This window comes from Mauremys reevesii, linkage group 5, assembly GCF_016161935.1.
Source record: "Mauremys reevesii isolate NIE-2019 linkage group 5, ASM1616193v1, whole genome shotgun sequence".
NCBI lineage: Eukaryota > Metazoa > Chordata > Testudines > Geoemydidae > Mauremys > Mauremys reevesii.
Window position 1 is genome coordinate 125,520,844 of NC_052627.1, and position 1,153,433 is coordinate 126,674,276.

Consider the following 1,153,433-nt stretch of genomic DNA (forward strand, 5'->3'; position numbering starts at 1 on the left):
AGTAGCTAGGCTGATGGACGAATTCTTCCACAGACTTCTACAGTGGGGGTTAGGTCCACCTAACTACGTGCAATTGTAGTGCCCTCGTGGCCTTTCCATCATCCATGGATCAGTTTGCTGGGTGTGCTCCACATCTTGAACCTTCAGTCTGGGAAACTGAGAGTCCTGAACTCTAGTAAAACTTGAATAGACTGTGGGTATGGCTTCCGATGGTGCCCCTAGCCCAGTGATACTGAATTAGATGTATCCATGGGCCGATTTGAGAATTTTATAACAAGAGGCGGCCATTTGCACAGAAGGCTGATTCCTCCCCTTTCCCCCCAGAAAACTTCAGTTGCCAGTAAATAAAGATCTTGATTGCACCATAAGTATTAGTGTTTCTATCTTTTAACAAGGTTTATAAATCAACATTATCACCTGTGTTTGTGACTAATGGAAGAGGAGATATTGACGATCTCTGGCAAGCTTGTGAAGAGGGGTTTGTAGGAGGTCAGGGCAAGATGCATGCATGTCAGGTGATTGCACTGTTGTTTTTTTATAATGTTCATGGTAGAAAACCCAGATTCGCAGAAGTATGTTGATCTGAATATCATTAAAAGATAGATGGCTAGATTCTGGCTATTCTGAAGCTGGTCAGCATATTGAGTCTAAGAAATCACAAAGTCCCATTTCTCAGACTTTTGCCTCCAAGACATCTGAGCTCTGGAGCCTTACAATTTCTAATTGAAAGGCACCTTCACCAATTAAATCAAGAATGTTCTTTGCTTCAGAAGGGAAAGGTCCATTGGCACAGCCAGCAAATGGATCATTAACAAATAAAAGCAAATCCTTTGGAATTTTAAAATTCTCAAATCGCATTTTAAAATTTTCAATCAGATTGTTTAGGAATTCTTGCATCATTTTCATGGATGTTTCACCTGTAGCAACAACATTCAATATGGGAAAGTGCAAGATCTTTCCTCTGAAGTCTGTCTGAAAGATTTAAAGATTCCTCTGAAAGGTGCACACTTTTTCAAACAGATCCCCAATGCTGCTTGCACGGCCTTGGAGCTGCAAGTTGAGGGCATTCAACGGGACCAGTCATATCACACAAAAAAGCTACCTGTGACATAGAGGGGCCATCATTCATAAATTCCAGGAATGCACAAGCCTTGTTGGTCTTGTGGTTTGAAAGAAATTCTATTTCTTTTTGCAGTGCATGAAAACTCACTGACACAGGCCCCCTACTTAACCAGTGAACATCGTTATGCTGCAACAAGTCACTGTATTGTAAAAGAACCGTCTCGTAAAAGAGCTTTAAAAAGATGATATTGCAAGTTAGAAGTTGAGCATATGTAGTTCACTGATCGCATCACAATCTCCATTGGTTTTTTTTCAAGTCCCCAGATAACTAACCCGCAGGACAGATGGATGAGTGATGCAGTGAAGTGATGAAGGCTGCCAAATGTGAAGCAAAGCCCTTCTCTTTCCCTATACCGGGGGGGTGGGGGAGGAACGGGGGGGACGACAAACAAGTTTACTTTCTGCAAATCTAAACCATTTTTTTCAAAAAAGCCTTTTACATTTTCAAAAATGATCTCTCCCGTGATGTAGGTTTCTAGTGGTATTAAGCATGAAAATTCTTCCTTGAAAATTTCACCGCCATAATATCCAACAAACGGCCATAGCTGGGCAGTATCACTTAAATCGCTTGAGTCATCCACTGCAAGAGACATGTATTTGGCATTTTTTAAATCAGAAAGCAGTGCTGACCAACAAATAATCCTCAGAAATTACCTCCAATCTTCACACTGTCATGGAATCAGACAGGGGAACTTGCTTCGCATAGTTCCCAATGGGGGCGCTGGAACATAGGCGCTGACTTCCTCTCAATTCAGGGGTCCCCGCATTCATCTGATAAATCCTCAGTGTGAGGTCTATGAGACAAGGGATCTGCATCCATGTTTGTTCTCCTGGGCCAGTACGTCAGAGTGAAATCATAGGCACGTACCAACGGTCCCCCCACTATGGATAATTTCGCTATTGTCTTGATGTATGTTATTATCAATCTTTATGACGAACCTGGCCCCACAGATAGTCATGGAAATTCTCTGCCACAGCCCACTTTAATGCCAGGAACTCCACTTGATGAGCAGGGTAGTTTCTCTCAGGGGGCGTGAGGCCTTGACTCTCAAAAGCTACTGGCCGGAGTTCGCCCTTGCCCTCTTGATAAAGGATGGCTCCTAACCCGGTGTAGCTTGCATCGAGGTAGAGCTCATATGGCTGGGTAGGATTGGCATACGCCTCCACCTCGGGTGACCATATCTCCCTATGCTGAATATGGGACACCTAGTAAAATTGCTCAAATTCAAGCAAGTTAAATGGCAATCAATCAGAACTATGAAGTAGCCCCCACCCCCTCCCCACCCCACCATGCTATAAAAACTCCAGGGCCCAACAGGGGAAGGGGACTTTGGGGGTCCAGTCTGGGGGGAGGGGCTCAGGCATAGGCGTAGTATGACTTCTATTTTTGGGGCAGGGGCCAGCAGGGCTCAAGCCAGCTCCATATGGCAGGTCCAGGGAGGGAACGCCACCTCCACCCCTGAGTCACCTCGGCAGGCCACTCAGCCTGTCTTGGTTGTGGCGGCGGGGAGGGGCAACCAAAAATTATAACTCAGAGGTGGGGGGTTAAGCTCAAAGCATTTGGAAACAGCTCAGGATGCAGGGAGGGGGTAGCTGGGGCTGTGTGCCGGCAGGGGGTAGCTCAGGGTGCAGGGAGGGGGTAGCTAGGGGCTGGGTGCAGGCAGGGAGAAGCTCAGGGTGCAGGGAGGGGGTAGCTAGGGGCAGATCAGGGTGCAGGAAGGGGGTGGCTAGGGGCTGGGTGCAGGGAGGTGGTAGCTCATGGTGCAGGGAGGGGGTAGCTAGCGGCTGGGTGCAGGCAGGGGGTAGCTCAGGGTGCAGGGACGGGGTAGCTGGGGCTGGGTGCAGGCAGGGGGTAGCTCAGGGTGCAGGGAGGGGGCAGCTAGGGGCTGGGTGCAGGCAGGAGGTAGCTCAGGGTGCAGGAGGGTAGCTAGGGGCTGTGTGTGGTCAGGGGGTAGCTCAGGGTGCAGGGAGGGGGTAGCTAGGGGCTGGGTGCAGGCAGGGGGTAGCTCAGAGTGCAGGGAGGGGGCAGCTAGGGGCTGTGTGCAGGCAAGGGGTAGCTCAGGGTGCAGGGCGGGGGCAGCTAGGGGCTGGGTGCAGGCAGGGGGTAGCTCAGGGTGCAGGGAGGGGGCAGCTAGGGGCTGGGTGCAGGCAGGAGGTAGCTCAGGGTGCAGGGAGGGGGTAGCTAGGGGCTGGGTGCAGGCAGGGGGTAGCTCAGGGTGCAGGGAGGGGGTAGCTAAAGTCTGTGTGGCAGGAGGGCTCCCCTGCTGTCGCTGTTCCCTGAGGGCTCTGCCCGCCATGGAGCCGGTCCCTCACCCCTGTGGCTCTTACCGACTGCGACTGTGTGAGAAAAGGGGTCTGGGAGCTGAGGAGCAGCTTCAATCCCCCTGCCCCAGCGGGAGAGGAGGGAACACCACAGCTGCCTGCTCTGTGGCACCAGCTCCTCACTGTTCGGCTCCAGCTTCCCGCCTCCGAACTGGCCAGGGGGCGGGGAGAGAAGGAGGTGTGGGGGGGGGTGTGGAGCTGCCCCCTGGACTGCCCTGCCCTTCCACTGCAGTTTAGGGGGACAACATCTCTGATGTTCCCCAACTCTGCCCATTGGCTCAGGAGGCTTCTGCCCCATGGGGAGCACTGGGGATGATCTGGGGTCGATTTTGAGCCCCGTGGGGGGCACTGGGGCTGAAGCTCTGGGTTTCAGCACTAGCACCCAGTGGCCCCCTGAAAGGGCTTGCAGACCCCCCTTGAAAACCCTGCTTTAGGTTTCACATGGGGAGGGGTGACACACACCCCTCCCTTCGCCCTCCCCCAACAGGGCTGCCTCTCCCCCCACCTCTCCACCCTGCCTGAGGCCACCATGTGCTCCCACTGACCGGCCACCACCTGCCCGCACTCACCCACCAGAGGCAAACAAGACGCAGCTGGCACTGCCCTGACCAACCAGCGGGGGAGCGGAAAATACGGGACAATTTGCCCGTTTTTTTAAAAAAGGCGGGACACCTGGAAAAGGACTTAAATACGGGACTGTCCTGTTAAAAATGGGACGGATGGTCACCCTACTTCCACCTGCAACAACCAGCCCTTCCTGTGCCTCAGAACAAGGTTTGAAAGGGGCCGCGCTCTCTAAGCCCCAAGGCTGTTACATACACACATCGTACAGGGCATGACCTGCGTCACAACTCTGAGCTAGCTTGACCTAAGTTCTAGGTGTAGAGCAGGTCTAATTTTGCTTGTGGGGTCGGGGTTGGCTGGTACAAACTGAGTCTCCACTATGAGGGTTTGCTGTTATAGCCATATTGGTACAGTTATGCCAGCCAACTCTTTCTAGTATAGACAAGGCCTTACATCTATATAGGGTAGATTTTTAAAGTGCTCAGTTTTGGCTTTATTCTGCTCCCATGGAAGTCAATGGTAAATTCTTATTGACATCAGTGGGAGGAGTATAAGCGCCAACTTCCTCTCTACCCGGGGGATGCTAGACCCCCCCCCCTGCCCCAGGCCCGCCCCCACTCCATGTCTTCCTCCAAGTCCCCACCCCAGCCCTGGAGCACCCACGGAGTCAGCGCCTATGGGGTGGAAAGTCATGCCTACACAGAAAATCTTTTCAAAATGCCTTGCAAATCACACCCACAATAGACCAAATAGCACCCACCTTTAGCTCGAGGCACTGCACCAACATTAAAAATACAATCAAATGAAGAGTAAAACCAGCAGCTGCTCTGCACCTATGTGCCAAGAACAAGCAATTACAACAGATCCAGGACACTCCCCTTCTGAGAATAAGCTACATTGGCAAGATGACTTTTCTGCCGGTAAACGTGTCTCTATGGTAAGGCTTTGCCAGCATAGCTGTGTTGGTTCAGAGGGCGACTTTTTCACTCTCCTAGCTGACGTAGCTATGCCAGCAAAATTTTACACATAGACCAAGCCTAAGGGCTTGACTACATTTGAAGCCACTGTAGCACATCAGTGTAAATGCTACCTCTGCCGATGGGGTGGGGTTCTCCCATCGCTGTAGTTAATCCACCTCCCCAAGAGGTGGTAGCTAGGTTGACGGAAGAATCCTTCTATACCGGGGGTTAGGTTGATTTAACTATGGCATTATGGGGTGTGGATTTTTTTGAGTGACATAACTGAGTTGACCTAACTTTTTAGTGTAGACCAGGCCTGGGGCTTGGTGTACACTCAGATTTTTGTACTGGTGTAACTGGTTTGTTAGGGGCATGATTTTTTGACTGAAATACCCAGTACAACCCCTAATAGGGATGCAATTATATCAGTATAAAGGTGCTTACTATAGCATAGTTATAGAATAGCATAGAATAGCATAGCTATTCCTGTATGGGAAAGGGAATAAGCTATGCCAGCATAAGGCTTGGTCTATGCATAAGGGTATGTCTACACTTGCAGAGTTTTTGCGCTGTAAGTTTCCCCAGTGATATGGAACCGGTGAAAGAAAAGCACTGGTTTGTGTACTCACTTAATTCCTCAGGTGTCAGAGACTGCTTACACTAGCAGCACTTCCATCGCGGATGAGAGCAGCGCTGTAGGGCAGCTATCCCACAGTGCACCTCTCTCGATAGGTCTTGAAGGAAGGGGGGGGATAAGTGGAAGGCATTCTGAGTCCCCGCTCAGTGCCCCGTGATGCACTGCTTCATGTCCCAGCAGCCCCATTACTTCCTTGTTTCTTTCATGACATTTTTAAAAAACCCCTGCTGTCTAGCTGCTTTCCCCGCCACATCTATAAGCAAAGGGAAAGGGAGTTTGAAACTTCCTGGGGCTTACAGGGGGAGGGGCGGATGTCCGTTTACCTGGCATTAGAGCAGCGGAGATGCTGGCCAGAGTGGTCACTTTTGGAACTATGGGATATCCTTCGGAGGCCAAAAGGTGTTTACACAAGTAGAACGTGTCTTCACTTTCACAACAGCGCAAAAAGAACAGCAGAAAGAACTGTACACCTCTCCTGAAGGTGGTTTTCTTTTTGTGGTGAAATTTCTGAGTTTTACCACAAAAAGTCATTAACAAGTTTTAGCGCAAAAAAAATGACATTTTGCGCTTTAAATGGCAAGTCTAGACATAGCTTAAAAGTTAGGTCAGCATAGCTGTGGCACTGCAGTCAGGGCATGAAACAACCACCCCCTGACCACAGTATGCCGACAAAACCCCTGAGTATAGAGTGCTTCTGTCCATGTAGCTCACGTTGTTCGGGGAGAAGGTGTTCCTACACTGACAGAAAAACTTCTTCAGTAAGCATACGTTGTGTCTACATTAGGGGGCTATGTCAGCATAGTTATGCCAGTGTAGGCTCTGTAGTGTAGACATACCCTTAAGTTACAGCTTATTCCCCTTCCCATATGGAAATAGCTATGCTGATACAAAGCCTGGTCTACACTTAACACTTAGGTATGTCTTCACTACTGGCTGGATCAGCGGGCAGCGATTGATCCAGCAGGAGTTGATTTATCGAGTCTAGAATAAATTGACCCCCAAGCGCTCTCCCATTGACTCCTGTACTCCAGCTTGGCGAGAGGCGCAGGCAGAGTCGACGGGGGAGCGGCAGCAGTCAACTTAATGCGGAAAAGACACCATGGTAAGTTGATTTAACTATGTCGACTTCAGCTTCGTTATTCACATAGCTGAAGTTGCGTAACTTAGCTCGATCCCCCCGCATAGTGTAGACGAGGCCTTAGATTGACAGAGATACGGCATTCAAGGGTGTGAAAAATCCATCACTGAGCCCAAGAGGTTCCTCTACACCTCACTGGATCAAACCCACTATTAGTCCAGACAGGAATAATAGAAACGACTACATAATGCACGTGTACAGCTAGCATAGTACTGCACCAAGTGCCTTTGCTTTCATGGTAGTTGTCAACTATTTAGTGACTAAAAGTGACTTTGGGGGAAAACCTTGGGACAGTGCCCTTTTTTGCTTCTTTATGATGGATAAAGAAAGTCTGAAAAGTTTGCTGATTTTTTTAAAACGTTTTTCGGTTTGTTTTTTTGCATTAGCCAATTGGGTCTCATATAACTTCAGAGACTATCTGAGGCTAGTGAAATGATGACATCGTAAAAGCCCTGGGAGTGAAAGCTGAGACAATGGGAGAGGGTGAGGGTTTATAAGACTGCTTATAAGGCCCTTTTTTTTGTTTTGGTTCGCGCTTATTTAGCTTTAATGACTAATTAACTTTGTGAAGAAAAGAAGCCTTTGATAAAGATTCAGCAACCCTTCTTCTTCGATTTAGGTGTGAGAGCTAGCAATGTCCATCCTCCACCTAATCAAGCACTCCTTCAAAATCAGGAGAGACCAAACTTCATTTTCCTGGCATTTTTAAAGCCAAAAAACCAAGCAAAAAATAATTTAAAACCCCCCAAACCCTTTTTCTGGGGACAAACTCAACAAAAAATACTCTTCCAGCACTGTTATGCATCAGAAATAAGACAAAGAGGACACAATCCCAATTTCAAATCCCTTTATGGGTGACCGCTCATATGTTAGCAACTGGGTAATTCCCTGGAGTCCTAGCTCTTCTGTTACTTTCGTAAGCCAATTCTGTTCCCTACCCTAAAGGAATAGCTCAAAAGTCTTCATCCTCTGCCACACCCGGTGGCGATGAGCACCTCACTGTTGGAGCCTCTAAGCTCTCCAGTAGAGCCAGGGCCTGTCATTGGTTTGAGCATTGGCCTGCTAACCCCAGGGTTGTGAGCTCAATCCTTGAGGGGGCTGTTTGGGACCAAAATCTGTCCTGGGATTGGTCCTGTTTTGAGCAGGGGGTTGGACTAGATGACCCCCTGAGGTCCCTTCCAACCCTGAGATTCTATGATTTGTTTAGCACTAACACATTCAGCACATTGCCTGTGTCACATACGCTATGGATGTGCATGCAGGGCATGAATCAGATTGCTTATATGGAGGTGTGGAGGGTATTACTGATCCACTAACTCAGCCCTGTTCCCATCCTTTGCTAGACTCCGGTCTCATTTACACTGGTGAGAATCTTCACTGACATGAATGGAATGACTCTGGATTGGCTTTGGTGCAAAGGAGATCAGATTCTGACCCCAGCTTTCTGACAATGCTGGGATTTAGCCAGTAGATGGCACTGTTTCTTTCTGTGTTAAATAAAGCTGTTCCCTAAGGTTTCTATAACAAGCCCTGTCAAGTTAGGGCCGCCTATACTGCTGGTTGTGTGCAGGCTCCTAGCAGTTGATCGGTTGCCTGTCCGGGTTCTTATGCTGAGCCGATTACCATAGTAGACAGGAGAAGACGAGAGAGAAAATGAACCACACGTCGCAGATGTTAGTCATGTAGCTTAACATCCTACTGGAAGATGCTCAGGGCTAGATCCACAATGGGAATTAGGCACCTGAATGCTACTTTAGGCACCACAGACCAACACTTAGACACCACTGAGATCCTCAAAATCCCAGCTCAGCTGCCGGCTAACCCTGTAGGTACCTAAATTCCCTCAGTATCTAAGTTTCTGCATGCACAAAACTGCCTAAATCCCAACACTGCCACGCTGCTCGGTGTCCTAGCTCACACCTAAGCTCTGGCAGGAGTCACAAACTGAGCATCCCCCTGCCTATCTCACCCTAGTCTGGTCCTACCCTGTCCAAACTATAGCTGGGAGCTCTCTGGAGGCTGGGTGGTGTCCCAGTAGACCAGCAGCTAGGCCATTCACTCAATCTGCCTGATTTAGAGCAGGGACTAGAGACTACATCCTCCACCGCAATGCCCTGACCACCCAGTTGCAGGGCATTCTAGGATGAGTCTCTCTCGGTCTCACCTGTAGATACTGTTCCACTTTGATTTATATTTAATTTAATACTTAATGTCTGTTGGGCTGGAGAGAGAATGACTCTATAGCCCAGGAGTTAGGGGACTCTCCCAGGAGATGTGGTTTGAAATCCCTGCTATGACTCAGGTGGAACAGAGATTTGAAGGCAGGTCTCCCACCTCCCCCGGTGACTGCCCTGACCAATTGGCTAAAATTTCCAAGAAAGGGCTGACCTGGCTTAGGCCCTGAACTCCAGGAGAGGATTCTCAGCTGTGAAGTCAGAGTGGAGATCGCACCTAACTCCTTAGGAGGGGCAGGGCTCAGGCTTCCTCATGGGCATTTCCTACTCACTTGCTTAGGTGGCTCCCGATTCAGCATGCTGGCTTCTGTGAATTCCTTTTTTAGGCGCCTAACTCTCCCCATATCAATGGCCGCCTAATTTGGGGCTGTGAATACCACTGGCCAGAAGGGCCCTTAAAAATAAAGACCCTGAGTCCTTCTCTGGATCTAGCCCTCGCATACCACTGATGAGGCATTATAAGAACAGATTGAAAACGTCTCCAGAGTCTACCTGACTCCCAGACTAAAGAGCTGTTCCTTTGGATTCGTAGCTGTTTCCGATTATTCACCCAAACAGCCAGGGCTAGAAAGGCGGTTTGACAATTAAAATCAACCTAAGGCAAAACTGCTAAACCACCACATAGATCTTATTTTTGTTCTTTTTTTAAAATTCAAGATCTTTTGCCCTCAGCTAACCCCAGTTGCAGATTAGCCCCTGGGCCAACGGGGCCCGTGCCCAGGGGCCCCGGCCACTTGGGGGCCCCCCAGAAAAATGGGCGCCGTCACACTCCAACCCAATCTGCCAACCTAGCGCTCCCCCGGGGAATGCCGGGGGGAGGGGCGGGAGGACTGCAGGTGGCGGGGGTGGGGAGGGCCCCCACTTCCTCTGCCCCAGGGCCCCACAAACCCCTCTCTCCCGGTCTCACTGGAACTCCTTCCACCCTGGAACCACTTCCCTGACCTGGCCACTGAGCCCATGCCTAGGCCTTTAAGCTCCCCCTTATAAAGCATCTTTTCTAAAACTCCTATAAATCCAGTGCCCCTAGAAAGGAAGGCTGTCCCTGTGGTTTAGGCACAGACTACCCATGTGACCTTGGGCAAATCACTTAATCTTTCTGCGCCTCTGCTCCCAATCTCTAAAATGGGGCTAATGCGTCCTTCCTGCTTAGACTGGCTCTTACTTGTGTTTGTGCAGCATCTAGCACAAAGGGGCCCTGAGCTCAGCCGCCCCTCAAGGTGCTATGACAATACAAGGAATAACACAGCCATGTTAACTAGCAGGTGAGGGGAAATTATCGTCAGGAAACTCAGGGTAAAAAATTCCAAACCAAAGGTTGGCTGTAATTAGGCCTTGTCTACGCTGGGTTGTTCTGCACCAATGCAACCCCATAGTATAGATGCACCACCCCAGTGTTGAAAATAACTGAACCAGTGCAGCGTGCCCTGCTTGTTAGGCTGTTGTCTTGTCTCTATTTAACCCACTGGTGAGTGTGGGTTACAGGTCCCCCCTCCATTACAACCCCCTAGATACTCGCATCAGTGGAGCTATACCAGTGCACCCCCCTCCCATAGAGACAAGTCGTGAATTGAGCTTTATCACCACCCATTACTATGCTTTGCGTCACTGTCCAACACCCTTCCTTTTGTCGGTATCCCAGGAGCTCCACAGGGCAGGCACCTTGGGCCTGATTCCCTTCTAAATGTCTCCTCTGGGGTCCTGATCCTGCAAGGCGTTGAGATCATCTGAGAGTTGCTGACTGCCTTCAGCTCACATTGATGTCCATGGGAATGGAGGGTGCTCAGCATCCCTCAGAAGTGCTCAGCACCTTGCAGGATTGAGTCACAAACCGGAGTAACTCAACGGAAGTCAATAGAGTTACATAGGGATAAATCTAGTGTAAGTGAGATCAGGATCAGGCCCTTTCATGCCAGTTAAACAGCACACACCCTACAAATAAATAAATAAATATTAATAATAACAATAATAATAAACTATGGAGAGGCCTGTTCACGAAAGATCTGATCTTAAATCCCTTGATGCCAATGCTCATCGTCTTCCATTGACTTCAGTGGGTTTTGGACCAATCCCTAATAATAAGATCAGAATCTCACAAATTAGAATCACACCCTTTAAAAAAAGAATGTGAAGAGGTGTATGGGGGTGGGAAATTGCCAGTGAAATCACATATGGCCTTGTTTTCAGCGGTATTGATCTCCTGGAGATACAAATGCAATGCGTGAGTCAAATCACTCTCTTACAATTCCATTATCTGCGGATCACTTTGTGTTAACGAGATGCATGTACACCGCAGGTATGTGCGTGTGAGAGAATCAGCACTGACTTCAAGCCAAGAGAGAAAAATCATTAGTTACAGTCTCTGCAGGACTGAACTCGATGGAGACGTGAGGGCAGTGCAGGCGCTGACACATGATCCTGTTGGTGGGTGTGTTGGTTTGCAGATCTAATCGCTCTTACAACACACACACAGAAAATTCATTGTAATAAGCGCCTCGTTGATGGAGAAAATTAGAGCTAAAGAAGGAAGGTTGGTCGCGTGGTTACTGCCATGGCTCGCGACTCAGAAAAACTGGGTTCCAATTCCCCGCTCTGATCTTGCATAAGTCATTCAAGCTCTGATTCAGCAAAGCATTTAAAGAAGTGCCTGACACCCATTGAAGTTAGCGGTACTTAAGCATGTGCTAAACAGAGGGAGATGTAAGTATGTGCTTTGCTGCAAATGTGCCGGCTTCTAATTTTCCCTTAGGTGCTCAACTCCTGCTCCATCCCGGCAGCTTTCATTGGCCGGGAATGGCGAACCGCGGCCACTGGGAGCTGCGGGCGGCCGTGCCTGTGGACGGTCAATGTAAACAAACTGTCTCGCGACCCGCTAGTGGATTACCTTGACGGGCCGCTGGTTGCCCAACACTGCCCTACAGGCTGAGCTAAAGAGCCAGGCTCTGTAGCTGGGGGTGGTGATGACTTAAGGCAATGGGACCTGAGCTTGGAGGGTTTCTCCCAGCTGCAGTGTAGACATACCCTAATAGCCTCCTGTCCTCTGTTGATGTGTCACGGAGAGGGACATGTAACAACACACCGACCAGTGTGTTACACAGGCTCATCGGGTCTCCTTAGGGTGACCAGACAGCAAGTGTGAAAAATCGGGACGGTGGTGGAGGTTAATAGGAGCCTATATAAGAAAAAGACCCCCAAATCAGGACTGTCCCTATAAAATTGGGACATCTGGTCGCCCTAGGTCTCCTGCTAGGGACTGTGCAGTGTCTAACCCATTAGGGTTCTCAGTTCAGCTGTGATCTTTGTCATAACAACTTTTGATAGTAATACAAACTGTATACTGTGTTCATTTTGTTTCCTTTGATTTGAGAAATAAACTGCACCCAGGCATAGCTCAGGCTGATTTCACGACACTTAATCCAATGCTGAATCTAGTCATTCATCAAAATAACACAGTACAACACAATATAATGGAAAAGAAAAATAACAACAGAAAACACAGACTGTTCAGGTTGTCCCTATAGATCATAAAAAGGCAAAAAAAAAAAAAAAAAGGAGGGTGGGGCATGCCCAATGGTGTGGTCTCCTTTAAGGTACATTATCAGAACAGTGGGGTAAACAACGTGTGGGCTGCTGCTGTTTGGACTCTACAGAGGACTTCAGTCTTCATGGCTACCAACCTGGGCCCAGAGATCCTCAAAGGTATGTAAGTGCCTAACTCCCATGGGAAAAAATGGGCCTTTCCCATGAGAATCTGAGCCCTGGTCCATTTTACAAGCCCTAAATTCACTTCTATTTTTAAAAGAGTGTTCCTGGATTCTGCCAATGGCAGGCTACAAATGGCTCCTTGGTGTATAAGTATTTAAGTTTAGTGGCATTTTCCACAGCAGTTTTTTACCTTTGGGTCAGATATTAGCTTTGCAGGAGTTCGCAGGGTGCTGCCTTCCAGGACAATCTCTTGTAACTCGACTAAACTTGGTGAAAGGGGCTTGTTTGACACTGCGCTTTCTGATATGTGAAGCTCATGCTTGGACCAACTTTCTATTAGCCTCAAATTCAGAACGAGCCGTCCTGCATCACAACCGCTATCCTGCTTCCTCCCCACCCACCTGCATCTGGCAAATGCTCGGCAGATCACACAGTCTCAGGGAGAAGACATTGGCAGACCACATGTCTTAATATTGTCTACGTCTGTGTTAAGCCTTTTTAGACTCTTGCATAGTCTGTTCATGATATGGGATCAAGTTCCAGGGTACCCACCTCTGCTTCCTTCCATGCTGCACGAGGCTGGGAGACTTGGAGCCTGGCTATCAGATATTAAACAAATACTACGCTTGATATGCCCTCTGTCGGAGCCTACCTGCTACTTCTTTCAGGAAAATGGACGTCATGATCCACGAGGTCTTTCCCATTTTCAGCTGCTAAGGATCTATAAATGCTTCTGAACACAACCCTGGGGGACTGAACAGCCGACTAAAGACCATGAAAACTAAATGCCCTTGTTCTTCTACATAGATTTTGCTAAGGCAACATCCCATCAGGCTTAGTGGGCTTGATCTGATCCTGGCCTCATTCTCCACAGCTTTACACGCCTTTATACTTGGCCAAAGTGAATGAATCATTCTGACCTAGATGTAACCCACTGGGGTATTACAGGAGAACCCCCTTTATGTGATGGCTGGCTTAGCAGACACCCTAGGGCCTGCACTGGGGACTTTCAGAGCTAAAAGCCTGAGCTGCCGCCACTGTAGCTCCAATTAAAGTTCTCTGGGGGCTTGTTTACACTTAAAACGCTACAGTGGCACATTGGCCCTGCTGCAGATATGCTGCTGTAGCACTTCAGTGTAGACACCACCTACGCGGACAGGAGGGGTTCTCCCGTCAGTGCAGATACTCCACCTCCATGAGAATAGCGGCGGCTCCAGGCACCAGCGCTCCAAGCGAGTGCCTGGGGCGGTAAGCCATGGGGGGCGCCCTGCCAGTAAGCCTTCGGCGACTTGCCTGCGGGAGGTCTGCCGGTCCCGCGGATTTGGCAGCAATTCGGCGGCAGGTACGCCGAAGCCGCAGGACCGGTGAGCCTCCTGCAGGCAAGCCGCTGAAGGCAGCCTGCCTGCCGTGCTTGGGGCGGCAAAAAAGCTAGAGCCGCCCCTGCATGAGAAGTGGTAGCTAGAACACTGTCTACATAGGGATTTAGGTCAGTTTAACAACACTGCTCGGGGGGTGGATTTTTCAAACCCCAGACTGACGTAGTTAAACCAACCTAATTTTCTAGTGTAGACCAGGTGTTATATCCGCTGCAGATGGGCACAGAGAGGGACCTGTAACACACGCACCAGCGGATAACAATAGCAATTTATACCATCTTTGTCCAGGTGTCAATGACTTCACCCAGCACGAGGCAGTGGAGAATCAGGACCTGTGTTTTACCTTTTATTGACACAGTCGATTTCCGTAGTTACTTGTAATTTTCCCCAGTGCCCTTTAGAACAGAATCAGACCCAGTGAGGGAAACTCATCGTTTAATCAATCCCCTGGAGCGAAGAGCTGTGTGGTGCCCCACCTTTTTCTGAAGGTGGCTGCAGTTTGAGTCAGCTGATAATGGAGGCGTGGTACCTGCATTAAGTGCACTGGGCTGTATTGAATTACCTGACCAGCACTCTCTCCTTTTGATCCTGGACCTTTGAATGTCTCTTTTAGCCAGTGCTGTCTCCACGTTAGGATGCGCTGAATGGCTCTCCTTTAAACGGGATTTAAGTGGACATTAGGGACTGATTAGGCTTAATCAACATTAATGGCTGCTTTAGACTGAGTGCCTCCAGTTGACATCAAAGGGATGATGGGATATGCTGGGGGGGTGAGCAGGCGTTATCAGGAGCAGGAAGGATTTAAACAGTGCAAGGTCTCACCCATTCTTTAATGGCAGGGTGCATTGTGTCTCTAATCCTTGTTGGTCCAGCTGGCTGTTAGACTAAATGGTACTTTCCCACTGGAGATAAACTGATGGGATAACCCTGCAGTTAAGTACGGGCAGCAGCAGAATTTTCTAATATGTGTCAAACAGGTGCACAGTGCTTTTGTTTTCCAACACCTTAAATATTCAGCAGCTTGCAGAGGGTGGCCAACATCTGTTGACCGGCAAGCAGAACGGTGGGTTCCTGTGGCAGCAGGGCTGGCTGGAAAGGGTGCTCCTGGCATTGCAGATGGTGCCAGGAATCAGCAGGGCAAGGGGGGGAGTATGTCTGGTATTAATGAAAGTGATAAGATCGGTAATATCTTTTATTGTATCAACTGCTGTTGGTGGAACATGCAAGCTTCAAAGCTTAACTTCTTCCGGTCCAGGGAAGGAAATCCGAGTGTCTGAGATAAATACAAGTTGGGACAGGCAGTTAAACACATGTTGTGGGAGACCACTTAAAATAAAGTGGATATTTAAGGATTAGCAGGCAGCGGTGGGGGTGTGTGTGTGTTGCAAATTGTTGTAATGAGCCATAAAACCAGTCTCCCTGTTGAGTCCATATTTTTCAGTGTCTAGCTGAGTCATGAATTTAGGTTCCCAAACTGGCCTTTTGAAGGTGTTGTGCAGGTTTCCTTTGAGGAGGAGGACGGAGAGGTCAGATATGGAATGATCACTTTGTGAAAAGTATTCACCCATTGGTAAAAGGGTGTTCTTGTCTTTTATCATTTTCCTGTGTGAAATGAAATGAAACTGGCAGCTTTGTCTTGGGCTTAGCTACTTCCTATGACTTAACAGCAAAAACAGTTTGCCTATAGCCTCTTACACCATTTGGCCCTATTTCTTCTGTTATAAATAGGTGTAGCTCCACCAGTTTGCACCAAATAAGGATCTGGCCCATGGCATTTACGTAGCATCAAAGGATCCCAAAGCGCTTTAGAAGCTAAGGTTCAAATCTTGAGGTCCTTAGTTCAATGGCAGTTTACCAGACTGAATAAAAATGGAACAAGGGCCGGGAGACTGATTTGTCCATCTATAGTGATCACCACTAAAGGGAAATGCACCATTTAAAAAACATGGCAGTGCAGTCTGGGACAGGAAGTAAAGAAAAATACACCAGGCATCAATGGTCAGTGCTTAAAGTTGGTAGGGTCACAGACCTGGGCAATAAATAAACAAATTAAATAAACAAGCCAGGTTGCTGAGGAGCGTACTTTAAGCACTGTCTTACCAAAGAGTGGTGCGGCACATGCATGTGCTTAAACGTTTAGCTCAGCGTTTCTCAAAGTGGGGTCTGCGAACCCCTGGGGGTCCCCAAGGGTGCCCCAGTGGGTCCACGGGCCCTGCTGATCAACTCCTCACCCTCCTTCCCTCAACTCCTCTGGCTCCCTCCCAGTGCCTCCTGCATGGTAAAAGTCCAGCGGCACAGCAGGGCTACTTCAGGCTTCCTACCTTCCCTCACTCTTCACCATATCCTTGCAGCCCCAGGGGAGGGGGGCGGCAGGCGGTCTCCCGACTCTGCAGCTCCCATTGGCCGGGAACTGTGGCTAATGGGAGCTGCAGAGGCAGTGCCTGTGGGCAGGGGCAGTGTTCAGAGATCCCCAGAGGGATGTGCCAGTTGCTTTCAAAAGCTGCCCAAGGTAAGCACCGCCAGGCCAGAGCCCACACCCTGGTTTCAGAAACTGTATGGAAAAATTAAGACTATTTAAAGCATTATAGACATAGATGTCCCAGAATGACACAATCCATTTTAAGAAGTTCAGCTGCTAATTAAGTGTAACCACAGCATTTAAAGATATCATGTTTATTTCAAGGAAGAAATGTAATTAACAATGAGTATACTTAGCAGATAATGAACAAAGGTACCTACATTATATGAAAGGATGGGTGGAACTAATGCTGAAGCCAATATATGGTGAAAGTCTTGGAGGCAAAGTCAAACAATGGACTTGCTTAGATTGGAAGAGATTTTTTTTTAAAGTTTTAGCTAATATATCATTTAAAACTTGAATAGAGACAGGGCTAGTTGTATTGTAAGAGGTATTAGCGAGTTAGAACAACCAGGTTCCATTCCTGGCTCTATCACTGAGCTGCAGTGTGACTTTGTCATTTCACCTCTGTTTCCTGTTTATCTCCTCCCATCCCTAGGCTGTCCTGTCCGTTGAGTCTGTAAGCTCTTTGAGGAAGGGGCTGTCTTCCACTGTGCATTTGTACAGTGCCTGGTGCAACAGGGCCCTGATTTTGGTTGGGGCATCTAAGTGCTACCATAAAATAAATAATTCATAGATGCATAGAGATTAAGGTCAGAAGAGACCATGAGACCATGCCGACTGACCTCCTGTATATCACAAGCCATTAAATTTCACCCAGCTACGCCAGTATTTGTGTCTGGCTGTAGCACATCTTGCAGACAGGCATCCAGTCTTGATCTGAAGACTCCAAGAGACAGAGAATCTACCACCCTTGTAGTTTGCTCCAATGGTTCTCCCCCCTCCCTGTTAAAATGTTTTGCCTTATTTCTAACTGGAATTTTCTCTTTTCTACACCATAACCAAGTTACCTTTCAATCTCCTCTTTGATAAGCTAAACAGCTGGAGCTTTCTAAGACATTATCTCCAGCCTTTGAATCATTTTTGTGGTTCTTTTCTGCATCCTCTCTAATTTTTCAATATCCTTTTAAAACTGTGGACATGGGAACTGGATGCAGTATTCCAGTCTGGGTCTCACCAGTGCTGTATACAGAGGTAAAATCCCCTCCCTACGCCTCCTCACTACTCCCCTATTTATACATCCAAGGGTCGCATTAGCCCTTTTGCCCACAGCATCATACTTGGAGCTCAGGTTGAGTTGCTTGTCCACTGTGACCCCTGAATTCTTTTCAGAGTCACTACCTTCCAGGACACAGTCCCCCATTCTATAGGTAGGGCCTACGTCCTGGTTCCTAGATGTATAGCTTTGCACTTGGTTGGCTTAAAACATATTTTGTTTGATTGAATGGGCCCAGTTTATCAAGAGATCCTGATAACTCTGTGTGACCACTCTGCCAATCCTGTTTTATCAGTAATGGTTTTATATCTATTTCCAGATCATCAATTCAACTGTTAAAGAGCATTCAGCCTTGTACCAATCCCTGAAGAACTGGAAACAACCCCATCTGATGATGAGTCCCCATTGACAACTACTTTTTGAGATCTATCAGTTAGCCAGTTCTTATTCCAGATAATGTGTACACTATTGGCATTAGGCAGTGGCAGCTTTTTAATCAGAATGTCATGAGATATGAAGTCTAATGAATTAGAAAAAAATCTAAGTATAATATATCTGCGCAGTTTCCTTTATCTGCCAAACTTGTAATCTCAAAAAATGAAATCAGCGTTGTTTGTCAAGTTCTATTTTCTATAAAACCATGTTGACAGACGTTAATTATATTCTTATCCTTTTTTTAAAAAAATAATTAGTTGAATCCTGTATCAGCTTTTCCATTATTTAGCCTGTAGCTGATCTTAGGCTAACTATCCTATGTTGCCCATGCCATCCCACTTGCTTTTTTTGAATATTAGCCTAACGTTAGCACTCTGCCAATGTTCTGCCTTTTCCCTGGTATTCTAAGATTTATTAAAAATTAACATCAGTGGGCCAGGGATCGCCTTGGTCAACTCTTCTACGATTCTTGGTTATTTGGCCCTGTTGAGTTTTAAATGTTTATCCCTAGTACATAACAATAACAGGAGTAACTCCACTGAGGTCAATGGAGTTAACAGTGGTGTAAAACAAATGTAAGCAAGAGGAAAATGGGGCCTTTTGAATCTTCCTGTCCTCTGTGGCTCCACAAATATGTATGGCTAAGATTAAGGTTAAATCAGCTTCTTGCAGCAGTCTGTGCAGCTCTAGTAAGTGGAATGCCATATTTTAGCCTGTCTTTTATTAAGGAGTCACATGGTTCCCCAGTTTCATATGTCTGCACTTTAAGCCCATCTCAGATGCACTCACTGAGGCTGGGCCTACAAATGTCTGTCATTGCTGACATTTTTGCTGGGGTTCTGGTACCTCTCAAGTGAATCCCAAATCTATATTAAATCTTCTTCACCATCCTTTCCCCTTTATGTAAGAACATCAGCTACCTGCCATCCTGCTGAGTTTTTTACACCTGGTAAATTGTGCTTGGCGGGTGATTGCCTGAAATGTGAGAAAAATGTCAAACTGTTGCTTTAACTGATTTCATTTTCCAGTGAGATTTACTCGAAATACAGTAGACTTGGCGGAGGCAAGTTCTCTGCCTTTGGTTCTATCCAGGGCTGCCTTCACTAGCTGGCGCCCTCTCAGAGCACTGCAAGGTGTTGCAGTGGACCTGACTCAGTTTCCCCAATCCTACCAGTAATCATTTAGCTCTGTGTCAGGTGGTTTGCTGTATTGACTCCAGCCTGGCCATTAGTTGTCTTTCCCCGACCAGGACAGTCAAGAGTCTAATAGACAAGGAGTCCAGTGACCCTAGCCAAGGGTCACTAGTTCCAGGATCCAGTAGGCTACTGACCCCTTTGCTCCAAACCCTTACTATCCTCTCTGCTGGGGATTGTAGGGGAGCCTGGGCCCACCCACTCCTCTGGGTTCCAGCCCAGGGACCCTGTGTGAAGCAGCTGGAACTGCTTCCTCCCAGTCCCTTACTGCTTCCTACCTCTCCTCTCCTGCAGGCTTTTCCCAGGATCACATTCTGATTCTCCCACTCTGGAAGTCTGACTTCTGAGGGCTTGTCCACACTTAAAACACTGCAGCTGCACCATTGTAGCACTTCAGTGCGGACACTACCTGAGGTTCTCCCATTGACCTGGTGCTGTCTACGCTGTGGGGTCAGGTTGGTTTAACTGCATCACTCGGGGTGTGGATTTTTCACACCCCTGAGAGACGTGGTTATAGAGAGATGTAGTTATATCAGCCTAATTTCCTAGCGTAGTCCAGGCCTTAGTAGTCCCTTAGTCTCCTTGGCAGCCACTCCTGTCCTTCCATCTGAGCCTTTGTATCCTTCCAGCTGTACAAGTCCAGCAATTAGCCTCAGCTGGGAGCTAGCTAGTCTCCTTGTTAACCCCTTAGTGGCTGGAGTAGCATGGGTGTCTATACACCTCATGACAAATTTGCTACACATCTCACACCATCGTATGTTTCACAAAGACTCGAGAGAATCAGATTTGGCCAGAGAGAAAGCACAGCACTTTAACTGCACAAGCATTCAGCTCACACTGAATTTGCTCAGGCTGCTGGAAACATCTAGTCACCATTCTTGAAAGGTGACCATATATATATTATTTGTTTAAAAAAATACGTGGCTTCCTATTTTAATACATAGGCAGGAGTCACAAAATGATCACAGCATGCATTCATAGGGTATGTCTTCACTGCAGCGTTAACCCAGGTGATCAGTATCCGGTCAGAGTGCCCAGGTTAGCCTCCCTCAGGTGTGAACAGCCACACCGAAAAGCCAGACTCAAGTTACTGTGTCCTCAGTGGAGCAGCACTCATGTCACCTGGGTGTGGCACTAGGACTTCAGGGGTCATAGCCCCTGGTCTTTGTGCTGCAGTAAGCTGAACTGCTCAATGCACCTTTCCCAGTGACTTGTGGGAAAACTTGTCAGGTCCATCTTGGCACATATGGGGCAGGGTGAATTTTAGGAAGGTCTTCCAAGGACTAGCAGCACTACAGGAAGAAGAGCTGAAGTAGAGCTACAGCTCTGTGTAAGCTTGAAATCTTGTCTTTCTCCTCAACAGAGGTTGGCCGTATAAAAGACATTACATTACCCACCTTGTCTCTGTAATATTCTGGGACCAATGTGGCTACAACAACACTGCATATGTCAGCACCCATGTGATTTAGCTTGTGTCCTCATTGCAAAATCCTGATTTAAAGTCCTACCAAACTCAGGTAAGGTGGTTTTGTGTGTGGATGGGAGAGAAGTTAATTCTGCAGTAAGGACATATCCATAGAATAACTGTAGATTGCAAACTCTCTGGGGTAGGCAAATGTCTTCTGTGAAGTGTCCAATGCCTTTTAAATAAATAATAAAAATTATAATACTGATAATAATAAATAAATATCTATTCTAAGAAGCCCAGACATGCCACAAACACTGTATAAATTCAACGAAAACAAATACAGTTGCCTGTTAATTTCCTGTGCCTAAGTCACTATGTTTTTAAAGAACTATTACGAAAATATTATTTCACCTAATGCAATTTCCTCTTTCAATATCCCATGCTCATAAGTCTGCACAGCAGATATGACCTGCTGCATTATGCTCTGCTCCATATATGTTGGGAGTGTGGAATATTGGATGGGAGTTCAGAGTTCCATGCTTAGTGGGAGAACAGTGTCAGTCTAGAGCAGCTGGGCGGATCTGAGGGCAGAATTTTGTCCTATGTATTTGGCATTAAAACCCATTCTTGTCTAGCATTCTCAAAGGGGGTGGGTCATCATTTCATTTCCCTGCCTTATCTAGTACTCTGACCGCTGCATGGGAAGATAAATCCTGCAAGGAAAGCATTGATCCCATTGAATTTCCCATGGAAGTGCTTCAGTGTGGGCTTAAGGGAGGGTGTGTCTCCTGATTAGATCAGAGCCCTAGTAATCAGGAGCTTGGGTTCTGGGCCTAAGGGTGGCACTGCTTTGCTGTGTGACCTGGAGTAATCGCTGAGTCTCCTTTTCCCTCATTGTAAAATAGGGATAATACTCACCTACCTCTGAGAGATAAAGTGCTTCCAGCTTCTCCAGGGGAAGGTGCTAGAAAGAGCAAGGTAATGTTACGGTCTCCGTGTATCACTGCCCTAAACACAGAGGAGGATACTCTGGAGATTAACGGTGACCTGCCTAGAACAAAACTGGGTGTTTTGCCCTTGTTTCCTTGCGCATGAGGAAGAGGGTAAGAAAATCTGGTACGTCAAGTCCGGCGTTCCCTAGTTTTGCTGGAGACCATGCTGAAGGTCTCAGATGTGCACTCTGGGTATGTCTAGACTGCAAATAAAAACCTGTGGCTGGCCCATGCCACCTGGCTCCGCCTCCCAGGGCTCAGACTGTTAATTGCAGTGCAGATTTCCAGGCTTGGCCTGCAGCCTGAGCTCTGGGTCCCTTTTACTTCACAGAGTCCTAGAGCCCAGGCAATGACACTGCAATTAAACAGCCTCTTCGCCAGAGCCCTGCAAGCTCCAGTCAGCTGGCGCAGGTGTTTAATTGCCACGTAGACATACCCTGTGTGTTCTCAGCGCTTCACTGAAGAGGCAAAGCGTTGACTCTTTAACAAAGATCTCTTTTCTTCCACGTGGTTTTCAAGCACTTGTGTTAAATAGGTTGAGACAAAACACAAAAACAAAAGAGCATCGGGAATATTTGTAAAGACCCATTTGTCACGGACGTAGTATCTGTAAAGAGAATTGAGATCCTAGATGAAAGGTGCTGTAGAAGTGCATAGTTATTGGTAACCCTTTAAACATTCATCATTGGAGCCATTCAGCCGCTGCTGGTGAAAGGGTGCACTGCAGTCTGGTAGACTGGACATTGGGCTGGGGGGCCGGAGACTGGGGTTTTATTCCTGGCTCTGCTGGGGGGCCCGTTGTTTCACCTCAATTTCCCCTCGTACATGTTAGCCTGTCTGTTTACACTGTATTCTGGTGAGGACTCGCTCTTATGATGCGTCTGTACTGGGCCTAGCACAATGAAGCCTGATCTCAGTTGGGTCCTAGGTGCTACTCTAATACAAACAGTAATAGTAGGAATTGAATTAGAGTTTTGCCATTGATTTCAGTGGGAGCAGGCCCTGAAACGCCATAAACACCAAGCACTGGCTATTTGAAGGGTAACAAACAAAAGCCAGCACATGACATTACATTTTCCAAAGCAGCAGCTTTGCCTAAGAAGCGTTTTCTTGTGCTGGAAACTCCATGAATAAGAATGTTAGGAATTGGCTCAGTCACCAGTGACATAATTAGAAGGCTTTTGATATGGCAATTTGGCTGATCTCAGTTACTTCCCCCTGGTGCTGGGGAGTGTCAGCAAAGGGATTAGCCTGCAGTCACTTCCTGACACTATGTTAAATCTTCTCCCTCTTTGTTCTCCATCCAAGAGAGAAAGAAAGTTAAAATGGGAAGGCGTCTAAGAAGATATTGAAGCAAGGTTGCATCCCCCAAGTCTCTGACCTGCTTTCAGTTTACAATGCAGGCTCCTCTTACTGCTGTAATGCAATTACTACCATAACCGTGTACTATACATTTTAATCCCATTAGAAACAGCTCTTTAATAGCTCACAACCTGCTGCAATGTGTAATCCCATTAGGAACACCCCATTTATAGCACAGGCACATGATAACATCCCAGCAGAAAAGAAAAGGGGGTTGTTGTAAGAGCAACTCACTTTTTCTTTTGCTACAAAGCTTTTTGCCTATTGGTGCCCATGGAAGGGAGAGCTCGGAGTGCCGGGCAATACAGCCAGGAAGATATTGTGCAAGCAGTCTAGACACTGCCACACCCTATCATTCCCGTCCTCGGTCTTCGTGTATATCTCTGCCAAAGTGCCTCAGTCCATGCCTGCAGTTCTGGGAACCCATGCACAGCTCTGCCGTTGCACTTCAAAGGAAACCTGCAACCCTCTCTGTTATACTAGAGCGGCACAGCTTTGCCAGTGTAGCACTCTGACCTACAGTACCTTTTGCTATTCTAATGATGGAAGGCTACACTGGTCTGCCAATTCACCTATATTCTGACCTACACCACCCCTTAGTAACTCAGTCCTGGGCTTTCATGAGCAGTTTTGTCAATGGAGACCTGCAAAACCCTAGGCTGGGTTTATTCTCTGGAAAGGAAAGTTCAGTTTCTGGTGTTATCCATCTAGCACGTCTCCCAAACTCTGCGATCACTATTAAAAACAACAATGGTCCTTTACTCTGCCCAGGGCTGGTTACTTTGCAGTCCAGCAGTGCTGGGGTGATCCTGCTTCACAGAATATTGTTGTTGCTCACAGCTGGCATCTTTGTTTCACTTCTGACATGGAGCAAGGTCTCCTTGCCACTTTCAAGTGTGGAAAGTCTTCCTTGCGAGTGGACTGGCTTGACTGCATGCAAATTAGAACCAAAGAACCTGCATCCTTTGTCATTTCCACCTTATGTTTTTTTTGGTGCAAGTGTGTCTATGGACACTCTCATTGCTGATGAAACATGTCCTATTTTGAACTGAATCAGGTTGGTAGGAAATCAGTTTGAATTGCATTGAAATAGGACACTCTTAATCCAAATGGGGGGTTCAAAGGAGGTGACAGAGTGCTAAGGGGAAATGCACACACATTGCTGTCAGTAACATAGAATATCAGAGTTGGAAGGAACCTCAGGAGGTCATCTAATCCAACCCCCTGCTCAAAGCAGGACCAATCCCCAGACAGATTTTTACCTCAGTTCCCTAAATGGCCCCCTTAAGGATTGAACTCACAACCCTGGAGTTAGCAGGCCCATGCTCAAACCACTGAGCTATCCCTCCTGGGGGAAAATGCATGCTACTGTACAGAGACCTGGGAGGAAAAAGGACCAGCAAAACCCGTCACACCAGGACAGCACGGAAGTCCCAACCCCACCACAAAAACCAGAGAGCTGAGCTATGAAAACAACCATGTACCAGCCTGCATCTCTGTCAGGGCAAAATACAGTTAGTTTCCATAGTCGAGCTTTAGCCTTGTAGTTGAGAGACACAACCCACATTGAGAGCCAACCGTGCTGCTAGCTGGCTACAAACCCAATCAAGGGAAGGAATTCTGGGGTCACTGTTCTGCGGGGGAGACTTGTCTTTCAAATGGAACTTAACAAATTAGATCCTGATCACTTGTGGCCTTTACTGGCCCAATGGCATTTTTTACAACAGGAGGGAGGTTAATCCCAGAAGATTTAGAAGCGAGATAAAGCCCTTTGTTGAATGTTCCACAGTAATTGCAACTTCTGAGAGCCTGATAAAATAAAATTTAGTTCTCAAAAGCATCCACCCCAGTCGTTGTGAGGGTGAAATCAGGGTTCATATTGAAATGCTCCTAATGAGCACCTACAGCAAATGGAAAAGACATGCAAATCAGATGTCTAACTGAACAGGTCTTTGAAGGGAGTTCCCAGGCCACTGTGTAATTGATGGGTAATCTTCCCAGTATCTTCCCTTGATTGCATCTTCCACATTTATTCTTTCCTGGGAGTCCGGTTTTACAGGAAAACATGTGCACTGGGATTAAGAGGATCTTCTTCACAGGCTCAAAGAGTACATTGGCTGCCCTGCAGTAAGGCCCTTTTGCGAGGCAGTCATTATTAAAATCTTTCTAGACAGATGTTTCTTCCAGGCAGGGAAGTATCTTCCTGTTTTATTTGTTGAGCACATTGTACCTTAATGTTTCGTTTACTGACTGAAATGCCTTATAACCTGTTTTGCAAAGTTAAATCATGACAGATTAGCTAGTTTTTGTATCAAGTTTCTTAAAGATCTAGGGCCAGATCCTCAGCAGATGTAATGCTTCATTGACGTCAATGAAGCGAGTTTCAGCAGTAGAGAATCTGGCCCATACTATGTATTTATGGTTGCCTTGCCAGCCCTGTGGGGACTTCTTAAATGCATTGGATAGTTTATATGATGTTCTGCCTAAATCAAATAGTTTTATATACTACCACCTAGAGAGCCAGTGAGTAGCATCATTCATTTATTGTTATCACAGAGAACATCCCCTGTTCAAGAATGGATGATAACATTTGCCATTTGATAAGGGCCAGGAAACCAAGAAGATTCACCATTCAATGCCAATAGCTATTCACAATTAAAGGTGGAGCAGACGTGCAAAATTTGGTTCAGAATCCAGAGCTGGATTTTTAAAGTTTGGAGATGGTTGTGTAATATACTGACTTAGTGCATGTGAGCCAACCTCTAGCACAGTGGTCCCCAAACTTTGCAGGGTTGCACCCCCCATACCCTGTCTGTACCCCTCCCCCCAGCTGGAGTTGGGAGCGGGTTCACAGCTCAGGGGGGGGGGTACGTAGACAAAGGTAAGGGGCCCGAGGCTGGGGCCGTGAGCTGGGCCAGGAATGAAGCTCCGGCTAGGGGCCGAGGCTTGGGGTGGAGCTGCAGCCGGGCCGTGGTCAGGGACTGGGGCTGGGGGCAAGGCTGGAGCAGAGCTGGGAGTGGAGCAGAGCTGGGTGGCACTCCCTCCCTGCCCCCTATGGGGCTGTGCCCCCCCCACCCCCACAAAGTCTCCTCTGTGCCCCGCTAAGGGGGAGCATCCCACAGTTTGGGGACCCTACTCTAGCTAGTGGCTGACCTCGAATGACTCTGATGACCTGCTTCTTACCCATGGTTAAAGGAGCTCTCTTTTAGCACAGTTAGTAGTGGTCTTTGGTTTTGGGGCTGAAACACTGTGGTTCAATGCCTGGGGAGGGTAGTGGTGTCTGTATGTTTTTAGCCATCTGCCATTACATATGCTTCCAGATTTTTGATTCAGCCCAGGGTCTGTGACATTCAGATCTGGATCTGGATCTGGATCTGGATTCGGACCCACCCAAGCTTGGGGATGGGAATGTTTTGGTTGGAGGAATCTGTTTCAGGTCACTTTCTTATTGTTATATTAGTAGAATACCAGTGCCATAGCAATTTAAGGGCCACAGTCTCTCAGATTTGAAGTAGTCAGTGCTGGATAATTCAGAAATTAACAGAGGTCTAAAAAAAACTGCTTTGGGAAAGCAAAGTTTGCAGGACCATGGTGAGGGACACAATATAAGGGGAGAGGCTCTCAAAACCATCACAGAGAGAGAGAGAGAGAGAGAGAGGGAGAAAATTCAATTTGTTCTTTCATTGTCAAGATTCAACGTCCTGGCTTAATCCGTCTTCTGCGAGACGGGGCCAGATACTGCAGTGCCAGCCATGTCTAGTGTATGAGCAACAGAACCAGGGAGGAGGCTTCTCCCAAGACTTTGATTGTCTTGGGCTCATCCTGAGGCTGCGGTGCAGACGATCCCCAGACTCCATCAAACTTACTTTAAACATTTGTTTTTCAAAAAGCTAAATGAAGGAACCTGATTTTCAGACTCTTAAGCCAGCAGGAAGCTGGTGCTGCTCACCCCATCCCTCACTGGGAATGCCCTGCCCTGTCTATCTGCTTCTTTGTTAAGATCCCTGTTCTGACGCCACAGAATCTAGTTATATCTCTGTCTACTCTGAGTACTTCCATGGCCACCAGCAGTGTATTATCTGAACATTGAGCTCTTTCCATTCACTCCAATGGGAGCTGAATTTGTACAAGACAGGTTACACTGAGGCAGTTCCCAGCCCCAATGGGGCATCACAGTAGGCGGGTGCCAGGTGTCCGCATGCCCTTACATCTACTCCTGCACCTTGTTTTTTCCATTTGCAAAGCGCTAGCAGCTCCTTGCTTGAGCAGCTCTATAGCAGTGAAGTGTCACGATTCCACCCTACCACCTCCTTTGCTGCTCACCCTCCACATCTAATCTCTTTTCAGTTACAGTCAGAAGCTGAAACAGGCTGCTTTGTCGGATGCCAGGCAAGACTCCTGCAAACTTGCCCTCTTCCTGTGTACTATTTCCTGTTCCTCCTCTTGGCTAGTGCACTCAGCTCTGTGGGGTAGACTCAGCCATTGGTTCCCTGCTCTGGGATGTGAGAGAGCTTCTTTCTTGCCGTTTCCCCTTGTCAGCTCATGATGCATGGCAACTAGCCTGGATTGTGACATGAGGCCTGACGTTCTGAGATGTGGAAGGTCCCTATGTGGCCAAATACATGGCTCCTTACTCATTTCATCTTCAGTCCTTACTCCGACACAACTCCCCAGGAAGTACAACTGAGTAAGGAACTCAGGATGTGGCCCATGGCTTTCAAAGGGAGTTGAGTACACTCCCCATCTCCAAGGATCAGGCCCGGTTTGACTTTGTATTCCTTACTCTGATGCTCAGTCGCCAAGACTCTGCTTTCCTCTGCAGCTAGCTGCCTTTGTCATTTGTGAGAGAGACGTGGTAAAGCAGGTAATATCTTTTATTGGGCCAACTTCTGTTAGTGGAAGAGACAAACTCTTGTTTGTGTCAATTCTAAATCAGTCAGTTCCTGGCTACGTTCCTTTCTAATGCATGTCTAAATGCCACGCTTTGCTCTTTGCCTTTAATTTTCCAGGCCAAAACAACATATTAATACTGTTCATAATCTAGATTTCCATGATCCCAAACTTGCATTAGCAATTCCATCCTTTTGTGCTGTTTCCCACCAGCTCTTGTCAAAGACTTTTTTTTAATTACTAGACTCATTTCCCATCTGCTTCAGTGGGCTGCCACCCAGTTCCCTTTTGGGGTTAACGCAAAACGAGAGGCCTGCCACATGCCCCTGAACACTTATGCCCCTAACTGAAAATTGGCGTAATGTGTGAGGAGGTGTCTGGTGTGGGGTGTGACTGAAACAAAGGCACGGAACATGCCCCGCTCGTGCCATGTTGACTAAGCTGGAATCTGCTCAGACCTCAGGGGACTGCTGCTCTCGGTTATATTTCTGCTCTGGTTGAGGCTATACGAAGAGATGGTTTTGGAGCCCCATCCTGAATTGAGCAGCGACAACAGGGCATACAATGAACTAAGGGCATGTAAATAATTTTCACAAGACTGCAGGAGAGGCAGGGCAGAAGACTATAACCAATCAAAGCTGCCAGGGGAAGGGGAAGGGGAAGTGGGCAGCACGTAATAAGCCAAGGTGGAGTTTGGCCTCTATCCTGAACTTAAAATCCTTTCAAACCTTGCCTATGACCCAGTATTCATGAGAGAAGCATGATGGCTGGACCTGGGATTAGATCTGAATTAACTCTAAACTGGGGGTGTTTTGGAGTTGGCTTTCCAGTTTGGGCTGGAAAGTTGGGAGCTTGCCCCAGGTTCAGAAATGGGATTCTAGTCTGGACTCATTTCTGCATCTATCCACAAAAATCATAATCTAGGTATTTGACTTTTCTCTGCCCCAACCCCTGCCTCCCCCAGGAGGCAAAAGACCAGTCCCTGTGGCAGGAACCACCTTGTACCATTTCTGCCCCTTTGCTGTTTGTTATTGTCACTAGTGTCACGTAACTCATCTGTATAGTTCTTCACCATCCCTCTCACCCGACTGGCTGCTCTGCCACAAGTGTTAACTCTTCACAGTCATAGAATCATAGAACTTAAGATCAGAAGGGACCATTATGATCATCTAGTCTGACCTCCCGCAAGATGCAGGCCACAAAAGCTGACCCACCCACTCCTGAAATAATTCTCTCCCTTGACTCAGCTGTTGAAGTCCACAAATCCTGATTTAAAGACTTCAAGTAGCAGATAATGCTCCAGCAAGCGACCCCTGCCCCATGCTGCGGAGGAAGGCGAAAAACCTCCAGGGCCACTGCCAATCTACCCTGGAGGAAAATTCCTTCCCGACCCCAAATATGGCGATCAGCTGAACCCCGAGCATGCGGGCAAGACTCTCCAGCCAGACACTCAGGAAAAAGACTTTCAATATCCCAACATTGACCCTCGGTACTAATTACCAGTGGTCGCACGTTATTGACCTATTGACTAAATCACGTTATCCTATCAAACCATTCCCTCCATAAACTTATCAAGCTTAAATAAACTTATCAAGCTTAAACTTATCAGTCTTGAACTTAGTTGCAGCCATTGGTCCAGTTTTGCTTTGGTCAGCTCACTGAGCTGTGTCTACCCACATGGTTATCAAGTCAGCTGTTTTCCCTTTCCTGATCCTAACTTCCACCCCACCCCCACCTCCCCATTCTGCCCTCACTGCATGCCCTGACAACCCCACCCTTTTCTTCACTTCCCTGCTCTCCTGCTTCCTCTCTTCCCAGTTTGATACCCACTCTGCTCCTCCATCTTTAGGGTTCATGTCAAAACACCCCTGCCGCCTTTGACCCCTAGACCATTCTATTAAGGTGTGAGCAGTACCACTGGGCTGATCCATGGCCTCACCTTTGTTAAACCTTGGTTTCGCTTTGCTGGTCTGATCATGTCTCTTCTTAGGTCCTGATCTTGCTCGGAGCTCCAGACAGGCCTGGATGCAGCTCAGCACTGGACTGGGGCCTTCGACTGTAAGCCCTATGGGGCAGGGACCATGTCTAGTTTGTTAATAAATAATTATTTCAAATCGTATTGCAGTAGCCCAAGATGCTGGGTGCTGTACAGACATACAGGAAGACACAGTACCAGCTCTGTATAGCTTACAAAGGCCCTCGTCCAGGGATGCTGGAATTTGTATTGTGGGGGTGCTAAGAGCCATTGAACCAAACTGTAAACCCTGGAAAGCATGTTAAGCCAGGGGGTGTGGTAGCACCCCTAGCATCCCTAGTTCCAGCACCTATGCCCTGATCCTGCAAACACACATGTGAGTGATTGTAATCATGTGGGTAGTTCCACTGAACTCCAGGGACTCCTGACGTGCACCAAGTCACTCCTGTGGGTAAGCCTGTGCATGGTTGGAGCCTAAATTAATCTTGGCAGAAAATGGCGTGTGCATCCCTTGTCTTTGGCAGACTGGCTGAGTGAACCCTCCAGCACAGCCTTTCAGGAAGATATGCATAACCCAACCAAGTTATTGGGCTCAGTACAGGGCCTGTGAGATACAGGAGATCATACTCAATGGTCAAATAGGCCCTCCTGGCCTTAAACTCTATGACTCTAGGAATCACAGCTCTAATGGAAAAGCTGGCCTTAGCAGGCAGGAAAAATTGGTGACAACATGACACTTGTGAAGGACTCAGTTCAAACGGGGTTGCCTGAAGCCAGGTTTCTAAACCCAACTTTGAAAATGTTGGCTTCGTTAGGGGCCGGATCCTACACCTTTTGAAGTTAGCGGGAACAGGTCAATTGAGTTATATTATTCTATCAGCATCATTATTATTATTCTGGCAGTGCCTGACAGCGCCAAGTTGGGTTGAGGCCCCATTGCGCTAGGCACTGTACAAACAATCCCTACCTTGGAGAGCTTATAACCTGGAAGGCAGACAAACAGCTTGTCAGGGCTACCTCTAGTACTTACGTGGGCCTTCTTACCACAGTATTTGAGGGCCTCACAATACCGCTGTGTGGGGAAGCAATAGCATGTAGGGTGACCATGTTTTCAAAAGGCAAAAGCGGGACACTCTGCCCCCTCTGTGGCCCAACCCCTGCTCCTCCTCATCCCCCTCAGGTCCCACCCCAACCCCCCCTCTTCTCCCAAGCCCCCTTCTCACTCCTCCTCTTCCCCTAGTCAGGCCGGAAGCCAGAGCTGGGCCGGGTTATGAGCCACCCAGGGAGCCCGTGCCACTATGAGGAGCCTTGGATCCCCACCTGCCCTGGGCAGGGTGCAGGGTGTCCCAAATAATCCCCCAGTCCATGTCCGCACCCCTTGGGGTGCAATTAGGGTGGCCAGTTGTCCGGTTTTCAACCAGAAAAAGTAAAAAGGGATGGTGTCTGGGTCTGGTGAGATCTACTGACTACTGGACACTGGAGGGTGGGAGGAGGTGGGGGGTGGGGAGGGAGAGGAGACAGCCCAGCCCAGCCCAGCCTGTACCAGCCAGGTCCACCCACCTGCCTGCCTGCAGCTGCCAGGCCTCAGCTCTGGCCCCAAGCCTGAAGTCAAGAGGGAGGAGGGAGGGAGGAGACTTGTAGGGAGTCAATGGGGGGAAAGAGGGGTGGGGGGGTGGGCCTCAGGGAGAAGAGGCAGGACAGTAGCAGGACCTTGGGGAAAGGGGGGTGGGGGGAGGGGGGGGGGGGGGGGGGGGGGGGGTGGGGGGGGGGGGGCCCCGCCACAGCAGGTCTGGATTCCCTGGGGGCACTACTACACTACCCCCTGGCTCTGGCCTGCCCAGGGGGTGTGGCCTGGGGGGAGGAGAGGAGGAGCAAGGGGGAAGGTCTCTTGGCCCCAGGCCCCCCGGGGAAGTGGCTGGTGCCATCCTTGAACCTCAGGCAGGCACAGAGCAGCACCGCAGGGGAATCCCGGACAAATGCTATTCTGGGGTCATTCAGCCCAGGACCGGGACTTGAACTCTGCATCTTGGGACAGTCCCGCCCATTTCAGGATGGGTGATCACCCTAATAGCATCCCCATTTTACAGGTGGAGAACTGAGACTCAGAGAGACTTTCCCACTTTCCCACAGGTAGCTGGGGGAAATACGGGGAGTTGAGGCCTAACCAGGGAACCATTCTTCCCCTGTATGTCAGAAGAGCCTCCATGCACTGAGGTTACAGCCACGTGATCCAGCTTGACCTCCAGAGTCCATATGCTGTGCTGACAGGGATTTTGATGGGAACAGGAACAAGCTACAAATTGCAAATGCACGTAGCCAGTTTCATCCCTGTGTGATTCCCTTGATGCTAATATGGTTACACCAGGGATGAGTCTAGCCTGCAACATTCTGTTGGTTTGCTGTCTCTGGAACCTTTCTAGGCCTCAGGTAAAGAGGTTGCACATAACCCTGCATTTGTTTATTTTCGATAATACTTGTCTTTGTACAATTTATGCTGAAAGCCATAGAAATTCTGGGCACACAAGGCATGAAGGATCAGGCCTTTATTGTGACAAATCTATCTTATACCTCCCCATGACTTCCTACAGTAACTGGATACTTACTACACCTATTCTACTTTTGTTTGAAGACAAAATGAAGCAATGTTTTACCAATAAATGTGCCGACTGTAAATGCGTGTGTTACTTGGAATAACTCAAAGGAGATCAAAAGATAAGAATAGTAGCTTCTATTAAGCTTACAGATTTATTATAAAGCAGCCTATGGGACCACACAGATCTCCTGTTCCAGCTAAAAATATCCCAAATTAACTCCCCCCACACCTCCCTCTCGGAAAAAAAACGTGTGTGGTCTTGAACAGTCAAAAGCAGCAAGACTGTGTTTGTAAGGCTAATATAAGCATAATCATCATTCTTTTTAGAATCTAAGTTAAGAGCCAGACTTTGCCACCCTTACGGACATCGAGTAGTACCTCACTCCACCAGTAGATTCACTGGTTTCAGTGGGGTGACTCTGTGTAAGGTAGCAGGCTCTGGTACGAGTAGCATACGGAATTATCAGAGTCGATCACCCAACCGGTCCATCAGTTTCATTGTTCTCTGGCAGTTACCAATGCCTGATGCTTTAGAGGAGGGTTAAAAATCCAGTTGTGCAATGGTTGAAAGAAATCTTTCCTGACTCCTGCAGATAGTCAGTTTATGCCCTGAGCGTGAATTTTCTTTTCAAAATGGCTCAACTGATGGCAGCTCAAAGGACAAAATTGTGCCCCTTACTTATATTCATGCAATCCCACTGAAATCAAAATTTAGTCCTGAATATGCCTTTTGGGAGTTAAAAACAAACTTATTCTAGAAGGAAATTGATTTCAGTGAGAGGACCCTAAATAGAAATTAGGAGACTAACTCCTTTTGAGCAGGCCACCCCGAGTCATCTGCCTCTTTCCCTTCCTCCACCATTAAAGAATCTATGCAGTAGAAACTATTGCAAATATGTCAGTGGCATTCCTGGATGAGATCAGTGAGCTGCATTGGAATGGAGAGATGGGTTTGTAGGCACTAGATGGTGACCTAGTAGCTCTGAGGTCAGTTTCTCATTCTGCCGCAGATTTCCTATGTATCCCTGGGCAGGTCCCTCAGCACCTCTGTGCCCATCTCTAAAATGGGGACAATGGTATTTAGATGCCTCCCTGGGGTAGCTACATTTAGTAATATTTGTGGGGTGCTTAGTTTAGGTCCTGTGGTGATTGGACCTTAGAATTAGATAGATAGTGTGATGTTGTTTCAAATAGTTATAACAGTGAACTTACATGTATGTAGTGCTGGCATTCATATGTGACCCAACATGCCTTGCAAACTTCACTGAGCCTGCACACACTTAGGCCATGTCGGCATACAGCCACCACGGTTATTAAGTCACTTTGTGAGTGTGTGTGCACTTGCCTCCTTGTGCCCTGAGGTGGATTAGGCGTTTGTGGGGACCTAAAGCAGATGGGAACCCCTTCCCACCCCGTCTGTCTGCAGGCTCCCCCGACCCCATAGCTCACTGGCGCTGCTGCCAGGTTGCTGAGTTGGGGCGTGAGGGATTCCCCCGCCTGCCCAGCGCTTCTGCCGGGGAGTGGGGTCAGGATGCAGGGGCTTATCCCGCTCTGCCCACCAGGTGCTCTTGCCGGGAAGTGGTATCGGGGCGCAGGAGCTTCTCCCACTCCCTGGGAGGAGTGCTAGGTGGGGGGAGTGGGGCAAGACCCTGTGCCCCAACCCCGCTCCCCAGCAGGAGCGCTGAGCAGGCGGAGCGGGTCAGGGCCCCCATTTTTCCAGGGGTCTCCTGGGCACCTGGGCACGCGCCCTGTTGGCCCAGTGACTAATCTGCCACTGCTTGTGTCGGGGGTACGTGTCCTCACCAGGAGCGCTACATCAATCGTTTTGTCAGTGTGGGGCATTGTGGGACAGCTCCTGGTGGCCAGTACCAGTCAACGTAAGCAGTGCAGTGTCTACACTGACACTGCGACAACCTAATTACATCGACCATGACTCTACGCCGCTCAGACAGGCGGTCTTACTAAATCGGCAGAGAGGGACACTTACCTCAGTGGGAGACAAATTTAAGTGAAGGCATTTCCACCGATAGGTCATCCCAAGGCAGCATCCATGGTCCTAACCCTGTAGTGTTGACCAGTCCTTACTACTGAGCAAAGTCCGTACCACCCGGAGTAGTTCTATTTAAATCAATGGGTCTGTTCACTGCAGTAAGCACTATGCTAAATTATAGTTACCAAAATAGCAGCGGTAGAAACTAATTAAGTGGTATGACAAGAGAAAAATGTCTGTTTTAAGATGAGATTTTAAAGTAATGGGAAGTCAGGAAGGTGGAATGATGCAGGAAGGCAAAAGGTATCAAAAACTGTCGTTGACAGCACAGATGGACCCGAACCAAAACCTCAGATCCTAACACTCCTGTATTGGGGTGTTCAGAATTCAGATCTGAGTGCTCTCTACCCACCTTCTAGCCAACTTTTCTCTTGATGACCCTGCACTCATACTGCTGTATCCAGTCAGTTTAGCCTAGTTAGTACATTTAACTGGAAGGAATCAATGACTGCAAAGCAACCCGCTTTTATTATTTGGGCTCTGGGATAGATTTCCTTGCTTTTAAAGTCTTTATTATCACTGACAATTCTATTAAAACAAAGCCAAACAGTCGACCGAGGCCTGCCAGGCAATTTACTTACTCTCAAGTGCTGCCAGGTGAGAGGTGGGAGTTCAATGCTAAGCTCTCTGTCTGTGCAGGTACGAGCTCAGGTAGGAGGTGCGCAGTTACTATGGGGACTGGCTTGGCAACAAAATAAGAAACTAGATAGAACACTCTAGCGGCAATCGACTTAGCCCTGTTGATGAGATACTGAAAATACCTAGAAAGATTAGATGGATACACAATGCTTTCAGCATCTCAGGTACCCCCATTTTGCCAGTCCAGAAGAGCCATTATCCAACTCTAGAGGGTGCCCCATAGAGTCCATCGTAGTCTGGGGAACAGACTCAAAGGTCGGAGGCTAGATCTGAAGGATGCTTGTCCCAAAGGGAAATATTAAGGGGAAATATCAGAGGGAATCCCGGAGAAAATGGCCTTTGGCTTAGCCTCCTGTTTTAATAGCCCTAATGCTTTTTCCACATAAGCAGGTGTAGATGTTTTCTGGCTTGTGCATGCCATGGGGCATCGGGTTTTAGCAGCAGTGTTATCGCTCTCATCAGATGATCCAAGTTCTCAGGCTCATCTCTTTCCAAGAATGCAACTGACTTAAAATGAGTTCAAAAGAAGCTTAGGTTTCAAGGTAACTGGAAGCTATTCAGTCAAAGCCAAGCAGTGTAAACTGAGGGGATCCTCATTCTACCTCCATGGAGGTGAAAGGCAAGTGGGAACATGAGAGGAGAGCTGAGAAAATGTGTGTCTTCTTCACAGACACAAACAAGGCTGCAAACTGGAAACCACTGCCACAAATTTAGCAAAAGACGCTTCAGAAATCATTGCTTGCCAATGTTCTGCACAGAGCCAAGCTTCCCTTTTTGCCATCCAATATCTTTCCAAGGCTAACAGAAATAAATAGGCTCTAATTGCTCACCTTCAGGCCCCTCTTCGGATTGAACGGGAGTAGGAGAGGAGGTCTCCTAATGACCTTAGACATTTGGATGTGGCTGAAGGGCAAGGAGTTAGGTCACATCAGATGAGGGGGGAGTCACTGAAGAGAAAATCTCCTAGGGAAATAAACTGCAAGGTCAGTGAATATTATTGTTTCTTGCCTTCCCCCATCTGTTTGTTGTATCTCAGCTTAGACTGTACGCTCTCTGGGGAAGGGCCTATCATTCCGTTGTGTGCATATGTACAGCGCCTAGCGCAAAGGGGCTCTGATCCTAGTTTGAGGCCTCTAGGCTCCACTGCAATGTTGCTACAACTACTGCTAAGTATTTTATTGTTCAGAGGTCAATTCGAGTTAGGTATGGGGAGCCAGGACTCCTGGGTTCTGTGCCCAGCTCCACCATTTACTCATTATGTGACCTTGCGGCAAGTCAGTTAACCTCTCTGTGCCTCTTTATTCCTATTATACATTCTGCACCCAGCTGCCTAAGTCAGGATTGGGGCTCATTATGCTAGGGGTTCTACACAGAGTAAGAGACAGGCTCTGCCCCGGGGAACTTACAATCAAACAAGACACAAACAGCTTTTCCAAACTAATTGCTCCTATTGGTTGGCGATGCTGATAGGGGCAGGAAAGGGGTGAGGCAAACTGGGTTCAATATGGCCCACGGGTGTAGACCAGCTGTTTCTGAACCCTGTGTAAAATGAGGATCCGAACACTGGATGCACCATCCTCATGAGGGTGCTTGTGAGGCTTACCCAGTGACGGTACAGAACACTGAGACCATGGGCTGAATGCTGCTGTGCTAGGACAAAGTATTATGAGCCACAATACAGTGGGTAAAACCTCAATCATCTGAGCCTGAGTCCTCTGAAAACTTGTTATTCAAAGTGAGGTCACCTCAACATGCATCATTCGCAGTAACTGGGCCTGATTTATCTGAATTCATTTAATGTCCCCCGTGCCACCAAGAGAAACCGAGGTTTCACTGCAAATTCTATTCAGACAAAATGCCTTTAGAGGAGGGATAATAAGGGTTCTACCAGCTAGAGGTGTCTCTTTATTTACAGTATAAACAGTTTCTCTACTGGAGCTCTGAAAAGGAACCACATATTTGTATGGTGAAATCCCTTCGCGCTGTATGTGGTTTTCTCCCATGATCTGCACTGTTGCCATATGAGAGATTTACTCATTATCCCTCTGTCTCCATAGGCACAGTACAGCCAGGACCTAGCTCAGGCTTTCCACCAAGGTGGTTAAGAGTTAGGAAAATGCAGCGGCTCTGCTCAGTTTAACCAACAGGGATGTCTTTCTCCTTTGACACTCTGTTTCTCTCCTACGTTAAGTGTTTAGCTAACTTTTTTTTTTCTTCTTCATTTTTACTTGCACATAGGGGAACCGGTAAGATTTTTTTTCTTAATTTGGAGGAATGTATTTATCCATTTTTGTTGCTTTCCCCTGAGACTTCTCATTAACCAGGAGTCACATACGGGGAAAAAAGTAGCGTTCACTTCCTGCTCCACTCACAACCCAGGCTCAGTTACAACACCCGATAGAAATACCACTTGCAATGGATTCTGCAGATCTTTGTAACATATGGCTGTCTCTCGTCGTGTACATGTTCTTTGATCAGCAGTGAAACATTAACAATATTGATACAGTATTTAAAATCAGCAAAGAGTCTTGTGGCACCTTATAGACTAACAGACGTTTTAGAGCATGAGCTTTCGTGGGTGAATACCCACTTCGTCGGATGCAACGTTATCATTAGGCACCAGGGTCAACACTGAGTGGCAATGAATGGGAAATGTTTACACACCTCTCTGGACTACAGCTTCAAGCTGACTGAAGACTCAGGCTATCATCACAACATTAATTATAATAACCAAAAGATAACGAACCTGATTCTCCACTGCCTTGCACCCTATGGAGTTATTCACGCCTGTACAAAGTGTGTGTAACTCATTAGCCCAGGTGTAATTGACTGCCCAAGGGGCAAGGGAATGGACAATCCGGCCCAATATTCAATGAATCTTTCAATTGTGGAGTATGAGGTAGCAGCCACCAAGGAAAAGGATTGTCTCACTGAGCTGCTGTGAAACAGGCCACCCCACTGATACCTAACAGACACTAGGGACAACAGTGATTATCATCTCAAAATGGTATCTGGGGACTGATGTACAGGTGGGAATAACTCCCCAGGGTGAAAAACTGAAGAAAATCAGGTTTCTTGTCTTTTGGTTATTATAACTAATGTTATGATGACAGCCTGAGTCTTCAGTCAACTTAGAGCTGTAGCCCACAGAGATGTGTAAACATTTTCCAAAGGCATGGACAACACATCGACATTACAGCGATTTCATTAAATCAGTTTCACTTGTTTGCACATGTAAATTGTTTTGGATTAAGGAAAGGCGCGAATTTAAAGCACAATAGCTATTCCAGAATAACTCCATGTGTGGACACTCTTGTTCTGGTGTAAGAGTGCCTGGTTCCTGCCTAAATTACCCCTCTTTGAAAGTGGATTAAGCTAAACAGGATCAAGACTCTCTTATCCCAGGACAAGAGTGTCCACACATGGAGTTTTTCTGGAATAGCTATCCCCAGATAATGCCATCTGTAGACAAGTAAATCAGTTTAGTTAAATCAGTGCAACCACTTTGTGTGGAAACTGATTTAACCTGCACAGTTTAACTAACAGAGGCCATGTCTATACCATGAGGACAATAGTGACATAGCTACCAGGCATACATAGCAAGACCCCATAACATAGATGCAGCCTATAATGAGAGAGGGATGTTTCTGTCACTGTAGGAACTCCATCTCCCTGAGCAATGGTAACTAGGTTGACTGAAACATTCCTCAGTCAACCTGGTTGTGTCTAACCAGGGGGTTAGGTCAGCATAGCAACGTTACTCAAAGATGTGGATTTTTTACACCCTGAGCAATGTAACTATGTCGACCTAAATTTTAAGTGTAGACCAGGCTCAGTTTAGAAACCAATTTACGTCTGATCTATATACAGCTTTTGTACCAATGTAACTATATTAGTTGGGGGTGTGATGCTTTACTGATATAGTTATACTGGTATAATCCTTAGCGTGCATGTGATTATATTGGTCTTATACCCCTATAGCTTCCTCTTACCATACAGGAATAAGATAGATCAAGATAAGCACTTTTATACTGGTATAGCTGTCTACCCGGGGCGGGTAATTACACTGGTATAGTTAAAGCACTATAACTTGTGTTTAGACAGGGCCTTAAGGTGCCTACAGTGGAGACTGAGGTTCTGGGTTTTTTTTGGTTGCCTTTAGATTTAGGATATCTTAAAAAGAGGCAAAATAAGATTAAAAGATGTTGCTCCTACAGCTATTAAACGCACACACACAGAGAACCATGTGAAGAGGAAAACGTCTTCCAGCAGGTTACAAAGATACCAGACTAGCTTTGAACTTGGGGAAACTCCACAGCATAATTGAGTATGCTGCCAACAAACCACAGGTGTACATACCACAGGAGCAGGTGAAAGAAAGGGAAGGCTGGATTCTGCAGCCCCTCTGCACCCCAAACTCTCGCTGGAGCCAGTAGGTGCTCGGACTGAATAAAGAGTGCAGGGTCAGGCCTGGAATATGGTGACAAAATGGATGAATTCCAAGAGGCCTCATATGCTACCCCATATTGTACACTCCCTGTAGTCATCTTACTTTAAAGGTAATAGGGCCAGATTCTGCCCTGCTCTACCGCACATGTAGACACACTGACAGGGAAAAATTTAACCCAATCAAGCAAAAGATTGTTTGTTTATTCTCTCACAGTGACGTGCAGATCTAACTGCTGCCACTGCAGACTCAGCCAGGGATCTGAAGATCAAGCTGTGCTCTTCCTGCCTCTTACATCCTCAGCGGTGGTACCAAGTCTGGGAATGGGACTTACATGGCAATTTTGTTTGGGATGTGTCAGGTAGAATAGGATTCAGCTCGCTCTTCCACAGATGTGTGGGCTCCAACATTCAGCTATTAAACCTGGTGTGTATATAATGATATAATTAATAACTAATTATGAAATTATAGAGTCACAGAAATGTGGGGTAGGAAGGGACCTCGACAGGTAATTTAGTCCAACACCCAGCACTGAGGCAGGACCAATCAAACCTAAACCATCCATGACAGGTGTTCATCCAACCTGTTCTTTGAAACCTCCAGTGATGGGGATTCCACAGCCTCCCTTGGAAGCCTGTTCCCAGAGTGTAGCTACCCTTACAGTTAAAAAGTTTTTCCTAATGTCTAACCTAAATCTCTCTTCTGCAGAGTAAGCCAAACGTTACTTCTTGTCCTACCTTCAGTGGACATGGAGAACAATGGATCACTATCCTCTTCATAACTACTCTTATTATATTTGAAGACTGATCTGGTCCCCTCTCGGTCTTCTTTTCTCAAGACTACACATACCCAGTTGTTTTAACCTTTCCTTATAGCTCATTTTTTGTTGCTCTCCTCTGGACTTTCTCCAACTTGTCCACATCTTTCTTAAAGTGTGGTGCTCAGAATGGGACACAGAATTCCAGCTGAGGCCTCCCCAGTGCCATGGAGAGAGAGGCAATTACCTCCTGTGTCTGACATCTGACATTCTTGTTAATACACCCCACAATGGTATTAACCTTTTTTTGTGACTGCATCACATCGTTGACTCGTTTTATATTTGTGACCTCTAGACTCCCTAGGTCCTTTTCAGCAGTAATACTGGCTAGCCAGTTATTCCCCATTTTGTAGCTGTGCATTTGATTTTTCCTTCCTAAAATGCAGTACTTTGCACTACATGCATTCCTTTGTACTCTGCATTAATATATTATGTGTTATTATTTGCATTATGATAGCACCTATCACAGACTGGGCTAGGCATTGCAAGCACACACATTTTTTTAAATGATTTGTTTGCTTGTAAAAGGTACCAGACTGATAGTGGGGCAGACTCGGGCCTTGGTTACCTGGAAACTGGAGCTGAAAAAATTAGGAGCTTCTGTGCACACAGAAATTACACTGGGTTTACTTACATTGGTTTAGCTAAACTGGTGCAGTTTTTGTGTGAACTCTGATATTGGTTTAAAACTAGTTCTATCATTTTAACTTGAGCCTATAAACTGACAGATGCAAGTTAAACAACATAAGCCAGGTTTAAACCAGTATATGTGCCCCCACAAAGCTGTCCTGGTTTAAGTTGATATATAAGGTACACCTTTAGTTAAACCAGTACTACTTTTTGTGCAGAAGAGGCTTAAAACATTTATAATTCACATCTTTAGTTATCTCAGTGTAGTGTGGACAATAAGGTCCAAAGCCCTAAAGATATTTCAAATTTAAATTCCTGCGCACGCCCCTGTTTTCTCACCAAAGTCACATCATAAAATATGTGACACATGGGAGACAAGCAGCAAAGGCAGCCACTGTGAACCAGTGTTTCCTTAGCAGTATGATCCATCTCCAAATGGCTCCTTCAGACTTCACATGCCTTTCAGGTTAGCAGTTTCCAATGAGTGCTGTAAAAGGAAGGCTAGTCCAATGGTTAAAGTACTAGCCAGTGACCTGGGTTCAATTCCTGGCTCTGCTGCAAGCTTCCTGAGTGACCTAGGGCAAGTCACTTAAAACCCAATCCCATTGATCTCAATGGGAGTTAAGCACCTACCTACCACTGAGCTCTGGAGCACAGGTCTGATCTACATTACAGACCTATATCAGTATAACTAGGTTGCTCAGGGGTGTGAAATATCCACACCCTCTGAGCAAAAGAGTTATATCGATCTTACTCCTCATGCAGACAGTGCTATGTCAGCGGGAGAGCATCTCCTGCCAAAGTAGCTACCACCTCTCAGGGAGGTGGATTAACTATGCCGATGGGAAAATCTCTCCAGTCGGCTTAGAGAGTCTTCATTAAAGGCGATGCAGCATTTTACATGTAGACCTGCCCTTAGCCTTTTCATGCCTCAGTTCCCCAGCTGTAAAAGGAGGCTAATAGCTTTCGCCTTGTGTGGCAGGGGTGTTGTGAGGATAAAGACGGTGGCATGCTCAGATGCTATGGGCCAGATATGGAGAAGATCTAGATACCCATATTCTTCCTTTGAATTTTGCACAGAAATGTGTCAAGGGAAGGCTGTGACCCCAGCAGTCTGGTTTAAACTGTGCTTGTTAATAAGTAAATACTGTGATAAAGCTCTGTAGGCCTAGCTCAGACATTCACACCTGTGCAAAGTGGCTGCAAAATCCCACTAGTCTCATTGCATAGCATTGTACGTACTCTTTGCACCCACTCTGCACTCATTTTGCCCTGGTATAAACAACTGAACAGTGACAATGATTTGGGCCCATATTGGGCCCAATTCTGATCTCATTTCTCATTCAGGTAAGCTCAATGACTTCAGTAGGGTTGCTCACGTGAGTTGCTACATGAGTAAGGAGAGCAGGTCAATTACAGTGGAACCCTGAGGCAGCGCGGGCGCTTTTTGGTTTTAGCGCCGTCAGCGCGGGCGCGGCGCGGCGCGCGCAGCGCGCCTCCCCTCGGCATGACTGCATGGGTCCGGAGGTGCGCGGCGCGGGCGTGGCTCGCGCTGCCGCCTCCGCGCGCGCGGGCGGTTCGCGGCGCGCGGCGGCGCCCGCGCGCGCCGCGGTCATGCAGCCGAGTCCCGGCAGCCGCGGCCGGCAGCGCCCCTCGCGATCATGCCTGCGCGCAGTCCGGTCATCCGGGGCTCCTGGACTCCTCCGCGGGCCGCTGAGCGGGGGTCCGCCGCCGCCCAGCCTGCCCCCCTCGCGGCAGGGCGCTCCTAGATTTGGCGCCCCGCCCACCAGCTTTTTTTTTTGGTGCCCCGAGCCGCCCCTGCCCTGAGGCAAGCTCCACCTGTCTTATAAAGGACCGCCCCAAAGTACCCTCGTGTCTGTTGAATATGATTCTGCTCCATCTTTATTAAGAGATAATCTTTGTCTTCTGAATGGCTGTTTAGAAGAGACTTCACGGTATTTGCAAATGAAACAATATCCCAAATTAGCTGTTTTCTGAATTACCTGACAACTGTTGTATTATGTTATAATTTACTGCAATCTGCTTCCAGAACACCTTTACCTTTCAGAAAACTTTGTCTAGCCCAGAGAGGATGTTGAAAAATAAATCTCAGGGTCACAGACATTTCTTTACTCTCTAATCCCAAAATAAACATCCTGCCACTTTAATCTACCGTGTATTACACTTTCTTTGTTAAAGCTGTCAACCGCAAAGATAGCCTAGGAAAGGCTGCCTACACTAGCTCTGCAGGTTACAGGCAAATCCCAATAGGTTTGTGCCACTCAACTCTGTCTGGAGATTAGTTATGTCAAATGCCATTTGGCTAATGGCGTCACAGTCAGGGCTGGCCGGAAAAGAAGAATTCCCTTTTGCAAAATATGGTGTGGTTTTGGAATTTGGTTTCACTCTGCACTGGGAGGAAACTTTTGTGAACTGAAATTTTTTCATAAAAAATTAGAGTGAGACTCACCCTAGAACAGTCAGGGGCCCAGTGGTTAAGATGGGATGGCAGTGAGCCAGGTGGAAGCTCCGTTTCAGGTGAGTGGAATTTTGTCTGTTCTGAGTGGGTCTCTCTCTCTCTCTCTCTCTCTCTCTCTCTCTCTCTCTCTCTCTCTCTCTCTCTCTCTCTCTCTCTCTCTCTCTCTCTCTCTCTCTCAGAAAGTCCATCCTGCACCTGAGAAATAGTTGGGATGAACTGGCATTTTCCAATGAAAAATCAGCAAAAAATTCATGACCAGCTGTAGTCACAGCCCAAAGGTGCTGAGAGCTGCCGTCTTTCAAAGACAAACATGGGCCTAGCGAGGCTCATGCCTAGTGCACTGTGTTTATTTGGTTTTGATTTAGAGCGGCAGCCGGAAAGCAGCTGGGTTGCAGGGGAGCATCAGGAAGGAGTGGAGCCCGGGTCACGGGGACCCCAAGCTGGTTGTCACACATTTAGCAGTTGCAGCTGTGGTGGCCGGTCTAGGGGAAGAGCTGATGCACTGGTTGTGTTCAGTGGAGGAGCAGTGGGCTGGCTGGATGTTGTGGGGGTGGGGAGTGAAGAGACAGGTCTGGGACGCTGAAGATGAGCAGGGTCATGGGAGAAGTCCAGAGTCCATGGGCAAGGAGAACCAGCTCTGTGAAAAGAGAGGGCTGCAGAGGGGTGGGAGCAGTGGGACCTTTTGATCTTCATGCCATTGCTGATGGACCACTAAAGGCATGTTTTCACTGCAGTTAACTCAGGTGACCAGTACTGGGTTAGCCTACCCCGGGTGCGAGCACCTACACTTCAAAGGCATAGCCTGTGGTTCTTTGTGTTGCAAGAAACGGAGCTGCTCTATGATTCTTCCCCAGTGACTTACAAAAGGACTTGTCTGTCCCTCTGGGCACATGGGAAGAACTGAGGGGAAGGCACTGGAGGATTATCAGCACATGCGAGGTTTAGCCTGTGTCTAGATTTCCCAAAGTGGGTGGGTTCTAGACAGAATGAAAGCAACACTCGGGTTTGAGCCTACATCCCCAGACAGGCCAGCTAACTTGCGTTGAAAGCACCACTAAGCTCAGCCAGAGGGTTTGGTGTGTGGATGAGAGCTGGGTTGTGGACAACACCTGAGTGAAGGCACGAGTTAATTCTGCAGTGAATTCATATCCTGGCAGATGGTACATGAAATTTTAGGGCCTATTGATCCAGCCTGACAAATAGTAAGTTTTATTTTCTGGCCTTACATTAAATAAGGGCAAGCCAGCAAATTGCCACCTCGGTGACAGTGAAGGAACAGCAAACTCAAGTGGGTTAAAAGCTTCCCCCATCCCGAGAATATTCTTCCAAATCTTACTCCAGTGCTGAATTTGACAAATGGCTCCTTTCTCCCAGAGCCCGAACATCCCTGAACGTTGGCCTTTGGATTTGAAAGCTAGACCCAAATATTGCTGCTTTGAATTTTCCAGCTATTACTTTGGCCATTAACCTGTTGCTAATGGAACTCCTTAGCTTCCGCCGCTGGATTTTGCAAGAGCAGCTGAGGCAGCCGGCAGCCCCCGCCTTAGTGGGGAACACACGCAAAGCAGAGGAGCGAGATCTTTGGGTGGCAAAGAGCTCACAGCTTTTTTAGTCTAACTGATAGTGAAATAATGTCATAATTTGAACACAGCAGCATTAATTAGTTTAAAAAAATGAAGAGAAAATCCCCTTTTTCTTTGCAGCGAGAAGGAAGTCGTCTGAGTGGCGTGTGGACCAAACACCTGTTGCCCCGAGGGGGAGTGAGTTGCCTGAAGATGCAAGAAAAGCATTTCCCAGAATGGAACATGTTGAAAAGCTAAAAGAAAAAAAATGGCTGCCGAGATACATGAATATTAAGATGATTATAGTGCTTAATAAAGCGCTGCACGGGGAGAACAATAACCGGTATTGTTGGCAAGCCTGAATTCTGCTTCCCCTTGATTTTTATGGCTCGATAACAATCGCAGTATCTGTTTAATGATCATTGGCTCTGCATCTCTCGCAGCCAGGTAGAGCCACACGCATTCCAGACAGGACTTTGATCTCTGTCTTAAAGCACAAACCTGCCAGCTCCACGCAGGCTTCACAGAAATGAGACTCCTTTCGTGTGGAGGTTTGCAGGTGGGGGGTGGGGAGAGCCAGGCACCCTCCTGCAGCTTTGCTCTCTCTGCATGGCTAAGCTTCAATCCTTACCAAGCAAAGAGAAGGTACTTGTTGCCAGCAGGCTGGGATTACCTGGGTTTGCACCTGGAGGTGCAACCAGAAGGGCCCCATCCTGCAAGTAGCTGAGCGCTTCCTGTGAGAGGCCAAGTGCCCTTCAACCACTGTAGATGCCTCAGAGGATCAGGCCCACTCTTGCAGCAGCTCTCAGACACCAGAGTCCTCATCATCCTCATTGTGGCAAATCCCGAAGGGGTTGCAAATCGAGCATCACCCGGATCAATTGCTGGCAAGGTGCTTCAGGTGGCCTGCCAGACACCACAGTGGTAGGTGTTAGATTAAAAAAAGAGCCTCTTCGCTAGGTAAAATAGCTCTGAGAGAGAACAGAGAGGCAGAGAGAGCTGGCGAGATAGCTGGTAAGTAGCCGCTTCCCCAGCCAAACAATTCATACAAATGAATCCAGTGGATAACCAGAGTGAATGAAAACAAGGCTAATAAAATGGGGGAACATGTCGTGAGGAGGAGCTAGCTGGAGCAAACCCGTATGGATTATTTTAAAAAACAGTCTATTTAGCTTTCTACGCTTCTCGAAAAAATGGAGCAGAAGGGCCAGAGTGTGAGCTGGTGTTTTAAAAACGTGTGCTAAAATCAAACCCATCAAACTGCACCGCTACCAACCGAGCAGGAAACATTGTGCTTCCTCGGGCCCTAAACACAAGTGGCCGAACGGCAAGCGCCGTGGAAAGTCCAGCAGGTTTGGTCGGTGCTGGGGCTTGGCCTGCACTGCTCAGATCGGCTCTGGAACTGAACTGACACTGCTTCAGGGCTAGGCCTTCAATCCAACATGAATTGTGTCTGCTACTTGTTGGAGAAACTAACCTTCTTCACCTCCAACAACCCCTCCTCTTGCCCCCCCAGTTATTGGAGTGAGCTACACTTAGCAGGTTAGCTTTGAGTAGCAATTCCACCCCCTTTGCAGTACTAGTTGAGATTCAGGGCCACCCTTCCAGGAGGCGTGGCACAGACAGGCCCTTCTCAGGAGCAACGGGACAAAGCCTGTTTTAAACCTCCTTTGTTCCCTCCTTATTCTGGGCTGCTCAGGAGCTGGTACAACCCTTGGCATAAAGTACAGCAGCCAGGAGTTGCTCTAATTGATGCCCCCCCCTTTATTGTTGCCTATGGGCTGTTCTCAACCTGCAGCAGTGGAGAATCTGTGTATGCTACAGGGGCTTCCCTCCCACCTCTGATGTGACCTCCATACTAGGACGTGAGAGGGCGCCGGTGTAGAGCAGAGGCCGATTGTTTTACACAGGGCCTGCAATGGCAGAGCTCTTACCTGGTTTGATAAGGGGATGTAACAGCCCCCGTAAGCTGCTGTTGCAGTGTATAGGGCCTGCAGCATGAGGGAGAAACCCTCCCGAAGTTTTGTAACAGCCCTTTGCATCTAGCTGGAGCACTACATATTGGGGTCTCTGGCCTCTGCAGCACACACATCTCTACAAAGATGAGAGTGGATACGGACCACACTGGAAAACGCCATGAACTCCAACTGGCCCTAGAGACACACTCTGATTCAACCCCACCACTTGACACCTGGGTCATCTTTATAGATAGCACACTGTAAGACCCACAGGCCTTTCGGCCTGGAAGAGTCTCCATTTTCAGTAAGGACTTTGTTTGCTTATCATAACTACTTGTGTTTCGTGCAAGATTCACCTCGCATAGAAGTTTTCACCAAACCGCCGCACAGCTTTTTGTCACCAACAATGGGGCTAATGAGTAACTATGGCTTCCTTTTTGTCATTTAAGGAAGCCAGAGATGAGAGGACGTTTGAATTGAGCTAGGCACTCTACGTGTGAAGACTTGAGACTGGTACGGCACGTAATGTGCACCATTCAGATCTATCACTTTTCAGCCTGTGCATGTCCAGGCGTCATGGAACCATGCCAGTATCATTAAGCCATAGACACAAAGTGCTAATGATTTTAAATGATCTTTTATTGAAAACCAAAGGGGTGGAGGGGAGTGCTGCTGTAACCCAAATGTGAACTCTAGAGGGCCCTGTGTAACCAGTAACACTCTGGGTCAATACACTGGTGGACTCTTGTTCTTTGACTCTTTTTCCGCAGCCACACTGGTAATCCATGTATAACAAATCTACAGGCTTCCACTGAGCAATGTTTGCATTGTTGCTTTCGAACCAAACTCCTGCCAATAGCTTACAGCACACATTTAATTTTCTTTAATATTTTTCCCTTACAAATTAATAATTTAATAGAAACATTACCATAATTTTTGTATTGAAAGGAAAACAATTTGTATGGGTGGCAGCATCTCCTCACTCCCCCTCCCTGAAATCCCCCCACCCTCATTGTCATGGGATGCAGCTACTACTCTCTCTCTCATTGAGCTTGGTTTGACTCTACTGGGACAGAGCTGAGGTTCTTGTCCTGATGTGAGCTGCAAATATTGTGTTATCTGAGAATAGCAGCTTTAGCTCTGAATTCCCTGGGTTTCTAATATTTGTTTCTCTGTTAGCACTTGCAAAGTATTTTATGCTTATCTTACTAGTACACATTGGCAATGTTAATGCTAATGTAATAAAATGTATTGTTTGGGGATATTAAAAGCAACATTTCAAAGAGGAAGGATGGCTTACCAGGAAGGCAGAGCATTAGGAACTGGGAATTGTGGGTTCAAGTACTGGCTCTGGAAAACTCTTCCCATGTGAGTTTGGGCAAGTCACTAAGGCCTGGTCTATGTCACAAAGTTTGGTCAACATAGGTTGCCTTATGTTGACCTATTTGTGCATGTGTCTATACTCAGAGTTGTCTCTGGCCAACATGAGCACCACAATACTGTAAAACCATCACTCTGAATGGTGTAGAGCCATTGCTGACATAGTGAGAGTGTACACCCTGGATGAACTGTGTTGTCCAGCAGCTGTCCCACAATGCCCAGTGACTGCTCTGAATACAATTTTAAACTCTATTGCTCAGGAGTCAGAGAAACTGAAAGCCCACCCTCATCCCCTTTAAAACTCCTTGCACATTTTTGAAATGCCTTTTCCTGATTGCCCCCTTAGCAGCTCTCCGTTCTTGTGTGCAAATGCCCAGAGGACCACTTCAGCACCATGCACACAGACTGATACTAAATGTGCTCTGGCCTGGAGATATTGGAGCTCCTGGGCCTGTGAGGAGTAGAGGCTGTGCTGGCAGGCACAGCTACAGGCCTGCTGTAGAAATGTGGACATCTACAAGCAGATTGCATGGAGGATGCAGGAGAAGGAATACGACAGGGATTAGCAGCAGTGCTGTGTGAAAGCAAAGGAACTGCGTCAGGCATACCAGAAGGCCAGGGAGGCCAACAGTCAATCCGGTGCCAAGCTGCAGACATGCTGCTTTTACAAACAGATGCATGCCATACTTGGCGGAGATCCCACCACCACCCTACATACCACTGTGGACCTCTGAGGAGCCCAAGGCACAGACCCCTGGAGTGAACGCCAAGGATGAGGAGGAGGAGGAAGAGGAGAAGGATGGGGGACTTGCGAGTGTGGGGGGGAGGAGAAGTCCAGCTATGAAACAAGCTAGGACCTGTTTGAGACCCCACCACAGTCCAGTCATTCCCGGCAGTTGAGCATGGGTGAGCCCGATGCAGGGGAAGGAGCCTCAGGTAAGCGTGTAAATGTACTCCTCATTATAGTGATAACATCCCCAACTTAACAGGACACACCTATTGACTTATCATTAATTTATTTGTATTCCAAGAGATGGAGGCACAAGAAACAAAGGTATAGCTGGCATCTGCTTGTCATTCCTCTGTAAAGTAAGGCAGGGGTAGCCAGGCAGAGCAGTTTGTTTATGTGCACAGGGATGTCCCTTGAATTCTCCTGAGAGATCTAAATGAAACGTTCATGGGGGTACCCTGCAATCCTCTCCCACATGTTTCTAGGGTGGGCAGCCTTATTTCTTCTTCTGCAGTCGGACATTTCCCCACATCAGTCATTAATAACTTTGGTAGGCACTATTGCAGTAAACAAGTTAGTGTCATACAGACCCGGGCAGCTGCGGGTCACCAGTAGCAGCTGTGCTCTCTGTGCCTTTGTTACTCTCAGGAGTGAGATATTAGCTAAAATCACTACCGCCTATGGAATAAAGTGCCTCTATTCCAGGCCATTGCCCTAAACTCATGGTTTCATGCTCCCCAGCAATTCCTTCCTCATTTCTCTCACCTCTGGCAGGCCATACTCACCATGGCTGGTGCTGTGTGTGGTTCCGTGCACAAGCCCTCTGAAGTAGAAGTGACAATAAGTGTGTCTGGTTTAAACTTTAGGAGAGCCAGGGACTGGAGTTCTGAATCTTAATTTCCCTTTCCATTGTGACTATACTGCCAATGGTACCTCTGTGTGTTTTATCTGCAGCTGCTTCCGCTGCAGTCTGGAGGGGTTCCCCCTCCACACCCCTGGAATGTCTGAGTCAGATAAGGAGGAGAAAGAAAAGGACTTGGGATGACATGTTCAGGGAGATCCTGCAAGCCAGTGCCGCATCAGACCATGAGCACAGGACCTGGAGGGTGAATATTGAAGACAGCCCGGAGAAGGAAAATGCTGTCAAGAGAAAGGACCAAGAATCCCAGCAGGAAAAGGAGAGAAAGGAAGATGCACCAGGACATAATGGGGTTTCTCTGGCAGCAAACACAGATGCTGCAGGTCTCAGGGACATGTAGGTTCAACAATCCCAGACTCACCTCCCTTTGTGGTCCATGGAGAGCTCCATTACAGCACTTCCCTACACCCACCCCCCTTAACATTCCATGTAGCAGCAAGGGCCTCATCTCTACCCCTACCACTCCACCCCAAGGGATATTGAGGACAACCCAGATTCACATACCCCAATCTGTGAAAGCCACAGTTGCTGTATCGGTAGCCAAAATGAACATGAATGTTCTTTCCCCTTGTTAAGCTCTGTTCCATAATTCCATTATTATTTGCTTATAACTTGCACATAATTTTTTCTTTTTTTTCCTTTTACTTAATAAAACTACTGTTTGGAAAATAATTCATCTTTACTAGTTCCCAAAATATGCTGCAGAGTGCCTAGTGGTACTGAAAGCACCCACTTACTTGTTACTGTGCAGTGTGACACATCTCATAGGATTGGTGACAAATGCAGCATAATAATCATAAATGTACAGCAAGCACCACCAAATTAATAAGTGCTTTGACAGTGTTGTGCATCAACTACCACACAATGCCTAACAGGCCCCCAAACAGCTGGGCCAGGTAGAGCACAACACATTCCTGTGGCTCACTGTTGAAGTGCTCTTTCAAAGCCTCCCTGAGCTGTATAGCTCTGTGCTGAGCTCTTCTCATAACCCTAATGGCTGTTCAAACTCAGCAAACAAACGCTCTTCCTCCACCCCAGCAGCAAATTTTCCCCCTTTGCTTCACAGATAAGATGCAGGACACAGCAGGCAGCTATAACCATCAGGATATTTTTCTCACTCAGATCCCATCTTGTGAATAAACAATGCCAGCGTCCCTTCAATCTACCAAAAGCACATTCAGCTGCCATTCTGCACCTGCTGAGCCAGTAGTTGAATCTTTCCATGACACTGTCAAGGTGGCCAGTGTACAGCTTCATAAGCCAGGGGAGCTAGGGGTAGGCTGGGTTCCCCGGGATCACTATTGTCATTTCAACACTGCCAGTGGTAATCTGCCACTTGGGAATGAAAGTCCCTGCTTGCAGTTTTCTGATCAATCCTGTATTTTTAAAGATATAAGTGTCATGCACCTTCCCATATCAACTAACACGGATGTCGGTTAAGCATCCTTGGTGATCCACCAATGCTTGCATAAGAATGGAAAAGTAGCCCTTGCTATCGATGTACTCTGTGGCAAGGTGATCTGGTGCCAAAATAGGGATATGCATATTGTCTATTGCTCCACAGCAGTTTGGGAATCCCATTGCTGCATATCCATCCATTATGTTCTGTACATTGCAGGGAGTCACATTTCTGCACAGAGGACGATTAATAGCCCTACCCATTTGCATGACAACAACTCCCACAGTGGATTTTCCAACTCCAAAATGATTTCTCACTGACCGGTAGCAATGTGGCATTGCAAGTTTCCATAGTGCAATCACCACTTGTTTCTCCACTGTCAGTACAGCTTTCATTTTGGTGTCCCTGCACTAGAGGGCTGGGGCAAATTTAGCACACAGGAATGTGGCCTTGTGCAGCCGAAAGTTCTGCAGCCAATGCTCATCATCCCAAATCTGAATTATGGTGCAGTCCCACAAACAGTCAGTGCTTGTTTTTCTGGCCCACACACAGCACTCCACTGTTTGCAGTTGCTCCATGAATGCTACTGATAACCTTGAATTGGCTCTCACTATGGCCCACAGCAATCTGTCTTCCACAAAATCACCACAAGGCTCTTGCAACTCTGCAAACACCAGAAGATCATGCATCCCGTCCTTGCAATGCTCATGACAATAGTGCAGAGCTGTGTGTCTGTAGGAATTGGCAGACAGCAACAAGTACCTCTTGGGTTATTGGGATTTTAGAAATAGGCACAAAAATTATAGGATAGGGATGACATTATGGGATGGAGAAAGTTGCATGATGGGAAATTGACCCTGTAGACCCAGTCACCCCTGTGTGACTCGTTTCTGCCTCACCATGCATTGCCAAAGCTTCCCAAAAGATGGACAGTGGAGAATTGCACACTGGATCCTGCCTATAGTGCACTGCACTGTACATTCACACAAGCACTCCTGGTGAGTATGCGCAGCACTGAAGCAGCAAGGAGCCAAGTATGCATATACACAAGTGATGTACTAACTGCGGTGGCTTTATGCTGACATTAATTTCATTGGCAAAAGTTTTGTAGTGTAGACATGGCCATAGAAAAGTGGACATCTATGAGCAGATTTCATGGGGGATACTGGGAAAGGGGTGCAGTAGGGATCAGCAGCAGTGCTGTGTGAAAATGAAGAAACTGTGCAGGCGTAGCACAAGGTCAGGGAGCACAACAATAGACCTGGTGCTGCGCCATAGACCTGCCACATCTACACCTAACTGCATGTCATACTTGGTGGAGACCCCACCAGCATCCTGCAGACCACTGTGGATATCTCAGAGGAGTCCAAGACAGGAGACCCCTGCCATGAACAGCAAGGAAGAGGAGGAAAAGGAAGAGGGTGGGAGGGAGATGGGGGAGGAGAGGGGCTCCAGCCATGCCACAAGCCAGGACTTGTTTGAGACTTCACCACAGTCTAGCCAGTCCCACCAGGCAAGTGTGGATGAGCCCGATGAAAGGGAAGGGAGCTTGGGTAAGTGTGCACACGCACTGTACCTTACAATGTTTACATTTAAAGATGGTGCCCAGACCATCCCCAAGTTAACAAGACAAAGGTGGCACCTTTGCATTGTTTCACTTGTATGGGAAGAGAGAGAGACAACAGAGACAGGAGACAAACAGAGCTAGCATGTGCTTTTCATTCCCTTGTTGGGTGAGGCAGGGGCGGGGCTTGCAGGGGCCGCTGCCTTATTTCTTCCCCCACACTAGGTAGCGTGACCAGATGTCCTGATAAAATCAGGACTGTCCCGATATTTAGGCGTTTGTCCCGCATCCGACCGATGTTTGGTCAGGACGCAGTTTGTCCTGACATTTTGCACTGCGGTTTTATTTTTTATTTTTTTGCTCCATTGGCGGTACTCTGCTTTTTTTTTCCTCCTCTGCCGGAGACCTCCCCCGTCCTCCAATGTGACCCTATATTTTCTTCCTCTCATCTGGTCACCCTAACACTAGGACATTTTTCCATTCCACTCTGCAGTGAGTCCGGTTGACACCACTGCAGAGAACAGGCTAGCAGCATATGGACCTAAGCTGCTGTGGGATACCAGCAGCGGTTGTGATCTCTGTACCATTGTTACCCTCAGGAATGAGATATCAGCTACATTCACCACTGCCTGTGGAAAATAGTGCCAATATTCAGTGCCATTGCCCTGTACTTGTACCCATGGAAACAGGAACTGAACTTTTATAGCTGCATGCAACAGAAAACCCCTTCCCCACGTCCTGGGCAGGCCATACCCACCAGGGCTGGGGGTGGAGAGGTACAAAGGTGCTTCAAAACTGAAGAGTCAGTAAGCATTTTTTATTAGTATTTATGGGAATAAGGGAAGGGAATTTTAAAACTTCTCTTTCCCTTTCCATTGTGGCTGTAAATCCCAGGGTACTTGTCTGTTTTTATCAGCAGCTACTGGCGTGGCAGCCTGAAGGGGTGTCCCCCCCAGGCCCACAGAATACCTGACTTCGATGAGGAGAAGAGGATGAGAGAGGACATGTTCTGCGAGATCCCACAAGCCAGTGCTACAAAGCCAGTGAACAAAGGCCAGGGCCGGCTCCAGGGGTTTTGCTGGCCCAAGCAGCCAAAAAAAAAAAAAAAAAAAAAAGCCACGATCACGATCTGCGGCAATTCAGCGGGAGGTCCTTCGCTCCGAGCGGGAGTGAGGGGCCCTCCGCCGAATTGCCGCCAAATACCTGAAAGCAGGGCCAGCTCTACTGTTTTCACCGTCCCAAGCAGCGCGCCGAATTGCCACTGCTGACGGTGGGGACAGTCCGTGGGCCATTAGGACAGCATGCGCGTTTCTGCGGCAGCGGCAATTCGGCAGCAGCTTCTGTCTTCAGCCGGAAGACAGACGCTGCGCCGCTGCGGACAGCTGAACATAGAAGCTGCCGCCAAATTGCCGCCGCCGCGGAAGCGCGCGTGCAGCCCTAACGGCACGCGGACTACCCCCGCCGTCCGCGGCGGCAATTTGGCGCGCTGCTTGGGGCCAAAAACACACGGACTGCCGCCCCTTGCAGATTGCCGCCCCAAGCACCTGCTTGGAATGCTGGTGCCTGGAGCCGGCCCTGCCTGAAAGTGCCGCCCCGCTCCGGAGTTGCCGCCCCAAGCACCTGCTTGATAAGCTGGTGCCTGGAGCGGGCCCTGACAAAGGCCCAGGAGCCCCAGCAGGACAGAGAGAGGGAAATGAACCAGGCATAGTGAGTCTTCTCAGGCAGCAAGCCCAAATGCTGCAGACTTTGATTGACCTACAGGTCCAAAAATCCCAGACTCTCCACTCTTTGCAGTCCTTGGAGAATGAGAACTCCATGGTCACTGCTCCCTACGCCCCCAACATACCATGTGACATCACAGGGTGCATCCTTACCACTCCACACTAGGGACAGCAAGGAAAACCACAGCTTCATGTACACTGACCTCTGAGAACCACGACTGGTGCATATGTAGCCACAACAAGACATATTTGTGCACTCAGATGGACACACGTTTATTTCCTTTCTCTTTTTAAATTTTCACCACATTATATTATGTAAAAATATGTATAATGTTTTTTGGTAGAAATGTATCAGTTTTCAGTTGAGGAAAACTAAAACCTTCTGGGGTTTTGGTTTTTCAACAAAAACCTGAAAAATTTAGTCAAAAAACAGATGATAAATCCATTTTTTTTGCCCAAAACCCCCCCCAAACAAACAAACAAATAAAAAAAACCCCAAACCAACCCAAACCAAAAATATAAGCAACACATTAATAAAAGATTTCAAGCAGCTCTGTTGCAGGGTTTTAATGCTATAGCCATAGCTTAGAGCTATGGACTAAAATCTCTGGAGCAGGGAATATGCCTTACTCTGTGGTCCTAATTCTCAATGACAATGAGGACTTTTTTATGCTTCTTTACAATCAGTAATAAAGAAAATGCAGTCCTTTGAATTACAGTGAAATAGGAGAATTCTGAAAAGATCATGGATAGATCGCATAACCCCCACAAAAGTACTGAAGCTGACTGGAACTCAACGAACGCTAGTCAAAGAGCTTATGAAAAGCAAGATTCGATTTGTAGGGCACATTTTAAGAGGTGCAGCAAGCAATGTCTGTTTATGGGCACTGGCAGGGAAGAACATAAAGCAGAGAAAGAAGATGTGGTATCCTGGGTGGATCAAAGGATTATTCATGCACAAAAAGATTAGCCGAGGATTGTGCAGAATGGGCTACCATGGTTGCAAACCTCCAGTAATGGAGATACCACATAGGAAGAAGAAGAAAGGGGTCTGAAAGTGGGTAGAAAAAGCTCTACGAAGAAATCCCCATGCAGGGCACTTCTGCAGCCTGTTTAGAATTGAGGTACAAGTTCCATCCTGGCATAGGGTGTGTATCAGAGGGGCGGTGTGTCGGGGTGTGGCCAGAGTTCACTGTGGCTATCCTCTCCTTCCCAGTGGGAGCAATAGGAAGCAGAACATAAATTGCAGCAGCTCCGGGGCACAGACAGAGCCTTGCTCAGCCCCAGATTATGGGGAATGTAAAGGTGGCATAGGGCCACCCTTGCCCCCAGATTCCCTGCTCCAAGCTCACAGGCGAAATAACTGACAGCTAGGCCCTCTGTTTGTAGAGTGCCATATATATTTATGGTGCTATATACACTACTCTTAATAAATATCTAATAAAATCAATAATGCAAGACTAACAATGAACGCCGAGTCCATTTTTCTGCCTGGCGCAGCAGCCAGTGCCCGATGCTGCAGATGAAGAGGGAAAAACTCAGAATATGCTAAGCAGATTGTGCAATACTGAGCAGGAGGGTGTGGGAATTTCCTGCCTGACCTCTGCAGCAACCAGCTTATGCCTTGAAGCAGAAGATTTCATTGCCCTTTGTTGTTATCTCCGCTTGCATCGGTACACAATGTTACAGTCAGAAAATTATCCAGCCCTTGACAATAAAATGTTTAAAAAGCAAAGTGGTTCCAGTATTTAGAAGCTCAGTATGATCCACATGCACACAATGTGCAGGGATATTGTGGCAGACAGCAATTTCAGTTCATACCGTGGTGACCTGCAAAAGGGAAGCAGGGGGAGGGGGAAGAAACAACAAAAAAAGACTGACCCGATATCACCCACGCTAGAGAGACTTAATTAGTCCATTTAAATGTTCTAAAAAGTGCCACAGCAGGGAATCTGTCTGTTTTGGTTCAGGATCTCCCTGCCAGCTAGGCCTTGGAAGCGCCAACAGTAATCTGTGGGCTGTTCTAAACTCTACAATACTGTTTAGCTGGGAACTTTTTTTTTTTCTAAACATCAGACCCCTGTGGACTGGAATGCCCTTCCCTGGGTCAGGTTAACCTCTGCCTTTACTGAGCTGAAATCCTGGCTTGCAGATTTGGTCAGTCACGACTCATTCTAGCTGGAGTACGGTAAAGTTCCAGGACATCTAAAGAATTAGAGCCTGCTCTGCTTCCATTCCAGCAGATGGAAGCTTTGCCACTGACATTAATGGAGATCAGAGCCAGGCTGTGAAAAACTTTTATGCGCTCTAACCTAGGCATAATCTGTGAGTGTCCTCCAGTCAGTGTTTGTCACACATCTTGCTCAGTGTCCCATCCACCGAGGAAGCTCTCAGCTTTGAAGTCTGAGGCTTTAGCCCTGTTGTTGGTTAAAAAAAGAGAGTTGTCACATGGTCTCTTAGACTAACAAACAGCACTGTGCTGCTAAGACTGTGGGGAGCAATATTTCAGGGTCAGCGAAAAGGGCATGTCTCGTAGGAGGGCCTACTGTGAAAACAATGGATAAAAAAAATCTAATTAGTATAATGGAGGGAGAAGAAGCTGAAAAGCTGGATGTGGTTTCATTCTGATCAGGTAGACTATCCAGTGCAGAAATTCACATATAGTGAACCTGATTCCTCCAGGAGGATCTTAAAATCCCACTCCTCTAGGTGATGACAACTAGAAGTCCAATATGTGCCTGAATAGGCAGGTCTGAAAAGGCCTCTTTGATAACTCACAGTGTGCAGAGCCTTGTAGACGATAAATGGGTCCCCATTACAGATCTTGATACTAAAGACATCCTGGAAACTTGAAGCTGCATAGAGAACTCAGGGCCTATCTACCTAGGCATTTATATTGTACCCGTCAGTGTCATATCTGAGCACCTAGCCCAACAGTGAGATCTGAACCAAGCTAAAGGGTCAGCCTTCCTTGGCGTAGGAGAAATAGTTGATATACCCCTAATATTGCTGGTCCTTGAAAAGGACGTAGCAGTGCTAGATATTCCACCACCCTGTGCTTTCCCCCACACCCAGACTGCTCAGAACAGCACTCCAAGATTAGGAGGATATGTACAGCATAGGGAGTTAGAGAAGGCCTCAAATCAGAAAGAGAGGAGAAACTCGGTCCCCCGTGAGGTAGCATCTTCCTCCCGCACCCTTACCTCAGACTCCATGGAACATCCTCCAGGAAGCAGGGATTCCATGTGCTGGGGAGGGTTTGGGTTGGAGGAGAGCCCTCTAATTGCCTTTCAGGGGTTTTACCATAAAGTCTGACCCAGTGATTTCAGTGGAGTTACTCTGGGTTTACACAAGTGTAACTGAGAGCAGGGTTTGGCCTTAATTGTTACTGTCGAAGTGATAAACATCCATTCTTGGCAAGTGCCTCTGTAATAAAAACATTGTCCTAGCCAAGAACTTTACCAACAAGTTTGGATGAACATGAATTCCATTCGGCAGAAGTTGTAAGTACAGCCACTGCCTTAATTACATTTATCGAGGCATGAAATATAACTCTGAGATGCCAGAAAAAAAAGAACACTCTTAGAACATTAAAAAAAAAAAAGTCAGACAGAGGGGGGAAAAAACAACTTTCCTATAAAGAGTCATTACCAAAAAAAAAAATACTCGTGTCTCATTATCCTAAAGTCGTAAAAAAAAAAAATCAAACAATTCCTATGCACAAAATTACCTGCTAACACACAGACATGCCTATGAATATGACTGTAGCGTGTGCCTCTGCTTGCAGTCAACATGACCTTTGCCTTCCATTGCTGACATGATACTGGCATGTCACTGCTGATTTATAAACACAACTGGGTTTTTAATCTTCAGGCCTAAATTCAGTGCCACAGATCCCAGCAGGCAATGTAGCTATGTTTATCTGTAAATACTGGTTGCTGTACTTTCCTAGATGGAGGCAAGTATAGTAGACTATTATTTATTTTTGCTACCTTGAAGTAAGAGGAAATGGCGTTTAACATCAGTCATCATCATACACTAGGTGGCTGGAGGGCTGTTTCAAACGATATCAAAATGCAAGCTGTTTTCAGCAGTGAAAGGTTCTTGGTTATAATAAAGGACTCTGCTTGGGACTGAGGACACAAAAGCAGTTGTGAAATGGGAAATCCTGCAAAAAGATAGGAAAGAGCTGGATCTGGGTTCAGATTTCACACATCCCAAAAGTTTGGGCAGGGGGGATTTGCATCAGTGTTGTTTTGTCCCAGATTCCTGGGAGGGCCTTATAAATCAAGGTCCTGAAACTCAGTAATGAGGTACATTGCCGTGACCTTGATTGATCATATGTGCACTGTCAGAGAATTTGCATGGAACGGACTAAATTCCCCAAACCCTATGGAGTATGTATGGGCAATTCGCCATGTAAACCCTGGGATGGATTATCTGGGGATTCAAATCAGTTAGGATTTGGGATAGCTCAGTGGTTTGAGCATTGGCCTACTAGACCCAGGATTGTGAGTTCAATCCTTGAGGGGGCCATTTAGGGATCTGGGGCAAAAATCTGACTGGGGAGTTGGTCCTGCTTGGAGCAAGGGGTTAGACTAGATGAGGTATCCTCAGGACATTGCAAGGCCCCTTTACTTTTTTTTCTCCTATTGTTTTCCCATGTTTTATACCTCTGTTTGACTAGATTCTGGCCAGGAATGGAAGCAGAAATGCTGAAACATCACAAGAGAGGCAGTTTCTATATGATTTTCAGAGTGGCTAGAAGCAGGAAGAATCATCTATCATGCGAGAGCTAAGACGCATTTTTAAATGATGACATCAGCCTTCCGTTTAAGGACCATCACACGGTCACCTGTCAGCACAGAGAGAAGCTATGGTTTATCTGGCAGTTCTCCTGTAGGTGATATACTAATAATCAGCATGGATGAAGAAAGCAGCAAAGACAGGGTTTCTATGAGCTGGTTTAAAAAAAAAACAACTAAGCATGGGGAGAAATATTAATAGGTAGCAGGTTTAAAACAAACAAAAGGAAGTATTTTTTTCATACAATGCATAGTCAACCTGTGGGACTCTTTGCCAGAGGATATGACCGCCAAGACTATAACAGGGTTCAAAAAGAACTAGATAAGTTCATGGAGGATAGGTCCATCAGTGGCTATTAGCCAGGATGGGCAGGGATGGTGTCCCTAGCCTCTGTTTGTCAGAAGCTGGGAATGGGCGACAGGGGATAGATCACTTGATGATTGCCTGTTCTGTTCATTCCCTCTGGGGCACCTGGCATTGGCCACGGTCGGAAGACAGGATACTGGGCTAGATGGACCTTTGGTCTGATTCAGTATGGCCACTCTTATGTTCTTATATAACTAGGAAATATTCCTTGATCATCACTGAGCTGTGTAAAAGGGGTTTAAAGGGATTTAGATTAAGTAAATGACTGTACATTATAAAAAAATAAAGACGCTTATATATTGCAAATTTTTGTGTGTGCAGATGAGTAAGAAGCTCAAAGGTGGACACTGGCCAGTATGGTTTTATTTTGGCTGGGGACGAAGGAGATGGCATTGGGGAAACAGAAAGCAAGAATGTGGGAGAAAATGTTATATAGCTTGGTTAGTAGCTTGAGCATGTTGCATATGAAGGGGGTTGATCCTGCTTCAGGGTTTTCCACTGACTCCAAGGTGAACAGCATCAAGCCTCACTATGTACTGCCTCAACTTACATTCCTTCCATGCTGTGGGCTTCCCTGGGAATTTTTACTGCAGAAGGAATATAGGACAGGATGGGCCCCAGAAAGACCAATATGGAACTTTTCCCTTTCTTCATTTTCTTTATGGGTCTTTAAGATACACAGTAAAACCTGGGCATCCTAACACAAGAGAATCAAACCTGCAATAAGTCAGCAATACAAGTTTTTTTCATTTTTACAAATGAAGCTATCTTTTAAATGCCCATAAGACCCCAGTTAAGGGGTGAGTAGAAAATCATTTGCGACATCAAAATACATTGCTAGGCAGTGATAACAAACACGTGCTAGTGGAATTAATTCCTTGTCATGCTGAGCACTGCAAGGTCACATGAGTCATTCCCACACTAAAATAAAAAAACAATGACATAAAAAGTAGTGCCGAAAACAGTGGGACAGATTCTGCCCTCCTGCAGGAGCAAATCAGGAGACGTGTCCCTGGAATCAATGACATGCCACCAGTATAAGGGAGAGGGGAATCAGGCCCACTGTTTAGATGAGGAAACCTCCTTATCAGAGAGAATGGAATTCTTAAGAAGATTGCCATCCAGTGATTCCATATTAACAAGAGTTTCCCATAAAGAATTAAGTTTCGTATCTAAATGATTTCTAACATTGTAACATTCCCAGAAAATATATTTGGCACTAGCAAGCAGGCGCTTAAGCTTAGCCAGCTGGATAATAACAGCAGTAACTGCATCAGTCTGAGAAAAGCCTTAAAGCATCATTGTCTCATTTGTCTGGCTTGTGCCAAATCCACAACATATATATAATGTGAATGTGAGTCAACAATGAGATGCCGTTGTGAGAAAGGCTAATATCATTCTGCACTGTATTAGCAGGAGTGTTGAATGTAAGACATGGGAGGTAATTGTCGAGTACTGGGTGTCATACATCAGGACAGATGTGGACGAATTGGAGAGGCCAGAAGACAGCAATAAAAATGATAAAAGGTTTAGAAAATTCCACCTATGAGGAAAGGTTAAAAAACTGGGCATGTTTAGTCTCGAGAAAAGAAGACTGAGGGGGCACCTGATCAGAGTCTTCAAATATATTAAGGCTGTTATGAAGAGGACGGTGATCAATTGTTCTCCATGCCTACAAATGGCAGGACAAGAATTAACAGGCTTAATTGCAGCAAGGGAGATTTAGGTTACGTATTAGGAAAAACTTTCTAACTATAAGGGTAGTTAAGCTCTGGAACAGGCTTCCGAGGGAGATGGTGGAATCCCCATCCTTGGAAGTTTTTAAGAACAGGTTGGACAAAAAATAACACTTGTCAGGGATGGTCCATGTTTACTAGGTCTTGCCTCAGCACAGGGGGCTGGATTTGAAGACCTCTCAAGGTTCCTTCCAGACATACTTTTCTATGAGTCTATATAAGTAACCAGTAAAACACAGCTATCTATCTTCTCATTACAAGGATCCTTTCTCTAGTCCAGCGCCTTTGCACTCACAATTTGGCCTGTGGTGGCAAGATGATTACTGTAAGGAAATCTGGGTCCTATTTTTGGCTATTTCCCTGATTTGTTGCATGATCATAGGCAAACTATTTCATGACTCTGTGCCTGACACACCCCATTAGCACAATGGGGATAACAAATCTTCCAGATTTAGGATACTTATCTAGTGTGTCAAAATCCCTTGACAGAAGGATATTTTATACTAGAAATGCAGCGGATCCCAAATCCAGTCCTGATTTAAGTGTCTCCTGAGATGTATTTACGATCAATAGGTTTTCCTGGATGGTTTCCACTGTGAGCTAAACTCTACTTAGAAAATGTCCATAAGTATTCATCTGGGTCTCCAACTGGGCAATGAGTGCATTCATTTGCTGATAGCATGGGGCGCAATCCTGCTGTCATAAAATCACCAGATGTTTTGCCTTTATCTTCAGTGGTTTCAAGTTCAAGCTTATTGTCAACAAAAAAGCTGCACCATTTTTGCTTCCACAACAGGAAAGCTTTCTAGCAGTAGCAACGGGACAGAAGGAGAAACAAGAAACTGCTGCAGTCTGCATACCCTTAGCTGCTACTTTGCTCTTCGCCCAGGTCAGACCTGAAAAATGGTTCAAGTGAATTTGAATGCTGGCTGGGCTGCTCAGAAGATTTAGGGTTGTGCGGAGGGATGCATATGAGATCCCCAAATCCCTCAGGGGTGAATGCATGATGGAATAGCCAACAAAAGTCATCAGGCTTGCAAGCAAACTCAGTGATATCCATGAGGCAGGCAACCCCGAGATGGGAATGAAGCAGAGAAAAGCTCAGCAGGCAAGCTGAGCACAAACAAAACAAACAAACAAACAAAGCAAATGCAGTCCAAAAAAGCAAGATATCAGTGTTCTGTGCAAAAAGCACAGTGGCCACTCCGCTGACTTCTTGTAATCACTGCTCTGCAATCCAGAGAACATGGCTCACTGAGAGCTTCCATCCTTTCTTCTCCCTGCTCCCACCTCCTTTAAGGAGTACAGTCAATGGTGACATCCTTGCCAGACATCCTCCATGTAGCAGTGAAACAGGAATGGTACGTTTGGCAGCAGTGCAGGCTTCCCCACAATGCACCTCAGCCCAGTTCTGGAGGAACCGCTTAAAGGGCAGTTCATTCTCTAAGCCTGATCCGGCTTTGGCCTACCTCCTGAGTGCAAGTTTGTGCCACAGGTAGAAGGTGTTTTTGGGATGTGGCTGTCTGTCCCCTAGGAACAGCTCTGCTCTTGTCTACATGGGAAAGTTGCACCAGCTGAACTTGGCTTTTAAACTAACATAGTTAAACTGGTAAAAATCCTCATGTAGAGGCTCTTCCTTCAGTTTAAGAGTGAATTTTTTTCAGGTTAACTTAAAAGTGTTCCCAGTTGACTTAATCTGAACCAAAAAAAGGCTACCATTAAACCAAAATAAGAATGTCCAAACAGGAGTTTGCACCAGTTTAATTCTATCCATTTACATTTACATCTTTGGTTATATCAGTGCAACTTTCCCATGTAGCGTAGACCTGGTCTTAGGCCAGGTCTACACTATGGCTGGGTCTACACTATGGCCTGGTCTACACTGCAGGGTTAGGTCAGTATAAGCTGCCTTGCATCAACCTAGCTGTAGAAGTGTCTTTGGTTAAATTTGGCTCCCGCTGATGTAAATGTTTCTCTACGCTGATTTAGTAACACCACCTCCCCAAGCAGCATAGGATCCTAGTTGATGTAATTATGTCAATGCAGTGTCAGTGTAGACATTGCATTGCTTACATTGACTGTTACTGGCTGTCAGGTGCCATCCTGCAATGTCCCCACACCGACAGTAGAACTGATACAAGCACTCCTGGAGAGGACACACGCTGCCAGCACAAAGAATCAAGTGTGCGCACACACAAGCAATTTAATGACAGAGGTTGCTGTATGCCACAAGGCCCCACCTCCTGGCCAAGCCAGAAGCCAGAGCCAAGCCATGGTAAGAGCTACCCAGAGAGCCCAGGATGCTGTGGGGAGCCCCAAATTCTTCACCTGCCCTGGTCGGCATGCCCAGGAGGCAGGCACATGGACCAGGGGCTGCTCTCAAGCACCTTGACCTTCCACCCAGGGCAGATGGAGGATCTGGGGCTCCGCAGAGCAGTTCAGGCTCCCTGGGAGGTTCTTACCATGGCCCAGCTCTGGCTTCTGGCCTGGTCAGGGGGTGGGGTCTTGGGGGGAAGAGGAGGAGCAGGGAGTGGGGCCACAGAGAGGGGTGGGGCCTCATGCCTCCCCATTTCCACCAAGGCTCTGGTGCTCTTGACAGGGGCCCCCAAAGTGGCTGGGGCCCCTGGGCCTGAGCCCTATGGGTCAGTGCATTAATCCACCACTGCTTACAGAAATGGAAGAGCCCTTCCCGTTGCTGTAGTAAGTGTCTACACTGAAGCACTACTGCTGCAGCAGTGCCGTTGTAGCAGTTTAAATGTAGTCATAGCCAACTTACAAGCAGTGATGTGCCCTTTAACAGGATGTCAAATTCTGAGCTCCAACAAAGTGATGCAGAGTTATTTCTGATGATTCTCCAGACCAGGGAGCCCTATTATCTCCTACCCAGAGGTTCAAAAAAGACTTGAGCCTCTTTCTGAGGTAGAGAAATCAGAGATAGGGACAGAGAATCCCTGCAGAGAAAACGCTGGGAAGAAACCAAATTCAGCAGGAAAACTTGGGCTGGGCTTTTATGTGCTTTATTGATTTAAGATGACAAGACAAAACCCATGAAGAAGATGAGTTTGGACACTAACCCAGTGTGTCTGTGTGTGTAAGGCCTGATCTACACTGGGGGTGGTGGTGGTGGTGGGGGAAATCAATCTAAGTTACGCAACTTCTGCTATGTGAATAACGTAGCTGAAGTCGACGTACTTAAATATACTTATTGCGGTGTCTTCACAGTGGTAAGTTGACTGCTGATGCTCCCCCGTTGACTCCGCCTGCACCTCTCGCTCTGGTGAAGTATCGGAGTCGACGGGAGAGCACTCGGCGGTCGATTTGTCACATCTTCACTAGACGCAATAAATTGACCCCTGCTGGATTGATCATTCCGGAGGTAAGTGTAGACATGCCCTAAGAGTGGGGTGGGCATTCTGCCCATTCAAAGGTCTGAATTGCAACATTTACATCTCTATTTAGAGGCAAACTTCCTGAAAGGTTGAGAGTATTTTTGTTTTGGGCCTATGTTTTAAAAAGTGACTAGTGATTTTGGGTGTTGCAGTTTTTGGGGTGCCTAATTCAAGACATCTTGAAGGGTTCTGATCGTCAGAGAGTGGGTGCTCAGCACTTTCTGGAAATCAGGCCTTTTTAAAGTCCCGAGGGTGGAACAAAAATTGGAGGCACCCAAAATCACTAGGAACTTTTGAAAATTTGGCCTTAGTCCATACTAGAGACCGTGTGGAATTTTCAAAAGCACCTAAAGTGATTTATGATCACAAGTTCCTCGGAATTTGGCGCATTTGAAAATCCCAGAGCTGTGCAGTTTGGGTTTAGGTCTGGATCCCAAGGGCGTTTCAGTCTGGGCTTCGGTTCAGGCCCATGTCTTTGCGTGAGTGCCTGAAGGCAGACAGGAGTTCTGTAATAGAGTGCTGGACAACATGGAGCCAGCTAGCAGCAATTCTTGTCTTAGAATTTGGAGGAGAAAACAGGGAATTTCCACATGTAGAAAAACGTTCCTTTAAACTATGATTATGTAAAAATAGAAACCCACAAGCGATATGATCTCTCCTGCTGGAGAATGATACAGGGTGTTTGTTTCTTTAATTGCATTTAGTACTTATGAAAGTTACCAGCCCGACAATCATTGGAAACTAAAGTCATTTGCTGCTTTACAGGACACACAGTGGCAGCTTCCTTCATCTGTTGCCCCAGCAATGTACCTCAGCCCTGCTGTTAAAGGACAACTTCTAGAGCTGCAAAGGTTGTTCATTCTCCTTGGGCATTTGATTTCTGGCTGCTCAGCTATGATTGCCAACAAAGATACGAACTAGCATCAGTTGTGGTGGTGTGTTTTGTGCTGTGGACGCTTGCCCATTTAAAACTGGACCAAGATTATCCAGCTGATGCAATGAACCCACCATCGGTCAATGGGGTTAGAACCTATAAACTGTAGCTCAAAACACAGGCCTCTGCTACTTGCTTTAAAAGAGTAACCCACTCCGTAGGTAGCAGTAGTACACTGTTACCCTCTGTGTGGGCCAGCCACTAGATGGGGCCATGACACACTTAGGGCATGTCTACAGTTACCTCCGCAGCGATTGATCCAGCAAGGGTTGATTTATTGCGTCTAGTGTAGACGCGATGAATCGATCACTGAGCACTCTCCCGTTGACTCCAGTACTCCACCAGAGTGAGAAGCATAGGTGGAGTCGATGGGGGAGTGATAACAGTTGACCTACTGCAGTGAAGACACCAAAGTAAGTAGATCTAAGTGCATCGACTTCAGCTACGTTATTCACGTAGCTGAAGTTGCATAACTTAGATTGAGCCCCCACACAGTGTAGACCAGGCCTAAGGCATCATCTTGTATTCATTTCAGACCTGGGCCATGGTGAAGAAATGACCTTAAGATGCAGTGCAGTTTAAATGTGATACAATGAGGATCACAAACAGACAAAGGGGTGACCAACGAAGAAACAAGGGTGATAGTAATGAGATAACATAGTAACTCAGTAAGTCACCTTTCTGGGTTTGGGGATCTTGCTGCCACCCCATCTCATCTGCACACATACTTCCCATAGACTTCCTGGCAGGTCTGAGTTTTCAAGAGGGATTTGATTGGGGAGAGAGAGGTGGTTTGATGAACAGATCTGGGGTGAGGGTTTCCAGGGTAAGAAGCAGCATGTCTTCCATGAAAGACAGAAATGTTTGTAGGAGAAGGAGACATAAGGGAACACAAGAATTGTTAGGCAGGATCAGACCCAAGGCCCATTTGATTCAGTATACCATCTCCCACAGTAGCCAACCCCAGATGCTTCAGATGAAAACCCCACAGTAGGCAGATGTGGGGTAATCTGCCTGCTCACCTCATTGGTCTCATTTTAACCTCTGCTAATTAGAGATTGGCTTAAATCCCAATGCATGAAGTTTAATAACGCTTCCAGATTTTTTTTTGTTAGCAACAACAATTCCAACTCTGGATGTTCTTGATGTTCATACCAATGTCCAGTGCCTTCAGGAATCTTAATTTCTTGGCCTCTATGAACTTCTTGTGCCAGTGAGTTCCACAGTCTAATTATACGCTGGGTGAAAATGTATTTCTTTCTACTGGTTTTGAATTTGCCATTTTTCAATTTCATTGAATGTCCTTTTGTTCGTGTGTTATGAAACATGCAGAACAAAAGCTCCTGATCTCCTTCTCTAGCCTTCTTTGTTATTTTATATGCCTTTATCATACCCCCACTTATTCAACTCTCTTCTATGATAAACATTCCCAGCCTCATATACAAAGGGCTCTCAAGGAAAATTCACAACATTAATGAGAGACTGTGAAAATTTGCAAAGAATATTGTTTTCTTGTTTAATTCATCAGCATTTCAGCATATAAAACCAGGAGAGTAATAGGGGCTGCAGTGCATGAATCACCCTTTGGAAGGAAACGTATCTCGGCATGCTCCAACAAGCCCCCTGTTAAAATTTCCATTGACAAACCTGGCCTGTTAATAGCATGGATTTAAAAAGCTCTTATTGCAAAGGTAAATTATATACTGATTCTTGCCTTGAGTTTGGTGTTATGCCAAAAAGGAGCCGAAACCTCCCAGTGAGTCACATAAATCATAGACCAAAACCCTCAGGGGCCTGGATGAATACTGGATCAATGCGAATGTGCCATGAAGCTATTTGATCGCTACAATGCTGGTATTGACTGTTATACACCTGTTATATCACTACGGATTACATCTGTTGTAAACAAGCTGTTTGATGTTGCAGGCTGCACTAACCACATGCACCTTAATCATGGCTTGTAGCTGCTGGGGTGGCCCCAACATGCCCAAATGATGCTTATTTTTCTTATTGGGCGGGGCGGCCCAACAATAGAGGTCTGTTCGGCATTAGTCCAGGCAGAAGAGAGAGGGGGAAAACTGTTAAAGATTATGATGCAGATGATCGCAATCTGAGAAATACAAATAATAATCAACCTTGCCAGACACCGACTGTAGGAGGAGATTTCCAGGTTCTGCCAGAAAGAAGAGCTTGGCCTTAAAAGAACACCACAGTGGCAGTCCTGAAAGGTGACAATCTATATGACAAAGGGCAAACACAAGGCAAAACATGGGTGAGGTCTGTGTTGGAACTGCAAGCTGTCACATTAAGAAAAAGATAAAGTGAGAATATGTATGTGGGTGGGTGGGTGGTGGAAGGCAGGGGTTGATTCCTGGTCCTGCTTGCAGGCTAGGGAGCTCTGTAGGGAACCATACAATCAGAGTCAGTCTGAAATAGCCTGAAACAAGGTGGGATGCCTCTCTCTTGTAGGGCGTGGCCTGCTTTGTCTCTCTCTCTAATTGTGGTGGTCTGAGTTCTAAGAAATAAAGTTGTGCTCCGTTGCAATGCTCCACCAAGAGTATTCAATCTTTGTATCTGACTTCCTTGTGTGGATACCCTGAAACACAACAATAGGATAGCAGTCAGGCAAGAGAAGGTGTGGGGGTTAGTAATAATGAGATGGTAGGAGGGATTCTTGGGTAATGGGAATTTTCTATTTAACAACATGTACACTTTAAGGGTGAGGCTTTCCAAGGTGCTCAGCAATGGTCTGACTCTGCTCTAGGATGACCAGATAGCAAGTGTGAAAAATCGGAACCCTATTTTGTGTGGGGTTCTGGGTATAGTTTGGGGGGGAGGGTATAGTTGTCTATATAAGACAAAGCCCCTAATATTGGGACATCTGGTCACCCTACTCTGCTCCCAGTAAAGTTAAGGGGACTTTTGAAAAATCTCTCCTTAAATACTTTGGGCCTGATTCTGGTCTCGTAAAAGTTTTACTGAATTAATGGAAGCAGCAAAGAATCCTGTGGCACCTTATAGACTAACAGACGTTTTGCAGCATGAGCTTTCGTGGGTGAATACCCACTTCGTCGGATGCAAAACGTCTGTTAGTCTATAAGGTGCCACAGGATTCTTTGCTGCTTTTACAGATCCAGACTAACACGGCTACCCCTCTGATACGTGAATTAATGGAGTTATTCCTGATTTACACCACTGGCAGTGTGAAAAAAGGCCCTTTGCTCCTTCAAGTACTTTTCTAATCGTTGGTTGGGCAGCCTGATGCTGTCTTGAGCAGCAAGTCGCCCAGTGCCAGCATGATTCTATGCACCAGACTGTCCCACTGGGATGCCCACACTGAGAACGGGAACCAGCATGCTGACTTACAGCAGCTTCCTGCAAGTGGCATCAGCAAGCAGCTTGCAGGCTCTGTTCCCGGCAACCCACAACTTCCACACAGGCAGCTATGGGAGGCACCAATTCTCCACTCACGTGGGTTTCATGCCAGAGTAATTCCACCTACTTCACTGGAGCTATTTCTGATTTACAAAGGTATAAGTAAGAAGCAAACCAGGCCCCTGGAGTCGCTTTATGCCTAACAAACCATTACACTTTTAAAAGGAAAACAGGTTTAAATTAGAGCTGGTCAAAAACAAAATATTGTGGAAAAATCCCCGTTATAAAAAAAATTCTGTGAAAAAGTTTGAGTCCTTTTTAAAATTTTCTGTTTGTTTGATGAAACCTGAAAACAAAGATTATTTGGTTTTTCATAGATTTAGCCTTTTGTCCCACTTTCCCCCTTTCCTCTCCTTTATCCAGAGACAAGATGGAGAAAGGAAAATGGGAGAGAAGAAAGGTGGAACCAAACATTTACTATAAAAACTTTTCATCAAACGTTTCAACAAAATAAAAAATGTTCCTTTTTCAAACCAACAGAATGAAAAATGATTTCAAAAATTTTGAAATTTTTCACAAAATACCTTTCCCATTTTTCAACCAGCGCTAGCTTGAATTGAGCAGAGAGCTGGACAAATGATGGATATTTTTGGTTCACTGACAATTAAAAAAAATGTTTTGGGTGGAAGGAAGTGTTTGGTTCAACCCATTTTGTTTTGATTTTGACCATTTTTAGATGGCTTTTTTATTTAAAAAAAAAATTAGAGGACATTTTCAAATGAAGTCATTTCAAACCAAAAAATCAAAATGTTTCATTTAGAAAATGTCAATCGGAAACATTGAGTTTTTAGGAAAAAAATAGTTGTTTTAAACAAAATAATTCAGCAAATTCAACACAAATTCGTAAAATGTTTTAGTATTGCTGAATCCACATTAAGCTGAAGAATTCGAAGCACTGAGCCAATGGCTCAAATGTCGGATAGTAATACATTGGGGTCGCAGTCAGATGGTACGTGACCAAGATTTGTTGCTGAATTTGGTCTGCTGGTTGAATTATTAGTTTCCCTGGCCTGGCCCGGGTACTGATGGGGAGCATGACATGAACGCTGATCCATTGCCCCAATGTGTACAGTAATGACTTGCAGGGGCTGCTCTAGCGATTTTGCCACCCCAAGCACGGCGGCACGCCGCAGGGGGCGCTCTGCCGGTCGCCGGTCCCGCGGCTCCGGTGGACCTCCCGGAGACTTGCCTGCAGAGGGTCCGCTGGTCCCGCAGCTCTGGTGGACCTCCCGCAGGCATACCTGTGGATGCTCCACCGAAGCCGCGAGACCAGCGGACCCTCCGCAGGCATGCCTGCGGGAGGTCCACCAGAGCCGCCTGCCGCTCTCCCGGCGACCGGCAGAGTGCCCCCCGTGGCATGCCGCCCCAAGCACGCGCTTGGCGTGCTGGGGCCTGGAGCCGCCCCTGATGACTTGCCAGCAACACTCTGGCCGATGACATCTGCTGCAGCTATCAAGCTCAGTTCTTCTCAGAAATTGAGACGGTCCTGAATGATGATATGATGCTCACGGCAGACTGCTGTAGTCGATGAAGCCTGCAACTGAGCTTTTCCAAGATGGTTTCTAATGTATTTCATCTGCATAATGCAACTGCAAGCCATGAGTTAAATATTTTCTTAAACGGCCAATGTCTGCAGCATGACCCAAACCCGGTTTACCTCAGTATGACATTGGATAGGTCATTGACGTAGCACAACTACTTGAAGAAGGCAGCAGCCAAAGGTGGCACTCGGAACAACTTGCTGAGAAAACTGGACACCTTAACCTGGCCTGCGAGTGCCTGGATGCTTAGAACATCAGTAGAGTACTGTGCTCCTGTCTGGTGTCGCTCATCTCACAAGAGACTGGACAATGTAGAGTTTAACAAAGCTATGCATATTGTTACCAGGACTTTACATGCAACTCCGTTGCCATGGCTGCGAGTACTTAGTAACATCGCACTGCCCCATATTTGCTGTGAGAGGGCCTCCATCCTCTCCAAGATCCTCTCCAAGGGCCTCCATCCTGGCCAAGATCCGTGAGAACAGCAATTTGTCTTTGTACTCAGACATCTTCAACCACCCGCAGTTTGCTTGTCTTCTACATGCCTGTTATGGTCACTTATGCCACCACAGGACAGGACGGTAGAGTCTGCTTGGTGTAACAAATGACCAGTGACCACAGTCGTTAATCACTCTCTCTTCACCAACCCAACCGTCTACCCACCAGGTTTTGACCTGCTCAGGCACCTGTGGTCATCCCTGAACTGGCTTCGAAGAGGACAGGGCAATGTGTGGACAATTCTTCAAATGGGGTTTCTCTAGTGACCCGCAATGTAGATGCAGTCAACTTCAGACTATGTCGCATATCCTTGATGAGGGATGTTGACTTACTTCGATGGTGGGCGACCAGCCCTTCACCTGGCTGACGGTGCTATCAAATGGGTGGGCACACTACAAATATGCTGAGAGAATCAGGCTGGTTCTCGAAAAATGCCTCTTCCCTTCTTGCTCTGGCAGTGGTCCCTGCTACAGACGTAGCTCATGTACACAGGGCTGTGGGGTTAGGCAGTAGTTTACTGGTTCAAGCTTCCTTCTCGGTTTCTGTGGTGCTCAGCACAGCCATGAGACTACCACGTGCAGACCAGTGCCAGGGTTCCCCTGCCAGGCACCAAGCAATGTGTCACCCTCTGGCAAGTGAGTGGGGGAAATGAGGAGAGAGAGAGAGAGAGAGAGAGAGGAAAGAACAAGAGAGAGATTTTATAATCAAAAGGAAAAAGAGGGAAAAATCAAGGGGAGGGGAGAAAAGAACAGATGGGAAAGGATGGAGAGAGACAGGTGATGGTAGAAGAAATGACACAGGATGACAATTGTGTTGAGGCACAGAACAGAGGTGGTTAGAACATTTTAACTATTAATTAGATCATCCCATCCCTCTCTGTGTCAATGCAGGACTGTTCCCTCATAGCTTTTTGCTTGGTCCAGTTCTATACGTTTCAGTACATGTGGCTTCCAGCATTGTCATTGGGAGACCAGTCCACAGTCCAATGTGTCTCATTGTTTGGGATTTTTCCTAATAGTCAGCCTAAATTTTCCTGTTCCTAATGCATCCCATTGCTCTTAGTCATAACGCCTAGGTAGAGCCCTATATGCTTCTTGTCCATCCATGGTGCTGACACTTTTCTTTTCTTTTTTTTTTCTTCTACCTAATGTCTCATCACGTCTCCCTCTTAAAGTTCAGAAAACACAGAAAACCTTCCCATAAATGTGGTCTGAGTTATGAGTTTGAAAGGAAGCGAGAGACCGCATGAGTTGTTTTGGGGTTTGACTGAGACCTTTTCACACAGCTCTGGTCCTAGCCCATGGTGGGAGTTGGTGGAGATGCAGAGTGAAAGTCCCCGCTGTGCAGAGGGCTCACACAAAAGCTAGTATAACACTGACAAACCCTGGTTGTCGACAGGTGGGATCCAACCTGGGACTTCTGGAACTAAATGCATGAGCCTCTACTGGGACTTCTGGAACTAAATGCATGAGACTCATCAAGCCCTCGGATTGCTACCCCTTCCTGCTTCTCCACGTGGGCACCAATGATACTGCCAAGAATGACCTTGAGCGTATCACTGCAGACTACGTGGCTCTGGGAAGAAGGATAAAGGAGTTTGAGGCGCAAGTGGTGTTCTCGTCTATCCTCCCTGTGGCAGGAAAAGGCCAGGGTAGAGACCGTCGAATCGTGGAAATCAACGAATGGCTACGCAGATGGTGTCAGAGAGAAGGGTTTGGATTCTTTGACAATGGGATGGTCTTCCAAGAAGAAGGATTGCTAGGTAGAGACGGGCTCCACCTCACGAAGAGAGGGAAGAGCATCTTTGCAAGCAGGCTGGCTAACCTAGTGAGGAGGGCTTTAAACTAGGTTCACCGGGGGAAGGAGACCAAAGCCCCGAGGTAAGTGGGGAAGTGGGATACCGGGAGGAAGCACAAGCAGGAGACTGCAAGAGGGGAGGACTCCTGTCTCAGACCAAGAAAGCGGGACAATCAGCGAGTTATCTTAAGTGCCTATACACAAATGCAAGAAGCCTGGGGAACAAGCAGGGAGAACTAGAAGTCCTGGCACAGTCAGGGAATTATGATGTAATTGGAATAACAGAGACTTGGTGGGATAACTCACATGATTGGAGTACTGTCATGGATGGAAATAAACTGTTCAGGAAGGACAGGCAGGGCAGAAAAGGTGGCGGAGTTGTATTGTATGTAAGAGAGCAGTATGACTGCTCAGAGCTCCGGTATGAAACTGCAGAAAAACCTGAGAGTCTCTGGATTAAATTTAGAAGTATGAACAACAAGGGTAATGTCGTGGTGGGAGTCTGCTACAGACCACCAGACCAGGGGGATGAGGTGGACGAGGCTTTCTTCCAGCAACTAACAGAAGTTGCTAGATCACAGGCCCTGGTTCTCATGGGTGACTTTAATCACCCCGATATCTGCTGGGAGAGCAATACAGCGGTGCACAGACAATCCAGGAAGTTTCTGGAAAGTGTAGGGGACAATTTCCTGGTGCAAGTGCTGGAGGAACCAACTAGGGGAAAAGCTCTTCTTGACCTGCTGCTCACAAACAGGGAAGAAATAGTAGAGGAAGCAATAGTGGATGGGAACCTGGGAGGCAGTGACCATGAGATGGTTGAGTTCAGGATCCTGACACAAGGAAAAAAGGAAAGCAGTAGAACAGAGACCCTGGCCTTCAGAAAAGCAGACTTTGACTCCCTCAGGGAACTGATGGGCAAGGTCCCCTGGGAGAATAACATGACGGGGAAAGGAGTCGAGGAAAGCTGGCTGTATTTTAAAGAAACCTTATTGAGGTTGCAAACAAACCATCCCGATGTGTAGGAAGAAAAGTAAATATGGCAGGCGACCAGCTTGGCTTAACAGTGAAATCCTTGCTCGTCTTAAACACAAAAAAACAGCTTACAAGAAGTGGAAGATTGGACAAATAACCAGGGAGGAGTATAAAAGTATTGCTCAGGCATGCAGGTGTGAAATTAGGAAGGCCAAATCACACTTGGAGTTGCAGCTAGCCGGAGATGTTAGGAATAACAAGAAGGGTTTCTTTAGGTATGTTAGCAACAGGAAGAAAGTCAAGGAAAGTGTGGGCCCCTTGCTGAATGAGGGAGGGAACCTAGTGACGGAGGATGTGGAGAAAGCTAGCGTACTCAATGCTTTTTTTGCCTCTGTCTTCACAGACAAGGTCAGCTCCCAGACAGCTGCACTCTGCAGCACGGTATGGGGAGGAGGTGACCAGCTCTCTGTGGAGAAAGGAGTAGTTCGGGACTATTTAGGAAAGCTGGACGAGCACAAGTCCATGGGGCCGGATGCGCTGCATCCGAGGGTGCTAAAGGAGTTGGCCGATGAGATTGCAGAGCCATTGGCCATTATCTTTGAAAAATCATGGCGATCGGGGGAGGTCCCGGACGACTGGAAAAAAGCTAATGTAGTGCCCATCTTTAAAAAAGGGAAGAAGGAAGATCCAGGGAACTACAGGCCAGTCAGTCTCACCTCAGTCCCTGGAAAAATCATGGAACAGGTCCTCAAGGAATCAATCCTGAACCACTTAAAGGAGGGGAAAGTGATCAGGAACAGTCAGCATGGATTCACCAAGGGCAAGTCATGCCTGACTAACCTAATTGCCTTCTATGACGAGATAACCGGCTCTGTGGATGAGGGGAAAGCAGTGGATGTGCTATTTCTGGACTTTAGCAAAGCTTTTGATACAGTCTCCCACAGTATTCTTGCCAGCAAGTTAAAGAAGTATGGGCTGGATGAATGGACGGTAAGGTGGATAGAAAACTGGCTAGATGGTCGGGCTCAACGGGTAGTGATCAATGGTTCCATGTCTAGCTGGCAGCCGGTATCAAGTGGAGTGCCCCAAGGGTCGGTGCTGGGGCCGGTTTTATTCAATATCTTCATTAACGATCTGGAGGATGGTGTGGACTGCACCCTTAGCAAGTTTGCAGATGAGACTAAACTGGGAGGAGTGGTTGATACGCTGGAGGGTAGGGATAGGATACAGAGGGACCTAGACAAATTAGAGGATTGGGCCAAAAGAAATATGATGAGGTTCAACAAGGACAAGTGCAGAGTCCTGCACTTAGGACGGAAGAATCCCATGCACTGTTACAGACTAGGGACCGACTGGCTGGGCAGCAGTTCTGCAGAAAAGGACCTAGGGGTTACGGTGGACGAAAAGCTGAATATGAGTCAACAGTGTGCCCTTGTTGCCAAGAAGGCTAATGGCATTTTGGGTTGTATAAGTAGGGGCATTTCCAGCAGATCAAGGGATGTGATCATTCCCCTCTACTCAGCACTGGTGAGGCCTCATTTGGAGTACTGTGTCCAGTTTTGGGCCCCACACTACAAGAAGGATGTGGATAAATTGGAGAGAGTCCAGCAGAGGGCAACAAAAATGATTAGGGGGCTGGAGCACATGACTTATGAGGAGAGGCTGAGGGAACTGGGATTGTTTAGTCTGCAGAAGAGAAGAATGAGGGGGGATTTGATAGCTGCTTTCAACTACCTGAAAGGGGGTTCCAAAGAGGATGGATCTAGACTGTTCTCAGTGGTAGAAGATGACAGAACAATGAGTAATGGTCTCAAGTTGCAGAGGGGGAGGTTTAGGTTGGACATTAGGAAAAACTTTTTCACTAGTAGGGTGGTGAAGCACTGGAATGGGTTACCTAGGGAGGTGGTGGAATCTCCTTCCTTAGAGGTTTTTAAGGTCAGGCTTGACAAAGCCCTGGCTGGGATGATTTAGTTGGGTTTGGTTCTGCTTTGAGCAGGGGGTTGGACTAGATGACCTCCTGAGGTCCCTTCTAACCCTGAGATTCTATGATTCTATGATGAGATAAAAGCCACCTGACCCTTAGCTAATGCGTTAATCTCTCTCTAAACAGATGCGTTAATCTGACCCTAAACAGATGCGTTAATCTGACCCTAAGCAGATGCATTAATATCTCTCTAAGTGGTCTCAGTGCCACTACATGGGACAGAAGACCACACCCAGGCGGTGTGTGGGTTACATACAGACCACCCAAACTGGTGAAAACGAAAAGCGGTGTGTTTTCACCATAGACTATCATATCCCCAAACTGTACACCCCAGGGTGAGATTATGCCCCTGAGCTAACTCAAAAGCAATATTCCCCTTTATTTTACTGGCGCAGTTCTACATTGGTGGCGTTACCTCACTGTCATGACAATATAGACTCCTAATTATGCTAGGACAAGAAGTAATGGTCTTAAATTGCAGTACGTGTAGTTTAGGTTGGACATTAGGAAAAACTTCCTAACTGTCAGGGTGGTTAAGCACTGGAATAAATTGGAGATTTTTAAGAGCAGGTTAGACAAACACCTGTCAGAGATGGTCTAGATAATACTTAGTCCTGCCTTGAGTGCAGGGGAGTGGACTAGATGACCTCTTGAGGTCCTTTCCAGTCCTATGATTCTATGTAGCTACATCAGTGCACAGAGTAATCCCACACTGCACAGCTCCATGGAGAATAGACAACTTTTCTCAACTCCACTGCCCAGGTCCATGCCAGGATAACTACCAACCCTGCACTGTGCTTACATTGATCCCATGTGCTGCTGTGTGGACACAAGTGTTGCAACATGAATTGCTGCAAGCACACCAGTGGAATAGCCCTCCCCCAACATAGCAGTATAGATGTATATATTCCAGTGCAATTACTGTGTTTAGACTGGGGCCCTGACAGCCATTGAGTGCACACTGCTACAGCAGATTCAGCTTGTGTTATCCCCTTACAGCTCTGGCATGACTCCGCCCTGCTCCTGCAATTTGTGAAGGCTAGTAAATGAAATCTGGAGATGCTCTCATAGAGTCCCCTACCCACACAGTGGATCCTCTTCCCACCCACTGCCATGCCGCCCCACACAGCCCTATGCATACACACAGCATCTTCCATATAATGGTTAGTACTAGCATATCAGAGAGGAAGGAGATAGCTCACTGGTTTGAGCACTGGCCTACTAAAGCCAGGTTTATGAGTTCAATCCTTGAGGGAGCCATTTAAGGATCTGGGTCAAAAATTTGTCTGGGGATTGGTCCTACTTTGAGCAGGGGGTTGGATTAGATGATCTCCTAAGGTCCCTTGCATTCTATGATCAAATCTCACATCTACAGCACCTGGCCTTTCATGTATTTGAAACACAGCAGGGTTCACCTACCTCACTGAATTTCCTTTGCAGCTTATCCTGTTCTAGAGGAAGATGACTGACCTCTGCCTCAGTTTCCCCCATCTGAAAAGTGCTTTGAGTTCTTGACATGAAAGTCTTGCTAGCCACAATATATCATCTTTCCTGTTTGTTATGAGGTTTTAATGAGTGTGGGAGGATAGAATGTTTGCAACAGTGTAACAATAAAATACATATCTGATGCCTTCCTTGCCAAAAGTACTTACGAATAATCCAAGTGAGGCTAGCTGAATGCATAAATCTCCTTTCACAAGCCCCCACCCACTGAGCAATAATTAGTACAAAGTGCAGTGCTAATAGATCATCTTACTTGTGTGGGAAACTTGACATTATGCTTTGTTTATATTATCCCTTTGGCAAGAATCTGCATGGCAAATACTGGCAGCTAACAAATAAGACACGCACAAAGAAGGGTTTCCAAACTGTCATGATGAAAAGTGAGCCAGGGATTTGTATGCTGAAGTACCAGATCCAGCTCTTTTAATGACATCCTCAGAAGTGTCTGACTACTTAAGAGCTGTAGCCCTGCAACTGCTTTATAAATGGAGCTCCACATTCAAATATCAAACCAATGGGGAGTTGGCTTAAAATTGGGGCCCTTAGTTAATCACATTTATAGGGCTGAATTCTGGAGTGACTCACCTCTGGTGCAACTGTATGGAAGTTAATGGGGTTGCATAGAATGTGAGCTGGTGCAGAATTTGGCCATTAGCACCTTTAATTATATGCCAAGCGAATTTCAGGAAGCATCCAAACCCTTGAATGTTTTCCTCCATACAGACTCCACTAACAGGGACAATCCAATTTTCCTACTTCATCATCTGTTAGATCAGCCACTTCCCACCTTTGGGCCCCAATCCTGCAGTCAAGGGAGCTTTCCTGAGCAAGGACTACAGGGGGGAAGGATAGCTCAGTGGTTTGCACATTGGCCTCCTAAACACAGCATTGTGAGTTCTATCCTTAAGGGGGCCATTTCAGGATTTGGGGCAAAAATCTGTCAGGAGGTTGGACTAGATGATCTCCTGAGGCCTCTTTCAACCCTGATAGTCTGTGAATTGGGGACAAAGTGATCAAATTAACACTTTGGTGCCTGAAACAAGCAGTTAGGTACCCATATTAGTGTCTCATTTACCATCCTCTACTGCTCATGCTAAATCCCTTCACTCTTTGGTCCATCCTGTTGTACCCATTTTAATTCCTTGGCCAGAGCAGAGGAATGAGACTCTGAGACCTGAATTCTATTGCCAGCTGTGCCACTGGCCTACTGGCTGACCTTGGACAACTCATTTCAGCTCCCTGTGCCTCAGTTTCTCCATCTGTAAAATGGAGATGTTGATGACACTGACCTGCCTTGTAAAGCACATTGAGCTCTACCAATCAGGAGAGTTATGTTAGGCTCTATATTAGTGCCAGTATTGCTCATCTCAGGTCAGATGTTCCTAGAATAGTCACAGCATAGTACTTGGAACTAGAGAGGCAGTCCTACAAAGCAAATCATAATCTATTAGCATTTACAGGTACCTATTAGCATTCACATGGGGGGACATTTAAAAAAAACCCTCTCCACAGTTTGAAGGGGAACAGAGAAGGAACTTTCCTTTACTGTTTTGATGCAGGACATTTATTATTGTTCTTTACCCCGTATAATGTGGCAGCAACTAGACACTCAGCTCAACTGTGCTAGGTGTCGTCCAAACATATAGAAAATAACAGTCCCTGACATCGTCAAAGATCTTGCAATCTGCCAAGCAAATAACTTACCTCTACCAACTATTCCCCCCATTTTTCTTACAGCACCTTTTCTCCACTATCTTCCTCCCTAGTAATTTTGTGCCCCAGCCCTCTGATCTAGGAATAAAAACCCTGGCAGCATGTTATGTGGGTTTTTTCCTCTGTGTTCTTTTTCCACTCGGTCTTTTGCTGAATCTAGTCTTGGTGAATCAAAGCTAATTCATAATTGTTTGCAGTGTTGTTGTAGCCATGTAGATCCCAGGATTTGAGCAAGACAAGGTGGGGAGGTAATATTTTTTATTGGACCAACTTCTGCTGGTGAGAGAGACGAGCTTTCGAGCAGATCACCTGCAGAAGAGCTCTGTGTGAGCACAAAAGCTTGTCTCTCTGACTGACAGAAGTTGGTCCAATAAAAGATATCACCTTGTCTCTATAGTTCCTATCGTTCCAGACATACCCTGCTGGAGATGTTTCTGAGTGATGTGTACCTGCATGAGAACAGAAGTGTACAACACAAAGTTACCAGCAGACAGTCTCATTTTTCCCAATGCCCTGCTAAAAGTCTGCATGATACATTCTCTTAACCCACATAGGGCCTGGAGCACAGCCCCTTGTAGTCAGTGGGAGACTTTTCGCGTGTCGCAGTGGGCTTTGAATCAGGCCCAACGTGCTGATTGATGAGCCACAGAAATGAGCTCTTCAGGTAACACAGAGGCAGCCAACATACTTCAATAGCCCTGGATAGTCTTAGCAGCAGAAGTGTGTGCTTTGTGTTCCATTTGGAATACACATTAATGATAACTGAGGTCATGTGAGTATTCTCTCCTGCCAGAGCAAACTTTTTGCTCGAGCTTACTGGCCACATTTGGAAATTTGTCCTCTGTATTTTTCTAAATCATTTCGTACCTTCTCCCACGGGTTCCCACTGGCATATCTTATCAATGGAAATAAATCAATAGGAAATATTGGTGACTTCTGATGAAACTTTCTCAACTTTAAAAATGATACGTTGCAACCATGCTTTTAATACATGAATGGATTTGTTTTCTCCTTGTTTCCTGCACTCAGACACTAAAAACTCTGGAACGTAGCTTGAAAGCCACCCATGGATCAGCCATGTGTTAAGAGCCCTGTACAGAATATTTTGATACTGTTACATTTCAGATTTTGTTCAGGTGATTTTTACATTTTTAGCCGTCAGAGGACTGAGAGACTCTCAGTAAATCACAAACAAAATTCAAACTATAAAAGCAAACATTTTGCATGCAAATGAAATCCATTCTTTCAGAACATAGCTCAGATTTCTACAACTGCCTAGTTTAGTTGCAGCGACAAATCATTTTGATCACAACTTACATTAGATACCAGAAACCAATGTGGGTAGCTTCCTCTACTACTAGCCATGTTGACCCCATCAGGTCAGGAAGACGGCAAATGGCCTGAAAACATTGACAATTTCTCCATATGCTATTCCTGAAGTTTCTAAAATTAACCTTTTTATTCCCCCCGCTGCATAAATATAAAGGTTTTCTTTCCCTCAACCTCACATTCCCACCCACCAGGCAAAGATTTATCAAATATACAGTGAAAGTAATATATTAAAGGTTTCCAATGGTGCAAGTCAAACTTCGCTTTTCCTAATGATTCCAGATGCCTTTTTTGTCTTCAGACATTTCAAGGTAAACCTCTATGAAACTGACCTTTTGGCTTGTCATTCTTTCTCAAAACCACAGAGATGAAACAATTCTTTCAGTCTGCCACTACTGTCCATACCCTCCCCCCCCACCTCTATTTTATCAGAAGGAACCCATAATTGAGCCCTTGGACAATAGAAGGACTGTGCATTTTTTTGTCAACAACAATGAGACGTCCAAGTTCATTACTGCAGATTGTTTAAAAATTGATTCATGGGCCAGTAGTAGTAGCTTATTATACAGCATAAGTGACAGTGGGAGCTGGATGGAGGCCGAAGTCATTCTTGACCAGTCATGTCCAATTAGAAAGAACATTACACACATTCCGGTTGGAGCCACATTAATGAATTAGTCCTACCACAAACTGAGAGAAGCTCGTAGGACCCTAATACCTTTTGTTCCTAAGGATAATTCAGTAATTTAGAGAAAGAACTGTGTGGAGCACATTAGCAAAAGAATAGCAATCACGGGATTGTAATAGTTATTACATTTGCCCTACATCTCCCTGGTAGGAGTGAAACTTATTCGTATTTTTTGCGTACTAACTTCAGTACTGGTTGAATTTTTCACTCTACCATGTGCTCTCTTTATAAGGCAGAGCACTGTAAGAGCAAATACACTTAGTATTTTTGGTTTGTAACGTCAGTAGCTACCAGGACGCTCTGGTTTTTAATGTATGGTATAATGCCAAATTACCCATAGTTTTGGAGGCCAGAAGGGACCTTTATCATCATCGAGTCTGACCTCCCTCATAATAACACAGACCATAGAATTTCTCCCAGCAGTTTGTGCGTCTAGCCCAGCAAAATGGGTACAGGCCCTGGCACTAAGGGTAGCACAATGGTGACATCATCACAAAAATAGAAATCAATTGCAGCTTATTCTATGCTCCCTTGCAGCAATTATACACTGGTGTAACTTCACTCGTCTCAGTGGAGTTACTTCTGATTTCCAGTTGTGTACGTGAGAAGAGAATCAGGACAATTAATACCACAATTTTCAAATGTAGGTGTCTAAACCCTTATGTAGATGGCCTGGTTTTCAGAGGTGTTGGGAACCCTCAGCTCCCATTGAAATCACTTGGATCCACAATTGCTCAGTTCTTTGGATAATCAGGACATGTATTAGGTGGATTTGGGTGTCTAACTTCAGACACCTAAGGTTGAAAGTGATTAGGTATGTGGAGAGATTGTCTTATGAGGAAATATTGGAAGAGCTAAATATGTCCAGACGGGCAGTGCTGACCAAATGGAGGAGTGGGAGGCAAGATAACGGTCTAGGATGGAGAGAATGATTTGGGGTGCTGCTGCAAATGGGTGTAATTAGGCATAATGGAATTCTTATATGGAAAATGTTAGCACTTATTTACTAAAGTGATAACTACATTGAAATACAGGAGAGGGAGCGAGCATGGGATTAGCGCTAAAAGTGAGAGATCTATTATACTACAGAATAGTCTCCCAAGGGAAATCCTCATCTGTGGGGATGTTTAAAATAAGACTGGAAAAAGCACTTAATAAAATAGGGAAAGAATTCTGCACTGCTTGGTGGATTGACTAGATGACCTAATGGGAATTTCCATCTCTGGTTTCTATGATAATAGTTATTGGCACTGAGTGAATCATTCACAATTAACAAAATGTAGTTGTAGAGCAGGTACTGTCTATTACATAATGCCTAGCACAATGGGGCCCCATTCTCGGTTGACTCTTAGGCAATACCATAGGGGCAGGGGATTGGACTAGATGACCTCCTGAGGTCTCTTCCAACCCTGATATTCTATGATTCTATTATTATTACTTCACATATCCATTGCCGGGCAATTTGGGAACACAAAAAATGTCCTCATTGTAATCATCATTTATTCACTGAAGAGATTCACAAATCATTTTGAACACAAATTCTAGAATTTCACAAAGCTTTTCATGGGCAATTTATGAACACAAAAATTTCATCCTCATCATTGTTATTGTTAATTTTCAACATGACAAACAATTGTCTTGAAACAACGATGTAAAACGAAAATGTTCAAATTGATTTCAGTTTTAAAACCTCTTTAGGGAGATTGTTTGAATCCTGCAAATCTTTATTGACGTATCAGAATAGCAGCGCTAGCAGCAACAGTAGCTGCTGTACACTATGTAACTGTAAATAAGTGAATTTTTAATTTTAATTAATGTGTAATGTCATAATGTTGATTTGTTTATATATGATTTTATATATATCGATAAACAGATAGCCCCATGAATGATGTATGAAACACAACACACAACAACACAAAAATTAAAAATAATAAAAAACAAAACAATTCAGAATAAACTTTGTGTGTATATTAAAAAACAACAAAACACAACAGGACAAAAAAACCAACTGGGGCATGTATTCACTGAGACTGAGAAAGAACATGAGAGACTGAAGATAGAACAAAGGTTAAAACTATCTTCAAAAAATATGAGTGAAAATCATAAATTCAAATATATCCAAATTACTTATCAGCTTTTATTTGTCAAAACCAAAAAAAAAAAAAAAAAATAAACAATGACAACTAATTATAATTAATTAATTCAAACCCTGTTTTTGTTCCTTTTGCACCTACCCTTACCATGCCTGCTACCTGCCCTTAGCAGTTATTAGAGAGAGTAGAAAGAGTGTATCATGCATTACTCATACACTGTTTCAGGGCAGTGCAGGATGTTTTATAACCTCACCCTGGTGCACCCTCCCCCCCGCCTCACCACCACACCCGGCCCCCCCCGTCCGCAGCGGGTGCCCCCTTGGCAGCTCCCCATCCCCACCCTGAGGCACCCCCCGCCACAGCTCACCCCTGCTCTGCCTCCACCACGAGCACACCGTCGCTGCTTCACTTCTCCCGCCTCCCAGGCTTGTGGCACCTAAGCTGATTGGCACCGCAAGCCTGGGAGGTGGGAGAAGTGAAGCAGCCACGGCGTGCTCGGGGAGGAGGCGGGGCAGGGGTGAGCTGGGGTGGGGAGTTCCCCTGTGTGCTGACCCCTCCCTTACTGCAGGCGGCCCTCCCCACTCTCCCTTGCCACAGCTCCCTCCGCCTAAATGCCGGTGGCGACCGGGGCGGCCGAAGATCCGTCCGCCACGGTTGCTGCCGAAGAAATGCCACCCCCCAAATCCTAGTGCCCTAGGCGACCGCCTAGGTCGCCTAAATGGTTGCACTGGCCCTGACTGTTTCAGTGATATTTGCCATAAGAGAACATACAAACATACACATACATGTACACACACACATGCATGTTCTCTCTCACACACACACTTGCACACACTTTCTTGATTTTGCAACTTGCCCGAGTTTTCCTTTCTTTGGCAGTTAGATCCAGCTCACACTGAAGTCAACGGGAATCTTTCTGTTGATGTCAGCAGAAGCTGGACTGGGTCTCTGTTCTCTCCCATTGGTACATGTGATGCATTTCCTTACTTTGTTCTTAAGTGGGCTATTGCTATGCTATGGGCATTTCAGTCCCTGAGGATGAATTTCAGGACTAAGATCTTTTGGCTTGTTTGCATACGAGACTAACATTCTCCTTTGTGTTTTCTAGTCTATTATAGCAAATCAACTTTTCGTTAAAACTCTCAGCACAGAACAGCTCCCCTGGCCTCTTTCTAGATAGCTGGCTCGTGGGTCCTGCTCACCTGATTTGGGGCTCAGAAAGAATTTCCCCACAGATCAGATCAGCAGGGATCTTGGGGCTTTTTTGCCTTCCCCTCCATCATGGGGCATTTTCACCTGCTGGGATCATCTAGGCATGTCTCACCCTAATCAATTCTCTGCCTTTGCAGTGGCTTCAGGGATTGGCAGCACCTCAGTATCTCCTGTTCTCTGCCTGTGGCATGCAACAGTTCAGTTGCCTGAGGACTGAAATGCTTTAGTCTAACTAAAGTCTTGGTGCTTAACACAGAGGTATCTGGGAGAAATGCAATGGCCTGTGATTTACAGGAGGTTCAGACTAGAGGATCTGATGGTCACCTTCCAGCCTCTATGAAGCTATGATGCTCTGACCCTTGCCAATTACTCTTCTCCTGTCTTTGGGTTTCCTTAACTTGGAAGTTGAAGCGGCATATTTACCTAGGACTCATGGGAACCTTTACAGCAGAGCCATCTGCTAGGGGCAAAGATTTCCTAGAACTCCCCAGCACGCAGAAATGGTGCACCTGCTCCTGCAGCCCTTCAGGGGGCATTTCACACATACTCCCATGCAGCTGGGCACCTCTGCTATCCAGTGTGTCAGGGAGGGGCTATGGTCCTGCATCTTCTCTGCACCTCCAAGGTGTCCTGTGGCCCCTCCCTTTGTGCTCCCACAGCACAGCAGAGCACAATCTGGCACCTAAGCAGCAAGGGCTGTTGCACTGATACAGTCTAAGTCCCACATACGTGAATCTTAGCATGAGTCCAGCTTTCCCCTACAGACAAGATCCCTGCACCCTCGTCTCCCTGGGAGTCTGCAGCACTGTCTGTTACTCATTCCCAGCTCGTGGTACCATTTTTTCCCCTCAACATTCGGAAACCTCCTGAATGTCACAGGTCTCTGTACTACTTTTAGGACCCTTAAGGGCCCGTTCATGCACCCACTGTTGTAAATGGCAAAGCTCCCATTGGTTTCAATGGTGCAGATCAGCCCACGTTTTGGAAAGGGTCGCAGACCTTCATGCTGTAGGGTTGAAGACAATCTCTAACTATTAGGGATTAAGATGAAACCTTGGGCAGGAATGGTATCCCTAGCCTCTGTTTGCCAGAAGCTGGGAATGAGTGAAAGGGGATGGATCGTTTGATGATTACCTGCTCTGTTCATTCCCTCTGGGGCACCTGGCATTGGCCACTGTCAAAAGACAGGATACTGGGCTAGATGAACCTTTGGGCTGATCCAGTAGGGCCATTCTTATGTTCTTCATGGGAGGACGTATTATCCCACATCTGCCTACCACAGGGTTCTGACAGCTGGCTGCTGCCGGCCGCTGTGAGACAGGACACTGGACTAGGTGGATGATTAATATGGCAATTCCTATGTCCCATGGTTTCCTGAACGATTGGTTCATTGGCGGGAGCACCTTCCAAGTGGATAGTGGATAATAACAAGAAGAATATCTGGGCTCAAATTCTGCTGTCAGATATACCCAGAAGTCCAATGGGCCTTACACACATGTATTCTGAGACCAGAAGTGGCTTTTTATTGTTAATCTGAGATCTTGAGATTATTGAAGGAGGTTTTTTATGTTGATTCCTTTTCACTATTGATGATAAAGAGCTCTTTGAGAGTCACCAGGCTTGCATAGTGCAACTAGCCCAGACATCTGGTACCTTTCACTTTCTGATTCTTCTCCACTAGGATAATGCTGATGGGTTTGGGTTTCCAAACCTGCAAGAAGATACCCTCCCTCAAACCCTTTTTGCCCCCCGACATTCAGAAAAGAAACTGAAGGAGGTGTTTCTTATTCACATCCATTTTTAAAAAAACTCAAACCAAGATGTTCAAAAGGAGGGGCCTACACTTAGGCACCTAAATCCATATTTAGGTACCAACCTGATTTTCAGTAACACTGTGCATGACTCAGCACTGTGGACAATCAGGACATTTATTTAGGTATCTAAATATGGATTCAGGAGCCTAGTTTTAAAATCCCATCCTCCGGGGTCTGCTCTGGCAAACCCTTAGGGAACGTCTACACAGCAAAAAAAGACCCGTGGCAGTGAGTCTCAGAGTCCAGGTTAACGGGCTCGGGCTTGCATGGAGGGGCTAAAAATAGCAATGTAGAAGTTGGAGCTTGGACTGGAGCCCTGGCTCCGAAACCAGCGAGGGGGAGGGTCTCAGAGCCCAGGCTCCGAGTCCAGCCCAAGCCCAAACATCTACACTGTGCTACTTTCAGCCCCCCAGCGTGAACCCCATGAGCCGGAGTCTGAGACTCACTGCCACCATGGGCTTATGGAGGCTCTTTTCTTTTTTCCCTTTTTCTTTTTGCTGTGTAGTTGTATCCTTACTGCACAAGTAATAATACTACTCTGCACTTTGCACCTCTCCATCTCAAAGCGCGCCACGAAGGAGGGTAAATTTCCACTACGCCCATTTTAAAATGGTAGAAACTGAGGCTCAGAGAGATTAGAAGCCAAAATTCTCAACTGCTAATTTTGGATGTGCCAAGGTGGGTTGAGGTAACATCTTTTACTGGACCAACTTCTGTTGGTGAGAGAGAGACAAGCTTCGAGCTACACAGAGCTAAGCCTTATAAGCTTCTTGGAGCAGGTGTATATAGGCAGATATATATAAGCAAGCAAGCAGATGCAAGCAAGCAAAAGGGAGGATAGCAAGCAAGGAGTCAGCAGGAGCAGCAGAGCAAGGAGGTGTGAGGAGAAACTGGTTCTGTTCAGCTGCTGAGGGTTGAAAGCCAAGGGAGGAGAAACTGGTTCTGGTTGGAGCTTCATTTGTTGTTGCAGTTGAACTGGAGCCTTTGGTTTTCTGGTTTTTCTAATTTTTTTTTTTGAGCAGTTTCTTTTAAATTCTTTAAAATAAGTTTTTAGTTCAGGGATAGAGGGAAGTGTTCTCCTACAGGTTTTGTTGAGGCTGTCTCCTTGTGTATTTTTTTTGTTTATTTTTTTTTTTCCTTAGAGACTGTTTTTTTTGGCCGATGTACAGCAGGCAGCATTTGCCATATGGCATATATATATTAGGTGGGGTGCATGGGGAATGAATATGTGATGTGTGGGTGTGTCTGGATAGGGAACTGGGTGGTGTGATGGTGTGGCTGGTTAGGGTCTGTTGTGGTGTTGGGTGTGTGGTTGTGTGTTTGGGATGATGAGTGTTTGCAGAGGGTGGTGGTGCAGTTGCTGGGTGCATGGTGTTGTGTGTTGGTTGGTTGCTTCAGGTTGCTCTGGCGGGCCAGCCACTGCCTGGGAGCCTGTGTGTGTGGGATGTGACTGTCCAAGATGGGTTCTAGATGAGATGATGGGTTGGAGATTGCTTGGGGTGTTTGAGCTGGGGACTGTATGTGATGTTGAGTGGAGGTTTGTTGGTTTCTTTTTCTTTGCTTGTCTGGGCTTCTGGGTACACATCTCTGGCTCTTCTCCCTGTCTGTTTTTTTTATTTGTGTGGGTTGTGTGTGGGTAGAATGTGAGGTGGAGATTTCTAGGTGTTGGTCTCTGTCTGTGGGTTAGAGAGCAGAGGTTGTACCTCGGTGCAGTGTTGGCTACAGACAATGGATGTGTGTGTGTGTGTGGGGTGCCTGGAGGCAAGAAGGTAGGCATAGCGGCGGTAGGGGGTTCGGGGGGGGGGGGGTGTGTGTGTGACCCACTTACATGCACCGTGGTAGTAACTGGAAGTGGACCTCCCGTGGTAGATAGGTCCAGGCTGAGGTTGATGGAGGGGTGGAAGCTGTTGAAATCATGGTGGAATTTTTCCAGAGTCTCCTTCCCATGGGTCCAGATGATGAAGATGTCATCAATGTAGCGTAGGTAGAGAAGGGGCGTGAGTGGACGGGAGCTGAGGAAGCGTTGTTACAGAGTTTTTCTTCAGCTCGGTGTAGCTCAAGAGCTTGTCTCTCTTATCAGTAAAAGTTGGGCCAATAAAAGATACCTCACCCACCCTGTCTCTCTAATATCCTGGGACCAGCCTGGCTACAACGACGCTGCATACAGCTGTGGAATTCAGTAAGAATCTATCCTTGGCGCCCAGCACGCCACTAGAAGTCATCAGGTGCTCCCCTCTGAAAATCAGGCCCAACTTGAAACAACCAAACATCCGAGGTCACTTTTGGAAAAACTGGCTGTGAAATACCCAGCAGCACACAGGGAGCTGGGATTAGACTGCACGTCTCCTAGTCTTGAACCCTATCCACTAGGTCAGGCTGCTTCTAAACCAATCTGTTCTTATTCTCCTGACTAACCCCACTGAAGTCAATGGCACTGTTTGCACAACAGAGTTGAGCCCCTACTGACTTGTTCTTCCATTTGATCTAAACCAGTGGTTCTCAGCCAGGGGTACATGTACCCCTGGGCATGGTCTTCCGGGGGTAAGTCAACTCATCTAGCTATTTGCCTCATTTTACAACAGGCTACATAAAAAGCACTAGCGAAGTCACTACAAACTAAAATTTCCTACAGACAAGATGAGAAAGTCAGCAACTTGTCAGGACTACTGTGCTGTGACACTTCTGTATTTTTATGTTTGATTTTGTAAGCAAGTGATTTTTAAGTGAGGTGAAACCTGGGATATGCAAGACAAATCAGACTCCTGAAAGATTGAGAACCACTGATCTAAACCGCTTGATCGTGTCATTTAATAGCACCCAAGCACATTTATTTAGCATTTAGAACCTGCAAGAAGCTCTGAATTTTTTCACACAGATCGCTTAGCACTGAGAAGCGGTAGCTGATTTCAGAAATGCATCCACTCATCCATAACATCCAAACTCAGATTTGTAATTAAAACTTCCCCTGGCAGATGAAAAAGACAGGAACGAGACCATGGTGATTCCCTTCAGATGTTACCTCTTAGCCTTGAGATTTTGCTATTTTTGTTATTTGTCAAAGCTGCAAAAAGCAACAGAGTATGTCACGCAGGATCAGTTGCAGGGGAAATAAGCAGTTATAAATTGACTGCGTTCTCTGCAAGTCAGACTTCCATAATAATGGCTATTTATCCACAGTTAATTGTTATCTGCATCAGGACTTCTCTCCACGTTCACTGCTGACTTTCATTGTAGCATGCATGTATGTTTTTTACTGAATCATGAAGCAAAATTGTGGCGAACCGGATGGGCAGAGTTACTCTTTCAACATGTGCCAGGCTGCATATGAAATAATATCTATGGGGTTACTTAAATGATAGCCAGAACCATCTCTCTGTCTCGATGTTTATTTGTTTGCTTTTAAAGGTAAGGTGTCAATGGTCTTCTTATGTGTTGCAATTTAGGCAAAATCCTGTCTTGAATAGAAAAAATACAGCACTCCTAGCATAGTGGGCTTTCTGCTCTTGAAGCTTGATTGTTGTTTGTGATTAGACTTGTTAGAAAGTGCCCAGCACTTACAAAGATGTTCCCCTTAACAATTAAACTAAAAAGTATAGTTCCAGTGCTTGCCACCAGAACTCTGCTCCACTAGAAACATTCACTGTATAGAAAGTAACCTTTCAATCACAAGTCCAGCATTTTCAAAACACTTGTGTATTGGAAACAAGTAATTGCATCATAATATCATAGAAATATACTGCTGGAAGGGACCTTGAGAGGTTTATCTAGTCCAGCCCCCTGCACTGAGGCAGGACCAAGTAAACCTAGACCATCCTCGACAGGTGTTTGATCAACCTGTTCTGAAAAACCTCCAGTGATGGTGTGATTCCACAATGTGGGAATGGGGGATTCCACAACCTCCCTCTGTAACCTATCCCAATACTTAACTCTCTTTATGGTTAGAAAGTTTTTCCTAATAGCTAACCTACATTTCCCTTGCTTCAGATTAAGCCCATTAGTTCTTGGCCAATCATCAGTGGCCCTGAAGAACAATTGGTAATAAAAGTAAAGGTAATAAGTGGAGATATACCAATCTCCTAGAACTGGAAGGGACCTTGACAGGTCAAGTCCAGCCCCCTGCCTTCACTAGCAGGACCAATTTTTGCTTGAGATCCCTAGGTGGCTCCCTCAAGGATTGAACTCACAATTGTGGGTTTAGCAGGTCAATGCTCAAACTACTGAGCTATCCCTCCCCCCTAGCCACGTCATAACAGCCCTTAACATATTTGCTATCAGGTCCCCACTCTGTTGTTACTCAAGACTAAAGATAACCATTTTTTCTAAGCCTTTCCTCACAAGTCAGGTTTTCGAAGCCTTTTATCATTTTTATCACTTTCCTCTGGGCTCTCTTCAATTCGTCCACATCTTTCTTAAATTGAGGTGCCCAAAACTGGACACAATACTCCAGCTGGGGCCTCACCAGTGCTGAGTAAAGTGGGACAATTCCTTACATATGACACTCCTCTTAATACACCCCAAAATAATTTTCGTCTTTTTGAAACTGCACCACATTGTTGGCTCATGTTCAATTTGTGATCCGTTAAAATGCCCATATCCTTTTCTGCAGTATTACTGCCAAGTCGGTTATTCCCCATTTTGTAGTTATGCATATGATTTTGCCTTCCAAAATGTAGTACTTTGCATTGGTCTTTACTGAATTTCATCTTGTTGATTTGAGACCATTCTCCAATTTACCAAAGTCATTTTGAATTCTACTCCTGTCCTCCAAAGTGCTTGCAACCCCTCCCAGCTTGGTGTCATCCACAAATTTTATAACCATGCTCTCCACTCCCTTATCCAAGTGGTTAACAAAAATTATTTACTAGTACCAGACCCCGGACAGACCTCTGCAGGACCCCACTAGAAATGCTTTCCCAGTTTGGCAGCAAACCATTGATAACTACTCATTGAGTGTGGTTTTTCAATCAGTTGTGCACCCATTTTAAAGTAATTTCATCTAGACTCTATTTTCCTAATTTGCTTATGAGAATATCATCGGGGACTGTGTCACAAGCCTTACTAAAAATCAAGATATATCAAGTCTACTGTTCCCCTCTTTTATCTAGGCCAGAAGAAGGAAATTAGGTTGGTTTGGCATGATTTGTTCTTGACAAATCCATGTTGGCTCTTACTTATCACCCTATTAATCTCTAGGTGTTTACAAACTGATTGTTTAATAATTAGTTTCAGTATCTTTCCAGTTATCGACATTAGGCTGACTGGTCTATAATTCCCCAGGTCTTCTTTTGAAAGATAGGTAGGTATGTTTGCCCTTCTCCAGTCCTCTGGGACCTCCCTGTCCTCCATGAGTTCTTGAAGATAATTGCTGACACTTCCGAGATTGTTTCAGCTAGTTCCTTAAGTACCCTAGGATGAATTTCACCATGCTTTGCTGATTTGAATACACCTTACTTATCTAAATAATCTTTAACCTGTTCCTTCCCTATTTAAGCACCCAGTTACTACTGTCCAGCAGATAGGTCAGATCCCAGCCTGGACACTGACAACAGGCATGGAAGTGGAATCAAATATGGGTATCATTATTATTCTAGAAGTGCCTACAGGCCCCAATCAAAACCAGGCCCTACTGTTCTAGGTGCTGTACATACATTGTAAGAGACAATCCCTGCCTAAAAGACCTTACAGTCTGAATACACAAGCCAGACAAAGGCTGGGATTAAGGAAGTATTATTATACTCATTTTACGGGGGAGCTGAAGCACAGATATGTGAAGTTGTTAACCCAGGGTCACACAGGAACTCTGTGGTAGAGCCGTTAACTGAACCCAAATCCTGAGTCCCAGCTCAGTGCTTTAACCACAAGACCATCCTGTCACTCTGAGTGGGAGAGCTCTCAAGATGGTGAAGGGACAGAGAAATGGAGTCAGACATGTGTAATGTAATGTGTCATATAAATGCGTAGCTAGCTAATAGACGGACTTATTCCCCTGGGAGGGCTCTGGTGGGAGATTCAGACACAGGGGTTCATGTTGGGGGTGACAGGAAATGGACAACTTAAAACTTTCCAGTAGTTTCCTGCATTGTGTCCATTCTCCATACAGCAGCTGATCCTGAAGTTCTCACAAATGAGTTTCCAGGGCAGTTTTGCCTTTGTGAGGGTGTGACAGGGTGGATTGCCCCTTAAGGGCTGGAGGACCTGGAACTAGCCTGCCCTGGTTACTGAAAAGGCTCACCTGGATTGGATCAGCTGATAAAGGACAGCAGGTGGCTGCAGTGAAGAGGGAAGTTCTGGAAATGGCAGGAAGGCTTCCGCAAGAGAGACCCTGGTACCGAGGACTTTGGAAGCCAGACCCAGAAAATTGAGGCTCCTGGTCTGGGAGTGGCCTGCCAAATCAGAGCAGGGACTACAGCTCTCCAGGCAGGGAGGCCTGGGTGAGACTCTGTCCAAGCAGCGGAGAGACTGCAAAGGCCCCAGGAAGGAAGGCCTGGAAGGAGGAAGAGAAACCTTGTTTTGTGGGGGCTTGATGAATGGATTTTGTTTTGGGATTGGGTTTTATTTGCAGTTTATTTCACATTAATAAATGCAGTCCCAAGGATGGGTATTTTTGACCAAGAAAAAGCCTGAAGTTTTATCTGAATAACCCAAGAGGGGAAACTGAGGCAAGCTGCCTGTAGTTTGACCCTAGGCCACAAAGGAGGCACATGGGATGTGGCCAGCCCACCGCAACTGGCATAATTGGTAGGATTTTCATGAAGCCCTCCCATCATGGAGGGAAGGGGCGATGGAGGATGTGGTCCAGCTACTGGCCGAGCAGCAGCAATGGATGAGGCATTTCTTCGGCAGTTCCTGCAGAGTCAGCAGGCAGCTCGAGGCACAGCCATGACCTCAGGGAGATCACCATGACCAGCCAGCAAGGAAGATCCTGCTACGCTTTAAACGTGGGAAGCCTGGGCACAAAAGAGTAGCTTGGCCCAGCTGGCAATGGCACTCAGAGCGGGCTGCGGGCATAGACACCCCAAGGGCCATCTGGAGGGGGAGAGCGGAGCCCCAATTTAAATGTTGAGAGGTGAGGCATATCAAGGGGGTCTGGGGACAGGGGAAAGGAGCAACAGACCAAACTGAGTGTTCTCTAAGAGTGGCACCCAAGAGGTGTCCATCTATGACAAGGCTGGAAGAAGAAAACCCCTCCCATCCAAGAGGTGTCTTGGGTGTGGGAAGGAAGGACAGGTGCTAAAGACTTGTTCTAACGAGGTCCTTGCTAAACAGAAAGTCTGTAAGAAGGGAAAGATCCAGCAGACTGAGAATTAGAGGGAACAGTTGCCTGTATGCTCTCGGAAGTACATCAGCCCCCTGCCTCAGGGTATGTCTACCCTTCAATGTAAGCCCAGGATCTGTGGGGCTCTGTGTTTGCAAGCCCAGGTTTGAACAGCCACACTGAATATTGACTCTGTGTTTAGAATTTCCGGACCCGGGTTTCACACCCTGGCTCAGGTGTCTACACTGCACTACACAGACCTGCATCAAATCAGCCAGGATTCCTAGAGCCCCCCTCAGCTGTGGTGCTCTAGCCGTTTATTTGTGGTGCACTGTGGGAAAACCTGACTGCCCCTCCTGCAGCACTTTCCACCTCTTGCTGAGCCATTTTTTTGGGTCTGCACGCTCCCAGCAACATGGAGGAGTCACTGTTTGAAGAATTTGTCCTGCTTGGGCTTTCACTCCTGTTTCAGGAAACAGGCAAAGCCTTCATGAGATGCTGGTGGCCATTTCAGCAACGTTTTCTGGCATACCAAAGGCACTTGTCAGAGGAGGAGAAGGACGATACAGACACGGCAGACTCGGACTGACTGATGCTGCTCACCGTAGAGTGGCACTTCTGAAGCAGGCCCCAAGCACAGACTGGTGGGATCCCATCGTCATGGGATGACCAGCAGAGGCGCCAGAACTTTCACGTGAAGAAAGATCCATTGCTGAGCTTAGTGATCAGCTTAACCCGATCCTCCACTGTCCTGGCACACATGAAGGAGGACATGCCAGTCCAAAAGCAGGTTGCTATCATCACCTACCCCAGACTGCTACAGGTCTGCTGCTAACCAGTTTGGAGCTAAAAAGTCAACTGCAGGTAAAATGGTGGCAGACGTTTCAGAGGCAATCAGGCGTGTGATTTACCCAAAGTTGACAGGCATTAACAATATCTCTGAAGTAATTGTTGGTTTTGAGAGAACAGGTTTCCAAACTGCACTGGGTGGGACTCATGTGCCCATAGTTTTCCCTCCTCAGGAAGCACCTGAGTACTTTAACCGCAAAGGACTACTCCATTGTTACGCAGGCCCTTGTGGGCCACAGAGGCCGATTCATGGATGCCAACGTGGGCTGCACTAGAAAAGTTCATGAGGCCTGGAGTTTACCATGATCTTACCTCTTCCTTCCTGGACAGGCTGGGACACAATTCCCACCAAATGACATTGTTATAAATGGAGTAACCATCCCCACTGTTTTTCTAGGGTACCCCTCGTACTCCTTTTGCCTTGGCTTATGAAACCGTATCCTGATCTCAGAGGCTTTGGCAAAAGACAGTTAGTGATATTCTCAGCAGGTGTAGAATGGTGGCTGAAAGTCTGCTAGCCAGATTGAAATCCCGCTGACGCTGCTTCCAGGACCATTTGGATTCCAGTGTCATCAATGCCGGCTGCACTATTATGGCGTGCTGTGCTCTTCACAATCATGGTGACTCCAAAGGTCAGAGCCACTTGCCCCTGAATGGATCCATGACAGTGTTGGACTCTTGAACCAATACACTCAGCCAGGAAGTGCACCTCACACAGCTGGAGCAGGATGCATAGTGGCAACAGAAATCAGAGCTGCTTTGTGCACTTACATCATGGACTTGCATGGGCCAATGGAAGAGGGAGAATATGGATGTATATACTCTGCACTTTTTAGAATGAATGAAGTACTCTGACTGTATGCTATGAATGGGGGTAGTGATCATCATGAATTGTTATGTGGATGAGATGAGGGCTTATACAGTGTGTGTATGTCGGGGTAGTGGACGGGGGGAATAGTGGTAGGTGTGATGTGAATTGTGGATTTTCATTATGGCTCGATCTGAAGACCTGTATTGATCAATAGTGTTTGGATACCACTTCCCAGCTGTGCCTTATCATGTCTCTAGCTTTATTCTTTGCAATAAGCATTTTCGCATGGGCTGCAGTGATGGTAATACACTTTTAAAATAAGATAAAAGCCTTTATTTGTGAACCGAGCTGTATTACAAATACATATCAAAGCATTGTCAGGCAGGCAAGCTGCCGTTACACCACCAAAATACCAGTAATAAACCACCAGAGCCAGTAATAAAATACAGTGCATAACACGAACTCTGAACAGTGCGAAACAGTGAAACCAGTGCAAACAAATATCTCCCCTGGCTCATTTAGCAAACACTTGGCACCACTGCACGAGAGTAGAGGACAGCAGCATGGTGAAGGGCTGCAGAGTTACATGTGCCCTGTCCAACTAGCATTCAGTCCCATTTGCATGGGCAACACAGTGTCCCATGCATTTCTAGTCTGCAGGACATGGTAGCTGGACTCAGAACATGGTGTGGGTGGAGCAGAACCTGAGGTTCTAGTGACCATTTAGCACAAGCAGCTTCTCCAATAGGTCTTTCTGCTGCCCTCTGTCCCTCAGCCAATGTTTCTGCTCCAGAAACTGCACTGCAAGTCTCTCCTTGCGCTTGGCTGCCTGTCTGTGTCTTCCCACCTGCCATGAATCCCTTTCCCTGGGTTTGCCCTGGGCTCCTTGGCCAATATGTCCCTCTCCTCTCATTCTCGTTCAGTATCTTCTACAGCAGATAATTTAGAGGGGGGAGGGATAACTCAGTGGTTTGAGCATTGGTCTACTAAATGCAGGGTTGTGAGTTCAATCTTTGAAGGGACTATGTAGGGCTCTGGGGCGAAAATCAGTACCTGGTCCTGCTAGTGAAGGCAGGGGGCTGGATTTAATGACCTTTCAGGGTCCTTTCCAGCTCTATGAGGTAGATATCTCTCTCTCTATATTTAATAGTCACCTTCCACATGAGAGGGGGGTTGCTGCTGAGGGGAAGGATGGTACAGTGGTTCAATTCCTTCCTCTGCCAGACTTACAGCATGATCAGTTAGTCTCTTTGTGCCTCAGTTCCCCATCTGTACAATGGGGATAATAGAACTGGTCTTGCTCTCAGGTGTCTTGTGGGAATAAATCCATTAAAGACTTTGAGGCACTCAGACACTATGGGTAGGTCTATACTCACCGTCCAGGTCGGCGCAGTGAGTTCAACTTTTGAACTGAATCATATAATCAAGACGCCGCGACGCGGAAGAACTCCCGCGTCGACCGGTCGACTCGGAACTCCACCACGCGCGCGGTGGTGGGATTTTGTTGGAGCGGAGAGTTCGACTCCGCCCGCCTGGGCGGTAAGTCAACAGTTGAACTAGGTAATTTCAGTTCAGCTACACTATTCGCGTAGCTGAACTTGCGTACCCTAGTTCGATCCCCCCCTCCAGTGTAGACCAGGCCTAAGGTAATGGGGACCATATACTACCTTAGATGGGCTGCATTTCAGTGGCAGTGTGTGTGAACACACATCTATACCCGTCCCCACTGAAGTCAATAGCAAAACTCCCAGAGATTTCAATGGGGGCCAGGATTTCACCCAAGCTGTGTACTGCATGTGTATATAGACATTTTATATAGCACCTTTCTTCCCACAGTACTTTACAAACCACATGTATAGGAGCCTTTGGGAGGAAAGGTGTTATATCAAGTGGAAAATAGCATTATGACTTCATTAATAATAATACAGTGGAGCATTAAAAACTTGAGGTTAAAGTTTCCAAGTATGATTCTGGACAGCATGTTAGCGGCACTAGATCATTGCTTTGATAGCTCTGACTGTGAATTGCTCAAGTCCGCTCAAGCATGCAATCCTGGCCTGAGCCAATTTCTGTCAGCAACAGCCCTGCAAAGCACCACTTTCAGTTTTCAGCTCAAAACGTCTCAGACCAGCCCGCTTAGAAGCCAGAATGTCACATGCAAATTCATTTCCTAGGGACAAGATCCAAATGCTTCTGTGCACGGAGGCCTTTCCAGGCTTGTTTCACTCCAGTTCTACGAGGCGCTCAGCAGCGCTGTGAAGCGTCGGGTCCTAGTTCACTAGACCCTGCCCCAGATTCTTGCTAATCCTTTTCTGGACTAGATTACGTTTGTGAGCTGGCTCATCTGAGCTGTGCCAGCTGAGGAACTGGCCCTGTGACTTCATTCATCCATGACTGAGGCCAGGGTATTTTCCCCTCCACTAGGACTTAGAATTCCCCCCCACATGTGGAATTGTATTTAAGAGCCACCTGTTTGATTTCCATTTTTCTAGTGGTAAACGGCAGCACATAAAAAAAAAACAACAAAAAAACAGGGTCCTTGCTTGAAAAAGCTGACAACATAACAGACAGGCACTGGGCCTAAGTCACCTCTACCTTTTATCTGTGCAACATGAGGGGTAAAATGCTACCATCTGTATTTGGCAGCAATTTCACACACACACACACACACACACACACACACACACACACACACACACACACACACACACACACACGTCATTGACCGAACAAGGTACAAAGCAGAGGAGAGGCTGGCCCTAGATATGAGAGACAAGAACCAGAGACATCGCTGGTGGGAAATCAGTGTTGGAAGGCCTTGCAGAAGACAGAGGAAGTGGGAGGGATTCGATGCAGGACAGGGATGGCACACGGTGAAGTGGAAGTGGAAGGCTGGTCTAGGTGAAAGGAAGGTCTTGAAAGAAGGTGTGAAGCTGAGGATGGGAGAAGGAACCAAAGGGAGCCATGAGGAGAGGCCCTCATGGGACCTCTGAGACAGTGTAGGGTTTTTGACTGGAATTTTTATTGCAGTCTATTAGAACTGTATCCTATAACCGTGCTTCTTTCCCTACTATGTCGCAACATCTATGAATGCCCCTTTGACAGGACACACACACACACACACACACAGCATCCTAGCCTGCCTTCATTCTCTGCAGAACAGCCACCAAAGTCAAACAGAACTAACTGAGCCAGGGAATAAAAGTCCTGGGTCAGACTCTGGCCCTAGTTACACCTCTCCAAATTGGTTTATTTCAGCAGAGTTGCTTGGGCAAAATTGGGCCCTAAGAGTCTAGATTAACTGAAAGACTTTGGATAATCCCAACTCTAGGCAAAAGAAACTCCTATGAAATAACATCTTTTCAAAAGGACCTACCATGGAGCTATTTAGCTGTGATACTATTAGATCTTTTCTGTTCAGAGAAGAGGAGCATCCTGGCAATAGTAATCAAAGGCAAGATCAGACTAATATATCAAAAGTCCATGGTGTGGAGATCCTGGAATCTTAAAATGAAATAGATTCCTAATGACAGATGGCTTCAGATGGGATCTTTGGGTGCATCTAAGCGACCCACGAACACAAATCTTATGGCAATTCCCACTCCCTTTGGCACTTATTGTAAGATGATGAGTTTGCCCCGGTATCTTTAATGAAAGGTTCCCCTCTCCCCACTAATACCTTGTGGGGCAGTTGGTTGCTGCTTCCTTCCACCCAACAGGTAGCTGCATCTCACCTTTGTGACACATTTTCAGAGAGCTGATGAAATAGGATATATGAATACAATTTTAATTAATACCTAACCATTTATCTATTATCACCGCATACTGAGAAATGAGCAAAGCCTTCACTAGCAGAAAAGAGCAACATTTTATTATTAATAATATGACCACAATTAGATGCTTTCTTATCAACTTTAACTTAGCCTCACAACACCCTTTTGAGGGATAGAGGTAAGCATATTATCCTCACTTTATAGTTTGGGAAACTGAGGCAAAAAAGACTTGCCCAAGGTCACAGTGAGCCAGTGGCAGAGATAGGAATAGTGTCCAGGTCACCTGACTCCTAGGCTACATCTATGCTGCACATTTCTTTCCCTGGGTGGTTGTGCTGCCTCGCCCATGACAGAGCCTTTCCTTACCACAGTGAAAAGCTCTGGCAGCAGATTGCTGCTAAAGCCTTTCCCCACTGCCTCCCTATTGCCAGAGCCTTTCACCAACATATGTTGCTACACACTGCAGTGTGGATGCAGTTTGCTTTCTGCTGCGGTGTGTAGCTACACGGCCTCTGCATCCCTCCAAAAGTGGTGTGTAGTGTAGATGTAGCCCTAGTCTTGTGCTCTAATCAAAAGCCTCCCAGAAGAGGCCAAGTCCAACTTGGATCCTACAACAGAGACACTGAGACAAGCCTGGAAATGAGATGTGCTTGGAGCATATGGTAATGAGGCTCTTGAAGTGGGGGAACAAGAAAAGGGACACACAGGCAGAAATATGAGATCTGAAAAGGCAGGCACTGCCCTGAGCTCTAGCCCTGGGAGATCTGTTCTGCCAGTGTGACCATAAACCGTCGATTTTGTCTTATTTTGCAACTTGCCACGCATTGTAAACAAATCCATTTGTTTGCCTGTTATTCCTTTTAGCACAATAGCTCATTTGTATATTTCCGTGTGTACTTAAGAATCAATCACTTTGAGATGAGAGAGACACGTTAAATGACTCGTCTTGCATTTCCTGTGAACGAGCACCACATCTGCCACACCGGAGCTTGAAACCCGGCTGCCGGAAAAGAGGAATACAAATAAGGTGGAAAAGAAGGTACTTTGGATGCCTGAAGATCTAAGCTCATAAATATTTGTGATTAATAAGTCCTACATCCAGTTCCCAGTGGTTTGATGCCTGCATCACAGAACCACCCCCACACCTGGCACTAATTAGAGTCTCTGGTGGTAGGGGGTCGCAGGGAGACCAAGGATGAAGAGGCCAGGCAGCATTCCTTGGATGATCCATGGCAGGCACATGGGCATGGCAGTGAAGGGAAATTGCTTTGGCCACTACCTACTCTGCGCCTGTCCTGTAGCTAACTACATGACTTCATTCTAGGGCTGTCAATCTTCCACCGCCGCTCCCTTCACTTAAAATGCCGTGCTTTGTTGTTAAAAAGTGAATGAATCTGACACAGCTTTAAATAGATTTGGACTAGAGTTAAAAATTATTTAGAGGCTCCAACCAAGACTAAGGCTCCATTGGGCTAGATGCTGTATTTACACATAGTAAGAGACCGTCCCTGCCCCCAAGAGTTTACAATCTCTATAGCCAAGACAAACAAAAGAAGGACTCTTATAATCTCCATTTCACAGGTGGAAAACTGGCCCATTGAGAGTAAATGACTTGCCTAAGGTCATATTGGAAGTATGTAGCAGAGTTAGGCCAGGTCGACTCTACAGACCTCTATTGGGATGACTCCTTAACCCCTCATATAGACAGCGCTGCGTCTGAGAACTTCTCCTGTCGACATAGCTACCACCACTTGGGGAGGTGGATTAACTATAACAGCGGGAGACGCTCTCCTGTCGGTGTAGTAGCGGTGCTGCTGGAGCGCTGTACATGAAGACAAACCCTTAGTGATTTAACCCAGCTCCCCTGAGCCAATGCACATTAGCCACAAGACCATTCTTCCTCTCTTTGAAAGTATATTTTCCTTTGCTTTCTTCTCTTCCTACTTTAACTACGTCTCCTTGACCTATTTTCTGTTTACACGATTAGCCTTTTTCATTATTCTGCACTGCTCACTGCACAGGATGTGTCAGGGCTACAGGACACACAAAGTCCATGCACCGTAATCCTAAAATATATATATATATATATATATATATATATGCTATGAATGGCCCAACTTACAAGAATTTACCTAGATCAAACATTTACTTAAGTCTGATTTTTCAGAGGTACCAAGCACCTGCTGCGCTTGTTGATGTCACTGGGATTCGGTCACACCTGTGAACATCAGGCCACCTGTTTTTAATCACTGCTGGGCCAAATTCTCACTTGAGTGCTATGCCGAAAGGGGAAAAGCTTAAGAAGATGCAGGACACAGTGCAAACATCCCAGACATCTCCTATTATGGAAGGCAGTCAACCCCTTGGAACATGACATGGGTTTTGCATCCGTCTCAGTGGATATTAGCAGAAAGTGGCATAGCCAAGGCAGTTATGGGTGTGCTCAACCCACAGCCATGCTACACTCATGCAGGTGCCCCCAGCTGCAGAAATACTTTGCCAAATGCTGGGGTAGCTCATGTAAAGAGCAATGGAGACTGGAATGGAAATAGTGAGAGATAACTAAGGTCCCACTGGCCTGGCTGGCAAAGTTGGAATAGTTCTTAGAATAGCCTATGCAATTTGAGCACAGTCTGGCAGCCTTTGATCAGGCAAAACTCCTGCTGAAGTCCAGCTTGCCAGGAGGGCAGAAGGATGCCTTTTGGCTAGATTGTGACCTGCCCATGAATTGAGTTTATAAGGGTCATGACGTGCTATTACACATTCAGGAGAGGGAGCACTCTGGAATTCCTTTGATGGAAACATTTTCCAGACAAAATATGGGGTTGTGTCATAATTGAACATAGGCAAATGTCAATGAAATTTTCTGCTTTTTCTACAGGAAAACTCATAACAAAACATTGTTAATCAACATTTAAATTGTCCAAAATTACAAGACGTTGAAATGAAACACATTGTGTCAATCCAAACTGTTGCTACTTTTCTTTTTTATGTTTTCAAATCAAAATTTTTCTAAACTTTTCATTCTGTGAACATTTACAATATTTTGACGTTGTCAAATTTTAGGATGCAAACCACAGTCAAAATATCAACATTTCTTGCGGGATGGAAATGCCGTTGTCCAAACAGCTCTATTTAGGACTGTGAACTAGCTACTGTTGTATGGCAGAAAGCCATAGTCTAATTCTTGGTAATGACACTTGCAAGCATTACTGAGAGACCTACCATATTTATTTCCAATGATCATCAGGAGATTACCGGTCATCCACCATTCAAACAGTATTTCAAGAGATTTCATCCCATTTCCAATATTAAAGATTTCTCTCTCTCCCTTAATAACTTTATCCATTTGAATGGATTTTAAACTTTTGAGACCGTGACTTAAACTAGCTGCCAAAAATGGTGAGAATGATTTTTTAAAAGAAAAAACAAAATTAATTATTCTCAACCCCCAACTCAAGAATGACTTCTCAGAGTGACTTCACATTTTTCAAACCACCCTGCTCATGTCTGATGTGAACTAAAAAGAGTATCAGATTAAACAAAAGCTTTTGTTTAAAGAAAGTTAAGGAAGAGTGCAAAAAAAAATCTGGTTTATAATGGAAAATGACAGTCACAATCTTAACTATGGCATCCCTACAGTGTCTCTATAGTATCTCTTACTTGATGATTATTCATTTCCAATCAATACTGCCTAATGATTAGACTACAAGCTGATCAAAGCAATTTGCCAATGACAGATTACACAGCTCTCAATGCCTTTTGTTGCCTTTTCACTTAAGAAATTCTAAAACCCAACCAAACCTAAGAACATTTAAAGAGTCGTTTATCGTGATTAATAGTTACACTTGCTCAATATGTCATTTTCATTTTTTAAAAAATATCATTCTGAAGATGGCTGGTGCTTGGAAACGTAACCCTTTTTGCCAGGATGGTATCAAATGGTTCAGCATAATCTTCATCTTTAAGAAAAATCACCGATTTTCCTTAATCCTCTGGTTACTTTATATTACATTTTTGCAGAACATTTCAGGATCTCTGTCCAGTAGTACAAATTTCATAGCAAACTCTGTTGGCTTGATCCTGCAGTCCTTCCTACTCAGGCAAAACTCTCATAAGGACTGCAGGACTGGGCCTTTGGTCTTCCAATACAAACATATTTGGCGGAAACAAGCCAGAAAAGGGTTGAGCAGAGAAAATCAGTGTCACTCTGTCAGAGCACAAAAAGCGTGATCAGAAGCTTTCAATTCTACATAGTCCTTATCTATAGATGGGCCAGATTCTCATCGGGTGTAAACTGGCATAGGTCCATTGAGTCCAACAGTGCAATACTGACTTTCACCAGCTGAGAAACTTGCCCTATGGCTGTATTTAGATTAGAGTTACCTTCTCCTCTGAAAAGCACCATGGGTTCCTTAATGTCTGCTCTGAGTGAACAGGAGTTGGGTTGTTTTAAGGTCTCATGCAAAAGACCCCAACAAAGGAGAATTCATGGAATTCCATCTCAGGTGAGCAAAAGGGCTGAATCTGCCCAGCTGACAGTGGAACCTGTGGCTCCAGGAAGTCTTACTATTTTGATCCAATCATTGAGATCACTGAATTCCCCTCTCCAGCCTACATTTGGTGATTATTACTTTGACTGGAAACTGTATTGTGAGGATATTGGCTTGTAAACAGACAAATCGCAGTAGCTATTGAACAATGTGTTGTTTATTAAAAAACACCTGCCTGATGCAGCACCCTTGTCTCTGGGCTCATGCCAGTGGACATTGGTGTGGAGAGGCAACTGGTGTTTCTACCTCCATGTTGTTTGACCCTGCTCAGAGCACTTTTAGATGACACAATGGTTAAAACATGGGAGACCAGTTTATTCGAGCGCTCCCACTGCAGCTAGCGCAAGTGGAGCTGTATCAGGGTGAGAGAATGTGAGAAAAACCCAAGTGCAGGCAATGTCACAGTGCAGAGAAGGCCGCTCAGGGCTAAAAAACCCACATCACTGTCACCTCCTTTAAAAATATTAGGGGGTAATATTGCCTGGGCCAATCTTTTGTTGGGTTTTTAAATAATAAAATTGTCAGAGGGTGAAGACCACAATCCATGTCAGGGGGAAGTAGGGGTGTCGTGGCCCAACACCAAGTCCTGGAGGAATGATCCTTGGGACAGAGGTTAGGATCAGATTTTCAGAGGTGCTGAGCACCCACAACTCCCCACAATGCTAGGGAAGTGCACCCAGCAGCTGTTATTACTCTGCCTTTTCACGGGTTTTCACAGGGAGTCGGGTAAACCCCCTCTTCTCCTTGCATCACCATCCATGCTTGAGACTCCTGCTTTGTTCTCTCTAGGAGTACAAGTACTGAGACTAGGCCTGACCCCTGGCTAGGGGCATAAAGGGGAAAATGGCCCCTTCTGCCCTCTCCCACACCTTATATAGCCATATAGTTCCAGACAAGAGCTCGTCCTGTGACGTGTGTGAGGTACCAGCCTTTTGGAGCACACCAAGATAGCTGCATTCACCAGCCCAGAAGCTGTACCACAAGTCACAGGGCTGAGATAAAGTGAGTTGCTGCCCCATTAATATTGGGGCAACTTAATAGCATCTCTCATACACACTACATCTCAAACAACTTTGTAAGGACAATGACCCTGATCATGCTATGAACTCTGTGTGAGCACACCACGAGGGTACAGGAGCCTGCCTGTGCAGAGCTCATTACAGGATTGGGGCCTAAACACCTATCACTTTGCTGCCCTTGCAGAAGTATTCAACACAATCTTTGGGGGCTTCTCTTGAGAAATCCATGAAGAAATGTAGGAAATAATTTTGGACCAACTTTCAGTGAAACCCATACATAAAAAAATAGAATGGGAAGTCTCTTCATTGGGGGAGCAAGTCTTTGGGAAACCAGCTGAGAAGAGTGTGTGTGTGTGTGTGTGTGAACCCCCTTTAATCTCACTGTAGCACTGACAAGAGCGCTAGTCACCAAAAGGGTTAATGGCAGCTCTCTCTTCCCCCAGTAGCTTCATGGCCCAAACAGCTTTCATTGTGAAATGGGTGCAGGTGTGGGCCATGCTTTGTTGATCACAATCCCTTTTGCAGAGGAAGCTTTGAATATGTTTGACATAATCAGCTCACAGCCTTTGCCCGCACTCTTTCATAAACAGGCCGTTTTCACATCCTTTTCATGGGATCCGACAAGCGGAAAAATAATTAATGTTACCTCAGCCTAACAGTGACCCAGCTTTGATTAAAAAAGACGGCATGTTGCATAAACTAACCATTTAATTGAGTGACAGAAAAAACCCAGATGTATCAATTCTGCCGCTGCATATTATGATTACCAGGGCTTTGCAAGGATTGTGCTCCTCTGGTCATAACACAACATATAAATTCAGACCCATGAAGCTCTTTCAGCAGAGGGTGAGCAGGGGATTATCAAAGTTTGTCGGGGTGTGTGCGCGAATGGGTACCCTAGAGACAAGGCACAAGTGCCCACTCTGAATTGGGGGTGGCCAAACTTTGTCCAACCAAGGGCCACTGTGGAAACTGAGGTCAACCCATTGGCAACTTGCCAACAGCCTGTGGGCCAACCCTAGTTTGTGAAAAATGGAGCAAGTCATAGCCACCCTTGTGATAGAGGGTGCAGCCTGTGGAGATGATAGTGCCAGCATGTGAGGCTCCGTCCCGACTGGAGTGGCCTCAGAATGGAGCATTATGAGTTGGAGTCTTAACAAAAACCAGTCTCCAGCACCACCCATCAGTGGCCTAGATCTCCCTCAGAAATGCATCAGGCCATGGGTCTGGTGAGGAGATGCGCTGGCTGAGCTGGTAACCGCCTTCTGTCTATATGTGATGGCTACTTCTGGGCTGACACACCAGCCATTGACCTAGGGACTTATAGAGCTAAAATGTGTGAACTGCTACAGGTTGAGTTAACAACATGAACTCTTAGCTGGAGGATGGAGCAGAATTATATCCTTTGCATATTGTCACAGAGAATGACCATTACACCAGAGAGTTACACTTTAGACAAAGGCAATTAGTTCTCCTCCAACTGGACCTCTCTGCAGCTTTGGACACCAGTTACCATCAGATACTCCTGCCCCACCTCTAAGAAGCCATAGAAGACTGAATGGAAACCCTTTGAAATGGCTCAGACCCTTCCTTTCAGGCCAAGCCCAGGAAGTAGTTATAAGCAACTGTCCTTCCACCTCCAATAAGAAAGGATATGATAAAGGCATCAGTAATGAATGGGACTGGGAAGGTAGGCCATGCACTGCTATTCATCTTCTTATAATATAAGAATAAAGGCATGTTCGAAGAAATTAAAAAGGTGTCCATGTAAAACTCATAGAAGGAAATACGTTCCCACATAACATACAGTTAATCTGTGAGTCTCATTATCTCAAGTTTCAGAGTGGTAGCCATGTTAGACTGTATCAGCAAAAAGAACGAGGAACCCTTGTGGCACCTTAGAGACTAACAAATTTATTTGGGCATAAGCTTTCATGGGCTAGAACCCACTTCATCGGATGCATGCAGTGGAAAATACAGTAGGAAGATATAGATATATATACACACACACACACACACACACACAGAACATGAAAAAATGGGTGTTGCCATACCAACTTTAACGAGATTAATCAATTAAGGTGAGCTATTATCAGCAGGAGAGAAAAAACTTTTGTAGTGATAATCAGGATGGCCCATTTCCAACAGTTGGCAAGAAGGTGTGAGTAACAGTAGGGGAAAAATTAGCGTGGGGAAATAGTTTTTACATTAATTTTTACATTAATTCCAATTCCAATTCTGCAGTTTCTCGTTGGAGTCTATTTTTTAAGTTTTTTTGTTGGAGAATTGTGACTTTTAGGTCTGTAATTGAGTGACCAGGGAGGCTGAAGGGTTCTCTGACTGGTTTTTGAATGTTATAATTCTTGACGTCTGATTTGTGTCCATTTATTCTTTTGCATAGAGACCATCTGGTTTGGCCAATGTACGTGGCAGAGGGGCATTGCTGGCACATGATGGCATATATCACATTGGTAGATGTGTAGATGAACGAGCCTCTGATGATGTGGCTGATGTGACACATCACATCTGCAGAATTGGAATTAATTTGCAAACTGGACACCATTAAATTAGGCTTGAATAAAGACTGAGAGTGGATGGGTCATTACACAATGTAAAAACTATTTCCCCATGCTAATTTTTCCCCCTACTGCTACTCCCACCTTCTTGCCAACTGTTGGAAATGGGCCATCCTGATTATCACTACAAAAGTTTTTTCTCTCCTGCTGATAATAGCTCACCTTAAATGATTAGTCTCATTAGATTTGGTATGGCAACACCCATTTTTTCATGTTCTCTGTGTAGATATATATCTTCCTACTGTATTTCCACTGCATGCATCTGATGAATTGGGTTTTAGCCCACAGAAGCTTATGCCCAAATAAATTTGTTAGTCTCTAAGGTGCCACAAGGACTCCTCATTCATTATCACAAGATATCATTGGGGCCTGAAGCTTAGCAGGATACAAAGAACGGGTTGGACATTTCCATGGATAACAAGAATAACCAGTTTAAGTAGAGATTTTTTTAAAATTGCTTTAAAAACCACGCTCATGTTTCAGGGCAGAAGCCACGCTCTCTAACTGTTGGAGGTAGGAGGGAACTTTTCTTGGGGCCAGTTATTCCCTAGCTCAGAGGCATTGCAAGCCCATTGGGGGCCCTAAGCAGGAATATTGCCCCCCTCCCCAAAACCAGGGGCGGCTCTAGCTTTTTTGCTGCCCCAAGCACGGCAGTCAGGCTGCCTTCGGAGGTGCACCTGCAGGAGGTCCGCCGTCCTGCAGCTTCAGCATACCCACCGCCGAATTGCCGCCGAATCCGCGGGACCGGCGGACCTCCTGCAGGCAAGCCACCGAAGGCAGCCTGACTGCCGCCCTCTCAGGGACTGGCAGGGCGCCCCCCTCCCCGGCTTGCTATCCCAGGCACGCGCTTGGTGCGCTGGTGCCTGGAGCCGCTGCTGCCCCCAGCACATAATAGAAAGTGAATAGGGTCCTCTTGAGCTGCTTGGGGGCCTGAGCAATTGCTTAGTCTGCTTATGCCTAGCATCAGCTCTGCCCTAGTCATCAGGGCCGGCTTTAAGCTGATTCACCCGATTCTCCGGAATCGGGCCCCGTGCCAAAGAGGGCCCCGCCCCCGCGCCTAAGGGGGCCCCGCTCTGGGGGTCTTCGGTGGCATTTCAGTGGTGGGGGGTCCTTCAGTGCCGCGGAAAACCCGGAGCGGACCCCCTTACCCCTGAGTATTCCAATCGGGCCCCGCAAGTCATAAAGCCAGCCCTGCTAGCCATTCCCTGTGGGGTTTCTTGCACCTACCTCTGAAGCAGCTGATGCTAGTCACTATGGGAGACAGGGCATCAAACTAAGCTGTTCTATGTCTGTATGGGGTTCTGGTCCATGACTGACTAGGGCAGTGTCTGATCCAGCATGGCAGGTTCTATGTTTTTAAAGCTCTCTCCCACAAGGCTCACGCCTCTCCTTTGCCTCGCTCAACACGGCTCTGAAACCCTTGAGATTGAAGTGACAGTGGCACAGGTAGGACACCGAGCTCAGAGTCTCCTTTACACCCAAACCTCCCAGCTCTGACACCAGCTTTCTCAAGGCTGGCTGAAATCAGCACGTGGCTAAAACCAGGCTGGTGTGAAATGCATCAGTGAGAGCTTTAGAAACATGTTTGCGACACATTAGGGGTCTCAGAGCAGCGCTGATATTGAAATTAATCATAGCAGATAGAGATTGGGTTATTTTCCTTCCCTAGTATTAGGTCACCCATTCAATCCCCCTGCCAGAAGAACGTTGCTCACGCCAGTCTATTCTCCAGTGCATTGTCTTGTCTAGTTTTAAACATCTCAAACAATGAGGCTTCTGCCACTTCCCTTGGGAGACTATTCCACAGGTCAACAGCTGTCAGATTTGGCAGATTCCCTCCCCCCTCAGCCTCCTGATATTCAGCCTACTCTGAATTCTTCTTCATTTTATCTCATTGTTCCTGGATTTTTTTATACCACTGGTGTCCCCCTGCACAATTCCTCTCCCTGTTCCTACCCTTCACATACTTGTAGTGGGTGATCATGTTTCCTGCTATTCTTGCTCAGCCACACGATTCCTATTTAGCTCTTTTAATTTTTTTCTAAGTTAGTCCCTCCACCCTCCTAAGCATTTTTGCTGCTCATCTCTGAATTTGCTGCGTCTTGTGTTTCTTGGCTCTAGAGCTGAACTCGGTACTCTATGGGCCAAGCCGTGAGCCTGCTTATCCAGATATGTTCCAGCCAAAAGCCATGGAAACGTAAGGCCTGATTTTCAGAGGGGTGCTCAGAACTGTTGAAAAATCATGCCAATAGTGTTTTGATAGCCTTGGTGGCCACTGGAACAGAGATCCTCATTGAGAGAGTTTGGACCCACATAAACACCTTGGATAAAACCTCCACTGTGTGTTTTTGCAAGGAAACAGCATGTTAGTGTCAGGGCCATAAGAACAAGCCCATACCCAGCTGTAGCCAGACACAATCCAACTGCATATGTGCCTTGGCTCTTTTTTTCATTGGTAGGGGCTGAGCATTCTGTCTCCCAGCCCATGGAAAGATAACCCCTTAGCTCACTGTTTCCTGGCTGGAGCTGTACAGAGAGGGACTATCCCTTTTCTTCTCTGTGACCAGATGTGTGTCCACACATTAATTAATACCAGCCTTCAACATATTCAGTGTCCTGCAGTTTTCCTTGCTAATATTAAAGTATCCCCACCATGCTCTGTCCTAATCTGTAGAGGTTCTTATACCATTCTCCTCAGCACAGAATCTGAAAAACTTTCATGCATTCAGCAACGTGACTAACGTCCATCTCGTGAGGTTTGTTCTTTCTCTTATCCTCTCGCTGGGGTTATGCACAGTGGACTGGTTTGTTTTGGTAGGGTTTTCTTTTCCTTTTCAATGCCCATGCTGCTCTATGTTTATACTGGGGAAGGTAGGTCAGAGAAGGGTATCTGGCGCTTGGAGCAGAGGATGAGGAAGTTAGCGATGGTCCTCAGTTCTGAAGGAGTTTGTTCTGCAGGTTTGCACTGGTCCCTGAGAAAGTTCTTTCTCCTCCACAGACAAGCTTTATCCTTGTGCTAAAGTTCCATTGTGTCAACCACAGTCCCCATGCTGGAGCTTTTTTTTAAAAAAAAAAAAAATATATGGAGCTATACCTATCTCATAGAGCTGGAAGGGACCTTGAAAGGTCATTGAGTCCAGTCTAGTCCCCTGCCTTCACAGCAAAACCAAATACTGTCCCTGACAGATTTTTGCCCCAGATCCCTAAACAGCCCCCTCAAGGAGGGAACTCACAACTCTGGATTTAGCAGGCCAATGCTCAAACCACAGAGCTATCCCTCCCCCTCAGTGACTGTTTTTGGTATTCTCAGCCCAGGCCCTTGAGTACCTTGAAAATAAGGACTCAGACATTGAACTTGACCAGCCATTCTTTGGGAAGCCAACAGAGATCAGAGGACAGGTGTGATGTGCTCACGTGTTGCTGAGGAGACACACTGCACCATGTATCACATTTTATATTTTTTGGTATTGAGAAAAATGTGGGGAAAAGCTATTATGTGGTCATAAAATAGAATCAATAAGTAAGAGAAAGAAAGAGACCTGTTTAGAAACTATGCTGAGTGGTGCTTTAGACAAACCACAGCGAGAGGGATCAACCAACTCATCTCTCTATCAATGCAGTACAGAATTGATCCTATTCCTATTCCTTCTCATGTCCATATAAATCTCTATGATCCGAATCATGGTCTATATGATATTAATCCAAGGTGAATGCACACATTGTATAGTATTTTGTATTTCCTGTACAAAACACACGGGAGGGGAGGAGGCGGGAAGAATTTGCAAAGGTGCACAGCAATGGCCTAATTCTGCTCTCATGGTAACTGATTTCAGTATGAGCACATAGAATTTCTGAAAATGTTACTCATAGAGATGCCGTCTTCACCCCCTCCCTGCTTCTATTGGGTCCCTCCCCAAATCCCTGCCCTGGCCCCACCTCTTCCCCAAGCACGCGGCGTTCCTCCTCCTCCCAGAGCTTGCCATGTGAAACAGCTGTTTCACGGCGTGAGTGCTGGGAGGGAGGGGGAAGAAGCAGGACTCAGCGGTGTGCTCAGGGGAGGAGGCAGAGCAGAGGTGAGCTGGGGCATTGGGCGGGGAGCTGCCGGTTGGTGCAGAGCACCCACCAATTTTTCCCCTGGAGCACCCACAGAGTCAGCGCCTATGGAGACAAAGAATAAAATCCTGGGTCCCGTGGAGTTTTGCCTTTGATTGGGGCTAGGATTTCACCCAACGTCTGCTCTGAGGGCTTTAATGGAAGGAATATCAACAAAGCGACTGACACATCCAGCCTCTGAAAGCAACTTCTTGAGGTCCAGCTTTATCTTTGAGGTGGCCCCATGCTTTATGGGGACCAGAGGAAGCCAATATCTTGTATCACACAAAACGATTGGGTCTGGATTCTGCCATCCCAATTTATAATGAGTAGCACTTTACTCCTCTAGTGGTCCTGTTGCATCCCTTACTGCGTAAGCGATCCCATTCATTCTAATGGGACCGCGACTGGAGTAAGTATCTAGCCAAGATAAGTGTGTGTGTCAGAATTTATCCCTTGTTGAGCAGAGTCTCAACGTGCAATAAGATCGAACACCAGTGCCTCCACTTCCCGTAGCAATTCCAACCTACCCGGTAAAAGGAACAATCAAAATTTCAACACTCATATAACTGTTGGGAGCATTTAACTCATGGGCTGCGAGGAGGGAACCGCACACAATCATTTGCCAGCCCCAAAATCAAATAAATAAATAAACCAAGCACTTCCCAGCACTTATACTGGTGTCTGGAACTAAAAACGGAAAGTTGGCTCCACTTTAACACCCACGAACCTAATTGGATTTACTGCCTGAGTGCAGGAAAACTTGAAAAGATTATGGACACAGAAAATAATTTGAGATTAACACAGACGGTATTCAATACAGGTGGCGGAACAATTAGAAATGTAGTTAAGCTCTGGAAAATCTTTGTAAACCTGGAGGGGATTTAAGTCTAAAAGAGATTCGGTGTGAGCCATCATCGCTGGTGCATTGCGCCCAACCTTGATCTTTCTAGCCGATCCAGGTGCTGGAAATGTGGAGTACAAGGCAAGGTTAAAGGACTGATTTGGGGCCAAATCATCCCATTCTTGGGGAAACCCTGAGGGAGTTGGGAAAATGCAGAGGCCATTCCATCTGTTGTCTCCTTCAAGGGTGTGGAGTACACAGCCACATGGAAAGGGTGAGGGGAGCCCTTCAAATTGCTTGGAGAATAGGGATCCATATGAAATCCTGCTACTGGTCCTGTGGATCTTGGGACATCACAGACCAGGCTTGTTCCACATGATGAACCCCAGCCTTCTTTCCACCCTCTACAGTAACAAAGGTTGTACCAGCATTGGTTCCCTTGCTGCCCCTGCCCAGAAGTTAGTAGCATTAACAGTGTCATTCGAGCATAAAGCAGAAGTGACCAGAACAACTCTGCTCCATTGGTCCTGTGGCTAGGTGTTAGCACAGGACTTGGGAGATATGACTTCTAGTCCCTGCTTTGCCACAGTAGTGTAGATTAGCCTTAGGAACAAGCTACTTAAATATGTCCACAAGTGCTGCTGCTCCAGTTAACACTCAGACCCTTTGAACTATATTTCCTCATCAGTCTGATAACTTGGGAGCACCGTATGAAATCAGGACAACGCACAGCAGCGCCCTCCCTGTTTTTAAACAGATGAACCGCCACATACACATAAATGCCAGATGGAGCCAGGGCAACCGACAGAGCTGAAGGATCTGGCACCAGCTCTTCTCAGCTTGAACAATTAGCCAGTGAAACACAGTCAGTTTTCCAGGCTGCTCAAGTTTCAACAAACACCCTTATTGAAAAGCCAAGGAACAGCAATGGAACTTCTCCTGGGATAACCCAGGGTTCGAGAGTGAATTCACCGCTGACGTGCTCCCTCAGGGTGCGGCATGGCATAGTAGCTCTTTCCACTCTAGCGCCCTCTGTCGGCAGCAACTGCTCCAGCCCTGCCTCCTCTCAGAAGTCACGCCTCCAGGCAGGTCACATTTTATTCCCGCCCCTTCTGGGGTATCTCTATGGAGTCTCTCAACCAAACTTGAAAGCATAACAACACCCCACAAAAGTAACTTCTGCCTCTCCCCCAGGCTTGAGCTCTTAATCCACCCTGGGTCCTCCACAGCTCTCCATTCTTCTGCAAAATGCTGACTGTTGGCACCTCACTGGAATCCTCCCCTGGTCTTGAGCGAATCATCCTTCTGCCCTTATGTTGGTCTACACTGGTTCCAGTCCGGCACCAAGACAGTGACTGAAGAGTTCTTCCATGTCTCCCTTCTGCTCCAGGACTCTCTCTCTTTATAACACCACCCAGCTCCTCCCCAGTTGTCTCCATCTTTAATTAGGCCTGGCCCACCCTCCAGGTGCAACCTGATGCCTGAACTGAGCTATTCCGCTACAGGTCACTCTTTCATTAACATTACCTGTGTGGGGTACAAAACCCACCAGACCAAGCTAAGCATTCCTAGTAGGGTGACCAGACAGCAAATGTGAAAAATCGGGACAGGGAAGGGGGGTTATAGAAGCCTATATAAGAAAAAGACCCAAAAATCAGGACTGTCCCTATAAAATCAGGACATCTGGTCACCCTAATTCCTAGGGGGTTTGCTCCCTAGGGATCCGAACCTGCAAGGTGGTGAACACGCCATTGCACTGTTTACACTACAACAGTCCAAGAAGGGGCTCATTCTGCTCCCAGTCTCTGTAAACCACTCTGTCAGTGCGAACAAGCCAGTAGTAAGCTGCATGGAGCTAGAGGAGAATTCCCTCAGCTCAGGAGACGTGTTCAGGCAGCCTACATGGCCCTACGCTGTCCCCCTCATAAGCCATGGGGGAGGGGGTATGCTGAGGGAAGGAAGAGGTGTTGTGGGGTGGCACTGGGACTAGTCATAACCCTCAGTGCTATGGAGGGCTCTGGGCCACAGTGACAGGGTGAGAGAGGGAGCAGCTATCACCCTCAGAGCTGTGGGGGACTCTTGGCTGCCATGCTGCCCCGGGGCCACCCTGGAGAGCCTGCCGTAGATTAGAGCCCGTTCCTCAGGTTGTTCTAACTTACGCCCTGGGCAGTTTCAGGCCCCACAGCAGCCTGGGATTTGGTCAGTACAAGTGAGATATAAACCCACCTTTGCCACCTGGGCCGGACTCTGTGTGTGTCTCAGGAGATTCAGCACAAAATCTGGCACTGAGTTTGTCACTGGTTAGCGTTATGCCGCTAAATGTGGGTTGTGTCCACACACGCAACAGGGTTAACCACTAGAGCTGAACGGATAATTGATTTTACACTTTTGTGGTTTGTTTAGAACAAAAACTGAATTGTCTTCATTTTTTTCTTGCCAAAAGAAACCAATACGAAAAAGTTTCAAAAATGCCCAAAGAGCCATTTCCACTTTTTTGAAACTTTGTCTTCATTTTTTTCCTTTGGCCGAAACTTTTTGTAACATGTGACCCAAATTCACAAATACTTTCTGTCACCTGAAACTGCATATTTCAGTGAATTGACTATTCTCTGAAAAAACGTCAACCAGCCCTAGTAACAACTCATCTAATTACCATGGGAGCGAATTATGATTGCTTTTTCAAGGGGCCTAGGCTGGAATACATTTGTCTTCCTGTACAGATTGGCCATACTCTTTAATAATGTGGACGGGACCCCCTGTGACCATTGGCCATTCTTCCCTCATCCCAACTCACGGTGTGGTAGGACGTACCACAGTGCATTGCTGCTGGCACAGCTCTGAGCGCATCCTCTCCTGAGGCATCATCACCTTGTCTACACTAGGAGATGGAACCGTTGCAGACAGGGCCTGAGTTAAGCTGGCACATAACGGTGTGGCGTACCAGCACCTCTTTTATGCTGCTGCTTGTTCTGTTGAATCCAAGCTTCCATTTTAAAATAAAAAGGAAGTCTCTCATTTTCGGGGTTGCTGAACAAGCCTCAGAAAAGTGACCCAGCTGTAACTGATACAATGGTATCTGCATGAATTTGCAGCACCTGAGACAATTAGCTCTGAGAAGTGCACCTCCGTGGGGGCTAACTCAGATCCTCAAATTCAACATTGGTCACAACTCCACTGCTCATCAAAGCATGTGGGAAAGGGGATGGAGGGTCACAGGATGAAGATCTCCACAGTCCTCTGAGTGACCACTCACTTTAGCGCCATGGGAGCACTGGAGTTACCACCTCCTCTTTTCAGCCACAGTCAAGATGCAACCAAGCCCAAGTCGCTCAGAAAAGGCACCTGAGCCCCTCTGCCAAGTGGCAGCTGAGCTCTAGAAGCCTAGTGGTGCATACAGACCTCACAGAAGGGAAGCCAAGTAAGAGGGGCCCAGCAGAGACAATGGGTGCATTTGAACCCCGCGGTGGAGGTTGGGGAACTACGCTGAAGGAGCCCAGAGAGCGCACATGAGCCTACTTGGAAAATCTGCACAATCTATTCTAATCAGCATTTCAAGTAGGGGGAGTTTATTTTGTGGGTGGAGCTTGGAAGAGCACCACCAAATTTTTCCCCTACATTTGACCCTGGTAGGACCAGTATGGAAAATGGTTTAAAGTAGTAGGGCCAGATCCTCAGCGGGTGTAAATGGGGATAGCTCCATCGATTTCAGTGGAATTGCGCTGTGGCTTCTGGGAGCTATTCTGAGTTACACTGGTGGAGGATCTCGCCCTAGTAGTGTACAAACATACCATTTTCAAAGCCGTTTCAGAATGTGTCTTTGATGCTCGCAGCAAACTTGCTGAACCAGTGTTGAAATGTGCTTTGCTTGGGCCATACTCACATAATGCTGTGCCACTGCATGGGCTGTTACTAGCAGGGATCAAATTTGAGACCCCTGGATCTAAACGCATGACCCACCTCTGCTAGCCAAGTCTGTAGCAGCTTCATCAGTCTTGATCTGCAACCCAGCTACCATCAGAAGGGGAGAGAGTGCCGTCTTCACTATTAGATCACGGAGAACCAAGCTGCACACATGTTTTCAGTAAGGGTTTGGTTTTCTATTGTACACCGGACTTGGGGAAATAGTGCCCAGATTTTCCCAGAATGCACCGATACAAACAAGGTTTGGCAGCAGGCTAGCTGCAGATGCACAAACGGGATTGGCACATAGTGTGTTGAGGAAAAAAGCTGCTGCTCAGTGAGAACTCAAACTGCGTTTGTTATAATTGAGTCAGATCACAGTAACGTGACCTGGACACAAATACAAGGTTGCACTTATAGTATAGCTGAGACCTTAGCTGCCTTAATTAGCTTTTTGGAGCAGGAACCCATTTTTAAACCACCTCGTTACACTCTTGGGTGCAATCGAAATAATAAATAATCAATCAAAACCTGAACTGATTCTAACAAATGGAGGCTGGTCACATGGCTCAGTTCATCAGCAGGCTCTGTAATTTCTGGCAAGTTTAACACAGTTCTAGTTGTCCTGCAGTTAATCCCCTCTAAAGAACAAGATTTGCACATTATAAACATTCCTTGGTGTGGAACCAGCTTCTGCCTGTCCAGTTCACTGGAAGCCAAATGCAGCTGCACTGGGGTTCCTAGTCCTTTGTCTCTGGTGCAGTCGTTCTCCATGGGAATGTCTACACTGCAGCTCAGGTAGACAGACTTGCACTAGCTGGTGTCAAAAATAGCAGTGTGGCTGCTGCGGCTCAGGCTGGAGTTTGGGCTTTCAGGCCGCCCTGGGCTTGAAGGCCTGAACTGCGATGTCGCCACTGGTATTTTGAGCGTGCTAGCTCAAGCCCTGCTATGCAAACCTGTCTACTCGGGCTGGGAGGCTTGCTCCCAGCTGCAGTGTGGATACACCCACTGAGACCAAGGAGCTGTAAAACAAGGAGCCTCATCTAGTGTACACTTTTCAAATATGGTTTAGTCTGGCTAGCTGGCTGGCCAGACCCATGGGAGAAACCATTTTAAGGGGCATGGTGAGGAAGGACAGCCTTGTGGACTTCCTGGGTGTCCTTTGGCAGGCCACTTAGGGTATGTCCACACTGCACCTGAGAGGTGTGAGTACAAACCCCGGAGTTTGGAAAGCTACCCCAGGGCTCTGTGGCAAACGTGCTGTTTTCTAGTAAGCTTGCGGGGGTATATGCCTACATGTGCTGCAAATGCACCTCCCGATGGCCAGGTCAATATACCCTTGATCTCTCTGTGCTTCAACTCCACATCTGTAAAACTGGGGTTATAATACTTCCTTTGGCATTCTTCTCTATTTAGACTGGAAACTCTTCAGGGCAGGGAATGGCACGCAGTGTTGTGAAAAAAGCTACTATTGGGAGAGAGAAATCACAGCTCGGGTTCTTACAAATTATGAATTATTTTAACATCATTTACCATCTAGTTGTCATTTTACTATTCCTGTTCTTGACTTTTTAATATTTTCCTTAGCTGGGTTAATGAAAATACACCAGCTAGTTCATTTTGGCTTCTAGTCGGTTTGACTTCCCGTGCACTAGCTAGCACCAAGCAGCAAAGCTTATATTGCAAAGGCTGCAGGAGAATGTTTGTTTGTTTTCTATGCAAGATTCACAATGTCACGGGAATACTTCTGTTGGACTTAGGTTTTGTCAAAGCTTGTTTGGATAGAAAACGTTCAGTTTGGGAAAGGGGGCAACTTCGACCTGACAGTGTTCTTTTAAATGTATAACAATCTATGTAGGGTCTAGAATGCCGAAAATATCCATGGCCTCCCAGGCTAACAAGCTCTAGAAAACAGTTGTCGTGTCCATATTGGATCAACTTAACTCACTCCAGCCTGCTGCAGAAAGCCAGCCCGCCTCTGTTTACATGAGAAATGGTGGTGGAAGCAACCGGAGCTATCACCTGCACATGTGAGACTCTGACCCCTGCCCTCCTCAGGTGGGAAAAGCAAACAGGTAACACCACCTGGGAACCCTGCTAACAGGTGCTGTCAACACGTCCTTTGAAGAGGGGAATCTAGCGCTTACCCTAAAATGTGCAGCACTCTGACCAGTATTAAAGAAACCATCGCTCAGCTCTAACTGCCCAACGCCTAACCTGCTTTTGAGAATGCTAACAAAGCTAAACAAGCTAAAGAGCCAGCAGGACACAGAAAACACCCAGCTCTGTATCTCCTGTGAATGCAACATAAACCGCACCATCTCTCGCAAGCAAGGCTGCTGCACTAGGGGTGCTGGCGGGCGGAGCAGCAGCACCCCCTGGCTTGACATGGTTTAATTTACATCATATACAGGGTTTGCCATTTTGTTCAATGGCGCTCAGCTTCCCCCTGATACAAATTGTTCCAACGCCACTGCTCTCAAGGGCTAGCCAAAATGAAGAGCAGCTGGATAAAGAGGCACCCAGGCAAGACTGGGGGGATGCTGGTAGGAAGCATTGGAGAACTTGTCTGCTCTGTGACATCTCCCATTGTCCAGAGTGTCTGCTTACAGATTAAGTTAGTCTGTAGCATTCCAGTTTTCTGGACTCCTCAATGCTAGTGGATGCCCAACAGGTAAAAATGCCCAGTTCCATCTATGACTGGCTAGAAGACTGAGCCCCATCCTACGAGATACAGCCTTTGCTACAGTGAGCTACACATTCCCAACCTCCTGCTTTGGTTACTGCAACTCCATTTGTTTAGGAATAACAGCACACATGCAGAAAGAGCTACCGCTGGTACAAACACAGCAGTCTGTCTGCTGAACAACACAGGTCATCATGAACTCAACAACCCAGTGCTCCACTCTCTCTGCTGGTCCAAATCTAAGTCTCTGTGCTGGTATTCAAAGCTCTCCATGGAGTTGACTGTAGTTACTGGGAAGATCATCTCCCCCTCCATGACCATGACCTCTGGTGACAGCTACATTCCACCAGAACAATGAAACTATTGACTAATGTGGGGGAAGCTTATGGCAGAAAGAGCCAGAGGAGATAAGGATGACCACGACTGCATTCAGAAAGAGTACAAACCTTATCTCTTCAACTTAACTTTCCCTCAAGTACACACAAAACTAACCAAGCCACGTCTCCCAAAGGCTAAAAAGGAAGAGAGACAGGTGGATGATATATTGAGATATTGGGATGTGCTTAGATATTACGCTGAATGGGCCAGTTAAAGAGGTAAGAAGATTCAAACCCTTCAATTTTATGATGAGAAATCAAGATGCTTCCCAGGCAGGGGGAGGTTCAGGTATATACTAAAATTATCATAATAATATATAGCATGTATGCAATCCTTTTGTCAAACACTAATCTGATTCCTGCATTTCTTGCGCATTCAAAAGTCCTTCCAGAGTCAATGGGAGATGGTGGAAGATAAGGGATGCAGATTTGAGTCCCTTAATTACTCCGCACAATACCCCACCCTTAGAGGAATAAGTATCCCCATTTTACAGACAGGGATGTGCACCTATTATAGGCATTTCCCGCACATTCCTTGTGGCCCCCAGGCTCCCATGTCTGCAATAATAGGGCCAGATCCTACAAGGTGATGAACATCCTCAATGCCCATTTAAGTCAATGGGACTGAAGGATGCTCAGCATTTTGCAGGCCCAGGATCAAAATGAGCCAAAATTCTGTTTTCAATTACACTAGTATAAATTCAGAGCAACTACACTGAAGTGAGTGGAGTTATTCCAGATTTACAGAGATGCCAGTGAGAGTAGTATTTGACCCAGTTTGAATAATGGGTGTTAATCAGGAGTGACTCCACTGCAGGCAGTGCAAACATACCTAAGGCTGCAAGTCTGTCATGGAGATCACGAAAGTCACAGATTTAGAAAATATGGATTGGTTGAATGGACTATAAGGTGGATAGAAAGCTGGCTAGATCATTGGGCTCAACAGCTAGTGATCAATGGCTCCATGTCTAGTTGGCAGCCAGTATGAAGTGGAGTGCCCCGGGGGTCGGTTTTGTTCAACATCTTCATTAATGATCTGGATGATGGGATGGACCGCACCCTCAGCAAGTTTGCAGATCACACTAACCTGGGGGGAAAGGTAGATACACCAAAGCATAGGGATAGGGTCCAGAGTGACCTAGACAGATTGGAGGTTTGGGCTAAAAGAAATCTGATGAGGTTCAACAAGCACAAGTGCAGAGTCCTGCACTGAGGATGAAATAATCCAATGCACAGCTACAGGCTGGGACTGACTGGCTAAGCAGCAGTTCTATAGAAAAGGACCTGGGGATTACAGTGGACGAGAATCTGGATATGAGTCAGCAGTGTGCCCTTGTTGCCAAGAAGGCTAATGGCATATTGGGCTGCATTAGTAGGAGCATTGACAGCAGATTGAGGGAAGTGATTATTCCCCTCTATTGAGCACTTGTGAAGCCACATCTGGAGTATTGCGTCCAGTTTTGGGCCCCCCATTACAGAAAGGTTGTGGACAAATTGGAGAGTGTCCAACGGAGGGCAATGAAAATGATTAGGGGACTGGGGCACATGATTTACAAGGAGAGGCTGAGGGAACTGGGATAATTTAGTGAGCAGAAGAGAAGAGTGAGGGGGGATTTGATAGCATCCTCCAACTATCTGAAGGGGGGTTCCAAAGAGGATGGAGCTCGGCTGTTCTCAGTGGTGGCAGATGACAGAACAAGGAGCAAGGGTCTCAAGTTGCAGTGGGGCAGGTCTAGGTTGGATATTAAGAAAAACTATTTCACTAGGAGGGTGGTGAAGCAGTGGAATGGGTCACCTAGGGAGGTGGTGGAATCTCCATTCTTAGAGGTTTTCAAGGCCCGGCTTGACAAAGCCCTGGCTGGGATGATTTAGTTGGGGATTGGTCCTGCTTTGAGCAGGGGGTTGGACTAGATGACCTCCTGAGGTCTCTTCCTCAGGCAGAGAATGGGATGATTCTATGACTTCTGTAGCGGCTGGTGTGGCTGGCTCTAGGGCTGCCGGAGCAGCTCCAGCAGCCCCTGGGCCAGCTGCCACCCTCTCCTCCCCCCCACCCCCCAGAAGCAGGGGTCCTGGCCACTGCCGTCCCCCAAGCACCGGCGGAGGGCCCAGGCCATGAGCTGTCACCTGGCCCCCCTCTCCCAGGTACCGGCAGGGGTCCCGGGGCATGAGCTGCCACCCACCCACCCCGAGCACCTACAGTGCCCCTGAGCTGTGTGCTGCCTCCCCCAAACACCCATGGCACTCCCCAGGCCACCCCAGAGAACCCACCCCAGGCCTCCTTCCCCTCCCCAGCACCCAAGATTTAGTCAGGGGTATATAGTACAAGTTATGGGTAGGTCTCGGGCAGTGAATTTTTGTTTACTGCTTGTGACCTGTCCATGACTTTTACTAAAAATACCCATGACTAAAATGTAGCCTTAATCATACCCCACTGCAAAGCAGGGGTAAGTGAGGTCAGAATCAGGCTCCATTGGGTGGGTAACAATTATGAGTCAGCTGCACTAATTTATACTAGCTGAGGATCTAACCTTATATGTTTTAAAGAGCCTTTTGGTGGTACTGCTTGTTTTGGTTTACTGCTTGTAAATGCGGCAGGCAGGTCAGTATAAAGTGCAGTAGTGCCAAAGTAACAGGGCAAAGCTTGGCCTCTGCCACCATCCAACAGGATTTGGAGGAAGACAGCACATTTCCACTATTTACTTTAATTAGACATAAAATCAGTGTTGCCCAAGGAGGTTAAAGGCAGGTTAACCCTCAATCGGGAGCTGATCTGTCATTGTTCATTGCTACCATAGATTGGCTACATGGTGAGATATTTGCTTTGTCAATAAACTCTGACACAATGGACTGCAGGAAAGAGAAAAATGATCACATGGGGCCTGCTTCTCCTTATACACAGCAGCCAGTGGGAGTTTTTCCAGGATTGGGCCCATGAGGTGCAGCTCACAAATGTGTCATTTTTTTACTTCTTTCTACTCTCCCTGGGGCACTAGATTAGACCATCCAAAATATGCTAGAGACAGGCTGACTACCGGCCTGATAAACCCACGGAGCCAATGGGAGTCTTTCCATTAACTCCATTGTGCTCAGATCAGGCCCTAGATGAAGATCCTTTAGGATAGATGTTCTAATACTCTATTCAGCAGTATATGAAGATCACATGCACGTTTATCACACCTTGTATTGTGTGATGAAGGGGTAAGATTATTTGATACGATTCAGAGATAGTGCATGTATAATATGAAAGAATACCTTTAATGTTTTACATTACAATCCTGTTATTCCTGCAGAGGCAAATCATACTTCGTTTACCCATGGGAGCATCAATCTCTTATATTTCATCAAAAAAACAAAAACAAAAATCCAATCATCCCCCCCTCCCCCCCCACACACAAAAAATGGTTTTTCAACTAAATGAAATTTTTGGAAGAAAAAAAACACAACCTGAAAACCAAGTTATTTTTGTTTTGATCGGCTGAAAACTGAAAAAAAGAGGGTTGCCAAAAGCTGAAAAACATTCAGTTTGAAGGGATTTTGGTTTTGTGATGAAAACTTAGGGGGCTTTTTGGATAAAACCAAAATTCATTTTTGTCAAAACTTTTCAGGCAGGAAAAAAATCATTTCCCAACCAGCCCCACTCTATCGATTAGGCTAGGTACTGTATTTTTAGTTGGCTCATCCCTGTAAGTCACCAGTTATAGTGAATGGACCTGAATCCAGTGGTGAGCTGGAGTCAGTTCGCACCAGTTCACAAGAACCAGCTGTTAAATTTAGAAGCCGGTGTAGAACCGGTTATTAAAGGGGCCGGCAGGTGGGCAAACTCCGGTTCACGGGCCACAACCGGCCCACGGGACCGTCCTGTCTGGCCCACCTGAGCTCCCAGCTAGGGAGGTTCCCCCGGCCCCTCCCCACTCGCAAAGCCTCAGCGCGCCACACCGCCGACGCCAGTGCAGCTCTGCAGCTCCTGCCACTTTGAGCAGCTGGGGTGGGGCTGGGAGGAGGGGTTAACTAGGGGGCAGGGAGCAGTTGGAGGGGGCAGAGGTTCTGGGGGGGGCGGTCAGGGGATAGAGAACAGTGGGGGTTGGGGAGATGACGGAGTTCCAGGGATCTTTCGGGGTGGTGGTGGATGGGGTCGGGGCAGTCAGGGGACAGGGAGTGGGGCGAGTTGGGTAGGGGGTAGGGTCCTGGGGGGCAGTTAGGGTGGAGGGTCTCGGGAGGGGGTGGTCAGGGGACAAGGAGTGGGGGGGTTGATAGGTTGCAAGTTCTGAGGGGGGGCAGTTGGGGGCAGGACGAGGGTTGGGGTCAGATGGGGCAGGGAGACAGGCAAGTGGGGCTTGTACTCACTGCGCGGTTCCCTACCGGGTCTTCGGTGGCACTTCGGTGGCGGGAAGTTGTGTGTCTTCACTCACTCCGGGTGAAGGATCCGCCGCCGAAATGCTGCTGAAAACCCGGAGTGAGTGAAGACACGCCCCCCTCCCCGCCACCGAGGACCCGATAGGGAACTGGTTCTTAGGATTTTGGGAGCTCATCACTGCCTGAATCTGACCTTGCAGATTGGTGTAACTCCACTGAATGGAATTACACCACTTTTAAACTACTGTAACATCAGAATCAGGCCCAATGGGGCTACTCATGTGAATAAATCATGTGCATTCATGTGCCCCTGGTGCATAATAAATCCCCGTGATTTAAGGCAGTGTGAGATAACATATGATAGATTTCAGAGTAGCAGCCGTGTTAGTCTGTATCCGCAAAAAGAACAGGAGTACTTGTGGCACCTTAGAGACTAACAAATTTATTTGATCATAAGCTTTCATGGGCTACAGCCCACTTCATCCGAATGCATCCGCAGAAGTGGGCTGTAGCCCACGAAAGCTTATGCTGAAATAAATTTGTTAGTCTCTAAGGTGCCACAAGTCCTCCAGTTCTATATATGATAGATGTTTAGGCCTTATTCCCACTAGGGACATTTTCTAAAGATTTGCTAATGTTGGTTTCCCTTCATCCATGCTAGCAACACTGGGAGGGAGGCCCAGTACAGACCTGCAGATGGGAGCTGCCAGTATTTTTATTATTATATTAATAAGGCCTGCTCAGAGCAGGATTCAATGACAGTGTTGGAAAAATGCTGGTGGCAGTCAGTGGCCATCTACACTACCTTTCCCAGCATTGCCTCTCGCCATGTGTTTAGACTAAAAGCTCCTTAGAGCAGGAAGTATGTTTATTTATTATATATGCATATAGTGCCAGGCAAAACGGAGCCCTGGTCCATGATGGGGGCTACCATAAAAGAAACAACAAAACAGTAGCACACACATCAGGTGTCCTATTTAGCTGAGTCTGCAAATGCCAGAGTTCTTGTGGCTTCCCCTTCACCCCAACTCCCAGAAAGTTCAGAAATAAAAAGAAATCACGAGCTAGCTCAGTGCAGGAACACCCAACTTCAGGGGCTTTGCCTGGCTTTGGTGGAGAGGAATGGAGTCCAGGGGCTTGATTCTGCTCCAGCAGAAGTCAGTTTGAGCGTAGTAGTAGCTGTGTTGATGGCTTTCTTTCATTTCCTCACCCATCCCACAAAAATAATAAAATAAAGTTCTGGAAACTTGCTCCTTCTCAGAGTCTCAAACTACTCAAGAAAAGGGGATTTTTCCCGTTGACTTCACTAGGCTCAGGATCTGGCCTCAGAATGCTCATTGAAACTCTAGTGTAGACATACCCAGACTAGGAGCATGACTACTGTTGGCGCTGCACTGCTGGTCCCATTGTTGGTATTATTATTTGTATTATCATAGTGCCAAAGCCCGTCATGGACCAAGACCCCACTGTGCTAGGTACTGTACAAACACAGACCAAAAAGACAGGCCTTGCTGGCTTCTTGGGGCTTGAGGGGAGGGAGAGGCAGAGGGATTCAGGGGTGGGACTCATAGTCTTTTGTCCCTGTTGTCCTTTTCCCCCCTGCTCTTGGGGCGCTCATTTTAAATGAAGACGGCCCATGACAATAGCACTGTTGTTTTTTTGAGTGTCTTTCATTAAGCCCAATCCTGCTGCCCTCATTCTCCCATGACTTGGGCGGTTGCTAAATGGTTTTAAATGAGGAGTCATTTTTAATAACAAAAGGAAAAGCTAAAGGCTGCCATTAAGCCTCATTCACTCAACTCCTCTCAGCACAGACGAGGTGTCTATTAGTCGGAATGCTAGTATCAAGGGCCCCTTTGGCAGGTTGCTTTATCATGAACACCCAAACATTTATATTCACATACTCAGGCTCGGGGCAAAGCCTGTGCTTACCTACCTCAGGCAAGGGCTTCCATCCACGCCACAGGAGGGGAGCAGGATTTAACCCTGACACCAAGAGGAGAAAAAATGCAAATGTGGTTAGAATATTTGAGCCTATTAACAGCCCAACCCCGAAACCCATGCTCATGAGAATTGTCCCATTGACTTGTAAGGGTTGCAGAGATGAGCAGTGTAACTATATGCCCTGATCCAGCCGAGTTTGGGTCGCAGTCATCCTTCATTAACTTCACCGGGGCTACTGGCACATTGCAAGGTCAGGCCCCTACTAATGGGGTGCATTCATGTTTCAAAGGTACCCCCAGGAGTTTCACTGAGTAAAGACTGCAGGATCAGGACCTTAATCAAGCTCTACATTGTGGACCCAATCCTATGGCCCTGACTCACAGGAGGGAGCCTTATTTACATTTAACTCCACAAGCTGATTAAACAAAGGAATTTCAGTGATGTTCCTGGTCCTGATGATGCAACCACTACTAGAGTAATTTGATGGCTTTCTTTCATTCCCTCACCCATCCCCCAATAATACTAAAATAAAGTTCTGGAAGCTTGCTCCTTCTCAGAGTCTCAAACTACTCAAGAAAAGGGGATTTTTCCCAAACACAGAGGAATCTTTCTTTCATTGTGGCCCTCTACCAAATGAAAACAAAGATTCCCTACACAAAAATGCCTGATTACGCTCCAAGTGACAGCAGTGTAAATTACAAATAACTAGACTGCAGTCAGTGGAGTTAAACTGGTGTGAAATCAGAATCAAGCCTATGGGATCAGCTTATTCTTGTACAAAAAGAGTCTGATTCATTCCCTCTGGTAAATCAGGCCCATGGCCTCTTCTCTGGGGGATAGCTGATGAGAATTAATCAGAACTGTGAGCACAGGATGTTATGGAGACAAGGTGGGAGAGGTAATATCTTTTATTGGATCAATTTCTGTTGATGAGAGAGACAAGCTTTTGAGCTACACAGAGCGACCTTGCATGTAGCTGTAATGCTGGGAGTACCTTTCCCAGACCTTAAAAGCTGTTTGGCTCCAAAGCTTGTCTCTCTCACCAACTGAAGTTGATCTAATAAAAGAGATCACCTCACTCACCTTGTCTCCCTAATTTCCTGGGATCAACACAGCTACTACTACGCTGCAGGTAACAAAATGATGAGTGAGCCTTTCTGAAGGCCCATATGTTTGCCAAAGAAAGGTGCTTGCACTTTTTGATCAAGTTTTCTTCTCTTCATGCATTATAAAAAAAAAAAAAATTACAGGCTCCACATTCACTCAGGATATTTAGAAACAAACGCTGAAAGGAATTGATTTCAAGATACCGCTTGTGAAACTCACATGCCTCCATTGGGTAGCTGAGATTGTTGAGGGTGAATTCAGATGTCTCTCTTTCTTGGGGAGGAAGAAGCATTAAGCAGGGAAACACCAAAGCCAGCACCACCCCCCTCTATGCCCTCCTGATAGCAGTCCCCAAATTCTCACCATCTCCCACAGATTCTGTCCCTTGGAAGCCACTGAGACCTCAATGACAGATGAGAGTGTTCAGCATTTCACAAACTAGGACCAAGCCAGGCCCCCATGAGCCTGCACCTTCAGGGGACGGATTGCATTTTAAGCACCATCTTGTGTGGGTCTTCTCTGAGCATGGAGGGTTAAAATGTTGACAGCCACATGGAGCTATCTACACCAGCGCTTCACCCCGAGCTTCAACCAATGGAGCTGAACCGGTGTTAGCAGACTTTAGAGGAAAAAGGCTTGTGCAGATGCAGTATTCCTGAGCTATGCCTATGGGCCTGATCCAATGCCTATTGAAGTCAGTAGTTTTTCCATGGCTTCAATGCATTTTGGATCAGGCCCTAAGTGAGGGAAGTAGTATCAGGCTCTAGATTGCTCTTGCATTGGTACAGTGCATGGTTATATCAGTGCTAGGTTGTCTCTATTGGTGCTGGATTGCATTGGATGAAATATTGTTTTGAGTTTTAGAGACAAAAATGTTACCTGCTTGCATGGCATTCTAATAAGTTGGATGCCCATGATTCATTGTTAAATACAGTACTGCAATTGTACTGCCATTTCAGTGTCATGCTTTCTTTTGTTTTCACTGTATATGTTACATGCCTTTAAAAAGCATTTATACAAGCTGGCTGATTACATCAAATCCCTGCCAACAACTGATGTAAACCTCAGAAATGTGAGGAATTTTTACATCATGGATATTATGTACTATGGGACTGATTCTTTCACAACTGTAAATCAGAAGAAACTTCACTGAAGTTAAGGGAGTTTCTCCAGATTTGAACTAATGTATAAGAGCACATTTTGGCCCACTGACCTCCACTGGATTACTCTGCTGAGGAACCTTAAATGGGTGTAATTCCTTTGACTCCAGGGTCTGAATTTGGCTGCATGAGCTTGATCCTACATGAGTCAGTCCTGCTCCAATTAACTTTGCAAGCAATTACTATACATTAACCAACCTAAGCTGAAAATAGGCAATTTACTGTTTAAAACCAGCAAAAGCTTCAGTCCAGCTTTCACAATTACCCATCAGGAGATTGTAAATCAAACCACACACTTCTCCTTTGAGCTGAAAGCAACATTTTTTCCTTGGCACAGAGGAAAGTGTTGAGTCCCTGTATCTGTTGTCCCAACCCTTGTCCCTAACCATCTAAAAAAGTAAAATAAAATCTGTTGATGAACAAACAAGCAAAAATCTAACTGTAAATATTTTATTCCCCAAAAAGTTGTTCAGTTTGAAAAGTTTCATTCATACACTACAATAAAAAAAAGGAGGAGGGGAATGGGGGTTAGGGAAAGGAAAGGCAAAATAAACTTTCCCAAATGTCAAACACATTATAAATAAGTACAAACTCCAGAGCATAATTTACAAATATAAAATCCCATAGAAATGTATGTACAGAGTAGTACATTACGTACAAATATGTATAAAAATATTCACTGTGTTTATTCTCTTGCTAAAAGCTGTATGGCTAGATTGTGTGTCTTTGGTACTAAGCTTAAGTAAAACGATTCTTTTACAAAATTAAGGCTCTGATTCTTCAATATACAAAGCACAGGCAGCCTGGCGAACCCGCATGGAGCCACTCTGTATCTAAAGGGGTTCTGTGTGGGCAAAGAATCTACCCAGGCATTGTACACTGCAGGATCGAGGCCTAAAGCAATTACCTAAACAGGCAATCACGGACATAGGGATTTTTAGAAGGCACTTCATTAGAAATCTCTTCATTTTTTTTTCTCTTCCAAGACCAAAGCACTTGTAAACAGAGGTTCACAAATAAATGACCAACAGGCAATATTCCCCTGCTATGTGTCTATATTTGGTCCTTGCTGCTTTCTCTTTGTAGTTATTTTTTTAACTCTACATTCAAGATTAAAAACCTCTGAAGTCACTAATCCAGTTCTGGTTCTCATTTGCAGAATTTCGTGGCAAACAGGCATCCTGTGTGGATCAGTGATTTTGCAGGGACGAGTAGGGAAATACTCCACATTGTGTGTGTGTACATATATATTTAATAGATTGTAAGTTTTTCTTCCTGGGAAAACATACTGCAAGTGTCCTGCTTCAAACGCAGTTTGCAAAAGCCTGGGGTCTTCCTCATTGCTGAATGAACCAGCCTTTCTCGTTCCGTCGAGTTGCAATCCATGCCCTACACCTCGGTGCCATCCCGGGCGTAGATGAGGCTGTTTACTGTGAAGTTGTAGTAATGGTTGTACTGGGCACCCTGGCTGCTGCTGGGGTGGAAGGAGTTGTAATAGGCAGCAGTGGGCCCCGGAACTCGCTGCAGCTGGTCTGGTGGGTGCCCCTCCTGGGAGGAGCTGCTGGAGGAGGCAGTGAAGGTGCCACCACTCATCTGCCCAGTGGGGAAGTTCCGATGGTGCAGCTCCCTGCTGAAGCCTCCTGCCAGGCGGCTCCCTCCGCTGCTCAGTGAGCTCATGCTACTGAAGAAGGTGCTCAGGCAGCCTGGGGTGGCTGAGATGATGCCCGGAGAAGAGGAGCTTTTGGGATGGTCCCTGGCAGGTGATAGTTCCAGCTCTGGGGAGGGGCTGTTTCCACAGGGCTTGCCTGCAGCAGCCGGGATGGGACGCCCTTCCTCAGCCTTCAGGGCCCCCCCAGAGGACACCACAGTGGGGGTGTTAGGCTCAGAGCGCCGTTTGCGCTTGCGCCGGAAATTCCCATTGTCAAACATCTTCTCACAGTTTGGGTCTAAGGTCCAGTAGTTCCCCTTCCCTGAAGGAGACAGAGAAGGAGTCAGACAGGGAGCTCCTCCAAGAGATGCCCTGCACCCCCTGAGCAGGATCTGCACCCTCCTTCACCCCCCACCCCAGCATTTGCACAACCTGCACCTGCCAAACACCCACTCCAGACTTGCTGACCAGAGCCTGATTCTCCTCTCGCACTGTTGCAATTTCACTGACTTACGTTCAGGAATTCAGAATCTGCCCCACCGACCACGCACCGGGAATGAATCTTGCAGCCACTTAGCAGGATCAGAACTGCGCCTCCGAGCCTACAGCCCCACCCCAAACAGAGTAAAAGGGCCCTGCAGACAGAACTCCTAATGCTTCCCCAATTACACCCTTGTCATTTAAGTGTGTGTTTCGGCCGCCATCTTAGCCAACGCACCAGGGATTGAACAGGGGACCTCAAGCGCTAAAAGCACAACATGCTCCATCTTAAGCTAGCTGGGGCTGTAACAGCCCCATCTCCTCCGTGGATCAGGCACAGAGGGACCTGTAACCCACACTCACCCGTTGGCACCCCAATCCCAGGGAGACCTGCACTGCAGTGTAGGCCCGCACTCACTCGCTCATCCTGATACAGCTCTGCTGGGGTAGGGTGAAATAGAGGGGTACATTAGCAGTGCTGGGCATGTGTGGGGCCATCTCACCCACGTTGTGGTTCAGGGCAGATTATGGGGGAGGGAGCATCTACTGGTGGGGTCTCTCTCAGTGCTGCACACGTGCCAATGGGCCAGGGGGATTGGTGTGCATATAAATAAATACAGCACACCCACAGGGGCCCCCTTGCCGCCTGGACACAGTCACGCACACACCATGCCTCAGATCTCTGTGCAGGGAAAGCCCTGAATCCCTTTGCACCCAGGGGGCCCTCATGCACTTGCATTAAAAAGCCCTTTTCCCACCAGGGCCACCCAGAGGATTCAGGGGGCCTGGAGTCCTCGGTGGCAGGGGGCCCCTGCTTTGGCAGTAATTCGGTGGCGGGGGGTCCTTCCGCTCCGGGACCCACCGCCGAAGTCCCCTGAAGACCCGCGGCGGGGACTCCCGCTGCCGAATTACCACCAAAGACCCAGAGCGGAAGAAGCTCCGGGGGCCCCAGGCCCCGCAAGAGTTTTCCAGGCCCCCCAGAGCGAGTGAAGGACCCTGCTCCAGGGGCCCCAAAAACTCTCATGGGGGCCCCTGCGGGCCCGGGGCAAATTGCCCCACTCGCCCGCCCCTGTTCCCTACTGAGCAGGACATGTACCCCCCACTCCACCTGGCTACAGCCCTAATCCCCCCTCCCCCACGGGCCTCTGCACCCAATGTGCATGTCTGAGCCACACCATCCTTCAGGGTAGGTGGGACCCTGCATCTCTACAGTACCCCCCACAGCCAGAGAGCAGATTGGATTTACACCCTGGGGCTGGGACAGATCGGTGCTAAGGGCCCCTCCCCTTGCCCTAGAGGGCAGGAACCTCATAATGGGCATCCAACCCCAGAAGGGCCCTGCCCCGCTGGGAAGTGAACCTGGGGCCCTGGATCCAGCTACTCCCATGGGGACAATATCCCACCCCACCCGCCATCACAGGATCTGCCCCTCGGTGTCCCCAGCTGGGCGGAGCAGCCGGGGTGGGGGCGGTCCGACACCCCGGGTTACACTGTCATCGCACCCCCCCCCCCCCTGCAGCCCCCAGCCTGCACGGAGCTCTGCCCGCCCGCCCCGCACCAGGCCGGCTCATGGGGAGCGACCGGGATCCACATCCCGGGATCCCGTCCCCCTGCCCGAGCTCCCCTGGTGCGAGCCCCGCGCCGGATACCCAGCTCCGAGCCGGCCGGGGGCCGCCAGTGGGGGTTACAGCGCAGGGGCTCCCCGCCCTACGCCTCGGGTGTCCCGGCACAGAGCCGTGCAAGGGGCAGATGCTGCTCAGCCCCCTCCCTGGTCGGCCAGATCCTGTCCGGTACAGCGCTCCCCTCGGGTCCCCCTGGGTCCCTCTCCCCACCCTAGCCCCTCGGTCCGCTTAACCGCCCCCTCCAGGATCGTGGGCATCCCCAATCCCTCTTCCGCCGGCCTCCTGCCCCCCACATCCAACACCCCTCTCTTCCGCCGGCCTCCTGGGGACACCCCTCTGCCACCAGTCTCCGAGGCATCCTCCATCCAACACCCCCCAGCCTCCTGGGCACCCCCATCCAACACCCCCTCTGCCATCTCCCCAGCCTCCTGGGCACCCCCATCCAACACCCCCTCTGCCACCAGCCCCTGGGCACCCCATCCAACACCCCCTCTGCCACCAGCCCCCTGGGCACCCCTCCATCCAACACCCCCCAGCCGCCTGAGCACCCCCCCCCGCCCCCGGGCACCCTCCCAGTCGCACTCATTTCCCGATCCGCTCAGCGGCCCTCTTCCCCTCCAGCGCCCGGCCTGGGCATCCCCAATCCCCCTGCTCCCGGGCACCACCCGTGGGGCCCCAGCCACTGAGCACCCCCTCCCCTGTTCCACTCGCGCCCCCCCCCTCCCTGGGGATCCCCCTCCCCTGTCCCACTCGCGCCCCCCCAGCCCCTGGGGATCCCCTCCCGGTCCCACTCGCGCCCCCACTCCCGGGGGATCCCCCTCCCCGGTCCCACTCGCGCCCCCAGCCCCTGGGGATCCCCGCCCCTGTCCCACTCGCGCCCCCCAGCCCCTGGGGAGCCCCGCCCCCCCCGTCCCACTCGCGCCCCCCCCCCTCCCCGGCCACCCGCCGGCGCTCACCCGGGTCGTCCTCGTCGCGGGGCACCTTGCGGAAGCAGTCGTTGAGGCTGAGGTTGTGGCGGATGCTGTTCTGCCAGCCGGCCTTGCTGCGCTTGTAGAAGGGGAAGTTCTCGGCCACGTACTGGTAGATGTGGCTCAGCGTGAGCTTGCGGCCGGGCGCGCTCTGGATGGCCATGGCGATCAGCGCCGAGTAGGAGTAGGGCGGCCGCACCAGGCGCAGCAGCTCCTCCTGCCCGGCCAGGCTCAGCCAGCTCAGCTCGGCCGCCGCGGGCGAGGGCGAGCCCGGCGCGGAGGGGGCGCCCCGCGAGCAGCCGTAGGAGGCGGGCGGCAGGAAGGGGGCGGCCGGCCCGGGCCGCCCTGCAGGTACGGGGCCGGGCCGCTCACGCCCCACAGGTAGCCGGCGTTGGCCGGCGCCCCGTAGTCGGCCAGGGCGTAGGCGGCCGGCCGCGGCGTGGAGGAGGCGGCCGCGGCGGCGGGCTGCGGGTAGGCGCCGAAGTGCTCGGCGCAGTACACGGCCATGTCGGGCGCCCGGCGGGGCTGCGGGCTGGCGGGGGAGCTGGGCTGCAAGTCACCGGCGCTCATGGTCCCGGGCCACGCGGGGCGGCCGGCTGCGCTGCCCCCTCCCCCCGTGCCGGCGAGCTCCTTATAGCGCCTTCATCTCTGCCCAGCCTCCCCGCCCGGGGCCAGGGCTGGGCGGGCAGGGGCCGCAGCCAGTGCGAGGGCTCCCTTCGAGGGGCGGGCGGGAGGCCGGCAACGCGGGGCTGGGTAGATCCCAAAAAGAAAGAAAAGGAGGCAGCTCCTCCCCTCCGGGAGGCGACCTGCCTGTCTGATTGTCTGTCTCCTGCTCTCCCTCCCCTCCGGGAGGCGACCTGTCTATCTGTCTCCTGCCCCCTCTCCCCACGGGGAGGCGAGCTGTCTGTCTGTCTCCTGGCCCCCTCCCCACCGGGAGGCGATCTGTCTGTCTGTCGCCTGCCCCCCCCCCCCCAGCTCCGAGCTGTCTGCCCCTGCAGGCGAGACAGGAGTTTGGGGGTGGGGGGAGCCTGGAGGAGGAAGAGAGGCTCGTCTGGGGATACTGGAGTTCTCCTGATCGGCCCTCCACTTTGGGGACCATTGCTCAGCCCGCCCTGCTGGGAGGATGCGAGCGATCCGGGACTGAAGTGGTGTTGAGTCTATCGGCCATCACATCCCCACCCCACACGCCCAATGCAATGGAATTGGGACGGGAGAGACTACACGGCAACCCACTGCGCCTCCGAGAGGCACATCATTGCGAGCCTGATCCGAAGTCCCCGGTACAAGTCGACGCGAGTTTCTCCGTTGGCTTCACTGGGATTGGATCAGGCCTGTGATTAATATGTGTGGGCTTCAGACTTCCGCAGCTCCCGTATTGAGGGAATCGGGAGCTGCTCCCATGCGTGCAAACGAAAAAACTTCATCGAAATCGATTTTTAACCCAGTTCTATTTAGGTGCCCGCCGGAGAAATCCATTTTTTGTGTGTGCAAAGTTAAGGATACTTGAAAAAGATCCTAGTTATTTATCAACTCTGAAACAGGTTTAGGTTTTGGTTTTCTCCCTCGCTTTGGGAATCGCAAAGGAAAGGATCGTTTCAGATATTTGCATCTGCCAAAAATAAAAATAAAAATCCTACTTCTTTAAACTAACTTTTAAAACTTTAAAATGAACGTTGCGTTTATTTGAAAGCCATCCCAGTTTAGGGAATTTCCCAGCTCATACCAACTGTATTTTATACTATGAGACAGGTACTCAGATCTTTAAAAAATCATAATTATAATAATTGTAAAAAATCCCCATGTGAAGGTCAAATTTGTTATATTTTAACTCCTTTTCCATGCAATAAAGTGCCCTCTTGTTTGCTCACTCGTACAATACTGTGTGCATATTTTTTTCACTAGTATCTATGCATCATTTCTAAAAACAAAACAAAACATAAAATAATAAAAATACTGTAAAAGCTGTTCAAATTAGGCCCCTAATCTTAGTACATAAACAAAGCAGGTTTGTTAACATCAAATAATGGACATCATTTAAAAATGTTTTAAACGATTAACAACGTGGAATAATAGGCGTTCCAAATTCTGCGTTAAATTATGTGCAAACCTATTAAAATCCAGGGGATCCCACGGACTGGAATTTGAAAGCAGCATGTGGTTAACTTGCATATTTTGTGTAATTTAAAGTGTCTTTTACGGGCCCGGTAATATACAGGGATAGATCACACTTAAATAACGCTGGATAAGAAATTACCTGAAATGAAAGAAACGCAAATGCGGTGCTTTAATTTATATTTAAATAGGAAACACCTTGCGAGTTTTCCTTAGACATACATAAGTGATTTCCAAATACAAGTTTAATTGTGGCTAACATGTAGGCCAAATATTTGTCTTTGCAACATTTTGTTTTCGATTAAACAAATCAAAGCGTCTCTGAATTTATGGACACTCCTGGATATAAAGATTTGTAAACAGGAATGTAGCCGGGAAATGAACACAGAGAAATCAGACTCTTTAGGATAAAATGCTTTCATGATGATAAAGATTAATACAATCATATCAGGTTTGTTGGACGAATGTAGATAATCTCTGTTCATCGCTTTGAAGATGTTAATCTTTTTTCTAAAGCCTAATTATTATTTAATTTAATTACGTTTGCTGTTGATAAAATGTGTAAAACCATTGACATAAATCGAAAGCGCGCGTTACAAAGTTATTAGGGATGTGCAGTTAGAGTTTAAACTGACATCTAGGAGGGGGAAAAATCAGAAAATAAATCTGTCATAAAACGCCTTCACTTCTTTTGCTGTCGATACGATATTTCTATAAAACATCAAGGCAAAGTTTCAGACACGCTTTGCAGTTCTAGCGCAGATCCCCAAATTGTTCTTCAGGGTGTATCGAGCAGGGAATGTAACAACTCCAAAACAGTTATCGATTTATTTAAAAACATAAACAACCCTTTGAACACAATATTCTCCCGGGTAGGTGTCGGGAAATACGAGCCTGCGTTTCCTTTTTTTATTATGCCTCGTGGTTGTGCATTTTTCCTTGTAGAAAAGAATTTGCTACGTGTGTTTATTTTTTTAGTCCAAGCATCAGCCGAAACACGATGACTTTTTTAATGTTTTGCATTGTCTTGTTTTGATTCTTACTCTTAAACGTTCGTTATTTATAACAGTCCCACAACTAGTTTGCTGGAAAATGACCAATTAAAAGTTTAAGTAGGCGATAGGCAAATTATTTAAAGAGAATTCAGACAAGTTTCTTGCTCAGTCATGGCATAATGGGGACGTCTGAAGAACAAGAAGAGGCCTGATTTTAAAAGCAAAGTTACTTCTGTGTTTGAAGATCTCTGTTGATATATGTATTCTGTAAAATGACAGTGAATCTGTGTTTACCCGTTAGTTCAAAAAGTCTGTGATCATCCCGCTAGGAAGAAAATCTATAAGTGGAATCATTACATCGCTTTACAAATTTTGCTTCGGGGTCTTGTTTTATTTGGACAATTGCAGAGCCACCTACAGGCATATCCCGGCTATTACAATGTAGGACTGAGAAAGGATATTCTCCTGAAAGGAATGTATTTCTCTTTTAAGTTTTCCTTAGTTAATTTCTGAATCAAAGGACCTGAGCTAAAAATTAATGCTGATTTAGATCTAGCAAAGAATATGAGTTTTTAAAATCATCCTTGTTTAACTAAACAATATGAAATGGAAAACAAATAAAAAACAACTTTATAACATTATGAAATTGCTTGTATGTCACCTAAATTAAACACCTATTTTCCATACAAATAGTGGAGGTGATTGAAACCTTTTTAGTGTGTGGACTTGAAAATACTTTTATTTTATCTGTTGTTGTTATAGCTTTAAGATAGAATGTACTAAATTAGTATATTGTATAGGTAGATTGTCACTACATGATAAAGATCTTACTACTTTTAATTTTTGCCAGAACGAATTCCTATTTACAATAAAAAAAATTAAAAGATCCAGAATTTTCATCCCCGTTTATTAGCATCCTTATTCTTTCTATTTTTAAGACTGGCCGGAGAGAAGTTCATGCCATAGAAATACATGAAGGAATGAGATAAGTGAGGTATTGAAATACAAAAGTAAAAACATCTTCAACATAATAGTCTGAATAAAATTCACCTATGTGAGGAGATACAGAGTTAAGGTTTGAAAAGTACCCACAAGCCACTGTGTTGCACCAAAGCATTTGTATGACATTTATCCCACGAGGAGTCTCATTAAATATTAGTAATTGTGTTATGGAGGCCATGATAAATTGTGGTTAGAGCACTGAACTGAGACTCAGGAGACCTGGGTTTCACCTTCGGATCTGCTACTGGCCCACTGGGTGACCTTGCACAAGTCACTTCACTGTTCTGTGCAGTGTTTTTCCCTCTGTAAAATGGGGATAATGCTATCGACCTTTGTAAAGCGCTTTGAGCTCTGCAGCTGAAAAGTGCTATATAAGAGCTAGGTATTATTGTATTGTATTAATGGTATTCATTTTTTGGCACTGTATTTTTTTAATTCTTGTTTGTAGTTCACAGATTTAAATGTTTTTACACTGCTTGCTAGGTGCTGTATTGACCAGTAGGAAGACAATGTCTCTGCTTCAAAGGGCTTATGATCTAAGGCCCTGCCCCTCCACACATTTGGATGCATGCTTAATTCTACATATGTGAACAGTGTAGTGAGCTCACTGGGGGTATGTCTACACAGCAATTACAAATCTGTGGTTGGGTTGTGCCAGCTGACTCGAGCTCAGGCGAAGGGACTGTTTAAGTACAATGTAGACGTTTGATTCAGGCTGCACCCTGAGCTCTGGGACCCTCCCACTTTGCAGGGTCCTGGAGCCTGGGCTACTGCCCAAGCCTGAACGTCTAGATGGCAATTAAACAGCCCCTTAGCCTGAGCTGAGTCCGCTGGCATGCACCAGCCAAGAGTTTTTAATTGCAGTGTAGACATACCCTTACACAACTAAAGTTAAGCATGTGAGTAAGTGTTTGCAGGATTGGGATCAGACATCTCAGTCCTGTATGTGGTGCACTGGGGTGGACTACCGCACAGGGAGGCTTATTGGCTTCATGGATCACACTGCAGTGTCAGAGCCTCGGGGTCTGATTCAGACACCATTGACTTCAGTGGGAGTTGGATCTGGCTCTATACTGACAAAAAAAGTGGGTGCTCTCAAGCAACTGGCTAAGCAAATCCCATCACCCATGACCGTGCGTGTCACTTTATTACTTCACAATCGCGTTTTGGTTCCTTTTGGCTGTGGTTGGTGGATATAAGCCTCCTTTCTTCCCCAGTGGCTACAGAGGCAAGCCAATAATGGCCTGATGGGGCCTCTCATGATCCACATATGGGGGGTGGGGGATCTTGTGCACACAGCTCTCACCCTTCTGCTATTCCCTGGACAGAACAATTGGGAACAGATCCCAGCATGCAAGAATAAGCTAGCACAGATTTGTTTCCTCTCCCTTCTTGCTGCAGGAAAATCAGCATTTGGAGGGGGGGGGGCAATAGGGCCAAACCTTTGGGTCTCAAGTTAAACTTTAAACACGTGAGTATGGGACTACTCCCATGCTTTAAGTTGAGCATATGCTTATGTGCTGTTCTGGATCAGGGCCCAAGTTCCCATTAATCTGCTCTAGGGAGTTGTTTTTCACTCCCCCTGTGGTATGTTCTGTATATAGGTACTAGAATATCTGATAGTGTGGTCTCAAAGGTTTATTGGCATGAATATGGGAAGTGTGTGTGTGTGTGTAAAAAGCTTTTACTCCTTACCTAAGGAGAATTTGTGCATTTCCCCTCCTCTCAGTATCTACTAGTCCTGTGTGATCACCTAACTTTGCCTCCCTATGGTATGTTACAGTACTTAGATTGTAAGGTCTTCCAGGCAGGGACCATCATTTTGTTCTGTGTTTGCACAGCATTTAGCACAAAGGGGTACTCTTCCATGACTGGAGATCCTAAATGCTTTCTGCAATACAAATAATAATAATAATATATCTCAGGCTCGTATAAACTTCTTCAGTGTCCCCAAATACCCACACACACACACAGAAGAGAACCACTAGCCTTCTCTCTCTGACTTACTTCCTGCCCTTTTAAGTCAATGGGACTGCTCACATGCTGCAAGTTGGGCACGTGCTTAAGTACCTTCCTGAATTGGAGCCTAACAACCGGCTATTTATAGATGTTTTAATAAATGGTGAACCATTTATCAGTCCTTTATAAACTACCAATAAATGTGCCCTGTACATAAAGCGTGACTAAATATAAACCAGGTGATGGCAGCAATAGATTACATGGGTTAGCAGTTGCAAGTGTCAGAGAAGAATTGGGTTTTTCAGGATAGATCTGAATGGCTTTAGTTTGGAATAGATTTGAGCAAGCTGGAAGAGAAGACTGGTCTGTCAGGGGAGTTAGCAAGTGGGGTGTGGGGGCGGGGGAGATTCTGCTCTAAGGAAACAGAAGGAAGTCAGCTGTTTGAGGTTGGATTAAGCACACACTCCAAATGTTTGGAAACACGTTTCCAGAAGCACTCAGATCTCTGCATTCCTTCCTGCAGCTCTCAAAAAACAGTGTCACTTCTGGCTCAAGCAGATTCATATAAAGAATCCCCACTGCTGAGCCCATAAACATAATCCCACTTGGTTTTGTTTGGTAACAATAATAAAGTCCATCTGCTGAAGGTGTGTGGCTAGCGCTGTACCTGAAAGCTCCTTTCCTGCGAGTGATGTTAAGCAGGGGGCTCTCTCTCTCCCAGTCAAGTCTGGAAACGTGTGAGCAAGATCAAACCAAGCTACTGTTAGCGTTGTGACGATTCCTCTCTTTTGGAAGCACCATGTGGAATTTTAAATGGAGCGGGTAGCTCAGGGCTGGGAAGGATTTTGTTCTGTCCTTTCTAGCAAAGCTTTTATAACCGCCTTTGTGATTTAAGTTAAAAGGGCTCAGTCCTGCGGTCTTCGTTCCTGGGAGCAGGCCAACAGGGGCAATTGCTGCCCTGGGGTGTACACTTGGGATACCCTTGGACCTGATTCTTTGGGGGTTCCTGGATTTGACTCCAAGTTAATACATTTATTTTACTGATAAAAATCTATTTACCGAAAAGGCCATTTTAAAGCTTTCACAAATCCTGGACCATGTAGAGTAGGGGTCAACCCAGCATTGGCAGGGAACTGTCCTGCTGTCCCCAGCACTCCACCGGGCTCCTCCTGCATGGAGCACTTGTGCAGGGTCTGAGTAAGAGACAGTGCTGCGGAAATGGTACTGCCCCCATCCATATGCAAAGGGAGAAGCCAGTGCATGCTACCCTCTCCCATAAGCAGGGTGGGACAATATAGACTCTGGTGTTTTAAATACCTGCATGCATTTGGGGCTGGTAGCCCTGACATATAAGATGCTGAACTTTACATCCCGCTTGGGAGAAGCACCCCATAAATATCTGCAAAATGAACACATTGTCCTCTTGCAAAACCCTGCTTAATACTCCCCTTTGCTGGGGTGGCTACAAACATCTTGACACTGGCTAGGCTGCTGGTGTGCTGAGGCCACAGCCCATCATGCTGACCAATATTGCCTCATTGTGTCCTTGGACTCCCCTGTCTGTCTGGATTCATCTGTTGTCTCTTGTCTTATACTTAGATTGTAAGCTCTTTGGGGCAGGGATGGTTTGTTTTGTGTTTGTACAGCACCAGGTCCACGACCATGGCAATAGAAATGAATAATAAGAATAACCAAGGGACAGATTTTCAAGTGCTCAACATACACAACTGGCACCAGATTGTCAAAAGAGCTCCGCTCCCTGCAGCTCCCTTTGCAACACGTCTTGACAAGTTTTCAGTCTCCAATGTGTGGAGCATTTTGAAATTCTGGGCACCTATTTGGGAACTGAGCTCTTCTGAAACTCTGGCTCCAGTTCTGGGTGCTGAAAGCTCCAGGATGTCTCAGAAAAGCCCCATCTTTTTAATACCCAAAGATCCTTGGCTAGTGGGCTATATGCTTAAAAAACTGGAGCCCTAAGTGAGGTACTCAAAAATCCATATAGAAATAAATGGCCAGATTTTCAAACGCACTGAGCACCCAATAGCATCCATTGAGGTTTGTGCCTTAATTTCATAATTAAGACACCTCCCAAAATTCTGACACACATAATCCAAAGGAATGCACTGGAACCTGAACTAAGGATCTCACCTCAGAAATGCTCAGATTCATTGGGTCTAAGGTCTACCATTTCTCAGTATAAGTAGTTAGGTATGGTAGACAGATAGACTAAAGGCAATCCTCAAGATAGGCAACCACTTTTAATGCATACTGAAAACCAAAGAGATAAGACAAAAGGACTGACTTTTAGTCCTCTGTTTGTACAGCACCTAACACAATGGGCTCCTGGTCCATGACTGGGGCTCCCAGGCACTACAATAATACAAATAAGGTTTGATAATGGGAGTCTTGCCTGAGTGAGGGCTGGAGGATCAAGGCCTGAAAGATCAAACCACTCTGGATTCAGCAGCATAGGAGCTGACATACTGAATCTGACTCGTGGTCCGTTTAGTCCAATACACTGTCTCTGACACTGGCCAAGACCAGATGCTTCAGAGGAAATTGCAAAATACTCGGCATTAGGCAGATGTGGGATAATTTCCCCCCCGTGGAAGTCAACAGGTTTTGGTGGAGTCAAGAATTCACATTGCCTGTTCTGAAATGCTTGGCCTGAAGCTCTAAAAATCAAAGGTGGGAAGGGAAGGGAAACAAGGTGATTTATGCTGTGCTCTGAGAGGGTGAGGGAGATGGAGATGATTAAACAGCATCAAAGGGGGACAACCCATGTGAATGTCCCAAGAAGTGATGTTGATGTCTCAGATGCTTCTCTCTGGGTTTTCTGTTTCATTCAAAGCTGTGATGTTCCATTAGCAACTGGAATAGCACACTGTTCGGGGAGGGGGGTGGACCTAAACTTGAATCCCTTTATCTGTTAAAATAGATGATTTCTAGTAGATTAAACAATGGCCTTTCAGTTTACTGGACCATAGTTCATAGCATAATTAAAGTATTCTCCGGAGTTTCACCTCCATCCCTTGCAGCCAGTAGTCCATAGCACCTCATCATCAGAGATAATCTGAATCCTGTCTGAAGTGAGCATAGCTGCAGATGAGGAGATTAGCAGGAGATAAAGCATATTGTCTGACACATAATAAGTGCATATGATCCAGGACTGTCTCTTCAATTTCAGTCAGTGCTGGTTAACCCTTATACATCAGGCTCCTTGCAGGGTTTTCAGAAGGCCTTGCTGTTCTAGGAGTGTGTGAGGATTTCCTGCATCTGGGAGGCAAATGCGGCAGGACTTTTATTTTGTATCTGTCTTCCTTGTGAAGTGCTCAGTCAGGGATCTAAGGATGCTCAGGACCACATAGCAGGCACTGGGTTGCTCTTCAGGGCACCTGGCAAAGCCTATCTGTTTTCTCGGGCTTGAACCTGAATCTGTTGCCGTCTGGGAAGGTGTTTTTCCAGTTGACTTTGCCTCAAATTGGTTAGAGCCAGATGCCGCTGACTTCAGCTGAGTTACTCCAAATTCCCTTCAGCATCACGGAGAGTGGAATCAACTGCCCAATTGTCCTTAAAACTTTCCTGCAAAGAACTAAAAAAGGAGGGTGTGTTTTTTCTTGTTTGTTTCTTTATCATTTATAAAGGGAGCATAGCAAGTCAGGGGTTTTTCTTCTTATTTTTCACCTGGATGTATTAGGAATGTCTAGTCTGCTCTTTCCTGGTTTTGCAGGGGGATGTGTGAGAGAATGAGGTGGTGGAATGAATTCAGCCACAGGGGGCTCAGATATGGATAGGGTTCTTTCTCAAACCCTATGGTAGGACACAAGGGTGTTGCGTCTTTAAAAGAGACCTCTTTTCTCTCAAATGATTCTCAGGTGTCTGAATGAAATAGATAGTTGCAAAAGTCAGGGCGTTTTAAACCTTTGAATACAAAAATAAAATCACTTCTCATCTCAACTAATCAGATTTTACTTGCATTATGGTATACTCAATGTCATAATTCTATCAGTTGTCTAATTGCCCATAGAGTCTTCCAGCAAAAAATAGGGCAGAAAATACCTGAATTTCTAATGTAAAAAAAAACCAAGCAGAAAAAAATGTGTGTTTGGGGCTAGGAAAAAGTCCTTTCTTGCATCTTACCTAAAAAAGAAGCAAATAGTAATAATAATACCTACCTCTTATATAGAGTTTTCATCCATAGATCTCAAAGTGCTTTACAAAGGAGGTCAGTATCATTCTCCCTATTTTACAGATGGGGAAACCGAGGCACAAAGACATGAAATGACTTGCCCAAGGTTACTTGACAGGCTAGGACAGAGCCAACTCTCCTGAGTCCCAGCCCAGTCCTGAAGCCACTAGGCCACAAATCCAGTATTCCCCCTTGGCCCCCTCCAACGAAAGTCAGCTTTAAATTGTGATGTTGTAGAACAGACACACATGTGTGCACCCAGAGGCTACCATGGGGAACTCTTTTATAACTTCAAAAAATAGCAGAATCTTAAAGTAAGTGTCAGATTTCATAGGTGGGCATTTAACAGGCTAGGTCTAAACAGGTTGGGAGAACGTGGAACATTTATTTCAATTATTTACTTTTGTGTCCTGTTGGAAGAAGGGTTGCAGCCAGATAGCAGAGGCAGTGGATAAACCAATAGAGTAGCAATCAAGAGATCTGACTGTCCTGTCCTGCCTCTGCCATTGACTTTCTATCTGACTTTGAGCAAGTCATGTCACTGCTCCATGCCTCCGTTTTTCCAGCTGTAAAGTGGGAATAATTATAGTTACTTCCTCTGTAAATTGCCTGGAGATCTACAGGTGGAAACTGCTCCATAAGAGCTAAGTATTATCAATATAGGAGCTTTAAAGGAGCTGCAGGGAGTAGAAAGGTAATATACTTTTACTTCATGCAGGTTGGGGCTGATTCCGCTATTAAAAGTACAAAGTGTTGCACTTGTAAAGATTATGGGTGAAGTCCTGTCCCTATTGAAATAAATGGGCGTTTCTCCACTGTCTGACTTTTTTAGGACCACCCTACATTTCATTCATAAAAGGCTCCAGAGTCAGTGTACCTTCCTAGCTTTTATGTCAGTTCGACATCCTCAGTCTGTCATCAGGATGATCTGACTCAGGAGTGACTGGCTCATCCTTCTTCCTCTAAATGCTTCATCAGCTGTCCCCTGCTAACTGTAAATAAAGGCCACTAGGGATAGATTTTCTGCCTGACCCCTTCACCCGAAATAAAAATAAAGCTGGCCGAATTTAATCCTGACACAGAACTCCTTCACGGGCCTGCTCCTTCCCTTAGATGTTGACAGTTACCTGCCAAGCCCCATGGTTACCTTTGATTTAGCTGTAATGGCATCCCTGTACTTAGGAGGGCTCTGGGCCTGTAATCCTTTCTGAAGCCTTCATCAATTTATAGGGTAACCTGAGATACGGGTCTCACTTCCCCATGACATTACCTCTTGTTAATACTTGCTGAAGGTATCAACAAACTGGAGCTCAATGTAACAGCGTGGAAGCACCTTTCTAAATTCAAAGAAATGAAAAGAGTTGGTTTTATTGAAATGGCCAGAGAGGTTTGGCAATTTTTCTGCACACATCTGCTTTAAAATCTGACAGGGGATGAGGACTCTGCTTTTAAAGGACACACATTCCCCATGTTGAACCAACATGATATTTTGCTTCTCCGGTACTTATTCTTATGCCAAATTTTTCATTGGTGTAAACAGGCACTGCTCCAGGAAGGACAGAGTTGTGGCTCAGGCACAGAGCTGGGATTCAGGAAAGCTGGTCTCAAACCTGATTTTTCCACAGACTTTCTGTGTGACCTGGGGCAAGTCACTTGCTCTCTCTGTGCCTCAGACTATAGAAATAGCAGTACTTCCATTTTCACCAAATTATCATGAAACTAGCATTCTGGGTCATAAACTGGCCTGCAATGAAATACTGAACATTTTTATCAAATTCTCATTTTATCTGTTTTGTCACTCTTGTACAGCATTATGTTAGAATTGAAAAGTTCCTTAGAAGGTGACCTGATGAAAAAGATATCTCACCTATGCATATTCTGACTGAGTGCTGTCCATCATAGTACTTACATATCTAAGCATATGAGTAATCCTATTGACTTCATGCTTAAAGATACCAACATGCTTAAGTCATGCTTAACACATCTACCATTGTGAGACAGGGACGTATCACTACTGTATCTCTATTTTTTAGAAAAGGAAAATGAGGCTAAGAGATCTGTCTCAGAGCAGGAAAAGAAACCAGATTCCTTGACTTCTACTCTTGTACCTTAGCCAAAAGACAAGCCTGCTCTTGGGTTAAATACAAACCACACACAGAAAACAGCATGATGATATTTCATATTGTTTAAGACAAAACATGAGAAAGAGACATTTGCTGTTGTTTGTTTTGATGTGTAAAGCAAAAGCTAAATGGAACAGAGTCCAGTTCTTTTGTTAAAATATTTTAAATTTCCTTTACCTATCTTGTCTATTCAGAGTATAAGTTCTTCAGGGCAGGAGCTGGCTTTTAGTATGTGTTTGTACCACACCAAATGCAATGAGGCTCTGAAGTAGGAGCTTCAATGCTCTACTGAAATACAAATAGTAAAAAAGCAGCCTGAACTTTCTTGCAATAAATTGTTCCAAACTCAGAGAAAACTACTGCTCAGAAATGCAAATAGTGCCTATTCTGCAATATGTAGGGACTGATTCTGCTAAAGGAATCCAGAGGGCAGGTTTACACTGAAAAGGAAGTAGGAGGAGACTTTTAGGGAAAGGCAAACACTTCAGACTTCAAGGTGGAATAAATTCAGTGGCACACTTCTCTAATGACCATATGATCCGTGATGTTCCCAGTTCTTAAGCGCAGATCAAAGAGAAAGGGCGACTGCTGAAATGACATGCAACCACCTCTTGCATTGTTTAAATTCTCTCCTCCTGCAAGAGCTGGATCTCACTTTACTTTTCCTGTCACTGTAAACAGGTGGTTGTTTTAAGCTTACTTGAGTCTCCTTGACAAGTTTACATCGGCCAAACAGCAAACGGGCTAAAACGAGGAAATCTCCTTGCTGTAGGCCTGATCCAAAGCCCATTAAAATCAAGGGAAAGACTCACACTGACTTGACTGGGTTTTGGATCCTGCCTGAGTCAATTCTGAATGATGATTGCTCAGCCTAGGTTGCTTTTAAGAACTAGATGCCACAAAGGAATTGTCCCAGGAAAGTCCAGCAAGTTTGGGCCCATCACCCCGTGCAGAGATGTTAGCCAAATGGTTGGGATTTTATGTTGTATTTAGTGAGAGTAAAATCCTGGTATATTTATTGCTAGTCATGCTGAGCACTTGGTGGGCCAGACACTCAGCTGGTGTATACTGGCTCCACTCAACATGAGTTAGGATGGCAGAACCTGGACCCCTTTGAATTCGGGTGTTGGGCTGAAGTCCATGTTACTGAGTCAGCCTTATGCCTCATTGCCACTAGAGACAAACCCGAGTCACAACTTTTGTCTCTGGAATGATCAGAACAGGAGCTTCCCCAAGGTTCAGGGTGTTTGGATTTGGAGTTCTGGTTTGCCTTGCTATACAGACAGGCCTGCGTGACACCAGGCTCAGATCTAGCGTGGGCCCATCTCTAATTATAACCTTCATCTTCCAAAGAAGAAGAATGGTACAATTTATCAAACCCTCAGGCTCTTAACAAAGCCTTGGATATTTGATACAAGAGGTAATGGTCCCAGAGGCATGTTTACCTTGCACTGAGTGAGTGAAATCCATTTTAGAAGGGCTTTTTCACCTCAAGCAATTTAGCCTAATGAGGAGAAAAGTGATGTGGTTAACGGACCATTTAAACAACAGTTTCATGGAATCTAAGCGTTTAAATATACATACGCATTTGCTTCCCAAATTCCCACATGATATGTTGGCATAGCAAAGCCACCTACTTTTAATATGATATATTCAATACTAATATATTAAAATGCCAACTCTACAGTCTGGTAAGAGGTACAACTAGTAAGAAGGAAAGCTGTGAAAAATGCATTTCTGTACCTAAAGTTTGTCATTCTAGGTTTCCATCTCCCCCTGTCTCCCAGGCATATTGTATCTGGGAACATCACAAACGTGAATGAACTTTATCCTCACAGCCCTCCTGTGTGGAGAGAAGTATTACGATCTCCATTTTCCAGATGGGGAACAGACACACATGTACAATCTGTTCCCACTCCACCCTGGCAGGACATAGGTAGCAGAGACTGGCTTTGCTTTCCCAGCTGGGAATTCCTCCAGCCAGCATAGGACTGGCTCGGGCGTAGCATTGCTGCAGTAGGGCAGTTATCGGCTGGCAGATAGTCTCTTGGTAACCGTTAGCAGTTGGCAGTTTAGAAAAGACTCCTGGCGGGGGGCAGAATGACCATAGAATCAGGGAGTCATACTCATTTCAACAGCCCATGTCTCTACTATGCAGAGCAGAGCTTTGGTGCAGAAGAGACTCTGACCCTAAAGTGATTTGTCCAAGGTCATACCCCAAGTTTGTGGCAGAGTCAAGAATCAAACCAAGATCTCCTGAGCCCAGTCCAGTGCCTTAACTGCAATGCCATCCTTCCCTAGGCTAGTTATAGTTTATTTGCCTTTAATTTTAATAACAATAATAATATACTGCAATGATTTAGTGCCTTCAGTTATTAATTAATTAGGCTACCTTTTAACATCCCTATGAGGTAGATGAGCCATGTATCTGCCTGTCCCACACTGTTCTGGTATTTGAGAGCCTTGCAAAAAAAAATACGCAAGTGGCTCTTTGGATATTGGTATAGCCACTTTACAATTAGGGAAGGCGAGTCACAGAGAAGTTAAATAACCCCTCCAAGTTTGCACAGCGAGTCAGCAGCAGAGATTGTAACAGAAGTCAAGTGTCTTTCTCCCAGGCCCAGATCCTCAAAGATAGTTAGGTGCCTAAAGGCAACTAAATACCTTTGAGGATCGGAGGGGCCTCAGTCACTTACACTAGGTCAATAATTGTTCTCTGGAGCAGAGAGGATTATGGGTCTTGGAACACTGATAATGGAATGCTGTGTTCTGTTTTGAAGAAATAAAACATTTTTTTTGTTTTTCTTTTTTTCTTTTAAATGTAACAGTAAAAGTGAGAGCTGGTCCATTTAATTTATTTGTGCCTTGTATGGAAAATGGCCTTTTTTCAAAATGAAGATGTTCATTTCTTTCCAAATTTTCTGGGGGTTTAGAATGACCCTCACCCCCCCGAACTCCCCCCAAAAGTGTTTTTCAAAAACTGAAAACCACCGTGAACGAAAATGTAGTGACAAATTTACAAATAACTGAGCATTTTTCACTGAAAATACTCTCCATTTTCTGACTGGCTCTAGTTAAAATACGTCCCTGGTGTAACTCCACTGTGGTCTCTCGGGCCAGATCCATGACAGTTCCCAACCCATGTTCAGGGGTGCATGTAGGAAGGAAGGCTGCTTGTGGCCTTCCCCCTATTTGCATATCTGTACAGCACAGGCACAATCAAAAGCAGGGGTAGCTGGCCAAAATTTCCCTTTCTCACCTGCTCCTTTGTGCAGTGTTCTGTCTCCCAGGATGCTGGCTCCTACCCAGAAGGGCGTGCACTGCAGTGGTGTATAAAGAATCTGAATTCTGCATGCATCACAACTCCTGTTGACTTCCATTGGTGTTTGGACGATGCAAGAAAGGCAGGGACTGGCCCAGTATCAAGTGCTTTGGGATCCTGAGGGTTGAAAGATGGATATAAATGTAAAAGAGAATTGTTATTGACTAAGTAGTAAAAAAGATTCCTGGCATCCAATTGCTCATAAATGTGGTTTGGAGCAGTTTGCTGAACATCTGCTAAAAATGATGTTAAGGGATACAGATGTTCATTAGCTTGATGAAGTTGCCTGCGATGTTCAGATTAAGGGCCAGGGTTTTGAACGAGCTCAGAACCCAGTATCAACTATTTAGTCACCAAGGTAAGTGGTCAGATTTTTCCAAAGCGAGGACAATGGAAGCTGCAGAGTGCTGACCATTTCTGACAATCTGCCTCCATAAGTGCCCCCTCCCAAAGAAAAAGACAGAAACATGAAATACGCTCCATCAAAAGTGTTTATCCAGAAGCCACCCCGCTGCAGCACCTCCCTTGAAAGTGTCTGTTGTTAGATCCTAATAGGTGGCTGACCCTGCACTGACTAAATAACCTGTCAGCACTTATTCCTGGAAGAAGATTCCCCCCTTTGCTCTTTATTTTTTTGGTGATAACATGAATGCAGATCCTCTCACAGATTACGCTCCATCGCTCAGACACAGAATAGGAGTGTTACTTATTGATCACTATTCTCTTTCATCATTCAAATAGGCCAGCAGGGCAACGACCCCTGTTGCCATCCCAAAGGGCACTTGTAAAGAGTTAGGTCACCAGGGAGGTATTATAAACACTGCCGATGTTTTACTGTAATAAATTGTCATCAGTTTGGTAATAAATGAAACTTCCATAGTGCTCTATGAATTTCAAACCCTGCAAGGAGAATATGGTCTCCAATTTACAAGTAGGGGAAATTGAGGCAGGGATGTAAAGCCAGATTTAGGCACCTAAGGGTGGAATTCATGCCCATGCAGAGGGTCAGCAAAAGGCTGACGTACCATATAAATCCCACTTAATCTCTGAGTGATGCATAGACTTGTTCTGGCTCCCTTGCAGCCATATTAAATGGCCTGATTTTCACAGCTCCTTCTTTGATGCCAGTGGGAGTTGGGGGATGATCAGCACATTAGAGAACTCTGGAGTGCTTTTATTTAGGTGTCTAACTTTAGGCTCCCAAGTGTGAAAATTTCAGCCTGAGCCCCTCTGCTGGGTTTAAATGGGGATGCTAACAGTTGCCTGCCAAGATGTCATGAAGATTGATTAGCTGATAATGTTGGTGAAAACCTTGCAGGTGAAAAGTACGAAGCGATATTAGCATTGCCAATAAAATGTGCACTTCTCCCAGAGCTCTAAACCGACAATATTCACAAGGAATTCCCTTCCGGGGACTTATTTAAATAAAAGACCAGGGAAACGTTAGGCCAGGATACAGATGTTTCAGTGTAAAGAAAGCTGGGGAAGGGGAAGGAGAAGGTGGAGCATAGGAAAAGCTACTGGGGTGAACATAGGGACCAAGCTCAGTGTGTTGAGGGAATTGTTCAGTTGTGTATTCTGATCAGATCCAACAGAAGCTGGGGAAACAAACCACAGCAGGATCATTCACAAGCCACACCCGAGGGGACTGTTGCACAAGTTGCTCTGCACAGTGTGATATTTTAGACCAATAACTCAAGTATGAATTGCCTCACAGTGTATGATGCACAGGGGACAAGATGGTATCTGGGAGCTGAGCTGAATTTGTTGGGAGTCTTTCCATTGACTTAAGTTTGAATCAGGCCCTAACTGAGTTGCTGTGGTCCTGCTGACCGGTACTATGTGGGAATAGTAGAAGGTGATAGGTTGTTGCAGCTGATGTGGAAACCTTCAGCTGTGCTCCATTAACAATGGTTGTCTAGAGGAAAAGGTGCACAGAAGAGCAGTTTGAGAGCTGCTCTGAGCAGCAGTTGTCAGAACTCTTGCTCTGTTGTTGCCTTTTCTTGTGCGTAATTAGGGTCAAGCTCCAGTGCACAGCCGTGTCTCCTGTGGAGCCTTCCATGACAGACAGGTTTGTGAGTCGCAATGAATGAAAACTAATAGCACTGGAGAGGATCAGAGGTGCTCGAATGCTGTGGTGATAGTGGCTAAGGAAATGCTTAAAACGCACCAATACATGATGTTTTGTTCTCTTTTCTGTATTTGAATCCGAAATGGGTCTGGAGGCAAAGGCTCCCAGAGTTAGGGGCTGATCTAAATTGGCACTGGGGCTGTGGCCCTTGTCTAATTTGAGTAATATTAATTGCCTCCCCCATTATTTATTCTTTAGGGAGATGTTTTTCTAGAGAGAGGAAGAGCACTAGGGGCCTGGTCCTGTGTTGGCAACACACAGAAACTCATGTTGCCGTTAATGTGGGTTTGGCCTGTGAAAAGACTGAAGTATTCCATAATGAAGGAAGACCTGGATTTGGGTCCAAATTTTTGCACATAGCTCTTATCTTTATAATGGAGTAAAGACTCAGGTGGAATCCTAACCTCATTAAAGTCAATGAGAGTTTTGCTATTAACAGAGCAAGGATTTTATCCCCAGGTACAAACATACCAAACTTGGGTGTGCTTGACATTCAGATTTGGAGGCTAATTTTATGGTTTAAGGCTCTCTCTAATGCTTATTAGACCCCACTCCTCTTGCCATTGGTGGGAGTCTTGCTGTTGATTTCAATGCAGCAGGATTGTTCCCTTAATGACACAGTGCTTCAAGGTGCTGTGTTTTAGAAATGGAATGACTTTAATTTATATTATTCCAGGTAATTTTAGAGAGCAGCCTGTGTTTTATTTGCACTGGGAATGCACTCAATATTCCCAGCCTTGGAAGGACGAGACCTTTGTAATGTTTACCTGATGCTTCTGTGTATGACTTTAAGGCAGGGGTTTGGTCCTAATTAATTGAATAAGTACTTTAATCCCTGGCCTGAGGGTTTCCCATAGAGTATTAGCTGTATTAAGAAGGAAATGGATTGTAATCCCTTTAATCTAAGCACAGGAGAACATGATAGTTTCACATTTCTGGGAAGAATTTTCTTCCTGGGTGCAACATCTACTCTAATGGTAACTTGCATAAAGTATTAATGGAGACCAGGCAGTCCTAATTGTACCTAATTGGAGTGCTGGTGTATTAGCAGTGCATGACTCCATTTATGATGGAGTATTAGCAGTGTATTACAAAAGTGCACATATTAAACTGCAGTGATATTATTATTATTATTATTTATATTTCTGTGGTGCTGAGGAATCCCAGTCATAGACCAGGACCCTATTGTGCTAGGTGCTGCACATAGAACAAAGAGACAGTCCCTGCCATCAGGTTATAGCCAGAAAATTTCCTCCCTACAAATGGCCTGGCAGGATCCTATACTGATTCCCACTCAGCAACAGGCAGTGGTGCAGTGACCAAGACAAACAGATGTTTTGTTTTTTTTCTCCTTGTTGGTTCTGTAAACTCAGCCCAGGATCAGAAAGTCAAGCTGGCTTCTTTCCAGCTCTTGTGCCATAATAAAGGTCCTGGAACTCAGAGGATACTTTTTTTGAGGAGAGGTAGAGCTGGTTGAGGTTTTTGTTTGTTTGTTTTGTTTGTTTGTTTTTAATAAATGTTGACTTTTTGGTGATCTTTTAGAAAATTTTAATGTCAATGAAGCTGCTTTACTTCCTAATCCCACCTGCAAAATTATTAATTTTTAAATACTCTTAGAAAAAAATGTTGAAATTTCAAAAAATCAGTTTAAAAAAAACTTTGCAAAACATTTATTTTTTACCATCTCTATTTGGAATGAGAGAATGTCTTCCAACTCGCTCTCCCCTCTGTATTGACTCAGTAACATCAACAGGAATAAAATAATGTTTTTGGAGAACTCTAATGGTACATAGTCTGTGTGGACCCTTTGCACTCAGAGAATTTTAAAAAAACAGTCCCTGCCCAAAGAAGCTTATGTTCTAAGTGCCCCATATAGCCATGTCCTTGGTGGTCATACCTGTGGAAGTGGCAGGGGTTGCCCCATCCTCCCATGGACAGATGTTGGGCATTCCATTAACAACACGGGGTTTCTGCACTAAAGCTGTAACTTCTGAACCCCCTAGGTAGTCACAAAAACTAGCCACCTAACATAATACTTGAAACTCTCTGTAATGAGCAGCCACTTCCTGTCTTTTTCATACACTCGATACAGAGTGCACTTGTGTCTTTGTTCTTCAGACAGATTACTAAATTTGAGCAGTTCAGTGAAGGGTCATAGAAAACCCCACCACAAAACCTGTCTCTTTTAGGAGCATTTAAACATGAGCTGGTCTCATAAGGAATATATACACTGAATACTGTGGCCATCAAACCAACTTCCTAGAGCTGCTCAGAACCACCACTGGAGCTAATATGGTGGGAGAAGTGGTTTTAAAACAAGTGATATATACTGGCTCGAAGTGTGACATCATGACCTGTGATGAGACATTTGGATCCTCTCTCTTCTACTGCTCTACTCATTCTAGTCTGCCACAGTCCTGCCTAATACCTCACACCTGCTTCCTCCACTTCTATTTCTGCCCTGCCCTGTTGGAATATCTGGAGAAAATCCAGAGAACATGCAACTCTACTACAAATAGGTCGCTGTCATCTTTAGTTCTGCCATCTTTCTCGTCAAACAGCTCTCTTGCCCTTCTCTCATATGGTCCCATGCTAATAGTCCATCACCACGCCATCTGTTGCATCAACTTGGATGCATGGGCCCAAAGAGTTAAAGCTGTTTATACGACCCTGTAACTGTCCAACATTTAACAGCTTTAAACAAGGTGTAGGATTTGGTATACAGAGATCTCAGCCTACTTAGTACCATGGCAAACACACTATTAAACATCCTTTTAACTTTTTATTACAGATACAGAAAAAGAAGGAAACCCAGTAAAAGCATTTGAAAGGCAGGGGGTTAAATAAGGCTTTTATTTTAACAACATCCTTTGTTCCCTTTCCCTTTAGCGGGAGAGAGGGTTTTTTAGAGGAAAAGTCCCCTTGTTTGACAGTCTTTCAGATGGTAATAATTGTTTTGGGGTTTTTTGAGGGGTGGAGGGATGGGAGAAAAAGGTTAGATGAGATGCGCTGAAGCTGTCATTATTGCTGTCAAAATTGCATCCCATTTTATTTTATTAAGACAAATACACAAAAGGGGAAAGAAGAGAACAGCAAAGATAGAAAATGCAGCTTCGGTCTTTGGTGTTGACTTTCAATTGCAACCTCGCTGCTGGAGCAACACAGGCGTGGCCCATGGTTTTATTAGCTGCTCTGAGACTTGGCAAACTTATACCAGCAATGGACTGTTTAGGACATTGACTTTAGCTGCCTCTTTAGTCACAGGCTCACAGCATTATTGCAAAATATATTTTCTTGGCTGGCCAAGACTCTTATTAAACAGCAGGGTAAGGGGGAGAGCTAGGAAAGAGAGAAATAAGGTGTGTGTGTGGGGGGGGAAATAAGGTGGGAGACAGTCTTCCATCCCAGGTGGTTTTGGGGATTAGTCAGAACCAGAGGGAGGTGTGATGTCATCTGTGTCTCTTTCTTGGCCTGGTCTGATTACAGAATCTCTCAGGATCAGGATGACCAAGGCCCAGTGATGTCATGGTGGATCCCAGGAGGAAATGAAGCTCCTTTTCCTTTTTTCAGTCAGCGGTTGTTGCACTCACACTTGAGTAATTTTCTCCCCAAAATCTTTTCTTTTAAGGACTCCAAAAGGGAGAGATGGATACAGTAGTCCATGAATTAGGCCTAATTTCCAACACACCAATTTTGGATCATCAATTTCTGGTCCCACACTTGTTTTGTTCACCAGATAGGCCTTAAACACAGTCCTTGGGTTATATAAGGAGGCTGATATACACATCTTTGTTTGAACCAATTCAATCTTTTTGTCTCCCTTTTGCACCTTTTCCCATCAGCGTTTTATTGTTCTACGTAATTGGAACATTTCAGAAACTTTCATTGGCTTTCCCACACTTGAGCTCACACTTGGAGTAAATCTGTAGGCCCAATTATTATAACCCATCCTGGACTCCTCCACCAGCCCTTTCTCCCTGGTGCAAGCCTATGTCATGTGCTCTCGGCCTGGCATAATGCATGAGACTCACTGTTGCCCACTCCCACTCTGCCCTGGGCCTCACTGACTTCTTCCAGGAGCTGATGGACAACATCTAGTATGAGATTCCTCCAGTCTATGCCCTTTCTCTCCCATACCCTGTCCTCCTCTACTCTAGATTCTGACTGTGAGGTATCTCTCATACTCTCACTCCAACCCTTGCACCTGTCCACATCACCCTGCATCTTCCTGAAGATTGTTCCCCTCACTTTGATCCTGTTTTCATCCCCTCCTCTCCCTCTGCCTCCCTCTCCTCACTGCTCAAGTACATTTCCTCTCTTCAAAACCCAGCCCACAGCTCCAGCCACCACCACCCCATCTCCCTTCTCTCTGTCACTGCTGAGATCCTTGAAGGGGCTGTTTACAAACGCTGCCTTGACCTGCCTCATGGATCCCCTCCATCTTGGCTTCTGTCTCCTGTGCTCCACTGAGTGAGGAGACAATGGGAGGTATTCAGGGTGACAGGCAATGACAAGGTGTGGGCTGAAGGGCAGTGGAGGGTACTAGGGTGGGGGCAGTGAGGGGATATGGTGAGGGGTCAGTGTTGGTATTGAGGGTGGGGGTAATGAGGTGAGTATGGGGAAGGGGTAGTGGGGGTATTGAGGGGCTATGGGGAGGGGTATTGGGGTGGAGGTAATGAGGGGGGCATGGGGCGGGGGCACTGAGGGGAGTATGGGGATAGGGGCAGTAGGGGTATTGGGGGTAGGGGACACTGGGGGGGTATGGGGTGAAGGGCAGTAGGGGTATTGGGCATGGTGATATTGGGGAGTGAAGAACAGTTGTTGGCATGTTGGGCAGACTTGGCACCTCTCTCTGCCATGTATATCGCTTGGCAGGGTTGGAGGGGATCAGGACTGCAGGCTTCCCAGCAGCAGCCGTGCCTGTTGCATGGTGGGTTGTCCAAGGGAGCACATGGGTCTGGACCCCACCCCCATCTCCCTGCAGAAGAAGGCCCCCTCTGCCCCCAGGTTCTGGAGCCAGGCGCCTCACAAAGGGCGGAATGTTCTGCTGCCTGCCCTGGAAACTGCTCCAGCCCCACACCTACCGCCCAGCTCAGTCAGGCAGCACCTCGGGGCCAGAACCACATAGCAGCTTCTCTTACCTGCAGACCTAGCTGCACAGGTACCAGGGTGAGGGGATAATAGCAGGATGCCAAGGCATACACACACCACACCTGCCTGCACCCGCATGCCCCAGTCCCACCTCCTGTGGCCACCTTTGACACACAATGGCCCATCTGGGTCACCACAGAGCATTGGGCTGCTCTTGGTACCCAGACATCCCACATGAATGAGCCTCTCTGCTGTGCCACAGGGCACCTGCTGCCATCCCATGGGGTGCAGAGCACTACATTTGCTTGGGTCATTCAGCGGATGCAGGCTGGTGCAGCTGAGGGCTTAATCTGGTATATTAGAACAGTTGCCCTCAAAAGACTGGGAATTCTCCTCCACCTGATGGAACTAATGGGCAAATGACCCAATATGCTCAGTGCCAAGCACTCCCTAGGATCAGGCCCGCAATCCTGCCCCACTTACTCACCAGGAGCAACAGCCCCACTGAAGACCATGAGAGCCCTTGATCCAGAGTAGGGTAAGCAGGAGTGGAGGAAGCAAAGGGCTGTGGTTTGTTTGTTGTTTTACTGATCCATCACTCTCTTCCCTCGTTCCAGGTTCTTGGTGCACCATGGTGGATGTGATTCGGAAAATATCCATTTCCAAGGTGAAGCGCATACTGGGATTTTTATCTTATTGGCATTTGCCCACTGCATGATGGTGAAAGTGAATCATGAGCTCCTGTTGGTCATCAAACTGAGAAAAAAACCGTGCATCTAAGGACAACAAGATTCCTAGTTTTCTTTCATGTCTAAACCAATCCTCTGTAAGGCAGTCAGGGAAATAGGTGAAATCTTGGAACAAGCGAATGAGACGTATTAAATATATTCTTGCCCACAACAAAAACTATATTGTCACAAAACATTGCTTGTGGTACAAGGATAGTTACTGGCTTCTTTTAATGGAATCATTAAGGAAAAACAAAATGGTTTGAACTAGTTAAGCTCTACCTTTTTCTTCTTAAAATGCAGTTGAATAATTAAAAGCACTTAAGCATGTGCTTAACTCCCACTGACTTCAGAGACTTAAGCACATGCTTACATTTAAGTATATTTTAAGTACATTGAATCAGGATACACACATGCTTAATTTTAAGCACATGTTAAATCTCATTGAAGTGTGGGACTGGCCATGCTTAAAGTTAAGTATGTGTTTAAATGCTTTGCTGAGTCGGGATGGATTTCAGCGTGTGCCTAAGTGCATTGCATAGTCTTGGCTCCCACAGGAAGCTTGCATGAGTGTCTGCAGGAGTTGGTCACATTGTCACTTTCCCATTGCTTTGTCATTGAACCAATCTATCTGATCTGAGATCCAAATTGCTTGACAATGGTAATTTTAAATGGAAGGTCACCTTTTATTTTGCTAATGGAAAAACTGTCATTAAAAAATAGGACGTAGGCCTGGAAGGTAACTCCTGGGTCATCAAGTCCAGTTCCTGGTTCTTGCAGGCCACCCCGTCACATAATCCTGAAAAACGGCCATACAAAATCTAGCATCTTGTCAAGAACAGGTCTGGTCTGGGGCCAACAGCTGTTTTCTTCTGCAGCAGAATGTGTCACTCTCACCGGCTTCGGTGTCTAGGAGCAGCCATGTTTCCAACTGGATACTGATCTCCTGTTTAGATCCATCTTAATCAGTCACCCCACACTAGCCAAACCCACATGAATACTGTTCTAAGTACCTCCCAGATCCTCAGCTGGTGTAAATTGGCATAGCTCTGTTGAAATCAGTAGAACTGCCAGCTGAAGATCTGCCCGTAGGGTGAAATTCAGAGAGCCAAGGCTGATGAACCACTTGCATTATACTTTGAAAGCTTAAGTGGGACCTTGTGGTGCATGGACCTGGTACTGGCCCTCTGCACCGGGGCGAATTTCATCCCTACTCAGAACAGGTTTGATGTGATAATGAGGAAGCTGTTTAAAAGAGACCCCCAGAATTAGAATGGAAGAGGCTCCATTGCCAACGGCCTGATGTACACTGCTCCACACCCAGGCTGGCAAGCACTGTCCAGTTATCTCAGGAATATTCCCAGCATCAAAAGCCGCTGCCTTTTGCGGGCTGAACACACAGCAACCCAGGGAGACTGAGACGGGGCCCAGAAGAGGAGCTGTGCTCTTATGTGGTTTCCTGAAATTGGGTTTGATAAAGCGTTTAGCAACTTTTGTGTAATGGCAGCTGATCCTTTCCAAAGCTCTTCCCTCCACATAATTCAGCCATGTGACTGGGTGACATGATACTATTCTCTTGGAGTGAGTAACAGATTGTGTGTTCTTCTCTCTGTTCAGCCACCTGCCTCTTTGGACATGTACAAGAGCTCGTACATGATGGACTACAGACCGTACAATGACTATAATCCACCCATTGAGAATCCTACACAGGTACACCAGGTTTTTCCCTGTTTAGTTCATCAATCCTCCATGACCTACAGAGGCCACTTGGCAGCACGGTATGGCTTATTATCCAGGCATCGCATCGTCAGCTACAATCCATGAGCACATAGCGTAACTCACACTCACACAGTGTGGCTCTGTTCCCCTCTAGTGGCTGGACCTGTGTAGAGAAGTTTGTGAGTTGGCTACTGACTTTGAGCTAACCGGTGGGCCTTCTAGTAAAGGTAAATAGAGTGAGATTAATGCTTTTAGATACAGAGATCTTGCATCCTGATCTATCAAGGGGTGTCCTGTTACAATAGGAATTGTCCCCTCATGACTGGCCATACGGGGGAATTCAGATGTGCCAAAGGGATCATGTAAGAGCACTGATCCCATGTTCGTTCACTGTGCTTCTAAATCCCCACTATATGGTCAGTCACCCGGGGGTGGTCATACATAAACCCCCTAATCAGGACACTCCAGTTTCTTACTGAGTTACGGCAGGTGACTAACCCAATTGGTGTAACTGGGTGAGTCAGGACATCAGACCTGCTCATGTCACGAGGTCGTAATCATCCCGAAACCTCGCTCCATCACGGGAGGAAGGAGTCCGGAGTGGCGCCTCACAGCAGATTTCTGAAGGGAAGTAATTTGTGTTTCTTTTAAAGTTGCCTTGCGGTAGGAGTGAACCCCTGAACTATTTAATCTGATTTGCCTCCTTTTGACTGGCCTGGTCTAATTGACTGTGACCGTCTGGTCGGGACAGCAGCTTATTTGCAGTGGGAGAGGAGCCTGCCCCATGGGGGCTGTTCTTTCAGTTGCTAAAGTGGCACGACCAGCCCTGTGCCCAAAATAGAAAGAGCACAGGCTTGGGGGGAAAAGATGGAGGAATTGCTTGTGTTGCTGTTGCTCGGTGGCTCTGAGAGGTGTCACCGCCTGGCAAGGGGATACTGGCATGCAGTGTTAACCTGGCATGACAGCCTTTCAGAGCAAAGGCTCATGCCACAGCCACCAATGCTTTCTCTCTAAAGCAGCCTGAAAACAAAGGCTCACATTAGGTTCCACACTCTGCTTCTCTTCCCTCCTGCCTTTTCCCCCTCATTGCCAACTTATATCCTCCTGCCCTCTGGGAAGCAGGTACAGTATTCACTGCCAGTTCGGCTCATTAACATTCCCTGCACTAAACTCCCGCTGTTCTCTTAGGCTGGCTACTGGTTTCGCAGGAAGCCCAAGCCTCAGGTGGCCGTTCCCCCTCCAAGATTCCAGCTTTAACCCTCTGCTCATCCACCCCACAGCTCAGACTGAGAGAGAAGTGTTGTTTTCTGTGTCACCAACCAACACTGCGGGTTTTATTCTCTAAGGAGCCTTAAAAGGCAACGAGCTCTGTGTGAATGTCCTGACATGTGATGGGCTTCTCGGGGTGATTAGAATGGAGGAAATGTCTGAGAACTGGGGAACTTCACTGGGCTCCAGGGTTCCCTCAAATTTTTTTACGTCCATGTGCAGGATGCATTTTGTTATGTGCACCAACAGGGAGATGTGTGGCATGGGGTGGGACTGTTTCTTTTTAACCTTTCCTCATATGTCAGGTTTTTTAAAGCTTTTTTTGTTGCTCTCCTCTGGACTGTCTCCAATTTGTCCACATCTTTCTTAAAGAGTGGTGCCCAGGATGGGACACAGTACGCCAGCTGAGGCTTCACCAGTGCCGAGTAGAGCAGGACAACTAGCTCCCGTGTCTTGCACACAACATTTTCATTAATATACCCCAGAATGTTGTTAGCTTTTTTCACAACTGCATCATCTTGTTGACTTTTCTATTCAGTTTGGGATCCACTGTAACCCCTAGATCCTTTTCATTAGTAGTCCTTGATTTTTTCCTTCCTAAGTGTAGTCCTTTGCAATTGTCTTTATTGAATTTCATCTTGTTGATTTTTGGTCTTAGCTTCAGGAAAATCACCTGGGTGTGATTCAACTTACTCCTTCCCCCTCCACTGTCCACCCTTAGGCTTTTTATCAAATTAGTAGCATATACATTATTTTTGCTGCACTTCATTGGTTACGTTACCGTTTTGGAGTGGAAACCAGGCTACTGCAGCATTATGTAGCATTGTTCTGAAGTGGGACTGCTTCAGATTCCAATATGTTCTATCAGCCTGTTCCTGTATTATGGAAAGATTAGTCAATAAAAGGCACATTGGCTTTTTAGGCTGCTATTCTTGCTGTCCATGAGCCGTGGTGCCTGGAATCATGGCTGTGTTTCAGCTTTCCTTGAAGGTATTATCCATGCTGTCAGTAAGCAGCAAGCTGGGTCTCCCCCTTTGTTGCCTTGGCTAAAGCTTTTGATGCTGTGAAACATTCTATTTTATTTGCCAGGTATAAGTAGGTTGCTGTTTGCTCAGAGTCTGATGAACTGGGTTCCAGGACACTCTGTAGCGATGTTAGGAAGGTGGGCTGGTTTTATTTCTCAGCAACATGCTGTTCTCGATGGAGTCCTATTAGGCCTGTTGTGGGTCCAGTCATCCCCAATGTCCATGTGGAAGCCTATTAGAGTCACACAAAATAACCCCCCACAACCGTAACAAAAATAGCAATGAAAATGGCAGGAGGAGGCTGAGCTGTGACTTTCTGTCCATTTTTAATATCGTATGTTTCATAGATCCATGTAGTAGTCTGATCTCCTGCACTGCAAACAAGCCATGGAATTTCACTCCCTTTGAGCCCAATATGTTTGACTAAAGCATATTTTCTAATGCTACAGTTCCCCCAGTGGCTCTGGTTTAACAAAGTATCTTATTACAGGTAATCTTATGGCCGCTTTTAATATATTTGGAGACACTGACCCCAAAGGGCTCTATACTTTGCAGTAGGCAGGTAACCTCACATTTGGAAGTCACTGAGCCACGTTTCCAATGTGCCCACCTCACCTCCATTCACTTGTGACTTGTTTCTGCAGAAGATTACGTTAGCAGAAGCCCAGCTGAAGGCCAAAGAGTTTGCGCAGCCTTCCAAGTCCCAGCCTCCAGTGATGTATATGGAAGATCCTGTCAGCCAGAGAAAAGAAACTGCCGAAAGACCATGCAGTCAAGCAGCTGTTAGCTCTGATGACAGATTGGAGATGGATCACAAAGTCTGCTCATTTGGTCCTGAATCATTCCAAGAGGTCCAGGAAGAGCAGAGGAAGTATTTTAATACAGTCCTTCCAAATGCTGAATCCTACCTCTCTAAATGTTATCCCCACCCTGAGCAAACTGCAGCCCAGGAGGACAAAACGGAGAGAATGCAAATGCCCGCCATGCCAGAAAGAGGGGCTTCTTCTCTTTCACCATTTTATCCCCAGCCTTCTGCAACCACTGAGCTGCGTCCAGGAAAAGACGGTAATTCTCACTGTACTTCAGCTGAGGGTTGTTTGCGAATGCAGGGCTGAATAGCTGGATCTATCAAAGGTACTTGGGTGGCCCCCATTACCGTAGTGTTTGAGCACCTCACAGTCTTTAACATATTTCTCCTCACCACACCTCTGTGAGCTTGGGCAGTGCTATTAGGCCCATTTTACAGATGGGGAACTGAGGCACAGAGAGACGAAGCCCAGATCCACAAAGGTATTTAGACTCCTAACGTCTATGGCAATCAATGGAAGTTAGGAGCCTAAATACCTTTGTGGCTCTGAGCCAAAGTGACTTGCCCAAGGTCACACAGGAAGTCTGTGGTGGAGTAGGAAATTGAGCCCATTGTTTTGATCCCCAGGCTGGCACCGTTAACATCGGAGCCATCCCTTCTTTCAGCAGCCTGACCTGCTGTGGTGCCTCACAAATAGTAGACCGCATCATTTCACGAAGATGTTAATATCTGCTTGCTTAACATTGTCATTCCTCTTTCTCCTTCACTCCACTCAGGAAATACCCTGGGATCCAGATCCCAGCTGGTGTAACTCAGCAAAGCTCTACTGAAGTCAGTGGGGTTATGCCAATTGATACTAGCTGAGGATCTGCCCAGGGCCAGCTCCAGGCACCAGCGCAGCAAGCAGGTGCTTGGGGTGGCCAACGGAAAGAGGCAGCATGGCCGGCCCTTCAGCGGCAATTCGGTGGCGTGTCCCCCAGTCCCTCTCGGAGGGAAGGACCTGTCACCGAAGAATGAAGCGGTGCGGTAAAGCTGCTGCCAAAGTGCTGCCGATCACGGCTTTCCCTTCCTCCCCCCGCTGCTTAGGGCGGCAAAAACGCTGGAGCCAGCCCTGGATCTGCCCCATCATCTTTATCAGGATGGAACCCAAGAGAATAATTTAAAAATGACGGTGACTTTCCTTCTATCACAATGTGTCTTCTCCTCCTCCTAGATCAGGAAGGGCCAGTGTTTTACAAGCGAAGACCAAGTCAGACCTGGGACAGCTATCAGCAATTTATCCTGGAGACGTGCAGAGCGAGGCAAACAAAAGCTCAGCAGAACAGGAGCATGGTCTTGGGGTCTTCTGTGTTTGGGAAAGGTTGGTTGATTAAGCTGTATGGCAACAGTCTAACCATGAGGTGTGTCCTTGGAGAGGAGCTGCTGGCCCAGCTTTGGGTTTTGGCGTTCAAGCCAATGAAAAGATACCAGGGAGAAGAATGGGAATTGAATAAAGAGAGTGAGAACATTAGATACACTTCAGGGCTGAGTGGAAGGGGGCTCCCATTTGGCACCCACAGTTCAGGTGCATGTCAGAAGGGCAAGTTCTCAATTTGCACCCACAATTAATTTTTGTGGGTGCAACATTTTGCAGGTGCAAAATTCACTCATGTAAAAGGAGGCTGGGGCCCAGTCCCTTGAAAATTTGCATTTGCCAGTTTTCTACAGAACTCTGTGATTGGCCACATCCATATAGATCCCATGGTCCATCTGCTTAACAACAACGTGTGGAATCTTGCACAAGACCTTTGGCTGAAAATATACCAGTCTCTACTTACCTCAGACAACGGGGAATGTCTATTAACGGTCAATAGCATTAAAGTTTATGGGCCTAATTCAGAGCTCAATTAAGTCAATTTTTCATTGACTTTGCTGGGGTTTGGATTGGGCTCCATGTTCTCTTTTGGAGCCAGCCCCTGGAGTGCCACATAATCACAGACGCTTGAGCAACCCTGATTCTGTCCAGCAGGGGGCAGTAAGACACAAACATAGACTCGTAGACTATCAGGGTTGGAAGGGACCTCAGGAGGTCTAGTCCAACCCCCTGCTCAAAGCAGGATCCTTAGACAGATTTTTGCCCCGGATCCCTAAATGGCCCCCTCAAGGATTGAACTCACAACCCTGGGTTTATTAACTAGCACATTGCATTCTGACCAGCATTGTTCTGCATTTAAAAAAAAAAAATTGAACATTGTAAATGTTGTTTTTATGCTAGTTACAATATGGTTCTGTACCACCCTGAATCATGTTACAGCACAAAAATAATTGCTAAAGCTCTTTACCATTAGTGTTAACTTAGCATTAACCCAGTCATGGTTATTTTAGGGCCGTGTTTCTCAACCTGGTTGTGCTGGCGATCCCCTTTGGACTTAAAGTCTTAAAAATCATGATTCCCTTATTAAAAGGTAGGGGGCTGAAGCCACCCAAGCCCCACAACCTGGGCAGGCGCTGAAGCCGTCCAAGCCCTGCCACGGGGGCTTACAGCCCAAGCCCGTGACCCACTCCTAAACCCATCCTGTGACCTCCTGGTTGGAAAAACACTGATTTAAGGAATCCCTGCAGGATTGAGCAAGGGATGACTGCCTAGAAAGCAGCAATTCCCCTAAACCAGCTCCTTCCAGCCTGTAGATCTGGTCTCCTACAGAGCGAGAACAGAAGCACTTCTATTGGGGTGGGGGTGGTCGGGAGAAGAACCAATGCAGCAGAGCTGGCAATCCTCACTATGCCCTCCCCTAGCCTGGATCTGCCAGGTATTTGTCCTCTCCGCCTGTTGAGAGATCACCCTACAGTTCTAATACTGGGACTGAATCGCTGCTTTTCTTTGTCAGCCTTTGGGCCTCTTATCTGCGTCCGCTTACTAACTATCTGTCCTACATCCCCATGCACATTAATGTGTCACTTCTTAGATGCTCAGAGATTAGGACTGACTATACGGGGTCAGAAGTAATCTTGCATGGGCCTGGAGTGGGACTGGGTGACCAAAGAGATCGTTTCTATGTCTGCTTTCTTTGACTTTCTAACTCCAATCTCCCGAAGTCCATATAAGATCCGGAGTGAATAACTTTAGTCTAAAAGGCCTTGCTGACCCTATGGAGATGTTGCTAAAACTGTTCCCACTGTTACTATCTCTGGTTCAGCTCCACTGGTGGTTGCAGCAGTGGAAGCCCTAGTGTAGACAAGGTGCTAGTGGCTGCTGATGTTTTAAGCCTTGTGTCTAAGCAGGACTCCACCACAATGTGCTCAAGAAGCCTTGTCTACACTAGGGCTGCCATTGCTGGCAATAGCAGCGGGATATTTTTGGCATAAAAGCCTAATGCAGAGACCCTAAAGAGCTAAAGGACATGTCTATGGAGCAGCTGGGAGGTGTGGCAAGCATACACATGCTAGCTCTGCTCAAGCTAGTGCACTAAAAATATCAGTGGCTGCAGCTAGAGGTGGGATGGGCTTGCTGACTATATACCCAGGGTCTCAGATGGGGTTGCACTTCGGCAGCTAGCCAGAGCCGCTGCCTATGCCACCATGGCCACCCTGCTATTCAAGCTGACGCTTATACATCTGCTTGAGCTGGGAAATAGGCTTTCCAGCTGCTGTGTACATGTACCCGAAAAAAGGCTGGTGAGACTCCTAATGGTAACAGGAGAAGCGGTGTAGACAGACCTTTTAGTTATTTGATCTCTCTGATCTTTTAACAGATTGCAGCAATTCAGATGGGGCAAGCACTTACAGCACAGATTACAAATTCTGGTCCGGAGTCCACAATGGACGTTGCAAAGCGCGGAGGAATTTCTCTAAAATTGTCTTGGAAGATGGCCACTTTAACCAGTGAGTGATATTTGGGCATTGGGGGAAGCGGGAGGGGGGGGAGAGAGAGAGAATGGGGATAGTTTTCTGACATTTTAGAACTGTAGAGTAAGATTACATGATATTTCTCAGGTGTCTCTTTTCTTGCACATATTATGCAATGTGTAATAAATAACTGAAAACAATAAAAATGAAGCATCCCTTCAGGATAAAATAATTTCACAAGGCCTAGTTCACCCCTCCCTTTTAAAATCTTATGCAAGGGGTGAAGGGGATGTTAAACTCCAGTGGGAACAGGCGCCGGCTTCCTCCTTTCCCCAGGGGTGCTCAACCCCCACTCGGTCCCAGACCTCGTCCCTGCTCTGCCTCTTAATGCCCAGCTCCGCCCCCTCCCCTGAGCCCGCCCCATCCTCACTCCTTCTCACACACCCCCCCTTGCCTCCTGCATGCCACTGAACAGCTGATTGTGGGAGGCACTGGGGGGAGGAGGAAGAGCTGGCTGCAGGTAGGTGCTGAGCACCCACTAATTTTTTTTCTGTGGGTGCTCCAGTCACAGAGCACCTATGGAGCCTATGCCAGTGGGTTCCCCCCATTGCAGCCTCCTAGCAAACATCCCCTCAAGAGAGGAGTTTGGGGCCCTGGAGCTGGCTGCATGTATGACTCCTCTGTACGAGCCAAACAGCCAGGCACAATGACTCCTGCGCTCTTAGGAATGGCAGATCATGTCATATCTCCCTGGAAGGGTGATTTCCTGCCCTCCCTCCCCCGCCCCCCCACAATTGGCACTGAAGTTTTGATTTGGATCTATGACCTCAGAGTCATGTGACAGCCAGGGACCCTTACTACTGGCATTAGAAAGTCTCATAATGCCTTATCTAAAGCAGGGGATTTTCACTGATTGCAGCCTTTGGTGTAGCGGTAAAGCTGCAACGCCTGGGCGAGACAGGCAAAGCCACTATTTGCACCAGTGGGATGTATCCCAATTTCAAGCAGGCACCAATTGCGTTTTTCCTCCTCTGCACCTGGGGTTTGCACCAATGCACAGGTGGCTGGCCAGCCGCTGCTGAAATTAGGGCAAATCCCAGGTCTAGACAGGGCGTAGTGCGTGTGGTCTAATATGGTAGAGCTCGGCTTTGATGTTCCCTTCTCATCCATTATTCTTGTGCTCCACAGGAGCCCCTGGGTTTCAGAATACAAGGACAGCTACAGTATTTTCTTGCAGAAGCTGAACTGGCCGTCTCACAGCGCCATGTCAGCTCTATGCTCTGCCGTAAAGCCCATCACACATCTGTCCCATGGGCTGGCTTCTCACAAGCCCATTCCAGTGAATACAGTCTTCTGAGCCTTGCCATAAAGACCCTGGTAGGTGCCACTAGAGCCAGGTCACATTTTGACATTGTCATGAGAAATGGACTTAATAGGGTTTCCTCTCTTCCCCTGCCAACTAATTGGGACTGATAATGAAATAGTCCATGCAGAGCCACGACCTGGTCTCTGACCTCATGCAACTTGTCCCTAGAGTTTGGGTTAGGGCTCCTCTTTGATGCACAAAAGGGGAGCGATTCGAGGTGTCTGGCTGTTTTACAAGCATTCGGAATCATAGAAATCCACAGAGATGGCAAAGACCTGCCAGTGGGGTCAAATGTCATCAGGACTAGCTATTACTGTGGCTCCTGAGCTGTTCTTAGTTTCTCAGGTACTCTGTTCCAGATCTGTAACTTTTGACCCTGCCTCTTTGTTGTGAATGAATGGGGCTTGTGCCTTGAGTGAGGTCCGTACAGTAACTCCTCACTTAAAGTCGTCCCAGTTAACGTTGTTTCGCTGTTATGTTGCTGATCAATTAGGGAACATGCTCATTTAAAGTTGTGTAATGCTCCCTTCTAATGTCATTTGGCAGCCGCCTGCTTTGTCTACTGCTTGAAGGAAGAGCAGCCCCTTGCAGCTAGCTGGTGGGGGCCTGGAACCAGGGTGGCCGGGCAGCCCCCTATCAGCTCCCCACTCCCCTAAGTTCCCTGTGCAGCAGCTGCCTGTAGTTCAGCTGTGTCCCTCCCTCCACTGCCATGTGCTGCTCCTGCCGTCTGCCTTGGAGTTGCTCCCCAAGACTCCTGCTTGCTGTGCCGGGCGGGGGGAGGGGGACTAATGTCAGGGCGTCCCCCTCCCCCTGCTCCTGCACCCTGCTTACCCCATCTTCCATAGAGTAGGGCTCAGGACAGAGGGAGCTTGCAGCAGCTGCGGTCTCTGCAAGCTGATTTAATTAACAAGGCAGTGTACTTAAGGGAAATGCACATATCTCCCTCCATTCCTGCTGCCTTGCAGAGTGAGAGAGTTAACCCTTGAGGGCTCAGCCAATTGCCAGTTCATCATTTAGCCGTAAGGGAAATATCCCACCCTCTGACTCCTCCACCTCAACCAAGCTTCTCAATCATCATCACTGTGTACCAGTATTAAATTGTTTGTTTGTTTAAAGTGTGTGTGTGTGTCTTCTGTCTGGTGAAAAATTTCCCTGGAACCTAACCCCCTCACTTACATTAATTCTTATGGGGAAATTGGATTCGCGTAACATCATTTCCCTTAAAGTCACATCTTTCAGGAACATAACTACAACATTAACTGAGGAGTTACTGTATTCAGAAAAGTTCTTAAGCATGTGCTGTAAACCCATCTTCAGTCAGGACAGTATATAAGCATTGGGTCCAAAGTATGTGCTTAAAGCTGAGCATGCACTTAAACAGCCAACCCCAAGCATTCAAAAATCCCAAATCAGGCCCCATAAAATCATGAGATTAAAAAAACAAAAAACTTTTGGTTCTTTTTATTTGTCTTTGGGTTTTTGAGCTTTTCAGATTCACATTTTCAAGCTTTTATCCACAAACGTGGACTAAAATCTTCATATTTTACTTTTAAAGCTGGGATTCCCATGTAATCACTTGACTCCAGGAGCTGGGGCTTTAGGAAAGACCCCAAATAGCATGTGATTTATGATAAAACTGCAGGAGCTGGGACCACTGTTTAAATGCTGTCCCAAATGGGGATGCTTTTCTGAAATAGGACCTTAACAAGTAACTTGTCTATAATTTTCTACACTAAGAGCTTTCATCCTAGTGTCTAAGGTTCTCGATTTCTTTAGCATGTGTCACCCATGCTTCTTTTTTTGTGATTGCAGCTCTGGGATCTCTCCAAGATGCCAGCCATGATAACATCTGAGCAAGACCATAGGGACCTGGAAGACCCTTTGTTGTCTATATTTTCAGTTGTGTTTATAGAATATTTTTGAAGTAATTGACATAGATTTTTTTTTACATATTTTTATTAAAAGAAAACTAGAACACTGGTTTCATTGTATATGAAGAATGCCCTTTAGTATAGTGCAGTATGTTAGCTAAAGAAATATTCAGGATGCTTCAATTAGTTGTGTTTATACAAATAAAATTTGTCAATTAAAATTATTTTCCAACAAGCAGTGGATGGTGTTAAATTGTGTTGATTTTAACCTACTGTCTCTTAAATGGCTTGTATTCTCATTCAGTGAAATTTACACCTGTATTCACTGATTAAAAAGCTTTGTTTATTGTTGCTGGGTGGTACTTGGTGTCCTTCCTGAACATTAAGATCAGCTACACTCAAGCTTCTGAAAACTAGGAAATACATTGTTGAAATACACGCTACCCTTACCACACAACCTTAACTCTGCCCCCTGCAGCTAGCACTAACGACTGTAATGATCCAGTAAGGGTGGTGCCAAAGTAAGCAGACATGAACAACAACAAAGAGAATGTTTGCACTGTATGTGACAGATTTGAATTGCAGAATTGATCTGCATGATCAGCGGAAGGTCTGCTGCTAAGTGTGCAAAATTAGTGATGGATTGTGAAGGCTTCCAAAAATTCTGCTATGATGTCACCGATGTTCAGACATGAATAAATGGATTTACTTACTTATCTGCCTGCACTCCAGCTTTACACTGAGGGTGTGTCTACACTACAGTGACACAGCTACAGTGCTACAGTTGTGCTGCTTTTCTATAGCACCATGGCGTAGACATTTCCTATAACAATGAAAGGGTTTTTTCCATCAGTGTAGCTAATCCACCTTTATGAGAAGCAACAGCTACATTGACAGAAGAATTCTTCTGTTGCCTTAGCTACGGCTATGGGGGCACATTAGGTGGAGGGATTAGTTGGAAGATCTAGCACAGATTCATGTTTACTCAGAACCACCAAGTGTGTCTCTTTCAGTGCTGAGTTCTGAAGGCTGAATCATGAGTGGTGCACAGGGGTCATCTTCTCATAGGGTTTGGCAGCAGCCTGGTGAAAGAGTGAGAGCATGTAGGAATTCTGGGGTGGCTTATGTGATGTAGGCTCAGTGTTTGAGCATAGGCAGCACCCTCTCACTATGCCTGACCTAAACACAAATCTTGCCTTGGCAAAGAGAACGACTTCATCCTGCAGTGCTCATGTGCTCTGTTCTCCAAGTGTTAGTGTGTGCATGATGGATGTGTTGAGGCATTGCGAGGGCACAGGTAAGGTGACATTGTGAGGGGGGCATGCACCTTGACTGTGTTTCTCCTGGTCTGAGTGTAGCTGAACTCAACATCCTGGAAGAGCACAAGGTATTACTGTGTCAATGAAGTTTTTAGTCAGAGCATTTCCTAGGGTTTTGCAGTTTATTTATAAACCAAAAAAGAGCTGCTGTTTGTAGAAGAGAGTGTTAAGTTAGGGAGGTGCAATTATCACCTGGGTTTGCAGATTGGCACTAGGACAGGTACAGGAGGATACAGGGTTTGTAAATGGTCCTCCCTCGACCTGTACATTTTGTTATAGGCAAATGATGAGAGTGGTCATGCTATGGAAGTTTGTGTGGCGGTACTGACAGGGTAGGGAGAGAGAACAGCCATGGGATATTTCACAACATTTTGAAAGTTTTTTGTTCCATGTAGGTTACAGTAACCTTAAGTATATGAGAGGAGACTGCTGTGAGTCTCTCCTTCTCAACCTGCCCCCACTGTCCCCTGCAGTATATAACATCCCCCATAACATGTAGTTCCCGCTGTAGCATCTCTCTCCCACAGCCACCTGCATTTCCAGGTTCCCTCTTCTCTTTCTGTCCCTGTGCCCATAGCTAAAGCTGACCCTAAGCAACCTGGGAGGCTCAGAGAGGTGTGAAGCAGCCCATTCATCTCAGTGTGATGTTCTCAGCTGAATGAAAACACCCCATAGAGAAGAGCCTGAGATGATAATTCTGTCAACCTAGCTATTGCCTTTTGGAGAGGTGAATTAACTACCTTGATGGAATAACTCCTTCCAGGAAGTGTCTACACTGTGGTGCTACAGCAGCACAACTGTAGTTCCATCACTGTGTGCCTGTAGTATGGGCACACTCTGTGAGCAGTTGGAGTGCATGCGGATAAGTAAGTAAATCCATGGAGATGAACACAACCTGAGACAATAGCAATGGTGTGTGTGTGTGTGTGTGTGTGAGAGAGAGAGAGAGAGAGCGAGAACTGCTCCATTCAGCTCAGGTAGGTATCTTATCCCCTCTCTAGATTTCAGCTCTTGTGTCATGCATGGAATATACGTGTTCTCAGCAATTCACCCTACTCTCAGCACTGTGTGCTTGGTGCATGCTCTAACCATGCCTGCTATCAACTCCCAGCTAGGATCTCAGGGCCATGAACTGTGCTCTGCACCAAACATACCCATTTTCCTCCCCTCCCCTGGCTCTGCATTGTTTGCTTCTTCCATGCAGCAAGTATGTCTGTTCTTAACTCCCCACAGAACATGCTTAGTCCCCATCCTGGGCATATTTTGAAGGGAAACAGAAATGGGAGATATGGAAGCAGGAAGGTTTTTGGGGGCAGAGCTAAAGTCCCCTAAATCCCCCATTGCCCTGCTCCTTTCCCCCTAAAAGGGGAGCCTGGATCCCCTTCCCCACCACTAGAGGCAGCATGGGGAAGGCTAAAAGTTCTGTGGCTCTTCCCTTCATTGGGGAGCAATGGAGGGAAGGGGAGGCCCCTGAATTTCTTCCCTCAGTCTGGTGGAGGAGCCATGAGGTCTGTGGATTAATGATGCAAGGATGGGGGGAGGGCACATATGGCTCCACTTCTCTCCCTCCCTCCGAATACATCACTTCAGGGGAAGGTGCCCGGCTTCCTCCCACATTCTTATGGTTCTGCTCTGTCAGTGCCCAAAAAGCAAAGATCCCTTTGAGGCCAATTCCTGATTCATCAACGGATCATAGAAAAATGACGTTTTTTGAAAGCTCTAGTCATCAGATGGGGTTTTCATAAGCGGTGGTTGGCTGATCCCTTACACTAGTAAGGGTCATTGGCTAAGGGGACGCTGGCCCTTGGTAGCTCTGCCAGATCACAGCCCTAAGGGGCTAAAGACCATAGTCCCCATTCTGTACTGACCCCCCCCCCCGCCAACACACACTCTCCAGTTCCAATTCCCTAGAATATGAAAGTGTTACAAGCACTCATGTTAGGGCTCCCCTTGACCAAAGGATCCAGAGATTTGTTTTCTTTGATCACGCTCAGTTCCATTATGCAAAAAAAATAACAATTGAATCATGAAAACATTACCGTAAAAGTTTGTGTATCAACTTCCCTATAATCTATGCCAATTTCCTTGACAATACTTTTAAGGTAAAAATCGGACTCTGCATATGGATTTTAGAGCCCTTTACACTATTGCTCTTAAAACAGAAATGTTGGCCTCAAGCCACAACTTCCAAAAATGCGCCTCAATGGAAGGCAAGGAACATGCAAAGGACAGTGTCTGTAAAATGCCAAAGGTAGGGCTCAAACTGATAGTGCTGTTTTCCTGGTGGGGGTGGGCTGTATCTCTGGAACCCTTTGCTCAAATGACTCCAGATATGGGCCACTGATACTACCCAACATGCCCATGAGACACAGGAAATTTCAGAATAATCAGACAAAGCATGCAGATTTTAGAGAACTTCTGATGGTTGACCTTTAAACAGAAAGTGATGCCAGGATTATAGAATCATAGAATGGCAGGGTTGGAAGGGACCTCAGGAGGTCATCTAGTCCAACCCCTTGTTCAAAGCAGGGCCAACATCAACTAATTCATCCATTAATTAATTTGTCAAGCCGGGCCTTAAAAACCTCTAAGGATGGAGATCCCACCACCTCCCTAGGTAACCCATTCCAGTGCTTCACCATCCTCATAGTGAAATAGTGTTTCCTAATATCCAACCTAGACCTCCCTCAGTGCAACTTGAGACCATTACTCCTTGTTCTGTCATCTGCCACCACTGAGAACAGCTGCGCTCCTTCCTCTTTGGAACCCCCCTTCAGGTAGTTAAAGGCTGCTATCAAAGCTCCCCCTCCCCTTCTCTTCTGCAGACTAAATTATCCCAGTTCCCTCAGCCTCTCCTCGTAAGTCATGTGTCCCAACCCCCTAATCAGTTTTGTTGCCCTCTGCTGGACTCTCTACAATCTGGCCACATCCTTTCTGTAGTTGGGGGGGTTCCAAAACTGGATGTAATATTCCAGATGTGGCCTCAACCAGTGCTGACTAGAGGGGAACAATCACTTCCCTAGTTCTGCTGGCAATGCTCCTACTTGCAGCCCACTATGCCATTAGCCTTCTTGGTAACAAGGGCACATTGCTGACTCATATCCAGCTTCTCTTTCACTGTAATCCTCAGGTCCTTTTCTACAGCACTGCTGCTTAGCCAGTTGGTCCCCAGCCTGTAATGGTGCATGGAATTTTTCAGTCCTAAGTGCAGGGCTCTGCACTTGTCCTTGTTGAACCTCATCACATTTCTTTTGGTCCAATCCTCCAATTTGTCTAGGTCACCCTGGACCCTATCCCTACCCTCCAGCATATCTACCTCATCACCTTCTACTAGTATATGTTATTTATTATGAACAGAGTGGTTCCTGGGAGTTATATAGCTTTGTAGCACGTGTAACAAAGGACCGAGTAGCCATAAGAAGAATCTTAACATACTGTTTCTCTGCAGTTGGCTCTATCTAGGTATTTAGACTGAATTCTTCACCGTGGTAATCAAGCACTGGCCTTGTGCCTCTGGCTAATGCTTTGTATTTGATCATAAGGGTCCAGCTAAGAGCTGTTAAGCCAGTATCTATTTCAGGATGCAGTTATTTTTAGAGGGATTTCTTGGGACTCAGACAGCAATGCTTCTGCCTGCCTCCAGATGGCACTGCATAGCTGTTGATTCCTTCCAACTATGGAGATTGAGTTCAGAGAAACTGCTCAGTGAGACTATAAAAGACGTCACATAAATGGTACCTCCAAAGCAGATGGTGTCAAAGGCCACGGGGAAAGGATGTGTGTGACAGATTACTCATAAAGGTCCCACTGAAACACCTCTGGTGTCATCAGGTGTAAACAAAGGCTTTTTAATGGGCACTAACAAGTGTACAGAAGGCTATTGATTCGTATTGCAGTAGTGCCCAGAAGCCCGTGTTGTGGACCAAGACTCCATTGTGGTAGGTGCTATACCAACTCAGCACAATCACATTGGCCCTACCCAAAGAGCTGCCAAGCTAAGTATGGCAGTTACTTTTCCTGTTTCCTTCCAGCTTGAAAACATAGGACGACCTTCTTACTTTGTCTTTTCTACCTGTTCATCACTAAAGTGCAAAGGATTTATAAAGCACTTCTCCTGAAATGGATACAGCCGCTCATTATTCAGCCCTATTGTGTCACTGCCCAGTCCTACCTTGGGAAGTGGTGGGGCCTAGTGGTTAGAGCTCAAAAGCTGGAATGTGGAAGTCTGGCAGCTAGACACAGATTTGATATTAACTTATGTGACCTTGGGTGAGTCATAAATTCCAGTTCCTTCAGCTGCAGAACTGGGCTAATTCTCAGCATGCACGCTGCACAGTGGCTGTGGGGAATGGACATCTGTAACGACCTGATGGCAGGGCCCATGGAAAGGCACTAGAGCTTGGAACAGCTATTAGCAGAAAGGAGTCAGACACGGAAATAAAAGGATCTTGACTCAAGCCACTGCAAGCATTTCAGGACACCCCCCTTGCTTCCCCCTGGGGCATTACTAAGGGTAATCGGTGCAGGGGTCAAGTACCTAACTCTAGCTACCAACTATTTTTTGGGTTTCGATATGATATTTTCACCACGGCTGAAAACAGCGGGCTTGCACCGGAGTCACTGTGAGCATATGGGGAAGACAGGGGGGGCACAGAGATATCAAATGAGGACATAATCTGAAGGCAATCGGGTGGCAAACCTGGTAGAAATTAGAGGACAGATACAGTGAATCTGTGCCTCAGATCCCCATCATTAAAATGGAAAAAAATACTTCCCCAGTTTGCTGGGTCCTGTAAGGATACATCCGTTAATGAACATGAGGCATTTATATTTCACAGGCAATGGGACCATGTAAGTAGCTAGCTTGGTAATGGGACACGGATCTTTGCTCCTCATTGTCACGAGTTCAAATCCATCCTGGCTCATCACTTTTTTTAATGATATTTAGTTTTCCTTGTGTTATTACTGTGTGTGTTGGAATCTCAGTCTAATTCCAGCAAACAGATGGACATATTACCCAAAACGACCACAACTGACCCAGGCAGCTCACATGACAGCCTCAGCCGCAAGAGCAATGAGCCATGAAGCCAGAACTGCCTTCTCATTATGAAAAGTGCTAATTAGGTTCAAGCAACCCTGGTGGGTCCCAGTCATAGTGCTGGCCCTGTTTGCTAACTAAATGAAGAATAGCTGGTTCCAAGCATCTCAACCTACACTTTTCCTAAGCATTTACGCAGTCACTTAATAGCAAATAAAAATGAAATGTCAAAGGATCTATAAAAGCTAAGGTGCAACATCTATAAAAACTAAGGTGCAATGAGAACAGGAGTACCTGTGGCACCTTAGAGACGAACACATTTATTTGAGCATAAGCTTTCATGGGCTGGTATCCTAAGTACCATTGTGATGAATAGAGTTGATTAAAAAAGGGAATTTCCACCCCATGGGAAATGCTGATATTTCGACAACAGGAAACATGCTGTTAGATACTTGTAAAAGTTATACAAACAAAAAGAGAAGCCCCGAGTTGTCAGACGTGATGTCAGCTGCAATCAGATATACTAATGCTACATTTATTAGTGCAATACAGAACAGTGCCTTTGGAAAGGACAAAGGTTAGCAATATTGAGGCTAGTCATCCCTGGTGGATATTTTTCGGCCACAATTATTCAGCTTCTTTTCAGCTTTGGCAGCTAGGCCGAGTTTTTGATGTGTGCTTACAGGGCAGGAGTGAAGTTGCTGTGTGTCACCTTTTTAGCCTTTGGACGCCCCCAAATTCTGCAGAAAACTGGGGATCAAGCAGGTCTCCTGTGTAAGTTGCAGCATCCTGAAAGCTATGGGACTTTTCTGGCAGCCAGGAATAGCATAAGTGCAAAGCATCCCAGCTACACCCCCTTTTCAATGGCCAGGAGCCTGGAGGAGGAGGAAGGTATGGTTATGCACTCCTTGGGGTTTCCCTGGGGAATTTCCAGGTAGCTAGTTACCAGAGCAGGTGAAAAGAATCTGGCCCTTTGCATTTTCAGATTCTGCCTTTGATCTTCAGAGAACTTAGTGTTTTTCTATTACTCCCTTTTCATGCCTGGCATGTTTATAGAAACTCGTGTTGCTCTCTCTAATATCAGCTTTTTCTGATATTGCCTGTGATGTCTGTAATGCTTGTTTCTATTCACCCCCTGCTATGGCAGAGATGACTAATAGCCACTTTAGACACATGTATGGCTTGACAAAGGTCCTCCCAGTGCAAAGTGTGACTCATACAAGGTTTCCAAGCACTTTGTTGAAGTAATCATTATTGAAAATACAATCGTGACATCCCTGTTGACACTCAGTCTGTCTGAACATAAGGGAAGGAAAGACATATCTGAATACAACATTTAGCCAAAAGAGTCAAAGAGCTCTTGGTGCCCCACACAGGGCATAAGAACGGTCATACTGGGTCAGACCAATGGTCCATCTAGCCCAGTATCCCATCTTCTGACAGTGGCCAGGGTCAGGTGTTTCAGAGGGAATGAACAGAACAGGACAATTTCGAGATGCATCCCCTGTCATCCAGTCCCAGCTTCTGCAGTTGTAGATTTAGAGACATTTGGAGCATGGGGTTGCATCCCTGACAATCTTGGCCAATAGCCATTGATGGACCTATGCTCCATGAACCAATTGTTTTCTGAACGCCATTATAGTTTTGGCCTTCACAACATCCAATAGCAATGAGTTCCACGGGTTGACTGGGTGGTGCATGAAGAACTATTTCCATTTGTTTGTTTTAAACCTGCTGCCTATTAATTTCATCAGGTAACACATAGCTGTTGTGTTGTATGGAGGAGTAAATAATACTTTCCTATTCACTTTCTCCACACCATTCATGATTTTATAGACCTCTATCATATTCACCCCCTTACTCATCTCTTTCCTAAGCTGAACAGTCCCAGTCTTTTTAATCTTTCTGCATATGGAAGCTGTTCCATACCCCTCATCAGTTGTGTTGCCCTTCTCTGTACTTTTTCCAGTTCTAATATATCCTTTTTGACATGAGGCAACCAAAACTGCACACAGTATTTAAGGCATGGGCATATGATGGATTTACATAGTGGTACTATGTCATTTTCTTTCTTATTATCTAATCCATTCCTAGCAGTTTCTAATGTTCTGTTAGCTTTTTGACTGCCACTGCACATTGAGCAAATGTTTTCAGAGAACTATCCATATGTCCCAGATTTCTTTCTTGAGTGGTAACAGCTTATGTAGACTCCATCATTCTGTATTTATAGTTGGATTTATTTTTTCCAGTGTGCGTTACTTTGCACTTATCAACATTGAAATTCCTCTGCCATTTTGTTGCCCTGTCACCCAGTTTAGAAAGGACCCCCCCCAAGGGGACTCTCTGTACAAATACCCAGGTCTAAAAATCAAACTAAGTGGGGACAAAGAACTTGGAGACTACAAGTTGCCTCGCCACAAGGTCTCAATACTTTTCCTTCCACACATAATTCGCTGGTGGAACTCATTGCCACAAGATAACATTAAGGCTACATCAAGGCCATGATATTAATCAAATTAAATAAGGCATTAGACATTTATATGGAGAACTTCCAGAGTTATATTAAAACACCCACACACACATTTTAGGAAAGTGTTAGTCCCTCATTTTTCAGGGCATAAACAGAGGTCAGGAAGAAGCATTCCCTGAGGGCAGGTTATCCTGTAACTGTTACTACATGTGCCTTGCGCCTTCCTTCCTCTAAAGCAGTGATGCTCCAAACTTTTTCACTCACGCCCCCGCTTACCAGTAACGGAAGCCATCCATGCCCCCGTCCATTACCGCACAGCCAAGGCTTCTTCAGCAATGGAGCTTGAGCTGAAGGTGGCGCTGGGGGCAGAACTGGGGCTGGAGGAGGAACTGGAGCTAGAGGCAGATCTGGTCTGGGGGCAGAGAGAGAATGAGGACAGAGTTGGGCTGAGGCTGGAGAGGAAGTGAGGGTGGAGCTGGGCCTGGAGGTGAATCAGGACTGGGAGCTGAACCTGAATGGGGTTGGAGGCAGAGCTGGTTTGGGGGTGGTATGGAGGTGGGAGCATGGTACTCCCCACCCCCGGGGGCTGGCCCTGACTCTGCTGCATGCCACCTTGAACGTTCCTCCATGCTCCCCTACACTTTGAGAACCAGCCATTGCTGTAAAGCATCCAGTACCAGCCACTGTCAGAGACAGGATAGTGTACTTAGGTGGCCTGCTGGTCTGATCCAGTGGGGCAAGTCTCACGATCAGTAATCTTCCCCAGAAAGGACAGGGCAATAACTGGAGAGAAGATCAGTGGCAAGAAGTGATTTGCTGAGCCAGGCTCTTTAGGAGAAATTGAGTTCCTGGTCTTCTGCAAGAGCCAGTTGACATTCTACTCGGATTGGTTTCAGAGTGGTAGCCCTGTTAGTCTGTATCAGCAAAAACAATTAGGAGTCCTTGTGGCACTTTAGAGATTAACAAATTTATTTGGACGTAAGCTTTTGTGGACTAAAACCCACTTAATCAAATGCATGGGGTGGAAAATACAGTAGGAAGATATATATACAAAGTACATGAAAAGGTGGGAGTTGCTTTACCAATTCTAACGAGACAATTCAATTAAAGTGGGCTATTATCAGAAGGAGGAAAAATCACTTTTGTAGTGATAATCAGGGTGGCCCATTTCAAACAGTTGACAAGAAAATGTGAGTAACAGTACAGGGAAAATTAGCATGGGGAAATAGTTTTTAGTTTGTGTAATGACTCATCCACTCCCAGTCTTTATTCAGGCCTAATTTGATGGTGTCCAGTTTGCAAATTAATTCCAGTTCTGAAGTTTCTTGTTGGAGTCTGTTTTTGAAGTGTTTTTGTTGAAGAATTGCCACTTTTAAGTCTGTAATCGGCGTGTCCAGGGAGGTTGAAGTGTTCTCCAACCGGTTTTTGAATGTTATAATTCTTGACGTCTGATTCTTTTGCGTAGAGTCTGTCCAGTTTGGCCAATGTACATGGCAGAGGGGCATTGCTGGCACATGATGGCATATATCACATTGGTAGATGTGCAGGTGGACAAGCCCCTGATGGTGTGGCTGATGTGATTAGGTCCTATGATGGTGTCCCTTGAATAGATATGTGGACATAGTAGGCAACGGGGTTTGTTGCAAGGATAGGTTCCTGGGTTAGTGTTTTTGTTGTGTGGTGTGTAGTTGCTGGTGAGTATTTGCTTCAGGCTGGGGGGGCTGTCTGTAAGCAAGGACTGGCCTATCTCCCAAGGTCTGTGCGAGTGAGGGATCGTCCTTCAGGATAGATTGTAGATCCTTGATGATGCACTGGAGAGGTTTTAGTTGGGGGCAGAAGGTGATGGCTAGTGACGTTCTGTTACTTTCTTTGTTGGGCCTGTCCTCGAGTAGGTGACTTCTCGGTACTCTTCTGGCTCTGTCATTCTGTTTTTTCACTTCAGCAGGTGGGTACTGTAGTTTTAAGAATGCTTGATAGAGATCCTGTAGGTGTTTGCCTCTGTCTGAAGGATTGGAGCAAATGTGGTTGTATCTTAGAGCTTGACTGTAGACAATGTGATCTGGTCTGGATGAAAGCTGGAGGCATTTAGGTAAGTACAGCAGTGAGTAGGTTTCTGGTATAGGGTGATGGTTATGTGACCATTGCTTATTTGCACTGTAGTGTCCAGGAAGTGGATCTCTTGTGTGGACTGGTCCAGGCTGAGGTTGATGGTGGGATGGAAATTGTTGAAATCCTGGTGGAATTCCTCAAGGGCTTCTTTTCCATAGGTCCAGATGATGATGTCATCAATGTAGCGCAAGTAGAGTAGGGGCATTAGGGGATGAGAGCTAAGGAAGCGTTGTTCTAAGTCAGCCATAAAGATGTTGGCATATTGTGGGGCCATGCGGGTACCCATAGCAGTGCCGCTAACTTGAAGGTATACATTGTCCTCAAATGTGAAATAGTTGTAGGTGAGGACAAAGTCAAAAGTTCAGCCACCAGGTTTGCCATGACATTATCAGGGATACTGTTCTCCCACTATAGCAGAGCAGGCAGGAGAATATGAGTATCCATCTCACTACTTTTCCCATGCTCTTCCATTTGAGCTAAGTTCCCCAACCTGGCTTCATCCTCCCAAGCACCGCAATGGGGAGAAGGGCTGGGGACTGTGATGATGCTGCCCATGGGAGCCAGCTGAGGTCACTCAATTAGCGTGAACTGCAAAAGGAATGGGGCAGACAAATCCCAAAAGCTGGTGGATATTTCAATATTTAGATTTACCAAGCCAGCACAAAACATCTTCTATATTACCTCACTGGTTACTTAGAAGTTCAAATAATGCAGTTCCCTTGAAGTGCCCAGCCTCAGGCCTCCACCCAGACACACACGTCAGATATGATGATTACTGAAAAGCTTATTTCATCATATAAAATAAAAGGTTCTTCCAATCCCAAAGGATCAGCCACACACCCAGGTCAAATGACAATTTAGATTGTACAAAAAATACACGCTTATAGCCAATTCTTATTAACTAAACTAAAATTTATTTAAAAAAAAGAGACTTGAGTTCAATTTCTTGGGGTCCAGATACATAGCAGAGATGAGTTTGTAGTTACCAAAAGTCCTTTTAGAAATATCAGAGGGGTAGCCATGTTAGTCTGGATCTGTAAAAGCAGCAAAGAGTCCTGTGGCACCTTATAGACTAACAGACGTTTTGGAGCATGAGCTTTCGTGGGTGAATGCATCCAACAAAGTGGGTATTCACCCACGAAAGCTCATGCTCCAAAACGTCTGTTAGTCTATAAGGTGCCACAGGACTCTTTGCCACTTTTAGAAATAGTCCATAGGTTATAGTCCAATGTCCACATTCAGGGTGACTCCAGTCAGTGACTGGGGTTTCCCCTCCTTGAAACCCAAAGCAAATATGAGATGAAGGAGGATCGTGTCCCAGGGTTTTTAATACATTTCCAGCAGCCTTTTGGCCTGAGAAAACAATAGGCTTAACTTTCCTTCTCCGAAACATCATGGCAATTAGCACAGGGTAATTTATCCATTAAACAGTTCAGATACAGGTTACCACAACCTTCAAAGAGGCATATAGACAATAATACTATTTCACTCAAGTGTCTTCCTAAATATTAATACTCCTCTTTTTCATCTTTAAATCAAAGCCATAGTAATAGACAAGACTTCTTTGCTTACATCACAAGACCTCTAACAATGCAGGCTTGCATTTCAAAGCTCTATTCATTTACATATCTTCCTAACAAATCTTTAAAGTTTGGCCATGGGTCAGGTCAGTCTGTGTGTTAATTAACTCTTTCTGGCCCTGTGTCACCTTTCAGTGAAATATTATATTACATTCCTAACATCAGAGAGATTAACAGCTTTCTGCTCTGCAAGGGCTGGCTTTTTGGGAGGCCAAGTGGGGAGAGGGATGGAGGCCACTGAAGGAGCTCAGCCTGCTAACTGTCAATAGCTTCTAAAAGAAAGGCAAGCAAAAATACTGTCACTACCATGCGACTGGAGAATGCAGGCATTGATCCTGGCCCCTCCTGAACACTAAGCAAGCACGTACCACTTGAGCTAATTCCCCTGCCTTACCTACCAAGTTCTTGATCCACACATCATACTGGAGGCCTCCCTGTCTCCACGCCAGCCGGTGGCTCCTTCCAAAAGGGTCAGGCAAGCACTCAATTCCTCCATGCAGGAAGCTCTGAAAACTCTCCCCCCGCCTCCACACTTCCTGCACCCATTGCTCCTCAGCTGCAGGGGGAGGGATCCCTGTACAGGGAGCTGCTCCCCCATCCACCCACCCCACTGCATCCAGACCTCCTCATACCCCAACCTGAACTTTACCCCCCTGCACTCAGAACCCCCCTGATGAGCCCCACTCCCCCTGCACCTGGACCACCCCAACGAGCCACCTGCAGCCAGCTCCTCAACCCACCAAGCCCAAACCAGCTGCACCTGGATCCCACCCCACTGAGCCCCACTCCCCCAGCATCTGAACCCCCACTGAGCCCCCCACACCCAGACCCTCCCCTGCTTATCTCCATTCCCCCCCACAGCCAGACCCTCCCCTGGCTGAGCCCCAAGCACGTTCACCTGGTTCCCCCTGCAGAGTCCCATTACTGTTGCATCCAGAATGTCCTAGCAAGCCCCTGTGCATCTAGATCCCTCCCTGCACCCGTATTCCCCACTGAGCCGCCCGCACAGAACCCTCTCAACCCACACCTGGATTCCTCCACGCTTGGATCCTGCCTTGCTGAGCCTGTCTCCCCACATCTGGTGCACGTGGCATGGAGAGGCAGGTCTGGTCCTTGCGCTGTGTCAGGGTTGGGTGCAGCCTCACTGCTGAGTCAGTGGCCTGGGGGGAGGGGAGAGCTGCAGAGTGATCACCCACCTCTGGGAAGCCAGTGGCCTGTGCTCCCCAGTGCCATGCTGGAGCCTCCACGTTTATTTGACAAATAAAATTTGCAGGATCTTAAAATATTGTGCGCAGAATTTTGAAAATTTTTGGCACAGAAGGCAATCAGGAATAGTATTACAGCCTTCTCCCCTATTGAAACAGGGCAACTCAGTTACATCTCAAGGGCCCAATACATTTAACACCTCAAGGATATTCTCTTCTAATCATGTGATGGGGGCCTTTGTTTTTGGGAAAAGAGAATTTTGGCTCTCGGCTATTTGCAAATTCACTGCAACAAGCAAAGGTGTGTAGCTTAACGACAACTGTGAAGTGCTTAGATTGCCACGCATTTGTTACAATAGATGTAGCAACTGAGACTTTTAAAAACTGTTATTTTACTGCTCTTCACAAGAAAGGGCACAAACTGGAGGTGTTTAATTCACCTGCTCTAGCTGATAACCAATTCAATGTTTCTCCCCACCTCAGAATCACCTTTTCATTGGAATTCTAGAAACCTTCCAGCAATCTTAGTCTTAGTGATACTCAGACTAAGGAAAGTCAGAAGTTTTCTTCCTTGGTCATTGCTCTTTCCGTTGTAGTGCTGCAAATGGAGTAGCTATAATTAGTGAGATCTTACCCAGATGGACTTGAAAACACTAAAGCAGAGAATCAGATACAACGTTGAAATCACCAAGGCAGCTGCTAACTCCTATTTTCTTTGTGACACTGATCATAACCACTCCTTCTAGGTGCATTTCAATTCCAACTTTTTTTATTTACAGAAAACATGCTAGTTCTGGCAGGAGGAAAACATTAATTCCAGGCACATTATGTGATATCAAGTTGAGAGAAGGACAAGCTGAGTCCTTTCTATTCAATAAAGCCACTTTCTTTCAAACAACTTCAAAATCGTCCTTTCTATTCAATTACCCACTTTCTTTCCAACAACTTTAAATGGTACAGCCTCTCTCTATTGCCTTGGCAACAAATGACACATGCCAGCTCAGTAAAACTACCTCTTAAGGTTGAACAATCGCTACTGTTTCCAAGTGCAAGACAACTAGGAGTGAAGATAATGGAGTGTTACTAGCACAATGCCTTCCCCCATATCAGTTTTCCCTTACACTATGTTTCAACGCAACAGTTCCCATGCACACATTCAAGAGCCACAGCTCTCCTGCACACATTCAAGAGCTGAAATTTGAAGTATGGCTACAGACAGACTATCTGTTTAGATGTTATCTCACCTGCTTGTAAAGTATATGTCATGTCGCCCAGTAGTGGCTGGTTTACACGAGAAGGTAACAGCCAGCTACTGCTGCTAGCTAGTGGAATTACTCCTTTAGTCCAAATGGTAAAGATCTGTGCTTTTATGCTGAAGGCTCAGTGTGACGGGTTGGGTCACAGAAACCCCCTTGGGACTGTCACCTGATGTGCTGAGACTACTTCTGAGCCCATTTTCCCTAGCAGCATGGGACTTCAGTACCTTGCCTGGTTGTGCCAGAGATGCTAACCTGCTACAAACACAGACCCAGGTCTGAACCACATCCCCCAAAAGCTGCTGGCTTAACTGAAAACAGCTTAAGAAGTGCTCCTGTCTCCAACACCCAGTTACCAGTGCAATCCAAACCCTAAATAAATCTGTTTTATTCTGTATAAAGTTTATACAGGGTAAACTCATAAACTGTTCACCCTCTATAACACTGATAGAGAGAGATGCACAGCTGTTTGCTCCCCCAGGAATTAATTACTTGCTCTGGGTTAATTAATAAATAAAAAGTGATTTTATTAAATATCTAAAGTAGGATTGAAGTGGTTCCAAGTAATAACAGACAGAACAAAGTAAATTACCAAGCAAAATAAAACAAAAACATGCAAGTCTAAGCCTAATACAGTAGGAAACTAAATGCAGGTAAATATCACCCTCAGAGATGTTCCAATAAGCTTCTTTGACAGACTAGACTCCTTCCTAGTCTGGGTCCAGCAAACACTCACACCCCCATAGTTACTGTTCTTTGTTTCACTTTCTTTCAGGCATATCTTTGGGGTGGAGAGGTTATCTCTTGATCCAGCTGAAGACAAAATGGAGGGGTTTCCTAGGGCCTTATATAGGCTCTCTCTTGTGGGCAGAAACCCCTTGTGTTCTCCTGTGCAGAATCACAACTACAAGATGGAGTTTTGGAGTCACATGGGCAAGTCACATGTTCTTTAAAGGCCGACACCATTGTTTACATGTTAGTTTGAACATTCCCAGGAAAGCTCAGATGTGGATTGGCATCTCTCAAGGTCCACTGTTAGCTAAATACGCCCAATGACTTGAATAACCCCTTCACACTATGTTGACCAAATCTGCCTTTTGTGCTTCCTACAGCAAACACTTTAAATACAAGCATAGAGCCTATGCTCATAACTTCAGATATAAAAACGATACATGCATACAAATATGATGAATACATTCAGTAGAATATAACCTTTGCAAAGATATGTTACACGGCATATCTAGCATAAAACATATTCCAGTTATATTATATTTACACTCATAAGCCTCTTTCTATAAAGCATTATGGGGGACAACATCACACTCAGAGTTCAAACTCTGCTGATGGTCTATGCCAGGTGGTCATCACATCATTGTGACATGCTGAGGTCAGGGTGTAATCCAGACCTGTGAGGCTCTGTGTCACCACTACCCTGCAGTGCTTAACCACCCTGAAAGGAAGATTTTCTTCATGTCCAACCTATACTTCCCTTGCTGCAAGCAAAGCCTGTTGTTTCTTGTCCTATCCCCTAAGGTTAGCGAAAACAATTTTTCTCCCTCCTCCTTGTAACAGCCTTTTATATACTTGAAAACTGTTATCATGTCCTCCCTCAGTCTTCTCTTCTACAGGCTAAACAAACTCAGTTCTTTCAGTCTTTCCTTATAGACCATGTTTTCTAGACCTTTAATCATTTTTGTTACTCTCCTCTGAACTTTCTCCAGTTTGTCCAAACCTTTCCTGAAATGTGGCGCTCAGAACTGGACACAATACTCCACTTGAGACCTAATTAGCGCAGAGTAGAGCGGAAGAACTACTTCTTGTGTCTTGCTTACATCACACCAGTAATACATCCCAGAATTACTATTATTTTTTGTGTGTGTTACACTGTTGACTCATATTTATCTTGTGATCCACTATGACCCCCAAATTCCCTTCTGCAGTACTTCTTTCTAAGTAGTCATTTTCCATTTTGTATGTATCCAACTGATTGTTCCTTCCTAAGTGGAGTATTTTGCATTTATCCCTCTTGAATTTCGTCTTATTTACTTTGGACCATTTCTTCAATTTGTCCAGATCATTTTGAATTTTAATGCTATCCTCTAAAGCACTTGCTACCCTTCATAGCTTGGCATCATCCTCAAACTTTATAAGTGCATTCTCTCAGGGGGAGGGATACCTCAGTGGTTTGAGCATTGGCCTGCTAAACCCAGGGTTGTAAGCTCAATCCTTGAGGGGGCCATTTAGGGATTGGGGGCAAAAAAAAAATAGTTAGGGATTGGTCCTGCCCTGAGCAGGGGGTTGGATTAGGTGACCTCCTGAGGTCCCTTCCAACCATGATATTCTATGAACCTTAAGTGCCTTGCAATACTTTGCAGCAGTAGCTCCCACCTGGGATGCTCACAAGCAGCATGCCAGTCACAGCCTGAGTGTCTCTGGGTAACTGCAGCCTGCCAGTTACACTGTGGCTTTGACCAACTTTGGTTACTTCTTCTGGGTGATCCCAACACACTCCCAGTCCCAGATGTTCCCCCAAACAGTATGTCTTATACTGTCCAGACTTCTCCTGGACAGTTCAAAAGTATTATGTTCATTATTCCTTTAAAAGGAATAATATATACTAGCTTACCACCTTAAATGGAGTTACCCAAACAATTTAATTTAAACACACTGGATTAGATAAAACAATAAAGCAAGTTGATTTCATTATAAATAGATTTTAAGCGAGTACAAGCAATGAGTCATCAGAGCCAGACACGGTTACAAGAAAAACAAAGATGCGATGCTTTCTAGTGGCTAACTTAATTATACTGGATTTCAAGCAAAATTGCTCACCACATACTTGCAACAGCATTACTGACCCAACACCTCAGATCAGCCTCCCACCCCCAAAGTACAACAGCTGTTTTCTTTGTCTGCTCAGGTACAGAGAGTGTGATGGGCAGGGGGAGACAGAGGGGTGTCTTTGTGTGTTTGTCTCTCCTTTTTATAGTTTCAGTCCCTCTTCGAAAAGCAAACCCATCCGATAACCAAGAGACAGGGTGCTGGTGGAGGAAGGAGACCTCATGCTCTTTCTCTGCTAACAAGCAGATCGTTGTCTCCGCCGACCTTTCTTGCCAAAGACTGGCCACTTTATGGGCGATGGCCCATTAGCTTTGTTGACACTTGGCCTGCATCAGCTTCCCCTTTGTCTCTGAGAAACTAGTTTAAACACTCCCCAGACTTATCTGGGAAACACACTTCAGTCACACTTTAGGGGGAGGGATAGCTCAGTGGTATGAGCATTGGCCTGCTAAACCTTTGGGTTGTGGGGGGAATTTGGGAAACAGAAATTGGGAAAAAAAGCAAATTTGAGCAGGGAATTGAACCTGGGTGACTCTGGGGGTCCTCCTACCCTAATCCTTCCAACCCTTCACATTCATAACCCTATAATTCATTTATTTCTTTTCATTTTTGGCTGTATGTTTACTGATGAGCAAGTTATGAGTTTTTTCAGATGGTACCTCCAAACCATGTAAGTACATAGATTATTACAATATATTACAACAACAACATACACAGGTCATTCCAATCAATCCATTCTCTCATAATCACATCAATAAAAAATAAACCTTGCTTTCCTTATGCCTTCTCTGAGTCCTCCATCAGTCAGCAAACCCAAATCCATAACGCAGTTTTTTGCATTTTTTTTTGGTTCTTTTTCTGGTGGTTCATTAAAAAAGCAAAAAATGAGTGGGTGTGTTGGTCACCACCACTACCTTGCAACCTTTGGGCAATGGCCAACAAAAAAAAAACAAATTCCCAAATTGCAAAGAAAACAAAAGTGGGAAGTGGGAGGAGGGCAGGGGGACAAGGTGATCAAACTAAGGAACAAAAGTCAGAGCCAAGCAGTAGTCAAAAAGTAAGTGAGCCTTGTAGTACCTCTATGGGCAGTTGGAGAGATGGAATACCATTGTCTTCTACAGTATATCCTGAATTGAATGGTCAAGTCTATTTCTGAATGACTAAACGAACTGGGCTAATGTAGTTAAAGTCAGGAGTTCACCTGTGCCACAGTTATTTGGGCTTTTCCAAGGTTTGCTGAAACATAATAGAACAGCTATTGCAAATACATCCAGATAGACCCAATATTAACTACAAAAATCTACCTGCCATGAAAACTAAGTCCTCCCCTCTATCCCTTCTGAGTGCTGGCTGGTGAGTCTTGCCCACATGCTCAGGGTTTAACTGATCACCATATTTGGGGTCGGGAAGGAATTTTCCTCCAGGGAAGATTGGCAGAGGCCCAGGAGGTTTTTCGCCTTCCTCTGCAGCACGGGGCACGGGTCACTTGCTGGAGGAGTCTCTGCACCTTGAGGTCTTTAAACCACGATTTAAGGACTTCAATAACTCAGACATAGGTTAGGGGCTTGTTATAGGAGTGGGTGGGTGAGATTCGGTAGCCTGCATTGTGCAGGAGGTCAGACTAGATGACCATAATGGTCCCTTCTGACCTTAAGTCTATGAATCTATGAATCTTCTTCATCAGTATCCTGTGTAAAATAGGATAGGCTTTCCTATTCTATTTCCAAGTGACCTGAAGGTCAATAAATTCAACTTCTATTGGACCAAAAGGGGGGAAGGGGCGTGAATTCCAGAGTCAGAGGTCCCCTCACTGAAAATGTTAGCCGTCCAGTCCCAATTCATGATTCTATGGAACAGTAGGAGGGAAAACAGAAGAATAAAGACAATGAACTTGAAGAATGCAGAATTTAGCAAAAATCAGATAATTGGAAGGTAAGATTCTGTGGGAAGCAAATCTAATGCGGGGAGGGGGGGAAGAGACCAGTGAGTTGTTAGTTTTTAAAAAAGACATTATTAAGGACACAAGAGCAAACTATCCCAATGCGTGGTAAAGATAGGAAGTATGGTCAGAGATCATTGTGGCTTAAGGGACTGTGATGGGGTATACCTGCTGGAGGCCCTGCAGTCCAACTACACCCCTCCCCAGGAAGAAGCCGAGAAGGTGGGTCCTCCGGGTCTGCCTCATGGAAACAGCTAATCAGAGCCCAGCAAGCAGAGCTACAAGGAGCTTCAGGGGTTTAGCAGGTCAATTCCTGGCTGGGGCAGGGAAGGGTGCTCTGGCCAAAGGCACTTGATGGGCTGCATTTGCTAAATCTGGGAGCAAGGGACTCTGAAAACTCTAACCCTAAGGTAACAGGTAAAGGAACTAGGTGGGAAGAAACCCAGGGAATGCAGCAGCAGCAACTAATTAAAGGAAGCAGTCTATATATATATGGCTTCTGTTTATAGAGTCCCTGGATTGGAACCTGGGTTCCTCCTCACCCCCCAGCCATTGACAAAGTGGCCTTAGCCCCAACAAGGAGACAAGGTTCCTTTAGAAGCCTGAGTGAAGTGTTAGATTTATAGGGCCCAGAAACGGAGCTGAAAAACCTGGTAAGGGCAAACAGTTTGGTGAACTCTTTGCTACCCTGGAAGGGATCCATTTTGACTGTGTGACTTGGCTGGGCGAGTGAGTCATTGAAGACCTGTTTAGCAAGGTCTGCAACCTGCAGCAGGTGCCAAAAGTGGGGAAAAGATTGCAATACCACACTCAGCCACTAGGAGGCGATTAGGAGGTGAGTGCCTGCCAGGGACATAAATGGTAACAAGAAAACATTTTACAAGAACATGAGAAGTAAGAGGAAGACCAAGGACAGGGTAGGACCATTATTCAATGAGAAGAGGATGTATTAGCAGGAGTGTTGTAAGCAAGACATGAGAAATAATAATTCTACTCTTCTCAGCACTGGTAAGGCCTCAAGTGGAGTATTGTGTCCATTTCTGGGCACCATACTTCAGGAAAGATGTGAAAAAATTTGAAAAAGTCCAGAGGAGAGCAACAAAAATGATTAAATGTCTAGAAAACATGACTTATGAGGAAAGATTAATAAAAGGGGGTTATTTAGTCTGGAGAAGAGAAGACCGAGGGGGGACATAACAGTCTTCAAGTATGTAAAAGTTTGTTATAAAGAGGAAGGTGATAAATTGTTCTCCTTAATCACTGAGGACAGGACAAAGAGTAATGGGCTTAAGCAGAAGCATGAGAGATTTAGATTAGACATTAGGAAACACTTCTTGTCAGGGTAGTTAAGCACTGGAACAAATTACATAGAGATCTCTGTCATGAGAGGTTGTTACATAAGAACGGCCGTACTGGGTCAGAGCAAAGGTCCATCTAGCCCAGTATCGTGTCTACTGACAGTGGCCAATGCCAGGTGCCTCAGAGGAAGTGAACCTAACAGGCAATGATCAAGTGATCTCTCTCCCGCCATCCATCTCCACCCTCTGACAAACAGAGGCTAGGGACACCATTCCTTACCCATCCTGGCTAATAGCCATTAATGGGACTTAACCTCGATGAATTTATCCAGTTCTCTTTTAAACACTGTTATAGTCCTAGCCTTCACAACCTCCTCAGGTAGGGAGTTCCACAAGTTGACTGTGCGCTGCGTGAAGAACTTCCTTTTATTTGTTTTAAACCTGCTGCCTATTAATTTCATTTGGTGACCCCTAGTTCTTGTATTATGGGAATAAGGTAAATAACTTTTCCTTATCCACTTTCTCCACATCACTCATGATTTTATATACCTCTATCATAACCCCCCTTAGTCTCCTCTTCTCCAAGCTGAAGAGTCCTAGCCTCTTTAATCTTTCCTCATATGAGACTCTCTTCAAACCCCTAATCATTTTAGTTGCCCTTTTCTGAACCTTTTCTAGTGCCAATATATCTTTTTTGAGATGAGGAGACCACATCTGTACACAGTATTCGAGATGTGGGCGTACCATGGATTTATATAAGGGCAATAATATATTCTCAGTCTTATTCTCTATCCTCTTTTAAGAACAAGTTAGCCAAACACCTGTCAGGGATGGTCCAGACAATACTTAGTCCTCTCTCAACACAGGGTACTGGACTAGATGACCTCTTGAGGTCCCTTACAGTCCTACATTTGTATGATTCTATAAAACTCTGAAAGTGCAAGCTTTGGACAGTTTAAGGCAGACTCTCACATTGTTTTAAGTTGCAGTGTTATAGCTGTCGGTCCCTTGGAGAGACAACATGGGTGAGGTAATATCTTTTGTTTTATTTTTCATTATTTTAATGCACTCTTTATCAGCGAATTTTCAAAAGTTCATTAAAATGGTTATTTATTTAAGGGCTTTCTAAATCCCACCACAAATTATTCTTGTGGACTCTAAGAAGTTTTGGATCTCTCTCGTTCTTATCTGTACAACCCCATTGGGAATTGGTGGAAGTCCCATCACTGCAGTCTTTTAAAAGGAGACTGAACAAAAGCTTGAGGATATTTTACAGATGACAATTCTGATTGCAAGGGCATGGATAAAGATGAACCAATAGTTCTTACTTAGCTATCATTTCTGTGGATTCAGAACCACAGTGGAGTTGCACAAATATAAGTAAGATGAATTTGGCTGAAAATACAGCAGTCAAAATATTGGTGTTTTGAACATCTAACGTTTTCTTTTAGAATCCAGCTGGTACGCTCTGCAATTTACATAAAAGGACCTTCAGCAGCATCGTATTAACACCTACACAATTTCCTTACAAATTAGGTTTCTAAATATTTAATATAACTGAGGTCTTTTGAAACCCTCTGTTTATAAAAATCAACTTAAGTCCTGCTGTGATGATAACCTGATTCAAAAGTAAGTCTCTTGTGAAAGACTGAATAGAGAAATTCAGAATTCTTAGAACCCACCAATTAAAATGAAATATCACAACTGTTATTCTCCATATCCTATAATATAGATCCTCCTCTTTCTTAACACTAGGAGAATCAGAGCAGGACTCTGAACCTCATGTCTATCCGTTGTTTTAACTCTATAAACAGTATTGATTGGTGTAAAAATGACTGTGTCCTACAAAGTTTTACTGCCTGCCTGCAAAGCGTGTCAGATCTTCTGATGTGCCAGCATCATTTCTGGACAACTTGTTTTTCCTCTCCTTTTCTAAAGGAAGTTCTGTGCCATGACTGTGGCTCCCATCTGACAAAGCACTTAACTTAATTAGTTAAGCACATGCTTAAATTTAGGCACATGACTACTCTCATTGACCTCCTGTGTTTAACAAGCAAGATCTGATGGACTATTGGAAGGAGGGAGTGTAGTAGGCAGACACCACCCACCAACACAGCCTGCCACATAGATTTTTTCCTAGTCTATTAACTTCAAGGGGCCTATTCCCACGCTTAAAGTTAAGCATAAGTTTAAGTGCTTTGTTGAATCGGGGACTGCAGGCACAAATAAATTTTAGATTGGAATTAAGGTGTAACTTTTTAACAGTGAGGGTAATTAACCATTGGAACAACTTAGGGGTATTTGTTGATTCACCATCACAAGCAATTTGTAAATCACGATTGGATTTTTTCCTGCTCTAATTCAAAAAAGAATTATTTTGGGGAAACTCTGTGGCCTGTGTTATACAGCAGGTTAGACAAGTTGATTATAGTGGAACCTTCTGACCTGGGAATAGCTGAATCATAACACTGTGGTCCCAAAGAGGATTCTTCCCCAAACTAGTTAATCAATCTGATCAGCAGATGAGGGAAATCAATATGGGCAGGCTGTGTTTGGGGCAGGGTTCATGACTATGAAATGCCCTCCTTGCAAAGATCCGTCTGAGATAATGTTTGGTGGTCTTCAGACTATGTCACACAAGTCTCATCTTTTTAGCCAAGCCTTTGATTCCTTGCAGCCACTTTTCTCTTCATCACACTTCTGTTTTATTTTGTTATTAATGCCTATTACCCATAATTAAGGCTTCGTGTCCGTCACAGAGGTCATGGATTCTGTGACCTCCAGGACTTCTCCAGTGGCCGATGCGGCTCACTCAGGGGGCTTGGGTGTGGGGTGGTACTTACCTTGGGGGGGGCTTCCTGGAAATGGCTGGCATGTCCCTGTCAGCCTCCCCTGGCATTAGTGGTTAGGGGGTGCTAGGACACTGCAGCCAACAGAGCAAAGTGCAGTGCGGAGTTGCAGGGGGCAGCTGCCCACTGCCCAGGGCGCAGGCAGGGACAGTCGGGGGAGGCACGTGGGTGTGGCATACGGGACCAGGGGAGACACCCAGCCCCAAACATTGGTGGAGCCAGGCCCCCAGGGCCTGAATATTGCTGGAGCAAGGGCACCATGGACCCATATAACTTGCCACCCCTGCCTGTAGGCACGGCCCCCGCAGCTCCCATTGGCTGCGATTCCTGGCCAATGGGAGCTGTGGAGCTGGCACTCATGGCGGAGGCAGTGCGCGGAGCCCCCATAGTCTTCTCTCCCACAAGGAGCTGCATGGACATGCTGGTTGCTTCCGGGGATTTGCATGGAGCCGGGCAGGGAGTCTGCTAGCCCTACCAATCATCCTCTCACAGCACCATTGGGGTCCTGAGACATGCACTGCCACCTGCCTCCCCCCCAGCACTGGCTGAGGTCCTGAGCCACCCCATCCAGAGCACCCGCAGCCCCCCCAGCCCAAGTTTTAGTTAGGGGTATATAGTACAAGCCGCGGACAGGTCACAGACCATTAATTTTTGTTTACTGCCCGTGACCTGTCCACAATTTTTACTAAAAATACCCATGACTAAAACGTAGCCATATCGATAATTGTCAGAACAGTGAAAATGCTACTCATGACTGACTGAAGGAATGGGCAGCTGGTCTCTTTTCAGAATATTTTTGTGTGTGACATCTCAGCTTTTGTTAGTATTCAGTAACAATATCTGCCATGCTTGTATGTGGGATACTGAATTTGTAGAAGACCAAGTGTCTTCATTTTCTTGATTTGAATTTCTGAAATGAATGGATGGCTTGGATCAAAATATGCATGAGTCATCCATCGGAAAATGAAACATTTTTCTTTTAAGAAAATGTATTATTGTCTTATATTGTGTGACTGTCTTAGCATCAATTACAGGATAACAACTGACAGATCTAAATTGTCAACTCAAACTGCTCTGCTGAAGATCAGATCCCAAATACTTTGCATTTGTCCATTCTTTGGAAGAGAGTATTTGTATGCTGATGGGTTTGGAGATGACATCTGCTAATTTGCACCAATTTTGTAAATTCCTTGCCTTGTTCCTTAATTACATTTTCATCAGTTATGACCTTCACCTATACTACTGGTCAGGGATTTGCCATTCAAAGTTAGTTTGTTTGGTTGTGGTTTTTTTGTTTGTTTTTTTTACAGAAAATGCAGTTTTGGCAAAATCTCAGTTTTGCCAGTTTTTTTTTCCTATTTGACCCAAATTTAAACATTTTGGTTTGAACAGAATCAAAACATTTCATTTTGGATCAGTTCAACATTATTTTTTTTCTGCCTGAGCTGCCATGGTGCATCATGGTAATTGTAGCCAGTGTGGCTCATGGCCCACTTCTGCTCATCCTGCCAGGGTCCTGGCTGGACTACATTGCCCATGATGAATTATAACTGTTTAACTAGAGGGGAGACTAGTGCATCATGGGAGATGTAGTCCAGCCTCATAGCCTGGCCCATAGAGGAGAAAAGGAACATAAGGCACCTGAATTAAATTCCCATGAGGCACCATGGCTGCTCATGGGGACAGATTAGTGTTGAACAAAGCCAACATGGAACATTTTGGATTGATTCAACATTCCAAAATCAAAACATATTAACATTTACTAATTAAATTCTAATCCTACCATACTGTGTCCTAGACAAGCACCTTCACGCAATACTTGATGCTAAAAATTGCAACATCTAACTTCTAGGGGAAAAACAATCACAGGAACAACACTGCAAGTCAGAGAGCCCGAGTTAGGTGTCTATGCATCTTATGGAATGAATGGATAGAAACGACATGCCTTAGAATGTGATCCACAAAAGCCAGCCTACTAGCCAATGGGATGCACTGAAAACAGGCCTCACCCGTCTCATGGAGAGAAGTGCTTCCCAGCAGCCTGGACTATCAGTCTGAGAGTGACTCTATAGCCCAGTGATTTGGGCACACACCGGGGATTGGTGAAGCCCTGTTCAAATCCCTTTTCCTCATCAGCTAAAGGTTGGATTTGAACCTGTGGTCTCCCACATCCTGCGTGAGTGCTCCAGCCACTGGGCTAGAGGTTACAAAAGAAGTGGACTGCTTCCAGCAGCTGTCTTGTGTGGAGATAGGCATCCTCTGAGCATGCCTACCAGATCAGTCTCCACATACAAAATGAAGTGTACGAATGCCCATCTTCCTTTGGTTCCTGGATCACTGGGGCTTAGGCAGCGAAAGATGTCCTGGAGCCTAGACTGAGGCAGCAGTGTGCAGAAGCATAGGTGTAGGTAGGGAGTATAGGTGCCTACAGGACTAATTAGGCAGCAGCCAAGTGGAGTTTTTGTGGAACACAGTGGCACCTAAATCTGGGAATTGGGTGCCTGAATACCTGCATCTGACCAAGGTCATTTGAGAAAAGCAGCCTGGTTGAGAACAGCCGCCCACCCAAAAAAAGTTCCCAGCCCTTCCTCCCCTTCCTATGCCCTTTGTGTGAAACTGTACCCCAATCCGCACCACTCTCATACCAACTCTGTCCCCAACAGCAAACAGAACTCCATCCTCCCTTCCCTCCATACAGAACTCTGCCCGCTCCCTGCCTCCAATAAACTCAGCCCCCCTACACCACCAATCCCATCTGCCCAGCTCCCATAGCTCAGTGACCTGTACGCCCCCATCCAGAAAACCCCATCCTGGCCCCTGCTCCTCCCCACATACCCTCCCTCAGCAAGAGCCCCCTCTGTTTCCATGAAAATAGCAAGTGTTATAAATATTATTGCCTTTTGTTCCTGCTCTCACCTACCTTTTTAATTTGTTAATTTAATACTCCTCTAAGAGGCAAGTCGCCAAAGACAGCATGTAATGAACAGTGCTTAATTAGTATTCCCATGCTTGCTCATTAGAGAGTAATTGCTTTTCATGGCAGATAGACCTGTACAGCCCACCACGCCACAGGTGGTCAGTTATTTGCTGTGATGGTTTGGATTTTAGAGGACTCCTTTCCCACCCCATCCCCAACCCTGGGCACACTACTGCACTTGTGGGGAAAAAGTAAAAGCAGTGTCACAGCTATCCAAGGAAGGCATCCAATGGGCTCCCTGTCTGTGGCTCACAGAGGTAGAGGAGGGAATAAAGGAAAGATCTGAAGGGGAGGAAGTAAGAGAGACCATGGGGGGAGGAGAATATTGTCTCCCCTTTCTCCCTATTGGGCAAACAGTTGAAAAGAGGAAGAATGTGTTTGGGAAGCTGTTGGGACTGAAATGCTCCATGGCAGTTGGGAGATTTATGATGGCGGAATGGGGAGATGTGAAGGTGACATGGCAGTTAAGTGTCAGGCTCAGGGTTCTAGGTGCTCAGGCCTGGTGGTTGGAGCTGTGGTCACAGGCGGAGTTGGGACCAGGCCAAGGGCAGCACTGAAACCGGGGCCTGGGGACAGGCCTGGGGTCAGAACCAGGGTCAGAGTCAAATCAGGATCTGAGTCTTGACACAGGCCAAAGCCGGGTTGGAGTCAGTCCAAGAGTCTGGAGGACAGGTAGGTGCTGGGCTAGAGTGGGTCACAAGTAGGGTTGCCAGCTGTCCAGTTTTTGACCAGAACACCTGGTCGAAAAGGGACCCTGACAGCTCCGGTCAGCATCAGGGACTTGGCTATTAAAAGTCCAGTTGGCTGCCCACAGCGGGACAGGCAGGGTGCCTGCCTGGTTCTGCGCAGCTCCTGGGAAGCTGCTAGCATCTCTGTCCAGCTCCTAGGCAGCTCTGTGCGCTGCCCTCTCCCTGAAAACTGGCGGCTCCGCGGCTCCCATTGTTCAAGAACTGCAGCCAATGAGAGTTGCGGCAGCGGCGGCTGCAGGCAGGGGCAGCGCACAAAGTCGCCTGGCCATGCCTCTGCTTAGGAGCCAGAGGGAGATGCCAGCAGCTTCCCGGGAGTTGCCTGAGGTGAGCACTGTCCAGAGCACTCCTGTGCCCCAACCCCCTGCCCTAACCCTAAGCCCCCTCCCAAAGCCTGCACCCCACACCTCTCACACCCCAACCCCCTGCCCCAGCCCTGAGCCCCCTCCTGCACTCTGAACCCCCTCATCCCCAGTCCAGAGCCCTCCTGCCCCTGAACCCCTCATCTCCAGCCCCCCCCGAGCCCACCCCTCCAGCCCAGAGCCCATACCCCCTCCCACACCCAAACCTCCTGCCCCAGCCCAGTGAAAATGAGTGAGTGAGGGTGAGTGAGTGAGAGCGAGCAACGGGGGTGGGGTTGGAGTGAGTGGGAGCAGAGCCTCAGGAAAGGGGTGGGGCAAGAGTGTTTGGTTTTCTGTAACTAGAAAGTTGGCAACGCTAGTCAGAAGTAGGACTGGAGTAGGGTTGGGGTCTCTGTCCCTGAATAGGGTACAGACAAGGCTGAAAAGGGCAGAAACAATGCTTGGGTAAGTCTGGGCAGAAACAGGATCGAGGGCATGATGGAAGCCTAGGGAGTCTGTGACACCACAAGACAACAAGAGTTCCTAACCAAGTGGTGCTGTTGCACAGACCAACTTGCAGCTTTGGCAGTGAGGGTAAAATACTGGTGCCTTGTGGTCAGCTGACCTGAGCTCTACCCAGGGATAGGCCACTGCAGCCAGCATGAGGGCTGAGTCATAGCAAAATGAGCAACCCTGGTCCTGCCTCAGTTAAGGGCATTTGTTGTTCCCTGGCAGTAGGGAGACTTATGATGAGGGTGGAGCGCGCAGGTTCCATGGCAACTGGGGTATTCAGGGAAGAGAGGTGAAGGGAATTTATAAAAGAGGGACTATTTCCTTTAAAGGGTACAGCAGGAGATGTGTGTGGGGAAGGGTGTCCATTCTGGAGATCAGGCTTTCCAGTTTCATTGACAGTTCTAGCCTTTTAGGAAACTGGGTGAGAAAAAGCAGAGAAATATGACAAAAGAGACTGCTGGGGACAGCAGGGGGGAAATGTTTCTTCATTATCTTTTGGCAGCAGAAGTGGGAAGAGGCCAGAATCCTGGTCTACAGCTCCTTGATGAAGAGGCACTGTCTGAATTCCCCAAGGGTAGTGATCACTATAGAGATACCTAATAAAATTGTATGTTAGAAATGAAGACTTACTAGGTCATTTAAATCAGTCACTCTGTAATGTAGGTTTACTGCCTGCACTACACTCGGCATTATTTTGGCCCCATTAGTACGAAAACTGGGCTACCACCAGTTCCCTTGCAGGGCCGCCCAGAGGGGGGGGCAAGAGGGGCAATTTTCCCCAGGCCCCGTGTCCCGCAGGGGCCCCCGCGGCTCCGGTTGAGCTCCCGCTGGCATGCCGGCGGCAGGTCTACCGGAGCCCGGCATGACTGCGGAGGGCGCGCTCGTCCCGCGGCTCGGATGGATCTCCCGCAGGCATGACTGCGGCAGGTCAACCGGAGCCGCGGGACCACGGCACCCGCCGCAGTCATGCCTGCGGCAGGTCCGCTCGTCCCGGGCTCCGGTCGACCTGCCGCGGGAGCTCAACCGGAGCCAAATGCCGCCCCCCAGGGAAAGGGCCGCCCCTGAGCGGGGCCCCCCCGCCGCCGAAGACCCCGGGCCCCCGGAATTCTCTGGGTGGCCCTGTTCCCTTGGGAAGCTATTCCTATCTTAATATACATTTTAAATGCATAGTTAATAATGATCATACTGATTTTTAAAAAAGATCAGGGCCCCAATCCTATGTATGTGTACTCAGAACTCCCAGTGATGTAAACAGAATGTGGAGGTACTGAAGGTTCCATGGAATTTGAGGTAGAGGACATCTTTGGTGAGCTGAACATTTAGCACCTGAAGGTTTGGAGAAGTTGGGGGGAGTGAGTGGGTAGGGGAGATGTCAGATGGAATGATTGAGCCGAAAAGTTTTATAGCAGGTGGTGCTGGGGAGCTGTCAGCTGGAATGTTGAGGACCCAGAGTTCCCCTGGGAGTTGGTGTGTGTTTCAGGAGACACGTAGCACCTGAAGTTTCAAGGTAGTTAGTTACAAGATATTGGTGGATCTGCTGGAAAAAAAGTGGTAGGTTGTGAGGTTTCATAACAGCTGGGGCATCAGTGGGAGTTTTGGGTGTACAAGGAATCCAAGATCAGATCCTTAGTAAAGAGGGAAACAGGTTCAATGGTAGTTCATAGATATCTACCTATTTTAAATAAGTTCAGTAAATACTGCAGAGACTGAGATGCCCTCCATTTACTAAAAGGAATACCTAGAATACTGCAAACATGAATGTTGTCTCAATGCAAATGGCAAGTTTTTAAAGGCCACAGCTATACTTAAAACAAACCTGTGACAATTCTTCACTCAGGCCATGGCTCCACTAGAGAGCTTACAACGGCCCAGCTGCACCACTGAAAGCTCTCTAGTGGAGCTGCTCCAAGCCGATGAGAGAGAGAGAGAAAGCGCGCTCTCCTGCCGACTTAGCTACTGCTGCTTGCAGGGGCTGAGTAATTATGTCAGCAGGAGAAGCTCTCCCCCTGACAGCACCATCCTCACAGAAGCTTAAATTGGCATAAATTGTCACTGGGGCGGGGTGGGGGGGAGGGGGAGAGCTGGCTAATTCACACCCCTGAGCAACGTAAGTTATGTTGACTTAAGTCATAGTGTAGCCATAGCCAAATGACCAATTGTTCCTTGGAAAGGTTTAGTTATTCAAATGCAATGGAATGGAAGCAACTGATTGACCTTTTATCAAATTCAGACAAGGAAAACATGCAGTTCCATTCTTTACAAACTCTTTATACAGTGAAGACACATACATATTTGCTAGACTTCAATATCTTCTCTGACCTGCATCTAATATCATAGTTTGGTTCCCCTGGCAGCGAAACACAATCCTCTCGAAGAGAGTATTGAACATCTGACACCGCATTTGAAGGATAAATATTTAACTGCCAGATCCCATAATGAGACAAGGTGGGTGAGGTAATATCTTTTATTGGACCAACTCCTGTTGGTGAGAGAGACAACACCACTACACAGATCACACGTCAGGTTTTAGTACTTATTAATGCCTTAAGTGTGATTGCAAGTCACCCACCCACGCTAATGCTAACAATATTGTCATGCCAGAACACACTGTAAAACACAGTGACAATTAAAATAGTTTTTTAAATGGTGCAGTGATTTTAACCAGCCAAATATAACTCTCCACTTGCAACTCATTAAACATTTTTTTTAATTTATTTTTTTGCCTCTCTGTGATCTGAAGCATGTAGGCTGCCAAAACCAAGCAGAGCTATTATATGGCCATTTTGCAATTTCCAGGCAGGGTAGGTATTTATTGCGCCAGGGGAAAGATGAAGCAGCAGCTTTTCTTGTTGCAAATAAAATACTAAGATAATTGGGGGTTTAACGAGGGTGTGATGTGCATTGTAAAGAATCAGTCACTTTCTTCTGAGTCTGAACGAGGAACTTAATCTAAGAAAATTATCCTTATTCTGGCTCTCTTGGTTTCACTGTAGAGCCTCTGCCTAGAACCTTCTGCAGCCCAGCTTCCTTTTTTCAAGTTGATAGTGTCCCTTTAAGATTGTCCTCCAAGAATGGGGGGAACCCCAAGCAATTTACTTGATAAAGAGACCAAAGGTTGTCAGAATTTAGGCAGGAAGGAGCCACCCAAAGAAGCTCCACATAAAAGCAAAAGGTAACTACAGTTCAAAGATGTGGTGCTCTGGCGTTGTCAGTAGCACTACCAAGTGATACCCAAAGTAGGATATGCACGCAGGCTGACAAGATCACAGACTATCAGGGTTTGAAGAGACCTCAGGAGGTCATCTAGTCCAACCCCCTGCTCAAAGCAGGACCAATCCCCAACTAAATCATCCCAGCCAGGACTTTGTCAAGCCTGACCTTAAAAACTTCTAAGGAAGGAGATTCCACCACCTCCCTAGGTAACCCATTCCAGTGATTCACCACCCTCCTAGTGAAATTTTTTTCCCTAATATCCAACCTAAACCTCCCCCATTGCAACTTGAGACCATTACTCCTTGTTCTGTCATCTTCTACCACTGAGAACAGTCTAGATCCATCCTCTTTGGAACCCCCTTTCAGATAGCTGAAAGCAGCTATCAAATCCCCCCTCATTCTTCTCTTCTGCCAACTAAATAAACCCAGTTCCCTCAGCCTCTCCTCATAAGTCATGTGCTCCAGCCCCCTAATCATTTTTGTTACCCTCCGCTGGACTCTTTCCAATTTTTCCACATCCTTCTTGTAGTGGGAGCCCAAAACTGGACACAGTACTCCAAATGATGCCTCACCAATGCCGAATAGAGGGGAATAACCACATCCCTAGATCTGCTGGCAGTGCTCCTACTTATACAGCCCAATATGCCATTAGCCTTCAATGGGTGACTTCAATCAAAAATGATAGAAATGGACTTGATTAAATCAGACTGATGCCATACTAGCATTTTTCAACCCACTCACTTATTTACAATTGAATCAACATGGCTGCTGCCTCTCTACACAGGGTTTGGGGTCACAGACTACCTAAGTAGCTCAACTGGTCTGGCCCAACTGCTCCCATTCCCAGACGTCTCAGGGGGTAGTGTGGTGGGAGGGACCACTTGATTATGCAGAGGCCCAGGGGCCACTCTAGCTATAGGCAAACTAGACAGCTTGCTTAGGGTGGCAGATTTCTGGCCAGTTGTGTAGGGCAGCAGATTGTGATGGAGGGGCTGCCAGGCCACACCTGAGTAGCATTGTGACCTCATGCACCATGTCACAACATAGTCTACTCAGGGGTGGCCTGGCAGGTCCTCTGCTATGATGGAGGAGTGACCAGACCAAGTATGAATCACATTGCAACCCCACGTGCCAGAGCACAACTCTGCTCACTCAAATTTGCTCAGCTGCCCCTCCAACATGATCCCTAGATCAAATCCTTTTTCCACCTCAGGCAGAATGGGGAGTTGAATCTGGGTCTCCCAAATCACAGGTGAGTAACTCTTATCCCCGTGGTTAGAACAAAGGTAGGTAGTACTACCCCCTCTTCCCCTCCAGCCTTTTTGTGTGGAGTGAGAAAGGCACCTAAGTCAGTGTTTTTCAAAGTTCATATCGTGACCCAGTACTGGTTCATGGCATGAAAGGCACTGGGTCGCTTTGCTCAGCACCCAGGGACCTTAGTGGCTTTGGTCAGCACCGCCAACTGGGACATTAAAAGTTGCGTTGGCGGTGCTGCCTAGCTAAGGCAGGCTAGTGCCTACCTGTCCCAACACTGCGCCGTGCCCTGGAATCAGCCAGCAGTGGGTCTGGCTCCTAGGCAGGGGGGCCATGGGGCTCCACATGCTGCCCCCGCCCTGAACTGGGGGCAGTGCTGCGGGCAAGAGCCACGCAGAGCCGCTTGTGTGCCTCTGCCTAGGAGACGGACCTGCTGCTGGCTGCTTCCAGGGTGCAGCGTGGTCTGTGGTGCCAGGACAGGCAGGAAGTCTGCCTCTGCACCCCAGCTGCGCCGCTGACCCCCAGAAGCCATCAGAGGTAAGACCATGCTCCAACCCCACACCCCAATCCCCTGCCCCAGCCCTGAGCTTCCCCCAAACCCAGAACCCCTTCCCGAACCCCAAACCCCTCATCCCTGGCCCCACCCCAGAGCCTGCAACCTCTGCCCAGAGCCCTGCCCCCTCCTGTACCCCAACCTCCTGCCCCAGCCCAGAGCCTCCTCCCACCCCCAAACCCCTCATTCCTGGCCCCACCCCGCAGCCCTCACCCCCAAACCGCAACCCTCTGCCTCAGCCCTGAGCCCTTCCCAAACCCCTCATCCCCAGCTCCGTTGGGTTGTGGGGGGATCAACAATTTTCTTCAACTGGGTCCACGGAAAAAAAGTTTGAAAACCACTAACCTAAATCATTCTCACAAGAAATGATTTAAGTTCCTAAGCTGCTTGACTCCGGGCAGTGGGTTCCAGTTTGTGGATTGCTAGCAGAGCTAGGCACTTGTGTCCTGGCTGCAGGAAGGTGCCCATCTCCCCAAGAAGGGGTGGGGGTTTGGACACACTCTCTGATGCAGCTCTCCACTCAGTGCTGGGTTTTGTGATCATATTCTTAAGTGCCTCTCTCCCCCACACCCCCGTACACTGTATAGAGAGTCTAGGTGCCTAACTCTGGCTGTGTGAATCTCAGTGTTGTTCTTGTGATATTCTAGCAGCCTAGAAGTTAAGCATTGCAATGCTCAGTGTTGCACTGTTTGTCCCTTTGTGGATCTGGGCCTCAATGTTTTTCAGTAGTTAGTTTTCTTTTGGGGGTTGATTGAGAATTTCTAGCAAGATGTGGAGCTCGGCATCTTCCAAAGATAACGGCATCTTCCAATGGAGTGGCTGGGGGGAAGAGGGGGAAGGAATTAATAGGGCAAGAAGCTAGCTGGGAAAACATCCTTCCATTATTGTTCAGGTTTGTAATTGACAAAGAATTGAGTGTGCACAGTGATAAGTGGATACCCACAATGTCCTTCCAGCTCTCAGTCTATTCCAGGCAGTGCTGGGATCTGAGCAGTCAGAACAAGCTGAAAAGGTTGGACGAGTTGATTGTGTCTATCCTTTCCATGCCAAAGTTGTTCAAGGTGATTATGAAGTTAAGTCCTACACTACAGTCAGAATCAGAGTTGTTAGGATTCAAGAGGCCAAAGAATGCAGGGGCGGTCTGGTCAGACCGCCTGTTTCCTTTATGTACCTCCAAGTTAGCCACTCGCCATCCCACCCCCTTGCCTTTAAGACTGAGCACAGCATTTGGTACCATACGACAGGAAGAGTGAGTCACAGGAAGATACTAGGTGCCTTTGCAGACCTCAACAGCAGATGCTTCATTGAAAAAAGGATTTCAGGAAGAGCAGTGGATGAGGCGTTTTCCATGATACCCTGCAAACCACACACCTTTAAACTTGGATCATCTTCTTGTGGGTTGATTGGAGTCTATTACATTTAAGTTTTACTCAATATTTCACCATCTTCTCCCTGAGTACCTTGAAAATAACTTTTGGATAAATGAGATGTAGTGCTGGCTTTCAGGCTAATCCCTGGCTGTGCACCTTTAATTGCCTGTATAGCATTACATTTTGATAATATTGTTTTGTAGTGAGATCTAAGAGGTAAGGTGTTTATATCTGAGATTTCACCATAAAATGAGATTTTGCACAAAATGAGATTTCTCCCCGCCCACCATGATTTCAGTGCAAATCCATTCTTGTAGAAAAGTAATTTAACTCAAAACTGCACTGCATATAAAATGTGGTTCATTTTTAAAGCCAATATGATTTTTCACTGAATGGCTCATTTTCAAATTAAGAATTCAGTGATTTTCCCCCCACCACCACCATTTTTTGGAAGCTTTCCATTTTATAACATATGAAAACACTTTAGATTCTGACCAAATTTTTGTTGTGAAAGTGTCATTGTATTTTTGAACCTTCAATCTAAATTTATCCTTTCCTTTGTCTGTGTGAAGCATTTTGTTATACAAGACAATGGTCCTGGTTCTCCTCTGGCTTTTACTAATTTTACAGTGGACTGACCCCACTGACTTCAATAGAGATTTCTGATTTGCACCTGTGCAAGAGTAAGTCCATTGTATATAAATACATTATTTTGGATAAACCAGAGAGATTGTTTTGTACTTGCCCAAAACAAAGATACAAGCCAATTGAAGAAGATTGCAGGATGGTTATTAGATACCCTCCAACTTAATTGTAAGTTACAATCTTGACAGAAGCCTATGTTTAAGGAGATTTAGATAGTAATTATTCATCTTACATAAGCTTATATTCTATAGTAAGTGTAAGCTAAGAATATCTTTCACTTGTACCACTTTAGATTCTTTTTCCAAGTATTTGCTACTTTTCAAAAAACAGTTTGGTAAAAAGTGTTCAATATTGCACAGACTATACAAATCCTCTGAATGGAGCAATCAATCAGCATGCTGCTTCATTTACAACATAACTGCAGAATTTCCTGTTCTCATTCATATATTGGCTTTGCAATCTACAAACACATGGTGCCCATAAATGTAATGCTGTTCATTTTTAAGAGAAAGCCTTGCTATCAAAGGGATCTGGGGAATATGATCAATTCATAAAGCAATACACTGGGAGGAAGAGAATGGGTTACAAGTCTCTACTCAAAGAGAACTCAAGTTTTGTTTGAGAGCCATGCAACCCACAAGCTAACACTTCTCATGTTCAGGCTTTGCTTTACTTTTAAGCTTTTTACTCTTCTAAGCCTTTTTCAGCAAGTGGTTTGGCCAGCTGTCCCGTTGCAAAGAAAAACAACTACACCAAATGTTCACAAATGATAGCGTTGGGAGAGGGTAGTTTGGTAAAGCAGGGTATGCTGATGGGCAGGTTGAGGAGACAGAGTTCAGGCTGGGATGCATTGCCTGGATTGGAGTGCGGGACTGGTGATGGACGAATATGTGCCTGCGTGTAGCAGAGTAGAGGGTGTGTGTCAGATGTGTTGTCTGCAGTGACCCTAGTTTAACAATTTTTTTAGAGCAAGTGATCAGAAAAAATTAGAAACAAAATAAAAATGCTGAGCCCAGTGCTGTTTGCTCACTGGAGATGATATTACACTGGTATGAGTGTAATATCATTTGCACATCAAGGAACTGAATATGCAACTGTGGCTATTGTCCACTTACAACTTGTTTCAGTAGAGTTGTGGGGGGAGATTTAAAGGCAGAATTTGGCCCTATGTTTGTTTATTGTGCATATGAACAGCAAGATAAACCTCCTCTTTTCTTGTAATCTTGAAATACCAAACCCTAATCAATGGCTTCCTCAAATCCAATAGTTTGAGCCTTAGTATGGAAGAAATCTCTGTTGTGATCCCTCCGCACAGTGAGTTCAAGCTATTTCCTAAGGGTATTTACCTCTCTCTCTGGAGGGAAAATTGGAGGGGAAATGTGACACTTCCAAACTCCACCCACAAACCAATTCCCAGACACTTGAGATGCCAAAATGAGACATTGCTCATAGAGGATTGTGCAAATCTTCATAATCGAACTTCCCCTCTATTTTCTTAGATGCTTTGATCAGCAGTGACATGATTAACAATGCTGGTGTTTAAATTTTAATCATTGCACACAGGGCATCTCAGACTCATCATCCAAGAGGTAGCCCCTCACAGCAAGATCCAGCATTGCAGCCACTGCACCTCATCTCCTCCTTCATGCCAGGTACGATGACATGGCCCCCCAGCCACATCACACTCAATTCCATCCCCACTTGCAGGATAATTTGTACAAAAGAAGTAGTGTCCCCCAAATCAAAAGCAATAAACAGAAGATCCTTCTCCCCACCTGAGTTCATCTTCAGTTCCACGCTCCAAACTGGAAAGTAAACAGCATAAATTGTACCACCCTTCTTGGGCTCAACTTTCTACAGACTCATCTTCTCCCACTCAGAATCTGTAGAGCTCTTCCCCCCCCATTCTTATTACAGAGCACGGGAGTGGAAGATGGCAGCATTCACAAAGAATGCCATCAACTCAGCAACTGAACATCAGTGATCTCCAGGCCATCAGAGCAGCTACTCAGCGTAACGGGGTGGGACTCACCCCTGCGGCGCCTCCTGTTGGTCATCCTGGGAATTAGCTCTTTGACCCAGGAGCACCCTCTGCAGGCTGGTGTCCTGCTTCCCACTGGGTCCCAAGTCCCTCTTGGACCCCGGTGCCCCTTTCAGACCGGGATGCTGCCCCCTGCAGCACTCCGCAGTCTCACTGGGTCTCCCCTCCCTGGGGAGCTCCCATCCCCTATCCCCACCTCGCCTCAGTCGTAGGCTACTGCCAGTCACCAACTAGTCCCCGCTCCCTGGGGCAGACTGCAATATAAGCCACTCATCACAGGCAAGGAGGGGTTTGGACCTGCTGCCTCAGCCTAGCCTTGGGCTGTCCCCTGCAACTCCCAGTACCTATTTGGCCTTTTACTAGGCCGCAGCCTGGGGGGTTTCCAGGCTGGAGCTCCCCAGCTCCCTTGGCCTTCCCCCAGCCCTGCTCCACCCCAGGTATCTTCTCTAGATCCCCAGCAGCCAGGCCCATCTCCCTCCACAGCTAGAGAGGGACTGTGCCAGCTCCTGGCTTCACTGGCCTTTATAGGGCCAGCTGGACCCTGATTGGGGCATGGCCCCCAGCTGAGGCTGCTTCCTCCAATCAGCCCAGCTTTTCCCCTGCCATAGCCCTCTCCCAGGGCTGTTTTTAACCCTTTCAGGCCAGGAGCGGGTGACCACCCCGCTACACACAGCAAATCCTGAAGTTCCTCCTCGGCCATACAATGTGCCAAATAGGCCCTGGAATAAGAATCCTGCAACTTAATGTTGCAGGATTCTCATGGGCAAAATGCAAGTACCTTGGAAACGTGCTGAATACTTACAGCATCAATCTCCTCATGTTGCAAGAGACCCATGTTGGCAATGACCAACAGGCCAGGCGCTACCATATCTATGGATACAGCCTAACGACTATCCCTTATCCTGAATATAGCTCGGCAATATACATCAAGGACACCATCACAGATTTTAATGTTATTCCACCAACCGAAGAGGAGACCACATTTACCACAACTATCAAAGTAGGGGAGCTCTGCATTACGAACGCCTATAAAGCCCCAGCACAAGATGGCCAAAACCCAGCACTCCTATTCTATGAATCTATGCAGGTGATTTTAATAGTCACTACACTATGTGGGGCTATAAAACAAATGAAATTGATGGCGAAGATCTCATGGACTGGATATCTGCACAAGACTTACAACTAATCTATGAACTAAAACAATGATCAGCATTCCATTCAAGCTGCTGGCAACATGGGTACAATCCAGACCTAACATTCATGTCTAAAGACCAAAGTGGTAACACCTTGATCATAACACATGAAGTACTATCGGCATTTCCGAACAGCCAACATAGGCCTATAATGATCTATGTAGGCATAGACATTCCTGTGTTCTTTCCAAAACAGGTACCAAGATGGAATTTTGCTAAAGCTGATTGGGATGACTACAAACAGACTGAGAAAACTGTTGCAAGGATTCTAGTGAGACCAGAATGCTATCAACGGTTCGCAGGGCTCTGGAAAATAGCAGGAAAGAAGAACATTCCCTGAAGCTTCTGCAAAAAGCGCACTCCCTGCTGGATGAGAGAGATGCAGGAGTTGCTCCGGCAATACAATCAGACCAGGAGCTCTCAGACTGCAGAAGCCCTGCTACACTCCCTTGACACAGCAAGACACCAGCACTGGCTTAACTACATGCAAAACCTTGATTTTACACATTCAAGTCCTCAAGCCTGGACACTACTGTGACATCTTGGGGCCATTAATCCCACAGAGTACCAGACATCAAAAATCCAGCCAAACTCAATAGCCTCCAAACTGCTGGCAAATACAAAAGGACCACTTGATAAACACATAAGAAGAGAAGTGTATCAACAACTCTACTGAACACTTGCATCAATACCCAAGGAGAACCTTCTACTGTCAGCATTGAGGAAGTAAAAGAAGGACTTGCCGTGATGGGAAAAAAAGGGCCCTGACGGTATTCCACCAGAATTCCTCCACTATCTCAGTCCCAAAGGACTCCAGTGGCTAGCAACATTGTACTCCGCTACCTTAAGGACAGTACGGATCCCTGAAATATGGCGTGAGACAATGGTAATTGCCTTTCCAAAGCCTGAAAAGCCTCCTGATGAAGCGGGAAGCTAGAGGCCAATTTCTCTACTATGTACGACCTATAAACTTCTTGAACGTATCATCCTCAAAATACGTTCTTTTACTGAGCCAATTATCCCTGTCTGACAGGCTTCCGGCCAAAACATAGTTGGTGTGACCAAGTTCTGGCACTCACAACTCAAATTGAAGCTGGCTATCAAAAAAACCTAAAGACTGGCACAGTATTTGTTGACCGGTCATCTGCGTATGATACTGTATGGGTTAAGGGCCGGATGCTGAAACTTGCTAAAATTATACCTTGCTACCAAACACGTCACTTACTGTGGACCGTGCTGAATAACAGATACCTACGGGTGTACCTGGGTAATACGACCAGCTCACCCTGTATCCTAAACAGACTACCACAGGGCTCTGTACTTGTGCCAATATTTAGCTAAGTGATATGCCTCCAACTAAATCACGAAAATGTGGATATGCAGATGATCTTGACATGACAATCCAAGCATCAAACCTCCATGACAATGAAAAAGCATTAACTGAGGAATATGGAACAATATTTCTGGAAATGGAGGCTCAAACCAAAGGCTGGAAAAACAATAGTAAGCGCATTTCATCTTGAAAATAGGAGTGCCAAAACCACACTGAAAATAGCTGTGGTAAAAATGTGCAACAAGATTACACTCCAATATACCTTGGTGTGAAATTCAACCTCTCCTTCCATGATCATCTTGAGAAGGTAGCTGTAAAGATAAAAACGAGAGCCAACATAATCCAGAAAGTATCAGAGGGGTAGCCGTGTTAGTCTGGTTGTCAGCAATGCCCCTCTGCTATGTACATCGGCCAAACTGGACAGTCTCTAAGGAAAAGGATAAATGGACACAAATCAGACATTAGGAATGGCAATATACAAAAACCTGTAGGAGAACACTTCAACCTCCCTGGCCACACAATAGCAGATCTTAAGGTGGCCATCCTACAGCAAAATAACTTTAGGACCAGACCTCAAAGAGAAAGTGCTGAGCTCCAGTTCATCTGCAAATTTGACACCATCAGCTCAGGACTAACCAAAGACTGTGAATGGCTTGCCAATTACAGAACCAGTTTCTCCTCCCTTGGTTTTCACACCTCAACTGCTAGAACAGGGCCTCATCCTCCCTGATTGATCTAACCTCGTTATCTCTAGCTTGCTTCTTGCTTGCTTATATATACCTGCCCCAGGAAATTTCCACCACTTGCATCCGAAGAAGTGGGTATTCACCCACGAAAGCTCATGCTGCAAAACGTCTGTTAGTCTATAAGGTGCCACAGGATTCTTTGCTGCTGATAATCCAGAAACTAGCAGGTATAACATGGGATGCACCAGCATCAGTGCTGTGAACATCTGCAATAGCACTTGTATATTCAGTAGCTGAATATTGTGCACTGGTATGGAGCAGATGCAGCCACACATGACTTGTGGATGCCCAACTGAATACAGTGATGTAGTGCATCATGGGAACTCTTAAATCGACTCCAACACCATGGCTGCCTGTCCTAACATTGCTCCCCCTGCCCCGATACACCTAACTGCTGCAACATTTCATGAAGCGCAGTGAATCCAGGAAAATGGATGCCTTCCTATTCACCAAGACCTTGACAATGCACCCCACCCCCTCCCAGCAATGTCTTTAGTCCCACAAGCCTTTCTGGGAACATTCATTTAGCCTCATGCAATCAGGCTATGATCAGAAGGAGGCTTGGAAAGCAGATTGGGTTAAACAAGACAAAAAATAAGCACCTTGTGCCAGATCCTATGAAGAAGGCTCCTGGGTTTGCCCTTCCATGATCATCTTGGTCAATGCTGAACCAAATTCAAACCAACCATGGTAAATGCAGATATCTAATGCAGAAATGGAAAATCAAGGACTCCCCAGTGTGCAAGTGTGGTCCCCCACAACAGGCCATCGAACATATCACTACTGCCCAATTTATAAGTATGAAAGAGGCATTGCTGCAATAAATTCTGCTACTCCTGATGTAGCCATTTGGCTCAATCAACTTCATGTGAAATTGTAGTTACTGCTCTACACCAACCATATGAAAGAAGAAGATTACAGAGCAGTGCTCTGTAATCACTGCCTCCCTGGGATTTTCTCCTACAAGGACCAGCTCCTCTCAAGCTGTTGACCTGCTCTGCTTCATCCCTGGAGTCCTACTTTTCTGTCTCTTCCCAGACTAGATCCTCACCCCCTTCTATATGACTGGGGGTCAGCCTTCATCAGCATCCACCTCAGGGCCGCCTCCTCCTCTTCAGCTGCCCTCTCCCTTCAGGGCTAGCCACAGGAGACACCTTCCTTCTGGTACCTCCCCTGTCAACTGAGCCCTCAGCTGAGCTCTCTTCAACCTTTTAGGGAAATCACCCAGCTTCTTCCCAGCTGAGCCTACTAATTGCCTCAAGCAACTTAATCCCCAGCTGACCAGGACCAGCTGGAAAGAGCTTGCTGACCATCACAGGTGTGGCTGTGCCCGACTAGCCTTAAAGGGCTAGCCAGCCTTGGACAGGCAGTTCATACCTCTCAGGTATGGTTGCAGACATCACTGCACCGGTTACATCTTGAAGGTATTCTTTGCAGCCATAGATGTGGGACTTGTTTTTAAATGGAAGCTGAGATTCTAGTGCACAAGATGGCAACATAAAGGAGGTGGGAGCACACTGTACGCCTATGTATTTTCTTATTTCAAGCCCTGCTTATACTGACCAGTGGGGACTCCTGGACTTGCTCCTACTCCCATTAAAGTCTGAGTTTTGCTGTTGAGTTCAGTGGAAGCAGGAATTGGCCCTAGACTGGCAACAATTCTTGGGTGTTTTCAAAGAAAGGCAAGAATTGCACATCTCTTATGCTACTCAGCTGCAGGTAAAGAATTACAGATTGGGGTAGAGTCAATCGGAGTTATATATAGCCTGACTGTTCACAAAAATTCCTAGCTGAACACTCTGTTCTTGATTTTCCTTCTGTGAATGTGCCTGGCTTGGGAAATGCAATGATTTAGGGATGAGGATGACTTGATCAGTAGGAGCAAATGACCAAAACAAAGACACGATAACAGGGCTCGGAGATCAAAAGGTGGCTTTCCGCAAATGTAAGTGTGACATACCAGGATAGAGTCCAGACTATGGGGGTCTGTGTCACCCCTGCCCTGCACCCTTGGGTGCCTTACAATGCCTTGCTGAAGTAGCTTCTACCTGGGCTGCTCACAAACAGCCTTCCGGCGTGCAAGTCACCCTGAGTGTCTGTGTGTAACCACAGCCTGCCAGCCACACTTGGGTTACACTCTGGCTCTCAGCAGCCTTGGTTATACTGCAGGGGGGCCCCAACATACCCCCCAGATTTCCCCCAGAAATGTATGTCCTGTACTGCCCAGCCCTCTCCTAGACGATACAGACATTTTAAGTCCATTATTCCTGTAAGGGAATAATATGCCAATTTATTATCGCAGTTATTCAGACACTTCAATTTAAACACATTGTATTAGATAACAGTAAAATGAGTCGAACTATGAAGAGAGATTGAGTACAAGTAATGAGGCATAAGTCAGGAATGGTTACAAGACAATGCTTACTAAATGTCTAACAAACTATATCCGATTCAAGCAAAGTTCCTCACCACATGCTCCATCAGATGACTGACCAGACCCTGTAGTTCTGGACCCCTCCTCCAGAGTCCATCACCTGCTTCTTTTGTCTCTTCAGATGCAGTGAATGGGATAGGCAGGGAGAAACGGGGTTGCCTTGGTGTTTGTCCTTCCTTTTTATAGTTTCAGTACCCCTCTTGAAAGACATTTCCAGCTGGGCGCTAGGAGATAAAGACTGTAGAAGGGAGTTCCCAGCTGGTTTTTTCACCTGTTTGAACGTCCTTTGTCTTCTCTTCCTGCTTGATGACTGTTTACTGCTAAATGCAAATTAAGGAGTGCACATATTCCTTTGTTTAGGACAAACCCATTTGCCAACTTCTGTTTGGGCAGGGCTGTGGGGTTTGGAACATGTGTTAACACCACCATACAGGGAAATCTTAACGTCACATACAATGTTGTCAGGCCTATTTTACCCGGATAATACTGACCAGCAAATTATGAGTTTTCAAAGACCACCTTACAGGGCATACTTTGTACAAAGAGTACTACCATTCTGTGTAGACTGTGAATACAGGGGTGTATTTGGCCACAGTAATATTTTACATTTATATAGCACCTATCATTCCAAATGACCCTGAAGTATTTAACAAAGACCTTGTCGAAATTCATAGTTTCACAAGTTTAATCTTAAATTGGTTTATCAAATCAAGTTAGTTAACAGGTACAAACAATAGATAATCTTAATTCTATTTAAACCAGTCTTAAATTGATGTAAAGTGAATTAATATTTCATCAAATTAAACTAAACTGACAGAAGCCTGGTTTTAATCAAATAATATCTACTCTGTATTTTGCTTTGATTTAACTAAATAAGTTTATTCAAAGTTGCACCAATTTAACTAAAGGGCTGATTTTTATAGACAAGGCCTATTATCTCCCCTTAGAATAACCCAACGGATCTCATTATTTAAAGACCATTGAAATAAATGGAAAGATTCCCATTAACTTTAGTGAGTTTTGGATCAGGCCCATAGGCTGTAAGTTCTTTGGGGTAGGGACCAACTTTTTATTGCATATATGTACAGTGCCCAGCACAATGGGACCTTGATCGGGGCCCTATTGTAACTACCACAGTACAGATTCTCAGTAATCAGACCTCACTGTCAAAACTCTGATCTAAGGGATTGCGAGAGTGACCGTCATGGAAGAAGTCAGGATATTGGGAACCCTGCCGCTTTTGTTATGGAGATCTTGATTGTGCCTCCATAATGAAGGAGGTGTTCCAATTTACACTTACAGTAATTCAACCACTTAAGTTTGAAAAATGTAATACATTCTCCCTGTATTTACTGCATTACTCTGTTAGTGCAGACTGAATTGTCTGAAAATGTGTCATTCACTAATATACTGACTCTCTGACATTTGTGTTGAAATGTAAGAATAGTTTTAACATCTAACAGCAATATCACATGCAAGTTTAGGACAGGAAGTGAAGAAGTGTACCGTATCCCACTGAAACTACAGAGGATAATTTAGTCAGGCGGAATACTGTTATTCAAACTGGAATATTATGAGGATGCCAGAGCTGACATTCCTTTGAAAAATGTTATGAGATCTTTAAGGTCTGATCCAACATACACTGAAGGAAATGGGAAGATTCCCATTGACTTCAGTGGGCATTGGATTGGTCCAATAGGGGGGAGGGATAGCTCAGTGGTTTGAGCATTGGCCTGCTAAACCCAGGGTTGTGAGTTCAATCCTTGAGGAGGCCACTTAGGGATCTGGGGGAAAAATTGGTCCTGCTAGTGAAGGCAGGGGGCTGGACTCAATGACCTTTCAAGGTCCCTTCCAGTTCTAAGAGATTGGTATATCTCCAATTATTACCTTTATTACCCTAACTGATTAATAGTCACTTATCTAATATAAGTGGTCTAGTTCTTGGTTTTATGCCTCAGCAAAATGATGGCTCCTCTGGCAGCAAAGCTCCCCTAAAACCATTCTATGGCAGTGGTTTGGTGCTGGCTCAGAGAGAAGCATCACCTACAATTGTTGGAAAAGGAGGGGTTGAAGAAATGTGAAAACAAGGTGGTGGTATTCAGATCAACCCCATAGGCACAACCCCTGACAGTAGCAAGATGATTGATGGAGACATGTCCCCATCGATGAAGCCATGTTTCATGTAGTTTCATTCCTGATTCCTTCCTACTCCAACTTTAATATGTTTTCTCTGGTAGAGCACAGAGATTGGACTAGATGTCCTTTTTCTTTTCCAAAAAAGCCATTTCCCAGTCCTTGGTAGATCATTATTTCCCTTTTCCATAGATGTCTCATCCCCTATATGGCATCTTGTAGCTTATTACAGCCAATTAAAAACACCTACCACTTTGCCTACGCCTTTGGAGAGCTATAATTTATGTACATAGGCATGTCCTTTGTAGCCACTTGAGAGATCTCTATGAAATGTCTGTGGCGGTAACTCGGCAAGCCTCTCCCCAATCCTCTCCTCCCCATGCCCGCTCACACAGCCAGGCCATACTCACTGTGACTGCGGCTGGACAGTGGTGTTGTGCAGAGGGATTCCAAAGCTGATGAGTCAATAAGCATGTCTGATTTAACTTACGGGAATAAGGGAAGGGAGTTCTGCAACTTATCTTTCACTTTCCATTGTGACTGTAAATACAATGATACATCCATCTGTTTTATCTGTGGCTGCTGCCATTGTGGTTGAGGGGTGCCCCATTGTGACACAGTGAATCATTATTGTGTCAGCAGTTGTTCTCAAGCCTGACATTCATTACACCTAACACATGGTCATAACTGGAATCTAAAAGGCCGCATATAAGATAATTGGAAAACGAATAACTCACTGATCATTAATATTCTTGCATGATGTATGTACAGGGTGTGTATAAAAAGTAATGAATCTGCTAGAATTATATTCTTAATGTGTTTGGCAAGCCATGCATAAACCCAGTCTGCCCTAGATGTAAAAATGTATATTTGTCAGTCCATATCATCATCAGGCAGAGACAAAGAAGGCCTATTTACATATAAGGTAAAAACAAAGCTATTAGGCAAGGGAGAAGGCAACATGACATCTGCACCATAGGAGCAGAGAAAAACTTTACTGGGCTATAAAGACAGTGGATCTGAACCTCAAATGATAAATAATCGAATCAACTGATTATATACAATATTACTGCATTAGAAGATTATCAAGTAAGATCTTTTCTGAAAGCTAATGACACATTGGTGATTAATATCATTGTGGAATGTATGTATTAACACTGGGAAATTATGGATACTCACTGATATTATGTTTTCAAGTCTGATCAAATACAGGGAGAAACAGGTTCCCTCCCAGGCAGGAGGCAAGGCAGCTATCTGTCTCCAATGAAATGAAGCAAAGTATGACCAAAAACAATGGAAAACCCATTTACACACAAGTCAGCAGAGGGGTGGGAAACCCACAGGAAAGGAAGAACAGCATGAGGTCACCTTGAGTCTGGGGACCAAATAGTGAGTTTGGAAAGTTAATAAAAGGCAGGAGAAGTAGTCATCTTAGCAGCCCTCACTAGACAGCCACAAGAGGCCAGAGCTCTAGCAAGCTGAGAGAGATGGGTCCTTTAACCCAGACAGTTGAAGTCACTGTGAATTCAATATTGATGAAGAAACTACGTGGAACAAAGACTGTAGCTTTTTAAGTTCAGTCTTAGCCCTTAGAAAGCCATTTTTGTAACCCCTTCTAACTTTATTCCTTCTACTTGGTATCACTTAACCTATGTCCTTTTGTTAATACACTATTTTATTCCTACAATAAGCCAACTCAATGCTGTGCTCGAAGGGAAGGGTTTATTTACCCCAGTTAAGTTAATAAGCAATAATGTTCTTGTCTCTTTAAAGGAGCAAACAAACCTTATTATTTCTTAGTGTTCCAGGAGAGGACTGGACACGTCAGGGCAGATGGGTCTGGGGAAATTCAAGACTGGGATTGTATTGGGGTCATCTCTGCAAGTAGTAACCAAGGAGGGGTGGGTACCAGAGTGGAGCTGTTGTATTATAGGCAAGCTGCTGGGATCAGAGTGCTGAACGAGAGCTGCATAGCACACAGACACTTGGGATTCTGCATGCTTGTCTGTTGGTGACCAGGCAGTGTGCCACAGCGGCAGAACATTTAAAGCATCTAGGATTACAGGCCAGGCAGTGACACCCCCTTACTGGTCTGAATTGCATCCAAGAATGTGACACCCTTCCACATCCATGAAACACCTGACTTGGAGAAGGAGGAGAAAGTGGACTAGGGAGGACTTGTTCACTGAGATCATGCAAGCCAGTGCTCCATTGAACCTTGAGCAGAGGGCCTAGAAAGCTAATATAACAGACAACCTGGAGAAGGGAAGAGAAGATCGGAGAAGGAGAGGGAGATGCACCAGGACATAATGGAGCTTCTCTGGTATCAAACACAAAAGCTCCAGATTCTTGTTGACCTACAGAGATCCAATATTCATGTGCTCACCTCCCTTGTCAGTCAATGGCAAACTACATTTCAGCAGTTTCCCATGCTCCCCAGCATTCCACGTGGCATCATGGGCTGCATCCCTGCCCCTACCCCTCTGTGCCAGGGTGCAATAAGGAAAGCCACAGCTTCACATACAGCAACCATGGTTCTCAAAGGTCTGTGTAAGTTTGGCAGAAATGGCCTGAAATGGACACACATGTTTTCTGGCATTCTAATTTTAAAGTTCTGTCCTGCCAATTTATTGTAAGGGTTTCTATTGTATTGTTTCTTTAATTGCACATTATTCTTTGCACTGTTTGTTATGCAGTGTTTTGATTTTTGGAAATTTAATTTTTATTACTTCATAACATATACAGAAGAATGGCTAGTGTTACCGAAAGCCCACATTGACGGTAACTAACCAGGACCCCAGAACTCAGGTTCAGCACAAAACGCTTTGTAATGATTATAAAGTTACAGCAAACACTGTATCATTTAAGTTGATTAAAAGACAGTGGGATATTCATAAATGTACACCAAGCACTGCACAATTCCTAACAACCTCCAAAACCTCAGGGCCAGTTACAGCACAGCACCTTACTGAGGCTGACCATTCAAATGACCTTCCACAGCATCCTTCAGCAGCAAAGCTCTGTGTGGAGCTCTAATTGCCCTTGGGCCTGGCTGTTCAAAGTGAGCCAACAGCTGCTCCATCTGCACCCTCCAACCCAGGTGGCAACATTTCCCCTTTGCCTCACAGATATTATGCAGGATACAACAGGCAGCTATAACCACCGAGATGTTTTTCTCACTGAGATCTAATCTAGTGATTAAAGGGATGCTAGCAGCATCTAATCTGCCAAAAGCACATTTAACTGTCATCCTGCACCTGCTGAGCTGGTAATTGAACCTTTCCTTGGAGCTGTCAAGGTGGCCAGTGAATGGCTTAATGGACCAGGGAAGTAAGCTGTAGGCTGGGTGCTTCTGGATCACTACTGGCATTTCACCAATGGTAATCTGCCAGTCAGGAAAGAATGTCCCTGACTGCAGCTTTCTGAATAGTCCTGTGGTCTTAAACAAGTGAGAGTCATGCACCTGGCCAGCCCACACTGATGTCAGTGAAGCATCCACATCACTTGCATAACCATAGAAAAGTAGTCCTTTTGTTGATTTACTCTGTGGCAAGGTGGTCTGGTGCCAATAGAGAGATATGCATGCCATCTATTGCTCCACAGCATTTCAGTAACCCCATAGCTGCAAATTCATCAATGGAGCTGCACATGGCCAAGAGTCATGGCCCTGCATAGCTGGAGATGATTAGCGGCCCTACACACTTGCATGGCAATGGCCCTGATGTGGATTTTGCTGACCACTAGCAATTTGGCACTGCAAGCTTCCACTGTGCAATTGTCACTCGATTCTCAGCTGTCAATGCAGCTCTCATTCTGGTGTCCATGCATTGGAGGGTTGGTGTGAGCTTGGCACGCAGATCCAGGAATGCAGCCTTTCACACCTGGAAGTTCTGCAGTTGCTGCTCCCAAACCAGCATTCCGATGCAATCTCAACAGTCAGTGCTTGTTTCTCCAGCCCAGAAGCAACACTCCATCTTCAGCTGCTCTGTAAATACCACCAATAAGCTTGAATTGGTTTTCATATCTGGATATATACCAATCTCATAGAGCTAGAAGGGACCCTGAAAGGTCATTGAGTCCAGCCCCCTGCCTTCACTAGGCAGGACCAAATACTGATTTTTGCCCCAGAACCCTAAATGGTCCCCTCAAGGATTGAACTCACAACCCTGGGTTTAGCAGGCCAGTGCTCAAACCACCGAGCTATCCCTATCCCTTAGCAATCTGTCCTCAGAGAAATCATGGTGTCCTCCATTGTTGTGGTACTTCCTGCAGTTCTGCAAATACTAGAGGATTGTTCGGCCTATGTTTGCAACATTCAAGACAATAGTGCTTAGCTGTGCGGTCTCCATGCTTCTGTCAGAGTTGGTGGGCAGCAGTAAGTGGACGCGGGTTTGTGGGATTTTAAAAGAGGCACAAAATTATAGGATAAAGAATATGGCATTATGGGATGGAGACAGTTGCATGATGGGAACTTGATTCCTAGCTCCCAGAGTTCCCTATGAGACTCATTTCAACCCCGCCATAGGCATTGCTCCAGAGGTGGTACATGGCGCACCGGGATACCTCTCCATGTATAAGGATGAGGCCTTTTCTTGTAGCCATATTGTAAGGTCTGAGACCTTTTTGCGCAGCCATATTAGAGCAGCAGCCATGAGCTAAGAAGCAGAACGTCACAGCCTCACATTCCATCTAAATTACATTAAAAGAATGTAATATCAGGCTGTTAGGAGGGTGATCCTGTCGTAATAGTACCCATCACCACCAGAAAGAGAAACAGACCTTAAGATGGTTAAAGAAAACTTTGTTTGATAGCGTCTGTCTGGCAAGAAATCACTTATCAATGGTTGTGAAATCTATACTTCTATTGTCTTGTCTTTATGGTCCTCATTTCTCTACTGTTTATCCGTATGGTCTCTGTCGGGTTCTTTGATTGTTTCTTTCGTTATATAACTAATTTTGCTAGGTGTAAATCAATTAAGGTGGCAGGGTATGACTGGTTAAAGAATTGTTTTACAATATGTCAGGATTGGTTAGAAAATTGATTAATAATATTTTAGTAAAATGATTGGTTAAGCTACAGCTAAGCAGGACTCAAGTTTCACTATATACACTGAGATCCAAAAGGAAGTTCTTTAGAACCAACTCCAGGACACAGCCCCAAGCTCAGAGCTCCCAGACCTCAACACCCTGCCAGTCACAACGTGAAGAAGTTGACCTGATCCTGACCGGCCATCAAGAAAAGTTCATCTGCCTCATTGGCAGCAGCGAGCATTGTATGTTTAGCGTGTGCATTCGGTTTTGGTGATTGCTAATAAATAGAGGTTAAGTAGGATATTACCGTGTAAGGCTCTTTCACTGGTAAAACACCCCATAAACCCTCAAAAGATTATGCCCTGAGCCCTAGGAACTGGATAAGGGTAGGTGCCTTTCCTCTGGAGCCCTAGGAACTGGGAAAGGGTGGGTGTGCCTACATTAACAGGGTTATGCCTTGGAGCCCATGGAAGGGTAAAGGTGGATGCCCTAGAGTGTGTGTGACAGAATTGTGTGCAGGTAACACATGGTGCATTGCTCTTTGCATCAACACAAGCATTCCTGGGGAGTATGTGCAGCACAGATGCAAGTAGCCAAGTATGCACACACATGGAGCAATATACTGACTGCGATGGCTTTACGCTGACTTAACTTGTGTTGACCAAAGTTTGTAGTGTTGACATGGTCATATAAAAGGTGTACAGGTCTAATTATAATGATATAGTTAAGCAGTACAATCCTGCTAATGTGGACACAATTATGCTTATATCAGTATAGCTTATTCCCATAGAGGAAGGGGAATAAGATATGCCAGTATAAGGCATATTATACTGATAATAACTGCGTTGACAGTAGGGTATGTATAGTATACCTATATTGGTAAAAAAAACCCTCTAACTGAAATAGTGATAGTGGTACAAAACCTGTGTTTAGGACTTAGTGTTTATAAACATTGAGATCCTCAGATGAAAATAGATATTAAGGTGTAAAATATTAACATATCTTGGAGTTATCAGACAACTGCTGACTGTTACCGCTATGAATCACATCAGTAAACAAGTCTTTGGTCTCTGCTGGAATCTGGATGAAATGGCTCAGAGAAGGTTATTTTTCCTGTGCACAGTTCTTTCATTATATTGACGACATTACAGTGTGTTTAGATTTGTGGAGGTGTCATGTCTTCTCTCCTTCTCATCCCAAGTGGATAATGAGTTTGAATTCACATCATGTGAATGATCAGTTATAGGATATGAAATGATCTGTACAATTACTGCTAAAAATAAACCCTAATTAACTTGCTGAAATACAAAAGTGAAACCTGGTTTATTTATAGACGGAACTACATCATCCCAGCATATCCCTGAAGGGCTGATATTTAGACTGTCTAGTGCAGCGTTACCAGCAGTTCAATGTGTATATTTCTCTCTTTTTTTTCTGCCTCTTCCCTTCCAGTTTGAATATTTCTCTTTGATTTGTAGCTTTCTACTGTGACTCTTTCTTGAAGATCACGTAGGATTGTTCTGACGTCAGCAAGCAAGATAAACTCTGATACCCATGGTGGGCACTGAGGCAAAGGCCAGCAGAGTGGAAAGGCACATGTCACAGCTCAGGAGCCAAGTCTTTGATTCAAACTGTGCTGCAAGTGCTGTGCAAGTAAATGAGGCCGAAGCGTAGCGTATTGCCTCTGCAGGCTGGAATTTAAAGAGCTAGGACATGAATTTAAAGAGACTTGTAAAACATAAATGATTCCAGCTCTGTATCAACGTACAGGTTCTGGCAACTGGGATTCATTTCAGCAAATCAACACAATTTGTCATGAGCTGAATTTGAGAGCAGCGTGTGTTATAAATTCATGCACACTCTCAGGAGTACCTCACTGAGCAGGGAAGTTGCTTCAGAACCACTCAGTATTTTTTGACGTGATGATATTTTTAGTGCGATTACAGAGCCAGTTAGGCCCAGGGCCGGCTCCAGACCCCAGCGCGGCAAGCACGCGCGTGGGGCGGCCCTTTCCCGGGGGGGCGGCAGATTGGGCCGGCGGACCTGCCGCAGTCATGCCTGCGGGAGGTCCACCGGAGCCGCCGGACCTGCGAACCGTCCGCAGCTGCGGGAGGTCCAGCCGAGCCGCGCGACCAGCAGACCCTCTGCAGTCATGCCCGCGGGAGATCCGCTGCTCCCGCGGCTCCTCCCGCGCATGACTGCTTGGGGCGGCCAAAAAGGTAGAGCTGCCCCTGGTTAGGCCCACAATGAATCTGGCTAGAATGAGACTTGTCTAGTGAAGGAGAGGCCAGTATTCATACCACAGTAGGGCGCCCAATTAGGCGTCTCAATCCTGTGTTTTAGGCATAATAACTTAGACTTCAGTGCGGATTTGAGCTTCCAGATGTGGAACTGGGCGCACCAGCAGAAGCCAGACAGCACTGGATAGGAGCTCAAGCTAACTCCCTAATACAAGGGTGGAAAGTACTGCTCCTCAGCATGCTCTAAGTGCTACCCAGGCCCAAAGCCTCAAGCCACAACCTCTTGGGCAATGTTTCTCTTCTCTAATTTGTTGCAGGCTCTATGAACTATAACAGAGCCCCGACAGTTTGCCTTTGGAATGCACCAGATTGTATCCTAATAGCTGATTTTTTCAAATGGTTTCCAGAATATAATAATCTCAGTCCTCCCTCAGCCCCGAGGCAAATTACTCAGTCCAAAGCACTATTAAAAGGCAATCAAGCCAAGCAGCCTTGTGAGAAAGTAATGTGTTGTGTTGGAGGTTCCGCTTGCTTGCCAGCATTTATGACATTTGGAATTAGAGCCGTGAGTCAGGCCAGACAAATGGTAGTGCCACCTACTTATTTTCCACAGCTAGGTTTTGCTCTTAGAGAAAACAGCCCTAGTCCAGTTTGCCGGGAAAATAATGAAAGGAGAAAAGAAAAAATAACCTCCTTTGGCAGCTTTCTTGAACTTGACAAACAGTTTCCTGGATGACTTTTCCTTGATTCTTATTTTGAGAGGTGAAAACTGCAGAAGGGTGCTCCTGCTGGAAATGTAGAACGTCAGTGCTGCAACCTAGCATTGCCAGCAGCCAGGGAATAATGCAGGTTTATGGTAATAAATAAACTATTAATGGGAGATGTAGTGCACCCTGACACATTATGCCGCACACCATTTCTTTTTTTTTGTCAGGGTGTGAGGCATGGGGAAAATGAGAATTCATTTCTCACTTGTCATTCAATACAGTGCACTGTGAACTGTATTTCATTGTGTCCGCAGATCGGGTCTGGTCCACAGTCACTGGGAGCTGAATCATGCCCATAGTACCCAGACACTGGAATTTCAGTCTAAATTCCTCTTTGACGTACATTAACAATATTTAATGGTTAATGCGCAGAACTGGAAGTCTATTCCAAATTCTGCCACTGACTCACTGTGCACCATGGGGCAAGTCGTGGAAGCTTACAGAAGAGTCCACTAATTTGATAGCTTATTTTTGAGTGCCCTACTTGCGACATCTTGAGCCTGATTTTCCAGAGTGTTGAGTATTCAAAGTACCCATTTAATTCAGAGAAGAGTTGCTCTGTTCCTCTGATAATTTATCTCTAAAATTGGGCATTAAAAAAAATGAGGCGCCCATAATTGGACAGTTGAGGAAATGTAGGGTTTAATCTGTGCCTCAGTTTACTTATCTGTAAAATGGGGATAATACTTCCTTACTTCACAATGGTAATTTAGGTTTGCAAAGTGCATTGAAAGTCTCAGATTTCCAGAAGGCTTTGCATAAATGTGAACAGGAGGTGGTGCATACCCTACAATATGATAGGTAGGATGTGCCTTTTATAGGCAAAATTATTTATTTTACGAGATAGAGAGAAGATTCTGTGATAAACACCCACCCAAATACAAGAAATCTACCCAGAGGCTATACAGAGATTAGCAAACAAGCCACTTTACAGAAATTAACAAATAGAAATCAACTATTTTCATTCTTAGAATTTATACACACACACACACACGCATACACACAGAGTCAAACTCACAAAAGGTACGAGAGGCACACTTCATATGCAACACTTGGTCTTATTGTATGTGTCATTATGGACGTAGATTTGGGTTAAGAACTCTTCCCTGCCATCTTTAGATGCTGCTGTTTGAATTATAGAGCATCTCATGGACAATTCTAGTTCCAGAGATGGCTGTTGGTCAGTCAGTCAAAGTGGAGTGGCTCTATGCCTAACACTATCAATGAGACTCATCTCTAATACAAACTACGGCCCCCTTGTAGCAGAGATATGTACAATAATAGTCAAAGACTGAATTGGGAAACAAAAATAGTTTTACTGTATTAAAATGAAGAGAAACTGCACAATGCAATTGTTAAGAGTGTACAGCATTGAGTAATAGTCGGTTACTGGGCTGGCGACACTGCTCTCCCCTCTCTGGGGCTAAGTGCGCTCCCACAGATGACAAGCTTTGAGCTCTCACCTCTCTCAGGGGAGAAGTACTCCATTTGCTCGTTCTTAGACCGGGACCTGGATTACCGATCCCTATACACTAACCATGTTTGCTTCAGCCGGCTTGGCTTAGGTTTAGCACCTGCAGTTCTGGCCTTTGGTCACTCTGTATATACACTGGTCGCAGCTCCCCTACAGACGTAGGTCCTCCTGAGGTCCCTTCCAACCCTGATATTCTATGATTCTATGATATTCTATGATGACTTTTCAAAACAACGTATCATTTATTCTTAACAAGAAAACCCCTCATAGCATTGGAGAATGAGGATTTTAAAACAATAAAACAGGCCTATCTACCTAGAGCTACTAATCTCCCCCCCCAGTGCTAGCCACATGGGTCCAATTTATTCACACTCCCCCTGTGCTGACCTGATCCCCCAGGCAGCTCCTGATAACTGCCCCCCTCACTCAAGAGTGACTAACTCTTTAGTGTCATTTTGATCTTGGTAAAACAGTTGTGCAACCTGGCTAGAGCTAAGGACAGTAGGCTCTTTACAGACACCCTGTCTTAACCCTGACATGGTTTACCCAGGGGAGTCCTGTCTCTAGTCACTGTTTCATTTCCTGTTTGTTTTTCCTAACAGACTAGATTAACAGCATATAGTCAGACAGGAGACACCCCTTACAGCAACTGGACAATCACACAGCATGTATCGTATTGCTTAATCCATGCATAGCAGCCCCACATCTTTCAGTGATCAAATAAAAACATCCACATCAGACCAGACCAGTGACCTATCTAACCTGATATCCAGCCTCTAACAATGGCCAGTGCTGGATAGTTCAGAGGAAGGCACAATTCCAGCAGTGCAGTACTCTCTACTAGGGAGGCCTATTTCTTATTGACACCAAGCTTAAGCCATAAAACGTGACACACACTGTGGGATAGATCCCGAGCCATTGTAAAATGCTACATTGATTTTAATGAATTGATTCACCCCGCCTGAGGATCTGACCCTTCGTAGGCAAAATTCTGCTGTTAGAAATATGCAGCATTCCATCCTAAACAACCTTAAATGCTTTATAATAATGTTGCTGAGGCCATTCATTATAAGACGCTGTAGAACACAACTGTCAATATAATAGCCGGCTAGTTTGCCTAGTTAGTGGTTTCTTCCTGCCACAGTAATAGCTTTAGTTATAATCTGTTGCTTTTTTCCTCACTATGCTTCCAGGCTATGAAAGCAGCTTCAGTATTTATGTTGTAGCCAATAATGCCACTAGCCTTGTTGTATGTTTAATTCTTTCAAGAATGACTGTGTCAATCATTTTTTCTATGATGCCTATATCTGGATACTGCTCAACACACAAAGCAAATGACAGCTACTTACTTGTCTGTTTTTAGTGCATTTATATAGGAATACCACTGTGTCTGCAGGAGTTCCCTAAGATGTGGCAAGAGTACTGGTTATTTTCTTACATCAACATTTTCCTCTCCCAGCTGCATGGAGTTTCTTAATTAGCACAGAACTCGTGTACGCTGTACCTGTTTCACAAGTTGCATTCCCTCTGATATCAGATGTTTTGTTTTGTGGAACAAATGCAGACTCAGGCATAAAAATGCACAGAGCAGTAAACAGAAGAGGATTTTCCTCTTATTCTAAATGTCAATAAAATGTTAAATTTGGGGGCAGCCATGTTGTACTGTGATCCTTTGAGATTCCCCACACTAAGCAAAGTTGGGCCAGGGTAGCACTTAGGAGATCTTGAATGTGCTAGAGAAATTTGGACGTGGCTTGGTAGTGGCACTCCCCCCTCTACATCAACATTGAACCAATTGTCAGGATCCCACCAAGGGCAGTCATGGCCAAGGGTCAGAGCAGGGGCAAACCTGAGGCTAGGAGTAGCCGAGGTGTTCATAGCCAGGTCCAGGCCAGAGTCAATATCAAGGGTCCAAATCAGAGTCAGGTTTCAGGGTCTGAATCAGGAGAAGTCCAGATCAAGATGAGGTCAAGCCAGGAATTCCAAAGCAAGGAGCAGGACTGGTTGTAGCAGCTACAGAAAATCCACACTTCCCCCAAACACTTCTCAGCATGTCCCAGGGTTTTATATAGGGCAGGGTGCCAATCAGGAGCCATGGCACTGCTGTCTGTCAAACTCTTGAGGTGGAACTTCCCTTGGGCTGTGTCCACAGCAGGTTATGGGAGGTGGACTGCAAGCTAGTTGCAGCTGCTGCTGTGTGGCAGCCTGAAGACATCAGCTACCTGGGAACTCTAAGGTCTGGGCTCTAGACCTGTGGGCCCTTACCCCAATGCCTTGTTATGATGCCAGGAGACATTGAGTTGCTGACTGCTAGTCTTCCATAAACATCTCATGACACTTATTGTATGAATCCTGGTGTTAACCCTAGTGCCCTGAGCAAATTTCAGCTTAAGGCTTTTCTCCCTGCAGTTCCAATTGTATATGGTATTTCCTTTCATATCTTGAAGTAAACTGTTGTAGTTGATGTTAAACATCTGATGCACTTACCCAAAATGTAGCTCCACTAATCTCTGTGGTCTTCTCCTACTTCAGAGAGGGACACTTAGAGGCCTGATTTTCATCTGAGACTCAATCTGGCTTCTGGCTTCTATTTTGTTTTCCACCTACAAATAGTTGTGCTCCTATTTTTGTGCTGACATTGAGTTGCCTGTGCAAACAGGTGGTTAGATGGCTAACAACCATTACTGTCAGTACACCGAGAGTATGCATATGCACGTGCAGTTCTTTGGAGGTACAAAATTGCTCCCACAAAAACAGAGACCATTACTGAAAATCAGATCCTAAGTGTGCACAGTGAGTTAAACACACCAATGCAGAATGCTGATGGAAAACATCTGACAGGGAAGATATAAATGTGCTGGACTCTGGTGACTGAAGGTGGAGGAGAAAATAGTGTTAATCACAAATACTAAAGAAGTCATAACACAGATATCACTTCATTATAAGTGGGGTTGGTAGCACCACCTACCATTAAGGTTCCTCAACACTTCCCATTGTAAGACCCTGTTTTCAGTTGTTTATAACTTTGGTAAACTTCAATCCTCTGGGCTGAAGTTTTCCAAGCTGGGTGTCTGTCTGAGGCTAAATTTTTTTTGGAAAATTTCCACCAAAATAGTTCACCCATTTCTGAAAATGATGCAAAGGAAAAATGTTTTAAAATGTTTTTCAATGTTGAAAAAATTGGCAACTTTTTCTTTGGCATTTCCTAACTGTTGAGTACGTGACTTGGCCAACTTCAGAAAGTTATTTTAAACTCAGTGTTTTTGTGTGTGTATAATGGAGTATATATTTAAACAGAACACTGAGTATGTCAAATCTCAGCAGGTTTCACATCTCACAGAAATCTAGTTTTTAGTCCTAATGAATAACATTACGTTGTTTGAGCAGAAATTGAGCAATGTTGCAAATAGACATGAGCTGACAGGATGCTGCATCTTAGAACAAAATATGTTTCTTTTGTTTTGTAACAGAGAAAAAAATAATGTAATCAGTGAGTGTATCTTTTGTGGATTCCAGTTAGAATCTCTGTTTACTGCTCAGCTCTCCTCAGATTTTAATAGGCCTCTATCTCAGGACAGGTATGAGTGGAACTGCTGTCTCTCATTTCTTCCCTCTTATTCTTCTGCTGCTGCCACCCTATGAATAGCTTAGTGTTAAGAAATGGCATAGTAACATCAGAGGCAATTCACCACCTCAGGAATAAAAGAGAAAAGCTGGGAGAAATGTAATGGGAACACAAAACACCCGCTGGCCAGGGGATGGGTGGGCTCTGCTGCAAAATGACCACCTGAAGCCTGCAGCTACTTGTCTCTCCTGGATTTAATGGATCAGTTTAGTGGAAGAGCACATCGGAAAAGGCTCCTATAAGAAAGTTAATCCCCAGTAAAGAGTCCATTAGTGACCAGGCAGTTCCGGAGAAAGTATTACCTAGAGAATGACATTCACTGACAAATTAGACATTGTGGTGGAAGGAGGGGAGTATTTCTTTTTCTTTTAAATTTGTTGCTTTTCAATTTCATTCTTCTTACATGATGAGACTGAGTCAATGGGAGCATCCAATTTACCATCTCTGTGCTATTCATTATTCTGTATACCTCAGCCAGCAGCCTGTGGTGAATGGTGATGCAGAACTATGAAGCGCTATTATTACTCTAAGCATTGTGCACGTCAGTGTGAGAGTCTGTCTAGATTATGCTAGGCCAGAGCAAATCACAGCTATAGCACAACAATCATACCAGCCTGGAACCAGACTGAAAATTCTCCACTCACGACTGCATGTTGCCATTAAGATTTCAGTACCATGGACAGGTAATTGAGCATGTTACCAGACAGAATGAAGTCTGAAGGGTGCTATGGCCCTGATTCAGCAAAGCACTTAATCATAGATGTCAATGGGACTACTCACATGGTTAAAATTAAGCCTGAGTGCTTTTTTGGATAGGAGCCTATAGTATTAGCAGCAGTAATCTGAATGATAATGTATTGGTACTAATAGAGTTTAATTGCCCGGTTTTTAACTGTCCCTGTGTTATACGGGTCTTGGAAATGAGACCAGGGGAGGAAAAAAGATAAAAAATATAGAAAGACTCTGCTAGTTACATGAGGCAAACTAGCTATTATTGAAATATCAAGTATTTGTTGCTTCTATACCTTGATTTGAGTTTCTGTTTTATTGATGGCTCCATGTATTGGAGTTAAGAGCTTGTTTTATGCCATTTTAAAAAGTTAATTCCTTAAATGAATTTCAGTACAATGGGCTAAAGTTTGCTTGTCTTAGTCACACATTTAGTCCCATTTAATTCAATGAGACTACCTTCATGAGTATGGAGGTCAAGATTTGGCCTGATGAGGTCAACTAAAGGAGAGGGAAGTCTGGTCTACTTGCCAGAGCACAGAACTGGGAGCCAGGAACTTCTGAGTACTAATTCTGGATCTGACAAATGGTCTCCAATATTCTACTGTTGTCTAGAAAATAGTTTGTAACCTACTGGAAAAGTCGGTGTTTCAGTGTCCTTCTAGTAGCTGGTTCACACTGACAATAACAATTACTCTTGTAGCTCAAGTGGTAGAGGTCTATGCTGGGGGTGTTACTGTCTGCAGATGAGCCATGCGAGAGGACCTTATGGTTGGCTGTGATAAAACTTTTTTTCCAGTTTTCTTTAAAAAAAACCCCAACCCATATGGTTATTTCATTCGCACAATGAGAAAGCATCCTTAAAAACAGATTTATAGTTCAACACATTATAACCTGTCACTTATGGGGCAATAAGCAACCAATTACAAGTGTGCCATATTTTGGTCATTTGTCACACATTTTGATTGCTGGTGTCAAATGCAGCTTTGAAGATTGAGAGAGGCACTGGGTCCAACAAGCAGTTAAGCAATAGCAAAGATGGTATAGTAAATCTGGCTTCCTTCATTTTCTGGCAGTACGCAAAGCTGCTGCTTCCTGAGACTGAGTGTAAGGTTGCCATTCACTCCAGCAAACAAATTATTATAGCAGCTGATTCTCTCGGGGTGAGAAATGCATGAGTCAGATGGAGTGCAATCTGCTAAGATTATGAGATGTTTTACCTCTCAGCGTTATGCAAGCAGCAAAAGGGAACATTAAATATTTCAAACCATGGGCTTGCAGAGACAGGCAGGATCAAAAAGGACATTGAGATTTCAGATGAGGGCTTCATCTAATGGCCAAAGGGATCTCCCTAGCAGGAACCTTCTGGGAAATCTGTTTTGAGAGCCCAGTGACAGATTGCATGCGTTTAGCTTTTTAATGGAAATAGCAATGTAGTGCTTGAGAATGGTGCTGAATTTCTACAGGTCAGTCACAGGACAGGCAGCCACAGCGTAAACTGTGCCACAGGAGTCTGCTGTTGTGCCTCAGTCCTGTCTTGCCTCTAACTGTACGTCTACACTAAGAGCTAGGATTGTGATTCCCAGCTCCCAGACATATACTCGGACTAGCTTTCACCAAGCTAGCGCAAGCATAAATAGCAGTGTAGCCTCGGTAGCACAGGTGGCGGCAAGCAGCAGCACTGGCTAACCGCCCCAAGTACAAACCTGCCTGAAACTGGTGGGTATATTGACACTTTCTCAGGGTGCCCAGGACTGCGAGTCACCTTGTTACCCACCTGCCTTCATCAAGAGAGAGACTTGCTGGCGGTAAACTGAGTGTTGGCTCCCTGACACCTCCAGTCTGCTACCCACCCAAACAATCTCCTCTGGGCTATACTAGCTATGATTTTACCTTGTAGGTTTATTAATAGGTGCCCTCCTGCCCCCAACCCCCTTTGAAGCATTCTGCTTTAGTGTCCAGCCCCTTATCCTCTGAACACTCACAGAAGCACCAGGTCTTCTGTGTCCCCCCCTCCCCCTCAAGGACGGCATCCGCACCAGCTTAAGTGGTTCAACCCAGGATCAGCTTTTTGTCTAATACCACAACACTGAGTTACATTTATAGTAAAACCAATCACACGTTTATTATCAAAGGTTACGATTTAAGAGCTAGTGAGTAAGGAGAATGGAAACAGAAAGGTTATATATAAAAAAAATTCATAACATGCTTTCTAGAGACTAAACAGACTAACCTCCTGTCTGAGGAAGTTTATCTCACCCCAATGTGCTTTCCAGTGCTTCCAACCAGGGCAGGTTGGGATCCCTTTTTCATGAGTTTAATCGCATTGCTCAATTTCACCCTCAGGTGCAGGATAAAGTGGTGTCCTTTTGCCTTCCCCTTTTATTTCCCAAAGTCCATTGTTTGCCCCCAGAGAGAGGGCAACCTTCTGTGGTTCCTTTTCAGGTGTGCTCCTTTCCTGTTGATTCTGGGGCTATGTAAATGAGGCTTCCACTGTATTGGCTTACAATGCTTCATTTACATTTCAACAGAGCTAGATCTCTTACCTCCTGTCTGAAAGAACCCTGTTTTTCCCTTTGGCGCCAAACTTTAAAAACATATTTTCGGTACCTATACACAACTCCTTAAATGTCATCCATCCCTACAGTTATGAGGCTCAAGATGACACAAGCTTTCATTAGTAGGGTGACCAGACAGCAAATGTGAAAAATTGGGATGGAGGTGGGGGGTAGTAGGAGCCTATATAAGAAAAAGACCCAAAAATCGGGACTGTTCCTATAAAATGGACATCTGGTCACTCTATTCATTAGAGACCTCACAGGACATCATTTATGGATGAATACACGCAAGCGGTGTGCTAGATGTAGTGAGTTTGTCAGGCCTGTTTGGAGTTACTGCTGCATGACAGTGAACCCTTTAGTTGGCACTGAAGGGTTCTTCACATCACAGTATGTAGTTGGCCTGGCTAAGCTGGGCCTCCACTGACACCACTCACTGCTACTTGTACTCATGCTAGCTTGATGTGTACGCGAGCTGGGAGTCATGCCCCTGGCTCATAGCGCAGATAGAGCCTAAGGGTATGGTTACAGTAGTGACTGTCATTGTGTGGTTTAGTGCATTGTCCGTCCCCTATTGCCCACAATAAAACCCCTGAAACATGTTTCTCAAGTTGAGTAGAGGATGAGCAGCCCTAAATGCCTGAGAGATGGGGGGTAAATAAGGCTGCAGCATGGCTCCGTAACCATGCCAGTTTGCAGTGTGGACAGTGTTAAGGAGCTTGGATCTGGACTCGATTCTCCGTAGCTCTCCACTTCCATTCCAGCAATGCGCTGAACTCTTTTTCTTCCTGACCTCTAACCTGATCTATAAAGGTCCCTGTCCCCTGTATGCACCCGGAGTAGCATGCTGCACTGACCACCTCCAAACAGCTTCCTGCTACACACTTTTTTCCCCACAGCAATACCAGCTTGCCATGGAGGAATTTCTGAGAGCAGCCGCTTGGCCCACCGACCATACCTGGGTGCTTATCAACATCTGGGCAAAGAACACTGTGATGTGTCATTCCACATTATTTATGAAAATATGCTTATGATATGAATATGACATAACTGAGATATACTTTATGCAAGATGGCTCACATGAGATCTCATTGGAAAGGTTATGATTTACTGAATGTGATTATCCAGTCTGTATTTCTGTATCTGAAGTTAGAAATATTGACTATATATCTGTATATCAACTATGCTACTTTGGGTGACACCCACTGCTAACATGTCAGATACAACAATGGAAAAGCCAGACAGGGTGGATGGCCCATCAGCAAGGACAATAGACTGAAAAGCTTGGCCTTCCTGTGAACCCTCCATACTGCCACTGACTCATGGATGCTGTGATACTACAGAGTCAGGTGGTCTTGTCACCTGATACTAAAACATTATCTGGGACTTCTTGGCTATGGCTACACTTGCAGTTCAAAGCGCTGCCGCGGCAGCGCTGCCACGGCAGCGCTTTGAAGCGCTAAGTGTAGTCAAAGCGTCAGTGCTGGGAGAGAGCTCTCCCAGCACTGTCCATACTTCACCTCCCTGTGGGGAATAACGTACAGCGCTGCGCTCCCAGTGCTGGGGCTTTGACCACACTGGCGCTTTGCAGCGCCGCAATTTGCAGCGCTGGAGAGGGTGTGTTTTCACACCCTGCTGCAGGGCTGCAAATTTGCAAGTGTAGCCATGGCCCTTGTAACTTTCCACTGCAAGGGAAGGGAGGTCAAGTTTGGGAACCAAAGGATTCCTGCCTTATGTAAATCCCATTTAAGGGTGGGGAGGAAGGCAAACAGCACTCCTCCTCTCCATGGCCTGGCTGCCCAAGAAGAAAGACTGCAAAAGGGAAGGCAAGGGGGGAGTCCAGACTGAGACAGGGGTCCAGTCTGAAAAGGAATATCACTGGAACTCTGAACCACAGAAACTTTGCAACCTGCCTGCAACAATATCTAGGGGGAGAAATACTATTTGTAACCAATTTCTTTAGTGAAACTAGCTTAGTTTGCGTGTTTGATTTCATTTGCTTAGTAATCTGCTTTGTTCTGGTTTTTAGCCCTTTTACCACTTAAAATCTGCCTTTTATAGTTAATAAAATTTGTTTTGTTTATTATTAAACCCAGTTTCTGTAATTTCTAACTGGGGGAAGAGGTAAAAAGTGTGCACACCTCTCTCCACATTTAGGGAGTGAGCGAATTTTATAATATATCTTTGGGCCTGCACTCCAAGGGAGGTGGACATCAGAGTGCTGGAGCAAGTCCCTGAAGCTGAGCCTTCCCAGAGCTGATCTGCAGCTGGATGTGGCCTTCCTGTGGGTGTGTTAGAGGAGGTTTTAAGAGCCTGGCTCAGCAAGACAGGTTAAAGGGGGCCCGTGCTGGCAGAACGGGTAGACTCAGTGGTATCTCAGCACATCAGGTGGCTTCCCAAGGGGTCCAACCCCTCACAAACACCACTGTGATGACTCTGGGCAATGGAAGTAAGAGGAAAAGCTGACACTTTCCTACTTCCATCTCCCAGAGTCATCACCATCATACTCCATTATTGGAGCAGTAGGAATATTCATATTTCCAGTGATATTTCAGAGAGGCTGATGTGGGCGGGCAACCACCAGGCATCAAAGCAGTGCAAGGAATGAAGGAAGCATCTGACGTTCCTACGCAGGAGGGCCAGGGACTCCAGCAATCGGTCTGGCATGGGATATTGTATGTCACCCTTCTATAAGGAACTGGATCAGGTTCTGTCCAACACCCCTGTATTGAGCCTGAAGAGGTTCACAATGTCCTTGTAAAAGCAACAGTATTTGCAGTATTTTCACTCCACTCTGCACTGTGTCTGTAGAGACCCATGCAGCAAATCCTGGCCAGAGCAGGGGGGTGAAATGGTCTCTTCTCTCTGTCTTAGAATGGCAGTCCAGGGTCTCTTTGAAGTTGCCTGAACCAAAAGTTTCAGGTTCTGAGCTTTGTCCCTGCAACCTTTCCGAAGAAAGACTCTCTCCACTCTTTGCTTTGTTCCAGCTGAGACCGATGCTGGCTAAGCCTGGTGCATGGGGTGGTTCAGTGGCCAGTTTTGTAGACACTGAAAATCGCTAAGTGCCCCTGTTCCGTTGCTTGAGTCAAAAGCATGTGCTGCTGCATGGGAATTTTCAAGGAAAGCTAATGCAGTGTCTTTCTCCATCCCTCTTCACTCCCCTGAAGTTTGGCAGGCACCGGGGACACAGGGCATTCTGGGTCAGCCAGGGTGTTGTGTGTGCTGGAGTCACAGGCTGGGCCTCCTTTCCCTGTCATAGCTGGGAATATAGACTATTTCCATGTTTGTGTGATCCCAGTCCTCCAAGCATATTTCAGCAAATGTATCGTGCAATAGAAACCCCAGCTAGTTCTTGAGATTCACCAGCAGTGGAAATCTACTTGGGCTACCATCATCGCTTACCAAACCCCACCGTTCAGAAATATGTAGAGGGGTGATCATTAGCCAAAACATCTCTCTGGATCGCCTGCACAGTACTGGAAAGCCACCTGCTTTTTACATTTCGGTACTTTGAAAACCACAATGTTCTCAAGATATTGGCCAGTCTTTAAAGGAACTAAATAGAAAGCAGCAACATGGTCCCTAGAACAAATTTCCCTACTTCACTACGAATGCTTCAGAAGTTACTAACATTGAAAATTCATAAAATCCCTTGATATAGTAGTAAGATTTTTAATAATTAAAAACAGTAATAATTTTTTCTCACCATTATTTGTGTCTGCTACTTCCTCATGGGAACGTAAAAGTTGGTTGAGAACAAAGGATGTGGAGACAAGTTATATACCTGGAATGCTCAACAGCATCAACATTATGGCCTTCTACAGAAAAATCATGTTAAGTGGGAGGATTTCTCAGCTATTTCCCAAGGACTAAAATATAATGTTTTTTTCTCTTTGAATTGGCAGGACCTGCGGCTTCCAACAGCAAGCCCATTCCAACAGGAGGCCCGAAGCAGAACCCTAGAGAGGAGGGCATGGGCAGGGAATAGGAGCAGGGCTATAGAGGACCCACCTGCTGGGATGGAGAGGAGGAACCAGAAGCACTTGGATTTCTTCTGGGCAAGACAGGACCATTCCCTTGCCCAGGAGAAGACTGGCTGGCTGCTTTTTGGAGGAGGAAAGGCATAAAAAGGAATGGGAGCATTCCCTTAATGGAGTGATTAGTAGAACTGGTGGCTGACAGAGTGCAGTGTCCACCTGCTGCCAAAGCCCCAGCTCCACTGCCACTGGCTGCCACTATGGAGCACGTACGGTCCTCCTACAGAAACCCCTCTGACTGGAAAGGAGGACAATGCTGGACCTTCTGGAATCCAGGAACAGCAGCTTGTACCAGACCCCAAAACTCCTTGGAGGAGATGTACCCGCATTTCCCCAAGAGACCTTTTCACCCAGTATTCACCCCTTCTGAGGAGGAGAAGGGGAAGGGGACCAAAGACAATAAATGGTGAGTGGTGTTCACTGTGCTCAAGTTATTTTTACAAAATACATTGGTCTGTTTTGCACAATATTGCAGTGATAATAGTTTTCTAATAATTTTACTTTTGCAGTTTTGTTTATACCAGTTTATACATTCCCCCTATTTACTGTGGTTTACTGTTATTCAGAGGTGTTTTTCTCTGACAATAAAGCTCCATCTGCTATCGCTTAGTGTTAAAATTTACAATTTGTCTGTTTCCCCTCTCATGAGTATGACCTTCCTTGTTGTTTGGGCCCCACACATGGACAGTAAAGGGTGGAATCAATGTCTTTCTTTGTTAGTGTGTTTATTGACCATCTAGACAAAACAGGAGAGAGAGAGCAGTGAGCATATAAACAATACAGCCGCTAGCATCAAAAGCAGCTAACCAACACCAACCCGATAACACAAAGTGGTTGCCCAGCAATAATTGCCTTACTTAATGTGTGCACTCTGACTCGTGGGGATGGACAGTAAACATCATTAACAGCAACTCAAAATGGAACAAAACTGTCATAATGCTACGTGGGTCCCTAAATATTTCCCCTCATTTACATGGACAGCAGGCAAAAGAAAAGGATGATAGGGCATCCCTTGGCATAAGCAAAAGGCTGCTATCATCTCTCTCTTCCTGCTGTGCCATGATGCATGCACATATGGTGTCCCTAATTTCCTTTGCCTACTGGGACGCAAGATCTGTATGCATGTATTTTGGATGTGGCTGCCTGGTAAACAGTTCTCAAACCAGATCTGTCCTGAGCTCACTCGGGACAAAAACACTCTGTTCTGTGCTCACAAATGCTGTGGAGCATGCAGCATGGACTATTATAACTGAGTTTTTCACATTAGCATCAAAACATGCCTGTAAGCATGTCCAACGAGCTTTCAGCCTACCAAAGGCTCATTCCATGACCATTCTGCAGCTACTTAGTTTGAACATGAAATCCCTTTTCCCAGGATCATAGACAACAGGGTATGGTTTCATAAGCCAAATCATGAGCAGGTGTGCAAGGTCCCCCAAAATAACAGTTGGTGCAGATACACTATACAGGACAATTTTGTTTGTGGGGAATAAAGTCCCCATTTCCACTTTAATTTACATTCCTGATCTCCTCAGCACACTTGCGTCGTGAAGCTTACCAGTGCACCCCACTTCAGTGTTCATAAATCTGCCTCTGTGATCCACAAGGCCTTGCAGAACAATGGAACCTCAGAGTTATGAGTTATGAACACCTCAGGAATGGAGGTTGTTCGTAACTCTGAAATGTTCATAACTCTGAATGAAACGTTATGGTTGTTCTTTCAGATGTTTACAACTGAACATTGACTTAATACAGCTTTGAAACTTTACTATGCAGAAGAAAAATGCTGTTTTTAACAATCTTAATTTAAATAAACAAGCACAGAAACAGTTTCCTTACTTTGTCAAATATTTTTTTAAACTTTTCCTGTATTTTTTTAGCCGTTTACATTTAACACGGTTCTGTACTGTTTTTTGTTTGTTTGTTTGTTTTTGTCTCTGCTGCTGCCTGGTTGCATACTTCCAGTTCCAAATGAGGTGTTTGTCTTGACTCTGGTGTTCGTAACTCCGAGGTTCTACTGTCGTACCCTTTCCTGTTCACTTATTCACTTGCCCCTTATGGTGGGACAAACTACTGGGACATGAGTTCCATCAGTGGCCCTGAGCAGTTTGGAAACCCATGCCTCTCAAAACTAGTTATTTTTTCGGGAATGTTACTTACACCAACTACCCATGGGCTAACCACAATGTTACCTGCCTCACAAACCACAACCACTACAGTGGACCTCCCACCCTCAGTTTGGTTTGACATGGACCTATAGCTGTCCGAGATAGCTAGCGCCACAGGGCAATACCAACCCACTTCTCAAAAGGTATGGCTTCCTTGAATCAAGTGTTCTGGTGCTCAGGGGTTGGTGCAAGCTCCTCACACACCTCCAGGAAGGTCCTGTTTCTCATGAGTAAGACTATGATTCAGTCACGGGTATTTTTAGTAAAAGGCATGGACAGGTTATGGGCAATAAACAAAAATTCATGACCTGTGATGTGTCCATTACTTATATGAAAAATAACTGTGATTAAATCTTGGGGGAGAGGTGCTGGAGGAGCAGTGGGGGGAACAAATGGGGCTGCTGCGGAAGGGGGGGAACCTGGGGCCAATGGCACCAGTTGCTGGGGGCCGTGGACTGCGGTTGCTCCGGCTGACCACCCAGGGACCACTGCCAGGGCCAGCAGACTGTGGCTACTGCAGCCAGCTGGCCAGGGACTGCTGCATGGGGCCATGGACTACGGCTGCTCCGGATGGCCTCGGACCACTGCTGGGCACTGCTGGAGCAGCGGCTGGTGTGGCTGTCCCTGGGGCTGCTCCAGCAGTGGAGATTGTGGAATCTCCATCATTGGAGATCTTTAAGAGCAGGTTAGACAAACACCTGTCAGGGATGGTCTAGATAATACTTAGTCCTGCCATGAGAGCAGGGGACTGGACTAGGTGACCTGTCAGTGTCCTGCCAGTCATGTGATCCTATGACTCTGTGATTCCCTGGGGCTGGCCAGTGACTGACAGGGGCCAGGGAATGGATGGGGGAGGGAGATTCCCTGGGCTGGCCAGTGACTGACAGGGTTCAGGCAATGGATGGGGGAGGGAGATTCCCTGGGGCTGGTCAGTGACTGACAGGGGCCAGGCAATGGATGGGGGAGGGAGATTCCCTGGGCTGGTCAGTGACTGATGGGGCCAGGGAATGGATGGGGAAGGGAGATTCCCTGGGGCTGATCAGTGACTGACAGGGGCCAGGGAATGGATGGGGGGAAGGAGGAGTCCCTGGGCTGGTCAGTGACTGACAGGGGCCAGGCAATGGATGGGGGAGGGAGATTCCCTGGGCTGGTCAGTGACTGACAGGGGCCAGGCAATGGATGGGGGAGGGAGATTCCCTGGGGCTGGTCAGTGACTGACAGGGGCCAGGGAATGGATGGGGAAGGGAGATTCCCTGGGCTGGCCAGTGACTGACAAGGGCCAGGCAATGGATGGGGGAGGGAGATTCCCTGGGGCTGGTCAGTGACTGACAGGGGCCAGGCAATGGATGGGGGAGGGAGATTCCCTGGGGCTGGTCAGTGACTGACAGGGGCCAGGCAATGGATGGGGGAGGGAGAGTCCCTGGGGCTGGTCAGTGACTGACAGGGGCCAGGCAATGGATGGGGGAGGGAGATTCCCTGGGGCTGGTCAGTGACTGACAGGGGCCAGGCAATGGAGGAGGGAGGGAGATTCCCTGGGGCTGGTCAGTGACTGACAGGGGCCAGGCAATGGAGGGGGGAGGGCGATTCCCTGGGCTGGTCAGTGACGGACTGGGGCCAGGGAATGGAGGGGGAAGGGAGAGTCCCTGGGCTGGCCAGTGACTGACAAGGGCCAGGCAATGGATGGGGGAGGGAGATTCCCTGGGGCTGGTCAGTGACTGACAGGGGCCAGGCAATGGATGGGGGAGGGAGATTCCCTGGGGCTGGTCAGTGACTGGCAGGGGCCAGGCAATGGATGGGGGAGGGAGGAGTCCCTGGGGCTGGTCAGTGACTGACAGGGGCCAGGCAATGGATGGGGGAGGGGGATTCCCTGGGGCTGGTCAGTGACTGGCAGGGGCCAGGCAAGGGATGGGGGAGGGAGATTCCCTGGGCTGGTCAGTGACTGACAGGGGCCAGGGAATGGATGGGGAAGGGAGATTCCCTGGGGCTGGTCAGTGACTGACAGGGGCCAGGCAATGGAGGAGGGAGGGAGATTCCCTGGGCTGGTCAGTGACTGACAGGGGCCAGGGAATGGATTGGGGAAGGAGGAGTCCCTGGGGCTGGTCACTGAGTAGCTGCCAGGGGCCAGGCAATGGAGGAGGGAGGGAGATTCCCTGGGGCTGGTCAGTGACTGACAGGGGCCAGGCAATGGATGGGGGAGGGGAATTCCCTGGGGCTGGTCAGTGACTGACAAGGGCCAGGCAATGGATGGGGGGAGGGAGATTCCTTGGGGCTGGTCAGTGACTGGCAGGGGCCAGGCAAGGGATGGGGGAGGGAGATTCCCTGGGCTGGTCAATGACTGACAGGGGCCAGGCAATGGATGGGGGAGGGAGGAGTCCCTGGGCTGGTCAGTGACCGACAGGGGCCAGGCAATGGATGGGGGAGGGGGATTCCCTGGGGCTGGTCACTGAGTAGCTGCCAGGGGCTGAGCGCTAGTGCTGCGGACACGGAGGGGCCCAGGGTACAGCCTGGGTGGGGCTGGGGAGAGAATTCGCTGGCTTCCCGCCCACGAAGCAATCCCTGCTTATTGCAAGCACAGAAGCCAATTGCAATGGCCTCCCGCACCGGACCCACTGAGCAGCGAAGGGCAGGAAGCCCCAGCCCGGCCAGCGGCAGGAAACCGAAGCGCTCGGTGCTTTGACGAGGACGCGCCCCCGGGTGGCCTTAGGTGTTAACGCCGCCACTTGGAGCAGGTGGGTGGGCGAGTCTCGCATTCTCTCCGTTTCTGCAGCCAGCCCAGGATGTGTAGGCAGAGCAGGTGCATTTTTAAAAGTAGGATTTGCTGAATCAGAGCCGTCCAGGACTGCGTGTGCCCATGTGCTGCAGAAGGGAGGCACCCCCTGGACGCACACTCACTGATGGAGAAGGAGATGCCGCTGTTCCACCTTGCCGCTCTCCTGGAAACAACACGGAAATAACTTCAAGCCAGGAGACTTAGGAAAGGAAAGGTGAGTGCACGTGCACTGACTCCCTTCATTGCCCGCTGTGTTTCACCAGTCACAGGCATTGCATTTCCTCTGGGTCTTGTGTTCTGATGTGTGTCTATCCATCCATTCACTGAACCATTTTTTTCCCCAAATCCAATTGCATCAACTGGGATAACACATTCACCTAAACACTTTAATTGGCATGACATGAGGAGGAACAAGGAATTTATAATCTAGCAGTGTCAATATTACCTCATTATTTGTGGTTAGCATCTAAAAGATGGATTACTACTATTATTTTTGAAAACTTGGAAGGTCAAATGGAGGAGGGAGGAAAGGATGTTAGAAAAGGGCAAAGTAGATTTTCTTTTCTCCAGTCTAAAAGGTACCACAATTAGCAAAAGCCGGCTACACATGGTTAGTTCCACTGTGTTTTATGTAGCAGAGGTCTTAATTAGAAACCAATTTATAGTTAATACAAAGTTCAGTATGGAGAGAATACAGAATGTAGGGTGTGTGTGTGGTACATATGTACACAAGCACACATATTGAAAATGCATACAGAAGTGCCTGTTTCTTATGCATTTATTTTAACTATACAGTTGTGTTCATATCCAGATCAAAGACATGTGCACACTGTGCAACTACACTCATCCAAGAAAAAATATAATATGGACACAGCAGTATGGTTAACAATAAATGTCTGAAATTTAGCCTCTTGAATGTGAAGGTGTAAATTAGAATATGCATATTTCTACCTTTTGGCTCTTGATTTGTAATCCACTTTATCGACACAGACGTATTTCAGTGAGTGAAACTTCCTGGGAGCTGGTTATAGCTGAACATATTAAATATAAAATGTTGCATGCCTCACGGATATGAAAAATGTGCTGCTCATATAAGATTATCAGTTTTTTTCCCCATGAAAGGAAAAATATGGATTATGTCAGAAGCAAGCAAGCAAACAAAAGCTGGTAGTTGTGCTAGATACTGATAGCAAGGAAGGTTCTGATAATGGGAAACAGGGGGCATGGTGGGAAACCAGCTCCCAGGAAGTTTCACTCACTGAAATACGTCTGTGTCGATAAAGTGGATTACAAATCAAGAGCCAAAAGTAGGACTCTGCATATTCTAATTTACATCTTCAAGTTTCAGTTGCTAAATTTCAGAGATTAACCTGCCCCGGGTATAGTATGAAGGATGTTTGACTGTCTGTGTGAACAGGGAATGTTTGGCTGTATGTATGAACAGTCACACATGACCCCCTGCTGGACTAGAAGCTGAAGGCTGTGCTATCTATGGAAAAGTAATTTTCCCCTGAGGTCTTGGATTTTGACGTATGAGTTCAGCTAACCTTCAGCTCCTCCTAGACTATTAGGAACTGAAGTGCATGAAATTGGAAAGAACATCCGCTCTATAGTTCTATAAGAACTGAAAAATTGACTTAAATCTCAATGCCACGGTTATTTGGAGGTTCTTAATTCCTCAGAGAGATTCCTCCAGTAGCTATCCGTACATACACCGGCACAAGTTCCTCGTGACTTGCACTGACAGTCACTGGATTTGCAGGTGAGTTTTAAAGCATTGGCTTGAAGTGAAAAAAGCCTTAAATGGTTGGAGTCCTGCAATCTGAGGGACTGTCTTGCTCGTCTGGCATGTGATACTGTGACAGCAGTAATCGCGTGAGGCAGCTACGCTAACAACCCTCTAGTTTGATAGAGAGGGTGCTTGGGGCAGGGCATTCTCACTGTAGGAGCCTATGTTTTGAAGAGTTAGTGATTTTGAGTGCAAAGTTTGAGACATCTTGAAAGAGGCTGATTTTCAGAAAGTATCCTTCATTTATTTGCTCTTTCAAAAATCAAGCCCCTTTGAAGCATCTCAAATGGGACACCTAAAATCACTAGTCACTTTAGAAAATATGGGCTCCAGGGTCTGGAAGTTGCTTCCCCGTGTGGTTTTGCCAGAGCATCAAAAGTCCTAGGCTTTGGAGTGTTTGATGGGAGGCAGGTGTCGGGAAGGAATTGACTTTGGTTTGTGGCTGGAGAGTTGTTTTGGCAGGTGGGCGAGGAAGCATTTCTGAGGGCCAGGCTTGATATTTTGCAGATGGGTTAATACTGTGTGGGGCTAGCTGGTGTTAGGTGGGCTTCATTTTGATTTAATGCATCACGTTTTAGCAGGTGCCTAGTGTGACATGCCAGGGTATAATCCAGACTAATGAGCAGCTGTGTCACCCTGCCCTGCAATTTTGGGTGCCTCACAATGCCTTGCTGCAGCCGCTCCCAGCTGGGCCACTCACAAACAACCTCCAGTGTGCAAGTCACACCCTGAGTGTCTATGTGTAACTGCAGCCTGCCAGCCACACCTAGTCACACTCTTGCTCTCACCAGCCTGAGTTATGCTTCAGGGTGACCCCAACACACCCCCAGCCCTGAATTTCCCTCCAGAAATGTATGTCGTGTACTGCCCAGCCCTCTCCTAGACAGTACAGGATATTTTAAATCAATGTATTCCTAAAAAGGAATAAGATGCCAGCTTATTATCTCAAATAGTTATTCAGACATTTCAATATAAACACACTGGATTAGAAAAAAAACAGTAGAACGGGTTTGTTAACTACAAAGAGAGATTTTGAGTACAAATAATGAGGCATAAAAGTCAGAAATGGTTATAAGAAAAATAAAGATAAGACATTTATTATTATCTTACTTAACAAACAATATAAGATTCAAGCAAAGTTTTTCACCACATGATTTCAGCATCTTACTGACCAAACCCTGTAGGTCAGGACCTTTACACCAAAGTCCAATGAACGCTTCCTTGGTCACTTTCAGGTGCAGTGAATGTGATAGGAAGGAAGGGGGGGTTGGGTATTTGTCCCTCTTTTGTATAGTTTCAGCCCCCCTCTTGAAAAACATTTCCAGTTGGGCATTAGAACATAAAATATCTATGTGGAAGGATGTTCCCTGATGGCTTTTTCTCACCTGATTGAGCTTTCTCTGTTTCCCTTCCTGCTTGATGACTCTGTTTACTGGTTATGTGCAAATTAAGCAGAGCATATATTCCTTTGTTTAGGAGAGACCTGTTTGCCAACCTCAGTTTAGTCAGGAGTGTGGGGTTTGGAACATGTGTTAATAACATCATACAGTGAAATCTTATAATGTCACATAGAATGTTGCCTCACTTATTTTGTCAGGACAATATTGACCAGCAAATTATGAGTTTTCAAATGATACCTTGCAAGACATGCCTTGTACGAAACTGATTACAATAGTGTAGAGGGTGTGAACCCAGGGGTGTATTCTGTCACACCTAGAGCTTCTCCAAGAGCTCGGAAGGTTGGGTTTGGCTAGTTGAGTTTATGGAAGTGAATTCTAGCTGCTGTGACATATGTATGCTATTAGCTTGTGACTGCAATGTCAGCTATGGATAGTACCAGAGCAGCAGTACGTGTCTACTGACCCTCTTCAAATGTGTTTGCACTAACACTTTGACATGAAAATGGAGCAATTCAACATTATCAAACTGAAACGGTTTGATGTCTGCAAATCAAAATTTGTGGGAATTTCCATTTTGTGGTAAATTTCAGTTTTTCATTCGGAGTCAGAATGAAAATAAATGTCAAAATGTCAGACATTTTCCCCAAATGGAAATTCCATTTTCCAACTCTCTAGCCATGAATACATATTATACCACCATTCTGATCACAACTGGGAACCTCTACAGATAAGAGCATAAACCTCTACAGCTTGACCTCAAGGACCAAATTCCATGACTAGGAGCTGTAACAGACCCATATCATCGCGTGTGTGTGTGTGTGTGTGACATATCACATACTGAACAACGGGTTATGTATGTATCCAGCCTAGGCAAAAAAAAAAATCTTCTCATCCACCTTGATAATGACCAAGATGATAATGAGAAAATATTTTACTTGCCCATCAAATAAGATTACTCAGCCCAGGTGAGTGGGATTAGCAAAACTGCTTTAATTCTAGATTCCCACTGCTTCTTTTTCCAGCGTTCAGTGCTTTTTCCCTGTATCAGGCTTCACCTAATGATGTGCTTTTCATTCACAGGAAGGCTTTTAATTTTCATGATGCCTTTCAGCCAGTGTGGCACATATGTAACATTATCGTTGGGTACAGTGAATCGGTAACAATGACACAGAGAGGGCAGATTGCTCAGGAGGGTGCGTGGGACTTTTTAAGTGAATGAGACATAATTATAGTTTTCATCTTTTCTTCCATAGACCTGGAATTAATTTGCTTCAAAGTCTGTGTTTTTTTTCTTCTCTGCTTCAGCTCTGAACACTGGGGGAAGATGCTGATGGACAAAAATACATCATCGCTCGCCAACATCTCCTCCACTGCCCTGTCCTGGGTAAGAGGTGATGGCAACTGGACAGGGGCAGGCATTGGTCCCCGGGAGGTGGCTGTTGGACTAATACTAACCTTTATAGACTTGATCACTCTGTTTGGGAATACAGTGGTTTTTATCTGCCCTGTGGTGGAGAGGAGGCTGCGTACCGCAACGTACATGTTTATTATGTCCTTAGCCATGGCAGATCTCCTCGTTGCTTGTCTGGTCATGCCATTTAGGTAAGAATTGCTTGTAAGGTAAGACCTGCTAGTAATGCACTTATTTGATGGCATTCAGTAGGGCTTAGTTCTGAAGGAGGCAAGTCTAATGGTCTAATAAATGGTGCATAGAAAACAGGATGCCTGGGCTCCAGTCCCAGCACTGCTACAAACTCACCATGGGTCAATCACTTCACCTTCCTGTATCTCAGTTTCTCTACCTGTAAAATGGGAATAATGACGCATACATTCAGGGTACGTCTACACTGCAGCTAGGAGCCTGCTTCCCACATGAGTAGATGGACACATGCTAGCTCTGCTTGAGCTAGTGCCCTAAAACTAGCAGTGTAGCTATGGGTAGTGCTAGCAGCAGCTTGAGCTAGCTGCCTGAATACATACCCATAGGGTCCAGACAGGTTTGCTCTCAGCCGGCTTGTAGTGTAGATGTGCTCTCCCTCCCTCAGGGCCCAGTCTGGCATTCCTTGTGAGCCTACAAAAACCACTAGAGGCAATAGGAGTTTTGTGTGCTCAAGGAATACAAAATCAGGCCCTCAGTTAGTTCCAGTCTTCAATTTAATAATTATAATGTTTCCATTAAGATAATCTCTTGGATCAGATTGTTCTCTTATTTACACTCGTGGAAATCAGGAGCAACTCCACTGAAGTCAATGTACCTAAACCAGTATAAAACCAGGGTGAGAAAAAGTCTGAGCTCATATATTCAAAAAATGTCCTAACCGTGTAGCACATAACACTTATATTATTAACCTGACATATTTTTAAAGATTAAATTATACATCCTATTTTTATCACAGTAATACCCTCTTTAATATTTCTTCTAGCCCAATCCAAACATCAATGGAGGAGGGGAGTGATGTTCTTGCAAAATAAATGTTTTACCTACATAAACAGAACAGGACAATTGCTGTCATTGTCAGCTGTCTGGATCTGCACGTGATTTATAAATTGAAGATTAAAATTTTTTGTTTTGTTTAAAGCTGTCTGCATTGAGAAGGCAAAAATGATCAGGATTGTTTCCCTTTATTATTGTACTCTGACTGCACTTTGACTGGTGACAACAAAGTCATGGCTCCAATTATTGACATGAGGCTAAAAAGACTAACGAGGTGGGATTAGACCAATTGCTTTAGACCTTTTAGGCCAGATTCACCACTGTGCTCTGACTGCATTCCTCTCCTCTGGTGAAATGAAATGGCCATAAACCCACTTTAACCAGCTGGTTAAATAGAGTTTGCATCTGCTTTCAGACATCAGCAATGCAAGGAGAGAGTTACAAATTGAGTGGAAGCCTATTCAATAGCTTCAGAGGAAAATGAAAATGATGTTAGAAGAGAGTTAAAGTTACCCTTTCCAAGACTTGAATAGACTGTCATAGTTTCAAACTCAGGAAATCTCAGTTCAGTTTCCAGCTAGAGCGGCTTGAAGTATTTTCTATATACTGTTTTACCATCGCTGAAATGTTTAACAGAGATGCAGCAGTTGGTACAAAACTTTCATCAGGAAGGTTTTTGGGAACAGGGGAAGAGTGTGACTATACCTGGGAGGTTAGCATACCTGGGAATGGGAGACCAATGGTCAGCTCCCTGCTTTAACTGATGTCGAGTGCACTGGGCTGAAAGTCTGTGCTCTAAATCAGGCAGAGGTGGGACATGAACTCGGGGTTCCTGCATTCCAGGTCAATAACAGGATCCACATGCTTCTGTTTTCATGCAAATATTCTACAGTTTGGGTTTCCTTCCAAAGCAGAACATAATCAAATTTCAAAAGCTTGAATATTGCCTCAAAATGCAATGGTCCGGTAAGCTCTTGTTCCAACATCATCACTGGCACCATGCTTCTATCTCCTCCCACTCTTACATCTGCTTTGTTGGGTGTATGAATTCCAACAGCTCCGGCTTTGGTTGCATGATGAAATAACCCACTCCCCTCCTTCAGGCCCATGGGAAGTCATTGGGAATATTGGCAGTGAATTCACTGGGAGTAAGGTTAGAGACTCTGCATCGTTTACAGTGGGGTCCTCATTATGTGCTGTGGTGGGGGTAGGGGAAGCATGTCAGAGCCCATGTTTGGTATACAGGCTCTGTACTGAAAAGGGCCCCCCAGATTTGTCAGCAGGCAGTTCCTTGCAGATTGAGGCTGGCCAGGTGCACGTGGCTAGGGCACGGTTCAGGATCAAGCCAAAATGGCACAAGAACAGGAAGTGGGGAGAGTGGGATCATGATTTGCTGCCTGGCCTGAGAGGCAGGGTGGGTGGCGTCAGGCAGTAGCTGGCAGTTACATACTCGTTGCAGTGCGAGGAGGCTGCCAAGCTGGGCCTACACACCTGATGGCTCCCTCCAGAGAGGGGACTGGCTGTGATCAGTGCTCTGCTGTTGCAAGCTCCCCCTAGCAGTGTGAACACAAGTGAACTGGGGAATCCCTAGGGCCAGGGCTGAGCTGGTGCTTTCCTGATGGTGCCCATGACAAAAGGAGCCATGTTAACGCCAGCTGTCTGGAGCAGGGAAAGCAGCATCACAAATAAAGGATAACTAATAACAGCTGTTACAGTGTACCCAACAGGGGTGTGCTTCCAGCAGTCTCTCTGCCAACCCCCATTTCCTCAGGCTTGTTGGTACCTCCATGTCCCTGTTGGAGTCCAGAGCAGACTCTGCTACCTCGGCCAGTTTAGTCTCCTTCTCTCAAGACTCCACACTGGAAGGGAGGGCACTGCCTCCCCCTACCTTCTGCTCTGTGCTGAGGGCCTTTCTCCAGCATGTCTCCCTGCCAGTTTGCAGTAGGGACAAGTCATAAAACTATAAGGGACTTTGAAAGGTCATGAAGTCCAGTCCCCTGCCTTCACAGCAGGACCAAGTACTGTCCCTGACAGATTTTTGCCCCAGATCCCTAAATGGCCTCCTTAAGGATTGAACTCACAACCCTGGAATTAGCAGGCCAATGCACAAACCACTGAGCTATCCCTCCCCTGTAACTCACCAGGGCTGGAAGTGGAACCTGGGTCTCCTGTGGTGGCGGGTTAACAAGCCCCACCTCCTCCAACAGATAAGTCAGGCTCCCTGCTCCCACTCAACTGACAGGTTCTTCCTCTCAATCCAGCCCTTCCTCTCCAGCAGATTTTCTTCCTCTCACTCTGTGCATGACCCTTAAACACACTGCAGTCCTCTGGAGTTCCCACATTCTTCCTGCGGCCAGGGGGATCCCTTCCTGGACCTTCAGGGCAATAAGAGCTCTCCCTGCAAGAGCTTCCCACTTACCAAACTACCCACATGTCCTCTCTGCCATCCACCTGCTGACACAGCCTTCCTGGTTAGGGTGAGAAGAAGTGCTAGAGCCAGCACTGCTGTGCAGCACCACGGGCAGGGGGGAGCATTTCCCAAGCAAAATGCTCACCTCCCCGAACTAGGAGGGGCTTTCTTCCTGGCAAAGGAGGAGTGGAGAATTTGATGCCACATTTCCTCATGGGTCAGCAGCAGAGCTCAGAAGGGAGGGATGGAGGGGTTGTCACCTCCAAGGAAATGGAGGTAACAAAAAAGGCTGAGGAAACTGGTACTCGGCAAAGAGTAATCTGTCTGTGCTTATGTCTTGTAGGGAAGAGGAGCAGTAGAGGCTGAGGGAAAAAAAGGGGGGGGGGGTTGGTAGATGGCATTTGAAGAGGGGAAGTATTTCCATGACAACCAATGACTTAATTATACAGTTAGAGAGAAAATAACCCACTTAGGAGAGAGACACCATATTTATCAGGAAAACTATGAGGTGAACAAAAAATAGCCTGCTAGGCAAGGCACCATTTTAAGCACCACAGGGGTCCAGCAGAAAGCTATTTTATGTCAGGGGACCACAGAACTACCGCGAGGCTCGGGGAGTTAGGAGGCTGCAGGTACTCTGACATAGCACATCAAAGTGCTGCAGATAATAGGCATCACTGTTGTCAGCCAGCACAGAATCCAGCAACTTTTGCCTCCAAAATCCCATTTCAGCTAATAGAGACTCTCCATTAGCTCTCAGCAGTAGAAGGACTCTTGTACTATGCAAGCCAGCCACTAGGGGGAGAAAGAGTTAGCTAGCCCATCGCACCCAGTAGCTCAGCACAACACTTCTAACTGGAAAAGGGAAGGTGAAAACAAACATCGGGCAGAAAAACATGCTCCTTAGTGGAGGAATTCATCCATGACCGAAGGATTCTAATCTGTTGTTTTAGCATTTAGCAATATTCCCCCTGCATTGTTAGCTGATACTTTACGGTGGGCTCAAATACCATGGTGAGGTGAGTCATAGACGGCGCTCGATGGACATTTTGATTAAAGGCAACTAGCACTCCCAGCATGTTAAAATAAAATGCTCCCATTTATCATTCTAAATGTGCTGCAGTGAATAGGGTTTCAGTTGTTTGCCATTGCCCCTGACGGGTTCCCACTGAAAGTTTTAGTATTGTGCAAGGCTAAACAATTGAGCCTGGCCTTGTATCACCAGCCAAGCAGGGCAGGGTGATGACTTCCCCCTGCCCACATGGACCGTCGCCACAGCACATTAATGGTTAATTTCTACTCCGAGTTCATAGAGCATACTTTCAATATAAAGATATTATTCCCCAAGCATTACCTGTACATTCATCTCGCAATGATTGTGAAGCTTGTGAATTCTGAACTTCCTTGTAGATCCTCAAGGATAAATATTGATGGACCAATAATCCACACCGTGTAGAGTCAAGCACAGGAATTTATTACGCACAGCGCTGGCGGAGTGTCACTTTGCATATCAGGCTCAGAGACACTGCAAAACAATTACTTACTATAGATTATATATGGTGCTCATTGGGCGGAGAGAAGCGACGGGGATGGGTTTTGCCAAGCCCCTGGATAGGTTCTAGCAGCAAGACAAGATAAGAACAATAAGCCAATGGTCTAAAAGATTACCTAATGGCCCAAATTAACATATTGGTGACACACAGGTAATTGTCCCCAAACTATGTCTATTAAAGTATATAGGTTAAATCCTAATTTTGGGGTCCAGGGGAATGAGGTAGCAGCTCTCTTGGTTGACCACCAGGCACATTCCTAGAGATTTAAATTGAAAAAGCAGTAATTAGTACTTAACAATAACAATTGTTTATAAGTTTACTCTTGCATTTCTGTGGGCTAGGACTGGCATACATCTGTGAGGGGAGGGTGTCATAACTCATGTCAATCATATTAGGCCTCTCCTTGAACTTTGTCTAGGATCTGAGGAGTATTGTACCACTATCTCCTCCCTGCATTAGGGAGTAACCATGAGGCCTTTCTCAGCACTTCATGTGTATATAACTCGCGATCAGGACGCCCAATTACATTTGGAGTTATGCTGACTCCGCTCACTGACTTGAAACACACAAGGTTATCTGTTTACCCCAGCTTCCTCTTAGCTATGTATTGTTCTCTGTTAGCCAGCCCCATAGCCCAAGCCAAGCTGTGGACTCTGCGCCTATATGAAAAGTTCTCAGGAGAAACTGTAGTTAAAATCTTACATCCATAGCTAATGGATTCTGACCCTTCAATATCCTGTAAGACATGTTTGGTGTAGTGACTTTGTCAGGTCTGAGGTGAGAGTTGTTTGCAAAGAACAGGGGAACCTTTGCCAAAGGGTCTCTGTGTCACAGACTCCCAGAATGGGGAAGTTCTCGGTATGCACTTAGCTCAGATACTATGGACATCACATATGGGGACTTGAAGGTTATAGAGACCCTCTGTCAAGCAGCATGACATCTTTGGAGTAGAATCAAGACTGCCATAGGCTGGCTAGCTGATGCCACAAGTACAATAGGGGTGGATTTAGGTTCACAACTTTCCAGCTTGGCTGTTTCAGCTCTTACGCTGAATTGCAGCAGATCAGATATGCTGTGCTGTTTTGTTCATTAGCCACATGCCAAAAAGAACAAGCCTGCGTGATTCAATGAAAGGAACATTCAGTCCTTCCTTAGCCAGCTTTAGTGAAAGAAAAGAGGTTTAGTTATAGAGACAAAGGGACCCTCATACAATGCTTCACTTGATTTCAGATGAGTGATGCAGCAAGAAGGTAAAAAAAAAGTGTGATTCTGATGTTGAAATTTCTCTGATTTGTTCAGTATCTGTATTTCCCAAGCATTACAAAATAGTACTTGATATCACCACTAAGAAGACATCAGGTCAGCTGGCAGTGTGTACTCAGATTGGCATCTATACTATGTCTCAAACTCTTTGGCCTTCCTACAGTGCACTGCTAACTAAGACCCTATTGCTACAAAGACTTACACAGGTGATTAACTGTACACACTCTGAGTAGTTACATCAACTTCAGTGGTTGACTAGAGCTACTCGCAGTGCCTAGAGTTAAGCATGTGCATAAGTCTTTGCAGTATTGGGGCTTAAAAGACAGGTTCTGCCACCTGTACATTGGGTAGTACCTTGTTGCACAAATTCTCCTACTGAAATCAATGAAGCTATTTGTGGAGTAAGGTACTATTCTGTGAGCAAAGTTAGCAATCAGCCCCTAATTCTTCTCTCCATGTCCACTAGTGCCTATAGGACTGACCAGAAAATGGAATTTCTATTCTGTGGGAAATTCTGAGATTTCCACATTTGTTTTTGTTCCAAATCAGAATGAAAAGAGCAGATTGTTCATGGAATGAAAATTCCAAAATATTACAATTTAAAATAATCAAAATGTTCTGTTTTAATAAGGTAAAATGTTTCATTCTGATAATGTGGAAACATTATAATAAATATATATATTAAATCTACAAGTTAAACAAAATGAATTCAAATGATAGTCAAAATGAAGCATTTTGGAACAAAACATTTCAACATTATTAAAATGCTTGGTTTTGACTCTTTTCCCTATCAGAAATGTTGTCAAAATTGACATGTTCCAGGACAAGATTTCAATTTCAACAAAATTGCATTTTCAGGAGAGAAAACTATTACAACGAAAAATTTTCAACCAGCACTAGCATCTACCCCGTCTGGATGCTTCTCCTCTTGTTAATCGGAACATTTCAGGGAATGGTAACAGCATATGTGTAGCATAGAGATTGGATACTCTCAATCTCATATTATTCCTTCATTAATGGCCCCTAATTTGGCGCTTGGTAGTGAATGGACAGGCTGTGCTGATGTCACTGTTGATATCATCATAACACCTTTATTCTTTAGAAAAAGGTGAAATTAGAGGGAAACAACAGTTGGGTCAGCTAATCCATCACCCTGCCAGTACAGGATTATTCCTGAGAGCCTGAGCTCTTTGTCCAGTTTAAACATCTCAAGAGAGGGAGCTTTATAGCACTTCTCATAAGGTTGGGGAGTTTGTCATGACGTCTTTAGCCAAAATGTCATCTCCCCAACTCTTGTGTGGTTTGTATGGTGCTTGCCTGCTGCCCTCCATCCCAGACATGGCTAGATCTCAGGGGTGATGTATATGAGTACTTTGCAGAGCGCTTTGGCATGAAACACATTTGATTTCTTTTTAAAACTCTGGCTTGCCAGGTCACTTAATTTTAAGCCCATTGTATGACCCTAAATGCATCTATTTTAAATCTGAATGGTTCCTCCTGTGTAAAAAGCTTTAGAAGATTATTGGTGTCTAGAGAGTGTGCATGTTATCCATTTGGCTGACTGGTTAGGGCACTCTGTTTGGCTGTAGGAGATGCAGGTTCTAGTTCCTGCTCTGTTACAAAGTGGAAGATGTCCAACAGGAAAGTTGTGAGGTTGAGAGCATACCCTGGGCCGAGGTAGGCAGGGGAATGCCTACTTCAAAAATCCTGCTTCAGGGCCACCAGGGAACTGGCTTGCACTAGGGCTCTGAGCAGGTCATTAGAGGTGGGGAGGCATCAGGACTCAAGCAGCTTTGCAAATACTGATTGGCAGCAGCTCAGAGAATCAGGAGCTAAGTGGCTGCTGAGCAGTGATTTTGAGAACGTCACCAGAATGTTGGATTTAGGCCCCTAAGTGCCTTTGTGAATCTGTTCCATCGTCTGTAAAAAGGAGATAACAGACCTTGCCTACCTCACAGGGGCGTTGTGAGGATAAATGTTATACACCGTGAGGTGCTCAAATAGTACTGTAACGGGGCCATATAAGACAACACACAGAGCTCCCCCTAACTCCTCAGATAAATGTTTGTACAACATCCTCAACTGACTGGGGCGTCTAGCTCATATTGTAGCACAGATGCTAACACAGTGAGTGCCATTACCATCCTGAAGAGGCAGAACAATTGTAACCTGTAAAAGTAGTTTAATTAATACTAATGAAATTAGTTAAGCCAAACCCAAGCATTTAAAAAAAGCTTTATATATAGATTTTATTCCTTTCCTCTTTCTAGCCAGCAGAGCTGAAAGAACTCCAGTCGGGTTAGAGCAACTGCTGTGGTTTTAGTGCTAAGAGACTATGAAGCTATACAGTTGCAGGGAAGAAGGGAATTAATTCTCACAAAGGCAGTGACTTGTTCACTGTGTCACATAACAAAGTCCAAGAGAAAGTTACTGCAAAAGCTAAGGTCTTATATAAAACTGGTAAAAGTAGGAAGAAGCAAATTGCAGCCAGGTAAAAGTTACAGCATCACAGCTTACACAGCCCGTTGTACTCCTGCCTCAAGCTTCCTGACTGGTTACTCATTTGTTACTGTTTCTCTGCCTTTGTTGGTAATATTTTGGTACAGGTGAGTGGTTTTCACTGGCTTACTTGCCTCCGTGAGTCATTTATAGGCTAAATAACATGACAACTGGGGTTCTCATATGAATCCCATTAGCCAGAAGCTAAAATGCATGAGATCTGAAGAGGCAGATCTGATGGAAAGTACTAAAGACGCTTGGAACATTGGAGGAGGGAAGCTATTCCAAGCCCAGGAATTGAAATATCCTGAGGAGACTATGCAGTTCAATTTTATTAAATCACATATGACATCTGTCTTTGTCAAATACAAAACCACACAATCTAAAACAGCACCATCCAGATAATACATCAAAATGCCAATTAGAACCTAATATAAATTTTCTTCTTCAGCATAGTGCCAAAAGGGCAAAATTTGCCACTAAGTTGACTACTGCCAGTGGCTGAGAAAAAAATTAAGACATTATCTTTTGAGATGATGATAAAAAAAATTTATACAAAAGAGGCAAAATCCAGCATGCTGAAAAATTCTACAATGCAAAAGATGAGATTGATCTTCCAATGCTCCAGATTTAGATGGGCAAAAATGAAGATGTGAAGGAAATATTTTCTCCAGTTCTCATGTTATTTAGCCTATAAATGACTCACGGAGACAAGTAAGCCAGTGAAAACGACTCACCTGTACCAAAATATTACCAACAAAGTCAGAGAAACAGTAACAAATGAGTAACCACTCAGGAAGCTTGAGGCAGGAGTATAACGGGCTGTGTAAGCTGTGATGCTGTAACATTTACCTGGCTGCAATTTGCTTCTTCCTACTTTTACCAGTTTTATATAGGTCCTTAGCTTCTGCAGTAACTTTCTCTTAGACTTTATGTTTCCATGGTTTGGAATCTTAAAATACACGCCTTACATAACTGAGGATTTGATCACTCATTCAAAAAGAGTTCAAAAATATGAGCTGTTGTGAAGACTAGCTCTCTCGTTTTGGTTCCATAAGTGTCTTCTTGAGGCACTGAAAAAGCCTGTGACAAACATAACAATATATGAAAATACTAATAAATTAGAGGTGATCTGTACTGAAACTGCAACAATGCCAAGGGATACCATTAAAACAGTGTTCCAGCTGGTAGCATAAGTGGGACTTTAGCTATGTCCCATATCAGGCTAAAGCCTTGGGCATCAAACTTGGGGATTACTCCAATTTGCCTCCTAACAAAATTTCAATGTCTCTCAATAGAAGTTGCCATATTTTCACTAATCTTGCCAACAGGGTACAACGTTAACTTGCGTTTTGGGTAAATAGGCTTCTCTATAGCAGAAAAATAATCATTTCAACTGTAACAATATATTGTGGTCTCTCTTTCTTTCCACCCCACAGCATAATTTATGAGGTGACGGGGATGTGGCTGTTCGGGAAGCTATTCTGTAAAGTGTGGATCTCTTTTGATGTCATGTTCTGCACGGCGTCCATTGTCACATTGTGCTTTATCAGTCTGGATAGATATTGCTCCGTGGTGACCCCCTATCATTATTCAATGAGGATGTCACGTCGAAGGCGAGTATACTTCTCAAAAGATTGTGGAAATAGAGGGAGGTTTTAGGATCTGCCAGATGTTCCATCATCAGTCCCAATTCCAGGGTTTAACATTAAACATCCCTGGAGGGCTAACTTGGATAGATTGCCATCTCTGCTCTTACACCTCAAATTCAAATAGGCGCTAAGCACTGCATCCATTCAAAAAAGAATAATTTAAGATCAAGAATTGAAAGGAAGACTTATCCAGTGGTTAGGGTGCTAGCAAGGGACTTGATTTCCTGCTCTGCCACAGATTTCTTGTGTGACCTTGGGCAAGTCACTTAGTGTCTGTGTCACAGTTCCGCCATCTAGAAAATGGAGATCATAGCACTGCCCTGCCTTACAGATGTGTGTTGTGAGGCTAAATAAAGAGTGTGAGGCAGTCAAATACTACAGTAATAGAGCCCATACAAGTACCTAGACACAGCCTATCGAGTCTCATATTCTAAAATAGTATCTATGTAATAAGATCCCAGGATTGTCACTCTGAAGCCTAGAATGTCTGTACAGTGTGAAGCGATGGAAACAGCAACAGGCATGGCAGAGAGCTCTCTTTGTTTAGAATATCATCAGGTTCAGTCACCACTGGGGTTCACTGTCCATCACTGTCCAATTTTTAAGTTCTCAGACATTTTGATGTTATGAATTACACCCATGTCCAGCTACAGTCAGGCATGTATTCCATGCCAAGAGTCCTAAACCATTGTGATCTCAGAGGTAACCACCAATCACCACTCTTACTCTACAGCTAATTTGCATGCAACACTTTCATTGGTTGTGAGGGAGACTGCACAGATGGTGGATTAGTTGGCCCAAATGCCACACCTGTGCAACAGGACAGGCTTTCAGCTACTAGTTTATTTATATTTAACTCCCTATAGAGCTAATTTTTGAGTGCCCAAATCCTTCAGAGTTTTTACTCAGATGTGGAACACACCCTTACTATGGACCCTGACAGTTCCAGATGAGCCATTCGCAGCCACCACCCAAAATCTGATCCGTATTTGATAAGCAGCCCTTTGCACCATTTAAAGAGCCCTACTTTTGTGCTTTTTTGGTGTGGAGGATGCAGTAAGGTATAAAGAACCTCATGGCTGCCCTGGCCTGCATGCACTTCTATGATGCCCCTTTTGAATTAGGAACATGTTGCAAAATTATTTGGCTGGTTGTGAGTTTTAGGTAGTGCTACAGGCTTCATAAATATCTGCAGGCACAAGGAAGTCAGTGGGCCCACCTACATGTTTCAGCTATGCATGGGAAAATGTAGGTAGTGGGACCTCTGAAAAAACACAAGAATGGCCATTCTGGGTCAGTCCAATGGTCTATCAAGCCCAGCATCCTGTCTTCTGACAGTGGCCAGTGCCAGACATTTCAGAGGGAATGAACAGAACAGGGCAATTTAAGAGTGATCCATCCCCCATGATGCAGTCCCAGTATCTGTCAATCAGAGGTTTAGGGACACCTGGAGCATGGAGTTCCCATCCCTGATCATCTTGGAGGACAGGTCCATCAATGGCTATTAGCCATGAAATTATCTAAGTCTTCTTTGAACTCAGTTATACTTTTGGCCTTCACTACATCTCCTGGCAATGAGTTCCACAGGTTAACTGTGCAGTGTGTGAGGAAGTATTTCCTTATGTTTGTTGTAGACCTACTGCCTATAAATTTCATTGGGTGACCCCTGTTTCTGGTGTTATGTGAAAAGATAAATAACACTTCCTTATTCACTTTCTCCACTTCAGGCACAATTTTTTAGCCCTCTGCCATATTCCCCCCTTGAATCATCTCTTTTCCAAGTTGAACCATCCCAGTCTTTTAAATCTATCCTCATACACAAGCTTTACCATTCCATTTTCATTGCCCTTCTCAGTACCTTTTGCAATTCTAACACATCTTTTCTGAGATGGGATGACTAGAACTGCATACAGCATTCAAGGTGTGGGCATGTCATGGATTTACCCTCCCCATCCTAACCCAGGAGTTCCAGTGGTGAGGGCAGGTTTAAGCTCCTACCACTGTTCCATAGGAAACCCACAGGAGAGGGCTGCTGGGACACTTTAGGTAAATGAGACTTTCCAGGTGCCCTGGCCTTGCCCTCTGCAGCCAGCAATCTAGTTGTATCACTCTCTAGCAAGATAAGAGCTCTAGCTAATAATATGGCTGCATGTGTCCATTAAAAAAAAAATCAAATCTAGATGGGAAATTAGGGAGTGGGCCTGAGAGCCCTGCTAAGCTGTGGCAAAGGGTTGCAAAGTTTGGGCATCACATCTTAAACGCGTAAGCTGACTATCACCTCCTGACCCTACAACTGGTTGGAAATTTTAAAATGTTTCAATATTCTAACAGAAAAGAAAATATTCCCTGAAACAATGTTTCCCCGTTATTTTTCCAAACAGTTCTATCGGTCCCTGACACACAGACTGGCCTAAACCTAAACCTAATCCAAATAATCCAGACTTTGGAAATGTTCAAATTTGGACCAAAACATTGTGTCTCAGGCTTCTCTATACTTACCTCTTCAGAAGCATTGACTAATCTCCACCACACCCCTGTGGAGTATCATTACTGTCAGCTGTTTTCAAAGGAAGATCTCAGAATAACTTGTGCTCCCAAGTTTTTACCTTCCTGCTCTTCCATTTGCAGGTGCATCATAATGACCTGCATGGTCTGGGTATACTCCTCCCTCATTTCCTTCCTACCAGTCATGCAAGGCTGGAATGAGATACCTGGTGTAGATTTTGACGCTGGCAAAGAGTGCATCTTTGTCACCAACTGGACTTTTGCCATTGTAGCTTCTGCCCTGGCGTTTTTTGTCCCGTTCATGATTATGTGCAGCATGTATTTCTTCATCTACCGAGCATCACGACTCAAGGCCACCCGCATCATGTCTCAGTCCCTTGAAATTCACTACCATCCCAACAGCAAGAGGCAGAACAACCTGCAGCTGGAAAACAAAGCCACTCGGACAATTAGCATCATCATCTCAGTCTTCATATTGTGCTGGTTACCTTACTTTGTTCTGAATGTATGGCTAGCTGCTAAAGGTACCAATTCCACCAGCGCAGTTCTGGTTGATGCTTTCAAGATCATAACTTGGTTAGGTTATTGCAATTCTACTATCAACCCCATGCTCTACGCCTTTCTGAATCGGGACTTCCAACGGGCTCTGAAGAAGCTGTTCATCTGCAGGCGCAGGTCTCAGGTGGATATTGGAGAAGATATGGTTTCAATAGCCACCTTTTCCAAGACTGCTCAAGACCCAGAATACAGCATTAAAGTCCCAATGTCCACTGGAGGGCTGAAGAGCAAGCGCAAACCAAGTTCTGGGTTACTTGTTGCAGGATGAGACAGATGCAGAGTGTATGGTGACTGGTGTGTATTTTTTTTTTTGGCGGGGGGGAAGGGGGGAGTCTATTAATTGAACTTTTTTTTTGGAAGAGATTGGGTGCAAGATTACAAATGTATTTTTATTTTGGCTGTAATCTGTGTGAAATGTGAGCACAGCAGAGTGATGCCATATTGTCCTTTCATCTTCCTTTGTGCTGTGAACAAAATTAGTAGCACTTTCTGAAAGAACAGCAAAGGACCTTGATCCTGCAGCTCAGTTGTCATAACCAATTGGCTAGTTTCCCATTAAAACAATATTACACTATATATAAATAGCAGAAAAGTTTCCTGTGAATGATTCAGCCTTCATGTTGAAAAAGTAGGTGTGAAAACATGAATTGTGCTCACTGAGCTCCTTTTAGCCGGGTGTACTCTACAATTGTGTAGGATACGTGCTGTCTCAAGGCAATTCAATACAGCCTTGGTGCTACAAAGGGCTCAACATTACTTGCACATTTTCACTGGGACTACTTGTGAATAAAGTTCATCATGCACAGAGGTGCTGGTAGGCGCTAGCCTATGAATGAAATTCACTCATGTGCAGAGAGACAGCACAAGACCCAGTCACCAGTGACCTCAGAGGTGCCTAGGGCTTGTGCTGGCTCTCTGCACCGTGGTAGATTTCACCCCAATTTTTTTTTTCAGAAATAAGTGTGTAGTTGCAAAGCTTATAAACTTTCCAAACTAAGTCTGAGAGATTTAAAATAAGTGATTCATCAACAGCAAGTGCAGACGGACAGGAGAGGTGTTCGTGTACATGAAGTGTGTGTTCAGTTTGTAAAATCAAATAGTGCTGATTCCAGGCAGTGACGGTCTGTGCTTTTTCCACAAGGAGTCTTGTCATTTCATGTATCAAAGGAACTTGCTGTGTCCCAGGCCTTTGGAAGGCTGCCCAACCAAATACGACTGGCGGAAACAAGTATGGGAACCTTTATCATGCTATAGAATTTGTAGAGCCCCTCTTGTCCAAGATGTTCTAAGTGGTTTACAATGGTCTAAATAAGCCGCACAGGACATTGGAGAGGCAGATAAGGGATGTAAAAAAATCACTTATCCTACCACTACAACGCCACAAACCTCTGGTATGGAGTTCAGCAGCTGCTTAACAGTACAACATTAACAACTGTAGAAGGAAGTGGGGGGGATGGGAGGAGGAGGGATTCACCCGAGTTTGAATGTGACCAGACATTGTATAACAAAACCACCCTGCTGATGAGAGGTGAAGCATACTGGGGCTCAGGGGTGGCTGAGAGAAACTCCCCCTGAGCCTACTCAGTCTGAGTGTGAAGCTAGGTAAATCTCTCAAGGCAGGCAGTACGTGATCCCTCCTGTTTTGACTCTGCTATAGTCTGGCTCCCAGAATACCCTGAATCTGATTGCATTTTTCAGCACAGCAACCTCCTGAAGGCAATCTAGCTTCATCAGGCAACTCCCCATCCAGAACACTTCCACTGGCTGGAAGCCACGAAGAAGGACCTTTTAGGGTATATGTCTACACTGCAAGTAAACACCCGCAGCTGGCTTTGTCAGCTGACTCAGGCTCCCGGGGGCTTGGACTACGGGGCTGTTTAACTGAGGTGTAGATGCTCAGGCTGGAGCTTGGGCTCTGAGACCCTCCCTGCTTGCGAGGTCCCAGAGCCTGGGCTCCAGCCCAAGCCCGAATGTCTACACCGCAATTTTACAGCCCTGAAGCCCAAGCCCAACGAGCCCGAGTCAGCCGACGTGGGCCAGCTGCAAATGTTTAATTGCTGTGAAGACACATCCTTAGAGCCTACTGTTACCATGACATAAAATTTCACTTCAGTCAGATGCTGCAGTCAACTGGATTCAGTGACAGGCCTTTGACACTCCTATGGTCTGTAGTGTACCAACCTGACTCACTCAGAGGTCAGAACTAGAAGTGCATTTTGTGGAACAGGGAGAGGGGTTAAAGAGATGGAAAAAGTCCTCCTCAAGGACTAGGACTTCAAAAGATATCAGACAAACCTCTGAGTTATTGGAGTGCAGAACAAAAGCACCAACACAAACATTTTTAGTACTAAAATTATTTCTCCCCCCCACCACAAGAAAACTAAAAATATTTCTTCAAACTTCCCCAATACACTCATCTCTAGACTAAGACCAGCCTTCAGAAATGTCAGGACAAAGGTTAATTCTCCTAAGAGGAAAGTCTCAGTGTCTGTCTCCTTCTCGTGTGGCCCCTCCATCAACCGGTATTTTAGCACAGTTGAAACTCCCACTTCAGTCTTATAAGTTAGTAAGAATCCAACTTGTCACAGTGCAGACTATAAAACTGAACTTGGCACAAAAGTAAAACAAGCTGGAGGACTGGCTTTTCTATCCCCTTCAGCCCATGTAAACCTGCCATCAGGGTTGCTTATTGTGTAGTTTTTGTTTTTAAAGAAAAGCAACTATAAAGCTTTAAATAAAAAACTTTATTAAATCATTTAGACTTGAAAGAAGTCACAATTAATGCACTCCACAACTGTAATAAGTGCATTCTGTACACCACCAACCCAAATGGATTGATTCTGCATTTTATAAATAAGAATGAACATATTTACAATGAACAATAAAAGCTTCATATTAGGCAGTTAAATTAGCAGATTACACTAACGCCTACAGTTGATTTAGAAAAGTACAAATCTACAGTATTACATAATATACCTATGACTTAATTAGGTTTAAAAATTCCAGAATTTCAAGATTTTGATATATGCTTAATTTCTTACTATGGCTCTTCATAACAGTATCTATAACCTTTTTCGGGAGCGGGGGACAAAAACCTCCTTTTGCCCTCTACAGGTTTGTTAGTACAAAACACATTCCCTAAAAATCTACTATGGTGTGGAAATACAATCCACCAGTTCTTCTAAATACAGGCTATGAATAGTGACCGTATGTACACCTGTGATACTTTTACTTTAAAAATAGTGCAGATTCCCAGTTTACCCACCAGGGACAAAAATGGAGTCATGATTTTTCAAAGTTTCAAGATCACCTTCATTTCTCCAGAGAGCAAGTGATCAGGGAATATATCCATCAGGTTTAGAGACTAATTTATTCTATAAAAATACAGCATTTTAATTCTATTTACATAAACAGATCTCTCCAGTTTCCCCCGACAGCTAACATTTACAGTATCCAAACAAATGTAAGCAGTGTGCTGGACCAACCAACCTATGAGGATCAAGGCAGAAAGAGCAATGGAATGCAAAAAGTTTAGTTACTGGCTTTCATCGGGTCATCTAACAATAGCAAACAAGATTAACTGAGCTCCATCCAACATGTTTTCTACATAATCTGAGAAATAAAGAACTGTATCAGAGATCAACATTATGTGACAGAGGTTCCGGCCTGCTGAATAACCATTTTGAGCTGTGTTGAGTGTACTCAGGATAATTGTGCCCAATTATTTGCTTGGTTGTCTTGAATGCTTAATTCCAGAGGAACTCATTGTCCGTGACCTCTGCCTAAGCAGTGATTTTGCTGGGAGTTCTAAGTCTTCAAATAAAGGGTTTTCTATGATGTCTTCTGCCTCTGGTCTTTCAGTGGGACTTGGAGAAAGCATGTGCTTTACCATAGCGTACTAGAAGAAAACAAATGATGTGCTATGTGACATTTCAGACAGCAAAACTATTTTCAAATGGCTTTGTTATTTAATGTTTTAGCTTTAGGTTTAGACGCATGAACAACTAGAAGACACCCCCAAAATGCTTTTCTAGTAATTTGTTCATTAATCCTTTGGCACAGTGGTTGGGAATACATAAAAGGCCTGAAATCTGGATGCACAGTGGCATCAGATTGACCCTTATGCCTAAAGGATTAAAGACCCACTAGTCTAGTCAAATCTGGCCCAAGATCTTTTAATAAAGCAAAAGGGGAAAAATAATAATTGCACATTTACAAACTCTACAAATCTCAGGCCACGTTTCCCTTAAGCATGCACTCAATCCTGAGATTTAAGGAACTCCTGGTAGCTAGTCTTAAAGGGAAACTCCAACGTGTCAAAGCACAATATAGGCAGATACACATTCAATAAATATTTTAAATCGTTAAAACTAAATATTTACTGTACCTTCAGAGAAATAAAGCACCTCTAATCTCACTTCAGCTCAGTACTCAGAGCAGACCACACCCGTAGAAGTCAGGCTGAAGTGGTAGCAGGAGAAGGAGGCTGATCTAGTCTGAGTACAGGGCTGAAGCAGCCAGAAAAGAAACTGGAAATGAGAGACTCACAATTTCTCATGAAGGGGTTTTGCAAATTAGGACCCTCTTCCTCTGAAATTATCCTACTACTTTAGAGGGGGACAGATTTGACAACCCCAAAATATGGCATGTCATGCCCCATGATATTTTTGCTTACACAATTTTCCCCTTAAAGAGATCTAACTCTTATCATTGGTTCCCAAGGGTATGTGTGTGTGAGAATTCACATGCAGCCCCAGTTTCACTTATCTAGGACTGTTTCCTGCACTACGATATGGATTTAAAACACGAGGATGGGACGGATGGGAAAAGGGATCATGTAAAGTGCATGCTCCTACATTAGCAAAACCATATATTTTCAACTCATAGCAATTAGACTATGTGGGGCAAAAGGTATCTGTGTACAGGTTATAGCCGTGTGATTTAAAATGATTACGCCTTATTTCAGAGGCACAGTAAAGTACCTGAAATAGGAATTTGGTTTAAAAAACAGACCAGCTAAGACTACTTCACTTGTCTTTGCCACTTGGCATTCCAGTTACTTTGTAATACAGAACTAAGATCAAATAGATTTACCTCCTGTGCATATTTTTGAGTAAACAATGGTGGAAACTTCAAACTTCTTACGTCACTTAATGTCTGAAACAATATTAAAAAGGTCATTAAACATCTTGCCCATTTAATTATTGTTCTCAAAGTTAAGATACTAACTTAACAAAAATGCACTATGCAAACAAATCAGTCCTGCACAATACTTTTAATACTGCTGATGAACAAGAGAAAAGTGGTAGTGTTTATTAAGACTTGCATCATTGGTTAGAATTACTATGCATTTAAATAAACATGCAAGTCACTGCTTCCCAGGGGGCAGAGTTTGCACTCACAGACATGACAGAAGAGTTCGGGGTTTGTAACGCTAAGAAACCCAGCCACTTCCCCATAGTAATGCTTTTCTGGTCCCGCCTAATACTGCTCCATTGACAGTATTATGGACAGTGTACTGCTAGAGACACTTGGAATTGTCAGTATTACACCTACGACACTCGAGGTTAAGATCACTGGCTACAGATCTTAGAAAGCCATATGGATACTCACACCTACTTCATATTTATAGACTAATGAACAGATTGATTACAAGTTTTATAATTCATTAGAATTCTAGTTATAATTCATTAGAAACTTAGTTGTCTTTGTTGCAACATAACCCATCTCCATTACAGTCCATGTTCACTTCATACCAAATGTGTTGGCTCCCTCTACTGGAAATATTTTCCCTAGTCAATTATAGTTACAAATCACTACGCTGCTGCAGCTAATAATGAATTTGAAATTCCCTAATTTCCAGTACTGATCCATGACCCATTTGAGCATGCTTAGAAACAGGAGATGCTTTGCATTTGACTGTTAAAAAAGGGCTCCATCTGCAGCAATTTGAACACAAAATCTGAAGCTTAAAGTCAGTCAAATATTATCGGGGAACCGAGAAGTCTAAACCCCTGATGAGTCATACTGCTGGGTGGTGACTGCCGTTCGAACACGGCCAGGAAAAACAGTTTCAGGGGAAAAGGGCACTGAAATCTTGGGATTAAGCAGGGTGTTGTCTGAAGAATCCTGCTCTCTTTGTAGGACTAAATCGATCAGCATTTGGAGTTCTAATTTAGAAGGAACTTGCACTGCCACAGCTCCACATCTGCCTGAGCCCTGCTGCTTTGGTCTGAGCAAGGGGCAGACGTGACACTCATGCTCTGAGTCCTAAGCTTTCAGTTCCTTGCCTGTCGCCCAGGTTTTACTGGGGGAGAGCCACTGCTGACTAGCTACAAGTCAGGGAGAGGGCTCTTAGTTTTGGCTACTAGTGCTCAGTCATGGCCAGTTCAAAGAGCCAGTTGAACAGCCCTTCCTTACCAGCATGACAGGTGAGTGGGAGACAGCTGATGGGGGAGGAAGTGAGCACAGGATTAGCTAAAATGCCATCCTGAGCAGGATCAGCTGAAGTCAAGGGTCCCACACACACAAAACAACACTGAAGAAAATACAGTGAAAACAAAAACAAGGGAGAGTTCTCTTCTGGTTAGCCAGAGACTCATGGGGCTTGTCCGAACAGCCACTCACTGCATGGCAAGTCAGGGTGTAAATCTACAGCACCCCAGCCTGCCGTGCACTAAGTGTCCACGTGGATCCTGCTGCCGCCAGTTCTGTAGGGTGCTTTGCTCTACTGCTGGTGCACTGCAGATTGACACCCTGGCTGAAATCGCTGTACAGAGAAGCCCCTGGAGGTAGCACTCTGGATGCAGTGTGATTTAGGGTCCTGTTCCCTTAACTGACAGGTTTGCTTCTGCATCCATGGCAAAAAGTGGACAGACGACGATCTTACTTATTTTATGGGCTTCTTGCCTGAGAATGAGAAGGAAAGTGTTCTGGGGGGAATGTGTCCCAGTACATTTACTGTTACTATTTCACAGTGGAAAAGCAGAATTAGAAGTGGTTTTGGCAACAAGTGACTTAAGAGACCTTTGCTCTTCTGGGGGCATGTTCATATAGATTATAAAACCCCACAGCTATTAGGATTCCTTACTCAGTGGAGTGCAATACTGTATTAGGAGAGATGCTTTCAGGCCAGACTTATGTTCAGTGGCAGGGCTGTGAGACAAAATTTGAACTACGCCCAAACAGTCCACTTCACGAAGAATTTAAATCCACCATTCGTGTCAATAACTAACCTTGGTGGAAACACAACCACTTGTCCTCTCCTACACAGACCATTATTCACCACGTGCAGGCAAGGCTCCTTCCCTGGCCCTCATTCTCCTGCTGTGAATGAATTCTCAAGGAGCCAGGAAGGATCTATATGCATTTTTCTAAATCAGATTTTCCTAACAGAACACTGCTAAGTGGGAATTAGGATATAACGGACTGTAGCAGGAAAAACCATGAACCTCTCTCCATCCAATTCCTGGCTAATGCAACATGTGAACAACGAGAGTCACCCAATTGCTGGAGAAGTAGGCAAGGCTGCTTTAAGGTCAGGAAGTCTACTCTGACTGTACTTCAAAAGCAGGGAAAAGCAGCAGGGACCTTCCCTGGGTGTTTTGGAGGAAGAGGAGAGGAAGAAAAAGAGAGAGAGTAGGAGGGGTGAAAGGCAGAAGGGTGACATATAGAAAATGGATCCAAGAATTGGGTTTCAACTCAAAAGCTGTAATGAGATTTTTGAGTTCTGGTAAATTCTAGTTCTACAGCTTCCCTTAGATGGCTTTAGAAATGAAGAAATTATGGCCTCATAATTAAGTTGCCCATATTTGCTCTACTGCACAAGTCCTGCACACTGCTCCATGTCACTCTGATTCGTGGGTGAGACAGAAACAATTCTTTATTACACTGCAACCAACTCTGGCATGTCTTACTGCTATATCATAACAATCTCATACAAATATCTGGTAAGCCACTTTCATACAGTACATGATATACAGAAACGGTGGAATTGAGAATAGTATTTTTGCACAAGAGCATACCTACCCTAACCCGCTCCATCTGAGTATTAAAGGGGTAAAGCAGCTCAAACAGAATCAGTCCCAGAGAGAAGATATCCACTTTGTGTGAATACGTGTTCCCATAAATCTGGAAAATGCAAAATCAGGTTCATGTTACTTGCAGTGTTCGGACAGTATTGATCAGTGCATTTGAAATCACTATGGAACACACAAACCCCCGTTAAGTTAAATGCACACAATCAGTTCTTTACAGGGCTGAAGAGGGTGATTCGTCAGGCACTATATTCAAGTATTCAGGTTCTATCTGAATAGAGGAGAACAGTAACGGTCTTTCCTTAGAAACATAACTGAACAAGTTTTACAAGTATTTTTTAAAAAGTAACACTGAAAATGCCAATATCAGATTTCAGTTCATACTGAAATTTTACTTTGATGGGCACAGCATAAGAACCCGAACAGAACTCTGAGCACATCAAGTTATAATCCTCGAAACTTAAAAAAAAAACCAAACAAAAAAACCAACAGATCCTGGTCCTGCATCCTGGGAATTGGCTATATATTGCCAGGAATAAGGTCATTATTCCTTCAATTCCTAGGCTAGATTTTCAGTGGGGCCTCAACACAGCTTCCACGTGTACTCACCCAATTTCACATATGCACTTTTCCAGCACCAACACCTGCATATGCAGTTGGACTTTTTTTTAAAAGCTTGCGTGAACTCCATCACCTGGGTTCACATAAGTCAGTGCTGGAAAGATGTGTACAGAGGCATGTATGTACACGAGTGGATGCCGAACTCCAGTTCTTGATAACCCCAATATCTGAGTATACACATGCAAGGCATGAAGTTGATCCTGACCACTCAATACTTTTCTGGTAGGCAGAAATAAATTAAACAAACTTTAAAAAAATATTGCCTCTTTCTTCAAGAAGAGAATTAAATCCATTCATGACACTGCATCACGCAAGAGAAAAATCTCACCTGTTCTGGGCTCATATAAAGTTTGGTCCCAACTTGTCCCGTGTGTCTGGCATAAGCTGGCATTGGAGTAAGAACAGATTCTTCCTCCTCATCTTGGTCCATAGCAGTTACCAGGCCAAAGTCCCCAACCTTTACTATGTCATCCATTGTGAAAAATATATTGGAAGGCTGGAAAACCAAACAGATGAGAGAAAAAAAGAATTACAAAGATGAAACAAAAGCCTTCACCTCCATATTCACAGCAATTCATTCAGGCAGACTATATTAAAGGTGAACTGCAAAATAAAGATTAATTTACTTAACTGAGAATTCCAGCTGCCTAGGCAAAGAGCATTCAGCATTAATTGAAGTCTTACTTTCTTTAAATCCCTTTAACTGACAATGGCTGGCTACTGCCTCCCTGTAGAGGGTTGAACACACTTTACAAATATCTACTGTCAACACTCCTGAGGGAAACACTCCTGAGTAAGAGTGGGGGCAACTCAAGGTGCATCTACACGGCACACTTCTTTCGGCAGCATGTAGTGTGCCTACATGGGAAGCCCCCCAGCAGGGGTGTGACTGGCAGTGTAGACAGGTAAAGACATGCCTGAAGTCTGTGGGTATGTACCTGGGTATATACCCAATACGGTCTCTACTCGCCCAAGCAGTGTCTTCCTGTCTACATTGCTATTTTTAGCAGTGGAGTCTCCTGCTGCTGGAGCCTTTCCCCGCCACAGGGAAGTATTCTGGTGGTGGGGAAAAGGCTCTGGCAGGTGGAATGCAGCAGGGGACTGCCAAACAAACACTTTCCCTGCAGCCTCCTCCCTGCCAGAGCCTTTCGCTGACATGTAGCTACATGTCACGGTGTGGACACAGCCTGCTTTTCACTGCAACATGTAGTATGACATACCCTAAACGCTGCCTACATTGTTGTGTAGACATAGCCTGAGTCACAGAGAGGTTCCTGATTCCCCCTTGATCACATGGCTGGGTTGGGAATTAAGTCTCAAATCAGTGGCTGGGTCAGGAATGGACGTCTGTAGTGCTGACTCCCAGTCCCCTCATCTGACCTGTAGACCACACTGAGGAGTTTTGACCCAGACTGCAACACCACTCTTAATCACAACATTATAAACATAATGGAAAACAGAATTAAGTCCTGCTTTCCTACTGATACTATGCTGATTTAACTGCTAGAAAGCCAGACCAGTATATCCACAATGGAACAAAAAGATAATTCCTGATTTAAAATCTAATTTTTTATTGTTTATGAATGTAGTAGTGAACTAGTCTCAGCTTTGCCTCAGGCCCAGCTTACTAACTACCAGAAAACACAATCACTAGCCAGAGCCACTTCTGAATGATATAGAAATGGAATGATCTCACAAAGAGCAGCTCAGAAGTGCCTTACAGCTTCTGAGCCATAATGACCTTTATGGTGTGTGTCTATACACACAATGCTGTACACAGAAAACAGCATCTGTATAATGATGGTTATTTCTAAATGATGTAGTGCAAGTCTCTATTCTGTTTGGTCAATGCCCTCAGACTTCCTACTGACATGCCCACAACAGAGACAGCTGTCTAGCCTCCCACTACCCCAGATATTAAACCCATGAGAGGAGTTGGTTTAGTGGAGGAAGGGTGGACTTTAAGGAGGGGCCAGAAGAAGCAGGGATGGATGAGATATTAGGAATGGGGCTAGGTGAAGAGATGGCTAGAGGGAGTTGAGGAAGTCTACTCCCCTCAGAATTCATCACCAGAGCAGAGAGGTGCACGGCTGAGAGGACACAGGACACATTTATTGTCCGTTAACCATGAAGCAGGGAACAGAACTTTCTTGGCAGAGCTGGACCTCTGGAAAGCTTTTCCACAATAGCAAATAATGGTTACAAACCTGACCACCATCATCTCCAAAGCACAGCTCACTACCTTGGCTTTTCCACCATTGCCACCTGCCCATGGGGTGGGGGAGAGAGATGAGTGAGAGCAAACAAAAGTCTGTTGAATTGTGTGTCAAAAGCTTAGATAGCTCTCAAATGAACATAGTATAAATCTACAGGCAGGGAGTGCCTTCTCAATTCAGTAATAATCACTCCCGGGGCCGGTAAACTCAGCCTCAGGGTTTGTTTCCTACAATAATTTCCTAAAATGAATAACTTGGCCTTGAGAGTTTCAGTGCAGGATAATTACCACCTTGTAAATGCAGAACATGCTCAAAATGATCTATAAAAGGTATTTATATGGCCCTCATCACCAGTGTATGAACACCTCCCAACTGAAATGAATAAAAACTCTCCCTTCCCCAGCCTTCTCTTCCTGTAGGTGAGTTATCAAAATACCTATTTGAGACTAGTATGGAACTAGTCTGCTGGGCACACAGATTCCTCCACTAGTGATTTAGATACCATAGCCCCAGTTTGTCTCCAGTTTACAGACAGGCAGGAAGTTGAAGACAAGATCACACTTCCTCCTCCAAGACAATGAAAAAGGAAGAAAGTGTTATGGATAGGGAGAGTGAGGGATTCTAAAAAGAAGGGGAACTGGACCCCCAAGAACAGATATTATTCTTTCAATCCTCTTTCCCTTTACCTAGCCTATAGCTTCAAGCAATCAAGGAGATCTGGAACTTGCAAACATTGCAAATGGCAGCAAAAACAGGCCAATGAGTAAACAAGGAAGAATAACTTCCTGAGAGGAAAAAAAAAATAATCAAGCAGTAGACACTCTGATGAAAGGTAACAGGTCAAAAGGAACCTTTAGAGGCATGTGACAATCACTCAGACAACTTGTCTAGAGCATTCTTTGACCAAGATGAAGTTCTCACTAGTATGCTTTTTTCATGTCAGCAATGGAGCCAACTGCCTTTCTGGAAAACTATTGCCTGGTTAGGGAACTCTGTCTGCAATTTGCCCCATCCAATGGGGCCTCTTTTCTCTTTTGGGGTCAGATAAGACCTTTTCAAGCGCATTCTGGCATTATAATGAAAACCAGACAGTTTTAGGTTCACATTGCTCATTCCCTTCCAATGAAATCCAAGTGTGACATCTCTCATTGGTTGAGGAAATAGCATAAATTCCTTTTACCTTGAAATGAGGCCCGCTCTGATCAGTGAGAACCTTAAATATCTGTATTTATAATGAACAATCCTGGAACTACACAGTTAATGAAGTGTGGGTACTTACTAAAATGGTACAAACAACCTCTTATTATATTGGACAAACCACAGAATTAGGTAAAGATTTGTTCCAGTAAGTTTCAAGAACCACAGAAAAGTGAATGAACCAGCTTGTTGATTCTGCCAAGAAAAAACAAATAAGCTTCCCTCCTAAAACAGCATCTGAATATCGTAGCTGCGAGATACAGATTTTAGACACTTCTTTTGGACACTCAATAAAGAACGTTGTTCATTCAAGGGAATACCCCTAATGCCGCTTATACTAAGCAAGAATTTAGAAAGGGGAGAGATTTAGAGCATCTTATCCACCTCCTGGCCAGTGTCTGTAAAACTTTTAGGAGGCCCTTGTAAGATTCGAACTCACAACTGCTGACTTAGAAGGTCAGAGCTCTAACTCAAGATCTATAGGAAAGACAGTTACCTGTTCTGCAACTGGTGTTCTTTGAGATGTGTTGCTCAGGTCCATTCTAGGACCCGCCCTCCTTCCCCACTGTTGGAGTTTCCGGCAAAAAGGAACTGAGGGTGGGGGGGAGCCGGCAGCGCCCCTTATACCGTGGCATATATGTGCCACTGTAGGGGGCCCCAGAGCCGGTCCCCTATGGATACCACTGAGGGAAAAACTTCTGTCATCGGCATGTGGCGAGCACACACATCTACAATGGAACGGACATGAGCAAGCACCCAAAGAACCACCTCAGCACCCTTGTACTGCAGAACCAGGTTAAGCCACTGATCCCAATGAAAGGCTCTGGGAAAGCTGTAAGATACTTACCTATAGTATTATTATTACTATTGTGTTTTAACAACATTTTTCCCATGGGTGGGGCAAGGTACCAATATGTTTACAATTCAAGTACCTGAAAAGTATCCTTCTGTTCCGTTTCTCAGGGATTAACATTTCTGATTCTTGGTTCAAAAAAATCAATAGTAAAAGAAGTTTGCTGGTCCCAAAAATATCTGGACTAGTTCCAAGTGTTTCTAACTCCGGCATATTTTTGCTGTTGTAACTCATTTTGAACTCTGTAAAATGTTAGTTTCACAAACCTTAAAATTCTTTGTACCTGCAATGGCTGCCTTCCCCAGCACAGTCTGTGTGTTTCAGTCCATGTCAAAATAGTTACTGTTTCCATGTTTGAGGAGCTATAACAACATTTCAGATAAGTGGGGAAAAAGAGTGGACTTTATCTTGTTCTTCCAAGTTCAATATTTACTCCCATTAATTGGGCAATGACAGCTCCTCAACCAAACAGGAACTACCTCTGATGTCAGCAACAGCATGGGACTCAGTTTCTCAGAATTCGTTAGGAGAAGCAGCAACAGTGAAGTACAAATAGTATCTAAGTTTCGATATTCATCAGCACATACCGATGGTGTACAATAGTGATTCTAACGCTAGAAGTTCCAGAGGTAGCAGCCACTAACGTCAGGTCAGAATTTAAGTAAAGGGGGAAAAGGCACAATGACAATCAGAATGATGCAATTTTAATTTATGACCTCAATATCTCAAACCCATCAGAACTAGAAACAAACACTAAACAACTTCCCCATGGCCAACAGCATTCACTTCTAGTCCTGACGTTTTAATAGATATCAGACATTATAAAGTCATTACAACCCTCAAACCAGTTGTACTTAGGTTTTGGCATTGGTCCAAGACTTCAACTGGGAGTAGTTTAGTTTTCAATTCTGGAGTGACAGCACTTTTTACCTTTGATAACCAGAGCTCCTAGGCAGTATCACCACAGCAAAGGGAAGAAGAGAGATACCAGTATGAGCTGGTTCACTTTGAATTGTAGAACTTATTTCAGAATGGAAACCAACTATGGCTTTTAGCTCAACCACCATCTAAGGTGCACACTACCATAAAGTAACTCCACTGGAAACAGAGTGAACTAAAGGATGTCATAATGAATGCACCTTAACTGTGCCTGGTAGGAATAATCCTATAGCTGGGAAAGCTTCATAGCCATAATTAATGATAATATTTACCCCACCTGGACAAGTGTATTTCCAAAGCACTGTGCAAATATTAACTAGCCCTCACAACACCCTGTCAAGATAGGAGATATGGTCTACTACCTCAATGTGGAAAAAAGACAGGGCTTGGCTTTACTGCAGCCTCAGTTTGAGTTCTACTGCTACCCCTAGCTCTATCCCATACACACACCAAAAAACTCAAGCTAGATTAAAGTGGTGCTTTAAACTTGAGCCAACTGGCCTATCTGGGGGCATGGGTTGAAGCTCAAGAGGTGCTGAAGCTCAAGCTAATAATGCAGTGCGGACTCGGCTACTCCATGCTGTTGATACTCTCTGCTACCCACGCGTTGTTTTGCAGTGTGACTGTTCTCACTTGAGCCAGGTTAAGTCAAGAGAAGGTAACTGGAATGCACATAACTTGCACTAACACTGCCGCAAAGACAAGGCCACAGAAGGGGAGAAAGGCCACCTGCCCAAGGACACAGTGAGTTAGAGACATGACTAGGTTTACAATTCAGGAGCTCCAGGCTTCTAGTGATGCACACTGTTCACTAGATCATGCTGGACAGTCAAAGGGATAAGATCTGATAATGTTCCTTATCAATACAAACCTTGAGGTCCCTGTGCATTAGTCCTTTACCATGAAGAAACTGAACTGCCTCAGCTATCTGCAGGAATATCTGCAGACACTCTGCTCTTTCCCTCTCCTCTATCGTGCATCTTCTGTTCATCCAGTCTTTGAGGTTTTCCTTCCTGCACAGCTGCATCTGGATATAGAGGTACACTTTTGGCGAGGTGGGTTTGACTTTTTCTGCAGTATTTTTAGAAAGGTCCAGACTTAAACTTGTTGGTCTTGGTGGAGAAACAGACAGAGAGCTTCCTGAAGGAGATTTCCTATTCTCAAATCCTGTTGCACTTGTTGCTTTTTCCGCACAATGGCAGTAGTCATGTGAAGCATCACTTCTGTTACCTTCCTTACTGGAAGTATTATCACAGCCAGAATCCTCGAATACAATGGAGGAAGAGGTCCTCTCTCTCAGCCGTACACCAAGCACAGCTGGAGAACAAAGTTCAGTGGAGTGGCCTGGATCAGTCTCATCAACAGTACTGTCCTCTATATCACAATCTGTAAGGACACTGTCTTGCAGGTTTAACATCAGATCTGCTGCCTGGTTCAAGTCCCGGTTGTCAGTGGTAGAGAACTCCACTGGAGAAAGTTGGCTCTCTGAGGAATCGGACTGGCCACAAGCTATCCCCACTGAGAAAGACTTAACGTTCTGTGATGATGTAGCAATAACTTCAATGTGCTCCTTGGTAGAGAATGGCTCTGTTCTAATTTTGAATGATGGAACATCCATCGGACTGGGAGAACTGAGTGGCCAATCAGTACTAAAAAAAGGAAAGTCAGATTAATACTATAGAATTGTGTTTAATCCTAAATGCGTTGTCTGCAGATAATACAGATCATTTAAGGGGATCTAGCAAGATCTCTATTAGCTTTGCTAGTGCAAAGTAAAGCATATCATAGTAATAAGTTAGCAAACACAAGCAGAGTTATCATTAACAATCAGGATCCTTCATTATTTATACTTCTTACTGACAGCAGTGTTTTCCCCTCTACGCTTGTAATGTACTATGAAGTCCCTATCAATCAAAAATCCTGAAATGCACCTAATGAACACAGAGGTCATATAATGAAACAAAAACCTTTAGCAGGCAGTATCTCAGTGTTCATTGTGCATAATTATGCTTTTACTGTAGCACAGAAGGGGTTAAACTAATAAGACTATCCCTTGAAATGGTGATTAAAAGATGCTTTTCTATTCAGTTTGGAAACTGAAGCCAGGGTTATAAAGTTTAAAATTACATTGTAGCAAAATAAGAAAATTCTAATCACACAAAGGCCCAAGAGCAAAAGTCAAGCAAAGTGCTTTAGGATCTCCCATAGGCACAAAACGGAATTTTATTAAAAGGCAGGTGGACACAGGCTGAGAGAAACATTTTAAAAACAAGATGTAACATATTTGTACATTGCTAATTAAGTCCATCAACTTTAGTTTAGAAGTGTATGAGCCTGTCTATACTGGCTGGTCTCTATACTTCTTGAATACATCAGCCTTCCCATCCCATCACTAAACACAGTATCGCTTTAAAAAGATACAGAAATTGTATGTTACCTTTCGTCTTTTATCCACAGTTCATCCATTTTTTCCTGCCATCTCTCTGGTGGTGCTTCCAGCCATGCATTGAAATAACGAACAATACCTGGGTGCTCAAGTTTAGCTAATGCTTTAACTTCACGCATCACCTTTTCACGAGCCAATTCCCTAGGATTAAACAAAAAATATCACATAAAGCAGCAGTCTTACTCAGGCATTTCTGAAGAGGATTTAAGCACTAAAATTTAACCAAAGCCAGACTAGTATGAGTTGGCCTATTGGTATTACTCTGCACAGACTTCAGGAAGATCCATCTTAAATTCCTCAGCCTCTCTCCCTGCAGTTAAGAGTGCTACAGATACTGCAAGTTCAGCAGTAATGAGCACACTCAAGAGATTTCAGTTCAGAAGGAGCAACATAAAAGGCGAGACTTTTTATCTCATTCTGTTCTCAGTCATTCTCTAGAGATGGGGAAAGGGTTAGAAGGAGTATCATCAGGTACGCAGAGGACCCTTAGGTACACAAAAGCAAAAACTAGACTGAAAGGAAATTAAGGTTTTGCAGGATAAAATTTAATTCATTTTATGTCAAATTAATCCAGCATGAAGGACTTTAAACTGTAACATACAGAAGTGTCTGTGTTTAGAGTCATTGCCCCATTTAACTCCCACCGGAACAGCAGAAAAATACAACCCTTAATTACAGTAAAGAATCTAGAAAATTAGTTATGCTGCATAATACTTTAATTAGCATTTACAGAGCATCATTCACGGATAGAGCTTTACAAGAGAGTAGTTTATCCAGATTTTACGGATGGGGAAAACACAGCAAATAGGGAATAGAACTCAGGCCTATGATTCCCTGACCAGTGTCCTAGTTACTGAGCCAAGTGCAAAATCTCTTTAGAAGACTAACTAACTAAAGTCAAGTTACAATTGTTTCATTCAACAGCTACCTGTAGGACAGGGTAAAATTCAGATACTTGCACAAATTTTCTGAACAAAACCTTAACCTACAAGTGAAAATAACTCACTTAACGTTTACGAAGAAAACAGGTTTAATAGCTTAGCTCCTTCTCCCTTCCGGCAGGGCTGCTTCTGTTCTAGGCCTGGTATACACTGCAACGTTAGCGTGACGTAAGTTGACTTATTTGAGCATGCATCTACTTTCAAATTGGTTTCCCACCAATGTAAGCGACCTGTTGCAGTAGATGCAGTCAAACCACTTCTCCGAATGGCATGGAGCTGATATTTGTTGAGTGCAGATTCCATCAATCTGTGCTGAGCTGCAGACCTGCCATTTAGAGGAACCCAAGACAGATACCCTGGCCATGAACAGTGAGGAGGAGGATGGGAGAGACTGGGCAGGAGGCTCCAGCGATGCCACGAGCCAGGACCTATTTGAGACTCCACCACAGTCTAGCCAGTCCCATCAGGCGAGTGCAGATAAGTGTGACAACGGGGAAGAGAACTCAGGTAAACGTGTGCATGCATTTTTCCTTATAATGTTTAAATTAAAGATGGTACCTGGCCCTTCCCCAAGTTAACAAGACACAGATATCGACTTGTCATTGGTTTTACTCATATGAGAAGAGGCAGAGGTACAACAAAGAGCCAGAGTTGGCTCCCGCTTTTCATCGCCCCATTGGGTTAGGAGGGAAGGCCAGGCAGAGCACTCTGTTTATGTTCACAGGGATGTCTCTAATTCATAGGTTCAGGAAAACACCCAGTCGTATTTATAAACGTACAGCAAGCACTATGTAATTCTTAGCAGCACCCAACGCTCCAGGTTGAGAACAGTTCAGCAGAAAATACAACTGCGTCTGACCATTAAAGTGCTCTTTCAAAGCCTCCCTCAAGCACACAGTTCCAGTCGGGTTCTTTTAGTGGCCTTTGGTCTGGCTGCTCAAAGTCAGTGCCCAGCCACTCCATCTCAGCTCTCCGCGTTGGCAACAGTTTTCCTCCCTTTTCCTCACGGATATAATCATAACCAGTGGGATATTTTTCTCATGGAGATCCAAATTAGCAAGTAAACATTGCCGGCATCTCTTCCATCTACCAAAAAGCACATTGAGTGATTCTACACCTGCTGAGCTAGCAGATAAATCTTTCCTTGGAGCTGTTGAGGTGGCCGGCATACAGCTTCTTGAGCAAGGTGTGAGGTGGGTCCCCCAGGATCACTACTGGCACTTCAAAATCTCCAAAGGTCTTAAAGATGTGAGCATCAAGCACCCTCCCTGGGCAGCCCACACTGATATCGGTGAAGCATCCCTGATGATCCACCAACAGAAAACCACACAAAAACAGCCCCGTGTGTTGATGTACTCCGTGGCAAGGCGGGCTGGTGCCCAACTAGGGATATATGTGCTATCGCCCCACTGCAGTTTGGGAACCCCACTGCTGCAAATCCATCCACTATGGCTCTGAGCAATGTGCAGGACACAGTGATGTGCAGTAGAAGACGATTCATGGCCCTGCACACTTGCATGACAACACCCCTCATTGTGAGTTTTCCCAATTCCAAAATGGTAGCAATCCAGCATTGCAAGCGTTCAGTGTCTGATTGCCACCTGCTTCTCCATGGTCAATGCAGTGCTCATTCTGGTGTCTATGTACATAAGGGCGGGGGCCTGCTCAGCACACAGATCCAGGAATGTGGCCTTCTGCATCCAAAAGTTTTGCAGCCACAGCTCATTGTGCCAACCCTGGATTTTGATGTAATCCCATCAGTCTGTGCTGGTTTCTCAGGCCCACAAGTGGCACTTCAATGTCTGCAGCTGCTCCATGAACTCCAACAACCTTGAATTGTTTTTCACTATATCCCTCAGCAAATCATCCTTGAAGAAATCTTCATTTCCCCTCATTGTTGCAAAACTTCCCAAGGATGTGCAAATACAGGAGAATCATGTCCTCTGTATTTGAAACTTTCAAGAGAATAATGCAGAGCTCTTCAGGCTTCTGTCAGAGACTGCAGACCCCAAACAGTGCTGCAGGGGTTTGTGGATTTTTTTTTTTTTTTAAAAAAGGCATGAAAATTATTATAAGGATGACATTATGGGATGCAGAAAGATGCATGCTGGGAACTTGATTCCTTCCTCCAGAGATCCCTGGGTGACATTATCTCACAAAAATAGTGCAAAAACGTCTCAAAAGGCATTGCGCTAGATGGCGGAGCATGGCACACTGGGATATTTACCTGTGATGCATAACACGTTACATCGACACAAGCATTCCTGGTGAGTATGAGCAGCACTGCTTCAAGCAGTCAGGTACGCATGTGCCCAAGTGACACACAAACTTTGGCAGCTGTACGCCAACGTAAGTTGCATCGACCACATTTTGTAGTGTAGACATAAGCCCTAATTCGAGATTTCCAGAAGCAGAGTCTCTCATCTCACACTAAAAGGAAGTGCTGCAAGCTCTGTGTAAGGCAATTCAGAAGCTTGGCTTGACCACCTAAAGCTGAAAGAAAGGCAAGGGCTGTGGAACTAGAAAATGAAAAGGTTGGACAGAACAAAGTGGGAGAGTGAGGGAAGAAGAGAGAAGGAAAAGGGGTAGCAAACGAGGTATGAGTGGAGGGAGAAAGGCAAATTAATAGTGCTGCAAATAATAAGAGGTCCAGTTTCCACTCCTAATGGAACCTAAGAGAATTCCTACTCAGAACTGGCATCTTCTTGAGCATCCCATTGCAAAATTATGCCCTGACAGCTTTTCACATAAGCTGTTTAAAGGGGCCACCACTCTGCTATGCTTAAGTTTGTCAACCACTTGACATCAGGAAAACCTCAAATTAAAAAAAAAAAAAAAAAGTGCATCACTCATTCTAAACTACTGATGCTAAGGTATCAATTCAACAGCAAATAATTAACTGCAATACCACACCCCATAATAAATTATCTTTTTAACTATAAATAAACTCATTCATTACCTATTAGGTAGACGGATCCTTTTGATAGCATAGTTGCAGTCATCTACTTTGTTTCTGGCTTCGAAAACAACTCCAAATCCTCCTCGACCCATACACTGAATTGGTTCAAAATCTGTTAGATACCTGGACAAAAAAATTGTACTAATTATTAACATTTTGAATGTCAATCATTTCTGTCTAAACTATGACCTGCTGTGCACCCTTGGGCAAGTCATTTCACCTCTCTGTTTCTCCATTTCCCCTATCACATTTTGCCTTGTCTATTTAGATTATAAATTCTTTTCGGACGGAGGACTGTTATGTGCTTCTACAGTACCTAGCACAATCCCAATGTCAGCTGCAGGCTCTAGGTGTGACTGTAATACAAATTATACAAACTTTACACAATAAGGCATGTGTGCTTAATATAAAGATTATGGCCATTAAAAGGTGTCTTCACAGTAAAAAAAACAAACAAACAAAACAACACAACACAACAAGGTGTTCTTAATCCATGTTTGCTAACCCAGGTTACAACAGCAGTGAAGATATGTAAACTCATTTTTTAACCTGGGGTAGCAGCTCAAATTCAATTCCAGAATCCTATATAAGCTTTAACTTGAGCTGCTAAATCAAGTTAAAAGCCACATTGCTGTCTTCACTATATTTTAATCCAAGTTAGCAACATTTTTTTAGTTTTGGAGTGAAGACTTAAACTAAGGATAAGTTTTCATCCCAATAAACACAGCCTTACCACCTTGTCATATAACCAAGGTGGTATTTTTCATTTTTAACTCCTACAGGCTAGTCTCTCTCAAGGGCAGCCCATTTCCTCAAAACCTCTTTTGCTTCAGGTCCTCCTCAAACTATCCATTTATTATGCCATTTTTCCTAAAAGCATCTCCTTTTAGATACAATCATTCCCTTTACTTCATTGCTCATATTATTTTAAAAATACTTCAATTCCTACCTTTACTATGTCATGACTGAACTGGAGGTATTCCAGTAATAATATCTCTTATTTCCCTTTCTCTATATTTTCTCCAATCTACAGATGACATGATCCCATATGCATCCCCTTTCCAAACACCCCTTCTCATGTCAACAGCAGAATTGCTTATAGCATTAAACACTCTCTCCCCTTCTTCCACATGTGAAGTATCATCTTCAGTTCTCCCCCAACTTTATTCAAACACAGCAATAGAAGAGGTAAACACTGAGGATCTCAAGGGTTATTTTACCACTCCACATGACAACAGATAACATTAGTCCAACAAACACATGCAACTGGTCACATGATCTCCCAAAGATAGTTTAGAGTGACCTTATCTGCAGTCTGACTGATAATGTAGAGAGAAGGCCTTAGAGTATTAGTCGTCAATTTTCATGTCTAACAAAAAAATTCAAGCGGTTAATAACCAAGCTTTTAAAAGTAGTTAAGAATCACCAGCCTGCTTTTCTAGCTAAAACTAGTTCTCACACTAAGACACTATGTATTTTGTTGAATTGAGGATACTTTGATTTCTCACCTTGACACATATCCAGAGCACTTGATGTCATTCCAGCTGTTATCTTTAACCTCTCCACTAACCGATTCATATTTACTGTCAGTCGGACACTGTGTTTCAGATTCCTTACGCTGCTGACAAGGATCACAGAAAAAAAAAAATCTTTTACAAAACTAAATAAATAAAGTTGAAACTAGTTGATATTGTCAAATTAGGAGACAAAATCATTTCAATATAAAGATTTCCAAAGATCATAAAAACAAGTAAAGCAATGTAATTTACTTTCCGCAGCTGCTAAGTAAATCCCACATAGCAGTAAACAGCTTTCAAAATCAGTTCAAAAATCAATGCAAGTTCTCATTCCCACAATTTCTTTAATAATTTAAAGGTCTGTCAACTACTTATATTTGCACATGTGAGTCCGGAAACCAACAGAAAAAACCCTGAATAGGATTTTAATACTTTTCGAATTGATTTGATTAAGCAACAGGATTAAACAAGATACTTACTCTGTTGTGAGGATGGGGATGGAAGAGCTTGCGGACGATGTAAGTTGTTGCTACAATGCAGAATAGGATGGTGCCAACTATTTCTTTCCACCAATGCAAAAGCAGAACCGGATCCTTTTTGCGGATATTCTTGTAGTTCATATTGTCAACAAACCTAACACTGATCTGGGTGCTGCGTTTGTTCCTCTCTCTTTTGTAGTATGGTAAATAGTAACCATTGTCTTTGTTTAAAAAAAGAAAAAAAAAAGTACATTTGCTTATCCCAACCTATCAAGCAGTTCTATTTTTGGACAAATGTGTCTGTCCTAACAGATGTGAAATACTGCACCAGAAGTTGATCTTTCAAGAGATGTGGCTACTCACTAAAAACAGCACACTGACTGCTTCCACATACAAAAATCTCTTAAAGTTTAGCTAATGCTGATCAAATTTAAGCAATCAGACTTCTACACAAATTCAATTATCCAAAGTCAAACTCCACAGCAAGCGGAGCCTCTCCTACAGAGTTAATGAACTACAGAAGCAAACGTGCTTAAAGACTTCAGTGCATGACGTTTTTCACATACAAAACTTTATATGCCAACATCAAACCTCCAAAGACATAACCAACATTTGGACAATAGAGTTTACTTAGGGTCAACAAATCAAGTAGCTATCTAATGCATTTACTGAGCTTTACTGGTAAACACTGTCCCAAGTTCTGAACAGTGTGCTTCAAGTGGCAAGAGTTACCAGTTAATGAACAAAAAACACATCACTGTTGCCACATACCATATGGATACTGCAGAACTGAAAGTGCTCCGTTACTGTACTCTTCATGAGAAAACTTGTCATTGCTGAGACATTTATCAAATTCATCAGACCCCACCAACACAGGAGTCCTGGACGGAGAATCTAGGCAGAGAGAGGGAATGTCTTTTTAAAAGCTAGAAGTATTGTAACAACCCACTACATTCCAATCATTTTCTGACTAGACCTCATTCTGTGACAATTCCCATTGTTCAGTAATAGAAAATATAAATACTTTAAAGGACTGATTTTCATGCAAGTAAAATATTAAGGATGAAACAAATTTTAAAAAAAGCCACCACTTCACACAAAAAACCCAACCAAACACCCTCCCCTCCCCCCGCAAACCCACCATCAATTCTTAAACAAGTCAAGTAAGTGCCATTCATGTCACTATAATTATTTCTTTCTTTTCTGATAGGACCAGAATGCCTATTTGATTTACAGTCAGTGGAAGTTTTGATTAAAATAAGTCTGTCAATCACTATGACAAACCAAAGGCAGTTCACCTTCAACATTAAGATTAAAAATTTTAAAGCACAGCACAGAATCAGTTTTCAAAGGAGAATACAATCTTCCACTTAGAGACAGTCTAATTCTGCAGTTAATGGAAGTCACAAGAATGGTCTTGTCACATTCTGCTTTGAAAAAGACAATTCGCAAAACTCTGGATCGTCACTTACGAATTAAAGGTTTCCACTTGATTGTGGGCAGCGGGATAACTGCATTGTCGTTTCGGGATTCCAGAGCCTTTGGGTTGGTTGGGAACTTCTCAGAAATTCTGACTGATGACTGAAGGTAAAGCTGGCCTCTGTACATTCCTGAGTAATAAACCAGAGAGCATATTTGACTTCAGATTTAGTTCCCCTCACCCCCCAGCACAAAGTTGCACAACTAGGAACATGGTTTCAAGACTCCTAGGGTTTCAAGAGAAAATGAAGGATTTAAGATCAACTTTTTAAGTACTGCACAATTGACTCTTCTCTTCAGAATCAGCAAAAAATGTTTTAGCCATTTATGGCTCATTCCTTGCTCTCCACACCAAGAGAGAGTCTGGGAGTCATGCATAGCCAATGACCAGAGTGCCACTGGGGATGAGGGTTCCTTTTAAGTATACTCCTGGGAGAATTCTGCACCAAAAAATTAAAAATTATGCAAAACTTGTCAACACACAAATATAATCATTCCAGTTTCAATTATTTTGATATTTTTAAATAAATTATCTGTCTGCAAGTTTGTCTGTAACAATACAGACCAAAAAAAGATTGTTTTTTTTTGGACAAATAAATTCCTTATTAGGCACATTAGTACAGAACTTTTGAGTAATTAATTTAAATGAGAATACAGAACTGTATTTCTTGCACCCTTCAGAAGCTACAGAAGGGAGAGGCTTGAGGGAGTCAGGGTAACAGAGGAGCTGAGGGAGAGGGAAGGAGCCTGGAGTGAACCTGGAGGGTTGTTAGGTGTGTGTGGGAGAAGTATGGAACAGGTTATGGGGGGCGGGGGGGGGAAGATGGGAAAAAAAGGAAAAGAGTTCGGAAGCCTCCCCCATGCAGACCCTTGCTGACCCCAAGCCTCTCCCATTCAGTCAGGCACATCTGCTCCTCTCCCAGCACCCCACATCCCCATGGGTCTATGCAGCCTCCTTCCCCATCCTCATGTGTCCCTGCATACCTCCTCCCCATCCCCCGTGCGGCCTTGCACCTCCACTCTCAGCTCCGGGCTCAATGCTTTCACCGCACCAGCTCCTGAGCCTGCACCCCAGTCTGTCCGCCCCCCACTAGCCATTCTGAACCCCAGTCTGTTAACCCCCCAGCAGCCCTGTGTCCCCCACTGTCTGTCCTAACCTGGCTCTGCAGGCACGGTGCTGTAATGAACTTCTACTTCTGGGGGAATTCTATGCCAATGTGCATGCACAGAATTCCTCCACAAGTGCTGCAGTTCTCCCTTTTGCCCAACAGAGGCCGTTGTGGCACCAGAACAGCCAACAGCATGAACACAGCCAGCTGTTCTGGTGCCACAGTGGCCTCTCGTGGGCAAAAGGTAGAACTGCAGCACTTGTGGAGCAGAAAAAAATATTTCTGCAGAAAAAATAAAATTCTGTGGGACACATTAATTTTGTGTGCGCGCAGCAGCACAGGATTCCCCCAGGAGTATAAGTAGATGAAACATTTCAGAGGGTTCCCACCCAAACTAAAAACAAATATCACACTTAACCCTCAGAGAGAGTGCAATCAACACCGTATTGTCGGGAGCATAGGTGCTGACTTTCGTTTTTGCAGGTGGGGGCTTTTGAAGAGGTGTGTGTGTTTTGGGGGGGCACTCTGCCAGTTTTTGGGGGCAGGCTATTTTCAGCATATTTATACACTTCTTTCATATTCTAGTTATTGAATGTGTGTCCATCATTGGTCTCCTTACTATTTTAATAATGATTCAATTGTTATGAACTACATAATTACATTCTCCTGAATTACAGTATATTAAAATCATTGCAGTCATCTAAAAGCTGTCTTCACTAATGTCCCAGTTTAAAAACATTATGTCTCATTGTAGCTTTCTGGATGAAACTCAGTAATCTTATTTACATGTAGGTTCCCTGGTATTGTTTTGATGCACGTTAAAGACAGCTACATTATTCAGTCGCATCTGTCCCACTGATGACTGGAGATAATTTTTAAGTCTTCTGAAGCTGGAGAATGAATTCAGGATGATACAGGCACAGTGAGAAGGATTCTTATGAATTTGTAGTTCTCCAGAAACATAGTGCTTCCAAAGTACTGCAAATGACTCCAGGATCTCTTTCTTGATGGGTAACTGCTAATTTAGGCACCATCATTTTGTAGGTATAGTTGGGATTATATTTTGCTATGTGCATTACTTTGCATTTAACACTGAATTTCATCTGCCATTTTGTTGCCAAGTCACCAAGTTCAAAACCTTTGTAATCCTTTGCAGTATGTTTGGGACTTAACTATTTTAAGTAATTTTTGTATCATCTGCAAACTTTGCCACCTCGCTGTTTATTCCTTTTTGCAGATCATTTGTTAATATGTTGAACAGCACTGGTCCCAGGCCAGTACAAGCTCCTCGGGGGACACCACTATTTACCTCTTTCCATTCTGAAAATGGACCATTTATTCCTACCCTTTGTTTCTTAACTTTTAACTGGAGTGCCTGGGAACGCTTTCAGGATCATACAAAAACCCTTAATTCAATTTAATGATAAACCTTTTGTTATCTTAATTATAAGATGCCTCTGATTATAAACAAACTTCCTGCCCCACGGGCAGAAGTTGTTAGCAGAACAGAAATCAGATTCCACACTCAACCGCTGACTCCTGGGCGCTGAGCACCCCCTATTTTTTTCCCCATAGGTGCTTGAGCCTTGGATCACCCACAGAATCAGCGCCTATGGTTGGGAAAAACATTTGTATCTACAGCCAGAGAAGTCAGGCCATCATCACAACTAAGCATTATTTAACGTGGGACAGCATAGCGTCCTTCGCCGCAGCACCATTATTACCTCTAACAGGTGCAGAAGAGCATAAGCAGCAAATGGCAGTGTGATGCAAAGGACTCCTCCTTACCCTAAATCAAGAGACAGTGCAAAATTCCAGACCCTGGTAGTCCAAGAAGTTTGAAGAACTCTTTGGTGCTTGTAAACCAAGCAGCTTAGATGAAGGAACCAGAAATCCATACTAGCAAGTGTTAAGTAATAGATTATAGACTTTACAGTTCGTGCTGTTTTGAAGAGAAAGTGTTTGAAAATAGGTTTCTTCATACACATGGTAACTAGCCTAGATGAATTTTAAGAATATGTTCACTGTTCTCTTCATTCTAAAACACAGGCTATCAGAACCACCCTTTAACTGTTCTGGGCTCTTGGAGTTACTAACCAACCACACATACTTTCCCTTTTAGAAATATTCATCATATTTGCTTTTTGTCCAAAAGCCAGCAACACAAGCTGACAAAGCCCCAGCAAGAATAATAATAAGAGCATTGCTGTTGCATGCTAAAATGGGGGTGAGAGGGGATGCAAAAATCACAGTCAACCTCAGATTTACATTTGCCTTTTTAGTACATGTTGCAAGATGGCATGGTAGTTAAAACGCCATTGGTTTGTCCATGGAAATGCTCTCACTACAGACTACCATTAGAACAATACTGGTGTTATCCCTGCCGAGAAAAGAGAAGGAAAATAAAAAGGTCTAATATGAACAGCTTCAGGAGGCCACAGTGCATTTACCTCGAGCAAAAAGTCCGTGTTAAGAAATGTAATGGCATTAAGGGGAAGGACAGCTGATGGCACAATACTCAAGGCTGTTACAAACCACAAACAAATTCTGACCACTGGATGAGACTTAATTTACAGAAATTCCAGCCAAAATTTCATATATGGTAACTAAGTCTCAGTAGTCAATGCAGAAAAAAATCTTAATGTGACTAAAACCAATGGTCTGAAAGAAGAGAAGTCTGTATCAGGCAATAAAACTGTCTCCCATTAACTAAATCACAGTTTAAAAAAGCTTTAGAACTCGATTAGTCCAAAAATACCAAGACTGCCCACATGGGTCAAAATGGAAAGAGCATTTTATAGATGAATAGACTTAAATAAATAAAAATAATAATAATTAAGAAAACAAAAAAACCCACACAATTACCCTGTTAAATTTGGTCAAAATGATCAGATGAGTTATTCATGTGACCACTGGGGGCATACTGCAGCTTGTAGTTATAACAGGGTAAACACAGCAACTCCTTCAACCACAAAGGTTTTTTTTTTTTTTCCAAAGTTCTAACCACGTTTGATATGATTGTGTTCATGCCCTTTGGTGTTCAGTTTCCATGAACGTGCTAGCCAAAGGAATTACTGACAAGGATGACACAAAAAGCACAGAATATTCATGGAATACACATTTCAAATTTGGAACAGTATTTTTGCCCTGAAAACCAGCAGGGGCGGCGCCAGGCACCAGCACACAGGCAAGCCACGGGGGGCGCTCTGCCGGTCACCGCGAGGGCGGCAGGCAGGTTGCCTTCGGTGGCATGCCTGCAGAGGGTCCGCTGGTCCCGTGGCTTCGGCAGACCTCCCGCAGGCGTGCCGCCAAATCCACGGGACCAGGGACCTCCCGCAGGCAAGCCGCCGAAGGAAACCGCCTGCCATGCTTGGGGCAGCATGATACCTAGAGCCGCCCCTGGGAACCAGATTTATCCAGTCAGGGCAAAAAAGGTAGCATGGTAGCTTCTTGGAAAGTTTATAGGGCAGGGATTCAATTATTCAATCAAAACAAGGGGGCAGGTGACAAGAAAGGCATAACAAGAATCAACAGCTGGAAGTTAAGTGCAGAAAATTTGAACTTTGAAATAAAGCCCACATTTACAACAGCGAGAATGATGAACCACTAGAACAAACTACTAGTCTCCTAAAGTCTGTAGATCAAGACTGGATGCCTTTCTGGACAATATTCTTTAGTCAAACACAAGGTATTGGGTTGAACACAGGAGTAACTGGGTAAAGTTCTCTGGCCTGTATTATACAGTGGGTTAGATTTGATGATCTGATAGTACGTTCTGGCCTTGAACTCTATAACTTGAAATTACCTGGTTTACTGAGGTTTTTAGAAGGTTGAGAGAAGGATAATGTTAAACAGAAGGCAATGCAGTAGACATCTCACCTAAATAGACACTAGACTCTGTAGCTCCTCTGGCAGCTTCCACAAGATCCTCTTCATCTTCTAGGATCTCGCTGTTAGCGGTGTAACTTGTATCATCAAAAAGACTGATGGGAAAGACTTTCCCATCTCTAACCAGCCAAGCGGAAGCAATTGGAGTGCAAAACTGAAGAGGAAGGAAGGAAAGGGCAATTTAATATAACTTGATAGCTTTAACAGATATTTGTTCTAAATAACTCTTATGCTTGAAAATCCCTGGTTCAGTTTGTAGCCGCTCGTAACTCAAAATATAAAACTTCAATACAAAATACTACAGGGAGATGTACAGTTTTTTCACCTCAGCAGATGTGCACTAAATCAAAATTCATGACATTCTCCTGTAATGCTGTAAAACTTCAATTTCCATAACATTTAATACTTTCCCATGTCCAGTACCTGGTATTCCCATTCCAGATGTCCTCCCTGCTTATTAAAAGCCATAACCTTCCAGTCGGCTACTGAGACCTTTATCACTGTATCCTTCATCACAGCCTCCTGCTCCTCCACATCCGAAATGATTTTAGACTCTTCTTTGTTTATACTGGATTTAAAATTGCTCTCAATAAATCCCACGCTAGTTTCGACGTCTGGGATATAACGCAGTTCAAAGTGACCAACACTAAAATTCCACCTTAAAGTTAAAAAGAAAAAGGGTTTCTAGAAAAGAGGTTTAAAAGGAAACCCCAACCACCCATCTTAGAAATCTGTAAATGAAACTTATGACATGTCACTAGCATTTCTGTGGTAAATTCAGTGATAGTCCACTGAACTAAACTGCACCTTTAGAGGGAGTGTTAACACACTTAACTGTGCTATTTCCAGAATGCAAGACACAAAACAAATGTACAGTTATTTCCACCAAAAATGACTTCTTATGAGTTGAGAAGTTGAAATAATTAAAGAGACATCAAAGTTTGATGAGGGAGAGAGGAATGGGAGGCAAGCATTAAGGACTATATAAGTCAGTTAAATACCAGTGTAGCTGTTTACCCAGGAAGCCCTTATCAGATAATAGCAACAAATACATTAGAATTTAAGAAGGTCCTGGTATTTTTAAGTACTGTATTTTAAAGTACCCTACAGTACTTTAAAATAAACCCTTTAGGCATATAGCAGCTTTTCTTAACTATTAAGCAATTTACAACTTGTGAAATTTTATGCTAGTTGTAGAGATGGGATTCTGGGGACAAAGCAAACTACGACTGCAATTTACTGATAAAGACATCAGTGTAACTAGAACTGATCATCCCCTAATCTAACCTATCTAGAAAGAAGGCTGATTTTTTGTAGACAGACTATATCAGCATTGTGGGTCGGGATAGTTCTGTATCCTGGATGCCAGAGATCCATTAGCTTTATGGTACAAATAAACCAAAGCAGAAATATTGAGAACTATCATCATGAATAGAAAGACTGTGCAGAACAATGCTCGAACTGTCAAGACACTCATAGTTTTGACAGCAGCTCACACTGAATGACAAAGGGGCAAAATACTTATTCATAAGTAACAATAGGTTTGGGTGCCCAAAGATGATATATGACCATATTGTAAACTTACCAGGACCCAGAGACTGCCAATTTAAAATTGTAAATTTAAAACGGTAGCCCACGAAAGCTTATGCTGAAATAAATGTGTTAGTCTCTAAGGTGCCACAAGTACTCCTGTTCTTTTTGCGGATACAGACTAACATGGCTGCTATTCTGAAACCAATTTAAAATGTGTATATTTATATATAAAAAATATTCAACTTTTATCTTTTTCTACTGAAATTTATAAAATAAAAGCTACTATTCTGGACCAAGATCAAAGCTACCATATAAACACCCCCCACAATGCTGCCAGGGAAAGAACCGGGTTTGATCTCTCACTTACACACAGAGGGACCTAGATGAATCAGATGTCACAATGACTCCAGGGAGCAATGAAAGAGGAAATGTGGCAGCTGCCTTACACTTCAGCACTATCCCTATCCTGGCCAATGCTAATCACAAAAAAGCCAGAGAATCCCAACTTCCAAATCAGAGTTATGGGGCTGCAAAGCTGCCCAGATTCAGAATGGGTTCTCTATTGCCAGACCCTAGAACTGCTAACTTTCTGGGCATGCTGCATAGTCCATTCTCCAATTTAGGCTTTTGAGTTGGACTTGGGCGTAGAGGGGTTTTATTATCCTCACGTTAGTTAGTGGATATTTACTGTGTTGATAGTATAAAGGACTGGTCATCTCCTATATTTTGTACTATGTTTTTTAACCGTAAGGAATAGGTGCCTATAGAAGTTTTTTTAAGTTTAAATATAGAAAGTGTAGGTGAGGAGGGCAGACAGCCATTTTTTACTTGATTCTGATCAACGGGGAGGAATTGGTAGAGTATCTGAAGGCGAAAGTGACCAAGAAGTGATAGATTTCATTATTCTAAGGAAAGGAAGGAGAGAAAGTAGCAGAATAAGGACACTGGACTTCAAAAAAGCAGACTTGAACAAAGAGAACTGGTAAATAAGGTCCAACAGGAAGGAAACCTAAGGGAAAGGATTCAGGAGAACTCACCGTTTCTGAAAGCAACAGTATTAGAGGCACAACTACAAACTATACTGAGGTGAAGGAAAGATAGGAAGAATAGTAAGAGGCCAAGATGGCTCCAGCAGGAACTCTTTAATGACCTGAAAAAAATCAAAGAATCCTACAAAATGTGAAAATATGGACAAATTGCTCAGAGGAGTACAAAGAATAGCACAAGTAGGGACAAATTCAGGAAAGCTAAGGCACAAAATGAGTTACATCTAGCAAGGGACATAAAAAGGTAACAAGAGGGTCAATAAATATATTAGGCGCAAGAGAAAGATGAAGGAAAGTTCTCTACTTAACAAGGAAGAAAAGCTAATAAATGACGACATCAAGAAGGCTAAAGTGTTTAATGCCTGTTGGCTTCATTCTTCACTAAAAATGTTAATTGTGACCAGATGCTTAACACAATTAACATTAACAAAAAAGTAGAAGGAACACAAGCCAAAATATGGAAAGAACAGGTGAAAAAAAAATATTTAGATAGATAAGTGGGGCCTGATGAAAGTCATTCTAAGCCAGGGGTCGGCAACCTTTCAGAAGTGGTGTGCCGAGTCTTCATTTATTCATTTAAAGGTTTCACGTGCCAGTAATACATTTTAACATTTTTAGAAGGTCTCTTTCTATAAGTCTACAATATATAACTAAACTATTGTTGTATGTAAAGTAAATAAGGTTTTTAAAATGTTTAAGAAGCTTCATTTAAAATTAAATTAAAATGCAGAGCCCCCCGGACCAGTGGCCAGAACCAGGGCAGTGAGAGTGCCATTGAAAATCAGCTCGCGTGCCGAATGCCTACCCCTGTTCTACGGCAATGGTTTTCAAATTGTGGGTCACGACCCAGTACTGGGTCGCGGAATGTAAGGCACTGGGTCACAGTGGCTCTGGTCAGCACTGCCAACTGGGCTGTTAAAAGTCCCGTCAGCGGTGCTGCCCGGCTAAGGCAGGCTAGTCCCTATCTGTTCTGACATAGTGCTGCACCCAGGAAGTGGCCAGCAGCAGGTCTGGCTCCCAGGCAGGGGGGGTCACAGGGCTCTGTGCGCTGCCCCTGCTCCAAGTACCGGCTCTGCACTCTTATTGGCCGGGAGCTGGGAAGTGTGGTGCCTGCGGGCGAGAGCCATGCTGAGCCACTTGCTTGCCTCCACCTAGGAGCCGGACCTGCTGTTGGCCACTTCCGTGGAGGAGCGTGGTCTGCAGTGCCAGGACAGGCAGGAAGCCTGCCGTGGCACCCCGCTGACCGGGAGCTGCCTGAGGTAAGCCCTCACCCCAATCCCCTGTCCCAGCCCTGAGCATCCCCCAAACCCAGAGGCCCCTCCTCACCCCAAAACCCTCATTCCCACCCCAGAGCCTGCACACCTCCAGATCAGAGCCCCAAACCCCAGACCTGAGCTCCCCCAAACCCCGAGCCCCCTCCTGCAACCAAACCCCCAAACCTCCAGCCCTACCCCAGAGCCTGCACCCCTAGCCCAGAGCTCTGACTCCCTCCTGCACCCCAAGCCTCTATCCCAGCCCTGAACCCCTCCCACACCCCAAATCCCTCACCCCCAGCTCTGTTGGGTCCACAACTAGTTGAAATACCATTCTCAAAAAGTTATTGATGGTTCGCTTTCCAACTAGGAGGGCATATCAAGTGGGGTCCTGCACTTTTCAGTATTTAATTAATAACGTGGATAATGAAGTGGAGAATATGCTTATAAAATCTGTAGATAACACCAAACTGGGAGGGGCTGCAAGCACTTTGGGGGACAAGATTAAAATTCAGTGTGATCTTGACAAATTGGTGAACTGATCTGAATTCAACAAGATGATATTCAATGAAGCCACATGCAAAGTACTTCACTTAGGAAGTTAAAAATCTATGATTCTGTGATACAGGAACCCATATAAAATAAAGTAAGTGATCAGCCAAAATAAAGGGATTTGAGAATAGAGTTTAAAGAACTAAAGGAATAAGTGTTTTTATTTTTAAAAGTTACATTGAAAATGACAAGTGTAAACATTGAGTATAAAAATATACAAAAGGTTAAGGTAAAGAGGTGGGGAAAAGAACATTGAAAAATAGCAATCAAACCAGGAGCAACTTGCTTAAGTTGGAAAAGGACATTTCAATTTGTATATTTGGAAATACTTGTAACAGTTAGGATGAGCAGAGTGGCAATGTTTCCATAGTTTGGCATCCTTGTCAAACTCAGACGTATTCAAGCCCAAGGAAAAGTCATTCCCATTTGATATAGGAAGGGTAGACTAAATGTCCAGGTACCTTCTTACTTCATCTATGACACAACTGGAGACAGAGCCCTGGTCTACATGGGTGGGGCGGGGAAGGGAGGGTAAATAACGTAGCTGAATTAGTCGATATACTTAGACCTACTCACCATGTGTCTTCACTACCGCTGCCGCTCCCCCGTCAACTACACCTGCGCCTCTCGTGGTGGTGGAGTACAGGAATCGACGGGAGAGCGCTCAGGGGTCGATTTATCGTGTCTAGACTAAAGGCAATAAACCAACCCCCGCTGGATCGATCACTAACTGCCGATCCAGCAGGTAGTGTAGACATACCCTGAGGTATGAGAGATTTCCTCAAAATGTTAGAAAGCACAGGGTAAGAATCCAAATGACAGAAGTCTGGCAGGTCTCTAGCGGGAAGACTAAAACCCCATAAATTCCCCAATTCAATAGGGATAAAAGAATGTCAGATCCTGAAGCAATAAGAATTAAAAGACATGTGTGTTTGTTCCCACTCACTACTGTCACACTGTCTTAAGAACAGCTCTAAGACCAGTGGTAAGCCTGAGCTCCTGCCAGTCAGCCCAGAGCTCTCAGCCACACCCCTTTATCATGTGGCTCCAAGAGGGGAGTAGCTCAGGTCCCACTGGAGCCACGCCGCTGCAGCGCTGTCCAGGGCCGCTCCTGGATGTGGCACGCTGAGGCTCCGGGAGAGGGGGGAGGCGGGGGTAAGTAGCATGGTAAGGGGCCGGGGCCGTTGGATAAGGGGCAGGGAGTGGGGGGAGGAGGGGGGAAAGTGTTGGATGGGGCAGAGGTTCCGGAGGGGCAGTCAGGGGATGGGGAACTGGGGAGTGAAGGACCCACCTCCGAAATGCTGCCGAAAACCCGGTAGGGAACTGGTTCTTAGGATTTTGGGAGCTCATCACTCTCTAAGACCACAAACTGTACTCATACATACTTCTCATTGCCGCTACGTGGCCCGACAGCACGGACTGTTTTCTGGGTTCGATGCAGGAGAAGAATATCTTCTTGTTCTGTTTCATCATCATCCCAGCGGCGACAGCCTATAGCTGAACATATGTACTTCACCTAAGGGAGAAGAAAAGAAATTCACATAAGCTTGGAACATCAAACATCAACATGAATGCAAACTAGGTAGCTCAATGATGACATCCAAAGTCAACAAATCTTTGGAGAATTTTTCGGCTCCTTATGAGCAAAATGATTTAGAGACATAGGCCAACATTTAGAAAACTAGTAGTCGTTTTGGGGTTCTTAAGTTTTGGGTGGCCAATCTGATTCAACCTGAAACACCTTAAAGAGGCCTTGTTTTCAGGTGATGGGTACTCAGAGCTGTGATTTTCAGAAAGTGCTAATAAGTCTCTGACAGGGGACCTAAGAATCACTAGTCACTTTTGGAAATCTTGGTCTTAAAATTCTTAGCAAATTCTTATGTGACTTATACAGAAGAAGTCACAACTCCACCATGATCAATACTTCTCCATTTCTCCTATCATATGCCGACAAATAGAAAGATTCAGAAAACCCCTTCCATAAGACTTCCAGAGCCCAATTCTGATGTCACACTACTTTCACATTAATGTAGCTCCAATGACTTCAAACCAGCTACTCCTGATTTATACTAGTGTAACGGATCAAATGTTGAGACGACAATTTTCTTGTCTACAGAATAGATAACACTCCTTCAGTGCTGCCTAGTCAGCCTGGAGAGTGATTAAGAGTATCACAATCTACCTGCTGCAGTAGGGCACTGACTTTAGCATTCCTAATCCTAGGGGAGCTAGACTGGAATTATTTTCCTAATTCAGGTCTTCCAAGTGGGCAATTTTAATTTAGGAAGGTGGGTGGAAATCTCCCCTTTAGGAAACCTCAATCCCTTCTTCAGTACCATCCTGTAAAACGCTATACAGTAACTCCTCACTTAACGTTGTAGTTATGTTCCTGAAAAATGCGACTTTAAGTGAAACGATGTTAAGCGAATCCAATTTCCGCATAAGAATTAATGTAAATGGGGGGGGGGGTTAGGTTCCAAGGCAGCTTCCCCTATTCTGTAAGCACCAGGGCCAGGAGGCTCAACCCTCAGCCCACCCACTGCACTCCTTTCCCCAAGCCCCCATCTCCTCCCCCTTTACTTCACACTGCATCCTGGCTCCTCCCCCTGCCTTCCTCCCCACCTTTCTAACCACCGCAAGCCAGCTGATTGCTGGATTCTGGAGGCAGGGGAAGGAGGGGGGAGGCACACCGAGTCCTCGCTCCTCCCCCCTCCCTCCAAAATGCCGCAAGCCAGCTGATTGCCGTAGGCAGGAGGAGGAGGGGGAAGGCGCTGATCTGCAAGGTCTGCTCGGCAGGCGGGAGGCGCTGGGGGGCGGCGTAGGGAGGCAGCAGGCAGCCAAACAATGAAAGAGTGGAGCATTGCACAACTTTAAATGAGTATGTTCCCTAATTGATCAGCAACATAACAACGAAACAACGTTAAGCGGGACGACTTTAAGTGAGGAGTTACTGTAAGTCACTAACTCTGTGGCCAAGGAAGGCTGGGCACTCTTCCCTGTTCAGAGCAACTCTGTTTCTCTGAATCTAGCCAGAAGTCAAAGAAGAAACCCAAACAGCTCCTTCCCCTCTTCCCTGCCCCGCCCCCCCCCCAAGAAGGAGGCAAACATCATCTGCAGCATATACAGTGCAACTGTCAACCAGAGATTCAAGGGGAACCCATGCACTCCTCTACTGTGCAGTCCCAGGTCTTCAACATCATTATCTTTAGCGACTGCTGTACACCATTCCCCAAAGGTGTAGTACATTCAGCCTGGTGCACTAAAGCACGTGGTTGATTTAAAGAGAGCTGCCCCCCTCCCCCAAAAAACACTAGTTTATTGAAAAATTCACAAAATGTAGAAGGTTCAGTTCAAAATAGAACCACTTTATTTTTTTCAATTCTCTATCCAGCTTTTTCACCCCACAAGAAGACTCTCAAGATTGCTTTTAGCAAAAATTTGGTTGCTAAGCAAACTTTAGACAATCATTTGACCAATATTCAATCAAAATTTTGAAGACACAGAAAGGCACACTTTTTTTCATAAAAACAAAATATTTCAATGCGGACAATTTTCTGTGAATTTTTTTAAAAGTTGTTTTTTGATAAATAAAATAAAATCTCTTCTGTAGGTAGTCAGTGAGTAGTTCTACCTGTTATCTTATATGATTTTAGAAAGTGTAAATAATAGTTCTTATAACAAGTACTAAAATAAACTTGCCAGAAATAAGCACAGGTCTAGCCAGACATTGCTCTCTCACACACATCCCTCCACCAAACCCCCACCCACCTTTGCTTTTCAGCTTGCTCTAAATTGTTTGGGTTTTTTGATTACAGAATAGAAAATCTAACTTGAAATTCATGTACCATCTAATTCTTTCTTGAAAATTTGGGAGGCTGAATGACAGAATATCCATCAAAGATAAGTTTATTCCAAACCCAGGCACCAACAAGTCTTGTTGACCAAAGAAGTTGCAAAGCTAATCAAATCTTGTGTGCGCCATGCAGTTTTACACTAGAATCAGATCTCAAGTTCTAAACCCTCCTGCCCCCGCTCCCTCCTCCCCCACCCCAATTCCATTTTTAGAAACAGTTCTCAAAAATACATACACAAACACACCGCTTTCCCCACTGACAAATGTTTACCTTCCCCGAGTATGAGCTCAGCCCATATGTGGTCAGGGACTTTCCCCCAACCAAAACCACGTCATCTCCAAATTTGTAGGACGACTCTAGCAGCGATTCAACTGTGAAAGGAACAGCTTCCATGCTCTCTCGATCACGATCCCACTGGAAAAGATCTCCATCCAAGGAAGGAATGATCATCTTATTCCCAAATACCTAAAAGCATTAAATAAAACTGAGTACACAACACACACAATGCCACAGAGCCAGAAACGTTTTTCTCAGAATCAAGTATGGTGTTAGATGACAGCATACCTTAATTTTTTCCCCCAACTATCAGAAAGGCAAACTGTCAGAAAAAGTTAGCTGAGCGTTTGCATGTACATTTAGACCAAAACCAAAAACTATCAAACCTGCCCTGTTCAATTTTTAAAAGGAAAAAAAAATGAGTTAGTGCTTTGTGCCAGGTTTTAAGGGATTGCTAAATTTATTATACAGTTCAGTCAGTTGATGGGATAGCGTTCACCTAGTTGTGTAAAATATGATGCTAATGGAAAGCAATGATGATCTTTCTATAGGAGGGTGAACAGCCATTACTACATGCATTTTGTGATGCTTTCAAAAGAGTTCTGTTATATTGTAGATATCACATTGCCTTTGCCCTCTGCTCTTTTAAGAGCCCACTGGCTGATACCTATGAACCCTACCTTTCCTTGCAGTATAGTTAGGAGACTGAATGCCATGAAAGGGAAAATTGTGAAGCAATATGGGAACCCTCTCTAATTTACACCATTGTGCCTTCATATTTATTGAGCTCCTGTCCTATACACCAGTCACAGCAATGTTTAGGCCCAGCAGGGTTAAATTCAGAGTTTGGGTTTTATTTCTGAATTTCTTGCTTCCTACACCTGTAGGTCTAACCCCTCCCCCTGAAAACACACCACCACCACCATACACAATATGTACTTTTCAAAATAAAAACATTGTTCAACTACATGTTAAGTATTTCATTTTCAACATACAGCAGGTCAAATAATCCTCAAAGGAGTAGAGAATTCAGTCTCCAGTACATTCAGATTTTCATGGAGATCACAGGTCGGAAGTATGACTCACTGTCAATGAGTACTTGGGGACTTATTAACAAATCTTAACATCCTGATCGATCTCAACTAATTCTATGGAGCCGCAATGGCTCTGCTGTGCCAAGAATAGCTGGAAACTAATCTTCAAATTCTTAACTCTTCAGTATGTGGATTAACATGACAAACCTCAATGCTATTTCAGAACAGTTGTCTCTTTTGTCAATGCCCAACAACAATCTCATTGAATTCACATACTATGAAATGCAAGTGCAAAGAAAACATCTGGCATACTAGATTAGTGATCTTCCAACAGAGCCAAGGAAGACCATACTTTACAGTTCATATTCCCAAGTACATAAAAAAATTTACAGAACAAATCTAAAAATACTTTTCATGGCTTCTTATACACTGTAAAGCTGCGAAAAAACAAGCCTAATATATTTAAATATCACTCCTTTGCAGGTCACCCCTAAGGGATTTGTCCAAGGCTATAATGCAATTTAGTTACAGAGCCTGAAGTCCTACCTCCATAGCCACTAGACAGAACAGCATCTAAGGCAACTTCTACAATAGAAATTTTTTGCAGAAACTTCCACTTGTGCTACCACCAGTTCAGCTACAGACAAGACTTTGGTAGTTTCTAGCATTTACTATACATCAATTAAACCGGCAAGCTAAAATTACCAGGTGTAAACAAAGCCTTAGCAAAATTAAAAATATGAATAAAAATCAACTCAGCAATAATAAACTGATCTTATTCTCAGTAAAAATGAAATAGCATGATGCCAGCCAGCATTTTATATTGTCTCACTGTGCTTTAATGATTTTCTTCATTTATATCTGGGTCCCCAGTTCAAATTCTAGCATGACCAGAACTTGTGAAATTTAACCAAAGTGAAATTCACAGTAGGTTTTCCCATTCATAACCAGCACAGCAACTAACGCTCACACTGATAAAGCAAGTCCTAAACAAAAAATACCCCATTTGAGAGTTTAGGTCTTTAGAACTGAGCAAACCAGAGAAGCTTTACTTTGTGTCTCAACTCCCAAGCATCTAAAAAGACACTCCAGCAAGAAAAATAATATTTAAAAAAAAAAATGCAGAAGTTCGCCCAAACCTAGACACTGCAGTTCATGACATCTTACCTGGGCATATTTATTTACTAAAAAACATTTAATTGGCAGAGGTAATTAAAATAAAATCCTGCTAGTAGGTACACTACAAAGCAGAGTAAAATATGTTCCCAAATTCAAGAGTTTACAATATAAAACAGGAAAGACAAAAATGGGATATCCAGTCAGGTATGGAGGAGTAAGATAAATGAAAAATGTTGCATTTTGATTTACTGCTTGTATATAATTAAAAAACCCTATATAGTAACTAAAGAAAACAAGTACTTACATAATACAGATCTATAGCAACATGGCAATTTTTTGGTAAAGGATTCCAAACATTATTTGATGGCATAAAGCCTTCCAAACGTACAGTTTATAAGAACGGAGTGAATCAAGTGGTCCATCACTATTTGAGCATTTATGACATTCCACTTTCACCCATCCAACTAATGACAGCACTGAAGAGTTCTCTTGGGTTGATGTTATTCTTTTTTGCACATGCAGACTTGAATACTAAGGCATTTAAACCACTTTCTCCCAGAATGTACAAGTCTAAGGACATTGATAAAGAGCAGGTGTGAGACTGTCAGGTCAGGTCAGCAGGTGCCGGATTAAAAAAATAATCAAATCAGTTGGCCAGACTGTGGAGCCATTATGCTGGTGAGCTCTTACTCATGCACTTACAGTCAATGGGACTGCTCACAAGTAAGTGCTCAACAGCACGTTTGTCCTTATGTATATTTCCATCGGTATGAAACAGTTTATGGAATAAGAAATATGAAGACTGAATGACAGATATTATGTTGCAAGTTCTCCTTTTTAATCAGTTATTCAACTGAACTAATGCCAAAAAAGCTTCTGTACTGTCAATTCAACTAACTTCAGAGACCAAAACAGATTTATAATACACCATCTGTTTAACAGAGGTAAATCTGAACATAGAAGGTTTCAGAGTAGCAGCCGTGTTAGTCTGTATCTGCAAAAAGAACAGGAGTACTTGTGGCACCTTAGAGACTAAAATTTATTTCAGCATAAGCTTTCGTGTGTTCCATTCTATGCATCCGAAGAAGTGAGTTGTAGCCCATGAAAGCTTATGCTGAAATAAATTTGTCTCTAAGGTGCCACAAGTACTCCTGTTCTTTTTTTTGAATATAGGACACTTGTCTTTTGTTAGGTGTTTTCAGTGTCTCTATACTCAGTTCTGAAGCAGGTTTGAAAGAAATCTTTTGAATTTCTCTCAGTTTAGGTGTATATATATATATATATATATAAAAAGAGAGAAAATGTAAGCCATTTTACTTGCAAGGTCTCTACAGAGATAGAGAATTAGTACCAGAAATATTAAAAGAGTTATCTGAACTGTTACCCAGTATATCTGAGGAAGCAGAAGGGAACTAATTCCTTGAGAGCAACAGAAATCAGCATCGGCATGCAACTCAGGTAAAGAAATGACATCACCCTCTATCTCAAAAGCATTACCTCACCTCCTAATCCAAGGAGTGAGTCACACAGGCAGTCAGCTGCAAATCTCTTGGCACAGCAAATGTAGGTTACCATGATGCACTTATGCATTCCTCTCATCTGTCAATGTAAATAGCTATTTGTTCAGCTTCACTGGTCAGCAATATGGCACATAATTGTTAAGTGGCGTGTCTTTCAGAAGTAACACTTTAAATACACACTTGAGTTCAAATGAGAGTTTTTAAGCTGAAATTCATACATTGGCTGGCAGTATCATACCAAGCAGCCAATTGGAATCAGTCTCTGCACAATCACCAAGCAGGCTGGTGAGGTAATGCAATTTCTAAAAGCCTTAACAAAAGCAAAAAGGCATAACAACAAGAAATGGCACATGCTACCAGGGAATTCATTGTCTAGACTGTTGACTGGAAAGGAGGGCATCACATGTGAGATTCCAGTACAGGCTGGGACAGGAAAGGGTAAAGCTACCATTTCATTTTAGAAACAGGCTCAAATGAACAGACGTAAAAGGCATCTTAAGTGCTAAAGCTTCCGTAAGTTATTTAATAGAAACAATATTCCTACATTTCATTCTAGGACCAAAGTCTTGTTGCAGAAAGCAAGTATCATGACATGTTCATGTTCAAACACTAGAGCTGGGTGAAATCTGGTGCCAAAAAAATGTCAACTTTTCCTGTTGCAGAGTTGCTGAGCTTCCATATGATAGCAAAAATATGGAAGACATTTAAAGTAAAATGTCTTCATTAGGGTAATTTTGATGATTGTACACCAATTTTTTAATGTATATTTTTTGATTTTCAAGCATATTTTGTTGTGATCAGTAACAATTCCTAGGGGGACAACTTCAAAGCTCCTAATTGGCTGAGCTTAATCCCTATGGTCAATGTTAAAAATGTTGAATGATGTCTCTCAACAGCCACAGAGAAAGGTGAATGAGGTAATGTCTTTCACTGGACCAACTTCTGCTGGTGAACAAGACAAGGATGAGGTCTACACTACAGACTTATATTGGCATAATTACGCCGCTCAAGGGTGTGAAAAATCCACACCCCTGAGTGATGTAGTTACACCGACCTAACCCCCAGCGCAGAGCGCTATGTCAGCAGGAGAGCTTACTTGTCAACATAATCTACCTCTGCGAGAAGCGGTAGCTAACTACTCTCCTGTTGGAGTAGGAGCATCATCAATTAAGCCAATGGTCCCCAAACTTTTCACATCACGGCTGCCCCCTTAACCCCTCTCCGCCCTCACCTCCCCCACAGCCAGAGCTGGGAGTGGAGTACGGACAGAGGTATAGGGGCCAAGGCTGGGCCCGGAGCAGGCTGCAGGCGGGGGCTGAGGGCCAGGAATCATAGGCGGCAGGTTTGTATAATTTATCAGTACAACAAGATTACAAGGTTGGAAGGGGGGGGGGTTCCAGAGGCCAGTCAAGGGACAAGGAGCAGGGGTTGGATGGGACAGGCAGCAATTGGATAGGCATGGGAGTCCAGGGGTTTATCAAGGGACAGGTAGGGGTGGGGTCCTGGGAGCAGAGCCCTGATTTTGAATATTCCTGGGGCTTATGCCAGGAATGGAGCCATGGCCTGGGTTGGGAGCCGGGCAGGGGGCAGAGCAGGGCTGGGTGGGGGCTGGCCTGGGCCCTGCTGCACCCCCTGAATGTTCCTCCCTGCCCCCTAGGGGGGCATGCCCCACAGTTTGTGCTGCAGCTGTGCTAATGCAGCATTTTAAGTGTAGATTTCGAGCTTACACAGAGCTCTTCTTCAGGTCTGGGAAAGGTATGCAGAGTGTCACAGCTATATACAAGATGGAACATAAGGAGTTAAGACATGCTGTAAGAGACCACTCAAAATGAAGTGGGCAGTTAACACCTCTGCAGTCACAGGACAAAGGAGGGTGAGTGGGTTACAGATTGTTATAACGAGCCATATATCCAGTGTCTTTATTGAGTCCATGATTTTTAGTGCCAAGCAAAGCTCTGAATTTAAGATCCCAGCTCATGCTGTGCAGATTTCTTTAGGAGACAAGGACCGAGAGGTCAGATATGGAATGATCACTTTGTGAAAAGTATTCACCCATAGGTGACAGGGCATTTTTGGATTATTTCTCTGAGAGATTTCATTCAGGCACAAACAATGGAAGATATCAAATTGTCTCCATGGCGGAGTCTACAGTAGGGTTTTCTAGCAAAAAGTTTCCCATATTTGCTAACAATGGAGAAGCTTCACTAGTGACAGATCTAGTGTAGATAAAAACTCCATTGGCTACAGGAGCCTTAACATTGAGCATTGGCCTGCTAAACCCAGGGTTGTGAGTTCAATCCTTGAGGGAGGAACTTGGGTAAAAGTCTGTCTGGGGATTAGTCCTGCTTTGAAAAGGGGGTTGGACTAGATGACCTCCTGAGGTCCCTTCCAACCCTGATGTCCTAGGACATGACCATGTCTAAACTAGTTCAGAGCAGTTCCAAATAACATTGCTGCTCATGGCTCAAACAATCAGCATTTTCTGTATTAGCATTAACGTTGTCTACATGGGACTTTTGTTGAAACAAGCCCATAAGGAAGATAGTGTAGCTACAACTTCCCAGAGTTTTTATCATCAGAACACTGATCCTGCGTGGTCTCCTTTTTATTTACATTCATATAGTGTACTGACATTCTCCTCAGGAAAACCAGAACCATAAAACACTGCATTACCCCTCTGCCTCAGCAAGTAGGAGCTTTGCTGCTGCTAAACTGCTCTCTGATGCTTGAGGCTGTCTGCCTTCCCAGCAAACTCTTTGAGACCACCAGTCAAAACCTTGCCTTGCAGGTAACAGTCAGCAAACCACAGTTTCTGAGCTCCCCAGAGATGTCACTTTACAATGTCCAATCCCACTCACTGGAAACACACAGAAGTTTGCTCCCTCCAAAGAGGGAACGTACACACCAGCTAGTTAGGATAGTGAATGAGTCACTCTGCACTTCAATAGGACAGCACAGATGGTTTATAATAATGCTAAGAATAAAGTATATTAGTAAAGAACAGAGATTTAAACAAGAGTGATATTAAACAAGACAAAAAGACAGGTATGGTTACAAACAAAACACAACACACTTTCTAGTGACTAAAATTTAACGTTGGCAAGCTAAATCTTTGCCTAAGTAGCTCTCTCACATCAAGGTACCAGCATCCCTAGCCCTCCATGCCAGAGTAGCCAACGTTCACAAGCTCAGAGGTTGCTGTTCCCTATGGCCCCTAAGTGACGTAACTAGAAACTTTTTTGCTCCCCCTTACATTTTCATAACTTCGTTGTCTTTGTCTCAAGTGCCAGGAAGGCTTCCTGAGGGTGCAGATTCTCACCCTCAGTGCACTTATTAAACTGTTTCTTCTGTTGTTTGTTAGCTTGATTGCTGTGTTTACCTTATGTAAATATACTTTCATTGTCCTCTGCCTTCAAATCAAGCCAGTCAGACAAGTAATTCCACATTCCTTTGTCCGGAGCAAACTTGATTTGTGCACTGCCTTCAAAATAAATTTCCAGCACACCTACATAATTCTTTATACACAATCCGTACAAACATCATGCAATGACCAATGCATCACCAGTTTACATAAGATACCTTACAAGATACTTTTTGGATACCTATTTTGATAACAAGTGTGTTGGGGGTAGTGAGTATGTCAGGCCTGATATGAATTACAGCATAGTGGGCATTGAGGGCTCTTCCTGTACCACTGCTATATACCTTCTAGCTTTGTGAGGCCTACTTCATAATGGGCCCGACACTGAAAAGTGTTAAGCAAGTCCCGGAAGTGCTCAGCACTTTGCAGGACTAAGCCCAAACAGAAGTGCAGGTCTATCCTGACATTCATTTGCTGCATGCTATTTTCGGCACATGTGCCAAGTACATTCTCTGTGAACGTATCTGTGCTAGGGACAAATTTCCCACTGAGCAGAGTTGATTACACCACCATTGTTTCATATTTTCCTGCCTGTAACACATTAAGAACATTGCATCAAATATCCTCCTGCCTCCTATACATGTCCTAGGTCAATCAGGAAATAGCTGGGTTTCTATATTCATCAAGATCCATTGGTTTCCATAACTAGTTTGGAAGGAGAGAGGGTTCCCACCCAACTGTTAACCCCCAAAACAGACTCCGGGTTTGTAACCATCTTGCTCAGTTTTCTGTTTTTTTCCATGCATCACCAGTAAGAGGTTCCACAGCCCAAACTACTCTCTACTTTACACCCATAGTAATCTGAAGGAAGTTGGGTTCTACCTCAGTGACACTTGGGCAAACCCAATGGCTGTCTCCCTCCTCTAAAGCCAACTTCTCAGTTTCAGTAGGCTTAGGCATGATCTCTAACCATACCATGTAAACAGAAGAAGTCAGAAAAAGGCACAAGTTCAAATTGTCAGGGATGTCACATTAAGCTCTGCAGGCTTATCATCACCTCTACATTAATATGATCCCGCCATTAGCTTTCATGCCCTTGCCCCGACCCCCTGAATACTTGGAAACACAAGGTTATAGTGTACAAACTTTAGAGGGAGGTCATGGTTTCTTTCCATCTCCACCTTAAGCATCAATTGTTAATAACTGCCACTGAGGGTGTAAAACCAATACACTACGTTAAATATGCACAAATATAATTACCCAGAAAGTTCTTAATCCACCTAAATTTTAGAGCAACTGATCTCCCCTTTCTAAGACCTGAATGCAAAAACAGGATTTATGGTTGTAATATTATGTCACAAAATTCCAGGACATCTGTTTACAATATAATTTTTTCACGGTTATTCTTCATTTGTTGGGGTATATGGTCTCTATATGCCATTGGACAACACATACCTGAGACCAGAGGAAGCAACCCTTGCCTTTCTATCTGGCAAAATCAGAACCAAGCTCACAGCACGCCCTCCTGTAATAAGGCCTACAAAGTGCAAGCAGATGCCACAGCGTGTCAAGTAGGAGCTGCTTGTGAAGTAGATGTATTCTATCCCTTCACAGAGGCTTTAAGATGCACATATGCATAAAAACAAATAGTGCAACACTAATGACAATTAGTCACCTGTATTGTTTTGCCCTACTTCTTCTCCTTTTGCTAAAAACCAAGATAAGAGAATGGAAGGCCGTGCTTTATGTGGCAGTACAGTACAATAAGTTTACTGCATGGCATGCCTGTGTGCTTGGTTGAAATAAATCCATTTCTAGGTTCTCTTCAATACATTTTAAAATAATAAAAATCAGTCTAAAAACAAAATCATGCGGGTTGATGGTTGCATTAGTATTCAGCAGATACCACAGTAAAGTGCTGATGCTCACAATCAACATGAATGACAGCTTTAAGTGCTCTGTTTTTCAAAACAAATATATCTCATAGTCCTTTGTTGAAGGCTGTTTGCAAACAGTGACAGGAGTCTGAATAGCTTGGGGGGTGGGGGTGGGGAAAATGAACTTCACCCGGAATTTCAGTGAGCATCTTTAGGCTTGAAGTATCTAGAAGGGATACTGTCAAATCTGCTGAGACGCAACATTTAAATATATGAAAAGTAGGTTTTACAAAACGCGACAGAGAAACAGGTCAAACTTTTAAAAATTCTAATAAAAAAAGTTGAGTGTAAAACCATTCTGGTGAAGTATTTGCAACTGAAACATGCTAGAGCATGTGAGCAAGAAAGTGAAATTCACTCATTTTAATTATCCACAGGGCACATAATACAAAAATAAAAAAAAAATAATAATATATGGATATCAATCTCCTCTAGAAAGAAGAAGGGACTTGAAAGGTCATCTAGTCCCCCCCCCCCCCACTCACTAGCACATTTATTCTTTGCCCCAGATCCCTAAGTGGCCTCCTCAAGGATTGAACTCACAACCCTGGGTTTAGCAGGCCAATGCTCAAACCACTGAGCTATCCCTCCCCCCATGTTTAACATCTTTTCAGTTTTAATAATCTGAGCCACTTGCACCACAAGCAAGGCATATTTTTAACATGGCATTGATTTTTATAGATAACAGCATGTGAAATATTTGAAAAATTCAACAACTAAAATGTTTGAAGATGTGTCGGCTAGTTTTGCTACTGTGCTATTTGAGTTTAACTTGAATAATTTTGTACATTCATAAAATCATAGAAATGTTGGGCTGGAAGGAACAGCCCTCTGTGCTGACACAGGTCCGAATAAACCTAGACCAGGGATCGGCAACCTACGGCACGTGCGAGCCGATTTTTGACGGCACGTGGGGCGGGCTGAGGCGCTCAGCCTGCCACCGCTCTGGGGTTCCCACTGCTGGCCCCTTGCCAGCCGGGGTCCCGCTGCCAGTCCCACTCAGTGCCTGCTGCTGGCCTGAGGGAAGGAACCCCAGGCTGGTAGTGGGCTCTGAGCCCAGCTGGCAGGAGCCGGGGGCTGAAACCCCAGAGGGGGGCTGGTGGAGATGCTCAGCCCTCCCCTGAAACCCCAGGGCTGGGCGGGCTGACCAGGGGCGGCTCTAGCCACCAGGCCGCCAGGCGCGGGCAGGCGGGCCGGGGGGCGGCATTTGGCTGGAGCTCTCTCCGCTGGGCATGCCGGCCGCGCGGCAGCGGGAAGGGGAGAGGCCGCAGCACCTGCGACTGGGCGCTGCGCGGGTGCCCGCGCCCCGCTGCCCGCTCGGCTGAGCCGCGCGGCAGCGGGGGCTTCGTCGGCCCGGCTCCAGGCTCAGTGGGGCCTGCGCGGGGCGAGCAGGAAGACCGGAGGAGAAGGAAGAGAGGACCCCGGGAGGGGGAGGCGCGGCGCGCGCGCCGCGCTGCTTGGGGCAGCCCGATTTCTAGAGCCGCCCCTGGGGCTGACCCACTGAGCCCACTGCCACTCTGGGGTTCCGGCTGCTGGCCCCTTACCAGCCGGGGTCCCCACCGCAGCCCCACTCACCTTGCTTCCAGCGCAGGCCCCTGCCAGACAGGGTCCAGGCTTCCGGCCCTGCTCAGCCCTACCAGCCGCCAGCTCCACTCACCTCAGTTGCCGATCTGCGGTTCCAGCCGCTGACCTCCTGCCAGACGGTTATCAACTGATAACTCAGAAGCCTGTGTGCAGCTTAAAGTATCCAAATACGTGCCAGCAGACATTGGAAAGCTCAGCAGGGGCAAGGATCACACTAAATTAATAAGATCCCGATTTTAATTTAATTTTAAATAAAGCTTCTGAAACGTTTTGAAAACCTTGTTTACTTTACATATAACAGTAGTTTGGTTATATAGTATAGACTTATAGACAGACCTTCTAAAAAACGTTAAAATGTATTACCGGCATGCGACGCCTTAAATTAGAGTGTATACATGACGACTCGGCACACCACTGCTGAAAGGCTGCCGACCCCTGACCTAGACCATCCCTGACAGGTGTTTGTCCAACCTGTTCTTAAAAACCTCCAATGAAGGGAATTCCACAACCTCCCTTAGATGGAAAAAGTTTTTAATAATATCTAACCTAAATCTCCCTTGCTGCAGATTAAGCCCATTACTCCTGGTCCTAACTTGAGTGGACATGGAGAACAATTGATCACCATTCTCTTTATAAAGTCCTTAACATATTTGAAGACTTGTCAGATCCCTCCTCAGTCTTTTCTGAGACCCAGGTTGTTTTTTTTTTAACCTTAACTCAAAGGTCAGGGCTTTTAAACTTGTATCATTCTTGTAGCCCTCCTCTGGACTCTATCCAATTTGTCCACCTCTTTCCTAAGGTGTGTCACCCAGAATTGGACACTCTATTCCAGACAGGGCCCTGCCAGTGCCAAGCAGAGTGGAACAATTACCTCCTATCTCTTACATACCACACTCCTGTTAATACACCCCAGAATGATAGCCTTCTTTGCAAGTGCATCGCCTTGTTGGCTCATTCAATTTGTCAGTCATTATACACTCCGCCAGGTCCTTTTCTGCAAAACTACTGCTTAATCAATCAGTTATTCCCCATTTTGTAGCTGTGCATTTGATTTTTTCTTCTCCAAAATGTAGTACTTTGCACTTATCTTTATTGAATTTCATCCATTGATTTCAGATCAATTCTCCAATTTGTCAAGGTCATTTTGAATTATAATCCTGTCCTCCAAAGTGCTTGCAACCCCTCCCAGCTTGGTTTCATCAAATTTTATAAGCACACGCTACACTCCATTATCCAAGTCAATGAAAATATTGACGGGTATCCATCCGATCCAGACCTGACCCATGTGGGAACCTCTTCAAGTATGGTCTTTCAACCAGTTACACACCCATTTTACAGTAATTTCATCTAGATATGATTTCCCTAGTTTGCTTATGAGAATGTCACATGGGACTGTGGCAAAAGACTTACTAAAAATCAATATATCATGTCTACTGCTTTCCCCCTATCTACCAGACCAGTAACCATGTCAAACAGGGAAATTAGGTTGGGTTACATTATTTAATCTTGATATATCCATGTTGGCTATTCCTTATTACCCTATTATCCTCTAGGTCAGTGGTTTTCAGACTGGAGAACGTGAGAAAAATCCTGTAATGGTGGACAATGCATTTTGTTTAGTAAGACTTGGCAATCTAATCATACGTCTATTATGATCCTATCTCAGATGGGGGTACACAGTAGACTACATTATTCAGAAAGCGGTACTCAGCCTTAAGAAGTGTGAAAACCACTGTTCTAGGTGCTTACACACTGTTTAATAATTTGTTGCACTATCTTTTCAGGTATTAAAGTCGATGTTTTAAGTTTAAGGTTTACACTGAGATGAATTTAAACTATTTATTAAGGCAATTTAGTTTTCCTTTGTCCAGAATACTTTAAAAAACCCAGACTTCCTCACTCAGAAGCAGCAGAACAATCTATTAGTTCCAGACTTTTGCACCAGGTACAAGGGTTAACAACTGCTTCCCTCTGTACTCTACCCTGACATAGTAAACATGAGACTCAGCCAGGCGGAAGTCACATTTGAAAGTGATCTATCAAATGAGCAGAAAGAGCAGTTCCTTATTTTTAATACACACCAGTTTCATAAGATTCACATAATCCTTTCAAGGGCAGTTTCACACCTGACATTTCATGCAAGAAGTTTTAGGTTAATACAGTATATAGCTTGCCTCGCTATTGGCATGCTTACTACTGCAAAGTGTAATACACATTCAGTATTACCTTCTAGATTAAGCTACTGTAATCATCTTCTATCAAAGGAGTCTCAGTAGAGAAAATGAAAAAAACCAAGAACTAACTATTAAAAGGTTATCAGAAAGTGTTTATTTAAAAGTAAGAGTTTATTAGGAGATTACCTTCTTTGGGGGACAGAGCGAGAAAACACTTCCAGAGTGAAATCTCAGCGCCATTAAAGTCAATGGAAGTTTTAACAACATCTTCATTGGGGCCAGGATTTTACCCCAGGAATTTTTAGAATCCAAAGTAACTGACTGAAAAGGAGAGGCTTATATTAATTTCAGTGGGAACCAGACCAGTCTTTAAGTCACTGGTGTCCTTAAATGTCTCGCTGTGTTACTTATTTGGGATGGTTAGCAGTAACTGCCATTCTCTGACAAACTAGAAATTGAAGTTTTTGTTTTTAAAAAATAAATGTTATGTACCATCTTTAAACCCTGAAAGTCCTATTTTAGAAAGTATATGTCACACCCTTAAAGGTCTCTCAAAAGTAAAATGAAGAGTTTTACCTACCAACACCCCATTAGAATATTCTATTTCTTCAGCAGTTGTTGACATTACTGATATTTTGAGGAGAGGAGAGATTTATGATCCCCACTGTATTGTAGCTGTCAGTAAGTGTCCTTAATTACAGCAAAAGAAATACAAAAGTGTGATCATCTATTTTGGCAGGTAAGCAAAAGAATAAAATTATTTTCAAGTAGGATATTTTGAAGTGCCCCACGGTATACTGAATTAATTTCTAGTTCTGGAGGGGAATGAAATGTTGGACCTTAAAAATCATGGTACCTATTATCATATTTTCAAGCACAAACTCTGTGCTATTTTAGCTGCTAAAAATCATACCAGCTGCTAAAAATCATACCAGGGGACAAGATACAAGTTGGTAAGTAAGCCAATTTTTAATGCCTGGGCATCTTAACTCATTAGTTGTTTTGTTGTGTAATACTGACTTCATAAAACTTCAGACGTTCCACAGATGCATTTAAAGTACAGCAGCCCTGTTGACAGTAGTCAGCACATACAGTTCATCTGGAGCAATAAAATTCAGATAGACAATTAATACTTTAGATATCTGGCATCTGAAGTCAATTAGAACCTGTCACAGTTTCAAGGTTAACTCCACCTTTGACCCCCCTGCCCCCAACCTCCTACCATTCAGTCTTCCTTAAGGGTACCCATATCTCTCTGCCTCCAGATTGGGGGTTTAGGCTTCCAGCTCCTCTGCATCTCACTGATTTCCCCAGCAGGGGTCCAGCACCTATATTAACCCGTCTCCTAGTGCTACAACAGTGTATACCAGTTACCAGCCAGCTTTCACATAGCAAAATACGTTTATTCTTAAGGTAAAAGCATTACAGAGAAAACAATATAAAACAAAATTTAAACACTAACCATACCAGGAGTCATGCATCAGTCTTATTGGGTCCTAGTAGGCCAAACGTCTTTGCAACCCTTCCATGAGAGTTGGGTAGTCCCTTTTGACAGAAGGTACTGTACATTTGATGGATCAGAAAGAAGGCCCCATGTCAATTCAAACCTAGCCTCTTCATGCCAGATGTCCTCACTTTGTCTGTTGGTCTCTGGAAAACCCAGTTTGAACCAGTAAATGCAAACCTCTCTTGGGGTGATACCTCTCTGGAGGCATTAACAACCTGAGTGATTCACCTTAAACACTCTCCACTGTTTTTAATTCCTGGAGAAGCTGTGATGACCTTCCTGCCCAGAGTGCTTACAATTCCTGGCACACAGTGATGCATGCACCTTTCAAAAAGGTAATACAATATGGTCCCCAAAGATATTGCACGTGGCAAAAATATCTGTCATGCAACCAATCTACATCATCTGGATTTACAGGCAAAACTGGCTAAAGAATAAATATTAGTACATCACTTCTGCAAAGGGACATCTAGAAACAAAACATTTTACTGGATAGCAGTAAAAAAATGACAGAATCTGTCTTACTCCTAAATAGACCAGATGTTTAGTGCTCTCTGAAATCTTCCTGCTCCTTCCTCTCTGATCTGAAACAATTTACAATAAGAATCTCGCTTTTGCTTTAAAAAAAAAAAAAATAAAACTTCAAGATGTAGAGATCTAAAAAAGGTTGTTTCCTCTTTAAAAAAAGTTTGGTTCTGTTTTTTTTTAATCATAGAAATATCAAGAATATCAATGCTTGCGTTCCTTTATTTTGCTGGGAGACTTTAGGTATATCTCAGATGATGCATATTGCTAGCTCTCACAGCTTAACTAGAGAGGCAGAGCTGAGCCTTTAACAAAGACTATCTTGCTCCAAAGTGTTCACCATTTAAATTAAACAGCAAAAACACAAACTAACGTTAAAACAGTCTGAACAAAATGTCTACCCTACATCACTTACACCAGTGCAGCTGCACCGATGCAGCCGTGCCGCTGTAGAACTTCTGGTAAAGATGCTCGAAGCCAACGGGAGAGAGCTCTCCTGTCAACTTAACTTCTTTTTCTCTGCAAGAGGCAGTAGCTATGTCGGCGGGAGAAGCTCTCCAACCAATATAGCATCATCTACAACTGGTGCGGAGGTCGGTATAACTTATGTCGCTCGGAGGCATGGATTATTCACCCCGAGCGACATGAGTTATACTGAAATAATTTATAATGTAGACAGACTTAGCTGCTTAACTTTCATTCCTGGACTCTTATGGTATCAAAATTGCATTAGTCATCTCGTTTGGAAGAGTATGACAGCTGGTGAAGCCCTGAACTCCTTGTGTAAAAACAAGGAGATTTTGTTTTCTGAAACCCTCTAAGCCTCTTTTATTATAATGGTGTGATAGCACTACTACAGTTAAGGTTACGGCACAGCTTCTGCTTAAACCTTTGCTTAACTGGATTCATATGAAATTTGGTGTGCCTCGGATGGTGCAGTATAGGGTTAGCAACTCAAATTTGGAGTCAGTTGAGCGAGGAACATGGAGATACAAGTCCTGAAAAACAGCCATTTTTTAAAAGGTTCCTGGGGCCAGGGGTGGCGTGGGGTGCACAGAGCTAGAGGTAAGACTACTGATGTAATGCAAGTCAAAATGGTCTCAAGGTAATGTATGGCACCCACTAAATCTTTGGGGGACCTAAACGGATAATGGTAAAGAAAACATACATTTTTTACAGTGTGCATGTGTCAATACAGAAAAACAGCTAGAGGATTTCCATTCCCACCATTTTATATGCTTTAAATCTCAATTATTGCGAATGTTCTAAAACCAGTTACTCGTATTACTTTGAAATTTGATGAGCCTCATGGGTGATCCAGATTTGGGGTCATTTGACCAAGGGAATCCTGAGTTACAGAATCCCCGATAAAATCAGTTTCCTTCTGCTGCCTTGTACTGTTACACTGAGAGATACTAATGACGGGATGACCTTATTGAGGCTGATGGCTGTGAACTTGCCCTTCAGTTGACCTACCCCAAGGTAAAGCTAATCACAAGTCCCACCTAAGTTAAAAAAAGTTTTGACTGGGTGGCCTGAGATTGCAACAATTTGAGAGTCATGGGTGGAAATTTATTTGGGGGGAAGGAGGAGATGTAATCAAACTCTTTTAGGAAAAACAGACATGTGAGTGCTTCCTGAAAGGGGTTTGGGGCTGCAGAGAGAGGAATAAATGGGGATGGAGGGTAGAGGAGGAGAGAGAGGTTGGGAGCTCAGGTGAGGGAAGCGGAACAGTAGGAAGGGGGAGGGAGAACTGTGGAGAATAGAGGGGCAGGACATCTTTCAGCCTCACATTCTCTCCTTCCATGTGTACACCCAGATCTGGGAGGACTCTTGCCCCTCTAGGTGGGTCTAAGCCCCCGCTCCCTGCCCTCTCATGATCTAGGATATGGGGGGGCCTTGCCCTTCTGGGTGGTGTCTGAGGCACTCGCACTGCTCCCATCTACAGGGGTTGGATCCCCCTCATGAGAGCCAGGTTCTGGGACAGCTTGCCCTTTTGGGACGGTCTGAGACCCCCCACTCCCTGCCTCCCATGTGAGGCAGGATCTGGGCAAGTCCTGCCTCTCTGAGTGAATACGTCATGTACCACAGTCTCCAAAGCACTCTGAGGGGGATGAGAATACTCCCTGAGATGAATGGAGCAGTTCACATGTCTCAGGGCTACTGTTTCCAGTTGTATTTCTTCTTGGGGTGGTCTTATTAAGGGCTTGTCTGCACTTACAATGCTGCAACGCTTCAGTGAAGACACTACTACCTATGCCAACAGGAGGTCTTCTCCTGTCGTCATAAGTAATCCAACTCCCTAAGAGGCGGTAGCTAGGTCGACAGGAGAATTCTCCCGAGCACTATCTACACCGGGGGTTAGGTTGGTTTAACTATGTTGTTCAAACATGTGGATTTTTCACTGATTTCCTAGCATAGACCCAAGTCTCAGTTGAGAGGAGCCTTTTCCCTCCATCGTATCTTTATCCTTCCTATTTAAAAGGACGGTGCTTTTAAGTGTTCTAAAATCTGCACACTTGCATGGATTTTCTTGACATTTGCAATACCTCGTGGTAGTGCAGAGTAGGATTAATAAACCTAAACTTGAGTCACCAAGTCAGGGTTCTGGATATGTAAGCCCGGGAGTGGGGGGGAGAAGAGAAGCCTTTTAGCAAAAAGCTTCTAAGAGTGGTGGCATTTGATTTTTTTTTCCCCTTGCAGAGTTAGAGATGAAATTCTTGCTGTGGGTCAAAATGATCAAAATTAGTCAATGTTTACCCAAGGTAGTTTTTTTTTTGACAAAGTCTTGTGTCAAAGGCTGACTTTCAATAGATCGCAGCGAGGGAGCTGCTCTGCTACGCACGAAACCCTGACCCAGAATCAGGTTGTCTACGAATGATTTAGCACCGGGTTCCCCACGAACATGCAGGGCACCTACTAAGTCTTTGGGGGACCCAAACTGTGAATGGTATTTAAAGAACATATTCATATCGTGCAGATGTGCAGTCTGGAAGGATTACAGTGCAAACGCACCAAAACAGAAAAGCCCATTTTATCCTTGCCTGGGTATTTCAAGGGAATGTGCCAATGCTGTTGCCTTGGCGAATACTCTGCCACTGTCATTTCTAGGCTGAACCTTTGTAAACCTGTGCAATAAAAATTGAATAACTCCTGTTGCTCGCTACAAGTTGTCTCTGTTATAACATGTTTTTATTTTATGGAGATGTTTCTGTAAGCACAGCAGAATAGTCAGCAGCCAGTCTGACAAAAAAAATTTGTTATACCAGATGAGGAGGAGTCAGAGACAGAGCAATTTTGTGGAGGGGGCGGGGGAAAGGAGTAATGGGTTGGGAAAATGAGGGTGGGTGGTAGGCAGGCAAGCCTTGAATTAGTTGTTTGAGAAAATCTGTATTTTACTAGCTCCAAATAGAATGGTGTGGGGAGGGCTGTAGGGGGCAAGTGGCTACTTCTTGATCTCATGGCAGATTACTGTGGTGTTTACAAAAAGAGACATACCACAGAGGTTTGGAACTGACAGCACAGGTACCTTGATCACTGAGGGAAAAGATATGTGCGCTTGCCAGGGTTGCCAGTGTGCGGATTCTGGGCAAATCCTGGATTACAAGGTTGCAAAAGTTTGTGGGAGAGCAAGGAATACATCATGACATGGGGAATGCTGACTATGGATTGATTTGGCTCAGTATGCAAATTGCAGAACATGAAAAGTACAACTGCCTAAAGGCCTACTAATATGTACCAACACCACACCTTTTCCTGTTCTAAAAGGAAATTCCATGGCAAGAAATTCCATTAATGTAGAGTTAAGATTGGTTGGTGGTATGTTGTTCCCTTGCAGAACACTGAGTAGAGCCAAACTCAAATGTCTGAAAACCAAAAAATGCACAATTCATGCTGTCTGTGCACCATTAACTCTGCCTTCTTTCAGCAATATCCCAATACACCCCAATACCACACCTTTACTCTGCCAACACCAAGGTTCCTGAAACATACAAGTTCTTCACCTCCTACAACCCATTCACTCTCACCCACCAGATTCCGTTTAACACTATTAAAGAACAAAAAGAAAACAAAAGGATTGCCCATGTCACCTTCCCTCTCCCCTCCACAAGCAAAGCCTCAGTACGCATATAGCATACACTCATACTGGCCCTGTTGGTATTAGATGTTGTCCACAAGAGGATAACATAGTACCAAGAAATCTTAACCGTGTGTTACTATAGTTTTTTGCCACTGAAACAATATTAAAACAGCGAGAGATGGTAAAAGCCCTTCCTTCCATCCACAGGTCACCTTTAATGCTCCACTTTATTGCTAGGCCAGCCTGCTGACAGAATAGAATGTTTGTAGCATGTGCACAAAAGATTACGTAGTGTCTTAGAGGAAAAAAAGGACTTCTGCTGCTGCTCCCAGCAGAAAAGTATACATCATTTGTTACAATGAGCAAAATTACTTTTTTCTTTTTAGGTAGATTCATAGGACACTTTGAACTATACATAACTGCATACAATTCCTAATAACCTATAGATCTCATAGCTATCAAGCCATACAATATATCTGAAGGGCTGTGTTTATACTAATTTTCTCCCCCCTTTAAAAATTCCCACTATCGCCATGGTGGAGCTATTAAAAAAAAAGGTTTAGTGCAGACAAAGCCTAACAAAACAAAAAACAAACAAAAAAAATCAGGTAATAGATATAAAGTCTTACCTCTGGTTTACTGAGGCTGGATGACACAAGAGAACCAGATCCCACATCCAGATCCCACTGCTTTTTGCCACTATTCTCAGGGTCCAGAGCAGCAATTCGTCCATCCAAAGTGCTGATAATTACTAAGGACCTGCCAATCACAGAAACATTCAAATTCAGAACTAAAGCTGCTATAGATATGCCTAACTATATTTTCTGACTTCAAATTACATTTTAAATAAACCATAGTGTTTACATTTTGCATTGTATCATTTAACTGGGCAGGTCTAGAACAGCTGTAAGTTTGTAGTTGGAGCTCACAAACTGTTTTATATGTCACGAAGCAACTTCTAATCATTTCAAGAGGTCACTTGGAAGCAAAATAAGTTTGTCACTGTTAAGATTGGTGAAAACATAAATCAATCTTCCTATTTGAAGTTCATATGATTTGTGTACCCTAACCAAAAAACACCAAAAAACCATCATATGGTTTTCAAAAACAAATAACCCACTAGGTCAGCAAGGAATACTGCAACACAGACTGAGTAAATCTGCAAAAAGCTTGAGCGAAGCATGAAAACAAATTTGGATGTCAGGAAATGTCTTATAACTATTGCTTTCTTATAAGACAACAACATAGCAGAGCAAAAGCATTCATTCATGTGGAAACAAAGGTTATGCCTACACAGCAAACAGGCTAGCCTGTTCTAGCTAGCCTAAATCAAACAATAACCGTAAAGATGGCACAGCATTGGTATCACTGCACGTAGTACAATTTAGCAGGGTTAAAAACAAACAAAAGAAGGATTTCTTCACACAACGCACAGTCAACCTGTGGAACTCTTTGCCAGAGGATGTTGTTAAGGCCAAGACTATAAAAGGGTTAAAAAACAAACTAGATAAATTCATGGAGGACAGGTCCATCAATGGCTGTTAGCCAGGCTGGGCAGGGATGGTGTCCCTAGCCTCTGTTTGCCAGAAGCTGCAAATGGGCAACAGGGGATGGATCACTTGATGATTACCTGTCTGTTCATTCCCTCTGAGGCACCTGGCATTGGCCACTGTCGGTAGACAGGATACTGGGCTAAATGCACCTTTGGTCTGACCCAGTTTGGCCGTTCTTATGTTCTTAGGCACTGACCCCGAGTATGCACTCTGCTCACTAGCCCTCTCTGAAGTCCACAATGTGATGTATTTACTGCTATTGATACCACTGTTATCTGGATTCAAGATAGCTTGAATTTAAGCACTGGTCATAGATTCACAGGTTATTAACCACTGTGATCTACCAGTCTGTCCTCCTAAATTAATTCCTTGTCTAGTGGCCAACGCACTGACCTGGGACACCAGGAAATCTGGTTCAATTCTCTTCTTTGCTACAGAACTCCTGTGTTACTTTTGGCTCACATTCTCAAATGTAGGCTAGGCAGTGCATAATTTCTGCTGTGTAGACATATCCTAATGCTAAGGCAGCCTGCCTGCTTGTTAAGTGGTGTATCTAACTGACAGCACATGATAGCAGTGGGCGGGCTGTTGGTTTCTAGAATATAAGCTCTAAATGGCCTGGGACCTGCCAACTGGAGAGGGTGTAGCCACATGAAACAGTACCACAGTTAAAAATCAGAAGTGGTGTTTGAGTTACAATTCGTTTAAAAAAAAAAAAAGGAGATGGCTGAAATCTGTTGACCTTTTGGACATGCTGAAAAGCTTGCCTATTGTCACAGGCTTTTGGGGAGTCGAGAGCATAGATAAAGGGGGTGTTTGTTGAGAAGATGCACTATTTGTCTTAGTTTTCTGGCTGGCTACTCTCAAAAGTGGATGTGAAAGGAGGTTGCTGGATTTAAAGATATTTTCATGACTAGCAGTAAAAATGCAATTAAAGACCACCTAAATTTGATGTATTAACTGCAGTCCAAAAATGAAAATTCAGACTCAGATCAACTGACACCACACAATTTTGGAGTTCAGAGAGGAATATAATGCATTTTAAGGGAGATGTCAGTATTCTTTTAAAAATTTCCCTAAAAAATATAAAGCATTGTTAGGATATAGATATTCAGGCCTGCCTGAAAAGGCCTATACTTTAAGAATTTAGGTGTAGTCTTATCACTTAGCTAGTTATAGAGGTATAAAAAAATAATCAAAATCACTGTCTGTGTCATGGCCTTCTTTTACTTGCAATGTGGGCTACAAAAGTGCCATGCAAACGCATGGCCTTACTTTCAGGTGACATTATAAATAAGAAGCGGACAGCATTATCGCCTGTAAATGTAAACAAACTTGTGGCGTCTTAGTGGTTGGCTGAACAAGAAGTAGGACTGAGTGGACTTGGAGGCTCTAAAGTTTTACACTATTTTGTTTTCGAGTGCAGGTATGTAACATTTGTAAGTTGCCCTTTCACAATAAAGAAATTACACTATAGTACCTGTATGAGGTAAATTGAAAAATACTATTTCCTTTATCACTTTTACAGTGCAAATATTTGTAATAAAAATATAGAGTGAGCACTGAACACTGTACACTTTGTATTCTGTGTTGTAATTGAAGTCCATGTATATGAAAATGTAGAAAAACATCCAAAAACATTTAATAAATTTCAATTGGGATTCTATTGTTTAACAGTATGATTAAAACTGCGATTAATTGCAATTATTTTGTTAAAACATTATTAATTTTTGAGTTAATTATGCAAGTTAACTGCGATTAAATCAACAGCCCTAATTTAAATTTCACCTTGATCAAATCAACACCAAAGAAAGAAGATTAAAACAATAATTGGCACCTAGTCAGTGCCAAACACTGCCTTCCCACCTAAACCATTGCTTTTGCTAATCATTTCCCTTGCCCAACTTGCTTTGTCTCTATATAAGCAGCATTTTTATCTTTCTGCATTTTACATACATACCCACACTACCGTCCTCCCCAGATACAAACTTCAGCCTTCCCAAATTTATCTGGCTATGAAGCATTTTTACCAGCTTTATTGGTTTCAGGTCTACCTATATATCATGAACTCAAGCCTCTTCACTAGAAAGAACTATAGCTGAGAAGATGCACCATCATGGGTTTTCCGTTTAGTGTGTTGAGAGAGAATTCATTCATGTCTTCACTGAAAACAAACAAAAATACTCTGCACCAGTTACACATGCTTGTTTTAAAACTGTTTTTTTTAAACCACCTATTTGCTGCCCCAAAACTCTTTTGAATGCCATTATACATAATCACAATGTTTCCCACTAAGTAGCTACAATATAGTGGACTTTACATCTGGCAGCTACCATGGTGACAGTGACTTGCAGCTAGAAAGGATCAACGTTTACTACAATGAAGCTGCTGGTAATAAGTATGTACCCCGTGCAATCCTTGTCGATTTGGAGCCTGGTACAATGGACAAGCCTTACCTACTAAGCAAATACTTCCTTCCAAACCATGATTACTTTGTTTGAACAGACCATAGTCACAAGACAAGATCAGCTCAGCCATATCCAAGTCTTACAGCTAGCTACATTTAGAGCTGGAATCAAAGGATTGGCTTTACTCCTGTACTAGACTGTAACAGTCAATAGGTGTACCATGGACCAAATCCAGACCACCAGACGCTTTTGAACAGACCGCAAAATCTTTATTTCCTTATTATTGTCATTATTTTTTCTGAAATCTGGACCTTGACTATACCTTCACCAAGAAATTTGGACCTTGACAAAAATAACTGATTACCCCTGGTAGTCTTTGGGGGATTGTTTCACTTTGAACTAAAATGCTGCACACCACATTCACAGTCTTGTAATTATTTGAGATACTTCTGGTCCAAATCTTTAGCTTGCTGTCAAACAGTAATCTTGGGACTTTATAGATTTTTAAATTCAAGACCAGTAGACATTTGCTAGGATATTTTCCTAGTTCTGATATTAAGATTAGTTTTAAATTTACTATTTCAAATATTTTCTATGTTACACAATCTTACTATATTTTCCCACCCTTTGGTGGTTGTCAGGTGTTAAGTTGACAGTGTCACTTCAATCTAAGTCAGTTTTTGAAAAGGTTTCAGGTACTACACACCTGCCCTAAGAACCCATCATTTTTGTTGTTTCTTAATCACATGTGCGTGTTTTTAAAATATTTCTCTCTCCTTTTTCTGTGTGAAAGACACTTATAATTGGTATTACATCAGCATACTATGCCAAATTCTTAAAGCAATGATCACACTTAAGAGCAGAACATGCTTAGTGAAAAGCAGAATTGTTAAGGAATAAGATGACTATATTTAGCCGTCTCTCTTCACAAGTCTTGTGTTGACTGAAGATGCTTCAAATAAAACTGTTACTCAGTTACATGAGCAGACTTGAGAGGATGTGGGTATTCTGTACGCATCACATATACATCTGATCAAGTATGTTAAATGATAGAGGATCCACTGTGACTGCATTCTCCCTTTAGTTTGTATTTTTGTTAAGTCTGAGAACTTTAGAAATAAATGTGTTCTAGAAACACCATACCCTATCACTTGCAACATCGGCAGCACAAAGTGACATGTCAATACCACCTTCCATCTGCTGGATACAGTCAAGTTCCCTAAAAAAACAACTAAGGACTGCACTGATGAGAAATATTATACAAGTACATTTGAAATTTAATAAACTATATCCACATGTTTCTCATAATTTTAAACTTGTTCCATCCAGCTGTTTGTAATAATCCATTTGGAATTACTAATTTTCTGTCCTTCATTCACAGATACTGGTATGATACTTAAGTGCTGCTAGCATTGACTTCGCCTTTTAAATTAATACAGAAAAATCCACAGATAGATTTTTCACACAGATAAAAAAGCTGGTCAAATCTGGAGACTAACACCTCTAGCAGTATCTATTTACGGATAGAGTGCACTACATCTACCACCATTGTATCAGGTAACCCCATTACAACTCTATTCCATTAGCAAAATAAGTAGGACCTCACCTGCCCAGTTACAGAAACCAGATTAAGGTTTTGATTACAACACAATATAGACCCACGCAAAGGGACATGTAACCAGGACAGGAAACAACTGTATTGTCACTGGGTCCACAGCAGTTGTATTTGCAGTAAAGACAAGCTTCAATGTTTTTGTTTAAGGAAACTCAAAACAAAAACAACCAGTCTCTACACTGAACAGTCACGTCAGTCCAACACCTGAGAATTAGCATCCCTTCTGCTCTTTATACAAATAAATCAAGCCATATTTGGAACTGCTAAGAGTATCTTCCCAGAAAGATATAGAAAAGATACAGCAAGCTGACTTTAGAATACCAAGTCAGCAAATAGCAAAGTGCTCCTCCAATTTTATAACCTATGCACCTAAACATCTATGTATAACAACATTTTTCAGCACTTGAGTCATTGAACTTTACAACTTAATAACCCTCCAAATATTTACTGTATCTTGGGAGGAGAGGAAAACCCCCTCACAAACCACAATACAATATGCTCATTGTATTGATTTAACAGTTAGTGCAACACCAATTTATTTTAGCAATTAATGGCCCAAGTATAGCTACCCTCAGCAGTGCCATCCTATAGTCTATTGCTCAAGAGCAACTGAACAAGTGTGATTCCAGATAAGAGTCTGCGTCTTTCAAGTACAGGCAACTAACAAAAAGAATTAACATTTACGGTAGTCCCCCATTTCTACTACAGCTACATAGCAATTCTACCTGTCATCCAGCAATAGCCTGTTCTACTGCACTCATTAGAGAATGACTGCCTTTAGTCTTTGGCTTCAAATTATTAGGTTGAATATTTTATACAGACAGATCATCCAAGATTTCTTCTAGTAGTTCAGTGTAAAAATATATTTTGCAAATTTTAAATTGAAGAAAAGAAGGCTCCTTTTTTCCCCAGCCAGAATGAGAAGTGCAGCAAGCCATGTTATAATTTTTAATGAGCCAATGCACAAAAGAATAACTCTTCACTGTTTAAGAGGGAGGAAAATATTTAACTGGCACAGGATGTGGGTTAACCAGACAGTTACTTGTAGAAACTGAATTATTCTGGAGTCTATGAACTCAAGGCTTCAAATCTCTCACTTCAAAACAAAGTCTAGAAGTGTACTTTGCTTCATTAGCAGAAAAAAGTAATACTTGATCATATTCTTTCCCCTTATCTCCTGCAATGACATAATTCCTGATCTTTCTTCACTGAGATGGGGGGAAACAAACCAGTGGAAAAGGTAGTTTGTCTTTCATCTTTTTCTCACACCAAGCTATATTATAACTCATGAATGGAAAAGACTAATTAAACTCTAATTAGAATCCTTCTTTTCTTCTCCAGTATATAGCAGGATGACAGAAAGGTACATAACACACTTTATACAGGTGTTTGGGAGAGGACATCGGATAAAGAAAGACTTAGTAAACTACATATCCAAAAGTCCAGACACTTTAAACAAGGCACAAGAAGGAGCTACTTCCCAGTAATAAACTAGGGAAGGAGCCAGACCCACCCACAGCTATCACTTTCCTACCCGCAATGACAAGGGGGACTACTCCTATCATGTGATGAAACGAAGGTTAGGGCAACACCACCCTTCTCCCCTACAGGGCATGAGGGGAGAGAACACTAAACCTACTTGTGGGTTCTACCAAGAAACTTCCCTGCAGCACCATGTCTGCACCCCCACAATCCCCCTTCCTCCCTGCACCCCTCCTAGTCCCCCTTCCTCCCTGCACCCCCACTCCCTGTACCCCTCTAGTCCCCCTTCCTCCCTGCACCCCCACTTCCTGTGCCCCCTCCTAGTCCCCCTTCCTCCCTGCACCCCCACTTCCTGTACCCCCTCCTAGTCCCCCTTCCTGCCTGCACCCTCCCTCACTGTACCCCCTAGTCCCCTTCCTCCCTGTACCCTCCCTCCCTGCACCGCCACTCCCTGCACCCCCACTCCCTGTCCCCCTTCCTCCCTGAACCCCCACTCCCTGTACCCCTCCTGGTCCCCCTTCCTCTCTGCACCCCCTCCCTGTACCCCTTAGTCCCCCGTCCTCCCGGTACCCCCACTCCCTGCACCCCCTCCCACCCGTCCCTTCCCCTCCACCCTTTTCTGCTCTGAGTCCCCTCCACCTCTCCAGCCCCTGTAGCCCCCGCGGTGCCCCTGCCGCGCCACCCCCTCACCTGCCGCCGGGCCGGTTCTCCTCCGCCTCCTCCTCCTCGGGCTCCTGCTCCCCGGGCCCCGCAGCCGCCACCCCGGCCTCATCGTCCTCCACGATCACGTCGGGCCCAGCGGGGAGAGCGGCGGGAGCCGCGGCCGCCCCGAGCCCGAACCCGACCTCGCCTCCGCGGGCATCGCCGCGGGCCGGCTCGGGGGCCGCCGCCCCCAGCAGCACCAGCACAGCCAGGGCAGCCAGAGCGCTCCGGCACCGCGGCGCCCGCATGGAGCGGCCCCCTCAGCCCGGCCCCGCCGCGCCGCGCCGCGCCCCGCCGGCCGCTAGGACATGAACACTCGCTCCCGCCACCAGGAGAACGGGGCTCCGCCGCGCCGCAACCAACCCTGCTCACCCCGCCCCCTCCCGCCTGCCCGCGGCCACGTACCGGCGTCCTGCATACAACCATACCTGCTGGTTTTCACCCTATTAGAGGTAGGAAGCCCATTTGACAGACTTGGTGTCATTCGAACAGTACCTGTTTCTGATTGGTCTAGCTGGCTTGAGTGGGCGGGCACAGTGACGATGTTTGTCAACACACCTGCTGACCAATGAGATTTATACGTAGTCCCGCCTCCTAAATCAGACTGCCCAATGGAAAGAAGTCACTTCCCTCCCTTCTCACTGATTGGTTAGTCCCCTTAAAACCTGTTTCTGATTGGATAATTCGGAGGTGTCGGCTGTAGCGCGACGATTGGGGTCCGCTAATCTCCGCCTCTTCCTGATTGGGCAACGCTAGTGTTTCATACGTGGCCGATTCTGAGTGTCGAAAGGGGATGTCTCAATGGAGGCAACTGGGGCAAACCAAGCGGATGGTAAAATAGGGGGGCGTCTTAAAGGGACTGGGGAGAAATGGACTCGCTCGCTCTCTCTTGTGTTTTTGGCTTCCCACACTGCCCGGGTCCTGGCCACCGGTCCGGGGGGCTCTGCATTTTCATTTAATTTTAAATGAAGCTTCTTAAACATTTTAAAAACCTTATTTACTTTACATACACCAATAGTTTAATTATATATTATAGACTCAGAGAAAGAGACCTTCTAAAAACGTTTAAATGTATTACTGGCACGCAAAACCTTAAATCAGAGTGAATAAATGAAGACTCGGCACACCACTTCTGAAAGGTTGCTGACCCCTGGTCCACAGTGTGCAGCTGCTTCGTGAATTCCAAAAGTAATCTGGTGTTATTTCTTTCCATGGCACACAGCAGCTCAGGCAATTCTGATTCCTGTTCACATTGGGAGCTCATGATATACTGCATGAACATCCACCATATGTTAATGACAGTTACAGCAACAGTAGAGAGCAGTGCGGGATCCACCCTTTCACATAGAGATGGCGGGTTCACTGTACACAGGGCTGGGCCATTGAAAAATGCCACAAAATACAGTCAGAAGACCACAGAATGCTGGGACAGAAAACAATGCATCATGGGATATTGAGCTCATACCCATGCTGTGCTGCGATCCACTCCACCTTCTCATAAGTCTTAGCTGCAAAGGTGGTGAGCAGCACAGTGGGTTAGCTACCCACAGTGCACTGCTCTCAATGTTGATGCTAAAGCACCAAGCATGAATGTGCTCTGCCAACACAGGGAGCATAGTGTGAACATGTGATAGTGATGTTATTATAGTGCTTTTTGATCATCAACATAACTTTTGTCAACAAAATTCTGTAGTGTAGACAAGGTGTTACCAGATTTGCCCATTACTTTGGGGTGCACTCATTTATTAGGGTTACTCTTCTGGGGTGGGTAATTCTATCAATGTACTGCTTGTGTCACTTGTGTTCTCATACAGAACTCTACTTCTCCCTGCTGCAAGTTCCCTCCCAATGGAGCTATCCTGCAGGACCTTGGTTCCTCCAGCCCCAGAATCAGATGAACACACACACACACACACACACTCTAACAGAGAGCGTCCGAGAGGACCGGGTCAATCAGCACTCCCAAGCTGACCCCTCTGGATTCAGAAGGCTGGGTCAAGCAGCACTTCCAAGCTGCCATCCTCATATGCCATGGGCACTGCACCGGAATAGAGTATGCTTAACAGGCTGGGTCGAGCACCACTTTGAAGCTGCCACCCTTATATGCCCCTGGACTCAGCAGGCTGGGTTGAGCAGCACTTCCAGGTTGCCACCTTCCTATGCCACAGGTTCAGCATGGATCTATCCTCACTTTCACGTTGCAATTGTTCTGGTAGTAACCCACTTGATGAGCAAACCCTACAGATTTGGGTGCTGCGGGGGTCTTTAGCTTAGGTAAGAGGAGCGTTGCTGCAGAGCAAATTGGGAAGCCAAAAACACAAAAGAGAGCGCGCGAGAGAGGGAGGGAAGCAACCAGCTTAACCATAAAAGTTATTTATTGCTGGGTAATAACCATACAAGGGGAGCAAAACAAACAAAACAATTACAATATTAAATCTAGCTTAAATTTTATTACAAAAGTCAGGTTTAGAAAACTATACCTGATCACACAAGTCAGGGTTAGAACGCTAAACCTAGAGTAGGAAAAAAAAACAGAGAGAGTTGGGTTCTCAGTACTCCATGAAGCTTAAACTGGTTGGGGTTCCCAGGTGGTGGTGGTAGCTGAGTGCTGGAGACAGGCAGAGCCCACAGCACGATCAGTCAGGAGAAGATGAAGTCCCAATGGAACTGATGCAGATTTTGGATCCAGGCATCAGAACACTTGAGAGTAGTTAGGGTTTTTTTGTAGGGAAACAATAAGGGTTCAAGGGAGAACACTAGATTTGTTTATGGGTAAACTGATGGCTCAAGGGAGTATATCAAAGTTGTTTTGTTCAGGCTAGACAATAGGAACTGCTCATTCCTGGCTCTGGGTTGTGTTCCTTCAAGAGAGCTCACAATGCAATTAGGCAGCTTCAGTATTTTCAATACCAATAAAGGATTTATTACTAGAATTGGTCTGATAAGCACTGAGCTGGGTGGGTGCAGGCGGGTTCATTAACATCTGGAGCAAAGATCCCCCATCATGCAGTACTTCCCAGCTTTTCTGGTCCCAGAGTTCCATGCGGTTCTTGCCTTGGAATCTCTCTTCTCCATTCTGTAGCTAATGGAGATGCCTCCCTGTCCCATCTTCGATGCAAATGAGGCTAGGGGAGTTGCCTTAATCCTGTCACCCTTGTCCAGAGTGGTTTAGGTGTGTCTCCCACTGCCTTTTCATTGCTTTTTGTAAGTCTTTCTTCTGATCGGTTTTGGTTCAAGCAGAGGCTGGTGGGGGGTGTCCTTCATGAGTCAGACAGGCTGGATACTGCACCCTGGTTCCCCAAGAACACAGAGCCGACAGGTAACAAAGGCCTGAGACATAGGGTCATGGTAAGATGACATTTACAAACACTAGTGCAGCACAGCCTTGTGACATGAAAATATTTAGACACAACGTGAGCACAAGGTATTAAACAGAACACAATGCTAAAGGGCAATGCTATGAACTGCCATGTCCAAAGTTAACTCCATTACACTTAAAAATTAGTACTGTCCCTGCGAAAATATAGTGCTAGCCCACCTGAATTGCAGTAACATCTCTCTTGCCACTTTGCAATAACAGTTAGCTCAGGGTGTTTATAGATACTAGTAACCAGAAAAAGTAATAAATATCAGATTACAACTGAACTTCAAATCATTTTACTTGTTCTCAAGAGTTTGTTCTGGTTCATAAAAACTTTTATTATACCTAGAATAAAATAAACACCAACAGCATTGTGCAATTTAAAATTGATTGATTGATTGATTTCCTCTTCTGGGAGGTTACTTCAAGAGGTGATGTGGCAATGATATATGCAAGTCCTTAAAACAAACACCTATAGTATGTACAGGAAATTATGCTACGCGATATAAAAAAAGAAATGTGCCGGGAAGACAAAACTTCCTTCTGTGCGATGGGAACTCTGTTCAGTCCTGATGGCATATATGAGATGAATTTTGATCCAGTATAGTATCAACTTAATATCTGACCAGTCATTTATCTGGAAACTATAACCTGTAATTGCAGGAAGATGTCTGTAGTCAGTCTAAAAGGTATTTTCCATCTAAATACCATCTTCTTCTTAGAGTATGTGCAATGTGCCTAAGATGGCATGTGACCAGGATTCATCACCAAATTTGGTCCACTGGTTGGAAACTACCATGATGTTTCAGAACTATAGTTAGGTAGATGCTTTCTATAACTAATAGGGCTGGGCAGTGAAAGAAATAATGTGCCATCTTGTGGTCTGTCCATGTTGCAACAAGTGAAAAATACATTAATATACCTTGAGACTCTCACTCCAAGGGTGATGTAAATTAATGCTGATCAGAATGATGATAATTAACAGAGTGCTTTCCATCCAGAAGAATTCAAACATAATCTACGGACTACACAGCTAGGCACCACTTTACCCACAACCACCACTGAGAGCCTGTCATGTGCAGAGTGAAATGCAGCAACTTTTCAAATAGTGCAACAGATCAAAACACAATATAACAGAGACAAAAACAAAAGAAGGTTGTATCCAGCTGATATATTTCTGAACCTGAGATTGCAGGGTAACATTTTAAGTAGGCAGAATGAAATTAACTACACTGGGATATGGCAACACCATCAAGATTAAAGGGATACTAACAATTATATCAGTGTAGCTAAAGTGGAATAACTTTCTAACGTCGACGAGTCCTTACTTAACCAGCATTGGGCCATGTCCCTTGGCTTGTAATTTGTCTCTCGAGCTGGGGATCCTTCTCTTCACTGTGCCCTGAGTGGCCCTGTCCTGGAAAACGTCTGTTGGTACTGTCTGCTGAACTAGTTAGACTCCTTTACCGTTTCCAACCCCTTCACACGCATTTGTAGGCTTGGCTTGGCTTGACTAGTGGAGTCAACAACCAGCCTTGGGGAAGCCCTCTGGCAGTTTCTGTAATGTGGAGAGTAGGCTTTGGAGCTGGTGCTCCTGGACAGAGGAAACCTACATGCAGACTTCAAAGCCCTCATCCGAACCCCAGTACCATACTGATGCTGCCGAGCCATTCCTGGCTACAAGTCATAAGGTTTGGGTTTCTCAGGTCTTTCTTAAGGCACTTTCCCTAGTGAAAATGGTCGAGAGTGACCATATTGTCTCAGGAAGTTCTGTTCAAATGTAATAGGTTCAGATACCTCCCTTTTTGTTAAAGCAGCGGAAAGCAGGGTTGGTGCTGGGTGTAGTCATTTTCTGAGTGTCAGCCAAGCACATGATCTTACAAAAGGGACTTTAGCCACTTTCAAACAGAGCTGGTTTTGGCTGAAACTCAAGGGGAAAAAAAGTTCAAAAATAGCAAGCCTTCCCTTGTGCTTGTGTAGTGCATGGATTTGGGCCCTGTCCTGTACAAAGTATAATTTGTACAGTGGTATAAATGAATCTAACCAGAGCTAAACAAATACAATTAAGCTGTATCTGCACATTAGCTTTTCTTTCACACCACCACCATATATGTGCATCCATGCCTACCTGGCTGCATCACTATATTGATATTACTGCATTGTGAAGTCTGGACAGCTACTCCATAATGCCTCAGCAAGGGATAGAGTTGGGATGCTCATACAACATGTGGGTCAAGGCACTCTGAGATGCCCTACCGCACAAACAGCTCGGAGGAAGGAGTGCCACTTAGATGGTTACACAAACATGGTCAAACAGGTCTGTCCACACTGAAAAAAACAAAGTGCACCTACCAATTACAGGATAAACCATGTACCAGCTTGACTGCTAGCAAGAGTAATACATGGATACTAACTGAGTATAATATTGCCAACCCTAAGATCAAAAATCATGAATCAGGCCTCCAACAATCCCGAGACTGGTTTAAAAATCATGAGATTAACCCCCCCACCCCACAATACAAGTGACATAAAAACCTAAAACTGACATAATGGGTAAGACCAATGGTTCATCTAGCCCAGTGTCCTGTCTCTGACCACGGCCAGTGCCAGATGCTTCAGAGGGAATGAACAGGACAGTTTTGAGTGATCCACCCTCTGTCGTCCAGTCGTAGTTTCTATTAGTTGGAGGTTTATGAACACCCAAAGCAGGGGGTTGTGTCCCTGACCATCTTGGCTAATAGTCATTGATTAACTTATTCTCTGTGAACTTATCTACCGGTAATTCTTTTTTTGAACCCAGTTATACTTTTGGCCTTCACAACATCCTATGACAATTAGTTTCACAGGCTGACTGTACATAGTGTAAAAAAAAAGTACTTCCTTTTATTTATTTTAAACATGCTGCCTATTAGCATTGATTTCTTTTTATTTGCCTTCTGGGTTTGGAGCCTTTGGGATTTACATTTTTAAGCTTTTCTCTGCAATCACACTAGAAACTTGCTTTTTTAAAAAAAAAAAAAAAAAGAGAGAGCTGAGAGTCTTGTTTAACAAAAAGAACAGGAGTACTTGTGGCACTTTAGAGACTAATAAATTTATATGAGCATAAGCTTTCTGGGCTACAGCCAGGGGCGGCTCTAGGCACCAGCAAAACAAGCTGGTGCCTAGGGCGGCAAAATGTAGGGGGCGTCCCCTGCAGCCGGGGAGGGCGGGAGGCTGGGCCGGCGGACCTGCCGCCGTCATGGCTGCGGCAGGTCGACCGGAGCCCGGGACGAGTGGACCTGCCACAGGCATTACTGCGGAGGGGGCGCTCGTCCCGCGGCTCGGCTGGACCTCCCGCAGGCATGACTGCGGCAGGTCAACCGGAGCCGCGGGACCACGGCTCCGGTCGACCTGCCGCAGCGGGAGCTCAACCGGAGCCGCGGGAAGAGGGGACCCGCCGCAGGACCGGGGAAGGGCGGCGCAGCGCACCGCGCTGCTTGGGGCAGCGTGATTTCTAGAGCCGCCCCTGGCTACAGCCCACTTCATCGGATGCATGCAGTGGAAAATACAGTAGGAAGATATATATATATACACAGAGAACATGAAACAATGGGTGTTACCATACACTCTCTGTAGCCCACGAAAGCTTATGCTCAAAGAAATTTGTTAGTCTCTAAGGTGCCACAAGTACTCCTGTTCTTTTTGCGGATACAGACTAACACAGCTGCTACTTGGAAACCTGTCAGTGTGTAACAAAATGATCCCAGGAGCTGGGGCTTTAAGGAAAGCACTAAATATCATGAGACTTGTGATAAATTCAGGTGAACAGGCAACCCTGTGAGTATTAGAGATTATCTACACTTGAAACACTGCAGTTACACCACTGTAGTGCTTCAGTATAGCCTCCACCTATATTGACAGGTGGGATTCTCTCATTGGTGTAGTTAATCCACCTCATTGAGAGGTGGTAGCTAGGTTGATGGAAGAATTCTTCTGTTAACCTAGCGCTGTCTATTCTGGAGGTGAGGTCGGCTTAACTATGTCACTCAGGGTGTGTGGATTTTTCACACCCCTGAGCGATGTAGCTGGGTAATCCTAACTTTTTAATGTAAACCAAGCCTTAACTAGGTTCTTTGGTGAGGTTACAAACTCATGCCTTGTCTAACTTGAGAATTTGCCCTGATCCCAGCAGTCAATGGCCAGCCACCAATGGAGTTGCACTAGTTCAAGCCCTAAGCATACACAAGAAAAGCTGAAATTTCCATAGGTGGTGCTCTCTCCTGCTTGAAAACAGGGTAAACATCACAGTCATGGCTTTCCTTCTCTACACTTGAGCCTAGTATACACTAAAAAAATTAGCTTGACCCAGCTATGTCCCTCAGGAGTGTAAAAAATCCATATCCAGGAACGATGTTCTTAGGCTGAACTAACCTCAGGTGCAAACAGCACTAGGTCAGGGAAGAATTCTTCTCTCACCCTAGCAACCACCTCTTGAGGTCGATTAACTACAGCAACCGGCATCAACAGAGGTAATGTCTACAATGAAGTGCTATAGTGGCACAGCTGCAGTGCTACAGCTTATGCTACTGTAGCATTTCGAGTGTAGCTTTGCACTGGTGAAGCTACATCACAAACTATTTGTTTATCATAGAGAAAGATAGTTTAGGAAAGACTATCTAGGTCAGCATCCACTCAAATCCAACCATAACCTATCTTGCACTTCAGTGAAGATGTTGATTGAAAAGGCTGGCAGATGTCCTTTCTCTGTATTTGTAGTATTTATGCTCCCTGGGCACATACGCACTGAGACATTCTTGAAGCCTTCAATGACTGATGCAGGGATAAAAATCAGGCTCCAGTATTTTGTATTTTGCTTCAGTTTTCTATCACCATCAAGACCCCAGTTCAGCACAGCACTTGCGGACATGCTTAACCTCAAGTCTCATTGAAGTCAATGGGGTTTAAGCCCTTGCTAAGCCTGTGTTTAAAGAGCTTTGCTGAATTGGTGCTAACACTCCAGAACTGAAGGCATGCTGCTGTTCTCGCAGTGAGCAGTCACACCTGCAGGGTTATGGATGGCAGCAGCCCAAACACCAAGCTAACTAAATCAGACTTCAGGTTAATGCAACATGGAAGAAAATGATTTCTGGTAGCTGGCTTTTTCTGATAGAAATTGCATCCCAGTGTCTATTTGCATTGTAAAATATACTACTCTGCAGGCAGTGCACAATTCACTAGAGAAGGTTTTTTCCAGCTAGTAGAAAAGTCCAGCCTTTATCACGTACTGACTCCTTAATAGCAAGTCACTGACATCTCGCATAAAGGAAGGCTGGCTTGAATCAACCAAGTTTTATTACCGGACAAAAGAGGCTCTGCTGGAAGAATGCCCCATTGTTCAAAGACCGGCGCTCCAGCATTGCCCAGTGAGCCATGACAAAGGGGATTATTTCGAGTCCCTAAAAATCACAGCAGCATTGTGGAGAGTTCTCAAGCTCCGAGGTACGTCAAGAAGCACTGAAGCACGTCAGTGATGTATAGAAAGTTAAAAAAGCAACAGAGGCTTTTTCGTTATCAGAACCAAAGTGAATGGACATTCTCTAGTCACTTGTGGGCTGATTTTTCAAAAGTGCTGATGAGCACCAGCAGCTCCCATTAACTTCAGTAGGATTGTAGGTGCTCAGCACCTCTAAAAACCAGGTCACTTTTATTTAAATGCCTAAATTTGGATTTAGAAGCCTAATTTTAAGCACCCAAGACTGAAAATTTTGGTCTATGAAATTTTGGCCTTAAATATTAATGACTGTTTTCCCCCTAATTTCCCAGATTCTTGGCCAGGATTTAGGAACAACAAAGAAAATACCCCCCACACACACACACACCTTCACTGCCTGAAAACCCATATTAGACTTTATAGCAAATCTATTGCATCCTAGGACAGGGCTGTACAACTTTGGTCAATGATGTGTGGATACAAGTACCAACATGTTCAGGAAAGCTTATAGTCACGTGCCTCACTACTGCGTGTTTTGATATAAGGATCTCCCACTAAGCTGGGACACAGCACCCAGTGTTGGTGTCTAGACCCCATCTGCCCTAGAAAAGCAGAAACATGTTACAACTTCCATCTCACAAGGTTGTATTGCCAACATGGTTGGAGCATATACATTTATTTTTAAAAGTTTTAAAAAAATTAGTAGACTAAATGGTGATCAAACTAGGGAGTGACCTAGGATAAAATTGTTCAAAAGTTCCTAGGGGATTTAAATGCCTAAACTATATTGACTTTCAATAGGACTTAGGTGCCTAAATCACGAAGGCACTCTTGACAATGCTGCCCCTAGTCTCAAGTATTTTTAAAGTAGATTTAACAAAGTTATGTCATGTTCACACTAGCAGAAGGAGATCTGAAACTTTTGGATAACTGCTGTTCAGATAAACAGAACTAATTAACTAAAACCTGGTCAACACTTAAAAAATTTGATCAACCTAGCTACATCACTTAGCGCTGTGAAAAATTTTGCAGCCTGAGCTCTGTAATTAGGTCACCTAACCCTCAGTGTAGATGCAGTGAAGTCCAGGGAAGAATTCTTCTGTCTACCTAGCTACCACCTCTTGGAGAGGTGGATTAAAACTCCACAGACGGAAACCACCTGTACATGGATGTAGGAAGCATGGACACTCACGCTACAGCAGCTGAAGTGTAGCCATGGCCTGCCATAGGGCTATGGGGGGTGGGGGGAGGAGTCACTGCAGATTCAGGCAAGTAGGATTTTCAGAGAAAGGGAATTGGGGGTAAACTGGAGTTATACAGCTGGACACAGCAGTTCAGGATAGGTGAGAAGGAAGAGGAAGGCAGAGTGTAGCCATGTGAATTCATGAATGGCCTTGACACCCTTTCTCCTCACCAGTGTTGCAGCACCGGGGTGCCAACACAGCACACTGACAAGTGTCACAGACGCTGTGCAGGTCACAAGGGGGCAGGGTCCTGGGCAACGCGTCCCTAGGGTGACCAGACAGCAAGTGTGAAAAATCGGGAGGGGGGGTAATAGGAGCCTATATAAGAAAAAGACCCAAAAATCAGGACTGTCCCTATAAAATCGGGCCATCTGGTCACCCTACTCTTCCCATCCATCCCTGGTGCATTGCTCCAGCTACCACCCCCCCCCCCGAGGTTCACCCTGAGGGAGCTCCCGCCCTGCCAACACCCGCAGCTTGCACTGAGCCTCTCCCCAGCCAGCCCGCTAGGGGCAGGCGAGCCGCGGCCGCCCGGCCAGGCGGGGTGCATTCTGGGAGCTGTAGTTCCCCTGCTCCCCATGCCCTGCACCGCCCCAGTCGGCGGCACTACAACTCCCAGCCGCCGTCGGGCGGCGCACCCCCCCCACTCCCTCCCGCCCGCCCGCCCGCAGCGCCTTCCCAGGCTTCCCGCGCGCGTGGGGCAGCCTGGGGGGCGGGGTTCGCTATGCGGCGCGGGAGGCTGCTGGCCAGGGCGCTGCTGGGTGCGCTGCCCCCGGGCGGAGCAAGGGCGGGAGGTGGGGCGAGCTGGGCCCTGCCGCACGTGCCGTTGCCGCCGCGCAGGCAGCTCAGCAGCAGCCGCAGCGACATGTCCGAGGAGGCGAAGAGAGCGGCCGCCTGGGCAGCCGTGGATAACCACGCGAAGGTGAGCGGAGACCCTCCAAAGACACCCCCCACCCCCTCCCGCCGCCGCCAAGGGCGGGCCCCGGAGTTTGCAGCAGCTTCCATTCATCTGGGAGGGCTGCACCAGATCTCCCCCCCGGGAGGGGTAAAAGTGACCCCCTACCCCCGAGCAAAATGCTTTGCATACATGCCTGTCAAAGTGAATGTGCAAATAATTATGCACTTTAACACATGCATATGGGCAAAGAGTATGGGGATTTTGCTGCAGGGTGGGGTTCTGCCCTTGTGGGGGGATGGCATAGTTTTACCCAGCTCTGGCCATGTGCCTGTTGCCCATGTGCCTGCACGGTTGCTGCCAAGCCTCGTTCATTTTTTCCTTCTTTTTAGATTGCTTTTCAAGGGTATTAACAAACCCCCTATCTAATATCCTGGGACCCACATGACTGCGGCTACACTGCATACAACAAAAAACCCTTTCAGCTTTGTGCCTTTTCTGGGGGACAGTTGCACCAAGCAAATAATGGAAAAGTTGTCTGTTACAGGACCAACAATTCTGTGAATTAGTAAAGTATTATCCACATTCTACAGATAGCTGCTCCGCCTCAATTTCCCTAAGTGACCTGTTGAAGATCACATAGGAACAGCACCTTCTTTAGATCTGTTTTTGGTACAGGCCTGTCTGGAACACGTTGAGCCTTAATCAGTTTGAAAACAAAATCCTCCAGCAAATCAGAACTGCTGTTATGGAGTTGAGACTTCCGTGTACTAAGCGTGCTCTTTATTCTGGTAAAATAGAACACTTAAGCATTGTCCTTTTAAAGTGGGAAAAGAATACAGTTAAGAATGTGACTAGTTTATTTGTTCTGTGTCCAGGAAAGCTCTCAAGGCTTTTCTGGCTTCCCCTGTAGCTGGTTAAAATGCATGGTCTGACTTGGCTTGCAAGTTAAGACAGGTTGTGGCCTTGTCTAATTTTGTAGGAGTTGCTTCTTAAGTCTTTTGTTAACAGTAGTAAATAAACTGGTAGGAGCCATTGCATGGGTTCTCCCTTTCACTGTTCTTTTCACATCAGAAGCGGAGAGCTCAGCATTTTAAGGGGAGCATTTTAAGTTGTATTTTTGGGCATTGCAGCTGCCAGTGTAGTTGTCACTGTTAATTAGTCTCCCAACACTAAGCAACACACTTCCTCATTCCTATTATTATTTATTCGTATTACAGTAGTGCCTAGAGGCCCCCGACTGAGACAGGAGCCCAGTTGTGCTAACCACTGAACGTACACCTAGTGAAAGATGGTCCTTGCCCTGCAGAACTTAGTCATACGCCCTGATCCTGCCAACATGCACATGCTTAGCTTTGATTACTACTCATGCTAATAAAATCAAGCATGTGTGTTTTGCAGGATCAGGGCCTTAGATTTGTCAGCTCTTTGTGGCGGAGATCATATTTTTGTTTAGCGTTTGTACAGCACTTGTACAAAAGAGTCCTGTTCCATAACTGGGACATGGTCTATGCTTAAAAATTAGATGGACATACCTGCTTCATTCAGGGCTGTGAAAAATTTCATGTCCTGAGTGCCGTGGTTAGGTTAACCTAATCCCTGGTGCAGACATGGCCAGGCTGACAGAATAATTCTTCCATCAACCTAGTTATTGCCTCTCGGAGAAATAGATTAACTAGTAGGAAGTATCTACCCTGCAATGGCGTAGCTGCAGCATAAAGGGCCATCTTCCTCCGAGACACTACTGACTTCCTTCAAAACACCACAACCGTAACAATCTCTCCAGAACACCACACTTGCCACCATGGATATCACCTCCCTGTACACCAACATCCCTCACCATGATGGCATCGCTGCCTGCCTTGATACCTACAAGATGAGTGCAGCACCTGGAAATCCGCCCAAAATGCTCTATACATGACACTAAACTCATCCATTTCATCCTTACCCTCCACAGCTTCACATTTAAGAACATAAGAAGGGTCATACTGAGTCAGGCTAATGGTCCATCTAGCCTATGTCTTTTGACAGTGATGGGTGTCGTGCTTCAGAAAGAATTAACAGAACAAGGCAATTATCAAGTGATCCATCCCCTGTTGTCCAGTCCCAGCTTCTGGCAGCAGAGATTTAGGGATACCCAGAGCATGGGGTTGCATGTGTGACCATCTTGGCTAATAGCCACTGATGAACCTATCCTCCATGAAATTATCTAATTGTTTTGAACTCAGTTATACTTTTGGCCTTCACAGCATCTCTGGCAACAAGTTCTACAGGTTCTGTGTGTGTGTGAAGTAGTACATCCTTATGTTTGTTTTAAACCGACTGTCTATTAATTTCACTGGGTGACCTCTTGTTGTTGCATTATGTGAAGGGGTAAATAACATTTCTTTATTCTCTTTCTCCATATCATTCATGATTTTATAGACTTATATTAATCTGCTGTCCCCACCCCCAGTAGACCCAGTCTTTTTATCCTCTCCTTATATGGAAATTGTTCCATGCCCTTAATCATTTTAATCGGCTGGACGGATGACCTAAACTTCTTCATAGCTTTTCACCACAACTTCAACAACCAGCACCTGTCCATCCGACTCTCTCTCTAGACGCTCCCACACCAAGATCAAATTCAAGGACATGACGATTCACTTAAAAAGTGGAACCCTGCAAATGACTACACCTCTGCCCCCTTATAACGCGGTTGTGGGGAGCCAAAAATCTCTACCGCGTTATAGCTGAAACCCCATTATATCGGAGTGGGGGCAGCAGGGCTCCGGCGGTGATTTGGGGAGCCCGAGACCCTTTAAATCACTAGTGGAGCCCTGCTGCCACAGCCCCGGAGTAGGGGTGGCAAGGCTCCAGGGGTGATTTAAAGGGCCAGGAGCTCCCTGCAGCAGCTGGAGCCACAGGCCCTTTAAATCACCAGTGAGCCTCGCTGCCGCAGCCCCAAGGTAGATTTAAAGAGCTCCGGCTGCTGCGGGGAGCCCGGGCCCTTTAAATCGCCAATGAGGCCCGCTGCTGCAGCCCCGGAGTAGCAGTGGCAAGGCTCCAGTGGGATTTAAAGGGCCCGAGGCTCCCCGCAGCAGCCAGGGCCCCAGACCCTTTAAAGCGCCACCTGAGCCCCGCTGCCACAGCCCCAGGGTAGCGGCGGCAGGGCTCCAATGAGATTTAAAGGGCCCGGGGCTCCCCGCAGCAGCCGGAGCCCCGGACCCTTTAAAGTGCCGCCGGAGCCCGCAGCTACCGCGCTATACACGAACCTGTGTTATATCGGGTCGCATTATAGTGGGGTAGAGGTGTATATACAAAAAATCCACAATCACCCCATTACCCACACAGATCCATCAGCCATCCCAGGCACACCAGAAAAAACTGGTATCTGCAGCCAAGCACTCAGATACCACAGAATTTGCTCCGAAGAGGAAGTCCCGGATTTACATCTAAACACACTTAAGACTGCCTTTTCTAAACAAGGAAACTCCACCAGAGAAGAAGATTGCATCATGGAAGTGGCCACCCAAATACCCCAAGAGAACCTGCTTCAGTACAGGAAAAAAAACCCTGCTGACCATGCTCTCTAGTTGTCACCTACCACCGGAATCCACATGGGATCTCATCAAACATTTACAAACCATGTTTGATGGAGACCACCCTCTGAAAGAAATCTTTCACGAACCCCCTCTTCTGGCCCTCAAACAATTCCTCACTCTCACCAAGCACATCATCAGAAGCAAGTTCCTCACAGACCAAGACACACCAACTCAAAGTAGCACCAGACCCTGCCAAAACACCCTACTGTCGGCTAACCCTCAGTTGCTCACTGCATTTAAGTGGTCTAATTCAGCGTGTGTGAGCCCTTATGCTTAATGATCTATCCTATCTTACGTTTAGCTGAGACACTCTGATTACTTTCTCCAGACTGAACAAGTGCTCTGTAAAGCTTGAAATTTGTCCCTTCCACCAATATAAGTTGGTCCAGTAAAAGATATTACTGCACCTACCTCGTCTCTCTCTCATGTCCTAGGACCAACATGTTTTTCCTTTCTTAGGTCTTATCTTGACTATGCTCTGTCTTCACTATTAACACTATACCGTACCCTTACCCGTTGTTCACCTCACCTACCTACGTTGTGGTAAAAACTACAAGTGCCTTGGCTCCACTGGGCTTTTACAGCAACGTAGCTAATGCACATTAGTTATCCTGCTTTCAAAGCACACCTTTTTTGGGGGCAGTGAAGACATAGCCCTAGTCTAGCGAAGACCATGCATGTCTTGTCTTACCTAGATTGGTGTAGGTGGGCTGGAACTCCCTGTCTGTCGTCTCCTCCTGTTCTTGACCTTGATCTTCCCTGTGAGGATTGCAACTTCGTTCTGTGTTGGCCTCACACGACCCACCCCCCAGCAGGAGTAGAGCAGAACTTAGGAGACTGAGTCTCTTTCATTTTTGTGGCATCGCTGGCACCACTGGGAACATACAGATGTAATTGTCTGCCATGACTCCCTTTGCAGAGGAATCTCTGGTGGTGGTGGGAGTGGTGGTGGGCTGGGATAATGTGGGAGCTCCCAAACTTGGGCCCGATTTAAAGAGTTAAACTTTTTGTCAATGTCACTTAAGGGGCCAGTTAAGTCCTTAACCCCTCTGGGGTATGATCTGCTTTACTCTTTTCCTTCTCAATCAGGCATACACTGCAACAATGCTCCCACTGGCCACAAAGCAAGTAGCTCCATCCATAGCTGTTCAACTCCAGTCAACGCATCAGCCACAGGAGGTTGCTTGATATGTAATTCAGTGGTAGAAGGTTTGTCTACACTTGAAATGCTACAGCGGTACAGTTGCAGCTATGCTGCTGTAGTGATTCAGTGTAGATACTCATTACAGTGATGGTAGGGATTCTCCCATCTCTTGTTAATCCATCTCTGAGAGGCAGTAGCTAGGTCGATGGAAGAATTCTGCACTGAGGGTTAGGTTAGCTTAGCTGTGTCACTTATGCATGTGGATTTTTCATACCTCTGAGCAACATAGCTGGGTTGATCTGACTTTTTAGTGTAGACCAGGCCTAAGAAACATTAAACTGTACATTAGGTAATATGTAAGGACCAAGCAGTGGCAACTTGTGGCTGAACTTATTTGGGGAATGTGGCTAAATGCAGTAGAACCTCAGAGTTACGAACACCAGAGTTATGAACTGACCAGTCAACCACGCACTTCATTTGGAATCGGAAATACACAGTCAGCAGCAGAGGCAAAAAAAAAAAAAAAAAAGTACAATACAGTAGTGTTAAACGTAAACTACTAAAAAATAAAGGGAAAGCAGCATTTTTCTTCTGCATAGTAAAGTTTCAAAGCTGTATTAAGTCAATATTCAGTTGTAAACTTTTCAAAGAACAACCATAAACACTTTGTTCAGAGTTACGAACAACCTCCATTCCCGAGGCGTTTGTAACTCTTAGGGTCTACTGTAGTAAAATCTTGAGCTAACGTTCTATGATTCTTTTTCTGGCATTAGCACAGTTCCGCAAATGAACTGAAGCTTTGTATGCTGGCTGAGGAAGTTGCTCCTATATGAACAGCACAGAACAGCACAGGGAGGCCGTTAGGTCCCATCAACACTTAGATGCCCAGGTGATAGGTAAATATAAGAAGTGGATCCACAGTGCAGAGAATGCCATTGCAACATGGTAGTACCCATCCACTCCACCACCTCCCAGCGTGTCTAATCGTATAATACAGAAATGTGTAGATGAGACTGAATGGTCCTGAACCAGGCTACCGTCCTGGAAAACCCAGGGCTATGCAGTTAAAACTCATCTATGCTGAAAGACTAAAATCCTGCTTTAAATGCATCACGGGGCTATTGTGGAGGAGGACTTGGACTCAGTTACACCATGTATCTACAGAACAGACAGGATCCGACTTCTGGATGTGAGGGACGGGGTGGCCTGCTACTCTGCTTCAGGGTATATGCTCTTGCCTTCCTTGCTTTGGGCAGCAGTACTGTTTACAAGCGATATTGTTCCCAGCAACAGTATTTCACTGTGTGGTTTCCTTGAAACACAACATCAAATGGTTATTTCAACTTCCTCCCCTGCTGTGGCAACCTCTGAAGGCTGCAACTGTCCTGCAGAGTATTAGGCAGACAGAGAAGCTGCGCTGTTAGTTAGTTTTCTCTGGTGTGGGTGGGGGAGAAGAGGCACATCTGCTGGATGTTTACAGGAGGCCGAGAACTGCTCTACTCCAGAACCAGGCTTTGCAAACAGAGATGCTAGTTTAAAGGAAGGTGCTGCATCAAAAACCCAGGGTTAAAATGAAACATTTTATGAGCGAGCCTTTATCCCAAGCCTCAGGAAGATTTTCAGTGCTGGGATAGTGGGAAGTGTTTCCCAGGCATCCTTAACCCCTCTGTGATCTACACTATTATATCCCTTCATCCAAAGGGCTATGATGTCTTTGGAGCTGACCTTTCCCTACTTTGCAGGATTAGTCAGGCTCCTGTATGCTCCGAATGGGACAGGCCTTCTAGTTTTCCTAGACATTATGGGCCTGGGTTTCAGAAGTGCAAAGTCCCCACAACTCCATCCAAACCAACGGGAGCTGTGTGTGTTCAGTGCCTTTTAAAATCAGGCCCTAGATAAAGATACAGAGTATCTGACCTATGTTACTTAGAATTCCTGGTCATGCTGTACCATAGAGACAAGCTGGTCTCCCTGCCCACTGTAGAGCGGTAGTTTTCCTTCCCTGTCTGAAGTAAGCAAAGGCGACTTTGTGTATCAGTTGAATCACTTTGTGTATCAGTTGAATCACTGAGCAGGGGGGTCCTTCTGCAGGAGTTGTGCAGACTCTGATAGCAGAAGCAAAGAAAATATTCTTTTGTAGCAGGGTGACCATATTTCCCTCAACTTAAAACGGAACACCGTCATGTGGGGCTGGCTCCAGCTGCTTGGAGTCGCCGCTGGCCCGAGCCCCCCTCGAGCCGCCTGGCATTGCCGCTGGCCCAATCTTTTTGCTAAAACAGGCATTTGTCCCATTTGCTCTTGCGAGTTTGTCACCCAAGACCTGCTGCAAGAGCAAATGGGACAAATGCCTCGTTTTGACAAAAAAATCGGGACATCTGGGACAGAGCTTAAAAGGGGGACTGTCTGAGCCCAAATGGGACGTGTGGTCTCCCTGTACTGGAGCCTTCCGTAATGTGCTATGAAAACATTCTTCTCTCTTTTTCTGGTTTGCAGAATAACCAAGTCCTGGGAATTGGAAGCGGCTCTACAATTGTCCCGGTTGTCCATCGACTAGGTATGGTAATAATGTTGGTTCCATCCGAAGGAAAATCCTCTGCTCCAGCAGCCCCAGCTAATTTGGAACGCTGGTCTGGAGAAGTGAAATGTAATGCCTCCCTACCTGCTGGATTGCAGTTAAAAACTGTGGGTGTGTTGATCGGTCAGCACATCTGATCTGAGGCAGAAAGTAAACCCAGTCCTTGTGCCTCAGTTTCATTGTAAAGGCCATCACCAAGAATGAATGAGTTTGTTGGTCTGTAGCTTTTATTAGACTTGAGCTCTGCGCTGCTGTTGCCAGACAAATCAGTCTCCTGAATTGTGCACAGGTTGGAGATAAAGGTCTAATTCCAGGTCTCCCACTGACCCACAGTGTGGCTTAGGGTAAGGGACTGGCCCATTCTTCAGCAGTTGACTCATTTGTAAAATCGGAGTAACGTTACTCCCTCATCTCTCAGATGTCGGGAAGGCTAATGTTTCAGTGGTGCTTTGAAGATGTGGCATTAAATCCTACTGTAATTCATATGTCCTGCAACTCCATTGATGGTACTGGGTGAAAGTCAGGGCAGGGTTTGTCCCATAAAGTGCTGTGTATAGGCGAACTATTAGAGTAATGCGACCCTTTTGTTACCCGGGGTTCTTGCAACCCAAAGCTCTTGGTAACTTTCACTCTGTGCGAGGTGGCATCAGGAAATAAATCAGGGGTGAAAGCACTCTTGTGTTGTCCTGTTTGTGCCAGCCATCTATCGGTCGGATGGCCATGTCTCCCCTGATTTATTTCCTGACACCTCCTCGCACGGAGCACAAGAGCTTTGGGTTGAAAGAACCCCAGGTAACACTTTAGCAAGTGGGCACCAGTTTAATTATACATCTGCGTCTCCCTAAGGTGCAGCATGTGGTACAAGCAGCGTTCTATGGGTTAACAAAGGGCAGGAGGCCAGGGCTCATTTTCAACCTTAGGTCAGATATGCTCATCAATCGCCGTAGAACCTTTTTGAGTCAGTCAGCTCGGGTCTGCCCCTTGTTCTTGAAGGGAGGGACTTGCAACACGCTTAATTCTAGAATGCAGTTTGTCCACATTTTGTTGCCAAGATGATTAGCTGTCTCTTATTGGCCTCCCATATGAAACAGAACCAGCCCACTATGGGGAACTGGGACTGCTGGACAAGCTCTGTTTGTGTTTTTGTTTGTTAGCTCAGCAGCATAAGGTCCCCTCTGTTCCAAATGAGAGTTTGGACTGTTCCGCCCATCAGGACTCTGAATACTTCTTGGCAACTTGCACTACTATTGGTGGCACTATCTATTGACTGGAACTTCAGTCGGATTATGCATGTGAGCAAGTGCTGTTTGCAGGATCGAGACCTAAGTGGAGACCTAACAGCACAGCTGATAATAGAAGATGGGAGAGAGCAAAAGTCACTGTTAAGTTCGAGGAGATACTCACTTGTGTACATTTTTTGTATTTTATTGGTTCCAGGGTGGAGTTTGTGTTAGTTTTTAATACTTATGAGGTATTTTAGGAATTGGATGATCTGCTTCTGGGTTTTGTGGCTCAATATCAGAGCTGCTCTGCTTTTAACCAAATCTTTGAGCCATGAATACATTTATAAAGCACTGTGGCATTGGCCTTATGTTTGAGCAGTGGGGGGCCTAAAGCAGGGCTTTCTGAATGATCAGAACAGGTGAGGAGTTTGCCTGCATCTCCTGTTGCCATTAGATAGCACTTACCCATGTTCACGCAGTCAGGCTGTTGGATTTGCCTAAATTTGAATCAGCGTTTTGCCAAAAAATTTATTAGAGAATTATCTTAATATGTCCATAATACCATCTATTATCTTAATAATAGATGTTCATCCTTTCAGGAAGGAAACGTTTAATTTTTTTAATGGAAATACTGGATTTTGCTCCATTAGTCATTCCCCTACCATATATTTAAATGCATTTTATTATACATGATATGAAGCCCTGAGGCAGCAAAATCTTTCAGACAGCTGCTATTATTCACCTAAAGCTCTCTTGTTTACAAGGAGTGCAGTAAAATGTGTATAATATAGGATTTAATTCCCTAGGTGATGAATTATTCTTTACTGACTGGGCACAATTCTTGCTTGCTCTACTGCTCCGATATGAGATGGGTCATTAGCCTTTTCATCATAGGCTGACCCAGAGAAGTTGTTTAAACATGATTGTCACCAGAAGCTACAGTTTATCCAGCACAGGATGACACTTGTTTGTAGTTTGTGCCTGACTCTTCTTTGCAAATACAGGTAAGCCCAAGTAACTGGAATGTTTCAAAGAGGCTGTTTGAACGAAAGTTTCTTAAAGTTAAACTTGTTTCACTTTTCTCTAGCTCTATTGTTCGCTGAGCAAACTAATGCTTCTGCTTCTTCCTACAGCTGAGAGAGTTAAACAGGAGAATCTGAATGTTGTCTGCATCCCAACATCTTTTCAGGTAAAAATATTCTCCCCTCCGGGGCCCTTTCTTATGGTTAAGACACTTGGGGTTACATTCTTCAGTCTAGGGAAACACTAGGGAAGTTTCTGAATTAGCTGGTACTGTAAATCTGCCCAAAGCCCCAGTTAGTTAAAGGAGAACTTTGCTAGGTTACAGCGCAGATTCATGGCCAGGACTTCAGATGGAGTGGTGGATAGTCATTGCCCTGAGTTGAGATTCACAACAAACCCATGCACCTTTTGAGAAGCTTATGGTGTGGAGTTTCAGACAACAAGCGGGATGTCTGAGTTACCATACAGCTTGCTCCATGGCTCCGGCTGCAGAGAAAAGCTATGAATTGTGTTGAATTAGGGGCTTGGTCCAAAACCCATTGGAAAGACTCCCCCTGAATTAGCTGGGCTTTGCATCAGGCTCTGGGAGAGGTAACATTTGAGCTGCACGGGTGGGATCACATGCACAAGAGGATATGGAAGTACACGTAGCTGGCTTGCACATGGAGCTCCTGAAAATAAATCAGCTTAATCTGTCCCTTGCTGTGCAACCTTTTATGGGAACATGCTTTATACCAGCTTAGCTGTAGAGCTGAGAAATGTTTTTGGAGAGAGGAAGAAAGGTCTTGTGGAAGCACTGGGACTGGGTGTCAGGAGAACTAGGTTCTGTTCCTGACTCTGCCATGGAGTTCCTGTGTGACTTTAGGCAAATCATGTTCATTGCTCTGTGCCTCCCTTTCCTTAATAACGAAATGAGAATACACAGGCATGTTCTTCCACGGTGTGCTTCCCCTTTGGAACATGGCACGAGAGTGATGTCATCAGGCAAGTTCATGAGACAGGAAGGGCAACAGACCATTGGCAGAGGCAGTGTGGCCCAGTGGATAGGTCACTGGGCTGGAAGTCAGGAGACTCAAGTTCTATTCCTGGTTCTGCCACTGACCTGCTCTGAGACCTTGCTCAAGTTACTGCACCTCTTGTTGCCTCTGTTTTCCTTCCCACACTCTGTCTGTCTTGCTTGCATCGCAAGCTCTTTGGGGCAGGGGCACTCTCCTGCTATGTATGTGTTCAGTGTGACACAGAGACCCATTGGTGCCAGCTAGCAAAGGGTTCACTGTTTGTTATGAGAAACTCCTGTCTCAGATCTGATAAACTCATTATGCGTAATACCCTCTTTTCATAGTATTTATCCATAAAATGTAGCATGTGAGGTCTGTATTGAAAGCTTGGAATTTACCAATACTCATCATCGTTGCAAGATGTGTCACATTCAGTGCCTAGCAAGAGTGGGGACACAATCATGCTACTGTAACACAAATAATTAATAATAATAATGTTCATTGAAAGAGTGAAATATAAACTCTATACACAAAATGCTGCCAAAAGCACAAAGTAATTATTTCAAAAAAGAAAAAGAAAAATGTATCGTCTGTAATCTTTCATTTGGAGCGATCTAGGGTGTTATATGCAACAATGTATTTGAAAAAAAATTCAGACAGAAGTGATTTTATTAATTGATATTGTCTCTTTAATTTCCCTAAAATGGTAACATTGACGCTTGTCCCACCTGTATATGATCTAACTAGAAACACGGGTAAATTTCTTTTGACCTCAACCATATTACTTCTTCACAGTGACAATGAATTGAAAATGAATGTGTACAGCCTTCTTCAGTCTACCGGCGTGAAGCGTGGCTGTGAGAGGCTGCACTGTGGTTTTAGGTGGAACATTACAGTTGGGAACATTGGCCTTTCATTGCTGAGGAGCAAGATCTTTCTGAATTGTAGGAGAGACACATGCTGTAGTTCTCTGTGTTCGTTCCAGTATCAGCGATGGAACTTTTTCTTATTGCTCTCTGCTTACTCACAGGAACCATGTTGAACAGTTGTAGCTGAATCTAGTGCAGACCCTGCTCATGGGAGAAAGCATGCTGTGTCATATGACTGCCTGGAGAAAATGGGAAGAGGACAGTACGGCATGCATGGGTGTGCTGCAATTCTTAGCTGGCCTCACCATGTGGGTTGCACTGAGACAAGATAATTCTTTTACAGTCTTAGGTGAAAACTAATTACACTAATGTAGTCCTTCCACTTGGCACAATATTCTAAATTCAATTCACTTGTCTTTTACCATAGGCTTTTCTTTTTCACTGTTACCCAGATGCTTATATGCATATGTTAAGGAGGTGTAGCCAATAGAGCCCTGGACGGGGAGTCAGGAGACTTGGGTTCTATTCCCAGCTCTGCTACTGATCGATTGTGTGACCTTGAGCAAGTCACTTCACCACATTGTGCCTCAGTTTCCCCTCCCACACTTTGTCTGTGTTGTCTCTTTTGACTGCAAGCTCTTCAGGGCAGGGAGTGTCTCTTTCTGTGTGTATGTACAGTGCCTAATGTAATGGGGCCCCAAATTCAGTTGGGGGACTCTAGGCACTACTTTAAATGTTGTACGAGTTATACAAAACTCTCCTTTCTGCTTCCTGGCTATGGATGGCTAAGGGGTTAGTACAGGAGTTATCTAGCATAGAGAAGTAGGGACGGAGAAGCTGACTCCTGTTTCCCCTACCCTGTACCTTCAAAATGAAGAGTTTGCTTTTGGGAGTTATAAGGGTAAATGCCAGGATAAAACCCTGCAGGATGGGATTCATGCCTGGTGTGTATCCATTGACTCCAGGAGAATTGTTATAGGAGCCAATTTGGCCCCATGTGTGTAGTTAAATTCAGATATGTTATGAAATGATCATGACCATTCACCCCAATGGAGTTTGTTTTACACAATAAAATTAACAATAAAAAATGTTCGACAGCTTCCTGGACACTAGGTTTGTAACTAGGTGCATACTGAGGTGCCTGTTCATTTCGGGGGTCTGACACCTGGAGACATGGGAACAGATTTTGCCTGGCTCCTTATGCAAAGTAAGCACTAAACACCACCAGATCAGTGTGGCAGCATCTTACTTCCACTTCCCCATATGTACATAACTGCATGAGGTGTAAGGCAGAGGAGAATCAGTGTCAGTGGGCCTGAATCAAACCCACCCACCCCAACACTGGTGTAAATCCATCAAAATGAGTGGAGCCAAACCTGTGTGTATAAGATTGGGAACCGGCCCTGTGTATCTGTGTCCCTTTCCTTTTGAGTTGTGCGTGTACTGATCATCTGGGTAGCCTCCTAGGGGGTTATAACCTAGCAACTGGGCTGTTTCTTGGCAACAAACTGTAGGTCTCCATCTAATACTGAGGAGAGCTCTGGGTTCCGCCTAATTAAAGCAGTTGTAGAGCCGAAGCAGGCTGTGTGTCAGTGAGATTCCAAGTGCTGGGCAGTTCCATGTCTGTCTTGCTACGCTTAGGAAACCTTTGTGTACCTATAAGGAAAGTCTCATTCCAATCCTTGACGTATGTGCAGGAGCCATATCGTTACTGCTGCTTTATCTCTTGGTCACGAGAACTCTGCACTTGCTTATGACTCTGTGAACTCAGCCTCCCCATCCCACTGGAGCGAATAACTCCCAAATGCTGTCGTTTCCTGAGACCTGCATGCATGGCAAATACAGAGATCTGGGTCCTCACATGATGTAGCTCCATTGACTTTAAGTGGAACTCCGCTGCCTCTCTTGCTTCCTCAGGATATGGCCTGGAAGGTTTAAAGGAAAATCTCACTGTAATATTAAACATTTGAGTAAACAGAGAATAAAATCAGGGAACTCTTTAAAGAAGTGTCTTAGCCTTGGTACAAAAGAACAAAAATTAAATAGTAGGACATGTCAGCAGTAGTTCAAACTGCAGGGAGGCTGATACATCCCCGGTGTTGCCATTGTTTTATACAATACTCAAAAGTGTACCAGGAGCATTTGACTTGACCGAAGTTATATTAGGGATGTATTTAGCTCAGGTAATGCAACTTGCTATAACACTTCCCTGGATGAGGATTGAACCTGATACCTTTGGGTCTATAAGCAGGAACCTCTTCTGCTTGAATTAAAGGGATGGCGGCAGACTCCTAAACCTCTATATAGTGTAGCCAGTACAGGGGACAGAAAGTCACTCTTCCTTAGGGGGGCTTAGACTCATGACAAAGCGTGACAGAATCCAGGAGACTTCCCCAGTCTTTGTCAGGGAAGTTGGTTTCCCGCCCTCCCCAATTTCGCTTTTAAAAGAAAAATGATTTTCTATGTAGCAACAAAAAGCATTTTCCAACTGTTAAACCTCCCTGCACTTCTATGGGGTGAATATTACTATTCCCATTGCACAGAGGGGTGCAAACTGAAGCACAGAGAAGGCAACTCATCCAAGGTCACACAGTGGCTTAGTTTGTGGAAGAGACAAATGTAGAACCCAGGAGCCTAGTGTTTTCCTGATCTTGTAGGATTTAAGTAACTCCCACTGAAGTCAATGGGAACTGATGGTGCCCTGCAGGAGGAGGAACCAGGAATCCTAACATACAGCCCGCTCACTAATTCAAAGCAGCTTTAATACCCATTGTTACGGAATGCCAGTCTCTAATTAGCAAAGGAGACTTCTCCTTGTTACTTGGTTCTCCTGCTCCTGCTGCAGGACAAGATGCCTTTGGAAACTGAGACTGGAGAGCCCAAGCCGTCTCTTCGGTCAGACTTTGGAGCTGGGACACCAACAAAAGGAGTTTGAGCTGTTTGTGCCATTATTAGAGAATCTTTTAATTATCAACAAAATGTTTGTGTTGTTTTCATTGTGTAGGCACGTCAGTTGATCCTCCAGAATGGTCTAACCCTAAGTGACCTGGACAGGCACCCAGAGGTAAGGGAACTGTAGAAATGAAATCACTTCTGTATCTGTGGAGCGTCGATAACTTCTTCTGCAGAAAGGATCTGGCTGGTGTGTTGAGATAACGCCCTCCCCTTTCGGCTCTCGGGACCCGGGTTTGGATTGTGAGCTAGGGCGCAGGTGGAAATGAGCCTGCTGTGTTTTAGTCCTAGTTTGCTCACAGTGCAGCACCACAAACCGACTGAGGGTCTGCTCAGGAGAGAGCCAGGGATGGACTGAAAGATGTGCAGGTTAGAGTGGAGATCCAGCACCTGAGCTGCAGGAAGCTTGTTCTGTCAGATTTGTTTGACTCCCTCGGTTTCATGAGCGCTAAATCCACTCCCTAATCCTGAACAAACACAAAATGAAGTAACCTAGAAGGGCCAGACATTGCGTGTTGGAATTTTGCCAGGACTCAGAGGCTAACAATCACTCCCTGGGTAAAGGTTCGGTGGCACCTTTAGCAGCCCAGCCTCCCTGCCCCATGCTGCATGTCAGTCCAGCACTGATCTGGAGTGAACAGTGCTAGCTGCTGAGTCACCACCACCACCACTTCCTACAGGACCTGCATTTTCTCTGGGAGTTTCCCATTCACATACTGTCCCTACTTGTCTAACAAGACTAGACCAGATCAGCAGCATGCCTGGTGTGATAGGCTATAGCTGGACTTGCTGGCTGCCTGCTGTTTAGCTGTGCCTGTGTATCTGTGTGCAATTGTTTTCAAGAGACACTTGTATTGAGCCATCTGGCCTTGAGTGTACCCAGAGCTAGTTTTCAGCGTACTCAAGAAGCCATCTAGAAATCAGTGATGGTTTCCAAGAGTGTTTTGGGTTCAGTTTGGTGTTGACTAAACTCTCCATGTAGTATCGGACCTCCTGTTGGCATTAGGATACTTTTCTGTGCAGTAAGATGTGGGCAGCTCTTAGTGGATGCATGAGTTGTGGGGCTGAGTGCAGCTGTGCAAACAGCAGGTGCCTGCTTCATGACAGTTTTCATGACAAGCACATTTGTTTCCCAAGGTTTCCAAGCCATGTTTTCTTTTCCCACAGCTCGATGTCGCCATTGACGGAGCTGACGAAGTGGACTCTGACCTCAGCCTTATCAAAGGTGGCGGGTAAGCAGTGCCTTGTATCTGCTTACAGCTGCAATGCTGCAGCCAGGCTTAAACAAATAGATTAAACTACTTGTGTTGTTAAAAATGTTTCTGTTATGATAGTATAGAGAGGGCTAAATTGAAATCAGGGCCCCACTGTGTGTAGCGCTGTCTAAAAACTTAGTAAGAGACAATCTCTGACCCAAAGAGTTTATAATCCAGTATCCAAAAGGGAGTAGGGGGTGGGAGTTGGAGCAACATCGCCATCTAGTGATACAAGCCGTGATTGCTTTGGGGCTTGGCTAAAGTTCGTGGGGACTTCTTAATCCTTTCACGCAGATCAGTCAGGAGCAGATTTGTGTTCTTGGGATTCTATGTGAATTCAGTGCTTTGAAGGGTGTCAGACTGACACCCTGGGTATCCACACAGCAGGTATAGTAATATTGGCCCGTCCATCACTGTGCCTCACCCTGGGCCTGATTGAACCATCTGTAGAGGTTGAAAGAGCAGTCTTCATGGCCTGGATTTCTGTGCTAAGTCCCCTTTGGGCAGAGACTCTGCTTGTTAGTATGTTTGGCTGATTGCCATCTCCCCAGTGACCATGGCTATCAGTCTGGTACCTTTCACAAGCACTAACTTACATTAGGTTTACGGGAAGCGGAAGGGGGTGAAACAACCTCCAGAATGAGTGGGGAGAACGTAAGAGATACTGTCATCCTTTGGGTCCACCCAAGCATGACAAGGCCCATTTAATGTGTTTACTTAATTTTCTTCACAGAGGGTGCTTGACACAGGAAAAGATAGTTGCAGGCTATGCAAAATGCTTCGTCGTTGTTGCTGACTACAGGTAAAATATGTACTGCACTTCATTCCCACAAGGTGGAGACAGAGGGCCAAATTCAGCCATGGCTAAATATGTGCGTTCATTCACCGAGTGAGCGCATTATTTTGCTTCCAGCGCTGTCAGTGAGCGCTTGGCCCTCGATGTCAATGGGAGCAGGACCAGGCCTAAGTAAGCCCAGCTCTACTGACACCTCATGAATTGAATTTGACTTTTTTTTAATTTGCAAAACCCCAGAGTTCCCAAATTTGCAAAACCCCAGAGTTCCCCAGAGAACGTGCTCGCTTCAGAATTTTTCTGTACCCATGCCTTTGGGAGTGGGTACGCCCAGCTGCCTGGCCAGCTTTCCAACTTGGCTGGGCATCGTCATCTGTTCTTGGGCTAACTTCCCCCTCTGCTTACATCTGTAGGATAATAGAAAATTAGCCTGCAGTCTTTCTGCACAAGTCTCAGGTTGGTAATTGGATGAAATCCTGTGGCCTGTGCTATACAGCAGGTCAAGCTAGATGATCTAATGATCCCATCTGGCCTTAAGATCTATGAATCTGTCTCAAAAAAGGCTTAAGGAGGATTTGAATGGAGCACTAGGCTTTCTGCTGTTCCTTTGAATTTTCCCCTAAAGGATTTAGATGTTGTGCCGTTTGGAGCTTTATATGTGAGTGTATTATTATTATTTATTGTATTATGTATTATTATGTAATGTATCATTATTTTATTATATTTTAGGTGCTGTAATATTAATATTAATCCTGTTTAAAACCAATTTCCTGTAGAAAAGATTCTAAGAACCTTGGGGAGCAATGGAAGAAAGGAATCCCCATTGAAGTCATCCCAATGGCTTATGTCCCAGTGACCAGAGCACTGACCAGGAAGTTTGGTGGTGTTGCTGAGCTGAGAATGGCTGTTCGGAAAGCGGTCAGTATGATCAAAGGTCTCTGAAGAAGGCTGCTCCCCCCCACATGGGTGTGCGTGGCGTGTGGCAAAACAGAAATGTGAGGGATAATGTGTGCGAATATATGGTTTGTGCTTTTGAATATTTATAAAAGAACAAAAAACCTCTTGGCTTAAGTTTTCAAAAGTGGCTAGTGACTTTGGGCATCTACTTGCGGAGCATCCCCTTCTGAAACTCCGGCCCTTTTACAGTGTCTCAAGTGAGACAGCAAAACACAATGTGTGCTCCATATGTTTCTGGAATATATTGGGGGCACGATTTTGTTTCAGAAAGTGGCAGAAGTGGGCACAGCCATTTTAGACTTGATTCTGACTAATGGAGGAATGGGTTGTGAATCTGAAGGTTCCAGGCCATTTGGATGAAAGTGATCTTGAAGTGATAGATTTCAAGATTCTAAGGAAAGAAAGGAGTGAGAGCAGCAGAATAAGGACATTGGACTTCAAAAAAGCAGACTTGAACTAACTTAGAGAACAGGTAGGGTGTGTGTGTCAGAGCTTTAGCTCCCCCGGCGGGTGGCTTGAGGCTTCAGTCCCTCCGTGGGTGCCCCAGGGCTCTGTGGGCTCGAAAATATTTACCAGCTGTGCTCTGGATGGCTCCAGCTGAATTTAAGCCTTGATCTGTGCCAAACTCCTAGGGTCTACCATTGACTCAACTGTGCAACTCTGGGAATATCACCTATCTTTTTTGGTCCTCTCTTTCTTCATCTGTAAAATACTTGCCTACTTAACAGGTGCTTTGTGAGAATTAGTGGGTGAGGATTAAAAGAGCAATATAGTGTTTAATATCATGTATTGTTTCCCATTTTACCTGATCGGTTCACCTGTATTTGGTGCCTTGCAGGCTTGTTTCCATTAGGATGAGAAATTCTGAGATGAGTCAGGTCTATTCTTGAAGTCATCTTGTTTGTGGACATTTCTTATAAATAAAGTCCTGTTACCTAGAAGGCAGCAGCATGTGGTGTCCTTCAGAATGCCCAAGTCAGCTGCTCCAAAGAGCTCTGTGCCCAAGAACATCTGTCCATCATCTTTCTCTCAGGATCACACTTCTCCGGCAAACCAATATGCTAGCACTCATGTTTGCAAACAGGGCAACCCCTCCACAAGGGTTAGCCCTGATGTGTCATGAGGTCTAGTGCAGCAGCCCCTCGCTGTTTTTACTACATGAAGGGACTTGTTTGCTCTTTCTGTTGAGCCTGAGAAAGTACTGGACATGTCTGTTGGCCTTAATGAAGGGATTATCCTTGGCTCCAAGACTCCTCTCATGGTCCCCATTAGTACCTTTTGGTATAAGCATTATTAATAGTGGTGGTGTTTTGCATTGAAGCTCTTCTAACGGCCTAGGACAGACCCTTTTTAGGGTACCGAAATGGGTCACTCTATGAAAAGCATCCCCTTATCATGCTTAAATTGGTTAATTAAGGGCTGTGTCTTCCAGCCTCTGTGTAGAATGTGACTAAACACCTTGTAATAGCATTTTGTCCTTGCACTGCTGAAGCTAGTAGGAATTTTGCCATTGACAACAGTGGGAGCAGGTTCATCTCACAAGAACATACGTTTAGTCCCACATTCACCAAGGTATCTAGGTGCTTTCCATAGTCCACAGCCCCACACACTTTGATGTAAAGTGTATAGTTGTGTGTGTGTTTTTTGTTGTTGTCGTCCTCCCCACCTGGTGCAAAACAATGAGTGGGGCAGTGACACAGCTGAATAACAGCAATTTTCTTTATTTTAAATGTTCTGTTTGAGACATTTATTTCTAATGGAAAACTGTGAGGGCAGCCAACTTTGTGCCTGAGTGTTTAAAAAAAAAAAAAAAGTTTTTTTGCAACGTAGTTAACAGCACATCTTTTTGCCTAGGGTCCCGTGGTGACAGACAATGGGAATTTCATATTGGACTGGAAGTTTGACAAGGTCCACAAGTGGAACGAAGTGAACACAGCTATAAAAATGATACCAGGTAATCTCTCAGATTAAAAAATTACTGAGTTCCTGAGGTCTGGTCTACATTGGAAATAAGGCATCCGTTGTTAACAGTGTGAGTAATAAACCATTGGAACAATTTACCAAGGGTCGTGGTGGACTCTCCATCACTGACAATTTAGAAATCAAGATTGGGTGTTTATTTTCTTTTTTATTTTCTTTTTTTAAAGATCTGTTCTAGGAATTACTTAGGGGACGTTCTTTGGCCAGTGTAATGCAGGAGGTCAGTCGAGATGATCACAATGGTCCCTTCCGGCCTTAGAATCTATGAGTCCATGAAGTTATACTGTTATAACTCTCTTGGTTAGGGGTGGTATATTTTGCTTCCTGAATTGGAATACGTTATCATGGCATAAGAGTGCTTATCCTAGTGTAAAACTCTGTACATCCTGGATGGGTTTTTGTCACTTTAACTATCCCAATATAGTTAAAACAGCAAAACTTTCTAGTCCAGATGAGGCCTAAGATCCTAATTCAGTGAGATACATAAACCCTTGCCTAATTTTAAACATGGAAATACCAGGGTGCTACTCGCATGCTTAAAGGTAGCAAATGCTTGAGTAGCTTGAGTGGTGAGATGTCAGTTACATTGGTGTCCATCGATGCCAATGACTTTACAGCGCTGTAACTTCATTAGGAGAACTAGATCCTAATCTTTTTCGAATGCTCTTTATGCTGCGTCAGGTAGGAGCTCCTTATCGCAACGTTGATGGACTCTTGGGATGGGATTTTTCAAAAGCATCGAAGCCCCATTGAGAGTTGGCGTGACTTGTGCCCCTACGAGGGCCTTTCTGCACACATTCAGTAGGGCTCTGATTTCACCGGGGTAGTTCCAGTGGTCCAATCCCCCTAGGGCGGAAGCAGTTTATACCAGTGTAAAGGTGCTTGTACCAGCATAGTTATTCCCATGCAGAAGGGGAATAAGCTGTGCCAGTATAACAGTATCCATGCTGGGGGCTGCACTGGTACAACTATTGGTAAAAGAATCTCATCCCAACAGACACAGTTAGACAGATACAAAATCTATGTAGACCCACTCACTTTTAGGTGCTTTTGAAGAAAATCTCACCCTCATTTGTATAAAGGTTTACAGTGGCCATGAAGTCACAAGTTGGGCTGTGATTTGTAGGGTACTTCTGCATAGAAGCGGGGGAGTGCGATTGCCAGCTCTGGTAGACGTACACACGACTAGTTGGCTAAACACGGCACTGTGGCCGTGGCAGTTTGGGCTAGCGGCCAGGGTACGATCCCGACTAAGATCATAGGTACACACTCGGGCGTCTCGTCTGAGTCACCGCCTGTGCTGCCGCAGCACAGTCCTTCTCTTAGTGCGCTAGCTGGATCAAAGCTAGCCCATGTACATCCGTGTGAGCTGGGAATTCCGCTTCCCATCGGCAGTGCAGACACAGCCATAGAGCTTCAGGCAGTGATTTCATTTTAGGAAGAGAATTTTTTTTTAACTGTTGTATAACTCAGAAAGGGGTTGGTCAGGTGACCTTTCGTTGGTCAAATAAAATAAAACCGAAAACTTGTACATTTAAACTCCCATTAGGAAGCTCGACTGCTTTTACCTTGACTTAAATTACACTTACAGGCGAGTCCATCTTACGCTGGGGTTACATTCTGCTGTCAGCGCATAAAGCGAAAAACGCGTATAGTCAAAATTACATTGAGTGTAATGGCGGGCAGAATCGCCCGCACTACAGGAACAGTGTTTAAATTGTTCTCTTTTTATTGTTTTTTTTGTTTTTGCCAACTGCGCAAAGCTGAATTCACGCATGTTAAATGCATGTAAGATGAGACTCGCCTGTATTTTAAAAAAAACCCGTGATATCCGTATTTATGAGATCATCCACCAGGTGGCAGCATTGTTTCATTCATCTCTTCCGAACAGAATTTGTCTGAGATGGTACACAAGTAATTTAAACTCAATTCTGCAGCCCTGCTCGTTATGTGTGGCATACTTGGGAGGAAACGTGCTGTGCAGAGATGCTAGCCCTCCCGAATTTTCCATAATTTTCCCGATTTTACATGTAATTACGAAATTCGTAATTCAGGCTTAAATCAACTAATTTTGCAAGTGCACACGTATTTTGTGAGTGTGTATGCGTGTGCATACGGGTCACTCACCACCACTGAGGTCTGACGAGCACAGTGAATAGTCCCGTGGCGGCTGGGGGTGCTCTTCACCACGCCCCTGTGGTGCATACACCGACTGCGCGGTGAGGGTCTGATAGGCGAGCCATTTTGAATGGGTTGGGGCGCTGCTGGGTTCACTGCCCAAGCCACAGGCTGTGTGTTGTGCTCCAGTTGCCCCAGGTGGGCCCTGCTGGACAACGCCCGGGGCAGTTAGAGTGTAACACAGCCTGTGGCTTGGGCAGTGACTCCAGCAGTGCCCCAAGCCCCACTGACAATCACTGTGGCTTGTCTCCTGTCACACCATCGCTGCACAGTCTGGGGGAGAGGAGAATCCAGAGGGGCAGGAGGAGGCACCAGAGGAAGAGCGCAGGAACGTGACAGAGGAGGAGGATCATCTTGAGAAGAAGGTTCAGGCCCAGAACTGGCCCGTGTAATTAAGAGCCCTAAGCAGCATAGGAGGACGGCTTTCTTAGGGCCAGTCTGCCCCATCTCCCTCTTTGGGGGTTGGATCAAGGGTGCAACCAGGGGTGGTGCAAGGCACCCAGGCCTCTCCCTTGGCCATAGACAGGGGATGGAGGGGGAGATTCTGTTTACTTTCACATGTGCAGAAGTGCATCTAAAATGCAGCCCAAGCAGTCAAGGTGCTACCCCCAAACCTCTGTCTGTATTTGGCTTCACACCTTTGGCATTTACTGATGATCTAAGCAACTTCCCTGATTCTTTTCCATAAACATCTCTAAAAGTCTCAGAGCAAGGCTGGCATCTCTGTGCAGGAGAACGCACGACTGAGCATCAGGTTTGCAAAAAACGGATTAAAACCTCTCCGCAAAGATTATATTTTACTTAAAAGAAAATACTAGGTACTCTTGGGTATAATTCTTCATCATATGGGTGTTTTCTCTGGGTTAAACAGTGTCCCCAGTCCTGGAGTGTGTTGTGCATGGGCCAGTGCAACAGTCTGCCCGCTGGCTGTGTATTGCAGCCTTGGGGCCTTACACAGGAAGTGTGTGGTCATGCAATGGGGTGTTATGGAAGAGGTGTGAGGTTACTCGGATCCTAATTGATGTTTGCTATTGAAACCATTAATGGCAACAAAATCCTGGTGTGTTGCATTTCTTAATCCTTTTTCATCCCAAAGCAAAATTAAACTAGTGTACAAATTACGGGATCACTTCCACAGGCCATGAATGGAGCCCACTCTAGAGGAAGGTGTGTCAGCTGTTTAACAGCACCCAGCAAAGCTGTGTACAACAATGCGAGGCAGGAGATGAAAAGGGTGCTACAGGGGAATTTTTACTGGTATTTGGTCATGGTATCAGTGTTAACACTTCTCCAGCCATAAAAAATGCATCTGACTTTCAGTGCTACAAGTGAACATGACTCTGTTCAGAGACCTGTTAAATACACGCCATTCATTTCATACTGTCGGGATGAGCACAGCAGCGTCTTTCGGGAAAAGGAGTCTGGAGGCCTGTTGTTACAAATACAGCTTTCATTATTTCGCTCATAATGCAACTGGTTGCCAGGTGGTTTCTTTCTGATACTTTTCCATAGATATTTAATGCCAGAAGAGACCTTTAAATCATCTAGTCTGATTTCTTGCATGCCACAGGCCAGAGAATTTCATCTAGTTCCTCCTGTATTGCGCCCAGTAACTTGCCTTTTAAATCAAGGATGGGGAAATTTAATCTTGGTCATATAGTTTAAACCCAGTGTACCACTCTGCACAATTTTCTCTATTGTGATTTCGTCCCTAAAGCCCTGATTCAGCAGGGTACTTAGCATGGCTCTAACTTTAAGCGTACGAGCAGTCCTGTTGCCGTCAGTGAGCTTACTCAAGCACCAGCCTCACTTTTAGCATATGTACTTTGCTGACTCAGGGCTTATGGACATACCTACATCAGAGGTGACGGTGATGAGAATCCTTGGTTGTTGTTGGTGGGCTCAGTAGCAGTTCTGTTGGGGGGGAGTGTCTCTGTAAAGGGGCCACTCACCGGTTTATTTTTCATGCTCTGAACCATTATAAATTATTTGATCTCACGCCTCCCAAGAGTCTCTCACCTTGTTGTGGCAGCCTTGTGGGGAAAACTCCAGACCTCCCTCCCCAGAAGTAATTGGCTCTGGGGCATAAGAACGGCTATACTGGGTCAGACCAAAGGTCCATCTAGCCCAGTATCCTGTCTTCCCCCAGTGGCCAATGCCAGGTGCCCCAGAGGGAATGAACAGAGCAGGTGTAATCATCAAGTGGTCAATTCCTTGTCTCCCATTCCCAGCTTCTGGCAAACGGAGGCTAGGGACACCATCCCTGCCCATCCTGGCTAATAGCTATTGATGGACCTATCCTCCATGAATTTATCTAGTTCTTTTTTGAACCCTCTTATAGTCTTGGCCTGCACAACATCCTCTGGCAGAGAAGTACCACAGGTTGACTATGTGTTGTCTGAAGAAATACTTCATTTTGTTTGTTTTTAAACCTGCTGCCTATTAATTTCATTTGGTGGCCTCTAGCTCTTGTGTTATGAGAAGGAGTAAACAACGCTTCCTTATTTACTTTCTCCACATGATTTTATAGACCTCTATCATATCCCCCCTTAGTCGTCTCTTTTCCAAACTGAAAAGTGCCAGTCTTCTTAATGCCAATCTCTCTCCTCATGTGGAAACTGTTCCATACCCCTAATCATTTTTGTTGTCCTTTTCTGAACCTTTTCCAATTCCAGTATATTCCAGGTGAGTTTGGCTATTTGCCGCTCCATAGATTGTCAGGCCCAGGCTAGCACTGGATTATGAAAGCATCAGGGGCCACTTCCTAGTGCAGAAACCTACTTCTGCTGTGAGGCCTGGAGCAGAAAGCGATGATGAAACCCAGCCCCTCTTTAGGGCTTGCAGGAATCACAGCCAGAGGGACTAATCCTTCGTCTCCGAGTGATAAGGCCTGTCTTCTTGCTAATCTGGTTCCTAGCCCATCTTTGCGTGGAGGAGCTCCACATTGGGACATCTGACCCACCCCTGCAGTCTGCCCAAACCACTGCAGCTTAAATAGCCTCCCTCTGCTGCATGGACTTTGTGTGGTGTCCTTCCCCCACATCCGGATACCTCCATTGGCTTCTCCCCTTCTGCTCCTTCAGTGCCCTGCACTACTCTGCCACCTTATATTTCTGTTCTCTCCCCACCCCCCTTCCCTTTGTAGTCTTGTCTCACTCTCACCTTCTTGCCTCTTCCTGTGTTCCCCTGCACCTAGAACTCCCTGGCAAATCAGGGGAGCCACCTCCTTAAAGCCAAGCCATAGGCGGATCTTACGCCCTCCTTAGTGAAAAGCCCTGCCCTGCTCCGCCAGCCTCCCCTTCTCATGCAGGGCACTGGAATCGTTCTGTTCTGATCCTGCAAGGTGCAGGGCACCCTGAGTTCCCGCTGCCGGGGAATCTCGCAGGATTGGGTTTTGGATGATAAAACACCAGGTGGCAGGGGCAGTGTCAGCGCAGTCAGCATCTGGAAGTGAATTATACTCTGTATCTGCTCCCTGTAACTTGCTGTACATGGATCATCTATATTGTTTTATTACAGTTAAAAGTACAGGGTGAAATCCTGCGCCCATTGATGTCCATGGCAAAACTCTCATCGACTCCAACGGGAATAGAATTACACCGTGTCTTGATGTTCACCATTCCACTGCGTCTGAATATATTTTTCTGCACTGGCTCCCAGCAGTCAGTTGATATCAGCCTTGAGCCCCAGGCAGCGATGCTAGTCAAACTAATCTAAATAAACTGGTGAAAGTTGCCATGTGTCACTCTCTGTCTAGAGTTCCACAGCAGAGACCTGTTGGTTTCACATGCAGCTAGTGAAAATCCTGTGCCATTTGTCTCTGTTGTGACAGCGATTCCTTTATTTTCTGTTGTAAAACATGCCCTGCTGCAAAAAGGCTGCTCGCTCGTAAGGTAGAAGAGGAAAAGAAACAGCCATCAAGACGTGCATTCTACTCCAAAGCTCCCACTGATAGTACTCCTGCACTGCTTGTCCTCCCTTCCCTTCTATATCTCACTCCTGCTGTTACCTGTAAGCTTGATGTGTGTTTGTGCAATGTTTGCTTCAGGGCATGGTGCTTACTGACTGCTGTGGGGCTACTTGCTTAGCCCTCCGATCCTTCTGAGAGCCACAGAGCTGGATTCCTGCACCAATACAGAGACCCACTGGCTTTAGCGAGGCTCTCTGTGGGTGCAGATGTCCTCTTGCACCAAGCTGGTTGCAAAGTCAGGGCGTTAGCAAGCACTTCACTCTATGTTCTATTCCTACCCATAAGAACGATCATTCCAGATCAGCTCAATGGTCTATCTCAGGGGCTCTCAAACTTTTGTACTGGTGACCCCCTTCACATAGCAAGCCGCTGAGTGTGACCCCCCCCTTATAAATTAAAAACACTTTTAAATATATTTAACACCATTATAAATGCAGGAGGCAAAGCGAGGTTTGGGATGGAGGCTGACAGCTCATGACCTCCAATGTAATAACCTCATGACCCCCAATTTGAGAACCCCTGGTCTATCTAGTCCAGTGTCCCTCCCTAACAGTGGCCAGTACTGCTGCTCCAGTGGGTCGTGCAAGAAATCCTGTAGTGGGGAATTCTGGGATAATCTGCCAATAGGGAAACTTTTCTTAACCCTTTCTTCCCGCGATCAAATTCTAGGTTGGCTTATGTTCAGAAGCATAAATGTCATAAGCTTGTCAGTACAGAGACTGATTTTGTAAAGCCATAGTGGACTTAGAGGCTCAGGTCCTCAAGTGTATTTAGATGCCTAAGTCCCATTGAAATCAATTGGCGTTAGATGCCTAAATACCTTCTGAGCGTCTGGCCTGGATGCCTGAACAGTGAATAATACAGTCCCTAATTCTAGAGGATTAGAGCAGCCGGGGTAAGCCTGGCAGATAAGAGATGGTTCGAGCCCTAACCTGTGTGTGACTGTTCTATTCCCAGGCGTGGTGGAGACAGGTCTCTTTATCAACATGGCCGACGTGGTTTACTTTGGCATGGAAGATGGTTCCGTCAGCGCCCGTGAGAAACTGGCCCTTTGACACAGTCCAGCCACACGATGCTCCCTGCCTTCCAAACAGCTGTCGTAATGGTGCCAACCTGACACGTTGCCTTAACGAGCGGCCGGCTCAGCCGCAGAGGTCGGGGCAGAAGGACTGTCGGAATCCGCTGACGTGCTACTGAATGTCTTTTTTTTAAACTATATTCTCTATTTTTTATTGTTCAGGAACGCTTGTCATTTTTAAAAAAAGAGTCACTTGAACAGAAGTTGCTTTTAACATTTTTATTTTGTTTTATAAGAAGCATTTACCAAAAAAGACTCGTCTTACAGAACTTGAACCCGCTGGTTGCTCTGACCGTGTCTTGTTGTGGGGAGAAAGATGATCACAATGTATTGTTTTTATTTAGTTTGCTGGGAGGAAAAATTAAAGATGCAGCATGTAAAACTAGGGCATATCCAGTTGGGACCTGCCGTTGCCTTACTGGAACCTTTTGGTTCTGTATTTTCTCCCGCTTGGTTTTTTTTCATCATGGTTTTTAATTGTACAGAATGCCTAGTTATTCTGCATGGGTCAAATTTACCTCCTGTGCAGAGGGTCAGGACAGAAGTGTTGCATAGGCTTTTTCTGCACAGGAGTGAATTTCATCCGTGGGGCCAACCGCTGCTCTGTTAAACCAGTGTCAATCCGCAGTAACTCCCATCAAGATTTATTCCAATCAGTGAAGTTACTCCAGATTGACATCCTTGTAAACACGAGCAGAACTGGAGACTCGATCAAGTTTACAGAAGTATATTTGAGACGCTTTCAACAACGTCTGGTACCTTAGCAGCAAATCATTCGGTTAGGAATGAAGACAATTTATCACACCTCACAGCTGGGTTGATTCATGGGAGGATAGAGTGGAAAGCAAAGGAATATTGAGTCTTCCTTCCTGGACGGGATACAAATGTAGCAAGAGGACAAGGCAATCTTCTGATGTATCCTATTCCACCTATAGGTGCTTTGCATGTTACAGTGTCAAAAACGTGAGTCATCACTTTGTATGTTATGGGCACTGAAATAAAGAGCTGTAATGCCAGGTTTTTGACCGTTCTGATTCTCTTTTACAATGAAATATTAAATACCTGATGGGACAGAACCTTAGTTGGTGTAAATCGCCTTCACTAGAGCTATGACTAGCCTCACTAGAGCTATGACTATTTCCACGCGCCGAGAATCTACCCCCATTTCTGTAGCTTAAGGCCTTACGTGGGACTTAAATGGGGCTTAGGCTTTGTGCCGGCTCTCTGTACAAGGGTGAATTTCACCCACACTGAATGCACCAGTTCACATTTGATTTCCTCTTTGATCTTATCAAAATATTTTTTTGCCCGTCACCCAAGTGTCTGAACAACACCTGTTAAACTGCAGCACTTGCATGCAAATTCTATGCAACTGAGGGAGAATTTGCATCTGTGTCTAAAAACGGCACGTGTGAGTAAGATGATGTTCCCTTCTTGCAAAAAAAAAGGTTATTTTGGTTATCTGAAACCTCCTCCTTCCTGCAGACGTGTCCTGTCAGTTCTAAAACTGCCCCACAGTTTTATACCAAGAGGGCCTGCAATAGAGCATTTCCAATGAAGTGATTATGATGGAACATTGTGGTAAGAAACCGTTTGTAAGATACTATCACTGCAGCCTAGATTAGGAACATTGAGCCCAGAGAGTTGTTTCAGATTGACAGAGTGAAATTTTCAGACTCTTCATCCCTTTATTTTCTATGACATCATAGTAGAATGAACAGTAAAGCAAAACTAATTTAATTCCTACACAGGATCCTGGCTTGTTTCACATTGTGCTTTCCAAAAAGAGGTCTTTTTTGGGGCAGGGAGGGACAATTTTTGTTTTCTGCATACTTTGATTTCCCTAAAATAAATGGCCACGTCACCAAAATAACCCAAATCATTGGGCCCTTGTATTTCACTGTGAGCTTGATCGATGAGTCCAGTGGGAGGATGCAGTAGCAGGCAACATGTGCTTGTTCACCCTCACATTTATAATATCTGGATGTTTTCTTTTTCTGTGTGCGGGGGGAGAGGGGGGAGCAGGTGGTGGAAGTAAGTGTAATAACACTTTATTATAATTATATAGCACATTACAACTGAGGATGTCATGGTGCATGTTTAAGGTCCCTATTTTCAATCTTAGGTGCCTAAAGTCAGGCACCTAAGCCCATGTTTAGGCATCTAAATACAAGTGGCCTAATTTTCAGAGGCATAAAAATCACAGTGTTCTTTGTGTTAAGTGCTCCTCTGAAAATATAGACAACTTATTTTGGTGCTTGGATCTGGAATTAAGTGCTTAACCCTAGGCACCTGCTTTGAAAATGCTGGCTTTCGAATTCTTACTCCTGTGAGAGAAGTCAGACCTGTTCTAGACATGGGGCAACTGAGCACAGATTAAGTTGACTTGCCCTACATCTCATGCAATTAACTGACACAGCTAGGAGTAGAACAGAGCATAAAAAACATGATTCTTAGCCTGCAGATCTAACCAGTTAATCCGTTGCCTGTGTAACAACACTTTGCAGGGATGTTTTGCCAGAAAGAGAAAACATGCACTAAAAGGTATGGAAACTGGTCCGCAGCCTGACCCAGTGTGCATGGTTATTGTCTGGGTGTGGAGTAAGACACGATACTGCATATCTCATTACCAGCAGGCCCTGCTCAATCAAGGAGACAATGTTACAGACATAACTCAGACTCTCCTTTTGTCGGGTACTTGGCTATATTCAGTGTATCTTTTTGTGTTTACCGTCCCTGTGCTGTAGTAATGGAGTTTGTTTTAGTTTACACAATTGGACACTTTCTGCAGATGGAGCTGAAAATGCAGAGCCACCTATCCCCAGACTATAAATGCGTGAGACACAACAAGGGATTTGGCAGAGCAGTTGGTCCACCAAGTCCAGTAAACAGCACCTGACACTTAATGGATTTAAAACAGATCAGTGATACTTCAGACCTCAGCTGTTTCCATCCCAGGCATCCGGGCCTCTGACTTGCCAAGCACTGAGCACCATCAGCTTTCGTTGAAGTCCCCATACTACACAATATTTAAACACATGCCTAACTTCCATTACATGATTCTGCCCAGTGCCTTCCATGAGACTTGTCATATGCTGGAATTCAGGTGCAGTCTCAAGTATCCTGCTGAACTGGGACTTGTATGAGTGGGTGTTGAGGGCACACAGTAGCTTGTAGGGTTGAAGTCCTTGGGTACCTGCACAATGCTTTCCATGGCAGTGGAAAAATCTCCCTGGCTCCCACAGCAATCCTTTGACACCGTAAAATTTTGAGACTTAATTGTCCCTATCAGTGTACGCATAGTGATATGTGCTCACTGACCAGGCAGCTGCTGTTAAAATTATCCAGCCCTTTTTAAAATTGGACTCTTGACCCGTTGTAGCAATGGAATCCACAGGCCCAGCCACACAGGATCTGAAGGGCTTCCTTTTTATGTACTAGCTTATAACTGCTGGCTGTTATCTTTTGAGTGAGCATCCCTGGTTCTTGTATAATGGGAGAAAGCTAGAAACATTGTTCATTTTTCCACCTGAGGGACTGGCAGAAGGCAGTGGCTTGAAATGGGAGAAGGAAAGCAAAGAATTTACTAATGGCCCAAACCAGGGAACAGCAAGTGGGACATTAACTAGGAAGAATTCCTCCTCAAAAAGTCCAACAGCACTAGCCAAAGCATTCCAGAACTCTTTAAACTATACACTGCTGAGTAGGGGATAGACAAAGGGAAACGGAGAGCTGCCTCCCTTGCCATTCTCCTAAGGCTTGAAGGTCTCTAGATCAGGCCATTATAACAGAGGAAATTCAAGGTACAATACTGAGTCTCTAGAAAGTTTTCTGGAGAGGGGGTTTTCTAGCCAAGTTCTAGAAGCCCTTTGAAGAAGGGCTGATCTGATAGGTAGCTTGTGAGCCAGGGGAGTCTGCAGAGCCAGAAAGCAGTGCCTTTAGCCCAGGGCCCAAAAGTCTAAGCATGCCAAATTCTGCTCTCATTAACCTTGGTGTAACTTCAGAGCAACTCCACAGATTTCAATAGAGTTACTCTGGTTTGAACCAGTGTAACCAAGATCAGAATTTGTTTCCGTGCATCCATTAGCAGCTCCCTTTTAACCGCTGCCTGTTTTTGCAGAGGCCAGCAGGGGGTGCTCCAAAATAGCATAACTTGGTCACTAGAGTCTGCACATGCAGCCCCCGCACATGCAGCCCCCACCCATGCAGCCCCTACCAGATCATAATCTGTGAGTTCATGGGTTGATTCTTCATGGCAGACCCCTCACTGCAATGGTGTTGCTGGGCCACCCTGAAAGGGCTTCTCTTCCGTTACTGACCTCATCCTGCTTCTCAACTTCATACGTGTCTAAGGGGAAGGAGGGAAAAGCAGCTGTGAGTCCAACACGTGTATGTTGTTACTGAAAAGCAACGTGTATGTGAAATCAAAACCTGCAGCTGGAAAGAATCTGTTCTTTATATTTCCTTCTCCATAGTAGTGACTAAGTTGTTAGCTCCAATGCAGAGTGACTCAGATTTTATTGCATCAGAAAGGATACAATTTTGCCACGTTTTAGAGAAAGGTGGATTAACTACATTGATCCAAGTGAAGCCAGCAAAGATAAACAGGCTCCAACTCTTTATATGAGTATTTATAGCCCATCGTAACATCAGTCCCAAATTACTATGGCAAATGCTCTGATTGCAGGATACACTTTTCGGAGGCATTACTTTCTACAGCAAAGCACATCATAGCTACACTTCAAGTAGGATCATAATCTACAAATATTTCTATTTTCCATTATCTCAGGAGATTTTATCCATAATTCACCAAGTGCCAGCCACCCCAGTAGTCTTCTCTCAGTGGTTTTGAGACTTGATTTCACTTCTCTGGATTATTATCCTTGGTTCTTGGTGTTTCTTAACATCTTCTGATCATAACAGCCTGGCCAGCTTGGGTTACAATACTTCCCATTGTCTTTCTTTAGAAGGGAACTCTTCAAAACACCTTCAGAAATGGTGCTTCCATTTCTGTTCCACTATCCCCCATTACAGCATAGGGGTAATTCCCTGGACACATTCTTAGAAGGATGGTATTCTGAAGAATTGGAAGGAAAAGCCCAGCTAAATAGTGGAGTAGAGTCTTGTGGGGTTCTTGTTTGTTTATTTTAGTATGTAGGGTTTTCTAATATGGCGCACAGAGTGCAGCGTTCAGAATTTTCTAGTCCATTAGGTTCCTGTTACCCAACATTTACCACAGTGAGCAATGATCATCCGCCGCCTGCACATAAACTCCTGGGTAGCTTTCATATAAAAAAATCTTGCCCATAACATAATGGATAATTCAGGTGATTAACACTGAATTGCAGATTTACTTTATTTTGGCATAAACGTAAACATTTCAAGAAAGGTCAATAATTGCACTGAAATGAACAAGCAGATACAATAAAATAAAATATCTCTCTTAACCCAGTAAAATAAAGTCAGGAAATTACTTTCAATAAAATAAATGAAAACTTCATTAATAAGCCCAAAGTTAGCATTAATAAATTAAGTAAAGTAAAATAAATAATTCCTTGAGCTCCTATTCTAAAGTGTGTGTGTATATCTATATCTATTTTACCATAGCATTCATATTCTTTTCATTATAGCACTCATTTTATGATCTGATAGCATTTCTGAGAAACTTGGCATAAAAAGGGATGAAAGTAACTCAACAGCAGAGGTGATCCATAACCTGTATGTTAGGTAATTTAGTGTAATCAAAATAATCAGAAGAAAATCAGCACAACTTAATTACATAGTGAAAAAAACATCTTGACTAGAGGAATCAGCAGGAATGAGAATTATGCCTTGAAAACTCAGGCTCTGATTCAGCTCCTATTGTCCTCAGTGAAAGCCTTTCCATGGACTTCAATGGGAGTGGAATCAGGCCCATGTGGATGGTCAAATTGTGCTCTCAGTAACCACCTGTTTAAATCTGGAGGCATAATGGACTCCAGGGGGAGTCAGGGATGAAGTTACGAGACTTGCTTCAGATTTGCACCAGTTGAAACTAAGAGCAGGATTTGACCTCCGCATTTTCTTTACAAGGGTTTGCGAAGGATCGTACATTGTAGAATTGTCAGTGATTTTGAGGAAAATCAAACACATCCTCCTTTTTCTAGGTGACTTTTCCCAAATGTTATTTAGCAAGCATCATGAGGTTGAATCCTTCTCGGGCTTCTTGAGTCTCCTGTTTTACCCATTTTATCTGAACTAAAAGAATCTACATTTGAACTGTAGAATAAAAGAAGACTCTACTCTTGCAGGCAGAATAGAGTGATTTGTCTTGCAGAGCAGAATAGCTGACATCTGGTGATTTGAGTATTTCACAGAGACTCAATGTATGGGGTAATCTGTTATAGCCCGTGAACTCTTACAAATATTACCCTTAGTGTGGACTCTTACCTTAAATATTTCTTTATAATGTATGCTTTTATAGTCAAAACAAATCAGATTAAAAATGAATTTGTGCTGGTATTTAATTGTCACTATTTTGTGCATAAAACTACCAAATCTATTATAAATCTTCACATAGGGCCTGACCCACGGAAGTTAATGAGAGTCTTTTGATTGACTTCAATGGGCTTTGAATCAGGCCTGTATCTCATTAACATGTCAAGATCAAACAGTTAATAAGTGACCACTGCTTAATTATAAACCGTCACTGGTAACTTGTTACAGACACCTTGAATCCCAACACAACATTTTAATTAAATTAATGTAAAACCTTGGAGATTTCTGTCAAACTGCCTTTATAATAATATCAGCTCTATAATGAATTCATTAGGAAATGTTTTATTTGCTTGCAATTCAATAGAATTTTTTCTTCATATCCTTGCAAATATAGGCACAGGCATCTCTCAAACTTCCTTAATTTACACTTACAACCATGCTTAAACATTTTCAGAACATCCAAGTAAATGAAATGAACACACCATCATACTGATCAGTGACTCACCAGGTAGTTTTTATGATAAGAAATCAGGTTAAATTACTATTTTTTATGTGTAAAAACCCCTCCCAACCCTTCACAAAAATGTTTTCTTTCTAGAGATGTTTCATGCTTTGTGAAATACAGCTGAATCCCCATCTCTTCATTTCACACTCAGCTCCTCACTTACAAAATTATTCATATAAATTATGGAATTCCATATGTGATAAAGCAAAATGATTAGTAATTTTGGGTATGCACCCAAGACAGTGTAAAGAGACTGAATTTACGGGGGTGAGGGGTGCTCAGCACTTTTGTGCAAATCTGGCCCTTTTAAAGTGTTTCACAGTGAGGCACCATAACTCAGAAGTCACTTCTGACAATCTCGACCCGATAGCACATTAACTAGTACCCTGTTTAATCAGGATCTGATCCTACCAGGTATTGAGCACCTTCAACTCCCATTGAAGTCAGCGGGCATGGAAGGCACTCAGCACCTTACGGGAGTGAGCTTTAAATGACGATTGTACGAAGCAGCAGCTAATGTAGTTGATTGACTTTGAAAGAGTAATTAGCTAAACGCTCCTGTACTTTAATATCTGGACTAGTTTTTGGTATTGCACCAGGAATCCTATTTAGTCACTGTAACTATGCAGTTTACATAATTTCAGATAATTTTTGGGTTTAAACACTGCTAACTGTGTTAATATGTATATGAATTAATTTGCTCAACATTGTGCAAAAATATCACTATAGCTAGGGTGACCCAATGTCCCGATTTTATAGGGACAGTCCCGATTTTGGGGGCTTTTTCTTATATAGGCTCCTATTACTCCCTACCCCCATCCCGATTTTTTAAACTTACTATCTGGTCACTCTAACAATAGCTGAACTGTGTTTATTAGGCAGAGATGCCCTTTTTAATGTAGCTGTGAATTTAAAACATCCTATTGCGATGAAATCTTCCCGTGTTAAAATATCCTTTAAAAAAATCAAACCAAACCAAATATTTGCTGAGATCAAAACATCTTTTATGCTTATGAACATATATTGCAAACATTTTCTAATAATCTCTAAACAAGACCATAAGTGAGTCCTTAGACAATATAAATCACGAATGGAACTTTAATTCTCCTCTTTTTCAAAGTTCTAGCAGCATGTCACTGATTTACTTTTGACAGCATCACTTTGTAACCAGTTACTTGTAACCTGTACATTTCAATCCCAGTTTAAAGCATTTGGCTTTGACAAATTAATTTTAGAAGCCTTTCTGTCCAGTTAGGCAGCACAATTTTCAAACAGATTAGATGCCAGTTACCTTTCTCACCATCTTAATTCCTTGGTGCAAACAGGCAATGCTGCCTTTTTTCTAATTCTGATGTAAACTAACATGAAATTTTGATTTTCTTTTTATATTTTTCTGTGTAGTTTAATGAGAATTGTATCATCTCAACAAAGAGGCTAAAACACAATAGTAACTTTTAATCCTTCACATTCTTTACAACACTGAATAACATTGGGCTGATTTAACTCTACAGACTAACATTCCTCTCCCAACCCTCCAGATTGATAATAGAAGGTGATATCTACAGGGGATCTGCATCATCCACATTTCAGGGTTGGCAGCCACAGAGCAGATAAATAATATTACTTAAAATTTATTTTTTGTAGAAGCACAGAGCACCCCATTGCAACTCTCAGAGTTACCGTCTGCTTTGTTCTTCATTCTTTAATTTCTGGTTGTGTGGCAGCAAAAAAGTTGAGAGCTATAAAACTGAATTTCCTTATTACAGTAAATGCCTCATTTTAATAACAGACTCGTCCTATTACAAATAAAACATGTCTAAGAAGAGTAGGGTAGACTGCTGATCTTGGCATGGAATCTTATGAAGAACTTTCTGTAGAGGGTTATACACTGATGAACATTCCAGGTTTATTGATTTAAAGACAAGAATGTTGGTTCCAAATCTCAGAATGAACATACAATTAAAATCAATTTCATAGCCAATGAAAAAGACTGAAGGACAGTCAAACTATTCTGGGCTCTCTTATACATACAGCGTTTGAGTAGATTCAAGGTTAACTTCATGCAGGATATGAGGCTATCCAAACTTGTCTTTAGTTTTATGTTCATTTAAAAGACTCGTATTCATGAAATGAAAGTCAGTCAATTAAAACTAGCTGATTCATGGCAGAAATCACTATTGTTTCCTTTGATGCTATTCTATTAATGTGTGATCGGCTTTTAATCTAACACTCAGAACCAAAGCAGCTATTTGGCTTTCATTTTTTGATTGATTTTTTTTCTCCTTTCATATGTTTATTCATTACTAAGACTGTGAAATACATCCCAATTAGTGTCGGGGATTAAGAGAATGTCAGATTCTCGTTGACTTTAATGGGCTTTGGCTCAGTCCCTACATTCTTTGATATGCTGCACTTTTTGTTAGGACGATGTACTAGCAATGTACAAACATATTATTATTGTAGCACTCCACAACCCCAGTCATGGACCAGACTCCATTGTGCTAGGTGCTGTACAAAAATGATCCATGTAATAGAAAGCAAATCTTGGACAGATTCATAGATTTTAAGCCCAGAAGGATCTATTAGAGCAGGGATTCTCAACCTTTTTCTTTCTGAGGCCCCCCCCAACATGCTATATTGTGCCACGTGTGCCCCAATAACTGGTTTTCTGCAGATAAAAGCCAGAGCCAGCGTTAAGGGGTAGCAAGCAGGGCAATTGCCTGCCCCCCCCCCACGAAGCTACATTGCTCAGGCTTTGGCTTCAGCCCTGGTTGATGGAGCTCAGGGCCCCAGGCTTCAGCCCCATGCGGTGAGGCTTTGAATTTCTGCCCTGTGCCTCAGCGAGTCTAACACTGACCATGCTTGGAGGATCCCCTGAAACCTGCTCGCGGCCCCCCCAGGACTCCTGGACTCCTAGTTGAGAACCACTGTATTAGATCATCTTGTCTGACCTTCTGTACACCACAGGCCATAGAATTCCACCCATTTACCCTTGTATGGAATCGTGCTAGCCTATGCACAACTGAGACATTAGAGCTGATAGGATATACTAATAAATTGTCTTTCTATCTGTGACTGGTGGGAAGCTGCTTCTTCTAAACCTAAACTGCCTCTTTTGGGGTGAAGCTTGTTGGCACACTGAGCAAGGGGTTGCCAGCTGCATGCATGATCTTTGCGGGGTGATGCTGTTAAACTTTAGGCCTTGTGAAACTGCAGAGTCTCATCTGTGTTTAGAATGCATCTCGTTCTTGCATCATGCTGCTATCTTAATGGTGTTTTTCTGCTTCAGCATTTCAACCTCTCACTGAAACTCCAAACGTTGAAACTATTTGAGTTCAGCCCAGGTCAGTTATGACCAAAAATTGTCATGGCTGTTGGGCAAAATGAATCGGTAGGTCTCAGGGTAGTTTCTAGTAGGCAAGTCTTCTCATCACAAACCTCGCTGCTGCAAGCGCCATTAACTGGCAGCTTGGACATTCGCCCCAGCAGAGAGGCTAATGACCGATGGGCCTGAAGCGGTGATCCTGGTCGCAGTGCACTGGTGTGGGGAAGTTGGCGCTGTTGCTATGGCCATGTCTCATTTGCTGTAGCTCTTCCAGAACACTAAGAGTAAACCCCCTGCAATAAACAGACAACGTGTCCATTTCTAAAATGATGGCCAAAGTTCCACGGCACACTGTTTGTGTTCCACGTTGGTACTGCTAAGGTCTTGATGTTGTTTTCTTTGCTACAAGTTCTACTTACATTTGACCACTGTCACTTGCGATCTTATCCTGTCGTGGCATGTGTGCATCACAGCTACACTGTGGGGTCATGGGATTTCCTGAAAGCGTCTCTCTCCTTGCTTGAGAGCTCAAGCAATACACATATTTATTATTGTCGGGGTTTTGCCCTCTACACTGAATGTTTTTGCCAAGACTCTCCACATTTTCTGTGTGTTTATCGGTATGCAGAACTCTGTCTATGTGCTTCTAAAGCACCCAATCTCTCTGGTATCTGAGCATTAACCTGGGTATTATGCTTACAGTATGGAGTCTGTGTACGGGGGCTGACTGATAGTTTGATCTTGAACAAGTCATTTGGGCCAACATTTTCATGTGTGTGCCTACAGTGAGGCACTTAAATCTGTTTGAAAGCAATGGACTAAATGGGCTGGTTTCCAGGGGTGCTGAGGGTGGACCCACTGAGAACTGCTGAGTGCTCAGCACTTTTGAAAATGAGGAGTTATGTGCCTATGTTTAGGCACCCATGTTTGGAATTTGAGCCTTGCCTCCTGTATCTATCTGCTTGCTAACAAAATGCATACAGTTATACTTGTGAGACTTCACTAACTGGTTGAACAGCACTTTGAGATCCTCAAATTAAGGGGACAATCAAAGGGGAAATTCTTGTTCTTTTGATCATTTCACAGACCGGATTTGATCTGCTGACGGCCATTGTGAACCATAAACAGATAGGACTGGTTTGACTCCATAGTCCCTTGCACTAAGGGTGAGCTCTTTGTACAGAGCTGCCTGTGTAGACTGCTTGCACCTTAGGCTGCATTAATTCCCCACTCTCTGCTGTGTGCTTTACAGGGCTGTCTGGGGTAGCAGGGTCTCTGGCAGTGCATTTCCACAAGACCTGTGCCACTAGCCTGCTGGAAGGTGGTGCAGGGGGCCACGGAGTCAGTCTGGGTGTTGCAAAGTCTTATTGCACATGGCCCTGTGCCTCTTGTGGATTCCCGGGATGCACTAATAAACTGCCCCCTCCTCTCCTCCGGTGTGATGACTGGGGAGAACGCCCCAAGAGAAACCTTAAGGAGTTTCTGTCTCCCGTGGATTTTTCTACAGCCCGTAACATTTCTCCTTTTTGTGGTAACACTGTGTGTGCTTCAATATGAGAAAACCTTGTTCCTTGAGGCAGGAGACACACCTGTTAGACTCCAGAGTTTCAGACTGTTGGTGGATGGAGGGGGTTGGCTAGACAATACATATTACTATGATTAAATGTTCCTAATTTATTTTCATAAGGCTGGTTTCACATCTCAGTGCAATGGGACCATTCCCTGCATTTGTTTGCCTGACTGCATGGAAATCACTTTTACCTCTGTCTAAAAACGGTATCTACTGCTAATAGGAGCTGGGATCTAACGTTAGCCATTTTTCAGCACCATGCCAGTTCATTGTACTGCAGCAATGGCAAATGCTATGGTGAAACTGATGGGTACTGCAGGCATTTCAGTCTCTGTGTCCTATGTCTGGGGCAGGCTACTGATCACTTTTGCAGTGAGTAGGCAGATTTTTCAGTTTGGTTCTTGAAAGGGTATAAACAATGGAGTACAGTAAATGCATGATTGCTGCTGGAATGGTGGGATGCTGTGTGGCTGCATGGGTTGTCAAACTGTGGATGTCTCAGGGAATGAATGGGGATCTAGTGGATATGGTTGAGAGGCCTTCCTACTATATTTTTTTAACAGGTCTTTTTTATCAGTTGAAAAAAGTCACAGTCTGCAACACGTTTCTGCAGCAAATAAAAATGGCCAGATATACTCTGGTGAAATCTCTTCTCTCCAGGGGAGAGTTTTCAGAGTCTAATACATGAATGCAAAGTGTTTCAGAGTCTAATCCATGAATGTTTCAGAGTCTAATCCATGTTAACAACAAGGAGTCCAGTGGCACCTTAAAGACTAACGGATTTATTTGGGTATAAGCTTTCGTGGGTAAAAAACCCTCACTTCTTCAGATGCATGGAGTGAAAGTTACAGATCACTCCATGCAGCTGAAGAAGTGAGGTTTTTTACCCACGAAAGCTTATGCCCAAATAAATCTGTTAGTCTTTAAGGTGCCACCGGACTCCTTGTTGTTTTTGTGGATACAGTCTAACATGGCTACCCCCGATACTTAATCCATGTTAGTGTTTCAGAGTCTAATCCACAAATGCAAATGCTTATTGATCTCTGGGAGAATTCAGGTCTTTGGAATAATTCTAATCACTTGCTGGGATTAACTCATGTTATTTCCAGTGTTTTAATGTCCACAACAACTACTAGGATTGACAGTGAACTAATCGTGGATTTATGTATATAGTCCCAAACATTCCTTGACTAGGAAGCCTACCTCTGCAGTGCAGAACAAAGACTAACTGATATCCTTTAGTCCCACAATGGGTCCAGTGGGAAAACAAGATCATGATCAGATTCTGATCTCACTGACATCCATGTAAATCCTGTGTAACTCAACTGAAGCCAAAGATGTATCTCTGGAATTCTGTCAGTGTGAGGGGAGAATCTTATTCCCCTGTCTTTGAGACACGTGACAGAAGAAGCCAGAGTTTGCACATGTTGTTTGCCAAGAATTAGGGTATTGCAGGCATCTCAGTATCTGTATCCTGTGCTTGGAGCAGGATACTGATCACTTTAGTAGGAAGCAGGCAGATTTTCCAATTTGGTTCAGGAGAGAGTATACATGATGGATTACAGTAAATGCATATTTGCTGCAGAAATGTTGAGATGTATGAGTGTGACATGTTTGTAATCTGAGACCCGAATGAACAAAAGAAAATGAAGTGGGAAAGACTTAATAATCACTCCTGGTATTTGGCAAACTGAAGATGTAACTGAGATCAGAACTTGATTCATACTGCATTTACCGCTGTGGAGTAACTGATTTTTAAATAGGTATGTAGAGAGCCACATTCTGATCTCAGTTACACTGGTGTGTGTATACCTGAAGTGACTCCACTCAGCTTAATGGTATTATTCTGGATTGACACCAGTACAGCTGAGAGTGGAATTTAGCTCATATTACTTGTGTCTCATGTTAGACAGTCTATGTGAAAGCCAAGCAATAGCATCAGTGTAAAAGATATTTTAAAAATCTATCCTGGTTTTAAATGTCATTTGATAAGGCTGGTGAATCTTTCCTTAGTTTAGCCATACTTCCTGAGTATCTGTATGAATTCGGGGGAGACAGTCTTTTCACATGGATGGATATTTGGTTATTTACCAACTAAAATTTGTTTTTAAACTTGAATATAAATGGGTGGCTTTGATTAAGTAGGTCCCTCTAATTCTTTCCCCTTTTTCTGTTACCCCTCAGTTCTGTCTGTATACAATCCCTCTGGAAGTGACCCGGGGTGAAATCCTGGCCCCTGTGAAATCAATGGGAGTTTTGTCATTCACTTTAGTGTGGCCATAATTTCAGTGAGTTTCTACTCAGTGGCCATTGGATCTATTGCCTGTCTTTTCCCCCAGCCTCCCTTTTCCCTAGGGTATAAAATATTGCTATAAATATTTTAAAGACTGCACTTTATTCTTTCCAGTTTACTGCATTCTGGGGACTGGTTTCCAGTGCTGATCTTTCCATCTTGATTCGACTAGCAATTCTGGGAAGCTGAATCTCAGTAGTTCAGCTGCAGTTTCTCTCTCTCTCCTAAGATGGAAACTATTCAGGGTCTGAGCTTAGCAGACGTGTTTGATACTTAAGACGCCTGCAGGTGCAGGGCAGATTTTGTTTTCAGTTCCTCAAAAATGTAGTATGGCCTGATACAGTTGCCTTGACAACACCTATATTGGTCGATGGGGCTCTCCCTTGACAGCTCTGGTTGCTTTTTATAGCTTTTAAAACAAGTCACCATGAAACATTCAACAACAGAAAATATTTTCAGTTTGAAAGTGCCGTTAAAAAAAAACAGCCTCCTTACTCTCAGTGTTGTATGCTTGCTGTGGCTCATCAGCACAGTGCAGCTGCGCGGCACCAGGAGTGTTGTGCCACGTATTTTAATTGAACTCATATCAGATACAGTCCTGGCTCCTTAATATTCCAGCTGTCCTGCAAGGGCAATTCCTGCTCTTCAGTGCCATTTGATTGAATTCACTTTGAGTTCCTGTAAAAAAAACCCAACACCTCTTTCTCACAGCTCAGGTGGACTTTTTTTAAGGCTCCAGGGCTGTAACTGCCATGTTACATGGGGAGACATATGTAGGTGTTAAACATGTATACTTCTGAAAATGCTTTTGTGTTTTAGCACAGCAGTTCTTGGGCTTGTTTTCTTAAGATTGCATTGCCCATGGTACTACCTTAGGGCCATGTTCTGATGTCCTTACATTACATAGTATCTTCAGAATGCCCCCATTACATTCACCGTGTAATATGACCAACAGTATCAGAATCGGGCCCATAGACATTAGAGAGGGAAAAGGATGATTAGGTTATTTTGTCCATTCTTCTGTCACTGTAAGATATTTGCCAGTGCTTTTACCCAGTCTAGTTTTAAATGACTCAAACAATGGAGTTTCCATCATTTACCTTGGGGATTATTCTACAGTCTAAAAGAATGTACTCTGAGGTTGTTTCCTCTGAGGTTCTGTCCAGCTTAGATTTAATAACAAGATACAAATCCATATGGGACCTGAGTGAAATAGGAACTTGCCTGGGTGACAGGATATTAGCAAAGCCTATGGTCATGAACACAAATTAAGAAAAGAGGCTCAAAGAGGATATTGGGAAGAACATCATCACTCACTGTTAGTAGGTTATGGAATCAGCTTTCAAGGAAAATAGATGCTGTAGGACAAGGTTTTTAAACCTGAGCGTCTAAAGTAAGGCTCCTAAGTTTATATTTAGACACCTAAAAAGTGATCATGAAGAACATAAGAAGGGCCATTCTGGGTCAGACCGATGGTCCACCTAGCTGTATCCTGTCTTCTAAACAGGGCAATTTTGACAGATTCATCGCCTGTCCTCCAGTCCCAACTTCTGGCAGTTGGAGGCTTAGGGACATCCAGAGCACAGGGTTGCATCCCTGCCCATCCCTCCAGGAACTTATCTAATTCTTTTTTGAACCCAGTTAATCTTCTGGCCTTCACAACATCCCACGGCAATGAGTTCCATGGATTGACTGTGCGTTGTATGAAGTACTTCCTTATGTTTGTTTTAAATCTTCTGCCTATTCATTTCATTGGGTGACCCCTGGTTCTTATGTTATGTGAAGGGGTAAATTACACCTCCCTATTCACTTTCTCCACATCAGTCATGATTAAATAGACTTCTATCATAGCCCCTTTTAGTTATCTCTTTTCTAAGATAAACAGTTCCAGTCTTTTAAATATCATGGAAATTGTTCCATACCCTCATCATTTTTGTTGCCCTTCTCTGTACTTTTTCCAGTTCTAATATATCTTTCTTGAGGTAGGGTGACCAGAACTGCACACAGTATTCAAGGTGTGGGCGGATTTATATAGTAGCATTATGATATTTTCTGTTTTATTATCTGTCCCTTTCCTAATGGTTCCTAACACATTGTTAGCGTTTTTGACAGCTGCTGGACATTGAACAGATGTTTTCAGAGAACTATCTGTGATAACTCCAAGATCTCTTTCTTGACTTGTAACAGCTAATTTAGACCCCATCATTTTGTATATATTGTTGGGATTATTTTTTCCAATAAGCATTACTTGACACTAATCAAGACTGGATTTCATCTGCCATTTTCATAGAATCATAGAATATCAGGGTTGGAAGGGACCTCAGGAGGTCATCTAGTCCAACCCCCTGCTCAAAGCAGGACGAATTCCCAACTAAATCATCCCAGCCAGGGCTCTGTCAAGCCTGACCTTAAAAACCTTTAAGGAAGGCGATTCCACCACCTTCCTAGGTAACCCATTCCAGTGCTTCAGCACCCTCCTAGTGAAAAAGTTTTTCCTAATATACAAACTAAAGCTCCCCCACTGCAACTTGAGACCATTACTCCTTGTTCTGTCATCAGGTACCACTGAGAACAGTCCAGATCCATCCTCTTTGGAACCCTGTTTCAGATAGTTGAAAGCAGCTATCAAATCCCCCCTCATTCTTCTCTTCTGCAGACTAAACAATCCCAACGTTGCCCAGTCACCCAGCTTTATGAGATCCCTTTGTAACTCTTCGCAGTCTGCTTTGAACTTTACTGTCTTGAGTACTTTTGTATCGTTTGCAAATTTTGCCATCTCACTGTTTGTTCTCTTTTCCAGATCATTTATGAACATGTGGAAGAGCCCTGGTCCTAGTATAGATCCTTGTGGGACCCCACTATTTATTTAGGACTCTCTCCATTGCATAAACCAACCGTTTATTCCTACCCTTTGTTTCCAATCTATAAACCAGTTATTGATCCATGAGAGGACCTTCCTTCTTATCCCATGACAGCTGACTTTGCTTAAGAGTCTTTGGTGAGGGACCTTGTCAAAGGCTTTCTGAAAGTCCAAGTACACTCTGTCCACTGGATTACCCTTGTCTAAATGCTTGTTGACACCCTCAAATAATTCTAACAGATTGGTGAGGCATGATTTCCCTTTACAAAGGCCTTGTTGATGCTTCCTTAACATATTGTGTTTATCTATGTGTCTCATAATTTTGCTCTTTAGTATAGTTTCAACCAATTTGCCTGGTGCTGAAGTTAGGCTTACTGGCCTGTAATTGCCAGGATGGCCTCTGGAACCTTTCTAAACTTATTGACTTTAATAGGATTTGTGGGTGCTCAGCTTCTCTGAAAATCAGACCCCTTCTATTTAGATGCTTAAATATAGATTTAGGAGCCTATCCTAAGGCATCTAGGTTTGTAGATTTTGGCTGTAAGGGGTCACAAAATTTCCAGCTAGTCCATGACTGCTTGGGTACTCTGGACATTTCTTCAACAGCTGCTGGAAAGCAGAAAGAGGGCTGGTTGGACTAATACCCAGGTTTCCTAGTTGTATTTTTAGTCAACAAGAAAACTGAGAACCCTAAACCCTTTTCAGCTTTCCATTTGACTAACCCCAGAGAAGTGATTAAGATGTAAGGTTTAACTAATTATGGGAGACAGAGTGTATTATTCATCTGTTTGGTGGGAAAAGTCTGCTTTTCTTCAAGGAGAGGAGAATTCATATTTGTTCAGATTTAGCCAGAGCAACTCACGCTCCTACACTCACACACATTGCTTTGAGGAATAAATTCTGTGTTTGTAGTGGAGATATTTACTGTATTTATTTAACCTTGGAGGAAGAAAAATGCTATCTATCTATCTATCTATCTATCTATCTATCTATCTATCTATCTATCTATCTATCATCTAGTTATGATGAATCTGAAAAAAGAAGAGACAGCTTGAGAACTAGGTAGGCTGAGTATTGGGTAATTCTCAAGATCATAACATCTAGCTTTTATAGGTCTGTGTTCAAAAGTCCACTGAAGTCAATGGAGAGACTCATTGACTTCAATGGGCTTTGGATCAGGTGCATGTAACACTCTTCAATCCTAGATCAAAAAAATGCTTTGGCGGGGAAGTGCCCATAATCCTCACTTTACTAATGGGGAAACTGAGGCACAGAGCAATGCTGTGACTTGCCTAAGGTGACACAGTAGGACAGAAACAGGCTCTCCTGATTTCCAGTCTAGTGCCTTACACACTGGGCCATGCTGCTTCTCAGAAAGATGACCTCCATAAACATCTTTATTATTCCTGACTTCTGAAAGGCTAAGTGGAGAAATTCAGTATCCAGGGCTGTCAGTTTAGCATCTCTCACTAGCCTCAGATTCACTGTAAAACTCTCTGTAACATGTCTTTTCAGCCTGGCAGAAATGGCATGTGATGATTCGTCCATGGTAAGTGCCAGCCATTTAATGACTTAGAGAGCCAGGGAAAGCAAACACAGACATTGCTATCTTCTCAATCAGAGTACACATCACATGCCGTAGTGGTTTTTTCTGAGCTACAGAGAGCAATTGTAAAAGTGATGGCTTCATTCCAATTCTTCCAAAGCTCCAGGCCCTGGAGTCCTGGACAAAGCCACCGAAGTCCTGAAAATTCGTTCGGCCTTGGGTTTGTAAAGGATTTCACAACAGGGTTTTTAATGGAGAGGAATCTTCAGCAGCATGCAGTTATTACACTGTTACATAGAATCACTGAAAGGGCCCTTGAGAAATCATCTAGTTCAGCTCCGTGTGCTGAGGCAGAACCGCATAAATGTAGACCATCCCTGACAGGAGTTTGTCTAACTTGTTCTTAACTTCCAATGATGAGGCTTTCACAGCCTTCTTAGAAGCCTAGTTCAGTGCATAACTATCCTCATAGTTCTAACATTTCCTCTAATATCTAGCCTAAATCTCCCTTGGTGCTGATTAAGCCCATTACTTCATGTTAGTCCATGAAGTTTCATGTTACTAACATGTTAGTTTCAAACAAACCAATTCTGTGGCTACTGTCTAGGAAGAATAAACTAATGTGATATCTGTGTCCTGTCATTTGCCCCACAGGATCATGAAAATGAAAGGGGTGAAATCCTGGCCCCACTGAAGTTAATGGTAAAACTCCCACTGTCTTCCACGGGATGGGATTTCACCCATAACATCTAAGTGCAGATACCACTTGATAACAGGACTCAGAGCAGACAGATCAGTACAGCTGCTACATTCAATAGCACAGCTGGCTCGTCTTCTGTTTTTAGTCCCTCGGGACCTCTCTCTGTGCTATTCTCATGGGTGAGGTTCACTCACCTATTGGGTATCTGTGTAAGACTCTTCACATCGTGGTAATACAGCAGAGGGGAAAGTGTGAGTGGGGTGGCCATGCAGAAGGGTCTTTGTATGCCATGAAGTTCAGGGGGTCTCTGTGCTGGCCCTGAATGTGGTGGGTCAGGGCAGGGGACATGGAATTCATAATTAAATGGCTCCAGTGTCCAAAAACCCCGGCACAGCGGAGATGAGATTTCAGTAGATAGGCTGGGATAGCAGCTAGCAAGGGTGCTGCACACTGCCTGTATACTGGCGGCTAGGGGGTGGCTTTTCTTTCCATGTCCGCCCAACCATACAATGTTTGATCACTTGGACTTTGTGTAGGGAGGGGTGAACCTCATCCTTGCTGCGCCATGTGATGGCTAGAAAGGATGGTTCTTTTTGTGACTGGGGAGTGACAGCCTGATCCTACCACATAGCCTTCAATAGGAACAGGAACCAGCCCTGAATGAGTTGAAATTGTGGGAACAGGTATCTGGGAGTCAGATGATTTGGGGTCTATAACCTGCTGTACCACTGACTCACTGTGTGACCTTGGGCAAGTCTCTTAACCCCACTGCACCTTCATTTCCCCATATGTAAAAGGGAGATAAAAGTAGTTAGGGTCCTTCTTCATGGGGGTGTTGTGAAGCTTAATTCATGAAAGTTGCACAGAAGAGAGTTCAAGGTTCTGGCATCACTGTTTTCCACAAAGGGTGTGTTTTGGTTCTGTTTTGAGAATACCGATTTCCATGAACAAGCTTTACCGTAATAAACATGCAGTTGGGACACTCATGGAGAGTTATTTGCTTGTCCTTTTTGCCCGCGTGATTCATATTAACTAGTTTCAAGTTCTCTCAAAGATATTAAGGTTAGTCATTTGGTTCTGTGCTCTTTAATGTCTGGCCCCTAGAGCTGGAGGAAAATTTTCATTCAAAAAATGCTTCCCAGCCAGAAATGGCCTTTTTTCTACATTAAAATTTACATGACAAATTATAGTTTCTTTCAAAATTTTCTATTTTTGATTAAAAGAATGAAAAAAACAAGAACATTTCTGTGAAACAAACTGAAATAAAATTTTAACTGCCTTTGAAAATTTTCACAAGAAATACTATGTCTGACACTGTCTACTGACTGCAATTTGGTAGACATGTGATAATGATATTACACTAAAGTAATCTAAATAATAATCATGTGGGTTGGGCATGTATTATTATGATAAACTGTGACACAGGGAGGTTGAGTGACTTCCCAAGATCACACAGGGAATCAGTTGGCCAGGAGTCCTGGCTGCCCATCTCTTGCTCTTACCACTAGACAATACTTCCTCCCAATGCACAACAGCTTGTGTATTTGAACATCACTGATTTCAGCCAAGCATATGGCATGGCTCTTTTGGAGAGGGGCACCAATGAAGTGTATTAAAGCTGTTGACCTTGGCAGGACAGTGTCTTGTAGGTCAGGGCGGTGGTTATCTGTCTAACCTAATCTGGCAAACCTGTGGAAGGGATCCTAGTAACTTCTGCAGGTAACCTCTCCGCACCTGAAGAGCCCGTGGCGGAGGGGGTTTGCTGAACAGTGTTGCTATGGCGAGGAGCCCTGCTGTGTGGAGGACAGGAGCACTCTGGGTAGCATGCAGGGTCAGGTTTAAGGACTAGGTTCAACAGACCCATGCCTCTGTCTTGGCTGTGGGGATCACCTAATGATGGCACAATCCCAGCCCACCACTATGTTCACCAAGGATATTAGTGTGCGGGCCAGAGGAACATCCCTTCGTAACAATGGCAGCAACTCCCATGGATTTCCTTGGGTGCTCTGCACCTTGTCGGATTGAGCCCATGTAGCCTCCTCCAGGAAGGATCTCAGAGCACTCTACCAATATGAAGGCCATGATCCCTTTCTTCACAATGAAGGGCACTTTACTCCAGGAGTCGGCCCAATGATTTCAGTGTCACTATCTGTAAAGTAAGGTGCTACTCAGGGTGTGAGTAAGGGAGAGTGGATCAGAATCTGGCCTTAACTGATTAAGTTTCACACTACCCCGGTCAGGCAGGGAAATAGTATTACTCCCATTTGGCAAAATGTCTATGGACTGCTTAAGCCCTAGGGTGAATATGACCCAGTGTGAGTTGCTGCAGAGGTTAGAGTGGCATGTGAGGCTTATGATTAGTTAGTAGCTAAATGTGAGCAGTAACATTTTAAAGTGCCATTTTTCACCTAAAGGGGTTAATCACATGGCACATTTCACAATAATGAAGTGACATTTTTTCATTGCACTTGTGTAACATGGATTTTGTTTTTAGAAATCAAGGACACAATGTTCAACTCTGGAGGCTGAAACGTAGGCACTCAAATCTGTATTTAAGCTTTTGTGTAAAGAGACCTGGTTTTCCGAGCTGTGGAGACATCCGCAACTCCCATTAACTTCAGTGGATTCACTCCTGATTTATACTGGTATGAGTGGGGTCAGAATCAGGCCCTTTATATGTAGCACAGAGTATGTTGTAAGATCTGGTGGCACATGGACCATGGTTGTGTGACCCATAGACAGCAGGGAGCTGTAATGTTGCTGAGAGAATAATATCATATACTCCTTGTATCCTGATGGATCCCAGATTAGTTCACCAGTCCTGCAGTCCTTACTCATGTGAGTAGTTCCACTGAAGTCAATGGCTAAAAGTTGCAGGATGGACACACTAATTACCTATAGTACTTCTGGGGTGGTAGGGCAGTAGCATTCTGCACACTGCATGCTGGAAGGGGAGGGGATAAATTGACCATGGATACCCTGATTCTTATTTGAAAAGCGCTCTGGGATATTAGTGTCCCTCCAGGGAAGATAGGACCTTCTTTTAAGAACTCATCCTCCCTCCCACTGCCCACAGTAAATTGCATAGTACTCCATTTATTTACTCCATCTGAGTTCACTTTATTTCAATCGTCACATTAAAAACACGTGAGAGAACAGATGCTGTTTCATTGATTTCATTTATTTATTCATTTTTGAAGTTGAAACATGAGAAAAGCAGGAAACCTCATTAGGCAGCAGGGTGAAATCAGGCAGGGCCTGGTTATCCAGTACCGTTAGCAAGGGGTAAGGCAGGAGTTGAGACCTGGAAGATCTCGGTCATCATATTTTGGGAGGGAAAAAAAAAAGAATAAGACGGATAGTTACATAAACAAAGCATAAGAAAGGCTGCAAAGAGGCGGCAGGGATCTTTCCCTGGGAGCCCCCTACTGCGTACAATCCGATCTCTTGAAACTCTTGACAAGAGAGCCCGTCACGGTTTCGTGCGTCACCTCGCAGCTATAGGTGTTGTGCGCGTTGTAGTCAGCTTTCGAAAGCGTCAGGGTGCTGCTCAGGCTGTACGTGCTGTCAGAAGAATCTTGCTGCTTCGTGCTGGTGAGGACACCAGTCGGCGGGGTGACTGTATCCGTTTTCCAGGCCACATTCAAGGCACTTGGGTAGAAGCCATTCACCAGGCACACCAAGGTGACTGATTCCTTAGACAGCTGGTCGGCTGATGGGGGAAAGATGAACACCGAAGGCTTGGCATTGTCTCTACCTGCAAAAAAGGAGAGCACAGAATACGGTGTTAATGACAACTGACCTAGGAGTAGATAGTAACACCGAGCATGGATGTAGCCGTACACAACTATCAGGCCAAATCATTCTTGCCTTACTTATGTGAGTAGTTCATCCATGTGTGATTGAGGCAAGCTGGATTCGGCCCATTAACTAATTCATTCTCCCAATACTCTTGGTAGGTAGGGAAATATCATCATTATTCCCATTTTATTGATGGGGAAACTGAGGCATGGAGAGGTTAAGTGACACAGGTCAGAATACAGAGGGAGTCAGTGTACATAGACCATATAGGGTATCAATTCAGGTTTAAGAAAACACAGGGCCAGGTCCTCTGAGGGTGTAAATCAGCACAGCTCCATGGACTCTAATGGGCTCTTCGGATTGACACCCGCTGAGAATCTGCCTCATCATACCTGGTTTCATTTTGCTTATCACCTTGGCACTGCTTGTGTGCGGAAGTGCTTCCCCATGTGAGGAAGGGCTGCACAACCTGGCCCTGAGTGACGCGAGAGCCTTTGATATTAGCGTAAGAGACATGTAATGCCCTGGAAAATGGCCTCACCCAAGAGATACCAGGGCAAGGTGCCAGTGTGACAGCTCTGGAGGTTAAAGTCCTGTTTATCAACAGACAAGATACAGCTCATGTAGCAGTAGCAGTGCGAGCTTCCCACCACCATGCCTATATTCCTCAATCCTGAGCTAGGGGAAGGCTCGCAGAGGGTGAGAAGGTGCTTCCCACTCAACCCTGGAGCTCTTTGTTGAGATTGCCAACCAGGATGCTAACTGATGCCATGTACATGACAACATGAACCCCCCGTCTCCCCTGGAAACTGTGACCTAGAGGGGAAAGGCTCCAGGGGTGAAATCTGGGCCCCACTGAAGTTCATATTAGTTTTCCCATTGACTCTACTGGAGCCAGGATTTCACTCCAGATTTCTCTCATTGCCAATCCCCTAAGCCATCTAATTCCTTACAGCCTGTTTTTCAGAGGTGCTAAGTACACGTCCCTCCACTTATAGTCAATGGGAGATACAGGTGCTCAGTACTTTTAATATCAGAAACATGATTCTCCTCTCACACCAGTAAACTGCATGACTCCATTGACTTCAGTAGAGTCAACCCATTATATGCAGGTGGAAATAAGAAGAGAATCAGGCTCCAGACCCACAGAGTATTATTAATATTTTTCCTACTGCAACCGTCATGTACGACTTGAACTAAAAACTCAAGAACTATTATAAAAAAGGTCAGTGTGCAGCTAGAGAAAGACATGAAGTTAAGACTGTGGCAACCTTTAGCATAGCACCTTGGAGTGAGTGTTGGTGTATCTCACTTTGTGTCACATAATCACTAAATGGGCCAGATTCTGATCTTGGTGACAGATTTAAATCTTATGTAACTGAGTAAAATCTCTCCCCATATGTCAATATTCAAACTCTTGAAAACTAGGACCCAATCCTGCAATCCTTCCCCAGATAATACTCCCCCTGATTTCAGTGGCAATTTTATCTGAGCAAAGACTGCAGGCAGGATCAAGTACTAATTTTGTAAAGATCTGAAGAAAACATAACATAGATCACATCTTGGAAAACCAAGTCAAAATCATTCAGTTCACTCAGTCTCCTGCTTTGCTGCTGTACAAGCTAAAATAATATCTAAGCACTGATACTAGCAAAATTGGAGCCCAGACTTTTAAAATTTCTTGGGATTCCAGAAAAATACTCATATGTTTTTACACTTATCTTAGCAAATGTACAGTATAAGATAATAGACCTGATTTTCCTTTCATTTAAACCAGTGTTAAACTGGTATAACCTCATAGCTCCACAAACTTCAGAGGTGGAGTGAGAGCACTTCTGATTTCAGTGGAGTCACACCTGATTTACACCAGCCTGAGAGGAGAATCATGCTATCTATATCTATAGCTATCTATATCTGTATCTATGGACAGATAGATACCATACATTTGATAGCCTCTGTAACACATTTGAAATAACACCACATTTTATATATTATACTACAAACGATATATAGCCCCAAACAATTTTTTAAAGTATTTTTGACTTGTTTGTGAAATACAGTAATTAAAATATATATATATATAATTTCATTGGATTGTCCTCCACAATGGCCTCATCACTATATTTTTTTAAAATTCAAAATATATATGAGTAAAGCATTGTGTCAAAGCTACTGAAAAAAAATCTTTTGTAAGATAATCAGTAAAACAACAACTTAAAATATATGAATCAATTGCATTTTTCTATCAGAATATTTTTAGAAGAGTTATCAATTTTTTCCTAGTGCAAAATAAAAATAAACTGTATACCGCTGCTACATCTGCTTTCATAGATACGTTACTATAGTTGATATGACAAATGTCAAAATTATTTTTGTAGATCTTAAAATTAAATTCTTTAAAACAATGATGAGATGCATTGGATAGATACACAGCTAACAATGATTAGATGCAGCTAACTTAAATCTTATCGATTACAGCTAGCAATTAATAAGAGAGGATGATTTAGTCAGACTCTACCATACTCTAACTACAACATATTTTACATTTACCTCCACATTTGTGCTGCTGGCTTCCAATTAACTTATTTTGTGCAGGTTAAGTATTATTTTAACAGGAATGTTTGTCTGCTCTTAGCTAGGTTTTTAGTATTTTCTCTTCATTTCTTAAACTATTTTTTTCTAAAACTGGACTTTTCTCGTTAACATCAGTCTAATCTATTTTATCAATCTAGTCCAATCTAATCTGTTTAATCAGTCATCAGTATGTTGATGACTGTGGTATCTGGGCACACCGCTTACAGTATTTAAGAGACAATTTCCAGTTTCTCTTAATGGGATGTACTGCCAAAATGCTCAATTAAAACAAAAACACTTGTATATGATTTGATCCAAGTTCTACTGAAGTCAATGGGAGTATTTCTAGTGACTTCAGTGGCTGCTGGATCATGACCTTCATTGTGAAACTTCGGGATTTTTCCACTTCAAATCTATAGACAAGAGGGTGGCTGAACTTTTACTAACAGTGTTGATAGCCTCAGATGAAGACCCAGGACCAACATTGTCAATAGCCTACAATTCAGCCATCATATTCTTGTTTGGAAATAAAATTAGACTTTTCTTTAAACATTCCCAGTTGATTTTTAATCCTTGCAATTAAATGTAAGGACTTGACAACTAATGACCGGGAATGGGGTGAGACAGCAAGGAAAGGGACAGAGGGAAAAAACAGCATTTTTTCACATTTGTGCATTAAATCAAGCAAAAACAAAGGAAGTGTGGATTAATCACAAATAAAATGCACTTACGTTTTATCTCCAACTTGGTCCCTTTGCCAAAAGTGATCCACAGTGATTATCTATACCCTTCCTCTTTTACAGAAATCTTTTAATTGCACAACTGAATGGGCTCTCCATTGTAAGTAAGTTAATTTACGTAAAATAGAGCCGTTTAGCCCAAATTCCATCTAGGGAGGTGGAAGTATTTTCCACTCTTGAGGCCAGCTATATTTTATATAAATACTTCACATATCTACAGCCTCAGTAAGTTTGACAGCGATCCCATTTCATGAATTACAGACAAAAATTGTGAATATGGACAAATTGGACACAGAAAATCAGAAGAGAGTTCAAAAATGCACTTACGTTTTATCTCCAACTTGGTCCCCTTCCCGAAAGTGAACCACAGTGAGTGCCTGTGAACTTCCCCCTCTACAAAAACCCTTTTACGGTGCAACTAAATGGCCTGTCAACTTTAAGTGGGTCAATTTATGTAAAATATAACAATTTAGCCCAAATTTCATTTTTTGGAGGTGAAGGTATTTTCTGTCCTCAAAGACAGGGTTATTTCAAACACTTTACAAATCTATGATGAGAGCAAGTCTGTCAGCACTCACATTTCACAAATTGCAGATACCCCCCTGCCAAAAAAATTGTGAAAATAGGCAAACTGGACAAAGAGAATTGGAAGAGAGTAAAAAATGCACTTACGTTTTATCTCCAGCTTGGTCCCTTTGCCAAAGGTGACCCACAGTGATTGCCTATCAACTTCCTCTCCTACAGAAACCTATTTACTGTGTAGCTAAGTGAGCCCACAGTAGGCTGGCTAATTCATGCAGTATGTAACATTTAGCTCTAAAATTCCACCTAAGGAGGTAAAGGTGTTTTCTTTCCTCGAGGATACATTTATTTTATGCACTTTACCAGTCTCATCTCCCGGTAATTCTCTTAGCATTCTCATATAGCCAATTACCCCAATGCAAAAAAACCCCCAAAAACATGAAAATGGACAAATGTGACAAAGAAAACTGAAGAGCATTGAGAAAAATGTACTTACGTTTGATCTCTACCCGCGTCCCTTTGCCGAAAGTGTACCACAGTGCTTCCTTGCTACCTGTTCCCTCTACAAAAACCTCAGTTCCTCCTAACCTAGGCCATTAGCTGCATCAGTGGTACAGTATGTTTTAGAAAAATGGGTCCAGAGCCTTTGTTAGTGTAAATCAGCACTAACTCCGATGTTTGAGAATGGGGAATACTGCACCGATTAACGTCAGCTGAGGGTCTGGCCAACAACATTTTTGACCACTACCAGACATGTAACATTTACTGAATTTCACTGGTCTGGAATGAACAGCAAAATCCTACTTTCTTCAAATTAATCTCTTTTCTATTACAATTGAACTACATCTCCCCTGAAAACCATCCTTTACCTGCAATTTCCAACACCAACAGATATTCACTTTATAATTTGACAGCGTTAATGAATACAAATTTAAAGACAGAATAGACAGCGAAAACAGAATCATTTCAAGGTACTTACGTTTTATTTCTACCTTGGTTCCTTTACCGAACGTCCACCACAGTGATCAGTTCCTATTGCCTCGCCGTACAAAAACCTGAGAGCAGAAAGGGAAGGGGCATTCGGTTCACTTGCTAAAGCTTATTTCCCCTATAAAAATGTTTTTTCCATTGTGCAAAACTGAGAATTCAGTGCTAGGTCGAGTGACCTTGGTTTCATTATCTATAAACAGTCAAGAAGTTAGATAGAAGTTAAGATCAGATCAATACATTCTATCTTCTCTCCCATCCCTCTGCTCCCACATCCGCATTGACACATATTGTAGCCCTAGTCACATGCTGTATTACCTTGAAAGCATAAATGCTGAAACTATTAAACCTGGGTCCAAGTGCAAAGTTTGGATCCTGATTCAAACTTTTCCAAAGTTCAGGATGTTCAGATGCAGGATTTTGGTTCACGTCCAACTCCAGAAAATGTAGATGTGGTATTGAGCACCCCACCCAGATTTTGCATGAGCTGCAGAGCTTGTTTCACATACAGCAAACCATACATTGACAAAATACTTGCACAAACAAATAGGCAATGAACTTCATTCTGCTCTCTCTCACGTAGGTATAAATTAGGAGTTACTTCACTGAGATCAATGGAGTTCTACCAGTGTTAGCATGGAACTTGCTGGATATTTTCTGTACCAGGCCAAGGAAGGATGCGGGGCCTAGAAATTCTTGCATAGAAAAGGAAAACACTGCAGCTGGGAACTTTCTAAGGGATGACAGAAGGTTGCCATGGTGCACAGAATGCTGATCTAGCATGATTTAGCTGAGTAATATTTAGTTTCAGAGTAGCAGCCGTGTTAGTCTGTATCCGCAAAAAGAACAGGAGTACTTGTGGCACCTTAGAGACTAACAAATTTATTTCAGCATGAGCTTTCATGAGCTACAGGTCACTTCTTCAGATGCATAGAATGGAACGCAAAGACAGGAGATATTTTAGTGAACTCAGCTGGTGCTCAAACACTACCAAATTAGGTGGCGTTTACCTACAGCTCAGAGAGATGTTGACGTGAGATTGTGTCTGGGAGACCAGGCTGCATGCCAGTATCAGTTCCTTCATCACGTTCACAGCACCAGCTGCCACATCATTATCACTGTTGCCTTCTGCTATTGAGGCATCCAGCAGCCAGGTCTGTTCTGCACTCTGAATAAGACTCCTGGATGATGGGGTTGTTGTGGAGAAGAACTCTTATTTCTTGAATGACTCTGATGAGCTGTAGGGTTCTTTAGAAGCACTTCTAATCCCCATGGGACAAAACAAATAAAGGCTACCAACTTCATCAAAGATGCCAATTTCCCCCTGTTTATAACCAGGGTACCTGAGACCATCCCATCTAGGCTGAAAACCAAAAGGCACTCCCAGCTCAAAGTCATGCAGTACCTTGAGAAAGGTTAGCCCTGACTGTACTAACCCAGGCCAGATGGTGAAGGACCTGAGCCCAATACTGAAACCATCCTAGGTGTCTCCAAAGTGGCTGAACACAACTCCCTTGTGCCTAGGGATGGCTCTGCTACATCTCCCATCCCCACCGTGAGAACCTGCTGCTCCAGGTGGCCTTAGCTAGAGGCTAAAGATGTCAAGACTCAGCTTGCCCTGCCCCAGCCTGTGTTTCTAGATGCCGGGATGCAACATGATGGAGAATATATTAACCCTGATGCTTCACGTCTGCATCAGAAACTACCAGACCTCCTAGGCAAGAATGAGAGCTCGGGAAGAAAAGTGGTTGGTTTTCAGATGCTCCTGCAGGGGAAAGATGGGGCATTTATGATGCTGTTCACAGAAGTCATGAACATGGGCTGGCACCAGGTTTATCATGTGGCACTATCACAAGAGAGAGCCACAGTCAGGCAAGAGTATTTCTGCCCTGCCGCTGGCAGGTGTGACCAGGTAGATGTCCCCATGCTCACTCTGCTGGAGCTAGCGTGCAAAAAGTAGCAGTGTGGCTGCAGTGGCCTGGGCGGTGGTGTGGGCTCACCACCTGAGTATGACGCTAGGATCTTGGGCGGGGCTGTACTGAGGTGGCTAGCTCAAGCCACTGCCTGTGCTGCTGTGGCCACACTGCTATTTTTAGCACGCTAGCTCCAGCAGAGCTAGCACGTGTAAGTCTGCCTGAGCTGGGAATTAAACTCCCGGATGCTGTGCAGCCATATCCTAAGAAAGACTCTGGTCTGTCACACAATATGGCCACCATTCAAAATAGCCCATACGCATGTGTGCCTAAATAGTCCCGTTGGCTTCAATGGGCCTATGCACATCCTTCAAGTTAGACATGCGCTTAAGTACCTCGCTGAGCCTGGATCCTAGCACCTAAACAAAAGAGTGTTGGTTCACAGTCACAGGGGAAGAAGGAATCAGGGAAAAGATGTTGAAATCAAGGTGCTGGGACTTGTACCTGGTTTAGGTAAATGGAGAGACATACCCACCAGGTGTTAGTAGATGAGGGGTTTGAAAATAGACACAGAGCTGAAATGGACAGTGGCTCTGTACGTACTCGGGAAGATAGTTGTTATCCCTTTTCACTGGGGTGGTGATGAAAACAGGGACCAGGTTAGCGAAGAAATGGACTCTAAACCTGAAAATGTTACGGTAGAAACTGAATCTGAAAATGTTACGGTAGAAACTGAATCTGAAAATGCAAATGAGGAACTGGAGGAACAAGTGACGAGAGCTCTTCTCCACTGGCCCATTGGAGAGAAGGGCAGCTGCTTTTAGGGTGGGCTTTTCAAAGGAGCCCAAGGGGTTTAGGTGCCCAAATCTCATTGAACTCCCTTAAGCTCTTTTGAAACCCTCAGCCTTAAAGCTGCGAAAAGAGGGCTGGACCAGGAGGGAGAATTTTGATCAGTGTGAAAAAGACTATTACAATTGTGAGGCTGAGGCAGGCCGGTCAGGGTTGACCATGGGGGAATTTCTCCCTCAACCCCAAGTATATGAAGGATTTGGGGCCTGATCCAATGCTCATTTAAGTCAAGGGAAGTTGTCCCACTTACTCCAATGGGCTTTGGATCAGGCCCATGGCTATTGGAACACGTTTTGTTTTGAGCTTTCTGGGAGGAGCCTAGATGCTCGGTGCTCGGTGTCACTGTATGACCGTAAGATGCATTTTCTGAACATTTCCTTCTTGCCCGTGTTTGTGTTTTCAGTTGTCCCTTTTCATTGCATGTTTCTGCTTCTTTCTTTTCACCTCAGTTGTCTTTGCTTCCATCTTTACCAGAGTCTATAGTCCATCATTATTACCTTTATAGCTGGTGTAACTGTTCCCTCTTCCCTTGCCTCCTTCTCCTCTGCTCTCCCTCTGTTGTGTTCTCTTCCTCCTTCACCCACATTGTCAACCTCTTGCTTCTTTTACTAATCCTGCCTTCCGTTTTCTCGCTCTCTGGCCGTGTCTACACTAGCAAATGGAGTGTGACGTTGCCCCCTTGCTTACACCAGCACAAGGGCAAGTGTAGCCTGGACTCGGACATTGTCAGCACTTTGTCCTAAAGCCCTCCTCTGAAATCTCCACTAGTCCTTGCGCTTCTGGGAGTCTCAGAGCATCCACCAGGACACTGAAAAGTGGGCACCACATTTCATAGTGTAGAAGTAGCCTCTGTGTACTCTTTCCAGCTCCACAGACTCTCCTGCTTCCCACCCACAAATCACACATACATAGGATCCTAGATGGCATAGATAATACCACACAGACACACTCTCCTCCCTCCCCTGCAAAAAAACCCCAAACCGTTGCTCATGATCTCCTGACTCCCCACAAAAGTCACGTCCCCTCCCGGTCCCCTATATCTTACATGAGCTTCCTTTCTCTACAAATTGCTTGCTCTCTCTTCCCCGCCCCCTTCCTCTCACACACAGAGCTCTCCTCCAGATTCACACTCACACAAACATACAGTCAACCCCTTCACACCCAAGCTGTCCTCCTGTACACACAAGTGCCACCTGACATGGAGTCAGCCCCTCACACACAGGGACTCCTCCCCCAGATACAATCAGCTGTTTACACACAGGTAGTGCCACCTCACATACAGTCAGCACCTCACGCACAGGCAGTCCCCCCTAAGATACAATCAGCCCCTCACGCACACACATGCAGAGACAGTGCCATCTCTCCCACAGGCAGTACCCCCTGAAACTCAGGCTGTCTTCCTTGCATACAGTCAGCCCCTCACACCAGGCAGCCCCCTCCGCCCTTGGCAGCCACACCCAGATGTCCCCTCCTCTCCTCTCCACGCACAGGGCTTTTGCTGCTAGAAAGGAAGCAACAGTTGGATGCATTAGGGGCCCTGAGGGGCCCTGATTGCAGGAGCAAGCCAGCCCTGCCCGGTTGTGGACTCTAGGCTATGGAACTCCTGCCAGCCATGTGTATGGTGCCTGTTCCCCACAGCGTGGATGGGTTGTGCATAGGCACAGTCTCAGAACCAGCATTTCAGGTAAGTCATCTTATTTCCCTACAGCTCTTGGTTGCCAGAGCATTTTCAGCACATGGATCTTTCCCTCCACCCTGCCCCTGTGGTGTGTACCAACACGGGGGTACCAGTTGTCTAGCGATGGTCAGCCATCAGCATGACACTGCCTGTCATCTCTTATTGAAGAAGGATCAGGGTGTCTTTACTTTGCCTGGGATAATTAATATCATCACAGTGAGGGGTGATAACCTTAGGCTCTGGCTTTGCAGTGGAGGGGTTCTGTTGGCGAGAGGCCCCCTTTGATTTCCACAGAAGTTACACACAAGGGGCTTGGTTAATATTGTGGGCACTGAGTGCCAATGCTTCTGCAGGCGAGGGTGCCAGAACCTTTGTAGAAGGGTGGGGGCAAGGCCAAAGTGCCCCCTCCCTCTCCCTGGCTGGCTGCTCTGGCAGTGAGCCGGATGCCCTCTCTTGTGGTGCCACAGCAACCCCTGGTGGGTGAAAGATGTAGTTGCAGTGCCTCCCTGGCAGAATCTATTATTCTGTGAGGGAAAAAAAAATCTGCGGGGGACATGAATTCTGCACTCATGTTTCGTTTGTTAAAAAGTGGGAGGGCCATGGCCCCTAGCCCCCTAGTTCCGGCACCGGTGGGGGCAGCTGAGCTCCCAGTGGAGTTCACCCTGATGAAGAGCAGGTGGCAGGACTGCGTCCTGCTCCCTCAAAGGTTCTGCCAACGAGAGTAGGGCTGCGGCTGCTGCTTTATAGTGTCCCGGCATCTCCTGGGTGGCCTGGCCACTACCTGTTCATATCCATCCACCTTCAGGGCTACACTGGTTGAATCTGGGCCCACTGACGGAGAAGGGATGCAGGCAGCTTGTGCCAGTGAGCTCCTACTCCAGGCAGGCTCACCTTCTGCCTGGCTTCTCTTGGGGGAACCTAGGAATGAATCTGGCCCAGGGGACACAGCATGGGGCCCTGAATGGTTGTGATGTCCTCAAGTCTTTGCAGGGGGAATGCAAAGCCCTGATCTCAGCTCTTGTCAGGTGCAGGAGCTGCTTTCTTTTGTCTTTACATGCATTTTAGGACCTTAAGCAGCTTAAAAATATGTATGTGCAAAGGTTTTACCTTTCAGCTGTGGGTCCAACCCCCTCCCACCAGGCTGCAAACATCAGCACATTAAAATCATGGGATGACAGACTAGCAGGGTAAAAATGAACAATCACTACCAACCAAAAGCCCAAACAACCAGTGCCTAACTTTAGTGAACACCATAGACAAGACCTGATTCGAAGGCAATTGAAAAGATTTTGACTCCAGTGGGCTGCGGATCAGGCTTATTGAACCAAGCTACAGAGAGGCAATGAGAGACAGATCACAACAGTGGCCTGTGAGAGGAGTACAGTTTCTGTTTATCGAGCTGGAAATCATTTGATAAAAGATGGAATCTCTGTGAGCGTAAACATCTATTGAACAGATCATCAAAATGATACACCAAGCTGTGGTTACTACTAATGTATTACCATCTGTAACCATCATAATACATACAGTGCATTGTGTTATGCCTCCCTCTGGGGGCAATTAGGACGCTCTGCAATAGTTCAGTTGATACCATCTCAGAATATAGTTGCAATTAATTTATCATCGTCTACAATATTCAGCATAAGGCTTGTTATGACTCCCTCTAGTGGTAATCAGGATGCTGTGCAGTGCTCCATTTAAGGGACTATCACGGTTGGAAACATATTAACAAGCAATACAGGAATATCTTATTTTGATTTTTAAAAATGTGTTGATAAGAAAATAGTCTAAATGAATGTACAGCATTAAACCATGAATTCTTCACAAACAAATCTTTACAAGATGAGTCAATAAAAATACTCAACCTCCCTTATATGTCACTACTCCACAAAAAGAAATCTCAAGTATTCTCACCAGAAAAAGTCCCGTGTTTCTTGTATTTACAAAGGCTTTTTCTGGAGGGGATATCTGAGGTTTCTGTTTTGAGAAATGGTGATAAATGGGGAAGCTTGGTTATTTTAATTGGCATTGCCTCAGTTTGTATATTTCATGGGTAATGAATATCTGGTTTGAAGCTGTACAATTATTAGTATGTTTTCTTATAAGAACTTTTTTATTAATTGAAATAAATATATTTTTCCTGTACTAAGTTGTTAATGTCCAATGTTTCAAGCCTTTCCTATATTTCAATGCCAGAAGCACTGCAGAGAATTCTGCTCACCACCAGGGGGAGACCTAAGTCTCAGTACCATATACAGTACAGGATTGTGATGATTGTATAGAATATCAGGGTTGGAAAGGACCTCAGGAGGTTATCTAGTCCAGCCCTCTGCTCAAAGCAGAATCAATCCCCACATTTTTGCCTCAGATCCCTAAATGGACCCCTCAAGGATTGAATTTAAAACCCTGGGTTTAAGCAGGCCAATGCTCAAACCACTGAGCTTTCCCTCCCCCCATAGATAGTAATACAATTAATGCCAATTCTGCATGTTCTGACAGTCAAATCTATTGTGCATTTTTAAACCATGTGTCCAAAACACATTATCTGCTTTGCATCTCTATACCCAAGTGATGCACACTGGCGGTTCTGAACAGTTATAAATGTTCCAAATATTATCTTAAAAACAGAACAAAACAAAACAAAAAAATCCACTCCATATATTTTAATCCATTACATGAGCCAACGACTTCAACAATATTACACTGTGTGGACCAGATCCATAGCTAATGTAAATGACTTTGACTTCAAGGAAGCTACCCTGAGTTACACCACCTGAAGGTCTGGTCATGTATGTCTCCAGTTTATGTTGGTACAATATTTCCTTAATTTCTTTAACGATGAAATTCACATAACGATATTAACATAATAGATACAGTTCTAGTTGTGGGCTAAGCCACAATTTTGATTTTTATTTTTAAATGTATTGTCTAATTTTCTTTTACTTACCTTGTAGCCTTGGCCAGATAAAATGAGCCAGCAAAATTACTCAATTAATCTGAGCTGGCCAATGTTGACAACAAACTCCATGTAAAAATAAAGAGTGAAATGGAGCACTTATAAGTGGCCAGGATGGCAGGGATGCATCACTTACGTATATCGCTGCAAAGCTGATGGTGTGTGCTATGGTTCTAGTGTTTAAAACTGAAGAATGGATTTGTTTAAACTGTTGCAGGAAATATTGACCTATTTCCACTTGCAATATTCATATACAATATATTCAGCATAAGGCTTCTGACTCCCTCTGGTGGCAACAAGGATGAACTGCAGTACTTCATTGTGGCCCCGATTCAGGAAGGTTCTTTTGGCACATGTGCAACTTTAAGCAAGTGTATAGTCCCATTGGCTTGTGTTGACCTTAGTGTTGTCGAGATTTTGGCATTGGATATTATTGTTTGGTTTGAGGAAAATCTGCACTTAGCAGCTAGTCAGTGATCTCTGTGGCAATGAATCTAACTAGCTTAACAAATAGAAAACCCTTTGAAAAAACATGAGTCCACTGTCTCCTTAGCCTGAACAAGGACAGCAGGATCAGGCCCAGGATAAAGCAAAGGAATATATTTGACATGTTCCCTCCAAGAAATGCTTTCTCAAGATATTGTTACTGACTCTTAAGGAAAAGTTTTCCCAGCCTAGGGAAGACCATTCTGATACCCTCTTTGCTATTGAAAGCACCTGACTAGTTCTGGAATCAAAGGAGAACTAGGTTTTGTCTGTCCATGGAGTGGTTAAACATTAACACCCACCCACCCCACTAGGGGAACTATTGAGAGTACAAGAAAGCAGCAGCAGGCAGGCTGCCTGGTTAGTCCGAATGCTCCTTAAAAATTGTGCTATCAGCAGCCAGAATAAAAACTATTAGCATTTGTCTAGTACAGGCTCTCTGGTCAGTGTGGGCAGGGATTTCTGCAGCTGAGTTAAGAAGCTAGGATAGCAGGTTTCTCTGTACAGTCATCTCTACCAGTCTGGGGTTATGCCATGATAGTGACCCTACCAGAGCATTATAACAAGGTTTGGCCTCCCTGTAATGTGCAGTCAGTATGTGTGTGTGAATGAGAGAGAGATACTGCCCTCTAGTGGCTGGTCCATAGATTAAATAAGGGACCTGCTACTAGTGTCTACCATTGTGATTCCCAGTAGCACCCACAATGGACTGGGTACAGTACTATGCAAATGTGACCCACCTGCTTGCATTGCAGCATTTTGTGGTCTATGTATGGGAAGACAGAGTGTGGAGGATACAGTTCTTGTTTTGGGATACTCTGTACAACTGCAGACTTGTCAGAGCCAGGCAGAGAGACTCTGCTGGATGGGCCAGACTCATGCAGAAATTGGGTGTGGGAGGCACTGGGCATACCGGTTAGCTGTTTGAAGCTATTTAGGCAATTTCCATTGTGAGTAAGCCTCTGGCAGGGCATACCTAGTGCCACTCTGAGAAGGGAACCAATGGGAAGGCAAAGGGAAAGGGAGGAGTTTATAAATAGGGTTGGAGTCAATCAAACTGAAGAGCTCAGCAATGGAGTGGCATAATGACCAGAAGGGTCTGTTTTATAGATTGTGTTCCAGAGACTTTTTTGTTGGATTTAAACTGCAGGTTCCCTCACCCCACTGGAGAAGAAGACTGGAATTGCTGCAAGCTGTGCAGCTTGCAGACCGTTGTTGCAGAGACTCAAAGGGAGTTTGAAGGAGATTGTAGAACTAACACTTGTTTCCCAGCATTAAGGAGCTGATGTGCCTTGCAGAGAGGTTGGACGCTATTCCCCAGAAACAGAGAAGGATAAATCCTCCCAGAAAAGAGTCCTAGAGGAGTGTGAGTATGTGCATGCACCTAATTATATGTTACATTTGATCTTGTGGAAGTAATAAGTATGAAAACTTGGAGAATCCCCACCCCACAAAGGTGTTGTCTTTTAAAAGTTATTGATAACAGTCACGATTGTTTCATGGGTTATAAATAACGGATGGAAAGATAGATCTAGCTTTAGTAAATGCTTTTCCGGTAGAGATGTTTGTGTCATTTCTGTTCTCCCTGAGATTTAACTCACTAGAATGTAGAGCAAAGTGCTGAAAAGCTTCAGCTCTGGCCTGTACCCCTGCGGAGGGGTTAGCTGAGGTGCAGGGAAAGATTGATTATGCCTAACATTGGCAGAGTGCTTTCCCCAAGCCTGTTACACAGGCACCAAAGATAGCACAGTCTGTGCCTGCAAGGAAGCCTTTAGCCCAGGTGGCAAAGGGCTCTATTTCGGGGAACAGAGGAATAAGGGTTCTAGGACCTGGTGTGCTGTATGTGTGAGGGGGGAGATGGGATGTGTAGTATTTCTAGAGGTGGTTCTATCTCCAGCACACAGCGTTGTGACTGGGGAGGTGGGGATGGGTCCCTGGCGGCTGGGGCAGACTGTGCAGACAGTCGCAGCAACTTTACTCATGCTTGCTGCCTCGTGCTGTGCCTCCAGAGACTTGAGGAGACCCGGAGGGGCCAGCGAGTGTGGCTGGTCGTGCACAGGGTTCCGGGAACGGCTCCGCCCAGCCCCACAGGCAAACCCAAACGGGCGGTTGAGGTTCTATTGTGATTTAACCTGATTCCTGGGCCCGATGGGTTAGCTGTGTGGAGGGGGCTGTAGACACTCACCCAGGTATGTCACAGCTGGATTTGTAACACTGCTATAAGGAAAAAGCCTCCTACACACTGATAAGGGAAACTGATGCTTTCAGCTGTGGTGTGGATGAGCCCCAGGGTCTGACCCAAGTCCTGTCCTCAAATCACATGTTGCTGAAGCACTGACACTGTCTCTAGGAAGCAGCTGTTCCCCTGAGCAACATAAACTAAGGAGAGCAGGGAAGCTTCTGTACTGATCTGTATCACTGTGGAGCAGGAGCCCTGTTGACTACAATGAACTCCAGCTTCTTCCGTGTCAGTGCTGCTGATTGTGAGAGTGAAATCAATCCCAGATCTGCTCCATTGAACCCAGCTGGGATCCCAGAGTGCAGGCAGCTGAGAAGCATGTCCAGGTTTCTGTTCATACTAGATGAATCTGTCACTAATGTCTGAATTAGCTTTGCAGTTGACGGTGACTGTCTGTCTCCTGGAGACACTGACAGAGATTTTGGTGTCTGAGTCAGCACAACGTCCCTTGGAGCCTGAGAATAAAACAAAATATCAAAATAATATACATATATGTGCAGGCTAGAAATCTCAGTTGTATTGGGCCTTATAAATAGTGACAGGATCTTTCCACATTTGTATTTAATGTCAGTGTCACATGCCTTGTTGTTTTCAATCACATGAAAAGTGTGTGTATAGATAATACCTGAGGCGTGCACATGATCTGATAAAGCAAGGCGTAACTGGTCAGATCCTCAGGTGGTATAGATTGGCAAAGAGCCACTGAAATTGATTCACGCCAGCTGAGGTTCTGATCCCAAATATCTACACCCCTTGGTTTCATTTTGGATCATTTCCTTGTTAGTGTCTCCTGTATTTAGGCTTACCTGTAATGCAGAGCACTACCAGCAAATGTGATGAGCCTGTTACATCTCAGCTGGCTGACTGCTGATGGGAGTGAAATGGAACAGAGAAATACCAGCTGATGCAGAGCATCTGCTCTGTGTAAATTTACATGTGATTCAATCCAAAAGAATCAAGTGAGCAAATGGAACATCCCTGAAGTAGTTAGACAGCAGGGCTGCTCCTAGGGCTGCTTTCCCACTTGGCAATGAAACGATGTTGGTCAGAATCAATGGGAATGAATGTCCTGAGCTTTCAGTTTACATTTCTCTAATGTGGTGTTACTATCACACTCTAAATCCCCTCCCAGATACCTGCCCACTGGAAATCAACTCATGGGCTTTTTCACTGTGTTCAGGCTCTGATGTCCTAGTGACAGTGTGGGGTAGACAAATAGTGAGAGGGGTGATCTCTCTGCATTCACCTCTTCATAGGGGAACTGGACAGGGCTAATTTCTCTGCTATTATTTGCTATGGGTGAAATTAGCCCCCACACCGAGGGCTGAAATAAGACCCACACACCATTTAGTGGCTTCAATGGTCCATATATCTGGTGTTGGCTTTTTGCACAGGGGTGAGTTTTACTGTATCATCAAACAGTGACCCAGCTGTAATGCACACGTGCGAAGGGCTAGCTGATGTGAGCGTGGGGGTCAGAACTTTCACTCTGATTTTCTTAGCAGCCGTGGGAACGAAAGCTCAGATGTGAGGCTGCAATAAAAAGGGCCCAGATCATCACCTGCATTGAGGAATCTGGGCAAGGGACAGGCTGTGTGGAGGTGTCCTCTGTATTGAAACGGAGAACTGATCTGGTTGGCTTATAACAATGTGCTTAGTTAAGTACTCGGTTAACATAACATACAAGAATACTCTCTAGTCACAGAACTTCAGGTGCCCTGATGTGTAGGGTGAGTGCATAGAAACGGCTGTAGATTAACCTGCAGGAACAGGGGACATACAGACACTGAGTGCACAGCAGGCAGCCTGCAGCAAACTTGGTGTTGTGTAGACCAGCGGCTTTCAACGTTTCCAGACTGCTGCATCCGTTTGTCTTGTGTTTAAGTTTCATCTCCCTCAAAAAACTACTTGCTACAGAATCGGACATCAAAATACAGAAGTGTCCCAGCTCACTATTACTGAAAAATTGGTCGCTTTCTCCGTTTTACCATGTAATTATAAAATAAATCGATTGGGATATAAATATTGTACCTACGTTTCAGTGGATAGTATATAGAGCAATATAAACAAGTCATTGTGTGAAATTTTAGTTTGCACTGACTTCGCCAGTGCTTTTTATGTAGCCTGTTGTACAACTAGGCAAATACCTAGATGAGTTGATGTACCCCTTGGAAGACCTCTGTGTACCCTCAAAGGTACCTTTACCCTTGGTTGAGAACCACTGGGCTAGCCCTTTGTTTGTGTGTGTAATGCCCTCTGGTGGCAATTTGTGGAAATTCACCTTCATTTACCTTTAAGGGCTACAAGGGGAAAAAGGCTGCTGTGTGCAGAGAATCCCTCTGTACAAGTGCAGGGCAGTGCTCCTGCATCATAGCCTGTTTGCAGACTCATTGTAAAGCTGATGCAATGGTAATGACATGGTCACATCAGCAGGAAGCTGCTCCTAACCCTGAGTAATAGGAGTATTTCTTCTGGAGCCCATGCATGCACTCAGCTCCGTACCAATAGATCAGACAGGTCCCTGCCGAGAAGATATTAGTCTAGTTCAGATGAACACAGTGCAGATGGCACTGGTGGCGAGCTGGGAGGGAGCAGTGCTAAGAGAGGAGCTTAGCTTTAGAACTGGGCAGACTGGCTGGTTCCCGGGCCGGCATGCTAAGCTGCTAGCTCGGGCCACAGCAGACTTGCCTCCTCTTCACGCACATTACTCTTCCCATCCCAGCTCTCAGGGCAGGCGTGTGCCAACCCTCAGTGCTGGCGCTGGGTGCTGGTGGGTGGTCCTAGTGTCTGGTGCTGGATGCAAGTGAGTGATGGTCCTGGATGGGATTGGTGCATGTGGGCAGAACTGATAGGAGACAGGGAGCAAATGATTTTCTCCCCACTTCTCCCCAGGAGCAGGAAGTGCCTGATCTTTTAAAGTACTTGAACCATTCCCACCAATTCTAGCCAGTCACAAAACCTTGGGCTTATAGCCACTACACTGAAAGGGAAAAGAACCGAAGTGGGCGTAAAACAAGGAAGGTGGAGAGGGACAGCTGTGAGCAGAGGCTGGTCACAACACAGGGCACAGCATGGAGAGATGTGCAAAGCAGAGAAGGGAGCCAAGGAGAGCATGGAGCAGAGAGGATTGATGGGGCCAGATGAGAGCAGAGAGATAGGGGGTGGTACTGTGGAAGGTCAGAAGAGCTTAATCTTTATGTGGACCAGAGATGGAGGCCGGCGAAAGGATTCAGGGGACAGAGGAGAGGAGGTTGGAGCAGCGGGAGGAAGATGGCTTTATCTGCAGCTCTTTGGAGAACGGGAGGGATGTGATGCAGAGAGCCTGAGTAGAAGAAGGTTGCAGTGGTTGGGGTGAAAGGTGACCCAGGAGAAGTCAGGTCACAAAATGGGGAAGAATTCACCCACTTCCCTTATTCAATGGTTTTTGCCTTTTCACTGAAGTGTCCTTTGAACTAAAATTTTCTGACCAGCTGTCCCTGAGGCAGGGACTCGGTGTGGGGGAAGTGAACCTGTGGAGCATAAAGAAATGACTGTCCCATGGGGATTCCATTCTCCACAGGGATGGCTGCTGGGAACTCCAGAAAGGATCATAGAGGTGGCCTGGGGCCTGAGGAGCCTAAGGCCTGACACCCTCCAGCTGCTTCTGGAGAGGGTAGCAACAGCCCTGACCCTACCACACTGTACAGGGAGCAGCTGTGACCGTGAGCAATAGAAACTGAACAGAGCAGGGAGGTTTTTGTGCTGGTCTGTATCACTGTGAGAGGGGCACTTTTATAGTGCTGACAATAATAATCTCCAGCATCTTCTGCTTCAACTCTGCTGATGGTGAATGTGTAGGCAGTGCCCGACCCACTGCCACTGAACCGCTCTGGGATCCCAGAGGCATGGCTGGAAGCATCATAGATGAGGCGTTTAGGAGCTTGTCCTGTTTTCTGTTGGTACCAGGCCACCCATCCGTCAGCAGTAGAACTGGCTTTGCAGTTGATGGTGACTCTGTCACCAGGAGACACTGCCAGGGATTCTGGAGTCTGAGTCAGCACAATCTGCCCACTGGAGCCTGAAGGGAGGGGGACAATCGCCAAAAAAAGAATATAACAGCCGTCAAATGAAATAATGTGTAACAAGTCAAAGCTGAATCTAGTCTGTGCTATTCGCTTAACCCCTGAATTACATTCCAGGCCTGTGTGCACTGAGAATAGTGTTAGGCTTGTACGCTCACTGCAATTACTTTAAATCACTGTTTGTTCTTACCCTGAACCCAGAGCACCAGGAGCCAGAGAAGCTGAGTCTGCCAGATCATCTTGTTAATTCTAGCGTGACAGATACGGAGCTTAGAAGTGCCGAGTGTTTAACAGTAACATTTATAACAGCTCCCACGTGCAGGGAAATGTCACTCGGGTGGAAATATGCAAAGCAGCTGCTCGGCGTAAATGTCCTTTCCCTGTGTCTCAGTACAGAGCTGAAGGGCTGTGTAGAGTGGGAGGTCTAGGAACTCAGCTCCTATGGAGGCAAAGGAGAGTTGCACTGATAGATCAGGGCAGATCCATCCCCTACCCAGGGCAAAGGCTGAGGAGGATTCAAAAGGTAATGGGACGTTTCCATGGATTACAAGTCTGTCCAGAATTATAATGGTAAATGCTAAAGGGTGATGATAAAACAGGAGTGTTGGCAGTGTTCAGTACCAGTGCGTCAACCAACAGCAAACTACTAGGGGCTAGGAGGAACCTGTCCCTGGGACAGATTATCCCTCCCTGCTACCACAGGGTTTCTTGCACCTTCTACTGGAGATGGGAAAGGTGAGTGGATGGACCATGGATCTGATTGGGTGAGGCAATTCCTATCTTCCTCACAGTCCATCTCTACATTAGCTGGGTATTTTATATATGGAGATGTACCTATCTCATAGAGCTGTAAGGGACCTTGAAAGGTCATCAAGTCCAGCCCCCTGCCTTCACTAGCAGGACCACGTACTGATTTTGCCCCAGATCTCTAAGTGGCCCCCTCAAGGATTGAACTCACAACCCTGGGTTTAACAGGCCAGTGCTCAAACCACTGAGCTCTCCCTCCCCCAGCATGCAGGTCACTGTTAACTTAACCACTCCACAGTGCATGGAGCCCACAAGCCAGCCACAGAGGGGGGCTGGCTTTTGGAGTCTGGGATGTTTGGCTTCAGTGCCAGATTTCTGTGGGGAGCGTTCCAGTAAATACGGGCAGAGAATTGGGTTGGGAGGAGTGTGAGCTTGGAAGTGTTTTATCAGTGATGCGAAGAGCACTGAAAATGTCTGGGAAAACTGTCAGGAGCAGATTGAGTGAGGGTGGTGGAGGGGCCTATAAATACAGGGCACAGACAGGCCCTTCATGTCCCTTTGGGCAGGGCACATTGTGTGCCCCCCCCACACACACTGTTTGTGCCTCCTGCCAGCCATCAGTGGTCAGCTTTTAGCTGTGCCTGGGGTCTCCTGAGAGCTCCACTGATGGGAGGCGCTGGTGGAACATGTTACCTGCCCATCCCCTCTGCTGGCCCAGCACCACAGCGGCTTTGGGCTGTGCTAGCCCCCCCGCGACTGGGAAGTTTCGGCTGCTCTGGGCACCTGTGACCTGGTCCCTGGTGGACTTGGCGCTGCCAGGGGATAGCTGGGGTAAGATTGGGATAAATCTCACCCCCAGTGTGCTTTCCATAATCCCTCGCTGTCAATTGAGCCAGGCTTTCTCCTTATTTTAGGTCTCAGCATCTGAATCGCTCTGTAGGGATCTGGCTGCTGAGAGCGTAGTGGGGTGGAGGAAAGGAAACCCTGCAAAGCAATCAATAGCGGGTGTAAAACCGAACCCCCAGAGGCCTCCCCTCCCTCCAAACAAAGACCTTTGCAAATGTCAGGATATAAAGAGAGCAGAGAGATGTTTAACCACCACGTGTTTGTGCTCCACCAGGTTAATTAGTCTGTTAAAGGGAAATTGGAGTCAGACCCAGGGAAAGAAATAAAACCTGCCCTTATCAAACAGCTCTTGAGCGGACATTGCCATGCACACTCTAGTGTGTAGTCCCATCCATGAAGGACACTAGAAAGTCAGGTGGAAGTCAGAGTTGGGGAAGATCCAAGACCCTGTTCCTTTGTGCAGCTACATGTGGCATTTAGCAGGTTCCCATTGCATTTTGCCCAGCAGAAGGAGGACCAGATCCTTGCACCATGTCTCTGAGCCGCCCTGTGGGTGTGATTCAATCTAAAAATGTTTTATCTGCTGTTTTCCCACTGAACCCTTCTCTGAGGCCTGACAACCGCCCAGTGTTGACCCAGTCTCTCCCCTCGGAGGCCACCGATTTCATCCACCTTCCCGTTAGCAGAGGAAGATTGGTGGGATGCAGTTCCTTGGGCAGCCTATTGATGCTTGTTGTCAGATGCCACCGGTGTGGTGCTCTGCTCTGTTCAGTACTGATAACAGTCGGCTGCGTGCGTGTGTGTTCCCTCTGTGTGCTGCCCCGGCTCTGCAGATCGCTGACACAGCAGACCCCGAGAGAACCCCCAATGACCACAGACTCCGATAAGGTACAAAGGCACCCGGCCAGGTTTATTGTCAAACGAAACAGTCTCTAGCTCCCCGGATCGGATGTCTACAGTTCTGCTAGTACATATGTGCTCCCTGGCAATGGACCAGCTCAGTCAGTGGCAGGACACTCCACTGACCCCTAGGCCGGACAAAGACACCGCCCCAGGGATGCATTCTTATACACAGGTACAAACAAGTTACACATCACTCCTGACGTATTGAGGTGCAACCCCTCTACGCAGTAAGGTGCCGCCTCTCACCTTGTACGTGTTGGTTAGAACAAAACAACTCTATCTATCGTATTACCCTTTTGACCCTGTCTTTAGGACGGGTTTGCCTGTTCTCTGTTATGTGTTGACCTAGCAAAGTCTTGACCATTACTTTAGTTTAGGCCTGGGATTGAAGATTCAGGCCTCTGCAGTGCACCCAGGCTTTGGGCTGACCATTTCTCTCTTAATCCTGCAATGCTCTGACAGTCATGGGCAGCCAGGAAGAAATATGTTTTGGGGATCAAGGTGTAAAACCATTTAAGCCAGGAGAAAACGATCCTGCCGCTCAAATGCAGTCCAGCCCCTGTAGAAGGGAAAATACAGGAGCAGGTATAAATACATGAAAGGATGTTGAAGAATGCCTTTTTTATTTGAGTTTATTGAGTGACCAGGGAGATTGAAGTGTTCTCCTACTGGTTTTTGAGTGTTATGATTCCTGATGTCAGATTTGTGTTCATTTATTCTTCTGCGTAGAGACTGTCCAGTTTGGCCTATGTACATGACACTGAGAGGGTGATTGTGTTTAGGAAGCAGCTGTTATCTTGAACTGCACAGCATAGAGAGGTTCTTATGTTGGTCTGTATCACTGAGAGAGTACAATAAAAGATGCATGAAAAAAAAAAAAAAAAACTTGTACCGTTTTTTTCATTCACTGCTTATAGTCATTTTTCAAAATATTCATCTCTTAATTAAATAGATTTTAAAAGATAAGAAAATCAAAATCACTTGTCTTGTTGTAAAGTGTAGTATATGGGATACTTTTTTTTTTTTTTCATTACCTGCTGCTTTTTTTTTTTTACTTGGATTTCAGAGCACAAAGAGCCAGATGAACTGAACTTGTAAGATCATTCGGATGTGTCCGAACCGCTCAGTACTGATCAATTAACTATGGAGAGTGAGACACAATGTTTGTATGACAGATCTCAGATAATAATACTGAGAAACAGGGGGAGAAAAACATTTGCTGAGCAAATACATGAGGGGGCATCTCTGAGTTGCCATCACAGGCCTTTCCCCAGAGATTCTGCCTAAAAAAGTTGCAGCTGATGGTGACTGTCTCCAGGACTTAAAGTGGTCTTGGTTTATTTCAAGAGAGGGTAGGTTGTGTTGCTGTCTCCCTCCTCCTTTTGGCTCCTGCCGCAGGTGGGCAGCTTTAAATTGCATTCAAGTCTCCATAGAAGCTCCCGAGTTAGCAAAATCTCTGGCTTCTCTACAGCTGTTACCTCTTTCTGCCTGTCCTCTCCTCTCATGACTGTCCCTTTTCTCCACACCCTAGACTCCTTTAGTCTCTTTCCCAGAGCCCTTATCCATAACTTGCACCTAACGTCCATGTCCTTCTTTCTCATTCCCACTTGCTGACACCCCGGTGGGAAAATCCAAGAGCCATGGGGGCTTCCTCCACCAGGAATTAACCCTCTTCCCCCTCCTCAGAGCTGCCCCCACGCCTTACTTCTCACTCTCATTGAGGCCCCTGGCTTCCAGGCCCATGTGCTACTCGCTGCCTTCCTATCCATGTCTCCTCTCACTCTGCTTGGGGTCTCATAGGCTGAATCTTTTGGCTGAAGGAGTCCATCCGATGTGACCCTTCTCCACCTGCCTAATTCACTCCCTTTTCCTCTTCACCCTTCTTTCCTCCAACACTTTTCTCAGGTCACCAACCATGGGTTCTCTCACCTACTCCCCTCCTATCTGCCAGATTCCCTTTTCCTGCCCTTTCCTCTGCCTATGGTTCCTTCCCCACGTTGTTCAGGAATGCACTGGCATTCTCAAAAAGCCCATCCTTGATCCTAGCTCTGTCTCCAGCAACCAACCTTCTTCCATTTGCCTCTAAATTCATTTTGAACTGTTTCCTTAGTTCCCTCCCTCTGTATCATGCCTGTATCCACTCCAAAAGGGGTTCTGCCTTTTCCACTCTCCTTAGGCTAATCTCACCAAGGTCTCAGACAGCCTTTTCCTGGCCAGTCTCCAGGCCTTTACTCCAACCCCATCCTCCATGAATGTTCTGCAGCTTTCAATCCTGATCATTCTCTTCTCCTTTGCATTCCTGTTCTCACCTGACTTTTGGGGCTCTGATCTCTCCCTCAGAGTCTCTTTTGGTTGCTGCAGCTTCTCTCTGTGGAGTCCCCTGGGTCCTGTCCTGGGTGCCTTCCTCTTCTCCCTGTATGCCTCATAGCTGGGCAACCTTATCTGCTTACAGAGAGCCAGCTATTGTGTGCCGAATGACTCTCAAATCTTATCCTCACCTGACCTGTCCCCCTCAGTCCAGTCCGGTGGCGCAGCCTGTCACAAAATGTCTTGGTGGCCCTCTTGTCAACAGCTTGAGCATTACATGATTAGAACCAAGTTCCTTATTTTCCTTCCTAAGTCCTCTTCACATTCCCCATTCTTTTTTCTCTTGACAGATTGTCATCCCCTCACTAAACAAGCCCCCCCAAACTGGTGATCATGGTCTGCTCCCCCATTCTTTCTCCCTTCATCTTTGGGCCAAGTCTAAATCCTTCTGGTTCTCCCCCTTCTTCCTGTCCAGTGGGGAAAAATGCTTGTCTCTGCCCTGAAAGTCTCTGCTCTTAATTACTGGCTCCTTCTTCCCTCTTTGGCCTTCCCAACACTCACAACACCCGCTTTAGTTCATCCAACACCCAGCAACTAAAACTGTCTTCCAGGTCATCTCCCTTTTGCCCAAGTGCAGTAGCCCTGAGATGATGACTCTGTTTACAGAACAGCTCTGCCACTGAACAGAACACCACAGGAGGTTTCCGTACTGGTCTGTATCACTGTGAGAGGGGTTTCAGAGCCTTGTTGGCAGTAATAATCTCCAGCATCTTCAGCTTCAACGCTGCTGATCGTGAGAGTGAAATCAGTGCCAGACCCACTGCCGCTGAACCGGGCTGGAACTCCAGATTGCAGGGTGGAAGCCGAATAAATGAGAAGCTTAGGCGCTTGCCCTGTTTTCTGCTGGTACCAGGCTAAGAAGTCAATGCCAAAAATATCATCTGTAAGGCTTGAACTGGCTTTGCAGCTGATGGTGACTCTCTCTCCTGGAGACACTGCCAGGGATTCTGGAGTCTGAGTCAGCACAATCTGCCCCTGGGAGTCTGAATGAATTTACAAATAAAATGTGAGTTAATATATATATCTGCACACACACGCACACAGTTGATAAATAATGTGCCTGTATGAATATTCCCATGTGTATCATTCCATAGTTGTCCTAGCTGGTCACCTGGCAGCGATGTGAATGGTGAGATCCAGATGGCTCTTTCATCCTAGCGCCTTTTACAATTGCTCACTTAGGGCTGATCCAAAGGCAGTTTAAGTCAATGGAAAGATTCCCATCAACTTCAGTGGGTTTTGGTTTAGGCCCTTATGTTTTTTAAATATGCCCTTTCTCTCCAAGTGCCGATAAATGTGACAAAGTCACTCAAAGTTACTGCAGCGCTTGGGAATATTTAGGGTTCGATTGATAAAAATCCTAGAGCTTTTCATTTTTCTTTCAAGGAGGATTTACTTTAAATTCATCCAATTGCCCGTTGGTTTGCTCCTTACCCTGGATCCAGAGCACTAGCAGCCAGATGAGCTGAGCCCGCGAGATCATCTTGTTACGTCTGACTGGCCCGATGCTGATCAACAAGCCAGAGCCAGTGGCGTGGAACATTTAAACAGCTCACAGCGACATGGGGATGTCACTTGGGTGTGAAATATACAAATTGTGGTTCAGAGATGAAAATTAGGGTCTGACGTGACAACGTGCCCCAAAAGGGAGGCGGAAGGGGGGCCATGGTCAGCCTGGCAGGCTGGGGAGCTCGCTTCCTTTGTGCTGAAATGTGATTTGTTGTTTTTATTATTCATTACTTCTACTGTGTTAGCACCCAAAAGCCCCAATCAGGATAAAGCCCCATCAAGCTAAGCACTGTACAAAGAAAGAGACGTGCCTGCTTCTCATTTTCTTTACAGCTTGTCATTTTTGTTTGGGTGCTGGCTTTTAACGTCCTGCACTAAAACGTGGGCAAGTCAATGGCTGTGGGTCTTGAATGCTAATGTACAGTGTTTACTCCCTCTGCTTAGAGAGAGGCCAATTGGGTCGAAGTTCTTCGTGCACTCGTCCCTGCAGTACCTGAGTGCCTTCCAGGAGAGTCCATCGACTCAGTGACATACGTGCTATAGCCTGGAACCAGCAGAAATCAGGACAAGCTCCAGTGTGCATGGTGCTGCAGGGGGTATCGCAGAGAGAGAGAGAGCTTGGAAGCTGAAAGATAGTCACAGCAGAGGGAATGCACTGGGCTCTCTAGTGCTGAGTCATTTAAATAAACACTTTGTGAAGGTGTGGTGGGAAGAAGGGATTTTTTCTAAAAAAAGAACTTGGAAGAAGACTGTGACCTCAGACATTCTCTCTAGGCAGAGAAAATCCCAGTGGATACGAACCATCCCCCTTGTCCAGCACCACACCCTGTAGGGCTGCCCCTGCGTAGAGGAGATTATTATTTATTACTGTAGCACATAATATACACGATTACTACAGTACTGACATGTCATGAAATAAAACAAAATACTGAAACTTCAGACTATAACAGGGTTCGAAAAAGAACTAGATACATTCATGGAGGATAGGTCCATCAATGGCTGTTAGCCAGGCTGGGCAGGGATGGTGTCCCTAGCCTCTGTTTGCCAGAAGCTGGGAATGGGCAACAGGGGATGGATCACTTGATGATTGCCTGTTCTGTTCATTCCCTCTGGGGTACCTGGCATTGGCCACTGTCAGAAGACAGGATACTGGGCTAGATGGATCTTCGGTCTGACCCAGTATGGCCGTTCTTATGCTCTGATGTTCTTATGCTATAATGCAGTCTGTGCTACAGCCATTTTATAAAGAGCTAGGATTGGATTTTTATTTCAATTGTTTCAGGGCAAGTTCATTCTAATCACAGAGATTTAGGGCTTGCTGCAAGGGGAGATATTTTGGAATCACTATTCCTGATTAGCTCCATGTGTGGATGCTTTTATTCCAGAAGAAGAGTGCTTCATTCTGAATGAGCTTAATCCACTGTTTATTCCAAATTAATTTATTCTGGAATAAGAGTGTTGAACTATGGAGTTAATCAGGATTAGTTAATCCCCTTTAAATTCACACCCTGCCTCATTCAGGATTTAATTTTCATGTGTAGGCAAGCTATACAGGCTGCTTCCTTCCCTTAGTTACCTCAGATTTAGTGGTTTGAGCATTGGCCTACTAAACCCAGGGTTGTGAGTTCAATCCTTGAGGGGGCCACTTAGGGATCTGGGGCAAAATCAGTACTTGGTCCTGCTAGTGAAGGAAGGGGGCTGGACTTGATGACCTTTCAAGGTCCCTTCCAGTTCTAGGAGATAGGTATATCTCCAATTATTATTTATGCTAGCATGACTATAATGAGCTCTCTGTAGATTTACACCCGTGTAACTGAGAGCCGATTAGGCTTTGTTGAAACACACGGCGTTCTCCTGCCGTATGTCACTGAGGTTGTGGTGGGGAAGTGGTGGAAATGATGAGCGAGAACTGGAGTGTGGTGAGAACCTGATGTCTCTCAGACCCCAGTTTCCTTTTGACAGGGCAGCCGCTGTACTGATCCTGCCAAACTGCAGGGGAAGCAGCTGCTTCACTTGCAGAAGAAAACAGAGGTGAGCTGGGAGGGTTTTGTATTTCTCTGTATCACCATGAGAGGGCACTACAGTAACACAGACAATTAAAATTAAGCTGGCCCAAAAGTGGGAATTTTTCCTGTAATGATTTTGACAGGAAAAATCCCCATATTGAGAGAAGGGAAAAAATTATTCCCTGTACTGCAGGAATCAGTAAGTTGTGGATTCCCAGACCGGTGTGATGTTGGATCATTAAATGAACATTGTGGTCCCTTGTGGCCTTAAAATCCCTGTTTCTGTGAATATTCAGACTTCCAATCCCTGCACTGACCCATCCTCCTAACATTCAAATGGCCACAATTAAAGGAAGAAATGTGTTAGATTATTTGAATGGCTCTGAACTAGCCGAGTTTTCCTCCTCTCCTGTACCCAAATGCACCACATCGCTGCTGTCTCCCCTCTAGCAGGAGAGGACACAACGTCTCGTGCAGCCTGCCACTGCTGCCATGCCGTGCGTGTGAGACTGAGTGCTGCTATAGAGCACGATGCGTTGGTCCTTCCTGCCTGGGTTCAGACATGCCACCTCTGCAGGCTGTCCAGCCCTGGCAGCACTAGCCCTTGGGATAATGTTCTGCTACTCAAACATGGCAATGCTGCCATTCTAGGCTGAGCCCAGCTTTCTGTTCTGATCCTAAAATACACAGCGAGAAGTTGAGGCTGCCAGTAAGAATCATGTTGGGAGGCTGAGGGAGGGACTGAAATTTATTTTAGATAAGAAAAAAAATCACATTATTTCAGCTGATGTAAAAATCCTGCTGTAGGGAAGAAAATTTCTCTTGCCGGTAACTCATCAGGATTGTCTCCTTATTTTATATGTGCGTGGGGGTACTGGGAGGACAGGAGGGGACGTGTGGTGCTGAAAGGCTGAGCAAAACTTTGCCCTTAAATAATTTTAGCAGCATCACTAAGAAGGTGACTGCAGGAAGCAGCTGTTACCCTGAACTGAACAGCACAGGAAGGTTTTTGTACTGGTCTGTATCACTGTGAGAGAGGCATCATAGCTTTGCAGGCAGTAATTATTTCCAGCATCTTCAGCTTCAACTCTGCTGATTGTGAGAGTAAAGTCTGTTCCAGACCCACTGCCGCTGAACCGCTCTGGGATCCCAGAGGCACGGGTGGAAGCGAGATAGATAAGGCATTTAGGAGCTTGTCCCATTTTCTGCTGGTACCAGGCTAAGTATTCCTTGCCTTGGTACGTGAGGCTTTTACTGGCTTTGCATTTGATGGAGACTCTCTCTCCTGGAGACACCAACAGGGATTCTGGAGTCTGAGTCAGCACAGTGTCCCCGCTGGCATCTGAATTAATAAATAAAATGTAATTTAATACATGAGAGATGCATTCAGTCAGTCAAACTAGACAATACTGTGCCAGGTTAAAGATTCCCATTGGCATCTTTATATAATTACTGTAGCTCATCACCTGGCCATAGTATTAAAGATTAAACTTTTCATTCTAAATCCCTTTTTCTATTGTTCGCAGCTTCTTATATATTCTTTTTCTTTTAATGGCTGTTTAAATAGGACAATATTATCTGAAGTTAGTGACGCTCCCTGGTTAAAGCTTTTGGTTTTATATGCAGCCTCTCTGGATTTAAACATTTTCTTTATTAGCTCAGTCTGTTACCTCATCAGGACAGAGAGCATCTTTTCATTGTGTCTGTACAGTGCCTAGAACAAAGGTGTCCTGATTGGGTCCTTTAGGTGCTACTGCAGTGCAAATAATTAATTAATAACCATTTTAATTCAGGCAGTTGCCTCTTAGTTTGGTCCTTACCCTGGATCCAGAGCACTAGCAGCCAGATGAGTGGAGCCTGTGAGATCATCTTGATACGTCTGGTTGGCCAGATGGTGATGAACAAGCCATAACAGACAGGGAACGTTTTATAACTGCTCACAGCAGCAGGGAAATATCATTTGGGTGGGAATATGCAAATTTGAGTCAGATGAAAATTCATGTGATTGGTACATGTGCACAAAAAGGGAAGGGACCCTGGGTGAAATGGCAAATTCAACCTCTCAGGCCCTGGGCACCTCCCTCCCTCACTGAAGTCAGTTGGAGTTTTGGCACTGTCTTCAGTGGGTTTTTGTATCAGGTCCTCAGTGCTAATCTCCGTGTCTCCTTATTTACACATAGGGATCAACACTAGTGCAGCTAGGCAGCAAGCTGAACCTGGTTTGTTCCTGTGCCCTGTCTCCCCCCTAGTTCCAGTGGACAGAGCAGCAGGGAGATGAGGCCTCTGTGTCCTCTCCCACACCTCTCTCTTCCTCAGCTCCAGTGGATGGAGAGGTGGAGTGCTGGGAGTTGTCTGCTCTCCCTCCCCCTTGTTCTCCCCCAGATCCAGGGGATGGAGAGGCAGAGTGCAGGGGCAGGGAGCCAGCCAGGTCCTAGACTCCTAGCTGGAGCCAGGGCTTTGCAGGTTGCATGCAATGCCTAACGCAGCCTGTCAGTGTCATGCCATGTTTCCGCCACACTGGCTGGCTAGGCAGCACTGTCAGTTGATCCTTTGCTGCCTCCCCAGTCCCTGGCAGCCCCAGAGCTCAGGATCTCGCTGCTTTCCCCTCCCATGGCAGCGCTGCCAATAAAGCCCTGGGCTGACCATGTGTCTGTTGATTCTGAAATGCTCGCACAGTGTTTATAGGGCAGTAAGTGAGAGTTACTGGCTGGGTTTGGGAATAGAAGCATTTCCATGGGGAAAAACAGAAACCTAGTTCAGGTGAGCTAAAATTGCTGACACCTGGAATGAAAATCTGGGCCGTGTAGTTCTTCCTGACTGTGCTGCGGGCTGGGAGCAGTGGGAGAATAGCAGTGTCCGTGGCCCATCCAGGAAGGTGTTCATGCGCTGACCAAACCCCTGACCCGGTAAGAAGTGTGGCAGTGGCACAGATAAAGTGAACATTTAGGAACCGGCTGACACACTGAACTGAAGAGCACAGGCAGGATTTCGTATTGGTCTGTATCACTGTGCGTGGGGTATCGTAGCTTTGCTGACACTAGTAACCTCCAGCATCTTCAGTTTCAACCCTGCTGATGGACGGTGAAACCAAAGGGTCCCACTGCCACTGAACCAGGCTGGTACCCCAGATTGCAGGGTGGTAGCTCCATAGATAATGAGTTTAGGAGCTTGTCCTGATTTCTGCTGTTACCAGGCTAAGCAGTGATAACCAGGGAAGATGAGGCTTGAACTGGCTTTGCAGTTGATGGTGACTCATCTCCGAGTCCTAGAGACACTGACCGGGATTGTGGCATGTGAGGCAGCACAATCTGCCCACTGGAGTCTGACTATGCAAGCAAAATGGATTTCAGTCAAACTGAATGTTACTGTATCTTTACAAAAATTCCCACGTGCATCTTTTCCACAGTTCATCTCCTGGCTGTGATGCTGACGTTCTGCTTCAGGTGGCTCTTCCATTCCAACTCATTTTTCATTTGGGCATGACCCAAAGCCCACTGACTCACTTCACTTCAGTGGGATTAGGTTCAAGACTTTGGTTTCCAAATAAGATTTATCTCTTGCAGTCAAAATGTGACAGACAACCGTGAATTAGTGCAACTCTCTGAGGAGTCAAAATTCCTAAATCTTTTCATTTCTCTTCAAAGGATGAATTTATATAAAGGCATTTCCCTCTTATTTTGAGCCTTACTCTGGATCAACCTGATTAGCTAAGCCAGTGAGATCACCTTGATACGTCTGGCTGGCCTGATGTTGATCCACAGTGACACAGAACACTTATCACTCAGAGCAGCAGGAGAAATATCACTTGGGCGTGAAATATGCAGAGTTTGGTGAGATGAAAATTCCCTTCTGATCCAAAATGGATTCCAAAAGGGATAGAGTCAGATTTAACCTGACTGGCCCTTGGGAACTCTTTGTTAGAGCACAAAATGCATTTGTCATCATAGCTGAAGTGTCCACAGCTCAAGATTGAGTGAATGTTAGTTAGTATCACCATTTTACTGGAAATCAGTGCTAAAAATATCAGTGTTCAGTGATCTTCCTTTGTTAGGGGAGTTGTAGCTGACTGCTATGTTCTCCCCAGTTTCTCCTTTATATTAGTTCTCATCATAGGGTCCACACACGGGGGCGGACAGGGGCATAAAAATTCAGCTCACGTGAATAGCGTGCTGATAGCGCGCTGAAAGTACCCTAGTTAACACTCTCAGGCGCGCGGCGTGCCGCGGAAACGGCTCAACGCTCCGCACACCGCCCGCGCCGTGGTGGTGTGTGTGGGAAGTCGACCGCGCTCGCGCTCCGAGTTCGAACTATCCACATCCATTAGGCGATAGTTCGAACTCCGAGAAGTCGAACTCACCGCGTCGACCCGGCTGGTAAGTGTAGACTAGCCCTTAGAGACTCTGTTGTAATGCATATCATGTTGTGAGAACTTTGAGCCCGAATTTCCTGGGAGCTGCTCAACTCAATTCTCAAACACAGTGCTTCGGAAACATAATGTTACATGGTCGTTCTTTGCATCTAACTTTTCTTTATGAATCTCAGATAAAATCTGCTCCCATGTATGAAGACAAACATAGTCATTTTTGAATGATAAACTATTACCGATTAAGAATACTTTGCTAGATGCCCAAAGGCCACAATCAAGAATGAAGGTTATACTGGATTAAAAAAACAACGGGCTTAGTGGAGAAGTGAAAGCCCCTATAAATAATGTAAAAATATATAACAAATAGGAAGAGGGGAAGCTAACAAAAATGAAAATAAATGAGATGCTAAGAATTGTGACAATTGATAAGGGGAGTAAAAAGGACTGAAAGAGAAATTTATGGCCAGCAAAGTTAAGGGACAATATGGAGAAGTTGAAGTATATTAGGAACAAAAGAATCCAGGTGCCTAGTACCAGGGTGAGGGTCACTACATGTGCAGTCGGTGGGACTGAACTGTACAAAGTGTGTTGATGTTACAGCTAGTGGAGCTGCTTCAGTGATGGGGAAACATTCCAGAGCTGTGCAAAGCATCCATTTCAAAACACCCAGTGCAATGTGGAACCACAATTTCCTGCACAGGGAGGTATAATCAGGTAAAGACATGATACCTGAGCTTCACAAAGCTCTTACAGAAGTTGTGAACATTGTAATTTCTATCAAACACAATGGCAAGAATTCCTGATGCTTTCAGGTTTTCTGTCAGGAAATGGGTAGTGAGCATGTCCATCTGCTTTTCCATGCAGAGGTTTGTTGGTTGGTCTTTGGCAAACTTTTGTCTTCTGTATACCAACTGACAAAAGAGTTTGCAGCTTTTCTTGAAGAAAAATTCCTAGCTGGCAGAACACTTCAGTAATGAGACATGGCGTGCTCACGTTGCATATCTGGCAGATATATTTGAGGAACTGAATGATCGGAATCTGTCCTTAAAGAATTGAAGGAACGATGGCTTTGAGCAAACAGACAAAATTGTGGCAGTAAAAAAAAAACAACCTTACTTTGTGGAACAAACGTTTCAATAGGTAGGATGGACACGTTTCCTAATGTCTTGCTGGAAAGTGCTGAAGAAAATGTTCTCTAATCACTTAACTACATTACACACTAGATTCTGTGATTACTTTCCAGATGAGCAACTCAAAGATGGTCCATTTGGAGTAGTGTTAGAAAACATACAGTTGTCTATGGAGGAAGAATCTCGCAGACTGAGCTGTCGTGCAATAGCTGTCTACAGAGAAAATATACTGAAACAAGTCCTCTCCAGTTTTGGTGCCATGCTGCAGGTGAATATTCCACTCTTGCTAGCCATGCTATGAGTTATTTTACCATTCAGTACTACATACTTGTGTGAAACAGGATTTTCAGCCTTGACTCAGCTGAAAAATGAAAGCAGGAACAGACTGAATGTTGAGCATGACCTTCGGATTGTGCTGGCTACAGTTACAACAAACTTAGATAAACGCATCAAAAAGAAGCAAGCTCAGGTTGCTTATTAAGTCAAACCTACTATTTATGCAACAAATACATAAGTACTATATTTTAGTATTTGCAGCATTTAGTACTTATTCTGTTAATGTGTATACTATATATTGTGGGTAAGAAATATTTATTAAGCCAGATATTTTTGCATTAAATCTATTTACTGGATCTCAACAGGCCGTCAGGGTTTACAGATGAGTCCTAAGCTCCAAAAGATTGAGACTCACTAGACTATTTTGTCGTCATGCGCCCTTCTGGCCATACATCTAGGAATCTATCATTGCTATTTTTGTTTCCCCTTTTCCCGCTCTGGAAATAATGCTGAAAGAGATTGGGGGTTATAGTGGATCACAAATTGAATGAGTCAGTAATGGGATGCAGTTGCGAAAAAGGGTAAAGTCATCCGAGCCATCCCTAGGGAGGTGTGGGACAACCCCCCCTCCTCTGGCCCATGCTCCACCCCTTCCTCCAAGCCCCCACCCCACCTCTTTCTGGCTTCCACCCCTCCCCTGAGCGATGCCGGGAGCCAGCAGGGCGGGACAGGGCAGAGTGGGCTGGGGCCGGGTATCTCGCTGCTGCCAGTGCCAGCCACCCTGCTCACCCCCAGGCCACCCTGGACCCCACGTCGCAAAGCACAGGGCCCCCACAAAGCGCGGGGCCTGGGGCAGTTGCCCCAATCCATCCTATGGATAGGATGGCTCTAAAAGTCGTTCTGGGCTGTATTAACAGGAGTGTCATATGTGAGACAGTGGCGGTAACTGTCCCACTCAATTTGGCACTAGTGAGGCTTCAGCTGGAGAACTATGTCCAGTTCTGGGTGCCGCACTGTAAGAAAAATATGGACAAATCGGAGAGAGTCCAGAGGAGAGCAACAAAAATAAAAGATTTAGAACACATGACCCACAGGGAAAGATTTTTTAAAAAATGGATACGTTTAGTCTTGAGAAAAGATGGCTTTGGGGAGACCTGATAAGTCTTCAGACATGTTAAGGGCTGTTATAGAGAAGATAGTGATCACTATTTCTCCATGTGCACTGATGGTGGGACAAGAAATAATGGGTTTAATCTGCACAGGAGATTTAGGTTAGGTAGAAGAAAAACCTGTCTAACAATAAGGATAATTAAGCACCGGACTAGGTTGTCAAGGGAGATTGTGGAATCCCCGTCATTAGAGGATTTTAAGAACAGGGTTGACAAACACCTGTCAGGATGGTCTAGGTATACTTGGTTCTTGGTCCTGCCTCAGTGTAGGGGACTGGAGCAGGTGACCTCTCGAGGTCCCTTCCAGCCCTACATTTCTGTGACTCTTTGAAAATTCAGAAAAAATCTGCAATAAATTAGAACAAAATAAAGTCTTATGAAAATGTTCGTGTGGTTCAAAAAGACATTGTTCATTAAAAATACTTTCCATGGAGAATCATTGAACCAGCCCTCCCTTCTACTCCCTCACATGGGAGTGCTGCCTATACACCACCAGGACATTTTCATTCTGAAATGCTCAGTCTCCATGGGGCAGCTGGTGGGAACTATTTTTGGCAATCAGAATAAACTCGCCTTGTAATTGGGGGAGCAATAAGAGCCCAGGGGATTCTCTGGCTGAGAGGCGGAAAGGTTGATCAAACCTCAGGTTCCAGTGAGGAGGTGATTCTGTTGAGGGAAGTAGCTGTGACATTGAACAGAAGAGCACAGGCAGGTTTTTGTACTGGTCTGTATCACTGTGAGAGGGAAGCTCTTGTCCTGTTGACAATAATAATCTCCAGCGTCTTCAGCTTCAACTCTGCTGATGGTGAGGGTGTAATCACTTCCTGATCTACTGCCACTGAACCGGGCTGGGACCCCAGATTGCAGGGTGTCAGCATAATAAATAAGTAGTTTAGGAGCTTGTCCCGATTTTTGTTGATACCAAGCTAAGAGCTCATTGCCTGTAATGCTATGGGTGAGGCTTGAACTGGCTTTGCAGTTGATGGTGACTCTGTCTCCGAGAGACACTGTCAGGGACTCTGGAGTTTGAGTCAGCGTAATCTGCCCACTGGAATCTGAAGTTGAAAACAGAATATAAATGACTACATCTTCACTCTATGGTAGGTCGAACCAGACAAAATCATGCATTTTCCCTAGTTATGATAGTTCATCACCTGGCTGTGATGCTAACGTTCAGCTTTAGGCACCTCTGTGATTGTACCACCTTTTTCAGTTGCTCCTTTTGGTACATATTGGAATCAACGAAAAGACTCCCTTCCACCCCAGGGCACTTTGCACAATGTCCTAATATCAAACATGGTCTTTCTCTCTTATTTGTGGTTAAAGTAAGACACAGACAGTCAGAAGTTAGCCGAACCCTCTCAGGGATATTAAGGATTTGATAGACAAGGTTCCTTAGATCTTTTCATTCCCCTTTAAAGGAGGATTTTTACTTTTAATCAAGCCAGTTCCCTCTTGGGTTGAGCCTTACCGTGGACCCAGAGCACTAGCAGCCAGATGAACAGAGCCTGGGAGATCATCTTGATACGTCTCACTGACCAGATGCTGATCAACAAAGTATAATGAGCCACACAGAGCTTTTAAACAGGCTCAGAGCAGCAGGGGGATGTTACTCAAACGTGACGCATGCAAATTTAGGCTGGATATGAAAATTCACATCTGACCCAAAACATCCACAAAAAGGGAAGGGGTGAGGCACTGGGGTAATAGACTAGCTCAGCCTAGCTCTGTGGTAGCTCCCTTATCTTGTGTTGAAATGGGATTTGCTGCTGCTATCACTGATTACTTCAGTGAGCTCAGTCAAGATCAGGAACCTATCATGGCAGATGCTGTACAAATAAGTAGGAACACAGTCCCTGACGCTTACCTTGTGTTGAAATGGTGTTTTTTAGGGTTGGATGGGAATAAATGATCTCAGCATCCACCTACCAGCAAGGGGTTGGGAGTTCCCCAATCACTGAGAAGGACCCTGACCTCAATAGCAACCTTCCACCTTTCCTAGTTCAGGCTGGGACAAGCCCCCACCCCAAACTCTGCAGGTATGTAAAGAAACACAAGCAATGAAAACGAGAAACCCATCCCTGTCCGTCTGGCCTGGAGGTTCCAGGCTGGGACGAGAGGCAGAAAATAAGGAGCAGCTCCATTGACCATGGGTGCTGAGCTCCCCACAAAGTTGCATCTTTTCCCTGCTGGGGCCCTCGCCACGGCATCACCAAACAGCCCCTTTACCCTGGGGACACTTTCCAGCAGTGTTTAGCCATCACCCTTTGGACCTGTGCCTGGTTGTACAGGCCCACTATCTGCTCTAGGGGGAAGAGAGCTGGGGGTATAACTCGCTGCATGGCCTGCTGGATAGCAGGGAACTCACATTTCTGTCCTTTGGGTTGGACTGTGCAGTGTTTTCAGTGAGCTGGAAGTGGGGGCAGACGCACTGATATTATTGTTATGTGCTGGGTGGGAGGCCCTGGGAGCCGGGTGGGGGACCTGATGGGGGGCTGCTGACTTATTATTGTGGCTCTTTGGCAACGTACATTGGTAAATTCTGGCTCCTTCTCAGGCTCAGGTTGGCCACCCCTGGTCTAAGGGAAGCACCTATTAACTAAGCAAAAGACACTAAGCAGCAGCGAAGTGCTTATCTTGGTCACTGAGAGGTAGCTCGAGGGCTGCATTAAGGCACATGCACTATAGGCCATGCCCAGGGCCCCAGCTAATATGTTTGTATTTTAAATCAGTAAGTGGATGACCCTGGTAACTATAGGCCAGTTAGCCTCACTTTGGTCCTGTGCAAAATCATGGAGTGGCTGAAATATGATTCATTCAATTAAAAAAAAAAAAAAAAGGATGGTAGGATAATTAGTACCAGTCAACATGGTTTTATAGAAAATCGGTCTCATTGCATTCATTTATTATTTTTTGATGAGCTAAGTTTGGTTGATAAAGATAACTGTTGACATACTATGCTTCGATATCTTGAAGATATTGGACTTAGTTCCTTAGATATTCTGATTAAACAATCAGCACTAAACAAAATCAGTGTAGTACATACATGGATAACAAACCTCCATGTTGAAGTTCCTACATGGAGAGAAGATTTCAGAGAGTAGAGGACTTCTAATTAATAGACAAAAACATAAAAGATCTAAAGGTTAGTAGCTGAAGCTGGATAAATTCTAGCAATTTTTAAATAATGAAGATAATTAACCACTGGAATAACTTGTATAGGGATGTGATGGATACTCCATTACTTAGTCTTTAAACCAAGATAGAGAGTGAGATTTTTGAAAGTGCCCAGATTTCTTTATAAAAGAGATACTATCACACAAACAGAGGTTAAGGGATTTATGCAGGAATTACTGGGTGAAAATCTATGGCTTGAAAGTCATAATGGTCCCTTCTGGCCTTAACATCTGTGAATCTATATCTCATTCAGTACTGTAAGCTCATTGAGAAGGTGCTAGGTTTGTATCATAATGTCAACCTTGAAGAGCCACACACCTCAGAGACTAAGTGTAAAGTAATGGATCTCCCTGATAAATCTTGTCTTGACTGTAAATGTTGGGAGAGAATTGTACAGTGGGGTAAGGGTCTCACAGCCTAATAGCCATCCAGCTGTCCTTTGAGAAGGCAGTAACTGTACTGATTCAGTCACTGTACAGGAAACAGTGTTACAGTGAGGAACAGAAATAGCTCAGAGCAGGGAGGTTTTTGAACTGGTCTGTATCACTGTGAGAGGTGAGCTATAGCCTTGCTGACAATAATATTCTCCAGCATCATCAGCTTCAACCCTGCTGATTGTGAGTGTGTAATCGGTGCCAGACCCACTGCCACTGAACCGCTCTGGGATCCCAGAGACTCGGGTGGAAGCACCATAGATAAGGAGCTTAGGAGCTTGTCCTGATTTCTGTTGGTACCACTGTAAGTTGCTATAAACACTGGAACTGGCTTTGCAGTTGATGGTGACTCTGTCTCCAGGAGACACTGCCAGGGATTCTGGAGTCTGAGTCAGCACAATCTGCCCACTGGAGTCTGCATGTGGAACATATAATTAAAATTAATAAAATATAACAGCAATCAAAAGCAGTAATATTCAGTTAACCAAAACTTTCACTCTCCGGTCTATAATATTCATTTAAACCCCTAAATTGCACTCCGGCCTGCATATGCTGTGACTGGGATTAAGTTGTATTGTCATTTTGATAAAGAATGTTGTATAATTTTAAATGTCATTGTTTTATGCCAGTCTCTCTCTTATTGCTGTTTTTACCATGAATCCACAGCAGGAGCCAGAGAAGCTGAATCGGTGAGATCATCTTGCTGTTTCTAGAGTGACAGACACTGAGTTCAGAACCACAGGGTGTAACATTTATATTGGCAAGGGACTGTCAAGCAGTGTGGAAATATGCAAAACACTCCAGTCGAAATATGCAAAACAGCCCATGTAACCGTACATCCCCTGAGCCAGAACCCACCAGCTGTTCAGAGAGCGGCTGGCAGGAGTGGTCAGAGCATTTCATTCAATGCTGGCTCACTGGGAACCTTTCCCATTAAACACCAGGAGAGAGTTGATCTGTTTTGAGTGAGAGCTGGGAGTGTTTTAAGCAGGGACATAGGGAGAACTTTTTAAAAGCTGGGAAAACCTTTTAGGACAGATCCAGTGATGCTGGTGGCAAAAGATATGAATTACCCTCCTCTGCGCCAGTGACACTGCTTATTACCTCAAGGGGATTCACGCAGGACAGGGGTTCTCCTACTGCGACCTTCCTTCCAGGTTCCTGCCTGCAGTGGGCAGCTTTAAAATGCTTTGGGGACTACCTGAGGACTCTCCTGGTGGAAACTGATGAGGGGCCTATTTTGACTATCCTGTCCTGCCCAGCACCAGCCACTCTTTGGGGTGCAGTGGTCCCCTTTGGATATCCCACCATAGGGGAGGTTACAGCCACTTTGTGTGCTGTGACCTGGTCTCCTGGTGGAATTGCTGCTGCAGGGGACTAATCCTGGGCAAACCTGGAGCAACTCTAGCCCTTAAGATCCCCTTCAGAGTCCATTGCTGTCTGATAAACTCAACCTTTTTGCCACCTACCCAGGCTGTACCTTTGTCTGTACAATCTAATCTTAGCACCTGAGACCTCCCCACAGGGATCTGGATGCTGACAGTGCAGTTGGGTGGAGCTCAACGGAAGGGAATCCCAGCCCAGCAACCAGCACCTCCAAAGTTAGTAAAGTTTGGATAAAACCAGATAAATCCTCCAACCCCAACCTCTGCCCTTAGCTCTAAAAATGTCAAATGCCCTTGTGAACCTGACACTTACTCATTTTCTCCCTCAAAGGCCTCATGTTGCTGCGAAGGCTGGATGCAGCCAATAACTCCAGTTTGTTGTTCTAAGTAGCCACTAGACTGGATTGCTAGAGAGTAACATGAGTTGTTCCTTCGTTCCAGAAGGTGAGCTTGATTCTTCTTCAACCCTGCTAGCCTCTGCTAGCTCTGCAGTTCAGAACCTCGGTTCAGATTCTCCACACAATAGCATTGTCCATAAAGCACTGAGCGGCTCTCTCTCTCTCTCTTAAATGCCCAGACAGAGCAACAAGTAAGCATTATTTTGGTGAATTGGGAGCAAAATCGTTTATGCAGGACAAAAGCCTCCCAATTCAGCTGCTGCCAATATAAGCCTCTATTGAAATAAATGTCTGTAGCAGCAAACTTGTTTGGCAGGACAATATACTGAGCTGCATTTGTATTGTTAGGGCAGGTGGCATTGTTACATATAGTCTTTCAAGTTGCTTTTCTTCATGTGTGAGTAAATGTGCAGTGTTGGGAAGATATGCTGTACTGTTGTTTTGGTTAGGTAGAGTTCTGAGGAAAGGAAGCTGAATGAGCCGCAGGAGAATTTGCTCTGTCTTGGTGTCTGATTAGAGTAAATTCTTGAGGCAGGTTTGCTCCCTCAGATGTGGGCATTTGTGTTGGGATGGGATTCCTGAAAGAGGGGTTTGACCACAAGCTCTCTTTGATCATCTCTGCTCCATGTGAATAAAAGACTTGCATCCGAAGAAGTGGGTATTCACCCACGAAAGCTCATGCTGCAAAACGTCTGTTAGTCTATAAGGTGCCACAGGATTCTTTGCTGCTTTTACAGAACCAGACTAACACGGCTACCCCTCTGATAAGTAGTATAGAAGGTTCAGCAGTGGGAGCAGAGGAGTCTGTGTAGTGCTGTAAGACTGATCAGAACATTGTCTGAAATCTAGTGTACTAATTATCCTCTATAGGAAGCAGCTGTTACACGGACAAGAACAGCATGGGGAGGTTTTTGTACTGGTCTGTAACACTGTGTGAGGGTAGCTCTTGCCTTGTTGACAATAATAATCTCCAGCATCTTCAGCTTCAATCCTTCTTATTGTGAGGGTGTAATCAGTGCCAGACCCACTGCCGCTGAACCGGGCTGGAACACCGGATTGTAGGGAGGTAGCATGATAGATAAAGCGCTTTGGAGCTTGTCCTGGTTTCTGTTGGTACCAGGCTAGTAAGTGATTGCTACCACTGGTGAGGCTTGAACTGGCTTTGCAGCTGATAGTGACTGTGTCTCCAGGAGACACTGCCAGGGATTCTGGAGTCTGAGTCAGCACAATCTGTGCATCCGAGTCTGAATTAACAAACAGAATATGTTAGTATAAACATGGGTCGTATCTCTCCGCATAGAGTCTCTCTCTCTAGTTTATAAATATAGAGTAAATAACTATAATCAATAGTATAGTTAATCAAAATACATAAGAGTTTGTTTTTAAACTTATTTTCATGCTCCTCTTTCCCTACTTATGAATATTCATCTTCTGACAGTGACACTAACAAAAGTTTGAGCTGGTTCTTTCATTCCAAGTTGTTTTCAATTGCTTGTGTTTTTCTCAAACCTGTTTTTTCTTAGTTGAAGTTAGGAGACATTCAGTTCAGAAGTTACTGGCACTAACTGAGGCATATGCATGTATCACTATACAACATTTGTAGAGCTATTAAGATTTTCTTCAGTTCATTGTAGCTTAACTGATCCAGCGCCTCCTTCATTTGATTCTTACCCTGGACCCAGAGCACTAACAGCCAGATGAGCTGAGCCTGGGAGATCATCTTCATGCCTCTGGCCCTGTGCTGATCAACAATCTGTCATGAGTGCCCTGGAACATTTATAACAGCTCAGAGCTGCAGGGCGGTGTCACTTGGGTGTGAAATATGCAAATTTAGTTCAGAGATGAAAATTCCCAGCTGACGTAAAAACATGCAGAAAAAGGGAAAGAAAAGGGACAGTGGATGAAATAGGCGAGTTCAACCCGACCGGACCTGGGACAGCATCCTCCATTTGTGTTTCCATGGCAGTTTTGATGATAGTGATGGTGCCTTTCTGGATCAGGCCCCTATTTTATTGGATGCTGATCAAACCCATATTAGGTTACAGTCGTTGTTTGTCGCTCTGTGTTGAAATGGCCTGTGTCAGGGTGGATTGGGAATACATGTTCTCAGCTCATCAGTATTGCTTGGCAGCTTGTTTAAATTTAATTAGTGTGGAATCTTTGTTATACTAGGCATCTTCTGCTAAAAGTGATATTGATGGTGTGGGGGATCTGAGCAGGGGACTAACCCTTCTTTTCCTTTCTGTATTTATTAGTTATCACCTTATAGTGATGCACAAGGTTGTGGGAAACCTAAACCCAGAGCCTCCTGACTACGCTGCCATTTAAATCCCTAAGATCGGTGTAGTTTACCGGAATACACTAGGCTCCCATTAAATAGGTTGTGAGCCCTGTAGTGGGGCTACCCATGTGCTGTGTAATATTACACAAATAGACCAGGATTTTCATTCCTGAAGATTTAAAGTTAGATTCATAAATCTGTGTTTCAGCATCTAAAATATTTGGTCTCGTTTTCAAAAGCGTGGTGCTCCCAGTACCTCCCGTTGGAATGGTAGCTGAATGTGGCCACCTGGTGTCAGTTATGTGGAAGTTCAGCTTCTTGTTTCAAGTGGGTAGATATGCAAAGCACTCACTCAGTAAACATCCATTCCCTGTGTCCTGGTGCAGCTCCAGGATTGTACACAGCCCCTGACTATGAGATGATAGGTGGTGTTGGAGACAGACTTGGAGTAAGTGGTTCTGCTGCTGCTACCAACCTTTGAGGGATTCAGTCTATAGTTGGGTAATGTTAAGTTGTGCTAGGACTCAAAAAGAGAGAGAGAGAGAGAGAGAGACTTTGCAATCTCTGGCCATTCTATACAAAAGCCTTCCTTGACAATGCCACCTATTGCTGGAACTTTGCTGGCCCTGTACAGCTGTCAAATTAGAGTTGATTGTAGATCCTTTGTGCTCCTGCAATTTGGTGCTGTTTTTAGATTTTTCTCCACTGTGGTATGAGCCCAGGGCATGGCTAGCCCTTCGTGTACTTCCTCCTCAACACTACTGGCAACAAAGCTCAACTGTCTTTCAGAAGTTGTATCTGTTGTTCAGCTTATCTAGGTTTTACCATTCTCATGGGACATCGCAGACCCTGAATGAGTGTAATTGGGCAGAGCTCACTGCCAGGAAATACTGTATACTGTGCACAAACACACCAAATACTCATAGCCACACCAACAAATACCTTTCAGTCATGACTTTCTATAGTGGAAGAAGTGTGTTAAAAGAATAACTTTGTAATGCCCCCAAAGACTGTTACCAATTAATAGACGAGATCAGGGAAGTGAATATACTTCTGAGTTGTCAATATCTTTTATTTGCTTGAGCAATGGAATTTCATTGTTTAAAAAAATTGTACTAACAGTAGCAGACCCATTGTATAGACTGAGTAAAAAGGAAAATCATGTCCTTACAAAACAGTACAATGATTGTCAAAAATACTGCAGTGACATCAATTGCGCCCATTACGGTAATATTTTATATGGGCGGTGAAAGGAATCAACCTGTGCAAGGAAGAAAGCCAAGGCAAAGATCCCTTTCTTATAGGTAACCCACACAAGGCAGTCCACAGCTTTCCAGTGCCTTTTACTTATCCTGTTAGAAAAGTGATTGACTCCTTCTACCTCTTTGATCTCTGTGGGTCTCTCCTAGATGAGTCATCCTGAAATGTTATTTATTATGGAGACATGATACCTCTCCATGATTCAGTTTGCAACCAATTTCTGTTCTAAAGCCTTATATTAGCCCCTAGGTTTATTTTTGCCTTGGAAAATGTATTTGCTTTGAAAATCGCCAGATTCACTCCGAGGGCTACAAAGTGTGAAGGAAAGTCATTAACTTGTTTGCGAGATGCAGGTAATTCAAAATAAGCCTGATTTGAAATATTCCCCTTTGGCTAAAGTTTTGGTCTCCCTCTAGCTTTAAAATAGCTTGTTACTGCTCCTTTGAACAATTCTGGATAATGAAATTTCCTTGAACGTTTGAGTACTGGCTGCATTTGAAGAAAACAGGTTGGAATTAGACAACATTAATGAATATTTTTGTTGTGGATTCTTATAGCCCCAGTCCTGCTCCCATGTGATTCAGTAGGTGAACTAATCCTGTTCCCACAGGTCTCAATGGGAATTAGGTGTGCATTGATACAGTGAACTGAACAGGGCAGGGAGGTTTTTGTATGGTGTATATCATTATGCAAACGGTATCACAGCATTGTTAACAATAGTAATCTCCATCTTCAGCTGATTGTGAAGGTGAAATCATCCTCTTATCTATTGCAACTGAAATGGGTGGAATACCAGTGGCAAGAGAACAAGCATGTTAAATAAGAAGTTTAAGACTGTCTGGATTTTTGCTGCTCCTGGGCTATAGCATTGCTAATACCACCGCTGGTCTTGCAGTCACCACTGACTGCGTCTTCCTGGAAATGCTGACAGGGACTCTGGAGTCTGTATCATCACAATCAGCATTGTATCAGATTGTGTTTGTCATTTCGAAGTTAACACAGATGTGCGATCAGTTACCCTAAACAATGTTGTGCCATGAAATTTTTCATGTGCATTATACCATGAGGTCTGGCAGTGATGCTAAAGTTACACCTTTCAGTTTAAAACCTTCTACCCAACTGTTCAGAAAATTATTTTCCCAGTTATTTCTCTGGCATGACAAGTAAACATTCACACATTAACTTTAGCTCTCAGAGGAATGTTTACCAGGGGTGGCTCCAGGCCCCAGCATGCCAAGCGCGTACTTGGGGCGGCAAGCCGCGGGGGGCGCTCTGCTGGCACCGCGAGGGCGGCAGGCAGGCTGCCCTCGGCGGCTTGCCTGTGGAGGGTCCGCTGGTCCTGCGGCTTCGGGGTCCCTGCCGAAGCCGCGGAACCAGCGGACCGTCCGCAGGCAAACTGCGGAAGGCAGCCTGCCTGCCGTGCTTGGGGTGGCAAAATTCCTAGAGCCCCCTTGATGTTTACCGTTTGATGTACAACGTTACCAGATTTTTGAACATGCTCACTCGGCCAACATGAAAGTTCAGGCCTGACTGAGGGTGAAATTGCTTCCAACCCCCAGCCACTGACCTTGGCAGGCGTCCCACCTTGCAGTCTGGAAGCATACCCAATAAGGAGCTTAGAAGATTGTCCAGGTTTCAGCTGGTACCAGGTTAAAATATCATTAGTTCTACTGTGGCTGGTAAGGTTTGAACTGGCTTTGCAGATGATAGTGACTATGTCTCCTGGAGGTGCTAACAGGGATTCTGGAGTCCGAGTCATCACAGTGTGCCTGCGGAAATCTGAAATTTATGAATATAATACAACTGAGTATGAATGTGAGCGTCCCTCTAAACAATATTCTGTTTTTGTAAATATTCCCATGTGCATCTTGACGTAATGATCATAACTTGTCACGCAGCTGTGATGCTGACATTCAGTTTGAGGAAGCTCTTTCAATCTGGAGCTGATCCAGCATGGACAGAGATTCCCACTGACTTCCATGGGTTTTGGATCAGGCCCTTATTTCTTTAAAATGTTCTTTTTTTCTCTTTTGTCTTATTATAAATTACAAAAATAAATAAATCAGAAATGAGTGTAACTCTATGGAATATTTAGTGTTTGATCAACTATTTCTAAAAAATATTTTTTCTTTAAGGGCCAATAATACTTTTAATTCTCCCAGTCCTGTCTTGGTTCAATTCCTATCCTGCATCCAGAGCACTAAGAATGAGATGAACTGAGATTGTGAGATCATTTCTGTGTGTATAAGCTCTCCACAGCTGATTGCTAAAGAGTGGAGAGTGAAACACAATGTTTATAATTGCTCAGAGCAGATGGCAAAGAGCAGACAGTTATGAGTATGCCATGCATCTTGTCTTGCGCTGTGATAGAGGCTCAGCCCGCAGATCTATAGGGACTGATGCTACCATGGCAAGATACAAGTAATTGCCATTAAAGTCACTGGGTCTGATTCTGATTTCAGTTACACTGGTTTAAGTCCATTTACCTTAGCAGAGTTAGTCCTGGCTTAAAGTGGTTTAAGTGACATCAAAATAGGGCCCAGTGAGAGTTACTTGGATCCTGCAGAGGAGCATAGTGTCCACGGAACTGATTTATTTGCCTTATTTCAGAATATATTTAATGATAGCAATGACGTAAAACATCTCATCTCACTCTGAGTTACTGGCTCAGTTCTTTGAGACAGGGGACTTAATTCTTGCTTCTATTACTGGTGCCCTGTTGAAAGGAAACAGGCTTTGAGGACTGATTTATCTACATTTTCCCCAGACACGTGTAGTGATTTTATCATGGTATTTTCTTTGTATTAGCTAAGCTGGAATTTCAGAGGCTCACCTATATGTCTCTAATAGTGTGGAAGTTCAGTTTCATTAGTCAAATGGCTTATCGTTATAGTACATTGAATCTGATTGTACACTTGTAAAAAGAATTAAGAATACAGTTGTGTTATTCTTCCAGTCTATAAGAACATGAGCACTCTGCTGGTGGAAGCTCACATGCTGCCTGTCTTGGCTACCCTGGCCTGCCCCTCCCTGCCCAGCATTGCTCACTTTGTACGGTTCCCATTGGATGCTCCATCATAGGGGAGGTTACGGACACTTTGTGTAGCTGTGACCTGATCTCTTGGTGGGTTTAGTATTGCAGGGAATAATTCTGTGCAAGCCCAGAGAAATCCCAGCCTTTAGCATCCCCTCCAGAGTCTATTGCTGTCTCATACGCTCTGCTTTTGGTTCCGTTTACTTAGGCTGTACCTTTTATCCTGTAAGATCTCAGCGCTTGAGTCCTCTCTACAGGGATCTGGATGCTGACAGCGCTGTTGGTTTAAGCTCAGTGGAAGGAAACCCCAGCTGAGAAACCCAGCACCGCCAGTGCTCAGTATGAGTTTGGGTAAAAGCAAATAAATCCTCAACTCCCAATCTTTGCCCCAGACCTAAAAAATATCATCGAAAGGAGGAATAAGATTTTGTGCTTTTTTCCCATCTGAGCCCACTTGTGAACCTCAAAACTGCCCAATTTCTCCTGCAACGGCCCCAAGCTGCTGCGACCTTCCCTCTGGATGCAGCCAATAGCTCCTGTCCAGTGTCCAGCAGAGTGGGTTGCTAGAGAGTAACACGAGTTGTTCCTTCATTCCAGAAGGTGAGCTTGATGCCCCTTCAACGCTTCCAGGCTCTGCTAGTTCAGGAACTTGGTCCAGCCTTTCCAAAAGGTAGCGCTGCCAATAAAGCACTGGGAGGGCTATGTCTGTTTTAATCCTGAAATGCTCAGAATTGGTACAAGTCAGAATTATTTTGAAGAATTGGAGAGTAAAATTATGTATGCAAGAAAAAAAGCCCCCAAATTAGCTTCTGCTGTGGGGAAAAGTCTCTGTTGAACAAAGTATCTCTAGCAGCAAACTTTTCTGTCAGGATAGCATACTTTACTGTAGTGATGTCACCAGGTGGTGCTGTTACGTAGTTCTCCAAGCAACTATTCAGTGTTGGGAAGACATGCTGTGTTGTTAGTTTTGCTATGCAGAGTTTTGAGGAAAAGAAGCTTTGTGAGTAGCAGGAGAGTTTGCTCTCTGTCTTGCTCTCTGATTAGAGTAAATTCTTCAGGCAGACTTGCTCCGTGGGAATAAGGGTATTGGTGTTTGTCATAAACAGATAGTTAAGGGTTAATGTCTCTTTTACCTGTAAGAAGCTTAGTAAACCTGGCTGACACCTGACCAGAGGACCAATAATGGGACAAGATACTTTCAAATCTTGGTGGAGGGAAGTCTTTGTTTTGTGTTCTTTGTTTTGGGGGTTGTTCGTTCTCGGGACTGAGAGCGACCAGATGTCAATCCAGGTTCTCCAAATCTTTCTGAATCAGTCTCATGTTTCAAATTTGTAAGTATCTAGCCAGGAAGGCGTGTTAGTCTTATGTTTGTTTTCTCATCCTGTAAATGTTTCTTTTTGCTGGAAGGATTTTTACCTGTTTGCTGTAACTTTGAACCTGAGGATAGAGGGGGTTTCTCTGGCTATATAAATTTAAGTACCCTGTAAAGCATTTTCCATCCTGATTTTACAGAGATAATTTTTACCTTTTCTTTTTCTTTAAATAAAAGCTTTCTTTTTAAGAACCTGATTGATTTTTCTTTGTTTTAAGATCCAGGGAATTGGGTCTGGACTCACCAGGAGTTGGTGGGGGAAAGGATGGGGGAATGGTTAATTTCTCCTTGTGTTAAGATCTAAGGGGTTTGGATCTGTGTTCCCCAGGGAAGGTTTTGGGGGGACAGGGAGTGTGCCAGACACTGACTTCTGGCTGGTGGCAGTGTTACCAGGTCTAAGCTGGGAATTAAGCTTAGAAGTGTCCATGCAAGTCCCCACATTTGTACTCTAAAGTTCAGAGTTGGGGAGGAAACCTTGACAATGTTAGAATGAGAAGAAACAGGAGTTTGACTGCAGGCTGTTTGTGATCAACTGTTTCAGGTCTGGTGTTTATATGCAAAGAAAACCATTTATTCTTAGTCACCCAAAAAAACCAGGAGAGGAGCGCGGGGGCCGTAATACTGTCAGTGCACCCCAGCAGAGTGTCCTGACTCACACAACCTAATAATCCCCCCCCATCAACCTAACTGTCTAGTAATAAAAAAAAACTTTTTGCTGTTAATTAATGTTATTTTTTTTTCACAGAAGACTGTGTTTGAATGGGGGCGGGGGGGGAAGGAGCCTGTCATTTCTTGAGTTTAGAGGTGGTCTACCAGCCACAGGTCGCGCTCGCTGATCGCTGCTGGATTAGAACAGTTCCTTGTCGCTGTCAGGGGCGCCTATAGGGCTCTTTCATGAGCAGTGCATTTAGGCAGGCTGGGTCACCACCTATGACTATAGGTGTCTGCACATCCCCAAACAGTTATTTCGTGGTCCGGGAAGAAACTACCTTCCACATTCATGTAAAATGTCCCCCCCCCCCCCCCCCCAGCTTGCGCACATTGAAAAAAAGCCCAACTGCTCAGCAGCTGACTGTGGAAGAGGTGGACGATAAAGCCCACCACACCTCAACATTTCTCCTCCACAGCAGGCATTGGGGCTCTACCCAGCATTCCAATGGTCTTGTAGTGCAGACAAGGCCTTAGTAGTCTTAGATTTTACATCACTGATTTCTCCTGCACTGAGAAGTTGACTTATAATTCCAGGATATCTGCTGCTCCTCAGCAGCAGGTCAACACTGCTGTTAGCAGTGGGACACTGATTTTGGGGGAGAGACAACAGTATTATAGGAAGGGCAGCAGTGGGCGCAGGGGACTCTGCCAGGTGTGGAAAGACTGATCAAAACACTGTCTGAAATCTAGTGTAGCATCTACACTATGAATAGGAAGCAGCTATTACACTGAAAGGGACAGGGTGGGGGAAGTTTTTGTATTGGTCTGTATCACTGTGTGAGAGGGAAGCTGTGATGCTGCTGACAATAATAATCTCCAGCATCTTCAGTTTCAACCCTGTTGATTGTGAGAGTGAAATCAGTGCCAGACCCGCTGCCGCTAAACCGGGCCGGGACTCCAGATTGCAGGGTAGAAGCAAGATAGACAAGGAGCTTCGGAGCTTGTCCTGATTTCTGTTGGTACCAGGCTAGTCTGTTATAGCTACCACTGGTGAGGCTTGAACTGGCTTTGCAGCGGATAGTGACTGTGTCACCTGGAGACACGGCCAGGGATTCTGGAGTCTGAGTCAGCACAATCTGCCCACTGGAGTCTGAATTAACAAACAAAATATAAGTATGTACATGTGTAGTCTCTTTCTCTTGTATATACATATAGCATAAACATAGATAATTAATATATAGTCAATCGAAATACAGAATATTTTGTCTTTGTAAATATTGCCGTGTCTCTTTCTGTCTTCTGATAGTCGATCTTCTGAGAATGACCCCAACGTTAAGTTTGAGGAGCTCCTTTCATCCCAACATGTTTTCAGTTGTCTTTTGATCAAACCATTTTTTGCCTCTTTTGCAATGAGAAGGAGACCGGCATTTCAGAAGTTACCATCACGAACTGAAGAATTTTTATGTATCATCATTCAACTTTTCTACATCTCTTAAATCTTTGTATGGCTTAGTGCAGCTTCAGTGATCCAGCCCCAGCTTCACTTGATTCTTACCATGGACCCAGAGCACTAACAGCCAGATGAGCTGAGCCTGTGAGATCATCTTGCTACGTCTGTCTGGCCCTGTGCTGATCACTAAACTGTAACGAGTGACACGGAACATTTATACTGGCTCAGAGCTGTGGGGCAATGTCACTTGGATGAGAAATATGCAAATTTAGTTCAGAGATGAAAATTCCCACCTCACCTAAAAACATGCAGAAAAAGGGAAGTAAAAGGGGCTGTGGATGAAATAGGCAAGTAGAACCCAACAGCCGCTGGGGCAGCATCCTCAAGGTGGCAATTCTGATGATAGAGATGGTGGGGCCTGCGGTCTCTGACTGGATCAGGACACTGTTTTGTTGGGTGCTGAATAAACCCATGTTAGTATGGTCCCTGTCCCTCCCTTTGTGTCAAAGTGGCATTTGTCAGGGTGGAATGGAAGTAAATGTTTTTGAGCTCATCTGTGTTGCTTGGCTGCTGCTTTAAATGTAATGAGCTCAGCATTCTAGTTATAGTAGGAATTTCCCTATAAATATGAATTCAGTGGTGCTGATTTCCCTGCATCAGGGCTAACTTCTCTCTTCTGGATTTATGATCCATCACCTCAGAGACCCTGTAGAGATGCACAGGGTTGTGGGAGCCTTAATCTCCTATTTCTGCCATTTAAATCCCAAAGGTAAATGTAATGTAGAGGAATAGGCTGGTATCCCATTAAATAGTTTCAAGTATCAGAGGGGTAGCCGTGTAAGTCTGGATCTGTAAAAGCAGCAAAGAATCCTGTGGCACCTTATAGACTAACAGACATTTTGCAGCATCAGCTTTTGTGGGTGAATACCCACTTCGTCGGATGCAAGTGACGAAGTGGGTATTCACCCACGAAAGCTCATGCTCCAAACCGTCTGTTATCTATAAGGTGCCACAGGATTCTTTGCTGCTATTAAATAGTTTGTGAGCCCTGTGTTGGTGCTCCCTGTGTTCTGTGTAACATTGCATAAATAGATCACGGTTTTCATTCCTGAAGATCTAAACATACTCATAAATCCATATTTTAGTTGCTGAAAAGTGGATTTATATGGCCACCTTTTCAAAAGTGTGATGCTCCCAACATCTCCCACTGGCAGTTGAATGTGGCCGTGTGGTGTCAGTGATGTGGAAGTTTAGATTCTTGTTAGAGGTTAGATCTACAAAGCAGCTGCTCAGTAAACATCCATTCCCTGTGCCCTGGTACAGCTCCTGGGTCATATACAACCCCTGATCTCTGCAACTCCAACTGATGACAATGAAACTATAGAAGCAAATGATTCTGCTGCTGCTACCACCCTGTGGGATTCTTTCAATGGCTGGGTAACTTTAAATTGTGCTAGGACTGACTCTCTCTCTGTCTGTGTGTGGGGTTCACACACCCAAACCCTCCCTGGCAATGAAAGCTATGGTTTGGGCTGTGCTGCCCCTGTATGGCTGTCCACATTATGAGCTGTTATAGATGCCTTGTGCTGCTGCAGTTTGAGTGGTCCTGTACTGTTATAATCAAGCATAGACCCAGGGTCTGGCTAACCCACAGGTAGGATTCCTGCCTCAATTTCCCTAATGAGAATTACACTATAATTCCCTTGGTGAATCTGGGCCTCACTGATTTCCATGTGTTTTGGATCAGGCCCTTATTTCTTTAAATGCTTGTTCTCTCTTTTTGCTGTTTTCAGTGAGACAGAATTAACTGGAAATTGTGTGCAACTCTGAGGAATAATCAGGATTTGATAGAGTTCTGAATCTCCATTTTTCTTTAAAGGCCAATTATACTTTTAATTCATCCTGTTCCCTCATGGTTTAATTCTTAGCTTGGATCCATGGCACTAACAGCCAGATGAACGGATCATTTTGATGCATCTGAGCTGTTAGAACGTTTATAACAGCTGAGAGCAAGAAGGAAAGATCAGGCAGTTCTGAGTACACACAGCATCTCGTCTCATCCTTGCTGATGCTCGACCATTAGAAATATAGGGACCGATTCTACCATGGCAAGATATAAGTAACTGCCCTTAAAGTCAATGGGCCTGATTCTGATCTTGATTACACAGATGTAACTCCATTTACTCCTGGTTTACAGTGGTTTAAGTGGGATCAGAATGTGGGCCAGTGAGAGTTCTTTGGATTCTGTAGAGGAGAACAGTGTCCTCAGAACTGATTTATTTGCCTTATTTCAGAATGTGTATAATGATTATAGCCAGGTAAAACATGTCGTCTCACTTCCTGAATCATTGGCTCTTCAGTTTGACACAGAGGGCCTAGTTCTTGCCTGTATTACTGGTGCCATGTGGAAGGGGCATAGTGTCCTGAGAAGTGATTTATCTGCGATTTTTTTCCCACACATCTGGAATCTCAGATGCTCCTGTATATGAAGTCATGCCATCTGATGGCCATTGTGTAGAAGTTCAGCATTTTTAGTCAAATAGGTTATAGGACATTGAATTTGATTGTACACATGTTAAAGAGAATCAAGAATACATTTCCATTACTTCAGACACCTGTTAGCTACCTAATGCTTGTTAGGTGAACAGCCTTTTGGCCTGTCTTTTTTTAGCAAGTTCATGTAAACACTCGCGTAGTATCCTCGCAAGCTAAATTTCTGTTTAAAGCTGAATTGTCTCTTCTCCCTGAAATCTACAAAAGAAGTCAGATAACTCTGAAAAATGGTAGGTGAGGTTAGAGGTTGGGATAGACCTTGTAGGGAAAATTTGAATTAATTGGATCCAGAAATTGTTGAGATAACAGCACCTTTCAAAGTTGCACAAATCCTTGGGGGAGGGACAGCTCAGTGGTTTGAGCATTGGCCTGCTAAACCCAGGGTTGGAAGTTCAATCCTTGAAGGGGCCACTTAGGGATCTGGGGCAAAAATTGGTCCTGCTAGTGAAGGCAGGGGGCTTGACTCAATGACCTTTCAAGGTCCCTTCCAGTTCTAGGAGATTGGTATATCTCCAATTATTACCTTTAATGCTTGTTTTGAGCACAGCTAGGGAAAGGAAGCCCCAGGAAAGAAGAAAATATTGTGCCAAAAAACCCAGTCCAAATACCCAGAAACGCCAGTCCCTTCCCATAACTTCTATCTATCTATCTTATCTAGAAAAGAAGAAATATGTTCAAGAATAACTGTATATTATCTAAAAATTGTTAATCTGCTGAAGGATTAGAAGATGAATACGGAGTATTTTCAAAGTACTAGAGCTGAGGACTAATTAGGGGAAGGAAAGAAACATGCCTGTATAAAACAGTGCTACAATCTCCTGTCATAATAGTCCTGCCGATTGCTGTGTCACAGATACAGGCTGAGAGGCCCAATTCAGTCACATGGGTGCAGGCTCCATTGGAATCAATAGGAGTGACATCTAGGGAAGGTTTGGGCCTGCAATGTTTGGGCCTGTTATTTAGGGTGCTGAAGTGTTTATTTTATATGATTGCTGACAGCCAGTGCTTGGCCCTTCAGCGGGAAGTATTTCTGTGGAGCAACCACATGATGTGTTCAGCAGGTTCCCGCTGGAGTGTGAGTGCCCCTTTAGAATGGGGATCAGATCCATGACCCATGTCTCCGAGCTGCCCCTATGAGGTCTTTCCTCAGTAGTTCACTTAAATATGTTAGTTATGTTTTTTGTCCACAAACTCTCCTGAACCTTTCTCAGGTACAAATGCACTTCCCATTTCCAAGGCCCTGCATTTCTACAATGTTCCCTATACCAGAGAATCATTGGATCCTCCCAGATTCCTTCTCCTGTCATACTATGTTTTTATCACAGTGGGTCACAAGAGGGTGCAGTGAGTTGTTCCCTTCCAGCATCTGTACACTCTACAGCTGAGGTCATGAATTCTGCTCTCCACCCTGGCAGAACTATCAGTAAAGTCTTGGGCTGACCTGAAATGCTCACACTGTCTTCTAAAGTAACAATTAAGTAGGGTGACCATCCATCCTGTTTTTAAAGGAACAGTCCCATTTTTGGGGACTTTTTCTTATATAGGCGCCTATTACCCCCACTCCCGTCCCATTTTTCACAGTTGCTATCTGGTAAACCTACAATTAGGAAGGGTGCAGAGTAATTTAAAGGCAGGAAAAAAAATGCCACCGTGGTTGAGGAGATGTTACAGACTCTTCTGTTTGGAAGGAAATGTCTCTCTCAGCAAACTGCAAAGTTTCTATTTTATTTCACGCTAGTGAGTGCAGAGATATATGTCTCTGGGGCTGAGAGTTTGTCCCCAGATAACGTTTAGCATTTGCACTGAGGAGGCGGCTGTTTGAAGGAAGCAGCTGTTACGCTGAATAAAATAGCACAGGGAGGGTTTTGTGTTGGTCTGTATCACTGTGGAAGTGTCGCCATAGCCTCGCTGACAATAATAATCTCCTGCATCTTCAGCTTGTAAACTGTTGATTGTGAGAGTAAAGTCAGTCCCAGACCCACTGCCAATGAACCGGTCTGGGATCCCAGGGGCACGGGTGGAAGCGTGATAGATAAGAAGCTTAGGAGCTTGTCTGGATTTCTGTTGGTACCAGGCTAAATAGGTATAAGAGCCTGTAATGCCTGCACTGGCTTTGCAGTTGATAGTGACTTTGTCACCTGGAAACACTGCCAGTGATTCTGGAGTCTTTGTCATCACAGTTTGCCCACTGGAGCCTGAGTTTACAAAGAAAATATAAATTAATACAAATACAGATCTAGTCAATCAAACTAAACAGTTTTGTGTTTGCAGAATATCCCCATAGGCAGCTTTATACTCTTACTGGTACCTAGTCACCTGGTGGTGGTGCTAACATCAAGTTCCAGATGGCTGACCCCTTTTCTTGTTGCTCATTAGTTTCTAAAACCTATTTCTTTTTCTTAATTCCGGTTAAAATGAGAGAAAGATTTGAATAAATTAGTGTTGATCTCTGAAGACTGTTTGAGCCCTTTAAATGTTGAAGAACGCTAGTCAGTTTGGACCTGACTGTGCCCGGTGCTCTCCCATCACATAAGTGTCAGTTCCTGTCACAAAGAGCTTACTAACTAAAAGGATTGTGATTGTAGATTATCGTTTATGGGTCAATATACAACATTTCTAGTTCTTTGAAAATTTCAGAGAATCATTGTACTTTGAATTCATCAGATTCCTTCTTGGTTTGATTCTTACCCTGGATCCAGAGCACTAACAGCCAGATGAGCTGAGCCTGGGAGATCATCTTGATACGTCTGAGTGGCCCAATGCTGATCAACAAACAGTAACGAGTGACACGGATCATTTATGACCACTCAGAGCAGCAGGGGATAGTTGCTTGGGTGTGAAATATGCAAATTGGGCTCAGATATGAAAAGTCACACCTGGTCCACAAATGTACACAAACAAGGGAAGGGAAGGGGCCATGAGTGAGATATAAGCAAGTTCGGCAAGACAGTTCTGGGGACAAGAGCCTGCATGTTAAAATGACTGTTGTCAAGGATGAATGGGAATAAATGTTCTCAGCTTATTATTATTGCTGTGATGCTGGATAGTGTCATTGTTACACTGGAGATCTCATCACAACGATACAAATGGTATGAGCTCTCTCTGACAGATCAACTGTACTGGAGGGTGATGGGGGTGGGGGGGGCTTCAAGCAGGGCTAATCCTGAATTAGCAGGGGTAAATCCTGATTAGCTGAATCTGTGCCATCGCTGAACATTCTCATCTACACCAGGACAGCAACACTGGTACAGCTGCACTGATTCCTATTCACCAGTTCCTGAATCTGGCCTGCTCCCTGTGGAAAAAAGACCTTCAAGGAAGTTGTCTTTAGTCAGGAAATGGAACCAGAGACGGCTGCTCAGAGTAGCTGGGAGAGATCAGTGAGATGCAAAGCATCTGAATCATAGGCTCAGGGTTTGGGGTTGGAGAAGTGATTTGCACGCATTGACCCTTGCGGTCCCAGCTAACTCTATGATTTCAGAATAAAGGGCCAGATCCTTAGCTGGTGTAAATTGGCATAGCTCCATTGACTTCAGCTCAATATCCACCTCATATGTTAACATTAAGGTTTTTTTCATTCTTATCAAAGTCAGCAGTAGGTAAATATTTGACTGTTTCCAAGGCTGATTGTAAATCACACCCTCACTCTTCCCTATAGCTCTATTAGACAGTGTGGCTGTGACATTTTGGAGATCACCCAGACGCTAAGCGGTTCTGTCATCTCCTGCCCTAGTAACCTTAGGTGCCTTGATGCTGTGCAGCTTTGGTTGGGCTCCCTGGTCCCAGAAGCCTGCCTGCAAACACAGGGTGTCACTCTGGCTTTCACCAGCCTTGTTACTCCTCGCAGCCCCTCCAGTCCTGAGTCTCTCCAAATCCATCCTGGAGTTCTTAAGTACTTCACACTCGATCTTTTCCCTGCTGGTTCATCACCCCTGAAAGCATGAAACCGCCCCACCCCCAGCTATCAGTTCACTTTAACCCACACCACATCACAGCCTTGCTCGGGGTACAAATAAACAAGAAGTTTATTCAGTAGAAACTCCCCAGATTCAGAGATGAACTAGTAAGGGAAGTGAATGTACACAGGCTACACAGAAAATAAAGCTAAAGAGACAACCTCAGGTTTTACATTTCTATCTTACGTAAAATCCCTTTCTAATACAAGTTACCTGTTGCCTTTGCTACAGTTTCCCAGCATATTCCCCTAGTTAATGGGGGGATCCAGCATTTCAGAGGCAGCTTCCTGCTTAGGTCAATGGAAGAATTCTTCTGTTGACCAAGCTACCATCTCTCGGGCAGGTGGATTACCTATGCCAGGAGTTCTCAAATGTTTTTTGCTGGGCTCCCCTTTGAAAGTATTTCAGGCTGTGATGACCCCTTGTCCCCAGTACCGATGCTGCCGTTACTTCTGTGCTGCTGCTGGCAGTGCTGCCTTCTCAGCTGGGTGCCCAGCCAGTGGCCGCTGCTCTCCGGCTGCCCAGCTACTGAAGGTAGCATTACTGTGCCTCCCTATCTTCTTCGGCTATCCCTCAATGAAAGGATGATGTTTGCCAAGGGGGTTCGTTGGTGAGCTTTTAAGTGGCTGAGGAGCCCAATTCTTTCCCTGCAGATTTTCCCACAGAAGTGACAGGTGTAATTTTGGAGGAGACATAGTTGTTGGCTGGAGTGTTGTGCCCTTTCTTTCCTCCTTTGTTGCGTCTCTGTCTCATGAACACCTCTGTTCTCCTCAAAGTGAGCTGTGGCTTGGTGCATGGTGTGGTGCTACTGTGTTCTGTTCTGTGCCGGGTCCTCCCAGTTCCATAGAGCATCATGACTGATAGAGTCAAAGGCCTTGGTTAGGTCGATGAATACCACAAACACTTCCTGGTGTTGCTCTATGCACTTCTCCTGAATCTGTCATGCCACGAAGATCTTGTCGATTGTGCCTCGGGATGGCCTGAAGCCACACTGTGATTCGGGGAGGAGTTCCTCGGCAAGGAGAAGGAGGTGGTTTGGTAAGATCTGGGCAAGAATCTTCCCTGCGCTGGAGAGGAGAGCAATACCTCTCTAGTTCCCGCACAAAAATGTGTCCCCTTTCTTGAATATTGTAACAACGTTGGCATTCTTAAAGTCAGGTGGAATTTTTTCGCAGGTCCAGATTTTGTCGAGGACTTGGCAAAGTTTGTGCTGGAGCATTATTCCACCAGCTTTAAAAACCTCAGCTCGGATGCCGTCTGGGCCTGGTGCCTTGTGATATTTTGTCTGAGTGATGGCATGCCAGACTTCCTCAGAAGATGGGAGATCAGCAAGGTGGTCCATTGCTGAGCGTTGTGGAATAAACTCTATGGTGTCTTCGTGGTTTAGTAGGGTCTCAAATGCTCCTTCCAGCGTTGTTAATGGCTGCATTGTCCTTGAGGAGGGTGGAGTTATCCTGAGAATGTAAGGGGGCTGGGCCTTTGGAGCTTGGACCATATATATCTTTTGTTGCTTGAAAGAAGCTTCTCATGTCATCCTGGTCTATGAAACCCTGGATCTCAGAGGCCTTCTCTTGCCACCACTTGTTTTTGTTGCCATGTAGCCTCCTTTGGACTTCGGCTTTAAGCAGGTGATAGGCCTCATGTTTTCGTTCGTTAGAGGAATCATTTTGCCAGTTACAAAATGCATTTCTTTTCTGTTGAATTAATGCTAGGATTTCCTCGTTGTTCTCATCAAACCAGTCTTGGTGCCGATGAGTGGAATATCCTGTGGTTTCAATACATGCATTGTGAATGGTGTTTTTAAATTGATCCCAGTGCTCTTGAGTATCAATGATGTTATCAGGCATGTTAGAGAGTTTCTCAAACAGATGTTGCTGGAACATCTCACAGCTGGCGTGGTCTTGAAGTGCTTTGTCATTGTACCACTTTTGCTTAGTCTTTGGATGTTTGTGGTGTGGTGGAGCAAGCTGCAGATACGTGACTGATCTTACTAATCAATAGCCTATCCAACAGTGATCGGTACCTCTCATAGCTCGTGTTATACAGATGTTGGCATAGTCTCAGGCTCTGACTATAACATAGTCAATGAGGTGCCAGTGTTTGGACTGAGGATGTTTCCAGATGGTCTTAAATTTATTAATCTGCCTGAAGATGGGATTTGTGATGAGCAGGTCATGCTCCACACATTTGCTGAGGAGGAGAATTCCATTGGGGTTTACATTTCCCACACCTTCTTTGCCTATTGTGCTGCTCCAGAGTTGAGAATCCCATCCGACTCTGGCACTGAAATCTCCCAGGAGGATGAGTTTGTCTTAGGTGTGACTGTGAGGACCGCATCAAGAGGGCTATAAAACTGCTCCTTATTGTCTTCCTCATCATCAAGTGTTGAGACATATCCACGGATGACTGTGGCATATTGATTGTTGCTAAGCTTGAGCCGAAGAGCCATGAGACGCTCGTTGATCCCCACGGGAAGCTCCAAAAGCTGACTGGCGATCCTATTTTTGATGGCAAAGCCAATACTGTAAATTCATCTCTCTTCAGGTGACTTTCCTGTCCAAAACAAGGTGTAGTCACCTCCATCCTCTTTTAATTGGCCCTCATTGGCCCGGCGGGTCTCACTAAGAGCTGCAGTCAATGTTGAGTCTTGTCAGTTCTCTGGTTATTATGGCAGTTCTTCTTTCTGGGCAGGCACTGAGCGTTCATAAGGGTGCGGACATTCCACGTGGCAAAATTCATTGTCTTATATCTCTCGTTTTGGCTGTGGAGTTGTGATCCCACTGGATATGGCCATCCAGTCAGAAGAGTGTGAGACAACCTATGGTTGGGGCACCTTTTCTAGGCCCCTCCCCATTTGGGGTGAGCAGAGGGGATCCTGGGAAAGCCTGCTCAGCCATAGCCACTGCTGCCGAAATGCACTTCTGTCTCAACCAAGCAGAAAATGACCATCACACGGCTGCCGCCTGCATGCAGATTTGTGACTAAAGACTCCCAGAGATCACAACTTCTGTCTTCCCCGCCACTCGTCCGCCGCCGCAGGACTTTGTGCGAGTGTGAACCCTTTGGCAGAGGCCTGCACGTGAAATCTTTTAACATGGGGAAACCAGTGCGCAGGCGGTAACCACACGAAACTTGACAGAAGGAAAACCCTGACCCAGTGGCAAGGAGATCCAAGACACCAGGGGCCTCCCTCCTGCTGCAGCCCTCAGCCGCCTTCACAGCCGCAGAGTGCTAGCAGGCCCTCTGTATGCGCCACCATTGGGGTCTTCTGAGGTTTGGACCATGGTTAGTCAGGAGCCTCACCTCAGACCTGCTCACCAAGGGGGACCCTACCAGGAGTATAAATGCTCCGGACAATATAGTTCTGAGGGTCATAAGCCCATGCAAGCTTCACCACCATGACAAGGTTGTGGTCCATCAGAGAGGGCCCCCCTGTAATAGCCTTGTGACCCCCTTTTGGGTCAGGATGCCCAGTTTTGAGAAATGCTGACCTACGCTGACAGGAGAGCCCCTCCCATCAGCATAGATAGCTCTTGCACTGAAACGATACAGGGGTACAACTGTGCAGCTGTAGCATTTTAAGTGCAGACCAGCCCTTAGAGGATGCCCGCCAGTTACTGGAATCCTTTCACTTCAAACCACTTCCTTTTTAAAAGGATTTTCCAGTTTTTTTTTCATTCAATCACTATAAATATTCAAAGTGGGGACATCCCCCCAATTGTCTTCAGGCATTTCCATTGACTTTAGTGGCCCATTGCTGGCTACTGCTGGATTGTACAGTAGATGGTTACTTGCGTCTGGTTTTGTGTAAACACCTGGCTTGGGAGGTGCCTCTCCCTGTCTGATTGCTCACTCTCCAGCTGTGAGGTGGAGCCAGTGTTTGAACACAGTTCTCTGCGGACACAAATACAAGCCATGGTTATGAATGTATGTATACATCACTCATAATGATGATTAAGTGTAGGACATTACAAGCTTTCATAAAAGACCTCACTCAACATATTTTTACACAAAATGTCATTATAGGCCTTCAGTTGATTCAATTGGGGTTATTCTTTGGGGTTCAAATCCCTGGGAGTGTCTAGTCTCTGAAAATCAATATGGTGTGGAGGCATAAGCACAATGTTGGGAAGCTAATTCTAATCTTGCCTCTGCCACTGACTCCATGTGTGGCTTTGATCAAGGCATTTGGTTGTTTTTTCCCGTTACCCCTTCTATAAAATGGAAGAGTTGTGCTACCCACGTACCGAGGCGGGTTTGTCTGTCCAGCGCGGTGGCCAGATAAAATACTCTCATTGTTTGCTTTGTGTTTCTTTTGAGTGATGCAGTGAAACTTAGCATGAGCAGATAATGAAATGCTCCTAGCTTTGCAGGGAATCTACGCCAGCATGTGGGGGCTGTTTGCAGAAGGGTCCGGGGAAGGGCAGGAGAAGTGTGAGGATTTGCTGCTACCACAAGTTCCAGTGCTCTCTGTTGTTCCTTTGGCGGGGATGCCTAAGGGCAATGGAGGCTGTGGTAGTCTTCGTGGAGGGCGGCCTCCGCAGTTAAACACCTGCACAGAACGGCAGCACGCTGCCCACTGGGTTCTGACGCTGTATTTAAAAAATAAGGGCCTGTTTTTTTTGCACCCCCTGCCCTATCCCTCCTCCTGATATTATCTTTATCATTAATAATAATTAATAAGTAGGACCCACCTACATTCACCAGGGTTATTTCTTGCTGCTTAGCAATCACATTGTACAGGATGAAGAAATAACAGATGTCTCTTCTACAGTAATAAGAGTTTGTTGTCAACCCAATGCATGGTACAAGGGATATGAGCTGCTGCTGCCCAGGGTTGAGTGAATAGAAGATAAGGTGCAATTGTTACCGGCTAAAATCTGGCTTTCCTCTCCTATGTAAGATTGTCTGAAATCTAGACCAGAATCTGTAGATTATTGGAATGTAGAAACAAACATATTTGCAGTGATTCAGGAAAACTCATGTAGCGACTCTTTCTCTCTATCCCATGTGGGACCAGACTTAAGGACATGCACCATGTTGTGGTATGGAGAGGGGGGCAGCCAGTCAGCTGGTTCTGCTTACACAAGTAATTTCCGGATGCTTTATACAGTTGTGGTGGAGTAGGGACTGTCTATGTGGGGGATGGGAGAGCAGGGAGGATGGGAGAGCAGGGAGGATTTTAGGTGAGAGGCAGGTATGCAGACTGTAACATGAGCTAGGCCTGGGGGAGGGGAGGTGACACCTCTGCCCAGGAGCTGGACAAAAGAAAAGGAGCTGAGTGGAGAGGGTGGGGTCAGTCTTCGGTTTTGGGACCGGGGTGGTGGGTTTGCAGGGGCACCTGTGCTGGAATCCAGACACCCTGAACCCCAAAGAGGCCAGAGTGAGGGGTCCTGGCTCTGAACACGAGCTCTGCTGTATCCGGTGTTCCTGTTGTCCAATAAACCTTCTGTTTTACTGGCTGGCTGAGAGTCACTGTGGGTCCCAGGAAGAGGGGTGCAGGGCCGGACTCCCCCACACTCCGTGACAACAGTAATTGCCATTTATCAGCTGATATGCTGCACTTGTATTGCAGTGTTAATGGGAAATTGGATCCAGGCTATAAGAGCAAATACTCTTCAGTATTTAAAAGGAAGCTGCTGAATCTATATTAATATAGCACCCTGTGAATTCCAGCCTTTGTGCCACTTTGATGAGGGATCTCTGGAGTGACAGGAAGGAATGGACAATGGGGTGAGGTGCCTGAAACTGACAGGCACTTCTCTACTCTGAGACACAGCAGTTGGTGTGATACTTTGACTCGCTGGAGGAAAACAGTTGTTACAATGAGGAACGGAAGCTGAAGAAAGCAGGGAGGTTTTTGTATTGCTCTGTATCACTGTGAGAGGCCAGATTTGAGCTCGTTGACAATAATAATCTCCAGCATCATCAGCTTCTACCTGGCTGATTGTAAAAGTGAAGTCAGTGCCAGACCCACTGCCACTGAACCGGTCTGGGACCCCAGAGGGACGGGTGGAAGCGCCGTAGATAAGGAGTTTAGGAGCTTGTCCTGATTTCTGTTGGTACCAGGCCATGTAGCTGCTGCTAACACTGGAACTGGCTTTGCAGTTGATGGTGAGACTATCTCCTGGAGACACTGCCAGGGATTCTGGAGTCTGAGTCAGCACAATCTGCCCCTTGGCATCTGGATGAGAGGAAAAACATAAGTAACATCAAATGAAATACAATTTAAAAAAAAAAGAAATCTGCAAATATCTTCATTTAGACAATCTAGTTACATTCAGGTCTGTGCCAATTGGAATTGTAACTCCCTGTGAGCTCATGAAATGAAGTAGTATTGTGGGTTTGATGAAAAAGTTCATAATAATTAAATCATGGTGAGAGATTGTCTTAATCTCTCCTGATGATGTTCTTACCCTTAATCCAGAGCAGTAGGATCCAGATCAGATGATTCTGTGGAATCATCCTTGTCCCTCTAGTCTGACAGACACTGAGAATCTGAGACATAAAGTCTAAGAAAATAAATTTATATCTGCCCTATATTGCAAGGAAATGCCTTTGGGCAGAAATATGCAAAGCAGCTTCTCCATGTAAATGTACATTTGCTGTGTCGAGAGTACAGAGAAAGGATCATGTGCAGCCTTTGGTCTGAGAATGAAGCTCCTATGGATGGAACACAGTATTCATAGAATCATAGATTATTAGGGTTGGAAGGGACCTCAAGAGATCATCTAGTCCAACCCCCTGCTCAAAGCAGGACCAATCCCCAAATGGCTCCCTCAAGGATTGAACTCACAACTCTAGGTATAGCAGGCCAATGCTCAAACCACTGAGCTATCCCTCCCCCACGTGGAGTTGGCTATGGCTCCTGTAATCAATATGTGCTTTAATGCATGTGTGTGTCTGTCTGTCTGTCTCTCTCTCTGTCTCTCATTGGTAACTTTGAGCCAGAATCTGAGAAGCTTCCTTTGGAGTAATATCTTGCCTTTAAGTAATATCTCACTTTGGGAATCCTTCTATTGATATCAGTGGGACTGTGTGTGGGATGAGCTACTACTCGTCCTGAGAGTCATTGATCTGCCCCTTCTGAAACACAAACTTTATTCATCGTTGTTGTCTACGAGTTGCCAGTGCAGCCTTTTTACCCCTCAGATCTTCCTCTCAGGACACTTGCCTGTTAATCTTCGGTGATCCTGGTTACTTTTTCTAACTCAGTTTCAAGGACCCTGCAGATCTGTTCAGGGCCTCTGACTGCTGGGTTTGAAATACCACCAGACTTCTGTTTAACCAGATTAAACATTATATTAATGTAACGGTAGCTTTCAGTAACCCTTCTACATCCTACTGCCAGAGGGAAAGCATAATCTTACAAGAGCCCATCAGTGTTTGCCTCACCAACCACGGTCTAGCTCTCTTATCTGCTCTGTGACCCTGCTCGCTCTCAGGGGATGTCTACACAGCAACTTTGGCTGGCCTGTGTCAGGTGACTTGGGATTGTGGGATTTGGGCTGTGGGGCTTTCTCATAGCTGTGTGGACTTCCAGGCTTGGGCTGGAGTTTGGGCTCTAGGACCCTGCAAATTGGGAGCATCCCAGAGCTCAGGCTGCAGCAATGAAACAGCCCTGCAACTGGAGCACCATGAGCCTGAGTTGCTTGGCATGGGCCAGCCAGGGGTGTCTAGTTGCTATGTAGACCTACCCTCAGGTACCAGCCAACGACCCTTCCTATTCAACCCCCCAGAGATCCAAGCAAGCAATCCAGGAAGAGCTTCCATGCAGGAGTCCAAACCTCTCTGTCTCTGCACTTAATGGCGTATGTTCCTTTTGGTCTTCATCCCCAGCATACAACTCTGCTTAACAACTTCTATCCTATAGCCACATCTCATATCATACAGTTTCACGTGAGCACTATCTCTTCTCCACAGTGCATTAGGCCCTGTCTATATCAGAAAAGTTTTGCTCATAGAGCTACACTGCTTGAGCTATACCGGCAAATCCTCCAAGTGTGGTTGCAGTATCGAAGTGTTTCTGCTAGCACAGTTTACACCAGTTCTCCGAGTGACATCATCTATGCTGACAGAAGCACGTTTATGCCGGCATAACTGCATCTACTCTAACTCTTATAGCATCATAGCCGTGTTGGTCAAAACCCCATCCCCATGCTGGCATGGCTGTGCTGGTGAGAAGAATTAACGGTAGCTCAGGACTAAGAGTGTCTGTCAGAGCTTTGCTCTGTGTACGGCGTTTAGATTAGAGTTGGGCCTGAACCAAAATCCCAGATAGAAATAGCTCCAAACTATGGAAGAATGTGCATGTGTGTGTATATCTGGAGGTGACTTTTGTGATTGCTCACTCTGTCTCTCAAGGACCTAACTAAAGCCCTCAAATTAACCTCCAGTGTGGGTGTGGATCTCCAATGTCTGTCTGGGTATATCTACGCAGCAGTGCCAGTCCAGGGGTAGTGGAACTCGAGTCAGTGGATGCTGGGTCTGAGAACTGGGAGCTTGAATGTCTACACTGAGTGCTGACTCTAAGTTTAGAGTTTTTGAACCTGGGGCTCCAACATCCGTATGCAAGCCCATGTCCAGCCCACCGTATCTGGGGCATTCAGGCATGTGGTTTACCCCCAAGGTGGTGGACATAAAAGCTATTGCTGAAGTCATTGCTGGCTTTGAGAGAAAGGGGTTTCCAAACTGCTCTTGGGCCATCGATGGACTCTTGTGCCTTAGTTTTCCCTCCTCAAGGAGCTCATGGCTCCCTAAGCTGCAAAGCGTACGACTCCATTGTTATGCCGGTCCTTGTGGAGCACAAAGGCCAATTTATGAACATTAGTGTGGACTGCATTGGAAAAGTTCATGATACCAGGGTTGTCTGCTGATTGGGTGTCTACATTCAGGAACAGGTTGGGACACTATTCCCACCAAATGACATTGTCATAAATGGAATTACTGACCCTACTGTTATTCTGGGGGTTCCCGAGTACCCCCTTTTGCTTTGGCTTATGAAACCGTACCCTGATCTCAGAGACCCTGGCAAAAGAAGGTTTAATTACACACTCGGCAAGTGTAGAATGGTGGTTGAATGTGTGTTTGGCAGGTTGAAATCCCCCAGGCGCTGTCTACAGACGCGTTTGGATTTCAGTGTCATCGGTGCAGTCCGCATTACTGTGGTGTGCTGTGCTTCACAATCTCTGTGAAGCCAAAAGTGAGCCATTTGCCCCTGAATGGGCCTCTGACGGTGTTGGACAGCTGACCCGGTACACTGAACCCAGAAAGTTCTGCTACCTCTGCTGGAGATGGGTGCACCGGGGCAACAGAAATTGGGGCTGCTTTGTGCTCCCACACCATGAACTTGCATGGGCCAATGGAAAAGGGAGAGTAGTACCTTTATTAATGTGCTTGGGCATTGCTTACAGTACCTTAGGTAAGAGGGTTGGGGGTTGATTGCCATGCATTGTATTTATGAATGACCACTTAAGAAATGGGGGGTGCGGGGTACTGTGGATTGAGATACCTGTATTCAGAAATAAATAGTTTTAGCATACAACTTCAGAGTTGTACCTTATCATGTTTGTCTTTGTTTGAAATACACATTAGACGGAGTGATGCAGTGACGGTAATACAATTCCTGAATAAAATAAAAAAACCTTTATTTTTAACACTTTTTAGCACAGCACAATATTAAACCATTTCCAGGCAGGCCAGCTGCCATTAGCACAGCAAGACACGGGTAATGCCAAAAACATCAACAAAGTGCATGAACAAAAGCAAGCAAGGAAACAATTTCCAAGATGGAACCCCTCTCCCGTGGCATGTCCCCAGCCCCCTGTTCTCCTCTCCCTTCTTGACACTTTCCCCACACACTGAGTGCCTGGGTAGGGAGAGTGGAGGCATCCGCGGGGGAGGGGTACAGTGTAGGGGACTGCTTGGGGGTACATTTGGCCTGTCCAGCCACTGATAGGGCCCAGTTGTATGGCCCACCCAGCCATGGAATTATCCAAACTATTCTTGGTCTGCAGCACATTGTACCATGGAGCAGGCACAGCAGGATTAGCGAAAGCAGCCGGTTACAGTTCTTTCTGCTGTGCTCTGTCTTCCTTAACTGTTATTCCTCTTCCAGGCACTGAGAAGCAAGTGCCTCTTCCCTCACTGAAATCCTGTCCTCAAGCTGTGCAGCCAGCCGGAGCCTTTCCACTTGCCTCTTGTCTTGCCTTTCCATCTGCTGTAAGTCCCTCTTGCTTTGGTACTGGACCTGCTTGTTGGCTCTGTCCTCATGGAAATGTTTCCTTTTGGACTAAAAACAACGAGGAGTCCTTGTGGCACCTTAGAATGTAACACATTTATTTGGGCATAAGCTTTTGTGGGCTAAAACCCACTTCATCAGATGCATGGTGTGGAAAATACAGTAGCAGGTATATATACCCAGTACATGAAAAGATGGGAATTACCTTGCCAAGTGAGGGATCAGTGCTAACGAGACAATTCAGTTAAAATGGAAGTAGGCTAATAGAGACAAAAAAGGAAGGGGGCACTGGATGAAATAAGCAAGTTCAACTCCACAGGCCCTAGGCAGCTCCCTCACTTTGGACTGAAATGTCACTTGTCAGATTGACTGGGAATAAATGTTCTAAGCTCATAATTCTTGTTTAGGTCTGTCAAGGTTCCTCCCCTACTCTGAACTTTAGGGTACAGATGTGGGGACCTGCATGGACACTTCTAAGCTTAATTACTAGCTTAGATCTGGTAACACTGCCACCATCCAGAAATTTCAGTGTCTGGATCACTTTCTGTCCCCCCAAAACCTTCCCCTCCCTGGGCAGCCTTGAGAGGCTTTTTCACCAAGTTCCTGGTGAACACCAATCCAACCCCTTGGATCTTAACACAAGGAGAATTTAACCATCCTCCCTCCTTTCCCCCACCAATTCCTGGTGAGTCCAGATCCAATTCCCTTGGATCTTAACACAAGGAAAAAATCAATCAGGTTCTTTAAAAAAAAGCTTTTAATTAAAGAAAGAAAGGTAAAAATTATCTCTGTAATGGATGGAAAATACTTTACAGGGTAATCAGATTTATATAGCCCAGAGGAACCCCCACTAGCCTTAGGTTCAAAGTTACAGCAAACAGAGGTAAAATCCTCTCAGCAAAAGGGAACATTTACAAGTTGAGAAAACAAAAATAAGACTAACACGCCTTGCCTGGCTATTACTTACAAGTTGGAAACATGAGAGACTGATTCAGAAAGATTTGGAGAGCCTGGATTGATGTTTGGTCCCTCTTAGTCCCAAGAGCGAACAACCCCCAAACAAAGAGCACAAACAAAGACTTCCCTCCACCAAGATTTGAAAGTATCTTGTCCCCTTATTGGACCTCTGGTCAAGTGTCAGTCAGGTTTACTGAGCTTCTTAACCCTTTACAGGTAAAAGAGACATTAACCCTTAACTATCTGTTTATGACAAGGTCCCAGTTACTATCACTGTTACACTAGAAACCATCTCACAATGATGACATTATATTCTCTGGGTCTGTTCAAGCACTCATTAAACAGGGTTGAGCCCTTAATAGATAGATTAAGGCTTGATCCAAAACTCACTGAAGTCAGTAGGCGTCTTACCATTGACTTGAGTGGGTTTTTGTATCAGGTCCTCAGTCCTGGTGCTAATCCCTGTGTCACCTTATTTACACCTACGGGTCATTGTTTTGGGGAATTGGGGAATAAGATTGTTTGTGCAGGAAAAAGTGATCCCCAATTCAGCAGCTACAAGAAAACCAAATGGCTTTGGTTTTGGTTATGCAAGGTTCTGAGGAAAGGGAGCTGTATGAGAAGCAGGAGAGTTTCTCTGCCTTGGTGTCTGATTAGAGTGAATTTTTGAAGCAGATTTGCAGTCTAGAAACTGGACGTTGATGCTGGGATAGATTCCTGAGAGAAGGGTTTCTCTGCAGACTGCTTTGGTCTCATTTGTCTGGTGTATATGTGAATAAAAAAAGTTCTGCTTGGGATACTCAGACTCCACATCACTGATTTTCCCTCCCCTGAGAAGCCGACCTGCAAGGCTGGGACATTTGCTGCTGCTTGGCACTGGGTCAACATTGGTGCTACAAGTGGGACACTGGTGATGGGAAAGAGTCAGCAGTATTATGGACAGTTCAGCAGGGGGAGCACAAGGACTCTGTGTGGTGCTGAAAGATTTTTCAAAACACTGTCTGACAGGTAGGTAGCGGTTACACCAGGGCTAGGAAGCAGCTGTTACCCTGAAAGGAACAGGATGGGGAGGTTTTTGTATTGGTCTGTATCACTGTGAGAGGGTCGCTGCGATACTGCTGACAGTAATAATCTCCAGCATCTTCAGCTTCAACCTTACTGATTGTGAGAGTGAAATCAGTGCCAGACCCACTGCCGCTGAACCGGGCTGGGACCCCGGATTGCAGGGTAGAAGCAAGATAGACAAGGAGCTTCGGAGCTTGTCCTGGTTTCTGTTGGTACCAGGCTAAGAGGTGAAGGCTGCCAATGCTGACGCTGGAACTGGCTTTGCAGCGGATAGTGACTGTGTCTCCAGGAGACACTGCCAGGGATTCTGGAGTCTGAGTCAGCACAATCTGCCCACTGGAGTCTGAATTAAGAAACAGAATATAAATTAGTATGTACATGTATAGTCTCTTTCTCTCGTATATAATATGTGAAGAATATAGTTAATCAAAATAAACAATATTTTGATTTTATAGAGTTTCCCATGTGCCTCTTCACATACTTATGATAGCATCGTTGTCAGAGGATGAACTAACGTTAAGTTTGAAGTGGCTGTTTCATTCCACGCTCCTTCAATTGCTTGTATTTCCTTTGCAGTTCCAATGGAAAGGAGAAACCCTTCTCAGAAGTTACTGTCACTAGCTCATGTTTATGGGTTCACACAGAACATTCCTAGATCTGTAAAGTTTTTCTATGGATCACTGTAGCTTAAACCATCCCATGCCCCCTTCATTTGATTCTTACCCTGGATCCAGAGGACTAACAGCCAGATGAGCTGAGCCTGTGAGATCATCTTGCTACGTCTGAGTGGCCTGATGCAATCAGCAAACTGTAACCAACAGCATGGAACATTTATACTGGCCCAGAGCTGTAGGGTAGGGTCTCCTGGGTGTGAAATATGCAAACTTAGTTCAGAGAAAAAAAGTCCCAGCTGACCTAAAGACATGCAGAAAAAGGGAAATGAGAGACCGTGGATGAAATCGGCAAGTCTGACCTGTCTGGCCCTGGGAACGCATCCTAGAGTTTCATTAAAATGGCAGTTCCATTAATAGTGATGATGGTGCCCCGAGGTCCCTGTCTTGATCAGGACCCTATTTTGTTATGTGCTGAACTACCCCATATTAGGTTACAGTCCTTGTCCCTCACTTTGTGTTGAAATGGCCTGTGTCAGGGTGGAATGGGAATACATGTTCTCAGATCATCAGTATTGCTTGGTAGCTTGTTTAAATTTAATAAGCTGACAATCATTATACTAGGAATATCCTCAGAAAGATGATATCAATGGCGTTATCTCCCTGTATCAGTTGATCTATGCAGAGGGCTAATCCCTCCTGTCATTACTACCCGCTACTGGATTTATTAGTCATCACCTTTGCGATTCCATTAAATAGTTTGTAAGCCCTGTAGCATTGCTCCCCATGTTCTGTGTAACATTGCTTAAATAGACCAGGATTTTCTTTCCTGGAGATTTAACATTAGACTCTTGCATCCATATTTCAGCCCTTGAAATATTTCTCCTCATTTTCCAAGTTGTAGTATGGTTAGCTGCTCCCCCTGGAAAGTTAGCTGAATGTGGCCATCTAGAGTCAGTTGCATGGAAGTTCAGCCTGTTGTTTAAAAATGTTTAGGTATAAAAGCGGCCATTCAGTAATTGTCCATTTCCTGTGCAGAATGCGGTGGGGTAGAGCTCCCTGCAAGAAAATACTGTATTTTGTGCACAAACACAAAAAAAAAATGCCATCAGGAGAAGTTAAAATTTTTTTTACATGGAAGGAAATTTCTCCAGTGGCAAACTCTCCTGCTTATTTATATTTGTACTTCAAGCACATTGGGGGCTTGTAGGGCTGAAAGTTTGTCCCAAATAGCCTGTAGCAGTTGATTGAGAAAGTGACTTGGCTAAGGAAGCTGCTGTGATGCTGAAGGAGCAGCACAGGGAGGTTTTTGTGAGAGAGGCCAGCTCTAGCCTTGTTGACAATAATAATCTCCAGCATCATCATCTTGCATGCTGCTGATTGTGAGAGTGAAATCGGTTCCAGACCCACTGCCACTGCACCGGGCTGGGATCCCAGAGGCGCGGGTGGAAGCATGATAGGAGCTTCAGAGCTTGTGTGGATTCATAAGCCCACGCAAGCCTCTCCACCACGACAAGGTTGTGGTCCATCAGAGAGGACCCCACTGTAATAGCCTTGTGACCCCCTTTCGGGTCAGGATGCCCAGTTTTGAGAAACGCTGACCTACGCCGACAGGAGAGCCCCTCCCATCAGCTCAGATAGCGCCTGCACTGAAGTGATACAGGGGTACAACTGTGCTGCTGTAGCATTTGAAGTGCAGACCAGCCCTTAGAGGATGCCCGCCAGTTACTGGATGCCTTTCACTTCAAACCACTTCCATTTTAAAAGGATTTTCCAGGTTTTTTTTCCTTCAGTCACTATAAATATTCAAAGTGGGGATATTGTCTCCAGGCCTTTCCATTGACTTTAGTGACCCATTGCTGGCTACTGCTGGGTTGTACAGTAGATGGTTACTTGCATCTGGTTTTGTGCAAACACCTGGCTTGGGAGGTGCCTCTCCCTGTCTGATTGCTCACTCTCCAGCTGTGAGGTGGAGCCGGCGTTTGAACACCATTCTCTACGGACACAAATTCATACCCAGGGCTTGTATACATCGTTCATGTGATTAAGTGTAGAAAATTACAAGCTTTCATAAAAGACCTTACTCAACCTACTGTACACGCAGTGTCATTGTAGGCCACCAGTTGATTCAATTGGGGTTATTCTTTGGGGTTCAAACCCCTGAGAGTGTCTAGCCCCTGCCAGTCAGTGTGGGGTGGAAGCGTAAGCACAAGGTTGGGAAGCTGGAGATCAGAATTCTAATCCTGCCTCTGCCACAGACTCCCTGTGTGGCTTTGATCAAGGCACTTAGTGTTTTTTTTCCCCATTACCCGTTCTATAAAATGGGAGAGTTGTGCTACCCACGTACCACGGGGGGTTTGTCTGTCCAGTGCGGCGGCCAGATAAAATACTCTCATTGTTTGCTTTGTGTTTCTATTGAGTGATGCAGCGAAAATTAGCATGAGCAGATAATGAAATGCTCCCAGCTTTGCAGGGAATCTACGCCAGCATGTGGGGGCTGTTTGCAGAAGAGCCCAGGGAAGGGCAGGAGAAGTGTGAGGATTTGCTGCTACCACAAGTTCCAGTGCTCTCTGTTGTTCCTTTGGCGGGGATGCCTAAGGGCAATGGAGGCTGTGGTAGTCTTCGTGGAGGACGGCCTCTGCAATTAAACACCTGCACAGGACAGCAGCACGCTGCCCACTGGGTTCTGACGCTGTACTTAAAAAATAAGGGACTGTTTTTTTAGCACTCCCCGCCCCACCCCTCCTCCTGCTATTATCTTTATCATTAATAATAATAGTTAATAAGCAGAACCTACCTACATTCACCAGGGTTATTTCTTGCTGCTTTTTGCAGCACTCAGCAATCCCATTGTACAGGATGAAGAAATAAGCAGAGGTGAAAGTAAGCTGGCAAGAGCCGTGTGCCGTACCGGGGTGGCCCGGCTTCCCACGGCCCTTTAAATCGACTGTGGACTATTTACAGGTCCGGGGCTCCTGCTGCCTCTACTGCCTTGGGCCCTTTAAATAGCCGCCAGACTCCGCCACTGCTATCCCAGGGCTCTGGCGGCTATTTAAAGGGCTCGGGGCAGTCGAGGCAGGGGAGCCCAGGGCTCTTTAAATAGCCCCCTGAGCCCTGCTGCCGGAGCCTTGCGGTAGCAGTGGCAGCTGGGGGCTCTGGCAGCAGTTTAAAGGGCCCGGGACAGTAGCGGCGGCTGAGCCCTGGGCCCTTTAAACTGCTGCCGGAGCCCCCGGCTGCCGCTGTTACCCTGGTGGGAAGGGGGAGGGCACTGACCCCCTATCCCCGCCCCTTCTGCCCAAGGCCCTGCCCCTTTTGGGGGCCAGAGCTGGCCCCAGCCCAGCCCCATACCGGTAAGTCCCTATTTCTATTTCTACTTTCACCCCTGGAAATAAGGGATGTCCCTTCTACAGTAATAAGGGTTTGTTGGTAACCCAGTGCATGGTACAAGGGATATGAGCTGCTGCTTCCCAGGGCTGAGTGAATTGAAACTAAGGTGCAATTGCTACGGGCTAAAAACTGGCTTTCCTCTCCTATGTGAGATTGTCTGAAATCTAGACCAGAATCTGTAGGTTATTGGAATATAGAAACAAACATGTCTGCAGTGATTCAGGAAAAGTCATGTAGCGACTTTCTCTCTGTCCCATGTGGGAACAGGACATGCACCATGTTGTGGAAAGGGGTCTAACTGCTTTGATGCTTGTATGGGGAGGAGGGCAGCCAGTCAGCTGGTTCTGCGTATGCAAGTAATTTCTGGATGCTTTATACAGTGATTGGCATTTCTCAGCTGATATGCTGCACTTGTATTGCAATGTTAATGGGAAATTGGATCCAGCCTATAAGAGCAAATACTCTTCAGTATTTAAAAGGAAGCTGCTGAATGTATATTAATATAGCACCCTGTGAATTCCAGCTTTTGTGCTACTTTGATGAGGGATCTGTAGAAGTGACAGGAAGGAATGGACAATGGGGTGAGGTGCCTGAAACTGACAGACCCTTCTCTACTCTGAGACACAGCAGTTGGTGTGATACTTTGACTCGCTGGAGGAAAACAGCTGTTACAGTGAGGAACTGAAGCTGAAGAAAGCAGGGAGGTTTTTGCATTGCTCTGTATCACTGTGAGAGGCCAGCTTTGAGCTTGTTGACAATAATAATCTCCAGCATCATCAGCGTCTACCCGACTGATTGTAAAAGTGAAGTCAGTGCCAGACCCACTGCCACTGAACCGGTCTGGGATCCCAGAGGGACGGGTGGAAGCGCTGTGGATAAGGAGCTTAGGAGCTTGTCCTGATTTTTGTTGGTACCAGGCCATGTAGCTACTAACACTGGAACTGGCTTTGCAGTTGATGGTGACTCTGTCTCCTGGAGACACTGCCAGGGATTCTGGAGTCTGAGTCAGCACAATCTGCCCCTTGGCATCTGGATGAGAGGAAAAACATTATAAGAAATATCAAATGAAACACAATAAAAAAAATCTGCAAATATCTTCATTTAGACAACCTAGTTACATTCAGGTCTGAGCCAGTTGGAATTGATCTCCCTGTGAGCTCATGAAATGAAGTATTGTGGGTTTGACCAAGAAGTCTATGATAATAAAATCATGGTGAGAGATTGTCTCCTGATGATGTTCTTACCTTGAATCCAGAGCACCAGGAGCCAGATCAGATGATTCTGTGAAATCATTCTTGTCCCTCTTGTCTGATAGACACTGAGAATCTAAGGCATAAAGTCTAAGAAAATAAATTTATATCTGCCCTATATTGCAAGGAAATGCCTCTTAGGCAGCAATATGCAAAGCAGCTGCTCTATGTAAATATGCATTCGCTGTGTCCCTGTGCAGAGAGTACAGAGAAAGGACCATGTGCAGTTTTTGGTCTGAAAATGCAGCTCCTGTGGATGGAATGGAGTATTGCCCACATGGAGTTGGCTATGGCTCCTGTAATCAATATGTGCTGTAATGCAATAGTGTCTCTCTCTCCCTCTCTCTCATTGGTAACCTTGAGCCAGAATCTGAGAAACTTCGTTTGAGTAATATCTCACTTTGGGAATCCTTCTATTGATATCAGTGGGACTGTGTGTGGGATGAGCTACTACTCGTCCTGAGAGTCATTGATCTGCCCCTTCTGGAACACAAACTTTGCTTAGCACTGTTGGCTGCGAGTTGCCAGTGCAGCCTTTTTACCCCTCTGATCTTCCTCTCAGGACACTTGCCTGTGAATCTTCGGTGATCCTGGTCACTTTATCTAACTCAGTTTCAAGGACCCTGCAGATCAGTTCAGGGCCTCTAACTGCGGGGTTTGAAATACCACCAGACTTCTGTTTAACCAGATTAAACATTATATTAATGTATCGGTAGCTTTCAGTAACCCTTCTACATCCTACTGCCAGAGGGAAAGCATAATCTTACAAGAGCCCATCAGTGTTTGCCTCACCAACCATGGTCTAGCTCTCTTATTTGCTCTGTGACCCTGCTCGCTCTCAGGGGATGTCTACACAGCAACTGCGGCTGGCCTATGTCAGTTGATTTGGGATTGTGGGATTTGGGCTGTGGGGCTTTCTCATAGCTGTGTAGACTTCCAGGCTTGGGCTGGAGTTTGGGCTCTAGGACCCTGCGAGGTGGGAACGTCCCAGAGCTCAGGCTGCAGCAATGAAAGAGCCCTGCAACTGGAGCACCGTGAGCCTGAGTCGCCTGGCATGGGCCAGCCAGGGTGTCTAGTTGTGGGTTTAGATACCTGTATTGAGAAATAAATAGCTTTGGCATACAACTTCAGAGTTGTACCTTATCATGTCTTTGTTTGAAATACACATTAGACGGTGTGATGCAGTGACGGCAATACAATTCCTGAATAAAATAAAAAACCTTTATTTTTGAACACTTGTTAGAAAAGCACAAAATTAAACCATTTCCAGGCAGGCCAGCTGCCATTAGCACAGCAAGACACGGGTAATGCCAAAAACATCAACCAAGTGTATGAACAAATGCAAGCAAGGAAACAATGTCCAAGATGGAACCCCCCTCCCGTGGCATGTCCCCTGGCCCCCTGTTCTCTTCTCCCTTCTTGACACTTTCCCCACACACTGAGTGCCTAGGTAGGGGGAATGGAGGCATCCGTGGGGGATAGGTACAGTGTGGGGGACTGCTTGGGGGGTACATTTGGCCTAACCAGCCACTGATAGGGCTCAATAGGGCTCCCAGTTCTTTCTGCTGTTCTCTGTCTTCCTTAACTGTTATTCCTCTTCCGGGAACTGAGAAGCAAGTGCCTCTTTCCTCACAGAAATCCTGTCCTCAAGCTGTGCTGCCAGCCAGAGCCTTTCCACTTGCCTTTTGTCTTGCTTTTCCATCTGCTGTAAATCCCTCTCACTTTGGTACTGGACCTGCTTGTTGGCTCTGTCCTCCATGGAAATGTTTCCTCTCAGACCAATCCATGAGAGTTCGGAGACGTAGGCTTCTTCTGGGGTGTGGGTGAGCTGTCAAGGTGCTATGGTTTGTAGTGGTTGATGGGTCTGGAAGCGAAGAAGACACAGAAGTTATTGTCTCCAGTTACTGAGCACAGCAAAATTGCTTTTGGGATTTCAAGGACATAATATATTTCTTTGTGAAACTGTACTTCAGTATAGAGGGATGCTTCAGCCCACAGATGCCCCCTGGACACATCCGGGTTAATTGCAGTGAAAGACGTGCTGAGAGAATGGTAAATTAACCTCCCCCATTGTTTTTTTCCTAAATTGCAGACCAGATTGGGTTTTGGGGGATGGCAGTTGCCTTTATGTTCTATATAAGCCTCCTCTATCATTTCAGGCATTCCACATTTTGGAGGACCTAACGGTTCCTGTCGTGAGGTGTCATATTCACACTGACACTGTTTAAGAGAAGCAGCTGTTAACTGAGGCAAAGACACTAGCCAGCAGGGAGGTGTTACTGTTAATCCCTGTCTCTGTGACAGGGAGTCTCCTGGTAGTAAAAAATCTCCAAGCCCAGAACATTCAGTGTATCCACTCTCACATGGACTGTTTCTGACTCAGGGCTTGGCTACATTTGCAGATGTGCAGTGCTGGGAGTTACAGCTGTCTTCGTACAGCCGTGTAGGGAAAGCGCTGGAGTGTGGCCACATTTGCAGCGCTGTTGGGAGTGGTGCATTATGGGCAGCTTATCCCAGCGTTCAAATGGCTGCAACGTGCTTTTCAAAAGAGGGGGGTGGGGTGGAGTGTGACAGGGAGCATGGGAGAGAGAGAGAGAGAGAGAGAGAGAGTGGATTTTTGGAGCTGACACTGTCAGCTCCCTGCCTTGCAAATTCTGACCATTTCCCCGACGCCTCATTCACTCTTAAATGCAGATAGCCTGCAGACCAGAGAAGCAGCTGCTCCGACGGACTCCCTTCCCCCCCTCCCCCTCCCCACCGTGCTGTTTCTCTCCTCAAGCAAACACTAGCTGTAGACATTCATCCCCCTGCCTGCCTCATTCACAGCAAACAGGAGCTGTGTTTGTTTTTTAGAGAAGCAGCTCCGGGAGCACCGAGTTCACAACAAAACAAAGAGAGGCATCGTAACAAAACAAAGAGTTCTTTAGTTAAAAGCATTATGGGAAAATTCTGCTGGAGGCCAATTACAGCGCTTTTGGTGGCCACACTAACGGAGCAGCGCTGCATCACCAGCGCTGCAATAGTTATACCCGAGGCAGAGCAGGAGTACAGCCAGCGCTGCAGCCAGGGAGATGCAGCGCTGTCTGTGCCTTGCAAGTGTGGATGGTGTGTAAGTTGCAGCGCTGTAAACCCACCACCAGTGCTGCAACTCTCCAGTGTAGCCAAGCCCTCAGGCTGGAGAAGCCCTTGTGTGATTGGAAGCTGACCAGGCTATCTCTGCATGACTCTGATGAGACACAACAGGGTATTTGGGACCCCCAGCAGAGGCAGTGTAATTGATACTGTTTTTGTAAGAACTGCAGGAGAGGGAGACAGCCATCTTATGGTTACTGCTGATACCAGTAATGTAATGTGGTGGGTGTGCTGTAATGCTGCAGTCTGTGCCACAGGCCATTTCATACGGTGCTAGGATTGTATTTGTATTTCCATTGTTTCTGAACAAATATACTTTAATAATAGAGACTTTGGATTTATATACACAGGGAGTTAGTCCAGAATAGCTGTTCCTGATTAACTTCATGTGTGGATGCTCTTATTCGGTAATGAGTGCCTTATTCTGAATGAGTTTAATCCACTTCCAAAGCGGTACTCTTATTCCAGAAGAGCATCCGTACATGAAGTTAATCAAACACAGTTAATTCACTTTAAATTAACACCCTCCCCTTATTCTGAATTAACTTTCATGTGTAGACAAGCCGTAAGAGACACTTGCTTCCCTCAGTTACTCCATATTTATGCCAGTGTAACTATATAGAGATCTCTCTAGATTTGTTATCCCTCTCTGTAACTTTTCCAAGTCTAAGAAAACTTTTTTGAGCTGGGGCAACCAGACCTGCTTGCAATGTTAAAGGTGTGGGCGTACCATGGATTTATACAATGGCATTATGCTATTTTCTGTCTTCTTATCTATCCCTTTCCTAACGATTCCCAATATTCTGTTAGCTTTTTTGACTGCCACTGCACATTGAGTGGATGTTTTCAGAGAACTACCCACAATGACTCCAAGATCTTTCTTGAGTGGTAACAGCTAGTTTAGACCCCATCATTTTGTATGGATAGTTGGGATTATGTTTTCCAACGCGCATTACTTTGCATTTATCAACACTGAATTTCATCTGCTATTTTGTTGCCCAGTCACCGAGTTTAGTGAAATCCCTTTGTAACTCTTCACAGTCTGCTTTGGACTTAACTATCGTGAGTAATTTTGTATCATCTGCAGACTTTGCCACCTCACTGTTTATCCCTTTTTCCAAATCATTTATAAATATGTTGAACAGCACTAGTCCCAGCACCGATCCTTGGGAGACCCCACTATTTATCTCGCTCTATTGTAAAAACTGACCATTTATTCCTTTCCCATGTTTCCTGTCTTTTAACCAGTGACTCATCCATGAGAGGACCTTCCCTCTTATCCCATGACTGCTTACTTTGCTTAAGAGCCTTTGGTGATGGACCTTGTCAAAGTCTTTCTGAAAGTCCAAGTATACCATATTCACTGGATCACCCTTGTCCACATGTTTGTTGACTCCCTCAAAGAATTGTGATAGATTGGTGAGGCATGATTTCCCTTTACAAAAGCCATGTTGACTTTTCCCCAACAAATCGTGTTCATCTATGTGTCTGATAATTCTGCTCTTTACTATAGTTTCAGCCAATTTTCTCTGGTACTGAAGATAGGCTTACCGGTCTGTAATTGCCGGGATTGCCTCTGGAGACTTTTAAAAAAAATCTGTGTTACCTTAGCTATCCTCCAGTTATCTGGTACAGAGGCAGATTTAAGCAATAGGTTACATACCACACTTAGTAGTTCTACAATTTCATATTTGAATTCCTTCAGAACTTTTGGGTGAATAACACGTGGTCCTGGTGACTTATTACAGTTTAATGTATCAATTAGTTTCCAAACCAACTCTGTTGACACCTCAATGTGGGACAGTTCCTCAGATTTGTCACCTAAAAAGAATGGCTCAGGTGTAGGAATCTCCCTCACATCCTTTGCGGTGAAGACCTATGTAAAGAATTCATTTAGCTTCACCGCAATGGCCTTGTCTTCCTTAAATGCTCTTTTAGCACCTCCATCATCCGGGGCCCCACTGGTTGTTTGGCAGGTTTCCTGCCTCTGATGTACTTACAACATTTTGTGCTGTAATTTTTTGGCTAGTTGCTCTTCAAATTCTTTTTTTTGGCCTGGCTAATTATAATTTTGCACTTGACTTGCTAGAGTTTATGCTCCTTTCTATTCTCCCACAGGAGGATTGACTTCCAATTTTTATGGGATGCCTTTTACCTCGAACTGCCTCTTTTACTCTGTTGGTTAGCCCTGGTGGCTTTTTTGGGGTCCTCTTACTGCTTTTTTTATTTGCGGTATATATTTAATTAAAGCTTCTATTACGGTGTTATGCTCTGAACGTGCCTAGTTTTCCTCTTCCCCCTCACCCAAGTGCCCCATATAGCTGCTAGCAGGAGAGGACACAACTTCTCACGTAGCCTGCCATTGTTGCCATGTCATGTGTGTCAGACTGAGGCCTGGTCTACACTATGAGTTTAAACTGGTTTTAGGAGCGTTAAACCGATTTAACGCCACAACCGTCCACACCAAGAGGCCCTTTATATCGATATAAAGGGCTTTTTAAATCGGTTTCTGTACTCCTCCCTAACGAGAGTATAGACGTACCCTGAGTGCTGCTATAGACTGAGGTGAGTTTTTCCTTCCCTCCTGGGTTCAGACATGTGACCTCTGCAGACAGCACTAGCCCTGGGGATATCAATTCTGCTACTCAAACATGACAATGCTGCTGATGGTATTAAACACTGAGCCCATCTTTCTGTTCTGATCCTCAAATGTTGGGAGGCTGAGGGAGGGAGTGAAATTATTTTAGGTAGGGGAAATAAATCACATTATTCCAGCTGATGTAAAAATCCTGCTGTAGGGAAGAAATTTTTTCTTGCTGGAAACTCATCAGGATTGTCTCCTTATTTTATATGTGCGGGGGGGTCAGTGGGAGCATAGGGGATGTGTGGTGCTGAAAGCCTGAGAAAAACTTTGCCCTTCTGACCTAAATGTCTGAGTCTATAAATGAGTGTAGCAGCTGTACTGAGAAGGTGACTGCAGGAAGCAGCTGTTGCCCTGAACCTGAACAGCACAGGAAGGTTTTCGTACTGGTCTGTATCACTGTGAGAGGGGTAGCATAGCCTTGCAGACAGTAATAATCTCCAGCATCTTCAGCTTCAACCCTGCTGATTGTGAGAGTGAAATCGGTCCCAGACCCACTGCCACTGAACCGGTCTGGGATCCCAGAGGCTCGGGTGGAAGCACCATAAATTAGGCGCTTAGGAGCTTGTCCCATTTTCTGCTGGTACCAGGCTAAGTAGTCACTGCCTTCGTCAGTAAGGCTTGAACTGGCTTTGCAGTTGATGGTGACTTTCTCTCCTGGAGACACTGCCAGGGATTCTGGAGTCTGAGTCATCACAATCTGCCCACTGGCCTCTGAATTTATGAACAAAATGTAATACATTAGATATACATACAGTCAGTCAAACTGGACAATAATGTACTTGGTTAAATTACTGTAGCTCATCACTTGCCCATGATGTTAAAGTTTAAACTCTTTCATTCCAAATCCCTTTCTATATTGCTCTGTTTTTTCATACGTTTTCTTTTTTAATAAGACAAACATTCTATCAATTAGTGATGCTCTCTGATAAAGCTGATGGTTTGAGATGCAACCACTCTAGATTGAAACATTTTCTTGATTGGCTCAATTAGTAGCTCTTCAGGACAGAGACCATCAATTCATTATGTGTCTGTACAGTGCCTAGAACAAAGATGCCCTGATTCTTGATTAGGTGAATACTAGGTACTACTGCAATGTAAATAATGAATAAATAATCATTTTAATTATGACAGTTGCCCCTTGGTTTGATCCTTACCCTGGATCCAGAGCACTAACAGCCAGATGAGTGGAGCCTGTGAGATCATCTTGATACGTCTGACTGGTGGATGCTGATGAACAAGCCATAACAACAGAGAACATTTATAATGGCTCACAGGAGCAGGGAAATACCACATGGGTGGGAATATGCAAATCTGGGTCAGTGATTGATAAACATGCACAAAAAAGGAAGAGGCGCTGGATGAAAGAGGCAAATTCAACTCCACAGGCCCCGGGCAGCTCCCTCACTTTGGACTGAAATGCCACTTGTCAGGTTGACTGGGAATAAATGTTCTCAGCTCATAATTCTTGTTTAGGTCCCAGTTAGTATCCCTGTTACACTAGAAACCGTCTCACAACAATGAGGCAGTATATTCTCTGTGTGTGCGCCTGTGCCGAGGTCTGTTCATTAAGCAGGGTTGAGCCCGTAATAGATAGATTAAGGCTTGATCCAAAACCCAATGAAGTCAGTAGGTGTCTTTCCATTGATTTGAGTGGGTTTTTGTATCAGGTCCTCAGTGCTAATCCCTGTGTCTCCTTATTTACACCTATGGGTTATCACTAGTGCAGCTAGACCGCATGCTGCAGCTCGTCTGGTCCTGTGCTTTGCCTCCTCCCAGCTCCAGGGGACAGAGAATCCCAGCACCTGGGACTCTGTCTCCTTACCATAGCCTCTCTCCCCACAGATTTTGTTATCCTATCAGGTCATCCAGCTAATGAAAATGAATCTTCATATACTGGCCAACAGATGGCAGCACTTAACCTATAAATTGGACCTTCTGAAATTCTGGCTACATCATTCATATAAAGTTAATACAACAATAAAAATCACTGCGCATATTCTAAAACAATAAAAGTAAATTAGTTCCAATTTCACTGTTGTCTTCTGCAGATTATAGGGGATGTTTATTGGACCTGATTCTGATCGATCTTATGCTTATCTCCACTGATGTCAAAAAACTTACTCATGGTTTGAACTAGTAAGTGAGTCTTTAAGTTACTAGTATCTTGTCATGGTAGACTCTGTCCCTGTGTGTCTACAGACTGAGCATATGATAAAAAATTTAAGGCAAAATGTTTTGCATGCATGTAACAGACCAGCCTTTCCCTGCTGCTCTGAGCAGTTATAAATGTTGTGTTTCAGTCTAGGGTTGCCTATACTGGTTGGACATATTCCTGGAGGTGTCATCACATGACGTAATCTTTAATTCCCGCAGGCTCCAAGACAATCTTGGAGGGTTGGCAACCCTATTGTTTCACTCTTCCTGGCTAAGTGATCAGCACTGGACAGTCAGATGCATGAAGATGCTCTCAAAGATTTAGTTCATCTGGTTGTTAGCATTCTGAGTCCAGGATAAGATTCAACATTAATAGGGTACAGTCTTCAAAGGGCAGAATGTCACAGCCTATGATTTGTGACTAATATCAAACCAGTGATATTCTTTGATCATTATTTGCAGATTTGAGTTCAATCCTGTGGATTTACTGTGTTAAGAAAATGTTTAAAAATACAGATACAAATTAATAAAAAAGGTAATAATTGGAGATATACCAATCTCCTAGAACTGGAAGGGACCTTGAAAGGTCATCTAGTCCAGCCCCCTGCCTTCACTAGCAGGACCAATTTTTGCCCCAGATCCCTAAGTGGCCTCCTCAAGGATTGAACTCACAACCCTGGGTTTAGCAGGCCAATGCTCAAACCACTGCTTATTTTATTGGCTTAGGTGTGTCATGCATCTTTATTTAAACAACAAGGAGTCCGGTGGCACTTTGAAGACTAAGAGATTTTTTTGGGCATAAGCTTTTGTGGGTAAAAAACCTCACTTCTTCAGATGCAGGTTTTTGTGGATACAGACTAATACAGCTACCTCCTGATACTTGGCATCTTTATGTAGGCTTTGTTTGCATATTCAGACTCTACCAGGGACTGTGTCATGCAGCATGACACAGTCCCTGATAGATGAGAAACATTCACATGAAGAATCGGACACATCAGAAAAGGGCAGACAAATAAACAGTGACAAGTTTTTAAAGTGCTTGTACATAAATGCTAGAAGTCTAAATAATAAGATGGGTGAACTAGAGTGCCTCCTGATAAAGGAGGATATGATATAATAGGTATCACAGAAACCTGGTGGACTGAGGACAATCAATGGGACACAATCATTCCAGGGTACAAAATATATCGGAAGGACAGAACAGGTTGTGGGGGGTGAGGTGGGGGGAGTGGCACTATATGTGAAAGAAAATGTAGAATCAAATGAAGTAAAAATCTTAAGTGAATCCACATGTTCCATTGAATCGCTATGGATAGTAATTTCATGCTCTAATAAGAATATAACATTAGGGATCTATTATCGACCACCTGACCAGGACAGTGATAGTGATAATGAAATGCTAAGGGAAATTAGAGAGGCTATCAAAATTAAGAACTCAATAATACTGGGGGATTTCAATTATCCCCATATTGACTGGGAACATGTCACCTCAGGATGAAATGCAGAGAAAAAATTTCTTGATACTTTAAATGACAGCTTCTTGGAGCAGCTGGTACAGGAACCCACAAGGGGAGAGGCAACTGTAGATTTAGTCCTGAGTGGAGCGCAGGAGCTGGTCCAAGAGGTAACTATAACAGGACTGCTTGGAAATAGTGACCATAATATAACAACATTTAACATCCCTGTGGTGGGAAGAACATCTCAACAGCCCAACACTGTGGCATTTAATTTCAAAAAGGGGAACTATGCAAAAATGAGGGGGTTAGTTAAACAGAAATTAAATGGTACAGTGACTAAAGTGAAATCCCTGCAAGCTGCATGAGTGCTTTCTAAAGACACTATAACAGAGGCTCAACTTAAATGTATACCCCAAATTAAGAAACACAGTAAAAGAACTAAAAAAGAGCCACCGTGGCTTAACAACCATGTAAAAGAAGCAGTGAGAGATAAAAAGACTTCCTTTAAAAAGTGGAAGTCAAATCCTAGTGAGGTAAATAGAAAGGAGCATAAACACTGCCAATTAAGTGTAAAAATGTAATAAGAAAAGCCAAAGAGGAGTTTGAAGAAGGGCTAGCCAAAAACTCCAAAGGTAATAAAATGTTTTTTAAGTACATCAGAAGCAGGAAGCCTGCTAAACAACCAGTGGAGCCCCTTGATGATCGAGATACAAAAGGAGCGCTTGAAGACGATAAAGTCATTGCGGAGAAACTAAACAAATTCTTTGCTTCAGTCTTCACGGCTGAGGATATTAGGGAGATTCCCAAACCTGAGCTGGCTTTTGTAGGTGACAAATCTGAGGAACTGTCCCAGATTGAAGTGTCACTAGAGGAGGTTTTGGAATGAATTGATAAACTCAACATTAACAAGTCACCTGGACCAGATGGCATTCATCCAAGAGTTCTGAAAGAACTCAAATGTGAAATTGCGGAACTATTAACTAGGGTTTGTAACCTGTCCTTTCAATCGGCTTCTGTACTCAATGACTGGAAGATAGCTAATGTAATGCCAATATTTAAAAAGGGCTCTAGGGGTGATCCCGGCAATTACAGACCGGTAAGTCTAATGTCAGTACTGGGTAAATTAGTCGAAACAATAGTAAAAAATAAAATTGTCAGACACATAGAAAAACATAAATTGTTGGGCAAAAGTCAACATGGTTTCTGTAAAGGGAAATCCTGTCTTACTAATCTATTAGAGTTCTTTGAAGGGGTCAACAAACATGTGGACAAGGGGGATCCAGTGGACCTAGTGTACATAGATTTCCAGAAAGCCTTTGACAAGGTCCCTCACCAAAGGCTCTTACGTAAATTAAGTTGTTATGGGATAAAAGGGAAGGTCCTTTCATGGATTGAGAACTGGTTAAAAGGCAGGGAACAAAGGATAGGAATTAATGGTAAATTCTCAGAATGGAGAGGGGTAACTAGTGGTGTTCCCCAAGGGTCAGTCCTAGGACCAATCCTATTCAACTTATTCATAAATGATCTGGAGAAAGAGGTAAAAAGGAGGTGGCAAAGTTTGCAGATGATACTAACCTGCTCAAGATATTTAAGACCAACGCAGACTGTGAAGAACTTAGTTTTGCGAGATCTTTTTTAAGTGATTGGGCAACAAAATGGCAAATGATATTTAATGTGGATAAATGTAAAGTAATGCACATTGGAAAAAATAACCCCAACTATACATACAATATGATGGGGGCTAATTTAGCTACAACAAATCAGGAAAAAGATCTTGGAGTCATCGTGGATAGTTCTCTGAAGATATCCATCCACGCAGTGTGCAGAGGCGGTCAAAAAAGCAAACAGGATGTTAGGAATCATTAAAAAGGGGATAGAGAATAAGACGGAGAATATATTATTGCCCTTATATAAATCGATGGTACGCCCACATCTTGAATACTACATACAGGTGTGGTCTCCTCATCTCAAATAAGATATAATGGCATTAGAAAAGGTTCAGAGAAGGGCAACTAAAATGATTAGGGGTTTGGAATGGGTCCCATATGAGGAAAGATTAAAGAGGCTAGGACTCTTCAGCTTGGAAAAGAGGAGACTAAGGGGAGATATGATAGAGGTATATAAAATCATGAGTGATGTGGAGAAAGTGGATAAGGAAAAGTTATTTATTTATTCCCATAATACAAGAACTAGGGGTCACCAAATGAAATTAATAGGCAGCAGGTTTAAAACAAATAAAAGGAAGTTCTTCTTCACACAGCACACAGTCAACTTGTGGAACTCCTTGCCTGAGGAGGTTGTGAAGGCTATGACTGTAACAGCGTTTAAAAGAGAACTGGATAAATTCATGGAGGTTAAGTCCATTAATGGCTATTAGCCAGGATGGGTAAGAATGGTGTCCCTAGCCTCTGTTTGTCAGAGGGTGGAGATGGATGGCAGGAGAGAGATCACTTGATCATTACTTGTTAGCTTCACTCCCTCTGGGGCACCTGGCATTGAGCACTGTCGGTAGACAGGATATTGTGCTAGATGAACCTTTGGTCTAACCCAGTACGGCCGTTCTTATGTTCTTATCAAATTATACCAAAATGATTTTACTCCCCAATTCCCCAAAATAATTCTTACTTGCTTCCCATTTCAGGATTAAAACAGCCCTCCCAGAGCTTGCTGTGCTATCTTTGGATAGGCTGCCAAGCTCTCTAAAACTCCAGGGCTAGCAGAGCCTAGAAAGGTTGAAGAGGCATGCCAATACTGTGCATTTATTGCTATAATTTGTTTCATTTGGGTTGGAGGGAGCTGAAATAAGCCATCATGGTAAAAGTTATGTGTCGCTTCAGTACTTTGTTCACACTAGCAATCCCCTGGTACAGTATATTGGTATAGAAATAGTGGGAAAGTGCTCCTAGTGTAAACCTGGCCTGGTTGCTGCAGCAAAAAACTTTTCTGTTGAAAGAAATGTCTCTAGCAGCAAACTTTCCTGGTAGGGAAGTATGCTTTGCTGTACTCCTGTGACAGGCGGTGCTGCTACACAGTCTCCCAAGTTGTTTTTCTTAGTGTGCGAGCAAATGTTCAGTTTTGGGAAGAGATGCTGTGTTATTGTTAATTTTAGTTATGCAAGTTTGTTAGGAAAGGAAGCTGTGTGAGAAGCAGGGGAGTTTGCTCTTTGTCATGGTCTCTGGTTAGAGTAAATTCTTGAGGCAGGTTTGCTCCCTGGGATATGGGCATTAATGTTGGGATGAGATTCCTGAAAGAGTTATTTGCCTGCATGCTGTTTGTGATCACCACGGTGTCAGGACAGGTGTTGATGTGTAAAGAAAACAAGTTATGCTTAGTAGCCTCAGACTCCACATCACTGATTTCTGCTGTACTGACAAGCCGACTTACAAGTCCAGGTCATCTGCTGCTGCTTGGCGGAGGGTTAACACCAGCAGTGGGACACTGGTATTGGGAAAGAGACAATAATATTATAGAAGGGTCAGAAGTGGGAGCAGAGGACTCAGCGTGGTGTTAAGACTGATCAAAATGCTGTCCGAAATCTAGTGTAGCAGTTTAAGTATAGGAAGCAGCTGTTACACTGAAAGGAGCAGCGTGGGGAGGTTTGTGTATTGGTCTGTATCACTGTGAGAGGGTAGCTGCGATACTGCTGACAATAGTAATCTCCAGCATCTTCAGCTTCAACCCTGCTGATTGTGAGAGTGAAATCGGTCCCAGACCAACTGCCACTGAACCGGTCTGGGATCCCAGAGTCACGGGTGGAAGCATCATAGATTAGGCGCTTAGGAGCTTGTCCCGTTTTCTGCTGGTGCCAGGCTAAGTATTCCTTGCCTTCGTAAGTAAGGCTTGAACTGGCTTTGCAGTTGATGGTGACTTTCTCTCCTGGAGACACTGCCAGGGATTCTGGAGTCTGAGTCATCACAATCTGCCCACTGGCATCTGGATTTATGAATAAAATGTAATGTAATACATTATATATATATTTAGTGTCAGTTTTTATATAATTACTGCAGCTCATCACCTGCCTGTGGTACTAAGAATTAAACTTTCATTCTAAATCCCTTTGTCTTTTGCTGACAGGTTTCTCATATGGTTTTTCTTTTAATGGCAGTTTAAATAAGAGAAACATTCTCTAAAGTTAGCGATGCTCTCTGATGAAAGTATTGTTTATATTCAGCCTTTCAAGAGTTAAACTTTTTTTTATTGGCTCAGTCTGTAGCTCTTTCAGGCAGAGACCGTCCTTTCATTATGTGTCTGTACAGTGCCTAGAACAAAGGTGCCTTGATTCCTGTTTAGGTGATCGAGGTGCTATGGCAGTGTAAATAATTAAGAAATTTTAATTCAGAGAGTTTGATACTTACCCTGGATCCAGAGCAGTAGCAGCCAGATGAGTGGAGCCTGTGAGATCATCTTGATACGTCTGACCGGCCGGATGCTGATGAACAAGCCATAACAACGGACAGAGAACATTTATAACAGCTTACAGGAGCAGGGAAATATCACTTGGGGGTGGGAATATGCAAATCTGAGTCAGATAAAAATTCACGTGATTGATACACATGTAGAAAACCAGAAGGGGCCCTGCATGAAATAGGCAAGTTCAACCCTATGGCCCCTGGGCCGCTCCCTCACTATGGACTGAAATGCCACTTGTCAGGTTGACTGGGAATAAATGTTCTCAGCTCATAATTCTTGTTTAGGTCCCTGCTAGTATCACTGTTACACCGGAGGTCTCCTGACAATGATACAGTGTATTCTCTGTGCGTGTGCGGAGTGGAGGAGGAGTGTGTGCGGCTGTGCTCAGGTCTGTTAAAGCTCTCAGGAAACAGGTGAATCCCAAACAGAATGATTAAGGCTTGAAGTCAGTAGGAGACTTTCCATTGACTTGAGTGGGTTTTTGTATCAGATCCTCGGTGCTTATCTCTGTCTCCCCTTATTTACCCCTACAGATTAGCACTAGTGCAGCTAGACCGCATGCTGCAGCTGGTCTGTTCCTGTGCTCTGCCTCCTCTGAGCCCCAGGGGACAGAGAAACACAGTGCTGGGACTCTGTCTCCTCACCATATCCTCTGTCCCCACAGATCATCCAGCTAATGAAAATGAACCTTCATATAATGGCCAACAGATGGCAGCACTTAACCTATAAATTGGACCTTCTGAAACTCTGGATACATCATTCATATAAAGTTAATACAAAAATAAAAATCACTGCGCATATTTTAAAATAATAAAAGTAACTTAGTTCCATATTCACTGTTCTCTTCTTCAGATTACAGGGGATGCTTACTGGGCCTGATTCTGATCTTTCTTATGCTTATCTCCATTGATTTCAAAGAACTTACTCATGGTTTGAACCAGTATGTGCATCTTTAAGTTATTTGTATCTTGTCATGGTAGAATCTGTCCCTGTGTGTCTACAGACTGAGCATATGACAAAGAACTTAAGACAAAATGCTTTGCATACATGTAACAGACCAGCCTTTCCATGTTGCTCTGAGCAGTTATAAATGTTTTGTTTCATTCTAGAGTTGTCAATTGTGGTTGGTTGTATTCCTGGAGATGTGATTGCACGACATAATCTTTAATTCCTGGAGACTCCAGGACCATTCTGGAGAGTTGGCAACCCTATTGTTTCACTCTTCCTGGTTAATTGATCAGCACTGGACAGTCAGATGCATGAAGATGCTCTCAAAGGTTTAGTTCATCTGGTTGTTAGAGTTCTGAGTCCAGGATAAGATTCAACATTAATAGGGCACAGTCTTGAAAGGGCAGAATGTCACAGCCTATGATTTGTGACTAATAGCAAACCAGTGACATTCTTTGATCATTATTTGCAGATCTGAGTCCAGTCCTGTGGAATTACTTTACATTAAGAAAATGTTTAAAAATACAAACACAAATTGTGAAAGGAAACTCAACACTGCTTATTTTCTTGGCTGAGGTGTGTCATGCATCTTTATGTAGGCTTTGTTTGCATATTCAGCCTCTACCAGGGACTGTGTCATGCATCAAATTCCAGAAGCCCTAGGATTTTCTCCAGGAGTCAGAATCACTTTACAACTTGTTGTTCAACCTGAACACCAGTTCTATTTGCATTCGTTGACTAATTAGTCTAGTACCAACAGAAATCCAGATAAGCTCCTAAACTTATTTACTGGGCTTCCATCCATGCCTCTGGAGTCATACAGCAGTTCAGTGGCAATGAATCTGGCATGGATTTCAACTCTCACAATCAGCAGTGATGATGTTCAGGATGCTGGAGATTATTACTGCCAGCAGTAGTACAGTTTGCACCTTACATTGGTACAGACCAGTACAGAAACCTTCCTGTGCTGTTTATTTCATTGGCACAGCTATTTCCTTAATACAGTTACCTTCTCAATGCAACTTCTATATTAGATTTAAGGGCAGAGTTTCAATCAGCCTTTCAGCACTTTTAATTGCTTGGGCTACCAATGCCTGTGTTCTCGCTGATTCTTCATTTGTAAAACAAATAAAAATAAGTATATGGGCAAGAAAAGTTTGTTGCTAAAGCCATTTCTATGCATACAGGAGGGGTTTTCACATCACGTGAACAAGAGGGGCATCTTTTTCCTGGACATAACACCAAAATGATACCTCTATTCTTGCTAAAAGTGTCATGGAATGTTTAGTCACCACGAATGGCTGGGAGCACAGATTTACTAGACATTAATCAATATATTAATGAAAAACCAATAACAAATGGGAGGGTGGAAGCAGGCTACTTGAGAACTTTTTCAGTATCAATATTTGGCTTTATTTTTATTCTGGCAGGGTGGGCAGAGTAAAGGTTACTGTGCGTACCACTATGTTAGTAGTGGAATTGTTGGGAAATTGTAGAAGTCTGATACATTCAATTACCTGGATATTACTATTATTATTTGTGACTTTTTCCATCAGGATGTTAGGGGAAAAATCCTGTGATTAGTTAGCTTTTGACTTGTTGTTCACAGGCATTGAGCGCTCGCAGTTAGTGCTGTCGTCTTCTTTTGTAGATTCCAAGACCAGAAGAAACCACTGTGATCATGGAATCTTAGAAGTTTAGGGTTGGAAGAGACCTCAGGAGGTCATCTAGTCCAACCCCCTGCTCAAAGCAGGGCCAGTACCAACTAAATCATCCCAGCCAGGGCTTTGTCAAGCCGGGCCTTAAAAACTGCTAAGAATGGAGACTCCACCACCTCCCTAGGTAACCTATTCCAGTGCTTCACCACCCTCCTAGTGAAATAGTTTTTCCTAATAGCCAACCTAGACCTCCCCCACTGCAACTTGAGACCATTGCTCCTTGTTCTGTCATCTATCACCACTGAGAAAAGCCGAGCTCCATCCTCTTTGGAACCCCCCTTCAGGTAGTTGAAGGCTGCTATCAAATCCCCCCTCACTCTTCTGCAGACTATTTAAGCCCAGTTCCCTCAGCTGCTCCTCATAAGTCATGTGTCCCAGCCCTGTAATCATTTTCGTAGCCCTCCGTTGGACTCTCTGCAATTTGTCCACATCCTTTCTGTAATGGGGGGCCCAAAACTGGACGCAATACTCAGTACTAGTCTGACTTCCTGAATAAAACAGACCATAGGATTTCCTTGAATTAATTCCTGTTTGAATTAGAGCAAATATTTTAGAAAAACATCCAATCCTGACTTAAAAATTTCCAGTGATGGAGAATTCACCATAACCCTCAGTAAGTTGTTGCAGTGGTTACTCGCTGTTAAATTTGTCTTTTATTTCTCACCTGAATTTGTCTAGCTTCAACTTCTAGCCATTCAATATTGTTATGCCTTTGTCTGCTGGATTGAAGAGACCACTATTATCAAATATCCATTCCCAATTTAGGTACTTGTAGACTGATTCACCCCTTAACCTTGTCTCTGATAAGTTAAACAGTGATAGATTCAAGGAGCTCAATCTATCAGGCATGTTTTCTGATCCTATAATCACTGTTGTGGCTCTTTTCTGAACCCTCTCCAATTTTTCAACATCCTTCTTGAATTGTGGACACCAGAAGTGGGGACACTAGTCCTAAAATGGTCACACCAGTGCCAAACAGGCAGGTTACATTACCTCTTTACTCCTACTCTGTATTTCACTGTACATACACCCAAGGATTGTATTAGCCCTTTCGTTCACAGTTTGCTGATGTTCAGCTGATTATTCACCGTGATTCCATCCAGAGTCTTTCAGAGTCACTGCTTACCAGGATAGAGTTCCCCATCATATATGTATGGCCTGAATTCATTCTCCCTAAATGTATGAAATTGCATTTGGCTGTACTGAAAGGCATATTGATTGTTTGCACCCAGGTTACCAAGTGATCCAGATCGCTTTGTATCAGAGACCTGTCCTCCTCTTTATTTACCATTACCCCAATCTTTGTGTCATCTGCAAACATTCCTAGTAAGGATGGTGTGTTTTATCCCAGGCCATTCAGGAAAATGTTAAATAGTGTAGGGCCAAGAAGCAATTCTTGCTGGACCGCACTAGAAAGAGCCCAGTTCGATGCTGATTTCCCATTTCCAGTTACATTTTGAGTCCCATCAGTGAGTCCATTTGTAATCCATTTAATGTGTGCCATGTTGATTTTGTATTATTCTAATTTCTTATCTGACAGACTCCAGTTGCCTTTTGAGAGGACAGAAGCTGTGCTGATCACAAATCTGCCCAGGAAGTAGCTTTTACTATGAGGAGCAGAAATGATTCTGAGCAGAGGAGGTTTTGTGAGGTTTTCTGCCTCATTGTGCTTTATTTACTAATAAATTGTGAGCATACTGCTGTCAATAATCTCCAGGAACATCAGTTTTAACCCTAATGATTGTCAGAGAAGTCAGTGCCTGACCCACTGCTAATGAATGGGCCTAGGGTTGCGGCAGGATGGGTGACAGTACTATGGACAAAATGCCTAGGAGATTATTCAAGTTTGTATTGATACCAGGCCATGGAGCTATAAGCGCTGGCTTTGCAGTGATTGTGACCATGTGTCCTGGAGGCACGGACTGGTATTCTCTAGTCTGGGTCATCACAATGTCCCTGCAGGAATCTGGATGGGGAATGCAGTTCAAATAAATATCTGCCAATACTTATTTCTTTTGATTAACGAAAGGACAATCTTTCTAGGTCTGACCCCGAGTGATCATTTAGTTATATTCACACCTGTATACTCTGTGAATGGGATTAAGATACTATCATTTTGGTAAAGAAATTAATAGAACATTAGGTGGTCTGTTGAAACTAGATTTCCCCCTGTTACTGTTCTTACCCTGAATTCAGAGCATAAGGAGCCAGAGAAGCAAAGACAGGCCGGGTTTACTCTTGAAGCACTTTGCCACTCTTAGGGCAGGTCTACACTACGGGGGAAAATCGATATAAGATACGCAACTTCAGCTACGTGAATAACGTAGCTGAAGTTGAAGTATCTTATATCGAATTACCTACCATCCTCACGGCGCGGGATCGATGTCCGTGGCTCTCCATGTCGACTCCGCTACCGCCGTTTGGGTTGGTGGAGTTACGGAGTCGACAGGAGCGCGTTCGGGGATCGATATATCGCGTCTAGATGAGACGCGATATATCGATCCCCGAGAAATCGATTGCTACCCGCCGATACCTAACTATCCGCCGATACCTAACTACCCGCCGATACCTAACTATACCAATATACTGTACCAGAGGATTGTTAGTGTGAACACAGTACTTAAGCAACAAGGAGTCCGGTGGCACCTTAAAGACTAACAGATTTATTTGGGCATAAGCTTTCATGGGTAAAAACCCTCACTTCAGCTTTACCCACAAAAGCTTATGCCCAAATAAATCTGTTAGACTTTAAGGTGCCACCAGACTCCTTGTTGTTTTTGTGGCTACAGACTAACACGGCTACCCCCCGATACAGTACTTAAGCGACATATAACTTTTGCCATGATGGCTTATTCCAGCTCCCTCCAACCCAAATGAAACAAATGACACCAATAAATGAATAGTATTGCCAGTATAACTGCATTTACACTAGGGGCTTTTACCAGCACAGCTCTGTTGGTCACAGTTCAGTGCTCATCACACCCTTGACTGACATAGCTATGTCAACACCAGTTTGTAGTGTAGGCCGGCCTCAGAGACGAACTGATAAGTCTAGAGTGAGAGATCCTGAGCCCCTAGAAATACGAAGCGTGACACTGTAATATACGTATCAGCTGTGATGTCCAGGGGACCGTCCCGCTGTGTGGAAATATGTTACAGTCCAGTTGAAATATGCAAATTGGACACTGTCACTGTACATCCCCTGGCCCCAGAGAAGAGGCTGCAGGTACAGAACTGTATTCAGCCTTCAATCTGTCTGTACGACCCTTACGAACAACCTGGCCATTACCCGGGTATCCAGCCTGTGTGTTTCACTGTTAATTCTCTACAGGATTTAATTCATCCCTGTGCAAATGGGCAGCACAAGGCCTATGCACCAATCAAGTCATGTTTAAACTCCCAAAAAGCTTTTGTGGTGCTTCAGTACAGAGGCCCCATCAGAATCTTCAGCACCTTTCTGCTCAGAGCCCAAGCGGGTGGAGCTCACTGAACTGAAACCCCAGGAAAGCAACCAGCACCTCCAGGCATGGGGGCCAGGTTTGTATAATTTTTGGTGGTGCTCAGAACGTGTCCAAGCACAGCCATCCCATCCATAGGACAGACCGGCCACATGGGGTCCAGGGCGGACTGGGAGCTGAGTGGGGGGCCTGGTGCCAGCAGCAGTGAGTGACCCGGCCCCAGCCCACCCCGCACTGCGGGCTCCCGGCGTTGCTCAGGGGAGGCTGCAGAAGCCGGAAAGAGGCGAGGCGGAGGCTTGGGGCAAAGGGTGGCATGGGGGTGGGGTGGGGAGGAGGTGGAGCAGGGGCGAGGGCAGAGCAGAGACGGGAAGGGGTGGGCTGGGCTGGGTCACTCGCTGCTGTCGGTGCCAGACCCCCTGGTAACCCTCCAGACCGCCCTGGACCCCACAGCCCTCTGAAGCACAGCCTCCCCCGAAGCACGGGGCCCCCCAAAGCACAGGGCCAAGGGCAGTTGCCCTGGTCCGTCCTATGGACAGGACGGCTCTGAAAATATAAGCCCAAACATTGGTGGAGTCGGGCCCACATTCATGAATATTTGTGGAGCACAGGCACCACGGGCCCATATAACTTCCTGCCTGTGCCTCCAGGCCTCAGTTCCAGTTTGCATAAACCCAAACAGAACCTCAGAACCCCAGTCCCTGTCCTCCCACTCCCTCTCACAGGCCCCATGTTCTTGTTCCCTCTTCCCTAGCAGAGGAGGGCTGCATGCAGCTCCTAATGTGACCTGTCAGTGTCATTCCATGTGTCCACCACTGTCACCTCACCGTGTGGCTATGGAGCACCTTGAGTTGTTCCGTTGCTGCCTTTCCAGCCCTTGGCAGTCCTTGAGCTCTTGTTCCCTAACCAGAGGGGAATCTCTGTACCAGGAGAGGCCAGGCACTGTGAGCCCCCCTCCAGATGTCAAACTGGGCTCTCTTCCATCACACAAGTTATCTGCAACACTGCCCCTCAGCCTCAGTGTGGATTGTAAAGTAGGCCAAGCCGGGGAATAGTGACGGCAACTCTAGATGAGCCAGAGAATAACCTGTTGAGCCAGGTCCAGTATCTACGATCCAGTGGACAAAGAGGCAGGTGCAGCCATAGATTCCTGAAATTACTTAGTGTATCTGACTCTTTCCCCCACCAATGCTTCCATTCTCGAAGAACATGACTGATCTGCTGGTGGAAGCTGACACAGGGCCTGTCTCGACTACCCTGGCCTGCCCCTCCCTGCCCAGCATTACCCACATTGCACTGCTTCCCTTTGGATGACCCATTGTAGAGGAGGTTGCAGCCACTTTGCATTGCTGTGACCTGGTCTCTTGGTGGTATTAGTATTGCAGGGAAATAACTGTGTGCAAGCCCAGAGGAATTCCAGCCCTTAGCATCCCCTCCAGAGTCTGTTGCTATCTCATAAGCTCCGCCTTTGGTGCTGCTTACTTAGGCTGCACTTTTATCCTGTGAGATCTCAGCACCGGACTCCTCTCTACAGGGATCTGGATTCTGACAGTGTTGTTGGGTGGAGCTCAATGGAAGGAAACCCCAGACAAGCAACCAGCACCTCCAATGCTCAGTACCAGTTTGGGTAAAACCAAATAAATCCTCAAACCCCAACATTTGCTCCTAGCCTGAAAAATATCAAGTGCCCTCATATAAAGGAGGAAATATGTTTGTGGGTTTTTTCCGAGCCCACTTGTGAACCTGACAACTGCCCCGCTGCTTCCTCAAAAGCCCCATGTTGCTGTGACCTTTCCTCTGTCAGAGGAAGGCTGGATGCAGCCAATAGCACCTGTCTGTGTTATTCCAAATGTCCAGCAGAGTGGGTCACTAGAGAGTAACACGAGTTGTTTCTTCATTCCAAAATGTGAGCTAGATGCCTCTTCAACCCTTCTGGGTTTTCCTAGCTCTGGAGTTCAGGAACGTGGCAGCCTTTCCAAAAGGTAGCACAGCAAGCTCTGGGAGGGCTGTGTCTGTTTTAATCCTGAAATGGTCAGTCTGGGAAGCAAGTAAGAATTATTTTGGGGAATTGGGGAGTAAAATCATTTTTGCAGGAAAAATGCCCCCCTATTCAGTTGCTGCAGCAAAAAACTTCTCTGTTGAAAGAAATGTCTCTAGCAGCAAACTTTTCTGGCAGGGCAGTATGCTTTACGTACTCGTGTGAGCAGGTGCTGCTATATAGCCTTCCAAGTTGTTTTTCTTAGTGTGTGTGAGCAAATGTTCAGTTTTGGGAAGAGATGCTGTGTTCTTGTTAATTTTGGTTACGCAGGGTTGTTAGGAAAGGGAGCTGTGTGAGTAGCAGGGGAGTTTGCTCTTTGTCATGGTCTCTGGTTAGAGTAAATTCTTGAGGCAGGTTTGCTCCCTGGGTTGTGGGCATTAATGTTCAGATGAGATTCCCGAAAGAGGTATTTGCCTACATGCTGTTTGTGATCACCACGGTGTCAGGACAGGTGTTGATATGTAAAGAAAAGAAATTATGCTAAGTATCCTCAGACTCCACATCACTGACTTCTGCTGTACTGACGAGCTGACTTATAAGTCCAGGTCATCTGCTGCTGCTTGGTGGAGGGTTAACACTGGTTTCAGCAGTGGGCCACTGGTGTTGGGAAAGAGACAATAATATTATAGAAGGGTCAGAAGTGGGAGCAGAGGACTCAGCCTGGTATTAAAAGACTGATCAGAATGCTGTCCGAAATCTAGTGTAGCAGTTAAGTATAGGAAGCAGCTGTTACACTGAAAGGAACAGCGTGGGGAGGGTTTCTGTAATGGTCTGTATCACTGTGTGAGGCGAGCTCCTGCTTTGGTAACAATAATAATCTCCAGCATCTTCAGCTTCAACCCTGCTGATTGTGAGAGTGAAATCGGTCCCAGACCAACTGCCACTGAACCGGTCTGGGATTCCAGAGGCACGGGTGGAAGCATAATAGATTAGGCTTTTAGGAGCTTGTCCCGTTTTCTGCTGGTACCAGGATAAGTATTCCTTGCCTTCGTAAGTAAGGCTTGAACTGGCTTTGCAGCTGATGGTGACTTTCTCTCCTGGAGACACTGCCAGGGATTCTGGAGTCTGAGTCATCACAATCTGCCTACTGGCATCTGGATTTATGAATAAAATGTAATGTAATACATTATATTTAGTGTCAGTTTTTATATAATTACTGCAGCTCATCACCTGCCTATGGTACTAAGAATTAAACATTCATTCTAAATCCCTTTGTCTTTTGCTGACTGGTTTCTCATATGGTTTTTCTTTTAATGGCAGTTTAAATAAGAGAAACTTTCTCTAAAGTTAGTGATGCTCTCTGGTGAAAGTATTGTTTATATTCAGCCTTTCGAGAGTTGAATTTTTTTTTTATTGGCTCAGTCTGTAGCTCTTTCAGGCAGAGACCATCTTTTCATTCTGTGTCTGTACAGTGCATAGAACAAAGGTGTCTTGATTCCTATTTAGGTCATCGAGGTGCTACGGCAGTATAAATAATTAAGAAATCATTTTAATTCAGAGAGTTTGATCCTTACCCTGGATCCAGAGCAGTAACAGCCAGATGAGTGGAGCCTGTGAGATCATCTTGATACGTCTGACCGGCCGGATGGTGATGAACAAGCCATAACAACGGACAGAGAACATTTATAACAGCTTACAGGAGCAGGGAAATATCACTTGGGGTGGGAATATGCAAATCTGCATCAGATGAAAATTCACGTGATTGATACACATGTACAAAACCAGAAAGGGCCCTGCACGAAATAGGTAAATTCAACCCTACGGCCCCTGGGCAGCTCCCTCACTATGGACTGAAATGCCACTTTCAGGTTGACTGGGAATAAATGTTCTCAGCTCATAATTCTTGTTTGGGTCCCAGTTAGTATCACTGTTACACCGGAGATCTCCTGACAACGATACAGTGTATTCTCTGTATGTGTGGGGAGTGGAGGAGGAGTATGTGCAGCTGTGCGCAGGTCTGTTAAAGCTCTCAGGAATTGGGTGAACCCTGAATAGATGAATTAAGGCTTGAAGTCAGTAGGAGTCTTTCCATTGACTTGAGTGGGTTTTTGTATCAGATCCTCGGTGTTAATCCCTATGTCTCCTTATTTACACCTAGGGGTCAGCACAAGTGCAGCTAGACAGCATGCTGTAGCTGGTCTGTTCCTGTGCTCTGCCTCCTCCCAGCTGCAGGGGATGGAGAGGCACAGGTCCAGGGCGGGGATGCCAGGGCTCTGAAGGCTGCATGCAGCTCCTAACACAACCTGTCAGTGTCATGCCATGTCTCCACGACATGGGTGGGCTAGGGAGCACCGTGAGTTGTTCCTTTGCTGCAGCCTTCCCAGCCTCCAGGCAGGGCCGGTGCTTCCATTAGGCAACCCTAGGCGGTCGCCTAGGCTTCCAGGATTTGTGGGGTGGCATTTTGTGTGCTCCCCACAGGGCGCATAGGAGCTTCCGGTTCCGCTCCCATCGCGCCCCCGAAGAAGGACCTTCTGCCGACATGCCGCGGAAAACAGCAGCAGGCAATTGAGCAGCTCAATGACTGCCGCTGTCGCCTGCGGCATTTCAGTGGAGGGTCCTTCTTCGGCGGCGCAATGGGAGCGGAACCGGAAGCTCCCGCACTCCCCGTGGGGAGCGCACAAAATGCCGCCCCCCATTTTCTGCCTAGGGCATCAGAAACCCTGGCGCCGCTCCTGCCTCCAGGAGCCCTAGAGCTCAGGCTCTCACTTCTTTCCCCCACCTGGCAGCACTGCCAATAAACTCCTGGGCTGACCAGTCTGTTTTAACTCTGAAATGCTCACAGTGTTTATAGGGCAGTAAGTGAAAGTCATTGTTTGGGTTTTGGGAACTGAATCATTTACCCTTGGGAAAAACAGCTCAGATGACAGCCCGAAGGATTTTCTTTCCAAATATGTACTTATTCCTCCCTGTGCTGCAGGCTGGGGTGCAGTGGAAGACCTGCCCTCCCCAGCTCTGCATCAGGTGTGGCAGTTGCACAGATAAAGTGAACATGTAGGAAGCAGCTGTGGCACCGAACTGAACCACAGGCAGGTTTTTGTGCTGGTCTGTATCACTGTGTGAGAGGGTAGCTGTGATGCTGTTGACAGTAATAATCTCCAGCATCATCTGCTTCAACACTGCTGATTGTGAGAGTGAAATCAGTCCCAGACCCACTGCCACTGAACCGGTCTGGGATCCCAGAGGCTCGGGTGGAAGCATAATAGATTAGGCACTTAGGAGCTTGTCCCATTTTCTGCTGGTGCCAGGCTAAGTATGCCTTGCCTTCATAAGTAAGGCTTGAACTGGCTTTGCAGCTGATGGTGACTTTCTCTCCTGGAGACACTGCCAGGGATTCTGGAGTCTGAGTCATCACAAAGTCCCCACTGGAGTCTGAATTAACAAACAGAATATAAATTAATATGTACGTGTGTAGTCTCTCTCTCTAGTCTATATATATATGTGTGTGTATGTATGTATATGTGTATATATATATATATATTTGTATATATATATGCACATATATATTGTATTTTGATTAACTATATTATTGATTATATATATATATACATGTATATATATATATGTATATGTATGTACAATATTATAAATAGTCCAGTGATAAATCATCTATGAGAATGATGCTAACATTGTTTGAGCTGAGTTTTTTCATTCCAAGCTATTTTCAATTGCGTGTATTTTTCTCAGACCTCTTTTCCCTTTTAAGTGCAATTAGGAGCCATCGTTACAGAAGTTACTGTCATGAACTGAGGAATGATTATGTATCAATATACAACATTTCTAGGTCTTACATTTTTCAATAGATAATTGGGGCTTAAATGATCCAGGCGCCCCCGCCCCCCCTTTATTTGATTCTTACCCTGGATCCAGAGCACTAATAGCCAGATGAGCTGAGCCTGTGAAACCATCTTGCTATGTCTGACCGGCCCAGTGCTGATAAACAAATGATAACAGTGATATGGAACATTTATAATGGCTCAGAGCTGCAGGATGATGTCACCTGAGTGTGAAATATGCAAATTTAGTTCAGAAATGAAAATTCCCAGCTGACCTAAACCAGGCAGAAAAAGGGAAGTAAAAGGAGCCCTGGGTTAAATAGGCAAGTGCAACCTGCTGGGCCCTGGGAAGCAGCCTGAGTTTTCATTGAAGTGCTAGTTTTGTTGATAGTGATGGTGGTACCCAGATGTCTCCATCTGTCTCAGGACCCAATTGTGCTGGGTGCTGAACAACCCCATATTAAGTGACAGTCCCTCTCTCTCACTGTGTGTTGAAATGGCATTTGTCATAGTGGAATGGGAATAAATATTCTCAGCTCGTCAGTATTGCCTGGCTGTTGGTTTACAATTAATGGCCTCAGAACCATTGTTATACCAGGAATCACCTCACAAAGATGAATTCAGTGGTGTTGATTAGAGCTCTCCATTAGGGGATCTGCGTGGGGTGAGGGTGGTAGCTCCTATCATCCTTAATACTCCCCTCTGGGTCAATTAGTCATCACCTCGCAGACTCTATAATGATGCACAGGGCTGTGGGACCTTAAACACCCATTTCTGCTATTTAAATCCCAAAGGTAACTGTAGTGTACAGGAATAGGCCAGTCTCTCTCCCATTAAATAGTTTGTGAGCCCTATGGCCGCGCTCCCCATGTTCGGTGTAAGATTTCACGAATAGACCTTGATTTTCATTCCTGTAGAGTTAAAGTTAGATGCATAATTCTGTATTTTAGAACCTAGAATACCTGGCCTCATTTTCAAAAGCATGGAACTTCCATCATCTCCCATTGGGAAGGCAGTTGAATGTGGCCATCTGGTGTAAACTGTGTGGAAGTGCAGCTTCTTGTTTAAAGAGGTGATGTGTGCAAAGCAGCCATTCTGTTAATTTTCCATCCCGGTGCCTTGCTGCAGCGCCAGGACCATACAGAGTGCCTGACCTCTGCAACTCCCTCTGATGACAATGAGATTATAGAGGGTGTAAGTGATGTACCTGGAGCAAATGGTTCTGCTGCTGCCACCAGCCTTTGGGATTCCTTATATGGTTAGATGAGAGAGAGAACCAGAACGGCCTCTGGCCATCCTACACAGAAGCTCTCCCTGGCAGTGCCACCTATAGTGTGGGCTGTGATGTCCAGATTAGTGGCAGTTGTAGGTGCTTTGTGCTCCGCAGTCTTGTTCTGTTTGAGAGTTTCCTCCATTAGGGCATAATCCAGCACAGACCTCTAGGATATGACAAGCCCTCTGTGTCCTTCACCATCAACACTACTTGCAATGTGGCTCTTCTGGTTTTCCGGAGTTCTGTCTGTTTATTTAATCTAGGTTTAAGCCCTTCTTTGGGACACACAGTCCATCACAGAGTGTAGTGGGATAGAGCTCACTGCCAGGAAAGACTGTTTCTGATTTATGAATGTCTTTTATTCAATTGAGCACTGGAATTTCTTTTAAAAAATGTATTGACACTAATCGACCCAGTGTACAGACCAAGCAAAAGGGGAAATCCTGCTCTTCCAAAACAACAATGCAGGGATGATCCAAAACACTGCATTGATGCTAATATACACTGGAGACTTGGGACCATGAGTGCAGTATTTTTCAATGGGTGGTGAAGGGAATTAACCTGGGCAAGCAAGAGAGCCAGGCCAAGATCAGTTTCTTATCTGTAACCCACACAATGCCATCCACAGCTTTCCAGTGTATTTTACCTAGCCTAATAGCAAAGTGACTGACCTTATACAAGATCTTTTATCTGCATCATTGGGGTTCTCCAAGATGAGACGGTCTACAGTGTTGTTTATTATGGGTACATAGTACCGCTCCATGATTCAGGTTGTCACCAATTTCTGTTTTAAAGCCTTATGTTAGTCCCGATTATATTTTGCCTTGGAAAATGTATTTGCTTTGAAAATCCCCAGATTCTCTCTGAGGCCTAATGGGAAAGTTTCTATGAAGTGTGAAGGAAGGTCATCAACTTGTGTGTGAGATGCAGGTCATTAAAAATAAGCCTGATTTGAAATGATGCCTTTTGTCTAAAATTGCTTTGGGCTTGTCCACATGAAGATTTAGTGTGTGGCAAGGTTGGGTGTGACTCTACTTCACACTAGCCTGATGTGCCCTAACGGTCCCTGTGGACCCTGCTGATGTAGTTCTGTTTGACATGGGACCCAAGCAAAGAGCATTAAAGAACAGGGTCTATGCGTCAGCAGGGTCCACATGGGCTGTAGTGCACAGCAGGCTCGTGTGACCAGAAGAGCCCCTCAGTGCCAACTGGCAGAAGGCTCACTATCCTGTAGCTCCTATCAGGGCTGATGCACTGGTTTCTCCCAGCACACTGTTGTCATAATATGTATCCAAAAGGTGTCAGGCAAGTTATCGTATGTAAACTGGTGACGTGCTGATCCCCAAAATCATTGTGTAATGTAGGTTTGGGTTGTGTACAAAGAGTTATAGACTTGTGCTGGAAATATGTTCTTAAAATGCATCTGGGAGGCACTGCGTAAACAAGGCCTGCTCTAGAAAAAGGAAGGTGGATTCAGCGTCTGACCAGCTTCGTTACAGGCGGAGGATAATGAAAGTTCAGTTACGTATATGGTAAACAAAGCAATCAAGCTAACAAGCAACAACAATTTAGTGAGCGCACCAGCGGCTCCGAACTTGTCCTCAGAAGTCTTGCTGGCTCTTGAGACAAAGAGAAAAAGACTTTGGAAAATATAAGGGGGACCAAAAAGACATTATCATTATGCAGCCCCTAGGGGACATAGGGAACAACCCCCTCTGGGAATGGTGGAGCCTCCTGACCTGAAGTCTGGAACTGCTGATAGCTTGATGTAAGTGAGAAACTGTTTTAGGCAAAGATGTAACTTGCTAGAATTAAGTTTTCAGTGCCAGGAAGTGCATTTTGTTTTGTTTGTTTGTTTGTAACCATACATGTCTCTGTTCCTCTTGCTTAGTATAGTGTAAATCTCTGTTCTTGCTTATTTCAGCTAATTTTTAGTTTTACTACAAACCATCTCACTGCTGTTGCATTGAAGTATAGAGTGAGTCCTCAGCTAACCCAGCAAGTTCATTTGTTCACTATCTCTTTGGAGCCAGCGAACTTGGTAATTTCTGTGTGTCCATTGAGAGAGAGAGAGAGAGAGATGGGACACTACAAAGACATGTCTGTGGTGAATTTTAGAACTGGGGTTCACTGATGGTTACCTGCATAGAAAGATTAAGACTGGCTGAAATTACTTTTTTTTGTGTGTGTGTGTAAGTTAACGCAGCTGTGTGAGCAATCATGCTGAACAATATTGTTTCATGCATGATTTCATGTACATTATACCATATGGCCAGGAGTGATGCTAAAGTTACCCTTAAAAAGGTTTTTTCTGTCTAAGACCTTCTATCCAGTTGCACAGAATGTTATTTTCCCTGTTATTTCTCTGGAACTACATGTAAACATTCATGAGATAATGGAGCTTTCTGAGGAAACTTTATGGTTCAGTTTATGACATTTCCAGATTGTTTGAACATCTTCCAACATTAAAGCTTGGGGCTGATGTGAGAATCAAATCGGTTTCAGATCCACTGCCACTGATCCAGGCCGGGATCCCAGATTGCAATGTGGAAGTATAACAGATGAGGAGGTTAGGAGCTTGTCCAGATTCCACTTGGTACCAGGTTAAAATTCATTCATTCTACTGCTCCTGGTAAGGTTTGAAATTTGTAATGGCTTTGCAGTTGCTATTGTCTTTGTCTCCTGGAGACACTGACATGGAGTCTGGAGTCTGTCTCATCACTATGTCCTTGCTGGAGTCTGAATTTATGAATCAAATATTAGTCAATACGAATGGGATCCTGTCTGTAAATAGTATTTTACTTTTGTAAATATTCCCATTTGCTTCTTTACATAATGACTATTGCCTGTCATCCACCTGTGATGCTGATGTTCAGTTTGAAAAGGCTCTTTCATTTGCCCATTTTGGGCAATCCAGAATGGACAGAGGTCAGTGGAAAGACTCCCACTGACTTCCCTGGGTTTTGGATCAGTCCCTTATTTCTTTAAAATGTTCTTTCTCTCTGTTTTGCAGTTTTCATGAGACAAAGTTACTCAGAAATTAGTGTAACAGTGAGGAATATTTAGGATTTGATGGACTTTGTCTGAAAATTTTATACTTTTAATTCACCTAGTCCCATGTTGGTTCAATTCTTATCCTGGATCCAGAGCTCTAGCAGCCAGATGAACTGAGCTGATGGGTAGAGCCCTGAAAATCTGCGGATAGCCATGGACCATCTTTGCAGCTCATGGATCAGATGTGGATACAAATTTTATATCTGTGCAGCGCAGTACCGATGAGATTATATTGGTGGGTCTAACCTGTCCAGGGATGATCTCTCAACCCCAGAGGGTGAAATGCAATATTTATAACAGCTCAGAGCAGGAGAGAAAGATCAGGCAGTTAGGAGTATGCAAAGCATCTTATCTCACTAGTTCTTACAAAGACTTATCTGTTAGACAGATAGGGACCGATTCTACTGTGGTGAAGACACATGTAAGTCAATGGGCCTGAGTCTGATCTCAGTTACACTGGTATAACTTCATTTACCTCAAGGGAATTACTTTTAGCTTATAGCAGTTTAAGTGAGATCAGAATGAGGCCCAATGAGAGTTCCTTGTGCTCTGGAGAGGAGAATAGTGTCCAAAGAGCTGATTTATTTGCCTTATTTAGACTGTGTAATGATTATTATGATGTGAAACATCTTATCTCACTCCCTGAACCATAGGGCACAGTTCTTTGAGTCAAAGGGCCTAATTCTTGCCTGTGTTCCTGGAGCCTTGTGGAAGGGGAACCAGGTCCCTGAGGACTGATTTATCTGCATTTCTTCTGGATGTGCTTAGTGATTTTATCACTGTATTTTGTTTGTTAGCTAATCTGGAATTTCAGATGTTCCCATATATATAGATGAAGTAACTCTATCTGATGGCCAATGTGCTGAAGTTCAGCTTCATTAGTCAAATGACTCGTTGTAGTAGTAGTAGTTTTAATCCAAACTGTAGCCACACACAAATAATGAAGAATACATTTGAGTTACTTCAGACAGCTTTTAACTAGATAAAAATTGTTTTGTGAACAACCTATTAGTCATTTTAACAAGTTTCTATTACAGCCAGGCAGTAGCCTCTGCATAGTTATGGTTGCAGCTAAATTTCTATTTAAAGCTGAATTTTGTACCGTCTCTAAAATCTACCAAAGAAATCAGATTGGTCTGAAAGCTGATTGGTGAGGTCAGTGGTTGGGGTAGACCTTGTAGGGAAAACGTGAATTCCTTTGATCTGCGAATTCCTGAGAATACAGCTGGTTTAAAGTTGCGCAGATGCTTTAATGGGTGAAATAGGAAAGTTCAACCCTACAAACATGGGGACAAGAGCCTCTCTGTTACAGTGACGTTTATCAGGGCTGAATGGAAATAAGTGTTGTAGGTGTGTTGTTCTTGCTGGGATGCTGGTTAGAATAATACTAGAGATCACCTCACAGCAATGAGACACATGGTGTGATCTTGGTTGGACAGAAACTGTATTGGGGGAGTGGGGATTCAAGTAGGGTAAACCACAATTAACAGGTTGAAGTCTGAGTAGCTCAATCATTATCATCCCTGCACATCCTCATCTAGCTACAATGATTCTTGGCCGCTGATTGTTAAATCAATTGCTGCAACATTCTCTCTAGCAGAGAAGGGCAGTATGCAGCTCCTAGCTGTGATTTATTTGTAATATGCCATGTTAAGAAGTGCCTTACTATGCTAGGTGCTGTACATACAATATGAAAAGTCAGTCCAGGCTGCAGACACTACAAGCCAAGTTTAAGACAGGAGACGACAGGAGCATACGCTAAACAGAGCGGAAAGAAGTTGCACTATAACTAATCAGCACAGGATGCAGCTCTTTCCTAGAGGAACAGAGCAAAGAGGTTTTTGTGCTGGGGTGTATCATTGTCTGGCAGTTGTGAGCATATTGCTCGCAATAATCTCCAGTATCGGCTTCAATTGGCTGGTGTGAGTGAAATCATTGCCTGACCCACGGCCAATGAACTAGCCTCAGACTGCAGAACGACAGGAGAAAGTGCTGTGTAGATAAGGTGCTTAGGAGATTGTCCATGTCTGTGTTAGGAGAACAGGAGGACTTGTAGCACCTGAGAGACTAACCAATTTATTTGAACATAAGCTTTCGTGGGCTACAGCCCATTTCTGTGTTGTTACCTGGCTCTGGAGCGATAAGCACTGGAACTAGCTTTGTTGTTGATAATGACCCTCTCTCCTGGAGACACTGACAGGAATTCTGGAGTCTCAGTCATCACAACCTGGTCCCTGGAGTCTGGCTGGGGGTTAGAATTAAAATAAATAAGCAGGATAACCCTGATGAAGAACAATACATATTAGTGAACAGGACAATCCTTCTACATGCGACTTGAAATATGCACTTAATCCCCTCAGTTGCAGTCATATCTCTGTAGTTTGTGAATGGCATTTAGCACTACTAAGCACAGTTTGCTATAGGAAGTACTCTTTAAACCAGTCTCTCTCCTGTTGCTGTTCTTACCCTGGATCCAGAGCACTAGGAGCTGGAGAAGCAGTGGCTGAGGACAGGTCTATAAGAGTGTTTTTCTGCTTTAGCTGTGCTGCCAAAGTGTTCCCAGTGTGGACAAGGCTTTTATCAGCAAAGCCACACTTTAGCCAGCATAACTAATTCCAGACCCCACCAGTGAATCAAGCTTCACCAATAACAATGCAGGTTTGCTGGTATAAATTGCATCAACAGTGGAGGCTTTTGCCAGCACAGCTATGTCGGTTACAAATCACCCCCAGGACAGACACCGCTGTGCCAGCAACAGTTTACAGTGTATACCTGGCCTGAGAGGTCATCTTGATACGTCTAGAGTGCGGAGCCTGATCTTTAAAATATGAAAAGCAGAGGCACGCTGTCTAACTGGACATCCTTTGGGCCCCAGTACAGAGGCTGCAGCTAAAACACTGTGTACAACCCTTGATTTGTGCATAGAACCCTTAGAAACAATCCGGCTGTTAGTTGGGTATCCAGCCTCTGTGTCAGTGTTAATTCTCTACAGGATTTGATATGCCCCTATGCAGGCAGGCAGCTCGAGGCCTCTGCATCAACCAAGTCATGCATAAGCCCCCCAAACACATAGTACTTAAGTGCTGCACAAGCCCTGTGTATATCTTCGGCACCTTTCTGCCAGAGCTCACTGAACTGAAACTCCAGGAAAGCAGTCGGCACTCCAGGGCTCAGTACTAGTTTCCATAAAATCAAACAATCCTCAGGCCCCCAACCCCTGCCTCCCACCCACTCTCTTCTCCTAAATCCAAAAACAGGCTATAAAAGATGCAACATGTTTAAAAAATCATGTGTTTGTGCCGCAGAAGGTCAATTGGCCCGTTGAAGGAAAATCACTCCAGGGTAGGAGAGACAGAGACCAGACCTAGGGGACGGAGAACAAGCATCCTTATAAAACAACACTAGAGCAAAACTCCAGCAGACGCTGCAGTGACACGGTCCTCAGCTGTAGCGTATGAGCCCATCACTAGGAAGCTGGAGTGTTTATTCATGTGGGAGCTGAAGGTTGCAGAGCTGGGGACAGGCTAGAACTGTGATAAGAAGAAATGTTTCTTCTGAGCCCCCCCCCTAGGCACTTAGCAGGTTCCCACTGGATTTTACTCACAGCCCAGCAAAAAGGGGACTGGACCCTTTCCCCATGTATCTGACCTGCCCCTGTGGGCCTTTCCCCAGTGATCTGGACTAAAATTGCTATTCACATTGTTTCTTGACAAAACCCTCTTGGGGACCTGAAGAAGGCCCATTTTCGGCTACATCTGCTCTCTCCCAGGCCCCATCTTCTCATTCTTTCTTCCCAGTAGCAGAGGAGGGTGGCCTGCAGCTTGTGACGCAGCCTGTCAGTGTCATTCCAATTCTCCACCAGCGCTGTGGCGAGGGAGCACTGTGAGATGTTCCTCTGCAGCCTTCCCAGCCCCTGAGAGCCCCGGAGTTCAGGACCTTATTCCTCTCCTTGCCCACACCAGCGCTGTCCACAGAGCACTGGGCTGAGCATGTCTCTGTTTTAATTCTGAAATGCCAATGCAGTAAGTGAGAATAATTGTTTGGGTTTTGGGAACAAAATCATTTACCCTGGGGAAAAAAACAGGCACCTAGTTCAGCTGAGGTAGAATCCCTGACATCTGGAAAGAAAATCATCCATGTACTTATTCCTATTTGTGCTGCAGCTGTGAGCAGTGGGAGAACAGCAGTGTCTGTGGCCCACCCAGTGAAGTATTTATGTCCTGACCAAACCTCTGTCCTGGTATCAAGTGTGGCAGTTGCACTGATAAAGTGAACATTTAGGAAGCAGCTGTGACACTGACCTGAACTGCATAGGCAAGTTTTTGTATTGGTCTGTATCACTGTGTGCGGCGTTTCATAACCTTGCTGACAATAATAATCTCCAGCATCTTCAGCTTGCATGCTGCTGATTGTGAGAGTGAAATCTGTTCCAGACTCACTGCCACTGAACCGGTCTGGGACCGCAGCGCGGGTAGAAGCGTGATAGATAACGAGCTTAGGAGCTTGGTTGGGTTTCTTTTGGTACCAAGCTAAGTGGCTAGCGCCTAAAAACCTGTTAAGGCTGGAACTGGCTTTGCAGTTGATGGTGACTCTGTCTCCTGGAGACACTGCCAGGGATTCTGGAGTCTGAGTCAGCACAATGTCTCCGATGGAGTCTGAGTAGGCAAAAATAAACGTTAATAGAATATATATTAATATATTTCAATCAAACTAAAAGGTATTGTATGTTTAAAAATACTCCCACGGGCATCTTTTCCATAGTTATGATAGTTCCTCTCCTGGCTGTGAGGCTGACATTCAGCTTCTAGTGGCTTTTCCGTTCTAATCTGTTTTTCATTACTCATGTTAGGGCCTGAGTGAAAGCCCATTGAATCCTCTGAAAGACTCATTTCATTTTAGTGGGCTTTGAATCAAGACTATGGTTTTCAAATAAGGGTTTTCTCTCTTAGTTGCGGTCAAAATGTGAAAAAGGCACTCAGTAGTTAATGCAACTCTCTGAGGATTCTTTAGAGTTTAATATACAAATTTCCTAAATCTCTTGAAGAGAAATGAAAGGATGATTTTACTTTATGTAAAGCCAGTTCCCTCTTCTTTTGATCCTTACCGTGGAGGCAGAACACTAACAGCCAGATGAGTTGAGCCTGTGTGATCATCTTGATACGTCTGACCGGCTCGCTGCTGGTCAACAAACCGTAATGCATGACATGGGACATTTATAACGGCTCAGAGCAGCAGGGGAATATCACTGGGGTGTGAAATATGCAAACTTTGGTCAGAGATGAAAATTCACTTCTGATACCAAATTTCCTCACAAAAGGGCTCCAGCCCCAGGCTCGCCCACACTTACCCCCACTCTGGCAGCCCAGTGCCCCCCAACCACAGCGCCCTGGGCAGTTGCTCATTTTGCCTACCCATAAGGCCAGCCCTGAATGGGATGATGATGACTATGGGGGAAGTTTTTCAATGCACTGCTCATAGCTTGAAGTGTAGGATGGCTTGTGGGTGGTCAGAGATCAAGGGAGTAGTCTTGTTCCATCTGGCAGAACGAAAAGTTCCCTGTTGTTTTGGGTCTTGCATAAGGTGAAGTTCATGAGGCGACGTTGCCTCCAGATAGCAAACTAGGTGGCCAAAAAAAAAAAAAGCTTCAAACTTAGCCAATGTCTATCTCATGACAGAGCCAACAGGCAGCCCCTTGGTTTTGACCTTCCATGTTGTCTGTGGGCAAAGCTCATTCAGTTCAGATGTAGCATGATCAGATGTGCTGCAAATGGCTGTCAGTGGGGCCGTCATGACTTTCCCCTTTGCCTCTTGTGGCCAGTTAGAAGATGTAGATCATACACTTGCAGGCTGCTTCCATAGAAAAGGGTTGCTTGGTTCCCTCATGGACTTGTACAATGCCCTTCTCTTAGCTGTTGAATGGTTAAGACATTTATACTAACACAGTTGACTTGAATGTCTATGTAAATACAATCACAATAAAAAAAAGTATCACTGTTGTACTGGAAATCTCCACCCAAACATAACATCAACACTGCTCTCTTTGATAAGGGAACTGTCCTTACCCTCTGGATCCCCGCTCCTTTATATTCGCTCTCACCTTAGACACGCTATTGTAATGCCTATAAATGTAACGAGAGACTTGATCCAGAATTTCCTGAGAGCTGACCAACCAAATTCTCAAACCACAGAACCATAATGTTATGTGAAACTAGTTCTTTGCCTTTAACTTTTCTTTATGAATCTCACATAGAATCAGTTCCCATTGTAAGTGTAAAGGCAGAAATGTTAACTTTTGAACGTTAATTGGGAACTATTTAAGAACACTTTGCTGGAGGCCCAAAAGGCCACAACCGAGAGAGAAGGCTGTACTTAGGCGTGGCAGGACTTGATTTCTTCTTTCTAATTTCAATGTGACATTGATTTTTTATTTTATTAACGTAAATTTTCTTGATTGCATGATATGATGGGTTTTTTAAACCTTTTTTAAAAATCAATTTGAATATTCACAGTTGTGGGAAATGAAGGGAGTGTCAGACAATAATTTAATGAGGGTTGATGTCAAGATTCCAAAAATTAAAGCTTTATTTGTAACAAGCCTAATTTGAAAGTCTAAATCACAGAATTTTGCCCATAATAAAGTTTTCAGTTCCCACAACTAGGGGGTTTGAATGAAAAAAAATCTCAAGCCTTTTGTTACAGGTACTGGAATGCATAAATATTTGCTAGAGCCAGCAGACAGTTCCAGATTTCGAAAGTTCTCCAAATTTGAGCTTAGTCCTTATTTTAGTGCATAACGTTGAGCTTCTCAAGTTGGTCTTGGGGGAGGTGCATGCGATGTTTGTCTTGTACTTTTCTGAACAGACTGATCTTTCCCCAGACTGTGAAGTTACTGGAATTGCAAGTGCAGGTAATGGCACACTGGACATAACAGGAAATGACTGGGATTCACATCTCCATATTCAAGGGCTATTATGCTGTCATCACAGGGCACATCACGTGCCACGTACAAGTCAAAATCATCCTTGAAATCTTGTCTCGCAAGGGAAAATACAGACTATTTTTGTAGTTGCTAAAATTGACACCTGAACCTTGACAAATGGATCAAACACTTTACAGTTAGCAAGAAGAAATCTTGATCATAGAGTCCACTGGGTACATTGCAGGATATGGGCGCCTTCAGTTTACTGTGAAATTTTGATGGAAAAGCATACATTGACAGTGAAAGGACTTGCTTTTTGGAGTCCTTTGACTTGAATTCTTCTTCTTTTAAAGCATTGGCTACATCAGTAGCAACATGTGAATCGCAGCTAAGAGGCATATCAATGTGATGTATCAGGGTGCCTTTGCTTCCATTTGCAAGTGAACCCTGTGGAGTTTTACCAAAAATAGAAAGAAAAGTTAACTTGCAATACAATTCTCACTGGTTTCCATTGTCCTTGACCATCGGGCATAGTTTCATTGCCTTTGAGGTGACTGCATGCTCCTCTTTAATGAGGAAGTCTATCAGGTCCCAGTGTGCATGGAAGAATTTTGATGCATTCAGCCGGGAAAGGCAGTGTGTTGGCACAACATGAGGGGGGACACGCAAACCCAATGGACTCACGTTGCTTGTCCAGACTTTAAAAAATGCTAGCCATTGCCTGTTGGCATGTTTAAATATCACTGGAAAATGCACTACACGTTTGTGGTATGTAACTGTGGATAGGCTTTGGGATTTCTGAGTTTTTGGGTTATTTTTACACACAATGTTTTTCTTTCCTGGGGTTTCCCCCTCTGCTTCTGCTCAAAAAATATTAAAGGATTTATTCAAATTTAACCCAGCGTATTTTGAAAGGTGGTGTATCTCAGATATTTCTGGATCAAATGAATAATGATCTCTAGAAAGGAATAAATATGTTCAAGAATAACTTTATATTGTCCCCAAATTGTTAATCACTTGCTGAAAGACCTGACGCGGGACCTGGGGCACTGGAGGTGCAGAATAGTCAATGGAAGGAAAAAAAAACATGTCCATATAAACCAGGACCATGATTTAGTTTGATCATAGTCTGGATGTTGCTGTGACACTGAAAAAGGCTGTAAGGCCCAGTTGATTTCCAGGGGTATAAATCACAGTTAAGTCAGTAGGAGAGGCAACCAAGTAATCCAGGGCAGGATTGGGACTGCGATGTTTGGTGCTATCATGGTCAGGTGCAGCTCCAGGCACCAGCGCAGCAAGTGTGTGCCTAGGGCGGCAAGCCGCGGGGGGCGCAGGCTGGTCGCCGTGAGGGCGGCAGTCAGGCAGCCTTCGTCAGCATGCCTGCGGGAGGTGCACCAGTCCCGCGGTTTTGGCAGCAATTCGGCGGGGGGTACGCTGAAGCTGCGGGACTGGTGGACCACCTGCAGGCATGCCGACGAAGGCTGCCTGACTGCCGTGCTCGGGGCAGCAAAAACCATAGAGCCGCCCCCGGTCATGGTGGTTGTATTTGGTTGCTGAAAGTCAGAGTTGGAGATGGCCTGGCCCTTTGAATAGCAAATGGGTCTGCAGAGCACCCACGTGATGCAGTTAGCAGGTTCCCACCAGAGCCTGTCAGTGTCCCTGTCCTCTCTGCAGGGACCTGGATGCTGATGGTGTAGTTGGATGGCCTCAATGGGAGGAGACCCCAGTAAAGCTGCCAGCACCTCCAATGCTCAGTACCAGCTTGAGTAAAAACAGATGAATCTTCAATCTCTCACTACTGGCCCTAGCCCTAAAAATATGTCAAATGCCGTTAGACAAAGGAGGAAATATGTAGTTGGGTGTCTTACTATATTGGCTCACTTGTGAACCTGGCAACTGCCCAATTTCTCCCTCAAAGGCCCCATGTTGCTGCGACCTTCCCTCCATCCAAGGAAGGCTGGATGCAACCAACAGCTCTTGTCTGTTATTCCAGGCCTCTCCACAAGGTAATGCTGCCAATGAAGCTCTTGGAGGGCTGGCTGTGGTTTAATTCTGAGTTTTTAATTCAGACCTGTTTTTAATTCAGACAGGTTTTACAAGACAGCAAGAAAAGAACTGTTTTGGGGAACTGGAATAAGGTTGTGCAGGAAAAAGTGACCCCCAATTCAGCTGCTACAAAAAAAACAACAACATTTCTCTATGGAAAATGTCTTTAGCAGTAATCTTGCCTGGCTGGACAGTATACTGCATTGTTAGTGTGCCATTGTCACAGGAGTCACCAGGTGGCACTGTTACACGTATTCTTTCACATTGTTTTTCTGAATGTGCGGGTGGCTATGTAGTTTTGGGCAGACATGCTGTGATGTTGTTGGTTTTGGTTATGCAAGGTTGTGAGGAAAGGGAGCTGTATGAGAAGCAGGAGAGTTTCTCTGCCTTGGTGTCTGATTAGAGTGAATTTTTGAAGCATATTTGCAGTCTAGGAACTGGATGTTGGTCCTGGGATAGATTCCTGGGAGAAGGGTGTCGCTGCAGGCTGCTTGTGATTGCCTCTCTCCCAGGTCTGGTGTATGTGTGAATAAAAGAAGTTCCGCTTGGGATACTCAGACTCCACATCAGTGATTTTCCCTCCACTGAGAAGCCGACCTGCAAGGCCGGGACATTTGCTGCTGCTTGGCACTGGGTCGACATTGGTGCTACAAGTGGGACACTGGTGATGGGAAAGAGTCAGCAGTATTATGGACAGTTCAGCAGGGGGAGCAGAAGGACTCTGTGGTGCTGAAAGATTTTTCAAAACACTGTCTGACAGGTAGGTAGCGGCTACACCATGGCTAGGAAGCAGCTGTTACCCTGAAAGGAACAGGATGGGGAGGTTTTTGTATTGGTCTGTATCACTGTGAGAGGTGAGCTGCGATACTGCTGACAGTAATAATCACCAGCATCTTCAGCTTCTACCTTACTGATTGTGAGAGTGAAATCAGTGCCAGACCCACTGCCGCTGAACCGGGCTGGGACCCCGGATTGCAGGGAACTTCCAGCATAGATAAGGAGCTTTGGCGCTTGTCCTGATTTCTGTTGGTACCAGGCTAAGTAGTGATAGCTACCACTGGTAAGGCTTGAACTGGCTTTGCAGCGAATAGTGACTGTGTCTCCAGGAGACACTGCCAAGGATTCTGGAGTCTGAGTCAGCACAATCTGCCCACTGGAGTCTGAATTGAGAAACAGAATATAAATTAGTATGTACATGTATAGTCTCTCTTTCTCTCATATATATAAAATATGTCAAGAGTATAGTTAATAAAAATAAACAATACTTTGATTTTATAAAGTTTCCCATGTGCCTCTTTACATACTTATGATAGCATCGTTGTCAGAGGATGACCTAACATTAAGTTTGAGGTGGCTGTTTCATTCCAAGCTGTCTTCAATTGCTTGTATTTCCCTCGCAGTTCCAATGAAAAGGAGAGACCCTTCTCAGAAGTTTCTGTCACTAAGTCATGTTTATGGGTTCACACAACATTCCTAGATCTGTAAAGTCTTTCTATGGATCATTGTAGCTTAAATCAACCCATGCCCCCTTCATTTGGTTCTTACCCTGGATCCAGAGGACTAACAGCCAGATAAAGTGAATCTGAGAGACCATTTTGCTATGTCTGACTGGCCTGTTGCAGATCAGCAAGCTGTAATCTGCGACATGGAACATTTATACTGGCCCAGAGCTGCAGGGCAGTGTCTCCTGGGTGTGAAATATGCAAACTTAGTTCAGAGAAAAAAAATCCCAGATGACCTAAACAGATGCAGAAAAAGGGAAATGAGATACCGTGGATGAAATCGGCAAGTTCAACCTTTCTGGCCCTGGGAACGCATCCTCGAGTTTCATTAAAATGGCAGTTCCGTTAATAGTGATGATGGTGCCCTGAGATCCCGGTCTTGATCAGGACCCTATTTTGTTAGGTGCTGAACTACCCCATATTAGGTTACAGTCCCTGCACCCTCACTTTGTGTTGAAATGGCCTGTGTCAGGGTGGATTGGGAATACATGTTCTCAGATCATCAGTATTGCTTGGTAGCTCGTTTAAATTTTAATAAGCTGACAATCACTCTTATACTAGGAATATCCTCCGAAAGGTGATATCAATGGCGTTATCTCCCTGTATCAGTTGACTTATACAGAGGACTAATCCCTCCTTTCATTACTACCCCCTACTGGATTTATTAGTCATCACCTTTGCGATTCCATTAAATAGTTTGTGAGCCCTGTAGCATTGCTCCCGATGTTCTATGTAACATTGCTTAAATAAACCAGGATTTTCTTTCCTCTTATGTCCAAATTTGAGCCCTTGAAATATTTCTCCTTGTTTTCCAAATTGTAGTATGGCTCCCTCTGGAAAGTTAGCTGAATGTGGCCATCTAGAGTCAGTTGCATGGAAGTTCAGCCTGTTGTTTAAAAACGTTTATGTATAAAAGCGGCCATTGAATAAATGCAGGAAAGAGTCCTGTGGCACCTTATAGACTAACAGACCTATTGGAGCATGAACTTTCGTGGGTGAATACCCACTTTGTTGGATGCATGTCGAAGTGGGTATTCACCCACGAAAGCTTTGTTATGATTTATTTGTATTACATGGTGCTAGTGTGGGATCAGGACCCTGCTTTGTTAGATGCTTACACACACATTATGAAAAGTCAGTTGCTGCTCCAAAGAAGCTACAATCTAAGTCTAAGATAAGAGACAACAGGTGAAGGGGGAAAAAACCACCAGAGCAGAACAGCTCAAGGTAACAGTGAGATGGTTTTGAGAAGTTCACAAACAGCCATTGCAGCAACCAGTCCTTGTCATTGTGTATGTCCACCAGAGTGGGTCACTGGAAAGCACCAGGAGCTGTTCCTTCCCTCCCAGGGATTGGACCCACTGTTTCTGCTGCCTTCTAGTCCCTCCCAGCTACAGACATGATCCGAAATCTGTTCCCCATGTGGCAGCATTGTTAATAACAGGCTGGGATGACATTTTCTCTTCAAATCCTGAACACTCAGTCTCTGTCAAGCGACCAGTATGAATTACTTTGGAAGCAAGGAGTAACATCATTTAAGCCAGAAAATAAATGCCGCCCTCTGTCACATCATGTAAAATCCCTGTCTCATACAAGGAAATTTCTCCAGCAGCAAACTCATCTGGGCTGTCTGTTTATTTTAAATTGTACTGTAGGCTGGGGAAGTGTGGTAGCACAGAGGGACTGTGACCCAGGGAGCGAGGTCCTGAAAGGCTGCTCCAATGAAGTATAGCAGCTGGCCAGAGACTGTTTAGTAAGTGAAACGAACAGCACAGGGATGAGTTTGTACAGGCCTGAATCAGGGTAAGAGGATTGCTCTTGCCGTGTTGACAATACTATTCTCCTGTATCTTCAACTTCAGCACTGCTGATTGTGAGAGTGAACTGACCCACTGCCAATTAACTGGGCTGGAACCCTGTAGGCAAGGACAGAAGCACTATAGATGAGTAGCCTAGGATCTTTTCTAGATTTCTGTTGGTACCAGGCTAAATCATAGATTGTAAAAATATTTCTGTGGCTTGAACGAGTTCTGCAGTTGTGTGTGACACTGAGCCTGCAAGCTTGTCTTGATGGTTCGGAGCTGTCCAGTGCTGCTGGGTTAACCATGGAGAGTGAAATGCAGTATTGCTTTGTACTGGGAAAAGAGCCCGCTCAGTGCAGTGGGAAAAGATCAGTCAGATGGGAGTGTGCAAAGCATCTTGTCTCACTCCCTGTAATAGATGCTTAGCCCTTAGATCAGCGATTCTTAAGTTTTTTTGAATCATGCCCCTCCTGAGCATTTTGGTTTCATTTGGAGGCTGCCACTCTCCCATTTACAACAGCGAGGATGCTGCCGCCTAGCATTGCTAATGTGTTTATATCAGGTAGCTTTTTAAAAGCACACATCTTAATTGCCACACAATTTTCATGGAAGTATTTCTCAATTGCAGCATCAAAGCGTGCTAGTACACATTGCAACCTTGTGCCCAAGGTCACACCACCATTCCCTCCTGGGTCCAGCCACCTGAAATGCCAATCAGATTTGGCCCTTCAGTATAAATGGCATTGCTACCCTGTATAATTACTGAATTATTCAGAGGCTTGCTGCACCCCCTAGAAAGTCTGACATCCTACCCTACTCCACCCCCTGCTTGGGACCCTCTGCCTTAGACATAGAAGGACTGGTGTCTTTCATAGCAAGGCACAGATAACGCCTATTGAAGCGGATGGGTCTGATTCCAATCTTAGTTACACTGGTTTAACTCCACAGACTTCAATGGAGTTTCTCCTGATTTATACTGGTTAAATGAGATTTGCATCCTGCAAAGGGAGAATAGTGTCTATGGAACTGATTTATTTTCCTTATTCTAGATTGTGGACAGTGATTTTTATTGTTGCATTAACTTTTTATGAGCTACATATCTAAAATTTCAGATACTGCAATTTATAAGTTGTCATCTGTTGGCAATCATATGGAAGTTCATCCTGGATGTTATACTTAATGCTATGGTTATCAGCTAATGTGTTTTAAAATGTGTCTTCTGTATACCAAGCAGTAAGGGACGTTGACAAGTGTGCTAATGTGTGAGTAACATGCTTTTAATCCCCACTCATTTACCTAGTGTAAGGGCTGATCCTTGCTGCAAAGTTGTGGTCAGTGTGATATCAGCTGGTTTAACTTTTCAGTGTGTTGTGTCCTAACACAATTTGATTTTGTAGACAAGGCCTGTGATGTGGGGAGTGGAGGGGACAGAGAGGGTGTCAGTACCATGCAGAGCTGTGTTATCTAACCCTCATCAAGATGTGGGTTAAGTAGGGAGATATGGGAAACAGAGAGGCGGGGTATTTATAAGGTTTGGGAATGTGGGCCAAGATTTCCACATGGAAATTAGAATTCAATTTAAAATGTGCAAACCCGGCATTTTACATTTTCTAAATTAGTTAAATAAAATTATTGTAAACGTGCTGGGAAGATCAGGGGGAAAGTTAATCAGAACATGTTTTGCATTTAAAACCAACTTATTTGCTACACAAAGGAAGGACTGTCTGTGGTTAGTGAATTGAAGTGATCGTTTCTGCCACTGTTGTCCTTCACAATTTTAGCACCAGCAGATCTCATTAACTTTCAGTGAACGCTCCAGTGAACACACCTGCTCTGTATAACCGTACATCCCCTGCTCACAGTGCCCTTGCATACGATCTGGCTGTTACCTGGGTAACCAGCCTGTGTCCCAAGGTTAATGCTCTACAGGCTTTAATTCACCCTCATGCTGATGGCCAGCACAAGGCCATCAGTCAAATCATACTTAAGCTCTCCCAATACTTTAGTGCCCAGACCTTGTGTGAATCTTCGGCACCTGTGTGGTGAAGAGGCCAGCTGTGTGGAGCTCATTGAAAAGAAACTCCACTCCAAGAAAGCATCCAGTACCTCCAGGGTTCAGTACTACACAATCTTCAGGCCTCCAATCCCTGCACATCGTGCAGCTGGGGAGCACCGTGAGTGGTTCCTTTGCTGCCTCTTCAGCCTTCCCAACCCCTGGCAGCTGCAGAGTTCAGGATCTTGCTGCTTTCCCCACACATGGCAGTGCTGCAAAGAAAGCCCTGGGCCGACCATGTCTATTTTAACTCTGAAATGCTCACACAGTGTTCATAGGGCAGTAAGGGAGAGTTATTGTTTGGGTGTGGGGAACAAAATCATTTACCTCGGGGAAAGTTGGCACCTGGTTCTGGAGAGGTAAAATCTCTGACATTTGGAATGAAAATCTGGGCCATGTAGTTCTTCCTGTCTGTGATGACAGCAGGGTATGGCTCTTACAATCTGTATGTTAGCTGGGTATTGGTGGAGTGTGTGTCACTGCTAATGTAATCACCCTACAATGCCTGGAACCCACAATGTGCTGGGAGAAAGGTTTGCAAGCTGTGGACACTGGGATCCTTTACTTCAGTGCTGGAATGTTTGGTTACACGTGGGCACAGAATTGGGCTGGGAGGAAGGTGAGTTGCTAATGTTTAAACCCATGAGGCAGAGTATTTTAAAGGGCTGCAAAACCCCCTTAAGGACAGATTCAGTGGTGGTGGTGTGGGGAGGTCCAAATTGCACCTCTCTGCCAGTGAGGCCCATGGTGTCCCAGAGCGCAGGTTGTGTTTGTGCTGCCACCCTTCTTCAGAAGTCACCCAGAACCGTGTCAGGGGTTCCCTCGGACACCAAGGGAAGGTGCATATTTTTAAACAGTGAGGGCAATTAATGATTGAAGCATCTCACCAAGGGACATGGGGGATTCTCCACAAGATTTGATATCCGCCTAAAAGAAATGCTATAGCTCAACCAGAAGACAGGAATTACTAGCTGGAATTTTCTGGCCAAGAGGTCAGACTAGATTGTCATAAGGGGACCTTCTGGCTTTAACATCCATGAATTTATAAAAATGCTATTTTTATTGTTTCCCCTTTGAGCTCATCTTGGGGATCTGGGAACTGTCCATATTTTACTCCTTCCCCTCTGTCGAAGGATCCACCTTGCCGCATCCTTTCCTCTAGCAACTGTGGGGTGAATGTAGCTCCTTATACTGTCCTCATTTTTCATGAGTCCACCACAGCAGGTTGCCAGAGATCAACATGAGGTTTTCCTTCTAGGGTTCGAACTCTCTGCTTCTGCATCCCTCCTAGCCCAGGGCCACCCTAGAGCTCAGGCCTAGGGTTGGCTGAAAAAAATGGGAATTGCTTTCTGTGAAAAAATGAGTCTGAAATTTTTCCTCAAATTTCCTGACTGTGATGAAACAAGTCACAAAATATAGTTTCATTTAAATTTAAAATAATATTTCTGGTGTGAATTGTTCATGGAAAAGTCTGGAAAAATGTAGAATAAAATATTAAAATATCCATGTAATTACAATTGTTCTTCAGAAATACTTGTCAAGAAGAATATTTCATCCAGCCCCCAGTTCTACTTAATCACATGGCAGCTCTGCCAGTATAGCATTGGAGAGACAAGGTGGCCGAGGTAATATCTTTTATTGGACCAACGTCTGTTGGTGAGAGCGACAAGCTTTTGAGCTACACAGTCCTGACCTGAGGAAGAGCTCTGTGTAGCAAACAAGTTTCTCTCTCTCACCAACAGAAGCTGCCCCAGTAAAAGATTTTACTTCACTCATCTTGGCTCTCTAATATCCTGGGACCAACACGGCTACAACACTGCCTAAGATAGTATTGGGACATTTTCTTTCTGAAATGCTCAGGGAGTCTCCATAGGGCTCGTAACAGGAATTATTTTTGGGACTCAGAATGTAAACTCATTTAATCCAGAAAAAAAATGACTCCTTAATTCTTCTGATGGAAAAATCCTTCAATATGGGAGCAAATTTCTCCAACAGCAAACTTGTCTAGTAAGCAAAAGAGCAACAAGAGGGCAGTGGAATCTCTGGCCCAAATACTGAGGTGCAGAAAGACTGATCAAACCTCCAGTGTAGCAGTTTAATTGAGATGGTGACTGTTGAGGAAGCAGCTGTGACATTGGACAGAACAGCACAGGCAGGTTTTTGTACTGGTCTGTATCACTGTGAGAGGGAAGCTCTTGCCTTGTTGACAATAATAATTTCCAGCGTCTTCAGGTTCAACACTGCTGATGGTGAGGGTGTAATCACTTCCTGATCTACTGCCACTGAACCGGGCTGGGACCCCAGATCCCAGGGTGTCAGCATAATAAATAAGGCATTTAGGAGCTTGTCCTGATTTCTGCCGATGCCAGGCTAAGAGCTCTTTGCCTGAAGAGCTACTGGTGAGGCTTGAATTGGCTTTGCAGTTGATGGTGACTCTGTCTCCTGGAAACACTGAGAGGGATTCTGGAGTCTGAGTCAGCGTAATCTGCCCACTGGAATCTGAAGTTAAAAGAGAATATAAATGAATACATTTTTAATATACAGTAGGTCAAAGCAAACAAGATTTTTTTTTCATAAATAGTCTCCTGTGTACATTCCCTGTTTACGATAGCTCATTGCCTGGCTGAGAGGCTAATGTTAGGCTTGAGGCAGCTCTGTCACTGTAACACTTTTCATTTGCTCATTTGGGGTACATTGGAGTCCATGGAAAGACTCTCATGCGCTTTACAACAGGCCCAAATATTTTAAACGTGGGTCTTGCTTTCTCATTGGTGCTTGAAATGAGACAAAGATGCTCAGAAGTTAGCGGAACCCTCTCAGGGATCTAAGGGTTTGATAGACAAGGTTCCTAGATCTTTTCATTTCTCTTTAAAGGAGGATCTTGCTTATAACCAACCCAGGTCCCTCTTGGTTTGGTTCTTACCCTGGATCCAGAGCACTAACAGCCAGAGGAGCTGAGCCTGGGAGATCATCTTGGTTTGTTTGAATTGACAGATGCCGCTCAACAAACTGTAACGAGTGACACGGATCATTTATAACAGCCCCGAGCTGCAGGGGAGAGTTGTTTGAGTGTGAAATATGCAAATTTGGGTTAAATATGAAAATTCCCATCTGATCCAAAACATTCAGAAAAAGGGAAGGGACGGGGCTTTAGGGTAATAGACAAGCTCAACTCAGCAGGGCCTGTGGCAGCTCCCTCACGTTGTGTTGAAATAGGAAGAGTTGTTTTTGCCGAATTAGTCTAGAGTGGTAGCGCCAAGGAACCACTACCAAGATCAGTGCCCCATTGTGGCACATGGTTTAGTAACACACAGGAACACCGTCCCTGACGCTTGTGTTGTGTTGAAATGGCAGTTGACATGGATGAATGGAAATGAATGGTCTCAACTCATCATTGTGGCCTGGATGCCACTTTAAATTTAATTAACTTAGTTTTACTGTTAATCTAGAAATCTCAGTGCAGTGCCATCAATGGTGTGATCACCTTCCCTAAGGGAACGGGGCGATGGGACACCCTCTACCCTCCTGTTACTCCTGAGTTATCACCTTAGAGACCTTGTTTTATGCACCCATGGCTGTGGGAACCTTAACTGTGAATCTTCTGACGTGTTCCCATGTTAGTATGAACGTAGGTTAAACCTGGTGGCCTAATGTTAGACTCTGGAGGCCATATTTAGACACCCAAAATAAGTGGCGTCATTTTCAAAGCACTTAGCATCCAGCAGCTGCAAAATGAAACATAGTAAAGTGATGCCATCTGGTTGCACTTATGTGGAAAGTCAGCTTTGTGTTTATGGAGGTATTAGATTTAGGGCTGATGGAAATGTTTCACAAAAAAGATTTCAAAATGTTTTGAACTCTGTTTTTTCAGTTCACTGATCCCCTCCCAAATATTTTCCTTCTTCTACACGCTATTTCCAGAGGGAGGGGGAAAGTGTGTGTGTTAGGGATGGGGCGGGGGTTAATAAAAAATAAAATGGAGTTTTTCCTGAAAAATTGTTTAGAATTTTTGTCAGGGTAAAAATAAGCAATTTCACAGAACTTCAACTGAAATGAAAAAAAGATAATTTCCTATGAAATATTTCACAAAATATACTTACCTCTGTTTAGATTATGTTCAAGATATACTTGCTAACCAGATCACATGGTTACAGAAGCAGCTTATCTGTCTGAGGTAAGTTTTTAGATCTGTATTTAAATGTATTTTTCCATTTTTGCTGCTCTCAAGTTTTACTTACTGAGTGGTTTATTTCTAGAATGGGTATTTTGAGATATGTCAGCCATGTATTTGGTGCCTATCTTGAGGTTAAAGATGAACAGAAAATACCTTCCTTCGATTCCCCATGGAGTGTCCATGTGACCGAGTCCTTATTAAACATCCCTAGGAAAACTAGATTGGAAGAATAATAGATGAACTATGTACCCACTTTGTTCTTGTGTAATACCTGTCCTGGCCTGGGAGCCAGTGGTGACTCTGTCTCCTGGAGACACTGACAGGGACTTTGGAGACGCCTAGCAATCTGCCCCCTGGTGTCTGAAATTGCAAACAAAATCTAGAGTTAACACAGATGTGATCTATCACACTAAGCAATATTGTGTCATAAATGACTGCATGTGCATTTGACCAGGCAGTGATGCTCATGTTACACTTAAGAAGAATCTTTCAGTCTAAAACCTTCTATCTGGTTGCTCCTCGCGTTACTTCCTCAGTTATTTCTGTGGAATGACATGTAAACGTTCACACGTTAGTGTAGCTGTCTGAGGAATGTTTATGGCTCAATTTACGATGTTTTTGATTTTTGATTTTCTACCTCAGCAAACATTAGTGCTCAGAACTGACTCTGAGAGTGAAATTGGTTCCAGATCTACTGCCACTGACGTGTAGAGCCCTGCAAATCTGCAGATGTCCATGGATATCTGTATCCACGGATGCGGATGCGGTCGTATTGTTTACCATCTTTATGGATCGCGGATTGGATGCGGATCCAAATTTTTGTATCCACGCAGGGCTCTAACAATGAGACAGGGTGCTGGTGTGGGTGCAGATGTGAATGCAGATACATATAAAGAGTGGAGTGTGGATTGCGGGTTGGATACAAGTTACTTATCTCAGATACGGATCCACATTTTTATATCTGCACAGGGCTCTACTGATATGGGCTGGGACCCAGGGTGCAGTGTAGAATTATAACAGGTAAGGAGTTTAGGAGTCTCTGCAGGTTTCAGTTGGTACCAAGTTAAATTATTATTCATTCAGCCGTTGCTGATAAGGCTTGAATTGGCTTTGCAGCTGATGGTGACTGTGTCTCCAAGAGACACTGAGTGGGACTCTGGAGTCTGAATCATCACAATGTCCCTGCTAGCATCTGATTTTAAGAATAAAATATTTAGTCAATATGAATATGAATGTTCCTCTAAACAATATTGTGTTGTTTATAAATATTCACATGTGCATCTTTGCATAATGATCATAGCCCATCACCTAGCTGTGTTGCTGATGTTCAGCTTAAGGAAATTCTTTTATTATGCTCATTTCAGACCTGGTCCAAATTGGGTTAAAGTCAGTGGAAAGACTCGCACTGACTTCCATGGGTTGTTGATCAGGTCTTTGTTTTTTTAAAATGTACTTTCTCTCTTTTTCAATTTTAAAGGTGACGAAGTGGCTCAGAAGTTAGTGTTAATAAGGAATATTTAGGATTTGATAAGCAAGGGTTCTAGATCTTTTTATTTTTTAAAGGCCAATCATATTTTAATTCATCCAGTCCCCTCTTGGGTCAGTTCTTATCCTAAATCCAGAGCACTAAGCTGGATGAACTGAGCCTGCGGAATCATTGTGATGGGTCTGGACTAAACCACGGAGAGTGAAACAAAATGTTTATAACAGCTCAGAGCGGGAGGGAAGGATCAGACACCGATGAGCATGCAAAGCATCTTGTCTCACCTTTTATGACAGACTTGGCCATCAGAGATATAGGGACTGATTCTAACATGGCAAAATACAAGCAAGTCTCATAAAATCCATGGGCCTGACTCTGATCTCAGTTACTCTGCTTTAACTCCATTTACCTCAACAGAGCTACGCCCGGCTTACAGTGAGATAATGATGTCAAACATGTCTTCCCACTCACTGAAACAATGGCTCAGTTCTTTGAGCCAAAGGGCCTCATTCTTGCTTGTATTACTGGTGCGCTGTGGGAGAGGAATAGGGCTCTGAAGATTGATCTATCTTTATTTTTTCTGGATGTGTGTAGAAATATTATCATTGTATTTTCTTTGTATTAGCTAATCAGGAACTTCAGATACTCCCATATATGTAGATGAAGTGATGCCATCTGATGGCCATTGTGTGGAAGTTCAGCTATATTTGTCAAATGGCTTCTTGTTGTTGTATGTTGAATCTGATTATACACATGTAAAAAGAACTAAGAATACATTTGAATTACTTCAGACACCTCTTAAGATAAATTTTTTGGAACACTCTATTGGTCTGTCATTTAACAAGTTTCTATTACAGCCAGTCAGTAACCTCTGCATAAGTGGGGTTGCAGCTTGTTGTTCTTATTGACTGAGGATGATGCTGATGATGTTTTTATGTCTTGTGGGTACAATTGTGGCTAAATACTGGTGAGTGCCACGTGAAATGCACAGGTAGCTTGATGCTGAGGAAGGAATTACAATCTGTGCCTGCTGAGTTTGCCGCTATTTATTACCGAGCCTCTGTGCCTCAAGATCCGTACAGTGGTTAATCTCAAACCGGATAACCTCATTGTTGACTGCTGCTTTCCAGAATGATCCCTCTGTTGCTGATATGGCTAAGCAGCAAACTCTCTAATTGATATTTGTATTGCAAGCTGGGGAGCACAGGTATGTGTCGGGAACCGAACATTTGCCTCCTAATAGCATGTACCAGTTGCACTGACAAAATTGGCTCCCTTAAGGAAGCAGCCGTGATGCTGAATGGAGCAGTGCAGGGATATATTTGTACCGGTCTGTATCAATGTGTATCATAGCCTTGTTGACAGTAATAAACACCTATATCTTCTGCTTGAATGCTGTTGATTGTGAGAGTGAAATCAGTGCCAGATCCATGCCGCTGAACCGGTCTGGGATCCTAGAGGCACGAGTGGAAGCACTGTGGATAAGGCGCTTAGGACCTTGTCCCATTTTTTGTTGGTACCAGGCCATGTAGCTATAAACATCGGAACTGACTTTGCATCTGGTAGTGACTGTGTCTCCTGGTGACGCTGCCAGGGATTCTGGAGTCTGAGTTAGCACAATGTCCCCGCTTGACTTGAATTTACAAGTTAATACAAATACAGATCTAGTTGACCAAACTAAACAATATTATGCCTAGAAAATATTCCCATGTGCATCTTTACACAATTGCTATACCTAGTCACCTGACTGTGATGCTAACATTATGCTCTGGATGGCTTTTTCAGTCTAACCCCTTTGCTTTATTACTCATAATTTTCTCAAACCATCTCCCTTTTCTTAATTCCAGTTAAAATGAGAGAGAGATTTTTATAACTCAGTCTAATCCCTGGCAACTGTGTATTATTTAACATTTCTATTTCAGTAATTCCAAAGGACCTCAACCAGTTTGGGTCCAATTGTACCAGATTGCACCAGATGCTGTACAAAGAAATAATAAGTTGCAGCCCTGCTGCAAAGACTTAACTGACTAAATGGATTTTTATTGTTGATTGTAGTTTATGGGTCAATATATATCAGTTCTAGATCTTTCAAAAATTTCAGAGGATCATTATACTTATAATTCATCAAAATCCTTCTGGGTTTGATTCTTACCCTGGATCCAGAACAGTAACAGCCAGATGAGCTGAGCCTATGAGATCATCTTGATACGTCTGAGCGGCCCAGTGCTGATCAACAGCCCATAATGAGCACCTCTGAACATTTATAATTGTTCAGTGCAGCCAGGGGGTGGTGGTGGGGGTGGTTCTTGGGTGTGAAATATGCAAATTAGGTTCAAGGATGAAAATTCACACCTGGTCCATAAACATGCACAAAAAGGGAAGTGAAGGAGTTAAGGGTAAAATAGGCCAGTTCAATCCCATGGGTGTGGGGACAAAAGCTTCTCCGTTAAAGACATTTGCCAGGAATGAATGGGAATAAATGTTCTATGCGTATTATTATTGCTGGTTAGTATCACTCTTATACTAGAGATCTCTTCAGAACAATGATACAAATGGTGTGGTCTCTCGTTGAGAGAAAAACTGTATGGGGGGTGGGAGGATTGAAGCAGGGAAAACTTCAGTTAGCAGGGGGATAGACTCTGATTAGCTCAGGCTTTGAAAGCCAGGCACATCCTCACCTAGATATCAGCATTGGTGTTGCTCATTCTTAGCCACCAATTCTTAAATCAATTTCTGTAACATTCTCGGAAGCAGAAGAGGGTTGGATGCAGCTCCTTGTGATTTATCCATAATACATAGTGCTAAGGGGTGCCGGTCTGGGATCAGGGCCCCACTGTGCTAGATGCTGTGTGCACATTATGAAAAGGGACTCCCTGATTTACACGTTACAATCTAAATTTAAGACAGGAGACAACAGATGCCTACAGTAAACAGAGCAGAGCAGCATGAGGTAAAAGTGGGATGATTTTGAGAATTGTAGTAAAAAGCTGTTGCAGCAGCCTATCATAGAATCATCGAATATCAGGGTTGGAAAGACCTCAGGAGGTCACCTAGTCCAACCCGCTGTTTAAAGCTGCAATCCACAGGTCCCTGGGCTGGAACCCGGAGTAGACGGTGGCCCCGGGTTCCCCCCAAACCTCCCAACTCCTGATCCAACACAGGAAGATCTCTGAGGCTAGCAAAATCCACCAATAAGCGCAGGACCCACCAAGGTAGAGGAGGAACTTTGTCACAACTAATAACACTTTAGATGGTCTATTTAAACCAGTTTCTCCACTGTTGTTCTTAGCCTGAATCCAGAGTATAAGGAGTGAGAGAAGCAGTGACTGAAGCCACTAGGAGAATGTTGCCAGGATAGATATACCCGTTCACTATATGAGCAAAGTACTTCTAGTGTGGGCACAGTTTATACCTGCTAAACTATGTATAGCTTTTACCCGTATAGCTTATTCCAGCCCTCCCACCTCCCGGCATAACAAACGGTACCAATAAAAGCACAATATTGTCTTTATAATCGCATTTACCCTAGGGGCTTTTATCAGCACCTCCATATTGGTCACAATTCAGACATGATCATAAATTTTGACTGACACAGATAGGCCAGGTCTACTCTACAGACTGTTGCTGATATAAGAGATCAACTGATGCATCTAAAGTGACAGATCCTGACCCTAGAAACATTGTGTTAAAGTGTTAAATTGTGTGTTTTACCATCGACATGCAGGGGACTGTCACGCTGTGTGGAAATATATAAAACAATCCAGTTAAAATATACAAATGGACACTCTGTGTAACTGTACATCTCCTGAGCCACAGGGCAGAGGCTTCAGGCACAGAGCTGTTCTGGGCGTACGGCCGTTACAAACAATCTGGCTGTTAGCTGGGTGTCTAGAATGTGTGTATCACTATTAATTCTCCACAAGATTTAATTAATCTCTATGCAAATGGCCAGCACAAAGCTGTGCACCAATCAAGTCATGCTTACACTCCCAAAACACGTGGTACTTGATGCAGGGGAAGCTCCAGACCCCAGCACACCAAGCGCGTGCTTGGGGCGGCGTGCCGCGGAGGGCGCTCTGCTGGTCGCCGGGAGGGCGGCAGGCAGGCGGCCTTTGGCAGCTTGCCTGCGGAGGGTCCTCTGGTCCCGTAGCTCCAGTGGACCTTCCGCAGGCATGCCTGCAGAGGGTCCGCTGGTCCCGCGGCTTCGGTGGAGCCACGGGACCAGTGGACCCTCCGCAGGCACACCTGCAGGAGGACAAACGGAGCTGCGGGACCGGCGACTGGCAGAGCGCCCCCCTGTGGCATGCCGCTGTGCTTAGGGCAGCGAAATGTCTAGAGCCGCCCCTGACTTTATGGCACAGACCCTGTGTGAATCTTCAGCACCTTTATGGTCAGAGCCCAGTCAGGTGCAGTTCACTGAACTGAAACCCCAGGAAAGCAGCTGGCACTTCCAGGGCTCAGTACCAGTTTGCATAAAGTCAAACAAATCCTCAGGGCCCCAATCCCTGCCCCCACTGTTATCCTCTCTCACAGACCCCATGTTCTTGTTCCCTCTTCCCTGTAGCAGAGGAGGGCTGCATGCAGCTCCTCACGCAGACTGTCAGAGTCATTCCATGTGTCCACCACTGTCATCACAGCATGTGGCTAGGGAGCACCAAGAATTGTTCCTTTGCTGCCTCTGCAGCCTTCTCAGCCTCGGCTGTCCTGGAGCTCAGGTTCCCTAACTAGAGAAGATCCTCTATATCACGGGAGGCCACACACTGTGAACTGCCCTCCAGATGTTGAACTGGGCTCTCTTCCATCACATGAGCCATTATCTGCAATGCTGCCACACAGCCTCAACATGGAGAGTAAACCAGACCAAGCCAGTGCATAGTGGCAGCAGCTCCGGATGAGCCAGAGAGTAACCTATTTACCTTAGTCCAGGACCTATGATCAAGTGGACAAGGAGGTAGGTGCAGTGATGGACTCCTGAATTTACTTAATGCGTAACTGTTTCCCACTGTTGTGTCCACTCTATAAGAACATGAACATTCTGTTGGTGGAAGCTGACAAGGGGCCAGTCTTTACTACCCTGTCCTGCCCCTCCCCGCCCAGCACTTTCCATTTCACGTTGCTTCCCTTTGGATGACCCGTGATAGAGGAGGTTGTGGCCACCTTGTGTTGCTGTGACCTGGTCCCCTGCTGTGATTATTATTGCAGGGGACTAATCCTGTGCTAACCCAGAGAAATTCCAGCCCTGCAGAATGCATTGCTGTCTCAAGCTCGACCTTTTTGTCACTACTCAGCCTGTACCTTTGTCCTGTAAGATCTCAGCACCTGAGTCCTCTCTACAGTGCAGTTGGTTTGATCTCAATGAAAGGAAACCACAGTCAAGCAACTAGCACCTCCAATGGTCACTATGAGTTTGGGTAAAATCGAATAAATCCTCAAACCCCAACCTCTGCAGCCAGCCCCAGAAAATGTCAAATGCCCTCAGACAAAGGAGGAAATACATGTTGTGCTTTTTCCCATCTGAGCCCACTTGTGAACCTGACAACTGCCCAACTGCTTCCTCAAAGGCCCCATGTTTCTGCAACTTTCACTATGTCAGAGGAAGACTGGATGCAGCCAATAGCTCCTGACTGTGTTATTTCACATGTCCACCAGAGCGGGTCGCTAGAGAGTAACATGAATTGTTCCTTCATTCGGGAAGATGAACCTGATGCCCCTTCAACCATTCTAGGCTCTGCTGGCTCTGGAGTTCAGGAATTTGGTTCAACCTCTCCAAAAAGCAGCACTGCCAATAAAGCGCTAGGAAGGGCTGTGTCTGTTTTAATCCTCAAATGCTCAGAGGGGGCAGCAAGTACAAATTATTTTGGTGAATTGTGGAGTAAAATCATTTATGCAGGAAAAAATGCCCCTGATTCATCCGCTGCTGCAGCAAGGAGATTTCTTTATTGAAAGAAATGTGTCTAGCGGCAACCCCTTTTTTGCAGAACAGTGTACTTTGCTGTATATGTGACACCAGATGGCGCTGTTACACAGTCTTCCAAGTTTTTCAGAGTGTGCGAGTAAGTGTTTTGGGAAGACATGCTGTGTGGTTGTTAACTTTGGCTATGCAGGGGTCTGAGGAAAGGGAGCTGTATGAGTAGCAGGAGAATTTGATGTCTGTCTTGCTTTCTGATTAAATTGTTGAGGCAGATTTGGTTCTTGGGATATGAGCATTGGTGCTGGGATCAGATTCCTGAAAGAGGGGTTTGCTTGCATGCAGTTTGTGATCACCTCTGTTTCAAGACAGGTGTTGCTGTAAATAAAACAAGTTATGCTTTGTAACCTCAGACTCCTCATCGCTTGTTTCTCCTGTACTGAGCTGTGAGTGCATGACATCTGCTACTGCTCAGCAAAGTGTCAGCACCGGTGTTGGGAAAGAGACAACAGTATTACAGAAAGGTCAGCTGTAGGAGTAGAGGAGTAGTTGCTTGGTATTGAAAGACTGATTAAAATGCTGTCTGAAATCTAGTGTAGCAGCTACACTATGTACAGGAAGCAGCTGTTACACTGAAAGAGACAGCGTGGGGAGGTTTTTGTATTGGTCTGTATCACTGTGAGAGAGGTATCATAATGCTGTTGACAATAATAATCTCCAGCATCTTCAGCTTCAACCCTACTGATTGTGAGTGTGTAATCGGTGCCAGATCCACTGCCGCTGAACCGGGCCGGGACCCCGGATTGCAGGGTAGAAGCAAGATAGATAAGGAGCTTCGGAGCTTGTCCTGTTTTCTGTTGGTACCAGGATATAAAGTGAAAGCTACCAATGGTGAGACTGGAACTGGCTTTGCAGTGGATAGTGACTGTGTCTCCAGGAGACACTGCCAGGGATTCTGGAGTCTGAGTCATCACAATGTCCCCGCTGGAGTCTGAATTAACACAAAGAATGTCAGTTAGCATATACATGTACAGCCTTTCTATATAGTGTCACTCTCTCTTTCTGTGTGTGTGTGTGTGTGTGTGTGTGTGTATCAAGTTTTAAAATGCACAATATTTTGTCTTTATAAATATTCACATGTGTCTCTTTACATGCTAATAATAGCAAATTTTCTGAAAATGATGCTAACATTGTTTGTTTGATCTAGTTCTTTCATACCTTGTTGCTTCTAATTTCTTGTGTTTTTCTGAAACCTGTTTTTTCTCTTAGTTGCACTTAGAAGGAGACAAGCATTTCAGAAGTTACTGTCGCTAACTGAGGAATGTTTATATATCAATATATCTACATCTCTTCAATTTTCCCATAGATCACTATAGCTTAAATCATCCAGCACCCACTTGATTTGATTCTTACCCTGGATCCAGAGCACTAACAGCCAGATGAGCTGAGCCTGTGAGATCATCTTGCTACGTCTGACCGGCCAGATGCTGATCAACAAGCAGTAACGAGTGACACGGATCATTTATAACCGCTCAGAGCTGCAGGGCAGTGTCAGTTGCTTGTGAAATATGCAAATTTAGTTTAGAGATGAAAAATCCCAGCTGACCTAAAATCGTGCAGAGATAGGGAAGTAAAAAGGACTAAGGAGGAAACAGGCAAGGTCAATGCGACGGCCCCTGCGGCAGCCCCGCCAATCTGTGTTCCAATGAGGCAGTTCTGATGGTAGTGCCCAGATGTCCATATCTGAATCAGGACCCTATTTTGTTGGGTGCTAAACAACCACATATTAGGTCACAGTCACCGTCCCTCAATTTGTGTGGAAATGGCATTTGTGAGGGTGGAATGGGAATAAATGTTCTCAGCCTGTCAGTATTACCTTACTGCACATTTACATTTAATGACCATAGAATCATTCTTCTACTAGGAATTTCCTCAAAAAGATATCGATGTGATCTCCCTGCATTAGGGGATCTATGCAGGGTCTAGCTCCGCCCCCCCTTACCCACTACTCCCTTCTGAGTTTATTAGTCATAATCTTAAAGACCCTATTGTGATGCACTGGGTTGTGGGAACCTTAGTTTCCTGACTATTCTGCCATTTAAATCCCAAAGGTAGCTGTAGTGTACAGGAACAGGCTGATATCCCATTAAATAGTTTGTGAGCTCTAGCATTTCCTGTGTTCTGTGTCACATTGTATAAATAGACCATGATTATCAATCTGTTACCTGGAGTTTCTCAGAACCTATAGCAGTGGTGGTAACTATTTCTCTCCAGGAAGTGTCAGGAATAAATCAATGGGAGCACAGCTCATCCATCTGATAAACAATTGGCACAAGCAGGAGCGCTTTCCTCGAAAATTACTTTTTTATTAGCTCTCAAGCACACACACACATGCTGTCGCAGTAGGGTTAGAGCATTTCAAAACAAGTGTATTTACCTAGAGTTAAGAAATGGTTGCAAGGGATCAGCGACCAGGTTTCAGAGGGGCCCCATCTTCCGTCTAGCTGTTGAGGAACTTAGCTGTCAGATCCTTGCCCAAAGAAAGCTTCCATGGATTGCTCCAAGGCAAATTCTTTGGTCTGATCTTTTATAGTTAACTTCAAACAAAGCACATAACCTATTGTGACTCCTAGTGGGTCACCAGTTCTCCTACTTTCAGCAAAACTACTCGTTATCACTTATCATCACAACATTTCTAGTCATAATAATAAAATGTACATGTTAGAGGCACTTAAAACCAAGGTTGCTGCCCAAAAATTCCTTCTATTTTCATAGAACATTCACTTCTTAGCCCATCCTCCCATTCCGGTAGCAAAAGCTGCAAACATGCTGTTATTTGGCCTTGCCTCTCAGAGCCCAAGATTTTCCTAGCTATGTGATGTTTGGTTTTCAGCTAGCAGTGGGTGAACATACAAAACTGCTGACTGCAGTACTGTCAAATTCTGGGGCACCGCACAGGAATGTCAAATTCTGGGGTAACAATTCCTGGAGATTTAAAGTTAGATTCCTCAGTCCATATTTTAACAGCTAAAATATTTGGTCTAATTTTCAAAAGCGTGGAACGGCCACTGGGCGATGCTGGAAAGGTAGTTGAATATGGCCATCTGCTGTCAGTTCTGTGGAAGTTCAGCATCTTGTTTAAAGGAAGTTGAATATGCATAGTAGCCACTCAGGAAACATCACTTCTCTATGCCCTGGTGCAGGACCATATAGACTCCCTGATCTTTGTAACTCTCACTAATGACAACAGGATTATAAATGGTGTCAGACACCTGCCTGGAGCATGTGGTTCTGCTGTTGCTACCATCCTTTGGGATTCCTTCTGCGGTTGGGTCATTTTAAATTTTGCCTAGGAGTCAATGAGAGAGAGAGAGAAACCAGCACAGTTTCTGGCCATGCTACACACACGCTCATCCTGGCAATGCCACCTGTTGTTTGGGCTGCACAGCCCCTGTACTCTGTGCGGATTAGGCACTGCTCTAGGTGCTTTGTGTGTCTGCAGCCTGTTGGTTGAGAGTTTCCTGCACTACGGTATAATCCAGCATAAACCGGGGTATGGTTGGCGTTAGGTAGGAATGGGTGGGTTCTGTATTCTGTACATTGTTACACAAGGGGTATCATAACCTTATTGATGATGATAATCTCCATCCTCTTCAGCTGATTATGAAGGTGAAATCCTACTCTGATCTATTGCGCTGAAACAGGTGGGAATCCCTGTGAGAAGAGAGCAAGCATGATACATTTGAAGTTTAGGATTTTGCCCAGATTTCTGGTGGTCGCAGGCTAAAGCACTGCAATGCCTGCTCTGGCCTTGCAGTCAATAGTGACTCTGCTTCCTGGAGATACTGACCCAGTCTGCCCCTGGTGTCTGAAATTACAAATATAATCTGAATTAACACAGGGGTGATCAATCACAGTAAACAATATTCTGTCATAAATGATTGCATGTGCGTTATACCGTGTAGCCTGGAAGGGATGCTGATGTTACGTTTAAGAAGCATTTTTCAATCTAAAACCTTGTGCCCAGTTGCTCATAACATTATTTCCCCTGTTATTTCTCTGCAATGACATGTAAATATTCATCCATTAGGGTAGCTTTCTGAGGAATGTTCATGGTTCAATTTACCGCATTTGCAAATTTTTGAATGGGCTTCTTCTGCCCTCATTAAAGCTCAGGACCGAGAGTCAAATTGCTTCCAGATCCAGTGCCACTGACCCAGGCTGGGACCCCAGATTGCAATATGGAAGCATAATAAATAGGCATTTAGGAGCTTGTTAATACTGCAATGATGCCAGGTGAAAATTGTATTCATTCTGCTGCTGCTGGTAAGGTTTGAACTGTCCTTGCAGATGATAATGACTGTGTATCCTGAAGACACTGACAGGGATTCTGTAGTCTGAGTCATCACAATTTCCCCATTGGAGTGTGGAATCATGGGAGGTCATCGTGGTTTCTTCAGATGTGACTCTGCAGGTACGTTCTGACCTAAGTTCCCTGTAAGCTGTGCGACCGGGCGGCTGCCCAGCAGGCTATCAAGTGCCACGCACTTCAGGTGTCCCTCCACCCACTGCCGTGCTGTTTCTGCCCTCTGCCTTGGAGCTGCTTCTGGGAGCCTCCTGCTTGCTATGCAGAGCAGGTGGGAATGGGGGTGTTGATGTCACGGTGCCCCCTTGCCCCACTTCTGTACCTCATCTCTGCAGGGGGGGATGCAACAGGGCTCAGGAGTGGGACAGAGGGAGCTTGCTGGTGGCTGCTGCTGTGGCTGCTTTGAGTGCCAATCTACTTAAAAGGGCAACGTACAGCAGCAAATCATAGGGCTGAAAAGAAACAGTAGCGCTCAGGATTTTTGTGACACTCCACCATTTGGGCTGCATTTTGCCATCATCTGAAATTCTGCGCTTTAATTCAAACAATCCCTGAGTTTCTATCTTTTTCCATTATGAATAACACTGTAAATCGATGTGTAAACACTAGAATGACACTAGAGCTGCTGCTGGTGGAGAGAGAGGGCTGGGTCCTCTGTAGAATAAGAAAAGGGCCCCTTTCAGTGAGGAGTGCAGGCTGGGAGATGTGTTCTCCTACCCTGGAGCCATGTTGCCCGGGACTGGGGCAATGGCCTGACTTCTCTCTCAGCGCGCAGCTCCATGGCAGAGCTGTCAGCCAGGACTCCACACTTTGGGTGAATGGATACCTGAAGTTTTATATAGACTATAACTCAGAATGGGAGGAAGCCGCTCCACTTCTCCCAGAACTCAAGGGGATGCTGTACATACACACTTCTTCCTCAATATCACCCTCCTGTGCCCGTGGATACACACTGGGGCTTTAAGGAAAAGCACCATAGAGTGTAAGAGTTAGCAATATTGATTACCTGAAGGATGCCCCAGGGCAGCTGCAGTCCACTGGGGAGTCCTGCCAGGCTGTGAACTTTCTTAACGAGGCAACACCTGTCTCTGTCTAGCACACTTTGTGCGTCTCTCTTTCTCTCTCTCTCTCTCACACACTGTTTGTGTGTGTTGCAATCTCTCATACACACACTCTTTCACACTCACCTCCCAACACATAGTATTGTTGCTGCTCCTGCTGCTGCTGCTACTTGATACTTCCTGCAATGCACATATATTCTCTGTAATTTTATTCTCTCACAGTGCTGTTGTTTGAGTTTTTTGACTGGTCAATGCATTTCATAATTTTTATTTCTCTTACACACATTTAATTCTTTGAGTAGTGAGTTGTAAAATGCCTAACATGTCCTGGCTGGTGTAATTACCCCTATGGTAACTATTAAAAATATACATTTTATCTGGGTTTTTTGTTTCTACTGGTGGTGCACACCCACACATTACCACGATAATTTGGTGCACGTAACAAAATTTGTTCCGCACATGGGTGAAAAAAATGAAAGGGAACGTTGGTCCTGACTCAGTGTCCCTCCACCTGGAGTATAATAAATACAGACCAGCTTCAGGTATTAAGCCCAGAGGGGCTCCTTTATTTAACACAGTCCCTGCCCTCCCACTCCCTCTCACAGGCCCCAGGTTCTCGTTCCTTCTTCCCTAGCAGAGGAGGGTTCCATGCAGCTCCTCGCATGGCCTCTCAGTGTCATTCCATGTGTCCACCACTGTCACCCCACCGTGCGGCTATGGAGCACTGGGAATGGTTCCGTTGTTGCCTTTCCAGCCCTTGGCAGCCCTGGAGCTTAGGTTCTCTAACCAGAGGGGAATCTCTTTACCAAGAGAGGCCAGGCACTGTGAGCCTCCCTCCAGATGTCAAACTGGGCGCTCTTCTATCAGACGAGTTATCTGCAACACTGCCCCTCAGCCTCAGTGTGGATAATAAAGTAGGCCAAGCTGGGGAATAGTGGAGGCAACTCTGGATGAGCCAGAGAATAGAAATTCCTTAGTGTGTCTAACACTTTCCCACCGATGCTTCCAGTCTATAAGAACGTGACTGCTCTGCTGGAGGAAGCTGACATGGAGCCTGTCTTGACTACCCTGGCCTGCCCTTCCCTGCCCAGCATTACCCACGTTGCACTGCTTCCCTTTGGATGACCCATTATAGAGGAGGTTGAGGCCACTTTGCATTGCTATGACCTGGTCTCTTGGTGGGATTAGTATTGCAGGGAAATAATTATGTGCAAGCCCAGAGGAATTCCAGCCCTTAGACTCTGGAGGGGATGCTATTGTCTCATAAGCTCCGCCTTTGGTGCTGCTTACTTAGGCTGCACTTTTATCCTGTGAGATCTCAGCGCTGGACTCCTCTCTACAGGGATCTGGATTCTGACAGTGCTGTTGGGTGGAGCTCAATGGAAGGAAACCCCAGACAAGCAACCAGCACCTTCAATGCTCAGTACCAGTTTGGGTAAAACCAAATAAATCCTCAAACCCGAACATTTGCCCCCAGCCTAAAAAATGTCAAGTGCCCTCATATAAAGGAGGAAATATGTTTGTGGGTTTTTTCCCACATCCGAGCCCACTTGTGAACCTGCCAAGTGCCCAGTTGCTTCCCAACGGCCCCGTGTTGCTGTGACCTTTCCTCTGTCAGAGGAAGGCTGGATGCAGCCAATAGCGCCTGTCTGTATTATTCCAAATGTCCAGCAGAGTGGGTCGCTAGAGAGTAACATGAGCTGTTCCTTCATTCCAGAAGGCAGGGCTGCTCAGAGGATTCAGGGAGCCTGGGGCAAAGCAATTTCGGGGGACTTTTAATTAATTAATTAATTAAGTGCCTTTTTAATTTTTACTCACCTGGTGGCACTCTGGGTCTTTGGTGGCATTTCGGTGGTGGGTCCTTCACTCGCTCCGGGTCTTTGGCGGTGGGTCCTTCACTCACTCTGGGTGTGTTCGGCGGCACTGAAGGACCCGCTGCCGAAGACCTGGAGCAAATGAAGGACCCACCACCGAAGTGCCGCCGAAGACCTGGAGCACCACCCCATCAGTAAAAGTGCTGCTGGGTGAGTATATTCTCGTGGGGACCTGGGGCAAATTGCCACACTTGCCTCCCCCACCCCTGACCCCGGGCGGCCCTGCCAGAAGGTGAGCATGATGCCTCTTCAACCCTTCTACACTCTGCTAGCTCTGGAATTCAGGAACTTGGCAGTCCACAGCTAGGAGGTCTGAAAGAAAAACAAAAATCTCAGGCCTTTTGTTACAGATACTGGAATGCATAATTGTTTGCTAGAGCCAGCCGATGATTCCATGTTTCAAAAGTTCTCCAAATTTGAGCTTAGTCCTTATTTTAGTGCCTAACGTTGAGCTTCTCAATTTGGTCTTGGGAGATAGGCATACGTCTTTGGTCTTGTACTTTTCTGAACAGACTGATCTTTCCCCAGACTGTGAATGTTACTGGAGTTGCAAGTGCAGGTAATGCAACACTGGACATAACAGGAAATGACTGAGATTCACATCTCCATATTCAAGGGCTATTATACTGTCATCAAAGGGTAAATCACATGCCATGCATGAGTCAAAATCATCCTTGAAATCTTGTCTTGCAAGGGAAAATAGACTATTTTTGTAGTTGCTAAAATTGATACTTGAACCTTGACAAATGGATCAAACACTTTCCAGTTAGCAAGAAGAAATCTTGATCATAGAGTCCACCGGGTACATTGCAGGATATGGGCGCCTTCAGTTTACTGTGAAATTTTGATGCAAGAGCATGCATTGACGGTGAAAGGACTTGCTTTTTGGAGCCCTTTGACTTGAATTCTTCTTCTTTTAAGGCATTAGCTACATCAGTAGCAGCATGTGAATCGCGGCTAAGGGGCATATCAATGTGTGATGTATCAGGCTGCCTTTGCTTCCATGAAGAAAGAAAGAAAAGTTATCTTGCAATACAATTCTCACTGGTTTCCATTGTTCTTGGCCATTGGGCATAGTTTCATTGCCTTCTTTGAGGTGACTGAATGCTCGTCTTTAATGAGGAAGTCTGTCATGTCCCAGTGCGCATGAAGAATTTTGCTGCCTTCAGACAGGAAAAGCAGCATGATGGGGGGACATGCAAACCCAATGGACTCACATTGTTGCATGTGCAGACTTTAAAAACTGCTAGCCTTTGCCTGTTGGCATGTTTAAATATCGCTGGAAAATGTACTACACATTTATGGTATGTAGTTGTGGACAGGATTTGGGATTTCTGAGTATTTGTGTTATTTTTTACACACAATGTTTTTCTTTCCTGGGGTTTCCCCCTCTGCTACTGCTCAAAAAAAAAAATTAAAGGGTTTATTCAAATTTAACCCAGCGTATTTTGAAAGGTGATGTATCTCAGATATTTATGGATCAAATGAACAATAATCCCTAGAAAGGAATAAATATGTTCAAGAATAACTTTATATTGTTCCCAAATTGTTAATCCCTTGCTGAAAGACCAGATGCGGGAACTGGGGCCACTGGAGGTGGAGAATAGTCAATGGAAGGAAAAAACCATGTCCATATAAACCAGTACCATGATTTAGTTTGATGATATTCTGGACATTGCTGTGACACTGAAAAAGGCTGTAAGGCCCAGTTGATTTCCAGGGGTATAAATCACAGGGAAGTCAGTAGGAGAGGCAACCAAGTAATCCAGGGTAGGATTGGGCCTGCGATGTTTGGTGCTGTCATGGTGCTTGTATTTGGTTGCTGAAAGTCAGAGTTGGAGATGGCCTGGCCCTTTGAATAGCAAATGGGTCTGCAGAGCACCCACGTGATGCAGTTAGCAGGTTTCCACCAGAGCCTGTCAGTGTCCCTGTCCTCTCTACAGGGACCTGGATGCTGATGGTGCAGTTGGATGGCCTCAATGGGAGGAGACCCTAGTAAAGCTGCCAGCACCTCCAATGCTCAGTACCAGCTTGAGTAAAAACAGATGAATTGTCAACCCCCCACCACTGTCCCCAGCCCTAAAAATATGTCAAATGCCCTTAGACAAAGGAGGAAATATGTTGTTGGGCTTCTTCCTATATTGGCTCACTAGTGAACCTATCAACTGCCCAGTTTCTCCCTCAAAAGCCCCAGGCTGCTGTGACCTTCCCTCCGTTTGAGGAAGGCTGGATGCTGCCAATAGCTTCTGTCTTTTATTCCAAGCCTCTCCACAAGGTAATGCTGCGAATAAAGCTCTGGGAGGGCTGGCTCTGGTTCAATACTGAATTGCTCAGACAGGTTTTACAAGACAGCAAGAAAAGAACTGTTTTGTGGAATCAGGGAAGAAGATTGTTTGTGCAGGAAAAAGTGACATTCGTTCTGGGATAGATTCCTGAGAGAAGGGTTTCCCTGCAGGCAGCTTGTGATTTCCTCTCTCCCAGGTCTGGTGTATGTGTGTGAATAAAAGAAGTTCTGCTTGGGATACTCAGACTCCACATCACTGATTTTTCCCTCCCCTGAGAAGCCAACCTGCAAGGCCGGGACATTTGCTGCTGCTTGGCACTGGGTCGATATTGGTGCTACAAGTGAGACACTGGTGATGGGAAAGAGTCAGCAGTATTATGGACAGTTCAGCAGGGGGAGCAGAAGAACTCTGTGGTGCTGAAAGATTTTTCAAAACACTGTCTGAAAGCTAGGTAGCGGCTACACCATGGCTAGGAAGCAGCTGTTACCCTGAAAGGAACAGGATGGGGAGGTTTTTGTATTGGTCTGTATCACTGTGAGAGGTGAGCTGCGAGACTGCTGACAATAATAATCTCCAGCATCTTCAGCTTCAACCTTACTGATTGTGAGAGTGAAATCAGTGCCAGATCCGCTGCCGCTGAATCGGGCTGGGACCCCAGATTGCAGGGAGCTTCCATCATAGATAAGGAGCTTCGGAGCTTGTCCTGATTTCTGTTGGTACCAGGCTAAGTAGTGATAGCTACCACTGGTGAGGCTTGAACTGGCTTTGCAGCGGATAGTGACTGTGTCTCCAGGAGACACTGCCAGGGATTCTGGAGTCTGAGTCAGCACAATCTGCCCACTGGAGTCTGAATTAAGAAACAGAATATAAATTAGTATGTACATGCATAGTCTCTCTTTCTCTCATATAAAATATGTCAAGAGACTAGTTAATCAGAATAAACAATACTTTGATTTTGTAAACTTTCCCGTGTGCCTCTTTACATACTTATGATAACATCATTGTCAGAGGATGAACTGACGTTAAGTTTGAGGTGGCTGTTTCATTCCACGCTCCCTTCAATTGCTTGTATTTCCTTCGCAGTTCCAATGAAAAGGAGAGACCTTCTCAGAAGTTACTGTCACTAGCTCATGTTTATGGATTCATACAGAACATTCTTGGATCTGTAAAGTTTTTCTATGCATCACTGTAGCTTAAATCATCCCATGCCCCCTTCATTTGATTCTTACCCTGGATCCAGAGGACTAACAGCCAGATAAAGTGAACCTGAGAGACCATCTTGCTACGTCTGACTGGCCTGATGCAGATCAGCAAACTGTAATCTGCAACATGGAACATTTATACTGGCCCAGAGCTTCAGGGCAGCGTCTCCTGGGTGTGAAATATGCAAACTTAGTTCAGAGAAAAAAAATCCGAACTGATCTAAAGACATGCAGAAAAAGGGAAATGAGAGACAGTGCCTGAAATAGGCAAGTTTGACCTGTCTGGCCCTGGGAACGCATCCTCGAGCTTAACTAAAATGGCAGTTCTGTTAATAGTGATGATGGTGTCCCGAGGTCCCTGTCTTGATCCTATTTTGTTATGTGCTGAACTACCCCATATTAGGTTACAGTCCCTGCACCTCACTTTGTGTTGAAATGGCCTGTGTCAGGGTGGATTGGGAATACATGTTCTCAGATCATCAGTATTGCTTGGTAGCTCGTTTAAATTTTAATAAGCTGACAATCATTATGCTAGGAATATCCTCAGAAAGGTGATAGCAATGGCGTTATCTCCCTGTATCAGTTGATCTATGCAGAGGGCTAATCCCGCCTACATCTGTCCTTTACTACCCCCTACTGGCTTTATTAGTCATCACCTTTGAGATCCCATTAAATAGTTTGTGAGCTCCCCATGTTCTATGTAACATTGCTTAAATAGACCAGGATTTTCTTTCCTGGAGATTTAACATCAGACTCTTGCGTCCATATTTCAGCCCTTGAAATATTTCTCCTCATTTTCCAAATTGTCGTATGGTTAGCCGCTCCCCCTGGAAAGTTAGCTGAATGTGGCCATCTAGAGTCAGTTGCATGGAAGTTCAGCCTGTTGTTTAAAAAAGTTTAGGTATAAAAGCGGCCATTCAGTAATTGTCCATTTTCTGTGCAGAGTGTGGTGGGATAGAGCTCCCTGCAAGAAAATACTGTATTTTGTGCACAAACACACCAAATACTCAAAACCGTACCAAAAATACCTTTCAGTGATGACATTCTAGAGTCTAAGAAATGTGTTAAAAGAAAGCTCATGCTCCAATACGTCTGTTAGTCTGTAAGGTGCCACAGGACACTTTGCTGTGTTAAAAGAATGGCTTTTTTTTATTGCCCCCAAATGTTAATTTACCTGCTAGAAGAATAGATCAGGGAAGTGAATATACTTTTGATTGTCTTTTATTTGTGTGAACAAGGTATCCAGTGAAGGCAATCCTTCCCACCAAGTGAAAGGCAATCCCTCCCCCCTTCTAAAACTACATTACAGCAGGGCCGCCCAGAGAAGGGGGGGCAAGTGGGGGCAATTTGCCCCGGGCCCCGTAAGGGCCCCCTCGAGAGTTTTTCGGGGCCCTTGGAGCAGGGTCCTTCACTCACTCCGGGGGCCCCAGAAAACTCTCACGGGGCCTGGGCCCCCGGAGCTTCTTCCGCTCTGGGTTTTCGGCGGCAATTTGGCGGCGGGGGTCCTTCTGCTCCAGAGTGGAAGGACCCCCCCACTGCTGAATTACTGCCGAAGTGGGGGCCTCCCGCCACCGAAGACCCCAGGCCCCCTGAATTCTGTGGGCAGCCCTGCATTACAGTAATGGCCCAAAGCACTGCAGTGACGCTTTATAAGCTGTAGAATTGGGACCAGTACTGTAGGTTGTCTCTATATGTGTGATGAAAGGAATCAAGCTGTGAAAGTAAGAGAGCTATGGGCAAGTTCACTTTATTTGTACCCTACACAATGCTGCCTTCCGGTGTATTTTACATCTGTCCTAGTAGATAAGGGCCACATTCCCTAAATGGTGTCTGTGATCTATCTGTGACGCTCCGATAGAGGAGATGGCCTAAAAGGTTGTTTATTATGGTTCTCTCCATGGTTAAAGTTGTAACCGATTCTATGGTAAAGCCTATTTTAGTCCCTATGTGTATTTTTTCCTGGGAAAATGTGTTTGCTTTGAAAATTGCCCAGTTCCATCTGAAGGGAAAGGGGAATGTCTTAGCAGAGTTTGAAGGAAATCATCAGATTGCTTGAAGATCAGGTCATGAACTGTAATTGAGTTGAAAAGTTTCCTTTTGTCTATAGTTTATCTCCCTCTAGATCAAAACTAGCTTGTTACTGTCCCTGTGAACAATCCTAGGTAATTAAATCCCTTTGGACACTTGAGCACTGGTCATATTTTGGGGGGATAAATGGTTGGCCCCAATCCTGCTCCCATTGATTCTAGAGGGAAAGTTAAGTCTGTTCCCTCTGATCTCAGTGGGAAGTAGGCTGGAAATGATGCGCTGAATGTGGCAGCTCAGAGAGATGTTTGAGTTTTGTTTATCATTATGCAAGGGTGTCATAGCTTTGCTGCTGCTGATTTCCATCATCTTCAGCTGACTGTGAGGGTGAAATCATACTTCTTGTTTCTGCCACTGAAATTGGTGGGAATCCCTGTGGCAAGAGAACAGGCATGAGAAATGAGAAGCTTAGGATTTTGTCTGGATTTTTGCTGGTACTGCATTAGCCCTGCTCAGGGCTTTGCAGTAATTGTGATGTTGTCCCCTGGAGACGCTGACAGGAATTCTGGAGACTGTATCATCACAATCTGTAATTACCAGCAAAATCTAAATTAACACAGATGTGTGAGCAATCACACTGAACAGTGCCTTTAGTGCACACTTTGTATGTGTGTGATACTGTGGGGCCTGGCAGTGATGCTGATGTTAAACTTAAGAAGGATCTTTCAGTTTAAACCCTTCTGCCTGGTTGTTCCTGACATTACTTTGCCCGTTGTTTCTCTGGAATGACGTGTAAACATTCATATGTTAGTGTAGCTCTCTGAGGAATGTTGTAAACATTTTCAGGGTTTTTAATGGATTGTTGTCCAGATTGTGTTTTGGATGGTCTCCAATGTATGTGTTTTACAGCTAACTCTCTGCAGTGCAGGGGGAGCTGTCTGGATATTTCACACAAACAGCAAAGACAGCATGAACTACTTTCCATGGAGCACCAGCTGAGATGTGAGGAGTGAGAGGTGAAAAGGAAACCAAATAAAATAACTCATCCCCATCATCCAAATTCAGATGACAGGCTATGAAAGAAGAAATATGTTTAAAGCTCATATATTTGTGCCCCAGAAGGTTAGTGAGTCTGTTAAAGGGAAATCCCTCTAGGGCAAGAGATCTAGAAATCAGACTCATGGAATGAAAAACTAGAGCCATAATAAAACCGCTCCAGCAGAGGCTGCAGTGACAGTTTTCACATGTAGTGTGTGGGCCCATCCTTGTAGGTTACTGGAGTGTTTGTTGATATGCAGGGGTGGCTCTAGACATTTCGCCGCTCCAAGCACGGCGGCATGCCGTGGGGGGCGCTCTGCCGGTCGCTGGTCCCATGGCTCCAGTGGACCTCCCGCAGGTGTGCCTGCGGAGAGCCCGCTGGTCCCGCAGCTTCGTAGGCATGCCTGCGGGAGGTCCACTAGAGCCTCCTGCCGCCCTCCCGGTGACCGGCAGAGCGCCCCCCACGGCATGCCGCCCGAAGCACGCGCTTGGCGTGCTGGGGCCTGGAGCAGCCCCTGTTGATATGGGAGCTGAAAGTCCTAGAGCTGGGGACAGGCTGTAAGGCCCAATTCAGGCACATAGGTGCGGGCACCAGGGAGGTCAATGGGGATGGTAACCAGGTAACCCGGGGCAGGACTGGCCCTGCTGTCTCTGTCACCCATTTCTGTGGGATGCTGTAGTGTTTATTTTATTTGGTTGTTGAGGTCAGTGTTAGAGAAGGGATTGGCCCTTTCAGCAGGAAGCTTCTCTGTTCAGCAATCACGTGATAAGCAGGTTCCCACAGGCCCATTAGAAAGGGGATCGGATCCATTCTCCCTCGTCTCTGAGCTGCTTCTCAATGATTCATCTCAGTAACGTTAATTACGCTGTTTCTCCACAGGCCCCTCTGAGCCCTTTTTGGGGATCTAACCACTTCCCTTCCCCTCTCTAAGCCCCACATTTGTACCACATTCCCACTAACAGAAGAGGGTTGAATAGTCCTCGGAACCTGCTCCAGTCATGGCATGTGTCTCCGAGTGGGTTGCTAAGAAGTGAGGAGAAGTGTTCCTCCCAGCATCTGAATTCACATCCTCTCCAGGCCTCCCAGCCCGGAGCTCAGGGCATCAATTCAGTTACTGTACATGGTAGCTCTGCCAGACAGCACTGGGCTGGCCATGTCTGTTCTCATTCTGAAATGCTCACAGAGTCTTTATACCACAGCAAGTGTGTGTATGGAATGAAGTAATTGAAATCCTGAAAAAAAATGCCATTGTGAATCAGGAAAAGCTAACATTTCTTTTATGTGGAAGGAAATTTCTTCAGTGGCAAACTCTCCTGCTTATTTATATTTGTACAGTATTTCAAGCTGGGAACACCTTGGGAGCTTGTAGGGGTGAAAGTTTGCCCCAAATAGCATGTAGCAGTTGACTGAGAAGGTGGTTTGGTTAAGGAAGCAGCTGTGACGCTGAACAGAACAGCACAGGGAGGTTTTTGTACTGGTTTGTATCACTGTGAGAGGTGAGCTCCAGCTTTGTAGACAGTAATAATCTCCAGCATCTTCAGTTTGAACGTTGCTGATGGTGAGAGTGAAATCGGTTCCAGACCCACTGCCACTGAACCGGTCTGGGATCCCAGAGGCGCGGGTGGAAGCCTCGTAGATGAGGAGCTTTGGCGCTTGTGTGGATTTCTGTTGGTACCAGGCTAAGTAAATAGTACCTGAAGAGCCTGTAATGCTTTCACTGGCTTTGCAGTTGATGGTGACTCTGTCTCCTGGAGACACTGCCAGGGATTCTGGACTCTGAGTCATCACAATGTCCGCACTGGAATCTGAATTTACAAAGAGAATATAAGTTGATAAAAATACAGATCTAGTCAAGCAAACTAAACACTATTGTACCTGTAAAATAGTCCCATGTGGATCTTTATACAATTACTAAACCTAGTTACCTGGCCATGATGTAACATTAAGCTCAGATGGCTCTTTCAGCCTAACCCCTATTCCCATTTCTTGTTATTTCCTCAGTTGTCTCCCTTTTCTCAATTTTAGCTAAAATGAGATAAAGATTTTGATAAATTCGTGTAATTCTCTGACTGCTATTTGTTGAATATTTATAGCTCAGTAATTCCCACTGGTCTCAAGCAGATTGGACCCAGTGGTTCCGGTTGCTGTCCAGACAAATAATAGGTGACAGTCCCTGCCATGGTGAGCTTACTATTTTAATAGATTTTGATTGTAGATATAATTTATGGTCAAAATACACCATTTCTAGGTCTTTAAAAATTTTCAGCAGATCATTGTACTTCATCAAATTCCTTTTGATCCTTACCCTGGACCCAGAGCACTAACAGCCAGATGAGCTGAGCCTGGGAGATCATCTTGATATGTCTGAGTGGCTCAGTGCTGATCAACAAACTGTAATGAGGGACACGGAGCATTTATAACAGTTCAGCAGCAGAGGGGAAGGCTGTGAAATATGCAAATTGGGTTCAGAGATGAAAATTCACACCTGGTCCATGACCATATACAGAAAGGGAAGTGAAAGGGCCGTGGGTGACATAGGTAAGTTTAACCAGTTGCTCCTGGGTACAAGTGTGTCTGTGTTAAAATTACATTTGTCTGGGATTAAAGGGAATAAAAGTTCTTAGCATATTGTGATTTCTGGGATGCTGGTTAATATCACGGCTACACTGGAGATCTCCTCCCAACTGGTGATACAAAATGGTGTGATCCACCTTTGACAGAGAAACGGTACTGGGGGTGGGGGGTGGTGAGGGTCTTCTAGCAGGGAGAATGCTCAGCAGAGGTAAATCTTGATTAGCCTAGTCTGTGCCATCCCTGCTTATCGTCATCTACACCATCCCTGTGAAAAGTTTCAGTTCTGCTGAATTGATGTTTTCCAATGAAAAACCGTTTTGTCAGAAAATTCCCATCCATCTCCAAGTCTCTCCTTCTCTTCAGTCTGGTATTTAACCTATTTGATTAAATCAGTAATATTATTAAAAAAATATTGACCTAATGATCTATTTTCGCCTCAGGTAAGTTCAGATGCATGTTTGTGGAAAAGGAGTTTAGTGCTAAACAATTCTATCCAACAACTGATTAGTAATTAAGTTTTGACATCCCTGTCCCGAGGAGCATACGTTATAAATAGAGGAGATCTTTGTTTTAGAAGATGGGGAAACAGAGGCAGAGAGAAATGTTGCATCCAGGGGTGCCTAGTGAGTTAGTGGGAGAAATAGGCCGCGTAAGCTTTTGATATTGGACTCTTCTAGGCTCATTCCTCTAGAGCTGCCTCTCATTGGTCCATATCTGAGCAAAAATTCCCATTGACTTCACTGGTAATGTTGTTGCTCACAGAATGACTGCAGCATGTGGCCCTGAATAAACGTTCATAACACCCCTCAAAATACCACTCTGCTGGAGAGAGTGATTTTTATGGGATTAAAGTAAAATGAACATTAAGGGGTTTTTCATTCTTATTAAGGCAGCAATGGATGAGTTTTGACTCTCGGGCTGGTAAATGTTTTTGACTATTTGTGAGGCGGATTATAAATCACACCCTTCCTCTAACCTGCAGTTTGGTCTGTTATTGTTAGGCAGTGTGACATGAAAGCAAAAGCAGACGCTTAGAAAGCCAGAGATCAGAGTTCTAATTCTGCCACTGCCGCTTACTGTGTGGCCTTTGTCAAGGCACTGCATGCTTCTGCCTCAGTGACTCCTTCTTTAAAATGGGGTGATTGGGAGGGTTTGTCTGTACAGTGCTCTGACCTTAGCAAATACCGTCATTGTTTGTTCTGTGTTTCTATTAAGCCGTACATTAATCTAGGTATGTTAGTGTGTGTGGGCTGTCTGGGGAAGGGCCTGGGGAAGGGCAGATGAGCTGTGATGTTTTGCTGCTAGCCACAGTGTCCAGCCCTTTTGTCCCTGGTGGTGAGGATGCATAAGGGCAAGGGAGGCTACAGTAGTCTTCATGGAGCAACTGTCTGCACAGTTAAACCCCTGCAGAGAACAGCAGCACGCTGCATGATACTGGCCCTGTGCTGCAGCCTGGGCTAAGTGACTAACAGATAAAGTGCAATGGTTACAAGTTAAAAACTGAACTGGGGTCAGCACTTTCTCTCTTATTTCATATTGTCTGAAATATGGACCATGATCGGTAGGTTTTTGGATCATAGAGAAGTGATTCAGGAAATGTAGTGTAGACAATCCTTCTCTCTGTCCCATCTGTGAGCAGCCTTAAGGACATGCATGCACCATGTTGTGGAAACGGGGCCACCTGCTTTGGGGCTTGTATGGGGAGAGAGGCGGTCCCTCTGCTCACTCCGCTTACATAAGTGATTTCCAGATGCTTTATACAGTGGTTGCCATTTGTGAGTTGATATATTGATCTTGTTTTGTAATGTTGGTAGGAATTTGGATCCAGCCTATGGGTACGTCTACACTACCTGCCGGATCGGTGGGTAGTGATCGATCTATTGGAGATCAATTTATCGCATGTAGTATAGAGCTAATATTCCTCAGTAGTTAAAAGGAAGCCACTGAGTATATTAAGAGCCATTCTGTCTCTGCACTACTGCAGTGAGGGAGCTGTAGAAATGGAAGGAAGAAATAGACAATAGGGGGAGGTGTCTGAAATTCATGGACACTCCATCACTTTGAGGCAGCAGCAGTTGGAGAGATGCTTTGACTTTCTACAGGCATCAGCTATTACAAAGAGGAACAGAAAGGAGGTTTTTATATTGCTCTGTGTCACTGTGAGAGGCCAGCTATTAGTTTGTAGACAATAATAATCTCCAGCATCATCAGCTTCTATCCGGCTGATCGTAAAAGTGAAGTCAGTGCCAGACCCACTGCCACTGAACCGGTCTGGGATCCCAGAGGGATGAGTAGAGGCTTTATAGATAAGGAGCTTAGGAGCTTGTCCTGATTTCTGTTGGTACCAGGACATCCAACTACTAGCACTGGAACTGGCTTTGCAGTTGATGGTGAGACTGTCTCCTGGAGACACTGCCAGGGATTCTGGAGTCTGAGTCATCACAATCTGCCCATTGGCATCTGGATGAGAGAAAAAACATTATAAGAAAAGTCAAATGAAATACTATTATAAAAAATTGTGTGAATATGTAGTGTATAATTTTCATTTAAGGCACCTAGTTACATTGCGTGTGTCCACTTGAAATATATCTGCGTGTGAGCAACATTAAATATCTCCCTTGATTGTCTTACCTTGAATCCAGAGCACTAAGAGACAGATGAGATGAGTCTGTAAAATCATTTTGATCCCTCTAGTCTGACAGACTCTGAGAATCTAAGGTAGCAAATTTAGCAAATAACACTTTTATATGTACCTTGCATTGCAAGGAACCGTTGTGTGGGTGGTAGCATGCAAAGCAGCCGCTCTGTGTAAAGGTCCATTACTTGTGCCCTAGTGCAAAGAAAGGGCCTTGTATAGCCCTCAGCCTCGGATTGCAGCTCCTGTTGATGGAGCTGAGTATTGCACACAGGGAGTTGGCTATGGCCTTGTTATCAAGATATGCTTTAATACCCAGTGTGTGTGTCCGTATCATTGGTAACTTTGAGCCAGAACCAGAGAAGCTTGTTTTGAGTAGTATCTGACTTTGCCATCCCTTCTATTGATATCAGTGGGACTGCTTGTGGGGTGCGGTACTACTCAGTGGGTGTGTCACAATCTTCCCCTTCCAGGACACACACATTGTTCAATGCCGGTGTCACTGGGTCACCAGTGCAGCCCTTTTACCCCTCAGATCTTCCTCTCAGGACACTTGTCTGTGAACATCTGGTGATCCTGGTTAAAAGCCCTAACTCTCTCTTTCAAAGGCCCTGCAGATCCCTTCAGGGCTTCCAGCTTCTGGATCTGAAAAGCTGCTAAGCTTTTATTTAACTGGAATAAGCACTATAGTAACATAAGAGTTTTCAGTAACCCCTCTGCATCCTACTGCCAGAAGAAAGTCTGATCTTATAAGAGCCCAGCAGTGCTTCCCTTCCTGATCACAGTCTAGCATTCCAGCTCCTTCTGTGACCCTGCGCCCTCTGTCCTAAGGAGCCAACCAGTGCCCCTACCAATTCAACCTGGATGGAGCTTCTGTCCAGGAGTCGAAGACTGTGTGTCTGTGCACCTAGCAGTATATGTTCATTCTGGTCTTCATCCCACAATATACTGCATCATATAACTCAGCTTAACATCTCTTGTCCTATAACAACATCTCATATCATATAATTTCTTATTAACATAGTCTCATCTTTATGGTCAATTAGGCCTTGTCTACATGCGAAAAGTTTTGCTGGCAGAGCCATACCTGTTGAACTATATTGGTAAATCCTCCTAGTGTGGATGCAGCTTCTCCCAGCATAAAAGTGCTTCTGCCAGCACAGTTTACACTGGTTCCCCAAGAGACATAATCTGTACCAGCAAAAACAGTTATATGCCTGCATAATTGCATTTACACTGGGTTTTATAGTAATCTAGCTATGCTGGTGAAAAATCACACCCTGACTGGCACAGCTGTGCTGTGAGAAGTGTTAATGTAGCTCAGGTCAAAGAGTGATAGAACTTGGCCCTATATTTGCAGCGTTTAGATTAGAGTTGGGCCTGAACCAAAATCCCAGATATGAACGGCTCCAAATGATGGAAGAGTTTATCTGTGGGAAGTGACTGTCGTGATTTGTTGCTCTTTCTATGAAGGAGATAACCCTCAAATCAACTTCCAGTGTGGATGTGGATCTGCAGTGTCTGTCTCCAATATGTGTGGTGTGGCCCCATGGGTAGCTTGGGCCTTCAGCAGATTCACAGAGGGGTCTTCACAGTGAATCATCCCATGAGGTTATAATTATTCCTGGGCAGAGAAGTGTGATATTAGGGGCTTTAAGGGACGGTGAGTTGAACAGGATTAAACACCTAGAGATTTTTTCTGAAGAAAGGTGCAAGGATCTTCCTCTAGAGCTCTCCCCAATCCATTCAGTTGCCGGGGTCCATTGTAGAAGAGGCAGCACAACCAGCCCCAGATTTTGGCACATTCTGGGGCATATACAGTTGGTCGGGGTCAACAGTGTGGGGGGGAATCCGTGCTTCAGTGCTGGCTCCAGGGCAATCTGCTCTTGTCCCTCAGCCCTGACCCATTGGGCTGCCAAGGCTTCCCTTGGCCACTGTCTTCTGGGACCTGGATTTCCAAGGCCATTTCCCCACAACACAGAAGAGCTGTGGAAGAGTTAATGTTTCATCAGGCTGCATTATCTCACTGAAGGCTTTTCTGCTGTATTCAAGATGGATGGACAATGCCCACTGCCTTACTGGGGGAGCTTGTCTAAGTGTTTCCCCTGTCCCAGTCTCAGCTTCCTCATCAGTAACAACAGTGACCCTGTACTGTACAGCACTTTGAGATCTGTGCACAAAACGCAGTAGATAAGCACGATTTATGTTACTTCATGGCACATACCAGTTTTATGGAGCTTTACTTCACAGACCTACTGGGTCCCAGAGGTGCTGGGACACTCTCACTCATGAGCCATGATGTCTGCTAGCTACTGCATGTTTCTTCCTTTTACATGTCTGTACAGGTTAAGAGGGAGGAAAAGCTAAATGGTGGGATCCTGTCTGTGGAGTATTTGATGGACTGTCAATGTAAAGTTTCATGCTGTCCTTAGGACCCAACGTCAATAGATTTACTTCAAATTTATGTCAGCTTAACTCAGAGATGGATCTGGGCTTTGTTTGTTAGGTTTTTTTAATTTAAATTGGCTAAGAGCAAAAATCTTCATTACCGAACGCACTTTGCTTCTCTCTCTAATTTTTCTTCCATCGTCTCAAGTGAAGGGCGCAGGCTGGCAAGAGAACAGTGTTGGCATATGACAGAGCAGAGCAGGGACAGGCACTCTGTTATTCTGATATAAAGGGGAAGCTTTATTGAGGCTGCTGGGCACAGCCTAGTTCTCTAGCTCCCGTACTGACCACACACGACCTGTTCTACTTACAGAAACCCAGAAGCTTTGGCAAAGTTCTGGGCTGGGAAGTTACAGAACGTGTTGCTGATGGACGTACAAGAAGCAGTTTGTGCCTTTTAATAAAAAAAGAAATGGCCCATAGAGACAACCTGAGTGTTTGTTGCATATCCAGGTTTTTTTTGGCTATTAATCTAACTCTTCTCACAGTTGACAGTTAACAGAGACGTTGGGTGGCTGGGCTGAGGTTAACATTAGACTAAAGTGGAGTATTTTCCATTCAACAGAAACAGAGAATTGAGATTTGCAGTTTGTGAGTTGAGAAGTTTTTAAGGAATGACAGAATACCAGACCAAGGTAATGCTGACAATAATGAACTCCCACATCTTCTGTTTGAGTCTACTGATAGTGAGTCAGGGTCAGACTCACTAAAACTGAACTCTCTGGGATTCCCAAGGGACAGGAGGCAGAATAAGAACTAAGGAGATTAGGCGCTTGTCCAGGTTCTTGTTAGCACCAGATATTTTCAGTGACAATGAAGGAGGGAGGTTAAATTACACCTCTATCCACTGTCATGTCCCTTGGATGTTGGGATTGATGGGAGGAGGGGGTGAGAATAATGAAGAGCAGAGCTGATGAGGGGTGAGCAGTACAACTGTAGCAATTTTATTATCATGTTAACTTTGTTATCAACGACTTGGCTGAAATTTCAGATGCTGCAGAACAGCATGGGTAAGTGTTGCCATCTAGTGGCCATGACAATGTTCTGTAGCACTAGTTGAAGGGTTTGAAATAATGCATTGAATATAATGGGCCACATTCTCTGATGCCGTGATTGCATTGACTTCAGTGGACATAGGCTTGCAGAGATTTTGGCCTAATGCTTATGCGTATAAAGATACATAAGGATCTGCTGGAATTCTTTTAGACACTTGCTAACCAGACAAGTGTCTATATGAATGACCTCCATTCCAACATGTTAATTTAGTGAAATAGGTACCTTTTTAGAAGGTTAGGTTTGATTTTATTATAACAGTGCTTGCTGCTTTGGACTTTTATTTACTGAATGGCTCATTCATTTGTAGAGCTGAAATCTGTACTGTCTGCACTTTGCAAGCTCGTTAAGAAGCTGCTAGGCTTGCACTGTAACATCCAGCTTTGAAGTGCAGCACAGTTTAGTCGGAGTGACTATATGGGATTGATCGTCCACTGGTGTAAAGTAGCCTAGTTCATTTGATTTCATTGAAGATAGACTGATTTACACTGGCTGAGGATCTGTCCCTAAGGGTAAAGTGTCTGTCCCCATCGGTCCTAGTATTTCCCATATCCCACGGTGACAGCTCTAAAATGATGGGCAAGAACAGGACTATTGGATGAAAAACCCAAAGTCTGACAGACCCCATTTCCTTATGAAAGGACAGCAGTTGCATTGGTTCTGTCACACTATATAGGAAGCAGATGTTACAGTGAGGAACAGAAAGTGAAGCAAGCAGGGAGGTTTTTGTATTTCTCTGTATCACTTCTGAGATGGTGCTGATAGTAATAATTTCCAGAATCATCAGCTTCAACGCTACTGATTGCGAGAGTGAAATCAGCGCCAGACCCCACGGCCACTGAACCGGCCTGGGATCCCAGAGGGACGGGTGGAAACCCTCTGGATAAAAAGCTTTGGAGCTTGTCAGTGGTTAGAGCACTCGCTTCATTTGTGGTTCCCCACCCGTGTTCAAGTCCCCTGTCTGCCTGACAAAGAGAAGGGAGTTGAACAAGGATCTGCTGCATGGGATGTTTCGATGTGGGTCTCTCTTACTCTCTTGTTGAAGTTGTTCCACTTTAATGCAATAATTAAATATTAATTGAGCCAGAGAAAAAGAATGACACAATAGTCCCTTGGTGGATCTGGGCCCCCCTGACTTCCCCAGGTTTTGGACCAGGCCCTTATATCTGAAAATGTTCTTTCTCTCTTTGCAATTTGAAATGAGACAAAGGTAATCAGAAATGGGTGCAACTCTGATGAATATTCAGGTCTTGCTAGACTAGAGTTCTGACTCTTTTTTCATTTTCCTTTAAAGGCCAATTATACTTTTAATTTGTCCTGTTCCCTCTTGGTTTAATTTTTATGCTGGATCCATGGCACTAAGCCAGATGAACTGAGCCTGGGAGATCATTTTGATGCATTTGAGCTGTCCAGTGCTGATCATTAAACGATAGAGAGTGAAACACAACATTTTATAACCGCTCAGAGAAGGAGAGAAAAATGAGGTAGTTCTGAGTATGCTAAGCCTCCCATCTCATCCTTTGTGTGAGAGGCTCAGCCCTTAGACATATAGAGACTGATTCTACCATGGCCAGATACAAGTAACCAAGTCAATGGGCCTGATTCTGATCTCAGTTATATTCCTCTAGAAAGATTAATAGATTCCAAGGTTGGAAGGGACCATTTTGATCATCTAGTCTGACCTCCTGTATAACACCAGCCATAGAACTGCCTCAAAATAATTCCTAGAGCAGAACTGTTAGAAAAACATCCAATCTTGATTTACAAATTATCAGTGATGGACACTCGATCACGACCCTTGGTAAATTGTTCCAAAGGTTAATTACATTCAGTGTTAGAAATGTAGCCTTATTTCCCGTCTGAATTTGTCTAGCTTCAACTTCCAGCCATTGGATCATGTTCTACCTTTCTCTGCTAGATTGAAGAGCCCAATCAAATATTTTGTATGTACTTACAGACTGTAATCAAGTGACCCTTTAACCATCTCCTTGTTAAGCTAAATAGGGAGAGTCAAGAACCTCAATTGGTATCAGGCATGTTTCCTAATCCTTTAATCATTCTCATAACGCTTCTCAGAATCCTCTCTAATTTATCAACATCCTTCTTGAATTGTGGGCACCAGACCTGCACACAGTGTTCCAGCAGCAGTCGCACCAGTGTTAAATACAGAGGTAAAATAACCTCTTTGCTCCTATTCGAGATTCCCCTGTTTATGCATCCCAGCGTTGCATTAGCTCTTTTGGACACAGCATCACACTGGGAGCTTCTGTTCAGCTGCCCAATTTACCAGGTGATCCTGATCACTCTGTATCAATGACCTGTCCCTTTTTTAATTTACCACTGCCCCGATGTTTGTATTGTGTATTAACAGTGATGATTTTATGTTTTTTCTGGGTCATTGATATTAAATTGCATAGGGCCAAGAACCAATCCCTGCGGGACCCCACTGGAAACAATTGATTCTCCATTTACAGTTATAATTTGAGACCTATCAGGCAGTTTTTAATCCATTTAATGTGTGCTATGTTAATTTTAATTAAAAATTAAGGAAGAAATATGTTGAAGAATAACAATTTGTATTGTCCCCAAATTGTTAAATTATCTACTGAAAGACCAGACCAGGGAAATGAAGACAGATTTTTTTGCCAAGTACTAGAGCTGGGGGACTCAGCAGGGGAAGATAAGAACATACTTGTACAAAAGAGTGATGTGGTCTAGTACCATACTAGTCCTGCTGATTGCTGTGACACTGATACAGGCAGTACATTCCAATTTCGTTCCATGGGTGTGAATCCCAGGTACGAGAATAGGGGTGGCTCCCTGGTAGTCTGGGGCAGGATTGGGCCCTGCAGTGTTTGGGCATAGGCCCAGTAGATAGGGGATTGGATCCTTTCACCATGTCTCTGAGCTTTCCCTGGAGGTATCTCCTCAGTGATTCACCTTAAAATTTGTTATGTGGTTTTCTGATCCCTTTGTGCCATTCTCAGGGACCTGACGACTGCGCTGGCAGCAGTGAGGAGGGAAATAAAGTAATTTAAATGCAGAACATATATGCAGCAGCAAACACATTTGCTTATTTATATTTCTTTGCGAGTTAAGGAGTGCAAAGGAGAGGTGTCTCTGGGGCTGGAAGTTTGCCCCCAGATAGCAGGTAGAAGTTGCATTGAGAAGGTGGCTTTGTTAACAAAGCAGGTGCTGCGCTGAATGGAAAAGCACAGGGAGGTTTTTGTATTGGTCTGTATCACTGCGAGAGAGACCAGCTCTTGCCTTGCTGACAATAATAATCTCCATCATCATCAGCTTGCACGCTGCTGATTGTGAGAGTGAAATCGGTTCCAGACCCACTGCCACTGAATCGGTCTGGGATCCCAGAGGCATGGGTAGAAGCCTGATAGATAAGGAGCTTAGGAGCTTGTGTGGATTTCTGTTGGTACCAGGCTAAGTAACTAGTGACTGAAGAGCCTGTAATGCTTTCCCTGGCTTTGCAGTTGATAGTAACTCTGGGTACGTCCAGACTACCCGCCATATCGGTGGGTAGCGATCGATTTCTCGGGGATCGATATATTGCGTCTCATCTAGACGTGATATATCGATCCCCGAACGCGCTCCCCGTCAACTCCGGAACTCCACCAGAGCGAGCGGCAGTAGCGGAGTCGACGGGGGAGCCGTGGATGTCAATCCCGCGCCGTGAGGACCCAAGGTAAATCGATCTAAGTTATTTCGACTTCAGCTACGCTATTCACGTAGCTGAAATTGCGCATCTTAGATCGATCCCCGCCCCTAGTGTAGACCAGCCCTCTGTTTCCTGGCGATACTGCCAGGGATTCTGGAGTCTGCGTCATCACAATGTCCCCGCTGGAGTCTGAATTTACAAAGAGAATATAAGTTAATAGAAATACAGATCTAGTCAATCAAACTCAACCGTGTTATACTTGTGAAATAGTCCCCTGTGTATCTTGACACAATTTCTATACGTAGTTAGCTGGCAGAGATACTAATGTGAAGCTCAGGAAGGATCTTTCATGCCAGCCCCTTTTCCCATTGTTCATAATTTTCTCAAACCTCTTCATTTTCTTAATTATAATGAGATAAAGATTTTGATAAATTAGTGCAATTCTGACTGTTTACCAAACCATAAATATTAACCAATAATCCCTAAAGGCCTCAGCTGGTTTGTGTCCTATTGTTTCTAGGCATTGTACAAACAAATAATAAGTGACAGCCCCAGCCACAAAAAGCTGATAAACTAAATGCATTTGGATTATACATTACAGTTAATGGGTCAATATGCAACATTTCTAGGTCTTTTAAAATTTTCAGAGGATCTTTGTACTTTTAATTATGAGATTCCTTCTGGGTTTGATCGTTACCCAGGATCCAGAGCACTAACAACCAGATGAGCTGAGCCTGCAAGATCATCTTGATATGTCTGAGGGGCCTAGTGCTGATCAACAAACGTACAAGTGACTTGGAACATTTATAATCATTCAGTGCAGCAGGGGGAGGTCACATGGGTGTGAAATATGCAAATTGGACTAAATTCACACCAGGTCCATAAACATGCACAAAAAGGGAAGTGAAGGGGCCATGGGTGAAATAGGCAAATTCAATCAGATGCTCCTGGGGACAAGAGTCTCTCTGTTAAAGTGGTATTTGTCAGGGAAGAAAGGGAAGAAATGTTCTCTTCATATTATTATTACTGAGATGCTGGTTAAGAACATGGTTATACAAGTGATCTCACAATAACGATCTGAACTGCGATCTCTCTTTGACAGAAAAACTGTGTTGTGGAAGGCTTCAGTCAGGGGTAAACCCTGATTAACTTAATCTGTGCCATCCCCGCACGTCCTCATCTGCACCTAGATGCAGGGCCGCCCAGAGGATTCTGGGGGCCCGGGGTCTTCGGCGGCGGGGGGGCCTTCCGTTCCGGGACCCGCCGCCGAAGTGCCCTGAAGACCCACGGTGGGGCCCCCCCGCCACCGAATTACCGCCGAGCCGGACCCGCCACCGAAGCGCAGCCTGGTCTTCGGCGGTAATTCGGTGGCGGGGAGGGGGGCCCGCCGCAGGTCTTCGGGGCACTTCGGCGGCGGGTCCCGGAACGGAAGGGCCCCCCGCCGCCGAATTACCGCCGAAGACCGGGCTGCAGTTCGGCGGCGGGTCCCGCTCCGTCTTCGGCGGTATTTCGCCAGCGGGGGGTCCTTCCGCCCCGGAGCGGAAGGACCCCCTGCCGGCGAAGACCGGGAGCAGAAGAAGCTCCTGCGCCCGGCCCCGCAAGAGTTTTCCAGGCCCCCCAGAGTACGTGAAGGACCCCTCTCCAGGGCCCCCGAAAAACTTTCGTGGGGGCCCCTGCGGGGCCTGGGGCAAATTACCCCTCTTCCCTCCCACCCCCTCCCGGGCGGTCCTGAGAACTAGAGATAAAGAGCCTAGGTGCTTGTCTAGATTTCTGTTGGTACCAGGCTAAATCATAGGTGGCAAAAGTATTTCTAAGACTTGACCTGGTTTTGCAGAGGATAGTGATTGTGTCTCCCAGATACGCTGCCAGGAGATTCTGGAGTCTATCAGCACAATCTGTCCATTTAAATCTGAATTTACAAACAACATTTAAGTTGGCACAAATCTGATCAAACTAAGCAATGTTTTGCCTGTACAACTATTGCCTTGTGCATCTTTCCATAAGTGTGTTATCTCATCGTTTGGCAGTGATGCTTGTGTTAGAATTTAGGCAGATGTGATTCCTTTTCTAATTGCTTATAGCTAGTCTTGGTGATTCAAATTTAATTTTTTTTATAATTTTGATGGCTAATATAGATAAAAGTATTTTTTCTATTTTTATCCATTTACATTTTCAGTTGTGGGAAATTGGGGGCAGGGGAGAGGGAGGTCAGACAATAGGTCAAGCCAACGCGATTCAACCTCCTCCCCTGACTCTGAGCTCTGGTGTCTAACCCGAGCCATAATGTCCATGCTGCTACTTTCAGAGCGCTAGCTCGAGCAGAGCTACTGCCAGTCTGTCCACCCTGGCTGGAGGCACATTCCCATCTGCAGTGTTGACATAACCCTTAGTATCCCAGAGGAACCCACCTTAGGAAGCGCAGGTTTTGTTTGTGCCACCACCGTTGGTCAGGAGTCACCAGGGGCGGCTCTAGACATTTTACCACCCCAAGCACAGAGGGTCCTGCGGGAGGTCCGCCGAAGCTGCAGGACCAGCAGACCCTCCGCGGGCAAGCCGCCGAAGGCACCCTGCCTGCCGCCCTAGCGGCGACCGGCAGAGCGCCCCCCCACGGCTTGCCGCCCCAGGCACACGCTTGGAGCGCTGGTGCCTGGAGCCGCCCCTGGGAGTCACCCAGAATTGATCAGGTATAAGCTGTGTCGGAGATTGGGGATCAGCGCACACCCTGGCCATGCAGCTTTTCTATCCAGAGCCATGTGCTACTTGGGCTGTGTAGTCCCTTGAGGTCTACCTGGTAAGGGGAAAGTGCAATTTGGTCCCCTAGAGGACCTTGGGCTGCTGGGGTATAAAGTCGGTTGTAGCCTCCAGAGGGAGTTTGTCTCTCATACGTTCTACCTTCATGAGGGGAGAGAACTGGGAGTATGACTCACTGCACGCCCTGGTGTGTGTGTGCGGGCGGTGGCGTGGTGCGGGGAGTGCAGACAGGAGGGAATTCACATTTCTTTCCCCTCTGGGCAGGACCCTGCAGTCGGGCAGCATGTTCTGTGGAGCTGGAGCTGGAACTGGGGGCATGGCAGTGATTGTACTGTTGTATGGGCTGCTGCTTGCCATACTGTTGTTTCAGCTCATGTCAGTAACATGTCACTGAAAATGCTTTATAATCCAGTATGTCTCTCAGCCCATTTTGTAAGGGCGGGGAGAAAGTGCCGGGGTTGCGCTGGAATGTTCAACCTGTAAGAGCGACACACTTTGCTAGCTGAGACTCAGCGTGAGGTAATCAGTCTCCCATTTTGTTCTAGTCCCTGGGGAATCTCATCGGGACTCTGGAAATGTTGAGAGAACTGGACATTGGGCTGAGAAAGCTCATGCCTGGCAAACTCATAGTTGCTTTCAGAGAGGACAGCAGTTGCATAGAGTTTAATGTCAGAAGAGACCATTAGTCTGAACTCTGGTGTATCTCAGTCCATCACATTCCATCCAGATATCCCTATGTTGAGCCCAGCAATTTCAGCTAAACCCAAGCAAACATTTGTCCTCATGAGACTACACTGTTCTGTGTTGCAGGCAGAGAACAGGAGATACAGAGGTGCCACCAATGCCTGACGCCCCTGAGATGGAAGGGAATTGATTAGTTATGTTGGTTCTGTTGCCTTATGCAGGAAGCAGCTGTTACACTGAGGGAAAAAAAATGGCTCAGAGCAGGGAGGTTTTACACTGGTTTGTATCACTGAGGATTTGGTTCCAGCCTTGTTCACAATGATAATCTCCAAAATCATCAGCTTGAGCCCCACTCATTGTAAAGATAAAACCAGTGCCAGATGCATTGTCACTGAACCAGCCTGAGCTCCCAGAAGGAGCTTAGGAACTTGTTCTGATTTCAGTGGGTAGCAGGCCATGGAGCTTCTAGCACTGAGACTGACTTTGCAGTTGATAGTGACTGTCTCTCTTGTGGACACACAGAAGGATTCTGGAGTCTGAGTCACCACAACTTCTCCCCTGGAGAATGAAGAAACAGTATCAGTTAATACATAGTTTGTGTTGTCAATTAAACTAAACAATATCATGTGTTTATGAGGATTTCCATGTGCCTCTTTCCATACTATTTATAACTCATCACTTGGTTGTAATGCTAACATTAAGTGCCAGGCACCTTTTTCATCCTACACCCCTTTGTCAACTGATCAGAACTTGCTCAAAACATTTTTTTGATATATAGTTAAAATAAAACCAAGATTCTCAGAAGTCATAGTCACTCCTGGAGCGTTTGAAAGTTCAATGGAAGGAAACCCCAGTCAAGCAACCAGCACCTGCAATGGTCAATATGAGTTTGGGTAAAACCAAATAAACCCTCAAATCCCAACCCCTGCCCCAGCCCTAAACAATGTCAAATGCTCTCAGACAAAGGAGGAAATACATGTTGTGCTTTTTCCCATCTGAGCCCACTTGTGAACCTGACGACTGCCCAATTGCTCCCTCCAAGGCCCCATGTTTCTGCAACCTTTCCCCTGTCAGAGGAAGAGTAGACGCAGCCAATAGCGCCTGACTGCTATTTCATGTGTCCACCAAAGGGGGTCAGTAGAGAGTAACATGAGTTCATTCGGGAAGATGAACTTGATGCCCTTTCAACCCTTCTAGGCTCTGCTGGCTCTGGAGTTCAGGTTCAACCTCTCCAAAAAGCAGCACTGCCAATAAAGCGCTAGGAAGGGCTGTGTCTGTTTTAATCCTCAAATGCAGAGAGGGCAGAAAGTACAAGATATTTTGGTGACTGTTGGAGTAAAGTTATTTATGCAGGAAAAAATGGCCCCCATTCTGCTGCTGCAGCACCGAAAAGATTTCTTTATTGAAAGGCATGTCTAGCAGCAACCTTTTTTAGCAGGACAATATACCCAGGACAGCAGTGGGTGCTGAGTGGGACCGACGGCAGGACCCCGGCTGGCAAGGGGCCAGCAGCGGGAACCCCAGAGCAGCAGCGGGCTGAGCAGCTCAGCCCACCCCATGTACCATCAAAAATCGGCTTGCGTGCCACAGGTTGCCGACCCCTGGAGTAAGGGCTTGTCTACGTTTACCAGGGGATCCATGTGCAGCAATCGATGCATTGGCAGTCGACTTAATGGGTCAGTGAAGACCCGCTAAATAGACTGCAGATTGCTCTCCCGTCGACTCCTGTACTTCACTGGAATGAGAAAAGTACGGCCTTGTCTTCACTACACAGGAAAGTCGATCTAAGCTATGCAATTTGAGTTACGTGAATAGCGTAACTCAAGTCAACGTAGCTTTGATCTACTTACCGCGGATCCACACTATGCTGTAATACTGTTGTCTCTTTCCCAACACCATTGCCCCACTGGTAACAAGTGATGATACTTTGCAATTGACCACTGATCGCTCTCCTGTCGACTTCCCTTACTCTTCTTATTCTGGTGGAGTACAGGAGTCGATGAGAGAGTGATCAGTGGTCAATTGCAAAGTATCATCACTTGTGTTACCAGTGGGGCAATGGTGTTGGGAAAGAGACAACAGTATTACAGAAAGGTCAGCTGTAGGAGTAGGGGAGTGTTGCATGGTGTTGAAAGATTGATGAAAATGCTGTCTGAAATCTAGTGTAGCAGCTACACTATGTATAGGAAGCAGCTGTTCCACTGAAAGGAACAGCGTGAGGAGGTTTTTGTATTGGTCTGTATCACTGTGAGAGGAGCTCTTAAGTGCTGCTGACAATAATAATCTGCAGCATCTTCAGCTTCAACTCTGTTGATTGTGAGTGTGTAATCGGTGCCAGATCCACTGCCGCTGAACCGGGCCGGGACTCCGGATTGCAGGGTAGAAGCACGATAGATAAGCAGCTTCGGAGCTTGTCCTGATTTCTGTTGGTACCAGGCTAAGTAGTGATAGCTACCACTGATGAGGCTTGAACTGGCTTTGCAGCGGATAGTGACTGTGTCTCCAGGAAACACTGCCAGGGATTCTGGAGTCTGAGTCATCACAATCTGCCCACTGGAGTCTGAATTAACACAAAGAATGTCAGTTAGCATATACATGTACAGCCTTTCTATATGGTGTCACTCTCTCTAGTATATGTGTGAGTGATATATATTAGTATCATGTTTTAAAATACACAATATTTTGTCTTTATAAATAGTCACGTCTCTTTACATGCTAATAGCAAATTTTCTAAAAATGATGCTAAAATTGTTTGAGCTGATTCTTTCATTCCTTGTTGCTTCTAATTTGTTGTGTTTTTCTGAAACCTGTTTTTTTTCTTAGTTGCACTTAGAAGGAGACAAGCATTTCAGAAGTTACTGTCGCTAGCTGAGGAATGTTTATATATCAATATATCTACATCTCTTCAATTTTTCGATAGATCATTGTAGCTTAAATCATCCAGCACCCACTTGATTTGATTCTTACCCTGGATCCAGAACACTAACAGCCAGATGAGCTGAGCCTGTGAGATCATCTTGTTACCTCTGAGTGGCCTGATGCTGATCAACAAATGGTAATGAGTGAAGGGATCATTTATAACCGCTCAGAGCTGCAGGGCAGTGTCAGTTGTGTGTGAAATATGCAAATTTAGTTCAGAGATGAAAATTTCCACCTGACCTAAAAACGTGCAGAAAAAGGGAAGTAAAAAGGACTAAGGAGGAAACAGGCAACCCCGCCAGTCTGTGTTCCAATGAGGCAGTTCTGATGATAGTGAAGGTAGTGCCCAGCTGTCCATATCTGGATCAGGACTCTGTTTTGTTGGGTGCTAAACAACCACATATTAGGTCATAGTCACCGTCCCTCACATTGTGTGGAAATGGCATTTGTGAGGGTGTAATGGGAATAAATGTTCTCAGCCTGTCACTATTACCTTACTGCTCATTTACATTTAATGACCATAGAATCATTGTTCTACTAGGAATTTCCTCAAAAAGATATCGATGTGATCTCCCTGCATTCAGGGATCTATTCAGGGGCTAACCCCTCTCTTACCTACTACTCCCTTCTGAGTTTATTAGTCATAACCTTAAAGACCCTATTGTGATGCACTGAGTTGTTGGAACCTTCATTTCCTGACTATTCTGCCCTTTAAATCCCAAAGGTAGTTGTAGTGTATAGGAACAGGCTGATATCCCTTTAAATAGTTTGTGAGCTCTGTCATTTCCTGTGTTCTATGTCACATTGTATAAATAGACCATGATTATCATTCTGATCCTGGAGTGTCTCAGAACCCAAAAGAGTGGTAACAACTGTTTCTCTCCAGGCAGTGTCAGGAATAAATCTATGGGAGCACAGCTCATCCATCGGATAAATAATTGGCACAAGCAGGAGTCTAAAACTACTTTATTAGATCTCAAGCACACACACACATGCTGTCGCAGTAGGGTTAGAGCATTTCAAAACAAGTGTATTTACCTAGAGTTAAGAAATGGTTGCGAGGGATCAACGACCAGGCTTCAGGGGGGCTCCAACTTCCATCTAGCTGCTGAGGAACTTAGTTGTCAGATCCTTGCCCAAAGAAAGCTTCCGTGGACTGCTCCAAAGCAAATTCTTTGGTCTGATCTTTTATAGTTAACTTCATACAAAGCACATAGATTCATAGACTCTAGGACTGGAAGGGACCTCGAGTGGTCATCGAGTCCAGTTCCCTGCCCTCATGGCAGGACCAAATACTGTCTAGACCATCCCTGATAGACGTTTATCTAACCTACTCTTAAATATCTCCAGAGATGGAGATTCCACAACCTCCCTAGGTAGTTTATTCCAATGTTTAACCACCCTGACAGTTAGGAACTTTTTCCTAATGTCCAACCTAAACCGCCCTTGCTGCAGTTTAAGCCCATTGCTTCTTGTTCAATCCTTAGAGGCTAAGATGAACAAGTTTTCTCCCTCCTCCTTATGACACTCTTTTAGATACCTGAAAACTGCTAGCATGTCCCCTCTCGGTCTTCTCTTTTCCAAACTAAAAAAACCCAATTCTTTCAGCCTTCCTTCATAGGTCATGTTCTCTAGACCTTTAATCATTTGTGTTGCTCTTCTCTGGACCCTCTCCAATTTCTCCACATCTTTCTTGAAATGCGGTGCCCAGAACTGGACACAATACTCCAGCTGAGGCCTGACCAGCGCAGGGTAGAGCGGAAGAATGACTTCTCGTGTCTTGCTCACAACACATCTGTTAATGCATCCCAGAATCACGGTTGCTTTTTTTGCAACAGCATCACACTGTTGACTCATATTTAGCTTGAGTCATAACCTATTGTGACTCTTAATGGGTCACCAATTCTCCTAATTTCAGCAAAACTACTCATCTCTTATCACAACGTTTCTAGTCATAACATTAAAATGTACATGTTGGAGGCACCTAAAACCAAGGTTGCTGCCCAAACATTCCTTCTATTTTCATGGAACATTCACTTCTTAGTCCATCCTCCCATTCCGGTAGCAAAAACTGCAAACATGCTATTATTTGGCCTTGCCTCTCAGAGCCCAAGATTTTCCTAGCTATGTGATGTTGGGTTTTCAGCTAGCAGTGGGTGAACATATAAAGCTGCTGACTGCCATAATGTCAAATTCTGGGGCACCGCACAGGAATGTCAAATTCTGGGGTAAAAATTCCTAGAGGTTTAAAATTAGATTTCGCAATCCACATTTTAACATTAAAATATTTGGTCTAATTTTCAAAAGCATGGAACGGCCAATGGGCAATGCTGGAAAGGTACCTGTAGTTGAATGTGTCCATCTGGTGTCAGTTCTGTGGAAGTTCAGCTTCTTGTTTAAAAGAGGTTAAATATGCATAGTAGCTGCTCAGGAAACATCACTTCTCTATGCCCCGGTGCAGGACCGTATAGCGTTCCTGATCTTTGCAGCTCTCACTAATGACAACGACATTAAAAATGGTGTTGGAGACCTACCTGGAGCATGTTGTTTCAGCTGCTGCTAGATTCCTTTGTGATTCCTTCTGTGGTTGGGTCACTTTACATTTTCCTAGGGAGTCAATGAGAGAGACCAGTATAGTTTCTGGCCATGCTACACACATGCTCATTCTGGCTATGCCACCTATTGTTTGAGCTGTACAGCCCCTGTACCACTGTGCAGATTAGGCAGTGCTCTAGGTGCTTTGTGCGTCTGCAGCCTGTTGTTTGAGTATTTCCTGCACTACGGTATAATCCAGCATAAACTGGGGTCTGGTTGGCTATAGGTAGGAACGGATACACTGAACTGAACAGCTCAGCAAGGGTTTTGTATTGTGTATATCATTATGCAAGGGACATCATAACCCTATTGGCAATAATAATTCCATCATCTTCAGCTGATTGCGATGGTGAAATCCAACTCTGATCTATTGCACTGAAACGGGTGGGAATCCCCATGATAAAATAGCAAGCATGATACATTTGAAGTTTAGGATTTTGCCCAGATTTCTGGTGGTCGCAGGCTAACGCACTGCAATGCCTGCTCTGGCCTTGCAGTCAGTGGTGAATCTGCTTCCTGGAGATACTGACCCAATCTGCCCCTCGTGTCTGAAATTACAAATATAATCTAAATTAACACGTGTGTGATCAATTACAGAAAACAATATTCTGTCATAAATGATTGCACGTGCGTTATACCATGTAGCCTGGAAGGGATGCTGATGTTACATTTAAGAAGGATTTTTCAGTCTAAAACCTTGTACCCAGTTGCTCATAACATTATTTCCCCTGTTATTTCTCTGCAATGAGATGTAAATATTCATCCATTAGTGTAGCTCTCTGAGGAATGTTCATGGTTCAATTTACTACATTTGCAAATTTTTGAATGTGCTTCTTCTGCCAACATTAAAGCTCAGGACTGAGAGTGAAATTGCTTCCAGTTTCAGTGCCACTGACCTGGGCTGGGACCCCAGATTGCAATGTGGAAGCATAATAGATAGGAATTTAGGAGCTTGTTCATACGGCAATGGTGCCAGGTGAAAATTTTTATTCATTCTACTGGTTTGAACTGTCCTTGCAGATGATAATGACTGTGTATCCTGGAGACACTGACAGGGATTCTATAGTCTGAGTCATCACAGTTTCCCCGTTGGAGTGTGGAATCATGGGAGGTCACCGTGGTTTGGTCAGGTGCGGCTCTATAGGTGAGTCCTGACCTAAATTTCCTCTTAGCTGTGGGGCCGGGAGGTTGCCCAGCAGTCTATCAAGTGCCACACACTTCAGGTGTCCCTCTGCCCACTGCCCTGCTGTTCCTGCCCTCTGCCTTGGAACTGCCCCCGGGAGCCTCCTGCTTGCTATGCAGAGCAGGCGGGAATGGGAGTGTTGATGTCACAGTGCCCTCCTTCCCCACCCCATACCCTTTCTCTGCGGCGGGGGATGCAACAGGGCTCAGGAGTGGGACAGAGGGAGCTTGCTGGTGGCTGCTGCTGTGTCTGCTTTGAGTGCCACTCCACTTAAAAGGGCAACGTACAGCACCAAATCATAGGGCTGAAAAGAAACAGTAGCGCTCAGGATTTTTATGACACTCCACCATTTGGGCTGCACTTTTCCATCATCTGAAATTCTGCACTTTAATTCAAACAATCCCTGAGTTTCTGTCTTTTGCCATTGTGAATATAGAGTCATAACACTGTAAATTGATGTGTAAATGCTAGAACCACAGTAACTTCCACAGAGCTGCTGCTGGTGGAGAGAGAGGGCTGGGTCCTCTGTAGAATAAGAAAAGGGCCCCTTTCAGTGAGGAGTGCAGGCTGGGAGATGTGTTCTCCCACCCTGGATCCACGTTGTCCAGGACTGGGGGAATGGCCTCACTTCTCTCTCAGCGCGCAGCTCCATGGCAGAGCTGTCAGCCAGGACTCCACACTTTGGGCGAATGGATACCTGAAGTTTTATATAAACTATAACTGAGAATGGGAGGAAGCCACTCCACTTCTCCCAGAACTTATATAAGAACATAAGAACGGCCGTACTGGGTCAGACCAAAGGTCCATCTAGCCCAGTATCCTGTCTACTGACAGTGGCCAATGCCAGGTGCCCCAGAGCGAGTGAACCTAACAGGCAATGATCAAATGATCTCTCTCCTGCCATCCATCTCCACCCTCTGACAAACAGAGGCTAGGGATACCATTTCTTAACTCAAGGGGATGCTGTACATACACACTTCTTCCTCAATGTCACCTTCCTGTGCCCAGGTATACACACTGGGGCTTTAAGGAAAAGCACCATAGAGTGTAAGAGTTAGCAATATTGATTACCTGAAGGATGCCCCAGAGCAGCTGCAGTCCACTGGGGAGTCCTGCCAGGCCGTGAACATACTTAAAGGGGCAACACTTGTCTCTGTCTCTGTCTCACACACACTGTGTGTGTGTGTGTGTGTGTGTGTGTCCCTCTCTCTCTCTCTCTCTCTCTCTCTCTCACACACACACACACACACACACACACACACATACACACACACTCTCACACTCACCTCCCAACACATAGTATTATTACTGTTGTTGCTGCCGCTACTTGATACTTCCTGCAATGCACATATATTCTCTGTAATTTTATTCTCTCACGGTGCTGTTATTTGAGTTTTTTGACTGATTTATGCATTTCATAATTTTTATTTAGAACATAAGAACATAAGAAAGGCCGTACCGGGTCAGACCAAAGGTCCATCTAGCCCAGTATCTGTCTACTGACAGTGGCCAACGCCAGGTGCCCCAGAGGGAGTGAATCTAACAGGCAATGATCAAGTGATCTCTCTCCTGCCATCCATCTCCATCCTCTGACGAACAGAGGCTAGGGACACCATTCTTTACCCATCCTGGCTAATAGCCATTTATGGACTTAGCCACCATGAATGTATCCAGTCCCCTTTTAAACATTGTTATAGTCCTAGCCTTCACAACCTCCTCAGGTAAGGAGTTCCACAAGTTGACTGTGCGCTGCATGAAGAAGAACTTCCTTTTATTTGTTTTAAACCTGCTGCCTATTAATTTCATTTGGTGACCCCTAGTTCTTGTATTATGGGAATAAGTAAATAACTTTTCCTTATCCACTTTCTCAACATCACTCATGATTTTATATACCTCTATCATGTCCCCCCTTAGTCTTCTCTTTTCCAAGCTGAAGAGTCCTAGCCTCTTTAATCTTTCCTCGTATGGGACCCTTTCTAAACCCCTAATCATTTTAGTTGCCCTTTTCTGAACCTTTTCTAGTGCTAGAATATCTTTTTTGAGGCGAGGAGACCACATCTGTACACAGTATTCGAGATGTGGGCGTACCATGGATTTATATAAGGGCAATAATATATTCTCAGTCTTATTCTCTATCCCCTTTTTAATGATTCCTAACATCCTGTTTGCTTTTTTGACCGCCTCTGCACACTGCGTGAACATCTTCAGAGAACTATCCACGATGACGCCAAGATCTTTTTCCTGATTCGTTGTACTAAATTAGCCCCCATCATGTTGTATGTATAGTTGGGGTTCTTTTTTCCAATGTGCATTACTTTACATTTATCCACATTAAATTTCATTTGCCATTTTCTTGCCCAATCACTTAGTTTTGTGAGATCTTTTTGAAGTTCTTCACAATCTGCTTTGGTCTTAACTATCTTGAGAAGTTTAGTATCATCTGCAAACTTGGCCACCTCACTGTTTACCCCTTTCTCCAGATCATTTATGAATAAATTGAATAGGATTGGTCCTAGGACTGACCCTTGGGGAACACCACTAGTTACCCCTCTCCATTCTGAGAATTTACCATTAATTCCTACCCTTTGTTCCCTGTCCTTTAACCAGTTCTCGATCCATGAAAGGACCTTCCCTTTTATCCCATGACAGCTTAATTTACGTAAGAGCCTTTGGTGAGGGACCTTGTCAAAGGCTTTCTGGAAATCCAAGTACACTATGTCCACTGGATCCCCATTGTCCACATGTTTGTTGACCCCTTCAAAGAATTCTAATAGATTAGTAAGACACGATTTCCCTTTACAGAAACCATGTTGACTATTGCTCGAGAGTTTATGTTTTTCTATGTGTTTGACAATTTTATTCTTTACTATTGTTTCAACTAATTTGCCCGGTACCGACGTTAGACTTACCGGTCTGTAATTGCCGGGATCACCCCTAGAGCCCTTTTTAAATATTGGCGTTACATTAGCTAACTTCCAGTCACTGGTTACCGAAGCCGATTTAAAGGACAGGTTACAAACCTTAGTTAATAGTTCCGCAACTTCACATTTGAGTTCTTTCAGAACTCTTGGGTGAATGCCATCTGGTCCCGGTGACTTGTTAATGTTGAGTTTATCAATTAATTCCAAAACCTCCTCTAGTGACACTTCAATCTGTGACAGTTCCTCAGATTTGTCACCTACAAAAGCCAGCTCAGGTTTGGAATCTCCCTAACATCCTCAGCCGTGAAGACTGAAGCAAAGAATCCATTTAGTTTCTCCGCAATGACTTTATCGTCTTTAAGTGCTCCTTTTGTATTTTGATCATCAAGGGGCCCCACTGGTTGTTTAGCAGGCTTTCTGCTTCTGATGTACTTAAAAAACATTTTGTTATTACCTTTCGAGTTTTTGGCTAGCCGTTCTTCAAACTCCTCTTTGGCTTTTCTTATTACACTCTTGCACTTAAGTTGGCAGTGTTTGTGCTCCTTTCTATTTGCCTCACTGGGATTTGACTTCCACTTTTTAAAGGAAGTCTTTTTATCTCTCACTGCTTCTTTTACATGGTTGTTAAGCCACGGTGGCTCTCTTTTAGTTCTTTTACTGTTTTTCTTAATTTGGGGTATACATTGAAGTTGGGCCTCTATTATGGTGTCTTTAAAAAGGGCCCACGCAACTTGCAGGGATTTCACTTTAGTCACTGTACCTTTTAACTTTTGTCTAACTAACCCCCTCATTTTTGTATAGTTCCCCCTTTTGAAATTAAATGCCACAGTGTTGGGCAGTTGTGTTCTTCCCACCACAGGGATGTTGAATGCTATTGTATTATGGTCACTATTTCCAAGCGGTCCTGCTATAGTTACCTCTTGGACCAGCTCCTGCGCGCCACTCAGGATTAAATCTAGAGTTGCCTCTCCCCTTGTGGGTTCCCTTACCAGCTGCTCCATGAAGCAGTCATTTAAAGTATCGAGAAATTTTATCTCTGCATTTCGTCCTGAAGTGAAATGTTCCCAGTCAATATGGGGATAATTGAAATCCCCCACTATTATTGTGTTCTTAATTTTGATAGCCTCTCTAATTTCCCTTAGCATTTCATCATCACTATTACTGTCCTGGTCAGGTGGTCGATAATAGATCCCTAATGTTATATTTTTACTAGAGCATGAAATTTCTATCCATAGAGACTCTATGGAACATGTGGATTCGCTTACGATTTTTACTTCATTTGAATCTACACTTTCTTTCACATACAGTGCCACTCCTCCCCCTGCACGACCTGTTCTGTCCTTCCCATATATTTTGTACCCCGGAATGATGGTGTCCCATTGGTTGCTCTCAGTCCACCAGGTTTCTGCGATGCCTATTATATCTATATCCTCCTTTATCACAAGGCACTCTAGTTCACCCATCTTATTATTTAGACTTCTGGCATTTGTGTACAAGCACTTTAAAAACTTGTCCCTGTTTGTTAGCCTGCCTTTTTCTGATGTGCCAGATTCTTTTTTATGTGACTGTTTATCATCTGATCCGGCCCTTACATTATACTTTTCAGTCCTCTGCTCCTGACTATAACCTGGAGATTCTCTATCATCAGACTCTCCCCTAAGAGAAGTCTGTGTCCGATCCACACGCTCCTCTGCAGCAGTCGGCTTTCCCCCATCTCCTAGTTTAAAAACTGCTCTACAACCTTTTTAATGTTTAGTGCCAGCAGTCTGGTTCCACTTTGGTTTAGGTGGAGCCCATCTCTCCTGTATAGGCTCCTCCCATCCCAGAAGTTTCCCCAGTTCCTAATGAACGTGAACCCCTCCTCTCTACACCATCGTCTCATCCACGCATTGAGACTCTGAAGCTCTGCCTGCCTACCCGGCCCTGCACGTGGAACTGGAAGCATTTCTGAAAATGCCACCATAGAGGTCCTGGATTTCAGTCTCTTCCCTAGCAGCCTAAATTTGGCTTCCAGGACATCTCTCCTACCCTTTCCTATGTCATTGGTAACTACATGTACCACGACCACCGGCTCCTCCCCAGCACTACACATAAGTCTATCTAGATGCCTCGAGAGATCCGCAACCTTCGCACCAGGCAGGCAAGTCACCATATGGTTCTCCCAGTCATCACAGACCCAGCTATCTACATTTCTAATAATCGAAACTCCCATTACTAACACCTGCCTTTTCCTAGAAACTGGAGTTCCCTCCCCCAGAGAGGCAACCTCAGTGCGAGAGGCAACCCCAGCACCATCTGGAAGGAGGGTCCCAACTATGGGAAGGTTTCCCTCTGCTCCCATTGACTGCTCTGCTTCCCTGGGCCTTTCTTCCTCCTCAACAGCACAGGAGCTGTCTGAGAGGAGGTGGGACAATTCTACAGTGTCCCAGAAAGCCTCATCAACATACCTCTCTGCCTCTCTTAGCTCCTCCAGTTCCGCCACCCTGGCCTCCAAAGTCCGTACATGGTCTCTGAGGGCCAGGAGCTCCTTGCACCGACTGCACACATACGCCACCCGCCCACAGGGCAGGTAATCATACATGCTACACTCAGTGCAATAAACTGGATAGCCCCCACCCTGCTGCTGGGCGTCTGCCTGCATTGTCTCCTAGTTAATGCAAGGGTGGTTTAAAGAAAGAGGTTTTGAATGCAGTTTGGTTTATAGGTTTTAGGATTCTAGGGGGGGGCACAGGGAAGGGGTTACGGCCGGATAGGGACTCCTGCTCCCTTCCCACTCCCCTTCTAAACTCCCTTGCGAAACTCCCTGTTAGCAGCCCCTGTTCGCAAAGCTCCCTGGTCGCTTGTGCGCAGCTTTATAAATGTAATTCTTTGAGTAGTGAGTTCTAAAATGCCTAGCCTGTCCTGGCTAGAGTAATTACCCAGTAACTTTTTAAAAATATATATTATATCTAGGGTTTTTTTCCTTTTTATGGTACACATCCACACATTACCTCGATAATTTGGTGCACATAACAAAATTAATTCTGCACATGGATGGAAAAAATTAGAGGGAAAATTGGTTCTGACTCAATTTCCCTCCACCTGGAATATAATAAATACAGACCAGCTTCAGGTATTAAAGGTCCCCTCCCCAGACAGGCTCCTTTGTTTAACAAAGTCTCACACAGGCACAGCACTTTTCTATCTCAGCTTCCTAGTTGAGGGACACCGTCAGTCACAGTCTGTCACCTGTCTTGAGTTCAGTGTTTGCCACTGTCCAGGTTGCTCTCACCTCAGGTGTCCTGGTGCTGCATGGGTGGAGTCTTATCTGATGTCAGAGTCTGTGGGGTAAATATGACTCTCTTCTAGCATCCTTCACTTTCCTGGAGCACTTCTTCTAGACTTCCAGGCCTGGTAGGCTCCTCAGGGAGTCCTCTTTCCAGGACCCCAGTTTTTTAGGCTCTCTGTCCGTCCTAGGACCTTGCCTTCTGCTTACTCAGACTTCCTGCCTTGGGAGCACAGTTTCTCTTTAGCTCAGGCTCCCTGGGAGCTTCTCAGCTCTGGAGTTTCCTTTGTCCCCAGGACAGGGGAGGAGGGATAGTTCAGTGGTTTGAGCATTGGCCTGCTAAACCCAGGGTTGTGAGTTCAATCCTTGAGGAGGCCACTTAAGGATCTGGGGCAAAAATTGGTCCTGCTAGTGAAGGCAGGGGGCTGGACTAGATGACCTTTCAAGGTCCCTTCCAGTTCTAGGAGATTGGTATATCTCCAATAAAAAAAAAAGAGTCTTTCTCTGACTGAAGTCCTTAGTCTTTTATCAGGCCCAGGTGCTTCCCTGCATAATTAATTGCCTCTCAGTTACTCAGTGAATTAACCAGTACCAGGTGAACTTCAGCTGTCTCATTCCCTCTTGTGGAGCCTGTCAGAGGTAGGCTTGGCCCCAGCCCGTGCACAGGGCCAGCTGCCCTCTGACCTGGAGTCTGAATTTATGAATAAAATATGTCAGTTATAGAAATGTGACTGTTACTCTAAATCATATTGTATTTTGGTAAAAATTCTTGTGCATCTTTACGTAAGCATTGTAGCTCGTCACCCAGCTGTGATGCTGATGTTCAACTTGAGGAAGCTCTTTTCTTCTGTTCATTTAGGACCTGATACAAAATGGATAGAGATCAATGGAAAGAGTCCCAGGTCCAGATCCACAAAGGTACTTAAATGCCTAAACCTCAGATGTAGGCACCTAAGTCCCATTTTTAGGCACCACTGTGATACATAAAACTCCCGCTCAGCTGCTGCCTAACCCTGTACACATCTAAACACACTTGTTGCCTAAATTTTTGCTGTAATAGTTCCCTGGGTGTCTGTTTATGCCTCTGTGCATGTGCAATGATAACTCACCCAAGGCATCCATGTGCCTCTCTCCTGTCTAAGCCCCAGAGCAATCCAAAAACCAGGGAAAGTAGATGGAGGAACGCCGGTTTCACATGTTGGGCTTGGTCCAGTAGATGTGCTCAGAGATTGCCTTCCTCCACCCAAAACGGTCCGGGGCAGGAAAGAGAGGACTTGTTTATAATCTTTAGGCCAGTGGTTAGAGCTATCACCAGGGTTGTGGTTCCCTGCCCCCTATTCAAGTTCTTTCTCTGCCTGACAAGAGAAGGGATTTGAACAGGGATCTGCTGCATCTCAGGTGGGTGCCCAACAGCCTTTAAGCTAAATAGTAAACTCAAGAAGCTCAGTAGAAGAAAGCGGGTTGGAATTAAGCAAGATGATTTAAGATTGTTGTTGTGGATCCTATGGCAGCAATCCTGCTCTCATCGATTTAATTGGGAGAATTAAACCTGTTCCCACTGAGATCAGTGGGAAGTAGTAGAAACGATACACTGAACCAAACAGCTGAGGGAGGGTTACGTATTGGTTGCATCATTTTGCAAGAGGTGTCATAGCCTTGTTGACAACAATAATGTTACACTTAAGAAAGATCTTTCAGTCTAAACCCTTGTGCCTAGTTGCTAACAAAATTATTTCCTGTTACTTCTCGGCCCCTTTCAGCTGGAAATATTTGTTCTTAGCTGCTGAGTGAAGGATTTAGGAGGCTCCCACTGGAGTTCACTGGCAGACCCAATAGAAAGGGGACTGGATCCATTCTCCACCTCTCTGAGCTGCCCCTGTGTGTCTCTTCTCAGTGGTTCACTTATAATGTTGGTTTTGTTGTGTCTCCAGGAACTCCACATCACCCTTCTCAGGTACAAATGTCCTTCCCCCTTCCAAGGCCCTGCATATCTACTATGTTTCCTCTTACAGGGAAGCTTCCTGGGTTCCACCTCCTGTCATACCAGGCATCTACCAGAGTGGGTCACTAGATGATGAGGTGAGTTGTTCCTGTCCAGCATCTGGAAACTGTAGAGCTCAGGGCATCACTTCTGCTCCCTACCCTGGCAGAACTATCTGTAAAGCACTGGGCTAACCTGAAATGCTCGCAGTCTTTTTAGGGCAGTAATTAATCATCATCATGTTCCCATTACGCCTCTGGTGTTTAGGGCAGTAACGACGCTCCTGCACTCCTGTCTTTTTCTGGCAAGTCTTTAAATGGTTCTCCAGCTGTGCCCCAGGTTTTTCAGCTCGACTTCCCCAGCTATTTGCATGGTTTTTTTTGTGGTGCTCTTGATTTCACTTGCCTTCCGATTTCCATCTTATTGCCGCTCTGGTGATGGAATCAGTTTCCATCTGAAGCACATGGCCAATCCATCTCCAACACCTCCTGGCAATGATGGTGCTCAGATCCTCTTGGCTGCACTGTGTCAATAGATCTTGGTTTGAGATTGTTCTGTTTTCTGAGGCAGCTTGTATAAAATGAAGATAGTTTGGACATATCCTACTCTCTCATTCCCTAGCATTCTGCACTACAAAGTAGTGTTGAAAGTACGCAGCTCTGATAAATCTTGAGTTTCCTTTTGGTTTGGTATGTTGATGATTTTCAGACTGTATTTAAACTCCTGAAGGTGTTCCTGGCTTTAATGATTTTGTTCCGGGTGTCCTGGTTTGTTCCACCATGCTGGCTAATGGTGATGCCCAAGTATGTGAATGTTCACTGCAAGCAGGTGCATCATCTTCTTGTGTTGCTAGATTATCAATATAATGCCATTTGTCTGCTCTCACAAAGCATTTGACCTCCCGCTGTGCCTTGCTATATTGCTCGAGGTATTTGTCCATTAGCTTCTAGGATTTTGTGTCTAAAACATTTTTCTTCAGGGCTCGTCTGGTTTCTGTGGCGTTCCATGTGCTGGGTGTAATCCACTCCTTCCTTCTCTTCCACCTGTAGCATAGGTATATTGTTGTTACTTTTCCCACTTCTTGTTGATCTCTTCATCTGCATTCCCCTCCTCTTCATCAAGGTCTGCAAGTGCCTGAAACCTGTTCTTTAACTTCAGTACAAAGGCTTTCTGTATTTCAGGGGACTTTGGCTTGTCAATGTCATAACGTCTATGTCCTTTGTTTGGTGGACCCACACTTCTCAGTTTGAGCTTGACAGAGGCTGTCACGAGCTGGTGGTTGCTGCCAACATCTGCACCCCTTCTCCTTTTCACATCCATCAGTGAGTGTTGCCATTTGATTTGGAGAGCACTATGTCACCTTGTGAATTTCACGATGTTGAAATAGGGTTCCACCGATGTTTAGGTCATTCATATTACAGAAATCAACAAGCCTCTCTCCGTTTTCGTTCATGTTGCCATACCCATGTCTTCCCATTGCTCTGTCGTTGTTTGTGTTGTCCTTAGCGACCTTGGCATTCAGGTTTCCGATGGTGATAATTAGGTCGTGGCATGGTACTCTCTCTAACTCTCTAACCTGTAATGTAAGGTAAAGTTTGTCCTTTATTTCTGCATCACTGTCATTTGTCAGAGCACAGCACTGAATCAGGATGATACTATCATCTTTCCTTTTCAGTCTGGCTCTCCTAAGTCTGCTGCTGATGGACTTCCACTCAAGCAGGAAATGCTCCACTCCCATCTTCAAAAGGACGGCAACACCCTCATGGTGTTGTCCATCATCCCGTCCAAGATACAGCAAAATTTCTCCTGAGGCTGCTGTTACTCTTCCTGATTCCATCCGTCTGCTTCCTTTTGGCTTTCACCACTGGCAGTCATACGGGTCATTGACTCCTGAAGCCCATCACACATAGTAATGGTTGAGTTCTGTGTTGCTGTTTCCATAAAACATTTTGTTTTTTATGGGACAGGGTTATTAATCTGTGCCTAACCCCCAACCTGGATGACTGTTGGTGTTTTGTCTGGCCCCTTCCCCACAGACTAATCCGGCATGGTTGAACCTACCAGGAGCAAAAAGCCCCCACCGACACAGACTCTGGGGATCGTTAGCGCACACAAGCTGTTCCCTCACAACAAGGCATGGACACTAGAGGACAGTAATTAGGAGGCGAGTAAAGTAATTTAAAGCCAGAAATTAAAAAAATGCCACTGTGGTTGTGTAGAAGTTAAAAACTCTTCTGTGTGGAGGGAGATTCTCTAGCAGCAAACTGTCTGCTAATTTATGAGGGTGGAGACAGCAGGTTTATGTGTTTCTGGGGCTGAAAGTTTGCCCCTAAATAACATGTAGCATTTGCACTGAGAAGGCGGCTGTTTGAAGGAAGCAGCTGTTACAGAGAATGGAACGGAACAGGGAGGTTTTTGTATTGGTCTGTATCACTGTGAGAGGTGAGCTATAGTGTTGCTGACAATAATAACCTCCAGCATCTTCAGGTTGAACGTTGCTGATTGTGAGAGTGAAATCAGTTCCAGACCCGCTGCCAGTGAACCGGTCTGAGATCCCAGAGGCACGGGTGGAAGCATGGTAGATAAGGAGTTTAGGAGCTTGTCCTGGTTTCTGTTGGTACCAGGCTAAGTAGTGAGTGCTACCACTGGTGATGCTGGAACTGGCTTGGCAGTTGATAGTGACTCTGTCTCCTGACGCCACTGCCACGGCTGCTTGCATCTGACTCAGCACAATCTGCCCACTGGAGCCTGAATTCACAAAGAGAATGGAAGTTAATACAAATACAGATCTAGTCAATCAAACTCAACAACATTGTGTCTTTAAAATAGTCCCATGTGCGTCTTTACACAATGACTCTCCCTAGTCAGCTGGGCGTGATGCTAACATTGAGCTCCAGACACTGTTTCATTCTAACCCTCTTGACTACGACTCATAATTTTCTCAGACATCTTTGTCTTAATTCCAGCTAAAATAAGTTAAAGATTTTCATAAATCAGAGTCATTTCTGGCAACAGTTTATTATTAACATTAACATTTTGGTAATCCCTGAATGCCTCTAACAGTTTTGGTCTGTTTGTGCCAGACGCTGTACAAACAATAAGTGACAGTCCCTGCCACAAAGAGCTAACTAACTAAATGGATTTTGATTTTACATTATAGTTTATGGGTCAATGTACAACATTTCTAGTTCTTTTAAGCTTTTCAAGGATCATCGTACTTTTAAGTCATCAAATTCCTTCTGGGTTTAATCCTTACCTTGGACCCAGAGCACTAACAGCCAGATGAGCTGAACCTGCGAGATCATCTTGATACGTCTGAGTGGCCCAGTGCTGATCAACAAAATATAACGAGTGACACGGAGCATTTATAACAGTTCAGCAGCAGAGGGGAAGGGTGTGAAATATGCAAATTGGGTTCAGAGATGAAAATTCACACCTGGTCCATGACCATGTACAAAAAGGGAAGTGAAAGGGCCATGGGTGGCATAGGCAAGTTCAACCAGTTGCTCCTGGGTACAAGTGTCTGTGTTAAAATGACATTTGTCTGGGATTACAAGGAATAAAAGTTCTCAGCATATTGTGATTTCTGGGATGCTGGTTAATATCACGGCTACACTGGAGATCTCCTCACAACTGGTGATACAAAATGGTGTGATCCACCTTTGAGAGAGAAACAGTACTGGGGGGTGAGGGTCTTCTAACAGGGAGAATCCTCAGTTAGCAGCGGTAAATCCTGATTAGCCCAGTCAGTGCCATCCCTTGCTCATCTTCACCTACGCTGCGAAAAGTTTCAGTTCCGCTGAATTGATGTGTTCTAATGAAAAACTGTTTTGTCAGAAAATTCTCATCCATCTCCAAGTCTCTCCTTCGCTGCAGTCCGGTATTTAATCTATTTGATTAAATAGCAATATTAGTAAAAAAAATGTTTTTGACCTAATGGTCTATTTTCTCCTCAGGTAAGTTCAGATGCATGTTTGTGGAAAAGAAGCTTGCTGCTAAACAATTCTATCCAACAAGTGCTGAGTGTTGGCATCCCTGTGCTGAGGAACTTGCATTGTAAATAGGGGAGATCTTTGTTTTAGAAGATGAGGAAACTGAGGCAGAGAAATGTTGCATCCAAGGGTGCCTAGTGAGTTAGTGGGAGAAATGGGAAGTAGACGTCATAAGCTTTTGATGATGGAATTTTCTGGTCTCATTCCTCTAGAGCTGCCTCTCATTGGTCCGTATCTGAGCAAAAATTCCCATTGACTTCACTGGTAATGTTGTTGCTCTCGTAATGACTGCAGCACGTGGCCTTGAGTCAGTGTTCGTAACACCCCTCAAAATAGCAGTCTGCTTGCAAGAGTGATTTTTATGGCATTAAAGTAAAATGAACATTAAGGGGTTTTTCGTTCTTATCAAAGGCAGCAATGGACGAGTTTTGGCTCCCAGGCTAGTAAATATTTATGACTATTTGCGAGATGGATTATGAATCACATCCTTGCTCTACCCTGCAGTTTGGTCTGTTATTGTTAGGCAGTGTGACATGAAAGCAAAAGCAGAAGCTTAGGAAGCCAGAGCTCTGAATTCTAATTCTGCTACTGCCGCTCACTGTGTGGCCTTTGTCAAGGCCCTTCATCGTTTTGCCTCAGTGACGACTCCTGTAAAATGAGGTGATAGTACAATTGGGAGGATTTGTCTGTACAGTGCTCTGACCTTAGCAAACACTGTCATTGTTTGTTCTGTGTTTCTGTTAAGCCAATAAAATAAAAGGCTACGATCTCTGCAGGGAATCTAGGTGTGTCGGTGTCTGGGGGCCGTCTGGGGATGGGCTAGGGAAGGACAGGAGAAGTGTGATGTTTTGCTGCTAGCCACATCTCCAGCCCTTTTATCCCTGGTCATGAGGATGCATCAGGGCAATGGAGGCTGCAGTAGTCTTCACGGCAGGGGTGGCACCAGGCACCAGCACTGCAAGTGTGTGCCTGGGTCGGCAAGCCACGGGGAGTGGTCTGCCGGTCAATGTGACGGCAGCAGTCAGGCGGCCTACAGCGACACACCTGCAGGAGGTCCGCCAATCATGTGGCTTCAGTGGCAATTCGGCAGCGGGTATGCTGAAGGCACGGTACCGGCAGATCACCCGCCAGAAACACCACCGAATCCGCCTGACCAATGGACCGCCCACAGGCGTGCCGCCAAAGGCCGCCTGACTGCTGTGTTTGGGGCGGCAAAAAACATGGAGCCGCCCCTGCTTCATGGAACAACTGCCTCCACAGCTAAACCCCTGCAGAGAACAGCAGCACACTGCATGAGACTGGCCCTGTGCAGCTGCTTGGGTGCAATGTTTACAAGCTCAAAACTGAGCTGGGGTTGGCACTTTCTCTCCTATTTGATATTGTCTGAAATAAGGACCAGAATCTGTAGGTTATTGGACCATAGAGAAATGATTCAGGAAATGTAGTGTAGACAATCCTTCTCTCTGGCCCATCTGCGACCAGGCGTAAGGACTTGCATGCACCATATTGTGGAAAGAGGACCATGTGCTTTGGAGCTTGTATGGGGAGAGAGGTAGTCACTCTGCTCATTCTGCTTACGTAAGTGATTTCCAGAGGCTTTACACAGTGGTTGCCATGTGTCAGTTGATATATTGATCTTGTTTTGTAATGTTGGTAGGAAATTGGATCCAGCCTATCAGAGCTAATATTCCTCAGTAGTTAAAAGGAAGCCACTGAGTACAGGGCCGGCTTTAGGCCGATTTGCCTGATTCCCCTGAATCAGGGCCCGTGCCTAAGAGGGCCCCGTGCCGGCGCCTTTCTAATTTTTACTCACCTGGCGGTGCTCCGGGTTTTCGGCGGCGGGTCCTTGAGTGCCACCGAAGAGCTGGAGCGAGTGAAGGACCCGTTGCCGAAGTGCCGCCGAAGACCCAGAGCGCCGCCGGGTGAGTACGAATCGGGCCCTGTGCTTTCTAAAGCCGGCCCTGACTGAGTATATTAAAAACCACCCTGTAAATTCCAGTCTCTGCGCTACTGCAGTGAGGGAGCTGTAGAAATGGAAGGAAGGCATGGACCATGCGGTGAGGTGTCTGAAATTCATGGACACTCCATCAGTTTGAGGCAGCAGCAGTTGTAGAGAATACTCTGACTTTCTACAGGCATCAGCTGTTACAATGAGGAACAGAAACTGAAGAAAGCAGGGAGGTTTTTGTATTGCTCTGTATCACTGTGAGAGGCCAGCTATTAGTTTGTAGACAATAATAATCTCCAGCATCATCAGCTTCTACCCGGCTGATTGTAAAAGTGAAGTCAGTGCCAGACCCACTGCCACTGAACCGGTCTGGGATCCCAGAGGGGCGGGTGGAAGCGCTGTGGATAAGGAGCTTAGGAACTTGTCCTGATTTCTGTTGGTACCAGGCCATGTAGTTGCTAACACTGGAACTGGCTTTGCAGTTGATGGTGACTCTGTCTCCTGGAGACACTGCCAGGGATTCTGGAGTCTGAGTCATCACAATCTGCCCACTGGCATCTGGATGAGAGAAAAAACATTATAAGAAAAGCCAAATGAAATACTATTATAAAAATTGTACTACGAATATTTAGTGTCTAATTTTCATTTAAGGCACCTAGTTACATTGTGTGAGTCCATTTCAAATATATTTGCCTGTGAGCAACATTGGTGAGAAATTATCATCTTAATCAAATATTCCCTTGATTGTCTTACCCTGAATCCAGAGCACTAGGAGACAGATGAAATGAGTCTGTAAAATCATTTTGGTCTCTCTAGTCTGACAGACCATGAGAATCTAAGGTAGCAAGTTTAGCAAATAACACTTTTATATGTACCCTGCACTGTAAGGAACCATCACGTGGGTGGAAGCATGCAAAGCAGCCACACTGTGTAAAGATCCATTCCCTGTGCCCCAGTGCAAAGAAAGGGCCTTGTATAGTCCTCAGCCTCAGAGTGCAGCTCCTGTTGATGGAGCTGAGTATTGCACACATGGAGTTGGCTTTGGCCTTGTTATCAAGATATGCTTTAATACCCAGTGTGTGTCTGTATCATTGGTAACTTTGAGTGAGAACCTAAGGGCTTGTCTACACTACAGGACTATTTCGAATCTACTTAAGTCGAATTTGTGGATTCGACCTTAATAAGTCGAATTTGTGTATCCATACTAAATACACAAATTCGAACTTCTTAGTCCACATTCACAGGGCCAGCTTCGACTTTGGAAGCGGTGCACTGTGGGAACCTATCCCACAGTTCCCGCACTCCCCGCTGCCCATTTGAATTGTGATTTCCCAATGCATGCTGGGGGGAAAAATGTGTCGTCATTGAACCGTCAATCCCGCCCTCCCTGTCTTCCTTGAAAGCGCCGGCGGGAAATCTGTTCGCGCCCTTCTCTGCTCGGTTACAGCGTGGACGCCACAGCACTGCGAGCATGGAGCCCGCTGCGATCATCGCTGCACTTATGGCCATTGTCAACTCCTCGCACATTATCGCCCACCTCTTCCACAGTCAGATGCTGAGAAACCGGGCGAGGAGGCTCGGCAGCACGGTGAGGAGAGTGGCGCAGACCTCTCACAAAGCAGGGTACGCCGGGCAGTGGAGATCATGGTGGCAATGGGTCAAGTTCATGGTGTGGAACGGCGATTCTGGGCCCGGGAAACAAGCACAGACTGGTAGGACCGCATAGTGCTGCAGGTCTGGGATGACACAGAGTGGCTGCGAAACTTCAGGATGCGTAAGGGCACTTTCCTTGAACTGTGTGACTTGCTGTCCCCTGCCCTGAAGCGCCAGGACACAAGGATGCGAGCAGCCCTGACTGTGCAGAAGCGAGTGGCCATAGCCCTCTGGAAACTTGCCACGCCAGACAGCTACCGGTCAGTAGCGAACCACTTTGGCGTGGGCAAATCTACCGTGGGATTGCTGTCATTCAAGTAGCCCACGCAATCGTTGAGCAACTGCTCTCAAAGGTAGTGACTGTCGGAAATGTCCAGGCCATCATAGATGGCTTCGCCGCGATGGGATTCCCAAACTGCGGTGGGGCTATAGATGGGACTCACATCCCTATCCTGGCACCAGCCCACCAGGCCAGCGAGTACATTAACCGAAAGGGCTACTTTTCAATGGTGCTGCAAGCTGTGGTGGACCATAGGGGACGTTTTACCAACATCAACGTCGGGTGGGCGGGCAAGGTTCATGACGCGCGCGTGTGTTCAGGAACTCTGGTCTGTTTAGACGCCTCCAGGCAGGCACTTTCTTCCCGGACCACAAAATAACGGTTGGGGATGTGCAGATGCCTACAGTGATCCTCGGGGACCCGGCCTACCCGCTAATGCCCTGGCTCATGAAGCCCTATACAGGCGCCTTGGACACTGAAAAGGAACTCTTCAACTACCGGCTGAGCAAGTGCAGAATGGTGGTGGAGTGTGCTTCGGACGTCTCAAGGGGAGATGGCGGACCTTACTGACTCGCCGGACATCAGCGAAAGAATATCCCCGTAGTTATTGCTGCTTGCTGTGTGCTCGACTATCTCGGTGAGATCCAGGGAGAGACCTTTTGGGCCGCTTGGGAGGTTGAGGCAAATCGCCTGGCTGGTGTTTTCGATCTGCCTGACACCCGTGCTGAGAGAATATACCACCGGGAAGCGATATGCCTCAGTGAGGATTAGAAAGAGAGTTTCCTCGCCGAGAAGGGGAACCTGTGACTTACCACTTGATTTTAACAGAGCATGAACATAAACCAAGTTTTCCCACTTCCCAAGGACGTTTTAAAACTAAGGACATGTTTTAGTAATTAATAATAAATCTTTCGTTGACTTTGCATTTCTGTTTATTCGTTGAAACATGGAAGCATTCTGTGCTGGTTAAGGTGTGCACTGATGGGTGGGTTTGCAGGAAGGCGAGGGTGCCGTCCTTGGATAGGGGTTACCATGACGGCTGTGGGTTTGGGCGTTGGAAGGGGTGAGGGGTGTGGGAAGGGTGAGTATCTGCCCTGGATGAGGTCTATTTTTGGGGCTCGGGGCACCGGGAGGATCGTGACTACGGTCCAAATGCATGTGAAGGGAAGCCTGCCTTTACATTCGGGATGTCAGGCACCAGGACCCTGCACAAGCATACACCTCAAGGAAAGACCGGGCAGCATACACCACACAGACTGTCCCTGGTGCCTAGTGACTGCAGTCTGTGTGTGCCCTGCAGTTGACCCTGCAGCCAAGTCTGTAGCATGGCACTGTGGGCTATGCAGTGACATTACAATTCCCCACAGAACAACAGAAAGTCTTCTGACACCAGAAACGTGACGGAAACAGTCAGTAACACCAAACCGCTTTTAATAATGTAATACACAGTGGGGGGTTTGAACTTGGAGTTGGGACTGGTTGATGCTGTAAAGAAAGAGCTTGTACAAATTTACAGCGCGACAGTTGTCTCTAACATTATCGGTGTGCTGCGGTGCAGGGACAGTTCTCACGGCCCCTACCGCCTCCTCCGTCTTGTCACTTTGGGTGAGGGGGACAGGACTTCTTGGCGTTGGAGGGCGGTTGCAGATGCACTGCAGGGGGCTCTCTCCTCCTGACTGCGGTCTTGAAGAACATCTACAAGGCGCCGGAGCGCTCCGCTTGCTCCTCATTAGACCAAGCAGCGCTTGAGTCGCCTGCTGGTCTTCCTGCCGCCACCTATCCTCCCGTTCCAGGTGTGTGCGATGCTGCTGACACAGGCTCTCCTCGACTGTCTCTGCTCTGCCGCCTCCGCTCTGGAGCTGGCCATCAGTTCCTGGAACATGTCGTCCCTTGTCTTTTCTTTCGGCGCCTAATCTCGAGCCAGCCTCTGCGAGGGGATGGCGGGCAGTCCGGGAAGGAGCCAAGCTGTGTGATGTGAAAAGTAGGTGATTTCCTTGAACACATACATGTTTGCCAACAGTAAACACAGTCTAGTCAGTTTCAGTGAACAAGACCAAAGAGGGAACCAAGTCTCAGGAGATCTCAGAACTAGTCCGAGATTTCGGAATACGCTCTCATTGGCGGTGCCATTGCACTGGAGAGCGCATGCGAGGAAAGATAGCTGCATCCTCTTGCACAAAGTCCTGGTAAGCCTTACAGTACAGAGTGCTTATCAGTTAGTGCTTAGCTGTGCTCTCCTGCTGGAGGCAATGTGCAAAGCAGAAAAGATGAGCGTTATGCGGCATCTCCCGCCAGTGAACGGGAAAGACCCCTGTATGCTTTTCCTCTGAGGCCTGCCACAAGTGGCTGTTAAGCGAGGGTCATTCTTATGCAAAGTAAAACTCTGTTAAGCGAGGGTCATTCTTATGCAAAGTAAAACTCTGTTAAGCGAGGGTCATTCTTATGCAAAGTAAAACTCTGTTAAGCGAGGGTCATTCTTATGCAAAGTAAAAGTCTACCATGCACAATAGTAACAGTACACTAATTCCACTAATTAGATGCAGCACTTCCACAACGACATCACCCTGAGGCGTGTCAGGCGCACACAGAGAGAGCGGATGTTAACAGAAGCCCTGCACAGACCAGGACCCTACGCTGCCATGCTCATAGAGGCGATGGTCCCCCTGTACCTGAGGATGGCATGGCGCGGAAGAGTGTGCTTCAACGGAGCACCCAATAAAGCACCTCTCCCAAGAAACCTCTTGCTGAGGCTTTTCCAGCTGCTCTCTGAGAGCTTTTTTGAACTATCCCCAGAGGACTATTGCTCCATTCCTATATGTGTAGACCTGCTGTTTGTATAGTTTCATATTTAAAAATTTTTATATAGTATTTCCATTTTTTATATATATCCCTGTTTCTTAAAAAAATAAATGTTTCCCTGTTTGTAGCACTTACCGCCTGATCCTTCCCCTGATTCCGCGTCCGGTTAACGGGCGGGACGGTTGGTAGGGGATCTCTGTGAGGGTGATGAAGAGATCCTGGCTGTCAGGGAAAGCGGGAGTGGGTTCGATGTCGCCTGCGCCGTCCTCAAAAGACCCTTCCTCATCTTCCCATCGGCGAACAGGAGGAGGAACTGTCCCGGTACACTATTCCGTCCTCGGAGTCCACCGTCACTGCTGGGGCACTGGTGGCAGACCCACCTAGAATGGCATGCAGTGCCTCGTAGAAGCGGCATGTCTGGGGCTGGGCTCCGAGCGTCCGCTTGCCGCTCTGACTTTTTGATACCCTTGTCTTAGGTCCTTCACTTTCACGCGCACTGCATCGCATCCCGGCTGTATCCTTTCTCTTTCATGGCTTTATAGACCTTCTCGAAGGTCTTCGCTTTAAGATTGTTGGAGCGCAGCTCCGAAAGCACAGACTCCTCGCCCCACACAGCGATCAGATCCTGGACTTCCCGGTCAGTCCATGCTGGGGACCTCTTTCTATTCTGGGATTGCCCGGACTCCTCTGCTGGAGAGCTCTGCATCGTTGCAGGTGCTGCGGAGCTCGCCCCGATGTGCAACCAGAACGTCAGATTCAAACCGCCCAGACAGGAAAATGAATTCAAATTTTCGTGGGTCATTTCCTGTGTGGCTGGCCAGAGAATCCAAGCTCGGACTGCTGTCCAGAGCATCAACAGAGTGGTGCACTGTGGGATAGCTCCCGGAGCTGCTAAGTTCGATTAGCATCCACACCAAGCCTAATTCGAGCTAGCAAGTGCGAATTTAGCGTTACTCCACCTGCCGGGGTGGAGTACCAAATTCGAACTAAAGAGCCCTCTAGTTCGAATTAAATGGCTTCCTGGTGTGGACGGTTGAGCGGTTAGTTCGAATTAACGCTGATAAATTCGAATTAAAGTCCTAGTGTAGACCAGGCCTAAGAAGCTTGTTTTGAGTAGTATCTGACTTTGCCATCCCTTCTATTGATATCAGTGGGACTGCTTGTGGGGTGAATGTGTCAAGATCTGCCCCGTCCAGGACACACATCTTGTTCAACACCAGTGTCACTGGGTCACCAGTGCAGTCCTTGTACCCCTAATATCTTCCTCTCAGGACACCTGCCTGTGAACGTCAGGTGATCCTGGTTAAAAGCCCTAACTCTCTTTCAAAGGCCCTGCAGATCCCTTCAGGGCTTCCAGCTTCTGGATTTGAAAAGTTACTAAGCTTTATTTAACCAGAATAAGCCCTATAGTAACATTACAGTAGCTTTCAGCAACCCCTCTGCATCCTACTGCCAGAGGAAAGTGTGATCGTATAAGAGCCCAGCAGTGCTTTCCTTCCTGATCACAGTGTAGCTCTCCCACCCCTTCTGTGATCCTCCACCCTCTTTCCTAAGGAGCCAACCAGTGACCCTTCCAATTCAACCACCCCACAAAGATCCAAGTGGGCTGTCTGGATGGAGCTTCAGCAGATTCACAGAGGGGTATTCACAAGGATCTTGTCCCTCAGCCCTGACCCACTTGGGCTGCCAAGGCTTCTGCGACACTGACTTCCAAGGCCGTTTCCCCACAACACAGGGGAGCTGTGGAAGAGTTAATGTTGCATCTGGCTGCATTATCTCACTGAAGGCTTTTCTGCTGGTATTCAAATTGGATGGACAATGAGCTCTGCCAATGAATTGCTAGGAGAGTTTGTCTAAGTGCCTTCCCCTATCCCTGCCTCAGCTTCCCCATCAGTAACAACAGTGACCCAGTACTGTACAGCACTTTGAGATCTGTGCACAAAAAGCAGTAGATAAGTGCTAATTATGTTACTTCATGGTACACACTAGTTTTATGGGGCTTTGCTATGCAGACCTACTGGGTCCCAAAGGTGCTGGGACACACTAACTCATAGAATATCAGGGTTGGAAGGGACCTCAGGAGGTTATCTAGTCCAACCCACTGCTCAAAGCAGGACCAATCCCCCAACTATAGTTTTTTCCCCCCAGATCCCTAAATGGCCTCCTCAAGGATTGAGCTCACAACCCTGGGTTTAGTAGGCCAATGCTCAAACCACTGAGCTATCCCTCCCCCAATTGATTAATTTCCAATTTAGATCAGCTTAACTCAGAGATGGATCTGAGCCTTGTTAGTTAGGTTTTTTTTTTTAATTTAAATTGGCTAACAGCAAAAATGTTCTTTACTGAACAAACTTTGCTTCTCTCTCTAATTTTTCTTCCATCGTTTCAAGTGAAGGGAGCGCCTGGCAAGAGAACAGTGTTGTCATGTGACAGAGCAGAGCAGGGACAGGCACTCTGTTATTGTGGATGTAAAGGGGAAGCTTTACTGAGGTTGTTGGGCACAGCCTAGTTCTCTAGCTCCCGTACTGACCACACACGACCTGTTTCACTTATGGAAACCCAGAAGCTTTGGCAAAGTTCTGGGCTGGGAAGTTACAGAACGTGTTGCTGATGGACATACGAGAAGCAGTGTGTGCCTTGTAAGAAAAAAATAAAAACAGAAATGGCCCATAGAGACAACCTGAGTGTTTGTTGCATATCCAGGTTTTTTTTTGCTATTAATCTAACTCTTCTCACAGTTGACAGTTAACAGAGACTTTGGGTGGCTGAGCTGAGGTTAACATTAGACTAATGTGGAATATTTTCCATTCAACAGAAACAGAGAACTTTTTGAGTTGAGAAGTTTTTAAGTAATGACAGAAAGAGGCTGCAGAAAGCACTGGGGACCATGGTAATGCTGACAGTAATGAACTCCCACATCATCCGTTTTTGTCTACTGGTTGTGGGAGTGTCGTCAGGATCAGACCCACTAAAACTGAACTGGCCTGGGATTCCCAAGGGACAGGAGGTAGAATAAGAACTAAGGAGAGCAGGTGTTTGTCCGGGTTCCTGTTAGCACCAGACATTCTCAGTGACAGCGAAGGAGGGAGGTTATATTACACCTCTGTCCACCCGTCATGTCCCTTGCACCAGGGGATGGTGGATGTTGGGAAGCCTGGGAGGAGGGCATGAGAATAATGAAGAGCAGAGCTGATGAGGATGGGGGCAGTACAACTGATTTATCTGCATTCCTTCCAAATGCGTGGAGCGGTTTTACTATCATGTTAACTTTGTAATAAACGACTTAGCTGAAATTTCAGATGCTGCAGAACAGCATGGGTAAGTGTTGCCATCTAGTGGCCATGACAATGTTCTGTAGCACTAGTTGAAGGGTTTGAAATAATACATGGACTATAATGGGCCACATTCTCTGATGCCGTGATTGCATTGACTTCAGTGGATGCAGGCTTGCAGAGATTTTGGCCTAATTCTCACACGTATAAAGATACATATGGATATGGTGGAATTCTTTTAGACACTTGCTAACCAGACAAGTGTCTATGTGAATGACCTTCATTCCAACATGTTAATATCATCATTTGAACAGGTAAATATAGTGAAATAGGTACCTTTTTAGAAGGTCAGCTTTGATTTTATTATAAGAGTGCTTGCTGCTTTGGACTTTTATTTAGCTGAGGATCTGTCCCTAAGGGTAAAGTGTCTGTCCCCATGGATTCTAGTCTTTCCCATATCCCATGGTGACAGCTCTAAAATGATGGGAGAGGACAGGACCATTGGATGAAAAGCTCAAATCATAGAATATCAGGGTTGGAAGGGACCTCAGGAGGTATCTAGTCCAACCCCCTGCTCAAAGCAGGACCAATCCCCAACTAAATCATCCCAGCCAGGGCTTTGTCAAGCCTGACCTTAAAAACCTCTAAGGAAGGAGATTCCACCACCTCCCTAGGTAACCCATTCCAGTGCTTCACCACCCTCCTAGTGAAAAAGTTTTTCCTAATATCCAACCTAAACCTCCCCCACTGCAACTTGAGACCATTACTCCTTGTTCTGTCATCTGCTACCACCGAGAACAGTCTAGAATCTAGCTCCGTCCTCTTTGGAACCCCCTTTCATGTAGTTGAAAGCAGCTATCAAGTCCCCCCTCATTCTTCTCTTCTGCAGACTAAATAATCCCAGTTCCCTCATCCTCTCCTCATCAGCCATGTGCTTCAGCCCCCAATCATTTTTGTTGTCCTCTGCTGGATGCTTTCCAATTTTTCCACATCCTCCTTGTAGTGTGAGGCCCAAAACTGGACACACTACTCCAGATGAGGCCTCACCAATGCTGAATAGAGGGGAATGATCAGGTCCCTCGATCTGCTGGCAATGCTCCTACTTATACAGCCCACAATACCATTAGCCTTCTTGGCAACAAGGGCACACCATTGACTCATATCCAGCTTCTTGTCCACTGTAACCCCTAGTCTGACAGACCTCATTTCCTTATGAAAGGACAGCAGTTGCATTGGTTCTGTCACACTGTATAGGAGGCAGATGTTACAGTTAGGAACAGGAACTGAAGAAAGCTGGGAGGTTTTTGTACTGCTCTGTATCACTTCTGAGATGGTGCCAACAGTAATAATTTCTAGAATCATCAGCTTCAACGCTACTGATTACGAGAGTGAAATCAGCACCAGACCCCACTGCCACTGAACCGGTCTGGGACCCCAGAGGCATGGGTGGAAGCTTTATATATAACAGTTTAGGAACTTGTCCTGTTTGTTGTTGCCGCCTATAGTGTTGCTAGTTGCTATCAACTGGCTTTGCAGTTGATAGTGACTCTGTCTCCTGAAGACACTGACAGAGATTCTGGAGCCTGAGTCATCACAGTCTACCCCTTGGTATCTGGATGAGAAGAAAAACATTGTAAGGAAAATAAGTAACATTAAATTAACTACTGTAAAAAAAGGAGAAATGCAAATATTTAGTGCCTAATTTTCACTAAAACCACTCTGTTACATTAATCTCTGTATCCTCAGGAAATACATCTCCTTGTGATTTCATGGGATGAAGAATTAATGTTGATTTGATAAAGAAATCTGTGATAATTAAATCTCAGTGAGAGATTATGTTCTTAATCCAATAGCTCTCTTGTTGTTCTTACCCTGAATCCAGAGCACTAGAAGCCAGATAAAATAAGTCTGTAAAATCATCCTGGTCCCCCTAGTCTGACAGACACTGAGGCATAAAGTCTAAGAAATAAAACATTTATATCTGCCCTGCATTGCAAGGAAATGCAACTCAGGCGGAAATATGCAAAGCAGCTGCTCTGTGTAAATGAGCATTCATTGTGCCCCGGTGCAGAGGGTGTAGAGAGAAAGGGCCGTGCGCAGCCTTTGGTGTTAGAATGCAGCTCCTATGGATGAAACCGGGTATTATTGCTCCTATGTCAGTTAGACCTTTTATATTCATTATAAGCTTTAGGTGAGCATCCAGTGTTTGAGTCTGTATCATTTGGAAGTTAGAGCCAGTTTCTGAAAAGTACCTCACTTCAGAAGCAATTGTACTGATTTCCCTGGGACTGCTTGTGCAGGAAGGTTCTATTCAGCTCTGCAGTTACTACATTTAGATTAGAGTTGGGCCTGAACCAAAATCCCAGGTTCATGCAACTCTAAACTATGGAAGAATTTGGCTGTGCACATGGAGCTGACTGTCATGATGGGCCCCTCTCTCTTTAAAGGACTAAACCAAAGTCCTAAGTCCAACCTCCTTGCAATGTTAATAAATGTGGCTTTCAGTCTGTCTCCAGTATATGCCACTCTGGCCCATCTGGAGCTTGGATCTTGCAGCACATTCATTGACAGGCCATCCGGGGTCTGGATAGTTCACACCTAGAGTTACCTGGAATAGCCATGAGCAGAGCAGTGAGATAGGAAGGGCTTTAAGGTTGAATGAGCTTTAAGCAATTAAAGATCTTGCTTAAAAATGCCATTATCCATAACAACCACCGAGTCCATTTAGGAAGTATGTGTGAGGTTTGTGCTGGTGATAGATGGTGGATCGACAGCTTTGGGAAAAGGAGACCTGAGGCCTGGCCGTCTCCTTGCATGGGGAGTGCAAGTAAATTGTGCCCAGAGCCTCTCAAAGAGCTTTCTCCAATCCGTTCTGTTGCTGGGGGCCCCTTGTGCAAGAAGCAGCACTTCTGTCCCTGGACACTGCACGACCTGGGCGATGCATAGGAGGTCAGGCCCTCCGGTGTGGTGGGGACTATGCTTCTGTACTGGTTCTAGGACTCTCTGCCTTTCTGCCACAGCCCCCCTAAGCCACTGGGACCATGCTGACAAGGTTTTCCCCGGCTGACCTCCCCTTGGGACATCCACCACCCCCAAAGGCACACATGGGTAGCTGTGGAAGAATTAATGCTCACTCAGGTTACATTAGGTCTGTGAAGTCTTTGGGGGAGCTTGGTCAAGTTACTTCACCTCTGCGTCAGTTTCCCCATCTGTACTTATAGTAAGTCTCCCTGTAGAACACTTTGAGATCAGTGCACGAAGACCAGTAGAGAAGCGCTAAGTACTGTGACTTCATGGCACATGACTGTTCCGTAGGCCTTTGCTGCACAGATCTGCTAAGATGCTGGGGAACTAACTGATTAGTCACAAGGGCTGCTGGCTGGCACATTTCCTTCCATGTACATGTGTTTACAACTTCATAGAGTGCACAGAAGCTAACCAGTGGGCTCCCAGCTGGAGAGTTTTTCATGGAATGTAGAGTTCAATATGTTCCTCAAAGGAGCCAAAATCAATGGATTTTCTTCCAATATATATCCCCAAGAGAGAACAGGGAGGTTTTTGTATTGGTCTGTATCACTGTGAGAGATAAGTCATAGCTTTGTTGACAGTAATAATCTCCAGCATCTTCAGCTTGAACGTTGTTGATTGTGAGAGTGAAATCGGTTCCAGATCCACTGCCTGTGAACCGGTCTGGGATCCCAGTGGCATGTGTGGAAGCATGGTAGATAAGGAGCTTCGGAGCTTGTCCTGGTTTCTGTTGGTACCAGGCTAAGTAGGTATAAGCACTTGTAATGCCTGCACTGGCTTTGCAATTGATAGCAACTCTGTCTCCTGGCAACACTGCCAGGGATTCTGGAGTCTGAGTCAGCACAATCTGCCCACTGGAGCCTGAATTCACAAAGAGAATAGAAGTTAATACAAATACAGATCTAGTCAATCAAGCTCAACAACATTGTGTCTTTAAAATATTCCCATGTGCATCTTTACACAATGACTCTCCCTAGTCAGCTGGGTGTGATGCTAACATTGAGCTCCAGACACTGTTTCATTCTAGCCCTTTTGCCTATGGCTCATAATTTTCTCAAACGTCTTTTGTCTTAATTCCAGCTAAAATAAGATCAAGATTTTCATAAATCAGAGTCATTTCTGGCACCTGTTTATTATTTAACATTAATATTTTGGTAATCCCTGAACACCTCTAACAGTTTTGATCCAGTTGTGCCAGACACTGTACAAACAATAAATGACAGTCCCTGCCACAAAGAGGTAACTAACTAAATGGATTTTGATTGTAGATTATAGTTTATGGGTCAATGTACAACATTTCTAGTTCTTTTAAGCTTTTCAAGGATCATCGTACTTTTAATTCATCAAATTCCTTCTGGGTTTAATCCTTACCCTGGACCCAGAGCACTAACAGCCAGATGAGCTGAGCCTGGGAGATCATCTTGATACGTCTGAGTGGCCCAGTGCTGATCAACAAACTGTAACGAGTGACACGGAGCATTTATAACAGTTCAGCAGCAGAGGGGAAGGGTGTGAAATATGCAAATTGGGTTCAGAGATGAAAATTCACACCTGGTCCATGACCATGTACAAAAAGGGAAGTGAAAGGGCCGTGGGTGACATAGGCAAGTTCAACCAGTTGCTCCTGGGTACAAGTGTCTCTGTGTTAAAATAACATTTGTCTGGAATTACAAGGAATAAAAGTTCTAAGCATATTGTGATTTCTGGGATGCTGGTTAATATCACGACTACACTGGAGATAATCTCACAATTTGTGATACAAAATGGTGTGATCCACCTTTGACAAACAGTACTGGAGGGTGAGGGTCTTGAAGCAGGGAGAATCCTCAGCAGCGGTAAATTCTCATTAGCCCAGTCAGTGCCATCCCTGCTGATCCTCACCTACATTGTGAAAAGTTTCAGTTCTGCTGAATTGATGTTTTCGAATGACAAAACGTTTTGTCAGAAATTTCCCATCCATCTCCAAGACTCTCCTTCGCTTCACTCCGGTATATTGACTTCACTGGTAGTGTCGTTGCTCACGTAATGACTGCAGCACGGGGCCCTGAGTCAGTGTTCATAACACCCCTCAAAATACCAGTCTCCTGGCAAGAGTGATTTTTATGGTGTAAAATGAACATTAAGGGGTTTTTCATTCTTCTCAAAGGCAGCAATGGATGAGTTTTGGCTCCCGGGCTGGTAAATATTTATGACTATTTGCGAGGTGGATTATGAATCACATCCTTGCTCTACCCTGCAGTTTGGTCTGTTATTGTTAGGCAGTGTGACATGAAAGCAAAAGCAGAAGCTTAGGAAGCCAGAGCTCTGAGTTCTAATTCTGCCACTGCTGCTCACTGTGTGGCCTTTGTCAAGACCCTGCACCCTTTTGCCTCAGTGACGACTCCTGTAAAATGAGGTGATAGTACAATTGAGAGGATATGTCTGTGCAGTGCTCTGACCTTAGCAAATACTTTCATTGTTTGCTCTGTGTTTCTGTTAAACCATACAGTAAAAGGCTACCATATCTGCAGGGAATCTAGGTATGTCAGTGTGTGGGGGCTGTCTGGGGAAGGGCAGTAGATATGTGATGTTTTGCTGCTAGCCACAGTCTCCAGCCCTTTTGTCCCTGGTGGTGAGGATGCATCAAGGCAATGGAGGTCGCAGTAGTCTTCACAGAGCAACTGCCTCCACAGCTAAAGCCTTGCAGAGAACAGCAGCATACGGCATGATACTGGCCCTGTGCTGCTGTCTGGACTCAGGCCTGGTCTACACTAGGACTTTAATTCGAATTTATCAGCGTTAATTCGAACTAACCGCTCAACCGTCCACACCAGGAAGCCATTTAATTCGAACTAGAGGGCTCTTTAGTTTGAATTTGGTACTCCACCCCGGCAGGTGGAGTAACGCTAAATTTGACATGGCTAGCTCGAATTAGGCTTGGTGTGGATGCTAATCGAACTTAGCAGCTCCGGGAGCTATCCCACACTGCACCACTCTGTTGACGCTCTGGACAGCAGTCCGAGCTTGGATTCTCTGGCCAGCCACACAGGAAATGACCCGCGAAAATTTGAATTCATTTTCCTGTCTGGGCGGTTTGAATCTGACGGTCTGGTTGCACATCGGGGCGAGCTCCGCAGCACCTGCAACGATGCAGAGCTCTCCAGCAGAGGAGTCTGGGCAATCCCAGAATAGAAAGAGGTCCCCAGCATGGACTGACAGGGAAGTCATGGATCTGATCGCTGTGTGGGGCGAGGAGTCTGTGCTCTCGGAGCTGCGCTCCAGCAAGCGGAACGCGAAGACCTTCGAGAAGGTCTCGAAAGCCATGAAAGAGAAAGGATACAGCCGGGATGCGATGCAGTGCCGCGTGAAAGTGAAGGACCTAAGACAAGGGTATCAAAAAGTCAGAGCGGCAAACGGACGCTCCGGAGCCCAGCCCCAGACATGCCGCTTCTACGAGGCACTGCATGCCATTCTAGGTGGGTCTGCCACCAGTGCCCCAGCAGTGACGGTGGACTCCGAGGACGGAATAGTGTACCGGGACAGTTCCTCCTCGATGTTCGCCGATGGGGAAGATGAGGAAGGGTCTTTGGAGGATGGCGCAGGCGACAGCGAACCCACTCCCGCTTTCCCTGACAGCCAGGATCTCTTCATCACCCTCACAGAGATCCCCTACCAACCGTCCCCGCCCGTTAACCCGGACTCGGAATCAGGGGAAGGATCAGGCGGTAAGTGCTACAAACAGGGAAACATTTATTTTTTAAGAAACAGGTATATAAAAAATAGAAATACGATATAAAAAATTTTAAATATCAAACTATACAAAAAGTAGGTCTACACATATAGGAATCGAGCAATAATCCTCTGGGGACAGTTCAAAAAAGCTCTCAGAGAGCAGCTGGAAAAGCCTCAGCAGGAGGTTCTTTGGGAGAGGTGCCTTATTGGGTGCTCCGTGGAAGCACACTCTTCCGCGCCAGGCCATCCTAAGGTAAAGGGGAAGCATCGCCTCGACAAGCATGGCAGCGTATGGTCCTGGTCTGTGCAGGGCTTCTGTTAGCATCCGCTCTCTCTGAGTCCGAGTGACACGCCTCAGGGTAATGTCGTTCTGGAAGTGCTGCATCTAATTAGGGGAATTAGTGTACTGTTACTATTGTGAATGGTAGACTTTTACTTTGCATAAGAATGACCCTCGCTTAACAGACTTTTACTTTGCATAAGAATGACCCTCGCTTAACAGACTTTTACTTTGCATAAGAATGACCCTCGCTTAACAGCCACGTGTTGGAGGCCACAGAGGAAAAGCATACAGTGATCTTTCCCGTGCACTGGCGGGAGGGGCTGCAAAAGGCTCATCCTTTCTGCTTTGCACATTGCCTTTAGCAGGAGAGCACAGCTAACCACTAACTGATAAGCAGTATGTACTGTAAGGCTTACCAGGACTTTGTGCAAGAGGATGCAGCTGTCTCTCCTCGGCATGCGCTATCCAGTGCAATGGCGCCGCCAATGAGAGCGTATTCCGAAATCTCGGACTAGTTCTGAGATCTCCTGAGACTTGGTTCCCTCTTTGGTCTTGTTAACTGAAACTGACTAGACTGTGTTTACTGTTGGCAAACATGTATGTGTTCAAGGAAATCACCTACTTTTTCGCATCACACAGCTTCGGCTCCTTCCCGGACTGCCCCGGCATCCCCCTCGCAGAGGCTGGCTCAGATTAGACGCCGAAAGAAAAAGACTAGGGATGACATGTTCCAGGAACTGATGGCCTGCTCCAGAGCGGAGGCGGCAGAGCAGAGACAGTGGAGGGAGACCCTGTGTCAGCAGCATAACACACATGGAACGGGAGGATAGGTGGCGGCAGGAAGACCAGCAGGCGACTCAAACGCTGCTTGGTCTAATGAGGGAGCAAACGGACACGCTCCGGCGCCTTGTAGATGTTCTGCAAGACCGCAGGCAGGAGGAGAGAGCCCCCCTGCAGTGCATCTGCAACCGCCCTCCAACGCCAAGAAGTCCTGTCCCCCCCTCACCCAAAGTTACAAGAAGGAGGGGCGGTAGGGGCCGTGAGAACTGTCCCTGCACCGCAGCAGACCGATAATGTTCGAGACAACTCTCGCGCTGTAAATTTGTACAAGCTCTTTCCTTACAGCATCAACCAGTCCCAACTCCAAGTTTAAACCCCCCACTGTGTACTACATTATTAAAAGCAGTTTGGTGTTACTCACTGTTTCCATCACGTTTCTCGTGTCAGAAGACTTTCTGTGGGTGTGTGTGTGTGGGGGGAATTGTAATTGCAGTGCATAGCCCACAGTGCCATGGTACAGACTTGGGTGCAGGGTCAACTGCAGGGCACACACAGACTGCAGTCACTAGGCACCAGGGACAGTCTGTGTGGTGTATGCTGCCCCGGGTCTTTCCTTGATGTGTATGCTTGTCCAGGGTCCTGGTGCCTGCCATCCCCGAATGTAAAGGCAGGCTTCCCTTCACATGCACTTGGACCGTAGCCACGATCCTCCCCGGTGCCCTGAGCCCCAAAAAGAGCCCTCATCCAGGGGCAGATACTCACCCTTCCCCAACACCCCTCACCCCTTCCAACGCCCAAACCCACAGCCCCTATCCAAAGACGGCACCCCTCGCCCCTTCCTGCAAACCCACCCATTCCTGCAACCCTCCCCCTACATGCACAACCACCGTAAACCGTCCCCCACCCCACAGACCTATGTAGGAGCAGGAGGCTGTCCGTCCTCTTTTGGACAAGCGGTCTGTACATCAGTGCACACCTTACCCAGCACAGAATGCTTCCATGTTTCAACCAAGAAACAGAAATGCAAAGTCAACGAAAGATTTATTATTAATTACTGAAACATGTCCTTAGTTTTAAAACGTCCTTTGGAAGTGGGGGAAACTTGGTTTGTGATCAGGCTCTCTTAAAATCAAGTGGACAGTCACAGGTTACCCTGCTCTGCGAGGAAACTCGCTTTCAAAGCCTCCCTGATGCACAGCGCTTCCCGCTGGGATATTCTCTCGGCACGGGTGTCTGGCTGATCGTAAACAGCAGCCAGGCGATTTGCCTCAACCTCCCAAGCGGCCAAAAAGGTCTCGCCCTTGATCTCACAGAGATTGTGGAGCACACAGCAAGCAGCAATAACTACGGGGATATTCTTTTCGCTGATGTCTGAGCGAGTCAGTAAGCTCCGCCATCTCCCCTTGAGACGTCCGAAAGCACACTCCACCACCATTCTGCACTTGCTCAGCCAGTAGTTGAAGAGTTCCTTCTCACTGTCCAAGGCGCCTGTATAGGGCTTCATGAGCCAGGGCATTAGCGGGTAGGCCGGGTCCCCGAGGATCACTGTAGGCATCTGCACATCCCCAACCGTTATTTTGTGGTCCGGGAAGAAAGTACCTGCCTGGAGGCGTCTAAACAGACCAGAGTTCCTGAATACACACGCGTCATGAACCTTGCCCGCCCACCCGACGTTGATGTTGGTAAAACGTCCCCTATGGTCCACCACAGCTTGCAGCACCATTGAAAAGTAGCCTTTTCGGTTAATGTACTCGCTGGCCTGGTGGGCTGGTGCCAGGATAGGGATGTGAGTCCCATCTATAGCCCCACCGCAGTTTGGGAATCCCATCGCGGCGAAGCCATCTATGATGACCTGGACATTTCCGAGAGTCACTACCTTTGAGAGCAGTTGCTCAACGATTGCGTGGGCTACTTGAATGACAGCAATCCCCACGGTAGATTTGCCCACGCCAAAGTGGTTCACTACTGACCGGTAGCTGTCTGGCGTGGCAAGTTTCCAGAGGGCTATGGCCACTCGCTTCTGCACACTCAGGGCTGCTCGCATCCTTGTGTCCTGGCGCTTCAGGGCAGGGGACAGCAAGTCACACAGTTCAAGGAAAGTGCCCTTACGCATCCTGAAGTTTCGCAGCCACTCTGTGTCATCCCAGACCTGCAGCACTATGCAGTCCCACCAGTCTGTGCTTGTTTCCCGGGCCCAGAATCGCCGTTCCACACCATGAACATGACCCATTGCCACCGTGATCTCCACTGCCCGGCGTACCCTGGTTTCTGAGAGGTCTGTGCCACTCTCCTCACCGCGCTGCCGGAGCCTCCTCGCCCGGTTTCTCAGCAGCTGACTGTGGAAGAGGTGGATGATAAGGTGCGAGGAGTTGACAACGGCCATAAGTGCAGCGATGATCGCAGCGGGCTCCATGCTCGCAGTGCTGTGGCGTCCGTGCTGTAACCGACCAGACAAGGGCGCGAACAGATTTCCCGCCGGCGCTTTCAAGGAAGAGAGGGAGGGCGTGATTGACGGTTCAATGACGACACTAACCCAAAACCACCCTCGACACATTTTTCCCCCCAGCATGCATTGGGGGGAAATTCCAGAATTCCAATGGGCAGCGGGGAGTGCGGGAACTGTGGGATAGCTTCCCACAGTGCACCGCTTCCAAAGTCGACGCTGGCCCCGTGAATGTGGACTCAGAAGTTCGAATTTGTGTATTTAGTATGGATACACAAATTCGACTTCATAAGGTCGAATCCACAAATTCGACTTAAGTAGATTCGAAATAGTCCTGTAGTGTAGACAAGGCCTCAGTGACTAGCAGATAATGTGCAATGGTTACAAGCTAAAAACTGAACTGGGGTCAGCACTTTTTCTCTCCTATTTGTATTGTCTGAAATAAGGACCACAACCTGTAGGTTATTGGACCATAGAGAAGTGATTCAGGAAATGTAGTGCAGACAATCCTTCTCTCTGTCCCATCTGCCACCAGCCTTAAGGACATTCATGCCATATTGTGGAAAGAGGGCCACCTGCTTTGGGGCTTGTATGGGGAGGGAGGCAGTCACTCTGCTCACTCCGCTTACATAAGTGATTTCCAGATGCTTTATACAGTAGTTGCCATTTGTCAGTTGATATATTGATCTTGTTTTATAATGTTAGTTGGAAATTGGATCCAACGTATAAGAGCTAATATGCCTCAGTAGATAAAAGGAAGCCACTGAGTATATTAAGAATCATCCTGTAAATTCCAGTCTCTGCACTACTGCAGTGAGGGAGCTGTAGAAATGAAAGGAAGAAATAGACAATGGGGGATGTATCTGAAATTCATGGGCACTCCATCACTTTGGGACAGCAGCAGTTGGAGAGATCCTTTGACTTTCTACAGGCATCAGCTGTTAGAAAGAGGAACAGAAGCTGAAGAAAGCAGGGAGGCTTTTGTATTGCTCTGTATCACTGTGAGAGGAGAGCTTTTACCTTGTTGACAATAATAATCTCCAGCATCATCAGCTTCTACCCGGCTTATTGTAAAAGTGAAGTCAGTGCCAGACCCACTGCCACTGAACCGGTCTGGGACCCCAGAGAGACGGGTTGAAGCTCTATATATAAGGAGCTTAGGAGCTTGTCCTGACTTCTGTTGGTACCAGGACATCTTGTTACTACCACTGGAACTGGCTTTGCAGTTGACGGTGACTCTGTCTCCTGGAGATACTGCCAGTGATTCTGGAGTTTGAGTCATCACAGTCTGCCCACTGGCATCTGGATGAGAGAAAAAACATTATAAGAAAACCCAAATGAAATACTATTATAAAGCTTAACTCTGGGACTATCTAGTGTCTAATTTTCATTTAAGGCACCTCCTTCCATTGCACGTGTCCACTTGAAATATATCTGCGTGTGAGCAGCATTAAATATCTCCCTTGATTGTCGTACCCTGAATCCAGAGCACTAGGAGACAGATGAGATGAGTCTGTGAAATCATTTTGGCCCCTCTACTCTGACAGACTGTGAGAATCTAAGGTAGCAAGTCTAGCAAATAACACGTTTATATGTGTCCTTCATTGCAAGGAACCGTTGTGTGGGTGGAAGCATGCAAAGCAGCCACGCTGTACAAAGATCCATTCCCTGTGCCGCAGTGCAAAGAAAGGGCCTTGTATAGCCCTCAGCCTCAGAGTGCAGCTCCTATTGATGGAGCTGAGTATTGCACACATGGAGTTGGCTTTGGCCTTGTTATCTAGATAGGCTTTAATACCCAGCGTGTGTCTGTATCATTGGTAACTTTGAGCCAGAACCTGAGAAGGTTGTTTTGAGTAGTATCTGACTGCTTTCCAGGGCTCTGGAGTGGAGCCTGGAGCTGGAGAGCGGAGCACAGCTCCAAAGCCCTATTGCTATCCCTTCTATTGATATCAGTGGGACTGCTTGTGGGGTGAGGTACTTACTCAGTGAGTGTGTCACAATCGTCCCCATCCAGGACACACACATTGTTCAATGCCGGTGTCACTGGGTCACCTGGGCAGCCCTTTTACCTCGCTGATGTTCCTCTCAGGACACTTGTCTGTGAACATCAGGTGATCCTGGGTAAAAGCCCTAACTCTCTTTCCAGGGCCCTGCAGATCCCTTCAGGGCCTCCTACTTCTGGGTTTGAAAAGCTACTAAGCTTTTATTTATCCAGAATAAGCCCTATAGTAACATTACAGTAGCTTTCATTAACCCCTCTTCATCCTACTGCCAGAGGAAATTGTGATTTTATAAGAGCCCAGCAGTGCTTCCTTTCCTGATCACAGTGTAGCATTCCAACCCTTTCTGTGACCCTGTGCCCTCTCTCCTAAGGAGCCAACCAGTGACCCTTCCAATTCAACCACCCCACAGAGATCCAAGTGGGCTGTCTGGATGGAGCTTCTGTCCAGGAGTCCAAGACTGTGCACATAGCATTCTGGTCTTCATCCCACAATATACTGCATCATACAACTCAGCTTAACATCTCTTGTCCTATAACATCATCTCATATCGTATAATTTCTTATTAACATAGTCTTTACAGTCAATTACATTAGAAAAGTTTTGCTGGCAGAGCTATACCTGTCGAACTATACTGGCAAATCCTCCTAGTGTGGAGGCAGCTTCTCCAAGCATAAAAGTGCTTCTGCCAGCACAGTTTACACCAGTTCCCTGAGGTACATAATCTATTCCGGCCAAAAACACTTCTATGCCTGCATAATTGCATTTACACTGGGTTTTATAGTAATGTGGCTTTATTGCTGAAAAATCACACCCCAACTGGCACAGCTGTGCTGTGAGAAGTGTCAAGTGTAGCTCAGGCCTAAGAGTGATAGAACTTGGCCCTATATTTGCAGTGTTTAGATTAGAGTTGGTCCTGAACCGAAATCCCAGATACGAACAGCTCCAAACAATGGAAAAGTTTGCCCATGGGAAGTGACTGTCGTGATTGGTTGCTCTCTCCATCAAGGACACAGCCCCCGAATCAACTTCTAGTGTGGATGTGGATCGCCAGTGTGTCTCCAGTATGTGTGTCATGGCCCCATTGGTAGCTTGGGCCTTCAGCAGATTCACAGAGGGGTCTTCAGAAGGATCTTTAATTTCACAGTGAATCATTCCATGTCGTTATAATTATTCCTGGGCAGAGAAGTGGAATATTAGGTGCTTTAAGGGACTGTGAGTTGAATGGGATGTAAACACCTAGAGATTTTTCTGAAGAAAGGTGCAAGGATCCTCCCCTAGAGCTCTCCCCAATCCATTCAGTTGCTGGGGTCCCTTGTAGAAGAGGCAGCCCCAGATTTCAGCTCACCTTGGGAGATGCTAGTTGGTCGGGGTCATCAGTGTGTGGGGGGATCCATGCTTCTGTGCTGGCTCTAGAGCAATCTGCTCTTGTCCCTCAGCCCTGACCCACTGGGCTACCAAGGCTTCCCCTGGCCACCGTCTTCCGTGACACTGACTTCTAAGGGTGTTTCCCCACAACACAGGGGAGCTGTGGAAGAGTTAATCAGGCTGCAGTATCTCACTGAAGGCTTTTCTGCTGGTATTCAAGTTGGATACAGCTGTGACACAGAATGGAACGGAACAAGGAGGTTTTTGTATTGGTCTGTATCACTGTGAGAGGTGAGCTATAGCCTTGCTGACAATAATAATCTCCAGCATCTTCAGTTTGAACATTGCTGATTGTGAGAGTGAAATCGGTTCCAGACCCACTGCCTGTGAACCGGTCTGGGATCCCAGAGTCACGGGTGGAAGCACTGTAGATAAGGCGCTTCGGAGCTTGTCCTGGTTTCTGTTGGTACCACGCTAAGATGTGAGTGCTACCACTGGTGATGCTGGAACTGGCTTTGCAGTTGATAGTGACTCTGTCTCCTGGCAACACTGCCAGGGATTCTGGAGTCTGAGTCATCACAATCTGCCCACTGGAGCCTGAATTCGCAAAGAGAATGTAAGTTAATACAAATACAGATCTAACAAATACAATCAAACTCAACAACACTGTGTCTTTAAAATATTCCCATGTGCGTCTTTACACAATGACTCTCCCTTGTCAGCTGGGCATGATGCTAACGTTGAGCTCCAGACACTGTTTCATTTTAGCCCTTTTGCCTATGGCTCATAATTTTCTCAAATCTCTTTGTCTTAATTCCAGCTAAAACAAGTTCAAAATTTTCATAAATCAGAGTCATTCCTGGCACCTGTTTATTCTTTAACATTTATATGTTGGTAATCCCTGAACGCTTTTAACAGTTTTAATGCCAGATGCTGAACAAACAAAAAGTGACAGTCCCTGCCAGAAAGAGGTAACTAACTAAATGGATTTTGATTGTAGATTATAGTTTATGGGTCAATGTACAACATTTCTAGTTCTTTTAAGCTTTTCAAAGGATCATTGTACTTTTAATTCATCAAATTCCTTCTGGGTTTAATCCTTACCGTGGATCCAGAGCATTAACAGCCAGATGAGCTGAGCCTGTGAGATCATCTTGTTACGTCTGAGTGGCTCAGTGCTGATCAACAAACTGTAACGAGTGACACGGAGCATTTATAACAGTTCAGCACCAGAGGGGAAGGGTGTGAAATATGCAAATTGGGTTCCGAGATGAAAATTCACACCTGGTCCATGACCATGTACAAAAAGGGAAGTGAAAGGGCCATGGGTGGCATAGGCGAGTTCAACCAGGTGTTCAACTCCTGGGTACAAGTGTCTGTGTTAAAATGACATTTGTCTGGAATTACAAGGAATAAAAGTTCTTAGCATATTGTGATTTCTGGGATGCTGGTTAATATCACTGCTACACTGGAGATCTCCTCACAACTGGTGATACAAAATGGTGTGATCACCTTTGACAGAGAAACAGTACTGGGGGTGAGGGTGTTTAGGCAGCGAGAATCCTCAGTTAGCAGAGGTAAATCCTGATTAGCCTAGTCTGTGCCATCCCTGCTTATTGACCTCTACGGTTCAAAAAGTTTTGGTTCTGCTGAATTGATGTTTTCCAATGAAAAACCATTTTGTCAGTAAAGTCCCATCCATGTCCAAGTCTCTCCTTTGCTTCAGTCCGTTACTTAACCTATTTGATGAAATCAGCCATATTAGTAAAAAATAATTTTGACCCAATGAGCTATTTTCTTCTCCCTTTAAAAGGCAAGTTCAGATGCATGTTTGTGGAAAAGGAGCTTGGTGCTAAACAATTCTATTCAACACGTGATGAATATTTAAGTGTTGGCATCCCTGTCCTGAGGAGCATACATTGTAAATAGGGGAGATCTTTGTTTTAAGAGGATGAGTAAACTGAGGCAGAGAGAAATGTTGCATCCAAAGTTGCCTAGTGAGTTAGTGGATGAGATGGGAAATAGACCTCATAAGCTTTTGATATTGAAGTCTTCTAGGCTCATTCCTGTACCCTTCTGCCTCAGTGACTCCTTCTGTAAAATGGGGTGATAGTGCTAGTGGGAAGGTTTGTCTGGTCAGTGCTCTGAGCTTAGCAAATACTGTCCTTGTTTGTTCTGTGTTTCTATTAAGCCATACACTGAAACGCTACCATCTCTGCAGGGAATCTAGGTATGTCAGTGCGTGGGGGCTATCTGGGGAACGGCCCAGAGAAGGGTAGGAGAGGTGTGATGATTTACTACTAGCCACAGCCTGCAGTCATTTTATCCCTGGTGGTGAGGATCCAGGGTTTTTTCTATTAATCTAACTCTTCTCACAGTTTACAATTAACAGTGATATTGGGAGGCTGGGCCAAGTTTAACATTAGAGTAATGTGGAATATTTTCTATTAAACAGAGAATTAAGATTTTCAGTTTGCGAGTTGAGATGTTTTTAAACAGAAGGAGGATGTAGAAAGAAGTGAAGACCATGGTAATGCTGACAATAGTGAACTCCAGCATCATTTGCTTTGAATCTGCTGATTATAGGAGTGTTGTAAGGGTCAGACTCCTTAAAACTGAACTGGTCTGGAGTTCCCAAGGGACAGGAGGTAGAATAAGAACTAAGGAGAGTAGGCACTTGTCCAGGTTCCTGTTAGCACCAGATATTTTTAGTGACAGTGAAGGAAGGTGGTCAAATTACAGCTCTGTCCACCTGTGAGGCCCCTTCCACCAGTGCATGGCAACTTGACCCAGAGAGGGTGTTGGGGAGGCTGGTAGTAGGATGTGACAATAATCAAGAGCAGGGCCGATGAGGGTGGTGACAGTAGAACTGATTTATCTGCATTCCTTCCGAATGTGTGGAGTGAGTTTACTATCCTATTAACTTTGTTATAAACTACTTAGCTGAAATTTCAGATGCTCCAGAATAGTATGGATATGTGTTGCCATCTTGTGGCCATGACATGAATGTTCTGTAGCGTTGAAGGGTTTGAATTAATACCTTGAATATGGTGGGCCATATTCTCTGCTGCTGGGATTGTATTGACTTCAATGGATGCAGGCTTGCAGAGTTTTCTGGCAACTGGGCCCAGACTCAAGTGGTGGACACTGTTCATTGGTGCTTCCTTGAAAGAGGTGGTGACAAAATGGACAAGCAGGGGAGAGAGGAAACATCATCAGGACATGCAGGTAGTTGTGACCAAGGTGGGTCAGAGGAGGATTTATGTTGTTTAGGGACTTGTGTACACTTGAAATATAATTTGATTTATGGTATGGTGTGAATTTAAAGTACAATAACTATTATTGAATAACTCCATGTGTGGATATTTTAATTCTGGAATAAGGGTTGGCCTTCACTAGAAAGTTAGGTGGCCCTGTCTATGTTGCTCAGGGGTGTGAAAAATTCACACCTGTGGGAGACGTACTTAAGACAACGTAAGCCCCAGAGCAGACTGCACTAAGTTGATGGAAGAATTCTTCTCTTGACCTAGCTACTGCCTCTTGGAGAGGTAGATTTCCTCCAGAGATGCAAGAACTCCTCCCGTTGTTGTAATGAGTCTACACTTAAGTGCTGTGCAGCTACCCTGCTCTAGCATTTCTAGTGTAGATATAGCCTAAAAGCGCCTTGTTCCTGTTGTGCTTAATACTCTTGCAAATTGGGTTCAGCTAAAGAGGAGCAAGCACACTTATTCTGGAATAAGATTGTCTACTCATGGAGCTATTCAGGAATAGCTACTCTGTGTTCATAGTTATTCAAGAATAGTTATTAATAGTTAATAGCTATTCAGGAATGACTCTATGTGTAGACAAGCGCTAAGGGAATATGAGTTGGTTCAGTTCTTGTTCTGTAATTTAAGAAGCTAACCTGTTTGATTTCGCCTGTTGTAAAGTGTAAGATTAGATAAGATCAAACACACCTGCTAACTCTTTATTCTTTAAAATCCTTCTTTCTCTGATACTTTATTCCAACTGCTAAATAGAAACACTTTGTTTTAAGGAGGCTGTTGGTCACTATCATTGGTCACAGGTTCTCAAAAGGAGGAAACAAAACAAAAAAGTGATAAAGGGTTTAGAAAACCTGACTTATGAGGAAAGGTGTAAGAAAAAGACTGGGAAAATGTCATGTTGAGAAATGAAGACAGAGAGGGGACAGGACAAGAGTCTTCAATAATGTTAAGGGCTGTTATAAAGAGGCCTGTGATCAATTGTTTTCCAGGTCTGCTCAAGGCAGGATGAGAAGTAATGGGCATAATCAGCAGCAGGGGAGATTTAAGTTAGATATTAGGAAAATCTTTCTAACTCTAAGGGTAGCTAAGATCTGAAATACGCTTCCAAGGGAGGCTGTTGAACCCCCATCATTGGAGGTTTTTAAGAACAGGTTGGACAAACACTTGTCAAGAATTGTCTAGGTTGACTCAGTCTTGACTCAGCTCAGGGGGCTGGACTTGACTTCTCAAGGTCCCTTCTAGGCCCACATTTCTATCATTCTATGAAACACAGCTGCTCGGAATCCAGTTAGACCTGGCGGGTGTTAAGAGGCAGGTATATATGATTTCTTGGTCATGATCAAAGAGTCGGAGGATTGCATGATTCCACTGTGAGACGGGTGAGGGAAGAGGTTTAACACCTGTGGGGATACACTGGGAGACACCAGAGAGGGAGCAGATTCAGCTGGCCTCATAAGTGTGACTGCAACATATGGAAAGGGGTCTACGTGCATTTGGCTATGTCCACGCTAGCACTTATGTCGACAAAACGTATGTCGGTCAGGGGTGTAAATATTCCATCCCCCTGAGTGACATAAGTTTTGCCGAGATAGTGCTGTCCACACCAGCACTTATGTCGGTTGGGGAGCGTCTCCTGCCGACAGAGCTATGGCTGCTCGTTGTGGGTGAATTAATTATGTTGACGGGAGAGCTCTTCCTCCTTGTCATAAAGTGGCTACACAAGCTTTCTAGTGTAGACGTGGCCTTAGTCTTTGTATGGCCCACTGGGGAAGAAAGCAGCCAATCTGCTTTTTCTGCTCATGCAGGTAGATTCTGGAGGCTTCGTACAGTGGTAGCCATTTGTCAGCTGACGTATGGCTTGTATTGTAATGATAGTGGGAGCTTGGACCCTGCCTACAGGAAGGAGTGCATAGACTTGCGTGGACAAAGGGAAGCTGCTGAGTTTATTGTAATAAATGAGCCTGTAAATTCCAGCAGGCTGGGGGCTGTAGAAATGAGACGATGAAATTAGACTGTGGTTTGTGGTTTCTCAAAAGTTGCCCAAAATCTGGCACATGCTTGCCTGCTCTGGGAGTGGGTAGGAAACAGCTGTTACTCTGAGTAACAGAAATGGAACAAAGGTTTTTGTACTGGTCTGTATCACTGTGAGAGGGAAGCTCTGTCCTTGCTGACAATAGTAATCTCCAGCATCATCCACCTCAACCCGGCTGATTGTAAAAGTGAAGTCGGTGCCAGACCCGCTGCCACTGAACCGGTCTGGGATCCCAGAGGGACGGGTAGAAGCACTGTGAATAAGGAGCTTAGGAGCTTGTCCTGATTTCTGTTGGTACCAGGCAACATAACTATAAGCATTGGCACTGGCTTTGCAGCGGATAGTGGCTGTGTCTCCAGGAGACACTGCCAGGGATTCTGGAGTTTGAGTCATCACAATCTGCCCATTGGAATCTGGCAGAGAGGAAAAATATTATAAGAAAAATTAGGAGAATCAAATTAAATGCTATTAAAAAAAGGAAAACTGTAAATATTTATTGACTAAATTTCAGTTGAACAAATTGATTTCATTAAAGTCTACATCCACTGGAAATGTCTCCTTGTGATCTCATGGGATGAAGAAGGCAAGCATGTTGATTTCATGACAAGATCTATGATAACTAAATCTTGGTGAGAGATTATTATCTTAATCTAATAGCTCCCCTGGCGGTGTTCTTACCCCGAATCCAGAGCACTAGGAGCCAGATTAGATGAGTCTGTGAAATCATCCTGATTCGTCAAGTCTGACAGACACTGACAATCTAAGGCATCAAATCTGAAAAATAAAACTTTTATATCTGCCCAGCATTGCAAGGAGATGCCACTCAGGCAGAAATATGCAAAGCAGCTGCTCTGTATAAATGTGCATTCCCTGTGGCCCAGTGCAGAGGGTGTGGAGAGAGAGCCATGTACAGCCTCTGGTCTGAGAATGGAGCGTCTATGGATGAAACCGAGTATTATTGCTCACATGTCAGCTCGGGCTTTGATAATCATATAAGCTTTAGGTGAACATCCAGTGTTTGTGTCTGTAACATTGATAAGTTACAGCCAGATTCTGAGTAGTACATTACCTTCAGAAACAAATGAATAGTGTTGTAATTTGACAAAACAGTATATAGAAGAGATAAGAATAGTATGTGAGGGATTTAAGTCTATTTGCCGCCTGTGGTGTGGTAGAGACTGGTCTCAGATTTTGCTGTAACCCCCAGGAAAACCCTTCCCTGTTGCGTGTTCTGACTTTATCTAAACCATCAAATGTTCCTTACTGTTACATAAGAATGAAATAAAAATGTTTTCATCCTGTGCTATCAGGGCTTAGCAGGGGTTGGCAACCTTTCAGAAGTGGTGTGCTGAGTCTTCATTTATTCACACTAATTTAAGGTTTCGCGTGCCAGTCATATATGTTAATGTTTTTAGAAGGTCTCTTTCTATAAGTCTACAATATATAACTAAACTATTGTTGTATGTAAAGTAAATAAGGTTTTAAAAAGGGGATGGTATAACGGGATAGGCTAATGTCTAGGAATAGGCTAATGTCCCATTAAATGGTTTGGGAGCCATGTAGCAGTGCTCCCTGTGTTCTGTTTAACATTGTATAACTAGACCATGATTATTATTCCTGGTGATTTAAAGTTAGACTCTTAAATCCATATTTCAGCCCTTAAACTGTCTGGCCTCCTTTTCAACAACACGGAGCTCTCAGCTACCACTGGAAAGAGAGTTGAATGTGGCCATCTAGTGTCAGTTGTGGGGAAGTTTAGCTTCTTGTTTAAGGAGGATAGATATGCAACTCAGCTGCTCTGGAAATAGCCATGCCCTGTGCCGGGTGTAGGTGGGTAGAACTCACTTCAAAGAAATACTGTATTTTGTGCACAAGCAAACTAAATACTCAAACCCCACCTGTCAATAGTGACACTCAGTAGTGTGAAAAACATGTTACACGAATAACTTCTTTATGTCCTGAAAGGTTAATTTACCTGCCACTGTCAGAAGACAAGATCCTGGGTTAGATGGACCACTAGGCTGACCCAGTATGGTCATTCTTATGTTTTGACCTGTTAAAAGAATAGATAACGGAAGTGAATACACTTGATTTTTCAATATCTTTTAATTGATTTAGCAACATAGCACTGTGATGTTATCTGATTAAAATATGACCACGCAGATCATTGTTGCTGCCACTGTTATATAATTGCAACAAATCTTATACAGTGTGTCAAGTAAGGTGTCAATAGAAAAGTTATGATTTGCTACATTTGATTATGCTATTTGTATGCATGTATCATTTTTGTATCTGAAGTTATGAATATTAACTATGTATCTGTATTTCAAATGTTTGCTCCTGTGGAAACACCAACAAGGTATTTAGCCAGCACATTGTCAAGAAACTATTCAAGTTGAATGGCCCATCAAAGAACACCTAACTCACAATGGAAAACACCTATCTACACTTAATGATCTTTTCTGTGAACATTCTAACTAGAGTATGGAGGATGGCCTGTACTATAACTAAGCAAAGCATGTGTGGACATGTGACTTCCTCCTGTGACTCCAAACGCCATCTTGTTACCTGTAACTGTCCACAGTGAGAAAAATGGGTTTCCCTTCACTTGGCAGAAGCTATAAAAGGCTCCGGAAACATCTCCATTTTACCTCTTTCCTGCTCAAATCTCTGGACTATGAACTTCTACTAATGGGAGCATTCTAACCAAAGGACTGAGTTTTTTAATTCTTACCAAGTCAGAGGAGGGTAAGTTTTGTTCCCTGGGCAAGTAAATATTTGTTTGCAAGGCTGATTGTAAATCACACACTCACTCTGCCCGACAGCACGTTCTGTTGCTAGTAAGCACTGTGGCATGAGAGCATATGCACAAGTTTAGGAAGCTGGAGATGTGAATTCTAATCCTGCCACTGACTCAGTGTGTGGCTTTAGGCAAGGCACTTCATCCTTCTGTAAAATGGGATGATAGTGTTACCAACCTAAGAGAGGCATTGGGAGGGTTGTCTGTACAGTGCTGAGACGGTATTAAATACTATCACTGTTTATATTAAGTAATAGAATGAAACTTAGCATGAGCAGATAATGAAATGCTCCTAGCTCTGCAGGAAATCTATGTACACCAGAGTGTGGGGGCTACTTAGGATAAGGCCTAAGGAAGGGCAGGAGAAATGCAGCAGGATTTGCTGCTAGCCACATCCTCCCATTGTCCCTGTCCCTGGTGCTGAGGATGTGTAAGGGCGATGGAGGCTGCTGTAGACTTGCTGGAGAGACTGCCTCCACCGCTAAACCCCTGCAGAGAACAGCAGCATGGTCAATGGTATTGACAATGTGTGCTGCTGCCCAGGGCAGATAAGGTGTAACTGCTATAGGCTAAACACTGAACTGGTGTCAGCACTTTTCCCCTCCTATTTGAGATTGTCTGAAATCTAGACCAGGATCTGTAGGTTACTAGAATACAGAAGTGACTCAGGAACCATAGTGTAGACAATTCTTTTCTCTGTCCCATCTGTGAGCTGCCTTATGGGCATGCACCAGAAGTGACCAGATTATGGAAAGGGGTTTTACTGCTTTATGCTTGTATGGGGAGGGATATTGCCACTCTGCTCATTCTGCTTACACAAGTAATTTCTGGATGCTTTATACAGTGGTAGCCATTTGTCATCTGAAATGTTAGACCTATCTTGTAAAGTTAGTGCACAATTGGATCCAGCCTATAAGAGCAAATACTCTTCAGTAGTTAAAAGGAAGCTATTAATAATCACCCTGCAAAAAATCCAATTGTTGTGCTACTACAGTGCGGGGGAGCTCTAGAAATGACAGGAAGGAATGGATAAGGGGTGAGGTGCCTGAAACGGACAGACACTCCACCACTCTGATACAGCAGCAGTTGAAACAATGCCTTTTCTGTCTATAGGAAATAGCTGTTACAGCGAGGAACTGAAGCTAAAGAAAGCAGGGAGGTTTTTGTATTGCTCTGTATCACTGTGAGAGGCCAGCTTTGAGATTGTTGACAATAATAATCTCCAGCATCATCAGCTTCTACCCGGCTGATTGTAAAAGTGAAATCAGTGCCAGATCCACTGCCACTGAACCGGTCTGGGATCCCAGAGGGACGGGTGGAAGCAGTGTAGACAAGGAGCTTAGGAGCTTGTCCTGATTTCTGTTGGTACCAGTGTATGTTGCTATTAGCATTAGAACTGGCTTTGCAGTTGATGGTAACTCTGTCTCCTGGAGACACTGCCAGGGATTCTGGAGTCTGAGTCATCACAATCTGTCCCGTGGCATCTGGGTGAGAGGAAAAATATTACATGAAATACTCGTATAAAAATAAATCTGCAAATATCTACTGTCTAATTTTCATTTAAACCATCTAGTTGCATTATTTGTGTCTATTGGAGAGAGCTCTCCAGTGAGCTCATGGGATGAAGAATTCATGTAGGGTTGATGAAGAAATCTATGATGATTAATTCTTGGTGAGAGATTCTTCATCTACTACTTCCCATGATGTTGTTCTTACCCTGAATCCAGAGCACTAGGAGCCAGATGAGATGAGTCTGTGAAATCATTTTTGTCCCTCTAGTCTGAAAGACAGTGAGAGTCTAAGGTATAAAGTCTAAGAAATAACACTTTATATGTGCCCTTCTTGCAAGAAGATGTCACTCAGGTGGAAATATGCAAAGCAGCTGCTCTGTGTAAATGTCCATTCTCTGTTCCCCAGTTCAAAGAGAGGACCTTGTATTGCCTTCAGTTTCAGAATGCAGGTTCTGTAGATTGAACTGAGTATTGCACATGTAAAGAGGGCTATGGCTCTTGTTATCAATGTATGTGCCAACGCTGATTCCCCACTCTGGAACTTTGAGTGCAGAAGGTGGGAGCCCGCAAGGATTATAAAAATTAATGCCGGCCACTCCAGGCTGGTATTAAACTCCCAAGGTCACAGCTTCTCTCTGACCTTGGATGGGTAGATGCTGCCACCACCCAAGTGTAAAAAAAACCCAACAACCCCGTTTGAGAACCCAGGAAGAAACATTTGGGAATGCCTTCCTTTGGGGCACCCTCGAGCCCTTTCACCCCCCTTCCAGGGAAGAGCTGAGGAAAAAACAAAGGAAATCAGCTGTTGCCACCAGCTAATTAAAGAACATACGTACAAACCTCTTAGGGACACAAAAATCCAATCCTGTTCTTAAAGGTAAATTTTATTAAACCCAAAATGAAAGGAAATACATTTGGAACTTAAGCTTTTTGCTAGATCTTAAAAGAAACATTTACAAAAATTAAGCATCAAGATAGTTCTCTTGAGGTTCAGCTTAAAGGTTACAAGTAAAACAAAAACATCTGGGGTTAGCACAGAGGAGTCCAAAAGGCAATAAAGAATAAAATAAATAACTCTAATCATGTCTTCCTAAACATTCCCTAATTTACTTACATTTCTGGGGTTTCAGATAAGCAATCTTAAAGCTTAAAGCTTCTCACCGCATAACTGCTCCTTGTTCCCGTCTTTCCCAGAGAACAACAACACAGGCAAAGGAAAGTTTTTTTTTCTCCATTTAAAAAAGTACTAGCCTTCTGATTGGCTCTTTTAGTCAGGTGCCCACTTCTTTCCTTTACCCGGGGTTCTCTTTTCAGGTAAAGCAAGCAGAGAACAGTCATCAAGAGGGACTTTATAGCTAGCTGGCTGGCTGGGTGTCCATAAAAGGGAGCTACCCTCCCTCTTAATTTTTCATAGTATGTTTTAATGCAGTACCCAGTGTGTGTGTCTGTTTCACTGGTAACTTTCATCCAGCATCTGAGAAGCTTCCTTTGTGGAGTTATTTTACTTTGCAAATCCTTCTATTGAGATACGTGGGGCTGCTTGTGGGCTGAGATACTATCATTATCTACCTCTCCTGGGACACACACCTTGTTCAACATCCTCATCTCTGGGTTGCCAGTGCAGCCCTTTTAGCTCTCTGATCTTCCTCTCTGGACACTTGCTTGTGAATGTTGGGTGATCCTGGTCACTTTTCCTAGCTCTGTTTCTAGGGCCCTGAAAAATCCCTTCAGGGTCTCCAACTTTTGAATCTGAAAAACAACTAAACTTCTATTTAACCAGAATAAACATTATAACAACATAACAGTAGCTTTCAAGAACCCTGCTATGTCCTACTCTAGTGGGAAAACATAATTGTATAAGAGCCCAGCAGTGCTGCCCTTCCTGATCACTGTCTAGCTGTCCACCACCCTCTGTCACCCGGCTCCCTCTCGCCTCCTGATGACCCTTCCAGTTCACCCCCTGCAAAGATCCAAGCGGGAGTCTCGGTGGAGGTTCCATCCAGGAGTCCAATCCCCTGTGTCTCTGTGCACCTAATGGCATATGTTCCTCTTGATCTTCATCCCACAACACACACCATCATATGACTCTACTTAGCATCTTTTGTCCTTTAACAGCATCTGATACTATACCATTTCATATTAGCATAGTCTCTTCTTCACAGTGATTTAGGCTTTGTCTATATTCATGTTTTGCTGGCATAGCTATACCGGTTGAACTATACTGGCAAACCGTCCTAGTGTAGTTGCAGCTTCTACCAGCATAAAAGTGCTTCTGCCAGCACAGCTTACACCAGTTCCCCTAGAGATGTAATCTATACCAGCAGAAGCACTTTATGCCTCCATATCTGAATCTACCCTAGTTCTTATAGCAGCATAGCTATGTTGGTCAAAAATCACAGCCATGCTGGCATAACTGTGCTGGTGAGAAGTATTAAGTGTAGCTCAGGCCAAAGGATGATAGAAGTTTGCCCTATATTTGCAAAGTTTAGATTAGAGTTGGGCCTGAACCAAAATCCCATATACAAAGAGCTCCAAATGATGGACAAGTTTGTCTGTGCATCTGGAAGTGACTTTCATGATTGGTCACTCGCCCTATCAAGGGCCTAAACAAAGTTCTCAAACCAGCCTCCAGTGTGGACGTGGATCTCCACGTCCACACTGGACGTGGATCTCCACGTCCACACTGGAGGCTGGACGTGGATCTCCAATGTCTGCCTCCACTATGTGTATCTTGGTCTCATCAGAGCCTTGGGCCTTCAGCAGATTCACAGCAGGGACTTCACAAGGATGTTTAATTTCACAGTAACTCATCCCATGAATTTATAATTATTCCTGGACAAAGACGTTGGGTATTAGGGGCTGTCAGTAATTGTGAGTTGGTGTTTCCTTGAAAGAGTTGGTGACAAACAGGACAAGTGGGGGAGAGGGGAAACATCATCAGGACATGCTGGTAATTGCAACCAGGGTGGGTCACTGGAGAGTCTTTGTTTTCTAGGGACCTGTCTATACTTGAAATATAATTTGAATGACTGTATGGTGTGAATTTAAAGTACAATAGCTATTCTTGAATAACTCCATGCATGGATATTTTTATTCTGGAATAAGGGTTGGCCTTCACTAGAAAGTTAGGTGGACCTGTCTATGTTGCTAAAGGGTATGAGAGATGTTCTTAAGCCAATGTAAGCCCCAGAGCAGACTGCACTAAGTTGACGAAAGAATTCTTCTCTCGACCTAGCTACTGCCTCTTGGAGAGGTAGATTTACTCCAGAGATGGAAGAACTCCTTCTGTCACTGTAACATATCTACACTTAAGTGCTATGCATCTCCCCTGCTTCAGTGTTTCTAGAGTAGATATAACCTAAGAGCACCTTGTTTCTGTTTTGTTTAATCCACTTTCAAAGGGGATTCAGCTAAACAGGAGCAAAGCACACTTATTCCAGAATAAGATTGTTCACTCATGTAGTTATTCAGGAATAGCTACTCTGATTTAATAGTTATTCAAGAATAGTTATTAATAGTATAGCTATTCTGGAATAACTCCATGTGTGGACAAGCACTAAGGGAATATGAGTTGGTTCCGTTCTTGTTCTGTAATGTAAGAAGCTAGCCATTTTGATTTATCTTGTTGTGAAATGTAAGATTAGATTAATCCAAACACACATGCTGTCTCTTTGTTCTTTTAAAATCCTTGCTTCTCTGATACTTTGTTCCAACTGCTAAATACAAATCCTTTGTTTTAAGGAGGCTATTGGTCACTGCCACTGATCACAGGTTCTCAAAGGTTCCCCTAAAATGGTTACACCAGCTTTCTGGTGTAGACGTGGCCTTACTCTTTGTATGGGCTGCAAGGGAAGAAAGCAGCCAATCTGCTGTTTCTGCTCATGCAGGTAGATTCTGGATGCTTTTAACAGTGGTCGCCATTTGTCAGCTGACGTATGGCTTGTATTGTAATGATAGTGGGAGCTTGGAGCCTGCCTGTAGGAAGAAGTGCATAAACTTGAGTGGATAAAGAGAAGCTGCTAAATTTATAGTAATGAATGAGCCTGTACATTCCAGCAGGCTGGGGGCTGTAAAAATGAGAAGATGAAATTAGACTGTGGTTTGTGGTTTCTCAAAAGGTGCCCAAAATCTGGCACATGCTTGCCTGCTCTGGGAGTGGGTAGGAAACAGCTGTTACATCAAGTAACAGAATTGGAACAAAGGTTTTTGTGCTGGTCTGCATCACTGTGAGAGGGAAGCTCTGTCCTTGCTGATAATAATAATCTCCAGCATCATCCACCTCAACCCGGCTGATTGTGAAAGTGAAGTCGGTGCCAGACCCGCTGCCGCTGAACCGGTCTGGGATTCCAGAGGGACGGGTGGAAGCGCTGTAGATAAGGAGCTTAGGAGCTTGTCCTGATTTCTGTTGGTACCAGGCCATATTGCTATAAGCACTGGCACTGGCTTTGCAGCGGATAGTGGCTGTGTCTCCAGGAGACACTGCCAGGGATTCTGGAGTCTGAGTCATCACAATCTGCCCATTGGAATCTGGCAGGGAGGAAAAATATTATAAGAAAAATTAGGAGAATCAAATTAAATGCTATTAAAAAAGGAAAACTGTAAATATTTGACTAAATTTCAGTTGAACCAGTTAATTACATTAAAGTCTACATCCACTGGAAATGTCTCCTTGTGATCTCATGCGATGAAGAATTAGTGTTGATTTGATGAAGAGCTCTATGATAACTAAAGCTTGGTGAGAGATTATTATCTTAATCTAATAGCTCCCCTGGCGGTGTTCTTACCCCGAATCCAGAGCACTATGAGCCAGATCAGATGAGTCTGTGAAATCATCCTGATTCGTCAAGTCTGACAGACACTGAGAATCTAAGGCATCAAGTCTGAAAAATAAAACTTTTGTATCTGCCCGGCATTGCAAGGAGATGCCACTCAGGCAGAAATATGCAAAGCAGCTGCTCTGTATAAATGTGCATTCCCTGTGGCCCAGTGCAGAGGGTGTGGAGAGAGCCATGTACAACCTCTCGTCTGAGAATGGAGTGTCTATGGATGAAACCGGGTATTATTGCTCACATGTCAGCTCGGACTTTTCTAATCATTATAAGCTGTAGGTGAACATCCAGTGTTTGTGTCTGTAACATTGATAACTTGCAGCCAGATTCTGCCTTACTTCAAAAGCAATTGTACTGATTTCCCTGGGACTGCTTGTGCAGGAAGGTACTCTTCAGCTCTGCAGTTACCGCCTTTAGATTAGAGTTGGGCCTGAGCCAAAATCCCAGGTTTACACAGTTCCAAACTATGGAAGAGTTTGGCTGTGCACCTGGACCTAGGGTGACCAGACGTCCCGATATTTCGGTGTTGGTTCTGTGTCCCGATATCTACCGGCAGCATTGTGGGTTTTTTTTTGCTCAGCCGGGGCAGGACTTGGCTTTTTCATTTATTTATTTACTTTTTTGCTCTGCCGGCGGGCACCCCCGCCATGTGTCCTGATATTTTCTTCCCCTCATCTGGTCTCCCTATCTGGAGCTGACAGTCACGACTGGCCCTCTTTTTTTAAAGGACTAAACCAAAGTCCTGAATCCAGCCTCCTTGAAATGTTAAAAAATGTGGCTCTCAGTCTGTCTCTAGTACATGCAACTTTGACCCATCTGTAGCTTGGATCCTGCAGCACATTCATGGACAGGCCATCAGGGTTCTGGCTGGTCATACCTAGAGTCACCTGGAATAACCATGAGCAGAGAATTGAGATAAAAAGGGTTTTATGTTTGAATGAGATTTAAGCAATGAAGATCTTGCTGAAAAAATGCCATTATCTGTAACATCAGCTGGGTCCATTTAGGAAGTTTGTGTGAGGTTTGTGCTGGTGCTAGGTGGTGGATTGACAGCTTTGGGAATAGAAAACCTGGGACCTGACTATCTCCTTCCATGGGGAGTGAAAGTAAACTGTGTATGGACCCTCTCGAAGAGCTTTCTCCAATCCATTCTTTTGCTGAGGCCCCTTGTGCAAGAAGCAGCACTTCAGTCCCCGGACACTGCACAGCCTGGGCGATGCACAGGAGGTCAGGGCCATCAGTGTGGAGGGGACTATGCTTTTGTACTGGTTCTAGGCCTGTCTGCCTTTCTGCCACAGCCCTAAGCCACTGTGACCATGCTGACAAGGTTTCCCCTGGCTGGCCTCCCCTGGGGTCCTCCACCACTCCCAAAGGCACACGTGGGTAGCTGTGGAAGAATTAATGCTCACTCAGGTTACATTAAGTCTCTGAAGTTTTTTGGGGCGGTTGGTCAAGTTACTTCCCCTCTGCCTCAGTTTTCCCCATCTGTAATTATAGCGAGTCTCCCTGTAGAACACTTTGAGATCAGTGCACGAAGACCAGCAGAGAAACGCTAAGTACTGTGACTTCCTGGCACATGACTGTTCCATAGACGTTTGCTGCTGTGGTCTTGGTGGTGCTGGGAAACTAACTCATTAGCCACGACAAGTGCTGGCTGGTGTGTGTGTTTCTTCCCCTATACATGTGTTAACAAGTTAATAGAGCTCACAGAAACTAACCAATGGGCTCCTGCTGGAGAGTTTTTGATGGAAAGTTGAGCTGACTGTTTTCCTCAAAGGAGCCAAAGTCAATGGATTTTCTTCCAATTTATACCAGCTTAACTCAGAGAAGAATCTGACCCTTAGTTGTGTGGTTTTTTTTAATTCGCTAACAGCCATAAGGGTCTGAATTTAATAGACTCCACTTCTCTCTCTCTAGTGTTGTCATCTTGTCAGCTGATTGGAGCAGACAAGCAAATGAATAGTGTTGTAATTCAACGAAGCAGTATATAGAAGAGACAAGAATAGTATGTGAGGGATTTAAGCCTATTTGCCGCGTGTGGTGTGGTAGAGACTAGTGTCAGATTTTGCTGTAACCCTCAGGAAAACCCTTCCCTGTTGCGTGTTCTGACTTTATCTATTCTAAACCATCAAATGTTCCTTACTGTTACGTAAGAATGAAAGAAGAATGTTTTCATCCTGTGCTAGCAGTGGTTAGACCATATGCCCCCTGGGGAGAAAATGACCGTGAAGATTAAGTCAAAAGAAAGCAGTAGAGTGGTCCCTGAAGTCTGACCCAAGCACTGTCCCCATATGCAGAGCAGCAGGTGCACAAACAGTCTGAGTCTGTATGCGAAGGAGCTGATTCACAGAGCAAAGCAAATGGAATAGTATAGTACTAACTGTCATACAGATTTGTACACAGTTTGATGACCCCAGAGAGCCCGCAAGCAAAACGCTTCAAGAGAGTGTCAATTGCTCAAAAGCCCTTGGTATCCGAAGCACTGATTATAGCAGAGAGGTTCCGATTTCACAAGTGGAATCAGCTTGAACGTGAATCTATTTCCTCTTTGGTGACAGAGTTAAAAAAGATTGTCATAACACTGTGCTTTTAAGGATGGGCTTAACGAGGCCCTGAGAGAAAATTGTGAGGTGACTGCTTAATGAAAGCATACAGAAGAGGCTTCTAACTGAGGGACATCTGAGTTTTAAAGGCTCAGTAGAAATTGAACTAGCAATGGAAAGTGTGGCATGGGAGCTAAAAGGGAAGTAGGAACGCATACACTATCTGTAACCCCAGGCAAGAGCTGGTCCACTCAGCAGGCAGACCCATGTTATGGGTGTGGAAAAGTGTTCCACACTCCCCGTGACTGCTGATTTAAACATGCCTGGCACTGTAATAAAAAAGGGCGTATCCATGGGGTTTGGCTTGCTGAGAGAAATAAGAAAGAGTATAGGGTATAGATAAAGGAATATCAATGTATACTCTGTGGACAGAGGCAGTAGTGACACATAGTGCGAGAGTGGGGTAGCCAGTCTGGATATGTATAGCGTGAGAAGAAATGGCAAGTCAGTGATCTTGTTGACCGTGTAGGTGAGGGGAAAAACGCTCACTATGGAATTGGATACAGGCCCCCGTCTCACACTAAGGAAATTTTGAAAAATACCATATTGAGGGAGACACTGATGTTGCTAAAAACATATACAAGAGCATAGATAGTGCCAATTGGAGTGATGCAAGAGAAGTGGAGTATAACAATAAGCAATGTTTTTTTAGAGTTATATGTCATTGAGAAGGGGGGACTGGCCCTGTGGGGCTGTGAATCACAGAATATCAGGGTTGGAAGGGACCTCAGGAGGTCATCTAGTCCAAGCCCCTGCTCAAAGCAGGACCAATTCCCAACTAAATCATCCCAGCCAGGGCTTTGTCAAGCCTGACCTTAAAAACCTCTAAGAATGGAGATTCCACCACCTCCCTAGGTAACCCATTCCAGTGCTTCACCACCCTCCTAGTGAAATAGTGTTTCCTAACATCCAGCTGAAACCTCCCCCACTGCAACTTGAGACCATTACTCCTCGTTCTGTCATCTGGTGTCACTGAGAACAGTCTAGATCTTTCAGGTAGTTGAAAGCAGCTATCAAATCCCCCCTCATTCTTCTCTTCTGCAGACTAAACAATCCCAGTTCCCTCAGCCTCTCCTCATAAGTCATGTGCTCCAGCCCCCTAATCATTTTTGTTGCCTTCCGCTGGACTCTTTCCAATTTTTCCACATCCTTCTTGTAGTGTGGGGCCCAAACCTCGACACAGTACTCCAGATGAGGCCTCACCAATGTTGAATAGAGGGGAATGATCACATCCCTCGATCTGCTGGAAATGCCCCTACTTCTACAGTTCAAAATGCTGTTAGCCTTCTTAGCAACAAGGGCACACTGTTGACTCATATCCAGCTTCTCATCCACTGTAACCCCTAGGTCCTTTTCTGCAGAACTGCTGTCTAGCCATTCAGTCCCTAGTCTGTAGCAGTGCATGGGATTCTTCCATCCTAAGTGCAGGACTCTGCACTTGTCCTTGTTGCACCTCATCAGATTTCTTTTGGCCCAATCCTTTAATTTGTCTAGGTCCTTCTGTATCCTATCCCTACCCTCCTGCGTATCTACCACGCCTCCCAGTTTACTGTCATCTGCAAACTTGTTTACATGAATGTTTACATAAGGTTCTCCTGGATTGGAAATCTATTAAGATGCTGCAAAAGTGGCCTGGAGCAAGTTGGGAGATTGTATCATTCCAACTGTAAACAAAAAAGAAGAAGAAAGAAGTGGTGCAGTAAGAGTATGTGGAGATTTTAAGGTCAGCATAAACCCTGAACTGAATGTTGAAAAATCCTGCCTGCCTCAAATTGAAGACATTTTTGCTACACTAGCAGGTGGACAATAATGCAACAAAATTGATTTGTCACAGATGTACCTACAGTTGGAATTTCAGAAACAGTCTAAGGCATATCTCAAAATCAACACAATAACGAGTCTGTACCGGTACGATAGGCTAGTGTTTCGTGTTTCTCCAGCTCTTGCTACATTACAGTAGACCAAGTTTTGTAAGATATTCCAGGAATGGTGGTGTTTGGATGATGATATTGTGACCGGTGGAATTGATGCAGAACATCTGGAAACCCTGAAAAGGGTATTAAAATGTATAGAAGAATATGGTGTCAAGTATCAGAGGTATCAGAGGGGTAGCCATGTTAGTCTGGATCTGTAAAAGCAGCAAAGAGTCCTGTGGCACCTTATAGACTAACAGACGTATTGGAGCATGAGCTTTTGTGGGTGAATACCCACTTTGTCGGATGCATGCATTTAGTTCAGAAGAGTTTTGGTGGTTCATGAAGAAAAATGATATTAGACATATCACCTTAGCCCCATATCACTCAGTCACCAATGGCTTGGCTGAAAGGTTTGTGCAAATTTTTAAGCAAACGCTGCGATCCAAGGCACATGAGAAGGGGTCATTACAGCAGAAACTGGCATGCTTCTTGCGAGCATATTGAAATTAAGTGAATGCCATGATAAACCAAACATCTGGAATGCAGTGTGTGGGCCAGAATCTCAGGTCACACTTGCACTTATTGAAGCCAGACCTATAGCTACAAGTCCAAATAATCTAATAAGTCAAGCTAAGGCATCAGGGATCAGTGAACCTTGTCAGCTACAAGTGGGTTAAACAGTGTTTGTGCATTTATTGGGGACCCAGTATGTGGGGTTTGGCCAATGGTAGTGCACCAATGAGTCCTTTGTCTTATACAGTACAAATGTCACCCAATATGTTTTGGTGCCACCACATCAACCAATTGCGCGATTCAAGGGTGATTCCGTGCCTAACAAAAGAAGCAAAATTTGGGAAGCTGCCACTTCTTCCACCATTGGTGCTCCTGCTTGAAGCCACAGCAGTTAATGTTACGCTGGAAAGCAGCTGGGGTGAACACCCAGCATCATCTCAGGGAACATGTGCAGATGTTCTTTCAGACGTGCCAAACTCTTCCCCAGCCCCACAAACATGTCAAGCGCCCTCATCTAAAGGAGAAAATATGGTTTTGTGCTTTTTTCCCATCTGAGCCCATTTGTGAACCTGACGACTGCCCAAATGCTCCCTCAAGAGCCCCATGTTGCTGCCAACTTTCCTCTATCAAATGAAGGATGGACACAGTCAATAGCTCCCGTCCGTGTTATTCCAAGTGGGTCTCTAGAGAGTAGCAGGAGTTGTTCCTTCATTCCAGAAGGTGAGCTTGATGCCCCTTCGACCCTTCTACATTCTGCTAGCTCTGTTCTGGACTTCGGTTCAGGCTCTCCACACAGTGGCACGGTCAATAAAGCACTGGGAGGGCTGTGTCTGTTTTACTCCTGAAATGCTCCAACTGGGGAGCAGCAAGTAAGAATTATTTTGGTGAATTAGGGAGGAAAAAATGCCCCCAATTCAGTGGCTAGCAGAAAAAAACACCCCAAACGCCTCCAAAAACCCCAAACCTTCTTTACCAGGCAAAAAAAGCCTCCGGCAGCAAAATTTAATGACAGGACTGTATAGTCAACTGTCTTTTTGTCTCCAAGTGATGCTGTTACACACAGTCCTCCAAGAATTTTCTTAATGTGTGAGCAGATGTTCTCTCTTGGGAAGACCTGCTGGGTTATTGTTCGTTTGGGTTATGCAGGGCTCTGCGGAAAGGGAGCTGTGTGAGCAACAGCAGGAGGGGTTGCTCTGTTTAGGTCTCTGATTAAATTCTTGAGGCAGATTTGCTCCCTGGGACATGTGCATTGGTGCTGGGATGAGATTCTTGATAGAGAGGTTTGCCTGCATGCTGTTTTTAATCACCTGTGTTTCAGGACTGGTGTATGTGTGAGTAAATAAAACAAGTTTAGCTTAGTATTCTTAAATTCGACATCACTAATTTCTCTTATGCTGAGAAGCTGACTTGAAAGGACCAGACATCATCTCGGCAGAGACTCAGCACTAGTGTCAGCAGTGGGCCACTGGTGTGGGAAAGAGACAACAGTATTATAGAAAAATCAGCAGTGGAAGCAGGCGACTCGGCCTGGTGTTGTAAGGCTGCCAAAATGCTGTCTGAAATCTAGTGAAGCAATTATGTATCGGAAGCAGCTGTTAGAATGAAAGGGACAGGATGGGGAGGTTTTTGTATTGGTCTGTATCACTGTGAGAGGGTCGCTGCGATACTGCTGACAATAGTAATCTCCAGCATCTTCAGCTTCAACTCTGCTGATTGTGAGGGTGTAATCAGTGCCAGAGCCACTGCCGCTGAACCGGTCTGGGATCCCAGAGTCACGGTTGGTAGCATCATAGATAAAGCGCTTTGGAGCTTGTCCTGATTTCTGTTGATACCAGGCTAGTAAGTGATAGCCACCACTGGTGAGACTTGAACTGGCTTTGCAGTGGATAGTGACTGTGTCTCCAGGAGACACTGCCAGGGATTCTGGAGTTTGAGTCAGCACAATCTGTCCACTGGAGTCTGAATTAACAAACAGAATATAAATTAGTATGTACATGCATAGTGTCTCTCTACATAGTGTTTGTATCTCTCTGTGTAGTCTGTACATTTGGCGTATCTCTCAGTAATATAGATAATTCAAATACACAATATTTTGTTGTGATAAATATTCCCAGGTGCCTCTTTCCATACTTCTGATAGTTCATCTTCTGAGAATAAAATTCATAAGAAGTCTGAGGTGGTTCTTTTATTCCACATTGTTTTCAATTACTTGTATTTTTCTCAAACCTGTTTTTTTTCTTAATTGTAGTTAGGAGACAAGGATTTCAGAAGTTACTATCACTAAGTGAGGAATGTTTACAGATCAATAATAAACATTTCTAGAGCTCTTAAATTTTTCTGTGGATCATTGTGACTTAAATTATCCAGTGTCCCCCTTCATTAGATTCTTACCTTGGATCCAGAGCACTAACAGCCAGATAAGTTGAACCTGAGAGATCATCTTGCTACGTCTGACTGGCCCAGTGCTGATCAACAAACTGTAACCAATGAAATGGAACATTTATAAGGGCTCAGAGCTGCAGAGCAGTGGTACTTGGGTGTGAGATATGCAAACTTAGTTCAGAGATGGAAATTTCCATGTGAGCTAAAAACATGCAGAAAAAGAGAAGTAAAAGGGGCCACGGATGAAATTGACCAGTTCAACCTTGTGGACCCTGGGGCAGCATCCTCAATTTGTGTTCAAATGGCAGTTCTGATGATAGTAACGGTGGTGGCCAGAGGTACCTATCTTGCTCAAGACCATCTTTTGTTGAACAAATCCATACTAGGTTGCAGTTCCTGTTCCTCACGTTGTGTTGAAATGGCATTTGTCAGGGTGGAATGGGAATCAATGCTCTCAGCTCATCAGTGTTGCTCTGCTGTGTGTTAAAATTTAAATAGTTCTTCTAGGAATCTCCTCAAGAAGAAAATATCAGTGGTGTGATCTCCCTGCATCAGGGGATCTGCACAGAGAGCTAACACTCCCTTTCCTACTACTCCCTACTGGATTTATTAGTTTATTACCTCAGAGACCTTATTGTTATGCACAATGTTGTGGGAACCTTAATCCTGAATCTCCTATTTTGCCCTTAAAATCCCAAAGGTAACAGTGTCTAGGAATAGGCTAATGTCCCATTAAATGGTTTGGGAGCCCTGTAGCGGTGCTCCCTGTGTTCTGTTTAACATTGTATAACTAGACCATGATTATTATTCTTGGAGAGTTAAAGTTAGACTCTTAAATCCATATTTCAGCCCTTAAACTGTCTGGCCTGTCATAGGTCTCACCCCCACTTAGAACTGTTGGGTTCCAAAATGGGGACCTGCATGGACTCCCCTAAACTAAAATCCTAGTTTAGATCTGGTAAAAGCTGCCACCACCCAATAATGTACGTGTATTGGGACACAGTCCTTCCCCAAAAATCCTTGGGGATCCCAAGAGCCCCAAATCCATGGAGTTCTTACACCTAGGAGAAGTAAACCGTTCCCCCCTGCTTCCTCCCCCCTCCCTTTTCCTAGGAGAGATACCGGGATCCAACTACAGAGGGATGCCGTCCTCCTCCCTCCTCCCCTTTCCCTAAGAATGCACCCAAGGGAAAGATCAACCAAGTCCTTAACAGAAGAGATTTATTAAAGAATAAAAAGAAACTAACTGTCTCTGTAATATCAAGATGGAACAATACACAGGGTCTAAACTTATCAATCTCTGGAGAGAATCCCCCCTCCTTTCTTTCTCAGTAAAAGCAATAACAGTACAGAATTAAAGAAATTCTATAGCAAACACACAATTGCAGATACAGAAAACAACTCAAAAGACTAATTTGCCTTTTTAACTAATACTCACTATTGGATAGTAGGAACTACTCCAGGAGAACCTGGAGACATGTCTGGTCTTTCTTAGATCCAAAGAGAGCACAGAGCAAACAAGGAACACAGACAAAGGCTTCCCTCCACAGAGATTTGAAATTATCCTGTCCCTTGACTGGTCCTCTTGTCAGGTGTTTCTCAGGTTACTGAGCTTGTTAACCCTTTACAGATAAAAGAGACTTTAACCCTTAACTATCTGTTTATGACAGTTAGACTCTTAAATCCATATTTCAGCCCTTAAACTGTCTGGCCTCCTTTTCAAAAACACGGAGCTCTCAGCTACCACTGGAAAGAGAGTTGAATGTGGCCATCTAGTGTCAGTTGTGGGGGAAGTTTAGCTTCTTGTTTAAGAAGGATAGATATGCAACTCAGCTGCTCTGGAAATAGCCATGCCCTGTGCAGAGTGTAGGTGGGTAGAACTCACTTCAAAGAAATACTGTATTTTGTGCACAAGCAAACCAAATACTCATAACCCCACCAAAAATACCTGTCATTAATGACACTCAGTACTGTGAAAAACATGTTACATGAATAACTTCTTTATGTCCTGAAAGGTTAATTTACCTGCCACTGTCAGAAGACAGGATCCTGGGTTAGATGGACCACTAGGCTGACCCAGTATGGCCATTCTTATGTTTTGACGTGTTAAACGAATAGATAACGGAAGTGAATACACTTGATTTTTCAATGTCTTTTAATTGATTTGGCAACATAGCACTGTGATGTTATCTGATTAAAATATGACCGTACAGATCATTGTTGCTGCCACTCTTACATAATTGCAACAAAATGTGTCAAGTAAGGTGTCATTAGAAAAGTTATGATTTGCTACATTTGATTATGCTATTTGTATGCATGTATCATTTTTGTGTCTGAAGTTATGAATATTAACTATGTATCTGTATTTCAAATGTTTGCTCCTGTGGAAACACCAACAAGGTGTTTAGCCAGCACATTGTCAAGAAACTATTCAAGTTGACAGGTTTCAGAGTAGCATCCGTGTTAGTCTGTATCCGCAAAAAGAACAGGAGTACTTGTGGCACCTTAGGGTAGGTCCATACTTACCCGCTGGGTCGACGCGGAGAGTTCGACTTCTCGGAGTTTGAACTATCACGTCTAATCTAGACGCGATAGTTCGAACTCCGAACGCGCTCCCGTCGACTCCGGAACTCCACCACCACGGACAGCGGTGGCAGAGTCGACGGGGGAGCCGCGGAGTTCGATCCCGCGGCGTCTGGACAGGTAGGAAATTCGAACTAAGGTAGTTCGACTTCAGCTACGCTATTCGCGTAGCTGAAGTCGCGTACCTTAGTTCGACCTCCCCCCCCCCCCGTAGTGTAGACCAGGCCTTAGAGACTAACACATTTATTTCAGCATAAAATTTCAGCATTTATTTCATGAAAGCTTAAGGTACCACAAGTACTCTTGTTCTTTATTCAAGTTGAATGGCCCATCAAAGAACACTTAACTCACAATGGAAAACTCCTATCTACACTTAATGATCTTTTCTGTGAACATTCTAACTAGAATATGTACTTTAACTAAGCAAAGCATACATAGACATGTGACTTGCTCGTGTGACTCCAAACACCATCTTGTTACCTGTAATTTTCCACAGTGAGAACAATGGGTTTCCCTTCACTTGGCAGAAGCTATAAAAGGTTCTGGAAACATCTCCATTTTACCTCTTTCCTGCTCAAATCTCTGGACAATGAACTTATACTAATGGGAGAATTCTGACCAAAGGACTGAGTATTTTAATTCTTACCAAGTCAGAGGAGGGTGAGTTTTGTTCCCTGGGCAAGTAAATATTTCTTTGCAAGACTGATTGTAAATCACACACTCACTCTGCCCAACAGCACGTTCTGTTGCTATTAAGCAGTGTGGCATGAGAGCATATACATAAGTTAAGGAAGCCGGAGATGTGAATTCTAATCCTGCCACTGACTCAGTGTGTGACTTTAGGCAAGGCACTTCATCCTTCTGTAAAATGGGATGATGGTGTTACCGACCTAGGAGAGGCATTGGGAGGGTTGTCTGTTCAGTGCTGAGATCTTATTAAATACTATCACTGTTTATATTAAGTAATAGAATGAAACTTAGCATGAGCAGATAATGAAATGCTCCTAGCTCTGCAGGAAGTCTATGTACACCAAAGTGTGGGGGCCACTTAGGATAGGGCCTAAGGAAGGGCAGGAGAAATGCAGCAGGATTTGCCGCTAGCCACATCCTCCCATTGTCCCTGTCCCTGGTGCTGAGGATGTATAAGGGCGATGGAGGCTGCTGTAGACTTGCTGGAGAGAATGCCTCCACCGCTAAACCCCTGCAGAGAACAGCAGCATGGTCAATGGTATTGACACTGTGTGCTGCTGCCCAGGGCAGATAAGGTGTAACTGCTACAGGCTAAACCCTGAACAGGAGTCAGCACTTTTCCTCTCCTATTTGAGATTGTCTGAAATCTAGACCAGAATCTGTAGGTTACTAGAATAGAGAAGTGACTCAGGAACTGTAGTGTAGACAGTTCTTTTCTCTGTCTCATCTGTGAGCTGCTTTATGGGCATGCACCAGATTATGGAAAGGGGTTTTACTGCTTTATGCTTGTATGGGGAGGGATATTGCCACTCTGCTCATTCTGCTTACACGAGTAATGTCTGGATGCTTTATACAGTGGTAGCCATTTGTCATCTGAAATGTTAGACCTATCTTGTAAAGTTAGTGTGCAATTGGATCCAGCCTATAAGAGCAAATACTCTTCAGTAGTTAAAAGGAAGCTCTTAATAATCACCCTGCAAAAAATCCAATCGTGCTACTACAGTGCAGGGGAGCTGTAGAAATGACAGGAAGGAATGGATAAGGGGTGAGGTGCCTGAAACAGACAGACAGACACTCCACCACTCTGACACAGCAGCAGTTGAAACAATGCCTTTTCTGTCTATAGGAAATAGCTGTTACAGTGAGGAACTGAAGCTGAAGAAAGCAGGGAGGTTTTTGCATTGCTCTGTATCACTGTGAGAGGCCAGCTTTGAGATTGTTGACAATAATAATCTCCAGCATCATCAGCTTCTACCCGGCTGATTGTAAAAGTGAAATCAGTGCCAGATCCACTGCCACTGAACCGGTCTGGGATCCCAGAGGGACGGGTGGAAGCAGTGTAGACAAGGAGCTTAGGAGCTTGTCCTGATTTCTGTTGGTACCAGTGTATGTTGCTATTAGCATTGGAACTGGCTTTGCAGTTGATGGTAACTCTGTCTCCTGGAGACACTGCCAGGGATTCTGGAGTCTGAGTCATCACAATCTGTCCCGTGGCATCTGGGTGAGAGGAAAAATATTACATGAAATACTCTTATAAAAATAAATCTGCAAATATCTACTGTCTAATTTTCATTTAAACCATCTAGTTGCATTAATGTAGGTTTGATGAAGAAATCTATGATGATTAAGTCTTGGTGAGAGATTCTTCATCTACTGCTTCCCATGATGTTGTTCTTACCCTGAATCCAGAGCACTAGGAGCCAGATGAGATGAGTCTGTGAAATCATTTTTGTCCCTCTAGTCTGAAAGACAGTGTGACTCTACAGTATAAAGTCTAAGAAATAACACTTTATATGAGTTCTACATTGCAAGGAGATGTCATTCAGGTGGAAATATGCAAAGCAGCTGCCCTCTGTAAATGTCCATTCTCTGTTCCCCAGTTCAAAGAGAGGATCTTGTATTGCCCTCAGTCTCAGAATGCAGGTTCTGTAGATTGAACTGAGTATTGCACACATAAAGTTGGCAATGGATCTTGTTATTAATGTATGTTTTATGCAGTACCCAGTGTGTGTCTATATCTCTGGTAACTTTCAGCCAGAATCCTTTGTGGAGGGGGAGGGATAGCTCAGTGGTTTGAGTGTTGGCCTACTAAACCTAGGGTTGTAAATTCAATCCTTGAGGGGGCCATTTAGGGATCTGGGGCAAAAAAAATAGTTGGGGATTGGCCCTGCTTTGAGCAGGGGGTTGGACTAGATGACTGCCTGAGGTCCCTTCCAGCTCTGATATTCCATGAGTATCTTACTTTGTAAGTCCTTTTATTGATACTGCTTAGTATGAGTGTCCTTATCTGCACCTTCCAAGACAGGCCCTTTGTTCAAAACCCTCATCTTTAGGTTGCCAGGGCAGCCCTTTTACCTCCATGATCTTCCTCTCAGGACACTTCCCCGTGAATGTTGGGTGATCCTGGTCGCTTTTCCTAACTGTTTCTAGGGCCCTGCAGACCCCTTCAGCATCTTAAACTTATGGATTTGAAAAAACCACTAAACTTCTATTTAACCAGAATAAAAATGATAATAACAGTAGCTTTCAAGAACCCTGCTATGTCCTACTCTAGTGGGAAAAACATAATCGTATAAGAGCCCGTCAGTGCTACCCTTCCTGATCACTGTCTAGCTGTCCACCGTCCTCTGTCACCCTTCTCCCTCTCACCTCCTGATGACCCTTCCAATTCACCCCCTACAAAGATCCAAGCGGGAGTCTCAGTGGAGGTTCCATCCAGGAGTCCAATCCCCTGTGTCTCTGTGCACCTAACGGCGTATGTTCCTCTTGATTTTCATCCCACAACATACACCATCATACAACTCCACTTAGCATCTCTTGTCCTTTAACAGCATCTTATACTATACCATTTCATATTAGTCTCTTCTTCACAGTGAGTTAGGCTTTGTCTATAGTAATGTTTTGCGGGCATAGCTATACCGGTTGAACTATACTGGCAAACCGTCCTAGTGTAGCTGCAGCTTCTATCAGCATAAAATTGCTTCTGCCAGCACAGCTTACACCAGTTCCCCTAGAGACGTAATCTATACCAGCAGAAGCACTTTATGCCTCCATATCTGCATCTACACTAGTTCTTATAGCAGCATAGCTATGTTGGTCAAAAATCACAGCTATGCTGGCACAGCTGTGCTGGTGAGAAGTATTAAGTGTAGCTCAGGCCAAAGGATGATAGAACTTTTTCCTATATTTGCAAAGTTGAGATTAGAGTTGGACCTGAACAAAAATCCCAGATACAAAGAGCTCCAAATGATGGACAAGTTTGTCTGTGCATCTAGAAGTGACTTTCAGGATTGGTCACTCACTTTATCAAGCACCTAAACCAGGGGTTGGCAACCTTTCAGAAGTGGTTTGCCAAGTCTTCATTTATTCACTCTAATTTAAGGTTTCGTGTGCCAGTGATACATTTTAACATTTTTAGATGGTCTCTTTCTATAAGTCTATAATATATAACTAAACTATTGTTGTAGGTAAAGTAAATAAGGTCTTTAAAATGTTTAAGAACCTTCATTTAAAATTAAATTAAAATGCAGAGCCCCCCAGACCAGTGGCCAGGACCCAGGCAGAGTGAGTGCCACTGAAAATCAGCAAGCGTGCCGCCTTTGGCACCCGTGGCATAGTTTGCCTACCCCTGGTCTAAACAAAGTTCTCAAACCAGCCTCCAGCGTGGATGTGGATCTCCGATGTCTGCCTCCAGTATGTGTATCTTGGTCTCATCAGAGCCTTGGGCCTTCAGCAGATTCACAGAAGGGTCTTCACAAGGATGTTTAATTTCACAATAACTCATCCCTTGTAGTTATAATTCTTCCTGGGCAGAGAAGCGGGATATTAGGGGCTGTAAGGAACTGTGAGTTGAGTGGGATTTAAACAACTAGAGTTTTTCTGAAGGAGAGGAAGGAAAACTGCAAGAATCCTCTCCTATAGCTTTCGCCAATCCCTTTTGTTGCTGGGGTCCCTTGTGGAAGAGTCAGCACATCCAGCCCCATAACTCTCTACATTCTAGGGGATGTACAGCTGTTTAGAGCCATCTGGTTGTGGGAGAACTGAGCTTCTATGCTGGCTCTAGGGCAGTCTGCCCTGTGCCCTCAGCCTTGACCCATTGGACTGTCAAGGAACCCTGGCCACCCTCTTCTGGGGGCCTTCTCTTCCATGGGCATTTTCCCGCAACACAGAGCAGGCTGTGGAAGAGTTCATGTTGACTTAGACAGAAAGACAAGAGAAGGAATTCTTCTGCTCTACTCAGAACTGTTAAGCCCTCAGCTGGAGAGATGTGAAAAAAATGGAGAAAGTACCAAGGAGAGCTACAAAAATAATTACAAATCTAGAAAACATGACCTACCAGGAAAGGTTGAAAACATTGGATTTGTTTAGTCTAGTCAAGAGACGACTGAGGGGGACATAACAGTCTTCAGTGATAAAAAAGTTGTTATAAAGAAGAGGGGTATAAATTGGACAGGACAAGAAGTAATGGGCTTAAATTGTAGCAAGGGAGATTTAGGTTAGATATTTTGAAAAACTTCCTAACGGTAAGCATAGTTAAGGACTGTAACAAATTATCTAGGGAGACTGTGGAATCTCCGTCATTCTAAGTTTTTAAGGACAGGTTAGACAAACACTTATTGGCTGGTCTAGTCTTACATTTCTATGATTGTCTCACTGAAGGCTTTTCTGCTGGTATTCAAGTTGAGTGAACAATGAGCTCTGCCACTGGGCTCACTGTGGGAGCTTCCCCAATTGGCTTCCCTGGTCTCTGCCTCAGTTTTCCCGTCAATAACAGTGGTGACACTGCACTGTACAGCACTTTGAAATCTGTTGATGAGGAGCAGTAGAGAAGCGCTAAGTACTATTACTTCATAGCACATGTCTGTTCCACGGGCTTTCGCTGCATAGACCTACCAGGTCCTGAAGGTACTGGGATACTCTAACTCATCAGCTATGATGACTGCTGACTACTACCCATGTTCTTCCCTTTACATGTGCTTACAGGTGAATAGGGACAAAAAACTAAATGATGCAATTCTAGTTGGATAGTATTTGATGGAATGTCATTACGTTGTCCTCAAAGGAGACAAAGTCAGTGGATTTACTTCCAGTTTATATCAGCATAACTCAGAGATGGCTTTGGGCTTTGGTTATTAGGAAACAGACTGGCAAGAGGATAGTGTTGTCATGTGACAGAGCAATATATAGAACAACAGAGTGGATATTGAAGGGAAGCTTTACTGAGGTTACTGGGCATAAGAACAGCCATACTGGGTCAGACCAATGGTCCATCTAGCCCAGTACCCTGTCTTCCAACAGTGGCCAATACCAGGTGCTTCAAAGGGAATGAACAGAACAGGTAATTATCAAGTAACCCATCCCCTTTCACCCATTTCCAGTTTCTGACAAACAGAGGCTAGGTACACTTCAGAGCATGGTTTTGCATCCCTGCCCATCCTGGCTAATAGCCATTGATGTACCTATCCTCCAGGAATTATTTTTTTAAATCTTATTATAGTCTTGGCCTTCGCAACATCCTCTGGCAAAGAGTTCCACGAGCTGACTGTGTGTTTTGTGAACATAAGCTAGTTCTCTACACTACTGACTACACACAACCTGTTCTACTTACGAAAACTCAACGTTTTGGGCTGGGAAGTTATGGAATGAGTTGCTGATTGACATACAAAAAGAAGAGTGAGACTTTTAAGAAAAAACTAAAAAAAGGAAATGGCCCATACAGACAATCTGCAGGTTTGTTGGGTATCCAGGCTTTTTTGCTATTAATCTAACTTTTCTCACAGTTTATAGTTAACAGAGATGTTGAGAGGCTGGGCTGAGTTTAACATTAGACTAATGTGGAATATTTTCCATTCAACAGAAACAGAGAATTGAGATTTGCAGTTTGTAAGTTGAGAACTTTTAAAGCAATGAGAGGAGACTGCAGAAAGCAGTGGGACCGTAGTAATGCTGACAGTAACAAACTCAGGCATGATTTGCTTTGACTCTACTGATTGTAGGAGTGTCGTCAGGATCAGACTCACTAAAACTCAACTGATTTGGGATTCCCAAGGGGCAGGAGGCAGAATCCTAACTAAGCAGAGTAGGAGCTTGTCCGGGTACCTGTTAGCACCAGACATTTTCAGTGACAGTGAAGGAAGGGGGTCAGATTACAGCTCTGTCCACCTGTGAGGCCCTTTCCACCAGTGCATGGCGAAAGGACCCACAGTAGGTGTTGGGGAGGCTGGGAACAGGATGTGACAATAATCAAGAGAAGAGACGCTGAGGGTGGGGGCAGTAGAACTGATTTATCTGCATTCCTTCTGAATGTGTGGAATGAGTTTACTATCCTATTAACTTTGTTATAAACTATTTAGTTGAAATTTTAGATGCTCCAAAGTAGCATGGGTGTGTTGCCATCTTGTGGCCATAACATGAATGTTCTGTAGCATTAGTCAAAAGGCTTGAATTAATACGTTCAATATGATGGGCCATATTCTCTGCTGCCGGGATTGTTTTGACTTTAAAGGGTGTAAGCTTGCAGAGATTTCTGCCTAATGCTTGTGTGAATAAAGATACATAAAGATATACTGGAATTCTTTTAGACACTTGCTAACCAGACAATCTTGCTATGTGAATGACCTCTCTGTATTTTTTTAAAGGTCACCTTTGATTATATTTTAACTTTGCTGCTGCTCTGGAGTTTTATTTACTGGCTTATTCCTTTGTAGAGCTGAAATCTATATTCTCTGCATTTTCCAAGCTCATTAAGAAGGATTGCAAGCTCGGATTGCAATGTAATGTGCAGCTTTGCAGAGCAGCACAGTTTAGTAGCAGTGACTCTGGGGGACTGATCCTCCATGGTGTAAATCAGCATAGCCCAAGTAACTTCACTGATTTACACCAGTTGAGGGTCTCTCTCTCTGTATCCCCCCCTTGAGTTTAGTCTCTTCCATATGCCATGGTGACAGCTCTAAAATGATGGGAGAAAACAGGACCCTGGGGAGAAGAGCCCAAAGCCTGACAGATCCCATTTCCTTATGAAAGGACAGCGGGTGCATTGGTACTGTCATTCTGTACAGGAAGCAGCAGTTACAGTGAGGAACAGAAACTGAGGAAAGCAGGGTACTGATCGGTATCACCATTATGAGCTATAGCCTTGCTGACAGTCCAGCATCATCTGCTTCAACCCTGCTAAAAGCAGCAAAGAATCCTGTGGCATCTTATAGACTAACAGACGTTTTGCAGCATGAGCTTTCGTGGGTGAATGCCCACTTCGTCGGATGCAAGAGTGGAAATTTCCAGGGGCAGGTAAATATAAGCAAGCAAGAAGCAAGCTAGAGATAATGAGGTTAGGTCAATCAGGGAGGATGAGGCCCTATTCTAGCAGTTGAGGTGTGAAAACCAAGGGAGGAGAAACTGGTTCTGTAGTTGGCAAGCCATTCACAGTCTTTGTTTAATCCTAAACTGATGGTGTCAAATTTGCAAATGAACTGAAGCTCAGCAGTTTCTCTTAGAAGCCTGGTCCTGAAGTTTTTTTGCTGCAGGATGGCCACCTTAAGATCTGCTATTGTGTGGCCAGGGAGGTTGAAGTGTTCTCCTACAGGTTTTTGTATATTGCCATTCCTAATATCTGATTTGTGTCCATTTATCCTTTTCCTTAGAGACTGTCCAGTTTGGCCGATGTACATAGCAGAAGGGCATTGCTGGCATATGATGGCATATATTACATTGGTGGATGTGCAGGTGAATGAACCGGTGATGGTGTGGCTGATCTGGTTAGGTCCTGTGATGGTGTTGCTGTGTAGATATGTGGGCAGAGTTGGCATCGAGGTTTGTTGCATGGATTGGTTCCTGAGCTAGAGTTACTATGGTGTGGTGTGCAGTTACTGGTGAGAATATGCTTCAGGTTGGCAGGTTGTCTGTGGGCGAGGATTGGCCTGCCACCCAAGGCCTGTGAAAGTGTGGGATCATTGTCCAGGATGGGTTGTAGATCCCTGATGATGCGTTGGAGGGGTTTTAGCTGGGGACTGTATGTGATGGCCAGTGGAGTCCTGTTGGTTTCTTTCTTGGGTTTGTCTTGCAGTAGGACAACCCTGCTGATTGTGAAGGTGTCGTCACTGCCAGACCCACTCACTGAACCCATTTGAGGCACCAGACACATGGGAGGAGGCAGAATAGAAGGAAGTGTCTGTTGATACCAGGCTACGTTGCTTGTAAACATTGGAACTGGCTTTGCAGTTGATAGTGACACTGTCTTCTGGAGACACTGATAGTGATTCTGGAGTCTGAGTCATCACAGTGTCCCCAGTGGAGTCTGCATGGGTAAAAAATTAGAAGAAATATGGATTCATAGATTATAAGGCCAGAACATACCATTGTGATAATCTATACTGACCTCCTACATAGCACAGGCCATAGCACTTCCCTGAATTGATTCCTGTTTGCTGCAGCAAGGCTTTTAGAAAAACATGCCAGCTTGATTAAAACATTTCCAATAATGGAGAATCCAACACAACCCTTGGTAAGCTGTTCTAATGGTTAATTTCACTCCCTCTGAAACATTTGCATCTTAATTGTAGTTGAAATTTGTCTACCTTAAACTTCCTGCCGCTGGATCTTGAGGTAAGAAAAATCCAATTCGGCATATTTTTTTAAAAAGGAAATGGCGTATGTCTGATGTCTCGTTTTCTTTTAAACTACTTAGTTACATGAAGCGCTTTGTATACTGTAAATGTATGAGTTGGTTCAGTTCTTGTTCTGTAATTTAAGGAGCTAGCCTGTTTCATTTAGCTTGTTGTAAAGTGTGAAATTAGATGAGACCGAATACACATGCTGTCTCTTTGTTCTTTTAAAACCCTTGTTTCTCTGATACTTTGTTCCAACTGAAATAGAAATATTTTGTTTTAAGGAGGCAATTGGTCATTGTTACAGGCTCCGAAAGGAAAGGAACCAAACAAAAGTGTGATTAAGGATTTAGAAAACTTGACTTATGAGGAAAGGTTTAAGAAAAAGACTGGGCAAGTTTAGTCTTGAGAAAAGAAGACTGGGAGGGGGACTGGTTAGCAATTTTCAACAATGTTAAGGGCTGTTATAAAGAGGCCTTTGATCAGTTGTTTTCCAGGTCTGCTCAAGGCAGGATGAGAAGTAATGGGCTTAATGAGCAGCAAGGGAGATTTAGGTTAGATATTTGGAAAAAAACTTTCTAACTCTAAGGGTATCTAAGCTCTGGAATAGGCTTCCAAGGGAGGTTGTGGAATCCCCATCATTGGAGGTTTTTAAGAAGATGTTGGACAAACACCTGACAGGAATCATAGAATCATAGAATCATAGAATTCAAGATCAGAAGGGACCATTATGATCATCTAGTCTGACCTCCTGCAAGATGCAGGCCACATAAGCCGATCCACCCACTCCTTAGCAAGCGACCCCTGCCCCATGCTTCGGAGGAAGGCGAAAAACCTCCAGGGCCATTGCCAATCTTCCCTGGAGGAAAATTCCTTCCCGACCCCAAATATGGCGGTCAGCTGAACCCCGAGCATGCGGGCAAGACTCTCCAGCCAAACCCTCTGGAAAAGGTTATATCATACCATTGACCCATTGTACTATTTAGCAGTGTGGCACTTAATTGACCTATTGACTAAGCCCGTTATCCTATCATACCATCCCCTCCATAAACTTATCTAGCTTAATCTTAAAGTCATGGAGGTCCTTCGCCCCCACTGTTTCCCTCGGTAGGCTGTTCCAGTATTGCACTCCCCTGATGGTTAGAAACCTTCGTCTAATTTCAAGCCTGAATTTCCTGACTAACAGTTTATATCCGTTCGTCCTCGTGTCCACATTAGCACTGAGCTGAAATAATTCTTCTCCTTCCCTGGTATTTATCCCTCTGATATATTTAAAGAGTGTAATCATATCTCCTCATATCCTTCTTTTGGTTAAGGAAAACAAACCGAGCTCCTCAAGTCTCCTTTCATACGAAAGGCCTTCCATTCCTCGGATCATTCTAGTGGCCCTTCTTTGTACCCGTTCCAGTTTGAATTCATCCTTCTTAAACATGGGAGACCAAAACTGCACACAATACTCCAAATGAGGTCTCACCAACGCCTTATATAACGGGACTAGCACCTCCTTATCCCTACTAGAAATACCTCGCCTAATGCAACCCAAGACCGCATTAGCTTTTTTAGCGGCTACATCACATTGCCTACTCATAGTCATCCTACGATCAACCAGGACTCCTAGGTCCTTCTCCTCCTCCGTTACTTCCAACTGGTGCGTCCCCAGCTTATAACTAAAGTTCTTGTTAGACATCCCTAAATGCATAACCTTACACTTCTCACTATTGAATTTCATCCTGTTACTAATACTCCAGTTTACAAGGTCATCTAAATCTCCCTGGAGAATATCCCGATCCTCTTCCGAATTGACAATACCCCCCAACTTGGTGTCATCCGCAAACTTTATCAGCCCACTCCTACTCTTGGTTCCCAGGTCAGCAATAAATAGATTGAATAAAATCGGACCCAAAACCGAGCCTTGAGGAACTCCACTGGTAACCCTCCAACCGGACAGTTCCCCCTTCAATACTACCCTCTGCAGTCTCCTTTAACCAGCTCCTTATCCACCTCTGGATTTTCATTTCGATCCCCATCTTTTCCAATTTAACCAGTAATTCTTCATGCGGTACCGTATCAAACGCCTTACTGAAATCCAGATATATGAGATCCACCGCATTTCCCTTGTCTAAAAATCTGTTACTCTCTCAAAGAAGGAGATCAAGTTGGTTTGGCACGATCTACCTTCGTAAATCCATGCTGTAATCTATCCCAGTTGCCATCGGCCTCATGCTCGGAACCACTCTCTCTTTTAAGATTTTTCCATGACTTTGCATACTACAGATGTTAGACTAACAGGCCTATAATTTCCGGGTCACTTTTTCCCCTTCTTGAATATAGGAACTACATTAGCTAATCTCCAGTCAGTCGGTACAATCCCCGAATTTAGGGATTTATTAAAGATTATCGCTAACGGGCTAGCAATATCCCTCGCCAATTCCCTTAATATTCTAGGATGAAGATTATCCGGGCCCCCCGATTTACTTCCGTTAAGATGTTCAAGTTTGGCTTGTACCTCAGATACCGTAATGTCTACCCCCATATCTTCATTCCCATCGGTCCCTCTATCACTATTCCTTAGCCCTTCATTAGCCTCATTAAAGACCGAGGCAAAGTATTTGTTCAGATATTGTGCCATTCCAAGATTATCCCTAATCTCCACTCCGTTTAAAGTTTTAAGCGGTCCCACTTCTTCTTTCTTGGTTTTCTTCCTATTTATATGGCTAAAGAACCGTTTGCTATTGGTTTTAATCCCCTTCGCTAGGTCCATCTCCACTCGTCGCTTTGCCTTTCTCACAGCTTCCCTGCACCCTCTGACCTCAATAAGGTAGGTTTCCTTGCTGATCCCTCCCATTTTCCACTCCTGGTACGCTAAGGTCAGACAGATGATTGGATTAAACCTCTGCAAAATATGGCATGGAAATTAGTGCAGAGAAAATCAAGCTGATGACAAATAAACGTGATGGGATCAGCTCACATATCACGGTCAGTGGACAAGAGCTGGAGACAGTGAAACAGTTCAAGTATCTGGGGGCAATCATCACTGATGAAGGATCCAAGGGCACAAATTTGGGCAAGAACTGCTCAAACTGCAGCAACAGTGGCAAAGCTAAAGCCAGTTTGGAGGAATAAGAACATCTCCCTGGAATCCAAACTGAAACTGCTGCACACATTGGTCATCTCCATTTTTCTGTATGCGTGCAAGACATGGACCCTTACGGAAGAATTTGAACAGAAAATACAGGTAGTAGAGATGAGATACTTCCATAAAATCCTGGGCATCTCCTACTTTGATCATGCCACAAATGAAGAGGTCCACAACATCATCACCCAATGTGCTGGGTCATATGAAGACCTCCTGACGACTGTGAAGAAGCACAAGCTGAAGTGGTACGGCCATGTAACAAGATCATCTGGTCTATCCAATATCATCCTCCCAGGGACAGTACAGGGAAGAGAAGAAGAGGTAGACAGAAGAAGAGATGGATTGACATTTTTCTTTAAAGGTCCATTATACTTTTAATTCATCCACTCCACTCTTGATTTTTTTCTTACTGTGAATGCAGAGGACTAACAGCCAGATGACCTGAGCCTGTGAAATGATTTTGATGCATCTGAGCTATCCAGTTGCAGATCACAAAACCCTGGAAAATAAACACAATGGTTATAATGGCTCAAAAGGGGAGGGAAATATCAGGCCGTTATGAGTATGCAAAGCATCTTTTTTTCATTCTTTATGACAGGGACTTGGACCTCAGACCTATAGCAGGGGTTCAAATGATCCACCCACTGTCATTCAGTCCAAGCTTCTGGTAACCAGAGATTTAGGGACACCCACAGCATGGGGTTGCATCCCCAGCATCTTGGCTAATAGCCATTAATGGACCTATCCTCTATGAACATATGTAATTCTTTTTTGGAACCCAGTTATACTTTTTGTCTTCACAACATCCCCTTGCAATGAATTCCACAGGTTGACTGTGTGTTCTATAAAGAAGTACTTCTTCATGTTTGTTTTAAACGTACTGCAAATTAATTTCATTAGCTGATCACCGGTTCTTGTGTTATGTGAAAGGGGTAAATAAAACTTCCTTATTCACTTTCTCCATGCCATTCCTGATCATATAAACCTCTGTGATATTCCCACTTCTCTGCACCTTTTCCAATTCTAATCTTTTTTTTTTTTTAGATGAGGCAACCAAAACTGCACGCAGTGTTCAAGGTTTGGGCATACCATGGACTTATATAATGGCATGAAGATATTTTCTGTTTTATTAGCTGTCCCTTTCTTAATGATTCCTAACATTGTTAGTTTGTTTGATTGCTGATGCACATTGAGTGAATGTTTTTAGAGAACTATACATGATGTCGCCAAGATCTTTCTTGAATAGTAAGTTGATTTGGACCCTCTCGTTTTGTATGTATAGTTGGGATTATGTTTTCCAATGTACATTACTTTGCACTTATCAACATTGAATTTAATCTGCCATTTTGTTGCCCAGACACCCAGTTTTGTGAGATCCCCTTATAATTATTTGCAGCCAGCTTTGGACTCAATTATCTAAAGTAATTTTGTATTATCTGCAAACTTTTTCACCTCACTATTTACCCCCTTTACGGGTCATTTCTGGATATATTGAACAGCACTGGTCCCAGTACAGATCCTCAGAGGACCCCACTATTTATCTCTCCCCACTGTGAAAACTGACCATTTATTCTTACCCTTTGTTTTCTTTCTTTTAACCAGTTACTGATCCATGAGAGTCCCTTCCCTTTTATCCCAGGACTGCTGACTTTGCTTAAGAGCCTTTGGTGTGGGACCTAGTCAAAGGCTTTCTGAAAGTTTGAGTACACAATATCAATTGGGTCATCCTTGTCCACAGGCTTGTTGACACCATCAAAGAATTCTAATTGATTGGTAAGGCATGATTTCCCTTTGCAAAAGCTGTGTTGACTCTTCCCCAGCGTATCATGTTCATCTGTGTGTCTGATAATTTTGTTCTTTACTATTGTTTCTATCAATTGGCCTGGAACTGAAGTTATGCTTATCGGCCTGTAATTGCCGGGATCACCTCTGAAGCCTTTTTTAAAAATTGGCCTTACATTAGCTATCCTCCATTCATCTGGTACAGAGGCTGAGCGATAGGTTACATACCACAGTTTGTAGTTGTGCAATTTCTTTTATAAGTTCCTTCAGAACTCTTGGGTGAATCCCATCTGGTCCTGGTGACTTATAACTGTTTAATGTATCATTTTTTCCCCAAAACACACCAGTATAAAAAAGAGCTACAATTTAGTACCACAACAGGATGTTGATACAGGCTGTGAGGCCCATTTCAGTCACATGGGTGCAGGCCCTGTTGAAATCCATAGGGATGGCACCCATGTAATCTGTGGGAGCATCGGGCCTTGCAGTGTTTGCGCTCTTTACTGTATGGTTCTGTGGTGTTTATTTTATATGCTTGCTGAAAGTTAGAGCTTGGGGAGGGATTGCCCTTTCAGCAGGAAACATTTCTTCTGAGCGTCCCCATGATTCATTTAGCAGGTGCCCCCTGGAGTTTACTGACAGCCCCATTAGAAATGGATTGGATCTATTCTGCACGTCTCTATGGGTGTCTCCTCAGCGATTCACTTAAAATGTTAGTTATGTTGTTTCCCCAGAAACTGTCCCTAGCCCTTCTCGAGGACCTTACAACTGTCCTTCCCCTCTCCAAGGCCCTTCATTTCTAATCCCTCTAACAGAGAAGCCTCCTAGATTCCATCTCCTGTCATACTATGTATCTAACAGAGTGGGTCACTAGATGGTGAGGTGAGTTGTTCCTGTCCAACATCTGTAATCTCTAGAGCTCAGGGCATAACTTGTGTTCCCCACCCTGGCAGTGCTATCAGTAAAGCACTGGGCTGAGCTGAAATGCTCATACTGTCATTTTAGGGCAGTAATTAAGAGGAGAATAAAGTAATTTAAAGCCAGAAGGAAAAAAAATGCCACCATGGTTGTGCAGAAGTTAAAAAGTCTTCAGTGTGGAGGGAAGTTTCTCTAGCAGCAAACTGTTTGCTAATGTATGTGTATTACAAGATGGTGAGTGCAGGGATGTGTATTTCTGGGTCTGAAAGTTTGCTCCCAAATAAGGTGTAGCATTTGCACTGAAAAAGCGGCTGTTAGAAGGAAGCAGCTGTGACACAGAATGGAACAGAACAGGAAGGTTTTTGTAGTGGTCTGTATCAGAGTGAGAGGGGCAGCTTAGCCTTGTTGCCAGTCGTCATCTCCAGCATCTTCCGTTTGGACGTTGCTGATTGTGAGAGTGAAATCAGTCCCAGACCCACTGCCAGTGAACCGGTCTGGGATCCCAGAGGCAGGAGTGGAAGCATAATAGAGAAGGAGATTAGGAGCTTGTGTGGATTTCTGTTGTTACCAGGCTAAGTCGGTATAAGTACCTGTAATGCTTGAACTGGCTTTGCAATTGATAGTGACTCTATCTCCTGGCAACACTGAGAGGGATTCTGGAGTCTGAGTCATCACAATCTGCCCACTGGAGCCTGAATTGATAAAGAGAAATATATGTTAATACAAATACAGATTGAGTCAGTCAAACTCAACAACATTGCATCTTTCAAATATCCCCATGTGCGCATTTACACAATTGATATACCTAATCAGCAGACCATGATGCTAAGGTTGAGCTCCAGACTCTCTCTTTCTAAGCCTTTTGTCTATTGCTCCTAATTTTTTGAAACCTTCCTTTTCTTAATTCCAGTTAGGTTGAGATAACCATGTTCATAAACTCAGTGTAATCCAGTGGCTGTTTATTGTTTAACATTTATACTTTGGTAATCTCGAAGGCCTCAAACAGTATGGGTCCAGGTGTGCCTGATACTGTACAAAGAAATGATAGTTGACAGTCCTTGCCACAAAGAGCTTACTATCTAAATGGATTTTGATTGTAGATTATAGTTTATGGTCAGTATATAACATTTCTCGATCTTTTAAAATTTTGAGTTGATTCATCAAATTCTGTCTTGGTTTAATCCTAATCCTGGATACAGAGCACTAACAGCTGGATGAGCTAAGCCTGTGAGATCATCTTGATACACCTGAGATCTGATGTTGACCAACAGGCTGTAACAAGGGACACGGAACATTTATATGAGCTCAGAGAGGCAGGCAAAAGAGAAATATGCAAATTAGGTTCAGGGATGAAAATCTACACCTGGTCCATAAACATGTACAAAAAGAGACGTGAAGCAGCCCTGAGTGAAATAAGCAACCTCAGCCAGATGCTCTTGGGTACCAGAGCCTCTCTGTTAAAATGATATTTTTCAAGGATGAATGGGAGTAAATGTTCTCAGCATATTATTTCTGGGGCACTGGTTAATATCATTATTATACTGGAGATCTCCTCACAGATGATACAGATGGTGTCATTGACATCACTAGTAGTATTGCTCACCTAATGGCTACAGCATGTGGCCCTGAGTAAACATGTTTGTAACACCTCACAAAATCCTACTTGCCCACTCCCCCAGTGAGAGTGATTTTATGACAGAAGAGAAAAATTAACTTTGAGTTTTTTAATTCTTACCAAGTCAGAGGAGGGTGAGTTTTGTTCCCTGGGCAAGTAAATATTTGTTTGCAAGGCTGGTTGTAAATCACACACTCACTCTGCCCGACTACACGTTCTGTTGCTAGTAAGCACTGTGCCATGAGAGCATACGCACAAGTTAAGGAAGCCGGAGATGTGAATTCTAATCCTGCCACTGACTCAGTGTGTGGCTTTAGGCAAGGCACTTCATCCTTCTGTAAAATGGGATGATAGTGTTACTGACCTAGGAGAGGCATTGGGAGGGTTGTCTGTACAGTGCTGAGACCATATTAAATATTATCACTGTTTATATTAAGTAATAGAATGAAACTTAGCATGAGCAGATAATGAAATGCTCCTAGCTCTGCAGGAAGTCTGTGTACACCAGAGTGTGGGGGCCACTTAGGATAAGGCCTAAGGAAGGGCAGGAGAAATGCAGCAGGATTTGCTGCTAGCCGCATCCTCCCATTGTCCCTGTCCTTGGTGCTGAGGATGTGTAAGGGCGATGGAGGCTGCTGTAGACTTCCCGGAGAGACTGCCTCCACCGCTAAACCCCTGCAGAGAAGGGCAGCATGGTACAGATGCTGTGTGCTGCTGCCCAGGGCTAAGTGACTAGCAGATAAGGTTTAACTGCTACTTGCTAAAAACTGAACTGGAGTCAGCACTTTCCTTTCCTATTTGAGATTGTCTGAAATCTAGACCAGATTCTGTAGGTCATTGGAATGCAGAAGTGACTCAGGAATTGTAGTGTAGACAGTCCTTTTCTCTGTCCCATCTGTGAGCTGCTTTATGGGCATACACCAGATTATGGAAAGGGGTTTTACTGCTTTATGCTTGTATGGGGAGGGATATTGCCACTCTGCTCATTCTGCTTACACAAGTAATTTCTGGATGCTTTATACAGTGGTAGCCATTTGTCATCTGAAATGTTAGACCTATCTTGTAAAGTCAATGGGAATTTGGATCCAGCCTATAAGAACAAATTCTCTTCAGTAGTTAAAAGGAAGCTATTAATAATCACCGTGCAAAAAATCCAATCGTGCTACTACAGTGTGGGGGCGCTGTAGAAATGACAGGAAGGAATGGGGTGAGGAGCCTGAAATGGACAGACACTCCATCCCTCTGACACAGCAGCAGTTGTACCAATGCCTTTTCTGACTATAGGAAATAGCTGTTACGTTGAGGAACTGAAGCTGAAGAAAGCAGGGAGGTTTTTGCATTGCTCTGCATCACTGCGAGAGGCCAGCTTTGAGCTTGTTGACAATAATAATCTCCAGCATCATCAGCTTCTACCCGGCTGATTGTAAAAGTGAAGTCAGTGCCAGACCCACTGCCACTGAACCAGTCTGGGATCCCAGAGGGATGGGTGGAAGCACTCTAGATAAGGAGCTTAGGAGCTTGTCCTGATTTCTGTTGGTACCAGTATATGTTGCTATTAGTATTGGAACTGCCTTTGCAGTTGATAGTGGCTCTGTCTCCAGGAGATACTGCCTGGGATTCTGGAGTCTGAGTCAGTACGATCTGCCCCTTGGCATCTGGGTGAGAGGAAAAATATTACAAAAAAATCACATGAAATACTATTATAAAAATAAATCTGCAAATATCTACTGTCTAATTTCCATTTAAACATCTAGTTGCATTATTTGTGTCTATTGGAGAGAGCTCTCCAGTGAGCTCATGGGATGAAGAATTAATGTAGGTTTGATGAAGAAATCTATTATAATTAAGTCTTGGTGAGAGATTCTTCATCTACTACTTCCCATGATATTGTTCTTACTCTGAATCCAGAGCACTAGGAGCCAGATGAGATGAGTCTGTGAAATCATTTTTGTCCGTCTAGTCTGAAAGACAGTGTGAATCTACGGTGTGAAGTCTAAGAAATAACACTTTATATGAGTTCTACATTGCAAGGAGATGTCACTCAGGTGGAAATATGCAAAGCAGCTGCCCTCTGTAAATGTCCGTTCTCTGTTCCCCAGTTCAAAGAGAGGATTAAAAAATATGTATTCATGGACTATAAGGCCAGAACATACCATTGTGATCATCTAGTCTGAGCTGCAGCACAGCACAGGCCATAGCCCTTCCCTGAATTAATTCCTGTTTGAACTAGAGCGAGTTGTTTAGAAAAACATGCCAGCTTGGTTAAGAAATTTCTAGTGATGGAGAATCTAACACAACCCTTGATAAGTTGTTCCAATGGTTAATTTCACTCACTCTTAAACATTTGCACCTTATTCATAGTTGAAATTTGTCTACCTTAAACTTTCTGCCTCTGGATCTTGAGGTAAGAAAAATCCAATTCAGCATATTTTTTTGAAAAGGAAATTGCAGCTTACCAAGGGTTGTGTTGGATTCTCCATTATTGGAAATGTTTTAATCAAGCTGGCATGTTTTTCTAAAAGCCTTGCTGCAGCAAACAGGAATCAATTCAGGGAAGTGCTATGGCCTGTGCTATGTAGGAGGTCAGTATAGATGATCACAATGGTATGTTCTGGTCTTATAGTCTATGAATCCATAGTTCTTCTAATTTTTTACCCATGCAGACTCCACTGGGGACACTGTGAAGACTCAGACTCCAGAATCACTATGAGTGTCTCCAGAAGACAGTGTCACTATCAACTGCAAAGCCAGTTCCAATGTTTACAAGCAACGTAGCCTGGTATCAACAGACATTGGGATGAGCTCCCAAGCTCCTTATCTATCCTGCCTCCTCCCATGTGTCTGGTGCCTCAGATGGGTTCAGTGAGTGGGTCTGGCAGGGTCGCCACATTTACCATCAGCAGGGTTGAAGCAGATGATGCTGGACTGTCAGCAAGGCTACAGCTCATCACGGTGATACCGATCAGTACCCTGCTTTCCTCAGTTTCTGTTCCTCACTGTAACTGCTGCTTCCTGTACAGAGTGACAGTGCCAGTGCACCTGCTGTCCTTTCATAAGGAGATGGGTTCTGTCGGGCTTTGGGGTCTTCTCCCTATAGTCTTGTTTTCTCCCATCGTTTTCGAGCTGTTACCGTAGGATATGGAAGAGACTAAACTCAAGGGGGAGATTCATTATTTGACACAGAGAGAGAGATCCTGAAGCCACCTAAAGGACATGACTTGTAACTGGACCTTTTTTTTTGTTCCTGCCACAAGTACTTCCGAGGAGCAGCACCGGTTTCGTTTTGGGAGGACGAAAGATGGCTCCAACCTTGTGTATGCGCCTGTGTTTGTAATCAGGGATTCATGCTATACCTGCAGTACATGACATAGGGGATGCGGCTGGCGGTCACTTTGTGTTGCTGTGACCTGCTGTCCTGGTGTGATTACTATTGCAGGGGAATAAGCCTGTGCAATCCCAGAGGAATTCCAGCCCTTAGCATCCCCTCGAGCCCATGAATGTCTCATAAACTCTGCCTTTTTGTAGGTTACCTTTGTCCTGTAGGACCTCAGCCCCTGAGTCCTCTCTGCAGGGATCTGGATGCTGACAGTGCATTGGGGTGGAGCTCAGTGGAAGGGAACCCCAGCCAAGCAACCAGGACCTCCAATGCTCAGTACTGGGTTGGGTAAAACCAAATAAATCTTCAAACCTCAACCTCTGTCCTCAGCCCCTTCCTCCCAACCCACAAATATCAAGTGCCCTCATCTAAAGGAGAAAATACGTTTTTGTGCTTTTTCCCATCTGAGCCACCTTGTGAACCTGACAACTGCCCAACTGCTCCCTCAAAGGCCCCATACTGCTGCAGTCTTCTCTCTGTCCGAGGAAGGCTGGACACAGCTAATTTCTCCGGTCTGTGTTGGTCCAAGTCCCCAGCAGAGCGGTTTGCTAGAGAGTAACATGAATTGTTCCTTCCTTCCAGAAGGTGAGCTTGAAGCCTCCTCAACCCTCCTAGCCTCTGCTAGCTCTGGAGTTCGGGAACTTGGTTCAGTCCCTTCACACGACAGCACTGCTCATAAAAGCACTGGGAGGGCTGTGCCTCTTTTGATCCTGAAATGCTCAGAGTCGTCAGCAAGTAGGAATTATTTTGGGGAATCAGGGAATAAAATCATTTATGCAGCAACAAATACTCCAATTTAGCTGCTGGGGGATAAAAATCAGTCCCGCCCCAAAACTTCTATCTTGAACAAGTCTAGCAGCAAACCTTTCTGACAGGACTATACACTCAACTGTCTTTGTGTCTCCAGGTGGTGCTGTTATGCAGTCTTCCAAGTTTTTTGTTAATGTGCGAGCATATGGTCAGTTTTCGGAAGGTGTGATGTTACTGAGTAAAATATGACCATATAGATCATGGTTGCAACCACTGTGACATATTTGCAACAAATCTTCTACAAAGCTTATCAAGTGAGGTGTCTATGAAAAGGTTTGATTTGCTGGTTAAGATTATGCTGTCTGTATGAAAGTATCATTTTGTATTTGAAGCTATAAGTATTGGCTTTGTACCTGGATTTCAAATGTTTGCTCCGGGGGTAATGCCCATGAAGTAGTTAGCCAGCGCATCTTGGGGGGACTATTCAAATTGAGTGGCCCATCACAAGGAAAATTAACTGGCAATTTACAGTGAGTGGACTGTCCTGTCCTGCAACGTGCTGTCTGGAATATAGGTAATGGCTTCCTGCAATGTCTTGAAATTGGGCATGAACATGTGACTTGCCCATGATGATTCCAAACACTATCTGGTCACCTGTGCTGAGGTTTCTGTTTGAAACAATGGGTTTCCCTCTACATGACAGAGGATCTAAATGGCCCTGGAAACCCCTCCATTTGCCTCTGTCCTGCTCAAATCTGTGGATTTATACTAACGGGAGCATTCTAACCAAAGGACAGAGGTCCTTCCAATGATTTGGAAGCAGCCAGAGACTTATCAAGCTAGCAGTTTATTCTATCATTGCTACAAGCCTGAACCAAGAACTTTGCAATTACTGTGTGTATTTGATTCTTTTAGCCAATTTTAACTCTCACCTTTCTTTCTTTCTTTTTCTGAATAAATCTTTAGATTTTAGCTACTGAAGGATTGGCATCAGTGTGATTTTTGCATAAGATCTAAGTTATATATTGACCTGGATATGTGGCCGGTCCTTTGGGATCAGAAGACCCTTTCATTTGATGAGATTGGTTGTAAAGAACCACTCTTCTCTGAATCCAGTGTTTTTGTTGGTGATATAAGAACTGGAATGCCCAAGGAACCTGCTTTTACGACTTCTTGTTAGCCAGTGTGGTGAAACAGGAGTTTACTTTTGTGTCTGGTTTGGTATATCTTATGAAAGAGTAACCACTAGTTTGGGGTTGTGTTTTCCCTATTTCTCAGCAGTTTGTCCTAAATTTGGCATCCTCAGTTGTGACCCACTGAGGCACGGTTACAGAAAGCATGCTGTGTTGTTGTTTGTTTGGGTTATGCATGGTTCTGAGGAAGGGGATCTCTGTGAGTAATAGGAGAGGTTGTTCTCTGTCTTAATCTCTGATTAAATTCTTGAGGGAGATTTACTCTCTGGGATATGAGCATTGGTGTTGGGATGAGATTCCTGAAAGAGGGGTTTGATTGTATGCTGTTTTTACCACTTCTGTTCCAGAACGGGTGTGTATGTGTAAATAAAACAAGTTATTCTTATTATACTTACACTTGGCATTGTGGATTTCTCTTACTCTGAGAAGCTGGGCCAGACATCTGATAGGCAGGGAGACAACACTGGTGTCAGTAATGGGATATTGGTATTGGGGAAGAGAGAACAGTATTATAAAAAGGTCAGCAATAGGCGCACAGGACTCTGCCTGGTGTTGCAAGACTGATCAAAATGCTGTCTGAAATCTAGTGTAGCAAGTAGGTATAGGAAGCAGGTGTCCACTGAAAGGAACAGGATGGGGAGGTTTTTGTATTGGTCTGTAACACTGTGAGAGGGAAGCTGTTGCCTTGTTGACAATAATAATCTCCAGCATCTTCAGTTTCAACTCTGCTGATTGTGAGAGTGTAGTCGGTGCCAGAGCCACTGCCGCTGAACCGGGCTGGGACCCCAGATGGCCGGGAGGTAGCATCGTAGATAAGCATTTTAGGAGCTTGTCCTGATTTCTGTTGGTACCAGGCTAAGTAGGGAGTGCTACCAAAAGTGACGCTTGAACTGGCTTTGCAGCGGATAGTGACTTTGTCTCCAGGAGAAACTGCCAGGGATTCTGGAGTCTGAGTCAGCACAATCTGCCCACTGGAGTCTGAATTAACAAACAGAATATAAATTAGTAGGTACATGAATAATCTTTCTCTAGTCTGTACATTCAGCATAAATGTGTATAAAATATGTATTAATAGTATAGTTCATTAAAATACACACTATCTTGTATTTATAAATATTCCCATGTGCCTCTTTCCGTACTTATGAAAGTTCCTCATTCTGACAATGATGCTAACTTTAACTTTGAGGTGGTTCTTTCATTCCAAATTGTTTTCAATTGCTTCTGTGTTTCTCAAACCTGTTTTCTCTCTCATTTGCAATTAGGAGACAAGCATTTCTGAAGTTACTGTCAAATACTGAGGAACTGATAAATAATCAACATTTTTAGATCTTTTTTTTTTCCTGTGGATCATTATAGCTTAAAGGATCCAATGTCCCCTTTGTTTGTTTCTTACCCTGGAGCCAGAGCACTAGCAGGCAGATGAGTTGAGCCTGTGAGATCATCTTGGTATGTCTGATCGGCCAGTGCTCATCAACAAGCTAACGAGTGCCTTGGAGCATTTATGACAGCTCAGAACTACAGTGCAGTGTCACTTGGGTGTGAAATATGCAAATTTAGTTCAGATACGAAAATTCCCAGCTGACCTAAAACATGCAGAAAAAGCGAAGTAAAGGGGGTGGTGGATGAAATACTCAAGCTCAACCTGACAAGTCCTGGGCCAGCATCCTCCATTTGTGTTCCAATGGCAGTTCTGATGATAGTGATGGGGGTGCCCAGAGGTTCCTATATGGATCAGGCCCCTGTTTCGTTGGGTGCTGAGCAACCCCACGTTAGGCTACAGTCACTATCTCTTGCTTTGTGTTGAAATGGCATCTGTCAGTGTGGAATGGGAATACATGTTCTCAGCGCTCAGTGCTGCCTGGCTGCTCATTTAAATGTAAGGCGCGTGGAATCATTGTTATACTAGGAATCTCTTCAGATAGATGATATTGATGGTGTGATCTCCATGCATCAGGTGATCTGTGCAGGGGGGCTAACTCTTCCCTTCCTTACTGGGTTTGTTAGTCATCATCTCAGAGACCTTATAGTGATGCACAGGCTTGTGGGAACTTTATCTCTGAATCTCCTGACTATGCTGCCATTAAAATCCCAACGGGTAGAGGAACAGGCTGGTATTCCATTAACTTGTTTTTGAGCCTTGTAGCAGCGCTTCCCATGTTCTGTGTAACGTTGCATAAATAGACCATTATTTTCATTCCTGAAGATTGAAAGTTAGCCTTTTAAGGCCTGGTCTACACTAGGAGTTTGTCGAATTTAGCAGCGTTAATTCGATTTAACTGTGCAACCGTCCACACCAGGAAGCTAATTAGTTCGCCCTAGAGGGCTCTTTAGTTCGAATTCGGTACTCCTCCCCGACGAGGGGAGTAGCGCTAAATTCGACATGGCTATGTCGAGTTAGCCTATGTGTGGACGGAAATCGACCTTAGTAGCTCCGGGAGCTATCCCACAGTGCACCACTCTGTTGACGCTCTGGACAGCAGTCCGAGCTCAGATGTTCTGACCAGCCATACAGGAAAAGCCCCGGGAAAATTTAAATTCCTTTTCCTGTCTGGCCAGTTCGAATCTCAATTCCTGGTTGGACATCGGGGCGAGCTCAGCAGCACTGGCAGCGATGCAGAGCTCTCCAGCAGAGGAGTCCATGCAATCTCAGAGTAGAAAGAGGGCCCCAGCATGGACTGACCGGGAAGTCTTGGATCTGATCGCTGTGTGGGGCGATGAGTCTGTGCTTTCGGAGCTGCGCTCCAAAAAACGGAATGCAAAGACCTACGAGAAGGTCTCCAAAGCCATGGCACTCAGAGGATACAGCCGGGATGCAACGCAGTGCCGCGTGAGAATCAAGGACCTGAGACAAGGCTACCAAAAAATCAAAGTGGCAAACGGACACTCCGGAGCCCAGCCCCAGACATGCCGCTTCTACGAGGCACTGCATGCCATTCTAGGTGGGTCTGCCACCACTGCCCCACCAGTGACCGTGGACTCTGACGATGGGATAGTGTCGACGGGCAGTTTCTTGGCTATGTTCGCGGATGGGGAAGATGAGGAAGGGTTTGTGGAGGACGAGGCAGGCGACAGCGCTTACAATACTGATTTCCCCGACAGCCAGGATCTCTTCATCACCCTCGCAGAGATCCCCTACCAACCCTCCCCGGCCGTTAACCCAGACTCTGAATCAGGGGAAGGATCAGTCGGTAAGTGCTATAAACATGTAAACATTTATTTTTTAAAAAACAGGAATAAAAACTATATGAAAAGAAGGTCAATGCATATAGGGATAGAACAGAAAACCTCTTGGGACAGTTCCACGAAGCTCTCGTAGAGGTACTTGAAAAGCCTCCGCAGGAGGTTCCTGGGGAGAGGTGCCTTATTGGGTGAGGTGCCTTATTGGGTGCTCCGTGGAAGCACACTCTTCTGCGCCAGGCTATCCTCAGGTACAGTGGGAGCATTGCCTCCATGAGCATGGCAGCATAGGGCCCTGGTTTGTGCAGGGTTTCACGCAGCATAGGGCCCTGGTTTGTGCAGGGTTTCACGCAGCATGCGCTCTCTGTCTGTCTTAGTGACCCGCCTCAGGGTGATCTCGCTCGGCGACTGCTGCATCTAATTAGGGGAATTAGTGTAATGTTACTATTGGGAATGCTTCACTTTTCCTTTGCATAACAATAAGCGTCGTTTAACAGCCACGTGGTGGAGGCTGCAGAGGGGAAGCATACAGGGATCTTTCCCGGGGACAGCTGCGAGGGGGTGGAACAGGGTCAGAGTTTATGCTTTTCGGATTGCCTGCAGCAGGAGGGCACTGCTATACATTAACTTTTAAGCAGCCTAAAGTTTACGGCTTACCAGGCCTGGCTGCTAAACGGATTCTGCTGTCCTGCCCCGCTTGTCTGATCTCCAGTGCAAGACCCCAGGCAATGAAAGCGAAGGCCGAAAACTCGAACTTGTCCTGAGAGCACATGAGATAGGTGCCGTGTATGGTCTTGTTCACAGAGACAGACTAGACTGTGTTCAGTGTTCGCAAACATGTATCTTTGCAAGGAAATCACTTCCTTTTTCCCATCACACAGCTGCGGCTGTTTCCCGACCTGCCCCGGCATCCCCCTCACAGAGGCTGGCGCAGATTAGGTGGCGAAAGAAAAAGACTCGGGACGAGATGTTCGCTGAACTGATGGCCTGCTCCAGAGCCGAGGCGGCCCAGCAGAGCCAGTGGAGGGAGACCTTCTCTCAGTACCAGCGCTCACACAGCGAACGGGAGGACAGGTGGTGGCAGGAAGACCAGCAGGCGACTCAAACGCTGCTTGGCCTAATGAGGGAGCAAACGGACACGCTCCGGCGCCTTGTGGATGTTCTGCAGGACCGCAGGCAGGAGGAGAGAGCCCCCCTGCACTGTATCTGCAACTGCCCTCCCCCGCCACAAAGTCCTGTCCCCCCTCACCCAAAATAACAAGAAGGAGGGGCGCTAGGGGCCATGAAAACTGTCACTCCACCCCAGCAGAGCGCTCATGTACCAAACAGCTCTCATTCCCTAAAGTTTGAGAATTGCTTCCTTTCCTGGCTCACCCAATCCCAAATCCCAGTTTCATCCCCCAACTGTGTAGTTGAGTATTAAAAATAGTTTGCTGTTCATTACTGTTTCCGTCATGTTTCTTTGCAGAAGACTTTGTGTGTGTGTGGGGGGGGGTTGTTAATTGCATAGGACAGCCACCATTACCAGGGTACAGACATGGGGGCAGGATCAACAGCAGGTCACACACAGAGTGCAGTCACTAGGCACCCGGGTCACTCTGCGAGGTGTCTGCTGCCCCAGGTCAGTCTGGGAGGTGTATGCTGCCCCAGGGTCCTAGCGCCTGGCATCCACAAATGGCAAGGCAGGCTGCCCTTACCATGCCCTTCCACCCTAGCCATGAACCTCTCCGACGCCCTGAGCCCCAGCCAGAGCCCTCATCCCCCTACACCTACTCACCCTTCCCACACACCCCTCACCCCTTCCTGCAAACCCACCCCTTTCTGCACACCCACCTGTAACCGTCCTCCCCCCAGAGACCGCTGTAGGAGCAGGAGCCTGTCAGTCCTCGAGTGTAGAAGCGGTCTGTACATCACTGCACACCGTACCCATCACAGTCTGCGTCCCTGTTTGAACCCTTTAACGCGAATTCGTTAGTAAAGAAAACTTTGTTAATTAACAATGTTCCATTAACTTTATTTTTAAATGTCTGTTGGAAGGGGGGAAACCTGGTGAATGGGGTATGTAACCGCAGAAAAAAGTCAACAGTAACTGAAACAGGGGCAGGTTCAGCTTCTCTGTAAAGAAACTGGACAGTCATAGGTTACCCTGCTCTCTGAGGAACCTAGCTTTCAAAGCCTCCCGGATGCACAGCGCTTCCCGCTGGGCTCTTCTAATTGCACGGGTGTCTGGCTGAGCATAATCAGCAGCCAGGTGATTTGCCTCAACCTCCCATCCCGCCATAAAGGTCTCCCCCTTGCTCTCACAGAGATTGTGGAGCACACAGCAAGCTGCAATAACAATGGGGATATTGATTTTGCTGAGATCCGAGCGAGTCAGTAAGCTCCTCCATCTCCCCTTGAGACGTCCGAAAGCGCACTCCACCACCATTCTGCACTTGCTCAGCCGGTAGTTGAAGAGTTCTTTGTCACTGTCCAGGGTGCCTGTATAGGGCTTCATGAGCCAGGGCATTAGCGGGTAGGCTGGGTCCCCGAGGATCACTGTAGGCATCTCCACATCTCCAACAGTTATTTTGTGGTCCGGGAAGAAACTACCTTCCTTCAGACAAGAGTTCCTGAAAATACGCGCGTCATGAACCTTGCCCGGCCACCCGACGTAGATGTTGGTAAAGCGTCCCTTATGGTCCACCAGTGCTTGCAGCACCATTGAAAAGTAGCCCTTTCTGTTAATATACTGGCTGGCCTGGTGGGCTGGTCCCAGGATAGGAATGTGAGTCCCATCTATAGCCCCACCGCAGTTTGGGAATCCCATCGCGGCGAAGCCATCTATGACGACCTGGACGTTTCCCAGGGTCACTACCTTTGAGAGCAGTAGGTCAACGATTGCGTTGGCTACTTGCATCACAGCAACCCCCACAGTAGATTTGCCCACGCCAAAGTGGTTCGCTACTGACCGGTAGCTGTCTGGCGTGGCAAGTTTCCAGAGGGCTATGGCCACTCGCTTCTGCACACTCAGGGCTGCTCGCATCCGGGTGTCCTTGCGCTTCAGGGCAGGAGCCAGCAAGTCACAGAGTTCAAGGAAAGTGCCCTTACGCATCCTGAAGTTTCGCAGCCACTGTGATTCATCCCAGACCTGCAGCACTATGCGGTCCCACCAGTCCGTGCTTGTTTCCCGGGCCCAGAATCGCCGTTCCACAGCATGAACTTGACCCATCGCCACCATTATCTCCGCGGCGCTGGATCCCATGCTTTGTGAGAGGTCTGTGCCACTCTGACACTTCATGTCCTCACCGCACTGCCGGAGCCTCCTCGCCCGATTTCTCAGCAGCTGACTGTGGAAGAGGTGGACGATAAGGTGCGAGGAGTTGACAATGGCCATAAGTGCAGCGATGATCGCAGCGGGCTCCATGCTCGCAGTGCTGTGGCGTCCGCGCTGTCACTGACCAGAAAAGTGCGCGAACAGATTTCCCGCAGGCGCTTTCAGGGAGGGAGGGCGGGAGTGACGGTTGAATGACGACAGTTACCCAAAACCACCCTCGACACATTTTTCCCCCAGCAGGCATTGGGGGCTCTACCCAGCATTCCAATGGGAAGCGGGGACTGCAGGAACTGTGGGATAGCTGCCCAGAATGCACCGCTTCCAATGTCAATGCTTGCCCCGTTAGTGTGGACTCACAAAGTCGAATTAGTGTCCTTAGTGTGGATACACAAATTCGACTTCATAAGGTCGAATCCACAAATTTGACCTAAGTTAAATTGAACTACTCTTGTAGTGTAGACATACCCTAAGTGTGGTGCTCCCAGCACCTCCCACCTAAAAGATAGTTGAATGTGGCCATCTAGTGTGAATTGTGTGAAATTTCAGCTTTTTGTTTAAAGAGGTTAGATGTGGAATGCCGCTGCTCTGTAAATGTCTGTTTCCTGTGCTAGGTGTAGTGGGGTACAGCTCACGGCAAGGAAATACTGTATTTTGTGAACAAAAAAATCAAATACTCAGAACCCCACCAAAATACTTTTCAATAATGACATTCTGTAGTGGAGGATGTGTGTTAAAAGAATAGCTTTTTTATGCCCTCACAGGTTAATTTACCTGTTAAAGGAATAGATAATGGAAGTGAATATACTTTTGATTTTTCAATGTATTTTCAGTGGTCTAGCAACATAATTTCCTTTTTTTTAAATTAAAAGTATTAATGGGAACAGACTTGGTGTGTAAACCAAGTAAAAGAGAGAAACTGCCCTTTATAAAATATCATTACGGTACTGATCCAAAACACTGCAGCGATGCTAGTATAAACTGTAGAACTGGGACCGTTGCTGTAGTGCTCTTATATGAGTGGTGAATTGAATCCATCTGTGAAAGCAAGAGAGCCAGGGCTAAGATGAGTTCTTATCTGTAACCAATGTGATGCAGTCCGCAGCCTTCTAGTGTATTTTTACTTATGTCCTAATATAACAGTGTTTCTTTATACAGCATCTTTGATCTGCATCTGTCGTGTTGTCATAGAGGAGTCAACTTATAGTGGTATTTATAATGGAGACAGCAACATCTCCATAGTGAAGGTTGCAACTAATTTCCAGGGGCAGCTCTATGTTTTTTGCCGCCCCAAGCACGGGATTCAGGCGGCTTTCAGCGACATGCCTGTGGGCGGTCCGCTGGTCACACGGATTCAGCGGCGTTTCTGTGGGTGATCTGCCGGTCCCATGTCTTTGGGCGTGCCCGCCGCTGAAGCTGCAGGGCCGGCGGACCTCCCGCAGGCATGCTGCCAAAGGCTGCCTGACTGCCGCCCTCACAGCGCCCGTCAGGCCGCCTGCCCTGCATCTTGCCGCCCGAGGCTTGCTGCGCTGGTGCCTGGAGCCGCCCCTGCTAATTTCTACTATAAAGCCCAATATTACTCCCTCTATGTATTTTTACTTTGGAAAATGTGTTTGCCCTAAAAATTGCAAGATTCCAAGATAACACTGGCGCTGTGAGCCTATACATGGAGACAGGCCAGTCCTCGCTTACAGACAGCCCCCCAACCTGAAGCAAATACTCACCAGCAACTACACACCACACAACAAAAACACCAACCCAGGAACCAAACCCTGCAACATACTCCAGTGCCAACTCTGTGCACATAGCTATTCAAGGGACACCATCATAGGGCCTAACTACATCAGCCACACCATCAGGGGCTCGTTCACCTGCACATCTACCAATGTGATATATGCCATCATGTGCCAGCAATGTCACTTGTAGCCATCTGTATTTTAAGTGGCATTTAGCTCCTCCTGGCAGATTTGTAAGGTGTGAACCGTAGCTGTTTTACCTCTCTGCTGGACTACTTAGTATACTAGTGCATGAACAGGGATTGACAGGTTGGGAAGGAGGTTGAAAATAAGGGATTTGATTCCCTCCTGTTTTGGTGTTCAGCCATTTACACCTGTGAAAAGTGAGTGCAAAGGTGGTGTAAGACGCCACCAATCTGATCTAGCAGCCTTTACTCCCACTTTACACTCCCTTTGCACAGGGACAAGCCAGTGGAGAATCCAGCCTTATGATTTTAAAAGAGTTTGGAGGAACTCTATGGGTATGTCTACACAGCATTCGGGAGGTGTGATTGCTGCATGTGTAGATATACCCGAGCTAGCTTTGGTGTAGCTAGATCAGTGGTTTTCAGTGTGTCTGTTGATACCAAGCGAGGTTGCTTGTAAACATTTGTTACTGGCTTTGCTGTTGATAGTGACTGTGTCTTCTGGAGACACTGGAGTCTGATTCAGCACAGTGTTCCCAATGGAGTTTGCATGGGTGTGGGGGCGGGGGAATTAGAAGAAATATGGATTCATAGACTATAAGGCCAGAACATACCATTGTGATCATCTAGTCTGAGCTGCAGCACAGCACAGGCCATAGCCCTTCCCTGAATTAATTCCTGTTTGAACTAGAGCAAATTGTTTAGAAAAACATGCCAGCTTGATTAAGAAATTTCCAGTAATGGAGAATCCAACACAACCCTTGGTAAGTTGTTCCAATGGTTAATTTCACTCACTCTTAAACATTTGCACCTTATTCATAGTTGAAATTTGTCTACCATCAACTTCCTGCCGCTGGATCTTGAGGTAAGAAAAATCCAATTCAGCATATTTTTTTGAAAAGGAAATTGCAGCTTACCAAGGGTTGTGTTGGATTCTCCATTATTGGAAGTGGTTTAATCAAGCTGGCATGTTTTTCTAAAAGCCTTGCTGCAGCAAACAGGAATCAATTCAGGGAAGTGCTATGTCCTGTGCTATGTAGAGGTCAGTATAGATGATCACAATGGTATGTTCTGGCCTTATAGTCTATGAATCTATATTTCTTCTAATTTTTTACCCATGCAGACTCCACTGGGGACACTGTGAAGACTCAGACTCCAGAATCACTATGAGTGTCTCCAGAAGACAGTGTCACTATCAACTGCAAAGCCAGTTCCAATGTTTACAAGCAACGTAGCCTGGTATCCACAGACATTGGGATGAGCTCCCAAGTTCCTTCTATCCTGCCTCCTCCCATGTGTCTGGTGCCTCAGATGGGTTCAGTGAGTGGGTCTGGCAGTGACGACACATTTACCATCAGCACGGTTGAAGTAGATGATGCTGGACTGTCAGCAAGGCTACAGCTCATCACAGTGATACCGATCAGTACCCTGCTTTCCTCAGTTTCTGTTCCTCACTGTAACTGCTGCTTCCTGTACAGAGTGACAGTGCCAGTGCACCTGCTGTCCTTTCATAAGGAGATGGGTTCTGTCGGGCTTTGGGCTCTTCTCCCTATAGTCCTGTTTTCTCCCACCATTTTCGAGCTGTTACCGTAGGATATGGAAGAGACTAAACTCAAGGGGGAGATTCATTATTTGACACAGAGAGAGATCAATCCTGAAGCCACCTAAAGGACATGACTTGTAACTGGACCTTTTTTTTTGTTCCTGCCGCAAGTACTTCCGAGGAGCTGCACCCGTTTCGTTCTAGGAGGACGAAAGATGGCTCCAACCTTGTGTATGTGCCTGTGTTTGTAATCAGGGATTCATGCTCTACCTGCAGTACATAACATAGGGGATGCGGCTGGCGGTCACTTTGTGTTGCTGTGACCTGCTGTCCTGGTGTGATTACTATTGCAGGGGAATAAGCCTGTGCAATCCCAGAGGAATTCCAGCCCTTAGCATCCCCTCGAGCCCATGAATGTCTCATAAACTCTGCCTTTTTGTAGGTTACCTTTGTCCTGTAGGACCTCGGCCCCTGAGTCCTCTCTGCAGGGATCTGGATGCTGACAGTGCATTGGGGTGGAGCTCAGTGGAAGGGAACCCCAGCCAAGCAACCAGGACCTCCAATGCTCAGTACTGGGTTGGGTAAAACCAACTAAATCTTCAAACCTCAACCTCTGTCCTCAGCCCCTTCCCCCCCCACAAATATCAAGTGCCCTCATCTAAAGGAGAAAATACGTTTTTGTGCTTTTTCCCATCTGAGCCACCTTGTGAACCTGACAACTGCCCAACTGCTCCCTCAAAGGCCCCATACTGCTGCAGTCTTCTCTCTGTCCGAGGAAGCCTGGACACAGCCAATAGCTCCGGTCTGTGTTGTTCCAAGTCCCCAGCAGAGCGGTTCGCTAGAGAGTAACATGAATTGTTCCTTCCTTCCAGAAGGTGAGCTTGAAGCCTCCTCAACCCTCCTAACCTCTGCTAGCTCTGGAGTTTGGGAACTTGGTTCAGTCCCTTCACATGACAGCACTGCTCATAAAAGCACTGGGAGGGCTGTGCCTCTTTTAATCCTGAAATGCTCAGAGTGGTCAGCAAGTAAGAATTATTTTGGGGAATCAGGGAATAAAATCATTTATGCAGCAACAAATGCCCCAATTTAGCTGCTGGGGGATAAAAATCAGTCCCGCACCAAAACTTCTATCTTGAACAAGTCTAGCAGCAAACCTTTCTGACAGGACTCTATACTCAACTGTCTTTGTGTCTCCAGTTATACAGTCTTCCAAGTTTTTTGTTAATGTGCGAGCATATGGTCAGTTTTGGGAAGATGTGATGTTACTGAGTAAAATATGACCATATAAGAACATAAGAACAGCTGTACCGGGTCAGACCAAAGGTCCATCTAGCCCAGTATCTGTCTACCGACAGTGGCCAATGCCAGGTGCCCCTGAGGGAGTGAATCTAACAGGCAATGATCAAGTGATCTCTTTCCTGCCATCCATCTCCATCCTCTGACGAACAGAGGCTAGGGACACCATTCTTACCCATCCTGGCTAATAGCCATTTATGGACTTAGCCACCATGAATTTATCCAGTCCCCATTTAAACATTGTTATAGTCCTAGCCTTCACAACCTCCTCAGGTAAGGAGTTCCACAAGTTGATTGTGCGCTGTGTGAAGAAGAACTTCCTTTTATTTGTTTTAAACCTGCTGCCTGTTAATTTCATTTGGTGACCCCTAGTTCTTGTATTATGGGAATAAGTAAATAACTTTTCCTTATCCACTTTCTCAACATCACTCATGATTTTATATACCTCTATCATGTCCCCCCTTAGTCTTCTCTTTTCCAAACTGAAGAGTCCTAGCCTCTTTAATCTTTCCTCGTATGGGACCCTCTCTAAACCCCTAATCATTTTAGTTGCCCTTTTCTGAACCTTTTCTAGTGCTAGAATATCTTTTTTGAGGTGAGGAGACCACATCTGTACACAGTATTTGAGATGTGGGCGTAACATGGATTTATATAAGGGCAATAATATATTCTCAGTCTTATTCTCTATCCCCTTTTTAATGATTCCTAACATCCTGTTTGCTTTTTTGACCACCTCTGCACACTGCGTGGACATCTTCAGAGAACTATCCACGATAACTCCAAGATCTTTTTCCTGACTCGTTGTAGCTAAATTAGCCCCCATCATGTTGTATGTATAGTTGAGGTTATTTTTTCCAATGTGCATTACTTTACATTTATCCACATTAAATTTCATTTGCCATTTTGTTGCCCAATCACTTAGTTTTGTGAGATCTTTTTGAAGTTCTTCACAATCTGCGTTGGTCTTAACTATCTTGAGTAGTTTAGTATCATCTGCAAACTTTGCCACCTCACTGTTTACCCCTTTCTCCAGATCATTTATGAATAAATTGAATAGGATTGGTCCTAGGACTGACCCGTGGGGAACATCACTAGTTACCCCTCTCCATTCTGAGAATTTACCATTAATTCCTACCCTCTGTTCCCTGTCCTTTAACCAGTTCTCAATCCATGAAAGGACCTTCCCTTTTATCCCATGACAGCTTAATTTACGTAAGAGCCTTTGGTGAGGGACCTTGTCAAAGGCTTTCTGGAAATCTAAGTACACTATGTCCACGGATCCCCTTGTCCACATGTTTGTTGACCCTTCAAAGAACTCTAATAGATTAGTAAGACACGATTTCCCTTTACAGAAACCATGTTGACTATTGCTCAAGAGTTTATGTTTTTCTATGTGTCTGACAATTTTATTCTTTACTATTGTTTCAACTAATTTGCCCGGTACCGACGTTAGACTTACCGGTCTGTAATTGCCGGGATCACCCCTAGAGCCCTTTTTAAATATTGGCATTACATTAGCTAACTTCCAGTCATTGGGTACCGAAGCTGATTTAAATGACAGGTTACAAACCTTAGTTAATAGTTCCGCAACTTCACATTTGAGTTCTTTCAGAACTCTTGGGTGAATGCCATCTGGTCCCGGTGACTTGTTAATGTTGAGTTTATCAATTAATTCCAAAACCTCCTCTAGTGATACTTCAATCTGTGACAGTTCCTCAGATTTGTCACCTACAAAAGCCAGCTCAGGTTTGGGAATCTCCCTAACATCCTCAGCCGTGAAGACTGAAGCAAAGAATCCATTTAGTTTCTCCGCAATGACTTTATCATCTTTAAGCGCTCCTTTTGTATTTTGATCATCAAGGGGCCCCACTGGTTGTTTAGCAGGCTTCCTGCTTCTGATGTACTTAAAAAACATTTTGTTATTACCTTTGGAGTTTTTGGCTAGCCGTTCTTCAAATATAGATCATTGTTGCAATCACTGTGACATATTTGCAACAACTCCTCTACAAAGTGAAGTGTCTATGAAAAGGTTATGATTTGCTGGTTAAGATTATGCTGTCTGTATGCATGTATCATATTGTGTTTGAATCTATAAGTATTGGCTTTGTGCCTGGATTTCAAATGTTTGCTCCAGGGGTAATGCCCATGAAGTAGTTAGCCAGCGCATCTTGGGGGGACTATTCAAATTGAGTGGCCCATCACAAGGAAAATTAACTGGCAATTTACAGTGGGTGGACTGTCCTGCAACGTGCTGTCTGGAATATAGGTAATGGCTTCCTGCAATGTCTTGAAATTGGGCATGAACATGTGACTTGCCCATGATGATTCCAAACACTATCTGGTCACCTGTGCTGAGGTTTCTGTTTGAAACAATGGGTTTCCCTCTACATGACAGAGGATCTAAATGGCCCTGGAAACCCCTCCATTTGCCTCTATCCTGCTCAAATCTGTGGATTTATACTAACGGGAGCATTCTAACCAAGGGACAGAGGTCCTTCCAATGATTTGGAAGCAGCCAGAGCCTTATCAAGCTAGCAGTTTGTTCCATCATTGCTACAAGCCTGAACCAAGAACTTTGCAATTACTGTGTGTATTTGATTCTTTTAGCCAATTGTAACTCTCACTTTTCTTTCTTTCTTTTTCTGAATAAACCTTTAGATTTTAGCTACTGAAGGATTGGCATCAGTGTGATTTTTGCATAAGATCTAAGTTATATATTGACCTGGATATGTGGCCGGTCCTTTGGGATCAGAAGACCCTTTCATTTGATGAGATTGGTTGTAAAGAACCACTCTTCTCTGAATCCAGTGTTTTTGTTGGTGATATAAGAACTGGAATGCCCAAGGAAACTGCTTTTATGACTTCTTGTTAGCCAGTGTGGTGAAACAGGAGCTTACTTTTGTGGCTGGCTTGGTATATCTTATGAAAGAGTAACCACTAGTTTGGGGTTGTGTTTTCCCTATTTCTCAGCAGTTTGTCCTAAATTTGGCCTCCTCAGTTGTGACCCACTGAGGCGCGGTTACAGAAAGCATGCTGTGTTATTGTTTGGTTGGGTTATGCATGGTTCTGAGGAAGGGGATCTCTGTGAGTAATAGAAGAGGTTGTTCTCTGTCTTAGTCTCTGATTAAATTCTTGAGGGAGATTTACTCTCTGGGATATGAGCATTGGTGTTGGGATGAGATTCCTGAAAGAGGGGTTTGATTGTATGCTGTTTTTACCACCTCTGTTCCAGGACGGGTGTGTATGCATAAATAAAAAAATGCTGAGGGGTGAAAACATTATCTACTTACACTCGGTATTGTGGATTTCACTTACTCTGAGAAGCTGGGCTAAACATCTGCTCAGCAGGGGGACAATACTGGTGTCAGCATTGGAGTACTGGGATTGGGAAAGAGACAAGAGTATCACAGAAAGGTCAGCAGTGGGCGCAGAAGACTCTGCCTGGTGTTCCAAGACCAATCAAAATCCTGTCTGAAATCTAGTGTAGCAGGTAGGTATAGGAAGCAGCTGTTCACTGAAAGGAACAGGTTGGGGAGGTTTTTGTATTGGTCCATATCACTGTGATAGGCAAGCTCCTGCCTTGTTGACAATAATAATCTCCAGCATCTTCAGTTTCAACTCTGCTGATTGTGAGAGTGTAGTCGGTGCCAGAGCCACTGCCGGTGAACCGGGTTGGAACCCCAGATGGCCGGGAGGTAGCATCATAGATAAGCGTTTTAGGAGCTTGTCCTGATTTCTGTTGGTACCAGGCTAGTACGTTATAGCTACCAGTGGTGAGGCTTGAACTGGCTTTGCAGCGGATAGTGACTGTGTCTCCAGGAGAAACTGCCAGGGATTCTGGAGTCTGAGTCAGCACAATCTGCCCATTGGTGTCTGAATTAGCAAACAGAATATAAATTAGTATGTACATGTATAGTCTTTCTCTAGTCTGTACATTCAGCATAAAAGTGTATAAAATATGTATCAATAGTATAGTTCATTAAAATACACATTATCTTGTATTTATAAATATTCCCATGTGCCTCTTTCCATACTTATGAAAGTTCCTCATTCTGAAAATGACGTTAACTTTAACTTTGAGGTGGTTCTTTCATTCCAAATTGTTTTCAATTGCTTCTGTGTTTCTCAAACCTGTTTTCTCTCTCAGTTGCAATTAGGAGACAAGCATTTCTGAAGTTACTGTCAAATACCTGAGGAACTGATAAATAATCAACATTTTTAGATCTTTTTTTTTCTGTGGATCATTATAGCTTAAAGGATCCAATGCCCCCTTTGTTTGTTTCTTACCCTGGAGCCAGAGTACTATCAAGCAGATGAATTGAGCCTGTGAGATCATCTTGGTATGTCTGATCGGCCAGTGCTCATCAACAAACTAACGAGTGCCTTGGAGCATTTATGACAGCTCAGAGCTGCAGTGCAGTGTCACTTGGGTGTGAAATATGCAAATTTAGTTCAGATACAAAAATTCCCAGCTGACCTAAAACATGCAGAAAAAGGGAAGTAAAGGGGGTGGTGGATGAAATACGCAAGCTCAACCTGACAAGTCCTGGGCCAGCATCCTCCATTTGTGTTCCAATGGCAGTTCTGATGATAGTGACAGGAGTGCCCAGAGGTTCCTATATGGATCACGACCCTGTTTTGTTGGGTGCCGAGCAACCCCATGTTAGGCTACAGTCACTATCTCTTGCTTTGTGTTGAAATGGCATCTGTCAGTGTGGAATGGGAATACATGTTCTCAGCGCTCAGTGCTGCCTGGCTGCTCATTTAAATGTAAGGCACGTGGAATCATTGTTATACTAGGAATCTCTTCAGATAGATGATATTGATGATGTGATCTCCATGCATCAGGCGATCTGTGCAGGGGGGCTAACTCTTCCCTTCCTTACTGGGTTTGTTAGTCATCATCTCAGAGACCTTATAGTGATGCACAGGCTTGTGGGAACTTTATCCCTGAATCTCCTGACTATGCTGCCATTAAAATCCCAAAGGGTAGAGGAACAGGCTGGTATTCCATTAAATTGTTTTTGAGCCTTGTAGCAGCGCTTCCCATGTTCTGTGTAACGTTGCATAAATAGATCATTATTGTCATTCCTGAAGATTGAAAATTAACCTTTTAAGTGTGGTGCTTCCAGCACCTCCCACTGAAAAGATAGTTGAATGTGGCCATCTAGTGTCAACTGTGTGAAATTTCAGCTTTTTGTTTAAAGAGGTTAGCTGTGCAATGCCGCTGTCCTGTAAATGTCTGTTTCCTGTGCTAGGTGTAGTGGGGTAGATCTCATGGCAAGGAAATACTGTATTTTGTGAACAAACAAATCAAATACTCAGAACCCCACCAAAAATACTTTTCAATGAGGACATTGTGTAGTGAAGGACGTGTGTTAAAAGAATAACTTTTTATGCCCTCACAGGTTAATTTACCCGTTAAAAGAATAGCTAATGGAAGTGAATATACTTTTGATTTCTCAATGTATTTTAATTGATCTAGCAACATAATTTCCTTTTTAAAAAAGTATTAACGGCAACAGACTTGGTGTGTAAACCAAGTGAAAGAGAGAAACTTGCCCTTTATAAAATATCATTACAATACTGATCCAAAACTCTGCAGTGACACTAGTATAAACCATAGAACTGGGACCGTTGCTGCAGTGTTCTTATATGAATTGAATCCCTCTGTGAAAGCAAGAGAGCCAGGTCTAAGAAGAGTTTCTTATCTGTAACCCATGTGATGCAGTCCGCAGCCTTCTAGTATATTTTTACTTGTATCCTAATATATAAGTGTTTCCTTATACAGCATCTTTGATCTGCATCTGTGGGACTGTCATACAGGAGTCAACTTATAGTGGTATTTATTATGGAGACAGCAACAGCTTCATAGTGAAGGTTGCAACTAATTTCTACTATAAAGCCTGATATTGCTCCCTCTGTGTATTTTTGCTCTGGAAAATGTGTTTGCCCTAAAAATTGCAAAATTCCAAGATAACACTGGCACTGTGAGTCTGTACATGAAGCAGCTGATTCACAGAGTAAAGGAAATGGAATAGTAAAGGGTTTTTTTGGTATATATCTGTATCACTGGTAGAGGGGAGCTATAGCTTTGTTGACAGTAATAATCTCCAGCATCTTCAATGCTACTGATTGTGAGAGTGAAATTAGTCCCTGACCCACTGCCACTGGACGGGTTGGGACTCCAGATGGCAGGGAGGTATCAGAGTAGTAAGGAGCTCTTGAGGGCTCATGGCCTGATTTCTGTTGGTACCAGGCTAACCATGTGCCCGTGCTTGTACGGGCTTTACAGTTTATGTGTCCTTTGTCCTAGAGCTCTAGGGATTTGCGATCCTGAGTTATGACAGTGTGACCCTTGGAGTCTGAAATGGCAAAAAAAAAAGAGGCAAATTAATATAGTAAAAATAAACCATTTTCTAATGTATTTATAGTTGAATGCATTGCTTGCTTAATGCCGAATCAATGCTCTTATTGGCTTAAGAATCAATGTCAATAACGTCAGAACCAATAATTATTAGAATCAATAATGTTATTGATTCGGCGTAAAGTCAATAACATTAGAACTAACTAGGCCGAGTCAAGCCATAACTGAGAGTAATTCTTACCTGATCCAGAACTCTGTAATCAGACACACAGGTACTGCACCTCCCTAAGAGACTAGCTGTGTTTCCAGGAGAAGCCCTCCCATCAACACTGTGATGTCTACACCCGGAGCTAGGTTAGTATAACTGTCACTCAGGAGTGTGGTTTTCCACACCCTGGAGTGAGGTAGCTATACCCATAGTTTGTAGTGTAGATCAGGGCTGAAAGCAAGATGAAGTGAGCCTGGGAGATTGTCTTGGTACGTCCAGGCTGCCTAGGACTGATTGATTAAGAGTAAAAAAGCATTTATAACTTCGTTGATTTATCAAGGAGAGATCAGTCTGCTGTAAATATGCAAAGCATCTTCAATTAGGTTCAGTTTGTGATTGAAGAAACCCTGACTAGGGCTATGGCTACACTTGCAGATGTGGAGCGCCGGGAGCTAAACCAGCCCAGGGAGACAGCAGCAGGGAAAGTGCTGCCATGTGTTCACACTGTCAGCGGCCAGCGCACTGGCGTGGCCACATTAGCAGCTCTTGCAACGCCACAGAGAGCAGTGCATTGTGGTAGCTATCCCAGTGTGCTGCTCCCCCCGAATGTTCTTCCACACCCCAATAGGGGGACTCGCCTCTACTATTTTGGCAAAACTGAGCATTTGTCCCATTTGCTCTTGCACCCTAGTTATTAATGAAGCACCAACAGTGAGCAGTATCCTCTCCCCTGAGGAGCTTGGAATGTCAATAGGAGAGAGCTTCATTTCACAGCTTGGAAAGGCAGCCATGGTGATTCCGAGTGAGGCTCAGAAGAGAACTGGTACACGTGTCAGTGCCATATCTGGGCGCATAATGCTGGACCACCATGCTTCCCTTTGGTCTGATCCTGAGCATCACCCCCATTGGCTGCCCATTGGTATAGGCTTCCAATTTCTACTTGCCCTATCACCCAGGGCAGGGCCGGCTCTAGGCACCAGCGCAGGAAGCAGGTGCTTGGGGCAGCCAATGGAAAGGGGCGGCACTTCTGGTTCTTCGGCGGCAGGTCCCTCAGTCCCTCTTGGAGGGAAGGACCTGCCGCCAAATTGCTGCCAAAGAATGAAGCGGCAGCAGTAGAGTTGCCGCCAATCATGGCAGCTTCTTTTTTGGGGGTGGGGGAGCGGTGCTTGGGGCGGCAAAAAAGCTGGAGCCGGCCCTGACCTAGAGGGAGGAATTTTTTTGACCGGTGAGTAAAATCAACAGTAGGGTTTGTTTTCATTCTCATGAAAGTAGAGGGCAGGTGAGGTTTGTGCCTGGGGCTGGTATCTTTTTAATGGGTCTTTGCCAGGCTGATTGTCACTCAAATCCTCCCACTCCCCCGCAGCTCCTTGAATCTGTGCTAGGCAGCGTGAGCTAGAGGAATGAGCACAGGAGCATCTGGCTCTGTCACTGACTCTCTGCGTGGCCTTGGGTAAGTCACTTCACTTTTCTGTCTCCGTTTTTCTGTCTGTACAATGGGGATGGTAATACTGACTCACCCATCATACAGAAAGGGGAGGGGGCTTGGAGGATTGGATAGTTAATGTGTGTGCAGCAGTGCACAGGCTAGGTTCTGTTCTCACTGTTTGCTTTGCTTTTCTTATAACACATTCAGAGACCCTTGGCATGATCATAGCACTAACCCCTCCTGGCTGTGTAGGGGGCTGTGTCAGCCTGCAAGATGTGGGGGGAGCAGGGGAAGGCCCAGGGAAAGGTAGGACGTCCTCCTGACCAGTCCTCTGGCCCCCTCTCCAGCCCCTCATTGGGACTACACAGGGCAGCCTGTCCTGCAGCCAGTGCTCTGTATTAGCCTCTGCAGCCTGCGTTCAGATTGTGCAGCCTCTGGGCCTGCGGAGAAGTGCAGGGCAGCCTGGTGAAGAGGGTGGGCACCAGAGTCCGAGCTCCAGCCCAAGCCGCAAGTGCAAAGCGCTGTCAAGACAGCTATTTTTAGAGCGCTAGCGTGAGCCCTGCTCACCTGAGTCCGTCAAGCGGGTCTGCCAACAATATGCTGTTCACACTGGCACGTGTCGCAGTAAAACATTAGTTCTTCGGGGGTAGTGTGGGTGGTTAACACCTCTGAAAGACAAAAGTTTTGTTGTTCAATTGCCAGTGTAGACATAGCCTGTGTGTCAGCTCCATGATGGAGGCAAATACCATGCTGTCTATGTCATTCTGTTAGTTTGCTTTTCCTGTGGTCTCAGTATGCAACTATAATTCCCATCATCTCTGGCTAACCCTGCTCCGTTTACATTCAAGACCTGGGCAGACAGGCAAGTCAACATTCCTTTATCTGGGAAACCTTTGTTTATCAATCTTGCCTGGTTAGCTTGGTTAAAACATATTTTCAGTATAAACATACAGCTTCTTAATTGCTATCCATACATACATCTCACAACGTTTATGGTGACCAGCCTGTTATAAGTTTTTCATTTGATACCTCGTATGACTTCCTTTGTAGATAAACACCAGGATAGCTGTCAAGGTTCCTCCCCCTCTCTGAACTTTAGGATACAGATGTGGGGACCTGCATAAACACTTCTAAGCTTAACTACCAGCTTAGATCTGGGTTTGCTGCCACCATCCAGATTCCTCAGTGTCTGGAACACCCTCTTTCCCCCCCAAACCTTCCCCTCCCTGGGTAGCCTTGAGAGGCTTTTTCACCAAGTTCCTGGTGAACACTGATCCAACCCCTTGGATCTTAACACAAGGAGAATTTAACCATCCCTCCTCCTTTCCTGGTGAGTCTAGATCCAATTCCTGGTGAGTCTAGATCCAATTCCCTTGGATCTTAAAACAAGGAAAAATCAATCAAGTTCTTAAAAAGAAAGCTTTTAATTAAAGAAAGAAAGGTAAAAATCATCTCTGTAAAATCAGGTTGGAAAATACTTTACAGGGTAATCAGATTCATATAGCCCAGAGGAACCCCCTCTAGCCTTAGGTTCAAAGTTACAGCAAACAGAGGTAAAATCCTCTCAGCAAAAAGGAACATTTACAAGTTGAGAAAACAAAAATAAGACTAACACGCCTTGCCTGGCTATTACTTACAAGTTTGAAATATGAGAGACTGGTTCAGAAAGATTTGGAGAGCCTGGATTGACGTCTGGTCCCTCTTAGTCCCAAGAGCAAACAACCCCCAAAAGCAATGAGCACAAACAAAAGCCCTCCCCCCCCGCCACCAAGATTTGAAAGTATCTTGTCCCCTTATTGGTCCTTTGGGTCAGCTGTCAGCCAGGTTTCCTGAGCTTTTTAACCCTTTACAGGTAAAAGGATTTTGGTGTCTCTGGCCATGAGGGATTTTATAGTATTGTACACTGGAGGGCTGTTCCCTTCCCTTTATAGTTATGACAATAGCAATGTGATAGTTAGGTGTAATGAGTTGGTCAGGCCAGATAGGAGTCAGTGTTGCATGACAGTGAACACTTTGCTAGGAGACACTGGAGGACTCGTAAGGTTACACTTCGGCAGTATGAGCAGCAGCACAAGCTAGCTCCTCCAAGTATGTACCAAGGGTCCTGAGCGGGTTGAACTTGGAAGTCTAGCCTGTGCCAACATCCTGGCTGCCACAGCTAAACTGTTGTTACTTGAGCTAGCTTGTACATGTGCTGCAATCACACCTCTGGACCTAATCGCAGTGTAGACATACCTGTGAGTATGATTTTTTCAAAGGATGGAAAAACCATCTAGCACTGCTAATGTCACATTATTGAGTTCCGTTTGTTTCAATCTTGTAATTGTTGCCTCCTGTTAAACTCCAGGAGGCAGAATGGAGGATGGCTCATTGTTCAGATACCCTGCAGGATGGCAGCTGTCCCAAGGAGAGCTGGTTGGAATTTTTCAACCAAAATTTTTTCCCACTGAAAAAAGTTTCTGTCCAACAATTGTTTTGGAAAGAAAACCATTGTTTTTGATAGTTTTGAATGGGTAATTTTTAAACAAAACCTGAAAATGTTAATTTGGATTCACTTTGAATTTAAATTACCATTTTGTTTTGGTTTTCACGTCCTCCGCCCCCAAATTTTAATACTGAAATTCTAAAATTTCCAATTGTCTTTCCCCCTTTCTCGCTTTTGAATGCAATAGATTAGAACAAATGATGTCTTATAGGTGCCCCTCCCTCACCCCCACGTTTTGGGGTGTTTTCCTTTTTTCACACTCTAATTCTTCAAAACGTCTCCACCTGTAGAAAAGTTACAGAAGAACAGAAGGAAAAGTGAAATGAACTGTGCCACTTGGTAAGGTTCTCAACCTTGAGGACGTGTTCAAAAGCTGCTGAGTGATCATGTTACAGTATAATGTCAGACGATAAAGTAACATAAATTCCATCCCCAGGGATATTGCATGGGAGAGGTCAAGAAATGACAGGAAAGAACTGGATGGAGGAGTGAGGGTGAGCGAGAAGTGAGAGTCCCATCTGCCCTGTAGGGGGCAGCAATTTCACGGGGCTGGTCCACACCCCTCTAGGGTGTGAAAAATCCACACCCCATAGTTAAGGTGACCGAGCCCCCGCGTAGACAGCGTTAGGTGCACAGATCGTGTGACTGTGCAGGATACAGCTGGAACACCAGAGGAACAGAAACTGCAGAAACTCAGGGTATGTCTTCACTAGCCGCAGCTGTGCCACTGTAGTGCTTCACTGTAGTCACTCACTACCGTGACTGGAGGCTGAGGAGAGCAGGGAGGTTTTTGTATTGGTCTGTATCACTGTGTGAGCGGGGTGGTGTAATGATATTGGCAGTAATAATCTCCAGCATCATCAGCTTCAACCCGGCTGATTTTAAAAGTGAAGTCAGTGCCCGACCCACTGCCACTGAACCGGTCTGGGATCCCAGAGGGACGAGAGTTAGTGCTGTAGATGAGAAGTTTAGGAGCTTGTCCTAGTTTCTGCTGGTACAAAGCCATGTAGCTGCTAGCACTGGAACTGGCTTTGCAGTTGATAGTGACGGTGTCTCCTAGTGACACTGAGAGGAATTCTGGAGTCTGAGTCACAAGGATGTCCCCTCTGGATCCTGCATGGAGAACAACATTAAAATAAAGGAACAGAAAGTCAATGTACCAGTTTAACACAGGGATGATGCAATGTTAGTGTCCTATTCTCTTTTTAAAAGTGTAGCTATATTCGTACCTTCTGACACTTCTTGTAATTAAGAGCTATTGTGGTCTCAAGAAACAAACCCACTCGTCTATTTAACGTGATTTAGAACATGTCTGTCACTGGCAGTCAGGGATTTAAGAACCACAGCTGTCATCATCTATATCTTGGTAACAAATTATTTTAAGTTAACCTCTCCCCTGTTGCTTTCCTTACCCTGAATCCAGAGCACAGAGAGGCAGAGAAGTTGGATTTGTGAGATCATCTTGATGCTTCTAGACTGAAAGATACTGAGCTGAGGAGCATACAACATTAACCCGTAACATTTATATCTGCTCTATAGAGCAGGGAATTTTCACTTGGGTGGAAATATGCAAAACATCTCTATGTAAATGTGCATCCCCTGTGGCCCAGTGCGGAGACTGCAGGGAAGGGACAAATACCATTTAAAGGCAGTGAGAGTTGCACACGTGGATCAGGGTGGTATATTGCTCTTCTATATTGTGGCTCTGAGTCTGCTCTCTCTGAGCACTGGTTTTAAACAGTGTACCATGATTGCCTTCAATGGAGTTCTGATCTGCTCTGGTGTCCATCAGAATCAGCTTTAGCTTGCCTGTGTGCTGAGTGTCCTACGTCTGTGTCCTGGATCACTTGGAACCATCTCGATTTATATTCAGTGTTTATATGCGTCAGTTCATAGGGATTTTCAGGGGGAAGCAGGGAGGCTTTGCTTTATGGCTAGAATTTCTTAGCTCTTATCTACACAACAATAAAAAGTGTATTTTACAAATGTCAGCGATCACCTTTCACAAGTCTTATGGAGACAGGGAATGTTGTAATGTAGCAGGGAGCCTATGGTTCATTTTGTCCGGTTAACCTGTGTTGTTACAGTATGTAGTGGAGTGACAATTTTGAATACCAAGGTGGCTATGGATTTGTCCTCATATAATGCATGTCATGCAGATGTCATTTACACCATTTTCCTAGTAGCCTATAGAAATCCTGTTGTGAATAACACCTGGTTTCACTGTTGGGCAGGATCATGATGAGTCATTATTGATAAATTGTAGGACATATGTCCTCTATGTAAACTTATCCAAAAGGTGCTAGGATTATATCATGTCAGTGGGAAATTGCACATAACTATTAAGAACAAACAGCCATTAACAGTAGAAGGGAAACTGCTGAATATAATGTAGTGAATCACCAGGTATGTCAGGGTGAGAGCTCCATGGTGAAGTGGGAGAACTGGAATGTTGGGTGAAGTGTCCAAAGTCTGAGAGACAGAGGGCTACTGTGTGTGACAGCAACAGTTAAACTGAACCTGTGACTGTTCAGGAAACAGCTGTTGCAATAGAAACTCCAGAGAGCAGGGAGGTTTTTGTACTGCTCTGTATCACTGTGAGAGAGGGTAGCCATAATAATGCTGACAGTAATAATCTCCAGCATCATCCACTTCAACCTGGCTGATTGTAAAAGTGAAGTCAGTGCCAGACCCACTCCCGCTGAACCGGTCTGGGATTCCAGAGGGACGGGTGGAAGTGCTGTGGATAAGGAGCTTGGGAGCTTGTCCTGATTTCTGTTGGTACCAGGCCATATTGCTATAAGCATTGGAACTGGCTTTGCAGTTGATAGTGACTCTGTCTCCTGGAGATACCAACAGCAATTCTGGAGTCTGAGTCATGAGAATGTCCCCACTGGAGTCTGTATAAATAAATCAGAATATAAGACCGTTCAAATGAATTAATGTCTAACAGAAGGAAACTGCATTTTTTAATTTTTCCTTTCAAACAAGTTGGTAATCTTTACCCTTTTTCTGATCTTACCCGGTATCCAAAGTACAAGAAGCCAAATCAGCTGAGTCTGTGAGATCATCTTGATATTTCTGGAGTTGATATTTCTGGACTGACATCCGTGAAGCGTTAAACCGTAACATTTATATACAACTTGCAGATCATGGAAATGGCACCAGGGTGGTAATATGCAAACTAGCTCTATGTAAATGTGCATTGCCTGTGCCCCAGTACAGAGATTGCAGAGAGGGGGCTGTGCACATTAAATCCCATATAATTATAGAGAAAGTTGCATACAGAAAACAAGGACACAATGTAGCCCTTAAGCTCAATTTGTGTGTTAGCTCAATATCCAGTATTTGTGTGGCTGGTAGCGATGTAACCCTTGCTGGGGATCAGGGATATTTCTTTGCTAGAGACTCTTGGAAAAATTTTCATTAAACATGCACAAAGAGCAGGGGCGGCTCTAGGCACCAGCAAACCAAGCTGTTGCCTAGGGCGGCCAAATCTAGGGGGCGGCAGGCTGGGCCGGTGGACCTGCCGCAGTCATGCCTGCGGGAGGTCCACCGGAGCCGCGGACGACCGGACCTGCCGCAGGCATGACTGCAGAGGGGGGCTCGTACCACGGCTCGGCTGGACCTCCCGCAGGCATGACTGCGGCAGCTCAAGCGGAGCCGCCGGACCCGCGAACCGTCCGCAGCCGTGCCCGCGGGAGGTTCGCTGTTCCCGCGGCTCCGGTGGAGCTGCCGCAGTCATGCCTGCTGCAGGTCCGGGGCTCCGGTGGACCTGCCGCGGGAGCTCAACCGGAGCCGCGGGAAGAGGGGACCCGCCGCGGGACCGAGGAAGGGCGGCGCAGCACACCGCGCTGCCTGGGGCAGCCTAATTTCTAGAGCCGCCCCTGACAAAGAGGTAAAAGTTTAAGAGATCGGAAGGCCAGGGGGTTGATTTCCCGATACCTGGCACCTTGTAGATTAATTTACACCTGTGCAAAGTGAGTGTTAACACTACAACAGTGAGAGGATCTGACCTTGTGCTGTTAGATATTATACACAACTATAAAATATTGTTTTTAAAAGACTGAATGATCCACTCTATTTTCCTCCATTAGGCTGTATCACTGTTGTATATCCTTGCGTGGAGGTGGTAGCACCAAGTGTGAGAGTCTTTAAATAGGAGTTCAATATCTTCATAGAATCATTGATTTTAAGACCAGAGAGAACCAATCGGCTCCTCAGCTAGTCTGAACTACTGAAGAACAAGCCAGAATATTTAATTTGCAAACTTCTTTTGCCAAACATCCTGGTTTTATAATTACTGTTAAGTTCACCCTCTGGATTGCCTGGTGAGTAACATGTCATTAAGTTTCACACCTGTTGTGTTTTCAGCCTAATCTGCACTATAAAAGGTTGACCAGTACAGATATGCAGGTATATGCATATTGGCAAAATTCTTGTAGTGTAGAATGTTTTTGCTGGTATAGATAATACTATTTCTCCAAACTAAATAAGCTATATTGGCAAAAGCACTTTTTTGTAGGTATAATGTATCTACACGAGGCCTTCTGCTGGTATCAAAATGTTAAAAATCACACTCCTAACTAATATTACTATGCCAAGAAAAGTTTCCAGTGTAGACCAGGCCTTCACCTGGAGACCATGCTCCACAGTATGTATAAATCTGTCTGAGTTTCTCTTTTACTCAGTCTTGTTTTTCTATAGCACCTATCACTGTGGTATGTAAGACATGGTACAGAGGGTTAAAATATTATTACATATGCCTATAGATAGAAATCCATGAAAATGGTGACCTGATTCATCTCTCTGTCACACCAGTTTTACTGTGTGTAATTGCTGACTTCCGTGGAACGGTGCCAGTGGTAAATCATGGTAACACAATGCCATGCCACGATTAAGCAATCGCGTTCAAGCATATTCAGAAATGGTTGCTGTATTAGCAATGGAGAGTGGTACGTTCCGGCTCAAATGCTCATTTCTACAGGATCTGACAGTGGATAGATACTGTAGTGGGCTAGAGATTCCTGCCTAAAACTCATTACTGTGATGATGAATTTTGTGTGTGCTGAACCCACCCAAGCAGCACATGGACCCCGGGAGAGGAAATGTGTTTTTTTACCTAACACCGACCCACGCAAACATTGTGGCATTTTCAGTGAAGATGAAATCTGTTTTCCAGTTTGCATTCTGCTTGGGTTCTCCTGGTAGCATTAGGGGACATCTGGCACATCCCCCAGCATCAGTAGCAGATCTGGAGGGCTGTCAGTCGGGAGCTAGGAAAATGTGCACATGACACAAAGCTATTTAAGTGAGTCAGGACCAGAGAGGACTATGACTAACTTCAGAGAGACCGAAACAAGCCCAGGGAATGGTCAACATGATGGCAAATGGAATTCAGTGTCGATAAATGCAAAGTATTGCACATTAGAGGAAAAAATTAAACTACTCATATTCTTTATAGATGTCTAAATTAATAATTATCATAGCTAAAAGCCCATAGATAGCACTTTTCATCAGTAGATCTTAACTGTATCAGCTCAAGAAAGTGACTTGATTATCATTTTAGACAGCTCAAAGAAAGCCTCTGGTCAAGAGAGCTGACATTAGTTAGGTTGTATAAGGAATAGGATGGAGAATAATACCAGTAATATTATAATATCTTTTCATAGATCAATAGTGCAGCCTTGTCTGGAACGTTGCATACAGTACTGGTGACCTGGTCTCTAAAAGGCAGACTGAAAAGATTGGGATTGTTACCTTAGAAAGGAAAAAAATAAGAGGAATCAGGATAAAAGTATATAAAATCATGAATGGTCTAAAGGTGGTAGATTGGAAGCGTCTATTCCAAGAGTAGGCAACCTATGGCATGTGTGCCGAAGGCGGCATGTGTGCCAAAGGCGGCACGTGAGCTGATTTTCAGTGGCACTCACACTGCCCGGGTCCTGGCCACCGGTCCGAGGGGCTCTGCATTTTAATTTACTTTTAAATGAAGCTTCTTAAACATTTTAAAAACCTTATTTACTTTACATACAACAATAGTTAAGTTATATATTGTAGACTTTTATAGAAAGATCCCTTCTAAAAATGTTAAAATGTATTACTGGCACGCGAAACCTTAAATTAGAGTGAATAAATGAAGACTCGGCACACCACTTCTGAAAGGTTGCCGACCTCTGGTCTATTCTCTCAGTCTCAGAACATCAGGACAGAGGGCCAATCAATGAAATTAAAAAATGGGAAATTCAACACTGATTAAATATTTTTTTAACACAACATGTGATTAAACTGTGGAACTTGTTGATTTAAAATAGGACAGGATAGTTACATGTACAACAAGAATATCCAGAGGAGTTGTAATTCATACCAAACATTTTGAAAGGGATATTAGACCTTGTTCTTCAGGGTTTAAACTAATCTGTCCCGGAGATCAGAACACGACCCATGGAGGTGAGTGGGCAGGTTATCCCACATCTGTCTACTGCAGGGTTCTTACACCTTCCTCTGAGATAGGTGCTGGGCATTGGATACTGGATGAGCTGACCTAGGATCTGATTCAGTCTGTCCGTTTCCGATATTCCAGGTATTTCTGCCACGTGTGGCTCTTATAGTTGTTGGTTTGGGGAAAGGGTGTCAGGCCACAGAGCCTGTGACTCAATGTTAACTGCTGCTCACTGTTTCAATCCAGATTAAACTGTTCACACTAGACACAGTTTCTTAGTATAAGAGCAAAAGCATTGGGAATGTTGAAGGGAAACTTCTAGGTTTGATGTAATGAATTCCAGTTTGGGGAATGTCGCGTGCTGGGAACTCTGGGTATAGCAGGAAAGAATGGGGTGGAGTGAAGGAGAGCCAGTACTGTGAGAGATTCCCCAACAGCCCTGTAGGTGGCAGCAGTTTCACTAAGATAATATTTTGGTCTGGGAGCAGCTGAGCAACAGGAAACTGCAGGAAAGCAGTGTAGTTTGTGTAGTGCTCTGTATCACTAGGTGAGAGAGTAGCTGTTATGCTGCTACCACTAATAATCTCCAGCAACACCAGCTTCAGCCCTGCTGATTGCAAAAGTAAAAGCAGTGTCAGACCTACTGCCAGGAATGCTACCAGCTTTTCTGCCACCTTAGGCGGCGGAAGGTCCCTCCCCGAAATGCCGCCCCCCACAGAGGTGTCCGAAGGTCCCACCGCCGAAATACCGCCGCGCTTGCCGCCCCCCATATTGTAGTGCCCTAGGCGACCACCTATGTCACCTAATGGGTTGTGCCGGCTCTGTCCACTGCCACTGAACTGGTCTGGGATCCCAAAAGCATGGTGGGAAGCATCACTAATAAGAAGATTAAAAGCTTGTCCCCATTGCTGTTGGTACCAGGCCATCCTATTGCCAGTGCTGCAACTGCCTTTGCAGCTGATTATGGTTCCTGGAGATGCTGACAGGGATTCTGGAGTTTATTTGTAAAGTCTCAGAATTGCACAGTTGTTTCATCAAACTCACAGGCTTTGTGATTCCTAGTTAAATTCACCTGACTGTCTGTTATCTGATGAACACCCACTCCAGTTGCACACCTGTGAAGTCTTCATCTGGAGACCACTGCCTGCCTACCACTGCTCTCTGAAGTGTCTAATCACTCGCACAATACATTTAATAACGAGAAAAAACACCTTGATTTTTTTCCTTCCAGTTACCCACTATACAGTTACACTTCTGTGTAACTCCACTGGACTGACACCAGAGTCAAACCTGGAACCGCCTCTCCCCTAGTTACCTTCTCCACCTTCTGCAATAAAAAGTTGTCTCCAATCCATTCCAAGAACATGTTGGATCATCTGTGCCCTGCTGTGATATTTTCCTCACAGATATGTGGGTAGTTGAAGTCCCCCATCACCATCAAGTCCTGTGTTTTGCGTGATGTTGTTCATTGTTTAAAAAAAGCCTCATCCACCTCTTCTTCTGGTTAGGTGGTCTATAGCAGACCCCTACTGTGACATCACCCTTGTTTTTTTACCCCTTTCATCCTTACCCAGAGACTTTCAGTGGGTCTGGCTCCCACTTCTATCTCAACCTCAGTACAAGTGTATTCATCTTTGAGATGCAAGGCAACGCCTCCTCCCGTTTCCCCCTGCCCGTCCTTTCGGAATGTGTATTCTATAAAGGGGGCAGGTACAGAAGAGCTTCTCCCCGATCTGGGTCCCGGTGTTCATTTCTGCTTCCTTTGAGCCCTGCTCCATCAGTTTAACAGCACTCAGACAAGTGGCTGACAGAGCCTGGGCCTGGGGGAACCCAAGTGATAGAAAATGAGACTGTAGAGGAGGAGGTTGTGTTTGTTCTTATGCTCCGACATTAGGTAACACTGCAGGCATGCAGTGCCTACTGAGCGCTGGAAGCTGTTCTAGTGATCCTGGTATGGTGAGGACTGCAGGAAATGAGGCTTCCTCTCTGCTCCTGCTTCTCATGGGTGGAACATGGTGCCCTGGATGCTTTAGAAGATAGCAGGACAGTTCTTTGTCCACCTTGTCATCTGACTGAGGAGCTGTTAGATCCTGTGACGGTCTTGGGAGGTGAGATCCAGCCTGTAAAAGAAAAGGCACTCCAACTGGAGAAGGGAAACAGCAGCATACGATGTAGTGAATCATGAAATCAATTCATGTGTCAAGGCTACTGCACGGGGAACTCTAGAAATGAACTGAACTGAATTGTGACGGGGGGAGGCTGTTGAAGTGAGATCCCAGCTGCCCGGCAATTCTGCTGATACCGTGACTTCAGGAGGCAACTGATATACCAGAGGAACAGAAAACAGAAGAGGACAGGGAGGTTTCTGTATTGGTCTGTATCACTGTGAGAGGCGAATAGTTACCCTGCTGACAGTAATAATCTCCAGCATCATCAGCTTCAACCTGGCTGATTGTAAATGTGAAGTCAGTGCCTGAGCCACTGCCACTGAACCGGTCTGGGATCCCAGAGGGACGGGTGGAAGCGCTGTGGATAAGGAGCTTAGGAGCTTGTCCTGATTTTTGTTGGTACCAGGACATGTAGCTGCTAACACTGGAACTGGCTTTGCAGTTGATGGTGACTCTGTCTCCAGGAGACACTGCCAGTGATTCTGGAGTCTGAGTCATCACAATGTCCCCGTGCGAGTCTGCAGGAAGACAATTAACAGAATAATGTTTAACAAATGAAAGCTTCATCCGTCAATGTTTAGATATTTAACCACTATTGTAAATTAGATAAATACATCTTTTTCTAATATACATCTCATTATATTTAATTTAATTTTCATTAATGCTTGTGAGCTGCTCAGATGCTATGATGTTGAATGTCATAGAAATGTCTGTAAATAAAGAAAAAATAAATGAAGCAACTATCGCTCCTCCTTGTTCTTACCCTGAATCCAGAGCACTAGCAGCCAGAGAAGCTGAGTGTGTGAGAACATCTTGTTGCTTCTAAACTGGCAGTCACAAACACACTGCGTTCATAAATGAACCATTTATATCTTGTCCATGTAGAGGGAATGGCTCTTGGGTAGAGCTATGCAAAGCAGCCACTCTGGATAAATGTGTGTTAGTGGACAAAGACAGAACTAGGGTTGCCAGTTTTGGTTTGACATATTCCTGGAGGTTTCATCACATGACACAATCTTTAATTAAAATTATTTTTTAATTCCTGGAGAGTCCAGGACAACCCTGGAGAGCTGACAGTGCTACTGAGAGCACAGGTCCCACTGATGGGGGGGATCTGACTATATACAGACTGGGGGCAGGATATAGCCTTTGCAACTGATCTGTGCCTCACCTTAGTGTCCAGGGGTATGTGTGTGTACTTGGTAAATTCTAATGATCTTTGCTTAAGTACATGAGTTATATCCCTCGGTATGTTCAGAGGGAGGCATTTATGTCAGGCTCTTTGGCTGTTTTACGCCGTGTCTGAGTCTATTAGATTTCTTCACTAAACACAAACAGAACGTTTTAAAGCAGGAGATGAAAATGTGTTCAGCACCTAAAGAGCGTCTGGAAAGTACCATTTTTCCATCAGCCAAGAGGACATTATGTTGCATTTGTGACCCTGCTACTTCCCCTCCCTCCACATAATTCCCACTTTAGAAGGGGAGGCCCCTTTTGTCCCCGCTGGCCCACTGGATTGGAATGGAACGGGTCGGGGCAAAGCAGTAGCAGGGTTGTGTAGGCACTGATGATGCGACGGTGCCTGTGGTATCTTGCCGCTTGTGGATCTTAGGTTCTGCAGCACTGCACACAGCCAGGGGAAAGTGATGTAGTTTAGAAGGACGGGCTTCATTTCCTGAAGTCTGGGGAGTTTCTTGGTGAAGGAAAATCTCCCTTTTAGCCTTTGTTTCGCAGCTTGTGAATCAGAAGAGCCCAGTTTAGAATGGATTCAAGAGCAGATGTTTTTCTAGAAGATGTGCTCTAGTTCAAACAGGAATAGATTCACGGAAGTCCCGTGACCGGTGTTATACAGGAGATCAGACTAGATGATCACCTCTCCTGTGGTCCCTTCGTAGATTATGAAGCCAGAGTCTTTCAATGTATAAACACCTCCATCGAGAGTCTTGAGATCTCAGCTGGCAGGCTGGGAACATGTATTTATATCAGCACTGGGTGCTGCAGTGGCCCCTGTAGGGGGAGAATTTTAACTTTGCCCCCGTCCCCTTGGGCTGCATCTCTCGGGGGAGACAGCACAGAATCTGCCCCCTCAGCTTTATAAGCTGAAAGGAAGCATAAAAGAAATGACAGGAAACCACCTGGATGTGTTCAGGTTAGAATGTCGTTTCTGTGGAGCTTTTACATCAGCTGTTCGGTCTCTGGAGGCCCTAGTGAAATTTAAAGCTGCCCTTCCCTCTTTTTTTAGCCCTTCTGTTCTTTCTGTCCCTGTTTCTCCGCTGCTCTCCATGACGACTGCTCGCTAGGAGTAGTGTTGTGTTTGAGCATTTGTGGACTGTACAGTGGCATCAAATGTTGTTTGTGGTCATTAGGAAGAAGCCCATCTTCCTTTTCTGCACTGATTTCTTCTTCTTCATTGTCAAGGCCGATTCCTCACTCTGGCACTTCGAGTGCAGAAGGTGGGGGCCTGCAAGGATTCTAAAAATTAACACCGGCCACTCCAGGCTTGTATTAAACTCCCAAGGTTACAGCTTTTCTCTGACCTTGGATGGGTAGATGCTGCCACCACCCAAATGCAAAACCCCTTTTGAACCCAGGAAGGCGCACTTGGGAATTCCTTCCTTTGGGGCATCCTCAGGCCCTTTCACCTTCCCCTCTGAGGAATAGCTGAGAAAGGAAAACAAAGAAATCAGTTGTTGCCACTAGCTAATTAAAAAACATGTGCACAAACCTCTTAAGACACAAAAATCCAAATCCCATTCTTGAAAAAGGGAAAATTTTATTACAAACAGAAAGAAAATACATTTGAAAACTCAGGCTATTGCTATATTTAAAAAAACACACTTAGAAAAATAACATCAAGAATAACCTTCTTGAGGTCCAGCTTAAAGATTACAAGCAAACAAAAGCATTTGGGGTTAGCACAGAGGAGTCCACAAGCCTTACAAAAGAAAAGAAATAAACCCAATCATGTCTTTGTAGACATTTCCGATCTACTTACATATCTGGGTTTCCAAATAAGCAATTTTTAGGTATGATTCTGATAATTTTCATATCTGGCCTTCAGCTTCTCACAGCATAACTGCTGCCCTTTTCCCTGGAGAACAACAACAGACACAAAGGGAAAGGTTTTTTTCTCAATTTTAAAAAGTTCTGGCTCTCCCATTGGCTCTTTTGATCAGGTGCTCACTCCCTTCCTTTACCTGTGGACATTTTTTAACCCTTTACAGGTAAAGCAAGTAGAGCAAAGCTACTAACAGGGATTTTACAGCTAACTGGTGGGCTGAGTGGCCATAAAAGGGTGCTACACCCCCCCCTTCATTTATCACAATCATCAACTGTATCAAAATTATATCAAATATGCTGCACTTTTATGCAGAATTAAGCAAAGGTTCTCTGATTTATGAGACTCTACTCCACCTAGTGGTGATTCAGAAAAGGAGACGGCTTCAAAGAGGTATCTATAGGCTGACACACTGATTGATCCTGCAGGCACAATAGCAGCTGTTTAGAAGAGTCTGTGTAGGAGGTGAAGTTTTAATGAGCAAAGCTACAGAACAGCACAGGAAAGTTCTGTATTGATCTGTATCGTTGGGAGAGGGAGGTTGTAGCCTGGCTGACGATGATAATCTCCCTATTAATTGTGAGGGTGAAATTAGTTCTGTGACCATTGCCACTGAACTGTCTGGAGCCCCAGAGACAAGGGTGGAAGCCCTATAATAAATAAAACATTTGTCCCAATTTCTGTTGGTACCAGTCCAAGCAATTGTGAGATCCTGAGCTGACTTTGCAGTTCAGGTGACCCTGTGTTCTGGAGACACCTCCAGGGATCCTAGAGTCTGCGTCATCACAATCTGCTCTCCGGAGTCTGTTATATGAATAATTTATAAATAAATACCTAGATATTGTCAGTGAAGCTAAGCAATAGTCAGTGGAAACATTTAAATTTTCATCTTTGCATGGCTGATTCTGAATAGAATTTTAATCTTATAACGGCGAAGTGGTGTGGGAAGGGGTGAATGTAGAGCTTGAGTTACTAGTGCTTCAAGCAGGAGTGACCGTGATCATATCTGCTCTTGGCCACTGGCTCTGCAGGGGAGAACACCATGGAGAGCTACTCTTGTAAGTTATAGGGGTGAGGAAGAAATTTCCCAGGAGCCTGGTTATTCCCTCACTACTATTGCAGGGTGACACAATTTTGGGGATTTCTCTATATAACCTATGAATTCTGACTGATAGTATGAAGTTATTATGAAGTGTTACTATGAAAACTGCTGTCTCATGCATGCCTCTCTGTATGTGTAGCCTCCATGTCCTACTAACTAGAAGACACATTTTTCTCAGACTGAGGACAATGGGAAGGTTCTTACCTTTAAACAGCTGTTCTTTGACCACATTAGTTATGCTAAAGAATAAATGCATCTTAGTTGATGGCCAGCTGGGCTGAAAGACTCCGTGAGGGTGAATCAGCACAGCACGTAGAAACCTGGATGCAACAGGGCCCCCTGCACACATATGGTCCTCCAGGGACTCCCAAGGGAAGGGTGAGTTAGTGAGGGGTATTGCAGTCAGGGTGTTTGTTGTGTTCTTTATGATCTGTACATACGCATTACATGTAGAAGAGCAATGGTGGTAGAATCTGTGCAATATGTCCCTCTGTGTGTGGGGAGCTGCAGCAGTGACTGTGCTTCGCTAGATAAGAACCTGGATCACGCAGAGATTTAGCGCTGACCACAGTTTGCTATGATTAGATTATTGCTGTATGTGTTAGTGGTCGGGGAAGCGACTGCTGAGTAAACAGTGCTAAACTGCATGGTGGAAGACCTGGAGAGAGGGGACCAAAGTCTGACACACCCAGCCATCCCATTGCAGGGCAGCAGAAACACCAGTGCTAGGAAGCGGCACAGGAAGCAGCTGAAATACTGAGTGAGAGTCTGAAACGAAACAGAGCAGGGAGGTTTTTGTGCTGGTCTGTATCACTGTGTGAGAGGGGTGGTGTAATGATACTGGCAGTAATAATCTCCAGCATCATCCGCTTCAACCCTGCTGATTGTGAATGTGTAGTCGGTGCCAGACCCACTGCCACTGAACCGGTCTGGGATCCCAGAGGGACGGGTGGAAGCCGTGTAGATAAGGAGCTTAGGAGCTTGTCCTGTTTTCTGTTGGTACCAGGCCACCCATCCGCTAGCACTAGAACTGGCTTTGCAGTTGATGGTGACTCTGTCTCCTGGAGACACTGCCAGGGATTCTGGAGTCTGAGTCAGCACAATCTGCCCACTGGAGCCTGCATGGGAGAATAGATTTAGGATAAAAAGAAATATAAAGTTGTTCCAACATCAGCATATTTTACAAACTCAAAAAGTGTCTTGCCTGGAGCTCTCATTCTGCTAACACTGTAATTGCTGCTAGGAATGATTGTTGGAAAGGGACATTTTTAGCATTTCTATCCTACTAAAATACTATAGCTTTCTTTAAAGCTCATTTCCTCCTGTTGCTGTTCTCACCCTGAATGCAGAGGACAAGGAGCCAGAGAAGCTGAGTGCGGGAGATCATCTTGATAGCGTAGTCACAGATACCAAGTTCGGAAGCACAAAGTGTGAAGGTGGCACATTTATATCTGCTCTGAACAGCTGGGAACTGTCACTCAGGTGGAAATATGCAAAGCAGCATCTGTATGAATGTCCATTCGCTTTGCAGACCCAGGGCCACAGACAGGCCTCAATTTCGTAATGTATTTTTCATTCCTGGCAGTGAGGGATGCCCAGGTGGATCAGGCAAGGGATGGTCTTTCTAATCAGTTGGCCTTGATTATCTAGGGGGATTGCTGGGCCCAGGACATAGATGCTGAGATTCTAATCTACCGGGGAGTGCTCCCTCTGGCCCAACTCAGGGCCCGCACCCACTCCACCCGATCCCCCAAGACCCCATGCCCACCCTGCTTCTTCCAACCCCCGCTCCACCCCTGCTCTGCCTCTTCTCCCCTCCCACCCCAGCGCCTCCTGACGCTGCAAAACATCTGATCCATGGCAGGCAGTAGGTGCTGAGAGGGAGGGGGAGGCGCTGATTGTTGGGGCCCGCCTGCTGGCAGGAGGTTCCGGTAGGGGGGCTCCTCCTTAACCCCCCCAGCCACCTGCCGCTCATCTCCCTATTCACCTTCTCACCCTGATTATCCTCCCACCTCACCTCTCCACCCACCTCCTCGCAATTTTATCGGAAGCACGGGGCTCGGGACAGTCGCTCTGATTCATTGTAAACCAGGGACGGCTCTGCATATCAGGCCAATATAAATAGGCAAATTGCTTGGCTCAGTCCCTGTGCGAGGAACAGAGTTTCAACATGGAGAACTGATTTGTTTGCAGTGTGTTAGAAAGCAGGGGTGGTTGTTATATTAGGGCTATCGAAGCCATTTTAGATTATAAACAGAATTTCAAGTATTACAGGAGAGTTTTTGTTTTGTGCAGATGTGCTGCCATCTGGTGGCAAGATAAGGAGATTCAACATCATTATTTGGAGGTATCACCGCTTCAGTGATTCACAGGCCTCCTGCCAGCCCTCACAAAGTATTGAATGCCATCATGGTTTGTTATGTTATTCGCACAATATGGAGAGTAAGATAGAGATGTGTAAAGTGATTTATGAATGCCCCAGTATTACAAAAGGCACCTGTTAAACAGAGGCCACTGTTAGTTACACAAACGGTTAGACTTTTCACCATGTGATTTTTCAATATTTTCAATATTTTGTTTTATTTAGATGTAACATGATAGAAAGATGCCTACCCAAGGCTCTGGGCATCCTAACACTTTCATTCATTATACAGTACAATGAAATCCCAGATGCAGGTGGTCTATGTTTCCCCTAAATCTCTCCTTGGCTCCCCATCAGCCACCCTCTTGCCAGTTCCTCTGCATGTAGATCTTCCTGCAGCTGTGGCACTGCCCCTCCGAACACCAAGGATCTCATTGCTCAGCTGCCTCTCCTGGACCCCATGACACCCAGCTGCTCCCAGTGTATTTGTATGTCCACTCCTACTCTCAGAGAGGTGCCATAACACCGGAGTCTCAGAGTTGAGCTCCCAGGTCCTTTAGGGCAGGGCAATGGCTAAGGAAAGAGGAGCAGGTGGAGGGAGGACTGGGAGGAAGCCAATGGAGAGTTGCAATGCTGGTCGGGAAGCTGGAACAATTTGTATTGTGGGGGTGCTGAGAGCCATTGAACCAAACTACAAACCCTGTATGTGATGGAAACAGGGAGTGCGGCAGCATCACCAGCACCCCTAGTCCCAGCACCTCTGTCAGGAAGCACATGAGGAGCCTAAAGGGCAGGAATCTTAGATGAGCTGGCTGTGTCTGATGTAGCTCACCAGCAATGGGAGCTGCCATGTCCCAGAATGGCTAAGGGGGTTATGTTGTTTTATTCTTTGGGTTTTTTCCAATACATCCAGTGACCGGTCAATGTCTCATGAGATCTCTGGGCTATCTAAAAAGTGAATACTTGCAATCAATGAACACATGAACATTATGCCACAGGTGATAATGACAGGATGTGACCTGGAAATGCTCAGCTTCATGTGCACCAAATATGGCCCTTGCATACGTCTGATCCAGACAATGATGGCGAGGGCATAAGGGACGGATCTGAGCAGCATGGTGGCTTACCTAGGTTCCCACACTGCAGCTACACTGACATGGGGACACCCGACAGGAAGCAGCTGTTACTCTGAATGAAAGTAACTAGTAACCAGAGCAGAGAGATGTTGTTTGGGTCTGTACCACTGTGAGATGTGAGACTGCTGGCAACAGTAATATCCAGCATCTTCAGTGTCAAATGTGCAGATTGTGAGTGTGTTATCAATGCAGCCATTTCCAGACCCACTGCTACTGCAGGCTGGGACCCCAGAGTGCAGGGTTGGAAGCATTGTACACAAGCTCTGGAGCTTGTCCTGATTTCTGTTGGTACCAAGCTATTTTGTTGCAAGTGGCTGAACTGGCTTTGCAGCTGAAAGTGACTGTGTCTCCTGGAAACACTGAGGGATTCTGAAGTCTGAGTCAGCACAATCTACCTGATGGAGCCTGACCATAAAAAGAAATTAAAGTAAGTATAAATATGGACCCTCTTGTGTTTTCACACACTAGTGAATTGTAAACACTGCTTTTTTAAATAGTTTTCTGAACTAAATGTAAAACACTACAACTGGGTTCTAAATGCATCTAAACAAGAGCAAAGGAATATCCATATTGTGATACAGAAAACACAGTCTGTGCATCTTCCAGATTTTGGGTTGATTCTTACCCTGGATCCAGAGCACTAAGAACCAAATGATGTGAGCTTGTGAGATCATCTTGATGTTTGTACTCAGACCAACCCTTGTCGATAAACCACAAAGAGTGAAGTGAAACCTTCATAACTGCTCTGAGCAGCAGGGAAAGGACAGTGGGATGCAAATATGCAAAGCAGCTGCTCTCAGTCCCTGATATGGGGCCAGATCCCCAGCGGCTGTAAATCAGTGTAGCTTTCCTGAACTCATTGGAGCTACGCTGATTTGGACATGCTGAGGATCTGGCCCACAGAATGGGTAGATTTGCATTATTGGAGATAGTATATTTCTGTATTAATGTTACAAACTCCAGGGCTCAGCTCCCCCCACCAGTCTGCTCTTGGCTTCTGGCTCCTGATTTTGGACTCTTTCCCCAGCTAACCTGCTTGTCTGGACCCTCTTCCGTGTCTTTTTCCACACTCACCTCTGCCCCTTCTTTTAAGATGCCCCATCAGCCTGGGGACACCTTCCTGACCCCAACAGCCAGGTCTCCCGCTTTATGTGCGTTCTCGAGAACCTACTTCTTCAGGTTCCCATGTACTATTGCTCTAATTCCACTGGAACAATTCATATAACCTGAGAAACTAACTAGTAATCACCAGACACATACGTTAACATTGCAAGAAACGACATAATCTCCCCTGTTAACCTGCCCCTTTCCTCTACTTTCCCTGTATTACCTCCTCTTGTTGCTCTGGCATTTTAGACCATGATCCTGTAAGCATATTGTCACGCTGTCTGGAGTGGCTCACGCCCACGAGTCCCTACATCAGGGCCAGGGGCGGCTCTAGGATTTGCGCTGCCCCAAGCAGGGCGGCACGCTGTGGGGGGCGCTCTGGCGGTCGCCGGTCCCGCGGCTCCGGTGGACCTCCTGCAGACGTGCCTGCGGAGGGTCCGCTGGTCCTGCGGCTCCTGTGGACCTCCCGCAGGCACGCCTGCGGATGTTCCACCGGAGCCGCGGGACCAGCGGACCCTCCGCAGGCACGTCTGTGGGAGGTCCACCGGAGCCGCCTGCCGCCCTCCCGCGGGACGCCGCCCCAAGCGCGCGCTTGGCGCGCTGGGGTCTGGAGCCGGCCCTGATCAGGGCAGACTATCAGAAACGGCAGACCCCACACTGGTGGTGTCTTTTAGAATTAGATTTCACCAAAGCAGTAACCAGTGTGAACTCCTGGATCACTGTAACAGTGTTACCATGGAGACCGAGACAGTCCCCTTGGACTCTCCAGTCTGTCTTGCCACCCAGGCAGGGAAGCTGGACTTAGTGATAAATGGTCACGTACACCAAAAATCACAAAATATTCAGGTTCTCTCCAGTCCTGAGAAACCAGTCACTTACCCCAGATAAGTTGGTACCCCAGATCTTACACCAAAGGCAACGCCTGCAGCTAATCATGTACTAAACTATCTAAAGGTTTATTAAGTAGGAGAAAGAGGTAAGGTATTGCTTACAGGTTAAAGCAAGCAGACATATACACACAAATGAATTACCGTAGATGATTCTTAAAGATGACAGCATTGTAGCGATCTGTCAATTCAAAATGTCTTTCAAGGCAGACCCAGGGGTAACCCTTGGACATCTCTGCCTAAATGTCTCTGCACTGTGACAGTTCAAACAGCAAACAGATGATCCTGTTTTCTTGTGATCCTGTTTTATCTTTTACATGTAGCCTTCCAATCCATGAGACAAGCTCCCTTGCACATAGCATTTCCATGGTGTAATCCTTTGTATTGTGAAATTTCTTCATAGGCCATTTAACCTCGATAGGCCTCCTTAATGGGGGTGGAGAGGACAATTCCTGTGCCTGGGTTCACAAGTTCAGTTATAAAGCAAAACTTACATATTTCCTTATGGCACAGAATATAGACATTACAAGTGAGAGTAATGCATGCAGCAATTTACAAGCATTCCATAGAGTGTAAACGCTAAATATATCCTTATAAGATGAATACTTATTTTGAACAAAACTAACTTACCGGTGAGCTGCTTTGTTTTCCAGCTATGACTTTGTTAGTTCTTAGCTAACACCTAAGCTGGCCAGAGCTGGCACTTGGTTTCCCAGCATCACACATGTGCAGAACAGCAACATTATGTACCTCTATAGATCCATTGAATTACAGGCGTAGGGTGAATCATGGACTCAGTGACCACACAAATGTAGAAAGCAGTGTTGCCAACTCTTGTTATTTAATCATGAGTCTTATGACATTTGATATTGTCCTGTGGACACTTGATTCTGTGAGAATCCCAGCATCTACTTGTTGCAGAGAAATATCCATGTGCCATCCCTTGAAGGCCCCAAACCAGAAGGCAAATGGGAGAACTCAAATTGTATTTTTGTAATCTTATAGTTTTTAAACCAGTCTCATGATTTTTGACTGTTAGTGGTAGGCAATACTGATAAGTTACTGACGAGCACAAGTGTTAGCAGCAACATGGGTTGTAAGATCTTCTGGGCAGGATCTGGTCTGCATTTGTTCTGAGAAGTGTTAAGCACATCTAACGATAACAACACACTCTTTTTCTGTGTTCAGAGTTTCACATATCCCCACCGCTGCAGAAGTGATACATTTGTGTGATGCCATCTGGTGGCAGTAGGAGGGATATTGAGTGCAATGATTTATTTTCCCTGTAGCCTGTTGTGATGTGAAGATGCATCTAACAACATGTACAAACATTTTATAGTCACAAAGGGAAATGACTAAGCATAGATTATCCTTAGTGATGCAAACATATAGCCTTGCATGCAAATAGCCTTGCAGGTCAATATATTTTCTCTCCCTTCCGGCCTCTTCCCACAAGATGCCAGGCAGTTCCTGAGAGGTGCTGGCAACCCTCAATGCTCTTTAATTCCAATTACTTGCAAGTATTAACTTCTTTGATGGTTCAGAGAGCTCAAGAAACACTGAAGTCACTCCCTGCCTAACAGGATCCTCTCCGCCCATTGCAGGATTGGCCCTGCTCGGCCCCAGAATACTGGGAGGATACAGAGAGAGGTACTACTGTGAGATGCCCTGGACATTGAGATCTGTCATCCTGAGTCAGGGTGCAGCAGCTACACTGACCGTGTGATGATCTTCACAGGAAGCAGCATTAATCCCCCACCCCCTTGAGCAGGGAGGTTTTTGTATTGGTCTGTATCACTGTGAGAGGTGATCTATCAGTCTGCAGACAATAGTAATCCGCTGCATCATCGGCTTCAACGCTGCTGATTGAGAGAGTGTAAACGGTGCCAGACCGACTGCCACTGAACCGGGCTGGGACCCCAGAGGCACGGTCAGAGTCTTGATAGATAAGAAGTTTAGGAGCTTGTCTGGGTTTCTGTTGGTACCAGGATACAGCGTAGCTGCTAAGGCTAGAACTGGCTGTACATCTGATGGTGACTTTTTCTCCCGGAGACACTGAGAGGGATTGTGGAGACTGAGTCATAGTGACCTGCCCATAGGCATCTGCATTAAATATGAAATAAAAACAAATACAGATAATTGACCATCAATAGTGAACAATATTGTATGTTAATAAATTATTGACATTTTGCATCTTTAGATAATGTTATAAAATACAGCAGGTAAAACAATAGGTTTGTAATCACCAATATATCTACACTATAACTGTGAGAAATGCATTTATTGGTTTAAATGCCAATCTAGCTAAAATATTTAGATTTTTTTAAAATATCAATGGAGCTTTGTGCTCTTAAGCCAGTGCCCTCCAGTTCTGAGTCTTACCCTGAATCCACAGCGCCAGTAACCAGAGAAACTGAGCCTGGGAGAACATCTTGATATGTCTGAGCTGGCAGGTGCTGCTCAATAAACCACGGAGAGTGGAACAAAATTTTTTATAGCCCCTCAGAGCAACAGGGCAGCGTCACTGGGGAGTTCACATGCAAAGCAGCCCCTGTGTGCGGGATCCTGGTCTCCCTGCTCTGACTAGATATAGAGCTGGTTTCTGTGCATCGTCGCAGTGTGTGATGGTCACTTGCCCTCCAGGGAGGTAGGATGGTCCAGTGACTCAGACACAGTAAATGTGGGGCCTGGTGTCATAAACAGATAGTTAAGGGTTAATGTCTTTTTTACCTGTAAGGGGTTAACAAGCTCAGTAAACCTGACTGACACCTGACCAGAGGACCAATAAGGGGACAAGATACCTTCAAATCTGGGTGGAGGGAAGTCTTTGTTTGTGCTTTTTGTGTTGTTGTCCGTTCTCTCTTGGATCTAAGAGGGGCCAGACGTGCAACCAGGTTTCTCCAATCTTTCTGAAACAGTTTCTCATGTGCCAGATAGTAAGTACTAGCTAGAAGGCGGATTAGTCTTTTGTTTGTTTTCTTTATTTGCAAATGTGTATTTGCTGGAAGGATATTTTACCTCTGTTTGCTGTACTTGTACTTATGCTAGGGGGGAGGGAGTCCCTTTAGTTTTTATAAGCTGTATACCTTGTAAGCATTTCCATCCTGATTTTACAGAGAGAGTTTTTCTTTTCTTTTCTTTCTTTTAATAAAAGCTTTTCTTTTTAAGAACCTGATTGATTTTTTCCCTTGTTTGAGACCTCAGGGGGTTAGTCTGACTCACCAGGGAGAGGTGGGGGGAAAAGAGGAGGGGGAAGGTAAATCCCTCTTTGTTTTAGATTCAAGGAGTTTGAATCAGTGTAGTCTCTCCAGACGACCAAGGGAGGGAAAGTCTGGGAGGGGGAAAGGTGGGGGAATGGTTTATTTCCCTTTGTGTTAAGACCCAAGGGGTTTGGGTCTTGGGTTCCCCAGAGAAGGTTTGGGGGCAATGGAAAGTGTACCAAAACACTATATTTTTGGTTGGTGGCAGCGCTATCAGATCGAAGGTAGGATTTAAGCTTAGAAGGGTACATGCAGGTCCCCACCTTTTGGATGCTAAAGTTCAAAGTGGGGAACAAACCTATGACACCTGGTCTGGCTCTACTACAGCCTTAATGTGTGACCTTTGGCTAGTCAGTGTGGGCCCAATCCTGTAAAGTACTGAGTGCTCTGAATTCCCATTGAAATCAATGGGATCATCTGCACAGTAAGGGTGGCAGGATCTGACCATATATGTGCTCCATCCTGCTCCCAGAGGCAAAACTGCCATTGGTGTCCATGGCCATGGAAATGCGTCCTAAATCTCCCTGTGCTGTATCTTCCCTGTCTGTGAAATGGGGAAGGAGTTGCTCATTGGTCATGCTGAGATATTACTGATTAGTGTTTATAAAGTGCTTAGAGATCCCCAGGTGGATGGTGCTAAATTATTGCAGAAGATGTGCATGGGCCTAACCCTCCCTGTCCACTGAGGAGAGGTTAATAATGCTGTTGGCCTTCAGACAAGATTGTGAGGTGAGCAAATGTTGTGATATCTGGTTTTTTTCATAAAGCTCCAACTCCGGGCGTCATGTGATCAGGTGAGAATCTCAGTTTTCATTTTTTTTTAAAAGAGAGTTTCTAGTCCACATGGTTGTGGAGAAAAGTCTGAAAATGTGAAATCCCGAAGGGAAATAAAAGCAGTCAACATTTATTGTTTATAAAGGAAATCTCATGATTCGTTGGGCCCTGACTTGTTAATGGTTGACAATGCAGCATTCAAGGATGGTTATGAAAATCTGCTCACAATTTGCACAGCTAAATACAGTGCAGGGTTTTGTCTAGGACTCTGAGAGAGCAATTTCATGCGTCTTTCCACACAAACAGGGCATGATTTGCATGAACCCATTAGACCAGATCGTTCCTGAGTAGCTGTGGTCCCTGGGGAGCTGGACATTGTTGCTCTGCAGCAGGTATTGCATCTTAGCCATTAAATGGTCATTACAGCTATAACATGGAGTTACATGGCGCTGTACTTTCTATATTTTGTTGTCTCCATTGTAGATGAATTGGTTGGCAGTGATGGGTAATTGTGAGGGTCATTGGTACCTTTACCTTATAGTTTGGGATCAGTTACACAGAGACAGGTTTATATCACAGGCAGTGGGGAGTTGGATTTCCCTTCTCCCTGACCCAAAACCTCCCTCCTCCAGATTATCCTCCAAACTCTTCCAATCTCTTTGCCCCAACCCTTCCTATTTCATTCCACCTCTGTCTTCCTCCATCCCTCCCTGCCTTAAAGCATCTTTGCCCTCACCTGTCCTTGCTGGATCCCAGTGGATGAGTTGCTACCTGCTGCCAGTTGTAATTGGAGGCAGGTGGGAAAGTGCACCCAGCGCTCAACAGAGAGAACTGAGCCCCAAAATTCTCTAAGGTTGGAGAGGGGAGGAGGTGCTGGCCTGGAGAAGGTGATGACAATGGACAACTCTTCTTGGCCTCATGCACCAATGGCAATGCCAAGCCTAGGCCACATAGACTCGAGAAGCAGCCCAGAGGCAGTAATCCAGGCCCTTGTTTTTTCCCTTGTTTGAGACCTCAGGGGGTTAGTCTGACTCACCAGGGAGAGGTGGGGGGAAAAGAGGAGGGGGAAGGTAAATCCCTCTTTGTTTTAGATTCAAGGAGTTTGAATCAGTGTAGTCTCTCCAGACGACCAAGGGAGGATTTCCCTTCTCCCTGACCCAAAACCTCCCTCCTCCAGATTATCTTTACCTTATAGTTTGGGATCAGTTACACAGAGACAGGTTTATATCACAGGCAGTGGGGAGTTGGATTTCCCTTCTCCCTGACCCAAAACCTCCCTCCTCCAGATTATCCTCTAAATTCTTCCAATCTCTTTGCCCCAACCCTTCCTATTTCATTCTACCTCTGTCTTCCTCCATCCCTCCCTGCCTTAAAGCATCTTTGCCCTCACCTGTCCCTGCTGGATCCCAGTGGATGCGTTGCTACCTGCTGCCAGCTGCCTCCTGGTTCAGTTGTAATTGGAGGCAGGTGGAAAAGTGCACCCAGCGCTCATCAGAGAGAACTGAGCCCCAGCATTCTCTAAGGTTGGAGAGGGGAGGAGGTGCTGGGTTGGAGAAGATGGATGACGATGGACAACTCTTCTTGGCCTCATGCACCAATGGCTATGGCAAGCCTAGGCCACATAGACCCTAAAAACAGCCCAGAGGCAGTAATCCTGGCTAAGATTCAGTTCTCCAGACCATGAGCAGCCAAGACACAGGATAGTCCAGGTTCCTGGCCATGAGTTGTTCCAAGCTCTAAAAGGTGCTGGGCCTGGATGGTTTTCACAGCCCATTGGTTGCTATGCAGGGCCTCCAGGATACAGGGACAATCCACGGGAAGTGCCTGTTACAACAGAGTGTGAGAACTAGAGCTAACAGAGCTTTTTGTGCTAGTCTGTATCACTGGCGTGGGGGGATGAGGGGGGTGCTGTAATAATGTTGGCATCTTCAGCTTGAATGGCGCTGTTTGCGAGACTGTGATCAGCGTAGCCACTTCCAGACCCACTGCCTGTGAGGATTAGCCCTTTTCCCCACAGCACCACACTGAGAGCTCACGTCCCTTTCAGTTGTTGCTCTCCAGGACACAGTCCCCCATCCCCTAGTTATGGTCTTTGCTCCTTAGGATAGGAGGTAACTGTGGTACTGCAGACACTGAGTTTTGGGACCCCAGTTTACAGGGAGGAAGCAGCATCGATAAAAAGCTTAGGGGCTTGTCGTGATTTCTGTTGGAACCAGCCACCAGGCTACATAGTTGCTAGTGCTGGAACGGGCTTAGCAGTGGATTGTGACTCTGCCTCCTGGAGACACTGCCAGGGATTCTGGAGTCTGAGTCAGCACAATCTGCCCACTGGAGTCTGAATTGCAAGGACAATGTAAATTAACATACTACATGAGTGAGAAAATTCATGTTTTCACTTTAGTTGTGTAGCATAGTTTATCCTTTTCTCTCATTTAACTCCAAGATTACAAAAAATGAAAGCATTAATAAAACTCCCCAAAGAATGTTGAGATTGAGGAACATATTGTATCTACATATACATGTGAGAGAGGTTTCCAGAGCTCAATCTCCCGTTATCCCAACAGACCAGTGTTATCTCATCTCCCGTTATCCCAACAGACCAGTGTTATCTCATCTCCCGTTACCCTGACAGACCAGTGCTATCTCAAATGGGATCTTACCCTGGATCCAGAAAACTAGCAGCCAGATGAACTGAGCCTGTGAAAGCATCTTGATATGGCCCGACTGACAGGTGCTGATCCATAAACCCTAAAGACCGTAAAAAGGGATTCCATATATAACTGCTCAGAGCAGTAGGGAAATCTCAGGCAGACGTCAATATGCAAAGCATCTCGCCTCAGGCCCTAGAAATGGAGAACTGATTTGTTTGCATCATTTCAGATGTTCTGTTGTTTGTTTTTCTTGCTGTCCCATATTACAAAGTACTGCCCGTACTCAGAAGTCCAGCGTCTGCAGTGTGTTCAGGGTGATACGTGTCTGTGCTGCCACCTGCTGTCACAGGGGGATGTTCAGCTCCATTAGTTGGATCATGCAGATTAACGAATGTAATACACAAGTGTATGACAATTTAAGAATGTGTCACATTTAATACAGACCCCTGTTACACAGCCAGGACTGGGTGGTCCATCATCTGTAGAGGGTGCTTTAAAGCTGCATTGCCCCTGCAGGAGATCTGAAGCAGAGTCTATGCTAGAGCTGCTCAGGGAGCTAGAGTGAGGGCCCTTTACTCCATCCTCTACAGTGGAAAAGATCTCTCCCTCTCATGTGTCGTCCCTCCTCATCCCTTCCGGGTGACTGGTCAATGGTGGATGGATGGGGCAAGCAGTCCATGCTCATGTGAGTGGCCTTTGTGCAGGCTGCCCCAGTTGGGGATGCTCCCTGCACGGCCCAACCCTCCGGTGTGCCTGTCCAAGAACCACGTCTATTCTGGCCCACACTGCTAGTCACTCAAGGGCTGATGCTTCAGGTCTACTGTTTGAACAGCCCTTCGTTAAACAGCAACTCCTGCCACCCCCTCCACTGTGTAGACAGGCCCAGATGCAGGGAAACTGCTGTGGTTTTGCTGTTCTTGGAGGGGCAGGGTTTCAGAGTACATAGCCCCTGTGCACCCTGGAGGGAAATACTGCGGGAGCTCCATGTGTTGTTGGTCCCATGGGGAAGGGGGTAGCGAATCTGCCAATTCACTGATTCACCAGCTGTTGCCCTTCATGGAGTGAGGATATTAGGACCTCAGAACTTGCCCCCATCCTGTGGCTGGAGTACAGACTACAGAGCTGATTTGCTGCCACTGTGTGTCTATCTCTCTGGCACCCTCAGTGAGCACCTCTGTGCCCTAAAGGAGGAGACTTAGAGCTGAGTCGCTGAGTGGACCTATTCTGTCTGTGCAGGGCAAAACCCTTGAGGGGAGACACTCAACAGTGATCAATCCCTGTAGCTGCTTTTGAACAGAGCATCACGTGCCCGGGAAGCACCAGCAGACGGGACAAAAGGGTGTGTGGGGAGGGGACAATGATGATGCCTAATGTAGCTCAATGGCTCAAAAAAGTGTTCCAAAAATCCCAGCTCTCTGTGTGCAGCCCAATTTCCTGCAACCCAACCTTCAGTTGGTCACATTATTTTTGTCATGTCCCCTGCCCCAAATGACTTCAAACGATCCCCCTCCTTACAAAGCAGCTGTTAAGAAATGCTGGAGCTGAGACTTAAGGGCCTGATCCAAAGCCCAGTGAAGTCTGGGAATCTTTCCCTGACTTTACTGGGCTTTGGATCAGACCTGTAAATCATAAAGATGTGGTGACTCTGAGATAAGATTGCCTGTGAATATGAATTCTCATTGACACTTATTTTGTAGTTGTAATAACCAGATAATTATTCTGTGGAAGGCTTGCAGGCTTCTTGTTGTTTTTAGCTAATTAGTTGCCTTCCTGTGCAACTCCAGCCTTGAGTGATTGAGCCATTGGCCAAATCTTGCTCTGTTTCCTATGGATAAGCTATAATAATAATGCCTTTTTCACCAATAGATCTCAAAGAGCTTCCCAATCTCTAGTGTGTTTATCCTCACAACACCCTGTGCGATAGGGAGGCATTCTTATCACCCCCATTTTACAGATGGGGGAATAAGGCACAGAGACTTGCCCAAGGTCACACAGGAAGTCCACAGCAGAGCAGGGAATTGAATCCAGGTCTTCTACATTCTAGACCAGTGCCCTAACTGTGGGACCATCCTTCCCTCCTTATACATGGAAGAAGGAAAAGGAAAGTATTTCTCTCTCATGTAGTGCACATGACAAGAGGAGGGCAGGATTCCCTGAGTGCTGGGCTGGGGGTGAGGTGTCAGGTGGAGTGTGGGGGAGAGATATTTTGTGTAAAAAACTGTTTAAAGGGATGCACACAGAAATTAGAAACAATAGACAAAGACTCCATTCTCCACTTCCTAACCCTCAGGTTACCTGCCAGCTCCCCAGGAGCCCAAGGAGTCACAAAATGTCCCACTGTCAACTAGAAGAATAGACACCAGACTCGTGTTGCTAAAACATTGAAGGATTTCCTAAGCCCATGTTCTATGTCACCTATAAATGACAAAGTATTTTGTTTTGGTTGTTTTGCCCCCTACATCCCACAGCTTTGAAGGGATAGGAAGGGATAGTACATGCTTAGGTACTGTGGCAATGGATGCTACAGAAAGCATTCAGAAGGATGGATGGGTGGGTGGGTGGATGGACAGACATTACGTAGAAGGCAGGGGACCTGCTTTCTTCATTTTTGTCAGTAATTTTTGGGTGAGGCAAGACTACATTTCAGAGCTATCCAGTTCAGTGGTTAGCAGTTTCCATGTATCTGCAAAAGTTCCTAAATTATGCTGTGACTTTATTGACATAATCTGTAACTATATAGATCACTGTTGTGACCACTGTTATATATTTTCAGCAAATATTGTATAAAGGTTGTCATGTAAGGGGTCTATGGAGAAGTTATGGTTTGCTGGTTATGATTATGCTGTCTATATGTGTGGATCATTTTTGTAGTTGCAGTTATGAATATTGGCTTTATACTGTCTGTATTTCAAACTTATGCTATGCTTCTGGGTGACACCCCAGACAATGTGGCATCAGCACTGCCTAGCCCGCTTGATGGCCCATTAAGGACCATCAGCTATACAGTTCACCCATTGAAAGAAGGCAGATACACCTTGTGACTCAGCAACGTATGCAGGGACATGCCTATGGACAGATCTCTGAGGTTTTTCCATGCCATATGATGGACAGCTTGTCTTTGGGACAAAGAAAGCAGAGACCACATGGCAAGAGACTATAAAAGGCTGATGCCTTATCTCCATCTTGTCTTCAATCCTGCTTCATACCTCTGGAGGGACTTTGCTACAAACAGAAGCTCTACACAAAGGACTATTCTATCACTGCTACAAGCCTGAACCAAGAACTTTGCCATTACTGTATGTAATTGATTCCATTTAACCAATTCTAGCTCTCATCTCTACCTATTTCCTTTTATTAACAAACCTTTAGATTTTAGATTCTAAAGAATTGGCAATAGCGTGATTTGTGGGTAAGATCTGATGTGTATATTGACCTGGGTCTGGGGCTTGGTCCTTTGGGATTGGAAGAACCTTTTTTCTTTTATTGGGGTGTTGGTTTTCATCCCCATTCATCCCCTTAACGAGTGGCACTGGTGGTGATACTGGGAGTGCCTAAGGGAATTGCTTGTGTGCCTTGTGGTTAGCCAGTGGGGTAAAACCAAAGTCCTCTCTGTCTGGCTGGTTAGGTTTGCTTTAAAGGTGGAAAAAACCCAGCCTTGGGCTGTAACTGCCCTGCTTTAAGCAATTTGTCCTGAATTGACACTCTCAGTTGGGTCCCACCAGAACCAGCATCGTTACATATGCATAAAGCCAACTTCTAATATTTTGTTCACCATAAATGGAATGCAATGTAGAATATTTCCACAGCCTCCAACCTGGAGTCTCCTGGTTCACTGAGGTGCTTTCGAACCTGATCTATCTGAGCTCCGTAAAGAGAAAATACCATATTGTGTAATAATTTATGTCTAAGTCAGTGTTTTTAATGTTCTTCACTAACGGGCTGTGGAAACTGGAAAGGCTTTGACAGTATAACTGACACACAGAGTTGCAATGGAAGTAATGAACCAACACAGAGGGAGGTTTTTGTACTGGCCTGAATCACTGTGTGAGAGGCCAGTCATTGTACTGTTGACAGTAATAACTGCCAGCATCATCCGCTTGAAAACTGCTGATCGTGAATGTGTAGTCAGTGCCAGACCCACTGCCGCTGAACCGGGCTGGAACCCCAGTGTAACGGGAGGTAGCATCGTAGATAAGAAGCTCAGGAGCTTGTCCAGGTTTCTGTTGGTACCAGGCTATGGCACTACCAAGGCTGGAACTGGCTTTGCAGTTGATGGTGACTCTGTCTCCTGGAGACACCGACAGGGATTCTGGAGTCTGAGTCAGCACAATGTCTCCACTGGCATCTGCATGTGAGATTAAAGCATAAATCCATGTTTCTGTGTTAGTACCTGATAGTGTAAGGATTTAAATTGTCATAGCATTGTTATCAACCAGGATTTAGTTTAATATGAAACCATTTCCAGAGCATATGGAAGCATGTAAATGAGAATTGATATCTATTTGAAAAATCCTTCCTCACTTTTGTTTTCATGATACTCTATACCTTACCATCCATCTCTTTATATATTTTTCTACAATTCTCATCTAATACACTTACCCTTCATAAAGAAAACTAGCACAGAGAGGACCAGCGTGTGTGACCTCATCTTGAGAGCTCTGGACTGACAGCTGCTGCTCAATGCACCATGATCTGTGACATGCAGCCGTTATAACTTCTCTGAGCTACAGGGAAATCCCACTCATGCATGGATATGCAAAATACGCATAGCTATGCAAACATCATCAGCATGTAGCTTGATTTGGGTGCCTGAAAGCACTGATGTCTGTGCTATTACATTTACTGCAAGGCCAGATTCTTTCTTTCTTACCCTGAATAGGGCCCTACTCTTGAAATCAGGGCCGGCTGCAGGCACCAGCTTAGGAAGCAGGTGCTTGGGACGGCCACCTCCGGAGAGGGGCGTCATGTCCGGCTATTCGGCAGCAATTCGGTGGAGGGTTCCTCACTCCCGGTCAGAGCGAAGGACCTCCCGCTGAATTGCTGCATATCACGATCGCGGCTTTTTTTTTTTTTTGGCTGCTTGGGGCGGCAAAACCCCTGGAGCCGGCCCTGCTTGAAATAGTCCTACTGAAATCACTGGGACCGTTCAAAGAGTAGTGCACTACTTAACACGAGTCAGGCTGTCAGAATCTGGCAGTTATCTCCCCATTTGTGTGATGAATTAAAAAAGAATGCATGAATTTGAAACAATGACTTTATTTCCTCTGCAAGCAGAGACCAAAGTGGGGAGAGGAGGGCAGTTGGCTTACAGGGAAGTACAGTGAACCAAGGGGGTGGGTTTTCATCAAAACAAACAGAACTTTCACACCGTACCCTGGCCAGTCATGAAACTAGTTTTCAAAGCTTCTCTGATGCGCAGCATGCCCTGCTGCGCTCTTCTAACTGCCCTGGTGTCTGGCTGCGCTTAATCATTTAGTCTTTTGGAACGGAGTTCTGATAGCACGGATTTGTCTCCCCATACAACGATCAGATCCAGTACCTCCCGTTTGGTCCATGTTGGAGCTCTTTTGCAATTCTGGGACTCCATGGTCACCTGTGCTGATCAGCTCACCATGGTGGCCAAACAGGAAATGAAATTCAAAAGTTTGCGGGGCTTTTCCTGTCTACCTGGCCAGTGCATCTGAGTTGAGACTGCTGTGCAGAGTGGTCACAATGGAGCACTTAGGGATAGCTCCCGAAGGCCAATACCATTGAATTGCATCCACACTACCCCAAATTCAACCCAGCAGGGTCGATTTCAGCGCTATTCCCCTCGTCGGGGAGGAGTACAGAAATCAGTTTTAAGAGCCCTTTAAGTCAACAAAAATGGCTTCCTCGTGTGGACAGGTGCAGGGTTAAATCGATCTAATGCTGCAAAATTTGACTTAAACTCATAGTGTAGACCAGGGCTAATTGATGACTCTGTTCAGGCTCCTTAGTGGGGTTATGGAAACTCCTCTCACTGAATATAAAAGGAAACAACACGTTTGAAAAGATTATTTAAGGAAAGTGACATATACAGTTAAAAAGTCAGTTTGAATAAACAGGTCTCATTTTCTCCTCCCTGAGCCATCTGCATGGAGGCCTGTGTACTCTGTCGCAAGCTCAACCTGAATTTTGGGGCAGATCCCTGGATTCCGTGGCACTCTAGTGACAATTCTGTGGTGGGTGAAACAAGATGTTTTTAGTTAATTATAAATAAAAATGAATAATGTGGTCAGGTCAGCAGCTCCAAGGATACAGCCATCCATACAGAGAGCAGAGAAAATACCACATGACTCATGTGACCACTCATTCACCATAAGGAGCAAATAGTCCAGGGGAAAAGCTTGTGTAACACCGACAAACTCCGATCATCGGCGGGCGGGATCGAACCTGGGATCTCTGAAACGAAATGCTTGAGCCTCTACTGCATGAGCTAAAAGTCATATGACTGTTAGCTAGGGCTGTAGAGCAACCTCATTAATCTCTCCCTAAGTGGTCTCAGTGTCACTAGATGGGACAGAACACAATGCCCAGGAGGTGTGTGGGTTACACTTGCATATGAGCCATAAGCTAAAATTTGTTTGCAGGATCCATTTGGAAAAGACTCAACAAGAATAACTCACAAAAATCAGCACATCAACAAACAAACAAAAAATGTCACTGGCCACTGGGCACTCATGTTAGTGTACCTGTAGCTCCTAGGGGATGCTAGTACTGTGCCGTGAGGGCAATAAACCTGGCTGAGTGCCTTTGATCACCAAACCATGTCTGGTCTGGTCTGTCTTTATGAGTAACATCAAGGTCTGCTGAATTAGCAGGCTGCATTTTCTGCTAATGCTGATAACACCGGAGCTCCAGGAACAGAAGTACTGAGCAGCTGTAAAAGCTTAGCAGCCTGGACAGCATTGCCATGGCAAACACAACATTCCACCCTTCTACAATGCACATTGGAAAACATAATCTCAACCGTACAGACAAAATGATGGGATCTAAATTAGCTCTTGCCACTCATGAAAGAGATCTTGAAGTCATTGTGGATAATTCTCTGAAAACATCCACTCAATGTGCAGCAGCAGTCAAAAAAGCTAACAAAATATTAGGAACCATTGGGAAAAGGATAGATAATAAGACAGAAAATATCATAATGCCACTATATAAATCCATGGTTTGCCCACAACTTGAATACTGTGTACAGTTCTGGTTTCCCTATCTCAAAAATATATATTAGAATTAGAAAAGGTACAGAGAAGGACAACAAAAATGATTAAGGCTATAGAACAGCTTCCATATTAGGAGAGATGAAAAAGACTGGGACTTTTCAGTTTGGAAAAGAGACCACTAAAAGGGGATATAGAGGTCTATACAATCATGAATGATGTGGAGAAAGTTAATAAGGAAGTGTTATCTACCCCAACACATAACACATGAACGAGAGGTGACTCAATGAAATTAATAACCCTAAGTTTAAAACAAAAAAAGGAAGTATTTCTTCAGACACTGCACAGGCAACCTGTGGAACTCATTGCCAGGGGATGTTGTGCAGGCCAAAAGTATAACTGGGTTCATAAAAGAATTAGATAGGTTCATGAAGGACAGGCCCATCAATGGCTTTTAGCCAAGATGATCAGGGATGCAACCCCATGCTCTGAGTTTCTGTAGCCTCTGATTGCCGGAAGCTGGGAGTGGACAACAGGGGATGGATCACTTGATGACTGCCTGTTCCGTTCATTCCCTCTGAAGCACCTAGCATTGGCCACTGTCAGAAGACAGGATACTGGGCTAGATGGACCATTGGTCTGACCCAGTAAGGCTGTTATTTTCTTCTCAGGGTAAGAAAGTCCCTGAGGATTTGGCCCAGCAATAGGAAACATATCTTACATACTACTCAGCTATAGTACTCAGCTGCGGGCTGTAACACTTTGATCTAATTTTGGTTGTTGGGTTTAGTGTGCGGGTACTGAGTGGGGTTGGTGGCCTGTGAGGTACAGGAGGTCAGACTGGATGATCTGGTGGTCCTTTCTGGTCTTAAAAGTCTTTGACTGTATTTGTATGACAGCTGTATTGACACACAAATGCAGGGTAAGGAAGGAGCAGAGGATTTGGCCTAGTAGTAAGGAGGGTATTAGAGTTTCTTACAAACAGCTGAGCTGTATCTCCACACCAAGCAGGCCAGGCTGCAGTCGGATTTTACTTTGCCCTTGTTTCTGTTGAGCAGTGATGCAGTTCAGAGAGCTTGTCACGCTCTCTCTGGGTATGTCTACACTACAGGATTATTCCGATTTTACATCAACCGGTTTAGTAAAACAGATTGTATAAAGTCAAGTGCATGCGGCCACACTAAGCACAGTAATTCGGCGGTGTGCGTCCATGGTCTGAGGCTAGCGTCGATTTCCGGAGCGTTGCACTGTGGGTAGCTATCCCATAGCTATCCCATAGTTCCCGCAGTCTCCCCTGCCCATTGGAATTCTGGCTTGAGATCCCAATGCAAAAACAGTGTCGCGGGTGATTCTGGGTAAATGTCGTCACTCAATCCTTCCTCCATGAAAGCAACTGCAGACAATCATTTCACGTCCTTTTCCCCTGGGGATTGCCCTGGCAGATGCCCGGGAAAATGTTTTTGACCCTTCAGACATTGGGAGCTCAGCCAAGAATGCAAATGCTTTTCGGAGACTGCGGGGACTGTGGGATAGCTGGAGTCCTCAGTACCCCCTCCCTCCCTCCATTAGCGTCCATTTGATTCTTTGGCTTTCCGTTATGCTTGTCACACAGCACTGTGCTGTGGCCTCTGTCTATCATAGCCTGGAGATTTTTTCAAATGCTTTGTCATTTCGACTTCTGTAACGGAGCTCTGATAGAACAGATTTGTCTCCCCATACAGCGATCAGATCCAGTATCGCCCATACGGTCCATACTGGAGCTCTTTTTGGATTTGGGACTGCACCGCCACCCGTGCTGAGCAGAGCTGCACGCTGGGCAAACAAGAAATGAAATTCAAAATTTTGCGGGGCTTTTCCTATCTACATGGCCAGTGCATCCGAGTTCAGATTGCTTTCCAGAGCGGTCACAATGGTGCATTGTGGGATACGGCCCAGAGGCCAATACTGTTGATTTGCGGCCACACTAACCCTAATCCGACATGGCAATACCGATTTCAGTGCCACTCCTCTTGTCGGGGAGGAGTACAGAAACTGGTTTAAAGAGCCCTTTATATCGATATAAAGGGCCGCGTTGTGTGGACGGCTGCAGGGTTAAATTCGGTTTAAACGCGTAGTGTAGACCAGGCCTCTGTTTTCAGTTGCAGAATCAGTCAATGACCCAAGATCCTTCCTGTTTGGATATGCCATGAAGTCAGTGAAAGGGCGATAGTTTGACACCCAGCTGTGACACCTACAGAGGTGAGCTCACTAAGCTTCATGGAGAACAGGGAGGTATTTGTGTTGATCTGTATCACTGTGACAGGGCCCAGTCCCAGCCTTGCTGACAATGATTTCCAGCATCATCTGCTTCAGTAGCACTTACTGTGGGAGTGAAATCGGTCTGAGACCCACTGCCTCTGGTCCGGGTGGGAACCCAGGAGTGATGGGAGGAAGCACCATATATAAGGAGCTTTAGAGCTGGCTCTGATTTCTGTTGGTATCAGGCCATGTAACTGGTAGTGCGGGACCTGGCTGTGCAGCTGATAGTGTCTCCTGGAGACATTGTCAAGGATTCTGGGCTCTGGGTTGTCACAATCTCTCCTTAAGAGTCTACATTTAGAAAGAAAAGCCATACAGACCTGACATATTATTACACTTATGTAAAGCTGAGGACAGTGTTTACAGTCCCTTCTAGGTTAAGAATGTATTAAGGTGTAATTTATAAAGTACTGTGATACTATATTGTCCATCTTTTTAGATTTTTCCCTCCTGATGCTTGTTAGGGTATAGATATTCAGGCCTGTCTGCAAAGGCCTATACTTTAAGAATTTAGGTGTATTCTTATCACTTAGCTAGTTATAGAGGTATAAAAGAAAAAATCAAAATCACTGTCTGTGTAATGGCCTTCTTTTACTGTGACAGTCTGAGGCCTGGTTCTTCAGCTAAGCAGCAAAGGCATCATAAGCTGGGAAGTGTATGGTCACATCCTCACATTCCAAACTAGTCACATTGAAATAAGGTGCTATTGGGCTACTAGGAATACAATCCTGTCCTGATATTCCTATCACCTCCAGAGAAAGGGAAGAGCCTAGAACAGGGGTCAGCAACCTTTCAGAAGTGGTGTGCTGAGTCTTCATTTATTCACTCTAATTTAGGGTTTCGCGTGCCGGTAATACATTTTAACGTTTTTAGAAGGTCTTTCTATAAGTCTATAATATATAACTAAACTATTGTTGTACGTAAAGTAAATAAGGATTTTAAAATGTTTAAGAAGCTTCATTTAAAATTAAATTAAAATGCAGAGCCCCCCGGACCCGTGGCCAGGACCCAGGCACTGTGAGTGCCACTGAAAATGAGCTTGAGTGCCGCTTTCGGCACACGTGCCATAGCGTGCCTACCCCTGGCCTCGAAGCTGTAAAAGGAAACTTAGTTTGATAGCATCCTGTCTGGCAAGAACTCACTTATCAATAGACACAGCTGGAAAACCCTTATGTCTGTATAGATGTAGTTGTGAAATCCTCACTTCTGTATTGTTTTGTATGTTTATTTGCATGGTCTCTGTCTGGTTCTGTAATTTGTTTCTGTCTGCTGTAGAATTAATTTTGTTGGGTGTAAACCAATGAAGGTGGTGGAATATAATTGGTTAAATAACCATGTTACAATACATTAGGACTGGTTAGTTAAATTTCAGTAAAGTGATTGGTTAAGGAATAGCTAAGAAAAACTCAGGTTTTACTATATAGTCTGCAGTCAATCAGGAAGTAAGGGCGGGGGGAATGGCGACTGGGAATGGGGATCATGTTTTGCTAAAGGGGGAAATGGGAACAGGGGATGGGAACAGAAACAGGGACACAGGCAAGGCTCTGTGGTGTCAGAGCTGGGAAGGGGGACACTAAGGGCAGGTCTACACTGGGGGGGGTGTCGATCTAAGGTACGCAACTTCAGCTACGTGAGTAGCGTAGCTGAAGTCGAAGTACCTTAGATTGAATTACTTACCGTCCCCACGGCGCGGGATTGACGTCCGCGGCTCCCCATGTCGACTCCGTACCGCCATTCGCATTGGTGGAGTTCCGGAGTCGACAGGAGCACGTTCGGGGTTCGATATATCACGTCTAGATGAGACGCGATATATCGAACTCCAAGAAATCGATTGCTACCCGCCGATCCGTCAGGTAGTGAAGACGTACCCTTAGGAAGGAAATTGGAATCATTGTTTGCTGAAAGTTCACCCCAATAAACATCGAATTGTTTGCGCCTTTGGACTTCGGGTATTGTTGCTCTCTGTTCATGTGAGAAGGACCAGGGGAAAAGGAGGGTGAAGGAATAAGCCCCCTAACAATGCTATATTGCCTAAAAGCCTGGGTTGGCTTTTATTTCTTACCTGGAATGCAAAAACCAAGGACCCAGAGAAAATGAGTGTATGAGGCAGCTCTGGAGTGATACCAATGAAATGCCAGCCAATGCTTTTATAAACGAGCTCAGTGGCACAGGGAAAAAGTGGTGTTTGTTTCTGAATGTGCAAAGCTCATGTAAACTGACTCCACCTCTGGAGTTTTCAAAGATTCATTTTTGATTAGATGGCTTAATTGAATTGGCCTGACCCATACCCTAAGATCTGTGCCTATCACAACACAGGGTGTACCTCATCCGATGCACAGACTGCCCCAATATGGCACTAAAGCACTAAACCCACGACCACTCCAGGTCCTCAGACAACCCACAGCAAGTTTTGCAGTAGCAGGGATTAATACTGGTGTCAGTATTGGGGCAGAGTTTAAGTCCTGCCTACTGAAAATGCTCCCTGTAGATCTAATGAGATAAAACAATCTGGATTGAATTGCAGTGGTGCAATTGAAATCCATTTCTTACCGGTATGTTCTCCCCACCACCCGATGGGGGGGCATGTGACCACACATGATCTTCCACATGGCTCCTCCTTGCCCCGCCTCCAGCCCGGGCCTCCCATGTGCTCCCTGTCCCCTCCCCGTGATGCACCCATCTTACCTCGGGGGTGGGGGGAGAGGCTCTGTCTGTCCGTCTCCTGGCATGGCTGCTGTACTGCCCCAGCCCTGCTCCTTTCCCCACGGTGGTTCCCCAGAGAGTCCTGCAGTTCAGGACTCGCCTGGGAACTGCAGCACGGAAAAGAGTAGAACATGGGGCCACCGGGCAGCTTCATGCCCACAGCTCCTCTGGCATGGCTGCTGTACCACCCTCAGCCCTGTCCCTCAGCACGGCTGCTGCCTGGAGCTGGAGGAGACACAGCTCCATGGAAGGGCAGGGGATGGGGATGGGGTTCTGCTCCTTTCCCCCCTGAGGTTGCTGGGAGAGTCCACCAGTGGGGCTGGCTGCTGTACAGACCGGAGGAGACCCTGCGTGACAGGGCTGGGGGCGGTACCGCTGCGCCAGAGGAGTTGCGGGTGTGGGGTCGCCTAGCAGCCCCACCTTCTGCCCCCCCTCTTTCCGATACGCCGTACCAGCTACAAATATCTTGCTGCTATGGTGTACCGTATGTGAAAGTAGAATGAATTATGTTACAAAATAGATAGGATTAAAGAAATGCTGTCTGTACCTTTAAGGAAAGTCGCTGGAATGCTGGAGTCCAGGTGTCAGGAAAACAGACATTAACATAGAACAATTTGCACCGTTTAAGGGCAATTGGTGAAGCATTAGCCTTAGATCGATAGGAGTTAGGGCCTATGTGAATTTTGCTGTTTTCTCCTTTGTCCTTTTGTTTGATTCCCGCTCTTTTATCTGTATAAATAAGACTGTTTGGATCTTGCATGGTCACTCACATTATCTGAATGTTATTGGCGAAGCGCTTTGCTAATAAAAACAGAGTGGTCTGACAAATTGTGAGTCTTGATTTTAACTTTGACAATTTGGAGGTTCCACCGAGATGGCAACCGTCTTCACTGGGGCTGTGTGATTCCTGACTGTTTTTGTAGGATGACCGTGGCAGCCGGCACCTGGGCATTTGGCCCGAGCGGTCCTCCACTATAACAAGAAGGGTGCACAACCACAGTGAAGTCTACGCCATCGAACCTGTTGGTTCCCACTCTGTTCTGGTAGGGATCCCAGGATCTGACATCAGGAATCTTGTCAGGTAATTATTTCTGTGTTTTGTCCGGACTGAGGACTGTCCTGTCTCTGTGTCTATCTGTCTAACTGTGGAGTGTTTGAGTCTGGGTGCCATCTCCGTCCGGGGATCGGCCGACCAAGGGGTTCCTGTCCCTGCGGTCTGAGTGAGTGGAATCTGCACAATTGCAGCCGCACCACACTTTGGGTAAATCCCTGGGTGTGAAAGCAAGGGCAATTGAGGCAGTAGCCTGTGGGTTCCTTTTGTGTGTTGTACCCGGCATTGCTCTGATGAACCCAAATTTCCTTCTTGTGCGATTGGTGTGTGAAGTCCTCCTGTATGGGTAACCAGACGTCTAAGTAGGGACAGTTCCCTAAACGAACGCCGGCTCATGTATGTATTTAGGATGGGTCCAGACTCCTGTAAGAAGGGTCCGGACTCCTGTAAATTTCTGGAAAAATGGTCTAGGCTAACTCAGGGGGATCCCAAAACTCAGTGGCCACTGTTAAAATCTTGGAACAAAGACCGAGTGGATGTCTTAAAGGACAAACTCGGCCAACCTAAAACTAAATTGGCTAAAGAAGAGGTTAATTGTTTCATTCAGTGGTGGGAAGAGGCAAATCGTAGCTGGACAAAATCAAAACCTCGCCTCTCTCAAATATTCAAATAATAAGTTGAAAGCTTTATTAAAAGCCTCCTCTCCCACCACCAGACCGAGTGCTCCCCTTTACCCCGTTCTCAAAAAACCCACCCCGGATCGATCCAACCCCCTTAATACTCCCATCTCATTGTAAAAAGGACAAAAAGCAGGATCGGGCCCAGAAAAGCAGGCAAGCAACAGATAAAAAAAAAAAACTGAAAAACAGGTTGGAAGCCCTAAGGGCATAGTGTAAGGAGTAAGAAAAGCAGTAAGTGCAGGCATGAACCCCTGGAACAATACTTAAAATGGTGAAATCTGAGGTGATAAAGGTGTTATTTTGGGAGATAAACAAGTGATTTAAGGAAAGAGAGTGAAAAGTTAACTCTACAAAAGCTGGAGAGAATTAAGCAGTTAAACTTTGTGAAAATGTTAAAAAGGACCATGTTAAAGAGAGAGAATTCTTGGTTTCTTTGCAGCCATTCTGAAGGGAAAATGGGCCCTTTTCCAAAAGAATGCCTGTAAATAATCCAAATATATATAGAGCTATGTAAAAACAAAGCAGTGTAAAGGAATAGAAAATGTGTATGTATCTATTTGTCTGTGAAAATATGTAAAGTTCTAAGAATCTAAACCAGCACATCTGGTTTGTAAAACTCTTGTTTTGTAGGTGTAAGATAAATTGGTTTTGTTTTTGTTTTTAATGCCACTAAAAATTCATTTGACTCTTAATTCAAAGTTGCAAAACTGACAGACCTTTTTGTAAGACACAGGTAATTAGTGTTGTTTGGCTTTGGGATTTAGCATTTAACCCTTAAGGGGTAATTTGATTCTTTATAAAATTTAAAATTTTTTTTTAATAAAAACCAAGTCATGGCTGCAATAGGGCAGTCAAAATCAGGAGAATAGGGAGAGATTCTGGAGTCTTGTTGGTTGTTGTTGGTTTTTTTGTGTAACAATAGCAGATAAGAGCTGTAGTGAAAGAATAAAAAAAAATTTTAACAGTGCCCCTCTGAAGCAACAGGTGAGGTGCATAAAACAAAAAGAAGCAATGTTAAAAACATTGAGCCTTAAAATGGCTCTGTGTAATCAGACTGTCACTTTTGATAAGGGTACATGAAAACTCTAAGAAAAAAAAAAAACAGTTACATCGTATGTAAAAATTGATATGGCTAATGTTTAAAAAAAAAAAAGTTGTAGTATAGAAGGAATGTGCTTTTTCCCTAGAACATGTGCAGTGTATATTGTAAAAAGGGGTAAAAGAAATACAAATGAAATATGCTACTGAATTAAAATCCTATTAGGGCTCCAAAAAGAGCGCAATAGACTGTTTTCTTTTTCAGATCTCTGTGTGTTTTGTAAGCAGGAGTTGAAAGTGGAAAAAAATCAAAACTCTGGTGAAAGTTGATTGTGTCCCTTTTAAGGCAGAGTCTCTGAGCTCTGCTGATGGCTTTGAATCCAAAAACAACAACAACAACAACAACAAAAAAACATGGTATAACAAGATATCTTTAATAGATTTGATGCTAATGTTATTGTTTAATATTAAACATTGAAATAAATGTAATATTAGTAAGTACCCCTGTAACAACGTATAGTATGTATGATTTTTGGAAAAATCCTTTAAGGTAATATGGTAATGATGCTTCTCAGCTATTACCTGTGAATAAACTTAAAGCTTACCACAGCAGGAAAAACATTACAAACTTGGTCTACTATATAAGAAGAAAAACTTGAGGTACACCATCTCATGAATTTAATAACTAAACAGTGGAATAATTTCCCCATAACTCTTAAAAAGTAGAACCCATTAAAACCTGGCCTGCCTATAGAACAAAAAACAACCACAGGAAAATATGGGGGTAATTCCTAGAAAAATGTTATTTTGGTCTTTCAGAAAATCAGAAAAAGCTAATACCAGCTACAGAACAACCTATTACAAAAACAAATAAGTTTAAAAAAAAAATACTGCAATAGCTATGAAATGTACTAAAATGCAGATATTTAGAACATAAGATGTTTTGGGTAATATCAGAAAATATTAAGGTTTTGATGCATCTGTTAAATCAAAGGAAAAGATTATTGTTTAATACCTATCAATATAACTGGATGCAGTATGTCTCCAGTACGGTAAGACAAAATTTGTTAAGTGAAGAAATTGTTGTTAAAATTGCACACCAACAGGCTCTGGAAGCAAAAAAAAATGAAAAGTTAGCCCACTCCACAGATTGCACCTGGGATCCTTCTGGCTACCTCAAACCTCAAGCCAGTGGGCTGGGGAGGAAGGGAAACTATTGGACACTAGAGGTTGTACCAAGTGAACTCCTCAAAAGTGGGTATGCTTATCCATGCCTGTTGCTCCAAAGCCCTGTAGTAAAGACACCTCACTAGGATCCTGTATGTGGGATAAAATTAATAATTAGGCCAAAGTATTGTATAACGGGCAATGTGTGTGTTAATTCTTGGAAAGAAGTGTTTTAAAAGAATAAAAGTGTTAGCAACCCACCAGTAGACAAATGTACATGTAATGTAAGTACTGTGTTTACCAATAATCACATTTACTATTTGCCACAACCAAAAAGTCTCAGCTTACTGTAAGCACTGATTTAGCTGAGTTCTCTATCAGTCTTGGCATTAAATGGCAAACAGTTACCCATTATCTGTTTAAAAAGGTAACATAGTTCCTAAAAACAAACAAACAAAACAATGTGGGAAACAGAACCATTCATATTATCTGGATGGTCTCCCACAACTACTGGCATACTAATGTTACTACCCCTAATTGTTTTTGGTTTTAAATTGTATGTGTTTAATTAAAATGTTTAAAATATGCTGGTAAATAAAACAAATGTATGCAAAGCTAAAGCCACAGGCCCAAATCACCTCCCAGTATTTTACTACATAAGAAGTGACACTGGCGATTGATAATCTTAGTGTCAAAAGGGGGATATGTAGGAGCTGGACTTTATAATGTATAATTTGATTTCATCCTACCAGCCACCCTTTTTGAATAGCAGAAAGAAATGACCCTCTGGGACTATAAGATTCTGTTTTCCCATATGCATTACAAATTGGGCCCTCTCTCTAACTCTTTGTTTTAAGATTTAGGTAGTAAGAGACAGGATTCTCTATTGTGTCTATGTTAAGTAAATTAGAGAAACATTGAAGGCCTGGGTCTCAATGTAAATTGTCTTGGTTATTAATTGTAAAACTTAGCAAGGTTCAATTTGCAATGCCTTTTTTGCTCTATATAAAATACTACTGTTTGTATTCTCAATCTGTTTGTGTGAATGAGGAATGAATGCATCAGGAAAAGATAAGGTGTGAAAGCCATTGTTATAGCCAGAGTCAAGGAAAGAAGCAAAAAGACTTAAAGAGTATCAAAGAATCATCAGGCACTGCTTACTACCCAGATGGCTGTTAAACTGTCTGGCATCCGCAGCATGAGTACATGCTTTGCCGTGTAAGAATGCACCACCCCCAGCGAACCAATCACCACCTCAGGACCACGCAGAGTCAATTTTGACTCCAGAAGAAGATGTAGAGGAACAGCCTGCAATACCTTACAATCTACGTTCTCGTAAGGGTTGCCAGAAGCAGACGACTACCTAAAGCAAGGCCCAAGAAAAAGCAGTAGTGAGCCTAGCGCCTGCTGCCTGGTGGACATAAAACTGTGACTACAGTTCCCTCCGCTGAGGTTGTCAGAACCAGAAGGGCCCTGCCTCCAACATGTGGTGCCTGTTCCTCGGCTGTTGGTATCTGAAGGTCGGGGGAGTCCACAATGACAATTCTTTTATCCAGCAGCAAGTGTGGATAGCTCAGACCCTTAATATTTCTAAACGCTGGGTCTGCAGCCACATCCCAGCCCACTGTCAAACTGATGTTCCTGTCCTGGCTATCCCACTTGTCAAACTGATGTTCCTGTCCTGGCTATCCCACTCAATTCCCCAGACCTCACTGGAGGACCTTGTCCGTTTAACACAATATGGAACAGTAATGACACCTGGGAAGAGACTATTGGCAGTTCCTTTATCCCACTTGGGGGAGTAATACACCATGCAAAAAGGCTCCTGAGGTTACAAGCAGTAGTTGAAATAATGGCAAATGAAACCGGAGAAAGTTTAAAAACTCTGGCCAAAGAAACAGGGGCGGTCCGACAGGTGGCCCTTCAAAACCGTCAGGCATTGGACATAGTGCTGGCGGCCAAAGGAGGGACCTGTGCACTCATTGGAAAAGAATGTTGTGTGTATATACCTGACAATACCAATGAGGTAATAGATCGCGCTAGCCACTTAGAACAAATCGCATATCTTCCCCATGAAGAGCCGAGTTCTTTATGGAAGTGGCTAAGCAACCTGTTCAATTTATCTGGCCTAGGAAACTGGTTGTTTCAGGGAGCCCTGACTATCCTGTTTGGAATCTTAGTGATTTTTGTATGTTTTCAGTTAATCTCCTGTTGTATCCAAAATTGTGTAAAATATGCCACCCAGGTGACTGCCCCAAAACAGAGTGCTAATATGATGATTTTAAATATTGCTGATGAACAAAAAGATAAAGAACGGTTAATATGTGGAATCCAGTCCATCGTTGGTCATGGCGAAGCGTGACCAAAAGGAGGGATTGTGAAAGTAGAATGAATTATGTTACAAAATAGATAGGATTAAAGAAATGCTGTCTGTACCTTTAAGGAAAGTCGCTGGAATGCTGGAGTCCAGGTGTCAGGAAAACAGACATTAACATAGAACAATTTGCACCGTTTAAGGGCAATTGGTGAAGCATTAGCCTTAGATCGATAGGAGTTAGGGCCTATGTGAATTTTGCTGTTTTCTCCTTTGTCCTTTTGTTTGATTCCCGCTCTTTTATCTGTATAAATAAGACTGTTTGGATCTTGCATGGTCACTCACATTATCTGAATGTTATTGGCGAAGCGCTTTGCTAATAAAAACGGAGTGGTCTGACAAATTGTGAGTCTTGATTTTAACTTTGACACGTACCATACCACCCTACATGTACTGCTGCTTCCACCTCCATGGAGCTGGATTTCAGTAGAGGGGGAACTGATTCCTGGGTGTGTTTGTTGATGACTTTGGGATTTTAGATGTTGTATAAAATGTCAAATGTATACTGAGTGACTTTCTGTTTCTCATTTGCATTCATTGATAAAATTCTCCCTCCTGGTCGCAGCTGTGAGAAACAGTAAGCAGCGAGCTCTCTCTCTTTTCAGGGAGCTTTTTGTAATGGTCTGTATCACTGTGAGAGGGAAGCTGTTAACGTTGCTGACAGTAATAATCTCCAGCATCTTCAGCTTCAATGCTGCTGATGGTGAGAGTGAAATCAGTCCCAGACCCACTGCCGCTGAACCGGTCTGGGATCCCGGAGGCACGGTTAGTAGAATCGTAGATAAGAAGCTTAGGAGCTTGTCCCGATTTCTGTTGGAACCAGGCTAAGTAGTTGCTAATGCTGGTACTGGCTTTGCAGTTGATGGTGACTCTCTGTCCAGGGGACACTGACAGGGATTCTGGAGTCTGAGTCAAAACAATTTGGCCATAGGAGTCTAGAAATGGAAAGAGAATACATGCAATCATGGCACATTATTAAAATTAATTAAAGCTGGATATTTAAATGCATTTTTCATTTAAGAATATACTTAACACTAGTTTGCAAAATAAGTACCACAGTATTGTTTTAAACTTAACTAGCATTTTATTGCCTATGAAGTCTGTTCCCTGTGGATATAATAGATTCATATCTATTCATAGTGCTTACCCTGAATCCAAAGCACTAGTATCCAGAGAAGTTGGGCCTGCAAGAGCATCTTGACAGGTCACAGTGGGGAATGATGAACAGCTCACCATGAGTGAAAACGGGGCCATTTATAAATACTCAGCAGCCCAGCTAGGCGACATCCCCCATGAGTGACTATGCAAATAATCAGTTGATATAAATTTACTGTATTTTAGTTACAAGGGCGTTTCCTGTTAGTCTTGTGGAGTGTTGGTCTCTGTAACCTAGTGATAGCGATGTATGAGGTCAAGTTGTGGCACGGATGGTTTTATGAATGGAATTACAGAAAGTGATCTGTGGAGAGGGCACCAGGAATGTTGTTTGTGGCCTTGGGTATCTAAGCAGTAAAAATCTCCCTGGTATTTTAACAGCAGTTTTCAGAGCCTTTATCTCAATTTACCTTTCAGTTACTCTCCTCCCTGCCCATGAAAATATTCATGGATTCTCCCCATCGTCCTTGTCCAAGCAGATAGTTGGGCTGATGACCTATCCAAATTTTTATGACTCTAAGGACCTTCCTTTGGGACAGATTGTTGCTGGTGTCTCCATGGGTGTGCAAGGATAGGGGTGTGCTAGGAGCCCTCTCATGTAGGGCTGGATACAGTGCAGTCCTTGACCCTCACAAACCCAAGGGATGTCTGGAGCTAGCACTGCTAAGTACCCACGAAGTGACTGTGAGTCATGATCTCCACCCCCTGCAGCAGAGATAGAGATGGCCAGCTCTGGAAGGGAGTGTGACGTTATAATATCACCATATAGATCATTGTTGCAACCGCTGTTATATATTCGCAACAAATCTTGTATAAAACGGGGCATATAAGATGGCTATGGAAAGGTTATGATTTGCTGATTATGATTATGCTATTTGTATGCATATATCATTTTTGTATTTGAAGTTATGAGTATTGGCTCCATACCTGGATTTCAAATGTTTGCTCCTGTGGTAACACCCTCAAAGTAGCTAGCCAGCACATCTTGAAGGGAGTATTCAAATTAAGTGACTCATCAAGGGACACTTAATTCACAATAAACCATGGGAAACGGCCATCTACATTGAGTGGCCATTCCATCTGAAGGATAGGTAATGGCTTCCTGCAATGACTAAGCGCAATCGGGCATGCCCAAGTGACTTGGCCATGTGACTCCAAACTCCCATCTTGTTATCTGTAATTTTCCACTGGCTGTGCTGAGGACTTTGCTTGAAACAATGGGTTTCCCTCCACGTGGCAGAAGCTATAAAAGGCCCTGGAAACTCCTCCATTTTGCTTCTATCCTGCTCCAGCCTCTGGACTATAAACTTATACTAATGGGAGCATTCTAACCAATGGACTGAGGACCTTCCAGTGATTTAGAAGCAACCAGAGACTTGACATAAGCCAGAAGTTTATTCCATCGCTGCTATAAGCCTGAACCAAGAACATTGCATTTACTGTATGTATTTGATTCCTTTAAACAATTTTAACTTTTTCTTTTTTCTTTTTTTTTTCTTTTGCTTTGCAGTTGATAATGGCTGTATCTCCTGGAAACACTGACAGGGATTCTGTTGAATCAGCACTTTCTGCCTATTGGAATCTGGATATAGAAAAAAGAGAGGCAGAAATAGGATGGGGTAAGCAGGATGATGGCATCACAATTATTCAAAGATTTATGCTGAAACACAATTTAAGTTTCAGTTGAAAAGTGGAAATTAACTTACAATACAATAGATTTAATACATCAATGCAACAATTCTTACATTTGTATTATTTCTTACCTTGAAGCCAGAAATCAAATAGCATCCAGGGAAGAGGAGTCTGTGAGATCATCTTGCTTGTCTGTGATTGGCAGTGCTTGTCAGTGAGCACACAGTGGAAATCAACACATTTGTAAATGCTCAGAAAGGGGAAAGTCACTTGTGTGAATATGCAAAAGAAAGTCACCAGGATTATAGCCCCAGGGAAGCTGTTGTGAAATCTTTGCCTTGTCTGTTTCCTGCAGCGGTTACATGAAAGAACTATTCATAGGTATTCACTATTCTAGTATTCAGGTGCCCAGACTGAGGCTTACCTGGCATAAGGTGGTTACAGTGGTAGATTTATTCTTTAACAAGGAAACTCTTCAATGGGTAGCAGAGCAGGCTGCAGGTGTCCATTCATTCCCCAGTTTCCCTGTGTTTGAACACAAGCACATCTATACAATTTAGTGAAGTAGAGCTAAGTGGTGAGCCTTTTCCTCACTTGGGGAGCTGTTAATCTCACAGGTAATCCCATGTATTTCATTGGGACTGCTCATGTCAGTGAGGGCTCAGCTGTGGGGATAAGGGACTCCCAATCTGGCCTTATAGATGTTTTTGAAATTTGTGCTCAGGGAAGCCCAGTCACTCATTCGTTCTCCTTCCTCTTTAGTCAACTTGTACCAATGGATCCTTCGGAGTCCAACTGGCCTGTTTGGCCTGGAATCTCCAGCTCTGCAATGTTGTGTTATAATACTGCCACCTGCTGGGCAATGGCAGAGTTGTTCACAGAATTTAGCCCGGGAACAGCCTGCCAAAGCAGATGTCGTAGTGCTCTCCAGGGAGTGTGGTGCTACATGGCCTGGTGCGTCTTTCTCTTCTTGTATCTGTGTCCCTGTTTAGCCCCCAGTCACATGTTACAAGCTGAGCTTGATGTTGTGGAGCCAGTTTTCAATCATGAGGCCTTTCAGACTATGGCAGCATGGAGAGGCCAGGCAATATTTACACCACGGCCAGAGTTCAGGCCAGGGCAGCATTTGTATCCTCTGTGTGATCACCGTAACCCTGAGGTATTATCTCATCAGATACCAGGAGATACATGTACTGTACAGATAGCACTTGGGCCCTTATTAAGGAAGGATGGACTTGTTATTAAGTTACTAGACTGGTGTTTTAAAAATCTGGGTTCAGTTCCTGGCTCTGCCATAGTCTCCCTGTGTGACCCTGGACAAGTCACTTAATCTTGCTGTGTCTCAGTTCCCAATTTGTTACCTGGGAAACCCAGGCCACCCGATAAATAGTTTGCTACTTTAAGAGTAAAGACCATCATACAGCTCTTCCCCCGTGCTCCTGATCAGGTCCTCCGGTGGTGCAACATCAGTGCACAGTATAGTTGAGGAAGCAGCACCCTGGAATGTTTCAAGCACTGTTGGTCATGCTGGCATGCAGTCATGAAAACTTTCAAGAGCACAGACACTGGGACTGAAGGAGTAGGGATTGGGGGGCTGGAGCACATGATTTATGAGGAGAGGTTGAGGGAACTGGGATTGTTTAGTCTGCAGAAGAGAAGAATGAGGGGGGATTTAATAGCTGCTTTCAACTACCTGAAAGGGGGTTCCAAAGAGGATGGATCTCTACTGTTCTCAGTGGTACCAGATGACAGAATGAGGAGTAATGGTCTCAAGTTGCAGTGGGGGAAGTTTAGGTTGGATATTAGGAAACAGTTTTTCACTAGGAGGGTGGTGAAGCACTGGAATGGGTTACCTAGGGAGGTGGTGGAATCTCCTTTCTTAGAAGTTTTTAAGGTCAGGCTTGACAACACCCTGGCTGGGATGATTTAGTTGGGGACTGGTCTTGCTTTGAGCAGGGGGTTGGACTTAGATGACCTCCTGAGGTCCCGTCCAACCCAGATATTCTATGACTGGGCTCTCCCTGCCTCTTTCACACAGCACCAGACTCACTAACTGCCCCCAGAACCAAGAAGTCAGTTACAAATCAAGGGCCAGATTTATCAGGGCACTTTGGCTGCTCTGATTATGCAAACTGGCTGGTTGCTCTGCCTGCTATGAGATACACATAAATGCCCTCTGATACCAAGACTGCAGAGCTTTCTAGATAATATGTTGTTGCTCAAACAGAAGTTCTGGGCTTGATGCAGAATGTATCAGCTAGGTTCTATAGCCAATATTATTCAGGAGGTCAGACTAGGTGATTAGGGTAGTCCCTTCTGGCATTAAAAACCTATGAACCTAAGTAAAATAAAATGAAGTAAGGGTCATATTGCATATCTGCATATCCATACTAATGTTGTATAGTGGCACTGTCTGTGGGTTTGTTTTATTACTCATGTACGAAATTTACACACACACACACACTCACACCACAGACAAAAACTACATTTAGAGTTAAGATTGTTAGTACTTATCATGAATTTAAGAGTAATGACATTACAAGCTTGTTGTACTTAACCCAGACCCAAGCATGTAAAACGAAGGAAATTCAGAATTAAGGTTTACATTTAAGAAAAAAATCCAAACACTCTAACATAAGAAAAGTACTGTTAAGGCATCCAAACCACTGCAACTATGCCCTTAGGGGAGGAAATATGAAAAACTCCAAAGTGTCTTTAAAAATCTTTCTAATCTATTCTGGGATCCTCAAACACTAAAGTGCTTTAATCACAATCATATGTTAATTTCACTGCATCATTACAATGCAGAGTTAGGTTGTTTTGGTGCCCTTATTTGTGTATTTCCATAGCATAACATGTTTCAATTTTTTAAAAATGTATCTCTGATTTTTTTCTAGGCTTAAAATGCTTGTTTTGGGTACAACTCCCCTATAATGTATTTTACCCTAAATCACGAACATGTACTTGCAGCCAGAACTCCATCTTAATGTAGTTTCTGTCTGGGAATGTACAAGCGACATTTATATTGCAGAGGAGAATATTACTGCACGGTATAGACATAGGATATGTGTCCTGGATCCCCAACACAAGGGTTCTTTGGGGGCGGGGAGGGGTTATGCCTGTTTTGGGTCAAAACTTCTAAATCTTGTGGGGTCCTGGTGGGAAAAAAAGATCCCCCTTTGGACTATAGACACATGCCCCACTTGTACGTGTTGGGTTGTCAGGGCCAGTGTAGCAGGATTCCAACATCTATGAAGGACACAACCACTCTTGGCTTCTTCAGAGTGAGGCAGGGCACTCGATGTTGTTGTTCCAGGCATGCCTAGTGCAGCCAGCCCACGTGCGCTAGCTGCTTAGCCCAGGAGTGGCTCTAGTGATTTTGCCGCCCCAAGCACGGCAGCACGCCGCGGGGGGCGCTCTGCCAGTCACCGGTCCCGCGGCTCTGGTGGACCTCCCGCAGATGACCCTGCGGATGCGCCACCGAAGCCACGGGACCAGCGGACCCTCCGCAGGCATGTCCGCGGGAGGTCCACCGGAGCCGCCTGCCGCCCTCCCAGGGACCGGCAGAGCGCTCCCCACGCAATGCCGCCCCAAGCACGCGCTTGGCGTGCTGGGGTCTGGAGCCGCCCCTGGCTTAGCCACACAGCTTCTGTTTGCTTCTGGAAACCAGCAACATTGGCCTCTTGCCAAATAGTCCAATATTGGGGCCGCACTCTGGAGTGCAAGACACTAATGGATTTTACAGCAGCCATGTGGGGTGCCCACCCCGCTACTGATGGTAATTACAATAAATAAATGAAAACAAATAAGACGGCACTAAGGCTGAGAGTACATTTTAGTAATTTAAGATAAAATCCATTACATGGATATTGTCATTAGCTGAACATCACAAGCCCAGAAAATTCACAAAGAAGGTTGGATTTCTAAAAACGATGGAACTAATTGGAAATACGATTGTGAAATTTCACCAGTGACACTCAGCTCTTGCTATAACAAACTTCACAGCATAGCTAATGTCTTGGAATAGCAATACAGTGGTAGAGTTTGAAACTATTCAAGTGGATGGGAGGAGTGATCCTCTTTTTTCTTGTAGCAGAACGTTTGAAAACTTGACTGTGGTGCTAGTTGTGTGTACTAGTGTCTATTACACTGCACACTTCATAGAGCAGAGAGGTTTTTGTTTTGGTCTGTATCACTGTGTGAGATGGGTACCGTAATAATGGAGACAGTAATAATCTCCAGTATCATCAGCTTCAACCCTGCTGATGGTGAATGTGTAGTCAGTGCCAGATCCACTGCCACTGAACCGATCTGGGATTCCAGAGGGACGGGTGGAAGCGCTGTGGATAAGGAGTTTAGGAGCTTGCTCTGATTTCTGTTGGTACCAAGCAATGTAGTAGCTAATGCTTGTGCTGGCTTTGCATTTGATGGTGACGGTCTCCCCCACAGACACTGAGAGAGATTCTGGAGTCTGAGTCACCACAGTCTGTCCACTGGAACCTGGAGAGAGAAGATGAAAACTGGCAGTTTGGTAAATGGGAAAATGGCATTAACATTGTTCAAAGCTTTGCATTGAAACACCTGTAAACTGAACAGGAAAAGTGAACTAGAAAATATACGTGGGACTGTATTTAAATAAATAACCCACGGCCGTTTTTCCTTATTGTTTGTTTCATTCCATATTAACTCCTTGAACACTGTCTGTTTCTTACTCTGAATCCAGAAAAGCAGCAGCCAGAGAAGTGGAGTCTTTGAGATCATCTTGCTTCTGTGTGGTTGGAAAAGCTTGTCAGTGAAGCATGTAGTGGAAATGGAACCATTTATGTGCTCAGCAGCTCAGTGAAGGACCATCAGCCATGTGTAAATATGCAAAGGGAGCTAAATGATGTAAATGACCAGATGTTAATGCCAGGGAGGAGCTTTGAAATATCTGACCTGATGGTTTCAATGTAGCGTAGCTGTTACTGGATGTCATAACTCTAATACCGTTGCATGATCCAGATGGTAAAGCAGCCAGAGTTAGCTTTACAGGACGCAGGCAGTAACAACAGTCATCTGATTAACAATGAGTAACCAAGCCAGCTGCACCTTTAAACACAAATAAGAAAAGGTAAAGCCATTCAGTCATTTCTTGTGTGGGGTTTAAATCCAGTCAGCAGAGTCCCTTTCCAATCATTCATTTTCTAAGACATTTTCACTGTACTCGTACAGCCAGGCTTCCAAGGGAGCAGCAGTGCTTGTAGCTGCTTGATCCTCTGCACCAGGGCCGGTTGCTTTTTTCACGCCTACAAGGATGGCTGTTGTCAAAGGCTTCATGGGCGCACACAGGCAGGTTGACATGAGGTCTGGGAAGAGCTCACCGAAGGTCTGAGCATGCTCAGATTGGGGGTGCATGCGCAGCACAGAGATGTTGACAAGTGGCATCAGTGTGCCAGGTTTTTACACTGCCTGCTGGGTCTGTGCCCTACACCCACTACCTCCATGACCTGGTAGGTGCCCAAGCCTGAGAGCTACGGGGGGTATTGTGTGAGCAGAGCAGGGGAGCCTCCAGCCCTCCCTCCATTGCTGTTCCCTGGCAAGCCCCTTGGGAGGCACGTGTGGAGCTGCGGGTGGGACTGAGTCACTTGTTGGAATGAACCATTGTAGGGGCTACTCTGGCACAGCAGTAGGTGCCCTGATCCCGGGCTATAACACACCAGATTCCTCTCCTCATTCCCGTACATTGAACCCGCCGGGGTCTCCTGAGGGGGCAGTTTTCAATAACGATGCATTACTGGGGCTGCACAGGCAGGGCACCAATGCCCCACCCCCAGCTGTCACTTTGACTTACCCCCATTAACCCAGCCTGGTCGTCACTCTGTTGTGCCCATCGCTGCCCTCCCACTAGAGTAATCAGTGTCGGCTGTAACATGGCACAAGCAGAGGGATGCAGCATATTGGCTGAATCTAGAGGTGTCCTGTCAGTGGGGAGCTGGCCCTCTGAAGGGGTAGGGGGCCCAGCCTAGATCTGACAGACTCCACATGGGGGTCTGGGGCAACTGAGGTTCATCTGGGTGTAGTTGACTCACTGAGTAACTGGGGGGCAGTTAATTAGGCAAGGAAGCACCAGGAGAAAGCACTGAGGAGACAGGCAGAAGGATTGCAGAGAGAGGCTCCCTCCAGCAGGCTGGGGAGAAGCTCCCGAGAGAACAATGCTCTGAAAAGGGAGAAGCAGGGCCAGGAGCTGGGGAAGACTCTAGAGGTAAGAAGTAGTTCAGGAAACAGCAAGCTACTGAGTGACTGGCTCTGCCTGTTCCAAACAAGGGCCCTTTGTGCCTGCCAGACCCAGTCTGAGCATGTGCACACCCCCTGCCATTCGGGACTGGGGATGAGCACCCCTTTTGTGACCACTCCAATGCTCTGCCCATCGCAGGACACACTCTGCATCTGCCCAGTCACTCTGAAAACCCTGTGTGTATCTATTACCTGCTTGTGCCTTGGGGTTCATGTATTTTTGGGGATTTGCTCCCACAGAGGCCTTTGAGAATCTGGATCACAAAGTCTTACCATATTCTACAAGCAACCAGGTGCCTGATCGTAACACAGTTGTTTAAAAATTCCTAGATTTCTGAGACCTTCTCAATGGGTGTCATTAAGGATCTATGGAAATGAAACCCTGAGGCCATACTGGGAATGTATTTATAAGGGAAGTGCTGGATAACATTTTTCTGATGGGAGAGTTTTCATTTGGAAAATGCTGATTGGAGGAAATTGAAACGGTCCCTGGAAACATTTCAGTTGTCGAAATTTTCAACAGAAAACTATCAGAACGCTTTGTTCCGATAAGGTTGAAGCATTTCCTTTGATAGGGTTGAAATGTTTTGTTTTTATTTTATCATTGGAACTTTTATGTTATCCCCGCCTACAATTTGAGTCAATAAAGTTTTAAAACCATGTTTCAAACTTATCCAAAAAAAAAGGTATTCTGATATTTCCAAAATGAAACTTTGGAATTTTTATTTCACAGAAAACTTTTGACATTTCCAACCAAATAGGAATTCTGGTTTCATACAAGCTCTGTAAAATAGAATGAAGTCTGTTTGTTATAAGAAGAAGCTATTCTGCTGTGAAAAATAGATAGGCATATCAGCTGTTGGGAACGATGTGTACTGAAACACAGATAAGTATCTGTGGGGCACTGGGATAAAGTGAGGATAAAGCAGGAAAAAAAGGTAGTGGCCCTCAGCTCTCTGTACATACAAGTGTCCATATGATTATATAAACTCTTTGAGTCTTTTGGTGTTCTACTTTTTACTGTGTGTTTAGATATAGAATAAGTTACCCTCTTCCTTCACGTTTGACAGAACATTTGAAAACCTCAGAGATATCTGCAGCAGACGGTAACTGAAATGCACACTGCAGAAAGCAGGGAGGTTTTTGTACTGGTCTGTATCACTGTGAGAGGGTAGCCGCCATACTGCTGGCAATAATAATCTCCATCATCTTCAGCTTCTACGCTGCTGATTGTGAATGTGAAATCAGTGCCAGACCCACTGCCACTGAACCGGGCTGGGACCCCGGACTGGAGGGTGCTAGCGCTATAGATAAGAAGTTTGGGAGGTTGTCCAGGTTTCTGTTGGTACCAGTTTATGTAACTGCCAATGCTCGTACTGGCTTTGCAGTTGATAGAGACTCTCCCTCCAACTGGCACTGCCAGAGATTCCGGGGACTGAGTCATCACAATTTGCCCGGAGGAGTCTGAATAAAGAGAGAAGATGGGTAGGGAATGAACAATGATACAATGCTAGGTATGCTGAGTGTTCAAACACTGAAACACAGTTTGAATTTGCCAATGGAAATTTAAACTAAAATACAACACATCAAATATTCAGATAATTCACATCAAATAAATCCAAGTAGCAACATGTTTTATGTTATCAGTAACATGGATTATTAGGTTTTCAAATACTTTATTTTTTAAAAATTTCTTACCCTGAATCCAGAGAACCAGCAGCCAGAGAAGGGGCGTGTGGGAGATCATCTTGCCAAACAGTGGTTGGAAAACCTTGTTCATAAATCTGGGTTGGAAATTGAAACATTTATGTGCGCTCAGTGAGGAAACCTCACCTGTATGCAAAATACATGTAAATTTACTGCACATTAGTTTCAACACAGAGTTGTGAAATATCCTGCTGCTGTTAGACGTTAGAATGAGGTTGTGTATTTTTAGAATTCAGGTGCTAATATACTCAGACCTCTCTACAGTTTCACATGTAGAATCTCCTGTGGCCACCTGATGTGGAAGGACTGGCCATGGCACAAGGGCTGGCTGGAGTGTGGCAATTAGAGAGCAGGTCAACAGTGGGTTCTCTGAGCCAGGTGCTTGTGCCTCCACTCTGTGCTGGCTTCCTCACCTATTATATCAAAGCATCGGTTTAAACAAAGCTCTGAATTGTAGCATGATGAGTGGAAATGGAGAAAGTGGGTCAGGTTTGAGGAAGAACTGTTTTTGGGAAGAGCACAGCCTCAGGAAACAAGCAGAGGCCAGGCTGCTAAGGGACAAACTCCAGAGCCTCCACATGTGACAAGTGTGTCTCGGCGCGTTTTTCAAAGTTCTCTTTCCCCCGGTTGTGTCTGCCTGTTGCATCATTTATTGCTGGTGAACATCAATAGTTGGGGATCCTGCTTTGTGTTCAGAGACTTAGAGTTCACCTCAGGTCACTGAATAATGCATGTTTTCTTAGTATCTCCCGTTCTCCTGCCTACCCACTGTTACCCAGAGATAGTGTCGCAATATGGCACAAAACTATCCTCTTCTAGCAGAAGTCCTGTCTTTGGCCAGTATGCACCTTCCCAGCTGTTGTCCTGTGGGATGGTATATTCACTCCTGAAACTGCCATGCTGGGCAAAGAGAGCTCTGTTTTTCTCAGAATATTATTATTGTCCGTTTGATATGAATGGGTGTGTGTGTCTGCTGCTGTGCTGAGTGTTTTCAGTTATAAGAAAATCCCTACGGAGCATGAGTTGATGCAGGGGCCGAGATCTAGCCAGGTGTTAAAGTAACTTAAAGGACTTACCGGTACGCCGGAGTCCTGAGCAGGGGTGTGTGAGCCTCAATCGGAAGGGGGCAGGGCCTCAATCGGAAGAGTCGGGGCCTTTAAGTCCCTGGGTCCTTTAAATCGAGATTTAAAGGGCCCGGGGGTCCTGCTGCAGTAGTGGCAGCTGGGAGTCCCAGGTCCTTTAAATCACCAGCCTGGGAAAGTTGCCCCCCGCTGGTACGGTTGGCCATGTACCTGTTCTTGCCAGTACACTGTGCCAGACCGCACCGGCTTACTTTCACTTCTGGATCTAGCTCTCTGATTTTTAGCAGTCAGTCATCACTGATTTTTTAAAGGGAAAGTTACACGCATGACACAACGGAAGTCCCGTCTAATCAGTAAGGGGACAGAGTTTTTGCTGGTAATTGTGTGAGCACTTTTTTGTCAGTTAGTTAAAAACGGTTATTCACAACCAGAATGTTATGGACCGGGGGTGGGGTGTGAGCAGTGACTGACCTACACTAGCCCATTATTGACCTGAGACTTTCACCAGCAGAGAGAGAGAATCTTGGGGAAGATCCATTCAGCTTTGACGGAGACCAAACACATTCTCTCTCTCTCTCTGATTTTTGAACCCCTCACAGCATTGGTGCCACGAGTATTACTGCACACGAGAAACAGGAGTACAGCAATACCAATGTTCTTAGGAAAGGGAGCAATCAAACTTTCTGAACCCCAAGTGCTCCAGGAGCAGCCTCTTGTCTCACCGGACACCAATAGTGTGACATTAACTCAGGAGGACAATGTTAAAGTAACACCATTCTGTTAATGAAATCTCTGTTCCAGTTGTGCTGGTTTTCTATTGCCATCTAGTGACCAATACCAGAGTTGTCCACAGAATTTAAACCAAAGGACTGCCCAAGCAGCTGTTACCATGTTACCCTGGGCAGTGCGATACTGTACAGTCTGCTGCATCCCTTGACTGTGATGCGTGTCTTCCCTTTTACTTCTCCAGTGGTACATTTCAATATGAAGTTGATACTTTGGGGGCCAATTTTCCACCACAGAGCTCGGTGAGTCCAAACCCCTCATGTTGATGCTCAATTTGTGATGTAGGCTCATGGAAGGGGAATCTATGCTCCTGTGTGTTGATCTGAGCACTAAGATGTGCAGTTTGGGAGTCCCGCCGAGGCCCCATTGTTTGACAATGAGGGCTCCTGATTGGGCCAGGACGTGTCTGGAACAATCTGGCCCTAGGCCTTGTACATTCTTATTGTGTTTGTGTGTGAGGCCCAGTCACAGCTGCAGCCCCTCTGAGGGGGAAGAGTAGACAGTGTTCAAAAGAGCCACAGGGCAGCCTCTCCGAGGAACCCTTCACAGACTTGTCCCCTTACTTCAATCGCAGCAGAGCAGATGGAGTGGGAGGGGTGGGGTGGTGGGAGTCCTACATGACAGGGGTGTGTCAATAACTGTAATGCATTCGTGAGCCCTGATTGGCTGAGACAATTCCATTTCTGCAAAATAGGGTAGAATTATAATGATCATAATAATTTCCAATATAATCTGGCTCTGGTACAGGCTGATTATTAAGCAAAGTGGACTCTTAAGAGCATCATTTAAAAAAGATGTATATATGAAATCTAAGTACAATCAAACTGATCAATACTGACATTTTAATGGGAACATCATACATATGGGGGAATATACAAAACCAGCAGAAATGGGCTGCACAAATATAGGGGTGACAAAAGTTTTCACTGCTTGTACATACACAACTGAATGAAGAATGTCAGAGCTAGAGGTGCTTTCCAGGTATAGAGGCCTATACAGAATGAGAGTAGAACAGCTGGCCAGCACAAGCCACCCTGCACAGCTTGGGGAGGTGTTTGTACTAGTCTGTATCACTGTGAGAGGCCCGCTGTTATACTGCTGGCAGTAATAATTTCCAGCAGCATCAGCTTCATCGCTGCTGATTGTGAATGTGAAAGCAGTGCCAGATCCACTGCCACTGAACTGGCCTGGGACCCCATAAGGCTAGAAGAAGCTTCATAGATAATAGATTCAGAAGCTTTTCCAGATTTTTGTTGGTACCAGGCCATTTCATCATTAATCCCCAAACTGGCTTTGCAACTGATAGCAATGCTTTCTCCTACCCTGACTGACAGGGACCGAGTTGTAACAATCTCTCCATTGGTGTGTAGAAACAGAAAGAAAATCTGTGGTTGTCCTAATATGTTTTAAATGTACATTCCACAATTAAACATACTAGGAATTGTGTCCCATGCCAGGTAAACTACCAAGCTTTTTCAGTTTTCATATTTTTATTCTTTCTTACCCTGAGTATGGAAAAAACATCATCAGTCGGAAAAGCTGCGTGTGTGAAATAATCTTGGCTCTTTTGGGTGACAAGAAGCTCAGAGCCCTGCAGTTAAATGTAAAATGCAACCCAGTATAGTTATAATCCCTGCTCAGAGTGGTGAGGAAATGGCACTTGATGTGAAAATGGGGAGAGGTCAAGCTATGTAAATTGTCTCTGTCAGGCTAGAATCTGGAAATTATCCTTTTCTTAGATCATCACCTTCCAGGGGCTGCTGTTTTAAGAGAAATGTAGCTATCCACAGCTCAGAAATATTACACCATCCTGAGAAAGGACATGGAAGTCCGTTTAGATTTAGCTTGGCATGTTTCTAATCAGGGGGCTCCTTTCTAAAAGCAAGAAAGATGCAAGATGGTGCCAAACGTGGACAGAAACACAGGGATTGCTGGGATGTGAAGCCATGCATCACGGGGCATTGGGACGGGAAGCAGAATGACCCGCACCCTTCCCACAACCCACGGCGACAGAATGGGAAGAGGTGCTCTGTGGGATAGCTGCCCGTAATGCTCCACTCCCAACACCGCTGCAAATGCTGCAAATGTGGCCACACTGCAGCGCTTTCCCTACACAGCTGTACGAAGACAGCTGTAACTCCCAGTGCTGTACACCTGCAAGTTTAGCCAAACCCTGAGTATGCTCATACCCCCGACATTCTGGAACTGGAGGTGAACACTCCCTTTGTGGTCACTCCAATGTCCTGCCCATGGGGGAACACACTCGGCATCTACCCAATCACTCCGAAAACCCTGTGTGTGTCTATTACCTGCTTGTGCCTTGGGGTTCATGTGGATTTGGGGATTTGCTCCCACAGAGGCCTTTAAGAATCTGGATCACAAAGTCTTACAATACTCTACACACAACCAGGTGCCTGATCGTAACACCGCCATTTAAAAATCCCCAAATTTCTGAGACCTTCTCAATGGGTGTCAGGATCTATGGAAATGAAAGGAAACCCTGAGGCCATACTGGAAATGTATTTATAAGGGAAGTGCTGGATAACATTTTTCTGATGGGAGAGTTTTCATTTGGAAAATGCTGATTGAAGGAAATTGAAACGTTCCCTGGAAACGTTTCAGTTGTCGAAATTTTCAACAGAAAACTATCAGAACGCTTTGTTCCGATAAGGTTGAAGCATTTCCTTTGTTAGGGTTGAAATATTTTGTTTTTATTTTATCACTGGAACTTTTATGTTCTCCCCCCCTACAATTTGAGTCAATAAAGTTTTAAAACCATGTTTCAAACTTATCAAAATAAAAAAGGCATTTTGATTTTTCCAAAAGGAAACTTTGGAATTTTTATTTCACAGGAAACTTTTGACATTTCCAAGAAACTGGGAATTCTGGTTTCGGATAAGCTCTGTAAAATAGAATGAAGTCTGTTTGTTATAAGAAGAAGCTATTCTGCTGTGAAAGATAGATAGGCTTATCAGCTGTTTGGAACCATGTGTACTGAAGCACCGATAAGTATTTGTGGGGCCCTGGGATAAAGTGAGGATAAAGCAGGAAAAAAATGTAGTGGCCCTCAGCTCTCTGTACATGCAAGTGTCTATATGATTATATAAACTCTTTGAGTCTTTTGGTGTTCTCCTTTTTACTGTGTGTTTAGATATAGAATAAGTGACCCTCTTCCTTCACGTTTGACAGAACATTTGAAAACCTCAGAGTTATATCTGCAGAAACGGTAACTGAAATGCACGCTGCAGAGAGCAGGGAGGTTTTTGTATTGGTCTATATCACTGTGAGAGGGTAGCTGCTATACTGCTGGCAATAATAATCTCCAGCATCTTCAGCTTCTACACTGCTGATTGTGAATGTGAAATCAGTGCCAGACCCACTGCCACTGAACCGGGCTGGGACCCCCGACTGGAGGGTGCTAGCGCCATAGATAAGAAGTTTGGGAGCTTGTCCAGGTTTCTGTTGGTACCAGTTTATGTAACTGCCAATGCTCGTACTGGCTTTGCAGTTGATAGAGACTCTCCCTCCCACTGGCACTGCCAGAGATTCCGGGGACTGAGTCATCACAATTTGCCCAGAGGAGTCTGAATAAAGAGAGAAGACGGGTAGGGAATGAACAGTGATACAATGCTGGGTATGCTGAGTGTTCAAACACTGAAACACAGTTTGAATTTGCCAGTGGAAATTTAAACTAAAATACAACACATCAAATATTCAGATAATTCACATCAAATAAATCCAAGAGGCAACATGTTTTATGTTATCAGTAACATGGATTCTTAGGTTTTCAAATGCTTTATTTTTTTTTAAATTTCTTACCCTTAATCCAGAGAACAAGCAGCCAGAGAAGGGGTGTGTGTGAGATCATCTTGCCGAACAGTGGTTGGAAAACCTCGTTCATAAATCTGGGTTGGAAATTGAAACATTTATTTATCCGCTCAGTGAGGAAACCTCACCTGTATGCAAAATACATGTAAATTTACTGCACATTAGTTTCAACACAGAGTTGTGAAATATCCTGCTGCTGTTAGACGTTAGAATGAGGTTGTGTATTTTTAGGATTCAGGCGCTAATATACTCAGACCTCTCTGCAGATTTCACCTGTAGAATCTCCTGTGGCCTCCTGACATGGCAGGACTGGCCATGGCACAAGAATCATAGAATCTCAGGGTTGGAAGGGACCTCAGGAGGTCATCTAGTCCAACCCCCTGCTCAAAGCAGGACCAAACCCAACTAAATCATCCCAGCCAGGGCTTTGTCAAGCCTGACCTTAAAAACCTCTAAGGAAGGAGATTCCACCACCTCCCTAGGTAACCCATTCCAGTTCTTCACCACCCTACTAGTGAAAAAGTTTTTCCTAATGTCCAACCTAAACCTCCCCCTCTGCAACTTGAGACCATTACTCCTTGTTCTGTCATCTTCTACCTCTGAGAACAGTCTAGATCCATCCTCTTTGGAACCCCCTTTCAGGTAGTTGAAAGCAGCCATCAAATCCCCCCTCATTCTTCTCTTCTGCAGGCTAAACAATCTTAGTTCCCTCAGCCTCTCCTCATAAGTCATGTGCTCCAGCCCCCTAATCATTTTTGTTGCCCTCCGCTGGACTCTCTCCAATTCATCCACATCCTTATTGTAGTGTGGGGCCCAAAACTGGACACAGTACTCCAAATGAGGCCTCACCAGTGCTGAATAGAGGGGAATGATCACGTCCCTCGATCTGCTGGAAATGCCCCTACTTATACAACCCAAAATACCATTAGCCTTCTTGGCAACAAGGGCACACTGAAGGGCTAGCTGGAGTGTGGCAATTAGAGAGCAGGTCAACAGTGGGTTCTCTGAGCCAGGTGCTTCTGCCTCTTCTCTGTGGTGGCTTCCTCACCTATTATATCAAAGCACCTGTTTAAAAAAAGCTCTGAATTGTAGCATGATGAGCGGAAATGGAGAAAGCGGGTCAGGTTTGAGGAAGAATTGTTTTTGGGAAGAGCACGGCCTCAGGAAACAAGCAGAGGCCAGGCTGCTAAGGGACAAACTCCAGAGCCTCCGCATGTGACGTGTGTCTCGGCGCGTTTTTCAAAGTTCTCTTTCCCCCGGTTGTGTCTGCCTGTTGCATCATTTATTGCTGGTGAACATCAATAATTGGGGATCCTGCTTTGTGTTCAGAGACTTAGAGTTCACCTCAGGTCACTGAATAATGCATGTTTTCTTAGTACCTCCCGTTCTCCTGCCTACCCACTTTTACCGAGAGATATTGTCGCAATATGGCACAAAACTATCCTATTCAAGCAGAAGTCCTGTCTTTGGCCAGTATGCACCTTCCCAGCTGTTGTCCTGTGGGATGGTATATTCACTCCTGAAACTGCCGTGCTGGGCAAAGAGAGCTCTGTTTTTCTCAGAATATTATTATTGTCCGTTTGATATGAATGGGTGTGTGTGTGTCTGCTGCTGTGCTGAGTGTTTTCAATTATAAGAAAATCCCTACGGAGCATGAGTTGATGCAGGGGCTGAGATCTAGCCAGGTGTTAAAGTAACTTAAAGGACTTACCGGTACGCCGGAGTCCTGAGCAGGGGTGTGTGAGCCTCAATCGGAAGGGGGCAGGGCCTCAACCGGAAGAGTCGGGGCCTTTAAGTCCCTGGGCCCTTTAAATCGAGATTTAAAGGGCCCGGGGGTCCTGCTGCAGTAGTGGCAGCTGGGAGTCCCAGGTCCTTTAAATCACCAGCCTGGGAAAGTTGCCCCCCGCTGGTACGGTTGGCCGTGTACCTGTTCTTGCCAGTACGCTGTACCAGACCGTACCGGCTTACTTTCACTTCTGGATCTAGCTCTCTGATTTTTAGCAGTCAGTCGTCACTGATTGTTTAAAGGGAAAGTTACACGCATGACACAACGGAAGTCCCGTCTAATCAGTAAGGGGACAGAGTTTTTGCTGGTAATTGTGTGAGTACTTTTTTGTCAGTTAGTTAAAAAAGGTTATTCACAACCAGAATGTTATGGACTGGGGGTGGGGTGTGAGCAGTGACTGACCTACACTGGCCCATTATTGACCTCAGACTTTCACCAGCAGAGAGAAAGAACCTTGGGGAATATCCATTCAGGTCTGACGGAGACCAAACACATTCTCTCTCTCTCTCTCTCTCTCTCTCTCTCTGATTTTTGAATCCCTCACAGCATTGGTGCCATGAGTATTACTGCACACGAGAAACAGGAGTACAGCAATACCAATGTTCTTAGGAAAGGGAGCAATCAAACTGTCCAAACCCCAAGTGCTTCAGGAGCAGCCTGTTGTCTCACCAGACACCCATAGTGTGACATTAACTCAGGAGGACAATGTTAAAGTAACACCATTCTGTTAATGAAATCTCTGTTCCTGTTGTGCTGGTTTTCTATTGCCATCTAGTGGCCAATGCCAGAGTTGTCCACAGAATTTAAACTGCCCAAGCAGCTGTTACCATGTTACCCTGGGGAGTGCGATACTGCACGGTCTGCTGCATCCCTTGATTGTGATGCGTGTCTTCCCTTTTACTTCTCCAGTGGTACATTTCAATATGAAGTTGATACTTTGGGGGCCAATTTTCCACCACAGAGCTGGGTTAGTCCAAACCCATCGTGTTGATGCTCAGTTTGTGATGTAGGCTCATGGAAGGGGAATCTATGCTCCTGTGTGTTGATCTGAGCACAAAGATGTGCAGTTTGGGAGTCCCGCTGAGGCCCCATTGTTTGACAATGAGGGCTCCTGATTGGGCCAGGACGTGTCTGGAACAATCTGGCCCTAGGCCTTGTACATTCTTATTGTGTTTGTGTGTGAGGCCCAGTCACAGCTGCAGCCCCTCTGAGGGGAAAGAGGAGCCAGTGTTTAAAAGAGCCACAGGGCAGCCTCTCCGAAGAACCCTTCACACTCAGCCTGGCCCAGACTTGTCCCCTTACTTCAACTACAGCAGAGCAGATGGAGTGGGAGTAGTGGGGTGGTGGGAGTCCTACATGACACGGGTGTGTCAATAACTGTAATGCATTCATGAGCCCTGATTGGCTGAGACAATTCCATTTCAGCAAAATAGGGTAGAATTATAATGATCATAATAATTTCCAATATAATCTGGCTCTGGTACAGGCTGATTATTAAGCAAAGTGGACTCTTAAGATTATCGTTTAAAAAAGATTTATATATGAAATCTAAGTACAATCAAACTGATCAATACTGACATTTTAATGGGAACATCATGCATATGGGGGAATATACAAAACCAGCAGAAATGGGCTGCACAAATATAGGGGTGACAAAAGTTGTTTCACTGCTTGTACATACACAACTGAATGAAGAATGTCAGAGCTAGAGGTGCTTTCCAGGTATAGAGGCCTATGCAGAATGAGAATAGAACACCTGGCCAGCACAAACCACCCTGCACAGCTTGGGGAGGTGTTTGTACTAGTCTGTATCACTGTGAGAGGCCTGCTGTTATACTGCTGACAGTACACTGGTCTACAATTTTTGAGAAGTGGTCTGCTTCAGTGATAAAATGTCCTTTTTATTATGTATTTTGATGTGCTGAATTCAAATATGACAATTAAAACAACTGATTGGCTACTGTTTCTAAGATATTTAAGTTTTTACATTTGATGTCTATGTATATTGTGTAGATAGTAGAGTTTTAATCATAAATTGTAAACCTAGGTCTTTTCATGTGTTTATGGTTGCTTTACATGATAATATTTCACCTGTCCTGTTTATGTCACACTTTAAAAATCAGCAAAAGGGTTATATAAATAAAATTTATTATGAAACAAAAGGCAAAAAACTATTATGTACATAGTTTAGTCCTATTCAGTGTCTACTCGGCGCTTCTTGGCTTGTCTTTTGTATTCATTAAATGGAGCATCTCTTGTCACTGTCCAGCAATAGTCTGCAAGCATTGATGTGATCCATTTGCCCTGATAGCGTTTCTCCATTGTTGCAATGTCCTGGTGAAATCGCTCGCTGTGCTCGTCGCTCACTGCTCCGCAGTTCGGTGGAAAAAAATCTAGATGAGAGTGCAAAAAATGTATCTTTAGTGACATGTTGCAACCAAGGCTTTTGTATGCCTTGAGGAGGTTTTCCACCAACAACCTGTAGTTGTCTGCCTTGTTGTTTCCGAGAAAATTTGTTGCCACTAACTGGAAGGCTTTCCATGCCGTCTTTTCCTTGCCATGCAGTGCATGGTCAAATGCATCATCTCGAAGAAGTTCACGAATCTGAGGACCAATGAAGACACCTTCCTTTATCTTAGCTTCACTTAACCTTGGAAATTTTCCACGGAGGTACTTGAAAGCTGCTTGTGTTTTGTCAATGGCCTTGACAAAGTTCTTCATCAGACCCAGCTTGATGTGTAAGGGTGGTAACAAAATCTTCCTTGATTCAACAAGTGGTGGATGCTGAACACTTTTCCTCCCAGGCTCCAATGACTGTCGGAGTGGCCAATCTTTCTTGATGTAGTGGGAATCTCTTGCACGACTATCCCATTCGCAGGGAAAACAGCAGTACTTTGTGTATCCAGTCTGCAGACCAAGCAAGAGAGCAACAACCTTCAACCACAAAGCTGCCACTGATGTTGGTCATAGTTTATGCACCTCAAAAGTTGTTTCATGTTGTCATAGGTTTCCTTCATATGGACTGCATGACCAACTGGAATTGATAGCAAAACATTGCCATTATGCAGTAGTAAAACAGCTTTAAGACTCGTCTTCGATGAATCAATGAACAGTCTCCACTCATCTGGATCGTGAATGATGTTGAGGGCTGCCATCATACCATTGATGTTGTTGCAGGCTACAAGATCACCTTCCATGAAGAAGAATGGGACAAGATCCTTTTGACGGTCATGGAACATGGAAACCCTAACATCACCTGCCAGGAGATTCCACTGCTATAGTCTGGAGCCCAACAGCTCTGCTTTACTCTTGGGTAGTTCCAAATCCCTGACAAGGTCATTCAGTTCACCTTGTGTTATGAGGTGTGGTTCAGAGGAGGAGGATGGGAGAATATGTGGGTCCTGTGACATTGATGGTTCAGGACCAGAAGTTTCATCCTCTTCCTCATCTGACTCAAGTGAGAATGATTCTGGTGCATCAGGAACCAGCAGTCCTTCTCCGTGGGGTACTGGGCGTATAGCTGATGGAATGTTTGGATAATGCACAGTCCACTTTTTCTTCTTTGACACACCTTTCCCAACTGGAGGCACCATGCAGAAGTAACAATTGCTGGTATGATCTGTTGGCTCTCTCCAAATCATTGGCACTGCAAAAGGCATAGATTTCCTTTTTCTGTTCAACCACTGGCGAAGATTTGTTGCACAAGTGTTGCAGCATATGTGTGGGGCCCACCTCTTGTCCTGATCTCCAATTTTGCAGCCAAAATAAAGGTGATAGGCTTTCTTAACCATAGTGGTTATACTGCGCTTTTGTGATGCAAAAGTCACTTCACCACAAACATAGCAGAAGTTATCTCCACTGTTCACACAAGTACGAGGCATCTCTGCTCACTTTGGCTAAACAGAAATGTGTCCCTTTGCAAAATCAAACACTGACAAATAAGAGAGCACGACATTGTATGATTTCTAGAGCTGATATAGGGCAATTTGTTCAGCAGAGTGATGTAAGCTTCGTTATGATTGCATCATCCATGACTTCTAGGAATAACATGATGCAATTCATATCATGTATGACGCAATACCAGCTTCAGATTGCATCATTCATTGTTTTGCCTAAAAAGCAAGTACTGTCCAAACCCAGTCATAGATTTATTCATAGATCCAGTCAAAGATGTATTTTAGTCATTTCTGGTTTAAATTGAGATCCCTTCCCTTTATAACTCACTTATCCTTCGCTATTCTCAAGTCAAGGGTCATATATACTGACCCAATAGCATACCTTGAAAACTAGAGCCAATCAACAATTTTAAGCATCATTTTCGTTCTCAGTGACCCAGAATTAGTAAAGTTTGACTACATTTATTTCAGAAGCATTTTGGCTGTAGAGCAGTGGGTATAATCTCCAGCATCATCAGATTCAACACTGCTAATGGTGACTGTGAAAGCAGTGCCAGATCCACTGCCACTGAACCAGGCTGGGACCCCATAAGGCTAGAAGAAGCTTCATAGATAATAGATTCAGAAGCTTTTCCAGATTTCTGTTGGTACTAGGCTATTTCATCATTAATCCCCAAACTGGCTTTGCAACTGATAGCAATGCTTTCTCCTACCCTGACTGATAGGGACCGAGTTGTAACAATCTCTCCACTGGTGTGTAGAAACAGAAAGTATCAGAGAGGTAGCCGTGTTAGTCTGGTTCTGTAAAAGCAGCAAAGAATCCTGTGGCACCTTATAGACTAACAGACGTTTTGCAGCATGAGCTTTCGTGGGTGAATGCCCACTTGCAAAGAGACTAAGTGGCATTCACCCACTAAAGCTCATATAGAACAGAAAGAAAATCTGTGGTTGTCCTAATATGTTTTAAATGTACATTCCACAATTAAACATACTAGGAATTGTGTCCCACGCCAGGTAAACTACCAAGCTTTTTCAGACTTCATATTTTTATTCTTTCTCACCCTGGATCTGGAAAAAACATCATCATCAGGAAAAGCCGAGTGTGTGAAATCATCTTGGCTCTTCTGGGTGACAAGAAGCTCAGAGCCTTGCAGTGAAATGTAAAACTCAACCCGGTAGAGTTATTATCCCCGCTCAGAGCAGTGAGGAAATGGCACTCGGGTGTGAAAGTGGGGAGAGGCCAAGCTATGTAAACTGCCTCTGTCAGGCTAGAGTCTGGAAATGATCCTTTTCTTAGATCACCACCTTCCAGGGGCTGTTGTTTTAAGAGAAACGTAGCCATCCACAGCTCAGAAATATTACACCACCATCCTGAGAAAGAAGATGGAAGTCCTTTTAGATTTAGCTTGGCATATTTCTTATCAGAGGGCTCCTTTCTAGAAGCAGCTGTGTTCATCCTTTGATGTGTGCATGTTTTTAAAGACACTGTTACAAGCCAAAACATTTAGCTCCCCCCAGCAGCCCCAGGATAGCAGAATCACAGGAGCGAACGGTGGATAATTCCAATAGGAATTTTAGTCTCTCCTACGCTTTTGCATGGTCTCCAGTGCTCTGTCCAATCCAATTTTGAATAGGGGTAGTGATGGATCTGGTTTAGCTCAAGTGCAGTAAACTGTATGTAGGGGGAGGGATAGCTCAGTGGTTTGAGTATTGGCCTGCTAAACCCAGGGTTGTGAGTTCAATCCTTGAGGGGGCCACTTAAGGATCTGGGGCAAAAATTGGTCCTGCTAGTGAAGGCAGGGGGCTGGATTCAATGACCTTTCAAGGTCCCTTCCAGCTCTAGGAGATTGGTATATCTCCAATTATTACCTTTACCTTTAACATCTCCATTAATGGATTGAAGGAAGATGTTATTTTTATTTATTGTTAACCTTTCAGGTAATGCCCCTTCTGCTAGGGACTCCATAAGCATAATGCAGGCTTGCCCGTAAGGGTTTACAATCTGAAAGGCAAAGCAGACAAGTGAGAGAGGAAGGAGAAAAGGGTCGACCCCTGGCCTTGTCTTGCTAATACTGTCTTTTGATGAAATTATTTGTGAGGTCTGTGCACTATCTGCCACCCCTCATTCATGTCATTGTTAGTCCATTAATGGCTTTTGTGCATCACAGTAAAAGTGGGTCTTTGGGAGGAAAAGGGTGAGGAGAAGGGGTTGGCCTGGTGGAGTGGCTCAGGAAGGAGGTTTCATGTATAAGAAGCAGCATTAAACTAAGTCCAGGTGGCTGCTAAAGAAGTGGACAAATGAGTTGTTCAGGATGCTGACAAGAGGACTTTACCATTGCTCCTCTCCTACTGTGTTCCTTTAATTTTCTACATTTAAAAAAAAGTTCCATTTCATTTAATAATCTCTTGCACTCTACCCTAGAATTTCAAGGTGCTTTAAAAATATTAACACGTTAAGTGTCTCAGCACCCTGAAAGGAGGAAATGTATCTTCTTAGAGATGGTAAACCAAGACATGGAGAAATTAAATGTCTTGGCCAAGAAAGTGAGTGAGTTAGAGATGGGGCTGGTGTTAGATCCTATGTCTCATGACTTTCCATTATTACATTAACCAGTAGGCCATGCCACTGGTATCCCATTGGCATCTTGTGGACTGTCTTGTGGCTGTCAGGTCTCTATACATACAAGTGTCTATATGATTATATAAACTCGTTGAGACTTTTGGTGTTCTCCTTGTTTCTGTGTGTTTAGATATAGAATAAGTGACCCTCTTCCTTCACGTTTGACAGAACATTTGAAAACCTCAGAGATATCTGCAGCAGACGGTAACTGAAATGCATGCTGCAGAGAGCAGGGAGGTTTTTGTATTGGTCTGTATCACTGTGAGAGGCCAGCTGCTACTCTGCTGGCAGTAATAATCTCCAGCATCTTCAGCTTCTACACTGCTGATTGTGAATGTGAAATCAGTGCCAGACCCACTGCCGCTGAACCGGGCTGGGACCCCCGACTGGAGGGTGCTAGCGCCATAGATAAGAAGTTTGGGAGCTTGTCCAGGTTTCTGTTGGTACCAGTGTAAGTAACTGCCAACGCTCGTACTGGCTTTGCAGTTGATAGAGACTCTCCCTCCCACTGGCACTGCCAGAGATTCCGGGGACTGAGTCATCACGGTTTGCCCAGAGGAGTCTGGATAAAGAGAGAAGATGGGTAGGGAATGAACAATGATACAGTGCTGGATATGATGAGTGTTCAAACACTGAAACACAGTTTGAATTTGCCAGTGGCAATTTAAACTAAAATGCAACACATCAAATATTCAAATAATTCACATCAAATAAATCCAAGTGGCAACATTTTTTATGTTCAGTCACATGGATTATTAAGATTTCAAATGCTTTATTATTTAGTTTCTTACCCTGAATCCAGAGAACCAGCAGCCAGAGAAGGGGCGTGTGGGAGATCATCTTGCCAGACTGTGGTTGGGAAAACTCGTTCATAAATCTGGGTTGGAAATTGAAACATTTATGTGTGCTCTGTGGGGAAACCTCAGCTGTATGCAAAATGTATGTAAATTTACTGCACATTAGTTTTGTGAAATTTCCTGCTGCTGTTAGATGTTAGAATAAGGTTATGTATTTCTAGGATTCAAGTGCTAATATACTCAGACCTCTCTGCACATTTCACATGTACAATCTCCTCTGGCCACCTGACATGGCAGGGCTGGCCATGGCACAAGGGCTGGCTGGAGTGTGGCAGTAGGAGAGCAGGTCAACAGTGGGTTCTATGAGCCAGGTGCTTGTGCCTCCACTCTGTGCTGGCTTCCTCACCTATTATATCAAAGCACCTGTTTAAACAAAACTCTGAATTGTAGCATGATGAGTGGAAATGGAGAAAGCGGGTCAGGTTGGAGGAGGAACTGTTTTTGGGAAGAGCAGGGGCTCTGGAAACAAGCAGAGGCCAGGCTGCTAAGGGACAAACTCTAGTGCCTCCACATGTGACGTGTGTCTCGGCGTGTTTTTCAAAGTTCTCTTTCCCACAGTTGTGTCTGCCTATTGCTTCATTTATTGCTGGTGAACATCAATAGTCGGGGATCCTGCTTTGTGTTCAGAGACTTAGAGTTCACCTCACTTCACTGAATAATACATGCTTTCTAAATGCCTCCCATTCTTCTGCCTACCCACCATTACCCAGAGATTGTCACAATATGGCACAAAACTTTCCTACTCTAGCAGAAGTCCTGTCTTTGGCCAGGATGCACCTTCCCAGCTGTTGTCCTGTGAGATGGCATATTCACTCCTGAAACTGCCGCCTGGACAAAGAGTGCTCTGTTTTTCTCAGAATATTATTGTCCATCGGGTGAGAACCGGGGTGTGTGTTTGCTGCTGTGCTGAGTGTTTTCAGTTATAAGAAAATCCCTGCCGAGCATGAGTTGATGCAGGGGCTGGGATCTAGCTCTCTGATTTTTTTTTTTAATCAGGCAATCGTCAGTGATTGTTAAAAGGGAAAGTTATGCTCATGACACAACGTAAGTCCCATCTAATCAGTAAGGGATTAGAATTTTTGCTGGTAATTATGAGTACTTTTTTGTCAGTGTAATGGAGCCCTCCTGACTCCTCCACAAAACTCAGTCATAGACCACTCAAAGTATATGCTATATATGCCTAATACACTGTCTTCAGGCCAACACCCTGGGGGACCGCTAGCTTCCCCAGCTAGCAGGGTTCTAGAGCCATACGCTCCTTCCCAGCCTCTTGTCTCACCGGATACCCATAGTGTGACATTAACTCAGGAGGACAGTGTTAAACTAACACCATTCTGGTAATGAAATCTCCATTACAGTTGTGCTATATTTCTATTGCCATCTAGTGGCCAATGCCAGAGTTTTCCACAGAATTTAATTAATCAAAAGACTGCCCCAAAGCAGCTGTTAGCGTGTTACCTTCGGGAGTGCGGCACTGTACAGTCTGCTGCATCCCTTGATTGTGATGCGTGTCTTCCCTCTTAGTTCTCCAGTGGTACATTTCAATATGAAGTTAATACTTTGGGGGCCAATTTTCCACCACAGAGCTGGGTGAGTCCAAACCCCTCATGTTGATGCTCAATTTGTGATGTAGGCTCATGGAAGGGGAATCTATGCTCCTGTGTGTTGATCTGAGCACTAAGATGTGCAGTTTGGGAGTCCCGCCGAGGCCCCATTGTTTGACAATGAGGGCTCCTGATTGGGCCAGGACGTGTCTGGAACAATCTGGCCCTAGGCCTTGTACATTCTTATTGTGTTTGTGTGTGAGGCCCAGTCACAGCTGCAGCCCCTCTGAGGGGAAAGAGGAGACAGTGTTTAAAAGAGCCACAGGGCAGCCTCTCGAACATCTGGTGAACTCTCAACATGGTGTGGCGGCCATGGGGCAAGGATTATTTGGGGGATGTGCAGTATGAGACCAGATCAACAACACGTTCCATTATCAGAGCTGGTGCTCCACTGTAATCAAAGAATCCATTAAACTACAGACGCCAGACTGACTGAGAAGCAGGAGGTTGTGTCTGTCTGTTGTTAGTCCCTGTTCTATGGGTTGGGATCTGGATGGTGAAATGAGTAGGGTCCATCTGGTCCAAGTGCAGTGACACCAAGACAGTGAAAGAGTTTATGCAGGGGCTGGGCTCAAGCTCTCTCCTTTGAAGCTGAACCCTCCAAGAGACCCCTTATTGGACATGTGCTCAGTGGTGTAACATCGTGGTGGCAGAAGGGTGGGACAAAGCCAGGTTGGTGTAGCTCCCACTCCTGCTGCAAGGGGATGCTAACAGAGGAAGACCCCACATTACATGTCCCTAGTAGTTCTCCCTTCTCCAAGCTCATTCCGTTTACAGCACATAGGTGAAGTCTTGTGATTGGATTGTGGGCCCCCTCAGTGAACTCCTGACACCCCCTGTCCCATCAAGACCCCCTCTCCCTTCCCCAACTTGTACAAACAACCCACAGACCCAGACATTGTCCTACATCCCCCTATCATCCCTCCCAGCTGCTGTCTTTTTGAGGGCAGATTTGGCCAGCCAAGAAGCCACTGGAAACCTGTCTGAAGTTCTCGATCAGCTCCTGCTGCTTCATGCCCGCCAGACCCAGTTTGAGCATATGCACACCCCAGGCCATTCTGGAACTCGGGATGAGCACCCCCCCTTTGTGGCCACTCCAATGCCCTGCCTGTTGGGGGACACACTCTGCATCTACCCAGTCGCTCCAAAAATCCTGTGTGTGTCTATTACCTGCTTCTCCCTCAGGGTCCATGGGCATTTGGGGATTTGCTCCCACAGAGGCCTTTGAGAATCTGGATCACAAAGTCTTACCATACTCTCTAAGCAACCAGGTGCCTGATCTTAACGCAGCCATTTAAAAATCCCCAGGTTTCTGAGATCTTCTCAATGGGTGTCATTGAAGTTTTATGGAAATGAAACAAAACCCTGAGGCCATATTGGAAATGTATTTATAAGGGAAGTGCTGGATAAAATTTTTCTGACGCAAGAGTTTTCATTTGGAAAATGCTGATTGGAAGAAATTGAAACATTCCTTGAAAAAGTTTCAGTTGTCAAAATTTTCAACAGAAAATTATCAAAACGCTTTGTGCCAATAAGATTGAAGCATTTCCTTTTGATAAGGTTGAAATATTTTGTCTGGATTTTATCATTGTGACTTTTATATTATACCCTACAATTCAAGTCAATAAAGTTTAAAAAACATGTTTCGAACTTATCAAAAGAAAAAGGCATTTTGATTTTTCCAAAAGGAAACTTTGGAATTTTTATTTCACAGGAAACTTTGACATTTCCGACAAAATGGGAATTCTGTTTTCAGACAAGCTCTGTAAAATAGAATGAAGTCTGTTTATTATAAGAAGAAGCCATTCTATTGTGAAAGATAGGTAGGCTTATCAGCTGTTGGGAACGATGTGTACTGAAAAACAGATAAGTATCTGTGGTGCACAGGGATAAAGTGAGGATAAAGCAGGAAAAAAATTGTAGTGGGCCTCAGGTCTCTGTACATGCAAGTGTCTATATGATTATATAAACTCTTTGAGTCTTTGGTGTTCTTCTTTTTACTGTGTGTTTAGATATAGAATAAGTTACCCTCTTCCTTCACGTTTGACAGAACATTTGAAAACCTCAGAGTTATATCTGCAGAAATGGGAATTGAAATGCCTGCTGCAGAGAGGTTTTTGTATTGGTCTGTATCACTGTGTGCGAGGGTAGTTGCTATCCTGCTGGCAGTAATAATCTCCAGCATCTTCAGCTTCTACGCTGCTGATTGTGAATGTGAAATCAGTGCCAGACCCACTGCCGCTGAACCGGGCTGGGACCCCCGACTGGAGGTTGCTAGCAGCATAGATGAGAAGGTTGGGAGCTTGTCCAGGTTTCTGTTGGTACCAGTTTATTTTACTGCCAATGCTCGTACTGGCTTTGCAGTTGATAGAGACTCTCCCTCCCACTGGCACTGCCAGAGATTCCGGGGACTGAGTCATCACAATTTGCCCAGAGGAGTCTGGATAAAGAGAGAAGATGGGTATGGAATGAACAATGATACAGTGCTGGATATGCTGAGTATTCAAAGACTGAAACACAGTTTGAATTTGCCAGTGGCAATTTAAACTAAAATACAACACATCAAATATTAAGGAAATAAATCCAAGCAGCAACATTTGTTATGTTCAGTCACATGGATTATTATTCCGTCTGTTAGTCTATAAGGTGCCACAGGATTCTTTGTTGCTTTTACAGATCCAGACTAACACGGCTACCCCTCTGATACATGGATTATTAGGTTTCAAATGCTTTATTTTTTAAAAATTTCTTACCCTGAATCCAGAGAACCAGCAGCCAGAGAAGGGGCGTGTGGGAGATCATCTTGCCAGACTGTGGTTAGAAAACCTTCTAAAAAACCTGGGTTGTAAATTGTAACCTTTATGTGCGCTCAGTGAGGAAACCTCACCCATATGCAAAATGTATGTAAATGTACTGCACATTAGTTTGGTGAAATTTCCTGCTGCTTTTAGATGTTAGAATGAGGTTGAGTATTTCTAGGATTCAAGTGCTAATATACTCAGATGTCTCTGCAGATTTCACATGTAGAATCTCCTGTGGCCACCTGACATGGCAGGACTGGCCATGGCACAAGGGCTGGCTGGAGTGTGGCAATTAGAGAGCAGGTCAACAGTGGGTTCTATGAGCCAGGTGCTTGTGCCTCCACTCTGTGGTGGCTCCCTCACCTATTATATCAAAGCGTCTGTTTTTAAAAGGCTCTAAATTGTAGCATGATGAGCGGAAACAGAGAAAGCGGGTCAGGTTTGAGGGGGAACTGTTTTTGGTAAGAGCAGGGGCTCAGGAAACAAGCGGAGGCCAGGCTGCTAAGGGACAAACTCCAGAGCTGCCTCATGTGACATGTGTCTCTGCGTGTTTTTCAAAGTTCTGTTTCTCCTGATTGTGTCTGCCTGTTGCATGATTTATTGCTGGTGAACATCAATAGTCAGGGACCCTGCTTTGTGTTCAGAGACTTAGAGTTCACCTCACCTCACTGAATAATGCACGCTTTCTAAGTGCCTCCCATTCTCCCGCCTACCCACTGTTACCCAGAGATATTGTCGCAATATGGCACAAAACTATCCTGTTCAAGCAGAAGTCCTGTCTTTGGCCAGTATGCACCTTCCCAGCTGTTGTTCTGTGGAATGGTATATTCACTCCTGAAACTGCCATGCTGGGCAAAGAGAGCTCTGTTTTTCTCAGAATATTATTATTGTCCATTTGGTATGAATGGGGTGTGTGTCTGCTACTCTGCTGAGTGTTTTCAGTTATAATACAATCCCTACAGAGCATGAGTTGCTGCTGGGATCTTGCTCTCTAATTTTTTAGCAGGCAATTGTCACTGGGAAAGTTATGCGCATGACACCATTAAAGTCCCATCTAACCAGTAAGGGGTCAGAATTTTTGCTGCTAATTGTGAGTACTTTTTTGTCAGGTAGTTAAAATGATATTTCACCACCAGAATGTTATTGCCCATGGATGGCAGGACAGCTATCCCCAGTGACTGACCTGCATTGGCCCATTATTGACCTCAGACTTTCACCAACAGAAAAGAGAGAGAACTGTGGGACAGATCCATTCAGTTTTGACAGAGACCAAACAGAAGGGGAACAGGAGTACGACAATATTAATGGTCTTAGGAAAGAGAACAAATCAAAATGTCCCAACCCTAAGTGCTTCAGGAGCAGCCTCTTGTCTCATCAGGCACCCATAGTGTGACATTAACTCAGGAGGACAATATTAAACTAACACTGCCTGAAATCGTTAGAAGCAGAAAGAAAATGCAAATAATTGACAATTCGGAAGCGTACTTTAAATGTACTAAAAGTTACGGATACTGATAATTGTGTGTTCCAGAGCAGACCCCAACAGATCATTCTCAGTGTTCACTCTTTCAATGTTCTTCCTCAAATCTAGAAAAACAAGATCAAGAAAAGTTTTGCATATGGAATCCTTTTGGCCATGCAGAGTTACGAGGAGCTCAGAGCCCTGCAGTGAAATCTGAAATGCCACCTGACAGATTTATGATCCCTGCTCAGAGCAGTAAGGAAATGACACTCTGGTCTGAATATGGAAAGTGACTGAGTGATGTAAATTATCTCTGAGATGTAGGGTGCAGTTTGAAAATGTTGATATTTGTGGATCATCAGAAGCCAGGGGTCTGTGTCACATGCAGAATTTAATCATGCGCAGCCCAAAGAAAATAAAAATGGACCCCTTCAGATGACACTGAGATCATGTTAGCTCTTCACATGTCACACTGCTCCTTTCTACAACAGCCGCATTCCCACTTAGTTACTCCTGTGATGCATCCTTGAGTCTAGAAGGAAGATAAAAATATGACAGAGCACATTGAAATTCATGACTGACCTGAGCCAAGCTTTTGAAATCTCCATCGTAGCCCAAACTTTATAATATGATAGACATCAGAAAGGTAAAGACCTTCCACTCTAGCGATAAACATCTAAGCTGACAGAGCTGTCTTAGGATAAATGCTCTTATACAGAAGTAATTGACACAGATATTGAGCAGATTGTGCTGCTGTAAATAAAGGGAGCTCCGTTAAAGTGAGTGGAGCTATCTTGATCGACACCAGCTGAGGATGTGGTCCATTGAAACAAGAATTTTGGCCTTTTAATTTTTTTTAAAATAATATGATTGGGTCCCTGCTTTGTGGAATGAATCACAAACACAGCTGTAGAAAATGTTTTTTTTACAGCTGCTCTGCTGTTTTGAGCTGGCTTGCTGTCATAAACAGATAGTTAAGGGTTAATGTCTTTTACCTGTAAAGGGTTAAGAAGCTCAGTAAACCTGGCTGACAGCTGACCAGAGGACCAATAAGGGGACAAGATACTTTCAAATCTTGGTGGAGGGAAGTCTTTGTTTGTGCTCTTTGTTTGGGGGTTGTTCGCTCTTGGGACTAAGAGGGACCAGCCGTCAATCCAGGCTCGCCAAATCTTTCTGAATCAAACTCTCATGTTTCAAACTGGTAAGTAATAGCCAGACAAGGCATGTTGGTCTTATTTTTGTTTTCTCAACTTGTAACTGTTCCTTTTTGCTGATAGGATTTTACCTCTGTTTGCTGTAACTTTGAACCTAAGGCTAGAGGGGGTTCCTCTGGGCTATATGAATCTGATTACCCTGTAAAGTATTTTCCATCCTGATTTTACAGAGATAATTTTTACCTTTCTTTCTTTAATTAAAAGCTTTATTTTTAAGAACCTGATTGATTTTTTCCCTTGTGTTAAGATCCAAGGGGATTGGATCTGGACTCACCAGGAATTGGTGGGGGAAAGAAGGGGGGAAGGTTAAATTCTCCTTATGTTAAGATCCAAGGGGTTGGATCGGTGTTCACCAGGAACTTGGTGAAAAGGTCTCTCAAGGCTGCCCAGGGAGGGGAAGGTTTTGGAGGGACAGAAAGTGATCCAGACACTGAAATTTCTGGATGGTGGCAGTGTTATCAGATCTAAGCTAGTAATTAAGCTTAGAAGTGTCCATGCAGGTCCCCACATCTGTACCCTAAAGTTCAGAGTGGGGGAGGAACCTTGACACTTGCTCAGCGTGAAGATGGGCTGTAACTTCTTTAGTGGGGTTTACAAGAAATGTCAGATAGAAGAAATCTATATGTGGGGTATTGTTATAGTTAGACATTCTGTGAACTTAGTTACTGAGTCTCTCTGTGTCTGATTGGTGAGAGACCTTCAGATGCTGGAAGGACAAGGATGCTCCAGTGAGAATCTCTGTTCATAAATGCACAGGATCAAACCCATTTGCACCAGCTGGGGATGTGGAGAGGAAACCACCTTCCTATGTTGATATTAGAATATCACAGCTGCTGTCTCTGCGATGCCCACTTTATGGACATACTGGGGTGTTTGACTGTGTATGGACTCTATTCTGGAAGTAAATGTTGTTTCTGGTCCTTAGGAAAGAGCTAGTCTTTCTTCCTGTGCCAATTTTATATTTTACCATCAATTGTATCAAACATGCTGCACTTTTATGTAGAACTCAAAAAAGAACTGAGGTTCTAGCTCTCTTCTCTGAACGGTTGGACTCTAGTCCACTGGTATGATGCTGAGGCAGGAGGAACAGATGTTTGGATGAGTCCATAGACTCCAGTGCACCTAATAGCAATTAAGAGAGCATCAAAGGTTGACAATTATTGATGCTGAAGCAGGAGTAGCATGTGTTTGGATGGTTCCATCTGTGAAGCAGATGTGGTAATGAGCAAAATTAACTGAACCAAAGGGGCTGGATCAGATAGTGGCTTTTACTCTGAGCACAGTTTGTTTGAATTAGACTGTTGCAGTTGTCCAGTGTGGATGCTTTACAAATCGAGGTGTAGTTCTCCATCTATCTTGTCAGCTCAGTAGAAAGTTGCTTGGATTGTAACCTGCTGTCAGTAGGAAGTTGGATGAAGCCCACAAGAGCAAATCCATGTTAGTGGTCAGGGAGCAATTGCTGAGTAAAGAGTGTGGAGGGAGGTGACCGAAGTCTGACATACCCAGCCACCCCACTTCAGGACAGCAGAGGCAATGGTGCTGTCATAGGTTTGTTCCCCACTTTGAACTTTAGCGTTCACAAGATGGGGACCTGCATGGACTCCTCTAAACTAAATCCTAGTTTAGATCTGGTAAACGCTGCCACCAGCCAAGTTTTTAGTGTCTGGCACACTCCCTGTTCCCCCAAACTTTCCCTGGGGAACAACAGATCTAAACTCCTTGAATCTCAACACAAAGGGAAATAATTTATTCCCCTCACCTCCTTCCCCTCTCCCCTCTCCTAGTCCTTAGGAGAGATACCTTGATTCAAACTTATTGAATCAAACAAAGAGGGATTCACTTCCCCCCCCTCCCCTTCCCCTGAAAATCCAAACAAGGGAAGAAATCAAGCAAGTTCCAAAAATAAAAGATGTTATTAAAAGAAAGAAAGAAAGTACACTATCTCTGTATTACCAGGATGGAAAAATTTACAGTGTCTAACTTATAAAAACTGGAGAGACTGCCCCTCCCTCCTCCTCAGAATAATCAAAGTAACAGCAAACAGAAATAAAGATATTTCTTCATCAAACACACAATTGCAAATGTAGAAATCAATTATAAGACTAAACCGCCTTCTAATACTCACTATACTGAATAGAAGAAAATACTTCAGGAAACCTGGGAGAACTTGAAGAATATGTCTGGCCTCTCTTAAATCCAAAGAGAGAATGGCAATCTAAACAAAGGACACAGACAAAGCCTTCCCTCCACAGAGATTTGAAATTATCTTGTCCCTTGATTGGTCCTCTGGTCAGGTGTTCATCAGTTAAAAGAGACTTTAACCCTTAACTATCTGTTTATGACAGATGCAATTAAGCTGCACAGGAAGCACCTGAAATACTGAGTGAGAGTCTGAAACTAAATAGCAGGGAGGTTTTTGTGCTGGTCTGTATCACTGTGTGAGAGGGGTACTGCCATGCTTTTGGCAGTAATAATCTCCAGCATCTTCAGCTTCAACCCTGCTGATTGTGAATGTGTAGTCGGTGCCAGACCCACTGCCACTGAACCGGTCTGGGATCCCAGAGGGACGGGTGGAAGCCGTGTGGATAAGGAGCTTAGGAGCTTGTCCTGATTTCTGTTGGTACCAGGCCATGTAGCTAACACTGGAACTGGCTTTGCAGTTGATGGTGACTCTGTCTCCTGGAGACACTGAGAGGGATTCTGGAGTCTGAGTTATCACAATCTGCCCACTGGAGTCTGGATTGGAGAATAAATTTGGGATAAAAAGAAATATAAAAATCCTCCAACAAGAGAATATTTGACATATAGAGCTGCATCTCTAGGAGTCTAGCCTGGAGCTCTCATTCTGTTAACACTGTAATTACTGCTAGGAGTGATTGCTGGAAAGGGAAAATCTTACTATTTAAATCCTAATAAATGATTGACTTTCCTTTAAACGAGTCTTCCCTGGTTGTTCTTACCTTGAATGCAGAGCACGAGGAGCCAGAGTAGCTGAGTCTGGGAGATCATCTTGATACGACTAGAGTGACAAATACAAAGCTCAGAATCACAAAGTGTGAAGGTGGCATGTTTATATCTGCTCTGAACAGCTGTGTGCTGTCACTCAGGTGGAAATATGCAAAGCAGCATCTCTGTGTAAATGTCCGTTCCCTCTGCAGACCCAGGGCCACATACACACCTCAGTCTGGTAACGCATCTCCCGCTCCTGGCAGTGAGGGATGCCCAGGTGGGTCTGGCAGGGGACTGTCACTATAATCAATGAGCCCAGGTTGTTCTGCAGCTTTTCCTGAGCAAAGATTCCAGGACTGGGGTCAGTGAGCTCATAAGCTCAGTGGTATCCAGTGTCTGCATCACTAGTAACTTCTAATTCCTGGGGCTTATTTACAGTGTTTGCTTATTCAGAGAGAAGTTGTCAAGATGCTGGTTAGTGAGTTCTTGACTGTTTTGCGGGGCTTTGAAAAAGTATAGTGCTCTGTAAGGGCTCATTAATTATTAGTCTTATTATATAGTTAATATTATATTTTACCTTATTGCCAGATTCCTTTCTAATATCTGTCACTGAATAGAAATAGGCCCTTAAGCTTGAAGAGATGAAACTTGTTTGCTGTGGATGGTTGCAATGCTGCCCATCCGCTTCCTCCTAAGCTCATTGAATGGGCCATTTACAGCTGTTGCCTCCAGTTCTGCTTCTCCCCCCCCCCATCTGTTCTGGTTTCTGCCCTTTCCACTCCACAGAACTGCTCTCACCTTTTCCTGGACCACTCTCCCTCCCTTTCCTCCTTGACTTCCCGGTTGCGTTGGATGTTGTCAATCACATACTCATTGCAGAAGTCTTGTGCTCCGTTGTTTTTTGTGATGTTGCCCTGTCCTGGTTCTCCTCCTCCCTTCATGCATTGTTCTTACAGCATCTACTTTGGTTGGTGGTTGTCCTCCCCTCTCCCACTCTGCCAAGGGACCCCTGAGGCTTCCATCCTTAATGCCTTGCATGATGCTCAGTATGTATGTCTGTACAGTGCCTAGAGTAGAGGATCCTGATCCTGAGCAGGCCTCTAGGTTTTGACTGTAAGAAAGATGCTAAATGATAATATAACTATCAATGAAGGCACAGCACCCTGCACTGCCTTATAACTCTGCTAATGGTTTTGGATATCATGTGATATACCATAACTGAACCCTGTAGGACCTTGCATAAGAAAGCTCACCAGGCCAGATGAGCAACTGCCCAGTACTGAGCCCTGTTAGAGAGATAAGAAAGGACGTATTGTGGTTTTTGGAGGAATGTGATGTTAGATTTTTCACCCCACATTCAGTATTAAATAGAGCTGATTGGAAAACTCACCTTGTTCCTATGAAAATATTAACTACAGTAGGTTGCAGCCAAACTATTCTGAGTAGTGACAAAGTAATTAGGTTTGACGTGACAGTTTCCCAAATACAAAGAGACATGGATAAAAGAGGAGAGAGGAGAAGCTAAAAGGAAACGGAATGAAATGTTTCTTTGTATGGTTGGATGCTAGGTGGGTGGTGACTGTTGCCACTTCAGTGTTAAATTGTAGCTCTTTCCTCAGGCAGGCAGAATCCCTGGTCAATCCGAGGTCTGGTTAGAAAACTGGATTGGAGGACAGGTAAAGATGATGGATAAAGTCAGAGGAATGGACAAATAAGAAACCCTTGATTGTCTATGGGAGGTTGTTAAACCCAAGGAACATCATGGCCTGAGGTTCTACAGGCTTTATACTTGTTAGACGCATAGAGTGGAGGTGAAAATAAAAGCAAGGGATGGATGCAGAGGGAAAAAGAACAGCCCGCAAGACCTCCTGGTCAACATTAACAAATGCTTGAAGGTGTAAAACCACATGAGCTGTGGTTAAGACTATACTGAACGTGCCCTCTAGTTGGAAGTTATCATTTTACATATATTCCTTTGGGCCTGTATGATCAAACCCAGGTGCCAGAAGTTAGGCTCCTAAAACCATATTTGACACCTAAGTAAAAATGGTCTGATTTTCAGAGGGGCAAAGCATCTTCATCTCTCGCTGATTTCAGTGCAGTGAGTGGGTGCTCAGCAGCTGTAGAAACCAAGCCCCCATCTAGGTTTAGGAGCCTAACTTCAGGAATCCAGGTTTGGATATGTTGGTCTCAGGTGTTACATACAAATGGGTGCTTCAGAATAAATGTTTTCCTTCTTATGTCATTCTCCCCTTTGAATAAATGGAGGATTCATCTTCCACCAGACGTATTCCTTTAATACTCTTGTATTGGAAAACCCTTTGTTATCTCTCTATATGGTGCCAATAATAACACCATCTCTATGTATAAACAGAGGCATTGTATCATTTGCATTTCTCCATAGCATTCCTGCTGAGCAGCTGAGGAAGAATGCAAAGAGCAATAGCAGTTCCAAATGGAAAACCCCTGTTAGTCCATCCACTCCATCTTCTGTGCTGGAGTGTTCCCTACAGCAGATGTGCTACATTTTTGTTGCAGCCTCCCTGTGCATTCACAGCAGCTGGTGCAGGGGATTTCCAACCCTCTACATCTTATTCCAGACACAGGGCAGGTTCTTAGCATGGAGTGAGCAGTTGGCAGGAAGGCAACAGTCATATTGACACTGAGCTTGTCTGCATGGAGCAACTGTTCCACTAGACAAACAGGCCCTGCAGAGCTCAGGGAGGTTTTGTTTCAGGACTGTACAATGTGAGAGGGAAGCCGACAGTTTGTTGAGACTAATCTCCAGCATTATCTGCTTCAACTGCACTAACAGTGTGGGTGTAATCAGTGTAGCTGCTCCTGACCTAGGCCCTGCACTGGGCTGGGACCCCGGAAGGGAGGGCAGAGCCAGAATAAATAAGAAGGTTAGGAACTTGCTCTGATTTCCGTCAGTACCGGGCCAAGTAATTGCTAGGACTTGAACTGGTTTTGGCAGCTGATCATGACTTTCTCCCGGAGACACTAATAAGGATTCTGGAGAATGAGTTATTGCAAAATCCTGATTGGACTCTGACTGAACTATGCAAAAATAAGTAACTACATACATATGAAATAAAAATAAGAGTTTTGTTTTAATTGTGTCTAATTACACACATCTCCATGCCTTTTCACATTGTTACATTGTTTATATTGTTTTTCTTAATGTAACATAAAAAGGGAATAGTTTCTAAGTTGCATATAAATACCAAAGTGATGCCACTGGCTGAATATACAGCATAAAATATACACAGTAACATTTGTAGATCTGTTTTTTAGGCTAATATCGTCTTGTTCTGCTCCTTACCCTGGATCCAGATTATTAGAAACCAGCTGAGCAGAGCCTGTGAGATCATCTGACTACCTTGGAGCTGTCCAGTGCTGATCCATTAACTGTCAAGAGTAAAACAAAATACTTCTAACAGCAGAGAGCAGCAGGGGAATTTGAATGGGAGAGAACTGTGCGAAGCATCTCACCTCAGTCCATGTGTCACAGGCTCAGTCCTGGGGAGCTGAGAATGGATTTCTTAGCAGCATCTCCAAAATGTTTTCCTCCAGCATGGAAATTAATTTACCAAGTGTCATCTACATCACAGCATTCCTTCCAGGATGGCTGGACCAAAGTTCAGTGTCATACAGACAATACTTGTGAAAGGAATGAACATGGTGGAGGAAAATGTGTGTCCATGTATGTACTGTGTTGGGATCAGTCTGGTTTTCGCTCCTGTTTGTAGAAACCTTGAGCAGATTCTCCTTTGGGATGTTTGGAGCCAACGTTGCTGGGAAGTTGAACAGAAAAAGAACTGGGGTTTGTATGTCTTCAGAAATGAAATATTCAGGATCTTGGAGACTTTGAACCCCTCTAGTTGCAGAGATTGGGCTGGTGAGCGGAGGGAGACTAGAATCTTTGGAGTGGCTGGGAACAGCCCTGCCTGCTATCGCGTCACTCTGGGTTTGACTATCCCACAGTCCAGCTGGTGGTGACTTCCAGTCTCTCTGTCAAAGTCCTCATCAAGAGACAGGATTTCTAGCTAGCTCTTCAGCATGGGGCACCTACCTAACCAGCCACAGCACGGTGATCTCAAACTCTGCCACACACTGGAGATGGGCTGGAGGGTGTGTCCCTGAGCTCACAGCTGGAGAGAAGGAAAGGCATGTTTGCTGCCCTCAGCCAAGAGAGTCTGCCCCCAAGACTGGGGTTAGTTTATGCCCTCTGAGAGTCAGACACAGTTAGAAGGAGGTGTGTGTCCAGGTGGATACCCCCCTCCCTCCGCATGGGTACCTCCACACCCACTTCTGCTCCTTTATGCAGGCTGCCACATTAGCCTGGAACTGCCCACTCCTCCTCCTCAATGTCCCTTCTCCAAACCCCACTTCTTCAAATCCCCATATACCATCTCTCGAATTCCACTGGAGCATTTTATATTAACCGAGAAAGAAACTAGTAACCGCCAGGACACATTCACTAGCTACCCAAGTAACCACATAACCTTCTCCACTGCCCTGCCCCTTCCCCATTCCATCCCCTTGTTATCTCCTCTTGCGGTGGTGGTCTTTTAGACCCTGGTCCAGTAAATTCTTGTGCAAATTTTCAGTTTTACACTCTTGTAGATTCATTAAATTCCAAACTTAAGGTGCATCATGGACACATAGGGACCACACTCATGCATAAAGGAGTTTGGCCAACTCTAGTGATTTTAACACATCTCACAATAGTTGATGTTTAACTTAAAGATCCAGCTCTTGGAGGCAAATGATTAAGTGAGAGTCCCTGTTTGTTTGTTTGTTTGTTTAAAATAATAATAAAGTTTCCAGCTCTACTGGTTTCAGAGACAGATTTGACCCTGAATACCCCAAACCTGGAAGGCAAACGAAAAAAAACCCTCAAATTTTATTATTTTTTTAATCTCATGATTTTTAGAGGGAATCCCTTGATTTTTGAACATTTGGAGATCCAGTATACATCCCGCTACAGTTGCTCACCTGCATAATTGTTAGCAGGATCAGGGACACAGTTTGTAAGCTTTTCAGGGTCAAAATCTATCTGCATTTGTGCTGAGAAGTGTCACGCGCACCCAGAGATGAGCTGCCAAAATCTTAACAACCGGTTCCCTATAACATACATGTGGGGCCGGGGGCAAATTGCACCACTTGCCCCCCCCAGCAGCCCTAGAGCTTGCAGCCCCCTCCCCCCTTACCTTGCTGGCAGCTCAAAGCAGCACGATGACTCAGGAGCTCAGCTGAGCTGCCCAGCTGCTAGCCACGCTCCGGCTCTTTGGGGTGGAGGAAGTGGGGGAGGGCCTGGGAGAGACATCGTCATGGGGCCAGGGGCCCCTGCAGGGCACGGGCCAATTGCCCCACTTGCCCCCTCCCCTCCCCTCTGGCCAGCCCCGGAGCTTACAGCAGGACCCCCTCCCCCCACCTTGCCGGGCCTCTCAAAAAGTGGCAGCAGGACGACTCAGGAGCTCAGCTGAGCTGCCCAGTTGGTGCCGGCGGCTGGCCACGCTGCAGCTGGGGGGAAGCGGGGAAAGGCCTGGGGGAGCCTCAGCCTCCCCAGCTGGGAATCCTGGGAGCAACAGGATGGTCTGGCCCGCGGACCGGAGTTCTTTGCCCACCCCCTGGCCCTTTAACAACCGGTTCTCCACGGAGGTCTAATTTTAGCAACTGGTTCTTGGGAACCTGTGGGAACCGGCTCCAGCTCACCACTGCGCGCACCTAACAATACTGATACACCGCTGTCTGTGTTCAGAATGTTAGCTATCTACGTCTTTGCTTGATTAGTGAAATATTTGTGTTATGCCACCTGGTGGCAGTACAGGGGATATTCAGCGCAATGATTTAGTTTGCCAATATCCTGTTTTGATACAAGGATATACACATCTAACGACATATATGAACATCTGACAATCACAAAAGGATATAATTAAGCAGAAACAACTGTTAGTAGTACAAACAGATCTTCTCACAGTCTCTTCTGTGAAGATTCACTCAGTGGTTAATGAAGTAGCTTTAATTTTGGTAAACAGAAATGTGCAGGCTGAAAGATTTTTTTTTTTTTTACTTATCTTACATTGTATTTTTTCCCTCCTGTGGCACTTGAGGTTTTTTTGGTTCATCTTTTTGATTCCTTGGACAGGTTGAATATTTATTTTAAAATGCTTCATTGTATTTCTGTATATACAACATCAATGAATCGTTTTACAACCCCTTTAAGCTATGTTCTTCATTAGATACAGCAAAAGTATATCTCATGAACACATTGGTTTCTTGTACAGCTGCTTTTTGCAGAATTCTCCTTGGTGTTCCCCCTATACTGGGGAAAATCCATCACAATTAACCTTCAGAATAACACTAGGAAGAGTGTGTCCACTGCCTTCTCGTGTCATGTGCTTTGCTATTATTTTTAGTAGCAAATTTTCCCCCACTCTGGCTATGTGATCTGCCACCCAGCTCCCCCTTTCCACCCCCCACTATGAAGAAGCACAGTCCGTATGCGTGCAAAACACAGGCTGACTTCTGAGAATCACAGAGGGCGATTCTTGGCCCATTTGAAGTCAGTGGAGGTTTTGCCTCTGACTTCAGTGGGGCCAGGATTTCCCCCACAGTAAGTGTGTGTGCGCAGTTGGAAATGGAGATACAAGAATCACCAGTGAAACTAAAATAGACTTTACCCTGCCACTTTCTATAACATGACATTTGTTCCATTTTCCTATTCCGAATTCTCCTTCCTTTCCTAGTTTCCCTCATTCTTCTCCTTCCTTCCATCTCTTCTTGTCTCTTCTCTCTCTCACACAACCCTGTACCCAAACCATTCACCATATTATCCATTCCATGCACACTGTTCACATTCCCATCCCATTTCTACACACACAGCCTTCCATACAGACACTTCCTCTCTCTCTCAGGGCTCCTTCCCACAAGGTGCTGAGAGCCCTCAACTCTCTTTGACTCCAATGGGAGCTGAAATCACTCAGAGCCTCATAGGATCTTCTCAGCACCTGGCAGAATTGGCCCTGCTTGGTCCTAGGATACTGGGGGCACAACCAATGTGTCGTGGTGGGAACCACATAGCAATAAATAACGTTACCCAGATGGCTGAGGTTTGGTATATGTAACTTTCTCTGAGTTGGTAACACCCAGCCAAACAGCACCCTGATCCCATTGGTCAGTGAGAACTGGAGGTGGGATGGGGTTTTGTACCAGGTCATTGGGCGGTTTCTGTGCTCCCATTGGAGCAGAGGGACCTGGGTTTCCCCAGGAAAATGGTTGGTGAATTGTATGTTAATGGTGGGGAGCAAAGGGGAGAGAAGGAGCCAGGTGTTGCAGTGAGGGCTCTGGACACTGAGTGTATGTCTGTACTGCCGTTAAAACCCAAGGCTGGCCTGGGCCACCTGACTAGGGCTCACAGGGCTTGGGCTAACGGGCTGTTTAATTTGTGGTCTAGACCTTCAGGCTTGGGCTGGAACTCAAGCTTTAGCACCCGGGGGGGTTCCAGAGCTCGGGCTGCAGCCCAAACCTGAATGTCTACAGCTCCTTACTGCAAGCCCAAGTCAGCTGGCATAAGTCAGCTGCGGGTGTCTAATTGCAGTGTAGACATAGCACGCAGCTTTCCGTGTCAGGGTAAGTCGGGCTGCAGCAGCTATGCTGACAGTGTGATTATCTTCACAGAAATCAGCCTTTTGAGGCACCCAAAGCAGGGAGGTCTTTGTCTTGGTCTATATCACTGTGAGAGGTGAGCTCTCAGTCTGCAGACAATAGTAATCTGCTGCATCATTGGCTTCAACGCTGCTGACTGAGAGTGTGTAATCGGTGCCAGACCCACTGCCACTGAACCGGGCTGGGACCTCCGATGCACAGGAGGAGCCAAAATAGGTGAGAAGCTTAGGAGCTTGTCCAGATTTCTGTTGCTACCAGGATGCATGGGAGCTGCTAAGTAGATCAGCCCATTGAAACTTATGGGATGATCTACATGAGCAAGGACTGCAGGATATGACCCTATAAGCCCCATCCTGCTCCCACTGATGTCAGAGGCAAAACTCCCATTGATTTCAATGGTAGTGGAGTCGGGCCCTAAATGTCTCTGTGCCTCATATTCCCTCAGTGTACAATGGGGAGGGTGATGCTCACTAGGCATGTGCCCGGGGGTGCAGGGATATCACTGATCAGTGTTTGTAAAGTGCTTTGGGATCCAAAGGTGGATGGTGCTGGGTTAGTGCAGAGGGCGTGCATAGGCCTAACCCCTCCCCATCCACCAGGGGTCGGGCAGTGATGGTGTCAGTCCTTCATGTAAAAGGATAAGGAGGGCAAGTGTTTTCTGCTTATGTCCACACACACATGGAATGATTTGCACGTGCCCATTAGAAGCAGAGCTTTCCTGTGTGGCTGTGCTCTGTAGGAGGTGTTGATTTTGTTGCTCTGGGACAATGTAGAGTACTGTATCCATCATTATAGGTATAGCATACTGTCCTGCAATGACATGGTCCTGTGTTGTGGTGTATCAGTTGTAGGTCCATTGGTTGTAGTGGGGGTAACTCTGGGGGTCATGGGTACCTTTTCCCTGTAGTTTGGCATGAGACACACTGGTGTAAGTTTATATCCCAGACACCTGGGATTTTGGATTTCCTTTCTCTCCCGATCCATCATTTCCTTCCTCTAGATCCTCCTCCAAACTCTTCCAGTCTCTCTGCCTTGGGCCTTCCTATTTCGTGCTCCTTCGGTCTTCCTCCATCCTCCCCTACCTTAAAGCACTTTTGCTCTCAGCTGTCCCTGCTGGATCCCAGTGGATGTGTTGCGACCTGCTGCCAGCTGCCTCCTAGTTTAGTTGTAAATGCTCATAAGTGATGAAGTGCCCTCAGCGCTGGAATGTTATCAGTGCCTCTGGTTCCAATACCATAAGTACAGTGATGCTGTCTACAGGAAGCATCTGTTACACTAGAGTGAGAAAAACGAAAAGAGTGGAGAGGTTTTTGTATTGGTCTGTATCACTGTGAGAGGGTAGCTGGCATACTGCTGACAGTAATAATCTCCAGCATCATCAGCTTCAACGCTTCTGATTGTGAAACTGTAATCAGTGTTTCCATTCCCTGTTCCACTGAACCGGTCTGGGATCCCAGAGGGTCGGGTAGAAGGACCATAAACAAGAAGCTTAGGAGCTTGTCCAGATTTCTGCTGGTACCAGGCAACAACATTGCCAATACTGGAACTGGATTTGCAGCTGATAGTGACACTGGCTCCTGGAGACACTGTCAGGGATTCTGGAGTCTGAGTCATCACAATGTCCCCGCTGGAATCTGAATATAAAAGAAGATATAAATAAAGCTATAAATCAAAAAATATTGGGTTTGTCCAGAATCATTATGTGAAATATTTACTTAGACAGTTAAATGGCATTGTTATTGCTTTCTTAATGAATTATCTATGACCCTGAATACATTCAAAATGAAAATAAGTTATAAGCAAAGAATGTCACTGGTTTGATAGAGACCAGATTATATGCTGAGACTTTCTAATCGCATGATCACTCCTTGCTTCCTTAAGCCAGTGCTCAATTGTTAGAAGTCTTACCCTGGATCCAGAACAGTAACAACAAGAGGAAATGAGCCCGTGAGATCATTTTGATCTGACTGATGCTGATAAATGAAGCCTAAAGTGTAAAACAAAATATTTATAGCCGCTCAGTCCAATGGAACTATGCAAAATACCTAGACGCAGATGTTGTCACAGGCTCATATTTGAGAAAGGATTTGTTTGCATCAGAATGGCTGTGGCTACTAAGTACAGAGAAATGACTTTTCATTGGCAGAATGTCAGAGGTTTCAGTGGGTTGAGATATTTGATAAAGAAATATAGCATTTAATATGTTCCTGACTCTGCCTGGCAGTGAAGGGAAATTCAGTCTCATTGATTTATTATAATTGTGCACTAAATATGAAGAGTCCCATATTTAAAGTGATTTAAGAAAATGTGTGAATCACAATAGGCAGTTTGTTAAAGGCGGTTTTCTCACAGTTACTCATGATCAGTGGCACCTCTCTGTACATTAGCCTATTGCAGGAAAAACTTGGGGATTGGGGGCCAGAATTGTATTGGTATATAGGTGCCTAACCTCCCAATGATTTCCAGGGGCACTAGCTGATGTGAGTTATGTTGGCAGACTGTAGACCATTGTTGGTTACAAGAATAAAATGTTGAACTCTTACTGCAGTAGGTGTTCAGTTAGTTATCACTGTATGAAATCATTTGGTTTGTTGAACAGATTAGTTAAAACTTGTATCTAAAGAAGTCACTCTTGCACTGTATTTTCCTTTCTGTCACAGGGGAGGTTTTTCTTTCCTTTAGTTTTTCCTTCAAAAAGTCGGCAGCCCGAGGGTCAAATTCCCCTTAGCCTTGCTCTTCCTTCTCATTTACACCTGCGTCAAGTGGGCTGATTCTCCAGTGACCTGCACCTGGGTCTAATTGCTTACACCTGTGCAAAGTGAGTCTGAGATGTTTCCTGCTCAGGCTGGCAACATTTTGACATGCACTGGTGTATGTGATGAGACAAGGGGCCAGCACTGGAAGATCAGGCCCTCTGTCCATTTGACTTGTAGTTTTAGATGAAGGACACAACAAAGATATAAAATCTCCACGAGGAGAAGGCAGAGGGCATCTCTTGCTCCTGCAGTACTGCACAACCCCATTCCCCAGCAGACAGGTAGGTAAAGTTCTTTCAAATAGAGGTGCAGTGTGCACCAAAACTTGAATTATAGAAACAGGCACCCTCTTGTACCTCTCCCCACACTTGGGATTTGAAGGCCAGATCCTGCTCCCATTGCTCCTGTGAAATTTACCATTTACTGTACGAGGGTCAGGATGGGGTCCTCACTTCCACCAAACCCTTCAGAGAGACATGGTGGATGAGGTAATATCTTTTATTGGACTAATAAAATATATCACCTTACCCAACTTGTCTCTCTAATATCCTGCGACCAACACGGTTACAACAACACTGTGATCAAATCTTTTTACATTTAAACTCTTGTGGTGGCCAACAAGTCTGTTTTTATTTTGGAGTTATCTCAAAAATTTTCAGTGGGTGGTGCTGTTTGTAGAGAAGCGTTTAAACTGGCCCTTGCGGAAATTCTGGATTCGAGCTCAGAAAATCTGCTTTCTCTATCAACCAATCTCGCAGCAGATGTTGATTGCTTCTGTTGGACTCAATATTCTCTTGATTCACCAAGCCAAACAGTTACTCCTTACAAAGGCCCTTTCCAGAGCACTCTGGCCTGAAATCTAATTCTGCCTCTTTCCTCTTCCTTTTTACTTGCTGCCAGATTATTAAATCCGTAGGTATTTGGGGATGGTTCAGAAAATCTGCTCAGTTTGCATAGCAGATTTCACAGGAGTGCAGGACTCTGCCGAGGTGGATGGGAAGGGCACCGGACAGGGCCGGCTCTGGCTTTTTTGCAACCCCAAGCAAAAAAAAAAAAAGGGAGGGGACCTGCCGGAGCGGCAAAGCAGAGAAAAAAAAACAAAACACGGCACATCCGGAGCGGCAAAGCGGGGGGTGGGAGGTGGGGAACATGGCGCGGCTGGCAAAGCAAGGAAAAACAAAACAAAAAACCCTACAGGGCGGCCGGAGCCAGGGTGCAGGGGGACCCCTGTGCTGCAGAGTGCGCGCCCGGTCTAGTGGGGTGGAGAGAGAGAAGGGGCGCTCGCCACGTGGCCCCGACCGCTGTGCTGCCAGCTGGGAGGGCTCCACTACACTCTGGTCGGTGGAGTGGGAAGGACGCAGGCTGCCCTGCCGGGTTTGCTGCAGGGCGCCCCCTCTTCCACGCTGCCGCCCCCTACAGGATGGCCGGAGAAACGAACAAAAAAAAAAATCGGTCGTGCCGCCCTAGGATTGGGCGGAAGCCACCCCATAGAATCTGCCACCCCAAGCACGAGCTTGCTCAGCTGGTGCCTGGAGCTGGCCCTGGCACCGGACAGGGCTTTCTCCTTCTCTCATTCACACAAATTGCTAATCATTCTAATGCGGAAATTAGAGGTAGAACTTCCCTGGGTACATGTGATCTGTAAAGAGATGGGAATTTGTCCATCTAGCACAGCCTTGCATTGTATGGTAGGCACCCGTAAAACATTGCACATTAGTTATGTGTTAATTACATGAACGTGAAAGAAACTGAACAGGAAGACTATTGTACTGGCCTGCAGCACTGCACATTGCACATTGTTGGTAACTTTAATGTCCAGCATCATCTGCTTCTACCCTATGGAGTGTGTGTGTGATCAGTGTATCTGTACCCAGCTCCAATGATCTGGTCTGGAGAATCCTCGTGTTTGATGGAAGCAGCGTTGTTAAGAAATTTGGGAGTTTGTCCTGATTTCTGCTGGCACCAGGCAATGGGATGGAGAATATGGGAATTGGCTTTGCAGAGCATTGTGATACTTTCTATTGGAAACACTGAAAGGACTTTGGTTACTGAGTGAGCCCTGGAATAGAAAGGGAAATACTGACAAAGATTTGTCAATGATAACATTTCTGCACAGAAATATATACTCTTGTAGATTTGAACAGTTTCTGCTGTTTTCTTGATTTACTCTAAATTAACACACACAGATCCTAAAGTGAAAATAAAGAATAAACCAGGAGTGTCACTGAAATGAGACCATGCTTAATCAGTATAGTGACATTTCTAGATTGGGATCTCTAATTGCTTCTTTAAGTCACTGCTCTGTTGGGTTGACTCTTATCTTGGATCCAGACCACTAATAACCAGGACTGAGCCTCTGAGATCATCTTAGTGTGTCTGACCTGAGTAATATTGTTAATGAAACGTAACAAATAAAACAAAATAATTTACCTGCTCTGAACAGCAGGGAAATCTACATCAAGTGGAACCATGCAAAATATCCACACTGAGACTTCATGTCACAGATTCTGGGATGAGAGCTAATTTGTTTCCATCATTGGAGTGTATGTCGTTACTAGGTTAACATTCAAAATGCTAATTACACAGAAATTAGCTGTTTCTGTATGTTTAGTATAGAGCTATTTCAGGTTTTAGACATTTGTGACATCACCTGCTGGCAAAGAGGGGACAGTTCAGCTTTATTAGCAGTAAGTTTTGTTATAACTGTAAACTAAAACTAAAAATATTTAGATATCAAATAAATATGAAATGTTTAAAATGCTGAATATCTGACTCCTGTGGGGAATGAGCCCACTGTTAATGTTCAAAGATTAGCTGGGAATAGTGTCTTGAGTATTCATTAAAAAGGCAAAGAGATGGAAAATGAATAAAAGATGTTTAGGATAAATATATGAGGAAATCTCTGCTAGGGTGAGGTCTATGTGAGTCATTTAAAATAACACATGCCAAAGAACATGGGAGAGAATAATCCTTGGCTAGTAGGCGACAAGGGATTGGGACACAGTGGTATGGTTGAGTGGTTAGTGCATAGGACTGGGATTCAGGAGACCTTGATTCCAATCCTGCTACTGACTGGGTGTGTGACCTTGGACAAGTATCTTCCCCTCTCTGTACCTCTCCTGCCCCTTGCACTCGTTGTCTGTTTGACTGCCTATCACTATCTGTTTGTAGGACACTGAACACAATGGGGCCATGGTCCTGTTTGGGATATCTGGATGCGACTGTAATTTAAATGCAGGGGAGGGATAGTTCAGTGGTTTGAGTATTGGCCTGCTAAACCCAGGGTTGTGAGTTCAATCCCTGAGGGGGCCACCTAGAGATCTAGGGCAAAATTGGTCCTGCTAGTGAAGGCAGGGGGCTGGACTCAATGACCTTTCAGGGTCTCTTCCAGTTCTAGGAGATTGGTATATCTTATTATTATTATAAATAATAACAATAATGGATCTTTTCCATTTCTAATATTTTTCTATAGAATGTTTTCTCCAAACCATGGATCACATTGTGAAATAGGCAACAAATAAATGAAGTTTGAAGCTGGATTTCAGATCTGTGTTTCTAAGGGATTGCTGGCAACAGAGCTGAGTAAAAATAACATTTTTAAAAACATGGGTGAAATTTGTCCCAGGTGTAAATCCCTTGAAACCAGTGCAGTTACACCAATGATGGATTTGGTCCCAGGATAGACAGTGGTTCCTTACACATTCCAAGCTGTAGTTCTTTGGGTTTGTATTTCCTGCAAATTGGGTGCACGGTGCATAGCTATTAAAGAAAAAAGGATGTTTTGTAACTCGCTGTGTCCCGATTGCTCTATATGGAGAGGAAGGGAGATGCAGACCAGGTGTTTGAAGGATTATTATAGTCTCCATGTATGACACTCTGGCTAGAACACTGCCAGTTAGAATGGAAAGAAGCTTCCCAGTTTGATTTTACTTATATGCATTTTATTTCAGATCCATGGGGGGGGGGGGGGAAGGAAAAGACAGACACAGTCACAGCCCCAAACAGACAGGATAAGATTTGTGGCAGCCCTGTGGAAAGGTTTTCCACAGATCAAAGTCCCTGCAGAAAAGGACAAGGCTTCCTGTAGCCCCAAATACTGAGGTAGACACAAGTTAAGGAGAACAGAGACAGAGGGGAGCACTTAAAAATCAGCATTTCTGAGCAGTTTCCTCAATGAGGTACCTGGGACAAACCATATTTCTTTTTGGATCCACACAGTTTAAGGCCAGAAAGGAACATGAGATTATTTGCTCCGACCTCTTGGGTAGCACATACCACTAAATTTCACCTAGTTGTCCCCGTATTAAGCCCAATAACTTGTGTTTGGCTACAGCATGCCTTCCAGGAATGCATCCAGTTTCAATGTGGAGACAGGAAGAGATGGAGAATCCATCACTGACCTCCCCAGTTTGTTCCAACAGTGGACTATTCCCACTGTTCACATTTTGTGCCTGATTTCTAATTGGAACTAGTCTGGGCTCAGGATTCAGCTGGTGGTTCTTGTTATGGCTTTCTCAGTCAGGGCCGCCCAGAGGATTCCGGGGGACCGGGGTCTTCGGCGGCGGGGGGCCCTTCCGTTCCGGGACCCGCCGCCGAAGTGCCCCGAAGATCCGTGGCGGGAGCCCCCCGCCGCCGAATTACCGCCGAAGCGGGACCCGCCGCCGAAGCGCAGCCCGGTCTTCAGTGGTAATTTGGCGGCGGGGGGCCTGGGGCACTTCCGCGGCGGGTCCCGGAACTGAAGGGCCCCCCGCCGCCGAATTGCGGCCGAAGACCGGGCGGCGGATCCCGCTTCCCTCCCCCCGGCCCCGGCCCCAGCCCCGGCCCCTTACCCCCGGTTCCCTCCTCACCCGGAGTCTCAGCGCCTCGCCGAAACAGCCGCAGCGTGCGGCCGGCGGGGCCTGAGCTCCGTCCCACTCAGAGCCGCGTGGGGAGGGGGCGGGGCTGGGAGCTCCACGCCGAGCGGAGGGAGCGGAGCTCAGCCCAGAGCTCCCAGCCCCGCCCCCTGACCACGCGGCTCGGAGCGGGGCGGGGCTCAGGGGCCCCGGCGGAGACTCGGCGCTTGGTGCGCTGAGGCTCCAGGAGAGGGGCGGAGGCGGGAGCCTCCGCTGTTCTCTTGGGGGCCCCTGCGGAGCCCGGGGCCCGGGGCAAATTGCCCCCTTTGCCCCCCCCTCTGGGCGGCCCTGTTCTCAGTAGGATAAATGAGTCTTTTAGTACATGGTATTTTCTCCCCTGGCCGTTCCATGTACAATGTAACCATGCCACCTCTCAGATTTCTTTTTGATAAGCTAAGCAGCTGGAGCTCTGTAAGACTCTCACTGTAAGGCATTTTTTCCCAGCCCTCACATCATTTTTGTGGCTCTTTTCTGCACTTTTCATGCCAATGTTTTCACATCCATTAAAAAATGTGGACACCAGAACAGAACACAGTATTCCAGTGTCGGTCTTGCCAGCGCTGCATACAGAGGAAAAATCCCTCCCTACTCGTACACACTAATCTCCTGAGTACACAGCCACGGATCACAGTAGCCCTTTTTGCCACAGCATCGCACTGAGAGCTCCTGTTGAGTTACTTCTCCGCTCTGACCCCTAAATCCCTTTCAGAGTCAGATTTTTCAACAGACCTTCCAACATGCTGAGCTCTGTGGAACATTTATTTTGTGCCTAAGAAGGAGATGATCTCTTTTGAAAAACTGGCCCATATTTATAAATTACTTTCATTGTTATTTATATTGCTGGGGTGCCTCGGGGTCCCAGCCATGGATCAAGGCCTCATAGGTGTGGCACAAGCATTGCTTTTCTCATTCCTCCCTTTTGCAGTTTTACTTTTAAGAGGACCGCTCGGCCTGTCTCAACAAACCTTACTTTATGGAGCCATTTAGAGTTAGGTTTTCCCTGAGCTCTGTGCATCGAGAGTAGAAATGACAGTGAGAGGAGTTTGCTGTGTTGTTGTGGTAGTGAGTTAATTAAATAACTTCCTGTTGTTCCTTGTTTGTTATGAAATCAGTGAAGCTGACTGTCCGCAAGCACCTGTGAGAAACGCTGAGTGCACAGTGATGGAACAGGGAGGTTTTTGTATTGGTCTGTATCACTGTGAGAGGGATGTAGTCTTGTTGGCAGTAATAATCTCCAGCATCTTCAGCTTCAACCTTGCTGATTGTGAGAGTGAAATCAGTCCCAGACCCACTGCCGCTGAACCGGTCTGGGATCCCAGAGGGACGGGTGGTAGCACCATAGATAAGGAGCTTAGGAGCTTGTCCTGATATCTGTTGGTACCAAGCTAGGTAGGTGCTAACACTTTCACTGGCTCTGCATTTGATAGTGACTGTGTCTCCTGGGGACACCGATAGAGATTCTGGAGTCTGAGTCAGTATTTTCTGCCCGATGGAATCTAAAAGTATAAAGGAAATGGAAGAATTTGTAACACACCAATCAAAGAGTTATAGCTTTATTTTGCAACACATTTTTAACCTGCTATCTTCTTAAACAGCATTAAATAAAATATCATATTATCTGTTACAACAAAGAATAGATTATATTTACATTGTCGCTGAGGTTATTGTTCATTAAAGCCGAGTCTATTGTTTTTTCTTACCCTGAATCCAAAAAACTAGTATCCAAAGAAGCTGAGTGTGGGAGATCATTGTGACTGTTCTCAGCCACCAGTGCTAACCAGGGCACTGTACAGTACAAACAACTCCATTTATATGAGCTAAGCAGGGCATGATGGGAGTGTCGCTCATGTGTGAATTTGCAAAAGGAACGAGCCATGTAAATTCTATTAATGTGAGTGGCTGGGGCAGGATTCTAAACTGTCTTGCATTTGTGTGTCTGATTTATAAGACTGAAGTAGCAAGATGGTGCAGAGGACACCATTTGTGCTGCAGCTAGATATGAGTAGCTAAACCATTCATTCATTTTCTAGAAGGTTTTTAACAGCAGTTTGAAGAGCCCAGCCTGTTTTCTTTTTCTAGTTCAGTTTTTCTCCTGCCCTATGGAAATATAATTGAATTACCCAGTATTTCCTTCTGCAGGAGACAACTGGGTTGGATGCCCATCAGTTACCCACGGCAAGTAACCGCTTTCCTTTCACACTAAGCCAGCAAAATATAGCAAACTAAATAACATGATCTATAGCGCTAGAAAGGAACCCTGGTAAGAGTGACATGACTGCATGTCACAGCTGGGCTCACACTGTGTTCCTGGCCAGCATACTCAGCCCCAGGCACTGAAGCATGTTTCAGAACCTCACCCTGTGTCCATTTTGTGTGACAAGGAGATTTGGGCAGAAACTAGAGAAGGGAGAGATTTTGAGTACCTGGCAGTCCCTCCTATTGCAGACCTTAAAGAACATTGGTCACACTGATGCTCCTGATGTGTCTTTTGGTTTGAAGGGAGGCTATAAAAACTTCACAGCAGAGGCTGTTTATGGCATTTGTATGCATGTGTATATCTGCATACGCCAAGCATCGTATTGTTGGCATTACCCCATAGAACTCCTGCTCACTGCTCTGTGGAGATAAAGGGCTGCCAGTCTGGCCTCATAGATGTTTTTTAAATACTGTGCTCAGGAAAGCCCAGTCACTCATTTATTCTCCTTCCTCTTGAATCAGATTGCATCAGAGAATCCTTTAGAGTCCAGCTGGCCTGCTTGGCCTGAAAGCTCCGGCTCTGCAATGTTGTGTCATAATACTGCCATCTACTGGCCAATGGCAGAGTTTTCCACAGAATTTAGTCCAGGAACGGAGTGCCCACGCGGATGTCGGAGCATTCCCCAGGGACTGTGGTGCTAAACAGCCTGGTGCTTCTTTGCCTTCTCGTATCTGTGTCCCTGTTTAGCCCCCAGTCACATGTTTCGGGGTGTGCTTGATGTTGTGGAGCCAGTTTTCAAAGATGAGGCCTTTCAAACTATGGCAGTATGGCCAGGCCTGGTGATATTTAAACCACAGGCAGAGTGTAGACTGATTCAGCATTTGTATCCTCTGTGATCACTGTAGCCCTGAGGTATTATCTCATCCTACACCAGGTTACCTGTATAGTGTATACATAGCTCCTGGGCCCTTATTAAGGAAGGATGGGTTTGTTGTTAAGTAAGTAGACTGGTGATGAAGAGATCTGAGTTCAGTTCCTGGCTCTGCTATAGTAGTCGTATGTGACCTGGGACAAGTCACTTAATCTCCCTGTGTCTCAGTTCCCCATTTGTTACATAGGGAACTCTGGTCACCCAGGGTAGTTTTATGCTTTGAGTCAAGACCATCGTACAGAACTCCCCCAGTTTTCCTGAACCAAGTCCCAGGCAGTTCACCTTCAATGCACAGTGTAGTTGAGGAAGCAGTGCCCTGGGGAACTTTGCAATCACAACAGACCCTGGTCTATCTGATCTAATTGGGACCAGGGCCAGATTGGTTAATTAAAAGTCCAGATAAAGCAGAGAATGGAAAAGGGTGATGCTGCAGCACCATCTAGCAGACGCAGGAGAGATTGCCCATTTCTAGCCCTGGAGTCCTGGTGGTTTGGTAAATGCAGAGAGCTGGTTAACGGAGGGTCGGCTAAGTGGGGTTCTGCTGTACTGTTGTTAATGCTGGTCTGTATCCGTGAAATCATTTGAATCCAGACTCAGGGACCGGACTCTCCCTGCCTCCCTTTCATATAGTGCCAGTTTCACTAACAACCCTGTAAAATGATAAATCAGTTACAAATCAGTGGCCAGATTTACCAGTAGACTTTGGCTGCTCTGGTGATGGAAACTGGGTGGTTGCTTGGCCTGCCTTGGTGTACAAGTAAATCTGCCCTCTTAAATCGAGACTCAAGACCTTTCTAGATAAGATGCTATTGCTCAAACAGAAGTTTTGAGCTTGATGCAGAATATATTGGGTGGGTTCTACAGCCAGTGTTATGCATGATATCGGATGAGATGTTGTGGATGGTCTCTTCTGGTCTTTAAAGACCATGACTCTAAATAAAATAAAAAGAAGATGTAAGGCTAATATTGCATATCTGCATCTCATTACTAATCTTGTGTGGTGACATTCTCTTTGGGTTACTCGTTAGCATTCATGTATGAAATTGTTAATTTTTTTTAAACTAAGGAAATTCCCAGACAACCACTTCCCCCCCCCCCCAAAAAAAACCCAAACAAACAAACCTACATTAAGATAGAGTTAAGGTTGACAGCATGTATCAGTAATTTTAGATTTAAAAAACAAAACATTGCAAGGAAGTTCTTCTTATCCTAGACTCATGCATTGTAAAAACAAGGATTTTTTAAAAGTGTAAATGTGCTAAGATAATAAAACTACTGTTAAGGCACCCAACCAAGCTTAACAGTACCCTGTAGGGATGCTGGGAGGGGGAAAATATGAAAAAAAATTCCATAGTGTCTTAAAAAATCTATTTAATCTAATCTGGGATCTTCAAACACTAAACTGCTTTAATCACACCTATATCTTAATTGCACTTCATCATTACAGGGCAGAGTTTGTTTTTTCAGTGGCCTCACTGTGTATTTCCATCCTATAATCTGTTTTGAGTTCTTTTAACTTTATCCCTGATCTCTTATTTTACTTTTAAATTACCAGTATGTACTCACAACCTTAATGTTGTGTCTGTCTGGGAATATACAAAAGGATGGTTATCTCACAGAGGAGAAATAGCTTTGCACCGCATAGGCAGAAGTCGTGTCCTAGGTCCGCATTATGAGGTTTTTTTCTTTTTTTTTGTGGGCGGGGGGAGGGAAGAAAAAGGTTGAAAGCCTATTTTGGATTCAAACTTCAAGAGTCCTCAAGGTTGTGGGGTCATGGCGCAAAAAAAGAAAAAATTCCCTTGCACCATAATCACCAGGCTTTCTTTGTACGTTTTGCTGGGTTGTTAGGGCCAGTGCAGCAAACTTCCCATAGATGTCATAGACTCAACCACTCTTGATGTCCTGAGAATGAGGCAGAACATGGGATGTCGTTGTCCCAGGCAGGGCAGGTGTAATGAGCCGATACACTCTACCTGTTAGCTGCAAAGTTTCTGGTGGCTGGTGAAAATGAGCAGCACTTGGCCCCCTCCCGAACAGACCAAGAAGGGGTCCGCACTCTAGAGTACCAGACACCAGTGGATTCTCTGTCAACAATGCCCCTATGGCATAATGCTTGGGAAAGGTATAGCGCAAGGAGCTGTCCTCTATAAACCAGGTCAGGATGTTTTGTCTTGTTCCCAGAAAATACTGGTGCCTTCTGTGATGACTCGCATCTGAGCTGCATAATTTTTGCCTGGGGATTTGTATCAATCCCTTAACGAGCACAATGTAATAAAAATTTAATTGTGTGTGATCTGTGTTGCATGAACACATATTACATTTATTATTTCATGTGTTTTCGGGTTTTATCCAGCAGTTTCTTCTGGATTAATGTATTAATTCCCTGACACAAACTCAGATTGTCGGCTCCTTGGGGCAGGGACCATCTGTTTGTTCTGTGGTTGGCCAGCAGCTAGCACGATGCAGTCCTGGTCTATGACATGGGCTCCTAAGTGCTATGGTAATGCAAACAATAAAGAATAATAATAATAAAGTGGAGTTAATGAAATGAAATGAAAGGAAACCCTGCGACCATATTGGAAATGTACTTACGTGAGAAGTGGTTGGTTCCCATTTTTCTGTTGGGACAGTTTTGTCAGCACCTGCTGATTGGATGAAATGGTAACATTCTCTAGAAGTGTATCTATGTCAGAATTTTCAATGGAACATTTTCAAAACAATTTCTTTCAATAAGGTCAAACCATTTCCTTTTGATAAGGTTGAACTGTTTTGTTTTGATTTTTATCATTTGGACTTTTATATTACACTGTAAAAGTTGAGTTGGTAAAGTTGAAATGAAATGTTTTAATGCTATTGAAACAAAAAGTCATTTTGATTTTTCCAGAATAAATTCTGGAACATTTCTTAAACAGAAAACTTTGAAATTTCCCGTGGAAAGGGGATTCTGGTTTGCAACTAGCTCTCTGAGTTAGAATTAATTCTGTTTGATATAAAAAAGGAGTCACTCAATTAAGAAAGATGGAAGGTATAACAGCTGTTTGGAGCAATTTGTACTGATGTGTGTCTGATGCACTGGGAGTCAATAGTGAGGATAAAGCAGTGAAAACTATAATTAACTTCAGGACCCTGTGCATTTGAATGTCTGTGTCATTGGGCAAACTCATTGGGTCTTTTGGAGATGTAATAAGTCACCCTCTTTCACATTTGACAGAACACTTGAAAAGCAGAGAGTTATCTACCACAAACAGTAACTGCATCGCATGCTGCAGAGAGCACAGAGGTTTTTGTACTGGTCTGTATCACTGTGTGAAAGGGGAGCCGCTATGCTGCTGGCAGTAATAATCTCCAGCATCATCCACTTCAACCCGGCTGATTGTAAAAGTGAAGTCCGTGCCAGACCCACTGCCACTGAACCGGTCTGGGATCCCAGAGCGGCGGGTGGAAGCGCTGTGGATAAGTTGCTTAGGAGCTTGTCCTGATTTTTGTTGGTACCAGGCCATCCAGCTGCTGACACTAGAATGGGCTTTGCAGTTGATGGTGACTCTGTCTCCTGGAGACACTACTAGGGATTCTGGAGTCTGAGTCAGCATGATCTGCCCGCTGCAGTCTGGATGGGAGAAAAACATTTTAAAAAACAATAAATATAAAATTTTTCCAACATAGTAATTTTTAACTACCTACAAAGCTGCATCTTTAAGTGACTATCTTGTATCCCTCCTTCAATAACATTATAAATGCCATTGGGAATGATTGCTTGAAAAGGAAATTCTGAGCATTTGCAGCCTAGTAAAATATTATAACTTTATTTTAAACTAATTTCCCCTGTTGTTCTTACCCTGAATGCAGAGCACAAGGAGCCAGAGTAGCTGAATGTGGGAGATCATCTTGATATGTCTAGAGTGACAAACAGTGAGCTCAGAAGCACAAAGTGTGAAGGTGGCACATTTATATCTGCTCTGAACAGCTGGGAACTGTCACTTGGGTGGAAATATGCAAAGCAGCATCTCTGTGTAAATGTCCATTCCCTCTGCAGACCCAGGGTCACCAACACGCCTCAGTGTAGGGCAGGACAGAGCCAGAACAACAAGGGGAGCTTGCATGTAAATTTACTGCCTTTACTTTCAATAGAGTTATGAAATGTTCATATCTGGTTTATTTCCTGCTCCTTTCTTAGAATTATCATTTGTATTTCCAAGATTCCATGTTAATGTACACAGAACTCTCTGCAGATCATTCATGTATCTTAGCATATCTGCCATATCTCCCATAGTTATTCCCTTGGGCTGTGCTGCCCGTGTCTAGGCATGAACCTTCATTTTACCTCTCTCCATATGGTCACTCTTCAAATGTCACTTCCTTCAGGGCACCTTGCCCTTCTCAGACATAGCAGTGATCCCGATTGGCTGGCCTCTCCATCGGAGTAGACCCCCACGATGGTGACATTGTGATGTGAGGAATAGTCACCTGAGAGCTCTAGCTATAAAAGAGCTAAATTGCAGCCTCATATCAGATGTGCTGAGCACCTGCCTCTCAGATACAAGTGAGTAGATGCAGTGGGTGCTGAGAACCTTCGACAATCAGGTTCTCTGCCATCCGGTGGACTCCTCAGCCCATTAGACACCTGGCTCCCTATACCAGGCATGGGGAAAGTTTTTGCTGTCTAAGAAGGGGTCACAGAATGCAGCACGTTGAGCAGGGAGCGGCCTAAGCTAGCCAGGAGGAAACGCTGAGGAAAGGGGTGAGGCCTCAGTCCTGCCCCTCCAAGGTAGTTAGACACCTAAATCTGTGCAGGCAGGAGGTGCCCATCTCTGCTTGGAATTCACAGCTGTCAAAACCTATTCCTGGATTTGGGCATCTCAGCCAGGTCAGCCCATTCTCCTGAAAAACCAGAAAGAGAGTCCGCTTGACGGCTCACTCTATCATACCAATAGCCCTGTGGTTAAAACACTCACCTGGGATGTGGGAGACCTATTTTCAAATCCCTTCTCTGCCTGATTTGGAGTAGGGACTTGTACTATGGGAAACCAAAGTTCAGTGGAGTTCCCTGACCACCAAGCTATGGGGTATTGAGGGATGGGTGTCTCTAAATCTGTCTTGCTGGAGCTGGTCCACTTTGTGTAACTGATTAAACAGGCATCGGAGCAGGGCCTTGAACCTAGGTCTTCCACGTCCCCGGTTGTGCCCTGACCACTCTCTCTCTCTGGGCCAATGAATGTTTAATTATTTACACAACATGGAACAGCTTCAAAAGCCACTTTTAAGTGTCAACCTTTTCAGGCTTGCAGAGCCTGGAATTGTAGCTGGGAGCTATTGTGGATTTGACAGATCACAGAATATCAGGGTTGGAAGGGACTTCAGGAGATAATTTAGTCCAACCCCCTGCTCAAAGCCCTAGCCAGATTTTTACCCCAGATCCCTAAGTGGCCCCCTCAAGGCTAGAATTCGCAACCCTGGGTTTCGCAGGCCAATATTCAAACCACTGAGCTATCCCTCCCCACCTGTCTATGCAGGCAGCTGTAAATTATAGGTGACCCAGGGGCTACTCTAACTTTCATTGGGTGCTGAAGTAGCCTAGGCCTGGGCAGAATCTTAACTTTGCCCCCTCCCTGTGGGCTGCATCTCTCAGGAAACACAGCACAGACTCTGACCCCTTGTTTATAGGCTGATCGGAAGCGGAAACAAAATGACAGGAAACCACCTGGATGTGCTCAGATTGAAATGTCATTCTGTGGAGCTTGGATATCTGCTGCTCTGCCTATGGAGACCCAAGTGGACTGTAACTGCTCCTGAAGAGTTTCTTCTGTCTGAAGCAGCAGGGACTGGCCACTGTTGGAGAGTGATATTGGATAGCTAGACCACAGCACAGGTATTGCGATTGCTGTGTTCCTCCCCCTGCTGCCTCAGCTCCCGTAACCCCACTGACTTCACCTGTGCTGGCAAAACTGGGACCCAGAATTCATCCTGGGTGCAGCTCCAATGATAGCAGCACTGCTGGAAGCTGCAGTGTACAAATGACTATGGGGTTTTTACCACCGTGTGTTGTAACCCTGCTCCGTGGGCACTGGGGAGGAATTCTGGGTTCCATTTTGCCAGTACCACCAGTATCACAGAGTCCTACCCTGTGGAGGGGTTTCTGCTGGGAAACGGGATCTGCGTCAGTGACTGTGCTTTGCTAGATAAGAAACTAAATCCCACAGCAGCTTTTAGTCTGAGTTGTTTGGATTAGTCTATTGCAGTTGTCACTGTGGGTGCTTTTTAAAGCTGGAGTACAATTCTCTGTCCATTGTCTCAGCTCAGTACAAAAGTATTGGATTGTAACCTGCTGTCAGTAGGAAGTTGGATGCAGCCCATAAGAGCAAATCCATGTTAGTGGTAGGGGAGCAATTGCTGAGTAAAGAGTGTTGAACCACATGGTGGGCGGGAGCACCTGAAAGGACTAGAAATTTGGAGTGAGGAGGGAGGGGACGCAAGTTTGACACACCCAGGCGTCCCATTGCAGGGCAGTAAAAGCATCAACACCAGGAAACTGCAGAGGAAACAGCTGAAATACTGTGAGTGAGAGTCTGAAACTAAATAGAGCAGGGAGGTTTTTGTGCTGGTCTGTATCACTGTGTGGGAGGGGTGCTGCCATACTGCTGGCAGTAATAATCTCCAGCATCATCTGCTTCAACGCGACTGATTGTAAAAGTGAAGTCTGTGCCTGACCCACTGCCACTGAACCGGTCTGGGATCCCAGAGGGACGGGAGGAAGCACTGTAGATAAGGAGCTTAGGGGCTTGTCCTGATTTCTGTTGGTACCAGGCCATGTAGCTGTAGCTAACACTGGAACTGGCTTTGCAGTTGATGGTGACTCTGTCTCCTGGAGACACTGCCAGGGATTCTGGAGTCTGAGTCAGCACAATCTGCCCGCTGGAGTCTGTATGGGAAAAAAACATTTAAAAGAAAAAGAAATATAAAATGACTCAAACTTTGTAAATTTGAACTCCCTACAAAGCTGCAGCTTTAAGTCACAATCTTGTATCCCTCCTTCAATAACATTATAAATGCCATTGAGAATGATTCCTTGAAAAGGAAATTCTGAGCATTTGCAGCATAGTAAAATATTATAACTTTACTTTAAACTAATTTCCCCTGTTGTTGTTCTTACCCTGAATGCAGAGCACAAGGAGCCAAAGTAGCTGAGTTGGGGAGCTCATCTTGATATGTCTAGAGTGACAAACACCAAGCTCAGAAGCACAAAGTGTGAAGATGGCACATTTATATCTGCTCTGAACAGCTGGGAGCTGTCACTCAGGTGGAAATATGCAAATCAGTGTCTCTGTGTAAATGTCCATTCCCTCTGCAGACCAAGGGGCACGTACACCCCTCAGTGTAGGGCAGGACAGAGCCAGAACAACAAGGGGAGCTTGCATGTAAATGTACTGCCCTTTACTTTCAATAGAGTTATGAAATGTTCATATCTGGTTTATTTCCTGCTCCTCGTTTCTTTGAGTTATGTTTTGTATTTCCAAGATTCCATGTTAATGTACACAGAACTCTCTGCAGATCATTCATGTATCTTAGCATATCTGCCATATCTCCCCTAGTTATTCCCTTGCCCATGTGTAGGCATGAACCTTCATTTTACCTCTCTCCATATGGTCACTCTTCAAATGTCACTTCCTTCAGGGCACCTTGCCCTTCTCAGACATAGCAGTGATCCCGATTGGCTGGCCTCTCTATTGGAGTAGACCCCCATGATGGTGACATTGTGAGGAATAGTCACCCGAGAGCTCTAGCTATAAAAGAGCTAAATTGCAGCCTCATATCAGATGTGCTGAGCACCTGCCTCTCAGATACAAGTGAGTAGATGCAGTGGGTGCTCAGAGCCTTCGACAATCAGGTTCTCTGCCATCCGGTGGACTCCTCAGCCCTGCATTAGACACCTGGCTCCCTATACCAGACATGGGGAAAGTTTTAGGTGTCTAAGAAGGGGTCACAGAATGCAGCACGTTGAGCAGGGAGCGGCCTAAGCTAGCCAGTAGGAAATGCTGAGGAAAGGGGTGAGGCCTCAGTCCTGCCCCTCCAAGGTAGTTAGACACTTAAATCTGTGCAGGCAGGAGGTGCCCATCTCTGCTTGGAATTCACAGCTGTCAAAACCCATTCCTGGATTTGGGCAGCTCAGCCAGGTCAGCCCTTTCTCCTGAAAAAAAACCCAGAGAGAGTCCGAGTGACAGCTCACTCTATCATACCAATAGCCCTGTGATTAAGACACTCACCTGGGATGTGGGAGACCTATTTTCATATCCCTTCTCTGCCTGATTTGGAGTAGGGCCTTGGGCTGTGGGAAACCAAAGTTCAGGTGAGTTCCCTGACCACCAAGCTATGGGGTACTGGGGGACGGGTGTCTCTAAATCTCTCTTGTTGGAGCTGGTCCACTTTGTGTAACTAAATAAATAGGAATCGGAGCAGGGCCTTGAACTTGGGTCTTCCATGTTCAAGGCTCTGCCCTAACCATTCTGTATCTTTCTCTCTGGGCCAATGAATATTTAATTATTTACACAACATGGAACATCTTCAATGGTCTCTTTGAAATGTCTCTCTTAAAAAACTTTTTCAGGCCTGCAGAGCCAGGCAGTGTAGCTGGGAGCTATTGTGGATTTGACAGATGGCTCTGGGGAGGAAGCTGTAAATTACAACAGACCCAGGGGCTGCTCCAACTTACATTGGGTGCTGAAGTAGCCCAGGCATGGGCAGAATCTTAAGTTTGCCCCCTCTCTCTGGGCTGCATCTCTCAGGAAACACAGCACAAAATTTTCCCCCTCATGTTTATAGGCTGAAAGGAAGCATAAACAAAATGACAGGAAACCACCTGGATGCGCTCAGATTGAAATGTCATTCTGTGGAGCTTGGATATCTGCTGCTCTGCCTATGGAGACTGAAGTAGAATGTAAAGCTGCCCTTCCCTCCTCTTCTCCTGTCTTTTCTTTCTCTCTTCCCCATCCCTTCCTCCACCCCTCCCTGTTTTCTCTAGGATGCCCGCTGTCTGGGAGTAGCATGGTGGTTCAGTGTTTATGGATTCTGTTCTGGAATCCAGTGTTGTGTCTGGTCATTGGCAAAGAGCTCGTCTTCCCTTCCTGCAGCAATTTCTTCTTTACCATCAATTGTGTCAAATGTGCCGCACTGTCACTTAACTGAACTCCCTTCCTCCCCACCATTAAGCTCTGTGCTCTGAATTGCTTGACCTTGCTCCCCCTAGTGGTGATTCAGAGAAGAAGGCAAAAGCCTTTAGTTACCTCTCTGGGGCTGACACAGTCATTGACCCTGCTGCAGGAGCAGCAGGTGTTTAGAAGATTTTGTGTCAGGGAAGATGTTTTAATGAGCAAAGCTACAGAGCAGCCCAGGCAAGGTTTGTGCTGATCTGTATCACTGTGAGAGGGAGGTGGTAGCCTGGCTGACAACAGTATCTTCAGCTTCAACCCTGTTGATTATGAGGGTGAAATCAGTTCTCTATCCACTGGCACTGAAACAGCGTTAGCCTCACTGGAGAGACACTGCCAGGAATCCTGTAGTGTGAATCATTACAATCTGCGCCCGGAGTGAATGTATGAAAACCTTATTATTAAATCAGTACCTAGAGATCCTCAATCCAGTGAGCAACGTGGAGAATGGAAATATTTGTATTTGCATCTTTGCATGGCTGATTCTGAATGTCAGTTACAATCTTATAATCCACAAGGTGGTGGAGAAAGGGTGACATTGAGCGTGAGTTCATAGTGCTTCCCGCAGTGATGATTTTGGTCCCATTTCCTCTTGGCTGTGGAGGGGAGGATGCCTTAGACAACTGCTCTTATAAGCAATAGAAGAAGAAACTTTCCATGGAGCCCAGTTATCCCCTAACTCCTACTGAAGAGTTTCTTGGATTTGAAGCAGCAGGGACTGGCCCTTGGTGGAGAGTGATATTGGATTAGATGGATCACAGCTCAGGTATCACGATTACTGTGTTCCTCTCCCTGCTGCCCTAGCACCCATAACCCCACTGACTTCACCTGTGCTGGAAAAACTGGAACCCAGAATTCATCCTGGGTGCAGCTCCAGCGATGGCGGCACTGCTGGAAGCTGCAGTGTAAAATGGCTCAGGTGTTTTTACCACCGTGTGATGTAACATTGCTCCATGGGCACTGGGGAGGAATTCTGGGTTCCATTTTTGCCAGTATCACAGAGTCCCAACCCTGCAGAGGGGTTTCTGCTGGGAAAGGGGAGCTGCATCAGTGACTGTGCTTTGCTAGATAAGAAGCTGAATCCTACAGCAGTTTTTAGTCTGACTTGTTTGGATTAGTCTATTGCAGTTGTCACTGTGGGTGCTTTATAAAGCTGGAGGACAATTCTCTGTCTGTTGTCTCATCTTAGTACAAGGTATTGGATTGTAACCTGCTGTGAGTAGGAAGTCGGATGCAGCCCATAAGAGCAAATCCATGTTAGTGGCAGGGGAGCAATTGCCGAGTAAAGTGTGCTGAACCACATGGTGGGAGAGAGCACCTGAAAGGACTAGAAATTTGGAGTGAAGAGGGAGGGGACGCAAGTCTGACACACCCAGGAGTCCCACTGCAGGGCAGTAGAAACACCAACACCAGGAAACTGCACAGGAAGCAGCTGAAATACTGTGAGTGAGAGTCTGAAACTAAACAGAGCAGAGAGGTTTTTGTGCTGGTCTGTATCACTGTATGAGAAGGGAACTGGTATACTGCTGGCAGTAATAATCGCCAGCATCATCTGCTTCAACTCTGCTGATTGTAAAAGTGAAGTCTGTGCCAGACCCACTGCCACTGAACCGGTCTGGGATCCCAGAGGGACGGGAGGAAGCATCATAGATAAGAAGCTTAGGAGCTTGTCCTGATTTCTGTTGGTACCAGGCCATGTAGCTAACACTGGAACTGGCTTTGCAGTTGATGGTGACTCTGTCTCCTGGAGACACTGCCAGGGATTCTGGAGTCTGAGTCAGCACAATCTGCCCGCTGGAGTCTGTATGGGAAAAAAACATTTAAAAGAAAAAGGATATAAAATTACTCAAACTTCTTAATTATTAACTAACTACAAAGCTGCATTTTTAAGTGACTATCTTGTATCCCTCCTTCAATAACAGTGTAAATGCCATTGGGAATGCTTGATTGAAAAGGAAATTCTGAGCATTTGCAGTTTAGTAAAATATTATAACTTTATTTTAAACGAATTTCCCCTGTTGTTGTTCTGACCCTGAATGCAGAGCACAAGGAGCCAGAGTAGCTGAGTCTGGGAGCTCATCTTGATACGCCTAGAATGACAAACACCGAGCTCAGAAGCACAAAGTGTGAAGGTGGCACATTTATATCTGCTCTAAACAGCTGGAAACTGTCACTTGGGAGGAAATATGCAAAGCGGCATCTCTGTGTAAACGTCAGTTCCCTTTGCAGACCCAGACCCACCTACACGCCTCAGTGTAGGGCAGGACAAAGCCAGAACAACAATTGGAGCTTGCATGTAAATTTACAGCCCTTTACTTTCAATCGAGTTATGAAATGTTCATATCTGGTTTATTTCCTGCTCCTCTTTTCTTTGAATTCACAGCTGTCAACACCTATTCCTGGATTTGGGCACCTCAGCCAGGTCAGCCCTTTCTCCTGAAAAAAAACCAGAGAGAGTCCGAGTGATGGCTCACTCTATCATACCAATAGCGCTGTGGTTAAGACACTCACCTGGGATGTGGGAGACCTATTTTCATATCCCTACTCTGCCTGATTTGGAGTAGGGCCTTGGGCTGTGGTAAACCAAAGTTCAGGTGAGTTCCCTGACCACCAAGCTATGGGATATTGGGGGACGGGTGTCACTAAATCTAGCTTGTTGGAGCTGGTCAACTTTGTGTAACTAAATAAATAGGAATCGGGGCAGGGCCTTGAACTTGGATCTTCCATGTTCCAGGTTCTACCCTAACCAGTCTCTCTCTCTGGGCCAATTAATATTTAATTATTTACACAACATGGAACATCTTCAACGGTCTCTTTGAAATGTCTCTCTTAAAAAACTTTTTCAGGCCTGCAGAGCCTGGCACTGTAGCTGGGATCTATTGTGAATTTGACAGACGGCTCTGGGGAGGAAGCTGTAAATTACAACAGACCCAGGGGCTGCTCCAACTTACATTGGGTGCTGAAGTAGCCCAGGCATGGGCAGAATCTTAAGTTTGTCCCCTCTCTCTGGGCTGCATCTCTCAGGAAACACAGCACAACATTTTTCCCCTCTCATGTTTATAGGCTGAAAGGAAGCGTAAAAAAATGACAGGAAATCACCTGGATGCGCTCAGATTGAAATGTCATTCTGTGGAGCTTGGACATCTGCTGCTCTGCCTATGGAGACCGAAGTGGAATGTAAAGCTGCCCTTCCCTCCTCTTCTCCTGTCTTTTCTTTCTCTCTTCCCCATCCCTTCCTCCGCCCCTCCCTGCTTTCTCTAGGATGCCCGTTGTCTGGGAGTAGCATGGTGGTTCAGTGTTTATGGATTCTGTTCTGGAATCCAGTGTTGTGTCTGGTGATTGGCAAAGAGCTCGTCTTCCCTTCCTGCACCAATTTCTTCTTTACCATGAATTGTGTCAAATGTGCTGCACTGTCACTTAACTGAACACCCCGTCCCACAAAGATTAAGCTCTGTGTTCTGAATTGCTTGACCTTGCTCCCCCTAGTGGTGATTCCAAGAAGAAGGCAAAAGCCTTTAGTTACCTCTCTGGGGCTGACACAGTCATTGACCCTGCCGCAGGAGCAGCAGGTGTTTAGAAGATTTTGTGTCGGGGAAGATGTTTTAATGAGCAAAGCTACAGAGCAGCCCAGGCAAGGTTTGTGCTGATCTGTATCACTGTGAGAGGGAGGTGGTAGCCTGGCTGACAACAGTATCTTCAGCTTCAACCCTGTTGATTATGAGGGTGAAATCAGTTCTCTATCCACTGGCACTGAAACAGCGTTAGCCTCACTGGAGAGACACTGTCAGGAATCCTGTAGTGTGAATCATTACAATCTGCGCCCGGAGTGAATGTATGAAAACCTTATTATTAAATCAGTACCTAGAGATCCTCAATCCAGTGAGCAATGTGGATAATGGAAATATTTGTATTTGCATCTTTGCATGGCTGATTCTGAATGTCAGTTACAATCTTATAATCCACAAGGTGGTGGAGAAAGGGTGACATTGAGCGTGAGTTCATAGTGCTTCCCGCAGTGATGATTTTGGTCCCAGTTCCTCTTGGCTGTGGAGGGGAGGATGTCTCGGAGAACTGCTCTTGTAAGGAATAGGAGAAGAAGCTTTCCGTGGTGCCCAGTTATCCCCTAACTGCTCCTGAAGAGTTTCTTGGCTCTGAAGCAGCAGGGACTGGTGGAGAGTGATATTGGATTAGATGGACCACAGCTGAGGTATCCAGATTGGACCGATAACTCCATCATCCTGGACATGTAGGTAACAAGGTCGGGTGAGACTGGAGAGGTTTGTCGAGTTTTTCCATGCATCACCAGGTCCATAACTTGGGACAATACTGGGTCAACGCGAGTTGCCTTTTTTATCTGAGTAGCAGTGATGGGTGTATTCTCTACCTGTTCAAAGTAGAAGATTTCCTTTTGGGCACTATCTTGATGTTTGACCGGCAAAGGCAACCTTGAGAGGCCATCTGCATTGCCGTGCAGAGTGGATTTCCGATATTTGATTTCATATGTGTGTGCTGAAAGTAACAATGCCCAACGTTGCATACGACTAGCAGCTAATGGGGGAATGCCTGTGTAAGGTCCAAAAATTGACGTCAGAGGTTGATGGTCTGTGAGAAGAGTAAACTTTTGCCCAAACAGGTACTGATGAAACTTCTGAATTCCAAAAACAATTCCTAATGCCTCACGTTCGATTTGGGCGTAGTTAGTTTCTGCTTTGCTTAGAGTGTGTGAAGCAAAAGCAATAGGTCTCTCTTCTCCCGAAGGCATAATATGTGACACGACTGCTCCCACTCCATAAGGGGAGGCATCGCAGGCCAACTGCAGGGGTAAGGATGGATCAAAGTGCGTTAGAACTTCAGAATTTAGCAATGCATCCTTAGCTTTCTTAAATGCAACATCACAGGCTTCAGTCCACTTCCAGGCCTTGTTCTGCCCAAGGAGCTCATGAAGTGGTTTTAGCAGTGTAGCTAACTGTGAGATGAACTTTCCATAATAGTTCAGTAGTCCTAGAAACGAGCGCAGCTGGCTTACATTTCGAGGTGGGGGAGCCTCCACAATAGCTTTAACTTTTGCAGGGGCCTTATGAAGACCTGCAGAATCAATGATGTGTCCCAAATATTCAACAGAGGGTTTGAAGAATTCACACTTGTCTTTACGAACTCGTAGGCCATACTCTTCCAGTCTTTGTAGGGTAGCCTCTAAATTCTTTAAGTGATCCTCTTCATTTCTTCCAGTGACCAGGATATCATCCAGATAGCACTGAACTCCTGACAAGCCACACAAGATCTGGTCCATAGCCCTCTGGAACAGGGCAGGAGCAGACGTTATTCCGAAGGGTAGGCGACAGTATCGATAAAGCCCCTTATGAGTCACAATAGTCAACAGCTCTTGGGACTTTTCATCGACGTGCATTTGTAAATATGCTTGACTCAGATCAATCTTACTGAACTTTTGTCCCCCAGCCAGGCCTGCGAAGAGGTCATCGATGCGGGGAAGCGGGTATTGCTCTGCACACAACACTGGGTTGACAGTGACTTTAAAATCACCGCAAATCCGGAGAGAGCCATCTTTCTTCACTATTGGAATGATAGGAGTGGCCCATGAGCTATGGGTAACTGGTATTAGGACTCCATTGGTGACCAGGCGCTCCAGGTCTGCTTCAACTTTTGGCCTGATGGCATATGGCACAGTTCGGGCTTTCAGATATTTTGGTGGACTGTCCGGTTTAATGTTCAATGTCACAGTGATTCCCTTCATACTTCTCAAATCATCTCCAAAAACAGCAGCATGTTTCCTTAGAATAAGGGTTAGACTGGTTTCTTCTTTAGTCATCCGGTGCACTTCTACCCAGTTCAGTTGAATCTTCCCAAGCCAAGACCTACCCATTAAGGGTGGGTAGTTACCTCTCACCACAAACAGTGGCGATTTAGCAGCCTGTCCATTGAGCTCCACCTTAACATCAATAGTGCCCAACATGGGCACAGCTTCTCCCGTATACGTCTTCAGAACAGTTTTTTTTGTTGCCTTAAGCGGAAGATGCTGTAGCTTTTCTTTATACACAGTCTCGGAGACCAGCGAGATGGCTGCACCGGTGTCCAGTTCCATGTGTATAGGTTTGCCATCCAACAACGGGGTTACCCAGTATTCATGTGAGCCCACTGCCAAAGACAAAACATGCAGTGGCACTTCCTCTTGCGATGAGGTGTCACCTTGATCATCCTGGGTCTGCTCTAGGGTGTGCAGCGTTCCTCTTTTTGTCGGCCAGACCATAGGCCTCTTTTTCTTTTGTTTACAGGCACACTCAATGTGTCCCTTTTTGCCACAGTGTTGACACACCAGGTCCTTACACCAGCATTCCGATGCCTGGTGACCCGGCTTACCACAGTGGTAACATTCTTGACTCTGCACCGTTTTGTGGGTCAGTTCTTGTGACACTTTTTGCACCCTAGGGGATGCACCGATGTATTGCGCTTCCCTTGTAGCCAGTTCCATGGAGACAGCAATATCAACAGCCTTCTGTAATGTAAGCTCAGCCTCTATCAGTAGGCGCTTCCGTATAGCTTCACTGTACAGGCCACACACTAACCTGTCACGCAGGGCATCATTTAACATCTCTTTAAATTCACAGTGTTCTGCTAGCTTTTTTAAAATTGCTACAAATTGTACAACTGTTTCATCTTCCTTTTGGTCTCTTTTGTGGAACCTATATCTTTCAGCAATTACCAGTGGTTTTGGGGAAAAATGGGACCCCAGGATTTCCACATTGTCACTGTAAGATTTAGTCTCAGGCTTAACAGAGTGTAGTAAGCTGCGTAGCAGAGAGTAGGTTTTAGCCCCTACAACACTTAAGAATATTGGCACCTTCTTCGCCTCTGTAATGTCATTTGCAATAACAAAAAGCTCAAAACGCTCAGTATATACATGCCACTGCTCTATATTCTCATCAAAAGGTTCCAGTGGCCTGGTCAGAGTAGCCATGATTTTTAGTTTCACTTTCACAGTCAGTGCAAACAAGCAGGTTTTTTGTTTGTTTGTTCTTTACCTTGATTTCTACTTCCTTCTGTTACTGGAGCAGCACCGGAATCCCATCCATCGTCGCCACTCGTTATATCCTTGGAGGCAGCCGGTTTAGGTAGAAGTCACTTGAGGCCAGACAGTAGACAGCTAACAAAACTACCATTTTATTTACAGACACAGAGCTCACCCAACCGGCCGAAACCGGTTGGGCTATCCCCTAATAATCTAACTCAGTTGCCATAGGAACAAAAACCATGACAACCAAATACACAACAATGTTTATAGGCTGAAAGGAAGCATAAACAAAATGACAGGAAATCACCTGGATGCGCTTAGATTGAAATGTCATTCTGTGGAGCTTGGATATCTGCTGCTCTGCCTCTGGAGACTGAAGTGGAATGTAAAGCTGCCCTTCCCTCCTCCTCTCCTGTCTTTTCTTTCTCTCTTCCCCATCCCTTCCTCCACCCCTCCCTGCTTTCTCTAGGATGCCCGTTGTCTGGGAGTAGCATGGTGGTTCAGTGTTTATGGAGTCTGTTCCGGAATCCAGTGTTGTTTCTGGTCATTGGCAAAGAGCTCGTCTTCCCTTCCTGCAGCAATTTCTTCTTTACCATCAATTGTGTCAAATGTGCTGCACTGTCACTTAACTGAACACCCCGTCCCACAAAGATTAAGCTCTGTGTTCTGAATTGCTTGACCTTGCTCCCCCTAGTGGTGATTCCAAGAAGAAGGCAAAAGCCTTTAGTTACCTCTCTGGGGCTGACGCAGTCATTGACCCTGCTGCAGGAGCAGCCGGTGTTTAGAAGATTTTGTGTCAGGGAAGATGTTTTAATGAGCAAAGCTACAGAGCAGCCCAGGCAAGGTTTGTGCTGATCTGTATCACTGTGAGAGGGAGATGGTAGCCTGGCTGACAACAGTATCTTCAGCTTCAACCCTGTTGATTATGAGGGTGAAATCAGTTCTCTATCCACTGGCACTGAAACAGCGTTAGCCTCACTGGAGAGACCCTGCCAGGAATCCTGGAGTGTGAATCATCACAATTGTCCTCCGGAGTCTGAATGTATGAAAACATTATAATTAAATCTATACCTAGAGCTCATCAACCCAGTGAGCAATACATGGAATGGAAATATTTCCATTTGCACCTTTGCGTGGCTGATTCTGAATATCAGTTACAATCTTATAATCCACGAGGTGGTGGGGGAGGGGGTGATATAGAGCTTGAGAACATAGTGCTTCTCGCAATAATGAATTTGGTCCCATTTCCTCTTGGCTGTGGAGGGGAGGATGCCTTTGACAACTGCTCTTATAAGGACTAGAAGAAGAAACTTTTCATGGAGCCCAGTTATCCCCTAACTTCTCCTGAAGAGTTTCTTGGATTTGAAGCAGCAGGAACTGGCCACTGTTGGAGAGTGATATTGGATTAGACAGACCACAGCTCAGGTATCGCGATTGCTGTGTTCCTCTCCCTGCTGCCCTAGCACCCATAACCCCTCTGACTTCACCTATGCTGGCAAAACTGGGATCCAGAATTCATCCTGGGTGCAGCTCCAGCAATAGCGGCACTGCTGGAAGCTGCAGTGTACAAATGGCTCAGGTGTTTTTACCACCGTGTGTTGTAACCCTGCTCTGTGAGCACTGGGGAGGAATTCTGGGTTCCATTTTGCCAGTACCACCAGTATCACAGAGTCCCACCCTGCAGAGGGGTTTCTGCTGGGAAAGGGGAGCTGCATCAGTGACTGTGCTTTGCTAGATAAGAAACTAAATCCTACAGCAGCTTTTAGTCTGACTTGTTTGGATTAGTCTATTGCAGTTGTCACTGTGGGTGCTTTATAAAGCTGGAGGACAATTCTCTGTCCATGGTCTCAGCTCAGTAGAAAGGTATTGGATGGTAACCTGCTGTCAGTAGGAAGTTGGATGCAGCCCATAAGAGCAAATCCATATTAGTGGTAGGGGAGCAATTGCCGAGTAAAGTGTGTTGAACCACATAGTGGGAGGGAGCACCTGAAAGGAATAGAAATTCTGGAGTGAGGAGGGAGGGGACGCAAGTCTGACACATCCAGGCATCCCAGAGCAGGGCAGTAGAAGCACCAACGCCAGGAACCTGCACAGGAAGCAGCTGAAATACTGAGAGTGAGAGTTTGAAACTAAACAGAGCAGGGAGGTTTTTGTGCTGGTCCGTATCACTGTGTGAAAGGGGAACTGCTATGCTGCTGGCAGTAATAATCTCCAGCATCATCCGCTTCAAACCGGCTGATTGTAAAAGTGAAGTCCGTGCCCGACCCACTGCCACTGAACCGGTCTGGGATTCCAGAGGGGCGGGTGGAAGCGCTGTGGATAAGGAGCTTAAGAGCTTGTCCTGATTTCTGTTGGTACCAGGCCATGTAGCTAACACTGGAACTGGCTTTGCAGTTGATGGTGACTCTGTCTCCTGGAGACACTGCCAGGGATTCTGGAGTCTGAGTCAGCACAAGCTGCCCGCTGGAGTCTGTATGGGAAAAAAGGATATAAAATTACTCAAACTTCTTAATTATTAACTAACTACAAAGCTGCATTTTTTAGAGACTATCTTGTATCACTCCTTCAATAACATTGTAAATGCCATTGGAAATCCTTGATTGAAAAGGATATTCTGAGCATTTGCAGCCTAGTAAAATACTATAACTTTATTTTAAACGAATTTCCCCTGTTGTTGTTCTGACCCTGAATGCAGAGCACAAGGAGCCAGAGTAGCTGAGTGTGGGAGCTCATCTTGATATGTCTAGAGTGACAAACACCGAGCTCAGAAGCACAAAGTGTGAAGGTGGCACATTTATATCTGCTCTGAACAGCTGGGAACTGTCACTTGGGTGGAAATATGCAAAGCGGCGTCTCTGGGTAAATGTCTGTTCCCTCTGCAGACCCAGTGCCACCAACACGCCTCAGTGTACGGCAGGACAGAGCCAGAACAACAAGGGGAGCTTGCATGTAAATGTACTGCCCTGTACTTTCAATAGAGTTTTTAAATGTTCATATTTGGTTTATTTCCTGCTCCTTTCTTGTTAGAATTATCTTTTTATTTCCAAGATTCCCATGTTAACATACACAGAACCCTCTGCCGATCATCCATGTATCTTAGCATATCTGCCATATCTCCCCTAGTTATTCCCTTGGGCTGTGCTGCCCGTGTCTAGGCATGAGCCTTCATTTTACCTCTCTCCATATGGTCATGCTTCAAATGTCACTTCCTTCAGGGCACCTTGCCCTTCTCAGACATAGCAGTGATCCCGATTGGCTGGCCTCCCCATCGGAGTAGACCCACATGAAGGTGACATTGTGATGTGAGAAATAGTCACCCGAGAGCTCTAGCTATAAAAGAGCTAAATTGCAGCCTCATATCAGATGTGCTGAGCACCTGCCTCTCAGGTACAAGTGAGTAGATGCAGTGGGTGCTCCGAGCCTTCGACAATCAGGTTCTCTGCCATCCGGTGGACTCCTCAGCCCATTAGACACCTGGCTCCCTATACCAGGCATGGGGAAAGTTTTTGGTGCCTAAGAAGGGGTCACAGAATCCAGCACGTTGAGCAGGGAGTGGCCTAAGCTAGCCAGTAGGAAATGCTGAGGAAAGGGGTGGGGCCTCAGTCCTGCCCCTCCAAGGTAGTTAGACACCTAAATCTGTGCAGGCAGGAGGTGCCCATCTCTGCTTGGAATTCACAGCTGTCAACACCCATTCCTGGATTTGGGCACCTCAGCCAGGTCAGCCCTTTCTCCTGAAAAAAAAACCAGACAGAGAGTCCGAGTGACGGCTCACTCTATCATACCAATAGCCCTGTGGTTAAGACACTCACTTGGGATGTGGGAGACCTATTTTTATACCCCTTCTCTGCCTGATTTGGAGTAGGGCCTTGGGCTGTGGTAAACCAAAGTTCAGGTGAGTTCCCTGACCACCAAGCTATGGGGTATTGGGGGCCGGGTGTCTCTAAATCTCTCTTGTTGGAGCTGTTCACTTTGTGTGATTAAATAAATAGGAATCAGAGCAGGGCCTTGAACTTGGGTTTTCCATGTTCCAGGTTCTGCCCTAACCAGTCTCTCTCTCTTTCTCTCTCACTCTGGGCCAATGAATATTTAATTATTTACACAACATGGAACATCTTCAACGGTCTCTTTGAAATGTCTCTTTTAAAAAACTTTTTCAGGCCTGCAGAGCCTGGCAGTGTAGCTGGGATCTATTGTGGATTTGACAGATGGCTCTGGGGAGGAAGCTGTAAATTATAACAGACCCAGGGGCTGCTCCAACTTACATTGGGTGCTGAAGTAGCCCAGGCATGGCCAGAATCTTAAGTTTGCCCCCTCCCTCTGGGCTGCATCTCTCAGGAAACACAGCACAACATTTTTCCCCTCTCATGTTTATAGGCTGAAAGGAAGCATAAACAAAATGACAGGAAATCACCTGGATGCGCTCAGATTGAAATGTCATTCTGTGGAGCTTGGACATCTGCTGCTCTGCCTCTGGAGACCCAAGTGGAATGTAATGTTGCCCTTCCCTCCTCTTCTCCTGTCTTTTCTTTCTCTCTTCCCCATCCCCTCCTCCACCCCTCCCTGCTTTCTCTAGGATGCCCGCTGTCTGGGAGTAGCATGGTGGTTCAGCATTAATGGATTCTGTTCTGGAATCTGATGTTGTGTCTGGTGATTGGCAAAGAGCTCGTCTTCCCTTCCTGCACCAATTTCTTCTTTACCATCAATTGTGTCAAATGTGCCGCACTGTCACTTAACTGAACTCCCTTCCTCCTAACCCACACTTCCCCTTCCTCTACCCCAGGGGCGGCTCTAGGAATTTCACCGCCCCAGGCACGCCGCGGGGGTCGCTCTGGCGGTCACCGGTCCCGCAGCTCTGGTGGACCTCCTGCAGACGTGCCTGCGGGAGGGTCCGCTGGTCCCGTGGCTCCGGTGGAGCATCCACAGGCACGCCTGCGGGAGGTCCACCCGAGCCGCCTGCCGCCCTCCTGGCGACAGGCAGAGCGCCCCCCGCGGCATGCCGCCCCAAGCACGCGCTTGGCGCGCTGGGGTCTGGAGCCGGCCCTGCTCTCCCCCCGTGCAATTAAGCTCTGTGTTCTGAATTGTTTGACCTTGCTCCCCCTAGTGGTGATTCAGAGAAGAAGGCAAAAGCCTTTAGTTACCTCTCTGGGGCTGACACAGTCATTGACCCTGCCGCAGGAGCAGAAGGTGTTTATATTTTGTGTCAGGGAAGATGTTTTGATGAGCAAAGCTACAGAGCAGCCCAGGCAAGGTTTGTGTTGATCTGTATCACTGTGAGAGGGAGGTGGTAGCCTGGCTGACAACAGTATCTTCAGCTTCAACCCTGTTGATTATGAGGGTGAAATCAGTTCTCTATCCACTGGCACTGAAATGGCGGTGGCCTCACTGGAGAGACACTGGCAGGAATCCTGGAGTGTGATTCATCATAATCTGCCCACGGAGTGAATGTATGAAAATCTTATAATTAAATCAGTACCTGGAGATCCTCAATCCAGTGAGCAATACTGAGAATGGAAGTATTTGCATCTTTCCATGGCTGATTCTGAATGTCAGTTACAATCTTATAATCCATGAGGTGGAGGGGGAGGGGATGATATAGAGCTTGAGTTCATAGTGCTTCCCGCAGTGATGATTTTGGTCCCATTTCCTTTGGCTGCGGAGGGGAAGATGCCTTGGACAGCTGCTCTTATAAGGACTAGGAGAAGAAACGTTCCGTGGAGCCGGTTATCCCCTAACTGCTCTTGAAGAGTTTCTTGGCTCTGAAGCAGCAGGGACTGGCCCTTGGTGGAGAGTGATGTTGGATTAGATGAACCACAGCTCAGGTATCGCGATTGCTGTGTTCCTCCCCCTGCTGCCCCGGCACCAATAATTCCACTGACTTCACCTGTGCTGGCAAAACTGGGACCCAGAATTCATCCTGGGTGCAGCTCCAGCGATGGCGGCACTGCTGGAAGCTGCAGTGTACAAATGGCTCGGGCGTTTTTATGACCGTGTGATGTAACCCTGCTCCATGGGCACTGGGGAGGAATTCTGGGTTCCATTTTGCCAGTGCCACCAGTATCACGGAGTCCCACCCTCCGGAGAGGTTTCTGCTGGGAAAGGGGAGATGCATCAGTGACTGTGCTTTGCTAGATAAGAAGCTGAATCCTACAGCAGCTTTTAGTCTGACTTGTTTGGATTAGTCTATTGCAGTTGTCACTGTGGGTGCTTTATAAAGCTGGAGTACAATTCTCTGTCCATTGTCTCATCTCAGTACAAAGGTATTGGATTGTAACCTGCTGTCAGTAGGAAGTCGGATGCAGCCCATAAGAGCAAATCCATGTTAGTGGTAGGGGAGCAATTGCTGAGTAAAGTGTGTTGAACCACATAGTGGGAGGGAGCACCTGAAAGGCCTAGAAATTCTGGAGTGAGGTGGGAGGGGACGCAAGTCTGACACACCCAGGCATCCCAGAGCAGGGCAGTAGAAGCACCAACACCAGGAACCTGCAGAGGAAGCAGCTGAAATACTGAGAGTGAGAGTCTGAAACCAAACAGAGCAGGGAGGTTTTTGTGCTGGTCTGTATCACTGTGTGAAAGGGGAGCTGCTATGCTGCCCGCAGTAATAATCTCCAGCATCATCCGCTTCAACCCGGCTGATTGTAAGAGTATAGTCTGTGCCAGACCCACTGCAACTGAACTGGCCTAGGCTCCCAGAGGGACGGCCGGAAGCATTGTAGATAAGGAACTTAGGAGCTTGTCCTGATTTCTGTTGATACCAGACCATGTGGCCAACACTGGAACTGGCTTTGCAGTTGATGGTGACTCTGTCTCCTGGAGACACGGCCAGGGATTCTGGAGTCTGAGTCAGCACGATCTGCCCGCTGGAGTCTGTATGGAAGAAAAAAAACATTTAAAGGAAAAAGAAATATAAAATGACGCAAACTTTGTAAGTTTGAACTCCCTACAAAGCTGCATCTTATGTGACTATCTTGTATCCCTCCTTCAGTAACACTGTAAATGCCATTGGGAACGATTTCTTGAAAAGGAAATTCTGAACATTTGCAGCCTGCTAAAATATTATAACTTTATTTTAAACTAATTTCCCCTGTTTTTGTTCTGACCCTGAATGAAGAGCACAAGGAGCCAAAGTAGCTGAGTCTGGGAGCTCATCTTGATATGTCTAGAGTGACAAACACCGAACACAGAAGCACAAAGTGTGAAGGTGGCACATTTATATCTGCTTTGAACAGCTGGGAGCTGTCACTCAGGTGGAAATATGCAAAGCAGCATCTGTGTAAATGTCCATTCCCTCTGCAGACCCAGGGCCATGTACACCCCTCAGTCTGGTAACACATCTCTCATTCCTTGCAGTGAGCGATGCCTGGATGGGACAGGTAGGGGAGTATTGAGGTCTCTCTAATCAATGGGCCCAGAGTGTTCTGTAGGTTTTCCTGATCAAGGAGTCCAGGTCTGTGCTCAGTTAGTTCCTAAACTCAGCAGCATCCAGTGTCTTTCTCACTGGTCACTTCTAACGGCCATGGCTTATTTACAGTGGTTCGTTTCCAGTGTTCATTCAGAGAGCAGTTTCCTGGGTGGGTTTTTAGGAAGTTAGTTAATTAGTTAATGTCTTCACAGTGATTTGAAAAAATTACAGGTCTGTTTAAAGGCTAAATATTCTTGTTTTAATGATATTAGTGGCAGATCCCATGGTAACATTTGTCACTGAGAATTAATGTTAAGAGGTAAAGCTTGGTTGGTTGCAGTACTGCCCATGCCCTTCCTTCCTAAGCTCATGAATAGGCCATTTACAGCTGTTTCTTCCAATTCCTTTCCTGCACTTTTCTACTTTATGCCTTTTCTACTCCACCAAAACTGCTCTCAACTGCTTCCTGGCCCAGTCTCCACACCCATCCTTCTTGACTACATCTGACATTGTTGATCTCTCTCTCTCTCTCTCTCTCTCTCTCTCTCTCTCTCTCACACACACACACACACACACACACGTCTTGTGCTTCCTTTGTGCTCATGATGTCACCCTGTCCTGGTTCTCCTTCTATCTCAGTTATTGTTCTGACACCATCTAGTTTGGTTGGTCATTGTCCTCCCTTCTCCCATTCTGCCAATGGAAGCTGCAGGCTTTCTCATTGCTCTGTTCTCATACAAGGGGTGTGTGTTTCCACAGTGCCTAGAGGATGGAACCCCAATCCTGAGTGGAGCCTCTGGGTATTAAGTGGAGGCTAAACACTAAATCATATCACAGTGGGTGTCATTCACAGAAGGCACCTCAGCCCTCACTTGCCTTTATTACCTCCGCAATGGAGTTATATATCATATGCTATAGCATAATTCAACCCTGCATAAGAGAGTCCACTGGGCCAGAAGATCAGCTGCCCAGTACTGAGTCCTGTCAGAATGCTGATAAGGGGCCGATGTCATGGTTTATGAAGTAATTGTTTCATTTTGCATCCCACCAATAGTACTAAATAGAGCTCATTGAAAAACTCACATATTTCCCAGGAAAAATGCCCTTTAGAAATATTTTGATCAGATAATTTTGGCTTTCTGGTCATGTGATTTTGTTTTGAAATGACATTTAGAAATTAAATGAAAACATCCATTTATTTTTGTAATTAAAATGTTATTTTGTTTTGGATTTTGGAAATTGTAATTCTTTGATTTTTCTTCATTCTTGGTTTCTGAATTGTCTTTTTCCCTCATTGTCCTTCCCGCCCCGTCCATCCACCTGCTTTCTTTCTCTTTTAATTCTTACCTTTTCCCCCACTGGACAGAGGGAGAAGGGAAAGATGAAAAAAGGATTTAAAACACTTTTCACACTTTGTTACTCTTTTCTAACTCAGAACGGTTGAAAAAAATTACAAAGTGTCTGAAAGCAGTTTTCCCACACTTGTATACACTGTCTTACAGTTTTCCAACTTTTTCTAGTTGGAAAACTATATAAAAATTTGAAAAGTAGGTTTTCTTCAACATGACATTTTCTACCAAGATATTTTTATGGGGAAAAAATACAACCAACTGTATAATTAAACTCCGAGTCCTCTTTCCTGGTCTCAGATTTTAATTGCTTACTCCCCACACACTTGACGTAAACATTCTGTTATTAACTTCAATATGTAGGAAAAATTGCAAGTTATAAAAGCTGCTTTTCTCGCTAAACTCCCTTCTTCAGTCCATCTGTGTATCAATCACAGAGTTTTCTATAGCATCCATCAGCCTTTATTAAATATTAACTACAGAAGGTGACAATCAAACTATTTTGTGTGTAGTAACAAAGTAGTTAGTTGAATGAATGACAAGACCATTTCCACAACCAAACACAAAGAGACTTGGATAAAAGAGAAGGGAAGAGAAGGGAAAAGGAAACAAAGAATTAGATGTTCTATTGTATAGTTAGATGCTAGGTGGGCAAAGATTGTTGTCAATTTGAGGGCCAATTGTAGCTCTTTCCTCAGGCAGCCAGGAACCCTTGTCCATCAGAGGTAAGGTTGGAAGGCTGGATTGGAGGAGAGGTTGAGATGATGGATAAAGTTTCCTTCTTTCTTGCAAAGTGTAGGGGAGCCAGCATCAGAGGAGCAGGCAAAAAAGAATTCCAGGAGTATTCAAGTGAGATTGTTAAACCCAGGAAACACCAGGGCCTGAGATTGAATAGGCTTTACTCCCATTAAACCCATAATGTGAGTGGAACATAAAGAAAAGGATATAAGTTGGGGGTGGGGAGCAAACAAAAAGAGAGCCCTACCCCACCTCTTTTGGTTACTGTGTATCGTACACTTTTTCGTTTCATGGAAAGCTACCTAGCCTTTCCTTTCCAGATTTTCAATCGTCTTTTTAACCCAAACAAATTGAACTCCTAAACAAAGCAGCATTGAACACAGTCTCAGGACATGTTAGAACGTCCAGGTTCTCCAAAGGGATTAAGAGTGACAGGGCCTCTTAGAATTCGAGGTCACAGTTCAATAGTTCACAAGGCCTCAGCTTCAACTGTCTCTTTTCCACACAAGGCCAAGTCTCTTGGTTCTATTGTCGTTTCAGCTGCTCAGGAACAACTCCCACTGTCTCTGCCTGTGTCTACCAATGTGCCAACAAAACCTCATGGTCAATGCTATCAGAGGGTTGAATGTAAAAGGGTACTACATGAGCTATGGTTAGGATTATACTGAGCACGTCCTCCACTTGGGGGCTACTATTTTAACATGTATTGCTTTGGGAGAAAATGTTGAAACCTGGATTCTAAATCCATATTTAGGCACCATAATAAAAATGGCCTGATTTTCAGATGGTTCGGGCACCTTCATCCCCCATTGATTTTAGTACAATTCAACATCTCTGAAAATCAAGCCATGGTTTTTAGGGGCTTCTATATAGATTTATTAGACTAACTTTGGACACCCCAGGTATGCAAATGTTGGTTAAATGTGTTAAATAGAAATGGGTAAGCTAGAAAACATCTTCCTCTTATGACTTAAGTTCTTATGAAATTTTCCCCTCTAGTGTAATGGAGAATTCATCTTCCATTTGAGTGATTCATTTAATATGTGTATTTATTTTATTTCTGTATATGCTGTTAATAACAACACTATCTACCTGTATCCGCTGAAGCATCGTATTGTTGGCATTACCCCATAGAACTCCAGCTGTCCAGTTAAGGTTGAATGCAGAGAACAATAGGAGAACCAAATGGAAAACCCTCATTAGTCTGTCCACTCCATCCTCCGTGCTGGAGTGTTTCCTACCACACCTGGACTATGCTTTTGCTTGCAGCCATTCCCAGCAGCCCGCAGAGTCAAGCCCTCTGCGTATCTTTCTAGACACAGCAGGGGGCTGGACTGCAACAGCCGTTTTGACACTGGACTTCTCTGCAGGAAGCAGCTGTTCCTCTAGAATCACAGGACCAGGCAGATTTTAGTACTTCAACCACATCTGCTTCAACCACACTGATAATGAGACTGTAAATCAGTGTTACCATTCCCTGACTGACTGCCCCTGAACCAGGCTCAGACCCCAGAAGACAGGGTAAAGTCAGAATAATAAGAAGGGGAGCTTGTCTTGATTTCTTGTTGGTACCGGACTATATAGTTGCTAGCACTTGCACTGGCTTTGCAGCTGATTGTGACTTTTTCTTCTGGAGTCTTGGTCATCACAATGTCCTAACTGGAGTCTCAGTGAAAAATAAGATAAGGAACTAGATCTATATGAAAATAAAAATAAGATGTATTATTTTTTATCATCTGTCTCCTTACATTCATCACCATGCTTTTACATTGTATTTACATAGTTATATAAATTTAACATAAAATTAAAGTAATTTCTAAGCTAGGTGTATATATAATACCAAAGTGATGACACTGGATGGAGATGAAACACACTAAAATATACTGCAGCATTTCTAGATCTGCTTTTTTTCAAGCCAATATCCTCTTGTTCTGCCCTTTACCCTGGATTCTGAGCACTAACAGACAGAGGAGCTGAGGCTGTGAGATCGTTTTGCTATGTTGGAACTGTCCAGTGCTGATCAATTAACCAGTAAATGTAAAACGTATGCAGCGTTGTTGTAGCTGTGTGGGTCCCAGGATATTAGAGCGACAAGATGGGTGAGGTAATAGCTCTTATTGGACCAGCTACTGTTGGTGAGAGAGACAACGTTTCAAGCTACACAGAGCTCTTCCTTAGGTCTGAGAGAAGTATCTGTGGGAGGTAGAAGTTTAGTCCCTTAGAGGGAATGATGATGCTTGGTGTCATGCAGTGTCTATTTGGTGCCATGGTTTCTCCTAGATGTGGTGTTCTGTGGGTTGTGGAGTAGTTGTAGTTAATTCCACTTCTTGCTTTTGTGTTGGATGGCTGTCATCAGGCTTTTTTGTTTTAGTTTTTATAGTTACCTTTCCCAGAGCTGAAGAAGAGCTCTGTGTAACCCAACAGAAATTGGTCCAATCACAGGTGTTATCTCACCAACCTTGTCTCTCTAAGTGTAAAATGTAATATTTATAACTGCCAAGAGTATGAGGGGAATTGGAATCAGAAGGAGAGATGGAAAACATCGTGCCTCAGCCCCTGGGTCACAGGCTCAGACCTAGGGACTTGAGAACTAATTTCTTAGCAGCATTTCAGAAATGTTTTCCTCCAACATGTTGATTCATTTAGCAAGTGTCATCTACCTCAGGTCATTCATGCTGTGATGTTGTGACCAGGGTGCAGCCTTATGTAGATAACACTTGGAAATGACATCAGCATATTGGAGGAAAGCATTTTGTGTGTCCTGTCTGTCTAAAGTACTGCACTAGGGTCAGTTTGGTTTTCTTTCCTGTTTGGAGAAGCCTTGAGCAGATTCCTTTTTGGGATAATTGGAAACAACACTGTGGGAAGTGAGAGAACTGAGTTTGTCATGTCTGAAGAACTGAAGCATCAAGGAGCTTGGAGACTTGGTACCCCACTAGCTGCAGGGACTGGGCTGGTGAGTGGAGGGAGACTAAAATCAGTGGAGTGCAGTATGAGCAGCCCTGCCTCTCTTGTGCCACTCTGGGTGTGAATCTCCCACAGCCCAGCTGGTGGTGATTTCCACTCTCTCCATGCAAGGCCCATGAGCAACAGGATTTCTAGCTAGCTCTTCATCATGGAGAACCTGGCCTGATAACCACAGCACAGTGATCCCAAACCTGGCACAGACAGTTAGGGGATGGGTAAGAGGGTGCATAGCTCAGTCCCAGGGCCGGCTCCAGGGTTTTTGCCACCCCAAGAAGCAAAAAGAAAAAAAAAACGGCCATCGTGATCTGTGGTACTTCGGCGGCAGCTCTACCGCTGCCGCTTCAGTCTTAAGTGGCAGGTCTTCACTCCGAGACGAAGTGAAGGACCTGCCTCCGAATTGCCACTGAAGAGCCAGACGTGCCACCCCTCTCTATTGGTTGTCCCAAGCAGCTGCTTGCTGGGCTGGTGCCTGAAGCCGGCCCTGCTCAGTCAAGAGCCAGAGAGAGGGACAGGTGTATTTTCTGCCCTCAGCCAGCGAGTGTTTGGGTGAAAACATGAATATGCGTGTTTGCAAATTAAACAAATGGATGATGGAGGATAACAGCATGGGCTGATGGGAGATGGGAATTGATGTCCCAATAGTGAGTGAGAGATGATGGATAGTCTGGAGACAAGCAAAAAAGGGCCTTCAAAGTGAAGACAAGTAGCTTAAGTTTGATGAGAGAGAGAGCAGGGAGTTAGTGGAGGGACGCAGAGAGAGGGTGACATGGGCCAAGTGACGGGCTAGGAAAGCAATCTTTGCAGCAGCATTTTGAATGGATATGAGCAGGAAAGATAGCATTTGTCAAGGCCAATGAAAAGGATCTTACTATAATCGAGACATGAGAGAAAATCATAGAAATATACGGCTGGAAGGGACGTTGATAGGTTATTTGGCAAGCCCTTCGCGCCCCCCCCCCCCCTGCTCCCAGCCAGGGCTGAGGCAGGACCAAGCATACCTAGACCATCCTGACAGATGTTTGTCTAACCTGTTTTTACAAACCTCCAGTGATGTGAATTCCACAGCCTCCCTTGGGAACATGTTCCAGTACTTAACTACCCTCATAGTTAGAAAGCTTTTCCCTAACATCTAACCTTAAATCTAGTTACTCCTTGTCCTACCACCAGAGGACATGGAGAACACTTGATCACTGTTCTCATAATGACAGTCCTTAACATATCTGAAGACTGTTGTCAGGTCCCACCTCAGTTGTCTTTTCTCGAGATTACACATGCTCAGATGTTTTAATCTATTCTCAGAGATCAGATATGAACCAAGAAAGAAACCTGAAACCATTAGTCACTTGCATTAGCCTCTTAAATAACCATTTAATCCTTCCTATCATCCTGTCCCTTTCAGCTCCTCTTGTTTTTCTTGTGTTTCAAACCCTGATCTTGTAAGCGTGTGTACACAGGTAGATCCATTGAATTCCAGGCATAGGGTCTATGATGGACTCAGTGGGATGTCACATATGTATAACACAACATTGCCAACTCTAGCAATTTAATCCTGAGGCTCATGACATGTCATGATTTACTTACAGCCTCCACAAGTCCTGGAGGCAACTGATTATGTGAGAGGCCCAGCTTAAAAAAGAAAAACAAAACAAAAAATAAGAGTTCAATTTCTAGCCCTCTTGGATGTAGAGCAAAGCTTGACTTGAGCACCGGCAGAATGCCCCAGATCAGAAGACAAATGAAAGAAATCAAATGGTATTTTTTTAATCTTGTGGTTTTTAAGATCACTTCATCACTTCTGAATGTTTGTGGCTGGCACTACTGGTAAATTAGTGTTGAATAGAAGTGTTAACAGAATTAGGGATAAGGAGTGGCAGCTCTTCAGAGCAGGGCTTCTGTCTGCATTTGTTCAGTGAAGTGCCAAGCACATCCAACAGTAACGCTACAGGCTTTCTGTGTTTGGACACATTTGTGTGATGCCACCTGCTGGCCATAGGGGCCTATTCAGTTCAATTAATTATTTTCCTTATATCCTTCTTTTGATGTGAGGATACGCACATCTAACAACATGCAAGAACATTTTATAGTCACAAAAGGAAATGAATAAGCACAGATTGTTAGTGGAGCAAACAGATCCACCTCATAGTCTCTTCTCTGAAGATTCACTGAGTTAACAGTTATTGAAATAGCTTTTATTTAGTAAACAGAAAATATGCTGACTGAAAGATTTTTGTGAGTTGCATTTCCCTTTTTGTGGCACTGGAGGTTTACACTTTCATTTGATCTCTTGAAAAATGTTCAATATATTTAAATGCTTCATTTTGTTTCTCTACATAAAATAACAATTAATGGTTATTTTTACAACCCTTTTCATCCATGTTCTTCATTAGATGCAGCAAAAATGAATCTGACATTGATTTCTTGTATAGCTGCTCTGTTCAGAATGTACCTTAGTGTAAAATGTATTGGGGAACACTCATTACAAATAAATGCCAACATAACAGTAGGAGGGATATACAGTGACTTCTCTTGTCAGGTGTTTTGGTATTTTCTTTTCTTGCAGAAGTTTTTTCCTAGCTCTGACTTTCCAATCTGCCACCCAGCTTTCCTCCATTTCCTTTGCTCACTGTTGCAAAGAAGCCAAATTTATATGCACAAAAATAGAAGCTGACTACAGAAGAGAACATAGGTTGGGTCCTGACCCCCTTAAAGTCAATTGGATTTTGACTCTGACTTCAGCAGGGCCAGGATTTCCCCCACTGTGAGTGTGTGTGAGGAGATTGAAATGGGGATAGAAGAATCACTAAAGAAACTAAAGTGGAACCCTTGTGGACCCTGTCATTGAGATAACACTGTATTTATTCATTCCCTATTTTCTATAGTCAGAATTCGCCTTCTTTCCTGTTTTCTCTCATGCATCCCCTTCCATCTCTCTCCTTCTGCTTGGCTCTCATGTCTTCCACTTCCCCCGCATATCACACACCCCTGCACCCAGCCATTCACCCTACAGTACATTCCATGCACTGCTCGCATTCCAGTTCCCCTTCCTACACACAGGACCTTCCATTTCTCTCTTAGGACCTCTTCCCACAAGGTGCCAGGCAGGTCTTGAGAGGTGCTGAGAGCTCTCAACTCTCTTTGTCTCCAAAGGGAGCTGCAGTCACTCCCTGCCTCACAGGAACCTCTCGGTACCTGGCAGTATTGGCCCTGCCTGGCCATAGAAGACTGGGAGTGTAACTGGTCTCTGATGTCCTGTGTTATGCTGGGAACCTCATGGCCATAAATCAGTGTGACCCAAATGGCTGATATTTTGCATCTGTCACTATCTGTGAGTTCGTAACGCCGACCCAAACAGCACCCTGATTCCGTTGGCAGTGTCTGAACAGGAGAGGATGGGGAGGGGGTTTTGTTCCAGGCCATTGGGCGCTTTCTGTTTCCCCATTAAAATGGAGGGACTTGGGTTAATGTTTAGTTAATTGTGTGTTGGTGGTGGGGTGCAAAGGGGAGCCAAGGAGAAGGCCATTGCAGTGAGGATTCCGGACACTAACATATAACACTGAACCCTAATTTGGGGTGTAGCAGCTGCACTAACACTGTGATGATCCTCACAGGAAGCAGCACTCACACTGCCGCAGAGCAGGGAGGTTTTTGTATTGGTCTGTATCACTGTGAGAGGTGAGCTCGCCCACTGAAAACAATAGTAATCTGCTGCATCATTGGCTTCAACGCTGCTGACTGAGAGAGTGTAAACGGTGCCAGACCCACTGCCACTGAACCGGGCTGGGATCCCGGAGGCAAGGGAGGAGGCTTGATAGATAAGAAGTTTAGGAGCTTGTCCAGGTTTCTGTTGGTACCAGGATACAGTGTTGCTGCTGATGCTAGAACTGGCTGTACATCTGATGGTGACTTTTTCTCCTGGAGACACTGAGAGGAATTCTGGAGACTGAGTCATTGTGACCTGCCCATAGGAGCCTGCATTAAATATTAAATGTAAATAAATACAGAGAAAAGGTCATTGATAGTGAGCAACAATAAATAATAAGTGCTTGGCATTTACATGTTTAGACAATGGTATGAAATGTATCACATAATACAAGATGTTCACAGTCATATTCAAACCATATTTGTGGTAAATTACATATTTAATAGCCAATCTAGTTACAATGTATTGAATTTTTAAAATTTAAATGGTTCATTGTACTGTTAAGGCAGTGCCGTCCGGTTCCGATTGTTACCTGGAATCCACAGCGCCAGTAACCAGAGAAGCTGAGCCTGGGAGAACATCTTGATACGTCTGAGCTGGCAGGTGCTGCTCACTAAACTGCGGAGAGTGGAACAAAATCTTTTATAGCCCCTCAGAGCACCAGGGCAGCGTCACTGGGGAGTTCATATGCAAAGCAGCCCCTGTGTGCGGGATCCTGGTCTCCCTGCTCTGACTAGATATAGAGCTGGTTTCTGTGCATCATCGCAGTCTGTGATGGTCACTAGCCCTCCAGGAGGGAAGGATGCTCTTGTGGGTCAGGCACAGGGAACCTCGGTTCTGGGTCTGCCTCTGGCAATTTGTGACCTGGGGCTTATCATTGTGGGCAGGATCTTGTGACGTTCTGGGTGCTCTCAACTCCCACTGAAATCCATGGGATGAACTAAATGAACAAGGACAGCAGGATCTGACCCTATACACCCAGTCCTGCCCCCACTGATGTCAAAGGCAAAACTCCCATTAATTTCAGCAGAATAGGTCCTTACATCTACATCCTTACATCTCTCTGCACCTCATCTTCCCTGTCTGGAATATGGGGAAGGTGATGCCTACAGGACGTGCCGCTGACGGGTGCTGGGGTATCACTGATTTGTGTTTGTAAAGTCCTTGGAGATCGCAAGGTCAAAGGTGCTGGATTAGTGCAGAGGATGTTCATGGGCCTAACCTCTCTCCATCCACCATAGGTGATACCGGCCTTTTATACAAGGCAGTAAGGTGGGCAAGTCTCATGATACTTAGGTTTTGGGGTGATTTTTTTTAAGTCCTAACTCCTGGGATCAAGTGATTGGGTGAGAAACTTGGCTTTTTATTTTTTAAAGAGAGTTTCCGGCCCACTTGTTTGGGGAGCTAATTCTGAAAAGGGGAAATCGTGAAGACAAGTTAAAAGAAGCCAGAATTTAGTATTTATAAAAATCTTGTGGATGTGTTGGGCCCTAACTTGTGATTTGTGAATGGCTGGGCCGGCAATGCAGCATTCAGGGGTGTTGTAACCAGAGAAGCTGAGCCTGGGAGAACATTTTGATACGTCTGAGCTGGCAGGTGCTGCTCAATTAACCGCGGAGAGTGGAACAAAATCTTTTATAGCCCCTCAGATCACCAGGGTAGCGTCACTGGTTAGTTTGCATGCAAAGCAGCCCCTGTGTGCGGGATCCCGGCCTCCCTGCTCTGAGTAGACACAGAGGTGGTTTCTGTGCATCATCACAGTGTGTGATGGTCACTCACCCTTCTATGGGAAAGGATGCTTTGGTGGGTCTGACATAGAAGTGTTGGACTCTGCTCCTGCCTTTGCTACATACTTCATGTGTGACTTTTGGCTTGTCGTTGTGGGTTTGAGCTTGTGAAGTCCTGAGCACCCTCTGCTGCCATTGAAACCAATGTGATGATCTATGTGAACAAGGTCTGCAGCATGGAAAAGGTCACGAAATGTCTCTGTGCCTCATCTTCCCTGTCTGTAAAATGGGTAGAGCATGATCCTGGGCTGTGCTGAGATATCACTGATTAACTTTTATAAAATGCTTTGAGATCCTCAGTTAAGGGTGCTGCATTAGTGCAGAGGGTGTGCTTGGCCCTACCGTTCACCATGAGGAGGTTAATGGTGATATTGGCCTTTTGTAATGGACCATAAAGTGGGTAGGTGTCATGATGCTTGGTGTTTTTCTTTAAGTCCCAGCTCCTGGGGTCAAATAAATAGGTGTCAATCTCTGCTTTTTTAAAGAAGGGAGTTTCTGGTCCACTTGGTTGTGGAGCAAAGTCTGAAAAGGGGAAATCCTGAAGGCAAGTAAAAAGAAGCCAACATTTTTTGTTTATAAAAATCCTGTGATGTGTTGGGCCTTGACTTGTGATTTGTGAATGGCTGGGGCTGGCAATGCAGCATTCAGGGTTGATTCTTCTTATCCCCTGACTGTGCCTGAGTCCTGGAGGATAGTAAATCTAGACAAGCTTGGTAATTCTTATTCATTATATTCTTATTTGTGTTACCATCGCACCTAGGACCCAGTCATGGCCTTGGACCCCATTGTGCAAGGTGCTGTACAAATATAGAACAGATAGATGGTCACTGCCCCAAGGAGTTGACAATCTCAGTATAATACAAAGGAGAACAGGTGGCTTCAGGCAGATGGGGGATTGCATGGACTTGATGAGACAGTACTGGTCAGCATGACAGGCAATGGTCTCAGCACATCAGCAGCCTGATTGTTGTTGCATTTTCTGCAGGCCTCATGACAAAGGAGACATTTCAGGAGGGATTTGAAGGAGAACAATGCAATAGTTTTGCAGATGTTTTCTGGAATCTTCTCCCAAGTCTGAGGGGCAGTGGGAACTGATGTCCCAGTAGTTACTGAGAGACCATAGGTAGTGTGGAGCCAGGCCATGAAGGGCCTGGAGAGTGAAGACAAGTAGCCTTGATTTGATGAGAGAGAGAAGGGGGAGCTAAGGGAGAGACACAAAAAGAGGGGTGATGCGATCAGAGTGACAAGCTAGGGAAGTGATCTTTGCAGCAGCATTCCAAAGAGATACGAATGGGACAAAATTGCAGTTATCAAGCCAGTGAAATAGATGCTGCAGTAATTGAGACACGAGATAGTATCACAGAAATGTAGGGCTGGAAGGGCCCACGATAGGTCATGTAGACCAACCTCCCACACATTCCCCCTGTGCTGAGGTGAGACCAAGCGTACCTAGATCGTCCCTGACAGATGTTTCTTTAACCTGTTCTTAGAATCCCCATCATTGCAGGTTTTTACAACCTCCCTTGGTGACCACTACTTAACTAACTTCATAGTTTCAATGTTCTGCCTAATACCTAACCTAAATCTCCCCTGCTGCAGATTAAGTCAGTTACTTCTCATCCTACCTCCAGTGGAGTTGGAGAACAATTGATGCCTGTTCTCTGTATAACAGCCCTTAATATGTTTGAAGCCTGTGATCAGGTCCCTCCACCATCAGTCTTCTTAACTCAAGATTCAACATACCCAGTTTTTTAAATCTTTGTTATAGGTCAGGTTGATGATGAGAACCTGAATGATAGTTTCGGCTGTGTGGATGGCTACGAAAGGCCTTATCTTAGAGATGTTATGCAGAAAGAATCTAAAGATTTAGACATAGCCTATTTGTGAGGACTAGAGAGATGACCAGGTTGACAATGATAGACAAGTTATGGGCCTGAGTGTCAGGCAAGATGGTGGTGTTGTCCATAGTGGTGGAGAAAGGAGGGAACAGGGAGTGCTTGCAGGGAAAATCAAGGACTCTGTTTAGTCACTTTGAGTTTGAGCTGAGATTTATTGGCCTGGAAAGTGAGTGGAAAAGCTCAGCTTGGTTTGGATTTCTACCCCTAGTGGATGCACAGCTCCACGCACCAACCAATAGATAAATAAATGGCATTTTAGGCGGCTGCAGTGCCTGTAACGTTATCACTGCCTTTTGATTTTAATACCATCATTACAGTGATCCTGTCCACAGGAAGCATCTGTTATACTAGAGTGGGGAAAATAAACACAAGCAGGGAGCAGAGAGGTTTTTCCGTGGGACTGTGTCACTGGGAGAGGCAAGCTATAGGTGTTTCGACAGAAATAAACTCCAGCATCTTCACCTTGAACTCTGCTGATTGTGAAACTGTAGCCCGGGTTTTCATTCCCTGTTCCACTGAATGGGTCTGGGATCCCAGAGGGACGGGTGAAGGGACCATAAACAAGAAGCTTAGGAGCTTTTCTGGATTTCTGCTGGTGCCTGGCGGCTATGAAGTTGCAAACACTGGAACTGGCTTTGGTGTTTTTGTCTCCAGGAGACATTAACAAGGATTCTGGAGCCTGAGTCCTCACAATTTCCCCACTGGATTCTGAACTGACTGCTGCTGATAAATGAAACCTAAAGAGTAAAACAAAACATGTACAGCTGCTCTGAAGAGCGGGGAAATATCAGGTAAATAGAACTATGCAAAATACCTAGACACAGCTCTTGTCACAGGCTCAGAGGTGAGACGGGATTTGTCTGACTCAGAATGTTTGGGGTGATTAAATATAAACATCTTCCCATGGAGAGAATGGCAGAGGTTTCCATTTGTGGAGAGTATTTTAGATGGAGCTGCAGTATTTTATATGTTGGCAACACCATCTGGTGGCTGTGCAGAGAATTCAGTTTCATTGGTTTATTACAATAGTGTTGTAAATATGAAGAGTCCCATATATAAAGTGAGTTAAAAATATGTCTGAAATACAAGAGACCATCTGTGAAAGGCAGAAATCTGTCACTGTTACTCATGATCTGTAGCACCTTACTCCACATTAGCCCACTGTAAGAATACCTTGGGGTTACGGGACAGACTTTTATAGGTATTTAGGTTCCTAAACTCCAAGTGTGCCCAGAATGCTCCAAAACAGACGAGAAATGAAATCACTGAAATGATATTTTTTTAATCTCATCATTTCTGAAAGTTTGTGGTTGGCAATACTCATAAATTAGTGACATTAAAAGTGTTAGCAGGATCGGGGACTGTGAACTTGTTGCCGGCACAGAGGGCCGAGGACAGCAACAGTGGGGGTTCATTGCCCGGTGTGCACCGCACTAATTAACACACCAGGGTGGAGAAGCAAACCAGGTTTATTTGAGCCCAAAAAGGTGCCAGGGAGAAAAAGCATTCTCAAATCCTGCACACAGATACAAGCGGTTTTTCTCTCTTTATACATAACTTCAGCTAAGCATTCCCATCACCCCCACACTCCTCTCCCCACCTTTCATGCCCATGCAGCAAATACACTTTGCAATAGCAATTACATTAAGCAGTTAAGTCATACTTGGCAAAAACCACTTTAGCTCGTTAGTAACTCTTCTGTGAACAGTTATCTTGTTTTATTTCTTTGATCTGTTATTCTGCCCCCCCCCCCCTTAGCCAGGTGTAAGCAGGCCTCATCATTATCTCCTGGCAGTACCACGGTTGAGCTAGCTGTTGTACATTCCATTCTCGGTTACTGGCCTGCTAGGTTGATTAAAGTTCAAACATAAACATGGAAGCGCTTTGGTCAGACATGGAGTGACTTTAGTTCATTTAGGCCTACTACAGAAGGCTTTATTGACACTTATGGCTTTCCACCCTCTTGAGTTACCTAGGGTTATGCCTAGTGACACCAACAAGCTATTCAGAGCAGGGTTCCTGTCTGTGTTTGTTCAGTGAAGTGCCAAGCACATCCAACAGTAACACTACACGGCTTTCTGTGTTGGGCATTTCAGATGGTCCAGTCTCTGCTGGAGAATTGACAAGTTTGTGTGATGCCACCTTCTGGCAATAGGGGGGATATTCAGTACTATGATTTCTTTAGCTTCTATCCCTGTTGGAAAGTGAGCCTATGAGTGTGTGTGAAGAGATGGAAATGGGGATACACCAGTCACCAGTGAAACTAAAATAGAATTACACCCTGTTGATCCTGTCACTTTTCATAATGCAACATTTTTCTACTCAGAAATCTCATTCCTCTAGTTTCTCTCGTCCTTCCCTTTTCCTTCTGTCTCTTCTTCTGTCTTCTCTGTTCCACTGTCACAGAGCCCTATGCCCAAGTACCGTATTATCCATCCCGTGCACACTGCTCACATTCCAGCCTCCTTTCTATCCACACAGCCTTCCATACAGAGCCATCTCTCTCTCTCACCCACCCCCCACTCCCGAAGCTCCCAGGCAGTTCCTGAGAGGTGCAGCCGGCCCTCAGCTCTCTTTGATTCCATTGGGCACTGAAGTCACTTGGTGCCTCACAGGAGCGCCTCAGCCCTTTGCAAGATTGGCCCTTATTGACCAGAGAATATTGGGAACGCAACCTGTCTCTGGTGTCATGGTGGAAACTGCCTGGGCATAAATAAATGTCTTCCACATGGCTGAGGTTTTGTATCTATTACTATTGTTGAGCTGGTCACACCCAGACAAACAGCACCCTGATCCTGTAGGTACAGTCTGAACTGCAGGTGTGGCGGGGGGGTAGCAGGTACACTGACACTGTGATTGTCTTCACAGAAATCTGCATTCAGACACCCAGAGTGGGGAGTTTTTTGTATTGGTCTGTATCACTGTGAGAGGTGAGTGCTGAGTCTGCAAACAATAGTAATCTGCTGCATCATTGGCTTCAACGCTGCTGACTGAGAGAGTGTAAACGGTGCCAGACCTACTGCCACTGAACCGGGCTGGGATCCCAGAGGCAAGGGAGGAGGCTTGATAGATAAGAAGTTTAGGAGCTTGTCCAGGTTTCTGTTGGTACCAGGATACAGAGTATCTGCCAATGCTAGAACTGGCTGTACATCTAATGGTGACTTTTTCTCCTGGAAACACTGAGAGGGATTCTGGAGACTGAGTCATTGTGATCTGCCCATAGGAGCCTGGATTAAATATGAAATGTAAATAAATACAGAGAAAAGGCATTGACAGTGAGCAACAATAAATAAGTGATATTTGCAACTTTCAACAATAGTATGAAATACATCACATAATACAAGATGTTCACAATCATATTCAAGCCATATTTGTGATGAATTACTTATTTAATAGCCATTCTAGCTACAATGTTTTGAATTTTTTAAATTTAAATGGATCATTGCACTGTTAAGCCAGTGCCGTCCGGTTCCGATTGTTACCTGGAATCCACAGCGCCAGTAACCAGAGAAGCTGAGCCTGGGAGAACATCTTGATATGTCTGAGCCGGCAGGTGCTGATGAATAAACCGTGGAGAGTGTAACAAAATCTTTTATAGCCCCTCAGAGCACCAGGGCAGCGTCACTGGGGAGTTCACATGCAAAGCAGCCCACATGATCCTGGTCTCCCTGCTTTGACTAGATATAGAGCTGGTTTCTGTGCATCATCGCAGTGTGTGATGGTCTCTAGCCCTCCAGGAGGGAAGGATGCTTTTGTGGGTCAGGCACAGGGAACCTCGGTTCTGGGTCTGCCTGTGCCAGTCTGTGACCTTTGACTTATCATTGTGGGCGGGATCTTGTGACGTTCTGGGCGCTCTCAACTCCCACTGAAATCCATGGGATAAACTAAATGAACAAGGACAGCAGGATCTGACCCTATACACCCAGTCGTGCCCCCACTGATATCAAAGGCAAAACTCCCATTAATTTCAGCAGAATAGGTCCTTACATCTACATCCTTACATCTCTCTGCACCTCATCTTCCGTGTCTGGAATATGGGGAAGCTGATGCCTACAGGACGTGCCGCTGATGAGTGCTGGGGTATCACTGATTTGTGTTTGTAAAGTCCTTGGAGATTGCAAAGTAAATGGTGCTGAATTAGTGCAGAGGGTGTTCATGGGCCTAACCCCTCCCCATGCACCATAGGTGATATCGGCCTTTTATACAAGGCAGTAAGGTGGGCAAGTCTCATGATGCTTAGGTTTTGGGGTGGTTTTTTTAGTCCTAACTCCTGGCATCAACTGATTAGGTGAGAAACTTGTGTTTTGTCTTGTTTTTTAAAGAGAGTTTCTGGCCCACTTGTTTGGGGAGCTAATTCTGAAAAGGGGAAATCCTGAAGACAAGTAAAAAGAAGCCAGAATTTAGTATTTATAAAAATCTTGTGGCTGTGTTGGGCCATGACTTGTGATTTGTGAATGGCTGGGCCGGCAATGCAGCATTCAGGAATGTTTCCTGTTATCCCACTCCACTTACTATGCCTGAGTCCTGGCAGACAGTGAATGTAGACAGTCGTGGCAGTAACTCAAGCTCAGTTCTGTAGCTCGGAGTTATTCATTATATTGTCCTTCTTTATTTATGCTACCATCACATCTAGGAGTCCTTGTCATGCCCTGGGACCCCATTGTGCTAGGTGCTGTACAAACCCAGTACAAAATAGATGGCGTCTCCCCAAGCAATTGACAATCCAAGAATAAAAGAAAAGACAACAGATGGATCCAGGCAGATGGGCACTACAAGGAAATGTCGAGTCAATTCTGGTCAGCATGACAGGCAGTGGTCTCATCAGAACAGCGGCCTGACTCTTCTCGAGTTGTCTGTAGGTCTCATGACAAAGGAGACATTTCAGGAGGGATTTGAAGGAGAACAATGCAGTAGTTTTGCAGATGTTGACGGGAAGCTCCTCCCAAGTATGAGGTGCAGCATGGTAGAAAACATGAAGATGTATGTTTGCAAATTAAACAAGTGGGTGATGGATGATGGCAGCATGGGCTGATGGGAGATGGGAACTGGCATCCCAATAGTGAGTGAGAGATCATAGGTAGCCTGGAGACAAGCAAAGAAGGGCCTTCAAAGTGAAGACAAGTAGCTTAAGTTTGCTGAGATAGAGAACAGGGAGTTAGTGTAGGGACACAAAGAGAGGGTGACATGGGTCAAGTGACGGGCTAGGAAAGCGATCTTTGCAGCAGCATTCTGAATGGATATGAGCAGGAAAGATAGCATTTGTCAAGGCCAATGAAAAGGATCTTACTATAATCGAGACATGAGATAAAATCATAGAAATGTAGGGCTAGATGGGACGTTGATAGGTTATATAGGGCAGCCCTCCCCCCGCCCCCACTGCCAGCCAGGGCTGAGGCAAGATCAAGCATACCTAGACCATCCTGACAGATGTTTGTCTAATCTGTTTTTACAAACCTCCAGTGATGTGAATTCCACAGCCTCCCTTGGGAACATATTCCACTACTTAACTACCCTTATAGTTAGAAAGCTTTTCCCTAACATCTAACCTTAAATCTAGTTACTCCTTGTCCTACCACCAGAGGACATGGAGAACACTTGATCACTGTTCTCTTAATGACAGTCCTTAACATATCTGAAGACTGTTGTCAGGTCCTACCTCAATCTTCTTTTCTCAAGGCTACACACGCTCAGTTTTTTTAATCTATTCTCAGAGATCAGATATGAACCAAGAAAGAAACCTGAAACCATTAGTCACTTGCATTAGCCTCCTAAATAACCATTTAATCCTTCCTATCATCCTGTCCCTTTCATCTCCTCTTGTTTTTCTTGTGTTTCAAACCCTGATCATGTAAGCGTGTGTGCACATGTGTACACGGGTAGATCCATTGAATTCCAGGCATAGGGTCTACGATGGACTCAGTGGGATGTCACATATGTATAACACAACATTGCCAACTCTAGCAATTTAATCCTGAGGCTCATGACATGTCATGATTTACTTACAGCCTCCACACGTCCTGGAGGCAACTAATTATGTGAGAGGCCCAGGTTAAAAAAGCAAAACAAAACAAAAATAAGAGTTCAATTTCTAGCCCTACCAGATGCAGAGCAAAGCTTGACTTGAGCACCGGCAGAATGCCCCAGATCAGAAGACAAATGAAAGAAATCAAATGGTATTTTTTTAATCTTGTGGTTTTTAAGATCACTTCATCACTTCTGAATGTTTGTGGTGGGCACTACTGGTAAATTAGTGTTGAATAGAAGTGTTAACAGAATTAGGGATAAGGAGTGTCAGCTCTTCAGAGCAGGGCTCCTGTCTGCATTTGTTCAGTGAAGTGCCAAGCACATCCAACAGTAACGCTACATGGCACACATTTGTGTGATGCCACCTGCTGGCCATAGGGGCCTATTCAGTTCAATTAATTATTTTCCTTATATCCCTCTTTTGATGTGAGGATACGCACATCTAACGACATGCAAGAACATTTTATAGTCACAAAAGGAAATGAATAAGCACAGATTGTTAGTGGAACAAACAGATCCACCTCATAGTCTCTTCTGTCAAGATTCACTGAGTTAATGGTTAGTGAAATAGCTTTTATTTAGTAATCAGAAAATATGCTGATTGAAAGATTTTTGTGAGTTGCATTTCCCTTTTTGTGGCACTGGAGGTTTACACTTTCATTTGATCTCTTGAAAAATGTTTTGTTTCTCTACATAAAATAATAATGAATGGTTATTTTTACAACCCTTTTATCCATGTTCTTCATTAGATGCAGCAAAAATGAATCTGACATTGATTTCTTGTATAGCTGCTCTATTCAGAATGTACCTTAGTGTTAAATGTATTGGGGAACACTTATTACAAATAAATGCCAACATAACAGTAGGAAGGATATACAGTGACTTCTCTTGTCAGGTGTTTTGCTATTTTCTTTTCTTGCAGAAGTTTTCTCCTAGCTCTGGCTTTCCAATCTGCCACCCAGCTTTCCTCTATGTGCTCACTGTTTCAAAGAAGCCAAATGTATATACACAAAAATAGAATCTGACTACAGAAGAGAACAGAGGTTGGGTCCTGACCCCGTTAAAGTCAATTGGATTTTGACTGTGACTTCAGCAGGGCCAGGATTTCCCCCACTATGAGTGTGTGTGAGGAGATGGAAATGAGGATAGAAGAATCACTAAAGAAACTAAAGTGGAACCCTTGTGTACCCTGTCATTGAGATAATGCTGTATTTATTCATTCCCTATTTTCTATAGTCAGAATTCACCTTCTTTCCTATTTTCTCTCATGCATCCCCTTCCATCTCTCTCCTTCTGCTTGTTTCTCATGTCTTCCACTTCCCCACGTATCATAGAACCCTGCACCCAGCCATTCACCCTATAGTACATTCCATGCACTGTTCACATTCCAGTTCCCCTTCCCGCACACAGGACCTTCCCTTTCTTTCTTAGGGCCTCTTCCCACAAGGTGCCAGGCAGGTCTTGAGAGGTGCTGAGAGCTCTCAACTCTTTTTGTCTCCAAAGGGAGCTGCAGTCACTCCCTGCCTCACAGGAACCTCTCGGTACCTGGCAGTATTGGCCCTGCCTGGCCATAGAAGACTGGGAGTGTAACTGGTCTCTGATGTCGTGTGTTATGCTGGGAACCTCATGGCCATAAATCAGTGTGACCCAAATGGCTGATATTTTGCATTTGTCACTATCTGTGAGTTCGTAACGCCGACCCAAACAGCACCCTGATTCCGTTGGCACTGTCTGAACGGGAGAGGATGGGGAGGGGGTTTTGTTCCAGGCCATTGGGGGCTTTCTGTTTCCCCATTAAAATGGAGGGACTTGAGTTAATGTTTGGTTAATTGTGTGTTGGTGGTAGGGAGCAAAGGGGAGGCAAGGAGAAGGCCATTGCAGTGAGGATTCCGGACACTAACATATAACACTGCACCCTAATTTGGGGTGTAGCAGCTGCACTAACACTGTGATGATCCTCACAGGAAGCAGCACTCACACTGCCGCAGAGCGGGGAGGTTTTTGTATTGGTCTGTACCACTGTGGGAGGTGAGCTCGTCCACTGAAAACAATAGTAATCTGCTGCATCATTGACTTCAACGCTGCTGATTGAGAGAGTGTAAATGGTGCCAGACCCACTGCCACTGAACCGGGCTGGGACCCCAGAGGCAAGGCTGGAGCCTTCATAGATAAGAAGTTTAGGAGCTTGTCCAGGTTTCTGTTGGTACCAGGATACAGCGTTGCTGCTAATGCTAGAACTGGCTGTACATCTGATGGTGACTTTTTCTCCTGGAGACACTGAGAGGAATTCTGGAGACTGAGTCATAGTGACCTGCCCATAGGAGCCTGCATTAAATATGAAATGTAAATAAATACAGAGAAAAGGTCATTGATAGTGAGCAACAATAAATAATAAGTGCTTGTCATTTACATGTTTAGACAATGGTATGAAATGTATCACATAATACAAGATGTTCACAATCATATTCAAACCATATTTGTGATGAATTACATATTTAATAGCCATTCTAGCTACAATGTTTTGAATTTTTAAAATTTAAATGGATCATTGTACTGTTAAGCCAGTGCTGTCCGGTTCCGATTGTTACCTGGAATCCACAGCGCCAGTAACCAGAGAAGCTGAGCCTGGGAGAACATCTTGATATGTCTGAGCTGGCAGGTGCTGCTCACTAAACTGCGGAGAGTGGAACAAAATCTTTTATAGCCCCTCAGAGCACCAGGGCAGCATCACTGGGGAGTTCATATGCAAAGCAGCCCACGTGTGTGGGATCCTGGTCTCCCTGCTCTGACTAGATATAGAGCTGGTTTCTGTGCATCATCGCAGTGTGTGATGGTCACTAGCCCTCCAGGAGGGAAGGATGCTCTTGTGGGTCAGGCACAGGGAACCTCGGTTCTGGGTCTGCCTCTGGCAATTTGTGACCTGTGGCTTATCATTGTGGGCTGGATCTTGTGATGTTCTGGGTGCTCTCAACTCCCACTGAAATCCATGGGATGAACTAAATGAACAAGGACAGTAGGATCTGACCCTATACACCCAGTCCTGCTCCCACTGATGTCAAAGGCAAAACTCCCATTAATTTCAGCAGAATAGGTCCTTACATCTACATCCTTACATCTCTCTGCACCTCATCTTCCGTGTCTGGAATATGGGGAAGGTGATGCCTACAGGACGTGCCGCTGATGGGTGCTGGGGTATCACTGATTTGTGTTTGTAAAGTCCTTGGAGATCGCAAGGTAAATGGTGCTGGATTAGTGCAGAGAGTGTTCCTGGGCCTAACCTCTCCCCATCCACCATAGGTGATATCGGCCTTTTATACAAGGCAGTAGGCTGGGCAAGTCTCATGATACTTAGGTTTTGGGGTGATTTTTTTTAAGTCCTAACTCCTGGGATCAAGTGATTGGGTGAGAAACTTGGCTTTTTATTTTTTAAAGAGTGTTTCCGGCCCACTTGTTTGGGGAGCTAAGTCTGAAAAGGGGAAATCGTGAAGACAAGTAAAAAGAAGCCAGAATTTAGTATTTATAAAAATCTTGTGGATGTGTTGGGCCCTGACTTGTGATTTGTGAATGGATGGGCCGACAATGCAGCATTCAGGGATGTTGTAACCAGAGAAGCTGAGCCTGGGAGAACATCTTGATACGTCTGAGCTGGCAGGTGCTGCTCAATTAACCGCAGAGAGTGGAACAAAATCTTTTATAGCCCCTCAGAGCACCAGGGTAGCGTCACTGGGGAGTTTGCATGCAAAGCAGCCCCTGTGTGCGGGATCCTGGCCTCCCTGCTCAGACTAGACATAGAGCCGGTTTCTGTGCATCATCACAGTGTGTGATGGTCACTCATCCTCCAGTGAGAAGGATGCTCTGGTGAGTCTGGCACAGAAGTGTTGGGCTCTGCTCCTGCCTTTGCTAGACCTTATGCGTGTGACTTTTGGCTTGTCATTATGGGGTTGATCTTGTGAAGTACTGAGCACTCTCAGCTGCCATTGAAACCAATGTGATGATCTATGTGAACAAGGGCTGCAGCATCCAATCCTGTACACACATTCCTGCTCCAGTGGAAAAGGTCACTAATTCTCTCTGTTCCTCATCTTCCCTGTCTGTAAAAGGGGTAGGGCGTGACCCTGGGCTGTGCTGAGATATCACTGATCAGCTTTTGTAAAATGCTTTGAGATCCTCATGTAAATGGGGCTGCGTTGGTGTACAGGGTGTGCTTGGTCCTATCATTCCCCATTCACCATGGGAAGGTTAATTGTGATATAGACCTTTTATAATGGACAATAAGGTGGGTAAGTGTCATGACGCTTTATGTTTTTCTTAAAGTCCCAGCTCCTGGGGTCGAATAAGTAGGTAACAATCTCCGCTTTTTAAAAACAGGGAGTTTCTGGCCCGCTTGGTTGTGGAGCAAAGTCTGAAAAGGGGAAATCATGAAGGCAAGTAAAAAGAAGCCAACATTTTTTGTTCATAAAAAAACTTGTGATGTTTTGGGCCTTGACTTGTGATTTGTGAATGGCTGGGGCTGGCAATGCAGCATTCAGGGGTGATTCCTCTTATCTCACTCCACTGACTGTGCCTGAGTCCTGGAGGATAGTAAATCTAGACAAGCTTGGTTATTCTTATTCATTATATTCTTATTTGTGTTACCACCGCACCTAGGACTCAGTCGTGGCCTTGGACCCCATTGTGCTAGGTGCTGTACAAATATAGAACAGATAGATGGTCACTGCCCCAAGGAGTTGACAATCTCAGTATAATACAAAGGAGAACAGGTGGCTTCAGGCAGATGGGGGATTGCATGGACTTGATGAGACAGTACTGGTCATCATGACAGGCAATGGTCTCAGCACATCAGCAGCCTGATTGTTGTTGCATTTTCTGCAGGCCTCATGACAAAGGAGACATTTCAGGAGGGATTTGAAGGAGAACAATGCAATAGTTTTGCAGATGTTTTCTGGAATCTTCTCCCAAGTCTGAGGGGCAGTGGGAACTGATGTCCCAGTAGTGACTGAGAGATCATAGGTAGTGTGGAGCCAGGCCATGAAGGGCCTGGAGAGTGAAGACAAGTAGCCTTGATTTGATGAGAGAGAGAAGGGGGAGCTAAGGGAGGGACACAAAAGAGGGGTGATACGGTCAGAGTGACAGGCTAGGGAAGTGATCTTTGCAGCAGCATTTCAAAGGGATACGAATGGGACAAAATTGCAGTTATCAAGCCAGTGAAATAGATGCTGCAGTAATTGAGACACGAGATAGAATCACAGAAATGTAGGGCTGGAAGGGACTGTGATAGGTCATCTAGTCCAATGTCCCACACATTCCCCCTGTGCTGAGGTGAGACCAAGCGTAACTAGACCGTCCCTGACAGATGTTTCTTTAGCCTGTTCTTAGAATCCCCATCATTGGAGGTTTTTACAACCTCCCTTGGTGACGTATACCACTACTTAACTATCTTCATAGTTTCAATGTTCTGCCTAATACCTAACCTAAATCTCCCCTGCTGCAGATTAAGTCAGTTACTTCTCATCCTACCTCCAGTGGAGTTGGAGAACAATTGATGCCTATTCTCTTTATAACAGCCCTTAATATATTTGAAGCCTGTGATCAGGTCCCTCCACCATCAGTCTTCTTAACTCAAGATTCAACATACCCAGTTTTTTAAATCTTTGTTATAGGTCAGGTTGATGATGAGAACCTGAATGATAGTTTCGGCTGTGTGGATGGCTATGAAAGGCCTTATCTTATAGATATTATGCAGAAAGAATATAAAGATTTAGACAGCCTATTTGTGAGGACTAGAGAGATGACCAGGTTGACAATGATAGACAAGTTATGGGCCTGAGGCCTGGTCTACACTAGGCGTTTAAACCGGTTTTAGGAGCGTAAAACCGATTTAACGCCACACCCGTCCACACTAGGAGGCACCTTATATCGATTTTAATGGTTCTTTAAATCGGTTCTTTAAATCCCGATGAGAGGAGTAGCGCTAATATCGGGATTAACATATCGGAATAGGGTTAGTGAGGCCGCAAATCGACGGTATTGGCCTCCGGGCGGTATCCCACAGTGCACCACTGACCGCTCTGGACAGCAATCTGAACTCTGATGCAGTGGCCAGGTAGACAGGAAAAGCCCCGCGAACTTTTGAATATTTCCTGTTTGCCTAGCGTGGAGCTCAGATCAGCACGTGTGGCGATGCAGTTAAAAATCAAAACAAAGAAAAAGCTCCCGCATGGACCATGCGGATGTGATCGCTGTAAGGGCAGGCAAATCTGTTCTATCAGCGCTCCGTTACAGAAGACGAAATTCAAAATCATTTTTAAAAAATCTCCAGACAGACGCCATAGCAGGGGCTCAGTGCACTGCTGCGTGACAAGCGTAACGGAAAGCCAAAGAATCAAATGGACGCTCATGGACTGGAGGACTCAAGCTATCCCACAGTTCCTGCAGTCTCCGAAAAGCATTTGCATTCTTGGCTGAGCTCCAAATGCTTCTAGGGTCAAACACAATGTCCGTGGTGGGTCAGGGCATAGCTCGGCAATTTGCACCCCCCCCCACCCACCCCCAGAAGTGAAACGGAAAACAATCCTCTCTTGACTCTTTAACATGTCACCCTATCTTTACTGAATGCTGCAGATAGACACGATGCTGCAGCACTCAACACCAATATCCTTGCTCCCCCGCCCCCCGCCATGGGTGGCTGACGGTACAATATGACTGATATCCATCATCATCATCAGCCTATTGGCACATGGGGCAGTGTAAAAGGACTGGTAACCATGCCAACTAGCATCCGTGAGGTCGATCAAGGGCGCCTGGCCCTAATTTTTCCTGGTAGATGGTGCAGTATGGCTGGTAACCGTCCTCATCATAGCAACAGGGGGCTGAGCTCCATCAGCCCCCACCCTTCATGTGTAAAGAAAAGATTCAATTGCCCCTGGTCTAGCAGTGGGATGCTGGGCTCCTCTCCTCCACACTGCTTAATGTCCTATCTGGACTATCATAGCAACTGGAGGCTGCCTTCCACTCATTTCTCACTAACAAGTTACTGTGTCTTATTCCTGCATTCTTTATTACTTCATCACACAAGTGGGGGGACAATGCTACGGTAGCCCAGGAAGGCTGGGGAAAGAATGGCATCAACAGGTGGGGTTGTTGCAGGAGCACCCCCTGTGAATAGCATACAGCTCATAATTTCTGCGGGATCTGACACAGAGCAGCTGTGTTCTCTGGTTCTATGATACAGTGGTTCTCTAGTACACTTGCCCATATTCTAGGCAGGACTGATTCTATTTTTAGATACCAAAAAGGAGGGATTGACTCAGGGAGTCATTCCCAATTTTGGCTTTTGCACCCCTGGCTGATCTCAGCCAGGGGCACTTATGACAGCAGCAAATGGTGCAGTGCAAAAGGACTGGTAACCATGATCATCTTATTACCAATTTATGGTATGGTAGATGGTACAGTATGGCTGGTAACCATCTCTGCTGTCATGCAAATGCAAAAGCAAAAGCATGCTGCTGTGTAGCGCTGCTGAATTGCCTCTGTGAGCGGCATCTAGTACACATACAGTGACAGTCACAAAAGGCAAAACAGGCTCCATGATTGCCATGCTATGGCATCTGCCAGGGCAATCCAGGGAAAAAAGGTGCGAAATGCTTGTCTGCCGTTGCTTTCCCAGAGGAAGGAGTGACTGACGACATTTACCCAGAACCACCTGCGACAATGATTTTTGCCCCATCAGGCACTGGGATCTCAACCCGGAAATTCCAAGGGGCAGGGGAGGCTGCGGGAACTATGGGATAGCTACGGAATAGCTACCCACAGTGCAACGCTCCAGAAATCGACGCTAGCCTCGGACCGTGGACGCACACCACCGATTTAATGTGTTTAGTGTGGCCGCGCGCACTCAATTTTATACAATCTGTTTTGCTAAACCGGTTTATGTAAATCAGAATAATCCCGTAGTGTAGACGTACCCTGAGTGTCAGGCAAGATGGTGGTGTTGTCCATAGTGGTGGAGAAAGGAGGGAACAGGGAGTGCTTGCAGGGAAAATCAAGGATTCTGTTTAGTCACTTTGAGTTTGAGCTGAGATTTATTGGCCTGGAAAGTGAGTGGAAAAGCTCAGCTTGGTTTGGATTTCTACCCCCAGTGGATGCACAGCTCCACGCACCAACCAATAGATAAATAAATGGCATTTTAGGCAGCTGCAGTGCCTGTAACGTTATCACTGCCTTTTGATTTTAATACCATCATTACAGTGATCCTGTCCACAGGAAGCATCTGTTATACTAGAGTGGGGAAAATAAACACAAGCAGGGAGCAGAGAGGTTTTTCCGTGGGTCTGTGTCACTGGGAGAGGCAAGCTATAGGTGTCTCGACAGAAATAAACTCCATCATCTTCACCTTGAACTCTGCTGATTGTGAAACTGTAGTCCGGGTTTTCATTCCCTATTCCACTGTACGGGTCTAGGATCCCAGAGGGGCAGGTGAAGGGACCATAAACAAGAAGCTTAGGAGCTTTTCTGGATTTCTGCTGGTGCCTGGCGGCGATGAAGTTGCAAACACTGGAACTGGCTTTGGTGACTTTGACTCCGGAGACATTAACAAGGATTCTGGAGCCTGAGTCCTCACAATTTCCCCATTGGATTCTGAACTGACTGCTGCTGATAAATGAAACCTAAAGAGTAAAACAAAACATGTACCGCTGCTCTGAAGAGCGGGGAAATATCAGGTAAATAGAACTATGCAAAATACCTAGACACAGCTCTTGTCACAGGCTCAGAGGTGAGACAGGATTTGTCTGACTCAGAATGTTTGGGGTGATTAAATATAAACATCTTCCCATGGAGAGAAAGGCAGAGGTTTCCATTTGTGGAGAGTATTTTAGATGGAGCTGCAGTATTTTATATGTTGGTAACACCATCTGGTGGCTGTGCAGAGAATTCAGCTTCATTGGTTTGTTACAATAGTGTTGTAAATATGAAGAGTCCCATATATAAAGTGAGTTAAAAATATGTCTGAAATACAAGAGACCATCTGTGAAAGGCAGAAATCTGTCACTGTTACTCATGATCTGTAGCACCTTACTCCACATTAGCCCACTGTAAGAATACCTTGGGGTTACGGGACAGACTTTTATAGGTATTTAGGTTCCTAAACTCCAAGTGTGCCCAGAATGCTCCAAAACAGAAGACAAATGAAATCACTGAAATAATATTTTTTTAATCTCATCATTTCTGAAAGTTTGTGGTTGGCAATACTCATAAATTAGTGACATTAAAAGTGTTAGCAGGATCGGGGACTGTGAGCTCTTCAGAGCAGGGTTCCTGTCTGTGTTTTTTCAGTGAAGTGCCAAGCACATCCAACAGTAACGCTACACGGCTTTCTGTGTTGGGCATTTCAGATGGTCCAGTCTCTGCTGGAGGATTGACAAGTTTGTGTGATGCCATCTGCTGGCAATAGGGCGGGATATTCAGTACCATGATTTCTTTAACTTCTATCCCTGTTGCAAAGTGAGCCTAAAGAGTGCATGTGAAGAGGTGGAAATGGGGATACACCAGTCACCAGTGAAACTAAAATAGAATTACACCCTGTTGATCCTGTCACTTTTCATAATGCAACATTTTTCTACTCAGCAATCTCATTCCTCTAATTTCTCTCATCCTTCCCTTTTCCTTCTGTCTCTTCTGTCTTCTCTCTTCCACTGTCACAGAGTCCTATGCCCAAGTACCCTATTATCCATCCCGTGCACACTGCTCACATTCCAGCCTCCTTTCTATCCACACAGCCTTCCACACAGAGCCATCTCTCTCTCTCTCACCCACTCCCCAAGCTCCCAGGCAGTTCCTGAGAGGTGCAGCCGGCCCTCAGCTCTCTTTGATTTCATTGGGCACTGAAGTTACTCGGTGCCTCAGAGGAGTCTCTCAGCCCTTTGCAGGATTGTCCCGTCTTGACCAGAGAATATTGGGAACACAACCTGTCTCTGGTGTCATTTGTCACGGTGGAAACCGCATGGGCATAAATAAATATCATCTGCATGGCTGAGGTTTTATATCTATTATTATTGCAGAGCTGGTCACACCCAGACAAACAGCACCTGGATCCTGTTGGCACAGTCTGAACTGCAGGGGCGGGAGCCATCACAGAAATCTGCATTTGCAAACACCCAGACCAGGGAGGTTTTTGTATTGGTCTGTATCACTGTGGGAGGTGAGCTGTCCCACTGAAAACAATAGTAATCTGCTGCATCATTGGCTTCAGCACTGCTGATTGAGAGAGTGTAAACGGTGCCAGACACACTGCCACTGAACCGGGCTGGGACCCCAGAGGCACGGTCAGTGTCGTCATAGATAAGCAGCTTAGGAGCTTGTCCAGGTTTCTGTTGGTACCAGGATACAGCGTAGCTGCTAAGGCTAGAACTGGCTGTACATCTGATGGTGACTTTTTCTCCTGGAGACACTGAGAGGGATTCTGGAGACTGAGTCATAGTGACCTGCCCATAGGAGCCTGCATTAAATATGAAATATAAATAAATACAGAGAAAAGGTCATTGATAGTGAGCAACAATAAATAATAAGTGCTTGGCATTTACATGTTTAGACAATGATATGAAATGTATCACATAATACAAGATGTTCACATTTGTATTCAAGGCATATTTGTGAGGAATTACATATTTAATAGCCATTCTAGCTACAATGTTTTGAATTTTTAAAATTTAAATGGATCATTGTACTGTTAAGCCAGTGCCGTCCGGTTCTGATTCTTACCTGGAATCCACAGCGCCAGTAACCAGAGAAGCTGAGCCTGGGAGAACATTTTGATACGTCTGAGCTGGCAGGTGCTGCTCACTAAACCACGGAGAGTGGAACAAAATCTTTTATAGCCCCTCAGAGCACCAGGGCAGCATCACTGGGGAGTTCATATGCAAACAGCCCATGTGTGCGGGATCCTGGTCTCCCTGCTCTAACTAGATATAGAGCTGGTTTCTGTGCATCATCTGTGTGGGTCAGGCACAGGGAACCTCGGGTCTGGGTCTGCCTCTGGCAATTTGTGACCTGTGGCTTATCATTGTGGGCGGGATCTTGTGATGTTCTGGGTGCTCTCAACTCCCACTGAAATCCATGGGATGAACTAAATGAACAAAGACAGCAGGATCTTACTCTATACAGCCAGTCCTGCCCCCACTGATGTCAAAGGCAAAACTCCCATTAATTTCAGCAGAATAGGTCCTTACATCTACATCCTTACATCTCTCTGCACCTCATCTTCCCTGTCTGGAATATGGGGAAGGTGATGCCTACAGGACGTGCCACTGATGAGTGCTGGGGTATCACTGATTTGTGTTTGTAAAGTCCTTGAAGATCGCAAGGTAAATGGTGCCGGATTAGTGCAGAGGGTGTTCCTGGGCCTAACCTCTCCCCATCCACCATAGGTGATATCGGCCTTTTATACAAGGCAGTAAGGTGGGCAAGTCTCATGATACTTAGGCCTGGTCTACACTAAGGGGTGTGTGTCGAACTAGGGTACGCAAGTTCAGCTACGCGAATAGCGTAGCTGAACTCGAAGTACCCTAGTTCGAACTACTTACCCGTCCAGACGCGGCGGGGTCGAACTCCACGGCTCCAAGGTCGACTCCGCCACCGCTGTTCGCGTTCCTGTTATCCCACTCCACTTACCATGCCTGAGTCCTGGCAGACAGTGAATGTAGACAGTCGGGGCAGTAACTCAAGCTCAGTTCTGTAGCTCGGAGTTATTCATTATATTGTCCTTCTTTATTTATGCTACCATCACATCTAGGAGTCCTTGTCATGTCCTGAGACTCCATTGTGCTAGGTGCTGTACAAACCCAGTACAAGAAAGATGGCCTCTCCCCAAGGAGTTGACAGTCTAAGAATAAGACCAAAGACAATATGGCTCCAGGCAGACGGGGCACTACAAGGAAATAATGAGTCAATACTGGTCAGCATGACAGGCAGTGGTCTCAGCACAACAGTGGCCTGACTCTTCTCGAGTTGCCTGTAGGTCTCATGACAAAGGAGACATTTCAGGAGGGATTTGAAGGAGAACAATGCAATAGTTTTGCAGATGTTTACGGGAAGGTCCTCCCAAGTGTGAGGTGCAGCATGGGAGAAAACATGAAGATGCATGTTTGCAAATTAAACAAGTGGGTGATGGAGCGTGGCAGCATGGGCTGATGGGAGATGGGAACTGACGTTGAGAGATGATAGGTAGCCTGGAGACAAGCAAAGAAGGGCCTTCAAAGTGATGACAAGTAGCTTAAGTTTGATGAGATAGAGAACAGGGAGTTAGTGGAGGGACGCAAAGAGAGGGTTACATGGGACACGTGACGGGCTAGGAAAGCAATCTTTGCAGCAGCATTCTGAATGGATATGAGCAGGAAAGATAGCATTTGTCAAGGCCAATGAAAAGGATCTTACTATAATCGAGACATGAGATAAAATCATAGAAATGTAGGGCTGGAAGGGATGTTGATAGGTTATTTGGCAAGCCCTTACCCCCCGCTCTCAGCCAGGGCTGAGGCAGGACCAAGCATACCTAGACCATCCTGACAGATGTTTGTCTAACCTGTTTTTACAAACCTCCAGTGATGTGAATTCCACAGCCTCCCTTGGGAACATGTTCCAGTACTTAACTACCCTTATAGTTAGAAAGCGTTTCCCTAACATCTAACCTTAAATCTAGTTACTCCTTGTCCTACCTGCAGAGGACATGGAGAACACTTGATCACTGTTCTCATAATGACAGTCCTTAACACATCTGAAGACTGTTGTCAGGTCCCACCTCAGTCTTCTTTTCTCAAGGCTACACACGCTCAGTTTTTTTAATCTATTCTCACAGATCAGATATGAACCAAGAAAGAAACCAGAAACCATTAGTCACTTGCATTAGCCTCTTAAATAACCATTTAATCCTTCCTATCATCCTGTCCCTTTCATCTCCTCTTGTTTTTCTTGTGTTTCAAACCCTGAGCATGTAAGTGTGTGTACACGGGTAGATCCATTGAATTCCAGGCATAGGGTCTACGATGGACTCAGTGGGATGTCACATATGTATTGCCAACATTGCCAACTCTAGCAATTTAATCCTGAGGCTCATGACATGTCATGATTTACTTACAGCCTCCCCAAAGTCCTGGAGGCAACTGACTATGTGAGAGGCCCAGCTTAAAAAAACAAAACTAAAGAAAAATAAGAGTTCAATTTCTAGCCCTCTTGGATGCAGAGCAAAGCTTGACTTGAGCACCTGCAGAATGCCCCAGATCAGAAGACAAATGAAAGAAATCCAATGGTATTTATTTAATCTTGTGGTTTTTAAGATCACTTCATGACTTCTGAACGTTTGTGGTTGGCACTACTGATAAATTAGTGTTAGTGTTAATAGGATCAGGGACAGGGAGTGTCAGCTCTTCAGAGCAGGGCTCCTGTCTGCATTTGTTCAGTGAAGTGCCAAGCACATCTAACAGTAACGCTACATGGCTTTGTGTGCTTGGAATGTCACATGTTCCAGTCTCTGCTGCAGGTGTGACACATTTGTGTGATGCCACCTGCTGGCCATAGGGGGATATTCAGTTCCATTAATTAGTTTCCTTATATCCCTCTTTTGATGTGAGGATACGCACATCTAACAACATGCAAGAACATTTTATTGTCACAAAAGGAAATGACTAAGCACAGATTGTTAGTGGAACAAACAGATCCACCTCATAGTCTCTTCTGTGAAGATTCACTGAGTTAATGGTTAGTGAAATAGCTTTTATTTAGTACACAGAAAATATGCTGATTGAAAGAATTTTGGGAGTTGCATTTCCCTCTTTTGTGGCACTGGAGGTTTATACTTTCATTTGTTTGATCTCTTGAAAAATGTTCAATATATTTAGATGCTTCATTTTGTTTCTCTGCATAAAATAATGAATGGTTATTTTTACAACCTTTTTCATCCATGTTCTTCACTGGATGCAGCAAAAATGAATCTGACATTGATTTCTTGTATAGCTGCTCTGTTCAGAATGCTCCTTAGTGTTAAATGTATTGGGGAACACTCATTACAAATTAATGCCAAAATAACAGTAGGAAGGATGGACAGTGACTTCTCTTGTCAGGTGTTTGCTATTTTCGTTTCTTTTACTTGCAGAAGTTTTCTGCTACTCTGAAACCTCTCCTAGCTCTGACTTTCCAGTCTACCACCCAGCTTTCCTCCATGTGCTCACTGTTTCAAAGAAGCCAAATTTATATGCGCACAAAATAGAAGCTGACTACAGAAGAGAACAGAGGTTGGGTCCTGTCTCCCTTGAAGTCAATTGGATTTTGACTCTGACTTCAGCAGGGCCAGGATTTCCCTCACAGTGAGTGTGTGTGAGAAAATGGAAACGGGGATACAAGAATCACTAAAGAAACTAAAGTGGAACCCTTGTGGACCCTGTCATTGAGATAACGCTTTATTTATTCATTCCCAATTTTCTATATGCAGAATTCTCCTTCTTTCCTGTTTTCTCTCATGCATCCCCTTCCACCTCTCTCCTTCTGCTTATCTCTCATGTCCTCCACTTCCCCCGCATATCACACACCCCTGTACCCAGCCATTCTCCCTAGAGTACATTCCATGCACTGTTCACATTCCAGTTCTCCTTCCCCCACACAGGGCCTTGCCTTTCTCTCTTTCGGCCTCTTCCCACAAGGTGCCAGGCAGGTCTTGAGAGGTGCTGAGAGCTCTCAACTCTCTTTGTCTCCAAAGGGAGCTGCAGTCACTCCCTGCCTCACAGGATCCTCTCAGTACCTGGCAGGAGTGGCCTTGCTTGGCCATAGAACACTGGGAGTGTAACTGGTCTCTGATGTCCTGTGTTATGCTGGGAACCTCATGGCCATAAATCAATGTGACCCAAGTGGCTGAGATTTTGCATCTGTCACTATCTGTGAGTACGTAACACCGACCCAAATAGCACCCTGATTCCGTTGGCACTGTCTGAACAGAAGGTGCGGAGGTGATTTTGTTCCAGGCCATTGGGCACTTTCTGTTTCCCCATTAGAATGGAGGGACCTGGGTTTCCCAAGGAAAATGTTTGGTTAATTGTGTGTTGGTGGTGGGGAGCAAAGGGGAGGCAAGGAGAAGGCCATTGCAGTGAGGAATCCCGGACACTAACGTATAACACTGCACCCTAATTCAGGGTGTAGCAGCTGCACTAACACTGTGATGATCTTCACAGGAAGCAGCACTCACACTGCGGCACAGCTGGGAGGTTTTTGTCTTGGTCTGTATCACTGTGAGAGGTGACCTATCGGTCTGCAGACAGTAGTAATCTGCTGCATCATCAGCTTCAACGCTGCTGATTGCGAGAGTGTAAACGGTGCCAGACCGACTGCCACTGAACCGGGCTGGGACCCCGGAGGCACGGTCAGTGTCAGCATAGATAAGCCGCTTAGGAGCTTGTCCAGGTTTCTGTTGGTACCAGGATACATAGTAGCTCCTAAGGCTAGAACTGGCTGTACATCTGATGGTGGCTTTTTCTCCTGGAGACACTGAGAGGGATTCTGGAGACTGAGTCATAGTGACCTGCCCATTGGCACCTGCATTAAATATGAAAAATAAATAAACACAGAGAAAAGATCATTGATAGTGAGCAACAATAAATAATAATAAGTGATTGACATTTACATCTTTAGACAATGGTATCAAATGCATCATATAATATAAGATGTTCACAATTATTATTTTCAAGCCATAACTGTGATGAATTACTTATTTAATAGCCAATCTAGCTACAATGTTTTGAATTTTTAAAATATCAGTTGATCATTTGCTGTTCTCATTCTTACTCGGAATCCACAGCGCCAGTAACCAGAGAAGCTGAGCCTGGGAGAACATCTTGATATGTCTGAGCTTGCAGGTGCTGCTCAATAAACCGTGGAGAGTGGAACAAAATCTTTTATAGCCCCTCAGAGCAACAGGGCAGCGTCATTGGGGAGTTCACATGCAAAGCAGCCCATCACACTATGTGATGGTCACTCACTTTTATAGGGGAAATGATGCTTTGGTGGGTTTGGCATAGAAGTGTTGGACTCTGCTCCTGCATTTGCTACATACTTCATGTATGAGTTTTGGCTTGTCATTGCGGGGTTGATCTTGTGAAGTCCTGAGCACCCTCAGCTGCCATTGAAACCAATGTGATGATCTATGTGAACAAGGTCTGCAGCATGGAAAAGGTTACGAAATGTCTCTGTGCCTTATCTTCCCTGTCTGTAAAATGGGTAGAGCATAGTCCTGGGCTGTGCTGAAATATCACTGATTAACTTTTGTAAAATGCTTTGCGATCCTCAATTAAGGGTGCTGCATTAGTGCAGAGGGTGTGCTTGGCCCTACTGTTCACCATGAGGAGGTTAATGGTGATATTGGCCTTTTGTAATGGACCATAAAGTGGGTAAGTGTCATGATGCTTGGTGTTTTTCTTTAAGTTCCAGCTCCTGGGGTCAAATAAACAGGTGTCAATCTCTGCTTTTTTAAAGAAGGGAGTTTCTGGCCACTTGGTTGTGGAGCAAAGTCTGAAAAGGGGAAATCCTGAAGGCAAGTAAAAAGAAGCCAACATTTTTTGTTTATAAAAATCCTGTGATATGTTGGGCCTTGACTTGTGATTTGTGAATGGCTGGGGCTGGCAATGCAGCATTCAGGGGTGATTCCTGTTATCCCACTCCACTGTCTGGTGGATAGTGAATTTAGACAAGCTCAGGGGCTTGTGAATTTAGACAAGCTCTGCCTCATGGTTATTCTTATTCATTATATTCTTCTTATTTATTTGTTTTACCATCGCACCTAGGACCCCAGTAACGGCCTTGGACCTATTGTGCTAGGTGCTGATAAACATAGAATAGACAAATGGTCGCTGCCCCAAGGAGTTGACAATCTCAGTATAATACAAAGGAGAACAGGTGGCTTCAGGCAGATGGGGGATTGCATGGACTTGATGAGACAATACTGATCAGTATGACAGGCAATGGTCTCAGCACATCAGCAGCCTGACTGCAAAAATAGTTTTGCAGATGTTTGCTGGGAGCTTCTCCCAAGTCTGAGGGGCAGCATGGGAGAAAACTTGAAGATGCTTGTTTGCAAATTAAACAAGTGGGTGATGGAGGGTGGCAGCCTGGGCTGATGGGAGATGGGAACTGATGTCCCAGTAGTGACTGAGACACTATAGATAGTGTGGAGCCAGGCCATGAAGGGTCTGGAGAGTGAAGACAAGCAGCCTTGGTTTGATGAGAGAGAGAAGGGGAAGCTGAGGGACACAAAAAGAGGGGCGATGTAGTCAAAGTGACAGGCTAGGGAAGTGACCTTTGCAGCAGCATTCCAAAGGGATATGAATGGGACTAAATTGCAGTTATCAAGCCAGTAAAAAATATGCTGCAGTAATTGAGACACGAGATAGAATCACAGACATGTAAGGCTGGAAGGGCCCACGATAGGTCATCTAGTCCAGCCTCCCATACGTTCCCCATGTGCTGAGGCCAGACCAACCGTACCTAGACCATCCCTGACAGATGTCTGTCTAACCTGTTCTTAAAACCCTCCAGTGATGGGGATTCTCCAACCTCCCTTGGTGACGTATACCACTACTTAACTATCTTCATAGTTTCAATGTTCTGCCTAATACCTAACCTAAATCTCCCCTGCTGCAGTTAAGTCAGTTACTTCTCATCCTATGTCCAGTGGAGTTGGAGAACAATTGATGCCTGTTCCCTCTATAACAGCCCTTAATATATTTGAAGCCTGTGATCAGGTCCCTCCACCATCAGTCTTCTTAACTCAAGATTCAACATACCCAGTTTTTTAAATCTTTGTTATAGGTCAGGTTGATGATGAGAACCTGAATGATAGTTTCGGCTGTGTGGATGGATACAAAAGGCCTTATCTTAGAGATGTTAGCAGAAAGAATCTGCCAGATTTAGACCTACCCTACTTGTGAGGAGTAGAGAGATGGCCAGGTTGACAATCATGGCCAAGTTATGGGCCTGAGTGACAGGCTAGATGGTGGTGTTGTCCATAGTGGTGGAGAAAGGAGGGAACAGGGAGTGCTTGCAGGGAAAATCAAGGATTCTGTTTAGCCACATTACGTTTGAGCTGAGATTTATTGGCCTGCAAAGTGAGTGGAAAAGCTCAGGCTGGTTTGGATTTCTGCCCCCAGTGGGTGCACAGCTCCACGCACCAACCAATAGATAAATTTGCTTTCTTAATGTATTATAATGACCATGGATAGATGGAAAATGAAAATAAATAACCAAGGAATGTAGCTGATTTGACACAGAGCAAACTATGTCCTGTGACATTCCTAAAGCAGGATCTGTCTTTACTTTCTTAAGCCAGAGCCCCATTGTTATGACTCTTCCCCTGGATTCAGAGCACTGATGACCAGATGAACTGAGCCTGTGAGATCACCTTCAATTGACTGATGCTGATAAATGAAACCTAAAAGAGTAAAACAAAACATGTACCTCTGCTCCGAAGAGCGGGGAAATATCAGTTCAACAGAACTATGCAAAATACCTAGACACAGCCCTTGTCACAGGCTCAGAGGTGAGAAGGGATTTGTTTATATTTAATCACCCCAAACATTCTGATTCAGACATCTTCCCATGGAGAGAATGGCAGAGGTTTCCATTTGTGGAGAGTATTTTAGACAGTATTTTATATGTTGGTAACACCATCTGGTGGCTGTGAAGAGAATTCAGCTTCATTGGTTTGTTATAATAGTGTACTAAATATGAAGAATCCCATATTTAAAGTGAGTTAAGAATATGTCTGAAATACAAGAGACCTGTGAAAGGCAGAAATCTGTCAGTGTTACTCATGATCTGTAGCACCTTACTCCATGTTAGCCCACTGTAAGAATACTTTGGGGTTATGGGACAAAAATTTTATAGGTATTTAGGTTCCTAAACTCCTATTGATTTCCAGGGGTTACTAAGGTACTAGTTGATGTGAGTTATGCTGGCAGAGCCAGTTGTTAGCTACAAACATAAAATCTTTGCTCTCTTCTTATAGTAGATGTTAATCAGCTATGATTGTATGAAATAGCTCACTTTGATAGATAGAAACAAATTAGTTACAAGATTAGTTACAGATTAGTTGGGGTTTGTCTTGTTTTGAGCAGGGGGTTGGAGTAGATGACCTCCTGAGGTCTCTTCCAACCCCAATTTTCTATGATTCTATATGTTTAAAGAGCACACCCTGGCATTGTATTTTCCTTTCTGCCATACAGGAGGTTTTTTGTTTTCTCTGTTTTCTCCTTCCAAAAGTTGACAGCCTCAGGTTTGGATTCCCTGCACATTCTCCTCATTTACACCTGTGTCAAGTGGGCTGATTCTCCAGTGCCTTGTGCCTCTGTCTAGTGTCTTGCACCTGTGCAAAGGGAGTGTAAAATGCTTTTCACTCAAAGTGGTAACATTTTGACTGTGCACAAGTGTAAAGGACAACATGAGAGGCCGGCACTGGAGAATCAGGCCCTCTGTCCATATGGCTTTTAGATTTAGGAAACGAGCAAAGAAGGAACTGATATAAAATCTCAGTGAAGAGAAGGCAGAGAGTATCTCTTGCTCCTGAAAAGCTGCTCAGCCCAGTGTCCCAGCAGACAGGCAGATGAAGTTCTGACATATCAAGATGCAGTGCACAGAAATCTGCATCCTAGTGACATGCACCCTCTTGGGCAAAGAAGGCCAGATCCTGCTCCCATTGCTCCCGTGAAATTTACCATTAATTTCATTGGGGGTAGGACGTGGTCCTAACTTGCCATCAAATATTTTTGCACTTGAACTCTTGTAGATTCCAGCTAGTCTGTTTTCATTTTGCGATTGTCTCAGTTTTCAGTGTGTGACGTTTGCAAATAAGATTTAGATTGTCTGTGTGAAAGCTCTGAGATTAGGCTCCGCACATTTAGTTTCTTTAGGGAGAAACTCACACCCGATGATAACTTCTTTTAGACTCAATGTTCTCTTTATTCACAAAGACAAACAGTCACCCTTACAAAGGTCCAGTTCAGAGCACTCTGGCCTCAGTCTTGCCCTTCTTACACTTCCTTTTTAGTTGTTTCCAGATTATTAAATTCAATTTCAGAGTCACTGCTCTCCAGGATACAGTCCCCCATTCTGTAGTTATGACCGGCATTCCTTGTTCCTGGGAATAGGAGGCAATTGTGGTACTGCAGACACTGGGGTGTGGGATCTGTTAGCAAATATTGGCATTTCACTGGTGACCATTTTGTCTGGTTAGCAACTCCAGTCTTTAAAGTCACCAGTGGTTCTGCCCTTCTGTTTGTATTCCTCATTCCCAGGGAATCACACGATTGCTGCCTATCGGTTTGTTGACAATGAACCAGGCGGGAACCCTGGAAGGACGGGAGGAAGCAACATAAGGAAACAGCTTTGCAGCTTCCCCTGAATTCTATTGGTACCTGGCTGTGTTACTGTTGTGGCTTCCGCATTGACGATGTGTCTGTGACTGTTTCTGTTTGAACTAGAGCTGTACTGCAGTTCAGATCCTGATATTTGACTACTTCTCAGTAACTTTTCAAGCAGCTGTCTGAGGTGGATGGGTAGGAGGAGGCATCTGCTGGTTCCTGGGATAGCTGTGGCATGGCCAGTGTGGTCACTGTCTTTCACTTCTTCCTCCTTGCCTGACCTTGCGTTTGCCCAGCATTGGAGAAGGATGGGAATTTACGAGAAGGTTCCGCTTCTTTTTGGTCTGACCCTATGACACCAGCGTCTTCTTGTGGGCTGTTTTATTCACACCCTTTCCCAGCTGTTCCTCTCTTACCTGCCTCTCCAGCGACAAACCAGCCACTTGCTGCTGAATGAACCCAAGACCCTGGAAGACTGAGGCTTGCAGATGAGCCTGTAGAGGGTCCAATCCAACGTACATAGAACTCAGTGGAGACACTCCTGTTAACTTCATTGGGCCTAGGATTGAGCTCTAAGAAGCAGATTTTTAAAAGAACTTCGCTTCCATTTAGGCCTCTAAATATGGGCCACTCAGCTGCTTCTATTGAGCCACGTAGGGCCAGATTCTCAACAGATCGCAACAACCAATTTGGTGCGCTCTCTGGGACATGTATTTTGTGCCTAAATAGGAGATGATCTCTTTGGAAAAAACTGGCTCATATTTATTAATTATTATCATTGTTATTTGTATTGCTGTAATGCCTCGGGGCCCCAGCCATGGATCAAGGCCCCTTTGCACTAGCTGCGGCACAAGCATTGCTTTTCTCATTCCTCCCTTTTACAATTTCATCTTTTAAAAGGAACTGCTCGGCCTGTCTCACCAAACTTTACTTAACAGCTCTCTTTGTGGAGCACTTGGAGGAGTGGAAGGTGATCAGGAACAGTCACCATGGCTTCACCCAGGGCAAGTTGTGCCTGACTAACCTAATTGCCTTCTATGATGAGATAACTGGCTCTGTGGATATGGGGAAAGCGGTGGACATGATATATGTTGACTTTAGCAAAGCTTTTGATATGGTCTCCTACAGTATTCTTGCCAGCAAGTTAAAAAAGTACAGATTGGATGAATGGACTATACGGTGGGTAGAAAGCTGGCTAGATCATTGGGCTCAACAGGTAATGATCAATGGCTTGATGCCTGATTGGTAGCCAGAGTGCCCCAGGGGTCGGTCCTGGGGCCGGTTTTGTTCAACATCTTTATTAATGATCTGCATTATGGGATTAATTGCACCCTGAGCAAGTTTGCAGATGACACTAAAATGGGGGGAGAAGTAGATATGCTGGAGGGTAGGGATAGGGTCCAGAGTGACCTAGACAAATTGGAGGATTGGAGGCCAAAAGAAATCTGATGAGGTTCAACAAGGACAAGTGCAGAGTCCTCCACTTAGGAAGAAAGAATCACATGCACCACTACAGGCTGGGGACTGACTGACTCAGCAGCAGTTCAGCAGAAAAGGACCTGGGGATTACAATGGACGAGAAGCTGGATATGAGTCAGTGGTGTGCCCTTGTTGCCAAGAAGGCCAGTGTCATATTGGGCTGTATTAGTAGGAGCATTGCCAGTAGATTGAGGGAAGTGATTATTTCCCTCTATTCGGCACTGGTGAGGCCACACTTTGAGCATCCAGTTTTGGTCCCCCCTCTACAGAAAGGATGTGGACAAATTGGAGAGAGTCCAGCGGAGGGCAATGAAAATAATTAGGGGGCTGGGGCACATGACTTACAAGGAGAGGCTGAGGGAACTGGGATTATTTAGTCTGAAGAAGAGACGAGTGGGGGGGGATTTGATAGAAGCCTTCAACTACCTGAAGGGGGGTTCCAAAAAGGATGGAGCTCAGCAGTTCTCAGTGGTGGCAGATGAATGAACATGGAGCAATGGTCTCAAGTTGCAGTGGGGGAGGTCTAGGCTGGATATTAGGAAACACTATTTCACTAGGAGGGTGGTGAAGCACTGGAATGGGTTATCTAGGGAGGTGATGGAATCTCCATCCTTAGAGGTTTTTAAGGCTCGGCTTGACAAAGCCCTGGCTGGGATGATTTAGTTGGTGTTGGTCCTGCTTTGAGCAAGGGGTTGGACTAGATGACCTCCCGAGGTCTCTTCCAACCCTGATAGTCTATGATTCTATGACAGTAGAAGTGACAGTGGGAGGCGTTTGCAGGGTTGTTGTAGCAGACAGTGATTTCATTAACTTCCTGTTTCTTGTTTGTTATGAAATCTGTGAAGCTGACTGTTCACATGCAGCTGTGAGAAATGCTCAGCACTATGCACCGACAGGGAGGTTTTTGTATTGGGCTATATCACTGTGAGAGGCAAGCTGTTATACTGCTGGCAGTAATAATCCCCAGCATCATCAGCTTCAACCCTGCTGATTGAGAATGTGTAGTCAGTGCCCGACCCACTGCCACTGAACCGGTCTGGGATGCCCGTGGGACGGTTGCTGGTGTAATAGATAAGAGGCTTGGGAGCCTGTCCAGGTTTCTGTTGGTACCAAGCAATGTAGTTGCTAATGCTTGCACTGGCTTTGCATTTGATAGTGACGGTCTCTCCCACAGACACTGAGAGAGATTCTGGAGTCTGAGTCATCACAGTCTGTCCATTGGAACCTAGAGAGAGAAAATAAAAATTGGCAGGGTTGGGTAAAGGGGACAATGACATTAAAAAAACTTTACACTGAAACATTTGTAAAATGAACAGTAGAAGTGAACTAGAAAATATCCCAGGAACTAGTTTTTAAATAAGCAAACCACTGCCATTTTAGATGGTTTGTCTCATTCCTTTGAACACTTTCTGTTTCTTACCCTGAATCCAGAAAAGCAGCAGCCAGAGAAGGGGAGTCTTTGAGATCATCTTGCTTCTGTGTGGTTGGAAATGTTTGTCAGTGAAGCATGTCATGGAAATGGAACCATTTATGTGCTCAGCAGCTCAGTGAGGGACCATCAACTGTGTGTGAATATGCAAAAAGAGCCAAGTTATGTAAACGACCATATGTTAATACCAGGGAGGAGCTTTGAGCTGTCCGTTTGATGGTTTCAGTCTGTCATTGGCTGTATTAACTATAACATATTTGCATGGTTCAGATGGTAAAGCAGCCAGAGTTAGCTTTACAAGCACAGGGGGTAACAACAGCTGTTTGATTAATGAAGAGTAACCGAGCAGGCTGCAGGTTGTAACACAAGTAAGAAGAGCTAAAATCATTCAGCCATTTACTGTGTGTGGGTTTACATCCGATCAGCTGTGTCTGTTTGAATTCATTAATCTTATAACACATTTTCCCTTTTATTTAAGGGCCAGGTTACTAAAAGGAGTGGCGCCAGCAGCTCCATGTTTCTTTGCAGTGGCACCAGTGGCTGCATGCACTTTGCACCTCCAGAATGATGGATGTGCTCGACGGCTTGAAGGGTGCACACAGGCAGACTGAAGATGAGGTCTGGGAAGAGCTCACCCAAGCATGCTCAGAGTTTGAGTGCAGGTGCAGCACAGAAAAGTTGAAAAGTGGCATCAGTGTGAGAGGCTCCAGCACTGCCCATTGTGTCGGTGCCCCTACCCCCTCTACCTCTGTGACCTGGTAGGTGCCCAAGCCTGAGAGTTGCAGGGGATTGTGTGAAGGGAGCAGGGGGACCTCCAGACCTCTCTCCTTCTAGCCCTTTTACCGTGCCCGCTCCAGCCCCAACAGCTACCTCTTTTGGGTGGGTGTGGCCAGCCCAGCAGCCCCGAGGAAGCTGACAACACCACCTCCCTTGGCTCCTGCTGGCTTGTGCTAACCAGAACCCGTCTGAGTATGTTCACAATCAGTGCTATTCTGGAACAGGGGTGAGCATGCTCTGTGTGGCTGCCCCTACTGCCCTGCCCATCGGGCCATATCCTTCCTCTGGAACTTCCATACCCAGCCTCCCCCCATCCCCAACTCTGTTGAAAATCCTATGTGTGCCTATTAGATGCTTTGTCTCAGGGTTCAGTTGCATTCGGGGATTTGCTCCTGACAGGTCTTGGAGAATCTGGACCACAAAGTCTTACCCCAATCTGCAAACAGTAGACACAGCCATTTACAAATCCCTAGATTAGTATAATTTTCCTAGGTCCATAATGATTGAGACCTTCCCAGTGGGATTTTAGTGAGGATCTATTCCAATGAAAGGAGACACCCAGGCCATTGTAGAAATGTATTTACAATAAAAGAGCAGGTTGAATTTTTTGATGGAACAGCTTTCCAAATCTAAACCTTCTCTGGGAACACATCAATTATGCTGATATTTTCATGGGAAAATGATCAAAATGATTCATTTTGTTAAGATCAGAACATTTCCTTTGAATGTGGTTCAAGTGTTTTGATTTTGTAATTGTTTTGACATGTTATATTTTATATTGATAACATAAAGGTCAAGTAGATGAAGCTTAAATCAAAATGAAACGTTGCTTTTATTTTTCCCAAAATGAAATTTTGGAATTTCCATATCACAGGAAATGTTGAAAGTTTAAATTGTCATGTCGATTCACAACAAGCCACCCTCCACCTTCCCAATATTTGGAATTTCTCACAATATGAGAATTCCTGTTTCTGATCAGCTCTCTGTAACGGAATTAAGTCATTTTTCTAGAAGATCAAAACATTCGAGACTGAAAGATAGAAGGTGTAACAGCTGTTTGGAATAATTTGTATTGAAACTCAAGTAAGTGTGTCGGTTGCACTGGGATTCAAGACTGGGAAGAAAGCAGCATAACCTGTAGTAAATCTCAGGCATCTGTAAATTCTAGTATCTATGTGATTATTCAAACACTTTAGCTCTTTCAGCTTTCTCCTTTTGGCTGTATGTTCAGAGATGAAAAACGTTACCCTCTTCCTTCACGCTTCATAGAATGTGAAAAATTGACAGTTGTATCTGTGGGAAGCAGTAACTGCAATGCACACTGCACAGAGCAGGGAGGTTTTTATATTGGTCTGTATCACTGTGAGAGGGAAGCTGTTAGTCTGCTGACAGTAATAATCACCAGCATCATCAGCTTCTACGCTGCTGATTGTCAATGTGAAATCAGTGCCAGATCCACTGCCACTGAACCGGGCTGGGACCCCCGACTGGAGGTTGGTGGCAAGGTAGATAAGAAGTTTGGGAGCTTGTCCGGGTTTCTGTTGGTACCAGTGTATGTCATTGGTAATACTCGTACTGGCTTTGCAATTGATAGAGACTTTCCCTCCCACTGGCACTGCCAGAGATTCTGGAGACTGAGTCATCACAGTTTGTCCAGAGGAGTCTGGATAAAGAGAGGATGGGTAGGGAATGAACAATAATTTTCCCATGTGAATTTATACTAAAATACATCAGTAGAATATTAATTAAATAATTCGGACTGGCAGCATTTCTGATCTGTCACACTGATGTGTGACATTTTCAAAAATTGTATTTATTAATTTCTTACCCTGAATCCAGAGAACCAGCAGCCAGAGAAGGGGCGTGTGTGAGATCATCTTGCCTGACTGTGGTTGGAAAAGCTTGTTCATAAGTGAGCAGTGGAAAATGAAATGTTTATATGTGCTCAGCAGCTCATCAATGACACCTCACCCCTATGCAAAATGCATGCAAATTTACTGCACTTTTAGTTTCAGCCCAGAGATATGAAATGTTCATATTTGGCTTATTTCCTGCTCCTCTTCTATTTTACAATGATACTGTGTTTTCCTAGATTCAGATGCTATATATACAGATGTCTTTGCAGATCTTACTTATATTTGACCACATCTGACGTCTCTCCTAAATATTCACTTGGGCTGTGCCACCAGAGTCTGGGCATGGGCCTTCATTCCAGCCCTCTCCCTCTGAACACACTCAGGATGTCACTGATTTCATGCCCTAGGGACAAAGAAGAGATTCCAAAATTGCTGGGTTTCCCCACAACATCACCCCCAAGGTGTCAATTAGCCTGAGAGTGCTCGCTATAGAAAAGCTAAAGAACCTAGGGCCTCATTTACAGATGTGCTGAGCACCCGCATCCCCAGTACAAGTGAATAGGAGCTGTAGGTGCTTGGCCCTTATATAAGAACGGTCATACTGGGTAAGACCAATGGTCCATCCAGCCCAGCATCCTGTCTTCCGACAGTGGCCACTGCCAGATGCTTCAGAGCACAGGAACAGAACAGGGCAATTTATTGAGTGATCCATCCCCTGCCTTCCAGTCCCAGCATCTGGCAGCTTAGGGACACCCAAATCACGTTTGCCTCCCTGACCTTCTTGACTAATAACCATTGATGGACCTGTCCTCCATGAACGTATCTTATTCTTTTTTGTACCCTGTCATAATTTTGGACTTGTTTGTTTGTTTGTTTGTTTTAAACCTGCTGCCAATTAATTTCATTGGGTGACCCCTGGTTCTTGTGTTATGTGAAGGGGTAAATAACACTTCCTCACTCACTTTCTCCACACCAGTCATGATTTTATAGACCTCTATCATATTCCCACCTGCCGCGAGACAATCAGGCTCCATGTCAGATACATGCAGCTTCAATCCAGCGTGGAGCGAATCGCCTGGGTGCTAATCATTTTGGCCTTGACAATTCCTCCTCTCCTCTCCTCTCCTCTCCTCTCCTCTCCTCCTTTTTCCTTTTTTCACCTTCCTTAAAAAATGTTCCCTTTCCATTATAATCCTTCCTCTGCTATCCAAGGGCCATGGTAGATAGTAGTATCAGTGTTACACAAATGTGACGGTGAATGTGAAATCAGTGCTATATCCACTGCCACTATACCAGGCTGGAACCGCCGTAGGGCAAGAAGAAGCTCAATAGATAATGGGTTTAGGAGCTTTTTCAGACATTTGTTGGTACCAGGCTACATCAGCAGTAACATGCGAAGTGGCTTTGCAACTGTTAGTAACACTTTTACCTACACTAACTGAAAGGGATGCTGGGGACTGAGTCATCACAATCTCTCCACTGGTGTCCAGAAACAGAAAATCTGCACATGCCACAACATTTTTTAAATGGAAATGTCATATGATTGTTGGTACTAGGAATTGTGTCCCACACCAGATAAACCCACAAGCCTTTTTAAAAGTTCATCTTTTTGTTCTTTCTTACCCTGAACCCAGAAAAAAAAAACATCAAGAAAAGCCGTGTGTGTGAAATCATCTTGACTCTTCCAGGTGACAAGAAGCTCAGAGCCCTGCAGTGAAATCTATAATGCAACCTGGTAGAGTTATAATCCCCGCTCAGAGAAGTGAGGAAATGGCACTTGGGTGTGCAAATGCAAAGAGACCAAACTATGTAAATTGCCTCTGAGTTTCAGGGTAGTCTGGAAATGTTTCTTTTCTTAAACCACCCCCTCCCAGGGGCTGTTATTTTAAAATAAGCCCAGAAAAATTACAACACAATCCTGAGAAAGGACATGGAAGTCTTTTTAGGTTTAGCTTGGCATGTTTCTAATCAGAGGGCTCCTTTCTACAGACAGCCAAGTTCATTCTTTAATGTGTACATGTTATTAAAGATTCTGTACAAGCCAAAACATTCAGCTCCCCCAGCAGCTCCAGGACAGTAGAATCATGGGAGAGAAAGCTAGAAAATTCCAGTAGGAATTTTAGCCTCTCCTGCACCTTTGCATGGTCTCCAGTGCTCTGTCCAACCCAATTTTGAATAGTGGTAGTGATGGATCTGGTTTAGGTCAAGGGCAGTAAACTGTATAGAACATCTCCATTAATGGATTGAAGTCCGTTGTTGTTATGCTTTCGTGTGTAAGAAGCAAAATAAAATAAAATAAAAAGTTGTATTTCATTTAATAATCCCTGGCACTATGTACTAAAAATTAAAAATGCTTTAAAAACATTAACACATCATGTCTTCCAAAACCTGTTAAGGGAGGGGAATTACCACATCTGTTCTTTATAGATGGAAAACCCAGGCATGTGGAAGTTGTCTTGGCCAAGGTTAGTGAGTGAGTTAGAGACCACGCTGGGCTTAGATCCCAATTCCCCTAACTCTCAGTTCTTGCACTAGACCATGCCATCTCCTGGGATCCCATTTTGGGGATCTCATGGACTCTTGAATGGCCCATAGTAAGATATCAACACAATGACATGTGTTCCTACTTGATATGGTGGCACTGGCCAGGGGGCAAGGATTATTTGGGGGATGCACAGTATGAGACCAGATCAAGAACACATCCCCTGAGCCATGTGTTTGTTCATTCACTAAGAGCTGACTAACCAGAAAGCACAGCACAACCTTAACTATTCCACAGCTGGCATGTAAGTATAATGAAAGAGTCTGTTCAACTATGGTCTCCATGCTGATAGTGGTCCGGCATTTACAGTGTATAGAGTCTACCCCACGTCACCAAGTATTTATTGCTTTGCCAAACTGGCTGATAAGCAGGAAGTTGTATCTGTTTTCCTGTGGCTCTTGTTAGTCCATCTTGTCTGGGTTGGGATCTGGAAGAGAAATGAGCAGGGTCCATCTAGTCCAAGTGCAGTGACACTCAGAAAATTCAGGAGTTTATGCAGGGGCTGGGATTTAGCTCTCTCCTTTGAAGCTGAACCCTCCAAGAGACCCCTTATTAGACATGTGCTCAGTGGTGTAACATCAAAGTCAAACCAGCTTGTTGATTCTGAAATCATCCAGCCTGAAATTGCTAGAAGTAGAAAGAAAATACACAGCATTGACAATATTGTGAAATGTACTTTAAATGTACTTGAAGTTAAAGATAGCACTAATTGTGTGTTACATTGCATAACCCAACAGACTGTTCTCAGTGTTCATATTTTCATTCTTCTACCTCCAACCCAGAAAAGTATCAAGAAAAGCTTTGCATATGGAATTACATTGGCCATGCTGAGTGCAGGAGATCAGAGCCCTGCAGTGAAATCTGAAGTACAACTGGACAGATTTATAATCCCTGCTCAGAGCATGAATAAAATGACACTCGGGCGTGAATATGCAGAACCTGAGTGATGTAAATTGTCTCTGAGGTGTAGGGTATATGCTGAAAATGCTGATATTTGTGGATCATCAGAGGCTGGGGTTTGCGTCTAGAGCAGAATTTAATCAAGCACAGCCCAGAGAAAATGAAAATGGACCTTTTCAAACGACATTAAAATCCTCTGTCACACTGCTCCTTTCTATGACATCCACCGCTCCACTTAGTTATTTTTGTGATGCATCCTTGAGTCCAGGAAGGACAATAAAAATATAACAGAGCCTATTGACATTCATGACTAACTTCAGCCAAGCTTTTAAAATCCCCGTTGTAGCCCAAGCTTTATAATATCATAGACATCAGAGAGGTAAAGACCTCTGCAGAGTTACCTTCCACTCTAGTGTTAAATATCTCAGCTGACAGAGCTGCCTTAGGGTAAATGCTCTAATACTGTAGTAACTGGCAAAGCCATTGAGCTGATTGTGCTGTTTCATATACAGGGAGCTCCATTAAAGTGAATAGAGCTATGTTGATCTACACCAGCTGAGGATGTGGCCCATTGAAACAAGAATTGTGGCCCTGCTTTAATTTTTAAAATATTGGATCCTCGCTCTATGAAATGAATCTCAAACACAGCTGTGGAAAATTGGTTTTTACAGCTGCTTCTGCTGTTTTGGACTGGTGTGTTCAGTGTGAAGATGGGCTGTAATTCCTTTAGTGGAGTTTACAAGAAAAGCCAGCTATAAGAAATCTTCAGTACATGGGATTTTATTACAGTTAGACATTCTGTGAACTGGGTTACTGGGTCTCTCTGTCTCTGATTGGTGAGAGACCTTCAGATGCTGGAAGGACAATAATCTCTGAAGAGATTCACTGTTCATAAATACACAGGTTATGCCCATTGGTTTAGGTTAGTGTAGTTCCACTGAAATCAACAGAGCTCTGTTGATTTGCACCATCTGGGGACCTGAACAGGAAACCACCTGATTCAGATTAGAATGTCACTTCTGTGGAGTTTTTAAGTCAGCTGCTCTGCCTCTTTATCCTGTGTGGACTTTAAAGCTGCCCTTCCCTCTCCTTCTCCTTTCATTTTTCTCTCCTTGTTTCCTCTACTCTCTGAGATGGCCACTATGGGTGTACCGGGGCATTTGCATGTTTATAAGCTCTATTCTGGAATCAAATATTGTTTCTGTTCTTTAGGAAAGAGCCTGTCTTGTCTTCTTGCACTGATTTCTTATTTTTTACTATTAATTGTATCAGACAAGCTGCACTTTTATGTAGGACTGAAAAACGAACTGAGGTTCTTAGACTCTAGTCCACCTAGTAGTAACTAAGAGAGAGAGACTCAAAGGTGGATGCAGTTATTGACACTGAAGTGGAAGTAGCAGATGTTTGGATGGTTCTATACATGAAGCAGATGTTCTGATGAGCAAAACTAACTGAACAGAAGATGCTGGATCAGATAGTGGCTTGTACTCTGAGCCTCTGAGCACAGTTTGGGATTAGACTATTGCAGTTTTCCAGTGTGGGTGCTTTACAAAGCTGAAGTATTTTGTCAGCTCAGTAGAAAGGTGCTTGGATTGTAACCTGCTGTCAGTAGGAAGTTGGATGCTTCCCATAAGAGCAAATCTGAACCCATGGTGTGAGCATCTGTAAGGACCAGAAGTTCGTGTGTGGAGGGCAGTGACTGAAGTCTGACATATCCATCCACTCCACTGCAGGGGAGCAGAGATAACAATGTAACTGCACAGGAAGCACCTGAAATACTGAGTGTGAGTCTGAATCTAAACAGCAGGGAGGTTTTTGTGCTGGTCTGTATCACTGTGAGAGGGTTGCTGTTATACTGCTGACAGTAATAATCTCCAGCATCTTCTGCTTCAACCCGGCTGATTGTGAATGTAAAATCAGTGCCAGACCCACTGCCACTGAACCGGTCTGGGATCCCAGAGGGGCGGGTGGAAGCCGTGTGGATAAGGAGCTTAGGAGCTTGTCCTGATTTCTGTTGGTACCAGGCCATCCAGCTGCTAGCACTGGAACTGGCTTTGCAGTTGATGGTGACTCTGTCTCCTGGAGACACCGCCAGGGATTCTGGAGTCTGAGTCAGCAGGATCTGCCCACTGGAGTCTGGATTGGAGAATACATTTGGGATAAAAAGAAATGTAAAATCCTCCAGTATCAGAATCATTAACACTACAAAGCTGCATCTCTAGGAGTTTAGCCTGGAACTCTCTTTCTGCTAACACTGTAAATGCTGCTAGGAATGATTGCTGGAAAGGGAAATATTTTAGTATTTAAATCCTAGTAAAATACTATAACTTTTCTTTTAAACAAATCCTCCCGTGTGGTTGTTCTTACCCTGAATCCAGAACACGAGAAGCCAGAGAAATTGAGTCTGGGAGATCATCTTGATACGTGTAGAGTGACAGATGCCAAGTTCAGAAGCACAAAGTGTGAAGGTGACACATTTATATCTGCTCTGAACAGCCAGGAACTGTCACTCGGGTAGAAATATGCAAAGCAGCATCTCTGTGTAAATGTCCATTCGCTCTGCAGACCCAGGGCCAGCGCGCACACATACTTCAGTCTGGTAACACATCTCCCATTCCTGGCAGTGAGGGATGCCCAGATGGGTCAGGCAGGGGATGGTCTCTCTAATCAGTGGGCCCAGAGTGTCCTGGAGCTTTTTCTGATCAAGGAGTCCAGCACTGGGCTCAGTTTGTTCATAAGTTCAGCAGCATCCAGTGTCTGTGTCTGTGTCACTAGTAATGTCCAACTCTCATGGCTTATTTAGTTCTTTGATCCCAGTATTCATTCAGAGAGCAGTTTCCCGCATTGATTATTAGGATGCTAGTTAATTAGTTCATCTTTACACAGTGCTTTGAAAAATTGCAGGTCTGTTTAAGGACTACGTATTATTAGAATTGACAGATTCCCTTGTCACTGAATACAAACAGGGAGGTAATACATTCATAGATTCCAAGGCCAGAAGGGACCATTTTGGTCACCTAGTCTGACCTCCTGCATAATACAGGTCATAGAACTGCCTCAAAATAATTCCTAGAGCAGAGCTTCTAGACAAAACATCCAAATGTGATTTAAAAATGGTCAGTGATGTAGAATCTACCATGACCCTTGGTAAATTGTTCCAGTGGTTAAGAACTGTCACTGTTAAACATTTACACTTTATTTCCAGTCTGCGTTTGTCTAGACTCAACTTCCAAGTTATACCTTTCTGGGCTAGACTGCGGAGTCAATTATTATACAGTGTGATAAGTCACCCCTTAGCCTTTTCTTTGTAAAGCTAAATAGATGGAGCTCTTTGAGTCTGTCATTGTAAGGCAGATTTTCTAATTCTTAAATCGTTCCCGTGGCTCTTCTCTGAACCATCTCCGATCAACATTCTTCTTGAAGTGTGGCTACTAGAACTGGATACTAGTCCGGCGGTGGTCACTCCTGGGCCAAATATGGAGGTAAAATAACCTCCCTACTCCTACTTCACATTCCCCTGTTTATACGTCCCAGATTTACTTTAGCTTTTTTGGCTCCAGAGTCATGATTATTTACCATGACCCCCAAATCTTTTTCAGAGTCACTGCTGCCCAGGATCGAGTCCCCCATCCTGTAAGTATGGCCTACATGGTTTGTTCCCAGATGTTTACATTTACATGTAGCCATATTAAAATGGAGATTGTTTCCTTGTGCCCAGTTTACTTAACAATCCAGATCGCTCTGTCAGTTGCCTGTCCTCTACATTAGTTACACTCCCCCAGTTTTTGTGTCATCTAACCTTTATCAGTGATGATTTTATGTTTTCTTCCAGATCACTGATAAAAATTAAAAATAGCAAAGGACCAAGAACTGAGTCCTGTGGGACTGCACTGGAAAAACACCCACTCTATGATGATTCCCCAATTTACCATTACATTTTGAGACCTATCAGTTAGCCAGTTTTTAATCCATTTATTGTATGCCATGATAATGTTATACAGTTCTATTTTTTTTAATCAAGATGTTTTGCAGTTCCTGGTCAAATGCCTTACAGAAGTCCAGTTATATTACAACATAATTACATTTATCAACCATACTTATTATCACAGAAAAAGAAGACACCAAGTTAATTTGACAGGATGTGTCCAATCCTTTGGGATTGCTAGAACTTTTTTAAATGATGAATAAGATTTTCAGAAATCCTCATCATACCTGACTTGGGTGTCTAGGTGGAGGCCTGAGGCTGGGTTTCTTTAAGGGAACTGTTTTCTTGACTTCTGAGTAATGAGTGAGATATAATAGAAGCTGTTTTATGATGGCTGGGTAAATCTAAGTATTGGAATATCCACCAGCTTTGGGGTTTGCCTGCCCCATTCTTTGCAGTTCACCCTAATTGAGTGACCTCAGCTGGTTCCCCCGAGCCTCCGGTCACGGTCATATATACATAGAAGGCACCTCAGCTCTCTCCTAGTAGATTAATATACCAGATAACATCATCATTGAACCCTGTGAGACCTTGCATAAGAGAGCCCACCAGGCAAGATGAGCAACTGCAAAATACTGAGTCCTGTCAGAATGATAAGAAAGGGGCCTGTGTCATGGTTTCTGGAGAATGTGATGTTACATTTTGCACCCCACAGACAGTATTATATAGAGCTGATTGTAAAACTCAAATTTTTCCTATGAAAATATTAATTACAGTAGTTTAGCTTAGTAACAAAGACAGTTTCCTCAACCAAACACAAAGGGACATGGATAACAGAAAAGAAAGGAGAAAGTTAACGGAATCAAGGAATGAGATGCTCCTTTGTTAGGTGGTAGGACTGGAGAGCGATTATTGTTGTCAGCTTTAGGGCTAAATTATCGCTCTTTCCTCAGGCAGACAGAATCCTTGGTCCATCTGAGGTGAGGCAGGAAAACTGGATTGGAGGAGTGGGTTGAGATGATGGATAAAATTCTCATCCCTTTGCCAAAGTGGAGAGGAGACAGCATCAGAGGAACACGCAGAAAAGAAATCCAGGGATTATTTAAGGTAGGTTGTTAAACTGAAAAAACACCATGGCCTGAGGTTTTATAGCCTTTGCACTCATTAGACCTGTAATGTGGAGTGGAAAATAAAATAAAAGTAAAGGTTAGATGCAGAACAGAAAAAAAAATACCAGCTGATCAAGAACAACACTGTCTGTCTGTGCCAAGATCCACCCATGTGCCAACAAGATCTCTTGGTCAGCATTGACAAAGGCTTGAATATGTAAAACCACATCGAGCTGTGGTTAGTTTACTGAGCATGTTCTCTGTTTGGGAGCTATTATTTTAACATATCTTCATTTGGGCCAAAATGATCATACCTGGGTGGGTGCCTAAAGTAAGGCCCCTAAATCCATATTTGGCACAGAAGTAAAAATGGCCTGATTTTCAGAGGGGCCGAGTATCTTCAGCTCCCTTGGACTTCAGTGCAGTTAGTGGGTGCTCAGCAGCTGTGGAAATCAAGTGTCCATACAGATTTAGTAGCCTAACTTCAGGCACCCAGGTTGGGAAGTGTTGGTCTCAGGTGTTGAATAGCAATGGGTGTGTTAGAAGAGAGATTTTTCTTATGTCATTCTCCCCTATGAATCAATGGAGGAGTCATCTCCCATCTGATTTATTCCTTTTATACGCATGGGCTGGGAAACCCTTTGTTATATATCTGTATATACTGGCATTAACATCATCATCCATCATATATGTATTGCACTGGAGTCACTTTGGTTTTTGCTGCTGTTTGTGGAAGTCTTGAGCACATTCCCCTTTGGGATATTTGGAGCTGATGTTGAAGTTGAACAGAAGGAGAACTGGGTTTGTCAGAGGATCAGAGTTTCAACCTGGAGAATCGATTTGTGTACTATTAGTTAGAACTTTGATGGTTGTTACATTAGGCTTATGGAAGCCATTTAAGGTTATACACAACATTTCAAATATTACAGCATTTTGATTGAGTTTTATGCTCGTGTGCTGCCATCTGGTGGCAAGATTAGAAGAATCAACACTGTTGCTAATTTGAGGTGAAATTTACACTCTGCAGCTAAGATGGGACTTTCACTTCAGAGGGGTAGCCATGTTGACAACAGTTGACAAGAAGGTGTGAGTATCAACTACTTTTTGTAGTGATCCAGCCACTCCCAGTCTTTATTCAGGCCTAATTTCATAGTGTCCAGTTTGCAAATTAATTCTAATTCTGCAGTTTCTCATTGAAGTCTGTTTTTGAAGATTTTTTGTTGAAGAATGGCCACTTTTAAATCTGTTATTGAGTATCCAGGGAAATTGAAGTGCTCTCCTACAGTTTTTTTTTAATGTTACAATTCTTGATGTCTGATTTGTGTTCATTTATTCTTTTGCATAGAGACTGTCCAGTTTGGCCAATGTACACGGCAGAGGGGCACTGCTGGCACATGATGGCATATATTACATTGATAGATGTGCAGGTGAACGAGCCCCTGATGGTGTGGCTGATGTGGTTAGGTCCTATGATGGTGTCCCTTCAATAGCTATGCAGAGTTGGCAATGGGGTTTGTTGCAGGGATTGGTTCCTGGGTTAGTGTTTCTGTTGTGCGGTGTGTAGTTGCTGGTGAGTATTTGCTTCAGGTTGGGGGGCTGTCAGTAAGTGAGGACTGGCCTGTCTCCCAAGGTCTGTGAGAGTGAGGGATTGTTCTCCGGGATAGGTTGTAGATCCTTGATGATGCACTAGAGAGGTTTTAGTTGGGGGCTGTAGGTGACAGCTAGTGGTGTTCTGTTACTTACTTTATTGGCCCTGTCCTGTAGTAGGTGATTTCTGGGTATCCTTCTGGCTTTGTCAATTACAAAAAGTATTTTTCCCTCTGTTGATACTCACACCTTCTTGTCAACTGTTGGGAATGGGCCACATCCACCCTGATTGAATTGGCCTCGTTAGCACTGACCCCCAACTCAGTAAGGCAACTCCCATCTTTTCATGTGCTGTATATTTATACCTGCCCTACTGTATTTTTCACTCCATGCAGCTGATGAAGTGGGTTATGGCCCACCAAAGGTTATCCCCAAATAAATATGTTAGTCTCTAAGGTGCCACAAGGACTCCTTGTTGTTTTTACTTTCACTTTAGTAATTCATAGGCCTCATGCCGGCTCTCACAAGGGGTAAATGTCACCATGGTTTGCTGTATTATTCACACAATATGGAGAGTAAGATACACAGGTGAAACTCTTTACGAACACACCCGTATTACAAAAGGCACCTGTTAAACGGAGGTCAATGTTCATTACCAAAGCTGTTAGACCAGTGGTGGGCAACCTGCAGCCCGTGGGCTGTATGCCGCCCATCTGGGTAATCTGCTGGCGGGCCGTGACACAATTTGTTTCCATTGACTGTCCGCAGGTACGGCCGCCCACAGCTACAATTGGCCACGGTTCGCCATTCACGGCCAATCAGAACTGCAGGAAGTGGAGCGGGCTGCAGGGACATGCTGGCTGCTGCTTCCAGCAGCACCCATTGGCCGGGAGGTTTTGTATACATTGCTATCTCTGAACTGCTAATGCTCAGCCAAACAGCGCCCGATCCAGTTGGCACAGGATAGGGTTTTCTTCCAGGCCATCAGGTGGTTTCTGTGCTCCCATTAGAGCAGAGGTAACTGGGTTTCCCAAGCAAAATGTTTGATTATTTGTATGTTGGTGGTGGGGAGCATAGCGGAGGTACAGAGAAGGGTGTTGCAGTGAGGAGCCCTGGATGGTGACACGGACCACTGAGCCTTAAGTCACAGCACAGCAACTACACTGACACTGTGATGATCTTCACAGAAATCTGCTATTGCAGACACCCAGAGCGGGGAGGTTTTTGTATTGGTCTGTATCACTGTGAGAGGTGAGCTATGCCTCTGCAAACAGTAGTAATCTGCTGCATCATCGGCTTCAACACTGCTGATTGCGAGAGTGTAATCGGTGCCAGACCGACTGCCACTGAACCGGGCTGGAACTCCAGAGACAAGTGTGGAGTCCCAATTGATAAGTAACTTAGGAGTTTGTCCGGTTTTCTGTTGGTACCAGGATACATAGCTGCTACTGATGCTAGAACTGGCTGTACATCTGATGGTGACTTTTTCTCCTGGAAACACTGAAAGGGATTCTGGAGTCTGAGTCATTGTGACCTGCCCATAGGAGCCTGCATTAAATATGAAATCAAAATAAATACAGAGAAAAGGTCATTGATAGTGAGCAACAATAAATAATAGTAACTGAAATTTGCATCTTTCGACAATGGTATGAAATGCATCATACAATACAAGATGTTCACAATTGTTATATTTAAGCCATAACTGTGAGGAATTACTTGTTTAATAGACAGTCTAGCTACAATGTTTTGAACTTTTAAAATTTAAATGGATCACTGTACTTTTTAGCAAGTGTCGTCCAGTTCTGATTCTTACCTGGAAGCCAGAGTGCCAGTAACCAGAGCAGCTGAGTCTTGGAGAACATCTTGGTACGTCTGAGCTGGTAGGTGCTGCTCAATAAGCCGTGGAGAGTGGAACAAAATCTTTTATAGCCCCCAGAGCAACAGGGCAGTGTCACTGGGGAGTTCACATGCAAAGCAGCCCATGTGAGCGGGATCCTGGTCTCCCTGGTGTGACTATACATAGAGCTGGTTTCTGTGCATTATTGCAGGAACCCCGATGTACAGACACTCTTTTCTCAACCTGTGTATTATATAATTTTAACATTAGTTTTAATATATTTTAAAATCTGTTTTTATATGTTGGCTGGTGGCTGTGCAGAGAATTCAGCTTCATTGGTTTGTTACAATATTGTACTAAATATGAAGAGTCCCATATTTAAAGTGAGTTAAGAAGATGTCTGAAATACAAGAGAGCATCTGTGCAAGGCACAAATCTTTCACCATTACTGCACCTTATTTTATATTAGCCCACTGTAAAAAAAACAAAAACCTTGGGGGTTAAGGGACAGACTTTTATAGGTATTTAGGTTACTAAACACCTATTGATTTCAAGGGGGTACTAAGGTACTAGTTGATGTGAGTTATGTTGGCAGAGCTAATTGTTAGTTACAAACATAATATCTTTGCTCTCTTATTGTGGTAGATGTTAATTAGGTATGATTGTATGAAATAGCTCACTTAGATAGAGACAGATTAGTCACAAGATATATTTAAAGAGGACACCCTTGCACTGTATTTTCCTTTCTGCCATACAGGAGGTGTTTTTTTTGTGGTTTGTTTTTCTCTGTTTTCTCCTTCAAAAAGTTGACAGCCCCAGGTTTGGATTCCACAGGGCCTTGCACATTCTCCCCATTTACACCTGTGTCAAGTGGGCTGATTCTCCAGTGACTTTTGCCTCTGTCTTGTGTCTTGCACCAGTGCAAAGGGAGTGTAAAATGTATCCTATTCCAAGTGGTAACATTTTGACGTGCACTGTGCACTAGTGTAAAGGACAACACGAGAGGCCGGCACTGGAGAATCAGGCCCTCTGTCCATATGACTTTTAGTTTTAGATTCAGGAAATGAGCAAAGAATGAACTGATATAAAATCTCAGTGAAAATCTCCTGAAAAGCTGCTCAGCCCAGTGTCCCAGCAGACAGGCAGGTGAAGTTCTGACATTTCAAGATGCAGTGCACAGAAATCTGCATCCTAGCTACATGCACCCTCTTGGGCAAGGAAGGCCAGATCCTGCTCCCATTGCTCCCGTGAAATTTACCATTAATTTCATCGCGGGTAGGACGTGCGCCTAACCTGCCATCAAATTCTTTTACACTTGAACTCTTGTAGATTCCAGCAAGTCTGTTTTTATTTTGTGATTGTCTCTGAAGTTTCATTGTGTGATGTTTGCAAATAAGATTTAGATTGGCTCTGTGAAAGCTCTGGGATTAGGCTCCGCACATGTAGTTTCTTTAGGGAGAAACTCCCAACAGATGATAGCTTCTTTTAGACTCAATGTTCTCTTTATTCACAAAGACAAACAGTCACCCTTACAAAGGTCTATTTCAGAGCACTCTGACCTCAGATCTCGTCCCTATTTCTCTTCCATTTTAGTTCTTTCCAGATTATTAAATCCTAGATTTTGCGGGATGGTTCAGAAAAGCTGCTCACAGTTTGCACAGCAAAATACAGAGGTGGTGCAGCGTGGATGGGAAGGGCACTGGATCTGTAATTCTCCTGCTTGTGTCCACACAAATTGCTAAACACTCTAATGTGGTGATTAGAGGTAGAAATACATTGGGTATCTATGGTGTGTAAGGAGAGAGGAATTTTTACCCATCTAGCACAGGCTTGCAATGTATGGTACTTACCAATATAGCATTGCACAGCAGTTACGTGTTAGTTATATGAGAATGAAAGAAACTTCAGAGGGAGGCTTTTGTATTATTCTTCAGCGCCGTGCAAGGTGGCCTTTCACCTTGCTGGTAATATGAATGTCCAGCATCATCTGTTTCTACCCCATGCATTGAGAGAATGTGCTCAGGGTATCTGTTCCCACTGATCCAGTCTATAGGATCCTTGTGATTGATGGAAACTGTATAGATAATAAGTTTGGGAGTTTGTCCTGATTTGTGCTAGTACCAGGCTATGGTTTGCAGAGGATAGTGATGCTTTGTTCTGGAAACACTGAGAAGGACTTTGGAAACCAAGTCAGCCTAATCTGATCCCTGGAACCTGAATAGAAAGGGAAATATTGATATTTTGTCAATAAAAATGTTTCTATATAGAGTCATTATTTAATTTTGTAGATTTAAACAGTGTTTCTGCTGTTTTCTAAATTCATTATACATTAACACAAGAAGACCCTAAAATGGAAATAAAGAAAAAAACACCAGTGTTTCTGAACTGAGAGAATGCTAAAGCGATATAACGACACTTCCAGATTGGGGTCTCAAGTTGCTTCTTTAAGCCAGAGCTCTACTTGTTTGGTTCTGACCCTGGGTCCAGAGCACTAATAACCAGATGGGCTGAACCTGTGAGATCATCTTAGTGTGTCTGAGTCATATTGTTAATGAAACATAAAGAAGAAAATAAAATATTTTATCTGCTCTGAACAGCAGGGAAATCCTCGTCCAATGGAATTATGCAAATATCCAGACTCAGACCTTGTGTCAGAGGTTTGGGCCTGAAAGCTGATTTATTTCCATCATTTCAGTGTGTGTAGAGTTTTAGGTTACCATTCAAAATGCTAATTATCATAGAAATAATGTCAGATATTTCTGTACATTTAGTGTTTTTATAGGATTATGAGATCATCTGCTGTGTATCACAAAGCATTCAATTTCACCCCGTTTCCCAAAATTTGGTAAAGCATGTCTCAAGGCATCCAGGCTCGATGTGGAGACATGAAGAGATGGAGAATCCACCATTGCCCTTGGCAGTTTGCTCCTATCATGTTCTTCTGTACCAGATATGGGCTGGTCACAATGCTTGCTTATAGACCCCAGATATGTTTGTAATATCCAGGTATTGCTGAGGTTCATTTAAACAAGGTTTGTTATACACAGTTCCACCTAATGGCTGATAATTATAATGCAGTTTAGCATTCTATTACTCTTCCATCAGTGGATTATTCCTACTGTTAAAATGTTGTGCCTAATTTCTAATTGGAAGTAGTCTGGCTTCAGGATTCAGCCACTGGTTCTTGTTATGCCTTTCTCTGTAGAAAAAAATGAGTCTTTTAGTATCTGGTGTTTTCTCCCCTGGAAGGTACTTGTGCAATGTAACCAAGTCACCTCTCAGTCTTCTTTTTCATAAACTAAACAGCTGGAGCTCCTTAAGTCTCTCACTGCAAGCCATTTTCTCCAGGCCTCAGATCATATTTTGGCTCTTTTCTGCACTCTCTCCAATTTTCAACATCCCATTTACATTGTGGGACACCAGAACTGGATGCAGTATCCCAGTGTGGGTCTCACCAATGCTGTTTGCAGAGATAACATCCCCTCCCTAGTCCTGCTCCCCTATTTATCAGGGGTCACAGTAGTCTTTTTTGCCACAGCACTACATTGAGAGTTCATCCTGAGATGCTTGTCCTCTCTGACCCCTAAATCCTTTTCAGAGTCACTGCTCTCCAGGATACAGTCCCCATTCTGTGGTGATGGTGCTGCAGACTCTGGAGTGTTGGATCTGTCAGCAGATATTGACATTTCACTGGTGACCATTTTGTCTGATTAGTGACTCCAGCCTTTAAAGTGGCTTCTGGTTCTGCCCTTCAGACTCCCTCTCAGTGCTACTATAGGGGCAGTGCGGCTCCACAGCATCCCCTAGAGGATGCACAACCCAGCCCTTGGCTATATAACAGGGGTCATGTTCTTAAATCTCCATACACAGGTCTCGCATTCATTACTATGCACAACGGGATCAAACTAACGGAGCTGAACATCCCCTAATTTCAACAATTTCCATTCCCAGGGAACTACATGATCACAGTTTGTTGACATCCCTCATTGATCACCAGCTGACAAAATATGCTCAAAGAATGTGCATGTTAAAAATGACAGGAAGTACCTCTAGAAATTTAGCAGCCAGTATATTGCAGAGGCAGCCTCCCTCTGCAATTTAATCCACTTTTGCAGTGGTATCCAGTTGAGTGAAGCAGATTTCAACCCCATCCTTCCAACAGGCTTGATCCAATGCATTGGAAGGTCTCTCATTGATTTCAGCGGCTATTGGATTAGCCCTATCTATAGTGCAGAGACCCTGCACTCCACTGCAGCAGGGCACAGCATAACACAGAAGTTATGTTCAAACTGTTATTCTCTTGAGAAAGCATCTGTTACAGGAGAGAAACCGAAACCAAACAGGGCAGGGAGGTTTTTGTATGGGTCTGTATCACTGTGAGAGGGAAGCTAGCACCCTGCTGACAATAGTAATCTCCCGCGTCTTCAGCTTCTACGCTGCTGATAGTGAGAGTGTAATCAGTGTAGCCACTCCCAGAGCCACTGCCACTGAACCGGGCTGGGACCCCAGTGTAACGGGAGGTAGCAGCATAGATAAGAAGCTTAGGAGCTTGTCCTGGTTTCTGTTGGTACCAGGCTATAACATTACTAGTGCTGGAACTGGCTTTGCAGTTGATGGTGACTCTGTCTCCTGGAGACACTGCCAGGGATTCTGGAGTCTGAGTCAGCACAATCTGCCCACTGGAGTCTGAATTGAAAGGAAAATATAAATTAACATAATGAATGAGTCAGAAAATTCATGTTTTCACTTTAGTTTTATATCATAGTTTATCCTTTTCTCTCAATTAACTAAAATTATGAAAAATGAATGCATTTAAAAAATAGAGAATGCAATACATATGAGACTGAGCAATCTATTGTGTGTATACATGTATGTGTGAGAGAGGCTTCCAGGGCTCAATCTCCCATTATCCCACCAGACCAATGTTATCTCAAATGGAATCTTACCCTGGATCCAGAGCACTAGCAGCCAGATGAGCTGAGCCTGTGAAATCATCTTGATATGTCTGGACAGACCGGTGCTGATCAATAAACCCTAAAGACTGTAAAAAGGGACTCCATATATAACTGCTCAGAGCAGCAGGAAAAGATCAGGCAGATGTGAATATGCAAAGTGTCTCTCCTCAGGCCCTAGAAATGGAGAACTGATTTGTTTGCATCATTTCAGATGTTCTGTTGTTTTTCTTGACGTCACTTATGACGAAGTACTGCCCATATTCACTATTCCAGCGTCTGCAGTGTGTTCAGGGTGAGTTTGATACGTGTCTGTGCTGCCACCTGCTGAAACGGGAATGTTCAGCTCCATGAGTTCGATCTCGTTGTGCATAGTAATGAACGTGAGACGTATATGGAGATTTAAGAACATGACCCCTGTTATACAGCCAGGGCTGGGTTGTGCATCCTCTAGGGGACTCTGTGGAGCCGCACTGCCCCTATAGTAGCACTGAGAGGAAGTCTGTGCTGGGGCTGATCAGTGGCCTGGAGGGGAGCCCCTTACTCCATCCCCTACAATGGAGCCGATCTCTCTCCCTGGGTATGTTATCCCCTCCCCAGTCCTCCCAGGTGATTTGTCACTGGGGGTTGAAGGAGGTGAGCAGTCCCTAGTCAGCTGACTGGCCTCTGTGCAGGCTGCCCCAGTGGCAGATACTCTCTACATGGCCCACCCCTCCTGTGCATCTGTCCAAGGGCCACTCTCGTTCTAGCCCACACTGCTAGTCACACAAGGGCTGGCACTTCGGATCTGTTGTTTGAACAGCCCTTCATTGAGAGTAAATTCTGCCACCCCCTCCACAGTGTGGACAGGCCCAGACTCAGGGATGCTGTGGGCCAGCTGCTCTGGGTCTCAGGGTATATAGCCCTGTACAGTGTGGAGGGAAATATTGCAGGACCTCCATTTGCTAGTTGCTCTTGGAGAGAGGGGTGCGTAAGTCAGTCCACCAGTCATTGCCATTTCTGGAGTGGAGATGCTAAGACCACAGAGCTTGCACCATCCTAAGACTGGTGTAGAGTTCTCAGGGCAGATTTTCTGTCACTCTGTACCCTAAGACGAGGCTCTGTTTCCCTGGCATACCCTCGGTGAGCTCCCACGTGCCCTAAAGAAGGAGAATTGGAGCTGTAGTGACTGAGTTGAGGTTTCTAGAACCATTCTGCCTGCGTAAGGCAAACTCTGGAGGGGAAGCACTCAGGAGTGATTGATCCCTAAAGTTGCTTTTGAAAAGAGCCCCCGGAAGAAACAGCACATGGGGCAAAGGTGTGTGTGTGTGTGAGAGACAGAGGGACTGACGAATTTAGCTGCATGGCACAATAATGTGTCCTTTGACAGATCCCAGCTTTCTGTGTGCAGCCACATTTCCTGCATCCCCACAAGCTGAGGCAGCCACATTTTTCCCCTCATGGTCCAAAAAAACCCAAAACAAATTATTCTGCTCCTTAGAAATCAGCTGTGGAAGAGCGCTGGACCTAAAAATGTAAGGGACTGACACAACCCGCCCTGAAGTCTATGGGTGTCTTTCCACTGACTTCAATGGGATTTGGATCAGAGCCATAATTCATAAAGACCTGGAGACTCTCAGATAAGATAACCAATGGGAAGTCCTGTTCACTGGCAAACCTTTACTTTGTAATAACCAAATAGTGACTCTATGGAATGCTTGTGACTAGTGGGACTAGCTGTCGTAACTGCAGAGTAAGGAAGGAGCTGAGGCTCTGGCCCAGCCATAGGAAGTGTGTTAGAGTTTCTGACAAACAGCTCAGCTGTATCAACACACAAAGCGGGCCAGGCTGCAGTAGGACTTTACTTTGCTCTTGTTACTGTTGAGCAGTGGCACCGTTCAGAGAGTGTTTCACGCTTCGTTGCAGTTTTCAATTGTAGAATAAGTTCTTGACCTGAGATCCTTCCTGTTTTGATTCACCATGAAGTCAATGAATGTGGCGATGGTTTGACACCCAACTGAGACACGTGCAGTGGTGAGCCCAGTGCGCTCCATGAGGAAGAGGGAGGTTTCTATTGGTCTGTATCACTGTGAGCGTGGCCAGGGCCAGCTTTGGTGACAATAGTAATCTCCAGCATCATCTGCCTCAACAGTGCTTACTGTGAGAGTGAAATCAGCCCCAGACCCACTGCCACTGAATCGGGCGGGATCCCTGGAAGGATAAATAAGGAGCTTTGGAGCTTTCCCTGATTTCTGCTGGTACCTGGGCATGTTACTGCCAGCGCTAGAACTAGCTTTGCAGCTTCTAGCAAATTTGTCTCCTACAGACACTGTTTGGCATTCTGGAGTCTGCGTCATCACAATCTCTCCATAGGGGTCTGGATGTAGAAGGAAAATCTATAGAGACCTGAAATGTTGTTACAATGACTAAAAGCTCAGGACTGTTTTTAGAAACACGTTCAGATGAAGAATGTATTAAGGTGTAATTCTTAAATACCGAGATGTTATTTTCCATATTTTAGATGATGTTCCTGATGCTACATTGCCTCAAAGCCTGGGTCATAATTATTTCATATCTGGAATGCACATTACAGGTATCCAGAGAAACAGTTTGTGAGTTCATCTTAGCAGCTCTGGAGCTGGCACAGTGATCAGCTACCTGTGTGGTCTTAACAGATACATTTATAAGAGCTCAGTAGCACAACGAACAGATGGTGTTTGTGTATGAACATGCAAAGTTCCTGTAAATGCACTTCATATCTGGTGTTTTTCAAAACATTCACCTTTATTGGGTGGTTTAGTTTTACCAGCCTTGATCATACCCCGGAGATCTGTGCACTCAGCATCCCCTCCAGGCATGGATCTCCCCATGGCTGTCTGCAGGGGTGATCCAGCTGCCTCCATGGCACCCTCCCCATTTCCTCTGCACTCTGTACAGGGTTTGCTCAGGGTCTGGAATCTGCTTGGGAGAAGGTGGTGGAGGCTGGGCAGGTGGAGGGGAGGAGTAGGTGGGCAGTGGGTGGGGCCAGAGAGTTCACACATCACCCACCTTCCAGCCCATAGAGAATTCTTGGAAGGGACAATCCAGCCACTGTGTCAAAGCAGTGTTAAGGAGAGTGTGTTGCAGTCAGCCTGTCCCGTGGGTAGAGGACTATGAGTCTGGCACCTCTTGCCAGCAGTATTTTGCTGTGGAATTGTTTGCAGAGAGAGTCAACTCTTGATCCAGCTTAGTGCACATTACTATCAAGAGACATGCTGCCAACACATATAAAGGGCTCCCACCGATAGGGTGAGAGATGTCCCAATTTTATAGGGACAGTCCCAATTTTTGGGTCTTTTTTTTATATATATAGGCTCCTATTACCCCCCACCCCATCCCGATTTTTCACATTTGCTGTCTGGTCACCCTACCCACCGATGTCTCACCTCAATCCACCATCCAGGCAGGCACATTTATAAATCCTTTACTTTACAAACTATGCCTGTTAGAGGGTTTACACAGTGGTTTGTGTCTTTGCAAAACTGGTGCTTCTGCTTGATTTAGACATTGAATATTGCTTGTAGCCAGGGTATTGCAGTAGAGTTCAGACTGATTTCTTTCACAAGGGAATTGCTATTGGCCACTTATGGAAAGCTGCCCTCAGAATTTCTGGAACTGATAGTGTGTATTGCTGTCCTCACCCCCATCACTATTGCTTCAGTCTGAGTCCCCAAAGCACTTAGTGTGTGGGATTTTCTGATGAGTGTTTCCACGTGTATCATTCCTGATACACTATTTCATGTCCCGGACAGACAAAAAATGACTTCAAATTACGGTTGCTCATTCATTCCCTGACTTACACACCAGCTGTGAAGGAATGCTGGAGCTAAAACCTTAAGGGCCTGATTTCAAAGCTCATTGAAGTCTGTGGGAGACTTTCCTCTGACTCCAGTGGGCTTTGAATCAAGCCCATAATTCATAAAGCTGTGGAGACTGTCAATGAAGATTGTCATTGAACATAAACTCTGATTAGCTGACACTTAATTAGTAGATGTCCTGACTGATTAGTGACTTGGTGGAACACTTGTGTATTCTATGAATTAGAGCCCTTTGATGATCTTTGGAGATCTGTGGTTTGCCATAGATTACAATTCAGTGGCTGGTGTGGACGCCCCATTGACGATGTGTCTGTGATTAGTTCTGTTTGAACTAGGTCTGTGCTGCAATTCAGCTGCCAGATCCTGATATTTGGCTATTTCCCAGTAACTCTTCCAGAACCTGTCTGAGGTAGTTGGGTAGGAGGAGGCCCCTGCCTGTCCCTGTGGCCAGTGTGGTCACAGTCTTTCATTTCTTCCTCCTGCTCAGATTTGTGGTGGTCCAGGCCATGCTGGGGAAGGATGGGAATTTACAAGAAGGCTCCACTTCTTTTTGGTCCCTCCCTGTCACACACAATTCATCTCTTGCCCTCCTCCTTGGGGGCTGTTTTATTCACACCCTTTCCCAGCTGTTCCTCTCTTACCTGCCTCTCCAGCGACAAACCAGCTGCTTGCTGCTGAGTGAACTGAAGACTCTGGAAGTCTGTAGCATGCAGATGAGCCTGTAGGGGATCCAACTCCCATAGAAGTCAATGGAAACACTCCTGTTAACTTCACTGGGCCTAGAACCAGGCTCTAAAAAGCAGATTTTTCAAAACAACTCAGCTCCCATTTAAGCATCTAAATATTGGCTACTCAACTGCTTCAAAGCAGGTGTGGCTTGATTTTCAACAGACCTCAACATCCAACTTGCTGAGCTCTGTGGAACATTTAGTTTGTGCCTAAATAGGAGACAATCTGTTTGGAAAAAAATAGCCCATATTTATTAATTGTTATCATTGTTATGTGTACTGCTGTAATGCCTCGGGGCCCCAGTCATGGATCAAGGCCCCTTTGCACTAGGTGCGGCACAAGCATTGCTTTTCTCACTCCTCCCTCTTGCAGTTTTTGTTTTAAAAGGGCCGCTCAGCCTGTCTCACCAAACTTTACTTAACAGAGCCACTTAGAGGTAGGTGTTCTCTGAGCCCTCTGTGTGGACAGTAGAAGTGACAGTGGGAGGAGTTTGCTGTGTTGTTCTGGCAGACAGTTAATTAACATCCTGTTCCTTCTTTCTTATGAAATTTGTGAAGCTGAATGTCCAGATGCAGCTGTGAGAAGCACTCAGCACTGTGCCCTCGCTCAGGGAGGTTTTTGTATTGGGCTGTATCACTGTGATAGGGATGTACTCTTGTTGGCAGTAATAATCTCCAGCATCTTCAGCTTCAACCCTGCTGATTGTGAGAGTGAAATCAGTCCCAGACCCACGGCCACTGAACCAGGCTGGGACACCAGATTGCAGGGAGGTAGCATGATAAATAAGGAGTTTAGGAGCTTGTCCTGATTTCTGTTGAAACCAAGCTAAGAGATCTTTGCCTGAAGAGCTACTGGTAAGGCTTGAGCTGGCTTTGCAGTTGATAGTGACTCTCTCTCCTGGAGACACTGAGAGAGATTCTGGAGTCTGAGTCAGCGCAATCTGCCCGATGGAATCTAGAAGTAAAGAGGAAATGAAGGAAATTGTAACATATTGATCAGAGTTATTGTTTTGTCGTGCAATACATTTTTAATCTAATATCTTATTAAGCAGCATTAAATAAATCATCATTATATTATCTGTTACAACAATGAATAGATTATATTTACATAGTCATTGATGTTATTGTTCTTTAAAGCTGGGTTTATTGTTTTTTTTCTTACCCTGAATCCAAAAAACTAATATCCAGAGAAGCTGAGTGTGGAAGATCATTTTGGCAGTTCTGAGCCAGCAATGCTAACCAGGGCACTGTGCAGTGCACACAGCTCCATTTATACGAGCTGAGCAGAGCAGGAGGGGAGTGTCACTCATGTGTGAATTTGCAAAAGGAAGGAGTCATGTAAATTCACTTCATGTGAATGGCGGGGGCAGGATTTTCAACTGTCTTGTATTCATGTCTGATTTATAAGAATGGAGCAGCAAGATGGTACACAGGACACCATATGTGCTGCAGCTAGATATGGGTGGCTAACCCATTCATTCATTTTCTAGAAGGTTTTTAACAACAGTTTGAAGAGCTCAGCCTGTTTTCTTTTTCTAGTTCAGTTTTTTTCCTGTCCCAAAGAATACAATTGAATTACCCAGTATTTCCTTCTGCAGGAGTTAACTGAGCAGATGCCTTGTAATTCCTTTCACACTGAGCCAGCAGAATACAACAAACTAACTAACAAGACCTATAGTGCTAGAAAGGAACCCTGGTAACAATAAAAACAAGGAGGAGTCCTTGTGGCACCGTAGAGACTAACAAATGTATTTGGGCATAAGCTTGCGTGGCATAAAACCCACTTCATCAGATGCAGCTAATGCCCAAATAAATTTGTTAGTCTCTAAGTTGCCACAAGGACTCCTCATTGTTTTTGCTGATACAGACTAACATGGCCATCCCTCTGAAACCTGGTAACAATGACACTGCATGTCACAGCTGGGCTCACCCTGTGTTCCTGGCCAGCATACTCAGCCCAGGCACTGAAGCGTGTTTCAGAACCTCGCCCTGTGTCCATTGTGGGTGAGAAAGGGATCTGGGCAGAAACTAGAGAGGGGAGAGATTTTGAGTCACTGGGAGTCTCTCGTATTGCAGGCCTTGAACACCACTGGTCCCACTGATGTGCCTGGTGTGTCTTTTGCCTGGAAGAGAGGATATAAAAACTTCTCTGCAGGGCTGTTTATTGCATTTTAAACACTTTGATATTGAACTTTAATCTAGATCATTGAATTCTATGTGGGAATAAGGCCATGGTAGCCCCATGCTGCTCCAAAGGCTTGGTTAATGCAGTGTTAGAGGAAATGTTGCACAGGTACGATAATGCATGGTGCACATTTTGGTACATGTGTAAATACAATGAAAATCACCCGAGTGGCTTTTATTGTAAAGTTCAACAGTAGAAACCCACTGTTCTAATTTTATTTTTTTATTTATTCTCTGCCTACAAGAAAATAGATTTGTGTGTGTGTGTGCGCTAAAGATTTTCTGCTCCACTCTTTATACTGTTTGCTTCCTAAGCAACATGATCATGGAGACTTTTCTGTTGCCATCATTCCCTGCTCTGGCTTGTGAAGAGAGAACCTCTCTCTACTTCTCATGAGACTAACTAGCTCCTGTTTAAGGGCTTGATCCAAATAGACTGGCTGCACCTTGATTACCTTTCCTCAGCAAGGCCCTCCCAGCTGGGGTACAGAAAGTGTGGTGGGGATTTACTGCCTGCCAACCCCCAAATACCCCCAAACCAACCTGCAACCAAACCAAACCGTGCTGTGGCTGACTCAGCAGAGCCCCCTCCTATGGGAATGGTGGGGATGGGTTGCTGCAGATCTGCATGAACACCTGTAAGGGGCACCAAATCAATTGTCCTCCATCATGATGTCATCTTTACCTCCATGGAAACCTGCTCTATGAAGAGCAGCCTGCTAGACATGTGTGGCTAAAGGCATTTTGGTGTGACTACAATGAAATGAACAGAGGAATGAATTTGATCTATATTGTGCCAGAGGTTTTGATCTTTCTTGTGTGACTTCCTTTTGTTTGCACTAAGCAGCTGTCACGTGCCTCCTTGGACATTTAGATCATGAGGAGATGGCTGCTGGTGAGGGCACAGGAGAGATGAGGGTAATTATAGCTCCAGCTCTGAGGAATCCCATAGGCCAGAATTTCCAGAGGTCAGAGTGAAGGGTGAGAGATTGTGAGAGTGAAATCAGGGGAGACAGAGGAGCTGGGCTGGGAGGAACCAGACAGAGGAACCAGGCTGGGAGCCTAGAGGCCAGGGTAAGAGCACTATGAATGAGAAGCTCAGGAGCTTGTCCTGGTTGCTTTTGGTATGAGGCTAAGTTGTTGCTAGGCTCACCCTGGCTTTATAGTGGCTGTGTCTCCTAGAAACACTGACAGGGATTCTGGAGTCTGAGTCAGCACTTTCTGCCCATTGGAATCTAGATATAGAGAAAAGAGAGGCACAGATAGGACAGGGTAAGCAGGATGATGGCATCACAATTATTCAAAACTTTACACAGAAACACAGTGTAAAATTCAGTTGAAGAGTGGAAATTAACTTACAATACAATAGATTTAATACATCAATGCAACAATTCTTACATTTGTATTTTTTCTCACCTTGAAAGCAGAAATCAACTAGCATCCAGGAAAGAGGAGTCTCTGACACCATCTTGATTGTCTGTTATTAGAAATGCTTGTCAAGAAGCACAATTTCCAGTGAGTGGAATTCAACACATTTATAAGTGCTCAGAAAAGGAAAATTTCTCTAGTGTGAATACACAAAAGGATCAAATGCTGGAGGTCAACAGTATTATAGACCCAGGAGAACTGTTCTGAAATCTTTGAATTGTCTGTTTCGTGCCGCTGTTGCATGCAATAACTATTCATAGTTACTCACTATTCGAGTGCCCAGACTAAGGCTTACATGGCATAAAGTGGGTTCAGTTCTGGATTTATTATTTAATGAGGTGACTATCAATGGGTAGCAGAGCAGGCTGCAGATGTCCATTTGTCTCCCAATTTCCATACGTTTAAACACAAGCCCGTCTATAACAATTTGGTGATTTAGGGTCAAGTCTTGAGCCTGTTACGAACAGGAGTACTTGTGGCACCTTAGGGACTAACAAATTTATTTCAGCATAAGCTTTTGTGGGCTACAGCCCACTTCTTCGGATGCATAGAATGGAACACACAGAAGATATTTATACATACAGAGACCATGAAAAGGTGGAAGTACACATACCAACTGTAAGAGGTGAGCTATCATCAGTAGGAGAAAAAAAACCTTTGAAGTGATAATCGAGATGACACGGTGAGCAGTTATTCTCACAGATAATCCCATTCATTTCACTAGGACTGCTCGTGTGAGTGCTCAGCTGTGGGGATAAGGGGCTCCCAGTCTTCCCTGAGCAAAACATTTTAAAAAGAAACCGCTTTAAGGCAAGTGTAGTCACTCATTCATTCTCCTTCCATTTTAATCAGGTTGTACCAGTGAATCTGGAGTCCAAGGGCCCTGTTTGACCTGAAATCTCCAGCTCTGCAATGTTGTGTCATAATACTGCCACCTACTGGCCAAGGGCAGGGTTGTCCGCAGAATTTAGTCTCTAAATAGCATGCCCAAGCAGATGTCGTCGTTTTCCCGAGAGAGTCTGGTGCTACATGGCCTGATGCTTCTTCCCCTTCTTGTATCTGTGTCCCCATTTAGCCCCCCAGTCACATGCTTCAAGCTGTGGTTGATGTTGTGGAGTCAGTTGTCAAACATGAGGCCTTTCAGACTATGGCAGTACAGCGAGGCCCAGAAATATTTACACCATGGCCAGAGTTCTGGCTACGGTGACATTTCTGTCCTCTGTGTTATCACTGTAACTCTGAGTTATTATCTCATCATACACCAGGAGACCTGTATAGTTAGGGCCCTACCAAATTCACGGCCATGAAAAACACGTCACAGACTGTGAAATCTGGTCTTTTGTGACTTTTACCCTATACTATAAAAGACCAGATTTCACAGGGGAGATCAGTGTTTCTAAAATTGAGGGTCCTGACCCAAAATGGAGTTGCAGGGGGATCTCAAGGTTATTTTAGGGGGGGTGTCATGGTATTGCCCCTCTTACTTCTGTACTGTCTTCAGAACTGGGTGATCGGAGAGCTGTGGCTGTTGGCCGGGTGCCCAGCTATGAAGGCAGCGCCCCGCCAGAAGTAAGGGTGGCGATACCACACCACCCTTAGTTCTGTGCTGCTGCTGCTGGCAGTGGCTCTGCCTTCAGAGCTGAGCTTCTGGCCAGCAGCCACCGCTCTCCAGCTGCTCAGCTCTGAAGGCAGCGCTGCTGCCAGCAGCAATGCAGAAGTAAGGGTGGCAATACTGTACCATGCCACCCTTACTTCTGTGCTGCTGCTGACGGCGGAGAGAAGACCCAAAGTCTGAGCATGCTCAGATTTTGGGTGCAGGCGCAGCACAGAAAAGTTGAAAAGTGGCCTCATTGTGCCAGGCTCCAGTGCTGTCTGTTGTGTTTCTACCCATACCCCCTCTTCCTCCATGACCTGGTAGGTGCCTGAGCCTGAGAGCCACAGGGGGTTCTGTGAGTTAAGCAGGGGAACCTCCAGACCCCTCTCCCTCCAGCTCTGTTTACCTCCTGACCTCTCTTTTGGGTGGGTGTGGCCAGCCCAGCAGCCCCCAGGAAGCTGACTGAACACCTCCTCCATCAGCTCCTGCTCGCTTGTGCTAGCCAGATCCACTCAGAGTGTAGGCACACCACATGCCATTCTGGAACAGCTGGTGAGCACCCCTCTGTGTGGTGGCCACCCTGACAGCCCTTCCCACTGGGGCACACCCCTCCTCTGTTGCTTCCACGCCTGGCCTCTGCGCAGCCCCAACTCTGTTGAAAATCCTTTGCGTGCCTATTAGCTGCTTGTGTCTCAGGCTTCAGCTGCATTTGGAGAATTGCCCGTAGGTCTTGGAAAATCTGGACCAGGAAGTCTTACCCTAATCTGCAAACAGTAGACAGAGCCATTTACAAATCCCTAGATTAGTATAATTTTCCTATGTTAATGATTGAGACCCTTCCAATGGGATTTTAGTGAGGATTTATTCCAGTAAAAGGAGACAACCTGGCCATTGTAGACATGTATTTACAATAGTAGAGCAGGTTGAATTTTTTCTGATGGAACAGCTTTCCTTCAGAAAATGTGGATTTGACAAAATCCAAACAGACTCTGGGAACACATCAATTACGTTGAAATGTTCAGGGGAAAATGTACAAAATGATTCATTTTGATAAGATCAGAAATTTCCTTTGAATGTGGTGGAAGTGTTTCGATTTTGTAATCATTTTGACGTATTATATTTTATATTTATAACATAAAGGTCAAGTCGATGAAGTTGAAATGAACATTTTGACCTTATCAAAATGAAACATTGCTTTGATTTTTCCCAAAATGAAATTTTGGAATTTTCATATTAAAGGAAATTTAAAAATTTCAAGTTTTCATGCTGATTCAGAACAAGCCTCTCTTTACCCCCCGCCCCTCCAACTTGGAATTTCTCACAATATGAGAATTTCTGTTTCTGCTCAGCTCTCTGTAATAGAACTAAGTCAGTTCTCTATATGACAGAATCATTCTATACTGAAAGATAGAAGGTGTAACAGCTGTTTGGAATGATTTCTACTGAAACCCAAGGAATTGTGTCCAGTGAACTGGCATTCAAGATTGGGAATAAATCAGACAAAACTGTAGTGAACCTCAGGTCTCTCTGTACATTCTAGTATCTATGTGATTATCCAAACGGGTTTGGTCTTCTCCTTTTTGCTGTATGTTCACAGATGGAAAATGTTACCCTCTTCTGTCGCATGTGACAGAACATGTGAAAACTAGACAGTTGTATCTGGAGGAAGCAGTAACTGCAATGCACACTGCAGAGAGCAGGGAGGCTTTTGTATTGGTCTGTATCACTGTGAGAGGCCAGCTGTTACTCTGCTGGCAGTAATAATCACCAGCATCATCAGCTTCTACGCTGCTGATTGTGAATGTGAAATCAGTGCCAGATCCACTGCCACTGAACCGGGCCGGGACCCCAGACTGGAGGGTGCTAGCGTAGGTGATAAGAAGTTTGGGCGGTTGTCCAGGTTTCTGTTGGTACCAGTGTAAGTTATTGCTAATGCTCGTACTGGCTTTGCAGTTGATAGAGACTCTCCCTCCCACTGGCACTGCCAGAGATTCCGGGGACTGAGTCATCACAATTTGCCCGAAGGAGTCTGGATGAAGAGAGATGGTGGGAAGGGAATGAACAATGATACAATGTTGGATATGACACGTGTTGAGATGCTGAAACACCATTTAAATTTGCTAGTATGAATTTATACTAAATTACAGCACAAAGAATATAAATTAAATATATATGAATGGCAACTTTTCTTATATTCTCTCTCACAGATTATTACATTTTCAACTATTTTATTTTTTAAGTTTCTTACCCTGAATCCAGAGAACCAGCAGCCAGAGAAGGGGCGTGTGGGAGATCATCTTGCCTAACTCTGGTTGGAAAGGTTTGTTCATAAACCTGTAGTGGAAAATGAAACACTTATATGTGCTCGGCAGCTCAGTCAGGAAACCTCCTCCCTATGCAAAATGCATGTAAATTTACTGCCCTTTAGTTTCAATATAGCATTACAAACTATTCATATTTGGTTTATTTCCTGCTACTCTTCTATATTACAATGATGTTGTGTATTTCCTAGTTTCAGATGGTATATATACAGATGTCTCTGCATATGTTTGAGCAGATCTGACATGTATCTCCTAAATATTCACTCTGGATGTGCCACCAGTGTCTGGGCATGAACCTTCATTTCAGCCCTATTCATCTGAACACACTCTGGATGTCACTGATTTCATGTCCTAGGAAGGCACCTTGTCCGTCTTAGACAAAGCAGTGATTCCCAAATGGCTGGCCTCCCCATCAGAGTATTCCCCAAAAATCACCCCCAAGATTTGTTTAGTCACCTGAGAGCTCTAGCAATAGACGTGCTAAAGAACCTTGGGCCTCATTTACAGATGTACTAGTGAACAGATGCTGTGGGTGCTTGGCACCATATAATAGCCATATAGGGTCAAACCAATGGTCCATCCAGACCAGTATCTTGTCTTCCAACAGTGGACAGTGCCAGATGCTTCAGCGGTCAGGAACAGAACAGAGCAATTATCAAGTGATTTCTGTCGCCCAGTCCCAGTATCTGGCAGTTAGAGGTTTAGGGACACCCAGCACATGGGGTTGCGTCCCTGACCATCTTGGCTATTAGCCATTCACGGACCTATCCTCCATGAACTAATTCTTTGTTGAACCCAGTTATAGTTTTGGCCTTTACTACATAAGTACTACCTTATGATTGTTTTAAATCATGCCTATTAATTTCCTAATGTGAGCCCTGTTCTTATGTTATGTGAAGGGGTAAGTAGCATTTCCTTATTCACTTGCTCCACACCAGGCATGATTTTATAGATCTCTATCATATCCCACTCTGATAACCAGGGTCTGTCAAATGCATGTACATTCAATCCTGTATGGTGTGAATAGCCTCAATTAATTCAGGGGGAGAGGTTTGAGCATTTGCCTGCAAAACCCAGGGTTGTGAGTTCAATCCTTGAGGGGGCCACTTAGGGATCTGGGGCAAAAATCAGGCCCAGGCCCTAATAAAAGGCTGAGCCAGGAGCCCAGTCAGTCCTCTCTGTTTGTAGAGGAGATGGACCTCGCTGCAGGGAGCTAGACTTGGTACTCCTAGTGAAGGCAGGGGGTTTGACTTGATGACCTTTCGAGGTCCTTTCCAGCTCTAGGAGATTGGTATATCGCCAATTATAAATATAAATAAAAATTCAGACTTGGCAATTCCTCCTCTCCTATCTTTTCCTCCCTTACCCTTTCTTTAAAAATATCTCTATCAATTAATAATCTTTCTTCTTCTATCAAAGAGTCATTGTGCACTTAGTAGTATCAATATTACATGGATGAGGAAGTGTGAGGCACAAAGGTTTAGTGACTGACCCAAGATCACCCAGGAGCAGAGCCAGGATTAGAACCCAGCTCTTTTGACTCTCTGTTCTTCCTTTAGCCACATGATATGCGCCTCCACTGGCTTTCCATTTGTGGTCTCTTGGGAACTCTAGGGAGACTCTTAATTACTAACATGAAATGGCTGACTCCGAGACAGTACATGGGCAGAGAGCCACACAATGTGTTTGGTGGCTACTCGTGGTTCTGGCCATGGTCCAGGCATTGGAGTGCAACGGTGAGAGACCAGGTTCACAGAGTGTGCTGCGAGCCAGATGCTCGCTCCTTTGCTATGCAGTATTTCCTCACCTTTATCAAAGCATCTGTTAAACAGAGCTCCTCAGTGTTGTATTATGAGTGGAACTGGAGACAGGGGCTTGGGGAAGCAAACGGAGGCAAGGCTGCTAAGGGACAAACTCTAGAGCCTCTGCTTGTAACACTGGCCTCTCAGCAGGTTTAGCAAAGGTCTCTTTCCTACAGCTCTGCCTGGCTGGGGCATCACATACTGCCGACGAGCATTAATAGCAGGGGATCCTGCTTTGGGGTCAACCGCTTACAGAGTTCACTTGACTTCACCAAATAACCCAGGGCCTCTCAGTGCTTCTCAATCTCCTGCCTTTGCATTGTGAGGCAGAGATGTTGTGGCAATATGGCACAAACCATCCCCTCATCCAGTGAGAGCGATTCTATCACAGGTCCTGCCTTAGGCTGTTATGCACCCTGCCAGCTGTTATCGCATTGGATAGTCTATTCACTCCCCAAACTGCTTGTTTGGACTAAGATTTTCCTACTCTGGGAATAGTGTTGGCTTATTTAGTGTGAGTGAGTATGTGGGTCTTCAGCTGTGCTGAATGGGTTCAATGATAAGAAAATCCCTGCAGAGCATGAGTTGATGCAGGGGCTGGGATCTAGCTCTCTGCTTTGAAGGAAAAATTACAGTGAAAAGGCAGGAGCTTGGGAAGCACTTAGAGGGCATGGGTTATTTGGCGAAGTCCAGCTGTCAGTGGTTGACCACACTGTCTCCACTGACATCTGTATGTGAGATTAAAGCATAAATCCATGTTTCTGCGATAGTAGCTGACAGTGCAAGGATTTAAATTGTCAGAGCATTGGTATCAACTAGGATTTCATTTAACATGAAACCATTGCAATTCTGTTTATGTAGACAGAGCTTATGGAAACATATAAATGAGAATTGGCATCTATTTGACAAATCCTTCCCCACTTTTGTTCTGATGATATTCTACAGCTTATTGTCCATCTTTTTATGTATTTTTCTATGATTCTAATCTAATGCATGTACCCTTCATAAAGAAGATTAACACCCCGATGAGTAGAGTGTGTGACCTCACCTTGAGACTGACAGCTGCTGCTCAGTGCACCATGATCTGTGACATGGAGCTGTTATAACAACTCTGAGCTACAAGGAAATGCCACTCATGCATGGATATGCAAAATAACCATAGCTATGCAAACATCCCCTCTGTGTGGCCGAGTAACTAGATTTTGGTGCCTGAAAGCATTGATGTCTGTAGTATTACATTTACCAGGAGGGCAGATTCTGATTTACTTGCCATGGACAGGACCCTACTCCTCAAACAGCCCTATCGAAATCATTGGGACTGTTCATAGAGTAGCTCACTACTCAACGTGAGTCAGGTTATCAGAATCTGGCCCTAATTGAGGACTGTGTTCAGGCTCTTTAGTGGGGATGCAGAGACACTTATCACTGAATGTAAAAGGAAACATGCTTGAAAAGATTCTTTAAGGAAAGTGACATTTACAGTTAAAAAGTCAGTTTGAATAAATGAGTCTAATTTTCTCCTCCCTGAGCCATCTGCATGGAGCCCTGTGTACTCTGTGGTAAGGTGAACCTGGATTCTGAGGTAGATCCCTGGTTTCTGTGGCACTCTAGTAGAAATGCTGTTGCTGGTGGCTGGTGAAATAAGAGACGTCCGGTGTATTAAAAATAAAAATGAATAATGCAGGCAGGACAGTAGCCCCTGGAATACTTCCCCGGGGGCAGGAACTTGGCTATAAAGTTCTATATAAATAACAGGATAATGGGCCATATCATGAGTCAGTTTTGGAAATGGGCATTTGCCTGAATGAGGACTGAGTAAAAACTAGAATGATGAATAATGTAAACTGAGTCACGTCTAAAAGCAGCACATTGGGTTGGCTGTAATTTGTGGGGTCATTTCATCGGTTGCATGTGAGAATCCAGGCGGGTGCTGGGTGTTCATGGAAATGTTCGCAAAGCCTGAATGTTTCATAGATTTTTAGCATGAAAATTGGCCCTTGAAAGTGCCTTATTCCTCATTGGCTGATCGTCAGTTGTCATTCACTAATCTCCTGTTCGAAGGATAGAGCCATCTACACAGCAAGCAGAGAAAATACCCCGTGGTTCACATGACCACTCACATGAAAAAAGTAGTGCAGGGGAACAGTTTTGTATGATCCATAGGCTAAAACTTGTCTGCAGAAATCATTTGGAAGGCTCAAGAACAATGAATAACTCACAAAAGCCAGCACAGGAACAAATGAACAGGCTCTGGGTGAAATTCACCCTGAGCTGGGGTCCAGCCTAAGGCCTATGAACCATTAACGCTTCACTTAAGCCGGGGGTCGGCAACCTTTCAGAAGTGGGGTGCCGAGTCTTCATTTATTCACTCTAATTTAAGGTTTCGCTTGCCAGTGATACATTTTAATGTTTTTAGAAGGTCTCTTTCGATAAGTCTATAATATATAACTAAACTATTGTTGTATGTAAAGTAAATAACGTTTTTAAAGTGGTGAAGAAGATTCATTTAAAATTAAATTAAAATGCAGAGCCCCCTGGACCGGTGGCCAGGCCCCGGGCAGTGTGAGTGCCACTAAAAATCAGCTCGCGTGCCATAGGTTGCCTACCCCTGACTTAAGCCCTGAAAATGCTGCTTATGCTGCCTTGTGCCTGGGAGAATTTTACCCCAAATTTGCAATAAATAATATTCCTCATGACTAACGTAAATAGCTCTCGTAAATGCCGGGGAAGGAAGGATCTGAGGAGCTGGCCCAGCATTAGGAAGTGTATGAGAATTTCTTACAAGGAGCTCAGCTATAATACTCAGCAGTGGGCTGTAATACTTTGATCTCATGTGGTTGTTGGTTTAGTGTGTGGGTGCTCGGTGGGTGTCAGACTGGAGGATCTGGTGGTCCTTTCTGGCCTTAGACTCTGACTATGACGGCTGTATCTACACACACAGCAGGCCAGGCTGTGGTAGGGCTTTACTTTTCTGTTGTTCCCATTGAGCAGTGACACTGTTCTGAGAGCTTGTCCTGCTTTCTCGCTGTTTTCAATTGCGGAATCAGTCAGCGACCTTCCTGTTTTGATTTGCCATGAAGGTGGCAATGGCTGGACACCTGGCTGTGCACAGACAGTGGTGAGCCCAAAGCGCTCTATGGAGAACAGGCAAGTTATTGTATCTGTCTGTATCAGTGGCCAGTCCCAGTCTCGATGACATTAAGTGATCTCCAGCACTGACTGCTTCAACAGTGTTTACTGTGAGTCGGAAATTACTCCCAGATCCACTGCCACTGAGCTGGGGGAGGCCAGGGGCGCTGGAACATTTTGTATAGTGGGGGTAGTGAGAGCCACTGAACCAAACTGTAAGCCCTGTATATGATAGAACCACTCCAAGCCAGGGGTTGTGGCAGCATCCCAGCTCCCCCAGTTCCAGCAGCTGTGGGGGAAGCTGCAGCTTGGGGACATGCCTGAAGGGTCTAACACCCATTGACATCAGTGGCAATGCTCCGTTAATGTCTCTAGGCTTCGGATCAGGCTCAAAGAAGCAGATTTCCTAAAAAGCTCAGCTCCCATTTAGGCACCTAAATATGGGCCACCCAGCCACTCCTATTGAGACAGGTGTGGCCAGGTTTCCAACAGACCTCAACATCCAACCTGCTGAGCTCCGTGGAATATTTATTTTGTGCCTAAATGGGAGATGATTTCTTTGGAAAAAACTGGCCGGTATTTCTTAATTCCTGTCATTGTTTGTAGTGCTGTCGTGCCTCCTGGGGGCTCCAGCCAGGGATCGAGGTGCTGCACAAACATTGCTTTTCCCATTCCTCCCCCGTGCAGTTTCTTCTTTGTAAAGGATCACTCTGCCTCTATCAAGAGCCTTTGCTTAAAAGAGCCATGTGGAGTTAGGTTTTCTCTTAGCCCTCTGTGTCCAGACTAGAAATGACAGTGGGAGTTGTGGCAGAGAGTTGTGTTGTTAACTTCCTCTTTCTTGTTATGAAATCTGTGAAGCTGGTGTTGCCCATGCAGCTGTGACAGACGCTCAGCACTGTGCCCTCGCCCAGGGAGGTTTTTGTATTGGTCTGTATCACTGTGAGAGGGGTGTAGCCTTGTTGGCAGTAATAATCTCCAGCATCTTCAGCTTCAACCCTGCTGATCGTGAGAGTGAAATCAGTCCCTGACCCACTGCCACTGAACCGGGCTGGGACGCCTGATTGCAGGGTGGTTGCACCATAGATAAGGAGCTTAGGAGCTTGTCCTGATTTCTGTTGGTACCAAGCTAGGTAGCTGCTAACGCTTTCACTGGCTCTGCATTTGATAGTGACTGTGTCTCCTGGAGAGACGGATAGAGATTCTGGAGTCTGCGTCAGCAATTTCTGCCCAGCGGAGTCTAGACGTAAAAAGAAAATAGAGGATCTTGTGATATATTAATCAGAGTTATAGGTTTATATTGAATATATTTTTAACCTTATAGGTTATTAAATAGAAACAAATAAAATAACATATTTGTTACAACAAATAGAATATATTTCCATTTTCTCTGCTGCTGCTGTTCATTAAAGCTGGTTCTATTGTGTTTTCTTACCCTGAATCCAAAAAACTAGTATCCAGAGAAGTTGAATGTGGGAGATCATTGTGACAGTTCTCAGCCACCAATGCTAACCAGGGCACTGTGCAGTGCAAACAGCTCCATTTATACAACTCAGCTGGGCAGGAAGGGAGTGTCACTCATGTGTGAATTTGCAAAAGGAACGGGTCATGTAAATACACCTCACTTGAATGGCAGAAGCAGGATTCTGAACTGTCTTGTTGGTCATGTCTGGTTTATAAGACTGGAGTAGCAAGATGGTCAAGGTGACATCTTATGTGCTGCAACTCGATATATACGTAGCCAAACCATCCACCCATATTCTAGAAGGTTTTAGGAGCCTGGCCTGTCATCATTTTATCTTCTAGTTTTCTCCTTCCCCATGTAAATATACAGTAACTCCTCACTTAAAGTCATCCTGGTTAACGTTATTTCGCTGTTACGTTGCTGATCAATTGGGGAACATGCTCATTTAAAGTTGTGTGATGCTCCACTCTTACGTTGTTTGGCTGCCTGCTTTCTCCACAGCTGGCAGCCTCCCTACCCCCCAACCCTCCAGCACCTCCCGCCCGCCAGCAGACCTTGGGGATCAGCGTCTCCCCCCTCCTCCTGCCTGCGGCAATCAGCTGGCTTGCGACGTTTAGGAGGCAGGAGGGAGCGGGGGAGGAGCGAGAACTTGGCACACAGGCTCCCCCTCTCCTGAACACCGCAAACCAGCTGATTTCCCTGGGCAGGAGGCGGGGAGGGGGAGGGAGAGGGAGCCTGCATGCCACGCCCTCGCCAAGCCAGCTGATTGCCCCAGGCAGGAGGAAGGGGGGAGGAGCGAGGACTCGGCAGGCCTACCTCCTCCCTCCCCTGCCTCCTGCAATCAGCTGGCTTGCGGTGTTCAGAAGGAAGGGGAGGGAGGGGGGCGGAGTGAGGATGCAGCGTGTGAAGTAAAGGGGGAGGAGGTTGGGGGGAGAAGAGGCAGGTTAAGGGTGGGGGTTTGGGGGAAGGGGTGGAGTGAATGGGCCCAGGGTTGAGCCCCCTGCCCCTGGCAAAGTCAGTGCCTGTGTTTGCAAGAACAGCAAGAGGAGCAGCGAGACAATCCATCCTCTTCCACTCTCTCACTCCACCACCTCAACCAAGCTTCATACTCAGCAGTGAGGATTGTAGTATTACATTGTTTCTTTAAAATGGTTTAAAACTTATACCTGTATTAAATTGCTTGTTTAAAATTGTTTAAAATGTATATAATGCCTTTTGTCTGGCCAAAAAAAAAATTCCCTGGAACCTACCTCTCCCCCCATTTACATTAATTCTTATGGGGAAATTGGATTCGCTTAACATTGATTCACTTAAAGTCTCATTTTTCAGGAACATAACTACAACATTAAGTGAGGAGTTACTGTGATGGAATAGCCCGGTATTCCGTTCGGCAGGAGATTAACTAAAAGCCATCTGCCAAGTTCTCTTGGAAAGTTATGGCTCTGCTTTCTAACTGAGAGCCAGAATACAGCAGACTAAATAAGATCTACAGCACGACAAAGGATCCCTGGTAACAATGAGACTGCTCCATGTGACAGCTGAGCTCACACTGTGTTACTGGCCGCCATACTGAGCCCCAGGTACTGAGATGTGTTTCAGAACCTCACTTCCTACCCTGTGTCCGTTGTTCAAAGGGATTTGGGCAGGAACCACAGAGGGGGAGAGATTTTGAGTAACCAAGAGTCCACAGAGAATGTTCCTGGTGTGTCTTTTGGCCTGGAGAGATGCTAGAAAAGCTGCTCGGCAGAGGCTGTATATGGCATTTTAAGCAGTTTTTATGTTGCATTTTAATCTTCACCATTTAATTACATGGCTGAGCCTGACCATTGCAGCCCTGTTCTGCTCCAAAGGGTTGGTTAGTGGCGCAATAGAGGATATTTTGTGCATATGCAATAATGCCTGGTGCACATCCTGGGGTGTGTATAAATAGAAATATATATGAAAATCATCCAGGTGGCTTTTATTTTAAAGTGTAGCTTTTACTGTAAGTTCAATAATAGAAACTTACCATTATAATTTTATTTCTGATTTATTCTCTACCTATAAGAAAACAACTTTTTTCTTGGCTAAATATTTTCTGCTCTCCTCTCTATGCTGTTTGCTCCTTAAGCAACATGGCCTTTCCTTACTGCCCATTCTGACTGGTCAGATGCTGTCATTATGGTGCTTACTAGGACAGTGGCTATGCCAGGGTCTGAGCGGCAGAAGAGGAAGCTCACAAGAGGCCCAGGTGAACCAAAAATCAACCTCATTGTAGTTTCTGAATTATTTGCAGGGTTTGTATTTAACTGTAACCCCCAAACAAGCCAACAAGCTGCCCCCATCCTTTCCTGCAGCTTTGTAGCCTGGGAACTGCAGCCCAGCAATATGAAACCAAGCAAAATAGCATCTGGGTAGCTCTCTGTTGCCATCATTCCCTGCTCTGACTGATCAGAAAACCTGTTTGTACTTCACATGAGAATAACAGCTGCTGTTTTAAGGGCTTGATGCAGATAGACTGGCTACACCTCAATATGCTTTCTTCAGGGAGGCCCTCCCAGCTGGGGTGCTGAAAGCCTGGTGGGGATTTATTTCCTCAACCCCTAAAAGTACCCCCAAATCAAACCATGCTGTGGCTGTCTCAGCAAAGCCCCATCCTATGGGGATGGTGGGGATGGGTTGCTGCAGATCTGCATGAACACCTGTAGGGGGCAGCAAGTCACTTGGATTGGATCCTGATCTCAGCTGTTTCTGTACTTCCAGGGAACTCTGGTCTGCAAGGATCAGCCCAGCTAGACATTTGGGGCCAGATCCATCCTTGGGGTAACTACAGTGAAGTGAGCAATTATTTCAGGGATGAATTTGATCTATATTGTTGCAGAGGTTTCCTTGTGTGTGTTTGTGCGACTTCCTTTTGCTGGCTCAAAGCAGTTGATAGGTTCCTCCTTGGGTGTTGAGATAATGAGGGGATGGCTGCTGGTGAGGGTACGAGATGAGAGTAGTCACAGCTCCAGCTCTGTTAGGAATCCCATAGGTGAGAATTTTCAGAGGGGTGAGACAGGGAGCAGCAGGGCTAGTGGGTGCTCAGGGTTGGCTGAGTTGGTTTCTGCAGGGTTTTCAGTGGGGTAGAGCTGAGGTGGCTTTGGAAATACATGGTGACCCCACCCAGTGCAGGCTGATGGGGTCTAACACATGGTGGCTGGTGTGGGTTGTAAGAGGATTCACCGCACCCTTCAGACAACACAGGAGAGTTCTGCAGAGTCTCAGGCCTTCCACTAGTACAGAATCACCCAGACGGACAGCACACAATTAAGTGGGAAGGTTTCAAACCCTGGTTAGTTTCTTACCACAGTTCAATTGTTACTCTGAAAACAAACAAACAAGTTCTTGCCCAAAGTTTGTGAGACAGTTTTTGTTTGAAAAATTGATTGATGGTGTGGAATGGACCAGCCACTGAGCAGCCCCCCTCCCTGATTGATAACTCTCTGCCATCCAGGAGGCTGTAACAGAAGCTCATTTTAAATCTCAACCTTTGGGAAGTATAGATATCGTATTGCTCATGGAAAGAGCTGAGAAGGGGCATCCTTTTTCACATGTGACTGACAGGAAACTTTGCAAGCTTTGTTCACACAGCTGGAACAAAGGCAACCGCAATTCACACTAGGCAGTAGGAAGGTTTTTGTATTGGTCTGTATCACTGTGAGAGGGGCGCTGTAGCCACTCTGCTGACAGTAATAATCTCCAGCATCATCGGCTTCAACTCTACTGATGGTGAGAGTGAAATCGGTGCCAGACCCACTGCCACTGAACCGGGCTGGGATCCCAGATGGGCGGCTGCTAGCCCTGTAGATAAGAAGCTTTGGAGTTTGACCAGATTTCTGTTGGTACCAGTGTGCATAGATATCAATGCTTGAACTGGCCTGGCATTTCATAGTTACTGTTTCCCCCACGGACACGGATAGAGATTCTGGAATCTGAGTCATCACGATCTGCCCACTTGAACCTAAATGGAAAATTGGTGGTGGTAATAAGAGCAGCAAGGGATAATTGGCCAATGACATAACATCTGAGTCAAAGCTTTACACTGAAGCACATCTTACATTGAAATGTAACAAGTGGTGTTTAATCAAAAATCAGGCCAGCAAGTAAGAATGAATTAAAAAAAAATCCAGCATTTCCTGCATTTTAATACATTGGTTAATAGCCCTGTAGACTCTTGTGCTGCTTCTTACCATGAACCCAGAGAACCAGCAGCCAGAGAAAGTGACTCTGTGAGATCATCTTGGCAGGCGATAGCTGGAAATGCTTCTCACTGAGCCTTGTAAGGGAAAGCGAAAGTTTATAAGTTCTCAGCAGCTCACAGGGGAAATGTCACACGTGTGAATATGCAAAATGTATGGAAATGTTCTGTGCTTTACTTCCAGGCAGAGATTTACAGTGACTGCAGGTGGGTTCTATGTTTCATGCTGCGTGTGCTCAGTCTCATAAGAGACGGGCATGAGCCAGAACACTGGTCTGATACCCTCTACTGCTTAGAGGATCCAGATCCTGTTCTGAACTTCTCAACTTGGGCCCCGCTCTAGTTATAATTAGTTGTAATATCTTTGTGATTCAGATACTCCTCTACCCAGGATGGGGCTTCGGTGACATCAAAGTGTAACAGGGATGAGTTGCAGGGACTAAAGTTGTTTTGGAAACCAGCTGAGGTCACATTTGACCCTTGCTCAGTTTTAAGCAGGTGCTTCCACAGTTTCTCTCCCTGGGTCATCAAGGGAGCAGTGGATTTGAACACATGGAACAACCACTGAGAAGGTAGAATGATTTTATTTTCACCTGCCTTCATTAGGGCCCTGCAAACATTCAGCTCCCCTGCCACACCCTTTTTCTTCCACAAAACATGACAGTGAATCCCTCGGTGTTCCCATTGGTGTATTTTTCTGCAAAGCCTGGCACGGAAGGAAATGTGCTTTGCGGCACCTAGTTTAAATGTGTGATTTGCCATGTGTGATCTCATCATCATGGTGACTACTGTTCAGTTATTAATTTTAGAACATATGATAGAGAGTGACATCTTCCGGTATTCTTCATCTGTCAATAGCCTTGAAAAGTCACCTTGATGCTTTGATTAGTTTCATTTAATTCTAATTATTTTTTAGAAGCTTTCCATACAGAATGATCCAAAGGACTCATTGAAATTAATGGAGAGTTTAAAGTTCTACTCTGACTGTGTTTGGACAGAACAAAGTCATGTAGTTGAAGAAAGGATTGGAAGCAGATAGTTGGTGTGGTTTGTGATATAACCGAAGTCTGTTCTGTCTCTGACACCTGGGCCTCCACAGAGGAGACAAAAGAGAGGGCAACTCAGAGGGATACTTAACCCCTTGCAGGGATGGAGAAGAAAAAAATGGAGAGTGGGGAATATTCTACCTGTAACCACTTGTGTGCTCTTGAGAGACAATACACATAATGTTAATGTTCCTCCACCTGCAGCCATACAGGTTCAGATACATCTACTGCCATAGACAGACCAGAGATGGGTCTGGTAAATACTTGGATGGGAGGCTGCTGAGTTGCTACAGGAAGGGGTGTTGATGGTTTAGCAGGAGACCCTCCTCCCTCTGAGCCTGTAGTGAACCCCATGATCTCCGGTGGCATTAGGTGAGCTGCACTGCAGAGAGCAGTCATTTGGATGAGACCCCAGCCTAGACCCCATTTAGGGTCTACAGCTACCCCATGGTAAGTTTTGCAATAATAGGGATGAACATTAGCATGTGTATTGTGGAAGAATAGACCTATCAAATACTCCCTGTAGTTCTAATGGGATACAATAATCTTGAGATCCAATTGTAGAGTATTGCTCCTGCCACCCCACTGGAGCTGAGCTTCAGCAGAGTGTGATCTGATCGCTGTATTTGTTTCTTTGATTCTTTGGGGATGTTGGGTGCTGTATAAAATGTCAGGTGTATTTTGAGTTACTTCCTCTTTTTCATTTGCATTAAATGATAAAATTCACCATCTTGGTCACAACTGTGACAAACAAGCACCGTGCGTGCTCTGTGCACAGGGAGGTTTTTGTAATGGTCTGTATCACTGTGATAGGGAAGCTGTTGCGTTGCTGACAGTAATAATCTCCAGCGTCTTGCACATCAGCGTTGCTGATTGTGAGAGTGAAATCAGTGCCAGACCCACTGCCACTGAACCGGGCTGGGATTCCAGAGTAACGGTTGGTAGAATCATAGATAAGGAGCTTAGGTGCTTGTCCTGGTTTCTGTTGGTGCCAGTCTAAGTTGTTGCTAATGCTGGTACTGGCTTTGCAGTTGATGGTGACTCGCTCTCCAGGAGACACTGACATGGATTCTGGAGTCTGAGTCAAAACAGTTTGGCCATAGGACTCTGGATATGGAAAGCAAATTCATGGAATCAAGACATGTTATTAAAAGTAATTAAAGCTTGGTATTTAAATGTATTTTTCATTTAAGAATTTAGATTTCAAAATAAGTACTGCAGTATTATTTTAAGCTTAGCTAGTATTTTATTGCCTATGAAGTCTGTTCCTTGTTGATAAAATGCTCACCCTGAATCCAAAGCACTAGTATCCAGAGAAGCTGGGTCTGTGAGAGCATCTTGATATATCTCCGTGGGGAATGCTGAACAGCTCACCAGACAGTGCAAACAGGACCGTTTATGAATGCTCAGCAGCCCAGCCAGGGAACATCCTTCCTGAGTGAATATGCAAATGACCCATTCATATAAATGTGCTGCATTTTAGTTCCAAGGGCATTTCCTGTTACTCTTGTATGGTGTTGATCTCTGTAACCTGGTGATAGTGACTTATGAGGTAAACTTGCAACAGTGATGGTTTTATGAATGGAATAACAGAAGGTGCCCTATGGAGAGGGAACCAGGAATGTTGTATGTGACCTTGTATGTAAACAGTTAATACTTCCCAGCCATTTTAGAGCAGTTTTCAGATCCATTTACCTCCCTTTGTTGTTCTCCGCCATAAAAATATGAATAGATATCCTTTACTTTACAAACTATGCTTGTTTGACGTTTGTCTTTGTAAAACTGCTGCTTCTGCTTGATTCAGATGTATTGCCGCAGGCAGGCAGGGTACTGCAGTAGAGTCCAGACGGATTTCTTTCACAAGGGCTCTGCTATTGGCCACTTATGGAAAGCTGACCTCAGAATTTCTGGAACTGATAGTGTGTATTGCTGTCCTAACCCCCATCACCATTGCTTCAGTCTGAGTCCCCAAAGCACTTACTGTGTGGGACTTTCTGATGAATGTTTCCACGTGTATCAGTCCAGATACACTATTTCATGTCCCGGACAAACAAAAAATGACTTCAAATTACAGTTGCTCATTCATTCCCCTGCCTACACACCAGCTGTGAAGGAAAGCTGGAGCTAAAACCTTAAGGGCCTGATCTCAAAGCTCATTGAAGTCTGTGGGAGACTTTCCTCTGACTCCAGTGGGCTTTGGGTCAAGCCCATAATTCATAAAGCTGTGGAGACGCTTAGTGAAGATTGTCAATGAACATGAATTCTCATTAGCTGATGGTTAATTAGTAGGTGCCCTAACTGAACAGAGACTCTGTGGAACACTTGTGTATTCACTGCGAATTAGAGCCCTTTGATGATCTTTGGAGATCCTCAGTTTGCCATGGATTACAATTCAGTGGCTCTTGTGGACGCCCCATTGACGATGTGTCTGTGACTGCTTCTGTGTGAACTAGGGCTGTGCTGCAATTCAGCTGTCAGATCCTGATATTTGGCTACTTCCCAGTAACTCTTCCAGCATCTGTCTGAAGAGGATGGTTAGGAGGAGGCACCTGCCTGTCCCTGGGATAGCTGTGGCATGGCCAGTGTGGTCACTGTCTTTCACTTCTTTCTCCTGGCCTGACCTTGTGGTACCCCAGCCTGCATTGGAGAAGGAAGGGAATTTACAAGAAGGCTCCACTTTTTGGTCTGACCCTGTGACACCAGCTTCTTCTTGTTCTCCAGGCTCTCCTCCTTGTGGGCTGTTTTTTTCACACCCTTTCCCAGCTGTTCATCTGTTATCTGCCTCTCCAGTAACTAACCAGCTACTTGCTCCTGCATGAACCCAAGAACCCTGGAACACGGTAGCTTGTTGGAGAGTCTGTAGTGGGTCCGATCCTACACCCATAGACGTCAACGGAAATACTGCTGTTAACTTCACGGGGCCTAGGATCGGGCTCTAAGACAGATTTTTCAAAAGAACTCAGCTCCCATTTAGGCATCTAAGTATTGGCTATGCAGCTGCTTCTATTAAGCCAGGTATGGCCAGATTTCCATCCAACTTGCTGAGCTCTGTGGATCATTTAGTTTGTGCCTAAATAGGAGATGATCTCTTTGGAAATAACTGGCCCATATGTATTAATTACTATCATTCTTATTTGTATTGCTGTTGTGCCTAAGGGCTTCTGAGATGGATCCATTATGCTAGGTGCTGCACAAGCGTTGAATTTTCTTGTTCCTCCCTCTTGGATTTTTTCTTTTAAAGGGATCGCTCTGCCTTTATCAACAAACTTACTTAACAGAGCCATGTAGCCCTAGGTTTTCCCTGAGCTCTCTGCATGGACAGTGGAAATGACAGTGGAAGGAGTTTGCTGCATTGTTGTGGTAGACAGCGATTTCCTAACTTCCTGTTTCTTGTTTGTTATGAAATCTGTGAAGCTGACTGTCCTCATGCAGCTGTGAGAAATATTCAGCACGGCACATTCAGACAGGGAGGTTTTTGTATTGGGCTGTATCACTGTGAGAGGCCAGCTGTTATACTGCTGGCAGTAATAATCTCCAGCATCTTCAGCTTCAGCCCTGCTGATCGTGAGAGTGAAATCAGTGCCTGACCCACTGCCACTGAACCGGGCTGGGACGCCTGACTGCAGGGTGGTTGCACCATAGATAAGGAGCTTAGGAGCTTGTCCTGATTTCTGTTGGTACCAGGCTAAGACATTGCTAACGCTTTCACTGGCTCTGCATTTGATAGTGACTGTGTCTCCTGGGGATACCGATAGAGATTCTGGAGTCTGAGTCAGTATTTTCTGCCCAATGGAATCTAGAAGTAAAAAGGAAATGGAGGAATTTGTAACATGTTAATCAGAGTTCTAGCTTTATTTTGCAACACATTTTTAATCTGATATCTTATTAAACAGCCTTAAATAAAATATATTATCTGTTACAACAATGAATAGATTATATTTACATAGTCACTGATGTTATTGTTCATTAAAGCTGAGTCTATTGTTTTTTCTTACCCTGAATCCAAAAAACTAGTATCCAGAGAAGCTGAGTGTGGAAGATCATTGTGGCAGTTCTGAGCCAGCAATGCTAATCAGGTCACTGAGCAGTGCAAACAGCTCCATTTATATGAGCTGAGCAGGGCAGGAGGGGAGGCTCGCTCATGTGTGAATTTGCAAAAGGAACAAGCCATGTAAATTCACTTCATGTGAGTGGTGGGGGCAGGATTCTGAACATGTGTGTGTCTGGTTTATAAGACTGGAGTAGCAAGATGGTGCAGGGGACACCATATGTGCTGCAGCTAGATACAAGTAGCTAAACCATTCACTCATTTTCTAGAAGGTTTTTAACAGCAGTTTGAAGAGCCCAGTCTGTTTTCTTTTTCTAGTTTAGTTTTTCTCCTGCCACATGAAAATATAATTGAATTACCCAGTATTTCCTTCTGCGGGAGATAACTGAGCAGATACCTTGTAATTACCCTTGGCAAGTAAGGACTTTCCCTTCACGCTGAGCCAGCACAATACAGCAAAGTAGTAACAGGATCTATAGCTCTGGAAAGAAACCCTGGGAAGAGTGACACTACTGCATGTCACAGCTGGGCTCACCCTGTGTTCCTGGCCAGCATACTCAGCCCAGGCACTGAGGTGTGTTTCAGAACCTCGCCCTGTGTCCATTGTGGGTGAGAAAGGGATCTGGGCAGAAACTAGAATGGGGAGAGATTTTGAGTCACTGGGAGTCTCTTGTATTGCAGGCCTTGAACACCACTGGTCCCACTGATGCGCCTGGTGTGTCTTTTGGCTGGAAGGGAGCAGAGGCTGTGCAACTGATGCTGAACTTTAATAATTGAAATTTGAATTCTATGTGAATAAGGCCACCCAGCCTGCTGCATGCCTAAAAAAGGCTTTTACATTAGAGGTTAAATGTTAATGGTGCACAATGTTGCTATGTGCATTTTGGTATTTAGGTAAATAGTAAATACAACCCAAATAGTGGCTTTTATTTTTAGCGTAAATAATAATAATAAACTGTAATAACTGTATTTTATTTTATTTTTTATTCCTCCCTATAGAATTGATCAGTTAATGATTTAATAATTAATTTTGTTTTTTTGTTTTAAGATTTTCTTTCTTGCTCTTTTATGCTGTTTTTTTCCTAAGCACATGGAGGTTTTTTTTTTTTTTTCATCATATCATTCCCTTCTGTGGTTTGTGAAAAAATCTCTCTCTCTCTGTTGTCATCACTAGCTCCTGTAGCTCCTGTTTAAGCTTGATCCCAAATAGACTGGCTGCACCTTGATTACCTTCTCTCAGCAAGGCCCTCCCAGGGTACTGAGTGTGTGGTGTGGTGATTTACTGCCCTGCCAACAACCTGCCCCCCCAACCAACCAACAACAAAAAAAAAAAACCATGCTGTGGCTGATAATGCAGCAGGGCCCCCTCCTATGGGAATGGTGGGGATGGGTTGCTGCAGATGTGCTTCAACACCTGTAAGGGGCACCAAATCAATTGTCCTTCATCATGACCTCATCTTTACCTCCATGGTACCCTATTCTGCAAAGAGCAGCTCAGCTAGACATATGTGGCTAAAGGCATCTTTCGTGTAACTACAATGAAGTGAGCAGAGTTGACTCAGGGATGGATTTGACCTATATTGTGCCAGAGGTTTTGATCTTTATTGTGTGATTTCCTTTGGTTGGCTCTAAGCTGCTGTCACGTGCCTCCTTGGGCATTTAGATAATGAGGAGATGGTTGCTGGTGAGGGTACAGGGGAGATGAGGGTAATTACAGCTCCAGCTCTGTTAGGAATCCCATAGGCCAGAATTTTCAGAGGGGTGAGATGGGAGCAGCAGGGCTGGTGGGTGCTCAGGGTTGGCTGAGCTGGTTTCTGCAGGGTTTTCAGTGGGGTAGAGCTCAGTGTGGGCTGAATGGTGGCTTTGGAAATACAAGGTGACCCCACCCAGTGCAGGCTGATGGGGTCTAACACACTGTGGCCGGTGTGGTTTGTAAGAGGATGCACCACACCCTTCAGACAACACAGGAGAGCTCTGTAGAGTCTCAGGCCTTCCACTAGTACAGAAACACAGACAGGAATCATCCAGACCGACAGCACAGAATTAAGTGGGATGATTCCAGCCTTGACTCCCTTTCTTACCACAGTTCAGTTGTTACTCTCAAATAACAGGTTCTTGCTCAGAGTGTGTGAGACTCAGTTTTTGTTTGTGAAAGTGATTGATGGTTTATAGCTGATTGTAACCTAGGCAGGGGCGGCTTTAGGCACCAGCAAAACAAGCTGGTGCCTAGGGCCCCAGCCCATCCTGCCGCTGCCGGACCTGCCGCAGTCATGCCTGCGGGAGGCAGGCATGACTGCGGGACCAGCGGTCCTCTGCAGTCATGCCTGAACCTAGGTGAACTTTGTTCACACAGCTGTCACCAAGTCCTGGCTTTACGGATCTGTCCGGCTTTGACTCCTCGAACAACCTGTCCTGGTTGAATTGGTTCCTCTCCCGCATCACTGGCTGTGCTGAGCTCCCTGCTCTGGCCATGCAGATATAGGTTCTAGTACCATGTGCTGTCCTAGCTGGACCAGGAATGGGTCTGGTAAGTAACTGAATGGGAGACTGTCTGGGAAACTGGAAATGGTGCTGATGGTTTATCAGGAGGCACTCATCCCTCTGGGTCTGTACTGAATCCACAATCTCCTGTGTTATGAGGGAGCTACACTGCAGGGGCTGGTCTTTTGGATGAGATACCAAACTAGAGCCAGGATCACTTGGGGTCTTCAGACATCCCAAGGCAAGTTTTGCAATAGCAGGGCTGAGGATTAGTACCAGTGTTGTGGAAGAATATAAATGCGGCCCTATGAAACTACTCCTGGAAGTTCTAATGGCATACAGTGAACTTTGGATTCAAATACCTGGTGCTACTCCTTCCACCCCCATGGAGCTGGGTTTCAGTGGAGGGTGAACTTAGCCCTGCATTTTGTTTGTTGATGACTTTGGCATCGTTGCTGCTATAAAAGTGTCAGGTGTATTTTGAGTTACTTCCTGTGTTTTATTTGCATGAAATCATAAAATTCACCCTTCTGGTCGCAGCTGTAACAAATGATAAGCATCAGCTCTCTCTGTTTACAGGGAGGTTTTTGTAATGGTCTGTATCACTGTGAGAGGGAAGCTCTGGCGTTGCTGACAGTAATAATCTCCAGCATCTTCAGCTTCAATGCTGCTGATTGTGAGAGTGAAATCAGTCCCAGACCCACTGCCGCTGAACCGGTCTGGGATCCCAGAGACACGGTTGGTAGAATCATAGATAAGGAGCTTAGGTGCTTGTCCTGATTTCTGTTGGTACCAGGCTAAGTAGTTGCTAATGCTGGTACTGGCTTTGCAGTTGATGGTGACTCTCTGTCCAGGCGACACTGACAGGGATTCTGGTGTCTGAGTCAAAACAATTTGGCCATAGGTCTCTGGATATGAAAAGAAAATTCAGGCAGTCATGGAATTTTATTAAAAGTAATTAAAACTGGATATTTAAATACATTTTAATTGAATCATTTATTTAACACTAGTTTGCAAAATAAGTAACATAGTATTATTTTAAACCCAACTTGCATTTTATTGCCTATGAAGTCTGTTCCCTGTTGATGTAATGCTCACCCTGAATCCAAAGCACTAGTATCCAGAGAAGCTGGGCCTGTGAGAGCATCTTGACAGGTCTCCGTGGGGAATGCTGAACAGCTCACCAGGCAGTGCAAATGGGACCATTTATGAACTCTCAGCAGCCCAGCCAGGGAACGTCCCTCCTGAGTGAACATGCAAATGACCCGTTTATATAAATGTGCCGTGTTTTAGTTACGGGGCATTTCCTGTTACTCTTGTGAGTGTTGGTCTCTGTAACTTGGTGATAGCGATGTACGAGGTAAAAATGCAAGACTGGAGGTTTAATAAATGGAACAATAGAAGGTGCTCTATGGAGAGGGCACCAGAAATATTGTATGTGACCTGGAATTTTATCAGTTAACATCTTCCAGCCATTTTTACAGCATTTTTCGTATCCGTTTACCTCAATTTACCTTTGCGTTATTCTCCCTGCCATGAAAATATTCTTGGATTCTCCCCAGTGTCCTTGCCCCAGGAGATAGTTGGGCCCATGTCCTGTCTAGATTCTTTTTACAGTAAGGCCCTTCGTTCGAGACAGATTGTTGCTGGTGCCTCCCTGGGTGTGCAAGGATGGGGGTGTGCTAGGAGCCCTCCCATACAGGGGCTAGACACATTGCTGTCCTTGGGGATGTATAACCACCCCAGAAGTGACTGTGAGCCAGGATCTCCACCCCCTGAACCAGCCATGGAGATGGCCAGCTGTGGAAGGGAGGGTGTGTGCAGCGCCCACTTCTGGAGCAGAACAGCAGCTGCATTCCCCCTGCTTGCCAAGTGGCTCAGAAAAACATTGAGTAATTCCTTGTGAAGCTGCTTCTTTTTGGCCTTGCTCCCAGTGCAGACCTGTGCAGACTGGCTTGTGTGAGCCCTTTCTTTGGAGAAAGCAGGATAGAGTGTAGACCCCACTAGAGAGTGGGGATCTTTGTCCCCTCCAGTGACTCTGTAAGAGATTTGTGTTCCTGAGTCCCATTATGCCATAAACATGCTTAACTCCCTTTGATTTCAGTGGGAGTTAGGAATGTAAATAGCTTTGCGGATCTTGATCTAAGAGCATAAATCATGTGTGAAAATGAGGCTAAGGAACCTAAGTCAGTTAGATGTTGGAAAACTGAGAGAAACCACACCTAACTATCCTTAAAAATCTGAGCTCCAGTGCTCTGGTAAAGTCACAGCTGAGAACAGTAATCCTCTAGGTCCCCACATAGTTTCAGCTTGATAAAAATTCTCTTTCTGTTTTGAACGGTTGCTTTGCGCTCTAACGGATGCATCACCCAGTCGAAGATGCCTGATGATATTGCAGCCGTTTCTTAAGTTTGTTGAGAGCTTTGAAATCCGTGGCTGAAAGATGCTACAATATTGTCTGTAGAGATCAGTTATTAACTATCATAAGAATGTCCTGTTTTTGTTTGGCATGAAAGTTTGATATCTCTCTGCCTCACTCTCATTTACTATTTTTTTAAAATTTCATGCTTATATTACAGACAGTACCATCCAATGGCTCCAGTCAGGGCCCATTATGCTTGGTGCTGTACAACCAGAGAGGAAAACACAGTCCCTTCCCTGAGGAGTTTACACACTAAGGACCTGATCCTGCCAACCCCTGCAGACATATGTCACTTTACTGATGTGAGCAGTTCCATTGACATCAATGGGAGAAGTCCTGTGAATGACATGATGTGTGTGAGTAAGGGTTTGCAGGTCTAGGTCTATTTAATTACCAGATGCAACAAGTAAATATTTGGAAATTACAATAGGAGAGTAATAGGGGAGAGAAGCCAAAGATAACAGTGAAAAGCTTGTGCAGTTACACAGGCTGACAGGCATGGCACACTCTGTGTAGCACCGGAAGGTTTTTGCATTGGCCTGTGTCACTGGGAGAGGCCGGTCATTGTACAGCTCATAATAATAATCTCCAGCATCATAAGCTTCAACACTGCTGAGAGTGAGAGTGTAATCAGTGTGTCCATTGCCAGCACCACTAGAACTGAATCACGCTGGGAGCCTAGAGGCCAGGGTAAGAGCACTATGAATGAGCAGCTCAGGAGATTCTTCTGGTTGTTTTTGGTATGAGGCTAAGTTCTTGCTAGGCTCACCCTGGCTTTGCAGTTGATAGTGGCTGTGTCCCCTGGAAACACTGACAGATTCTGGAGTCTGAGTCAGCACCTTCTGTCCAACGGAATCTAGATATAGAGAAAAGAGAGGCAGAGATAGGATGGGGTAAGCAGGATGATGGACAATTATTCAAAGATTTACACTGAAAAACTGTTATAATTTCACTTAAAGAGTAGAAATTAATTTACAATACAATAGATTTAATACATGAATGCAGTGATTGTTACATTTGTATCATTTCTAACCTTGAAGCCAGACACCAAATAGCATCCAGGAAGGGGAGTCAGTGACTCTGCCTTGCTTATCTATTACTGGAAATGCTTGTCAATAAGCACAATTTCCAGTGAGTGAAATTCAACACATTTATAAGTGCTCAGAAAAGGAAAATCACTCTAGTGTGAATATACAAAAGTGTAAAATGCTGGAGGTCAACAGGATAATACACCCAGGAGAACTGTTCTGAAATATTTGAATTCTCTGTTTGATGCTGCCGTTGCGTGTTATAACTATTCATAGTTACTCACTATTCTGGTGTTCGAGTGCTCAGACTGAGGCTTACATGGCATAAGGTGCGTACGGTGGTGGATTTATTATTTAATGAGGTGACGTAGCAGAGCAGGATGCAGATGTCCATTCATTTCCCAATTTCCATAGGTTTAAACACAAGCCCGTCTAGAACTATTTTTAGGGTCAAGTTTTGACCTGTTACTCACACAGTGAGCAGTTATTCTCATAGATAATGCCATTCATTTCACTGGGACTGCTTGTGTGAGTGCTTAGCTGTGGGGATAAGGGGCTCCCAGTCTGGCTTTAAAGCTGTTTTTTTTTTCAATATTGTTCTCAGGAAAGCACAGTCACTCATTCATTCTCCTTCCTCTTGAATCAGATTGTACCGGTGAATCCCTCAGAGTCCAAATGGCCTGTTTGGCCTGAAAACTCCAGTTCTGCAATGTTGTGTCATAATACTGCCACCTACTGGCCAATGGAAGAGTTGCCCGCAGAATTTAGGGCATGAACAGCCTGCAGGAGCAGATGTTGGAGCGTTCCCCAGGGAGTGTGGTGCTACACGGCCTGATGCTTTTTTACCTTCTCATATCTGTGTCCGCTTTTCACCCCCCGGTCACATGTTACAAGCTGTGCTTGATGTTGTGGAGCCAGTTTTCAAACATGAAGCCTTTCAGACTATGGCAGTACGGCCAGGCCTGGCGATATTTACACCACGGCCAGAGTTTAGGCCAGGGCAGCATTTGTATTGTGTGATCACTGTAATCCTACACCAGGGGACCTGTATAGTGTATAGATAGCACATGGGCCTTAATAAGGAAGGATGGGCTTGTTATTAAAGTACTGGATTGGTGGTTAAGAAATAAATGTTCAGTTCCTGGCTCTGCCATAGTCTCCCTGTGCAACACGGGACAAGTCGTCAATCTTTCTGTGTCTCAGTTCCTCATTTGTTACATGGGGAACCCAGACCACCCAGTGAATAGTTTTAGGGCCCTACCAAATTCTCGGCCATGAAAAACACGTCACGGACTGTGAAATCTTGTCTTTTGTGTAATTTTACCCTATACTATACAGATTTCACGGGGGAGACCCTCGTTTCTCAGACTGGGCGTCCTGACCCAAAAGGGGGCTAGAGGAGGGTTGCAAGATTCTTGTAGGGTTGTCACGGTATTGCCACCCTTACGTCTGCGCTGCCTTCAGAGCTGGGCGGTCAGACAGCGGCAGTTGTTGGCCAGGCGCCCAGCTCTGAAGGCAGCGCCCCACCAGCAGCAGCGCAGAAGTAAGGGTGGCAATACCATGCCATGCCACCGTTACTTGTGCGCTGCTGCCTTCAGAGCTGGGCACCCAGAGAGTGGTGGCTGCTGGCCGAGGGCCCAGCTCTGCAGGCAGCAGCACAGGAGTAGGGGTGGCAATACCATACCGTAATTCTGTGCTGCCAGTCTCCAACTGCCCAGCTCTGAAGGCAGCACCGCTGCCAGTAGCAGTGCAGAAGTAAGGGTAGAAGTTTTGCAACCCCCCCTACACTAACCTTGTGACAACCCCATTTTGGGTCAGGACTCCTACAATTACAATACTGTGAAATTTCAGATTTAAATATCCAAAATCATCACATTTACAATTTTTAAAATCCCATGACCATGAAATTGACCAAAATGTACCGTGAATTTGGTAGGGCCCTACCCATCATACAGACGTTGCCTGGCACTCTTGGATTAGGTCCCCCGGGAGTGCAACTTCATTGCGCAGTATAGTTGAGGAAGCAGCACCATGGGGAGCCTGTCAAGCACTGCTGCTCATGCTGGTATGCAGCCATGAAATCTTTCAGGAGCACAGGTGGTGAGACTGCAGGAATTGGGCTCTCTCTGCCTCTTTCATACAGCCCCCGACTCACTAACAGCCTCCTGAACCAGTGTCAGTTGCACATCAAGGGCTAGGTTTACCAGGATATTTTGGCTGCTCTGGTGATGCAAACTGGCTGGTGTATTCTGCCTTCTTTGGTGTACAAGTAAAAGAACATATTAGGCAGGTTCTATAGACGGTGCTATTCAGGAGATCAGACAAGATCATCACGATTATCCCTTCTGGTCCTAAAAAAATCTATTATTTTAAATAACATAAAATGAAGACATAAGGTAGATATTACCTCTCTGCATATCATTAGTACTGTTGTACAGTGACATTCTCTTTGGGTTTGTGTTAGTGCTCATGTGTGACATTTTTACAGAGAGAGAGAGTGTGAATGTGTGTGTGTGTCTGTGTGTGTGTGTAGGTTGTTTGGGTACCTTAGCAATATTTTTTTTTAAACTTTAAAGTGCTTAGGGTATTTTTTAAAGTATAAGTGTAATTCATTCTGAATTTCCTTGGTTTTCCAATGCTTGGTTTTGGGATAAGTACAACATCCTTGTAATATTGTTACTCTTAGAGTTAAGGTTGTCAGTACTTCTCAACAACCCATTTAATGTAGTTATTGTCTGGGAATTTCTATGTTTGTTTTTATAAATATATATAAAAAAAGTAAGATGGTGCTAATGTGGAGAGTATATATTGGAAATTTAGGATAAAATCCATTACAGGGATGTTGTCATTACCGAAATTAATTTCAAGCATCATAAATCCAGAAAATTCACAAAGAAGGTTGGATTTCTAAAAACGATGGAACTAATTAGAAATACCAATGTGAGATTTCACCAATGACTCTCAGCTCTTGCTGTAACCAACTTCCCTGCATAGCTAAGCTCTCAGGATGGCAATACAGTGCTAGAGTTTTGGATTATGTAAGTGGATATGAGACGTTTTCCTTCTAGTTGTCTTTTGGCAGAACATCTGAAAACTTGACTGTGGTGCTACTTGGCCGTGGTGTACTAGTGTCTATTACACTGCACACTTCATAGAGCAGGGAGGTTTTTGTATTGGTCTGTATCACTGTGTGAGAGGGGTGCTGTAAATCTTCTGACAGTAATAATCTCCAGCATCATCAGCTTCAACCCTGCTGATTGTGAATGTGAAATCAGTGCCTGATCCACTGCCGCTGAACCGGTCTGGGATGCCTGTGGGACGGCTGCTGGCATAATAGATAAGAAGCTTGGGAGCCTGTCCAAGTTTCTGTTGGTACCAAGCGACGTAGTTGCTAATGCTTGTGCTGGCTTTGCATTTGATAGTGACGGTCTCTCCCACAGACACTGAGAGAGATTCTGGAGTCTGAGTCAAGACAATCTGCCCACCGGAACCTGGAGAGAGAAATAAAAATTGGCCGGGTTGGGTAAGTGAGACATTAAAAGGCTTGTAAACTCAAGAGTGGAAGTGAACTAGAAAATACCCCAGGAACTAGTATTTCAACAGACAAACCACTGGCATTTTGGATGGTTTGTCTCATTCCTTATTAACTCTTTGAACGTTGTCTGTATCCTACCCTGAATCCAGAAAAGCAGCAGCCAGAGAAGGGGAGTCTTTGAGATCATCTTGCTTCTGTGTGGCTGGAAATGTTTGTCAGTGAAGCATGTCATGGAAATGGAAACATTTATGTGTTCAGCAGCTCAGTGAGGGACCATCAACCATGTGTGAATATGCAAAAAGAGCCCAATTATGTAAATGACCAGATGTTAATGCCAGGGAGGAGCTTTGAGCTGTCGGATTGATGATTTCAGTCTGTCATTGGCTGCATCAGCTATCACATATTTGCATGGTTCCCAGGGTAAAGCAGCCAGAGTTAGCTTTACAAGCAGAGGGGGTAAGAACAGCTGTTTGATTAATGAAGAGTAACCGAGCCGACTGCAGATTGAAACACAAGTAAGAAGAGCTAAAATCATCCAGTCATTGTGTGGGCGGTGTAAATCCAATCAGCTGAGTTTGTTTGAATTTATTCATTTTATAACACTTTTTCCTTTCATTTAAGGGCCAGGTTTCTAAGGAAGCAGCACTAACAGGGGCTCCGTGCGTCTCTGCAGCGGCACCGGTGGCTGCATGCATTTTGCATCTCCAGAATGACGGCTCATCTAGAAGGCTTGAAGGGTGCACACGGGCAGGATGAAAATGAGGTCTGGGAAGAGCACACTCAAGGTCTAAGCATGCTCAGATATTGGGTGTATGCACAGTGCTGAAAAGTTGAAGAGTGGCATCAGTGTGCCAGGCTCCGTCATTGCCCATTGTGTCAGTGCCCCATTCCCTTGACCTCTGTCACCTGGAAGGTGCCCAGGCCTGAGAGCCACAGGGGGTTGTGTGACTATAGCAGGGGAACTCCAGACCTCTCTCCCTTCAGTCTTGTTTACGCCACTCTGCCAGCTGCTGCTTGTATTGGGTGGGTGTGGCCAGCCCAGCAGCCCCCAGGAAGCTGACTGAACACCTCCGCCATCAGCTCCTGCGGGCTTCTGCTAGCCAGACCCATGCACTCCATGCTATTCTGGAACAGGTGGTGAGCACCCAGCTGTGTGGCCACCCCCTGCCCTGTCCGTTCGGGCACAGTGCTTCTCTGGTGCATCCACAACCAGCCTCTGCCGCATCCCAACCCTGTTGAAAATCCTGTGTGTGCCTATTAACTGCTTATGTCTCAGGGTTCGTGTGCATTTGGGGATTTGCTCCCACACAGGCCTTTCAGAATCTGGATACTCTGCAAACAGGCACCTGATCTTAACACAGCCATTTACAAATTCCTAAGTTAGTACAGTTTTCCTAGATTAATATTGACTGAGACTTTCCTAGTGGAATTTTATTGAAGATCTATTCCAATGAAAGGAGATACCCGGGCCATTTTAGGAATGTATTTATAAAAACAGAGCAGGTTGAAATTTTTCTGCTGGGACAGCTTTACTTCAGAAAATGTGGATTTGACAAAATCTAAACATCCTCTGGGAACACATCAATTATGTTGAATTATGTTGTTCAGGGGAAAATGATCACAGTGATTCATTTTAATAATTTCCTTTGAATGTGCTTCAAGTGTTTTAATTTTGTAATCATTTTGACGTATTATATTTTATATTTATAGCATGAAGGTCAATAGATGAAGTTTAAATCAAAATGAAACGTTGCTTTTGAAAATTTTCATATCACGGGAAATTTCGAAATTTCAAATGGTCATGCTGATTCACAACAAGCCCCTCTCCACCTTCTCTAAATTTGGAATTTCTCACAATATGAGAATTCCTGTTTCTGATCAGCTCTCGTAATGGAATTAAGTCAGTTTCTTATGCGACATAAACATTCTAGGCTGAAAGATAGAAGGTGTAACAGCTGTTTGGAATGATTTATCCTGAAACACAAGTGAGTGTGCCCAGTGCACTGGGATACAAGATTGGAATAAAGCAGAGAAAACTGTAGTGAGCCTCAGGCCCCTGTGTGTATTCTAGTATCTATGTGATTATTCAAACACTTTAGCTCTTTCAGTTTTCTCTTTTCCACTGTATGTTCACAGATGGAAAATGTTACCCTCTTCTTTTGCGTTTGACAGAACATGTGAAAACTAGACAGTTGTATCTGGAGGAAGCAGTAACTGCAATGCACACTGCAAAGAGGTTTTTGTATTGGTCTGTATCACTGTGAGAGGGTAGCTGTTACTCTGCTGGCAGTAATAATCTCCAGCATCTTCAGCTTCAACGTTGCTGATTGTGAATGTGAAATCAGTGCCAGACCCGCTGCCACTGAACCAGGCTGGGACCCCCGACTGGAGGTTGGTGGCGTAGTAGATAAGAAGTTTGGGAGCTTGTCCAGGTTTCTGTTGGTACCAGTTTATGTAACTGCCAATGCTCGTATTGGCTTTGCAGTTGATAGAGACTCTCCCTCCCACTGGCACTGCCAGAGATTCCGGAGACTGAGTCATCACAATTTGCCCGGAGGAGTCTGGATAAAGAGAAAAGGTGGGAAGGGAATGAACAGTGATACAATGCTGGATATGACACGTGTTCAAACACTGAAACACAGTCGGAATTCTCCAGTGTGAATGTATACTAAATACAACACTAGAATATTAATTAAATAAGTCTGAATGGCAGCATTTCTTATCTTCTGTCACACTGATGTTTGACATTTTACTATTTTTATTTATTGATTTCTTACCCTGAATCCAGAGAACCAGCAGCCAGAGAAGGGGTGTGCGTACGATCATCTTGCCTGACCGTGGTTGGAAATGCTTGTTCATAAGAGAACAGTGGAAAATGAAATGTTTATATGTGTTCAGCAGAGCAGTGAGGACACCTCCTTCCTATGCAAAATGCATGTAAATTTACTGCCCTTTAGTTTCAATATAGCATTACGAAATATTCATACTTGGTTTATTTCCTGCTACTCTTCTATATTACAGTGATGTTGTTTATTTCCTAGTTTCAGATGGTATATATACAGATGTCTTTGCAGATCTTACATATATTTGAGCAGATCTGACATGTCTCTCCTAAATATTCACTCTGGATGTGCCACCAGTGTCTGAGCATGAGCCTTCATTTCAGCCCTATTCATCTGCAAACACTCTGGATGTCACTGATTTCATGTCCTAGGAAGGCACCTTGTCCTTCTTAGACAAAGCAGTGATTCCCAAATGGCTGGCCTCCCCATCAGAGTATTCTCCCCAAAATCACCTCCATGGTGTGTCTATCAGCCAGAGAGCACTCGCTTGGACCTTGTTTACAGATGTACTAGTGAACACCTACATAAGACACCTACATACGAATGACCATATGGGGTCAGACCAACTGTCCATCCAGCCCAGTATCTTGTCTTCCGACAGAGACCAGTGCCGGGGCGGGGATCGATCTAAGATATGCATCTTCAGCTACGTGAATAGCGTTGCTGAAGTCGAAGTATCTTAGATCGATTTACCTCTCGTCCTCATGGCACGGGATCAACATCCGCGGCTCCCCCTGTCGACTCCGGTACCCCGAGAAATCGATCGCTACCCGCCGATACGGCGGGTAGTCCAAACGTACCCTGTGAGGCACAGCGGCTTAGTGACCCACCCATGATCAGCCACTAGCAGAGCCAGGATTAGAACCCAGCTCTTTTGACTCACAGTTGTTCCATTAGCCACATGATATGCTCCTCTCCTGGGTTTCCATTTGTGGGCTCTTGGAAACAGAAGAGAGACTCTTAATTAGTAATGTGTAATGGCTGACTCTGAGACAGCACATGGGTAGAGAGCCACAAAATGTATCCTGTGGCCGCCTGACATGGTGGGGCTGGCCATGGCACAAGGACTGGAGTTTGAGAGGGAGAGACCAGGTTCACAGGATGTGATGTGAGCCAGGTGCTCGCTTCTCCGCTGTGTGGTGGTTTCCTCACCTATATATGTTCAGCAGTTCCTAATTGTTGAATGATGAGAGGAACTGGAGACAGGGGCTTTTTAGTGAGATCAGGGGTTCGGGAAAGCAAACAGAGGCCAGTCTGCTAAGGGACAAACTAGCCTCTGCATGTAACACTGACCTCTCAGAGTGTTTAACAAAGGTCTCTTTCCTACAGCTCTGCCTGCCTGCCGCATCACATACTGCCAATGAGCATTAATAGCAGGGGATCCTGCTTTGTGGTCAAGTACCTACAGAGTTCACCTGGCTTCACCAAATAATCCTGGCCCTCTAAGTGCCTCCCAGGATCCTGCCTGTTCATTGTTAGGCAGAGATGTTGTAGCGATATGGCACAACTATCCTGTGGTCCAGTGAATCATAGAATATCAGGGTTGGAAGGGACCTCAAGAGATCATCTAGTCCAACCCCCTGCTCAAAGCAGGACAAATCCCCAGTTTTGTTGGTTTTTTTAACCCCAGTTCCCTAAATGGCCCCATCAAGGATTGGGCTCACAACCCTGGGTATGGCAGGCCAATGCGCAAACTGCTGAGCTGTCCCTCCCCGCAGTGATTCTATCACAGGCCCTGCCTAGGCTGTTACACAGCTCCACAGCTGTTGTCCCATCGGATAGTACATTCACTTCTGAAATTGCTCTGTTAGACTAAGATCTCCCTGTTCTAGGAATAGTGTGGGCTTATTAGTGTGAGTGGGTGTGTGGGTCTGCAGCTGTGCTGAGTGGGTTCAGTTGTAAGGAAATCCCTGCAGAAAATGAGTTGATGCAGGGGCTGGGATCTAGGTCTCTGCTTTGATTCAGGCAACCAGCAACCCTCATTGATTGTTTAAAGGGAAAATTACATGCATGCCACAAGGGAAGCTATGTCTCGTCAATAAGGGATCCGAGCTTTCACTGATAAGCGTGTGATTTGTTTGTTGTCAGTTACATAGTGAAAATAATTAGTGACAATAGGGGTGTTGCTGACCAGAGTTTGTGGGACGGGCATCCCCAAAGACTGGCCATAATGGCCCTTTCCTGACCCACATTTTTTTTCACCAACGGAAGAGAGACAGAACCTTGGAGAAGGTCCATTCACCTTGGCCAGAGACAAGAGAAATGTGCTCTCTCTTGCTGTGAAGTTTGAGTCCCTCACAGCGTCAGTGCCATGGACATTATTGCAAAAGAGGAACTGGAGTAGTTCTTAGGAAAGAGAGCAAATCACACTGTTCCAACCCCCGATGCTTTGGGAGCAGCTTCTTTTCTCACCAGACACCATTAATATAATATTATCCTGCTGAGTTAATGTCAGACTAACTCTAGCCTATTGATGGACTGAAATCTCTGGTCTTGCAGTCCCGTCTTTCTAGTGCCATCTAGTGGCTGGTGCCAGAATTCCTCACAGTTTAATCCATCAAAGGACGGCCCAAGCACATATTAGTGCATTCCCGTGGAGAGTGCTGTATTGTACGGTCATCTTTATAGTGATGCCTGTGTCCTCTTTTAGTTCTCTACTTGTACATTTCAATATGCAATTGATACTGTGGGGCCAGTTTTCCACCCCGGAGATGTGTGGGTCCAAATGCCACAGGCTGATGCTTGATTTGGATTTAGGCTCATGGAAAGGGGAATTTATGCTTCCATGTGTTGATACAAGCACACACACGTGCAATTTGGGAGTCTAACCGAGGCCCCGTTGTTTTCAAATGAGGTCTCTTAATTTGGGCCAGGACATGTCTGGAGCTGTCTTGCCCTAACCCTTGTACGCTCCTTTTGTGTGTGTGTGTGTGAGGCCCCATCACAGCTGAAGCCCTTCTGAGGGGAAAGAGGAATCTGGGTTAGAAGAGCCACAGGGGAGCCCCTTTGAAGAGCACTTCACATTCAGCCAGGCCCAGCCTTGTCCCCTCATTTCAACGCCAGAGCTGAAGGGGTAGGAGGAGTGGGAGGATGTGAGCCCCATAGAACAGGGGTGTGTCAGTAACTGCATCACCTTTCTAACCTCAGCTTGGCTGATTCAGCAAGATCAGGTAGCATTATAATGGCTCTAATAATTTCCAGTATAATCTGGCTGATTTGTATGTAAATCTTTTTAAATATAAGCAAACCAATCAATACTGACATTTATGGGAACATGATAGATATGGGGGAATATACATAACCAGCAGAAATGGACTGAAAAACTAAAGGAATGATAGAAGTTGTGTCCGGAGGTGGGGGGGGGGGGTGGCAAGTGGGGAAATTTGCCCCAGACCCTGGGCCCCAGAAGGGCCCCCACAAGAGTTTTTCGGGGGCCCTGGAGCGGGGTCCTTCACTTGCTCCGAGGCCCTGGACAAGTCTTGTGGGGCCCGGGCCCCCAGAGCTTCTGCTCCGGGTCTTCAGTGGCGGGGGGGGGGGAGTCCTTCTGCCCCGGGGTGGAAGGACCCCCCGCCGCTGAATTACCGCCGAAGCGGGACCCGCTGTCGAAGTGCCGGGTCTTCGGTGGTAATTCAGCGGCAGGGGGCCCCCGCCGTGTCTTCTTGGCACTTCGGCGGCGGGTCCTGGAGCGGAAGGACCCCCCACCGCTGATATACTGCCGTAGCGGGGGCCCCCCGACGCCAAAGACCCCAGGCCCCCTGAATCCTCTGGGCTGCCCTGGGAACATTTAGTTTGTGCCCAAATAGGAGACGATCTCTCTGGAAACACTGGCCCATATTTGTTAATTATTATCATTGTTATTTGCATTGCTGTTGTGCCTAAGGGCTCCTGTGATGGATCCATTATGCTAGGTGCTGCACAAGCGTCGCTTTTCTCGTTCCTCCCTCTTGCATTTTTTCTTTTAAAAGGATCGCTCTGCCTTTATTAACAAACTTACTTAACAGAGCCATGTAGCCCTAGGTTTTCCCTGAGCTCTCTGCATGGACAGTGGAAATGACAGTGGAAGGAGTTTGCTGCGTTGTTGTGGCACACAGTGATTTCATTAACTTCCTCTTTCTTGTTTGTTATGAGTCTGTGAAGCTGACTGTCCACATGCAGCTGTGAGAAATGCTCAGCACTATGCACTGACAGGGAGGTTTTTGTATTGGGCTGTATCACTGTGAGAGGCAAGCTGTTATACTGCTGGCAGTAATAATCTCCAGCATCTTCAGCTTCAACCCTGCTGATTGTGAGAGTGAAATCAGTCCCAGACCCACTGCCGCTGAACCGGGCTGGGACGCCTGATTGCAGGGTGGTAGCACCATAGATAAGTTGCTTAGGAGCTTGTCCTGATTTCTGTTGGTGCCAAGCCAGGTGGGTGCTAACACTTTCACTGGCTCTGCATTTGATAGTGACTGTGTCTCCGGGAGAGACCGATAGAAATTCTGGAGTCTGAGTCAGTATTTTCTGTCCAATGGAATCTAGAAGTAGAAAGGAAATGGAAGAATTTGTAACACACTGATCAAAGAGTTCTAGCTTTATTTTGCAACACATTTTAACCTGCTATCTTCTTAAACAGCATTAAATAAAATATCATATTATCTGTTACAACAATGAATAGATATTTACATTGTCACTGAGGTTATTGTTCATTAAAGCTGAATCTATTGTATTTCCTTACCCTGAATCCAAAAAACTAGTATCCAGAGAAGCTGAGTGTGGAAGATCATTGTGGCAGTTCTGAGCCAGCAATGCTAATCAGGTCACTGTGCAGTGCAAACAGCTCCATTTATATGAGCTCAGCAGGGCAGGAGGGGAGGGCCGCTCATGTGTGAATTTGCAAAAGGAACAAGCCATGTAAATTCACTTCAGTGAGTGGTGGGGGCAGGATTCTGAACATTTGTGTGTCTGGTTTATAAGACTGGAGCAGCAAGATGGTGCAGAGGACACCATATATGCTGCAGCTGGATATGGGTGGTTAAACCATCCACCCATTTTCTAGAAGGTTTTTAACAGCAGTTTGAAGAGCTCAGTCTGTTTCCTTTTTCTAGTTCAGCTTTTCTCCCACCACATGGAAATATCATTGAATTACCCAGTATTTCCTTCTGCAGGAGATAACTGGGTTGGGTGCCCTTCAGCTACCCATGGCAAGTAACCGCTTTCCTTTCACGCTGAGCCAGCACAATACAGCAAAGTAGTAACACGTTCTATAGCGCTGGAAACCAACCCTGGTAACAACGACACTACTGCATGTCACAGCTGGGCTCACCCTGTGTTCCTGGCCAGGATACTCAGCCCAGGCACTGAAGCGTGTTTCAGAACCTCGCCCTGTGTCCATTGTGGGTGAGAAGGGGATCTGGGCAGAAACTAGAGAGGGGAGAGATTTTGAGTAACTGAGAGTCTCTTGTATTGCAGGCCTTGAACACCACTGGTCCCACTGATGCGCCTGGTGTGTCTTTTGGTTGGAAGGGAGGATATAAAAACTTCTCAGCAGAGGCTGTTTATGGCATTTTAAACATGTTGATGTTGAACTTTAATCTAGATCATTGAATTCTATGTGGGAATAAGGCCATGGTAGCCCCATGCTGCTCCAAAGGCTTGGTTAATGCAGTGTTAGAGGAAATGTTGCACAGGTATGATAATACATGGTGCATCTTTTGGTATAGGAGTAAATACAACGAAAATCACCCGAGTGGCTTTTATTGTAAAGTGCAATAGTAGAAACCCACTGCTCAAATATTATTTCTTATTTATTCTCTGCCTATAAGAAAACAGATTTTAATTATTTTTTTTGTGCTGAATATAATATAAGCATGAAATTATACTCTTTATACTATTTGCTCTACTCTTTATACTATTTGCTTCCTAGGCCACATGATCATGGCTTTTCTGTTGCCATCATTCCCTACTCTGGCTGGTGAAGAGAGAACCTCTCTCTACTTTTCATGAGCCTAACTAGCTCCTGTTTAAGGGCCTGATCCAAATAGACTGGCTGCACCTTGATTACCTTTCCTCAGCAAGGCCCTCCCAGCTTGGGTATAGAAAGTGTGGTGGGGATTTACTGCCTGCCAACTTCTAAATACCCTCAAACCAACCCGCAACAAAACCAAACCATGCTGTGGCTGATGATGCAGCAGGGCCCCCTCCTATGGGAATGGTGGGGATGGGTTGCTCCAGATTTGCATCAACACCTGTAAGGGGCACCAAATCAATTGTTCTCCATAGTGATGTCATCTTTACCTCCATGGTACCCTATTCTGCAAAGAGCAGTGGGTTATAAGAGGACGCACCGCACCCTTCAGACAACACAGGAGAGCTCTGCAGAGTCTCAGGTCTTCCACTAGTACAGAAACACAGATAGGAAATCATTGGACGGACAGCACAGAATTAAGTGGGAAGATTCCAGCCTTGACTTCCTTTCTTACCACAGTTCAGTTGTTACTCTCAAATAACAGGTTCTTGCTCAGAGTGTGTGAGACTCAGTTTTTGTTGTGATTGATGGTTTATAAAGGTCCAGCCGCTGCACCCACCCCCTCTCGATAACCCTTTGCCATCCAGGAGGCTGTATCAGGAGCTCATTTTACTGCTAGGCCTTTGGGAAGTAAGAAACATCGTATTGGTCATGGAATGAGCTGAGAAGGGCTGGTGCCTGGTGGTTCGTATCACGTGTGATTAGGTGACTGTAACCTAGGTGAACTTTGTTCATACAGCTGTGACAAAGTCCTGGTTTTACGGGTCTGTCCTGCTTTGACTCCCCGAACCACCTGTCCTGGTTGAAGTGGTTCCTCTCCCGCATCGCTGGCTGGGCTTAGCACCCTGCTCTGACCATGCAGATACAGGTTCTAGCACCATGTGCTGTCCTAGCTGGAGCAGGGATAGGTCTGGTAAGCAACTGAAAGGGAGACTGTCTAGGAAAATGGAAATGGTGCTGATGGTTTATTAGGAGGTGCTCATCCCTCTGAGTCTGTACTGAATCCACATCTCCTGTGTTATGAGGGAGCTACACTGCAGGGGCTGGTCTTTTGGATGAGATACCAAACTAGAGCCAGGATCACTTGGGATCTTCAGACATCCCAAGGCAAGTTTTGCAATAACAGGGCTCAAGATTAGTACCAGTGTTGTGGAAGAATATAAATGCGGCCCAATGAAACTACTCCTGGAAGTTCTAATGGCCTACAGTGAACTTTGGATTCAAGTACCTGGTGTTACTCCTTCCACCCCCGTGGAGCTGGGTTTCAGAGGAGGGGGAACTGATCCCTGTATTTTGTTTGTTGATGACTTTGGGATGGTTGCTGGTATGAAAGTGTCAGGTGTATTTTGAGTTACTTCCTGTGTTTTTATTTGCATAAAATCATAAAATTCACCCCTCTGGTTGCAGCTGTAACCAATGATAAGCATCAGCTCTCTCTGTTTACAGGGAGGTTTTTGTAATGGTCTGTATCACTGTGAGAGGGAGGCTCTGGCGTTGCTGACAGTAATAATCTCCAACATCTTCAGCTTCAACACTGCTGATTGTGAGAGTGAAATCAGTCCCAGACCCACTGCCGCTGAACCGGTCTGGGATCCCAGAGACACGGTTGGTAGAATCATAGATAAGGAGCTTAGGTGCTTGTCCTGATTTCTGTTGGTACCAGCCTAAGTAGTTGCTAATGCTGGTACTGGCTTTGCAGTTGATGGTGACTCTCTGTCCAGGCGACACTGACAGGGATTCTGGTGACTGAGTCAAAACAATTTGGCCACAGGACTCTGGATACGGAAAGAAAATTCAGGCAGTCATGGAATTTTATTAAAAGTAATTAAAACTGGATATTTAAATACATTTTAATTCAATCATTTATCTAACACTAGTTTTCTAAATAAGTAACATAGTATTATTTTAAACCCAACTTGCATTTTATTGCCTATGAAGTGTGTTCCCATTTGATATAATGCTCACCCTGAATCCAAAGCACCAGTATCCAGAGAAGCTGGGCCTGGGAGAGCATCTTGACGGGTCTCCGTGGGGAATGCTGAACAGCTCACCAGGCAGTGCAAACAGGACCCTTTATGAACTCTCAGCAGCCCAGCCAGGGAACGTCCCTCCTGAGTGAACATGCAAATGACCTGTTCATATAAATGTGCCGTGTTTTAGTTACGGGGCATTTCCTGTTACTCTTGTGCAGTGTTGGTCTCTGGAACCTGGTGATAGCGATGTATGAGGTAAAAATGACTGGAGGTTTAATAAAGGAACATCAGAAGGTGCTCTATGGAGAGGGCACCAGGAATATTGCATGTGACCTGGAATCTTAGCAGTTAAAATCTCCCAGCCATTTTTACAGCATTTTTTGTATCCATTTATCTCAATTTACCTTTGCGTTATTCTCCCTGCCATGAAAATATTCTTGGATTCTCCCCAGTGTCCTTGCCCAAGGAGATAGTTGGGCTGATGTCCTGTCTAGATTCTTTTTACAGTAAGGCCCTTCCTTCGGGACAGATTGTTACTGGTGCTTCCATGGGTGTGCTAGGAGCCCTCCCATACAGGAGCTAGACTCATTGCTGTCCTTGCACCCACACAAACACAGGGGATGTATGGAGCTAGCACTGCTAAGGACCCCAGAAGTGACTGTGAGCCAGGATCTCCACCCCCTGCACCAGCCATGGAGATGGCCAGCTGTGGAAGGGAGGGTGTGTGCAGCGCCCACTTCAGGAGCAGAACAGCAGCTGCATTCCCCCCGCTTGTCAAGCAGCTCAGAAAAACTTTGAGTAATTCCTTGTGAGGTACAACCTGGTTAAAAAGGAAGGAGAATGAATGAGCGACTGTGCTTCCCTGAGCAAAATATTTTAAAAAGAAACAGCTTTAAGGCAAGACTGAGAGTCCTTATCCCCAAAGCTGAGCACTCACATGAGAACTCCCAGTGAAATCAATGGGATTATCTATGAGAATAACTGCTCACCCTGTGAGTAACAGGCAGGGCCGGCTCCAGACCCCAGCGCACCAAGCGCGCGCTTGGGGCGGCATTTTGCCGGCAGGGCGGCAGCCGGCTCCGGCGGAGCTTCCGCAGTCATGTCTGCGGGAGGTCCGCCGGAGCCGCGGCTTCAGGGGACCTCCCGCAGGCATGACTGCGGGGCTGCTTCTTCTTGGCCCTGCTCCCAGTGCAGACCTGTACAAACTGGCTTCTTTGGAGAAAGCAGGGTAGAGTGTAGACCTCATTAGAGAGTGTGGCTCTTTCTCCCCTCCAGTGACTGGTCTCTGTAAGAGACTTGTGTTCCTGAGTCCCACTAAGCCATATAGATGCTTAACTCCCTTTGATTTCAGAGGGAGATAAGTATGTAAATAGCTTTGCGGATCTGGATCTAAGTGACGAAATCATGTCTGAAAATGAGGCTAAGGAACCCAAGCCAGTTAGATGTTGGAAAACTGAGAGGGTAGCAGGCTGCAGATGTCCATTTGTTTCTCAATTTCCATATGTTTACACACAAGGCCATCTAGAATGATTTTTAGGGTCAAGTCTTGAGCCTGTTACCAGGGGCGGCTCTAGGAATCCCGCCGCCCCAAGCAGGGTGGCGCCGGTCCCGCGGCTCTGGGGGACCTCTGGCAGACGTGCCTGCGGAGGTTCGGCTGGTCCCGCGGCTCCGGTGGAGCTTCCGCAGGCACGTCTGTGGGAGGGCCACCCGAGCCGCGGGACCAGCGAACCCTCCGCAGTCATGCCTGCGGGAGGTCCCCTGAAGCCGCGGCTCCGGCGGACCTCCCGCAGACATGACTGCGGAAGCTCCGCCGGAGCCGGCTGCCGCCCTGCCGGCAAAATGCCGCCCCAAGCGCGCACTTGGTGTTCTGGGGTCTGGAGCCGGCCCTGCCTGTTACTCACAGGGTGAGCAGTTATTCTCATAGATAATCCCATTGATTTCACTGGGAGTTCTCGTGTGAGTGCTCAGCTTTGGGGATAAGGACTCTCAGTCTTGCCTTAAAGCTGTTTCTTTTTAAAATATTTTGCTCAGGGAAGCACAGTCGCTCATTCATTCTCCTTCCTTTTTAACCAGGTTGTTCCCACGAATCTGGAGTGCAAATGGCCAGTTTGGCCAGAAATCTTCAGCTCTGCAATGTTGTGTCATAATACTGCCACCTTCTGGCCAATGGCAGACTTGTCCACAGAATTTAGGGCATGAACAGCCTGCAGGAGCAGATGTTGGAGCCTTCCCCAGGGAGTGTGGTGCTACACGGCCTGATGCTTCTTTCTCTTCTTCTTTCTTTGTCCCCTTTCTGCCCTCCAGTTACATGTTTCAAGCTGTGCTTGATGTCGTGGAGCCAGTTTTCAAACATGAGGCCTTTCAGACTATGGCAGTACGGCCAGGCCTGGCGATATTTACACCATAGCCAGAGTTCAGGCTGGTTCAGCATTTGTATCCTCTGTGTGATCACTGTAATCCTGAGGTATTATCTCATCCTATGCCAGGAGACCTGTATAGTGTATAGATAGCACATGGGCCTTCTTAAGGAAGGATGGGCTTCTTATTAAAGTACTGGGTTGGTGTTTAAGAAATAAATGTTGAGTTCCTGGCTCTGCAATAGTCTCCCTGTGCAACACGGGACAAGTCGTCAATCTTTCTGTCTCAGTTCCTCATTTGTTACATGGGGAACCCAGGCCACCCATTGAATAGTTTTATGCTTTGAGTCAAGACCATTGTTAGGGCCCTACCAAATTCTCGGCCATGAAAAACATGTCACGGACTGTGAAATCTTCTCTTTTGTGTAATTTTACCCTATACTATACAGATTTCACGAGGGAGACCAGCGTTTTTCAGACTGGGAGTCCTGACCCAAAAGGAGGCTACAGGGGGGTCGCAAGGTTCTTGTAGGGTTGTCACGGTATTGCCACCCTTACTTCTGTGCTGCCTTCAGAGCTGGGTGGTCAGAGAGCGGCAGTTGTTGGACAGGCGCCCAACTCTGAAGGCAGTGCCCCACCAGCAGCAGCGCAGAAATAAGGGTGGCAATACCATGCCATGCCACCGTTACTTGTGCACTGTTGCCTTCAGAGCTGGGCAGCCAGAGAGTGGCGGCTGCTGGCCGAGGGCCCAGCTCTGCAGGCAACAACACAGAAGTAGGGGTGCCAATACCATACCGTAATTCTGTGCTGCCGCTCTCCAGCTGCCCAGCTCTGAAGGCAGCACCGCTGCCAGTAGCAGTGCAGAAGTAAGGGTAGAAGTTTTGCAACCCCCCCTACACTAACCTTGTGACAACCCCATTTTGGGTCAGGACTCCTACAATTACAACACTGTGAAATTTCAGATTTAAATAGCCAAAATCATCACATTTACAATTTTTAAAATCCCATGACCATGAAATTAAACAAAATGGACTGTGAATTTGTCGTACAGACATTGCCTGGCACTCTTGGATTAGGTCCCCCGGGAGTGCAACTTCATTGCTCAGTATAGTTGAGGAAGCAGCACCATGGGGAGCCTGTCAAGCACTGCTGCTCATGCTGGTATGCAGCCATGAAATCTTTTAAGAGCACAGATGGTGAGACTGCAGGAATTGGGCTCTCCCTGCCTCTTTCATACAGCCCCCGACTCACTAACAGCCTCCTGAACCAATGTCAGTTACACATCAAGGACTAGGTTTACCAGGATATTTTGGCTGCTTTGGTGATGCAAACTGGCTGGTGTATTCTGCCTTCTTTGGTGTACAAGTAAAAGAACATATTAGGTAGGTTCTATAGCCGGTGTTATTCAGGAGATCAGACAAGATCATCACGATGATCCCTTCTGGTCCTAAAAAAGTCTATTATTTTAAATAACATAAAATGAAGACATAAGGTAGATATTACCTCTCTGCATATCATTAGTACTGTTGTGCAGTGACATTCTCTTTGGGTTTGTGTTAGTGCTCATGTGTGACATTTTTACAGAGAGAGAGTTAGAGAGAGTTAGAGAGAGAGTGTTACTGTTAGAGAGAGAGAGTTAGTGTGTGTGTGTGTAGGTTGTTTGGGTACTGTAGCAAGACTTTTTTTTAAAAAGACTTTAAAGTGCTTATGGTATTTTTTAAAGTATAAGTGTAATTCATTCTGAATTTCCTTGGTTTTCCAATGCTTGGTTTTGGGATAAGTACAACATCCTTGTAATATTGTTACTCTTAGAGTTAAGGTTGTCAGTACTTCTCAACAACCCATTTAATGTAGTTATTGTCTGGGAATTTCTATGTTTGTTTTTATAAATATATAAAAAAAAGTAAGATGGTGCTAATGTGGAGAGTATATATTGGAAATTTAGGATAAAATCCATTACAGGGATGTTGTCATTACCTAAATTAATTTCAAGCATCATAAACCCAGAACATTCACAAAGAAGGTTGGATTTCTAAAAACGATGGAACTAATTAGAAATACCAATGTGAGATTTCACCAATGACTCTCAGCTCTTGCTATAACCGGCTTCCCTGCATAGCTAAGCTCTCAGGATGGCAATACAGTGCTAGAATTTTGGATTATGTAAGTGGATATGAGACGTTTTCCTTCTAGTTGTCTTTTGGCAGAACATCTGAAAACTTGACTGTGGTGCTACTTGATCGTGGTGTACTAGTGTCTATTACACTGCACACTTCATAGAGCAGGGAGGTTTTTGTATTGGTCTGTATCACTGTGTGAGAGGGTAGCTGTGAATCTTCTGACAGTAATAATCTCCAGCATCATCAGCTTCAACCCTGCTGATTGTGAATGTGAAATCAGTGCCCGATCCACTGCCGCTGAACCGGTCTGGGATGCCTGTGGGACGGCTGCTGGCATAATAGATAAGAAGCTTGGGAGCCTGTCCAAGTTTCTGTTGGTACCAAGCGACGTTGTTGCTAATGCTTGTGCTGGCTTTGCATTTGATAGTGACGGTCTCTCCCACAGACACTGAGAGAGATTCTGGAGTCTGAGTCAAGACAATCTGCCCACCGGAACCTGGAGAGAGAAATAAAAATTGGCCAGGTTGGGTAAGTGAGACATTAAAAGGCTTGTAAACTCAAGAGTGGAAGTGAACTAGAAAATACCCCAGGAACTAGTATTTCAACAGACAAACCACTGGCATTTTGGATGGTTTGTCTCATTCCTTATTAACTCTTTGAACATTGTCTGTTTCTTACCCTGAATCCAGAAAAGCAGCAGCCAGATAAGTGGAGTCTTTGAGATCATCTTGCTTCTGTGTGGCTGGAAATGTTTGTCAGTGAAGCATGTCGTGAAAATGGAACCATTTATGTGTTCAGCAGCTCAGAGAGGGACCATCAGCCATGTGTGAATATGCAAAAAGAGCCCAATTATGTAAATGACCAGATGGTAATGCCAGGGAGGAGCTTTGAGCTGTGGGATTGATGGTTTCAGTCTGTCATTGGCTGCATTAGCTATAACATATTTGCATGGTTCCCATGGTAAAGCAGCCAGAGTTAGCTTTACAAGCAGAGGGGGTAAGAACAGCTGTTTGATTAATGAAGAGTAACCAAGCCGACTGCAGATTGAAACACAAGTAAGAAGAGCTAAAATCATCCAGTCATTGTGTGTGGGCTGTAAATCCAATCAGCTGAGTTTGTTTGAATTTATTCATTTTATAACACTTTTTCCTTTCATTTAAGGGCCAGGTTTCTAAGGAAGCAGCACTAGCAGGGGCTCCGTGCGTCTCTGCAGCGGCACCGGTGGCTGCGTGCATTTTGCATCTCCAGAATGACGGCTCATCTAGAAGGCTTGAAGGGTGCACACGGGCAGGGTGAAAATGAGGTCTGGGAAGAGCACACTCAAGGTCTAAGCATGCTCAGATATTGGGTGTATGCGCAGTGCTGAAAAGTTGAAGAGTGGCATCAGTGTGCCAGGCTCCGTCACTGCCCTTTGTGTCAGTGCCCCATTCCCTTGACCTCTATCACCTGGAAGGTGCCCAGGCCTGAGAGCCGCAGGGGGTTGTGTGACTATAGCAGGGGAACTCCAGACCTCTCTCCCTTCAGCCTTGTTTACCCCACCCTGCCAGCTGCTGCCTGTATTGGTGGGTGTGGCCAGCCCAGCAGCCCCCAGGAAGCTGACTGAACACCTCCACCATCAGCTCCTGCAGGCTTGTGCTAGCCAGACCCATGCACTCCATGCTATTCTGGAACAGGTGGTGAGCATCCAGCTGTGTGGCCACCCCACTGCCCTGTCCATTCGCGCACAGTGCTTCTCTGGTGCATCCACAACCAGCCTCTGCCGCACCCCAACCTTGTTGAAAATCCTGTGTGTGCCTATTAACTGCTTATGTCTCAGGGTTCGTGTGCATTCGGGGATTTGCTCCCACACAGGCCTTTCAGAATCTGGATACTCTGCAAACAGGCACCTGATCTTAACACAGCCATTTACAAATTCCTAAGTTAGTACAGTTTTCCTAGATTAATAATGACTGAGACTTTCCTAGTGGAATTTTATTGAAGATCTATTCCAATGGAGGGAGATACTCAGGCCATTTTAGGAATGTATTTATAAAAATAGAGCAGGTTGAAATTTTTCTGCTGGGACAGCTTTACTTCAGAAAATGTGGATTTGACAAAATCTAAACATCCTCTGGGAACACATCAATTATGTTGAAATGTTCAGGGGAAAATGATCACAGTGATTCATTTTAATAATTTCCTTTGAATGTGGTTGAAGTGTTTTATTTTTGTAATCATTTTGACATATTATATTTTATATTTATAGCATGAAGGTCAATAGATGAAGTTTAAATCAAAATGAAACGTTGCTTTTGAAAATTTTCATATCACGGGAAATTTTGAAATTTCAAATGGTCATGCTGATTCACAACAAGCCCCTCTCTACCTTCTCTAAATTTGGAATTTCTCGCAATATGAGAATTCCTGTTTCTGATCAGCTCTCTGTAACGGAATTAGGTCAGTTTCTTAGGCAACATAAACATTCTATCTTTCAGCCCAGAAGGTGTAACAGCTGTTTGGAATGATTTGTATTGAAACACAAGTAAGTGTATCCAGTGCACTGGGATTCAAGATTGGGAATAAAGCAGAGAAAACTGTAGTGAGCCTCAGGCCTCTGTGTATATTCTAGTATCTATGTTGTTATTGAAACACTTTAGCTCTTTCAGTGTTCTCTTTTCCACTGTATGTTCACAGATGGAAAATGTTACCCTCTTCTTTTGCGTTTGACAGAACATGTGAAAACTAGAGAGTTGTATCTGCAAGAAGAGTAACTGCAATGCGTGCTGCAGTGAGGTTTTTGTATTGGTCTGTATCACTGTGAGAGGGTAGCTGCTACCCTGCTGGCAGTAATAATCTCCAGCATCTTCAGCTTCAACGTTGCTGATGGTGAATGTGAAATCAGTGCCAGACCCGCTGCCGCTGAACCAGGCTGGGACCCCCGACTGGAGGGTGCTAGCGCTATAGATAAGAAGTTTGGGAGGTTGTCCAGGTTTCTTTTGGTACCAGTTTACGCTACTGCCAACACTCGTACTGGCTTTGCAGTTGATAGAGACTCTCCCTCCCACTGGCACTGCCAGAGATTCTGGAGACTGAGTCATCACAATTTGCCCGGAGGAGTCTGGATAAAGAGAAAAGGTGGGAAGGGAATGAACAGTGATACAATGCTGAATATGACAAGTGTTCAAACGCTGAAACACAGTCGGAATTCTCCAGTGTGAATATATACTAAATACAACACTAGAATATTAATTAAATAAGTCTGAATGGCAGCATTTCTTATCTTCTGTCACACTGATGTTTGACATTTTACTATTTTTATTTATTGATTTCTTACCCTGAATCCAGAGAACCAGCAGCCAGAGAAGGGGCGTGCGTGCGATCATCTTGCCTGACCGTGGTTGGAAAAGCTTGTTCATAAGAGAACAGTGGAAAATGAAATGTTTATATGTGTTCAGCAGAGCAGTGAGGACACCTCCTCCCTATTCTAAATGCATGTAAATTTACTGCCCTTTAGTTTCAATATAGCATTATGAAATATTCATATTTGGTTTATTTCCTGCTACTCTTCTATATTACAATGATGTTGTGTATTTCCTAGTTTCAGATGGTATATATACAGATGTCTTTGCAGATCTTACATATATTTGAGCAGATCTGACATGTCTCTCCTAAATATTCACTCTGGATGTGCCACCAGTGTCTGGGCATGAGCCTTCATTTCAGCCCTATTCATCTGAACACACTCTGGATGTCACTGATTTCATGTCCTAGGAAGGCACCTTGTCTTTCTTAGACAAAGCAGTGATTCCCAAATGGCTGGCCTTCCCATCAGAGTTTTTGCCACAACATCACCTCCATGGTGTGTCTATCAGCCAGAGAGCACTCGCTTGGGCCTCATTTACAGATGTACTAGTGAACACCTACATAAGAACAACCATATGGGGTTAGACCAACCGTCCATCCAGCCCAGTATCTTGTCTTCCGACAGTGACCAATGCCAGATGCTTCAGTGGCTTTGAACAGAACAGATCAATTATCAAGTTATCTATCTGCTGTCAGCCAATCCCAGCATCTGGCAGTCAGAGGTTTCGGGACACCCAGAGCATAGAGTTGCATCCCTGACCATCTTGGCTAATAGCCATTGTTGAACCGATCCTCCAGGATCTTGGCTAATTCTTTTTTTAACCCAGTTATAGTTTTGGCCCTAGCAATGACTTCCACAGGTTGGCTGTGTGTTCCTTATGTATGTTTTAAACCTGCTGCCTATTCATTTCTTTGGGTGACCCCTGGTTCTTGTGTTATGTGAAGGGGTAAATAATACTTCCCTGTTCACTTTCTCCACACCAGTCATGATTTTATAGACCTCTATCATAGCCGCCCTCTGATAATCAGGCTCTATATCAGATGCATTCACATGCGATCCAGTAAGGATTGAATAGCCTTGGTGTTAGTCAATTTGGATTTGACAATCCCTCTTCTCCTATCTTTTCCTTTAAATATGTAATCTCCGTCCATGAATATCTTTCCTCTTCTACCCAAGGGTCATTGTGGAATTACTAGTATCTGTATTACGCAGATGAGAAAGTGTGAGGCACAGAGGTATAGTGACCCACTCACGATCAGCCAGTAGCAGAGCCAGGATTAGAACCCAGCTCTTGTGACTCACAGTTGTTCCATTAGCCATATGATATGCTCCTCTTCTGGGTTTCCATTTGTGGGCTCTTGGGAACTCTAGGGAGACTCTTAGTTACTAAGGTGTAATGGCTGACTCTGAGACAGCACATGGGTAGAGAGCCACAAAATGTGCCCTATGGCCACCCAACATGGTGGGACTGGCCATGGCACAAGGACTGGAGTTTGGCAAGGAGAGACCAGGTTCACCGGATGTGATGTGAGCCAGGTGATCACTTCTCTGTTGTGTGGTGGTTTCCTCACCTAGATATGTTCAGCAGAGTTCCTAATTGTTGTATGATGAGAGGAACTGGAGACAGGGGCTTTTTAGTGAAATCAGGGGTTCGGGAAAGCAAACAGAGGCCAGGCCGCTAAGGGACAAACTAGCCTCTGCCTGTAACACTGACCTCTCAGCGTGTTTAACAAAGGTCTCTTTCCTACGGTTCTGCCTGCCTGGTGTATCACATACTGCCAACAAGCATTAATAGCAGGGGATCCTGCTTTGTGGTCAAGTACCTACAGAGTTCACCTGGCTTCACCAAATATTCCTTGCCCTCTAAGTGCCTCCCAGGATCCTGCCTTTTCATTGGTAGGTAGAGATGTTGTAGCGATATGGCACAACTATCCTGTGGTCAAGGATTGAACTCACAACCCTGGGTTTAGCAGGCTAATGCGCAAACCGCTGAGCTGTCCCTCCTGCCAGTGATTCTATCACAGGCACTGCCTAGGCTGTTACACAGCTCCACAGCTGTTGTCCCATCGGATGGTACATTCACTTCTGAAATTGCTCTGTTAGACTAAGATCTCCCTGTTCTGGGAACAGTGTGGGCTTATTTAGTGTGAGTGGGTGTGTGGGTCTGCAGCTGTGCTGAGTGGGTTCAGTTGTAAGGAAATCCCTGCAGAAAATGAGTTGATGCAGGGGCTGGGATCTAGGTCTCTGCTTTGATTCAGGCAACCAGCAACCCTCATTGATTGTTTAAAGGGAAAATTACATGCATACCACAAGGGAAGCTATGTCTCGTCAATAAGGGATCCGAGTTTTCACTGATAATTGTGTGTTTTGTTTGTTGTCAGTTACATAGTGAAAATAATTAGTGACAATGGGGGTGTTGCTGACCAGAGTTTGTGGGACGGGCATCCCCAAAGACTGGCCATAATGGCCCTTTCCTGACCCACATTTTTTTTCACCAACAGAAGAGAGACAGAACCTTGGAGAAGGTCCATTCACCTTGGCCAGAGACAAGAGAAATGTGCTCTCTCTTGCTGTGAAGTTTGAGTCTCTCACAGCGTCAGGGCCATGGACATCACTGCAAAAGAGGAACTGGAGTAGTTCTTAGAAAAGAGAGCAAATCACACTGTTCCAACCCCAAATGCTTCGGGAGAAGCTTCTTTTCTCACCAGACACCATTAATATAATATTATCCTGCTGAGTTAATGTCAGACTAACTCTAGCCTATTGATTGACTGAAATCTCTGGTCCTGCAGTCCCGTCTTTCTAGTGCCATCTAGTGGCTGGTGCCAGAATTCCTCACAGTTTAATCCATCAAAGGACGGCCCAAGCACGTATTAGTGCATTCCCGTGGAGAGTGCTGTATTGTACGGTCATCTTTATAGTGATGCCTGTGTCCTCTTTTAGTTCTCTACTTGTACATTTCAATATGCAATTGATACTGTGGGGCCAGTTTTCCACCCCGGAGCTATGTGGGTTCAAAAGACACAGGCTGATGCTTGATTTGGATTTAGGCTCATGGAAAGGGGAATTTATGCTTCTATATGTTTATACAAGGACACACATGGGCAATTTGGGAGTCTAAACGAGGCCCCGTTGTTTTCAAATGAGGTCTCTTAATTTGGGCCAGGACGTGTCTGGAGCTGTCTTGCCCTAACCCTTGTACGCTCCTTTTGTGTGTGTGTGTGTGTGAGGCCCCATCACAGCTGAAGCCCTTCTGAGGGGAAAGAGGAATCTGGGTTAGAAGAGCCACAGGGGAGCCCCTTTGAAGAGCACTTCACATTCAGCCTGGCCCAGCCTTGTCCCCTCACTTCAACAGCAGAGCTGACGGGGTAGGAGGGGTGGGATGATGTGAGCCCCATAGAACAGGGGTGTGTCAGTAACTGCATCACATTTCTAACCTCAGATTGGATGACTCAGCAATATCAGGCAGCGTTACAGTGGCTCTAATAATTTCCAATATAATCTGGCTGATTTGTATGTAAATCTTGATTGTATGTAAATCTTTTTAAATATAAGCAAAGCAATCAGTACTGACATTTTAATGGGAACATCATAGATATGGGGGAATATACACAACCAGCAGAAATGGGCTGCAAAACTAAAGGAATGATAGCAGTTGCTTTATTTCTTGCACACACAGAATTGAACTGGGAATATCATACAATAGCTCCAGGGGCCCTCCAGGTGTAGAGAGGCCTACACAGAATAGGTGTAGAACAGCTGGCTGGAGCAAACCACCCTGCACACCATGCAGAGGTGGTTGTACTAGCCTGCATTGCTGTGAGAGGATAGCAGTCATACTGACGACCGTAATACTCTCCAGCATCAACCCTGCTGATAGTGAATGTGAAAGCAGTGCCAGACCCACTGCCACTGAACCAGCCCAAGACACCATTAGGCTGAGAAAAAGCTTCCTAGATAATGGATTTTGGAGCTTTTCCAGATTTCTGGTGGTACCAGACTATGTCATCAGTAATCCCTGAATGGGCCCTGCTTTCTTCTACACCGACTGGTAGGGGCACTGGAGACTGTCATCAGAATCTCAGTCATCACAATATCTGCACTGGTGTCTAAAAACAGAAAGAAAATTATGTGGATGCCACAACATTTTTAAATGTAGATTTCACATGATTAAATGTATTTGGAATTAAACATACTAGGAATTGTGTCCCATTCCTGATAAGCCACCAGAGTTTTTTAAAAGTTCATCTTTTTGTTTGTTCTTACCCTGAACCCAGAAAAAAAATCAGAGAGAAAAACTGTGTGTATGAAATCACCTTGACTCTTCTGGGTGACTAGAAGCTCAGAGCCCTGCAGCGAAATGTAAAATGCAACCTGGTAGAGTTATAATCCCTGCTCAGAGCGATGAGGAAATGGCACTGGGGTGTGAAAATGCAAAAAGGCCAAGCTATGTAAATTGCCTCTGAGTTTCAGGCTAGAATCTGGAAATGATCCTTTTCTTAGATCATCCCCTCCCATGGGTGGCTGTTTTTAGAGAAGCACAGCCATCGACAGCCCAGAAAAATTACACCACCATCCTGAGAAAGGACGTGAAAGTCCTTTTAGATGTAGCTTGGCATGTTTCTAATCAGAGGGCTCCTTTCTACAGACAGCCAAGTTCATTCATTAATGTGTACATATTATTAAAGACACTGTACAAGTCAAAACATTCAGCTCCCCCCAGCAGCCCCAGGACAGTAGAATCATAGGAGTGAAAGATAGAAAATCCCAATAGGAATTTTAGCCTCTCCTACACCTTTGCATGGTCTCCAGTGCTCTGTCCAACCCAATTTTGAATAGTGGTAGTGACGGATCTGGTTTAGCTCAAGGGCAATAAACACTGCTCTTGTTATGGTTCCATATGTAGGAAGTAAAAGAAAAGCATTTCACCGTGTACTATCATTTAAAAAATGCTTTATAAACGTCAACTAATCAAGTCTTCTAACAAGGGAGGAAAATTAACATATTTGTTTTTTATAGATGGAAAACAAGGCATGTAGAAGTTGTGTCTTGGCCAAGATTAGTGAGAGACCAGACTGGGGTTAGATCACAGTTCTCCTGACTCTCCATTCTTGCATTAACCACTAGACCATGCCAGCTCCCTGGGATCCCATTTTGGAGATCTCCTGGATTCCTGAGCAGCCCATAATCAGATATCTTACCTGACATGGTGGCACTGGCCAAGGGGCAGGGATTATTTGGGGGTTGTCTGTATGAGATGAGATCAACAACACATTCCCTGAGCCAGGTGTTTGCTTAATTTTTTAAAATAATATGATTGGGTCCCCAGTCTGTGGAATGAATCATACACGCAGCTGGTGGAAAATGGGTTTTTCAGCTGCTTCTGCAGGCTTATTCAGTGTGAAGATTGCCTGCAACTTCTTTAGTGGGGGTTACAAGAAAAGTCAGCTAAAAGAAATCTTCAATACATGGGGTATTGTTACAGCTAGACATTTTGGGAACTGGGTTACTGGGTTCCTCTGTTTCTGACTGGTGGGAGACCTTCAGATGCTGGAAGGAAAGGATGCTCCAAACAGAGTCACTGTTCATGAATACACAGGGCCAGACCAATTGATTTAGGTCAGTGAAAGTCCAGTGCACTCAGTAGAGCTCTGCTGATTTGCACCAGCTGGGGATCTGGACAGTAAACCACCTGGTATGTTCAGATTAGAATGTCACTTCTGTGGAGTCTTTAAATCAGCTGCTCTGTCTCTACATCCTGGATGCAATTTAAAGCTGGCCTTCACTGTCTTCCTCCTTTTAGTTCTTTCTCCTTGTTTTCCCTGCAGCTGTCTCTGCAATGGCCACTTTATGGACATACCAGGGTGTTTGAAAGTGTATGGACTCAATTCTAGAATCAAATGTTGTTTCTGGCCCTTAGGAAACAGCCCGTCTTACTTCCCTGCACCGCTTTAATATTTTTACATCAATTGTATCAAACGTGCTGCACTTTTATGTAGAACTCAAAAAAGAACTGAGGTTCTAGCTCTCTTCTCTGAACTATTGGACTCTAGTCCACTAATATGATGCCAAAGCAGGAATAACAGATGTTTGGATGATTCCATATACCAAACATGTTTTAATGAGCACAACTAACTGAACTGAAGAGCCTGGATCAGCTAGTGTCTTTTACTCTGAGCACAGTTTGTCTGGATTAGACTGTTGCAGTTTTCCAGTGTGGCTGCTTTAGGAAGCTGGGGTGTAGTTCTCCTTCCATTTCATCAGCTCTGTAGAAAATTGCTTGGATTATAACCTGGTGTCAGTAGGAAGTTGGATGCAACTCAGAAGAGCAAATCCATGTTAGTGGTTGGGGAGCAACTGGTGAGTAAAGAGTGCTGGACGCCTGGTGTGAGCTTCTGAAAGGACTGGAAGTTCTTGAGTGTGGAGGGAGGTGACCAAAGTCTGTCTCACTCAGCTACCCCAGTGCAGGGCAGCAGAGGCAACGCTGTAAGGATGCTGCACAGGAAGCAGCTGAAACATTGAGTGAAAGTCTGAAACTAAACAGAACGGGGAGGTTTTTGTGCTGGTCTGTATCACTGTGAGAGGGTTGCTGTTATACTGCTGACAATAATAATCTCCAGCATCATCTGCTTCAACCCTGCTGATGGTGAATGTGTAGTCAGTGCCCGACCCACTGCCGCTGAACCGGTCTGGGACCCCAGAGGGACGGGAGGAAGAACCATAGAACAAAAGCTTAGGAGTTTGTCCTGATTTCTGTTGGTACCAGGCTATGTTGCTGCTGATGCTTGTACTGGCTTTGCAGTTGATGGTAACTCTGTCTCCTGGAGACACTGAGAGGGATTCTGGAGTCTGGGTCATCACAATCTGCCCGCTGGCATCTGTATGTGAGATTAAAGCATAAATCCATGTTTCTGTATTAGTACATGATAGTGTGAGGATTTAAATTGTCATAGCATGGGTATCAACCAGGATTTTATTTAATATAAAACCATTTCAATTCTGCTGTTTATATAGACAGAGCATATGGAAGCATATAAATAAGAATTGGCATCTATTTGACAAATCATTCCTCATTTTTGTTCTGTTGATACTCTATAACTTATTGTCCATCTTTTTATACATTTTTCTACTATTCTAATCTAATGCACTTACCCTTCATAAAAAAGACTAGCACCCAGATGAGCAGAGTGTGTGACTTCATCTTGAGATCGCCGGACTGACAGCTGCTGCTCAATGCACGATGATCTGTGACATGGAGCCGTTATAACTCCTCTGAGCTACAGGGAAATGCCACTCATGCATGGATATGCAAAATAACCATAGCTATGCAAACTTCCCCTCTGTGTGGCCCACTAGCTGGATCTGGGTGCTTGAAAGCACTGATGTCTGTGGTATTACATTTATCATGACGGCAGATTCTGATTTACTTGCCATGAATATGGTCTTACTCCTCAAACAGTCCTACTGAAATCATTGGGACTGTTCAAAGAGTAGCTCACCACTCAACGTGAGCCAGGCTGTCAGAATCTGGCCCTAACTGAAGACTCTGTTCAGGCTCCATAGTGGGGATGTGGAGACGCTTCTCACTGGAAACACGCTTGGATAGATTCTTTAAGGAAAGTGACATTTACAGTTAAAAAGTCAGTTTGAATAAATGAGTCTCATTTTCTCCTCCCTGAGCCATCGGCATGGAGCCCTGTGTACTCTGTGGCAAGGCTGACCTGAATTCTGAGGCAAAATCCTGGATTCTGTAGCTGGTGGAAATTCTGTGGCAGGTGAAATAAAAAAGGAATTTTTAATGTATTAAAAATAAAAATGAATAATGCAGGCAGGACAGTAGCCCCCGATTAGTTCCCTGGGGACAGGAACTTGGCTATAAAGTTCTATATAAATAACAGGATAATGGGCCAAATCGTGAGTCGGTTTTGGAGAATGGGAGTTTGCCTGATGGAGGACTGAGTAAAAATCTGAATAATGTAAACTGTGAGTCAAATCTAAGAGCAGCACATTGGGTTGGCTGTAATTTCTGGGGTCATCTCACCGGTTGCATGTGAAAATCTGGATAGGTTCTGCGGCTTCATGGAAATGTTCACAAATCCTGAAAGTTTAATAGATTTTTAGCACGAAAATTGGCTCATGTAAGTGCCTTATTCCTCAGGGGCTGATCATCACTTTTCATTCACTAATCTCCTGTTCAAAGGATACAGCCATCTGTACAGCAAGCAGAGAAAATACCCCTTGATTCACATCACCACTCATCATGAAAAAAAGTAGTGCAGGGGTTTAGTGTGCGGGTGCTGGGTGGGTGTTGGTGGCCTGTGATTCACAGAAGGTCAGACTGGATTATTTGGTGGTCCCTTCTGGCCTTAGACTCTAACTATGACAGCTGTATCTATGCTGCTGTAGGACGTTACTTTTCTGTTGTTCTCATTGAGCAGTGACACTGTTCTGAGAGCTTGTCCTGCTTTCTCACTGTTTTCAATTGCAGAATCAGTCAGTGACCTTCCTGTTTTGATTTGCCATGAAGGTGGCAATGGCTGGACACCTGGCTGTGCAGAGACAGTGGTGAGCCCAAAGCGCTCCATGGAGAACGGGGAAGTTATTCTATTGGTCTGTATCACTGTGACAGTGGCCAGTCCAAGCCTTGCTGATATTAAATGATCTCCAGCTCTGACTGCTTCAACAGCACTTATTGTGAGTGGGAAATTACTCCCAGACCCACTGCCACTGAACTGGGGGAGGCCAGGGGAGTATTAAGAGCCACTGAACCAAACTGTAAGCCCTGTATATGACCATAAGAATATAAGAATGACCATTCTGGGTGAGACCAAAGGTCCATTTAGCCCAGTATCCTGTCTGCCGACAGTGGCCAATGCCAGGTGCCCCAGAGGGAGTGAACCTAACAGGTAATGATCAAGTGATCTCTCTCCTACCATCCATCTCCACCCTCTGACAAACAGAGGCTAGGGACACCATTCCTTACCCAGGGGCGGCTCTAGAAATCGGGCTGCCCCAAGCAGCGCGGAGCGCTGCGCCGCCCTTCCCCGGTCCCGCGGCGGGTCCCCTCTTCCCGCAGCTCCGGTTGAGCTCCTGCCGGCATGCCTGCGGCAGGTCCACCGGAGCCCGGGACGAGCGGACCTGCCGCAGTCATGCCTGCGGGAGCTCAACCGGAGCCGCGGGACGACGGCACCCGCCGCAGTCATGCCTGCGGCAGGTCCGCTCGTCCCAGGCTCCGGTGGACCTGCAGCAGGCATGCCGGCGGGAGCTCCACCGGAGCCAAATGCCGCACCCCGGGAAATGGCCGCCCCAAGCGCCTGCTTGGCGCGCTGGTGGCTAGAGCCGCCCCTGTCCTTACCCATCCTGGCTAATAGCCATTAATAGACTTAACCTCCATGAATTGATCTAGTTCTTTTAGGTTATTTTCCTAGCCTTCACAACCTCCTCAGGCAAGGAGTCCCAAAGATTGACTGCACGCGGTGCAAAGAAGTTCTTCATTTTATTTGTTTTAAACCTGCTGCTCATTAATTTCATTTGGTGGCCCCTAGTTCTTATATTATGGGAAAAAGTAAATAACTTTTCCTTATTCACTTTCTCCACACCACTCATGATTTTATAAACCTCTATCATATCCCCCCTTAGTCTCCTCTTTTCCAAGCTGAAGAGTCCTAGCCTCTTTAATCTGTTCTCATATGGCACTCATTCCAACCCTAATCATTTTAGTTGCCCTTCTCTGAACCTTTTCTAGTGCCAGTATATCTTTTTTGAGATGAGGAGACCACATCTGTACGCAGTATTCAAGATGTGGGCATACCATGGATTTATATAAGGATAATAAGATATTCACCATCTTATTTTCTATCCCTTTTTGAATGATTCCTAACATCCTGTTTGCTTTTTTGACCGCCTCTGCACACTGCATGGACGTCTTCAGAGAACTATCCATGATGACTCCAAGATCTTTTTCCTGACTCGTTGTAGCTAAATTAGCCCCCATCATATTGTATGTATAGTTGGGGTTATTTTTTCCAATGTGCATTACTTTACATTTATCCACATTAAATTTCATTTGCCATTTTGTTGCCCAATCACTTAGTTTTGTGAGATCTTTTTGACGTTCTTCACAATCTGCTTTGGTCTTAACTATCTTGAGCAGTTTAGTATCATCTGCAAACTTTGCCACCTCACTGCTTACCCCTTTCTCCAGATCATTTTTGTGAGATGTGTTTCAGAATTTCACTTCCTACCCTGTGTCCGTTGTTCAAAGGGATTTAGGCAGGAACCAGAGAGGGGGAGAGATTTTGAGTAACTGGGAGTCCATAGAGAATGTTCCTGATGTGTTTTTGGGCTGGAGAGATGCTAGAAAAGCTGCTCAGCAGAGGCTGTTTATGGCATTTTAAACAGTTTTTATGTTGAATTTTAATCTTCATCATTTAATTACATGGCTTAACCCGACCATTGCAGCCTTGTACTGCTCCAAAGGGTTGGTTAATGGCGCAATAGAGGAAATGTTGTACTTCTGCAGTAATGCCTGGTGCACATCCTGGGGTGTGTATGTGTGTGTATATTAAAAATATTATCCAGGTGGCTTTTATTTTAAAATGTAGCTTTTACTGCAAAGTGCAAAAATAGAAACCCATTGTTGTAATTGTATTTCTTATTTATTTTCTACCTATAAGGAAAAAAAATTCTTGGCTAAATGTTTTCTGCTCTACTCTTTATGCAGTTTGCTTCCCAATCAACATCACCTTTCATTATTGCCTATCCTGAATGGTCAGATACTATCATTATGGTGCTTACTAGGACAGGGTCTGAGCATAAGAACAGCCATATTGGGTCAGACCAGAGGCCCATCTAGCCCAGTATCCTGTCTCTGACAGTGGCCAATGCCAGGTGTCCCGGAGGGAATGAACAGAAAAGGTAATTATCAAGTGATCCATCCCCTGTCGCCCATTCCCAGCTTCTGGTGAACATAGACTAGGGAGCATCAGGAAAGGAAGCTCACAGGTGGCCCAGGTGAAGCAACTAACCAAATTCATTGTAGTTTCTGATTCATTTGCAGGAGTTGTATTCAACTATAAACCCCAAACCAGCCAACACTCTGCCCCCATCCTTTCCCGCAGCCCAGTATCCTAGAAACTGCAGCCCAGCAGTATGAACCCAAGCAAAATAACACACACCCGCAGACTTCTCTGTTGCCATCATTCCCTGCTCTGGCTGACCAGAAAACCTGTCTCTGCTTCTCATGAGACTAACTCCAGTTTGAAGGGCTTGACACAGATAGACTGGCCACATCTTGATTACCTTTCCTCAGGGAGGCCTTCCCAGCTGGGGTGCTGAAAGAGTGGTGGGGATTTATTCCCTACTAGTCCCTAAAAATACCCCTAACTAACCCACAACACAGCAAAACCAAACCATGCTGTGGCTGACTCAGCAGAGCCTCCTCCTATGGAAATAGTGGGGATGGGTTGCTGAAGATCTGAACAAACACCTGTAGGGGGCACCAAATCCTTTGGACTGCATCATTATCTCAGCCGTCTCTTCTACTGTCATGGAGTAGAACCAGCTCAGCTACACGTATGGGGCCAAATCTATCCTTGATGTAACTACAGTGAATTGAGCAGAGTTGCCTCAGGGATGAATTTAATCTCTGTTGTGCCAGAGGTTTTGATATTTATTGTGTGACTTCCTTTAGGTTGGCTCTAAGCAGCTGTCAGGCACCTCCTTGGGCATTTAGATCATGAGGAGAAGGCTGCTGGTGAGGGTACAGAAGAGATCAGGGTAATTACAGCTCCAGCTCTGAGTAATCCCACAGGTGAGAATTTTCAAAGATGTGAGATGGGAGCAGCAGGGCCGGTGGATGCTCAGGGTTGGCTGAGCTGGTTTCTGCAGGTTTTCCTCAGGGTAGAGCTCAGTGTGGGCTGAATGGTGGCTTTGGAAATACAAGGTGACCCCACCCAGAGCAGGCTGATGGGGTCTAATCAGTGGTCGGTATGGGCTGTAAGGGGATGCACAACACCCTTCAGACAACACAGGAGAGCTCTGCAGAGCAGGGGCGGCTCTAGGAATCCGGCCGCTCCAAGCATTTTGGCGGCAGGTGGCTCTGGCGGACCTTCCGCAGTCATGCCCGTGGGAGGTCCACCGGAGCCGCGGGACTAGCGGACCCTCCGTAGTCATGCCCGCGGGAGGTCCGCTGGTCCGCAGCTCCGGTGGACCTCCCGCAGGCATGACTGCGGAAGGTCCGCCAGAGCCGCCTGCCGCCCTGCCGGCAAAATGCCGCCCCAAGCGCGCGCTTGGCGCGCTGGGGTCTGGAGCTGGCCCTGCTGCAGAGTCTCGGGTGTTTTACTAGTACAAAGGAACAGACAGGAAGTCGTATGGATGGACAGCAGAGAACTAAGTGGTAAAGTTACAAATCCTGACTCACTTTCTTACCACAGTCCAACTGTTACTCTGAAAAAACAGGTTCTTGCTCAGAGTTTGTGAGACTCAGTTTTTGTTTGAAAAATTAACTGATGGTGTGGAATGGACCAGCCACTTTGCACACATCCCTGATTGACAATCTTCTGCCACCCAGGAGGCTGTAACAGAAGCTCATTTTAAATCTCAGCTTTTGGGAAGTATTGACATATGGCTCATGGAAAAAGCTGAGAAGGGGTGTCCTGTTTCATGTGCTACTGACAGGAAACTTTGCAAGCTTTGTTCACAACAAGGCAACCAACCGCCTTGCACACTGGGGACACTGCGAAGGTTTTTGTATTGGTCTGTATCACTGTGTTAGGGATGCTGTAGCTGGACTGCTGACAGTAATAATCTCCAGCATCATCGGCTTCAACTCCACTGATGGTGAGAGTGAAATCGGTGTCAGACCCACTGCCACTGAACCGGGCGGGGATCCCGGATGGGCGGCTGCTCGCCTTGTAGATAAGAAGCTTTGGAGATTGCCCAGGTTTCTGTTGGTACCAGCTTATGTAGGTAGCAATACTAAAACTGGCTTGGCATTTGATAGTTACTGTTTCCCCCACAGACACGGATAGAGATTCTGGAGTCTGAGTCAGAGTTACCTCAGTCTGCCCACTTGAACCTAGGTGGATAGAAATGGGAAATTGGTGGTGGTAATAAGAGCAGCAAGAGGGTAATTGCCCAAGGGCAGCATATGTGATTCAAGGCTTTACACTGCAGCATATGCCGGAAAGTAAGAATGAATTAAATAAAATATTGCAGCATTTCCTGCATTTCGTTACATTGGTTAATAGCCCTGCAGACTCTTGTGCTGCATCTTACCATGAACCCAGAGAACCAGCAGCCAGAGAACGTGACTCTGTGAGATCATCTTGACAGGCGGTGGCTGGAAATGCTTGTCACTGAGGCTTATACTGGAAAACAAAAAGTTTATAAGTTCTCAGCAGCTCACAGGGGAAATGTCACACGTGTGAATATGCAAAATGTATGGAAATGTTCTCTGCTTTTTTCCAGGCAGAGATTTACAGTGACTGCAGGTGGGTTCTATGTTTCTTGCTGCTTGTGCTCAGTCTCATAAGAGACGGGCATGAGCCAGAACACTGGTCTGATACACTCTACTGCTTAGAGGATCCAGATCCTGTTCTGAACTTCTCAACTTGGGCCCCGCTCTAGTTATAATTAGTTGTAATATCTTTGTGATTCAGATACTCCTCTACCCGGGATGGGGCTTCAGTGACATCAAAGTGTAACAGGGATGAGCTGTAGAGACTGATTTGTTTTGGAAACCAGCTGAGGTCACATTTGACCCTTCTTGCTCAGTTTTAAGCATGTGCTTTTGCCGTCTTTCTCCCTGGGTCACCTCAGGAGCAGTGGATTTGAACACATGGAACAACCACTGAGAAGGTAGAATGATTTTATTTTCACCTGCCATCATTAGAGCCCTGAAAACATTCAACTTTTTCCCCCCTTTTCCTTCCACAAAACATGACCGTGAATCCCTTGGTGTTCCTGTTGGTGCATCTTTCTGCAAAGCCTGGCATGGAAAGAAACGTGGTTTGCTGCACCTAGTTTAAATGTGTGATTTGCTATTTGTCCTCATTGTCATGGTGACTAATGTGCATTTATTAATTTTAGAACCATGTGACAAGGAGGCACATCTTCTGGAATTCATCTGTCGATAGTCATGAAAAGTCACCTTGATGCTTTGGTAGCTGATGTAGGTTCATTTAATTCTAATTATTTCTGAGAAGCTTTCCCTACAGAATTGAATCCAAAGGGCTCATTGAAATCAATAGAGAGTTTAAAGGCCTACTCTGAGTGTGTTTAGGTAGAACAAAGGCACCTGGGTTGAAAAAAGGATGGGAAGCAGATAGTTGGTGTGGTTTGTGATATAACAGAAGTCTGTCCCTGAAACATGGGTCCTCCATGGAGGAGATTAAAGAGAGGGAAACTCCGAGGGATTCTTAACGCCCTGCAGGGATGGTGTGATGTTCCCCTGGTATTATCTGGACCCATGATCTGATAGGTCACTCCAGTCCTTCACTCTGGGAGCCAGCCTTACCCTGCTCTGCTGTGAGAACCCCCACTCCTGGGCTGGTCACACACAGCCTCTGGCATGTAAGCTGCTCCTTGAATCATGACACTAGCCAATATCTCCGGTCTCAGACACAACCCTAGGAATCTACATCTTGCAGTGTCCAGTTATGCCTGCTGGACGCTGAAAGCTTATATGGGTTCATCAATTTAACAAAGAAATTGATATGTACCAGGCTTGTTATCCCAAGGGGAGCCTCTGACACACTTCAAACCAAACACCCTGCTTCAGGTAGAATAACAGATTTACTAACTACAAAGATAGATTTTAAGCTATTATAAGTCAAAGTATAACAAGTTGGATTTGGTCAAATGAAATAAAAGCAAAATGCATTCTAAGCTGATCTTAACACTTTCAATGCCCTTATAAACTTAGAGGCTTCTCACCACAGGCTGGCTGGTTGCTCTTCAGACAGGCTCTCCCCTTTGATCAATGCTTCTGTTGCTTGGTGGTGATGTCTGTAGATGGAGGTGGAAGAGAGAGGATGAACATGGCAAATGTTTCTCCCTTTTATCATGTTCTTTCTTCCCTCTTGTCTTTGCCCCCACCCCTTCAGAGTCAGGTGAGCATTACCTCATCACAGTCCCAAACTGACCAAGAGAAGGGGGGTGACTCACTCGAGAGTCCAACAGATCCTTTGCTGTTGCCTAAGTCAGTGTCCTTTGTTCCTGCGAGGCTGGGCTGGGTTTGTCCCATACATGCCTTGATGAGGTGTGAACTGCCCCTCTGCTCCTGGAGAGTTTTTGCCTGGGCTTGCTGTAAGCCATGAGGACACATTTTCAGCCTCGTAACTATATACATGAAATTATAACCTATAACATTACTATGACAACAATTATTATAACATTACCATAACAACAATGCTCAGTACATCATGAGCCTTCCAAAGACATTTGACATGACAAACTTTACATTAGATACCACACAGTCATATTATAAGGATGAACGTGGGGGTGCTGGGTGTTCACCCTAGGTACAGAACATCACAAACAAAGTCACCTGGGTTGAAGAAAGGATGGGAAGCAGATAGTTGGTGTGGTTTGTGATATAACAGTAGTCGGTCCCTGACACATTGCATCCTCCAGGGAGGAGATTAAAGAGAAGGGAACTCAGAGAGATTTGTAACCCCCTGCAGGGATGCAGAAGAAAAAAAATGGAGAATGGGAAATATTCCACCTGCAAAACCTTCTGTGCTCTTGAGAGATGATACAAACAATGTTAATGTATGTCCGCTTGCAACCTTGCAGATACAGGTTCAGATACTATCTTCTGCCAAACATAGAGCAGAGATGGGTCTAGTAAATACTTGGATGGGAGACTGCTGAGAAAAATGGAGTTGCTGCAGAAAGTGATGTTGATGGTTTAGTAGGAGACTCTCCTCCCTCTGAGCCTGTACTGAACCCATGATCCCTGGTGGCATTAGGGGAGCTGCACTGCAAGGAGCAGTCATTTGAATGAGACCCCAGACAAGAGCCATGACTACTTGTGGTCTTCAGACAACCCATGGCAAATTTTCCAATAATAGGGATGAATATTAGCACAAGTATGGTGGAAGAATAGACCTACCAAATACTCCCTGCAGTTTTAATGGGATAGAGTAATCTTGGATCCAGTTGTAGAGTATTTCTCCTGCCACCTCACTGGAGTGAGCTTCAGTGAAGAGTGATCTGATCCCTGTATTTCTTTAATGGTTTGGGGATGTTTGGTGCTGTATAAAATGGCAGGTGTATTTGGAGTCACTCACTGTTTTTTATTTGCCTTAATTCATAAAATTGACCATCTTGGTCGCAGCTGTGACAGACAATAAGCACAGAGCACGCTCTGTCCACAGGGAGGTTTTTGTAATGGTCTGTATCACTGTGACAGGGTAACTGAGGCGTTGATGACAGTAATAATCTCCAGCATCTTCAGTTTCAAAGCTGCTGATTGTGAGAGTGAAATCAGTCCCAGACCCACTGCCACTGAACCGGGCTGGGATCCCAGAGACACGGTTGGTAGAATCATAGATAAGTGGCTTAGGTGCTTGTCCTGGTTTCTGTTGGTACCAGCCTAAGTAGTTGCTAATGCTGGTACTGGCTTTGCAGTTGATGGTGACTCTCTGTCCAGGAGCCACTGATAGAGATTCTGGAGTCTGCGTCAAAACAATTTGGCCATAGGAGTCTAGGTATGGAAAGAAAATTCATGCAATCATGGCATGTTATTAAAAGTAATTAAAGCTTGGTATTTAAATTCATTTTTCATTTAAGAATTTATTAAACACTAGATTGCAAAGTAAGTAAGCAATATTATTTTAAGCTTAACTAGTATTTTATTGCCAATGAAGTCTGTTCCCTGTTGATGTAATGCTCACCCTGAATCCAAAGCACTAGTATCCAGAGAAGCTGGGTCTGTGAGAGCATCTTGACAGGTCTCCGTGGGGAATGCTGAACAGCTCACCAGGCAGTGCAAACAGGACGGTTTATGAATGCTCAGCAGCCCAGGCAGAGAACATCCTTCCTGAGTGAACATGCAAATGACCCATTCATATAAATGTGCTGCATTTTAGATCCAAGGGCATTTCCTGTTACTCTTGTGTGGTGTTGGTCTCTGTAGCCTGGTGGTAGTGACTTATGAGGTAAAGTTGCAACACTAATAGTTTTATGAGTGGAATGTCTGAAGGGCTCTATGGGGAGGGCACCAGGAATTTTGTGTGTGACCTTGTATTTAAATGGTTAAAATCTCCCAGCCATTTTTACAGCAGTTTTCAGATCCGTTTACCTCCCTTTACCTTGTTTATTCTCCTTGCCATGAAAATATTCATGGATGTCCCCAGTGTCCTTGCCTGAGGAGTTAGCTGGGTTGATGTCCTGTCCACATTCTCCAGACAGTAAGTGCCTTCCTTTGGGAGAGAATGCTGCTGGTGTCTCCATGGGTGTGCAAGGATGCGGTTGTGCTAGGAGCCCTTCCATGCAGTGGCTAGATAACCCAAGTGATGTATGTAGCTAGCATCACTAACCACCCCAGAAGTAGCTATGAGCCAAGATCTCCACCCCCAGCACCAGCCATAGAGAAGGCCAGCTCTGGAAGGCACTCCAGGAACAGAGCTGCAGCTACATTCTCCTTGCTTGCTGTGGGGTTCAGAGATGCATTAGGTAATTCCTGGTGGAACTACTTCTGCTCAGCTGTGCTCCCAGTGCAGACTTGCCTAAATTGCTTTGTGTGAGCCCTTTATTTGGAGAAAGCAAGATAATGTACCTCCCTCCTTTCTCCCCCCTCCCAAGGAGAGTCTGGGACTTTGTTCCCTTTTAGTGGCTGGTCTCCATGACACATTTGCTCTCCTAAGATCCACCATGCAAAGCTTTTTTGATACCTGACTCCCACTAATTTCAGTACAAATTAGGCACCTAAATATCTTCAAGGATCTCTATGCCCACATCTCTGTGTAGAAAAAGGAGGTTTTTGCACTGGCCTGTATCACCGTGAAAGGCCAGCTGACAATCATATTCTCCAGTCTGATGAGCTTTAATGCTTCTGATGGTGTGAGTGTAATCAGTAGGTATGTCTTCACTGCAAAAAAGCAAAGCAAACCAAAAACACAACAGCGAGTCTCAGATCCCATGTGTCTAAAGATAGCAGCATAGACATTCCCACTTGAGCTGGAGCCCAGGTTTTGAAACCTGGTGAGTGAGGAGGGTTTCAGATTAGTGTGTGTATGTGTGCATAATATGATCTAATCTGTGACACATTTGTAAGTGCTTAGAAAGGGGAAAATCACTTGTGTGAATATGCAAAAAGATAAAATCCTGGAAGTCACCAGCATTATAGCCCTAGGAAAGCTGTTCTGAAATATTTGGCTTGTCTATTTCATGCTGCTGTTGCCTGTAATAACTATTTATAGTTACTCACTTGTGGGGTGTTCAAGTGCTCAGACTGAGGCTTACATGACATAAGATGGTTAGGTTGGTGGATTCATTATTTAACAAGGACACTCTATCAATGGGTAGCAGAGAAGGCTGCAGATTTCCATACATTTAAACACAAGGCCATCTATAAAAACTTAATGATATAGGGCCAATCGTGATCCTATTACTCACATGTTGAGCAGTTATTCTCATAAGTAATCCCATGCCTTTCACAGAGACTGCTCTGTGGGTTTAAGGGGCTCACAGTTAGCTATGTTTTTTTTTAAAGATAGTGATCAGTGAAGCCCATTCACTCAATTATTCTTCTCCCTCTTTCATCAGACCATATCAGTAAAGAAACCTTCAGAAACCAACTGGCCTGTTTGTCCTGAAAGCTCAAATTCTGCAAAGTGGTGTCCAAATACTGCCATCTACTGGCCAATGGCAGAGTTGTCCACAGATTGTAGTCTATGAATGGAGTGCCCAAGCAGATGTCCTAGCGGTCGCCAGGGAGTGAGCTGCTACACGGCCTGATGCTTCTTTGTCTTCTTATATCTGGTTCCCCTTCCCCCCCCCCACCCCAGTTACACGTTTCAAGATGTAATTGATGTTGTGGAGCCAGTTTTCAAACATGAGCCCTTTAAATCTATGGCAGTAGGGCCAGTGATGGTGATATTTTACACCATAGCCAGAATTTAGGCTAGGATGTATCCTCTGTGTTATCTCAGTCACCCTGAGGTATTATCTCCTCAGGCAGCAGAAGGCCTGTGTAGTGAGTGGGTAGCACATGGGGTCCTATTAAGGAGGAATGGTGTTATTATTAAGGTATTGGACTGGCGTTTAAGAAATCTGGGTTCAGCTCCTGGCTCCGCCTTAGTCTCCTTGTGTGACATGCGACAAGTCACTTATGCTTTGTTTTAGATCCCCGTCTGTGAGATGGGGAACCCACGCCACCCGGTGAGTAGTTTTGTGCTTCAAATCAAGACCATCCTACAGTCCCCCCCTACCCTCCATGCTCCTGGATCAGATCCCCTCAGCAGTGCAACTTCAGCGTGCCGTGTAGTTGAGGAAGCAGCGCCCTGAGGAACCTGTCAGGCACTGCTGCTCACGCTGGTAATGCGGCCATGGAATCTTTCCAGAGCCTGGACACAGCAGCAATCTCACTAACAGCCCCATAAAGTCCATTACAAATCAAGGGCCAGATTTACCAGCACACTTCAGCTGTTCTGGTGATGCAAACTGGCTGGGTGCTCTGCCTGCTTTGGTGTACAAATAAATCTGCCCTCTGAAATCAAGACTGCAGCGCTTTCTAGATAACATGCTGTTGTTCAAGCTGAAGTTCGGGGCTTGATGCAGAATTTATTGGGTGGGTTCTATAGTCGGTGTTATGCAGGAGATCTGACGAGATGATAATTATGGTCCCTTCTGGCCTTAAAAGTCTATGAATCTAAAGAAAAGAAAACAAAGAGGGAAGGTTGATATTACATATCTATATCTCATTAGAAATGTTGTAAAGCAGCATTATCGTGGGATTTGTTTTAGGGTTCATGTATGAAAGTATGTGTGTGTATAAGGAAATTCCCACACAAAAAACTATATTAGGATAGAGTTAAGTTGTCAGTAGTTATCCAGAACTTAAGAGTAATGATATTACAAGGATGTTGCACTTACCTTAGACTCAAGCACTGTAAAATGAAGGATATTCAGAATTAATATTTACACTGTAAAGTGTTTGGATTTTTTTAAGTAAAAAAAGTTCTGTCAAGGCACCCAAACAATCTTAACTTTGTAGTGTAGGGGGAAATATATGAAAAACTCCATTGTGTCTTCAAAAATCTTTTTATAATCAGATCTGGGATCATCTAACATTAAAATGCTTTAATCAGAATCATATATTAATTGCACTGCATCATTACAGGATGGAGTTAGGTTTTTTTGGTGCCCTCACTGTGTATTTCCATACTGCAACATCATTAATTTGTTTTAAATTTATCTCTGATTTTCCTAGGTTTGTAATACTTGTTTTTCGTATAACTACAACTCGCTTGTAATGCATTTTACCTCAAATATGAATACTCCTGGGGGAATTATGAGCCAAAAATTACAAATTCTGCACACAATATTTTAAAATTCTACATATTTTATTTGTCAAAAGCCCACAATATAATCACAGCAGTCTAATTATTTTGGTAATCTATTTCAAAATACCTCTCAGCAAGTATGTCTGTAACAATACAAACAACAACAAAAAATCAGGAAATGTTTGTTTTGACAAATAGATTCCTTACTAGGCAGGTTAATAGAGAACTCTGAGTAATAATTCATTTAAACTACAATACAGAAATGCATTTCCCGCTCCCACACCCTCCAGAAGCAGTGCAAAGGCTTGGGGGAGTCGGGGGTAATGGAGAGGGAAGTGATTTCTGGGAAGGAGCCTGGATTGAACTTGGAGGGTCGTTGGATGTGGGTGGGAGAAGTATGGAACAGGTTTTTTCGGGGGCGGGAAGGGATTGGTAGGGAGCTTCCACCATGCATATCCTGGCTGATCTCCTAGCCTCTCTCATTCAGTCAGGCACATCTGCCCCTGTCGCCATGTGTCCCTGCACCTCCCATCCCGATCTGTCCTTGCAACCCCACTGAGCCACACCTCCTCCCCCATCCCCATGTGTCCCACCACTGCCTCCCCTCTGTCCCTTTGTGGCCCTGCACCCCCACTCACATTCAGCCCCAACCCTAGTCTGTCTCTGCCGCTAGCCATTGTGAACCCCAGTCTGTGTCACTCTCAGTAGCCCATGGTGCCCCATACTGTCTGTCCTCCCATATCCTGTGCCTCCTGACCAGGCTCCACAGGCAGGGTGCTGTGAGGAAGGCAGTCTCTTCTCCTCCCTATGTGCAGCTGTAGCTGGCCTGGAGTGGCTGCTCTGTGTTTGCCACAGTGGCCCCTGGTGGGCAGCATAACTGTATTTTCTGCGGGGGGAAAAGTATCTGCACAGCACATGAATTCTGCACACGTGCAGTGGTGAAGAATTCCCCCAGTAGTAGTTCTTGCAACCAGAACTCCATCGTAATGTCATTTCTGTCTGGGGATGTACAAACAGACTCTTATATCAGAGAGGAGAATGTTATTGTGACAGTATAGGCAGAGGCTGTGTCCCCATCACAAGGATTCTTTTAGAATTTGTTTTTAATGTCTGTTTTGGGCCAAAACTTCTAGAATCCTCAATTTTGTAGGGTCAGGGTGAAACTAACTAAATAAATATTTAAAAAGTCCCCTGTGCACTTTAGACACAAGCCCTATTTTGTACATGTTGGGCTGTGAGGACCCATGTAGCAGGATCCCAACATCTATCAAGGATGCAATCACTGTGGGCTTCTTCAGAGTGAGGCAGGGAGCTTGAAGTTGTTATCCCAGACCTGCCAAGTGCAGCCAGCCCCTGTGGTCTACCTGCTTAGCCACAAACCTGCTGCTTGCTGGTGAAAATGAGCAGCATGTGGCCCCCTCTGAAACGGGCCAAGAAGGGGCCCACGTTCTGGAGTGCAAGACACCAGTGGATTGCCCATCAGCAACAGGTATAAACCCACTGAAGATAGATATGGTGCAAAGTCTGGGAAATGGATCAAGCAGGGAGCTGTCTGCCATAAACCAGCCCATGAAAGGGTGTTATGTCTCATTCCCAGAACGAGGCACTACTGGTGCCTTCCCTGATGGCCCCCACCTGATCTCCATAGTTTGTAACTAGAACTATGTATTAATGATTTAATGTACATCATGTGTCACAATTTATTTCTATGTGATCTGTGCTGTATGAATAAGTGAAGATTACCTTTATTTCCCATGCTCTGGGGCTTTTGTCTGAAAACAACCTTAACCTCAAGCTAATGAAATTTGCTTTCCAGATTAACGTATTCATCCCCAGACAAAAACTGCTGTAGCAGTTGTTTAGGGCAGGGACCGTCTTTTTCTTCAGTGTTTGCACAGCACCTAGCGCAATGAGGTCCATATCTAGGGCTTTGTAGGTGCTACCAGAGAGCAAACAATAAATAATAATAAGATGGAGTTAAGGCTGTGAGTGCATATTAGTAATTTTGGATAAAAATCAGTGACAGGGATGTTGTCATGATCCAAACACCAAGGATCATAACCCAGAAAATTCATATTTAAAATTAGACTTAAAAGAAGACAGAATATGTTTTGTGGGATTTCACTAATGACCCTCTGTTGTTCAGCTCATGCTATACCAAATCTTCCCTGCATAGCTAACCTTGTGGGATAGTAATACTGTACAATGCTAGAGTCTCACGTTATGTTAGTGGATGGGAGGAGTTATCCTCTTATTTTTCTTTTGGCAGAACATTTGAAAACTAGTTTGTTGTGCTACCTGTATGTACTAGTGTCTACTAGACTTCATGCTTCGTGGAGCAGGGAGGTTTTTGTATCGGTCTGTATCACTGTGTGAAAGGGAAGCTGTTATACTGCTGACAGTAATAATCTCCAGCATCATCAGCTTCAACTCTGCTGATGGTGAATGTGTAGTCAGTGCCCGACCCACTGCCACTGAACCGATCTGGGATCCCAGAGGGACGGGTGGAAGGGCCGTAGATAAGGAGCTTAGGAGCTTGTCCTGATTTCTGTTGGTACCAGGCTATAGCATTACCAATGCTTGAACTGGCTTTGCAATTGATGGTGACTCTGTCTCCTGGAGACACTGCCAGGGATTCTGGAGTCTGAGTCATCACAGTCTGCGCACTGGAACCTGGCGAGAGAGAATAAAAATTGGCAGGGCTGGGGTTGGGTAAATGGGACAATGACATTAACATTATTCAAAGCTCTACATTGAAATACTTGTAAACTGAACAGTAGAAATAAACTAAAATTATACCTGGAATCAGCATATAACTCTACAAAGCACCATCATTTATTATGATTTGCCACAATCCTTGTCAAGACTTTTGACACGTGTCTGTTTCTTACCCTGAAACCAGAAAAGCAGCAGCCAGAGAAGGGGAGTCTTTGAGATCATCTTGCTTCTGTGTGGTTGCAAAGGCTCAGCAGTGAAGTATGTAGTGGAAATGGAACCATTTATGTGTTCAGTAGCTCAGTGAGGAAACATCAGCCATGTGTGAATATGCAAAAAGAGCCCAATGATGTAAATGACCAGAGATTAGTGCCAGGGAGGAGCTTTGAAATATCTGACTTGATGGTGTTTTGTGGTTATTGGTTGTAATAACTAGAACATATTTGCATGATCCAGATGGTAAAGCAGCCAGAGTTAGCTTTACAGGACATGGAGGTAACAACGACTGTTTGATTAATGATGAGTAACCAAGCAAGCGGCAAGTTGAAACCCAAGTTAGAAAAGCTAAAATCATTCAGTCATTTAGTGTGTGGGGTTTAAATGCAATCAGCCCAGTCTCTCTTAATTAATCCATTTTCATTATATTGATACGGCCAGATTTTCAAGGAAGCAACTGCACCGACACCTGCATGCAGCGGCACCAGTGGCTGCATGCATTCTGCACGCCTGGAATGACGGCTGTTTTCAAAGGCTTGAAGGGTGCACACAGGCAGGATAAAAGTGAGGTCTGGGAAGAGGAGACCCAAGGTCTGAACATGCTCAGATGTTGGGTGTATGCACAGCACAGAAATGCTGAGCAGTGGTGTCAGTGTGCCAGGCTCCAGCGCTGCCCATTGTGTCTGTGCCCCTGTCCCCCTCTACTTCCATGACATGGTGGGCGCCTGAGTCTCAGAGGCACAGGGGTTGTGTGAGTGGAGCAGCGGGGCCTCCAAACCTGCTAAACTCCACTGCAATTACCCTTCTCTGCAGCTGCTGGCTCTTCTGCCTGGTTGTGCCCAGCCCAGCTGTCACTGGGAAGCTGACTAAACACCTTTTCCATTGGCTCCTGCTGACTCTTACTAGCCAGACCCAGTCTGAATGTGTCCACACCCCATGCATTCTGGATGAAGGTGTCAGCACTCTTTTGTGTGGCCACTCCCACTTCCCTGCCCATTGGGCCACACCCCTCCTCTGGTGCATCTGCCCAGTCCTTGTGAGAATCCTGTGTGTGCCTATTACCTGCTTGTTCTTCTAGGTTCATGTGTGTTTGGGGATTTGCTCCCATACAGACCTTTGTGAATCTAGCCCATATGGTCTTAACGTACTGTACACCAGAGCAAACAGGCACCTGATCTTAAAACTGCCATTTAAAAATCCCTAGAGTTGTATAAATTTCTTAGGTGAATAATGACTCTAAGACCTTCAGATGGGATTTTATTGATTATCTATTCAAATAAGAGGAGCCCCTGAGACCATTGTAGAAGTGCATTGATAATGGCAGAACTGGTTGAATTTTTTCCAAAAGAACAGCTTTCACTAAGGAAATGTGGATTTTACAAAATCTAAACGTTCTCCAGGCACACAGGAATTCTGTTCAAAGTTTCAGGGGAAAGTTTTGAGAAGGTCAAAACATTTCCTTCCGATATGGTCAAAATGGTTGGTTCGATGTTATCATTTTGACTATTCTAGTGTATTGCGTTGGGTGTTGTGTTATGAAGTTCAGTTGACAAAGTTTACATGAACATGTCAACCTTGCTGACATGAAAATCTTTGATTTTTTTTCCCCAAATGAAATTGTCTCTGGTGCCCTGGGATTCAAGAGTGGGAATAAAGCAGAGAAAACTGTAGTGAGTGTCAAGTTTATGTGGATATTCTAGAGTCTGTGGGAGCCAAACTCTTTGAGTCTTCTGGTGTTCTCTTTTCACTGTGTGCTTGGAGATGGAATAAGTCACCCTCTTATTTCACGTTTGACAGAACATTTGAAATGCAGTTACATCTGCAACGAATGGTAACTGCATTGCATGCTGCAGAGAGCAGGGAGGTTTTTGTACTGGTCTGTATCACTGTGAGAGGGAAGCTGCCACACTGCTGACAGTAATAATCTCCAGCATCATCAGCTACTACGCTGCTGATTGTGAATGTGAAATCAGTGCCAGACCCACTGCCGCTGAACCGGGCTGGGACCCCCGACTGGAGGCTGCTAGCACCGTAGATAAGAAGTTTGGGAGCTTGTCCAGGTTTTTGTTGGTACCAGTTTAGGCAAGTGCCAGTGCTCGTACTGGCTTTGCAGTTGATAGAGACTCTTCCTCCCACTGGCACTGCCAGAGATTCCGGGGACTGAGTCATCACGGTTTGCCCAGAGGAGTCTGGATAAAGAGAGAAGATGGGTAGGGAATGAACAATGAGACAATGCTGGAGATGACCAACGTTTAGACACTGAAACACAATTTGAATATTCCAATGTGAATTTATACTAAATACAACAGTAGAATATTAATTAAATAAGTCTGAATGGCAACATTTCTTATCTTCTGTCACACTGATGTCTGACATTTTACATTTTTTATTTATTGATTTCTTACCCTGAATCCAGAGAACCAGCAGCCAGAGAAGGGGCGTGCGTGCGATCATCTTGCCTGACCGTGGTTGGAAAAGCTCATTCATAAGTGAGCAGTGGAAAATGAAATGTTTATATGTGCTCAGCAGCTCACTGATGACACCTCACCCCTATGCAAAATGCATGCAAATTTACTGCACTTTTAGTTTCAGCCCAGAGATGTGAAATGCTCATATTTGGCTTATTTCCTGCTGCTCTTCTAGTTTACAATTATATTGTGTTCTCCTAGATTCAGATGCTATATATACAGATGTCTTTGCAGATCTTACTTATATTTGACCAGATCTGACGTCTCTCCTAAATATTCACTTGGGCTGTGCCACCAGAGTCTGGGCATGGGCCTTCATTTCAGCCCTCTTCTTCTGAACACACTCTGGATGTCACTGATTTCATGCCCTAGGAAGGCACTTTGTCCTTCTTAGACAAAGCAGTGATTCCCAAATGGCTGGTCTCCCCTCAGAGTATTCCCCACAATCACCCCCAAGGTGTGTCTGTTAGCCTGAGAGCTCTCACTATAGAAGAGCTAAAGAACCTAGGGCCTCATTTACAGATGTGATGAGCACCGGCATCCCCAGTACAAGTGACTAGAAGCTGTAGGTGCTTGGTCCCTATATAAGAATGGCCATACTGGGTAAGACCAATGGTCCATCCAGACCAGTATCCTGTATTCTGACAGTGGCCAATGCCAGCTGCTTCAGAGCACAGGAACAGAACAGGGCAATTTATTGAATGATCCATCCCCTGCCTTCCAGTCCCAGCATCTGGCAGTCAGAGGCTTAGGGACACCCAGATCACTTGATTACATCCCTGACCTTCTTGACTAATAGCCATTGATGGACCTGTCCTCCATGAACTTATCTAAATCTTTTTTCATATCCCGCCATAGTTTTGACCTTCACAACATCCCTGGGCAACAAGTTCCACAGGTTGACTGTGTGTTGTGTGAAGAAGTACTTCCTTTTATTTGTTTTAAACCTGCTGTCTATTCATTTCATTGCATGACCTCTGGGTCTTGTGTTATGTGAAGGGGTAAATAGCACTTTCTCACTCACATTCTCCACACAATTCATGATTTTATAAACTTCTGTCATACTCCCCCACCCCCTGGATAATCAGGCTCTATGTCAGATACATGCAGCTTCAATCCAGTATGGAATGAATAGTCTAAGTCAGGGCCAGCGCAACCCATTAGGCAACCTAGGTGGTCGCCTAGGGCGCTGACATTTGGGGGGTGGCAACCGGGGTGGCCGAACATCTGGCTGAACATCTGGCCACTACGGTAGTCGGTGGTATTTCGGGGGTGGGACCTTTCACTGCTTCTGTCAGGGGCGCCATTTTGGGGGCGGGGTGCCAAAAAGGCTGCCGGCGTTCCTGGTCTAGGTGCTAATCATTTTAGATTTGACAATTCCCCCTCTCCTCTCCTACCTTTTCTTCCCCCCCCCAAAATGTTCTCTCTTTCCACTATAATCTTTCCTCTGCTATCCAAGGGCTGTGGTGGACAGTAGTATCAATATTACACAAATGTGACGGTGAATGAGATATCAGTGCTATATCCACTGCCACTATACCTGGCTGCAACCTCCATAAGGCAAGAAGAAGTTTGATGGATAATGGCGTAGGAGCTTTTCCAGATGACTGTTGGTACCAGGCTAAATCAGCAGTAACACACGAACTGGCTTTGCAACTGATAGTAACACTTTTATCTACGCTAACTGAAAAGGATGCCGGGGACTGAGTCAGCACAGTCTCTCCACTGGTGTCTAGAAACAGAAAATCTGCTCATGCCACAACATTTTTAAAATGTAAATTTCACATGATTATCGGGACTAGGAATTAAACATTCTAGGAATTATGTCCCACACCAAATACACCCACAAGCCTTTTTAAAACCTCATCTCTTTGTTCTTTCTTATGCTGAACCCAGAAAAAACCCCATCATCATCAAGGAAAGCCGTGTGTGTGTGAAATCATCTTGACTCTTCTGGGTGGCAAGAAGCTGAGAGCCCAGCAGTGAAATGTAAAATGCAAGCCGGTAGAGTTATAATCCCTGGTCAGAGCAGTGAGGAAATGGCACTCGGGTGTGAAAATGCAAAGAGGCCAGGCAATGTAAATTGCCTCTGAGTTTCAGGGTGGAGTCTGGCAATTTTCCTTTTCTTAGATCATCCCCTCCCAGTGGCTGTTGCTATAAAATAAACTTTGTCATCCACAGCTCAGAAAAAATTACAAAACCATAGTGAAAAAAGGACATGGAAGTCCTTTTAGATGTAGCTTGGCATGTTTCTAATCAGACAGCACTCTTCTACAAACAGCCACGTTCATTCTTTAATGCGTACATGTTATTAAAGACACTATACAAGCCAAAACATGGAGCTCCCACCAGCAACCCCAGGATAGTAGAATCACAGGAATGAAAGGTGGAAAATCGCTGTAGGAATTTTAGCTTCCTCTGTGCCTTTGCATTGTCGCCAGTTCTCCGTCCAATCCAATTTTGAATAGTGGTAGTGACGGATCCGGTTTAGCTCAAGGGCAATAAACTCTATAGAATATGGGTTGAAGTACGTTGTTGTTGTTACGGTTTCATACGTAAGAAGCAACATAAAATAAAATGTTTTATTTTGTTTAATAATCCCTTGCACTAAAATTTAAAATGCTTTCAAAATATCAACAAATCATATCTTCTAATGCCATTGAAGGGAGGGAAATTAATGTGTCTGTTTTCTGTAGGTGGAAAACCCAGGCATGTAGAAGTTGTGTCTTGGCCAACATTAGTGAGTGAGTGAGTGAGAGACCAGGCTGGGGTTAGATCCCAATTCTCCTGACTCTCAGTTCTTGCATTAACCACCAGACCATGCCATCTCCTGGGATCCCATATTGGGGATCACATGCAGTCCTGAACAGTCAGATATCAACCCAATGACGTGTGTTCTTACCTGCCATGGTGGCGCTGGCCAAAGGTCAAGGATTATTTGGGAGATGCACAGTATGAGCCCAGGTCAACCACACATTCCCTGATCCAGGTGTTTGCTCATTCACTAAGAGCTGACTAAACAGAAAACACTGCTCAACCTTAACTATTCCACAGCTGGCACGTTAGGATAATGAAAGAGTCTGTTCAGCTATGCTCTCCAGGCTGATAGTGGTCCGGCATTTACAGTGTATAGATTCTACCCCGCGTCACCAAGTATTTGTTACTTTGCCAGACTGACTGATAAGCACTCTAGTTTTAAACACGTCAGTTGATACAGCTGTCTTAGGGTAAATGCTCTTATACAGTAGTAATTGACACAGACATTGAGCCGATGGTGCTGTTGTATATAAGTGGAGCTCCTTTGAAGTGAGTGGAGCTGTCTTAATCTACACCAGCAGAGGACATAGCGCATTGAAACAAGAATCGTGGCCCTGGTATAATTTTTAAAATAATATGAATGGATCCTCACTCTGTGGAATGAATCTCACACACAGCTGTGAAAAAATGGTTTTTACAGCTGCTTCTGCTGGTTTGGGCTGGCTTGCTCAGTGTGAAGATGGGCTGTAATTTCTTTAATGGGGTTTACAAGCAAAGTTAGCTAATAGAAATCTTCAATACATGTGGTATTATTACAGCTAGACATTCTGTGAACTGGGTTACTGGGTCTCTCAGTAATTGATTGGTGAGAGACCTTCAGATGCTGGAAGGACAAGGATGCTCCAAAGAGAGTCACTGTTCATAAGTACCCATTGGTTTAGGTGAGTGTAGTTCTACTGAAATCAACAGAGCTCTGCTGATTTGCACCAACTGGGGACCTGGACAGGAAAACCACCTGAATATGTTCAAATTAGAATGTCACTTCTGTGGAGTTTTTAAATCAGCTGCTCTGCCTCTATATTCTGGGTGCATTTTAGAACTGCCCTTCCCTCTCTTCTTTAATTTTTCTCTCCTTGTTTTCCCTGTAGCACTCTGGGATGCCCACTGTATGGATGCACCAGGGCATTTGAATATTTATGAACTCTATTCTTGAATCAAATGTTTCTGTTTTTTAGGAAAGAGCCCATCTGCTCTTCCTTCACCGATTTCTTTATTTTTTTTTACCATTAATTGTATCAAACATGCTCCACTTTTATGTAGAACTGAAAAAAGAACTGAGGTTCTTAGACTCTAGTCCACTTAGTAGTGGTTGAGAAAGAGAGAGGGACCATCGTAATTATTGACACTGAAGCAGGAGTAGCAGATGTTTGGATGGTTCTATACATGAAGCAGATGTTCTAATGAGCAAAACTAAATGAACACAAGAGACTGGATCAGATAAGTGGCTTTTACTCTGACCGTACTTTGTTTAGATTAAACTATTGCAGTTTTCCAGTGTGGCTGCTTTACAAAGCTGAGGTGTAGTTCTCGCCACAATCTCGTCAGCTCAGTAGAAAAGGTGCTTGGATTGTCACCTGCTGTCCATAGGAAGTTGGATGCAGCCCATAAGAGTAAATCCATGTTAGTGATCAGGGAGCTGAGTAAAGAGTGCTGAACCTCTGGTGTGAGCTCCTGAAAGGACTGGGAGTTCTTCAGTGTGGAGGGAGGTGACCAAAGTCTGAGTCTCATTGCAGGGCAGTAGAGGTGACAATGTAAGGAAGCTGCACAGGAAGCAGCTGAAATACTGAATGAACGTCTGAATGTACAAAGCAGGGAGGTTTTTGTGCTGGTCTGTATCACTGTGTGAGAGGGGTGCTGTAATGCTGCTGACAATAATAATCTCCAGCATCGTCTGCTTCCACTCTGCTGATTGTGAATGTGAAATCAGTGCCCGATTCAGTGCCACTGAACCGGTCTGGGATCCCAGAGGGACGGGTGGAAGTGCTGTGGATAAGGAGTTTAGGAGCTTGTCCTGATTTCTGTTGGTACCAGGCCATTCTGCTAGAAGCACTGGAACTGGCTTTGCAGTTGATGGTGACTCTGTCTCCTGGAGACACTGAGAGGGATTCTGGAGTCTGAGTCAGCACAATCTGCCCATTGGAGTCTGGATTGGAGAATAGATTTAGGATAAAAAGAAATGTAAAATCCTACATCATCAGAATAATTAATAAGCTACTAAATTGCATCTTTTGGTGTCTAGCCTGGAGCTCTCATTCTGCTAATAGTGTAAATGCTGCTAGGAATTATTGCTTGAAAGAGAAATACTTTAACATTTAAATCCTCATAAAATATTATAACTTTCTTTGTAAACAAATCCTCCCGGGTTGTTGATCTTACCCTGAATCCAGAACACGAGAAGCCAGAGAAATTGAGCTTGGGAGATCATCTTGATATGTGTAGAGTGACAGATACCAAGTTCAGAAACACAAAGTGTGAAGGTGACACATTTATATCTGCTCAGAACAGCCAGGATTGTCACTCGGGTGGAAATATGCAAAGCAGTGTCTCTGAGTAAATGTCCATTCCCTTTGCAGACCTAGGGCCACGTACACCTCTCAATCTGGTAACGCATCTCCCATTCCTGGCAGTGAGAGATGCCCAGAGGGATCAGACAGGGGATGATCTTTATAATCAGTGGGTCCAGAGTGTCTTGGAGCTTTTCCTGATCAAGGAGTGTCCAGCACTGGGCTCAGTTTGTTCATAAACTGAGCAGCATCTGTTGTTTCTGTCACTGGTAACGTCAAACTCTCATGGATTATTTAGTTCTTTTATCCCAGTGTTCACTCAGAGAGCAGTTTCCCGAATGGGTTATTAGGATGCTAGTTAATTAGTTCATTAATTAGTTCATCTTTACACAGTGCTTTGAAAAATTGCAGGTCTGTTTATCCTAAATAGCAAAAACAGTATGACCCTTTCATAAGTCGACCCTTTATTTCAGGGGTTGACAAACCTTGGCTCCCGGCCCATCAGGGTAAGCTGCTAGCAGGCCTGGGCATTTTGTTTACCTGGAGCATTCACAGGCACGGAGCCCCTCAGCTCCCAGTGGCCGTGGTTTGCTGTTCCTAGCCAATGGGAGCTGCAGGAAGCGGCATGCACTGACGGACATACTGGCCACCCTTTCCCGCAGCTCCCATTGGCTGGGAATGGCGAACCGTGACCACTGGGAGCTGAGGAGCTCTGTGCCTGCAAATGCTCCGGGTAAACAAAATGACAATGTATTAGATATTCAATTAAATAATTCCATAGAGCTTAAAATCATCAAAGTTTGGTGTAGATCATTGATAAGCCGACCCCCGCTCTTTGATGCTTCACTTTTTTATCAAAAAAATTTGGCTCATGAACAAGTGTATATGGTAATTAGTTTTGACAAGACAGTTTCCTCAACCAAATACAAAGGGACATGGATAACAGAAAAGAGGGGAGAAAGTTAAAGGAAACAAAGAATGAAATGCTCCTTTGTTAGGTGGTAGGTGAGCAATTACTGTTGTCTGCTTTAGGGCTAAATTATATCTCTTTCCTCAGGCAGGCAGAATCCCTGGTCCATCTGAGGTCAGGCGGGGAAACTGGACTGCAAGAGTGGTAGAGATGATGGATAAAATTTCCATCTCTCTCCCAAAGTGAAGAGGAGACACCATCAGAGGAACAGGCAGAAAAGAAATCCAGGATCATCTGAGATAGTTTGTTATACTGAAATAAAGCCACGGCCTGAGGTTCTGTAGGCTTTGCACTCATTAGACCTGTAATGTGGAGTGGAAAATAAAACAAAAGTAAAGGATAGATGCAAAACAGTGAAGGATAGATGCTCAAGAACATCTCTGTCAGTCTGTTCCAGGGTCTACCAATGGGCCAATGAGATATCTTGGTCAACATTGACAAAGGCTTGAATATTTAAACCACATAAAGCTGTGATTAGTATTTTACTGAGCATATTTGGGAGCTATTATTTTAACATATATTCTTTTGGGCCAAAATGATCATACCCAGGTGCCTAAAGTTAGGCTCCTAAATACATATTTGGCACCGAAGTAAAAACGGTCTGGTGTTTTTCAGAGGGGCCGAGTATCTTCAGCTCCCTTGAACTTCTGTGCAATTAGTGGGTATCCAGCAGTTGTGGAAATCAGGTGTCCATAAAGATTTAGTAGCCTAACTTCAGGCACCCAGGTTGGGAAGTGTTGGTCTCAGGTGTTGAATAGCAATGGGTGTGTTAGAAGAGAGATTTTCTTTGTCATTCTCCCCTATGAATCAGTGGAGGAGTCATCTCCCATCTGATTTATTCCTTTTATACACATGGACTGGAAAACCCTATGTTATATGTCTGTATATACTGGCATTAACGTAATCATCCATCATATATGTATTGCACTGGAGTCACTTTGGTTTTTGCTGCTGTTTGTGGAAGTCTTGAGCACATTCTCCTTTGGGATATTTGGAGCTGATGTTGCTGGGAAGTTGAACAGAAAGAGAACTGGGTTTGTCAGAGGATCAGAGTTTCAACATGGAGAATCAATTTGTGTACAATTTGTTAGAATGTCAGTGGTTGTTACATTAGGGTTGTAGAAGCCATTTAAGATTATACACAAAATTTCAAATATTACAGCAGTTTGGTTGAGTATTATATTGTCTCTATTAAGTTGCACCCACATCTTGAATGCCCCATCTCAGAAAAGTATCTGGGAGCTCATTCCTCTAAAGCATCTGTCATTGGCCATTTTCAGAAGACAGGATACTGGGCTAGACGGACCTTTGGTCTGACCCAGTATGGCTATTCTTATGTACGTTCTTGTGAGTTGTGTGCTCACGTGCTGCCATCTGGTGGCAAGACAAGGAGAATCAACATCATTTACTCCCGTGCAGCTAAAGTATCGTTCTCTGGGCTTAAGTGGGACTTTCAGTTCAGTAATTCATAGGCCTCATGCTGGCTCTCACACGGGGGCAAATGTCACTGTGGTTTGCCGTATTACTCATGCAGTATGGAGAGTAAGATACACAGGTCAAATGCTTTACGCACACACCAGTATTACAAAAGGCACCTGTTAAACAGAGGTCACTGTTAGTAACACAAACTGTTAGACCCTTTGCACTATGATCTTGTTCATTCTTCTATTATTTTCATTTTTATATATTTAGATTTAAAATGATAGACACCTATCCAAGGCCTTAGGCACCCTAACACCTTCATTAATTATACAATACAATGAGAGCCCAGAAGCGTTAAAATAACCATTGCCAAGAGGCACTCAGCCAGCCAGACGCCTACAGAAACTCCTTTCTACCCCTTCTCCTTTACAGGCAGTGAGCCCTCAGCCTGCTCCAACATTCCTGACGTGGGCTTTTGTGGGTGGAAAGTCGTCTTTGTTTTACTTCTCAGTTTTCTCATGAATTTTCCTTTGTGCTGCATTTCATGACGTCATCTGATCTACCCCTTGCATATGTGTGTGTGCTCCTCGTGCGAGTGAAGTTACCCGTGTGTAGATATTTGAACGATTGGGCCTTGTCTGAAGAGGGGGTGGGGGCTGACTGTTCTGTGGGCACTTGGTGCAGAGTGGCAGCAATGTAGCTGTAAGGCTCCCGGGGGAAGGCCTAGAAGGCATTGAAGGCTCCTTTCCATGGGGCAGAGCTGGTGTTCCTGGTTGTACAGTGTCCGCACAGGAGGCAAACTGGGGAGTGAAGGAGCATGGCAAGACCTAAACATAGAAGCTGTTGGTAGCCAGGGGTAGGTGGTTCCATGTCTTCCTGTCCTTGGCTTCCCATCAATCTGCCCCTCCTCCTGTTTATCCAGTCTCAGATTTTCCTGCGGCTCTGGCACTGACCCGCTCTAACACCGAGGATCTCATTGCCCAGTTGCCTCCGCTTAACCACATGGCACTCTGCTGCCTCCCAGTGTGTTTGCACATCTTAAGAAATGAGAACAGCCACACTGGGTCAGACCAATGGTCCATTTAGACAAGTATCCTGTCTTCTGATAGTAGCCAGTGCCAGGTGCTTCAGAAGGAGCGAACAGAACAGTCATCATGTGATCAATCCCCTGTCGTCCACTCCATTCCCCTCTGGGAATCAGAGGCTACAGACACTGAGAGCATGAGGTTGCATCTCTGACCATATTGTCTAATAGCCACCAATGTACCTATCCTCCATAAACTGGCCTGGTTCTTGTTTGCACCCCGTTATAGTTTTGGCCTTCAGAAAATCCTCTGGCAAAGAGTTCCGCAGGTTGACTGTGTGTTGTGTGAGGAAGTACTTCCTTATGTTTGTTTTAAACCTTCTGCCTATTTATTTCATGGGGTGACCCCTGGTTCTTGAGTTATGTGAATTGGGAAATAACACTTCCTTATTCAATTTCTCCACAACAGTCAGAGTTTTATATAGTAGATCACTATCATATCCCCTCTTAGTCATCTCATTTCCAAGATAGAATGTTCTAGTCTTTTTAATGTCTCCTCATACGGAAGCTGTTCCATACTCTTAATCATTATTGTTGCCCTTCTCTGTACCTTTTCCCATTCTAATATTTCTTTTGAGATGGTGTCCACTCCTACTCCCATGGAGCTGCACGACCACCAGGGCCTAACAGGGAGAGCTGAGCTCCCAGGTAGCCAAGGAAGCAGGTAGCCAAGGAAAGAGGAGGGGATGGATGGAGGGTTGGGAGGAGCCAGTGAAGAGCTCTAATACTGGTCAGGTAGCACATGAGGAACACGAAGGGCAGGAATCTGAGGCGAGCTGGTTGTGTGTGATTTAGTTCACCAGCAGTGGGAGCTGTATTGTCTCAATGTGGCTAAGAGGTTTATGTTGTTTTATCCATTGCTTTTTTCCAGTGTATCCAGAGAGCCTCTCGATGTCTCATTAGCCCTTTGAGCCATCAAAGAAGTGAAAATCCACCATTAATAAAAACATCAATTTGTCACCAAGGGTGACACTGACAGGTTGTGGCCTAGAGTCTGCTCAGCTCAACATAAACCTTGGACTTCATTCTGTGCTGGGTGAACAGATCTGAGCCGGTGGCTGGTAGAGGGGGCACAAGGAATGAATCTGACACCTGGTCGCTGTCCATGGTTCCCACATCGCAACTACCCTGATATGGAGACGCATGAGAGGAAGCAGCTGTTACACTGTATGAAAGTAACTAAAACACGGAGCAGGGAGGTTTTTATATTTGCCTGCATCACTGTGTGAAAGGGGCACTGTAAAAAGGTTGACAATAATAGTCTCCTTCATCTTCAGTTTGAACGGTGCTGACTGTGACACTGCTCCCAGCCTGACTGCCATGGGTCTGGGCTGGGACCCCAGGCAGCAAGGCGTAGACACTGTAGGAGCTTGTCCAGGTTTCTGTTGGTACCAGGTAAGTAGGCCCATCATTCTGGAACCGGCTTTGCAGTTGATAACGATTGTGTCTCCTGGAGACATTGCCACAGATTCTGGAGTCTGAGTCAGCAGTGTCCCTGCTGGAATCCGAATGTAAAAATAAATATAAACAGAATTATTAAATATAGAAGCTTTTGTGTTTTCACACATTAGTTAGAAATAGAATGTCAGTGTTTTCATTGTCTTTTGGTTCGGAGCATTCTGGGCTTTTCACTGCAACCAGCAGGATTTGGGGAGGCTTTAAATTAACATCAGATGCCATCAGACTCATAGATCAATGGCTAGAGTTGGCAACACTGCTTTATGCAGGTCCCATTGAGTCCATCAGTGTCCTATGCCTGGAATTCAGTGGCTCTCCCCTTGTACCCAACAGTACACAGGCACACACATGCTTACAGAATAGGGGTCTAAAGCACCCAAGCAACAAAGAGGAGACAACACAGGAAAGGGATGGGGAAGGGGCAGGGTGATGGGGAGGATTATATGGTTACTTATGAGGCTAGTGTACGTGTTGTGTAGGTTGCTAGTTTCTTTCTTGGAATTCTTTCAGTGGAATTAGTGTGATAGTATATGGGGACTTGAAGAAGGGGCGTTGGGACAAGGGACATAAAGAAGGATATAACTAATGTGTGAAAACTTCTACATTTAATAATTTTGTTTATATTTATTTTTACATTCAGACTCCAGCAGGGACATTGCTGACTTATTACAGGAACTCCTCACTTTAAGTCGTTCCGGTTAACGTTGTTAAGTTGCTGATCAATTAGGGAACATGCTCATTTAAAGTTGTGCCACGCTCCACTCTTACGTTGTTTGGCTGCCTGCTTTCTCCACAGCTGGCAGCCTCCCTCCACCCCAGCATACTATCGTTCAGCAATTACACTGTAGTACATCTATATATGGGCAGGACAGCAGATAATTGTTGGTGGGTTGATTGTGAGGGACATGGGTACTTTTGCTTTCTGGTTTGGCATAACATACCAGGGCAGGTTTACAGAGGACGCTGAAGGGACTTGGGTTTTCTTTCTTCCCAACCTATAACTTCCCTCATCCAGATCTTCCTCCAAACTCTTACAGATTCTCTCTCGTGCCTTTTCTGATTTACCTGATTTCTGTCTCCCTGGATCCCTCCTTGCCTTAAAGGATCTCAAGGCTGCACCTGATGTATATGTGCAACATGCTGCCAATGTCAACTTTAAACGCAGGCAAGTGATGTGCCCCCAGCACTTGGCACAGGCAGCTGAGCCAGAGGAGATATTGCCAGTGAACGGGACAAGAGACAGAGAAGGAGCTGGTGGGTGAAGAGCAGGAGGGGAGATAGAATCCAGCTGGAAACACTTTTTGACACTAAGCTTCTCTAGTCCTGAGACCAGGCATTCATGGAACTGAAATGCAGCTCAGGGGCGGTAATCCAAGCACAGGATGCTGGTTCAGACTCAGTTCTCCAGAACATGAGCTCAGGATGGCTCAGATTTTTCACCCTGATGGGTGAATAGCTCTGCAGCAAAAAGGCAAGGGGGTTGGGGGAGCATTGTGAATAGTTGCTGTATTTGGAAGGATTTCACAGCGTTCCAGTGTCATATCCATAAAGCCCCATCTGAGACAGGAGTGAAAGAAACTCTACCAAATGGGAAGGCTTTTGTACTGATGGCCTTTCATCTTGTTGACTGTAATAATCTCCAGCATCATCTGCTTCAGACCCATGGATCCTGAGAATCTGGTCTGTGTAGCCATTCCCTGTTCTACTGATCTGGTCTGGAGCATCCTCAGGGTTGACAGATGCAGTGTAGATGGGAAGTTTGTGGTTTGTTCCCATTTCCACTGGTGCCAGGCTATAGAATGCAGAGGGCTGGAACTGCCTTTGAAGAACACAATTCTACTTTCTCTTCAAACACTTCGGGGAGGATTTTGGAGACAGTCATCACAATCCGACTGCTGGACTCTGAATAGAAAGGAATATATGGATAAAGACTTACCAGTAAAAGGAATTTCTGTATAGAATCATATACAGTGTTCCTGTTCTTTTAATTGAATGTAAAAACTGATCCCAGGTGGAAATCCCTTGAAATCACTGCAGTTATATCAGTGAGGAATTTGGTTCCAGGGTTCTAAGGATGACAGTGGAACATTAAACTCTCTAAGCCATATTGGTTTTGTATTTCCAGTAAATGGGGCACTCAGTCCATGCTTTAGACATAAAAGCAAAAAAAAGGATGTTTTGAAATTCTCCTGCAGATGATTATATCCTAATTTAGTAGATCTTTATAGAGATGTGGAGGGGGACGGTAGTGCAGTTAAGGTGCTTGAAGGTTAATCATACTTTCCAAGAATAACAGTCTGGCCACAACAGTGGAAGATAGAATATATTGAAGCTGCACAGTTTGATTTCATTCCAAGTGCAATTTATTTCACATCCACACGGGGAGAAAGGAAAAGGCATCCCACAGACCCAGAGAAAAAGGATAAGGTTTGTGGCAGCCAAAAGGGCAGGCTTCCCTCAGATCAAAATTCATACAGACAAGGACAGGGTTTCTTCTAGCCAGAATTACAGCAGTAGATGCAATTAGGAAGAATAGAGACAAAGGTGAGCTTACAAAAAACCCAACATTTTCCAGTAGACTTTCATGGTGGTATCTGTTTGTGTTACCAAGGAATCGCACAATCGCTGCCTTTCAGGTTTGATAGCATACCTCACTGGACATCTGCTGACCAATTATGCTCAAAATATATGTATGATAAAAAGGACAGGGAGTGTTCCTGGGTTATTAGCAGCTCTTATGTCACAGGGACAGCCTTCTTCTGTAATCTCAGCATTTTATGCAATAGCATCCAGCTGTGCGAAGCAGATTTCAACCCCTTCCTTATAACAGGCTTGATCCAGTGCAGTAGAAGAATTCTTGTTGACCTCAATGGCCATTGGATCAGGCCCTATCTACAATGTAGAGACCCTTCACCCATCACAGTGGGACACTGTGTAACATAGCGGTTATGTCCAAACTGTCGTTATCTCTAGGAAGCATCTATTACATGAGAGAAACTGAAACCAAACATGGCAGGGAGGTTTTTGTATGAGTCTGTATCACTGTGAGAGGGGAGCTATAACTCTGCTGGCAGTAGTAATCTCCTGCATCTTCAATTTCAGCACTGCTGATGGTGAGAGTGTAATCAGTGTAGCCACTCCCAGACTGACTGCCACTAAACCGGGCTGGGACTCCAGAGGCGAGGGTAGAGCCATGATAAATAAGAAGCTTAGGAGCTTGTCCCGATTTCTGTTGGTACCAGGTTAAATGGTTGCCTGTGCTGGAACTGGCTTTGCAGTTGATGGTGACTCTCTCTCCTGGAGACACTACCAGGGATTCTGGAGTCTGAGTCACCACAATCTGCCCACTGGAGTCTGAACATAAAATGTAATATAAATTAACACAATGAGTAAGTCAGTAAATCAGTTGTTACATTTGCATCATATTTTAAACTTTTTATCCTAAATTTGAGATTGAGCAGTAGATTGCGTGTATATATATGAACGGGAGATATCTAGGGCTTGATCTCTCCAATAAAGTCAATGTTATCTCCGTTTGATTCTTACCTTGGATCCAGAGCACTAACAGCCAGATGAGCTGAGCCTGGGAGATCATCTTGCTATATCTGGATCGACTGGAGCTGATCAATAAATCAATAGAACCTGTAAAAAGTGACTCCATATATAACTGCTCAGAGCAGCAGGGAAATGAATTAGATGTGAATATGCAAAGCATCTCGCCTCAGGCCCCGTGTCACAGGCTCAGAGCCTAGAAATGGAGGTCTGATTGGTTTGCATCGTTTCAGAAGTTCTATCATTTTTATTGCTGTCACTTATTACAAAGCACTGATCCTAATCAGAATTTTAGCATCTGCAGTGTGTTCAGGGTGATACGTGTCAGTGCTGCCACCTGCTGTCACTGGGGGAGGTTCAGCTCCATTAGTTTGAGTGTGCTGTGCAGGGTATTGAATGCAATGCAATGCAATACAATGTATACAGAGATTTAAGAACATGTTTGAATATAAATACAGACATCTGATATACAGCCAGGGCTGGGTTGTGCATCCCCTGTAGGGGGCACTGTGGAGCCACACAGCGCCTGCAGAAGCCTTGAGAGGCAGCCTGTGGTGGGCTGCTCAGTGCATCTAGAGGGGACACTCTTTCCTCCATGCTTTATAATGAAGCAGATAACTGCCCTGGTGTGTCATCCCTCAGCACTCCTGGGGCTGGATGGGGCGAGCAGTCCCTGCACATGGGAGTGGCCTTTGTGCAGGCTTCCCTAGCAGGGAATGCTCCCTGCACAGCCTACGCCTCCTGTGCACCTATCCAAGGGCGACTCCCTTTCTGGCCCACATGGCTAGGTCACATGGAGGCTGGCGCTTCGGATACATTGTTGGCACAGCTCTTCATTGAAAAGCAAATCCCGCCATCCCCTACACCAAAGGTGGGGAACCCTTTTTTCTATCCCGGGCCGTTGACCCTCAGGAAAATTCATGGGCCACATACATTCAACTCACTTGTCCAGGTGGGGAGGGAGGCGCCGAGACTCAGGGTTTCCCTCTACAGTGAGGCGAGCTGGCACTCACAGCTCAAGCCCTGCAGGGGGCCGCCAAGACTCAGGGCTTCTGGGCCGTGGCTCTGCTGCTCTGGGACAGGAGAATCTCGGGATACATAGTCTCGTGCACTGTGGAGGGAAAAATGCTGCAGAAACTCCATGTGTTAGTGGCTCTGGACAGAAGCAGCGTGGATCCACCAGTCGTTGCCCACCATGTAGTGGGGATGTTAAGACCACAGACTTTGCACTAATCCAGAGGCTGGTGTAGACACCACAGAGCTTATTTGCTGCCATTCTGTGGCCTGAGGGGAGGAGAGCTCTCTGACATCCCCTCAGTGAGTTTCTCAGTGCTCTGAAGGAGGAGACTTAGAGCTGTAGTGGCTGAGTGGAGGCTTTTGGAACCATTTTGCCTCTGCAGAACAAACTCTTGAGCGAGGCTCTCGACTCATCAATTCCCTAGGGCTGGTTTTGAAAAGAGCAACGTGTGCACTGAAAGAACCAACATGTGGGCAAAAGTGTGTGTGTGTGTGTGAGAGAGAGAGAGAGAGATAATGCCAAATGTAGCCAAATGGCACAAAAATACATCCTTTGAAAATCCCAGCTCTCTGCCAAAAACCCTATACTGAAAACCTACTGACCGCTATGCCTACCTTCATGCCTCCAGCTTCCATCCCGGGCACACCACAAGATTCATTGTCTACAGCCAAGCACTGAGGTACAACCGCATCTGCTCTAACCCCTCAGACAGAGACCAACACCTACAAAATCTCCACCAAGCATTCTCAAAACTACAGTACCCGCACGAGGAAATAAGGAAACAGATCAACAGAGCCAGACGTGTACCCAGAAGCCTCCTACTGCAAGACAAACCCAAGAAAGAAACCAACAGGACTCCACTGGCCATCACATACAGTCCCCAGCTAAAACCCCTCCAATGCATCATCAGGGATCTACAACCCATCCTGGACAATGATCCCACACTTTCACAGGCCTTGGGTGGCAGGCCAGTCCTCGCCCACAGACAACCTGCCAACCTGAAGCATATTCTCACCAGTAACTGCACACTGCACCATAGTAACTCTAGCTCAGGAACCAATCCATGCAACAAACCTCGATGCCAACTCTGCCCACATATCTACACCAGCAACACCATCACAGGACCTAACCAGATCAGCCACACCATCACCGGTTCATTCACCTGCACGTCTACCAATGTAATATACGCCATCATAATGCCAGCAATTCCCCTCTGCTATGTACATCGGCCAAACTGGACAGTCTCTATGGAAAAGGATAAATGGACACAAATCAGACATTAGGAATGGCAATATACAAAAACCTATAGGAGAACACTTCAACCTCCCTGGCCACACAATAGCAGATCTTAAGGTGGCCATCCTGCAGCAAAAAAACTTTAGGACCAGACTTCAAAGAGAAACTGCTGAGCTTCAGTTCATCTGCAAATTTGACACCATCAGCTCAGGATTAAACAAAGACTGTGAATGGCTTGCCAACTACAAAACCAGTTTCTCCTCCCTTGGTTTTCACACCTCAACTGCTAGAACAGGGCCTCATCCTCCCTGATTTGAACTAACCTCATTATCTCTAGCTTGCTTCTTGCTTGCTTATATATACCTGCCCCTGGAAATTTCCACTACTTGCATCCGACGAAGTGGGTATTGCATCCAAAACATCTGTTAGTCTATAAGTGCCACAGGATTCTTTGCTGCTTTTACAGATCCAGACTAACACAGCTACCCCTCTGATACCAGCTCTCTGAGTGTAGCCAAATTTCCTGCATCTCCCCAACCTGAGGCAGCTGCAGTGTTCTCCTCATGTCCTGACAAATGACTTCAAATTAGTCCCCGGCTTACAAAGCAAAGCGCACTGAAGTCTGTGGGAGTCTCCACTGACTTCAGTAGGATTTGAATCAGGCCCGTCAATCAAAAAGATGTGGAGACTCTCGGATAAGATTGCCAATAAATCTGAATTCCCGTTGGCAAATGTTTAATTTGTAACAACCAAATAGTTACACTGTGGAATGCTGGTGGTGGGATTTGGGGTGGGGTTTTTTTTTTTGTAATTCGTTGCCTTCCTGTGCACAAGGAGCACTGAGCCCCTCTCTGCTGCCCGGAATGCAAGGCCTGAGTGATTAACCCTTGGGTCCAATCTTGCCCTCTAATAATGCCTATTTCTTATTCAGCCTTTCCATCCATAGATCTCAAAGCACTTTGCAATCTTTTATGTGTTTGTCCTCACAACACCCCTGGGTGGTAGGGGAGCATTGTTCTCATTCCTGTTTTACAGCTGGGAGAGTGAGGCACGGAGAGGCTAAGTGACTTACCCAAGGTCACACAGGAAGTCCATGGCAGAGCAGGGAATTGAATCCGAGTTTCCCACATCCTGCACAGCACCCTAACTGTTGGGCCATCCATCCCTCCTATAGGGTTGAAGAAGGCAGGTTCTTCTCTCTCATTTAGAGAGCCTGAGAGCAGCTGGGCAGGATTCTCTGGTGCTAAGGGTGAGGGACAATTGAGGGGGAGGGTAAATATTTCAAAAAAATTGATTTATGCCCCGCACCTTGTTTTGTGTATAAGAAGCACACAGAAGTTTTTTAAAGGGGATACGGCAATACGCCACTTTTATTGAGAGTATAATTTAAGTATTGAAATTAGCATATGCTTTTATTTACATGCATGCATACAGGGGCGGCTCTAGGTATTTTGCCGCCCCAAGCATGGCAGGCAGGCTGCCTTTGGCAGCTTGCCTGCGGGAGGTCCCCGGTCCCGCAGATTCGGCAGCACGCCTGTGGGAGGTCCGCCAAAGCCGCGGGACCAGCGGACCCTCCGCAGGCATGCTGGTGCAGGCAACCTGCCTGCCGCCCTCGTGGCAACTGGCAGAGCGCCCCCCGTGGCTTGCCGCCCCAGGCACGTGCTTGGTGTGCTGGTGCCTGGAGCTGCCCCTGCATGCATACATATTCTAAAAGGTTTTGCAGCTGGATTTTATAGCTACCAGTTTTTAGTGTTGCTTGGTCAGTTTCAGTGGCCAGCTGAAATTGCACAGGAGGGAGGGGAGCTGGGCCTTTATTGAACGCATTTGAAGCTTTGATGTTGATGCAGAATGAACCCAAAGTTTTATGGCAATACTTTTTTTTATAGTAATAAAGTTTTTATACAAGTTTTTGGATTTTGCTGTGTTACATTGGAGCTGTTAATTACGAGGTAGTTAAGGTTGCTTTTAATTAGTATTATATGGGTTGTTATTGGGAGTATATGCAGCTGTTTGTTTTTAATTACTTGCTTAATTTTTAAATGACGCCTTCATTAACTTAGATAATAAACTGCACATGAGGAAGGGGAGCTGGGCCTATTTTTTTTATTATTTGCCAATAATAGTTTAGATGCACACAGAAATTAGGAACGCAAACAGTAGTCAAAGACTCTATCATCCCCTTCCTAACTCTCAGTATTACCTGCCAGCTCCCCCAGAGACCCAAAGGGGTCTCAAAAAATCCCATCAGCAACTAGAAGAGTAGATCCCAGATGAGTGCTGCTAAAATGGTGCAGGATTTCCTAAGCTCATGTTTGATGCCATCTATAAGCTATCACAATTTTTTGTTTTCCCTACCTCGTACAGTTTTAATGGCATAGGTAGGATAGTATATGCTTAGAAACCCTGGCAAGAGGTGCTCCAGAAAGCCTTCAGAGGATGGGTAGATGCATGGATGGACAGACAGACTAGATAGAAAGCAAGGGAGCTGCTGTCTTCATTTTTGTCAGTAATTTTTGGGTGAGACAAGACTATATTTCTAAGCTGGAAGAAAATCAACTCAGTGGTTACCAGTTTCCACATTTCTGAAGAAGTTTCTAACTTATGCATTAGACCAACTTCTGATGTGGTGTTTACCATAAATGGAACAAAATGTAGAATGTTTCCAAAACCTCCAACCTGGGGTCTCCTGGTTTATGGAGATGCTTTCTAACCCGATCTATCTGAATTCTATTAAGCAAAATTGGTATATTGTATAATAATTTATGTATAAGTCAATGTGTTTAACGTTGTTCTACACTGATGGGCAGTGAAAACTGGAAAGACTCTGACAGAGTAACTGAAACACAGAGTTGCAATAGAAGTAATGAACCAGCACTGAGGGAGGTTTTTGTACTGGCCTGAATCACTGTGTGAGTTTCCAGTCATAGTCCTGTAGACAATAATAACTGCCAGCATCATCAGCTTGAAAACTCGTGATTGTCAAAGTGAAATCAGTGCCAGATCCACTGCCACTGAACCGGTCTGGGATCCCGGAGGGACGAGAGGAAGAACCATACAAAAGGAGCTTAGGGGCCTGTCCTGATTTCTGTTGGTACCAGGCTATTCTGCTGCTGATGCTTGTGCTGGCTTTGCAGTTGATGGTGACTCTGTCTCCTGGAGACACCAACAGGGATTCTGGAGTCTGAGTCAGCAAAGTGTCTCCGCTGGCATCTGTATGTGAAATCAAAGCATAAATCCAGGTGTGTCTATAGTAATACTTCATAGTGTAAGGATTTACATTGCCATAACATTGTTATTAACCAAGATTTTATTTAACATGAAACCATTTCAATTCTATTCTTTATGTAGATAAAACATATGGAGCATATACACAAGAATTGGCATCTATTTGACAAATCATTCCTCACTTTTGTTCTGATGATACGCTGTAGCTTATTCTCTATTTTTCTAAAATTCTAATCTAATGCACTTACCCTTCACAAAGAAAACTAGCATGGAGATGAGCAGAGTGTGTGACCTCATCTTGAGAGCTCTGGACTGACAGCTGCTGCTCAATGCACCATGATCTGTGACATGGAGCCGTTATAACTCCTCCGAGCTACAGGGAAATGCCACTCATGCATGGATATGCAAAATAAACATAGTTATGCAAATGTCTTCACCATGTGTCCTGAGTTAGCTGGGTTTGGGTGCCTGAAAGCACCAATATCTGTGGTAGCAGCAAAGAATCCTGTGGCATCTTATAGACTAACAGACATTTTGGAGCATGAGCTTTGGTGGGTGAATACCCACTTTGTCGGATGCAAGTGACTTTGCTGGTTTTACAGATCCAGACTAACAGGGCTACCCCTCTGGTACTTAATATCTGTGGTATCACATTTGCAATGAGGGTGGATTCTGATTTACTTGTACTGAACAGGGCCCTACTTCTGAAACATTCCAATCATTGGGACTGTTCTAAAAGTAACACTCAGCGTGAGCCAGGCTGTCAGAATCTGGCCCTAATTGATGTCTGTTTTCACGCTCCATAGTAGGGATGCAGAGACACGTCTCACTGAATATAAAAGGAAACGTGCTTGAAAAGATTCTCTAAGGAAAGTGACATTTACAGTTAACTAGTCAGTTTGAATAAATGAGTCTCATTTTCTCCTCCCTGAGCCATCTGCATGGAGCCCTGTGTACTCTGTGGTAAGGTCGACTTGAGTTCTGAGACAGATCCCTGGACTCCATGGCACTCTAGTAGAAATGCTGTTGCTGGGGGCTTGTGAAATAAGAGATGTTCAGTGTTTTAAAAATAAAAGTGAAAAATGTGGTCAGGACAGTAGCCCCTGGAATACTTCCCCGGGGGCAGGAACTTGGCTATAAAGTTCTATATAAATAACAGGATAATGGGCCAAATCATAGTCAGTTTTGGAAATGGGCATTTGCCTGAATGAGGACTGAGTAAAAACGAGAATAATGAATAATGTAAACTGTGAGTCAAGTCTAAAAGCAGCACATTGGGTTGGCTGTAATTTGTGGGGTCATTTCATCCGTTGCATGTGAGAATCCAGGTGGGTGCTGGGTGTTCATGGAAATGTTTGCAAATCCTGAACATTTCATAGATTTTTATCATGAAAATTGGTGCCTTATTCCTCAGGGGCTGATCATCACTTGTTGTTCACTAATCTCCTGTTCGAAGGATACAGCATCTAACATGCTGAGCTCCGTTGAACACGTATTTTGTGCATAAATGGGAGATGATCTCTTCGGAAAAAACTGGCTTGTATTTCTTAATTACTATCATTATTTGTATTGCTGTCATGCCTCCTAGGGGCTGCAGCCATGGATCGAGGTGCTGCAGAACCATTACTTTTCCCATTCCTCTCTGTGCCGTTTCTGTTGTAAAAGAATCACTCTGCCTCTATCAATAGCCTTTACTTAAAAGAGCTATGTGGAGTTGGGTTTTCTCTTCACCCTCCGTGTCCAGACTAGGAATGACAGTGGGAGTAGTGGCAGAGAGTTCTGTAATTAACTTCCTGTTTCTTGCTTGTTATGGAATCTGTGAAGCTGATTGTCACAGCTGCATGTGCAACAACACTCAGCACTGTGCCCTCGCTCAGGGAGGTTTTTCTATTGGTCTGTATCATGATGAGAGGGGTGTAGGCTTGTTGACAGTAATAATTTGAGAGTGAAATCAGTCCCAAACCCACTGCCACTAACCTGTCTAGGACCCCAGCTTCCAGGGTGGTAGCACAGTAGATAAGGAGGTTAAAAGCTTGTCCTGATTTGTGTTGGTACCAAACTAAAATGTTGCCAACACTTTCACTGGCTCTGCATTTGATAGTGACTGTGTCTCCTGGAGAAACCGATAGAGATTCTGGAATCTACGTCAACACTTTCTGCCCAGTGGAGTCTAGATGTAAAAAGAACATGCAGGAACTTGTGATAAATTGATCAGTTATAGCCTTATATTGAATACATTTTTAATTGTATATATTATTAAATAGAAATAATTAAAGTAACATCATATTATCCGTTACAACACAGATTATATTTGCATTGTCTCTGCTGCTGTTTTTCATTAAAGCTGGGCCTATTGTGTTTTCTTACCCTGCATCCAAAAAACTAGTATCCAGAGAAGCTGAGTGTGGGAGATCATTGTGGCAGTTGTCAGCTGCCAATGCTAACCAGGGCACTGTGCAGTGCAAACAGCTCCATTTACACAAGCTCAGCAGGGCAGGAAGGGAGTGTCGCTCACGTGTAAATTTGCAAAAGGAATGAGTCATGTAAATACACCTCACTTGAATGGCAGAAGCAGGATTCTGAACTGTCTTGTTGGTCATGTCTGGTTTATAAGAATGGAGTAGCAAGATGGTCCGGGGACACCATACATGCTGCAACTAGATACAAGTAGCCAAACCATCCACCCATTTTCTAGTAGGTTTTTAGCAGCCTGGCCTGTCATCATTTTATCTTCTAGTTTTTCTCCTTCCCCATGAAAATATAACCTAATAGCCCAGTATTTCCTTATGCAGGAGATAACTTAGCAGATGGCCTTCAGTTACCTTTGGACAGTTATGGCTCTGCTTTCTAACAGAGTCAGAATACAGCCAACTAAACACTATCTACAGCACTGCAAGGGACACTGCTGCATGTGACAGCTGGGCTCACACCATGTTCCTGGCAGCCATTCTGAGCCCCAGGTTCTGAGATGTGTTTCAGAACCTCACTTCCTACCCTGTGTCCGTTGTTCAAAGGGATTTGGGCAGGAACCAGAGAGGGGGAGAGATTTTGAGTAACTGAGAGTCCACAGAGAATTTTCCTGGTGTGTCTTTTGGGCAGAAGGGATGCTAAAAAAGCTGCTCAGTGGAGGCTGTTTATGGCATTTTAAACAGTTTTTATGTTGAATTTTAATCTTGATCATTTCATTACATGGTTTAACCCAACCATTGCAGCTCTGTACTGCTCTAAAGGGTTGGTTAATGGAGCAATAGGGGAAATGTTGTGCATATGCAATAATGCCTGGTGCACCTCATGGGGTTTGTATGTGTGTGTATATTAAAAATATCATCCAGGTGGCTTTTATTGTAAAGTGCAATAATAGAAACCCATTTGTCATAAACAGATAGTTAAGGGTTAAAGTCTCTTTTACCTGTAAAGGGTTAACAAGCTCAGTAACCTGATGAACACCTGACCAGAGGACCAATCAAGGGACAAGATAATTTCAAATCTCTGTGGAGGGAAGCCTTTGTCTGTGGTCTTTGTTTTGAATTCGTTCTCTTTTTGGATCTAAGAGAGGCCAGACATATTCTTCAAGTTCTCCAAGTTTCCTGAAGTATTTTCTTCTATTCAGTGAGTATTAGAAAGGCGGACTAGTCTTATAATTTGATTTCTACATTTTCAACTGTGTGTTTGCTGAAGAAATATCTTCATTTCTGTTTGCTGTTACTTTGATTATTCTGAGAAAGGAGGGGGGGGGAGAGCCTCTCCAGTTAGACCCTGTATTTTTCCATCCTGGTATTACAGAGATAGTGTACTTTCGTTCTTTCTTTTTAATAAAATCTTTTCTTTTTAGAACTTGATTGATTTCTTCCTTGTTTGGATTTTCAGGGGAAAGGGAGGGGGGGAAAGTGAATCTCTCTTTGTTTTCATTCAAGGAATTTGAATCCAGGTATCTCTCCTAAGCACTAGGAGAGGGGAGGGGGGAAATGGGTTGTTTCCCTTTGTGTTGAGATTCAAGTTTGAATCTGTGTTCCCCAGGGAGAGTTTTGGGGGAACAGGGAGTGTGTCAGACACTTAAAACTTGACTGGTGGCAGCAAGAACCAGATCTAAACTAGGATTTTAGTTTAGAGGAGTCCATGCAGGTCCCCATCTTGTGAACACTAAAGTTCAAAGTGGAGAATAAACCTATGACACCATTGTTCTAATTTTATTTCTTATTTATTTTCTACTTATAAGAAAATATTTTCTTTTCTTGGCTAAATGTTTTCTGCTCTACTCTCTATGCTGTTTGCTTCCAAATCAACATGACCTTTCCTTACTACCTATTCTGAATGGTCAGATACTATCACTATGGTGCTTTCTAGGATAATAACCATGCCAGGGTCTGAGCATCAGGAGACGAAGCTCACAGGAGGCCCAGGTGAAGTAACTTAACCTCGTTGTAGTTTCTGGTTTATTTGCAGGGTTTGTATTCAACTATAAACCCCAAACCACCCAACACTCTGCCCCCATTCTTTCCTGCAGCTTAGTAGCCTGGAAACTGTAGCCCAGCAGTATGAACCCAAGCAAAATAACACACACCCAGAGACTTCTCTGTTGTCATTATTCCCTGCTCTGGCTAATCAGAAAACCTCTCTTTCTACTTCTCATGAGACTAGCTAACTCCAGTTTGAAGGGCTTGACAAGATAGACTGGCCACACCTTGATTACCTTTCCTCGGGGAGGCCCTGCCAGCTGGAGTGTTGGAAGCCTGGTGAGGATTTATTCCCTACCATCCCCTAAAAATACCCCCAACCAACCTACAACACAGCTAAACCAAACCATGCTGTGGCTGACTCAGCAAAGCCCCCTCCTATGGCAATGGTGGGGATGGGTTGCTGCAGATCTGAATGAACACCTGTAGGGGGCAGCAAATCCTTTGGACTCCATCCTGATCGCCGCTGTCTTTTCTATTTTCCTGGAGCAGAACCCTGCCATGCAAGGATCAGCCCAGCTAGACATGTGGGGCCAAATCCATCCTTGAAGTAACGGCAGTGAAGTGAGCAGTTACCTCAGAGATGAATTTGATCTATATTGTGCCAGAGGTTCCCTGGTGTGTGTTTGTGTGACTTCCTTTGGTTGGCTCTAAGTAGCTGTCAGGTGCCTCCTTGGGCATTTAGATGATGCAGAGATGGCTGCTGGTGAGGGTACAGGAGAGATTAGAGTAATTACAGCTCCAGCTCTGAGGAATCTCATAGGTGAGAATTTTCAGAGGGATGAGACAGGGAAGCAGCAGGGCTAGTGGGTGCTCAGGGTTGGCTGAGCTGGTTTCTGCAGGGTTTTCAGTGGGGTAAAGCTCAGTGTGGGCTGAATGGTGGCTTTGGAAATACAAGTTGCCCTCACTCAGTGCAGGCTGATGGGGTCTAATATGCGGTGGCTGGTGTGGGTTGTAAGAGGATGCACCGCACCCTTCAGACACCACAGGAGAGTTCTGCAGAGTCTCGAGTGTTTTACTAGTACAGAAGCACGGACAGGAAATCATCCGGATGGACAGCAGAGAATTCAGTGGGAAGGTTACAAACCCTGATTACTTTCTTACCACAGTTCAGCTGTTACTCTGAAATAACAGGTTCTCACTCACTGCGCAAGACTCAGTTTTTGTTTGAAAAAAAGATTGATGGTGTGTAGTGGATCAGCCACTGTGTACACACCATCCCCAATAATCTCCTGCTATCCAGGAGGCTGAAACAGAAGCTCATTTTAAATCTCAGCCTTTGGGAAGTATAGACAGCATATTGTTCATGGAAGGAGCTGAGAGGGGGCCTCGTCCTGTTTCATGTGCGACTGACTGACAGGAAACTTTGCAAGCTTTGTTCACACAGCTGGAACAAAGGCAACCACCAAGCACACTAGACATTCGGAAGGTTTTTGTATTGGTCTGTATTACTGTGCGAGGGAAGCTGTAACCGGCCTGCTGACAGTAATAATCTCCAGCATCATCAGCTTCAACTCTACTGATGGTGAGAGTGAAATCGGTGTCAGACCCACTGCCGCTGAACCGGGCTGGGATCCCAGATGGGCGGCTGCTAGCGTTGTAGATAAGAAGCTTTGGAGACTGCCCAGATTTCTGTTGGTACCAGTGTGTGTTGGCACCAATGCTTGAACTGGCCTGGCATTTCATAGTTACTGTTTCCCCCACGGACGCGGATAGAGATTCTGGAGTCTGTCTCATCACGATCTGCCCACTTGAACCTAGATGGAAAATTGGTGGTGGTAATGAGAGCATCAAGAGGCTAACTGACCAATGACATAACATCTGAGTGAAGGCTTTACACTGCAGCACAGCTTTCATTGAAATGTAACAGGTGGTGTTTAATCAAAATTCAGGCCAGCAAATAAGAATGAATTAAATAAAATATTGCAGCATTTCATGCATTTTATTACATTGGTTAATAGCCCTGCAGACTCTTATGCTGCTTCTTACCATGAACCCAGAGAACCAGCAGCCAGAGAAAGTGACTCTGTGAGATCATCTTGGCAGGCGATGGCTGGAAATGCTTCTCACTGAGCCTTGTAGGGGAAAGTGAAAAGTTTATAAGTTCTTAGCAGCTCACAGGGGAAATATCACCTGTGCGAATATGCAAAGTGTATGGAAATGTTCTGTACTTTAGTTCCAGGCAGAGTTCTACAGTGATTGCGGGTGGGCTGTGTGTTTCATGCTGCTTGAGCCAGAACACTGGTCTGATATCCTCTAGCGCTTTAAGCAGTGGTTCTCAATCTTTTCTATTAGTGCCCCCTTTCACACAGCAAGCCTATGAGTGTGACCCTCTGTATAAATTAAATACATTTTTTTATGTTTAATGTTATTCTAAATGTTGGAGGTGAAGCAGAGTTTGGGGTGGAGACTGACAGCTTGCAACTCCCCAATTAATAACCTTGTGATCCCCTGAGGGGTCACAACTCTCAGTTGAGAACCTCTGGCTTAGAGGATCCAGATCCCGTTCTGAACTTCTCGACTTGGGCCCCGCTCTAGTTATAATTAGTTGTAATATCTTTCAGAGTAGCAGCCGTGTTAGTCTGTATCCGCAAAAAGAACAGGAGTACTTGTGGCACCTTAGAGACTAACACATTTATTATGAGCTTTTGTGAGCTACAGCTCACTTCTTCGGATGCATAGAATGGAACACACAGACAGGAGATATTTATACATAGAGAGAACATGAAAAGGTGGAAGTATGCATACCAACAGGAAGAGTCTAATCAATTGAGATGAGCTATCATCATCAGGAGGAAAAAAAAACTTTTGAAGTGATAATTAAGATGACCCATAGAAGGTATGAGGCGAACTTAACATAGGGAAATAGATTCAATTAGTGTAATGACCCAACCATTCCCAGTCTCTGTGTAAGCCTGAGTTAATTGTATCTAATTTGCATATTAATTCAAGTTCAGCAGTTTCTCTTTGGAGTCTGTTTTTGAAGTTTTTTTGTTGCAAAATTGCCACCTTCAAGTCTGTCACTGTCCTGATGTCAGATTTGTGTCCACAAATCACAACATTAAAAAGTCAGTGGGAGAACACTTCAACCTCTCTAACCACTCTGCATCTTATTAGTAATGTTGTATAACGGCATTCTCTGGGGATTTGTTTTAGTGGTCATGTATGTAATTGTATGTGTGTGTTTGTGTATATGTCATGATGATGATGATATGTATGTACATAAGTAAACCTAAGGAAATTCTCAGACAAAAAACTACATTAAGATAGAGTTAAAGTTGTCAGTAATTATCCATAACTTCAGACATGATGAGGATGTTGTACTTAACCTAGACCCAAGTATTGTAAAACCAAGGACATTCAGAATTAAGAGTTGGATTTTGTTTTTAAGTAAGAAAAGTGCTGTTAAGGCACCCAAATAATCTTAACTGTGTGGTGTGAGGGAAATGTGGAAAAAACTCAATTTTATCTTTAAAAATCTTTCTAATCAGATCTGGGAATCTCAAACACTATGATGCTTTAATCACAATGATATGCTAATTGCATGGAATCATTACAGGACATAGTTGCGATATTTTGGGCCCTCACTGTGTATTTCGATACTGTAACATGTTTCATTGTCTTTTAAATCTATCTTGGATTTTCCTAAATTTAATTTTTTTTTTTGCTATAAGTACAACTCCTCTGTAATGTATTTTAGATTTGTAATCTAAATTACAAATATGTACTTGCAACCAGAACTCCATCTTAATATTGTTTGTATCTGGGAATATTCCCCTCTATGATATAAATGTCTCTTTGTATATTTTTTTACAGCAGAGAGTGTGTCCCCTTAACAAAGTTATTTTGGAATTGTGTGGGGTTTATTTTTTTGAATGCTTATTTTGGGTCAAAACTTGTAGAATCCTCAATTATGTAGAGTTAGGATAAGATTAAATCAATAAAAATATTTTAAAAACTCCCTCCGCACTATAGACACATGCTCTGTTTTGTATATGTTGGGCTCTGAGGGCCAGTGTAGCAGGATCTAACATCTATCAAGGATGCAAGCACCGTAGGCAGGACACTCACCATTGTTGTTCTAGGCATGCCAAGTGCACCCAGCCCACATGCTGTAGCTGCTTAACCATAAACCTGTTGCTTGCTGGTGACAATGAGCAGCATTTGGATCCCTCCCAAACAGGCCAAGAAGGGACCCCTGCTTTGGAGTGCAAAAAACAGTAGATTCCCTATCAACTCAGTGAAAACAGTTATGGTGCAAAGCTTGGGAAAGGGATCAAGCAGGGAACTGTCTGCCATATATCAGCCTGTGAGAGGTGTTTTATGTAATTCCCAGAATGAGGCACTTCCTTCCATGATGGCCCACACCTGATCTGCATAGTTTGTGACTCCGTGTGTGTGTGTGTGTGTGTGTTAATGGTTTAATGTACCTCATGTGGTGTCAGTTTATTTGTATGTGATCTGTGCTGCATGAGTAAGTGAATATTACCTTTATTTCCCATGCTCTGGATTTCTTGTCTGAAAACAATTTAAATTTTGAGCTAATTAAGTTTGATTTCTGGATTAATGTATTAATTCCCAGACAAAAACTACATTAAGATTGTAGCAGTTCTTTGAGGAAGGATCATTTGGTTCTGTGTTTGTACAGCACCTAGCACAATGGGTCAATATCTGGGGCTTTGTGGGCACTACTGCAGTGCAAAAAAATAAATAAGATGATGATGGAGTTAAGGCTGAGAGTATTTGTAATTTAGGATAAAATCAGTGACTGGGATGTTGTCATGATCTAAACACTCAGGATTATAAAGCCAGAAAAATAACAGTTAAGGTTAGATTTAAAAAAAAGTCATAACACATTTTGTGGGATTTCACTAATGACCCTCTGTTGTTCAGCTGATACTATGACAAAACTTCCCTGCATAGCTAACTTCTCAGGATAGCAATACAATGCTAGAGTTTTAGGTTGTTGGTGGATGGGAGGAGTTATCCTCTTATTTTTCTGTTGGCAGAACATTTGAAAACTAGACTCTTGTGCTACTTGTGTTTACGAGTGTCTGCTAGACTTCATGCTTCATAGAGCAGGGAGGTTTTTGTATTGGTCTGTATCACTGTGAGAGGGAGTTTATCGTACTGCTGACAGTAATAATCTCCAACATCATCAGCTTCAACCCTGCTGATGGTGAGAGTGAAATCCGTGCCCGACCCACTGCCACTGAACCGGTCTGGGATCCCAGAGGGACGGGTGGAAGCGCTGCGGATAAGGAGCTTGGGAGCTTGTCCTGATTTCTGTTGGTACCAGGCCATGTAGCTACTAACACTGGAACTGGCTTTGCAGTTGATGGTGACTCTGTCTCCTGGAGACACTGCCAGGGATTCTGGGGTCTGAGTCATCACAATCTGCCCACTGGAACCTGGAGAGAGAGAATAAAAATTGGCAGGGCTGGTGTTGGGTAAATGGGACAATGACGTTTACATTATTCAAAGCTCTACACTGAAATACTTGTAAACTGAACAGTAGAAATAAACTAAAATTATACCTGGAATCAGCATATAACTCTACAAAGCACCATCATTTATTATGATTTGCCACATTCCTTGTCAAGACTTTTGACACGCGTCTGTTTCTTACCCTGAAACCAGAAAAGCAGCAGCCAGAGAAGGGGAGTCTTTGAGATCATCTTGCTTCTGTGTGGTTGCAAAGGCTCAGCAGTGAAGTATGTAGTGGAAATGGAACCATTTATGTGTTCAGTAGCTCGGTGAGGAAACATCAGCCATGTGTGAATATGCAAAAAGAGCCCAATGATGTAAATGACCAGAGGTTGGTGCCAGGGAGGAGCTTTGAAATATCTGACCTGATGGTGTTTTGTGGTTATTGGATGTAATAACTAGAACATATTTGCATGATCCAGATGGTAAAGCAGCCAGAGTTAGCTTTACAGGACATGGAGGTAACAACGACTGTCTGATTAATGATGAGTAACCAAGCAAGCAGCAAGTTGAAACCCAAGTTAGAAAAGCTAAAATCATTCAGTCATTTACTATGTGGGGCTTAAATGCAATCAGCCTAGTCTCTCTTAATTAATCCATTTTCATTGTATTGATAGGGCCAGATTTTCACGGAAGCAGCGGCACCAGCAGCTGAATGGTTCTCCCCATCGGCACCAGTGGCTGCATGCATTCTGCACGCCTGGAATGAAGGCTGTTTTCAAAGGCTTGAAGGGTGCACACAGGCAGGAGGAAAGTAAGGTCTGGGAAGAGGAGACCCAAGGTCTGAACATGCTCAGATGTTGGGTGTATGCACAGCACAGAAATGCTGAGCAGTGGTGTCAGTGTGCCAGGCTCCAGCGCAGCCCATTGTGTCTGTGCCCCTTCACCCTCTACTTCCATGACATGGGGAGCACCAGAGTGTGAGAAGCACAAGGGGTTGTGGGAGTGGAGCAGCGGGGCCTCCAAACCTCCTACCCTCCACTGCGGTTACCCCACTTCCCAGCTATTAGCTCTTCTGCATGATGTGGCCAGCCCAGCTGTCACTGGGAAGCTGACTAAACACCTTTTCCATTGGCTCCTGCTGACTCTTACTAGCCAGACCCTGTCTGAATGTGTCCACACCCCAAGCCTTCTGGATAAAGGGGTCTGAACCTGTCTGCGTGGCCACTCCCACTTCCCTGCCCATTGGGCCACACCCCTCCTCTGGTGCATCTGCCCAGTCCCTATGAAAATCCTGCGTGTGCCTATTACCTGCTTGTGCGTCTGGGTTCATGTGTGTTTGGGGATTTGCTCCCATAGAGACTTCTGTGAATCTGGCCATTCAGGTTTTAACATACTCTACAACAGAGCAAACAGGCACCTGATCTTAAAACTGCCATTTAAAAATCGCTAGATTATATAATTTTCTTAGGTGAATAATGATTCTGAGACCTTCAGGTGGGATTTTATTGATTATCTGTTCAAATAAGAGGCGCCCCGAGACCATTTTAGAAGTGTATTTATAATGGCAGAGCTGGTTGAATTTTTTCCAAAAGAACAGCTTTCACTAAGGAAATGTGGAGTTAACAAAATCTAAACGTTCTGTGTGAACACATGAATTCTGTTCAAAGTTTCAGGGGAAATTTTGATAAGGTCAAAACATTTCCTTCCAGGATGGTCAACATGGCTGTTTCGATGTTATAATTTTGATTTTTCTATTGTATTATGTTGGGTGTTGTATTATGAAGTTCAGTTGACAACATTTAAATGAATATGTCAACCTCGTTGAGATGAAAATCTTTGATTTTTTCCCAAATGAAATTGTCTCTGTTGCCCTGGGATTCAAGAGTGGGAATAAAGCAGAGAAAATCATTGTGAGCCTCAAGTGTCTCTTGATATTCTATCTAGAGTCTGTGATTAGCCAAACTTTTTGAGTGCTCCAGTGTTCTCCTTTTCATTGTGTGCTTGGAGATGGAATAAGTCACCCTCTTATTTCATGTTTGACAGAACATTTGAAATGCAGTTACATCCGCAATGAATGGTAACGGAAATGCACGCACCAGAGAACAGGGAGGTTTTTGCACTGGTCTGTATCACTGTGAGAGGCAAGCTGCTACACTGCTGGCAGTAATAATCTCCAGCATCATCGGCTTCTACGCTGCTGATTGTGAATGTGAAATCAGTGCCAGACCCACTGCCACTGAACCGGGCTGGAACCCCAGACTGGAGGTTGGTGGCGTAGTAGATAAGAAGTTTGGGAGCTTGTCCAGGTTTCTGTTGGTACCAGTTTAGGCAAGTGCCAACGCTCGTACTGGCTTTGCAGTTGATAGAGACTCTCCCTCCCACTGGCACTGCCAGAGATTCCGGGGACTGACTCATCACGGTTTGCCCAGAGGAGTCTGGATAAAGAGAGAGGGCGGGTAGGGAATGAACAATGACACAATGCTGGATAAGACGAATATTAAAACACTAAAACACAGTTTGAATTTGCCAATGTGACTTGACACTAGAACACAACACATAGAACATTAATTCAATGAATCCGGTGGCAACATTTCTTATGTTCTGTCACATGGATCATTACATTTTCAAATTCTTTGTTTTCAGTTTCTTACCCTGAATCCAGAGAAGCAGCAGCCAGAGAAGGGGCTTGTGTGAGATCATCTTGCCAGACTGTGTAGGAAAGGTTTGTTCGTAAACCTGCAGTGGAAAATGAAACGCTTATAATTTATAGGTGCTCAGCCGCTGAGTGAGAAAACCTCATCCCTATGCAAAATACATGTAAATTTACTGCACTTGAGTTGCAGCACAGAGTTGCAAAATGTTCATATTTGGTTTTTATCCTGCGGCTGTTTCATTTTAGAATGTCGTTGTCATGTATTTCCAGGGTTCAGACAGCTCTGCAGATCTTGCCTGTATCTTAGCAGATCTGACACATCTCCCCTGGATGTTCACTTGGGCTGGGCCACTGTTGTCTGGACATGAGCCTTCGTTTCAGCCCTCTCCATCTCAATATCACTCATTCCATGACCTTGGAGGGTGCCTCATCCTTCTTAGACAAAGCAGGGATTCCAAATGGCTGGTCTCCCCATCCAAGTATTCCCTACAACATCACCCATAAAGGGTGTCTCTTCGAACTTTCAGACTATCTAGAGAAGAACTAAAGAAACTTGGGCCTCAATTACAGATGCGCTGATCTCCTGCATCCCCCATAACAGTGAACAGAAGCTGTGCGTGCTTAGTGCCTCGGACAATCAGGCTCTCTCTGTCCATTTTTGGGCTTTAGTGAGGGCCACTCTTAATTCCTAATGTGCAATGGCTGACTCTACGGTCAGAGATCTCAATAGTCTCGCCCCTGACCCCCTAACATGGCAAGGATGCCCCTGGCACAAGGATGGATTGGTGTGTGGCAATAAGAGACTGGGTTGACAGTATGTGTCATGAGCCAGGTGTTTGCTCCTCCACTGGGTGCTGGTTTCCACACCTACTATATCAAATTATCTGTTAAACAAACCAGCAAATGACAGTATGGTGAGTGGAACTGGAGAAGGAGGGTCAGGTTTGAGGAGGAGCTGTTGGTGGGCTCAGAAAAGCAAGCAAAGGCAAGGTTGCCATACAAACTCTACAGCCTCCGCGTGTAACACTGGCCACTCCGCATGTTGAACAAAGGTCTCTTTCGTATAGCTCTGCCTGCCTGCTGCATCACTTACTGCTGACAAACACTAGTAGCAGGGGATCCTGCTTTGTGGTCTGGCACTTGCACCGTTCTCCCCACTTCACCAAATAATCTGCATCCCTAAGTGCCTCCAGGTCTCCTGCCTTTCCACTTTAGACAAATGTTGTAGAAACAGGGCACAAAACCATCCATGGATCCAGTGAGAGCAGAGGTCCTGTCTTAAGCCATTATGCACCTTCCAAGCTATTGTCTAACCGGATGGTATATTCACTCCTGAAACTTCTTTGATGGGCAAAGACAGCTCTGTTTTTTCTGGGAATATTGTTGGTCCATTTGGTGCGGGGACGGGTGAGTATGTCTGCAGTTGTGATGAGGGATTTCAGACATATCATCCATTCTTTGCTTTCTAGCAGGCATCTCTCACTAATTGTTTAAAGGGAAAGATGTGCACAGGGCACAAGGGGGAAAATGTCTGGTCAATGAGCGTTCAGAGTTTTTACTGATGATTTAGTGAGTTGCTTGTTGTCTGTTACATAGTTAGAAATAATCATGAATCACACAGGTATTATTGAGCAGGAGTGGGTGGGACCGGCATCCCAATGGACTGGCTATCATGGGCCCATTATTGACTCCAATAGAAGAGATAAAGAACTTTGGGGCAGGCCCATTCAGCTTGGACAGATACAAAAATAATCTTCTTGCTCTCAATGAACTTCGAATCTGTCACAGCATTAGTGTTGGGGGCTTTTCTGCGAAAGGGGAACTGGAGTATGATGGTAACAGTGTTCTTAGGAAAGAGAGAAAATCAAACTGTTTCAGCGCTAAGTGCTTCAGGAGCAGCCTCCTGTCTCACCAGACACCCTTAGTGTGACATTAACCCAGCAGGACAATATCAAAGTCTTGCCAATCATTTGACTGGCTGATATTGTGTAGTGCTGTCTTTCCAGGGACATGAAGAAACTAATTGCAAGAATTGTCCACAGAATTTAATCCACCAAAGGACAGCCCAACAGCTGTTAGTGCATTCCCCCGAGGAGTGAAGTACTGTATGGTCCGTTGCATCTCTTTATTATGATGTGTGTCTTTCCTTTTAATTTTATAGTTCTACATTTCAATATGCAATTAATGTTGTGGAGCCAGTTTTCCACCACAGTTAAATAAATCACCATGTTAAATAAACTAAACTCCTTGAAATGTAGGTCTGTATTATTAGAGAATTAAGAATAGATACTAGTTGTATTTGTCTGTGTTTACCTATGTCTTGTTAGAAGATTAACAATGTGATCTAATTAGCTTTTAGATGCTAATCTTCAGTTTCTGTGTAGTCTATAATGGTTCATAACTGTATTCTATTGATTCAGAGACCGAAAGGGGATATTACCATTTAGATGAGACTTGTGGTGTAATAATATTATTGGCCTCTGTGGCAGGGCAATGACTCACCGGCACGGTGCCTCCTGCTGGTCATCCTGGCCACTAGCTCTTCACCAGCTTCAGAGCGCCCCCTGCGGACCGGTGGCTCACCCGCCGCTGGCCCCCGTGTCCCTCCCGGACGCCAGTGCCCTTTGCCCAGGCATTCTGCCCACCACAGCAACCCACAATCTGGGTCTCCCCACCCAGAGGGACCCCCAACCCTTGCCTCAGTAGCTACTGCCAGTTGCCATCTAGCCTCGCTCACTGGGGCAGACAGCAGTCTGTAAACCACTCGTCATCAGCAAGGGGGGTTAGGACCTGCTGCCTTTGCCTATCTCTGGGCTGCCCCTCTGCAGCTCCAGTACCTATTTGGCCCTTTTTAAGGCCTGCAGCCTGGGTTTTTTCTAGGCTGGAGCTCCCCAGTTCCCTCTGCTCTTCACCAGCACTGCTCCACCTCAGGTACCATTCTCAGCTCCTAGGCAGCCAGGTCCTTCTCTCTCAAGAAGCTAGAGAGAATCTTTCAACCTCTGGCCCTCAGCCCTCTTATAGGGCCAGCTGTGGTCTGTATGGGGCATGGCCCCAACTGCGGCCGCTTCCCCCAGTCAGCTTAGCTTTTTCCGGCCACAGCCCTCTCCAGGGCTGCTTTAACCCCTTCAGGGCCAAAGCAGGGTGACCACCTCACTACAGCCTCGTTTCTCTTTGAAGTTTGTATTAAACTACCTGTAAACTGTTTGATAGTTAGTTGCATTCAATAGCATAAAGCAATTAACTACTAGTGTATGCCTACGAAACTGATTAGCTTCAAAGCTACAATGTACTTTACCTATTCTTCATCCAAGGAAACTGTGCTGTGATCATTTGCATGCTGTGACAAGAGGCTTCTCCACTGAACTTCGGCTACAAAGGAAGTTTCAGGCTTGATCCGTGCTATCTCAGATCTGTTTAAACTTTGACAGAGAATGTCTGAGCCTTAAAGGTCTCCACGTACTCTGGATGCACCCTGGAATTCTCATGGAACAATGTAAACAAACTGTGCACATGGCCTGCCTATTGGACTATAACCTTTAAAATTGATTCCAGAAGGATTTTTTCAAATTAGCAACCTCGCTATTTCTGCTACAAAACTGACCTAAGAACTTTACTCACATCTGTATGTATATTGATCTAACCATAGTAGCTCTCTTCTTTCTTTTCTTTTTTCTATTAATAATTCTTAGATTTAGTTAGTAAGGATTGGCTGTAACTGTGTATTTGGGTAAGTTTAGAAATATTCATTGACAAGGTGGTTAATCTACCCGATCTTTGGGATTGGTAGAACTTTATATATGGTGAATAAGGTTTTTAGTAATTCTCACTATATTAGACTTGGCTGTCTGGGTGGGAGCCAATGGTTAGATTGCTTAAAGGGGACTGTATTTTGGCTTCATTGTAACCAGTAAGGTATTATAGAAGCAGTTTAGAGTTCACCAAGCAAGTAATCAATTATAGAATAAACCACTAATTTTGGGGATCATCTGACCTATTTGCAGTTTGTCCTCATTGAGCAGTATAGCCCTCCAGTGACCACAGTCATAGTGGGTGTGTATGTCTGCAGCTGTGTTGAGTGGTTCAAAGTATCATGACATACACAGGGCACATGAATTGATGCAGGGGCTGAGATCTAGTTCTCTAGTTTAAAGCAAGCAACTGTTGTTTCAAGTGAAACATGCCTATGTAACACAAAGGGAAAATGTGTACTTCACACAACACACTGTAAATCTGTGGAACACATTGCCAGGGGATGTTGTGAAGGCCAAAAGTATAACTGGTTTAAAAAAAGAATGAGAAGTTCATGGAGAATAGGTCTGTCAATGGTTATTAGCCAATATGGTCAGGGATGCAACCCCATGCTCTGGGTGTCCTTAAAGCTTGGATTGCCAGAAACTGGGACTGGACAACAGTGAATGGATCACTCTATAAATTGCTCTGTTCTGTTCATTCCCTCTGAAGCACCTGGCATTAGCCACTATCAGAAGACAGGATACTGGGCTAGATGGACCATTGGTCTGACCCAGTATGGCCATTCCTATGTTCTTAGCAGGACAATATCGAACGAACACTGCCCTGTTGATTGACCAAATTCTGTGGAGAAGTCTGTCATTGACCACTAGATGGCAATAGAAAGAGCACTTTAGGAATGGAGATGTCAGTCAATCACCACAATTTAATCATTCAAAGGACTGCCCAAGCAGGTGTGAGCACATTTCCCTGGGGAGTTGCAGTACTGTATGGTCTGCTGCGTCTCTTTACTGTGCTGGGTGTCTCCCCTTTTATGTGTCCAGCTGTACATTTCAATATGCTGTTGATATTGTGAAGCCAATTTTCCACCACAGAAGCCATCTTAGTCCAAATCCCACATGGAAGGGGAATTTAGGCTCCTGTGTGTTGATCTGGGCACCCAGAAGTGCCATATAGGAGTCCTACTGAAGCACCATTGTTTGAAAATGAGGTCTCCCAATTTTGGCCAGGATGTGTCTGGAACAATCTGGCCCTAGGCCTTGTACATTCTTTTTGTGTTTGTGTGTGAGGCCGAAGTCAGAGATGCACCGAGGTGGGCCAAACATTCTTGTATTACTGCAACTACAGCAGAGCTATTGGGTGGAGGTGATGGGAATCCTACAGGACCGGCATGTATCAGGAATAGGACAACATCCCTGAGCTCTGATGGGCTGAGATAATTTGTTTCAACAAAAGAAACTAGAATTATAATTTTTATAATTTCCATTGTAATTTCATTATTCTACAGGTTCCTTATTAAGTAAAGCAAATACTTCCATCATATTTCTGTTTTTAAAACTTCCATATATGAAATCTAGATGATGGAGCTCTATGAAATTGCTTCCTGCATGTAACAGACTGAATTGAGAAGTACCCAGAACTAAAAGTGTCTTGCAAGTAGTGACTCTAGAACAGATGGTCATTTATGTTCCTCACGGTGCAGCATGTGGGGACAGTTTTGTATAGGTGGAACGGGGAAGCGGTAGTTGCATTAACCACCATGGACACACTCATGCCCATCCATGTGCACACATCCTTTGGGGTCTCCATGCTCTAGACCTGCCCAGCTAACATTTTGAAAATCTTGTCCAGGCTCCTCTTCTCTTGTGTCCCACAGCTCATGTGCATTTGAGGTTTGATCCAAAGCTCATTGAAATCAGTGAGTTTCTTTCTGCTGACATGAGATCTGTGAAAAATTGGTCCCACAAGGTCTTGTCTTGTACGACGCTACAAACAGAGTGAGTGATCTCCAATGTTAGCAAATCTATTCAATAAAGGAATCTTTAATTTGAGTATTTTAGCAATGTTTATGAGAAACGTTCCCAAAGAGATTTTTATAGTGTCTGTTAGTAGGAAAGGAATGTTGCGGGCAGTTTTTGAAATGCATTCCTATAGGAATGAAATTAATGTATTGTAAGACAGGCTCATTTTCAATTGGCAGATAGGAGGTAAATCAGCTGTTAATCATTTCCATTGAAAGAAAAATTGGTGTCTCTGATGCATTGGGATTCATGGGTGGGATAAAACTAGAGAGATTTTCAGGACTCCTAATACAAATATTTATGTGATCAGCTAAACACTTTGTGTAGTAATTCAGTGTTATGGTTTTTTTTACCATCGGTTAGACTGGGGTAAGTTACTCTCCTCTTTCAACTTGGACAGAGCATTTTAAAATTAAACTTTTGTGCAAGGAAGAAATGGCAACTCGAGCAGGGATACAAATAGGAAGCCCCATTAATAAGAAGCTTAGGAGCTTGTCCAGGTTTCTGTTGGTACCAGTGTTTGCAAGTGCCAATGCCTGTCCTGTCCAGTTAATAGTGTGTCTGTCTCTTGCTGATGCTCACAGGGATTCTGGAGTTTGAGACATCACAATCTACCCAGAGGAGTGTAGGCATAGGAAAAACAATGGGTAGTGAATTGAACAACAATACAATATTGGGTATGATAACTATACCAAGCTTTACACTGAAACACTTTTAAGTTGCTAATATAAGTTTGTTAAAATGCAACAAAAATATGAAGTTAATTCTTCAGCATTTTAAAATGTTGTTCTATTAAGTATCTACCACTCAAACCCTTGTTTTATTTCTTACCCTGAATCCAGAAAACCAGCAGCCAAAGAAGGGAAGTGTGTGAGATCATCTTGACAGTTTAAGACTGAAAAGGTTTGTCAGTTATTCTGTAGGAAAAACATGTATAAGTACTCAGCAGTTCAGCAAGGCAGTGTCCCCCATGTGGGAATAACCAAAATACGTATAAATGTCCTGCACTTTAGTTCCAGGGCAGAGATTTGGGATGTTAATATTTAGCCTGTTCGTTTCATGCTGCTATTGTCTATTAGAATTAAGGTTATGCACTTGTAGGATGTAGATGCTCATATAGACAGGTGACTCGATTTTATATGTGTATTTACTGATCTGACATGTCTCCACTCAATACTCACTCATGCTGTGCCCTCAGTATCTGGACAGGCACTTTTGTTTCAGTCCATTTGACCACTGTCCAGGTTATTTGGGCGATGACCTTGGTGGACACCATTGCCTTCTTCAGCAAAGCAGTGGTGCCACGTGAATACTCAGTGCACATCTGAGTATTCCCCATAACATCACCACAATGGCACCTAATTTGTCAAAGACCGTGATGTGATCCACTGGGAGATAAGGGGCCCTCCTCTCTCTTTGACTTCAGTGGGAATTGAAGTCACACACAGAATCCTCTCGGCACCTAGCAGGATTGGCTCTTCTCAGCCATAGAACATCGGGAGCACAACTGGTATCTGGTGTCCTGTGTCATGGCAGGAACCTCATAGTGATAGATAAATGGGACGTGAGTGGCTGAGCTTTTGGATCTGTGACTATCTCTGAACTGGTAACACCCAGTCAAACAGCACCCTGATCCCACTGGCACAGTCAGAACTCGAGCTGGGTCTGGGGGTTTGTTCCAGGCCACTGGCCAGTTTCTACCACCCCATCATAGCACTCCCCTGAAACCCTGCTATAGACCCCTCCCAAATAACCCCCTACAGTAGTCTGCCAGCCCCTCATTCCCACTGAACCCTCAAATGTCCCCCCCCAACATTTGAGAGCCAAGCAGGACACACACGGTCTCTTCTATGTTCTTGGCCTGCCTTGGCAGGCAGGCCCGTGCCTTGGAAGAAGATGCTGGAGCTTATATGTAGGTGACCAAACCAAAACTGCAACTTTAGCAAACTGTGGCCTCAACTTTTGAACCAAAAATGGCACCTTTTTTTTACAGTCTTACTGATAAGTGTTTGTAAAGTGTTTTGAGATCCTCAAATGGCTGATGCTAAATTAGTGCTGAGGGCATGCATTGGCCTAACCCCTCCACCACACAATAAGATGGGCAAAGTTGTGTGATAGTTGATGTTTTTCTTAAAGTCCCAGCTGTGGGAATCACGTGATTAGGTGAGAATCTCCACTGTCCTTCAGAAAAGGAAGAGCCAGTTTCTAGCTCACATGGTTGTGGAGAAAAGTTTGAAAATGTGAAATCCTGAAGGCAAAGAACAAAAACAATATATGTGCTTTTGAAAAAAAAAACAAAAAAAACCCCTCATGATTTGTTGAGCCTGAACTCATGATTTGTGAATGGCCGGGTCAGCAATTCAGGGATCATGGTTACAAAAAGTTGCTCACAGTTTGCACAGCTAAATGCAGTGCAAGGTTTTGTCCAGCTGGGTGGGACAGGCTCTGGGAGAGTGTTTTCCTGATCATCTGCACACACATATGGAATGATTTGCATGTGCCCATTAGAAGCAGTTTTATTGTGAGGCTGTGCTCTGTAAGGAGCTTGACATTGTTGGCCTGGGACAGGATAGTGAAACGTATCCATGACATGGTCATTACAGGTCTGATATAGTCCTGCTGTTACATGCTCCTGCACTTGCTGCATTTGGTGAATCTGATGTAAGTGAATTGATTGATAGTGATGGATAATTGTGAGAGTAACTTTGCCCTGTGGTTTGGTATGAGAGACACAGGAGCAGGTTTATATCACAGGCAGCATGGTGATTCAATATAGCTGCAGCAATCGGTAACCACCTTGCACGCTGCAGATAGCAGGAAGGTTTTTGTATTGGTCTGTATCACTGTGAGAGGCACATCATTACCCTTCTGGCAGTAATAATCTCCAGCATCATCAGCTTCTACGCTGCTGATTGTGAATGTGAAATCAGTGCCAGACCCACTGCCGCTGAACCGGGCTGGGACCCCAGATTGGAGTGTGCTAGCGCCGTAGATAAGAAGTTTGGGAGCTTGTCCAGGTTTCTGTTGGTACCAGTTTAAGTAATTGCTAATGCTTGTACTGGCTTTGCAGTTGATAGAGACTCTCCCTCCCACTGGCACTGACAGAGATTCCGGGGACTGAGTCATCACAGTTTGCCCAGAGGAGTCTGGATGAAGAGAGAGGGTGAGAAGGGAATGAACAATAATACAATGCTGACTATGACACATGCTTAGACACTGAAACACAATTTGAATTAATTAATTAAATGGATCAGAGTGGCAGCATTTCTTACATCTGTCACTCTGAAAATTACATTTTCAAATTCTTTGTTTTTAATTTCCTACCTTGAATCCAGAGAACCGACAGCCAGAGAAGTGCTGCGTGAGAGATCATCTTGCCTGACAGTAGCTGGAAAGGTTTGTTCATAAACCATGCAGTGGAAAATTACATATTTATATGTGCTCAGTGAGAGAGAAACTATATGCAAAATGCATGTAAATTTAGTGCACTTCAGTTTCAACAAAGAGTAATGAAATGTCAGTATTTGGCTTATTTCCTGCTGCTGTTGTATGTTACAATGATGTCACATATTTCCAGGACTGAAATGGTAACATACTCAGGCCTCTCTGCAGATCTGGTTTCATGCCCTTGGCGCACACCTCACCATTCTGAGGCAAAGCAGTGATCCAAAATGGTTGGCCTCCCTATCCAAGTATTCCTCACACTATCACTAAGGGGTGTCTGTTAGCTTGGGAGCTCTAGCCATAGAGGAGTTAAAGAATCTTGGGTCTCATTTTCAGAGGTGCTGAGACCCCTGCAACTCCCATAACAGTAAACGGAAGCTGTGGGTGCTCAGCACCTCAGACAATCAGGCTCTCTCTGCCCATTTGGGGCCTTTGTGAGCTTGGGGGAGACTCTTCATTACTAATGTGGAATGGCTGACTCTGAGACAGCATGTGGTCAGAGCTCACAATAATGTCTGCTGTGCCCACCTGACATGGGCTGTTCTTTGGTGCAAAGATGGGTTGGGGTATTGCAGTAAGAAACCAGATGCCGGGAGCCTGGTGTTATGCCTCTGCTGGGTGCTTCTTTCCTCCCCTACTATATCAAAGTATCTGTTAAACAAACCTGCTAACCATAGTATGGTGAGTGGAACTGGAGAAGGAGTCAGGTTTGAGGAGGAGCTGCTGGTGAGCTTAGGGGCTCAGGAAAACAAGAAGAGGCAAGGCTGCTAGACAGAGCCTCCGCTTGTGACATTGACCTCTCAGCGTGTTGAACAAAGAGCTCTTCCCTACAATTCTGCCTTCCTGCTGCATCACTTACTGCTGATGAACACTAATAGCAGGGAATCTGCTTTGTGGTCAGGCATTTGCACTGTCTTGTCTTAAACCGTAAAGCAACCTTAGACCGTTAAGCACCTATTGTCTCTAGATGGTTTATTCACTCCTGAAACTGCTTTGCTCGGCAAAGACAGATCGGTTTTTCTGAGAATATTATTGGTTCGTTTGGGGGGGGTGTCTGCAGCTGTGTTGTGTGGTTCCAAGTATAATGACAACTGTACAGTGCATCAGTTCATGCTCTCTGCTTTGAAACAGGCAACTCTCACTAATTGTTTAAAGGGGAGTGTGTGCAATGACACAAGGGGAAAAATGTCTAGTCAATTAGGGTTCAAAGTTTTCACTGATAATTGTGTGAGTTATTTGTTGTCGGTTACGAACTTAGAAATGATCACAAATCACATGGTATTATTGGCCAGGGTGGGTGGGGCAGGTATCCCCAATGGCTGGCCATCCAAGATTTTCACCATTGAATTTAATTAGTCAAAGGACAGCCCAAGCAGGTGTTAATGCATTCCCCCCAGGAATACAGTCCTGTACAGTCTGCTGCATCTCTTTATTGTGATCCGTGTGTCTCCTTTTAATTCTGCAGTTTACATTTCAATATGTAATTAGTGTTGTGGAGCCAGTTTTCCAGCACAGATGTGATAGTACAAATCCCCCATGTTGATGCTCAATTTGGGATTTCAGCTCAAGAGAGGGGAACTGATACTCCTGTGAGTAGATCTGAGCACTCGGATGTGCAGTGTGGGAGTCCCACAGAGGCCCTATTGTTTGTTTGGAAACAGGATCTCCTAATTTAGTCCAGGACGTGTCTGGAACAACCTCTCCCTAGGCCTTGCACATTCTTTTAATGTTTATGTCCGAAGCCTAATCCCAGCGTCAGCCCCTCTGAGGGGAAAGAGGAATCTGTGTTAGAGGGGCAACAGGGCAGACCCTCTGTAGAGCGCTTTACGCTCAGCCTGGCTCCACCTTCTCCTCCTAGGTCAAATACAGCAGAGCTGTTGGAGTGGAAGGCGGAGGGTGATGGGAGCCCTGGTCTGATCTCTTCTCTAGAGCTTCTTATACTGCACTTCTTACTGTAGCACCTTCCAGTAGTGCATGAAGCAATGTCACAACACGTCTGTCACAGATTGATTGTTCTCGCATCCTCTCCCCAGGGGGGAAATGTGCAGAGTGTCTTGAAGGAGGGTCAGGTTTGAGGGTTTTTTGTTTTTAAAATACTGGTTGCTCTGTGGTTACATTAGAGAAGACAAGGTGAAAGCAGTGTGCCTTGCACTTGGAGCAGAAGGTGGTGAGGTTTGTGATGGTCCTTAGTTCATGGGGGAGGTTCATTCCACAGTTTTGGACCACCCTAGGAGATAGCTCTGTCTCCTGCACAGATGAGCTTGAGAGTTCCCATGTGCTAGAGGCAGGGGCGGCTCTAGACATTTTGCCGCCCCAAGCACAGCGGCATGCTGTGGGAGGCGCTCTGCTGGTCGCCAGTCCTGCGGCTTCGGTGGACCTCCCGCAGGCGTGCCTGCAGAGGGTCTGCTGGCACGCCTGCGGGAGGTCCACCTAAGCCGCGGGACCAGCGGACCCTCTGCAGGCATGCCGCCGAAGGCAGCCTGCCTGCTGCCCTCCCGGCAACTGGCAGAGCGCCCCCCACGGCATGCCGCCCCAAGCACGCACTTGGCGTGCTGGGGCCTGGAGCCGCCCCTGGCTAGAGGAGTGGATTTGCTGGTCAGCTGGCTCAACAGGACAGGTGTGCGTCAGACACTGTACCACGTTCCTGAGATCTGATTGGCCGAGGCAACTGCTTTTAAGCAAAAGAGGGTAAAATTGTAATTTTCATAATAATTTCCAACATAATTTAGCTCTGCTACAGGCTGATTGTTAAATAAAATGGTTACTTACAGCATCATTTTTAAATGTTTATATAAGAAATCTATATATAATCAAAAACTAATCAAACCTGACATTTTAATGGGAGTATCATAGATCTGGGGGAAGATATCTAAACAGCAGAAATGGGTTGTGTGATGTTACACCCCATATTCTTTATGGAAATATGCTTATGATATGGATATGGCATAACTGAGATTTATTTTATGCAAGATGGGACTAGTAAGGTATCATTGGAAAGGTTATAATCTACTGAATGTGATTATCCAGTTTGTATGCATGTATCATTTCTGTACCCAAAGCTAGGAATATTGACTATGTAACAATTACAACTGTGTGCGTGCATTTTGGAGACACCCACCTAATGGCCCAAGGGCCATTAGAAAGAAACAATAAGACTCTGAAGATACTAATCTCTCTCCTTCCTGAGCGGCATCCTGGGACATAGCTTTGACATTATTAGGTCAGGTGGGTCCTGTCACCTGGTACTAAACCCCATCTTGGACTTCTAGTGATTTTCCACTAAAAGTAGGGGAAGGTCAAGACTGGGAAACAAAAGATTCCCGCCTTATGTAAATTCTATTTAAGACTGGGGAGTAAGGCAAACAGGACTCTCCCTTCACTGCCATCCCACCCAAGAAGAAAGACTGCAAAAAGTACCTGAAGAGACAAAGAAACTAAGCTGAGGGAAAGGCAAGGGTTGAGTCCAGTCTGAGACAGAGGAGTCTAGTCTGTAAAGAGAAATTATTGGAACTCTCAGCTACAGAAACTCTGCATTCTGCCTAAGTCAGCATTTAGAGTGAGAAGTTACATTTTGTAACCTGTTTCTTTAGTGAATTAAGCTTAGTTTGCAAGTTTTGTTTTATTTGCTTATTAATCTGCTTTGTTCTGTTTGCAATCCCTTAAAATCACTTAACATTTACCTTTTATAGTTAATAAACATGTATTTAGTTTATTCCAAAACCCAGTTTGTGCAATTCAGATCTGGTGGGGGCCAGGGGAGGGAAGCTGTGCACGTCTCTCTCCACATTAAGGGAAAGGGCAAATTGTTATGAGCTTGTGCTGTGTAGATCTTTCTATACAGCGCACAAGACAATATTATTTGGGGTTTACTCCACCTGAGTGCTGGGGAATTTCCTAGCTGAATCTTCCCATAAAACGCTGCTCGCAGACGCTGTTTGATTCTACAGCTCGTGCATCCCTGCCTGTGTGTGTGCACTGCCAGAGGCTGGAGAGACTGATTCAGCAAAACAGGGAGAGGCTGCCCAGGCTAGTGGAGCAGGCGGGCTCAGTGAAACCCCAGTACATTAGGTGGCATCCCGGACGGGGAGTCCAACCCATCCCTGGTTGCAAAAACAAACAAAAAAAAAAAGGAAAAAAAAGAAAAGGATGAGAAGTTATTTTACTTCATGTGTGTCCAGAGCTGAACTGGGAGAGCTAGATGTGCCTTCCACATAATGAGTGTAGAACAAGTGACCAGCACAAAAGACCCTGCACATCCTATGGAGGTTTTTGTATTGGTCTGTATCACTGTGAGAGGGAGGTTGTTATACTGCTGGCAGTAATAATCTCCAGCATCATCAACTTCAACACTGCTGATGGTGAATGTGAAATCAGTGCCAGATCCACTACCACTGAACCGGGTTGGAGTCTCTGTATCACGGGAAGAGGCTTCATAGATAAGGCGTTTAGGAGCTTTTCCAAATTTCTGTTGGTGCCAGGCTATGTCATTAGTAATAGCTGAACTGGCTTTGCAGCTGATACTAACACTTTCTCCTACACTGACTGATAGGGACGCTGGTGACTGAGTCATCAAGGTATCACCACTGGAGTCTAAAAAGAAAAAGAAAATCCGTGTCTGTCACAATATTTTTAAAAGTAAGTTTTTACTTGATTAAATTTACTCGGTATTAAACATACTAGGAATTCCGTGTCACTCCAGATAAACCCCAAACCATTTTCAAATGCAATATTTGTATTCTTTCTTACCCTGAATCCATAAAAACATTGTCATGAAGAAAAGCAGGTTGTGGGACATCATCTTGACTCTTCTGGGTGACTAGAAGCTCAGAGCCCTGCAGTGAAATCTAAAATGCAACCTGGTAGATTTATAATCCGTGGTCAGAGCAGTGAGGAAATGGCACTCGGGTGTGAAAATGCAACGAGGAGGAGCTATGTAAATTGTCTCTGGAGACGTTAATTATCTTAGATCATCCCCTCCCAGGGGCTGTTATTAGATAAATAGGAGATAAGATTCCTACTGGACTTTTCCATTTTATCTCGAGTGTCCAGTTTGAATTGACACTAGTGGTGGGTCTGATTTAGGACAAATGCTGTGACTCTGCAGTATATCAAATGTAGTGTAATCCAGCTGGGAATATTGTTGGTCCATTTGGGGTGTGTGTGTGTGTGTGCGCGTGTGTGTGCGTGCAGATGTGTTGAGTGGTTCCAGATACCACAACATCTATATAATGCATGCAGAGATACAGGGGGTAACTCTAGTTCTCTGCTTTCAAGCAGGCAACCCTTGTTTCAAGTGAAAGATGCACATGTAACACAAGGGGGGAAATATCTAGTCAATAAATGATCAAAGATTTCACTGATAATTGGGTGAATTATTTTTTGTTAGTTACACAGTTAAAAACAAGTCAGGCTGAGGCTGTAATTGACCAGGAGTGGGTGGGACAAATATCCCCAATGGGATCATTATTGATCAGCAGCTTTCACCAAGAGAAAAGAGAAAAAAAAAAGCTTTGAAGTAGGTCCATTCAGCTTGGACAGAGAAACAAAGAATTTGCGTTTTCTCTCTCTGAATGTTGAATCCCTCACAATTTCAGTGCCACGGGCATTACTGCACAAGAGGGGTCAAAGTACAACAATAATAGTGTTCCTAGGGAAAAGGAAATCAGACTGTCCCAACCCCCAAGTGCTTCAGGAACAATGTCTTGTCTCACCAGAGACCTTTAGTGTGGCATTAACTCAGCAAAGTCCAGAGCTGACTGCAAAGAATTACATAGGGATCTCACAAACCTGGGTGACTGGGCAACAAAATGGCAGATGAAATTCAGTGCTGATAAATGCAAAGCAATGCACAATGGAAAACATAATTCCAATTGTATATACAAAATGATGGGGTCTAAATTAGCTATTACCACTCAAGAAAGAGATCTTGGAGTCCTTGTGGATGGTTCTTTGTGATAGTTCACTGTGAAGTAGCAGTCAAAAAAGCTGACAAAATGTTAGGACCCATTAGGAAAGGGATAGAAGATAAGACAGAAAATATCATAATGACATTATATAAATCCATGATAAGCCCACACCTTGAATACCATCTCCAGGTCCCATGTCAAAAAATATATATTAGAACTCGAAAAAGTGCAACACAAATGATTAGGGTTATGGAACAGTTTCCATATAAGGAGAGATTAAAAAGACTTGGACTGTTCATTTTAGACAAGAGATGACTAAGGGGGGATAAGACAGAGAGCTATAAATTCATGACTGGTTTGAAGAAAATGAATAAGGAAGTGTTATTTATCCTGTCACATAACACAAGAATCAGGGGTCAACCAAAGACTTTAATAGGCAGCAGGTTTAAAACAAACATAAGGAAGTACTTCTCCACACAACACACAGTTTGTCTGTAGAATGTATTGCCAAGGGATGTTGTGAAGATCAAAAGTATAACTGGGTTAAAAAAAGAATAAGATAAGTTCATAGAGGATAGGAGCATCCATGGGAATTAGTCAAGCTGGTCAGGGATGCAACCCCATGCTCTGGGGGTCCCTAAACCTCTGACTGCCAGAAGCTGGGACTGGACAACGGGATGGATCACTCAATAAATTGCCCTGTTCTGTTCATTCCCTCTAAAGCATCTGGCACTGACCTCTGTTGGAAGACAGGATACTGGGCTAGATGGATCATTGGTCTAACCCAGTGTGGCCATTCCTATGTTCTTAGCTGGATAATATTAAACAAACCTCATGTTGTCTGACTGAAATGTCCATTCCTGAAGTGCTCTGTCTTTCTATTGCCATCTAGTGCTCAGTGACAGCATGGTCCACACAATTTAATCAATCAAAGTAGTGTGCCCAAGCAGGTGTGAGCGGGTTCCCAGGGGAGAGCAGTACTGTGTAGTCTGCTGCCTCTCTTTACTGTGATGCATGTCTCCCCTTTTGTGTGTCCAGCTGTACCTTTCAATAGGCAGTTGATACCATGGAGCCAGTTTTCCACCACAGAGCTGTCTTAGTCCAACCCTCACATGTTGATTCTCAGTTTGGGATTATTTTTTATGTTGCTTGGACTCTGAGGGGCCAGGATTACTAAGCAAAAACAAAGGATCCTGAGTGTATGACCTGGGCTACCCCTAAAGACATATAGAGCTATTACGTTTTGAAACTTAAGATTGGAACTCATTTGTGTGTATATATGTTTACCTGCCTTAACCTTGTAGGTAACTTTCTTATTCCCTTTTCCTAGTTAATAATTTTTCAGCTAGTTTATTCTAGGGTTGGCTACAAGTGTTGTCTTTGGTGTGAGATCTAAGGTGCGATTGACCTGGGGTAAGTGACTGGACCTTTGGGACTGGGAGTAACCTGAAAATCGTTGTGATTTTTTGGTGTAAGGGACCATCTATCGCAAAGGTACACTCACCTGGGTGGCAAGATAAAGAGGAGTACCCAAGGGGACTGTCTGTGACTCCATTTTTAGACTGTTATAGTGCCTGAGGAATTTACACTTGATACGTGCTTGGTGAACTCTAAGTATAGAACTCATAGCCAATTTGGGGTTTGTGCCTTGCTTCTTAATGGTCTGCTCTGAGGTTGGTATTCATGCTTTTGACCCACTGCCGGACAGTTTGACAGTCAAGATTGACTAGTGAGTCATGGGGATAAATTTTAGACAGTAGTTTTCATATTTTTATGATCAAAGATGTTGTGTGTTGTGCAGGCTATTTGTTTAAAAAATATTCCCAGGATGAAATACTGAGATATAATAATTAATATTAACAACTGCAACAGTAATATCAGATGGTGATTATTCCTCAGTACCTGTGCAGCTTCTCTATGCTCTGAAGAAATTCATTCCAATAAAAATAGGTATATTATATTTTTCATGATCCCTTCAGATTAAATCTGACTATAATGCAGCCTAAGTGTTAAGCAAAGTGGATACTTATATCCTGTTTATCTTAAATGTTTCATATATGAAATCTTAAATGTTCATAAAAATATGAAAACTGATGGAAACTGCATTTCTATTGGGAGACTACAGAATAAAAGTAGACACGGATTGCATTTTTAAATTGATTTTGTTTTCTGTTCATATGAGATTTAACTTCAAAACATTCTAAGGCCAGAAGTGTATTCCATGCATTAAGTACAAAACAGATGGCCAGGACAATGCACACTGCACAGCATAGGGAAGTTTTTGTATTGATCACTGCATCACTCTGAGAGGCCACTCGTCATATTGCTGACAATAATAATCTCCTGCACCAACGGCTTCAACCTTGCTGATGGTGAAGGTGAAATCAGTTCCATAGCCCACTGCCGCCGAACTGGGCGGGGATCCCTGTTGACGGTCAGAAGCTTCATCGATAAGAACCTTAGGAGCTTCTCCGGGTTTCTGGTGGTACCAGAATCATAAATGCTCATACTGGCTTTGCAGAGGATAGTAACACTTTCTCCTACACTGACTCATAGGGATGCTGGTGTCTGAGTCATTGCTATCTCTCCACTGCAGTCTAGACGTAGAAAGAAAATGCAAATAATAGACAATATTGTGAAATGTACTTTAAACGTACTAAAAGTTAAACATAGCAGTAATTGCACGTTACAGAGCACAGCCCAATACGTCATTCTCTGTGTTAATATTTTCATTATCCTTCCTCGAATCCCAAAAAACAACATCAAGAAAAATTGTGCATATGGAATCATTTTGGCCATGCAGAGTTACGAGGAGCTCAGAGCCCTGCAGTGAAATCTGAAATGCCACCTGACAGATTTATAATCCCTGCTCAGAGCAGTAAGGAAATGACACTCAGGGGTGAATATGCAAAATGACTGAGCAATGTAAATTGTCTTTGAGGTGTAGGGTGTAGTTTGAAAATGCTGGTATTTGTGGATCATCTGAAGCCAGGGTTTGCGTCTAGAGCAGAATTTAATCAAGCACGGCCCAGAAAAACTGAAAATGGACCCTTTTCAATTGACACTTATAACCTGTGACCTTTTCAGCTTTGTCACATTGCTTCTTTATACAACATCAACCGCCCTTTGTTTTTTCTGTGACACATCTTTGATTCTAGGAAATAAAAATATGACAGAGCATATTGACATTCATCACTGACCTAAGCCAAGCTTTTTACATCCCCAAGGTAGCCAAAAACTTTATACTATCCTAGAAATTAGAGATGGAAAAGATCTATGCCGAGTTGCCTCCCACTCAAGTTTTAAATATCTCAGCTGACAGCTGTCTTAGGGCAAATGCTCTTACATAGTAGTAGCTGACAAAGATATTGAGCAGATCCTGTTGCTATACATAAAGGTAGCTCCATTCACCCTAATGGGGCTACCTTTATCTTCAGCTATACCAGCTGAGGATCTGGCCTACTAAAAGAAGAATTATGCTCCTAGTTTAGTTCTAAAAACATATGATTGGGTTTCCACACTGTGGAATGAATTGTGCACAGCTGTGGAAGATGATTTTTTGGCTGCATCCATTTTCTTTGTGTCCGCTTGCTCAGCGCAGAGGTTGGCTGTAATTTGTTCTGTGAGGTTTGCAAGAAAAGTCAGATAAAAGAGATCATCAATGTATGGGGTAGTGTACAGCTAGAAACCGTGTAAATGGGGATTCTGACTGAGTCTCTTTGTGTCTGATTGGTAAGAGAGCTGTTCTGGTGCTGGGAGGACAAGGGTGCTCCAAAGAGCGTCACTGTTCATACAACACAGGGACAATCCACTGGCTTAGGTCAGTTGCACTGAAGTCAATGGAGTTACGTCTTGCAGCAGTGAAGGATGTGGCCCACAGGCAAAAAGCTCCACATGCAGAACCGATTAACGACACAGCTGAATGCAGACATGCTCCAATAGTGCAGTGTCTCAGGCAGGCCTTGAGGCAGCTGCTCTTGCGTGGCTTCATCACAGAGCCGCACTCACAGCTGCCCTGGCCTTGCTTGACACGGGGCCTGGCGTCGCAGCTCTTGCAGGGCTTCATGGTGGACTAGCTCTCGTATCCTCTCTTGCAGGCCCTGAAGCAGCAATTCTTGCACAGCCTCATCCTGGAGCACCATCTGCAGCTGCAGACGCATGATCCGATGCAGCTCCCTTTGCAGGACCTCCACCAGGAAGATCCAATCTAGCTGCAAATGTGGGGCCAGAGGCAGCAACTCTTCAATGGCTTCACCGTGGAGAGCCTCTCGCATCCTGTCTTGCAGGGCCTGATGCAGAAACGCCTGCATGGCCTCATCCTGCAGACACCCTTCCAACTCCCAGTGCAGTGCCTGACGCAACACCTCTTGTGTGTCCTCGTCCTGGAGCACTCCTTGCAGCCACTCGCGCATGGCCAGATACAGGACGTGACGCAGCAATTCTTGGCCCGCCTCCCCTTGGAGCAGCTGTTGCATGGGATCATGCTGGGCACCAGCATCAGCTTCCATTCCAGCCTGTAAAACAAGCGCCATAATGACCACCGGCTCCTGGGTAGCCTCGTACCCCATGCCAGCTCCAGTCACGACTGCTCCAACTGCCTTTTCAGTTCCCTGGGGCGTCTACAATCATAGCCCTGGGTGCTCGCTCCTGATCCCTCCGCCGCGGTGGTGTTCTCCTGAGTCACACCTGGGTTGTGTCAGCCCTAGCTTGGATCAAGAACTGGCTGGACCTGGGGAAGGCTGAGGGAGACATTCGTTTTATTTGGCAGCAACAAATTACTGCCAGTCTGCAGGTTTTGAGCCTCAGATCCCATCTGGAGCCCCAGTGCTGGGAGGCTGGTTCCTGAGCAGCTTCATGCTCCCTGTTACTTCGCCCAACTGTCATCTTCTCTCACCAACTGCCACGGGCCTCTGGAGCCTTCTGCCCAGGCTCTGGGACTCCCCTCTCTGCGCCCCCTGCAGGAGTCTCTGCTCCTTTCACCCAGCTCGAAATAAAGTCACAGCCAGTTGGGCCAGACGGATATTAGCTCCATTCAAAGAAACTCCACGAACGTCAGTGGAGTCACTTAGGACTCACGCTGGTTGTGAGAGCAGAATACAGCCCACAGCACCTACAAACAATTACCTTCCCAAAGAATATGGTACATACAAGAAATGATTAGAGAGAGGACAAAACTAGAACTCTTCTGTGTGTGTCTAGAGCCTGGGAAGTGGTGGGTCAGATTCAGTGAGGTGGATACAAAATGTCTTGGTGGTTTTGGTTTCTGACCTGAACCAAGCCTCCTAGGGACCACATTTTGGTTCCATTTTGATTGGGCTCCACCATAGGTGTGAACTGACGTGTGAAGGGTTGAGGGCACCCGCTTCTGCATAACTATCAGAAATTAGTAGCACAGAAATATTACCCTCCTTTCTTGGCTAGGAGGCTGCATGTTGTTCATTGGGAAAATAAAACACTTTCCTAATCCTTTCTTTTTATCTTCTGCTGTTGCCTCTGGCTCACAGGTTGGTCACCAGTTACATTTCTCCCCTTATTTCAAAAGTAAACAACTGGCAGCTTTACCCTATCTATTACTAAGCTCTGACTAGAATGTGCTTGATAGGCAGGCACTGCTCTGAGTGTGTGTGTGTTTGTGGCAGGGAGAGGACAAACGGACTTCAGAATCACCCCATCCCACCCCACCAAGCTCTGTGGTGTGCAGGGGGACCAGGCTTCAATCAACTTTAAAGTAATACAGCCTGTTCCTTTGGGCACAACCAGTCTGCTCCCACCTCCTCCCCATCCTTCCCTGCTCCCTTTAGGGTAATTATGCTGGTGTCTCAGAAAAGAGCAGTCCCTGGGGTGGGCGTGGACTGCAGTTGAGCCTGGCCCTGGTGAGGAGTGTTCCATGAGCTCTGGGAAAAATCTGCTAGGCCTTGAGGCCTATTGGCTGCAGAGAGGTGGAGGCGGTTGAGCTTCCAGATAAACCAGAGCCACGTTTTCTGAGAGAGGAGTCCAGGCAGTCTTATAGTCACATCACTGGATTGTTCCTTCCAGTGCGAAAGTATCTTGCTCTGCACACATGCACAGTGCACCTATGAACAGAATTTTCTGCTGGCTTCTGTTTGGAAAAAATAACCTCTTTTCCATTGCTAGTGTGTATTCATGTGTCTCAGATTTTCCCAATATCACCTAGTTAAAGTATCGCCTGATTAGTTGCAAATTTAAGGAACAAAGTAGAGAGTTTCCTCTTAAACATCAGTTAATTTGTTTTCCCAGGTGAAATATTTTATTTTATCAAGAGGGGATAAAACCCTAGATCCTTCCATGGAAATGACTTTCAGGCAGGGAGACTATTCATGAAGAGCTGCGATGGCTTGAGGGAAAACAATGAAAAATGTTATGTGGTTTCCTGAGCATGCATGACTGAGTAGGGAAGTGCTGTAGATCTGAGAAGTGCCCTCTGTGTAACTGCTGTAGAACAGATGACCCGGGCAGAACATACTGTGCAGCCGGGAGAGGTTTTTGTATTAGTCTGAGTCACTGTGAGTGGGGTACGATCACTTTGCTGACAGTAATAATCTCCAGCATCATCATTTTCAACACTGCTGATGGTGAAAGTGAAATCTGTCCCATAGCCACTGCTGCTGAACCGGGCTGGGACTCCCGTTTGGCGATTAGAAACTTCATAGATAAGGAGCTTAGGAGCAGCTCCGGATTTCTGCTGGTACCAGTTCATGTCATCATCAATGTCTGTATCAGATTGGCATTTGATAGTAACAGTTTCTCCTGGGAGGACCGAGAGAGTCTCTGGAGACTGAGTCACTACAACCTGCCCACTGGTGTCTAGATGTGGAAAGAAAATGTGCACGTGCCACAAATGGTTAGGAAATTTACTTTGCAAAAGTTTAAAGGTACTAGAAATTAAATATGCCAATGGTTCAGCACAACAGCAGCTGAACCAATGAATGGTTGCCACATTTCATATGTTCATTATCCTTCCTACCTTGAGTCCATAGCAAGAGCATTACAAAAAGTAGCATCTGTGCTGTCATGCTGCCTGTCACCTGGCTTGCTAGAAACTCCCCAATGAAATATGCAGTGCAGGCTGAGGGATTTATACTGACTGCTTAGTGCCGCAAGGCAATGGCACGGGGTGTGACTATGCAAAGTGACAGAGCTATTTAAGCTGCCGCCGAGTTTCAGGACAGAGTGTGGAAATATTAATGCTTCCAGGAGCTTACATTGCTGGGCGAGTCTATGGCAAAGAGGCCCTGAGCAATGACATTGAAGAACCATCACAGCTTTTCATGGAACTGATCCTGTGAGGTGCTGACTCACCTCAACTCCCATTGCTGCAGTTGCTCAGCACTTCACAGGACCAGCTTGCCCATCTCCAGCCATATGGAATCCTTCTACAACAAGCCAATCCTCATGCAGAATGAGAAACATCCTCAGTTAGTGGTACAATTTTTGGCATATTGAAATTAATGTCTAAGGTAAGTGAACATATTTACCCTCCCAATACAGACACACACGCATAAAAATCAGAGATACGAAAAACTGAGTCATCTAGCCCAATTCAGCATGTGCTAAATTGCTTAACTGAATTGGGAGTGGATTACTTAACTGCTTAAAGTTAAGCACGTGATAAAGTGTTTTGCTGAACTGGACCCTAATTCAGTTTTTCAGGCATGCACTTTCTCTTCTTCCCAGATGTGGTCACCCATCTGTGTTACTATAAAAAAAAAACAACACAACACCAGGACACTGTAAGGCTGAACCTACTTGTGAGGTTCCCAGAGTTTTACACATTGTCAATCTATCCAGAGTGCAAAGCATGGGCCACTCCTGCTCTCTTCTACTGAACAGCCAAACAGTGTGGATGCTTAACAAACATAATGACAGTACAATTTTTCTCCCCATTGTGATTTCACTGTGTAAATCTTGGCTGGTTCTCTCTTCTAGTATTCTGATGATCTTCAGAGAACGTGTGAAGAACCCCAGAACATCCAGGGCCCGCTTGTCCAAATGAAGGGATGTGTTGTATGTACCGACCTTGGATTTCCCTTGCAAAGAATGCAGGATCCTGAAAATTACAAGGAGATAAATACGAGTGAATAGGAATGACTCCCCTGCTCTTCTAGTCATGGGAATGGGGTAAAGAAACCAGTAAGCGATGAGACTTTCTCTCAGTCTGTAGGTCCTTTTGTGATCAACTTTAATGAAACAGCTTCAGCTACACTCCTAGCCCCCAAACTTCCTGTTAGCAGAGGGAGATGGGGATTGAATTTTTAAAGGACTCACTTAGGCCGTAATCCAGCAAAACATTGATGTATCTAACTTGAAGTGAGGAGTCTCATTGATTGAAATTAAGTGTACGTTTAAGTGTTTTACTGGATCAGGGCCTGACCTGGACCTCACGCTACACTTGGAGGTCAGCAGATCCAAACACATTGTCCCTCAGTAGCCCCTTCTCTCAGGTACGGAAGGAAGGGCCTAGGAAATTTAGGGCATACAACCCAGGCACGCCTTACCATCCATTTCCCCCCATGGCCCAGTTTTACACCCCCCACTTCTCTAGCACTGTAATTAATTGTAATGACAAAGGTTCCCTGCCCACCTCGTTCAACCCTCAGTCTTGGTGAGTGCTGGCATGGGAGGTCAGGCTCTGACAGAGTGTTGTATTCAAAGATTTTGGTTTGTGTGGAAGCTGCAAGGTGGCCTGCATGTTGTCTTTGACCAGCCTGGAAGATGAAGAGAGAAAATGAATTCTGTGTAGGGAAGGATGGGGACATGCTATCCCTCTGAGTGAAAAGGAATAGAAACCTTCTGCCTGGTGCAGCTGGGTGCAAATTAAATCACTATTCAGAAGTCAGCTCTGTGATAAAAGCTAGGGGTGCCTTATCAGTGCATGGCATCAGGGAAGAGTTCCATCAGAGATGGTGCAAATCCTGATCCTTCCCACAAATTAATGTAATTCTGTCTATTTACACCTGCTGTATCTTACTGCACTTCAGGCAGCTGCATTTTGGTGATGGGTGAAGAGAAGCAGACACCTACAGACAAAGCTCTGTGCACCCCAGGGCAAACTAGGCCTACATTCTATGGCATGGTTCCTACATACCACAACATGATGCTGCTGCAAATGGGGGATTCTGTAGCAGCTTCTTTTTTAAAAAATATCACACGATTATAGTTTTGCAGTTTGATCAGTTTAATATAATACAGCTTTGTTCTTAGGCAATTATGTATCTTAGTAGAACAAACAACTGTATATGAAAATAACCATCATTGCTTACTGGTAGATGTGTAAATGTTTTTTTTTTCCGGTAATAGACAATCTCTAGTTCTTTGTAAAACTGCCTTATCTAATATACTATTAACTTCAAAAATGCAGAAATCAATTACTGGCTTGGCTTCTTGGCATGGCTGCTCAGGGCATAAACCACAAAATACCATTTATAGACACAGGCACTGTCCCTAGGGAAAATACTGATCGTTTCTAGTCCAATTTCACCACCTAGTGGTTGGTCTGAGTGAACCTGGCAGCAGTGCCATTTACTTCCTATACGTCTGGCTTTTTCAGCTCTGTACGGTGTGTGCTAACTCAGTTTCCAATGGCGGATTGTTTCCTCAATCAATACTGTAACACAAGTAACCTAATTTTGATTAACTTTTGCAGTCTGTGGGAGAATTATACCAGAAGAGAAATTATCCTGTCCCTTGATTGGTCCTCTGGTCAGGTGTTCATCAGGTTACTGAGCTTGTTAACCCTTTACAGGTAAAAGAGACTTTAACCCTTAACTATCTGTTTATGACAAGAGAATCTGTGTTTTGGCTGCACAATTGCATGGGCTCCCCAACTCTGCATAAAGCCTGAGCAAACAGCATTTATTGAGTGAGGTATGGGAGAGTTTTTGTGTGTGTGTGTGTGTGGGGGGGGGGAATGGGTGAGCACACCCCCACAGCGCTGCCGCTGCTATTCAAACCCTTGGGCTTTCCAACCCAGGGCTCCCCACCTTAGCAAGAGGTTCTGGTAGAACTGGTTGGAAAAGAAAAAACAATTTAGTGAAAAACTGACAATTACAATGATAGGTGTGGGGGATGCTGCAGCACCCCCAGGTTTTGTGCGGGGTCCCAGCACCGCCAGCCCCGCACCTGGGGCTTCGCTCCTGGCCCCATGCCCATGGCTCTACTCCTGGCCCCAGCTGTGGTCCTAGCCTCAGCCTCCATACCCCTATCTGCATCCCGCCACCCACCGGAGCCACGGCCTGGTCCTGGCCCCTGCTCTGAGGAGAGAGGGATCATGAACGGGAGTATGGGGGGTGTAAGGTAAAAAGTTTGGGTACCCCGGCTTTCAGCATCCCCACTGTAAAAAGTGTTCCAGCGCCACTGATTACAATGTCATTTGTATTCTGACATGGGGGGATTTTTTGTTTCTTTTATAAATTATGGATGAAATTTTTTTATGAAAAAAATTCAAAATTTTATTTTTTTATTATTTTCACCTTTCTCTTTTTTCTTCCCTGCCCCTCTCTTTTGTGCCACTGAGCATAACAGAACAATTTACACACAGGGATTTTTTTACCCCACTTTTTCATTTTTATTTTTTTCCCCCTTTGATGCTGAGGAATGTTTCCAGAATTCAATTTTTTAAGTTACAGAGCAGCAAAAAGGAGAAATGAAAAAAGGGAGTGGAAAAACCAGATCCCAAAGTCACTGGACATCCCTCATTCTGCTGTGCTCAGTGCCGAAAAGAGAACTAAGGGGAAAAAGAGGGGAGGGGACCAAATAACTGAAAAACCTACCTTCTACATTATCCAAAAATGATCTTTTTTGGTTTCAACAAAAAATTGGAAAATTTTGAAACACCAGAATTTTTTTGTAAAAGACACCTTACAGAAAAGTTTAAAACAAAAATGTTGACCAGCTTCTGTTTGCAGCCCCAGGATTCATGTAACAATGGACCCCCAACTCCTATCTCCTTGTTTGTTTTTTAAATATTCACGGTGAGTTAAAGTACCCAAGGGGATTGTGAGATCATTGGCTGAGGTATGTCTCAGTAAATGACCTCAGATCTTCTTTCCCTGTTACAAACAGTAACTGTTCCCAAAAATCTCTGAGAGGAATGACTCCCCAAACCGGAGAGTCCCCTTACATGAGTCCATCCTTAGAACAATTTTCAAATTGAACTGCTCAAATCCACTGATTCTGACACATCCACCTGCTTGCTTCTGCTTTAATACCAAGAAGCCTATGGCTCAGAGGGGGTTTTGTACTGGTCCGAAGCACTGTGAATGGGTTGGTGGCATCATTTCCACAGCGGTATTCTCCTGCATCTTCAGCCTGCACATTGCAAATGGGGAATGTGAAGTCCTTCCCACTGCAACTGCCACTGAATTGGTCAGGGACCCCAGTGAAATGCTTTGTAGCCATAAAAATGGTGAGTTTGGGGACCTCTCCTGCGCTGAGCTGAGAGAAGTTCATTGGATTGCTAACAGAAGTGGAAGCCTTGCACTGAATGGTGATCATTTCTCCTGGAAGCTCTGTCACAGAAGCAGTTTGATAACAATTTGCTCGCTGGATTCTAGAAAAGTGGGAGGAACAAAAAGGCTTTTAATGAAAATCTATTTGGAACAGCTGTCTCAGAGGCTGTAAATGAAAAGGGCTGAACTACCGACCTTCAAACATGGGCAGCGAGATCAAATGCATTTGTGAAATCCTATTTCTTGTACAGCACATTCGTTTTCCTGACACTGATTGTTCAAATTAACTCCAGGATCGACAACTAATTAGAAGGATTTAAAACTATAGAACAACATGCAAATCTCAGGCTGACCAGCTTTTTGATTGTGTCATGGCTACATAGACAAGAGGAAGAAGATACATGTGAGTTTCGATAGTATCACGCATGAGAAACCATAAGAAGAGATGGTTGCTCATTAACGGCTGGATCCAGCAAGGTGCTGAGCACTGTGTCCAGGATCCAGCAAAGTATGTAAACCCATCCTTAACTTTAGTCCTGTTGAAGTCAATAGAAAGTCCATATTCTTCATTTGATTACTAAGGACCTCATCCTACAAGGCAATAAGCATTCTGACCCTCATCCACTAAAGCTTGGTAGCAAACACTTAGCTTTAAACGCGACTAGTCCCAGTGCATCAAGACTTCAGTGGGTCTCCTAACATTGGATTGAGGCATAAATGAGAATGCTTCAGAGAGGTGCAACTCTGGCTGTGGAGTGTTGATGTATCCCGATTAGTCCAGAAACAATAGGGGAGGATATTCTAAACCGCCCTGTGTTTGGATTGGAAACACTGCCAGCTGTATGGTACTTCGGGATTCCCTGCATGTCAGTTGAGAATTTGTTTTAATGAGAAATAAACAACATCTAAGTTTTGATGTGCTGCTATAAATACTCAACGTGTCTATTTTCATAGCTAAAATTAAATTAATCCCAAACTAGTGCAGAAACTGCCCTCTCCATTTTATACACAATGCTGTGCTCAGATTATGTGCACTCATATCACTCAAATGCCACAGGCCACTGATTCAGTGCAGTCTGAGGGCAACCAGTATCCAATAGGAGGCGCTCAGCATCTGGAAGGATTGGGTCCATCATCATTAAAAGGAAGAACATTTCTAACTCCAAACAGCAGCCATTTCCAAAGGTTGGGATCTTTGAACCCCTGTGCAGTAAAGACATGAATGTGCCCCAATGTACATTGAGGGGGTGCATCTGCCTGAGATGTATATAAAATTCCAGGGCCTTGGGGTAGGAAGGACATGTCTGGATCTGAGGTCAGAGTCCTCTGCCTGCCCCTGAAAGGGTTTAAGCGCTAACTGTTCTGTCTGTCATAGCTTCACCTCCACGATGCGCTCCATAGGGATTAGGTATATTTGTGAGGCTGGTATAAGGTGTAGCTTTGGAATGAACGTGAAGGTACAAATAAACCTAAAAGTGTGGAAAGTTGGGCATTCACAAACACCACTGAAAACTTGGGCCAAAATGTTCTCGCTGGTGGGGAATGGTGCGATAATGAATAAGTGCCACATGTATCTCAGTGCCCTGAGAGATTCTGTCCCTGCCAGTCCTCTTACTGAAAAACAATATTTTCCAAACAATCTGAATGAATAAAAAAATCTGACTCCAATTTGTTATATCTGGGATAGAAACAGCCACCTCCACTTCCTTCTGCTTTGCCGTGTGTGTGCTGGGGCTCTGAAGAGGTTTTTGTATTGAACTGTATCACTGTGAGAGGAGTGCTGTAGTCTTGTCCACAATAGTATTCTCCTGCATCTTCCACCTGCACCCCAGTAATGGTGAATGTGAAGTCAGTGCCGCTGTATCGACCACTGAATCGATCGGGGACCCCGGTGAAACGGGTGTCTCCATTATAGATAAGGAGTTTGGGATTTTGTCCCGATTTAAACAGATGCAATTGCATATCGTTACTCATGGAGCTGGACGCCTTGCACTGAATGGTGACTGTCTCTCCTGGAAGCACCGTCACAGAAGCAGGTGTCTGAGTGATAACAATCTGCCCTCTGGATTCTAGGAAAGTGGGAGAAAGAAAAAGCCTTTTAATGAATCTGACTTTGAAATAACTGCCTTAAAGTTAGGATAATAAGATGTCTGTGCTGCCTACCTTCAAACACGGAAAAGAGGAGCCAAATCAAATGCATTTGTAAAATCATCTTGCTGCTTTATTTGTGACACTGCCCAATATTATTAAACTACAGCAGAGGTTTATAACTACAAAGGAGAATTATAGCTCTTTTTAACTGTCATGTATGGAAAGATATGTAAATATGGGGGGGGGCAGAATTACGTTTGAGGCTTCCTGTCTACTTCATGGCTGTTTTATCAAGAGGAAACAGATGCAGGTCACTGTCAGCATCACCAAGGATGACCAACTTTTAACGCAGACATGTGTGCATGGTCCGGTGTAAATGGGAATCGTTTAGTAGATTTGGTGACTCTGAATGTTTAATACTCAGATACCATGAGACGTCTCCATATCCGATAGGAAGGTTTTCGACATAACCCAGTGATTCAACTGTAAAACTTGGCTTTGATACTTTAAAGGAGACAAATAAAACATCCAAGTTCTGATGATTTAATTTTCCAAATAGAATCAGTTAATAGGAACAGAATGTACATTGTGTCCTCAAGACAAAAACTGGCGTCTTCTCACACACAAGACATTATTCCTGGTCATTAAGGGGAATAGGACCCCACATTGCCCAGGGACATTAACAGAAAGACTTGCATTGAGCTTAATGGGCTTAATGTTTGCCTTCATATGCAGTGCAACATTTTTGAAGGGGCTCAGATACCGTGGGGAAAGGTGCCATAGAAGACCCTAGACAGCCAGATTGCGTTTACAAAACAAATGGGAAGAGATGGGCCATGCCTTGAACAGTTTTTACAATCTACTGCACAAAGGATGGGCATGGAAAATAGTTGCTCTCCTTGGAAAGGGTCCAGTCCTCCAGCTGAGACTTAGGCAAATGTCCCAAGGATTTCAACACGTTTTTCCTAACTCAAGACAGCAGCGTGTGTATTAATTGAACGGTGGACTTTTGAATCAGCACAATATGAATGACCATATTTGCTGATACATTTCCTTAGCCATCATCTGATCTGCCTCCTATAGATCATTAACTCTTTTAAGTTGATCGTTAGCTCAGCTTTAGATTATATTTCCTTATATGAAAGTCCCTGGCTTATGGATGCCTGATCCAATTCTAACTGGCGTGTACTGTGTGCTATTTAGATCCAGTTTCATTGCTCAGTAAGGACCAGCTCTTGTTGAACCCAATGATAAAATATTGGTTGACATCAGTGATAAAGGAGTAAGCCCTGGAAAACTCAAATATTATTTAAAGCTCAGTGCTTCGTGTGATCATAGCAGTGATGTAGATGTTCATTGTGAAACTTTGGTACGTTTGAAACTGAATTTGTATTTCAAGTGCTCTGTCATCAAATCACTCTTCAATAGCACAGGTCACTACGGTCAGTATTTATTGCTCAGCACCTGGCACAATTGTTCCTTAGTCAGTAGAGTGAGGAATGTTTTTAGCTGATAGGAACAACTGTGTTCTGCATGTGGGATCTTGAAGCCCAAGTGCATTGAATGTGTGTATCTAACCTAATGCACTTTTGGAAGAGAGAAGGATCCTGGCACAGCTGGACTTCTGGGCAGACACTGCTTTAGCCTCAGATGCATGTGGCGTTCCAGTCTATGATTGGCACATGCGAAGCAAGATGCATGTGGCGTTCCAGTCTATGATTGGCACATGCGAAGCATGAGCGGCTCTGAGATCAGAATCACACGCCAGCTGTTTTTGCTCTAAGTATTTTGTGCTTCACTCATACATGTGTCACTGGGAACCCCAGGGTTTATTGTGAAGTCTCACAAAGATTAGTCTTGAATTGAATGTTAAGATAAACTTCATCCTTAGAGCCTGGCTCTCCTCTGCTTTGCCCCTGTGCTGTCATTTACACCTGTGCCAAGTGAGTGATGATGGTGGAAAGCTCTACCCAATCTGAAGAGCAGTGTTTGCTGCACACGTTGCACTGGTGTAAACCAGGACAGAGATGAAAAGCTGGGGAGAATTAGACTCCAGGGGACAGACTGTGAGTTGCGCACAACTGCTTTTGAGAGCAGCAGAGGTGGGGCTGCCAGGAAGGAGGTAGCCACTCCATGCTGCATGGCCCCAGCACAAGTTAGAGAAATCTGGGAGCTGCTGTAATTTATGCCAGCTGTCTCTGCTGAGTGGCTGTCTGTTTAAAGCGGTAACATGCAAAACAGCCCTTGGATATGAGCAGAGACAAAACCAGTCAGAGACTTGACATACTGGGAAGAGACAGAACCACGCGCTGATTGGAAGAGGTGCATTGAACATGGAGTTGCTACAGCAGTTTACAGTGTGCTTAGACAACGTTGAAACTATGATAAACATTGATCATTTATGTTGCAAATCATGCTTAAAAATAGGTTTCTGTCAGCTCCAATTTTCTAGCAAGGTCTCCATGTAATGCCCCTGCAATGAATGGAAAAACATCATAGAATATCAGGGTTGGAAGGGACCTCAGGAGGTCATTTAGTCCAACCCCCTGCTCAAAGCAGGACCAATTCCCAACTAAATCATCCCAGCCAGGGATTTGTCAAGCCTGACCTTAAAAACCTCTTAAGGAAGGAGATTCCACTACCTCCCTAGGTAACCCATTCCAGTGCTTCACCACCCTCTGAGTGAAAAAGTTTTTCTAATATCCAACCTAAACCTCCCCCATATCATACTTCATAATAACATTAAGATCTTTATAGGGCAACACTTCAGAGGGTTAGAATTGGGATCCAGATTAGACACAAGTGAGTAAATGCTTGTTCTCTGCTTTGGAGCTGTAGAGTGCTGTATATGGGCTAAAATTATTGTTATACTCCAGGTGCACTAAGGGAATGCGGCAGCCAGGTGGATGGCATGTGCCTGTGTATCTGTGTTACTGCTCTGAGGGATATTTTCTGCTCCAGTTCAGTTATTAGAAAAGATCATTTTAGCAGACACCTGCTCTAAGATGAATGGTCATTTCCCCTGGAAGCTCATTCTCAAGTAATGCTTTTAAATCAGCGATTAAGGGATATCACCGAATCCGCATTTTTTTGTCAAAAAACCCCACAACAACATTTTGGTCAAACATTTTTTTGTCCAGCTCTATGGACTGCAATAGGGCTGTAACCCCAGCTCACCCCCTGCACAGGGGTTTGTAGCCACAAGGCTCACATTAATATGGGCCCCTGTTCCAACTTAACCTGGCCTCTTCTCCCTCCATTTAACCACCTGCTCAGCAGTTGCCCAAATCCCACGTTGTGGGGCCTAGAACAGCCATAACAGCCTTGGCTCAATGTCACTCTCAAGGTACATCAATACTTGTGGCGTCATGTGGAGTACAGACACTGGGTACCCAGGTAGTACAGGTATAAATAGCAGTGTAGACAGCAAATCATGGCTTGAGTGAGTGGACTAGAATGCCCTACATACCTGAACCACCAGAGTATGCGCCCTTCACAGTCTTCCAACTGGCCCAAGCAGTGCCTCTGAAGTCTACACTGGTATTTTTAACAGTGCATGTCCCACTGCCTACCTGCTGCGAGAGCCTTTCCCCGCAGTCTACCCAAGCCAGAGCCTTTCTTCGCTGCAGTGAAAAGCCCCAGCAGTGGGGAGCTGGTGGAGCTCTCCCTGCTGCCAGAACCTTTCACTGTGGCGTGTAGCTACAAATGTAGTGCCTGTGCTCTACATGCCATCGTTAGTGCAGGGACAGCCTGTGGGAAGGCAGTGCTAATAACCCTGGTTCTGAGAATATTAACAACTGTGATAGACTCAGGCCAGTTGGGTACAGCAGAATAGCTGAAGGCAGATATACTGGCCACTGGATTAACAGTTTTCTGTTCCCTGACTGACCAGAGCAGGGGCTGCTCCAGGCTAATGAGAACACCTGACTCTAATTAACCTGGAAAGAGTCAGGTGAGGCCATTCAGTTAATGTGACCACCTGACTCTAATTAAGGCCCTGCTGTTACTATAAAAAGGGCTCACTCCAGTCAGGCAGGGGAGTCAGGGAGCCAGAGGAGTGGAAGTGCAGCTGAAGGGCTGGTTACTGAAGACACCCTAAAACATCGTTAAAGGAGCCCTAAGGTAAGGGTGAAGAAGGGAGAAGCAGGAGAGCTGTGGGGAAGTGGCCCAGGGAAATGTAGCAACTCTGGCAGTGAAAGGTTGGCTGCCAACAACTGCTACCATTAGGGTCCCTGGGCTGGAACCCGGAGTAGAGAGTGGGCCCGGGTTCCCCCCAACCCACCACTACAGGAACATCTCCTGGGAGGGGAAGTCAGGTCCCTGTCAGGACAGGAGGCTGAACAGAGACTGTGGGAGTTCTCTCACCAACCTCCTTGCAGCCTATGATGAAAAGGGCTCAGTAGACTGTAACCCTGGCCCTAGAGAGAGAAGGGCTACGTGGAGGGTCACAGTGAGCCACTGAGGCTAAGCATAAACCGCCTAGAAGCGCAGGACCCACAGGAGCAAGGTCAGAGCTCTGCCACACAACAGAGGATTGTTCATGTGTGCAGGGGATCTGGAAGACGTGCACAAAGGAAAAATATTGTTCATTTTACAAACAATTCAGTAGAAATTATTTTGGGAGGCCATCGGGTTCTAGTTAACGTGACTGTGTGATATTGGGATTGGCTGGTGTATCCCAATTACTTCCCATACAGTGCTTGCCCCTGCTAATTCAGAAAATGATTTCAGAAAGAATTTCAGAGGAATAAATCCAATAATCTGAAAGTCCAGTGGGAGGCTTCCACTGTAGGGATGATTCTCATTAGAAACTTTGTACATGCATTGGTTTAGCTACAACTGCAGCTGTTTCCTTCTGCTTCATGCCAAGAAGGCTGCAGCACTAATGAGGTTTTTGCATTGAGTTGTATCACTGTGAGCGGGGTTGTATAGTCCTGCTGACAGTAGTAGTCACCTCCATCATCAGCCTGCACCCCGCTAATGGTGAATGTGAAGTCAGTGCCGCTGTATCGACCACTGAATCTATCGGGGACCCCGGTGAAACGGTTGGTGGCATGATAAATGAGGAGCCTGGGAACCTCTCCTGGTCTGAATTGATATAGGTCCATTTCATTGCTAATGGAGCTGGATGCCTTGCACTGAATGGTGACTGTCTCTCCTGGAAGCACCGTCACAGAATCAGGTGTCTGAGTGATAACAATCTGCCCGCTGGATTCTAGGAAAAGAGAGAAATAAAAACCCTTTCCCTGAATCTCTTATCAAAACAAGTGGTGAGAAGTTCAATGAATGAAGACAGCTGTGTTACCTACCTCCAATCACAGAGAACAGCAACCAGAGCAAATGCATTTGTAAAATCATGGTCCTTCTAGATCAGTTTCTTTGGCACTAATCGTTAAACTGCAGCACTGGTTTATTACCACTGGGAAGACTTTTCGAATTTATTAACTGTCACGTATGGAAAGATATGTAAATCAGCTACTGGGCTAAATTATACTCAGTAGCTTCCTGTATGATTTGGGGCTTTATTATCAGGGGGAAACAGCTGACTCTAGATCTGTCTCATTAAGCATGAGATATGTTAACAGGAGACATGTGTGCACATTCCTAGTTAAATGGAAATAATCCAGCAGATTTAGTGACTCCAGCTCAATAAAAATAGTTTTATCGTTAGTGATTTCCTATAATTTTCTTGCTTTAGTTAGTAAAATAAAAATTACAAGTTCTGATGATTTATTTTCCCCAAGAGAATTAAATGATTTTGAAATGAGTCGAACTTGCCCAAGATCCCACTGCAGGTCAGCAGTACAGCCAGGAAGAGAATTCAAGACTCCCTAACCCAGAGACTTCTTCACACCTGTTGTCTGTGTATAAGTCATTTTACTCAGGCAGATTGATATAGAGTTAAATATATCTTTATGGTCAGTCGGGCGTGGTCAGATAACATGGTGCTGGGTGCCAGGTGAGAAGATGTATGTGGCTAGAATTTGATTATTGGTTATTATTTTACAACACTCGAGTGTATGCTAGAAACTTTACAGAATAGATAGGAAGTCATGGGTCTGGACCAGGAGAGCTTACAGTTTAGCATGGGAAAAATCCATGGATCTCTGTATGTAAGAAAGAGATGCTTTACCTTCAGAGGACCTGATCCTGCAGTCCTGACTCAGGCAAATTCACATTGTTTTGAAGAAGTGTTTTGCCTCTGTCAAGAAGACAGGCTGGGATGATCAAAGGTGTTACAAAGTTAGCAAACGCTGAATGGGCCTTGCTATAACCACCCACCCCACATATCTATCCCACCCTGATTTTATACCAAGAGTTCTATGATCACAAACTTTCCATTTGTAGTTTCACATTCTCTCTGTTTAGGGAAGTACTTCCTTTACGTTAGTGCCTGGGAGCACAGTCCCTTTGTGGTTGTATTCTGGACTCATGGCATCAAGTTTACTACTTGATGAAGACTTGATTCTGTTCTGTTCTTTATAGGTATTTATTCCAGGCTCATCCCTGTAGTATCTGAGCACTTTCCAGAAGTGCATTAAGCGAGGCGGCTAACATCTATCACATGTTGTTTGAAGTCAACGCTAAAGTTCTCATAGAATTCAGTGGCACCTAAATATACCTTTAAAAGTTCATTGTGAGATGATTTGGGTGTTGAATGGTTAGCACAGTGTGAAACTTTTGTACATTTTATAATAAATCTTGATTTCTGTACTATGTCAAATAATCACTCAAACGGTACAGAACTGCTGATGTCAATCTCTGAGAGCATTCAGAATATGGCAGGAGATGCTGCTTATGTAGCAAAACTGGGTTCTGAGGGTCTGATCCAAAGCCCACTGAAGTCATTGGAAAGACTCACACTGATTCCAGAGAGTTTTGGATCAGGGCCTTAGGCTGGATTTTAAATGCTTTTCAGTTTGTGAGCATAAAGACAGTGAGAGCCAGGACAGTGCAATATTCAAGCTTTATTCCTACCTCTACATACACCGTCTCAGCAAGCACTTCCTGAAAGTAGCGTTCTTTGAGTGCCTAGACATATTGGGTCATTTGTTCCCCTGCTCCGGCTGGGTCAGATGTGATGGAGATCTAGAGCTGGGTGGCACCAGCATTCTGAATGTACTGTGGCACATGTCTCCTTATTTACCTCCATTGAAGTCAACGGCAAAACTCCCACTGACCTCAAAAGAGCCAGGGATTCACAAACGGGGCACTGACTGGCATTCTGGAGTCTGAGTTATCACAGTCTGCCCACAGGAGCCTAGCTAGATAGAGTGAATGGAGAAATACAGAGAAAAAATGTTGGCATAAACTATTAAACTCAATCTTAGTTCTTAGAACCAGTTTTCATTTGAATGACTGAGAAGCATTTTCCTTACCCTGAGCCCAGAGAAGCAGTAACCAGAGACAGCGAGTGAGAACTGTCATCTTGGAGGTCTTCACTGATAGATCCTAGAAGTGACTCTAACCTGGAAAGAGAACTATTTATAGCTGCCCAGCACAATAGAGGAATGCCAGGTGCTCTGTAAATATGCAAATGGGTATGGATCCATATGATACCCAGTCTCTCTATTTCACAGTAATGTCACCTTACGTCTTACTTGGGTTTGTAATTGCTCTAGCATCCCTCACAGGTAAGACCGCTAGAAGGATTGGTGTTCACACAGCGCCCTCTAGTGGTAATAATGGGGCACATGCTAATTTTCACAGCTGTTTAGCAACCCCATATTTGAAGAGCAGTGACCAAACACATATTGGGAGGAAAAAAATTAAAGGGAAGAATGGTTTTAAAAATTGGCCCAGATTATGATAACATAACCCCCCTTCCTGAAGTGATCAGATTGGGCATTACATGCTCCCTAGGGCCAGTTCTTTTCCACAACTGCACAGAACTAGTTGCTTTTGCTTGGATCAGTTTTAATCAGACCTGCCTCCCTCACCTTAGCTGATAGGAATCAATACATGAAACTCACTATGTACTGACTGTATATGGACTAAGGCAGCAGGGTGAGGGTTTTTTTTTTAAATCTGACTGCTGATTCACTGGGTATTAAACACATTAATCTTTAGTGACCAGTAATTATTAGGACCATTGAGCAGTATCAGTCATTGATTCGTTTGTTGGGAGTCCTGCCCCTACAAGGTGAGAGACATGGGTAATATTTCCAAAAGCACCCAAGGGTACCTCTATACTGCAATGGAAAACCAACAGCAACAAGTCTCAGAGCCCGGGTCAGCTGAGTCAGGCTTGCAGAGTTTGGGCTGTGGCATTAAAATTGCAGTGTAGACCTTTGGGCCTGGGTTGTAGCCCAGACTCTAAGACAGGCAACCTATGGCACGCATGCCGAAGGCGGCACACGAGCTGATTTTCAGTGGCACTCACACTGCCCCGGTCCTGGCCACTGGTCCGGGGAACTCTGCATTTTAATATAAATGAAGCTTCTTAAACATTTTAAAAACCTTATTTACTGTACATACAACAATGGTTTAGCTATATATTATAGACTTATAGAAAGAGACCTTCTAAAAACGTTAAAATGTATTACTGGCACGCAAAACCTTAAATTAGAGTGAATAAATGAAGACTCGGCACACCACTTCCGAAAGGTTGCCAACGCCTGCTCTAAGACCTAACCCCTTTGCAGGGTTTCAGAGTCGGGCTCCACCCTGAGCCTGAACAGCTACACTGCACTTTTTAGCCCTGCAGCCAGAGCCCCACGAGCCCAAGTCAGCTGACCCAGGCCAGCCGTGGCCGTTGTGCAGGTTTTTTATTGCAGTGTAGACATACCCTAAGGTTTAGGAGCTGATTTTGGATGGCACTTTGCCTTCAAAGGTCCAGTTCTTCAAAGATATTCAGGTGCCTAACTCCCTTAGTCACTTTTGGAAAAGTGACCTGTGAGCTCCTGGCAGAGATAATGAGGTTGGGTTTTCAGACTCAAACTTGCAAAGTCAGTTTTGCTGAGACTCATGAAGCTCCTGAGAGAATGTCACTGTTCAGCCAGCTACCTTGCTTCTTTCTATCTGGGGCTTCTGAGCCCTTGAAATCTGCCCTGAACTCTCTGTCAAATCAGGCCTCATGTGTGCTTGTCCCCAAGGGCAACAGAATCAGTGATGCTGCCAGAAGCAGCAGTGCTCAGTGACAGAGACGTTGTTTTTAAAGATGCCAGCTGGGGTTACCACGGGAGACATGGCTCAGTGACAGCAACAGCAGAAGAATCCACTTGTAAAGTCTATTGAAGGAATGAAGGTGGGTAAGGAAAGGAAAGACGGGTGGTGCAGAGGGGTATGAGAGAGGGAAAGAGAGGAGAGATTGCAGATGTCTTTGTGGCAACACCCACAGTCTGGGCCACCTGAGCCATGCTCTTGGGACTAGAGGGAAATGCCTATTTGAAGATTAGTGAGGAAGCTGATGGATCAGCCTTGCGAATGAATATGGAGCAAACCTGTCTGAGACTGGGCTCATGAGAGAGAGAAGCAGCAAGGCAGGGAACTATGCAGCAGTGCAGTGCAGCTTTCCAATATATACACTGGGAGAGATTGCAATGGACAGTAACGACAATGCTCCATAGGAGATTAGAAGTATTAAAAATGTGTGTAGAGAATTGATCATTTATATTGCAAATCATTTTTAAAAATCAGGTTCTGAGGGTTTGGTTCCTAGCAGGGTACTCATGCGATGTTGCTGTATGAATGGAAAGAATAAAATAATTCAGAATAACATTTAGAGCCTTAAAGGGAATCACTTTAGGGGTTAGAATTGGGATCGAGTTGCAGTATTAGAGGCAATTGTTTCTACTGTGCTTTGAAACTCAAAAGTGCTAGATAAGGCCCAAGGATTATTAAATGGCACTAAGGGAAGGGAGATGATATGGATAATAGGTGTATGTGAAACTTTGATACTGCACTGGATGGTCTCTCCAGCTGCCGTTCATTTACTAGAGTAGAGAATGTTAGCTGACACCTGCTCTAAGATTCATGTTCATTTCCTTTAGAAATTTATTCTCAAGTTAGTGTTTCATTATATATGGAATAAGAACACCCCTATCTGGTCTCATATGCACTAAGAGGGCTCTGGGGTTTAAGAGGTTTTTGTATTGGACTGTATCACTGTGTGAAATCATTCCAATAGTCATGTCCACAAAAATATTCTCCTGCATCTTCAGCATGAAAATGGCTGATGGTGAACGTGAAGTCAGTTCCTCTTCCACTACCACGAAACCGATCTGGGACCCCTGGGAAGCGGTTAGTTGCATGATAGATGATGGTCTTGGGAACTTCTCCTGATCTGAATAGATATAGATTCATTTCATCATTAACGTTACTGTCAGCCTTGCATTGAAAACTGACTGGCTCTCCTGGAAATGCGGAGACCAGGGGTGTCTGAGTTATCACAATGAGTCCTTCTGAGCCTAGAAATGGGAGAAATTAGAAGCTTTTAGTGACTATCATTTTGAAACAGCAGAGTTAAAACAATAAGCTTTTAAAATTTACCACTTACCTTCACTGAAGAGGCAAAACAGCCAGACCAGATATATGTGTAAAACCATGCTGCGTCTCTGGTGTGTCTTCGGTGATGTGTCAAATGAATCCAAGGCTGCTAACCACTCAGCATTATTTAAGAAATACATTGAAATCTCTTTATGGAAAGATATGTAAATCTGCAGCTGGCCTCGTTAGGCTCAGCTGGTTTCCTGTGTACTTCAGACCTGTACTTTCAAAAGGAAACAGACATCTGTGAATCCCAATAACTTCAACATTAGTAACTGTCCCATCAGTGATAAGTTATTTACCTCATATGAAGTAAATGCAGCATTAACTCAGTATGTGGGGCACTGAGACACTGTGCTCGGTTCCTAAAGCATTAGTATTGCTATTGTTTGTGTTACGATAGCAACTAGAAGCTCCACTCAGGACAGGCCCCTCATAGTGGTAGGCATTGTCCAAACGCAGTGATGAAGGTGATTCCCTGGCGCAAGGAGCCCTAATTCAGCCCTAGTTTAGTTACGGGAAGTTGCAACAGTGGATCTACCAAACAGTGAGAAAGAGCCGGTGAGAGGAGCCAAGGGCAACAGCAGTTCGGGCGTGGCTCAGTGTAGATGGGTATGTGCCCAGCTACCTAGTGATGGAGTTACAATGAACCCCACATACTGAGGGAAGAATTCCCAATAAAGAATTCGAAGCACTGTCTGTTTCCTTACAGTGAGTGATCCCTGTAATCGGATGTTGTGGTTTAGCTCTAAATAGGAGAGAAAATTCTGTTATCAAGGGACATTTGCTAACCTTGTTCCGTGCAGAGAATTGCCGTGGCTATGCAGAGGATTTCCCCCTGCCAGAGGAGTGCAGAGGGCACTTTAACCCTCCCCCCCCCAACTTAAGTCAGATGCTCAAGTGAAATCAGGTTGTTGAAATAACTGTTTCTCTGCCTAGAGCTGCCAGAAGCTCCCCGGGAATTAATTTTGTAAGAAACGTGGAGCCTTGGTTCAGAGGCAACCTCATCAACCTCCCCAAATGCCCCCATTGCCCCTTCACATGACTCTCCCCCTCCCCCAAACCCCCAGCCTCTGCTGCCTACTACACACATTCCCCTTCACCTGCATTACAGGCTGTGGCCCCATCCCTTACTCCCCTTCCCTCACCCACATTTCACTTCTGACAGGACTTGAGCAGCTGAATGTGGCATCTTGGTTGCTATGGAGATGGAGGCTGGAAGAAGATCTCTCAGGTCTACATCAGAGCTCACTCCTGAGTGAAGAAGATGGATGGAGTGAAATGCTGGAGAGTTGGGATCTGGGGCAGAATCCATCCTTACAGTCAGGGTGGGCACAGACCCCTGGACAATCTACAGGTGATATTCCAGCCCTGCAACCCCACCACACCACACACCATCTACAGTAAATTCATGTTCTCACAGGGGTAGTTCCAACCCAATTTGGCTCCAATTCCCCTCATGTAAACACCGGCTCTGCAGTTGATCATCTCCATGCAGTTGAATCACATGGAAACATTCTTCTGGGGCCTTCCATGGCCCTGAGCCCATGCCATCTGAGAGGAAAGCAGTGTTAATATCCATGGTTCAGGAAACGTTAATAAGAGGATTGTTGCTGTGTGAAAGGGATCTGGAACCCAGGTGTGGGCACAGATAGAAATTATGACGATGATTCTGAAAAATTATCTGACTGGCTCTTACTTTACTATCTGCATGTACAGCACCTTGCACAGTGGTGCCTCTAGGTGCTGCCATCATAAAACAAGGTGTGAACCCATTTGTAATTTTTCAGACTTCAACACAGACTGTTGAAAGCTGGGCAAGGGAGGGAATCTAGCTCCCAAAGGACAGGCAAGGTGTACACAGTTCTGCAGCCCGTCTGCTGATGCTGCAGTCCCAGGCCTGTGGCTCTCAAAGGGATTGGGAAAGCAGCACAAAACCTCAGCAGGGTTGGTAGCCAATGGAGTCATGTAATGAAGGTTCCGACCTCTGAATCCTGCCTCTTTCCCAGTCATCCCTCCCCAGACGTGCACTGGCCCTGCAGTTTCTGTGCCAGGAATATGTTACACGTGTGTACTTGTACAGAGGGAATTACTGATTGAGGTGCTTCTGAAAAAGTCAATGAAAATTATTTTTCTTAAAAAAAGGCCCTGAGGTGCTGCTTACAGGACACTGAGTGGATTATATAACAGAGGGATTGGCTTCTGCATTTCAGCTACTGCCTGGAGAATTCCTGACCCCACCAGCTGAGTTACTGAAAAATAACTTTACCCACAAATACTGTAACAGGACTGAATCTAAAACATTTGAGAGTCCAGTTAAACCAATAACATTTTAAAGGTTACTTTCCAGCCAGACTGATACATACACAGCTGCTTCCTTCTGCTTTACACTGCATGGTGTGTGCAGTGGCACTGAAGAGGTTTTTATACTGAACTGTATCACTGTGAGAGGGTAGCTGTTATCTTGCCCACAATAGTATTCTCCTGCATCTTCAGCCTGCACGTTTCTAATAGTGAATGTGAAGTCAGTGCCACTGTAACTACCACTGAATCGATCGGGGACCCCTGTGAAGCGGCTAGAGCCATCATAAATGAGGAGCTTGGGAACCGCTCCTGTTTTTAACTGATAAAAGTTCATCTCATAACTAACAGAACTGGACGCCTTGCACTGAATGGTGACCGTGTCTCCTGGAAGCACCGTCACAGAAGCAGGTGTCTGAGTGATAACAATCTGCCCGCTGGATTCTGGAAAAGGGAGAAATAAGCAGCCTTTTAGTGAATCTCTTTTAAAAGGTTCTGCTTTAGAGTTCAGAAAAGAAGATGGCTGGGCGACCTACCTTCAAACATGGAAAAGAGGAGCCAAATCAAATATATTTGCAAAACCATGGTCTGTCTTCAATTTTTTCTCCGTTGCTGCTAAAATTCACCAAAGGTTTATAACTAGTGTGATGACTTTTGGAGTGTCTTAAATATCACTTATGGAAAGATATGTAAATCTGAGGCTGGACTTAATGATGCTCAGCTGGCTTCCTGTGTACACCATAGCTATATTATCCGGGGGAAACAGAGGTATGTTTCCTCACTAGCATCACCCGTAAGAAACTATAATGAGTAATGTGTCCACATGTTCTTAATTCAGTTAATAGGTAATTATAATATTGAAATGTATTCATAAAGCCACAAAATTCATGTGGGGATTTCAATGCAATTGAAAGTCTGAAGAGCAAGCTCTGTCTGTGCGATAACTGAGGATTCTCTATAATTTGATCTTGTTCAATAATGTGATAGCTTACATCAGAATCAGCTGAATCCTGAAGTCACACCATAAATGAAGATGTATGTTGCAAAATAGAAATTATATTAGTGCAAATAAGTGCAGAGTCTGCCTCACAAAACAGACAAAAATTAATAGTTGTTTTGTGCAGATCATAGGCCCTAGGATATTATAGATAATGTGCAGACAAAGATGTATATTGAGATGGAAGGTGCACAGATACAATGGTAATGGGCACCATGGAAGGACCTAGATAATAGAGTTGCTGATATAGATATAGAGATATTGATTCATTTGACAGCATCCAAAGTGTGCTAAGTGCTTTACAGTATTATTAGAAACACATTATTATTTCTATTGTGGTAGCACCTAGGAGCTGCAGTCAAGGAGCAAGACTCTGTTATGCTGGTCACTGCACAAAAATGTACAAACGCTGCACATAAACATGGGGTGAAATCCTGAATCTATTGAAGTCAATAGCAAAACTATCATTGACTGCAATGAGGCCAGGATTTTGCACAGATCTCTACGCCCACAGGCATTATAACTGAATCTGTGAGAGATGCATGCAAGTTGGTGCATGAGAATAAGTGGCTTTACTTGCAGAGGACCTGATCCTGCAGTTCTGACACTGTTGGAATGGGAAATTTGCCTGAGTCAAGACAGGAGGTCTTGTAATAATCAGTTCTCAAGTTAGCAAGATGAGAAGGTGCATATTTGCACATGCATTACTAGAGCCACCTCACCCTTATTGTGCTGGTCATCGCAAAGAACGTGATTTGGCTGATTTTGGATTCACATTCTCTCATCTCTTCACTGTGCTTCTCTTATACGAAACCCAGTGTATGGGAGCCTGATCCCCTTTCTAAACTGCTTTACTGTCTGCACCCATTGGATCAAATTCCATCGCTCAGTGAGCACCTGTGCCTTTTCCTAACAAAGCCAATGGTAAAACTCCCACAGAGGGCAAAAAGCAGGACATAAATAACCAATACTAGTTGAAAAGAGACAGTCCTGTGTGTTACTCTCCTATAGCCGCTGGGTAGGTGTTTAGAGTACACTGTAGCATGAAGGTGTTCCACATTTCAACATAAGTCCTGTTTCCACTTTATACATCTTCGAATCATGCCTGAAAACCACAGGGTCACTTTTTGAGGATGCTCCTCTGGCAGAAGGGGCTCAGCAGCTGGCAAGGTCACTCTGAGTCAGTACAATGAGGCCTATTTCAAATCCAGGGGAGAAGCCCTGTCCTATATGGGGGCGATTGAGCGGATGTGTCCTGTATTCTCCAAACCCATGTGCATTAGGGCTTGTCTACACTACAGGACTATTTCGAATCTACTTAAGTCGAATTTGTGGATTCGACCTTAATAAGTCGAATTTGTGTATCCATACTAAATACACAAATTCGAACTTCTGAGTCCACATTCACGGGGCCAGCTTCGACTTTGGAAGCGGTGCACTGTGGGAAGCTATCCCACAGTTCCGCTGCCCATTGATTTCAATGCATGCTGGGGGAAAATGTGTCGTCATTGAACCGTCAATCCCGCCTCCTCTCTTCCTTGAAAGTGCCGGCGGAAATCTGTTCGCGCTTCTCTGGTCGGTTACAGCGCGGACGCCACAGCACTGCGAGCATGGAGCCCGCTGCGATCATCGCTGCACTTATGGCCGTTGTCAACTCCTCGCACGTTATCGTCCACCTCTTCCACAGTCAGATGCTGAGAAACCGGGCGAGGAGGCTCCGGCAGCACGGTGAGGAGAGTGGCGCAGACCTCTCAGAAAGCAGGGTACGCCGGGCAGTGGAGATCATGGTGGCAATGGGTCAAGTTCATGGTGTGGCGATTCTGGGCCCGGGAAACAAGCACAGACTGGTGGGACCGCATAGTGCTGCAGGTCTGGGATGACACAGAGTGGCTGCGAAACTTCAGGATGCGGGACACTTTCCTTGAACTGTGTGACTTGCTGTCCCCTGCCCTGAAGCGCCAGGACACAAGGATGCGAGCAGCCCTGACTGTGCAGAAGCGAGTGGCCATAGCCCTCTGGAAACTTGCCACGCCAGACAGCTACCGGTCAGTAGCGAACCACTTTGGCGTGGGCAAATCTACCGTGGGGATTGCTGTCATTCAAGTAGCCCACGCAATCGTTGAGCAACTGCTCTCAAAGGTAGTGACTGTCGGAAATGTCCAGGTCATCATAGATGGCTTCGCGCGATGGGATTCCCAAACTGCGGTGGGGCTATAGATGGGACTCACATCCCTATCCTGGCACCAGCCCACCAGGCCAGCGAGTACATTAACCGAAAGGGCTACTTTTCAATGGTGCTGCAAGCTGTGGTGGACCATAGGGGACGTTTTACCAACATCAACGTCGGGTGGGCGGGCAAGGTTCATGTGTTCAGGAACTCTGGTCTGTTTAGACGCCTCCAGGCAGGCACTTTCTTCCCGGACCACAAAATAACGGTTGGGGATGTGCAGATGCCTACAGTGATCCTCGGGGACCCGGCCTACCCGCTAATGCCCTGGCTCATGAAGCCCTATACAGGCGCCTTGGACACTGAAAAGGAACTCTTCAACTATCGGCTGAGCAAGTGCAGAATGGTGGTGGAGTGTGCCTCAAGGGAGATGGCGGACCTTACTGACTCGCTCGGACATCAGCGAAAAGAATATCCCCGTAGTTATTGCTGCTTGCTGTGTGCTCCACAATCTCTGTGAGAGCAAGGGCGAGACCTTTTTGGCCGCTTGGGAGGTTGAGGCAAATCGCCTGGCTGCTGTTTATGATCAGCCAGACACCCGTGCTGAGAGAATATCCCAGCGGGAAGCGATATGCATCAGGGAGGCTTTGAAAGCAGGGTAACCTGTGACTGTCCACTTGATTTTAAGAGAGCCTGCTCATAAACCAAGTTTTCCCCACTTCACAAGGACGTTTTAAAACTAAGGACATGTTTTAGTAATTAATAATAAATCTTTCGTTGACTTTGCATTTCTGTTTCTTCGTTGAAACATGGAAGCATTCTGTGCTGGTTAAGGTGTGCACTGATGGGTGGGTTTGCTGGATGGGGCGTGGGGTGCCGTCCTTGGTTTGGGGTTACCATGACGGCTGTGGGTTTGGGCGTTGGAAGGGGTGAGGGGTGTGGGGGAAGGGTGAGTATCTGCCCCTGGATGAGGTCTCTTTTTGGGGCTCGGGGCACCGGGGAGGATCGTGACTACGGTCCAAATGCATGTGAAGGGAAGCCTGCCTTTACATTCGGGGATGTCAGGCACCAGGACCCTACACATCAAGGAAAGACCCGGGGCAGCATACACCACACAGACTGTCCCTGGTGCCTAGTGACTGCAGTCTGTGTGTGCCCTGCAGTTGACCCTGCCCCCAAGTCTGTACCCTGGTAATGTGGGCTATGCACTGTAATTAAAAATCCCCCCCCCCCCACAAAGTCTTCTGACAAAACAGAGAGTAACAGCAAACCGCTTTTAATAATGTTATACACAGTGGGAGGTTGAAACTTGGATTTGGGACTGGGTGATCCTGTAAGGGAAGAACTTCTACAAATTTACAGCACGAGAGGTGTCTTGTACATTAGCGCTCTGCTGCGGTGCAGTGACAGTTCTCACGGCCCCTACCGCCCCTCCTTCTTGTCACTTTGGGTGAGGGGGACAGGACTTCTTGGCGTTGGAGGGCGGTTGCAGATGCACTGCAGGGGCTCTCTCCTCCTGCCTGTGGTCTTGCAGAACATCTACAAGGCGCCGGAGCGTGTCCGTTTGCTCCTCATTAGACCAAGCAGCGTTTGAGTCGCCTGCTGGTCTTCCTGCCGCCACCTATCCTCCCGTTCTAGGTGTGTGCGATGCTGCTGACACAGGCTCTCCCTCGACTGTCTCTGCTCTGCCGCCTCCGCTCTGGAGCTGGCCATCAGTTCCTGGAACATGTCGTCCCTTGTCTTTTCTAATCTGAGCCAGCCTCATGGCGGGCAGTCCGTGAAGGAGCGAAGCTGTGTGATGCGAAAAAGTAGGTGATTTCCTTGAACAAATACATGTTTGCCAACAGTAAACACAGTCTAGTCATTTTCAGTTAAGAAGACCAAACAGGGAACCAAGTCTCAGGAGATCTCGGAACTAGTCCGAGATTTCGGAATACGCTCTCATTGGCGCGCGATTGCACTGGATAGCGGAGAGACAGCTGCATCCTCTTGCACAAAGTCCTGGTAAGCCTTACAGTACAGACTGCTTATCAGATAGTGCTTAGCTGTGCTCTCCTGCTGGAGGCAATGTGCAAAGCAGAAAAGATGAGCGTTACATCTCCCGCCAGTGACCGCGAAAGACCCTGTATGCTTTTCCTCTGAGGCCTGCAACACGTGGCTGTTAGCGAGGGTCATTCTTATGCAAAGTAAAACTCTGTTAAGCGAGGGTCATTCTTATGCAAAGCAAAACTCTGTTAAGCGAGGGTCATTCTTATGCAAAGTAAAAGTCTACCATGCACAATAGTAACAGTACACTAATTCCACTAATTAGATGCAGCACTTCCACAACGACATCACCCTGAGGCGTGTCAGGCGCACACAGAGAGAGCGGATGTTAATAGAAGCCCTGCACAGACCAGGACCCTACGCTGCCATCCTCAGGCGATGGTCCCCCTCTACCTGAGGATGGCATGGCGGGAAGAGTGTGGCACCCAATAAAGCACCTCTCCCAAGAAACCTCTTGCTGAGGCTTTTCCAGCTGCTCTCTGAGAGCTTTTTGAAATATCCCCAGAGGACTATTGCTCCATTGCTGTTTGTGTAGACCTGCTGTTTGTTTAGTTTCATATTTAAAAATGTTTATATAGTATTTCTATTTTTATATAAATCCCTGTTTCTTAAAAAATAAATGTTTCCCTGTTTGTAGCACTTACGCCTGATCCTTCCCCTGATTCCGAGTCCTGGTTAACGGGACGGTTGGTAGGGGATCTCTGTGAGGGTGATGAAGAGATCCTGGCTGTCAGGGAAAGCGGGAGTGGGTTCGATGTCGCCTGCGCCGTCCTCTAAAGACCCTTCCTCATCTTCCCCATCGGCGAACAGGGAGGGGAACTGTCGTACACTATTCCGTCCTCGGAGTCCACCGTCACTGGTGGGGCACTGGTGGCAGACCCACCTAGAATGGCATGCAGTGCCTCGTAGAAGCGGCATGTCTGGGGCTCTGACTTTTGATACCCTTGTCTTAGGTCCTTCACTTTCACGCGCACTGCATCGCATCCCGGCTGTATCCTTTGTCTTTCATGGCTTTAGAGACCTGCTTGTTGGAGCGCAGCTCGAGCACAGACTCTCGCCCCACACAGCGATCAGATCCTGGACTTCCCGGTCACTCCATGCTGGGGACCTCTTTCTATTCTGGGATTGCCCGGACTCCTCTGCTGGAGAGCTCTGCATCGTTGCAGGTGCCGCCCGATGTGCAACCAGAACGTCAGATTCAAACCGCCCAGACAGGAAAATGAATTCAAATTTCATTTCCTGTGTGGCTGGCCAGAGAATCCAAGCTCGGAATGCTGTCCAGAGCGTCAACAGAGTGGTGAACTGGTTCGATTAGCATCCACACCAAACTCCACCTGCCGGGAAAGAGCCTCAATTAAATGGCTTCCTGGTGTGGACGGTTGAGCGGTTAGTTCGAATTAACGCTGATAAATTCGAATTAAAGTCCTAGTGTAGACCAGGCCTTAGACATCTGTCTGCTCCAATGTGGTATTTGGAGGAGAGAGGGGTCTCGGCCCACTTTATGTTTGGGTGGAGGCTGCTCCTGCCCCCAGTGAATATGTAGTTCCATGTCTTGGTGCCAAGTATGTGCGGACTGAGAGTGGAATCAAAATACACGTTCTAGCTCTAAGACACCATCCCGCCTCTGCTCTGTGCAGTGAATCTGGTGCCATTAAAGTTCCCTGGCACTTAAATATATAATCAAAAGTCCCAGATTTTACAGAACTTCAACAACTGCAGGGAGGTTTTGTGTCGCTCTTTATCACTGTGTGTGTGAGAAGTTGTGCTGCTGGCCATAATAATCTCCAGCACCTGCATTCTCAACCCTGCTGATTGTGAATGTGTTGTCAGTGCCAGATCCACTTCCCAGGATAGACTTCCCCATCCTGTATGTATTGCCTACATTCTTTGTTCCTGTTCGTTTACATTCAGGTCACACTAAAAAAGCAGGGAATTCCCACAGGTTCTTTTCTCTGGGTTACTTGCAGTTGTAGGTTAATGTGAATCCTAGGAGCAAAGCAAAACACCAAAGGTTGTAAACCTTGGCAACTAAAACTGGATGGTAACTTCTGAGTCAGTTACATTGTGCAAACTTGCAACTGCTGGGTCTCAGCCAGCTGACTGGAGGAACAATATGGATGGGGGTTGTTCGCTGGATTTGCCTCTGCATGAAGAAATGATCTAGTCAGTAATTATCAGTCCTGGATGTCGTTGTATTAGAAGGATTTGGGGGTTATTATATGCCATTTGGAACAGGATGCAAATCTCAGGCTGATCTAAATTAGGCTCTGCAGGCTTTTTGATTGCTTCATGGCTATATTGTCAAGAGGAAGCAGGTACATGTGAGTTTCAGTAGCATCACACATATAAGAAACCATAGGAAGATGGCTCAGGTACTAATCACTCTGACTAATCACTATTCCAGCAAAGTATGTGTAACCATCCTTAACTTTAGTCCTATTGAAATCAATAGAAAGTTCTCATTCTTCATCTGACCCTCATCCAGTAGAGCCTGGTAGCACACACTTAGCTTTAAGCACAGGAGTCGTCCCAGTGCATCAAGACATCAGTGGGTCTCCTAACATCAGATTGAGTCATAGATGGGAATGCTTGAGAGAGAAACAACTCTGGCTGTACAGTGCTGATATATTCAGATTTGTCCAGAAAAAAATAGGACAGGATATTCTAAACCTCCCTGTGTAGGGATTGGAAGCACTGTCTGCGGTATGGGAGCTAGGGGTTCCCTGCAATTTCAGTGTCAGCTGAGAATTTCATTTTTAAAATCAGAAATAGCATCCAAGAGATTTGCTGCTGTAAAAGCTCCACATGCTTTATGTCCATAGTTAGAATTAAATTAATCCCAAAGGAGGGCAGAAACTGCAACCTCCACGCATGTTATAGTCAATGCTGAGCTCATATTAAATGGGCTTATTTCGCTCTTCAATGGCACAGGCCACTGATTCAGTGTGTCTGTGGGCATCCATTATCCAGTAGGATGTGCTCAGCATCTGAAAAGATTGAGCCTTTCATCATTAAAAGGAAGAATATGTCTAACTCTGAAGAGCAGCCATTTTCTATGCTTGGGATCTTTGAGCTCCTGTGCACTAAAGATATGTATGTGCCTCAATATACACTTCTGCCTGAAATGTGTATATAAAGTTCCAGTGTCTTGGGGCAGGAAGAACATGTCTGATTTGAGATCAGAATCATCCGCCCGCCCCTGAAAGTATCTAAACTCTAAATGTTCTTTCTGTCAGTTTCACATCCACAATGCGCTCCCCAAGCATTATAGGTACATTTGTGAGATTGGTATAAGGTATAGCTTTGGAATGAATGTGAGGTTACAAATGAACCTAAAAGTGTGGACAGCTGGGCATTAAAAAACACCACTGAAATTTTGGGCCAAAATGTTCTCACTGGTAGGGAATAGGGTGGTATGGAATAAGCACCACGTGTATCTCAGTGCCCTGAGAGATTCTGTCCCTGCCAGTTCTCTCACCAAAAAAGAATGATTTCCAAACAAGCTGAATGAATCAAAAAATCTAACTCCAGTCATTTGTTACATTACAGCTGGGTTAGAAACAGCCAGCACCCTTCCTTCTGCTTCACCATGTGTTTGCTGAACTGTATCACTGTGCAGTAATGGTGAATGTGAAGTCAGTGCCGCTGTATCGACCACTGAATCGGGATGTTGTCCCAATTTAAACAGGTATAATTGCATATCATTAATCTGCCCGATGGATTCTAGGAAAGTGAGAGAAAGAAAAAGCCTTTTAATGAATCTGGTTTTGAAATAACAACCTTAAAGTTTGGATAGTAAGATGTCTGTGCTGCCTACCTTCAAACATGGAAAAGAGGAGACAAATCGAATACATTTGTAAAATCATCTTGCTGCTTTATTTGTGGCACTGCCCAATATTATTTAACTGCAGCAGAGGTTTATAACTACACAGCAGAACTATAGCTCTTTTTAATGGTTATATATGGAAAGATATGTAAATATGCGGGGCGGCAGAATAATGTTTGAGGCTTCCTGTCTACTTCATGGCTGTTTTAGCAAGAGGAAACCGATGCATGTCACTGTCAGCATCACCAAGGATGACCAACTTTTAACGCAGGCATGTGTGCATGTTACTGTGTAAATGGGAATCATTTAGTAGATTTGGTGACTCTGAATGTTCAATACTCAGATACCATGAGACATCCCCATATCCGATAGGAAGATTTTCGATATACCTCAATGATTCTGTTGTAAATCTTGGGCTTGATACTTTAAAGTAGAAAAATAAAACATCCAAGTTCTGATGATTTAATTTTCCAAATAGAATCAGTTAATAGGAACAGAATGTACATTGTGTCCTCAAGACAATAACTGGCATCTTTTTGCAAACAAGACAATATTCGTGGTCATCAAGGAGAATGGGCCTCCCTCTTCTCCCCGCCATTGCCCAGGGATGTTAATGAAAAGACTTGCATTGAGCTTAATGGGCTTAATCGTCATATGCAGTGCAACATTTCTGAAGGGGCTCAGATACCATGGGGAAAGGTGCCATAGAAGAGCCTAGACTGCCAGATTGCTTTTACAAAACAAATGGGAAGAGATGGGCCATGCCTCCAACAGCTTCCAATCTACTGCACAAAAGATGGGTATGGAAAATAGTTGCTCTGCTTAGAAAGGGTCCAGTCCACAGCTGGAACTTAGGCAAATATCCCAATGATTTCAACACGTTTTTCCTAGCTCAAGACAGCACAGCACGTATTAATTGACCGGTGGGCTTTTGATCATCACGATATGAATGACCATATTTGCTGATACATTTCCTTATCCATCATCTGATCCTCCTTCTATAGCATGAGTATAGATCATTAACTCTTTTAAGTAGATCGTTAGCTCAGCTTTAGACTATATTTCCTTATATGAAAGTCCCTGGCTTATGGATGCCTGATCCAATTCTAACTGGCTTGTACTGTGTGCTCATTAGATCCAGTTTCATTGCTCAGTAAGGACCAGCTCCTGTTGAACCCAATGCTAAAATGTCTGTTGATATCAGTGATAAAGGAGTAGGCCTTAAAAAACCAAAATATTCTTGAAAACTCAGTGCTTCGTGTGCTCATAGCAGTGATGTAGATGTTCATTGTGAAGCTTCTGAATCTTTGGAACTAAATTTGTGTTTCAAGTGCCCTGTCATCAAATCACTCTTCAACAGCTCAGGTCACAACAGTCAGTATTTGTTGCTCAGCACCTGGCAAGATTGTTCCTTAGTCAGTAGAGTGAGGAATGTTTCTAGCTGATAGGAACAACTGTGTTCTGCGTATGAGATCTTGAAGCCCAAGTGCATTGAATGGTTGTATCTAACCTAATGCGCTTTTGGAAGAGGGAAGGATCCTGCCCCAGCTATACTTCTGGGCAGACACTGCTTTGGCGTCACATGCATGTGGAGTTCCAGTGTATTGGCATATGCAAAGCATGAGCGGCTCTGAGATCAGAATCACATGTCAGCTGTTTCTGCTCTAAGTATATTGTGCTTCACTCATACACGTACACCAGTGGAAACCTCGGGGCTTATTGTCTCACAAAGATTAGTCTTGTACTGAATGTTAAGATAATCTTTACCCTTGGAGCCTGGATCTCCTCTGCCTTGCTCCTCTGCTGTCATTTACACCTGTGCCAAGTGAGTGACAAGGGGTAGAAATCTCTACTGAGTGTGCAGAGCAGTGTTTGGCGCACACATTGCAATGATGTAAACAAGGACACAGGATGACAAATTGGGGAGTATTAGTCCTCAGGGGACAGACTATGAGTTGTGCATAATTTCTGTTGGGTACAGCAGAGTTGGGGCTGCCGGAAAGAGGTAACTACTCCATGCTGCATGGGCCCAGCACAGGTTAGAGGAGGCTGGGAGCTGCTCTCTATGCTGATTGGCCTGTCGATGTCTGGCACATACCAATAGCTGAACTGCAACAGCAGAGACAGGAGCCGCATTTCCTTCTCTCATGTGATGCTTTGCTCTCTTCCCTTCTCAGGTGAGTTTGTCTAAAAACTCAGGTTTGCAGTGTTGTTCAAGCCATGTCAGTCCCAATCCAGGATATTAGAGAGACAAACTTGTCACTCTCACCAACAGAAGTTGGTCCAATAAAAGATATCACCTCACCCACCTTGTCTCTCGAACATAGCAGGGACATTTTCATTTACAAGCACAGAAGTGAAATCCAGCAATGAATGAATTTGTCTTTCCCCCAGCACACCTTCCCACACCACCCAGAGATATCAACCAACCCCCACCTCCCAAAGTCTGTGATGAACTTAGGCAAATGAATTTAAAAATGAAACCCACTCTTATTGTTAGATTTTCAGCGTTTTGCTCTTGTCGTCTTGTGCTTAGTGAGTGCTGAGAAGGGATCTGGTGGTAACATTGCTATGGTGAAATCAGGTGTCACAGAACACATCCCCTGAAATCAAAGTTGGGGTTGTCAAAAGTGCCCACATGGGCCTAACTCTGCTCCCATTGAAGTCACTGGGAAAACTCCCATTGATGTCAAACAGAGAAGGTAGGCCAGGGCTGAGTGCTTCGGTACATCCGACTCTCAATGTTTAATGCTGTAACATAATGCAAAGAAATGGATTGATCTAACCGTCGCTCTTTGTGTTTCATGATGCATATCACCTTTGATCTTATTTGGCTGCATGATGCCTGTAATGTGTCTACTACCCATTGGTGGTTAGCCATGTACACACTGTCTTGCTGGGAGAATTAATGTTCCCATGGTGCCTTCTAGTGGTGATAATTGGGTTCAGCTTAATTATCACAGATTTTTAAATCTCTCATATTTATAGGACATTCACCACTCAGAATGAGCTTTGGAAGAGATGAGTGAGAATGGAAGAATTGAAATGAGGCCAGATTACAGTAAAATTAATCTCTCCGTGGCCATTTGTTCTTTTTTCCAAAAAATATTTTTAATTGTTATTGTTGTTTGTTTGTTTAATTATTTGGGGTTTGTTTTTGTTTTTATTATTTTGACTCTGGCCCCTAACTCCTCTGGTCCCAACGCACAGAATCAGTCACTGCTCTGAAAGTAGCCATGCTGAGCATAGCTTTTAAAGGTACCAGCTAAGATGTGTAGGGGTGTCATGGTCCAGTGACAGTAGTAGGGTAATGATCACCATGTAAAATCAATACAAAGTGTCTAAAGGTTCTGGAGAGCGGGTCTGAGTCGGAAGTGGGGAAAGAACACAGATATGAGAGAAGGAAAATGAGAAGAGAAAGGAGAGGTCTCGCAGGCAGCAAACATAGTCTGAGCCACCTGTGCACTCTCCTGGGACTAGAGGGGAATTCCCTTTTGTGGGCTCAGTGCTGTCTGCAATGAAGAGTAAACGAGCAAACTGATCTTGGCAGCAGAAAGAGCCCTTGAAAACAGGCAGGGACAAAACTAGTTTGAGACTTGACATGATGGGAAGAGAAAGAACCAGGTAGAAAAATGTTACACCAGGAGGATACATTACTTATACAACACTGAAAGTTTGATCAACATTGATCATTTATGTTGGAAATAATGTTGAAAAATAGGTTTCTGTCTGCCCCAATTTTCTGTCAAGAGCCCCATGTAATGCTGCTACAATGAAACAAAAAACACCATCCCTCATAACATTAAAGGGCAACATTTCAGAGGGGTCCAGGGTAGAAGCGAGTGAGTAAATGCTTGTACTCTGCTTTGAAGCTGTAAAGTGCTGTATAAATCCAATAATCGGAAAGTCCAATGGAAGGGCTCCATTGTGAGGATAATTCTCATTAGAAACTTTTCATTCCCTAAACTCCATTGGTTTAGATACAACTGCAGCTGTTTCCTTCTGCTTCATGCCAAGCAGGCTGCAGCACTAATGAGGTTTTTGCATCGAGTTGTATCACTGTGAGTGGGGTTTTATTGTCCTGCTGACAGTAGTAGTCACCTTCATCATCAGCCTGCACCCCGCTAATGGTGAATGTGAAGTCAGTGCCGCTGTATCGACCACTGAATCGATCGGGGACCCCGGTGAAACGGGTGTCTCCATTATAGATAAGGAGTTTGGGATTTTGTCCTGATTTAAACAGATGCAATTGCATATCATAACTCATGGAGCTGGACGCCTTGCACTGAATGGTGACCGTCTCTCCTGGAAGCACCGTCACAGAAGCAGGTGTCTGAGTGATAACAATCTGCCCGCTGGATTCTAGGAAAAGAGAGAAATAAAAACCCTTTCCCTGAATCTCTTATCAAAACAAGTGGTGAGAAGTTCAATGAATGAAGAGAGCTGTGTTACCTACCTCCAAACACAGAGAACAGCAGCCAGAGCAAATGCATTTGTAAAATCATGGTCCTTCTAGATCGGTTTCTTTGACGCTGATTGTTAAAATGCAGCAATGGCTTATAGCCACTGGGAAGAATTTTCGAATTTATTAACTGTCATATATGGAAAAATATGTAAATCAGAGAATGGGCTAAATTATACCCAACAGCTTCCTGTGTGCTTCAGGGCTTTATTATCAGGAGGAAACAGATGCATGTCAATCTTTCTCATTAAGCACGAGAAATGGTAACACAGGAACCATGTGTGCACATTCCCTATTAATTGGAAATAATCCAGCAGATTAAGTGACTCTAGCACTTTATACTAAAACACTCTGTGAAATCCAGAGATGTTTACTGGCATTTTCTAATGTATATACAGTAAAAATAGACTGATGTTTAATCATTAGAGATTCCCTACAATTTGCTTGCTTTAGTTAGGAAAATAAAAATTACAAGTTCTGATGATTTATTTTCCCCAAGAGAATGAAATGATTGTGAAATGAGTAGAACTTGCAGGTTGGCAGTAGATCCAGAAAGAGAATCCAGGACTCCCTAACCCAGAACAGAGCCTTAGCCACAGCCGTTGTTTATATACAAGTCATTTTGCTCACGCAGTTTGACTGAGAGATAAGTGTTCAGATAACATGATGCTGGGTGCAAGGTGAGAACATGTATGTTGATAGAATTTGATTATTGATTATTATTCTATAACACTCCAATATGTTAGGAGCTTTACAGAATAGATAGAAAGACCTGGGTCTGGACCAGGAGAGCTTGCAGTTTAGCATGGGAAAGATCCACTGATGTTTGTACTTGAGAAAAAGACGCGTTGCCTTCATAGAACCCAGTCCTTCAGTCCTGACTCAGGCAAAATCCCATGTGTTTTGAAATGGGGTGTGTTGAAGGCTCTGCACTGGTCTTCGAGGCGTAAGACAGCTGGGCTCTGAGGTCCCACTTCCATGAAAGGGGGAACACATGGAGCCTATGCCCAGGAAGTGTGTCAGAGAAGGCAAAGAAAGAGACAGTACTAGAGCCTGCCTAGACCAAGGGAAGACCCCTGGGAAAAAATTCCCAGTGGTCAGGGTAGATAAGCCCTGGAACAAATTACCAAGGGAGGTTGTAGAATCTCCCTCCCTGGAACTTTTTTAGAACAGGTTAGCTAAACACCTGTCAGGGATGCTGTTGATAATCCTTAGACCTGCCTCAGTGCAGGTGATTGGACTACATGATCTATGGAGGTCCCTTCCAGTCCTACATTTCTCTGATTCCTGATTGGGTTCCAGCGTGTGGCCCCCAGTCTGGCAACCTGGTCAGTGTCCAACAGGGGAAGCTCATTCATCAATAAACAAAAAGCAACGTGGGACCAATTTCATAAGGGCTGAGACCAAAGCAGCTGATTATTAGGTTCATTGATCAGTATCAGTCATCTAATTGTCAATCCAGTGTTGGAAGAAGGATGGTCTGATGGATAAGGCTGGGGCTGGGACTCAGGAGATCAAGATTAACCTCTCAGCTCTGCCACAGACTCATAGGGTGAGTCATTTGATCTAACTGTCCCTTCTGGATTTAAAAGCTATGGATTTCTCCATGAATTAGTTCCCATCTGTATAACAGGGATTGCAATGCTTCCTTTGTCGGCTGAGTAGATTTGGATTATCAGCTGCTTGGGGCAGGACTGGCTCTTACATTACTATCTGCATGTACAGCACCTAGCACAATGGGGCCTCCAGATGCTGCCATCATAAAACAAGGTGAGAACCCTTTTGTAATTTTTCAGACTTCAGCATGAACTGCTGAAAGCTGGGCAAGGGAGGGTGTGACGGGGTCTGCTTTCCCCACACTAGCCCGGACAGGATTAAGCCCATATTATGGACAGCGGAAGTCCCGCCTCCCTGGCAAGACTGGGCATGTTCCAAGTGCTCTAGCAGTATAAAGGGAGGGAGCCCAGCTCATTCTGGGCTGGCGGCCACAGGGGAAGGACCTGCCTGGGAAGCTCCTGTGAAGGGCCAGCTGCAGCCATTGACTGCACTGGGAATCGAAGCCTTTCACGGCCCGCCTGCACCCCGGTGACTGGAGGAGCCCCCAGAGACAACCGGTCCCTCTGAACACAGAGAACCGACATTGCCTGGGAAACACCAGCACAGACTCTGGTAGGAAGTGACCCAGAGAGGGTGACGGAGTGGTACCTCCTGCCCGGGAAACCTCAACGTGTTTTGGTAGGACCCCCCTGCTGAGTCAGTGGCAAGCCATTACATCACTGTTAGGGCCCTGGGTCAGGGCCTGGTGGAGTTGGGTGGGCGTGGGCCCCCTTACCGGGGTCGCCACACCCCTTTGTGGGTGCCCCAACTTTATAGATACTGACCTACACCAAAGTGTTACTGACCTACACCCACGCTGCCCTACACCAAAGGGTTACTTTCTAGACTCTGGCCGTTAGGCCACACTGCCCTGAATGGAAGGGTGGCTCGATAGACTCTGGCCACTAGGCCAGGCTGCCCTGCACCGAAGGGTGGCTCGATAGTCTCTGGCCACTAGGCCAGGCTGCCCTGCACCGAAGGGTGGCTCGATAGATTCTGGCTGCTGGGCCATGCTGCCCTGTGCCAAAGGGCTGCTTTGTTGAGTGACCAATAGGCCATGCTGCCCTGACCCTAGGAGCATGGACCATCACAGAGGGAATCCAGCTCCCAAAGGACAGGCAAGGTGTACACACACACTGGCCCAGCAGTTGTGGAGTCCCATATGGTGGAATCATGTGGTTCGATGCTTTGGGGGATTTTCCAGCAGCTCGGAGGGAATGTCCAAGGAAGTTCAGTGGTGAGATGCTGCAGATACCATTAACGGCACAGGAGGGTTAGTGTGTAAGGAATATGGTACATGGGTGTACATGTGCAGAGGGAATTGATCGGGATGCTTCTGAAAAATTCATTGAAAATTATCAGTTTAAGAGTGGTAGCCATGTCAGTCTGTATCAGCAAAAACAATGAGGAGTCCTTGTGGCACCTTAGAGACTAACAAATTTATTTGCGCATAAGCTTTCATGGGCTAAAACCCATGTTTCTTAAAAAAGTCACTGAGGTCCTGCTTACAGGGCACTGAGTGGATTGTGTAACAAAGTGATTGGCTTGTGCATTTCAGCTCCTGTCTTGAGAATTCCTGACCCTGCCAGCTGAGTTACAGTATTTACAGGTAAAGTTATTTTTCAGCAACAGGACTGAATCTAAAACACCTAAGAGACCAGTTAAACAATTAAAGGTTTAAAGGTTACTTTCAAGCCACATTGATAGGTATACAGCTGCTTCCTTCTTCTTTACACTACATGGTGTGTGCAGTGGCACCATAGAGGTTTTTGTACCTAACTGTATCACTGTGAGAGGAGTGCTGTAGTCTTGTCCACAATAGTATTCTCCTGCATCTTCAACCTGCACCCCACTAATGGTGAATGTGAAGTCAGTGCCACTGTAACTACCACTGAATCGATCTGGGACTCCAGTGAAACGGTTGTTTGCATCATGAATGAGGAGCTTAGGCTTTTGTCCTGATTTAAACAGAAATAAGCTCATATCATCACTTATTGAGCTGGACGCCTTGCACTGAATGGTGACCATCTCTCCTGGAAGCACCGTCACAGAAGCAGGTGTCTGAGTGATAACAATCTGCCCACTGGATTCTGGAAAAGGGAGAAATAAGCAGCATTTTAGTGAATCTCTTTTAGAAGCTTCTGCATTAGAGTTCAAAAATGATAGCTGTATGACCTACCTTCAAACATGGAAAAGAGAAGCCATGTCAAATATATTTGCAAAATCATGGTCTTTCCTGATTTTTTTTCTCTGTTGCTGTTAAAATTCACAAAGGTTTCCAACTAGTGGGATGGCTTTTAGAACGTCTTAAATATCACGCATGGAAAGATATGTAAATCTGAGGCTGGACTTAATGATGCTCAACTGGTTTCCTGTGTATATCATGGCTATATTATCAAGGAGAAACAGAGTTATATTTCCTCACTAGTACTATGCATAAGAAATCATAATGAAAGCTGAGTCCACGTGTTTTTAAATTCATTTGATAGGAAACTCTCTCTATAATGCTGGAATATATTGATAAAGCCACAAAAAATTATGGGAGGGTTTCAGTGCAACTAAAAGTATGAAGAGTGAGGGCTGTCTGTGTGATAACTGGGGATTTTCTATAATTTGATTTTATTCTATAATTTGATTTTCACATCAGAATCATCTGAATCCTGAAATCACACCATAAATTAAGATTTATACTACAAAATAGAAATTGTTAGTGCCAATGATTGCAGAGTCTGCCTCCCAAAACAGACAAAAATTAACTTTTTTTTCGTGTGACCTACGGGATTACAGATACTGAGTAGACAGAGATATATATTGAGATGGAAAGTGCACAGATACCATGGTGATTGACACCATGAAGGACCTACATAGAGAGATCGATACTGATTCATTTGACAGCATCCAAAGTGTGCCAAGTGCTTTACAGAATAATTGGAAAGACATTATTATTATTTATTATTTGTATTGTGGTCACACCTAGGAGCTGCAGTCAAGGAGCAGGACTATGTTGTGCTGGGTACTGCACAAAAATGTACAAATGCTGCACATAAACATGGGGTGAAATCCTGGATCTATTGAAGTCAATGGCAAGACTCTCATTGACTGCAATGGGGCCAGGATTTTGCCCAGCTCTCTACTCCCATAGACATTATAACTGAATCTGTGAGAGATGCATGCAAGTTGGTGCATGAGAATAAGTGGCTTTACTTTCAGAGGACCTGATCCTGCAGTTCTGACACTGTTTGAATGGGACATTTGCCTGAGTCAAGACAGGAGGTCTTGTAATAAATCAGTTCTCAAGTTAGCAAGATGAGAAGGTGCATATTTGCACATGCATTACTAGAGCCACCTCACCCTTATTGTGCTGGTCATCGCAAAGAACGTGATTTGGCTGATTTGGGATTCACATTCTCTCAGCCCTTCACTGTGCTTCTCTTATACGAAACCCAGTGTATGGGAGCCTAATCCCCTTTCTAAACTGCTTTATGGGCTGCCCCCATTGGATTAAATTCCATCGCTCAGTGAAGACCGGTGCCTTTTCCTAACAATGCCAATGGTAAAAGTCCCATACAGGGCACAAGAGCCGGATATAAATAACCAACGCTAGTTGAAAAGAGGCAGTTCTCTGTGTTGCACTGCTATAACAGTACACTGGAACTTGAAGGTGTTCCAGATTTGAATATAAGTCCTGTTTCCCCTTTGTATGTCTTCAAATCATGCCTAAAAATCACAGACTCACTTTTTGAGGATTCTCCTGTGGCAGAAGGGGCTCGGCAGTTGGCAAGGCCACTCTTAGTTAATAAAATGAGGATTATTTCTAACTCATGGGAGAATCTCTGACCTACATGGGAGAGCTTGAACAGATGTGTCCTGTATGGGGGTTCTCCCCATGTGCCTTAGACATGTGTCTCTACTCAATTGTGGTCTTTGGAGAAGAGAGAGATCTTGGCCCAGCTTGATGTTTGGGTGGAGGCTGCTCCTGCTCCAGATGAATATGTAGTTCCATGTCTTGGTGCAAAACACACGCAGACTGAGATCAGAATCAAATACAACCTGGATAGGATGTGAAGCTAAAAATAAAAATTGTCACCCCTGATTGAATTAGATTTTAAAAGGCTCCTCCCCTTCTTCACCCTGCCAGCCCCACCCCGCACGCCTTTGGTAACAGTGATTTTTAAAGAACCCTTGTACTTAAATACATAATCAAAAGCCCCAGTTTCTATACAACTTAAACAGCTGCAGGGAGGTTTTTGTGCCACTCTGTATCACTGTGAGAGGGATTCTGTAATGCTGCTGGCAGTAATAATCTCCAGCATCTTCAGCTTCAACCCTGCTGATTGTGAATGTGTAGTCAGTGCCCGAGCCACTGCCACTGAACTAGTCTGGGATTCCAGAGGGACGGGTGGAAGGGTCGTAGATAAGGAGCTTAGGTGCTTGCCCTGATTTCTGTTGGTACCAGGCTATGGCATTATCAATGCTGGTACTGGCTTTGCAGTTGATGGTGACTCTGTCTCCTGGAGATACTGACAGGGATTCTGGAGACTGGGTCATGACAATCTGCCCACTGGCACCTAGGCATACATAGAGAGAGAATGGAAAAATACAAGTATACTATAGAAGGGAATTCTATTAATCTCACTGATACATTCATGCAAAGGATCAGCTACATTTATTGGAAAAAGGGACAGGAAATAATTTTAGCTAATGAGGCCAGGTTTATTTTATATTAATAATTCAGCAGCTTTTTCCTTACCCCGAACCCAGAGCAGCAATAGCCAGATAAAGTGAGTCAGAAATATCATGTTGGAGGATCTTTGCAGATAGATCCTGGCGATGTGAGTCTACAGGGGAAGGTGAAGTATTTATAGGGGCTCAGGAGAATGGGCGAATGGCGGGTGGTTTGGGAATATGCAAAATAATGGATCAATATAACAACTGTGGTCTGTATTTCATAGCACAGATCACTTTTGATTTGATTTGGATGTAGTATTCTAATCACGTCCTTTATTCCTATTACTGATCAGCCCACATATGTTAGTCAAATATGACTGTGGGAAAGATCAGTATTCATATACTTCCCTCTAGTGGTAGCTGAGACAATATTCAATTTAATAAGTAAAGTATCTAGCTCTAAGCAGAATCCCTGGTATGTGAGTGGATCACACTCTTTACTGTGTCTATCCTCACAACACCCCTGTGAGGTAGGGCAGTGCTATTATTTCCATTTTACAGATGGGGAACTGAGGCCCACAGGCCCAGCTCCACAAAGGTACTTAGGAGCCTAAATCCCAGTTCAGGTGCTACTGTGAGACAAAACTCCTGCTGCCTAACCCTGTAAGTGACTAAATTCACTCAGTGCCTAAATTTTCACTGTAAAAGTTCCCTAAGTTTCTGGGCATGTGCACTGTGGCCTCACTGTAGGGGTCTGGGCATGGATCTCCTGCCTAAACCCCAGTGCGATCCACAAACCAGGGGGAGATAGGTGCTCCACTTGCCTCCATCCATTGGGCCCGATCTGGTAGGTGTGCTCAGAAGGTCCAATTCAAAATCTGTCTGAAGGAGGAGGTGCCCACCTTATATTTAGCCCAGCAGATAGAGCACAGACCTGGGGTGTGGGAAACCCAGGCTCAATTCACCCGTCTGTCTGAGAAGGAGAAAGGATTTGACCAGCGGTTTCCCACGTCTTGGGAGAGTGTTCTAACCACAAAGCTATGGTATATTCACCCTCGGTCTTTCCTGTTGAAGCCACTCCACTTTGGGTAATTAATTAATTACTCATGGGGAGGAGGGGGGGACAAAGAAGGAAAAACACTGTAGTCCGGTATTTAGGGTACCCACCTGGGATGTAGGAGACCCAGGGACGAGTCCCCTGCTCCACTCACACTTTCGTTATTCATCCAAAATGCAGCAGCATTGACAAAAGAGATTGTGGGACCTCCTCCTACACCAGGATAGCCCAGAGCACCCTGACAGCCAGGAGAGCCCTGTTCAAATCCTCTGTCTCATCATCAGACAGAGGAGGAATTGAACTTGGGTCTCCCACATCATGGGTGAGTACTCTAACACCACCCTCCCCAGTTAAAAGTGGGCATCACCGCTCCTTCCAGCTGTAAAATGTGGATGAGACAGGGGCCTAACTCATTCTCACAAGAAACTATTTGGATGCTTAAGTCACCTGACTCCAGGAGAGGGGAGTTCAGCTGTGGGTTGCTAGCAGGGATAGGCACCTCTCTGCAGCTTGGATTTAGGTGTTTATTTCCCTGAGAGGATGGGCTTAGGACACACTCCTGTTGTGGGCAACTCCCATTGCTAGCTCCCTGCCTAATGTGCTGGTTTTTGTGGATCACATTCTTAAGCACGCCTCTTTCCCCATTCATTGTATAGGGGCCTGGACACCTAACTCAGGCTTTGTGGATTGCAGTGTTGGTCCAGTGATTTATTAATCATCTACAAGTTAGTCATTTCAGGCCACCAAAACAAAAAAAAATGCTATTTGCACAGCTTTGAGAGAGACTGTATCTTCATCTACGAACTACCAGCTACCAACACAGCTTGAGATAACAAAGCCAGGAGCAAAGTACAGAAGAGACCTGCTCACTCAAGGAGATTTGGCTGTGGAATGAACTTCCAGGAGAGAGTAGATTAATGCCAGAGCTGATCACCTTTAGGTCACGCAACAAGACCTTCCTCTGATAAAGCTTTTCCTCCACAACTAGAATCTCTTCATTTCTGCAATGAAGCAACCCTTCCGGTGGTCAGGGAACTCGAGGGGAGCCAAAGACTCCATAAACTCCAAAAAGGATCTCACTACGCTTAACTGTTAATTAATTAATGTGGGAGGAGCTCACATAAGGCAGTGCAGGGTGCCAGTGCAAACCCCAAGATAGGGAGTTAGATTGAACTGATGAAGGAGAAGCACAAACAGGCTCCATCAAGAGTCTAATCCAGAACATTTCAAATGGCAGGATGCAGGTGATCATTTCCCCATCAAGCAGAAGAGTCATTCCTTAGTGCTGGGCACAGTGAGTCATGTAGGTGGTATGGAGAACTTTTCATCAGTCTAGAATTTTCAAGCTCAGCACCAGTATGGATGCTATCTGGACAATGAAAAGTCCCTGTAATGAGGGGTGTGCAGGAGGGGTGTGCAGGGGTGCTAGCCAGGCGCACTAGATGCAGTTTTACATGACTGAATTCAGTGTTGCTGAATTCTCTGGGTCCTTCATCTCTCTCCTACCTGTTCTTTCAGCCTGTGTGTCCCCAATGCACTGAATCAGCAGCACCCGAAGTCGGAAGCAGCAGTGCCGAGTGACTGACAGAAAGCAACTCGTGAGGTTTCTAGTGGAGATACGGTACAGTGACAGTGGCTGGGTCATGGGGTGACCTGTGGGGCAGGGAAGAGATCTGAAACAGGGAAAGTGAAAAGAGACAGAAGGGTCTTTCAGGAAGCAGACACCTGCATCTCTCCTGGGACTAAAGGGGAATTCCCTTTTGCAGACTCAGTACTATCTGCAGTTAGAAGCCAGTGAGGAAACTGAGTTGAAACAATTCTTGATCATGAATATGGACAAAACCAGTTTGAAAGTAGGCTGCTTGAAAGAGAATTAAGCCGCATAGGAAAATATCACCTAGTGCAGTGTGTCTTTCTAATGTATTTGCACTACACAATCAGCAGTGATGTACACTGCAAGAGAAATATTGCAATATGTAGGAAGAACAAAATAACTGTCATACTGGGTCAGACCAATAGTCCATCTAGCCCAGTATCCTGTCTTCTGACAGTGGCCAATGCCAGGTGCTGCAGAGGGAATGAACAGAACAGGGCAATTATTGAGTGATCCATCATCTGTCTTCCAGCCCCAGCTTCCAGCAATTGAAGCTCTATGGACACTTGGAGCATGGGGCTGAATTCCTGACCATCTTGGCCAATACCCATTGAGGGACCCATCCTCCAGGAATTTATCTAATTCTGTTTTGAAACCATTTGCACTTTTAGCCTTCACAACATCCCCTGACAATGTGTTGTGTGTTGTGTGAAGTACTTCCTTTTGCTTGTTTTAAAATTGCTGCCTATTAATTCCATTGGGTGACCCCTAGTTCTTGTGTTATGTGAAGGGGTAAATAACACTTCCTCATTCACTTTTCCCACACCATTCATGCTTTTATAGACCTCAATACTATCAGCCCTTAGTCATCTCTTTTCTAAGTGGAACAATCCCAGTCTATTTAGTTTCTCCTTGTATGGAAGCTGTTTCATACCCATGAGAATGGCTCATACAGAACGTACCCTATAAGATTAAAATTACATGGCCATCTGATAATTTATACTGTGAATTGTGTTTTAAAATAGATTTCTGCCTGTTAGAATTGCCTAGCATGGGCTGCTATAATGAAAGAAAAACCACAAATGTTCACAATAACATTAAGAACTTTTAAGGTTAGAACATGGGACTAGGGTAAGAATTATTAGTGTGCTGTTTTTTGTAGATGAACAGCTATGAAAAGCCTACATACTACGGTTATTAAAGGGCACTAATGGACCTGTGACAATACAGGGGAGCTGTGGATGTGTACCTCAGGTATTGTAGTGAATGGGCCTGTAGTGTTGCTGTGCTGTTTCCCGAGGAGAGGAGTTTTGCCAAGCATATGCTCCAAGATGAATGGTCATTTACTTTCTAAACCTACTCACAGTTTAAATATTCTAAACCAACTGAATCAGAAGCGTCCCCATCTGCCCTCATAGGCTTCACACCCAGTGTGCTCTGGCATGAACAGGTTTTTGTACTGGACTATATCACTGTGTGAAATCAGTACCCTAGTCATGTCCACAATAGTATTCTCCTGCATCTTCGGTCTGCACATCATAATGGTGATGGTATAGGTAGAGAATTCATTTGAGGTGTTCCTGAAAAATGCATAAAGATTTAATTGGGGGGAGGTGTTGGAGGGGGAAGGCAATCAGATTCTGTTTATAGAGAGTCATGGGACTGTGTGATACTGGGCTAAGCAGGTGGAACACAATGAATTTTATTGAAAAATGTCTGTCAGAGGAACAAATCCACAAACCTGACTACAATGGAAGTGTGACGTAACTATTATCCTCAAATGAAACTTTCTAAGTATATTAATCTAGAAACATTCAAAGCTGTATCCTTCTGCTTCACTGCAAAGGGGTTGTGACTCTGAAGAAGTTTTTGTGTTGAATTGTGTCACTGTGAGCAGGGTGTCATAGTACTGTCCACAGTAGTGTTCACCTGCATTATCAGCTTGCACCTCACTAATGGTGAATGTGAAGTTAATGCCCCTGTATCTACCATGGAATCAAGCCATTGCATCATGTGTGAGGAGCTTGGGAGTCTGTTCTGATTTCAACAAATATAAATTTATATCATCCCTCATGGAACATGAAGCCTTGCGCTGAATGGTGACACTCTCTCCTGGAAGCACTGTCACAAGCCAGTGTCTGAGTGATAACAATCTGCCCACTGGATTCTAGGAACAGCTTTTTAATTAACATTATTTTGAGAGGACTGATTTAAAGATGAAGAACCAAAAAATCTGCACTGCTGACCTTCCAAGAAGGAAAAGAGGAGCCAGCTCAAATGCATTTGCAAAATTGTTTTACTTCTAGATCAGGGGTCAGCAACCTTTCAGAAGTGGTGTGTTGAGTCTTCATTTATTCACTCTAATTTAAGGTTTCGCGTGCCGGTAATACATTTTAATGTTTTCAGAAGATCTCTTTCTATAAGTCTATAATATATAACTAAACTATTGTTGTATGTAAAGTAAATAAGGTTTTTAAAATGTTTAAGAAACTTCATTTAAAATTAAATTAAAATGCAGAGCCCCCGGACCGGTGGCCAGGATCTGGGCAGTGTGAGTGCCACTGAAAATCAGCTCGCGTGCTGCCTTCGGCATGCGTGCCATAGGTTGCCTACCCCTTTTCTAGATTAATTTCTCAACACTAATTGCTAAAATGCAGCCAAGGTTTATAATTACTTGGGAAAAACTGTAGGACTTATTTGTGGTCACACATGTAAATCTGAGGCTGGGCTAAACTATATTCAACAGGCTTCCTGTGTGCTTCGGGGCTTTATTATTAAGAGGGCATAGATGTGTATGAGTCTCAGTGTCTTGAAGTAGGAGTAGCACTAACAAGAGAAATACGTGCATGTTTATGGAATGATTTTCATGGAAATAGTTAAGTAGAAAGCTAGTTCTGGTTCTAGAATACCAAAGTATTCTGATAAACTGACACTCATTTATGGCAGGGTTTAGAACACAAGCCACAGTGTGAATGGTCAATATATCTCAGGATATTGAAGGATTTCTGGTAAAATTTTCATTGAAATTGCATTGGAAAAAAACACAACCCTATTTTTTAAACCAACTCTACTGTCCATTTATTTGGCTGTCAAAATGGGAGCTGGGGACGTCTCAATCTGGCCTCACAAATTCTCTGATGATATGCAGGGAAGTGAATCTCAGTCTTTCCTTCTGCCAGCGGGCAATTTAGCAACTGAAAAAGTTATTTTTTCGCCAAAACTACCACATGGGAAATAAGCACTAATTTCTAGAAGACCCATAAAATTCTTCTATAATAATTATTCTCTAGTTAAAATTTCCATATGCAAAGATACTTTCCAGCTTTCACATCATGAGCTCATTGGTGGTTTAACCAATTGTATTGCACTGTATCACTGTGAGCGGGGTGCTATAGTGCTGTCCACAGTAGTATTTGTCTTCATCATCAGCCCGCACCCCACCAAAGGTGAATGTGAAGTCAGTGCCGCTGTATCTACCACTGAATCAACCTGGGACCCCAGTGAAACAGTTGTTTCCATTATGAATGAGGAGCTTGTCCTGATGTGAACTGATACGATTCCATATCATCACTCACAAAACTTGAAGCCTTGCACTGAATGGTGACCATCTCTCCTGGAAGCACTGTCACAGAAGCAGGTATCTGAATGATAACAATCTGCCTGCTGGATTCTAGACCAAAAGAAAATATAAGTATATTTACATTGCTATCTTTTGTGAGCCTTGGAACTCAAAGTAGCCTGAGAAAAGAAGAAGAATGGACCACTGACCTTCAAACCAGGCAAAGAGGAGCCACATCAAATGCATGTGTAAAATCATGTTGCTGCTTTTTTGCATCTTTACTTCTGGATGTTAAAAGGAGGCAAAGGTTTAGAACTGATCTTGGAAGAATTTTAGCAACATAATAAACCCTCTCTATGGAAAAAAATGTAAATATGAGGCTGACCTAATTATGCTGCACAAAACTTCCGGTGTGCTTCATGGCTATATTAGGGAGAGGAAACAGATGCCCGTGAGTTTAGTGCCATCAACCATGACTCATGATGGTAATAGAATAAACGGCATGTGACAATGGTAAAGAATCACAGAAAAAGTTAGTTTCTTCAAACACTGAACAAGGAACTTACACTAAGGAACACAGAAGTTAGTCATGTTGCTTAATGCATTAATAGAAAGTGCTCAGATACTACAGTGAGGGGTGTGATATAAGAGCATATATAGAAGAATACAGTATATGGAAACAGAATATTCCTAAAGTTACTCTGCCCCTCTCTCTGAATCACTATAAAGCTTCTGCCTAGAAGCCTTCCCAGACCCCAGACTCCTCCCTTGCTTCCTGCTACACTTTAAAATAATCAACAGAGTTACTCCAGGAATAATTTGGTCCTAGTTTCTCTTCCTCTTTTGTGCTGAACTATAAGATGTCTTCTTAATAAGAAACAGCCCTGCATTGGAAGCCTTTTTTCATGCTTTTTCTCTGCTCTCTTTCGCTGAATGTCCTTCACTTTAGCTCTCTAGCTCATATTGTGAAGGCCACACACATATTTGTATTTTAGCAGGTGGAAAGGCTGTATCAGTTTCGAAACAGTATGAACTGAGTTCATTCAAATAGTGAAGTAATTCTGACATCTCGTGGAATATAATGGTATTTCGGTAAACAGGAATAGAAGGGTTAAGAGAAATAATTGTTGATAAATTCATAGATTATAAGGCCAGAAGGGTGCACTGTGATCATCTACTCTGAACTCCTGTATAAAACAGGCCATAGGACTTCCCTGAATTAATTTCTGTTTGAACTAGAGTTTATCTTTTAGAAAAATATCCAATCTTGATTTTAAAATGACCAGTGATTAACATAGTCAGATTTCATCTAATTCTGTGGGTTTTCACTAGTGCCAATGTTGTTATCTGAATGACTCATTGACTAGAAAGTAAAAGCCTAATACACCAGTGCCTTGGATACAAAACATAAAGATTAGGATAAAATAATTTAACTCGTTTCAGACGTGGATTGATTTAAATTGCACGTCTTTGGTTTCATTATAAGCAAACTGGTTGGAAGTCATCTAGATTGTTTCATTTGAGATATATTGATTTCTCAAAATGCCCTCTGCATTAATTTTGTATTCAGTAGTCAGGGACATATAAATCCCTAAAGCAACTTCAGTTGGTTTTGGAAAGGTTATTGAAAGGAATTTTCCCTTATGGAAAAATCCTTTGTGTGATATCCTGGCCCCATTAAATCAATGAAAGTTTTGCCATGGTCTTCAGTGGAGCCAGGTGTTCACTCAACATATTTAATAGAAAATATCATTTCCATAGATTTAAAAAAAAAAACTATCCCACAGAATAAAATCAAGAATTGTAGCTTTGCTATTCTGATCTATAAGATAGAGGATGAACTTTTTTCCATAGATTTTATGAGCTATTAAACTTGGTAGTGTTTTAGAATAATTTCTAAAGAACCTGATTACATTTATATAGATCCCAATAGAATTTCTCCTAGTCAATTATCTTCCAGTAAGGGGGAAGAAAAATGTTACACATAATGAGGGCTGTAGTTTGACACACTACAAAACAACCAATGGGCTAGAATTTGACTGCAGTTATATGGCTGTAAATCCAGAGTAATTGCCGTGGAGGTCACAGAAGCTCATCTGGTATAATTAGAGTCATTTCAGTGAAGTTGCTCTGGCTTTAATTGAGATCAGCATTTAGCCCAATGTATTTAAGTTAGGAGTGTATGGGGTGCCCAGGGAGGGGTAGTACCTCTGATGGGGGGACTTGTTGTACCCCTTCGGGGGTAGTCCGTCCACTTTGGTCCCCACCTGTCACTCAGCTCTCACCTGTGGCTCCAAGTAGCTGCAGCATGCGCAGGGCCGGCTCCAGACCCCAGTGCGCCAAGCACGCGCTTGGGGCAGCATTTTGCCGGCAGGGCGGCAGGCGGCTCCGGCGGACCTCCCGCAGGCATGACTGTGGAGGGTCCGCTTGTCCCGCGGCTCGGGTGGACCTCCCGCAGGCGTGCCTGCGGAAGCTCCACCGGAGCCGCGGGACCAGCAGACCCTCCGCAGGCACATCAGCAAGAGATCCCCCGGAGCCATGGGTCCGGCGACCGGCAGCGCGCCCCCTGCGGCATGCCGCCGTGCTTGGGGCGGCCGGATTCCTAGAGCCGCCCCTGAGCATGCGCAGCGGCCACACCCCGGGTAATGGCTTTGACAGGCCGGCCAAACCAGGTGAGTGTAACTGATAGGACTCAAACCCTCAGTGAATTAGGGATATGCCTACCTGCATGCGATGTCAGCTCTGGCGGACTGGGCGAAAGAGATCACTAAGATCCAACGGCCAAGAAGGCGGTTCTGCAATGCTTTGTGGAAAGTGAAGGGCTTGACGAGGCACGAAAGATGTCAAGGCCATCCACTGCAACCAAAGAAGTTACCAGTCGTGACGATTTTTCATACCATTGGTGTCTGGTTTCTAAGGTCGAGAGAGTGGGATTGCTCCCGTGCAATGGCTCTACCACTTAAAAAGCTTTCATGCACAGGTCCTGTGCAAATCATCAAACATCATCATCATACCACCCAAGTCCTGCGGCGATGGGGGAGGGGCAAAGCGACAGGTGGAGGTTACCAATAGGAGTCGTAGTCCCAATCCTGCACGCAGGCAGCCTGTGGATAGGTGGTCGTCCAGCTCTGTAATTGGGGGCAGCAGAGTTGCCCGGCAGCATCCCAGGCATTTGAGCAGCCCTCTTTAGGACAGCACTGCTCACCCTAGTAAGGGAGGGGCCTAGAAAAGGTGGCCTAAAAATTGCTTGCCCTGCAACAGCTGGCCAGCAAGCCGTGGCTGGCAGTTTAACCCAATCTGCGGCCAAAACCAAAAGAAAAATTTGAGAAAACTTACTATTGGTGTATGGAATGTTCATACCCTCATGGATCGAGAAGCTGTTGCAAGACCTGAGAGAAGGACAGTTTTCATTGCTTGAGAACATTGATAAAGTGGCATTAAGTGAAACAAGATTGCCTGAGGAAGGTTTCTTGAGCGAACCAAGAAGTGGTTACACCTTCTTCTGGAAGGGTAAGACTGAGACAGAGGACAGAATACATGGAGTTGGTCTGGCAATAAAAACCTCATTGATGCATCAACTCCCAGACCTTCCAGTGGGTATCAATGAAAAATTGCTGAAACTACACTTCCCACTAAATGCCAAACGTCATGCCACCATCATTAGTGCATATGCACCCACTCTAACATGCTCTGACAACTCAAAGGAACAATTCTATGAAGATCTTGATAGACTGATCAAGGCCACACCTGTAACAGACAAACTACTCCTACTTGGAGATTTCAATGCCCAAGTCGGGGCTGACAGAGAATTGGAAAGGAGTAACCGGGCCACATGGTGTAGGCAAAATGAACAGCAATGGACTACTCCTTTTGAGCCTTTGTTCTGAAAATGACCTGACCATTACTAACACTCTGTTCCGACAAGCGAACAAATACAAAACGACGTGGATGAACCCTAGGTCCAAACAGTGGCATCTGATAGATTATGCCATTGTTAGAAGGCAAAACATCCGAGACGTACTGATCACCAGAGTAATGCGAGGCACGGAGTGCTGGACAGACCACAGATTAGTCAGGACATCTCTTCAACTTTACATCGCTCCCTCTCGGTAAAAACGCTCTAAGCATGTGCGACCTGCTTTCAACATAGCCAAACTGAAGGATGCTCAATGTTTCAACAATTTCCAGAAGAGTCTTGATGACAAACTGACATCCCACGGACAACTGATCGGTACTGCAACCGAAAAGTGGGACCAGTTCAAGCAGATAATGACTGACACAACAATAATATCTCTTGGACCAAAGAAAAGAACACATCAGGACTGGTTTGATGAGAACCAAGAAGAAATATGCTCAGCACTGGAAGTAAAGAGAAAAGCCTTTACTGAATGGCAGAACGATCCCTCCTCAGTCTCTAAACGGGACCATTTCAAGTACCTTCAGAGCAAAACACAGAAAGACCTCCGTCAGATACAAGACAACTGGTGGGAGAGCAAAGCCAAAGAAATTGAGCACTATGCTGAGACCCACAACTCAAAGATGTTCTTCTATTAAGACTGTCTATGGACCTTCTAAATTAAGGACCACCCCATTGCTCTCATCAGACAACACAACACTGATTAAAGATGAAGATATCAACGAAAGATGGCGAAAACATTTTAGCAGCCTTCTCAATAGACCATCAACCGTGAATAATAACATCCTCAATGAAATTCCACAACAACCTGCTCTGACAGATCTTGTCTCTCCGCCCACTATAGATGAGATTAAGAAAGCTGTTAGCCAGATGAGTTCGGGAAAAGCTCCTGGAAAAGATGGGATACCAGCAGAGAGATACAAAGCAGCAGGTCCAGCAGCACTAGCAGCGTTCCACAGCGTGATTATCAGCAACTGGGAGGATGAAAACATACCACAGGACCTCCGCGACACTAGTATTGTCTCTCTTTTCAAGAACAAAGGCAGCAAAGCAGAATGTGGAAATTATAGAGGCATATCCCTCCTGTCCGTTGGAGGGAAGATCATTGCCCGCGTCATCTTGAACCGCTTAATAGCCAGTATGTCTGAGGCAAATCTACCTGAAAGTCAATGTGTTTTTTGACCTGGCCGGAGCACAGTCAACATGGTGTTTGCTGTCAGACAAATACAAGAGAAGTGCATTGAACAGAACATGCACATGTAAGCTGTCTTCATAGATCTGACAAAGGCATTTGATATTGTCAACAGGGAAGCCCTTTGGACTATTCTAACATGACTTGGCTGCCCAAGAAAATTTGTCCAGATTATACGCCTTTTTCATTACAGCATGACAGGCGAAGTATTGTCTGATGGAGCCACATCAGCCCCCTTCAACATCACCAATGGCGTGAAACAAGGATGTGTTCTCGCTCCTGTCTTATTTAACCTGTTCTTTGCATGCATCCTTAACCATGCAATGAAAGATCTGGATCGAGGTATATATTTAAAATACCGGCACGATGGTTCACTTTTTGACCTCCGTCGCCTGAATGCAAAGACTAAGACAGTGCAGAAACTCCTTCTTGAGGCACTCTAGCTGACGACTGTGCCCCCATGGCTCACACTGAAAATGATCTTCAGCACATTGTCAACAAGTTTGCCGAGGCCTCACAACTTTTTGGACTAACTATCAGCCTCGGAAAGACAGAAGTTCTCCATCAACCTGCACCTGGATCAAATGCTTCTATCCTGAGTATCTCCATTGACAGCACTCATCTTAAAGTAGTGGAGAACTTTAAATACCTGGGTAGTGTCATATCCAGTGATGGATCACTGGATAATGAGATCAACGCATGAATATCCAAAACAAGCCAGGCACTTGGCTGTCTGCGTGTCAAAGTTTTAAACCACCACAACATCCAGATGTCAACAAAACTGCTTGTGTACAGAGCTGTTGTTCTTTCATCTCTTTTGTACGCAGGGGCAGCTCCAGGCCCCAGCACGCCAAGTGCGTGCTTGGGGCGGCATGCCTCGGGGGGCGCTTTGCCAGTCGCCGGGAGGGCGGCAAGCGGCTCCAGTGGACCTCCCACAGGTGTGCCTGCGGAAGGTCCACAGGTCCCACGGCTCCAGTGGACCTCTCGCATGCATGCCTGCGGGAGGTCCACCGGAGCCGCGGGACCAGTGGACCGCAGAACCAGTGGACCCTCTGCAGACACGCCTGTGGGAGGTCCACCAGAGCCGCCTGCTGCCCTCCTGGCGACCAGCAGAGCGCCCCCTGTGGCATGCCACCGTGCTTGGGGTGGCGAAATGTCTAGAGCCTCCCCTGTTTGTACGGGTGAGAAACATGGACACTATATAGGCGTCACATCAAGCAGCTCGAAGCATTCCACATGCACTGTCTCCGCAACATCATGAAGATCTGCTGGCAAGACAAAGTGCCCAGTCTTGAGATCCTTGAGAGAGCCCAGATGACAAGCATCAAAATGATGATCATGAAGTCACAGCTACGTTGGACCGGTCATGTCAGCCGCATGGATGCCAACAGAATCCCTCGCCAGCTTCTCTATGGTGAGCTCTCCCAGGGCATCCGGCATATAGGTCGTCCATGGAAACGTTACAAGGGCACCATCAAAGCCAATCTGCAGTACAACAGTCTCAAACCTAGGGACCTTGAGGACGCCGCCAGCAACAGAACACAGTGGTGTGCAACAGTCAGAAATACCTGCATCACCTTTGAGGAAGACCGCTGCCGGCGTCTACAAGAGGCACGCGAACGACGTCACAGAGCACCAGCAGCGCACAACCCACTGGCTGCAAAATGTGCACCTCTAGAATTGGCTTGTGTAGTCATCAGAGGGCACACTATGAGACCAACAACAGATGATCTGCACAGATTTGTCATCATCGGATCGATGGACTACCAAGCATTTAAGTTAGAGAAACTATACATGTATTCAATTTTAGGGCCCAATTCTGAAGCCAAGAATTCCAGAGGTGCATTAACTGTAGGACTGAGTTTTGCAGGATCAAATTTCTGGGTGGTATATTACAGAATTCTGAAAGGTGGGGGGAAATCTCATCTGAGCATTACAAAGGAAGCAAAGCATTTTTTGTTGTTTGAATATTTTTGCAAATGCAAAAGGTGCTTTTTTTGCACACACAAAACTATCATGCTGTCACACAAGGCTGATTTTGTTGTGAAAAAATGAAGTTTGCATAAGGGGCACATCTAGAGTTTTATTCAGGGGATTGATTTTTGTTGTTTTCCCCACAAAGGTTCTGTCCAGTGAGGAGAAGGCAAAACTTCCACACTGGATCCCCTTTGCAGGTCCGCAGTTGAGAAGTGGTTGCATTCAACTGTGGGATGCCAGAACACTCATAAATACCTGGTGGGCTCGAATACTCTCAAACATCTAATCTCACACCCCGTAAATGATAGTGAGTGAGGCTTAGCCTAGAAAGATACGTCAAAGCCCTGGGAAATGGTGAGCACCGGATGCATGAAAATCCGGGCAAAACCAGTAGTTTCAACTGAGTGCTTGTTCATATTCAAAGTGAATCTCCAAGGGAGGGAAAGTAAGCCTGGGTGCATTGAAGCCAGCAATACCATGAGGCCTCCAGGGTGAAACTGATGTATTTCACACAGCTGGGATATTCACTGCTTGCATTATCTCAGTGTGTCATCTTAGTTCAATTTCCATATAGACGGTCTCGTAAAATATCCAGATTAAAAGGAGACAGTTTTAAAAGTCAGCTATGTTTCTGCACGGCATGCCCCCAAGAGCCTGCTTACTGGGGCTATTCAGCATATATTTCTGGTCCAGAAATATATGCTGAATAGCCCTAGTAGAGTTACTGTATTTCTGGTTTGCTTTGAGTTTTGCAATTCACCTGCAAGTAATGAGCTGGCATTTGCCATCTCAGGTTCAGCAAATGGGCTAATCTGCCCTGGACATGACAGGGGACCAGTGTCCTGTCTGATTTGTACCACACAGAACCCTCCTGTGACTTTGATAGGGTTGCATAGGTTGTAAGTCAAGTTTAGAGTTTGGTCCTGTATACTGAATGGATACAGCCTCTGGGCCAAATCCAAGGACAGGCTGTTGTGTTCTTGATGCGTCTTAGGGGGGAGGGCAAAAATGTGGCATTTAAACCATCTCTCCACCACCCAGATCCTGGGGCTGGCCACCAGCATAATTTAGAGCATCCTTAAGGCTGCTCAAAGCTGTTCCCATCTGGAGATCACTACAATGGTCACGCCCCCTGTACTGGGGCCAGGATGGATTGGTGCGGAACTGACTGTGGTGGTTCTACTCCATCTGGATATTCTCCTTATGCTGTAGGAATATCCAGATAGCCTTTCTGGCTGGTTTGTGCTTCTGGGGCTGTGCAAAGCTGCTGGAGCAGGGGCAGAGGATCTGGCTCTCTGGCATTTAAGTACAACAAAAGGCAGCTCATTACTCATGCTACTCAGCCTGCTTCTTGGCATGTTGGAAGCAGTGAGCTTATTCTGACCTCTTTGGCAGAAGAATCACTAAGGTATTAAGGGAATAGGACAGGAGCTACCCTTTGAACTGTGCTCCCACATTGGTATTCTCTTAAGAAGTGTGCTCAGCATGGCAATTTTCCTCCTGTCTCTCAATGTCACAAGCCTCTCAAACTATCTTTTTCTATCACTTACCCCCTCCGGGGTTCAGGCTCCCCCAAATGACAGAGCTGCTGCTCATGCTTTTCCATGGTATCATAGAATTTGATGTGTGGAAACATAGGCACCTCTACAGCGCATAGTGTCATGGAAATGCAACTCTGCCTACATGCAGAAGTATTGGTCTCCATGACTAGCTCTTCCTTCTCCTCCATATGTGACTCCCTTCCCTTCACACTGTGCTGGCCACCTTCACAGCCCTACCCTTGCTGTCCCACTGCATTTGGTACCTAAAGGTAATAACTGGAGATATACCAATCTCCTAGAACTGGAAGGGACCTTGAAAGATCATCGAGTCCAGCCCCCTGCCTTCACTAGCAGGACCAATTTTTGCCCCAGATCTCTAAGTGGCCCCCTCAAGGATTGAACTCACAACCCTGGGTTTAGCAGGCCAATGCTCAAACCACTGAATTCCTGTTTTCATTCTCACTATTAGTATTATTTATTTATTACTTATTAATCATTACTAATATTATGAATATCAAGGCCCCACTGTGGTTGGTGTTGTACAAACACAGAGGTAAACATCTTTCTCTGCTCTGAAAACTTCAGAGCCTGGTGCTTATTTTCTCTGGCAATGTAAAGGGGCTTTAGAGAGGGTGTCAATATACAGCCAGAGTGGTGTAATGGGGCCTTGGCATGTAAATGAGATTCAAGCCCCTTTGTGCCCCAATACACCCCTGTATTCACATCCTGCACACTGTTGTAATAATCTTTGTATGAAACATGCCTTGTGAGGTCTCATTTGAAAACTCATAACTCACTGGTCAGTAATAGCATGGTGAAATATGTGTAGCAGCATTATATGTAAAGTTATGAACATAAACTGAAATTATGACTGAAATATGTTTACCAGACAAGTCTGGGCTAAGGGTAAACCTGTTCCTCACAGACAAAAGACAAGCGGATGCCTCCAGCCTGGTGTTATCAAAGTTAATTGGTAATCACTGGTCAAGTGACCATTCTTTGGCAATGGAGGGGAGCAGAAATAGATCGATCTGCATTTAATAAACAACAACATGGAACCTCTTTCACCACGAGACACCATGTCTCCATCCTCACAGCGGGAAGGAACTTTATCTAGGAATAACCCTCAGGAAAATGCATTTGAGAGGGTGACTAGACTATGAAAGTGAGGGGCAAAAACACCCCAGGTATTTCTCTCTCTCTCTCTCTCTCTCTCTCTCACACACACACACACACACACACACACACACACACACACACACACACACACACACACACACACACACACACACACACACACACACACACACACACACACACACACACACACCAGCCCTTTAGACTTTGAGGGCAGATCCTGACTTGAGAATATGCTGGGAACATGTGGTAAGGAGTTTACTTTGAACCAAGTCTAGATAAGTTTAATTACTAGAAAGTGTTTTATCTTTATTTCTTTTGTAACCATTTCTGACTTTAATGCCGTACACGAGGGTTGGACAGTGCAGAATACATGTTTTAGGGGAAAATTCAGAACTGGGAGTGTGCTGCAGCCACCCCGCAGGTAGTAACCAAGGCTGCTGCAAGCTAGAGTGTGGCTGGTGTCTTGCTGACAGGCTGCTGGAGTCAGAGTTACTGGACCAGGGCTCTGTTTATACACAGACACGCAGGGTATGACCTACATGCTGGCAGGCTGATTGTGAGCGACCCATGTTGGGCGCTATAACAGCAAAGCATCATGAGGCAGCCCAGGTTACAGGGCAGCTGGTGACGCAGCCCCAGAATGTATAAAGGGGCTTTTAAGAGGTTGTCAGTGTTTAACCAGTGTGGTATAAAGGGGCCTTGGCATGTAAATGAGAATCAAGCCCCTTAAGATCTAAAATCACAACAAGTGAATGTAACAAACAGTTGGAGGGAGAAGGAGTATGACCGGAAGTTTCCTGCTATTACATCCACTAATAATGTGCACAACAGAGCAGTTTTCAAGAATATATTTCTTTAAATGATCACTTTAAAAATTCCCTTTGGAACTATTAGCATTCTGTGATTTCCCCTCCCCCAGTCCCAGCTTATTTGGGGGGCCCAAACTGAGATACCTTGGAGCAGCTTCTCATTGCTGCCAAACACCCCATTGAATTCAGTTCATTACTCAGCAAATTAGGGGCTGAGCTGGGAACTGCAGCTGGGGGTCCCGACTCCCAGGCAGTAACTGCTGCAGGATTGGAGGGTGGGGTTTACTTCGGGGGACACGTGAGAGCTCAGCTCCTGCTGGGGAAAGTGGCGTGGGAGCTGCTCATGCTGAGCTCGGCACCCTGGTTCAGTGCCTACTACTCCCACTGAGGGAGCTCAGTTCTTACTGACTCTGAACTCCAAGCTGCTCCTATGGAGCTCCTGCTGAGGAGCTCACCTCTGACTCACTCTGAGCACTGGTTTTAGATGTGGCCACAGCCCCTGTTCTTTTATCAACAACAGGAAGAGCTGGAGAAACAACATTTTTATGAGACCAGGGCCAAGCAGCCCCTCCAAGTGCCTCTATTGTGTTTCTCCCAGCAATTTAATGGTTTAACATACTGGTCACTGACCACTTGGTGTGGGGGTGGATGGAGGGAGGGAGGAAAGGTTGTGTTTGTTCCTCTCAAGACAGCTTGCTTAGGAGCTGGGTTTTGAGACTCTTATAATTCTTCTGCAGTCACCAAAAATCCCTTTGTGCCCTGGGGATCAAAGTGGAACCACCACATAAAGCTGGGAGGGGTAGGGAATGTTATCCAAAGTACAGCACATATAGGCAGTAAAAGAGGCCTTTGGTTAGCTATTAACTAAAGTGTGTAGCAAACACAGGTCTTTTACCAGAGCCCATTTATCCACACTGCTAATTGTCCTCTCACTCCCAGCCATCCAGGCAGTGCTTGGGGATTTGCTGAATTACATGCACTGGAGGGAACATAGTTCAAGGCCTTTCTAAACTGAAGCATAGGTGATGAGAATGATGTGGGACTAGGAAGGCAGAGGAATGGGTGCAAAGCTCCCTTTGTGGCTACGGCTGCTCCTTTGCATGGTTAATGAGAAGGTACCATTTGTCAACCAGTACCTAGGAACAAGAAGTCACAACCTGAATGGAGGTGTTAATAGGCCTGGCTGTAATTGGGTAAACTGAGATCACCTTGTCCAGTGTGTTTACTTCTCTCTCTCTTCCCCAGTCTTGGTTACTTTGTTTTATAGCTGCAATTTTCTGTTAGTGGATCCCCTCACCGCCATTAATAAACAAACGGAAAAAAACAAACCCTAAAGGAAAAGTGATCACTTCATATCTGGATATAAGAACATAAGAAAGATAATAAAGAAGGCCGCAGGTCAAAGGTCCAAGGTCCATCCCCAGCCAGTATCTGTCTACCGACAGTGGCCAATGCCAGGCCCCCCCCTGAGAAAAACCTAACAGAATGATCAAAAAATCTCTCTCTCCATCCATCCATCTCATCCTCTGACAGAACAGAGGCTAGGGACATTTTCTTACCCATCCTGGCTAATAGCCATTTATGGACTTAGCCACCATGAATTTATCCAGTCCCCTTTTAAACATTGTTATAGTCCTAGCCTTCACAACCTCCTCAGGTAAGGAGTTCCACACATATGACACTGACAGAGGAACTTCAGAAGGTTCAGGCCATTGAGGTCAATGCAGAGGTGAGGAGTTGCAGCAGCTGAAGACCTGGCCCTCCAAGTTCAGGTTTCCATAAACCTCCAGATGTTCTGGTGCTAATCTGCATCTCACCATCCCAAAGCCTTAAAATACACACATCCAGCAGGATAAAAGTGCTGGATTGATTGATTTATTTTAAGTTGAGCCGATTGTTATTCAGTGTCATTCACACTGCTGGAAAAGTGGAATTTTCAAGCTCCAGGTTCATATCTGAACTTCTCACCTCTGTAGCAGTGACCTGGACATCGCACATGGAGATGCTTTTCAGACACTTTCATTTCCAATCCCTGGACAGAAATACCATCCGTTCAGTTTCTTCTGTGGCATTTTGCCAGCCCTAGTTCTGATCTGAGTCAACGCCCAGAACTGGGAATAGGAGAGCTCTACCGAGCTGAACGTTAAGAAAGTTTCAGATCTAGACAGAGCGTAAAGTAAGAGGGAGTAGATGTCGGGGTGGGGGAGAGAAAATAGTTCACCCTGTTTTCCTTAAAAACAGAGGGAGAGTTCACTCTTTTCCCTGGCCTGGATAAGCACTGCTCCCCATCAGCACCCTCTCCTTGGATGGTGCAGTGAGAGCTCTGCATCCTGCCTCAGTTATCATTTGCACTACGGTAGCTCCTAGAAACCCCAGTTGAGATCAGGGCTGTTGTACTAGGCACTGTACAAACATGTAGCAAGACACCCAGCCTGCCTCAAAAATAGCACCATCTAAATTGATTAGACAGACAACAGGTAGGAAGGGAAACGGAGGGGAAATGACTTGCCCCCTCACACAGCAGGTCTATGAAAGAGCTGAGAACAGAACCCAACCCCTGAGTCTCAGCCCAGCTTTCTGGAAACTGGACTATGCTGCCTTCTCCTAGTTTATTTTAACACTGATTCTAGAAATGGATGAAGGCTCATGTGCACACTGGTTCATTTCCCACTGGGGCAGTATGGGATGTAATTGAGGACTGAATTTTCCCTGACCTGTTGCTTTCTTCCCTGATCCTGTCCCATTTGAGACCTGAAGCTTCTGCTTATTCTTTATGGGACTGGCCCAGCAACTTGGTTGTCTGGAATGCTTGGTCCCACTGATTCCCAAAGGGAACATTTCCTGAGGTGTCCTGGGGCCTGCCACCTGCATTTTTCATAAACTGGACCCTTGCACTTGACTGACTAAGGTGAGAACAGTAGTGGAACATGTAAGACTCTTCTTTCTCCAGACCACTGAACTGCTACCAAAGCCCATCAAATGTCAAGATCTTCTTTAACAGCTCAAGTGACTGAAGCATCCCTGGTGAAATTCTCTGAATAAATCGAGTCAGCTCTGATAAGCCCCATTAAGTGACAGAGCCAGCCCTGCCTCAAACTGAGCAGCCAACTGAGAGAAAATAAGTAGAGAAAAACTGAGGGTGGAAAGCAGATGCGTAGCTCCATGTCATTCATCCTGTTGGATAACAATACGGGAACAGCAATGATGGGCTGGATCATACTTCCTGCAGTGAAGCCAGCCATTGGCTGTGATCTATCTAGGGTATTTGTACGGTGCCGGTCACTGTGGTGTATAAATAGCGGTTAAGGTAATGAGGAAGAGGTGGACATGGAGCTCCCTTTCACACCCCTAGAAGCAGAGGGGCACTTCTTCACTCCCATCCTCTGCCTGGTTTGGATGAGCAGCACTCCTGCTTCCTTGACTGATGTGATGAGAGCATCCCTCTCCTGTTTGACTCAGTCTGAGGGTTCTGGTCTTATTCTGTGCCCAAACAGAGTTACCGGTATCCAGAGAGAGTTTGTACGCAGCAGGAAATGTCTGCACTGACAGCACTAAGGTCCCAATCCTGCAAACATCCCACATGCTTAACTTTGCTACTGCATACAGCATCACTGAAGTTATAAATTAACCCTGAGATTTGTACTAGCTTCTCTGACGGCAGGGTGGGGGTACTGTCACGCCCTCCCTCCCATGTCCCCGGCCTTGGCCAGATGTGGTCTGACAAAAGTTAGGCTCCGATTAGAGAAAATTAGAAAAAAAAGCTAACATATGCCAGAAATTCAGTTCCCTGGGGTTCTGCTGTCCTTACTGTTTTGAATATACTATGCTAGGGAATGGCCACTGCTCCCTACCGTACATCTGTTAAATGAAGGGAATCGGTAGGTGGGAGAGAATGGGGCGCTCCTGCTGTCTGGGGCTAACTCCACACTGTCACAGCTCAGAATGAGTAATGCTCATGGACAGTGTGCGATGGCTGCCTTGCCATTTCAGCCTGCGGACTAGCTGCTACAGCTTGTTTTGCAATGTGTTTCGGCTCAGGCATGTTGTGTCCTTGTTGTGATGATAACTGCTGCTCTAAACTGGTAGGGAAACATATGTCGGATGCAAAATTGCTGCTGGACTTAGATAAACATTGCCATAGAATGCAATAAACTCAAATGGCTGAGGAATAAAGTGAATGTTTAAAAAAAAAAAAGCAAACTCAAAGACTTTGACCTGATTAAACTGCCATCTGTATCACAGCAGAAAGAAGAATGCCCAGCGGTCTTGAGAGAAAGCAGCTTTTTTCCCCTAGAGTTTGGCATGTACTGTGATATCTTTCAGCACATTAACACAAGATTAGATTTTCAAAAATCTTTTTGAAGTATCAAAGGCTGGAATTAAGCATCAGTTACATCTCCTGTATAAATCCTGGAGAGAATTCTAAATCTGCAGTGTGTTCTCAATGCAGTTACCACCGTGGAAAAATAGAGTCATGGAAGGCACCAATCCTACAAGCACTTATGCACGAGTGACTTTATGTGAATGGAGTCCTAGTGAACCCAGTGGGACTATTTACATGGATGAAGTTATTCCCATGCACATGTGTTTTAAGTGTGTGCAGGAGTAAGGCCTTAGAGTGCAAATGAATATTTACACTTACACAGTCCACTGCTACATCAGCTGTAGAACTAGTTGTATCGGCAGCTTTTTTATTTGCACTGCACTTGCATTTAATTAGAAACCAACAGAAATATTGTTGAGGATTCTGCACACATTCTTTGCATGCATTTTGAAAGTGCACCTGATAATCTTGAGTGACCATAGGATCACTCCTAAAAACCCAGACCCATTTTCATTTTCTTACTAGCAACTTTTTCTTTTTTCGTAAGTCTAACCATACATTTTAATTTCCAAGCTATTTTTGGTGGAGGGGAGAAAACTATAAATCCCTCATAAAGGTTTATCATCTTTAGTAACAAACAGACACATATAACCTTTTCACTTGGTAACTGTTAATTAGTTAATGGGCTGGATCATCAACCTGTGTAAATCAGCATAGCTGCAATTAAGTCAATGGAGTTATGCCAATTTTCACCATCTAAAGATCTGGCTCACCATTTGTAAAAAATGCTGAAAAGTGTAGCTCACCACAGAAATGCTACAGATCCTTCTTTTCATATGTTGATACTCAATGTACCTCTCTCTTGCTTAATAATAAACAGCAGCAGCAGTGTAATTAATTCATTAATGTAAATTCTGGATAATCATCCAGATGGTAGGAAATGAATACAAGTCTTCAGATGTTTGCCCATTGATAACTATAGCTTGGATTATATAGACAGGGAACAATGGTCAAAGTACGAGCATTATCAAGCTCTCTCTCTGGCTTTATACTGGGCTCAATACAGTGGCATCTAACCACATCCATGGCATTGCTAGCTATCTCTGTAGCCATAGTAAGTCTGGTTCCAGCTTATTCTTCAGCAAGCGCTCTCAACCATAGCTTTGTCATTCTACCCACAGCATATTGCTGCAGGAAAAATCAAGCAGGTTAAACCACCGGGCACTGCAAGAGTATGGATAGCTAATCCCCTTAAAAGGAATCCTTACTTTTGATTTTCTCTGTGTTGTTTACAGATGGCAGATGAGAACAAAGCTGATATTTCAGCCCCTCTGGGCCATTCTCAAAGGACTGAGATGCTGAGGTTTTATTCTTGCCTACCATCTGTCAATAAAACAGAGAAAATCACAAGCAAGACTTTCTGAAAGTTATTGCTTTCTAAAGGGCATTCGCTCTCCTTACCAAAGCAGTGCTCTGGAGTTTATCCTGTTTGAGGCATGCACACATCTTCAGGTTTTCACATTTAACCTGGGATGTGTCTTAATGGCCTGGGATTTATTGGAGGGAGTGTTAATGGGTTGCTCATACTGTTGGCTCTTTAAGCTATGGCCTTGATGACAGGTGGCAGAATGGTGCTCTGAAATGGTCCTTGCCTCTGAAATGCCTGCTTCCCTCACTATTGCACCAGAGCCTTAGGTTGGCTAGTTCAAGTCTTATCTGTTCACCCAGGCCTTGAATTAGCAGCAGTTTAGAATGGATGTTTATGGTAAGGAAGGGTCAGTATTTCAATTAGACCATCCATATGGATGACTTGATCATTTGTCTGTTCTTAACGTGGGAGGCACCAAGATACAAGGGTGATGGGCACTAGAGAGATAATGAAATAAATATTTATTTAATCTTCTCATATAAAACTGTGATTCAGGGTCAGATCCTCAGTTGGTGTAACTGGGCAAAGCTCCAGTGAATCAAGGAAGTGATTATGAAGCATTTATACCAGCTGAGGATCTGGGCCTCAGTCTCAATTGTTCCCTGTAAAATCTGCTAAAATTAGACCCTAACTCTGGCTTATGCATTCATAAAAGGACTCCTGATGCTACCGTAGGAGGACTGCAGGTCTGGAGTGCACAGAACAATGTGTTACGGATGGAAGAAAGGGTTCTTTGCCATGGCCAATGCTAGGAGACAAACTCATTTGGTGTTCCCAATAGGAGGCACATAGTCTTTTCGTGGGTTGAAATCTCAGGTGTCTACAAAGGCTATTTTTCCTTTGCTGCTCTGCAAACTGTATTGCGTATATGGCCACTGACATGAATTAAATCTGCTGATTTTTTTTTTGTTTAAATATCCCTTTTAATATGTGGACCATGCCTCCTGTCGGTTGGCCTCCTCCCAACATCTCATGGATCTTGCTGTTGTTATTGTCTGTTTGCATTACAGTAGCATCCAGCAGATGCAACCGAGATTAGGGCATCACTGTGCTAGGTACTGTGTAAACTCACAGAGAGAAATGATCCTCAACCCAAAGAGCTTACAATCTAAGCAGATCGGACAGACAAAGGGTGGAAGAAGGAAAGTTCTATTTTACAGGGAGAAAACGGAGCCACAGGGTGATTAAGGGCCAGATTTTCAAAGGCATTTGAGTGCCTAAAGAGGCAAATAGGCACCTGTTAGGATTTTCAAAAGGCCTATGCAGGTTAGCCATGGAAGTCCCACTAACAATACTGGGAGTTAGGCCCTTAGCCTGAAAATCCTACTAGGCATGTATCTGCAGCTGAAGGTGCCTAAATACCTTTGAAAATCTGGCACATGGTGACTTGCCCAAGGTCACACAGGAAGTCTCTGACAGAATTGGGGGTGAAATCCAGATTTCATAAATCCCAGTCTAGCACCCGGAGCATAAGCTCATTGTTTCTCTATATGATGGGTTCCCAACTTAGGGGATCACCTTTTCTAGGGGTGTGTAAACAGGTCCTTTGAGAGCACAATCACCCTCCCTTTCTTCATCATTAGGTAGAAGTGGGGTGCCAACATGTTTTTGCTGTTGAAACATGAGGTCACAGCATGGAAAATGTCGAAAACTGCTACTCTATATCCTTTGCACAGCACTCAGTGCGCATGATGCATAACAGACAGGTGCTGTATGAAGAAAAGGTCCCTGGCCTGCAGATTTTACAAGCTAGAGATAAGAATTTACAAGTCAGGTAAACCTTACATTCCAAGAAGGCACGACATGATGAATGGACCTGCTGTAATAAATGACACCTACTAGGCCTACTCCAATTGTGAGCTCATCTGTCGGAAAGTGGGTGAAAGTTCATAAAAGTTACAATCACCAATAACAATGAATGTAGATAGAAAATGGTACAAAAGGGAGACAGGGATTAAAGGTCTACTGATACCATGCAAAGACTATGCTATAATCATGACAGGTAAATAAGAGGAGACTGGAACAGGAAATTATTGGCCCAAAATTGATGTGTCGTAAATTAGGCCTAATTGGTGGACAAAATAATGAGGGGATGGGCTCTTCTGCCCATTCACCATTGCTTATTTGGGGTCCTTAAAAAGAGAGACTTTGAGGATTAAAATGGCATGTTTGGAACAAGTTCCCTGGGGAACGGCTGACAGGCCTCTGCTTTGCACCACAGACTGTCCTGTGTGGGTGAGCCTTGATCATTGGGATATCCTGATCGGCAAAGAGGTGAGGATGCTTGACCATCACTGCTAGACCAGCAAGGACCCCAGGCTGATACATGTGACACATACTGCTTTGTCTTCTCTTCCCTTATGTGTTCCTTTCCGCCTGCCATTGTTTTCCTCTTGCCCTCTCTCTCTCTCTCTTGCTCAGTCTGGTCTTTTCACCTAGTTATGAGACCAACTGCACACAGCACCAGCACTGTGAGATCAGAGGGTACTGCCCACACTTAAGAGGACCAATAAAGGAGAGGGCCTGACCAGACTAGCTAGATTGCATCCTGGATCGGGAAAGTGAGCCAGGGTCCAGAGCAACAGCTGTTGTGGCCAACCTGGCAGCCCAGAACAGCCACCCATGACTGACCAGCCAACTTGTCTTCCAAGAACCTCCACAAAAGCTGTATTTCCCCCACTGTGAGTAATCTAGCTCTTCTCCTTCTTGTGTCTGCCTGGTCTGTCTTGTCAAAAGCAGGAAAAGTAACCACCATCCACAGCAGGGAATGCAAAATTCAACAGCAGAACTAAGCCTTTCTCCCCTACTCAATTGGTTGACAGAATAAGAGATTTTGATATCCTGTCTCTGAAAATGAGACTGTAAGTTCAATTGAGTTGGTTTTGCATATAAATTTGAGTTTCAAAATGCCTTATGTTTTGTTTCCCTTTTCTCTTGTGTGTCCTAATCAATACATTTCCAAATTTTGGCATGAATTTTCTAATTTTTGCCATGGGACTAAGCAGGCTGAGTCTCTGTACTCAAACACCTGAATCATGCTTAACCGTTTTGTGCTGCACAGTGGTAAGGTCATGTTAACACCTTTGATTATATGGGCCCACTTATTCCATCAAAATTAACACATCAGGCCCTGTGAGCATGTATATGGTTAAATGAAGTCTGTGTCTCTCATGAACTTTGAAATCCACTGCTGCTAAGAGCATGAGTAGCCAGAGAGAACTGAATCTTCATGAAGCCCACGTTAGGAACGGTTCTCTCTGTTTTAGTACTATGTATGTTTGAACTGACTCTGATCTCAGTTACACTGAGGTATATCAAGACTCAATCTGTGACGTTACAATGGATTTACACTGGCACCAGTGACAGCAGAATTTGGTCTATTTTCTGTATCCTATTTGACTAAGCATTAATACCATGCTCATCAGTACAGCGGGCCAAAACCCAGAAAGCCCATTTGTGGGAAATTCCAAGATGTTTTCCTTCCAAATCAGAATCATAAGAAGAAATTTTGAAATTTCTTGTGGAACAAAATTCTGAATTGTTTTGAAATGACATGTCACGTTGACCTCGTTGGAACATTTTGTTTTGATAAAATTGAAACATGTTTTGACTTTATCGACTTGACTCTATAATATAATATAAATAAAGGTTTCAGCTATTATGTCATGTCATTGTTATTCTGATTGGTTTGGTAATTGGTATTTGATCTGCTCAACTGGTATTCTAGTTGGTCATTTGTAAATGTTGTTCTAAGTGGTAACTGGCTTTTGCTTTGGTAACTGGTTTGATAATGGATACTTTCCTTTAGTATTTGGTATAACATATGAACTATAAAAATAAAACAATAAAATAACATAAAATAAATAAATGACATGAAAATAAAATGAAAATCTCACTATAAAATAAAAAATAAAAACAACATAAAAGTAAGGTAATATAAAATACAGGGAGAGGGGCGGGGGGGCCTGGGGGGGGCGGCGGGGGCCTTCCGGTCTGCTGCCGCCGCCCCAGCGCCGGCCCCCCCGGGCCCCCGCTGCCCCCCCAGGGCCCCTGCCGCTGAAGCAGGACCGCCTGCCGGGTTCAGTTCAGCCTCCAGGGCTGGGTCCCCCCGGAATGGAAGGGCCCGCGCCGCCAAGACCCGACCCGAGACCGGCGGCCCCCGGCGGGTGGGGCCGCGGCGGGGGCCGCGGGGGGTCCTTCTGCTCCGCGAGCCCGCGGCGCGGGCGAAGACGGCCCCCGGCCCCAAGAGTTTTCGCCCGCCCCCGGGCCCGTGAAGGACCCCAGGGGCCCCCAAAAAAAACTCATGGGGGGGGCCCGGGGGGGGGGGGCCTGGGGCAATTTTGCCCTCCCCCTCTCTGGGCGGCCCTGATAAAATACATCTTAAAAAACAGGAAGCTGGGGAGCTGGCCAGCTGGCAAGTCATCTGGTCAGCCTGTCCACTTGGTATGCTACAAGGGGAGCTGCCCCCACCCACTCAGGCAACCAAGGGAGCTGGGAACCCGGCCATCCTGGTTTTGTGCCAGTTTACTGGCAGGCAGGCAGTGAGAAGGAAGGATGGCAGGAAACCAGGCAGGCTGGCCAGATTGTTTGGTTTCCATCAAAAGTTTCAACAGAATTGTTACGTTCCTGCAGAACATTTCATTTCTATCAAATCTGCATTTTCGGACAGGAAACTGTTTCATGGGAAACGTTTTCAGCCCGCTGTACTTGTCAGCATAGTATGTGGATGCCCCACAATCTAGAGGTGTTACTCAACTATGTGATCGCTTCTTCGTGGTGCATATAACAAGTTTTGAAAATAATAATGATAAAAGGTTTAGAAAACCTGACCTATGAAGAAAGGTTAAAAAAAACCTGGGCATGTTTAGTCTTGAGAAAAGAAGATTGAGGGTGGACCTGATAACAGTCTTCAAATAAGTTAAGAGCTGTTATAAAGAGGATGGTGGTAGGACAAGAAGTAATCAACTTACTCTGCAGTAAGGGAGATTTAAGTTAGATATTAGGAAAAACTTTCTAACTATATCAGTAGTTAAACTCTGGAATAGGCTTCCAAGGGAGATTGTGGAATCACTGGCATTGGAGGGTTTTAAAAAGAGATTAGATAAAAACCTGTCAGGGATGGTTTAGGTTTACTTGGTCCTGCCTCAGGTCAGGGGGCTGGACTACATGACCTCTCAAGGTCCTTTCCAGCACTACATTTCTATGATTTTACCTTTAAGTAATGAACATGCAGGCCCGAAGCCCTTTGGGCACCCTGACCAAAATAAACAAAAATGTTATTTACAATAAGTAAGTAATAAGCCCAATTAGATTTCAAAACTGGAACCAGAGCACCTGACTCTCTTCTCATTTACATTGGGGTGTCAATTCAGAGTGACTAAACTGAAGTCAATGGTCCCTGTTCATAGGGAGCAGAATCAGACCCAAAGTCCAAAAAGCTCAGCATAAAATGCAAAACCACACAATGCATAAAGGCAGCAGAAACGAGTAAGCAGAAATCAAAAAGCTGCAGTGCTTTAAAATGTGAATCTATTCGGAAAGAACGTTGTGTGAAAATGACCTGGTGGGATTGATTCCATGTTTATTGTCTCCCAGAACCAATTTGCTCAGTTTACAAATGGAAAGATTTTTTTGTAAACCACCGGCCATTCAAACTTAAACTTGAGCAGAAAATGACTTGTAGGGTTGGCCCAGAATCATTCTACAGAGCCAAAAAAGGAAGTTGAGTAAAAAGGTACCATTTTTACATGTTCACTTTTCTAGCCATAACAACATTTTAATTGCTATTGTAAGAAGAATCTGAAAATAAAGACTGGGTTTTGCATTGCTTCAAGGAGCTATTCTGGAAAACCAAAAGCCAAAATCAGGAAAGGGTGAAAAGGAGACTTACATGTCATTCATCACTTTGTCCTGGGCTAGAGAAAGGTGTTGAGGACTGTCTCAGCACTGGTGACATCAACTGCATATTCACAAAATAAATAAAAAGGAAACTGAGACTTCAAAACAAAACAGTGTGTCTTGCTGTCTTCTTTATTTTGGTCATAATAATACTGTCTTCCTCTATAGCATCTTCCATCAGAAGATCTCACAGCACTTTACAAACATAATTTTAGCTTCACAACACTTTTTACTATCCATATTTTATAGATAGCGCTATTATTTAGGAGTCTACATATGGATTTAGGTGCCTAGTTTTAAACTGCAGCTTCTGAACTAAATTACTAGCCGCAAGGAGACACAGAGGTTAGTGGCAGAATCAGGAGCGGAACTCAAGAGCGGCTGACTCCCAGCCATGCTGTCATTCCAAGCAATCACACTGCTCCTCATGGATTTTATATCCCCCTATGTTATTTTTATTACTTGTGTCACAGTAGTACCTGGCTGCCTTGACCAAGACTGGAAATGAGGGGTACATTTTTAATGGTGAGAGTAATTGACGATTGGAACAATTTACCAAGGGCTGTGGTGGATTCTCCATCACTGGCAATTTTAAAATCAGGATTAGATGTTTTTCTAAAAGCTCTGCTCTAGGAATTATTTTGGGGAGGTTCTATGGCCTGTGTTATACAGGAGGTCAGACAAATGGTCACAATGGTCCATTCTGGCCTTGAAATACAAGACAGATCATGTAGTCTTTCTGCTGTATTTTGTGAGGGCGCATTTGCTTTGTTGTGTACCTAGAAGTGTCCTGATCCCATACCAGTTTCTGAGGGTGTTGATAATTGCTATATTATTCCTACCCAGACAGAACAAGTTCTTTCCTGGCAGTTTACCAAAGCAGTAAATTTAAGTGGCATGAGTCACAGTGTTCTCTGGTGTGAGCCAGTCTATTGTCTTAAAAACGTGGAATTTTTTCCACCTCCACACATAGAGACCCAATTATATATTTTCTAGCTGGGGATAGCCAGGCTTCTGTACCTTAATATTTTCTGATGTAATGATGATTAAAAACCTCCATGAGGAGCCTGAAATGAACTTTCACATCTAGAAACAATGGTCAGGTTTTGAATGGCTAAAGGCCAATTTCAGCTTCTCGGGTTGGGAGTCTAAACTAAACCTTGACCATGTCTCTTTCCCCAGCGATACTCCGAAACGGAACACTTCTTATTTTTTCATACTACTCTCTTCATGCATGGACGTCCTTTTAATTTTGAAGCCCTGCAAGGTATTCACCGATGACATTCTTTTTGAGACCAAATACCTTAATCTAGGATAAAAGGCACCATTACATAATCTAGAAGTGGACTTGTTCTCTAGATCTGGATACAGCCAAAGTTAGAATTCAGGGATTGGATTCTTATCCAACCCCTAACAATGGGGTAGATTTGAATTTGGCTCCAACACATGAACCAATATGAGGGAAATCTCTTGAGAACAGCTGTTTGTTTATTCTCCCTTTTTGTTTTCTTTATTCTCCTAATTTCATTCTTTCCCCTTCTCCACTCTATTTTCTGTCTTCGGTTTCTCCTTTTGAATGGCTTTCTCATGGCTGAGCAGTTTGTACAGAAATGGCTAACAGGCAAGATCAGCTACATATGCTGATAATAATACAATGGCTTCTCAACTAAAACTGCATAATCATTCCATGAGTCTCAGTGAAAGCCACATATTGAGGAAAATTAGGTTATCGAATGGACCCATGCATAACTCTCATGGCAGTCAACAGGGCCACCCAGAGGATTCAGGGGGCCTGGGGCAAAGCAATTTCGGGAGCCCCTTCCATAAAAAAAAGTTGCAATACTATAGAATACTATATTCTTGTGGGGGCCCCTGTGGGTCCCGGGGCCTGGGGCAAATTGCCCCACTTGCCCCCGCCCCTCTGGGCAGCCCTGGCAGTACTTCTAAAACTAATATGAGACGGTGGGGTCATGTAACCTCAGGGCAAAATGTAACTTCATCAGAAATTGAGCATCTGAAGGCTTAATTTAGCATTTAAGACTTCATTCTGACAGGGGGGCAGACCTCCTCACAGCACGAGCAAGCAGCAGGGCAGCATGCGGGGGGGGGGGCTCTGCCTCAGGGCCAGAGGGCGGCAGGTGGCTCGTGTGACCTCCTCGGGGCGCCCACCCGGGAGGACCAGACGACCGGCGCGCGCCCACCCCCACATGCCGCCGTGCTTGGGGCGGCGAAATGTCTAGAGCCGCCCCTGATTCTGATCTTAGTAACACTGGCATTAAGTGAATGGATTAATCTGAGATGTGCTGGTGTAAAATCCATGTTTATTTTTACCTTAAAAAGGGTGCTTACACTCTCTCTCTCTCCCTTAATTTGCAATGAGGCAGCAGTTGTCAGACCCCTGTGACTGATCATTGTTCTTGCCAGTTTATCAGGTCCATAGTCATCTTGTCATCTGCCTGCTTAAATTATTCTGTCAAACTGGCAAACTTGGAAAATCAGCTGTGGGTGGGTGCAAATTCCTCCAAGTTGTAATTCAACTGTAATTTTTCAACACAAGAATGTAGTCATCACTGGTGTAAACTTCATCTATATAGTCTGTGGATAGGATTTTTAAAACTGCCTGTGTAATATAGGCATACAAGTCCCATGGAAAACCAATGGGATTTGCACTGCTAAATCATTTAGGTGCCTTTCAAAATCTCATCCTCACTGCCTAGAAAGATTCTGAACCAGATCCTCATCTGGTATTCATCGGTGTAGATCCATTGACTTCCGTTGAACTAAAGTATAATTCCAGTTATCCTAATTCCCTTTATCCGAAAATCCTATTTATATGAATCCAAAGCGTGCCCTCTACATACTCTGATGTTAATCACCCACTATTAACTTCCCAATTAGTCTCTTTCTGCCTGTTAGCCTTAATCTGTGGCTTTGCATTTGTATTGCAGTTTTGACACGTTACCTTAAATTACTGAGACCTAATACCATTTTTCAGCTGATTTTTTATTCTTTAATAAAGTACAAAGTGTTAAGCAAACATCAGCCCTACTCTTTTTGTTCCCTGTATTTCTATATCAGGGACACTGCAGCTGAAAATAGCACTTCCATGTATCTGAAAGCCCAGTTATCCAAAAGTTTTGAATGTCTCTCAGGCCATTTGTATAAATGGACATGCACTGTATGTTGATTTACTCCAACTGAGAATCTGGCAGGTTTGTCAGCAAGTGATGGATGAATGAACATTCAAAGGTTTAGAGGTTTTGAGGAGAACCTAGAAGTTTAGAAGCTCATCCGGACATTACCAAAACGGCTTTAGTGTGCAAAAACTGGGTTGCAAATCTCACAAGAGCAGCCTTTCTTGTGGTTATTTAAGCATTTCCTCTTTCAATACTGGCCACAAGAAGTGCAGGGGAGCATGAAACTTGGGAGAAAAACCTCAACCTTTAAGAATCCTCCCCAAAAATTAAGTTTGAATTTTGGTTGAAGATTCAGGTGATTACTTAATTTATCTAAACATGTTCGCTCACCCCTAAAGTCAGCCAAATCAATAAACGTCACGGTATATGAGGAATAGGATTAGAAATTATTTTTCAATTCATTTCGAAATCATTTCATCTCCAACCATTTTGACAATGATTATGCAGTTTGTGTGTTGTGACTGTTGCTCATTATGCTGATCATAATCCTCTCACTGTTGCATCCGTCTGTTGTCTCTCGTTTTATATTTACTTTGTTCTTTGGGGCAGAAACTGTTTTTTGTTGTTGTATGTTTGTATAGTGCCTAGCACACTGGACCCTGGTTCCTCACTGGGGCCATTATACACTACTGCAACACAAATAAATAAATACATAATATTTGCTAGCTAAATGTTGTCAGTAATCAGTATGCCTTTTAATAGGGAACACTGGGTTCTATTGTTTGGCCACTATGTTTTAAATTATTTTTGTTAAGTTCAACCAGGGAAATTGGGAGTTCTGCAGGACAGTTTTCATCATCTTTCCTTTGTTTAGGTTGGTTATTATTGGTTTTTATTTTCATAAAATGAGGGATGGCAAAGTCTGGCACAGTATAGGGAAACTCTTAATTAGAAATCAGTTCAAACTAAGGACTCGAGCCAGCAAGATGCTGAGCACTCTGATGTCCAGATCTGATCTAGGGTTGCCAACTCTGACTGAAGCTTTTCCGGAAAATTATTTTCCCCAATGTGATGCAATGCCATTTTCTTAAAATAGCCTATTAAAATCTCCCGGATTGCTTTCAGTAGTCCCCGGGAGATGGATGCCAGTTCCGTGAGACTCCAGGCTAATCCCAGTGGGTTGGCAACCCTAATCTGATCCAGTCAAGCATTTAAACTTGACTTGAATGGGTCTACTCAGGTGCTTACGTTTTGGCAAGTGTTTAAGAGCTTTGCTGGATCAGGGCCAGGCTGTGCCACACCTTGAGTCCTAAATGGGGCCTATAAAACTGCAAGGGTTGGCAACCCTGTTTTTCTGCTGCCTTAAAACAGGGGGCGGTAGCAAACCCTGGAAGCCTATAGCCCGGTTGACACCAAGGCTCCATGCTCTGCCACGAGGGGATGGGCTGAACTAATGGTGAAAGGAGCCTTACACCTGATTTGCTCTGAGTCTGAGATTAAAATCCCCCCTCTGGCCCCTTCTCCTCTGGCCCTTCCCCCTCACCTCTTCCTCTTCCCCTCCCTCTCCTTCTCCCTCAGCCTTCTCTTCCCTCCTCCCCTCCCTCTACCACTGAACTACAACCCCCACAACCCCCTGCGTGGCGGGGTCCTGCCTCAGCCCGCGAGGACCCCGCCCGGCCGGCTGCGGCGCCGCCGCGCAGGGCCGGATGTGGGATTGGTGGCCGGGCCAGCGCCGGGCCCCATATACCCGTGGCAGGGCGGGGCTGTCCCGGCCAAGGCGGCTGTAGGGGTTTGGCCTCCGGCGTTCTCGCTGGCCGCCTGCGCGCGCGCGCGCGGAGCCGCCCGCCCGGGCCCCGTGTCATTGGCGAAGGAGACGATGTCTCACTGCAGCGCCGCTTCCCGCCTCCTGGGCCGCCTCCTGCTCCGTGAGTATCGGGCCGGGGCCTGGCGGCAGCCCCGCGTTGACAGGGGCCCTCGGCGCCTCGCGGGCGCTAGGCCTGGCCGGGAGCCGGGGCTGTGGGGAGGCCTCGTGGCTCCCCTCCCCCCGGCTGGGCCGGATCCTGAGCCCCTTCCCCTGCCCCCCCCGGGCGTGGCCTGGTGTCTCCGGGCTGGGCTAGCGCCCGCCCCCCGCTTTGTGCATCTGGGGGGTGGGTGGGGCTTCTGCTTTTTGTCTCCGTGGGCAGCTGCTGTCTGGGGTAACGGGTGGGGGGAGCGATTAGTCCCGCCTTGACGGGCGGGGGCGATGGCTGCCAACGGGACGTCCCGGTTCGGAGCCGTTCCTGGCTCTCGCACCGGGGTCTTCAGCCCGTGGTCTCCAAGCGCGTTGCAGGTGAAGTTGGGATCGTGAGCTCCCTCTGAGGGGGGGGGGGGAAGAGAATTGCAGCCAGAGCTGGGAAGTGACTTTCCGTAGGCGGGTGGCAGAGCCAGGAAAAGAGCCCAGTTCTCCTGTGTCCCAGTCCAGTGCTCTAGTCCATTACCTTGCTTTTCAGTATCCTATTAGAGCTGCAGGGTGGGGGAGGTAATATCTTGTATTGGACCAACGGCTGTTGGTGAAAGAGGCAAGCTCTTGAGCTAGGCTGAGCTCTTTGTCAGGTCCGGAAAGGTATTTAAAGTGCCATGTCAGCGCCTTGTCAGGCAGTCTCACGTGAGTGGCAACCCTCGGGGGGGGGGGGGGGCACTTTAGATGGGAGAGGTGAGCTTGTCTTTTAGCAGAACTTTGTAGCTGTTCAAAAAAAGTTGGGTGCGATTGTTGTGTATACTTTTCCTTCTCACGCTTAACACCTGTTGCTGACAGCCTGCGTTTTCTAAAGAGAGAGAGAGAGAAATCTGTGAGAGTTATAAAGTTCAGTAAACATGTCATGGAGAAAACTTCCTTTTTAGGACATAATTGTTTTACAGTACTGGAAATGGTGAGCAGAGTGTGAACACGCAGGTCCAATTGTTGGGGTGCTGGGTGGAGCTGTGCCAGCCAGCAAAATCAGAGGTGGTCATCTGTTACTCTTTCTTAAAATACTAAAGTCCTTAAAATTAAAGTACCTTCCTCTGTTAGCTGAGAGTCCTGTATGTCATAAGGCCACCACTGAATGAACAGGGGAGTTTCTAGAAAGGATAAGAACAAATGGTATTTCTTTAAAGTCTAAATTCACAGTCCATTTTGGTCAATTTCACGGTCATAAGATTTTAAAAATCATAAATATCATGATTCCAGCTATTTCAATCTGAAATTTCACGGTGTTGTGATTGTAGGGGTCCTGACCCAAAAAGGAGTTGTGAGCGGGTCACAAGGTTATTTTAGGGGATGTTGCGGTACTGCTACCCTTACTTCTGTGCTGCTGCTGACAATGGGGCCGCCTTTAGAGTTAGGCATCTGGAGAGTGGCGACTGCTGCTGGCTGAGATCCCAGCTTTGAAGGCAGAGGCACTGCCAGCAGCAGTGCAGAAGTAAGGATGGCATGGGATGGTATTGCCACCCTTATTTCTGCACTGCTGCTGGTGGGGCACTGCCTTCCGAGCTGGGTGCCTGGCTAACTGCCACTGCTCTCTGGCTGCCCAGCTCTGAAAGCAGCGCAGAAGTAAGGATGGTAATACCAGACCCCCTTAAAATAACCTTGCAACACCCCTTCCCCTCCGCACCCCGCAACTCCTCTTTGGGTCAGGACCCCCAATTTGAGAAACACTGATCTCCCCTGTGAAATTTGTATAGTATAGGGTAAAATCACACACAAGACCAGATGTCTCGGGGAGACCAGATTTCACGGTCCATGATGTGTTTTTCATGGCTGTGAATTTGGTATGGTAGGGCCCTACTAATACCCCCAAAATTATGAAGTTTATTTAAACTTAAAAATCACAATTCTGCCTGAAAACTTTTTGTGGTTATAATAGTTACAAGTAACACCTAAGATCACTATAACTGAAAGAGATTTGTGAAAACATTCTCTTTGTCTTTATAGTTTGTTTACTTTGTAGTTGGCACTGCTGTGTGTAACAAGTTTCATTGTATCCCTGTGTAATAAGTTAGACACAGATCCTGCAGTGAGCGCTGAATGGACAGATTGAAGTAACTGGAGATCTGCGCAGGGATCTGCTCTTTTGGAGACCATTGAAGAACTGGTCCCTTAGTTGTCAGGCTTCTATCCTACAACTGATAGCATATGGACAGACTGGAGAGGCCCCCTGAATTCTTTGGAACTCCATACAGGTGCAAGATTCTGCCTGTGTGCTTTAAATTACAGGATTGGAGCCGAAGTCAGTTTCCTCTCTTGCTGAAATAAACATCCCTTTGTGCTCCCTTTACAAAACTTGGACAGGGCATCAGGAAGAGACACTCACATAAGGTTTTTGTTTTTTTTTGCTTTTTAAGGGATTTTTGGGAAGATATTTAGTATGTACTGATTAACAGCTACTGTGTTAGGAAAAACATTTTTAAAAATAATATTTTAAAAAACAAACTGCCAGTTGACAAATTCAAATGCCTAAAGTTCCAAATGGGAAGGTTTGGTGAAACTTTTGTCCAGGAGTCCAAGCCTCTGTATCTGTGCACCAAACACCATATGTTGTTTTGCTCGTCATTCAACAACATACTCCATCATACAACTCTACTTAATAACACTTATTCTATAACATCTCCTGTCATATAATTTCACGTTAACCTAGTCCCTTTTCCACAGGGATTTTAAGGCTGAACATATTTTTTGTATAAAAACCACAGTTAATAAATCTATTCTGCACAGTGATGATTTTGATCATAAGTTGCTGATTTTGACTGTAAGACGGGTACAAACTTATTCTTGTTTGTACTTGATGATCTTGCAACATGCCCTTGATTGTCTTAATTGTAAAGAATCAGCATTTAAATCCTGGTGTTGTGAAATAATTTGTGTAAAATGCTAATGAATGGCAAACTAACTCAAAGGTTAGAAATTATGCACCACTTATATGGAATGTTGAGGCATTAAAGACTGCTCACATATGTATGTAGGTAAGCACACACTGTATTGTAAGTGAAGATATTGCATTATTGAATTGAAATGAATCAGGATTCTAGTGGGGGGAGGAAAGCAAATGGGAATATTCTTAGTTTTTTTTTTTTTTAAAAAAACACCCATCTTTAAAAAATAAATAAAAATGGCTAGACATTCCTGGAATAGCTGGGGGTGGATGAGAGATTGATATAATGTATAGCAAAATATGAGAAACATATAAGGTTGCTGTTTCAGCTCCAAAGTTACCTTGAATAACATAGTTGTATCATTATGATATATAGATAAATATATTGAGGCTATCTGATATAGGGCTGACCAGCTCAGCCTGTCATAGCTAAAGCACCTACTATTGAGGTGCTTCACTGCAATATCTCAGGGTGGCCATGGTAGTTGTTGTTTCCCCTCACCCCCACCCAAGTTTGGAGCAACTTCTCTTTTGGCTGCCATAGTTGGTCCATTTCAATGCAACTGAATCAGCCATATGGTTCATCTGTATGTTGCTGATGACCATCTAATGCTGGACTCCTTGATATAGGAGAAAATAGGGAGGTTGATAGGGACTGAGGTTTTGCTAGTCATTAGTGCAGATGCCCATTAGTATTGGATTCATTGGTAGAGACCTGCACGGATACAAAATTTTGATCCACATCCATCCATGATCCGCAAACATGGTCTGCAAATATCCACGGATATAAAGCAGATTTGCAGGGCTCTGTTCGTTAGGTGTGGTGAGTATAAGCACTCTCATAACATTCAAGTTACTCCTTCAAGACTGGCTTATCTAAACTCCTAGACTCTTGTTAAGTTTATCGCTGTGAATTTCCATGTCTGTAGGATTTTTTTAGTTAAAACTTGAGTTATCTTTACTTCTAATTTCAGTTGAAGATTATGTTCCGAATATAGAGTGAAAGCTCTATAAAGCAGCTCCTCAAAGGATTGACAATTTATTGCTTAATTGAGAGTGCCTTCTGATAAAGGTGTGTGGAGAGGCAAACACTCAAGACAGTTATCCAGTAAATGCTCCTCTTGGACAGGCAGGTCTTGAAAAATGTACCCAGCAAATACTAGCTTGGGAACTAAGCCCAACTACTAAACAAGATGGAAAAATAGCTGTATTGCTAGGCTCCTCCGTTGTTGCATTCTGCAATTTGAAGGAATGAAAGTTGAGTACTGTCTGGGCAGAGGGGGATTGCTAGCTGTGGTAGGCAGTCCTCCTAGGAGAAGAGACTCAGGTTTCAAACCAAGAACATCAGTTAATCAGCTGATTTGTAGAAGCTGTGCCAATCACACGTGCCCTTTGGACTTTTGTCTTCAGGTAGTTTATCACTACAATGGTAGCTTGTCCTCTGGAAGCGATGTGCAACCACTTTGCTTGACTGCTGTGGAGCTGAAACCACGTTATATCGAACTTGCTTTGATCCACCGGAGTCGAGTGCACAGCGCCCCCCCCCGCCCCGAGCACTGCTTTACCGCGTTATGTCCAAATTCATGTGATATCGGGTTGCCTTATATCTGTAGAAGTGTACTATGTTAGCAAATTAGAGAATTAGTCTGAAATCAACAAGATGAAATTCAGTGAAGTGCGAAGTGCTTCATTTAGGAAGGCAAAATCAAATGCACAACTACAAAATGGGGAATAACTGGCTAGGCAATAGTACTGCTGAAAAAAATCTTGATTATAGTGGATCACAAATTGAGTATGAGTCAACAATGTGATGCAGTTGCAAAAAAGGCTAATATTCTGGGGTGTATTCACAGGAGTGTTGTATGTAAGATGTGGGAGGTAATTATCCTGCTCTACTCAAAACTGGTGAAGCTTCAGCTGGAATACTGTGTTTGATTCTGGACACTGCATAGGAAAGATGTGGATAAATTGGAGAGAGTCCAGAGGTGAGCAAAAAAAAAAAAGATAAATGGTTTAGAAAACCTGACCTAGGGAAACCTGACCTTACCTTAAGGAAATCTTAAAAAGAAACTAGTAGTGTTAAATCTTGACAAAACTGAGGGATATCTAATAACATGTGATGACTGTTGAGTGCTGTTACGGGGAGGACTGTGATCAATTGTTTTCTGTGTGCAGTGAAGGTAGGACAAGAAATGATGGGCTTAGTCTGGAGCAAGGGAGATTTAGGTTAGATATTAGTAAAAAGCTTCAAACTATAAGGATAGTTAAGCACTGGACAGAACAGGTTGGACAAATATCTGTCAGGGGATGGTCTGCTTTTATGTGGTCTTGCCTCAGCCAGGGTGGTTGGACTACATGACCTCTCGAGGTCCTTTCCAGCTCTACATTTCTATGAGTCTGTGACATGAGGAAGGTTGATGTCAGCCTGGAAGGTGCACTTGCCAAGAATGCTTGGAGACGAACAAGAGCTGCTGATCCTGACTGACGAAATAAGGCAAAGGTGAAGAGGAAAACTGGGGTACCGTATGGGCTTGCAACAACAACTTGCTATTCAATAAACTATTTAAAAAAATTTTTTTATTATACTTTCTTTCCCTTCATATTGTCAGTCCACATTTTTTTTTTCTTCACATAAGAGGTCATGGTGTATCTTTTCCAAAGTTGTTGTCTTCATGTTTCCTCTTATCTTAGAGTGGATTGATTTTAAATCACAAAGCGGAAAGCCTCACTTTTGAAGTCTCCGTTTTAATCTACTTTTCCATTTGTACCTCCGCTCTTTTCTAAGGAAAGATGCATTATCATTGGTTGATATAATCATTAAAGCATGTTGATTTGCAACTACATAGAGCCTCTCTACATTAGATCTGATACATCTTTTTGCTACCCAGGAGGGTACGCTATAACTATATACATTTAAACAATTGCAGAAACTCTCCTTGAAAGGAACGGGGTTGGGCGCTCCAGAGGAACACGCGGAGGACTTGGTGGTTGATGTGTGCCTATCGTTAATCTACACAGAGTGAGTCAGGCCTGGAAGGCTCAGCAGCTCTACTCATGTTGCCAGAGGCTGGTGGTTTCAGGGAGCTGATCCATGGCAGGCACATACAAGACTTCCTCACGCTAAGGGCAGGTTGTGGTGATAGGATGCCTCACAACTCTGGGTACCCCAGGAAAGTGTTACGGGGGCATCTAGCACAACTGCAATACAAACAAGTAATCAGTTACGATTAGGATTCTTGATACTCTTTGCCAGTATAGATAAGGTCTTAAACAATAAACACGAGGCCGCCTCATGCCATTTTTACAGTCACTTTTTGGACATGGTTAGGATAAGTAGACCTAAGAACATAAGTATGGCCCTACTGTGTCAGAACAAAGGTCCATCTTGCCCAGTAGCCTGTCTTCCGACAGTGGCCAGTGCCAGGTGCCCCAGAGGGAATGAACAGACAGGTAATCATCAAGTGATCCATCCCCTGTCGCTCATTCCCAGCTTCTGGCAAATGGAGGCTAGGGACACCATCCCTGCCCATCCTGGCTAGCAGCCATTGATGGACCTATTCTCCATGAATGTATCTAGTTTGTTTTTGAACCCTGTTATGGTCTTGGCCTTCACAACATCCTCTGGCAAAGAGTTCCACAGGGTGACTGTGCATTATGTGAAGAAATACTTCCTTTTATTTGTTTTAAACCTGCTGCCTGTAAATTTCATTTGGTGACCCCCTAGTTCTTGTGTTATGAGAAGTAGTAAACAACATTTCCTTATCTACTTTCTCTACACCAGTCATGATTTTATAGACCTCAATCATATCTTCCCATAGCAGTCTCTTTTCCAAGCTGAAAAGTCCCAGTCTTATTAATCTCTCCTCATCCAGAAGATGTTCCATACCCCTAATCATTTGTCTTGCCCTTTTCTGAACCAATTCCAATATATCTTTTTTGAGATGGGGCGACCACATCTGCACACAGGTATCAGAGAGGTAGCCGTATATAGTTTCTCCGCAATGGCCTTATCGTCCTTGAGTGCTCCTTTAGCACCTTGATTGTCCAGCGGCCCCACTGGGTGTTTAGCAGATTTCCTGCTTCTGATGCACTTAAAAAAGATTTTTGTTATTACTTTTTGAATCTTTGGCTAACACTAGACCAGTGTTTCTCAAATGTGGCCACGCGCCGCATGCAATCACCAGTAGCTTTTCTTGCAGCCAGGACAGCCTCCTGAGTGGTGGAGGGCAAAGCAGCAGCTACTCCCCGCCCCATTGCTACTGTATACAGCTGCCTTGGTGTTCGGTAATGCCACCAGCAGGGGTTGGTGCTCTGCACCGCATCTGGAGACATGTAGGCATGCTGGGGGAACCTTGGACTCCAGATGGCCATTGAGTTCCCAACCCACCTTACTTGGGATGGTGGGGCTTCGGGCTTCAACTCTGGGACCCCAGGCCCTCCCTTCTCCCAGTGCTTGCTGTGTTGGGGCTTGCACAGACCGAATAAGCCTGCTGTGAAAGGTGATATTTGTTTGTTGTGTTAATATCACTTTTTACAGCAAACTTACTAGTGCAGACTTCACAGCAGACTTGCTAGCTAGGTTGGAGCCTGTGAAAAGTGATATTAACAAACATAAAAATAATTTTTCACAGCCTCCTGGCCAGCTGTCAAGTCTGCTGTGAAAAGTGATATTCTGTTTAGTCCCAGTAAAGAATAGAGACAACCGTGCATTGTTTTTATTATTGAATCACCCCACTCCTCCCCACCCCCAAAAAAACCCCCTACATAAATAAATTAAAGAATTGGATGTGTATAGGTGCATATTTATTTTCCTAAAGTTAATTAAGTATTTTAGGAAGAAGTGTCAGAATGCACACCAGCAAGAGTTGGTGACCGCATGCTGAGGCCACCAAAAACTTGCACTAGACAGTATATAGCTGAGGATAACAATCTGCTCATGCCTATATCCACTTTTTTTTCCTCCCAACCGACTACATTTTTTCCTGAACCAAATTTCTTCTGCCATATAAAAAACATGTAACATGCTTCAGAACAAATCCATAGAAAGCTTGGAGTTTAAGCCGGGTTTGAGTTATCAGAGTGCATAAAAAATTAATATTTTAAACATTGGAAGATGCATCTCTTTTCACACTTGGCCAGCTTGTGAATGGCTCAGCAAGTGCACGTGTTCTTTCTTTTAATTATTATTATTATTTATTATTCTCCATAGGACTGAAACTAACACATCTCAGCCTCCAACATTTTTTGATAAGCACCCGAAAATAGATATGGAATAGCCATCTGAACCTTAACAGTAGAACCAGTGGCATGATGCTACAGTATAATATAAATTTAGTCCATCACAGTTTTTAATAATGTACAAATTTAATCACTGAGAACACTTAAAATGGACTTTGTGCTGTATTATAAATAGGTACACTGAGAACATCTTTCTACTGTCTAGCTTAGAGTCCTTTTCAATATTGAAATGTTAATTGACATGGAACCTTAACCATGGATGATTCAGCTATGCCTGTTCACCCTAGAAGAGTCAGCATAGTAAGCCCTTTAAAAGGATGTGTTTTTTATGAGTGTACTTTAAAACACTAGCCAGTGTGTAGGAGTGATTCTTTAGATACAAATATATGGGAAGTCAAATTTCACAACTGTTTTTTGGCTCTGGGCTGCTGTCAATGTTCGGGCATACACATGTTCCAACATACATAGACCTGGTCTAACCACAGAGTTACACTGGTTCAACAAGCTGTGTTTATGTTTTGTGTTTGTTTTTTAAGCCAGTGTCCATTTTTGTGTGTCCACACTTAGCTGCACTAGTTTAAAATAACACATTTTTTCCTGACCGAAACTTTGGTCTGCTAAAGATTACCCTAAAATCACATTCAATGTGTTTGTTAGAGCTTCAGACATGGATTTACTTGATTTATTGGCATAATTGTTTCTCTTAAAACTTAAATTTATGTATTATTGTTTATTTTGTTTAATAATTATTTGCTTATTGCTTCCAATATTGATAAAGCAGACAAAAGCAAGTGATTAGATTGAACCATTGCAAAGGCTTTTCTGACTTCTTAATAGACTGATGACATGCATATCTAACAATTCTGTTATATACTGTCAGCCACCGTATCCATTTTCCCTTTAACCTCTAATTTTATTTACTGTTAGAAATGTTCGGTGCTATTTAGAGTCTCATGTAACATTCTTTTCCACAATGTTTTTTCAAGAAAACAAGACTGATTACCTAATAGGTTGGAATCAGACATAGGCATATGCTATTATAATTCTTCACGTTATTTGGCATGACTGAAAAGTAGGGAAAAGACTGCAGCGCCTGCTGGAGAAATCAGACTTGACTTAATAGTGTGTAAATGTCTTTTGATGTTGGTTTAGCCTTGCTTCTCATTTAGGTTGAATGGAGGCGCTCGCGCACACACCACACACAGTGTCCCTTTAGCCTCTCTGTGGCGGGGGGAAAAACCTTGTAACTGATTAGGTTTTAAATATTATGTAAAAGAAACCTGGACTAATAAGCCTTCCATAGTTGCAATTTCTATCTGGTGTCTTTATTTTAAGATGTCAGTAACATGTAATGGTAAGTAGACAAGTACGTGTATTTGGTCGTAAGAACTTGTGTTGAAGTAGAGTTTGGGGGGGATAGCTCAGTGATTTGAGCATTGGCTTTCTAAACCCAGGGTTGTAAGTTCAATCCTTGAGGGGGCCATTTAGGGATGTGGGGCAAAAATCTGTCAGGGACAGTAGTTGGTCCTGCTGTGAAAGCAGGGGACTGGACTCAATGACCCTTCAAGGTCCCTTCCAGTTCTGTAAGATAGCTATATCTCCATATAATATGTTTGGAAAATACTTGGAGAGGTTTTTTTCTCTCTCCAGCCAGTGAACTCTACATACTGTGGTCTTGTTTTTTAAATGATGTGGCTCCCCTACAGGCACACTGGAGTATGTGCCTGTTCAAACCAAAGACAGTCCAGATAGGATCTCTTTATTTTAGCTTTCCCCTTGCCCCCTTTTTCTTAAAGTTCATCTCTTAACGTTTTTTCCTCTTAAGACTTTAGGTACCTGAACAGCACTACATCTCTTGTAACATATACTAGTATTGCCTGTGTTGTGTGCTAGGAATGTACAATTTCCTGCTTAGAATAAGTATCATAAAATACATCCTGGTTAGGGAGGATTTCTAAACTATCCAAGGCCCATTATAGGGTTGAAATTCTCTGCTAGAGCTGACCTTTTTGCAAAAGGTTTTGTGAAGAATCTGTCCCTCTTTTCCCTACTCATCTTATTTTTAATTTACTTGTGTGAAATGTAACTCTGCCTTGCCAGCGAGTCGATGATGAAACAACAGAATGTCTTAACTGTTCAATAGGAAGGCAGTTAGTTCCCTTTCCTTTTTAGTACGCATGTTCTGTACTCGTTGGTTTTCTTTAGCTGTATATCTTTAGGGTGTTAGAAGCAGTGAGAAGAGGCACATGCAAGCATCCTCTTGCTGAATTAGATGGGAAGTGGTGATGGTAGTATTGATGGAGGGCCTTCCTTTTCCCCATGAGTCCAAGCATGGTTTTAAGTGTGTGGTTTATAAGTCCCAGCAGCTAGGAAACTATTGGAGAAAGCTTCTCTCACTGAATCTTCACCCTGGAGTGATCCTGCAACATGCTAGATGTTTCAGATTGGCTAAGGTGTAATATATGTATATATTGGAGGCTGTGTGGTACCTCGGCTATTGGGACCGAGGAGCTGGCTCTGTTCCCAGTTCTGACAGTGCCTCACTCTGTGGCCATGGTTAAGTCTTAGGCCATGTTTTTAAAAGTGGCCTCTATTGTTGGATTTTTTTATTTTTTTTTTAAAACAGTTAGTTAGGGCCTGACTCTTCACATGTTGAGCACTTAGGGTTGCCAACTATCTAATTGTACAAACCCAAACGCCCAGCCCTGCCCCTCCCCTTGCCTGAGGCCTTATCCCTGCCCACCCCTTCTCCAAAACCCCTCTCACTCCAGCCCCCCTCCCTCCATCACTCATTCTCCCCCACCCTCACTCACTTTCACCGGACTGGGGCAAGGGGTTGGGGTGCAGGAGGGGGTGCAGGCTCTGGGCTGGAGGGTGAGGCCCAGGGGTTCAGAGTGTGGAAGAGGGCTCCAGGCTGAGCCTGTGACGGGATTGGGGTGCAGGAGGGAGTGCAGGGTGCAGGCTCTGGGAGGGAGCTTAGGTACATGAGGGGGCTCAGGGCTGGGGGATGGGGTATGGGAGAGGATGAGGGGTGCAGGCTCCGACTGGATGGTGCTTACCTCGGGTGGCTCCCGGAAGCGACCGACATATCTGGCTCCAAGGTTCAGGGGTGGTCAGGTGGGGGGCAGCACGCAGAGATTCCCTGCACCCAGGAGCCAGAGGGACATGCCGGTCGCTTCCAGGAGCTGCGCAGAACCAGCGCAGGTATGCTTACCTTAGCCCAGGGGTGGGCAAACTTTTTGGCCCAAGGGCCACATTAGGGTTGCAAAACAGTATGGAGGGCCAGGCCTGCATATATGATTTCAGTGCAGCCAGTGTTGTTGCCTGTGTTCACTGCGCCCCCCCCCCCCGCCCACCCCCGACCAGCCAGCCCCAGCGCAGCGCAGCCAGCAGCTGAGCTGAGGGGGAGGGGAGGACAGGGGAGGGGGGCCGGGGGCCAGGGGGGGGGGGGGGGGGGGGCAGGGGAGGGCAGGGGCCAGATGTGGGCTGATGTGGCCCCTGCCCAACTGCCCTATCCCCCCCCCTCCCCCCACACCACCCCCCACTCCTTTTGCTCTATCCAACCCCCCCCCCCCCCCCCGGACAGTCCCGTGGGCGGATGGGCGGCCGGGGGCCAGTTTGCCCACCCCTGCCTTAGCCCTTCTGTGCCACCAACCAGACTTTTAGCAGTCTATTAAAATCTCCCGGACTGATTTCAGTAGCCACTGGGAGATTGATTCTGGGAGACTCCCAGCCAGTCTGGGAGAGTTGGCAACCCTACCCACACTCCAGACAAAGTCAATGGGAGCTACAGGTGCTCAGCACCCCTGGGAATCAGGCCTGAGGTATCTAAGGTAGGGCACGCCAAAGTAAAGTTTTCTGAAAATCTGAGTTTCAGATTTTGTCCTTCTCTTATGTAACTGTAGAATGGAGTCATGTCTGATTCATGGGGTGTTGAAAGGCTTAGCCCAGTAACATTTGTAAGGCCATATAGAAGGGTAAAGTAAGATTCTAGAAACACAAGCGATTATTAACCTTTTTATTTTATTATTTTTAGTGCAGCAGAATGGAGTACGTCACTGTTCCTATTCAGCCACACGGAAAAATCTTAATATCAATAAAAATACAAAGGTTATCTGCCAGGGTTTTACTGGCAAACAGGTGCGTATCTTTGGTATAGATGAAATGCTTAGTATAACCTTCTTTAAATGGAAAAAAAAGAGTAGCCAAGAGATTTAACAGGTGTTCCATATTTTTTGTTTCATTTGTTGAGCATATATATGTCCTTTTAGCAAACACAGACTTTTTAAAAGCTGGGTTATCTTCTTATATCACTGTTTGCATTATTTAGCCTTGTCACCACATCCAATATAAGGTATTTCTTCAAAAAGTTCTGTGAGGAAAATTATTCTTTGTAGAAACTGCTTTCCTTTTTCCACTTTTGAATTTTTTCTGCTGAATTATCTTCTGGATAAAGGGAAATGTTCTTCATGGATGAAGCAGTTTGCTTCAAGCAATGTGTGTTGCTACGCTGCAAATCCATATCCTGTATATAATTCTGTTACTGTTTGACACCACTGACTTTCATCCTTATTTTGTTTAGAACCAATTCTCCATGATATGTGTTAATTGAAGCTTTGTGTCCTCTGAATAAGAGGTTGCCTTGTGTAGTCACTTTATTCTTTGTATTTTCAATTTCTGACAGCAACCTGGAATCCCACCGTTTCCAATCCAGTTCATGCTCAAATTGAGCAACTGTGCCCTTTAGCTTCTCTGGTTAGTGTTTGTTCATTCAAATGTTATCATTGAGACAATGCCTTTTGTTTTAAATTAAGAGTTTCTTTTCCACAGGGAATCTGTGTAATTCTTTGTCATCTTAATTCATTTAATCCTTCTTTCACATTCTCTCATTGTTACACATTTGAATGATGAAAAGACTGCATTAGATAGCAGAAGTGCATTGATATGAATTAGCAGCAGCTGCCAATATTGTTTTTTTGCACTTGATTATCATGTTTGTGATCTGTTAAAGCTGATTTGGAATATTAAAATGTGGGCCTCTGCTATGCTGTCTGAAAATGCATTGGCAGAGGAGAACTAACTGACTATTATCTTGTGATTTGGAGCCTAACTGCTCTGATCTAAAAGAAAAAAGGCATGCTGTATTCTGAAGGTCATTTAAAACTTTAATGTGCACTGTAAAAATAGCTATTTATTATGTCCACATGTCCCATTATATTACTACTGTGGGAATTCTGCGCCACTGTACGCATGCAGAATTCATGTCCCCCCGCAGATTTCTTTGCTTCCCTGTCATTTTCTGAGGGGAAGCAAAGGGAAGCTATGGTGGGGTGGGTGGAGGGGTGGGGAGGACAGGACAGGGATGCCCATGGGTGTAATTTTGTGGGGGGCATTGCCCTCCCAAGCAGGCAAGGTGTGTAGGGGCACACGGGGTCATGTGCCACTGCCACCCCATTTCTGCAAGTGGAGAGCTGCCCAGTTCAAGGAGGGTGCCACTTGGATGCTGCCTCCTGGGTACTAGTGCCAGTCATGTTCCTCTTCTGCGTGCTGGGAACCATCCTGTTTTCTGTACAACAGTGAGTGCCAATGGGGGGGATGGGGCAGGAGGAGGGGAATGTGAGAGTTAGGGAAGGGGGATAGGGGCAGGGAATAGTGGCAGATTCCCCCTGCCAAGCCCTATCCCCTCACACTCACTGCTCTTGCTGAGTCTCTGCCACCTTCCCCTGCTTCCCCCCCTACATCTGGAAACATTCCCGTCCTTCCCCCCCCCCCCCCCCAATGAGCCCCTGTGCATCCAGATCCCCCACTGAGCCACTTGCACCCAGATTGCTCCACAGAGACTCCTCTTACCCCACACTTGGATCCCCCCACACTAAGCCCCTCTACACTTGGATCCTGCTGGGCTAAACCTCCCTGCCCACAGCTGATGTGCCTGGTGCGAGGGGCAGGGCCCTGGGGTGTTTCTGGGGCAGGCCCAGCCCTTGTGCTGGGTCAGGGTCGGGTGCAGCCTCGTGGCCAAGTCCATGTTCAGGGAAGTATGTTTTGGGGGTGCAGAGGGGCTGCAGGGTGACTGCCATGCTGGAGCCTCCACATTTATTTATTGAGAAATAAAATTTGCAGAATTTTATTTTTTTGGCGCAGAATTTCCGCAGTTGTAATTATATATTGTGTATCTATAGTGCAAATGACCTCTAATTATAGCCTTTGTTTCCATGTGAATACCCAGAATTCTTGTTTCTGTTCATAACATAAGGCATTTTGTTTGAATTCTCAGCGGAAAGGTTTGTATGCACCGTGCTTGTGCATCAGCGTTTTTGTCTTCATACATTTTCAATAGAAATTTATACCCTGAGTTGGGCCCTTAATCTCAAACCCTTTCTATGTTAATTAAATTTGTACCACTTTTTATTTAGATTTTGTGTGTGTGTGTGAGTGACAATTCATTGTGTAACTCCTTGATAATGAATCCCTTTATTTTAACAATACTAAACTCCAAGGGGTACAGAATGCTGTGGGCAGACTACTACCATTCTCCAGAAAGTGAGATCATATCTCCCTCATTCTCCACGGCTTTTCCACATACAACAGTTTCCCTCTTGACTTTTTCAGATCTCCAAGAATTTACTCCACTCTTCCCGTGTCACCCTCCTTTCCATGGACATGCTCCTCTGTCCTCATTTATTCACTTGTGCTGCCTCCTTTCTCTAGAAACCTTGCACCTCTTTATTTCCCTTCAAGATTGAGATCACTCTCTCTCTCTTCTAAATCTCATTCCAAAACTTTTCTTTTCTTCTCAGTTTACAACCATAAAGTTGCTTTGATTCTACATAGATTATATAAACACAGGAACATGTTAAGAGTACCAACAGTTTTAGTAGTGAATAGTTGGTTTCCTTTTTTAAACAATATTTTGATTTAGAATATTACACTTCTTTAGAATGTTTGACAAACATGCTGCAATTTCACATACATTGAAATAAGCCTTTTAGATGGCATACATAAAACTTGTTTATATTTTACTCTGAGTTTGACATATGCTTCTAATTTACTTTCTCTTGTTGGCATATATTTGATCTTAATTACAGTTCCATAACATGCCTTCAGGTTTTAAATGTTTTAGTTGAAGGGGTATAAAAGTGTTCTTTCTGGCTTGCATCTTCTGAAGTTTCCTGTGTATCTTTTATAGGGCACCTTTCATAGCCAACAGGCATTGGAATATGGCACCAAACTAGTAGGTGGAATATCCCCAGGGAAGGGGGGCAAAACTCATCTGGGCCTGCCAGTCTTTAACTCCGTGAAAGAGGTAATCGTATAGTAGTGGATAGACTACTAGACTGTCAAGGTGGAGATGGGAAGGTTGTCAAAGCTGAACATGCTAGAACTCGTCTAGCATCCAGAGTTGAAGAGGGACAGAATCTGAGAGTGGAGTCATGGTTACATTTCTGGTTTTAAAATATGTGAGAAATAAAACCAAGATGGTCTGTGGTCAGTGTCTGTATAATAGTGAGCACAACCAATTAATCAAGTTGGAGTTCAGCTTCCATTTTAAGTCACTTTTTCATTTGTGCATAGCAATAAAATAAAGGCCTAGATGTCATTTGGTGTCAACTTACCTTTATTTTATATGGAGAACGTTAGATAGCCTTTACGACTTAAGCTCTTGATAAATAGATCATAAAAACTGAATGAATAAATGGACTGAAGAGGACACTTTACTGTATGTGGTGTAAACTCCTTGGAAGATGAACCTATTTTAGGAATCAATTCTGCAGCTGTTCCATTTATATCTCCTGTTAATCTGAATGAAATTGCTATGCACAGAACTGCTGTGACCATAGACTTGGAAACTTCTGATTTATTTTTTGTCATAAATATTTAAATAGAGACATTTAAAGAGTTAGTTGCCCAATGTACTCTTAAGGTTTACTGAATGTTTCATGTGCTTTTTGTTAATACATATTTAGGCTAAAGAACAAACAGGTGCCACTGCCTCTGTTATATATGTGCCTCCTCCATTTGCTGCTGCTGCAATTAACGAAGCTGTTGATGCAGAAATCCCCTTAGTTGTGTGTATTACCGAAGGTATTCCACAGCAGGATATGGTTCGGGTTAAACATAAGCTGATCCGTCAGGATAAGACTCGATTAGTGGGCCCAAATTGTCCTGGAGTCATCAATGTAAGTATTTGAAACAAACATTTCTTTTCATGTTTTGGAGACTAATCCATCTTTAGTGAATTAAAAAAACGATGAAAATATTTTTGAAAAGTATTTATTTCTGCTCTTTTAGCCTGGAGAATGCAAAATTGGTATCATGCCAGGCCACATTCACAAGAAAGGAAGAATTGGTAAGTCTTGCATATTCATGCTGAAGCTGAAATATGTGGTTTTATCATTTCATGTCATGACATATAACTAAGCAATAGATATACAGTGTAACAAGTTGTTAGTGAATTTAGCAATGGTCAGCAGAGCCAGATTTAACAATTCGGGAGATTGAAGCCCCTTATTTTGCCACAGACATTGCTCGAGCAGAAGTAATGCAAGCAAGGGGTTAGAAAGTATTCTTGAGGCAATGTGAGCCGTTTTGTTTTCTTAAAAGGAGCTCTAAAAACATTATCTGAGGATTTTAAAGAACCAGATTCCTAAACACTTGTCTTCTCAGCATTCCAAGGGTTTTAAGAGGGAAGGGAATTTATAAGAGGGAGGAAAATAGGCTTCTCACTTAATGTTGATTTGTCTGCACCTATATGCCATGGTGATGAATATTTGATAAATAGGGTACATATTTCAGATAGCGGGCAGGGAGGACAGACCATATCAGGCTGCGACATGCCCAGCATCACACATTAGGTCAATGACACAACCAGGAATGGATGTCTGGAGTCTTGATTCCTACTCCCCTTCTTAAAACATTAGAAACTTTTTTTTGTTAAAGCGACAATGTACGATATGCCATGTAAATTAGGCACTATTACACATAGAGCTTTTGGGCTTCTACTTTGGACAGGATACACTTGATTTGACTTCAGAATTGTGCACCATCTGGTGTCACTCTTCACAAGATTTTTACATGCAAGATCGTGCTTCTTAACTGCCAGTTGGGACATGCTGAGTCAAAACCAGAAGGAGAGGAGTGTGCTAGCTAAGCTTCAAAACTCTTGCGTTTAGTGTCGCTGCAGTGCAAATTCCAAGGTGAAAGCAGAAGCTGGATGCAGTAGTAAGTATTAGCATTCAGGTCACGGCTCTGATTTCAAAAGTAGCCATAAACCTGAAATTGAAAAATCAAAGACGAGTGCAGTTATGCCCTTTGTAGCTAAATTTTTTTAATAGTCATAAAGCGTTGGTTTGATGGTATCATCTCAAGTTGTCTTGCATTCCCTTCTGAATCAAACCTCTTCTAAATGTCTGCAAGAGATGTCAGATATTTGTAAAATGTTTGAAAGAGAGAGAATCCAGGGCAAGGCCCATGAAGTACTTAATCTTCTCGCATCTGCATTCTCCACCCCGCAGTGGAAGCATGGCCAGCAGTGTACTAAGACTCCTGTGAGTGCAAATGTGAGCTTTATGGCACCTTTGCACCCCTCTCCCTGACTTTCTTTTTGTACTATGTGCTCCTTGGGTCGCTTTCATCCTCTTTCTCCCCTCCCTCTCCCCTCCCGCTGCCATTTCTGAAGGATTTTTGGACCCTTCATAGTAATATATTAATACTCTAAAGAAATATAAACTACAACAACAACAAAAAAGCCCATTTTCTGCTGTTTAATCTCCAGCTGTTTAAAGGATATTTGATCTCAATTTAAAAAAAAAAATTACCTTATTCTGTCCGACTGAGTGTCGGTTGGTGAAGAGGTTCACAGTTAGGCTTGAAAGAATGAGATTTAAATTAGTAAATAGAATCATAGGACTGGAAGGGGCCTGGGAAGATCCAGGCCAGTCCCCTGCACTTATGGCAGGACTAAGTATCTAGACCAGGGGTCAGCAACCTTTCGGAAGTGGTGTGCCGAGTCTTCATTTATTCACTCTGATTTAAGGTTTCGCGTGCCAGTAATGCATTTTAACATTTTTAGAAGGTCTCTTTCAATAAGTCTATAATATATAACTGAACTATTGTTGAATGTAAAGTAAATAAGGTTTTTAAAATGTTTAAGAAGCTTCATTTAAAACTAAATTAAAATGCAGAGCCCCCCCGGGACCTGTGGCCAGGACCCGGGCAGTGTGAGTGCCACTGAAAATCAGCTTGCGTGCCGCCTTCGGCACCTGTGCCATAGGTTGCCTACACTGATCTAGACCATCCCTGACAGATATTTGTCTAATCTGCTCTTAAATCTCCAATGATGCAGATTCCACAACCTCCCTAGGCAACTTATTGCAGTACTTAACCACCCTAACAGTTTTGAAGTTTTTCCTAATGTCCAACCTAAACTGTCCTTGCTGCAATTTAAGCCCATTGCTTCTTGTCCTGTCCTCAGAGGTTCAGAGAAAAATTGTTCTTCAAGTGCTTGCTCATATTAGGTGTGTGTGCTCGCCCCATGCACCGGTGCCAGAAGTTTTTTCCCTCAGTGGTATCCTTATGGGACTGGCTCCGCCACACTCTGGAGTGGCATGCACATAGTGCGGTATAAGGGGCGCCACTGGCTCCCCCCACCCTCAGTTCCATATTGCCACCAGTGATGGTGCTGGAGCGTCAGCTGCTTCAGCTAGCCTTTTCACTTTGTTCAGTGTTACGAACTTTTTCTTGTCAAATAGTTGTACATAGCTAAGTTATCCCTTAGTGTTAGTGTGTTTGACTTGGTTAGTCCTGAATGGGACCTTGGCCTAGGGACAGGTCATGCTTTAATCCCTGCGATCGCGCAAAAAACCTATGCCCATCAGCGATCCACATAACAGTTGTGTGAGGGTGTGGGTGAGTCGCATATAAGCAACAAGTGCCATCACTGCAAGTCCTTCAAGCCTCAGACCAAGAAGGAGTGGAGACATCCATGTCAAAGTGCTCCTTACGGAGTTGGCTCCAACGCCAGCACTGGAGCAGTTGAGGTCTGACTCTGCCCTGAGCGCCGCAGCATCAGTGCAGAGCACCCCATGGGTGCCATTGATGGACTATCACTGATCCCCTTCCCTGGCACTGGCCAAGTGACAAAAGACCAGGAGAGGAAGATCTACGTCCCACAAGGGAGAGGAGGGCAGCTCGGCACCTCCAGCTGGGAGTTGGGCCCCAGCTCCGGTCGATTGATCTAGCCCACCCCGACCATGCCTGCCACACTGGACAGTGATACGGGCCTTCCTCAGTTAGAGGTCCCATCAATGCCCGAGGCCCTGCAGGCAGTGCAGGATATCCTGGAGCTACCGGTGCTGCCCATTCCAGCTACTGTGGTACCCCAGTCTAAGGGTAAACCCGCCTTGGGTCCTTTTTATAGGTCCCTGTCTCAGTGTCACCGCTCCCTATCGCAGGGGACATCCCGCTAGAGCTCGCCTGCACGGCGCCACCAGGCCTCAAAGGCAGAGAGGCAGGCTCGGCAAAGCCTTGGCCATTCTCTGGCCTCAGGGCACTGCCCACAGGGCTTGAGACACACCTCGCCGGTGACCTGGAAAAGACCTGTAGAGGTGCACCCTTCCTGGCATCAACAGCACCGAGACCAGCCCAGCGCTTCACCCATGGCTTGGCACTGGTTGCGGGCCCGAGACAGTCGATCCCAGGAGCGGAGTCACCCGTCGTCCGCTTGCCAGTATGCGTCACCATGACACGGATCCCCTGTGTTGGGAGGAAGGTCTTCCCAGCGGCTGACCCGCTCCAGTTCCCAGTCCTGCTCCAGATCCCGGTACTGGTCAAACAGCGTAAGGCGTGGATCGCCGGAACACCATTTCTGATCCACCAAATGCCGCCAGTCGTAGAGGACCTGCAGAAGGGACTAATCCTGAGCAAACTGCTCCCCATCAAGGTGCAGTGATAGGCACCTCAGCAAACAGGGTTGCCAATCCACTCGCTTGTGGTTGCCTGAGAGCAACCACTCAGCCTCGGTCTCCCGCACCGGGCAGAAGTCTTTGCCGGCATGCCAAAACCCAGCACGGGAGGTTCCCTCAATGTCAGCAGTACTGCTGACAACTCCATGGCCCCAGGGCCAGTGGCCGGCTGTCTGGTACCTGTGGAACCCATGAGGCTTTACCCAGCTTTCACAAGGGCTCAGGTCAGTGGCGGGGGCCTCGGAGAAACCATCAGCATCAGTATCCTGCCCTCCCCCCCGAGCCAGCCATTCCTGAAGAGAAGAAAACTCAGGCTCACGTGGATCCCAGGGATCAGCCAGTTGGACCACCAATGGACACATCAGACCCCATTGCACCTGATTTTTCCTCCTCATCTTCGGCTGATGAGGTGATTGCGGGGCCCCCCTCACCCAGTTCCTCAGGATGATACTAAGGCTCATCAGGAACTGTTGAAAAGAGTTGCCTCTAACCTGGTGCTCTAGGTGGAGAAGCTAGAGGAACCATCAGACTCCTTATTCAATATGGGGGGATGGATAGCTCAGTGGCTTGAGCATTGGCCTGCTAAACCCAGGGTTGTGAGTTCAATCCTTGAGGGGGCCATTTGGGGAACTGGGGTAAAAATCTGGGGATTGATCCTGCTTTGAGCAGGGGGTTGGACTAGATGACCTTCTGAGGTCCCTTCCAATCCTGATATTTTATGATATCCTCTGCTCAATGGCACCGGGCGGGGTAGCAGATTGTTCATTTTTCCTGAAATGTTGCACCCAGTATGAGGAGTGCTGTTTGGCCAATGCTACTGGCTTGTTGGACAACTTTTTAGATAACTCACAACTAAGTGGCAGGAAAGTCGATCAGAAAGCAAGAGGGGAGGGCAAATCTAATCTTAAATACTATATAGTATGAATCTTCACGTGTATGCAAGTATATCTGGGAAGTATTGAATATTCCCTATAGTCTTCTAAAGTTATATCCCTGGACATGTGTACTAATGCATATTCAGAAACCAGTTCATTACATACAATACTAACAACCTTGTCTTCTTTTAAGGTATTGTGTCGCGGTCTGGCACCCTGACGTATGAAGCTGTACATCAGACGACGCAAGTTGGATTGGGACAGTCCTTCTGTATTGGTGGGTTTCTTCCACCAAACCTCTTCTGTTAAAGACAGACAGGCCCAGTCAGTGTGTAAGAACCACAACACATTAGATTCTAGAAACTATTGAATGCCTTTTAATTTTGGTTAGAAATGTTACACCTTTTTAACCAACCTAACTCAGGCACTTTTCATCAATAACGATTGCAATTCAGTAGAATATAACAAGCCTTTTCTGTTAACTAACTCTTATGTTCAAAGCCTGGCCAAAGCAGTCTTGCATGGAAAACTGCCAATATGCAGGAACCTGCTGTGGTTTTAGTTTTATTTTAAGGCACAACAGAGAAAATATAGCTTCTTATCTTAGTAAACTTCTTGGGCCAAATTTTCTATTGGTGTAAAAAGTTTCACCCATTTACACTATTGGAGAATGTAGCACATATTTGTAATTTCTGTTTATAATGCACTGACACCTTCAAGCCCTATCCAGGATTGGGTCCTGCTGTGGTGGGTGCTCTACAAACCTAGGACAATCCCTGCCCCAAAGACATCACATGTGTTCATGGAATAAAAATCAAGATATGGCACTTAGTCACAGAAACTGTTTTGAGAGAGCAGAGTTGCTTTGAGTATTTTGTTTTTAAATGATACAACCCTTAGGGTTTGTCTACCTTTGAACTTCTAGGGGCGATACCCGCACCAGTTCTGCTTGAGCTAATGCCTAAAAATAGCAGTGTGTCCATGGCGGCTCGGGCTAATTGCCAGAGTACATACGCAGGGGCTCAGATGGGTTTGTACTTGGGGTGACTGGCCCAAGGTGCCACAGCAGCCACATTGCTATTTTTAGGTGCTAGCTTAAGCAGAGAAAGTGTGGGGATCACACCTGAGAGCTCAAATGTAGATATCCACTTAGTTAGCCTTTAGATTAAACTGTCTTTCAGTGTTTAAAATTTGTACATACGACATTTCATGCCTGCTAGTGGCAGATTATCCTGGTCATCTCTGGCTTGGAAGTACAGTGTGGGAGCAAAGGTGGTAAAGACTGGTTTTCTTTGGGCTGGAAATGTCAGATTGCCTGACATTTTTTTGTGCATGGACTCTGTTCAGCACAGACAGTGGCAAGGCAGGCATCCTCACAGTGATTGTTCTGAACACGTTCCTTAACCTGACTACGGGTGAACGGGAGTTGTCACGTTCATTACATTCTTATTTGTTTTGCAAAGACTGGCACACACAGATGTATGTCGACCTGAAATTTTAAAAAACTCTGACTTATGTGTATTGAGTTTCCAGACTTGGCGAGCTCTTCATTTTAGGCTATGTTTTCACTGCCCAAAAAAGAGAGGTTTTTTTTACAGTGAGATTATTAATGCAAGTCAGTTATCTTGCCATAAAATCCTACAGGGTAGTTTTTATGTTGCTAGGTGAGTTAACTATGCCCTCCGCCTAAGGCTCACCTCGCCTAGCTGCATTGAGGCAAAAATTACCTGTGCCTTGTCTCCACTTGGATTGGACAGTGAATTAACTGGCATTAGTCATCCATCGCACTATAAACCATACCTTTCTTAGCAGCAAAGACACCCTTATTCTAGTGTTTGAAATACCTGCCACTACATGTTTGGTTGTTGGGTGTTTTAACACTGTGTTTTGACTTGTAGAGCTGGGATTTTCTCAATCCCAATCCACCGGCATCTTGTATGACCTTGGGCAAGTCACTTAATCTGCCTATGCCTCAGTTTCCCATCTGTAAAATGGGATTAATAATCTCTGTGCACTTTTTATCTATTCAGATTATAAGAATTTGAGGCAGTGATTGTCTAATACTGTGTATACAGTGCCTTGCAGAGAGGGGCCCAAATCTTTGGCGGGGTCGGGGGGGGAGTGCCAATGTAATACAAATAATAATAGACTGAAATTAAATTTGTTTGTCTTGGTTGTTCATGTTCACATTTACTCATGTTTGTGTTTTAATTCCTTTCAGGGATTGGAGGAGATCCATTCAATGGAACTAATTTTATTGACTGTCTTGATGTCTTCCTGAAGGATCCCCAAACAGAGGGGATAATATTGATTGGTGAGATTGGAGGCAATGCTGAAGAAGATGCAGCAGCGTTCTTGAAGGAAAATAATTCCGTACGTTTAAGAGAATGTGCCATTCATTCCAAAAGACCCCATTAAATGTGCACCTTGATTTAAGCATTTACCACTGTAGAGAAACTTGTCTAGTTCTCAATTAATAAAAAGCCATTGCTAGAAAGTGTGGAAAATGCAGTTAAAGCCAGTTAAAGATAGGGTTTAAAGACACTCTTGAGAACTTTAGACACAGTTCTGCAGTGCTGTCTGCTAGAAGAAGAGCCTTTGGGTAGCTCAAAGCTTCTCTCTCACCAATTGAAGTTGGTCTGATAAAAGATGTTACCTCCTACACCTTGTCTCTCGAATATCTTGGGACCAAGATGGCTACAAGAACCCAGCTTATATTTTAATTGTTTTGTGACCCATATATGGCTGCTCTGTAGAAGAACTGTTTTATATTTATGACTGCTGTTTACATGCACACTTCTTCTGAGAGAAGCCATTCTAAGTATCCTAGGCCAGTGTTTTCATGTCCCTTACCTGCGGGGTTTCCTGAGTCTAGATGTCTAGTTCTTGCCTTCCCCCCTGCTACCCTCTTGAGCACTTGGCTGGAAGTGGTCCATCTCTTTCATGTTAACAGTGTCTCTTCTTTCACCACAGGGTCCAGATGCCAAGCCTGTAGTGTCATTCATAGCTGGTTTGACTGCTCCTCCTGGCAGAAGAATGGGTCATGCTGGGGCAATCATTGCTGGGGGAAAAGGTGGTGCTAAAGAGAAAATCGCTGCTCTTCAAAATGCTGGCGTTGTTGTCAGTATGTCTCCTGCTCAGCTGGGTAGCACTATACACAAGGTTAGTTACATGGTTGTCATAAGTGCTCTGAAATGATGGCATTTAGCCAGCGTAACCAGAAAAACAGACATTTGAAAGCTCTCTTTCGCTTTATTTGTCAGTTTTTGCTTCTTCCCAGTGAACAGTTATAATACACTGTTTCCTCATTTAAGTCTATTTAAAACTGCATCTCGGCATGTAGTGGCTCTACTGAACAAAAAAAGCCGTTAAATAACAGTTGCAGCTGAGTTTTTATTCACGCAAGCAGCTTTATGTGTCATGTTCTCCTTTGTCAAAGCCATGTGGCAAAATTCAGAGAATTATATTTGGCTCAGTAACAGACTAACACCACTCTTCTTTTACAGCAGCTAAACATCATCTGAACCTAAATTGATTCTTGATCAGAAACCACCTTTTTTTTTTTTTTAATTACAAATACTAAGTAACTTTGTAACAGTGCATGGACAATCTTATCTTTTTCCACAGCTATCTATTGATGTCATTTTAAGAATTTTGACTTAAAAAAAAGAAAAAGGGCTAATTCATATCCCTGGGCACATGCACACAATTCATAACAATCATGTACCTCATACAGAAGTTTAACTCTTTCCTGATCTCTCCCGCATAGATCTAAAAAGGGTCTTAGGCATTGCAACACTCAGCAAATTGCAATGCCGAACTTCTAAGCACCTTGTCATCTGGTGGAATCCCCAGCCTTGAGTTAGAGCCTAGGATCTCTGAACAACTCATGGGGAGAGTTAGGAGCCTACAGATGGGATCCACGAAAGCCAACACGCTCAACATTGGAGCTGCCTAAGCTAGCCAGTTGGAAATGTTGAGAAGGGGGCAGGAATTTCCCTAACCACTGGACTATGGGGTATTCTGGTGTTGGAGACTCATTCTCACCTATTGAAGTTGTTCCTTTGGGGTATAAATTAAATATTCATTGGGCCAGAGAGAATGAGTGATTCTATTGACCAGTGGTTTGGGCACTCACCTGAGAGATGGGAGACCCAAGCTGGAATGCCTTCTCCGCAGAGTGGAACGGAACTTAGATCTCCCAGATGAGTACTCTAACCACAAGGCTGAAAGTTACAAGGGAGCATTCCCCTCTCTTTTCCTCCCCCAAACTGTATTAAGTATGCTCAGAACACACCTACTGGTTTGGGCCTTGCAGGTGAGATAGGTGAGGGAATGCCTATTTTGATGACCCCCCCCCCGGGGGGGGGGCTTAAGTATGAAACCGGGCTCTAGACTGATGTGGTTGTGCGCATGCTCACTGGCAGAAAAGTAGGATGCCCACGGAACTTGAATGGTGGAAGTTTAGATGCTTAGGGACTTTAGGTGTCTCCAGCATTAGGTGACAGCTGAGATGGGTTTTGAGGATCTCTGTGCTGCCCACAGCTGCAGGTAGGCACCTAAGGCCTTTTTGTGGATCTAGCCCTGATTTTTTCGAAGTATACACAGTCACCTTACACTTATTTTAACTATCTTTGCTTTTCTTTCGGGATAACTGCCTACATTGCATAGCAAGATATTTAGAAAATTTGCACTTTTTCTGCTGTATTTCTGCATACTTTAAAACGGAGGTCTTAACTAAAGCTGCGTGAAACTTCTTCAGCAAATAGGAAATTCACCAAAAAATGCATTTTTTTCAGGTCAGCAAAACTATTCACAAATTCAAATGGGTTTCGGCTTGGAAAAGTTTGTTTTTGGTTTTTTTTCCTTCCAAAAAGTTGAAACAATTCATTTTGACCATTTTGAAATTTAGCTGAAGAGTTCAGTTTTAGTTCCAAACAGAATTTTTTTGGGATGTTTTTCGTTCAGCCTCTGGACTGAAAAAATCAATTATTAGTCTTAACCATTTCTAGTCAATTCTTTAAAGAGCTGAAATGCAAACTGCTGTTCTTATGCAGCACCATTATAAGAATTCACTGAAAGAATGTTAGACCACAGCTGGAGGCAACAGGAGTGCCTTGACAACATCATATTTAGATGAGGCTGATGAGTTAGTGTTACAGGTTCCTCACAGCGGGGTTTTGTTTTGTTTTCCCCTCCCCTCCTGCCTCTGCCATGGACTCTTTTTGGGGTATGAGATGGGGAGAGAGATTTTCCTCCTCCTCCTCTCCTCTGGAATCTACTATCTCCTAATTTTAACTTGGTACTACGACTTCCCTGTTGGTGTTTAAGGTTCTGATTGAAAATTGAGGCATGTTGTCCATCATGCTAGCAGGTGGAGGAGAGGGCAACTAGGAAATCTCAGTTTAATGACTGTGAGAAGTGGATATATAGTTTGCTGTTACCATCTTTTTCCAAAATTTGGCAGCAAAATTCTGCCATGTCTTTAATTCCAAAAATCAGCTTCACTTGAGATAAAGGCAGGAGAGGAGATTTTTATATATATATATATAAATAATGGCCTGGGCAGATGCATTTAATAATAAAAGGAAGATGTAAGACTGTCAATATTTTCAGTGTGCTATATCCTGTTTAAGAACGTGTCAACAAAAACCAGGTTGCAATATAATAATGAAGTTATGAGTGAATCTGTATATGGGAAATTTTAAACAGACCCAAACAAGGGTGATTTGGAATAGCATTTCTTCTAAGTGTCTTCATTCTGGTGTAATTTGCCTGTGTTTTTAAAAGGATACTGAAACTGACAGCTTTTTGGAAAACTCTCTTGTCACAACTGTAATATGTCTCCTTTTTTTTTTTCCCCTCCCCCCCCGAAGGAGTTTGAGAAGAGGAAACTGCTGTAAAACCCCTGGAACATTGTCACAGAAAAGTCAAGACAGCACCTTGCCTCTATATATCTGTCGTCCACTAATCTTCAGCTGCCTGAATGTGACTGATACTTGGTTTCAATTTGACTTTAAAGTCATAAACTTTATTTCAATGTTTCCTGCTCAGAAATGGTCACCTGATTGTACGTCATAGCAAATTAATAAATCTACCACTAAATTTGATTTTTGAATTCCTGAAGCTCAGTGATTTTTTTTCTCATTGCAAGACATTTTTTTTTAATTAAATTTTATTTTTTAAGAGGAGGGAAAAAACAGCACAAACCTATCCGGAAGCATTTGAGAGTATTTTTATAGCTTTAGATTTACATACTCATTGCACTCTGAGTTAATGTAGCTTGTACAAAGATGCATTGAGTGAGGTAAGTTACCCACTTTGCAAGCACACACATTTTAAAAACCAAGCAGTCTTACTTGCTCATTACTGACTAGTAAATAGTTTATCTGAGCTTTAGGCAAAAGTTGATGCCATCCACTGAATTACTGCTCTTGGATCCACAGGGTGTGTCCTGCTGATCCTTGCAGCTGGATATGTTGATATACGTCCACATGTATTGTTCAGAGCTGCTGAACTATACAGAGCATAGCCCCACATTAGTGAGGGGCTTGTTATTTTGTGTAATTTCTGGGGAAAGCTTCAGAGTGTTTTGTCTTCCTTTTAATGACAAGGATTACACTTGTCCAGAGTGGAGCCAATGCCCCGTAAACGCTTTGATATTTCAGAGTTATATTTATGTTCATAAGAGTTTAAATCATAGTTTCCCATGAAAATGCATATTCATACTGTGTGTAACTTGGAAATCAAATTATTTCTGCTTATATTACCTTAACTTTTCTTCTTTTAACCTTAGACAGATGGTCCTTTGCTTTGAATGTTTTGACATACTGATACTGCTGCAGTAAAAAAAAAAAAAAAAATCTGAAAACAAACGTGCCGGGGTATATTTCTTGTAAACGATTCACCAGTGCTACATGCGAAGGTCCTATCTTATTATAGGAATAGAGCAAATTGAGTGCCTGTAAATGAGTATTACAAGTCATAATAAGAACTGACTGCATTTAGGATTGCTTTCATTATAAACAAATAAAATCAGCTAGGGAAACCAAAATTAGCTTCTTATGTAACATTTCTTGAAGAAAAAATGCTATGCCATGACAATTCTATTCCAAAAACCTCATGTCCTTAGTACTTAAAGCTGTAGTTGTGGTTTTCAGCAGCGCACTCTGCAGTTTGTCTTGCTGCTCCATGGTCAGCGGTGAACAGGTTTTCTAGTGCCACAGTTTCAGGTCTAGGAAACCTCAGTCCTGAAGCACTGGAAACATACTCTGCCAATATCACCCTGGTTTTTACAAAGTGGGCTGTTAATTAGGTACAAATACAATATCCATCTCAGTTTAGTTTACAAAAGTAACTTGTCCTAAGACTGTCACTGGATGGTTGAAGGTGGTATGAGTCAGATAAATAGCACATTTGCACAAGACTTTGACAAGATTTCTCAAGGCTCTTAAGCAAAGTAGGCAGTCATGGGATGAGAGGGAAGGTCCTCTTATGGATCAGTCACTGGTTAGAAGATGAAACAAAAGGTAGGAATAAATGGTCAGTTTTCACAGTGGAGAGAGGTAAATAGCAGTGTCCCCCAAGAATCTGTACTGGGACCAGTGCTGTTCAAGATATTCATAAATAATCTGGAAAAACAGTGAGCTGGCATAGTTTACAGACAATACAAAATTACTCAGAATCGTCAAGTCCAAAGCAGCCTGTGAAGAGTTACTGAGTGACTGGGCAGCAAAATGGCAGATGAATTTAAAGATTGATAAATCCAAAGTAATTTACATTGGAATACACAATCCCGACTATCCATATAAAATGATGGGATCTAAATTGGCTGTTATCTCTCAAAGAGATCTCAGAGTCATTGTGGATAGTTCTCTGAAACCATGTGCTCCAGGTGCAGTGGCAGACAAAAGCTAACAGAATATTAGTAACCATTAGGAAAGAGAGATAAGACAGACAGTATCATAATACCACTCTATAAATCCATGAAATGACCACACCTTCAATGCCACATGCAGTTCTGGTCTCCCCAAATCAAATAATAATAATCTTAAAAGTGGAAGTAGTACAGAGAAGGGCAACAAAAATGATTTGAGTTATGGGAACATCTTCCATATGAGGACAGATAAAAAGACTGGGTCTGTTCAGCTTAAGAAAGAGACGAGTAAGGTGGATATAATAGAGGTCTATAAAATCTTGAATAGTGTAAAGAAAGTGAATAAGGAAGTGTTATTTACCGCATCATGTAACACAAGAACCAGGGATCACCCAATGAAAATAGCAGGTATAATAACCGATTTAATAAAGTACTACTTCACACAACAAACAGTTAACCCGTGGAGCTTGTTGCCATGAGATGTGAAAGTCCAAGGTATAGCTAGGCTTAAAAAAAGAACAGGATAATTTCACAGAGAGAATATGTTCATTAATGGCTCTTAGCTAAGATAGTCAGGGACACAACCCCATGCTCTGGGTGTCCCTAAACCTCTGACTGCCAGAAGCTGGGACTAGACAACAGACAAATTGTCCCGTTTGGTTCATTCCCTCTGACACAGCGGGCACTGGCCACTGTCAGGAGACAGGCTATTAGGCTAGATGGACAATTGATCTGATCCAATAGGGCCATTCTTACGTTAAACTTTATAATATTAATTTCTTAATTATTCTCGCTAATATGCTGAGTTTTCAACCTATGCATGGTTTAATCTGGAACATTTGCTGAATAGGAGAGAAATTAGAGCTATAAAATGTAATTTATGAGAATTTATGCCTGTCTCTTAGCCCATGATGGCTTTGAGACCACTGTACCAGTGACCTCCTATTAATAGTTGAGTTGCCTTCAGTGGTGTGCTGGTGCTTCCCCCGGGGCAATTCTTAGCAGGCAACTACCGCTCAGCTTGCATGAACTTCCACGCCGTTAGAAATATGACATGCAATGTCACAGCCCACCTTCAATGTAATAAGCTGTCTATGGGAGACTGATTCACTAAAGCCTTTTCGGGGCACAGGCTACCGTAAAAACAATGGCAGTGATGCCATGACGGAATGCCACCTCTACTTCTGAAAAGTGGTGTTTTGTTTTAGGTTGCTAGCCTAGATCTCTGCAACACTTACAGATGTGGGTGAAGTATATCCTTACCTTGATATAAAGCTTAATTTGTGCAGCTGCCTCTGAAGTGAGAGTATAACTCTTGTTACCAAATGTAAGTTGTCAGCTCCTGCTGCTGTTACATTGCCTATGAAAATGTATTTCTTTTTCAATTGCTTTAAGACCATGGTGTGTTACTGTTTCATGTGCTTGTGAATAAATACTTTAAAAGGCTCGATGGGAAAATTAGTCCTCCCCCTACCCTCATCTCTCTCCCCCCCCCCAAAAAAAAAAGAAAGAAAGAAAAATAAAAGAAAAGGCAAATACCTTTTACCATTAAGTCGTCTTACAGTTTTGGTTCACTGAGCTTCTGTTTCCCTGTAACTTAATTCTTGCTGATGGAAAAAGAGAGAGTGCCTGCGTGTAATGACAAGCTAACTCTCAAAACTGACTAAATATAATCATTTTCCAAGAGGCCAATCTCCTAAATTTTAAGGGCCTGATTTTAGTTGTGTCTGCTGCTTATGTTCAGGCTGTATAAGTCACTCATGCCTCCTAAGGAGGAGCAATAGCAGATGCTTCATTTAGGTTAATGTAAGAAAGTTTAGCATAGAACAACTTTTGCTATATATTTAAAAAATAGCCATAGGTCTATTCTATGTTCCCTTTCATTTATTGCTGGGTCTGCCCTTGGACACTATGAGCCTGTCTTCTCACTAACACAGGTGTATGTCCATTGACTTCGGTTGAGTTATTCCTGATTTATACTGGTGTGAGGAGAGTACCGGGCCCGTGAGTGAATACTGCATATATACAAATCGGTGTATTGATGGGCCTGGCAGTCTACACAATAATTCTAAAATTCATCTTTTTTAGTGTGTATTCCATATGGCTTACATGATTTCTAAGGGTCAGCCATTTGCTTCCTTATGGAACGTTAGGGATATGACTCTTTTTGACTAGTCTCCCTACATGGAAACTTACCTTCTGTTTTTAAAAGATGTTATGAATTAAAGACTCTATCAAGTTCAATAAAATGAATTCCCGGGAACGTGAAACACTAATGCCATCAGCCTCCATAAAATGGGTTCATTTGAAAGTGGAATTTAATGACATCAGAGCGTTTAAAACATAAATCTATAGGACTTTAAAAACACATTTTTCACCTGGAATTCAGGTCATATACATTTACCGTACTGGTGTTGAAAAAGCCCTGGTGGATCATTGACTAAGGTTACTTGCTTCTGCTGTAATGGCTGCAAGATATCGGTCAGCACCTGATGGCCGCATCAGAGGCAAAAAAACCCTCAAAACTTCTAAGCAGTTTGAAATCATGAAGTTGTGTGTGTAGCTACTGAATATAACCGGGTGCTCTTCTTACTTTTACCCTGGTCCTCCCCTGCCATTTCCGCCTACTGTTAATTAATTGTCATGTCTTGTATTAAACTCAAATGTAAGTTCTTCATGACAGGTCTATGTCTTCCTATGCTTTTGTGCAGCACCTGTGTCAGTGGGGCCCCAATCCTGACTGACTTTAGATGCTCCCCTCACATCAATAAATAACACAGGCATGATGACTCCCCATACCAGCTAGTTTGCAGTTGCCCAAAGCAACCGTGTGATGATGCTCATTGCAATTCAGTTTACCATCTTACAAAATGAAAAGTCCTGTCACTTTTGGTTTACTCTCTATCTATTTTGGCCACTGTCCTTCCAGACGGCTTATAAAGATGGGAGCCCAAACTGTGTTTTAATGTCCATGCTGCCAAATGTCAAACAACATAAAAACCAGACAAATGAACAGACATTTATTTTCTGACTGGCTCGTGACGTTGCAGCTGGGCTGCAGTCTGTACATTTACTGCAGTTTCACTGTAACGAGATGTTTTAAAGGACCCTTAATTATGTAGCTGCAGCGAACAGAGGTCATTGTGAGAGACTGTGGCAGTTCTCAACAAGAATGAGCAATACAGTTGGTTCAGCAATGCCATAGGGAGTATTCTTTCCGTCCTGTTAATTTGGGTATTTTGGAGGGGTTTTCTAACAGAGGCTTATTCCCTTTGCCCTTTCTAATCACACAACTAGTGCATGAGCACAGGCCAGTGTTTTCAAAAGTGGCTTCTGATTTGGGGTTCTCAGCTTATAACATTTCATAGATTTCAAAGCCAGAAAGGGCCATTGTGATAATCTATTCAAATCTGTGTAACTCAGCCCAGAGAACTTCTCCAGAATAATTCCTAGAGCAGATTTTTTTAGAAAAAATAATGAGATCTTGATTTAAAAATTGCCAGTGATGGCGCATCCACCACTGTCCTTGGGAAATTGTTCCAATGGTTAATTATTCTCACTGTTAAAAATTTGCACCTTCTTCCCAGTTTTATCTCGAGCTGAGTATCTCACTGTTGCTGTTGATTTCATACGAAGCTGCAGGTGCGCAGCACCTCTGAAAGACAGGCCAAAGGTTTTGCAAGTTGCAGACCAAAACTGAGGGTACCCCAAATCAGAGCACTTTTGAGAATTTTGGCCTGTCTTTCTACTATGAGACCTTCAAGGGTCAGCTTCACAGATGGCCTGATTCAACTGATGCCATTCCATGCATTTCAGTGGGCTTTTGGTCAAGCCTATGAGCCTGCTTGGACTCGCCTTTACCCTTCCAGGAACCCTCAACTTTTGGATGTGTGTTACCTCCTGTAAATTAGCCATCACTAGAGCTAACTGACAAGTTGCAGCAAAACTTTTTAATAGAAAATTGGATTTTTAACTAAACACATGTTCACAGAAAGTGTCTGCTTTCTGTGGGAAATGTATGTTTGTTGTAAAAAAAAAACCAGGAATGCGTGAAATTGAAATATTTCAATCTGAAAACGCTACTGTACTGTCTCATGGGATTTGTAGTTTCGTTGCCTCAGAACCTCATTCACCTCGATGGTCCTGTTTCCCCTGCCAAACTACATCTCCATGCCTGCATCATGGCTAGGTACTCCTATGCTGCTCTGCACACATCATGAGTTGTCTGTTTCTGTCTGACTTCCCATGTGACGCACTTCTGAGAGGCATGCCCATACCTACTTTACAAGTGACAAGGTGCTCGAACTTGACAGGTACCCAGGATGTTCAGGGAAGTTCGGTGGTGGTAGGCGGGGGGTGTAGCTTGATTTTTATTTTCTACTTCCAAAACAATCCTTGCCAAGTTCACTGCTATAGGCGTGTGTGAGGCAGTGAGCCACTGGGCATTAGTAAATGCAGCCTAGTCCTTTTCACATGGTATTCATTAGTACTGGAGACAAGACCACAATCCCCGAGGGGGGGATAGTTCAGTGGCTTGAGTATTAGCCTGTTGAACCCAGAGTGATGAGTTCAATCCTTGAGGCGGCTGTTTAAGAATCTGGGGCAAAAATCTGTCGGGATTGGTCCTGCTATAAGCAGGGGGGTGGACTAGATGACCGCTTAAGGTCCCTTCCAAACCTGATATTCTATGTTTCTATTGCCTGGCACTGGTTGAAAAATGGGGGGGGAGAGGTTTTTTTTTTCATGTGGAAAATTTCAATGAAAACAACTGAAAAAAAATCATCGTAATCAATTTTTTCTGTGGAAAAACTTCAGCTTTTCTGTGAAAATTCAAATACCAAAAATTATCAGCTGAAAATCTACAAACTTGGTCTGAAATCCCAAATATTTTGATGTGGAAATGTAGCTGTGCTGCCGCATGCTGCCAATAGCCTCTATGGACAGCCTCTACCTGTGGCATGAAAATATCTCCCAGGACGCAGCGCAGTCCTCAGAGAGGCGTCAGAGCAAGGGCTCAGAGAAGCACCTTCCTCACTTTGAAATTGGCTGAGTTTTAAATTTAATTTCTATAGGCGCCGAGATCCTCTGATACCTTCTTTGTCTTTGCTCTTCTGCCCACTAACAGAATAGAGCAGGGGTGGCCAACCTGTGGCTCCGGAGCTACATGCGGCTCTTCAGAAGTTAATCTGCGGCTCCTTGTATAGGCACCAACTCGGGGGCTGGAGCTACAGGTACCAACTTTCCAATGTGCCGGGTTGTGGGGGTGCTCACTGCTCAACCCCTGGCTCTGCCACAGGCCCTGCCCCCACTCCACCCCTTTCCATCTCCTCCCCTGAGCCTGCCGTGCCCTCGCTCCTCCCCCTCCAAGCCTCCTGCATGCCACGAAACAGCTGATCAGGGAGGGAGGGGGAGGCGCTGATCAGCAGGGGTGCCGGTGGGTGGGAAGCCCTGGGAGTGAGGTGGGATGGGGGGAGCAACTGATGTGGGGCTGCTGACGTATTACTGTGGCTCTTTGGCAATGTACATTGGTTAAATTCTAGCTCCTGCTCAGGCTCAGGTTGGCCACTCCTGGACTAGAGCATTGTCAGCCTCAAACAGAATATTTTTTAAGCACCATCATTGTGATGGGTTGGATCACAGAAACCCTCTTGGGAGCTGCCACCCGATGTGCCAAGACTACTTCTACCCCTGCCTTCCCTGCCAGCATAACGCGGGAATCCTTTGTCCCTCTCTGGGTTCCCCCCACCCCTTCTCAATGGAAAACACCAGGTTAAAAATGGATTCCAGTTCCGGTGACATGATCACAGATCACTGCAAGACTCCATTGCCCACTTGCCAGCACACACGTATACAGGAAGACTTACAGGTAAAACACACCCATCTGCAGACAATCGTCCTAGTTAATGGGAGTCATCAAGATTCCAAACCACCATTAAGGTCCCACACTTTGCACAATTACAATAGGCCCTCAGAGTTATAGTTCATATTTCCAGTTTCAGATACACAAGTGGTACATTATACAAATAGGATGAGCACACTCAGTAGATTATAAGCTTTGTAACGATACCTTACAAGAGACCTTTTGCATGAAGCATATTCCAGTTACATTATATTCACTGATTAGCATATTTTTTATAAAATTATATAGACTGCAATGTCGCAATCATATTAAAAGACCCAAAGACTTCTGCAAGGCTCCAGCCATTGGGTGCTCCTCTGAGATATGAATGGAGAAAATTAAACTGGGAAGAAAAGATTTGTCTCAATTACTTAGCTATATGAGCATGAGGCATTGCGCTATAGAGCAGGTGAACCGTGACAGCACTGTCACTTAGACGTGATTGAGGTGTCACGGCAAGCAAGCCTGGGGTGGACATGATGCGCCCTCTTGGGCCTGTTTCTGAAATTGTTCCGCACACTTAACTCTCATTGACTTCCAGCAACCAACAACAAGGCTGCTGGGTGTTGCACACATGGCACTCAAGCACTCCCAAAGGAGTCCAGGGCTTTGTGCCCTACGAGCAATGTTTGAGAAGATCTGTCATATTTGAAGTAAGGCGACAACAACAACAATGAATATTGCTCCTCCAAAATAGTTTTGTCACAGCTAAATTGTGCTGTGCCCCTGGGCTTCACTTCTGGAGGGTTTGTGCCATAGGCAGGAAATGCAGAAGTCTCAGGCATGTGCGCCGAACCTCTGTCTGCCCCTCATCCCGCTCCTCTCGGACTAGAACAGCAGGGCCGCCCAGAGGATTCCGGGGGCCCGGGGTCTTGGACGGCGGGGGGACCCGCTTCAGCGGTAAGTCGGCGGTGGGGGGGTCCTTCCGTTCCGGGACCCGCTGCCAAAGTGCCCCAAAGACCCACGGTGGGGACCCCCCCGCTGCCGAATTACCGCCGAAGCGGGACCTGCTGCTGAAGTGCAGCCCCCACCGCGGGTCTTCGGGGCACTTCGGCGGCGGGTCCCGGAACGGAAGGGCCCCCCCCCCCCCGGCCGCCGAATTACCGCCGAAGACCCAGCTGCACTCCGGTGGCGCGTCCCGTTTCGGCGGTAATTCGGCGGCAGGGGGGGTCCTTCTGTCCCGGAGAGGAAGGACCCCCGCCAGCGAAGACCGGGAACGAAGAAGCTCCGGAGGCCCGGGCCCTGCGAGAGTTTTCCGGGGCCCCCGGAGCAAGTGAAGGACCCCGCTCCAGGGGCCCCGAAAAACTCTCATGGGGACCCCTGCTGGGCCTGGGGCCTGGGGCAAATTGCCCCACTTGCCCCTCCCCCCCCCCGGGCAGCCCTGTAGAACAGTCAGGCTACTGGGGATCATCAAACTCTGGGCGGAGAGGTAGGTGGAAGCCCTCTTTCCCCAAGAGGGCCCCTAAACATGGTGTCCCGGGGTCTCCTGCACCTGCAAGCCTATCGGTATGCTATAGTGCCACTGGCTTGCGCCCTCTTCCCCACCATGTAAGTGAATCGTGATTAACTTCACCAAGAGTTACACTGCCGTGCAATTAGGATTGGGGTCTGCAAATCAAGGTGTGGCTTCAGCAAAGCACTGATGTACTTGGCTAGTTTGGAGCAGGGCTCAAATTCAGCCCTGTTAGCTCAGTGGAATTGCACCACAGATGAGTTTTAAAGCACTGAGCCAGAATCTCAGCTCGTGTGGCTGTATTGCCATCAATGGACCAGTTTACACCAGTTGGGAACCTGACCCCGCCCCCGTATTTAAGGGTATGTCTATCCTGCAGTCAGAGGTGTGATTGCAGCTCATGTAGGCTTACTCATGCTGCCAGCACAAGGGGCTTCGTCAGCAGGCTCCCAGCTTGGATAACTAGCACATCCCCCTCCACCCCCAGTAGAGGATCTGTTGGGGACATGATCAGGACATTTGTATATCATCCTTGCTCTTCTGCAGTAACCCACAGCAGCTGTGGCTATAGTGGAGCAAGTTAGTGCAACAGTCAAGGTTTTGCGTCCCCAGGCTAAGGGATTTGCTGCGTCTCCCCCTTGGAACCTGTGCTTGGCTCTGTTCTAGTGAAGGGATGGATTCAGGCTCGACTACCTATAAGTCAGCAAAGGCACAGCAGCGTTCCTGGCTTGACGAGATTACAGGCTAAGTAGACAAGCCTGCAAGGAAACATTATTATCCTCATTTCACATGTTGGGAACTGAGGCACAGAAGGATTAAATGACATGCCCAAGGTCACAAAAGAAATCTGTAGCAGAGCCAGAAATCAACCATAGCTCTTGGGAATCCCAGGCCAGCACTTCAACCATGCCCCAGCCCCTCCTCTCTGCTTATAGTGTAGATAAATAGTAATAGACAATGAACTAGCTTTATTATGTTATTTCATGTGTATGCGAGGGAAGCAATAACCCACTATTTTTCAGTTGGTCCTGTTTACTCGGTGGCTTATTTCTATTGCAAAACCTCTACTAACAATTTAATACGTCTTTTATAAATGATCCTGCAACACTGGGATCTGAAACTGTAACAAAGCAAGCTAAACCACACACCATTAATCCATGCTTTTTTACAGCAATGGGAAACAATATCATGAGAAACCAGTCTTTCAGGCTGCAAGTAATCGGACTGTAAATTTTATGGCAGCAGCTTCAAAAAAGATAAGCAAGAATTAGTGAACTAAAGAACCGTGCTCTGCTAATTTCCAGTTGGGCTTTGTTTTATGCTGTCCATCCTGACAAATAGTATCTTTTACCTGCCTGGCCTGTCTTGCTGATATCAATGATGCCTAGGGGCAGGGGTAAGCAATTATTATTTGTCAGGGTCCAAATTTCTTGGTCAAGTTATAGTCATGGTCCAGATCCCCTCCACTAACACTCCAGTTGCCCCCTGCCGCCCCCGAAGCTCTCTGATTGCCTGCCAGCTCCCTGCCTAGCAGGGCCGGCTCCAGACACCAGTATTCCAACCTGGTGCGTGGGACGGCATTCTGCAAGGGGCGGCAGTCCCTGTGTTTTCACCCCCAAGCAGCGCACTGAATTGCCGCCGCGGGGGGCAGTCCGTGTGCCCTTAGGGTGGCAGGCGCATTTCTGTGGTAAGGGCAATTCGGCAGCAGCGTCTATGTTTAGCTGTCTGGGGCAGCTTCAGCTAAACATAGAAGCTGCCGCCGAATTGCCGCCGCCGCAGAAACGCGCCTGCCGCCCTAAGGGCACACGGACTGCCCCCGCAGCGCAGGGTGGCAATTCGGTGCGCTGCTTGGGGCGGCGAAAACTGTAGAGCCGGCCCTGCTGCCTAGAAATTTAGGTGACCTTATTTCCCTAAACTGGAAACAGGACACAGGCCTGAGCCACTTGGTGGTGCTGCTCCGTGCCCGCCCCCCCCCCGCCAAAAAAAAATCCTCCATGCCCCCAGTTGAGCCAAGCAGCAGAGACGGGGCAGGGGGCGAGGAATGGGTATGGGCAGCAAAGCAAGATGTGAATGTGTGTGAGGACTTTTGCGCTCAGAGCCAGGATGTGAAGCTACTGGACTAGGATCCAGCTAGGAGTATGATGCCCCTTTGGGGGCTGGGATAGCAGAGGGAGAAGAAGGAGGCTCCGGGTACCGGGAGGGACTGAGGAGATTCCAGAGAGCAGCCCTGGAGAGATGGGAGGAGGCCAGGATGTGGGAGAGAAGCAGGTGACTGGAGGCGGACTGGGGAGGGAAGAGGCTGGTTCGGGGAGACGGGGTGGCTGGAGAGGGCTCCAGGAACTGGCCCCGAAGGATGGTGGGGTGGGGAGGATATCAGGCCAGGATGGAGGGCTCTGGGAACTGCTCGCAGCGGGGAGCAGGAGACTGGGGTGGGTAGGCTCCCGGGATCACTCGGAGGTGGGGGCCTTGAAGCCAGGGTGAGGATCACAGGCTGTGGTGAGCTACTGGCTGGGGACATGAGGCTGGGATTGTGCGGGGAGGGTGGTCACGAGGCCAGCAGGTGAGCTCAGGGGACTGATCCTGGGTAAGGGGGCTGCGGGGGTGGGGCAATGGGCTCTGAGGACTGTTTGGAGCACAAATGCAGCTCCACATGGCTCCAGCCCAAGCTCACTGCCGCCTGCACACAGGGACAATACGTAGCTGTGGCTAGTTGGGGCGGGGGCACAGATGAAAGGTTCTGGGGGGGTCACATCCCCTCTGGATTTCTCGGGATGCCCAGAAGCAAGGCGGCAGCACTTCCCCTCCCAGCGGCACTCTCCATGTGTCCATGCAGCGGGGGGAGGGAACAGGGCGGCTGGCTGAGCTCCTCCCCCCACACATGGGGCAGCTTCACCTTCCCGGCTGTTGGAATCCCACACATTGCCTCTGCTTCCACCCCCTGAGACACCGTGGTGGATGGTCTGCAAAGCAGGCAGCAGCGCTGGGACTCCACCAGCAGGGAAGGCAAAGCAGCCCCATGTGGGGTGAGGGGGCCACCCTGCTGCTTCCTCCGTCCCCGCACTGCAAGGACACATGGTGAGTGCCATCACTGGGGGAGAGCTGCTGCCACCTCGCTTCTGGGCTCACCCTCCAGAGGCATCCGGAGAAATGGGGGCACGTGACATCCAATGCCACACCCATGCATTGCCTCTGCCCCCGCGATCCACTGAATGGCATCTGGCAGTCTAGAGTTGGACCACAGTCCACCGATTGACTACCCCTGGCTTAGGGTTTTACACAGCCAATCCATTACCTGCTTGAACAGGCCACACAGCCAGGCCCTCCTTGGGTCGAAAAGCACCTTCAGGCTCTGAGAATACTGCCACCTCTCATTTCGGGGCAGGCATTGCTCTGAAGAGACAGAGGAGATGTTGCTCTGAAGAGACAGAGGAGATGTTCTCCATCGTCGGCACTGGGGAAGAGGTCTCATAAGACCAATCGGGACAGCGCCAGGTCATGGGGCGACTCCTCTGCCTACCCCAGGAAAAGCGTGGACCGGCACGGGACTGGATCTGGTGAGTGGGATGGCATGGCTACCACTGACCTTTCCCTGGTAACCAGCGGGATGTGCAGAAGCCCCGTACAGTTGACTCTGTTTCCTGCCTCTAGGCGTCTGTTAAGTCTGGTACTGACTGTGACCGCTGCGTATGGCAGACCTGCTCTGCCTTTCCGTTCTCTCCTCACTGTTGGCCGAGGACTTTCTCAGGCTTGTGCTTTCAGCAACGTCCTCCAATGGAGTCTTTGTGCTCTTGGCACTACATGCAGACACTCCCCTCCCCATGGTGGGCATGGACCTGGTACCGCAATCAGTGCAGGAGACCTTGGCACTAGGACCCTCTTTGCACTGCCCCTCCCATTCAACGCTGCAAGTGGTCCCATCCATCCACATCGACGCATTCGCGCCGCTCTTTGCGTTAGGACCTTTGTGTTCAGTACCAACGATACTATCTTCATTGGGGGCACCGAGTCCCACTTTATTCTGGGCAATGGTTGAAACGCATTGCCTATTGACTCCCTCAAGCATCACTCTGCCCATGTTGCTGAGATCTCAGGGCTCTGATTACAAGCTGGAGTCATCATCCTTCTGCTCTGCATCACCCGATTAGCTCCGGGGATTATCAATGGACCAGTATGGCTCCCAGGGTTGGTCTGCATCCTATGGCCAGGACAGAGGTTGCTGTCCTGCCCCTCTACAGGCCCTACCTATATCAGTGGCTGTGGACTCAGTGGGATGCTCCTCGTTCACAGATGCTCCTGCACTTCATCCTGTTTGAAGCCAAAGTCACCTGCCAGGTCAATGGTGGCAGCTTTGGATTTGCCCCAGGCCTAGGCATCAATGGTTTTCCTCTCCTCAGAGCCACATCTTCCTGGAGTGAGAGCCGCTTTTGGCTCAGCTAAGACCTTCGTCCTCGTCTCTGGATGATGCTGTGCATCTGGGTTTGTCCCCCCCACTTCTAACCCCGAGGACTTGAAGGCAGACCAGGACTGTTTGTGCCACCAGCTGGCAAGAGCCCTGTAGAGTACATCAGCTTCGGTAACACCAGTGGCTAAGTGAATGGAAAAGTGCTATTTTGTTCCCATGCAGGAATTTGAGGGGTTCTATTCCTACCCGGCCCCAAGTTCCGTGGTTGTATTGGTGTAATGATGTATTGGTGTAATGGTTGTAATGATGGGGCCCGGCAGGGTAAGTTCAAGTCTACCCCCTAAGAACAGAAACTCCAGGCAGTTGGATCTTCTGGGCAGGCAGATCTACACCTCGTCATCTCTACAGATGAGGATCACAAATCAACAGGCATTGCTGACCAAGTACGATTTCCTTAACTGGTTAGTTATAGCTAAATTCGAGTACCAATTGCCCAAAACCTAGAGTGAAGAGATCCAGGTAGGATGACCAGACAGCAAATGTGAAAAATCGGGATGGGGGTAGGGGGGTAATAGGAGCCTATATAAGAAAAAGACCCCAAAATCAGGACTGTCCCTATAAAAGGTCACCCTAGTTCCAGGTGTTCATTGCAGAAAGCTGCTTGGTGGCCAAAACATCCCTATAGTCCTCCCTTGATGTTGCAGTCACTTCAGTCAGGGTGGTAACTGTGAGGAGGGTTTCCTGGTTGCAAAACCCTGTGATCACTCTGGACGTCCAGCAATCTGAGGACTTGCCTTTGGGCAAGACTGATGACACTTTGCGCTCCTTCAAGTATTCCAGGGCTACCTTGAAGTACTTGGGATTGTGCATATGCCATATGTGCAAAGATGCCACTATAGCGTGCAGCAACAACAACATCACCCTCAGCATTCCTCTGCACAACCTTTTCCCCACAAACAGCAGGACTACACTGGGAAGAGAAATAGATCTCACAAGAAGCAGCGGTTGGGCTCAGGCTTTGGGCAGTCCACACACCCTCCCTTTGACTCCTTAGTCCAGAACACTGGTCCAGTAGTTACCCTGCCATCTCCATCCCCCCATCTCTTTGGGGACATGTTGACCTGCTTTTACAATGCTTGGGACTCGATTGCGGTGGTCAGGAGGAGGGGAATCCACATCTCCCTATACCTCAATGACTGGTTGCTGAAGGGCGATGCCAGAGAGGAGGTTCTCACCCACGTCAACACCGTGTTGCATTTGCTGGACCATCTCAGACTCATTTTATACATCGCAAAGTCAATGTTGGCTCCACTCAAAAAATCAAGTTTATTGGGGCCGTGTTAGATTCCACGATGTTGAGGGCATTCCTGCCAACCAACCACTTCCAGGCACTACAAGAGATCTGCATCAGTCCGCAGTCTCAGCCTGCCACAAGAGTCTGCATGTGTCTGACCCTGCTGGACCAAATGTCCACTTGCACACAGGTGAGCCAGTTGGCCAGGCTGCACCTCTGCCCTCTTTAGGTGTGGCTCAGGATGGTCGACCACCCTGCCCTGCATTCTCTGGCCAGGTTGGTTCGCTTTCCTCCACAGTCCTAGATTCCTTGCACTGCTGGACGTCCCTGCACAATGTGTGCCAAGGACCTTTGTTTGGCCCTCTCCGACCAAGTCAGTGGTCACCGATGCTTTCCTTCTGGGTTGGTGGGGGGCACCTGGTGGCTCGTGAAGGGTACAGGACCCGTGGTCGGAACAGGAAACTTTGCTCCATATCAACATGTTGGAACGTCTGGCCTCTGCAATGCATGTCATGCCTTCTGCGACTGCATCAGACACTCAGTGGTTCACATACTCACTGACAATATCACCATGATGTACCATGTGAACAAGCAAGGGAAGGTTATTCTGCCAGGAGGTGATCAACCTGTGATGACATCACTCTGGTAGCCGTCCATTTACCGGGGTGCAAAATCATCGTGATTCATCTCAGCAGGGTTTTCTCCCTGAGCCATGAGTGGTTCCTGAAGGAGTGAGTTCTCCAGGTCATCTTTGCAATGTGAGGTATCCCTGTGATGGACCTGCTTGCGATGGAATACAGATAGACGATCCCCTGCACAGCTGCCCTGAGGGTGAACATTCAGGTCCCCTGTGGTATTACATTGCCAATTAACATAGCAAGTCATCTATTGGACTCTTGCTTGCTACAGAGGAAAATGAGGTGTAGTAAACACAGAGCTATTCTATGCAGGGTTTATTACCTTTAGTTTATGGTTAATATAAAAGTGGTAACAACACAGCCTCTGTAAAATCCTTGTATTCATAAATTTGAAATCCACATAAAAATGTGGTTTGTTTCCCCGTGTACCTTTCCAATGCCTTTTGCTAGACCATTGTCTGACCCTTGCTCTGGAAAGTCCTCTATTGGCAGCTTTATGTACGATGGTTGAAAAATGAACTGTGGCCCCTTGCAATTTTTTGGGTTTTTTTTTTTTAGATTAGAGCAAAGAAATCCAGCTTCATGGTCTTCAAATGGCAACTTTATTAAATCTAATGAGATATTTAGAATGGCTTATAATTATAAATTGTTGTTATGGAAGTAGAAACTGACCTGATAATAAGATGCTTAATAATTACAACTAGTTTTATACAATTAAAAATACTCCCTCTTGTAAAACAATTTTTAATATCTTTCTAATTCATTAGCACCCTGCCTAGGTAAACTTTGAAAAGCCAGAATCACATCATCTTAGAGCTCTGCACTGTCACCCTAATGATGCATCGATACGATTCAGATGGAGGTTGTTAAAAAGTGGAATTGTTTTATCATGATAAAAAGAAGAATGGAAACTGCTCAAGTGAAAAGGTTACTTTGTCAGTTCTGATTTAATATCTGAGTAATATTAGCAATAGCATTATAGACAATGTGCTCTCTTGGACGTATTGTTTTTTACATTGCTACGTACTGGGCCGTCTGATTTATGGCTTGAAACTTTACTTTTAAGTGGATGACTCCATTATAAACTCATCTTCTTTTAAATACCAGTATCACTCAGACACTGGTCAAGTGTCACATACTTTCAGAGATGTGAAAGTCTTTGTGCGAAAGAGATTTGCTAACGATTGCTTGTGAGTCGTTCTTAGTTTTGAACTGAAAGCAGCATTGTTAAAACCTGCAATTTCATCATGAGTCGTGTGATACTGAGTTTGTCATTTAAAGCCCCAGCTTCTGGACTCAAGTGATTTCATAAGACCCACCAGTTTTTTGTTGGTTTGTTTGTTTTTCTTACTGTCTAGCCCTAGTTATAAAGAAAAGCTTGAGAATTTGACCTGAGTGTACCCAGAGAAGATAGAAGGCAAATAGAAAGAACCTCAAATTTATTGTGTTGTTAAAATCTCATGATTTTTAAGCTAACCATGTTTTTTCCTTTGAGGCCTGACTCATATATTTGAATGCTTGGTGTTAACAATGCTGCACAAGCTTCAGATTCAACACTAGCCCTTCTGTGGAAATGATAAAACACTAGATGTGTTGGAAATTGACGCAGGCAGCTTGAAATGACATGAATGTGGAATATGCTATTGCAACCCGATCAAATGTGTGTTCCAGGTCCCCCTCTGTGCCTAATACACAGAGGATGAGAGCCTCTTACAGTCCCACTCAGAGACCGTTAGCTTAAGATGTAGCAGCTTGCAAATATAGCTTTGGAGAGCCTCACTTCAATCCCTCATGTGCTGGCCAAGATGGTGGCTGTTACACTACCACAAACCAGCCAGTCCTTGACTGGGCCTCCCAGGGAGGAGGACGGCTCAAGGAATTTTCCTCATCCCCAAAATTTGCACCTCTGCTCAAGAGCTGGCCAGAACCCTTTTGGAAAGTGTAATCTTTGCTCCTTCCTAGATGCACTTCAAGTGCCTGAAAGGGGTTGAGGGAAGGGGAAGAGCCATGATTTGTTCTCCCTCTCCTGCACTGGCCAGCACTGCTCACTGGGTGTATGCAGTACCCTGGTCAAGGCTGGTGTAGCTGCCATGCCATTATGAACTGCCTGGAAGTGGGAGCCCTCAGAGGAATTCTGCCCAAGTCAGCTAGATTTGCTCCTGGGAACTCTGGCTGCCGCATGGCCTCTCTACCACCACCCCTACCATGACTGGTGGTGCCTAGGGTAAGATTTAGGCTTCGTTAATTATGAAGAATAACCATGTGAGAAAGCTCAGGTAAGGCCCCTTGCTGGCACTCAGCACAGAAGGCAAGGCCTGGATCAGTGAACAAGCTGTCACCCTCAGAGATGGGGTATATGGGTAGAGCAGCACAGGGATGCCTGCACACTTTGCTGTATCTCTTCTGAGGATGTATACTAGTGTAGTTGGGTGAGAGGAACTGGAAAAGGAGAGTTAGATTTCAGGAGGGACCTGGTTTGGTGTGACAAGGGGTTTAGGAATGCAAGGCAAGGTTGGGCTGCTACCACACAAACTAGCCTCTGCATGGCCTTTCAACATCCTCAATAAAGATCTCTTCCCCTTAACTCTGTCCCCCGGTGTATCACTTAGGGCTGGTCTACACTACGGGGGGAAAATCGATCTAAGATATGCAACTTCAGCTACATGAATAACGTAGCTGAAGTCGAAGTATCTTGGATCGATGTCTTGGTGGAGTATCTAGATGAGACGCAATATATCGATCCTGCTAAAGAACCAAGCACAGGTCTCAGCCAAGTGCCCTTCACCAGCGCTAAACTCCCTACCTTGAAGTCAATGGCGCTACACTGATTTCACCAGCTGAGGATCTGGCCAAATCCTCTCAGAACGTTTCCCTTTGAAACAAGAATAAATGAGGGGACAATTGGGATAGGGTTAATTACTGGGAAACTCTGAAGCTCATTCTTTCTTATGCTGATTTTTCAACTCTTCAATGGTCACAGTGTGAAAACTTGACAATGGTTTTCAAAGAGGATCTAAAACCAGAACGGAAAATAAGTGTTTGCCTGATCAAATCCTTTCAATCAATAGGAGCTAGAACTGAGCAAAGGGTCAGAAGTTAAGACTAATAGAAAAAGCCCATTTCGAAGTGTACAGTCTGAAGGGGCTTAAGAGAGACACAGCTGTATTTCTAGCCTCCCTCAGAGCCTGCATTGCAGCGAGGCAAACCGAATAACCCAGAAACAGCCTTGCACACAAAGCTATGTTTAGATTAGAAACTGTAACAGCTTCTCTCCTCCTTTTATACTGGTAAGAAGCAAGGTCTCAGTGCATAAATGGGGCTGGTCAGAAAATGTTCATTGAAACATTTTTCCCGCAGCAAATGGCATTTTCATGAAACCAAAATTTGTCATGAAATTGTATCGATTCATATGACGTTTTGTTAATAAAACATTTTGAAAGTGTCAAACCATCCTGGTTCACTGTTGGCAGAATGAAATTTTGATTTTTCATTCCAAATGGCTTTTCATTTAGAATATATATATATATATGGGTCAAAAATAGAAACAAAACATTTCAACTGACTACAAACTTTTTTTTTTAAAGAATTTTATTTTGTGAAGGATTTAGAAATTTCAGTGATTTGGGATGATTTGTTTTCGAAATCTCAACATTTTCCATGGGCTGGAATTTCCATCCAGCTCTACACATCATAAGGACTGCTATTACCTGCTGGAAATGACAAGGAATTAGCGTGAGACGTAAGATGACATATTGAGTGAGGTTCAGCCCAATGTCTATGTCTGGTTTGGGCAGGTGGGTGAAAGTTACTCAGAACATCCTTTGGCTTCAGCACCAGCAATGATGGACTAGACTGTGATTTGGGCTACGCAGGGGGTAGGGGAGAATCAGTCCCCCCCTTCCCCTAAACCACCATGTGAGCTATCTGGATCTTGGGTCTGCGCGTGCAAAGGGTAAGTAGATGCTCACTCTCTCCTGGAGCAGGTTGGCAACAAGTGGACCTTTGGCTCTGCATCCTCCCCAATGTATTGGGGAGCAAATTATTATTTCCCCAGGGCAAAAGTGCATCATGGCAGGAATTGTGTCTGGAGCTTGTCTCCCTGAGGCACAATGACGCCTCTTGGGGAGCACTTCTGGAGTGGTACAGTTTCTGCATCAGCCCTTGCTCAGGGCTGAGCCTAAAGGCATAATCCAGTGCTGAGGTTGCACCCTGTCAAATACAAAACCTAACGGTGGGTGTGTGGCATTATCACCTGGGTTTGTCCTGGGTGCATCCCCCTGGGGTGCAGTGGGCTAGGCTGGACAGGGAGATGCAACTGGCAAGTGAGAATCTGATCCTAGTGGTACCAGCTGCATTATCCTTCTTTAATGATCTCTCATTCTCATGTCTCTCTGATGCTGAATTCCTCCCTCCCCCTGAATAACTTTCATTTCCCTCAAATCAACAGCAACATGCCAGAGAATTAATGGTGAGGATTACCACTAATTACCTGGAAATTTACAGGAGAAGGAATGTGATGTGGGTGGCAGTGGTTTAGCCTTGGACGTGAGTTAAAGAAGCTCGCTCAATCTGTCTGTCCCTAGTAGGTCTGTAAAGTAAGTTGCCACCCCCATAGCCCCATGTAGAAACACAACGGGCACAACACACGCTGAACAGCCTCAAGCCTGGGAGGATTTACAGATTTTAAACCCTGATGCTCCTTAGTTAAAAAGCATTTGGTGTCAGTAAATGAACTGATTAGAAAGACAGTGAGGGAGATTAGCTCCTTGCTGGCATTTTATTTGTGAGCATTTTATTTTTGATACTGTTTTTTCCAGTTAAGGAAACAAATTCGAGCCTTGTAATCAGAATATGATGTTCTTTACAGACACAGCTAATAAGCACCAGGTGGCAGAAGCTCCCTGAAGGGCTGAAAGCTACAATGCCGCGATGACTCATTTGAAAGGAAAGAAACCTCGGGATTGAAGATTGTTTGTTAGTGAGCATGAAATGGCACTTGCTCTTGTTTTCTCTCTTAAACCTCTCACACTGAAGAGTTTAAAAGACAGAGCCAAATTCTGGTCGGCTTATTTGCATTGATGTCAGTGGGAACTACGTGAGAAGTAAGATGCTATTTATCATGAATAAAGGTATCAGAAGCTGGCCCATAATGATTATTAATGACTTACATTGAAAAGGTATCTTTCCCCCTGAAGGATCTCAAAGCCCTTCACAAACATGAACCGATACACTTCAACAGAGAGGATCACATCCACCATTAAAAGGCAGCCATCTCGGGGGGTAACTGCAGCTGCTGTTTAACAGTGCAAAATGCTTAGCACGGAAAGTAAAGAATAAAGTTGGCTAGACCCGGTCTCTAGTAGTTGCTGAATAAAATACTCTGAATTTTGGCGTGAGGAAGAATTCTCAGACCAGTCCCATCCTTTGTGAATCTATTAAAAATATGACAAGTGAACAAAGCCTATGTATTATTCAAGGAGTGTTCTGCAGTGGTGTTCAGTCCTGAGCTTCCAAACTGGTCAACTTGTCAGTAGAGTCCTGAATACAAGTGCTCAGCCTGGAATATGTTTACTCCATTCACTTCCGGAGGCAAAAAATTCCAAATGCATTTATACGTTAAAACTCTACCTTGGCTTGAACTACAAAATTTGTTCAGATCTAGATTTCAGGCCTCTCCTCCACTCCCCATTCACAGAGTTCAACAGCATTAGATAGAGAAAGGCCAGTCATAAGATCTAGATCCAAATCCATAAGATCTAGATCCAGCGTTGTACTGGAAACTCTTTTAAAATGATATGCTTTCACTTTAAATTCGATGGAGGTCTTTAAAATATATTAGGAACAAAAAGAATCCTGACAGCGGTATTAATCCATTACTAGATCAAAATAGTAGAATGGTCAATAATAATGCAGAAAAGGCAGAAGTGTTCAATAAATATTTCTGTTCTGTATTTGAAAAAAAAAAACAGATCGTGCAGTTGCATCATATGGTCATGATAACACTCCTTCCATTCTACTACTATCTCTGGAGGGTGTTAATGTGACACAGTGTACCTCAATATGGCACCCTGTAACCCTCATATTCATCATTCACATATGGTTGTGATATTTCATATAAAGCATGCCACGTAAGATATCACACAAAAGGTCATGACCTGCTGAAACCCCTTATTCCATCAAAATATGTATATCATTAGTGTGTATGAAGTTATAAGATTTTACTGGATGGTTGGTACTGAAATATGCTGTAAGTTTGCTAGTGACATACAAAGGACCCCCAGCCCCAGGAGGGTGTTCAACAACCATTAATCAGCCGGGGAGTTGTAATGAAGGGATTTACAATTCAGTGACTGTTGCACAAGACCACAGCAGTGGGATTGCCCAACCCAGTGACTCAGCAAAGCCCACCAGGACGTGTCTGGGAATGTGTCTTCTAGGCATATGGACTAAAGCAGGGGTAGGAAACCTATGGCATGCGTGCCAATGGCGGCACACGAGCTGATTTTCAATGGCACTCACACTGCTTGGGTCCCGGCCACCGGTCCGGGGGGCTCTGCATTTTAATTTAATTTTAAATGAAGCTTCTTAAACATTTTAAAAACCTTATTTACTTTACATACAACAATAGTTAGTTATATATTATAGACTTATAGAAAGAGACCTAAAAACATTAAAATGTATTACTGGCACGTGAAATTAAATTAGAGTGAATAAATGAAGACTTGGCACAGCACTTCTGAAAGGTTGCCGACCCCTGGACTAAAGATATAAAATAGGGAACAGTGGCAGCATGCCCATGCCTTTCTCCTCCCCCACCTACACTGGAAGGAACAAGAACAATGAAAAGATAAAAACTTCAACTGAGGAGCCTGGTCCAGTTTTAAAAAGGAAACCTGTGTATTATGAACTGTAACATCCGGGGCGTGAGAAAATTGCTTGCTCTAAATAATGCCTAGAGAAATAAGATTTAAGATTTAAATTGTGTGTTTATCTTTTATTTTCTTTGGTAACTATCTCTGACCTTTTATGCCTACCTCTTATAATGACTTAACACACATCTATCTTTCTATAGTTAATAAATCTGCTTTATGCTTTACCTAAAACAATGTATTTTGGTTGAAGTGCTTAGGAAACCTCAGCTCAGTTTACAAAGGCTGGTGCATCTCCTCTCCATATTAAGAGAGGGGCAGACCGGGTAATAAACTGGGATGCAAGACTCGGGACCTGGGGCGAATTGGCTGGTGCCTCTCTCTATAAGATTTGTGAGTTTCTTTTGGAGCATTCATACAAACTAGCTGGGTGTGGGACTCCACATGCTGTTGTGCTGAGTGATAGCAGCCCCTGGAGGGGTTTGCTGCTTTTCACTAGCAAAGCATTGTGAGAAACAGGACAGGCTGGAGAGTTAAGGAGTCACCACGGTACACCAGTTCCAGGTTGTATCCTGGGGATCCCATCACAGTTAAACAGAAACTACTAAAGTTAGATATTTTTAAATCAGCAGGTTCAGATAACTTGCATCCAAGAGTTTTAAAAGAGCTGGCACAGGAGCTTGCTGAACTGTCAATGTTCATTTTTAATAAGTCTTGGAGCACTGAGGAAGTTTCAGAAGACAGGAAGAAAGCTAATGGTGTGTCAATTTTTCAAAAGTGTAAATGAGATGATCCTAGTAATTAGAGGTCTGTCAGTCTGACATCGATCCCTGGACTTCTGCAAGACTTGATTAATAATGAACTTAAGCAGGGTCATGTAATTAATGCAAAACAACATGGGTTTATGGAAAATAGATCCCATCAAACTGACTTGATATCTCTTTTTGAAAAGATTACAAATTTGGGAGATTAAGGTAATAGTGCTGATGTAATATACTTAGATTTCTGCAAGGCATTTGAGATGGATCTACATGATATTTTGATTAAAAAACCCAGAAAGATATAAAATTAACATGGCCCACATTAAATAGATTAAAAACAGGCGGTTAGGTCTCAAAATGTAATGTAAATGGGGAATCGTCATCAAGCAGGTCCGTTTCCAGTGAGGTTCTGCGGAGATCAGTTCTCAGCCCTATGCTATTTAATATCTTTATCAGTGATCGGGAAGAAAACATTAAATCGTCACTGATAAAGTTTGCAGATGACACGGAAATTGGTGTGTGGGTGGGGAGTAAATAATGATGAGGACAGGTCACTGATTTGGGGCAATATAGATCATTTAGTAAACTGGTCTCAAGCAAACAATATACATTTTAATACGGCTAAATGTAAATGTGTACATCTCGGAACAAAGAATGTAGGCCATACTTATTGGATGGGGGATTCTATCCCGGGAAGCAGTGACTCTGAAATAGATTTGGAAGTCATGGAGGATAAGTAGCTGGCCATGAGTTCTCAGTTTGAAGGAGTGGCCTAAAGAGCTAAACTAATGCGATCCTAGGAAGCATAAACAGGGGAACTCAAGTAGGAGAAGAGATGTTATTTTACCTCAGTATTTGGCACTGGTGTTACCGCTGCTGGAATTCTCTGTGCAGTTCTGGTGCCCACAATTCAAGACAGATACTGATAAATTGGAGAGGGTTCAGGGAAGAGCAACAAGAATGATTAAAGGATCAGAGAACACACGTTATAATGATAGTCTCAGGGAGCTCAATCTATTTAGCTTAACAAATAGAAGGTAAAGAGGTGACTTGATTATAGTCTATAAGTATCTACACGGAGAAAAATATTGAAAAATGGGCTCTTCAATGTGGCAGAGAAAGGTATAACATAATCCAATGGTTGGAAACTGAAGTTAGACAAATTCAGACTGCGAATAAGGTGTCAAATTTTAAGGGTGAGAGTAATTAACCATTGGATCAACTTAATAAGGGTCATGGTGGATTCTCCATCACTGGCAATATTTAAATCAAGATTTGATATTGTTCTAAAAGCTCTGCTTTAGGAATTATTTCGGGAAAAGTCCTATGGCTTGGATGTGCTATACACGAGGTCAGACTAGATGATCACAATGATACCGTCTGGCCTTAGAATCTACGAATATATAAATCAGACACCTACTGAAATTATGGGAATGCTGCAAAAATTATTGGCTGAGTGTTTTTGGCCTGTGCCAGGCAGAGGTCAGACTAGCTGGTCAGAATGGTCCCTTCCGGCCTCACAGCTGGAAAATCAATGGGAGTCTTTCCATTGACTTCAGTAGGATTCGGATCAAGCCTGTAGTATTGTTGCAAGACTTCAGTCCTCATGTGTTATTGGCCATTTCAGCCTCTCCTGAGGCTGCTAATCATGCTAAATTGTGCCCTGCTGAGGGTTTGATGGGCAGGCTAGAAAGCTTATTCCATAGGCAACCTAAGAAGAATGCAGACTTATGTATCAGGAGGTGAGTGACGGGGATGTTAACTCACTGCACCAATCCCAGGCTTGCAACAGAGTTTTAAAAACAAACTTGTTACTCTAGGCTCACCCACTTTTCTCTACCTTTCACCCCCCCATAACCCCGAACTTGAATTTAATTTCTGCAGTAGCCCCCATGGATTTAGGGAATGTAGGTGGGAGAGTCCCAGAGCTTGGGCTGAAGCACAAGCCCAAACATCTACACCACCATTAAACAGCCCCTTAACCCAAGTCAGCTGGCCTGGGTGAGCCACAGGTGTCTAATTGCGGACATACCTTATAGGGCTCACCGTGAAGGCTATGTGGAAGTCCCTGCTGCTCCAATGCTTCAGCTTGTCTCGACTGTGATAGACTGGTGAGAGCATATTACACGCTGCCGTGGAGCCACATCCACTCGTGAAGACGTTTTAATGTCTTGGTCATCCCCTTCTAAACGCTCAGATAAATATCTGGCCTTTTTGAACCATATTTTTAATTCCAAGAGGAAGAAGGGAGGGATGGGAAATGCATAATACCCACAGCCAGGCAGCCATTAAATCGTTTCCATTTAATTTTCTCTTTCCTTGCTTCTTTTTTCTTTTTCTTCTTTAATGTTTCCCCATGTTTCTTTGCACCAGATTAATTGCCGTTCGAATGACAGAGGTGTCACTTCCATGTAATTATGAAGGATTGCATCAATGATCTTTGCAAAGAACTGAGACTTTAAAATAAAAATAGTTGCATTCACAGAGCCAGGTTCTGATCTATAAGGCTAGACACGTTGCAAAGACCAATTTGAACGACTCATACACATTGATGTGTTCTAAAGTAACAGGGGCCACTCAGGGAATAGACTTTGTCATCGCTGTTGACAGCTCAGTGAAAATCTCTGTTCAATATGCAACGGTGGGCCAGAAAGCGAACAAGTTGTTAGACTCCATTAAGAAATGGTTAGAGAACAATAGTGTAAGTATAATAATAGCATGATCTAAACTAAAGGTACATCCTCACCTTGAATACAGTCCTGGTCCGATCACCTCGGCTGAAAAAGGTTATAGCAGAAATAGATAAAGACCAAAAAGGGCAATGAAAATGATTAGCGGCATGAAAAAGCTTCCATATGAGCAGATGAAGAACAGGGACATGGTAGAATAATGAAGAACATGGAGCATGTCACTCACTCTCCTATATACACTTTTTCATAATACAAGAGACAATTAAATTGAAAGGCAACACATTTAAAACTGCCGAAAAGAAATACTTTCAACTCCACACTGAATTATTGGTGGAACTGATGCCACATGTTATTTTTGAGGCAAAGTGCTAAGCCAAATTCAAGAAAGGTTTCACTGTTTGTAGAGACAACAGAAGTATCTACAGTTAAATAAGGAAAGCCAAAAATATATCCGGGATATGAACCCGCATGCTTCACTGCATGAGGCAGCTGAGCTATTGCTTGCAGATGGCAAGAAATCCTTCTCTATGTGCCAACATTGATCGCACACTTACAATTGCCAATCTTTTAAACTATAAACCACCACGGTATTTCTTTACTATATGCGTAATTGTTAACGTATGCGCCTCAATGTTAGGATGCACTGCTGTTACCCCATTTCTTACCCTATTTCATTTCAGTTTTCACTCTATTTCAGTTAATGGTGGCAAAGCAGTGTTTTTCAGTGCTGTGCTTGAAAACAAAATAGAGCAGCTACAAATTCTCCTGTATCACTACGATCTCAATACCCTGGTGCAAATCTGGGGTGACTCCACTGACTTCAGCGTATTATTACTTTGGATTAGCAGTGGGGTAACAGATCAGAATTTAAAGCCACTTTACAATCCACACATACTATTTAACTGAATTACGACCTATCCTACGACACCCATAGCTTGGAAGTTCGTTATGTTCCTTTATTATATTTTTAGTGCTTGGCTCAGTATAAAATAGAGAAAAGTCCTGTCCTTTCCCCTAAGAGATTACATTAAACTAGACTGGCTTAACTGCTAAACTACACCCTACTAGGTAAATTGCCTTCTGAATTACTGCACATAAGGCCAGTTTACCTTCTAAAAAAGTCACTAATAGGCAAGTTTACTTTATACATGATTAGTCCGTATTAGGCCAGACCCTTTAAATTAGTCCCTATGAGTTCAACTTTACCCTCTAAATTTACTAGTTCAATCTTCCCAGTTAGTTGTGTCATGTTAGGTGATGCCCACTGCACAGTAGCTGTGTAAAATGAGATGACATCCACTCACCCATAAACTCTGATGTACGTTAAGGACAATGTCTTACAGGCAATTCCTCTTGTTATTTCCATTTTCCACTCTTTCATCTCTTCCGTTTTGCCCTTTCCACCACTCTGTAAATTTCATAAATTTTAACCTTGCATTTAGAGCCTCATAATCCTGTTGCAACCTTCTCTCTGTGCTCCCGTCATGCTGACATTGTAGGTTTTTTCATTTTCCACATATAAATGACTCATTTATTACAGTAGGGGACCCAGGCGCTCGACAACAGCTTACAAACGTCCTCTGAACTGAGCGCTGAATGGGCTTCATGAATAATAATATGAAAAAAAGGGTGATGTGCTTTGACTTTGGCTTTTTGGAATCCATACATCACCCTATGCACCATCAGTTAAACAGCATTTGCAGGGAGCAATATGCATTCACCCAGGCAGAAATATGCTTTATGAACCCTGCTTACAAAACTTTAAAAGTTTAAAGCAAAAAAGTTTTGCCAGTATACGGGTGTGATTTCCCCCCTCAGCCCCTCACTGATGTAATGCTGTAGTCCCAATGCAGATGCAGTTATAAAAAAGTCCTTTTGCCATTATAGCTGTTCCGGAAACTGGTTTAAGCTATACCAGCCAAGGAGTTCTAAGGTGTATCGCCACTGGGGGAGTTTGCCAGTATAGCGCCAGTGGAATAACAATGCCAGCAAACACTTTCAAGGGCAGACAAGGTCCGAGTTCTATTTGTCCTTTTGCCCCTCTGTGATTTTTTCCAAAGTTGAGGACATTTTGAAAAGCTAGAAGGGTAAAAGGCACATTGCAAAGAAGAAAGTAAAAGAGTGTGGAGGGAAATACCTAGATATGATTTGTTCTCTCTCATTCCGTGGGAAAAAGGAATGAGAAAGGAGAAAACAAAACCCACAGCATTTCAAAGTGTTTGACTTTGGCAAAAACATTTGGGACAAATGGAATTTGGGAAAAGGGAAGTTTTCAGTCCTGAAAGAAAGCCATTTTTCTGCTAATAGAAGTTTCAACGGGAAAATGTCAATCAGCCCTTCCCAAAAGATTTTACACTTCCTGGATATCAGCCAAAAATAGAAGACACTTTTAACAATGCATTTCCCGTTTCAAGCAGGGTGGGTCATTTAATGGAGGTGGCGTAGTTAAAGCCACTTTGTATTTCTTCTGTTTCTCTGAGTGGCTGAGCCTCTCCCATGTGCCTCGCAAGGTCAGAAATAAAAAGTGTCTGCTCTCTTTCTCAGAGGAAGAGTCTGCACTAAGTATGCTCTGTGCCTCTGTGTGAGCCCTGTTATAAAAATTGTACTCCTCTGCTCTTTAAGCACCCCAAATCTTCTGTATCTTTTCCATTCTTACAATCCCCCTGATCCAGCAGTGGGAATGGCATTGTCATTATCACTGGACAATCCTGCCATAAGTTTTTGACCAGTTAAAAAGGCATCACCAAAATAGTCAGCATTGTTTGAATTTTGCAGGGATTGAAATTGATCCATATTTTATTGTTTGCAAAATTTGTCATTTATTGGACACCAAATGGGTTTCCGATAAATTCCAAGTTCCAGCAAGAAGTTCAATAACCAGTTTGATTTTAAAAGATTACAAGAATTGCCAAGAATTTTTTTTGTAAAAAGTCGATATGGCTGATAACCTTGCATTAACAATTTTGAAAAAAAAAAGAAGAAGCTATTTTTATTGATAGATTCTAAGGCCAGAATGGACCACTGAGTGGATCATTGAGTCTGTGCTCCTGCGTAATACAAGCCATAGAATGTCCCCGAAATAATGACCATTTTAAGTGAAAATCTTTGTTTCGGTAGTTTCAATCAGCTGTACCTATGATACCCTCTTGCTTGTGCTATTGCAGGGATATTGCCAGCACTTCCACAGGGAGTAGGGGACTGGGATCCAGTGGTGGTGCCAATGGCTCCAACTGCACAGTGATAGGTATCAAGTCACCCTTTGTGCCCCCTAAGGATCTGATCCAAAGCCCACTGAAGTCAATGGAGGTCTTTTTATTGACTCCAGTGGATGCTGGATCAAGCCTTGAGGGCCGGCTGGAGTGTTGCATAAGGATGCAACTAGCGCAATTCTCTGTGAACAGGCAGACGAGTAGGAAAGTCACTGATTGCATCTGTATGAGTGGTCACTGAAGCCAGCTACAGCAGCAATGGAATCAGACCACATGCCTTGCTGTGCGCTTGTGGCTTGGATGCCTCACACACTGTCCCTAATCTTTTGTACAATCCTAGGGGTTGTCACCGCAGACTGTGCTTTGCAGATGAGGTTTTTTTTTTAATGGATTTAGGACCTGTAGTTCTCAGCAGCTGCCGTGATGTGCTGATGCCTCAGTGGCTACTGTGCCTCTTTCAGGAGTCTGAAACCCAAGTCCTGTCGCCTGGCACTGAAGCATGTAACTTAGCTTTGCGGGGCCCCGTCTGCCATGGGGCCCTGGGAAATTGCCCTGCTTGCCATCCCTTAATGCCAGCCCTGCAATGCTCCTAAACCTGTCCTGTGACCCCCAGGCTGAGAAACACTGACCTAGATGAGTTGATGTACCTCCTGGAAGACCTGCGCATACCCGTGGTTGAGAACCACCTTGTTTGCAGACATAAGAACATAAGAACATAAGAAAAACAAAAAAAATAAGAAAGGTCCATCGGGTAGCCCCATAGGTGTCTCAGCCCAGGCTCTAGTGCCACAGGTGCCAGTGGTGCCAGGAGGGATGAAGTGAATCAACAATCTCTGATCAAGTGATCTCTCATCCATCCTCATCTCATCCTCTCAGACACAGACTAGGGACACCCATTCTTACCCATTTGGCATTTAGCCATTTAGTTTACATAGCCACTTCCAATTTTTTTTTACAGTTTTTTTCCTAGCCTTCACACCCTCCTCCCAGGTAAGGAGTTCCAGAGTTTGACAAGTTGACTGTGAAGAAGAACTTCCTTTTATTTTTTTTTTTTTTTTTTAATTTATTTTTTAATTGGTGACCCCTAGTTCTAGTATTATGGGAATATATATATATAACTTTTTCTTTTCCTTTCTCACTTTCTCATGATTTTATATTATTTTTATATCCCTCCTTGTCTCTCCTCTTTTTCCAAACTGAAGAGTCCTAGCCTTCTCTCTTTCTCTCTCTCTCCCTCTAACCCTCTCTAAACTTTGCTTTTTTTTTTTTTTTTTTCTTTTCTTTTTTATCTTTTTATTTTTTTGAGGTGAGGAGACCACACATCTACACAGTTGTAGATGATGGATGTGATTTATATATATATATATGGGCAATATAATATTCTCTCTCTCTTATTCTATCCCTTTTTATATCCTACCTGTTTTTTTTTTTTTTTTGACCTGCTGCACACTGCACATCATCAGGAGAGAATCCATCCACTATAACCAAGATCTTTTTCCTGACTCGTTGTAGCTAAATTAGCCCCCATCAGACAATTGTGAAGAATGGAGTTAGAGGACACAGATATGCATTTTTGCACTTGGTGTAGGCCAAATCAGGTTTAGCTTTTTAATTTTTCGAGAAATCCTAGTAAATATAATGGTGATGAAACTGTCAGGCTTCGACCAAACCTGAACCTCAGGGTTTAGTCGTGCTCAGCTGGCGTGGTACTGTACGTGTGTGGTCCTGGTTTATACTGACCACGCACCTTGTTTCAGCGTAGTATCAGCGGTCAAGAGAGAATGAGCTGAGCGTAGTGAAGGGCAATGTGGCCCACGGAGTAGGACACTGAGCTGGAAGTCTGGAGTCTTGGCTAGAGTCTATTTCCCGCTCTGCCATTGAGCTGCTGCGTGAGCTCAGACAATTCACTTAACCTTTCTGTGGATCTGTTGAGTCTACTTAAGGTGCTAGCTCTTTAGGGCAGAGACTGTGACTGTACAGTGCCTAGCCCCAGGAGGTTCTGGTCTTGCTCAGGGCCTCTGGCTGCTACAAACAACAATTCAGGTCTTCACAAGAGAGTTCCAAACCTGGTAACCTTTTGTGAGGCGTTGAAGTGATAGAAAGAAGTGATAGGTAAGGCGGGGGGTTACTGAAGTGAGTGAAAGAGATTAGGGACATTTGAAGAGTGACTGGAAAGAAATGTGAGTTATCAGGAGGCCCACTAACATGGCTGCAGAGGAAAAAGCCAACTGAGGCATCAAGAAGAGAAAACAAATGGTGGGGGAGCTAACAAGAAATGTAATAGAGTTGGGTAAATCCAAGATGTCACAACGAGATTGGAGATTTGGAATTGTTTACCCTACTCTTGATAACTGAGGACTCATCAAAAAACCGCTCATGTCTTTGCTATCTAAGATTGCCTCAATTTAATATTATTGTCTCATCATTGAGATATTTACAGATGCCCCCCAAAGGTTGACAGACAGCAGGGCTGTGGTAGCTTTAGTTGTGCACTGGAATGGCTATGTTTTGTCTTCCCGTGTACTGTGTAAATCAGCCTGTTGTTCAGAGAGACAGGCAGTCATTTTGTGTTAAGCTCAGGGCAAACTGTCGGAGAAGACACTCCCCCATACTCCTCCTTCTGGAGACATGACTTATGTTCTTTCTTCTTTTCGGTGTTCTCTTAATATTATTGCCCCTTTGCCCTGAGCGATTAGCCAATCTTTGGGGCCTTGCAGTATTGTTTCCAACAGGAGGATAAACTGGTAATATGAGTAAGGTATATTCTTGTTGTCTTATGTATGCTCCTACAGTGTTAGTATCCTAAGAAGGGCCCCACACCCCAACCGACATAGCTATGCCAGCCAAAGTCTGTAGTGTAGACATGGCCTCAGGGCCATGCTCACAATTCCTTCTCATAGCTTTCTGTGTCCAACATACAGGCTGCAACCCCATCCCCTAGCCCCTGTGCTTACAAACCCCAGAAGCTTAGCTCCGACTTGCCTGTCATGTGGCCTGGTGACTTGAGCAGTCACCTCCATTGTTTGCAGGTGTCTTTACTACACAAAGCGGCTTGATTGCACTTTCTGTTGATCTTGAAGGAGGATGCTTGGCATAGCTATTCGCTTTAAAGAGGTCTGGGATTGTCTCTGGAGCAAGGATCCCCTTGATGACTGCTGTTAACGATACTGTATAAATAAGGGTCGTTCTGTCTGAAAGCATTTGTTTTGTTCCTGTGCATGGAACAATATAACGGGGGTGAAGATGGAAGATTGCTGGACTACTGTGCACTACCTTGTTTTCTCCACATTAATTACTTGTACTAAGTGTGGGGTATTAAAGATACCAGCATCATCTAATTAACAGTAAGTGGAAGTGTAAAGAAATCATGTAATTAGGCACCAGATTTGAGTTGGCTGGAAAAGTTTACAGACACATATTGCAAAGTGCCAAAGGAAAGGAGAACGTGAATCAGTTTAACTAGATTCTTTCAATTATTTCTTTACAATCCCCCTTAAACTACTAATTAACAGATATTGCACTTTAAATACCTGAAACTGAGTACAAGTAAATAACATGGAGGACATGATAGTATACAGGCAGCACAGAGCTGATAAAGGACAGCAGTAATGATTTCCTATTCAAGGCACTGTTTTGGAGGCAGAAATATCAACTGGGAACTTTCATGCTCTCACGTTCACTCACCCTGTCTCATCGTACTGTATGTGAAGATCCGAGTCGCAATGAAGTCTATAGAAAAGACTACCGCCTCCAATAGGAGTTGGATCAGGGGATTTTAGGGGCAGAAGATCCAAGATAATTTCTCCTGAGTCAGAAAACCGTGTGAGTTCATAGATCATAACACCGAAAATGTCCATAGGACATGGGACTTCCCTGAATTAACTCTTGTTTGAAAAATTACCAGTAATGGATAATCTACCCCAACTCGGGGCAGATTGTCCCAATGGTTAATTACCCTCACTGATACAAATGTGTGCCTTATTTGCAGTCTAGCTTCAACTTCCAGTCATTGGATCTTGTTATAACTTGTCCATTAGACTGACGAGCCCCTTATCAAATTTCTGTTCTCTTGTAGACTGATCAAGTCCCCCTTAATCTTCTCTGTGTTCAACTAAATAGATTAAGCTCCTTGTGTCTACCACTATAATTATAAGGCATGTTTTCCAAACCTATTCAAGATGTGGGTGTCCGGCTCTGCATGTGTGCTTTGGGGAGAATGGATTATTATAGGGTGTAGTTGTGGGCTCACCCAGCAACCCTCTGCATTTATACCAAGCTCATGCATTGGGGCTAACTCAGTTAGGGTTCCTCCACAGGATCTGGGGGAGTGCACACCAGAGTAGAAGACCTACCCCTACACCCTTTATATGGTGCAGTGTGTGTTTCCCCCTGCACTAGTCCATCTTTGCTGGCTTGTGTAGAACAGGTTGGGGGGAGGGGGAGATAGGGGGCACACACCCTTTTCACTTTCTATGTGGAATCTAGAGCTGGTGGCAGTATCTGTGACACCCATTACTTGAGCTCAGGGAGAACCAACACTCCAAGAACATAAGAACAGCCATACTAGGTCACACCAATGATCCATTTAACCCAGTATCCCCTGTCTTCTGACAATGGCCAGTACCAGAGCTTCAGAGGGAGTGTACAGAACAGAGCAATTTCAGAGAGATCCACCTCAGTCACCCCCACCTGGCTTCTGACAGTCAGAGCCTTAGGGTGAACCCAAGAATGGGGTTGCATCATGGACTATCTTGGCTAATAGCCATTGATGGACCTATCCTCCATGAACTTATCTAGTTGTTTTTTGAACCCACTTATACTTTTGGCCTTCACAGCATCCTCTGGCAACAATGATATCTTTGTGCAGGGACACCAGGCAGGGTAGAGGGAAGACTCCCACAAGGGGCCAACCACACTCTGACTTGTGCTAGTCAGTCTGGGAGCTAGAGAGCCAGGGGGAACCACAGCTTTTATCTGAATCCAACAGTCTCAGGAAAAATTCCTCTAAATTCATTATGACTAAGGCTTATCTCTTCTCTATGGCAGCATTTTTTTTATAGGTTGTCCAAGGGGAACAAGGCAGGCTCTCTCTATAGGTGCTGTTTAAAAAGGATACCATTTCCTAATTTAAATGTAATCTCATTTTATCACCTGAGTGCTCAGTGGAATACCATTAAATGTGTCAGAGATGTATTTTAGCCAAAGGAAGTCTTAAAAGATAGACATTAGCGAGGGTATGTGACTGTTCAAGTGTTTGCTAAAAACCTGTATTTTTGTTCTTAGTCTGTCTGTCTTCTGGCTCTTTTCATTTTTTAGAAACAAAATCATTTAATGGATACTTAATAAAACCAAGACCTCCAACCACTGAAATAAGACCACGACCAAATCCAAATAAATCAAATCAATGCAAAGTTAGATAGATGATGAATCCATAAAGTAATTTCCTTCAATATTTTTATCACTATATCTCCTGGTGCAACCCAAGAAAATAGCCTCTTACACTAAAGCAATATTTATTAATCTGTGCAGCAAGGCTTCGGTTTCTCATCTCATGCTATAGGTTTTACACTGTCAGTAATGGCATTATGTTATCTCCCTCAAAATCCATCTAGCCAAGGTACCAGGTACACAACAGCAAAATAAAAGATAAAACTTACTGAAGTTAAATTCACTTGCAATGAGTGCTGATAAATATTTCTTATCTCTGGAGCCACTCTTGTGAAGAAATGTACAATCCCTTGGGAGTAGTTAAATGTCATTAAATCCCTGTGTGGAAACTGTTACTCAGAATTAAAGTAGCCTTAATTCAGTTTAGTTTACAATTAAGCTAAACTGAATTAAGACCCCTTTAATTCTGAATGACGGCGGCCACACAGGGATGTAATGACATTTAACTAATCCTCTTAAAATTCACACCTTTAATTATTTAGGATTAATTTTGCTGGATGTTCCCATGCGGATGAGACCTAAGAAACAGAAAGTGAGATAAACGCAGCTGAAAGGGAATCACCTGACCAAGCTAAAACAGTGTTGAAATAGACCAAGCGAGTTCTACTTCTGGAGCGTAGTGAAATTAATACATAACAAGGAGGAGGCTGCTGTTGTTCATTAAGTCTCAATCCAAATTCCTCTGATGTCAATGGAAAGACTCCTGTTAACTTCCGTGGGCTCTGGATTAGGCCCTTATCCTTTAGGATGCACTTCATTGGGAGGGAAACCAATACAGCGAAAGGGTTGTTTTTACCTGTCCTCTCTCCACCATCTCTGGTTTTCAATGGAGGGTTTGCCCATCTTCCCTCATGGCGCGTTATGGTGTTCTGGGATGAAAGGAGTTTCCTCCAGACCCAACACTTCTTGCATGGCCACAGGCGTTGTGCTCCAGGAACTGAGCATGCTTCATTGACTTTTAAAGGGACATTGTTAAAGATTGCTATTGAGCCAATGACCCAATCCTAAAGCATTTACTTTCTGGCTTCCAGCCATTTAATATTTTCATCCAAGTCATGTTGCATCTTGGAATGGAATGACAAAAAGCTACTGTATGACTTACAGAGTGTACCGCTGTGAACAAATTAGCGCATGAGTAAAAGACTCCAGCATGGGTCATCACAAGGGTTGGAACCTTCAGTCCCAAGACACAGAGTGCTACCACTGAAGTTGAATTAGTAACTCCATTAGTTAGTAGTATCTTATTTCTATGGACAAGCCATTAAAGGGGAACAGAGGCTTCCTTCCAGAAACTGAATGAAAGAAGTGGGGAATGATAGGGATGATCATTTTACCACAGTGGAAGGCAGTACGGTTCAGGGGAGAGGGCACTTAACTAAGACAGCAGATCTGGGTTTTATTCCCAGCACTATCACTTGCCTGCTGTGTGGCCCTGTGCAAATCACGATATCGTGGTGTGCCTCAGTTTCCCCATCTGTAAAATGGTGATGATGCCTCCTTTGTGAAGTGTTTTGAGATTAATGGATAAAGATATCCATACTGATTGAATAGGGCGGTTAACTTCCTGGTGTCTGTGACAGATATTGCAATTCCATGCAATATATCTTTGAGGACCATATTGTATTAAGTTTATACCTCACGGTGTGTCAGGGATTGTAAGCAATTCCAGGGGGGAGAGGGCTACCACAACTCTTCCAGGAAGCAAAAACAGTGTGTGTGTGTGTGTGTGTGGGGGGGGGGTGATAAAAGTGAATCGCTCAGTCTGTAAATACCTCCAGAGAGGCATTATCCCTTGGGGAGGCTTTCATATCCTGGGTGTTCAGAGACCAAAAGACAAAGAAAGGGCCTTTGGAATAAAACTGTTTCAACTGACTCAGGGCCTCCTTTCTGACCCTGCAAATAGATAGGACTTTCTGTCCAAGGGGACCCTCACCCTTGCAGAAGGCTTGGAAAGACTTTGGCCTACTAGGGCCCCAGAAAACTGGTGAGTGACCTCGCTTAAGCTTTTATGGTTTTCATATGTTTTCTCAGTAATGCTTTTGCTGTAAGAATAAATGTGCTTGCTTAGAATGGTCTGTGTGGTAACTTGCAATGGCTGGAAAAGCATAGGCTCTGGCTCTTAGGCAGACTGGCTTGCTGGGGATCTCACAAGCTGAAGCAGGGAGCTGTGTAGCCTTAATTCATCAGTGAGAAAGTAGTAGGACAAGGGTTCCTGCCCAGAGGTAGGTGACAGCTGGAGACCTGCGTCCCTACTGGGCACTCCTGGAGTGGACTATGAAAGAGGGGATACAGGTGTAGTTACCCTGAAACTGTGACAGTGTCGTTGACATAGTTCTATTTTGTGTATGACGCCTATATTCCACCCCCGCCACACACACATTTCATATAGGTTTCAACTGAAAAAAGGTAATCTGTCCTTTACTTCCTATCTTAAACCTGCCAAACATCGGCAGTTCACCCCAGAAGTGACGACTACATTGTTGGCAAGGGCTGATGTTAACCCTTGTCTGATGTTTGTTGAATGTTAAAGGAGAAATCCTGTATTAATGGTGCTCCCCAAATCCTTACTGGAGTCAATGGAATACAGGATCAAGCCCCAAATGTATAAAGTTCTTTAGGGTTCCTCAAGAGGGAAGGCACTAGATAAATAATCATGCTAAATATGTGTTACATTTAGGACATTAAACGAACAGTATGGATGACCAGATTGCTATAACGTTCTAAAAAACCTCTGTTCCTGCACAATTCTGCAGGGATAGATTTCACTACAATAAGATAAATACACTCCTTAGATGTCACCATTGTATTTTAAGTACTATTAGGTCATGAAGTTTGTCTCATGGCCAATGAAAGGTTTTTTCCCTACAGTATATTTTTCAATGCTTTGTCTAGTCCAGTTTCTAATGACTTGTCCATTACTGAGCTTGGCTCACTGATATAAAAGAACCTTAAAAAGATGAGTCTACCCTGGCTCTTACAAGGAAAGCTGTTATTTGCACATTTTTTCCCCTGACACCTTCAGATTCCATAACATTCTTCAGTACTTGAAAACAGCAGAAGTACTGTCCTTGTCAGGAAGCAGCCAGAACAAAGGTGCTGGTGGTGGTAGGTGGGGAATGGATCCATTCTTCTAACCACATGTTTGTTCCTCATGTCTGTCTGAAGAGTGCAATTATCACTTGGTTTAGAGACGATAGACCCCTTAGGCAGCTTCTGTGACTGAATGCAATGGATCTTAAGTACTAAGTAGCTTCTATGCCTTAAAGAGATAATTCTCAGTAACACTTAATGGGTCAGAAATCACGATTGCAATTGAACACAGCTTTTTAGATCTTAGTCCAATAAAAATATATCAGGCACAGTCTGGGAATAATATAAGGAACACCTGCACAGAAGAATGGAAGACACGAACTTGCCTTTTAGATTTGCCCTCTTATCTATTTCGATTTTTGCTGTAAATTAGGCATATGGGGATCCAAGATTTTTGCTTTTCTGCTCTATTTTATTCATATTGTTACTTCTGCCACCCAGCACACCCATTAGCGAGGAGGTTCCCCACCCGTTGCTGGTATGTGTGGTGGAGGACCATCACTCAAAAGCGTGAACATCCCTGCTGAAAAAGTGATCCCAGTGGGTGGAGAGAGCAGCTGGGTGGAAGTCTCATACACCCTGTGCTGCTTCTCTTTCCCGGCCAGGATGGAATTACAGTGACATGTTGACTCCATTCTGCACACTGCAGCTGGTGTCATGAGAGGAGGCACCCTTAGAGGGGCAGATCCCCTCATGTCCCTGCTGGTGAAAGGAGTGGAGAGGCAGCAACCATGTTGGTGTGTTGGCTTCCAGGTCAGCCCCTGATGTTGTTCCCCTCTAGTCAAACGGCTCCCAGGTGGATCTGCTCCTCAAGATTCAACAGCCCAAATGGCCTCCCTCAAGTGGATTGGGCACTGGACTGGAAGTTAGGAGAGCTGGGTTCTATTCCCAGCTCTGACACAGACCGGCTGTGGTTATGTCTACATTGCAGTATAAGCCCAGGGTTTGAATTTAGGCTCAAGTCTATCCCCATTTCTGTCTACACACAGATCATACTAAGCCAGGGCTTGGTCCCAGAACCCCACTGGTTAGAGGGCATGAGTCTGAGTCAAGCTGGGACCCAGGGTTCAAGCCCTGTTGCTTTGCAGTGTAGACACAGCCCCACTGGACTCATGCTCTGACACTCTGCCAAAAGTATTCCACAATCCCATGGGCTGACATTCTTTATCCTCTGCACAGTCAAGTTGGGTGGACACTCAGGTTTTCCCACACTGCACCATGATCAAAGGGCTAGAGCAGCTACATTTTGGGAAGGTGCTAGGAAGTCTGGGATATGGAAGGTTGGACTTGGGCCTGCACAATGCAGTGTAGATGCTGGAGCCTCAGGCTGGGACCTAGGGTTCAACAATGCCCAGCTGGGACCTAGGGTTCAGCAATTCCCATTTGAGTTTGACAAATGAGCGTAGACACTCAAGCCCTAGGTTTACAAACCCAGGGTCTGTTCCTTCGAGTCCTGCTAACCCTGGGCAGTTACAGACATACCCTGTGTGACCTTGGGTAAGTCACTTGCACTCTGTTTCTTCACCCATCTTGTGTCTGTCCTGTCTATTTCCATTGGGAACCTTTAGAGACTGGGTTTGGGGTGCCATCCACTTACTATGTGGATGACAGTGTCTGGAACAGTGGGGTCTTGATCTCAGCTAGGCCCTCTAGCTATGACTGATACAAACAATCAGGCTAATAGTGGCCCTGGATTAAAAGCAGTGAAATACATTTCTAAAAGCTGCAGTACAAGCCTGTGAAAATCAACACAGTTTCTCAAGTCAGGAGATAAACAACTGCAAAGCACAGCAACGGGGCCCAAGGAAATGTACATCTCCCGTGTCCCCTCGTGACAGCTTTATGGCCTGTAATTTGGCTGCCCAAGGACAATAGCCGTTGTTTGGGGTGGAGTGATGGGGAGAATAAGTTTTCCAGAAAATCAGAGACAATAATGAGTTTCTCCATCTCATTTCAGATCTGAGCCAAAGAAATCTCCTTTGCCTAAAGCTTCATTTCTCACTCCCTCTGCTATTTACCTCGCTAATTGACTTATTTATGCACTTTATTAATTTATGAAGCACCTATTGGCCTGGCAGCTAGGCACTAAGCTACAAAATGAAAACACAAATTACATCAAATGAACCCCCTGGGCCTGGGTCATCTTTAAGAACCACTGCTGCTGCTTTAGGAAACATGAGCAGTCAGGGCACTGGGAAGTGGCAGAGCCGGATGCTGCTCCCGCTGAAGTCAGTGACAAACCTCCGCAGGAGGTCAGACTAGATGATCATAATGGTCCCTTCTGATCTTGAATTCTATGATTCTATGATTCTATGAAACCTCCCATTAACTTCTATGTGTGCACAATCAGGCCCGTAAAGAAGACTGAAAAAAAAAGAAAAACATAGCAGAGCAGTAGCCTGGGAATCAGGAGACCCTGGCTGACCTGATGTGCCACCTTGGACACATCACTTCTCTATGCCGCTGATTCCCATCTAACTCTCCATCAGCCTCGTCTCTTTAGCCTGAAAGCTCCTTGAGGCAGGGACTCTCTCTTCTTCGTGCATGCAGCGCTGAGATCAGTGGAGACCTGATCTCAGCTGGACCCAGTAGGTGCTATGGGTATATACATAATAAAGTTCCTGAATCAAACCGTGTTAATCATCATGGACTATTGACTTCAGCGTGATTACCTGTGTAAGTAACTGCTTACCAAGGTGAGTAGGGGGTGTTTAATCTAGACCTATATTACGGAATTCTGTTAGTTAACACCCCAGAGTATCATGGGTACAGCTTATTTAAAGTTGTAGAGTTGTAACTTAAATAAAATAGGACTCCAAGCTTACAGTCCGTATACATGCAAAATTCCCAGTGATTCCAGCTCCCATTGAACTGAGTAAGGACTGCACGACTTAAAGAAAGGGGAAATATTTAAAAGGCACTCCTGGTTTTCAATGGACTCATGCTCCTAAATCCCTTAGGTGCTTTTGAAAATGAGCATCATCTTCACCAACTTCAGCACAAGGATGAACACGTTCAGGATTTGCTTTAATAAAAATCTGGGCCTCAAAATGTATTATGGGCCAATTTTTGAAAGGAGCATCTCCCTGGTCCTTTGCAGGTGAGATCTTCACCTCTGAAGTTAGTGCCCATTGTTGTGTATTTGGTTGTCATGTCTCTGTAAATAAAATGGAGGTTTTGGTTAGCTGTCTGCTCTCTGGCCTCAAGTGATTTCTTCATATAACACTGACGGAGGATGGGATGCTGCTGCAGTAACAGAAGGAAGAAGAAGAAAAAAAGGTAAAGAAACAAAAAAAAAAAAAGCTTTTTGCACTGACTGTGAAAGTGAAACTAAAAATCATTGATGAGAATACAGAGCAGCATGCATGTATACTGAGCGTTTTGAGCTTTTGGTATTGCAAATCCACTGGTATTGCTGAAATATATAGGTTCAAAAAAAAGAAAAGGAAGATGAAACAGTTGTACAATTTAGCCATTTTTTAAAAAAAAGCTAGCAGAACACTGTGAATTTAAAGAGTTGTTAAATGATGCCCCGTGACAGGTTAGTGTGTGGCCTCTGCAGTGGGTCACCAGGCATCAGAATGCTGGTGTAAGGACCTGGTGTGTCAACACTGTGGCAAAAGGGACACATTGAGTGTGCCTGTAAACAAAAGAAAAAGAGGCCTGTGGTCTGGTAGAGCAGACCCAGGATGATCAAGGTGACCCTCCTCACAGAGGAAGTGCCACTGCATGTTTTGTCTTTGGTGGCAGCGAGCCTTAATGGGTTGGGTAGGTCTTGGGGAAGGAACTGAACAACTGGGAAGTGCGAAAGATGACTAAAAAGAAGAAACTCTAACTACTATACTAAGGAAACATGCTGTTTTTTTTGGAGATGATTTGGGAAGAAAGAGAATCACTGTGACATTGAACATTAAACGTGGCAGTCCCCCAAAATATCTGAAAGCCCGAACTGTGCCATATGCATCAGGGCCAAAAGTTGAAGCAGACCTGGAGCGCCTGGTCACCAATGGAGTCCTAATACCAGTTACCGTTCCAATAGTGAAGAAAGATGGCGTGATTTTAAAGTCACTGTCAACCCAGTGTTGTGTGCAGAGCAATACCTTCCCCGTATCGATGACCTCTTCGCAGGCCTGGCTGGGGGACAAAAGTTCAGTAAGATTGATCTGAGTCAAGCATATTTACAGATGCTGTTCCAGAGGGCTATGGACCAGATCTTGTGTGGCTTGTCAGGAGTTCAGTGCTATCTGGATGATATCCTGGTCACTGGAAGAAATGAAGAGGATCACTTAAAGAATTTAGAGGACAAGTGTGAATTCTTCAAGCCCTCTGTTGAATATTTGGGACACATCATCGATTCTGCAGGTCTTCATAAGGCCCTGCAAAAAAAAAAGCTATTGTGGAGGCTCCCCCACCTCGAAATGTAAGCCAGCTATGCTCATTTCTAGGACTACTGAACTATTATGGAAAGTTCATCTCACAGTTAGCCACACTGCTAAAACCACTTCATGAGCTCCTTGGGCAGAACAAGGCCTGGAAGTGGACTGAAGCCTGTGATGTTGCATTTAACAAAGCTAAGGATGCATTGTTAAATTCTGAAGTTCTAATGCACTTTGATCCATCTTACCCCTGCAATTGGCCTGTGATGCTTCCGTGAGGCATTAGGAATTGTTTTTGGAATTAGGAAGTTTCATCAGTACCTGTTTGGGCGAAAGTTTACTCTTCTTACAGACCATCGACCTCTGACATCAATTTTGGACCCTACACAGGCATTCCCCATTAGCTGCTAGTCGTATGCAACGTTGGGCATTGATACTTTCTGCACACACATATGAAATCAAATATCAGAAATCCACGCAATGCAGATGGCCTCTCAAGTTGCCCTTACCGGTCAAACATCAAGATAGTGCCCAAAAGGAAATCTTCTACTTTGAACAGATAGAGAATACACCCATCACTGCTGCTCAGATAAAGTGACCCAGTATTATCCCAAGTTATGGACCTGGTGATGCATGGAAAATCTCGACAAACCTCTCCGGTCTCACCCGACCTTGTTCCCTACATGTCCAGGCGGATGGAGTTATCGGTCCAATCTGGTTGTTTGTTGTGGGGGAGGCGTGTCATTATTCCACCACCCCTGAGATCACAGATGTTAGAACAGCTACATTCCGGTCACTGTGGAATAGTGCGCATGAAGGAAATTGCAAGCTATTTTTGGTGGCCTAGATTGGACAGTGCTATTGAAGAGAAGGCAAAACACCCATGGGACTGGCCTGAAACCCGTGGCAAACGTATTCACGTTGACTTTGCGAAGGAAGCATGTTCTTGGTGGCAGTAGATGCCCATTCTAAATGGCCAGAAGTCTCTATAATGCAGTCCACTACTGCAGAGAGTACTATCCAAAACTACGAGGACTCTTTAGTCGTTTTGGTCTGCCAGAACAACAGTTTCAAAAGTTTATGAAGGCAAATGGGATACACATCACGTCAGCACCATATCATCCATCCACCAACGGATTAGCTGAAAGATTTGTGCAGACAATGAAAACGCTTTGAAATCAGCAAAGGGACAACACTCCATTCAGAAGCGTCTGGATACCTTCTTACTTTCCTACAGAAACACACAGCCTTTCTAATGATGGGACGACAGCTGTGCACTTGCTTTGATCTGCTGAAACCTTCAGAACCCAGACAAACTGTGCAACATCAGCAGCAATATCAAGTCATCAAGCCCAGGGCAGCCAGTTTTGGCTCGGAATTATACTTCCAGAGCTAAATGGGTCCCGCCACAGTCATCACTCAAACAGGACCTGTTTCCTATACAGTCCGGACTGCAGAGAATCTTACCGGCGGCGACATGTAGATCAGCTGTTGCCAGGTCATGCCAGTCTTCAGGACCCATCTGCAGTTGAGGGTCTGACTTCACCCTCTACCCCTCCTGGTGAGATACCGAATCATGAGTCACCTGTTCCTGACTGTTCTCCTCCATTACTGCCGGCAGCTGAGAGAGCTGATACCACCTCCTCACCTATTTGTGCTGCGGACCCTGAGCCCCTAGTACTTGCAACAACACCAGAAGTTCGCCGTAATCCACCTAGAGACAGAAGGCCTCCTCATCGGCTGGATCTTTATTTAGGGCAAACCCACGGTTATGGGGCAAAATAATCCCCAGGGTTTAGCCGGGAATGGAGGCAGTCTACCCTCCTTCTCTAGTTTAGTGTGTGTTTTATTTAGGGGATGTTCTTATTAGGGGGGGAGGAATATGTTGTGTATTTGGTTGTCATGGGTTTTGTTACTATGGCAACTGAGTTAGACTATTGGATATAGCTCAGCGGTTTCAACCGGCTGAGTGAGCTCTCTGTCTCTGTAAATAAAATGGAGGTTTTGGTTAGCTGTCTGCTCTCTGGCCTCAAGTGATTGCTTCCTACACCGGCTGCCCCAAGGATATAACACCCATAGCTTCATGCCCACTGAATGAATTGCATGAGCAAATCCGAGCACATGCACTTGTAACTACTGCATAATTAATGCAAAGCAGGTATTTAGAGACAAACATTCTAAGTTCTGCTAAGGCCAGATTCTACCAGCACTGAGCGGTGCCTGGTACCCTGAGTAGTCCCACTGAAGTTCTCATTAGTCCCACCAAAGGCAGTACTTGAGCAGTAAGAGGTTGTTAATTAGTGTGGATGAGGATGACATAGTCTGTCCCTTGGTAGGCAGAAAGTTACTGGGGCAAATCAGTCTCCTGACCAGAGGGAGGCTAGATGTGAACATAGGCCGTTATCTAAGCATATATCGACACTTTGAGCGGAGGTGTACATGCCAGCTCGAGGGGACATACCTGGGCTAGCTGTCATGGCGGAGCATGCTAAAAATACAGTGTAGCTGTGGCAGTGTGAGCAGCAGGAGGGCCTAGCGGCCCTGAGTACAAGCCCATGTGAAATGCGAGGCATGTACTCGAGTGGCTAACCCCTCCTACCACTTGCATTGCCATGGCCACACTGTATTTTTAGTGCAATAGCTGGATCAGAGCTAGTGTGGCTATGTCTCCTCGAGTTCGAATTTACACCTTCCATCTTCAGTGGAGACATACCCTTTATGTATAGAGGGTTACCACAATGAGGAGATAGTCACCTATAACCAATCCATCAAGCCTTAATAAGATTGTGTTTAGCTGTTTGTGACACAGAGGCCCATTTGTGCTTCACTGCTCTGTGTCAGCAATTCTTGAATGGGCTGACATACTCATTACACCTAACATACTGTTGTCATGATATATAGCCAAAAGGTGGCATGTAATATAGCACTGGAAAACCAACAACTCCAGTCGTCAATATTCATGCATGATGTAGATGCACGGTGTGTACAAAGGGTTATGGATATATGCTAGAATTATGTTCTTAACATGTGTTCGACAAGGAGTCCAACCTAGACAATGGAATGTGCAGTTCCTTGGCTGACCAGCCTGGTCATCAGGCCAAGACAATGAAGGCACATCTCTATAAAAGGTAAACAAAGTCATCCACCTAGGAAGCAGGGGAAGGTAGCCTCTTGTGGGGTCTGAACTGTGATAAGAAATTGAATCAAGTGACTGTATACAATAGCACTGTCTTGCAAAAGTGTATCAGGTAAGGACTTTTATGAAAGTGAATGACACGCTGGTGATCAATATCACCGTAAACTGTATTTATTAACACTATACTGATATTGTGCTTTAAATCTGTAACCAAACAAAGGGAGAAACCAGTTCCCCCCCAGACAGAAGGGAAGGCTTGATATCTGTCTCCAGTGAAATCAAGCAATGTGTGACCAAAACCACAGAAGCACCATTTACACATGAATAGAAGGGGGATGGGAAGTGCCTGGAAAGGGAAGAACAGCAAACTTCTCTTTTTTAAATCAACTAGTTTTACTTTGAATCTAAACCAACCTGCTGCTGTGTTTGAATTGAAGTGATTGTTAATGCCAGTTAAGGCAACAAGGAAGTATTTCTTCACACAACACACAGTCAACCTGTGGAACTCTTTGACAGAGGATGTTGTGCAGGCCAAGAGTATAACAGGGTTTAAAAAAAGAACTAGATAAACTCATGGAGGATAGGTCCAACAATAGCTATTAGCCAGGCTGGGCAGGGATGGTGTCCCTAGCCTCTGTTTGCCAGAAGCTGGGAATGGGCGACAGGGGATGGATCACTTGATGATTACCTGTCTGTTCATTCCCTCTGGGGCATCTGGCATCGGCCACTGTCTGAAGACAGGATACTGGACTAGACAGACCTTTGGTCTGACCCAGTAGGGCCGTTCTTATGTTCGTAAGCTGCTGTGCTTTTGTCTCTTTAAAGGGACAATGGGCCTTATCACACCTCTGAATGTTCCAAGAGAGGACTGCATGTTCCAGGGGGGATGGTTTTGGGGAACCGGGACTGAGGGTGTGTTGGGGTCACTTGGTTACTAGTAAACAAGGCTGGTGGAGATCAGGGGGGCTGTTGTGTTGTAGGCAGGCTGCAGGGGTGAGAGCGCTGAACAGGGCTGCACAGCACACAGACACTCAGGGAACTGCACGTTTGTCTGCTGGGCTGTTGCTATCTGGGCTGGGTACCACAACAACAGTGCATTTAAGATGCCCAGGGTAGGCAGTGACACAACCCCTCACTGGTCTGGACTGAGCTCCAAAACGTGACACTTTTATACTTACATCAGTTAAAAACTGATAAGATGATTATTTCACTGGGGAAAGAGCATTTGATTACGAAAAACAGACTCACTGAATAAGGCTGTTACGTAATTGACTAGATCTATTATGCTGCTGCTAAGCCTTTTAAAAAAAGCACTCAGTAACCAATAGGCACTTAACATGTAAGAATCCTAATATTAAAGGAAATAAATGCACAGAGTTGTGTATTAGGCATACTGAGCTGAAAGGGCTGCTGCATGAAGCCCTGCTGCAACACATGTTATGGAGGAGGTGGCAGTCCCTATGTTTTCTTGGCAGTGCTGGGTCTGTGGACAGCATCTGTTTGTTCTTCCTTCCAAGGGCAGAGCTGGTTTTGCTCCCAGGGACATGCTGGCCTCTAACTCAACAGCCCTATTGATGCTGATTACAGATGCAGTTAAGCAACGTACAGCCTGCTTGAGAGAGAAAGGAGAGTAACAACTGAAAATATGAGCGGAGGAGAAGAGCGGAGGAGAAGAGCTCCTAGGTGAGGCTAGATGTATGTTATGAAGCGTTAAGACTGCAAGTCTGAATCTATGAGCCTGATGCCCCTCTCCCATATACCAGTGTGAATCCTCTAAGAGGAACTCCACCAGAGTCAATAATGCTGTAGAACTAATATAAGAGAGAGGCCCAGCATCTGCACCTTTTTGTTTGCTCATGGCAGAGTGCCTTGGAGTCAGCTGCTTTCTCTGTTCTCACAAAAGGTCTCCATACTCCACACCCACCCAGTCCAGGCTGCAAATCTCTCTTCTATATCCCCTCTCTTTGTTCTTGCCCCCAACAGCCCCTCCTGTGTCAGGGTCTCAGTGCATTATCTACTCCCTCTAGTCCTTTTCCTTGGCTAGTCCTCCTGGATAGGTAACCTGACATGTCAAAGAATGATTCACCAGCCGGCATGCCCTCTCATGGCTGGACATGGCATAGCAGGGTCTTCTCTTGTACACCCTCCCCACCAATAGCCATTCTGGCCCTGTGGTGTCTGCTTCTTCTCGTAATTCAGCCCTCAGCCAGCTCACTTTAAAGTCTCACCCCTCCTGGGGTATTAGTATCCCATTCAAACAGTGCCCCCCACCCTCTAATTATCAACACGGTGTCTTCTGCCTGTTTGGGGCTTCTTGACAAGCCCATTCTTCTTTCTAAGTAAGGCGTGCCAGGGCTTCTTCACAGCATCCTGCAGCAGAACTCAGAAAACCCAAAACAGAGCAAACACAACTCAATCTACCTGTCCGGGGCTTGAGCTTTGACTCCTACGGGGTTTCCCCCAACTCCTGTTAGGATCAGAGGTTTAGAAGGGACCTCATCTAGTCCAGCCTCCTGCTCAAAGGGGGAACTAATCTCCAGACAGCTTTTTACCCCAGATCCCTAAATGCCCCCCTCAAGGACTGAACTTCCAACCTTGGGTTTAGTAGGCCAATGCTCAAACCACTGAGCTATCCCTCCCATTGTTGCAGAACACTGAGCCCAAGGGCTACTTTCCTGGAGCCTGGCTACCTTTCTCAGGGCTTAGCACTAAGGCTAACTCCTCACCTGTAGTTCTTTTCCCAGAGGGAGGGCCCTGGAACTCTTTCCCACCTGGACCTTCCCCCTACACCTATGACTTCCTTCCTTTATGGAGAAGACTTAGCTCCTCCCCAGCTGCATCTGAGAACAAATCAAGCCTGATGCACCCTCCAGGTGCAGCCAGGTGGGCTAACAGAGCTCTCAACCCTTTGTTCCCCTCTGTGAGATAGACACCCCATTGCACAGCATTACAGCAAACTCTAACGAGGGAAGCATATACCGAAAAATAATAACCTGTATGTTGAGGGCCAGCAGTGAATATGCTGTTGGGGGAGATGAAAGGGGTAACGAGATAAAATACAAGAATTATTTCTTGTAATTGAAATTCATCAATGGTTGGGGGGAAAAAAACAACCCGGGAGCTGCAGTGGAAATGACTAATGACTTACCTTTTAATCTTCCTAAAGTGCCCTTAGTTCCAAAAAGCTTTTCAGGGGCATACTCAGCATTTAAAACAAGGCACCCCTCCTCCTCAAATCTGCTCTGATGGATGAATAATAGAATCAATCTGCAGTGACTCATAAATAACATCAGAAAAGAAAAGTCGCATGGAGCCAAGAGAAGCAGAAAGAGAAATTAAAGAGGGCCTTGAATAATCAAGTAATGTGGGAGAGTGCTTAAGGGAACCAGGGGCTGGTGATGCTAGAGGAGGGAGAGGGCACCTGGGAGTGTGTGAAGTGTCCCAATCTTACTGCTACTGTGTCCCAGGCTACTGCTGTCATGATATACAGAGTCTCTCAAACAGGAGATGTTTATTGTGCAAACAGCTACTACTATAGGCAATTAGACAGGCTTCCTCACTGGCCATTTGCAGGCCACTCTGTGGAGGAAAGATGGAGGACACTGAGTATCATGGCATCCCTGAGCCACGTGGAATTTTTAAGAGTGGGAGCCTGTGCCCTGGTTTACAATGGCAGAAACCAGCTTAACCAAGGCTGAACCTTTTCCAGGCCATGTAACCATGAGGTAGAATCAATATACCAATCCTGGCAAGCCAAGCCTGCTTGATATATATCATAGGGCGTCATTGAATCAGGAATGACTCAGGGACAGAACCTGTACTGCAAAGGCACTGTGGAACCTGAAGGATCTCTCTCCTTTTACACTTTGGCAACCCTTGTACACCTTGTGGTGGTGATCAAGCATTGCTGACCTGAATTCTCTCTCTCTTTCTCTCTGTCCCTGGGTATGTCTACACTGCAATTGAAGGTGGGATTGGAGCATAGGCAGGCATACTCATGCTAGCTTTAATCTAGCTAGCACAGGTAGCAATAGTAGTTAAAACATGGCCTCATGGCTTATACTCAGGCTATCCACCCAAGTATAAGCCTGCGGGGGACCCTGGGTATGTCCTCAGGTGGTTAGTCCTGTTGAAGACTAAGCTGCCACATCTTCACTACATTGGTATCCATGGCAGCTAGATTAATCTAACATGGGTATGGCTACCCATGCTACAGTCTACTTTTTACTTACTAGACATACCCACTGCATGTGTGTGTGTGTCTTCTTCATTCTCTCTTGCCCTACAGACGTCCCCATCAACCTTTCCAAGTTTCAAGTTAATGCTCAAAAGGAAAAAGTCACCATCAAAGCCAATTAAATGAATACATGTAAGTGTAAAAATTGCTTGGCTTGAAACTTACATTTTTTGCTAACCCCCCGCAGTTTGTCAGGGAAGCTGATGATCTCCAGTGTCCCAGCCTTAGCATTTTGGCTCTTTTTCAATGTCTGGTGGGTGCTTTTATACTGGGGGTGTCACTGTTTTCAGCACCTGCAAAGGGAAAGCTAATGAACGGCTGAATCATGGTAAAGGTTTGATTTTGAGGTTTTTTTTTTAAATATAGATGTATTTTTTGCTTAAAAGTTCTTCTTGCTCTGACTCTTCTCAGTCTCAGAATCACAGGTCTGGCTGCTGCTGACTCCAATGAGGGCAAACACATCTTGTGTCTCACGCCTAAGGGCTGGATCATCCCCCTCTGCCACGGCATGTGGAAGGAAGCCAGATCCTGTTCATCGTCGCCAGGCAGCATGAAGCTGGAGAGCTGCAGCATTGTCCCCTTCTACACCCCAGCCCTATGGAAATCCACCCGTAAGTGCTCTGTGCTGTTTGACAACTCACCACAGTGGTCTTGCCCTGCATGACATCTCAAGGTGAACTGATGTAGATATGGGCCAGATTTTCAAACAGCTCAATGTGTCGGTGCAGGTTTGGTGCTGAAGCCTATTGAAAATCCATCTTCTATTTAGGTGCTTAAATAGCTGAGCTCTTTTGAAAATGTAGCCCATAGATTGCCTCCAGTTGCCCCTCAACCTTGCCATCATCAGTCAGTGAATTTCCTGACCAGATGTACTTTGTCTCCATGGGACAATTTTTTTTTTGCTCCAGGTAAAACACCGAGTGTCATTTTAACTCTCTTGAGAAAGAGATAATCATGGGAAAGAATGACACTCACATTACTGATACCCCTCCTCCACTCCTACATCCTTACCAACTCCTCCCCTGGCAAAATAATGAAAAACAAAAACCTCACCTCAAAAAGAGTTCACTGTTGCTATTGATTTTACATGGAAGGTGCTCAGATGATGGGCAATAGGCTAAAACCCAAAGATAAATAGATGATAGATAGAGCTAAGTAATTTAGGAAAAAAATCAGACTATCTTGAACAACAGCTATTGTCCCTGTGGGGAAGTATATTTACTAAACTGCCATCACTATTTTAACCATCAAAGCCCCGAGCCTGCAAAAATCTATGCACATGATTAAATTTATGCTCTGTGAGTAGCGCCATGGACACAAAGCACATTTGCCTTAAATGGGATACTCCCAGTTTATAAAATTAAGCACACACATAAGTCTTTGCAAGACTGGGTCCAAACAGGGTGACCAAGTAGCAGAGAGAGAACTGGAATTAGACAGATGAAATCCTTTGTTCTTCTTGGCCATAACCTACAGCGCGTCAATCCCCAACATTCCCCTGGTGCCTAACCTGTGACCAGCTTCGTCGTGAGGATAGTTACAGCAATACAAACAAAGGCTTCATTCCCTGATGTGGTTGTCCAGGTCAGCAGACTTTTTTCTCCATCTAGAACTGAGAAATAAATGAAATATTTTGTCCTTGCTGGCATTTGATCCTAGGAGGAGAAAAAAAGAAATAAAACAGGCCATTGAGTTTCCACTGGCCTAAAAAACAGGAACATCTGCTCGAGTGCTGGCCAATGTATTGAGCCAGGCAACTTCCTGGCTTTCTTCTTACAGTCGATGCCAGGGCAGTTAGGACTAATCACTGCAGTGGGGTTTAGCAATGACAAGATTTTAACAAATAATTGTTTCCTTCAGCTGCATATATTGCAAGCATGAGGAATTTGCAAATGGGTTAGTCTAGATGTCCGGGTTTATTTTTAACAACTCATCTCTCTGCCCAAACGCTGCAGATTCTCCCCAAATGTATAATTCCAAATCTGTATCTAAGCTATATCTATATAAGTCAGATAGCCTCCGTCCAAGGAAGAAGGCATGGTACTTATTTTTGAGGCTACCAGAGCTGCACTGAACTCACTGAGAGGGGTTGATCTTTGAGCACACTGCTTATTAAATGGCAACGGGCTCTGGAGGAATAAGTCCAGGGCTGAGGCTTACTCCAACTTGAGTTCTAATCTTGGCTCTGTCACTGACTCGCGGTGCATTCTTTAACAAGTCGCTTTGCCCCTCCGTTTCCCCATGTGTGAATAAGGCTAGTAATACTTTGCCCCCCTCCATCAGAGGAAAGCTGCAAGGATTAATAGGTCAATGGATATGTCTACACTGCAGTTGGGAAGGTGCTTCCCCGCATGGGTAGATAGACATGGTCTGCTCAAGCTAGGGTGCTAAAAACAGTAGGGTGGTGGTGGCACCACAGGTGCTGGCTTGAGCTAGCCACGCAAGTACGTACTCAGGGGGTTGGGCAGGTTTGTAGTCATGCAGCTAGCCCAAGCTACAGCCACGTTACTGGTTTTAGCACGTGGGCTCGAGCAGACCTAGTGTGAGTCTGTCTATCCATACTGGGAAGGAGCCTTCCACCTGCATTGTAGACATACCCATGGTCTGTGCAGAGCTTTGACTCCAGGAAGCCCTGTGAAAGAAATACTAGGTATTACTATGAACTCCATGAGGCACTCTCTTCCTTCCCAGTTCTTGTACCCATCAACCTAGGAAAACAAGGGAATCCCATGAGAAATCATAGAATCATAGAATCTCAGGGTTGGAAGGGACCTCAGGAGGTCATCTAGTCCAACCCCCTGCTCAAAGCAGGACCAATTCCCAACTAAATCATCCCAGCCAGGGCTTTGTCAAGCCGGCTCTTAAAAACCTCTAAGAAAGGAGATTCCACCACCTCCCTAGATAACCCATTCCAGTGCTTCACCACTCTGCTAGTGAAAAAGATTTTCCTAATATCTAACCTAAACCTCCCCCAATCATATCTGGGTTCCTGCAAAGCTGTTTACACTGTGGCCTTCAGCTTGGTTTCAGACCTCTTGAGATCACTAACTAGTCCCCCCGCACCAGGTTCTTTGCCTCCCCTCTGCTCCTCTCTCCTGCCCCACAATACAGGCAATGATCCTATCTCCCCCACACCACAGTTCCCCCTTTCAGTTCTGTTTACACACATTGCCCCCTCGTGGCCCGATGTCTAGGCGAGTGATGGTTATTGCTGCACAGACCTTGAGGCAGTGAGGTGACTGCAGAATTACTTCAGTATAATTACGTCACTCACACCCTTGAGTCTCCTAATTATACTGACCTAAGCGCCAGTCGCGAGCCAAGCCCTGGCCTGCCCATTCTCCTCCCTCTCCCCCAAGCCAGTGCCCAACACATCAGGAGCTGAGCTCTGGCTGGAGGCCAGCAGCCTGGCACTGGGGACACATGGGGGGGCAGCCAGCAGCTTGGTGCTGGGGACAGTTCTGGTCAGTTCTGCTGGAACTCTTCTGGTCACAGGGGCTGGGGACACATGGGGCTCTGGCAGATTGGAAGTGGTGGTGGGGGGCATGGGCGGAAGGGGCGGGACTGTGTGACTGTAGGGGAGGCTCACAGGCCACCCACAGTGCTGGTGTAGACAGTGCTATGTGGACGGCAGAGATTCTCCTACCGACATAGCTACCGCCTCTCGTGGAAGTGGATTAACTAAGCCAATAGGAGAAGCTCTCTCCCATTGGTGTAGCATCATTTTCATTAAAGCACAACAGTGCTGCAGCTGCACCAATGCTGTGTTTCAAGTGTGACCTTGTTCTGCGTGTGAGGCAGCTGGCACCAGGAGGCTCCTTCTCCCCATTGCCTACCCCTGGGTGCTGCACCCCAGTGAGGTGAGGGAGCCAGCAGGGGAGCAGTGACAAGGGAAAGGGAGGAGGAGGTGGCCTTTTCTGTCTTTGCACCAGCCCTAAGAGTAGCTCCCAGGATTCCCTGCAGCCTGGGTTATAAACAGAGTTGGTCAGAAAACAGGAGGAGACGGTGTAAAAATACTGGCAAAAATTAGTTTCTGATTTTCACTGAAAACCCTTCATAATTTTCTGATCAGCCCCACTTGGGAATCAGATGCCAGCTGAGTTGAGCGACAGCACAAAAAGTGGGGTCAAATGTAGGACTCTCACTCCAGTTCGGCGACACTCATACAGTGTGTGAGGAAAACAAACGGTCCTGTCACCGCAGAGAGGCTTTGATGACTCTCTTCTCTTTCCCCCTTTGCTATTTCTCTGGCTGGGGGAAATTGGGGCTGCAAGGAAACATTGTGATCATCTAGTCAGACCATAACACCGGCCTTAGAATTACACCCAGTTACTCCTGCACCACGCCCAGGACTTCTGTCTCACCTATGTCGTGGTACGCGCAGGAGCAAGGAGCAGAGTGACAGCCATCAGACTGCCAAGGAGATAAGTGCATTATTGGGGATAACCAGGGAGGAATGTATTCTGGGCATCATGGGATCCACAATATTAACTCCTAGAAGGCCGGGTCCAAAGCCAATTGACATCAATGAGAGACTGCCTTCCGGCGTAGCCCATTACCATTCCCCTGCACTCTCTTGATACTCTACACATTCACAAATAATCACCACCTTGTTACCTTCCAGAACGTAGCCGCTGGCCCAGAACCCTGCATCTGTGCTAGGTGTAGCGAACGTCTCTTTATTATCAGCTCTGGAGGCTGCATTAGATATTATGGATGAGCTGAATGGATGTTTCAAATGCTAACTTGGCAGTATGCTTGTGTGTGACTCCATTGCCTTCAGTCCTCAGCTCATCCCCCCTATTTCCTCAGGTTCTGTGCGAAGGGGCATCAATTCCACCCCATGCAAAAGTCAGGAAAACTGCACAGTTTAGCTTTGATCATAGTAAATTGATTATTTCAAAATAATAAATAATAATAGCATTTTTAATCGGTAGATCTCAGGGTGTTTCACAGAGGAGATCAGGATCATTATCCCTATTTTACAGAGGGCCTACTGAGGCACACAGAGGAAAGTGACTTGCCCCAGGTCAACCAGAAGGCCGGTGGCAGAAACGGGAAAAGAGTTCAGGTCCCCTGAGTCACAAATACAGGAGTTTAGTTAATAATACCTGTGCCAAAAATCAAACACAAAAAAAATATGAGAAATCTCTTTATACTGTGTAGTTAAAGAACAGGTTTTCTTATGAGTCTGAGCTCAGGCCTTAGTTTTATTACTATTAAACAGCAGTGTTCCCTTTTAGTACCCTATGCTAGAGTACAGACATATACAGACTGCACTGTAATTAACTTGTAGAAGCACTAGAGGGTAGCACACAACAGAAAAACACCCCAGCCTAGCATAATCTAATTTGTAAATAAAACTTGAAAAAATAATGATTTATAGGAAGCTTTTATATAAAAACTGTTCTGACCCAGACTGGTGTAATAAGTTTGTGCTTTTCTATGTGTCCTGTGCGCATGCATAGACTACATTAGCTATTCTATTCCTTAAAGATGTTTTAATGGATTTGTTATTTGATTGGGTGTCAAAAAGCATTATTCTCAGATTAGAGGTTTTGGAAATTTCTACAATTACATGTTGTGATAGGTGGACCTCAGAAAGTTTCTGTTTTTAGTTCCGTGAGGGGAATGATATAAGAACATGAATAGATGGAGAGATGGATAACTAGATAGATGGCTTTGGGTCAGATAATACTGCTTTGTGCCTATCAAGCACTTTCCATCAGTAAATCTAAAAGCACTTTACAAAGGAGGCCAGTATCATCACCCCCATTTTATTCATGAGGGAAACTGAGGCACAGGGCAGGGAAGTGACTTACCCAAGGACACTGCCAAGTCCCCTGAATCCCAGTGTAGTGCTCTATCTACTAGGCCACACTGCCTCCATACAGCTAAGCACCCAAAAGTAAGTTGGCCTCTTCCCTTGCTTGTTCTAATTTTACACTGATGTAACTCCATTGGGCCAAATTCTGATCTTGCTGACAGCAGTGTAAATGAGGAGTAACCCCCATTGAAATCAACAGTAATGCTGGTATATACTACTACAAGGTTGAAGAGACTCAGTCAGTCCACTGACTTCGTGAAGTACAGGACAGGAAGGGACCTCTAGAGGGCAACTAGTCCAACCCCCTGCAATGAGGCAGGACTAAGTATTTTCTAGACCGTCCCTGACAGGTGTTTGTCTAACCTGTCCTTAAAAGCCTCCAATGACAGAGATCCCACAACCTCCTTAGGTAATTTGTTCTAGTGCTTAACTACCCTGACAGTTAGAAAGTTTTGCCTAATGTCTACCCTACATTTCCGATGCTGCAATTTATGACTATTGCTTCCTGTCCTGTCCTCAGTGGATAAGAACAATTTAACACCTTTCACTTTATAAAAACCTTTTATGTACCTGAAGACTGTTATCATGTCCCTAGTCAGTCTTCTCTTCTCAAGACTAAACTCTAGGAACAGACCAGGAACTGGCCTCAGGCTCTGAGAGTCACATTCAGGCTCCTGTTCCTTCTTTACTCCCACGGGGAAGTAATTTGCCCCAGCTGTATACCTGGCGCGATACATTCCTATGGCATCATGGCTCAGCTGCACGGGCTGGTGCATGGGAGAGGAGGCGGAGCGAAGGCGCTGCTAATTCCATGCTGCCCACTCCCAACCCACATGTGAACGATGGGGAGTAGTGGCTGCAGTGGCTCCATGGAGGTTCTCCTTGTGATCCAGGTGCCCTTCCTAAGGAAGTGTGTAAGGTGGCTCACAACTGCATAGTGCAAAGCGTTCTGGGTCCTTGATGGAAGCCTCTAGGTGCAACCACAATACTACAAAGGCCTGGCCCACACTTGCAGTTTATACCACTACAAATAGGTCCTTCAAAACCTTTATTCTTTCTTATGTGTCCTGCACAAAGCAGAAGAATATTTCATAAGGTTTCAGTGACAGCAGCAGTCCTGGTCAAGGTTGCTTAGTGTCAAAAAAAGGCAATCATAAAACAGAGTCCTGCTATGGTGGGAAGCCCAAGTCATAGGAAGCCCGAGATTAAGGGATTTCTGGTTAATGGATCTCTGGTACAAATGTAGCCCTTTGGTGATTGTGTGTTACGTTTCTTGCCCTCTGTATCCAACACACAGAGGATGCGAGTCTGTGAAAGGTCTCAGACAGGGATCTTTAGGTACTTGGTTCAATCCCTGGTGTTGGCTAAGGTGGACAAAATGTGACAGCCACCATCTTGGAGTGAATCAAGATACTTAAGAGTTACAAGCACAAATCTCTACAGGTTGAGCAAAAGAGCCAGGCTCTGTAGCTGAGGCCTGTAACAAACTCATATTCTCTGTGGATTGAGAACATCTGTAACACACACTCCCCAGTGGAATACACAGTTAGAGGGAATTTAGGTTCCCCATATGCAAATTCAAAATGACTTTTTATTCTAGTCCCTCTGGAATTTTTATCCACAACTTTAGCACACATGAAACAAACGTTATCCTGATATATCAGCTTTTATCTAATGATCTGGAGACTAGCTCCAAAATGGGGAAAAAAGCAAGTACTTCCTTGGTTCAAAAATGAATCTGAACTTATAACCAAAATCTTTTCCCTCATCAATGGTCACACTGGTTCTCTTACAAGACAGGTAGACAATTTAGAAAATCAACAAGGTCCTGGAGTCTGGTTCATCAATGGTCATAATGGTTCTCTTACAAGACAGGTAGACAATTTAGAAAATCAACAAGGTCCTGGAGTCTGTGATTCCCAAATGGAGAAGACAATTCAGCTGTGGTTCTATTTGAACTTTATTTCATTGTGGTGTAGGAAATAAAAGCTAAGCTCACACCGTAAATGGGATTTTTAAATCTTCTCTCACAGTGATTTTCTTTTGGAGTTAGTACTGATTAACCCTACCTTTAAAGTCTACTGGGATCATGCTTCATTTTTTACGGATGGAAGCATGTAGAAAAATACCATAAAAATACCTTTAGACCATAATCTGCCTAGCCTTTACACAGGGGAGGGAAGTGATGGTGTAAAGAGATTTCCTCGCCCTTGTGCACTGGTCTTACAACTGAAGCAGATTAGTTCCTGTGACAGATATAGCAATTTCCTGCAATATCCTGGAGAAATCAGACAAGACCTTCTGTCCAAGAGAGGACCCAATCCTATTTGGGAAGGGTGGGAAGGACATGGCCCAGTTTGTACACTTATTCTGAGCTAACAGCTGTTATGAACTTGTGACCACAAAAAAAAAACCTTGGGTGGGTTCTGAATGACTATTCACTGGCCAGAGACCTTGTTGGAATTGGGGTAATCTCTGGTAAACTTATCAGCATGTGTGTAGGTTCTTTTATTGTTTTTAATACGTCTTATCTATCATGCTTTTACCTTAAGAATAAATGTGCTTGCCTGGAAAGAGCTGTGGGGTAATGTAAGTGTGGCAATGACATTGTTTACAGCCTCCGAGGAGAAAAGTAAAGCAGGTAGGGAGCTGTGCAAATTGGAAATACCCTGGCCAGGAGGGATGGAGGTGCATGTCTCCACCCTAGAGAGGCAACAGCTGGGGAGCCAGAAGCATGAGAGTGGGTGCCCTTGCTGGACTGTGCAGGTCCAGGTGCAGTTGCTCTGTGTTGGGACAATTCCCATGAGCCTCTGGTTCAGCTGCACGGATGGGTGTGTTGGGGTACGGAGGCCAGGCTCCGCCCATTCCCTGCTCTTGCTCACCCAATCCCCTCCCTTACATGTGGTTCCTCTCTTCCTGTGGTGCAGGTGGGCTCCACAAGGGATGCCCTCCTTGTGTGCATGTGGAAGGCCACTCATGTTTAAGACTCATGAAAGAGAGAGTGATAATTGCAGTTCTTTGGTTAGGGGAGCAATGAGATTGGGAGCACACACCACCCCAGTGAGCACAGGACGGGAAATAGTGGGGCTATGGTCCTTCCTCTCTGCAATGGCTCACAGAATAATCTGGGGGCACCAGGGGAAGCAGGCCTAAAGGACGGTGCCACTGCTGTGCGACCTATGCATGCCAGGGAAATCAGGGAGAGTGACTGATTTCCTGTGGTGTAGCCTCTCCCAGAACGCCTCCCCCTTGACAATTTTAATTGCTTTAAAAAAAACCCAACAACTATAATTAGCTTACATTTCAAAACCAGTTCAAATTGGAAAAACTGAATTTTTTTTCCTTTGGAAATATTGAAACATTTCAATAATTTCTAAACTGTTCACCCCCCCCCCCAAAAAAAAAAGGTTGAGTGGAGATATTCACCCGAACCGGCCTTTCCCCATGAAACGTTCTGGTTTTGACAAATCAGCATTTTCTGACCAAAACCATTGGGTCAAACACATTCCCAGCCAGCTCTATGAATGACCTCGGCTAATGTGAAAACAAAAACAAAAGAAAAAAACCCCCACAAAACCCAACAACAACTGGGCAAAAAGAGCAGCACACCACTTGGAAAGGAAATTGAGGGCACAACGGATGAGCAAGGCTAAGCCAGGGAAGCCGGAGGGTGGGGCGGGACTTCAAGCAGCTATTTAGAACTGGAATGACAGCTGGGCATGGAGTCGGTCTTTGGATGGGTTACAGTCACACAAAGCCTTAGGGCCTTCTCTGCTGGTGACTTTCCCTTCAATTAATAATAAATGCAAAACAAATGGCCTCTTTAGGACTCGCTAAAGTGGACTCGTTGTTCCTGGTTCCTAATGTTCTCCCTGAACACCTGCCAAGGTGCTTGTGACAAGAAGTGCTACAAAAGCCATTTCCTAAATGGTTTTGGTTTTAATACAGTCCTTACGACTCTGGATAAGTTAAAGGCTTTTGATCAGCTTAATCACAGTTATTTGTTTTATGCTCTCAGGCCTTTGGGTTTTGTAGCAGCCATTCATTGCTTATGTTAAAATGTTACATTCCAACCTTTATCACCTGCTTGGCGATAAAGGTGATTTATAACCTTGCTTTTTCCTGTTCAGAGAGGGATATGACAGCAACGATCTCTCAGGTAAACTGCATTTACCGTCAAGTGAGCCATTAATTCCAGCACTGCAAAGGTGTCTGCCTAACCGATCTCGAGGTCCTGAGACTCATGTATCTCCCCTTAGATGAATGAAGTCAATTAAATCTTCCATTAAGATTTTTCAGCTTCCACAGATGGTCTTTCTTTTTCCTCTTATGATAATCATATAAAAATTGCATGCTGAGCCATTTGTACATTTTAACACAAGCCTTCACTGTTCCAAGTCGGCTGGGGGAAGGGGGAATTGTCACAGTTTTCAGCAGTCTCTTTTCCTGTCACCACAACCCTTGCAAAGGGAGTGACTGCTGCAGATTCCATTAGCCGCTAGAAGGCATTTGCACTCGTACTCGGGGAGGGGAAGGGGGAAAATGGCAAACCCAGGATTTTCCTGGGACTGTTGCAAAGTGAAGATGTGTTTGTTAATGAATTATTTCCAAAGGCATGAGCAGGCACAGGGAATCTTGTGCCCGGCTGACTCTTCTCAGCATTCATTAAGCCAATGCTTTTAATCTCTGATGGTTAAAAGAAGCAAGTCCAAGCCAAGGAACGCCTTGCTGCATTGGGGCCCCATCCTGTGCAGTGCTGAGTGTCCTCAATTTCCATGAATAACGATGATATTATTTCATATGTACATTGCAGCTATGGATAGAAGCTCCAGTGAAGATCAGGGCCCCACTGTTCCAGCCACTATGTCCCAGCCATAGAATCCCTGTGCCAAAGAACTTACAACAGAAGAAAAAGCTTGAAATCCAAGGGTCCAATCCTGCTCCTATTAAGTCTATGGATTTTTTTCATTGTCTTCAGTGAAAATAGGAGCAAGCCTCAAGGCCCCCATTGGACGTGCAAGCTCGGAGTCTCACCAAAGTCAGCTCACAGCTCTGCAGAATGGAGGACGCTGATGGAATTACCACAGCTTCTGGGTCTAGCCATTTTCTTCTTCCCCTCCCTTCTATACTACCTTACTCCTTTGCCAGTGTGTAAAGTTCCAACTCTCACTTGAAGAAAGTCTAAGCTCCCCTTCTCCCCAGCTACACTATCACCCGGCCTCCCTGGCTAACTTGTAAATGACTAACTGTATAAATGCAGGACAAAACCAGGCACTTCAATTTATATTTAGAGACAACAAGTGGCCTGTTGGTGCTGAGCATGGCATCTGCAACTCCCCGTGAAGTCAGTGGTAATTGTGGGTGCTTCTTTTCTTAACTCTCCTGCTATCCCCACTGCTCTCACCAGCACAGACTGCATGGAGCTGTTGACTGCATCTTTGAGCATCTGTGGTCATCCACATGCTCTTGGTGTAGACAATCCATGACTTAATGGACCATATTCCCCACTGATTTACACCCCATGCAATTCTTATTGACTTATATGAGGTGGCATGGGTGTAACTAAAGGCCGAATTTGGCCCTCTGAGATGCTTAGTGCTGCAGCTGAGTGCAGTAGTGAGTGATGAAACAACAGCAGGAGATTGAAGAAAAAGGTCCATCGATAGCACATCATATAACACTCCCAGCAACCAAGAAGGCCTGCAGGTTAATAATCGTTCTCCAGAAAGCAAGTGCCCTGGATTTACAGCTCAAGGACAGAATCTTCATAAAAACTTAATGAAGTATTAATTTTAATTCCCATTTATTTTACTTTACAACGTTCACAGACAACGAGCTTTACTGAGATACATTTTATTGAAGAGCTGTCAAGTCTCCTTTGTCAGAGAAGTTTCGATTTTTTTTTCTGTGCAAGGAAAGGGGACTTGAGCACATAAATTGATGCCATAGATTTCAAAACAGCAAGACAATATTTTTAGTCCTTTTGGATAGGCCCTCTCAGAGCAATAAGGATTCATAGAATATCATGGTTGGAAGGGACCTCAGGAGATCATCTAGTCTAATCTAACCCTCTGCTCAAAGCAGGACCAATCCCCAAATGACCCTCTCAAGGATTGAACTCACAACCCTGGGTTTAACAGGCTAATGCTCAAACCACTGAGCTATCCCTTCCCCTTGAGCATAATCATCTTCTTATGGTAATACACTGTTTTGAGGGTAGGTTTTTACATGATGGTAATAGAGGAGCATAGATATGTGGAATACTACTACTACAATGCACCTTTCCTCTTAGGATGTCTGAATATTTTACAAACAGTCTCTGTGCTCTACCACTCTGAGCACAGGACCAGGACCTCCTGACTTCCAATCCTGGCTCGGAAACCATCTCCCTTTGTGGACTTGGGCAAAGTACTCCACTTAGGAAGGAACAATCAGTTGCATACACACAAAATGGGAAATAACTGCCTAGGAAGGAGTACTGAGGAAAGGGATCTGGAGGTTATAGTGGACCACAAGCTAACTATGAGTCAACAGTGTAACGCTGTTGCAAAAAAAGCAAATGTCATTCTGGGATGTATTAGCAGGAGTGTTGTAAGCAAGGAACGAGAAATAATTCTTCTGCTCTACTCCGTGCTGATTAGGCCTCAGCAGGAGTATTGTGTTCAGTTCTGGGTGCCACATTTCAGGAAAGATGTGGACAAATTAGAGAAAGTCCAAAGAAGAACAACAAAAATAATTAAAAGCAGGAAAGAGTCCTGTGGCGCCTTATAGACTAACAGACGTATTGGAGCATGAGCTTTCGTGGGTGAATATCCACTTTATCGGATGCATAATTAAAGATCTAGAAAACATGACTTATGAGGCAAGACTGAAAAAATTGGGTTTGTTCAGTCTGGAAAAGAAAAGAGAGAGAGGGGACATGATAACAGTTTTCAAGTACGTAAAAGGTTGTTACAAGGAGGAGGGAGAAAAATTGTTCTTCTTAACCTCTGAGGCTAGAACAAGAAGCAATGGGCTTAAATTGCAGCAAGGGAGGTTTGGTTGGACATTAGGAAAAGCTTCCTGTCAGGGTGGTTAAGCACTGGAATAAATTGCCTAAGGAGGTTGTGGAATCTCCATCATTGGGATCTTGAAGAGCAGGTTAGACAAACACCTGTCATGGATAGTCTAGAGATAATACTTAGTCCTGCCATGAGTGCAGGGGATTGGACTAGATGGCCTTTTGAGGTTCCTTCCAGTCCTATGATTCTATGAAATCACTTTAGCTCTCTGCCTCAGTTTCCTTAGTTGCAAATGGGGATCATAAGACTAACACACTTACCTCATGGGGTATTGTGTGAACCAATGAGTTAGTAGTCATATAGCACAGGTAGATATAAGAATATACAGAAAAAACTTCAGACACCACTGAAATGAGGCTCTCTTTGGGGTGGAATGCAATAGCTGTTTAATAGCATACAGTAACACTATAAAACAGTTTGGGATAGGAAGCAAACAGGAATGCAATATCTGATTGAAACTGCATGCAGGATATAATTACCCAAGTAGGGATTTAGCCACAATACTTGAAGTAACACCCCTACTTTTCTTCAAAGTGCCATGGGATCTTTAGTGACCATATGTGTCAGGATCTTGGGCAAAAACCTGGCACCGCTGATGTCAGGAGAAGGTTTGCCATTGATTTCAGGGAGGGGGACACAGGATTTTACCCATTGTTTTTTAACTCTCATCTGAAAGAAACTTTATCCAGAAGCAAATTGTTCCCTGACTCCCTGCTGGTTCACTGGCTCATTACTGACTGATCAGGATTGGATCGCCGACATCACTGCCTGCAGTGCATGCATGTTCTTTGGAGAGCTTCCATCTACAAAAAGACCCAGCCCAGTGGCGTAGGACATGAGACCTAATGAGACTGGTACACACTGAAGCAGTTAATCCAGCCAAAATGCTGGACTCGTTTTAGGCATTTCATAATAGGTATTTTCTGGAGGATTTGGTAATGGGGTAAAAATCTTTTCACCCCTAGGTTGCTACTGACTCAGATCAGCCCAAGTTGGCAGATACTTGGAAGTTGTAACCTTCTGATGGTCTAAATGAAATGGGCTGGTGATCTCATCCTGTTGCAGTGCAGGATAACTGCCTAAAACCCTACCCCTTCTAATGCTTCTTGCCTGTCCTGCTGTGCCTACCTACTCATGTTGTTGGCACTGTCACACTTTGGGACAATGGGAAGGGTCTTGACTGAGCATTCAGCTGCCAGGAGAGTCTTTGCTCTCCTCCATGAGTTACAGTTCCGGTAGTTCAAAAGCTCTTCACAATGTCTTCTTCCTAGGGAGAACTTGTCCTCAACACATGAATGCTAAAGAGGTTCTGGGCTATAGGGTATTCTGGGTTCTCTCAGTCTCCTCTGTTGATGCTGTTCCATTTTGGGCCAGAAAGGCAGTGAATATTACCCTATAGCTTAGAGGCTAAGGCACTTCCATGGGAAACCTCAGTTCCAATCCCTGGTCTAATTTACACCAAGTGACTATTTGCACATGGGTTTCCCATATCCTCTGTGAGTGCTTTAACCAGTTGCCTATTCAGGAGAACAGGGGCACCATCACCACCTCACCCTTGGCTTTTCTTCAGAAAGGGCTGAACTAGTTTAGGTGCCTCACTCCAGGAGAAAGTTCATGGCAGTGAATCCTGAGTGGAGACAGGAGCCTCCCTCCAGGCCAGAGTTAGGTGACTGAGTCCCTTTGAGAGGTATGGTTTCTTGGGCTACACCCCCTTCCTCAGCATTTCCTACTGGCTAGCTTAGGCAGTTCCCTGCTCAGTGTGCAAGAGTCTGTAATTTCTCTTTTAGGCGCCTAACTTTCCCTGTGCATTGGGAGCCAGGGTGCCTAATCTAGGTTGTGAATTCCACTAGACACAGGGCACCTAAAAGTTGTGTGGCAACACCCTGTGAATCTACCTTTTAGCTAACGCTGTACAGCTCATGCTCTTTGTTTTCGACATCCTTGGTTCACTCCCCTCTGACAACCAAGATGACGGGGTGGATTCTGAGCTTTTCAAATCAGCCATACAGGCTCTGATCCGAAGTCACCGTGTGTCCTTCGTTTGACTTCAGTGGTCTCTGGATCAGGTCTGTACAGAGAAACAAAATGTCTGGCTTGCAAGGACAGAATAATCTCTTCCCTGACCTGACAAAGAGTTCCGTGTTGCTTGTAAATGTCTCTCTTTCACCACCAAGGATATTATCTTACCCACCTTGTTCTGTAAGCGCTACGAGGTATTTATTAGATGTGATGGGTCAGTCAAATCACTAGGAGTTCAAACTGGCACGGGCACAAAGCGGGGTGACCTCTACCTGGAGTAGAATGGCCCTCGCAAAGCACAGAGCTCTTTTCTGCCTTTGACAATCTCAAAAACAAAAATCAAAGCAATGGCTTCCCGATTCATTCTTACAGCTATTTGTGCATCTGCAGGAATTACATGTTTCTCACATTAGTATCGCCTTCGCTGAATACTTGAGGGGATCTAGCCCAACTTTCGTACTCAGTGGGTCAGATAACTTTGCAAGGGGTTCTATTCAGATAGCATAGAATCATAGAATATTAGGGTTGGAAGAGACCTCAGGAGGTCGTCTAGTCCAACCCCTGCTCAAAACAGGACCAACACCAACTAAATCATCCCAACCAAGGCTTTGTCAAGCCAGGCCTTAAAAACCTGTAAGGAAGGAGATTCCACCATCTCCCTAGGTAACCTATTCCAGTGCTTCACCACCCTCCTAGTGAAAGAGTGTTTCCTAATATTCAGCTAGACCTCCCCCACAGCAACTTGAGACCATTGCTTCTTGTTCTGTCATCTGCCACCGCTGAGAACATAAGAACATAAGAATGGCCATACTGGGTCAGACCAAAGGTCCATCTAGCCCAGTATCCTGTCTACCGACAGTGACCAATGCCAGGTGCCCCAGAGGGAGTGAACCTAAGAGGTAATGATCAAGCAATCTCTCTCCTGCCATCCACCTCCACCCTCTGACAAACAGAGGCTAGGGACACCATTCCTTACCCATCCTGGCTAATAGCCATTAATGGACTTAACCTCCATGAATTTATCTAGAATTTATTTAGAACAGCCTTGCTCCATCCTCTTTGAAAGGTAATTGAAGGCTTCTATCAAATCCTCTTCTCTTCTGCAGACTAAATAACCTCAGTTCCGTCAGCCTCTCCTTGTAAGTCATGTGCCCCAGCCCCCTAATCATTTTCGTTGCCCTCCGCTGGATTCTCTCCAATTTGTCCACATTGCTGCTGTACCTCTCATTTGTTGCCAGATTTTCTTTTTCTCTTCCTTGCCCTCCAGCTGTCTGCATGCTGAGTAATCCTTGTTAATGCTGTAAATAACACCATTGTGTAACTTCATAAAAGGCCCATCAAGCCACACTTCCCAGTAAATGACATCAAAATGCCTGCTGAAGTGACATGTAAGTCAATAACGACTGTAAGACCCAAATCAAAAATCTCAACACAGAGAAAAAAATATTGGTACTTACCATTTTCCTTCCAGACCTTACTATTTCCCGGTCTTGTTTCCAGAGTGTGACTGGGACAATTACCAGTGCTTTCATGTGGCTATAAAACCAAGCGTTATTATCCAGTGTTGCCAACTAGGCTGGTTATTCTTGCTCAGTAGCAAATTAAAAGAAAAAAAAAAAAAAAGGTTATAGAAAATATTGCTCAGAAACATGCGTCATTGGGGGCTTTTTGATATTCTTAGGGATGGAGTTGCTGCTTGGGGAAGGCCACTTTGCTCCGTGTAAAGTGAACTCGCACCAGGCGAAGGAACCCCCCTGGAGAATTGCTCATGTGTACGGGAAATTCCAACTGGTGTAAAACTGGGAGTGGGAGCTCTGCTAACTCTGTCCCTTGATGCCTCTTCTGCTGGAGCTGCACTGCCTGGCAGGGTCATGTCAGGGAAGGAGAGGATGTGTTTTGGGAGGGAAGATAGGTGAGTCTGGGGAGGGAAGGAGAACATCTTCCATCAGTAGCATAAATGAAAGCTGCTCCTATGCTGTGAAAAATGCTACCGTATCAGAATGGTGGCTCTTTGCAGCTGCTTTGCACTCACTTTGCACTGGTAAAAAAGATTGCAAGGGCTGCTGAGCAATGATGAAGTGGGCACAAATATCCTGATTCTACAGAACTTTTCAGTAAGGGAGAGGAAATATTTTCCATCTGTGCACAAGATCCTTGAAAGTCAGCAAATCTCCCTCTGTCTTTTCAAACTAATTGTATTAGAACAGGAAGAAAGAATAGTCCAAGGGACAGAAACACCTGCAGTACCATTGCTACAAATATTGTTTGGCCTTATTTGAGATGGCCTTGCGCTCCGTGTTGTCATTTACATTGTTATAATAGGAGAGCAGAATAGGGGTAAAACACTGATTTGATCTCATGTTACACCCACTTGTCACAGGTGTAAATAACTAATAAGGGACAAGGCAGTGGAAGAATAGGCCAATTAACTGTTACCATGCTAGCTAATTAATTTGCCTGTGACATGAGTAGACATGTTTCATTCCCATTTTCCAGTAGGGAAAGATGGGGTACAGCTAAGATGCTTCAGTGGAAACCTGTTACAGAGTGAGGAATAAGATCCATCTCTCCTGACCTCCACTCTTGTTCTTAACCTCAAGAGACTCCTTTCTCCTCAACTTATTGAGGCCTGCTCCAAAGCACAGGCATATCAATAGGAATCTTTTCAATGACTTTTCAAAGTGAATAAGGAAAAGTTATTTACTTGTTCCCATAATATAAGAACTAGGGGCCAACCAATGAAATTAATGGGCAGCAGGTTTAAAACAAATAAAAGGAAGTTCTTCTTCACACAGCACACAGTCAACTGTGGAACTCCTTGCCTGAGGAGGTTGTGAAGGCTAGGACTATAACAGCGTTTAAAAGGGAACTGGATAAATTCATGGAAGTTAAGTCCATTAATGGCTATTAGCCAGGATGGGTAAGGAATGGTGTCCCTAGCCTCTGTTTGTCAGAGGGTGGAGTTTGATGGCAGGAGAGAGATCACTTGATCATTACCTGTTATGTTCACTCCCTCTGGGACATCTGGCATTGGCCACTGTTGGTAGACAGGATACTGGGATGGGTGAACCTTTGGTCTGACCCAGTATGGCCAGTCTTATGTTCTTATGTTCTTATGACTTCAGTGGGCTTTGGATCAGGCCCTGACTGATTGGCAAATGTTTAAAGGCAGGGGTGATGGAAGGTAAGACTAAATTGGCTAATGGTAAAGCTCATCATTCCCAGTTTACAGATGGGGAAACTGAGGCAAGATGGACTTATCCAATATCTGATTTTGTGTGTAAATGCAGGTTTCTGCAGGCTTGGCTGGTGCACAGATCTTTTTGCAGACTCACCCATCACTACCTACTTTAGAAATCCTTTGTCTTAATTGAACAATGCCTGGTTTTTAGCAGAAATGATGGATCACAGAGTCAGAGATTAATTGGTTTTAAGGCCAGACAGGACTACCATGATCATCTAGCCTGACCTCGTGCATAACAGGCTATAGAATCTCATGCATTAATTCCTATATCTAGCCCAATGATGCCTGGCTGAGCCATAGCGTATCTTTTTGAAAGACGGCCAGTCTTGATATAAAGTGTCCCGGTGATGGAGAATTTACCACATCCCTGGGAAAGCTCTGCCAGTGGCTGATTTTATTGTTCAAATTCTGCATCCTCACTATATAGTTAAGTTTGCTTTGTGTGCCATAATATAAATGGGACAATAAGGTAGAGATGGCAATATTTACCCCAAATTCTGCTCTCCTCCACACTGGACCTCACCTGGGATTACCAGTAAACACTGCCACCCATGCCCCCCTGCTCACAGCATCTCCACACCATAAGACAAACATTGGCGGAGACATTGACTAACTCCTCTGATATCCCATCAAAGACGAGGGGCGTGGGAACCTGATACACTCCTTCGCTCTTGGCATCCCTGGCTCACCAGTTGAGGAGCGGCGTTCCCAGTATCAAAGCAGGGGACGGGGAAAGGTTGGATTCAGCCACCATCCCAAATTATCATCCACAAAGCAGCAGCTGCACTGCAGCCTAGTTCCACAATAAGCAGAAAGACTTGGCACTAGTACCCACCACTATATACTGTAGCCAAATAAGCAGAGCTCAGTTAGCATCATTGTATTTGTAGCCAGGTTATACTGAATGGTTGCCTTTTCCTCACTCTAGTCCCGAGAACTTTACCACCAGTTACTACCTACTCCAAGAAATAATAGTACTTGGTACTTACACAGTATTTTTCATTTGTCGCGCTCAAAGAACTTTACAAGGGATGGTAAAGCTCCTCATTCCCAGTTTACAGATGGGGAAACTGAGGCAAAATGGACTTATCCAAGGTCACTCACAAATAGTGCCCAGAATAGGGCCCCAAATTCCCTGATTCCTAGCTCTGTGCCCTAAAACTGAACATGCTTCTCTGCATGGCCCAATCTCTGCTGTCTCTCAGTAGACGGGCACGGTCTTTCCTTCCTGGTATAGATGGCAAGAGTAATAGAATCAAATGCCATTGCTGGATTTATATTATAAAAGAGGCTAGATAATTTTATGCCCGATAACATTTGTAGGTGTGAATGGCCAGAGAGAGGGAATTACATTTAAGGCATCAGGGCATACACTGATAACCAAAGAGGTCAGGAAAGAGTAGGGATCCTGAACTCCGCTCTCCTCCCTGTTTGTCATTAAGCTTTTACCACATTCCATTCTACCTGCAGTCAAAGCATCTGCAGTTGCAATTAGGCCAGATCCCCTAACCCCATAGGTTGGTACCACTTAGCTCTACTCTACCAGAGATCAGAGATTTGTTTTCCCATCTCTCAGGAGCAGTTTACAGTAATTCTCCCCAGCAACAGCCAATACATCCAAATGACCTTGGCTAAAGCAAAACTTATGTCACATAGGAAGCAAAGAGAAACTCCACAGAAATGCAAACAAAAGAAACCTAATATATCTCAACCTGTGCAAAAAAATGTGACTTGCTAGGCTGAAAACCTTCAAGTCACAAGCACGGAATGTTACCTCCAACACATGTGCAAAAGCCCTCACTCTCATTCCCCGGACTCTGACAAAGATGGTAGGGCCTAGAGTCCTCCACCAAAACTGAGATCCCATTGTGCTGGGCACTGTAAAAAACATGTAGTGAGATACAGTCCATGCCTCGAAGCATTTTACTAGCTAAACAGACGCAGGGTAGGAGACAGGAACCATTATTAACCCATTTTGAAAATGGGAAACTGAGGCAGAGAAAATTAAGTGATTTACTCAAGGTCACACAGATAGTCTTTGGCAGATGAGCAAATCAACCACACATATTCTGAGTGCTAGTCCACTACCTTAAACTCGTCATCATTAAGATCTCTATCTGGTCAGTATCCCATTGGTATCAGGGAGCAATCTCTCTTCCAAGGGAGTCACAAATGCTTTTTTATAGCCACCAGGTGTTTTTTGTTCTTCATCATTTCTGGTTGGCCCCCATTACATCAGTTTCCACAGACCCAATGTTTGCTGAATAATATTGCCCCACAACCTTCTCAGTTAAGGATTATCAATACGCTATCACTCCTCTACACCACCATTTGTCTTAGAATTTGGGGCCACTCATTTTTCTGTCTCTCATAGAGCCAAATGCACATCCATGATGGTTTCTGCCTGGAAGTCACAAATGATGGGAGCTGTTTACCCGAGAGCTGTTTCCAGGTGAATTCATTCATCCAGACACTATCCACGAAATTGGAAGTACCCATCACACAGAATTTGGCAAGAATGCTTGTCTTTATCTCTATCAAATAGGATTCTTTGCAACCTAGGGTGCCTCCCCTCCCTAAAGTCAGTGCCACAGACAGAATGTTGGACTCGATTTACCAATGCTCTGATCTAGTGCAATTCCTGTAGGCATAATCATGATCCACGCTGAGGAGTAAGGCGGCAGAAGGCGCTCCCTGCAGCTTTTCATCGATTGCTTGTGCAGACAAACATCTGATGATTTTAAATGAGAAACAGCTGAATATACCTGCTTATTATGGGGTCAGGTCATGCAAGCCTGAATCAGCCCTTACAGATAAATGAGAGTTTTGATTGAGAAAGGACTGAGGGTTGCATCCTGCAAACCTTTTTTCATTTGAATAGTCTTTCCTTATAGAAGTAGTCCCATTGCCTTCAATGGGGCTGCTCATGTGAATAAGGATTACTGACAGGTAAAGGATTTCTGGGATAGGGTCTTCAGCAAAGACTAATCCAGCTCCAGTCAATCGAATTTTGGTCATTGATTTCAAATAGGCCCCAGCTGAAGAGAATTTTTGACTATATAAAAGAGAGAGGAAGGAAGGAAAGAAGTATTCCCAAATTCACAGCGATTACCAGGAATTAACTCAGTGAACTATGGCTACCGTCAGGGCTGGCTTTAGGCCGATTCACCTGCTTCCCAGGAATCGGGCCCCACACCTAAAAGGGCCCCATGCCTGGGCCCTGCGCTTTAGGCGTCGTTTAAATTTTTTTTTTACACACCCATCAGCGGTCTGCTCTGGGGTCTTCAGTGGCATTTTGGTGGCGGGGGGTCCTTCGGTGCCACGGAAGACCCAGAGCGGACCCCCCGCTGCTGAAGTGCCGCCGAAGCCCTGGACCACCACCGAGTATTCGAATCGGGCCGCGCAGTTAATAAAGCCAGCCCTGGCTACTGTAGCACCATAAATTCAGCTCCAGTGAAAGAATAGCTGAGCAATAAAATGAATGCATGCCAAGCTCCCTATAGGAAGGGGCTGTTGCAGATAGCCTATGGAAACAAATAATGTCTCGCTATCCATAGGTACACCCGGAAAGCATCCATCATCCTTACTTACTTTATACCATGCAGCCACATTAGCATTCAGCTCATGTAAGCTGATGGCAAAAATAATCAATGTCGCTAGATGAGGAGAATGGTAGTAAATACTCTTTTTTTCTTTAGTGTGCTAGACTGGTTTGAAGAGAGATACATTTACCCTGGAAGATTACAGAAAGCAAAGTAAAAAAAAAGACATCAAAAATACCAGCTGGTAGCATGTTTTTAAGATGCTGTAGTCATTATGGAAGGATGGTTTGCAGTGAGAATAAAAGGAAGAATTTTCTGTAGCTGCCTGTTTTGACAACAAATGATTATTGTCAAAGAGCTGGATGAGAACTGCTCACCTAAAGAGCATCAGATATTCTATGATTCTATCTGTCTAAAGTTCCTTCCCCCACCCAACAGCAGCAGTGGGATCCTCCTTCCCCCATGTGACATTATTGACATAAACTGTGACCATACAGATCATCGTTTGCACCACTGTTATATATTTGCAGCAAATATTGTACAAAGGTTGTCAAGTAAGATGTCTATGACAAGGTTATGATTTGCTCATTATGATTATGCTGTCTGTATGTGTGTATCATTTTTTGTAGTTGAAGTTATGAGTATTGGCTACGTACTTGTATCTCAATGTGTTTGATTCTAAGTAGCCTCAGTGAAGCATTTGGTCAGCTTCTTGAGAAGGGATTATTCTTAGTAAGTGCCTAATCAAGAAACACTTAACTGACAATGGACTTTGGGAGACACCAATCCACATCTGAGCTTTCCTGGGAACGTTCAAACTAACATGTAAACAATGGCATCGGCCTACAAACTGAGTCATAAATAGACATGTGACTTGCCCACGTGACTCCAAGCTCCATCTTGCTGCTGTGATTTTCCACAGTAAGAACAAAGAGGTGTCCTTCCATGAGCAGAGAATATAAAAGGCCCTGAAAACCCCTCCATCTTGTCTTCAGTCCTGCTTCTGACCTCTGGAGGAACTTTGCTGCAAACTGAAGCTCTGAACAAAGGACTGAATGACCCATCCCAGCTGTGGATGTACTCCAGAGACTTAATTTGAGCCTGCAGTTTATTCCATCACTGCTACAAGCCTGAACCAGGAACTTTGCCATTACTGTATGTAATTGATTCCATTTAACCAATTCTAGCTCTCATCTATATCTTTTTCCTTTTATGAATAAACCTTTAGATTTTAGATTCTAAAGGATTGGCAACAGCATGATTTGTGGGTAAGATCTGATTTGTATATTGACCTGGGTCTAGGGCTTGGTCCTTTGGGATCAGGAGAACCGTTTTTCTTTTACTGGGGTATTGGTTTTCATCCCCATTCATCCCCATAACGGGTGGCACTGGTGGTGATATTGGGAAACTGGAGTGTCTAAGGGAATTACTTGTGTGATTTATGGTTAGCTAGTGGGGTGAGACCGAAGTCCTCTCTGTCTGGCTGGTTTGTTTTGCCTTAGAAGTGGAGAAACCCTAAACTTGGGCTGTAACTGCCCTGCTCTAAGCAATTTGTCCTGAACTGATACTCTCAGAAGTGTCCCACCAAAGGCAGCATCGTTATACCCCACTATACCAGCCACTGGAGATCTTTACAAATGTATTGCAGTTCCAGTGTCCCTGCAATGAATTCTCATGTGGTAGCTGGCCAGATCCCCAGCTGATGTAAATCAGCATAGATGCACTGTAGTCAATGGAGCTGTACCAATGTATATCAGCCAAAAAACTAGCCCATAGTGTCCCCAGGGATCTGAGCATCACACAGTGTATCGCCCAGCCAACCATGGGACCCAACACTAGACAGAGTAGGAGAACTTCTTGATAGCCCCATGGAGAGCCAGCGTTCAAAGACTGGAAGGTTGACCAGCATTTGGTTGGGGTTGCAGATGTGGGGGGAGGGATAGCTCAGTGGTTTGAGCATTGGCCTGCTAAACCCAGGGTTGTGAGCTCAATCTTTGAGGGGGCCATTTAGAGAACGGGGGTAAAAATCTGTCTGGGGATTGGTCCTGCTTTGAGCAGGGGGTTGGACTAGATGACCTTCTGACTCTCTTCCAACCCTAATCTTCTATGTGGAATGTCCTACTGATCTAGGGCTTTATCTACACTGCATACCACTAGTGGTGGTATGTAAGGGATGTGTAGCTAGCCACTTCAGTGAAAGGCTCTGGCAGCAGGGAGCTCCCAGAGCCTTTCCCTGCATCTCCCCATTACCAGAACCTTTCCCTGCAGTGGGGAAAGGCTCTGGCAGTGGGGAGGCAGCAAGACACTATATTGCTAAAAATAGCAGTGGAGATGGGGGAAGCATGGCTTGGGTGTGTAGAGAGCCGTGTAGGGTACATACCTTAAGGGTTCAGGTGTGGCATGTCTTTACTCTATTTGCCTAAGCGGTACCTGACAGTCTACCCTATTTATACCTGTGCTAGGGGAGCATGCAGTGTATGTTCCTTACACACTACCGTAAGGAGTGTGCAGTATAGACATACCCTAGATTGGGGGGGACCCTGTTAAGTGGAGCTGGTGGGTAGGTGGGACTTTGATGGCTCAGGTAATGTTTGGATAATCTGTCTTTGGATGGTTGTCCCATCTGCACCCTTTATGGTGTGCTCACCACTGCTTTCAGTACCTTCTATATCACAATTGGTAGCTATTCCAGTAAAAAGTTGGTACTGATGCTACCAGACCAGCACTACCTTGCTACGGTACTTCTCTCCCCTCTGCATTTGAAGACAGTATCTCTTGATTCACTTGCTGAAATATGGTTGGTGATCTAGGGTCTGAATATACTGTGACGGAATGCACCCATGTATTCAGACCCTATACACTACTGTAAAAAACATTGTACAAAATATGCCTTGTGAGGTATTATTTGAAAACTAATAACTCACTGGTCAATAATATCATGATGAAAAATGCACAACAACATTATAAGTGAAGTTATAAACATAGGATGAAATTAGGTCTGAAATGTGTTTATTCCAGACAAGTCTGGGTAAACCTGATTCTCAAAAAAAAAAAGGACAAGTTGGCATCTCTAGCCAAGTGTCAAAGCTGATGGGCAATCACCTGTTAACTGGCAATTCTTTGTTACTGCCCTGCTTCCTAGCCAAACATCTGTGTCTTAGGAAATCAGCATGAAACCTCTTTCATCACAACATGCCTTGTCTCCATCCTCACAGCAGGGGTAACCCTCAGGAAAATGCATTTCAAAGGGTGACTGAACTATAAAATCAAGAGGCAAAACCACCCCAAGTTGTCTCCCCCTATGCATCATCTTTCTCATTTCACCTAAGATGGCAAAAGAGCCTTTGGATTTGGGGACCAAACCCTGGCCTGAGAATTTGGTCAACAATGTTACTAGGAACATATGGCAAGGGACTGCACCTTGAACCAAGTCTAGTTTGTTAAGTTTAAGACTTAGTACACCTCTACCTCGATATAACGCTGTCCTCGGGAGTCAAAAAATCTTACCGCGTTATAGGTGAAACCACGTTATATTGAACTTGCTTTGATCCACCGGAGCGCTGCTTTACCGTGTTATATCCAAATTCATGTTATATCAGGTCACATTATATCGGGGTAGAGGTGTACTAGGAAGCATTTTATCTTTATTTCTCTTGTAACCATTTCTGACTTTAATGCCTTAGGTTTTAGGTGAGTAAAAGTATACCTCTTTGTAGTTAAATAAACTTGTTTTATTCTTTAATAAAAACTAATCCAGTGTTGTGTTTAAACTAAATTGTGTGGGTAGCTTCATTAAAAGTAGCAAACTGTTGTATATTGTTCCCCTGAGAGGGGCAGTGGACCTAAAATATCTGGACAGTCCAGCAGAACGTAGTTTAAGAGTTTCAGATAAACCAGTCATAATATGGGTCAAATGGGCTGATTCAAGCCATGCAATATGAGTTGGGTTTTTTTAAATACTCCAAACCATCCCTAATTTACAAACTTCTTAGACATCTTCTCGTTAAAGATGTATGGGCAAAGGCAGGAAAGTGATTTTATAGTCATATCCATGAAGGTCAGAGTTAAAAAACAATAGTTGTAGGATTTATTATGGCTTGTTCCTCTGAGTCTCTTAAAAGTAATTTCGGAGAAACTCAATTTCAGGTATTATAAATGTGCCGTGATGAATAACATTCCAATTTAAACAATATTGGTGCAACTGGAGGTGGGATCAGAGATCACGCATGGGCTGCTGAATGGTAGAAACTGAGCTAGTTAAAATTCTGCTGTGCATTTCATGTGAATCAACCCGAGATTGAGATGGTAGGTGTTTGAATATCTGATACCTTTTATATTGTAGCTAATATAATTATATTCTCACTTCTGCTCACCTATAAAAAGAATTCAGATTTGCACTCAAAAGATTGTTACCCCTTTTTCGCTGATCATTGCTTAGCAAGGTATTTCACATGAGAGGTTTGTTATCTTTAATAGCACTTAAATTACTTAAAGCAATTACCTGCATCAATTTAAACTCTGTAGAGGTTATTAAAATACTCTTGTGGCAACTGTAAAGAAATATGAAAATAAGTAAAGATTAAATTGTACACTCTCTTGGAAAGTCATCTGCTTGGAGCAGATTCAGTCTTTGATTACTCGCTAGCACGTTTGCCTCCTAATCTGTAGTAAATTTTTTCATGTACAATTGACCTAATTCTAATAATAGAAAAGGGTCTAAATGCAAAACCACATACCTGAACAGCAGGGGTTCAAAAGCCAAATCCAAGTATGGATTTTACAAATAATCACTAGCTTTATAATAAGACAAACCCACCTCCTGCATGCAAACATCCTTGAGCGTTGGGGAGTTTGTACCCTGCATCTGGATTTGAATTTTTCATTGTGGGCCTGTTTCTCTTCAATATAAAACCAAGAGAATTAACGACCTGTAAACATACACACAACTAGATCTGGATTTTTATTTATTTATTTTTATTCTCTCATTTCATCTCAACAGATGTGCTGTACTAGCTTGGGAAAAGTTGCTACCACTCATGGACTTGCCTCAGAGCAATCTGCCTCAGTGCCTTCCCCAGGAGCCTCCCTGCTCCTTGTGGATCCTCATCTCAGACTGATCTCTCTCAGCTTTTTATGAGGCTCAGGTTTCCATTAATCTATCACCTGACCCCTTAGTTCCACTCCCTCAGACCAGGAAGCAGCTAATTAACTATACCAATGGCCATACTGAATCAGACCAATGGTCCATCTAGCCCCGTATCCTGTCTTCTGACAGCAGTCAGTGCCAGATGTTTCAGAGGGAATGAACAGAACAGGGCAATTATCAGGTGATCCATCCTCTGTCCTCCAGTCCTGGCTGCTGGCAGTTGGAGGTTTAGGGACACCCAGAGCATGAGATTGCTTCCCTGACCATGTTGGTTAATAGCCAGTGATGGACCTATCCTCCATGGATTTAATTCTTTTTTTAATCCAGTTATACTTTTGGCCTTCACAACATCCCATGACAACAAGTTCCACAGCTTGATTGTGGATTGTGTGAAGAAGTACTTCCTTATGTTTGTTTTAAACTTGCTGTCTATTAATTTCATCAGGTGAATCCTAGTTCTTGTATTATGTGACGGGGTAAATAACACTTCCCTATTCACTTTCTCCATACTGTTCATGATGTTGTAGATCTATGTCTTATCAGCCCCTAGTAATCTCTTTTCTAAAATAAACAATCCCAGTCTTTTTAATCTCTCCTCATAAGGAAGCTTTTCCATGCCCATAATCATTTTTGTTGTCCTTCTCTACATCTTTTCCAATTCTAATATATCTTTTTTGAGATGGGGCAACCAGGACTACACACAGTATTCAAGGTATGGGCGTACCATGGATTTATATAGTAGCATTATGATATTTTCTGTCTCATTATATATCCCTTTAGTAATGGTTCCTAACATTCTGTTAGCTTTTTTGACTGCTACTGCACATTGAGTGGATGTTTTCAGAGAACTATCCACAATGACTCCAAGATCTCTTTCTTGAGTGGTAACAGCTAATTTATACCCCATCATTTTGAATGTATAGTTGGGACTATTTTTTCAAGTGTGCATGACTTTACACTTATCAACATTGAATTTCATCTGCCATTTTGTTGCCCAGTCACCCAGTTTAATGAGATCCCTTTGTAAATTTTGTAGTCAGCTATAACATAGTCCCCTCTCCCCTTAAAGGGGACAGTCACCCTCTGATAATTATGGAAATATATCTGATGGCAGAATTTAGTAAAACTCAGATTTGGGGGAGGAGAGGGCTGACCTCTTGAAATTAATATAGTAAAACATAAGAGTTAAGTTTCCCAAACTTTGAATAGAGACACATACCTCAGCAGCCCTTCTGGAGAGGTACAGTACGGCAAGTGATATTTACAGAATTACTTTGTGGTGTGACAACAGCATCACTGAACATGAAAGCAAAGTTAATTTCACTAATGGAAAAGCAGGCAATTATGTTACCATTTCATTTACTTTTATACATACAGTTGAAATAGCAAATTTGTAATGTCTGTGGCAATTAATAATCTCGTCTTGCTGCAGAGATGTTATTAAACCAAGCTATTATCCGTTCTCTGCTTTTTTTTCCATTGCAGTGCTCAGTTGTGAAGCAGCCTCACATTCACCTTTGCCAGCTGTCTGCAGTGCTCCATGCAAACTTTGAACAGTGCCTGGTAACTATAAAACTTGGAGGCAATTCATCTCAAACTTTATGCAAAGTTAGATCTAGGTTTGCTCATGCCATGATGCTTTCTCCCTGTTAATCTGGGACATTACATCCATTACAATCACACTGAAAGGAGTAAAAGTTGCTGATTAAAACAGCCTTTTCTTGTAATTTTGCATTTGCTACTTCCTCCACACACCCCACCCCTCTACAGATGAAATTGAAGATTGAAACTTCATCAGGTTGTTCAGCTTCTGGCATCTGCAAAACCCTAAGTTCAGAGCCATGTCAAAATCATTAACTGCTCTGAATCAGAATCACTTTGTGTTCACAATCAGAGAGTCTAGTCCTTTCTAGTCAGCTTTGTCACTGTACTATTCAGTTAATAGCCTTATGCTCATTAGCTTCTACTACATCTTTTTTTTTCTGCTTTGACTTTTGGAAAACACAGGGTTATGCTGCCTCATGACCCTCTCAGCACATGATCAAAAAGGAAGTTCAGAGCCCTAAAATCCATTAACATTTCAATTGGCGGTGTCACTGCAATTAGCATTGTGGCATGTGGGAAAAGTTTCGCATACAATGTGAGAACTGGTTTGCACACTGTACACTCAAAGCTGGTGCTCAAGTTAGTTTGTATCACTGGTTGTTCAGGGCACGCCTAACCGTAGATTTCACGGTGCTGCAGCTGGGCAAAAGGAGGTTTCACCTAGAGCTGATTGAAAGTTTTTCAGCAGAACAGATTTCCGTCAAAAATCTGATTTAATTACATTCAAAATGTTTTGAGGGAACAGATCAATCTCATCCACGTTTTTGGAGGGAAATTTATCAAATTTATCAAAACAAAAGAAAGTTCTGGGGGGCGGGGGGTCAGGAGGCGAGAGAGAATTGTAACCTCTCTGTGTCTTATAGCTAGATAATTGGAAGAGTTGCGGGGACTAGAATTCTCATCTGTTTGCTTCTAAAATACAAGCCCCCTACCACGTGAGTTCCTTTAGCTGATGTTAGGGATTGGCTCCTTATCATCTCCATATAGCAAATGATTTGCTCAAATGGGATTAAGACACAAATGCTGGTGACCTGTACCCATTTACAGTACAGTGGGGTGATAAAACTGGCTTTTGGCTATATAGGCACAGCTTCCACTGACCAGGGGAAATTACGTGTGTATATCTGAGGGTAGGCATGGTCCCGCTGTCTTGCTCCCTCTACTCTAAGAGTTGTTAGGCTATAATTATTGTGTATTACACTAAGCCTAGAGGTCCCAATGGAGATCATAGCCCCATTGTACTAGGCACTAACCAAGCATACAGTGAGAGACAGTCCCTCTCTAGAAGATCTTACAGTCTAAAGTCAGACAAAGGGTAGGAGGGGAAGAGACACACAGAGAGGTGAAATGAATTGCCTAAGATCAAACAGCTGATCAGTGTCATGCTCTGATCTCAGTCGTACCATTATCAATCCAGAGTAACTCCATCACCTTCAGTGGAATTATTCCAGATTTACACCCAGGTACAGGAGGCCAGAGCCTGGCCTCTTATTTGTAACAGATCTCTGTATATAGCCACTTCATCTCACAGGACAGGAATCTTCTCTTTGGCCCTGATTCAGGGAGGCACTTAACCACAGGTATAACTTTATACATCTGAGCAGTCCCAGTGAAATGAATGGGATTACTCAGGTGCTTAAAGATAAACATGGGCTGAAAGGTCCTGATTCTCAAAAGTTGTTGTGCTCAGCTTCTGTATAGCATAAACTTCTGCCCCAATCCAGGCTCATGGGTTTTGTTAGTTTTCTCTCCACAACACATTTAGGCTAGGGCTGGTTTGCTCTTTAATGTTTATATTCCTGACGCTGGGGACAATTGATGTTCTTTCACTCGGGTTTCAAAGGCACGGCCCATACAATCAATTTATGCCTCACCACAACTTGCCTCAGGATACGATATATACCTAGCATCCAGTTCCCAGGTAACACATCTTTAGGACAGCTTAATGACTGATGCAGCTGTGCAAGAGGCAATGATGAAAAGAAAATCCATATTTCAGCTTTTGCTCAAAATAGGGGACATTCAATCAGTAATTCCAAGGGAGGACGAAGGCAGAGGAGTGCCAGAGCTTGGCCTCTGCTGATTTTTATAGCTGTCAATAGAACTGGTTTATGTCGACTCTCAGATTTACTCGAGGAAAGGCGGTAGAGGGGCTGTTTGTCATAAAAATCACACACACATTTTTAATGGAAGTCAGTGCAGAGTCAAGGTTTGGTAGCTTGCAAATGGGTCAAAACTCATTTGAGCAAGGTAGGGCTAATTTCTCATTTACAGAAGTTGGGTGATTAAAAGATGAAATGAAGAGAACAGTGTGATGCTACCAGGCCAGATGTCAGCTCTTGCCCAGGCTGCAGGCATTAGCTAAAAACTGCCAGCCTCATAAGTGGAGACCAGAACCGGTCCCCCTGTATGTTAGCTTTGCTCAAAATAGGTATTAGTCTCATAAAAATGAATTGTGTTTAGACTCTATGAAATGCGTGTATGTTGCTGCATGCATTAATCTCACTTCTAATATCTAAATCCCTTGTTATAAGGTAATACTTAAGTGTTTGCTCTAACTGTAAACCCCCATTGTGAGGAAAGAAACATTACCAAGTGAAATTGCCACAGGACGTGTTGTCTCTTGCCCAACACAAGAAGGCCCATAGACACCAGACAAGCCATTGGGGAACATTAGAGGACAAAAGACTTTGTTGATTGGTCCCTTCCTCCCCGCATGATGATATGCACCTGAACTCATCCCATCATCTGGAACTCTGTGGGAAGGGAATAAAATTCCCTGACAAGAAGAAATTGCATCTTTTGGGCTATTTGAACTTGGAAGGGCCAGAAACTGTAACCTGAAGCCAGAAATCCTCAGGGGTTGCCTCCTGGGTCTGCCATGAAAGACATTTTGAACAGCCAGATCACAACTCTGTCACTTTTAGATGATAACACATTTATGTGGTTGCTTGCTTTAACCTGTAAATAACATATTCCTTTTTTCTAGTTAATAAGTCTTTAGATAGTTTATTACAGGATTGGCTACAGGTGTTGTCTTTGGTGTACATTCTAGGATACCAGGTGATCTGGGAGTAAGTGACTCCTCTCTTGGGACTAGAAGCAACCTGAATGTAGTGTGATTTTTGAGGTAAGTGACTATTTATCGCAAAGTCCAGTTTGCCTGAGTGGCAAGATAAACCAGAGAATCCAAGGGAACTGTCTGTGACTCCATGGTGAGACTGTTCTAGTGACCCCGAAGTTCACATTTGTTACTGGCTTGGTGAACTCTAATTACAGAACAAAGCATCAGTTAGGGCAGACTGTCAAAAATAGGGCAGACACTCCAGAGGCAGGCCTCGTCATGAGACACTTTAGACAGTATGACAAACAGTCCCATACATGTCGGGTTCCTGACAAAGGTGAAGGAGGGAAAAGACAATTAATCTGGGGAGCAGATTTGTTTAGAGTCTATGGCCTTGACTCAGCAAGGTGCTATGGACTTGCCCAACTTTGAGCATGTGAGTGAGCCGACCTGACTCCACTGCAATCAATCGCTCACTTAAAATTAGGCTTGTGTTTAAGTATCTTGCTGGATTAGGGCCTACAAGAAGATGAGTGCCCTCGCGCTAGGCCTTCATTATTAATTAATGACACTTGCTATTTATCATTATGATTATTTATGATTAGGGCCCAAATTCACAGTCCATTTAGTTAATGTCATGGTCATAGGATTTTAAAAAGCATAAATGTCATGATTATAAGTATTTAAATCTGAAACGTCATGGTGTTGTAATTGTAGGAGTCCTCACCCAAAAAGGAGTTGGGGGTGGGGGGAGCTTGCAAGGTTATTGTAGGGGAAATGCAGTACTGCTACTCTTACTTCTTCACTGCTGCTGTCAGCGGCGCTGCCTTCAGAGCTGAGCTACTGGAGAGCTGAGCACCGGGAGCCCAGCTCTGAAGGCAGAGCCACCGCCAGCAGTAGCAGCACAGAAGTAAGGGTAGCATGGTATGGTAGTGCCGCCCAGCTCTGAAGTCAGCACAGAAGTAAAGATGGCAATACTGTGACCTCCTAAAATAACCTTGTTACCCCCCTGCAACTCCCTTTTGGGGCAGGACCCCCAATTTGAGAAACATTGGTCTCCCCCATGATAGTATAGCATAGGGCAAAAGCACACAAAAGACCAGATTTTATGGGGGGGGGGGACCAAATTTCATGGTCCATGATGCGTTTTTCGTGGCCGTGAATTTGGTAGGGTCCTATTTATTATTAAGTGACAACAGTGGATTTCAGGTTTGTGCAAGGCAGAGGTCCCAGACCGCTCTTGCCCTAGGGAGCTTGCAGTCTGGAAACAATAGGCAAGGTGCACCAGGAGAGCCAGAGGAAGGCGTTACCTTGGATAATCTGTATTTCATTAATCCCATAATCTGTCATTTTCCATCTTTTAAAGTGAGGACCTCCTTGGAGCAGTGCATTTTTGGAAGGGGGTTGGGTGGCCTGGGATTAAGAACCTGTTCCAGGTGAAATTCACCCTTGTGCAAAGGGTTGATAAGAGGCCAATGCATAGATTAAGTCCCATTTAAGACCTCAGTGTAGGGGTTGAATGGGATTTATGTGGGCCTTGTGCTGGCTTTCCACACAAGGAGGGATTTCCCCCTTGACACAGAGAGTCAGCATGGAGAAAAGTTGAAAAAAAACCAACATGATTCAGAGAAAGATACAAAGGCAGCAGAAAGACTGGCAGGAAAGGGGTTAAAGAGTGGACAGGATGGTGGATGAGTTTCAAGGTGCAGGTCTTAGAAACAGATACTGATGGAAACTGATAGCTGGTGGGACCGTTCAAAGAGGGGAGGAATTTAGCCTATCTAAAGGGCAAGGAAGATAATTTTGGGAGCCGCACTCTAGCTGGATTGGAGGGGAGTGATCTGGGTATCAGACAGGTCAGAAAGGAGGTGACAGTAGCTGAAATCTGAAATAAGAACTCAGTCAGGTGCAGCAGCCATCACAGTGGAGATGGGTAGGAGTGATTGTGAGGGCCTTAAACAATATCCCCAACAACTGCACTGCGAGGTACTCTGGTAAATAATTCAGGAAAAAAGTGCCACTTTTCCATTACTCAGAGATGCCATGTAGTAGTTGGCTAATTCGCAAAGGAGGACAGGGGAAAGCAAATGAGTTAGCCACCCACAGTGGTCCTGAAGACAGCTGTGAGGAGCTGAAAGGTTGTGTTTTGTGCATTGTTAAACCACTAGACACCATGTGTAAGGCTATGTCTACACTACTGCTTATGTCGGCAAAACGTATGTCACTCAGGGGTGTGAATATTCCACCCCACTGAGCGATGGCAGTTGCACTGACATAAGCAGCGGTGTGGACAGAGCTATGTCGGTGGGAGAGCTTCTCCTGCCCAACGGGAGAGCTCTCTCCCATCGACATAGAGCGTCTTCACCACACCCGCTGCATCCGCACAGCTGTGCCACTGCAGCATGGTACATATCGACATACCTAAGCAATGAGACTGGAATGCCTTTTCTTTGTACTGTTTGCCTGAGTACCCTAAGATTTTCTTTGATGAGAATGTTATATAAAAGTTAAAACATCTATCGTCATTTTGGCAGTTTTCACAACATGCTAAAGAAGCTTTAACATATTTCTAGTTGTTACTGATTTTTAAGAAGAGAATATATACCTTACAGGAACTGAAACCAAAACACTGGTTCCTTTAAGCTACCTGTAGTTGAATTCAAAGAGACGGTTACACTTAACTTCATGCAGTGAAGCAAAGTTTTGTTTGGCAGGCTTCTTAACAAGATCTTCCTACGAACTGATAAGCTTCAGCAATATATCTGAGAGAGGGAACGAGAGGAAGGGGGAGAACTACCTTTTGCTGAGATACATCAGATCAAAAAACACAAGCCAAGAAAAGGATAGTGTCACTGCTATGAAATCCTTCATGACAAACAAAGAACAGTCCAAATGGACAAAAAATGGGGCTGGGAAAACTCCCTTTGTTTGCAAGTGGAGTACACAGTGGTTTTAATCACCCCTGGCATGCAGAAAAGACAAGCAGAAAATCTGTGCTACTCTGTGCTCTGAAAGCAGGTTGTGCAACTGTCAAGCACCCATCTGCCTTAAAACTGGGGACAGTGGGAGCACAGGGGATAGATTATTGCCACATATGGCCAGAGTGGTTTTGCCTAGTGCTGTGAAAGCAGCAGCACATAGTATCTAAAGCAGTAATGACAATGGCCTTGGGTAACAAATATCAGAGGGGTAGCCGTGTTAGTC

The 1,153,433-nt window shown here is 44.9% G+C and overlaps 7 protein-coding genes, 6 long non-coding RNA genes, 1 pseudogene and 12 gene segments (V, D, J or C); 10 read left to right on the forward strand and 16 right to left on the reverse strand.

Moving 5' to 3' along the window:
- Positions 1 to 128,416: 128,416 nt before the first annotated feature.
- FOXI3 (forkhead box I3) lies at positions 128,417 to 133,229 on the reverse strand. The gene is given in 3 exon segments (XM_039542052.1): positions 128,417 to 129,911; positions 132,648 to 132,942; positions 132,945 to 133,229. Coding segments are annotated over 3 exon segments (1,161 nt in total). The 3' UTR covers positions 128,417 to 129,330.
- A 22,232-nt stretch (positions 133,230 to 155,461) lies between these two features.
- LOC120405922 lies at positions 155,462 to 168,432 on the forward strand. The gene is made up of 8 exons (XM_039539864.1): positions 155,462 to 155,653; positions 156,201 to 156,250; positions 157,929 to 158,021; positions 160,969 to 161,389; positions 162,346 to 162,492; positions 164,864 to 164,993; positions 166,146 to 166,334; positions 168,136 to 168,432. Exons 2-7 carry the CDS (start codon positions 156,215 to 156,217, stop codon positions 166,312 to 166,314), a joined length of 996 nt encoding a protein of 331 aa, XP_039395798.1. The 5' UTR covers positions 155,462 to 155,653; positions 156,201 to 156,214; the 3' UTR covers positions 166,315 to 166,334; positions 168,136 to 168,432.
- A 32,513-nt stretch (positions 168,433 to 200,945) lies between these two features.
- Positions 200,946 to 234,228, forward strand: LOC120405923. Its single transcript, XR_005598989.1, has 3 exons — positions 200,946 to 201,140; positions 205,274 to 205,362; positions 233,920 to 234,228. It is a non-coding gene; the product is annotated as an uncharacterized LOC120405923 (long non-coding RNA).
- Positions 234,229 to 234,233: 5 nt separating this feature from the next.
- LOC120405921 (histamine H2 receptor-like) lies at positions 234,234 to 257,721 on the forward strand. Of its 3 annotated transcripts, none has more exons than XM_039539860.1 (4): positions 234,234 to 234,457; positions 243,484 to 243,780; positions 253,777 to 253,953; positions 256,618 to 257,721. In XM_039539860.1, the coding sequence occupies exons 1-4, from the start codon at positions 234,252 to 234,254 to the stop codon at positions 257,318 to 257,320; spliced, it is 1,383 nt and encodes a 460-aa protein (XP_039395794.1). In that variant the 5' UTR covers positions 234,234 to 234,251; the 3' UTR covers positions 257,321 to 257,721. The 3 variants fall into 3 exon arrangements, with proteins under 3 accessions (XP_039395794.1, XP_039395795.1, XP_039395796.1); XM_039539861.1 differs by lacking the exon at positions 234,234 to 234,457 and adding an exon at positions 238,677 to 239,203; XM_039539862.1 differs by lacking the exon at positions 234,234 to 234,457 and adding an exon at positions 238,677 to 238,948.
- A 2,056-nt stretch (positions 257,722 to 259,777) lies between these two features.
- On the reverse strand, positions 259,778 to 321,166 carry EIF2AK3 (eukaryotic translation initiation factor 2 alpha kinase 3). Its single transcript, XM_039539859.1, has 17 exons — positions 320,837 to 321,166; positions 313,718 to 313,847; positions 294,241 to 294,435; positions 291,502 to 291,632; positions 286,156 to 286,390; positions 285,724 to 285,886; positions 280,729 to 280,866; positions 280,028 to 280,150; positions 279,257 to 279,477; positions 278,769 to 278,881; positions 277,261 to 277,383; positions 273,352 to 273,501; positions 271,786 to 272,563; positions 266,038 to 266,205; positions 265,081 to 265,182; positions 262,147 to 262,209; positions 259,778 to 260,950 (listed from the first exon to the last, which is right to left on the reverse strand). The coding sequence occupies exons 1-17, from the start codon at positions 321,094 to 321,096 to the stop codon at positions 260,774 to 260,776; spliced, it is 3,270 nt and encodes a 1,089-aa protein (XP_039395793.1). The 5' UTR covers positions 321,097 to 321,166; the 3' UTR covers positions 259,778 to 260,773.
- A 10,450-nt stretch (positions 321,167 to 331,616) lies between these two features.
- On the forward strand, positions 331,617 to 359,416 carry RPIA (ribose 5-phosphate isomerase A). Its single transcript, XM_039542367.1, has 9 exons — positions 331,617 to 331,845; positions 339,040 to 339,100; positions 341,478 to 341,533; positions 346,239 to 346,298; positions 347,354 to 347,418; positions 348,176 to 348,244; positions 349,012 to 349,153; positions 351,047 to 351,146; positions 358,278 to 359,416. Exons 1-9 carry the CDS (start codon positions 331,648 to 331,650, stop codon positions 358,373 to 358,375), a joined length of 849 nt encoding a protein of 282 aa, XP_039398301.1. The 5' UTR covers positions 331,617 to 331,647; the 3' UTR covers positions 358,376 to 359,416.
- Positions 359,417 to 380,836: 21,420 nt separating this feature from the next.
- On the reverse strand, positions 380,837 to 450,802 carry LOC120406467. The segment is given in 4 exon segments: positions 380,837 to 381,431; positions 386,291 to 386,328; positions 450,049 to 450,355; positions 450,736 to 450,802. Coding segments are annotated over 4 exon segments (726 nt in total).
- Positions 395,258 to 702,407, forward strand: LOC120406474. Of its 2 annotated transcripts, none has more exons than XR_005599302.1 (4): positions 395,258 to 395,546; positions 648,979 to 649,065; positions 697,631 to 697,739; positions 702,202 to 702,407. It is a non-coding gene; the product is annotated as an uncharacterized LOC120406474 (long non-coding RNA). The 2 variants fall into 2 exon arrangements; XR_005599301.1 differs by lacking the exon at positions 395,258 to 395,546 and adding an exon at positions 647,672 to 647,761.
- Positions 515,562 to 557,876, forward strand: LOC120406476. Of its 3 annotated transcripts, none has more exons than XR_005599306.1 (3): positions 515,562 to 515,676; positions 555,768 to 555,834; positions 557,412 to 557,626. It is a non-coding gene; the product is annotated as an uncharacterized LOC120406476 (long non-coding RNA). The 3 variants fall into 3 exon arrangements; XR_005599305.1 differs by lacking the exons at positions 515,562 to 515,676; positions 557,412 to 557,626 and adding exons at positions 547,450 to 547,530; positions 557,773 to 557,876; XR_005599307.1 differs by lacking the exon at positions 515,562 to 515,676 and adding an exon at positions 547,450 to 547,530.
- Positions 558,026 to 574,279, reverse strand: LOC120406470. The segment is given in 2 exon segments: positions 558,026 to 558,484; positions 574,079 to 574,279. Coding segments are annotated over 2 exon segments (528 nt in total).
- Positions 571,175 to 583,573, reverse strand: LOC120406468. The segment is given in 4 exon segments: positions 571,175 to 571,292; positions 572,815 to 573,568; positions 580,945 to 581,226; positions 583,273 to 583,573. Coding segments are annotated over 2 exon segments (642 nt in total).
- Positions 695,605 to 865,405, reverse strand: LOC120406472. The segment is given in 2 exon segments: positions 695,605 to 695,900; positions 865,313 to 865,405. Coding segments are annotated over 2 exon segments (336 nt in total).
- Positions 765,577 to 772,210, forward strand: LOC120406475. 2 transcript variants are annotated; one of them, XR_005599303.1, is made up of 3 exons: positions 765,577 to 765,679; positions 769,669 to 769,783; positions 772,050 to 772,210. It is a non-coding gene; the product is annotated as an uncharacterized LOC120406475 (long non-coding RNA). The 2 variants fall into 2 exon arrangements; XR_005599304.1 differs by lacking the exon at positions 765,577 to 765,679 and adding an exon at positions 766,617 to 766,719.
- A 7,978-nt stretch (positions 865,406 to 873,383) lies between the features above and the next one.
- LOC120406870 lies at positions 873,384 to 874,144 on the reverse strand. The segment is given in 2 exon segments: positions 873,384 to 873,760; positions 873,977 to 874,144. Coding segments are annotated over 2 exon segments (459 nt in total).
- Positions 874,145 to 881,249: 7,105 nt separating this feature from the next.
- Positions 881,250 to 887,264, reverse strand: LOC120406871 (annotated as a pseudogene).
- A 1,820-nt stretch (positions 887,265 to 889,084) lies between these two features.
- Positions 889,085 to 889,881, reverse strand: LOC120406873. The segment is given in 2 exon segments: positions 889,085 to 889,596; positions 889,813 to 889,881. Coding segments are annotated over 2 exon segments (561 nt in total).
- Positions 889,882 to 895,726: 5,845 nt separating this feature from the next.
- Positions 895,727 to 897,075, reverse strand: LOC120406471. The segment is given in 2 exon segments: positions 895,727 to 896,720; positions 896,995 to 897,075. Coding segments are annotated over 2 exon segments (477 nt in total).
- A 15,645-nt stretch (positions 897,076 to 912,720) lies between these two features.
- On the reverse strand, positions 912,721 to 918,663 carry LOC120406874 (immunoglobulin lambda-1 light chain-like). The gene is made up of 5 exons (XM_039542053.1): positions 918,657 to 918,663; positions 917,400 to 917,486; positions 915,692 to 915,829; positions 915,104 to 915,475; positions 912,721 to 913,028 (listed from the first exon to the last, which is right to left on the reverse strand). The coding sequence occupies exons 1-5, from the start codon at positions 918,661 to 918,663 to the stop codon at positions 912,721 to 912,723; spliced, it is 912 nt and encodes a 303-aa protein (XP_039397987.1).
- Positions 918,664 to 928,992: 10,329 nt separating this feature from the next.
- LOC120406875 lies at positions 928,993 to 929,627 on the reverse strand. The segment is given in 2 exon segments: positions 928,993 to 929,363; positions 929,556 to 929,627. Coding segments are annotated over 2 exon segments (420 nt in total).
- An 11,139-nt stretch (positions 929,628 to 940,766) lies between these two features.
- Positions 940,767 to 943,636, reverse strand: LOC120406469. The segment is given in 3 exon segments: positions 940,767 to 941,251; positions 941,484 to 941,569; positions 943,566 to 943,636. Coding segments are annotated over 3 exon segments (630 nt in total).
- Positions 943,637 to 944,558: 922 nt separating this feature from the next.
- Positions 944,559 to 947,339, reverse strand: LOC120406876. The segment is given in 2 exon segments: positions 944,559 to 944,905; positions 947,021 to 947,339. Coding segments are annotated over 2 exon segments (666 nt in total).
- Positions 947,340 to 950,892: 3,553 nt separating this feature from the next.
- LOC120406473 lies at positions 950,893 to 966,912 on the forward strand. The gene is made up of 7 exons (XR_005599300.1): positions 950,893 to 951,199; positions 953,204 to 953,324; positions 954,191 to 954,251; positions 956,419 to 956,511; positions 956,684 to 956,744; positions 961,342 to 961,427; positions 966,796 to 966,912. It is a non-coding gene; the product is annotated as an uncharacterized LOC120406473 (long non-coding RNA).
- A 2,165-nt stretch (positions 966,913 to 969,077) lies between these two features.
- LOC120406877 lies at positions 969,078 to 969,747 on the reverse strand. The segment is given in 2 exon segments: positions 969,078 to 969,523; positions 969,684 to 969,747. Coding segments are annotated over 2 exon segments (495 nt in total).
- A 32,311-nt stretch (positions 969,748 to 1,002,058) lies between these two features.
- Positions 1,002,059 to 1,002,587, reverse strand: LOC120406878. The segment is given in 2 exon segments: positions 1,002,059 to 1,002,444; positions 1,002,539 to 1,002,587. Coding segments are annotated over 2 exon segments (435 nt in total).
- A 39,512-nt stretch (positions 1,002,588 to 1,042,099) lies between these two features.
- On the forward strand, positions 1,042,100 to 1,070,189 carry SUCLG1 (succinate-CoA ligase GDP/ADP-forming subunit alpha). Of its 5 annotated transcripts, none has more exons than XM_039540552.1 (10): positions 1,044,423 to 1,044,717; positions 1,048,198 to 1,048,289; positions 1,054,545 to 1,054,648; positions 1,057,695 to 1,057,811; positions 1,058,473 to 1,058,685; positions 1,058,798 to 1,058,855; positions 1,063,537 to 1,063,620; positions 1,065,565 to 1,065,716; positions 1,066,317 to 1,066,505; positions 1,069,220 to 1,070,189. In XM_039540552.1, coding segments are annotated over exons 2-10 (945 nt in total). In that variant the 5' UTR covers positions 1,044,423 to 1,044,717; positions 1,048,198 to 1,048,288; the 3' UTR covers positions 1,069,247 to 1,070,189. The 5 variants fall into 5 exon arrangements, with proteins under 5 accessions (XP_039396484.1, XP_039396486.1, XP_039396485.1 ...); XM_039540555.1 differs by lacking the exon at positions 1,044,423 to 1,044,717 and adding an exon at positions 1,047,575 to 1,047,770; XM_039540550.1 differs by lacking the exons at positions 1,044,423 to 1,044,717; positions 1,048,198 to 1,048,289 and adding an exon at positions 1,042,100 to 1,042,306.
- Positions 1,070,190 to 1,109,356: 39,167 nt separating this feature from the next.
- On the forward strand, positions 1,109,357 to 1,129,739 carry LOC120405633. The gene is made up of 4 exons (XR_005598734.1): positions 1,109,357 to 1,109,648; positions 1,116,072 to 1,116,167; positions 1,119,133 to 1,119,332; positions 1,129,362 to 1,129,739. It is a non-coding gene; the product is annotated as an uncharacterized LOC120405633 (long non-coding RNA).
- The last annotated feature ends 23,694 nt before the right edge of the window (positions 1,129,740 to 1,153,433 follow it).

Coding starts and splice junctions, on each gene's coding strand:
- EIF2AK3 (XM_039539859.1), bottom strand. CDS start 321,096: ATGCGGGCGCCGCGGTGCCGGAGCGCTCTGGCTGCCCTGGCTGTGCTG. Junction 280,867..285,723: donor AGAGTCTAGTGTCTATTTAG/GTGAGATGTCTA, acceptor TTTATTACTCAG/GAATGTACAGAGGCCAGCTT. Junction 265,183..266,037: donor TTTATATGAGCCCAGAACAG/GTGAGATTTTTC, acceptor TGCATTTTCCAG/ATTTATGGGAACACGTATTC.
- LOC120406874 (XM_039542053.1), bottom strand. Junction 915,830..917,399: donor TACTATCAGTTGCAAAGCCA/GTTCGTGTGTTA, acceptor CATAGGGGTGAG/GTGTCATCAGTGAGCTGCTG. Junction 915,476..915,691: donor GCTGGTTCTCTGGATTCAGG/GTAAGAAATCAA, acceptor CTCTTTATCCAG/ACTCCTCTGGGCAAACCGTG.
- RPIA (XM_039542367.1), top strand. CDS start 331,648: ATGCGGCGCGGGAGGCTGCTGGCCAGGGCGCTGCTGGGTGCGCTGCCC. Junction 331,846..339,039: donor CCGTGGATAACCACGCGAAG/GTGAGCGGAGAC, acceptor TCTGGTTTGCAG/AATAACCAAGTCCTGGGAAT. Junction 349,154..351,046: donor GAATGGCTGTTCGGAAAGCG/GTCAGTATGATC, acceptor CTTTTTGCCTAG/GGTCCCGTGGTGACAGACAA.
- LOC120405921 (XM_039539860.1), top strand. CDS start 234,252: ATGGAGCACGTACGGTCCTCCTACAGAAACCCCTCTGACTGGAAAGGA. Junction 243,781..253,776: donor TGTCTGGTCATGCCATTTAG/GTAAGAATTGCT, acceptor TCCACCCCACAG/CATAATTTATGAGGTGACGG. Junction 253,954..256,617: donor ATGAGGATGTCACGTCGAAG/GCGAGTATACTT, acceptor TTCCATTTGCAG/GTGCATCATAATGACCTGCA.
- LOC120405922 (XM_039539864.1), top strand. CDS start 156,215: ATGGTGGATGTGATTCGGAAAATATCCATTTCCAAG. Junction 158,022..160,968: donor CCATTGAGAATCCTACACAG/GTACACCAGGTT, acceptor TTGTTTCTGCAG/AAGATTACGTTAGCAGAAGC. Junction 164,994..166,145: donor GAAGATGGCCACTTTAACCA/GTGAGTGATATT, acceptor TGTGCTCCACAG/GAGCCCCTGGGTTTCAGAAT.
- SUCLG1 (XM_039540550.1), top strand. CDS start 1,042,258: ATGTCTCACTGCAGCGCCGCTTCCCGCCTCCTGGGCCGCCTCCTGCTC. Junction 1,054,649..1,057,694: donor AGGGTTTTACTGGCAAACAG/GTGCGTATCTTT, acceptor TATCTTTTATAG/GGCACCTTTCATAGCCAACA. Junction 1,057,812..1,058,472: donor TCTTTAACTCCGTGAAAGAG/GTAATCGTATAG, acceptor ATACATATTTAG/GCTAAAGAACAAACAGGTGC.